This window comes from Rhyacophila brunnea, unplaced genomic scaffold, assembly GCF_057557595.1.
Source record: "Rhyacophila brunnea isolate RB1 unplaced genomic scaffold, BYU_Rbru_1.0 scaffold_17, whole genome shotgun sequence".
Lineage (NCBI taxonomy): Eukaryota > Metazoa > Arthropoda > Insecta > Trichoptera > Rhyacophilidae > Rhyacophila > Rhyacophila brunnea.
This window is the reverse complement of record NW_028232827.1, coordinates 35237463-36330325: the sequence shown is the minus strand read 5'-3', so window position 1 is coordinate 36330325 and position 1092863 is coordinate 35237463. Positions and strand designations below refer to the sequence as shown.

The 1092863-nt window shown below is 32.3% G+C and overlaps 3 protein-coding genes and 1 long non-coding RNA gene across 6 annotated transcripts; all 4 read right to left on the bottom strand.

Annotated features, from left to right (window-relative positions):
- Positions 1-17024: 17024 nt before the first annotated feature.
- Positions 17025-38465, bottom strand: LOC147074007 (alpha-amylase 1-like). The gene is made up of 11 exons (XM_085944907.1): positions 38427-38465; positions 36962-37145; positions 35509-35660; positions 34241-34412; positions 29370-29485; positions 25755-25950; positions 24400-24588; positions 21899-22030; positions 19767-19967; positions 18247-18408; positions 17025-17255 (listed from the first exon to the last, which is right to left on the bottom strand). The coding sequence occupies exons 2-11, from the start codon at positions 37142-37144 to the stop codon at positions 17244-17246; spliced, it is 1515 nt and encodes a 504-aa protein (XP_085801033.1). The 5' UTR covers position 37145; positions 38427-38465; the 3' UTR covers positions 17025-17243.
- Positions 38466-57129: 18664 nt separating this feature from the next.
- gprs (speckle type BTB/POZ protein) lies at positions 57130-139394 on the bottom strand. The gene is made up of 8 exons (XM_085944473.1): positions 138909-139394; positions 97555-97751; positions 79864-79999; positions 68997-69114; positions 62309-62466; positions 61371-61502; positions 59283-59465; positions 57130-57788 (listed from the first exon to the last, which is right to left on the bottom strand). Exons 2-8 carry the CDS (start codon positions 97743-97745, stop codon positions 57618-57620), a joined length of 1089 nt encoding a protein of 362 aa, XP_085800599.1. The 5' UTR covers positions 97746-97751; positions 138909-139394; the 3' UTR covers positions 57130-57617.
- Positions 139395-152270: 12876 nt separating this feature from the next.
- On the bottom strand, positions 152271-309960 carry Pgant9 (polypeptide N-acetylgalactosaminyltransferase 9). Of its 2 annotated transcripts, none has more exons than XM_085944358.1 (10): positions 309564-309960; positions 302811-303027; positions 198619-198788; positions 196283-196447; positions 176473-176726; positions 174726-174935; positions 173317-173499; positions 167986-168090; positions 153422-153550; positions 152271-152635 (listed from the first exon to the last, which is right to left on the bottom strand). In XM_085944358.1, the coding sequence occupies exons 1-10, from the start codon at positions 309832-309834 to the stop codon at positions 152495-152497; spliced, it is 1845 nt and encodes a 614-aa protein (XP_085800484.1). In that variant the 5' UTR covers positions 309835-309960; the 3' UTR covers positions 152271-152494. The 2 variants fall into 2 exon arrangements, with proteins under 2 accessions (XP_085800484.1, XP_085800483.1); XM_085944357.1 differs by lacking the exon at positions 167986-168090 and adding an exon at positions 171118-171228 and having other exon boundaries at positions 152363-152635.
- A 134-nt stretch (positions 309961-310094) lies between these two features.
- On the bottom strand, positions 310095-1055862 carry LOC147074004 (uncharacterized). 2 transcript variants are annotated; one of them, XR_015070354.1, is made up of 8 exons: positions 1055196-1055862; positions 630995-631049; positions 574891-574953; positions 487163-487202; positions 432487-432532; positions 395562-395611; positions 340907-340951; positions 310095-310697 (listed from the first exon to the last, which is right to left on the bottom strand). It is a non-coding gene; the product is annotated as an uncharacterized LOC147074004 (long non-coding RNA). The 2 variants fall into 2 exon arrangements; XR_015070353.1 differs by lacking the exon at positions 1055196-1055862 and adding an exon at positions 801043-801575.
- Positions 1055863-1092863: the final 37001 nt, after the last annotated feature.

The window sequence follows — 1092863 nt, the reverse complement described above, 5'->3', positions numbered from 1 at the left end:
CAATGCTTCCCCTTAAAAATCTTAAAATCAGTGTACACAGGTTTTAAATTTGTATAATCGAGTCTGTGGTGCGATCGACGCGTTGCACATGTACGCGCATCTAATATATGCACAAGACTGCTATCGGCGGCTATCGAGGGTAGTTTATCATATGAATGTGTTGAGGCGGTTAATTGTTACAATAAGTTAACCGTCTGAACTGTCAAAAAGTGCCATGTTCTTGACTGTGTTAACTTTAAGAGCGAGATAGAGACTTTAGACGGCTAACGTATTTAAACAAATATAATACCTTAATACATAAATATGATAAACTATCCTTGATTTCCGCCGATACCAGTTTGTATATAGAATAGATGCGCTGATATAATTAAATTGTTTAAATACTTTTTATGATAATATATGTACGTACTCACTTATATTTTTTCACCCGCCACGCTACTCTCTGAGTTATGGATACCGGCCTGCGAAGAAAAATATTTACGTCGTTATTATTTTTATAATATTAAATTCATCGTTTTAATATTTTTTTATATTTATTTTAAAAAACATCGATTTTTATAAAAATATAAATGTTTATAACTTGAAATCCTTTTTATATATACGCACAATTTTCGTCTAACCACTTTTCGGAGATATTTTGTACTGTTTCACTCGGTGGTGCAAATGACGGTAAAATACAAACCATTAAAATAATATACAAGGCCCAGTTTAGATCAATTTTAATTTCTCACCACAAAAATTCATCCGCTTAGAAGTCTTATCGATGCATTTTAATAATGATGATACTATATTTAAAACGTCAATTAGAATACTCTTTATTTGATAAATACAATATCATGTATAACATAACCTAACCTAACTTAACGTTTTTGAGTAAGTACAAAATCATGTCATGAAGTTACGGCAATTAAAAAAAACCGTCTTGATTATAATTTTATTTTAAAATAGTTCAAATAAAAATAAGTACAAACTAGGTAATATAATATACTAGGTAAAGTTGTTTTATAAGGAAACTGTTGCACTTACCAACTTTTGGCAGTCAACCAAAACAGATGTCATTATTATGATACTATTTAAAGAGGACTTTTACGTCTGGATACTGTGTTATGTCACACGAATTCACAATAAAAACATTACTACAGAAATCCGAGTTCTGGGTGTATGTACCAGTTAGGTTAAATTAATTTTTAAGTAATTTAATTGGATATTACTTAATATAATTATATTATTAATTGGCTATTATCAGAAGTACGCTCACTTAACATTGACATTGATTGTTTATTAACAGTATTAACATGATTGAAAAGAAATCAATTAAAACATAAAATATGTTTTATTAGATGTAGGTACATTATTTATATAATATTATATAATATCGCGAAAGGTCGCGAAAGGACCGTAAGAGAAACGAATCAGTTAGGAAGCAAACATGAGTACGCGATGTAATAGACGTTGCCAAACAGCTGAAACGAAGATGGGCGGGGCACATTGCTCGCCGAAAGGACGGCCACTGGACAAATGCCGTCATCCAGTGGTACTCAAGGGGCACGAAACGGCCACAGGGTCGCCCTAAAAGCCGCTGGATTGACGAACTGGTAAATTTCGGCGGAAATACGTGGCAGCGAATGACACAGGACCAAGAGAGTTAGAAGAAGCTTGGGAAGGCCTTCATCCAGCAGTGGAATGACCCCGGCTGATGATGATGATATAATATTATTAATGTAAGTCGAAAATGTCCCTCTGAGGCAAACGAAACAGGTCCAGATATAATTAATAAAAGTGGAAAAAAGTACTAAGTATAAAAATTTGCGTTTTATTAAATTAAATTAATAGTACAATGCATTTCCACCATGAATTGACAGTTAACACAATAAAATATATTATATATAATAGCACAACCGTTAAATAGTATTTTTATAAGGTAGGTACTTCTTATCTTAGTACACTTTAACTGGATAATTTACGTATATGGTAATATTTTACAATTTATAATAATTTAATTTTTCTTACGAAAAACAAACACTCCAAAGAAAAATAGTCGAACTCAAACCTCAGTAACCTAAGTAACCTCAGAATTTTTGGCGTTTGCGTCAACTAGATCGGTGAGAATATAAGCTAATTATTTAGTCAACAAAACAGTCATAAAATTACGAATGGCCTACATTATGCATATGTTCGACTACAGTCGCCTTTTCACGCTTTCGCTACATATTATATATTTATGACGGCTTCACTTCATAGTTGTTCTATGTTGTTACTGCTCACGAAGTTATATTGAGCTGATATAAGAATTTAAATTTAGCAAAACTGCAATCATTTCGATTTTATTGAAATTACAGTGTAATCACAATTAGTAAATCCTGGCTTATATGGATAATATTATCAATTCGTCTTACGGCTCACTTATCACCAATTGCAGATTGGTCATGCACCTTGGAAGAACAAACAGGTTTTCAAGATAATTATCAGGGACACTTATATCAACACTAGTAAGAATGGCAGAAGTTGGTAAAAATTATAGTCATATACAGATCTGTGGGGTGAATACCGCTTGCCTGAGATCTCTTTACAACGTTTTTATTAGGTCGTATTCTTATTTGTCCGGTACAAATCTTGCAATCGATTTTTAACTAACTTCCCGACTAGCTAGACATTTGAAACTTTTAGAATATATCAGAACACGATGACAATGCATTGTTTTAATACTTTTAGCCATCTTTAACTAGAATTAAATTCATTTTCAGTTAATTTTGTTTTGTATGAAAAGATATTTCGGAAGATATCCGTAATCCAATCCACTATTATTGGTTGCTAGTCTGGGGTCCTAGCAACTTAATTATTAATATATACGTGTGTTACTATGGATATCAATATGAGTGTCAAAATGACATTTCAGTATTATTTCTATCAAATACAATTTTTTTTGATCGTTTAAGCTAGTGAAGTCAAGTTTATATAATTCAACAGAAAATTTAAAAACGTTGTAAATAAAAAGTTCTTTTTATCGTGTAATTATTAAAAAATAAGTTTATCACTTTGTATTCATCGCATAAAAAGATTTCTTTACTATAATTATTTTAATATCTTGATAAGATTTTTATTAAAGTTTAAACTTTGGAATGTAAGCCTACTTAAGAAAAAGTCTGAAGCCTCAAGTAAATAAGTATAAGAAAATGTTTCGTAACTCTCTCGCATTTAGGCCGTAGGTACATCAACTGGTACAGAAGTCAAACAATCGACTCGCTCTCAAGCTTGCATCGCACTAATGAATTCTAAAGAAATGATTTTAATAACATTTAACGTTCGAAAAGATCCGGGAAATCCGGAAATAAAAAGTCTTAAGACGTTGGTTTACTATCAAATGTTAAGAACAGCTCATGATATTCGTAAGAGAACTCTGCCATGCATCGATTAATATGTTGTATGTAATAATATCGTCACGTCAATACTATAACTAGATAACTTGATTTTCACTGTTTTTGAGATCGCTATTGAATATGATTATACATTTTTTTCTCTACAAAATAATAAAACTAAGTAAGTCAGAAGTTAATGGTAACTGCATTAATTTTGTGTTTGAAAATATTAGATAACTTTAAAACCATAAATTCACTAAATAAATAAACTAATATATGAGGTGTCTGGAAACAAAAGCGGAAGTTTTTAAAAATCCATAGAAACAAAAACGAAAATATTCTGGTGGCAGCTGGTGAACGATTCCACTTTTGTTTTTATCAATTTTTAAAAACTGCCGTTTTTGTTTCCAGACACATCATATTATCTACAATATTTAATTGTTCTCAATTAGACAAGAACAATTTTCCATTTTTATTTTAAATAATAATTATATCCTAGATTTATGTTAATCGAGAAAAGTTTAAATTTTCTTTCCCCAACAATGACCAAATCAGAGTTGTCTATGCGACTTTTAAAAATGTGTTTTTCATTAGTAATTAAAACATTTATTGACAATTATTAATAAACTTATTCACTTTGTAACATACTCTGACAAATTATTATTATCGTTGTTGAAAAGCAAACATAAATATAATTTTATAGTTATTTACCTTTTATTTTCAGCAAAAACACAATACTATATCAGCTACCGAACAGGTTTGCAGTAACAATTCAACTGTCAGCTTTTCGCATTTTACGTGGTATTTATCAGTCCAGCACAACAGTGATATCGATTCGATCTGGTGTGATTGTATTGAAATATATATAATTAATAAAATATAAATATTGAATGCGAATGTCACGTTCATGTTTTATCTACTTACAGTAAATAATGCATCTCAGAAAATGGATCACCTATTTAAAAATAAACCATTGTTTCTATGACACTAAAGTTAGTGTAAACATTTAGTTACACCACTTATTAATAGTTTTAGATACATAGTATAGCTAGGGTTTAGGTATAACATACTTATATTATTTAAATATGGAATTTAATTCAACGAAACAAATTTGTACGATCTTCCAAAAATTGAGCGGTGAAGAAAAATTAAGTTGTATATTAATGCTGTATACGGAAAGGGAAAATTACTCATGTCAGTCCAACCCACTGCTGGACTCGTCAGGACGTCTGACCTAGTTGCCTCGAAGGTATATTTCATTGGTTTAAAACAGGGGTAGTCAACCTGGTCCCTACCGTCCACTAGTGGGCGTTCCAGCTTTCATGGTGGGCGGTAGGGGTTTTAAAAACAGTTTCATGATGTTTTCATAAAATTCCTCGTGAAAATTTACATGACAGAAAATAACTATTTGTATCGCCCTCGCATATAAGTTTAGTTCATAAAGTTCATAAAAAATGCCTGTCTTATATCCAAATATGTGGAAAATGATATACAGTTTATTGATACCTTTCTTTACCTAATATATTGTGGGATCTTTAGTTGATACGCTTTAACTTGGTGTAACTATGCTTTAATTTTTTTAAAGTAAAGTTACTTCCTTACTTTATAAATCATCATTACTGTGGAACCGGTATGCGGTTAGAAAATTTTACTACTAACAGAGATACAAAAATGGGCGGTAGGTATAAAAAGGTTGACTACCCCTGCTTTAAAACAATTTATTGCATTACTATGGACGCGAAGATCTTCTTATTGAACAATTGTTTTATAATAAAGTGATATTCTTTTGAATATCACAATACACAGTTTAGTTTTTATAATAGAAAATTCTGCATGAACGATTATCAATTTTCATGGAATAGCTTCCCTCTTCAACACCTGTCACGTCTCCATACCTCAGCAGGGAAAAAATATTGAGAAGCCCCTTTCAAAGTTGGATAAGGAGCGACCCAGGAAGAACTTGCAAAAACCATGATTACCAATGGCGTGCAAGAAACCTATTATAACTTATATTGTTATATCAATCGAGTCTAGGATGCGAAGAGGTATTTTATCTTGTCGTATGATACTGAATATTTACTAAATATTCCTCATGGAAACCCGGTTGCAACAAGTGATAAACCTTACTAAAATTTGGACAGACTTGAATATATTTTTCTTTTCAACCGACACATTTCTAGAAGTTTCATATTTTTTTCACAGAGGATGTGATTGGCATCCTGAAAATTACCACATAAGCACGCGTAGGGTGCTATAAAAACAGTTAACACATCTTGGTGACGAAACCAACGTTAGGTACAAGTTAAGAACTGGAAACTGCAAAGGTCTGGATATCTACAGATATCTTCATGCGTAATTCAGTACATATTGGACGAACATGGAAATTACAAGTAAATACATGAATCGAAACATCAATTTCCTTATATTAAAAGAAGCATATGGGGTAATACTTAAGGATATCAGTACGTCATCATTACAATAAATACGTTAAGATTGAGTCCTATCAAATTTATGCATTTATAGCTATTGATGTGACGTATAATAATACATTATTATTAAATCATATCAAACTACGTCATTAACGGTGCCTACTACGCGCATCAATGACGCATTAAGTTTTGCTAAATTTTGACTTCAAGAAGAATTATCCTACTTTCCACACTTTCACATTTATTATGTAAATTAACTGAGCAGTAGAATATGCATACCTAGTGAGTCATATGTTTACATAACAATAATATTTCCAGATTCATTCAAATAATTGAAGGTAGTGACGTGGCTACCCAAACTGTAGCCCTTAGGCAGACTAAGAAAGCAATCCCCTTTCATTTTAAAACTCAAATTGTATGCAAAGTTGTTAGGTTAGGTTAGATCAGGTTAGGTTAGGGTTAGGTTGATGCATCGACGTGAATCCACCGAATGCGGACTCGAGTCCAGTCAGGCGGCGTATCTTTTTTCAAGATTTTTACAGTCGATATCTCAGAGTAATAATATGAAGAGAGTGGGTATTGTTCGGCAAAATGATGCCGCTTTTCTTACGTATAGCGCACAGTAAAACCTCAATTTAATTATTATTAAGTTAACTATGAAACGTTATACCATCATGTTGTTTTTCAGTACGGTTACCAAATTTAAACACAACCAGATTTTCTACTAAATTAACTAAAAATAATTAGCACTAACTTTTTATTTAACATAAAAAACAATAAATCTCAGCAACACGTGCTCGCAGTTTTGAATGACTGTAGTCATCCAAATCAATATTTACCGGCGATGCGTACAAAAAATATTTAATTTAGCCGTAGAAAATCTTTCTTATTCTAACGCATATTGCGGAGATATAAGCGTGTTAAATGGTTTATCACTCGCACTTGTGGTTCATTTTTGTTTAAGTCTTGGTAGATTTAATAATACCTGAGATGATTTAAAATTATGTATGTTCAATAAAAAGAACGTTACATTCTCAAATCCTTGAATAAAAAAATAGTTTATTGGATCGTATTGTCAAAGTATATGCATTATTTATTATTAACAATACGTTACAATTTTGATAAAATCTTTTACAAAACCAACTTTTTTTAGAAAACTGTTAAGTTTTTCAATCTGATAATTAAAATAATCATAGTATTGATAATGTTTAATTGAGTAATAAATAATTAAGGTGGTGCGTACTTAATTACTCAATGAATAATATAATTTTAATCTATATAGATATAGATAAAACCTATACACGAATTTACGTTTAGGTTATCTCGATTATAATCATAGGTTATCTTAAAAATAAATTCTGAGTAGTGTTGAAATTTGTGAAATTGTTTGATAGGTATATCTTGAAGAAAAATCAAAAATATTTTTTTTCAGATAATCTATAATATGAACACATCTTGTTTTAGTTATAGTTTTACCGAAATTAACCAGTTTGAGAATCCTTTCACAGAACAAAACAGATAAGTTCCGTGTTCTACAACAGCCCTCCTAACTTGAAAACATAAGCATAACAATAACAAAGACGAAGAAGTGTATCAACTTCTATCTTTCTACTTTGTTACTAAAGTAGAACCCTCTCAATTACCGAAATATTATGTCGACGTTGAGCTGTTAAATCCTCTGATGTGACAATTTTGACAAAATGATTTTTTGCACATATTCAGCCAGAATACCACAAGAAATGCATTTATTTTAAGATAAGTACTTATTTATAACTAAGTAGATCAAACTTGAAATGGAAATTTTATTACTCTAAATCTTGAAACTGTGATTAATTCGAGTATGTAATTAAAAACATAAAGAAAAATGTTTGGAGTTCTGTTAAATTATAATTATTTTATTTTTTTGTCTGTTAACACTATAAATAACAGTGAATTGAAATAATAGTGTAATTAGTAATATAAGTGAAATAATTATTTTTAAAGAAAAAAACCAAAACAACTGTACCCCAGTCACATTCATCATCACCAGCTGCGGTCGATCCACTACTGGATGTAGGCCTGACCTAGATTCCTCCACTCTTCCCGGTCCCGGGCGTAATCCACCGAACTTTACGTGTTCGTCCCTGTGGGCGTTTTTCCCGTTATATACTACTGTATGACGACATTTGTCCAGCGGTTTTCCATTTGCCGAGCGACATGACCCGCCTATTGCCATTTCATCTGCTTAGCGAGGTCTATAACATCGCGTATTCTTATCTGCTTCCTTAACCATTGGTTTATTTTGCGATCCTTGCACGTTATGACCAACATGCACCTTGCGCTAATCGTAATTTTTGGATTTCTCTTACATTAAGAGTCCATGTGTCACATGCATACGCAGTGACGTCCCGTGGGGGTAGGCAGATTGAGTGTCGCTTTGGGGCGGCAGTTACTCGAAGGGCGACAAATCGAAAAGAATCATTAGGTATATAATAGAAATAGGTACCTAAAGTTAGTAATAACGGAAATATCTTTCCATTAAAAAAATCAGCTCACTGGTTGGAAACAAAATGTATTAAAATAAAAGGATTGACATGACCATTGGCGGCCTTAGGCCCGAAAAACTGGTAGGTCAATTTTGAATATATTATTTTAATTTGCCTTTTCGTTGTATACTTAAAAGACGTATTGCAAATTGACTTTTTATACATTATATAATACGTGCTAGAAATTTTTATAGATAGGTACCTACTTACCCTTCAAAAAATGTCCATTTTTCATAACGCCAACCCATCGTAACCGAAATTGCACACAATGCGTTATAATTTTTTGTAAATTAAGTCCACTTTTCTTTCTTTACTTTTTGAAAAATCATCAATCACACGATTATAAAAATTGTCTATTTTTCCCACATATTTTTTTTCAATACTGAGCATTGCAAAAGCGGTCAGTCTATCTTGGCCCATCGTATTGCGTAGAAAGGTTTTTATTCTTTTGAGAGTGGAAAAACATCTTTCACTTTCAACTGTTGTCATTGGTATGACGCAAATAAATTGGAGAACTTTGATCGACTCGGAAAATGTTTCGTTGAAATTATTGCTGAGTAAAAAATGTAGAAGAGAAACTGCACTATTGGCGCCATGCAAATCATCTCGTTGATAAAAAAACAATAATTCATTTTTTAACTTGTTTATGTTTATTTCTTCTAACTGTTTTACCAAATTTACTTGACTTGTGGGAAAATTATTTTTAAAATCAGTGTAATTTTCTTTATTGAACAAATCGGATATAATGAGATGATCGTTGGATGTGAATCGTGCTTCTATTTCCACTATAATTGTATCACAGACTTCAATTGCTACTGCGTTGCTATTGTCATCTATCCGTCGCTTTTTATGTTCACGCGTTGCACAGCTGGAATTCGGATTAGTGCTAGCTTCATTTCTGATTTCGGAAATATATTTTTTAAAATTATCGATGTATGTTCTTATCTTAATAGCGTCTTAGTTTCTTTTTTGCATTTGTTTAAATAAAATTTGACAATGAGGCATTATTTTGTGAAAAAAAGTCAACCAATAAATAAAAGTGTTTTTTTTCCAAATTATTTATTAAGTTTTGGGCTTGACTTAGGGTATTGGTGTCATTTTCTCTGTCCAGTGTTGAATTTAAACACTGTAAAATGTCTTCTCGGTACATAAAAAACTGTCTCCACACATTTAGCATTGAAGCACCATCTAGTTGGAGCTGCTTTTGGTAGACGCACTTTGACGAATTCATCTAATATTTTCGTTCTTTATGGTGATCTCGAAAAAAAAACGGAAAATGATTGGACTGTGGCAAAAAAAAAACTTTCAGACCAGTGGTTATGGTGGATGCTTTTTGCAGAACTAAATTAAGTTGATGAGCATAACAGTGGATGTACTGTGCTAGTGGAAAAGTATTGCGGACTCTCGTCTGAACTCCTCCAGTTTTCCCACTCATTATGGCAGCTTCGTCGTAGCTTTGCGCTATTAGCTGTCGGGGAAGAACTTCCAAGATTCTCAGCTCTTTCAAAATTTCTTCTGTTAATCCTATTGCCGTGCACACCTCTGGATTTACAAACTTCCAAAATCTTTCACATACTATATTGTCTTTTAAATATCTCACAACGAAAACCATTTACGTTTTTGTGGAGCTGTCTGTCGTTTCGTCAACTTGAATAGCTACGTAATTAGATTTTTTTATGTCACATCTAATTTCTTCTTGAGTGACTTTTAATATTGAATCTAGCAATTCGTTTTGGATAGTCTTCGAAATTCCTTTGAATGAAGTTGACCTTTCTAAATGCTCCTTCATAACAATATCTATTTCCTGCATGAAATTTATTAATCCACAAAATATACCAGGATTATCAGACTCTTTCGACCCATCATGGCCTCGTAAGGCCAGCTCAAACGACCCGCAAAATTGAATACACTTTAATATTTTTGTTAAAATTAAACGATTTTTATCGACAGTTTCATTGTGATCAGCAATCGATCTGCGGTACGCACTATCTAACTGAATTCGGATAGGATCTGTTGTTCCTAATAAAACAAAACTCATAGAATTATTTATGTGTGCTGTTGACTTGCTATGCTTTTTATTTTTTCTTTACGATGTTTTAGATCACCAACACCAAATTCTGTCCATTGCTTTTCATTTTTGCAATCAAAAATTAAACAATGAAAACAAAAAAATAAATTCCTTCAATCGCAACTACATATCCATTCGCAAAAATGATAGCTTTTCTTGTTGAAATATCTGTTAACATCTTTGCTTTTCTCTTTCGTTGTTTGAACTATTTTCATATCCGGCATGTACCTGCCTAATATCTTCGCTTGGAGACGTTTATCATAGTTAAATGTCTCATTCTTTATTTTGTTTAAAATATAATCCACTGAATTAGACATTTTGTGTCAGTTCAAACAAATAAACCGTCGTAAATTCCACAAACTTCACAAAAATGTAATAAATCACTAAAAACCAAACTTTGTGTGTATATTCGTAAAATAACTGCACCAAAAACTGTTTACATACGTTTAAAACAACCAAAGACATTCGTCGAAACCTTGTCAACTGTCAGAAAAAATAAATCATACAATAATCTCCGGCGTGGCAGTAGCAAGGGACCCTAGTCGACTTTATCATTCTGTTTCACATAATTAGCTGAACATATTTTTTGTTTCACACTCGGACAATGGCCGAGAGGCATATAATCCACGAATCCTTGGAACTTAAAGCGTCGAATATTGTTTTATATCTTTCTTTGTCTAATGTATGAAAAATGAGAAAGAAAATTTTATAAAAATTCTCAGTTTGGGACAAGAATTGAATTGCCGGACGTTGGCGGCGAATTATCGCCCATCGAGAATACAAAACAAAAACACAGCGTACGCCTTATAATTTCAAATCCACCGATTATTATTAATATTATTATGTCGATTGTAAGGTATTTATTTTGGGAGGACAATGACCGAATGACCTAATGGGAGAGCCGCGCATGGACATGACTGTAATTTTTTTTGTCGGGTTTGCGATGTCTAGTTTACTTCCGTTGTCCTTGGACGTCACGTCCTTGATGACCAGTAATGACGCGTGCAGATTTGCGAATTACATTTGAATTATAGGTAGGTACCTACATACCAAACTAATCAATTTATCGGAATATTTTTGCCAGACACTGGCAAGTTTTAAAAGTTCTCAGGTGTATTTTTAAATGCATCTGAAACTGAGGACTCGCAATATAGTCTATTGAAGTAGAGATGGCATTTACATTTGATTTAGTATTATATATTTTCTTACTAATGTATCCACACAAAACATTTCTTAGATTTTGTAGTCACGAAAGAATGATAAAAAATACTGTATACAAATATGGGGTGGCATTTCGGCGCTGCCTAGGGGCAGCATTTTGCCTAGGGACGTCGTTGTGCATACGTGAGTGTTAGTAGCACACATTTTTTGAACACTTGACACAACGGGAGGTCACATTTGAAGATACTATTTAGGCGCTCAAATGCTCTCCATACCAGTTTGGTTCTGCGAGAAATCTTGTCATACATACCAGCCCATCAATTGACATTATGACCAGTGAAAAGTACATACTTACTGCATTTCTCAGCTCATTATCAAAATACCAACGGTATAAAATATGGCAGAGGAAGACGCCGAGCTTCAGAAATTTATATGATTGCACCTTCAACAAACTGCTTTGGGTAGCAGATAATCAAGTGAAGATTTCCCTGATGATGAGAAGTTTTTTTGATACAGAACGATAATATAATATTGTATTAAAATTTTACTACAATGTCAAAGAAAATACTTTCTAAAAAATTTTAATCGTCATCAAAGACAAAAATAGATATCAACCAGGACAGAAACAATTATAATCAATTCTATCATAATAATATTGCGTTTAATAGATTATCTATTGAAATCTAAGATAAAAATAATTATTCTGTTATCTAAATGATTTTAATTCATTTAATATATTATATCTTTTGTTGATTTATGTATTGAATAATAATATTAAGATATTTTATGGAGTATTCAAAATGAATTCACTGCGTAGAAACAAGAAATTAAGTTAGTCTTGATAGAGGTGTAAAACCCAAAAATAGTTATATCTTTTCATAAATCAGTGTAGTTATAAATATACTGCATTATACATTTTTTGTAGATCAATCGAGATTTTGGAGAAATTGAGATTACAATCACATATTATTATTGATTTTAAATATTAATACTATCACCCAGTAGCAAAGGGTGGAGGTAGGCTGTTCTTATTCGATATAAATAGTGCATAGGTACTAAATATCGCCAGACATACTTATTTCCTTTCTTTGAACTAAGAATACAATTTACAGACGGTGCTGGTTAGTTTTAAAAAACCAATTAAATCCTGCATAAACCAAACCATAATCATTTAAGTATGGTATGGACAATACAACAAAAATAGTGCACGCTTTTCAGTCATTCTTATTTGTCTTTGTTGAATTAAAAATGTATATTGCAGGTGGTGTTGGTTAGTTTTTTTAATTCAAACAGCCCACATGCCCAACGTTGGTCAAAATGGAGATTTCATGGTATTTTCAAAGCATTAGCCTGAACATTCCTTAAACGTTGTAGATAATCTATTTATATTATTTTGAAGCCTCATTATCCTTTATATTTATTTTAAACATTTGATGACTGCATAAAGTATTTTTATTACATAAAATAGTATTCTTTTAAACCTCTCGATCTAATGTTTTAGAATATAGTCATATTTAAGTACATCCATGTGCAGTGAATGGTGTTAAGATTTTTTAGGTTTACTAATTTTTAAACGCTTTTATAAAACCATTAGTAAAACTTATGTTGACGTTTGCAAGCACAGTTATAACGTCAAATTATTAAGGGGGGACACGCTCAGCGTAGGTCAAAATGGAGCTTTTATTGCATTTTCAAAGCATGATCCTGGACATTCCTTCAACGTTGTAGATAATCTATTTATATAATTTTGAAGCCTTATTATCCTTTATATTTATTTTAAACATTTGATGACTGCATAAAGTATTTTTATTACATAAAATAGTATTCTTTTAAACCTCTCGATCTAATGTTTTAGAATATAGTCATATTTCAGTACATCCATGTGCAGTGGTTATAAGTTTTTTTAGATTCATTAATTTTTAAACGCGTTTATAAAACCATCAGTAAAATTAATGTTAACATATGATATAGTGAAATATTTACGATAAAAAATTATATTTTATAATCTCTGTGATCCCAAATTTGACAAGAATTAGGCATTTTATTATTCAAAAATAGGTACGATTAACATTTGAAGATAATTCTAAAGATACTGATTATAAGCTATGTCTTTGACAATTCGAATGTGATAAACATCCTACGAATAATGATTGTTTTATAATAATTATTGACCTAAGAATAAGGTAGTATTTTTTTTGAAATACGCCATTTCTATTGGCATTTCCCAGTGGTTAAGCTACAACATATGACCGTAGCCATAAATTGACAAACTGTAACTGAAATATGGAGTAAGATCATGTTAACGTGCGTGTTCAGTTCAAAGTTCATGGTTCTAAGGTACTTAAACAAACTATGATGATAACTTAAATATACACTATGATTGAAGATCCATGGAGTTCCCACAAATCCATTAGAATATTGTAATTCTTTTTTAGGTGCATTCATTCTAGTCTTGTCAAATTGTAATAATTAATGACAACGAACGTTGGAATAATGTAGAGAATAATATATTATGTACATACTTAACACTAACTTCTCATAAAAAATGAATATTCGATAGAATATTGTGTTGATAAAAATAATTAAAATAAATATAATAATACAACTTATTCTCGTGTGTACTTCCAAAGTCCTTTATTACAGACAGTATTCAAACTCGGTTATAAAAAAAGTTAGCACAGTCCTGCTTTTTGCTACGTATTTTTACTGATTTATAGGTACGTGCTGCAAATCAAACCTATCCTTGCTAGCGGTGACGCGACCGTTCGCATTTTAAATCGTCAAGTGAGATTTTCTTCATACGAGTTGTACATTACACAATAACATTATTATGATAAAGTAACTCACTCAAACAGGATCCCAGGTCCGACTCCCAATTATTGGTGTTACCTGTAAATAGTATTCTTTTAAACCTCTCGATCTAATGTTTTAGAATATAGTCATATTTCAGTACATCCATGTGCAGTGGTGATAAGTTTTTTTAGATTTATTAATTTTTAAACGCGTTTATAAAACCATCAGTAAAATTAATGTTAACATATGATATAGTGAAATATTTACGATAAAAAATTATATTTTATAATCTCTGTGATCTCAAATTTGACAAGAATCAGGCATTTTATTATTCAAAAATAGGAACGATTAACATTTGAAGATAATTCTAAAGACACTGATTCGAATGTGATAAACATCCTACGAATAATGATTGTTTTATAATAATTATTGACCTAAGAATAAGGTAGTATTTTTTTTGAAATACGCCATTTCTATTGGCATTTCCCAGTGGTTAAGCTACAACATACGGCCGTAGCCATAAATTGACAAACGATAAATGAAGTAGGGAGTAAGATCATGTTAACGCGCGTGTTTGAACACGTACTGAACTGAAAAAAATCGTTTTTTAAAACGGTAGGCTGAAAGAATGTGTAGAAATACTCGTATAATTATAATTAAGTTTTGATGCCTTCGATTAAAAAAATAGCAATATTGATGATGAAAACTGATTAGACTTATTTTAAAGAGGCACTTCGTTTTTTTATTTGCTGTGCTATTGTCAATATCGTACGTTACGAGTAACCCAAGGTGACTTAATCGGTATGAACGAAATTGCCATTGGATATTGGGAAAGACAAATAATATGTGTGTCTGCCCTTAGTGGAGGCATCTCATGCATCCCATTTTCGTCAGGTCTTCGACACCGCATCAAGCGTCATTTGCAGCCTTTCGTTATAATGAAAGTGAAAAGGCTATATTTTACTTGAGTCGGCCATGTATTACGGATCTCTCACGAGAGTTACAATCTGTAATGTCCTTTCTTAAAGTCAATTGGAATTCGGCGTTTTAAAAACCGCTAATAATAGTCTACAGTGTAGATTATCAAACTTTCGACATCTGTGTAGCCCTTCTATAATTTTTGTAACACTGAGTACCCCTCGTTAAAAAATTGCAATTATACTTTAATAACAATCAAAGTATATTTATGTTTTCCTTATTTAGTAGGTAGGTACATAAATAAGATAATAATAAAATTCATTAATAATAATTCATCATATAAATAAAATAAATAAAAGTTATGTTATAAATAATAACATTCATTATAATCAATGAGAAGGATGAAATTGTTTATGTTGAGACAGATCATTATAATTTGGTTGCCTGGTTGTTAATAATTATAATCTGAGATGCGGATCCACATCTAAAAGCCTTGCTATACAAATGCTAAAAAAGTAACTTCACATGGATATGAAGTTGGAAAAGGTAAGATGTATTTCAGTACTTTCTCTATTAAAACTAGATACACATGTTGCATTTGCAACCAGAATGATGTTAAAGTACACTCCTTATATTTATTTTTTAAGAATCCGTTTGAAGCTAATTCCAACAATTGCTCTTCTTCTAGCATGGATGTTGTATTGATGTTGTATTTGCTTGTTGCACCAGGCGCAGCCAAAGCCCGGTGGAGCGCGAACCCCTACCAAACTCTTCCCGTACCCCAGGGGGTACGCGTACCACACTTTGGGAAACACTGGTCTACAGCAAGGCACCCAACCTTTTTGAGGTTTGGAGTTACTTTTTATCTTAATTTCCATGGCGATCGACTTCTAATAAGAATCTTATACGATTTTTTTTGTTGTTTTTTTATTTTTTCAAATATTTTTAATAAATTTTCAATACTTAAATATTTTTATATTATTATAATTACATTTGGGTATCATGGGAAATTTTCATATAATTCAGCTTATAGGTACCTAATTACTTACTTGTTGCAAAACGCAGTCATCAATGTCCGTCATCATCATCCGTCAAATGTGTTGCATATTTCGATTATATAAATTTCATATGAAAATGAGGATTCACTTGAATATGTGCTTCCGAAACATGATATAATTCTGAGACAGACGTCCTTAAAAACTCGACCAGTAAGTAAGTAAAGTAAGATAAACACACAACAAATTTGCTCCAATTCCTGCGGCGCTATTTTACTTTAAAAATTTAAACTGTTTGGCTATGTGATAGGTGTGATGATTAATATGATTAAATTATAATTCATATGTAAAAATTTATTTTATAATTATTTTTAGTTTGTTTTAAAAATGGCTTTTTATCAAATATGGCGAAGGGCGCATGTTACTTGGCTACCACAAAAAGGGGTAGCTATCAGTGTTATGATGCCGAGCGCTGACGACTTTATTTGAAATACAAAAAAAATGCTAAAAATACACGGAATGCCTTTAATTTTACCTTGCGGAACCCTGGGGTTTTGTTTAATACCATTTAGGGAACAATACTGTAAAACATCATACTGCTCTTGAGCTCAGCTATAAGTAGGGGGCCTCCTTCAGTATGTGGGGGCCATGAATACAACCGTAATTAAAATAATATCCTGTGTAATCAACAAACCTTTGCCAAGAGAATACAATTGAAGAAGAACATAAAACAATTAGAATATAATATATGGGAAGGGTTTATAATAAAAAACAATATACGAGTAATATTTATATTGGTGTCTCATTTTATTGATTTTTTGCAACATAAAAAAGAACCAGTTATTTTATATAAGTATTCAACATTACCAATAAAAAATAATTGCACATGAATATATCATCAACAATTAATATTCATTTCAGATAATATTTAACATTTTTTTAAATGGTCAGGAAAGTAGATTAGCCTTTGCGTCATTTCCTCCAATTGTTTAACTCGATTACATTTTGGACTGAAAGTAAAAAAAAACCATAACATTATTAGTAAAAACAAAACTATTAGATTTTATGAGTGTATGTTTTGGTAATTAATTAGTTTTTTGTTTTTGAACGTTTAGAATTGAAATACCAGGGATTAATTAAGTGTCTACCACATTTTTTTTAGTTAAAATTGAGTTTTTAAGTATGCTATCTATGAGAATCACCTTTAAGCCATTTGTCAAAAAAACGCCGTTTGAAAATTCAGCGATATGTTTGATGTTGAGTGTATATTTTTTGGATTGGGTATGGTGTATTTTTATCCATAAATATAAAATATGATGTCACCAACAGATTGTTAACACTTACTCAGCGCTCGAATTGGAAAATTTTACGAACCGGAGCGCGTGATAATTTTACAAAAATATCAGCATAGTTATCTAATTTTATATGTATTTTATAAAAATAAGTATGTTTGATTTTCGTTATATGGCCTATCTAGCTCAGACGGTCAATTTATTTTTCTCACGAGACGGAGCGATAATTTTGAGGATTTTATGAACCGGAACGACGCTTTGGGACGCTTCTGTCCATTTCGAACGCTGCACTTACCTACTTTATGTCATGTTCATTATATATTATGTAAAATAAATAAATTTGAATTTGAAAACTTGAAATTGACGATAGGTGTAATGTCAGAGAGTGCATAATATAGACGATTAAATTATGATAAACAAGTTATTAGTCCTCGGGCATATGGCAGGGCTCAAAATGAACCGGAGCGCCGTTCCGGTTTGTAAAAATCGTGGAATAAATAAATTGTGTTCCGGCTCGTGAATTATTATAAAGCACTAAGTAGCTACAATTCACTTACTTTTATATTGGTAGTATTATTCTAAAGAAATTATCATTCCGAGGTCGAGATTTTTTATGAAAGATATTATACATATATTTAAAAAAAAATTGAATCGTGTATGAATAATCAGTGCTAGGTATATATTATTATGATACGAGAACTCTACGTACATTCTTTCCAATGTGAATGGCGAGGACTTCATCATCGGCATCTCTGGCGATCTCGATCTTGGCTTTTCCACTTTCATCAACAGTGATCGTCTTCCCTTTGCAGCCGCCTTCGACTTTTCCTCCAGTGATAATGTCGCAGTAAGTACCGGCTGGCAGACAGGTCTATAGAAAATTAACAAAAAGTTGAAAAATTGTCTTTTCTAACAGCTTTCAAATTTTGCTGCGGTAGTTAAAATTTAGCTAGAAGTAATATTATGACTGCTTTAACCTACATTATTATAACATACCAGTGGTGGATTTACCTTAAGGGCTCAAGAGGATCATAACCGGTAAAAATAATTAGATGAAAATGACATTAACATTAGCAGTTTTTTCAAACAATGCAACATATTTATTGTACAACAAACAATTTAATAAATACACTGTATAAATTAATTAAATATGTAGGTAAGTACCTAACTAAATTATTATTATATTTTAAAATACTAAATCAATTTTATTATTTAATAATAGTTTTTAGTTTTTTGTTCACCCATCTCTATTATATTTTTATCAATCCCATTTATATTTAAAAAGTATCTATGGAACGTAGAGTAATTGCCACCATCTTTCAATTAATCAGATTAGTAAAACTAGATTAGCTTAACTTTATTAATTAATAGAAAATAATTAATAGCAAAATTAGCTTAATCGAATTAGTCTGATGTCAAGTGAAATTTGTTGATTGTGACATCAGCTTTGAAACAAAAATGACGCATTTTATCAGTGTATGGAGGTTTATTAGGTTACATGTGTTTTGTGAACACCAACAAAATCACATCGACATAAGCGACGTGTTGCAGTCGAGACAAGTTTAGATATACGATCCGACTAAGGATTGGCTTTGTGTAACTAGCATTGTGTGTGATCGAGAATAATTGGCAACATAACGATGATTGTAGTATTATACTGTTGCTGTATTATTTTCGTCTGGAATTACTTAAATATGCCAGCGGCGATTTTCTTTGATGAAAATGACGCGACCGATTCGTCAGAAAATTTAAATATTATGTAACCCAAATAAATTTAATTAAATGTACAAAATATAAATAATGAATCGTTCGAATGTATGCATTTACCTATTTAGAAAATTTAAATTTGATTGTTAAATTATTTTATCGTGAAGGACCTTAAATGCAGTGTGTCGAGACTGTAAATGAGTTGTACCACTGAAATATGCAACTATAGATCTACCAGAATAAGTTGTTCGTATAGTGAGGGCGCCACATGCTAACATTTGACATAATATCATTTAATACTTTTTATACTGTAATGAGCTTAGTTCTAAATTCGAATACATGGCGATGTATGGTGGCATATCTATCTATATCAACTATGATATGATTGACTCTTGTATAACTGATATAAATCAATATTTCGATTAATATTAACCTTCAAAGTCAGCCATGTACCTATGCTAAACCGATTCTGTCAACGATACAACATTTTAATGTGAGGTACACGTGTATTGTGAAACTTACCTGAATTTCTTCATTCATATCTTTATATTCTCCATTGAAAGCGATGAAACCTTTGTTTCCTCTGCAGAAAGCAATCTGGCTGTTTCCATTGTCCCACCAGCCCGTGACTTTAGTTCCCATAACCTCGTTTCTGAAGACTACCATCTGGTAGATGGGATGCCACCTGTGTTCACAAACCCATCCGTTTCCACATGTGCCATTCTAAATAAAACATTGATTGGATCAGGTCACTAAAAACTATTCAAATATAATAGTATTATAATGTATAACATAACATAATACATTTTAATGTCTTATATTAATTCATTGAGTATTGAATAAAAAATACTGTGATTTATAATTATTTGATCTCAAGGTCAAAATCTGGAATATGTACACCTGATGACAGTTATAAATCATATTAGATTTAAATTACAAAGTTTGAAACACGTCAGATAATAATAAATGACAGGTAGATTGATAGCTTAGTTGTTTATATGAGTACCCGGACAATGAAAGATGTGGATCCAAATCCCATTGGGTCTAATTTTTTTCCTGGGACCTTTTCTAATAGGTGCTATGTATCTGAGGTTTTTCAAAATAATGTATATCCATGAAAAAATATATTTAGACATTTAGATACTATTGGTTTCAAAATCGGTTAACTACGTGAATATTTATTTTGATATAATTACAAAAAATCGCATGCAAGCACAGTTATAACGTCAAATAGAACGTCATAACGTGAAAAAATATTTAAATTATTAAGGGGGGACATGCTCAGCGTAGTCAAAATGGAGCTTTTATTGCATTTTCAAAGCATGATCCTGGACATTCCTTAAACGTTGTAGATAATCTATTTATATAATTTTGAAGCCTAATTATCTTTTATATTTATTTTAAACATTTGATGACTGCATAAGTATTTTTATTACTTAAAATAGTATTCTTTTAAACCTCTTGATCTAATGTTTTAGTCATATTTCAGTACACCCATGTTCAGTGATGTTAAGATTATTAAGATTTATTAATTTTTAAACGCATTTATAAAACCATCAGTATAATTTTTGTCGACATTATTATAGTGAAATATTTACGATAAAAAATTATATTGATAATCTCTGTGATCCCAAATTTGACAAGAATTAGGCATTTTATTATTCAAAAAATTGGCAAGATCAACAAATTTGAAGATAAATCTAAAGATACTTATTATAAGCTATGTCTTTGACCACTCAAGTGTGATAAACATGCTATGAATAATGATTGCTTTATAATAATTATTGACCTAAGAATAAGGTAGTGTTTTTTTGAAATACGCCATTTCTTTTGGCATTCCCCAGTGGTTAAGCTACAACATACGGCCGTAGCCATAAATTGACAAACTAAACCTGAAGTAGGAAGTAAGTTCATGTTAACGCGCGTGTTTGAACATGTACCTAACCGAAAAAAAATCTTTTTTTTAAACGGTAAACGTAACGGTAAAATTTTACAGTTTTAATCAATTTACATACCTACGAGTTATAAAACAATAAAATAGTGGAGATTATCGACAATAGCCTCTTGTGTTTATATTTTTATTGGATTTAGCTTTTACTTGATTATAAGCTTGTGATTTAAAAAAAAAACTAACTACATCCGACGTAGTATTCACCATATGGTATTGAATTCACTCAGTATTCACCACATTTTAAAATAAGAATACTTGGTACGAAAATAATGAATATGTAATAATTGTTAAGTCGTAGGTAAAAGTCTGGCATAACGTGTAAAGATCACGTAATAAACTAATTAATAAGAAAGCAGACAAGAGAGCGCTATGTGATAGAGATTGGTAAGCAGCTGTAACGGCAATGGGCTGGACATGTCCCTCAGTGCCACTCACATGAATACCCTAAAACCGGCTGGACAGACGAACTCATAAAGTTTGGTGGATGTACGTGGCAGCAAAGAACTACATACAGAGAAGAGTGGAGGGAGCTAGGGGAAGTGTTAATCCAGCAGTGGATCGATGATAATGATGTTACGTTATAGGCATCTAATTTGTGTTTTTTTTAATATTCAGAATTTCCTTGGTATATATATAGATAGTAAGTAACTGTAATAACATATTGTGTCAGTTGTATATTATTTAAAACCATATAGTTACTTACAGGATAGAAGGCCGGAGAAACTATGATTTGATGGGTGTCCATTGGAGGTCCTTCGTCAAAATCGGTGAAATCGTAAGAGCTCATGATTTGTGGCTGTCCATAGTCATGGCCAAGAGTGAACGCGATGGCAGCCTAGAGAAAGACCATAAAGTTACTACCAGGATAGAAAGCCGGAGAAACTATGATTTGATGGATGTCCATTGGAGGTCCTTCGTCAAAATCGGTGAAATCGTAAGAGCTCATGATTCGTGGCGTCCATAGTCATGGCCAAGAGTGAAAGCGATGGCAGCCTAGGGAAAACAATTAATCAAATCATTATCTAAGTAGAGGAAGGACATAATATTATTCTTCTGGCACTGCGGCCACGGTGAAATCACTTTGCAACAGTTTATTATCATCATCAGGGGCGCGACAACCGGTGTGGGTCCTGGCCTCCTCCAACAGCTCCCTCCACTTGTCGCTATCCAGTGTGACCGCTTTCCAATTTGGTACCCCCAGAATACGGCAGTCACTGGCAGCTCCATCCAACCACCGAATCTCTGGCCTCCCTCTTCTTCTACGTCCTATTGGATTGCTGGACATCACTCTCTTTGCGGGTTCATTGTCGTTCATATGGTGCACATGACCTAGCCATCGCAGTCTCCTAATCTTAATTGATTGAACTGCGCTGCAATATTCGTACAGCCCGTAGAGCTCAGCATTATAATTATTATCTTCTCCTCCAATTGGTGCCATCCCTGATCGGTCCATATATACGGCGGAGAATTTTTCTTTCAAAGATGTTCAGGGCTCGTTCATTTCGCAGAGTTAATGTCCAGGTTTCCGATGCGTAGGTGAGCACTGGCTTTACAAGTGTCTTGTAAAGAGTGCTTTTAGTTCGGCGAGATAGTATGCGGGACTTAAAATGTCTTAACAGGCCAAAGTTTATTACAGTTTATTAGTCTCATTTAAAAGTAACCTTACCAACACACCAACGAGTCGCCTCGTCACCTGCCCGAAGAATTTTAGACACTATTTTACATGGTTACTTTATTTCCAATGTTTTTTGAGATTAATTATACTTACATTTTTCTTCTATTCTACATATAATGGGGATCATTCACATAATGTCATAAGTCATAAGACCATCAGTTGTTTATTCTCCCAAGGTGCAGAACCAACCTGCCACTGGTAATGCCAATTGGGAGGGCGATAACTATGTTCAACGAAATTGCTTCGGGTGTTGATATATTACACCTACATGAGAATGAGTTTAGGTGGACGCTGTTTTATAAATTCTTAAAATAGGGTCTGCTTAACTCATCCGGTGTACTTCCTTGTACCTATCTAATTTATCTACTGATCTATCTCTTTTTTTTTATGTAATACTGTTATATTTATATATCTTTGTTTCTAAATGTCATGTTGTGAACGTCTTAAACTTATAATTTGTCATGTCCACAATATGTTAAAAAAAAAAAATTGAAATTGAAATGATATAAGGGATTGGAAAATATTTTTTTATGACGCCTAATTTGTAAATAAAGTCAACTACTAAGTAGCTACATTTAAGGTGAATGTTCTGCTTACTATAAGCACCTGGTAGCAGACTCGGAAGTTAGCAATTTAATAAGATTTGTTTATAATTTATATTGTACAGTATTTTAATTTAAAAAAAAAATTTTTTTTTTTTAAATAAACCTCACCTAACCTTATCTAACCTAATCCTAATCTAATTTAAATAGAAAAAAAAAACATTTTTTTTTCATCCATCATACATTATTATGATAGATATCATATATCGATAACATATATACAAGTAATATTTTTTTTAACGTTAAATCCTTTAGGGCATAATGATTATTTTATTTTAATATCTATCTTTTAGATGTAGTCTATTAAGATTCCTCTGGTATATGTAAAATGTTTTTTAACAATTCATAATTTTAATGTACCTATTTTATATTTAATTGTAAAAGCAGCGAATTTTCTAAAAAAATAAAATTGGTGCAACTCGACATCCTTTTTATTTATATTGAACCTTTTATCGGTATACACGACCCCCACATCCTAAAGCTTGCCCCCGGGCCTCTTGCGGGCCTCTCTACCTATCGCTAAGCTTAAAGACCGTGTGAGTAGTATTCTCCAAAAATGGCGAAGTAAAAGTAAAGGTATTCCATGTATTTTTAGAGATTTTTTGTATTTTTAAATAGATCCATTTGAATTATTGAGTTGTTGGCATTCGGCATCATTATTATAAAGCACTGGTCGAGACCTCCTTTTATGGTAACCAAGTAACTTACGACCCTTTGCCATATTGGATAAATCGTCATTTTTATTTGTCAGCAAACACTATAAATAATTATAATTAAATAAAATTATACGCGTGACATCAAAAATTGCATCGAACATATTTTTAAATGTAAATATCCTCTTAGTACAATTAACAGCACCACAAGAAACGGAAAGAAACATTTTCATTTGAATCGGATTTTAAAATACTTACAAAAAAGGACAAATACCTTGTACAACTTGGGTTTCTTGTAGGTGAGAATGGCGGGGCCTGCGGCTCCACCACCTCTCTGGTTGTCGTGGTTATCAACGAAGACGATGGAATCTTCGGTTGGTAGGAGTTCCCATTCAGGACCCCATGATTTTAACTTGTACAGTGGGTTGTAGCCAAATAAGCAGATGCCCAATTCCAAGCCGAACTGTTGGATGTAGAAGAACTCAGTTAATGTTTTTACCTATTTTTATTTTTAATGAACTCTTTATTTTATTCAACGAAAAATTCACAAGATTTGAGAATGTTACTTTCTATATATTGAACATACATAATTTGAAAACATCTCATCTCATCTATATTAACCCAAGAAAAATCTTTTTTGAAAAAAAAATACGATTCGCGCCAATCCTACTTAATTACGACTAATTTAAATAATAGTAGGATGAACTCAGTTATTTTTAAAACATTGTTTTAAATTTTATTTAATGACTACTTAGTTATCTTCATGTTTGAGATTTTCTCGGTTGAATTATTATTTTTGGATTGTCTCTGTGTGATCATCCTCCTTATTTTCTCGATGCTTGTGTCTCATTGCAGAGACCATTCTCAAGTGAAGCATGTTGAGGAAATAAAGATGAAGTATATGTCGTCACTGTTCTGGCAGAAGACACTAATTCGAAAAGATGACATGTTGTGTTAGTTATACCAAAATGTTCCTTATTTCAAACTTTACCGTCTGGAACCTTTTTAATAAATAAACAGTCTTTATTTTAAAATCATCCTTTTTACGATTACTTAATAAACTCACATGATAGACCATTTCAAACATTTTAACAACTTCAAAGTCAAATTACTCAAAACTAGTATTCTCCAGTTAGTGTGTTCTGCCAGACGAGACAAATAGAGACGATATTATAGTAACAACTCAAAAACCCACTATTTGCGGCATGACGTAATTAATTTGGTTGTAATTAAGAAAATTGCGTCCATCAGAAACAATTAAAAGTGGCATGTTTATGCAAAACTTTCCTTTAAGTTAATATTGTTGGTTTTTGTCAAACATTATGGATTTTATGTTTGATTTTGTACTGAAAGAAGGAAATAAAATATACGGTGTTATATTTATATCTAGTCGCAGACGGTTTTCGTAGTGCAGTGCGTAAGGCACTAGCATCTCATCTATAAGCCCCAGGTTTAATGACCGATGAGGACACAATACATGTTGTGCTTTTTTCTCAAAGCCTGAGTGTTTATATGTATGTTTCACTACAACTACTACACTACTGTTTCACGATACAATTATGATTGGAACTCAATGACTAAAGAAAAAGAAGAAAGAGAAAATTTAAAATGTAATTGTAAGATACTTGCCCTGAATTCAGTAACAGCTCCCATTGGAGTGTACTCGTCTCGGCTAACAGCTTCAGCTTCAGCTCCAAAATCGATGACTTCCTGGAAGATATAAGGTCTGGCACCAGCTTCAAAACCATGTTCGGTGTTCAGGTCCTTCAGCCTGTCGTAGATTACTTTCAAATCTTTTGGCCACATATGTTTGGCAGCATCAATACTAAAAATGTAAACATGTAAATAATATATGGAGGAAAGTACATTACATTTTTTTTTAAATTGTACCTACTTAAAATTGTGTAAAAACTACTGAATCAATTTTGATGTCTGAAGATTTGAAACAAAGACCTTGGTCTCTATAATATGAGTGTGGAAATAAAAGTTAGATAACTACAAAAATTAAAGGTTAATCGAGCAAGCAAGTCCATCATGTTATGTCTATTTACTAAGAACATGGTATATTATAGAATACTATGTACTATTGTAACTTTAATGTATAAATAATATAGTGGCGAAGGGTGAATTTTGGAAAGAGGTAGGCTGTGGAGATCAGAGAAAAAGAACACACTTGTCAGATACGGGAAATATAATAAAGATAATGCAATAGTAGTACTGATGAATAGGTCACTAATGATAACGACACACTAATACGATGAATTTTCAAAAACTCACTCACGACGTAAAATTGAGCGATGAGATTAAATTACGTATTTTTCAAAATATATCAAAAATCATTAGATACAATTTATTTTTATTTTTAAAAATAATCTATATTTATTAATATGCGATTAAACGTCATAAAAACTATTTTTTAAATTATCTAATTGTTAATTATTATTTTAGACAAAGTGCGGTCATGACAACAATAGTATGCGCAAAGGTTTTAGGCTATTGCGATAGGAGCCTACTATATTTCATACAATTCGATAGACTGACTGAGGTTACGTGACGTAAAGTCCATATGAAAAAATTTCTCAATTCCTTGACAAATAATCGACATTTATTTACCTCAAGACGGATGGCGCGCCGTGGTATATTTTTTTTAAACCTTTGCAGATTGTTTTGTATAATACATTTCTACATATTATACGACATCTGTCGTTGGAAAATTAAATTATTTTTATAGAATATAAAATAATCAAGTGATCATATAGGTAAATATTATGTCAATATGCAATTAAAAAATATTTTTCTTACTAAGTAGACTTTATATAATCGCCTAGTATTGGGTATTCGCCACTGATATAATTAGATCTCGACTAGAGCTAATGTCCCAAAAAGCCACTAGTAATTATGTAATAATTTGTCTTATGTTTAGTTTACAATGCAACATGAATTTATTAAACCTCGTGCAGACTGACATACGATGCCTGCAAACAAAAATAATAAACATAGCACAAAAACTACTGCAGAAAATTTACCCATGGTTTTAATCATTCCGAAACGGATGAAAATATTTTACTGTCATCGGAAGTTACGAGGCGTGGTTTCGTGGAGTGTTGTTTTGATTATTAAATTGCATTTTAACTAAGTCGACTATCCAAACTGCATTTAACTTGATAGTAATATTAATTGCAGGTAGACATGCATTGAATTAATTGTAGCTACTGAGTAGAGCATTAGCTTTGCTAGTTGTTAGCTTAAGGGGGGACATGCTCGTCGAAGGTCAAAATTGAGTTTTTATTGTATTTTCAAACCATGATCCTGGACACTCCTTAAACGTTGTAGATAATCTATTTATATAATTTTGAAGCCTTATTATCCTGTATAGTTATTTTAAACATTTGATGACTGCATAAAGTATTTTTGTTACATAAAATAGTATTCTTTTAAACCTCTCGCTCTAATGTTTTAGAATATAGTCATATTTCGGTATATAACTGTGCAGTGGTGCTAAGATTTTTTGCATTTATTAATTTTTAAACGCATTTATGAAAATATTAGTATAATTTATTACGAGATATTTTTTGTAAAATATTCACGATAAAAAATTATATTGATAATCTCTGTGATCCCAAATTTGACAAGAATTAGGCATTTTATTATTCAAAAAATCGGCAAGATTAACACATTTGAAGATGATTCTAAAGATATTTATTGTAAGCTATGTTTTTGACCATTCAAGTGTGATAAACATTTTATGAATAATGATTGCTTTATAATAATTATTGACCTAAGAATAAGGTAGTGTTTTTTTGAAATACGCCATTTCTTTTGTCATTCCCCAGTGGTTAAGCTACAACATACGGCCGTAGCCATAAATTGACAAACTATAATTAAAGTAGGGAGTAAAATTATGTTAACGCGCGTGTTTGAACATGTACCTAACCGAATTTTTTTTTATTTTTTTTTAAACGGTACATGTTCAAACACGCGCGTCAATATCATTTTACTCCCTACTTTAATTATAGTTTGTCAATTTATGGCTACGGCCGTATGTTGTAGCTTAATCACTGGGGAATGACAAAAGAAATGGCGTATTTAAAAAAAACACTACCTTATTCTTAGGTCAATAATTATTATAAAGCAATCATTATTCATAAGATGTTTATCACACTTGAATGGTCAAAGACATAGCTTATAATAAGTATCTTTAGAATCATCTTCAAATGTGTAAATCTTGCCGATTTTTTGAATAATATAATGCCTAATTCTAGTCAAATTTGGGATCACAGAGATTATCAATATCATTTTTTATCGTGAACATTTTAGAAAAATTATCTCGTAATAAATTATACTAATGGTTTTATAAATGCGTTTAAAAATTAATAAATGTAAAAAATCTTAACACCACTGCACAGTTATGTACTGAAATATGACGATATTCTAAAACATTAGAGCGAGAGGTTTAAAAGAATACTATTTTATGTAACAAAAATACTGTATACAGTCATCAAATGTTTAAAATAACTATTCAGGATAATAAGGCTTCAAAATTATTCAAATAGATTATCTACAACGTTTAAGGAGTGTCCAGAATCATGGTTTGAAAATACAATAAAAACTCAATTTTGACCTTCGACGAGCATGTCCCCCCTTAAGTCTTTGCTACCCGGATTATACTCTGACGTATAGAATATGTATCAACATATATTTAGATTCAATATTTACTCTTGATTAACTCAAAATTCATAAATGGCACATTTTTTTGCGACCATATGCGATCCTAATAAGATGTATTCACAGATTTTGTTTTTACGAGAAATGGATGTCAGCCACTTTGCTCAACCTATTAGGTCCATACCCTGACTTAAACAAAAACAAATAAACACTTTGCCAGACTCAGGATTCGAACCTGGGTCGCACGACGCTATAGATAGGCCGACGCTTAAGCCGCGCGGCTATCGTGAGTACACGTACAAAAGGTTAAGACTGAGGTATTGATTTGGTGTCTAGGATGATTTAACGCCATGATAACTGGACGTAAGGACAACTTGGCGTCAATATAAATAAAACTCACGAATAAATACACGTGTCTTATATAATATTGAGGCTTGCTTGTCTAGGTGAAGATATATTCAACGGCGCTGCTTTTAGATATCCCGATGTCCAATCGTCCTATTTGCACGATATAAAATATCTCCACCAAGAAGTTATACGTGAACACTAATACAGTGATATTATAATGTCAGTATTTACCGGAAACCAGCTACCCCCAAGTCAACAAGCTTGTTCATAAAGTCAACAATCTTTTCTCTGACGTTTTCTACTCCTTGGTTCAAGTCTTTTAATCCCAGAAGTTGGCAATTGCGAATCTAAAATAAAAACATACTTACATTAATTTAATAGTTATTATTTACTAAGGATATAGGAAAGGTTATTGTAGAAAACAGCTTTATCGACAGATTTGGGTAGTGACATCTATTATTTTTTTGGTGCATTATTTAATACAATGGAACGTTATTTAAATCTTTCATTCTCATTTTTTTAGATGTCACTAATGCTGTAAATAATCATTATACTACAATAATACAACTACGTCAAGCTGCGTTATCCGCATACTAACAGAAACAGTACAGAGTAAAAATACAGGTCTATGTTGTCTAATAAAAAAAATCATAAAGATAAAATGAAAGTCAATCAGCTGACAATGATAAGAGGCACGAAACGTAGTATAGGCCACTATATTGTGTTTGGTTTGTATTATACGCTGTGGCTGCAATATGATATTAATGTAAGCGATGATGCCCACAGAACGCGTCGGGCGCGCGAAGTCCGCGTATGCAGTGTTTATATTCATAACCATAATCACACGTCTCTTCCCGCGCATTACCCTTCACCTCTGTTATAAGCGGCCCAAGCAGCACAAAATAAATATTATTACAGCGCCTCTCATAACAAAGCAATAAAAATATTATATTATTTCGGGGCTTGTAATTAAAATTTACGATGACATTATTCAACCAGCGATAAACTGAACACGCAATAAAATAAAACAATGACTTCTCTGTAATTAAATAATTGCTTTCCGCCCGTCAATCGACGATGCCTCGCGCGGCGTGTTTTTACTCGCTGTGTTCAATGAATGGACTCCATTGTATTTTCTTTCATTCGTATCGCCGAGAAGCGGTGATTCGCGAAAAAACGATGATTCATGCGGCGCGCGCGTAAAATGCGTCGTCAAATCCAGTGGGCGCTGGCGTATTTGATTACGTTGTATTTTCGTTGATTTACGCGCCACTTGTAGAAATTTTGCGCGAGCGCCGCACTCGCTGCGTCAATGGGCTTTATGCCTAAGAGTTATATGGGCAAGAAAGCTGCAATGTGCTAGGCGCAGCGTTACCTACGCAGTTTTCTTGCCAGATCTAGCATTTTTCAATAGGCATCTAGCTTTCAAAAAATGCATCTAGCTTATGGCGTTTTTATTAGCATTTTTTTTATGGCTTCAACAAATTTAAATGTGCTGAAAATAAGCTAGATATTTAGTTTATTAATTGTTCAGATATTTAATGAAGGTATGTCGGTACCTACTTGAGAAATAAAACAACACAATTAAACAATATGAGTATTCTGGACGTTATAGTAATAAAATGGTATCAGATATTATAATTTAATGTGTGCATGCTTATGCATGTGGCATCGGATTGACAATCATCGAAAATTCCAATCTCTGATGTTACCTAATTATTACTTATCGATTGTCAGATTAATTAAATATTTTTTGTCTATTTTGAAATTAGTTTCTGGAAAAATGTGGTATATGTTTTTTACCTTTTTTATATAAGTGTTATTTATATAAATTATTATTATAGACGCCCTTAGCAACCAAGGAATTTCCAGACGCTATATAAACATATTGAACAGTATATAAAGTGATGCCACAGCATGCATGAAACTCCACAAACGGTCGTGTAAATTCCCCATTAACAAAGGTGTCCGGCAAGGTGATACCATTTCACCTAAACTATTCACCGCTACTCTTGAGGACTTATTTAGGAAACTTGATTGGGAGGAAAAAGGTGTTCCAATTAAGGGTAAGCTCTACAGAATTGCCCTTGAGAATTGAAAATATGATTTTTTTATATGTGGTCCGGAATTGTTGGTCTACTAGCAATATACAAAGGTCGCCGACAATGCTTGTGTCAAATGTAAATGGTCTCTAAATTAAATTTAAATCATAAACACGGTCGACGTGAAGACAGAATGGGGTGACCAAAAAATAATATCTTCTAATATAGGTAGGTACGTAAATGTTACTAAATTCAATTTGTTAATCAACTGTTTGGGAGAAAGTATTGCAACCAATATGATGGTGACATTTTCAATTATGTGGTTGCCACAATATAAACTTAATAATATATTAATAACTTTTTAACCTGAAATTGTCCGAGAATTAAACATACGAAGGATGTTGAAATGCATATCTACCTACATTTTTATTTCATGTGCTATCCAAAAAACATTAATAATGAATAGTGTTTATTTGTAATGTTTAGGACCTACGTATTGAAAATAATAGGTATTGTTTAATTCTAATGCATATTTTTTAAAACGTAGAATTTAGTGTCTGCCTATTATAAAAAGAAAGTGACTTCTTATTGACTGCGCAACTTCACTTTTATACTAGTGAAACAAGTGGTAGGTAGAACCATTATTGCATGTAAAGGCAATGGGCGAAATAATTTATATCATGAGTGCCTAAAAATAATTATTAACATACAGTCACTAGATACATTATTTTTTTATTAGTCCATCCGACTGGCGGGCGACGCCAGGGCTGTCGACGCAATTAATTATATTGTACTTTTTAAATTTTATTTATAATATATTTTATTCAAGTTTTGTGCATCTAATGCCGGGTCTACACTGGCAACATGTCGCGCGACAACCTCGATAAATTTTACGATAATTATCATAATGGCTTAAGAAATTTTACGATAATTATCATACTTATCGTAAAATTTAATGAGGTTGCCGGCGACATGTTGCCAATGTGGACCCTGCATAATATCCACTGTGGTTCACGTAGTGGAATGGACCTGTTGTTTCTGGGGTCAACTTATTCAAGAAGTAAACACCCATGATAGAATTTTTCTAGTATTAGTTGCATTATATTCCAAAACTCATTTTGGATTTTATAAATGGAAATTTCTTGGTGTACATAGTAAACAAACCTACGAATAAAAAAAGACAAAAAGGAACATACTGATTCATCGCCATAAAAACTGGCAACCAAATTCGCCATTTTGGAAAGCGATGACTTTGCGAAAACAAATATCGTGTGGTCTGCACGTATGCGGTAAACTTAAATAGGTAATTTTGTGTATTTTATGTTTGTGTATCATGCATTGTTGGCCATATTTTCCGGTCTTTCTTGATTGCCGTGACACAATATGTTCCTTCCAGTCTTTTTTATTCATAGAAAAAAACAGTATGTTGTATTAGTTATATAACGTATTATGAATCTGTAATAAAATAATACACAATTAAAATATTTTCAAATTGAAAAAAACACATTTTCATAGCTTTGAGCCGTGCTCACTCATGAATGTCGAATATTCTTCATTTAGGTAAGTATATACAAATTTTGATGTTATCTTGCAAATTAAACAGGTATCTGACCTTTTCACTATATTATACATGTACCTACATGCAAATGTATTGTTTTCAAATAATTGATATGGATTATATATCATCGTATTATTTTCTCGAAATCATAAACATACTATAATAGTATTTGAGTATCAACCTACGCTCAATTTGAATTAGGTAATAATAATACTATGACGAAATTAACATTTAAAAAATATTAATGCATATAATATTTTGACAGCCCTGTTTTCTGATCGGCGGACACGTGCAGTTGTTTATCAAATAATAATGTGTAAGACGGCCGACAATGCCAATAATATATTTTTTTTTTAAATAAAATCTCCGATGATTAGTGATTTTTGCGAAAATATCGATTTAAATTAACGTCCTAACGACGCCGATGTCCTTTTGATACTAGATTATATTTCAATCTCCTCCTCTTGAGCCCCCTCTTAATGGGGAGCACCTCAGTCACCTGCGCTTTGCAGATGATATTGTTATACTCTCACAAGACCCGAAAGACCTCCAAGGTAGAATGCAAGAACTCGCGGATGTCAGTCAAACGGTCGGTCTAAAGATAACAATGACATAGACAAAAGTGATGAGGAACTGTTTTTCGGACCCTGCGATTATCTGTATTTCTGGCACCAAACTCGAGCAAGTCAGCAGCTACGTCTATCTCGGACAGCAGGTGTCCATAGACGGAAGCATGCACGATGAAATTGCTCGAAGAACAAAGCTGAGATGGAGTGCTTTCGGACGTCTGAATATTATCTTCAAGAGTGACCTACCATTATGTCTTAAGCGTAGGGTGTTCAACCAATGTGTGCTACCCGTACTCACGTATGGCTGCGAGACGTGGACCCTCAACACGAGAGATGTCCAAAGGCTAAGAGTCACACAGCGAGGCATGGAGAGGTGCATGTTGGGCATCACGCGAAAGGACCGTAAGAGGAACGAATGGGTTAGGAAGCAGACAAGAGTACGCGATGTAATAGACATTACCAAACAGCTGAAATGGAGATGGGCGGGGCACATTGCTCGCCGAAAGAATGGCCGCTGGACAAATGCCGTCATCCAGTGGTACCCAAGGGGTACGAAACGGCCACAGGGTTGCTCTAAAAGCCGCTGGATTGACGAACTGGTAAAGTTCGGCGGAAATACGTGGCAGCGAACGACACAGGGCCGAGAGAGTTGGAGCAAGCTTGGGGAGGCCTTCATCCAGCAGTGGATTGACCCCGGCTGATGATGATATAAGTGTACAAAAAAGGGGTATCAAAGTTTTATTTTCACAAAATCTAGCGTTTTTTCCTACCAAATAGCTTGTTTTCGTACCCCTCGGGCAGGTTTTTATCAACTACAGTTAGTAGTTGGCAACACTGGCTAGGCATGAGTGCTAATAATATTGAATACAAAATTATCAATGTTCGAAATTGCCTTGTCGAAAAAACTTAAATATGTATTGTATTCTCCAATACCTCGGTTGAGTTTTTCTGGTCTTTGATATCACAGATGGGCTGGTTGAAGTCTTTCAATGTGTAAGGCACCCCAGGATAGTCCCACTCTCCAAAATTGGCAGTAGATCCTCCAGTACCGACATTTTCCGTCCAATTTCCAGTCATATGGTTGGCAATAATATCAACGTAGATCCTGAGAGGAGACCATAACCAATATTTTAGTCGTAATGGTTTTATTATAGTATTAAAATAGCACAGAACCGAATGATTTATTAAATAAGGACTAATATTTGTAGTAATGAAATTACGGTAGGGGTATTGTTAACATAGATTTCCATAATTTCTATCTATAACTAGCACTAAAACTAGCATATTATCCTTTCCTTTGTTAGTCATTATTACAAAATAATATGTCAATCATTGTCTTTGTTGTAAGAAAAAACTAGATATTGTTTATGACAAACGTGGACATAAAATATAATATCATTTGATATCAAATTCGCATAGCATCAGTAATTACATAACGCCAGAATGTTTGCATATATGTAACAAAGGTCTGAAATTAAATTTACTCGAACAGTTAGAAACTAATCGCGAATTATCCAAAAGTAATCACATAATTAATGAAAATTCATCGAACATGTTAGCTTGTTCCATGATTACACTGGGCGACTTTACAGGCAGATTATAAATTCGCCAACACACAGCTCGTAAAGAAGCTCAATGTAATTGAGGCTTTATGCATTCGTCGCCACTATTAAATATAATTAAAGCACATGATTAACACAATTATACTAATAATATTTTAATTGATTAATAATGCCAATAAAATAATATCCAAAGCACTCGAACACTGTACTTTCGATAAATTTTGCAAATTTTGATATCCATTAAAAACCCACGTAGGGTTTTCAAAGTATTAATAATATTACAATTAATAATAAGTATACAAAGTCATAATACTGTTTGAATGAATAAGAAAATGTATTCTGTCTCTATCTATACGTATAGTATTTAAACAAAGGCAAACGGCCTATCTGAATAGTCTTGATAATGGTGTTACAACCGAAATAGCTATCGACAAACCTTTTTAAAAAATCTGTAGAATTTAATATAAATTATATTTTCATTTCTTGGAAAATGGAATTCTACCTAATAACATAAGTAAATGCTAACTCAATTAATAAGTATTATTCAAACTATTTTATAACAAAGCCCTAATTATAATCTATGTATTTAGATTAATTTTTATTCAATGTAATAATTTTTTTTAAAGGTTTCAAACATACCTTACTCCAGCAGCATTGCATCGTTTGCACATGTCAGCGAATTCTTCTTCGTTTCCAGACCTGGTAATCAGTTTGTATGACATGGGCTGGTACCTTTCCCACCAAGTACGTCTCCTGGATGATATCACCAAATTCTCGTTGGGGGGAGAAACCTAGATCAAAGACAAATTCTTAAGAATGATTTAAGAATGTAGCGATCTGTAACGAATGTCACAACAATAATGACGTGTCAACCGAAAATTTAAACCAATAAACTAAATTTATTATATAACATAATTACTAGTATTATTACTATTATATACTAGTATTACTAGTAGTATTAATATTATATTCTATGTGAAAATACATAGCGGGGAAAATGATCATGGAAAAAAACCGTGAATGAAGTTGGATTTGAACACACATCTTAATAAATGTGTGTTCATATTATTCTGGTCTTGCTAAACTTACTTAACTAGATAATATATTATATTAATAATGGTTGCCATCTTTGGAAGTTAAATCATGATGATATCATTCTTTAATTCTATTCATGCGTGGCATCAAGATTGCTTCAAACTATAGTGATCCCTATACATAAAATAATATAATATATATTTTTTTAATTTGAACTTGGTGTAATCAGGTAACCTAATTAGCGCATCTATTATATACACAAGACTGATATCGGCGGCTAACGAGGGTAGTTTAACATATTTATGTATTGAGGCGGCTAATTGTTACAATAAGTCAACCATATGAACTGTCAAAAGTGCTATATTTTAACAGCATCTCTCTTGGCGGTGTTAACTTTTAAACAGTTTTGACAGTTTAGACAGCTAACTTATTGTAACAATTATACCTCAATACATAATTTTGATACTCTATCCTTGATAGCCACCGTTAGCAGCTTTGTGTATAGAATGGATGCGCTGGTACGAAAAACTATTTTGTAAAATTAAATAATTAAGTATAGACAATTTATTATTGTATGGATTTATTAAATTTAAAATATATGTGAAGAATAAATACATAGAGTACCAAAGGGCAAGAAGATTGAATTATAGGCAGGTACCTACTCATTATTGTTATTACTGTTTATTAAGTAAATATTTGCAGTTATTTACTAGGCAATAGTGGTTATAATTCATAATCCGAAAAAGTAAGTTAATATTATGTTCTTAAATTATTATTTTTTATTCAATTTAAATAATATATACAAGTTTCAATTAATTGCTGTTATTGTGTATACATTTTAGAAAAAAAATCCATACAAAAGGAAAACTAAGTGGTACCCAAACCTCATATATTTCACTATCAAAGTGAGTGCCCTTATCCTTTAAGCTATCGGTCCGCCTAATAATCATGCCAATTAAATCTAATATTTACACTGTCGGAGGTGTAAGATCTTGCCTTGCAAATATATAATACTATTTCATAATTCTTTTGTCATAATAGTGAACTTTTACTTTACCTGAACTCCTCCAAATCCATTGGGTCCCAAAAATATCTCGCATTCGGCTGCAATATCTACCCATTTCCACTCGAAGAGGTGGACCATGACAGAGTGGTTGGCATGGTAGTTGGGGTTTTTCTGCGACTGGCTTCCTCCAATGACTGCCAGGACCAATAAGGTCAAGGAGATCAGGTGACGCATGCTGGGATACAGAATAAGAAATTAGAATATACGTGAGTAATAACAGAGGAAGAGGAAGAAGATCCGCATGCTGGAACGATCGAATGTCACCAATAATTGAGTCTAATGAGAAATGAAGCAGAATTGGAACTACTGAGAAGATATTTGATAGTGGGTCAATTGTTTGAAGCTCGTATCAGTTAAAGTACAGTCTTGTAGTTTCGAAGAAAACTTTGAAACTTCACTCATCAGACTGACTTATACGTGGTGTAACTGAGAATTGTGCCATCATTATTTGTGTTAATCTTTGTGCCCTGATTATCTAAGAAATCTGGAATCAGTTGCTTGTTTTACCACTGTGCAATACTTAACTAGGCAGGTAATTTAGACGACTTTACTTAATTGTATCGAACCAAATCGCTTCGTTTATCAATATATTTCATTTGTGTGAATATTAGTAAGATATATTATATTGTTTTATAGATAATTAAAATGAGGTCTATTCAGTTAATGTTTTCAAGTAGATAATGTATAGTTTAATACACATATGTATTATTTCACGGTTATTATTTTTTCACTTATTTTTCTTTATCAGCCATGTTAAGCCATTAAGCTTAAGCCATAAACTAGAGGACAAATGGAGCAACATGTCGCGGAACACGACACTTAACATCTACGTCGATGTATCGGGATCAAATCTCGGAAAATTGCTAGTACACACCACTCAATATCAATTTTCGCAGAAATGTCGTCCGAGGAGGTTGTGTTGGTCTCGTGCTGCGTACATATTTATTCTAACGAGCAGTTTACGAAACGTAAGAGGAAGTAAAGGTGGTTGGTGCGGAATTAACTGCTACAAAGAGAAAAAGAGTGGATATTGGAGTGACGCATTGCGCAACCGTCTACACTCGCCAACATCTGACGCGCGACAGACAAGCGGCCCATACGCTCTCTTGCGAAGCGACAGCATGCAACATATCCCGGGTTACATAGAAATGCAGAAATATGTTGCGTGCAACGTCCGGGGATAGTGCGCAACGTTGCAGCGTCATGTAGACTCTATGTCGCGCGTCATGTTGAAGGATAATCTTATCTTAAACACTTGAACGTTTTAAATATGTAGTTTGTAAAGTTTACGCACGTAATTAATTAAATGGATTATTGAAAACCTGGGTAATTAAACGCGAATTTCACTATCAATAGTATATTATACTAACTGAATTGGCCATTTAAATTATTATAAAAATACTATTTTTGAGTTTATAATATAAGATTAATGCATGAAAAATAAAAACAGTCTTACATTGAAATATTATCAATTCTCGGGCGTTTAATGACAATAACACCTATTAATTTTAAGTTGCGTTGGTCTTTTATAATATTGCATGAACAATATGATAATGATAACAATCAAAAATTATAATACGAGTATATTGTATGTTATCTCTTAGAAAATTAATTATCATTCAAAATAATTGAATATATCCATACTATGATAATAATCTAATGTTTTTATCAGCATCAGTTCAAAATCATAGTATGTCTTCTCAAAACATGCCGAAAGAAGATGGCTACCGTATAAACCAGAATTTTCTAAAAGAGGAATCGAAGCATATTATGTTAACTGAGATATTTTCTAATTCAAATGTTTTAAAAGGTATGTTTCTCAAGATTTAAAGTTATAAATTTCAATAAAAATATCTTAAATAAAATTGTTATTATATGATTTGGCCATTTATGGTCGCCGTCATCCCTATATTTTCCTCCTACCTCAAATAACCAGTATTGTCGCAAGACCAGGCGCAACGCAGTCTCGCAGATATGAGCCATTCATCGACCGCGCGCTTACAAAGACTTACCACCTAAGCCACCTTTGAACATCAAGTGCCGCGCACCGGATGACCCAACAAACAATACTACGCGAGTATAGTGCAACCAGACCACGGAGTAAGATAATTAACAGCATAAAAGGTCAGTCCTGGCATCCTAACATTACTCCTTCCTCCCAGCATCCACATCCACCATCACAATCATTCTATCGAAATCAATTACAGTCAACTATAAAAAGCGCTACCATTATATTATTTAATAATATATATATATATATATATATATACATGTGACCAACGCTGACATACGGAGCTGAGACATGTGACCCAGGACCATGTCAACTGATTATCAGAAACTAATAGTCTTTCAGAGCAAAGTTATAAGAAAGATGCTTGCGCCAAAAATCTGTAAAAATAAAGTATGGCAGCGCTAATTTAATCACAGACTGTACAGTTTTATTAATGAGCTGGATATAATTTCTAGAGATCTAAAGATTCCACATGGTGAGATACATAAAAAAAATGAACAATACATCTGGGTCGAAGTGCGTATCGTGGACAAAACCGGAGGGATAAAGACACGTCTAGAGATACGGTTAGACGGTATAGAAGAGGCCCTCCAGACCAAAGCCTGAACAAAAACGATGCACAAGTGCGAGTGAGAAAGTATTCGGCACCCTTGTAATCTCTGTGACACGCGCTAGAGTAAGATAAAAGGTTTACAGATATGTGAGATGGTTTGCTTTGTTGCTTGTTGCTTAACTAAGCGTCGATAACCTGCAAGCACGTGTTGTTAAAATTGCTATTTTTGTGTTAAACATAAATTCAGTGGTAAATAATATTTTTATTTAATTAAGCAGAAAAGATGGTTCAAATTGGTCAAACTAAACGCACGGCACGCAGCTTTATTTAGCAATGCAATGGGTGGCGTCTAGATGTATCTATAGTCTAAGCTCCAGACTCATGACATGTCCTCAGCTCCGAGGCATGGGAGAGGAGATCATGGAGAGTAATGTTGGAGGTAGAATTTATTTTTGAATAAGATTTTGGCAATCACCTGTACTTATTTTGAAAAACGCTACAATTGTTATAAAAAATGAAGATTCTTGGATAATAAATAATTTGTGATATATTATGACAATATGTTAATGAACTTTGTTGACATAATATTGTATAATATTATGAGCATAATATTTGTAGTGTAGTTCTCTGTAATATTAATAATCTAATTACTAATCTTCAACCAATAATAATATTATAATCGGGTCCCTAATCTGTATCTTACCACAATTCATCAGTTTGAGTTTATCAGATTTTATGATAATTATTAGTTTGATTATAGCAATACCACCAATCAGATAAACTTTATTATTGATTTAATACGACTAATATATACCGCAAGGTATCTAATGATTATCTGAGATATCATACACCTGTCAGCATAACCAAGATAATATTTTAAATAATTATTTAAGATGAGGTACCTGTGTGTTTTATAATACAACTATCATACGAGGGTGGGTCAATAAGTCCTTAGAAAAGCCGACAGGTGGCGCGACTAGTACTGTAAGCGGTTTGTTTTCATGCAGCGGCACTACCGATTCAGTATGCTGCGAAGTTTCAATCAGATTGGTCGGGTTGTTGTGTGTTTCTCGTACATTTAAAAAAAAAATTGCTTGTGGAAAATGGAAAAATGGAAAATGGAGAAAATTGAGTTTAGATCTGTTATTAAACATTTTAATATAAAAGGGTTAACAGCAAAGGAAATAAAAAATGAGTTGGATTTAGTTCACGGCATATCTGCTCCTTCACTTGCAACTATTTATAACTGGTTAAATGAATTTAAACGTGGTCGTACATCAACAAAGGATGAACCACGCTCAGGACGTCCTGTAGAGGTGACTACGCCAGAAATGATCAATAAAATCCACGATATGGTGTTAAGTGACCGAAGATTAAAGTTGAGTGAGATAATTGAGGTTACAGGGATCTCAAAAGGTAGCGTCATTTCTATTTTACATGACAAATTGGGCATGAAAAATATTTCTGCAAGATGGGTGCCGCGTTTGCTCACAGTCGACAATAAACGCAATAGGGTGGTGGCCTCTAAAGCCCTGTTGTCGCTCATGCAACGCAATCCGGATGAATTTTTTCGTCGCTTTGTGACTGTGGATGAAACATGGATACACCACTATACTCCCGAGACGAAAGAACAGTCAAAGCAGTGGATTGCGAAGGCAAACCATGTCCAAAGAAGGCGAAAACCGTAAAATCAGCTGGTAAGGTTATGGCTACTGTATTTTGGGATGCACGTGAAATTATTTTCGTTGACTATTTGGAAAAAGGAAAAACAATAACAGGGGATTATTATGCATCTTTATTGGACCAGCTAAAAAACAAAATTGAAGAAAAACGGCCTCATTTAAACAGGAAAAAAATCCTCTTTCATCAGGACAATGCCCGTGTTCACACATGTTTACGATCAATGGCTAAAATTGAAGAATTGAAGTTCGAATTGGTCGACCACCCACCGTATTCGCCAGATTTAGCCCCCAGTGACTTTTTCCTTTTCCCAAACTTAAAAAAATGGTTAAGTGGACAACGTTTTTTTTCAAATGAAGAAGTCATCGATCGGACAAATGCTTATTTTGAGGACCTTCCGAAAACTTATTTTTCTGACGGTTTAAAAAAAATTGAGAAACGTCTTACCAAGTGTATTGAGCTCCAAGGAGATTATGTTGAGAAATAAAAAAAAAATACAAAAATAAAAACTGTTTTAATGCTTTTTTCTAAGGAATTATTGACCCACCCTCGTACTATTGCTTATATAAACTATATTAACGCATAAAGATCACAAAAGAGGCCAATGTATTGGAAAGCGGACATAATTCCGTCCGCGATGTGATGGATAGAGTTAGAGATAGAGTAGATAAAATAGCAATGGGCTGGAAATCTATCTTCTCTAGAATAATCTCATAATACTTATTATTGCATATTATTATCTTATTTGTATTCGCTACTAATATATGTAGAATATTCTTTATGCAGTCGTCATTGTAACATATCTGTTTGCACCCATCACTAATTGCACTCAAATTAGGAATGCATATAACACGTAGCCAATCGAGTAATTTGTATTCTTTCTTCTTTTGACCATGTCCGATCCTAATAGGATCATATGGGCCTCCACAGAGTGGAGGTTTGTATTAACAGATTTTTATTTTTACGAGAAATGGATGTCAGCCACTTGCTCAACCTATTAGGTCCATACTCTGACTCATACACAAATTGAAAAACAATTTGTGTACTTGCCAGACCCAGGATTCTAACCTGGGACCCTCGACACTATAGACCGGCCCTTAAGCCACGCGGCCATCGTGGGCCTTGGCCCCCCCCAAAATATGATTTGTAATTCTCCAGCACCTTTTTTAGTAAAATTTCTTAGATTTTAATTTCTAACACAAAAATTTCGAAACACTGATGTCAGGTTTTTTTAGAAACCCGTTCTCTAATGAAATTCTCGGTATCCACCCGAATTCTGGAGTGGTATAGGGGAGGGTTGACAGGGCTCTAGCCTGGGGGCCCGGGCTATGGGGGGCCGGCGTGTCGGGTTGACCAGATAAGTGATATAACACACATCATAAATTATCTTTAATAGTAAAAAAAGTCGCCTGCGGCGCTATTACACTTCATCACTATGAACATTTTAAATTATATAATTGTCCAATATATTTTCAGATTATTATGTGTCGATACTCGACAGCTCCATTATTAAAGTAGATGTATTGAAAATCGCCAATAATTCACTGTATAAATACCCTCAATTTGAACTAAAACACAATTTGAAAAACGTTAATGTAGTGTTTCACACTGTCTTTAATCTAAGCGGTGGATAGGGGGCCCGTCAAATACCCTAACCCAGTGGTCGGCAAACTCATTAGTCAATAGAGCCAAATATCAACAGTACAACGATTGAGATTTCTTTTGAGAGCCAAATTTCTTAAACTGAAATTATATGCGTAGGTAGTAAGTAGGTACACTGCTAATTTACTTAATAAACTTTAGTTAAAGTTTTAAGTCCTAATTAAATTATATGTAGATACACTGAATATCATACGTAATAATGATCTTATTTATTAATAAAAATTAAATTGTAAGTCAGGTATCCATAAAATTTAATCATGACAATGACTGACAAACTCAATGTGAATAATGGCTTTGCATCTCCTTGTAAAGTTTGGGTAAGTCAGGTTCGTATGTTGTTGATTTAATTTTAAGCACGATTCCAGGTTCTCATCAATAAATCGATTTCTCAATTTACTCTTGATTTCCTCTCTTGGAAATCTTTTTACTAATCACAAAACTTGCAATATTAACATTGTTGAAAGATGTTATTCAGTACCTAATTAAATACAGAACTTTATTTTTCCTGACTCTTCTCCTCAGCTGCTTTCTTCCTTGCATAATCGACAGAATATTTAGCGCAAAATTACGAGTTTTTAGTTGTAGTATCTCTCTAAATTTGAATGCGCTAATTTTTCCCGACACATAAATAAAGGTTGGTAAGCCATTTAAGTTTTGAATAAACGCAAAGTCTCGGTCTATTCAACATTACATTTACGGTTATCCTCTTCCATTTTCTTTGCTTCTTCTTTGTAGCCATATCAAATATGGCAGAGAGCATCTGCGGCAGAGCCGCGCTCAAGGGGCCAAAGAGCCGCAGTTTGCCGACCACTGCCCTAGCCTGAGGGCCCGTTTCAGGATGTGGGGGCCATGGTGTAGGTACACCGAGTGCAATAGACAAAAGACCGATAAACGAGATATTAGGCTGTGTTGTATTGAGTAGGTTGTGTATAATTTAAAAGCAATAATACTTTTTTGTCCATTTTCAATTAATATGTTGAAACCTCAATATTAAAAAACCAAAAATCTGCGATAAACATTCGGCGAAAAGAACGACTACACCCACTACGGTGGTGGTGTAAATCAAAAGAACATTTTTTTTGGTGGAATTCGGCATAAATATTGTAGCTCTCTAGACCAGTGTTCCCCAAACTTTCGACATCTGTGTACCCCAATTTTCGTAACACTGAGTACTCCTCGTCAAAAGAAAAATGCATATAAGTAAGTACTTTAATAACAATCAAAATATATTCCTTTTGTAGTACATAAACAAAATAATAATAAACGACATATAAAATTCATTCATAATAAAATATAAATAAAAGTTATATTATAAAAAATAACATTCATTATAAACCATGAGAAGGATGTAATAATTTATGTTGAAACCACAGATCATCATAATTTGGTTCCCTGGTTATTAATTTTAATCTGACACCCAAAGGATGTTCCTTTTTTTGACTTAATGTCTACAAATGCTGAAAAAGCAACTTCACATAGATATGCAGTTGAAAAAGGCAATGTATTTCAGGAATTTCTCTGTTAAAACTGGATACACATGTTGCATTTGCAACCTAAATGATGTTTAAGTACACTCCTTATATTTATTTTGCAAGAATCCGTCTGAAGCTAATAATTTCAACAATTACTCTTCTTCCGCATGCGATAAAACTTCTATCATGGATGTTGTATAAATGCTTGTTGCACCAGGCGTAGCCATAACCCGGTGCAGCGCGTACCCCCACCAAACTCTTCCCGTACCCCAGGGGGTATGCGTACCACACTTTGGGAAACACTGCTCTAGACCAAGCGGGTAGCACAGCCGATATTATTTAAGTAATGTTTAAGCATACTAGGTACACATGTCCAGCATGGTCGCTCTTCACTTCCAATCCGCCACTCGCTGATGACACGCTCAACGGTTACCGCCACTATGCCCCAATTTAATAAAAACTAGGAGAAACTGTACAAATATATCGCCGTGTATTGTGAAATTATGTAAAAATATTTATATGAAGAAGAAAAGAGCCTATAGGACTAATTTCCATTCTCCTCCTTCACCCCCCCCCCCAATAATAAATCCTGGGTGCGCCACTGCTAGGCAGCGAATTAATTAAGAAAGCATTTCTCGATTGGGATTATCATCTTACAATCTTGATTTTAAAAAGTTAGTAAGTGAAATGCAGTATCAAAGATCATACTAATAGCCTGTGTTATTTTGAATATTTTATTTTCTATATGTAACTGTATAGGTGTTTTATGGCTTCTTTTTTAAATGCCTAATCTGTTTAATGTACTGCATAATCTACCGTTATAATAAATGTAACACATAATACTTAAATCTTGTTTTTTTAGAAATCCAATGTGCGCCCGCCATTATTATCCCACATCTCAAATGCGCCCGCTACCGCAAAAAGGTTAAGAACCCCTACTTTAGGGTATACTATCTAGCTAGACATTATAGATTGGTGCATTTGTTCCAAAAATCCACTAGTTTTGTAGGTAATAATATTTATGTTATTATGCAACATGAATATACTTACATCTTTACACTACATGGCATTGGTCTCTTATTCCAATATCAATATTGGCTTAAAAACTGACTGCTTTTATTTTTTGGTGTCAAGAGGATCCAAGCCAATCCATCACAACCACAAATCAGGCTCTCGTTCTATAACAATACCGTTTATCTTTCCTTGGATAATGACGTGGAGAATGCTGTATGTATTTTTAATTATGTACTTACCCCTTTCTTTCTTCCACCCTACAATCATTATTAATATTATGTACTTAAAATTATGTATCTTCTGATGTAATTTAATAAGATCTTAATATGGAGGTACGCATGAATAACATCAGATATATTACAATATTGATGAGCCCTTATTAGTACCGGTTGTTTACATCAAGTTATTCAGGGGTTTGAAAATGAAAGCATACTTTAATTATTGTGTATATAAAGTAGTTTTCTCTCGTATATAATTTCAATGTCACATCGTATGTTTTAATAGCTCAATGATCATATTATAAAAATCTAGAATTGAGTGGGCTTCAAATATGCACAACAAGTAGAACACGTAGGAAGACGTAAAAACTAATGTTGGAGTGAGTTTGAAGCCACCTATTTCTAAAGGTGGTAATCTTATTCACTTGATATTATTGAAGGGATTTGGAAATGAAAAATCTGAAAAAACAACAGAAATAACAAATATCTGCAAGGTCAGTAATTGGGTAAGTAGTTTAGTGGTAAAAATATTTGCGTGTATAATATATCGAAAGACGTCTGTTAAAAATGCACTCGGATCAAGATTTTTCTAAAATGTATATTTATGACGTTTTTCTTAAGATTCTTAATTATTAATTTAATTATTTGTGTTTACGTTGTAGAACTCTATTATAAAGATTTAAAAACATTTTTTTACGATAGTTGAGTTATTTTATATTAAAACTCCATCTTCATTACGACAAAAAAAGGACACAACAGTTTTTATATTTTTTTCTTTGATTATTCAAAGTGATATTGTATTTCATTTTTGTAAAATGTGTTCAGTTTTAAAACTTTCCAATAATTATTACAATAATTATTTATAACTAAAACATTGATTACCTAATAACATTAACACAACAATATATTAAAATTATAACACATTATTTTTTTTTACCCAGATGCAATATAGATATAATTACAAAAAATGAATACGATCGAGGGAGAACACTTATCTAAACAGATACATAAATTATTATAAACTGTCACATTTGAAATTGTGAATAATACAAATTATAAAGATTTAAAACACAAATATATTTGGCCACTCTATCAACTGATTATATTTTTCAGTATGTAATCAGACTAATAATAAATTAATTGTAAAATGGAGAAATTATATTATAACTAATTCTAACGTGACCATTTTTCAGGGTAGGTACATTTATTTTTATGCTCTAGATTTTCTATATATGCGAAAAAGCTGTAAAACTGATATTCAGATTTTCTGTTTTATATTATTATAGAAGAAAAATATAATACGTATAATGTTAATGATTTTTTTACTATTTCAATCGAATTATTACTGTCAGTCTTCAAAATACTTTTAGAATCATTTTTTTCTTACAAAATACAAACCTTATAGTAAGAAAAATCTGAAGAAGAAAAAATATTTAAAAGTACATAAAAAGGATTCCTCGTATTTTGTAATTATTTTCAAATAAATGTTTTTCTAGAGGATGCTTGATATGTAGAAGTATGTTATGATATGCTGATGTAAAAAAATATTAATAAGTTTTTGGTATTCATTATAGACAATTTAAGATAATCTCACGTCATGTTGAGGTATACTTCATAAATACAAAAAATACCATTTTAATAAAATTTATAATCTCTCTGACTGACTTAATATTTTACAGACATATAAATTATAGTTGTTTATTTAATTACCGGATATTATCAAAAATTATTCACGTGGCCCAATGATTACTATTTTTATTTTAATAAATACTTCTTCCAATTATTATATTTAATTAAATAATATGGCATATTATACATATATTTTTAATGTAGGTTATATTATAATATTCATGGGGTTGCTGCCAAAAGTTGGCAAGTCGATAATTTAAGTATTTATAGTTAAAAACGGATTATGTGTGTATATATAAATATGTAGGCAAGAATAAAAAAATCAAAGAAATCCGATATAATATATTATCTATGTTATAAAACATGCACATGAAGCACAAATAAATTTGCCTGATTCAACTCCATAGCAAGATTACGAAACTTACCAACTTTTGGCAGTAACGCCACGTATATTTTTTAGTGTGATGCATCTTTTTTTAGAAATAATAAAATAAGGTAAGTAGAAGAAAAAACATATTTCAGTACAAATATTTAAATTTAACTCTTTCTTTGGCATTTTCAGTCTTGACGAAAACAAAACTTTAATTAATTCCTGAAACAAAAAGTTTTTTTTATTATTATTTAATACAAATACGTAGTACAAATCTATAATATATAGTAGAGTAATAGGTAACCAATAGCTATTATGACATTATTAAATTTTGGTAGTTAGTTATATAAAAAGTAGTATGTCATATTATTTAATATGAAACACTTTAATAACAATTTTCCAACAGTTATATAATTAGTAATACACATAATTATGTTTTTTTTTTATCTGATTCCTGTAGTTACCGCATAGATTTCGTCTTCTGTTTCAAGCACCGAGATTAATACACAATATAGTTTATTTGAACAACCAATAAGGTCAACAGAAAGTAGTATTAATAGAGAGCATAATAATTATATTTACTATATATAGCAATTACTTGAAAATATTTTATTGACTGAAGAACTTTTACATTTTTAATTACACTGTTTTAAGATATTTTTAGATAGGTTGACGGTAGAAGTTTTTAATCTTCAAAAATCTATATTACGTGGAAAAAAGCTTTTAAGCTGTATTTCTTCTCCAAATAAATTACTGTCAAAGTAGTGTTGTACTGGGTATTTAATTATGATGTTATTTAAAATACATTATTTTGAACCCCAAAAACCATACATTTTTGAAAAAAATCTAGAAAAAAATGGACCAATTCAAATTAGAAATTACATTTTTCACTGTCCGGATAATTGCTCATAATCTCAAATTTGTATATGGTGGTGTTTTGTCAATATAGGGTAACCATTTATTCATAATTAATCACTGAAATGATATTACCACCGTGACAAATAATTAATTATAAAGTTATTTTTTTCTAGAATTTTTTCATACCGATGTATGTATTCTGGAGTTATTATTAATTATATCCACTACTGCTTTTCAATGTTACTACTTGGCGGAAAGACGTGTTGTGTACTATGTATTATAAATTAGACACAGAGTAAGTCATTTTTAAAACCCGGTACATCATTAATTATTGAACATATTTTTATACTCAATAAATATCGTAGCTTAGTGTAAAAGAGTAGTAATTGCATTTCTATGACCATATTTTGTCAATACTATCACACATCCAAATAATTTAAATACAATAATCGAAGGAAATTAAAATCACTTAGAACACAGATAATACTTTTTTTTTTAAATTAAGAATAAGAGGTTCGTAAGCCGCTAACTTGCTGACTTGCTTTTATATAGAATGTGTACCACTTTCATCACTATTGATACATAATAATAATTATAATTTTTGTAGTACGGTAAATAATATTTTAAGATATTGTCAGCAGAATGTCGCAATTAAGGCAGCTCAATCCAGTTACTCAATCATGTGGCGAATTGCAAGATGTCAATCACATCTTCTGGGAGTGTCCACATAATAATATGTTAATTGAAGAAAAATAGTTTCGCAATTCGGTCCAAACCGCTTAATTTTTTTCAAAAAATTTGCAGCGTCTTACAGCGAGCGAGAACGTGTCTTCGCATCTTTGATTATAATTTAATTATAAATCAGAATAGTAATCACATACAGTATAGTTCAACCAAGATCTTATGAGGTTACTCCTGGGACACTCTTTTTAATAGTGCTTAATTAAAATTCATTATGCCACGTAATATGCCCACTTTAGTAGTTAAGGGAAATATAATTTTCTCAATCATTATTGTATGTAGTAAAATTTAGATAATGACACAATTAAAAAAAATGCACTTAGATTTTACTATTTTACATTAAGAATACGATTTTTAAGTGCCATCCGAAATCCATTTTGTGTAATAAATAATATATATGTAGGTATACAATAAAATTATACATATTTTGAAAATAAAAATTAATTCTTTTCATATTGATTAAAGATTCAGAAGGTACTGTATAGCGCAATATGATGATAAATAAAAATATAAAACCAAAATACGTACAAATATACATCGTCGTATTTTGTACATACTAAAATACTAGAAAGTAGTTGGCGTTATATGAATTAATGTATTCTACAAAGTTATATATAACTACATGAATTCTATACATGGTACTATAATAATGTGTTATATTTTAATATAAAGTCATTCTATTGAATTATTATGATATAACACCGGTGAAACGACATTCAGATTTCAATAGGAGCTTTGCATAAGATGGACGCACCAAGGGAACAATGAATTGACTTTGCCAGACAATATATTATTATTTTTATTTATTATTTTTAAACAACACGTTATTTGTTAATATCATTATTATTATATTCAATACTTAGACATCAAATATTCCATGATTTGTCAAACAATATATTATTAATTTATATTAAAATTTCATTTAAATATTTTTATAATACTATATTGCAGTATTTCACGGCCGTAAAACAGTATAATATTATTGTTTTTAAATAATTCAGATAGAGATAAAAAATAATTACTGATAGGTTTTCGTACTTTGTCATTAAACGTTGTAATGTTGCTGTAAAACAAATATGTAATTTTAAAACTTATTAATATGAAAAGGTGTTTAATAAATTAATTTTTGTAGTTTTATGTAGATTGTATAACATCAACAAATTTTCATTGTTTTTTATTTCTTTCGACGCCTACGATTTACATATGGGCAAATTTCAATAAGTACCTCAGTTAAAACTGCGTTTTACAAATTTAGTATTTATTGTTAAACGCAGTAGCAAAATTGTGACATAAAATTTAAGAAGTACCTATGTGCATACGATATTTCTGAAAAAAACATTTACTCTCTTTTATTGAATTATATTTAAATCCATTATGTGAAAAATTGTTAATTCTGATCATGATTTTTCGTTCTTACTTATATTTAGAATGTAATGCAGAAACTGTTTGTGTCAATTAAGTATTATTTCAAAAGGAGATATTGTAAATTTTCATTTAATCTAGCACTCGAACCGGATATAGCACGTTTACATTGATTGCGGAAGGCACTGTAGGTTGACAATATAAATTATTAATTTGATAAAATTTGTAGTTAAAAAATGTTTTAACAGAAACCACATAATAATTGGATGTATGCATGAACGTATACATGCTACAGTGAACTGATTTTTTGAGATTTTAATACGCACTATTATACTACTACGTCTTATACTGATGATTTATGAGTGAGACGAGCTGTCAAGCTATCTGTCAGTATACTTTAATATATTTGTCCTTCGCAATATAAAATCACGCAATTAAGCCATTTATTGGGTATTTAACGGTTGGTTTTAGGGTAAATATGCGTAGAGCAATATGTGCATGGCGAAAATCTGATAACTGTCAAAATTTAACAAAAGCTTAAGTAAACCATTTTTAATGATTTAAAATTATTTTGAGTATCAATTATATAGGAAATTACAAAAGACTTTCAGTATGATATACGAATTTCTTCCCATGTCAAAAAAAATATGAATGAAAATATACCAACAGATGTTACTGTAAAGTGTAAGTCTTCTTTATAATCATGCATGTATTATCAATAAACGTATTGTGATTACGTTACTATTAGATAATTTAAAGTTTATAGGCAATCAACTATTAATTTGTATTTTTATACTTTATGCCAATCAAAAAATATTTTAATGAATAAATCGGAACGCGACGTTGTGTCACTAACTCAGTTGTTATTCTATTCTTATCTATTGCATGGCATTTTGATATCACTTCAATTTATCGTAACTAGACATTTTATGCATCTCGGCCTAAGTGCGTGTAGGATATCGCATCACATGTCAATTATTATGCGTACCAGATTTCAATGTTGTATTAATATAATATGTTATAATACTGATCATTCAATTTATTTACCCACATGTCGAAAATTGTAACTAACATATTAAGTCAAACGAGACCGAGTGAACTACATACAGTCGAACTTGGTTATTACGATCACGGAAATAGCGAGATCTCGGATATAATGAGGAAACATTCGTTGACATTTTAGTTTATAATTTTCTCCATACATTTATTCACTTTTATAACGAGATTCTTCTCGGGTATGCAGAGCAAAACTGCAAATGTGTCGATCGCTTAAAAACAAGATTTTCGACCCTAAGCAATAAGTTAACTAGACCGATGCCGCCGGGATCGGATTATGTTTATGACACTAGTTAAGTGTCTAAGTAGCTAATTGGTGTTTTTGCCAACCACATTGAAAAAGTATACACGCATATGGTTGAAATTGCATGTAAAAAATTCAAGCTTTGTGAATAAGTCAGTAGGTGCCGGCGGCCCAGCACTTCATTACAATAAACAACTTCTTTTGTAGTATATGAATGCTATGTTTGTTTCGGGGATTTTTACGATGGTTTTTAGATTTATTTAAGCATAGAACATGGCGCGAAAAATGTTATATAATAACGATATAACGAGTAATGCTTAGGCGTAAAACTCACTTAACGCAGCGAGTGGGGCGCTCGCGCAAAATTTCACAAGTGGCGCGTAAATCATCGAAAATACAACGTAATCAAATACGCCAGCGCACACTGGATTTGACAACGCATTGTGCCCGCCTGCCCTATAAGTCACCGTCGTGTGACTTCTCAGTAGCACGAATTAACGTAAATACAACGTATTCCATTCATTGAACATGGCAAGTAAAATCACGCTCCTGGAAGCGTCGTCGATAGACGGGCGAGAAGCCATTATTTAAAAACAGTGAACTTATTGTTTAGTTATTGCGTGTCCGATATTTTGCTGGTAGAATGATGTCATCGTGAATATTAATTACAAGCCCCGAGAAATAATATAATATTTTTATTGCTTTGTTATGAGAGACGCTGATAATAATAATTATTTTGTGCTTCTTGGGCCCCTTATTACATAGGTGAAGGGTAATGCGCGGGTGGGAGGAGGCCTACTCAGTAGTGAGAGCACCGAGCGCCGCTTTGGTGGGCTTTATGCCTTATAACGACCAAATTCAGTCGGTCCCATCTTCCTCGTAATAACCAAGTCGGACTGTAGTTAAATTAAAATAATATAAAGGCTACATATACATAGGGCGGTATAAGACACTAATGCCATGTCACATCGGCCAGGATTTTTGTGTTAAATACGTATTGTTTAAGTGCGTTTATTTAAGGTATGATTTAATACAATACAATTAATTTAAATACATAGTTATTATGGTAGAGGCCGTGAAACCACATTTCGTAATGCCTCAAAGGACCCGCCTTCTCCGCCGTTACGTTTATAGTTTAATAAATACAATACACTTTTGTATCATAATACATTACTTTGTAAAACATCCAAACGTTCACAACACCGACGAAATTGTATGGGGATTGTCGTAGTCAATAAGCTTGGATACACCGAAAAATACAATTAAAATTTTTGATCCCACCGAAAACACACTTTAGTATAATATATTAAAACGCGTCAATTTGTACACCAGAAATGTTCGACACGTACATATATACGTATTAAGAACTATTAAATAGAAATTGGTTTGGCGATTTATTATAAATTTGAAGACATTTGAATGGGAAGGGATGGTCTGTAATACTCATTGATTGCTTGCAACAAATACGACCTAAACCTAAATTACTAAAAGACAACATTTATAAAGATCCTCTCTAATGCGAAGTAAATAAAGTGTCCATGTAGAGTACATACTCGTATTTTATTGTTTACTTAGGTTACACTCTGTATGATAACTGAAATCATACCATCATACAATGCCAGTGGTTCTTTTACATGAATGAGAATGATCATCTTCTCAGTCATACTATAAATGGACATTCACAGAAATAATCAAAGAAATAAAAACTAGATAGTTAGCATAATTTGCCTACATCCTGCGGCATTCTGAGGTGTAGTACATACTTATGTACACTTCCGCAGTGAAGCGAAATGCTGTCACAGAGGTGACGTGATACGCAATTGCTAGGTTCACATCAGTGTATTTTGAATGTATGCATACCTCATGATAATTTCATTTTTAATAAAAAAAAATCTCACTAAGAAGACTGTAAATATAAAAACTTATAATTTACTACATCTGATCTCACATACTTTATGATAACAAGAACAGAAACCTCATGATAACCCAGAGTTTTATCAAAATAAGCTACTTTACTATTAAACCAAACTATATCCTGCAGAAAACGCAATCCATTTTAAGCAACGTTTTCAATCTAAACTATAGTTAAATCATTGAAATGTCGATTTAACAGAACGTTAATTTCTCCAAACGTCTTTTATATTATCTAGTGTGACAACGGATTTGCGAAATATTAAATTAAGTACAATTTACAAAAAAACATATCGTTTCTTTTAATTGAATCAAAAACACAATAAACAATAAAGTATTTTTTTTTTGTAAACTTTTTAATGAATTTACAAACGTCTCTATTAAATAATTAATAAAATTTTAAAGTATAAGGCCATATTAAAAAAAAGCACTTGTAAACACATATTATCGTGCAACTTGCAAGATTACACTCATGGATCAAAAAATAAATCGGAAGCTTCTGAATTTTCACGCGATAGTTGGATTGTGCGATATCTACGCCTGCGCAGTAGAACGATAGTGGTGAAATTGAAAATAAACGAACTACACCGCGCAGAGACTCATTTTAACGTTTCAACCTCCTGTCAAATAGCACCATACAATGGCAACATCGAAGAATGAAGAATGAGATTGTCGAGACTGTCAGCACTTATACGTGTAAACAGTTATTATGGCGATAGTTTTAAATACACACTATTGGTGCAGGTAATTCCATAGATGTGTACAGGCGCTATAATAATATATTCAAGACATTCTATTTGATTTTTGCATGTTTCGTAATTCAAGCACAACTACACTCATAATGTTAGGTAACAATCCAATACAAAACAAAAATCAGACTCATTCTTAGTTCCTTATTAAGCTAAGTGCTATATGACATGAAGTATTATAATATAATTTCATGTATAAATAAATAACTCAAGCTTTTGAAGCTCAACAAGCTTTTGAAGCAAACTCAACACTTATCATTGAAGCCAAACCAATTTCCCATAAGTTTGATGCCTATAATATTTTTTTTTTATAATTTAATTAAACATTGAACTGTGATGACAACATTAATAATATTGGAGAGTTTAATACTATGTTGTGACAAAACGTTTATTCGAATATAATATACACGATGAATTTGATATATCAATAAATATTAAAACACACACATTTCTGATGTACCCTAATTAATCAGTTTAACGACTCTTAAATAAAATATAAACTTACAAAATTTTAAATTAACAATAATAATTTCCGAAAACACACCACCGACGTTAATAATAATATATTCATTTATCCATTTCAATTTATTAAATTAAATGTGACAAAAAAAATCGAGATTTTTTATAGTCGTAATTTTTTTTTATAATTTAAAAAATAATAAAAAATTTCGCACCATGAAAATGAACTTATTACTACTAAAATAAGGTTTTTTTTAGTCAAACCATTTTTTTCTTAAAATTATCATAAGGATCAACGATTAATTACTTTTACAAAACGTTCACACGGGGTGACATAATCGAGGATTTTTTTCATATATTATTAAATACAAAGTTTATAGCTTATTAAAATATATGTAATAAAGCACACTTTTAATATAAAATTTAAAATGAAATCAATATTGTATACATTTTGTAATATTTAAAGAGAATACTTGAGACCGGACTTGATTATAGTTATAATACTATGAATTGTCTTCATTATAAATATAAATTTCAGTTGAACAGTTATTTGGACTAAAATTATTATAATTGGAAAATCTACGTTTTGTAATGCAGAGCTTTGAAAATTCCGTTTCATAATTAAACATAAATAAACTTTGGGCGTCTGATTTAGTCACATGCCGTTTCTTCAATGTGTGTCGGACTCCACAGTATTAACTTGACTAATAAACTCGATCTAATGGCTAACAATTAATTTTATTATTGTTTAGAAACCGCGTTGGTAAGCAGTGACGTTACACACACATTCGTTGAGCCAAATAACAGGTTTAAACTGAATAATGAACGATTTTTAATGTTTACTTTGACTGGTAAAACAATTTAAATATGAAAATTGTTTGAACAGAAAACAATAAGGGTAATTAATTGCCATGGAAAGTGAGAATTTATTTATCATTCCATTCGTAAGTAATAAAATTACAATGAAAGAAAAAAGAAACTAGCGACACTTTTAAAAACTATTAAATTACGGAGTTTGTAATCGTCACTAATGTTTTTGTCTCACTTCAGAATATATATAAAATTATATTTAAATTAATGTAAATATATTCAGATTGTCACTGTTTAAGTGTTTAATGTTATTTCAATGATCAATATAATCGTTTACCACCGTTAAATTGACAGTTTTTAGTCATATTTATTATGGTTAAATAATATTATGATGGTTGAAATATTCAGTAAGAAATCGAAATTTTCAAGAAACCTTTTCTGCATTATACATAATACAACACAATAAAACGTTATATTTATTACCTATTCATTTTTCGTCCAAATACTGTCGAAATATTTTCAAACTTTATAATAGCAAACAATTAAAAATATGTAAACGACATTCTAAAGATGAGATAATTATTTTCTTATAAATTTCAATAAAGGCAGGTGTGGTTTGCCACGATATAAAAAAATAATAAATTCCTTGCTTACTTTTCAAGAATGTAAACGAATATTATTCTAACATGTAAAAGAAGTACATAAGTAATTCTTTCAGGCATCAATTTAGTCGAAAAGTGTATCGAGAGAAGCATTTGGAGTGCTCTCAACTTTTTTTAAAACAATTTTGAATGTAAAAGTATGCTTAGGCGAGACAGAGGCGGGTCTTTGACCGTCGGAGCGTCGGCTCCTCACATAAGGAAACGTGGTCTCGATTTCCGTCGACGTTGCCGGAAAGCTCGTTTCCATTTCGGACGTTGACGGAAAGCTCGTCTCTATTTTGCGCTTGAAGAATGGAAAGCTATTCTCAAACTCTGACAAAGCTTTCTTGACGAACGGAAAGCTCCTGTCGAATGGGAATGTCGTTTCGATTTCGGACGTAGATTTACGGACAGGGAAATTATTCTCAGGCTTTTTCGGATGGCACTTATCGAAAATAGGACTAGCGGCCGAAGCTACAGTTTCAGAGATCTGTCTCGTAAAGACAGCGTGACGTGCAGAGTCAGATTTTGATCTCGGTGCGTCGTGAAGAGTGGTTTGTTTCCTTAATGGAAAAGGCGGAGTGTCAACTGGAGTCCTTGGAGTGAAGAACGTTGGTGATTTCCGTGATTCTGCAAACTTCTTACTCGCAGCTCTTTTAATTGAAGAAAATAATCCAAGTTTTTCTGCAGGCGGCTTAACATTTTGTTCTATTTTTTTAGGAGGCTGTTCTTTCTTAGGAGATACTTTCCCACTATCAGGCTTAGATGGAGTTTTATCTATTGCTGAAGACGATGTAGGTGAATGAGGACGATCAGTTCTTGACGCAGGTCTTGGAGATGTTTTCTCATTATCAGATCCTCTTCTAGATCTATCAGATGGACTTGGAGTAGCCCTAGTAAGTAATTCTGTCTTAGTTATCGGAACCCTCGGTGATATAGATCTTTCATTGTCTGAACCACGTCTAGATCTGTCAGTAGGGCTCGGAGTTTTTTTGCCGAAACTATCAGCTTTGGAAAGAAGAAGCGCTGATAGCTGTCTTGGGGAGGATCGTTCTCCGTCGGATTCTCTTCTGGATCGGTCGTTGTCGGAGCTTCTTCGGGAGCGGTCGGAGTCGGACTTGGGATGGGCAGAGTCTGCTCTGGTGAGGCAGATGTCAGGTCTGGGGGGGCGCGGAGGGCGGTGGGGACGGGGAACGCGCCCCGCGGGTTAGTTGGCCTGGTTTTTGCCGTCCGAAGAGGGCAGGTCGGAGGAGCCAGATGAGGAGAGGGTCGTGTTGGAGCCGTAAGGGTCGAGCGACGACTGGACGGACATGGATCGGCCGGCACGCCTCACTCGGTGGGGGGACAGCTTTCCGGGGTCGACACTTGCTGGGTCTGCCTGCAACACAGGCCCATGTGAAGATATTCGCCATGTGGTGGTTAAAAAAAATAATAAATTAATAAACATAAATAAAACATAACACAAAAACATAAAAAAATATAAACAAAGACTCATACAATAAAAATCTTAAAAACATATACGGTCGAATAGCATATTATCTACGGTTAATGTCTATGTATGCCTTTTTCAATTTTTAAAATAAAAAAATAAACATTTGCAAACTCTAAAACTCAGAGTAAGTATTTCAAGACTAATAACGTAATAACAGTAATACCTATATTGCTCTTTGTACTGTTAATCGGTTACTTAAGTGGTGTTGTGTTGCAGGTTTTTTCAGAAACAAAGCTATCTTTGATTAATTCAGTTCACACAGAGAAATAGGTACTTTGTATCAGTTGTGATTTTTAATTAAATCTACACCCTATCACGGCATACTAGTATTTCAATGATAAATAGATAGTCACCAATCACACGTTATATCAATTATGAGTATGAATAATTTTAACTGAGATAAAAAAAGATATTTATGTTATTTTAATGTAGTGTGACTGCTTTCTGCAAATGGAATGTGATATATTATGCAATCACTGAAATAGTCTTTATAGATTTTTAGAACATTTTTGTATGAAGGGAACCTGTGTGATCAATGCAGAATGTAGAAAAACGTGTACCATTGTGTTAAACGTAATAATTCTTCTTTCTGCATAATTAAACTAAACATTTCTCTAAAAGTGAGCTAAATTTGTCTTAATTGGTAGTAAATTGCGAAAAATACGATGACAACGAACGGCTAATTTTAATTTCCATAAAAATGATGCTTGTGCAAATATTAGTGTTCTCCATAATTTTATTCGGTGTCGAGTCATGGACCCTGAAGCAAGGGAGCGGAAAGCAATTAATGCCTTCAAAATTTGGTATTGGCGCCGAATGCGTCGTATTTCTTGGACAGATACTACATAACACAAATGAACGGCTCTCGACAGTATCTTTGAGACGCATTCTGGTGGTTTTAGGTGGCCTCCAGGGAAGACAAAGCAGAGAAAGAGCATCAAAGCGCTGGAGCGACCAAGTGAAGGAGCTGACTGGGGTCACCATTCACGCTGCCCTGAGAGAAGTAGAAGATCGAGAGGGATGGATAGTCTTGGTCGCTCAAAAGATGACAAAATTCAAAGGTGGTCACGATCCTCAGCCATCAGGGAACGACCAAGAAGAGGTATTAAATTGTGTTGATTATCTATGTTACAACATTAATTTATTCTATTTCAATTATTATAATACTTTTCACAGACTACATATTGATAGAAAATAACAAAATAATCATAGGTACATAATTACTAGATAATAATGAAAGAATTGTCCTTATTAAAACAAATTAAATTCAAATTATCAGTAACTTTGTAAATTAAAGTTAAATTTCATTAGTTTACTTGGATATATATATTATATTTATATATATATTAATATTATATTTATATTCCACGGTACACGCACCTGATATGCCAGCGCATTCATGATGATGCTGTAAGGAACCAATCCCAAAGGATGGACCTCCCTCATCAGCACGTTGGCTGGGATCTTGTGAAACTGGATGTACTCCAAGAAGTTACCAATGACCTCCTTCAGAGGCGTGTTGTGATTTGTATCACAGTATTTCTTTCCCCACATCAAAGCTGCCTGGAATATCATAAAAATAATCATATACAATCTGTAGGATATTTTTTTTGAAGATACTGCTACGAGGGTGGGTCAATAATTCCTTAGAAAAAAGCATTAAAACCGTTTTTATTTTTGTATTTTTTTTTTATTTCTCAACATAATCTCCTTGGAGCTCAATACACTTGGTTAGACGTTTCTCAATTTTTTTTAAACCGTCAGAAAAATAAATTTTCGGAAGGTCCTCAAAATAAGCATTTGTCCGATCGATGACTTCTTCATTTGAAAAAAAACCTTGTCCACTTAGCCATTTTTTTAAGTTTGGGAAAAGGAAAAAGTCACTGGGGGCTAAATCTGGCGAATACGGTGGGTGGTCGACCGATTCGAACTTCAATTCTTCAATTTTAGCCATTGATCGTAAACATGTGTGAACACGGGCATTGTTCTGATGAAAGAGGATTTTTTTCCTGTTTAAATGAGGCCATTTTTCTTCAATTTCGTTTTTAAGCTGGTCCAATAAAGATGCATAATAATCCCCTGTTATTGTTTTTCCTTTTTCCAAATAGTCAACGAAAATAATTTCACGTGCATCCCAAAATACAGTAGCCATAACCTTACCAGCTGATTTTACGGTTTTCGCCTTCTTTGGACATGGTTTGTCTTCGCAATCCACTGCTTTGACTGTTCTTTCGTCTCGGGAGTATAGTGGTGTATCCATGTTTCATCTACAGTCACAAAGCGACGAAAAAATTCATCCGGATTGCGTTGCATGAGCGACAACAGGGCTTTAGAGGCCACCACCCTATTGCGTTTATTGTCGACTGTGAGCAAACGCGGCACCCATCTTGCAGAAATATTTTTCATGCCCAATTTGTCATGTAAAATAGAAATGACGCTACCTTTTGAGATCCCTGTAACCTCAATTATCTCACTCAACTTTAATCTTCGGTCACTTAACACCATATCGTGGATTTTATTGATCATATCTGGTGTAGTCACCTCTACAGGACGTCCTGAGCGTGGTTCATCCTTTGTTGATGTACGACCACGTTTAAATTCATTTAACCAGTTATAAATAGTTGCAAGTGAAGGAGCAGATATGCCGTGAACTAAATCCAACTCATTTTTTATTTCCTTTGCTGTTAACCCTTTTATATTAAAATGTTTAATAACAGCTCTAAACTCAATTTTCTCCATTTTCCATTTTTCCATTTTCCACAAGCAAATTTTTTTTTAAATGTACGAAAAACACACAACAACCCGACCAATCTGATTGAAACTTCGCAGCATACTGAATCGGTAGTGCCGCTGCATGAAAACAAACCGCTTACAGTACTAGTCGCGCCACTTGTCGGCTTTTCTAAGGACTTATTGACCCACCCTCGTATCATATAATATTTCTACCAGGAGAGTAAAAATTCTAGCATTGATATAGTATTTAAATTATAACAGCTCTTGAATAAAAAACTGATTTTGTGAAATTTAATATAAACAGACGATTCCGCTATGTTAGGGCAACCCATTATTCGGGAATCTTGGGAACAGAAACCAAACTAAGGAACTTACTGTGATTTGCATCACTTAATTGGGACAGTACATTTATGATTATAATAAATATTAATTTACACATTATATAAGTATTATTATTTATGTTATGAATTTTCGACAATATATAACAATTTACCATCTTATAAACATAACTTGAAAACACCTCAGATAATACCTACCAGAAACCAGACACCCGACGGTATTTGAACATGTATCACCACTGGTAATGCTTTAATCAATTAAGCTACGAGTATCCTATTTAATTACGATAATTTTAAGTGTTAGTTATTACATGAAACGCGTATCAAATTGCGTTAGCTTATTACCATGTTACGATGAATATGAATAAAGTAATTATTAATAGTATTGAAAATTTACTTGAAATTTGGTGAACTCATCAGCCCTCAATTCTTCTCTAGCCAATATGAGTCGCACGACATGCTGAGGCAGCAGTGTGAAGGATCCCAGATTAAGAACTTCGTTTCCATGTTCATCGACAAACTCCAGGACCTGGAAATATATAGAGTATCATTAGGAAGTTTAATAATATTACACAATGTGCATATTAAATTAGTATTTCTAATATTGATAGCATTGATCGACTTTGTAAGTTTACGCTAGACTACCGGATTCAAAGATTTATCAGGTGGGTAACCCATAGGGCTTAAAGCGCGGAATAAATTATGGTGCATGTCGCGTACTACTGACGTCACAGTAAGCTGCCGCAACGGGAGAAAATGTATAATGTCGTTTTTCTTTGTGTTTAAAATGTTATCAGACTAATGCTCCCTTCCTGTAGCACATTTTGAACTTTTAAACGAGCATTATCAGTTAGTAAAATCTGCCTAAATCACTAGAACAACAATGAGGTCTTCTCACGTTGCACTGCACTGCATCGACACCTGCATGACTCAATGAACGTTTTTTTATCATTTTCTACATGCCTACATATCTTCAAATCATGTCAAAATCACGTGTTTTTAGCGGTTTGTACTGTATTTTTCTATAAGAATGTTCTCTATTATCTATGGTCTGCAGGTTGGGTTATGTCATATTATCTAAAGATTGCGCTAGTTCTGTTAAAAATATTATTGAATTTGCAGAGACTCGTTACTAGGTTGCCCCTCACTGAAATTATAGAGACCGTGTTCGTTCAAAATATTCTGCAAAATGACGAAACCATAGACTAAATTTGTCGCCATGACAGCGTGACAGTACGCAACGTGCTTCTCAATATAATCAAAACTTTATCCTTTCACGTGATCTAATGCATATGTAAATTGTCTACAATAACCAAAAAGGTAGGTAACACAAACCTTTTGCACAAGCGATTTTGTGCACTTGTACTGTATGTATCTCTCAGCGGAAGCCAAGAGTGCGCAAACGGTGTCCACGTTGATGCAGCACTGGACAAAGCCAGCGCAAGCCCTTCGCAGCTCATCCAATCCGTAGTAATCAGCAGCGTTCATTACACCTGAAAATCAATGTAAAATAATTAATTTATGCCATTAAAATAGGAACGTGAAATCAATATTCCCTCTAATTATTTTATATGCTGGAAATATATATATATATATATATATATATATCTACTATACTATCTAAATTTTAAATATATCACCATAATAATTGTGCAATAGAACCCTGTTGTTACATCAAACCATATTGTTAAAGTTGAAATTTAAATGATATTTTAACCACTTATGTTATGAGTTTTAGATAATAAAAGATATTACCTACTATATAATATTATAAACTGTAATAACACAATAATCACGCACTATTTTATAATTAAGAGGTTAGAATATTATTAATAATAATGACAGTTTTTTATGTTCGGAGTCCAACAAAAGAGTATCGATTTATGCCATGTAAGAATTTTAAATAATAAACAAAAGAAAATCCGTTGGGAAAATTTGAATTTGACATAAAGTAAAACAAATGTATTCTATTTTCAATAAGATGTACAGACCTACAAACTTAACTGTAGAATGGCCAATAATGGTACCATAATGGAACTACGAACTACCAAAGGACGCCATTTTGAAAATTTCATTTGAACGTCAAATTTTGTTCAGTTACAAGTCCTTGATTGGGTAGCTTTCGATAGTGGCTCCCCCATCCCATTCTTCAGATAAGTTTGTAGGTCTATAACTCACTCAAGACTGCCGCTAAATTTATAATAGACAATATAACACTTATATAGAGACATTGGGTGTTATTAAACTCCAATAATTGCAAAATATTTTTTTAAAGTATATCTACATTTATATACGCAGAATTAAGAAATAGTGCTATCGTTTCTTTCGTTTTATAAGAATTAAATTTGATACAGATACAAACATAATTATGTCAAAATATTCATAGCAGTGGCGAAGGGTGGAGGTACGCTGTTAAAATTCGACATAAATAATGCACACTAAAATTTGTCAGTCAGTCATATTTATTTATTTTTATTGAACTAAGATTACAATTTGCAGATTGTGCCAGTTAGTTTTCAAAAATCTATTAAACACACACACACACATGCACATGCACACTTTTTCAGTCATACTTATTTATTTTTGTCTAATTAAGAATACATATTACAGATGGTGTTTGTTAGTTTTTTAAAATTCATTAATCCCTGCCTATCCAAGTCATAATTAATAAAAATGTTTTTCTACCTATAAAGCATCTAAAATTATTTATGATTTAATATCATAATTTTAGATATTTTATAGGTAAAGGAATATTTTTTGACTATTATATACTATGGCTTGGATTACGCAGGGTTTAATTGAATTAAAAAACTATCAAACACTATCTACACATAGTGATATTAGTCCAATGACAACAAATACGTTTGACTGACAAAACTTAGTATGCAATTAACAGCCTACCTCCATCCTTCGCCACTGACTCGTAGGTATTCAAAATTCGTTAAAATATTTTTTTAAGTGACATAAACCTTTTGTAAAATATCACGACATAGTTAGAGATAACTTAAATTATGAAAGGATGATTCAGGACAATTATTAACTCAACAATTTCCATTTTGGTGGAAAAACTTAAACAATATATGCATATTATCAATTCTTATAAAGAAATAAATTATGACTACTATATTATTATAAAACATATTAATATGTTAATTACTTTCTGTTTTAAGTCATAACGTTTGATTTTTAATTATTAGTTTCAGTATTCTTTACCGGCGCCAATATGGTAATCATCCAGTTGTCTCAGTGTCTAGATAGTGTCGCAAAATTGTTTATAACCCGATTACGTTTGTTCCACTTGTTGTATGAATACACTGATAATCAATGAGCTTAACGATGTTATTTACGCAATATAATGTTGAGCAACTCATCGATGTCTACATAAGACGATGGTGATGATGGACACCCTACTAAGTAATGGTATAAAGTCAGCGGAAATTTAAACGGAGATGATTGAACAGAAAGTGGCATCAAATTGAAAAAAAGTAATCAAATATGCAAACCCCTTTTATTCGAAGAACCTTATCGTCGTTTTTAAAAGCTGTTGATATAAAAAGAACACAACAACTCAAACTTTTAGGTGTGGCTTATATAAAATATTATTAAGACGAATTGTTATCAATTAATAGTAGTCATTTTTACTTTCTTTATTTCTATTATATAGTTGAGATGTTCGCCACTGGAGCGTAGAAATTTTAAGACGTAATATTTTTATGTTAAAATATTTTTTTACATAATAACCAGTGGTGGCCGGTGGTTTCCAATATTCTATCGATTAGGAGTGCACTTAAAACATAGAATACATGTAAATTCTTGGTAAAACATTTCACCGTGGTACAGTTTGCCGTGAGCTTTCTTATCGGAAAGTGGTGACTGTGTACTCTACGGTCTCAAATTTTATTAGATTCAATATGAATATTAATTTAATTTTCATAGCTGATTTTAGCAAAATTCAAGAATTCAAGAATGAAAACCTAACCGAACCTAACAAATAATCCAGTATATCGACCATTTTAAAAATTTGTTTGCTGCTGGCTTCCTGTAAAGTGTAAACCGACAAGAACCGTGTTTTATTTAGAAATGAATCTTATGTCAGTACTATACGACCCAAAGAGGTTGGCCGCTCTTTAATATACGGCCATATATTTCTGATACAATATTTCACGGTGAAGTGTAATACGGCGAACTGCATACGCAAAAATTTCCGTATACGAAAAACATACTGCATTTTAAGGACAAATTAATTTGGGTTGCTTTGTCACTAGAGTGAGTAGCCAACCGTATTGATTATGCATCTCAATAATAATTCTCAATACGTAATTGAGAAGTGTTTCTCGCTCTAAAAGTTAACATGGCCAACATAACTTCTTCTAATAATTAACTGCATGACTACGTCATAAAGTGATGTGTTAGAATGGCCTCGCAGATGTATTTATATGATAAATAAGTGGAGCTTGAAAGAGCAAGTGTGGTCAGATTCTGATTACGGAGCACATTGAAGAGTCAAGGAACGTATTGTATGTCTTCTCTGGAGAAGTTTCAGCCATACACCAAACGAAACTGGAGGCTGCTGTGCTGATTGATGGCATGCCGATTCCACTATGTTTTATGATTTTAGTTTTTAACGTACACACCCACGATGGTTGCGTGGCTTAAGCATCGGCCTATAGCGTCATTGGTCCAAGGTTCGAATCCTGGGTTTGGCATGTACACATATTGTTTTTCAATTTATGTATGAGTCTATGGACCTAATAGGTTGAGCAAGTGGCTGACATCCATTTCTTGTAAATAAAAAAATCAGTTATTACAAACCTCCACTCTGTGGTGGCCTATATTATGATCCTATTAGGATCGGACATAGTCGAAAAAAAAAGAAAAAAGTTTTTAACATCTGTATTTTTTTTTAAATTTTTAAACAAAATGTTTTTATCGTAGAGCCGCTATATAGTTATATATTTTATTACGAATCATGTAAGTAACTTTTTTCTTCGCCACTGGTAAGTGGTTATCTACTAAAATAAACAATAATATTCTGTATTTCTGCGTATTTTACAAAATATCCAAGTATGATTTTTCTTGTTTTTAGGTTTACCTCCATAAAAATTCAAATGTGTATGATTGGATGTTGAAATCATTTCAGTTTATTTCCTTCACGATATTTGATTGACAGATGAAATTATTGCTCTCGGAATTGGAAATCGACAGAGCAATATACATTCATTATGGATTTTTTTACAAGGTTAAAGGTAGACACGACGTAATCCTTTCATTTCTTATTTGAATATGGGAAAATAAATGAGAAAAATACTTATAAACGGCGTATAATTGAGTCATGGGAATGATCTAAATTTAAATATACCTAATAATAATGGTATGTAGATGAGAAAATAAATGTTTTCATAAAGTTCGTAGAATATTAATATTTACTAGAGACAGTAACACAAATTCACATTATAGTTACAGAATAGTATTAGTGGAGCAGTGGTTCACAATAAAGGTGGGAAAACTGGTCGATTTTGAAGACTAAGTATACTTACTACTAGTATAAAAATATACTTAGTATCGAAACTTGTTCCAAAATACTTCTAGTATTTGGAATACTATATAGAGCGGTTGGCGTGCGTATGCGACATAAGTCTCATACTTAACTAGAACTAAAACTTAACTCCATATTAGTATTTGAAATATTGGCTTCAATAGAATCGCTAAAAATACACTGAGCTGGGGTTTTCAAAATGTCCATTTATTATAAAATTTTAAACACATTTTAAATTCGAGTTGTTTTTATGTTTTGTTATAATATTCTTGTTAACATAAAATGAATAAAAATGGTTTTTTTTATTGTAAACTACGTCACCTCACCATATTTCCGAGGGAATAATATGCTGCTACAGAAAATGTATGACCTATTTGTTCATACATAAGATGATGTCATTCACATGCATAGACTGACAAATTAAAATATAATTGTATTCAGGTGCTACCTCGCTCGCGCGCATTTAATGTCAAGAGTATTGAAAGTCTACCAACTAGCCAGCGACTCGCGATGATATCATCACAAGTTTTTTGGAACAAGTTTATTGGGCCACACGTACTGAGTATGGATAGTTTCATCTGATACTTGAGTATACAAACTGGTGACTGTATTTCCAACTCACCTCTAATGGGTAGTTTCTAGTTTAAGATTTCTCTAATAAGTGTGTTGATGAAATTATATGTTTTCAATAAAGAATGTTATAAGAATGTCAGAGCAGGGCGTCTGATTATTTTACAATTTGATCTGTATCTAGATAGTAATTTATTGCCATTGATGTGTACTTTTCTGTGCCTACCTCATATAGGGTCTTCCCCGTATCCGGAAATTTGTACGTAAACAGTTCAACGCAGGACACTTATTCGTGCGCCGCAGTACATGAAACATGAGTTCGTGTAACATTTAATCAAATGACAAGTTCTTCGTTGAACATTTCACCGTGGAGTATATTTGTAGGTAGGCTACAACATGTGGCAAATTTATGAGATGTCTTTACTAAGTTAGGTTAGTTTAGGTTAGGGTTAATCTAATAAATTGGAACAGTACTATTTGCAAACTATCGCCGCATTTTGTAACATATTATGTACAAATGTATTCCACGGTGAAATGTTCAACGAAGAACTCGTCATTTGATAAAATGTTATACGAACTTGCTATGCGGCGCACGAATAAGTGTCCCACGATGAACTGCATACGTACGACTTACAAGTAACCGGTCTTCCCATATTCCGCCAATAGGGAAGTGAAGGAAATTAATACTAATTTACGGTTATTGATAATCATATAGCGAGAATCGAAATAATGGCACATTACATTGTCATTATTAGGAAGTTGCGGTGACATTATTTTATAGAAATTCGTTCTACTTTGGGAGGTCCATGGATTAATTTCCTGGATTCATGTGAAGCGACAATTTTTTTTGCGGTTTCCAAAAATAAACTTAATAGCTGTTCATTTTATAAATCCGATTAATGATAATAACCTAATTTTTAATAATTACAAGATAAAAAGAACTTTTTATATACAACGTTTTTAAATTTTCTGTTGAATCATATAAACTTGACAATTCTATATATTAATAATTTAGGACAAATAAGGCAATTGTCAACAAATCATTTTTTTGCTATTTTGCAACAAACAAACAAATATGGAATACTTAACTGTCATGTAAAGCACGTATATATTAATAATTAAGTTGCTAGGACTATCTCCTTAGCAACCAATAATAGTGGATTGGATTACGGATTTCTTCCGAAATAACTTTTCATACAAAACAAAATTAACTGAATTCTGCTTAAAGATGGCTAAAAGTATTTAAAGAATGCATTGACATCGTATTCTGATATATTCTAAAAGTTTCAAATGTCTAGCTAGTCGGAAAGTTAGTTAAAAATCGATTGCAATATTTGTACTGGATAAACAACCACCGGACAAACAAGAATACGAGCTAACAAAAACGTGGTAAAATAGCTATTTCACCTTATATTTGATTTTACCCTGTGGCACTCCTCTGCTCTACTCTCACACCTAGCATCGATCTTGTAACACTAACTTGTTGTCGATTCGGATATTTAACGTTAGATTTTTTCCGTAGGTTAAAACCGTATAGTGTGAAATAAGGGTTACAATAAACAAAATGCGACTCAATCCGGTCGACCGGGACACGGCATGGTTGCGTAGAAAGCGCCGAGAATAAGCAATTATTGATAACATGTAAAACGTGAGAGCAGCCAGTTTCTAATTAATTATCGTGAAAAACTGATACAAATGTGTTGGTATGAACTACTTCTAAACTTAATTGCATCTAGCTTGTTATAATATATCACCCGATCATTATAATAGATATAGGTTATTAATATTACTATTATTAGTAACTACGCGGTACACTAGTGACTGTAGGAACACTCACGGCACACCAATTGAAAAACATTCTTCTATATAGTAGACAAATTTAAATGAAGAGAGTTTTGTGAAATAATAAAGATTTACCTAACAGTGTCCTTGGTTGAAGAGTGACACAGCCAGTGTGTATGTATTCGATCAGCTGCCTGAAGACGTCTGGCTCAAACTCCTCGATGATGAGCGTCTGATGCTGTTGAGACGACGGCTAAAGACATGGAAACAATTTAAATAAATACAACAAAACTCTACAAATATTTTTATTTATTTATTTGGAGAAGTTCAGACAATTTATTACGATATGTACGTTGACTAATTGTAGCTATAAGTCAGAGAAAAGGGATGCAGGATACATAATATGCTGTAAGGACTTTATGGAGGTCTCAAAATGGACCGAACCGCACCGTAACGCAGTTCTAATTCATGAATTATTGTAAACCAATTAATTTCATGTTACTACGTCTTACGCATTTTTTTTTTTTAATTAGATAAATAAGTTATTATTTTCGAAATATTATAGAGACTTTCAGTTCGTAAAATTTTCCATTTCGAGCACTGACTTTATGCGTATTTAATTAAGAACTTGACGTTTGCATTTATAAGATTATATAACTGGACTAATGTTGTTTGATTTAATAAAACGCATTTTTTGCAGTACTTATTCCACTTTCAATCAATAATCTAGGACCGGTTTCGTCCGCCCCAGAGTTATATTTTCAACTTCAAGTTGAAAATGTCCCTCTGAGGCGGATGAAATCGGTGCTAATTTATTGATTAAAAGTGGCTACAAAAAAAATGCGTTTTATTAAATCAAACAACAATACAATGCAGTTCCACCAAGAATCGACAGTTAACAAAATAAAAGAACTGGACTAATGTTAAAGTGTCTCTTTATGAAGCCGTGCATCGTAGATACTAATCCCGTGTCTGGAAATTTCATTTTTAACGTGTGATTGATAAAAGAATCGAGTCAAATGGTTATTTACCATTACATATTATATGTCATGCATCAATTTTCCTTTTATATTGAACGCGTCTAGTTACCATTTATATATCGGATTGTAACGAATATAGTTTAGGAAGATTATTGTAATATCTTTATAGTTTCTATGTATGGTCTATAATGCAGTTACTATTCGTCATAGAAATGAGTTGTTAAAATTATATTTTATCCTGGTTAGTAAATACTTAGTTTTCTGTAATATGATAGATGAACTTAATATATTAATAAAAAAAAAACAAATAATTACTATTTTTCTAAGTGCATTTTCTTATAATACTAAAACGATTCATGATACAATGTAAGTACGTACTTACTTATGCAGATTTTAATTGAAATTTGTGCAGTACACACAGCTACTTTTCTAAAATTGTGAAACACAACATTAATATAAATAATTTTGCAAAGAATCTTTGTAGGTCCCCTGTAGTTACTTACAAACTGCACTTTTGAAGAACACGATTAAGTACTATCTTATATTACTATCTGATATGGCTAACTAAATATGAATTTATATATAATAGTAAATTTTTTAAAAATTTAGTTTTAACTTTAACAAGTCATAAAATATTGTGTTTTTATTATAAGAATCTCTTTACGAATGTCGACTTTATATTATTATTTATGATTTATGTAATCTACTACATATATACGTATATCCATATATTTGTTAAAATAATGAGCTTCAAAAAATATTTTTGCTATTTTTTTATTCTAAATTTGAATAAATGTACGTAAGTCAACAGCAAATTTCATGAGCAACTCTGTATAAACTCGGCAAACTATTAAAAGCTCCGCCGTCATAATTTTGTCTGAAAAAAATACTTTTACATTGCACAGTTTAGTTAAACCTTCAATATTCTAATATCATTATAACATAAACCTCCGATTTAGTATGTTTCACATTAATTGTACTATACTAGATTTATCATGTATCTTCAGTGTAATAAAATTATAGTTAAATCTGCCCTGCTAAATAAAAATACAATGTTTTTATCTTAAAAATTTTATAGAGTATTAAGAGCCATTAGTTAAAATTTGTCGCAATTAAGTATGACGACTTTAGCATAGTGATATATGTGCATGGGCACGAAACCTGAGAGATACAGGGTCGATCCCTTATAATATATTTTCTCAGAAGTGTTTCCAAAATTATGTAAGTATGTTCAATAATTGAATATCACATTCTTAAATCTTGTGAATTATTCATTGAATAAAAAAAATAGTTAACAGTTTTTTGTTTTAATGAAATGAGAACCCATGTTTTAAACTATGTTTTCTTTTATATGTATTATGTAAATGATTAGATTGTTTTGACACACCTAGTCTCTAAATAGTCTCTGTATATTTAGTGATTTTGTCAAAACAATTCAATAATTGTACATAATTGAAGAGAAAGGGTAGATTAAAACTTGGGTTCTCATTTCTTTGTCTTTTAATATATAAAACAATTAATAATTTAGCTTTATGTGTCTGCTGAAGGGCAGTTTTTTTGCCTCGTCAGATTTTTTTTTCAAAATTGAGGTTTTTACTGCGAAACAACGATAGTAAAATATAATAAATTAATTTTACGTTGAGTATACATTGGTTTAAAACTTTTTACTCTATAAACTTACTAAATAGTAATACAAAAACAATACGTTGGAATTAACATTTAATACATAAGTAGAAAGCGTGTATCAGACATATTAAAGATAATAACTGTGGAATATATACTGTTGACTTACGTAGATTTATCTTAATACCTACTACATCATCGATATAAAAAACATTAAAGCTGTATAAATTTCAAAACTAAATTGGAATTTTAAAAAAAACACAACTCATAAAGACTTCCGTTTTATTAATTAAATTCTTTTAAATGAGAAAAAATCTTTTTAATAAACAATAATAAGTAAAAAAAACTCTTAACGATAATTATTTTGACCTGCCTCGGGGTATAAGTAAAAGTATTTTAAACGATTCTCTTTGAAAGCGTAAATGCTTTCGTTGTTAATTTATATCGATATTTTTTACGAATACATTATTTTTAATTATAGATGTTTCGATATAATAATATCTAATAAAATATGACATTGAAAATTTAAATGCTTTAAAATGACTTGGAGGAGTATGATAGTTAAAATTTTTAGTAGGGATTTCCATAACCGCAGAGTGACTTTATTTACGTATTCAATTAATAAGAATAATAGAAAAACTCAAAAACTATAATTAATTTTCATAACCCACATTCTTAGAAAACTATAATAAAATTACTTCTATTGTCACGGTCCAATTTTGTAAATTTGACCGCATTTATTGGTCACCATAAAGTGAAAAATATTTTCATTATTCAATATTACGGAATTTTTGAATGTTTTAATGCTTCAAATAACTTCAAATTTTACTATTTATCTCTATAGTACATAAGTAAATATAATTTTATATATCTGACTAAATAAACTTGATGATGTTGAGGCAACCGAAATAGCTATCGACTAAAAATTGTGGAATATTATTAATCATTGAGTACAGTTCGGTTATGAGGAATACAGCGGAAAACACATTTCGAAAATACCCGATATACTGGATTATTTGTTAGTTTGGGTTAGTTTCGGTTAGGTTAGGTTGGGTTAGGTTAGGTAAGGTTTGGTTTGGTTAAGTTAACCTAACAAATAATCCAGTAGGTATATCGGCTATTTTCAAAATGTGTTTGCCGCTGTATTCCTCATAACCGAACTGTACCATCATTACTGTAATCATTGTAATAAACCTCATAGAATATCTATAAAAAAATGCGAACTTTCATAAAATTAATCATATTTTAAAATTCTCGTCTCAAAATTTGAATTTTTGCTGCTGACAGAGTAAAAAGTCAGCAAGTTAAAAAAAAAAAAACTAACTAAAAACTAGCTAATAAGTCATATCAATTTATGAACAGTGTTTCCATAAAAAAGAATGTATTATTTTGCAATACTTCATGGAGATCTAAAAAATAATAAGTAGGAAATTTACTTATCACTAAAATATCGTACCTAATTACAAATTAATCTATTGTAAAGATATAAGGTATACAATATTAGAAAATTGTTTACTAAGCATATCTGGTTTAGTATTACACTTTTTTATAAAAAAAAAATAAGCTGTTTACGATGTCAAAGCTCTAGTCTAGGTTTAAGGCTATATGCCAGCTGCATCTACAAGAAAATATCTAATTTGGCGGAAACGTTGAAAGTGATATGTACTATAATCAGACATTTAATATTCACGTATTAGTGACTAACAATAACATCCATTAACATATATATAATATATAATAGTATAAATATTTGTTATACTCACCACTAGAAGGATAATAATGTTAATATTATTTTAGTATCACATTAAACAAGAATAATAATATAAAATAATAGCACACACAAGGATCATAAGGAATACATTTAGTATATTGATAATTTTATTAAGTATCATTTTTCAGTACACACGTAACATGCCTCGTGCAATTTTTATCGAAGATATTTATGTTAATTTGTATTTTTTTATAAGGTATTTTTTTGATTTTTTAATCATGTGAAAATACTCGAGAATACTGAAGAGTATCATTGAAATGGTATGAAGTGTCTTATTATACAAAAAAGGCAATAAATGGTATTGTATTTTTTCCCAAATTGAAAAATAAACGATGCAATTTAATTTATTAAATATTATTATTTTATATAACTTATTATAAAACTGTGAAATGTTATGTATTGAAAAGATCAGTGAGTATGAATGAAAAAATCGAGTGAAAATGTTCAAGCTTAAATAAAAAATATTCATTACCAAAATATTAATAGTTTCCAATAAGGCGAAATTGGTCCAATTACAAGTCTTTAAGTTGGTAGGTATGCTACAATATTATGTAATATAAATATTATGGAACAACATTGAAATCGAAATTCTTAATTTTAATTATTTGAAAAAAATCTCAAATGTTATAATATATTGTAAAATATAAAATACCAATATAAATAATCGATTAGATAGTAGGTAAGCAAAACACTTTTTGTTAGGTTATGTTAGGTTAGGGTTCGGCAAACCCAACAAAAAGCATCAGGAATTTATAGCAATATCACCTTTATTGTAATGGCGTTAGAACAGATTATGCGATTCGGCAGACCCGACAATAAAATGAGTGTCATTTTCTTTTCCAGATGATTCGTCCATATTAATGTCATTGATCACGTCTGACAGTTGACTTCATGTGGGTCTATTCGATACACAATCTGGCTATCGGAGGTTAAAGTGATAAATATTATCACTTTATCATCTTTATGTCAATACCTCAATAGGTATTATAATTGTTACACTAAGTTAGCCGTCTGGACTGTCAAAACTGTCTATTTCATTCTAAAACCTAACACGGCCAAGAGAGGGACTGTTAAAACATAGCACTTTTTGACATTATTGTTTAGGCGGTTAACTTATTGTAACAATTAACCGCCTCAATACTTAATGTGGCAAACTACCGTCGATAGCCGTCTCATATATAGAATAGACCCGCTGGTATAATTAAGTGACTGAATATGACATATCATATTTATCACTTTTTTATTGTTTTTTAAAATAAGTGATATTATGTTAGAATAGTCCCGCAGGTGTGTTACATACACTAACGAAAAGCAACAAAATTATGTGGAATTGTACCAGTTCGATGTTTCTAAAATAAATACTCGTTTATTTAAAAAAATGTGTTTTACTCAACTAACTATCTAGTAAATTTTTTAAGCCTTTTAAGTATAATATTGAAGTATGAAAACAATGAATGAGTATAATAAAATAAATATCGAAGGAGGATGACAGATTGAGAGCAATAATTAGAATCATTACGATTGGATGAAATGGGATGTTTTACCTCTTGGATGGGGGCCAATTGTTGCGCGTACTGAACGGAACGCTGCCGCACACATACAAATAACACAACACACGGTTACACGGTTTACACGGGAGGTGGCACTCACACTCACAAGATTATATACTAGTATATGTAATACAATATGAGGTTAGACAATTCGTCCCCATTCTGACAGAAACAATCAACTCCAAATAATATTATCGCTTCTGCACTAAAATTTAAGCAAAAAACAACACAGATTAACAGATGATTTCAGGGTGAAGTTAATACATAGTTCATACTACAATTATATAACCAATTAATATGTAACAAGTTTTCGTTGTTGATTGAATTTAAAATGTGTGTTATGTAACACCCCATTTATATTTCGAATGTGGAAATTAACTTAGTAATTAGTTAATCCAAATCTATGCAATTTTGGACTCACAAGAACAATAATTATTAATATTACCCTTTTAAAATAAATAACGTTAACTCTATAAGTCGCCATCCTGGAAACAGACAAAAATGTATACAAAACGATAATTCTGAGATAATGGAGTGGAAATATTTTAGCCTCACTAAACAATGAATAGAGCATTTGGTAAAGTAGAAAAAAAATGGTAAAATAAAATCAAAGAACCTATAAACCACATTGATATAGATTTACCATCATAAATCGTCCAATGTTCGAATTTAGAACTAATTTCATCATAGTATAAAAAGTATTTAATGATAAGTCAAATTTAGCAAGCGGTGCACACTCAGCAGTAAATTTATAGAACTATCTGACATTTGTGTGGTTATATCAAAGGTTGAAGTTGTAATTTTAGGTCCAGGATAAACTGTAGTATTTCAAAATAATAGTCTACTTTATGTGTATGCCTAAATTTTATTCATTAGCAATAAGATCGCATTTTAACTTGAAAATAAAATTGAATTTAGATAATAAAGTTTTACCGTTGGATAGAGTATTGAATAGTTATAAAAACTGTATATTTAACTCAAAACTGCGCTTTTTGGACATACTACTATTTGGTTCTAGGAAGGCGAAGTAAATAAGTAAATATTGATATCTCTAAAGTTTTAGACAATATATTTTTACAAGTATATTAATAAAGCGACGGAATAACGTATGATTATTCAATAAAATAAACACAATAGTTAGATTATATTGCATATATTTTTTTCTAAACAGTCGTTTTTTTCTCTTAAAAAGACATTATCAATAGTTATTTATACAAATTGGTTATTTTTAAAATTAAAATTTTATTTATACTATTAGTATGTAGTATTATAAAATTATAGAGAAAAACATTGAGTTATTAATAAGGATATTGATTTTATAAGGGCAGAATAATATGATATCCAATTGTATTTTCATATATCTACGCAAATCTTTACCATCCGCATTTTAACATAAATATATAAATGAGTAGGATTATGTATTTGAATTACAATCTAAATGTCAATTCATTAAAAACTAAAAAAAAATTTACTGTTAAATAATATAGTGATAGAACTTGAGGGATGAATTACTAAAAAATCAAACTTTTTTTTAATATTATAAAATTCTGAGATATCATTCATATATTTAAGGTTACTTGACACACGCATCTACATTGAAGCCACGATTGTATTAAGTTGTATAGTGGCATTTTATTATATTTAATTGTTTTTTTTAGTATTTAAGTATTTTTCTTAATCTGTTGATGACATCATCTATAAAAAAGTGTACAATTTATTTATAAAATATCTTTTGGTTTACATGTTTCTGTCAAAAAAGAGATGATAGTATTATTATAACATATTTATAGAATTTAGGGTATCTTGCGACCTAACAAACTAAAAAAAGTTGTGAGTTAGGTTAATAGTTTTGTACTAAACTTCAGGTAAACATAATTACATTACATTAATGAATAAAATTGTGTTATAAACTGTAGGTAATTAACAGAATATAGCAGTATACATTCACTTTTAAAATGTGTACCTACTTGGTTATTAATTTGACTATTATAATCCGGTTTAAAATACTGTTCGATTTTTAAAATAAATCTCTACGCCGTAAGCTTATACGAACTACGGCGTAGATGGTGTAAATACGCGAATCCGTTAATGGACAGTGTAATAAAATTAATATAAGAGAAATCTAGTGACGAAACTTTGAAAAAATAATTGGAAAGTGTTTTATAAACATATATAAAATATGTAATTAACTGAAACACACACTGATAACTGAATAAAAACATTTTTTAAATGAGAATCTCTTAAAAGTTTTAGTTTAGCATAATATATTATTATTATATAAAATTTTAAATCAATTTATTTATTATTTTAAAAGTAAATATTTCTACGAATTGACATGTTTTTAACCTAACATCTTTTATGTGTATATCGAAGGGAGGAATTATTTTAATGATAATATTTTTTATTGTTTTAAATAATAATTATTTTTTGTACCGACGATAGAGTAGTTGGTAAAGCGCATATTATATCGAAAATGCATATTGGTTTTTAGTGTGTATTTGATATAATCAATAGGTCTATTATATACCCCTATTAGAAATGAAAATAGTAATTTTTACTATGTATATGAATGATGTTTCAACGTTATATAACGATTCCAATTAAAATTGTTAGAAACAACCATACCTTCATCGGCTGTTGCTAGTTTGATAAACACAAGATTATCATCTCTAGTTTTTTTGTAATTATGTTTAATAGTATTTTTGTTTGTTTTGTCACTTTTCTCTAATATCCATTACAAACTCCATTAATAATGATTATTATTTGATGACAAAAAATAGATACTAGTATTTAGTCAAACACATATACTTATCTGAAAGTATTTATATGTACCGACTAACCTAGCTCACAGACTTTTACATAATATACTAGAAAACATTTGCTTTGGCAAAGAGAATAAATAAATATGGGGTGTTATTTCATTTTCCATGTGAATCTTTCTTAGGAGGTATTAAATAAATGATCCTCATCGCAAAGCATTTATTTCATAGAATTTTGACATGTCCATTTTGCTTATAATATCAAAACACCAATAAATTATCTCATATATTTACTACAATATTTGAGTAAAACTACACAAATTATTTTTTTCTAAAGTCCAAAACCGTTGAATGATTTTTTCGACTATTTTAAATAGTTTCATTTTATTTCTTTGCTATTTATGGATTATTCATGTTATTATGATAAATTATAAAAAAACTTTGTTAAAAATGTCACTAAGTCAAGGAATGCTGAATTTAAAAACTGGATGCTAAGTCAGCCAATTAAATTAATAAAAGAATGCTATTTACATATAAATGGTGTATAAGATACAATAATCATTGAATAAACAAGTTTGATATTTCCATGTAGATATTGTTAAAAATAATATGTTAATGTATATAGTATGATGGGTGAGTTTTTAACGTATTTCAATAATAAATAAAAGAAGAATTCCTCTTTCCTGGCTCTCATCGTAAGCTTTATCAAGTGTGTAGTATCAATTAAAAAGTTTTGCTAGTAATACATTACTAATTAAATTACCAAAATCCTTTGCGATTTATTCAAGGTTGTTATACGCATTCAAACTTTTTTTCAAAAAAATATTAAGTTAGGAATATTATTGTATATAGGTATTGAAGTATTTACTTTATTAACAAAGTTATTTAACAGGAATATTTAAAAGTTGCATTTATTATGTTTTAAAAAAGTGCCGATATGTGCGACTATTAGCTTTACCCTAATATCACCGAAATATGCAAGCTTTTACTATCAGGATGAGTTACAGTAATCATTTTTTGTATTATATTTTAAGTAACTACTTATATTATAAAAATATTTATTATGTAAGTAGAATTTTAAAATATTTATAAGCTTCACAGAAAGCTTTACAGTAGCTTTCTCTTGTATAATATAAACATTCAAATTCCAGAAACACCACAAATTTACAGCTCCATGCCAAGCAAGTATTTACTAATTACATTATGATACCCGTATATAGATAATATATTAAGGTAAAGGTACGAGTATATATATATAATTTTGGGGGACCATAACATCAAAAAGCATATCAAAGCTTTACAAAGGGGCTGCTATAACATTGTCATTAACAAGGGTACGCTTTTGATGCTCTTCGGTTTTTGGGGAAACAATAAAAAAAAAACAGACGAACATTATGAAATATGTGAATGAGTAAATAATTGTTTCACTTATCTGATATATTTATTTGTGATAAAATAATTTCAATGTTCAGCTATAACATCTATATTTTGATGGCTTTGTTTTACTGGTAATATGTTTGACGTAGCTGTATCATATTTTGTATTCTGTGCTTTTAGTAATATAAACGTGTCGGTAATATATATATCATGTATTGCATATATGTATATAAATCAATATATTAAAAAATAAATGATTCTTGATGTAAAAGCGGACACATCTAAATCGGTGGCTGTTCTATATACCGCTACTGCATTTAAATCCAATGTATTTGAACCAAGATCATATATTTATTCTTTTTTATATAGTTAACTAGAAATACATTTTATTAAGTAATTGACAATTCTAGCAACTCATCCACCGTGAATGTACGTAATAATATTTATGTAAGGCCTTGTCTTCGTGGCACGTGTCTCATCAACGACTCGCCGAGAGCGTATGTGGACACCTCAATGAGGTCACCTGTATCTCGATCGCGCGCGACATTTGTCACTGCGTCACATGTACTTAGAATGCGCGCGAGTCAAAACGCACTATGTGGACAAGGCCTAACATTCATTATTATGAAGATTAATATTTTTATATAGTATGAGAATAAAAATATATTTCAATTGCATGGATGAAAAAATAATATTGCTTCATTATTGTAATATTATTTGTGTATTTTTAAATGTGTAAAATTTAATCTGTAAGTATGTAGTATAATAAAACTATTTTTCAATCGATTTTTTTTTATTAGTGTGTTGTATTTCAATGAACATAATATTTTGAAATGTAACAGTGTCATATTTTTTCGATCACACACGTAATGACTTTTAACAACATTATTAATTTATTTAATAAATATATTTTATAATTTTTAGAGAACATAGTTGATTTACCTGGTTAGCTGCATTTTGAAGATTGAGGAGTGGCTCTGATGATCTTTTAAGGAAGAGTCGAAGTTTGTTCTCACGTGGGGCTGGTTCCTTCTTTCTCTGAGGGCTTGGGGCCTGGTACAGCATTTTGTGGAATACCCTAAAAGAAAAAAAATACATATTATATTTTATTTGTAGGTATATGTAAAACCTTTGTATAAAAACATAATATGTTATTAACTGATAACTAATACATTATCTCTTTTCTCTGTTCATATAACCGAGAAATGTTTTCATATAAACATTATACTTAAGTGGATTTCATTTTTTTTGTTTAAGTAACAGAATAATTAATTTAATTTTATGTGTGATAAATAATAGGTAGTGCCTATAGTAGTAGAGTGGAAAAATGTACGCTTATGAAACCAGAGCTCGCAGGTGATTTCTCCATCTGGAAAATTCGCATGTTATTTTTACATTGATTTTTATTGTTTAAATGTTGATTTGAATTGAATAATTTACTAACGTTTATGCTCAAGTCCTTAAAAACTCATATATTCTAGTTAATCATTCATTAATTAATAATTTGTTCTAAGTCAAATAAATAAAGTTAATACGGTTTCCAAAATACTTAAAAATATAAAGAGAAGGAAAAGTCTTCTTTTTAGTTGAATATTTAAATATACATAATTTGAATATATTATATCATTCATATACACACTATTTTTTTTTTCTTAAAATTGTTTATGTTAAATATTATATAAAATGTTATATTCTCAAATCTTGTGAATTATTCGTTGGATATAAGAAATAGTTTATTAAATATTTAAGTATTCATGATATGACGATTGTATATAGATAACTATAATATTCTTATTGACATTTTATTAAAAATAACAAACAAAATTATAATAAAACATTTAAAAGCGTTTTTTATTTCTAAATTTAACAGCAAAACTGTGTAACACAAACTGTATTAAATTATTGGACAACTTCTTCTTTTCTTTCTTCTTCTTTTGCCATATCCGCCCCTTAGCTGGAGCATATAGACACCACGCGGCGCCTCCAAGAATCCCTGTCGCTCGCCAGTCTTCTTGCTTTGTTCCAGGTCAAACCAGCATCCCGTAGCTCCGCCGTATACACTCGTAGATTGTATTTAGCGGCCTTCCAGGACGCCGGAATCCGGTCGGCTTGAAGAACAGGCAAGCCAGGTTGAAGTTCTCTTCTGGCATCCGCAGCACGTGGCCGAGCCAGGTCCAACGTCGCCTCTTCACTTTCATCGTGATGAGAGGCTGCTTGGTGCGTTCTCTTATCTCCTCGTTGCTCCTAAAGTCATACCACCGCACACCCAGTATTCGTCGCAAACATCTGTTTTCGAAGCTCAGTATACGGTTGCTCTGAGCCTTCGTAAGGTGCCATGATTCGCTACCGTAAAGCAGCACCGTCAGAATGCAAGCGTCGAATAGGCGGCATTTGGTTTTGACCGAGTACAATCGTGAGTCCCAGACATTCCGCATCGAGTTGAATGTTGCTCCAGCCATTCCCATTCAGATAGCGAGCTCTTTCTGCAAAATGCCATCTCCCGTGATGTGTACTCCCAGGTACTTGAAGCTGTCGACGCTCTCGATGTTTTGTCCGTCGCTAATCAGAGGATTGGACAACTAGTTTGATTTTAACATTCTTTAGTACACAAATACACGCATCGTTTTTATTTATTTACTATCGTCACAACAATACATACTAAAATGTAGCATTTTGAAATGTTTTTCTACGATATCTATTCCTATGATATTATGTAGTTTTATTAAAACTCAATTATTTTTCATGTTATTTGATTTTTGCTCATCTTTTATGGTAACCTAAACTGATTTATATATTTTTTATATAAAAGAAAGAAGACTTTCCAATATATTGAAATGAAAATACTATATTCAAACCAATTGGGGGAGATTTTTTGATGGCGATTGCAAAAGATTCTTCTCAAAATCGAAATCATTTCCCAAATTTGAATTTTCTTTCCAAATTCAAATCCCTCTCCCCCATGTTCCAATTTCTTTCCGAAGTCAAAAAGCGGAAAGGTTCTTTCTTTCAAGTCTGTTATTGTATTTTAGCCGCACTTTGCAAAATGTATCTCTTTCTGGAAAGGTCAAAAGAAAAAGTTGCTTTATTTACTGTGTAATTTATACCGTGCACGTAACGAACTTAGGGGTTACAATAAGACCGAAACTTTCACGTAGATATTGTGCTTTCAATTAAATATAATGGTACATCTTGAAATTAATAAAACAATATTCACAAATACATTGAGTATAAATGATAATATCAAAATACAGTATTTTCAAAACAAACCCTTGGTGAATTTTCCTAATGATTACTTTGGGAATAAATAAATCGTCTGATGTGTATAAAAGTTTTCTGGATTGGACTGTCAAGATTTTGATTCTTACTGTTTAAAAGCTAAGATATTGGTAACATGCCACCCACATCCTAAGACGGCCCCCAGGCCCCAAGCAAGGATCTTTAGCGGCCCTCTTACCTATCGCTAAGGTTAAAGACAGTGTGACGCTCTACAGTAGCGTTTTCCATATGATGATGTTCGAAGTAGAATTAAGGGTAGGAATTCTGTGTATTTTTAGCGGTATTATAACGTTTTTATTAGGTCGTATTCTTATTTGTCCGGTGGTTGTTTATCCGGTAAAATCTTGCAATTGATTTTTAACTAACTTCCCGACTAGCTAGACATTTGAAACTTTTAGAATATATCAGAACACGATACCAATGCATTTTTTAATACTTTTAGTAAGTAGAATTTTTTTTATTTATATTAATTTAATTTATTTATATTATATATAATATATTATATATAATATTAATTTTATTTTATTTTATTAATTTAAGTAGAATTGAATACATTTTCAGTTAATTCTGTTTTGTATTAAAAGTTATTTTGGAAGAAATCCGTAATCCAATCCACTATTATTGGTTGCTAGGGGTCTGGCGTCCTAGCAAATAAATTATTAATATATACGTGCGTTACTATGGAAATCAATATGGAATGTCAATGTATGGTACTGACATAAAATGCATGTCTAATTAAAACACGGTTATTGTTGGTTTCCACTTTACAGGAAGCCAGCAGCAAACAACTTTTGAAAATAGTCGATAAACTGGATTATTTGTTAGGTTAGGTTAGGTATTCATTCTTGAATTCATGCATTTTTCCAAAATCAGCCATGAAAATTGAATTAATATTCCTATTGAATCTAATAAAATTGGAGACCGTATAGTATACGGTCATTTTCTTTTTCCGACATTAAGCTCACGGCAAACTGCGTCACGATGAAATGTTTTACGTACAATTTACATGTAACCGGCCACCGGAGAGGTGTTCCTATAACAAATTAAAAGCTATGACTCGAATAGCGTGTATAAATAATATTGTGTGTGTTTTATGCTAAGTTTCCTTACTAATAATATGACGTCACAATTGATCTAAATGAGGTTATACAGATGTATGTTTTGCTGCTTGTTTGCATGTCTTTGTTTATTCAAAGTGGTTATTTATTAACCAACTTTTATAGTAATGAAACACAACTTGAGGTATCTATTGGGTTGATATTTTCCTCAGAATTATTGAAGACGATCTGGGAGTTTTAACAACTCAACGGATATGCTGTTATCGAGTTAACTATTTTCGTAGCCGACTCCATTCTTTTGACCTTTCAAAGGGGTTGCGAACAAAATGGCAAGGCAATCTTTACCATCGCGTGCCTTATAAGTTACGATAGTGTTTTATTCAAATCTCGATACCAAACAATGGATGTTTGATCGGATATAGCAATTTATCGAGTACGAAATAAAATAATACTTTATCTTGCTAAGTCCGCTAAGGGGTTGTGCCACCTCTGCGTGAAACCCATAAATTTAAAACATTTTTCTTTTAAATAAAAACATAATATTATAATGAAATATTTTCGATTTTCATATAAATAAATACGCTGGCCGCGATGGGAGAGTTATAATGTGTCCGCATGTGAAATAGTGGGTCTCGGTTTCTAATTCTGGGTCTGCCAGATTCACACGATCTTTTTAATGTTTGTCTAAACACAGATCATATTATACCTGGATTGAACATACGGGTAACATCCATTTATTTTTAAAATATATTAGGAATCATCTTCCTGAGTTTGCCAAGTTCCTCATAGGATTGAAGAACCGATGTAAAAATAATAAAGATAAAATAAATTCTGCGTAGTTCAAAAGAATCGAATTAAATTAGATAGTTTAGCATGGAGATATATTACACGTTAAAATTTAATATTTTTAGAGAAATCACTTTTGTCGGTAGACATCTTTAAATAATAATAAAAAAAAAATATATCATGGCATATAAGGCAATAATGATAACAATTTTACATTTTCAGGACCAATGCATATAAACATTTTTTTTTACATCAGGCGCTTTAAACACCAGTGGAAATTAGTAAAATACCCATTTCAAATACACCATTTTACACTAGTAAAAATAATAAATGTTCCGTACAGCGAAACATTGATTACCAGTAAAAGAGAAAAATGCAGACATTTTGAGTGGCAAAGAGGTGCATGAGAGGGGAAAATACTGTGATGTAATGTGACTTTGTTAAAAACTTTAAATGCAAATTGGTATGACAAGTAGCTCAATTAACAAATAATCTCCGGAAAAAGACTAATTATCAAAGTAGTAAAAAAGGTAGACGTAGAGACCATCGGATTGATGAAATGGTAATTTGCTGCCGAGGAATGACTTAAAGCTGTACACAGGACCGAAATGAATTTGATCAGCTCAGAGAGGCATTCATCAACCAGTGGATTGATCAATACTAATGAAATTAATAATAAAACTTGATAGAGTTAGATCCAAGTAAGAATAAGATGATATGCAACCTTTGATAAGATGAAAAGTCGACCTCCGTTGAAATATTTAAGAAATAATTGCCACGATACTTTCTGGACACGTTAAAAAACGAAAAGAATAAGCGGATAGTATACCAAAGGATAAATTCAATAAAATAAGTATCATTATTTTTGTGAACGGTGTTTGGAATTCTATAATCATGGATTCTTTTTTCCAGAGAAAACTGTATTTGAGATTTGTCACGTAGAGCCTATTTCTCGTTAGGCTTTAGATTGAAATCTCGACGACGAACCTTCTACTATTATGGGATTTTCGTTCTTAGTACCTACGCGATATTATTTCGATACATGTATATTATCACTTAATATTTTTTTCTATATATATATATATATATATATATATATATTTAAAAAATAATTAAAAGCTTTAGATTTGCTCTCTTGGGTTTTCGGAGAATTGACCGCGACGGATAATAGAGCCCAACCGAAAAACCTCGTTTATATCGTCAATGGAGAATGCTTCTGATGTTGTCGTATTCCACCTATATGAGGATGAGTATATGTGTGCATTGTTTTATAAATTATTAAAATAGGGTCTACTTAGCACATTCGGTGTAATTCCGTGTATCTAATTTATAATTTTTGTATTCACTCTTTCTACTGCATCTATTTCTTTTTTAATATAATATACTGCTTTAATACAATTTTTGAAGTTATACTTATTTTGGCGCATAATGGAAATCAGATCAGAGTGTATTTTTGACGTGTGACATGTAACACATAATTTATTTTTTCACACGAAAAAAACGCACTTGATTGGATTCGAACCACCGATTGTTCGAATATCAGCCGAACGCAATACCTTGACGCCACAGTATGATACTGCAATCGTGACGATTATACAGTATAATATTATAGTTTAGAATTGTTCCGTTGCCTAGGCAGCGAATTTATTATTGTCGGACATTTGCAATTTATTACGTAAACAAAGTATTAAACGTCAGAGTGACAGTTGGTACTTTAAAAAAAACCAACGAGAAACCATTATATAATTTAGTAATATAAGTTAAAGTGTATAGAAATAAACCAAAGGCATCCAATAAGCGGTCCTTTTTCTTGAGTGTGTAATTTAACAAGACAATTAATAGCTAGTCATAGAATCTAGTTTATCACAAGTTTTGTTTTTGTTTTGTTACGACAAAGAAGTATAACTTCTAACGCGCGTAAATAAGTACACACACCGATTTTTTTGTTTTTAAATATCATGTGGTGGACGTCTTAAATTCATATTTTGTTATATACATATATAGGTACCTACTCAATTTATTTTTAATAAATTTATAAATAACTCATTCATTTGGTGGAAAATTTTTATGTTATTTTTTTTATAGACGAACTTATTGATGGTAAATATACGAGGTTTTGTAATGCCACAGTGATTATGAGTTATTGAATCCTCCTGTACCTGTTCCGAATTCTGAGAAAAAATGTTACCACTCACTAAATAAATATCTCAAACTGAATCCTGCTAATTATTTTTCACACGATTAATCGCTTTGTGTTTCAAGTTTCAAGTCAATATACAAGTATGGATTGATAGTTATTCAGTAAATCACTATTCAAAGAAGACAGAAAGATACAACTGCTGGGAAAACCTAAATATATCCTGGCTGCAAACTTATTATTTAGTAATTGAACACCATTTACTACTTTTACAATTATTTACTAACCTTACTTAAACACATAGACTGACTAAAATTACTTTTCTAACAAATGCGGCGCTTTTTTTAGGAATAAAATTATTTATATATATTTTAAATGAAAATTTATCACATAATGCATAATATGCGGTTAACCCATTTGATTGTATTACCAATATTGATATATCATTTTAATGAAGTATTTTTTTTCACTTTCCGCTTAGTTACAATTAACTTACTTTTTATTACTAATATAATATGAAGGTGATTTGGTTAAAAATTATATAAGTATTATAATATTAATAGATAAATTATGAAATTTTATATTTACCGAGTTTTGTTTGAGAGAATATAAAGAGATACGAGTAAGTACCAAAATATTTAACTAAAATTGTCAAAGCAAATATAGAAAGTTTTCTATTTTTCTCATCATAGTCGGCTTTCTGATTCTAGCATTTAAGTGAATACCTAGCAGATGCACTTAGAGGAAAATATGAAACTTGCAATTTAAAACTAAATAATTACTATTCTAAAAACATTAAACAGAAAAATATTTTTTATTTACAGTTAAAAATAACCTAAAAATTAAAAAAAAATATATTAAATGTGAATTCATTAAAATTAAATGATCCTATCTTATACATTAGTACGTATTATTATTTTATTGTTTAGTTTAGCACAGAATTCATAAAAAATAAAAATGTGTCTAATATGAAATTCTTTATATTTAAATAAAATCGAGCATCAATTTTTAACACGCTTAATTGTATCATTAAAATGAAGTTTAATTAGTGCTTTTGAAGGTCACAAATACATTTATAGTAAATATTGAATAATCAAAATGATTTTTTATTATTAATTTTCTTGCTTCGTCGTCTATCGCTAGATACCGCTAACTATAGCATTTCACTTCGCTTTAATATATAATAAATTAATAAAATAATTAATTGATTGAAATTGTATTTATGTGGGAAAATGTCATTTTCAAGTGATAGGAAGTTCCAAGTGACGTTCCTCGTGCGGCCCCATTTTGATAGCATTTTTTTTTTAAAACTTAATTTCAGTTTAGTTTGAAGTTTTAAGACAACAATACATATGAAATATATGTATAGTATGAACTATTTCCATCAACTGCAAGATATACAAGACATAACAGAGCTTTGAATCAAGTTATCGAAAAGCTTTGAATAATTGAATCTCACGATTTCCGGCTGATGAGTTTTGGGATGGTAATTTACCCTACTAAGATATTAACGTTAGATAGTTATTTATAAACTAACGGATAAGTCAATCAAACTCCACAAAACCAGCACTTATAATATTTAAATATTGAAATGCCGCCAGAGGGATGTTGCCAGGTGAAAGGATGATGAAGACAAACGTAACTAACCATATTTAATTATGTACGAGATGAATGAATGAGCTTTCTCAAAAGGTATGATATTAAGAGTTTGAATTAAAGTTGATATTGAATATATTGAACGATACTGCCCTAAACTATAGCAAGTAATGGAGAAAAAATTGTGTATCTGTAAAAAAAAAATAGCTGGTCATAAGAGTGTCAGAAGAAAAAGATCCAAGATATTCCAGATATCACGACCAGTATGTGATTAGCTGGTGGCCTTTTGCGACGATCGGTACTATAAAATTTTGGTTGTTTTTTAAAAAGTAAATAAATATTGTAAGCTTTACAACATTTTTACCACATTAAAATACAGTTTCTGCATAGATAACGGTTATTTAAATGTTACTCAAAAACTGATTTTAGTCGCCATTTGACCAATTTGGCATCGTTTTCCCAGGTGGCATCCGGCGGATTTGCAATCAGCAAAAATACTGTGTCAGTATCGTCCATAAACCTTTGTTTTTCGATGTCTTTGATTTTGGTTACAGTAAATCGAATCTTATTGACATCAACCATAATTTTAAAACGATCCAATTATTCAAACTGAATTGATCGTTATATTTTCAGAAATAATTTTAAATCTGATTTCCAACAATTAAATATACAATGTTTTACTGATATTACAAATAAATTTAAGAAGCGATAAAGCTTGGCACCTATGATAGCTTTTAATAAACTTCTTTAGTGAATCGATGTATGCATATTATATTAAAACAAAAGCCTTTAATTAAATATAATATATCTAAACCAATACTGATGACTAATCTTTTTCTATTTTTAGAGTGTATAATGAAAATCAAACAAAACGGTATTAGGGCTGAAAGTTTTCCACCAAATAAAACTCTACGACCGTGAAGTTAAATTATGCCGTGTTAATGGATCCGCCACTATCTCCATTTCGCCAGACAACGTCTAACGAGCGACTGTGCGAGGGAGATAAAACGAAAGATACAGGGTGTGCTAAGTTTACTTTATGCTTTAGCGTGGCATTAAAGTAAACGGCGTAGTTAACTGCATTCATTCAGAAGATATATTATAGCGAAAATGAAGAAAGGTGAATGCTCGGATATTTATATATTTTAACGGCTATAAAAATGTTAAATGGCACGTTAATAAAATATTACAATGGTGTAAAGAGATAAGGGCAGATGTACAATATGCATCATTATTGCAATGTTAGTAGGCTGGTGTATTTATTTTTCATAGCTTGGACTAAAACTTTCTGGAATACAAATTACAAAAGTAAATATGAATGAATATCTTTTTAAGGAAGGTGTTTATCTGTAAATACAAAAATAATATAAATACCTAGTCACTACCTACCTATTAGTAAGAGAAAACCGTTAATTCACATACATGAGAATCTATTCTATATCGGCACTGTGATAGCAGACGGTTATAACTGTAGTTTTTTTTTTTCATTTTTTAAGTTTTCTTTCATAATATGTTCCAAATTCTACACTCTTTGACGTTGCAAAATATTAGAGCTAAGCAAAGTAATGTTAAAAGATATCTGCATCTGACCAAATGTAAAAAAATGTTGATATGGCGAAAAGATATATCTGCTTAAAATGCAAAATAACAATGAAACTTCAATGATATTACAATAAATGATTAGAGATTTATATTGGGATGCTAATTCCGCTTATTTTTATATAAGATCCTTAAAAATATCTTATAAACTAACTTGTCAGACTGATTTCAAATCTTTGTTTTTGCTCTCCTGTAAAATTGTGCAAGCAGCAATTATAACCGTTGTCATCACAGTATCGATATATAAGGATGCTATCGAGGGTAGTTTATCATATGCATATATTGAGGTTGTTAATTGTTACAATAAATTAAAATTCTGAACTGTCAAATTGTGCTATGTATTAACTTGTAATGCGTTAACTTTAAGATAGAGATAGATAGTTTTGACAGTTTATACGTCTAACTTATTAAAACAATTATAATACCACAATACATAAATATGATAAACTATCCTTGATAGCTGCCGATAGCAACCTTGTGTATAAAATATATGCACTGGTTTTGATAATGGTGTAACAACTAATTAGTTACCGATTAAAAACAAAATCTTATGAAGTCGTGGATTGTGAGCTCGATACCACAGATAAGAAAATAAATATGTTTTTTTTTCAATGTGTATCTGATCCAGTGTAAAAATCAAAGGGTTGAACAATAAAATATATCGTCTGTGTTATATCGTTGTGTTTATAGGTATTCGCCCGAAATGACACTCTGACCGAAAGTTTTCCTGTTAAACGACGCTCAATCTCTCCTACTGTTGTAGCGTCTTTACCAATAATTATCGCTTTTTAGAAGCGCCACAAAGCCTAAAAAAGAATGCTCGCATATGCACGAGGCCAGAAAAGTGGCGTCGGAAATAGGAAGCCGGCATATATGTATGTGTAACAGTGGCGAAGGGTGACTTTTCGAAAGAGGTAAGCTGTGAAGATCAGATAAAAAGAACTCACTTTTCACGTGTACTTACGGGAAATAAGAAGATAATACGATATTATTATTGATGAATAGGTATACACTAATTTAATGACAACGACACACTAATCCGATGACATTTTAATAGCTTAGTGACGACACAAAATTGATGAGTTTAAATAATGTATTTTCCTAAAAATTTATACACATCATAAATCATTAGATAAAATTATTTTTTATTTTTAGAAATAATCTATATTTATCTATATGCGATTGATTTCCATTGAGATATTTGTTTAAATTTATTTATATATTAATACATATATTACATATAAGTATTTTGGACAAAGCTACAGTCGCTGACAATAATATTATACGCAAAGATTTTAGGTTTAGCCATCAGAGCCTATCATATTCACATCCTGTCACATTGCGATAGACATGCTGAGGTCACGTGACAAAGTCTATACAAAAAAGAAATATTACCATTCCTCGGCAAATAATCCGATAAATACGCTACGATAAAGACAGATGGCGCGGCGCGCTGTGGCATTTTTTAAACCTTTAACAAATTGTGCTGTAATCTGTGTGTATATATTTATAATACATTCGTACATATACTAGTACGGCAGATGTCATTTTCAAATTGAACTATTTTTGTAGAATATAAGGGATTATTTAAATACGTCAATATGCAATTAAAATTATTTTTCTTAAAGAAGGTTGGTTTTATACTATCTCCTAATATGGAGTCTTTGACACTGATGTGTAAGGCCTCGTAAAGCGGAGACTTCTTACCGTCTAAACTTTCGTATCCGGAAATTTGTACGTAAACAGTTCACCGCAGGACACTTATTCGTGAGCCGCAGTACATGAAACATGAGTTCGTGTAACATTTAATCAAATGACGAGTTCTTCGTTGAACATTTCACCGTGGAGTATATTTTTACGTATGCTACAACATGTGGCAAATTTTATGAGATGTCTTTACTAGGTTAAGTTAGGTTAGGTTAGGTTAGGGTTAATCTAATTAGAACAGTACTATTTGCAAACTATCGCCGTATTTTGTAAGATACGTACAAATGTATTCCACGGTGAAATGTTCAACGAAGAACTCGTCATTTGATAAAATGTTATACGAACTCATGTTTCACGTACTGCGGCGCACGAATAAGTGTCCCACGATGAACTGCATACGTACAACTTACATGTAAACCTAAACTTTCCTCACTCAGAAAATATGATTGGGGGTCGCGCTTTCGTATTTTATTATTAGATTATTTTGTAGGTATCAATATAAACAATCGGCGACTAGTAATTGACCATTAAATATATATTTGTCGACAATTCGATGAATTTATACAGAGAGAACTAGTGGCTGCCAGCTTGCCCAATGAATATATTCATGAGACTTTATACGATTTGCCGATATATTGGAGTCAGGTCGTAAAAGCTCGACATTTTTATACTGACCCTATCGCAGCACGTACGCAAGGGTAGTTATTTCAATATTTCACGTTCTTTGTCAATGTGACCTCTGGGCTATGTTTCGGCTATTTGGTTTTTGTCGAGTTTGAAAAATCCCTGCAATGATCGCTCCACTGTGTAAATTTTTATTTAAACTTAATTTGTACCATTAAAGCAACGTTGCCAAGGTCTATCGAATACTCATATAATTTTGCTCGTGGGCACTTTTTTTTTATTAAATTGAGTCTCAGTAAAGTTAGTCAAAGTACTGATGGTGAGAATATCGTGGATGGACTAACGCACCAACGACTCCATTATCAGCAAACTCCAGATTCACAATTTTCTCAGATTGGCTTCACCCGAAAACCGAAGCCTGGAAAAACTCGTGATGTTGGGTAAGGTCGAAGATAAGAGGGAGCAAGGAAGAGCTGGCTCCAAATGGACAGACCAACAGTGCCACAGAATTTACATTACTCTTTACAGCTCTGAGTGCCTATGTCACGATATTCAGTCATGAGGTCCACATGGAGAATAAGTTTTATTGAAACAGTAGTAGCAATTAAATAATCACAGAAATACTCTTTGAGAAAAGCCCGTATTATATAATATAATTTCCTAGAGACCACCAGTGATGCCACATCCACTAAATATAATTAGGAACTTACATTAACCATTAATTATTGTACACTTGTCTTTATTCACTGCATAGAACTGCAAGTTTTTTTTTTAATACAATTTCATTCACATCAAAAATTATTGCAGCAATTGCATGGTGTAGTTTTTCAGCAAAAATTATTCTTCATATTTTTTGGTGTGAATGATTTTTTTTTATACTTGCAATTCTGTGCAGTGGATAAAGTGTGATGATGATAAAATAGTTATAGTGTTTATTCACAGATATCACTATTAATTTATAATAGCATTAAACATTGAATGTGGTCAATTAGGAAAGTAATATACTTACACATTAAACGGTTGCCAACATGCATTTAAGGGTTAATTATAGTAATAAACAATGTTGTATTAAAATAAAATATTAGTATTAATTTCGTTATAATTTAATTTTATTATAGCAATATTATTTCATTGAAATAATTTGATCGGTATTAAGGACAAGCACGGGCGATATCAAAGTTTGCTAATAATCAACCCCTCAAGTTGTTTTTAATCTATCACACCACAAGAGCTTATATATTTTGAAGAGATTATCTTGCACCCCCTACAATGTGGTTAAAAATATTGCTGAGCTAAAGTTAAATCAAACATCAGAATCTACGTTACCATCGTGATGCTATCGAGCTTTTAACATAACGGATTATGTATTATTATAATTAAAAATATAAAGCGAACGTTATAATGTAAGTATTTTATTTTTTATTAATTTAATTTAATAAAAAACTTTTTCCACTTTTAATAAATAAGTCTGGACCAGTTTCGTCCGCCTCAGAGGGACATTTTCAACTAAATAATCTTTATGCAACAGGCATTTCTCAAAACAAATTCAAAAAGTGACACAAATAATCTACCTATACATTGAATTATCCATCCAATAATATTTTATTAATAAGAATTAAATTAAAATGAATGAAATTGGATATTCATAGTTCATAATACATCATTAAATTCACTAAACCAAATAAGGTTCTAAATTATTAACATAAAACAAAATATGAAGGAATAAACACTAACAATAACACATTTCAATATATCAACAAACAAATATTTATGATTAATCAATATTTAATAACACAATACATTTGATAAATAATTCGATTAGTCGAATATAAACGAAAATATGATTAAAAAATAAATAAATAATGTACAATCTATAAAGTTATGTTAAATCAATATGGCAAGCTCGAACATTGTATGGGATACAATAACGGAGATGACACAAAATTCAATTAATCATTTAACAATTTTATTTAATATGTATTTTGTTTCTTTCGTTGGTTCTATTATGCAGTGTGGATTTCCACATTTTGACGATAAAAAGTATTTGCTTATCGAGTGTATCATTATTTATAAGAGAGAGGTTTTTTTTTACTGACACTTCAACTATTCATAATTGGTTGTTATATTTTTTATTGTGACCCTTAACTTGATAGGTGTGTAACGGAGTTTTTACCTACTTTATTGTATCGATTTGTTATATAATTTAGAGTTAATAGTGTTCGTTGTCAGTGTGTGTTTACTTTTTGGTGAATATACACAGCGCCTGAAGATGCCGAAAGGTGAAACCCGGGTCGCAAAAAACGACTCAAATGGAATAGTACAAAACTTAAAACCATTAGAAATTAAATTCAAATTCCATCAAGTACCTCCGGTTGATAGTATTAATATTATAAATAGTATTGTTTACCCATTACTTCAATTCATTAGGTCTGTATTAAAACAATTCGTAGTTTTTTTTTTTAAAAAAGGATAAACATTTTTGACATTTCGTTTGTTGAATTTTATTTTAAAAAATCAAAAAAATATTTTGTATCGTTAACGGAATTGTACTGTGTAATATATGCTTTCAAAATGATTATATTTTATTTTCTTCATTAGATTATTACTATTCGAAAAAGTGTCTCGAAACTCTGCATTTTTTCACAGTGAAACTTTCTCATGAAGCAATTATACTGAAAGTTATACCATTATTTCGGACAAGATTTCTAAACAGAGTGTATCTAGAAATCACGTTGTGAGCTTATTTTGATCGGATGATTTTCCTAAATTAATATCGCTGCTGTATTAAACTTCCATAAGCTCATATTATTATATATAGCAAAGAAAACAAATATAATTTTATACTCGTCTCTAGGTATTAAGTCTTTGATTACAATGTGATGAAATTTTCATTTTTGAATAATATCTTCAAGAGCTTTAAGCCCTCAAATAAAGCTGTGAGTGTTTTTAACTTCTCGGAAAGGTAAAAATAGCTTAAGTATATTTTTTTGTATTACTTTTCAACGTTGTTAGCATATTGACCGGAAGTACGAAATACAAAATAATATCTTTGATTTATTCAATATTAAAAATTTTCAAATTTGTAAAAACACTGTAAAAAAACTATATTCCATATAATATATCTCTATAAATATCTCTATAAATGTCAAGTTGTTGTCTATGGTCATTGATCGACCATAGACAATTATAATGAAATGAGTCAACAATTGAGTTGCAAATCCGGCCTCGAATAGTACAGTCAATCATGCGAGCAACTCCGCATAAAGTTTCGATATCAAATTCAACATCCTAATGCAACCTTCACTAACAAAGTATAAAAACAATGTGACAGTCTTATTTTAATGCCGTGTAAATCTTAAACGTTTTTATGACAACATAAAACAATCCATATCAATTCTGTGTCTTATTTCAATTGTGCCCCCGAACATTATATTATTATCACATACGCGAAGCAACCTTCTACATACAAATAATAGATGTTGGATCCTACAACCTACAACACCAAATCCAAACGTCTATAGATTCACCTATCACACGTATCTGTACTGAGATTAATTTTGAATGAATTACGCATCATATTAGCTTACAAAGTATATTTTAAATAAACTATAATTATTCACAGTATTTAGATGAATAATCACCAAAAATTACAATCAACAGTATGTTATACGTATATTATCATACCCAAATGTCATAATAGGACGCGATATTATTTTTATAGACACCGCTTTCAAATGTGTCAACATACAGAAAATAAAATTTTAACACACAACAGCTTCCAATTAAACCCCACTAAAATATTTTGAAATTGTAACAAGTTCATACTAACTCTCTGGCAATAATATAGAGTTGTAATTAAGGCTCGTTTACACGAGCTTAATGCTAATCATTAGCACTCATTACTCGCACTAATACCGTGTAAACAAGCCTAATTAGTAATAAGCATAGTATTCGGCTTATTCACAAGTATCGGTATTAGTGCGAGTAGCGAGTACTAATGATTATTATGAAGCTCGTGTAAGCAAGCGCTAAGACAAGTATGCTTCAGAGTTGAGTTAGAAACTTCACGAAAACATGGTATGTTTATAGACGTATTTGAGATTCTACTGCAATAATCATTTTTCAAGTAGTTTGTTTTAAAAATTGTTGAAAAATACTTCTGAGAAAATATATTATAACCAATAGAAAAAATCTTTTTGAAAAAAATTAAGACACTCGGCAGGCGTCGAACCTGCATCTCCTAGGCTTACGTCAGTTATTAAAAGGCCAATAGTTAGAGTTTGTCGTCATTAGTATATCACCTCGTAGCATAGTGGATAATGCGCGGATTGGGGTGAAAACCCAGGAGATGCTTTGAAGAGAAGTGTGAGTGAGAAGTGTCTTTCAAAATTATGTATGTTCAATAATTAGAATGGTACATTCTTAAATCTTGTGAATTATTCGTTGAAAAAAAGAAATAGTTAGTTTGTTATAGTTATCCACGTATTTTTTAGGTATGTGCAAGAAAAATCATATACCACTCAACGAATTATAAAAAATGCTAAAACTCATTTGACAAACCCACACAAAATAATTGAAATGTTTCTTTACGTTTGAGTTTTATGAATAAAATTCCATTATTTTATTAAACTCTCTACAAAACAAAAAAATGTCCTTAAAATATTATCACTACGACATTAAAGTCTTCACAAAGATTATTTTTATATTATTATTATATACGTAGTGAATATTTATTTAATTCTGGTTTTATCGATAAACTGTACCACGACATATTATTATCATATAAAATCTCAATGTAAGCAGAATAAGTAAAAGACTGCAACGTAACATCGAAGATATCAATTACTATATTATAATAACTGTGTAGTGTTTATTTATCAAAAACATTAGTTTGGTGTGTTTAATTTTACGGTATGTATGAATATTGATCTTTTTTTTTAGACAATTTTGACATTTTATTTATTGGATCATAACTATTATCGAATATTTAACGGTTCGGGAAGCAATATAATAAATTCAACATTTCAAGGCACCAGGAATTACTTCATATTATGGTCTCGTTCAGATGTTTGCTGTATAATTTATCTATACGTTCACAGGGCATGGTGGATTCGCTGCCAAGCTCTTTGAGTTTGGAGTTGTCACCCGACCAAGATGTCTATTTGGCGGAGAACTACAGAATGTAAACCACATCCTCTGTAAATGTCCGAGAATATGCTCCGTGAAGGAAGAGATGCTCAAGTGCAACCAGCTGTTGGGCCCATCGGGCCATTCGATCTGGTCGCCACACTATAATGCTTTAAAATAAATAGCGGCGTCTTATTGCGGATGTGAAGATCTCTTCACATTGTCAATTTGTCCGTATTATTTTAGCTTTGTATTTACATATATGTAAATTAATTAGAATCATATTCTATTTTCATTAATTCTACTAGGAAATTTGATTAAATTATGTCTCAGTAAACTAAATCAAAGCACACTTGAGTGCGTTGCGACGTCAGACTTTCGTGCGCTCCTGATTCATTATCAGGCATAAACCACTGCTGATGCTTCACACCCAAACGTAACGTCTCGTAATACGCTCAACTAGACCGAGCGCAGTGAAGGGCGGTTGATTTTGAGGGAACTATTAGGTAGTCTGTCATAATGTATACATACAAAATGCGTTTGACTGGCTAATAATTCATCCCTTATGTTTGCCTGGATTACCGGACCACGTGTGAAATTGTCATCGCATTGGTACGATGGACCGGCAAATAGGCAAAAGGCCATTAAGTTATAATATTATAGGCCTAACGGAAAAAACGTGAAAAATGGAAATATTGTGTGAAATTATCATTATTTCCTTACCTGCTTCTGGCTGCGAGAACCGCTTTGACGGCACAGACTGGCTCCCTGGTGTCTCCGACGAGAAATGTGACGTCACAGAGCTCCGGCATGCTAGCCAGGAACTTCATGTCCTCGGCGAGGCCAGTTTTGTTCTCGAAGGTGCTGAGGTCCGGCTCCGCATCAGCCATGCTGCAAGCCAGCGCTTCTGGCATTGACGACTGGACACCATGGAAGAAAAAAAATAATATCAATTAATCATTTATCTCGAATGAAAATTAAACCGTAACAATTAATTCAATTTTGTAGCGAATCTTATAACAATATTTACAAAGCCAATTCGTATAAAACTTTTCTAAGAACATTTTTATAATATTATGTTATTATTAAAATTATTTTTGAGTCAAAAATAATATTTTAACACAATTTGACTACCGTTAGAAAAAACTTAGACCATGTAATATTATTGATCAACATCTAACGTATACCTACTGGGCAAGTGCTAAATAGTTATTTCATAAAAAACTACGCATTTATTTTAAATTTGGATCTAAGACATCTAAGATCTTTTTTAACGTAAGTAGGTACCTACTTATTTACACTTTACATATTTAAATGATTTTTTTCACACGGCGAGGAGTGAAGGCTGATAAATATATCGACATAAAAACATAAAAAAATAAAAACATAAACATATCCATGCATTTTTATGTCTTTTATTATTACAGCCCATACACGAATGAGTGAAGTAACCGGACGGGTAATTGAGGTTTTAGAGGTATTGTCAAACCACCCACGACCCGGCATTCCCCAAGTCTCATGTTCTGCCGCGTTCCTATCCCATCCAACTCCAATCCACTCCTCTTTTCCCTACGTTACAATCTAATCAATTGTCACAATACCCACCTTCCCCTAATCCTTTTCTTATATGACATAGTGCACATTATACATTGTCAGTCATACTTATTTCTTTTCACCAAACCAAGAATACAATTTGCAGATGGTGCTGGTTAGTTTTTAAAATTCAATTAAACCTTGCATAAAAAAATCATAATAGGTTAGATATGCTATGAGCGATCTGACAACAATTAATAGTGCACAGTGTTTCAGTTATACTTATTTCTTTTCTTTGAATAAAATTAAGAATACATATTACAAAATATTATGGTAAATGATAAAATTTAATAAACCCTGCCATCAAATCATAAACGATAAAAATAGTATCGTAGTAGATTTGTGGATTTCCACCGTGTGTCTTTATTCCTTCTTTACTCGACGTTTCTACTTCTAGAAACTTCTAGAACAATATAGAAGCATGTGAGTGAACACGAGAGGGCATACCGACTTAAACATTACACGATGTCAGCAATTGCCGAGCACTCTATGGATACAGGACACAAATTTGACTTTGAAACCAAGATATTGGGTCGGAATAAAGGATATTTCGCACGATTGGTAAAGGAGACCATTGAAATCCATAGAAACTCATGAGCAAACGCAAAGAAAAATATTAATAGGGATGATGGATCACAGTTAAAAACGTCATAGCTTCCGGCACTATCAGCAAAATCCAATATTCGAGCCGGTATCTCTGGTCGTAACGATTGGCAGATTACTCTGAGCAACGTTTGCTCTTAGCTAATCGGATTCCTTTTGATATTCTTAAAGCAATGTTTACGTTCATATACCTACACTACATTTTCATCATAAAACATATCATCTCTTGATAATGGCCTCTGCAACGATCCCGAAATGTCGAATAAAGAAAGAAGAAGAAGGACACACGGTGGAAACCCAAAAATCTACTACGATAAAAAAAACAACCGTGAAAGCCTCAAACATTAGATAAAAATATTCTTCAATCTATAAAATATTTAAAATTATATATGATTAAATAGCATAAGCTTAGATATTTTATAGATAAACAAATATTTTTCTATTATTATCTAATATGGCTTGGATTAGACAGGGTTTAATTGAATTAATAAAAAAACAAACAATTACTATATACACATTTTCTTAGTTCAATGAAATCAAAATAAATACTTAACATTTTTTTTTATTAACCCAATAATTCCCAAGGTTTAAGAATTTAGCATTCTATTTATTGAACATACTTACATAATTTTGAAAACACTTCTGTGAAAATAAATAACCAATAGGAAAAATCTTTTTTGAAAATCGCCATTAGTTTAAATTTGAATTAGATCGGATACCTACAGCATTGTGGTCGATGTGCGTGGGTGCGAATCCCCCTGGGTGTGGTATTTTTTCTAATTTTTTTAAAATATATTTTTTCACCTTATTTACCATTATTTATTATTTCACATTATCTACCAAGCTACTTATAAATAATAATATGATTTTATTAATGAGGAAATGAGTAATTTTTCAAGATAAATAATGTGATTATCTGAGTCATTACTTAATCACATCTAAAAAGCGTGCTTAAAAAAATTAACCTAATCAATAATTATTATTATTATTATATACTTAGCATTATCGGTTTTGAACAACGACATACAGCGAGCAATTTTACTCGACTAGGGGTCATTTGATTTGCTCCCCAGTATGCGTATACTAATTCATATCTTTTGTAGAACGAGATTTATACTGCGGCGACGTGATGAGACTAAGTAACTATCAGCGAAAAATATACGCACATAGCTTTCTTAATTTGTAAATACTCGTGTCACAGTGATATGGGGCGTATTTAATTAAATCAATTATTTTAATACCACGTAATCATCATTAGGTTATTACATAATATACAATCATTCTTTTATGTTTTTGTTATCTCTCTAAAATTACGATGGATTTAGATGTATAAAATAAATTAAATAGTTCATTTAATCATTTAATATATTTAACGTTATGGTTATGACAATGATAAAAATATGGGACGTGTATTTTTGATAGGATAACGATGTGGGGATGGTCCCTACGAACCCTTAAGGTAGAGCCGCCCCTGGCTGTTTTATTACCATTGAATAAAAGAAATGTCATGTACACAATATTATTAATATACCGAAGATGAATCGGAACAGATTTACAATCTTGCACGTTGAATAAGTCATTTTTAGCGATTTGTGATCGAAAAACCACTTTGAATTCAAAATGTATCTGCTATTTCGTATGTTAATATTTACAAATCACTTTTTGAATCTCTGTCGTCTTGGTTTCGCATCCTACAAAGCCACCGTTCAAACAACATCTGCTGTCAGTTTAAATTCACTGCAAACGTAATATCCGCTGCTGTATTATTATGGTTCACCACTATGCATCAGGTTTCTAACATTTCCTGTGTTGCTTATGTTTCCCTGATACTTTTGTGTATATATGCTAATATCAAAGCTTATAGTAATGGTTGTTTACTCCTTGTAACTATTATATTTAATGTTCCCCTTGATCAATGTTTCATTTTAGTTACTATGATAAATATAGCAAATTGAATTTCAGAATACGTTTTTTTTAATATACCTATTGGTTAGGGAGGCCAATATTCACATTCATTCCTTTTTTCGCACCTACTTCCATATCCCTTATATATTATTGTTATCTGACCAAGGCGACCGACAGTGACGGGTCATAAATCTACCGTAATTGCGAAGAACAGTTAAGCGCGAATTATATTATGGTGCATATCGCTGACTATCACGTGACGTCATAGTAAGCTGGCGCTACGAGAAAAAGGTGTGTAATGTCGTTTTTATTGGTGTTTAAAATGTTATCAGACTGATGCTCCTATCCCGTAGCACATTTTGAACGTTTAAACAAACATTGTCAGTTGGAAAAATCTGCCGAAATCACCAGATCTGTTAACAATGAGTTCGCCTCACGTTGAACTGCACTGCATGGATACATGCATGACTCAAAGAACGTTTTTATCATATTCTACATGCCTACACTTTTTGACTGCCTTGTCAAAATCACGTTTTTTTGTTTTTAGCGGTTGGCACTATGTATTTTCCATAAGAATGTTGTCTATTATATATGGTCTGCAGTTTGGATTCTGTTGAAAATATTATCTATTGATTTAGAAACACATTATTTATATATTAATATAAATTAGCCTGTTACCGCTAAACCACAGTTTGATGATAAATTCAATTATTATACATACTGATTCAGAAGTTGTTCGTGGGGCACGGTCGGGTCAGCTTGATATAGTGTGACCGTCGTTCAAGCGATACTTCTGAATACCTGCCAAGCCGTGATACCGGCTCTCATCATTCATATAACCTAGCATGATCATTCATCAACCTCATATATCATCCAATAATAGTGTACCGTCAAGTGCCGCGCACCGGGTAACCCAACAAACCATACCGCGCGAGTGATAGTGCAACCAGGCCATGGAGCCATCATCAACATCATAAAAGGTCAGTGTCTGGCATCCTGTTAAACCGTCTCCTCTAGTTTCGGAATCCACAAGCATCCTTCAAAACTATAGTCCACTGCTAAAAGCGCCACCATATAATTATGATTGATTTAAATGCTACCTAGCGTAGTTATAATTTTATATTTTTTGTATAATTGGTATATTGGCTAGTTGTATACATTTCTAATGTATGAATGTTTATAATGTATTTTTTTTTATTAAAAGGATGGTTAAGAGGATTTATGGTATTTAATGCATATCAAAATATTTAATAAAAATACGTAAAATTTTTATGATGATAGACGGGAATCATTTTATTAATGCAATCTACTTTTTTATATGTTTGCAAGTTTACCCACTGTTAATAATTCTGAAGGCGTATTCTTAAAAGCCTAAGTTTGGGTGATAAACTTTCAACAAATACTTAGGGGGGGACATGCTCAGAGTAGGTCAAAATGGAGCTTTTATTGCATTTTAAAAGCATGATCCTGGACATCCCTAAACGTTGTAGATAATCTATTTATATAATTTTGAAGCTTTATTATCCTTTATATTTATTTTAAACATTTGATGACTGCATAAAGTATTTTTATTACATAAAATAGTATTCTTTTAAACCTCTAGCTCTAATGTTAAACGCCGTTTAAAAAAAATCGGTTAGGTACATGTTCAAACACGCGCGTTAACATGATCTTACTCCCTAATTCAGTTGTAGTTTGTCAATTTATGGCTACGGCCGTATGTTGTAGCTTATCTACTGGGGAATGCCAAAAGAAATGGCCTATTTCAAAAAAACACTACCTTATTCTTAGGTCAATAATTATTATAAAGCAATCATTATTCGTAGAATTTTAATTACACTTGAATGGTCAAAGACATAGCTTATAATTAGTATCTTTAGAATTATCTTCAAATGTGTTAATCTTGTCCATTTTTTTGAATAATAAAATGCATAATTCTTTGGGATCACAGAGATTATTAATATAATTTTTTATCGTAAATATTTCACTATAATAATGTCGACATAAATTATACTAATGGTTTAATAAATGCATTTAAAAATTAATAAATGTAAAAAATCTTAACACCACTGCACATGCATGTACTGAAATATGACTATATTCTAAAACATTAGAGCGAGGTTTTTAAAAGAATACTATTTTATGTTACAAAAATACTTCATGCAGTCATCAAATGTTTAAAATAAATATAAAGGATAATATTGCTTCAAAATTATATAAATAGATTATCTACAATGTTTAAGGAATGTCCAGGATCATGCATTGAAAATAGAAATAAGCTCCATTTTGACCAACGCTGAGCATGCCCGCCCTTAACGGTTCGATGGGAATTTTATGTCAAATTTATGACATAGCTTCTTGCAATGAAGCAGGGCTAAAACCCTTATCAATCATAAAAGACCACCTTACGCTTTCGATAGCAACAAGTAAAAACTATACTTACAATAAAAGTAAAGTGTCTGTGGTTTCAAAACATTTGCCTTTTGAACATTATTTTAAATATTAATTGATTTTTATGTGAAAAATTTTTACGACATATAATTTTTATATTTCAATCTATCTGTTGGTTCCGTTATAAATTTAAAAAAACACAGTCAATGTTGATGAAACTTACAGACAACATTATTGGTATAAATTTCAAAGAGTTTCATTTTGATCTCTCAAAAGTTGCAACTTACAACAAACGAGTGTGTTAAATCAAATAGCAACGGTGGAATATTGAAGTGGGCTAAGGGTAGAGGTTTGCTCGCTTATATCCAACCGTTGATCATGTGGGTAGTCGACTGTGATACTGGCGTACGATATGGATAAATAATCTAAAAGGTAAAAAATCAAGGACGCACAGACATGTTTTCATGCTTGAATGAGTTTCTTACCACCAGTGAAATATCACTCTGAATTCCAATTAAAAGTGTTATACTTGATTACATTGCCGAATCACAACGATTTGTCAACAAATATTTCCCAAACTTTATTTAAAACCAAAAGCACAATTAGATAAGAACACCATTTGCTAAATCCTTAAAATATGATCATATTACGTGGGAAGCTCAGGAAGAATTGTTTGATATTAGATCAGATAATTCCCTTGAAATCGAATTTAATGAACGAAGTTTTGTAGAATATCTGTCAATCACAAAAGCAGCATTGTTAACCATAATTCATGTTAATGTTCTATTATTTAAAAAAAATGTAGCTATAATATAACTAATGGTAAATACAGTACTATTGGTCACTAAAGACTAAATTTTTTGAGGAGGGGAGCCTTGGATTTTTTTTCTGATTTCGGGGGCCGTGGTATGAAAAAAATTGAGAAGCACTACTCTAGAGAATCCATGTCGAAGTATAATTTTCTAGAACCACTACCAATATCATAACATACATCTACCATATTGATACCCGCCTATACAATATTAGCAAAGCACAACCCTTCGTAAGATATACACTACTTTTAAAGCCTCTCAGAGTTTTTTTTATTAGAATTTTAAACAAATTCTGTGTGGCACCAGAATATCTCAAAGATCTTTTATTATATTATGACGTGTGTTACACAGTTTGTTTCAAATTATGTATATCCAATAATTGTATTATTATTTTGTATATTACTATTCAATATAATGTAATCTACAAATGATTAATCCCAAACATAGAATATCCCATAAGCATGGGGAATATGATGCACGGTGCTGTCAGTGTTGCGTGGAAAACTTATAATTGATGTTGAAACAGCTTGCATAACTAAAAGCTGCACATTAATGCTGAACAAGTTTATTGGAAAAGCTCTCCGTATTTACGTCATTATAGAATAATTACGTTGGCGCCAGAGTCTACGCTGAGTAACTTATAATAGGAAATCGTAGCTGGAAGCTTTCGTGTTCGCATTACAAGGAGCTTTATAGGCGTTAAAGTGCTAGTATATTTTTACGTCATAGACGATATATTAGTTTTTATACGATACGTGTTTAGCTCATAATATAGCAAGAATTGTTAAAATGTACATTTCTGTAAGTACAAAAACTTTCATTTATTCTCAAGACGCATGAGTCGCGATGGGTGTGGTTTTATTTGGTTACATATTATATACAATACTTAGGTAAGTTTATTAAATTATTAAAATTATTCATTTTCAACAAAGTATGTTACATTGTCAAATGTTGTCTATAGAATTGAATAAAAGATAATCTTAAAATTCAAAGTATTATAATTAAAACATCGTTGTAAAGTTGTTTATACAATATATTTTATTTTTGATAGTTTTCCACGTTTATTTTAAACAATGAAACAATGACCCGTTTTTTTATCTTACGACAAAGAGGATAATTGAAATATTATTTTGTAATAATGACTAATAAAGAAATCGATATTGTTATTCATTATTTCTACGTCCAGATAGAACATATGGAAATCTATGTTAAGAGAATTGTCTGTAGAAAATTTTTCGTTTATATTTTTAAAGAAAATATGGTCGCCTATAATAACATTTTTTTTCATGTTTTTTTTCTGTATATTATGTAAGAAAATAATATAGAAATCTTACTTAAAGAACATCAAAGCATTCACTAAATATTCAAAAATAAGAGACGTGTTCATGGTTCAAGAAATTTTGAAATGTTCAGAAATACGCCTTAAAAATACAACCTACTACGATAACAAAGAGACTTAAACAAAAAATGTTGTAATTAAATCGTGGATGGTGATATATTCCTTTATTTCCTTTGAGATAAAATATATCTAACTTATATGTAGGTACGTGTTTAGTTTGATAAAATATTCAAGACGTATATAAACTCAGACATTTTAATTGATGTAGGTTATTCTTTTGAGTAATCAATTTACATTTAGTATACAAAGTTTTCTTTAAAAATACCATAATAAAGTTACACAATCAACTATATCAACAGGTCATGACGTAATCAGATTTAACCTTTCAGAGGTTCAACCTGACCTCATCACATCTGAAATAGTCTAACACTTAATGCCCGATCACAGACCAACAATTTTTCCGAATTTAACATTCTTATAGTCACTATATAACCACAACAAATATACAACAATACAAGACAGATTAAATTATGAATGTCGAAGTGGGAATAATAGAAGAAGTTTAAGCCGGATATCAAAAATACCCTGCCCACGTCATGATGCACCATTCAGAGAAGTAAGTAATATATACGAGGTCCAAATAGAAACAGAAAGCTATGTATGAGGCGTGAAATAAGTTATCCTAAGAAAATTGGGCAAGAAACGAATCGTAAAATTTAGTGACGTGTCAATATGGAAATCAAAGCATAATTATTCGCTTACATTTATTAGACACGTTTGGCAGCATATTATGTGCAGATATTTAGATAAATAATCAATAATTTAAGTATAAAAAACGTCATTTAATGTTATTTATATTATTTTGAATTTAAATTGTAATGGATTTGGGTTTTATACTATTCCATTTGGGTCGTTTTTTTGCGACCCGGGGTTCGCCTTTTGGCATCTTCGGGCACTGTGTACATTCACCAAAAGGCAAACACATGCTGAAAACGAACACCATTAACTCTTACTTATATAACAATACAATAAAGTAGATAAAAACTTACCACCTAGGTACCTATTAAGTCAAGAATCCAATAAAAAATATAACAAACAAATTATGAAGTGTTTGTAAAAAACCCCGTACCATACCATTAATAATACAATCGATCATTAGTAATTATAAGCAATAAAAATACTACACTCAAGAGGTATAAAATCGTCTATTCTGGGAACAATGGTAACGTATTGAGAACTAATGGACTTAACTTACAAAACTTAAATCCATTAGATTTTTTTTTATTATCATATTCGATCATCATCATAATATGAGCTTCTACAGAGTGGAGGTTGTATTAACAGATTTCTGTTTTTACGAGAAATCGATACTAGCCACGTGATCAACGTATTAGGTCCATACTCTGGGTTCAAGTACACATTGAAAAAAATAACGTGTATTTGCTAGACATTATAGGCTGACAGCTAACCGCTCAGCCATCTTGGGAGTCAATAACTAAAAATACCACAGTAAAAACTTTCTAGAAATATACTAAATATAATTATAATTATTAAACGTATTCTAGAATGTAACAACATGTTTCAAGTAATGTATGTAAATTTTATAATAACAATTATTACATGACACGTTTACAAACCGATGAAAAATAAATTTGTGGTTAAATTTTTTGTATACTTTACATGAATGCAAATGAAACAGAAGGGAGCGTGGTTACATGCTAGCTTCCAATTATGGTATTTTCCGCCTCTCATTTTACAATCAGAGCTGTTTTGGCGGTGAAACCGAAATTTTCACGAGAATTTCATATTTTCACGAAAGTAATAAACACGCTTGCGGCCATAAAACTGCTTGAAGGTTCAAATATTGTACTGAATCTAATTCAGAGAATGCTCTGAATATTTTTGAAGTAATGTTTTCAAACTTTTTAGCTATGTAATGGATATACTATAATATTCTGTAGGTATCGAAAGACAGATGATAATAATTAAGCCCAAGATTTGATTTAATTAAAGACAATGTATATAATATAAGGTTGTCAGTTTCAAAGTTGGTTATTTTCATATTCCGTCATTTTGAGATAAGTGCAAAAAACTGTCAAACACATTGAGGACTGCAAATAGAATATTTTATTAAACTTTTTCTTATATTCAACGAATAATTCACAAGATTTTGAGAATATTACATTCCATATATTGAACATACGTAACTTGAAAACATGTCAGACTGACTCACTACAGACCCACTAGAAAAAATCATATTTGAAAAAAATATTCTTTGATTTATTACACAAAAACCGATAGTCAATAACAACGCAATTTGATAAGTATTTCATGTATACCCTACTAGTTTAAATTGTTGCAATAAGACAGGACGCTCGTAGCATAATTGGTTAATGCAACAGTTGGCGCGATACCAGTTGTTATACGGGTCCATATCCCGTCGAGCTTCGTATTTTTTTAATACGATTTTTTCTAGTGGGTATATAAATTATCTGAGATGTTTTCAAGTTATGTATGTTCAGAATATTTTATTTTTGCAAAGTTAGTAAACAGATAGAAAAATTACACCGTAAAATAAAAAGTATTTAACGTTATTAAAATTGATAATAAATATGAAAAATATCGGTTGATGAATATAAACGACTTTGCAAACAACCTCAAATTATATTTAAGTAACAAACGGACCAGGTTTTGACATTTTATGAATATACATCCGATGAAAAAGTACTTACAGAATCAGAATCCATAAAAATATAAAAATAAGTAAAAATGGAGGTTACCGACTTTGAAACAGATCAAAATTTTGAAAATCCTCTGATATATATTAGTAAAATAATGTAAGAACATTTCATTATCCCTGTATATATATATATATATCAATACTTGTACTACCGATTCAAGTGTCATTCTTGCGAATTAAAAGATAATCAAAACAAAAAATAAAACTCCATAAATCTTCAAAACTAGTCTTTATAATCATCTGTAATTGATTTAAATTATAAAGATGGAGTTTATGGACAAAATCTGAATCATCACAAATAGTATAGTTATTTGATAGTTAAAATAATAACTTTAAGTGATAAGTGGTTGAGACCACTCATCTGGAAAGTAAAAGACGTATATTCTATAAATATAAAGTATAAATGATATAATTTGTGTAATATCAAAATAGTTTATTTAAAAAAATGATATATTCTTAAATCTAAAAACGGAAAAACAATAATTAGCGAGTAATAATTTATAAGAAATCGTGACGTCATTTAATAAATTTAATAATGTTAAAGAGGTTAAATTATAAAATGGTATCCATTTTTATATATATATATACTAATATACTTATACAATTTCTTAATACTTAGATTATTATGATAAGACATAAAAAAATCTGCTGGACTGTTTCTTGATTCAGCAATTCGAAAGATTTTTCTATTATACTTATGTTTTTTCGGCTTTTCTATGTTATATACATATGGAAAGGTATAGTTTATTTACCGAGTTCATCGACATTTTTATATTGAAACATAAAAGATTATGTTATTGATTGATGATTAAATACTAAGGTAAGCAATCGATTTTGATAAGATAATTATTAAGCATACCTACTAATGGTTTGTTTGAATATATTATAATATGCATTGTGACAACATTTGCATCGTATATCTGATAAAGGAATATTGAATGAAGCGATTATTGATAATTTGCTTGACTTTTTCCTGGAACTTGGCTTTTATTTTTCCTGTGTATTGAATATTGATAACGAATTCACACGTTATATTCATAGTATCATTAAATTATTGATACCAAAACATGACTAATTGTTGTATTACAAATTTGATAAATTTAATACAACAGACACGTAATGTTATTCACTTAAGAATAAGAAATAGTATAAACATTTTTTCTATATATTAAGAATGGGGCTTGACACCATAACCGCTCCATTCCAAGCGCTGTAGTTTAAGATTTAAGCTACATATTAAGATGTTTTCTCTTGAACGTTCTTCAATCTTGTCAAAAAAAACATAATTTTCATAATTAAGAAAAAAATAAGTTGATACCTACCTTACAAATAATAAAAATAAATATTTGACAATATTTTTCAAATATAATTTAATTTCAAATTTAATACAAACTATTCAAAAAGTTTGTAGCAAAATAAATTTATAACTTAATTAAATTTATAAACAGATTGACAAAATATATCGTATAAATATTTATCACTTGTGCGATTTTGACTTTCATCAGTGAGTATATTTTAGTAAATGTACAATATAAAGGTACGTTGTTTGAAAATAAAATAGTAGTATGTATAATTAAATAAATGAATATTAGTTGTGAATAATTCATTATAAATCTTTCACTTATAAATTATTAAAAAAAACTTTTAGATAAGTATGCATTATTAACACAATGAAACAATTTTTTTTATCATTGACATAATATAAATAAATTACTTGGATAATATTTGAGTAATTTCCAGGTATATTATTTCAAACAACATACATAATATTATATACAATGGTTAGTGAAACAACTACTGCTCTTTGTTTCAACTGCATGCAACAAGACAAATAAAAAATAGCAAAAAGCTCACGTCATCGAGGCTAAAGTGTCGAGTAATCGAGATATCCATTATAGCCAATGTCTGCGAAGACTAATGTACAATACTTTCAGTAAAGTTTTATTGGAAATAAAATAATGAATTGTGCTTTGTGCTTTTGAAAGCTCCACTCGCGTGCTAGTGGTCCGACGGATCGCAAACGACTGAAGTGGTGGACTCTGGAGGTGCAGGGAGGTTGTACAATGTTCAACCCCCTACGCTCACAGTGAATTTTCATGGAAAATCGACGTCGTTTTGCGGGAATTGTATGTGGATTTTCTTTTTTTAGTATTGGAAAATGCAACTGAATTTTTCAGTGCGATATATTTGTATACTGTGCTACAGCTTTGGAAATTTTATTTAATACAGAAAGTTTATTATATATTTACTGAGTAGAGTGATTACATAATATATTAAACCTTTGAAGAAAGTTGTGTAACAGAATATCCACTTCTGAAGAACGCCAACTAAATCCATGTTATAGAGATTATTAGATTATTAAATGACTAACAATCATTATGGAGATTCGAGTGTTTTCTTCTGTAGGAAATTGAAAACTCATAAAGTGGATGTACGTGGCAGTGAAAATCTAACGATTCAGATGTGTAGATGGAGTTAAAGAAGGCCTTCATCCAGCAGTAGACTTAGCTGATGATGATACTAAAGCTGTGATTATATTGAGATGCATGTCACGTACTGTCATACTGTCACGGCGACAAATTTAGTCTATGGTTTCGTCATTTTGCAGAATATTTTAAACGAACACGATCTCTGTAAATTCAATGATAGAGTAACCTAGTAACGAGTCTTTAAATTCAATAATATTTTGAACAGAACCCAACCCGCAGACCATAGAAAATAACGCTAAAAACAAAAAAAACACCCGATTTTGACATGATTCGAAAATGTGTAGGCATGTAGATAATGTTAAAAAAAACGTTCATTGAGTCATGCAGGTGTCGATGCAGTGCAGTACAACGTGAGGTGATCTTAATGTTGTTCTGGTGATTTCGGCAGATTTTACTAACTGATAATGTTCGTTTAAATGTTCAAAATGTGCTATGGGATGTCTACGAGAGTCTGATAACATTTTAAACATCAATAAAAACGACATTACACACTTTCCCCCGTCGCGGCAGCTTACTGTGACGTCACGTGATAGTACGCGACATGCACTATAATATATTTCGCGCTTTATATATAATTTTATGTGAAACAAAAACATAACGACATAAATTTCCATTGATGCGAATGTTTATGTATAATGTACTTCATTAGATACTTTTGATTTTGAATGACTAATTTCACCATTCATCGACTCACTTCATTTGAGCCTTTTCATTATTTTGGCGACATGTAATTTAGCGTCTGCCATTAAAGATGGAAATTCGTCGGATTTATTTTTATTAATATTATTATAGGATACACTTTAAATCTCTACCCTGCCCTCTTCTCATAATATATAAATGTCCGACGTGTAAAAAGTAAAAAATATCAATTATTATTACTTAATCTTGAGATGTTTATAGCTCATCCAAACATCAAAGCATTAGTATAATAATTATATACCATAATAGAATGACAAGGAGCTGTGAAAATTTTAATTAGTAAGACAACGTGATTTTACGCAATTAAAATTTCCCAATAATTATTTAAAAAAAATTAAAACCATGTAAACTGCACGATATAAATTGAATAATGATAAATTATCTGTTAATAATATAAACGTAAGAGAATTTAATGAATAATAATCCATTTCTTTTATTCAACGAATAATTCACAAGATTTTGAGAATGTAACATTCCATATGTTTTTGAGTTTTTCTACTGAGTATGTAGATATCTGAGGTATTTTCAAGTTATATATGTTCAATTTAATGAATGTTTCATCACTAGTTAACTCATTCGTATTGTTTTACTGAAATGGTAATGTAGTACCCTATATTTTTAATATGGCCTCTTTTTACATATGCACAGTGTGCACAATATAGTAAGTCTTTCGTGTTTGTGTATATAATTAATATTCGAAATAATTTTTATTGTTTGAAAAACAAATTAAACGACATTAAAAACTATTTATTTAATATCTAGATGCAATATGACGGTTATTAATCAGGCGCGGACATTAAACGCTGGTGCTTAGTGATAAGTAACTTTACTATCTATGCATCTCCACTTTAAAATAAAACACATCACCTTTATATTAAGTAAATATAAGAAAACGTTTAAGATAATATAGTAATGCTCATGTTTTCGGAATACATTAATAAAATCGATATACTTACTAAGCTATTTTTTGAATAATTAAAATAAAACACAGTGTCTCATATTAATCTAATTTTTATGCTAATCTTTTTAAAAAGATATTACCATTAGTTAGTTATTAGGTTTCTTAAAATCGTTAAACATGTATATTACGAGTATTAATATTTTTTGAAAGCAGTAGGTATTATAAAATTATATAAACTAATAAATTCTTTTGTAAATGGTATCTGCAATGAGCCCAAAACGTTAAAGAAAGAAGGATAAATAACAAACGACAACCTAATCTGTTAAAAGCTAATCAAATTCCTAACTGTAGCTCAATTTTGTAATACATGTGAGGTAGGTATATTCATTTAATGAGTGGAGAATTTTACATGGTTGCAAGGTGAAAATTAAATAAGTATTTATAAATAATATTCTTTTATACTATTTATATATTTATTGACGTAAACTGCTGATAATTTCTCAACATAAAACAAAATTACAAGCTGTATGACATTTATGTCGGTCAGTTCGGATGTGGAGACGGATGTTGAAATAAACCAAAACTAATACTTACAGCTATGAAACTAAAATTAACCAAGCTATGCGTTGCAGGTATTTTAAATTCAATCAAACGTCATACCTATGAGTAATATGATACAACGGTATGGTATAATGTCTTTAATCGTTCACGTCAGTGAGACAATAAATAAAAATGCAAACATAAAATGATGAAATCTAATCAAAGAAAGTACACCTAACGGGATGCATAGACATCTCAAAAATTTACATAAACAACGTCCACCTAAACTTAATCTGTAGGTGAGAAACAATTTAATTGACCAATTGCCAATTTAACCCAAAAGGCGTTATCGTAATAACGCCAATTTTGGGTCTAGGAAGATTTGGCACCGGACAACTGGACGCCACGGAATTCGAAAATAAATAGACGTTAGGTACTTATAGGTACTTTAAAAAAAATATTCAATATTATTATTTATATTTCAATGAATATATTATGATTTAATAATTGGTGAGAATGTAAATATGCAGACGTACACAATGATATAACCGTGCATATTTTTAAGTTCCAACGAAAAAAGAGTTTTTTATTTAATATAAAGCCTTAGGCATGGTAATACTCAATCCGCGATAAAGAATACATTATGTTAAGAGTAAAATGAATTCAAACTACTAAGTAGTAGATAGAAACTGATTAAAATACCTTGTCTACACGTGTCTACGACAGTGCGGCGTCCAATTGTCCGGAGGCCAGTCGTCCCATTCCCCCAATTTTCGATAATTGACAAGTTATACAATGTATCTTATTTCCATTAAACAATTATTTACAGTCGTATAGTATCAAAAGTAGAACTGTCGCAAATATATCGAAATTTAACTAAGTATGCCAAATTATTTTTCTGACCATAATGTACGATTAGCAATATAATATTCGAATCAAAATCATATTTGTGTAGTATAAAATTGTGATTGAAAATAGGGCTTGGTATCAGAATTAGAACTGTTCAATACTTTGGAAACAAAAGTAGAACTGTTGAATTTGAATTGAATTTCTAATTTATAAATTTAGAAACATATTTCATGCTAATATAATACTAAAAACCCCAAAAAAACGTTTTTCGTCATTTTCTCGAAATTATGAATAACGCACAGATCTATTTTTGATACTATACGACTTTAAAAAAAATATTTACTCTTGACAACAGATGCAATAAATAATATATTAGATCGGTGACGCGCAATACGTATCATAATATATTATGTTGTTCTGTTCATCAATACCACAATTCAATCAAGACTCAATTTTAATCGCAGATATCCGATACTCCCAATTTACTCAGAAAATTTAAATCAACAGACTATCAGTAGAGAAGCAAAGAATTATTGTGATTGTTATATACTTTTTATAAAAGTTTATTAATAAGTGTAAGTAGTAGATCAATAGATGTCAATTTATCAAATGAATGTCATAAATCCGACTATAATCAGGCCGTGATATCGACTTATAAATTACAATAGTAGTTCTAGTTATTGATAATGTTCAAATGAAATGCGGTAAAATATTTGCAGTAAAATAAATGATGACTTTCAAATAAAATTGGATATATATTTTTTTTAAATTAATTAACATTTTAACATTAATTTCAACGTGAAACAATTATTATTATTTTCTATGAATAGTTTGCCATATTACATTCAAACTATGTAGGTACAATAACTTGAACTACGATCGAAATTCTCAGTTTTGTACCGCATCCTCACTATAGTGCTAACAATTGTGAGTCTCATTATAAAATTCGATTCTCAAATGTATCCTCGACCAATTTATCTGTAGCACATTGCATACAGTCAAGTATATGCAAATTGTTATATATTGCTTTTTACAACGTTTTTATTAGGTCGTATTATTATTTGTCCGGTGGATGTTTATCCAGTACAAATCTTGAAATCGATTTTTAACTAACTCCCCGACTAGCTAGACATTAAATTTGAAACTTTTAGAATATATCAGAACACGATGCCAATGTATTTTTTTAACACTTTTAGCCATCTTTTAGTAGAATTGAATTCATTTTCAGTTAATTCTGTTTTGAATGAAAAGTTATTTCGGAAGAAATCCGTAATCCAATCTACTATTGTTGGTTGCTAGGGGTCTGGGGAGCAACTAAATTATTAATATATATACGTGCTTTACTATGGAAATCAATATGATATGTCAAAATGACATTTCAGTATTATTTCTATCAAGTACAATTTTTTTGATCGTTCAAGTCAAGTTTATATGATTCAACAGAAAATTTAAAAACGTTGTATATAAAAAATTCTTTTTATCTTGTAATTATTATATAAATTAAATACCAATTTCCAATAAACTTTTAAATGAATCAATAAGTTAACATGTAGATGAGCTTCAGATCGAAATGCATCGCATCGTTTTTACCAACGAACGATTTCTCTAGCGATCGTTTTCAGTCTGATCATAAAATGATCTCAATTGGAAACGAGTTGCAGATTTGCATCAGTGCACCGATAAGTGATGCATTTTCCCTATATGTAGTGCATTTTACTCTGTTCACTGGAGCTTAGTGTGAATCGGAACCAGGAAGCCAATTCATGGAAAAAATAACCCTATAGATAAATATTATTTCAATATCTGGAAATGAGCCTCAGAGATCAATACACTCGTGGGAAACACAGCTGAGATCTAACAATCGAATGAAGAGTAGTTTTATAAAATTTACCTTTTACTACAATTTCTAATTTAACACTAGACTGGTTTCGTCGTAACAGACATTTTCAATTAGATTATACTGTATTTCTCATATTTAATTATGAACAGTGAATCTTTTTATAGCATACGAATAACTGGCTGTTTTAAGTACCTATCCTCGGTCAATTTGATCTACGGTATTTTATCCGCACGTGCAATTTATTGTCTTCGGCGTTAAATAAATCAATGAAATAATTAACTAGCTTCAAATTAAGACGCAATATTATATTCATTACATATATAAATATATTATGTTGATTGGCAATAAATAAATAATACCTTTTATAAAGACCATTATCACACGCCATTTTATACCAAAATAAACGTTTTTTAAATATTTATTTATTTATTTATTTATTTATAAAAAAGAGTATTACGGCATTACAGCTTTTGGCCAATGCGCCATAATACATAATACATACAAATATATAAAAATATCTTAATTACAAATAACAACTAATATGACAAGAAAGTGGAAAAGACAGCATGTGTAAATATTAAAGAAATATGATAATATATACAATTATAAATTTATCCTATTTAAAACGTCTACAAACATTATATAATTAATAAAAAACAAATCAACCTTTATGGTGCCATCAAATAAGCTAATTAAACTGTTACCTTTAGACGCTAAAGTTTAGCGTATATTATTAGAGTTAGCTATTTTACTATGGACCTTAAAATCAGTTTACTGGGGGAATTTTAAATCGTTTCTCCGTAATTTTAACTCTCGTACGTCATTGTATATGTTTTCAAGTTGTAATGGAAGTGTGCTATTGAGTGAACTTCTCTGACTTCCGGTGTGGTTATATGCAAAAATATACTTCAAACAGGTATTTCCCAACCTAATAAACTTTCGAAATATCGATACGTAACAATCATAAAAGATTGTCAAATAAACGGATATTTTAAGGTTGTATGGACATATGTGTGTTGGATATATCGCAGTAGCACAGAGTGGTTGTTTAGTCTTACATACTGATACAGATTCTATTGGGATTAGATATAATATGTTACTGTGCATATTTAAAATCATCAGCTTTTGTCGATTCAATATTATCAGTACATACATTTAATAATACATTAAACTAGTAAATGTATTTTAACAAAATAAGAACCGGTTTTAATATTAATTACCTACTGATAAAAGATAGCAGAGTGAATGAAAGGTTTTTAGAGGGTCGATGTTACCGTTGAAAGCTTGCCCTACTTGTCTCTCGTTCAAAGCTTTGGTGATATAACAAGCTTTCAGCGTTAGATTCCGGTGTTCTCAGTAACAAGTGGAAATGCAATTCATACCATGTTCATAAAGTAATTTTTGTTTTGTAAAACTATTATTTTAAAAGTGGTATGTACTCGTATATAAAAACAGTGTACCTAATCATATTTTTACCGTATAATGTGATTATTAATAAATAATTGAAACATTTTATCTGTTCTCTGCTTTTTACCGAATAAGTTTATGTTAAAATGTAAAAGTAGTTTTTCAGATACGAGTAAGTACATAATATTGAAAAAATCTATAAAACTTGGACAGCGTAACGGTTGTATGTAAATTGTACGTAAAACATTTCACTGTGGCATATTTGGCCGTAAGCTTTCTTATCGGAAAGAGATGGCCGTATACTATACGGTTATTAGATTTATATGAACATTAATTCAATTTTCATGGCGGATTTTGGCAAAATTCATGAATTCAAAAATGAAACATTTTATGTCAGTACTATACGACCCAAAGAGGTTGGACGGTCTTTATTATACGGCCATATATCGCACCATCGAAACAAAACTGCCACAATCCAAAAAACGTCAAACAGAGAAAATCAGCTTCGAAATTTTTACCTTTCGCATTTTTGTACTTACTGTGTTTTTGAAATATGTTTAGATATTGAATGAAGTTTCGACTTGAATTTGATGACTTAGAGATATGAAATTTTTGGTACATATGCTATGAACGATAGACAATAAAACATAGTATTTAACTCAAAACACGTAAATTTGAGAGATTTGAGAGGCGGTTTAGTTGCGAGGGTGCGATGTTTCCGATATAACATTTTACGGTGAGGTGTGAAACGGTGAACTGCACACGTACAAGTTTCCGGATATGCAGCGTGACAGAATTTAAGCTATCGATCAAACATTTATTTGAGCTACTTCAAATGCCAGTCATCGAAAGGCAATCAACGTTGTAATCAGTTAACTTAAATGAAATTACCAACTTAATTTAAACTAGCATTAATGATTTGTGTGTATCAGATTAAAATTAATATATTTTTTTAAATTATAATTCATAATAATTTTGATTGCAATATTCAAGGTTGGTTTTTTTAATATTTTGTGGCTTAGAAATGACGTTTGGTTCAACAAATTCTTACGTATAATTAAAATAACAAAGTAATAGATAAGAGTCGCAATTAACCCAAGAGAATATTGTTTGTGGTTATATTAAGCTAAAAATAAGACACCTTTCCAGTATGAGTAATAATAATATGATAAAACGTATTTGGAAATTTATTAAGTCCAACGATATTGTATGTTAAGACTCGACATAAATAGTGCACACTAAACTTTGTCAGTCAAACTTATTTAATTTCATTGAACTAAGAATAATTTTGCAGATGGTGCTGGTTAATTTTAAAAATTCAATTAAACTATGCCTAAACCAAACCATAATAGTTTAGGTATGCTATGTATGATACAACAATATAGTGCACACTTTTTCAGTCATACTTATTTATTTTCGATAAATTAAAAATACATGTTACATATTATTATGGTGTTCGTTATTTTTTTTAAATTCATTAAGCCCTGTCTCAGCCAAACCATAATCAATAAAAAATATTCTTCTATAAAATAATAAAAATTATGTATGGCTTAATGGCATAATTTTAGATATTTTCTAGATAAACGAATGTATTTTGATTATTATCGACTATGGCTTGGATAGGCAGGGCTTAATTGAATTTTTAAAACTAACAAACACTATCTACACATTGTAGTATTAGGTCAATCGAAACATATACGTTTGACTGCCATAGTTTAGTATTCATTATGTATGTTGGATCTTAACAGCCTACCTCTACCCTTCGCCACTGGTATATACTAATCACATATAAGATTACCTATATGTCAAATTTTGTTCAACGTGTCAAAACCTTCACCAATTTCAAGTAACTCACACCCTTTTCTCACAACAAGAAAAAAGTTTATCACATTGGGTAACCTATAAAAATGCTTTGTTATAAATTATTAAAGTGCATACTGTAGTGAACGTACATATCTATTTTGGTTTACATATAATATATGACTACATACATACACGTGTTGGTAAATATTGGAAAATTCGGACGTGCTTTGTGGCAGCGTCAAGGGAAAAGCCATAAACTTCCTATAGGATATAGTGGGAATGTACATTATATATATATGTGGGTGAGACATCGAATGCCAATTTTCTCAAAAATAAGGCGTACATGGAGAAAAGGAAAGCTCTTAAGCCTCACCTTATAACATAAAATGGTCAAATATACTGTCAATGTTTAAAAGGTTGGTGACTTTTCTTTAGTATTGCTGATATATAATACTGTATATACTAGCAGTTTTTTATACCATTTTTTATGTTATGAAAGTGTTTTATACAGTATAATTATACAGTATCAAATTCAATAATTATAATATCAGACATTTTACCTTAGCTCATCCCATCGAAATATTATTTAAGCGTTTCTCGATTCATTATCCACTCACGTTAGCCTATTTGGTAAAGCGACCGTCTCTATATAAATACAAAGCGTGAGTTGCTGATTCTAACCTGTAACTGGTCTAAATAATGCATGTTATTTTTTTTTAACGAGTATTTGATCCAGTGCAAGCAGTCAATGGCTTGAGCGAATGGCTAACAACTTTTATTCATAATCTGTTAATATATCACCCAGTTGTGGAGAATGAGAACAATATGCTCCGGTTAAGAGCGAATTATGATGGATGAAGGCCTTTCCAAACTGATTCTTTTATGCTCGGTTTTCTGCATTGCGTTACTGCGGCACTCATGGGTAACTAAATTTATCCAGTAGTTGTCCTTACTTCCGAAATCGACTTACTTGACAAACTCTATAGATCGCATCTATTATTTGTTCCTGCGCGTTAATTTCAGCATGCAACTTTTTATACGAAGCGCCACTCTAAGTTTATGGAAGCTTTCTTACTGATAAGCCATGTTTGCAAGTATGTGTAATCACAAGGGAGTACATACTGATCGGTCACGTCCAACGAATGAACTTGAAGTGCTTGGTTGATGTAGCTCAAGATGCACAAGCAACACAATATCTGATCGAAGGAAAATAGACTGTCATGATGACGATAGATGGGTTAGGCCACGGCCCACCCTTGACTGCTGCACTACGATAATTCACTGGTTGAGATATCCAACACTATGCTACGCCGGGCATATTAACATGCCCTGAGTAAATATATGTGACAATGGGTATTTTTTTTGGATATCCTATGTGGATCTGGGCCGCCTCACGAAGAGGTTTCTTAACACATTTTTGTTTTACGATAAATGGATGTTAGTCTATACTCTGAGTCCAAATACATATTGAAGAACAACAAGTGAATTTTTCCAGACCCTGGATTCGTACCCATGACACACGACATTATAAGTTTAACGCATAGCCACTCGGTCATCGTGGGTGTAAATTTATTTGCAGTTAATTAAAATCTCAAATGTTGTCGTGGTTAGTAAATACATCATGAGAGTAAGTATTAATCATTAAAATATGATTATAACAATAGATTTAAATTTCAAACTAAAGTAGATTGCTCATTATGCGATGAATTTATATTGTTTTTCCTGTTAATTACAATTAGTAATACATTTTGTACAAAATCAGGTCATAAATAGTTTCTTAATGAGTAGATATATGCATATTGTGAATTATTGGTCACGTCCACATATTTCATACAGGATAATATAACTAAATCGTAGGCAGTTTCATAATAATACTATGTATTAAATTACAGTAAATTAAGTTAATTTAATTAAATTCTCAATAAATTTAACCACATCAAAAAAAATAGACCTCTGTTGAGGCATGGTCTAAAAAGATCGTGACTAGGCGATGCGCGGATTGTGCAAATGACGCGTGCAGAACAAAACATAATTTTTCATAAAAATTCAACATCAGTCCATTTAATGTTATGTTTAATGTTCTATTTGTAATAATAATAATATATTCATTGACATATTTTCTTTTTCAAGTAAATGAATAACGTTTGTTAGTCATCTTTACACGATTTAAGAATTAATTCCCCCGTCGCCATCACAAAATAAATTGACGTGTTCACAGCTCTACTTTCGCTCTCCGATTGCCAGTCAGTCCGAAATTTCGTCGCACCTATAGTTGAAAATTATTTGCCGTTTCACTGAAGTACCGTCTTAACAATGAATCGCACAAAATGATAGATTTGATTTAAAATGTACAATACAGATTGTCATTATTCGTTATCAATTATAATAACTTTTGGATACAATGGTACAGTATAACAGAGAGGTAGGTATTATTGTCCGATGTACTAATATGTGAGTGAGTTTACGAAGTGGGTATTACGAGTGCGTATCACAGGTCTATTTAAGCTTCAGCACAAGTTTATTTAAGAAAAAGCTCATCGCATCCACTATTGAGCATATTGATTTCCTACAACTTGGCTATGAGTTACGAGAAATGAATTTGTATCCAAGACAAATGACGAATGAACCTCAACCAAATTATTTAGTTAAACCATGCATATGTAATTCTAACTGCCGTACATTATTTTGTAGTTATAAGAAATCGGCTTTGACATTTATATCATTGCGCAAATGTGTAAGTAGTGTTTGTAAAAACTGTGATCATGATACTTTACTTAAAGCAGTTTGAACACTTGACATGTTGTTTCTTTTTTTGGTACTGTTCGGTTGTACCGGAGGCAGCGGAAAACGCATTTTGAAAATAGCCGATAAACTGGATTATTTGTTAGTTTGGGTTAGTTTAGGTTTGGTTAGGTTGGGTTAGGTAAGGTTAGGTTAGGTTAGGTTAGGTTAGGTTTGGTTAAGTTAACCTAACAAATAATCCAGTTTATCGGCTATTTTCAAAATGCGTTTTCCGCTGCCTCCGGTATAACCGAACAGTACCCTTTTTTTTAATAAATGTGTACTTAGTGTGGTTAGTGGTTATCGTTATTTCATTTATTCACCTACCAATATAATACAACCTATACTGTTTCTGAATTAACCATAATACTAAAACTAATGTCATATGCATAGATATAGTAAAGAAACCAATCTGGGTGATTTTATACAAAAATGCTACTAAATAAAATAATTTAAGCCAAGGAGGATCCTAAGAATCGATAATTTTGAACACATTGCACTACCCGCTATTTTTATTTTTTCAAATGGGACGAACCGTTCTACGACCATGCCGATGGCATGGTACAATTATTGCATTTTAAATCAATCCCCGATTCGGTCTTGGTTTTATTGAAGAATTCAGAACAATTTTTGGTGGGTTATAAGAAATAAAATTAAAACCTCAATAAAAAAAATTGACCACTAATATCGCCTGGCAACATCGACATTATATATCTTGGTGACCCCTAAAACCTATTCCAATTGTCAGAATACGTTCCGCATATTATGTATACGAGAAGTCTATGGGATCCTGCACTAGTTAAAACAAATGCTTACACAAGTATATCAGGCAAAAATATATTTTTAATATAATAAACTTTAATAAATATCGCTGAGGTAAACAAAGTGTTTACCAAGTAATAATTCGATTGTGTGAAAAATGTATACAAAGAAGTTGCACATACTAAACAATAATTAAATAAATAACATTAATTTGAAAGCGATTCGTATGTCAAGGACAGCCACAAACTTAATTAAATGAAACATGATGCAACTATCTAAATAAACGAATGTAACCATACATTATAATTACTCTTTTATCTCTTCTTGGTGGTTCCACCAGCTGATGATCTTTTAACCTTTAAATTACTTTTATCTTCTGAGTGACTAAGACTTTCCACCCTTCTCGGTCGTCTGTTTCTTTCAGGGCAGAGTGAATGTTACACCCTGTAAGCTGTAAGCTCATTTACTTGGCCATTCCAGCAGTTTACATTAATGTCGACAAAAACATATTTTATTAGCCTTGCGGCCAGACCGACATCCCTGGTTTACAGTAAAGGATACATGCGAATAAGCGTCACACAAAGCCACGTACACACTTTAACACAATAGACCTTAGATCTTTGAGGAACAGGGATGTACGTATGTCCTCACATATGACGGCATAACATTTTTAAAATTCAGATAGCATTTTGCATACAACTCGAGATACTTTATTTTTAAGTACTCTAAACTGGATAAAACGTAAATCGAACAGCGGCAGCTTGCTGACATATATATCTTGCGATAATACAGATAGAGCCCTAGTGAAGCAAGATTACTAATAATAAAAAAAAATAGTTAAAAACTCTCAATATTTTCACCCCTTATTATTACTATATTGACAAGGAATTATCTATATTTATATTAAATTTCACAGTAGCGAAGGGTGGAGATATGCTGTTAAGATCCGCCATAAATAGTGCACATTAATACGTATTTGTTTTTATTGAAACAAGACTAAAATTTACGGATGGTATTGGTTAGTTTTTAAAAATCAATTAAACCCTGCCTAAACCAAACTATAATAGTTTTGGCATATTTTGGGCGATACGACAATATTTTGCACACTTTTCATTCATATTTATTTGTTTTTGTTGAATCAAGAATACATATTACACATATTGTTGGTTCACCTTTTAAATTCATTGAGTCCTGCCTAAACTATAAAATATTATTCTATCTATAAATTATTCAAAATTATGTATTTTTATATAGTATTTTTTGACTATTAACTATTATAGCTTGGTTATCGCAGGGTTTAATTGAATTTTAAAAACCAACCAACACCATCTGTAAATTGTAGTCTTATTTCAATGAAACAAAATGACGTATGACTGACAAAGTTTAGTGTGCACAATTTATGATGTATCTTAACAGCCTACCTCCAACCTCGCCACTATTATTTTCATAATAACTACGCAAAGATATCGAAAACCTCTTTCTATAGGGATGGGAGCCTAAATGTAATACAATTTAAACAAAAAAAGGACAACTCGTCCACTGATTAAATTAGTTATAGGTGACTTTACATTACAGGTTAATTTGTGGAAAACTTCACACTGCTTCGATGACATATGTTTGGCAATTTTCAGGGCGCATAAAAAGACAATCTGTCACAATGAGTAGATAAGGACCCAATAATACTAAATTTCGGCATTATTATTTAGTTAAAAAATCATCTAATATTTTTATAAAACTGTTTATAACTGCACAGTTAGTAATCAAAATTAATATAAAATATGGCCGCCATTGAGTATGTAAAACATCAGAACGGCAACTGAGCGATCTTAATATTTATAGAGGTTACCAACTTAATCATGCTTCACGCGATCGTAAAATAATTTCGAAAGTCACAACGAAAATAACGTATAAAGCTCCTTCTCATGGCCTCCACATAATGAAGCGGGCCCCCAGGTTAGGATCTTTGTCAGGACGCCTTATAATAGCGCTTTCCAAATAGTGTTCACGGTAAAATTATGGGTATTTAGTGCATTTTTAGTAGGTACTTAAATCCACTTGAATTATGGAGTTGTCGAGTGTCGACACACAATTAAAAGTTGCATCGCATAACCATATGAGTCGCTAGGTTTCAAAATCAGCCAAGTCCATAATATATGAATAGAAGAAAAACACCTTTTTGTTTTCTCAAATACACAGTCACAAGGGCGAAAGTTTATATTATTTCGGGTATAGAATATTTAAAATTAATAAATTCCACATTTTGATAATGCAGAAATGTTAGAAAGTAGTAGTTCTTCAGAAATTCACAAAAAAGTCAAAAATACCTATAGGTGGACTTGGCTGATTTTGAAATATAGCGACACATATACTTTAAAAATTATCATCATTGAAGGAAGGTGGCGCCGCAGGCGATATTTTTACTGTTAGAGCAAATTTGTGTGTTTATCTCACTTATCTGGTCGACTCGCTACGTAAGGCCCTCCAGGCTAGAGCCTCGTCAGCCCCCCCCCCGTGTAGGAGCCATGCTCCTTATATTTAGATATTGCCCAAATTCCTTGGTTTGGTATATATTTTTGGCATAGTTATAATAAAACTGTATCAACATTATAAGACATCAGCAGTGCTCGAAATGGAAAATTTCACGAACCGGTACGTTCGATAAGTTTGCGAAAATATTTATCTAATTTTATGTATATTTTATAAAAAAATAAGTGTATTTGATTGTGTGTTAAATAGCCAAGCTAGTCGTAGTTCAGACGATCAAATTATTTCGTCCACGAGACGGAGCGATAATCTCGTGGATTTAACGAACCAAAACTGCGATCCGGTGCGCGAAGTCTGAACATGCTAGTAAAATAGATTTTTGGGTCAGAAATAACTTATAAAGCTCCTTCCATTTATGGTTTAAATTCTGCAATTACCCATATTAGGTATTTTGAAATACCATAAAAAATGGCAATTGTCTTTTTTGGAAGGGTAGATAGTAGACTCATTGGTAAAGCATGGTCTATAATGCGATAGATGTGGGTTTGAATGTCACTTGGCATACAATTTTTGAAGTTCTTCTGTAAGCCACTGGATTACATGGCTTTCTAGAGTAAAAGCACAGCACGTCAAACCACAACGGAAATCTAATTACTTTCCTATGAACAACAGCCTTTTTATTATTATTATTTTACTTCCCTTAGAAAGAAAAGTGGTTGTATGCACAGGGAATAGGAATCTCTCGTGGAAAAATGTTTACAGGAAATATCTTTAGTCAATTTGTTACTTACTGTGATTCCATTACAACGGAAAGTAAATAGAAAGATTACTTTAGGGACAACCCACAAAAAATGTTATTTTTCAATGAATATAAAATAATTAATTACTTAGCTTTATTTATTTTTAGCAGCTGTACAGTTCATGTGTGGTTATAAAATATGCCCGTAAAATCACCGCTAGAATATTAATTGCACGTGCAAATAGATTAATAAGATTATAATACGATACCGTAAACTGAGGTTACTTTCAGCATTGCCAATTTTGCCATCTAGCTTGCAAAAAGCGCATCTGGCTTGTGGCGTTTTTACTGGCGTTTTTATGCCTCCAACAGCTTTAAATACACTGAAAATATGCTAGATATTTAGTTTGTTTATTTTAAAGCGCAATAAGACCATTCATGGATTTATATTGTATCATATAATTGAATGTGCGCTTAGATGTGTGGCATCAGTTTGACTATTAACGGGGATTCCACTGTTCTATGCCGTCGGTTTCGGGCATTATTTAACGTTTTTGTAGATATAGTACATAAAATAATGATTTACAATTATTCATCTAAGTCAGGGGTAGTCAACCTGGTCCCAAACGCCCACTAGTGGGCGTTCCAGCTTTCATGGTGGGCGGTAGGGGTTTTAAAAACATTTTCATTATGTTTTCATAAAATTCCCCGTGATAATTTACATGTCATTTGTATCGCCCTCGCATAAGTTTAGTTCATAAAGTTTATAAAAAATGCCTATCTTATATCCAAATATATGGAAAATGATATACAGTTTATTGATACCTTTCTTTACCTCATATCTTGTGGAATCTTTAGTTGATATGCTTTAACTTGCTGTAACTATGCTTTATAATTTTTTAAAGTAAAGTTACTTCCTTACTTTATAAATCACCATTACTGTGGAACCGGTGGGCGGTTAGAAAATTTTACTACTAACAGAGATACAAAAGTGGGCGGTAGGTATAAATGGTTGACTACCCCTGATCTAAGTGGTAATTCTCTATGTCTATCTTACAAGAGAAAAATCTGAAATCAAAAATGAAACAAAACTTGAACGCCGTTGACACAATAAAGGTATTTGTTGTCAATTTTGAAATATATTTCTGTTAAAATGTGTACATTTTACACATATAGATTTTTTTTTTGATTTTTCCCCTTTTTTCGACACGCGAAAGGAAAGTATTGACTTCGTTCTTGGTAGAATAAGTAATTTTATTTTCACAAAATCTAGCGTTTTTTCTTACCAAATATCTTGTATGGCATGTTTTTGTCAATGGCAGTAAAGTTGGCAATACTGGTTACTTTACCCTAGTGGAGGCAACCTTACTCCACAATACAAAAATGTCTACCATAACCTGCTAATGTGATACTAAACTTTATACTACCCGAACATTATACCCCATTTACACGTAGATGAATTTACTGCTGACATTACGTATTATTGCGGCCATAATAAGATAATGCACTCGTAAAAACGTAGTATCGTGCAAGTTGCAAGAATGCATGCATGAATCAAAAAATTTCAACAGCTTCTGAATTTTCACGCAACAGTTGGAACTTGTGCGATATCTGCGTCTGCGTACATACAATACGTACTACGCCGCGTAGGGTACTCGTATTTTGAAGTTAACCAATTTTTATAACCAGTAGGTCCATTTTTAACGATTATCACTTTAGCACGTTTCAGTTATTTTAATTGTTTCAAATTAGCACGGAAGGTATTCAATAAACTAAACTGACTAAACGGCGGCGGCTATCTCTAATTCACAATACGGCAAAAATTTAGATTGGTAGACATGTTGATCAAATTCGTATAAATGTTCGTGCTGCCTAACCCAAGCGAATAAGACCGAACACAAGCGGATAAAGCCGAACCAGCGCCATCTAATCGGCAATGAGCCGAACACAATAATTTTGTATTGACACGTCAGAGATCTCAACATAACCTACAATTTTATTAGTCATGATATTGCGATTGCAGTACAACAGTCAAATCTTTCGTCTCAATTCTCAATTTGTGAAACTGTCTCGTTCTTAAAGTTAGCACGGCCAAGACAGAGGCTGTTAAAAGAAATCACCTATAATTAACCGCCAGAATACGTAAAGTGATAAATATGATATATTTATCACAATTAGCTCTTTTTTAGTGTTAAGTGATATATTATGGGTCAATGACATTGAGCTACATTACGAGCTGCTTGTAAACTCGCCCAGTGTCATCATTGAACAAGCTAACAAGCAGATTATAAACAATCTACAAGAAAAGTTGAAAGCCGGTCAACTTTACACGCTACACGCTAGCGTGTGGGCCGATATGCGTCTGCGCAGTCGAGCAATAGTGGCGACCTCCCGGTAAAAAAATTAACTACGTCCTGTCAAAACAGTCGCAAGCTTGTGGCTTCTGAGTGAGTGGAAAGTTTTGTGTGTCATCATCACAATCGCACTAGCTGACTTGCCCGCTTTTAAATTCGCCAACAAGCAGCTTGTAAAGTAGCTCAATATCATCAAGGCTTTAGAATAGGCCCGCTGATACCAGTCAAATAGCACCATAAAATAACAACAACGCGCCACGCAAACGCTTGAAGAATGAGATTTCCGAAACAGTCAGCACCAGGCGTATCGCGAATGTTGAATTTACACACTATAGCTGCCGGAAATTCCATGCACATATACAGGCGATATAAGGTTTAGTTCATAATAATTATATGGCTCTAATTAATTTAATTATAACCCATTTAATTTTGAATATTTTGACTGAATGATCAATATTTTATAAACCAAATTGATTATTTCCCACGGACATACTTAAAACTTGCAAAAAGATGTTCAGAACAATTGTGTTTAAAGATGACTTATCATGAAAACAGAAGTTTTAGAAAGCAAAAGGAAACTTTAGCAAGATATCCGGTTTTTTGTTATAGTCATCCATTGTCTCGGTTCCGCAAAGCCACTGGCGAGCAAAACTATTTGCAATGAAACAAACAAAAGTTTTGCTGCATTCAAGTTGGAAAATACAGGGGAGAACTTGGTATATTGTGACATGCCGCTAATACAATATCGTATCACATACTGTGAAATTTAGTTGGTTATGCGTGGTTTCTATTTTAATACGGTATACATACCTTACTGTGGCGTGGTTTGTAGGACGCCTGTCTCTGAAACCATTTGTGCCAGTTCGTTATATTTTAATTGTATGTTTGATAAGGATCTGATGGGTTAGATAAATAACTAATAACTAATGTTAATAAAACCCCCACTCTGCAGACAACCTTGATTTTAACAATAAACAGTTATCAAACTAGCTTTATAATAACTTAATTTCATATACACCTGTACAATATTATAACATCCATTTTGTAGCGGAATGACTTCGAAAAGAGGCCCACAGATGGCGCTACCCTTTGACTGGACGTTATGTAGACAGATTTAACTCCGTTATTTTATCTCACAGTCGTACAGCCAGTCAGCTTAGTCTGATTATTTCTGACCCCTTTTGATCATACATATCCTCTATTTTGAAACTAAGCACCTTACAATATCAAGAATCGTTTCTAGTATTAAGTGTGGTTATATTATTGTCAAATGTGATACCTACCTAAAATGAACTAATTTTTTGGCAAGTTGATCAGGTTATTTGGTCGAGCGAGTCATCTTATCTTGTTAATGTATCTTCGTAAACTGTTTAAAGTTTGAAGTATTCTCTGTTATTGTTGATTAATCTCTGTGAACTCTGAATAAATACTAAAACCGGAAGTATTTCTATTTTATAAATAAACCATCTTTAAAGTTTCAATAGCATTTTGGTATATTTTCCATGAATCAAAGAACTTTAAATTTGGTAAACAGGTTCTAATGCAATAATATTGTATTATAAATCTTGATACTCTAAAAATCAAAATACGGGTTGAACGTTTTTTCTAAACGGTTTAGCAGAGTTCGTTATTTTCATTGATCCAAATTAACACGAAAGGCATTCCATACACAAGACAGCTGTTCACAATAATTGGTAAATTCATAATACTGCGAAAACTTAAGTAAGGAGACATGTCGGTCAAATTCGGATTGTTCGTGCTGGCGGATACGCCCCAACCCAAAATTTTTGTATTGAAACATGAAACATATCAATATAACCCACAAATTAGTCATGACATTGCGAGTGTCACAAGTTTAATTGAATAGCACTAAAACAAATATCTACTAGCTGCTACTAACCACTCGATATTTGACAGCTCGCGCGGAACTATAAATTAAGACGGCGGTCGTGACATAATTAGATTTCAAAACACTCGGATCTCTCATCCTAATTCTCAAATAATATGTAAAATTGACATATTCTATCTCCCTCTAAAAGTTAACACACCCAAGAGAGGGGCTGTTTAAAAAATAGCACTTTTTGACAGTTCAGACCGTTAACTTTTAGTAATAATTAACTAGCTGAATATATAAAGTAATAAATGTGATATATTTATCACAAGTAGTTCTTTTTGGATGTTAAGTATTATATGAGAATAGCCCTAAGAAGTAACTAGGAAAAAACTGGCGGACAAATGCCGTTACAAAAACGTAAAACAAGTTTTGTATAAAATTTACAATCATTATTTTTTGTAGTATAATTTGATGAACAGAGCTAAAACAGGGAGAAATAACAATATTATGCTATACCTAAGCACAATAAAATAAAACGTCACAAGAAGACGTAATTTAATAGTCGTCATTTTACAATGTTTAACACATAAAAATATTTTATTTTTTTCTTATCGTTATAGTCCATAACTTTGGCGTATATTTTGTCATTTAATAGTACCTATAGTTATTTAATTAAACTTTTGCGCCAGATTTTCTTCTGAATTCTCTTCTTTACGTTAATGATTTAACTTGAAAATATTTTAATATTTTAAAGGGATTAAAGTGTAGGACGAAAATAAAATTGTAATTAAAAAAAAGAAGGTAAATTTAATTTACACTTTTGTCGCTCAGTCCACCCCGTTGCGCAAATATTTGAAAAGCTTTAATAAAATGCCAGACTCCGTTTAAATTTACAGTATTTCAAAAAGCTTAGCTCAATAGTTCTTTTAAAATATTTTGTTTTGAACTTAATTATAAATCTGAAACAACATAATAAATTATTACAAATTATTTGACAAAAGATTGTTCCTACAGTCTCGGATTATTAGGTTCTTATAATGTAGATATTGAAATCTCAGTAGTACACTGGTACGACCGTTTTATAAATACTCGAGTTCGTGAGTTATAACGCCTGTATACGTGCATGGATTTACTTGCACCAATAGTGTGTATTTTAAACTATCGTGATAACAACTGTTTACACGTAAAAGTGCTGACTGTCTCGCCAATCTCATTCCTTCAAGAGTAAGCGAGACGCGATGTTGTAATTTTAATATTATAATACTATTTTACAGGTCATGAACATCGGTTTAACCTCAAAATGAGCCTCTGCGCGGTGTAGTTGGCATTTTTTTGTTATGGTCGTGATAATACGTACTGTTGGGGTACACTCTTCGATGATAGATGCGCTTCACGTCGCCATTTCCGACAATCCCTCATCCTGTATCGGTAGTAAATTCAAACGTAACATTCGCACGTGCATAGGTAGACGTCACGCAATATCAATTATGCGATATCACGCATCAGGAATTTATAGCAATATCACCTTTATTGTAATGGCGTTAGAACAGTGATTCTAGTATCAATGTTCGTTTGAGCGAACCCGTTCGAACCGAACCATTCGGCAGACCCGACAAGAAGCATCGAGAATTTATAACAATATCACCTTTATTGTAATGGCGTTAGAACAGATTATGCCATTCGGCAGACCCAACAAGAAGCATCGAGAATTTATAGCAATATCACCTTTATTGTAATGGCGTTAGAACAAATAATGCCATTCGGCAGACCCGACAAAAAAGTGAGTGTCATTTTTTTTCCAGATGCTTCGTCCATATTAATGTCATTGCATCACAGAGACACAGAGACACAAGACACAAGTGGCGCAACCTTGTGCGCGCACTATGCTCTATTGGAGCAAACTAGGGTGCAGTAGTAGTTAGTAGTATTTGATAAAAAAATTATTTTAAGCTAAAAAGGACATACAATTCAACAGTAAATACTGCTAAAGAATATAAAAAGCAATTATTAAGAACTTATACTGAATTCAATTATTGCGCGACCATTTAAACCCCGCAGAAAGAAACCCCGACCCCGGATTCAACCAACTTGGAGTCGCATGGAGGTCAAGGCTGTATTCTGTGAGGACCAAATGTCGTTTGTTTAATGCGTGCGTGCTACCTGTGCTCCTGTATGGTTGTGAGACATAGCATCTTACTAAGTTTAGAGAGTCTCGGCTACTGAGCTTTGAGAATCGATGTTTCTGCTGAATCTTAGGGCTACATTGGTACGACCGCGTTACAAACACCCGAGTTCGTGAGCAGATACAGCAGCTTTCGGTGATTGAGGTTATCATGAAGAGACGCTTTACGTGGCTAGGACATGTGTTCCGGATACCGCCAAAGATTGCGACACTTCGTACCCTTGTGGCACAGCCTCAAGGGTTCCCTCGCCGTAGCCGGGCCTCCCTCACGCTGCAACGGTGCTACAAAAGCGATCTACGTACTGCAGGTGTGACATGGCAGAAGGCGCAACAGTTGGCGGTGCTTGCCTTATGCCCCAATGCTGGGTCGTGACAGGGTGGAAGAAGATTTTAACAAAATTACCGATGAATTTATATGCTGAAGCGGCCAGCGGGTGCGACTTGATAGGGCATAATAAAGTAAAGTTCTTAAAGACGTAAGGATGCAACATAATATACATATTGGACGCTACAATGATGGTCGTCTAAAAGGACACAACAATATAGTGGTGATGTGGAGGAAATCCTAATTTAAATATTTATGTTTTTCGACAAAATAAATATTATGCAAAGTAATATTTTGCGCAGAATTATTATTCTTCGTATCCATTATTATACCTCGTAATCAAAAATTCAAATTGATGCAGTTATATTTATAGAAAAATCAATATTTTCCAGGTGCTCAGACAGGTGCGCCTCACAGGTAGATGCCGACTTATACCGGTAAATGAATATGCTTTTTATATTGTTGTTTTATGTATGAAATTCTTGTAGCCTGAATCAGAGTATTTGAACCAAATAAGAGTGAATGAAACAGAGAAACATGAATAAAGGCTGCAGGGCCAATTCATGGCAAAATCGTTGCAAGAGCTTCAATGGATTTGTGGGGAAATGGGTCATTCACAAGGGTGTACAATGCCGCTTTGCCAAACGTTGGTACACATTATATAATACGATTAAATCATTACAGATTTTAATACCTTTTTTGGTTTGAAATAATTATCGTTTTAGTATTGTGTTTAAATGTTTTATTATTATCTTTACAATCAGTCTTAAATACGTATTGAAAAGTTAGTACAACGAGGGCCGCATATGTTTAAAAATTATAAAAGAATCTGGTTAGAAATAAATACAATAATATAAGCTAAAAACCAGTATGTCAGATGTCCGATTTTGTCGAAAAAGAGTTAGGTTGTTTAACATATTGGTTTAGCACCACGACCATCTTTCCGAGTCAATTTATGATACGTGTTTATTCATAACGGAGCCCACAAACGTTTAAAACCATAAAACTGCATATAATATTATTTATTAACATTACAGGAAAGCAAAATCTTGACTTAAGATAAAGTTTCTCTCTAATAATTTATGTATTATAATGAAAAATATCGTATATTATACGTATATACATGTAAGAAGTTTATTGGGTTCTGCATATATCGGAATCACACTCGGTCCAAGATTTAATAAGGATTTATAAGTGTTTTTTAAGTTACATGATTTCAATACAGACTGCTACTATTAATATTATCCTGATTAAAAAAAATTAATCACTGATTATTTAAAAATGGACTTCTAAAGTAAATTTAGTAAGTATGTAATTCGACAAAAAATACTCAATAATTCATAGAAAACAATCTACACTTTACGTGTGAGTGCTTTATCCTTTTTTGCCATCGATCCTTATTATTATGATATATCTATACAAATCAACTAAAATAACTACGGTTATCTGACGTTATAATATATTATGTATGTTTTTCAATTCTTACAAAATGAATTATTTTCTTTAATAAAGTAACATCCATTTTATTATTATAACGTTTTTCTTAGCGCGTATTCTTATTTGTCCGGTACAAATCTTGCAATCGATTTTTAACTAACTTCCCGACTAGCTAGACATTTTAAAATTATATAATATATCAGAACACGATGCCAATGCATTTTTTTTAAATACTTTTAGCCATCTTTAAGTAGAATTGATTTCATTTTCAGTTAATTCTGTTTTGTATGAAAAGTTATTTCGGAAAAAATCCGTAATCCAATTCACTATTATTGGTTGCTAAGTGGGTCCTAGCAACTGAATTATTAATATTAATATATAAGTGCGTTACAACGGAAATCAATATGATATTTCAGTATTATTTCTATTAAGTACAAATTTTTTTGATCGTTTAAGTTAGTTCAACAAAAAATTTAAAAACGTTGTATATAAAAAGTTATTTTTATCTTGTAATTGTTTAAACCAAGATGTTGATAATGAAGTGAACGAGAACCCGAACCTCCCCCTTCTTAGGTGAGGTTTTTATCTTGTAATTATTTAAATCATGTTTAGATTGGGTATTAAATTTTAAGATACCTTTTCTATCATAGTTATAAGAAAATATTTGCCGGTCGATAGTTGGGTTGATAGATTAGTCGCTAAAACCCTTACCTGGTAAGAGAAAGACACGTCTTCGAATCTCACTCGATACAAAAAAAAAAATATAATAGATACATAATTCTGATACTCCATTTAGTACTATCTACTGGTTAAATTGAAACCAAAAGTCTTTCCAAAGTATAAATGCTATGCACAGCCCTGCTAAAAACGGAAATACCACCACAGCGAAAATTGGGTTCCCTGCAAAGGCTTTGCTAGAAGGACAAACATGTTTACAGCACAGCTTTAAGCTCGTCAGTTTCATGCAAACAGAATTTCACGACATAAAAGCTCTCCCCAATAGGGTCGACCAACGTTGTCATGGAAACCGCTATGAATGGAAACAGGAAGACCTCGTGCTGATTTTTCTGGGACGAATAATGACTACTGATTGGATGGCTTTGCTTGTAAAAGTATTTTTTCAGCGAATTAATGATGGGCAGGTACCTAGATTGTTTTTAAGCGTATTTAGGCCTAGATTTGATCATATACTTTGAATATATTCGTAAAACAACTCTATAGAAAAACTATCATTCCACCATCGTTTTTTTTTTACGAGAAATGAATGTTAGCCACTCATTTAAACAATGCTCAGGATTCAAATACACATTGAAAATCATCATGTGAATTTTTTTCAGACCCGAAATTTCAATCGGAAACCCTTGATTATTCAAACGGTCTCTTATAAAATTATTTTGTTTTCAGGTATCTTCTGAAAGTGCCTACCCTCTTTTGATTCTGAACGGTTAATTCATAAATTTCAAAATAATTAACCATACCTTTGATTGAGATAAGTTACGTATATAAATTAAATATTATATAGGCATATTATAATATATAATATTTATTTTCCTATGTGAATAATTTCACTAATTTACTATGAAAGAAGAATTTTCTTGTTGGGGAGGAGTCTGATGAAAAACATTGAGAGAATAACATAATATTTTCTTTTCATACTTAGAATGAACTCCTACGCTAAGTATTTTTAAGCATTTTATTACAATGTTCAAATGTGAATTAAGGTCACGCAATTATTATCACAAAATCATTAAAATACCTCCGCGGCGATCAAATTAACTCCATAGTTTCCTTAATCCTGAATTTTATGTAAAGTCGCGTATCCACTATGTTTTCGAAGCAGTAGCACTCATACGTTCACGTGCTTCGAGCGTGTACAGTTCGCGAATCACAGAATGCGTTCCGAACGCTGTCGGTTTTTTCGCGAACACAAAGACGAGCAGAGTGCGTTCGTGGATTCGTGTAACAGACTGTAACAATTCGTAATGCCGTCGTCGGAAGATAAATGTTTAGCTCACATCGACCTATATCGAAATAACCCAACGTTGTGAAATCCTCAAGAAGCTCATCATGGCCTCCGCATCCTGAACCGGGCCTTCATGCTAGGATCTTTGGCGGGTCCCTCTACCTATATTTAAAGATAACGGCAGTGTGATGCTCTACAGTAGCGTTTTACATATGGTGTACGCGGTAAAATTAATGTATTTTGTTGATACATCCATTTAAATTAAGGAGTTGTCGATACACAATTACAAAAAATATCGTATAACCATATAATTTTAAGTAATAATATTGTTGAAGGAAAATAGCGCCGCAGGCGACTTTTTTATTATTAAAGCCAATTTGTGCTGCATGTTTATTTCACTTATCTGGTCGACTGACCTCGGAGCCTCCCCTCCTGAGCCCGGGCCCCCAGGCTAGAGCCCTGTCAGCCCCCCCTTTGTGGGGGCCATGATATTCGTACACACATGTATATTGTCTTTCAATGCTTTACAAGCTTTAGGAACAAATTTACTGATTGCTTGCTTCAAAATTTTAAAGGTAAAGCCAGCTTATCTTGAACCGATATAGCGTTTCGGAATTTAGTATCTTTTCTTTGGATTGATGACAATCATATAAATTGTATGTAATACCCACTTAATTCGTGAGAATCTAGGTCCAATATAGAATAGAACATCCTCACCCCTGTTTTTGTAGAAATCGATTCGCCAAAAATGAGGAAGCTATTTATAATCTTGTACCGAATAAATTAATGAATATGAAGACAGAACTTGCTACTAATTTAGACGACATGTTCGCTTAACGTTCATATAAATATTGCAGAGCACCTGCGGAGCGACTGTGTTCGCAAAGCACGTCTACTTTTTATTGGCTACAGGTCAGCGAACATAGTGGATACGCGGCTTAATAATATATTTCAAATTATCTCGTGCTCAACATATTAACTTTTATTTTTATAATGTTATTATTACAATTGCAATTAAATTTATTCAAAAAATTCTGCCCACATCGTCGTCTATGCTCCGTCAGGCGTCGCAGTCTAAGGGCGAAAAATGGGAGTGGCTTGTACGATTCGGTACGTATACAGTTCCAGTACAATGCAACAACTGATGTTTTATCAATATAATTTTGTACTGAATCAAAACAAAAAAAGGCTACATAATATGTATAAAGACAGATAATTATCGCTTTTATATCTACGATATTTTAAATTAATCTTTTGATATTTCTTTTACGATGGTTTTTAAAATAACATTGAATAAATAAAAAACAAAATAAATATATAATAATAACAAGATAAAGAGAACTTTTTTTATATAGACAACGTTTTTAAATTTTCTGTTGAATGATATAAACTTGACTTGACTAGCTTAAACGATCAAAAAAAAATTGGACTTGATAGAAATAATACTGAAATGTCATTTTGTCATGTCATATTGATTTCCATAGTAACGCACGTATAATATATTAATAATTTAGTTGCTAGGACCCCGGACCCCTAGCAACCAATAATGGTGTCGAAATAACTTTACATACAAAACAGAATTAACTGAAAATGAATTCAATTCTACTCAAAGATGGCTAAAAGTATTAAAAAATGCATTGGCATCGTGTTCTGATATATTCAAAAAGTTTCAAATGTCTAGCTAGTCGGAAAGTTAGTTAAAATCGATTGCAAGATTTGTACCAGACAAAGAACCACCGGACAAATGAGAATACGAGCTAAGAAAAACGTTGTAAAAATACTAATAATTTATAGTTTGTATTACCTATTCATGTTTTGATGTTTGTTATGAAAACAAGTGTGCCTTTTTTGCGTTGCAATCGTGTATCCTACGTGCATGCATTGATTATAGGTACACGTATGTTTGCGAAACAAGCAATTTGTGAAGATAATAAATAAATTAAAGAAAAAAACTGTAGGTTTTTAGAACAAATTATACTTATGCAAAGAAGCAATGCCAATAATGTTAAATACGAATAATCAGAAACATTGTATTATAAATTAGTTATTTAACGTGACTGTCCAATGGACGCAACAAGTCTTTTCCCCTTCAACGTGACTGACTCAATATTTATTATGGTTGGTCGTTTGAAATACATTTAAGCTCAATATTATCCTGTTCATTTGAACGGACAGCAAAAAAGATTATTAAAAGATTTACAATCTGTACAAAACGTGAGGTTTGGTTATTAAAACAGATTTTAATTCACAATGGCATGCAGATACATTATTAAACCGTATCCATACACAATATTATAATTTCATTAAGAAGCTAAGTGTCGATAATATATTTAATAATTTATTGTATCATAATATTTTAATAACTATGTATATTGAATTGAATTGTATAAATGTGTTTGTTGTATAAAAGTCAGTAGCAATTTTTCCATTTGTCATAAAATCTTATCTATTATCCATCCTAATTAATTTTTAAATAATGAAGTTACTTAGCTTAATTGACATGCAAATTGTTTAAAAATACTTTAGAAACTGCATTGTCATAATAATATTATTTCCACTAGGCACTACCCATGTGGATATAAAGTAATATTACATATTTTAATAAAAGTCTTCCTCCATATGCACCCTAAGTATGGATTATCATCCACGAAAAAAAAAATTATAATATAAAATAGTGGTCATAGATTTAGAAAATTTAACGTTTTACTTAATGACCTTTTATATGGGCAACGTTACGATGATACTTTCAGCAAGGTAATTATTCCTGAATTATAAAATATTATAGTAAATTTGAACGCTAGTATGTCCTCATTATAATATATATTTGAATTGGAGTGCAGTATATGAATATATGAATTCACAGATTAATACACGACTATAATACTATGTATGCTATTTTCAAAACTCAGCTTTATTTAATTATTGTATAAAGACACTTATTCTGTGTGACCATACTGTTTATTTTAAGGTTTAGTAACATAGAGCTTTTTATATATTATGTAGCTTGAGCAGTGATGTATAATTTTTATTAATATATTGTTTTGTTACAATACAATATGCTGGAATCTAAATTCTATATAATATGATATTTGATTCAATTCATGTACAGTAAAAGAAGTGAGAAATTTATATTTGGATAACACAGTTATAACTATATTGTATTAATATTCATATGTATGTAACAATGATTACTCTGAAAATAATTAGTTGTCTAGCAAGAAACACACACATTCATCTAATTATATTCACAAGGTTAAAACAATAGTGCATGTTATAGTAAATCTACACAATATAATCATTCTTACCTGTTGCTGGCTCGAAACTTTTGATGGGTAGTCCACGATAAAGGCGGCTGATTACCGCGCCCACCGGCCACAAAACCTGCACCCTTGGCGTAATATTAACCGCCCTTATACACCCGAAGGTTATTCAAAACAGTACACCCCCGTATATTGCACCAGTGAAAAACAAAACTCGGCCAGAGATAAACAACAGCGATACGACGGAAAATCACTCGCGGAAAATACAGGAAAATTACCAATTATACACCATTTGAAATGTGTTGTAGATTTGTGAAAATTCTGTCGGAATTCGCGCAGGGAAAGCTCGAAAATTGTACAGTGTATTTGCAAGTTTTAGCGGATTTCCTAGGTCACGGTTGTCGCGATATTTTGATGTGGGGCCTGCAATTTAGTGAGATAATATACTGCGCGTGCGCAAAAACTAGTTACTGCCAGGACGTCAATAGCATTGTACTGTGTACTGAACCAGACGTTGTACGGTTTGGAAGTATATGCGCATACTCCTGGAACAAGCTAGTGTATAGGAATATCGGAATTATGGGATATTGTGGTTAGACGCTTATCAGTATTCGATGTAGACGTGATGACACATCGCATAAATGTATGCACAACGTTTAGGGACTACTATACCGGTTTTATATACAAATAATATGTACAAATAAAAACAGTTTTATCGCAATTTAACAAGTAGAATTAAGTTATAGATTCTGAAACGTAGTAATTCTGCTCCATTAACAATACATTATATTATATCGATATTCTAATGTCAGTGCCCCGTATCTGACCTATATGACGAACATGACTTTTTGATGGTACTAAACACAACAAAAATACTGCCCACCGACTGCGAAATTCCCATATTTTTAGTTATTTGAACAATGATGATAGGTACAGGCATTTTAGTAATTTCCTGTATCTGAACATTGCAGAAATAAACATGTAGTAATCCGTATCTTGCCTCTAAGCTGTCAAGCGTGTTGCATGACGTGTGTTGAATTCAGCTTCAACATGTCACTTTCGAATTATTTAAAAGGAAAAACAGTAAGTAATATAACACATTTAGATGTTTAACTTTATTTATAATATTTTATTGGATGTTATCATTATATTAGACGATATATGCTTTGCTTTACCACTTTTTACGTTACGGGTTAATGGCATGCTATGTAATTACAACATGTGTGAACTATCAGATACGGGATATTAAATTAATATATAGTTTTTTAGCCTCCTGCACAATTTGTAAAAAGTCACTTACGGGATATTGACATTAAACCATCGATATATTATTATTATAGTTAGTTGTTGGAACAATAGTGCCCGGTATTATGGCGATTGTACCGATTGCATCCAATCGGGCTTCGCGCACCAAATGACGTCTTATATGACAAATGAAACGGTACATTAAAGTTGAAAATATAATTAATTATTTGAGTACTTATGTATAAAACACTTAAAACTCGAGATACTTGTGTAAGTTTCGAGAAAAATCGAGAACTCCGTATTTCTAACAAAATTATTCAGGACCATTATTAATAAAAGTAGCGAAGGGTGACTTTTGGAATGAAGTAGGTTGTGGAGATCAGAGAAAAAGAACACAATTGTCAGGTATATTTACGGGAAAGAAGATGATACGATATACGATACTACTCTTCTGCAACATCTTCTTGGCTACGCTTCTAGGTGATGTTGTCGACTGAATGAGAGGAGCTTGTTAGTTTATAATGGAAAGATGAGAGGAGCATGTTAGTTCACAGTTTTAACACGTAGCCAAGAAGATGTTGCTGATGAGTACTGGTGAATAAGTACATACTAATTCGATGAAATTTTAATAACTCATTGGCGACATAAAATTGGTCGATGATTTTAAATTATGTATTTTCTTAAACATTTATAGGTACATATAAAAAATCATTAGAATAATCAAAATTATTTCTTATTTAAAAAGAATTTAAGCATATTTATTTAAATGTGATTGAATGCAATATATATATTTTAATTAACTAATAGTTAATTATTTTAATAATATATCATACGCAAAAATTTTGGGCTTACGCATTAGTGCCTATCATTTTGTATACACCGCTACAGACATCCCGAGGTCACGTGACATAAAATTCATGCAAAAAACATCACTATTCACGGCAAATAATTAGACAAATTTTCCAAAGACAGATGTCGCGCTGTTGCATCTTTTTTTTAAACCTTTCTTTATACCTAACACATTCTTACTTTCCTGTATATTATATTATGACAGATGTCGTTGACAAATTAAATTATTTTTATAAAATAATGTGATTACTTATATAGGTGAGTCAATGTGAAATTAGAAATTATTTTTCTTAAGAAATTACACTTTAAATAATCGCCTAGTATGGTACTAGAAAAAATTAACAGGTGGCGGTGTCACCTGTCAACGTTATTGGATGTTGCTAACAGCCGAGTGAAGTGCTGTTAAAACATAGCGCTTTTTGATAGTTCAGATGGTTAACTAATAGTAACAATTAACCGCTCAATACAAAAATATGATAAACTGAATACGTGTATTAATTAAGGCTCTAAGTACCAAAAAGTAGTATTGCCTGTGATTACAAAATACTGAGTCATTGCAGTAAAATTGCATGAAGTAGATCTTTTGAAAAATGTGTTTTCACAGTGTAAAGCAATCTCGGCAGCTTCCATACTTTTAGGAATTAAGAACTCGCGAGTATCAACACACTAACGTTAGCCATTTTATATTGAATGCCGTTGAACACTGCAGTGGTACTTATACCATTATAAATAAAACACGCCAACGGACTTACAACGTCGCCAGATTTGAATATTTTGCTGTATTTTTTTGAGTTGCTTGAGGCACTTAGACCATAGTTGACATTATTGGCGTTGGTATGTCGAACATTTTTCTATAAAAGGTCAGTTTAAATTTTTTTAGTACTTAGCGCCTTAATTAATACACGTATTCAACTACCCTCGAGAGCCGCCGATAGCAGCCTTGTGCATAGAATAGATACGCAGGTATCTGTTTACTATTTTTTGCAACAAAGTTTCCCGGTTTTTTCAGCCTTATTGCAACGCGAATTATAATATAATAATATAACGATTCTATTGACGTTTCGCTCCCATGTTTAAATATAATGGAGGTATCAATATAATGAAGTCATGTTAGTGATACGTAGAATATCGTACGACATATTATTATTTTTATTATAGCCGACCACATCCTTTTCGATGCCAATACAATAATTGATGTATTGAATGTCATTGGTTTCATTTGTTTATTAACAAAGAAATTGAATTGGGTACCTAGGTACCTACTACAATATTTCATAGATATTAAATAAGCACAATGATTTTAATCAGATTTAAATTAGGGCCGATACGAGAAAGAAATAATAAAACGTAGAAGGTCAATATGGTAAAATCCACTATGACACTACTGATATTAGCGACGTCCTAGGTAAAGTGCTGCCCTTAACCAGACTTCGTGCTCAGTCGTAGTGGTTTGGCGGGCGCGACGGCGTCTTGCGAAACTCAAACATATAACCGTGTGTGAAATGTTCGTAGACAGTGTCTTTTTTGGGGCATATTACACACGGTTATACGTTTGAGTTTCGCAAGACGCCGCCGCGCCGCGCCCGTGAAACCACTACAGCCGGGCACTTTTAGAAATATCAGAACACAATGCCAATGCATTTTTTTCAATACTTTTAGCCATCTTTAAGTAGAATTGAATTCATTTTCAGTTAATTCTGTTTTGTATGAAAATTTATTCCGTAGAAATCCGTAATCCAATCCACTATTATTGGTTTGGGGTCCTAGCAACTAAATTATTAATTTATACGTGCGTTACTATGGAAATCAATATGAAATGTCAAAATGACATTTCAGTATTATTTCTATCAAGTACAAATTTTTTTGATCGTTTAAGCTAGTCAAGTCAAGTTTATATGATTCAATAGAAAATTTAAAAACGTTGTATATAAAAAGTTCTTTTTATCTTGTAATTGTTTAAACCAAGATGTCGAGACTTTCTAATGAAGTGAACGGGAACCCGAACCTCCCCCCTCTTAGGTGGGCGCCTGCTGCTGTAGTTTATTATTTATTATGGTTGTTTTTTATTTTAGGTAATTTATATATTTTATAATTGCCAAGTTATGTGAATGAATTGAAATGAATAATTAATGTTGTTTTTATCCTTGTCTCAGTTTGACATACTTACCTACTGACATTCTCACGTGATTCACTATATTCCGTCGTTTCTATCTCAATCACACGCGTGACAGTGAGGTGATGGTAATGTGTCCGGGTCGTAAGGTACACATTCGAAAGTCGTTTTCAATCAATGAGTAATAGTTTGATCCTATGGTCCATCCATGGAATACGATACAATGCATGGCAATATTCAGTGACGTCCCGTGGGGGTAGGCAGATTGAGCGTCGCTTGGGAGCGGCAAATCGTGGAGAATCATTAGATATAGGTGTATATATTGATGGGTATGGGTTTACGTAGGGTGTTGATTTACACTTTTCCACTTATTAAAAACACTGATTCAGGGACATTAAGTATTACGTCAGTATATTTCGCTTGAAAAGTAAAAATTAATTATTAGCAACATTATTTTATAAACGCACGCTTTGGCGCGAAAGGTGGCAAATTATTGTATTTAGAGGCGACGTTTAAGGCTCAAGGGTAGGTTACCGACTGACCGTACTACCTATTTTTGACCCTTCGTCCGCCCAGAAACAGATAACGGTAACTTTCTTTTTGTTTGTTTCGCTGTGAATCCTGGTCTAGTCTTGATTCATTTACAGTTACAATAATATTATCATTATATTCCCAACTCTGTCGATTGGAAGATTTTTGATGGGGGATTTAGGCATTATGATATTTGGTATCAATATATAAATAGGTACCTAAACTTAGTAATAACGGAAATATCTTTCTATTAAAAAAATCACCTTACTGGATGGAAACAAAATGTATTAATAAACATAAGAGGTTTAACAGGAAGTAACTAATTAATATATCCAGATATTCTTGCCATTGTTTCGGGAGTTTTGAATGTTGTCAGGTGTATTTTCAAATGTATCTGAAACCGTGGACTCGCAATATTGTCTATTGAAGTAGGATGGCATTTAAATTAGATTAAAGTGGTATATATTTCATTAGTAATGTATCCAAACAACACATTTCTTAGATATTGGAGTCATGAAAGGATGATAAAAAATACTGTTTAAAAAATGGGCGGTATTTTGGCGCTGCCTAGGGGCGGCATTTTATCTAGGGACGTCACTGGCAATATTATTGACGTTTTGGCTAATAATTGCTCATGAGCAGCGCCATCTTTAGATTAATAAAGCTTGAGCATATCTTTTTGCACAAGTAACGAGTGGTCCACTGTTCAGCTGTCAAAATCAAATTCCATAGCATTGGTTGACATTTTGATTCGCCCTGTCTCGTTTCAAATTATATTATAAAAAATATTATAATATTAATCATGGACGTCACCTAACGGAGCACGATGCAGCCGTCGTGTCAAGAGTCTCTGATCGTTCCAATTTGGGTATTTTAAAACTATTTATTTGATTCACCATTCTTCCTTTATTTCTTTTCAAACTTAGCCGCTTGTATTTAAAGTTAGTATTTCAAATTTCAGTATCTAGCTGCTTATATCCATATAATGTATTTTAAAATCTTGTCTTTGCGATAATATAGTTTCTGTCAAGTATAAATCGCTCTTTTATTTTATTTGTTCCCATATTCCACACTGTGTTTCCACAAATATTTATTATCTTTCACGGTCGTAAGATCGTGTGGCGCCCAGAAATTTATTATGTACATCCTAAACCCTGGATTGCAGGAACCTTCTGCCGTGTAATCCTTTTTTTTAATTCAAATTACAGTTATCAGTTGCAAGATTTCTGACGGATAGCGGAGTTCGGCTTGGAAAAGATCAGGTAACTTCACGACCTGGTTTCTATATCTCATACTATTAACTATTTTACTTTTATTTTATTTTATTAGAGACCTGTTTATTTTGTAATTGTGACATCAAAAATCACAATTACAAAATTTTATATAACGCCGATTGTCTCCAATGGGTTTTAAAATGAGAGAGAAAATTGTGTAGGTACTTTGAGGTTAGGTTGGAATTCAAAAAAGAAAGCATTTTGTTTTCAACATAATATTTTTATTTCCACAATACATTATAATGATATTCAATATGCTGATATGATACATCTTACACGTATTTACAGAAGAAGTTAAGAACTACATTCAATAATAAGGCACATATTTTAAAATTACATTTCATTAATTAGGTATGTTATTTCACATTTATTTAATTAATACAATATACAGGAGGTCAGCCACATTACAACAATGGTTAAAATACATTCACATTATCTAGAAATGTAATTATTCTAAAACATATTTGTGACCAGAATCATTTTGATAAGATTTCTTAAAGATGGGATTCTTAAAAATGAATTCTGGACATCTGTATGAGATTAAATTAATGAATTCCGGCGCCCAACGTGGAGCAGATTGTCTTAACGGCCTTTATTAGGAGGATGTTAGCCGTTAGGGTCATGCTTTGAATGTTGGATATAAAAACAACATTTAATTTGATCCTACTGCAGGATTCCCATGGCTTTAGAGTGCGAGCATTCTGTCTCCGTCTCCCTTGTGGGCGCTGTTTAGTATTGTATACATGGCGAACCTCCCGTATGATGTTCCTTATAAACTTTTATTACAAAAATGCAGTACTTGATAAAATGATTTCACCCAAGTTGAGCTTTCTTCTTCTATTATGACTTCACACGCATGATATCTACCACTAATGGAATAAATCTAAATATGTCTATGGATGTTGACGCAATAATGATTTGTTTTTCACTTATAATATGAAATTTTTTAACATGTGGTATTGTGCATAAAACAAAGAAAGTTTGATCTTATCAAATGTAATGATATTGTTATTTCTTTTCCCAAAGATAAAATGAATTAACTGATATAATTAAGTGTTTGTTGTTTCTTATTAAATGTGATTCATGTTTAAATATAGATATACATTTTACATATTATAAAAAAACAATCAAAACACTCATTTATAAAATAATTAAAGTGTTCTAACTGTAATAATTTTCTATGCTGGATATTGAATTTGTAATCAAGTTTTTTTGATCGTTGATTTTGAGCATTATTGTTATGACATGTTGCTCTCTGGGATCTGATCAGTTTATATTATTTTATAGTATGCAGAAAGTCTGAACATTTACATTTTTTTGATGAAAACTCATTTTTAAGATATATTATTTTTACAAAATACGTTTCAAAAAATGTTGTTTTGTGATAAGCAACAATTAATTATTGCCATTGGTGGATTATGAAATCGTTGGCATTATTTTTAATTGCCTGTTATATATTTTTTGCAAATTTAAGATATTATCAGACTTTCTTTGTTTCATGGTAAATTAATTTCTCAAATTATAACGTGAATTGAAATAATATGTCATGTTATATGTAAAATATATATTTCGACATTATAAAATATGGCCAAATTTGCAAATGTCACTCTTTGACAACACATAAAGATATTTACACCTTAACCTATCAACATTCATTTTTTAATACTCTTATTGGTGAAATAAAACTCACTTTTGAAATTTGTCCAAGAATCTAATAAGAATATTTTTTTTCACCACTATAACCGCTAGCTAACTGGCAACACTTATTAATGTATACAAAATTAATTATTAGTAATATTTTTCTATGTTTATATAAATAAAAACAAATTATTTCATAATAAAAATATTGGCAATAATATTTTGCTTTTTATAAATAGTGATTAAACATCTCTGACAAAATATACAAATTTTTTATTTTATCAAAAGGATGTCGGTACATTTTTTTAAATAAAATAATATTTGCCTAATCGAAAGGTAAGTAAGTAACTGGCCATTATAAACAATATAGAATAAGTACTTATAGTTGTCAAAAATACATATAGATGGCAATGATTCATATAAAGTAATATTATTTAATATCATTTGACATAATACACTGCCAGATAAATTGCATATAAGAAGGAAGAATATAAAATAAATGCTTTCATTAACCGACCAAATGGCTTTTGGCCAAAATCATTTGCTTTAAATGTGTCATAATCACATTATTAATTGCTATCTCATTTCAATTACAATCAACATAATCGTATAAGTTACAGGTTTCACACACAGATGTCATCAATAAGTAATGTTTTTTGAATTTGCGAAGTAGCCCAGTTAAAAAAATGAAAAAATTAGGAATGATTAGATAAATATCAGAATATATTTTATTGTTACATTTTAGAATACAAGAATTAATTTTTTACCACCTTATGACCAAAGAAACGTAGGTATCTTATTTTTCTCTACTTTACAGGAGATACCAAACACAAGTAAATTCACATTCCACTGAATGTTTTTAGGAAATGCATATTGAAAGATCTTATGTTATTTTATGTTCAATGTCAAACGTAATTTAAAATAGCTAAAAATTGAGACTGGTTTCGTCCAAAGCGGTCGAATAATAATTATGATTCTCGAATTTTTACTTGACTGAAAAATTCAACATTGTCAGTTATACACGTATAAAATTATAATACTTATATAATGAAGTAAATGCAAATTAAAAAAATAAATAAATGTACTCAGTAAAATCGGAATCATTGGGTTTTTCCTAATAGTCTGTGGTAAAAGAAATTAGTAGAGTAAAATGTGATGGAAGTTCTTAATTCAAACAGTAGATGTCCGGACATGCACTTTCAAGTATTGCACATAGATGTCACTTATATAACATGTAATTTAATTTAAAAGAAATATTTTTATAAAAAAATTTCAACGAGGAAGAAGTTTAAAATGGAATGGACATTAAGATAATTCTTATATACCAGTAGAAATTCATATCAAAGTAAGGCTTGGCTAAGAACGAGCTGTATTGCACTATACCACATTAAAATTATGTTATATTTAAGTATATTTTTATAATAATAATGTAATAGTAAAAAAAAATAAAAAAATAGGTACAATATTATAATCTATAATAATTGAAATGCTTTAAATATTTTGCTACTAACTAAATATATAGGAATGTATTTCTATTGAGCATTTGTCTTAAGACACAATACAAAAATAAAAGTCATTAAAAAAGGACACTCAACTATGAAAATACAACATTGACAAAGGGAAATTGATTGCACGAAAATGTTTTTAAAATTCCATTTCAATTTGTAAATTGAAAATTTAATTTTTTCCACTAATACGACTAGATTCATAATTAATTGATGTCATTGTTGTTTACAATAATATAAGAGTGTTATGTCATTTGTCATTGACCAACGGAATGTCAAAATTCTAATATTGTTATAATGTGTAGGTCCTATAAAAGAGTTGGATGGTACTAATAATTAATTATTATAGTCCATAGATTAATAATGTATTGTTGTTTAATTTTATTAATCATATACTGCCCAATTATTCTTCTACCGGACATTGTGTATAAACATTCACTATTTAACAATACTAGAAAATTCTTCTGGGTGTCTACATTGTATCGTTCAACAATAATTGACATACAGATATACTTTGTATTCGTCTTTTTAAAACATGGTGTGGTGTTGCCAAAAAGAAAAGGATGATTATGTGTACATATTAAGTCTTAAACTACCGGTTTTTTGTAGTTTATTATGTGTTTCATTGAAGCTACAATTAATTAGTCATGATAAACGAATCAATGATTTTTATCATATAAATAATGTTTTTCATAATCTTGATGAAATACTATATTATTTTATATAAAAAACATTTGGCAATTAGGGCAGTAATTTTGTTAAACAAAAATAAATGGAGAATTCAGTTTTATTTGGATTAACTGAATAATAATCCTGATAACAAAATGAGTTTAAATAGATTTTAATTGAACAAATAATGATATTATTTATAATTATTATTAGAATTACAAAATTTGTATGATAAAATTGTGTTAAACAAAGAAATTACTAGGTAATTAATATTCTTGGGGTCTACTTAATATATTCGAGAATGACAACGGTATCTATCTGAATTAGTAAAAATTGTTTACTTGTGATTTACAGCAATTATTGAGGTTTGGCCACACTGAGCATAACAAAGGTAAAAATGTGGTTCTCTGTACACATGACACACTGATGTGAACAACACCACACTATTTCAAAGTGTAGCCAGCCTTTACAAAAAAATATTTAGTTTCAAAATTTTTTGTTAGAAACTGCTGTTTTATTTGTTGTACATAAAATATAGTATTATGGAGACAAATTATTATAAATTACAGTAAATCCGTTAAATATAATTTACAATATCAAGAATTAACACCAATATCAATCTAATAGGACAGAATAGCAATTGAGTCTCGTGTCTGGAAATTTGTACGTATGCAGTTCGCCGTATCACACTTCACTGTGACATATTGTATCGGAAATATATGGTCGTACATTAAAGACTGTCCAACCTCTTAGGGCCGTATAGTACTTACCGAGATAAAATTCATGTGTCAATAAAACACGGTTCTTGTCAGTTTACAGGATGCCAACGGCAAGCAAATTTTGAAAATAGCCGATATACTGAATTATTATTTTGTTAGGTTAGGTTAAGTTTTCATTATTGAATTCATGATTTTGCCAAAATCGACTATGAAAATTGAATTGTTCATATTGAATCTAATAAAATTGGAAACTTCATTTCTTTAAGATAAAAAGCTCACTGCGAACTGTGCTACGGTGAAAATATGTTTTACGTACAATTTACATGTATCCATTGAGTCTGACATGATATGTATTGTATTTTTGATTTGTCATTGTGTTTATTAATTACTTGTCATTATAAGAGTTTGTAGGTTTTCATTCTAAAGGTACAATCTTTCATGAGAATGAATTCTTTAATAAACCCAAAATGACAAGAATGAAACAATAAAAAAATGGACACAGTTATAATCAAAGGAATTTAAAAAATCTTTTATATAAATGGAATCATATGATAGTGGAGCAAATCCCTGGACCCCTGGTCTACTGATTAAGTTAGCTACAAATGAGTTCTGCATTTCAGATTCATTTGAGAACAACTTAACACTTGTGCCATCAGATTTATTTTCCAATTTGCAGGGCATTTGAAAAAATGATCCATCACGATGAAAAATCCAGTAAAATCATTTACTTTTAAGTAAACAGTGCACAATGGATATTAAAAAATGGAAGACATTGCTTGAGTTAGGAAATCGCAATTACCAACTTGGCAATGTTAATTTCTATATAGTTTACTAACTTAACAATGCTTAATCTGTTCGATAAATGTGTAAAAATTAATGTCATTTATTGAAATAGTGTATAAGACTCTTTTTATTTTGTCCAAATTTTTTTTTGATAGCACGATTAGTTAACAATACAAAAGTCTCCAGCATTATTTAATGTCTCTTATAATAATCTGTCTCCATTGTGACGATATGTCATTGGAAAGTCTTCTTTGATAGACTTGATATTTTTTTAGAAACATATTAATTTAAAACATTGTTTTGATATGCTAAGCTATTTTTATAAATCTAATCGAAAGTGGCATGTCATTATTTAACATTTATCATAATAAAATACTTTTATTGTCCAAATTTCATATAACTATTACGCTATACATTTTCGTATCCTAAAACAGTTTCGATATCTAAAACACAGCATAGTAATATTTAAAAAATACATCACAAGGAATGATTTTCATTTATATACAATATCATATTAATTATACATAATAATAAATTTCTCTTATCTATATTAATCTCTAAACCCCACTGATATTAATATTATCTGCTTTGATTCTTTTTGATATTTCTTTTCCTGTAAAGATATCAAGTAATACCACCTATTTTACATAGGATATAGAGAATTATTGTAGAAAAATGATATGGCATGTCTAGAGAAATACTTTTCTCGAATATTTTCAGTCGATCGACCATACAATACATATTATGTATTACTGTTATTTAATATGTGAAACTTATTACTGAGTCAATAATTACCTAAGTTATGTGTTCTCAACTGGTTTAAATTGAACTGTATGTAATTTAAGTTGAAATTAATATACAGTTCACCTAAAAAATAAACAATTCCTCTTTAGGCATAAACTATTTCATTAGAAATAAAAGCTTTTTAATTTCTAATAGCTATGCAGTTATTAAATAAATAATTATCAATGTAATGGGTTAATTTTTTTAAATTAGGCAAAAAGATTGGTGTAATATAGAATGTGTTACAATGAACATAATTTTGTAAATATTGGCAACTTCTAAAAAAAAAATATTTAAATCAAATTAAATCTTTTTTTCATTGAATTAAATCTATCAACACAGATAGGATTATATTATATAGTAAAAAACATGGTTTGGTTGTGCACCAATATGTTTAAACCAGAATGTTAGGATATACTTAAAATGACAGGAAACGGTCTACAGATTGAAAAAGTGATTTTGATAGTGTTATTTAAAGCCAAAATTGGAGATAGAAAATGTAGTAAACCTAATATAATCCAAAATATTAAAATGTTAATTAACATGGGCTGGTCAGGTCCAACGAATGGACTTGATTGGATTGATCGACTTGTAAAGTTTTCAATGTGAAGATAGACAAGCAATCGGCATCCCAGTTTGGACAACGATGACAGAAGATAGATCGGAATGGCGACATCAATTTAGATGACGCCACAATTTTTTTTACTAAGTAAAACAATACAGTATTAAGGAGCCTGCACAATGTCTGGGTGAAGTTCATATGTTTCTGTAACATTAACATTTTTTATCTAATGAGATAAATTGTCGCACCTGTTAATTAGCATCATAATAATTCATTAAAACTTATGATAGTGTTCAAATACAACAGAAAATTTGAATTATTCTGTGTCTTATCTTCACATATTAAGTTTAAAAAAAATAGGCATTTTGGAACAGGAAAAGTTGTCAGTTGCTTTACAAAATATTACTTCAAGTCAAAATCTATCTATTTAAAAAATTACATTTCATGAGGCCTGAGTCGATAAGTTATTTTTGTATTTTATAATGACACACACACACACACAACTTATTCATATTATATACAAAGCATTTTTTTAAAAACATTACATTCTAATGATAAATATAGTTACTATTACACTTTTAGGAAGATTTATTATATATATATATTGTATAATATATTAAATAATTCGAACCGACGTTGAAAATACCTTGCCGACACAAGACGATATTTGCACAGTAATCACGACAAACTTCAGATAATTAGAGTCTTTCAAATACTTAGTTAAAAATACAATTTTGATAGAAGTCTTTTTATAAAATATCACTCATAAAAATGACATTAATTAATGATAATAAGTTAAGGAAGAATTTAAACACTGTGCCATATTGCAATGGTCTGATATGTTCAAGAAGTCTTTAACACAGGGTTTGATTTTTTCCTAAGTGAACACTTTTAGATGGTTCACCAAAGGAAATACTCCAAGGTATCGTCGCTGGAGTGCATCCGAGAATTGGGACTCCACTACAACTTGTACGCGTCATAGTTTTCTAATTGCCAGTATTGGCGTTTCTCGTTCACATCGCACTCCTCCATTAGGAGTTTGTCCTTCGACGTGTTGATCGTCAGACACTTCTCGCTGCTGCCGTGTTTGAGAAGCTTCGTCTGGAAATATTATTACATATCTGTTAGTAAGACAATAACAGTTTAATTCATTTTCTTTACAATCAATGCGGGAATGTGATACTATTGACATCTATTGAAGAAATTATAAGTCATGTACATTAAATTAAATTTATTAAAACATCACTCAAATTGCTATTAGGGACATCTAGTGATAGACCTGAGACATGTAGTTACCAATAAAAAGTATTGTAAATAATTAATAGCTACGTATGTATCTAAAATAAAATAAATTTCTACCAAAAATGAGTGTATAATCATTGATTGGTTATTATTACTGTATTTTATAATAATAATTTTGCTGAATGAAATGTAGTTTGATAAGTTATCTCAACAACGGAGAACATTTTCCAAATTAATCGTGGGAAACCTATAATAATTGATTATTCCAGCAAATATAAATAATTTTGATTTTAAATTATTTTTATTTAATTTAAATCAAATAAAGCTTAGCTATTTTGATGGCCATATTTTAAAATTATTGTTTCTTCTGCTGACTATGTGGCTAAAGAATTGCATAGCTCTCTGGAAACATTTATTTATCGTCCTCTTAGCTGTCCATGGAATCTTTAGATTAAGCCTCTAACATCATTATATCTCAAATAAACCTATCATCAGTAATTTAACAATTTATGTTTTGATGATGTGCTATTTATATAAAATAGATATATACTGATACAATACTACGACAATGATGTTTTCATAAGATTATAAGAATTTATTTCGCTTTATAGAATAATATATATTATTATCAGAGCAAATACGTACGTCGGGATCATAGTTCCAGAGCTGGTTTCCTTGTGATCCATGGCAAGGATACAGGATCACGTCTTGCCCGGAGTAATCCAGACAAGTTTCGTCTCTCCTTATTTCGCCAGTCTTTGAATACATCCAGTACTGAAACATTATTAAAGGAAATATTAGCCTAATAACGAACGACATTTAAATAAAATTGAAATATATTATAAATACCAACTACAAAATTGTTTCGATCTATACTATAAGATTGAAATTATTGAATATTTAGTTACCTACCTATTCAAGTTAAAAATTACAGAACCTACATAATTAAAGTAGAGATGGGACTGTTGCCATTTAAGATATATTATTTTTAAAGTTACTCATTGAGTTTTATGAAACAGTTCAAATAATAAAATTATACATTTATAATATACTTAGATAGGTAACTCAATGTTTTTAAAATGACTGGTATCCTGAAATATAAATGAGTACCTACATACAACAGAATTAATGATAATAAATGTAAATGTCAAGTCCATAGAAATGGACTTGACATTTACATTTGATGAGTTAAAAATCGCCAGTGCATTTAACGCAAATGACATACTATGCAGACATATTCAATGTTATTCATATTATATATTAGATATGTAGGTATTTACCAGTGGCGAAGGGTTAATATAGGCAGTTAGGATCCGACATAAATAGTTTACACTAAACATTGTCAGTCATAGGTATTTGTTTTCATTGAACTAAGAATACAAATTGCGGATAGTGCTAGTTAGTTTTTGAAAATCAATTAAACATTACCTAAACCAAACCATAATAGTTTAGGTATGCAATGAGCGATCCGACAACAATAGTGCACACTTTTTCAGTCATACTTATTTGTTTTCCTTCAGATGATTTCCTACAGATGGTGTTAGTTAGTTTTTTAAAAAAATCATTAAGCTCCGCCTAAACCAAACCATAATACATAAAAATATGTATAATCTAATGACATAATTAATTTTTTTTTATAAATAGACTATATTTTTTACTATTACCTATTATGGCTTGGTTAACGCACGGTATAATCGATTTTTAAAAACTAACCAACAATATCTCCAATTGTAGTGTTGAATGAAAACAAATATTTATGGTTGACAAAGTTTAGTGTGCACTATTTATGTCGAATCTTAACAGCCTACCGCCACCCTTCGCCGCTGAGACGCACTGCGCAAATGCGATTTTTCATTAAAAATAAATCTGCATTTTATGCAAGCGCTGAATGCACTGGTGACATAATTAGGAATTTATTTAGTGGATGAATCAATAATATCTTAATCTACATGAAATCGAAGCTGATAGAAGCAAATACAACAAAGTAGGTACTATTTAATGTTTTATTGATTTTATCTTTTTATGAAATGGATATTAAATTAATATACTTAGTTAAATTAATAATTAAGATAGCTGAGTTTGCGTCCAACTTGTGGATATTAAAACCTACTCGACTAAAGAACTGGGTATTATTATCGAAAACTGTCAAATGCGAATGGGTGGGAGTTTATTGTATTTGCTTCTAGTAGCTTCAATAAAATTAATGTATGATGGAGTTTTGAATTACTTAATGAATTTGTATTTTTAACTTAAAATTAATGAATAAGTAAAAAAATTGAACCTACTCACCTGTGGATGAGCAAAATCTTAATTAGTATAGAAAAAAAAAAGAATTGTTAGTTGGAAGAAAAAGTGTACAAACAAAATGCAATTTGGAGGAAGGGATGAAAAATGATATGTTGAGTTATTTAAAACTTACTTTAAAATTCGGGATGTTAGTTGACAATTAATTAATGCTAATGATATAGCGACCCATGCATAAAAAACGCCAAAGATCGTTGGTGTATAAAATACAACGCACCCTGTGACAACACACAATATTATGTAACCCATTTTATGTTAAATGCTTTTTAAACCAAACATCTTGGTTTAAATTAAACTCTCTGAAGCCACCTTTAAAAAAGCATGCATAAAATAATACCAAACACCTATTTAGTATAGATTAAAATAAATAATCGATGTATTATGATTTACATTGTTTTAGTACAATATAGTGATGGATACACCAGCATCAGACACATTTCGGAAAGAATTTGGACCAGACGTGCTTGCCAGAGTGCTGTCTTTGAAATCAAGCAAAATTTTAAAGAAGATTTTTTTATAAGTTTTAATTCTACTTGTATTATTTTTATTTTTGTCTTCGATTAAAAAAGAAATAATTCTTTTTGATCGAGAGCTACAAATAAAATACTAGTAAGTCATAATTGAAATATAAAAAAAAGCAAGCAGTGTCAGTAAAGGCAACATTGATTTGTTTAAAATAATCTTCTGTCGTTGTTGATAGTTGTTGAATTTTATTATTATTGCCAAACTTTCATATTATAGCATTTCCATTTCTTCCCAATCATTCATGTAAAAACGGCACAGTTACCTTTTGACCGTCGTCGCATTTGTTACCATTCAAACAAGCGTCAACATCATCGTAACTCAATCATAAACTCAAAACAATTAAAATAATAAGACATTTGATTATTTACAATACGCTTCTTAGCGTCTCTAATTGAATAGGTATATCAAATCAATTGACAGAAGGTAGTTTAGCAACATTATTAATACGAAGATATTTTATCAAAAGTCATATTACCTATGATATCATTTAAAACAGGGGTTCACAAACTTTTTCTTCAAAGGGATAATTTTGAAATCAAAAATATTTGGCGGGCCGTTCTTTTGTAGATATTTTCAGTTTTTAAAAACAAAAAGAAAAAAAAATATTTAATTGTGTAAACTTATATTTTCAACTAAATATACATTATCATTACTCTTATTGCCTAATATACTAAAAAATAATATTGAATTGTTTTCACCACTTGATTTATGCAATTGTTTGTTTGAAACAAAATCCTGAAATCTACGCTCAAATTTTATGGTGTGAATACGCAAAACAGATGCGATATGGTTGTCTGTTAATTTTGATCTTTTTGAAGTGTGATTTATAAATGCTCTTTGTAGAGAATGTTTTTTTTCTCACAAATATAGGTAAGTACCTATTTCCAAATAAAGATGCCATTTGATGAGCAAGTTCAACTATATTTGGATATACCCCAAGTGAAAGTCCTCATTCTTGCCAAAGGATATTTAATTTGAAATGTAATTATTAATATTCGATATGAAGAATAAAAAATAATACAAATTTAACATAAATCTCGCGGGACACATAAAAAAGTCACGCGGGACACACTTTGTGAACCCCTGATTTAAAACGTTCACCTACCCAAAATGCAAATTTCAAAATGGTGTCAATAGAGCAGAAAGATCACCATAAATTAAAGCGCTTGAACGCCAGATCATATCCTACGTACATAAACTAGTCTAAAGCGTCAATCAAGATAATAAAATTCCTTTCCGTAGCGGCACGGAACTGTGACAGGGAAAACTCTGCCGGATAAAACTGCTCCGATAAAATCGCAGCGATACAAAGGCAGAGATAAAACTGCGATCTCATCGAAGCTTTTAGACTCAAAAATAGATCACGGCGACATCAAAGAAACCCCAGGCCTTGGGGACGTAACATGCCTAAAGGTAAAATGTACCCTTCGCATTATACACAAGTTTGTGTATGGAAAATGTCAAACGATCGCAGATTGATACCTCTGGCAATTTACTTACCTGCAGAGTTTGGAAACTGAATACCTCTTGAAAATGTTGTAGGTATGTAGGTTGGACAGTTTTAAATTGAGTTCGTTGGAAAATAGCTTAAGATTTTATCGACAAATAGTGAGTAGATAGAAAATAACTTTCAAAGAGCACGAATTTAAAAAATTGATCACACGTCACACACACAAGACTCGTTATGCAACTTGAGTATCGAATGGTGGTATTTTACAATATACTCGTACATTAATTCGTCAGCTTACTATTAAAACCTCGTAAGTCTGTTTGAAAAGAATGTTGAGGGGAAGTAAAAAATGTAATACAAACAATTATTTAAATACCTTTCTAATCGATGAATCTGCTAACACTGGTTGTGAAATACGAGGTTTTAATTCCATTTTTGAAAGCACGAAACTTACTAGTTTTTAAAAATTGTCGATAGTTGGACAGCATACTAATTGCTGTTTAAATTTTATCGAAGAAACTTGATTTTTCCATAATATCGGACTTACGAGGTCTTAATAGTAAGGTGACGTTATGTTTTTTTCAATCGTATTTTTTATTATTATTCTAACAGATGATGAGAATTACAACAAACTACACAATGATGTACATGAGTACACGTGTACTAACAATAAATTACGTAAAACCAATGACATATATGCGTAAAACATAAATAAAACGACCACTTAATATAATGGAATATATCATTAGGATATAATTCAAAATATTACAGTACTTACATTTTGACATGGTCGCCATTTTAGTAATTTTCACGTTTTTTGGATAATATTTTTCTAACTTGAAGTAAGTATAATATTTACTATTTGAACGATATATAACAAGGTACGGAGAACTGTGAACAAACATAAGTAACCATTTACTAATTGCACCTAATCGGACATTATGGGAGAAATGGGACAACTGGGCGCCAGGATAATTGGGCGCCGCACTATGAATGAAATAAATAAACGTTCGTTACGGTTTTATACAGAAAGTAGACGAGGAATTTTAATCAGTTTATATCTAATACTTAGTAGTTTTAATTCATTTTGCTCTTAACATAATGTATTTATTGCGGATTACGAATTATTATGCCTAAAGCTTTATATAAAAATAAAATAACTCTCTTCTCGTTGGAACTTAAACATATTAAATCATTATTTACGTGTGCATATTTAAATTCCCACCAATTAAATAAGAATATGATGAATTAAGTATAAATAATAATATTAAATCGGTGTTATTTGGGAATAACCTGATACTTAACCGCTTTCTGCTTATTTGGTAATTTTATATTAAGAGTACAAATTTGGTTACTATTGTATTATCTTCCATTTGGTAATAGTTTTATCCGATATCTATATTTCATTTTAAATTCTCAAAACACTATGGTAATAATATGATGATATGTGAACAAACACAGCGGTTAGTTTGGTCAAAACATGACCAAAGACTTTATCATAGTTTGATCACAGTTAAGTTATTTATTTTAAAATGTTTTCTCAATGTTAGACAAAATAAATTACAAGATAAAAAAAACTTTTTATATACAACGTTTTTAAATTTTCTGTTGAATTATTATGCTCAATATGCTCAAACTTCTACTTGATATGAAGTAAATAAAAAACAAACAAATATAGAATACTGAAATGTCATTTTGACATTTCATTTTGATTTCCATAGTAACGCACGTATATATTAGTAATTTAGTTGCTAGGACCTTTCTTCTTCTTAAATAAATTTCCATACAAAACAGAATTAACTGAAAATGAATTCGATTCTTCTTAAAGATGGCTAAAAGTATTAAAAGAATGCATTGGCATCGTGTTCTGACATATTCTAAAAGTTTCAAATGTCTAGCTAGTCGGGAAATTAGTTAAAAATTGATTGCAAGATTTGTACTGGACAAACAACCACCGGATAAACAAGAATACGAGCTAATAAAAACGTTGTAAAAAATAAACCGAGATTTATGTGGCAATCCAAAGCTTAAAACTACTCTCCTGTAAATTCAACGTTTTGCAGTCAACAGGTTATGCACAAACACACCCGAAACATGTATTTTAATAGTACATATAATTCACAAACGTCTATTTATTTTCGAATTTGATTCGATTGCGTAGCACCCAGTTGTCCCAGCGCTGAATCGTCCTAGACTCTTTATGGGGTCTAAAAGCGTAATATTAATTGTATAGTTATTTCTTTTGACTAAAAGAAATCGGTAGATTTTTAAAAAAATGACACAAATGACACGCGGGCCGCAGGGAATTCTTGATATCGTAGATTAAAATATAAGAATAAGTTAGTCGAAATCCGCCGACAAATTATGCATCCAGAGTCGTTTCCGTAATGCCAGTCCGAATCACAAATTACACAGAATGGAAATCAGCGATTTTGCATAATACCGCCTCAAAAAGTTTTCATCGATTTCTCGTTCATCTTCTATCTGGGGGAAATTTTAAGGAAAAATTACCTCGGAATATAATATGAAAGATGATATCAGAGATGGAGTTAATAATAATTATTTATTAGGATATAATATATTATATTTTGTTCGACATGTTACATTTATCTAATTTAAAAATACTGAATACGTAGTGAATAAATATTTTAATACCACAGGGTTATTCTAACTACTTAACACAATGAAACTTTTCTGTTATACCCCGTTCACACGTGCATGGATTTACTATTGATAGTAAGAAAATGTATGGGTAAACAAGTATTCTCTTGCAGTTGACAAGTGTGCATGCATGAATCAAACAAGTTTGGAAGCTTCTGAATTTTCATGTGACAGTAAGATTTTTTTGATCTGCGCCTGCGCAGAAGAACGATAGTGGCGAATCTGACGGGAAAAACAACGAATTTTTAGGTTGGCCGATTTTTACTAGCTGTCAAATAGTACGAAATAGCTCGTACCATCGATCACAACATCGCGTCTCACTATGTATCACTATGATGTTGAATTGAGCCGGAAATTAGTATTAATCAGGGAATACAAAATTAATGGGAAATGACTTACCCTACTGGGTGTGGTATAACAGGTTATCTCGAGTGTGGAAAAAGATGGGATACACTTAAACACGCGTTAAAGAATATGCTATTTTAAATAGTTAATAATATGTATTTTAGTTTGACACGTTAATCTAACGTGCTTTCAATCTTTGGGATTGTCGAGGCGTTTTTTTTACTTGAGTTTTATGGAGGTCAGGCTATAAACTACCCTGCTTCAGAGCTTTGGTTCTTGGCGATGGCTTTTACATTTCTATTGAATAATCTGTTCAATAGTATTAACGTACAAAATCACTGCATCTCAATTCTAAATATGTAATTGTCGCACTTTATCTCGCCCTAAACCAGAAACGCGGTCATGTCGACCAACATTAAAAAAGATCACGCCTGACAGTTAAAATCCCGGTATAATTAAAAATCTAAATACGACATAATATCATATTTATCACTTTTTTATTAATATCGAAGTTAATTGACATATTATTAGAATAGTCCTGCCGGACAGAATTTAAAATTCCGGGTTTTCAGAATTAGTACGTAGCAGTGGCGAAGGGTGGAGGTAGGCTATTAAGATCCACCATAAATATTGCACACTAAACTTTGTCAGTCATACGTATTTGTTTCCATTGAAATAAGAATACAATTTACAGATGGTGTTGGTTATTTTTAAAATTTAATTAAACCCTGCGAAACCAAGCCATTATAGATAATAGTCATAAAATACTCGTCTATCTATAAAATATCTAAAATTATGCAATTAAATCATGCATAACTTTGAATATTTTATAGATAGAATAATATTTTTATCTATTATATATTGGTTTAGGCAGGGCTTAATGAATATATAAAAAAATGAACCAACAATATGACGTACTATATTATGTATTCTTAATAATACGAAAACAAATAAGTATGAATGAAAAAGTGTGCACAATTTTCTAGTATCGCTCAATATATACCAAAACTATTATGGTTTCGTTTAGGCAGGGCTTACTTGATTTTTAAAAACTAATCAATGTAAGCTGTAAATAAAATTGTAGTCTTAGTTGAATAAAAACAAAGTTTAATGTGCACTATGTATGGCGGATTTTAACAGCCAACCTCCACCCTTCGCTACTGGTACGTAGTCCTAATGCTTATTGTAGATTTTGTAGAATCCCGAAATTAGTGAAAATAGGTAAAACGTAGCCGAAATGAGTAATTTTATATTTATTTTCTTCTGTGTACAATCCTTAACAATTTATATGTGTGCCGTTTGTTGGGCACGTTTTAAATGCTTTAGAAATACGCACCAAAACATATAATATAGGCGTGGGGTATATAGATATATTACAATTTGAAGGATCAATATAACTTGAATGAGTTTTCATGAACGATATTTAATTAATTCCTACCTAGCATTAAAACGTAATTAAGTCTGCGGTGATATTCGAAAACCCCATGAACATTTCAAAGCGACACTTTTTGACATAAAATATGACGAATTTAATACGGAGGTGTCGGTTGACGTAATAACTAATATCTCTCGCATTTGCTTTAATTTAGCATATTGTCGTTAAAGCTAACTTTAATACTACGCTTCCCTATGTTAATCAAACGTGTGTTATGTTGATTTAAAGCTGTGATATAAACTATCTCTTATTTGATTGGAAAAATACATTTTGATTATATTTTTTATGTTATCAGAGCAGTTTAAATAGGAAAGTATATAATTGAATTTCTATAGAGATTTCAATAGTACGTTGCGGGATGTTCCAATCTTATCTGTAGGCACGTTGAACGAATATTATGATCTGCGTGCGTGAAAAACGCATTAGAAGTTTAATGAGATTTTGTATTATTATTATGATGAGATAGGCTGGACACATAGCGCGAAGAAGAGACAATAGTTGGACAAATTTAGTCATACAGTGGTATCCAAGAGATACAAAACATCCGTAAGGTAGACCTAGAGGCCGCTGGATCGATGAAATGATAAAGGTATGCGGAAATACGTAGCAACGCAACGCACAGGACCTAGAGAAGTGGAAGCAGCTTGAAGGCCTTCATCCAGCAGTGGATAGATTCAGGCTGATGATGATGATTATGATGAAAATTGGTATGTTTGTATTATACGTGTGTAAAGATGGAATAACTGGGACGCAATAGAGAAGTTAGGACATTCACATTAATATTATTATGGTATTATCTGCAATATCGTAAAAATAACTTTTTACTTCAGTTGTAAAACTGATTTACTCTATTAAATAAGTCGTAAGTAGTCTCTTAAATTGTAACGTGTAATTAAAATATCTAGCTAAATAAGTAGCTATTTGAACTAAAAATCTAGAATACAAAATATTCTGTTTTCAAATTCGGAACAAATAATATCTATATTTTTAGCGAAAAGTGTGCATCAAGTTTGCTAAGATCAATAATTTCGTTTTACTGTAAAGATACTATCAATATCGAATCAATTGTTTCATATTATTTAATTAATCTGTCTGGGAAATTGGCAACAGTAAACCAACGTTTATATACACTGAAATAATTGACTGTATGAGTTAAAAAATTGTAATTGCTTTCAATGGAAATGAAGCATTGGGAAATTGACAATAAAAAACAAGTTGATTTCATGTCCGTATAATTATACGTATTGCACCTATCACACCTAGAAGAAGAGGCTTGTTTACTAACTGTTTAATTGTAATACATGCATACGATATAGTTCATACACTGTGAGCGAACACGTATTTACAAAATAATTACTGTAAAATATAATATTTAAAGGCCTCAATCCAGCCCAGAACTAAAGGGACGTACTTAAGAGTAGATGGCGTAATATGAGGGCGCGAAACTAGGCCGAGCGCAAAAATCGAATCTCCGCGATGAAATCGGTTCGGATTTTTGTCAAAGAAGCGATTTCGCTGATGTTGACGAAAGGTCGAGATAAGATTTATAAATGGGAACACGTGGAAATGAAAAATGTATTGTATACTTACAAAGCTGATGGAAAATGTACTATATTGATATGGTGGTCGTATAGATGATAAAAAGTACGGTATTTTGTGAAAAATTAGGATAAAGATAAAATAGTCATTATGGAAGACCTTTTTTTCACTTTTATCGTATAGTCTCAAATATATTATATACATACTTGTTTATATTTAAACAATATAGATAGGTACTGTGAGAATTCATAATATACGCATGGCGAAGTGTGTCTATTGGTTTTCGAATACAATCATATGATTTACAAAATGATAATAGGTATAAAATTATTTTAAGTTCTAAGGACAGTGAAACGAAGGAGATGATGCAATCTTTTTATCAGTAGGTAGGCACCTAAGTAAATATATATTTGAAAAAAGGTAAAATGTAAAAATATCCTGGAAACATTTTTAACACGCAATAGTAGTTTACAAAACAGGCCTCCAATTTGTGGCCTTACAATTTGGCCTCCAAACCAATCAGAGTCTCGGGTATTCACTTACCTAAAACTGCCACTGTCTACAGTTTGGTTTATTATTATTTTTTGAGTCGGGACAGACGCGCGGCTCGTGCGCTCGCTTGCGAAGCGAGAACATGCAACATATCCCGCGTCACGTAGAAATGCTGCACTATGCTGCGTGCAAACGTGCAAATGTCTACAAATCCTGAAAAAGCGTATCCCCACCAAACTCTTTTCGTCCTCCAGGGGGTACGCGTACCACACTTTGGAAAACACTGCCCTAGATAGTGAATACAAGGCTTAATGCTGATATTTAATATCACTCAGGCAATCAATAGCAAACACAATTTTGTTTAAAAACAGGGATTGACGTTTTTTTAGTTTTTACAGGTTATTCTGCAATATGGCATGTTTTCTTGGAGCAATTTATGCAGGACTAGATAGCAGCGACAATGGTAGAAATGATCACGGAGGTGACATCACCTTTTTTCTAAAGACGAAACAGAAGTTGCCCATAGGCCCACGCACAATGATAATAATAGTAATTTCAGAGGCCTTAGTTTACGAGACCGCACTTAGGGATTTTACGGCCCGTGTCCATTACATCGTAAAACTTCACGCTTTTATGTTGACATTTTATATTTTCAAGGGACATCTCTCGCATGTCTGATACGGTCCCTATCGGCATTATGTGAGCTTACACTTATGGCCATTAACAACAGCTACGCATCGTAACGTATTGCAAGGGTGATGGAGTGGTAGTTAGTATCATCAAGAATATCTTAAACTTTAGGGTTCTGGTATATTGCTTTACTAGTGGACGCGGCAAAGGGCCTTTGTAAATAACATTTGACCCTTACTCATGAAAAATTTAATTCGGTACAAGTCGGTTTCCAGGAAGCCAGGCGGGAACCGCGCAAATTTTTATAGCCGATTTTGGCAAAATTCATGAATTCAAGAATGAAAACCTAACCTAACCTAACAAATAATCCAGTATATCGGCTATTTTCAAAATTTGTTTGCCGCTGTAAACCGACCTGTAAACCGACAAGAACCTTTAATTCTTTCGTAAACTGACATAATAAAATAAATGTTGGTACATAATTCGAAAACATCTCATGTCTATACCAACTAGAAAAAAATCGCAGTTAAATTCGTCGAAATTAAGTAGGATGGCCGTAGTTTAATTGGAAAAGCACACTGGCGCAAATCCAGCGGTAACAGGCTCAAGCACCGTTGCGTGTCGTATTTTTTTCTCATTTTACCATGTTTTTATTAGCTCGTATTCTTGATTGTCCCCTACAGATTTTTTCTTATTTATCCAATGACCAGCTAGACATTTTAAACTTTTAGAATATATCAGAACACGGCGGGAATGCATTTTTTAATATTTTTGGCCATGTTTAAGCAGAATTGAATTCATTTTCAGTTAATTCTGTTTTGTATGTTTCGGAAAAAAAATCGTTAAAAGTAATATTTACTAAGTGGGTCCTAGCGACATTTGAAACATTTAGAATATGTCAGAACACAACGCCAATTCATTCTTTTAATACTTTTAGCCATCGTTATGCAGAATTGAATTCATTTTCAGTTAATTCTGTTTTGTATGGAAATTTATTTAAGAAGAAGGAAGGTCCTAGCAACTAAAGTACTAATATATACGTGCGTTACTATGTAAATCAATATGAAATGTCAAAATGACATTTCAGTATTCTATATTTATTAATACAATATAGAATTGTCAAGTTTATAATATGATAACAGAAAATTTAAAAACGTGGTATATAAAAAGTTCTTTTTATCTTGTAATTATTTCTAGTGGGTTTATGCATGAGATGTTTTAAAATGATGTATCTTTAATAAATATAATGTTACATCTCAAATATTTTGCACTATTCGTTGAATAAAAGAAAGATTTTTTTAATGTATCTAAATTTGAATACAGGTGCAAATCGAAAATGTATATTTTCATGACTTTACAACCATACTCTACTAAAATAGCGTATTCTGAAATCATTAAGAGTACGGCAAACGTTATTCGCATTTGAACTTGAACAGGCATTGTGGTAAATAATATCAATTCACATACGAATCGCCGACGTTGTCTCTGTATTAATGATTTCAGTTTAATCAACGAGATGAGGCCTTCAAATATACGCGAGGAACATAATATTTTCGTCTATTACTCCGCACTGGGCGCTTACATTTTATATGATTGCAAAACGATTTACGAGGAATGAATGTTTAGTAAACCGCTATTAGATTAAAATGTGTGAATTTTTCAAACCCGGGATTCGAATACGACACTCACGACATTATAAGCCGACACGTTACCGCTCGGCCAACACAGGCAATTATTGAACATGCATAATTTTGAAAAAAACTTTCTGAGAAAATATATTATAACCAATAGAAAAAATCTTTTTGAAAAAAGTAAGCCACCCCGGCAAGGATCGAACCCTGCATCTCATGGGTTTACGCCCCGTCTGTGCATTACCTCTATGCTACAAGGAGACGTACTAATTGCGACAAATTTTAACTATTGGCCTTTTTAATACCCACTCATCAGCGTATTTCTAAATCAAGCTACTTTGGCAATCGGTTTTTGTTTATTTAATCAAAGTATATACTTCAATTACTAACCGACGTCGTGGATTTCTACAATATTTTTTTATGATGTAACTTACTTGAACTTGCTAATAATTTATAATTAACTATTTCTTATATTCAACGAATAGTTCACAAGATTTTTAAGAATGTACTATTCTAATTATTGAACATACATAATTTTGAAAAACACTTTCTGAGAAAATATATTATAACCAAATATTGCATAGTAAATGAATTAAATATTAAATTATAAAATAAAATATAAATAATTAGAATAATACCGTTTTGACACTATATAAAATAATGTTATAATTTCAACAAAGGTTAATTGAATAAAATTTAATTTAAATTGTAATTATTCAAGATTGTTTTTTTATTATTATGTGGATTACGGTTTTATACCATAGTATAATATAAGAGATCTACAATACGAGTATTATCAGTGCAATATTTTAAAAATATTGTAATTAATACCATAAAGCCTGAAGATATTAAAAGGCATTCGTAGCCGAATGCGTAAGGCACTCGATTGTCATCCGGTGGCTTCAGGTTCGATCCCTGGTAAGGTTGTTACAATACTCAATACACCGACATGTCGATTTTTCTTTGATTGTTTTACTGCTACTAGTAACACCAGTTTCACTGCATGACATGTTGTTGAGTTAAAACAATATTAAGCCTGGGTCACTCAAACCAATTTTTACACAATAGTTCAAAGCAGCTGTTATCAGTTAAAATATAATTAACATTCATCCAGCAATTTGATGTTATTCTTAATAGTGTAGTGATAAAAATGCTTCTTGTATATAGGATCTTATTGGAATTTTGAAATTAATAAGTCTCAATAACGTTTTATAATATCATAAAATTGTAATTAATTATGAGTAACAAATTCTTAATATAATTTAATATTTTTTTAAGATGCGTCTTTGTGACTTTGGCAGTAAATATTTTATGAATTTCGAGAATTCACAATTACAAAATTGTTTTCAGAATATTGACCAATTATTAAGAAAAAAAAAACATTTCAAAATGCCATCGTCACCCAAAACCACATTCTATGCTGAGTAAATAGTAATTATAATACACCATTTTCATTAGTAGGCACCCGGAAATTTCACGAAAATATTTACTAAACTAGATACCTAGCAATTAGTGATGTTATAATGAGTCAAAGAGATGCTAATTATTATTTTAGTAATTATTTTAGAATCTATGTTCACTTATATGCGGAATATGAAGAATGCCCCTAAATTTAGCATTCCATTTTACGCTTCCTTTGTGTACGGATCTATCAACGTACGTAATTTGACGCTTTTTTAATAAAAATATATTATATAAAACGATCAGGAGTGATATTAAAATTATTATTAGTAAAATTTTGGTTTATTGCGAAGAAGAAAAGGAGTCACATCTAAAAAGAGATCTGATATATTATTTAAACACGCGTTGCCGCCATGACAGGTACGTCACTGAAAAGTCTTCCATATGCGACTACAGTGACTTCCGGTTATCGAAGAGATCTTGTTGTTGGACAGTAGTGTCTTGAGTGCATCACTTTGAATACGTTTTGATGTATGTAATAATACTATTATTGCTGAAGATGAACGAAATTTTATACTTATATGAATTTCATATTTACTAATGTGGTACCGGACATATTCCTTGAAGACGGCCGATAAAGAGGTAAATTATATAGGTGAAATAGTTAAGTTATAAATTAACAATCCATCACCAGTTTATATAAACCTTCACCACAGTGCATTTGCGTGAACCATCACAGCAGAAGTCATACGCCGACAACTTCTAAAAGCAGATGAGCTTGGTCTTCCTGACTCACCTGATTGCCACCTTGCCTGTGACATGGCCAAAGACCTGCCGGCTTGTGAATATCTTCAGGTTTGCACGGAGAGTCGAGGCACTGGTCAGATACTATGTGCGCGATCTGATGTTTCCACCATTTGAAGAATACATGGGGAAGAGAAAATTTAAGAGCGTGGTGTAAGTGCAAAGTGAGATTATACGTGTGGTAGGCTTGGCGACTGAAATCGGACCCAAGCGATTTGTACCAGTCGAAAATAATAAATTTAAACAGGAATATAATGTATTAATAATTGACTTATTTTATTGGCCAGAGATGAACCAATGACATAGTAGTTGTTTTGTATATCGATGTCAATAAGTACGACAACTTCTTCAGACTAATAAATAGAGATGATATCGACGTATATAGTAATTTTCATTGTATTCTTAATACATAATGTGTACTATAAAAACGTATTAAAACACAGTTCGGCGTATAATGTTATACATATACATGCGTTTCATTTCACATGCATTTTTATAATTCTATGTGCGAAAGGAAAGAGGAAATAAGTATGCCAAATTAATCATAAGAGGTGTATTGCGTCACCTTACTATTAAAACCTCGTAAGTCTGTTTCAGAAGAATGTTGAGGGGAAGGATATAATATTTTAAACACCTCTTTAATCGATGAATCTGCTAACACTGGTTGTTAAATACAAGGTTTTAATTCCATGTTTAAAACCACGAAACCTACGAGTTTTTAAAATTTGTCGATAGATGGACAGTATACTAGTCTAGAGAACCGAGACATTTTGTCGAACAAGCTACATTTTTCCATAATATCGGACTTACGAGGTCTTAATAGTAAGGTGACGTTATGTATATTTTAAATGTAAAATATAGAAATGATTATAATATTAAAGTGGTCCAAAATGGAATGTTGACTCTTCTAAAAGGTATTAATTTGAGACTTATTTCTCTTTTCCTTTCGTACATGGAATTATACATTGAGTAAATATGTACTTAGTATAATTAATGTGAAAATGCTGAAAATTAAGAAATCATCTGAATTAGGTATTAAATAGTTTTCAATCTGCATGCTGAAAATATAAACTTATGATACAAAAATTCTGTCGAAAAGACATTAACATTAAATGGTTAATCACAAACATTTATAAAATGAAACGTACAGTGCACGAAATGCAATATTAAAGCTGGACATTCAAAGCAAATTATAATAAACATTCACAAAAAGGCTTGCACTGCGATGCATCTGGTGCTATAATAAATAAATAAATAATAATATTATAGTTAATATAGTTAAAAATATTTGGTAAAATTCTATACACTGGAAAATCTACGTATGTGTTGAGTATTTAATATTCATCTTAACAGACAAACGAAATATTAATTTAAAAATTCTTTCTGATCGATGAGATTCGGTGTTTGAAAGAGTTTTATCAATTTATTTGACATATTTAAATATATGGCATGTCACTTTAATAATTTGATAGAAAGTATTATAATAATTAATATAATATGTACTTAATCCACATTATTTAATAACGATCACGACCAGTTTCGTTTAATTTGAGATACATTGTTAATTGACGTGTATATCAAAATAAAAATGGTAATACCTAAAACTCCATTTCATTCGGATTTCAAAAAATTCAAGAATAATACAATTTACTTGGTTAACTGTTGTGCTAAGCATAAAATAATCATTATTCTATATTGCTTATATGCAATTAAACATTTAATGATACATTAAATAAACTATTTTTTTAATTCACAAGACTTAAGAATGTAACATTATTTGTATTGAACATAGATCATTTGAAAACACTTCTGAGAAATATATAACCAATAGAAAAAATCTTTTTATTAAAAAATACGAACACCCAGCAGGACTCGAATCTGTGTATCTCGGGAATCGCGCCCACGTGCACTGACGAGAGTTTATTGAAACTCTTCTTTCATGCAGTGTGTGATACGTGACAGAAGTTTTGCTTTTAAATTATACTTGATGTATTTTGGAAAACCTCTTTGGATGAAAATTGCCGGGAAAACAGCAATCATAGGAAAACAAAAGGCGTAAAGCCTGACGACGAACGATGCCAAATGGCAGGATCTAAAAGCTCTCGCAGTGGGTAAAGGATGATGGTTTTGGGGTGATTTGACGAACTTTTTTTCGTAAGTAGCCATAAGTAAAAGTTCAAATTATTATTGTATATTTAATTTTAGGAAAATGCGACTTTTTGCACCAATGTAAACAAACTTACATTTTTTATGAAATATATTATATACCTATTATTTATTTTTAGTATATTAAGAACGGCAATATTCTAGCAATTACATGAAAACAATCGAAGTGATATAAATATATGTATATCATTCATTGTTTTGCAATTCAAAAAGGCAAGCATGAAAATGTAAAATTAAAAAAAAACCCTTCAGTGGATGGAAAGACGTTATTTTATTTAAAACACATAAATTATGTGTATACTAATTAATTCAGATAATTTAACGATAATTTGGGCGGTTTACAGTTGTATAAATAGCTGTAGAAATGTTTTTTTTATCTTATTTGCTGGATAGATATTGGTAAGGGGTGGAGACATTGAAGAGCAATTAAATATATTATAACAAATATATAGATACAATACCTATAAGAAAAGATCTTGAAAAAAATATGGTGCCGAGAGGAACTCGAGCCCTCATCCATCGGATTCTGACCAATGTTTTACCAATTTAGTCACCTTCAAACTAAATAATTATTTTCTTAATAGGTTTTTGAAGTTCAATAAATATTTTTTAGTTTCCTGGGGGCTATGGGGGTTCGGAGCCCTACGGCCTTAGCGGGTTTACAAAATTGCTGATCATTATAAAAATATGTAGATTAAGTACTACTATATTATTCAGTATATTATAAAAAACGACAATTAAGAGACAAAGAAAAATAATATTTGTTGTAAACATAAAAAAAAAACAAGAATAACTATGAAAAATATAACAATAATATAATATCATCCCATTGAACTATAACAAGCAATATTGGAAAATAGGGTAAAAGATATTAGGAACATTTGAATTGGGTATTTTGCTGCATTATCATCCACAGGTGAGGAGCTCCAAGTCCTGGATCGTCATCCAAGAAGAGTACCTGGTTGCCGCCCTGCCGATGGCACGGATACAGTCCAGCTGGCTTGTGAAGGTCAGTCTTGCGCATTGGGGAGTCCAGGCAAATCTTTCCTCCCATTCCAAGATTCCGGAACTAGTTGGCATATTAGTATAAGTAACAGTACATTGATTATACAGGATATATTATATCATATAGGTATATGCGGTATACGTATTATTACATATAAGTTATATAAAGTATGTGTCGGATATAAAACATTTTAGACGATGTCTTTCAAAAATTAAATTAATAATTATTTATAATAATGTTCAAAATTACTAATTTCACATTAAAGGCTCAAATACACTATGATCACGATATGTGCTGTCACGTGATATCACGGTAAACTGCCGCTACGGAAAAAAATGTGTAATGTCGTTTTTCTTGGTATTTAAAATGTTATCAGACTGATGCTCCCATCCCGTAGCACATTTTGAGCCTTTAAACGCACATTGTCAGTTGACAAAATCTGCCGAAATCACCAGAATAACAATGAGGTCACCTCACGCGTACTGCGGATCATCGACACCCCGGCATGACTCAATGAATTCGACTAATGTCAAAATCACGTGTTCTTTGTTTTTAGTGGTTTTCTCTATGAATTTTCTATGAAATAATTATCTATTATCTACCTGCAGCTTAGGTTCTGTTCAAAATATTATCTATGGATGCAATGGATGCACGCGTAGAAACTGTTAAAATGAATTAAAATTGGCATGAATAATGAATAATAATTCAAAATACTAATACATTAGAGTTGGCACTCTCCATCATTAAATTTATAGAGATAGTGATCATTCAAAATATTCAGCGGAATGACGAAATCATAGTCTAAATTTGTCGCCGTACCAGCATGTGACAGTGCGTGACGTGATTATAATGTATTTGAAACTTAAGTGTACTGAAACTGACGTATATTTTATTAAGGTTATTACTACACATATACAATGTTGAATACTAAACAATTACATCATATCAAAGTAGCTTAAATAAAAATAAATGCTCTATTGTAAAGTTTATATTTTAGATATACGTAATTTTACCAGAACAACACATATATTAGTATAAACCAAAAATGACAATACTCTAATTGCGTGACAGAGGTTAATAAATCAAGCAGCAACATTGTATTGGACATAACGTATACTATAGAAATATAGTATGAACATTTGAATGAATTGAAGTCAATTCGAAATTAACCAATTCGTTTGTGTAAACTTACACTTTAAGTGATATTTTTTGTGTTTACATCGATAATTTAGTTTTTTAATCATTATACAATAGTATTGAAATATAACGATCAAAAAAAGAAAAACATTTTTAAATAATCGGTTTGATGTAGTGTAAGTAAATTTTATTGTAAAATCGCATTGTAATATAAAAATATTTCAGCAATTGCTTTAGGTTTAATAAAGCTCAGAATAAATTAATTAAATAAGTAATATATAACGCTTTTCTATGTAATGTTTCCATTTTCACGGTATTACTACTGTTAAAGAAATTTAAATTGAAAATTAATGATAAAAATTCTTACAGAGTAGAGAAAAAAGCCATTTTACATACACCCCACATCTTGTGAGCTGCGCAAAGTAACAAAAATCATTTGTTCAATCGAGAAATGTAAAGGAATCATTTAAAGGCGTAAGAAACCTGTGGCGAGAAAAATAATACGCATTTAAATGGAAAATATTCTTTAGAAAAAATCTGTTTTCTTTATGGGGGAAAGTATATTTCACAATGGAATTTCTGTTTGTAACGGATGAAAGCGTTACAAATATGAAAAGGCTTTGACGCGAAAAGTGGTTGTTGTATTACTGAAAAAAATCGCTTTGTGTAAATTTGAATACAGCAAAAAATGATGGAAATTTTTCGATACGAGGCAATCATTTCCGGCAGTGGTTAAAAGTAAAAAAAAAAAAAAAAAAAACATCCTTAAAAAACAATAAAATTCACATATAGATTGGTTCGGTATTCAAGTCTATAAAATGAAAATTAAAATTTGAGAAAAAAAAATATGTAACAAATTTCAAAACCGTTATATCAATATAACAAAAATAAACAATAAAAATACTGGAAATAATTATTAGATATTTGTTTTGTTTAATGCTGTAATAAATAAATCAATGTTAAAGAATTGTTAGTATTAGTTATAATTATGACAAAAATGGTTCGATAACTCACCTCTCCATTGGCGACTGCCTCTCCAGGAATGAAGAGTTCAGGGTAGATGTGTTTAAGATACCAGTCGAAGGATTTGCATCCAAGTTTCTTCCTCAGCGTTCGTCGCTCGGAGACGTCTCCGAAGTCGCCTTTGTCGTTGCCAATACGCTGGTAATAGTATTTGGCGTAGTCGTCAAGCCAGACCTTTGATTATGAGAGAGAGAGATTGTCAATTTATAATATTTTAAATTTACTTATGCTGATTTGAACTTTATTAAAAAAGTGGTATAGTTTCAGAATTCCAAATACTGCTTTTATTAAATCCATGTGCTATTTTTTCAATATATATATGGTTACATAACGTTACAAGTAAATTGTACGTATTACATTTCACAGTAGCACAGTTCGTCATGAGCTATCTTATCGGAAAGAGATGAAAAAATTACGCGTTGTTCGTGGAGCATTGCAGACAATAATGTTCCAATTTTATTAGATCCTAACCTAACCTGACTTAATCTTACCTAACAAATAATCCAGTATATTGGCTATATTCAAAATTTATTTGCCGCTGGCTTCCTGTAAACCGACAAGAACCGTGTTTTATTTAGACATGAATTTTATCTCAGTGCTATACGACCCATTGGACGGTCTTTAATATACGACCATATATTTCCGATACAATATTTCACGGTGAAGTGTGATACGCCGAACTGCATACGGACATATTTCCGGACACGGTTACATACGCAGAATGGACCTAATACAATATATTATTATGTTGAGTCAATTATGTAATATCATTGTGTTGAGTGGATAGCTAATGAGGATTTCTCGTTAACAAAAACTCTCTGGAAGAAGGCCAGGATCCACACCAGATTGTAGAGGTAATACTGATGTTAATTGTGCCACTAAACGTTTACCTAATTTGACGTTATTATTTATATATTTAAAGAGTATTTAATATAATAATATGAAATAAACTTTTCGAGATTTCGGCATTCGACATTTTCACATTCGTGATTTTGGCTTTCCAGAATAAGGCATTACGGGATTTTAGCATTTGTGAATTCGACAAAAAGCCCATTATTTATAATACAATATGCTAATGCAGATGATACTTGAATTGCACAGTATATGTATAAATATTTTGCGTTCTTAAAGAATTGACTGTAATTAAAATTTCCTGAAGATGTTAGATTTTAATTTAAAACTGTGTCTAACTTTGAAAATCAATATTAATCGTGCGTCACCAAATTAAAATAAAATATTTGGAAAAGTTTTTCTATTGGTAGATATTGATATGAATAAAAACATTTACTATGAATACAATGGAGAATTCTAGTAAGTCAAACAAATAAATAAAATCAAAATTTTCCTCAACTACTCAGCAATCTATGCTGTATTTAATATGTGTATATGTTACACTATACCTCTGAGAGTCTGACCGAATTTCTCTTGAGAACGTTAATTCCCTTGCGCCACTTGTATGGGGACCTCTTCCTGAAGATGTGGCCGACGTGTGAGCAGGGAACTATCTCCAGGGTACCGCCGCACATCCATGTCTTGAAAGAGAGCTCCAAATTCTCTCCGCCCCATATGTCGAAACCGCTATCGTATGTTCCAAGTTTTTCGAAGAAATTCTAGAAAAAGGCAGATATTTAGATATATCAAGAGAAAATATAGTATTATGTTTAGTACATTTTTTAGCCGTGTTTTTATCGTCTAATAAATTTATATACCTACCGCAAGTATACCAGGTAAACCTTTACATATAAAAAACCCACTCCGCTATAAAGTAGTTTAAATTGTGTTTTACGAGTCCTTATTGGATTCTAACGATTTGATAAATTCTTATTCAGGAGGAGTTAAAATTCATCTTAAGTGATATACACGTATCAATTAAAAAAAAAAACCCCATTTTCAAAGTTGCAAAGCATCTGTTTCTAAAGCTATTTTTTAATGTGTGTCTGACTTTGATCAAGGATATTATAGACTCGGCGAATGTATAATAATAATTTGTTTCTTATGTTTTTTATTGTGACCCTTGACTTGATAGGTAGGTAATGGAGTTTTTACCTACTTTACTGTATTGATTTATTATATAAGTTAGAGTTAAGAGTGTTCGTTGTCAGTGTGTGTTTGCCTTGGGTGAGTATAAGCAGCGCCTGAAGATGCCCAAAGGCGAAACCCGGGTTGCAAAAAACGACTCAAATGGAATAGTACAAAACTTACATCTATTAGAATTTAGATTCAGAATAAATTAAAAACCCAATCAGCGTGTAGCAAAAATAATGATAAATTAATTAGTATTTTAAAATGTATTCTTATTTTGTCCAACTTATGTATGCAGTATTTTTTATTTATATTTTAAATTAAATTCTCATTGGTTTAAGTTTTGATTTGAGTATTTTTTTGTAACCGGATTTCGCCTTTTGTCATCTCTATGCGTTATGCACACTGTTTAACTGTTTTCTGCGAGAAAGAAATGATATTAAAACAAAGATTTTATTACAACTCCATGACCGGTTTCATCATACGACATTTACAGGATTAGACCAATTTTACTAAACTATTTTGAAGCAAAGGTAATTTATTAATTTATTCTTCCTTAGCCGAGCATATTATGGGTTTTCACATGGTGGAAGTGATAGAGACAATGGTTTTTAGCCACTCACCAAACCCATTGCGTTCATGGACTGGATCAAATATATATTGAACAAAAAACCAATGTTCCATTTTTTAAATTGACTATATAATATCTAACAATAAACGTATACCTACTATCATGGCCCCCACAAGAGCGACTGACAGGGCTCTAACCTATGGACCCGGGTTAATGAGGGACCCGGCGTGGTAAGTCGACCAATTAAGTGAGATAAACACACATCAAAAATTTTCTCTAATAGTAAAAAAGTCGCCTATTTTCCTTTAATAATTGTTATATTTTTAATTACCTATGTGGTTGTGCGGTGAGACTTTTAATTGTATCATTACTTAAGAACTCCATAATTCAAGTGGATGTAATTATTAAAAATACTCCCTTAATTTTACCGTGAACGCCATTTGGAAAACACTACTGTAGAGCGTCACACTGCCTTTGCGATAGGTAGGGGGTCTGACAAAGCTTCTAGTCTTGGGGCTCATACTATACATACAATGGTATCGCAAGATACTTACCTTATCAATAGAAAACAGTCCTCCGGCCATCGTCGGACTCCACACAGGTTCTGCACTGCTGGTATGCCTTTTCTTCTCTCTATCCGGCACCGGGTGCCAGTTGAACTGGAGATTCCAGTCAAAACCTCCTACGTTCACGGTGCCACTACCCCTCCAGTGGTACTGAAGAGTTGTATCATCGATGACGTCAATTACTGGACATACCACGGTTGTGGGATCTCTGGCAATTCTGTCGAGGAGGGGTTCAAGCCAACCTAATTAAAAAAAACAATTGATATTAGTAATAATTAATAATTTTATATATTATCTATCTACCACAGTATAGTTTCGGAAAGGTAAAGTCGGAGTTTAATGGTAAAATATTTTGGTTGTACTGACATATAAAAGAGAACCTAAGGAAATGGTAATATGTCTGAGTCCTTCTCAGAAGTAAGACAACACTAATAGTCTATTAGACAGGTTTGCTGAAATCTGAGAGAAGCGAAGAAATAAGGAAGATAAATCGTCTTGCTCGCACAGTCACAATTAGTGATGATAGTACAATAATCGAATAACTGGTTAACCTGAAATATATAAAAACTTTTGTGTAGTAATCAGCTAAAAGTAAAATAAACAATGTTCATTATTCTAGTTATTTATTACGTTTATAGTTTATATTCCAGATGATATACTTAGTTGGTTGTCAACTACCTGCACACCGCCGTAGAAGATAACAATTTTATTGAAATATGAAAAAGACACATGAGTTATAATATATGGGTGGTTCACAATAATAATTATTGATCCATTATATGGATCAAGTCTATCAAAATGGAACCTGAGATATTTGGACCTAAAGTTAAAACACCTTTTGTAAAATTCAGGAATTTTTTCACTGTATATACTTACCATATTTTGATAGTACATGGAGCAATTAAAATAAATAGTCGAAACATAAAGTATATTCAGGCTTTATTAATATTTTCAAAATTAATGTTAGCAAATACCTCTTTATACTGCATTCAATTTGATGTCTTATCACTACTAGTATTGCTATTTATGCGGAAACTTGTAGGAGAATTAAAAAAAATCCATAAAGATTTATATTATTGCAAAAAAAAACAGATTGATTTAGTAACCGGTTAGAAATACTCAATTACCCGGTTACGAAGAAATACTAGAAAATTTACATGCTTAGTTGCAATAAATAATAGATTATTTTAAGTGTGATAAATACACCTTCTACAAGTATTTTTTTTTAAATTTAGCTTAATTAGGTATAAGTGGTGGGGTAAATTACATTTATAAAATTTTAAAGTGGCATGCTTTCATTGCCTCAGTTTTAATCTCTCCCATAAATATTCCGTATGGCCGCATAAATCCAAAATAAAATCTTACAAAAAAATGTGATTAACTTTACAACCTTTACACCCTTTTAGACATTAAAAGGACCACGCGTAAAAAAAACACAGTAATAAATAATTTATCACAGTGGCGTCCCCAATTTGCAGCGCGGACACGCACCGCCCGAAAAAATGTAATAAAAATAAAGTAATTTTTTCTGCAACGCGAATAAAAAAAAACGCGCAAGATCATCGAAACAGAAGGTGGGCACTAAAATGCCGGAAAGCCTTAATCGTAAATGTAAAAAAACTGGCAAAATAAACATTAGGGAGGGGTGAGTGTTTAAGGTATTAACTTCGCAAAACCTTGTGATAAAAATAAAGTATATAGAGATGGGGAGGGGGTGGGGATTAAGGCTTACGCGGTGGTCATCATAGTAACGATCATATCCTGACTTTGATGACGTCAGCTATAAAGAGCTTTTTATTTTTCTTTTTTATAGTAAATATCATAATAATAACAAAAAACGATATAAGGTTTATGTGTCGTGTACAACTAAATGATCGTAAAATTTTAACAAGTATGTTTAAAAATGCGGATGAAAATGTGATAGTTAGGCAGTTTTTACATAGTATCTATGTATAAACATTTATATTACAATCAATATATTATATACTAACTAGCTGAAGTACCCGGCTTCGCACAGGGTCGCTTCGTGGTTATATTTATCTTAGATATTTAAAAAATAAGAGGTACCTAATTATTTTTTTAATATTAAAATATCTGTGTTATACAATATGGCAATATAAAAATAATTCTAATAGGAGTAAAGGTCAAACAAAAGACCACTAAATTAAAATCGAATCTAAAATATTCAAACGTTATTAATGTTATTAATATATCGTAAAAAAAATCTAAATTGCATGGAACAAACAAACAATAAACGTTGTATTTTATATAATACTAATTTAGAAACCTTCGCAGGTGTGCGCACAAACACTGACAAAAGTTTCATCGCAATCGGATGAATGTTATAGGAACGCATACGAATAGAAGAAGATGATTTTCTAATTCAGAAATCTTCGTGGCCATGCGCACGATAACTCACCAAAGTTTCATTGCAAATAGAAGAAGACAAAATAGAAGAAGAAGGAGATGGTTATCTAATTCAGAAACCTTTGCGGGTTTTGGCACAATTATTGACGAAAGTTTTATTGCAATCGGATGAATGGTATAGGAACGCATACGGGACAGACAGAAAGAGAGACAAACAAACAGGCATACAGACAGACAGACATTCATTTTTATATATAAGATATAGCCTATACTGTTCCCGGAAGTGCAAGCAATAAGTTAACACAGTTTTATCGCAATCGGATGAACGGTATGGCAGTGCATACAATACGAACAAACAAACAAACAAACAAATATTAATTTTTATATATTAGATTAGATAATAAAATCTACATGTCTTTCATTGATTTTGAAATAGTTGCCCTATGATTGGCGTTTTGACTATTTCCATGATAGAAATGCTGAAAAATTAGTTTTTTTTTAAATGATTGTCTGTTTATTCTGTTATATATAAAAAAACTGCAGAATCTACATACCACATTTAAAAAAATAAATATATATATATATATAAAATATACATATCTACCTCAATACTACAACTAGATAAATCTGATTTGGTCATTGTTGGGAAAATGAAATTTAAACTTTACTTGATTAACATAAATTTCGGCAATAATTATTATTTAAAATAAAAATTTGTGCATGTCTAAATGAGAACAATTAAAGAATGTACAATTGTATGAAAAAATATTGTAGATATATTATTTTATGTATTTAATGCATTTATGGATTCAAAGTTATCTAATATTTTCAAACACAAAATTAATACAGTACTCATTAACTTCTGACTTACCTAATAGTATCATTTTGTAGAGAAGGAAATGTAAAATCATATTCTATAGCTATCTCAAAAACAGTGAAAATCAAATTATCTAGTAATGGTATTGAGGTGACGATATATATTCTTTTTAACACTACAAGAGGCTATGCAGCCCAATGACCAGTGTAGTGAAACATTAGTCTAATTAGTAATGTAAGCGAAACAATCACAAACACTCAGGGTTCGAGAAAATTACATAAATATTGTGACCTCACCGGGAATCGAACACACTTCAGATAAAAGGTCAGCGCCTTACGCACCGGACTACGGGGGCTATGGACCATATCTTTGCTTTTTCGTATACTGTGGTCCTATTATAATTTATCATATTATGTTACATAGATATTATAATTATTTAAGTTACCTACATAAAATATCAGTGGCGAAGGGTGGAGGTAGGCTGTTGAAATCCGCCATAAATAATGCACACTAAACTTTGTCAGTCAAACGTGTATGTTTTTATTGAAATAAGACTACAATTTACAGATGGTATTGGTTAGTTTTCAAAATTCAATTAAACCCTGCGAAACCAAGACATAATAGATAATAGTCAAAAAAATACTCATCTATCTATAAAATATCTAAAATTATGCAATTCAATCATACATAACTTTGGATATTTTATAGATATAATAATAATTCTTATCTATTATAGTTTGGCGTAGGCATGGCTTAATGGATTAAAAAAATGATCCAACAATATGTGTAATATGTATTCTTAATCCAACGAAAACAAATAAGTATGAATGAAAAAGTGTGCACAATTTTGTCGTATCGCCCAAAATATACAAAAACTATTATGGTTTGGTTTAGGCAGGGTTTAATTTATTTTTAAAAACTAACCAATTCCATCTGTAAATTGTAGTCTTATTTCAATAAAAACATACACGTTTGACTGACTAAGCTTAAGGAACACTATTTATGGCGGATCTTAACAGCCTACCTCCACCCTTCGCCACTGTAAAATATACACTTTAATAAAACATTAAAATACTCATTAAAGTATTGCAGGAATTGTTTTTCCCATCAAAAATATATATTTTAATATTTTAAGATGTTTAGTAATTTTTTTTTTGATTACGGGCTGTTAGCAAAGACGTTGAAAAAAACTTATTGTATAATAAAGTCTAAAATATGAAAGTGAAGCAAAAATGGCTACTAAACTAAACTATTTTTCATAATTTTTATATAAAATGTCAAAAATATACGAGAAGGTAGTTGTTAGAGTTTATATATAAAAAATGGCGCATTTGTCGTCATGGGAATCGTGTCACTCAGTAGTGACTCGGAAATTTTCGTTTAATTAGAGGTAACGATTCATTCTAATGATTCGGTCATTTGAGTCAGTTGGAAGCAGGAACGTATTCTGCAATAGTATTTTAATACGCGAGTCTGTTTTTCAATCTTAATCATTTATGACGTCTCTCTATTCTCGAAGAAACAATAGGCTTACGACATCATTAAACCGTATGTTGATTCACATAAAAGCTGGTGATTGTTTCACAGGAAGCTTTTGACTCTGACTATAGACATGTAGGTTATTAGCAATGACGCCATGAGTCAGTCATGACTAGGGATTCCAATCTATTTTCGACACATATGAATAATTCTGGGATTGGTAAACATAATCGCGAAATTTTCGGGATTGATTTTTTTTATCAATTTTTATGGAAAATAAAATAAAAACGAAAATATAACAGAAAAAATACTTTTAATAACAAACAACTACATGAGAAATAAACTGAGTGAATGAAGTTTGATTTATTTACCCATGTGTAAGTTGCCAATTGATTTTATTTTTTCAGATAAATTAATAAAAATGGGAAAGATTAGAAAAAAACAATGCTTCGCACTTTTAACAAAGTAATTCCACCATGATCTCATACGTTTTACGACAGTTTCATATTTGGCTGACTAATTAGATTTATGAAGCGGAAAGGCCATACACCGTGATTTGCTTTACTGTTTTAAATCTCGGTAACCTATTCATTAAGTCTTTACTATCAGAAACAGCAATCTCATATAATATTTATGTAAACACAATATTGATTTTACGAAATTTTATAAATGAAAATCGTTTAAATTTGTACCTTAATAGTTTAACATAAATTGAAAATTCCACATAATATGTACGATGCAGGTAACATCCGTTAAGTGAATTTGAGAAATAGAATAAATAAATCAAGAAACATTTAGTTAGACGTTTCAGTCATTTACATCTAAGCTGTCTTTTTTTTATAAAAAATAAACCATTGCGCACTACCATAAAAGGCATATTATTATTCAGAATATTGTTTTAATTACTTAAATATTGTTAAATATGTTATTTTTTATTTTAATTGAAATTGTATTTTATTTTTTATCTTTTCATAAATAAATAAAACTGTTTTACTTTCACATTATTATTTAATTACAATTTTATTCGCTCCATTGAACCTATGTATTTCCAAGATTGAATGTACACAATATTAACAATAAATGCCATAAACAGTAGGTATAAATAATTATACTAGATTTATTTTTGATCGATTTTATCAATGTTATTTGTATATATAAACATTTTATATTAACTATGGGAAAAAATGCCAGTCCCGGGATTGTCAAATTGTAATCCCGAAATCCCGGGATCAAAATTTTGGCTCGTGATTGGATTCCCTAGTCATGACGCATTCGCGTAGACGTAGAAGATCGAGCATGACTGACTAATGTAGTTTTAATCAGTCTTACATGAACGTCACACGTCTATAATTCGTTTGATAAACTAGAGCTTACGAATACTTCAGCAATTTTGAATGCGAGAGGTTTGTAGAAAGCTCCATCTAGTAGAAGATACTTCAATACTTTTGGTTGTTAGCCATTAGTTAGACCTTTTCTCTTAATAACAAAGTAATAGAGTTAGTTGCTTTGGCCATAGTGGCCGATAAAAACCCATGTTCATATTATATGCCTACGTCTTTTATAGTATGAAATAATATAATTTTGAATATCGTAGGCTTAACTAAATGTATGAAAATATAGTAGGTATTGTTTATTGAAAAGAAAAAAAAGATTATTTTACGAAAATCCATGGTAATTAAAATAAGGAGTTTTCCAATGATGGTAGGTTATAAAAGGAGTAATGAGATGTAATATAAAAAGTTTATAATAAGATTCTTTCTAGATAATTATAATTAGTGTAATTTGAACTCTTTGTGATACTTTCACTAATTTATGATTATAAATATTCCATAAGGATGTTATCGCACAAAATGTTCAGTAGATAATACAGATTATATTTCAAACCAAAATTCCTTTAGAGCTTTCCGTAATTATATGGAAAAAAAGATAATTAACAGGACTAAATAATTTAGAAAGAGAAATCGCCGCAGGGCCAGATTCGCAAAAGCTTTTCGACCAAAACGAAACACTTTGTAGCTTTGGAATAATACGTTTTTGGAAAGTTAATTACTTCAACTGTTCTCTACTTAATTTGAAAAGTGTAAAAATAAAAGACAAATAAACGGTTTCTTGATACTTAATACCAGAGGGCAGTGGTATGTAAACAGATGGGAGTCTTTATCAGCCAACTATTCTAGTCTTCTCTGTTGCGTTATGATTTACTAATAGTTCGTCGACGTTGTCTTTTTAATTAAATTAATTTTTATTACCTACTGAATAATATATAAATAGGTACACAATATATAAATAATTAATATTCTCCATTAAACATGTGAGTAAATCATTCTACAGTGGCACCATATCTAATTATAGTATTATGGTGTTTCATTTTATTCAGCTCAATTAGTTTCTACCTAGAATTGAAACAATTTTTTTTAATTAATACTACAAAAAACCACAACAGAAGGTAGTAATTTTATTACAGTAGTGAAAAAAATATTTATTTATTTAGAAAAATAGTATTATGGCATTAGAATTAAATTGTCGTAATTAGATATGAGACTCGAAGCATAATTGCTTAATGCACAGTTGGCGCGATACCAGTGGTTATACGGGTTCAAATCCCGTCGAGCGTCGTATTTTTTTCAAATATGATTTTTTCTAGTGGGTATCTGAGGTGTTTTCAAAAGTAACTTTGTTTCAAAATCATTACAACGTACGTTTGTTTTTTTGCTGTTAAATGTCAATAATACGTAATATATAAAAATAAGACTATAAGGCAGTGTAGGTAGGTAGGTTAGGATTTTTCGAATTTTTGAGTTTTAAAAAATAAATTAGGTAAAAGAAAAAGTAAAAAAATACTGGGTGTAAATAATGTTTCGGATAAAACCTGTTTTTAGAGTGGGTAAACATTTTTATTATGTATATTATTTTTACAAATTTCATGCACTCTTTTGGATTTTGCATAATTAATTTAAAATACACCGTAAAAGAGGTTTTTGGTAAAAATGCTGGCACTCAGCCGGGGGCGAAATGTAAGCGATGGCCAACCGAACGTAACTGGAAAAGGCTCACCCGCCGCCCTTGGCAAATTACGGAGGCTTTTACTGTGTGGTCGTAAAGAGCTGTAAAAACTTACATTTTCATGAAAGCTTCTAAGCCTAGCGCAGCGGTGGTCAACCAATGGTATTTATTATTATAAACGGTTAATATTTTACGATTATTAAGATTAATTATGAACATACCAATTACTTGATAGCTAGCTCGTTAGCCTAGATTAATAGCCGTTAGAAATCTAACGGGAATTACTTTATGTACGAAGAATATTTTTTACCTAATATCTATAATGGTTTGCTTTATCTAGGATTTAATTAAATTTTAAAGACTAACAACTTAATTCAATGAAAGTCATTTTAAATATTCAGAAAATATCGACTGCCGGGAGGGTACTAGGCGTTATTTTTTTTTTGCCTTCTTCTTCAGGCACCACTGGCGAAGGGTGGAGGTAGGCTGTACAAATTTGAACTAAATAGATCACAGTACACTTTGTCAGTCATACTTATTTCTTTTCTATAAACCATTTCCTATATTCAAATGAATAATTCAAAAGATTGTGAGAATGTAACATTCCATATATTGAACATACATAACTTGAAAACACCTCAGATATATCCTTAATAGTAAAAATTATATTTGAAAAAATCCCGTCGGGTTTCGTATTTTTTTTTTTATATAATTTTTTATAGTGGATATATCTGAAGGGTTTTCAAGTTATTTGTTTTCATTGAACTAAGAATACAAATTGCAGATGGTTTTTAAAATTCATTTAAGCCCTGCATAGACCAAACCGTAACAGATTAAAAAAATATTCTTCCATCTTTAATATTATATCCAAAGTTATGTATGATTTAATGGTTTTAATTGAATTTTAAAAACTCATTAATACCATCTGCAATTTGCATTCTTAGTTCAATGAAAACAAATTAGTATGACTGACAAAGCTTAGTATGTACTATGAATGTCGGATCCACACAGCCTACCTCCATCCTTCGCTACTAGTACATGGCAGAACTACTGCTGGCATGACCTGTGAATATAATATGCAAGAATACGGGAGAGCTACAGAAGCATCTTAAAATTTCGTCTTTCATTCGAGAGTTTGTTTGAAAGTCTTTTTATTGCATGATTTTTTTATTTAAAGTTTTTGTCAACATCTGTTTAACACATAGAGTATGTCAGTGTATTTTAACAAAAAAATTGACCGTAAATAGAACCGTTGATTTTCACACGAATGTTAGATTCATTTTTATTAAACGTTGTCTATTTTTACAATCATATATGTACTTCATTGTGCCAGGAGTAGTGTGTTGGAAAAGCACTGACTATAGAAATAAAAATCACTTTTCGGTAAGTAAATATTTGCATTTACAAGAAATGAGAAATGGAATTCTTACATGCCGATAAAGGTATTTTTTACGATCGAAAAATAAATGTTACTCTCACGTTTCAAAAAAAAAAAATACTTCTGTCTATGTACTGATCGTACTTAATGAAAATTGAATGTACTCATACATGAAAAACACGTAACCTGGATAGTGAACAACAATCAATATAGAACTACTTAATATTGCCTTGAATATAATGTACTATAAATATTATATATATGTACAAGTATGCATACTTATGGCAGTTCACAATTATTAGTATAAAAAAAAATCTTTGCTCGAGTGCAATTCAAACAAACAAATTCCGCTTTGCGTTCGAGAGCGGTGTCCAATAGCTAAGTGTTTTTATTGTAGATAATTTATAATTCTTTTTTTTCTTTTGACCATGTCCGATCCTAATATGATCATATAGACCTTCACAGGGTAGATGTTTGTATTAACAGATTGTAGTTTTTACGAGAAATGAATGTTAGGCACTTGCTCAACCTATTAAGTCCATACTTTGACTCCAAACACAAATTGAAAAACAATATATTATGTATTTGACAGACTCAGGGTTCGAATCTGGGACTTACGACATTATAAACCGACTCCTAACCGCTTGATTATCGTGGGTTACTATTATAATTTAATTTCCTTTATTTTGTTAACTGTCAATTCATGGTGGAAGTGCATTGTATTATTGTTTTTATTTAATAAAACACAATTTTTTATAGTACTTATTCCACTTTTAATTAATATATTAGGACCGGTTTCGTCCGCTTCAGTGGGACATTTTCGACTGAAAACCGGTCCTAATATATTAATTAAAAGTGGAATAAGTACTATAAAAAATTGCGTTTTATTAAATAAAAACAACAATTATAATTTAACCTCTGTTTGTCACCAGGCTGCAGAAATCATACTGTATATGTGACATATTATGTCCCGATCCCGGTGTAGGATAGCATGATTTGGTAGCTACGATCTGCCTTTTCGGAACTGGGCAGCCTCGCTCTAGGCGTGTAATTGATAAGAGTCTCAAAACTAGTTGAAATATACAGAATAAAATTATTCGATCAATTTGCGACTAGCTCCGTTTATTTGGCCACTAAACGCTATGTATGGGTTGCATTCGTTAGGTGCCCAAAATGCCGTCATCATGACATTTGATGGTTATTTATATCGAGATAATGACTTTACTTAATTTGATTCATAGCTTCACGATTCGTATACATACTAGAGAAATAACCTAAGCGGTATATACTCTACAACGAATACAGGTGAGTAAGAACTTTATGGACATATTTAAATAAAATTACCTTTTATGAGAATTTTACAAACTAAAAATTATTGTAATACAAAAGATAGATTCTTGATTTAAATGAGGTCTAATAATACTACTAAGCTGTGAAAATAATATTGTAATATCAATAAATATGATAAGAAACCTTGAAAAACGTATTTTTTATAGAGAAGAAGCCTCCAACGTATAATTTGTGAATCTAATACCCCCCTATTTGCTAACAAGAAAGCCTTAAGTTTTACTGAAAAGACGGCCATCACAAAGGCGTAGTCGGAAAAAAATCTGAAAAACTGTACCAGGCACGAAAATTATCTGAACCGGCCGTATAGTAAAAGTTTTTTCTGGCGATAAACCAGTCCTTGGAATGTAGGTGGGTCGAATAGTACGGAATAGTAAAAAAATATGATTACAAATTAAATGCTACTAATATTACATATTAGTAGCAAAAAAATTATGAATTCTTCCGGTATCTCTTTTAGATATAATAGTTATAATGTTTAAAATGTAAAAAAAGTCATATTTATACAAATGCAATGTCATGAAATAAAATATTACAATTATTAAATTAATTAAAATAAAACAATACATAAATGTAGATACTTACAGTTGGTATATAATGTATTCACATAATTTAATATTGATTAAAATCAATTTTATCTGCTTAAATATTCAAATACCCACGTTGGTAGCGTGGTTTTAGCATCGGCCTGTAGCATCGTGGGTCCCAGGTTCGAATTCTGGGTCTGACAAGTAGGTACACATATTGTTTTTGTGTAGAGTCAGAGTATGGAACTAATAGGTTGAGCAAGTAGCTGACATCCATTTCTCGTAAAAACAAAATATATTAATACAAACTTGCACTCTGTGGAGGCCCATATGAACATATTAGGATCGGACATGGTCGAAGAAGAAGAAATATTCAAAGGCAATTGCTATTTATATATTGGCGACTAGTACTTATTGTATAAATAATCAAATTTGTGAGTTAAGGCATTTTTTGTTTTATCATATCGTTATTATAGTACCAGTAAATCTTTAAAATTCTATAAATAAAATACACTGATATATTTCTTATTTTAAATACCAATATGATAGTAAGTGGCGAGCTTTTTCAAATAAAATTTTGTAAAAAAAGAACAAATTTTCAATAATATTTTGGAAATAATAATATTTCAAACTATTATGGAATAAACCTACTTTGAAGAAGCTGACGGTTACGCCCTTTTTCCTTTATATATCGATACATTTAAATTGGCTATTAAAAAGATAAACCATTCACCCGTAAAGTGAAATATGTGAATTCGAGTCCTACTGGTCCAACTTTTATGTCTCAGAATTCATAATGTATGCTTTTGAGGTTTTTAAAAAAATAAATAAATAATCATTCCGGATCGTTTAGGTTTACACTTCGAGCACTGCTAAAGTCGTGTTTTCACCAAGGGTGAAAGCAGAAAAAAATCTTTTATTTTTGACACAAGTTGGCACCCACTTCAAGTGTTGATGAAGTTATTTCGGAGTAGTTTTATTCGCGAAAGAAAATTAACTTTCTTTCACCGCGATGTAAGAAAAATATAATGCGGCTGGAAATAGTAATAATGTTAGTTTTTGAAACTGTTTTTCTCCTTATTCTAGGCTCTAGAGCCTAGGCGAGTGGTTTTCAGAGAATTTTTAAGGCTGCCATATTGAAGACTACCCGGCTCTCCAATTTCAAAACCTAGTAAGTGTTTCAACACAAAATGTTCAGGAAAATAAAAAAAAACATATTCAAACATGTCCCACCTTCACCAATAATAATTTGAAAAGTCAGAATACTTGTAGATATTATGTGGATGTATTTTCTAAACATATTAAATTATGATTTTGCATGTTTTATGGCACTTACTTATTTATAATATGTTGTTTTAATGAGGAAGTATTGTCACTTATTAGGTTTAAAAGAATTGATTTCACCTACATATATACCGATTTCGTACAATATTAATTCGACAGTTAATCAGAGTGAACTGTGGATGATTTTTCAGATTGACCGAATGGTCGTTATAAGTAAAATGTGAGTACATAAGGTCTAGAGTATAATGTTAAATAAGTAATTATATGTAAACAATTTATTCGCTAATATTATTATCTAAATGTTGTAAATTTATAACTAATTCAAATAAACTAACTTTTGAATAGAATCAAGCAAATGTAATGCATAGAAATGAAATTGCACAAAACAGAATTTCAGAGATTTGTCAGTTACTAGGATTTTAAATTTTGCAGCCGACGTTCCCTCTTTAGACTAGCTGTTATTAGAGTGCTGACGCCAATTAGTAAGACATTTTCATATAACTTAATTAACATCGTATTTAAGATTTCTCATTTCAATATCAATTAGCGTTGCGGGCGAAAAACTCAGTAATCTACCACTATTTTTTTTAAATTTAAGGAAGTTTTTTATAGTAATATTATTATGATATACTTTTACGAGATAAACGTGGATGTTAACCCGCTTTATTTGAGTGAAAGTGATGAGGATTTTTTTTGGTTTAGCAAAACATTTTATCAAATCAACCGGATGGAAAACTACGTCTGTATTGGACAAACATGTTAATTGATGGAAGTATGTGTGACGAGATTCCTCGCAGAACTAAACTAATATGGAGCGCATTGGTGTGCCCGGATATTACTGTAGCGTCAACAACTCAAACAGTCCATTGCGGGCCTTGGCAGAAGTAGGTAACATGTACATTACAGTCATACTAAGTTGTATTGCGTTGCAATACACGCGTTCATAGATTAACTTCTGTATAAATAATCAAATCATTTAAACGGATATCAAAAGTGTCTAAACATGTTTCTCTGGTCGATTCCACAGTAACATCAAACATGACCTTACATTGTGTCTGAAAAGTAAAGTGTTCAAACAATGTGAATGTGAATGCATGTAAAAGATGAACCATTAATGAGAGTGAAATACAAAAAATACGTGTAGTGCACCGTGGTACTCGTATTAAAAATTTGCATGTTTGGTATAATGCGGCAAGAACAAAAAATCAACCAATGAATAAAGAGGCTTACAAAAGTCCGCGGTTTGATGGATATCGTCAAGTAGGTAGATATTGTAATGATAATGTCACTCGACGATTGGATAGCCACTGGACAAAATAATGCAATCCTACAGTGGTACCTAAGGGGCACTAAATAACAAAAGTAATGTCCTAAAACCAGCTGGATCGATAATTTTTTTAATGGATTTACGAGGCAGAGAAGAACTGGAGACTATTAAAAGTAGAAGGATCTATGAGAGGCTTTCAATGCACCATATTGCATCATTTACTTCCTCCAAATAGGATTTTTTGCCGGTACAAGCCTATCTACCGTATATTTGAATTGAGGCTCAAATAAGTTTTATATTGAATCGATCTAAATATGATAATACACACAAACATACGTAGTTATTTATAAAATATGCCGATCATCATAAAAATATGTAAGATTAAAGCCAGAATAAACACAGTTAAAATTTAAATGTTTAAACTCACAAATTCAGATTTAAAATGAACAAAAATGGATCAGAGAAATTAAAAAAGTTGATGATGTGGTCAGATGAGAAAGAAGATTCTGGAATTCATTAAAGTATGCGAAACTAGAATCCCACTTATCGTGATACAAGGATGACCCATTTTTTATATATATCTCTCTCTTCTTGGTCGTGCACTCATGGCTGAGGATCGTGACCACATTTAAATTTCGCCATCCTTTGAGCGACCAAGACTTTCCATCCTTCTCGATCTTCCGCTTCTCTCAGGCCAGAATGGATGGTGCCCCCAGTCAGCTCTTTCACTTGGTCGCTCCATCGCGCAGACGCTCTTCCTCTGCTTCGCCTTCCCTGGAGGCTACCCAAAACTACCAGTCTCTTCAGGTTGTCCGGTCCGCGCCTGACAATATGTCCAAAAAACTGCAGAATTCTTCTCAGACATATCGTCGAGAGCCGTTCCTTTATAATACCACATCTCAAAGGCATCAATTGCCTTCCGTTCTCTTGCCTTCAGGGTCCACGACTCGACTCCGTATAGGAATATCGAGAACACTAATGTTTGCACAAGCATCATTTTTGTGGCAATCGAAATTCCCCGATCCTTCCATATAGTAGTAAGGCGTGTCATCGCACTTTTTGCAATTTGTGGGCGCCTTCTTATTTCCGCTTCGCATCCGTCCTTTCCACTGATGCTCAATCCAAGATATACTACTAGTGTACTTGGTGTTGGTAGAAGGTTGGACCGATCAATAACCATTAACTTGGTTTTATTCCTATTAATAAGGAGGCCGTATTTGCGACTCTCTTCCTCTACCCGGTGTAGCAGCTCTGAGAGTTCCCTTTCATCAGCAGCGATTAGTGTGGTTTATATATATAAATATAAGGTTTATATATCTATATTTATATAAAAGGTTTATATTTATATAAATAAATAAAAATGCCTTTCCTTTTAATCGTACAAGGTGGTTGGGAGGGGAAGTCGCATTGACGTGTAGTTAATTATGTTCCGCCATTTTTATATCTTTAATTTTCTTTATGGCCAGAATTAAATATTTTGTGTAGCTTGTGTTGTTTTCTTGTTTAGTATTTCGTAACGTTTTTGTAGGTACATTTTATGGTTATGCTGTCTACATAGAGTCTTGAGAGTCCATCGTTCCTGTTCTAGTATATGGCAGTCGTTGATGACATGCCACACAGTTTGATGGACAACAGTCATCGTCCCTCAATTTAAATCTTTTTAAATGGGGATGACCATTGGATATCAGTCTCCCGGCCGAATGTTCGAAAGATTAGGAGATAACCCGGACATAGTTTTGTAAAAACCTCAACAAAACATACCTAATGGTTTTAAATAAAAATAAGAAAAGGATGAGATCTAAAACAACGGAAACTAAGGTATATTTATTGTGGTTGTTTTCACAGAAATCTTCTTTTGAAGGAGAATAAGACGAATTGAATGTAATGGAGATCTAAGTCCTCTACATGTCGTCTGAAATTTTTCGACACGTACTAAATTCCATCAGGATTTATGAATTGAGATAAAATAAGATGTATTGTTTTGACAACGCAGACGTCATCTAAAAGCCTAACTGGAAAAAGTAATAATGTAAGGCAGTTTGACCAGAGCGGAGTGTGAAGGAGATATAGATTTCGTAAACATAATATAATCGGTTCATCACTGAACAATACATACATAATTTTGCAAAGCTTAAAGCTTGATTCAGATTAGAAGCTAGTAGTGTAATATTGTGTAATAAAGCGAGTAGCGAGTAATTTAGCAACTAAGTATGTATGAACAGTAAAATTTAGTAATTTTAATCATTTGTTCTAGTCAATCCAATTTATTCTATTTTTCAATCGATTAGCGACCCTCACCACCTGTCATTAAATAGCAAATAAACCTCGAGACAGGTATGAAGTTATCATACGGTGAACATGATAAATGCAGAAAGGTGTCGAAGTTGGGACAGGCAGACCACATCAATTGAAGAATAGTTCGTGACCTCAATACTACAACTAGATAACTTGATTTTTATCATTTTTGAGAAAGATAACTATTCAATATGATTCTACATTTCCTTCTCTACAATATGATAAAACTAGTTAAGTCAGAAGTTACTGGAAACCGTATTAATTTTATGTTTTAAAATATTAGATAACTTTAAAACCATAAATGCATTAAATAATATAATACATCAACAATATTTTTTCATACATTTAAACATTATTTAATTGTTCCCAATTAGAAAAGCACAATTTTCCATTTTTAATTAAAATAACAATTATAGCTTAAATTTATTTTAATCAAGTAAAATTGAAATTTCATTTTCCCAGCAATGACCAAATCAGAGTTATCTAGTTGTAGTATTGAGGTGACGAGCTGATAATCATTGAATAAATATCATCATCCAGTGGTAACCAAGAGATACAAAAACCTAAAGGCCCAAAAAGACCCGCACAATCAATATAACGAATTATGGTAATGTAAGACTAAGAACAAAGAAAAATTGTGATAATAAGGCAATGGCTTCATCCAGCATGGGATATAACGTAACAGAGCCATGCTACTCCGACATTTTTTCAGCCGAGCAAGCTAACGTGTGTTGTAAAATTAAATCTAACCATGTAAATTCATTCAACTACTGGGTTTTTACCGTGTGTTCTTTCTCGTTTCGGACGTGTTATGAAGATTATTTTAACATATTATTGTAATGTAGTAAAATGTATGAATACAAATACTACAGTAAAATCATTCCACAATGTTTCCGGGGCAAGAAAATGAACTTCTTAACCCCATGTCAGTGATTATTGTGTTTCAAGTTATTGCCAAAATGAAATATTTGTGACTGACCAGCCGACCACGTAGATTTTTCTGTTGTATACTAAACTGTTGCAAGCGCTTAAGTCTAAAATTCAAAGTGTTCTTCTTTTGTGAAACATTCAATAAAAGATTTTATCGGAAATAAATGGGCCCGAGCCCGAAATTCGTTCCGTACAAATCCTTTGTTGACACAAAAAAGAGTCGCGTGCAGTATGCTTATAATGAAAAGAAAATCTACGGGATTCCGAGTGGAACCAATCATTTTCTATTGCGTATTTACAGCTGATATCAACAACGCGTGTCTTGTATTCAGTATATGTTTTCATTCGTTCATAGTATTATTTCGAATGAAGGACAACACGACGAGGATTTTAAAAATGTTGAAAAATAGCTCCTGTATAATATATCCTAAATACAGTTTAGCCAACTGTCATTCACAAAAATATGTCAGATAGGGAAATGAAATAAGTCAGATGGTAGAAAAAATGTTAGATTTTCTCAAAACTCACTAAGTGTCTAGAAACTAGCAGTTAAAAAATATCTCGTAATTATTAACATCCTTTTAACAAAATAATGATTTAAAAACAATTTCGGATTGAGCATCTATTAAAATAGAATTCGAAATGAATGCAGGTAAGAAGTTTAGTCATAATTTTGTATGTCACATTCATAATTTTGTATAAGGTAAAAATAGCCAACTGCTGATTTTTATGCAAATCAGCACATCCTATACACAAGACTGCTATGGGCAGCTATCAAAAGTAGGTTTTCATATGTTTGTATCGAAATATTATAATTGTTAGAATAAGTTAGCCGTCTAAACAGTCAAAACTGTCTATCTCGCTCTAAAGGTAACACAGCCAAGAGAGGTGCTGTTAAAACATAGCACTTATTGTAACAATTACAACTTACTTATTGTAAGCGTTACAATAAGTACTAATACTTCGATACAAAACTACCCTCGATAGCTGCTGATGGCCGCCATGTATATAGAATAAATGCGCTGGAATATTATTCTGGATTTATTATTAGAAGTTTAATGCTGTTTGAGGTATCAAAAAACGCTAGATTTAACGCCATATGCCAGGTGAAATATTTAAAAGCTAGATTCCTATTCAAAAGAGCTAGATCTGGCAAGAAAAATGCTAAGTTGGCAACGCTGCCTACACATGTTTGGACTAAAGTAAAGTAGAGCTGAAAAAATATTACACAAAGCTAATGATGAAATTAACTGTCAATTTTCAGTTTGCATTGAAGATTTACTTTCAGCTAAGCTCCGAAATATATTTATCAATTTACTAGGGCACATTCTTAATTAAAACTCAAACCATAAAAATAATTATGCTAAAGTGAAAAGACTATTTATAAATAAATAGTAAAATTCTTAAATCTTATGAATAATTATTCGTTGAATAAAACAAATAGTTAATTAAATTATTAGCAAGTTCAAGTAAGTTGCAACAAAAACACTTGGAGTGATTCGTGACGTCGGTTAGTAATTAAAGTAATTAATACCTACTTTGATTTAAAATACAAAAGCCGATTGCCAATAGAAACTCAACCTGGAAAGCGCGAGAGTATTGTAAGAGATATTAGTTAAAATTTGTTTTAATTAGATAGGATGCCTATAGTATTGTGGTCAATGCACGTGAGCTTGAATCCCGAGAGACGCAGGTTTTAGTATTGGTTATATATTTTCTCGGAAGGGTTTTCATAATGATGTATATTATTTAATAGGTACCAGTTAAGTATAATTCATAGAATTCCGCTTTCTTAACTCCAAATATTTTGCTAAGTCAAAATTCTTATTATGTAAGTAGGACTACAATATTTACATATAGGTACGTAAGGAATACTATGAAATGTTTTTGTTCAAACAAAAATGTAGATAAGAACGAGTATGTATGGAAATTCCACTAGAACGAAATGCTCAACTTGTAAGTATTTAAAAGAAAAATCGTTTTCGGTGCAAAGTAGGCAAGTATTTGGCGGTTTTAAAAAAAGCTCAAAAAACACTTCTTTAAAAAAGCAAACAACCCACCGCAAAGCTTTCAAGGCTGACAAGTGGAATCTAAATTTCAAATAAAGATTCGCAGCTTAAAAGTTGCAGGCCAGAGTGGAGAGGCCTCGCGGGCCGCGGTCGATATTGAAGGAGCGAAAAGGCTTTCAGACAACTTCCGGTTTCTCGAAGAAGCCACTTTACTTTTCACACACTGGGCCTTATAACAAAGCAATCTCATGTTCTATAACTTGTCAGATACCAACGAATCGAGTAAAAGAGGAAAGTATTCATATGATAAAAGAAAATGGTACATGAACATATAAAAATAATGATAGTGATATATATTTAATGCGAATTATGTTAAGGCGATGTCTTTATCTATCAGAGGCACCTAGTGGAAATATACGCATGCAATTTGAGACATTTATTTGATAATTTACAATTTAAACTGTGTTAATTAATAAATAATATGTGTATGAAAACATTAAAAGAAAAATATTTTTTATTTTAAGTCAAAGATAAATGATGAATTTTTCGCAGGACCCCATCTTATTATTATGTATATTTTGTGGTCATGGTCATCTTTATTATTAAAATTTAGTTTATTTAGTTGTCTCAGCTTCGCCTAATAGATTTTTGACTAATTCATAGTTTTTATTTTTTTATATTTATTTAAAAAAAAAAACATCGATTTTTATAAAAATATAAATGTGTATAACTTAAAATCCTTTTTATTTATATTGCTGAGTTGAAAATGTCCCTTTGAGGAGGACGGGTGCAAATTTATTAAATAAAAAAGTGGAATAAGTACAAAAAATTGCGTTTTATTAAATTAATCAATAAATACGTATGACTGAAAAAGTATGCACTATTTTTGGTCAGATTGGTCATAGCATACCTAAACTATTACGGTTTGGAGTAGGCAGGGTTTAATTGATTTTTTTAAATTAACCAACACTATCTGTAAAACGTAGTCTTAGTCCAATGAAAACTAATACGAATGAATGAATGTGTACTATTTATGTCGTATCTTAACAGCCTACCTTCGCCCTTCGCTACTGCTATATGGATATGTATGCCTACCTTCAGTGCATTCGCAGTGAGAGTCTAGATATGTGATGACGGGAGCTGTGACGTGTCTAGCACCCAAAAGTCTCGCACGGATGAGACCCTCCCTCTTTTTCGCGCGCACCACCTTTACTTTGGGGTAGTTTGCCATGTAGTCGTCCAGTTGCTGCTTGGTGTGAGCTGTAACATAAAAAATATATACGTAAAATTAGCTTACATGATTAAGATTATTATTTTTCTAGTTTTAACATAATAGGTTAAATTTCAGGCACTATACTAAAATTTATCAGTCCCAAGAGCTTAAAATCTATTGTAACCTATTGCTACATTATATTTTGAAGTTGAGTATTTTGTATATTGAAGAACTAAGGATGGGCTTTGCATCCGGTAATAACGTAACTATAAAAATATTGATATATCAGATGTAAAAATAGTGAGTTTTATGTATGGTTCACTGGCACTATATATCAATATATTTTTTATGGTAAATGATACTCAACTCGTCGGATCGTCTTCTTTTGGTAAAATTTACTGTTGCAATTTAATTACAATACAATCACAATCCATAATTATGTAAGTAATGCCAGTTATATTATAGTCTCAATTAATATTCATATATATATCACTTCACTCTGTAAGGTAGGTAGCTCATAGCGTCGTATGCAATCAATAATATAGTGATGTAGTAGAGGAATACACATCATATTATGTAGCTATAAGCGAAAGTGTGAAAAAGCGACTTTAATTGAATCATTCGAGACTTTGACATTGTTTTCACATGATTACTCCAAGAATGTAATTCACCTCTCCACTCACTAACCCAACTAATGGTACGTTTACATCTGACACTTATATTGTCATATTTATGTATGACACCATATTCACCAAGTGTAAACAGTAATTATATTTGTACCAGCCACTTATTTTGCGTGTGTTGACACTCACCTGTCACTTATTCAATCTACTTATATACGCAAATGTAAACACCGCGTATTCGACAATTCCGAACTCGCCGCGATATATCACCGAAGTTGGACCACCGTCTACTTTTATATCAAATACCTGACACATTATTCGTAGTTTGACAGGTACCTAGTGAATTGCATAGGTATATTTCTAAAACAACGGACAATCAATTATCATAGGTACACCATGAATGTATGCCCAACGTTTACGTTAATAAATGTACTGTAGCGATCTGTCAAAAATCATAGACAGTGAGAAATAAATCGGATGTGCCGTGATCTATGGATTTTGTTCGAAAATAAAATATCGCTTGTTCTCGGCACATACGATTAATTATGATGCACTTTGTGAAGAAAAAATGCGCTTCAAATGGTATTACTCGTACCTAATTCATTTTGGCCCACACCTGCACTCGTAATACGATAATATTATATTGAATATGCAATGACGATCAAGTGCTAGATATCGCAATGTTACTGTTAATCGTTCTTCTACACTTATGGCATTTCTAAATTGTGTGTCTTATTTTTTGGCAAAAGGTCCAATCTTGCAAACTAAAGTTCACAAATTGAGTTAGATCTTCGATTTAAACTCTGACATTAAACGGAAGGCACCTAGTTCTACTCGTCGCTGAATCCATTCCCGCACCCATCTGGACCATTTTTTCTTCCTTTTTGTTGCCAAAAGACTTAAAATAATAACACTCGCTGCTTTCTTTTTTAACATTCCCATATTGACAACTGACATAACGTTTTTGAGAAGTATACAAAATAAGTGTCCGAATAAATTACAATATCATATGTAAACACCGCATATATTTATTCCAATGTTACCATTGAATAAAGTGTCGAGACTTTATTCCAACGAGAAGTATACCAGAATTTTATGTCAGATCCATGCAGGTGTAAACAGTAAGTGAAATTTTATGTCAGACACATAAAATAAGTATAACGGTATAAGTGTCAGATGTAAACGTACCATAACACACATCCGGGACCCGGGTATGTTGCTTATGGCATTTTTCAATTATATGTTGGTTTAATTTGAGTATGATAGATCAAAAATGGTTAAAGTTATTGTCACTATAAAGAAGTTATAATCTTTAAAATGGTTAACGATATAATACAGTGGTTCCAATCCTTTTCAATGCCTCGTATAACTTGAAAAACAAAATGATCATTGCTCGTACCGTCTAAAACAATATTAGGTAATAAATCCAAAGAAATGCAAGTTTAGCTACTTAGGTTTTTTTCAAATTTTTCCCACATCAGTTAAGAACCACTACTTTAATACAAATATTAATCTTCGATTAAAGAAAGAAATAACATTACCCCTAAGACAAGTTCCATTTTTTTATGATTTCAACGTTGATATTTAATACTCACGCATGTCTGAAAAGTCGTCGACCAGGATAATCTCCTTGATGAGTGGCTCCGGTGACCGGTCCAGTACTGAATGCACAGTCCTCAGGAGTACGGACCACGCCTCGTTGTGGAAACAGATGACCACGGCAGTTGGCGGAAGGTCGTCTTGGTAGCGACCTGGCTCTTTGCACCTGAGAAAAAAAGATAACACGGATTGAAATAAACAATAATACAACATTGAATTATCATAGTATACAATATTTTAGATAGCCAAATGCCATGTATATATTTAGTTTATTATTAAGCCTTCATTTATTGTATTAGTAAATTTGCAAATGGTTCTGCTTATTTATATAAATCTTTTTAAAATATTAATATATTATATAATAATGTGTAATTGCTGGTATTTAAGGACGAAGAAGGGCCACGGAGGTAAACCAGACATCGCGTAATCCTACAAAAAAAACTACAGTCCTGTTAAGCTTATTATGTTAATTAATACATTTTGCTTCCACATTTAATTCTGACTATATCGATACTGTCTGATTTTTAAAACCCGTATATTGTCATCGAAAAATATTGTGATACCGGTTTTGAAATATTGGTATTGTCCCTAAGTTTCGGTATTTTTAAAGTGAATTATGTTAAATTAACGATTTTTTAAATACCTATATACATACTTATATACCTATAATGAAAAACTTTTTTTTAGTTATGACGTCCACATAGAAAAAAAAAACTTCTCTAGATCCACCAGTATAAGTAAGTTGTCCGCTGATTGAGGGTGCCACATGCTAACATTTGACATAATATCATTCAAAACTTTTTATACTATGATGAGCTTAGTTCTAAATTCGAACACTTGACAATTTATGATAGTATATATTCTATATTAGGTAGGTACTTTAAAATGGCGCAAAACTCCGCATTTATCTTAAACGTACAAATCAAGATACACCAATTGAGTAAATTCATACTCTTAAATGTTTTAATGCTATCATTTCTCTTCGATTTATCATCCTCCAATATCGATTTAATTGATTATTTCTCTTCTTTAACTCTACATCTGTGTGTTACAGATAAATGTCCTCTATAATAGAGAATCTTGTTACATATTGTTTTTATTGTTTCCTGATTTCATTAGTAATAATATATTTGCGTTTTCTTTATTTAAAACTTGTAGGTATGTTATATATATTTACAATAAAGAAACTGCATTTTTAAATATTAAGTAAAGTTAATAATAACAAACAATTAATAACACAATATATTATGATTAGCTTTGTTTAACCGGAAAAAGCACTTTATAATATTTTTATTACATAAAACGGGAGAATACTAAATGAATGTCCGTATTTATTACAATTCCAACATAACCAATATCGAATAAACCAAAATAAGATGTTACTTAAACCTGTACGAATTGGGTATCTTTACTATCTGACACCTGAATAGAAATTCACAAAGGTGCTTTGATCAAATATTTCAAGATACCTCTTATAGTTGGTGTATAAAGATCAATAATAAACCCTCTTGTGCGGTAAGTTCGGTTACGATTCCGGTTACGGTCGAACCGGATCGTTATCGATCGAACCGGAACACACGGACTGTCGGAATGGGGGAGGATCTTATTAAGTTGTGTTATATACGGATAAAGGTTGTATATGCAGCAGGGTGGAAGGTCGGAGAGATACGAATGCGTTGAAATTTTATTTTTCATTGAAATGTTTCATTATATTATTATAGAGTCGACATAATATGGTTAAAATCTCATTAAAAATACGTATGTATTCTTAGTGTAATTTCATATAAAACACACGAAATAAATGTTCAATGATTAACAGAAACTGATTAATTTTAATTATATATGCACGATATGAACAGTTCTATTTTGATTATGTTTATATTAGAAAGAGTAAAAAACATATTGTTCTAATTTTAAAATAAAAAACAATTCAAAATTAGCTAAAAATAATTAAAACCGCAGATCAATAATTATAAAGAGAGATGATATTGTCCGGTTATATGAAGCCGTTTTGTTTGCGTAATATGACACATGGTAGAACCTCAATTTTATTATTATTAATTTACATATGATACGTTAACCATTTCTTGTTTCTCAGTACAACTACCAAATTTGATCACAGTTAAAATCTTTTCTACTAAATTAACTAAAATATTGACGAGTGATTTTATATTTCGTAGTCCCGGTTTTGCTCTAACCAATGTTTACCGGCGTCATATCATGTCTTCTATCTTACTTGAACACATATAACGCAGATAATACGCGTGTCTAATGCTTTCCCACTCGCACTTATAGTTAGTGTTGGTTCAAGCCTTGGGTAAAACCAGCTCATTATTGCTTGTAGAAATAGGCTTTTTATGACATGTTAGTATAGTAAATTTATTTATTTTGTTATTTAGAAAGCGAGCAATTTTATTTTTTCACTAAACGGAACAATAGTCTCGAAGATTTTATGAACCGGATCCACGCTCCGATCATTTCAAGCCTTATCCATAATAATGTATCCACTATAAGCGAAATAGAATCATTGATTATTGAAATTTCATTCTGCCCTAAATCTGTGTATTCTTATTTTTTCCCAGGGTTGCCATCTTTTTAATAATTTTGATATGATTTAATGACATTATATTTAAATTTGGAGGCGATCCTGTATTCTAAGCATAGTAAGCAAGCAACGATGTTTATAAAAATCAATAATAATGATTCTGTCTATCTTAGACTTTCACTAATAAAGGGTGGGTGGCCAGAGTGGCCCGTAGTATTCCATTCACCAAATAAAACCTTGAATGACATTATTTAATAAGGTACTCATTAATACAAATATACTTAATGAAATAAAATTAAAACATCTGAATAATTTATTACGTCTTATCACTCATTGTATTATTTAGGGTTATACAATTTTAAAAACAATCAAAAATATACGAATCCATCTGAAGAAAGCTCCGGTATCTCATTAAGCGAACCCAATGAAATGAAATGATAACAATGCTTTTGATTATCTTTCCCAGAAGCAATTTTACTCTATATTAAAGAAAAGCGAACGTTACGAATAAGGGAATGAATCATTTTGAATTCTGGTAAAAAAAGCTCCCGAGTTTTTACGATGCGCTGAAAGTTCACCGTCCGTAACGATTCGCAATATTGAATAACGAAATCACCGTCAAACTGCAATATCTGTAAAAGACGATTAAAAATAAAACGTAATTGTGGCTGTAACGAGTACTAAAAAAAGGTTAAAAAAATATAGCCGATTTGCGTTTATATTCTAAACCTGAGAACCACACAATCTTAACTCCAAAAACCACATTTTTGATAAAACTTAATTTAATATTTTGTACTTTATTTTTGTAAGTATTTCGGGATTCTGTTATAAATAAACACGATTCTTAAACCTATGGAAATAAAGGTAAAAAATCAGTACGTAACTAATTTTAATAAAATTGGATTTATAGCATTCTGCTTCTAAGGTACATATTATATTATTATGACAACATAAATCCGTGTGTTTTTGTTTTAATATCGATTTAATAAGGAATCGTCCATATATTCTTTTCCTGAGAAGTGAAAACATTATACTGAAAACAATAATTTTCAACGTATTTAATTGATGAAATTATCAACTAACGAAAGGGAAAAGTAAAAATGTGACTTATTTTAATTTTTTTTGCAATCATAAAAAATAGTACAATTTTATTGTGTTATTAGATATCACAAATTTATATTAATAATTATTTTTTATTTTTTTTACTACCTTTTTATCTGTGAGATTATTAACACATAAAAATATTTTACAAGGTCGTGATATTGAGGTATTTGTATCATATGGGTATATCGTGATGCATTTTATGTCAATATTTACTCACAACATAAAACAGTATCTTTATAATCTATCTATGTCATATAAAATATTATCTGTGTTACATTTTTATGAGTGACTATGACAACATTTAGAAATATAACCTGTGAAAACCAAATGTCACATTTGTATCCAGACGATGATGTTTTACAATATCGAATCACGACACATTTACGAAGAGTTTTGAATCTCGCAACCATAACATTATTATTCTGAGCTTCGAGAACAGATGCATATATACTGGATGTGCAGTAGAATGCAGTGACATTACTAAAATATATAATAATAACGGAGTGTGAAATGTTTATATTGAAAGTAAAATTTTGAATGCAATCACTAGGGGTGTGTTCTTTTTTTAAATGTCATAACTTGACTCGCTCCCCCTTTTCACTCGAAATAAAAACTAGGGGAATCCCAGGTATAAAAATCATAATTATTTTTTATGGGCGCGCAGTTAGAAAAGTAACGCAGTGTAATTTATGTTAAATGAAATGGTTTTTCTCGTTTTCTATGGCGACCTGCAAGCTATGACTGATAAAATATTTAATAATAAAGAATTCTACATATTACAAGGTTATCCAATAGAGCTATTAGCCAAAAAAATGATTTATGAAGAATTATGTAATTTTATAATTAATTTCATATGTATGGATGGAAACTCTGTTCATCAGGTCTATTAAATCTCGGAAATAAGTAATAATAAATGAAACTGCTTTTAGTGCAACAATTAATTAAAATAATCTTAAGTTAAAATAAATGATAGTTATTACAATAAATAGTAAGTGATGGGGTTTGTCAGTTCACTAAATATATAAGAAACGTGATATCAAGTACATTAAATTTCTAAATTAAAATTGTGAGTGACAATTAATTATTAGGATAAAAATATTGTTAATTCAAATTGTATTATGTATGTTCAAATTTGAGAGTTTTATATACAAATATCTGTGTATTATTAATTTTGTAATTCGAACGAAACATGTATTATAATATATTTTTGTAATAATGGTGAAAAACGTCCGATACATCATGTTAAAAACTACCAAATAAATAAAAACTGAATACATTGAAAGTATATAATTACTTGTATATTAAAATTGTAAAGTGAGCTGCATTTTAATTATTGATAATAATGATTATTATATCATTGCATAAAATGCGAAATAAACTTAACTGGTCGTGAGAACTAATAATTCACTTCTCGTGAATCACCACTTTCACTGGTGGCGAGGAACCGACAGGGAATGCTAACGAGAGAAATAGTCCCACGAGGAAATAAAGTGAAAAAGGGAGTTTAGAAGTTATAGTAGAAATTTACATATCAAGCCATTACAGTCATTAAATGATCGCATAGCTTATTCAATTGTAATATTAGATTAAATCTGAGTTACTATTGTATTATAGTTATCTAAAAAAGAGGGAAAAGTTTGAAATATTTACGTATATACTCATAAACATACATAATATACGGAGAATCTTAGAAAACAAATCGTGAACCGACTGAAGTTCGAACACACTCATATAGTTTTCTTTAAAGAACAATTTATAAGAATAGATATAGAAAATTTAAAAAATATTTACAGGGTACCTATATTTTACCCCCCCTCCCCTTAAAAAAACAAGCGAGAGTCCTGATTATCCGTCTAGGCTGTGGCTGTTCAATTCCGGGAAGGTAGGCCGTACCTGTATCTGTCATTGTATACCACTAAGTACACTGCTCGATAATATTTGTAAACTTGTATCCTGTAATTTTATTACACCAAAAACCGTTATTCGCTATAGGATATTATATGATTCCTGAACCTGTCCTACGCTGCATCCTGATAACAAAAAGACGCTGGCTTCGAGCCATGACCTAGGCCATATCAGTATGTATTATGAATTATCCGCATAAAGGATACTCTAATCTGTAGCTTAGTTGGTTAAAATACTTCCCCGGCAGGTGACGGATGTGTTGAATCGGATGGATTTAGGACGTTTTTCTGAGAATCCTTGAGTTTTTCAAAACCTCGCATATCGAATATTATAAAGACACAAAAACTTCAACATGCCATGCTGTAAAATACAATACATTCAAAGCTCAATATCCACGAGCGAAACCCATAAGGTACTTGAACCATGTGTCCAGATGTAGCAAGCTTCTACGAGTCATGGAAAAACTGCTAAAGAATAGTTGTTTAAGTGATCATGGACCCGGAAGATCATTAGCACCAAACCAAAGTAAATTATAAACAGCGAGAGCATTTATGTTTTACTTTATATTAGCGTTGAAAAGACAGCCACCAGTTATGTTATTTAACAAACCTACATAACTTGAAAATATATTATGTCTATACGAGGTTGGTATAATATAATTTATTCTAACTAATGTTTTCAGAAGTGCGTACACACACTGTTCCCAAGTAAACTTACCAAATAATTACTGTGAAAATATTTCACATGCATTTGAAAGCCCTTATCGTAGTCAAATAAAAAGCTCGCCGCGAAAAGCGGTGGTAGTTTGGACGCCTGAGAAGTCACGACGCCGACGCTCGCCAGCAAGCGCCGCGACGTCCTCCCCCCTCCATCCCTAATGAAACAGGTAACGTAACGGGAATGAACTGCTAATGGGTCGGACCATTAAGGCTGCTAGTCTAATTAGGCTTTCACCCACCTTAAAGCTTTAGTCTATGAAAACTTAAGATTTGGGAAATATAAGAGGACATTTTTGATTTCCGTGAAAAATAGTAGGGAAACCTTTCGGATCGTTATCTCCGATTTGGCTGTCGAGATTTTCCGCGTGACTTAATTATGGAAAATACCGTAATATAAACCACAGGAAAACGTTTTAAACTTAATGAAGAATTTTTATAATGAAAATCTATTTAAGCACTTGAAATTAGTACTTTTTAGTATTTTATGAATGCATTGAAAAACTAACAAAATTATTTAATTAATATTATTTACTAACATTCCTTTCACAGATCGTTTAAAGTATATATATATATATATATATTTATGTTAAAATATGTTGTGTGGGAGTCGTCGATGCGAGGGTCGATGGTGTTGTAGATGAAAGATGATCGTGGTTATTCGTGATGATGGAAGAGTGAGAGTCTATTTATGGTTACATAAGTACAAGGATATAATCGGTACCTACAATAATATAAATAAACCGACAGTACATAGACTGAGATAGTAACGGACTACGTACTTAGATTCGAGTGACATGTCCGTTGAATTATTATTCGCTATTTATACAATCAAAATAATATCTAGGTACCTAATATAATTTAGAAAATAACTATATTGATCGAGTCAGCTACGTAGTGTCATTTGTGTCAATGGACATACTAGTAGCTGACTATTGTATATAAAATATAGATATTTCGGAAATAACCTAATTTCACAATACGGAAATGCATATTAAAGAATATGTAATTGCAGTACAGTATATAATATCACCGATCAATCCGCTGACACAGGTAATGAGTTGTTTATCTCCATATTTATAAACATTTTTTTGTGTGAAAAAGCGATAAGATATCGAATATGTTAAGATATTAAATAAATTCATGTTTATATTGTACTACACTGGGCTGTATATTCATATTTGTAGTAATCATAATATCACTCGGAATTACAAGTATGACAGACTTAAATATTTATGATTTGTTGTCAAAACACAAGTAAGTAGCGGAAGCGATTGTCAGCATTTTCGCAATCATAAACTAAATCAATAGTGTATATTATGATTTATTTAATTATGACAATGTATATTGTAATGTATGGAGTGTATTTGTATCGATAGCAAAAACGATTACTCGTTACTCATCTCGAGTCCGTCACTCGGCTTACTACTCATCATGAGTCCAGTCACTCGACATAGTCAACAGTCATTCACTCGAGTCTAGTCTCGCGGTCCGATTAATTTCGCGACTCATTAGTATAACCGTACCCGCGATGATAACATCACTCTGTCATCATTGTATTTATTTATTCTTGCATCGACAAATAAACTCTCTTCTCGAAAATTCCAAGTACTTAACTACGACTTTATCTTCAATGTATACAAAAAACTTTCAATATTTTAGAATTATTAAAAGCTCTATTTAAAAACAATGATTGTTTTATTTTATGGAAGCTAACTGAAAATATATTTATTAATAGAAAACTGTGAGGATATTAATATTTGTATAATAATTATTTTAAAATAAGAATAAATATAACGAAAAGACTAAAAATTACTAATTAAAAAGTTCAGTTAAAGTTAGCCAAGTTATTTCTTTCAAAAGCTTCTATTCACTTAAGATCTCAGGTGGGTCTCTTTTAGTGGAAAATTTCTCTAATTAAAATAGCGTAGATGCACTAAAAACAGAGCGCAGGGTTACTGCACTTTTATTAACTTAAGACATATAACTGAACTACGTGCTGTAGTTTTAAGAGGCAATTAGTTGCAAGTGGGTAATAAATTTACGGATTATATTAAGTTTATCCACTGAATAGGATTTCTTTCTGAAAAGATAATGAATTATAATATATTATCTAAACTAAGAGTTATATACATTTAATAGTAGGGAATGGTGGACGTAAGCTGTTAAGATCCGACATATATAGTGCACACTAAACTTTTGTCAGTCATGTTAATTTGTTTTCATTGTACTAAGAATACAAATTTCTGATGATGCTGGGTAGTTTTAAAATTTTTAAAAAGCCCTGCCTAAATCAACCCATCATAGATTCTGTGGAGATCCGATAAAAAAGAGTACACTTTATCACTCATACTTAATTGTTTTCATTGAATTAAGAGTACAAATTGCAGGTGGTGTTGGTTAGATTTTTTTTAAATTCATGTTACCCTTTAATATCTAAAATTATTCCACATATAATTTTGGATATTTTATAAATATAATAATATTTTTTAACTATTATAGCTTAGTTCAATGAAAACAAATACATATGATTATCAAAGCTTAGTGTGCACCATTTATATCGGATATTAATAGCCTAGCTCCACTCTTCGTCATTGAGTCTTGAAATAATAAAACTACAGCATTCCTAAGCGTATTGTTAACTTTATCAAAAAATCAATGGTACACGTATCAGAGTAAGATGCCATATTAATCTCTGGTATTGGTACGAGTGCAGCTCTACCAAACTGTCTCGAGTGATCGTATCTAGAATGATTTCAGTTGAAAAACAATAATTAATTAATACTATCGACCAAGGGCACCTATAGAAATAACGACTAACGGTGTTCATAAATTGATGAAACTTTTATACTATTCAATAGAGATCAGTTTGAGCGACGGGGGTTTTGTCTTTCGGCATCTCTACGTTGTATAATTTTTATAAAACTTTTTAAAGCTGTACATATTAAAAAAATGTATACTAGGTATAATGCGTAAAGATAAACAAATCATTAATCAAAAGTACGAAAACGTCTGAAAGCTCGAAATGAAGACCATTGTATCGATGGTATGGTTACGTATTGTGGAAATACGTGGAATGAAATCGCCATATAGATTACTTCATCCAGCAGTCAATTGATCCGATCTGATGATGTTGAGTTATATTTAAATTTAGGGCATGTTTATTTAAAATATACTTCACTCCCCCGTTCCTATTTTCATTCAATCAAATAAAAGCTCAACGAAAAGCTTACCTGGTATTTATAGTTCAGAAATATATTAATATACCTCAATAATCTATTATGGTTTGTAATAAAAATGGTTATTTATCATGTATTGAAGATTATAAAATTATGTAAGGGTAAAAAATAATACACGTGGAAAATTCAGCGTAATGTAATATTCCTCATTGTATTTTCGTTGTTTCAGAAAATAATTTAGCCAAATTTTCTTTTGACTAAAAACAAAAAGAAACATTGTTATTAATATTAAATACACACGTCACATTATAAATCAAACTGAAAAGTTATTGATTTTAATATATTACGAGTACTAACGAGATTTTCGGTAAATTTTTATTAAATAATAAATTCATGAAAGTCTTGATTTCCATTTAAAACTCAACCTGTTGTAAGTAAAATATTATTAATTATTACGTCGAATAAAAAAATATGCCTGCTTTTTCGGCTTGTCATAATATAATATGTATGAGAAAGTTGGGAAATTTAAGCCCGTCTTAAAATTTTGCGTGTACAATGCTTTAAGTAAAAGGTAGAATATTTATAACATGCCTAATGAATAGCGTAAGAAAATTAAGACGTATATGAAAAGATATTTCAGGAGAAAGTATTAATTTACATCAAAGGTTTATGAAAATATTTTCTATATAGGTATAATATTATAATGAAATCTAGGTACGTTGTATTGTATTTTATTACATTGGAAATTATATACAATATGTTCTTATTAATTAAGATAACAATTACATTTACCTGGTATAATTAAATTCTATAATAAGAGAAATCAAATTATCATATTATGAATAGTAACAAGATAAGGAACTTGTTTGATTTAAAAAGGAAGATCAATACTATTAAATTACAAACGATTTTATTTACATAGTTATAAAAGATCCAAAGACTTTGCTTTGTGAAACACATATAAGGGATGAAAGATACATCAGCGTTAAAGCCTTTTACGTCGTCAAAGCCTGAGAAGGGGATGACACGCTGGGAGACTAAGACGTTTGTAGTTGGGCGGAGTAGCAAAATACCTCCAAACTCTTGGTGTATCCAACAGGAATTCCAGGTCAAGAGGCTTGCCACCCATTAATGTTAATACTAAATGAAAATTGCAATAAAACACAATAAAATTATTAATGAACACCTTGGCCTAGATCTGAGATTGCGTATAATTTTCCCCAATTATTTATTATAACTTTGAGGTATGGACACTAAACCAAGAGTTATTACAGAGAGTTGAGACTTTCAACCATATTATCAGAGGAACAAGTCGGAATACAGTACTTCCCAATTCATTATGAATGAAAAAAACTCAACGGTAAACGTAGAAGAGGAATAAGCGAATTGATATAAGTGAAACTCCACCGAACTTTTCCACAAAGAATTTCCTGATGGCTGTCGATCTCCGATGATATAGGATGACACGAGAAGAAGAATAAACGCGAATCATCAAAGTGAGTCCATAGACAATGGTTGTAATGGACGAAAACAAAGTATTCTGGCATTTTTCTGGATGGTTCATCCATCGTAGTCTAAAGACTTGTGTCTTAGTAATATATATATAAATATATTCAAGTTTTATTTAAGAAGTGACTTCAGAGTTAAAGTACAAAAATCAATTTATTTACAGTTGAGAAAATCGCAATTACATAAAATAAATCGAAGTTTTCAAAATACTGTAGATTAGAAGTTATTCGTCGTTTCTTTTTTTTTATTCTTTTACATTAGTTATGTATGATTAAATTCTAAATTTAATATCGTGAAATATTCAAACTTTTGAGTTTTAGAGAATTAAAAACTTAATAACTCTAGCTGAAAATATTCTTTTGCACATACATGAGACAAAACAAACACACAAAAAAATGAGCACCACTTTTTACACAGAGTGGCATGCATTTTTACCCTTCAAATACAGAATTATATCTAAAATTTATCTAGTTATGTACTATGGGAGTTAATAAATACAATCTGTCTTAAACTGGATACGGTGCATATACATAGATAATATCCTTCAAATATTATTAATCTGTAATGCATAATAACATAAACGTATAAATGTTTACACGCCTCTTCTCAAGAAATACAAATAAATGTGCGTACAGTAAGCATTTTTACCCCGCAACCACAGAAGTATTTCTAAGATTTATCTATGGAGTTGATACAATCTGTTTAATGTTGGATACAGTATTTATACATAGATAACATTATCATTAACATATTATTAAATCTGCAATATATACTTTACATATATAGATTACAAGGTTTATACGCCTCTTCTCACGAAATACAAATAAGTGTGCTCCTTGGGCCGCCAAAAGCGCCGTGACAAGATTGCGATCGCGTATTTTGGGCAATCATAAACAAGTTGCTGGCAACATTGTTCGCACCCCTTTATCTGAAATGCCCCCGTCAGCGAAACACCAAGGCGACGGTACTTATCCTTAAAGGTTTTCTCAGAATAACACGATAACAACTTCAGACAGTTATTTTTGTAGAGAATTTTGATTACGCTTATTAGGCGGATTCAAGATTGGCTTTTTTTAAGAATTATTAGATAATAAGATGGTCTTGTCTAAGATGCGTTTAAGTCCTAGATGCATAGAATGAGTTATGTTAAATTGGAGTAAATTCAATATAACAAGCTGTCACCCCCCAAATTTGACTATTTGGGGGAAGTCTCCTCTGCGAACGGATCAATTTCTAGAACGTAAGAAAATTTTATAGCCACCCTTTGATAACTTAATTTGGATTCATCATTTTTAAATGGTAGTCATTCTTACTTAGTATTTAAGGCTAATAATAATCAGTACATGTTTCTACGCCAGTCTTAGAAAGGAAATATCAGACGTCCTTTACCGGAAAATATTGTTAGTAGATCAAAATTCCAATAGATATTTTTCAAATATTCATATTACACTCGTTATTCCTTATCACACGTGCTAGCCAGATGCCGTTCGATTTTTCGAAAAAGATTTCGTGAAGCGTCTTGTCAGACAACCCCGGCCGTTCACACTGTTGGCATGGTTTGTCCCTTGCACATTTTTATATTATCTAGGTATACTTTTATTCAAAATGTAACAAACGTAACTGTATTCAGCAATAAACCTTACAGTTTTCTTCAAACCATCATCCTTTTATCGCCCCAAAGACTATCAAGCCACAAACAATGTTTACTGACGCCCGAATAATCGGGAAGGAGTATCTACACATTTTCTCACTCTCAAATTTGACCGGAAGATATAATGCATGTAACACATGTTACGACGAATGTGCGAAATTGACTATTACATGAAATGGGCAAAATTTTGCCTAAATCATGAAAAATGCAAGCCCGTTGCCTTGTTTATGAATTAGACAAAATATCTGCCAAGTGCGTGAATTCGGCAGTAATTTTTCTGCCTAGTTCATGCATTGGAAAAATTAGATAGTAGCGCTACGGTGGTGTTTTTTGCAACTAAACTAAATGTGTCAAATGCTCATGCATTGGTCAAAATTTACGTATATTATCTATGGTCAAAATAGATGGTCGCGCTCCGGTGGTATTTTTTGCAACTAATCAAACTAACCAAATGTGTCAAATGTCATTGATTATAATATAAAAATATACCAATCAATAACTACAATGACGTTCATATCCATTTACTATGCGCAAAAAAATCTAGAACTATAATATGATAACGGAAGAATTTTATTAAAAGGTATTTTCGCCATTTGATTCGTGCTTGGATATCAATCGTGCAATGGTCGATTGTATGTTGACACTTGTTAGCTAACCTCAAAATGGACATTCAGTTGAATTCAGAATTACAAAACCTAATCTAACCTAATAATAATAATATTATATTATGTCCAATTATAACTGATAAAACCATCCGTATTAAATTTATTTTTTCTACTGTCATGTTGACAGTTTAAGAATTCCATACCCTGGCGAATTCACGTACTCGGCAGATAATTTACTTAATTCATGAATAAGGCAACGGGCTGGACTATTACATGAAATGGGCAAAATTTTGCCCATTTCATGTATTAGTCAATTTCGCACATTCGGCGTAACACATACACCAAAACACACTGACCGGTGTTAACCTCTTTATTATATTAAAAAATTTATAACTTGTCACTTACGAAAACGAATGTTCTATCTCTCGTTCACGATAAGAATATTTATTAATTATAAATTACTATACTTAGGTGGTTTTGAATAATATAATATTCTAGTTTTTACGTCTATAAAATATGTTATGTCTAACAAGCCGTGGAGGGAAAGCGACAATGATATTCATGTTTGCGAAGTGACAACATATGTTATGTGAGTAAGGAATCTAATCCCGAGCCAAATTTTTGATCCCGGGATTTCGGGATTACAATTTGACGATCCCGGGATTGGCATTTTTCGATAGTTGATATAAAATTTTCTATATATACAAAACACATTGATAAAACCGGTCAAAAATAAATCTAGTATAATCAAATTTATACTATTTAATACATTTTTTGTTAATATTGTGTTAAGTATTTACATACCTATTATATGAGATTGCTATTTCTGACAGCAAAGACGTAATGAATGGGTTAGCGAGATTTAAAATAAGTAAATCATGGTTTATGACCTTTCCGCTTCATAAATCTAATTAGTCAGCCAAATATGAAACTGTCGTAAAATGTATGAGATCATGGTGGAATCACTTTGTTAAAAGTACGAAGCATTGTTGTTTTACAATCATTCGGATTTTAATTAATTTGTGTGAAAAAATAAAAAGAATTGGCAACACACGGGTAATAAATCAAACTTTATTCAAACTCAGTTTATTTCTAATGTAGTTAAGTATATGTTATTAAAAGTATTTTTTCCGCTATGTTTTTATTTTCTTTTCCATAAAAATTGATAAAAAAATCAATCCCGGAAGTTTAGGGATTATGTTTACTAATCCCGGGATTCATAGGTATCGAAAATAGTTCGGGATCCCGGGATTGGAAACCCTAAATGTGAGTACTACAGTAACATTATATCATGTTCTGTTATCATTACTGTAGGCATTTTTTAAATATTAATTTCCCGATACAATGGTAAAAGTGTGCAAACGGCCATCTACGATTGTTTATATTAATTACCCATTTTATTACTATCCCTGTATAATTGCTCTTCATTCTGTCTTCAAAGCTTAAAGCTTCTGCTGAGGCAATTATCAAAAAAAAAAACAATGTGCTTTTATGTGTTTGAATAAATATTAACGCTCCTCAAAGTGTGTTAAAAATCTAGGGGTTAACCAACTAAAAATATTGTTCCAAGTAAAAAACGTTGTTGTCACTCTCTAAATAATTGAGATTGGAGATGTCAGATTGGACGTTGCTGAAAAACCGGAAAACAAGACGTCTTCAAACGTAGCTATCCTGTCATCTATTTTAATAATATCAGGAATATTTCAATGACTTTCTATGACTTTTCAATAGAATTTATATCGTCTTCGTCTCGATTGATTTGACATTTTCTTTTTAGATTGTAATCCTATCTTGATTCAATGAATATAGAAATATATATTTCGGTGAACATAACTTAGAAACATTTAATTTTATAATTTGTTGCATTAGCAAATTTTTTACCAATACGCTATAATGGATAAATTAAAATGTATTCTAGTCCATGGCCCCACGATGGCCGAGCGGCTTATGCGTCGGCTTACAATGTGAAATGTACAAATTCACATATTATTTCTTTAATTTATGTTTGAAGTCGGATTATTGACCTAATTAATAGGTTGAGCAAGAGGCTAACTTCCATTTTTCGTAAAGAGAAAAGAATGAAAATCTCTTAATACAAACCTCCACTCTGTGGAGGCCCATATGGTCGTATTAGGATCGAAAATAGTAAAAAAACGTCCTTACTTAGTTAATTCTATAATTATGATAGTACCCTGATTGACTAGCAAGATTTAATTTTAAGCTATAAATTTTTAATTTGGCAAATTAAATCGCTAATTAAAATTTTATAAGTAGGTACTTCAATCATATTTTTTGAAATTAAATTTTCAATGTTACTTGAGATAAAAAAAATCACCATGCCGCGTTTTCATAATATCAGTTTACTAGGTGGCGGTGCTACATGTCAAACTTCTTGTTGACGCGCTCAATAATACTATTTTTTTACAAATAATAAAGCAATATATAGCAACAATACTCATAGCTATACGTGTGAGTGAAATGCATATACGTGACTAAGCAAATTAAGTGGAGTATGTGTTAAGCGACCGCGCATCAAAGACAGTTTATGCGTTACTTATTATGCGTTATCGACAGAGTGATAGCCATAAATAAATCAAGTTATATAATATTATAATCTAACAATTTTTATTGAAACGATTGATACATATTATGGTATCAATATTGATTTACCAATTGAGAATATCCTAAGGATAAAAATGTGGTGTCTATCATTTCTAATTACAAAAAAACTGTTGGTAATGATAACTGAAAATATTTGAAAATATTATTTTAAAACTCTAGATAAAGTTTCAACGTAAATGATTGCATTGCTTCAAGCTATCCACTTGCTACACCTAGGAAAGATTTTATTAAGTTTAAGAGAGATCGAATAAAACAAATGAAAAGCACACATTATTCAAGTGAAAGCTTTCTCGCCATAGTCCTTTGAATAGAATTATTTAAAAGCTTAATACAAAGACGAACGCCATTATTATATTCGAAAGAGAAGACGAGTCTAGTGTAATGTGAAATATAATGAACTTCTCAAAGAAAACTTCATTTCAAAGATGAAGAAATAACTGAAGAGAGAGAAATGTACGAAGAAAGCGATCTCAAACGATAACACTAAGGATTTCCTTATGACTTACATACAAGATCGTGTAAGATTATTTACAGAAACTTAGCTATAAATTTTTGTTTAGAGAAGTCATAATTAGATAGCATTTATGTTGAAAAAATTATAGAAAGTAGTTTCAATTAGATTTTCAATATATCCAAAAGATATTCCCAATACGTTACCATTGTTCCCAGAATGGACGATTTTACACCTTTTGAGTGTAGTATACTATTTATTGTTTATAATTACTAATGGTGTATTATTAGGTTTTGACGATTTATATATGATTGTTGAGTGTCCTTTTACCACGTTTTTCTTAGCTCGTATTCTTGTTTGTTTATCCGATACAAATCTTGCAATCGATTTTAAACTAACTTCCCGACTAGCTAGACATCTGAAACTTTAAGAATATATTAGAACACGGTGCCAATGCATTCTTTTAATACTTTTAGCCATCTTTAAGTAGAATTGAATTCATTTTCAGTTAATTCTGTTTTGTATGAACAGTTATTTCGGGAGAAATCCGTAATCCAATCCACTATTATTGGTTGCTAAGTGGGGTGGTCCTTGCAACTAAATTATTAATATATACGTGCGTTACAATGGAAATCAAAATGAAATTCAGTATTCTATATTTGTTTGTTTGTTGCAAAATAGCAAAAATATGATTTGTTGACAAATGCATTATTTGTACTAAATTATTAATACATAGAATAGTCAAGTTTATATGATTCAACAAAAAATTTAAAAACGTGGTAAACAAAAAGTTCTTTTTATCTTGTAATTATTATTGATAAGGTAGAAACACTTCAACTCTTCATAATCTGTTTGTTATATATTTTTTTATTGACTTTATAGGTGGGTGATAAGTTTTTACCTACTTTATAGTATTGATTTGTTATATAAATTAGAGTTAATTGTATTCGGTGTGAGTGTATACTTGCCTTTTGGTGAGTGTATATGGTGCCTGAAAATACCGAACGACGAAAGCCGGGTGGCAAAATCTATCAATTATTTATTTTAACTATTTTTTAACTGAGATACTTCAAATCAAGAGGCGTTAATGGTTTTTGATCAATTAACGTAAATGACATTATTAACATAATAATTATAACCGACGTTCGGTATAATCCAACTTTGTCAAATTTGTAAGTAAGGTATGTATCGCTACCTGAAAGCAACAGTAGAATAAGTCAAAAATAGTTTATTTATATTTTCAGTTATCCCACTGTTACTTTCACGTTACAGGGAAATTTAAAAAATTAAACAGTGGCATTTTTTTATGTTAAATGGGATATTACAATAAAAAACTTTCAGCAATCAGTTAGCATACTTATCTCAATATCATCTTTCACTTTAGTTTACTGTTACTTTCAGGTAGCGATATATAAGCAAACTTTTTATTAATATATCTAGTCTAGATAATGGTAATACAACCTAAATATCTAAAATAAATGTATACCAAGTAAATGCTTTCACAATTAATAAAATATAGTAAATTTACCAAATCCATTCTAAAACCCCCACTGATGTTATATTATTCTACCGGGGAGAAAACGCATATAGTAGGAACCCTTAAACCACGACATTAGATTACTGTTCCTCAGCTAATATCTTTGAGGTTTCCTCGGCGGGGTTTTAAGCAACGACCCGAAAGGGTTGATTTGGGATTTCTTCTTTGAGCGTACCGTGTATTTTCGACTTGCTTGCGTCTCAAGAATCGAAACCTAACACTGGCATGGTAATGTAAAAGTAAAATGTTTTCAAGGAAATTTGAAATACCTAATTATAAGTACATTAGTTTTTTGTCCTAATATAAGTCGGAGAATTGGTAATACGTATGAAAATCGGAATCTTTTCTACAGGTATTACTAATCGAAGGTTATTAGGCTTGTGGTCTTTTTATTTTTTCCTTAGGCTTTGCCCAAATAGCGCGATTTGCTTCGCGCGTAAAAACTCGCGCGCACCCCTGTGGGTCTATTCTATACTTATCGACCGCTAAAGTGATAAAGTAATAAACATTATCATACTTAGGGTAGGTTTGTATCAAAATATTAGCACTTATTGTAACAATTACACAAAGTTGGTTTTTATTGTTGCAATAAGTGATATATTTTAACAGCACCTATCTTGCTGCTGTTGAAATATCGCACTTATTGCAACAAAAAAATTACTTTGTGTAATTGTTACAATAAGTGCTAATATTTTGATACAAACCTACCCTAAGTTTGATACTATTTATCACTTTAGTGTTCGATAAGTATAGAATAGACCCACTGGTACATGTGCCGTCACATGCACTCAGGCCGTCTCATTTGTCACGCTACAAGCGCAAGTATACGCGCGTATAACGGGTAAGTCGAGGTAGTATAGAGTATAGACGACAATAATTGCAACAATTATTTAATTATTGTCGTGTCTCATGTTGAATACTATTAAGTTTAGTAAATTGACGCTTATGAAACGCGTTATATGGACGCAGTCCACATTTGGTACTTGAGGGTAAAGCGCAGATATGCGCCATCTAGACAAGGCCTTAATGTTTTCTTATCCATACTAAAATCTCTTAAAATATAGTATGGCCATTGACTTGTTATAATATATTAAGCGTATAATTCCAGGAACCGATAAGTTCACAATTATTTTATTTTTGTACCATGTCTGATTATAAGAAGATCGTATGGGCCTCCTCCACAGGGTGGAGGTTGTTTTAACAGATTTTTTTTTGTTTACGAGAAATGAATGTTAGCCACTTGCTCAACCTATTAGGTCGATACTCTGGTCCAAACATCGAGTGAATTTTCCAGATACAGTATTCAAAACCGGGAGCCACGACAATATAACCTGACACAGAAGCCGCTCAGCCATCATGGGGTTGAATATCAGTATTCAATTACGTTTAGAAGTTGGCTTTTTCTATCTATTTTATTTTACCACGTTTTTATTAGCTCGTATTCTTGTTTGTCCGGTAGTTGTTTATCCAGTACAAATCTTGCAATCGATTTTTAACTAACTTCCCGACTAGCTAGACATTTGTATATAAAAAGTTCTTTTTATCTTGTAATTTCTTTCAAATTAGGAACAATATACCCATTTCTCTTTTCGAGAAACCCTTTTTGCAATAAATATGTAAAGAAGAAAATTGAAATCAACTATCTACTCAAATATCCGGCGTGACAAAAAAAAAATATAATGTATATATCTGAAAATACCTTTTATGATTTCAAAATACTCATACTTAATTAAGCAGAATCTTCAATTGGCATTATGTACGAACATCACTGTGCATGGCGCACAGGCAAGCGCGAGTTTGTAGTAATTGGAAGGTTTTGAGGGAAGGTTGTCGTAAAAACAATAAACACTGTGCAACCCTCACACGAACTTCGGTCAGAATATAGAAGAAACCAAGAATTACAAAAAGGTGGTAAGAAAGGGCCAGGAGTAATGGTTAGGTGTAAAACATAACATTTAGTTTAGTTAGACTTAGTTTCAAGTTTGTCTCATCAAACCTAAGTAGGCATACATGTATAATACGTACAACCTGATTATCTTTTTCAAAAATGAATTTAATGAGTTTTTATTTTTAACAATTTTATTAATTAAATTAAACACAACAAATAGTATTTATTCCACATAATTTATTCATGATCTTTTTCGGATTTTTAGGCTTTAATAAAGCATTCGCAAGCTAACTATCAATTAGAATGTTTCATTTCAGCGTACAGAAACGGTACTGATCATTATTGAATTATGTAGAATAAGTGAGAATATTGTCTTTTATTTCAATACATATAATGGCTTTCCACCAAAAATGTATATAAAACATCCATTGAAAAGACTTTTTTATAATATACTCGTAGATATTACACCATGTTAGATCCTAAGAGTATAATATTATGGGCATCCATAGAGTAGATATAAAAGACTTTGTTTATTTACAAGAAATATATTTTAGTCACTTTCTCAATCTATTTGGTCCGTACACTGTGACCAAACATATTTAAAAAAATAACATGTAAATTTACTAGTCGATATTATAAACCGACATAATTATTACAAATAAATAATAAATAAGTAATAAGTACATAAAACGCTCTCATTTAAAGAAAAGGAATAATGAAGTGATGAAATACGATAGAATGTATTTTTTTATTAATTAATTAAAATAAGCAACAGATAATATTAAATTATTATGTGTACTTAACTAAATTTATAATACATAAATCAACTTTCAGAACCGTTTCGTCCATCTAGAGACCTATACTCTAGAGCTAGGCGAATATTATCAATAGCTATTATATTTATATAAATCGTAAAAATCATGTTAATATATTATATCAATAGTATTTTAGGATAGAAATTAAAGAAAAATTCTCCGCCGTATATATGGACCGATCAGGGACGTAACCAATTGGAGGAGAAGATAATATAATGCTGAGCTCTACAGGCTGTACGAAAATTGCAGCGCAGTTCAATTAAGATTGGGAGACTGCAATGGCTAGGTCATGTGCACCGTATGAATGACAATGAACCGGCATAGTGATGTCCAGCAATCCAATAGGGCAGAAGAAGAGGCAGGCCAAAGATTCGCTGGTTGGATGGAGCTGCCAGTAACTGCCGTATTCTGGGGGTACCGAATTGGAAAGCGGCCACATTGGATAGGGACAGGTGGAGGGAGCTGTCGGAGGAGACCAGGACCCACACCGGGTTGTCGCGCCCCTGATGATGATAAGTATTTTAGGAAAAATGTAAAACAATAGAAAACAGACTACATTCTAACTTTAATATTTTCAAGAAATACGGCTTTTATTTCATAGTTAATTACTATAATATATAAAAAAGTATGTCTTACGTATTGTTACCAATATTTACAATTACTTATTGTCAATTATGTATAGTGAGAATAGAAAAAGAGCATTAAACTATGGGAAAGGTATACGAAGGGTGCTCATAAAATTTGAGTAGTAATACTAAAATAAAATGAAGCTAGTATAGAACCGTTTAATCCCTTTTAATAATGCCAATTTTATTCAAAATATAGGCTAACGTGGGCGTGTATATTTAGTACAATTTATTACTATAACAAGGATTATAACACACAAGTTTCCTGGAAGAAACGATACGGTTTCCTATTACAGCGGTTATAACCTCGCAAACTTAACGTACCTTCCATATTAAATTCAAGTTTAGTTTCAGGTTCCAAGATAAAGCGCTTTTGGATACGATGGTCAAATTTGTGGTCTCTTTATGTGCAGCGGTACCTAATAATACTCTTGCAATATATTACTGTACCTTAACTAGTGAACCGAAATGTACTTGTACATTTGAAATTCGCTAGAACGGAAATATATCTAACATTTATTATAAGGTATTAGGTATTTTTTTTAGATTATGCTTGCTATTGCGATAGCTATTCGACAGAAAACTTATGTTTTTTTAAACCATTTCAATGAATACTAATTCACAAGATTTTGAGAATGTAACATTCCATAATATGTTGAACATACATATAAATTGAAAACACCTTACTTACATATATACCCACTAGAAAAAAATCATATTTGAAAAAAATACGAAACTCGAGGGGATTTGAACCCGTGTAACCTTTTGCGTCGCACCAATCTGTGTATTAACCAAATATGCTACGAGCCTCCTATCTAGTTACGATAATTTAAACTAGTAGTTCATACATGGTCATAATTAAGGTAATTAATATTGCTTGATTTAATACACAGAAACCGATAGGTAGTCAATAATTACGCAATTTGATAAGCATTTCATGTATGACCTACTAGTTTAAATTGTCGTAATTAGATAGGAGGCTAGTAGGATAATTGGTTAATGCATAGATTATCGCGACACCGATGGTGATACGGGTTCAAATCCAAATATGATTTTTTCTAGTGGGTATATATCTGAAGGGTGTTCCCATGTTGTTTAATATGTTTTTTAAATAACTTTATTACATAATGCATTTGCATGTGATAATAATTGTGCTATCAAGTGTAATCAAGGTTTTGATGGTGTGTATTGTATGGTTTACGATGTTTACAATAAAATTATGTATATTTAAAACGGCATTTTTTTATTATTGAAGAACTACCGTTGAGGTTCTCACCTATTGCTATGTAATCAGTGGCGGCTCGTCCATATGCACTGCGGAACTGCAGCACCCCCAAGCAAATTGAAAAAATGTAATATTATAAATACATAAATTTATGTATATTATAAGAAAATATCAATATTATTTAAGCGTGAATTAAGCTCGCCCGCGCACCAATACATCCAATAATTATCATACACCGCGGTACTGCAGTACCGTTTTCAATGGAGAATGCTCGAGTGCGTAAAGGAGGGATGCGGGGAGCGGGGCACGCTTGATCAGCACTGCCGGCCCGACAGTATTTCGCCATATCTGCTTTAATGACATTATTTATTAACATTGTTAAAATTTATTTCTGCATGCAATTTATGGAAAATTCTTTATTTTAATTTATAATTCATATTTAATTTTGATGTAAATAGTAAAATATAATCCAAATAAACATTTATTTTTTATTTTTAATCAACCGCAACACACCCAGATATCTTATCCACGAGCCGCCACTGAATGTAATACTGTCATATGGACAAGCATCATCTTTCCTCAAGGCAAATATGTTTAGAAAAATATTATACAGCGGTGGTCATGAGAGACAATATGACGGCTCGGAGGTTCCTAGTTTTTCGAAAAGTCAGGAACCAAGAGGAGTAGGTGCAAAGGGAGTTTTTAAAATATTAAAAGTGGATCAACTCAAAGGATGACAACGATGTGTGATCTTTTCTACTTTTTTTAATCAGTGGCTGTTTAAATTATGTCAATTTATGCCAGTTAATGGGTATTGTCATACGTATCGAAAGTATAGGCTTGTAAAAACAATTTAAAATATTACTAGGTCAAAATGCACTTGTACAATATTAACTATTTGTTGATTAATCGCACTTTAATTGCTGCATCGAGCAACACAATACGTAACAAAAAAATTACACATGTAGGTTATACGTATGCAATTTGGGAGCGAATTTTACTTTTTAGTCGTATTTTATTGTAAAAGGAAACCTTCAGTGCTCCAAATGAGCACTGTACAATTCGAGCAAATAGTCAATCGGAAAATGCGAAATGAAACGAAGAGGAAATTCGGAAAATGTTTGTAACGTGAAAATATTTACAGAAAAATACTATTTTCATGTTAAATTAAAAAAAAACTCTATTTTAATAAAATATATTTTTAAGCAAATAAATAAGATGTCTTTCCTTAAAAGTGAATTCTATATTTTATTTTAAATATATCATATTATTTTGTCAGGATATTAAACAGGTATTTATTTAATTTTTAAAATCATAAATTTAATTGGAAAACTGTGACTTTATTAGATAATAAAAATATACTAGGTTTTTATTTTTAGTTTAAATATACACTATTAATTTTAAAAGAAGTTTCGTACAAAGCACAGTAGGAAATACTGTTTTATAGTAACATTACAGCTCTTGGTCGAAAAAAACTTTGAAAAATGTAATGTAAATAATATGTTAAATCCGGGATTCAAATGCGAGACCCACGACTTAATCAGCGAACGCTTTACCGCTCGATAATTGTACCGAATATTGTTTTTAAAGTCTTATTGTTTATTTTTTCATTTATTACCACGTTTTTCTTAGCTCGTATTCTTGTTTGTCCGGCGGTTATTTATCCAGTACAAATCATGCAATCGATTTTTAACTAACTTCCCGACTAGCTAGACATTTGAAGCTTTTAGAATTTATCGAAACACGATGCTAATGCATTTTTTTAATACTTTTAGCCATCTTTAAGTAGAATTGAATTCATTTTCAGTTAATTCTGTTTTGTATGAAAAGTTATTTCGGGAGAAATCCGTAATCCAATTCAGTATTATTGGTTGCGAAGGGGGTGGTCCTAGCAACTTAAATGTTAATATATACGTGCGTTACTATGGAAATCAAAATGAAATTCAGTATTCTATATTTGTTTGTTTGTTGCAAAATAGCAAAAATATGATTTGTTGACAAATGCATTATTTGTACTAAATTATTAATACATAGAATAGTCAAGTTTATATGATTCAACAAAAAATTTAAAAACGTGGTAAACAAAAAGTTCTTTTTATCTTGTAATTATTATTGATAAGGTAGAAACACTTCAACTATTTTAGTATTCTATATAATAAAATAAGCGCAATAATAGCAAACAAATGATTTGTTGACAATAATTGCCTTATTTGTCCTAAATTATTAATACATAGAATTGTCAAGTTTATATGATTCAACAGAAAATTTTAAAAACGTGGTAAGTATATAAAAAGTTCTTTTTTCTTGTAATTATTTGTATTTATGTATATTGTCGCAACTTGTTTTGTAATTTATTTTTTAAAAATCTAAAAAGTCAAAGTGCAAATGTCTTCAAAATAAAAGCTGTGAAAGTATGTAGTATAAAGAAACAAAAAATGTCTTATAATGTATAATTAACCAACATTAATATTACTCTCATTTTTAAATTTCCTAATACCCATCCATTTACTATGTTCCAGTTTTGATTAATATTATGAAAAATTTTATATAATCAAAAAATTAAATAGCCCATTTGGAAAAGTCTTTATCTTCATAATATACAGAAATTAAATTAGACATTTAAAAATTGAAAACAGTGAAAGGTTTTGTCTTGCAATAATAAGTAGAATAGCCACTTAAAAATGTCATTATGTAACTTAACTTTGTAGAGATAATTTTCATTTTTTTCCAAAACTTTTCCCTCCATAAACGCAAGACTATTAATATAATTTATGTAAGTCCAAATTTTCTCATTTTTGCGAAAACCTTATCAGATTAAATCGAATAAATTCATTTTAAATTGAAAAAGTTTACTTTTCGCGTTAAACAACCAGAATAAAACAATTATTTTAATTTGAAATACCACCCTCATAAATCGTATAAAATTAAATTGAATTACAAAAAAATGTAACCTAACTACTTCTGGCTATTTGTAGGATATGCTTTATATTATAAATTTAATGAGATATTCAAAGAAACAATAAATCAAAGTAACCATAAGAAATTTGTAGAAACTCTCACTTGAAATATTAATTTTCATCTTCATAACACTGGATAATTGGTGTTTAAGGGCACACGTGCCTCGCGTTGGTCAAAATGGAGTTTTTATGGTATTTTCAGAGCATGATCCTGGACATTGTTTAAACGTTGTAGATGATCTATTTATATAATTTTGAAGCCTTATTATCCTTTATATTTATTTTAAACATTTGATGACTGCATAAAGTATTTTTATTACATAAAATTGTATTCTTTTAAACCTCTCGATCTAATATTTTAGAATATAGTAATATTTCAGTACATCCATGTGCAGTGGTGTAAAGATTTTTTATATTTATTAATTTTTAAACGCATTTATAAAACTATTAGTGAAATTAATGTTAAAATTATGTAGAGAACTATTTACGATAAAAAATTATATTTTATAATCTCTGTGATACAAAATTTGACAAGAATTAGGCATTTTATTATTCAAAAAATGGGCACGTTTAACACATTTGAAGATAATTCTAAAGATACTTTTGGCTTTTTTTGTTAATCCTACATTAATTGAGTATTTATATTGGCAGGTACTTCAGGCTATGAACCTATTTTCAGAAAGGTCGACTATAATAATTGGTGATGGAGATTCGGACAACCTACTTCCAATTTCACACAGTCATAATGTTATTGTTTGCTTCTATTCTCGTTTATAACAGTGATTTTATAAAATTTAAATCACTATTTTTATCAATAGCATAATTCAATTATATACTGTCTATTTTTGATTAATTGTATACTTAATTGTCCATATTAATGTATTTCTACTAAATGGGGATGTTTTGTCTAAAACTATAGAATCATTAATCTCCCAATCTTTTCTATGAAGATTAAATGTATTGATCCCCCCCACAATTTAACATTCGCTTTAAGAAACTAAATTTATAATTATAGGGATGAAAGCATGAAAAGCTAAATCAGAAAACCTGAAATCTAAAAATCCTAAAGCTCTCAAACTGTTTCACTTTTAATCAATGAGATTAATCAAACGAGATAAATTTCCTGCCCATCAAACTTAAACGAAATGTAGGTACTAACTACGCTTAGGCGGGGAGGTATAGAGTCCCTGGGCCTGCAATCCCGTAAGAGATACCGCCCTTCCCGTGGCTGCGAGGCAATCAGAGTTAATTGAGCCGCCCCCGCCTACCTTGGCCATAGAGACTTTGACAGGGCGGAACTGTAAGGCGGCCGTAATACGAAATATAACCGAGCGCCAAAGGAGCTTTATTTGTTGAATCATTGAAGGTAATTTATAGTAAATTTACATTGAATTAAAACGTTATTATACTTTGTATGCAGACAAAATAAATTTTAATTACTATTAAATTAAGTATACATGTGAATTTTGAATATTTATATTTAAACTTAATCAACTAACTTGCAAAAATATGAGGTATCAAAACTATATTAATTGATTTTACAATAATGTAATAAGATGTTTTTGTATATAGCCTAACTTCAAATGTTGATCGTTATAATCAAGAAAATTGTGTTTTCTTTCATGATTTTAAACTAAAAACTGTACGAGCAGTTCTCGTGACAAAATAATTTGACAATATGTGCATTTTTTCACCAAGTTTATTTTAAAGCGGAAATAATAATATAAAATCTTTAAAATATGCTGAATAATTAGTTAGGAATAACAAAAAACATTTAAAAATGCTTATTTATAATGAATATACTTACATAATTTTATAACAACTAAATTATTATATATCTACTAGAACAAATCTTTTTTTGACTAAATACGATTTGTATTTATTCACAAGACATGAATATAGTTTTGACTTTTATAAACCGGTCTTAGATCTTATATTCATATATTGTGGAAATGTATAAATACAATTAAAGCTAAACATTTTAAAAAGTTGTTTGATATTTGTAACAAAAATTACACAAATAATTATTAACAATACTGATTAGATAAGTAATTAAATATTCTATACATATTAAATATTTATTTACCTATTAAAAAAAATACAAATCTGAATCAGGATATTCACAGCATTAGATTAAATTTTAAAAAAACTAGTGGTATTCGAACAAGTTAAATATATAGCAAATATTACCCTCACAAAAACATAAAGAATTTGATAAAATAAAATAAAATTTCAAAAACAAAATACACAGCAATTAACAGGTAACACAATAAAAGAAATATAAAAATACGGTCCTGGATGCCATACACCACGATTGTACGGTGGAAAAAAATACTAAAAATACGATGGAAAAGCGACAGTTACGGACTGGGAGTAACCTGGCCGGAAAAATCGCAGCAACTGTTTCGGTGTAGTGAAAAACAAAAAAAATCCACCAGCTAAAATAGTGAGCCGGTATCAGACCGGATTGCTTTTACTTCGGCCAATTTAAGTCCCATATAAAAATGGGTGACGCGGTTTTCGAATGACGTGGAAATCCAATTAATTTAATTAAAATACAGTGCATACGAAAATCTGTACAACATTGAAGTACGCGTTTTCGGAATCAACTCAATACGTGTTTTAAATAACTATTTTTCAGTTCAATTTTCAATTTTTCAATTTATTTATTTTTTACATATTGTGGACATTATAAGTTTAAGACGTTCACGACATGACATGAAATATTATTATAAAGAAGAAAAAAAAGAAAAGTAATAAAAGGGATAAAAATGAAAATATAAAAAGAAAACATAATATAAACATACAAAAGCAGTGAAAATGCAATGTAACATATTATAAAAGTTCAAAAAAGTACACCGAGTTTTCTAAGAAGACTCACCCTCACGCAAGTGGAATATATCAACACCCGAAGTAATTTGGTTGATAGTTATCGCCCTCTAATAAAAAAATAATATTAAATACTCTTAAATTTTATAAGGTAGGCACTAAATATTCAAGTATTAATAAGTTTTCACCAGTGGTACTCTGGTATAAGGTGATTGCTTGTGTTGGGTGAAGTCTAAAAATAATTACGAAAAAAATACGGAGATTTTTTCATTACTGGATACAAAAAGAGGTAAACACAAAAGCTGCAAGTACAAAAACTTTAACCCTACATCAATTCCCGAAAAAACTACACCTTAACAAAGAAATTTGCTGAGCGCAGTTGAATACAAATTCTATTATAAGGAAAAAACCGACGAAAAAGGGGAAAAGCTGTTGTTCTTTTTTTGAAAACGTAAACAAAACAACAGCACCCTACCTGTCTACATAAACCTGTCAAAGTGGATAACTTTAAAGTAAACCCATAATAATGCAATGTATGAATTCACACGCAGCACTTATATTCAAATTTATCATATTATACATATTCGCATATAGTAATAATATATTATTATGAAGAAAACTAACTAAGTACCTACTTTAACACTACAAGCAAATACAAAATTTCTTTGAGTAATAAATTGCTGTACGTTTTTACTTAGTCGTAATTCACTACAATTTATAAAATAGGTTCGATACTCACACTTTAACCTCACCATGTGAGCGAAACACAAGTCGCAGATTTAAAAAAAATATACCTATGTGTAAAGTTAACAAGCGCATTAGTATAAGATTGTATATTTATTTCATTCGAGTATCTGAATAAACGCGACAACAATAAAAAAAATAATTTCCATGCACTAGAAAATCGCTATATACAAACACATACTCCTCCTAGATACTTTTTTTGAGCTTATCCGATCCTAAATAAGATAATATAGGTCTCCATAGAGTGTAGGTTTGTATTTGTAGATTTATGTTTTTACGAGAAATAAATGTTAGCTACTTGCTCAACCTATTAGATCCACACTCTGACTCCATACACAAATTGAATATCAATATATATTTTTTCTAGACTCAGGTTTCGAGCCTGGGACCCACGACATTATAAGCCAATACGTTAGTCGCTCTACAATCGTGTCCGTTGTGTTAGAAACTACGGCAACAAAATGTTTTTTTTTTGTTGATCGTAAAAAAAACACTACGAGAGGGGTACTGTTGTGACAGTCGTCCAAGTCACTTTGCTGACATTGTCATTACCGTTAATATGCGCACATGTATTATAGTAGGTATTATAATATATTGATTTCATTTAAGTACTTGAATGAACCCCTACAATAACTCTCATTGAATGAATTATAAACATTCAACCCTTCCGATGTAACAAATGTGGTGAATGCCAAGATTAGTAAAAACCCATTTTATAAAATTGAATGCTCCCTTTTATAAACGATAATTAAAACTTACCATATACTCATTGTGAACAGTTAAATTAATTAAAGTCTTTTATTTAAATGAAAATAACACAAGATTTTGGAATAAATCATTATATAGTTTCACATATATTTTCGTAACAGCGCAGTTATTCTTAACAGTTAGCACGTTTCCGTTATTTTCATTGGTCTAAATTAACACGGAAGCCATTCGATATACAAAGCGGTTATCGGCGGCTATCTACAATAATTGGTGAATTCGTAATACGGCGAAAATTTAAGTTAGTAGAAAAATGTCGGTCAAATTCGGGCATGTTCGAGTTGGCCTCTCCACCCGAACACTAAAATTGTATAATGAAACGTCAAACTTATCAACATAACCTACAATTTTATTAGTCATGTCATTGCCATTGCAGCATGTAGTAAAACAAATATTATGTTACTACTAGCCACACGATATTTGACAGCTCGCGATATTTGACACTATAAATTAGGGCGGTGGCCGTGACTTAATTATTTTTGAAAACACTCGTATCTTGCATCTCAATTCTCAATATGTAAAATTGAGTTACTCTATCTCGCCCTAAAATTTAACACGGGCAAGACAGGGGCTATTAAAAGATTACTGCCTGAATACATAAAGTGGTAAATGTGATATATTTATCACATGTAGCTCTATGTTAAGTGATGTGTTAGAATAACCTCACAGAACCATAATATGTGTTATAAAAATACTTACACCGAACACTGTCAAAAATGTATTGTTACTTTCTTTCGATGGCAATACTGATTTAGCGTTTTTTCAGAAATTCATCCCTCGCGGACAACCCTTTCTTTCGATACGATACCGATAACAGGTATCGACACTTTTTCTTTCAATATGACGTCCCTACCCACAAGCCGTGGGAACGAATCCCCGAATCACAGTTTACACAGATAGCCGCTTTATCAACTACACTACCGTGGGTGCTTATGTTAAACAGAATTATGTCAAACGTGTTGATATGAGTAAACAACTAATGCAAAAATACACCAGATCTTACGGATTTTCGTAAATGTTTACCCGTTGTGGAAGCAGAATTTCACACGCGGCAGTTTCCTCCAATAAACGCCAAGGCTTACGACGTATGGCAAGTAAAGGGGATGATAGGACAACGCCAATTTATTTCTTCCAGCACCGGAGCGGCTGTCATAGTTTGTTTCCTTCATCTTTCACCTGTATTTTATATGCCTGCTATTTTCAAACGTGCACAATAGAAAATGCGGTATCAAAGCATATTATTGGTAAACATAATCTTGTATACCTTAAGTTGACGGTATATAAACATTATTATGTAATGCTATTACTGTTTTACATAATTTACAATCTTTTACATAAAAAATGATAAAAAAAACTTGGCTAAGACTTGTTAAATAATATCATAGTAATACGAACTTCGCAGTTTTCAGCATATTTATATTCTGCCTTGCTAAGTAAAAACACTGTGTTTTTGGTTTTAGTGAAATGAGAACCCAAGTTTTAAGCTACTTTTTCTCTTATATTATGCAAAAAAATGGATTAGTTTGACCTAATCTCTAAATAGACAGCATATATTTAGAAATTATGTTGAAACAATCTAATAATTTTATACAATATAAGAGAAAGGGTATTTTAAATCTTTGGTTCTTATTTCACTAAAGTCAAAAACACTGTCTTTTAATTTATCAGGACAGTATTTTTTTTCTTCCTATAGCCTTCTATGAATAGTCATAATTTCAAAACCTGAACAATCGATAATCGTTGTGAGAAAACTATTTATGTCATAATGATGCTATATCTTTTCTCATTGTGTGAAAATTAAATGTCATAAAAAAAATATATTTTTTAACGTCCTCAATCTGAATTTGATAATATAGTCACAAAAATCTCTGGTAAAAATATATTTTTCAAATATATTATATAAAGTGATTGCATCGGTAGCCAATTTGGTTAAGCACAGAGCACGGATTAAAATAATTGATGGCTTACGCTTTGTTTAGTAAAAATATTTTTTCTAATAATATGTATGTATCCGAGGTTTCAAATTTTGAACGTTCAATACAGAATCCTGATTTTTGTGAATAGGCATTGTATTGAATAAAATAAAACACAAACTCTTGTACTTCTTCTAAATAATTGAATAAGACTCAGAAGATATTATTGGTACTAAATTATGTGCGATAAATACTACATGCATATTGTGTTTTATTTAACTTAATTACAGATCCTGCATTCTCAAATTTTGTGCAATATTTATTAAATAAAAAATAGTTTCAATTCAATACAAAAATGTATTTTTTTTTATTTAAAATTCGCGGACAACTTATCTCCCAAGGTGACAGGACGGTATGACGTGTGACTAACTGGTAAATAAGAAAGAAGCGTAGTTAAGCAAAAATTTAACAATGTAATCTAGTAGCGTTTTTTGAGTCTGTTCTTTGAAACTCGACCTTGTAATGGATCCAAATGCCTCGTGGATAAAAGTTACGAAGATTTGGTTAACTCTGGTTTGTAAGTACATCTATATCGGATAATCAGTGTAATACATGAAAAACTTGGAGTCTGGAATGCATTCGAACGTTTGAACGTCATTTTCAAGAGCAATGTCCTATTAATGTTCTACGGAATTATGTAACAGCTTAAAACAAGGATCCGGGAAGCATGGGAGAGCTTGAGATGGTTTTTATTCAGAAGAAGATTTAAATAAATTGATGATGATGATTAGTATAACCTGTATATTATTCTATTTGTTTTTTACCTGTGTGATACCTCATGCACTGCACGTAGCTTAACGCACTTTTCTCACGCGTGCTTTTCTTCGCAAAGAAAAACCTGTTTAGGAAATACAATGGAGACAATATTACATTGCCTGCAAGATATTGTTAGCAGGAACCTGCCCGGAAAATAAAAGTTCAGTGTTAATAGAATATCTTGCGAGACACATGAGAATGTTCTGTTTAGCTAAACTAAGTTACGAAACTTTCTTATAATGTCCTGTACATCTTATGTATGCGTTTCAACTAAAAAAGATGTCTCATGTGTTATTAAGTGTGAATACATTATTTTATTTTGATTTCAGATTAAATAATATAATTATTATTAGAGGAGAAGATTGGTGTGGAGAAAAATAAATAAACATTCATACGGATATAATATAAAGTAAAAGTAAAGGGACAGCAGATAAAATATGTTCTAATAACAAATAAGTAGAATTTTTAACAGTAAAATTGAGTCATTTGAAATGGTATAATAATCACATCAATTAGAATTAAATTTCAATTTTCATGATGTGGGGAATACAATTAATTCAATTAATGCATCCAGTGATGAGAACCGGTATCGTCAATTTTTATGGAAAACTATTATCAATAAATTATTCCAAAAATTGTACATTCAATTGAAAAATAAATATTGACCGATATGCAATCATAAAACAATAATAATTGTATTATGGCCAATTTGTATCACTATACGTTTTATAATACAGATTAGAGTTTCATTGTTATAATTTTGTATAATTCGACATAACCGGTAATTCTATTACTGAATCATAAAGAAATCATATAATAAAAAATGAAATGATAGAAATGGTTACTTTTCCATTTGTGGTAAATTTTTTGTCAACCGTATTATAATGTTATCAGTTTATTTTATTTTAATGTTCAAGGCGTAATAACTAACCCAATTAATTCATAAAACTCCAATAATTATAATAAATTAAAAAATAAATACTCAAATAAAACAAAATCGTAGAAATATAGTGAACTACGTGAATTCAAATCTCACATCTTTTCAATGTTAGAGTGAATGCTTTTTACCCTGAAGTTGACGGTTAGCTTATAGCTCATATAGTATTCTAGGATTTTTTCGAATACCTACTAGGTATATTTTCTGAGATATTTGACAATGTCGGAGAGATTATTGCACATATTTTGATACTAATAAATACAAAAATAATTCTAATAATATTGGTGATATTATATAAATAATACAACCCTTAACTAAAATGCATCGGCATGAAAAATGGTATAATCTGCGAGGCATAAAATAATTAAGGGTTTTCCCCACCCCAAAAGAAATTAATTCGAAGCTTTTAAATTTGACGCTTGGGCGAGTGGAAAGTTCCGATTCATTTGTCTTCGTAATCACCGGTTCAATTTTTAAATACTTTGGGATCCAAGGGGTTGGAAAAATATTATTATTTATTTGAAAAAAATTTCGACTTTTTAAATAATTAATGAAACCAGAAGGTGAATATTTACAGCTACCTAATATTTTTTGGAATGGTAAAGATATTGTATGTTATTAATAATGTAATTGCCGTTACAGTGGGTTTTAGGGCAGACTTGTGGTTGTATAGCACCCCTCTGGGTACCACTGTACAACTGAATTTGGTCCAACCCATTTTCATGTCTTCACCGTAGCAACCTATATTACATCGCGTAGTCTATTGCTTCGCTTGGTTTCTTTTGAGGTCTTTACGTATTATGTATGCACAACGTTGCAATTTTATGTTTACTTTTTTTTTAATATCTGTGATATAGAGGAATTTACATGCGTATCACACATTGTTTTAACATTTTTATCTTAGAGAATAATGGGGGAGCCTGCCGAATTTTTCTCTTAAATTTTTTACTCTTTAGAAGTGTTAAGATTGGGCAATTTTTACAGGAGAGACAAAAAAATATTTTTTTGTTGAAAAATGGAAACTAATAATAAATTGTCAAAATATATATATACATTTATTTATTGCATTTTCTTTTATAAAAAGTAGTATATTTTTATTTTTCGGGATTTCAGCCTTCGGGATTTCGGCTTTCGAGATTTAGGCTTTCGGAATTTCGGCCATTCTGGATTCCAGCATTCGGTATTTTGGCCTTCGGCATTTTGCCCGGTACCCTAACCTGCCCTACCTCCTCATACGATTCTCAAATATATAATACTCGATAGCAGAAGATTTTAAAATAAATGTAGCATTATTTTCTGTGATTACTTGCGTCTGGATATGTACCTAAGTTAAATTATATTAATTTGATTAAAAAGTAGTTATTAGGTCAGTTAGTCATATGACATGTCGCCTACAATGGCCAATCGGCTACACGCCAGGATTATAATGTCGAGGATCCCGGTTTGGCTAAAATTCACATATTGGTTTTCAATGTACGTTTGGACTCAGCATATAGATCTGATAGGGTGAGCAAGACAAGTGACTATCAACTATTTTCTATATATATATTTTGTTATTATAAATAAACCTTTTAGTGAGGGTGCGCCAGCTCTACATAATATTATGATCATTGTAGTCAATTAAAAAAATTCAAATCCAAAAACTCCTAAACCACACCATATTTGCTCACATATAGAGCAGTATGGGTAGCCTGTTAACTATTATTGTTTTGTTATAGTTAAGTATTATTAACAGATATGTTATTTTATCAAATAAGGGTCTCGATAAAAAGCAAAAAAAAAACTTTGTAAATATTTTGGGTTTCAATTTGAAAGGCACGAAAATGCGCGATGTTTGCTCAATTTAAAGGGCGGTTCTGACCCTCCCTAACCCTTGAGCGGGTATGTCATTATTGGCTCACCCCAAAATATTGAAGGCTGAGTGAGTGAAAGATATTTTTTCCGAGTGCTGTTTGCACGCCGATGTCGAGAGGTGGTCGGCTGTGAATACTGATATAAAGTTTGTCGAAATAAAAAGATGGCTGTTCATTTTTGAAAAAAAAAATATTGTATAGGTACTTACAGCTGATAAAATAAATACGGAATCTGGTAAAATTTCATTTAAAATCCTTGTGATATAAGATGGATTTGGATGTATAATAATCCGTATTCTCTAAATGTTTGCTAACCACATTGGCAATGAAGTACTGCCACTCCACCCTTTCCGTACAGTGTCAGAGTTGAGACGTATTATTATATAAACATAATTTGAGAATACACATATGCCTATAACATAATAAAAAGAGAGTATCTATATACATCATAATATAGTGTACAATGTACAAAGACACATATGGTCCACACATCAACCCCTGGATTTGATTTCTAGAAACATAATCTAAAATAGTATGAAAATTTCTAAGATATTTATTTAGTATTTGTTCATGAGATAGAACCTATATTTCGTAAATAATTTTATTTATATACATTTGGCTTGTATGTTTAGAGGAGCGAGTTTATTTGTCGACACAAGAATAAATAAATACAGTAATAAAGATGGTAGTGTGAGGTTATAATCGCGGATACAGATGTATTGGTGAGATCGATGTGATCGAGAGATTGATTATATCAATGAACTGAGAGACTGGACTCGAGTGGAATGACGATTGATTATGTCGAGTGATCGGATCCAATGTGATAATAGTGCGTCGCGTGATGGACTCGATGAGTGAGTGATGATTAATGGAATTTCCTTCGTATACAAATGCAGTCAATATATTACAAGAGACATTATTGCAATTAACAAATCATAATAGACCCTACTGATCTAGTTATGATTTAGGAAATGCTGAGAACCATTTTCCTTCCATTTTTTTTTGTTTTAACAACAAAACATACATAAAGTGTGTTACCTATGTAATGCTGAGTGGTATGATTGTCCATATACTTATTCTTTATGAAAACTGCGTACAATATCTCATATAGACAAATAACATATTATTATGAAGGTTAAATTTACCGAAAAAAAATATCACCATGAAAATAAAAAGTAAAAAGGTGAACACTAGGTTAGATTTAGACGTTTTAAAAATATATTCACACCTTCAGGTAAGATTAAAGTAACATGGCTTAAAAAACGAAATAGATAACCATTAAAAATTCAAAGCTAGACTACGCTAACAGAGAATTCAATAATATATTCATTACGTACACGTAGTACTACGTCTGCTCGTTTATTTTAGATTATCATCCCATAGAGAATTGCGAAGAACATTTGCTCGTACATGGAATTGTACTTAACAAACATTGCGTAGTCTTTATAATAAATCAAGAGAAACTCGTGCGAAAAAGTCAAATCTAAAGATTGTCTTTTTAATAGCATTATTCCGAAGAATGTGAATGTCTAGTACGGATGTAAAATCATTTTTAGACGCACTACCTTCTTATGATACTATTCAAGTGGTTTTGATGGCATAATACTTACCAATCGATCCTGATTATTTCCATGATGTTTAAACACAATATATCACTGTTATGGAACCAGACTGTATTATGTCAAAAAGGGCGGTTTTGAGTTAAGTATATTTTATTTATAACAGCTATTCAATTTTACAATTTAAATATAGTGAAAATTTGTAATGTATTTCAAAGTTTCAGCAATACTTAACTTGTTATTTATAAAAGGGAACGAGGTTTCTACCGGATGACACGCATTCTCCCTCTATCATTATGCTTCATATTTATCCTCTCAGTTACTCGAATACAGTTCTCATGTTTTTGATTACGAAATATTTACCAATTGATCCTGACTATTTCCATGATACCTGAGGACAATATATCGCTGTTATTGAACCAGACTATACTATGTGAAAAATAACAGTTTTGAGATTGTTGAATAATATAAAGATTTTAGTCTCACAAAACCAAACTATAAAACATAGAATACAGTATTTAATAGAGATAAAGATAATGTTGTAAAATAAAAACAAAGAACCAAGAGACCACAGTGATAGAACTGAGATATTTGTGCAAATATAGAAAAGTTTAAAGTACTTAATAATATTTTACTACAGTCTACTCCAGTACATAAACATAATTAAATTAGTAATAAGACCATATTTTTGGAAATAACTTTAAAATTAAATTAAATTTAAATACGACAAATTTTAATGTTGGATAAAATTAAAAATTGAATAGTTATAAAAAAATAGAGTTAACTCAAAACCGCGTTTTTTGACATAATACAGTCTGGGTACAGGACGGCAAATTATAAATTCAGAATTAATTTTTCTCGGCCCCTTTATGTTCCGTTATAAATCCAACTACTGGACCCTATCTAAACAGATTAAAACTGAATGACGATGGTTGCTATCTATGTGATGGCAACACTTCTCAAACGATGAAATATGTCATTAATGACTACATAATATTAGAAAAGAAGTGATGGTATCTCGGAGCTCTGCACAGATAAAAAAATCACGAAATAATACTACACAAAATACTAAATCCTGGAAATTAAAAAAAACGTGGAATAACATAATGATACCGTACTCTTTTCAAAATCTCTGTGAAATAACAAATCCAGCCTATACGAAAAAGCAAGGATTTCGTTCATAATGAATTATAAAAAAAAACTACTAGAGGAATATTAACGAAACCTGCATAGCTAATAAACAATATTGCTGGAATTAATTTTGTAAAGTTTCATCTTTTATAAATCCGCGAAATAAAGCCTCTGTTTTTTAATTTATTTAACTGTTAATATATATTAATTGAGTTAGCATTTACTAGGTAGAATTCCATTTTACAAGAAATGAGAATATAATTAATATTAAATTCTACAGGTTTTTAAAAAAGGTTTGTCGATAGCTATTTCGGTTGTTTTCGAATTCGTTATTATCCAAAAGTAATCACATAATTAATGAAAATTTCGTAATGCATTCGTCGCTACTATTAAATATAATTTAAACACACGAATAATACAATTATACTAATAATATTTTAATTGATTAATAATGTCAATCTCGAACACTGTAATTTTGATAAATTTTGATATCAACCCTTTTGAAAAAAACCCACTTAGGGTTTTCAAAATATTAATAATATTACAATTAATAATAAGTGTACAAATTCATAATATTGCTGGAACGAGTAAGAGAATGTATTCTGTCTCTATCTATACACGTGTAGTATTTAAGCAAGGGCAAGCGGCCTATCTGAATAGTCTTGATAATGGTGTTACAACCGAAATAGCTATCGAAAAACTTTTTTTAAAAACCTGTAGAATTTAATATTAATTATATTTTCATTTCTTGTTAATATATAGATATCTAGTTATGCTTTTTACAAAACTTTCATAAATTATTTAATCGGAAACTATAATTTATTTGAGTTTTGTACTAAGTATTTCTTTTGAGAAATCCTTTAAGTTTCGCCTTTAGGCCTTTGTGTTAAATTGTTATATAAACAATAATTAATTAACTGTATTCGTTGTCAGTGTGTATTTTATCCATTGAAAGAACTCAAATAGATTTGGCATATGGCTAAAACAACTAATCGTCGTAAAATCTTTAATTTGATGTTTTTTTTATTCAAATATATATATATGATGTGAACATGACAATAATTAACCATTAATTTATAGTAATAAACTAATCTTGTAATAAAAAAAGGATATATTATTAACATGACATGAATCATAAACTTAAAAGCAAAGTATCTTTTAATACAACTCGTATAATGTTGCCTCGCTACATGAAATAAATAATAAAAAAGTTGTGAGTATATATTAAATGAAAAAAAGCTTTGTGCATCATGCATGATAACTTATATTTTCATTATAGACGCCAGGTAGTGGTTGTTATCGAAAGTTAGCCAGGCGCCGCGGCGGCGTTGACCGGTTGAAAGCTTCACTTGGTATACGTCAGTTTTTTATGTTATTTTTGGTGCCGTTCATTACCCACCATACCCACGCAGCAGAGTACTCTGCTGCATTTGTTTGATGTTGATATTCATTACAATTGTTTATTTCACTGTAATGCAATTCATGCAGTGAACGGTGAAATTAAGAGTCAGATTTATGGGCGAGATAAAAATCCTAACTTAAACCGAAACTCCAAAAACTTGCAGGATAATTTTAACAAATATTTATTGCTTTTGAAGTAAGATTGTATTATTTAAAACAAGTGATATAATATCATAAAAATACTAAAAAATTAGCATCTGCATGATGTGATATCTAAAGTCCCGTTTACATGATTCACTTTTGACGATCATCGCGGAGGAATCATCCCCAGTGACCCGTGTAAACGCAGATTTATCAACGAATCATAGTAAGTGATCATTCGGAATCAAAAGTGAATGGTGTTCAACTGGTTCTACTTTTTGATAATTTTGTGTTAACTGCGGATGATTCATGACATATTTTTTTTATCTGTCTACCTGTTTATTCCATTCGCAGGACTAGTATTAATAAAACTTGTACAGATTATTAACTACATTGCCGATTCCAATTTAGTTAACGTTCATGTTGAAATATCGAAGATTCTGATCTGAAGTGACCAGACAACACGTTACAGTAAGTAAAGTTAGTCAGATAGCAGCGATGGAGTGGTCAGGTGAGGTACAGTTAAAAGGACGTTTGTCTATATTATCGCTACCAACTATTGTCGAATCGCGCGGAATCAATCGAGCTCCCAGTTGATTATGATCCTAACATAAGTCTCTAAAGGCCCTGGCTGGATATTAATATGAAAATATCGGCTGTGTAGAGAGGTGCCCAACTATGTCCAACTGCTAACTATAGTATTCCAGTGCGTATGGCGCTGGCCTTTCATGCGCGTGCCCGGAGTTCGATTATAGAGGACACAATTTATTTATGTAATTTTCTCAACGTTTGAGTATTTGTGATTGTTTCTCTTCTATTACTAGATACACTACTATCAATCAATGGGCCACATAGCGTGTTGCTACAAAGAAAAATATTGAGTTAAAAATACAAATAAAATTAGTAAATTTATTAATTAATTGTATATTTATATTATTTATGTGCATTAATTGGACAGAATCGTCGGCTTATTGCTAGTATATTATTTATATTAGATATTTATAAATAATTCAAATCGGCAGTATTTTCGATATTGTTACAACCTTCGCTAAAATTCCGTCGAATATTTTTCTGACACTGGCAAAAGATATCCCCGCTCATTCAAACTTTCCTCCATTATTGTGAAGCACGCTTTTGTTTTTACGATTTCCCCGCACACAACATATCCGCGCAGGTTATCTCCTCTCGGGACGGCGCACATTAGCGTCGCGGCGCGCGGCAAGAATGGACGCCCCCGTCGAAAATGAAAAAACTTTGAACGCCATTCCGAACACGTCTAAGGCTGTATGGCCAAGTTTGACATGTTTATATACGCTGTCAAATTTTGTACTGACGAAATTCTAAGACAAAAAAATACATAATGCAGTACCTGTGTACTTGAAGGCGTAAAATGATGTTTTTTTAATAAAACATTTAAGAGTAAAGAAAACTAACTTTCTAAATTTTCAAACAAAAGACTTTTTTGCTTATGTATGATGCAATATGTGTGCTTGCTTGATTTTAATATTAGTTAGGTTTGTGGATCCCAAGCTCGAATCCTGGGTCTAGAAACTACACATTGCTTTTCAATTGAGTCTAGGAGTCTAGGAGTGATTTTGCCTGTATATAACAATTTTTTCGTCCATGGCAATTATTTTTTAACATTGTTGTCCCGTTTAGTCAGATACTCGAATGAAATAAATATACAATCTTTTGCTAATGCGCGTGTTAACGTTACAAACCTATTTTGTTACACAACTCAAATTATTATGAATTACGACCAAAAAAATACTTGATCTCATTACAAACCTCCACTAACTTAACCCAAGCTAAGGGGGCCTGTATGATCTTTTTAGGATTGGAAATGATTTTTCAAGTTAAATTTGATTACTTTTGTATACTTACCTAATATGTATTATAATATTTAAAATGTGTATATTATTAAATAAACTGGTTACTTAGAAGAGTTTTATTATTTTGCTTGAACACAATGTTTTTTTTTTAATTATAGTTATGTACATATTATTATAATATCGTGTTGGAGATTTTATTTCACGAAACAACTAAATTACACAAAATTGTATAATTGTTACTGACAACTTCATTTATTAATTACCAAAATATGTTTAACTGTAATATAATAAAAATGCCATTTATTAGGAAAAATTGTATTGAAATTTAACGATATACATTTGACTTTGAATAATACATACTGACAGTATTGACACATAAGTGTAATAAAGTGTTTTCAGTATACAAATTCTTATACAGCGATACCAATATAGCTACCAATATATCAACATAAATGTATTTTTCTGTTTCGTTAATATTTTGAAAAACATTTGATAAAGTGCGATACCATAAAATGATTGAAGTATTGAAATGAAAAGGAATTAAAGATAAGGACTTTCGAGTTATTGAAAATTTATACTGGAGTAATAAAATGCAACCGTAAAATTCAACACAAAATAATTGAAAGCTTTGGAATTTAAAAAATAAATACTAAAACAGCCGTATCGTACCTGAATAAATAATTGTGGGTTGAGATTTTTATTTTTGGTCAAGGACTAAAATATATAGTGCCTACAGCATTGCATACAATTTTTTATATTTTCTAGAATGAAGATATTAACAATATTATTAAGAAAAAAATAATTCTTCAGTTATAAAAGAACATAAAAAAAGCTTTTTCTCAGTGTGGGAGCGTAGAGTGGAAATAAAAAAGCTCAAAAAATATACATGTAACGCGAGCTTTCTTACGTACAGAGACCGCATAGTTTTTATTGCTGGCACTCTTGCCCCTACACGTGGAATCGTGTGATTTATGGTCTCCACATTAAGAGTTACGAATCATGTGTGCCAGAAGAAACTACCCGGAGCTTTTACATCCCTGCGTAGCGAAAGGGCTTGCCTTTTAAGTTCAGGAGCTCAATATGACCAGAGGGTGTAATAAATAACGCTTATACTATCGAGATCTATCATCAATGCTACATGAACAATCATGGTCTAAAATTTATTAAAAATAAGTTTTTATTCAACTTATTAGAATTATCAAGAAAACTTCGCCTATTTACTCTGTAGGTAACTTTCTAATAAGTAAAGTTTTTGAAGTAGACTTTTCAACTGTTTATTTTATAAGAGTATTTAGTCATACTTTATATTTTAATGATATATAAGAAGTAGCAATATAAGTGAAATCAGTTTATAAATGCCTCAATTCTGCAGTGAATAATTCATATCGGCTTATAAACGCAATGTATACATTTATGGTTAACAAATATTTCTGAACAAACATGAAAATAACATTAATACTATCGACCGAAGGTACTTGATGGAGTTTGAATTTAAATTCTAATGGATTCAAGCTCTGTACTATTCCATTTAAGTCGTTTTTTGCCACCCATGTTTCGCCTTTCGGCATCTTCAGGCGTCGTGTACACTCACCAAAGGTAAAGTGTGTCTTTAAATGGAATAGTACAGAGCTTGAATCCATTAGAATGAAAATAACAGCTGATCACTTTTAATACACTTAAAATAATTAACCGAATATGGAAAGAATGTGATTTTGGGCCATTAAATTGGAATTTTATGCGCTTCAAATTCCAAAATGTTGAGATTAGTTACAAAATAATATTCAGAACCATAAAATATATATTTTAAATGAAAATTAATAAAATCAGACGGCAGTTATATACTATAATGCCAATAAAACCTTTATGATACATAACATTCATACAATTCAATTCACAATTCTACAATTATTATTATTATTATACAATTCCAATTGGAATTTCCGAAATATATTGCCGTACTAGGGCAAATTTTTGTTTTTTAAAGATGATTTCTTTTATTCAACGAATAATTCACGAGATTTTAAGAATGTATCATTCTAATGATTGAACATGAAATTGAGTTACGGTAGGCGATTGGTTTTTGTATTGAATTTGGAGAGCGCTTATGAGGTGGTATTAAAAAGGCCAATAATTAAAATTTGTCGCCATTAAGCATGGCAGTTTTAGCATAGTGGTAATGCACAGGGCGCGATAACCAAGAAACTTAAGTTCGATTCTTGCCAGGTGTCTTACTTCTTTCAAAAAAGATTTTTTGGTACTGTTCGGTTATCAGGAATATAGCGGAAAACACATTTTGAAAATAGCCGATAAACTGGATTATTTGTTAGGTTAACCTAACCAAACCTAACCTAACCCATCCTAACCTAAACTAAACTAATCCAAACTAACAAATAATCCAGTATATCGGGTATTTTCAAAATGTGTTTTCCGCTTTATTCCTGATAACCGAACAGTACCGATTTTTTCTATTGGGTATATTTTCTCATGAGTTTTTTCAAAATTATGAAGTTTTAATAGTTAAAACAGAAAGTTAATTATAATTTAAAATACGCATCCAACAGGAAGCCAAAAAGTAAAGCGCGAAAATTCTTTAAAGCCTAAATCATAACAATCAAAATCCCAAAGTGGCCGCGTTAAAATTATATCAGGTGAAAATTAAATACCTGTCTGCGGTATGCTTACTTAAGGCGATATAATTATTCATCTCCTTGGCATTCCTTTTGTAAATAATAAGAAGTCTTTAAAATATTGTATGACGGTAAAAACAAAAGGTAATAACTAAAGCTCTCAGAGTAGCGGAAAACGATAAATTTTAATAATACCGGGAAACGCAAAGATTGTGGTGAACAGAGGCTTTAGGGAAATGAAAAACGACGCCTATTGTAAAACAATTCAACGAAATGAATTTAATGAATGTGTAGAGATTAAAATATTATTTTATAAATATGTTTTGCTTATTAACTGGCTGAAAATTATGTGAGATTTAATATAAGACATCCACAGTGTAGGTGCCCGTCTATGATGCCAAAAGTCGCGAGTTCAATTCCGCTACTAGTCCAAAATGTATTTTTAATGTGCATTTGATCCAATGTAAGGATATAATGAATTAAGCAAATGACTAATAATGATTCTTTATAAAAATCTAAAAATCATATCCCAAATAGCTCTGCTAAAGAACAAATATTTGTTTTCAAAATTATGTATGTTAAATAATTGGAATGGTAGATTCTTGTGAATTATTCGTTGAATAAAAGAAATAGTTAATTAAAATTATTAGCAAGTTCAAGTAAGTTACAATAGAAAATATTGGAGTGATCCGTGACGTCAGTTAGTAATTAAAGTAATAAATACTCAAAAACCGATCGCCTACCGTAACTTAATTTGGAGAACGCTTGTGAGCAGGTATTAAAAAGATCAATAGTTAAAATTTGTCGCAATTAAGCATGGCAATCGTACCATAGTAGTAATGTACAGGGCGCGGAACCCAAGAGACGCAGGTTCGATTTCTGCCAGGTGTCTTACTTAAAAGATTTTTCCTATTGGTTATAATATTATATTTTCTCAGAAGTGTTTTCAAAATTATGCGTGTTCTATAAATAATCTGTTAAAAAATAATATTAAATCTGTACCTCAGAGTCAGTGTCTAATGTTTGACTTTTTATAACTAAATCATATTTGTAATTTTCAATTACTTTTCACCACAGAAACCTGAGTTTTTTTTACAATTATTATAAAGCCGTATGTATATATAAGTACATGAAGGAAATATAAAATGGTAAATCTTATTTGGGGGTAGATGATGTGGAAGAGATAGAAGGTCGTTGTTGCGTGGATCTTTGGAGAAGAGTTTATTGATCGATACAAAAATACAATAATTATTTATATAATGATACCTTAATAAAGATAAAACCGTGAGATTATAATCGCGGGGTAATGATGGTGAGATCGGTCTGATAAAGATATTGATTATATTATTCAACTGAGAGACTTGATTCGAGTGGAATGATGGTTGACTATATCGAGTGAAGGACTCGTGATAATAGTAGAGCGTTTCGTGATGGACTCGATTGGTGAGTGAGGATTCATACATTGTTCTTCCAATTAATACAAATGCAGTACGTAATATATAACAAGAGATATTGTCGCAATTAATAAATCATAAAAGACTCTAGTGATCTAGTTATGATGGAGGAAACGCTGACAATCATTATCGCTTTATTATTTTGTTTCGACAACAAAACATACATATTAAAGTAAGTCACTCATTTAATGCTGAATGGTATGATTGCTACACGCATTACATCAAAATTTATACTGTTTCTCAGGTACAAAAATGAAGAAAAATAATGTCAAGATCATAAATGTAAGTAAATGATGCGCATCAAGTAAAAACCTTCCTAAATGACAATATGGGGAATGGCCATAGTAGTGCGTCCCGTGACGGACTCTATGGGTGAGTGAAGATTCGTGCATTGTTCTTTCAATTAATACAAATGTTGTACGTAATATTATACAAGAGATATTGTCGCAATTAACAAATTATAATATACCCTATTGATCTAGTTATGATTGAGGAAATGCTGACGATCATGATCGTTCTATTGTTTTATTTTAACAACAAAAGATACATATTAAAGCGTGTCACTCATTCAATGCTGAGTAGTATGATTGCTTCATGCATTACATCGAAAGTTATACCATTTCTCAGGTACAAGAACGAAGAAATAATGTCAAGATTTTTAGCACTCAAAGTAAATACCTACCTAAATGACAATGTGGGTAAAGAAGACAGAGATATATTTTATATACGTTGGTACTTATTTACCAAACCAAAGCTGAATATCTAATTTTCGCCATACGAGATATTGCGAAAAAAATTCAAATTCAAAAAAACAAAAAAAAACGTGCTAACTACTCAATTATTCATTTCCGAAAAAGAGGAAAAAGAATAGAGCCTTCGCTCCATATTGACGGAAGGCTTTCAAATATTCACAAGAACAGAAAATTGTCGAGGTGGAAACGATGAGGGGTTATGGTACCGGGTAAAGGGTATTGATACCTACCGGTATTTCGGTAAACACGGGTTTCTTTTATAAAAATATTATTATTATTACTAATAGTTTTATGTTGCGGGATAGTTACACGTACGGTTTTATTTTTTTGTAATGATTCAGGTTCAGATACAAAGATTTTTTTCACTGTTAATACTTGAAAAGATATGATATTAGAAATTTAATTTAAACTTTAATCTGTTTAGTATATTATGTAGGTATATGTTTCTATAATTATTATATTATAAATAAGACCGGTTTTATCGTAATGGATATTTTGTTATCAATTGATCGCTGTGAAAACAAGTACATAAATAAAATAAACATAATATTGAAATGTGTCTACCAATATATAAGTCAAATGTATTATTTTTAGATATTTTAACATATTACTATACAAATAAAGGATTATGCTATATACCAGTGCTGCGCAAACTTTTCTCAGCCACGGCACACTACAGGTCTTCCCAGAATTCCGCGGCACACCGCACGTAAAACAATTTATACACCAAAACATTGACCCCAGGCCAGAATATTCGGCGTCCCCCTCCCCTACCTATGGCTAGGGTTAAAGACAGTGTGATACTTTAAAATAGCGTTTTTTCAAATGATGTTTGATGTAAAATTAATCGTATTGATTCTATGTTTAGCGACTTTTTGTATTTATTAAGGGGGAAGGTGTTCCATGTCAGCTATTTTCTGGTATTTTCAGAGGTTAAGCCTGAATAGTACGTAAGATTTGTAGAAAAACTATTTATATAATTATGAAGCTTATTCATCGTCAAATATTTATGTAAAACATTTTATAACTACATAAAGTATTTTTATGACGTAAAATAATATTCTTTGAAACCGTGAAACGTGATAATTGAGAACGAAGCCATATTTTTGTGACATTAATAGGCTGTGATGATGACAAATTTTTCCCCTGATTATTATCTCAAACGATTTATTATAGATAGTTGTAATGTTATAAAACATAATGTAGTAAAATATATTCAGTATAATTATAATATTTGCAGTTTCTATTGGTTCTAAATCTAATGGAAGCGAGTGGACATTTTGTTATTTAAATATGCTACAATTATAGACATACGAAATAATATAAAGCTACGTATCAGAAGGTTTATCATTAATCATTGAATAAATGATGAAATATCTTGTTAGTTATAAATTTATAATACTAAATAGAGACCTTTTTAAAACAACTGTTTCCACGAAATATTCGACCATCTTGATATCCGTCAGACCCGCCTGCGAATTGGTGTAAGATGTATGGAATCTTTAGCTGGTATTATTTTCACTTTATATGACCAAAAAAATACGCCAACACACAAGTATTGTACAAAAATATGTTTATAAAAGTGAATGCTACAAATTGAACACAAAAATAGGCGAAACAAACACAAATTCGAACATATTATTCAAAAGGAAAACATATTTTGACAGAAGAAGACAATAGCAAAAAACATCTGAAGAAATTTGTATTTGCGTCAATTCTACGTCATGTCATACTAAATCATATATCCATCTATATTTTTACACTGTTGCAATCTATTTGTCCCTAATATTGCAACATAGCAATCGGTTTTCTGTCCCTTTCTATTACTATCTTGCTCTATATTCAAAATTAATTTATTATGATTGTACAATAGGATAGGTTTTTTTTAGTTGTGATAGATTTTTTATTTCAGTGAAATTTATCGGGTCGTCATGTGTTGCCATATCTACTAAAATATTATTGGATTGATATTTTAGTAAATAGGTGATAAAATGAGTTTTTTCACCAGCTGTAGGTACTAGTTTAACTATTTTTTATTAAATAAATAATACACATGAGGTTTTACGAATTTCACATTTGTTATTAAACATACTTATATAATTTAGAACACCTCAAACACATCGCGAAGTGAAAATAGCTATATTTTTTACTTAGCGATGTATTGTCCCAAATTATGAATCTACCTAGGTTAGGTACTAATATTTTTTTTTTTTTTTTTTGACTGATTGATGAGATGATTTTAAAGAATACTTTCATCAAATGACATAATAATGGATGCCCGTACATATTTTCCAATTTAATATTTTTTTGAAAAAAACTAACCATTTAATTTCGAAAATTTCACGTAAATTTATTTGAGCGGGAATGCGAAATTTTCAACCTTTTTAGTTCTTTATATAACAATATTAATGCATTTATTTATACCTACTTACACAAAATGCCGCGTTTTCATTATCCAATGGCTGGAAATTTCAAGAAGGAGAGAAATTGGAAATATTAATACCATGTATTAATACAAGGAAATATTAATAAAACAAAGGTTCTAAATTATTATTTATAGTTTGACACAATTATTCATAAAACATACATATTTGAAAAGTCCACATTTCACAGAAAAGTTTGGTTTACATTTGGTAATTATCTCGCGAAAGTACATTTTGCGTATTTTTATAATAATTATGGTCATTTGTAGGTAGGGAAGACACATGTCAATTTTCATGTAGAGTAGGTATTTAATTAATGATGTATCACATAAATAATATGAACTAATATCTTAAGCTTGAGATGGATTGTGATCAATTATCATTCCCTTTGCACAATGTAATCATTCTACTGGATATTTTTTATATCTAAATAGCTTTATGTTAATAATATACAACTCTCAGAGAACTTGAAGCCTTTTTTTTTTTTTTTAAATAAAGTTAAAATTACGAATTTAAAACATTTGAATGCCAAGAAATTAAACAATTATGTCCAAAATAGTTATAGGATGGACAAAAAATGGAGTGATGTTGAATAAAAGTCTATAAAACATATAAACAAAGAATAGGTACCTAGTACATTAAGTATGTATAGGCTCAGATACACATGCGAGAAGCTCGGATGCTTGATGATAAGTAACTATGTATACACATGTTAGCTTAACGCTTTTCTAGCTAGTAATACGATATAGAAAATATACGACTAACCAGCGGCGAGAAATGGAGGTAGGCTATTAAAATTCGACATAAATAATGCACACTTAACTTTGTTAGCCATACTTATTTGTTTTTATTGAATTAAGAATACAATTTGCAGATGGTGCAGGTTAGTATATAAAATTCAAATAGTCCCTGCCTACTCCATCTTCTACTTCGGCCATATCCGCCCCTTAGTTGGAGCATATGGACACCACAAGGCGCCTCCAAAAATCCCTGTTGCTCGCTAGTTTTCTTGCAGCATTCCAGTCCGCCGTATACACTCTATAGATAGTATTTAGCGGCTTTCCAGGACGCCGGAATCCGGTTGTCTTGAAGAACAGGCAAGCCAGGTTGAAGTTCTCTTCTGGCATCCGCAGCACGTGACCGAGCCGGGTCCAACGTCGCTTCTTCACTCTCAGTGTGACGTGAGGCTGCTTGGTGCGTTCTCTTATCTCCTCGTTACTCCTAAAGTCATACACCGCACACCCAATATCCATCGCAAACATCTGTTTTCGAAGCTCAGTATAATTTTGCTCTGAGTCTTCATAAAGTGCCATGATTCGCTACCGTAAAGCAGCACCGTCAGAATGCAAGCGTCGAATAGGCGGTATTTGGCGAGTACAATCTTGAATCCCAGACACTCCGCATCGAGTTGAATGTTGATCCAGACATTCCCATTCGGATAGCAAGCTCTCTCTGCAATATTCCATCCCGTGATGTGTACCTCCAAGTATTTGAAGCTGTCGACGCTCTATCCGAACTCTAAACCATAATAGTTTTTCAGTCATACTTTTTTGTTTTCATTTAATTGAGAATACATATTACAGATTGCGTCGGTTAGTTTTTTTTTTAATTCATTCAGGCCTACCTACACCATAATCGATTAAAAATATTCTTCGAACTATAAAATTATCCATGGTTTAATTGCATACATTTAGATGTTTTATCATCATCATCAGGGGCGCGACAACCCGGTGTGGGTCCTGGCCTCCTCCAACATCTCCCTCCACCTGTCCCTATCTAGTGTGGAAGCTTTCCAATTTGGTACCCCCAGAATACGGCAGTCACTGAAAGCTCCATCCAACCAGCGAATCTTTGGCCTCCCTCTTCTTCTACGTCCTATTGGATTGCTGGACATCACTTTCTTTGCCGGTTCATTGTCATTCATACGGTGCACATGACCTAGCCATCGCAGTCTCCCAATCTTAATTGATTGAACTGCGCTGCAATCTTCGTATAGCCCGTAGAGCTTAGCATTATATCTTCTCCTCCAATTGGTGCCATCCCTGATCGGTCCATATATACGGCGGAGAATTTTTCTTTCAAAGATGTTCAGGGCTCGTTCATTTCGCAGAGTTAATGTCCAAGTTTCCGATGCGTAAGTGAGCACTGGCTTTACAAGTGTCTTGTAAAGAGTGCTTTTAGTTCGGCGAGATAATATGCGGGACTTAAAATGTCTTAACAGGCCAAAGTAGCATTTATTCGCAGACATGATTCTCTTGTTGATTTCTTCTGTAATATCATTATGTCGAGTTACAAGAGATCCAAGGTATATGAAACTGTCGACTGTATCAAACTTGTATGCACCAATATCTAACTTTGGTGCGCCTTCTCGTGGTGTGACATAGACAGTTTCTCGTTTATTTGTAAGCCCATTCTTTTGGCAGAGGCTTCTAGTGCTGTGAATGCCTTTTTTTAGCGCCAATTCTGATATGGCAATGATGTCGATATCATCGGCATGATGTTTTATAGATTAATGAATATTTTTTGACTATTATCTACAGTGGCATGAATCATGCAAGGTTTGATTGAATTTTAAAAACTAACGAACGCTATCTACACATTGCAGTCTTAGTTAAATAAAAACAAATACGTTTGAATGACAAAGTTTAGTGTACAATATTTATGTCAGATTTTAACAGCCTACTTCCACCTTTTGCCACTGCTACTAAAATACGCTCATGGAGCATGTTCTGGCATTCCGTTGACTTGTGCCATGTGATTTCCTCTGCCCCTACACGGCCTACACCATGTCCGGAAAGTCAGTTGAAAAGAGCTGATGACCCTTACGAGTTACTCGCATGTGTATCGGTTGCTTAGTATAGATTTATTTTGTTCCATTTGTTCCGTCTTATTCATATGAACCCATTGACCAGTAATGATGTTATCCGAATCTGTAAAAAATATTAAGTACATAGTTTTTAGAACAGTGATTTTTAACCTCGTCTGGTTGGCGGAAGCAGTGACACACCGAAGAAAATTGTCACCTACAAGCAGACATTTTCGCCCTTACGATTTTTATTAAAAAATATTAATGTAATTTACTATTGCATTTTATTTTTACAATGGACGTATGCAAGTAAATTCATAAAAAACTGATATATACTACACTGCTCGCAGAACCCAGTTGGGAATCACTGTATAGAATCAGATAGCTAGTGTAATAATATTTAATTTACGGGTTAGTTACCTGTTTCTAAACAGATGCTGTTTGGTAACTGGCAAATAAAATTACAGCCTCAGCGATTTATCTTGCTTTTGTAATTTATTTGATTAAATATTTGATTCTTCGATGTCCCTACTGCAAAAGTATTCTGAAAATAATGTAATCATAACAGGTATAATGTTAAAAACATCTTAAAGTAATGACATTATGAGACGAAAACGCAAATATTAACAATGCACATAACCTCAAAATGATATGGACTAATCACTAAATTATCAAATTTTAATAATTATCATCTATGTCTATTATAAGACATAGATGATAATAATGCATAAATGATACAATGTATTACACAAAATACAACTATAATAATCATAAAATTATTTGTTTTACTTACTTTTTGAAATATCGCATTATATGAGAAGGTATTATTATCATTTTAGAATCCATTATAAAAAGTGACGTTTACAATAGTTTACATCAGTGTTGCCATATTTTTCTATGCTGATTATAGTACAAAGGCGTAAAAATTATAGTATTTCTAAAAAATATATAGTATTTCTAAAAAATATATAGTATAGGAACATTTTTCGTCTTGAATCCTTTAAAATTATAGTATTTTGGTATATTTGGCGTAAAATTATAGTATTTTACATTTTTCGCGAAATCAAAATTATAGTATTGTACTATAATTATAGTACGGTTGGCATCACTGGTTTACATGCACTTGAAGCTAGCCACAAGTCGTAAAGGCTAAAGTGCACTTTATTATTTAGCCAGTTAAATGATAAATTTAAAAATAGCATAAACATTTTAAATATGCCTGAAATAAAATAGTGTTAATGTTAATAGAGAAACAAAAAATGTGTGTATTTTACCAAATGTATTACGTATTTCATTATGTACAAATCTATTTTGTTAATTCGTAAAGCACAGCCACGTACGTAAAACGCATGTCCAATGTTTAATTATTTGTTATCGAATTCAGATGTGACAGAAAGAGAAAGATTAACCTTTTAATCATATTAGCATGCGTAAAAGAGATGCAACATAATATCACTTTCACTTTAAAAATTATACCTAGTATTCAATGTCATAGCTCAACTTTAAATGAAAAAACAGAAACTCTAGGTAAGCATGTGTGCCCTTAATACATCCACTTGAATTACGGTTAGTTGTCGTTTTAACAATAATTATATGTCGAGTATTGACACAATAATAATAAATTGTATCCCATAATCGTATGTGCTAAAATAGTAATGTTAGCGAAGTAAAAATGTGCCGCAGGCGACTTTTTTTGCTACTAGAGCAAACATGTAATTTGTGTTTATCTCACTTATCTGCTTGACCTGCCACGCCGCCCCCCCTGAGCTTGGGCCCCAGGCTAGAGGCCTTGTCAAAATTACATAACATACCTATTTGATAAATAATTAAATATACATAACACATGACGAAGAACCAAATGTACATATTCCCATGTATTTGTATTAGCAATATAATAACTAATTAATATGATACCTGAGTTTGTTTCAATGAACGTAAAAGTTTTTAGCCTTACTTACTTAGTTTGGTAGCCTTGTCAAAAATACGAGGACATTCTTTATAAACCGAAATCCAGAAAATAGCATAAGCGCTTCGATAGAATTTCTGGCATTGGTTGCAAAAGGGTTTCGAATCCAGTCGTATAGATCGGATGAAAGTAATGATGAAATTTCTTTTAAAGCAAAATTAAATGTTTTGGAGACGGATCCAAAATTAATTGCTTATTTTCATTGGTGGTCTGGTAGGTCCTTTGGTACAATTGTAGAGATCCTTGTCGTAAATCCTTCTAATTTGTCAGATCACGTCGATATATTTTCATTCTGACCTTGCATTGTTTTATTAAGTTTATGCAGGTGCACAAATTTATTTATTACCAGCCATGTACGCAATTTTGGCTATCAAGTAATTATTGTATAATATACAAAATCATTTGTGTTTTTTAAGCAATGCTCCGCGGCACACCTAGCATTGTCTTGCGGCACACCGGTTGCGGAGCACTGCTATATACAATATCAAAGCAACAGAGCGAATGCTTTTATAAAAAATAAATATATTAAATCAATAATCTCGGTGTGAAAAAATAAGAATACAAATAATACATACATATTGACATTACAGTGACGTTGTTAATTAAAAAAGTTTAATTGTTGAAAATAATCATTAAATCACTGAAAATTATCACAATCCATAAAAACACAAAATCGATATAATGTTTTAGCACAAAAAGTGAATAATAACTTCTTTAAAAGGAATAAAAAACATTCTTTATATGGGGACTCAAAAATAGATAGGGTCTAAACTACAACGTATCTTTTTTTAATTGCCCATCATTAATACGATATATTCATAGATAGGATTTTAATTAACTCAATGTATCTGTGTAGACTAAATTGAATATAATATCGTCACTGTTCTGGCAGTAGATACTAATTCGAAAAAATGACATATTGAGTTAGTACCAAAATGATCCTTATTTCAAACATTACCGTCTGGAAACCTTCTTAATAAATAAACAGTCTTTATTTTAAAGTCATCTTTTTTACAATTACTTAATAAACTCACATGGTAGACCATTATTTCAAACATTTTAACAACTTCAAAGTCAAATTACTCAAAACTAGTATTCTCCAGTTAGTGTGTTCTGCCAGAACAGAGACGATATTATCTAGTGTCACTAATTTAATTACGAGTTTAAAAAAAATCCACAGCGTCACGTCGTTATAAAAAATATATTTTTAAGTACCTACTAAAAACCGGTGACAAAAACCGGTTTTGATATCCCTGCACCTAAACTCCCTTGTATTGTAAATGCAGTCGCTGTGAGCGTCAAAACTTTGAAATCTCATTAGCGTTGCCTCAGATTTTAATCTCTTTTTGTCTCCGGGTATATTAACTTTACCGGAGACCCGGCGGAAATCAAGAAAGTTAATTATTCGGTTATACCCTGCGACACTGTTTAGTAATAGTGTGGTAAGAATATTACGAAGAGAAACATTAATTTTGATAAAAGTGACATATTTTTAATACGTTTTCCGTGGAACAATATTCTAAGATAATCGAGTTAAAAATGTATACCTAATATATTATATTGTTTTTAATGTAGTGATATTACGGTTAACGAAAACAGATTTTATTTTAATTCTTCCTTCCAAGTTAAACCCAGCATTAACCACAAATATATCGTCACCTCAATACTACAACTAGATAACTCTGATTTGGTTATTGTTGGGAAAATGAAATTTAAACTTTACTTGATTAACATAAATCTAAGCTATATTTAAATATTTTTTATGTTAATATTCTTTAAGTGAAATAGCTTCGCAGGCGATTTTTTTGGCTATTAGAGAAAATTTGTGGTCTGTGTTTAACTCACTTAACTGGTTGACCTATCACGCCGGGGCCCTTCTAAGCTTGGGCTCTCAGGCTATAGAACACTATTAGCGCTGTGGGGGCCATGCCCCATAGGTATTTAAATCTGTGGTGGTGGTTTCTAGACGTGGCTGTATAGAGGCATTCTCAAAATTCCTTGGACTGACTGGGTGACAAATGTTGAAGTTTTCAATTGAATGGGGAAGGACCGAGAAGTTCAGCGTAGTATCAAAACCAGGAAACTACAGTACCTCGGCCATATTATGAGAGGACAAAAGTACAGCATTCCCCGACTTGTCATTTAAGGAAAGATCAATGGTAAGCATAGCAGGGGAGTGCGCCGCATTTCGTGGCTTAAGAACATCCACGATTGCTACAAGTGCAGCTCCACTGAACTGTTCCGGGTAGCAGATGACAAATCTAAGATCGCCTTGATGGTGGCCGGCCTCCGCTAGGGTATGGCACAAATAAGAAAAAGGTGTTTAAAGGGTGAAAATGTGGATCAGGTCATGCTATTGCACAAAACGTTGGTTTTCTTCGGGTAGATTTTCTAACCAACACGAGATGAATTCTTGTAATACGTCGATTGTCTGAATTGAGGTTAATAGATTAAAATTATATTAAACAATTTGAAGCTTTATTTGGTATATAATATAGCAATTTCAAGCTCGGTTACATTATTATGATCAAATGAAAAATATAATAGAAGTGTGTAACCATGCGCAATAAAGAATAATAAGATATATTATGAGCATACTCGGCGGAGAGATACGCCATTAAAAAAACATTGTATGAGCGGAGAAGATTACAACGCTTCCAGGGCAATAGCAATTTGAACGAATTATTGTATCGAAAAATATATTATGGTGTTTGAGAATACGTCGTAAGAGGACGCGTGGACGTGTAATGTAATAGGGCAATGTACGAAACCCTATGTCTTTTTATTTATGAATTATGTAGATGTAGATATCGTAGGCGACACAAATAATCTACCAATACATTGCATTATCCGTCCAATAATACTTTGTCAATAACAATTAAATTTAAATTAATGATATTGGATAAATAACTATTTCATACTACACCATTAAGGATATTATGTACATATAATATTATACATATAATAATTATAAAATATTTTTAAATTATTAACATAAAATAAAATATGAAGCAATAAGCACTTACAATATCATCAAAGAAATATTTATGAATAGTCAATATTTAATAACACAATAAAATTTAATTAACAATAAAAAAATACACAATATATTAAGTATTATTACTTGATGGAAAAACGAATATAAACGAAAATATGAGTAAAATAAAATAACAAATACTATCTTAAATCAATAAGACAATCACAAACATTATATGGATTACAATAACAGAGATGACAAAAAATTCAATTGATCATTTAATAAATTAGAATAAGCCAAAAATTTATACCTATTAATCTCTAGGATTTCTTGCTTATCCAATTGTTTAGATTTCTCATTCACATGTGGCATTTTAAAATTATAATAATAAAAGATATCTACCTGTAGATATCTTGTATACGATGGGAATAGAATCGAAAAATTGACTGCTTAATCTACAAACCGGCCAACTCCATTTGGGCAAATTATTCAGGAAAGAGAAAAAAAATTAATAATTTAACTATCGAGCGGAATTTAACAATTATTCCAAAAATACACTTCGATATTTTTTACAAGTAAGCTACACTATGAGTTAATATGGCAATATGGAGTAATATGGGAAACACACACGATGGCCGCGCGGTTTAAGCATTGGCCTATAACGTCGTAGGTCCCAGGTTCGAATCCTGGGTCTGGCAAGTACACCTATTGTTTTGCAATTTGTGTTCGAGTCGGAGTATGGACCTAATATGTTGAGCAAGTGGCTGACATCCATTTTTCGTAAAAAAAATATGTTAATACAAACCTCTACTGTGTGGAGACCCATATGATCTTATTAGGGTCGGACATGGTAAAAAAAAAGAATTAATCCACTAGTTTAGCTTCCCTTTTATGATTAAAGAAAATTTATATAAAGAGCGGAGTTGTCGGTATGATATTGCAAATTTAGCCTGCAGTTGGCTGTTTTGTGTTAGTGATCCAAAAATCATCGACGTCATTAAGAACTTTTATTCAATTATATTTGTTATGTTATTTGTATACAAATATTGTTTATGTATTATTTACTTACTCTATAAAATAAACAAGGTGTTCCGTTAATTTTTCAGGATTTGCGAAGTAATTGATACTCATTACATATTTATAAAAGCTATGCTTAGACGAAGCTCTTTAAACTACACCAATTGAAAAGTGAGCTTTGTAAGGTATTTACTATTCATACATCTTTGTTTTTGTTTTGAATAAAAAAGTGGTAATCACATATATATACCTCACCTTTATTATTAGTTTTGTCCTGAAAACAGATGTTATAAAATATACTGCAGACATAATGTAAGGAAACTAAACCAAAGTATAACAATGGGGTAAAGTTTATTATTTGTAATTTACCAAAAAAATCACAATGGAAGAAGTTTTTTTTCGGTTTTTTTGGGTAGCTACAGAAAGATGAAATTGTTTTTATATTATTATTTCATATAGGTACAGACGTGTATTATAAAAGATATAAAAACGCGAGTTTTTGCGTAGGTACTCTGTAAGCGTTGTTACAGAATCGTAATTGGAATTGCGTTCATATAATACACATTTTTATGTTTGTTTTTTGTATGGAGTAATAATATAACAAGTTTAATTATACATGCAAAAAAATCTGTACATGGTAATGGAATCATATCTAATTTTAAACAGTTCTTTCTGTCCATTGACCTTCTATTTATAATTTCCTATTTCGTTTATTCATTATGATGCTTAAAAATAGCGAAATTTGTGGAGTAAAACAATATAGTCAGGATGTAGTTTTTAAATTTAACTGAACCTATTTTGTGACAATGTGTGAAAATGTGATATTATGTGATATGCACTTATTAAAAAGTTTGTGTTTACAAGCAACACAATAAATACGTCATATCACCTTCATAATGCATTCAGGAAGATGCTGCTAGACTTTGAGATAACGTAATTGATTGAAAAGGATTTGACAGCATTTGAAAATAAGCCTATCTGGATTTGTACATAATCGAAAATTAGACTTATATTAAGTATGATTTTTAAACGAATTGATATTGAATTTAAAAAGTTTTTAAAATCACGAAATATCAATCACTCTCAAGAGAATGATCTGAAATTGCCAATAATTATAAAAATCAAAATAAATCTAGGTTATGAACAAAATTGAAGATAATATGACTCACTCAAATGGTGAGGTTTATCATCTTAGAGCTTGTCCAGATGCCGCGTGTCTCACCGCGATGCGTCGCGAGTGTATGTGAACAGATCAATTAGGTCACCTGTACCTCGACCGCGCGCGAGAAGTGACACGCGGCGATTACATGCGGACGGCTCAATGAGGTCACATGTACCTGCCATGCACGCAAGTCAAATCGCGCTATCTGAACAAGGCCTAAGAGTAGGTATCAACAATTACGTTTGAGTGTATGTAACGTTATATTTATTTTTGTCAAAACTGTGCTGTGGCGGTAGAAAAGATCTATGCAATGTGGTAAAGGTATAGTTCGTAATATTTGTTAAAATTAAAATGAGTAATGAAAAAGGAAAATTTAAATAATATGTCATTCAGCGCATCTATTCAATTCACAAGACTGCTAACGGCAGCTATCGAGGGCAGTTTTTCATATTATGTTTGTATCGAAGTATTATAATTGTCACAATAAGTTAGCCGTTTAAACAGTCAAAACTGTCAATCTCGCTCTAAAATTAAGCACACCCAAAAGAAGTGATGTTACAATAATGAATTGATATAATAAGTGCTAATACTTAGATGCAAAACTACCCTCGATATGTACCGATAGCAGTCTTGTGTATAGAATAGATGCTCTGGTGTTAAAATGTTGTTAATTGATGTGTTAGTCTCAGTTATTCGTGTAATGCAGGGTTTTTAAATTTATATTTTTAAGAAAGATAAGATCATTGTCGATTAGATAACTAAAAATTTGTTGATTTTTAGGTATCTAATTCATTAATCAGATTACAGTATGACCGCTGGATTGTTCTAATGTAGACTTTTTGCATGCTAATTCATAAACGCAGCTGTTACAAGCCCATTCTATAAGTTATCATTGATTATTGTCATGAATTACTAAATCGCTATAGTTTTAATACTATTTGATAGTTCGTGTTCATTAAATAATTATTACAAGATAAAAAGAACTTTTTATATACAACGTTTTTAGATTCTGTTGAATCATATAAACTTGATTTGACTAGCTTAAACGATCAAAAAAAATGTACTTGATAGAAATACTGAATAAATATAGAATACTGAAATGTCATTTTGCATTTTTCGGATTAAAAACGGAATGAATTTTAAAAAATCAACACGATAAAGTTGTTTTACCTTGTTAATTTCCCCTGCCAAAAATGCATGGCACTTTTCCAATAAATAGTGTTGAAAAAGGCTTTATCGGGAAACTTAAATCGCAATATTTCAAATGATAACACCCGACAGGTAATTTGCAATTGCCGAATAATTATTGTTGCTGCTGTCTGCAAAAACGATGCATCAAAATTAAATGTTTTACATAAATAAACCGGACAAAACACTGATTAATGACTTTACAGGCGAATCGCGTCGGAATACTATGATATATTATGATGAGATGATTTTAATAATAAAGTCTGGTTTATGAATATATTACTACTAGTAACTCTATGCACATTGACTGTGTTTTAATACACTACAATATCGAATGTCAGACTGATGCTAATCTAATCAGACTAATCAGTAATCACTAGGGAATTCAATCCCGAGCCAAAATTCTGATCCCGGGATTTCGGGATTACAATTTGACAATCCCGGGATCCCGGGACTGGTCCCGGGATTGGCATTTTTTTCCATTGTTAATATAAAAAAAATATATTTACACATAACATTGATAAAATCGGTCAAAAATAAATCTAGTATAATTAATAATATTTAAGACATTTATTGTTAATATTGTATATCTACGTTCAATCTTGGAAATACATAAGTTAGCATAAATAATATTAAATATAGGTATATATATACATAAATAAATAATGTGAATGTGAATTTAATACGAGATTGCTGTTTGTGATAGTAAAGACTTAACGAATGGATTAGCGAGATTTAAAATAGGAAAGCAAATAATCATGGCGTACCTACTTATGGCCTTTCCGCTTCATAAATCTAATTAGTCAGCCTAATATGAAATTGCCGTAAAACGTATGAGATCATGGTGGAATTACTTTGTTAAAAGTGCGAAGCATTGTTTTTTCCAATCTTTCTCATTTTTAATAATTTATGTGAAAAAATAAAATGAATCGGCAACATACACATGGGTATAAGTCAAACTTCATTCAAACTTAGTTTATTTCTAATGTAGTTACTTTTTATTAAAAGTATTTTTTCTGTTATATTTTCGCTTTTATTTTATGTTCCATAAAAATTGATAAAAATCAATCCCGAAATCCCGGGATTATGTTTATCAATCCCGGGATTCATAGGTATCGAAAATAGCTCGGGATCCCGGGATTGGAATCCCTAGTAATCACTAATCAGACATGAAAAGTCGTTTATGAAACTGTTTAAATTGTTTACTCGTACGTGATAATTTGATAATTAATATTATAATATTATTTAATCCATTACACATATGTCAGTGGTGGCAAACCTATGGCACGCGAGATGATTTTGGATGGCACGCTTTGAAGATAAAAAATCTTTCAAACTAAAGGCCATATTCCATTGGCAGACGCACAGACCCAACCCGATCCAACGATCGACGCCAACCGTTGTCGCTAGCTATTTGCAATTACACGCAACGATTCAATCTCGTTGGTCCTTGATTTGATTGGTTAAAATAATACTAGTGTTGCTATTATTAAAAATATAGGTTGAGTGAAAACTAGATATTTCTTAGATTGGTGGCTACACTGAACGCATTCCCGCGCAATTTTGCGTCAACATAACTGAGCTGTCAGCTGTCAAACCTAGCGAGCATCAGATCTGTTAAAATTTATGCGGCCGTTTGTTAATTAATTTACATCATGAATAACTGGGCGAGCTTGAATCTCCAAACCAATTGAGTAATTCGAATATCGAAATCGAATAATCCAAAGACTAATTTATTGTAGCAAGTATGGCTATATTTCAACTGGCTCAGGCGGTCAGGACTCGCCGTAAACGAAAACACTGGGTCAAAAGTTGGCTAACTGAAGAACAGCGTGATCGCCATTAAATATGGCGGATTTTTTACGTTCCACACTATATCTTTGGCGTGTATTTATTCGACGAGGACTGTGTCCTCGGTGATACTCCATATATATTTTTTAAGTTTTCGCCATCTTGTAGTTGTTCAGTTGAAATCGACCAGTAGAATGAAATGAACGACCGTTTGCATGACTCAGGCGCATATTCGGCTATTTTCGTACGCTTTCGGCAATCTTCGCTTGATAATGAAAGAATCGCACGACGGATAATAGAAAATTTTCCACTTTCGACCCGATCGCTCACGATCCTTGAAAACAATAGAGAATAGAGTTTGACAGTCGTGGCAGACGATCGGGCCAGACGCAATCTGCCAATGGAATATGGGCTTAATAAATGGCAGATCGCATTGTTAACAAAATGGCAGGCGAATACATACTCTTCAAGAATAAGCATTACGTTTAAGGCTATACCTCAGCTGAGGCATGGTCTATAAAGATCGTGACTAGGCGATGCGCGGATTGTGCAAATGACGCGAGCCGAACGAAATACTATTTGTCATAAAAATCCAACATGCGTCCATTTAATGTTATGTTTATTGTTATATTCTTGATGATAATAGTATATTCATTGACATGTTTTCTTTTTTAAGTACATACGTAAAGTTTTTTAGTCATCTTTACACGATTTAAGAATATTTTCATCTGACGCCATGACAAAACAAATCGACGTCTAGACTGTCTATCTCCGACTGGCAACGCGGCCGAAATTATGTCCCACATACTGTTGAAAAATATTTGCCGTTTCACTTATGTACGCTCTTAATTCAAATATATAATTGCATAGGACGGTCCTTAGACTGTATGCGTCACATAAATTATTATCGCACTAACCTCATCAGGCGGCGGAGAATTACAACCTCTCCTTTTGGTAGGCGTACGTAAAAAGATTCGTCAACCCTGATTTATGTACTTCCAAGATTGAATGTATTAACACGTCACTGTTCTGGCAGAAGACACTAATTCGAAAAAATGACATATTGAGTTAGTACCAAATTGTTCCTTATTTCAAACTTTACCGTCTGGAAACCTTCTTAATAAATAAACAGTCTTTATTTTAAATTTATCCTTTTTACGATTACTTAATAAACTCACATGATAGACCATTATTTCTAACATTTTAACAACTTCAAAGTCAAATTCCTCAAAACTAGTATTCTCCAGTTAGTGTGTTCTGCCAGAACAGAGACAAACAATAAATTAGACTAATCATTTTTGCCGATTTTATCAATGCTATTTGTTTATATTATAAAAATTTAATATTAACTATCGAAAAAATGGCAATCCCGGAATCGTCAAATTGTAATCCCGAAATACCGAGATCAAATATTTGGCTCGGGTTGGATTTCCTACTCATAACGTAAGTGCATACAGAAGTATTTGCATTAATTTAATGATTAATAGTATTAATAGCATATGTGCGATTTCAAAACAATTATACATTAACAACAAGGGCAAGTTGCTTAAAACTAAAATTTAAAAAGATCCTGACGCCACATTGTAATCAAACTTACACATTACTATTGTTAATATCTTGAATTGAAAATTACAAATAGCTACTGACCAATATTAAAGAAATTTTAGATAAATAATCGTATGCATAGTCGAGAGCAACTTCAGGCACTATTAGTATCACACCGGTTGATAATTGGTAAAACAAATTACATAGCTTATGATATCCAGATATTTTGCAAAAAATATTTATATATTATAATATATTACAACTGTGTTCGAGATTATAAGAAAAAAGTTTTAAAATCTTTTAAAATTAAGATATAGTATATTAAAATTTAGTTTGACACCCAAAACTCCATTTTTAAGTTATTTCATAGTAGATTTATTACCTTGATTGTGTAGCAAAAAAAGTCTAAAAGTTATTAAAAATTTACAAGCCAAGGTAAAATTTTTGAAGGTGGGGAAAAGAAAACGGTGGAGTGGTGAGCTTTCACTACGAATCGGGAAAAATATTAAGTATCGAAAAAAAAACAGAAAAATACATAAAACAGGCTTGTTCCAAATTACACTTTGGCTCCAGTCCAAGATCGAAACAACTAATTACACAGGGTTTGCCTCTAAATGAAAATACTTTGAAGAATTTTCCAGAAAGTTTACGAGCTAGCTTTTATCGACAGTTTAAAGTGTTTCGAAAGTTTAAGTCGGAAAAATGAAAATAAAAAGCGACGGAAAAGCTTGAACGGCGACGTCGCGCGAGGCCGCCGCGATTCTGGACCGGTCGGAGGAGGCTTTGGAGGAAGTTTTCCGACTTTGCCAGAGCGCTTATTATTAATTTGCACAGTGGTGAACAACACAACAATATAAAAAAAGTTTAGGTGGAATTTAAATGTAGCAGGTAGGTAGATACTTATACCTCTTTATTTGTCGTATTATTAGTTTGCTTCCGATAGATAGCCCGATACTGTTTCTGTTAAAGTAGTTATTAATAATAAAGCGTAACCACATTGAACTGAGGTCACGCATACATTGTATTAAAATTTAATATTATGTATATATTCTTATGAATAAACAATAGAAATTACACACTTAAAACGTTCACAATATTACTTAGAAATAAAAAAAACGATGTAACATAAAATTACTAAATAAAAAATAGCGTCCTTAATCAAAAAAACCATCAGTTATTTCTTCTGTTAAGATGAAGCGTTAACCTGCCATTGGTAATACCAATTGTGAGGGCAATAACTGTGTTCAACTAAATCACTTCCAATATTGATATATTCCACTTACGTGAGGGCGAATAGGTGGACGTTGTTTAATAAATTCTTCAAATAGTTCCTACTGAGCTCACTGCATATACTTCATTGTTTATATAATTTGTATGTAGTTTTATTATTGCGCTATTTTGTTGCATAAATAATATAGTCAACACTATTACCTATGTTATAATTTTCTTTATTTTTGATACATCATTTTGTAAATACTTTGAATTTATAATTTGTAATGTTCGCTTCATGCGAAAGAAATCTCAATTTTAATTAACATATTTATAACAACTTCTGAAAAACATTTATATTTTTGTTTATTGATTATTTTAAAATTCTAATAGATTTAAGTTTTGTACGTTTCCATTTGAGTCGTTTTTTGTGACCCGGGTTTCGCCTTTCGGCAACTTCAGGCACTATATGCACTTACTAAACGGTAAATATACACTGACAACGAATATACATAGTAATTCTAACTTATATAATAAATTAATTCAATTAACTGGGTAAAAACTTTATCACCCACCTATTATGTCAACAAATTATGAATAGTGTTTGTAAAAAACCCCTATCACTAATAATACAATCAATGGGCGTATACATCGTCAAACCCTAATAATAGATCATTACTTAATAATCAATAAATACTATAATTTAGAGGTCTAAAATCGTCAATACTAAGAATTTAATGAAGTTAACTAATGAGAAATATCAATAATACTTATCAGTGTAAAACAATAATTATATTAATGGCATTTAATACATTATTTTTACGAAATTCTGTGTGTCATGGCTAATAATAAGCCCTTTAATATAGAATTTGGTAAAATATATTGTCAAAAAACATTCAAAGTGGTATTCATAAATATTTCCAATAATGAACAATGGATAAGTTCTATGTTTTAATTTGTACAACTCATACTTACTTAAATTTTATTAAAACAGTTGGAGACTCGACGAAGACTGCATTAAAACTGTAGCTTTTAAAGTGGGTGTTACACAGTATAAAAAAATAAAGCTCTTCACTGGAAATATGAAAGTTTTCCGGAACTGTGAAGTGATATGATAGCGAGTGGAAGTTGGAAGAGAAACATAACGCAAAAGTGAAAGACCGAGTCGACGACTGCGAATGTTTACGAGCTTTCGACAAACTTCGCGGCTGTAGGGGAAATAAATGTGGAAGCTATGTATTTCACTTACATCGTCCTATATTATTATACAATTGGTAAGTGAGTTAAAAGTTTTATAATACCAAATTGAAAGAAAATACAAACATGAGTTTTCAATATTTACTTACGTGTCATTGTCAATTTATTCTTGGTGGAAAATTATTATTCTAAATCATATGATCTACATCACATACTTATAGGCGTATTTCGTGATGTAATGACAAAGAAGCATATTAATTCAAAGCTGTGTTGAAAGTATATGGTTGTGAATGATGTGCATTAGAGTGTGCAAGATTTTTGTTTTGAATATTTCCAATCTTATTTCGTCGTGGCTATATGAAACGAGATTTTCCCATTAAGTTTAAGCAATGTAAAATTAATATAATATTATATATATATATAAATTGTTCAATCATCATTATAATTTAAACTAAAAATAGCTGGTTAATTAAAAAAATCAACGCAAAGCCTAGTCCATTTTTCTACCTGATCAATCCATACTATAAAACTGTATTAGAAACGTAATATTTAAATTGTAACTGATGCCATTTTATTGTGTTTTTGGGGCAAAAGAGGACGTTTTATACTCTCGAGCCCCTTTTTCTACGATATAGATTACAGAAACGTGTAAAACTACTATAGAAATGTGGTTTACAAAATTTAAAATTAGTATCAAAGTAAATATGTCTAAAATCTTCCCAAACATAAATAAAATACCTGTTATGAATTATTACCACACCACTTCCCGAGATGAAATTCCAAACCTTAATTTCTGATCTATATATTACGAAAAAGAAAAAAACACAAAATAACAGCTATAAATTATTAATACATCACTAAATTCGAATAGATTTAATTTTTGTCCTTTTCCATGTTAGTCGTTTTCTGCGACCTTTCGGCATCTTCAGGCACTATGTGCCCTCACCAATAGGTAAATACACACTGACAATGAATACAATTAATTCTAACTTATATAACAAATTAATACAATAAAGAAGGTAAAAACGTTAGCACCTACCTATTAAGTCAAGGATCACAATAAAAATATAACCAACAAATTATGAATAGTTGAAGTGTTTGTAAAAAACCCCTATCACTAATAATACAATCAATAGGTGTATACTTCGTCAAGACCATAATAATCGATCATTAAATAATAATCAAAAATACTGCATTCTAGAGGTATAAAATCGTCAACACCTACTAGGAATTTAATGGAATTAACTAATGAGATATATCAATAATGCCGGGTCCACACTGGCAACATGTCGCGCGACAACCTCGTTAAATTTTACGATAATTATCATACTTATCGCAAAATTTAACGAGGTTGTCGCGCGACATGTTGCCAGTGTGGACCCGGCATAATACCTATCAGTCATTAAAAAGTTATCTTAGTTAAACAAATATTCTTACATGCTACTCGTATCACTTTTATTTATTTTTTTATTTATAACAAATATATATAAATACTATACAAATCTATAAATAAGCACACCCATACCCGAATACACATACTATACAATATATTATATACATACATACATATCCACATACACAACATACTACCATATATTATACAACCACATAAATAGTAAATACATATAAATGTTTTATAATATCAATATCAATACACCATATTGTAGTCTCGCACGTAAACCATCATATCAATGGCATATTTTGTAATTAGTAATTAGCAATTAGTACTTATAATACATCACTAGTTCCGGTAAATTACAACATATTAATTTAGCTCCAGCCACCAAATCAACCGCACTATAATCGTTCGATACATACTGTAGTATTTAAATACTACATAGCACAAGGATACCTTTTGGTATATTCAAAGTCATTGGAACAAACCAATTGCCCCCGACAAATTCCTAAAATTCAAGCTTCCAACCGGGGTGGATACTTCAACGGAAAAGAGGGTGAGGATTAGGGGAGCCACACAAGGCGGTGGGTCGGTTTAATCTTCGCCCAAACAATGGGCGGCGAATATGCGACAGATTCAGAAGTGTAACTAAGCAGCAAGGCATTGTATCCACGTAACACCCTGTCGCGTAAGTAATTGCTCGCGTCACGCGTTCCTTTGGACCCTCGAGAACAATTCGCGACGTGATACGATCTGGAAACAACGCGCCGTGACAATTCGCATTATTTGTACTTTAGTTGTAAACATACTTTGACAGTTTATGTTGTTAGTACTGTACTTTGTAAAGTGAGGTTAGGTTTTGTCTAGACCGATGAGTGTGCGGTTTTATTGATCACGGTTATATTAATTAGTATAAAAGAGTGACAGATATCAATGGATTTTATTCTATACTGTTGGGTCACTACTGTGGTATTCGATGTGTGGTTTGAGGATGATGATAATGAAGTCTACGATGTAGCAGAGTGAGATTTATTAGCAGCATATCGGTACAATAGTATATATACAATGATAGTACATATAATCTACTGAGATAGTTAGTTACGAGCTAGGTACTTGGATTCGAGTGACATTTAGATAAATTATTCTTCGTTATTTATACAATAAAAAGTAATACCTTAACATAAAATTCTGGTACATAATTATATTGGACTAATTATAGAGTCAGCGTTTTAAATTAAAAAATTAAAGTAGTTTGTGAAATATTATTTATTATTACCGTCGTAAGAAAATATGATACCATGAAAAATGATTATTCGGCTAATACACCGTAATGATATAATGTGCTGTGATATTATGTAATAATATACCGTATCTAATGTCGCCAAACAACTTCCTGATCTAGCTAAGAGTTGTTTGCTGGAAATTGATTCGCTGGGAATATATTACTGCAGAGTAATTTGATACATTAAACAATAGATATCTGATCGCTATTATTCTGTAGCTACAACACTATATAATATCTGCCATGTAAGGACATACGAGTAATCACTAAGTTAAAAAGTGGATGTATGAAGTAATTTTTATATACGTTTGTATTTGGTATATTGTAGCGGATCTATATACATGATGTTCGCCGGAAAGATATACTCCTACATTGTTTGGTTGCCATTTTGGTAAAAATGAATTTAGACAGTTCATATTTGGAAGTCGTGAAGTATAGACATGGCAAATTTATTATGAAAAAATATTCGATAAACAAATGTGTTTTAATCGTAAAAACATTTTATCAAAATTAATCATCAATTATTGTGACGACTAGAAAATTATGTAATATTTTGGGTAGAAATAACGTGCCATCAAAACCCACTATTTATCATTTAGTGAATGATTTCCATGAAAGAAGCTCATAGCAGAAAATTGCAGGCCAAATTATTCATCAGTCACATATGCATACATTAAAATTGGCTGTATGGTGCGCTATGTAGTCTGGAGGAATCATTGACTCTTACTTTTTTAAAGATGAATAGTGACGTCCTTAGAAAGAATGCCGCCCTTAGGCAGTGCCAAAATGCCGCCACATTTTTTATGCAGTACTTTATATCATCCTTTCATGACGTCAATATCTAAGAAATGTGTTGTATGTATACATTACTAACAATATATATACCACTAAATCTAATTTAAATGCCATATCTGCTTCAATAGACAATATTGCGAGTCTATGGTTTCAGATAGTTACATTTAAAAATACACTTGACAACTTCCAAAACTCGTGAGTGACTGGCAAACATATTTGGACACATTTTAAATTAGGTATGCACGTGTCATTGCTGTTCACCAAGAATGTGACGTTCAAGGACAACTTAAGTAAACTAGACATCGCGAACCCGACAAGAAAATCCTTTTAAAACTTTTATGGTACATAATTAATACATGTTGTTTCCAATCAGTGATCTGAATGTTTATACCTAGTGATTCTCCTCGATTTGCCGCCCTTTGGGTAACTGCCGCCCCCAAGCGACGCTCAATCTGTCTACCCCCACGGGACGTTACTGAAGATGAACGTGGCGTTAAGGTAACTGTTAATGAAGAACGTTATCGTCATATGATTGACAACTGTTTGATACCAGAATTGAATGCTTTGGGTTTAGTTGACATATTGTGGTTCCAATAGGTTGGTACAACTTCACATACAGCCAATATTAGAATGGCATTACTGAGAGACCTCTTTCCACAATAAATTGTCTCAAAATAGTGATGTCAATTGGGCCCCAGGGTCATCGGATAAGCCCCGAACTTCTTTTGTGGGGATAATCTAAAGCGAAAAGTCTATGCCAACAAATCAGAAACACTTCAGCAACTTAAACAAAATATTCGTGACTAAATTAATGAAATACCGGTTGAAATATGTTAAAATATGATGAAAAAAATGTAAAAAAACACATTGGATCAATATAAAGTTAAGAATCTTTGGTTAATGTCGAGACATCGCGTCACAGAAATGTATCAAATGTATAAGCGAGCAAAGAGCAGGTAATGCGATATAATTAAGTATACCAATATAAGCAGGTAAGGTACGCAATGTGAAAGGAGTAGCTAAGCAGATAAATTGGCAATGGGCTAGAACGTCGCTCGGCGAGTGGACAACCGCTGGATAACACAGACGCCCTTAAGCCCGCAGGTTAGAAAACGTCGTAAAGTTCGGTGAGGATGAAGCTAGGGGAAGCTTTCATCCATCAGTGATGACCAATGAAAACTCTGAAAATAGTATGTATTTATATAACCCTGGTGATAAAATAAAATTGCAAATAAAATAAAATATGTCTTATTTAACTGATAAAACGCTTTGAACTGCACATTGTATTGTGCCTCTGTATATTTATTATACCTAAATACTGGTCCAAAGTAAATCCTATGGTCATTGCAAAACTGCATTCTAGTTAAACAACTAACTTAGTGTGATAGATAACACAGGTAGATAAACAAGAACTTCCATCGAAGAGGAAACTTATCCAATGGCAGTTTGGTCAAGACTTATTGAAATTCTCAAAGAGATAGTAAATAGGTTTCTACCTACTATTTATCTAGCTTGAATTGTCAAAGTAAATACTTAAGTAACGTACAGGCCAAGGATATTGAATTGAATTTAATTTTCATTGAATGCATTACAAAACTTTGTTTACAAGCTTTGAACGCTTATTATTAATTCAATGGATAGGTATACAATAGGATAATAAACAACTTAAAATTCGCAGACGATACCGCACTAATCGCTGCTGATGAAAGAGAACTCATAGAGCTGCTACACCGAGTAGAGGAAGATAGTCGCAAATACGGCCTCCTTATTAATAGGAATAAGACCAAGTTAATGGTTATTGATTGGGCTAACCTTCTACCAACAGCAAGTACACTCTAAAACCTCGAAACAGTCGACGAGTTTGTATATCTGGGATCGACCATCAGTGGAAAGGGCGGATGCGAAGCGGATATAAGAAGGCGCACACAGATTGCAAAAAATGCGATGACACGCTTTACCACTATATGGAAGGATCGGGGAATTTCGATTGCCACAAAAATGATGCTTGTGCAAACATTAGTGTTCTCGATATTTCTATACGGAGTCGAGTCGTGAACCCTGAAGTCAAGGGAACGTAAGGCAATTGATGCCTTTCAGATGTGGTGTTGGCGATGAATGCTTCGTATTTCTTGGACGGAGCACAGGACGAACCAGTCAATCATCCAGAGACTGAAGATAAAGGAACGGCTCTCGACAATATGTTTGAGAAGAATTCTGCAGTTTTTTGGACGGGCGTTTATCGGGCGCGGACCGGACAACCTGGAGAGACTGGTAGTTTTGGGTGGCCTCCAGGAAAGGCGAAGTAGAGGAAAAGCGTCTGCGCGCTGGAGCGACCAAGTGAAACAGCTGACAGGGGGCACCATCCATTCTGCCCTGAGAGAAGCGGAAGATCGAGAAGGATAGAAAGTCTTGGTCGCTCAAAGGATGGCGAAATTCAAATGTGGTCACGATTCTCAGCCATGAGTGCACGACCAAGAAGAGAAAGAGGTATACAATAATATATTGGATGTGAATTTCACAGTTATCTGTTCTTGTATGGGCGTCAATGCAAGTTTTTTTTTCTATTTTATGAAAGGGCTATTTTCAAGTGATACTGTACTAAATTCTAAGGTTATGAGTACTAATTGGTGTTATTCCAATGTCCATTTAAGTTATTATTCATTACTAATAATACAATCAAGTAGGTAACGATAATAGTTTGTTTTGATTATGTAGTAAATTGCAAGATACCAACTCATACCAATAGATACTCAGGCATTGAGGCTTTATAAAAATCTGAGCCTTTAAAAAGTTTCTGGAATTTTACGGCGATCGAAAAGATCTATGCTCAGCTACCAATAACTCAATGATAAAATTAAATAACATGTAAACGATGTTGCATAATATATAATATATCAACACATGCAAAACATAATAATATACTACTTATAAAACTTGTCTCAGACTAATTATGATAATATGTTGGGGTCACTACTGTGGTGTTCGATGTGTGGGTTGAGGATGATGATAATGAAGTCTACGATGTAGCAGGGTGAGATTTATTAGCAGCGTATCGGTACAATAGTATATTATACAATAATAGTACATATAATCTACTGAGATAGTTACGAGCTAGGTACTTGGATTCGAGTGACATTTAGATAAATTATTCTTCGTTATTTATACAATAAAAAGTAAGACATTAACATAAAATTCTGGTACATAATCATATTGGACTAATTATAGAGTCAGCGTTTTAAATCGAGTAGCTTGTGAAATATTATTTATTATTACCGTCGTAAGAAAATATGATACCATGAAAAATGATTATTCAGCTAATACACCGTAATGATATAATGTGCTGTGATATGATATAATAATATACTTTATCTAATATCATCAATCAACTTGCTGATCTAGCTAAGATTTGTTTACTGAAAATTGATTCGCTGGGAATATATTATTGCAGAATAATTTGATACATTAAACAATAGATATGTGATCGTTACTATACTACAGCTACAAATATATGAGATCAAGGCCAAAATAGTTATAAAACTAAATGTTTGCTACGAAGTTTAAGATAATAAGGACACTTAAATGCATCACAAATAAAACTGATAGACATCATATTATTATAATATATAACCAATAGATTTGATAAATTAGCCAAGTTAAGGATGTAGTCAGATGAATGGATCTGACATATTGTGATATATTGAAGATGCGTTGATCTCCTCTCCCTTGTTAGGCACACTTTTTGAAAGTTGGAAAGATCGTGTCCGAAAATTTGTACGTATGCAGTTGGCCGTATCACACTTCACCGTGAAATGTTGTATCGGCAATATATGATCGTATATTAAAGACCGTCCAACCTCTTTGGGTCGTATTGTATTGTAAAACACGGTTCTTTTTGGTTTACAGGAAACCGGCGGTAAATAAATTTTGAAAATAGTCGATATACTAGATTATTTATTAAGTTAGGTTAAGGTAGGTTAGGTTAGTGTAGCCTCCGAATCCTCGGCTAGCTCCGGGCCTGGAGTGGAGGTACATTCAAATTGTAGGAAGAACAGGTAGGCACTATGTCTAGTCCAATAAAAGAACTTATTACGATATTAAAACAATTTATTAGGTTCCGCGTCCACAAAGGTCACAAAGTACAAATTGTCTAAGTCCGAAACCACAAAATTATTAAAAAGTCTTATTTAAGATATAACACTAATTACATAACTAACACAATTATTATTCAGTTGATTGAGAATTAATCTACTTTTATCCGTAAGCGAGATTGCGCGAACACGGGGCACCGCGATAAAAGGTTGGGGACCGGGTCCGGTAATGAAAAGATAAACTCGCGAATAAAACGACTAAGTCGCTGGGTGACACTTCACTCCTATCTGTCAAAGTGACAGTAGGTAGAGAGGTAGGTATCTGCCTGTAGGTATCAGGACCTAGGCGAGTACCTCCTCACAAGTCCTGGCGACTTGTATGTGAAAATGTTGAGAAAATTACGCCGCTGACCTTCGCAGGTTCAGGGTCGTAAATGCGGGCGTAGACTGATTTTGAATTTAAAAATATTGGGTTTATATGCAAATCTGGCCGATTTCATCCCTTAGCTCAACGTTTTTCGGGTGACAAAATTAATTAACGGTTTCCTTACGAGAGTGGCGGAAATTGTGCAATGACTAATTACCCGCGACATCTACGTAAGGGCCGACTAAGAAAAATTATAGGCGCGAGTCGGCGCTCGCCGCTGGGCAGCGTCGCTCACTCGTCACGTACGTCCTTCGAGTACCTAGGAGTACTGAGATCGTGTAATTGAAGAAGCAGTACCGCAGTGTTTCTGGGCCAGCCCCACGAAAACCGCACCTACGAAGGCGTGCGAGGCATCGACGGATTCGTGGTTGAATTACCTATCGATACAGCACACCCCCCGCGTGGTGGCGCTCTTCATGGCTGAGGGAGGGGCGTTCCCGCGGCGGCCGGCTTTACGGGCCCTAGCGGCGCGAAGGTACCTCTCACCCAGAAACAAGAGTACTACAAAGTTAGCCTGAATGATAAGGCGTCATATGCCAGTGGTTAACTGGGCATATTTGCGGCACCAGGCCTTCGACAGCGCAAATCAATCCTTCGGCCAACTACCGTTGGGGGGCTCAACTTTGAGGCGCCCCGACGGCCTGAATACCTACTTGACGTTGGTCTAAGAATATGAACTCGGTAGATTGGTAATTTAATTACAAAATAAAAGCTTAATATAAACCCATATTACGCGGGGAAGTTACTCGATTCTAATATATAAACGTATTGGTCGCGCAATCTTTCTCACGTTAACAACTAATATAGCTCGGTGTCGCCACAGGCACATACTTACGACTAGTTGACGGATGTCATTCCGTCAACCAAACATATAGGCAGTAATAATTGCTTAGTACATACTCATACCTAGCCGATCAAAGATTTCCCGCACTTTATTCCAGTACGTGGTCTCCTTGATCGACCAAAATCATTGATCCGATTCTCCCGTCGCGCGTGAGCGTGATGCCGTCATACACGCGAGCGAGAGGGGCTCTGTCACTGCAAAGCGAGCAAATTCGTATCTCGAAATCGGTTTCTACACATACGATAGAGACGCCGTCGTATGTGCGAGCAGGAAAGCTGCCAGAATACCGATTCGGAAACGCCGCGCGCGGAATGACCGCGGATATTAATAATCGAAATTGAAATGAAAATTAATTGCGCGGGATCGTGATTATAATCGGATCGATGATTGCCTAGGTGTTGCTACGCTTTGTGATTGCACATACGTGCAAAAGGGAGCCTTCGCAACAGGCCTATGAGCATATATTAACAATTACTGTGCCGTGTACGTGCGACGCGCAGCGACATCGATCTATATGCACTTATCACTACGTACATCTTAGCTATCTAATTACATACCCTCAACGCCCATCCATAAGTCCCCCTTTATTACTATTTAATCCTTTGCCTTACATATAATATTTTACAATTTACACTATACATTATTATAAACAAATCATATTTAATTTAATTACCCTTTACCATATTTGACAACCAAACAAAAATTTAATCTTATACTATATTACCTATTACCTATTATTTACATGGTCAGTGGCGACCGACTTAACCATCCACAGTTCACTCTGAGAAGCCGTGGGGCCTGTCAGAGCAAACTGCGGGACTTTACATATGAAATATTTTGTTCAGCTTTGCCAAGGGTCATCATCATTTCATCGGTGGCGCATTGACTACCAGGGTCAGACCGAGCGGCTGGGTGGCATTACTCCTTATGGGAGCGCCCCCCACAGGGGCGGAAAAACCTGTCGGTGACATTAGGTTAGGTTATCATTCTCCAATTCATGAATTTAGCCAAAATCGGCTATGAAAATTGAATTAATGTTTAATTAATAATTCACTTGTTTTGTTTAAACGCGCCATCTCCAAAATTATGTATAAATAGATATATTTGTATATTAAAAAAAATGTAATTTTTTTATTCATTATTCTTCCTCATTTTCCTCATGTAATTTTCTTATGTAATTTCTTTATACCTATTTATATTATTTTCACTTTCTATCTTGTTAGGCTTAACAATACTATAACTGGTTGCAACAACTTTTTATTACTCTATTTTTAAATTTTTGTAAACGATATGAAACTGTTTCCTCAATAAATAAAATAAAAATAAAATAAAAAATATTGAATCTAACAAAATTGGAGACCATATAGTAAACGGTCATCTCTTTCGATATATATACAGATATGTCGATAGAAAGCTCACGGCGAACTACGCTACGGTGAAATGTTTTACGTACAAATTACATGTGACCTAGAAAGATAGCTTGAACTGACGTGCAAAAGAGAGAAGTTTTCGATAATTAAGCGTTATATAATATACCCACGTTGGCCGCGCAGCTTTGGCGCAGCAGTTGGCCTATAGTGTCGTGGGTCCCAAGTTTGAATCCTGGGTCTGGCAAGTATACATTTTGTTTTTCAAATTGTGTTTGAGTCAGGGTATGGACCTAATAGGTTGAGCAAGTGGCTGACATCCATTTCTCGTAAAAAAAATCTGTTAATACAAACCTCCACTCTGTGGAGGCCCATATGGATCCTATTTGAATCGGACATGGTCGGAGAAAAAATATATAGTCAGATGAATGGATCTGACATAAGATGCGTTGATGTACTCTCCTTTGTCAGGCAGATTTTTTGAATGTTAGAAAGATAGCTTGAACCGGCACACAAAAGAAAGAAGAGTTCGATGATTAAGTGTTATATATATATATCTAGAGTGCTGCATTCTAGTAGTAACTGTCGCAAGACTGAGAAACGACGTTGTGAAAAATTAGCAATTCGCGTCACGAAAAACGGTTATCTCGAATTTTTATTTAAATATCTAAATTTTCTTAAAATTTATGGCACAAGCGTTTCTACACGCTCCGCGTAATGAAATATACATTCTTTGGGAAACACATCTTAAGAAACTGAATTCTCTAGAATGACATTCCCAAGTGAGTCTTCGATTCTTTTATCATAATGCCCGGTGTACGTGACGTGGAAAACGACTCGCATACAAACAATTCGGTAAACAGCTTCTTAGTGCCGTTAAAATAGTCTAAAAACGTGATTTTGATAAACAAGAACACTATTACCTAATTGTTTTAACGTTATATTAAATTTTTACCGAACTCAATAATTTAACTAACCTAACAATAACGTCACTTGAGGTCTGTATGTACATATACAATATTATATAATTAAAATATAATAATTATGATTAACCCCACGATGGCCACGCGGCTAAAGCGTCGGCCTATAACGTCGTGGATCCCAGGTTCGAATCCTGGGTCTGGCAACTACACGTATTGTTTTCCAATTTGTGTATGAGTCAGAGTATAGACCTAATAATAACTTGATCAAGTCGCTGACATCCATTTCTCGTAAAAACAAAAATCTGTTAATACAAACCTCTACTCTGTGGAGGTCCATATGCTCTTATTAGGATTGGACATGGTCGAAAGAAAGAAAAAAAGAGTTATAATTAATAAATCGCAAAGTGTTCAACCAGTGTGTGCTTCCAGTAATTACATATACATGTCAAACATGGACTCTGAGTAAAACGGAATACAGAATCTTAGAGTAGCACAACGTGGTATGGAGAGGTGGATGCTGGGCATAATAATATGACAAAAAGAGGAATAAGTGGATACGGAGACAGACAAGGGTTTGCGATGTAATAGAGTTCGCAAAAAACCTCAAATGGAAATAAGCTGGACATATAGCTAAAAGAAGGGACAGTAGTTGGACAAATCAAGTCATCCAGTGGTATCCAAGAGGTACAAAACGTCCGCAAGGTAGACTTCGAGGTCGCTGTGTTGATGAAATGATAAAGTTCTGCGGAAGTGTTAGTAGAAGCAAACGTATGAAATTTGAATACTAAAGTTTTTTTGTTCAAATTGTTAGTGCAGCAAGGAAAAATGCCTGTAGCCGAATAGTAGTAACAAATTCACGTCGTGTATAGCCTGCCGTAGCGAGCGTCGCTTCCGTTAGGTTACATGGGACCGGATAAGCTACGGAAAGCTCGTAGGTGTATGATAAAAGCTACGACAACACAATAACTTAACAAAGGATTTAAATTTTACTACGTTAAATACTCAAAATATGATAAAATTACAAGATTATAATATCTTGACAACACGCTTGGATTACTGTGAAAGAATTGTAGAAGAAAAATATTTTACGAAGATTATAGAGTATCTACGAAAAAGAGAATTATAACAATTTAACCATTAAATTCAAAACACATAATTTATAAGCATAATATTTTTCACTGAAAATACATAAATTGGTACCAGTAGTGATTTTCCATGAAAGAAATTCATAAAAAATCGATTAAAAATAAAAATAACCCATTTATTTTATTCAACGAGTAATTCACAAGATTTCGAGAATGTTATATTTCATATATTAAACATACAACCACTAGAAAAAATCATATTAAAAAAAAAATAGGATGCTCGACGGAATTTGAACCCGTATAACCATTGGTATCGCGCCAACTATGCTACGAGCTTCCTATCTAATTGCGACAATTTTAAACAAGTAGGTCATACATGAAATGCTTATCAAATTGCGTTATTATTGACTATCGGTTTTTGTGTATTAAATCAAGATATATTAATTAAGTACCTTAATTACTAACCGACGCCCGGCTCTCGCCAAATATTTTTGTGATAACGTCTACTTGAACTTGCTGACAATTTTTAATAAATGTATGGTATTTTTTTTCAAATACGATTTTTTCTAGTTGGTACCCATCTGAGGTGTTTTGAAGGTACGGATGTTCAAAAATAAAAATGTTTCAACAAAAAGACATTCATGAGAAAAATATTTGGGGTTGTCAAATAAAATGGTATTTGGAGGAAGTATAATGTGAAGAGGGACTGGACACTTCATGTAGGGGTAAAAGAATCACATGACATATGAGGATGTAGCTGGTTAAGCCACGCGCATAAAATGTGGAAGAGTTATCAACGAGGTAGGCTGTGTACGTATCTTCTGACAGTAGCCAATACTGAAATGCTGGATTGCATCACGGAATATTTAGAAATGTTCGGAAAATAATTGGAAAGGATTATGCAGGATCGATCATTCAGAACGGAAAATGTCTATGGGAGAAGCCAAAGTTGTAGTACTATAATAATGATGATAATTTATAATTTATTTTCAATTCAATTTATTTATTTTACATATTGTGGACATTACAAATTATAAGTTTAAGACGTTCACAACATGACATTTAGAAACAAAGAAATATTATTAAAACAGTTTTATGTACATAACACAAGAGATAGATCAGTATTAAGTTATTCTACAGTATAAATGTGTAAATACAAAAAATATTAAGTATATAGGTACAAGGAAGTACACCGGATGAGTTAAGCAGACCCTATTTTAAGAATTTAAAAAACAACGTCCACCTAAATTCACCCTCACGTAAGTGTAATATATCAATATCCGAAGCGATTTCATTAAACATGTTTATTGCCCTCCCAATTGGCATTACTAATGGCAGGTTAGTTCTGCACCGTGGGAGAACAAACAACGGATGCCCTCGATTCCTAAGGTAATTATCAGAGACACACAAGCCAACACCACCAAGAATGGCAGAGTTCACATTTACGCCACGTATAAGTCTGAAAAAATATGTAGCTAAATAAAGATCCCTTCTAAATTTTAAGCTACAGTATGTAAGCATCCCTAAGAGAAAATCAGTCGGATAGAGCCACGGATAATATCCATACAGCCGAAAGTAAAGGAGTCTTAAAAAAATATTTTGGACTCTCTCCACCATAAGGCCGTACTCAAACTGATGCGGGGCCCAAACGACAGACCCAGTCTCAAGTCTGCTTAGCCTAGTTTATATATTTATGGCAATTGGGAGGTCAATAACTGTGTTTAACCACATCGTTATGAATATTAATATATTCCATTTAAGTAAGAATGAGTTTAAGTGGAAGTTGTTTTATAAATTCTTGAACTAGGCTCTATTTAGCTCATTCGAGTACTCCCGTGTATTTATAATGGTCTTTGTTTACTGCTTTCTGATACTGTTTTTTTTTTCTTTATTTTTAACACTATTTTAAATACAATTTCTTTGATTTCATCATTTCACATTGTGAACTTCTTTAATTCATAAATTGTAAAGTTAGGTAACTATTTAAATAAATAAATTTAAAACATGTAATTATTAGCTCATAAGTATTGTAGAGGGTAGAAAAAATATATGTAAGTAGGTAGTATTTTTTTTAATTAAGAAAAGAAACACTTCCGGTTTAATTTTTATTCAGAGTTCACATATATTAATCAATAATAACAGAGAATACTTCAAACGGTACACGAAAAAAGATTTTAACGAGATAAGATGACACGCTCGACCAAATAACCAGATGAACTTGCCAAAGGATTAGTTCAGTTCAGGTAGGTATTACATTTGACAACTAGAAGCCATACTTATCACTAAAAATTAATCTCAATAGTGTAAGGTGCTTAGTAAATAAAATATATTGTTGATTTCAATAACATGGAAAGGATTCATATATTAAATATTTCATAAGAAGGTTTAAGACTTGGTTTTCCACTACGATAGTTAAATTATTGTCAGTTTATATCAGCACAAAAGAAACTGCATTATTTAAAAGCGAAGCGCAAAGAGGCCAAGAAAATGCTTCAATACGAGACAATATTATTAATATCAGTGACATTATGAAAATTGAGCTTCTGAGAGAGAAAAAATCGAAGAAAAACTGCTTTTCCTTTGAAATGAAAACTATTTTCTTCGTTGTCTTTATTTCAAAGGAAATGCAATAGCCTTAGTATTCAGAAGGCAAAAGAAAAATAAACGTATTCAACGATTGTTCTCCGTTTTAATATTTTCATAGGGGATAAAAAATATAGTCCCCGAGAAAACGAGAGAATACACTATTGCAAAGAGAGCAAATAAAATAATATTGATTGCTCAAGAATATAGTATGGTGACCAAGTATATCATTTAACATGCCATATGACGTTATTAAATCCTTTTCAATTTCTTTCTACAATAATTTTTGTTTTAGGTATAATTACCATCACAAATCGTCAGATGTTAGAATTTAGAACTAAGCTCACGATAGTATGAAAAGAATTGAATGGTAGGTAGGTATGTATAATGTTTGCCAACATGTGGCGCCCTCACTTAGCGGACAACTTATACTGGTCGATCTATACGAATTAAAATAAAACACGATATATATATTGTACTAATTTCACATAATGTCATATTAATCAGGACCGGTTTCGTCCGCTTCGAATGTAAATTGTAAACTGGTAAAGAATAATGTACAATAATATATATATTCATAGATTTTTAAAAGTCATAATTATTTATTTAAGATGAATAAAAATAAAATAAAATTCGACGAAATTCTGAGTTATTTAGATAGTTCGACACCTGTAGTTTCGTTATTAAAAAAGTTCATTTTGGTTTTAAGCATTATGCCCTGCATGCACATTTTACTCGAAGTTTTCCACATAAATGTATATGATGATTTGATGTAATTTTGGAACAAACGTGTACTTCTGACCGCATTAATAATGTTATTTGTCATTAAATTTAGTATTGAATGCAGGGATGGTTTGGATATGGAGAAATTCATATGTCACACGCAAGTCGGTCTGACAGAGAAGAGACCCATGTGGGATATACTGCGTTTATGGATAAGTACCGTGGCATTCTACTAGTTGTGGCTCAGGAGGTCGTCATGTGCCTTGGCATACCTTGGGTATAACTACATACTTATAATACTGATGTGTTCAACCGGTGTATACTTGTATGTAAATATCGGTAGTCAAATATTGTCGTAGATGTAGAAGGTAGGTACTCGTAGTATTAAAATATGTATATAATACGCAATAAATAGTATTTCAAAATAATGTAACATAAAAACGCAATGACGAGTTATGGTGTATTGCAGTGGCGAAGATGACTTTTGAAAAGAGGTAGGCTATAATAGAGATCAGAGTAAAAGAGCACACTTATTTGGTATACTTACTTACAGGAAATAAGAAGATAATACAATATATTCATACTGATGAAGAGGTACACACTAAATCGACGAAATTTCAATAGTTCACTGACAATATTATAAAATTGAGCGATGAGTTTAAATTATATATTTTCGTAAACATTTAGACACATTAAAAATCATTACGAAAAATTATTTTTTATTTTTAAAATCAATCTATCATATTAATTTTTTTGGACAAAGTTGCAATTTGCAAGTTGCAGTTATCATAGAAAATAGTATTATGTGCAAAGATTTTAGGCTTCGCCTTTCGAGCTTACGATATTGCATACATTACGGTAGAGGGGCTGAGGTCCGTGAGGTTTGTCCATACAAAAAAAATGTGACATTCATCACACAATAATCCGATATAAATATAATAATTGAAGAGGATGACGGTGAGACATATTTTTTTTAATCTTTTGACAGATGGTTATGTGTATATTTATAATACATTTCTACATACATACGTTAGATATCGTTGGCAAATTTAATTATTTTCGTAGAATATAAAATATTCAAGTCATGCAATTAAACCTTATTTTTCTTAAGAAGGTAGGCTTAAATAATTGCCTTCTATGGAGTCTTCACCACTGCTATTTTGTATAACATTTTGCCTCTTAATGTGTATTATACTTCTCCAGAATATTTTAAGAATTCTATTCATTTAACTTATATTAGACATAACGAGGCCATATTAATTTGTTGTAGATTTAATTAAACAACAAAAATACGCCCCCCAAGAAAACATAAACCATGTAAACATAATAGTATAACTTTCCCAAGAAAGAGGAAGTCTTGCGAAACAGTTTAGTAGGCCAGAACATAAAGCTAAGTTAAATTAGGATAGGAGTCTAATTTATTGTAGGTATACAGAAACGTTATAAATCTTTAGCGAACCGGTTGTAATGGAACGTTCGGACAGCCTTATCAAAGAACCAGTACTCTAGACGCATCCTCGGGATGTTATATTATACTTCGCCTGACTTGCTACCTACACACATAACGCTTACAATATATGATTACATTAGTTATACAATATATTATATTCTGTTATTACAATTTAGCGTTATAACCTTTAATTATGTCGACTACAGTCAATAATATCGTCACTGTTTTGGCAGAAGACACTAATTCGAAAACATGAAATATTGAGTTAGTTATACCAAAATGTTCCTTATTTCAAACTTTACCGTCTGGAAACCTTTTTAATAAATAAACAGTCTTTATTTTAAAGTCATCCTTTTTACGATTACTTAATAAACTCACATGATAGACCATTTCAAACATTTTAACAACTTCAAAGTCAAATTACTCAAAACTAGTATTCTCCACTTAGTGTGTTCTGCCAGAACAGAGACATATAGTCAATGAGCTTTATATGTGACAAAATTAATATTTCAGAAGATAGCTAAAAATGACTTTAATAGCTTTGGTTGACTTAGAACTTATTTTTTGTTTTTCCTGACTATTTGAGTAACTCGGTAAGTTTTAAAACATTTGGCGGGGGCTCGTCATCGTGGAGTGTTGTGTTTATAATAAATATCTGGGATATTGTACCGTACATTGGATGTATTTTTTTGTTAGAATTATTAATAACCACGTCCTTGCTTTTTCGTACAAGGTGCTTGTTAGTAATTTTGAACAATCACAAACACCCAGGCTTTGAGAAAAACACATAAAAGTTTTTTTTCATGACCGGGATCGAACCCAGAACTCTCGGGTGGAAGGACAGCGCCTTACCCACTGCACCACGAGAGCCGCCTCATTGGATGTATTAAAGCTACTTTATTATTAAAATGAGACCTAAGATTATGTTAATTTATTCTAGTAGGTATGTTTCTAACGTGTTTTTAAATGATGTACTTAATTTAAATTAATAAATCCTGTGAATTATTCTTTGTATAAAAATATATTTAAAATAATTACTAGCAAGTGCAAGTACGTTACGACAAAAATTTAGAGAGATTCAAGAATCTACCTATTATTAAATCAGTAGGTTGATTCACACCATTAAAAGCCGGTAGCCACCGTTAACGACATTTGAAAAGCGCCTCAGTTGTATGACTTTTAGTTAAATTCGTCGTAATAAGATATGGTACAGGTAGATAAATTGATAAGGCACATTTACGGGAATATAAAGGCTGCAGGTTAGAGTCCTGTCCAGCACCATATTTTTTTTAAAAGATTATTTTCTAATAAGATGTTTCTGTGGTATATCCAAATTAAGTGAATGAATTCTTTTGTAATATATAGAAGAAATGTATATAGAACATAGGATTTTGACAAAAATTTAAAATCTGAGGTTTTAATAGCTCATCAACAATATAACGCAATTCGATAAGCATTTCATGTAACAACTACTAGTTGAAATCGTCTTAATTATCTAAGGCGACCGTAGTTTAATTGGTAAAACATACTGGCGCGAATCTAGCAAATACAGGTTCAATCCTGTCGGGCGTCGTATTTTTCTACAAAACGATTTTTTTAGTGTGTGCATGAGATGTTTTCAAATGATGTATATTCAGTATATGGAATCTTATATTCTGAAATCATATTCGTTGAATAAACAAATAGTTTATTATAATGTTTATATGACAAAAAAGAAACATAAGAATGCGTAAGGAATAATATAATGGCTGGCTTCAAATACGTATATTATGGCAATTCAATTACGTTTAAGTATAGGTACGGCAAATCAACTAATACCAATAAATATTTTTTACATAAGTGACTATCGCTAACTCATACTTCAGAGTTGCTAATAATATGTTGGATTGCTTCAATGACGTGGATTTTGCTCCGCGATGGCCGAGCTTTTAATTATTTGAGTATTGAACAAATGGTTCACATTCATTTTTCGTAAAAACAAAAATCTGGTATACATATATTATGATAATTTTAGGATCGAACACGGTTGTGTAATTTTAATCGTGTAACTTAGTTGACGTAAATACTTGCTCAATTTTTGTTCATTTAACTATAATAAGATGCTTGGCCGAGCTCCGAGAAGTAAATTTACTCTAGGGGAAGCCCAAGCGACAGTACACGTCGTACGAGATACTCGAACAATACTGCAATCAGGAGACATGGCAACAAAAGGGTAAACAAAGACAAGAAAGCACGGGATGGGGATGGGGTGGTAAAGTGGAAAGGGAGGCGAGATATCATTATGAACACTATTTCATTGTACATATTGTGATAATATATATTTTTTAAAAAATCGTTGCAACATTACAAATAAAACATCCCAACTTATGCGTTCTAAACTAATCGTAATATTTTGTTTAATAAAATACGTCCTATCACTTAAGTTATATGTTAATTACCTCTCAGCTTATATAGGGCAGTTTGTCTTTTGAATAACAAAGTTGTCTCTAATAATTCTACTTTCCTGACTATTTACTAGTTAATATTGAGTATCAAAATTGTGCATAATTTATTATAAATAATATTATAAACATGCTTTGAATTAGAAATATTCAGATTTATGTTTTTTTAACCATGTCCAAACTTAAAAAGATCATTTATATAAAGAACATACTTGTTTTCTCCAAGAAATGGATATCAGTAACTTACTCAACCTATTAGGTCCATACTCTGGTCAAAATACATATTGAAAAACAAAATGTTAATTTACCAGATATGAGTGAAAAAAATCTACACGGTAAATACAACATTAATTTAATCCAGAGTAAAAGTAAGTATTAGTTGCATTTTCAGTTTTTCAGTAATAATGTATGTTAAAAACGGATGGGAAAAAAGGGCGAATATCTCCGTTCTGAAAGAAAAAAAATTAAAGACCAGCTCTCCATAATGATTTCAAAGAGTTCTGCAGTTATTTCGCCATACGACCAGAAGGAAAAACAATAGTATGCAAAGGTCCATCGTCAGTGGAAGCATCAAGGGTCAGTCTTGGGTTACTACTCCTGAGGTATTCATTGGCATAAGATACTGAAACTTTTTAACGACTGAAAAATGGGTGCGGTGCGGGTAGTTTGTTTTGGAGAGTTCTTCTTTTGTGTTATCTATATATATATATATGTATTATATTCGGCGTTGTTTTGTAAAATGGGCAAATCAACCATTTTGGCGAAATCCAGATCTTAATGAAAAAACAATATGTACCTCACTATCTCTGTTGTGTAAAAACGAAGAATTTGTATCTATACAGGAAAGTACTTCGTAATGGCAAATATCCACTTGGTGTTACGAATAAAAAGCGAATGTGACATATTAGGCGTTCTATTATAAAGACAGTATTATTTCTAAGCTTTATTATAAACTTATTATACATTTACAATCATCCACATGTAATCAACAAATAAAAGTCAAAAGTTTAAAATCCTCCTGTAAAATAGCATTTTGGTTAATTCGCCCTTTTTACAAAACACCGATAATACTCGTATATCCATATCTTAAAGTATTACAAGTAATAATTATTAAATTATATAAGCTCAAATGTTTAATTTGACTAAAACACGTGTCGTATTTTTTAACCATTGCTGTGAATGATTAGTGAGCAATTATATATAATTGATGTATATGTACCTATTCGTTTTAAAAGTAAATTGAAGCACTAATAATTCTAACAAATAAATCACTGTTTGTAAAAAAAATAAACAGATAAATCCAATGTAAAAAGACCATAAGGCAGTAATAAACACTAAATATAGAGACGCAACTATAAATTATGTTGTTATCAGACGTTGGGAGTTTTCCGATTTATATTTCAGCGAAAGTAAATTAATGAAAGAGCACTTGACAGTATTTGATTTGTAACAGCGAACACGATTAGTGTATACTTAGCAAAAAGTTTTTGTTATTCTTATGTTAGATAAGATGTTGTTAGTTAAGATTTATTTCTTGAAAAAAAGTAAAATAAGAAAATGCCTATGTGACAAAATTAAAGAAGGTAGATTAGTTAGGATTTATGTATTACTTATTTCAGTATAGGTCGCTGATTTCGAGATATCATATATTGGAGTACAATAAAAGAGGATAAAAACTATATTATCTAAATAAAGGATCAGGCATAAAACAATTTTGAATATTTATTTAAAGTGTTTGTAAAAAACTTGTAGTCAATTATTACTTATATAGGTAGGTAATATTAGTACATGGTATTAAATTGCTATATAAACTGTATTCATTGTCTATGTGTATTTACTATTGGTGAGTGCGTATAGTGCCGGTCAGGATAGGTAGGCTCTGCAACTGTGCTCTACAGGGAACTCAGAAATTATTATTATCTGTTCTGTGGTGCTCTATGTATCTCTTATATTTCCCAGAATGGACGATTTTACACCTCTTGAGTGTAGTATTTTTATTTTTTATAATTACTAATGATCTATTATTAGGTTTTGACGATTTATATTATTATCGTGTGTATTATTAGTGATAAAGTAGGGGGGTTTTCTACAAATACTTACTTGGATTATACAAAATACCAGGTTTAAAATTCTTTCCTTAAACAGTTTTATAATAAAAAAAACCATTTTGAGTACAATATATTTTTCTTGATTATCTCAGCTCAACATCTGTGTGACAAATCACTTTTTGAATGTTTGCTCCTCAATTACACATAGAGCCTGAAGATGCCGAAAGGCAAAACATGGGTCGCAAAAAATGACTCAAATGGAATAGTACAAAACTTAAATCCATTAGAATTTTAATTCAAATTTCATCAAGTACCTTCGGTCGATAGTATTCATATTATAGTTTCTTAGTAATGTGTCTCTTTAGCTCATTCCGTGTATTTATTTAGAACGTCTTAAACTTGCTATTTGTGATGTTAAATAAAAAATAAAAAGATATATACATTTCAGTTGTAGTAATCCGTGTTTTGTCTTTTGGCATCTATTTGGAATGTATTACTTTTGTATTTCATATACTTAGCTAATGTATAATAAAGTATAATAGTATAATAAAGACTTTTATGATAAAATATCTAACGATTGTAACAGATAAGTGTATCTATGCAATAATTTAATTTATAATACTACGTACTTTGAAAGTACAATTTAAAACAAAACTAATTTAACTTACAAACAAGAAAACCAAAAAATAACGTTACAATTTTACAGCAGGGGTAAAAAGCTCACGGAAGCTAGCTAAAGTATGGTGTGATTAGCCCAACATATTCCTACATAGTATTCAGTGAATATAAAAGCTCAGTACAAACGACAAAACGAGGCTAATCTAGTCTCCTATATCTGGAGGCCTTATCGCCTCGTGACAAAGCCAAAAAGCGCTTCCGATCCGCGCCGGGATTAACGGAATAGGTTCGAAGTACTTTTGTAATAGAGCTTTTAAATATTCAGTTTGTGAGCGTTTGTGCAATTGATGCATATTTTTTTACTGCTAGTGTGAAATCGAATAAAAATGATTACATATTTGGTATTGGAAACATAAAATAAACGTCATTATTGATATGATACATTATGCTATAAGTAGGTTAAGATATGATCTAGACGGCCGAAATTATGATGGCTAGTTTTCACCAAGGGGGATTTAAGAATGGTCGGCTAAAGTAATTCGAAAGCGGTGTTATCTAATCATCCAGAATAGAAAAGTAATAGCCACCAAATGTAGTTTATTCTCAGTTTTGTAGTGGAGTAGTAAAATATTTGTCTATTATTATCTCTAAAAGTACTAAGAATTTTTAATTCGTATGTTGAAATTTGAGAAACATGAAATCAATTAAATCAATAAAATAATATTATGAAGTTAATATCTAAAATAAAAACTGTGTGCAACACATAGAAAGAATGAACGAAACATCGTCATTGAAGTTCCAAACGCCAACATATCCTGGAGGACTATGACTTTGTTAGAGAATACTACTCAGGTGTTTGGACTAAGTAAAGCAGTACCTCTAGACTTTAGGCATGTGAATCAGTGATTCAACGTAAATAAATGGTAGGAGATGGCGGAGAATAATGTTCGAGGTGACCAGGGCCTGGCATGGAGTGACATACGAAGAATAATAATTGTAAACGTTGAATCTATTAAAAAAAATTGTTATCTATATATCAGATTACAAAATTAATTAACCAAAATTAATAAGGATGCTGGCTGGTATGACCTATAATGATCCAAGAATACTGGCGAGTGAAGTATTCTTTGAGATATTGTGTTGAGCAGCGGATATAGTCAAAGAAAAATAATAACGTATATATATTATACATATATACATATAATTTTGAAAACATTTCTGAGAAAATATATAGACCACTATGCTAAAGCTGCCATACTAATTACGATAAATTTTAACTATTGGCTTATACCTGTATTCTCTGTCGTACTTTCCAAAATGAGCTACGATTGGCTATCGGTTTTTGTATTTTAAATCAAAGTAGATACATATTACTTTGATTACAAAAGAACGTCACAGATTACTCCAAGATATTTTAGTGTCGTAACTTACATGAATTCGCTAATAATTTTTTAATTAACTATTCAACGAATAATTCACAAGTTCTAAGAATAAACATATACCTACATAATTTTGAAAACACTTCTGAGAAAATGTATTATAACCAATAGAAAAAATCTTTTTGAAGTTGTGAATTATTCGTTGAATAAAAACAAATCGTTAATTAAAGATGTATATTATTTTGAGTCAATTCTGCAATTTTCAGGAAATGCCCATCGTAGACTAAACTAGAGTCTGACTGTTTTCAGTAGATTTCACGAAAGGAAAACTAGAGATAGAAAGTATCGCGGTGGAGCGACCATGATGGAGTATAATTACATGGAAAGCATACATTCTGCGAAGTACATGATCATGAGGCGTTTTTGTAGCGAAGAATGATTTTATTTAAGTGGTCAAGATGATCCTCGGTCACGTGATAATTAAAATATAGTACAAGAAGATAGTAAGATTGTAAATGATTACGTATTATTTTGTTTGAATCGCATAGCGATATTCTGTAATATAGCAAGCGTACTGGAATACACATGTGTATGGTCCAAATGCCTCATTTATATGACATGAGAAATAATCTAAGTGTTTTAGAATTTTATTTATCTAGTGCCGAAATCGTTATCAGACTGCCGTCGCGCAGGCGTCGCGACGCTAAAAATAAAGACGCCCCGCGGGTGACAGGAAGCGGAACGAAACGAAGCCTTATCGCTTGCACGGTACAGCCTGCGACCTACCCGCTACGCCGGTGACATCCACCGAAAGCCTCGCTCGTGTGATTGCGCTAATCGATGGACTGAATGGGGTTGACTTAATTGGTATTTAAATAGGCCGTGTGTAAAAGTAGCCTTTGACTTTTCAGACGGTGACCTACTGAAAATAACTCAGTTAGATAGGTATTAAATATATATTGATTGTATTATAAAAAAAAAAACATATTAATTGTTTTAAATATATGATTTCAGATGTCTACATAATTTATTGTGTTGTCCTTTTGTATGTTTTACGTGCTGAGTAGTAACAATTCTGATATATGATAATATAGAATCATAATATTGTAAAAGCATCATCCTACATTTTCCGGTTAAAATAAAAAAAATCTAGATTGCAGAAGAGGAACTGATTCTGAAGAATAATGAACCCGGAGAAGTCTGGTGCCGTCAATGGCAAGCATCTGGAGTGAAGAAATCCTATTTGGTGATACATTATGCATACCTAATGGTAGAGCTGTCAGGCACTGAAACTTCTCTCAAAGTTTATATGTATAATTTTGTTTTTGTTAAAAAATAATGTTATAAAAGTAGGTACCTTGTAAGAGTATTATTAAAGACTAATATCTCATTAGTTAACTCCATTAATTATTTTTCTTAGAATTGACGATTTACACCTCTTGAGTGTAGTATTTTTATTGTTATAAAGAATTTTGACCTATTATTAGGTTTGACAATCTATTATAATAAAATGCTGTCCAGTGTATTGTTATTAATAAGAGAGGGTTTTTACTAATTAAGTTTTTTACTTCAGCTATTCATAATTTGTTTATTGTATTTTTTGTTGTAATTTCTGACTAAATAGGTAGGTAATGGAGTTTTTACCTACTTTATTGTATCGATTTACTATATAAGGTAGAGTTAAGGGTGTTCGTTGTCAGTGTGTATTTGCCTTTGGTGAGTGTACACGACGCCTGAAGATGCCGAAAGGCGAAACCCGGGTCGCAAAAAACGACTTAAATGGAATAGTACAGAGCTTGAATCCATTAGAATTTAAATTCAAATTCCATCAAGTACCTTCGGTCGAAAGTATTAATATATAAGGCCTAAATAAAATATGTTTCATATATACACGAATCTAAACCATTGCGTATATTGTCGAGATTTGTGTTCAGTATGTCTTTTTTGAAAGACTTTATACCATACATCTGACAAAAACCTGCTGGCATGGATTGAACCTCTTCCGCTGCCATCTGGTGACAACGTATTGAACTGTTCGTGACTGTTATCAGAAGACACTATTAACTTCGCCTGGCTGCCATAAAAATAAATAAATAATATTTCAAATTTATTACATTAAATCGGTAAGGCTAAAATTTTACGTAATATTGTTATACATAACATTACGAATTTCCTGCCTGATTATAAGTATATTTAATAAGTTTTGGACTAAAACATGACTCAATAAAAATAAAATTCACTTGTTCATTAGTTCATTCACTGGGATTAACTAAATGCACCTACATGTATTTAGACACTCACATAAAATATGACTTACGAAATTTACTGTATATAGCACTGGCGAAGGGTGGAGGTAGGCTGTTAAGATCAGACATAAATAGTGCACATTAAACTTTGCTAGTCATACGTATTTGTTGTCATTGAAATAAAATAAGAGTACAATTTACAGACGGCGTGGGTTAGTTTTTAAAATTCAATTACCATGCCGTAATAGATAATAGTCAAAAAATACTCGTATATCTATAAAATTTCTAAAATTATGTAATTAAATCATACATAACTTTTAATATTTTATAGATAGAATAATATCTTTATCTATTGTAGTTTGGGTTAGGCAGGGCTTAATGACTTAAAAAAATGAACCAACAATATGTGTAAAGCAAATAAGTATGACTGAAAAAGTGTGCAATATTTTTTTCGAATTGCCCTAAACTATTATGTTTCGGTTTAGGCGGAGTTTATTTGTTTTTTTTTTTAACTTAACAGCATTCTCTGCAAATTGAAGTTTTAGTTCAATAAATACAAATACGTATGAGTGACAAAACAGAATTTTCAACAAGACGTGTTGGAAGTATTCCTTAGGTACAGAATATTTTTATACAAGTATCAACAAATCCCAGCGATAGTCAAATCAATTCCGGATATATTACTGTATATTCGAATTTGATTTTCCGTGTGAAAATATATTTTTTAAACATAACAATATCACGGCTACCAGGTAAGCAGAAAATGAAAGAGAAAACTTTACTGTAGGGTCCATTTCCGCTCTGACCTTTCGATGTTAAATTATAAAAAGGGCTTTATGTGTGAGCTTCCTATCCGAAAAGCAGCCGAAATGGAATTGCGTCGTTTTCTCTCGGTGACAATTTCCGCAATAGTTTTTACTGGAAAAATTCCTTGCTACATATATTCATTGCACACCTGCGGAGCTCTACGCCGACCTTTTCCACCCATAGAGTATACTAACGCGATAAAGGAACCAACTTTGAATACCGAAGCTCGGGTTGAATATTCATTTTAGAATATATTCTGATACCTCTTCATACACTCTGTGAGCCTGGTAGTTGAATTTTAAACATACCCTGTGGTGATAGTCATGTATAATCATTTTTATAAACATGTAAATTCTGATAAATACATATTATAGATGACAACATTAATGCATATTTTTAAATACTACATATACGTAGATACCAATAAACTTCCGTGGTTTATACATATTATATACTAATTTCGGTACTGCTCGGTTATCAGGAATACAGCGGAAAACATATTTTGAAAATAGCCGATAAACTGGATTATTTGTTAGGTTAACCTAACCAAACCTAACCTAACCTAACCTAACCTAACCTAAACTAACCCAATCTAACAAATAATCCAGTATATCGGGTATTTTCAAAATGTGTTTTCCGCTGTATTCCTGATAACCGAACAGTATCCTAATTTCTTTTATTATGTTAACTGTCAATTCATGGTGAAAATGCATTGTATTATTAATTTAATTTAATAAAACGCAAATATTTTATAGTAATTTCTCCACTTTTAATAAATAAATCTGGACCGGCTTCGTGCGTCTCAAAGGGACATTTTCAATTTTCAACATTCAAAAGGTGATACAAATAATCTACCATCACATTGAATTATCCATAAAATAATATTTTGTCAACAATAATTAAATTAAAATTAATGAAATTGGATATTAATATTTCATAAAACATCATTAAGGTCACTAAAACAAATATTCAAAATTATTAACATAAAACAGTATTTGAAGTAATAAATTAATAATATATACTAATGATACCAGGTTGGCCGCGCAGCTTAAGTGTCGGCCTATAGCGTCGTGGGTCCCAGGTTCGAATCCTGGGTCTGGCAAGTAGGTACACATATTATTTTTCAATTTGCGTATGAGTCAGAGTATGGACCTAATAGGTTGAGCAAGTGGCTGACATCCATTTCTCGTAAAAACAAAATGTGTTAATAGAAACCTCCACCCTGTGGAGGCCCATATGATCCTATTAGGATCGGACATGGTCGAAAGAAAATAATGATGTAACTATTTGATGGAACCAATTTTAAATTTGGATTCGAAATACCTCTTCATATACTTTATATGCCTGGGTGTAAGCTTACCCACTATATAATTGTTTTATTGGCGCTTATTTGAAAGTAAATATATATTTTGATTTTGTTAAAATTATGCAGTAAACTTCCGCATAGTAAGTGTGACCGTGTGACGAGACTACAAGAAAGATCTACGTGCTACAAAGTTAACATGTTAATATACGCGGAACGTAGCGATAAATAAATGAAAATGGCGCGAAATCATGCTTTCCCTATAATCTGAAAACAAGTAAGTAGGTATGTTATCCAAAGAGTTTAATCTATAACTAGACGAATTTTAATTTTTTGTATTTTAAGTACTACATTTGATAATGATTCTACAATATTTTTATTGTGGGTTAAAAGTATAACGTATTTTTGAAATATTAATAAAACAACATTGATTTAAACTCATCGTTACGCAGTATCCGAAGCGATTTGGTTGAACACAAGTTATTGTCCGCCCAATTGGAATCAGCAATGGCAGGTTGGGTCTGCACGTTTAAATATCAAACACCTGATTCTCCTGACGCTGGAGCATTGAAAGATGGGGGCGATAAACTCTTGTTAATAGTTATCTTATGAATGTCGCACAGTGTATGAATGACAGATCTAACGTTACTAATAACTCTACGTGATATAAATATGGTTAATACTTAAGTTAATTAATTTTTAATATTGACTCTATGTGCTCATCTCTCCCATGGGTACCTAAACTTAAAGTCATGTACATTCAGTCAAAGCACATGTGAGTACATGGCGACCTTAGTTTTGGATAACTGCTCCTGAGACATTCCCAGTCATAAACATAAAAATGATACTTCACATCCAAACGTAGGGTTTCGTGATACCCCCGATTAAGACCGGGTATGGTGCGGGCGGTGTGGTTTGGTGGGGCAATTAACTTCAATGTTAATCAAAATAATAATAGGTTACCAATGGTAACAAATATGATGGTTTGCTTGTCAATATCTGTAGATTTAATAATTTATAATATACTTTACCAATTGCTTTACATGGCTGGGACATATATATTATGTTCCCGTTGTCGCCTGGGAGTGCAATACTTCGTAACTAGGGAATCCAATACCGAGCCAAAATTATAATCCCGGGATTTCGGGATTACAATTCGACAATCCCGGGATTGGCATTTTTTTTCCATTGTTAATATAAAATTTTTATATTTTCAAATACCATTGATAAAATTGTGTATCTAGTATAATTTATACTATTTAAGACATTTATTGTAAATATTGTATACGTTCAATCTTGGAAATACACAAGTTTACTGGAGTAAATAATATTGTAATATAAATAATAATGAGAATTTAATATGAGATTGCTGTTTCTGATAGTAAAGACATAATGAATGGATTAGCGAGATTTAAATAGTAAAGCAAATAATCATGGCGTACTTATAGCCTTTCCGCTTCATAAATCTAATTAGTCAGCCAAATATGAAACTGCCGTAAAACGTATGATATCGTGGTGGGATTACTTTGTTAAAAGTGCGAACCATTGTTTTTTTTCAATCTTTCTCATTTTTAATAATTTATGTGAAAAAATAAAATGAATCGGCAACCTACACATGGGTATAAATCAAACTTCATTCAAACTCAGTTTATTTCTAATGTAGTTATTTTTTATTAAAGGTATTTTTTCTATATTTTCGCTTTTATTTTATTTTCCATAAAAATTGATAAAAAATCAATCCCGAAATCAAGGGATTATGTTTATCAATCCCGGGATTCATAGGTATCGAAAATAGCTCGGGATCCCGAGATCCCGGAATTCGGGATCCCGGGATTGGAATCCCTATTCGTAACCCTGTGGCATAGCTTCAAGGATTCTGTCGCCGTGGCCAGCCCTACCTCACCCTGCAGAGGTGGTACAAAAGCGACTTATACGCTGTAGGTTTGAGATGGCGGGAGGCACGAGACTTGGCGATGGAGCGAGGGAAGTGGCGCAAACTTGTGCTTTCCCTATGCCCCAACGCTGGGGCATGATAGGGTGAAGTAGTAGTAGTAAATCTAAAAATATTTTGAAACGCGTCTGTTTTTTGATAAATACGCTCTATAGTAGTAATAAGTTTGCTACAAATAAATTTTCAGTTCGAAATGATTTGTAATTATTTTAGATATTGGCCTTTAAAACCTTATGTTTAACTTCAAATTCATTCGGACTTCGTCTATTGGTAAAAAACGGTTGAATATTTAAATATAAATGCATCGGTGTATTATTTTAATAGGGTTTCCATGGAAATAAGCCGAACCGAATGGTTTATGACGGTCTCACCTTACGCCGAAACCGTTTATTGCCGTAATAAAAGTTGTCGAGTGTTCACCCACTTAGCTTCGGATTTGTATATACGGGCGCCGCCGTGTTCCATTATGCTCTATGCAAATAGCGGTGTTTGTACATGCGCGCCTATTTGAAACAAGTATTCCTTATATTAAAACAGAAAAATATTTTTTCTCTATGGTCAGTTTTTGATGTCTATGGGCACTTAACTGTCAAATAAATGACAATTTCTCACATTTTGCCGCTAGATATCCCTAGTGGTCCATATATTTTGAACTCGCTATTACATTTACTTTCATATTATTTCTTTTATTTTTCGATTAATACTACATTATGGCCGGATAATCCGAATGCCGAATAAACGTTATTGAATAAATAATCATTACAATATAAACAAATGAAAGTAAATGGTTATCGTGATAGTATATGTACCTACCTACCATATAATTATTATGCATAAATCGATTCCAGCATAATCATGTGAATTGAGTTGTTCAAAATATTATATTACTTGTATTTATTTGATTTCATGAATCTGCGTCTGATGTGTATTTACTAACGAGACTCTTAAATTTGAAAGCGTCGCCTCTTTTACGAAATTTGCGGCATTGTAGATTAGCTTTATCTACGAAAGCAAAGTTTACTACCTATAAATAAAGCATTCATGATTGAATAAAATAAGCACCAATTATAGAATCAATTGTAAAATAGATAGTACCATTAGACAATAATCAAAATAATACACTGAATCATAATGAAATACGGAAGAAAACAAGAACCTATGACAATTATCAACAAACGCGGGCTGTCAGTTGCGATATGTCAAAAATATACTCTGCCGAATTTAGCAATCGGTTTCGCTAAACTTATGGTAGAGGGGCATTAGGTGTTCGGGTTCGGCGAGATGCTTATGTACTAAATTTGGATGAACGCAATTATACGGGCGTATTATATATCTGGCGTAAAATCGCATTCGAAAATTTTGGATGAACACCCTATAAGAGTTATTTCAAAATAAATGAAACAATTCTGAAAATCTTATTTTCTATCAACGAAGACAGTTTGCATTTGCGTTAAGAGACAGAAAATCGTCGTCGGAATGTTTGCATATTATTATCAAATAAAAATAAAATGATAAAATTTTTGCAAAGTTTTCGAATGCATTCCACTGAATTGTCTTCTAACAATCGAAATGGCAGTAGCTAGCTATAAAAAGCTATTGGAAAACGAGCCAAAATTCTGTCTAAAACAAAAATTCTATGTCTGTGCATAAAACTGGCATGCCATTTGTAGATGAAATCTGAGTTTAGTTTATTGCCAAAGGTAGAAAAATTCAATCTCATTATTGCAACCATAATAAAAAGGAATTTGTATTTTAGTATTACAGAATTTTAAAAAAACGTTTTTGGTGCGGTGGAATTGGTTGCTGTAAAAATTAATATTCCAGACTTTGGTAGTTTGGAAAACGATGGATATAAACGTGATGGTGGTCTGCCTTGACATTTAGTTATAATTTCTGACTATATTTTCTGCCATGAGAAGTATGACTTATAGTGCAGGGCAGCATCAGCGTCGGTAGAAGGAGATTCTATTGGCTACGCGACATTCATATCCAAGGTGTTGTGGATATGATACCACTGGCCCAAGATAAGGGGTGCAGTGCAAGTTGGTCGCCAATCTTAGATAGAAAACGGCTTCTAAAAGAAAAAGAGTTAAATGTGTTATCCTAAGCTGGCTCGCACATCAAAACTACGTCGAATACGTCAATAAGACGTTACAGTTGTTCACAAAATACACGTTGCCAAATGGAGCTCCGCAGATTGGTCGAATACGACTTTTTAATTGAACAAAAGCATGTGTTGCTGCTATTAACAAATCGCATGCATTTCGGGCTGCGAGACGAAGACGCCAGATCGCATACACACACCAACGAATTGGTCATTCTTATACCAGCTCGCCGGTCGCCACATCCAAATATCTATACGTTTCGAGAGGTTACGTGATGTCGCTAGGTAGATAATATGCGCGTTCTTCATATGAAACATCGAATCGACGTTCCTAGAAGGTATGATTTATGGCTGTGTAGCAGACGAGGCGAGTTTAGATGTGAAAACCATTTTAATCCTTACAACGCGAACGCCGCAGCTGTTTTGTCCTGATTAGGGGGCCATTAGATATAATTAGCATTTATTTAAATGTGGTAATTAAAAAGTAATTAAATGCTCCGCAGTGAATCTAAATTCTTCTAATCTAATCCTTAATAAACTAAATTTAATAGTTGATTCTTAACTATCTGTAGATAACCATAAGCAAGGGGTGCAAGATTAGTAAGTGCGCTCCCTAAAGACAGACATTTTTAGTACTTTGTTTTTGAAACTTTATTTTCTGTGTAAAATTGTATGTTTTTTGTTTTCAAAATTTTATTTTTCTATATTAAATTGTACTTAAGTATGTTTTGATTTAATTTGTTTTTCTGTTATTATTATTATTATATTCTATATTCTCTTCTTCTCTCTTGTGAGGGTAATATTTGTTATAATGTAAATCTCATGTTGTGTACGTCTTGAATTTAGATTTGTTATGTCCACAATGTTTTGTATTCTTAAATAAATAAATAAATAACGGAGAATAACTGATATTAGAAAGTTTGTATAGTATTATTTCAAAATCGATGACTAGCTCTTTGGTCTAACAATAAAAGCTTGTTTGTGACTGCAGGGTAGAAGGCGTTTCGAATTCGTTGAGATACAGCCTCCACACAACGATGCGCTAATGAAAAGATATAGTCGTGGGAGCAGTAAGTAACGGAGGCCGTTCCATTTTTCACGATTAATTACTTCGTTAGAAGCGGCCGGCACTCGTTCAAGACGTGATGATATTAACTCAGACGGAGAGCTTTTGGGCAAGATTTTTTCGTTAGATAATTAAAATATGTACGGTAATGTTAAAAAAGCTACTTAGATATACTAAGCTACGTAAGTCAAGAGTATTATTTTGCTCTTAGAGCTTTGCGAATAAATATCGTACATTACTCAGCGAACATACACATACCAAAGACATTACGTGATATCTTAAATATTCTCAAATTTTATAAAGTACTAGTACATATTATAATATTATCGCGAGCTTTCCGGCAATGTTTTCTAGCTATACATTATTTAAATTTACAGGAGAGCCAACAAACTAAACAAAACACTTAGTTTATGTAAACTTAAAGGGTTGTTTCTATCAATATACACAACATTTCTAATTATTAGAGTTTAAATCTAATTTTAAGAACAATCTTTAAGTCAAATCGTTTGACACTACATACACAAAGTAATTAATATCTCTAAAATTTAGTTTTCTACAGTTTTTCGACACTTAATCTGTCCCCTGGATTTTGAGACATCTAGATTTTTGGGGACCCTCTGCTTTGAAGACGGTGGCTGAGATCAGTAATATTGCTTGATTGTTAATACAGGTGAGTGCTATTTAACTGAGTACCCGAAACAGCAAATAAGTGTGGAAATCCAAAGAGGTAATGCTGTCGTTGTTTTAGGTACTTTTGAGGTATCTAGATTCTAGAGGACTGGATGATATATTTTATATACTTAAGCCTAGGTTATCAATAGTTTTGTAGATATTAGTTTATTGGTTTATATATTATATGTACTTTAAACGATTAATTTTACAGTTTTTATCACTCATTTTATTGTTATCATTTTTAGAAATTTATTATTTCTCCATGCATTATAATAATATTTATCTGTTTGTGTGCAATAAAAAGATAAAAAAAAATATGGATGAAACACAGACAATCATATAAACATAATATTTATAATATAATATATTGACGTAAAATTCTAATGAAAAATATTATAAAGAAATAGTAAATATTTTATTAATTAAAAGCATTTTTTAAAAACCTATATAAAACTTGATACCAAATCTTTGATACAAAATAATGAAAGTTTATTGGTAGAATCGTTAAAGAAAATGTTATACAAGAGACGCGACAAGCAAAATTAAATTTTCCGAAATGTCCTTCGTAAGCTGAGAGGTATTAAAGGTATATTTAATTTTAAACAATAACTCGTCGCAAAGGCTGTCAAAAATCGACAGCTGCCTCGGAAAATGGCTTTCTGTTTTCCCTGTTTAACAAAAAGGCATTACGGGGATTAAAATGGTTGTAAACAGTATCCTGAAGTGGCTATGGCCAGGAGGGAAATTGTCGAGATTTCGCGCCTAATGTTTATAATTAAAAATGATTGAGGACTGGAAAAACAGAGTTGGCAGGTGTCAGACCAGTGGATCACACCTTGAGGAAGGAACTGGTGTTAAACATAGGTATTTTGATATAAGAAAGCTTTCTAAATTGCAATATTTATATACATTTTACAGTTGATAAGATCACAGCCATCATTATTATCAGCCCGAAGCATTCAAATTTAATTATTATTGAACAGAGAATTTTCAGAGTATTGCAAGTATTTAATAATTAATATCCAACACATTTTTACAACGTCTTTTTTAGCTAGTATTCTTATTTGTCCGGTGGTTGTTTGTCTGGTACAAATCTTGCAATCGATTTTTAACTAACTTCCCGACTAGCTAGACATTTGAAACTTATAATATATCAGAACACGATGCCAATGCATTTTTTTAATACTTTTAACCATCTTTAAGTAGAATTGATTTCATTTTCAGTTAATTTTGTTTTGTATGAAAGGTTATTTCGGAAGAAATCCGTAAAAAATAAAACTATTATTGGTTGCTAAGTGGGTCCTAGCAACTAAATAATTAATATTTATATATACGTGCGTTACTGTGGAAATCAATATGACATTTCAGTATTATTTCTATCAAGTACAAATTTTTTTGATCGTTTAAGCTAGTGAAGTCAAGTTTATATGATTCAACAGAAAATTTAAAAACTTTGTACATAAAAAGTTCTTTTTATCTTGTAATTATTTCTCTTTAATTTTAAGTGTAAATAGCTCTAAGATGTTGTAGGTCATAAAAGTTATGAATGTCCTATTAAAGCACAAGAAACTGCTTACGACCTTAAGAGAGTAAAATTTGTCGTAATTAAGTAGAATTAAGTACGTTAATTGGTTAAAGCATCCAGCGGTTACAGGTTTAACTCCCGTCGGAATATTTTCTGTAGTTTGTAGGTATAATAATATATCCGTTGTGTTTTCAAATAACGCAAGTATATTGAATTTAATAATATGCAGTTGATGATCTATCTAACGAGATTAATATGTCTATTTGGAATAAGATCTGTATACCAGAGGTAATCTACGGTATATCCAAAATGACAACTTTACAGGAGAGACGAATTTGTGATTTTTGGTTCTTTCAACTTCTGGCATTGGCGAATGGAAAAAGATCAAATTTATTTATTTATCAAAACAAGCATATTTTCTCGTGTTCTATTATACTATGTATATATTTTTTTATTATTATTATTTAACGCTCATATGTGATAAACAACTGTAAGTCCAAGGGTTTTTTTTTTGATGCCAGAAGTTGAAAGTACCAAAAATCACAAATTTGTCTCTCCTGTAAAGTTGTCATTTGGATATACCGTAGTTTACCTCGGGTATACAGATACTTCGTGCGAATAAGCTCTGATGTTTAAACAATGGTAACATGGACTTACCATTGTTTACCGCTGTAGTCGGATTATAAGTTTCATCAAAAGAATTGTATGTTTCTTTACTGTTGTTTACCTCTAATAGTTATGGAGTTACAATGACATTTATAATTTAAACTTTTATAATATGAGTAATATGAGTTACAGCTGTTTACCACGTATGCAGGATAAGTAATGAGGTAACAATATAACAATAACTCCATTTCACGATTTTTGGAGTTACAATAGTTTACCTCTGGTATACAGAGATTATGGACCCCTAATATGTACCTCTACTCTGTGGAGGCTCATATAATTATCTTAGGATCAAAGATGGTGATGAAAAAATATATTAATTAGTCATTATCTCACTATTATATTTGACCGATTTTGCTGATAATTCTAATGTAACACAGTGTCATATTATTTTATAACATGACAACACTATTTTGGATGATGGCAACTACGCAAAACATCGACAGGATCACGCCGGATAGTTTGTACGCAGTTGGTCAAACTATTTCCGGCGCTAACAAAAAAGCGGCTTGAGAACGAAAAGGCGAAGCGGCAGCACTCTCTCAGTTTTTAGCCTTCAAACGAAGCAGACGTGTTTCTTGAGTTCCAAGTCCCGGGAACCGGGGCACATGGCCTTGATTTCCTGACGTTTTGGAGACGTTGATGAAGGCCCACTGAAGGACGTCCACAACAGGCCAGGAGATCGAAGGTACCCCATGGACCCGGCACGTTCGAAGACGATTCCGTCCTGGAAGGATTCTAGGACAGCGATGGAAACTGAAGAGCCTATTTTTGTATTTGGTATTTATTTTTGTTCCTTTTATGTTACGGTCCACCGAACTAGCTTTTTATTTTAATTCTAACTTTGTCTGATTATTACATTTGTGTTAGGCGCTCGTGACTCATTTCATAAATCATACAACTTTATACAATATCGCCCGCAAGTTAAACTTATACATTATTTATACATTTGTTGAAATTTCTTTACACGCTTTTTATTTAATTATCCTTATCACTATTGTCTCTATTGCATTTCATAGAGTGGCGCTCAAACCGAGATTTCATTTTAATTCCATATTTATTATGCCTTTTTATTAATTTAGGAACACACACGAATGAGTGAAGTAACCGAACAGGTAACTGAGGTCTATAGAGGTAATTGTCAACCATCCACGACCCAGCTTATTTCCTCGAGTCTCATGCTCTATTATCCTATCCTATCCCTATTCTATCCCATCTTCACGCTCCATACCCAGGCGCTCCTGCCTACATACATACTTCCCTTCCAATTCCCAATTATCTCAAAAGGTCTATTCTTCGAAACACTATTTTGTGAAATACTTTAATGTAATTTTGTGGTATCAGTATATTGTATTTTATTTTAATTAATCTTATTTTATTACGCGGTTTATTTTAAATAATAATTATACCTACTACTTAATAATACAAAATATTTGACTATGGAATGTAATTCTAAACCACGGTTAAATCTATAAAGCTGAAGGTACACTCAAATTAAGCAGAAAATAGTCTTGCTTTTACGATAGCTAATTAATCTATATATTTTAAGATGCATCGTAAACTTAAACCGTTTTTAAATTTAATTAGAGATAATCTATTCTTCCAAATCTGCCGTTTCTAATAAAAAATTTAATACTCCATTACTTTAATTTAGAAATGGATGGCTGGTATAAAATTGAGTGTTTACTGTATTTATTTATATTAAAATATACAGTTTAGTAGCTATTTTATAGACTAGTATTGTCAAACTTTTCTTGGTTAAATGATCGCTTAAAATAAACTTTAATAGCTTTGGAACTCATACCTAATTGTCACAATATATTCGGTTCGGTAGGAGTAAAACAATGGAACATATTTTCAGTTTATATATGGCGTTATATAAACAAACATTGTGGAACTATAAATAATGTGTTAGTAATATACTTAAATGATTTATTCATACATAAATTTAATATAATGTTTACTATTAATCATCACGGAAATATTTAACCATGACAACTATTATATTAATTTCTTCTTCTTCTTCGACCATATCCGATCCTAATAGGATATGGGTCTCAACAGAGTGGAGGTTTTATATTAACAGATTTTTGTTTTTACGAGAAATGGATGTCAGCCACTTGCTCAACCTATTAGGTCCATACTCTGACTCATACACAAATTGAAAAACAATATGTGTACTTGTCAGACCCAGGATTTGAACCTGGGACCCACGACGCTATAGGCCGATGCTTAAGCCACGCGGCCAACGTAGGTAAACGTGGAAAAACGTAAAACCCTCATTATTGGTTTTGTATTAAATTGAAAGAGCGACGGCGAGTTGACGTTGTTTATTTATTTTTTGAATTCTTATAAAACCCCGGAGAACTCCAAAGCCATTGTCGAGAATCAAAGTTATATATCAACACGAAATATTTTGCGAAGACATAAATGAAACAGTAATAGCCACTTATTGTCATGTAATTTAGGATGTAAAATAATCCCGTCATTGTTTTTGGGGCGAGATGAAACACAGTTTACTATTCAGTCTACTTTCCGTGTATAATATCTTATTTGGTATTATTTAAATGGTGAACTCACCATAGTGATAAGTACTAGGCTGGGTTGCTAGCCAAGTGGCATTTGTTTTTTTAATACACCAATCTACAAATTAAAATCATACTCAGTAGCTCTCTGCCTAGTGACAAAGTTAACTTTGAGAATTAAACGTAGTCAACTGGAGCGCTCCAACTATATTCGTACCTTAGAACTAGAACTACCGGTAAATAATTAATAGTAATGATGATGCCTTACTCCCATTTCACACTCAGCGAATAATATCGCGCGGCATTGCTCGCCGACGTGTGTATAGGAAAAGGTCGCGCGATAATATTCGCTGCATGTGAAACGGGGGAATTCCTCTACGTCGGCTAATAATGGTCACGCAACTTTGTATCAGGCAATAATATTCACAGTGTGTGGATCTGAGGTAAAAAGCATCGTTCAACAAGCATACACACTGTTTTTTTTATATTTAAGGGATGACTTACCATTGGTCTCTTGGGTCCGGAAGAGTTCTTCTGACGCTGATAAGGTCGCTGGCATATTGGTTGAACGCGTTCTTCTGCCAGCCATCAGATACTGCCCTCTTCATTTCGGCAGACATGTTGGTTGGCAGTACTACAGCTCTGCCTTGCTCTCCAGGAGCATCAGCGCCAGTACCACTGCCCAGAGCATTGTCTGCAGGTGCTGCGAGGACTCCCATACCTGTGATTACATCAATAAATATACAATTAAAAAATAGTCTAATAAATTAATCAAATATCAATTATTTATACATAGTATGAAATACCTCAGATATAATATATCTACTAGAAAAAATATTTTTTTATTTACATAATGACATGATAATGTGCTTTACTAAACCAATGTGCCTTACCAAACACAAAAACTGAATGCTAAAATTAACGCACTTTGTTAAATACTTCAAGATATAAAAACTACTAGTTAATTTCGTCGATAAAGAAGGGATATATTAACTGGAATACTTGATCCAACTCAGGATGACATATACCTGGTTTTGACATTTCTCTTGCGCAGTGGCCAATAAAATTTAATCCAGTACCACGAGGTATCTAATATCAACATTTGTCAATACGATGTAATAGTTTATAATCGCCAAAAGCATTTTAATTTTAACGGTTTATATTTTACACGTGATTGAATGTCCTATGGATGTTACAAACGTCAAAAGACAGTAACAGTACGTCTGACTTATCTACCCGACTTCTCACAGTCATTGTTAAAAAAACCTGATTAATCGCTACTATATATTTTGTTTTGATTTAGAAATTATTTTAACATTTTTCCATCAAGAATAAATTGACACTTATAAAGTGTTCACTGAAGTGTTTGTGTAATGTTTATAATTATATTTTTCATTTAGCCAACAATAGAACAATGGATGGTATAACGACTAATGTCCAATCTTGAAAGGGAGCCGTCAGCAGTACAAAGAATAAAAACATCGTAAAACATAAATAATTTTAATCTTATGGGGTGAAAAAAATCATTTAACACGACCATTAAGCAAATGACTTTTTTCTTTTAAGATTAAATCCGTTGAATGAAGAAAATTCGAGCTTTTTAGAGTTATTATTATTGTTAAAGCTAGCAAGAGATTCATTAGAAAATTTCAAAAATCTTTTGTTTCAGTTGAACAATATTAAAATATTTCCCAGAGCTTTTCTTGTCTTAGAAAACGAAAATCTGCTGAGCTTTTGTTTTTAAAACACTGAAGATGAAATTTAATATAATTGAGACTTTTAGGAACCTAATTTATTTTGACTGAATATTTAATAGCAGAATTTAACACAATGTTTATATCAGTGATTTGAAACCTTTTTGAATTTATTATCTACTAAAACGATCAAAATACTCTTATAAAAGTTTTGAATATAAGAAAGTTTAATTAACTTAAAATATATCTTACGTAAACCGAATTCAACAACATAATATAATATGATCGATATATTATATATAAATAATTATAATTTAGAAACACCTATATTACAGAAGAGTTATTTAAAATTGAAAATGGTTTCATCATAATATGACGAAATATAATATTATTATGTTTTCCTCTAAATACCATGTTAAATATAATAGTTATAGCTTCGACCCGAAATAACTCTTACATACTGACTCAATTTTTAATGCTGGTTAAGATTTAATAAACCTCACCTCATAAATAACTTGAGTTCAATTCAATTTATTTTTTAACATATTCTGGACATTACAAACTATAAGTTTAAGACTTTCGCAATATCTGTATACCAGAGGTAAACTACGGTATATCCAAAATGACAACTTTACAGGAGAGACGAATTTGTGATTTTTCGTACTTTCAACTTCTGGCATTCGTGAATGGAAAAAGATCAAATTTATTTATTTATCAAAACAAGCATATTTTCTTGTGTTCTATTATATTATGTATATATTTTTTAGTAGGTATTATTATTGTTTAACGCTCATAATGGAGTTACATTTGTTTCCTCGAAATCTGTTGGTGGTACACAATAGAATATGCTACGTAATAAAAAAACTGTAAGTCCAAGGTTTTTTTTTTAAATTGACTCCTTGGGATTGGGAACAAATGGTAAGAAATGCAACAAATACACATGTTTTTTTTTTTAAATAAAAGTGTAAGTTCTAATTTCAATTAAAAAAAAACCATTTGACTTACAGTTGTTTATCACTTGGCATATTTTATTGTGCACCACCAACAGATTTCGAGGTAAACAAATGTATCTCCATTATGAGTGTCAAAAAAAAAATAGTAATAATAAATTAATATATACATAGTATAATAGAACACGAGAAAATATGCTTGTTTTGATAAATAAATAAATTTGATTTTTTTCCATTCATGAATGCCAGAAGTTAAAAGTAACAAAAATCACAAATTTGTCTCTCCTGTAAAGTTGTCATTTGGATATACCGTAGTTTACTTCTGGTATACAGATGCTGCGTGCGAATAAGCTCCGAGGTTTAAACAATTGTAACATGGACTTACCATTGTTTACCGCTGTAGTCGGATTATTAGTTTCATCAAAAGAAGTGTATGTTTTCTTACTGTTGTTTACCTCTAATAGTTATGGAGTTACAATGATATTTTTAATTTTTAACTTTTATAATAAGAGTAATATGAGTTACAGCTGTTTACCACGTATGCAGGATAAGTAATGAAGTAATAATGTAACAATAACTCCATTTCACGATTTTTGGAGTAACAATATAGTTTACCACTGGTATACAGATATGACATGAAACATTATAAAGAAGAAAGAAACAATAATAAATCTCATCGTAGTAGATTGCTGTAGATAACCGTGAAAGCCTCAAACATTATATAATAAATCTCAATCTCGAAGGTTTCGGGATTATGTTTACTAATCCCGGGATTCATAGGTATCTAAAATTGTTCGGGATCCCGGGATTGGATTCTCTACCAGCTAGTGATTATGATTCTGTATCATAAAATAGTTTACTGAAAATTAGTTTTATAAGTGTGTGACTTTTTTTTAGTAGGTAAGTAATATTAATCCTTATCGGAATACAAAGCTATAAAAGGTCAACTATTATTTAAAACAATAACGCACCATAATACGCTATACTAATAAGTAATAACAGTAATAACAAAGATGTGTGGTACACGCATACGTAGTGTTAAGTGTCGAAACACGATTTTGCAGTAAAAACCCGTAAAATATAAAGAACTTTTTAGTAGAAAAAAAATTATATTTTAATTCAATTTCAATTTGATTTTTAACATATTGCGAACATTACAAATTATAAGTTTAAGACATTCACAACATGAGATGAAACATTATTATAAAGAAAAAAGTAATAAAAACGATAAAGATGAAAATAAAAAAAGAGGACATAATATAAACATACAAAAGCAGTGAAAATACAATTGAAGCGCCTAGTTTCAAAAGCCCCAAAAACGGTTTTTGAAAATTTTTGAGTTAGATTTGTATTTAGATGGATATTTTTGTTACCTATATGTTAGCCAAAGATTGAACTTGAAAAAAATGCCAAAAACAGTCAATAAGTATGATCAAAAATTAGGGGAAATTTCAAAACATGCTAAAATGGTTGGGTGTGCTTTTCAAATACCCCTGAAATGGAAAGCCAAAATACTCTTTAGAATGTAACGAATTAAAAAAAATATAAGTATAAAGTTTTTTCTCATTTTTCTCAGAACTCCCTCAAATCGTTTTAGGGGCTTTTGAAACTGGGCGCTTCAATTATACATCTATAGTAGTTCAAAGAGGTATACCAAGTTTGCTAATGAGACGGTATTTTAAGAATTTATTAAATATTGTCCACCTAAACTCACCTCACGCAAGTGGAATATATCAACACCCGAAGCAATTTCGTTGAACATAGTTATCGCCCTCCCAATTGGCATTACCAGTGGCAGGTTGGTTCTGCACCTTAGGAAAATAAACAACTGATGCTCTCTATTTCTAATATACTCACGGGTCAACATATGAGTGTGCGACAGAAAGAGGTTAAATTATAAAATTTAAAAATGAGTTGAATATGAATATATAATAATATATACAATGAAGACAAAACATTTGGTAAGTGTTTTTGTATGAATTAAAATGAATCATAATAATATTAGAGATTTAAATAAATATATTATAACATAATACTAAATATAAATAATGCAATTTTGAAGATCTGTTAAAGGAAAGGTAAGAATGATTTACGTTTGGAAATCTGAGAGAATCTTTTGAAATATGACATAAAAACATTATTTTGCTTCACAAACTAACATGATTTATTATTTATTACTGTTCCAAGTATTGTTTTATATCCCGTTTTTTTTAACAAGAATCAGTTGTTTAGATCTCTTTAGAATATAATAATGTTATGACAAGGATTATTTTGTAAGGTTTAAAACATGAATGACTAAGTGCTTTTAAAATAATTTATAATAGGTATATTTAAGCCTTATAGTATTTTCAATACCAACTACAATACTAAAAATTAAGCATAATAATTCCGAGTGAGAAAGCATTTGGCACGCATATAATCTCCGCAATATACCTTAGAGTAGTGATGGCGAACCTAAAAAACGCGAATGTTTTATGTTCAATAAAAAAATAGATATACTATTTAAAAATATTTGTTTTTACAACAAAATTTTAAAAATAAATATATCATATTGTACACTTAATTGAACATACATCATTTTGAAAACACTTTTGAGAAAATATATTAATTATAACCAATAGAAAAAAATATTTTTTTTTTCCTAATAAGACACCTAGCAGGAATCGAACCTGAATCTCTCGGGTTTCGCGCCCATGGACATAAACCACTATGTCTATTGTATACTTAATTCGTGAAACGATGAAATTCATGCATAAATGACAGATCGCATTGTATAAAAAACGGCAGGCACATACTCTTTAAGAATAAGCATTATGTGTAATTTAAATTAGGTCGGTTATTAGGTCCAATGCGTTACATATAATATTATCGCACTGACCTCAACGGGCGGCGGTGGAAGCCGCGCCACGAACCTCTGATTTTGATCGATTTACAATGCTTGAGACTGCTGTAGCGAAAGAATGCCTCAACTGATCGGAGAAATTCTAGCGTTAATTATATAAAGAATCAAACTAAGTAATTCAATAATACTCAATTCATATTACTATTTTTTATTTTATTCCCTAAGAAAAACTGCTCGGCACATCAAATTGTCAATAAATAAAATTTGGGAAATTTTGGCACGCGTACGTAAAAAGGTTCGCCAACCTTGCCTTATTAGAGGAAGATAGAAGACATAGATAATCGACTTGATAAAGTTAAATGAGAAGTCGGTAAATATTAGTTAGACTGGTGTATTGGAACTTAGAAGTAGTTACGTGTTACTGGAATATATAGTATTTTATACAAACTATAAAGTTACTGTCTATATATTTAGTTATTTTAATAGAAACGACGGTTAACAGTGTTGTTTTTAAATCTGGTACCCATACTAAGAAGCGGTACAACGTTTCATAGATAAGTTAATAATAATAAAATTGAAGTTCTATCGTGAGTCATACGCAAAGAAAACGGTTTATAGAGCCGGATAATAGCATCTCTATTTTGTATTATTGCTCAGAGATATTATATTGTTTATTCGAAGATATAATTAAACAAAGCAAAATACTTAGGGGTGATAGCTTTTGTTCATGAAGCTCGGATATTGTATAAAAGTCTTATATAAGAGCTTTCAAACAAACTTTAGAAAATGCATTTTATCTCTTAAGTTATATTCTATTTAGTGGTGCAGTATATATTTAAAAGTTTACACAAAAGCTTTTACCAACAAAGAAAACTTAAAACAAAATATAAATCAAAATGTAATTTGATACAACGAACAGCACTGCTTTATGGAACTATAATTCAAATTTAAAATGAGTATTGCGCGGCTAAGAGCATAACTTCAAAAACTTTAAAATGACACTATCAAATAACTTATAATATAATTAACTATTTTTATATTCAACAAATAATTCACAAGATTTAAGAATGTGACATTATAATTATTGTAAAATTGTTAATTAAAAATTATTAGGAAGTTCAAGTAAGTTACAACAAAAAATCTTGGAGTGATCCGTGACGTCGGTTGGTAATTAAAGTAATACTTACTTTGAAAAGCCGATCACCAATAGTAGCTCAATTTGAAAAGCGCTTTAGTGAGTAATAAAAGCCATTAGATAAAAATTGTCGCAATTATGTATGACTCGTTTAGCACAGTAGTCTATGTGCGTGAGGCGATACCTGAGAGATGCAGGTTCGATTTGTGTTTTCAAAATTATGTATGTTGAACTTATATATAACTTTGATAAGCCTCAGAAATATCAAAAACAAGCATCGACCGAATAGGATTCAAGCACACATCCTTCATTATCCGGGTGAGTGCCCAATCCTAGTGTTCTTCTTGGGAAAAAAATATAAAAAAACTACGTCATCTGTCAAGAAATGGCTACGATCTATGTTATTAAATTTAATGGATGGAGATGGCGTCAACATTAATGTAAATTTGTGGAAAGCGAAAAATGTGTGTTTGAAACCCACTTTTTTCTATAATTCACCCAAATTCTAAAACATACATTTCTGAACCGTTCAAAATTGTGTATTTTGAATAAAAATGTTACACTATAATATTAATTATTATATTAATTTGTCGAAAATATAAAAAATATACTTAATAAATTTAAAATACTACTCACCATCTTCCAGACCAACTGCAGGCTTCTTCTTGGCGACTGATATATTATGGTGCTGCTGCGTGCTGGTTTCCCGTCTCCAGGACTGGAAGGCAGGTATCAGGGGACCATCGTGTCCTCTTTCTGCACCAGCGCCCAGTGCGTTAATACCAGCACCACTAGGAGCTGCCCCTCTCTCTTCAGTATACAGAAGAAACGCAACAGTAAACCATACTGCAGAACCGAGAAGGGCTATCTTGATCACTAGTGACCGTCGCCTCAATAAGAACCCCATATCTGTATCACTTTATGCACGCCTGATACTTTTAATAAATTAAATCACTATTTTTTTTAACAATAATTTAAATATTTATTTATAAATGTTTATTTTTTTATAACTTAGATAATATTTGATTAACTAAGTATATTTTATTAAGTTTAATTTAAATTATTATTTTTATTTAAAAAAAAATGATTGGCACAATTTTATGGCTAGATATGTAAGGTTATGATTCGGAATTGTCACTTGTTTTAATTCATTCGCTTTTATATTTTCAATAATTCACTGTCACTATAAATGTGATTAATTGTAAAATTTATTAACTTTACAACTGATTAATATTATTATTAATGGATATGTTAAGTTGTACTGTAATATGTAACACCTCACAGGTAAATTAATTAATAATTTGCGATTATCTCAGTGTAATAAGGATACTTCTCCAATTGGGACTTAGTACCACAGTTGTAAAATAAACTGAATATAAAAAACAGCAGTAAACTAATCGATTTTCTGCTGTTATAATATTGGAATGATATGCTATAGATATGATTGTTTTGCACTCGTATTTTTAATACAATTTTAGCTACCACTAATAATGCATTATTACCAAAATTCGTTTAAATGTTATCGGATATGTGAATTGGATCATAGATTTATCAAAGACTTGGTGATCATCTGTGTTCCCAAACGCCAAACGACCAGACGTTGTCGCTCAGTTTTTTCTTCGCCTTGACTTGGTTTCGCATGTCGTCCTCTGAGTTTCTATCGTGTTTAGAAGTTTCCAAGAAATATTTTCATCTCGCGTAGTACTACCCTTTTTGTTATTATCTTTTGGAGACTAGCATTTTGATATGATCGGATAGAAATCGGAATACCTGAAACAAAAGAAAGTAGACACATTAGTTTAGCTATAATATTTTTCATACCTACTATCCTCATTTATTGTTGCCGTCCAGGCGCTTTACTATTTAACGAGTCATTAGTCACCTGTGATTGATACAAATGCAGTTATTCGTAGACCACGACCATGTCAACTTGATACAGCATGACCGTCATTAAAGCAATAATTCAATTCGAGTCTCATTACCAACTCAGTCAAGCAGTGTTACCGGCACAGGGTGTCTTATACATAACACATCTGCACGACCTTCGACTCGGAACTAAGCACCTGGCAACCCGTGATACCGACTCTAGTGATTTAACAAGCGTAAGCGCATACAGGGTGACTCATTAAACGAGTATCTTTACGAGTGTCATCATTAACCACAAAACCCCAATGTACCATGCGAGAGATAAACAGAACCATTTGCATACTAGTGCGTGAGTGCATGACCTGCTCCAGCCAGAGAGCCGAACAAAACAAAGGTTAGTGCCTGGATCGATTCTCGTTTAAACCGCGTTCTCCCAGCATCCATCCATTAACATCCCAAATGACAGTCCACAAAAATGTCGCCACACACTATTCATGGTTATAAAATATTTTGTAATCACTTCTTCATTTATTTAATTATTATAGAACAGCGCACGCACCTTAGAAAAATCAATATCTATTTTCTATCTATATATAAACTACTTGATATATATTAAAGGTGGGTCTCTCTCTATACATCAGTCTTCTAAAAAACTAACCTATCAATCTAGAATATTCACCGGTGAAATTAGTACTAATTTAGTGGAATGTATTGAAAAGTCTGTATGTCGATAGGTAATACGAAACTGGGTCTAATTATTTAAGAGATAGGAATATTGCACGATTGAATAAATAGTTTTAAACATAACCATGTCTAACTACTTGACACATTGAAAACGTATGGATAAATCACTAATCTCAAATAAATTGTCTTAGATTCATCTGAAATAGATATGTACAAAGTTTGAAATTAATAAAATGAAAAACGGGTAATCCGGGCGGGGCGCGGACCGCGGGTGGGCTGCGTGTCTATAGTTATTCTACGTCTATTTTTCGTAAAGCTTTTGCGTCGGAGTCATGTTAAAAATATAAATAATAAGTAACATATTTCTATTGTTTAGACGTGAACTCAAAAATAATGATACCAAATGGTATGATATTAGAATAAAACATTTAAAAAAATGATAAAACTGACGTTTTAATATTATAATATGGATGACAGGTTCGTATAAATATAATTTTATTAGTAATTGTTACTAATGATGATTATAATGAAGCAAAAAAGGTAGTTGCTGTAAACATGTTGTTAAGCCAAGCACGTTGACATTGTAAAAAAAACTTTGCATAAAATCCTTCAAAATGATCCTTTCAAAATCATCAAAACGCCTCCCGGGCACGAGCAAGATTCGAGTCACGTACAAACGATTAAAAAAGGGCTCCTCTCCGATGAAATTTGAATAATCACTACCTTGTCTAAAAAATATAAAATAATAAAAAAAACACAACAAATATTATAGTGTGTAGATTTATAATAGGATTGTTTCACACAAGGATTCCGGGCCTAAACACGTAGCGGTGACAGTTAAGTAATAGAAATTTTAGGTACAGTTCGGTTATGAGGAATACAGCGGCAAAAACATTTTGAAAATAACCGATATATTGGATTATTTGTTAGGTTAACCTAACCAAACCGAACCTAACCTAACATAACCCAACCTAACCCAAACTAACAAATAATCCAGTATATTATCGGGTATTTTCAAAATGTGTTTTCCGCTGTTATATTCCTCATAAGCCCAAATTCTATAGCATTTTAAGAATGAAATGCAATTACTCAATAGCATATTTCAAAGATTTTCTTTTCAAACGTGCAAAATATATGGTTGGTTTTCAATAAGTATGTATTAATTCCATCAGAATAGATCCTGAGACATTGGGACCTAAAGTTAAAACTCTTTTTGTAAATTTCAGAAATGATTTCACTGTATATAGGTACTTACCATATTTTGATAGTACATAGATCAATTTAAATAAATAATAGTCGAAACATAAAGTATATTCAGGCTTTATTAATATTAGCAAAAATTACCTATTTATACTGCAGAAGGAAGTGTCAAAATGGACATGATTCACATTCAATTTGATATCTTATCAGTACCTACCAGTATTGTCATTTGTGCGGAAAATTGTAGAGCTAAGTTTGTGATATCAACACATAATATAGAAATCTGTTTTACCTAGCCAATGAAACAAAAAATTTTTTTTTTATGAAAATTGGACTTAATCCATAATTGTGAGCCTTAGTCTGTTGTGAGAATGAGTTTGTAGTACAAAACAGTTGTCAACATAAAATAATGTGAGTATGCAAGTTCAATTATTAACAAATAATAAGCATTGTTGCAATAATATAATATGCAATAAAGGATGAAAGATATTAATATGCCGTATTGAATTTTAGCTGCAAGGCATTCATACACATTGGTCGTTAATTGCATAGCATACTTACAGGTAGATAGGTCTATTCAATTCTGTAATCTATAAAATAAAAATATTCTAATTATTTAACTGTGTGAAACACTGGACATCTACTCGGCCAATACATTTTAATTCAGTTGGGCAGGAAAATGTGGAGGATTAAGAATGGTTGATATAACTAGCTGGGGAAGAGTAACTAAGGGTGGCAGACAGCCAACCTGGTTCAATTCAATTCATTTTTTTTTTTTTTTTTTAAATACCGTGAACATTAGAAATTATAAATTTAAGACGTTCACACAACATGACATTTAAAAACAAAGCAACAGTGCAAAGAAGAAATAAATATATGCAGTATCACAAAAACATTATGAAAAGTTAAGTAAAAGGTATGGTGTTTAAACACTTATGAACTATGATGCAAATAACAGCATTTTTTTAAATGACACGTATAATAATATATAATAAAAATTATTGTGGCTGTAATCGTAATTAAATTTGTATTAACATGAGACAAAAGAAATTTACCTAATGCTTTTCATTTCTCATAATAGTTTATTACCTCTACCCAAAAGTAAGTAAGGAAAGAAAAATTCAGGATTATGGAATACTAGATAAGAGATAAAATCTCAGATAAAGGTTGTTATTTGGTAAGGAAGGAAGGAAGGAAAAGAAAAAAATAATAAATTGATGAATTCCTGTACACAATCGAGAGAATAACTACACAGTTGGAATAGCTCATAATTATAATATAATCTCAGTAGATAAGAATGAGTTTAAATTATTGAATGATTTTTCGCCGGAATCACTACATGAAAAAGATTCCACGTGTTGGCAAAACGGAGCGATATGTGGACAAGAATTCCAATTAGTCGCGGCCGTAAGTAATGACTGGTCGGGTTGGACGCCTGGACTGTCCGTGCCCATTTGAAGGCGTCGTGACCGTCTGATAAAGTGGCGTAGGCGTTTAAAAACATAAACCATATTTTTAGATATGCCAGGTATAAAAAGGATTAATAATATAGTAATATTATGTATTGTTGTTAGCGTCTAACAAACAGCATGAAATATAATTTAAAATAAATTAATATAACTACTATCGACCGAAGGAATTTGAATTTAAATTCTAATGGATTTAAGTCTTGTACTATTCTATTTGAGTCATTTTTTGCGACCCGGGTTTCACCTTTCGGCATCCTCAGGCGCTTTGTATACTCACTAAAGGCAAACACACACTGATAACGAACACTCTTAACTCTAGCTTATATGATAAATTAATACAATAAAGTAGGTAAACCTCCATTGCCTGCCTATAGGTTAGGTCAAGGGTCAAAATAAAAAATATAACAAACAAATTATGAATAGTTGAAGTGTTATAATAAATCGTCGATCATTAGTACTTATAAACAATAAAAATACTACACTCAAGAAGTGTAAAATCGTCTATTCTAGGAACAATGGTAATGAATTGGAAATTAATGGAGTTAACTAATATAAAATTTATTCAATAAGTCGGTTTGACTGTGGACTTTAAAGTATATACCTACTCACTCTGTAGGTACTGCATATGAAATCAAAGAAAACTGCGAAACCCGAATTTTACAATTAACGCTTTCGCTGCTGAATAGATAATGAGATTTTAATTGCCCCCTTTAAAATGCACGTTAATTACATCGATCGGCCGCCTGGTCATTACGCACCGTGTGCGTCTTCCGCGTCCAAAGTATTAACAACGAACTCATTGAATGCGTAGCTCTATATAAATATGTAGGGTGATGAGTCAATAGGATCTGTCTTAAGAAGTGAAACAAGTATGCTCAAGAAATAGGTACCAACAATTTTGGGAGCATTTCAAAATGAGACAGAAGTAACACTTGGCGGTATAAATCTACGGAGTAACCCGTAAAAATTAATACCCATATACTTTCATTGTTTTGTGTAGAAATTAGCTTTGATGAAACATTTTATACATTCTCAATAATTTTTTCTTCTCTATATAATATGTTAACATACCTATATAATTTAAAAAGATCTAAGAGAAATATATATCCACTAGCGGGATTCGAACCCACATCCTCTGTGATTTGCACCCATGTGCTGTAGCTAGCTAAGTAGTTTTTACAATTCTGATTGATGCGCTTTTAAAATTACATTATTTGGCAATTATGTATCTCCAATATTAAAACATTTTAATTCTTGTGAATTATTCGTTGAATAAAAAAATACTTTCTTTTTAATATTTATTTTAAGTTGACTAAATTTATGGCACATATAGTAAATGCCTTTAAAAGTTGGCTGCATAAACGTATGTTATTTAGAATTCATTGGCATGTTATGTTTATAAAACACGCATGGTGGTAGTAAAACTTACGAATACGATCACGCCATTTTTTAATTAGTTGTTTACTTGATTTAAGCTTTGTTAATTCCTGCATTGCAATGCCATGCTTAGTTGATGGTATATCTCAAAAATGACCTGTTAAAGTAGGTAAGTTACCACGAATTGTCGATGGTACATAATATAATAAAACAAAATGGGACAGTGTAACATTTTATAGTGGTAAGCTTACTAATAAATAATAATTATATATCATAAAAATATAATATAAAATTAAATAACTTTAGGAAGTATCCATGTGGTAACAATTTATAAACGAAATTATCGATTTATGATAAATAAAAAAAATATGATGAGTAAGTCATCGATTGTATTTAAAGTAAATATTTAGTAAATACTGTATTAATAGTTATTTAGTATTTCACCTCATTCAAACCGTAGCAAATAACTGGTAATACATTGCAATATGCGATGGAGAAATTAGACACTTAGTTAAGGAGGGACATGCTCAGCGTACGTCAAAATGGAGCTTTTATGCTATTTTCAAAGCATGGTCCTGGACATTCCTTAACGTTGTAGATAATCTATTTACATAATTTTGAAGCCTTATTATCCTTTATATTTATTTTAAACATTTGATTACTGCATAAAGTATTTTTATTACATAAAATAGTATACTTTTAAACCTCTCGCTTTAATGTTTTAGAATATAGTCATATTTCAGTACGTCCATGTGAAGTGGTGTTAAGATTTTTTATATTTTTTAATTTTTAAAAGAATTTATAAAACTATTAGTAAAATTTATGTCGACATTATTATCGTTAAATATTTACAATAAAAAATTATAGTGATAATCTCTGTGATCCCAAATTTGACAAGAATTAGGCATTTTATTATTTAAAAAATGGGCAAGATTTACACATTTAAAGATACTTTTAAAGATACTGATTATAAGCTATGTCTTTGACCATTCAAATGTGATAAACATTCTACGAATAATGTTTGCTTTATAATAATTATTGACCTAAGAATAAGGTCGTATTTCTTTGAAATACGACATTTCTATTGGCATTTCCCAGTGGCTAAGCTACAACATACGGCCGTAGCCATAAATTGACAAACGATAAATGAAGTAGGGAGTAAGATCATGGTAATGCGCGTGTTTGAACATGTACCGTTTAAAAAAAATCGGTTAGGTTAGGTTATTAAGCCCCCTTGGGTCAATATTTACATGAATAAAGTAGTTTCAATAATTAAAGGTATCCCTCGAAAAGGGGTCTATATGAAATAACTAAAATTTCACAGGAGAAAAGAAACACATTAAAATAAATAAATAACAAGAATTTCAGTGATGTATGGTTATATTTTTAGTCATTGACATTAATTGCTTTAAAAATAATAGGTAGGTACTATAAATCACTGAAATTCTTGTTGTTTATTTTGTTTTCCTATATCTTGTAAAATTAAGTATATGTATAAAGACCCGTTTTCGAGGGACACATTCAATTATATTGCTGTTTCTTTTAATTGCGCCTATCGATCTAATAATACTGTGCGAAATATGAACAGAAACAAAAGGAATTTTTTACTTGCAATATAGTCAAGGTAATAAATATCCACGCAGAATAAAATTTGCAGAAACCAATATGGTATTATGTGGAGCCTCATAAAAACATTACACTCGGCTATCTGCAAAAGTAAAAATCGTCGTTATGAATACCAAACGGCTATACTAAATCGGTTGGATTTATGAATATTGAACATGAATTTGAAATGGTAGCCGAATATAAAAATTTATGCCTGTAGAAATAAATTCTACGGCACTGCTTCGGCGTGCAACAGAAGTAGGAAAATCATAAAAAATGCATAAATTTTAACGGCCGGTGTGCGGAAAATGTGCGCGTGTGTACTACACGAACGCGCATATGTGTGCTGTTCATGCGAGTAGGGGTGCGCCAAATAAGGTGACTAGAGGGTGTTAAGACGGATTTTGATGAAAACTCATAACCTCATTTGCAGAGACTGCGTGAAAAGGCGAATTTACGCGAGTGTATGCATTACGTAATCATATATGCTAACATACTGTAGTTTAAATGCTAGATGATATCAATATTTGGCCACGTATTTTCTTCGACTCATATGTTGTATAAATGAGAACTCTGCCATTCTTAGTAGTATTGACTGGTGTGTCCCTGATAACTATCTTAGAAATCGGGAACATGAGTTGTTTGTTCTCCCGAGGAGCAGAACTAACCTGCCATTGGTGATGCCAATTGGGAGGATTGCCAATAACTCTGTTCAACCAAATCGCTTCAGATGTTGATATATTCCATCTACGTGAGGATGATAATAGGTTTTATAAATTCTTAAAATAGGGTCCACTTAGCTCATTCGGTGTGTTCCCATCCTTTATAATTTATATTTATATTTTTATATTTTTATATTTTTATATTTAATATTTTTTTTTATAATTTTGTACCTTTTACCTTACTTTTCATACTATTTTTGTGATACTGCATATATTTATTTCCTCTTTACACTGTTTCTTCGTTTTTAAAATGTCATGTTGTGGACGTCTTAAATTTGTAATTTGTAATGTTCGCGGTATGTAAAAAAAAATTGAGTTTGAACTTGAATTTGAATTTAAATTTGAATAGATCATCATAATTTTCACCTCTACCCCTTCGAATTAGCTGTAGAATGGGACAACTGGGTGCAAGGACAATTAGGCGCCCCACTATCGAATGACATAAATACACGTTCGTTACGATTTTATACATAAAGTTGACGAGGTATTTTAATCAGTTTCTATCTTTTACCTACCTACTTAGTAGTTTTAATTCGTTTGCTTTTAATATAATACTTAATATCATTATTTAGGTGTACCTACATATTTAGATTCTCACCAAATATTAAATAATAATATTAAGTACATATTTTAAGGTGGGTACCTATAATTCACGAACGTACCTATATTTATTTTCGAATTTCATTCGATTGCGTGGCGCCCATTTGTCCCGGCGCCAAAATCGTCCTAGACCCATTAGCTGATGTTTTACTGCGCGTCTGTTCGGTTATTAATTCAAGAAAACTGCGGCATAAGTTCTTATGTGAAATTATAAACACATGAAGTATGATACGTGTATATTTTGATGTCGATTGACAGCTTATTACTGGTAATAGCGGCTCGTGACTTGTCTTGTCGATATTGTTCGTGATTAACGGATATACTTGGGTGACTTAACTACATTTTAATGTTAGGATTGCATTAAATGTCGTTCACGAAAACTCATTTAAACTTAAATTGATCCTTCAAAATGTATGCTGTATCGATGCCTCGGAACGAATTTATAAAGCATTTAAAACGCGGTTAAAATGGTACATAGAAAGTGAAGGATTGTTCACACAGAGAAAATAGTTTTATATTATTAGGCTATTAGAGTATATTATTATGTATTCCATGTTCGTTAACCTAACGTAACCGTAATCTCTGGATGGGTCTAGGACGATTTGGCGCCGGGACAACTGGACGCCACGCAATTCGAAAATAAATATATGTAAGGTACTTATATGTACTTATAAAATACTTGTACTTAAAATGTACTTAAAAAAATATTTAATATTATTTATATTTAAATTATTATATTATGATTTAAGAGTTGGTGAGAATTTAAATATGCACACGTAAATAATGATTTAATCGTGCATATGTTTAAGTTCCAACGAAAAAAGAGTTTTTAATTTTTATATAAAGCCTTAGGCATGGTAATTCTCAATCCGCAATAAAAAAAAACATTATGTTAAGAGTAAAATGAATTAAAACTACTAAGTAGTAGATAGAAACTGATTAAAATTCATCGTCTATGTTCTGTTTACGTGTCTACTACAATGCGGCGTCCAGTTGTCCCATTCCCCTATGTTTACGTTCTACGAATACGGTAAGAGAGGCAAGGATTTCAGCTCAGTGGCTTATATTAAGATCAAAAACTACCACGAGAATAATTTAGGTTTTTTTTTTTTAATTCATGATATTAGTCTTGGGTTTTCGTACAAGGGAGTTTTGTTATTCCATAAAGATTTTAGAAGAATGTGCCACGACGGTCATTCATGTATTTATTTACTTAATAGACATAACTAGATTTTTTGTCAAACGTTTAGTGTTATTTTAATGTTTAGAATTTCATGTAGTTTTAGGAGGTTAATATCGTGATTACGTTGTCGGAATGGAGCCCCATGGTTCTAGTATTGGGCAGTCGTTAATGACATGCTAAACTGTTTCAGATGTATTGCCATCACATGGATAGCAGTCATCGTCTCTCAGTTTGAAACGGTTTAGATACGCCGTCAGTGCTCCGTGACCTGTTGATATAAACTTATGTATTTTACTTGCAAGAGTGGCAATTATGTTTAAAATAAATTTCCATATTATTGATCCTTTGTTGTGTCTTCGTTTAGTTTTTTGCGTAGCTTAATGAGAAGTATTTGTAAGTTGAAAGTCTTTAATTCAGATTATTAGGTTGAATAGCATACAATTTTACCAGATAACATAATTATTACTAAAAATTACATGGGATGCAAGAATACCAAAAAAAAGAATACCAATACCAAAAATAAACGAATATAATGTAATACATAATTAGAATTGAATAATTACACTTAAAAGCATTATACTGGTAGCGGATAAAGCCTAAATACAGAAGTTAAAGTTTCCAAAAAATGTTGTGACTCGTCCCCAATATACGGCTCTGCAGGCTACCCCCAAACAAGCAACCAAATTTACTTCTTTAAATTTACTTCAAACTAGTGAATTATAAAGAAGTTGTCAACAGACCAAATCAGGTCCAAACTAAATTATCGACGAAGCTTTATGCTACACCAGTGTTATGTAACCTCAAATTACGTAACTGTAAGTGAGTCAATCTTATTGATAACTGTTGTTTTTATTTAATAAAACACATTGAAAATAGTTGAAAATGTCCCTCTGAGGCGGACGAAACCTGTCCTAATCTCTTGATTAAAAGTGGAATAAGTACTGCATAAAAATTGCGTTTTATTAAATAAAAACAGCAATACAATGCAGTTCCACCATGAATTGACAGTTAACAAAATAAAAGAAACTTATTGATAACCTTCGACTTGAAAACAAACAATATTCATTGATTTACTAATTTGTCAGGTTCATTCTTGTTTAATGAGTTTTGGTTTGTTTCATCATCCCAAATTCCTGCAAATTCAGACATGTAAAAATCACGCACCCATAGTATAACATAGGTACCTTTCATCACTCATCACTCACTCATCAAGTCACTCATTGGCTGGAATTCAAACAAGTACTTAGGGCACAGTTCCAGAGCCTACCTATCTTAAATGATCAACTTGGATTTCCTAGTAGCCCATTGCTATATCCTATATGAGGGTTTACATGCGAGACTATAAATTTTATGGTAAATGGTATTGATATGCAACATTTATGTATATAGGTATTGATACTTAACATTTATGTATATATGTATGAGAATGTATGGATGTGGATTTAGGTATGTATACGTGTGTTTACTGAGTTTACATGTAGGATATTTAAATAAAATATAAATCATATAAAAAATATTAAAGTAGGTAGGTACTATGTAGGAGTATTATTGAGTATTAATTGGTTGTTTAACTAATGACCTTTAAAGACTAATATCTCATTAATTAACTCCATTATTGTCATACACTTTACCATTGTTCCTAGAACCACATTAGGCATAAAGCCCACCAAAAAAGCGCTCGACGCGCTCACTACTATGTAGGCCCCCTCCCACCCGCGCATTACCCTTCACCTATGTAATAAGGGGCTCAAGCAGCACAAAATAATTATTTTATCAGCGTCTCTCATAACAGTCATAACAAAGCAATAAAAATATTATTAAATTTCTCGGGGCTTGTAATTAAAATCGGACACGCAATAAAATTAAACAATGAGTTCTCTGTTATTAAATAATGGCTTCTCGCCCGTCGATCGACGACGCTTCTAGAGCGTGATTTTGCTCGCCGCGTTCAATGAATGGACTGCATTGTATTTTCGTTCATACGTATCGCCGAGAAGCCAAAAAACGATGACTCATGGGGCGGGCGCGCATAATGCGTCGTCAAATCCAGTGGGCGCTGGCGTATTTGATTACGTTGTATTTTCGTTGATTTACGCGCTACTTGTGAAATTTTGCGCGAGAGCCACACTTGCTGCGTTAAGTGGGTTTTACGCCTTAGTTACACCTCTTGAGTGTAGTATTTTTATTGTTTATAAGTACTAATGATCTATCATTAGGCTTTGACGATTTATTATAATATACTTATCGAGTGTATTAATAATAAAATGGGGGTTTTTACTAATTAGGTTTTTTACAAACTCTTTGACTATTCATAATTCGTTTGTTGTAATAGTTTTTTTATTATTGACCGTTGACTTGATATGTAGGTAAGTGAGTTTTTACCTACTTTAATGTATTGATTATAGAAGCTAGAGTTAACAGTGTTCGTTATCAGTGTATGTTCGCCTTTGGTGAGTGTATACAGCGTCTGAAGATGCCGAAAGGCGAAACCCGGGTCGCAAAAAACGACTCAAATGGAAGAGTACAAAACTGAAATCAATTAGAATTTAACACTCATATATTGTTATATTCAATCTTTATTATAAGTATAAAAATTATTTTGTGATTATTATGTTATAAAGAAATGGACAATATTTTAATTAATATCTTTCGTAAGTAAACATTTGTTTTATTTATTTGTTTAGAAAAGAGTATTATGGCAACACAGCGATTGGCCGTTGCGCCATAATACAGAATAAATACAAATTATAAAAATGCAACCCATACCTCCAGTACGCTTTGTTTTGGTATCTGGGTAGTTACTACCATTGGCACAACCCTGCTAACATGACGTATGCACACGTCTTTATCGTGTATTGTACACGACACTTGAACGTATAATTTTTATTTCACTTGTGGAGCATTATAAAAAATTCAAGCGGTTTGCAATTTGAATTACGAACGGTTTTCTATGCTTTATGGGCGTGCCTAGATGCAATGAACCTTTTTTTTGTACGTTGTACACATACTGCGATAATTTTATTGTAGAAAGAATTTTACAATATTCGTATTTAAGGCAATGATTCCCAACTCCTTTTGTTTAGCGAAAGCTTTGAAACGTTCTTTTTAATGTCAAGGAACTCCTAAGCATTACATAGTAGACAGGTACAAACAAAGGAAAATAAATAATTTTGTCATTAAAAAGAGCCGTGTGTGAAAATATTCGTAAACAATCTTTGTTTGGTTGTACATTTATACCTTTGAGTTGCGCGCGCCGCTCATCGCTTCGCCGACTTCACTCACGTAAGACGTAGTGTTATAGTACGGTTTTATCAGGCTGCTATAACCAGTCCAAAATGATTAATTAACGATTTGATCTTATTAAAATACTTTATTGGATTAATTTATTATACGATAATTGTATAATCATGTATTTAAAATACACAACTTATTAGTATGGCTTCTGAGACAACAGTCCCCTGCTCAATATATTTATAGGTTGAACACTGCAAAGCATCTATTATCACATACATGGAATCGTTTCACGGGCTAGGGTCACCGTGGGAATAATTAGAAATATAATAATCTGTATAGGGGATATAGCAGATGTTCCACAAAACACCATAAACTATCGATTTAATGATGTGACAATTACAACTATCTACAATATTGTGGTAAAATAGCTAGTTCTTAAAATTACACAGTAAATCTAGTCTCTAATCAGTACTTAATCTAAAAGGTATCTCTTATTTATTTATATCATAACATCCCTTGCTATAATATATAACAATATAACATACTACTGTGGGAATTCGGTCAGACATAAATTTAATAATTAATTCTTGTCTAGTATCTAATAATATTTTATAACAAGAGAAGAAAGATGGGCTGCGGAAAGAACATTTCTACATTTTAGGTGGTTTGATGACGTACTGCAGGATTGGCGAACCTTTTTACGTACGCGTGCCAAAATTTCCCAAATCATATTTTTCGACTGTCTGACGTGCCAAGCAGTTTTCCATGGCGAAAAAAAATCGTCGTATTTCTAGCTGAATCCACATCTTTTATATTCTTTGAATATTTTTTTCCTTGTTTTCAAGTTTCTCAAAGAGATCGTGGAAGCATTTAAACCACTCTTCTTTCATATTATGTTCTCCATCACTGAACGGTTTTACATTTTTAGAGATTAGGTTTGAGGCAAAATAACAAGCAGTTATTATGTTTGAATGACTAATGAAATAATGATTATTCTTGAAAACGATTTGCCTGCTATTTTTTTAATTTTTGATTTGTCGTTAATGCATGATTTTCTTCGTTTCCGTTTGTGCATCGATTGGTAAATTTACCTAATATGAAAAACCGAAGTAAATACACATGGCTTATTTATTGTATTATTTGTAACGAATCATTACAAAAAAAAACATTTTTTTCTTTTCAAAACGAAACATTCGCGTGCCATGCAAAATCATCTCGCGTGCCATAGGTTCGCCGTCCCTGACCTACTGCGTACCTAATCTACTTGCAAAAGACAGGTAAGAACGGTATAAAGTAAATAAGCCCTCAAGATTTCGATGAATAAACTATATTAAAAGAACGCCAGACAGCAAAGATCCTATTAAGTTGTATATCACAAGAGAAACCTTGAGGTAGACCGCAAAAAGGTAGATATACCAGAAGCAGGAACGTTTGGCAAAAGACAGGTAGTGTAGGACGCTAAAGCGCGAATCAAATTGAGGTGCATGTCACCTACTGTCACGCTGTCACGGTGACAAATTTAGTCTGTGGTTTCGTTATTTTGCAGAATATTTTGAACGATCACTATATCTGTCAATTCACTGAAAATGATACCGATGAAGGGTGCTATCTATAATGTATTAGTAATTTGAATTATTATTAATTATTCATGCTAATTTCAATTAATTTTATGAGTTTATACGTGTGCGTACGTTAAAATTACTTGCGACATGACATCCATAGATAATATTTTGAACAGAACCCAACCTGCAGACCATAGATAATAGACAACAGTCTTATAGAAAATACATAGTGCCAACCGCTAAAAAGAAAAAAAATGATTTTGACACGACAGTCGGAAAGTGTAGGCATGTAAGAACATGATAAAAACGTTAATTGAGTCATGCAGGTATCGATGCAGTGCAGTTAAACGTGAGGTGACCTCATTGTTTTGGTGATTTCAGCTGATTTTGCCAACTGACAATATTCGTTTAAACGTTCAAAATGTACTACGGGATTGGAGCATCAGTCTGATAACATTTAAACACCAAGAAAAAAGACATTACATACTTTTTCACGTAGCGGCAGCTTACGATAACGTCACGTGATAGTCAGCGACGTGCACCATAATATAATTCGCGCTTAAATCCCATACCGATAAAATATGGTACTTACCTACTGAGGAAAAATAATTTCAGTCAGGGAAATATAATCTGGGTTTTTTAAATATTAATTTGTATTTTACTTGTTCGTGGCTCTCTCATCATTTACGACTGTTATGCTGTACTTTACACGCTCACTTACGCTTCTCACATTCGGGTATATTATAATACGTACCTACCTAAATAATATGGTATTCCCGTGGTATAAATTGCTTGTATGTCAGTATATCCTGCAACGGGGTGCAATGAAGAACTTCAGTGGAGCGAAAGCGTTCCAGTAATCAATCAACTGTTCGGGTTTGGTTATAGACAGCTGGTTACAGAGAGTAGCTAAACTTCATGCTAAGTGCATTATATTATATAGTTATATTATTATCGCAGGGTGTTTTAATAATACTGCCCTAAATATTCAAAATAAAATATCGTTGGTAGCTTCAACAGATATTCAATATATTAAGACGTAAAATTGTTAGGGAACTACTTCATTGGGAAGTCAATGTCTCAATATGGCAACGTTGCCTTTATAAACAATTTTTATTCGGTGACTAATTCACAAGGTTTTAATAATGTAATATTCTTTTATAGAACATACAATAACAATACTTTGAAAACATCTCAGAGAAATATTATCGGGGGGATGTAGATGTATACCCCCGATGTAATATTTAATCGACGAAGGTTGCTTGTTGTGTAAGTGACATAGTATGTTCGGGACAGAGTTGAATAATACACGGTGTTAGTATTTTCTTTGTATTGTAATAATAAAGTATGATTATACACAGCACTATGGAATAACTGTCACATTTATATTAGTTGATTTAAGTAGATGCAATTTTGAATTTTAAAGGAGTCGCGGACGAGTGGGGCGTATCGACTACATTGTAGCTAGGCCGTAAAACAATTACTGTTCTAGGACGGTCGAGATGCAACCGTTCTCTTTTCCGTTTTTGCGTAGTTGTCTGGTCTATCAATGACTATAGACAACAACAACATGACAGTTTTTAGGTTTATATAGAAAATCCTCTACAATATTAAACAACTAGAAAAAATCTTTTTCAAAAAATGCAACGTCCAACTAGTTCGAATCCATGCCCCTAAAATTCGTACCCATGTACTCTACCAACTAAGGTATGTGCATCCTAATTAATAGGGATGAAATTAAATAGTAGTTTTTACAATACTCACTGAAGCGCTATCTAAATAACCCAGTGGCACGAGTTTGAATCCCGATGCTGTACATAGTATTAAGCTCTACTTACGTAGCGGACATGGGGAAAGAAAAAAGCTCTATTTGAGATTAGGAAAGTGCTTTAGAAAGTAGTAAGAACTTTTAAAAATACTAGATTTTAGAATGTAGAATTCATTATTATTCATTAAATCACATTATAAATATACCAATTATTAAAAATATTATGTTTAAAAAATGTGGGAACCGAGTGGATCTCAAACTTGCATTCAGCAGACTCTAGCCGATGAGCATTGTGGCATAGGTGCATACTAACCAAGTTGTAATTTATTAATGACTATGCATCTAATGTTTTATTTCAAATTCTGCCAATAATAATTGTCGACAATCTCTTTATAATAATTATAAATCAAGGTATCTTTTAATTTATTTCCTAGATGACATTAGGGCTTCTCCAAATATTAGTTTTAACGTATTTACTTATACGTAAGTATTACTATTTTACAACGTTTTTATTAGCTCTTATTCTTGTTTGTCCGGTGGTTGTTTGTCCAGGACAAATCTTGCAATCGATTTTTAACTAACTTCCGGACTAGCTAGACATTTGAAAATTTTAGAATATATCAGAACACGATGCCAATGCATTCTTTTAATACTTTTAGCCATCTTTAAGCAGAATTGAATTCATTTTCAGTTAATTCTGTTTTGTATGGAAAGTTATTTCGGAAGAAATCCGTAAAAAGTAAATGACTATTATTGGTTGCTAAGGGGTGGTCCTAGCAACTAAATTATTAATATGTACGTGCGTTACTATGGAAATCAAAATGAAACGTCAAAATGACATTTCAGTATTCTCTATTTGTTTCGAGAAAGAAGAAAGAAGAAGAGACTTCACTAGTAGGTATTTCAATATGCTAGTATCATTAGTTCTCATGACTTGTAGTATAAATGCATACCAGTCGTTATCCGATAGATCGGGTTCGAGTCCAGCTCAGAACTCATTTAAAATAATTAAAAGATAAAAAGAACTTTTTATATACCACGTTTTTAAATTTTCTGTTGAATCATATAAACTTGACAATTATTCTATGTATTAATAAATACTTTTTTTGTACTTGATAGAAATAGGTACTGAATAAATATTATAGAATACTGAAATGTCATTTTGACATTTCATATTGATTTCCATAGTAACGCGCGTATATATTAATAATTTAATTGCTAGGACCATTCCCTTAGCAACCAATAATAGTATTTTACTTTTTACGGTTTTATTCCGAAATAACTTTTCATAAGAAACAGAATTAACTGAAAATGATTTCAATTCTACTTAAAGATGGCTAAAAGTATTAAAAGAATGCATTGGCATCGTGTTCTGATATATTCTAAAAGTTTCAAATATCTAGCTAGTCGGGAAGTTATTTAAAAATCGATTGCAAGATTTGTACTGGATAAACAAGAATACGAGCTAAGAAAAACGTGGTAATCTATATCCCTGAGGTGTTTAAAATTTATTAAAGTTATGACCAAGTCTTCTATTTTATGACACTTTTAACAATATCTGCAAGAAGATGTACCTATAGCTAAGCTTAATTCTCTTCCTTTCCGCTGAATAATGCAGTTACTCGAGTCTGGTTCCGCGCGAGAAAATCTCGCTCAGCAAGTCATAATCCGAGAAGTAAGTAGGTACCTACGGAAGTTGGTTGCTAGATTAATAGAGCTTGCTGTAAGTAAGTTCAATGATATTCACTTTGATGTAAAATAAATTAGTTTAATATAAGAATATTTTAAAATTTTGTATCATTGGCTCCATGGCTCCCCAATCTAATGAGGATCATGGGCGCCTCTGAAGTGGTTTTATTTATAACCGATTTATTTTTATTAGGCATGGTTGTTAGCTACATCTACCAGTGGAGAAGGGTGGAAGTAGGCTTTTGAGATTCGACATAAATAGTCATGGCCCCCACAAAGCGGGGACTGACAGGGCTCTAGCCTGGGGGCCCGGACTCAGGAAGGGCCCGGCGTGGCGAGTCAACCAGATAGGTCATATAAACAAACACCAAAATTCTTTCTAATAGTAAAAAAAGTCGCCTGCGGTGCTACCTTTCTTCAATAATGTTATTATTTAAAATTATGTGGTTGTACGATGCAATTTTTTATTTTGTACTTGATACTCGAGAACTCCATAATTCAAATGGATACAAAAAAAAACACTAAATACCTATACACATTAATTTTACCACGTACACCATTTTGAAACGCTACTGTAGCGCGTCGCACTGCCTTTATCTTTAACCAAACGGTGGAAGGGCCGCCAAAAATCCTAGCCTGGGGGCCCGCTTCAGGATGTGGGGACCATGTAATTAGTGCACACTAAACTTTGTCGATCACAATATTTTTTTTTTATTCAATTATAAATACAACTATGAATTAAGAATGTAATATAATAAGTGTAAGTATTCAAATTAAATTCAGAAAAAACACTGTTACCATCTATGAATCAATTTGGTTATAATATTACCTTGATTTAAGTTAAAATGATGTTAAAAAATATATAGATAGATAGCCCACAATGGTCGAGCAGCCGAAGCGTCAGACCATAACGTCATCTAACGTCCGACGGATCTTTGGTATGGCAAATATACATATTATTTTTTGATACATGTATAGTGATAAGAGTATGGACCTAATAGGTTGAGCAATTAGCTAACATACATTTCTCGTAAAAACAAAAATCTGTTCATAAAAACCACCACTCCGTGGAGGCATATAATTTGATTTAATTAGGATCGGACATGGTTTAAAAAAAAGACATTTATTTAAAAGGGTTTTCGTGCAGTTTGCAACAAAGATAAATTGCATAAACAATAATATGCATTGTTAAGTAATCTCTATAATTACACAAGTATGGCTAAGTGGCACGAATCCGATGTGTAAGAAATGCCTCAAGGATCGAAGGCAACCTGACCTGTTATTTAATACCTACTCACATCAGTGCGCCTATTCTATACACAAGGCGGCTATCGACGACTAAAGTGATAAATATTGTCATATTTTTTATGTATCGTCCAAACAGTCTATCTTCGTCTAAAAGTTAGCACAGCCAAGAGAGGGGCTGTTAAAACATAGAACTTTTTGATAGTTTAGACCAGGGGTAGTCAACCTTTTTATACATACCGCCCACTTTTGTATCGAGTTTTTGTGAATGTTTTTAAAACCCCTACCGTCCACCATGAAGGCTGAAACGTCCACTAGTGGGCGGTAGGGACCAGGTTGACTACCCCTGGTTTAGATGGTTAACTAATTGTAACAAATAACAGCTTCAATACATAAATATGATAAACTACCGTCGATAGCCGTCTTGTGTATATAAAAGCTTGGCAGGAAGGATGTCGTGAGGATGATTTATAAATATAAAATAATAAGTTCTTAGGAACTGTAAGTGTCAATAAAAACTAACCGGATGAATATTTATGTCATAGTTTTCCGATGTCACAAAAATATTCATGACTCACCATTTCGCCAAGAAAAATCAGGTTTCGATTTTGAAAAATACATCCGTTGCACAAAATCTTGCATTTTCTCGCACTGATAGATAATAATAATAATAATATGACATCACAGTTTTCCTCGCGCCGAGGCGGAACCGGAAGCTGAGGCTGCATGAAAAATGGCCTCCTCGAACGCGCGGGAGATTTATAGTCAATAAAAGTTTTAACGGCAAAAAATTATATAGCATTCATCGCTTTCGGGCGCGCGCAATTTTTATTTTCGGGGAAATCCTCGCGAGTTTCCCGAAGCGCTTAAGAGAAAAAGATAATGGAATTTATGCGCTTTTCGTTTATTTTTATCGTGTTGTAACTTTCGGTGAAATTTAACGGCACTTCATTTGGAAAATGGAAAGTGGGTGTCATATTTTTATCGTGGATCTATGATATAAATGCATCGGTAGTAGTTTAGAGGTTTTATAGGCCAAGGTAAATCTTAATAAAAAAATGAATTTTATACTTTGCAATTTATTCCCGAGTAGGGTTTCCATCTTGAAAGAGAACGCAACGACACGTAGTATCGATTTTAACTTGATATTGGTAAAATAGTCATTCAATTTTTTAATGAAATATGTTCACTATGTATTACTATTTTATTGGCATCTTACAATAATTTGATACATGTTTTCGCAACAAAAAAACAGGCATTCAACATCTGGTATTTGTTAGTAAATAGATTTAACGCCCACGATGTCTAAACGGTGCTTTAATGGTTTATAATAGTGTGGGTCTCGGGTTCGATCCCCCGATCTGGAAAATTTACATTTTGTATGTTTGGAGCCAAAGTATAGACTTAATAAGTCGGGCATGTGACTAACACCCGTTTATCGTAAAAACAGAAATCTATCAATACAGCCATCACTTTGTGGAGATCCCTCTGAGTGATGTACTTAATATATTGAGACATATATACATACTATACTTATATGGTTTTTTATGAGAAAAACTAACGAATTATTATTACATAAATATATTACAGTGGAGAAGGGTGCTTCTTGAAGGTGGGTAAAGTTGTGGTAGATAACCGAAAACAAGTCCTAAAATAGCCATATTTACATTATACACCTACTTGAGTATGAATTACATTCGTCTTAAAAAAATATTATATTTCATATTACTTTTATAACAGATGTTATACGAAAAAATGAAAACAGTCACTAAAATAGATATTTGAAAAAAGTAATACCCAACCGCGATTCGAACTCGATCAAGAAAGTTATGTTATCACAAGAGTCGGACGAATAGTCCTCAATACCATGGGATAAATACGGGGTGCCGAAATGAATGATTACATATACAAAAGGTCATGTTAGGCTAAATTACCAAAAGCCTCAGATCACGTGATAGAATGACAATGTATAATATTATAATACAATTGATTGTATGTGTCGTGTGCGTGAAATGTTCCAAATTCTTTGAAACCTTTGTATTATTGTGTTGGTTTCCGTTACGTATTAGTACCACTATTATTGGGCCAGTAGGGGTAGATACAATAATATGTCCGTCTAGCCGGTAGTCAATTTATAATACATTTCTACACAATATATCTGATACCACGACATATGTCATTCGCAAATAAAATACGTTGTGTAGAATATAAAATGATCAAGTAATTATTTAAATACGTTACAATCTGTAATTAAAAGTTATTTTTATTAACAAAGAAGGCTTTTACTTACATAGAAATATCTCAATTTCAACAAATTTCTTTCAAATATATTATTTATCAAGTCATGTGGGCAGCATCTTAATTTAACCCTTAGAATTTGTAATGAACGCTTCATATAAATAAATAAAATTGAATTTTAACTCGCTGAAAAATAAGGGAGTGAATAAATTATAGTGTTAATAATATGTATAAATTTACATTACTTTGTTACTAAGTATGGAAAAGGTATTGGGTAGGTACATAAGAAGCTTTTTTTTACTGTGCCCGGTCACTCGTAAACCAATAGATAGATGTTTCGAAAGCTCCCAATATACAAGAAACACGGCTTTACTCTTCACATGAGAAGTTCTGCTTTCACAAGTATCTCTAAATCCAGGCGATTTATCTTAGGGGTTACTCACGGTTAGCAAAGAACTTTTCTAAACTTGAAAGCACGATATATGTAAATGTTAAAGAAAAGGTATTGTACAAAATAAAAAACCCACAGAATTTTCGTCCATAGAAATTGGAGCAGACATAAGAAATGCTGATTTTTATTCAATTGTGTGAAGTATTGACACAATACTTAATATAATATAAGTAATTGGTGTAGAGCTAAAGAACAAATTCCAGGCCGCAAAAAACGACACAAATGGAATAGTACCAATCTTAAATTCATTATAATTCAAATTCAAATTCCATCAAGTACACTTGGTCGATGGTATCAATATTTCAGTTGTTTTAGTCTATAGCTAATTCGGTTCCTTCACAATTAAAATGTTGGGCTTCGTCATGCGTACTTCCCGGGTCTTTTGGGATGTTACGGTATTAAAACTTTTATTTAATTCTTTAGTTCAAAGCCGACTTGAGAGTGGGTCTATTGTTTGGGCACCCATCAGTTGAAGTATGGCCTTATAGTGGAGAGGGTTCAGAAGAAATTTTTGAGACTCCTTTACTTGAGGTTGTATAGATACTATCCGTGGCTTTATCCAACTGACTTTCTCTTAGGCATGCTTACATACTGCAGTCTGCAATTTAGAAGAGATCTTTATTTAGCTAATTAGATTTTTCGACTTATACGATGTATAAATGAGAACTCTGCCATTCTGGGTAGTGTTGACCTGTGTGTCTCGTATAACTATCTTAGAAATAGAGGACATCAGTTGTTTATTCTCCCAAGGTGCAGAACCAACCTGCCACTGGTAATGCCAATTGGGAGGGCGATAACTATGTTCAACGAAATTGCTTCGGGTGTTGATATATTCCACCTACGTGAGGATGAGTATAGGTGGACATTGCTTTATAAATTCTTAAAATAGTGTCTGCTTAACTCATCCGGTGTACTTCCTTGTACCTATCTAATTTATATTTTTTGTATGTACACATTTCTACTGTTTAATAACTACTATCTATCTCTATAGTGATCTATCTCTTTTTTTATGTAATACTGTTTTATATTTCTTTGTTTCTATATGTCATGTTGTGAATGTCTTAAACTTATAATTTGTAATGTCCACAATATGTTATAAATAAATAAATTGAATTGAATTGAATTGAATAAAATTATTGTCAGCTATTGACTGACTTGATTATTAACGTGAATAATTATTATAGTTGTTATGTAGGTATTCGTGACACTATTAATTTTGATAGAACATCATAATATTCATAACAATATATCGAATAAAAGTATGGCTATAAGAGTTATATATTATATGAACACATAAAGGATTGGTGGTTGGTCCAATTATGGTCAGCCTCATTCCAATATTTCCCTCTACTATCCTCATTTATTGTTATTATTCAGGCGCTCAATTATTGATCTAGTCATCAGTTGTTCGTGATAGATACAAAGGCAGTTATCCTTATGCCGGGTCCACACTGGCAACATATCGCCGGCAACCTCGTTAAATCTTACGATAATAATTATCATAATTGCTTAAGAAATTTTACGATAATTATCATACTTATCGTAAAATTTAACGAGGTTGCCGGCGACATGTTACCAGTGTGGACCCGGCATTAGACTGCGACCGTGTCAACTTGCTACAGTGTGACCGTCGTCCAAGAAATAATTCAATTCGAGTCTTATTATAAACTCCGTAAACCAAACACCTGGCAAGCCGTGATACCGACTCTTATGATTTGATAGCCGTAAATGTATACAGGGTGACTCATCAAACGAGTATGCTTTCAGGTATCATCATTAACCCCAAAATCCCAGTGTACCGTGTGAGTGATAAACAGAAACGTTTAGATACTAGTGTTTGAGTACATGACTCGAGACCTACTAACTCTAGTCATAAAATCGAACAACAACAAGGTTAGTTGCTGGATTAACTCACGTTTAAACTACCCTCGCTCAGTATCCACAATTATCCTAAATTACAGTCCACTAAAAAGCGCTGCTAATTGGTTGTTGACCTATTTAGAATCATATTTTAGACAAACAAAAAAAATAGTTTCCTAAGGCATATTATTATCTCTATATATATAAAAATCTCGTGTATAATGTAAAATACCAGATATTAGTATCATATGATTTCAGACATTGTTTATTTTTTCCCGTATACCAATTAATAGGCTTCATGATAAACAGGGTTCCTTCATTTTACAATTTAAAATTAATTCCGACGTCATCGGCGTGTTTTTAACATTTTGTACTCTTGAAAAAAAACCTAATTACAGCAAGCTGCTTTGAGCTGCATTGGTATAAAATAGTGTATACGACAGGACACCGTCCATCTGACATAGAACTACTATAAAATGATAATACAGATATATAGCTATGGTGCCCTGCTAAGTAAAAAGACAATGTTTCTGATTTTAGTGAAATAAGAACCAAAATTTTAGACTAAATTTTATCTTATATTGTGTAAAATGATTGGATTGTTTTGATATAATCTCTAAGTAGACAGTGCATATGCAGAGATTATATCAAAACAATCCAATAATTATTATTCGGTATAAGAGAAAAATAGTTTCTTTAAAATTAAATAACTTTATATTTTATTAATCTCTATCTCTATATATATAAAAATCTCGTGTCACGATGTTTATGGTCGAACTCCTCCGAAATGGCTCGACCGATTTTTATGAATTTTTTTATGTATATTTGTTAGGTATGAGAATAGGTCAACAAGTATATTACATACCGCTAGGTGATTAGGGTATCTCTATCCAGAAAAAATTTCTTTTATTTTTTTGACAATTTTTTTTTTGTATTTTTTTTATTATTTTGCATTAAAAAATACCTATAACTCCAAATTTTAATTCTCCTACCCCCACCCTCCCATTTTTTAATCGCGATTTTATTATTTTTGTATGAACAAATTTAACCGTCGTTCGTATTTCAAACAGAACGACATTATTTATGTTGTTGAATGACAGATGGTGCTACGTCCGAGAAGAATTCAAGAGAAGCGTCGCGTCATTTTGACATTTCATTCGGCATATCTTTTATTTATTTTAATTTATCTATTTTTATGTGCGTGTATTACAGTGCACAATGCCAGCAAGACGCAAGGGGGGCCATTTAGGCCGTTGAACGAATAAAGCAACAAACATGCGAAATAGTAGAGCAGAAAGAACAGACGAACAAATTCAACAAGAGAACAAAAACTTGCGTGTAAGCATGTCGCAATTGCGTGCATCTCAATCATAGCACGAGCTGAACGAAATCAACAACGACAATTAGAACGGAGCCAAGCGCGCCGGTTCGTAGTTAACACACGCAGAGCAAATGACCGACAACGCCAACAAGTACATCAAACATTTACATCCGCTTCGTTCCTTCGTATCGCATTCGAGTACGAGCCAGATATTGAATATTCCGCTCATCCGAAAGTGCTGATTGGTGCTATGGACAAAGATTGTCCCCATTGTCATGCGCTCAAATTCAAACATGAGTCAGCCGGGATGTGTTTCGCATCAGGAAAAGTGCAACTACCAGAAATTGAGATACCACCAGAACCATTGAACGGCTTGCTCATCGGCACGGTTCCAGATTCAAACCTGTTCCTGAAGTCCATTCGCACATTCAATTCATGCTTCCAAATGACTTCTTTCGGAGCAACAGAAATAGTTCACAATACTGCGGCAAATGGTCAAAAATTCCATTCTACGTTCAAAATCAAAGGCCAAGTATACCACAAAGTAGGCTCATTGCTGCCAATGCCAAACGAACCACATACATTTTTACAAATCTACTTCATGGGCGGTGAGGACATCAATCATGTGGATGCACGTTGCGGCTACAATGGCCTCAATTCGCTTATTTCCAGGCGCATCGTCGGCAAAATGGACGCCCTGTTGAATGAGCACAATGAATTATTGAAATTCTTCAAAGCACACATGCACGAATTCTAAAGTGACAATCACGCTATTGTCATCAATCCTGATAAAACACCAGCTGGAGAGCACGTGCGTCGATTCAATGCATGCATTGACATTGCTGGAATCATGGTTGGTGACCGCACATCGATGCGAAAAATCGTGATTCGAAGAAGAAACAATAATCTGGAGTTCATCGCTGACACACACCGTTCATACGACGCTCTACAATATCCGCTAATTTTCTGGAAGGGACAAGACGGATATTGCACAAACATTAAACAACGAGATCCTGTCACAGGTAATTCATTCATTATGAACATCATTAGTCATTTTGAATTGAGAAAATGAATGGTTGATGTTTTTTTGTTTTTATCGGCGGTCATCGTCTACAGCGGTCTATTCCTCTTTCTGTCATAGATCCCATCCCCACACACTTACGATACATTTGTTATTTTTTATTTAACAACCAAAATATTCACTAGAAATAATTTATATGGCAGAACAACGTTTGCCGAGTCAGCCAGTTATTTTATAATATTTATTAAGGGTTATAAAATGATTTTAAGAATTGTGAAGTGGTTTCATAATAAATTAGCCAGCTAAAAAATCGTAACGCGACCTTCGTACAACATTATTTTGAATTTAATAAAAATCAGGCTGGCATAAATTGAAGAGGTAGAAAATATAATCTTTAACGGATCGAATATTATTTCTCGGAATTCTCTTTGATCGAAAGTTTTCATCAAACTGAGATTTCGGCGCAAAAAGATTTCGCCGGGGAACGTGACAGGTAGAGGGAAATTAATATTCAGAGCGATTTCGCGTTTACTTTAGGGTTCTTTGTGATTAGCCCCTGGGTGGTGCTATTACATATTAGATGTCTTCCACGTATTTGTGTTGCCAACTCAAACAGCATTGACAGGAATTGTTTTTAGTGTATACGAGCTACGCTGAAAGCTCCGGCGTAGAAGATGGTTAAGCTTTGAATATATCGAAAGCCGTTTACTACCTATTTACATATTGTTAACTTACTACTACAATTTTATTGTATATGTTAAATCTAATACAATAGTTAATCAGAGTTTACTAAAGCGATGTAAAACGTACAATAATATTATTATCAGTGAATAATATAAGTATTCCCTACTCCTGGAATTTCTTTAAAAAAAACAATAGCAGTTAACAGCTAATGGAATGATTATCAAATATGGTGAAACTCTTATTCGCGATATATGTAAATTTGACTGGATTTTTGGATCCAGGATTTTTTGTAATATTTCTGTTTCAAATTATAATTTTTATTAAATTAATCAGATATACGCCAATTTTATCTCTACCGAGCCGTTCCATTTATATGTATATACAACATGCAAGAACTTGAGTCAGCCCTCGTAATCAGTAATTGTGGGATATAGGCGTCACATCACCCCTTTAATATCTACCCACTTTACCGACTAGTGAAGAATTTTTGTAAATATGTACATTATTTTCGAAAAAATATATTACTTACATAAAATGTTATATTGGAAGCTCTTGAAATAATAAAAAATCGGTGTGTGTATTTATGTACGCGCGTTAGAAGTTATACGTTTTTGGCGTAACAAAACAAAAACAAAACTTATGATAACCAAGATTCTTAGACCATCTCTTAATTATCTTGTTAAATTACACACTCAAGAAAAAGGGCCGCTTATTGGAGCGCCGTTGGTTTGTTTATATACATTTTACTTATATTACTAAATTATATGATTATTACTCGTTGTTTTTATTTTTAAAGTAACCACTCTGACGTTTAATCGTTTGTTTACGTAAGGAAATGCAAATGGCCGACAATAATAAATTCGTTGCCTAATCCTACCACCAAACTTGCGTTTGTATACAGCTGACTGATTCGCAGCTAACTTCATACTATCGCGCACTTTCGTAACGGTGTGCGCGCGCAGCTCTAAATTTCACTCTCTACCAAACACCCCAAAACAAGTATAACTTCAAAAATGGAACAACCAGATAGAATAAAAAAATATATATTTGTGCTTACGTATTGAGACAAAATTAATGATGCTAAATCAAAAGCAATCCTAACAATATATGGAATGTTACATTCTCAAAATCTTGTTCGTTGAATAAAAGATATGGTTTATTTAAATTATAGATATTTCGACAATATTATCAATGATTATGGATGAATACTTCAATTTAATTATGAATATTGATATCTTTGCCTCTTAAAATAATTGGTTATAATACTTTGGTATGATACAAGAGCAATGAAATTAATGTTCGCTACGCTTAAGACGCCTCACTAATCCTTCGGTATTAATCAATTAGAGTGCTCGGTCTACTGCCGCATCAAATGAACGTTTGTCCGCTTCGTCACGTTCAATAACGTGTGATTCGGTCGCAAATAGGGGTGCGTTGGTTTATTTGACGACAGGCGTCATCAAAATCAGTCATCACGAAACCCAAAATAAATGCCGCCAAAACATCAGAACCGATTACCAACTCACTCTGTCTTGTAAGTATAAATAGTACCCATACTATTAATAACTGAAGTACTTAACGGAATTATATAATTTGATGTGGATAGTATGAACGTCAAGACAACTGGGAAATTTGCATATTGGCGTCTGTAAATGAGTCGGTCTTATTACACATATTTATGTAAATTAAGAGTTTCAATTTTTTTTTTTTTAACATATTATAGACATTACAAATTATAAGTTTAAGATATTAACAACATGACAATATGAAACATTAGAATTATAAAGAAAAAAGTACTAAAACCGATAAAAATGAAAATATAAAACGAGAACATAATATAAACACACAAAAGCAGTGAACATACAATTATACATCTATAGACGTTCAAAGAAGTACACTGAGTTTGCTAAGGTACCCTATTTTAAGAATTTATAAAATAGCGTTCACCTAAACTCACCTCATGCAAGTGGAATATATCAACACCCGAAACAATTTGGTTGAACACAGTCATCGCCGTTCCAATTTACATTACCGGTGGCAGGTTGGTTGTGCACCTTGGGATAATAAACAACTGATGCTCCCTATTTCTAAGATAGTTATCAGGGATACACAGGTCAACACTATCCAGAATGGCAGAGTTCTCATTTATACCTCGTATAAGTTGAAAAAAATACGTAGGTAGCTAAATAAAGATCTCTTCTATATGGCAGACTGTAGTATGTAAGCATACCTAAGAGAAAGTCAGTTGGATAAAGCCACGGATAGTACCTATGCTGAATATTGGTCCATTTGCAAATAGTATTTCACAATATAGTTAGACTTCCTTCCGTGCAATATATTCTCAAGCTAATTCATATTGCAGATTTATTTGTTGCTATATTAACACTTATTCTCTCATATTTAGTTGCAATACATTAAAGAGTTTTATACGTAATAAACCACCATAATTAAGATCTCAAATAACCAGGGAATATAAAAATAATGAAAAATGCGTTACCTGCTAGGTGTGGTTACCTTTTTTCAATATTTACAAGTTTAATATTAATACTATCGACCGAAGGTACTTGATGGAATTTGAATTTAAATTCTAATGGATGCAAGCTCTGTACTATTCCAATTAAGTCGTTTTTTTGCGACCCGGGTTTCGCCTTTCGGCATTTTCAGGCGTCGTGTACACTCACCATAGGCAAACACACACTGACAACACTCTTAACTCTACCTTATATAGTAAATCAATACAATAAAGTTGGTAAAAACTCCATTACCTAACTATCTAGTCAGAGGTCACAAAAAATACAATAAACAAATTATGAATAGTTGAAGTGTCAGTAAAAAACCTAATTAGTAAACACCCTATCTTATTAATAACAATACACTCGATAGCATATTATGATAAAAAATCGTCAAACCTAATAATAGATCATTATTCTCTATAAACAATAAAACTACTACAGTCAAGAGGTGTAAATCGTCAATTCTAAGAAAAATAATTAATTAAGAGTTAACTAATGAGATATTAGTCTTTAATAATACTCTTACATGGTACCTACTTTTATAACATTATTTGAAAAAAAAAACTATATATATAAACTCGCTTAATATAATATATATAACTCACCTAATATAATATATATGTATATTATATTACATACCTCAATCCTCATACATACATATATAAATTTAGTGTCAATAACATTGACCATAATATATTTGGTGAGTGTACACGACACCTGAAGATGCCGAAAGGCGAAACCCAGTTCACAAAAAACGACTTAAATGGAATAGTATAGAGCTTGAATCCATTAGAATTTACAAGTTTGTCACGTAAACGAAACGCGCATTCAATATTGGTAATAAATATTTGAGTACATTTAGGATACTCTGAATTTATTGCATTTAATGGCTTGCCCCTTGTTAAGTCATAAACCTAAACAGCCGTTAAATTGGAGACTGGCTTTTGCATTTCTATCGTATTATTTTGTTCTGTGTAAACAAAAAATCTTGAGTGGCACCCACGGGCTAGTTGGTAAAATGTATACCTTTCATAGGGTGAATCGCAACTTCAACCCCGCGGGTACCAAAAGTACCAACATGCAATTTGACCCAGCGCAAGAAGACAATCGGTTGAGTGAATGACTGACAAAAATCGTCGTTATAATAAAACCATTTTTAAGTACTTTACTAAACCATTATAATAGGCCTACATTTACGTATTTTATTTACAAAAATATTTTAATTGCAGAGAATTTGAATATTTCTATAGCTAAATACTTGTTCGCTAACAAAAATGTTGCAATGTACGATGTTTATACGATTTATTTTAAGTACCGATAATTTGTGATAGGTTATATTATTATATTTTAATAATACTGAGAATATTATGTAGGTATACCTTATGAATTAATCAACCTGTCGGCTTATAATATCGTGGGTCCCGGGTCTGGCAAAAAAAATACATATCGTTTTTCAGTATGTATTTAGACCCATAGGTATGGGCCCAATAAGTTGAACAAGTGGGCAAACATTGATTTATCGTAAAACAAAAAATATATTTATACAAACCTCCACTCTGTGGATGCCCTTAATATTATGATCTTCTTAAGATCGAACAAGGTGAAAAAATAAAAATATAATGAATTACCAAAGTATACTAATTTAATAAAGAAGCATTTGATACTTACAACTTAACTTACGACTTACAAAGTCGGTATTTATGCTGCACTGGAATGCGGTTATCACGGATTTCTGTCGATAAAAGAAAATAAATGTTAGTTTTATTTATTGCATTTAACATAAATTAGAATTATTTTATATGAAAAGTATTTTTATTACTAAGCATTCACCATAATATTATATAAATAATTGTTTTATTTACATGGAAAGCGTTATCAAGTATTTAGTGAGCATGTAGCAAAACAATATTTTGAAATGTGGCCATTACCAATAATAATACACACTATTTTATAAATTAACATCAATAGGTACATCTCCGAAAAAGAACCAGAGTGTTTAAAATTCGATTTTATTGAATATTAATCAATTGTGTAAGATATATTGTACCTACATTATCATAATATATTTCTGTAATGATTCACTTTTTGAATCTTAATAAATTTTCTTAAATAATTCTTAAGATTCTTAAATAACATTTAAAAGAGAATGCTGTTTTGGATTTAACATACACTGACTCCTATGTAAAAATGTTATTATACTGCATTATACGAGGGTGGGTCTATAAGTACTTAGAAAAGCCGACAGGTGGCGCGACTAGTACTGTAAGCGGTTTGTTTTCATGCAGCGGCACTACCGATTCAGTATGCTGCGAAGTTTCAATCAGATTGGTCGGGTTGTTGTGTGTTTCTCGTACATTTAAAAAAAAAATTGCTTGTGGAAAATGGAAAAATGGAAAATGGAGAAAATTGAGTTTAGAGCTGTTATTAAACATTTTAATATAAAAGGGTTAACAGCAAAGGAAATAAAAAATGAGTTGGATTTAGTTCACGGCATATCTGCTCCTTCACTTGCAACTATTTATAACTGGTTAAGTGAATTTAAACGTGGTCGAACATCAACAAAGGATGAACCACGCTCAGGACGTCCTGTAGAGGTGACTACACCAGAAATGATCAATAAAATCCACGATATGGTGTTAAGTGACCGAAGATTAAAGTTGAGTGAGATAATTGAGGTTACAGGGATCTCAAAAGATAGCGTCATTTCTATTTTACATGACAAATTGGGCATGAAAAATATTTCTGCAAGATGGGTGCCGCGTTTGCTCACAGTCGACAATAAACGCAGTAGGGTGGTGGCCTCTAAAGCCCTGTTGTCGCTCATGCAACGCAATCCGGATGAATTTTTTCGTCGCTTTGTGACTGTAGATGAAACATGGATACACCACTATACTCCCGAGACGAAAGAACAGTCAAAGCAGTGGATTGCGAAGGCAAACCATGTCCAAAGAAGGCGAAAACCGTAAAATCAGCTGGTAAGGTTATGGCTACTGTATTTTGGGATGCACGTGAAATTATTTTCGTTGACTATTTGGAAAAAGGAAAAACAATAACAGGGGATTATTATGCATCTTTATTGGACCAGCTGAAAAACAAAATTGAAGAAAAACGGCCTCATTTAAACAGGAAAAAAATCCTCTTTCATCAGGACAATGCCCGTGTTCACACATGTTTACGATCAATGGCTAAAATTGAAGAATTGAAGTTCGAATTGGTCGACCACCCACCGTATTCGCCAGATTTAGCCCCCAGTGACTTTTTCCTTTTCCCAAACTTAAAAAAATGGCTAAGTGGACAACGTTTTTTTTCAAATGAAGAAGTCATCGATCGGGCAAATGCTTATTTTGAGGACCTTCCGAAAACTTATTTTTCTGACGGTTTAAAAAAAATTGAGAAACGTCTAACCAAGTGTATTGAGCTCCAAGGAAATTATGTTGAGAAATAAAAAAAAATACAAAAATAAAACCTGTTTTAATGCTTTTTTCTAAGGAATTATTGACCCACCCTCGTAACATGAGCTGAAAAAAAACAATCTGCCATGTTCCTATGAACCCATCTAATTAGAATTTGGTCCATACTCTTTGATTCAAACGGTGAAGAACGAATGTACACACTATATATATATTTTTTATTGGATCTTAGCTCTCATCTAACACTATACGAAGAGGTTTTGTGACATTTTTTGCATACTATAAATTGAGTAGCTTGATATCAAAGTAGGCCAAATGCCATTTATAAAATTGGTACAGTTCGGTTATGAGGAATACAGCGGCAAACACATTTTGAAAATAGCCGATATACTGAATTATTTCTTAGGTTAACCTAACCAAACCAAACCTAACCTAACCTAACCTAACCTAACCCAACATAAACTTACAAATAATCCAGTATATCGGGTATATTCAAAATGAGATTTCCGCTGTATTCCTCATAACCGAACTGTGACATAAAATTTTACAGGAGACTCACAAACATGCGTGAAAAGTGTCCGATTTTCATATAACATATTAACTTTAAACTCAAAAATATCTATGAAAAGTACTGTTTATGATACTTTTGGTTGATTTTTTGAAAAGAGCATCACTTGCACTACAATAATCAATTAAAAGATGCATTTTGTTAAAAATGGCATTTTGGCCTACTTTGATATCAAGCTACTCAATTGATTATGAATATTAAATTGGTTTTCAGTCAGTTGATATTTTTGATTGTCACACTATTATCAAGATAGCTTTCTTGTATACTAGTACGCACAGGTGTAACGTATGAAATAGCTATCGATTAATAACTAACTTGTGAAATATAATGTAAGTAATATTACATTTATACCATTTCCAAATTTATATTGAAATATATACGTTTTACTTAAAATTTATATTATTTTGTTGTTGTTAGATAAATATGTATGTACATTTGTAAGATCAAAAAAGAAAAGACCAACAAAAAAACCCTCTACGCGCAATCAATAAACTAAAAATAGACAATTTACTTTCGCGCGCGGTATATGAATGTCTCGGGGAGCAATGTCGACCGGATATACGAGTGCGAAACATGAAATGGCGCGAAAAAAAGGGCGGGAAATTTGACATGTTGTATGAAAGCCTTTTTACATCTCAATGTAGCGGCAGAATAAGTAAAGGGGGAGTGATGTTTCCATGACATGTTTTAAGGTCCCTCGAACGCGTTTGACTGCTGATATATGTAGTGTGCATGTCTTTCAGGCAGTATGTCAGTAGAGTGTATATACAAATATGTATATTTTGTTTTGCATTTTTAATACTGACAAAAATGGAATAAAACACTCAGGAGTAATATGTTGTCTTGATGTATAACTAATGCTTTTTTAGACGGTTCACAAAAACCTAAGTAACCTTCTGTAGTCAGAACGGAATTTGGTTTGAAAGTCACTATTTTGACGTATCGTATCTACAGTGGGATTTTGTATCGGAAATATATGGTCGTATAGTATTCAGATCAAATTTACGTCTAAATAAAACGTAATAAAACCCATCGGAATAAAAGGAAATGGCAAGAAAATACGTAGGTAAGTAAATTATAAATAAAATCATATCATATATGTATATACCTAAATGCTGGTAGTTACTCGTAAGTATCAAATCGTAGCTATCAAATATCTTTATAATAATGACAGCATCATTATCAGATATTTGATGCCAATCAATAATAAATTAATGTTCTTATTGATTCTAATAAAATTAGAATATAACTATCTGTATTGGGCCAGGACTTATTATTTATTTCAAAAAAAAAAAACAAAACATTGTGGTCATAACAAATCTAAATTTAAGATGTTCATTCACAACATGATATTTACATTATAACAAATCTTACCCTCGCAAGAGAGAAGAAGAAAAAATAAAAAACAAACAATTTTAAACAGTAAAATAAAATTTCAAAAACAAAATACACTGCACAGCACATCACTGAAAATGTTTATGTCTTTGGGGAGCGCGTTGACTACTCTTGCACCCCTCGCTAATGGTGCCTGGTAGGTTTGACACAAGGAAACAGTTTCGACCCACAATAGGTCATGGCTGCGACCACGTAGGTAATTGACAGGCGCACGTAAATTCAAATTATTTAGGACGCCAGGATTGGAAACCATACCTCACGATAACCTGGTAAATTACAATCTTGAGCTGCAAGATTCTCTATCTTCTTCTTCCATGCCCGTTTGTTTGTCAACCAGACTATATGGAGACCATATAGAATCTATATCCAGAATCGATTTACGAAAATTAAAGATTAATATGAATGATATTAAAATAAAACTCTAGAGGCATCAAATAAGCGATACAAACCCTCACAGTTTACAGTATTACATGACACTGCAGAGATGCGTTCCGGCTGCCGCCAGAGAGTACGATACTCCGTACAATTCTAGCCATGAATCTTTAGCCTGCAGCGGTACTACAGAAGCGATCTACGCACTGCAGATCTCATATGGCCGGAAGAATAAACCCCAATGTCGGGGTGTGACAGGGTTCAGAATGTCACATTGAATTATGGTTGACTTCGCGTCGTTAAAAAAATGATACGCGTCCTGTTGCTATGCGTCTAAACATATTAATGGGGTCAAATAATTAGTATTACCTTTATTAAAATATACGTTTTTACGTTTTTTTTTGTACTTTGAGTACTTAAAAAGTCTCTTATCAGTTCGGCTTACCTTAGTAATTACCTATTAACGATTATCCTGAAAATTACAGCCTACTAAAACGCGTCTGACATAATATTACAGTATTAAACTGAACGCTCTGCCGATCGGGGTTAAACGACATATATATATATATGTTTACGTTTCTTCTTGATATTATGATAAACGTAAGCTGCGCGAAATAAAAAGTGAAATTTATCGCAGGCGTATATATATGTAACATCCTCCATTTTAAAACATTGGCAGGTCATTCACACGGCCTGCGGTTCATGTGTATCGGGTAGTAGAATTTCCAAGAGCACCGGATGTTTCATCTGATATAGGAAACTGCAGTAAAAGGAGTGAGTATTTCCATGAAATATATATGAATTCGTAGGAAAGATACAAAAACCCATACAAGCGCAAGATGTAATATAAATGTTGGGAATTTCAGTCGGATAGAAAATATAACTTAATATTATTATCACAATTAAATCTACAATATGGAATGATTATGATCCTAGATGTTTTTTTGTTAATAGTGAACCGATTAAATGTGTCTCTTAGCCTCAGGAGATAATAAAAATTGAGATAGTAAGGAATGCCTTTCATAAACTGAGAGCAATCAAGACCCTAAAATAGATCTAAGACTACGTATGGTTCATCGTTATGTGAATACACGAAATAAAATAGGCACTATGTGCCCGAAAATCAAAAAAAAAAGTGTGTACCTATGCAGACATTTCCTATGTGCCACCGCCAATACTCTAAATACATGTCTAAGTGCCAAAACATATAAAAGAGCGTCTACGAATATTCAAGGATGGCTTTGGTTGTAAGAGGCAGCATGTTTATTTTTAAAATAAGCACTAAGTGCCGTTTGGTATATGTCATGAGACTTAAATAAATCATAGCACTTAGTCCTTTTTTTTTTAAGAAACTAATGTTGCAACGTAGTGCTTTGCTAAAATATCGTTATTCAAACGTGTCTGTCTTACAATGTTTAATTATAAATTGTATTATAAGGATATCAAGGTTGGATGTTAAATATATTCAAATGCTAATGAAAGTGTTTGAAAAATAAACGAATTATTCATTAAAACCCCTATATTTCAGATTCAGTTTTTTGGTACTTAGTGTCTAATTTATTTCGTGTATTCATGTTATCCTAATACTTTCCTATAATATTATGGATGTATCAGTGTTTAACCGGGAGATGTCACGAATAGTTGTAGATTTCAAGTTGTGGCTGTATAGATGCATCTTTAAAATTTCTTAGACTGACAGGATGATGAACAATGACGTTAACTCAATTAAAGAATGGGAAAATAACCGAGACACAAGGATACAAGTACAGAATTCCTCAATTCGTTATTGTAACTAAGTATTGACGTGACTATCTGTACAGAAACATTGATTTTTACTTAACAGCTTCACTACTAATAAATAAAAATATCGTTATGTTCATAGAAATTACGCTAAATACGTATGATAAAGTCTATACTATATGTCGGGTGAAAGCATGCACACTTGAAGCAGTGTTTGAACCGTAGACATATGCCTGCGTTAAACCTTATAATTCATGATACACGCGAATTCATCATGGGGTGGAATACACAATTTTCCTCAGATTCAGTTGCACACCGCTTTCCTTCATATCTGTGAATATTCACCGCTGAAATAACCACGATTTCAGATTTACGAGATGATAATGACGTTGTTTTGAAAATGAAAATACAGGTACGGTATCGTAATACGTAGGTGTACATTATGTAAATATTTTACCATCAAAATATGCCTGTATATAATATTATATTGTTATCATCGAGTCAAGAGGTTGTTTACAGTTACGATGAATTGTTACGTTTCAATTAACGATTTAATTACAATAATATTTTATAATAGGTAAGAAACTTATATAAAGATTTCTCAGGCATAATAATATTCTGATACTTCATATCGTAAGATAGGGCATCGTGAAGTAGCGAAGGGTGGATTCAAGCTGTTAAGATCCGCTATGAATGGTGCACACTAAACTTTTTCAGTCATACGTATTTGTTTTCATTAATATAAAACTACAATTTACAGAATATGTTAGAAGTTCTAAAATAAGCTTATAGGAAACCACATAAGGACACCAGGTAATGTAAGAGAAATCAAAAAATTAGGAGTAGCGCAACGTGACATGGAAAGGTGCATATTGGGCATGACGCGTAAAGATCTCAAAATAAACTAATGAATAAGGAAGCAAACAAGAGTCAGTGATGTGATAAAAGTCGATAAGCAGATGAAATGACAATGAGATGGATATGTCACTCGGCAATTGGACAACCGCTGGATAAATGCTGGGGCACTATGCGTCTACAGGGACGCCCTAAAACCTGCTGGATAGACGAAATCATATATTTCGGTAGATGTACGTAACAGCAAAGAACTTTGGACCGAGAAGGGTGGATGAAGCTAAGGGAGGTATTTATCCAGCAGTGGATCAACCCCGGCTGATTATGATGATGATACTATGTCTATAAAAATCTAGCTAGTTAAAAAGATACAGTTCAATATAAAATAGGTTACAGTAACTAACTAATAAATGCCGCATCATATTAGTACACAAGTTATAGGGGTGGGAAATTGTCAAAAGTTGTCACGCGGTTGGTTGGCGGCGAACCGCTCGCCAGGGCGACGGCCGTGGAAACTCCACCCGCTGAAAACAACAGGCGAAGCTGCCTGGTATGTTCACGACAGTACCGCTTGTTCAAGCCTTCCCTAACCGCGATAGCAATCCTATAATACTACCAACAGATGGTCTGGGGCAATTTAAAACGAATCCCAGTTTGCCAAGTAAGCAATAAATCACAGTTGTATTATTGTATTGTATAATCAGTTACAGCTAAAGTGTGTAATCTGTTGTTTCACGAAATAACTGGGTACCAAAAAATATATAACTGATCATTAATTATTATTTGGCTGCTGTGAGCAGAATGATTAAAATCTGTTTATTGAATATGTACCTGAGCCGTCATCTGTTTATTATCTGGATGCTATATCCAGGAGTCACGCAGCGTCTACCCAAAAATGGTATTTAAAAAAAAAAAAAAAACAATTACTACGTATAAGTTTATAATTATTTCCCCAACCGATATCAATATTGCTACCTGAAAGCAACAGTGGAATAAGTAAAAAATACTAGTTTCAAAATAATGTAATTCTAATGTTTGCGTCATACAAATGAAATAGTTTATTATGTTATATTTTGTCTGCGGTATATAAAAAAAACATTGATAGAATTTTTGGCAATGGGGTTTGAAGTTATATGACAATTTTAATAAAAATGCAACAGCGGTTTTTTATTTTTTTTTAAATCCCTGGAATTCATTATAAAGTATAACTTTTAGCAGCAGATTAGCATACTTATCTCAAAATCGACTTAATTCACTTAATTTTATTGTTGCTTTCAGGTAGTGATATGTTGATAATCAGGGTTCTAAGTAATATTCTTAATCCTAATGACAGAATAGTCTTTACCACATAACAGATAATAAATAGAATACCGATAGGCTATATTCAATACGCTGCATGTTGAAGCGGTGTTTTGAATGTGTGAGTGTTCTACGAAAAATAAAGCACGCATTATGCACGTGCAATAGTGTGTGTAATACACCAATATTATTTGAGCGTAAATGCATAAACCGTGAGCAGTTTTCAGTATTCGACGTAAAACGTATTATTGACACGTGTGTAAGTTTGGCCCGGATTCTTCCTTACTCGAGTCGGTAACCTGCTATCGCCTTACCCGTATGTATTTCAGTTCCCATTATTTCTGAGTTCCCTGGTCTTTACAATGGTGTTACAACCGTAATAGGTATCGATTAAAAAAACGATGTAATTTCTTTTCTTATTTTATTTTTTATTTTGTTACTTATTGTATTATTAACTCACATTTCTCTGTTATTTTTATTTAAAAAATTGTTAACACTTATTTTATGTCATGACGTGAACGCTTTAAATTTATAATTTGTTATGTTCATTATATGTAAAATAAATAAATTTGATTTTATTTCGTAAAATGGAATTCTGCAAAATATATGCTTTAAATTAATTAACTAACGATAATGCATATATTCAATCACCACCATCTCTGTCCCATGCTTTCGTATTCGCCGATGATGGGTCGGATTCCCGAAATTGAACAAATACGCTCTATGGAAGTAATCAGTAGAACGGTCACAAACATTCATGAAACTTATTGTAGGAACTAATTCCGTTTAATTCGCAGCCAGTTACCGGCTCTGGCTTATTTTTGAAAACTTCGTAATGAGTAGAGACGGAATCAAAAACTTTCATAGAAAGTAGCACATGTTCAACGCAGCAACTTTGTGTGTTCAAACGTCACACACAGATAGTATGAGAAATGGAGTCCGCGACGTTTGGAAACCATAATATTATCTATGGTAACTAGTAATGTATGCGAGTTGTCTACTATGTTTTGTTTTATTATAATATGTAACATTTATTATATTTTGCGTCTCTGACTGAACTGATATTAGGAATATCATGAAATATCGCGGTTCCATGTTTTTACTTTAACATGTACGTATATATATTATATTTTAGTGTTATTTTGTTTGTATCTTAGGCTTATGGGATCGGCAATAGGGTATATGGTTTAATTTAACGCATGTAGTATGAACACCTCTACATATGTACTTACCATGATTTATTATTATTATATATGAAGGATATAAATGTAGAGAGTACACTACGATAACTACTGTTTTATTTTGTGTGGATAAGATGCGTAATTAAGCACATAAATTATGTGATAAATTCACGATTAAGATAAACACACGTATATAATAATATTATTGATAATAAAAAAAAGTAAGCATTATATTATTATATATGAAAATATATATAAAGGGCGATTTAATTATATCTATTTTTTTTAAGTAAATTAGAGGAATATTTTTGATTTATTTATCTATTGTAACACTGATATAGGAATTATTTACAATATGTAACATTGTTAAAATAGCCGCCTCATTTCCTGCAACATATGGTCAATCCAGCGAACTGAAATACCTAACGGGTATCAAGAAGCAGGCAACCGATCTCGAGTAAGGAATAATACGGGATAACTTAAACACGTGTCAAGAATACGTCATACGTTGAATACTGACAATTGCTCTCGGTTGCTGACGCTCATTTAGTATTGGTGTATTACACACACTATTGCACGTCTATAATGCGAGGTTAATTTTCGTAGGACACTCACACATTCAAAACCTTGCGTCAAAATCTACCGACTGTATTGTTATATAGCCTATCGGAAATCCATTTATTATCGGTTCTGTGGGTCAATTTTTTGGAGATGATTTCCATAATTTTCCGTAAAAATTCTGGTAAATATCGCCGGACCAGGGACGCGCCAATCGGGGGTGTTAGGAGTGCAAAACACCCGGGCGAGAAAAGTCAGAAAAACCCTTTAAATAATGTTATTACAAAATTATATGTCATCTAATATTATCTAATCAACTACACAAAATTAACTATATATTAAAATAATAGCCTGCGGCATTGTCATCCTCAAATTTATATAACATTATGTTCGTTCAAATTGTGCTTTCGCGCTCCATCGATTCATATCTGTCGATTTAAATAGCTTTAATTTATAATTCAGAATGTTATAATACTTAAACAGGTAAAATATGGCATATTTTTTGTTATATTTTAATAACAATAAAATAAATGTTTCAACTTTTCATTGACTTCTTTCATATATAATATTCACTTTTGGGAGGGACCACCCTTGACCGGACATTATAATAAAATTGAGATCATAAATCATTTTTGAAAAAGAACAGGTGTACATTTGTATCTTTGGAAAAATATAATACATAATATTTTTTATTTTTATATCAATATATTTTTCTAAAATTTATCAACACATACAATATTCTCGCTATTTTCTTTCGACCATGTCCGATCCTAATAGGATCATATGGGCCTCCACAGAGTAGAGGTTTGTATTGACAGATTTAGTTTTTTACGAGAAATGGATGTCAGTCACTTGCTCAACCTATTATGTCCATGGATTTGAACCAGGGAGCCACGGCGTTATAGTCCAACGCTTAAGCCGCGCGGCCACCGTAGGCATAAAATATATGCGGCATTTATTGATTTATATTACAACATATTGTATATGCATATGTTATATTTACACTCAACAAATACAGTCTATCTAGAATCAGTGGATGAGTTTGTATATTATTAGTAGCAAAGGTGAATGTGAAATAGAAATATGGTATAAGTACAGAGAACGCCAAAAATATGATGTCACGTCTTACCATTATATAGAAGGATTTATATTGTCAGGCAAAATATGCTTGTGCAAACATTAGTGTTTTCCATTTTTTGTACTGTGTATAGAAAAGGGATGATGCAATCGAAATGTAGCGTTGGCGCCAAACACCAAATATCTTGAATAAAGAACGAAACGACCTTGTTAATAATTATCCAGAGACTCAGGATAAAATGACAGCTGTCGACAATTATTAATAGTTCTGACTTGTGGTTTTGGGTAGCATCGGTGCGCTAGAGTGACCAAGTAAATGTGATTACTGGAGCCTTCACTGAAGAATTCAGCCACGAGAGGAGCAGAAGACCGCTAGGGAAGGAGAGTCTTGCTCGCAAGGAAAATGATATAGCATGTTATTAAATCGTTAAATAGAGAAAATTCAAATCGACATCTGACATCAAATACAAATATTTATTTAGTAATATAAAATCAATATTAATGAAAAAATATCATATTTCGAATAATATCATGTTAACACACAGTTTTTCATCCGTTTTGCGAAAAAATACTTTCTCAAAACAATAAAGTACACAAGGTGGTTTCCTCGATCGGTAAATATTTTCCTTTTCAAAGTAATTCATTCATAAGGCTTGTTTATTGAATACAACCTCTTTCTAGCCTTTACGATGTATGAAATGCGGTATATGTTTAAATACTTACTTTGCGAAATTTATTTCAGTATTTTTATGCGAGTGGAAGGAAATGAAGCAATATAATTATAATTATATGTGAATATCTTAATTAATATTGATACAATCAATGGTAGACTAATAATATCTTTGAGTAGGTATTTAAAATAGAGCTCGCTATCCGGATGGGAATGGCTTGACCAACATTCAATTCGATGTGTGGAGTAGTTTCTGGGACTCTGTTAAAATCAAAATTCGACTACATAAATTGCATTCTGACGGCGTTGCCTTGCGGTAGTGAATCATGAGAATAGATGTTTGAAATGGAGACTGCATGACTTTAGAAGTAAAGGAGTTAAAAAGTTTGGCAGACACTGCTTGTAATATAAATATAATTATATTTCAATTGCAATAATTATTTATATCTTCGTTGCAATAGAATTAATATTATAACTTTTGGTTTGAAACTACAGAATTATCTACATTTAGAATATTTAGCTATGATTTAAGCGGATATAAAAGCCGAAGCTTTAAGTTTCAGAACATATGCCAGGGATGAGAGCCAAATAACTGGCAAACTTCCAAATAGGTCACAGAACACACCGAGTTCACAGAATTCAGGGCGCTGGGACCAGTTCTACGATTATTAAGTCAAAAACGTGATAATGGCATATAACTTTCACAAGTTTTTCTTGCAAGCTAAGTTGGATAAGAACCGAAAATTATCAAAAGTGATGTACCAAATATCGATATTTACATTAAAATAGTATCTATCCTCTATTATTTATAATAATCAACATATTTGGTTAATAAATGGTTACTACTGGACGGAATTAATATCTGCAACTGGAAAAGATGTCATCATACTAACTACACTACTATAATCAAGGCATGATGGCCAATTGTAGTGTTAACAATAATACATACATCTTTCGATAGTGCAAATACGTATAGGTATTCATAACTATTTTTTTTCCATTATTGTTTTATCTATAAAATTATTAAAAATACATATTCTGTTATATTGTTTATTTTAGGAATAGCCGGAATATAAAGATGAAAAAGTGCATATTAACTGAAATATTTGCATTTAAAGGGATGGGTAACTTTAGATGACATTACAGAAACGGGGGGGATTCACATACTCGTATTATAGTCATATTGGTCAAAGAGCAAGTATATTATTATAGAGGATTTCAAGGTTTATGTAACTATTTATTTAAAACATACTCTATTCAGCATGTCTTTTATTTTCAAAACTTTACTCTTTCTAGTCAACTCCAAGAATGTCCTTCCACCAATAATAAACAGTCACAAGTGTGTACAGAGTTGGAACAGCCGAGCCGTCGAGTGTTTGTAGAGTCTCGAAATGTTTCAGAAATGTTTACACTGAGAAGAGAGCTTATCGCAGAAGAAACTGACGGTAGAAATGGCCCTTAACATCGTGGCTAGTTTGCAAAATGCATATACGTAGATGGATAGAGTGTACTACATTGAGATCCCCTTGTAATAAATCAACAAAGTTAGTGGAATACTGTTATTAGAGGACGCGATGTCAGAAACTAGCTTTTGAAAAGAATTATAATAACATAATATATATGAAGGGATTGCTAATAGAACCAAAATTACATAAAGCACATTTTTATGGATGTGAGACATTATACTCTTAATGTGAGAGAAACATAAAAAAATATGCGTAGCGTAGCATGGTGTGGTAAAGCTACATATTGGGCATAACGCGAAAAGATCACAAAATAAACCAACGGATAAAAAGACAGACAAGAGTACGTGATGCGGCAGAGGTCGCCAAGCTAATGAAATGGTAATCTGGACATATTATCGCTGGCAAGTGGGCAACCGCTAGCTAGACAATAATGCAATTTTAAACTCTTATTCAAAAGGTACTAAACTACCACAAAATCAATTGAGTTAGCATTTACTTGGTAGAATTCCATTTTACAAGAAATGAAAATATAATTAATATTAAATTCTACAGGTTTTTAAAAAAGGTTTGTCGATAGCTATTTCGGTTGTAACACCATTATCAAGACTATACTCTATATTGCCCAACAAGCCGCTGAATCGACGAAATCGTCAAGTTTGAGAAAGGAGCTAAGGGAGATCTTCGTTCTGCAGTGGATCATAGCTGGCTGATGACGATTATAATAATAACATACGGTTTGATTATTTGTGATATTTTAAGTATTGTCAATCGATGCTTTGTGGTGGTGGAAATAAAGAAAATATTAAATGTGGGAAAACGATAATTGGTAGAGTGTGGAATTTTTTTAAATGAAGATTCATGAGTGCAGATAAATAAGGGCTTAAAATGGTCTTATATATAAATTGTCTTATTGGTGGCAATACTTAATTATTTTCTAGTAATTATTATAAACTATGGTCAAATTATATATCATAGAGACCGAGTAGCTTACAAATTAACTATTGTAGTATCGAGATGAAGGTTTTTTTGTAAAATATGTCACTTAAGGTCATCTTTATATGGGTATATCTATGACCAAATGTGATATTTAACGACATCTAGTTTCTGTTTAGTAAATAAATGAATTTTTGTTAAAAAGGCTTTGTTCTATCTCAACCAGGTGGCAGTAAAAAATCACATTACTTATTTTAGTTTATGGTGCACATGAGATATCTAGACTGACACAATATTTTAGGATCCATACTAAAACTTTACTTATACTAACATTAAAAGAGTTTGTTTTACAATACCTACAAATTATGATTTAATATTGTGTTAATATACGGTAATACACGTATTATCACGAATTCGCTTTCAGCAAGGTCACTTTACCTAATTAAAAATATCAACCTCCACTTTTTGACAGGACCATAGATAGCTATAAATAGGCGTAGACAGGAGTGAAATATTTTATGCATACGCACGGAGCTAACGAAAAAAAAAGTTCATATCGAGCTTTGGCATCATTAAAAATGAAAAACCGCCAAAATAGTGACCATTTAAAAATAGATATCGACTCGTGAAACTGCTACTAATATAATAAATAAGCAATGATAACTTTGGCAAACGATACTGGCGCCGAACAGGTTAAAACAGTGTCGTAATGAAAACAACACAATTTATTTACTTACTGGTGTTACAGTTGACAATGTCCATCTAATCTAAGTGGATTAAATCGACCATAATTGTTTTTAAACCGAGTGGATTGAATACTGCATAATATATTTTATTTCAGTTAAACTAAGTTAGGTAGACAACATTTTAACTATTATTCTGATAATTGACAATGCAACAAAATATAAAGAATATTAATTTGAACGTTGCTTATTTGAATTGACTACTTTTAATCGGTTTCAATAAAATAATAAAAAACAGAAGTTTTTAATTTTATATTAGAAGGTACGTTAAAAATATATTGTTTTAGTCCCCATAGCCTAGCAGTCACTTTGTGAACACGAATATCATTGTCGCTTTCCCTCCACGAATTATTGTTTAATATTATAATATTTTATGGGCAAAAAAATTGTTTCTGCATTATTTAAAAGTACCTATAGTATTTAATTACTTATAGATGCTCTCATCATTTATTAATTTAAGAAAACACAATATTGTAGACATAACAAATCAAAAACGTTCACAACATGAGATTTACATTAAAAATATTACTCTCACAAGAGAGAAGAAGAAAAAAAACATAAACAATTTTATACTATAAAATAAAGTTTTAAAAACAAAATGTAAAGTACAACACTAATAATGTCTAAGTCTTTAGGGACCGCATTTACTAGTCTCTTGCACGCCTCGATAATGGTGCCTGGCTTGACTTGAGGAAACAGTTCTGACCAAGAATAGGTCATGGCTGCGACCACGTAGGTAATTGAATTCAACATATAAAATAAATTCTTTATGAGGCCACCGCATCTATTCTATACAGAAGAATGATATCGGCAGCTATCAAAAGTAGTTTTTCTTGTTTGTATCGAAGTATTATAATTGTTACAATAAGTCAGCCGTCTAAACAGTCAAAACTGTCTATATCGCTCTAAAATTTAAAACAGCCACAAGAGGTGCTATTAAAACATAGCACTTATTGTAACATTTACAACTAACTTATTGTAATTGTTACAATAAGTGCTAATACTTCGATACGAAAATATGAAAAACTACCCTCGATCGCTGCTGATAGCCGCCGATAGCAATCTTGTGTATAGAATAGATGCGCAGGATTAGAAACCATCACTCGTGATAACAAACAAAAATGTTTCAAGAGAAGAAGTGACCCACGAGATTCAATCATGAACTAGAGATAGAAAATTCGTTTCGGCATGTGACATGATATAACATTTTTACTTATAGTTAAAAATGATCGTATTCATCGGATTAAATGTAATTAAAATTTAAAAAAAAAAATGATTGGAGAAGAGGTGGACCAAATGTAATGAAGAATCTAGTTTCATCTAAAGCAGTAGCACCACTAAAAATGAGGAAAATAAAGTGTTTTTTCACGCTTTGAACAATGTTAAAAGTACTCGTAGGTGTAACGAGTCCTCATTAGTCGAATTCATGTACTCGGTACGCCACTGACGTTGGCTGAAACTCAGTTTATCGCTCCCCACTTTATTTGAATTCATTGGTCTATCGGGAAAACGAAGCTTTGCTGTTTGAAATAGAGGTTCTTAATCGGTGTTTCGTACGGCTTAATTGGTTTTCAAATTGATTACTCAAGCGCTCTCGGAAAGGCGATGTTTTAAATGAATATTTAAAATTCGTTTGAGGTTTTTTTTAAATCTATTTCCCTAAGCAAAACCTCTTTTTATATATTATAAATAGTAAATCATTAAAACCTGTATAAGTGTGATAAATAAATGTACTAAGGTATATTCAATTTAATGATCACCACATTATTTTTTCTATGTCCTTGCTTTTTCGTGCGTTTTTAGTAATTTTTAACAATCACAAACACTCAGGTTGTCAGAAAATCGTATAAATATATTATGTCCTCACATTAGAAGTTATACTTCTTTGGCGTAACAAAACAAAAACAAAACTTGTGATAAACTAGATTCTTTGACTAGCTCTTAATTATCTTGTTAAATTACGCACTCAAGAAAAAGGACCGTTTATTGGAACGCCGTTGGTTTTTTTTTATACACTTTAACTTATATTACTAAATTATATAATGGTGTCTCGTTGTTTTTATTTTTAAAGTACCAACTGTCACACTGACGTTTAATTGTTTGTTTATGTAAGGAATTGCAAATGGCCGAGAATAATAAATTCGCTGCCTAGGCAACGGAACAATTCCAAACTATAATATTATACTGTATAATCGTCACGATTGCAGCACCATACCATGGCGTAAAGGTAGTGCGTTCGGATGATAACCAAACAATCGGTGGTTCGAATTCAATCGAGTGCGTTTTTTTTCGTGTGAAAAAATAAATTATGTGTTACATGTCACAAGCCAAAAATACACTCTGATCTGATTTCCCAAACGCACCAAAATAAGTATAACTTAAAAAATGTCTAATATTATTTCATTCGTAAAATCCGTACCCGTAAAACTACTATTAAGTTCTCAAATAATGTCTACAGTGTGCGTGAATTTTAGATACATATGAAAAGAGCTGTGAATGTTTGCCGCGTTGTTTGAAAAGTTACATGCATTATAAATAATTACAAGTATTAAAAATAAGCGCAGAAGTGTAATACATAATTATATAAAGTAGATGTTCAAATAAAAATATAATGTATAAGTTTGTATTGGTCACAATACGAGAATTTTTATTTTTATCTATTTCGCACACTAGTATTGTATAAATTTCAGTGAACGAAATCAAGAAAATTACACAATTTCATATCAGAATATTTTCCTCCAACGTATGCCATATAATGATATTATGTTGAATCAAAAAGAATGTTTATATATATACTATACAGAGCTTTTTCTGGCAATCGTGCAAAAGTTTAATAAGCGCTGAGCAAAAAAAGCTTTTTTGAGTCGGATTATTTCAAGCAGTTAGTGGAAAAGTGTAAAAATATGATCCGTACAAATTGCGGGCGAAAATTTTATTGTGGGGAAAAACCGACTAGCAATCAACTAACGAACCGCCCGTATCACTTTGACGTGTGAGTATGCTATCAACATTCTGATTGGAATGCAAAATCAATGTTTTACTGCGTAGGTACTGTGTAGGCAACAGATGTTGGTCTAAGAATATCGTAAAAATGGTTAAATTTAATAATAGTTGTCTTGACATAGTATGGGCTCGGCCAATTCATAAAACTTCACCATAATATTATAATATCGTGTTGTCCAAAGGATTTGTGAAACTAGTGGCAGAAAAAAACTTATATCAGAAGGGAACGGAAAAATCCGCATGATACCCATCGCTGCCTGATCTCCTCATGTGAAAATTATCCTAGTTTTGAATATCAAACCAGATAGCGGGGGGAGGGGGGATGTAAGGTACTATTGATTTCAAACCGATACAGATGAACGTTAATTTAGAAATCTTTTAATTAACTATATTACCTAGTTGGTTTGAAATTATATTATCTCTTTGCGCCAATTTCCCTTATACATTTTCCAGAGAATACAAAAAAATACTAGTACATAGACGCAGAATACTATTAATAAAGATTTTATCAAGATAACACCTATCGAGGGTGTCATTCAAAAAGTATATTACAACTGACATTCTGGCAGAATAATATATGTCTGGTTGGGCCAATTATGGTGGCCTTCATTCCTATATTTCCTTCCTACCTCAAATCTTCAGTATTGCAGCAAGACCATGCGCAACGCAGCTACGAGTCAATATTCGGCCGATTATTAATATAAAAATTTAAGTCATCCACTTACAGACACTTATCTCCTAAACCATCGTAAACACCAAGTGCCGCGCACCGGGTGACTCAACAAACAATACCGCGCGAGTGATAGTGCAACCAAACCATGGAGCAAGATCAACAGCATAAAAGATCAGTGTCAGGCATCCAAGCAAACCCCCACTCCAGCATCCACATCCATCATCATAATCATTCTATCAAAATTACAGTCCACTATAAAAAGCGGAACCAATGTCAATAACAATACGCGTGTGTGCATGTGTGCGTCAACATTAAAGTTAGTGTTACTTGTACTCGAATTTCGCCTAACCATTTTCTTTGTAAAGACAGTCGACTATTTTATATTATTTTATTGACTTGTATGTATACTGGATTGATGGGATAATCAAGTATAGCCGAACTACGATAAACGAAAAACTAATTAAAAGAGAAGTATAGAGACGGCACATGGAGGTTTTCATCCAGTAATCAATCGAGAGTAGTTTAAATGATGATGATGATGATGATGGTGGTGGTGACGATTGACCTTGAAAATAAATAATTTTGTATGGCTTTTTAGGTAGGGAGGTTAAATCTATAATCGCGTTCTGAAAAGTGGGTCCGGTCTCACGTGTAGTTAATTATTACGCCACGCCTTATAGGCGTAATCCAAAATGATCCTGCCAGCAAAGTACATACGGGTTATAATCGCTTAAACCCGGATTACATTAAACAAAAAAAAACATACGAATTCTCCGTAATTGAATATAAATATTTAATTAGTACAATTTGTTAATGATGTATTATTAAAACACAACACAATACAAATACGCTCCTAACAACATTTTCATTTATATTTTCTATCTATATAACTTATCGCTTATTACAAAATTGACATAATATTATCTTCTTGTTAGAGGCGTTAGACTATTTATTGACATCATTTTTTTGCTGGATCCGGAGTGATAGTACACATTGAAAAATGTATTGAAAAGTGCACAGCTTATAGACTTTATTGTTGGAACCAATTTTAGTAACGTAATCGCCCTCCACCGACGAAGGGTGGAGGTAGGCTGTTACGATCCGCCATAAAATGTATATAGTGCACACTAAACTTTGTCAGTTATACGTATTTTCATTGAAATAAAAGTACAATATGTTTACAGATAGACGGTGTCGGTTAGTCTTCAAAATTCAATTAAACTCTGGGAAACCAAACCATAATAAATAATAGTCAAAAAATACTCGTCTATCTATAAAATGTCTAAAATTATGCAATTATATAATATATGACTTTGGATATTTTATAGGTTTAATAATATTTTTTATCTATTATATTTTGGTTTCGGCATGGCTTAAATGAATTAAAAAAAAAATGATCCAACAATAAAGATGTGTAATATGTATTCTTAATCGAACGAAAACAGGTAAGTATGAATGAGAAAGTGTGTGCAAATTTATCATATCGCCCAAAGTATACCAAAATTATTATAGTTTGGTTTAGGCAGGGTTTAATTGATTTTTAAAAACTAACTAACTGTAAATTGTAGTCTTAGTTCAATAAAAACAAATACGTATGACTAACAAAGTTTAATATGCACTATGTATGGCGGATATTAACAGCATACCTCCACCATTCGCTAATATTGCCGAGTAAATTTAGTTCTCTACACTCTTGTGTGTTTGGACGCAGAGTATAGAACTAATAGGTTGACCAAGTGGCTAGCATCCGTTTCTCGTAAAAACAAAAATCTGTTATTACAACCTGTACTACGTGTCGTCAAATGCATCAAAGGTAAGAAAAATGATCAGATAGCACTGGTGGATTGGTGAGGTGAGGACCAAGTAGAGAGGCGTATGATCCAACCATTGTCGTTTTTATTGATTTGTAATTGAAGCAGTCTATTTCTTCATTCTGTATAATTACATACTTTAAATCTATGTATTTATAGGAAATTATAAATAATATTATTGTAAGGCCATTTTACTAAGTAATAAATAAGACTAAATCCAATTAAAATAAGTAATACAAAGACTTACTATGAGTAATAATTAATTATTGTATTAAATCAAATGTAACTACTATTGAACATACATAATTTTGAAAACACTCATGAGAAAATATTGCCAATAGAAAAAATCTTTTTTGAAAAAAGTATGTTCAATAATAATAATAGTATTTCTTAAAATTTTGTGAATTATTCGTTGAATAAAAGAAACAGTTGATTATAACTACTATTATTTTGAACCATTATAATAAATTCTATTGTGTAATATATTGTATAACATACTATGAATAAAGCCAAACTTATATTATACTGAGAGCTTAGTAAAAAGCTTTTCTTGTATCGTCTGCGGCGGCGTCTCGACGCCATCCATCCGCAAAATGGAAGGCTTCGACGCCAAGTGGCCGGGAAACACTCCAGAGGCCACTTACTTCACTCGGGATTTGACACTTCCGCGATAGGTGATATTGGGGCTACTTGAAACATATTGGCTTCGATATTGGCGTGAAATTTATAGCACCATATAAATAATATGACCCGTTTAATGGGAAGTTAATGCTTCGGTAAGGCAACATTGTCATCGTAATACTTACAATATTATTCATATGAGTATAATGAAGAGCGTGGCAATTAATATCTTTAATATACGGTATAATATAATGTACTTCAACATAGTTTCATACAATTCTTCATTTAATAGAATAAAAATCCAAACTTGTACATCAATTGTACAACAATTAGTATGTCACCTAGTAGCATAGTGGACAATACGCACGGGGCGTAAACCCAAGAGATGCGGGTTTGATTCCTGCCGGATGTCTTACTTTTTTCAAAAAGGTTTTATCTATTGGTTAAAATATATTTTCTCAGAAGTGTTTTTCAAAATTATGTACGTTCAGTAATTAGAATGGTACATTATTAAATCTTGTGAATTATTCGTTGAATAAAAGAAATAGTTAAAAATATTCTGTTTATTTCTGTAGCAGTAAGCATATTATTTGATTTGCTATATACTCGTAATTAAGGAGCTAAATCGAATTAAACGTATTTTTCTTCATTACGTCGGTACGCTAAATACGAATAATACCGGATGTTCGAGCGGAGATTAAGTACAAGCTTCGAATATAGGAGTTGTACGGCCTCCCATGCATATTATGGTAGCATTCGTTTACGCCAACAATACCTACGAAGCGCCCATACAAATCGATGCGGCACATCTCGACAGGGAGGAATAACTAATAATGTATAGGCCGCCTGTTGACAACCTATGGTACACGGGTTTCTAATTTAACACATTTATACACTATAAGTGATACCCTATGAATTCATCCGCGTAAAATCCATAATTAAAATGCAGACAGATACTATAATATAAGATTGGGGCAGGCGTAACAAACTGGACTTCAATATTGATAAATGCAATATTTTATCGTTTACTAAAGCCTCACGAGTCAGTATTCGATGAATAGCAGAGTTCTCTCGCGAATATCATCTGTAAGGGATCTAGGCATTATGTTTGATAGTAAACTGACGTTAAGGATACCATTATTTGTAAAAAGGCGCCACAAATGTTGGGCTTTGTCTTGCGTACTTCGCGGGTCTTTTCGGATATTACGGTATTCAAAATTCTCTACAACTTTTTAGTTAGAAACTGGTTTGAGAGTAGGTCGATTGTGTGGGCCTCGCATCAGTTGAAGTACGGTCTTATGGTGGAGAGGGTCCTGAAGAAATTTTTGAGACTTCTTTATTTTGGCTGTATGCATAGCTCTATCCGACTGACTTTCTTTTAGGCATGCTTACATATTGTAGCTTAAAATTTCGAAGGGATCTTTATTCAGCTACATATTTTTTCCAACTTATATATGATAAAAATGAGAACTTTGCCATTCTTGCTAGTATTGACCTCTGAGTCCCTGATAAATATCTTAGAAATCGGGAGCATCAGTTGTTTGTCCTCCCAAGATGCAGAACTAACCTGCCATTTTTAATGCCAATTGTTGGCATATTCCACCTGCGTGAGGATATTAGGTGGGCATTGTTTTTTAAATTCTTAAAGTAGTGTCTGCTTAGCTCATTCGGTGTTCCACTTCATACTTCCTTGTATATAATTTATATATATTTTTTTTGTATTATTTACACTTTTCTACTGTTTAATAACTTTAATATACCTGATACTGTTTTTATATTATTTCTTTATTTCTAAATGCCATGCTGTCTAAACGTCTTAAATTAATAATCTGTAATGTTCAATGTTCATTTTAGGGATATTTGAAAAGCACAACCCACCATTTTAGCGGGATTTGAAATTTACCCTAACTTTTGATCGTATTGACGGTTTTTGGCGTTTTTTAAGGTTCAATCTTTCGCTATCATATTGGTAACAAAAATATCCATCTAAATACATATTATTACGAGGGTGGGTCAATAAGTCCTTAGAAAAGCCGACAGGTGGCGCGACTAGTACTGTAAGCGGTTTGTTTTCATGCAGCGGCACTACCGATTCAGTATGCTGCGAAGTTTCAATCAGATTGGTCGGGTTGTTGTGTGTTTCTCGTACATTTAAAAAAAAATTGCTTGTGGAAAATGGAAAAATGGAAAATGGAGAAAATTGAGTTTAGAGCTGTTATTAAACATTTTAATATAAAAGGGTTAACAGCAAAGGAAATAAAAAATGAGTTGGATTTAGTTCACGGCATATCTGCTCCTTCACTTGCAACTATTTATAACTGGTTAAATGAATTTAAACGTGGTCGTACATCAACAAAGGATGAACCACGCTCAGGACGTCCTGTAGAGGTGACTACACCAGAAATGATCAATAAAATCCACGATATGGTGTTAAGTGACCGAAGATTAAAGTTGAGTGAGATAATTGAGGTTACAGGGATCTCAAAAGGTAGCGTCATTTCTATTTTACATGACAAATTGGGCATGAAAAAAATTTCTGCAAGATGGGTGCCGCGTTTGCTCACAGTCGACAATAAACGCAATAGGATGGTGGCCTCTAAAGCCCTGTTGTCGCTCATGCAACGCAATCCGGATGAATTTTTTCGTCGTTTTGTGACTGTAGATGAAACATGGATACACCACTATACTCCCGAGACGAAAGAACAGTCAAATCAGTAGATTGCGAAAGGCGAACCATGTCCAAAGAAGGCGAAAACCGTAAAATCAGCTGGTAAGGTTATGGCTACTGTATTTTGGGATGCACGTGGAATTATTTTCGTTGACTATTTGGAAAAAGGAAAAACAATAACAGGGGATTATTATGCATCTTTATTGGACCAGCTAAAAAACAAAATTGAAGAAAAACGGCCTCATTTAAACAGGAAAAAAATCCTCTTTCATCAGGACAATGCCCGTGTTCACACATGTTTACGATCAATGGCTAAAATTGAAGAATTGAAGTTCGAATTGGTCGACCACCCACCGTATTCGCCAGATTTAGCCCCCAGTGATGACTTTTTCCTTTTCCCAAACTTAAAAAAATGGCTAAGTGGACAACGTTTTTTTTCAAATGAAGAAGTCATCGATCGGACAAATGCTTATTTTGAGGACCTTCCGAAAACTTATTTTTCTGACGGTTTAAAAAAAATTGAGAAACGTCTAACCAAGTGTATTGAGCTCCAAGGAGATTATGTTGAGAAATAAAAAAAAAATACAAAAATAAAACTGTTTTAATGCTTTTTTCTAAGGAATTATTGACCCACCCTCGTATCTAACTCAAAAATTTTCAAAAACCTTTTTAGGGGGATTTGAAACTAGGCACTTCATTTGTTATTTTTATTGAAAAAACATTTTTTATTGTCAACGAATTGTATAATATTTATAAAAATCGTTTGTAATGTGCAGTGTATAAAATATAAATATGATAATAATACATAAATATAAATGTGAACTCTGCCATAGGAATCGAGGGCATCCGTTGTCTGTTCTCCCAAGGTGCTGAACTAACCTGCCATTAGTAATGCCAGTTGGGAGGGCAATAATAATGTTTAATGAAATCGCTTCGGATATTGATATATTCCACTTACGTGAGGGTGAATTTAGATGGACGTTGTTTTATAAATTTTTAAGATAGGGTCTATCAAAGTTCACTCTGTGTGCTTCCATCCACTTTTATTTTTATTATTTTGTTTTATTTCTTATTTTATTACTTATTGTATTATTAACTCACATTTCTTTGTATTTTTATTTTAAAAAAATTTAACACTTATTTTATATCATGTCGTGAACGCTTTAGATGTATAACTTGTTATGTTCATTATATTATGTAAAATAAATAAATTTGATTTGATAATAAATTGAATTGAATAAAAAAAAAGTTCACTATCACCTGAGAACGCCTACATAATTGAAAATCCTTATTCGGTTTCGGCTCAGCCCAACGGATGGGCATTGAATAGGACATAATTATTATTAAAGGTAGCGTGGATGAAATTAATATTTCATAGAAACAATTTTCTTTCGGTCTTCTCAGACGAGCGATGCGCAAAAATTGCGAAGAAAAATTACATAAGCCGATATGATTCGATCAGATTTTTTATCTTGCGGTAATAAGATTTTCTGAAAAAATATACCCTAATGCCAGGTAATTTTTTCTTCAAATGGATTCATTGATTATTTTTTATAAACAACAAAAAAATAAATATTTTATACCATTTTCAAAAGATTTAGCGAACACTTATTTGTCATTTATGACACGTATAATATAACCTCTTCACCAGATATTTAAAAAAAATAGACATTTTATCGACACCTTTAATGGATGAGCGACACCTTAAATCAAATAAAGATAGATTCATAGAAGGAAGAGGCCCGTGGGAATGTCGAGACTTCGCTGGAGATTCAAGAAGGCTGTTGTTAGTGGACGATTGATTGAAGGAGACCAGAAGTGTCATTTAAGTACCAGTTTGAGGAAGCGGGCTGTAGCTTCATCAAAGAAAAAGGTAAGAAAAAATTGACTATGAATTCAAAATTATATTGAACAAACATAATTTTAACGGACTTAAGTTTTGTACTATTCCATTTGAGTCGTTTTGGAGTTTTTACCCACTATATTGTATTGATTGGTTATATAAGTTAGATTTAATAATATTCGTGGTCAGTGTTTATTTGGCTTTTGGTGTGTGTACACAGTGCCCGAAGATGCCGAAAGGTGAAACCCGGGTCGCAAAAACGACTCAAATGGAAAAGTACAAAACTTAAATCCATTAGAATTTTAATTCAAATACCATCAAGTATCATCGGTCGATAGTATTAATATGAACATATACCTATAACTTGAAAACAGCTCATATATAAGTATATACCTATACCTAGGTAGGTACTAGAAAAAATCACATTTTAAAAAAATACGACGCCTAATGGTATTTGAATCCGTGTATCCACTGGTATCGCGCCAATATACTTTAACCAATTAAGCTACAGACCTCCTACTTAATTAAGATAATTTAAGGTAGTAGGTCCTACATTATAACACATAAGTTTTTATCAAATTGCGTTATTATTGACTATCGGTTTTTGTGTTTTATATCAAAGAATATTGATTGCCATAATTACAAACCGATGCCGGCCGACAAATATTTAGTATTTAGTAAACATAATGCATACCTAGAGCAGTATCTGTTAGTCCTGACACTTGCAAGGTTGTTTGTTGAAATTGTTCATAGATATATAGATAGTAAAAATTATTTGAGTTTTACCATACATTTGCTGTAACAACAGGGACTAAAAACTACTGCTTTAACCGTTTATGAACAAAAGATATCGTAGGTTGATATAATTATTAATTTAAAAAAATCAAAAATTGAAGACGAAAATAAACGTTTAGATAACGCAAGTTGTAAAATATTTTTATATATTATCAAGTAATTAAATAATTATTAAATACTGTATCAATTATTCTTATATTGATTGAATTATCTATGTATATTGCAAACCAGTCATTAGGGTTGGAATACGCTAGAATACACTCAAGTGGTGCTGGGAGACAAGAGACATTCTGTGTTCAAATGAGAACGATTAGAAATCAACACCCTTGTGTTTCTCTATGCGCTTGGAGTCATCATTTTAGTTAGGCAAATTCGGCTAAACCAGGCAAATAACTTACTAGAGACGAGATGTAGAGGACCAATTTTATTATTGTGAACGCCCAGGCTCGTTTTAAACTTGAAGAAGAATTTTGAATAAGAAGAAAAAACGTGTGGCGAGCATCAGCAACATCCGTGTCATACGAATCGATCGCAAGAATATAGCTTAATTATTTTTTATACACATTTTTTCACATACCGTCAGCATATTGGTTAGTGCTTACTCAATGATAAATGTTAACAGCGAAAAATAAGTTTGTTTTGTACATAAATATTTAGCGTAAAAATTTCACAATGAATTTAATTACCAATTACAAAGAAGAACGTTTACCTCAGTAATATTTATTATGTTAAAATGCGCTTCTCACTGAAGGTATAGGATATCGTGTGCCAGCACTATTCAATCGTGAGGTGTTTAATAAATAGGCTATCACGATTGAATGAATATCTCACTCCGCATTTTATCTTGGTAGAGTAAGTACTGTCACTCTGTGTCGTCGTGCCTTGGGCTAAAATATCTATCTCGCTGTTATTTTTTATCAGTGTAACAATCTGGTATTAATTTATAATATATATTCCGAAATGACGTCATTGAGAAATCACTTGTAGAAAATTATTTTAATTAAGTAGAGTAGGTAAACATTTTATAACATTGCACTTTTTGCACTCTTTACTATACTGATACGCCTCTTTACCTGATTACCTCGCATAACATGATATTTAGTTATACTATTACTAATAAATAAATAGACAGATAATATGTAAAACATATATTTTTAGAATATATTACATAATTTTATCCTATAGCAGGAGTGCAAAGTTATGAAGCATGTGCCCTAGTTAATACGAAGGCAAAATATAATGTCGTTGTAGTAATATATTATATTATAATTCTATTCTAATTAATTAAATACATTATATTGCAAGTTTTCAGCAGCCATATGAAACAATAAATCAGTTGCCTCGACAAAAGCAGTTACTGCATTCTTACGGTCTACGGTATCGCGTAGCAGCACCGTGCTACAGCGTAGAAGCGAAAGCTTCCTGCAAAAGCTTCACGTTTTACTTAGGTCGTAAAGCTACTTGCAGTCGGCAAATGGAAAGTGCGCCGCGCCATAGTGAGACACTTTAGAAACCAGAATCGGCTCCCTGCACCTAATAATGATTTTGGTATGGAGTGGCGCTGAATACGTGTAGTGGCGCTTATTTCAGTGTCACCACTAAGCTCCGTGACACATTATAAAGTTTTATAAAGCTCTTATGTCTAAAGACTATTAACGTATTAAATCATAGGATATTATTATTTATAAAACCAATTATAACGATCTTTATTTTTTATAGAAAAGTGTGAATCTGATGATGGGTGCATAGATTTTTTGAGGGCCTCCGTAAACAAGATAGAACCAGCATTTGGTGGTCAAATAAGCGGAGTCATCTGCGATATCCTAAATAATACAGTTTAATTTCTTTATGTATACGTAAGGTTTAAGAATTGTAACGGTTCACATGCCGAGAGCGAGGCGAACGAAATTCCGAGAAGGCAAGCGATATACGCCATTATACGCCACAAAATTCTAATATACTTCAAAAAACACATCAAAATTGGACCCGGCTACAATCTATATAGTATATCCTTTATTGTAAAATAAATATTGTGTTCATAATTAAGACGGGATATTCTGTACTTTCATATTCAAGGTAAGAAAACGTTTTCTCAATCAGTTTTATCATTTTCATGTTCAATCAGAATATATTTCGTGTGATTTCAGTTTGACACATGTCATGAGTATAGTGCAAAATCTTTACGGTGATACGCGGCGGCTTGGAGAACTACATCCCCTCCTCTCGCGTTTCAGTACTTACAATATTTCGAAAGCGAAAACCATACACAAAATACAACACGAGCGCCGCTGCCAGGTCTCACGTTAAAGATTTCGCAGTCTACCTAGTCATTTAATTTGTAATGTTGTGAACAAAACGGAAATTACAAATTCTGAATACTTACCAAATTATTTAATAATACTAAATACATTGGTCTAGAAAAATACTATTTTTTAACATAAATTATCATAAATATTTTTCGCATATTTTTATAGTTTTCTGTAACCAATTAATAGACATATTAATAATATTATTTATTAAGAAAACTAACTTCAAACATAAAACGTAAGTAAACCCTTCGTCTTACTTAGAAATTCGTAGAAAATGCTCTTGCTTTTCCATGGCGAATAATTTTATTACTATTAAACTGGGAGACAATGTTTTACGTCATACGTCAAGTGAAACTACATCTTTCAGTTACAGAATATAACCAAACTGAAAATAATGAAGAATTTAGCGTACTCTATTTATTGCCAAGTTATTCGTCTGATGGTTTAAATAATTTTAGAGCGCATAAAAAGACGTGGTGGATGTTTGGATGGAGGATATAAAAATACGTATTCTGATGATTAAAAAAACAGTAATTATAATATTATAAGCAATATATGTTTGAGAAAAACATAGTGCTTTTAAGAAACATGTAAACCATTATATAATTTAACTGATGTTTTCATTTTATAACTTTATTGTAACGGTTTTCAAAGTTTTTATTAAATTTATATTTGTTTAGTTATTGATGTTTAAACAGGTTTAATATAAACCCTATTTTTGGCAGCCTGTCATTAACCACAGTTAAATATGTACACCAATAAACATCAATAATTTATAGGTTTAAAATGTTCAACGGGAGTTATATTTTTGAAAAGCCTCATAAAAGAAACATACCTTCCGTCTATAAATGGCTACCTTTTATGTTATTTAAAATACCTCAATTAATAAGGGTTAATTATTTGCAAGATCACACTGAGATTGCAAATTAAATTAGTTAAGATCATTCAGTACAAGACTTTTCTTAGGATTTTTAGGACAGACGCTTTTCCAAATTATGTATTTTAAATAAAATAACGCGAAATTCATAAATCTTATGTAATTATATTAAATTATTCATATGAAAATAGTTTAATCAATAAATTATGTCACCAATATCAAGACCTTAATTTGAAATACAAAAATATTTAAATATTATTATATTATAAATAAGATATTTTAAAATTGCAGGGGAAAATGATTGGGGCGATATCCTGAATAATATCTGTAGTGAATGAGAGAGAGAGAGAATCCCATTTTTTCTGTGAGTTAAATACTATATTTTTATTTATGTAGTATTGATAATATATAGTGACAACCTAAATTAAATGAAATTTAAACATTTCAGGTAGTGTAGTTATTTCAAAATATTCATAAAAAGACACTTAAGTCGATAGATTAATAAAAATAGTGAAGTGCTATCGCCCAGGACATAGTTAAATGTATTTGACTGTCACTCAGACCCTGATTATAATAAATGTTTGTAGAGTTTTCTCAACCTGTGTATTTTTAAGGCAATAAAAACTTTATATAAATAGGTACCTCCATAAATTTGACGTAAACAAAAGATTTTAAAGCAAATTATTACTCCACATGTCATTACTTTCAAAGCTATGTTAAATGTTCCATCTCAAACAAAAAGCTACAAAATAGTTCCATAACAACTCCCGTTACTGAATAGTTCATTTGCGTTTCTCTATAAAGAGTGTTTTGTTATAAAACAAAGTTTTTATTAGTCCATAGGCTCTACGTTAAAGTTCAGAACACTTAAAACCCTCATTATGCAACATTAAAAGTGACTAAATTTTCACTAGTTTAGTTTTGTATGCTTTTTTGAATACAATAGAAAATGAGGTGGCGTAATCTCTTTTATACTATAAAACAAGCAATGATACAGCATATAATCATATTTACATAATATAGTGATACCTTTTAGACCCGGAATTCCAAAAAAAGGGTGAAAGAGGGTGGATTGGCGATACCCCTTTGCCAAGATAACTGGCAACCGTTTCAGAAGGTACGAGTACAAAGTGAATACATGGTATCTTATAGATCTGCTTTAGTTTTTTCAATCACTCGACGTAATAAAAGATTTAAAATAATGAGCATACTTAATAGGTTATGATAAAGTATCTATCTTCGCAAGCTGACGTCAAAGCCTGCACTGAATCGCGAAGAAAAGGGTGCCTGAATGCCTGAAAAACTGACTAGGTACTGAAAGATATTTTTACATAAACACACATACACTGCAAGTTTTCTGAAGAGACAAGGATGGAGCATTATTATAAGGAGAGAAAATGTGTTAATACGCGCTCTTTTCTAAAAAAAAAAAAAAACACTTCATGCACGTTGAAATATGTTACGAAATATGTTAACGAAATATGTTAACGAAAATCGTATTATCGCGACTGCAAGGTATTATTAACTGTAATCAGTTTACATTATAAAAAATATATACCAATTTTAGAAAATACGTAATTTTGAAATTATATTTATAAAATTTATGTGGACGATCCACATAATTTTGCGTGAAGTTCGACAGTTTTGACAGAAAATATGACGTAGTTAGAGCGACGCTGAGTGAGAGAAAACAATGCAATAAGTATAATGTAAGACCAGTCGGTAATAATAACGGCAATGATAATTAAATTTACTCTATGTAATTCGTGCGCGTGCGTAGTGGCAAACCTACTGGAAGAAATAGAAACTACACCACGCAGAGCATTTCGACGTTTACCAATATTCACAAACTGTTAAAGAGCATCATTCAATGGCAACAACGCGTCTCGTTTACGCTTAAAATTATATTTGCGAGACAGTAAGCACTTTTGCGTGTAAACAGTTATTATCGCGATAGTTTTATTTACATAATATTGGTGCCAGTAAATCCATGCACGTGTATACGCCCTATAAAACTTGAGAATGATTTAAATCTAATTATTTGTTGTAGCTTTGAATTCTAAGAATCAAGAATAAAATGTAACCAACAAAGAGTAACTGTTATTTTACAAATATTCGTATACAATCTATAATACTCGTACATTTTGTTGACAAATAAAATGACTACAATCTATATAAAGATATTACAAAAAGAAAGGTTGGTAAACACGATCCGCCGAGAAACTAAACAACTGCTCAAGAGTGAAATGGTTATTTATTCAAAGTCATTCAGTGGCTAGTTGATCGTCTGTTCCAGAATCGATTTCCGATCGATCGACTTAGAAATCTCATCTCGCTTTGCTATTTATTCTAACAACATAATCCGTATAATATAACGTGAAGTACGCGGTAGACAAAATCTATCAGAATTTATGAGTATCAGATACAGTATTAAAACTTGACAGCGATTTATTTATTTTATATTTTGAAATTTTATTACTAAAAATATTGTATTCAAGAATAAAACATATGTTTATATACGAAAGTTAAATTAAATAATTACAAGATAAAAAGAACTTTTTATATACGACGTTTTTAAATTTTCTGTTGAATCATATAAACTTGACTTGACTAGCTTAAACGATCAAAAAAAATGCACTTGATAGAAATAATACTGAAATGTCCATATTGATTTCCATAGTAACGCACGTATATATTAATAATTTAGTTGCTAAGACCCCAGACCCCTAGCAACCAATAATGGTGTCGAAATAACTTTTCATACAAAACAGAATTAACTGAAAATGAATTTAATTCTACTTAAAGATGGCTAAAAGTATTTAAAAAATGCATTGGCATCGTGTTCTGATATATTATAAGAGTTACAAATGTCAATTTAGTCGGGAAGCTAGTTAAAAATCGATTGCAAGATTTGTACCGGACAACGAATCACCGGACAGATAAGAATACGAGCTAAGAAAAACGTTGTAAAATAGTATTGCCTATGTGCATTTTTATTGGATGTAATTCATTTTTTTTTCAGAATTAGTTATGTAACTATAAAATTTTGGTTACTGTGGGCTTGGCAAAAATTTGTTGCCAAATTATTTGGCAAACCCAGGATTTATAACCAGGACCTATGCATCATAAAGCTAACGTATTTCCCGGTTGGCCATCGTGGGCGCAAATACGACAGTATACAAATAAGGTACGGACATTAATTTAACACAATATTGTAAGAAAATTTTCTTTTCTAAAATACTAGATTAATATTGTTGATGCTTGCAAAGCATAAAGACTATTGTCCGGCAACTTCATCTTGGCTACGTGGCAAATCTGTGAACTACGTACAGCTAATCGAACTTCCGGTTTCAAATTAGGAACGCCCCCAAATTTTTCATTACATTTTTGACACTTCGTATTGGACGCATCTATCAATTTACGTAATTTGAAGCTTTTTATATTCAAAAGATGTCTAAAACAATACGAAATGATGTTCGAATTATTATCAGTAAACTTTTGATTTATTGCGAAGAAGAAACAGAGTCGTATTTAAAAGGCGAGCCTATACAATACTTTCAACAAGCCCATTTGACGGGTTTCTGTCATGTCAGGTATGTCAAAATTCAGTGTTGTAATACTAGAAATATTTCCCCAAATACTAGAAATTATGTTTGTATATTATAAAGTTATGTGTATCGTAATCTATTTTATTAATATTTTTAGACGTATAATAATTAAGTATAAATGATCATTAGTTAGATAATGAATTGTCCTATTTTTTCCTAATTATTTTCCTAATTTTTAAACCGATAAGTAGGTACATATTGTTTTAAAATTTATGTAAGGTGGATATAATTTAATTTATAGAAAATTATTTTCACAGTATGTGTTTCTACAACAATTTTACTAAAAATACGATATAAAGACATCATTTGTAAATTATAAAACATGTGATTGGGTCATCAATATAATATTGATTATGTTATATCTTTCTACTTCTAGTTTTTTAGTCATAATTTGTGTTCTAGTTATTTAATTAATAAATACCTGCAGCAATATTATCAGTTAATGTGGGTTCAATGATACATTTCCTTCCAAATTCAATAATTACGCTGTATTAATTAACCTAATATAATAGTAATAATTAAGAGGTGAAATTATTTGAAAAAAAAATTCTATTGATATTTATTGAACAATAATTAGACTTATAAATTAATGTACTTATAAACTTACTGAGAATAGAATTGATATAAACTTAAAACCTAATTTCGCGGGATATGTTTTCTCAAAAAATGACAACACTGTGAAATTTTCTATACGCGATAAGAGCGACTTCCTGTTGTTGCCTAAATAATGTTGTCGTACAGTACATTGTTGATTTTTTATGGCGATTCTCGATATTTTGAAAATATCTATGTATTTTTACTACGAATTTAAAATAAGTAGCGCACTCGTAAAAATATGAGGAGGGGGGCGGGTTGATAAGTGCTTGCATAGAAATCAAACAAATTCTGCGTCAATAATTTTCGAAAATATAATATAATTATGCGAAAGAAAAAAGGTATCTAGATGTGAGTTTTTCTACTTGCGTCTCATCTAATATTTTCGTAAATCATTGACGCAGAATTTGTTCGATTTCTAGGAGAGCACTATCAACCTGCCCCTCACCTCATACTGTTACAGTGCAATTATCTGTGTACTTTTTGTTTCCGAATTTTAAGTCGTGGGTAATGGCTAGTATAATATATTAGTAAGTCGATTTACAGGAGGAAAAAACGAAATATTAGTTGCAAGTGGCTATAAAATTTTTCACTACTACGTACAAACGTTTGTAAATAACGAAACACGTATTGGGTATATTTTAAATATCTTTATATTTGAAAGGTATTCGTTTATTTTTGTTTGTAACAGCTGAATCATAATATATTACTAGCAAGTCCATCGATTACATTCAAATAATATATGAAATTGAGCTTGAAATGCAGAGATTACTATCATTTCCCAGAGCTGATAAGTTATGAAAATGCTTGCTCTTGCTTCCGTTCAGGAATTATGGATTTTATAATACACACGTAGTCCAGTGGCGAAGGGTGGAGGTAGGCTGTTAAGATCCGCCATAAATAGTGCATATTAAACTTTTTCAGACATACATATTTGTTATCATTGAAATAAGACTACAATTAACAGATAGTGTAGGTTAGATTTTAAAATTCAATTAAACCCTGAGAAACCAAGCCATAATAGATAATAGTCAAAAAATACATGTCTATCTATAAAATATCTAAAATTATGCAATTAAATCATACATAACTTTGAGTATTTTATAGATAGAATAATATTTTTTATTTATTATAGTTTGGTTTACGCAGGGCTTAATGAATCAAAAAAATGAAGCAAAAATATGTGTAATATGTAGTTTTAATCCAACGAAAACAAATAACTATGAATGAAAAATTGTACACAATTTTGTCGCATTGCCCAAATTAGACCAAATCTATTATGGTTTCGTTTAGGCAGGGTTTAATTGATTTTTAAAAACTAACTAATACCATCTGTAAATTGTAGTCTTAGTTCAATAAAAACAAATACATATGACTAACAAAGTTTAGTGTGCACTATTTATAGCGAATCTTAACAGCTTACCTCCACCCTTCGCCACTAACACGTACCATGACCAATAAACTAGTTATGTATGTACTTGGCTGAGTTTCCATGGTTGCGAAACTTGTGTACAAAGTGGGGTTTCCACGTGATTTTGTATATAGGTATATATTATATTAAATATTTCATATTACTTGGGATACTCAATAATTATATTTCAAGTATTAAATTTCAGAACCCAGTTAAAAGCCTTAAAAGAGCTCAGTTAATTACATAGGTATAACAAGACGATGCAGGGAAAATTGATATTATCAAATAAACTGAAAATTTTTGATATGCTAAACAAAATAATTGTTTTATATTTTATCGTGTTAAATAAATAAGATTTTTAATAAAAAGCTAATTAATTATTGAATATACATAATTTTGAAAACATTTCTGAGAAAATATATTACAAGCAATATAGCAAAAATCTTTTGGAAAAAAGTAAAACACCCCGCAGGAATCGAACCTGCATCTCTCGGGTATCGCGCCCACGCACATGGACCACTATGCTAAAGGAGTCGTACTTAATTGCGACAAATTTTTAACTAAAGGTTTTTAATAATATTCACTGAAGCGCTTTCCAAATTGAGGTACTATTGGCGATCGGCTTTTGTATTATTAAAGAAGGTACTTATTACTTTAATTACTAACCGACGTCACGGTTTACTCCAAGATTTTTTGTTGTAACTTATTTGAACTTGCTTATCATTTCTAATTAACTAATACGGGGTCTTAATTTTTTCAAAAAGAATTGTTGCTATTGGTTATAATTATGTACGCATGTTCAATAATTATAATGTTACATTCTTAAATGTTGTGTTTATTCGCTGAATAAAAAAAATAGTTAATTAATAATTAATTATTATTTTATTAAAACACAATACATAAATAGCTAATTATAGTATTACTGACGAGCATTTTATTATGATAAATGTATTTAGGGTTTGTCCTTTAAGCGATTTATCATATTTTGATTGTACAAAACCTACATAAATAAAGTCGTCAAATGTAAACTACTTAATTATATAACTCAATTGCAAGTTTTTTTTTCTTTCGTCCAAGTTAAGATAAAGATTTCCTCTGTTTCATATCAGATTATAGAGCCAATTAAAAATACATACATATTCACACGATAATATCAGTCCTAAAATATTTATATTGTATAATACATGAATTTACCTTTTTCCATCTATTTTTCTACGTGTAGACATCCACCACTAGACAATTAATGCCTCAGATGAAGATTTCACTCCACTGCGTCCAGATATTAGCTTTCCGTAAATATTTAGCCCAGTGGCTCTTCCGTTATCATCCATCCATCCAGAGAGTTTCACAACACTTTGATGTTTCGTTCAAGGCTTCAATTCTAAGAATTTTCATCCCTAATGGTCATCCCTTCTAAAGACCGTTATTTATTATATTCGACATGGTTTTCTACCAAAAATATGTATCTAACAACAAATATGTTATCAATCCTTGATTTGCATTTGGAGTTATTTTTTCAATGTATGTTTGGTTCTAAAGCATGGATCGAATAATTGCAAATCGTAAAAAAAAAGATTGTGGAGCCAAAATAAAAGTGGATAATAAAGGTGAGTAAAAAACCCACACACTCATACATATTTTTCATATAAACAGGTAACAAAAAATAAATATTTAAATACTTTACTTAAATGTTTTCTTCGTGCCATAATGATTTATCGAAACAAGAATTCTTTTTTGTGTTTCTTGTTTGAACGTCTATCGAATCGAATATAAAACATAATATGCAATCAATATGAAGTCAAAACTTAAAAAAAAACATCCCAAAGTGTGTCATATTGTAATATAATTTTAATATTCAGTAGCTGTTTACTGTTACACGATGAATAACACAAAAATAATCTCTTAGACAGCATTCCGGTGTTAACATTTTCTCTTTCTAAAATTTCACTATGGAATCTTTTTTAAGCAATTTGCTTGTATAATAGTATGCTTAGATACCAGATGCTTCTTCATTATCGACTTATCGGGGAAAGTAAAGATGAAATTAACTTTAATAACATTATAAATTAAATCGTTGGATTTCGTCTTAAATTTAATTGGATAGAATTAACATTGGCAATTACCTACTTACTAGAAAATATTTGCCTTGACTTGTACAGACAAATACTTCAAAAACTATACATATTTTCTTCAGCCTAATTATATTATACAATACACGTGTATATTATAACAGAAGGCGATCTTCAGGCTCTATATTTAATTCCAGTATCGCACGACCAGGTACAAACGGTTTATCTTCTATCAGGTACAAATCTTACAGCTAATGTGTACATACAGAAATATTATATAATATGAATACTAACAACCGAAGGTACTTGATGGAATTTTAATTTAAATTCTAATGGATTTAAGTTTTGTACTATTCTATTTGAGTCGTTTTTTGCGACCCGGATTTTTCCTTTTTGGTATCTTCAGGCACTATGTGAACTCACCTTAGTGGAAGACATTGTATTAATTTTTACCTACTTCATTCCACTATGTTAACTCATTTAGTGCTAACACCGCGACTGGCGCGTTTGGAGTCGTTGACCATTAGATATAATTAACGTGTTATTTAAATGAGGTGATTAAAAGTTTAGCAGTGATTGTGTTAATAATAATAAGCACCAGTTTTGTCTGGTTCAATTATTGGACTTCGTTTGACACTTTCAATAAGGTATGGACATTGAGAGATAATTTTCCCCTTTAAAATTTATGTAATATTGTATATTATTTTGTTATCTGTGAACGATGTCCCATCAAGGCAGGCCAGTCCTGATTATAATTAAGTAAGTGGAATACGTACACATATTGCGTTTTTAAATAATACTGGTCAATATGTCCTCAATTATGAGACTGCGAGAAGCCGATTCCCGCCTACACCCATAAGACATTGGTTTGGTGACTATTTATGTGTGAAACGAGCTCTCACAAATTCATCTATATTTTTAATGTTTTGGCGTGAACACTAAAAATGTGAAACATATTTTTTCTTCGAGAAATAGTGATAAAAGTATTAAATCACTTGAGATTAAGAGCCCTATGCAGAATCCAAGATTTCGATCCTAAGGATAAGTTGCCGAAAAGCATGACTTAACTATAGACTATACAGATTATAGAGTTAAGGAAACCTTAACCATAGACTACTTTTGTTATGAACACGCCCCCTTCTGTATTACCATTTACCACTGACAGCTGCTGTCAAAATAAATTCGCATGTCTATAAAACAGTCCATACACTGAAATTCATTTAACAATGTATCTCAATATGGATATTGATAGTGTTAATTCGTTTGGCATGTACTTGCAAAATATTATTTTACTTTTATACACCAGCCCTCAGAAATACAAGATGCCAGATGATAGAATGACACTTGACGCTAGTGTTACCATGTTAAAAAGATATCTTGCGGTGACTGTGGAATCACGTATAATGACTTATAACGGAAACATAAGAGTATTATAACTAAATATTAATATGTATTTATAGTTATTGCATTTATAAAATTCATATTTTTGTCATCGTTTAACAATTATAAAATAATTAACTTAAACTATAGGAAAGAGAATTTTTAAATATGGTATTATTTTCAATAGAAATGATCTTACCTAAGGACAATGTTTCTGCATAGTGTTTTCTGCTAAGGAAATTTTAGTAATGACAAATGTTTCTGCATGCCGCTCTAATACTTCATTTATAAAATGTTTGAGATAATTTACCTAAGTTAAAAAGGACACAGTTTAAAAAATTCTAATAGATTATTTTGTAAAAAATAGGTATATGCATGATTAAATATTTACCAATTGAATGAAAATCAATGAATTCGATATTTTTTGAATGTAATATATTTTTTTCATGACTCAATTCACAAACAAACAATACGATCATAAGAAACATTTTGCATATCACGACTTTGATAAAATATAATAGATATAATACATCAATGTAAATGACCATAGTCATCACGACTGTTGTAGACGGAAAGAAGAAGATGTACACAACATGAACTGGTCTAATTTCTCTTTCTCCTTTTGTACGAACATTACCCGTCTGATCGGTACATTTCTTCATTATTATTCTCATTATATTTGATTTAAACGGTAGGCTTCTATCGAACAGTGGACATCGGATTGAGCTCTCTCCAGTCTGATACTTAACAGTTTCTGGCCGAGGAGACAAGACACATTATAATATGAATAATTAAAATAATATCAAATATAATTCGTCACGTTTTCAATGTTGGCTTATTAAAATTTTACTGTATATGATACTATATGACGTAAAATAAAACTCAGTGGCGGAGAGTGACTTTTAAAAGGAGTGCACCTAAACTTCTGAGTCATAATTACGGGAATTACGAATAACAATAATAATAATAATATCACTGCTCTCATTCAGTAACAATTTATTGAAAATACAATTAATAACATATATCGATGGTACAGATCACAAACCTTGTATGTCAAATTTTATGATTTTGACTTTTTGGTATCAAAAAGATCGGATCTGTTGAACTTTACCTACTATGTCAAAGAAAAAATAGATAAGTTTATTGATCTTTTAATTAAAACCCCTCTGTCATATTCATCGTATTATGCCGCAAATAAATCAGTTTTAACCTTCCCTGTAAAATCGTATTTTTTGACTAAGAAGGTTTGTGATCTGCACCATCGATATGGCGTTAATATTAGCATGTAAATCGATAGTTTTGGCAGAAGATAGGTCATAGCCGGAGCGGTCACAAACGAAGGAAAGCGATGCAATCGGCTTGATGTAAGTCCCGTTTCAGACGGGACACCGGTGTCGCGTTCGTATATAATAAGGAAGCCTTTGTATTCGAATAAAGGGTCTATTGTATTATGTTTATGAACGCTCCAGAGCTAATGAGTCAACGCGTGTCCGGTACACTTTTCCGTCGGCCGCTACATTCTCAAGCCGCCTATACACTTGTTTTTATTACCGCAGCCAGTTTTATGTTATTTATAACGCGAAAATATGCGTTCACTCATTAGCTCTGGGGCGTTCATAAACATAATACAAAGGCCCGTTTATTCGAATACAAAGGCCTTATATATTATATCGGCGCGACACCGGTGTCCCGTCTGAAACGGGCCTAAGTAAAGGCTGAAAATTAAGCCGCAACAATAATCAAACTCGCCCTATGTAATTCGCGCGTAGGTACTAGAAAATCTAACAATTATTTTTACCAATGCGCCATAATAAATACAAAGTTATATATAGTATGAAATTATAAATACATAGTCATAAAATGAAAAAAATATTAAATTACTAATAGCAATTGTCAGTATACATGTATTGTAATTAAACCTATTAATAAGTAAAATGAAATACTTTAAATATCAAAAAAAAGTAAGTATGTACAGATTATTACAACCTTTACGCTAAGCTAAACGGCTAAAGTATTGGTGCGAAATTACGACAACTATCAAATTAATTATAACGTATAAAATATATAATTAGTTATTTATTACTGAAGTGATATAAAAACGTAAATATTATTTTTTTTAAGGGGGGACATGCTCAGCGTAGGTCAAAATTTTGACTATATTAAGACTATATTAAGAAATTAAGACTATATTCTAAAACATTAGAGCAAGAGGTTTAAAAGAATACTATTTTATGTAATAAAAATACTTTATGCAGTCATCAAATGTTTAAAATAAATATAAAGGACAATAAGGCTTTAAAACTATATAAATAGATTATCTTCAACGTTTAAGGTATGTCCAGGATCATGCTTTGAAAATAGAAAAAAGCTCCATTTTGACCCACGCTGAGCACGTCCGCCCTTAAGCATATTGTTTAATTGCATAGTTTCCAAATAGTTATTTTGTTATTTGAAATAAAATATACTATATTGATTAAATTACTTAGTCTTTTTTGGGATACAGAAATGAAAAAAATTCAAACTGTGCATAATATTATGCGTAATTAATTGTATTTAAACTAAAATATTTCTTGAATGTCTAAGTAGTTGTCACTCGAGCAACGCGGTGTTAATAGCGATACCAGTGCATCTTGCAAGCATGTTTGCGCATCTCTTTCACCGGAACAACTCAGACTCAAACCGGATTCGAACCGCAAACGCATAACGCTATAAACGCACACACTAACACTCCGCACGACGTTATAAAGCTGACCTTCTTTCACCCAGTAGAGAAAGGTTAGCGAAGAGTTTGCAGGTAACTGTCGCAGATAGTTATTTTAATGATTGCAATAAATTCGATACGAAGAACTTAACTATAAAGCGATTCATCTTCTTCTGCTACAGGGTGTTATCGCCTGATTTTGTAAGCCTACCTTATATTCTTTTACCAATAAGTTCAAAACAGAATATCGTACCTGGCAGCTGTTAAAAGTTATATGACATTTTCTATCACTGCCTTCGATATTTCGGTCGTTAAAATCTTGATTTATTTCTACATACCATCATTAAGAGCCAGGCCACTGCATAACTGCATACATCGGTCTGGTCTCAAGACCAGAGTCGCCCGGTGTGGCTCGGCTCCAAGTGATTCCAATACTCATAGCTTATGTACTTAAACTTACCCTTTCATGTACTTATATAGAAAAAAATTAGGACTGTGAAATCGAGTGACCTTGATGCCCAGTATAATAGTACATACGAAAAAGTAAGAAATCGTTGTGGTTATTGTTTCCATCATGATAATGCATTGGTGAAGCTTTTAGACTTATGCATATGAAGCAGCGGTAAGTTGTTAAGATTCGATATAAGTAGTGCAAACTCAAATTTGTCGGTCATACTTATTTGCTTTCATTCAATTAAGAATACAATTTGCAGATGGTGCTGGTTAGTTTTCAAATTTCAATTAAACCCTGCTTAAGCCAAACCATAATAGTTTAGGTATGCTATGGGGGATCCGACAAAAATAATGCACGCTTTTTCAGTCATACTTAATTGTTTTGAATTAAGAATACATATTATTTACAAAGGTGTTGGTTTTTTTTTTAATTCATTAAACCATGTCTACAAAATATTCTTGTATCTTTAAAATATCTAAAATTATTTATAGTTTAGTGGCATAATTTAAGATGTTATGTAATAATAAAAGAATATTTTTTGTATATTGTCTACGATGGGTTGGATTAGGCAAGGCATAATTTAATTTAAAAAAACTAACAAACACCATGACGTGCGCATTGTAAATTGAGTTCAACGAAAATAAATACGTCTAACTGACAAAGTTTAGTGTGCGCTATTTATGTCAGATCTTAATAGCTTCTACCCTTCACGACTGGTATAAAGAAGATAATTTTAACTTAACAGGGACTTTAATTTTTATAAATTTCAAAGTACGCGCCATTCTTATCGCCGATTGAAAAGTGTAAAAGTGTAAGACGATTTAGCGCCATAGCGCATTATGAGCGTACCTTTTCTCGTATATGACAGAATTTTCTAAGATGACGACTGTCATGTAGAACTGTTTAGTTAGTGAATATCACATATTTTTTTTAATATATCCAATGTGGTGAGGTAAGATGTGTAGTACAATACATACACCTTTCAATATGTTTAAAAAATGTATACATGGGATGAAAATTAAGAGATCGCCGAGACTATAAACGCTTTTGACTGTATTGTTTTGATAGATTGTAAAATTCAAACAAATTCACAAATTATAGGTCCACAGTAATTGAGCCATAAAATGTAAATATTGTTTTTTTTTTGCATTTAACTTTACCCATGGGAGCACACAATTGAATTGTTATGGAATATTTACATACAATGGATGTTTTCAAAAATATGCATCACAGATAAATAAATACGGTAGGCGATTCAGTAAAGCACAGCGAATTATTTAAAAGTTTATTTTAAGGGTTGACAAATAAAATGTTACATTGGTAATTTGTGGATTATGGTCAAATACTACAACTGCAAATGTTAGTAATAAATACTTACTTTATATGGAACTGATTTAATTTATTAAACACTGACTTGACTAGTTATTGAAAGATGCGTTATTAAATTTAGTTATAAAATAATCTATATAATATAAGGGAACTAATTAACTTTGATAACAATAGAAAAAGACTTGTTGTTATGGAAACAATATAAAACTGATTTAACCCATCGACCTACATAATGCCGATATCAGATGGGTTTAGCTTCATCGACGTTTAGGTACATAACCACCGCTTTGGCTTCTTTCCAAACCCTGGCAATTTATAACAGTTGGGTTAGTTGAAAAACGAAATATAATAATAATAATATATTTATTTAATAATCTAAATAATAATTGACATATATTGACTATAGGATAGCTTTGATTAAAAAGTAATTAATGTACGATTTGCTAAGTGCAAACAATAAATTTTAATTGAAAAAAACTAATAATTTCCCCAAATTTTGTATGATTCATAATAGTATACTAAAATTTCACGAACTTTAATTAAGATCAGGACGAGCTTCGTTCGTTTAAAAATTCATAAATAAAAATGTTATGTTAAGTGGAGTACATTGTTTTTAATCTTTATTAAACTAGTTACAGTGATAAGTAATAATATCTAAATATTATTTTTGCTAGATGCAAAGATCGATTGTAGAAAGGAAAAAAGATTGAACCTCCAGTTTTTTTTAAAAATAAGTAAGTAGTTACGTCATTTTTCCTTTTAACAGTCGAATGGTATTAGAAATAAGAAATAGCAAAATAAGTTTCATCCTTTTCAGATTTTTTTTTATTACATTACAATTTTAATGTTATTTATTAAATTTCAATGAATTCATGAAGTTTTAATATAATATTATCATTAAATTATAGGTACTTAGATAAAAAGCTCTGTATACAATAATTATTATTTATAAAATTAGAAAACCTTGCTATAACAAATGAAATGATGTGTTATATTTATAATACAGGTATATAATAAGTAATACAAATTGAACACGAATGTATCAACAAAATTTGCATTGCCAATTTTTACGGCAGGTGATTTCGATATGACGTAACGGACCATACATTACTTAGGTGATGCAAAATGCTCATATATTTCATGATTTAGGTAAATTTATAGGCATTTTATATCAGATTGATGCAAATTGCATATAAGCTTTTTAATTAGCACAGATATAAAAGATTTCATAATTTATTAATTAAGTATTATAAAATATAAATGAAAATAATAGGAGAATAGGTTTACCTCACAGTAACATGCATACAAAGGTTTTTTTCAGCAAATGCGATATGCAAAATGCAGATTTACAGCTTGAAATCGTTTCGCGGTTAGCATAATAGAATTATTGATGCCGGGAATATGCAGGAAGCTGACCGCAAAATAGAGCATATTGACTTCCTAGTAACGATTTCAGGTATGTTTAGAATCGAGGTGCTGACATGTTTGGAGACCCTTTTCTATTTATTTTCTGTGCGATAAACTGTAATTGATTTTCTAAAATGTAGCAATAATCATTGTGTTCATGATTTGTTTGCACACTGATAAAAAAATATTTTATTATTTTTTTTCTCAGATTGTGAAAAATATTTTTATAAATATTTTTTTAAGATTATGGTAGGTACTTACTGTTTGATGAAGCGACTGCTTTATACTCTTCTTGGAAAACTACCACTACTATTAATAAATCATGCCTACATTATGCCCACAAGCTATATTGACTGATCCATACTATAGAGATATTATATTATCTTCGGCGGATTTTTCGGCAACTGGCCTAATTACAGTACTATATTAGTAATGCAACAGTTGTGTAGTAGCAATGGTGAAACGATTGCATAAACACTAATGATTTGGAAATATAACATCCATAATGTATCTATTGTGACCTCACCCAGAACGGAACCGGAACTCCCGTATAAGAAACCACTACCTTACACAATGGACAATAAGCACCTCCTGAGACTGTCAATAGAGGTAGCTCATTGTATAAAGAGGAAAATCGAAACATTTCCTAGAGGCAACCAGCGCATCTACTATAAATACAAGACTGCTATCGGCCGCTATCAGCGGTTATCGAGGGTAGTTTATATGTTTGTATTGAAGTATTATAATTGTTACAATAAGTTAGCCGTCTAAACAGTCAAAACAGTCTATCTCGCTCTAAAATGTATCACAGCCAAGAGATGAGCTGTTAAAACATAGCACTTATTGTAACAATTACAACAAACTTATTTAAAAAATTACAACAAAAATAGGAAAAACTACCCTCGATAGCAGCCTTTTGTATAGAATAGATGTGCACGACCAATATAGAATTTTTAAAGTGATAAAAATATTTATTATAATGGAAATAACACGTAGTTTTCTGCGTAAAATAAGCTTGCACTTTTTTTCCTAATAAGATCATATGGGCCTCTACAGAGTAGAGGTTTGTATTAACAGATTTTTTTTTTTGCGAGAAATGGATGTCAGCCACCTGCTTAACCAATTAGGTCCATACCCTGACTCATAGACAAATTTAAAAACAATATATTGTGTTCTTGCCAGACCCAGGATTCGAACTTGGAACCCACGGCGTTATAGGCCGATGCTTAAGCCTCGCGGATACAAAATTTAAAGTGATTTACATTAATTTTATGTTGAGCAGTCAAATCGGATGTTATGTAGGTAAATGGTAATGAAATTAAATTCATACAAAATCGGCGTTCGATATTTTGTTGGGTGAATATTAACATCAACAAAGTGAATTTCATACCTATTTACATACACATGCATAATATTACATAGTAGTAAGAAGGTATCCAATTAGTATTAAGTACTCATTATGATATATTATTATGTTGTCGCAATTTGTATTTATATACAACAGTGTTGTCATTGAAATACATAGTTTACAAGGCGCTCCAGAATTGAGGACAAATTAGACGGCAACTATCAAATTTAATATAATGGTAGTACAGTTGTAAAATAATAATGTATAAAACACGGAGGTCCGCGAATCGAGAACTAGGGTTTGGTTCCCACAAGGTCCGCACGCGAACCGAAGGCCTTTTGACCTCTGTTCCACTGCACTTCTAGCGCCGGACTAACTCATTCAGTACAGTGTGAACAAGAAAACATAATATTATTATAAGTTTATAAACCTTTTCTTTTATTCAACGAATAATTCACAAATTTGAGTATGTAACATTCCATATATTGAACATACAAAACTTGAAAACACCTCATATATATATTATATACCTACTCACTAGAAAAAATCACATTTAAAAAAAAGTTATGTTCAATATAAGGAATATTACATTCTCAAATCTTGTGAATTATTAGTTGAATAAAAGAAATATTATATTAAAAATTCATCAACTAGACGTTATAACTAAATATTTGGCGAGAGCCGGCGTCAGTTAGTAATTAAAGTAATAAATATTCCTTGATTAAAAATACAAAAACCGATAATCAATAGTAACGCAATTTGACCTACTAGTTTAAATTACTTTTTTCGTTTAATTAGTTTAATTGGTCAATGCATATTGGCGCGATACCATTGGATATACGGATTCAAATCCCGTCGAGATTTTTTTTCAAGTGGGTATTTATATCTGAGGTGTTTTCAAGTTATGTATGTTCAATATATTATATTTAATGTATGAGTTTTGTATATAAACGCATTGCATAATTAATATTACCACCAATATAGTAAATAATAACTATTGATTTATTACATCTATATAGGTACCGGATATAGAGCAGATCACTGTTGCAAACTGTCATTCATAAAAAAATATGTCTGAAGCTCTAAGTGGGGCTATAGTGGGCAAAGAGCTATTTAACGTGGGAAAGCGAGTTGGTAAATTTCCAAGTTATATTATGTAATTGAGTAGAAGGGGTGGGATTTTTAATGGCAAAATCGTGAGAAGTACCTACATAGCAATTAGGGGGTTAAATGTTGATAATTAACGTGTTATTGCTGTTAATATTTTTATATATTAATATGAACATTTTAACAGCGCAATGAAGGATTAATTACCATCATTAACATACTAATGATTAGCTTTGATTCAGTGGTTTGCGAATTCCAAAAAAAATATTAATTTTGAGACATACCTATATACTTATTTGTATGACTAAATTAAACTAAAGAAATAAATGTCTATATAATATATTAAATGTTATGTCTATATAATGATAAATCTAAATTTGGTAAAATTAAGTTACTTATTAGAATTTCGAAAAAATATTTTTCATGTTTTATAACTTATAATATACCTACCTATTTAATAATAAAGAATAATGTTGAAATGTATTCAGAGGTAAACATAAAATATTGGTTTTGGCATTCGAAATATTGAAGACTTAAATATTTTAAAACAAGAACTGGGCATCTATTCTATACACAAGGCCAATATCAGCGACTGTCAGCGGCTATCGAGGGTAGTTTATCATATTTATGTATTGAAGTATTATAATTTTATTGCAATACTAAGTTAGCCGTCTAAAATTTAACACAGCCAAGAGAGGTGTTATTAAAACATAACACTTTTTGACAGTTCAGACGGTTAACTTATTGTAACAATTACCCGCCCCTATACATAAACATGATAAACTACCCTCGATAGCTGCCGATTACAGCCTTGTGTATTGAATAGATGCGCAGATATAAAATAAAATAATTATATTATTATAAATGTATGTACGTATGTACTTTCTTTTTATTACCAAAAGTAACAGATATTTAACGCCTAAAAAATCTCTAGTTGGAAATGTGAAAATATTACCTCTTATACACAGCAGCATTGGCAACAAGTTTTTCTTGCCAGATCTAGATTTTTTAGATAGGCATCTAGCTTTCGAAAAATGCATCTCACTTATGGCGTTTTTATTAACGTTTTTGTTGCTATAAACAGCTTTAAATGTGCTGAAAATAAGCTAGATATTTAGTTTATTTATTCAGAGATTTAATTAAGGTAGGTCGGTACCTGAAAATAAGACAACACAATAATAAAGTGGGAGCTTTCTTGATTAAATTGTATCAGATATTATAATTTAATGTGTGCTTAGGAATTTGGCACCGGATTGACGATTATCAGAGATTCCACTCTCTGGCATTACCTAATTATTAATTATCATAGATTGTTCAATTAATTTAGTATTTTTTATCAATTTTGAAATGAGTTTCTGGGAAAATGTGGTGTGATTTTTACCGGTAGGTATACCCATTATTATAAATTTTTGGACGTTTTTCTGATTTTTACAAAATCTAGAGTTTATTCCTATCACATAGCTTGTTTTTGTACCCTTTCTGGCATGTTTTTGTCAACGACAGTTGGCAACACTTGTACACATATATTATGTTGTCCCAGTTATTATTTAGTGTAATATTAATTTTGTTATTAAAAAATGTCACTATTGAACATGTGTAAACAATATTTATTATATATACGTCTTATATTACTAACAAATTGTTAGACAGAAGTCAATGATATACTGACCTCATGGCTATATCATGTGTCTACTAGTAGCGAAGGGTGGAGGTAGTCTGTTAAGATCCGACAAAAAAGTGCACGTTAAACTTTGTTAGTCACACGTATTTGTTTTTATTGAACTAAGACTACAATTATTTACAAAAGGTGTTGGCTAGTTTTTTTAAAAATCAATTAAACCCTGCCTAAACCAAACTATAATAGTTTTGGTATGCTTTGGGCGATACGACAAAATTATGCAGACTTTTTCATTCATACTTATTGGTTTTCGTTATATTAAGAATACATATTACACATATTGTTGGTTCATTTTATTAAAATTCATTAATCCTACCTAAACCTAAACTATAATATATAAAAAAAAATATTATTCTATCTATAAAATATCTAAAGTTATGTATGATTCAATTGCACAATTTTATATATTCTATAGATAGACGAGTGTTTGTTTACTATTATCTATTATGGCTTGGTTTCGCAGGGTTTAATTGAATTTTAAAAACTAACCAACACCGTCTGTAAATAATTGTAGTCGTATTTCAATGAAAATAAATACGTACGACTGTCAAAGTTTAGTGTGCACTATTTATGGCTGATCTTAACAGCCTACCTCCACACTTCCCCACTGTTATATTTATTAACAAATTGCTAAACAGAAGTCAATGATATACTGACCTCATGACTATATCACGTGTCTACTAAATAACGAAACGCAAAGAGAAAAATACTCCAAGTTTTTATTAGAAAACGATGTCTCAAGTAGTGTTAGTTGGCTGGGAGAACGGTAAAAATAAACCAGCATGTAACAACGTGGTAGAGGCGGACCTCTCATAGCGCAACCTGCCGAAGAATCCGCGAGGATAGATCACGATCCGCAAGAATAGAGCCTGGCATTATGGAGTCGAATTAAGAATATAGCCTTTGCAATGCAAATTGTTGTATGAATAAGCAAGCGAGTATTTTTAGCAAGTCATGGATGTGAAGCGAAATCGAAACTCGGGAGAAGATTTTAGACAGTGATTGCTTTTATTGGCAACTATAGAATTTTTTAGTATAACTTAGGCTAGTTTTCCATAGTTTATGCACATCGTTAACTGTATTATATCAATTATAATATGGCTTGAGTTAAGAATTATTTATTAATTGTTGGAAAGAATAAAGTTTTAAGTACAAAAACATTAAATAGTAGGTAACCTTACATGTATACAATGTAGTTTGTAGTAGGTATATAATAATAAAGTAAATTTATCTTAAAGATTTATATTTTTTTGACACTCGAAGGCATTCGCAGATACGACAAATAAGTGAAAATTTTATAAATATTTGGAACAATTAAATTCTATTTTTTTAATGTTAAGGTTAGCGATAATTCGAATAACAGTATTTGAATTCAAACCGATTCAAACAGGGCTGCATTGTATCTTCAAAAATATTTAATATGTAACCAGAAAAGATTTTTGACTTTGGCGGAAACAAACGATGGGCTTCAAATAAATAGATTCATTCTCAATAACTTTCGGTATAATATGTAATCATGGCCCCCGCATCCTGAAGCGGGCCCCCCTACCTATCACTAACGTTAAAGACAGTGTGACGCTCTACAGTTCGAGGTAAAATTAAGGGTATTTTTAGCAATTTGTTTGTATTTTTAAAAACTACATCTAGTTGAATTATGAAGTTGTCGAATATCGACACAATACTCAAAAACTGCATCGGACAACCACGTATTTTAAAATATTAATACATTTAAAGTAAACTGGCGCCGTAGGCGACTTTTTTACTGTTAGAGCAAATTTGTGATGTGTGTTATCTCACATATTTGGTTGACCCGCCATGCTGGGCACTCCTGTGCCTGGCCCCCCAGGCTTGAGCTCTATCACCCCCCTCCTTGTGGAGGCCATGTATATAATAGGCAAAGCAAGCATGCAATAAAGGCTGAATATTAGTAATAAAAAATATATATTAGTAATAGTAAATCCTAAATGGATGACAGAACGTGCAAAGTAAATAAAGTATTTCATTATAATATACCTACTGATAACTGGGACTGTACCATTGAACTGAAATATCGACTTGAAAATATCACGATTGCTTTTACATGTCTGAGAAAAATAGTATCTAACGTCGACCTAAAAAACCCTAACTATTTGACCTGGACTCAACAGAAACAGACAGGAAAAATATAGCAGAAATGATCATTCCGTACCATATCTGATAACCAATAGGATGTGGTGAATTTTGGTTGTGGATATGCTGTTACTATTTACTGTAATATATTATTATCTATTTAGTACCTATTTTGTATCTAAATAAACCTTTTTTGACTGCCGATGAAGAAGTATCAATTGTGTTATTGCCTTTACTATATTCGAATAATATTTATGTAATATTAATAGTATATAATGTTAAAAATAAGTAAAATCGTGTAGGTATGTACCTAAAGTTTATTATAAAATTACATGATGCTTGATTGATCAATTATTTCTGGAAATTCTTCGCATCCATATCATAGAATATAGTCTGCACGCCACTGACGATAATGTGTATAGCATGAGACAAGTGCTAATTCAATTATTATCCAATTGTCTAAAATTATTAAATTACAACTATATAAACTTTACAATTATGATGTGAAGAGAAATAGTCTTCTTGTATAAGTAAATGTTTCAGAATACACGTCATAAGGTGTTGTAATAATTAAAACAGTTTATAAGACGCTCTCTATTTTTATTGTCCAAGCACTTTGGTTTTCAATTATTTATTACACAAGATGCTATTAATTCTTATGGCAATAACCGAACATGTATAGCTTATTGAATATGTATTGTATTACCCTCGTAATAATAAGTTGTCTAACAGTGAGCAATAAATACGAAGGAAGGTGCACTTTCAGGCAGCCATACCGGAAGCAATATTTTATTTATAAGTGCATCGTAATCCACTCAACGCGGGAATAAATTCTGTAATATCGCGCTGTGCAAATAACCAAACAACAGTAGAAATTGGATTCTTGTACACTTTGATATTGTTATGTAAATTGTATGTAATATAAACAGACATATAAATATATGGTTACTAGGAAAATAGTTGCGGTTTATGATTTTTGAATTAAAAGACATTTTAATCGGCAAATAATTAATTATATTAATAGAAATGACCAGCATTAAAATATAATTTCAGATTCGAAGCAAACTTTTTAACTAAGCATGCCTTTCAGATGAAAACCTGGAAAAACTTGTAGAATTTTCGCACATGGATAGATTAATAGATTAATATAGATATTATTTGTAACACTATGACAGGCCATGACGCCAAATGACAGTACCTAGTGTATTTTAGTAATAGAAGAGAAACAATAACAATACCCAGGCAGAATGCTACATAAATATATGGTGACCTCACCGAGAATTGAATTCGGGGCCTCCGGATGAAAGACGAGCGATTTATGCACTGGACTACGAAGGCTGTGCTGAAGGGGACGCTCTACAGAAATGCCCTTGAGAATTGAAAATATGATATTTTTATAATATGTGGTCCGAAATAGCTCGGTCGCCTCAGAGAGACATTTTCAACTCAGTTAAGTATCAATATGTAACAATTTGATTTTAACAGTTGAACGATGAAGTCTTATTTTAATAAGACTGTATTACCCCCATTAAAATGTATATGCATATATATATATATATATATAACATATGCGTATATGCTACTACAACTTTTTTTGTATCACACTGTTATAATATATTATGTTACATAATAATACATATTTTAACAGCTCAACAACGAAATTCCTACAATCAATTAGTTATAATATTTAATTGAGTTATTGTACCTAATGTGTTTACATGAAGTATTGATTGTTAACATCATTAAATATTCTAATGTAGTATAGTATTGTAATTCTGTGTCAATACATTTGATGAAAATGGTTAAATGTCAACATTAAAATAGTTAATCACCTATTATAATATGTCAGTTTCAAAAGGAGTTTACTCAGTAATACTAATTAGACAATAATGATCGCTAACGATACCTACAAACTGTCATTATTATAACAATACTCTCTAATCCACACCAGCTCTATTAATTAGTAGAGATATCCAATTATAACAATTCCGTAACTCTCAAGAGTCATTTAGGTGTGAATACTATATTTTATACATAGTCTATACGGTATGATTTTTAAATTATGTATCTACTTCACAGTAATGAGATGTATTTATAGGGTGGTTTCCTTAGTTGAAAATACCTTTATTAAAATACTGATTGGCAATTCAAACGCATTGGAGTATTTGCAATATTTTAACCATTATTTTCAGTATAGTTTTCTCGAAGAATATTTTGAATTTAATGATCTAACAGTTGATTTGACTCGATATATCAAAAACATTCAACCCCCGCAGTGTGGTGTTTAGTAACATGAACTATTTTTTAATAGATAGTGAAATAAATAATTACCGTGGAATGGAGTGAAATAAAACCAATGCTATTTTCAAAACTTTTTCTACCAAATTAATTTAGTAATATAAGTATTACCTATCATGATTACTGCTTTTCATGAAAACACTATATTTTTTGTTTTTTACGATTCAAATTCATTTATTTTACATATGACATGACAAAAAATAAGTGTTAACAATGTAACATGACTAAATAATAAAATAACAAAAAATATAAAAACAAAGGGACATAGAAGCACATAAAGTGCACTGAGTTGATAGACCCTATCTTAAAAACTTATAAAACAACGTCCACCTAACTTATCCTCACGCAAGTGGAATATATCAATATCTGAAGTGATTTGATTGAACATAGTTATTGCCATATGGTTGGGCCGATTATGATCCCAAACCAATCCTTAAACCCGCAAAAATATCTCATACATTACTCCTTATTTATTGTTGTCATCCAGGCGCTTAACTATATAACGATTCATCGGTCGCATGAATACAAAGACAGTTAACATAAATACGATAAACTTTCATTGGTAGCCGCCGATAGCCGCCTTGTGCATATAGACCCAAGGAGCCAATTCACGTTTAGAGTGTATTCTTAAGGCCGTACATCAGTTGAGGCACGGTCTAAAAAGATCGTTGCTAGGCGATGCGCGGATTGTGGGTCGCGGGTGCAAATGACGCCTGTCAAACGAAATATTATTTGTCATATAAATCCAACATACCTACGTCCATTTTATGTTCTGTTTATTGTTCTATTAGTAAAAATAATAATATATTCATTGACGTGTTTTCTTTTTAAAGTAAATGGGTAACGTTTTTAGTCATCTTTACACGATTTAAGGATTAATTGGCCCGTCGCCATCACGAAGCAAAGTGACGTGCTTCTAACTCGACGTTTTCTCAGTGAATGCGAGCGAGTCCAAAATTTCGTCGCGCCTACAGTTGTAAATTATTTGCCGTTTCACTGATGAGTCACCTTTACAGGAACTCACAATTCAAAACGCAAAAAGTTGGTTTCTTGTATAAAAGATGTTCGAATATTATATTAAGTTTAATGAGATTATATTATTTTTCCTGTAGTAATAATTATTGTAGGAACGTCAACAATCAAAATGAGAAAAATAACATGACGATGCGGTGAAAGTTTCAAATACTCAAATGAAACAAAAATATATTCATACAATATGTAGCTTTATATCATTAAAAGTCACATAAATTCGACGAAGAAAAGTAAATACACTTTGGAGAGCTTTTATTATTGAGGTATTGATTTTCAATTCCATTTATTCCGCGAATCAATTTCGCATGAGCGATGTATGCCTAATGTGCGTCTTGACATTGGAAAGCATAAATTTAATTTAATTGGAAAGTAGAACTTTTCAATTGGAAAAAAGTAATTTGCCGACTCTGTTGTTATTACAAAATGTACAGGTGATACGAAAATTTAAATTAAGTTATTTATTATGCTTATTTGAGCTTCGAAGTTGGTAACGTACATTTTTACTTTATTTGATATTTTTCTTAATTCTGATTTTGAAAGTAGTTACTTTTCCATCATTTTAATAAAAATATCAAATATAACTGCATTTGTTAGTTAAATAAAATAAAACTGGAGGTTGATTGCAAAGTTTTTTATATTCATCACCGCGTTTTTTTTATATTTTACGAAAACTTTAAATATGATTGTTTGCTAATCATAGTGATGTTAATGATATATTATTTTGCTATTCGATTTTTTTAATTGTTCACTAATATATTTGCAAAAAGAAAATGTACTAGTTTCAGTTCTAATTAATGTGCAATTTAATTAATGTGTTTTTACAATTATCTCAAAATAGCAGAACATGTGGGTTACAAATATCCTCATTTATGAAACATATCGATAACAAAATATCTATTTTAAATAATATTATGTATCACGAAATTCAATAAAAACTATTAGATATTACTTACATATTATTCTGTGTTCTATGATCAACAGGAATGATGATGCCCAGGAATATCTGTAATGAAAATAACGTCATTGTTAGTTTTTACAGTTACTTTATTATTAATATGAAACATGTTTCTGTCTTTTTTCTTTATTATAATTTAAAAAAACATACTTGCAATGCCACCTGTAGTAATACTATTTGGCTAAGAATAATAATATTTGTATATAATTTATTATGCAGAGCAATATAACTGTGTATGTATCTATTTCGATACAGCCGTTGTATTTTACGTGAGTTTCATTGGTATTGTTTTAAAACAATAAATTTTTATGACTATGTTAATTATTATAACTTACTTACTAGCTAATACAATACGGTGAATGGGTTTGAGTGAAACCATAAGCCATTAAGTGCGGCGCGCATGAGAGGGATGCAACGTATGTGTTATATGTATTTTCATCGCGCAACAAAGACGCAAACATGAAAATTTACATGGGTCAGAGTTAGACAGCTTATTTTTAGCTTTGCATACCATTGGCAGTCAGAGAGAGTGTATGTACGTGCTGTGTGCGCTGCGTTACAGATAGATAAATCGAGACAAATATATAATGAAATAATACTGCACAAAAACAAAAAAAGACAAAGTATAAAATAATAATAAATACTACGAACAAAAAAATTCAAAGCATAATATTATATAAGATAAAACTACGCAGATGATTTTTAATAATATTTTTGTATTTATTTCGTTAGGTATTTAAATATTTCCCATAATATTCTGAGTGGAGGAAAATGCTAAATAATCACTTAGTATTGAATATTCTCAACATAGTGTTACATATAAAAAAGTCTGGAGATGTTTCTAACAAAATATAATATCAATAAAAATAAATGACTTTAACGTAAGGTGAGCCATATATTTTTATTTTATATACGAAAATCTATGCATGCGAATTTTCCAAGATGATGTCGGCGGCGGGGAAAGCAAGATGGCGGATGAAAATCCATTTTCCGGTTGCAAAATCAGCGATTTTCCCGCTGCAGGTGGAGATTATTTAAAAAAGGCGGTATCAGGATTCGAGAAATGTGAAGAGTTTCGAATATCCATTAGGTAATTTAACGCTTGTAATCCAAGAAATGTATTTTATTTTACGATTAGATTAGTTCTATATCTCGTAAAGGGAAACTGCTTATATATGTTTGTTTGTAAATTAACTACTTATACAATGTATACGTACATTCAAGCAACCGAATATTACTTAATATATTATGATAGGATATACGTAATTCGGATTTATTTTTAGAAATAAGTAATATTACACACCTACATTATTTATGTCTTCCTTTGAAAATAAATATTTAATATAAATAATATGTATACCTATATCATATCGATGGCCCAGTATTGAACGTTAACAAGTCAAAAATTCGACATTTCGCGATATTGGAATTAAAATATTCGTAAATAATTACAATATTAAAAGAACTTTATACATACCACGTCTTTAAATTTTCTGTTGAATTATATAAACTTGAAAATGAAATGTATTAATAATTTAGGATAAATAAGGCAATTGTGAACAAATCATTTTTTTGCTCTTTTGCAACAAACAAACAAATATAGAATAGGTACGGAAATGTCGTTTTGATTTCCATAGTAACGCACGTATATATTAATAATTTAGTTGCTAGGACCACCCCCTTAGCAACCAATAATAGTGGATTGGATTACAGATATCTTCCGAAATAACTTTTCATACAAAACAGAAGTAACTGAAAATGAATTCAATTCTACTTAAATATGTCTAAAAGAATTAAAAGAATGCATTGGCATCGTGTTTGATATATCCTAAAATTTCCAAATGTCTAGCTAGTCGGGAAGCTAGTTAAAAATCGGTTGCAAGATTTGTACTGGATAAATGAACCACCAGACAAACAAGAATACGAGCTAACAAACGTGGTAAAAATGGGCTCTTGCCAGTTTGTACAGAAACAATTCGAAAAAAATAATTTAGATACCTTGAGAGCCAAAAAATCCATATAAAATTTTACAAACTTTCAAACAAAACCAGTTTTGTACGGATCCATTTCGAATTGTTTCCATTTAAAACTGGTGATTGACCATACGTTTCAATTATTTCGAATATAATATATTATATTCTGGCATGTTCCTTTTAAAACTTGTCAAATCTTGCGTATTGTAAAATAAATATTCAAATTGTAAAACATGATTATCACAATACTACGTTTTTTGAGTTGTCACTGTTCAATTCTGGGCCATCGAATTATTATTAACACTATAATACGTCATGATGTCCAATCACAACGGCGTAGTGAAAAAGTAGTATAGTAGTAGTACCTATACATGAAGCGATCGCATACGTACCTAGGCTTTAAGAAGAAAACATTAATATTTTATGACATTATCGGAAATCGAAACGGGAACTTCTAGATGAGAAGCCAATGCCTTACACACTAGAATACGAGGTCGTTTTATCTGCCTAATTTGGCCAATTCCAAAAAGGTAAATTATACTGGCCATCAGATAATGCATTTGGATTATGCCTGCATCCAAGAACGCTCAGTGGGTCTATTCTATACTTATCGACCGCTAAAGTGATAAAGTGATAGATATTATCAAACTTAGGTTAGGTTTGTATCAAAGTATTAGCACTTATTGTAAAAATTACAATAAGTTGGTTGTAATACTTGTAATTGTTGCAATAACTGCTATATTATTAACAGCAGCAAGATAGGTAGCGCTTATTGCAACAATTACAACCAACGTATTGTAGTTGTTGCAATCAGTACTAATACTTTGACACAAACCTTCCCTAAGTTTGAAAACATTTATCACTTTGGCAGTCGATAAGTACAGAATAGACCCACAGAGGGCTCTTACTGCTTAAAATATTGTAACTATCGTGATCTAAAAAAAACCGTCTTCCGCCAACAGTTTGATTGCGCTGGATCAAGACAATTTGTGAGGATTACCAAAAAAACTGTCAAAGAAGCTTATCAAAAGAAAAGTACGTAACGAAATAACGAAAAAATCATCATGACAACGGAAGAACAATAAAACAGCTAAAGAAAAGTTTAATTCAGTAGGCAATTCATAATACACTTAAAATAGTTTACTGAAAATTAGTTTTATACTCGTAAGAGTGTGACTTTTAGTAGGTAAGCAATATTAATCCTTATCGCAATACAAAGCTATAAAGGAGTCAACTATTATTTTAAAACAATAAAGCACTATAATACATACTAATAACGATGTGTGGTACACGCGTACGTAGTGTTAAGTATGGAAACACGATTTTGCAGTAATAACCCGTAAAATATAGGTAAATAACTTTTTAGTAGAAAAACATTATCATCTTTCAATTAAATTTCAATTTTTTTTTCAACATATTGTGGACATTACAAATTATAAGTTTAAGACGTTCACAACATGACATTTAGAAACAAAGATATATAAATATAACAGTATTACATAAAAAAAGAGATAGATGAGTAAATAAATTAGATAGGTACAAGGAGGTACACCGGATGAGTTAAGCAGACCCTATTTTAAGAATTTATAAAACAACGTCCACCTAAACTCATTCTCACGTAGGTGGAATATATCAACACCCGAAGCAATTTCGTTGAACATAGTTATCGCCCTCCCAATTGGCATTACCAGTGGCAGGTTGGTTAGTATAAACATACAAAAGCTGTGAAAATACAATTATACATATATATAGAAGTTCAAAGAAGTACACCGAGTTTGCAAAGAAGACCCTATTTTAAGAATTTATAAAATAGCATCCACCTAAAGTCCAAAACTCACCCTCACGCTAGTGGAATATATCAACACCCGAAGCAATTTGGTTGAACATAGTTATCGCCCTCCCAATTGGGATTACCAGTGGCAGGTTGGTTCTGCACCTTATGAGAATAAACAACTGATGCTCTCTATTTCTAAAATTGTCATCAGGGTCAGCACTGCCCAGAATGGCAGAGTTCTCGTGTATACCTCGTATAAGTCGAAAAAATACGTAGCTAAATAAAGATCTCTTCTAAATTGCAGACTGCAGTATGTAAGCATACCTAAAAGAAAGTGAGTTGGATAAAGCCACGGATGGTATCCGTACAACTTCAAGTAAAGGAGTCTCAAGAATTTCTTCTGAACCCTTTCCACCATAAGGCTATACTTCAACTGATGCTGTGCCCAAACAATAGACCCACTCTCATAATATAATATCATATAACAATCGATAGCGACCCTTGTAATCCGATTTACAAGGCTCTGGCTTTTCATCCCGGGTGTCCCTATGAAGTCACAATTGATATATTATTGTGTGATTATTTCACTACTATCAATCGACTAGTACCCTATCATTTTTAAATTGTTTTGGCGACAATGTCTGGGCGGTAATGTCCGGGCGGTTTTGGTTCGGGCGGTTTTGTCGGGACCCCGAATTTAATACATGGTTAATAATGAGAGTTTATGAAAGTTATTGGCAGTCATGGTGTTAAACCCATCGGCTGCTAGCGACACATCGATACGTATGTCATAAACATGGCCAAACAACCGGCGCACGACCACGATAAAGATACATTTTTAATATTATGGGAAAACAGCAATAAACCAACTAACCTTATTATCATCGCCCGACGCAAAAAAAGAAAACATTATTCCGCATGCGAACGGGCCATTACATTTTTTATTCTCCAACAAACGACCTTTGCAAAATTTACAATGTGATATTTGTTACAGATGGGTGGTAACGTGCATCAATACCATTGACATTATCAGTAATGAAAAATACAAACCTGAAATATAAAAAGCACTAAGTGTCAGAGAAGATCTATGTGCCATTGCCAATATTAATTAATACCTATAGGCCAAATGAGAATATTTAATGTTACTAAGAAAAGAAAAGGAATAAACTCCGAGCCTATAAAAGGTATTTTTTTGGTAACCGGACAAAACAGAACATGATATAACGAAGAAACAGAACGGTGACAAAACAGAACAGTGACAAAGAGAAAAACAAAACATTCATTTTTGTCGTATCTATTTATTAATTAAATACTTATTTAACTTAAGTTTATAAACGAAATGTATATAAGTATTTAATATATGTTATGATCACTGCATGTTGGCCATTTGGCGTAAAAACCTCATTTTATTTGTTTGATTTTGATAATCATGCACAACTCGACAGAATAATCAAACTCATTATTTCATTGTACCTACTCACCCAAGCATTTTGGAAATATTAGATTGATTAAGACGAGATATATGCCGAGCTTGCCAGCAACACTGAGTTGAGTCCCGTTGAATAAAGGCTTTTCGGCGATTATTAATGCAGAAATATATAATTTGGTTTTTTATAGCGTATTGAAAACCTATTCTATTAAAAATGTATACAACATAAAATAGAGATACGACAGTTTCATTAATAAATGTTATATTTTTCCTGAAAGGTTATAGTTATGTTTATCGCTGTTCTGTTTTGTCGCCATTCTGTTTATTCATGTTGTGTTATATAATGTTCAATTTATCCATGGAACCGTTTTTGAAGCATAATAAATAGGATTTAAAATCATAAAAAATAACACAAAAATAATTAGGAAAGTAGATATTAATTATTTATTTTAATTCGATATGGTATTAAAATTTGAAAATGATTTCAGGCATATGGACACACAAAGAAACGGGAAAAATACTGCATATTTTCTGCCGTTCACATATTATTATTACTAGCTCTATGGAGCCGCTTGTTGGACAAAACTAAACTAATCAAATTCCTTTTAGTATACAATAACTTTTAGGTAAATGTCCAATAGAGGAACCCTTTCGAAAACAAATTATTTCACCTAGTCTCATAAAATGAATTGAACGTAGTTATGCAGAATGTAGCCAGTCCACAAGAATGTCGAGCTGAGATAATGGTACTTTAGCAACAACGTGGTATTAAAAATGTATGTAAAATGAATAATTTTTATGCGGCTTGGCTATTTTCAGCAGAGCGTAGAGAAAACCTTTTCGCATCTGATCTATATCATATCTCATTTATTTTTATTTTTTGTGGACTGGCTATTTTCTGCATAACTATGTCCAATTATTATTCGTAAACCACTACAGTTAATTATAGATTGATTAATGTATGTAGGTAAATGTAAATATAACTTATCTACTTATAATGAAATCAATCAAACCTAATGACATCCGATACTTGCCATTTATATCAGTATTTTACCAAATTGATATTCAAGACGGTATTGTATTTCGTTTAGGACTCTTGAATTAATTGGTTGATATTACTGACATTTACGTGAAAAGACTCCATAAAAATGAAAAAAAATAAAGTAGTAGGTAATTTTAATAATTGATAAAGTCAAACGTGTGTTTCTCGTGGAAATAATAATAAACATAAGCTTCATATAAAATGTTTGCAGAAGTAAATTCATAGGCACATAAACATGATATATTATTAATATTACGAGCTACCAACATAACCGTAATACAGAATGGTCATTTATTTCAAACACGGTGTTGCTTTCATTGCGTGTTATTTCCACATGAAATACGAATTTATTATTAATTCAATAATAAACGATACAAACTGCAAATAATAAACTCAAATATGTGTTTTATGCACACACAGTATGGTCGTAAAGAATTTACAAGTCACGGCAAACATTCAGTCGAAAGAGAAAATTTATATAAACAGGCTGATAAATGTAATACACGGTGCTTGCAAGTTTTCAGTATACCTAAAGGCTTTTACGCACAGAGAAATAAAATAATCATAATTCGTGGCGCAAAAAAACATCTTCCCGAGTCTGATCTATTTTCCCCAAATCCTCGTAAACAACAAAATGTATCGTGATTTATAATCGTCATCAGCTTAAGTAAATCTATTGCCGTGTGAAGGCGTCCCCATAAGTCTGTTTATTCCCCTGATATTAATGAGTACGTCAATACAACAAATTCTAAGTAATTTAGTGCCTCCTTGGAAGTGTATTTTGTAGATAACATGACCATTTCTTCTATTATGTACATCGTGAACTGTCTGCCTGATTACTTTAGTGACATTTTCACGTTATACCTGGCAAGCATATTTTTATTATATTTATTTATTTATTTAAGAATACAAAACATTGTGGACATTACAAATCTAAATTCAAGACGTACACAACATGAGATTTACATTATAAGTCAAACATTACCCTCACAAGAGAGAAGAGAATATAGAAAAATAAGTATATATATATATATATAATAACAATAATAATAACAAAAAAATAATGATCAAAACATACTTAAGTACAATTTAGTACAGAAAAATATAATTTTTGAGAACGAAAAACATACAATTTTATACAGAAAAATACAGTTTCAAAAACAAAATGCAAATTACATCATTGAAAATGTCTATATCTTTAGGGAGCGCATTTACTAATCTTGCACCCCTCGCTAATGGTGCCTGATAAGCTTGACACGAGGAAACGGTTCCAATCCAGAATAAATCATGGCTGCGACCACGTAGGTAATTGACAGGCGCATGGAAATTCAAATTCATTAGGACACCAGGATTGGAAACCATCCCTCGCGATAACAGGCAAAAGTGTTTCAACAGCAGAAGAGACCGACGAGATTCAAGAGAGTGAAAAGTAAGCATGCCTTATAGAAAGGCAGTCGGAAAACAATCATCTGACGAATTATCGAAAGGAAAATAGTTAAATGTTTTAAAATAAAGACATCGAAGAAATTTCTTCTGGACGCGTTCTAAAATAAGCTTATAGGAAACCTCATAAGGACACCAGATAATCGACCCATATTCAAGAAGTCCATGTTTCAAATTTGTTGTTCCATAACTTATTTCAATATATTTTTGAGCTGAGTTGACAACAATTTCTGTTGCCAACTCTTCTTTTTCGATATTCGATAATTTTATTGTTACTCTGTCTTTCATGTAATGTTGTCAACTTGATTTTATTTCCCTTATTATTATTCTTCCTTCTTCTTAGTCATATGTCCCCTCTTTATTTTAGCGTAGCACATTTTGTGACGTAGATGCATGACTAATACTGAGGTTCCGTACGATCAAACATAAACAATTTAGTGTAGTTGAAATCTACTATAAAAGATTTATGTATATACTCGTAACATTTCATTTTACGTTGCTGATTTTAACATTGTTGAATGATAGCAGGGCGTTTATTGTGGGAAATTTAAATAGATATAAGTATTATTAAAAAAATATATATTGTTGAATACCACGCGATGGCTAAAAACATCCCTGTCGCTCACGCGTCTTCCGAGGTCATACTAACATCCCATTCCGTCGTATACACCCTGTATATTATTCAACCAGTGTTTAATACCTGCGCATCTATTCTATACACAAGACTGCTATCGGCCGCTATCGGTTATCAAAGGTAGTTTATCATAATATATTTGTATTGAAGCATTATAATTGTTACAATAAGTTAGCCATCTAAGCATCTCACTCTAAAATTTAGCACAATCAAGAGAGGTGCTATTAAAACATAGCACTTATTGTAACAATCACAACTAACTTATTGTAAAAATTATAATACTTCGATACAAAAATATGAAAAACAACCCTCGATAGCCTCCGATAGCGGCCGATAGCAGTGTTGTGTATAGAATAGATGCGATGCTGTCGTTCTTTTGGAAATTTAACGTGCATCGCTGGTACATAAGAAAAATTATTTTATACAACACCTATTTATTTTTATAAGTTATGCGAATATTGAATATTTCTGTCTGCTTTGAAACAAAGTATATTCAAATCAGTAACACGTAGCCACCATTGCCACTCGCAATCCATTCCATATCCACGTCTTCGAGTGCCATGACTAGCATACACTAAAATGCACTTTGCGTGCAAATCAACATCATTGCAGTACCCGTCAGCAGCCAAGTGAGGTAGCCAGCGAACTTTCGAACACGTCCTTGGGCGGGAGCTTTAAGCTTGTCGTCTCATGCGACGGTGACGACGCTGTAAACTGGGGCCGTGAGACATTTGGGAAGCGGAATGCTGAAAAGCGACGCCTTTCCAACGTGTAAATGAGATTTTCAATGTAATTCAAGCTCGGTTAAAATAAACATTTTTGAAAAATCTGATTTATAATACAATTTATAAAGGATATATGGACGCGTGTATAATCCTGTAGTATATTATTTATAATGGTATGTCTATATTTATACAATGACTAAATTTTTAACTGGATATGATGATTTATGAATTTATCATTTTTGATGAATCACGAATGATGTTGAATGAAGACAGACCTGTGTGTTATTTATAATACTGAGAAATATGTACATGTTTAAAAAAAAACTCAAATATCTCAAATATGATGATGAATTTAGATTTTTTTTTAAATGACTCAAATGAACTAATCAATCACACCGAATCATTCACCGTAAATGTACTGTAAGACCCGTTTCACACAGGACATCGAAGGTTTCAGCCACTCGACACCGCAGTGGCTATTGCAGCCACCGAATAGCTAATTTGTCTCTGACGTTTTTGCACAAATCACATTTCTAAACGCATATTTTCGGGTCATAAATTAGAAATACAAACAATGGAGACAGGAAAACTGGCTGCGGCAATAAAAAAAAGTATCTCGGCAGCTCGAGGAGTGAGCCGCCGACGGGACGGTGTCTCTGTCTGAACGCGCCCTATCATGTATGTGTAAATGCAGTCTCTCGATGCACCGGTGTCTCGTGTAAAACGGCTCTAGCTCTCCAAAACTCTCAGTACTCATGCATACATGATACTTTCCATTGATTATTGTATACTTCTCAATTACCAATAAAATACTTGCCGTCTAATAATATATACCAACCAAATAATCATGAGCAGTAGATATTTACTTACATAAACGTCTTTAATTGTATAATACCTATTGTTAGGTGTGGGACTAATTTCAATGTTCCACTGTAAACCACCAATGGAATGAACCTAATTCGATTGCGTCGCGACGCACCGAGCTTGCAAATTCTCGACTTGGAAGCTTAGTTACGTGGCTAACTCGCTTTAAAAAGAAACGAATATTCAGTTGTCGCGTTTTCAAAGTCGTTTTGCACAATTCTATTTGAATAATTATTTTAGGTAGGTGATGGTATTACTGGTGGTGAGGCTTAACACCGCCATTTGATAATAATTCCGTATCCATTATTACGTTACGTTTATCCTGTATATTTTAAAATACCACAGTAATAAATTGAATTTACGAAATATATTGTAGACCAGAATTTCCCAACCGATGTGTCACGAGTGATTAGGAATTTTGCCGCCATATTTGATCCCATTCTTTGATAAAAAAAACTACCTACTGTACACTTTTGTTCTTCTTGTAGTTACAGTTAAAACTTCGCCTGCGTTGCAATTTACTTTGTTGTTTATTAATATTAAAAAAATGTCCTTATGCATTAAAAATGAATATGCGTAAGTATTTTATTGATTACAAAGAATGAACCTTCAGATGATAATATAAAAAAACTCTCATGAAATGTTGTAATATAAATAGGTAAGTATTAACCCAAATATTTAATTCAAAATATTGTAACTTCTTTCAAATTACTAGACGATTACAAACTCCATTGAATAATTTACAGAATATATTTGACTACAACTTCTTAAATTTGGTGAAGTCTACGGATTAAATAGACTAAGTTTGCTAAAATACCCCAAATTCTTCATTTTATAACTTCACACAGCACTCCGGCCAATAACCGTTTGTAACATGGTGTTGCCTTTCAGAAATAAACTATTTTATTCTTTACAAAAAACTTAGGAATTTTATTTGTATTCTATGACTAGTAATACACCCACGTTAATAAGGTTTATGAAATCGCTATCAGATATTACGTACAAATGTTATATAAACTCTCTACGACCATGTCCGATCCTAATAAGATCATAATATATGGGCCTCCGCAAAGTAGAAGTTTGTATTAACAGATTTTGTTTTTACGAGAAATGGATGTCAGCCACTTGCTCAATCTATTTGGTCCATTCTCTGACTGAAACTGAAATTGAAAAACAATATGTGTATTTGTCAGATCCAGGTTTCGAACCTGGGACCCACGGCGCTGTAGTCCGACGCGGCCATCGTGGGTGTCTAGTTATAGTCCAAAATCTGTGATCAGGGTATTTTAGAGTGAAGTCGGCAAGATAAATACGTTCATTTTACCACGACGTCCCTAGACAAAATGCCGCCCCTGGGAAATGCCAAAATAACGCCCCATTTTGTATACAGTATTTTTTATCATCCGTGCACGTGTCATTTCTAGTCACCATGGACGTCAAAGGGCAACGGAAGTAAACTAGACATCGCGAACCTAACAAAAAAATACAGTCCTGTTAAACCTTTTATGTTAATTAATATATTTTGCTTCCAACCAGTGACCTGGATTTTTTTATAAAAGATATTTTCGTTATTACGTACTAAGTTTAGGTAGCTATTTCTATATCTCCCAGATGATTCTCCTCGATTTGCTGCCCTTCGAGTAACTACCACCCCAAGCGACGCTCAATCTGCCTACCCTTACAGGACGTCACTGCATTTTACAGTTTAAAGGAGTGACTGATTCATAATTCTACGTTCAAAATAACATACACAATAATATGAAAATAAAATTGTTTTGATAGGTGGTAGTTATAATATATTATAAATACAATATAAGACTAGAGTTAACGAATGAAAATTTAAGAGTCGTACATAATTTACCATCCCTGACTTGGATGACATCAAAGATCTTTGAAATGCGATTAGATTATCAAGAAGCGAACAGAATAACCGATAAGATGTGCCATACAATAAGAAAGATCTACTTTAAGATGATGAGAAAAAGCGACGCTCTCTCTAAAAGCAGTTAGATGAAAAATCAGTCGAAAATATACTTGGTGTATTCCTTTACAACATAAAAAAGTCATTTAATATCAGTCGAAGACAGCTTTTTTCTATTGATATCAGATTATTTCAGAAAAAAAAACTCATCGACGCCTATCGTGATATCATATTTTTCATTTAACGTTACAGGCTTTTCTCCCCTTAATGGGATTAACTATCGATTATTGATGGAAAGAAATTGTATTAATTAAAATAAAACAAACAACATATTATAATATTACTTATTCCACATAGCTTATATTACTCAGGACCGTTTTTGTCCTCTTCAGTGGGGAATCGTAAACTAGTGAAAAATATACTAACAAATTTTAAATAAAGATTTATTTATTGAAGATAATAGAACATCTCAACAAAATATTACCATCCATGGATCAGGAATTGAATCTGTAATAGAGTATAACATACATGCCCCCCAGAAGGGGGCGGGGGTCTGACAGCGCTCTAGCCTGGGGGTCCGGGCTTAATTATTTTTAGTATGTTTCCTGACTATAAAAAAGGCTATTTATCCAATATGTCGAAGGGTCGCATATTACTTGACCATCAAAAAGAGGATCACGATCAGTGCTTCATAATATGATGCAATTTAAAAATACAAAAAAGTTAAAAATACATAAGAAACCCTTAATTTGACCTCAAAGAACCCTGGGGTTCCGCGGAATACCATTTGGGGAACACTAATGTAAAAAATCACACCGCCCTTTACCTTAGTGATAGGTAGGGGGCCGTTAGGGAGCGTAAATAGGGTTATTCTATATTATGAAGGTAAAGGTTCGAAAACTAAAGAGAGGTCGATTGCTAAGTTCAACTGCTAAGGGTTCACCGTTCTCGGTGCGCCATGATAATATGGCCAGGTGCATATGAATTGCCTTCTCGGAATTTAGGTAGATTGTTCTTGACAGGCAATCGTTGACTATTCTAAAAGCTAAATTTTGACATAGTACAAATGAAACTTATACTATCCTTAAGAAAATATAAGCTATCTCTTGATTATATGAGTATTAGACCACGATTTTAGCTCAATCCCCGAAGGGTGGTAAATTTAGTTGATGCCGAAAGTGATTCTATAGTTATTTTTTTCTTCTTTAAAATCACGTTGCTGTTTTAAAAAAATAGCTGCAAACCACAGCGCTTCTTATAAACACTTTTGCGCGAAGCACTCTTTTTTCGCCCCAAATGTCAAACGATCAAAGTTTATATGCGTGACAAAGAAAGCTCACGGCTCGAAAAATGGAATTGATAATTTGCAAAAGCTCGAGAAAAGCTCTCGTCCCAAAAGGGAAAATTAAATTTATCAGAGAAATCGCGAGACGGAAGTGAACGCAATATTGTATACACAAACGTAAGGATGTTTTTATTTTTGTACATATTTATAGGTGAAATTGGGGTGAAAATATAATAGATTATATTGAATCATCAATAGCGGCTAATGATATCAAAAAAAACTTAAAAATATATTCAACTTAATATTAAAACAATATCGTCGATATTGTGTGTCCTGGACGGAATACAGAACCGATGCCTGGATACTGCGCAAATATGCAACAGCAGAACTGTCTATGTGTTCTTGCATCGTATTTTATAAATATTTTGACATACTGTATACCGTGGCCCAGAAAGCGTTGAAAAGGTAGCATTTTGGGCAAAGTATCCAGTAAAAGGGGCAAAGGTTTAACACCCATGACGTGAAGTGGCCAAGTGAAACAATTTACTGAAAAACTGAAAATACCACAAAGTATGCATGGATTTGTAGAGATGGAGAAGATTAATCAAGAGTTTTGGAGTACTTATTCCAGAGTTATCACTACCCTCAATCAAGGGAACTACGGCGAGGAAGAGATAATCGCTTAAAAAAAGAACGACAGACAAAGATATTAGTTTAAATTTATTTTCGGTCGAAATAAAGTGTACTTATACGAAGTGCATACAGCTACATAAAACATAAATGATTATTAATTTTATGTAAGTATACTCTTTAGCGTCTATTCACTATTGTATTGAGCACTACCCATATTCTACGCTTTACAGCAAATTTGTAGCAAAATGAATGACTGGATTATTTGAACCAATAGTTTTTGGCAGTGCATATAAGTAGTGGTTAATTTAACACTGTTTTAAAACGTCAATAAGATTAAAAAATAAATTAAATTACAGTAAAGTAAAGTAACCTGTGAAGGTTTAAGTTGAGGCGTAACAGAGAGAGACAATAAAAGAAACCAAAGAATAAGGTTTCAGACCAAAGTAACTACACGATGTTCTATTCGATGTCGATTGCACTGGAAATGTAAACATCATTGAATATAATATGTTTCAGACAGTGGTATATAAGAGACACCGGGTTTTCTGAAAATAACCTAAAATATAGTTGAAACTAATGAAAAGATTGAACACTTTCATCCGATAATGGACCGATCTCACCTCGATGAATCTGGAAGAAGCGATAGTCCGTATTCCCCAGGAAAAAATAGTAAATAAAGATAATCTAGTGACTGCATGCCATTTGTATATCGTCCAGTTATTAAGCGGCCACGGGTATTAAATGTTAGTGTAAGCCATTCACAAAGCGACATGTTGCTGGGACGTTTATCCTGGGAGGGTCTAGGACGATTTGGCACCGCGAACTGGCCTCCGCCGATTGGCCTCCGGTAATTTGCCGCCGGTACAATCGGACGCCGGCCCAATTGGACGCCGACCCAATTCGACGCTGACGCAATTGGCCTCCGAGAGGATTGGACGCCGCACAGTTGAATTAAATGCGCAAAGGAATAGACGTACGTTACGATTTGTTGAAGTATATAAGCAAGTTAGTTTAATATGCTTCTATCTTCTCAGTAGTCGTACCTTATACATTTCGCGCTTGACACATTTTTAACATAGATTGAGAATAATTATTATGCTTTATGATTTTTATTAAAAGAAAAAATTCTTCCCTCGATAAAACTTAAAGATGTGCATAATCAATTTATTTATTGTCTATACTTGGGTAGTTATTTATATTTACAACAAATATTAAAAATAATGTTAGATGTTAGAATGAAAATTACATTATATTTCAGCGTTTTATCGACTAAATATTATAATAAAGCTTAAACATGTATATTATTATGCATAAATGCGTATTTTAAGATAGTATGAAATTACAAACAAAATATTAAGTAAGTTATCTGCTAAGTATAAATGTTTCAGTAGTTTGATTGATAAACTACTTAAGTACTGGGTGCCGGACGAAATCCCGGAAAAAAAAATACAAACATCAATAATTGCTCAATTTTTGCAAGAGACACAAAAGCCCATTTTTTGTGGAAATATAAAAAAAATGTAAAATGCAAACATCAATAATTGCGCAATAGTGAATTGCGCAATTTTTACAAGAGACACAAAATCCATTCGTTCTACAAAACGGTCTCTCCTGAAAAAAAATTGCGCAATCGGAAAAACCCATTTTCCGCAAAAATGGGTTTTTGTCTCTCTTGCAAAAATTGCGCAATTATTGATGTTTGTATTTTTTTTATTTTTTGGGATTTCGGCCATTCGGGATTTCAGCATTCGGGATTTCGGCCTTCGGGATTTCGTCCGGCACCCAGTACCTACGTAGTTTATCAATCATACTATCTTAAAATACGCATTTATGCATAATAATATACATGTTTAAGCTTTATTATAATATTAAGTCGATGAAACGCTGAAATATAATGTTATTTTCATTCTAACATCTAACATTATTTTTAATATTTGTTGTAAATATAAATAACTACTCATGTATAGACTATAAATTAATTGATTATGCACATCTTTAAGTTTTAGCGAGTGAAGAATTGTTTTCTCTTAATAAACATCATAAAGCATAATAATTATTCTCAATCTATATTAAAAATGTGTCAAGCGCGAAATGTATAAGGTACAACTACTGAGAAGATAGAAGCATATTAAACTGACTTGCTTATTTACTCCAACAAATCGTAACGTACGTCTATTCCTTTGCGCATTTAATTCAACTGTGCGTCGTCCAATCCTCCCGGAGGCCAATTGGGTCGGCGTCGAATTGGGTCGGCGTCCAATTGGGCCGGCGTCCGATTGTACCGGCGGCCAATTACCGGAGGCCAATCGGCGGAGGCCAGTTCGCGGTGCCAAATCGGGATGCTCCCAGCAAAGATTTCAAGCCGTTTTCATTCAGTACGCCAGAGCATGCTAAAAGAGTGTGTATGGCGAGTGGCGGTTTAATCCAGTTTTACGTGTACGGAAACTTGTACGTATGTAGTTCACCGTATAAATATATGGCCGTATATTAAAGACCGTCCAACCTCTTTGGGTCGTATAGTACTGACATAAAATTCATGTCTAAATAAAACACGGTTCTTGTCGGTTTACACTTTACAGAAAGTCAGCAGCAAACAAATTTTAAAAATAGTCGATATACTGGATTATTTGTTAGGTTAGGTTAGGTTTTCATCCTTGAATTCATGAATTTTGCCAATTCAGCTATGAAAATTAAATTAATGTTCATATTGAATCTAATAAAATTGGAGACCGTTTAGTATACAGTCATCTCTTTCCGATAAGAAAGCTCACGGCGAACTGTCCCACGGTGAAACGTTTTACGTACAATATACATGTAACCGAAATAGTAATGTTAAAGTGATGTTGTATACGTTACGCCGAATGTGCGAAATTGACTATTACATGAAATTGGCAAAATTTTGCCTAAATCATGAAGCCCGTTGCCTTATTCATTAATTAGACAAAATATCTGGCGAGTGCGTGAATTCGGCAGTAATTTTTCTGCCTAGTTCATGCATTGGACAAATTAGATAGTAGCGCTACGATGGTATTTTTTGGTCAACATGTACGTATATTATCTATGGTCAAAATAGACGGTCGCGCTCCCCGGTGGTGTTTTTTGCAACTAATCAAACTAAACAAATGTGTCAAATGTCATTGATTATAATATAAAAATATACCAATAAATAACTACAATGACGTTCATATCCATTTACTATGCGCAAAAACAATCTAGAACTATAATATGATAACGAAAGAATTTTATTGAAAGGTATTTTCGCGATTTGATTCGTGCTTGGGTATCAATCGTGCAATGGTCGATTGTACGTTTGTGATAGTTTGTTGACACTCGTTAGCTAACCTCAAAATGGACATTCAGTTGAATAATTTAATTCAGAATTACAAAACCTAACCTAACCTAATAATAATAATATTACATTATGTCCAATTATAACTAAAAAAACCATCCGTATTAAATTTACTTTTTCTTCTGTCATGTTGACAGTTTAAGTGTCCAATTCCATTAAAATTATAAAATTATAAAAGTCCATTTCATGTAATAGTCAATTTTGCACATTCGGCTTAATATATATACTAAATACTACGTTGAATCAACATTCTTTTTTTTACTTATCCAATTTGTTATAATAAGAACTTTCATTGTCAACAGTCAACACTATATAGTTATCTACACCAAAGAACACATAGCGATTCTTGTAGTATAGATATGCCCATATGAAGAGTTTCAATGAAAATTTTGTCAGTGTGTACACAATCTATTACGGTTTTCAATTGCAATTCTGGAGGCGGCGTGAAAAGTTAAACTCTACCTTGTGATGTTATTTCTTTATCCCTTAGCGGAAAATTCTTGTTTGCAAAATCTACTAACGTCTCTGGCGCACAGTTATCTCGGAAAATTGGCAACACAACCCTTCTCTAAATAAGTAATTACTTCAAATAACAAAATTAAATAGCCATAAATTATATTTTAAATACCACCATTTAGACGATATTGGATTTTGCTATGATTAAATTACTGTATTTTAAATTTAGAATTATATACGTCAGCATTTATGACTAGGATATTATATTTTTAAATACGTCATCTACATATCTAAATCTCACCCTAAATAAAGTGTCATAAGCTCTTTTTAAAAGAAAGCATAAGTGAAAAGTAAAAAAAAATAACCTATTTCAAGCCAATTTTTCACCTAGAAAACGTCTAATGAGCAAAATAAATTATCAATGCAGTAATTTCTTGACTTACGTGATTAATTCGTTCCGAAGATTTTCGTGTAAGTGGAAAAATCGCGTAAGTCATATAAAACTTAAAATCCTGCAATTTAATAAAAATAATATGTGTTAGTTTCAAATGATAGGTGAACATAAAATGGACCTACATACATACATACTTTTAAGAAAACATTATTGATTAATGAAGTGATTTGTTTTGCATTATGAAAGATTGATTAAATTCTGTGAAGAGAACCCAAATATGTTAACAATTTTTCGTTTAGGTCAATTAAATTTAAAAGGTTATTGAAATGCCATATTAAACAATATGCCAAACACTTGGAACGAAATATTGAAGAAATAAAAGCGATAATCGTAAGTTTTTTTTTAAATCCACAAAATCGCAATAATATAAAAAAAATCTTATACAATTTTGGTTTTTCGATTAACTTAGAAATTTGACAACCAATTGATAAATAAATATTCTACTTACTGGAAGTATTCAAAAATTTACGCCCAGCATGCATTTTCGTTCATCTGTCGATTTCTGACATTTTTAACTATTTTTTTCATATATATTCTTTTGACGGGTTAATGAAGTTACAGCTGATTCTGTACATATTTTTTGTTTGTTCCATATTTGAAAATAACATATTATATTTTACATATTTATAAATAATCTATGCAACAACAAATCAGCTGTCTGTTTATAAGCTTTTATAAAAATACATGTATAAACACGCGTAACTTTTCTTGGATATTTAAAAAGATAAAATTTAAAGTTCAGCCCGATTACATGCATTTCCTGTAACTACTCCCCCTCAAACATCCCCCTGTAAAAGCTTAACCCTTTCCTCGGCTCGATGATGTATGGTTTGCTGTAATGAGGTTCCTTCTGCGTTGGAAATTTATTTTTCAAAAAAGCTCCCGATCTAAGCCTTACTTCTCGGTAATGGAAAACTCCGAGAATAAATAGTTAATGCTGTGGATTTTTCAGAAAAAAACTAATATTTTCAGGAAAAGTACCAAACATCTATACATTTATTTGTTTCAGCTGAGAAAAAAAGGTGTGAGAATTTTCACCTATTTCTCAATATTTTGTATTATTTGAAAATATATTTAGATATCATTAACATGCAGCTAAGTACCTATACGTTAAAAAATAAAATGAATAAAATAATAAAAATATTTATTTCTATGAACAACCAAGAATATTTGGAATGGATTAGGAAAAGAAAGTTGACGCATGCGCACCAACGCTGAACACTTTCAACGTTTTAAGTCCAATAAAGTAAAGTTATATGTTAAGGACAAGAAACCTCAGATGGACAGTACACAACTCAGATGCAGTAGATCTTCTCAGTATTGCCAACTTAGAGTCACAAAAAATATGCCAAATGTGATAAGAAAGTAAGCAAGACGACATATAAAAATCCTAGATTTTCTTAAAATTAACAAAATGTCTAAAATAATTTAATAAAGTTATAAAAATAAGTCATAATTATCATTATCAAGAACAAAATGGTGAGAACAACGATTGAAGAAGATTTTATTGTTTCAAATCTAATAAATAAGTCCGAAATTTAGTCATAGTATTATAAAATATTATTATTTCAAACTGCGTGTAGCATCTATTTTACAACGTTTTTATTATTATTGCAATCGATTTTTAACTAACTTCCCGACTAGCTAGACATTTGAAACTTTTAGAATATATCAGAACACGATGCCAATGCACTTTTTAATATTTTTAGCCATCTTTAAGCAGAATTGAATTCATTTTCAGTTATTTCTGTCTTGTAGGGAAAGTTATTTCATAAAAATCCGTAAAAAGTAAAAGACTATTATTGGTTGCTAAGGAGGTGGTACTAGCAACTAAATTATTAATATTTACGTGCGTTACTATGGAAATCAAAATGAAATGTCAAAATGACATTTCAGTATTCTTTATTTGTTTGTTTGTTTGTTTTTTTATTCACTTCATATCAAGTACAAGTTTGAGCATACTGATCATGATAATTCCAACAGAAAATTTAAAAACGTTGTATATAAAAAAAGTTATTTTTATCTCGTAATTATTTGTATGTAACATAATAATATACAGTATAAATCGCCAACATATTTAGTTTCAAGCAAATCTAGTGTAAAATAATAGCTATTTACAATAAATTTAACTGTTTGCGGAATCGAAAAATGCTAGATTTAACGGCAGATCTGGCAAGAAAAACGCCAAGTTGGCAACACTGGATCTGGTTCTCTCCAGACGGTTTATGAAAGGATCTAAGTAAGCTTTCGACCCTTGGGCTGACAACAAGAGTGGTGGGTGTAACAAACTGGAGAGAGATATTATCTGGTGAAGATATGGTTGGAAGACAATTGTGTAGTCGGTCACAAATCTATGGAATGTGGCTCCAGTTTATTCAGCGTCATTTCATTTAAAATGTTTTTTTCTGTACTCTAATGCTGATGAAAAACGTGTAAAAATGCATTGATAAACAGGAATTTATGTTTGCTAATGTTTTAAAGTACTTACTTACTTGGGAAGTAGCGAAGCGTCGCACCGTGAAGTATTTTTTTTAATATTGGAATTTCAATCCCTAGTTGTGTTTGGTGCCCTGGTTTGTAGAGTCTCCTTTGAAGATAAATGAGCTTAAGCTGATACTGAGGCTAAAAGAACAGGTCACACAATGGGTAAAAGATGTGATGTAATCATGGGAAGAAGCGATTCGCATCTCTACGATTAATAGGATATTTTGGATATACATATTGCAGTACAATGCCCTAAATATGAAAGACACAGAGTATAGTTGCGAATTGCGGATATTTTTGAGAATATCGACGAATAATTTAAAGGTGCCCTGGCGGTGGGTAAGACAGAAGAGCTTAGCAACATTGTAAAGATCTTTAACAGAATTGGAGTGAGGACCTGCTCGATGGATACTCTTCTAGATGAAGGGGCGATATGAGTGCTGCAGCGAGTTGCAGTCAAAAAAAGCCTCGGTAAAATCATAAAAAATATAGTTGATACATTGAATCATTATAACAATATGGTTGATCTAACCTTCACTAAATAGTTGAAATATTTACACTGACAACGAGACCACAGCGATATGACTTTCGATTATGTTCATTCGTGATTCCAATAGGAATGTACAGTCAATTATTATGAAAATAATATGTAAAATCTTGTCTACCAAAGGTTTGTCAGTCTGATTCTTTCTTAATAAACTACATTTTGTCTATAATTCTTATAGAATCTGGACTATGTAGTCAATGACATTATTAATGGATAACGCACTCAGTACAGTAGCTAGAAAGTAAATATAGCGTAGCGACTATAGGTAGACGTCACGCAATTTCCATTATGCGATATCACGCTTCGGGAATTTATAGCAATATCACCTTTATTGTAATGGCGTTAGAACAGTGTTTCTAGTGTCAATGTTCATTGGAAAAAACCCGTTCGAACCGAACCATTCGGCAGACCCGACAAAGAGCATCAAGAATTTATACCAATATTACCTTTATTGTAATGTCGTTAGAACAGATTATGCCATTTGGCAGACCCGACAAAAAAATGAGTGTCATTTTTTTGTCTAGATGCTACGTCCATATTAATGTCATTGTATGTAGTATACTAAAATAATACAATATACTCTAATATAATAAAAAAAAACGTTAATTCAATTAGGTTTAGGCCAAGACTGATTTTATAGAAGATGTCAAATATGTTTTTGAGACTTACGAACTTTTGGCAGTAACTTTTTTGTGATTTATGAATAGACAATATAGAAACCTAGTAAATAAAATATCGTAAGTATTATTAACAAGAGCGAAGAGCGTGGTTCAATTACATTATGATACTCCCCCCCCCCCCTCCGTCCTACTCCATTATTCAGCAGTTTTATAGGACAGTCCATAATGATATTCCAAATAACATAAAATATCTACTATAGAGAATAACAAACACCGTTCCCCTAGCTGCGTCGAGATGCTAATCACTTGACTGTTTTACATTGTATAAACAAAACAGTAGTTTTATCATTGGTCGGGAATATTTTGATCGAAGCAAATGGAAAAATGAGAGTCGAACGATCGCGTGTTAGGTGTTGTACCGGGACATTAATATTCAACCCCGGATATACAAAAAGAACCCCTAACACAGTGATGGAAAAATAGTAGGATTTTTTGGTCATCTTAAATATTAAAGCATCTTGAAAATAATATTATTATATATGTGATCTGTTTGGTAGGTTACCAGAGAAACACTAGTAGCCACTATGGAAATCCGTTCATTTGGATTTATTATATATAAACATAAAATGTATATAAGTGACCTTCCACTGTGCGTGCCTAAAGCGCAAAGTGTTCAACCAGTGTGTGCTTTCCGTGATCACATATGCGTGTGAAACACGGACCCTAAGTAAAAGAGAGATCCAGAAACTTAGAGTAGCACAACGTGGTATGGAGAGGTGCATGCTAGGCATAACGCGAAAGGACAAAAAGAGAAATGAGTGGATAAGGAAGCAGACAAGGGTTTGCGATGCAATACAGTTTATTAAAAGCCTTAAATGGAGATGGGCTGGACACATAGCTCGAAGAAGAGACAATCGTTGGCCAAATCTAGTAATCCAGTGGTATCCAAGAAGTACAAAACGTCCGCAAGGTAGACCTAGAGGCCGCTGGATCGATGAAATGATAAAGTTCTGCGGAAGTACGTGGCAACGCAATGCAAAGGACCGAGAGAAGTAGAAGCAGCTTGAAGAGGCCTTCATCCAGCAGTGGATAGATTCAGGTTGATGATGATGATGATGAAACATAAAATATAATAACGCATGACTACTTTGCATGGCTGTGTCATGTGCGTCTTACTTTTACCGAGGCCCGAAATGGTTCACTTGAGTTGGGGACGCTATAAATATTTACATATTTTGTAGTGCAATTTATTTGAGAAAATTAATTTTCTACTTATTCTTTTTTCCATGACGCTATAATTGAATTTGAGACAAACCTAACCACCGATTTTCTCCAACGAGTGCTATCCTCTGAGATTGTCGTTGAGAAATGATCAGGTTTTCCTCACAGTGCAATACATGGTTTTGAATACCAACCAATGAGTACCTACCAGCATTAAATTATTTGAAAGTATGGTGCATCAAATGGGCAACATAATAATTACGAATGTTCCGTAGTTTTATCAATTTCAACACCTGACTCCTCAGCTAAGGTAGAGTTTCAGTTCAGTTTTCGGGGAAAATAAGTCAGGCATAAAAATATTTTCATTCAGATACGTTAATTGCGCCAAGAAAGGCGGCTGTGCACAAATTACCGCTACATAAATAATATATGACAGGCGAAAGAGCCAAGTGAGTCACCTGCAATTATCAAATGAACGACGAATATTTAATCGTCACAACTTCCACTAATTTATAGATATGACCTAAAGCCATCGCTGGCGGAGGCGCCACATGACCTTCAAAGAATTTTGGCCAACTAACATATTTTGTCTTAGCAGATAATTGGTTACACTTTACAATTTTTAGAGTCAATCGAATTTGTACAGAAACTTACAATAAAGCTTAATATTATTGATTGTTAAATTTCAACCAACTCCCATTTACAGGATTACTAGAAACAGGTCTAGTGGATGTTACTATCTTTTATATATTTTTGTTGTAAATCTCGTATTAAATTTTAATTTAAATATTAATTTAACAAAAGTAGTTCTTAGTTTGAAAAAAAGGTGCACGCCACTGTGATCTAACACATTTCATTGGTATGTTGTGTCCACATATTATTATACTGGTTTCTGAATTTATAAAGTTATTAAAAAGGGTGCCTGCAAGTTCCTAAAATGTTAATGGCATTGAAATATTTTTAGGGCTACAATTTACTAAAAATCTAGATTTTTATCTTAGGTTTGCTACTTAATTGGTTACTCTATTTATTTAGAAAAATAAACCATACTTGATTAATGTGGTTGGTAATTATTTATACAGTTATTAGGATTTATGGCAAGTTTTTAATCTCGTAATATATGACTGAACACTAAAATAGCTCCACTGAATTATTACTATCGACTGGGGTAACGTAATGAAATTCAAATCTAATTCTAATTGAGTTCTATTTTATAGGAATCATTCTCAAACCCGATGCATATAGTATGTATACAATAATTGACAAAGATTAAAATATGCGCTACTGATTGAATACATACGGTAGGTAACAGAATAATATCACTGAGACTAAAAACCCACAAAGCGACATCGGGTAAAAACTAACTAACTAATAACTAACTAACACTAAAACCAATTTCTAATGAAGGCTACTAAATTCAAGTGATTTTTTGACCGCCATCTTAATATTTAGTAAGCTTTCACTACCAAAATATCAGGTTTATCTTTGAATTAGTATTCAGCACCATAATATATAAAATGTAAAAATTGTCAATCAATCAAATCAGACGGTTATTATTGAAATATGATATTTTGGCCACCATCTTGGTGTTTTACGGACTTCCGTTTTCAAAATATCGGTTTTAACTTTAAATTAGTATTCAGTACTATAAAATTATGTCGAAAGTGAAAATCAATTAAATCAAACCCCTTTAATTAGAAAATTATTTTTTGACCATCGTTTTGATTTTATGAGCCTGTGTAACTTTGAAGCTGCTCAATATCGTGCACGATTGTCTGAGATATTTGATATTGATAATGATATATATTGATATTGATAATGAATTATTCACAAGATTTAAGAATGTAACATTCTTTAATGAAAATACAATACATATATGATTAGGAAACAGCCCAGAAACGTATATATTTAAAAAAAAATATATTAGTCGTGACCACACGACTAATGTACACATGAAAATATTATTTAATAATTCTGTCATAATTAGTTATAATTCAGGTGGCTAAATTGTTAAAGCATATTCGCTGGAATCGGATGGAAGTTGTTTTAGTTTTATTAGATTGTATATGTTTTCGTTTACATTGTAAAAGTATCTAGTATTACTATTTAAAAAAACTCTTTAATTATACCTATATGTAGGTACTGTTACTGCTAAGAGAGAGATAGAAGTAGATATTGTGTGAAAAGGTAGGTACAGTGACGTCCCGTGGGGGTAAGCAGATTGATCGTCGCTTGGGGGCAGCAGTTACTCGAAGGCGGCAAATCGAGGAGAATCGTTTGGAATATAAAGAAATAGCTACCTTAAAACTAATTTAGTGCTGACAACGCATCTGGCGCGTTTGCATTAGTTAATAATTAATATTAGATATAATTAACATGATATTTAAATGTGGTAATTATTTAGTAATTATCAGGTCAGCAGTAAATGTGTTAACTTAATAATAACGAAAATATCTTTTCATTAACAAATTTAGCTCACTGGTTTTTTCGGGGTCGCGATATCTAGTTTACTGCCGTTGCCCTTCGACGTCCTTGATGACCATAAACGACAGATTTGCGAATAATTAGTATATTTGATATTTCGTTAGTAATAGATCCATACAGCACATTTCTTAGATACTGCACTCATGAAAGGATGATAAAAATAATGTATAAAAAATGGGCGGCATTTTGGCGCTGCTTAGGGGCGGCATTATATCTAGGGACGTCACTGGGTAGGTATGTGATAAAATTCCAAAATAATGTCTTGCCGTTTGAGTTTCATAATAGCAGTAAATTGATATCATATTATTATGACACATTTTAAATAAATCGTTCACTTCGTCGTACATCTACGTCAATATTGTAAAAGAGATCATTAAATATTTTAATGTAAGCATATATATATGCCCAAATTAATAAGCGAATGAATTTATCAGAAAACAGAAGGTTTATCAATGAGTTTATCCATCGAACCTTTATTTGCCAGTATTTAATTTTGAAACCGTTCAAAATTATTATTCAAATAATTACAAGACAAAAAGAACTTTTTATATACCACATTTATTAATTTTCTGTTGAATCATACAATTTTGACAATTCTATGTGTTTATAATTTAGGACAAATAAGGCAATTATCAACAAATCATTTTTTTGCTATTTTGCAACAAACAAATAAATATAGAATACTGAAATGTCATCGTGATTTCTATAGTAAAGCACGTATATATTAATAATTAAGTTGCTAGGACCACCCTCTTAGCAACCAATAATAGTGGATTGGATTACGGATTTCTTCCGAAATAACTTTTCATACAAAACAGAATTAACTGAAAATGAATTCAATTCCACTTAAAGATGGCTAAAAGAATTAAACGAATGCTTTGGCATCGTGTTCTGATATAATCTAAAAGTTTCAAATGTCTAGCTAGTCGGGAAATTAGTTAAAAATCGATTGCAAGATTTGTACTGGATAAACAACCACCGGACAAACAAGAATACGAACTAAGAAAAACGTGGTAAAATCAATCAAATGCCTACTAATATCATATTTACTTAATTAGTTAGGTACGTATTTGTAAGATAAATACGAAAATTGCGAGTGGCGCAATGTAATATGGAAAGGTGCATGTTGGACATAACGCGAAAAGTCCACAAAATAAACTAAAATGGGTAGGTGGACAAGAGTGCCCGACATAATAGAGGTCGTCAAGCAGATGAAATTATAATGGGCTGAATATGTCGCTCAGCAAAAGGACAACTGCTGCACAAATGACGTCATACAGTGATACTAAAAAGGCACTAAACGATTACAAGGACCGCATAAACTCTATAAAAGTATGATGAATGCACGGGGCAGTGAAGAAGCGAAGAACTGCGAAGACTGAGAAAATTGTAAGGAGATAATAATGGCCTTCATCCAATAATGGGTCGGGTCCAGCTGATGATGAAGACATAAAATTATACCGAATAGTCAATATTTTCATTTTATAAAAACTCACCATCAAAATATTCATACACATATATAAATATAGATAGGGACTATTTATAAACAAAATACCAAATTTGGAAATTAATTGCCCAATTCCAAATATTAATTGACGCCTGGGCGAGCTTTGGAGGAAAGTATTGGCATTATTTAGTTTGCCTTTGATGGCCGAAATCCAATCGTCGAGAGCTTTTGTAAAGTAAATCACTCTGAATTACCATCACTTTGCTGAACAATGAACGCGAATAATAATTATCTTAATTGAACTGGAAAATATTCCGGGTAGGATGAACCAATGGAAATAAAATCAGTTAAACAAGTTTTAATAGATAGATAAACAAACACGACCTTATACATGAATAAAACATATGGCGTTAGATTAGGTTAGGTTACGTTAGGTTAAGACGTGTGAAAAGAATGGTAAATAATCATTGTTGACGATCAAATTAAAGATAAATTTAAATAAAGATAAATATAAATATAAATAAATAATGTAACGACTGTTTTGAGTTTGAAATTATTACAAATGACTAAATCGTAAGATGCACAATTTTACAACCAAAAATAAAAATCAAATCATTGAGGCAAAAAACACAAAAAAATCGACAAATATTTGTTAATATAATAAACAACGTATTTCGAAACAACTAAATTGAATCTGCAACTTACTATATAATAGACTATATTTTTATTCGGCGAATATTGTTTAATTAAAATTAAAATTGTTGATAAATAGTCACGAATTAGCTAGTTAAATTAATAAACAGTGTGAGGTAGGTGCTGGTATAGTATTGTGTTTAAATAATAAAAAAAAATACGGTTCGAAAAAAATCTATTTTTTGACTGATTATCGGGTGTAAAAAACCTGCTGTACCTTTTAGTGTTAATATGGAAAATACTTTGAATTATTTCGTGGAATGTTTTAGGAATCAAGGCTAGAGACTACGCATACTTAAAATGATTGAAATATAAATATTAAAACGTACTTTATATCGAATTGCAAGAAGCACTTAGTGCTGGTAAAAATTATTTATTTATTGTGCCAATCTTGTTTGTCTGAAAATTCGTACTAATCAATTTTCGTGAAAGAATATATTTCAACCTACGTATAAATAGCTCTCATGCGCCCAGTAATAATGTATGGATAAAAATGCTGCGCACTCAGGCAAACATGAAAAAAGAAATATGGATATCTTTGAGATGAGAGTATTGAAAATAATCTATGGAACTGCTTAAAATCATCGCTTTTGGGAGTCAATGAGATCACGTGGCATATGAAAATGCAGATACTGCACTAGATAGGTTACGTGTATTATAATACCGGAGGACATATGTACGTAACTCCCGAGAGAAAGAAGACCTGAATAGTCGAAACTAAGATGGCTGGACTGCGCTGAATGCTCTGTCAAAGCAATTGAATAGTATTGACGCTGGATCGTTCAGAATGGAGAAAGTTTTTGAAGGAGGCTAAAACTCGCAAAGGGTTGTTGTGGCATAACTGATGATGATGTACATTTATTAGTACATTACATACAGTAATTTTCATTAAATACTGTCACTTAAAATGTACTTCTTCTTCTTCTTTCACCCTGTCACGTCCCAACGTTGGGGTATAGGGCAAGCACAAGTTGGCGCCACTTCCCTCGGTCCATCGCCAACTCTTGGGCCTCCCGCCATGTCAGATCTGCAGCACGTAGGTCACTCTTGTAGCACCGCTGCAGGGTGAGGGAGGGCCGGCCACGGCGACGGAACCCTTGAGGCTGTGCCACAAGGGTACGAAGTGCCGCACTCTTTGGCGGCATCCGGAATACGTGTCCCAGCCACGTAAAGCGTCTCTTCGTGATAACTTCAATCACCGAAGGCTGTTGTGTCTGCTCACGAACTCGGGTGTTTGTAACGCAGTCGTACCAATGTACCCCTAAGATTCGGCGGAGATATCGATTCTCAAAGCTCAAAAGCCGAGACTCTTGAAGCTTAGTAAGATCCCATTTCTCACAGCCATACAGGAGCACAGGTAGCACGCACGCGTTAAACAAACGACATTTGGTCCTCACAGAATACAGCCTTAACCTCCATGCGACTCCAAGTTGGTTGAACACAGAGCTCGCCACACCCATGCGGATTCCAAGCTCACTAGAAATACCACCATCATCGGCAACCGTGGCACCCAAGTATTTCAACCTGGACACCAGCTCGACGGACAGACCGGAAACCCGCAGAGGAGTGTCGGCGTCGATGCATGCAGCACTCCACATGGATTTGGTCTTAGCCGCATTCAGGTGAAGACCCACACGTTTCCAGTTCGCTGCGAGCCTGTGCACGGTTACCTAGTAGATATATTAATTTTGTTGCCGTTTACTTGGTAGAATTTAATTCGAAGGTATTTTAAGAATGATGTACTTTACAATGTTTTTAAACGATAGTTAAATTTAAATACATTGAAAAGAATTACAATATGTAACTACCGTTATTATTAAAATAATTAATTTGCATGCGTCATGTGGATATTCCAAAGGATAAGATTACATAAAAGTCCTGAAAGATATTCGATTCGTACTCCATCGATTTAATCTATGATTTATTTTTATCTTGATTTGCTAATATTATTTTTTTTAATATTTAGTAGGTATTGAATACATATGAAAAAAACCAATTACCATTATTTATTCTTAGATCGTTTTGAAACTAGGATTGTACTCCAATATAGTTGTCAAAATCTCTAGAAACAAAAAATGTAGCAATATACGAAATATTAAATATCCAGTTTCAAAGCTTGAAAGAAAAATATCAAAACGTTGCAAAAAACATGATTTTTACATATTTTTTATTTGTTTAATCAGTACTTATATTAGTTACATCATGTTATCAGGGGTGAATTGCTGGCTTGAAAGCGGCCCAAAAATTCGAATTAATTGGTGGATAATTAAATTATACTTACATTTTATTATGTATCTACCCTACATAATAATTTAAAAATAATATATACGACATTAGCAAAACAAAATACTGAATAATTAATATTATTATGAATGAATTATATTGTCAAATATTGAGTGACTCTGAAGGCGATACAAATGTAATAAATACTTAGAAATAATAAACACTACAAATCACCAGGAATAATTGCATAATATCTCATTCAACACTATACATGTTTCATGTCTGTAATAATAGTATGTACCTATATAACTTAAAACACAGATATTAACAACAGCTTGATGTAGAAAATAACAAAGGGTATCCAAAAATATTTCTTGCGTGTTTACTAAACTCGAGATTATTTTAGAAGTGCTTCTGTAAAGCCCCTGTTATGAGCATTGAGAAGATTCTAAATGACATACTTTGTACTAAATCAGAGAAATACCTTTTTTGGGGCGACTGCGGACCCCACGAAACAAACTTTACCAAATTATTATTACTATTGGGACGTCAGTGGCGTGGATGCTTGGCCGGAAGGGATTAGTTTTTCGTAAACGATTAATGTAACTCAATTAAACTAAAATTCTACACCATTCAGGTCAAAGACTGACTACCTCTAGCATCTTAATAGTGAATTGTCATCTTTTGGGGCGCCCTGCTAAAATATTTTTTGTCAAAAGTCAAAGCTTTTTTTCGAGATTTTTAAAATAAAGGACCGAACTCATGTTACTAGGTATCAGTGGCAAGGGTGGATGTAGGCTGTTAAGATCCGCCATAAAAGGTGCACACCAAATTTTGCCAGTCTTACGTATCTGTTTTCATTGAAATAAGACTACAATAATTTACAGATGGTGTTGGTTAGTTTTTAAAATTCAATTAAACCCTGCGAAACCAAGCTATAATAAATAATAGTAAAAAATACTCGTATATTTTAAAATATCTAAAATTGTGCAATTAAATCATACATAACTTTGAATATTTTATATATATAATAATATTTTTTATCTATTATAGTTTGGTTAAGGCTTAATGGATTAAAAAAATGAACCTACTATATGTGTAATAATTTGTATTATTAATCCGACAGAAACAAATTATGAACAAAAAAATGTGCAAAATTTTGTCGTATCTCCAAAAATATACCAAAAATATTATGGTTTAGTTATTCTTCTTATTGTGCCATCCCCTAGCGGAGGTCGGCCACCATCAAGGCAATTTTATCTTTGTCGTCTGTTACCCGGAACAGTTCAGTGGAGCTGCACTCGTACCAATCACGGAGGTTCTTAAGCCACGAAATGCGGCGCCGTCCTCTGCTACGCTTCCCATTGATCTTTCCTTGAATTACAAGTTGGGGAATGCTGTATTTTTGTCCTCTCATAATGTGGCCGAGGTACTGCAGTTTCCTGGTTTTGATATTACGTAGAAATTCTCGGTCCTTCCCCATTCGATTGAGAACGTCAACATTTGTCACCCGGCCAGTCAAAGGAATTTTAAGGATGCGTCTATACAGCCACATCTCGAATTAATTATTTATAAATAGTTAGGTAGGGTTTAATTGATTTTTAAAAACTAACCAATACCATCTGTAAATAATTGTAGTCTTAGTTCAATAAAAACAAATACGCATGATTAACAAAGTGTAATGTGTACCTCCACCCTTCGCTACAGCTAGGTATCGACAGTCATATGCAACCCACGGGTCGCTGGTTAGATACACATGATTACTGTAATTGTTTATTTATCATTTTGTAAGGGGTTTAAAATTATTTCCTATTAATTCAACTGCTGTTAATAATTCAATTGTATTGTTTAGGAATGTTTTTTTTTACTTTGGCGTAGAACTTCTTTGCTACGCCAGTGTATCGGCGTAGAGGAGGCTTCGTTAATAAACGATCTTACAAGTTAAGCCATACAATTAGTACTACGACAAGATTACGCGTATCTACGCTTGATAATGGCACAAAGTTTCGAATGTACGGTCGTTAGGGATAATTGCGGAATATTTTACGCTGATTACGTTTTTTACGTTGATTTGATTTTGATTTAGAGAGTCATTTGATACCGAAATCGGTCGCGAAATTAACTAAACCACCCCTCATAAATATGATGACGTAAACTGATCTAATAATTTTAATGCGATGATAAACACAAACCCTTTATAAGTCTGTAGGAGTCGTCGATGTGAGGGTCGATGGTGTTGTAAATGAAAGATGGTCGTGGTTATTCGTGATGATGGAAGAGTGAGATTCTTTTTACGGTTACATAAGTACAAGGGTACAATCGGTATAATAACATAAATAAACTGACAGCACATAAACTGAGATAGTAACGGACCAGGTACTTAGATTCGAGTGAAATGTCTGATGAATTATAATTCGCTATTTATACAATCAAAATAATATCTAGGTACCTATTATAATTTAGGAAATAACTATGTTAATCGAGTCAGTTACTTACTGTCATTTGCGTCAATGGACATATGAGTAGCTGACTATTGTATAAAATATAGATATCGCGGAAATAACCTTTGCCGTAAGCTATTTACTTATTGTACTATAATTTGACACTACGGAAATGCATATTAAAGAATTTGTCATTGCAGTACAGTACTTAATATCGCCGATTAATTTGCTGACACAGGTAATGAGTTGTTTTTCGCCATAAGTCAATAATTAATCAATTGTATTTGTATTTATTTACAGAAAGAGGATTTTGTAAAAATGCAATTTAATATGTAGGTATGAAGTAGATATCTAATATTAAAAGATTTGCTATATTATGGTTAAGTCCAGTATTCCCCAAAGTGGCAATATAGCCTTCTAGCATAACAGTAGCCACGTAAGTAATAAGGCAGGGAAAAATAAAGCCGAATAAAATGTTTTGAAACTGTCAGTACATAATGTATTGTGTAACATAGTTAAATTTACAGCGATCACTATATTTTCCAAATAAACATAGTCATAAATCTGTTGAATCCAAAGAAAGAAACTGACAGCAAATACCTAATAAAAATGATTTAGAATGTTACTAACAACAATAGAGCCGGACATTAATACATTGGAAGCTTTAGTACATTATTTCATAACATAGTAACAAATCTGTTGAAACCAAAGAAAGAAACCGACAGCAAATACCTAATCGAGGTTATTTAAGACTGTTACTAACAATAATAGAGCAGTACATTAATAAATTGGAAGCATCGCACCAAATTAATCCTTCTCATTATGATTATTTTAATTTTATTCTAATTGTGTCTCGATATCTTAATAATATAATTGTGTGTTTCATGCGAATGTTGCTATTGTTCTTTATTTAAAACAATCTTAAGTAAAAGTATCATAAAATAGTTAAATTAAAAATATTAGCAAGTTCAACTAAGTTACAAGAAAAAATCTTGGAGAGATCCGTGAGGTCGGTTAGTGGTTAAAGTAATACCTACTTTGATTTAAAATACAAAAGCCAATCGCCAATGTAGCTCAATTTAGAAAGCGCTTCAGTGAGTATTAAAAGCTATTAGTTAAAATTTGTCGTAATTAAGTATGACTCCTTTAACTAGCATTGTGGTCAATGTGCGTGGGTGCAATACCCGAGAGATGCAGGTTCGATTCCTGCGGGGTGTCTTACTTTTTTGTGTTTTCAAAATTGTGTATGTTCAATAATTAGAATGTAATATTCTTAAATCTTGTGAAATAGTTCGTTGAATAAAAAAAAATAGTTACTTAATTAAAAGTATATTATAGGTTATTGGAATTCATTTAAAGAACTACAGTAAAACTATGCAAAATCTAAAATCGACGTACTCAAACTATCTAGGTCCCTCTATATAATTGGCAAATAGCCCAGATCAGCAGCGCTATTCTAAAATACCACTTTACTCCACAATTAAGAAAAAAAGTGATAAATATGATAATAGTTGTATTCAGGCAGTTAATTAACTTGGAAAGTTAACTGACATATGTGATGTTTTTTAACATGGCCGCATGAGCGCGTCAACAGCGAGTTATCAAATTAATGTGATTAAATAGCACTGCAAAATATTATTAACACATCATACTTGATTTTAATTGAATGCATTTGGAATTAAGTAAGCAGTGTCGTGTAATAACAATTATTGTAGATAACCTTATTTATAGAATACCGCCGAGTGATATCCGTGTTATTTTGGAGCAATAAAAACGCGTTATTTAAAATAGTTCTGCAGAGTGCAAAAATAAGCTTAAATGGAATAGATTTATTATAGAATAGTTATTTAATGTATCGTCACTACTCACTATACAAGCCAAGTAGCGTTACCCTCAAATATCAAATTGTTCAGGAAGTGTAGGCATTGGATTTACTTATTAGTTTATATAATATTTATTTCTTATTTTATATATAAGTATTATTTTATTACAAATTGAGTGGCTTACTCTGTACGTACGCTGTGGCTTACCTTTAGAGAGGGTTACAGCACTTGGCTGGAATATTTTTTGTCAAGTTACAAATGGTTTAAAAATAGTTTTGAATTATTTCGATATGATTTTTTTTTGGGATTTTCTACTTAAGAAAACCAATATTAGCGATACTGTTTTACATGATCAGAAATTAATTGAAAACCTTGTACAAAACGTTTCCACTTAAACATTTGTTTGCTATGTCTACTTACGCAACACGTCTCCAAAGTGTCAAAGAGTTCAACCCCAAAGTTGCGATACATCTTAAAAGTTTCAACTATACCAGACACTTGATTAAGGTAAATTATCTCAAACAAGGGCAGTAGGATTACGAAGGAACCCTCGCTTCGTTCAGCTATGAGAGACATATCAAAGGATTTAATCACTGGAAGTGAAGCAATTGAAACTGGACGCAAGTAGATTAAATTTGCACTGTTCATAAATGTTGAAGTAATATTGTTAATGTATACAATTATGGATAATGCGTCAACAACAGGAGTTGGTTTAATGGTCAAGTGCACTCCGAGTCGTATTGCAGGTTGGAAAGCTTTTGTTTGCGTCTACGTCACAAGTTGTATAATATAATTTAATCTAGGTGCTTCGGTGGTTTTCAATTTTTATGTGTAAAAAATGTTCTGAGCATAAAATTAAAAAATATTTTTAAGGGTCGTAGTACTGTGTGAAGGTCGAAAATTAAGAAATTGGGGTATCTTTGAGAGCTTAGCCTAGATTATTTGTGGAGTTTTTAGGAAAAAACGAGTATGCCATTATGATTGAATTCAATTTCAATTCAATTACATTTATTCTTTAACATATTCTGGACAATACAAACTATAAGTTTAAGACGTTCACAACATGACATGAAACACTATTATAAAGAAAGAAAAAGGTAATAAATGTGATAAAAATGTATATATAAAAAATAACATAATATAAACATACAAAAGCAGTGAAAATACAATTAAATATCCATAGAATTTATAAAATAGCGTCCACCTAAAGTCCTAAATTCACCCTCACGCTAGTGGAATATATCAACACCCGAAGCAATTTGGTTGAACATAGTTATCGCCCTCCCAATTAGCATTACCAGTGGCAGGTTGGTTCTGCACCTTGGGAGAATAAACAACTGATGCTCTCTATTTCTAAGATAGTTATCAGGACACACAGGTTAACACTGCCCAGAATGGCAGAGTTCTCATTTATACCTCGTATACGTAAGTCGAAAAAAATACGTAGCTAAATGAAGATCTCTCATCTTAGAAATTAACATTATTTTTATGAGTATATAAAACATATTAATGTCTGTGGTGATAACATTTTATCAACACATGCATTATATCTTCAATTGCTATCTGATATGGTTTAATTCTCAATTTTAACATAACTCCGTTTACAATAATATTCTTTTATAGAATTAATGCATTTTATGAAGTAATTAAATATTAATTTTTAACATGAGAAAAAAAAAGGCTTCATATTGACATATACGTTTTTCATACAAAGTGTACAGATTATTAGGCTAAGTTCACAAGAATACTACAAATTTTTCATGTTCGATCTTCATGCAGCTCAGCCCCAGCTCAATATGTATAATGTAGTAAAGATTCTTTACTTAACATAATATTCTAATAATATTATGTTATTCATTGAATAAAAAATAGTATATTTAAAAATTATTAACAAGTCCAAGTAGGTATTAAAACTAAAATTAGAAAAGATCCTGGCGCCGTTTCGTAATTAGAGAAATTTGATTTCACATTGGTCATATTATATTTATTGGTTACTTTAACCGTGATTATTTATGGTTCATTTGGCTAAATTGATAAAGAATACCTATTGGCTAGTATCAGATCGAGTCCCGTCTGGCTGCAAAATGTTTTCTAAGTATTTTTTTTGTATATCTATCTGAACTCGAAGGTGTTTCGAATTACGTTGTTAATTAAAATATACAACTTTAATTCCGATTGAAGATCCTTTTTTAGCTTTGCAAAGCTGCAAATCGAAAATTGTCCCAATATAATTATTAGATACAGGACATCTTAAGTTTGTTTAAATTGCTTATTAAAAATGTCTCTAATATAATTAAGATTTTTTTCTTAGTAGGTATGTGTATTTCAAGATGTGTAGTATTTTTTGGGGTTTCACTTATAGTTATCGTGTATAGAAAAAAATAATGGAGAAAAATGGTAAAATAAATGACGAAAGATCACCTTAGCTATTAATTAGGGAGGGGTTAGCTACATGTTGTTATCATCTGAAACAAATTTGCCGCCAAAGCATTCAAATATATCATTGCGATCGTGAATCAGTGCTCTGAATTAAAATTGTTTGGAATTATTATGTTTTTCCATACTTTAAAAACCGCTGTTTTAGTTTATAAAGCTTTCAGAGATTTAAAAAAACCATAATAACTATATTATGCAACTTCATAAAACCTAAGTAAAACTTTTAAATTAGAAAATATGCGAAACATGTATAGAAAATAGTTTATAGAACAGTTAATATTGGCCATGTTAGCAGTTCTGAAACAATCCAATATCCGCTTCCTGTTGAGGCTTTCAAGTTATTGTCAGACTCGCGTTCATTATTGACTACCAACTAACGTACAGTTATTTACATTTTAGCCTATCTATGTAAACTTATGACGAATCATCAATTCACAAGGCAGTTATATTTACATTAATTTGTATTAAGAAGTGAATATTTAAAGATCGAACAGAAGTATAAGTAAATGGTTTAGTACTTACAAATTCGGAGTATTGGAATGCACTGGAATAAAGCTGCCTCGGATTTCTGTAAAAAAAAAATAATGTAAAATTAGTTTCCTGGTTTTAATTAACCTATTTAAAAATATATATTTTAGCACCTGTGATGTACGAATTGTGTATCCACAATGAGAAAATGGAAAATAGTTTTGTTTGACCACGTCATGTGAAATAACATATATGCAATGCTCCAAAGGTAGATGGCCATGGAGACCGTGAGAAGACACTTATTTTTGGATGAAGAATCTGTGACAGTGATTTGCCCAAAGCACTGAATAAATAAATGTTCAGAGCCGTAATATATAAATAAGTGATGACAAAATAATTGTCAAACTTTGGTTAACGCATTATGATGGCGCCAAATTGTGTTGGCTGTCATCCTTACTTCCCACCTCCCTCAAATCCCAGTAGTATTGTCACAAGACAAAGTGACCGGCAGTCACGGTTCATGATAGACCATTATGCAAACTACATTGAGTTGGCTCAAGTAATGTCCAGCAAGCGGGCGTGGGGAAGTTGTTATACTTTTCCGTCGCTTCCTACCTACACTGTGACTCAAAAGCTAACTCAAAACATATCTGTTTAGCCTATGGTGCACTAAGTCTATTACGGTTTGAGTGAACGTAGCGTCCATCAATCATACAACCTATAATCTTCATTCATCCACCTCATATCATCCATCAACAGTGTACCGTCGCCAGCTGCGCACCGGGTAACCCAACAAATAATACCGCGCGAGTGACAGTGCAACCAGACCACGAAGCCATCATCAACATCATAAAAGGTCAGTGTCTGGCATCCTGTTACCCGCCCACCCGCTATTTCCGGAATCCACTATCCACCAACACATTAAAATTAAACAGTCCATTGCAAAAAGCGTCACCACATTATTTAAAAAGAAAGAATAATAAAAACCAGTAAATTGTAAATATAAATATATATACATTCCCGTGCCTTCTACGTATTATGTCATTTGAAGTAAAATAAATGGTAAAACTAAACCACGTAAACAAAAACATTGATGGAAACTCATTTGGAGTGTTGCGGCGTCAGAAGTTCCTGCTCTCGCGATATTACCAAAGTTAAGGCGCGAAAGGTTTAAATAACCGTCATCCCTTTCCGGTTTCCCAGCAAATCACGAGAATTTTCACTAATGGCGCGAAAGTTAAGCTTATTTATGTTTTTTGCGGGTAATTAGGTTTTCGTCATTGGCATTTAGGGAGTTTTCTTTTTGCTCGGTAAGTATTGGTTTTACTTGTGACTTAAATCTACCAACATCGTTTCGCCAATTTGAAATAATAACAAGTAAAATGAGCCAAAAAAATCATTGTAATAATTAGTATATTGCAGTAGCGAAGGGTGGAGGTAGGCTGTTAAAATCCGCCGTAAATAGTGCAGACTTAACTTTGTCAGTCATACGCATTTGTTTTCATTGAAATAAGACTACACTTTACAGGTGGTTTTAACTAGTTTTTAAAATTCAATTAAACCTTGTGAAAGCCGAGCCATAAAAATTCTCATCTATCTATAACATATCTAAAATTATCCAATTAAATCATACATAACTTTGGATAATTTATAGATACAATAATATTTTCATATATTATAGTTTGGTTTAGGCAGGGATTAATAAATTTAAAAAAATGAACTAACAATATGTTTTATAATTTGTATTTTTAAATCCAACAAAAACAAGAAGTATGAAAAAAAAAGTGTGCACAAGTTTGTCGTATCGCCCAAAATATACCAAAACTATAAGGTTTGGTTCAGGCAGGGTTTAATTGGTTTTTAAAAACTAACCAATACCATCTGCAAATTGTAGTATTGGTTCAATAAAAACAAATACGTATGACTAACAAAGTTTAATGTGCACAATTTATGGCGGATCTTAACAGCCTATCTCCACCCTTCGCTACTGGTATATTGTATTTATTTAATAATAAAACGCAAATAAGACACATTTTTTTTTATTTATTAAGGAAACAAACAGTTACATATTGATTACAAAAATTTAAAATATAATAATGAAAAGTTATTGCAACCAGCAAAGTGTCCATAATTCCATTCCATTCATATTAAACAAATTAGACAAAGTATCCAAAAAAATCTACAAAAAAAAATATCAAAGCTTACAACTTGAGATCCATTTACCTGTACATATTATTATTATGTGAAAAATATCTGAAAGAATAATTCGCTGACTCAGTACAAGGGTACACTATTTTTGACAGAAACCTGTTGGGAGAAAATGGGTGACAAAGTTTTTGAATACCAATCAGAGAGTAATTAGATATTTTTATAAAGTATTTATGTATTCTAATTTTGTAAATATCCTAAAAAATTAACATTTTATCTGAAATCATAATAATCCCTCTTAAATTCCTTCCCATATTTAAATTAAATGAATTTATGTAACAAATTGTAGTATTGCACTAAAACAATTATACTCCTTTGATATTCATGTTGATGTCATACACATTTATCTGAAATATTATGGTAAAATAATATTCTACAAAAATAGTGCAGCCTTGCCCGGAAAAATCAACTGATTCCCGATATTTTGTAATTCATAAGTCAAAACTGACATTTTGTCAAATAGTGTACGCTTGTACTGAGGCAGCGATATATTTCCAGAGCTTTTACAGTAATGAAGTAACGAAAACGTTAAGCACACTTTATCAAAAGCTTACACAATTAAAAATTAAGCCACCGGCAATCCCTCTTTCTTATATTATTTTTTGTTTCTTCCGAAAATAAACTTGGGGTCTCTCCAAGATACCTTTGTCCCCAGAGGGCGGCTGGCAGGGTATCCAGGTAATGGATATTTACTGCGAAGACATTCTCACCTTAAACAGCGCCATGCATTATGCATGCGGGTTCAATTCACTTACACTTACCCGGCGGCGTTTTGCCAAAGTTTGTGTAAACACACCAATCCTTGTTCTGTAATGCAGTATTGATTGTTTTGAAACATATTTGAAATATGTCATACAAGTATGGGATGCCGTATAATGCTCGAATACAGAACAACTAGATAAATAAGCATACTTATAAAAACTATTATTTTACGTTGTGTACAATATTGTATTACACCAATTAAGATGGTTATAATTACAATATACACGGCATGACTGCTATTGAAGACGTTGATAATCTGAAACGACTGGTACAGGATAGGGAGGATGGATGCAATTTTCGATAGAATATTATGCCGTAAAAAAAGTAAGTAAGTGCATCAACAAATATTCTTCTTCTCTTCATGCTGTCTTCTAACAGAAAGTTGGCCTTAATTTTTTCATCTTCCTGTTTATTGCTATAAGAAGAAGTTGCTTTAGAAGATTGATTTTATATATTGTGGTTAAATCAGTAGCGCAAATCATTAATCTAAGAAATGCTTCTTATTTTCTTCTTCATTATTCTGTTATTCTTTCTTTGGATGGCGATAAAAATACAAAGAGACTTATAATTTAATCATTATATAAATCTTGTATCAGCACAATTATATTGAGGATTGTGAGATACAATCAAATATAATATATTTTAAATAATATTACGGTAGTTGGTGGGAAAATTATAAGGTTATGGTGATAAGAATGGGACTTATGAAGTGTAAATATAAAGTACTATATTATTTATATAAAGGAATGCAATCGTTATTGCTAATGTTAAAATTACGCGACAATATATGTAACGACCTTACTAAAACCTTATTGATCCAAAGTTCACAGTTCTCATTTTAGTTGACAGAAAGCTTTTATTTCTATGACCAATGAATAATAATTAAATGTCGTAAAGATAATTTAACAAAACTTTTGGGGTTCTACGTCAGAATTTAATACTTTGATTAAATTATTGTACTTACGAGTACCTTAAGAAAAGTGTGTAGAGTAATTACGTTTTACAACTTTGCACTTTCACTACAATGGTACGCCTCTTTGCCTGATTACCTCACATACAATTAAATTAAATGATACTCACTTGTATTAGTATGTGTAATAATAAATACAAAAACAGATAATATCATTTTTTTTATTATTCAAACATGTCCGATCCTAATAAGATCATATGGGCCTACACAGAGTGGAGGTTTGTATGTCCAAATTTTTGTTTTTACGAGAATGGATGTCAGCCACTGGCTCAACCTATTAGGTCCATACTCTAACTCAAACACAAAATAGGAAAAAAATGTGTATTTTCCAGACCCAGGATTCGAACCTGGGACCCACAATACTATAGGCCGACGCTTAAGCTGCGCGGCCATCGTGGATAATAGATAATATGGTATGTTAAAATAATATTTTTAGAATATATTACATCATTTTCATCCTAGAGTCGGAGTGCAAAGTTATGAAGCATATACTCTAATAAGAATACTGAAATACTGATATGAATTCCTGGAGGCATGCTTGAAATGATGATAATAATTAACAATAGTATGACAGCTTTGCCATTTTCAAAATAGAAAGGAATTAGTCCTCTTTTTTTATCTTTATACCTACCACTTATGAGAAGATATACGTTTTACACATAATATGCCGCAGTGTAACGTCGGTTTATTCCATTATTCATATTGTAGCATACATGCTTCTACTCAATTCAACAAATCATTTCAGTATTACGGATTTAGTTTTATTCCGTGTAAAACGTCGTATATGTATCTGTGTGTATACAGAGAGTGGCATCACGCTGCGTGCCGTCGGAGGCGTCGGTTTCCAGAAGGCATCGTGACGGCCATATAACGCGTCGCCGGGATTAAGCAGACAGGGTTTTATATTACACAAGATGAAGTATCTACTTGATCAGAGGAGTTTCCGGTCTATTTTCTTTGAACTCTTTATAATATATATTTTGATAGGTTTAATAAATGTAAAAGCTCTCAGTAACAGGTTTGATTTAAGACATTAAAAATTATTAGCACGTACAAATAAGTTACAAGAATTTGAGTGATCCATGATGTCGGTTAGTAATTAAAGTAATACCTACTTTGATTTAGAATACAAAAGCCGATCGCCAATAGTAGCTCAATTTGGAAAGCACTTCAGAGAGTATTAAAAGGTATTAGTTAAAATTTGTCACAATTGACTATGATTTCTTTAGCATAGTGGTTCTATGTGCATGGGCGTGATACCCGAGAGATGCAGGTTCGATTTCTGCGGGGAGTATTACTTTTTCACAAAGATTTTTTCTATTGGTTATAATATATTTTCTCAGAAGTGTTTTCAAATGAAATCGGAGCTCGGAGTGTGCTATTATAGTATAGGTAGTATTATATAGTAAGTATATATTATTAGTAAGTTATATTATTATTAAACTGGCGCTAGGGGCCGTTCAGGTCCATGGCCGACTGCACAACGTTTTTCCAGGCATCTCTGTCCAGCGCTCTCTCTTCCCAGTTGACTATCCCCAGCCTTTCCGCATCCCTTTGAATGTTGTCCGCCCATCTCCGTCGAGGGCGGCCAAGAGGTCGACTGCCAGCTGGTGTGCCTTTGTAAATCCTATAGAGAGTTCTAGATCGTTCAGATCGTACAACGTGGCCCGCCCATCTGAGCCTTCTTGACCTCAGAATATTAGTGATTCTAGGTTGGTATCGGTCGAAGAGCTCAGCGTTTGTGCGGATGCGCCACCGGTGGTTCTCATTGACGGGTCCAAGTATTCTCCGGAGGATTCTGTTTTCAAACACTTGGAGCGCCTTTTCTTGTTTTTCTGTTAAACCCCACGTTTCACATCCATACATGACGATTGGCTTGATGACCACGTTATACACCCGGAATTTCGTTTTGATGGACAGCATTTTGGACCTGAACAGACGACTCAGCGCGAAGTACGCTGCATTTCCACTTCTCAGTCGGTCAGAGAGCTCTAGGGACATTTCATTTTTAGAGGTAATGTTGGAGCCCAAGTACTTGAAGAGAGAGGTTCTCTCGAACGAGGAGTTTCTTATTCCAATGTTTCCAGAGGGTTCAATGCCTCTTGTCATTTTCAAATACTTGGTCTTTCCCACATTTACTCGTAGATTCAACCTTTTCGCTGTGTCCTCCAGAGGAGTGAAAATATCTCTGACTTCTTCTTCAGATTCTCCGAGCACCACCAAATCATCTGCGTAGCCCAATATTTTATGGGACCCATTCAGGGTAACTCCACCTTCTGCTTTCAGAGCTTCTCTAACGGCTTTCTCTAAAGCTAAGTTGAACAGCATTGGTGATAAGGAGTCGCCTTGTTTTAGTCCTGCTGTCACCTTAAAAGATTCTGATATACTACCTTGCATATGAATTCTACTTCTGGATCCGTCCATGCATACTTTTATTATATTTATAAGTTTTGACGGTATTTCAAATTCTTTCAATATATTCCAGAGAGCTTCTCTATCAATAGAGTCATATGCGGTTTTAAAATCTACAAAGAGACAGTGTACATCTTGGGCGTATTCCCATTTCTTTTCAAAGATTTGGCGCAGTGTAAAGATTTGATCGGTAGTACTGCGGTTTCGTCTAAAGCCGCATTGGTAGTCACCAAGAATGTTTTCGGCATATGGTAGAATTCTTTCGAGAATAATGTTCGACAGAACTTTGTATGCAGTAGGAAGAAGAGAGATGCCACGGTAGTTTGCACAGTTGAGTTTGTCCCCTTTCTTGAAGATAGGACAGACCAGTGATTCTTTCCATGCTTCAGGGATCTTTTCTTCCTCCCATATTTGTTGCAGTAGCTCAAGCATGGCACTAAGAAAGGTTTCTCCTCCATGCTTGAGAAGCTCCGATGGAATATTATCGTTTCCTGCCGATTTGTTATTCTTTAAATAACTCAGTGCTCCCATCAACTCTGCCTTATTTGGTGGCGGTATAAGAGGTTCTGCTGTCGCGATTTCTGGCGATTCCAAAGGTTCATCTGGTACAGAGCGTTGAAGTAAGTTTTCAAAATGGGACTTCCATATGTTTAGCACTTGCTCTTTGTTTGCCACTATCTGACCCTGTTGATCTTTGATTTGTAGCGTGCTAGGTTGAAAGCCTCTTTTTTCAAAGCTCACTTTCGAGAAGAATGATCGAGTTTTATTTCGTTTTGCTTCTTCTTCCATCTGCTCAAAATTACTTTTGATGAAGCTTCGTTTGCACTTTCTCAGATGCTTTCGGACATTTTTGCACGTCTCGCTATATCGTTTCTGTGCTTCTTCGCTCTGCGTATTTTGCAGATAGAGCGCTCTTTCTGCTCTTCTCTCCTCCACCATTTGTCGGCAAGTGTCGTCGTACCAAGGGCACTTTACTTTCTTGGGTGCCAGTCCTATCGAGACTTCCGCAGCTTTTACCATTCCTTCTTTTAGTCTCTTCCACCTCTCATCGATACTCCAGGCTTCTCCTTCGGTGAGTTTTCCGATTTGGTTTTTTAACTCTTTTCTGTAGCTATATATAATATTATTGGCATATTCCTAAATAAAACACTGTTAAGCTACGGAACGCAGGCCTGTAACGTGGCGCCAACGTCCAGGCGGTTTTCGTTCGGGTGGTTTTGTCGGGACCCTTATTTGACTTGTTGTATAATTAATATTTTTCTTATCTGTCGTAATTATTGCCTCCAAAATAATAATTTTAACCCTAACTGGGGTCGTTCACCAATAGGTATTTATAATTCTTTCATATCGCAAGAGTAATAAAATGGAAATTATATTAAAAGCCACGTCACATAAATTTTCACATAAATTTTCCATAAAATTGCACTTTACAGTTCCGCGCCATCAGCACTAAAAGAAAATTCAATAAAACTTACTTACATACCTTTGCGAAATTATTATTATGATCCAAGTAGTAAGCGTAAGAAAATTTTATGTTTAGAGTGACAAGGAATTGTTTTAATGATGCATAAAACGTGCGAGCACACGTCTTAAGCACGCAATTTTAAACGAGCTTTTAAAATAAAGTTCTATAGCATTGGAAAGCTTTTACCACATTATTTCGATTGTGATCAAACTCGATTGGCTTAATACATGTAGAGGGAGTGAGCATTAATATATTAAGCAAGCTGATACCACGTGTACACGTGCATGGATTTACTGTTGACAGTAAGTATTATCGCGGCCATAACAAGAAAATGTATGGGTAAACATGTATTATCCTGCAGTTTGGAAGCTTCTGAATTTTCATACTACAGTAGGATTTTTTTGATCCGCCCCTGCGGAGTAGAACGATAGTGGCGTACCTGCCGGCAAAAAAACGAACTATGAACGAATTTTCAGGTTGACCGATTATCACTACTTGTTAAATAGTACGTAATAGTACCATAAAATGACATCATCGCGTCTCGCTCACTCTTAAAGAATAATAGTGGAGAGACAGTCAGCATTTTTATGTGTAAACAGTCATTGTCACGATGGTTTAAAATAAGCACTGTTTCTGCCATTAAATCCATGTACGTGTACAGGCGCAAGTGGTTTTGAAAGTATAGACTTTTACAATATTATTGATATATTAATTTATCAATATAATTACAATTAATCACCATTTAAAAAAAAACAATCTAATATTAAACGCCACATATCTCTGGAAATATGTTGACGTAAATTTATCAATGTTGGCTACTTCAAGATCATAAAATACGTATACCTGCACATCTATTCTATACTCAAGACTACTATCGGCCGCTATTAACAGTTAACGATAGTAGTTTATCAAAATATGTTTGTATCGAAGTATTATAATTGTTACAACAACTTAGCCGTCTAAACAGTCAAAACTGTCTATTTCGTTTTAAAATAGAAAATAACACAAATGTTACAATAATTAATGTTGATTTAAAAAATACGCGTTTTTCGTGGACCATTTTCATAGCCGATTTTGGCAAAATTAATGTAAACCTAGCCTAACCTCAACCTAACATAACTTAACGAACAATCCAGTATAACGGCTATTTTCAAAATTTATTTGCCGCTGGCTTCCTGTAAACCGACAAGAACCGTACGAACAAGAACGGACATGATTTTTATCTCAGTAAAGACCCAAAGAGGTTGGACGGTTTTTACATTTACATTTACGATACAACATTTCATGGTGAAGTGTGATACGACGAACTGCATACGTACAAATTGCCGGACACAAAGTAGTACCTTTCTTACCAAAATTTACGTTCATTTGTATGAAAAATGTCCACATAATTAATGTTTCCAATCTCTACACACAGAAATCTTGTAGAAAAGAGTAGGATACGATACTAGATTTTTGATTTCATTGAATTATAAATAAAGAAAATGTCTTGATCTCCATTACAGTGTTTCCCAACCTTATTTGTACCATGTCCCACTTCAACATTTCAAAAATCTCCATGCCCTCCACCCTCATCAAAATTTCATAGTTAACAAACATATTCTGAAAAAAATGAATTACTTCAAATAAAAATTCACATAGGCAATACTATTTTACAACGTTTTTATTAGGTCGTATTCTTATTTATCCGGTGGTTGTTTATCCAGTACAAATCTTGCAATCGATTTTTAACTAACTTCCCGACTAGCTAGACATTTGAAACTTTTAGAATATATCAGAACACGAACCCAATGCATTTTTTTAACACTTTTAGCCATCTTTAAGTAGAATTGAATTCATTTTCATTTAATTCTGTTTTGTATGAAAAGTTATTTCGGAAGAACTCCGTAATCCAATCCACTATTATTGGTTGCCAGGGGTCTGGGGTCCTAGAAATTAAATTATTAATATATACGTGCGTTACTATGGAAATTAAAATGAAATGTCAAAATGACATTTCAGTATTATTTCTATCAAATACAATTTTTTTTGACCGTTTAAACTAGTCAAGTCAAGTTTATATGATTCAACAGAAAATTTAAAAACGTGGTATCTAAAAAGTTCTTTTTATCTTGTAGTTATTTAATTTAACTTTCGTAAGTAACTACTTATGTATATTAGTTGTACAACTCGGAAGAAAAATAGTGCGATCCTTCCTTATGCATGATGAGAGAAAGAGTTTTTATGTGAGTTGGTAATTTGGTCAATTTTAATCTTAAATCTCCACACTGCATAGTCTTAATTTCTCCACAGCGCCGCATTCAACTAAATATTATGATGGGAAATGGCAACAGTAATTTCAAAAAATCAAAAAATATTTCCGAAAATGCGTTTTTTAACAAAAAAAAATGTAAGTAGGTACCAAATATTAATCATTTGCATATTGTCTCCCGGTGGGGCGTCCGCCCCACGTTTGAAAACACTGACCTACAAGACCATAATAGGATAAAACTTGCAAAATCAAATTAGAATATTGTACAATTTACATGCAAATAAATACTTCTATGTTAGGTAAGTATTTTATACCATGGCGTAATATTTTCGGAGTCTATTTATCTACGCAAAAATCCACACATATAATAACAAGATTAGAGTGAACGTTGTTACGTACCAAAAATATTTTGTTTGTATCTTATTTAATCTCTTAAGCTAGATTTTTGATACAATATTAATTATCGTTTCACATTATCAAAAGGATTATTAATATAATAAACATTATTATATTATAAATCAGAAAAGGCATGGTCAGAATAACTCCTTATAAAGACTGCCAGAAAATCATATTGCCGTAAACATAATGCCCCCATTGGAGAACCTATGCATGGCTAATCCGTGCCCAAACCCTACGCCCCATTAATTATAGATGGGCAGTGGGGGAGCGACCCTTTTCTCGATAAGGTACACAACCTTCCCCTTTCACATTGTGGACCTAGGTATATATTTTATACGGTATAATAGAAAAAGACCGTGAGAATTTTATAGTATGTATTGTAAAATATATAGGTAGGTAGCATTTTATTAATAAAAAAAATAGGATAATTTGGGGAAATTCACAACCTTTTTTCTATGATAAATGATTTTTCAAATCATTAAAAAATCTTATTTTGAGAGTTTGTTGGTCATTTTATATTCTATCCAGCCTCCGAAGTCGTCACCCCTTTGCCTTTGTTGATACTCGTATTAGGTGTTTCGATTATGATTTTTTCAACCAATCTTACTATGAGTCCTTTCAGCAGACTCCTCGACTTTTCATAAAATTTACGATTTCGACTGCTTAATCTTCAGATTTGGTTTCAAAACAAATTCAGGTTTGAAAACCAACCAACTGCACTTTTGAACAAATATGAGATTCAAATTACTAAACATAAATAAACACGTAATCATAAAGAAACCATTTCTTTCATTCAAATGAATAATTCACAAGATTATGAGAATGTAACATTCCACATATTAAACATACATCCTTGAAAACAACTCAAATATATACCCACTAGAATAATACGGGTTCAAATCCGTTGAGTTTCTTTTTTTTTCAAATCTATTTTTTTTCTAGTTAGTAGGTAGATATATGGGTCTGGTATTTTCAAGTTATGTGTTTTCAATAAAAGGAAAGCTTAAAAAATAGTGTATTAATTCATGTTGCAGTTTATTTATAAAAAAATTGTTCCAAGTGTATTATGGAATTCTTAAATTCCGCCCGATAGTTAGTAAGTTTTTTCTTCTTCCTGAACAATTTTCCCAAATGGAATTAACCAGTTTGCAGATAAAGCAGTCAATATCTAGTTCATGATAAATGCTTTAATATTATAGTGATTGATTAAAAATACAATACTTTATTTCCATAGATTAGGCCTATTAGGCCTATTATTAGATTAAGTGTTTGACAATCTGTAGAGCACAGCATCCTTATCTCGTCCCCGTACGGCAAAACCATTTAAATAATAATATACATATGTGATGTGATGTATGTAATTTAGCCAAAAATATTCATATCCAAAAACTTTAGTTGAGATAATAATAATATATTATTATACTCAAAGAATATTAATTATATGCGGAATCCACCAGGTGTGAATAAATTTTAGCCCATTTTTAATCGCGGGTATCCTCATTTAATATCTTTGAATAAAACCGAAAGCATAAAACAACCCTGACACTTTTCACGGGCCATTCATATCTGAAACAAAGCCTTCAGGATAAAAATTTCCCTAGATTAAAGCACATACATTTAGATTTGTAACGGGGTACCATAAGGGAAAAGGGAATATCTGTGAATTTTTAAAGGATTCTTTACACAACTCCGCACTGCCGCCGCACCGTTCAGTATCAGTACCGCTATATAAATATTTGCTTGACTTGCTTAGTGTAACGCTGTTACTGCACTATTTCAGTAACCAGATTACAAATTAATAACAATGTAATTTATAAGTCCATTGTAGCTTTGCTTTTTTTATTTGCTTAACTAGATTTATTACAAAATCTATAGAGACCACTATAATTAGCTATATAAATATAATACGTAAATTTAAAAAGCATCGGAAATATATTAAATTATAAGAAAAATCAAAGAAGATATCTTGGATTGTGACTTAAGCACACGCCTGTTATTTTTCAGGTGAGTACTCTCAACACTTATTAAACTATCAACCCACGTGTCGGTCTTGCAAATTCTAAAGCCGATTACTCATTAGTGAGTCGTAACTGTAGCCGTTCTAGATTCTGTAACTAACTCTAGATGCGAAATAATTATTAATTGGGTCCGCGAGCTAATTAATTGGCGTCCATACTGGTTACTATTTCTGCAACGGTCACATTTACGGCTCGCTAATGAGTACCCGGAATTACAATAACGCTGTCTTAGATTTCAAATTTGAAATTAAGTTTTTAAAAAATAAGGAGAGACATGACGATAGGTACTTATTGAGTTAGATTGTAAATTTTATCAAGACGAGTTGTTTTTAAGGGGGATCCTTTTACTAGCAGATGCACCTAGCGGAAAAATACGAAGCATGCAATTTGAAACATTTTTCTTGATAATTTACAATTTCAACTATATTAATTAATAAATATGTATCTGAAAACATTAAAAAGATTTTTTTAAGTCAAAGATAAACTTACATAAATTATGTATTAATTAATACAGTTGAAATTGTAAATTATCAAAAAAATGTCTCAAATTGCAAGCTTCGTATTTTTTCGCTAGATGCCTCTACTGGCATACCTCTCTTCCTTAACGTAAAGAATATTATATATTTCAAACCTTGTTTATATGTACTAAATATATTACTATTTATTTATTCAAAAAACAATTATTTTTGCCGGAAGCTGCCGAAAGGTGAAATAAATGGAGTAATACAAAACTTAAATCCATTAGAATTTAAATTCAAATTCCATCAAGTACTTTCGGTCGATAGTATTAATATTAACAATAATTTTACTGCAAATTGATTTTTTTTCACATTAAATATCCGCTAGGATCACTTTCAATTGATAGGTACATACCGAAATAATATGTCAAAATAAATCATATCACTGAAACTGAGATTTATATCACTGTAAAATATTGTACGGAGATATGTAAATCGACCTTTATTCAATAGCAGGAGTGTAGGGATCTCCGAATACATGTTCTGCTACCTTAATTTATTCAGGGCATCACTTACGGTACGTAGGAGGGGTCGCAGCGTCACATGTATTTATTGAGAGAGACGTCTACGTGGAAATATAATTTATATCAAAGATTGTCTAAGGTAGGTGTTACAACTATATCTATTACGTTTCTATATTTAAACATTACGTGGTATATATTAATATGTTGATAGCAATATAATATTTTTGGTGAAACTAAAAATATTAATTTTATTTTTGATATAATATGATTTCACATGAACTAGCTATTGGCAGTACTTTTTTTTCGTTGTTTTTTAGATATGGTGCTAAACTTTTAAATATCTAGCTAAAATTCTAATAACTAAGAATATAATAAAAAATATAACCAAGTCATTTGATCAAATAATATTTGAATGGTTGACGCTATCATGGAACAATATTATGTACATACCTACCTATAAAGTTGTGATTATATTGAGACGCACGTCGCGTACTATCACGTGACGTTACAGTAAGCTGCCGCTACGGGGAAAAAAGTGTGTAATGTCGTTTTTCATGGTGTTAAAAATGTTGTCAGACTGATGCTTTCATCCCGTAGCATATTTTGAACCTTTAAACGAACATTGTTAGTTAGCGAAATCTGCCAAAATCACCAGAACAACAATGAGGTCACCTTACGTTTTACTGCACTGCATCGATACCTGCACGACTCAATTAACGTTTTTTATCATTTGCTATATGCCTACACGTTTGTTTTTGGAGTTGGCACTATGTACTTTCTATAATAATGTCGACTACTATCTATGTTCTGCAGGTTAGCTCTGTTCAAAATATTATCTCTTTCACTCTCCATCATTGAAATTACTGAGGTGGTGATCGTTCAAAATATTCTGCAAAATGACGAAACCATATACTAAAAGTGTGATAGTATGCGACGTGCATCTCAATAATTATAATCACAACTTTACGAGTATCATTATGAATGTATAACTAAATAAACCACAGTTTATCTTTACAAACAGAATATGGGCCCATACGATTGTCGTGACTTATTGTCCTGTATAGAACTTAAAAATCTTGATTCATCTTTTTTTTCACGTTCTTAGTGTGATTAGCCAAAATACGTCGAGTGACAAAAAAGACAGACGCGTTACCTTCGATGTCACTTCACATTATGATAATCTGAGGTGACGAATTAAATTTGTACGCGTGTTGAAAAAATATATTTCTTCATTCGAAAGCACTCTGCGAAATGGAAAACGTGATATTAATAAAACAGGTGTGATGGGGAAGTGTGTGTACTTAATTTACGGAATCATGGCACGTGTCAGCTTAGGAATAATATTATTATTGTAGAAAATATAAGGTAAAATTGGAATAATAAGGCTTTTCAATTTTACTATAATGGGGTGTTATTTAATGGAAGTGGCAGAGAATCGATACAAAACGATTATTTCATTTTAACTCTCATAACTATCGGGTGACGTGACGGGACGATGATGTTTTCTTACCCCCGATGTTAACTTTAATATTTAGAAAGTTGCTTGAGGTGTGTGTGACATGGTATGTTCGGACAGTGATGCATAATACACGGAGTTGCAATTTTCTTGATTTTATTTTTTGGTCATAAATTTCGGATAAACACGGCAATAAGAAATGACTATCACATTAATTTTAGTTTGATTTGAGGAGTTTACATTAATTTGGAATTTAGATAGGGTGAGAAACAGAGAACAGTGGGGCGTGTCGACTACATTATAAGAAGGCCTGAAGAAAACTGTTTTATTTCCGTTTGCGTTGTTGTCTATGGTCTATAAATGACGATATGCAATAAAATGTCGGTTGTAGGATTATACGAAACCTCTACAAAACCATGGTGTTAACTTCCGGCAACAAATTATGATAATTGAGTCATTGAGGTACGAGCCACTGTTAATTTATGATAATATCAAATATAAAATTAATTCAATTATAATAGTACATATTTTGCGGTGTTTCATTGCAGACGTGAAGATCTCTTCACATAGCATAGTATATCCGTATTGTTTTAGCTTTGTTTTTATATATATGTTGGTTGCGCCAAATATGCTAGCTGCTTTCTTACCATCTACTTCCAAATCGCTTATTTTTATTATTGTCACAAGACCAAACGACGGTGACCGTGATTGAATAACATTCAGTTAGCTCAAGATAACTGGTGCGTGTAGTTTGTAACCACAGTTTATTGATTAATTCAATTATACAGACTGATTCAGAAGTTATTCTTGGGATACGGCCGGATCAGCTTGATATAGTGTGACCGTAGTCCAAACAATACTTCTGAATACCTGGCAAAACGTGATACCGGCTCTCACCATTCACTAACCTCGTATATTATCCATCAAAAGTCTACCGTCAAGTGCCGCGCACCGGGTAACCCAACAAACAATACCACACGAGTGATGACGAGTGCAACCAAACCACGGAGCCATCATCAACGTCATAATAGGTAAGTGTCTGGCATCCTGTTAAACCCCCCTCCCCTAGATCCGGAATCAACCAGGATCCCGGGATTGGATTCCCTAGGTGCAACTGTAAAGTGCGCGTTGAATGTTATATTTTTCACATGAGCCCCGGAAAAAAATAAATTTAAAACAATATCCGCACGAATAAAACGGTCGTGAAAAAAAATCTCATCAAACGTTTAATTTTTTTTCCGCACACCTTAAAAAAACAATATAAACGCTCAAAACGAAACAAAGTGAATAAATTACATATGCATCAACACGTAATATAATAAAAATCCTGAAAAGTTAGTGCCCCCCACCACGGGTAGGTTTTATACAGGGGTTCACAAAGTGTGTCCCGCGTGACTTTTTGATGTGTCCCGCGAGATTTATGTTATATCTGTATCGTTTTTACTTCTTCATATCGAATATTAAAATTACATTTAAAATTAAATATCCTCTGGAAAGAATGAGGACTTTCACTTGAGGTATATCCAAATATAGTTAAACATTCCTATCAAATGGCTTCTTTATTTGGAAGTACCTATATTTGTGAAAAAACATTTTCTACAATGAGCATTAATAAATCAAACTTAAGATCAATAATTACAAGATAAAAAGAACTTTTTATATACAGCATTTTAAAATTTTTGGTTGAGTCATATAAACTTGACTTGACTAGCTTAAACGATCAAAAAAATTGTACTTGATATAAATAATACTAAAATATCATTTTGACAATATGTCATATTGATTTCCATAGTAACGCACGTATATCATAATAATTTAGTTGCTAGGACCCCAGACCCCCTAGCAACCGATAATGGTATCGAAATAACTTTTCATACAAAACAGAATTAACTGAAAATGAATTCAATTCTACTTAAAGAAGGCTAAAAGTAATAAAAAAATGCATTGGCATCATGTTCTGATATATTCTAAAAGTTTCAAATGTCTAGCTAGTCGGGAAGTTAGTTAAAATCGATTGCAAGATTTGTACCGGACAAATAAGAATACGAGCTAAGGAAAACGTTGTAAAATTAACAGACAACCATATCGCATCTGTTTTGCGTATCCACACCACAAAATTTGAGCCTAGATTGCAGGATTTAGTTTCAAACAAACAAACAATTGCATAAATCAAGTGGTGAAATAATTAACTACTATTTTTTATTAAAGTACCTACACATAAGAGTGATAATAATATATATTTAGTTAAAAATATAAGTTTATACAATGAAATATTTTTTTTATTTTATATTTACAAAAGAGCGCCCCGCCAAATATTTTTGATTTCAAAATTGTCCCTTTGACGAAAAAGTTTGTGAACCCCTGGTTTAATACAATGCCAGCAACGGCGAAGCGTTGATGTCACACATAAAAAATACACCCCCCACCCCACGTGTTCCTTAGGCATAGACTCGTAAAAAATGATCGTCGTTTCGTATTTAATATAAAAAAGGCCAAAACGCCAAGGTGAAAAGAGAAAAATCAGGGCGCAAGATGAATGCGAGTCAATAAAGGTGATAGTATGTCATTTTATAGTAATAACTGCAACCAACACACATTTTACGACTACTTATAAAAAAAAATGTATTTTTCGCCCTTCGCTTTTTCGAGAATCTGATATTATAATAAAGATAATATTCACTCACTACTTTATAAAGTGTAGAGGTTTTATATGTTAACTATACAAATGTCAAGTTGTTGTCTATGATCATTGATCGACAAAAATAATGAAATGAGTCAACAATTCAGTTGCAAATCCGGCCTCCAACAGTACAGTCAATCATGCGAGCAACTCCGCATGAAGTTTCGATATCAAATTCAAAATCATAATATAACCTTCAGTAACAAGGTATAAAAACAATGTGATAGTCTTATTTTAGTGCCGTGTAAATCTTAAATGTTTTTATGACAATATAAAACAATCCATATCAATTTTGTGTCTCATTTCAATTGCGCCCCCGAACATTATATTATCATTATCACATACACGAAGCAACCTTCTACACACTAATAATACATGTTGGATCCTACAACCTACAACACCAGGTCCAACGTCTATAAAAGACTATAATATAATAAAAAACGGTTATATCTACAAAAATTTTCTGTCATCGTCGATTTCAATATACCCGGCAGTAGCGAAGGTTGGAGATAACTAACCAACGCCATCTGTAAATTGTAGTCAAATTTCAATGAAAACAAATACGTGTCACTGACAAAGTTTAGTGTGCTCTATTTATGCCGGATCTTAACAGCCTACCTCCACCCTTCACTACTGATACCCGGGGAGAATTTAATTCGATATACAGCGGATAATGCAACTTGGAGTCGCATGGAGGTCAAGGCTGTATTTTTTGAGGAGCAAATGTCGTTTGCTCAACGCGTGCGTGCTATCTGTACTCCTGTATGCCTGTAAGACATGGTATCTTACTAAGCTTCAAAGGTTTTGGCTTTTAAACTTAAAAAATCGATGTCTCCTCCGAATCTTAGGGGTACATTGGTACGACCGCGTTCGTGAGCGAACACAGCAGCCTTTGGTGATTGAGGTAATCACGAAGAGATGCTTTCCGTGGCTGGGATATGTATTCCGGATGCTTGTGGCATAGCCATAAAGATTCTGTCGTCGTGGCCGGGTGCTTCCTCACCCCGCAGCGGTGCTACAAAAGCGGTCTACGCACTGCAGGTCTGGCATGGCGTGAGGTGCGAGAGTTGGCGATGGACCGAGGAAAATAGCGCGAACTTGTTTTTGCCCTACGCCCCAATGCTGGGTCGCGAACGGGTGGACATAAGAAGAAGAAAAATGCGGTGAAATTATAATATTCTTTTAACTGGCAGTGGTCCGGTACAACATTCTCTAAAAAAACTGATTATTCTGTTAATGACGCTTTCGATGGGTACAATTCACAGGAAAAGATTTTACGATATCATGCTACTATCACAATACGGAGCCGTACGGGACTGATGTAACAATCATACACTGTGGTGCTTAAAGAAAGAATTTAGAGCTAAAATAATATGATATACATGTGAAAGCCAGTCGCCATGGACCAATGTTTTCAATCGTTGTCTATTTTGCAGGTATTGCGATGGGAGAGTTGGAAGTCTAGCAGGGGGGCGGATATTTACTGGTCTTATATAAAAAAAATACTAAAAATTATATTCGCTAGGGTAAAACATCAATCTGCAAGAAGAATGCGTGTCAATATAGTTGATATTATGTCGTCTTATATTACTAACTGCAACCAAGATACATTTTACGACTACGTTCTTACAAAGAAAATAGTTTTTTTCTCACCCTCGTTTTTTTCGCAATTTTATATTATAATAAAGATGACATATTCACTCACTATTGCTGACGCCCTTGTAAGGAAATGAAACAATACTACTTATTTATCTTCATTCTCATACACTACACTACAGCAAGCCTACCCCGCTAGGGCAAATACACCCCTAACCACAACCACACGCGGTCAAATTTTGGCATATCCCGAGGCAAAAGGCGATCTGACATATCTACAATAAAATTATTTAGGTCTTAGGTTTAACTACTCAAAATTTTGAGTACCGTAACATGGTTTGGAAAGGTGCATGTTAGGCATAACGCGGAAAGACCACAATATAAACCAATATATAAAAAAAACAGGCAAGAGTATGCTATATTATTGACGTCGATAAGAAAATTAAATTAATGGTAATGTTTTCGTGTGTCCCGGGTTTGAATCCTGTGTCTAGCAAGTTCACATATTATTTTTCAAATGTCTCGCTTTAGAGACATCTTGCGTTGTAAAGTAAAAGCGTTAATTGTTAACTAAGCAGACAAAAGAATTGTCAATCAGTCTACCATCTTTTTCTATGGATTAAAAATGATACCTGCCCAATAATATAATCAATGAATACATCAGATAATAATTAACAGAACTTACAATAATTATTGACTCAATAAAAGTGTGCTGCGTGGTCACTTTATATTATTTTTTGTTTTTAAATTTCAATAATTATTGTCGTTTTGTATCTCTCGTGTACCTATCATCCGTCTTCTTCAAGGAGCGTCAGAAGGGATGAGTTATTTATACTTTCTCTGTTGTTTTTCTCTTCTGATATATTTTTAAATGGGTCCTATATGTTATGCAAAAATAATGGTCACCGTATCCATACTAGATTAGACGATACCTTGTCCCTCACAATATGGTGCCGCAAAATAAATCGTTTGTCAATAAATCCAACCGATTATAAACGCTATGTTAATACTTGAGTGGCATAGAATCAACAGACGACCTCTGCTTTTGTACTTGGAGTATGTTACATAATTGATGACTGCTTATAGTTCCACAGATTCCGCTTTGCTCAAACTATAATACGAAAGCCGGAAAACAGATTTCCATGAGCTGCTGGCATTGACAAATGACTGGCCATTTTGTTCTAAGGGATGAAAGTAGGGGACGATTGCATCGCGAATTAGACATCTTACAGGCAAAGTTAAGCGACAAAACAAGGGTTCATAACCTATGGCTCACGATACAAAATTAAATTTATTATTGGGATATTGAATATTTTTTTAACAATAGTAACGTACGGCTTTTTTCGACATATATCACGCAAATGATTCATCAGGAAATTTTAAAATAAGCCGTAAAATATTTCAAACCAGTCATACAATTATTAAACATATTATTGAGTATGTGGCTGTCATCGGATTCATGTAACCCAGATCTCAATTATAATATTATTTATCGAATATTCATTTTTCACTTACAACCAGTCAGTACCTAATTTCATAACATTGCGAATTAATATTATTTCATAATAATTTCAAATTATTATGAAATAATGTGGCCGATCAATAAATAGTGGATCAGAATCGATTGGCATCTCACTCGATTACAAGTTTCCGTCAAAGACAAATCGCACCGAACTACCGGCATATTTATTACATTGCATCGATTGAACCATTGTAGTTATTTGAAACAGTATATAAAATCTCGCCTCCTCCATCATCATGAACAATATAACCCAAAGTATAATAAACAAAAAAGGGGCTGGTAAAACGTACTTTTACATAAAAAATAAGCCACTAATATTATGTATCATCTAAAATACAACCTACACCAAGATTTGATGATCTTTCAATGTTTTTATAAATAATAATATTATAATATTGTTATACATGAGTAAATACATTAAGTTCTGGCTTTCATGACGTATATTCGAAAACAGGCGATAGTTTCAGTCTTTGGCGTCAGCGGGTTGAAAAATAAAAGAAACACCGAAACAAAGTGTATTTAGCGGACTCATGAATTCGAAAACACACAAGTGCCAGGACTAAATGAAGTTTCTCTAGTCTTTTTTGTATTATTAAAATATAAATAATAATTAATTGTTTTCTGGGTATGCTATTCTATTAAGTCATGGGTCACGAAACCTATTACCCTAATCTGCGTCACGTATCAAAAAGGTTAAGAAACCCTGCGCTAAAATAAACACAATGCAAGTGTTGGAAACTTTTAAACGTAAAGTATGATAATGCTCGGGATCCGGGGAGATAATACGCGGAAGAAAGTTGCGACAAAACAACTCGAGCCCTGGGACAGGCTTAAATTATTGCTTACAAACACACGGCGACACGTAAACTTTGTAAAATATTGTGATTGGGAATTTAAAATATTAACCAGGGTTTTCTTTATCCTTATAATATATGATTTGAGACTTTAACAGTTGGCTGTTCTGTAATTGATTTTTTGACTGTTACCGTGTAATCGACATTCTTCTTCTTTCCTCAATGGTGCGTCGCAGAAGCCATTCTTATTTAATTTTTTTATTTATTTTTACATACAGTGAACATTACAAATTATTAATTTAAGACGTTCACAACATGACATTTAGAAATAAAGAAATATTATTAAAACAGTATTGCTTAATTATATAAAAAAAGAAATAGATCAGTATCGAGTTATTAAACAGTAGAAAAGTATAAATACACAAAATATAAATTACAAGGAAGATACCTGCAAGGTACAAGGAAGTACACTTAAAATTAAAAGTATTTTTTTTAAACAACATCCAGCTATAAATACTCATCCTCGCTTAGGTGGAATAGATCAACATCCGAAGCGATTTGGTTGAAAAGAGTTATTGCCTTCCCAATTGGCATCACCAGTGGCAGGTTGGTTCTGCGCCTTGGGAGAATAAACAACTGATGCTCTCTATTTCTAAGATAGTTATCCGGGACACACCAGTCAATACTACCAATAATGGCAGAGATCTCATTTATACCTCGTATACGTCGAAAAAAATACGTAGCTAAATAAAAATCTCTTCTAAATTGCAGACTGCAGTATGTAAGCATACTTACATAAAAAAAGTCAGTTGGATAAAGCCACCGATAGTATACATAATAATATGAGATAAAGTGGTCACCTGAATGCATTACTAATCCAAGTTTGCTTATGACTTTTTTGAAACAGATTATTTCAATTATAATTTGTATAAATACATATTTACACCAATAATTAGAGTAGGGGATGAAAGATTTATTTTTTGAAATTGGAATCCGTCTTACTAGGATGTTATTTAAAAAATCCCTTTAACCAAAGGCTTGGCACCGAGAATTTCCAACGGAGAAAATAATTTTCATTTTAATTGTTAAGCTATTCTTTAATGGTAGGTTTGCCATGTTTTTTCATCTGGACACTTGGCCAGCTTGAAAGACGTACCTATATAAGAATTTAAAATAAAAATAAAACTACCTTTAAAAACAAACCTTAAGGCGACGGCTTTACCTACCATAGGCACCTAGCGGAAAAATATAAAGCATGTAATTTGAGACATTTTTTTGATAATTTACAATTTCAAATACATATATAATTAAAAATATATAATACTTATCTAAAAACTTACTTCAAAAAATGTTATAAATTCTGAATTTGTCATAGGACAAAAATCTTATTTTTGCAATTATATCTTATGGTCATATTTATTATTAAAATTTAGTTTATTAAGTTTTCTATGTTTTGTCGTAGAGATTTTTGACTAATTCATAGTTTGAATATTTTTTATATTTATTTAAAAAAAAAAACACCGATTTTTATAAAAATATAAATGTGTATAACTTGAGATCATTTATATCAAATCGAGCTTCAATATTGGGACCATACATAGACCATAAAATAATGTCGTTTAATACTCAATATATTACTGCACTGTAAACATCTGTCAAACTATTATGAGAGTTATCATATTATGTTTTCTCTCATGTGTTACAGATAATTTAAGACAAATCTATAAAAATATTTCCTACTAGTGCTCAGGCTGTAGCAAAGAATGATAGAGGTGAACATTTTTAAAATATGACTCTCGTAACATAAGTATAATTCAAACACTGTTATGAACACTGGCATAAAACTGAAACTAAGTAATGTACATATCATCGAAATAGATTCCCTATCAAAACCTGCCCACGGTATCGCTTCAAACAAACGCCGCGTTCGTGTAAACAAAAATAGTTGGACCCATTTACAGTTTTATACATCCCACGACGGCTCGTGGACCGTGCGTAATTTAGGGAAAGGAGAAAAACGACCCGAAATTTATTCGGGGCGCAGAAAATCGTAGGGGTAAATAATAAAAAGGTTTAACCGACCCTCTGTTGCGACATGCGAACGACATACGTTTTGAAATATGCCCCTAATGTGACGAGGCTGAGTATTTTCTTCGCGGGTTAAAAGACGTTCACAAACAGTTCACTGAACACATTTTTAGGACGCCTACTGACGTTCGAATTCTGAAATTATACCGCCGCTTTGTGTGCTATATTATATAAGAGAGATGGATACGTCATAATATACCAAAAAATAAGAATACTTTTAATTCTTTAGGAATATTACGTTACACTGGACTATTTGACTTTTTAACTCTTGGCCGCGCGGCTTAGGCGTTGGACTATCACGCCTTGGGTCTCAGGTTCGAATCCTGGGTCTGGCAAGTGCACATATTGTTTTTCAATTTGTGTGTGAGTCAGGGTATGGACCTAATAGGTTGAGCAAGTGGCTGACATCCATTTCTCGTAAAAACAAAATCTGTTAATACAAACCTCTACCCTGTGGAGGCCCATATGATCCTATTAGGATCGGACATGGTCGAAGGAAGGATTGTAAAAGAAGTAATAAAGAAATAAACACTTTGATTTAAAATACAAAAGCCGATCGCCAATAGTAGTTTAATTTGAAAAGCGCTTAAGTGAGTATTAAAAACCATTAGTTAAAATGTGAATCAAATAAATATGACTCCTTTAGCATAGTGGTCTATGTGCGAGGGCGCGATACCCGAAAGATGCAGATTCGATTCCTGCGGGGTGTCTTACTTTTTTCAAAAAGATTTTTTCTATGGGTTATAATATATTTTCTAAGAAGTGTTTTCAAAATTATGTAAGTTTCCTTTGCCAGATTTTAGACGACACCATCACATGTACAATAATTCTTCGACTCATTTCTCGGAAGGCGAAGGTCTTTAATTTTTTTTATTTACTTTAAAAAATCGTTGTTAGTGTTATTATTACATAAAATCACTGAAATTAATAAATACCTTAAAAATATAAATTTTAATGAAAAATAAATTGAAGACACAAATGGATGAAGGTGTTATGTTACATTTTATGACAAAGTCTTTTTATTGCGTGGATGAAGGTGTTATATACCCATCTTTCATATGGATGTATCAAACATCTTAAAATAATCATTGGTCTGGCATTACGGCAAGGGATGAAGGGATTATGTTACTTTATTTTTTTTAGTTTTAGTTTTATTTTGTTATTTTCTCTAGTAGATGTAGGTGTCATATGCACATTTTTACTAAATAAATTACACATTTGAAGTTTTAAAAAACTATTTCTGACGTTAGTAAAATTGCGTGATCCTTAGTTACCACTTGAATACATCACTAGTTAAATCATCCTTAACTGAAAAAAAAAATACATCAAAAAAACTTTGACCTTAATTTACTCAAAACTTTGATTTTGTAACATAACTCCTTCATCCATTTGTGTCTTCAATTGTATGTGTGTTGGTGGGGGGGGGGGTTAATTTACCGCACCGGGTGACACCAACCCTAGTTATGCCACTGCTCAGATGCGTTGATGATCCGCACACACAATAGAACAATTAGCGGGAACGTTGCCAACAAAACTGCTTATGAATGGGTTATTAAATATTGTTTGCATGGACAGGTGGGTTTCCGGAATTTAAAAAACGTTTGGAGACGAATTACTATTGAGTCAATCGTCTAAAGGTAACCGTTGGGATAGTTTTCACCCGGTTATTGTATGCTCTCCGGATGATGAAAAATAGTCAGCGATGCAGAAAAAATTTCACCGACCTTTGAGAGGAGGCGGTCTTCATTCGTGCAAAGGAACTTTTGTGTATATTCAACGCTGGCTGTAGTTGCTATACCAGTGACTCTCAACTAGGAATCCAATCCCGAGCCAAAATTCTGATCCCGAGATTTCGGGATTACAATTTGACAATCCCGGGATCCTGGGACTGGTCCCGGGATTGGCATTTTTTTCTACTGTTAACATAAAAAATTTATATTTACAAATAACATTGATAAAATCGGTCAAAAATAAATCTAGTATAATTTATACTATTTAAGACATTTATTGTTAATATTGTATACGTTCAATCTTGGAACTACATAAGTTTAATGGAGTAAATAATATTGTAATATAAATAATAATGTGAATTTTATATGAGATTGCTGTTTCTGATAGTAAAGACTTAATGAATGGGTTAGCGAGATTTAAAATAGTAAAGCAAATCATGGTGTACTTATGGTCTTTCCGCTTCAGAAATCTAATTAGTCAGCCAAATATAAAACTGCCGTAAAACGTATGAGATCATGGTGGAATTACTTTGTTAAAAGTGCGAAGCATTGTTTTTTTCTAATCTTTCTCATTTTTATTAATTTATGTGAAAAAATAAAATGAATCGGCAACTTATACATGGGTATAAATCAAACTTCATTCAAACTCAGTTTATTTCTAATGTAGTTATTCGTTGTAAAAATATTTTTTTTGTTATATTTTCGTTTTTATTAAAAATTGATAAAAAAAATCAATCCCGAATGTTTCGGGATTATGTTTATCAATCCCGGGATTCATAGGTATCGAAAATAGCTCGGGATCCCGGGATCGGAATCCTTACTCTGAACCCTTTTTGGTCAAAAGAACCTTTTGAATGTAATTTTACATACACGTCACACAAATTTCAGAGTATACAAAAAATATACATTAAACGATTTATTTTATTCCAGATTTTTAAAATTTAATTTGTACAACTTATAGAAGAATGAATCAAATAAATAATCGATTGGCGTAACGCCGTTAAAAATACGCCATTTTATATTTACTATAACTTTACATATTAATTAAAATCGTTTTGCAGTTTTTAATAAAAATAATAAGAATCTATGTGGTGATAAATATTATTTTATAGTAGGTACAATACATCATTGTTATTGACAGAATTGTATTAAGTACACGAATAACATACTTTACAATGGCAAATTCATTATGTAACTATAGATCCACCAGTTTAAGTTGAGCACTGAGTGAGGGCGCAGCATCCTAACATTTGACATATTATCATTCAATACTTTTTTACTGTGTTGAGCTTAGTTCTAAATTCGAACACCTGACGATTTATTATGTTATATCTATTCCTACTTCTTCGTTAGTTCATTTAGAATCGTTTTGTACCCTCCAATTACGTTACTTTGTGGTCCTTAAAATCCGTTTCGTGTAATATATTTGATAGCACTAATTTGCACCAAAACAATAATTTACACTTATTATATTTTTAATGGGTAGGTCATGTTTCCAACTCTCAATACATGTTGTATTTTGATCACATTATTTTTTATTTTATATTGCCTGCATAAACCTAAAAGGAAAAAAAATATTCTGAATCATTGAAATTAGGTAAGCGATGAATCGTCAAATCCGTTTTTAATAGGGAATTGTATTATTCACGTATTAGACAAGGTTACCGATTTAATAGTATATTTACAAATATTCCTAAAACATTCGTTTGTTAAAAGCTAAAATAAAGATCATTCTAATAAACAATTCACCATATTTTAATTCCAATCTGCCAATTTTAACAAAATGTTAATATCACGATGATCACGCGGCTTAAGCGTCGGCCTACAACGTCATGCGTCCTGGGTCTGGCAAGTACATATAAACATTGATTTTCATTTTGGGTATTAGACAGAGTATGGACCTAATAGGTTGAGCAAGTAGCTATATCAAGTACGGATTAAAATATATCATTATTATTTTATCTATAAGTGAAGCCCACTTATTAAATAAATTATTTTTTTATTCAAGATTGAATAATAAACAAGATTTAAGAATGTAGCATTCTTAATTGAAAATGCATAATATGGGAAAGCCTAGAAATATACAAATTAGAAAAAGCCTTGTTAAAATATTTTACCAGATAGGATTCGATTTCCTTTCACATAATTAACGGTGGTGTTATCCATTTAAGCTACCGACTCGAGTGTCAAATATTGCTACGATAGTTTTTAATTTAAATCAAGAATACCTCGTTGTGGGTCCCAGGTTCAAATCCTGGGTCTGACAAGTACACATATTGTTTTTCAATTTGTGTATGAGTCACTAATAAGTTGAGCAAGTAGCTAACATCCATTTCTCGTAAAAACTAAATCTGTTAACACACACCTCCACTCTGTGGAGGCGCATTTGACTCTATTAGGATCAGACATGGTCAAACAATAAAATCGATGACACTTGAAAGATTACAGAACGTGTTTTTATATTAAAATGTCATATGTGTTCTTTGACTAAATTAAATAAATACATAAAAACAAAAGGCTTTTTAATTATCACGATTCGCAAGTTTGTTAAAACTACCTTCAATATTATGTCGCTATAGATAACCGTAACAATATGTATATTATAAAAAAAAATATATATATTAATGTAATATAATATGTAGGTGTATATGTTATAAATGCCAAAAGTCAAAGATCCCGGGGTGATTGTTAGAGTAGAGTTTCTATAGGAGTATTCAAAATGGAAATGTGTTCAATCGAAATATGGAGGTGCCTTAACTTTTCTTTTCACCATATGTGTTCTGAGTTGTACAACTTACTCGTTTATACGGTATAGATTGAAAAAAAACTCAAAAAAAACTTTTGATGACATTTTTCACAACACAGGATATTTAAATTTTTCTGTGTTAGATTAGTTTTGAAGTTCCATCTCAGAAAGAAAAGGTTTCTTTAAAGTTTTGACTGGAATTATTTTTCACCAATTTTAAAAAAAAAGTATTACAGATCCTTTTCGTCTATCACCCGCAACGTCTTTACACCCTTTCATGGGGTAACAAATAAGAGGGCGTCCTTCAAAGTTGTACTGGGAGAGTCCCAGAAATAACTATCAAAAACTATGGACGTGTTGTATATTTTATTTTTATTTAATTTTGTTATTAGGTTCATAGAACGGTTGGGTGTAATAGATCGATGTGTTGAAGTCAGTTTTTGTTAATTATCTAATGCCGGTCAGCACACCATAAAACGCATAACACATAATGCCCGCACAATGTCATCTAGTAAAGTGAATAATGAATGTGTTTTTCGATTACACGTCAAACTTAAATGAATAATATTATGATACAGACGTATTTATTGAAAATATCATACCCCATATTTCGCCTTACTTCAGTAATAATTATTAGGGACTATGGGCTATATTTAAAAACGTGATGGATCCCCAGCACTTACTGCAAAATCCAATATTCGATATTCTTCTTCTTTCGACCATGTCCGATCCTAATAGGATCATATGGGCCTCCACAGAGTAGAGGTTTGTATTAACAGATTTTGTTTTTTACGAGAAATGGATGTCAGCCACTTGCTCAACCTATTAGGTCCATACCCTGACAGACACAAATTTAAAAACAATATGTGTACTTGCCAGACCCAGGATTCGAACCTGGGACCCCAGGCGTTATAGTCCAACGCTTAAGCCGCGCGGCCACTGTGGGTGTTCGATATTCGATATACTATAATTATAGTATCTTTGGTCCTCGTACCTGACATTACATTACGTTACCATCCGCTTTTTTTATTCAGTGCAACGTTTTCTGTCAGTCAAACCGACTCGTTTTATTTATGTATTTATTAATTATAAATATATATAAAATAAGACACACTGAGCACATAAAAAAATATTAATTCAAGACGTTCACAATATGACATTTAGAATAAAAAGTACAGGTTAATAAACTCAGTAGATAAAAAACAAAGCAAAAAAAAATGTTATAAGTAGCAAAAGTCTGAGACGAATTCTGCAGTTTTTTGGACATATTGTCCGGCTCGGACCGGAAGGCAAAGCAGAGGAAGATCGTCTGCGCGCTGGAGCGACTAAGTAAAAGAGCTAACTGGGGGCACCATTCATTCTGCCCTGAGAGAAGCACTTCGGTGCAAGGTTGCATCACCAGTCCCGTGGGGCTCTGCTCGGGACAAAATAAGGGCTTAAATTCTTTGATCTGGCACACGTAAGGGTTATGTTAGTCGGCCGCGTATGACGTGGCTGCATATACATAACGGGTGCGGAGGTGGGAGTTTTACACACCATGCCCTGAGAGAAGTGAAAGATCGAGAAGAATGGAAAGTCTTGGTAGCTCAAAGGATGGAAAAATTAAAAAGTGGTCACGATTCTCAGCCATGAGTGTACGACTAAGAAGAAGCAAAAGAAATAAAATAAAAAACAACAATAATTCAATAAAAATACAAATTAAAAAATAAAATAGAATTTTAAAAACAAAATGCATATTGCATTGCTAAAAATGTCTACATCTCTAGGGAGTGCATTGACCAGCCGCACAGCCCTTGCTATTTGTGCCTGGTGAACCTGACATGAGGAAACAGCTTTCACCCAAAATAGGTCATGGCTGCGACCACGCATGTAATTGTTTTGACACGCTTAGAGCGACGTTCGCATTCATTCACTTAAATATTATACCTCTGCAGCAAGCCTAAAATGTAAAGGAATAAAAGAAGATCATTCGGTGTCAAACTAAAAATCTAGCACGGTAACAAACAATCTTAAGCGATGGTGCCCACAGAACGCGTCGGGCGCGCGAAGTCCGCGTATGCAGTGTTTATTCATAACCATAATCACACGTCTCTCGCCGCGCATTACCCTTCACCTATGTAGTAAGCGGCCCATGGAGCACAAAACAATTACTTTTACAGCGTCTCTCATAACAAAGCAATAAAAATATTATATTATTTCGGGGCTTGTAATAAATATTTACGACGACATTGTTCAACCAGCGAAATATAATGACACGGAATAAAATAAAACAATGACTTCTCTGTAATTAAATAATTGCTTTTCGCCCGTCGATTGATGACGCCTCGCGCCCGCCGCGCCTGTACGACAACGCTCACAACAGCCGAGTAAATTAGAGACCGTCGCGCCCCATTCGCTGGTCACATCCAATGTATTTTCATATTATTGTCGTGCTATGACGTCAAAAGACGCCGCACTGAACCCTGTGTGCGTTGAAATATAAGGCGCGCGAGGCGTTATGTTCTTCATACGCTGTGTATGCTCTATTGTATTCCTTGGTGATTCATCGCCCAAACTGAAGAAATGCGCGAGCGCGTCGCGCGCCCGATTGTATATGCTCGGCGCCTAAAAGTTTCAAAATTATAGAAATGTATGATTTAGTGAGAGAAATATGTGTTGTATTTATTATACAATATTCCCTACTGAATTCCGGGTCTAATATCTTAGATAAATTATCTACGTTTTGTTCATACACGTGTCGTTAGGTCCAATAAAGAGGAACACGTACTAACACGAAAGCAATCGCATTGACGAATGATGAGACTTGTTATTTGAATGTACAACATGCTTCCCTGATACAATGAAACCAATTATACTTGAATTACATCTCAACGTAGAGGTAAAATTTGTAGCAGATAAATTTTCGACACGAGTTGTGATGTCAACAAGAGATACCTAATATATAAAATCACTCGGTTTTACAAATATACATTGAATTTGCCACAAAAATTCATACAGAGGAGAGAGACAAAGAATTTACAATTTTTCAGTATAAATTTACCCGCTGTGGTTGACTGATAAGATGTCCACTTTTGAAGTCTCGGGTTTGAATCACAGTTATGTAAATTTATGTCATGTTGTTTTCTATCAATGTAAGTTTACATAATTACAAGATAAAAAGATTTTTTTATATACAACGTTTTCAAATTTTCTATTGAATCATAATAACTTGACTTGATAGAAATACTGAATAATGAAATGTCATTTCATATTGATTTCCATAGGCACGTATACATTAATAATTTAGTTGCTAGGATCCCCTAGCGACCAATAATGGTATCGAATTCATACAAAACAGAATTAACTGAAAATTAATTAAATTCTACTTGAAGATGGCTAAAAGTATTAAAAAAATGTATTGGCATCGTGTTCTGATATATTCTAAAAGTTTCAAATGTCTAGCTAGTCGTAAAGTTAGTTAAAAATCGATTACAAGATTTTTACCGGACAACTAAGAATACGAGCTAAGAAAAACGTTGTAAAATATAGAGCATGGGCATATTATGTAGAGCTGAAATGCACTGGCAGATTTACAGCTCTAACGACTAGCGACGTTTGTGTATCCAGATTGGTTCCGATTACGAAATGCCATTTTGGATCCATTCCCTTGAGTTTTTGGCAAAATTGAATTAATTGAATCAGTCGACGATCGGTGATAGCTCGGTCAACGGCTACGGTTCATTCTTGGCAATCGTTGGCCAAATTGTCACCGATCATCGACTGAGCCATGCGCAAATATTTTTCTATTTTGACCAATATACCACGGAACGATCCAAAATAATACTTCACGACCGAGACAGACAATCGGCGTGACAGTCTTTCCATGTATTTTGAGCTTTATAGGTTGAGCAAAGGAAGTTCCGAGTGAAAAACTCGTGACAATAGTAGTGCGTCTCGTGACGGACTCAATAAGTTGAGTGATGATTCATGCATAGTCCTTTTAATTAATACAAATGCAGTACATATATTACAAGATATACTGTCGCAATTAACACATCGAAAGAGACGCTACTGATCTAGTTATGATTGAGGAAATGCTGACGATATTATCGCTATATTGTTTTGTTTTGACCACAAAACATACATATTAAAATGTGCCACACATTCAATGCTGAATGGTATGATTAGGTATTGTAGGTGATTAGGTATGTGATGTAGGTATTGATAATAAACATCAAATATCCTATTTACTTTTCATTTATTTTTCACAAGATAACATATTATTTTTTATATTGTCTGCAAGTCTGCTTAAATTCATAACAAATAAAGCTTAGCCCTCTAAAATGTTTATCGTAAAATATATCCTTTGCAATCCATTGATACGTAAAAAACGCCTAGGGAAATTGTATTTCAAAGAAATTCCATATTTATTTTTAACGTTTCAATAAAAATGAAATGGAAAAGATTATTGTCAACGGAAAACCAAATGGTATCAGGGCGCGATGACCTTTAGGAGATGGCAAAATCCATCTACAAAGTCACACTTGTATGAAAATAAAATTGTCGTTGGGGCGCCTTTTTCGTTATTCAGTTTCCACGTTCAAAAGTTTTGTCTAGTCGCTCGGCACGTTTCGTATAAATGTAATCTCCTTTACTTTCATTTAGTATAACAATTCTCTAACACCTCCGTGAAGTTCTGCGCGCCTAATACATTTCGCACGCGTTAGGCAAATTGAAATAAATAAAAAAGCAAAAAACAAACCGACAAACACATTTTGTTTGTGTACCGTAAATTGATATTTTTATTACATTACCGCAAAAAGCCAATAAAGAGGAATTTTCATAGAAATTCGTTTTATTTATTTGTATTGGGACCAAAACCGATGATTATTTTTGCTTTTTTTCTGTTGAAATTCGTACGCACTCAATGGCAGCTTTGTTAATAAATTTGCGGAAATGAAAAGATCACACGTGGAAGTTAAAAAAAAAACAAAATAATATACAAACATGCTGACTGGGGTGGAATATGGAAAATATTCATATTTTACATCTTTTCCACAAATACTGCGTAGTACGTGGTATTAATAAAATTATTTTGTTCCATAAATAATACACAGTTCATTTGGAGATGGTATAACCTAATACCTATTTTATATTACATGAGTATGTCAACGAAAGATTGACAAAATACCTAACTGAAAATAATTACAACGCTAGGAATAGTAGTGTATAAATCATACTAGTAAGCGGTACAAGGGTGAAATGAAACACTTTAATATGATTATTAATGATTGGAAACGAAGTCAGCATTTCCCCAATCATAACTAGATCAGTAGAGTTTATTATGATGTGTTTAGTAGCGACAAGGTCTCTTGCAATGTATGAACTGCATTTGTATAAAAAGAAACGAAAATCTGTAAATCCCCACTCTCACATCGAGTCCGTCACTCGCCTCGAGTCTAGTCTTTTTCCGGTACATTTTGGTACATCGCCAATCGATTCAACAATATAGTCAAATCTCATTAGAACATCCGAACCCGCGATAATAATATAACTCTTTCATGTTTATCATTGTATTTAATTATTCTTGTAACGATAAATAAACTCTCTCACAATATTCAATAAACATCAACTTTATCTCCTCTACTTCATCAACTCCAAAGTGGTGACCCTAACGTGATCCTCATCATCCCAAAGTAGCTTTTAAATCCATCATAGCAACAGTAATAGAGTAAGAGAATTAAGTAGGTGCGAAATTAATATGTAGTTGAAAACATTTACAAAAAAAAAATAATACAGTAATTATTTTTCAAGCTACTTGGATGATGTTTATTTATCTGTACATTTTAATATTATGTAAGATTAATAATTATAAAAATAACAAAAAATATATTATTCATAATGGATAGATAATATATAGTATTAGATGTTAGCTTCAACTGAGTGGTGTTATATTTATACTTGCAATTTACATTCTCTCAGAAACATCTGCATACACAAAAATGATTTGATATTCGGCTGAGCTATAAACATTTGAAGATTAAGTGGTAATTGATCATTTTGACTTCTTAATTTTTCAAGGAGTCTGTGTTTGACCATCATGAAGCGGATATTGCCAAGAAAAATAATTTATATCTTCATTTTCATTTCCGCATTGACATTTGGGATCATTTATTATGCCTAAGCGAGCTAGGAATGCTGCAGAATTATAGTAATCAGCTCTGCAGTAATTAATTGTAACAATACAATTGTTTCAACTAGGATTTGGTTTTACAACTGTAATACGTTCGAAAAAGCTTTTTACCTTTTGCTATACCTTGTACTTTTAACGTATTTTCTGTTTTAATTGTAGCTGTTTTCTTAAATAATTGAAAAAAAGTCTGTATAGGGTTTATCTATGCTTCTCTCGAGAATCGCTGTTTTCGCTAAGCTATCTGCATCCTCGTTCACATTGATTCCAATATGTCAAAGAATCCGGGTATATATTTTGACCCCTTATTTTTCAGCACTTCTCACGAATTTACAATTAAAAAATCTTAACCCCTCTACTTAAATATAACTAAGAATTTTAAGAACTATTCCTTTCTTACATTATTTATACCTAATAAAGTTTTTTTTCCACCCACAAGATATTGAGATTAATTATAATATTATCTAAACTCAAACGTAAATCTCAGTAGGTAATTATACTTGATAGAGCTTACTATATAAGTGAAACACGTAAAAAATAGGGTGAATATTAAGTCATAAATTATAAGTATATAAAGTTAGTACATATTATAGGTATAAGAAATAAAATTTTAATTGTTTGGTAATTAAATTGACTTCAGAATTCGCGCCCATGTGCTCTGACCACTAATATGGGGATAGTAAAATGACAATTTCCACAGTAATGTCTTAACTTTATTTATTCTTTGATAGATCTGAAATATTATGACGTGACCATAATGATATTGGACAAGGATTATTTTTCTCGCTGAAATGATTTGTAGCTTTGCGCATTTCGTCCTTTTCCTAATTGACCAGATCTCAAAATTAAGTTTACTGAGGTTTATTTAAAAATGTGATATTTTACTTTTGTTTGGTAAAATGTGATTTTTAAATGTTTGAATGTGTTTTTGTTGGTGTGAATTTTGACGCAATGTGCGATTAATTCCCGCCCATAAAAATATTTTCCATTTGTACAAATACAATATAAAAGTATTATTTCCAGCTTCAGCTTACATAAAAAAAAACACAGTCGTATCGCTGATCTTGACAAAACATCAAAACCCTAAGCTCCCCGCCCAAAATCAACAGCGGTTCCCGCCCGCTGAACCTAATCTCAGCCCAAAAAACACGAACATTGCACCCATTACCGCCCATAATAAATTACACAGCGTAACAGTCAGCGCTGCTATATGAATTGGGGCTGAGCGCCCGCCCACCCGACGCGAAACAGCCGCCGTTCGGGATTTATACATAATCCTCTTTGTTGAAGATCAGGGAGGAATAAAAACGCAAAAATCGTGCGTGAAAATCGTAACGTGACCTTCACACGTGGGGATTAGGAAGACACGGAAGAAAGATTATACATTATACCACTGGTGACACTATTTTTTTTATATATAAATAAATATTTGTTGTAATATGAATATAATATGTGTTATAATATATTATCAGCGTTATTTGGGATATAAAACATTAACAGCAAAATGTTGAATATACAGGAGAGCAATTTTAAACTTTTAATAAAATTTCCCCATAAATCTTCGTTCAATCTAATTGTCTAACATAGAAAATACATTTAAAAATAAATCAATGACTAAAAATATGACAATAATCCGATTTTCAATTCCATTAATTTGGTCAAAATGATGTCACTTCTTATGACAAGTTGGGGAATGCTGTACTGTTGTCCTCTCATAATGTGGCCGAGGTACTGTAGTTTCCTGGTTTTGATACTACGTAGAACTTCTCGGTCCTTCCCCATTCGATTGAGAACTTCAACATTTGTCACCCGGTCAGTCCAAGGAATTTTGAGGATGCGTCTATACAGCTACATCTCGAAAGCTTCAAGTCTCCGTGACATCTCTTGGTTTAGCGTCCATACTTCCATAGGAAAGATCAATGGTAAGCATAGCAGAGGAAGGCGCCGCATTTCGTGGCTTAAGAACCTCCGTGATTGGTACGAGTGCAGCTCCACTGAACTGTTCCGGGTAGCAGATGACAAAGATAAGATCGCTTTGATGGTGGCCGTCCTCCGCTAGGGGATGGCACATTAAGAAGAAGATGTAACTTATCAGTGATCAAAAAATGATAAGGGTCGTGTTATTACCATAGCGTTTTTGGTATTTTCAAATTAAATACAGATGTCAGGTTATTTCCAAATAGAAGATAATACTGTAGTGATCCAATTTTGACTATTAACGTAAAGACCAAAAAAAGCAGTTATCAGGTTATGCGCAAACGACACCGATATAAAGATGATAAGAAAAACCTTCCCCACCATATTAAAGGGAAGCTGGAAAAGGGAGTTTAAATTAGCTGAATGTTATTTAGCATCATTTCAACTTATAGGTATTATTAATTAATAATGTTCACTCAAATCAGCCATCTTTTAAAATGAATTAATAAATTAAAACGGTAAAGCCTAAGTTGTTTATGAATGATTTTTTTTAATTAGTTCTAACATATTTTTGCAATATTACTGAAACCGGTTTAACCAACATAACTCAAAGATTGTTATGACCAAATAACTTTATGTAAGTAATGTATAATATATTATGGAAATACCTGAAAACAGTTAAGATCCATCAAAATCGGATTCCGGTCAACATGCTTTACCAATAATTAACGGTGACATTCCAAGGTAAAGTGCCGCCTTTAGACAGAATTAGAATAACATACGGTTTCATTTTTAGACTAAAATTGTATGCAAATTTGTTAGGTAAATACGTACCGTTCAATTATCCATTTATTTTCAACTATCTTCAACAGATGAAATGCAAAAAAGATCTTGAAAAAAATGACATACACAATATTGTAATCATCATCTACTGAGGATTAGAGCATTTCCACTAAACCTACTCTCAAAAAGAGGTGGTTTTAAGTATTTATAGATTTGAAGCTCAGACGAGTTTGAAGGCCCCCTTATATATGTTTAAAACTATGATATCGGTACTTTCTAATGAAGCGACCACTTCGTTTGATTTACGGAAAACTGCCATTGATTTAAAAAAATGTAATGATCGCATGTTTCCGTACTTTATGCCTAATGTGCCGCCCTTAAACAATATATGACCTGCCTACCCCTCCAGAACGTCATTGCCAATTATTAAAAAACCTGTTCCTTCACTAATTACGTCGAAATGATCCAATAGTTTAAAAATTACCTTGATTCCTGGTCGACGTCAGGATCTCTCTTAATTATTTTAGTCTTAACGTACTTGCACTTACTAGTTGAATACAATATAATGTAACACACATAAATCCTATGAATTATTTTTGAATAAAAAGTAATTTATTTACTCTAATTAACTTAAAAAAACAAATAGGTAAACACATATTTTTTATGAATCAGGGTTTTAATTTTTATCATACCTACGTAGTTTCAATTATACCATACCTATAAAATTTAAATTAATTAAATTAATCATGTAGAAGCGACATTTTTCAACCATTTTGTAAATATATTTTATTTTTGATTATATTCACGAAATTTAATCAACATCTTCTACAATTTAAGCAAATAAATTTTATCATCTCATGAAAAATGATTGGCAGCATCTTTTGTATTATATTGTTTCTAAATTTATTGTCAACAGACAACTTCCTTTGGTCCGTCTATGAAATTGAATTTGATTTTGTTTTTCGAAATTACACTGTCAACACGTAGCGATAAAAATTAATATCGTCCAACAATTAATTCTCTTCGAAATACAAAAATGAAGTGAAAAAGGCAGATGTTGCAAACCGCAGACCACACCGCGCGATCGTATGATAACAGAGAACACCAACCATCCGGCCGGCCTCTTTATGTGCCATATTAACTTTTATAACGGCCTATGGATGGCATATTAGTTACGTGACGGGTGAGGGTGTCACCAGTGGCATGCATAATTGTTAATATAGAAGGGTCACCCACCTAATTATAAAAATCTATTTTTTATTGAAATTACATTACTACTTACTACTACATGGATTATTATTTAATTATACATTTCAGATAGATTTAATAAGTTAATAAAATGTTGTGACGAAAAATGAAATCTCAATTAATATTAAAATATCAGAAGACGTAGTTATTTTTATTTATGTAATATTATTATACTATATTTTATAATATACATACCTAGAAATATCTAGTACGATTAATTATACAGGCACGGAATGACATCGAATAATATAATATATTATGTACATAGTGCATAATAATAAATTATAAAATAATATAAATAATAATTATATAAAAAAATATAATATTAACTCGTAAATTGATTATTATAGCTTGGTTTATTAACCAACAGCTATTTTGGTTATTATACAATTGGCAAAACCAACTAGGTAATAAATACTTTTGATAATGGTGTGAGAACTCTGATAGCTATCGACTAATAAATTAATATTGATAATCCAATATTATTAATTTAAGTAAATAGGTATTATAATAATTTATGTTAATTCGATTTAGGACAATTAGTAATTTATAAGTTAAATAGGAGAACAGTAAAGTTAATGAACTAATAAATATACTTTTATAATAATATTTATACATATATCACGGACCGCACTGGTGTCAAGCGCAGGCAAGTGTCAGTGCGTAAATACGTGATTTGTGCTTGGACACGTGGCACAACAGTTCCCTACATGCATATGAAGTCTACGCATATAATTATGCACATTATTTACCATAATTAGCCATGTAGTTTTGATTTTTAAGGGGAAATAGTTAAAACTAATTTTGTAGGGCTTGACCAACTTGCACGATAACTTCCTGTACGTAGGAGAGTATGGAAAAGTTATATTATGATTTAAATAATAAATACAATTTATTCATTGCATACTGTGATATGAAATATTATATTTTATTATATGTATATAATATTATGATATATGAATTTACATTATATATTTACATAAATAAATAAACATTACAAGGCATTACAATTATTTGGATTAAAATATAGATATTTTTTAAATGATTCGTTTTCAAAAACAAACCTAAAATTAAAATACATCTTAATAAAATCAGGCATCTTCTGGCTAGCACTTTTCCATAGTCTATAGCCAGCCGCTCAATAATGCAATTTTTTTGACGCAAACGACGCAATCGATTCGTCCGTATATTTAAAATCTTTGAATAAATGCTTTGGCATTTCTCACAATCTGAGTATAAAATATTATTCAAAGGTTAACAAAATGTCTGCAATTAACATCAAAGGGACCCATAACATAATTACTCGAACAGATACCTATGTGGGTATTTGAACATAAAGAATAAGCCAAATGGTATTTATTTTATTTTTATCGTGGGGGGTTGAAAATCAGTCAGTTTGCTAGGGGTACACGACCCTAAACCGCCACTAACCAGGGTACATCATACACCGCACAGAACATATCGGGTCTAGGACGATTCGGCGCTGGGACAAAGGGCGCCACGCAATCGAATGAAATTCGAAGATAAGTAGACGTTCGTGAATTATAGGTAGATAAATACTTTTAAAATATACATTTAAAAATATTATTTAACACTAAAATATGCACACGTAAATAATTATTTAATTGTGCATATGTTTAAGTTATAATGAGAAAACATTTCTTTTATTTTTATATAAGGACTCAGGGATGATAATAATTGTCAATCCGCAATAAAAAAAAATATGCTAAGAACAAAATGAATTAAAACCACAAGGTAGTAGATGGAAACTGATTAAAATTCCTCGTCTACTTTCTGTATAAGATCGTAACAACGTATATTTATTTAATTCAACAGTGCGGCGCCCAATTGTCCTGGCGTCTAGCTGTCCCATTCACAACATATCAACATTAAAATATACCGTTCTGCAAAGGAAGTTAATAATCAACCAATTTAATCAATCGATTTTAACTACATACTATATTATTATAACAAAACATTGATCCTTATTATAATGTGGGCAGAGTTAAGTTATTGACCAACTCAATCTGTATTGGTTTGTTTACAAAATGATTGAATTTGTGTGAGTGGGCTTTGGAAGAGTCGGACTTCTATGGAAAAGGACGTTTACCATATCTATCTAATATGTCAATGACGTATGAATACTAAATAATATGTCAAAGATTTTAATTGACAGCTCCCGTTATATTTTTTTTTATTTATTTATACGGGAGGACTGTTAAATTTCGTTATTATCTTATGTTTAAGTTGTTTTGAAGAAAATATAATATAACAATTATATTTTGATTGTAATGTATAGTCTATAAATCTAATAAGTCAATGAATGGTATATAGCTCCGGAGCATTCCAGAATTTCTATGAAAACATAAAGGGTCCACGTACGTGTACGTCCTAATATTATAAGGCGCGTCTTTCACCAAAATTTTTTTCATGTATTCGTGAAATATTCATTATACGTTTCAACCCCACCCCTCGGCGCCACTGTTTTTCAACGCGTGAGCCACCTGTATATTTTACCCAACGCGAGTAATAATATTAGTTTAATTTATTCAAAAAATAAAATGTTTAATTACTTTAGTAATTGTTTTTTATTCAAACCGCGTGATTAATAATATATGAGTTTGGTTTAATGGCGACGTTTTTACACGTGGATATAAACAAATAGGAGATAAATGCAATTCTAAATATTTTTTTTAATAATCCAAATATTTTTTTTTAATTAGAAGTTCGATGGTAGCAGAGTTTACGGTTTCGATATATAGCTGTGTAGACGTACCCTCAGATTTCTTTAGACTGACGGGTTGATTAAGGTTGACACCCTCAAACGAATGGGAAAGAACCGACAAGCTATGTGTAGTATTAAAACTAGAAAACTACATTAACTCAGCCACATTAGGAAAGGACAGAAGTAAAGGATTTCCAGGCTTATTATCCAAGGAAAGATCAACGGTAGACAGAGGTAGTAGACAAAGACGCTTGATTTCGGTATGTAACAAGGATTTTTTTTAAATAATATTTTTAACGTATATTTTGACATGGACTTGTCTAAAAATGTAAATGAAATATAACTTGAAATCTCAAACAAAACCTAACTTACGAACGCTTCTGCACGCAAACAAGTAAGCAAGCTTTTTTTACTATATAAATATTATCTCGCTTTTTTGGTAATATCCGTTGGGCGTATAGGACACATACCTACTATCAATTCGAGCTTTAGTATTGTGTCTGCACCAAAGCTCGATTCGATATAAATAAAATAAATATCAAGTTACGTACAAACATTTTTAAAATTTAAAAAAGTGTATTTCTTGATTTTAGCAAAATTGAAATCATATCCATCGTGTAAAAAATTAAACTATATTTTAACCATACAACAATTCATATAGTAAGACTGGACCACTAAAAACCGTACATTTAAATAAGTATTAACAAGAAAAATATGTTTTGAGAATCGTATTGATTATTTGAAATGAAAGTTTTATCAATAAAATATATTAAACTCATGTTTTTGCTAAAACATTACTCTGTTAATTGCAAATCATTTCATATAACTTATTCAATTATTGCAAGCTTTCCAATTATGCTCTGAAATTTATTTTACAGGGCCAAACTTAAATAAAAACAACTCGCATTGGTGTCACAAATAAAGTAAATTTTATTTAAACAATGCACCATCATTATTTAGATAAATAAACTTACATGCAAAATAGCAGTAGGTACACTGTGAATAACTAACAAAAGCGAGATGTCAACAGAATATGTCGCTATCTCATTTTAAATTTATAAAATTTTATAGAAAAATTAAATGCTGCAAACGCAGAGAATATTAATTTTATATAGTTACTGATGGAACCATTCTAAAACTTATTTTTGGTGACGTGCTATGTATTTTGTATTCGAAATTTTATTTTTCTGTATAAAATTATACTTTTATTTTTTATTATTATTATTATATATATTTGTTTCTTCTCTCTTGTAAACGTAATATTTGTTATAATGCAAGTCTCATGTTGTGTACGTCTTGAATTTAGATTTGTTATGTCCACAATGTTTTTTATTATTCTTAAATAAATTTTAAAAAACATTATGAAATCGCTGCTACGTATTTTTATACAAGAAGACGAAGATAAATTTGGACGTACGGTTTTAAAAAAAATAGATTAACTATTGTTATGATTTTATGAGTAAAATAATCGATAAAAGAAGATTTAATATTGAAAAGTTTCGACACTTTATGCATAAAATCTGTGAGTACTAAATTAATTTTCGCTAAAATTGGATTTAATAGACAGTGAATAGGTACAGATTTTGAGTAATATTATTATTTTATTGAAAGTAATAATTATTTATGAACTTCAATACTCCTTTTAATCAAATTGATAGTACCTATTTATATGTTTGATACTTTAAGGTGTAAATACGGGAAATCGCTGTAATATTTTTCAGGCCATTACACCCGCTGAAAGGCGTCCGTTTCCATAGAAATAATTTCAATCTCCTTCCGATAAATGTGGCCCATCACAGATCACTAGCCGCGAATAGAGGCCGCGTGCCGATGGTTGGAAGCAGCTGTTCGCGCGAACGGAAACCCTTCGCAACGGATCGATGAGCAGGGTCTTGAAAACACTGAATAGTATATTAAACCCATACGCCAGAGATGGTGAACTTTTACAAAGATAATAATTAATATCCCTAATAATTATCTTTACAAATATTAATCACTATATTTTATATCGATGGTTTAGTTTAGTGCAAAGATATTGTATGTCCAGTTGTTGTCGAAATTCAGTTAACATACACAAAACGTTCATCTACATCTATCTTTATGCTATACAATTATGGTATAACCAAATAGGATATTTGAGAAGGTACCGGGTAGTCCCAGAAGTATCCGACCTAACTTATAGATAGCAGTTGCTGTTTGAAAATAATGACAATGATAGAAAGTATCAACCATAGTTTGAAGTTTGACGACGCTACGTTTTTCAGTAATTGTTGTCAGCCATCAACAGTGAACGTTCTCAATGGAAAAAATTGGTCATAGTTATGTGATACAATACTTTCATTTGAAAAGCTTCAGTCCAACCCAAATCAAAGCGGTGCTAGATTCTACTCTGGGGATGTCTGCTCCTTTGTTTACAATAGTAACATATTGGGTGGCTGAGTTTAAATAAGCTCGGACGAGCCAAGACGAACATCGCAGTGGTCGACCAAATGAGGTGACCACGCCAGAAATGGTGACGAAAATCCGCAAAATGGTATTGGATGAACGTCGACTGAAATTGCGCGAGCTAGCAGACATGGTAGGCATTTAAAAAAGTGCTGTATGTCACATATTGACTGAAAATTTGGGCATGAGAAAGCTGTGCGCAAGGTGGGTGCCGCGATTACTCACAATGGAACAAAAACAGCATCGTGAGGATGTTTTAATCGAGTGTTTGGCGAAGTTTCACAGCAATAAAGCAGAGTTTTAGCATCTATTCATCACCATGGATGAAACATGGGTCTAGCACTTCACACCTGAGACGAGGGAACAGTCAAAACAATCGACTGAAAGGGGAGAATCGGCTCCAAGTAGAGAAATAAAAATATTTTTTGTGTTTTCTTTGTTAGGTCGGGTACTTCTGGCATTATATCCCTCGTATTATATCTTTCAAATACATAATAATATTATGATCATTTCTCATGCATCTCAAATACATACAAAACTGGATATACAATATCTTTGCAATAAACCATCGTTGAACACAACCATGGACAATCCAGAAAAATAATCTAATACTTACAAAGATTTCGTGTAACCGGGGGTTCACAAGAGATAGATTATATAAAATAAAAAATTGCGTTAAGGTAGTTAAATCTACTTTATGCAATTTTAATCGTTCTATACTAGGTAAGTGCCAATATCAAGTTGTAAATGAATTGAATTGTCAGATTTGTTTTCGTAATAAAAAAAATTGTAGAGTTACCACTTCATAACTTTGCACTCAGGCTCTAGTAGGATTACAACGATGTAATATATTCTAAAAATATTTTTTTTTACATAAATTATCCATTTATTTATTTACCACATAAATATAAAATAAAAGCCTCTAATGGAAATGGGCTGGGCATATAGCTCGAAGAAGTGATAATCGTTGGACAAATCTAGGCATCCAGTGGTACCCAAGAGGTACAAAACGTCAACATGGTAGACCTAGAGGCCGCTGGACCGATGAAATGATAAAGTTCTGCGGAAGTACGTGGCAACGCAACGCACAGGACCGAGAGAAGTGGAATCAGCTTGGAGAGGCCTTCATACAGCAGTGGATAGATACAGGCTGATGATGAAATATTAATACAAGTGAATATCATTTGATATAATTTTATGCGAGGTAATCAGGCAAAAAGGCGTATCTACCTATTAGTGTAGTAAAAAGTGCAAAGTTATGAAGCGTAGGTATACTCTACCAGCATGTTAATTTCTATAAAATAAGTATATTATATTATATTATATTATATTATAAAACTCCTCAAAAATATTAAACCCAACCGATTTTAAATATACCTATATCTATTGCATGCCAGGAGACAGCTTTACAAGCTAACCTATCGACTTAAGTACAATGTATACAATGTATTATAATATACTTATCACAATGACTACATTTTTAGGATATTTTAGAAGATACTGTATCATTTAAATACACAATATTCCATTTCTCATGCAACTCAAATTTTAAACGTTGATTTTCTGAAAACATACTAAACTGGACATACAGTATCTGTGCACTAAAACATCGAGAAGCTCATTTTTTTTTTAAATGTGTCAATAATGTAATTATTATAATTAATTAATATAAACTTAGTGATGTTGACATTTTCAAACGACTGGTAAATGACTGAGCAGCTCTAAGTAGTATTGAAACTAGAAAACTACAGTACCTCGGCCACATTATGGAAGACGAAATTACAGCACTCCGTAGTTCGTTTTCCAAGGATAGATCAACGGTAAAAGTAGCAGACGTGGCTTAAGAACATGTGCGATTGGTACGGGCGCAACCTTATCGAACTCTCGCGGGTAGCAGATATAGCAATGATCGCCCTGGTGTTGGCCGACAACCGATAGGGGACGACACGATAAGAAAATTAAGTAATATAAAATAATTACATAGATAGGTACCTATTGGGGAGTACCAGTGGGGAAGGGTAGAAGTAGGCTGTTAAGATCCGACATAAAAAGTGCACACTAAACTTTATTAGTCATACGTATTTGTTTTCATTAAACGAAGACTACAATTATTGACAGATGGTTTTGGTTAGCTTTTAAAATTCAATTCAACCCTGTAAACCAAGCCATAATACATAATAGTCCAAAAATACTCGTCTATTTATAAAATATCTAAAAATATGCCATTAAATAATACATAATTTTGGATATTTTATAGATAGAACAATATATGTTATCTATTATGGTTTGGTTGGACAGGGATTAATCAATTTAAAAAAACTGACCTACACCATCTGTAAATAATTAAAAACAAAAACGTATGACTGATAAAGTTTAATATGCACTATTTACAATGACGTCCCGTGGGGGTAGGCAGATTGAGCGTCGCTTGGGGGCGGCAGTTACTCGAAGGGCGGCAAATCGAGGATAATCATTTGGTATATATAGAAAGAGCTACCTACTTAAACTTAGTAATAACGAAAATATATTTCCATTAAAAATTCAGCTCACTGGTTAGAAACAAAATGTATTAATTAATACAAAAGCTTTAACAGGACTGTATTTTTTTGTCGGATTCACGAAGTCTAGTTTACTTCCGTTGCCCTTTGACGTCCTTGGTAACCAGAAACGACACGTTCGCGGATGATGAAAAATACTGAATACACAAATGTGGCGGCATTTTGGCGCTGTCCAGGGGCGGCATTTTGTCTAGGGACGTCACTGACTATTTATGTCGGATTTTAACAGCCTATCTCTAACCTTTGCCACTGCTATCTGTAAATATATTTTATGAAGAACACAAAGTATCGTTTACGATTTCAAAACATTAATAAAAAAGCGATCATGATTCAACCACTTCATCTCGGACAATAGACCAATTAATCAAAAATAATTACCCAATAATCCGACAATATAGAAAGTCTACACGATGATCGAAATCTTTGTCCAATTCTGCCACAAACGGCCGACGTATTTTATTATTATTTGCGAATATTGTTTGATCGAAAAGAGAGAGTGACTCCGAGCCCAATGGCTTATGGTTACGCTGTTAATTCTTCAAATGACACGGAAGACATGAATTTACAATGTTTATTTGACCTCAGCGCCGGCGCAGTGTGTAATCAACTTTGCCTTTCCAGAAACCCACAAAGCCTTTGACCGAGGGTCACTTGTAAAAAAGCTTGTGTCCGGAACACTTTCTGTTCGGTGAAGCATAAAAGAAAAGAAAAAGCTTTGTTTGTGTACTAATGATTTTAAATTGACAAGATACTTAAATTATTTATGTGTACATACGCGTATCGACATTTATTGTTAATATTGAATCATGTAATAGGTTTTACTTTGTTGGAATGTTTAACTTCCGATTAACGATAATCGTGCATTAGAATATTTGAAATATTTAATAATTATTTGCGGTGAAGCTTTTTTGGAAATGTTTACTACAGAACCAGAGCATGTCATACATAATAAACCACATGATTTCAGGCATCAGATTGCATTGGAAATTCATTCCTTTTACTTTACTGAAAAGTTACGCAATTGTTACGCGTATGGTCTTGCCTTTCAACAGCAGTGGCGTAGGGTGGAGTTAGGCTATTAAGATCTGACATAAATAGTGCACAGTAAATATTGTCAGTGAAATGTATTTGTTTTCATTGAACTAAAACTACAATGTGATATAGATCTACCATCGTAAGTTGGCGGCCGGTCGAATTTGAAACTAAAATTGTTTATCGAGGATAAATTTGTTACAAATGCCATTTAATTTTACAACATGTTTGGATTGCATAATATTTGTACAGAAATCTACTACCAATAAAAAATTATAAATTACCATTTTTTTGTTAGTTATGGTAATATTCTCAATGTCATACTAGCGCCCTCCCTGAAACGCCAATTTATGATGGTAGATCTATAGTACATAATCGTCAAAAATTATTCGTATATTATATCTAGGTATTAAATACCTCAAATCATTTTAGATATTTTATAGATAAAAGAATAATGTTTATCAATTGCGGTTTGGTTTAGACAGGGATTAATGAATTTTATAAAGCTAACCATAACACCTGTTATATTATGTACTTATTTATTAATTCAACGAAAACAAATATGTATGACTGAAAAAGTGTGCACTATTGTTGTCGGATCGTCAATAGCATACCTAAACTATTATGGTTTGGTTAGGCAGAGTTTAATTAAATTTTAAAAACTTATGGTTAGTTTGCCATCTGAAAATTGTATTCTTAGTTCAATTAAAACATTTAATTAACATTTTTTTTATTCATGAATAATTCACAAGTTTTAAGAATGTAACATTATTTATATGGAACATACATAATTTGAAAACACCTATACACATAACCAATAAAAAAAATTGTCGGCGCGAATCCCGAGAGACGCAGGTTCTATTCCTGCTAGGTGTCGTATTTTTTTTCAAAAAAGATTTTTTCTATCGGTTATAAAATTATATTTTCTCAGAAGTGTTTTCAAAATTATGTATGTCCAATAAAACAATCAAGTATGACTGACAAAGTTTAGTTACCTAACTATTTCTTTTATTCAACGAATAATTCACGAGATTTTAAAAATGTACTATTCTAATTATTGAACATACATAACTCTGAAAACACGCATTAAAAGTTTAGTGTTCTCTATTCATGTGGAATCTTAACAGACTACCTCCGCCAATGTTCAACAGTCTGATGTTGAAACTGTTGAAAGTGTTAAAAGTGTTAAAATGACGAACAAACGGTAATAAGAGAGTACATAATTGCACGCACAAAAATTTCTACGGAAGAAGTTACATCTCAGAATGGCGCTCCATAACAACATGACAACAAAGTCGCATCACTTACTTCATTGCTTATCCGGGTCAAGGGAAATCAAACGGACAATGCGAAAGTGAAAGGACGCGCCATGTCAATAGGTCAATTACAGAAGTGGCATTAAGGTTTGATTTGGGATGATAGATTGACAGGCAGATAAGCAATATTTAATCAAATGCATTTAATAATATTATACGCATTGATAACTTTTGGAAATCAGAACGAACTGTATTTTAAAAGCTATAGAATTTCATAAAGATCAATCAAAAAAATAGCGTCACTTAAAAGTCATCATCATCATCAGTCGGGGTCAATCCACTGCTGGATGAAGGCCTCCCCAAGCTTTCTCCAACTCTCTCGGTCCTGTGTCGTTTGCTGCCACGTATTTCCGCCGAACCTTACCAGTTCGTCAATCCATAGGCTTTTAGGGCGACCCTGTGGCCGTTTCGTATCCCTTGGGTACCATAGGATGACGGCATTTGTCCAGCGGCCGTCCCTTCGGCGAGCAATCTGCCCCGCCCATCTCCATTTCAGCTGTTTGGCAACGTCTATTACATCGCGTACTCTTGTCTGCTTCCTAACCCATTCGTTTCTCTTACGGTCCTTTCGCGTGATGCCCAACATGCAACTCTCCATGCCTCACTGTGTGACTCTTAGCCTTTGGACATCTCTCGTGTTGAGGGTCCACGTCTCGCAGCCATATGTGAGCACGGGTAGCACACATTAGTTGAACACCCTACGCTTAAGACATAATGGTAGGTCACTCTTGAAGATACTTAAAAGTAATTGTGTAAAAATATCAGTAAGATGTTTAATAAATACTCCAGTGCAACTATTTCTTATAGTGTGCAGCAATGATTATATTGGTATAACTTAAGAGCGTACCTCAGTGAAACGGCAAATAATTTTCAACAGTAGGTGCGTCGAAATTTCTCACTAGTCGCCAATCGGAGACGAAAGTCGAGATGTCCGCACGTCGATTTTTTTTTGTCATGACGTCGGATGAAAATATTCTTAAATCGTGTAAAAGATGACTAAAAAACTTTACGTATGTACTTAAAAAAGAAAACATATCAATGAATATACTACTATTATTAGTAATATAACAATAAACATAACATTAAATGGACGCATGTAGGATTTTTGTGACAAATTATATTTCGTTCGGCACGCGTCATTTGCACAATCCATGCATCGCTTAGCAACGATCTTTTTAGACCATGCCTCAACTGATGTATAGCCTTAATACCCCGCAATACCCTTAGTATGTGTTTTTGACATATAAAAATACCCTTTATGTGATATGTACAGGTCATTGCTATTTCATCAGATCGGCGACATTTATCACATCGCCTACATACTGTTGCCTGTCGTCTCCTATTGGATGGTTTCTTTTTAAGTCTATCCGCATTATGCCCAACATGCACTTTTCTATGCCTCGTTGCGTTACTCGTATTTTTTTAGATTTTTCATACATTAAGAAGTGATGCTTCACAATATGCCTATATGTGTATTGGTAGCATACATTACGTTATATAAAATATTAAATTAAATAAATCTGCATTTTTTTTTCAAATATAAAACTAAGAATCAAACATAGTAGGTAAATATAATTATTATGACATGTAGTGAATTAACATGAAAGTGTAAAGCAGACATCGTTAAAAAAAGAGTGGAACCATTTACGACAAAGCCTTATTAGGGTCGCATAAAATGACTCGACAGAGGTTTTACGTCCATAAACATTCAAATAATATCATCCCTAACGCATTTATGACGCCCTGGTGCGTTTAGCCGCTATTAACTAATGAAATGGGCCTTGTGCGATGTGAGGCTTACATGGCCGAAATTGTGCTTTAATTTACTTGCTTATTAAAAGCTCTAGTTAAAATACCAGGTACCTATATTAGGTCTAAATACAAACTTTAACCAAGTAAACTTTACCTTAAAATTAATATCTGAACATTATAAATACATGGTCGGGTAAGGCATACATAATACTAGAAATTGTTCGGGAGAGAGCGACACTGCTTCGGCACATAATAATAGTATTATTTACATAATAAGCGTACAATTTATTGAACACTACTTTTATGCTCAATATCGCCTGAATATTTCAAATTAGAGAGCTTTTTACCTCTGATAGAAACATCGTTTTTTCAATTCTCAAATGCTCTCCTCTTGGGAAAATATAATTACTAATTAAGCATTTGTTATTTCTAACACTATGTCTATCCGTCAAGTAATAATAGTGAAAAAACAACGATATTAAATTTCATGTTATGAATATTTCCAAACGTAAAATTGTACCTTATCAATATCATATTCTATCTATTATACTAACATAGCAGTCAAAGGGAGTTTATACCTAAAATTATTTAATCCTTTGACAATGACGCTCTTGCGACGTGATCTTTTACACAAACTTGCAGAGCACCTATTATATGGCATTATATTGAAGTATGTTTACCTATCCATTATCTGTGTTGATTCTGTATTCTTGGAATAATACCTAGCCCTTATATAATATCGTTATTAGCACTCGACACTTTTGTTTATACACCCTTAACGGTGATACGTCAAAATGGGTTAGACAATCTGTAACGAGATTCAACTTCAGATTTTTCACAAAACAACCCAGTAAAGTATGCGATGAAACTCGTTCAAACTATTATTACCAACATTTGTGAATATTAGAACCTCTATTATGCCGCAGAGATTATATTCATCCCGTTACTGCACCAAGCATAAAAGTTACGAACTATTGTAGTAGACGTCAGTAAACGGCCATTTTGATTTTTCACAAAGAAAGCTTTATCTTCAGAATACTATCCCAGTAATATGGTCAGCGATTCAATTTTATGGGACTTGGTCTTATTATTTTGCTTTATATTAAGTAAAGATTGGCACCAAAATCAATTTTTGTGTTAAATATGTAATAATTCTTATAATCTGTTAATAATCCGCTGGTGGGCTTGCCAACCTGCGTGACAGTTTTTTGACAGTAGGATGCCTGATGCCTCTGAGTTAGAAATAGAAAAAACCGGTGTAAGACACTTTTTAAATGTGGCGCTGGAGGTGGATACTAAGAATCTTTTAGATGGCCAAACGTACCAACGACTCTATAATCAGCGAATTCTGGATTCAATACAGACTCTCCTCAGTTTTACTTTGTCAGTTTCTTAATTTTGTTTGGTCATATAGCCCGCAAATAAGATGGCAACCTGAAAAAACTCGTGATATTGAGCCAGGTCAAAGTTCGGACAAGGCGAGGAAGAGCTTCCTCGAGATAGACAGACCAAATCAAGAGTTGCATTGGTTTTACACTGAATGTTGAGAGAGATGGAGCCATACCGTGAAGAATCATCTAGATCACGACTCTATTAGTATTAAGAAGAAGATTATATTATATTTTTAGTACCTCCTTAGGTACTTATTTCTATCATTTTATTTACTTCAATACCATATTTCGAAATAACAAAAAAGAAATTCAATTTTATTATTGATGTAGATTGTATGTAGATACAATAAATTTTAATATTTATTTAAATGAAAAAAAAATTAATTAAATTATTTTTAAGCATTATTTATTGAATACACTGTGATTATAATATTATATGAAATAAATTGGTAAATAATCGCATTCCGATAAACGTGGGTTCGATTCCCGTTCGGCACAAATCGATAACTCAGTTCCAAAATAAAACAAGTCTAAAATTTGCAGTTTTCAGTTAAGTATGAGGAAATGCTTAGAATACCGATATCTACCAGATCCAAAATGTAGCAAGTGATAATTTGTAATTATTTTAGAATAACCGTAGCTATTTATCTTTGGGATTATACGTCGTTAATCCTGTGGAAACCTCTGAAAACTTATATTATTAATATTACTTAAAACTATGTTTACAATAATATTATAAATACATATATATATATTGAGATAATTCTAGCATTTCTTTAAAATATACAAAAATTAGATATACATACAGTAGAAGATTAAACCCGCCCAAAATCTTGTTTCCTCATTATCCCAGAACTATATTTTTTGAGTTGTTACACTTTGAAACTGAGGTATCGAAATATATTTTTTAAATATATTATGTTCCGAAATTATAAGAGAAATCTAATTTAAAAATAAATTAAATTAAATATCGTTTGCTTTACGATTTTTGCTCAATTTCTCGATAAAATAGACCAGAAAAGTATCAGGAGAACATAGCGAGAACCGGATAGTCGTTCGCTTGCCGCCACCGTTCGTTAGGCAGGATTCCACGTCGGCCGAGAGCAAAACTTGTTTCTCTCGAGGAATCTTGTTCCTTTTTTAATATTCCCGCCAAAGGAAGTCCGCGTAGTACTGACGTTTCAATTATGGAAGCACTAGCCAGTACGCGGCACAGGTATGCCGTTTAAATTGAAAAAGAATAAACAAGTTTTTTTATTCTATAGAGCGAGGGCGCTTGCTGGTTGTAAATAATTTTATATTCATAAAAAATCGTTATTTAATATTAAACTATCTTTTTTTCGCATCCTTAGATATATATTATAATTGCACGCGATACATATGGATGGTAAATAGATTGTTTAGTGTTATAAGAACACGGTTTAAAAATGAGGAAAAATAATCGATACTTGTCAATCAACCCGACGCATCTGATGATAGCCGGATACGAAACTTATAAAAACAGCCTTATAGATCTAAAAGATTTAGTGTGTATTATCTATTTTCGAAATATTTTTTTGAACTGATTAATTGAGTGAATTAATAAGTGTGTTGACATGCTTGCAGTTTTTGGCAGATGCCGGACACTGTAAAGTGTAGGTTGCTACAAATGAATCTGGGATGCAAAATATCTCGCATCTACTTAAATCTTTGACTTGACGTTGACGGTGAAATGTTCAACGAAGAACGCGTCATTTTGATAAAATGTTATACGAACTCATGTTTTACGTACTGCGGCGCACGAATAAGTGTCCCACAATGAACTGCATACGTACAACTTACATATAACCCACAAACCCAGACAAACCTTTTCCAAAACATACATAAAGCAAATTAAATAAATTGTTAATTTTACGACATTCTTTATGTAATACATTTTCTAAGGTTGGCAAAAACAGTCGACCCGGATATGCGGTGGTGGACATTTACCTGAGTTTTCTTTATGATCCCAGTAAATTACCGCGCGACATGTGCTGTCATCGCGGCAAAAAAACAACAGGTGAAAAACACGCTTATAAATAATTACCCCACATTACGAAACCCATGTTTCCCTGCGCTCGGCTTAGTCATAATAATATTAAGTGATAAATTTCAATATAGATGTAATAAATTAACATACACTACTACTACACAGCCGTGATTTATTATTAAAAAGTAATATTTAATAATAAATAAAATTATCAATATTGTCAACTCTCCTCCATAAACATTATTATCATGCTATATATTATATAGGGTAATAAAATAAGCTAATTGGTAGAAAAAAATACTAGATTTTCACAAGATTAAAAAGAAACTAGCATTTCAAATTCAACTTCAAATTTTATTTATTTTTACATAAAGTGGACATTCTTCTTTGTGTGCCATATCCGTTATCAGACGTCGGCGATGAATTTGGCCATTTGGCCCCTGTCCGTCGCTGCTCTGAATAGGGATGGAGTGCTGAGCTCAAACCAGTCCCTGAGGTTTTTGAGCCAGGACGTTCTTCTTCTACCAGGGCCTCGCTTACCGGAGATCTTCCCTTGAATGATGAGATGTAGAAGGCGATACTTCTCGGGATGCCGCATGATGTGGCCAAAGTATGCCAGTTTCCTGGTTTTTATTAGTTTGACTATTTTTTTGGTCTTTTTCATTCTTGACATCACCTCGACATTTGTAACTTTGTCCTTCCAGCTGATACGAAGCATGCGCCTATACACCCACATTTTAAAAGCTTCAAGTTTTTTATTACAAATTAATAATGTAAGACGTTCACAACATAACTTTTAGAATAAAAGAAATAATAATAAAACAGTAGGTATTATATATATATAAAATAGATCAGCATTAAACAGTAGAAAAGTGTAAATACAAAAAAATATTAATTAGATACAAAGAAGTACACCGAATGAGCTAAGCAGACCCTATTTTAAGATTTTTTCAATGCCCACCTATACTCATCTCACGCAGGTGGAATATGTCAATAACCGAAATGATTTGGTTGAACAGAGTTATTGCCCTCCCAATTGGCATTAACAATATTGGAAGGATAGTTCTCCACATTGGGAGAACAAACAACGGGTGCCCTCGATTCCTAAGATAATTATCAGAGACACATAAGCCAATACCACCAAGAATAGCAGCTTCCCATTTAAAAAGTAAATAAGTTATAATTTTGGACACTGTTTTAACGAGATTAATGCAAATACGAAATTTGGATATTTATTGCTAAGTTAGGTCAGCATGTTGATTTTACTTTAATCCATGGTTTTTATAACTTAAAAATTTTAAACTTACTTTATTGGTCTAATGTAGGTCAGCAAATCTTAAGTAGAATCTGGAAAAAAGAAAAAAATATACATTAGTTTCAATTATACAATATTAACTTAAGACATTCTCATTATTGTGTACACTGTATATAGTGGTTAATTCTTTAAGACGAATAAATTACACACCTTGAAGATAAAAATGCTGGTAGGTATACATTACTACAATAGGTATATATATTTATTTTAATACAAAATATAATAGGTATGTAGTGACATATTTGATTAGGTACGCATAAAAAATCGCCTAAAAGAATCAACCAATGGGGATGGTTGATCTGATTGAGGTAATCTATATATTGAAAATACAATTATTTATGTTTGATTGTTTCTTCCAATTTTTACTAGGGATGAGGACAGTTTGGTTATTTTGAATTCGATTTTAATTTAGTGTTCTTTTATTTGACTTACTGCTGTCAGAATTATTTTAATTTTAACATACTATGTGCCTATATTATATAATGAAAAACAAATTCATTATTGTTATTTTTTTTAGTATTATTAATAACCATGTCCATGGTTTTCCGTAAAAGGTGATTGTTAGTAATTTTGACCAATCACAAACACCCAGGCTTTGAGAAAAACACATTCAAATATTGTGTCATCAACGGGATTGAACCCAGAACTCTTGGGTGGAAGGCCCGCACCTTACGCACTGCACCATGAGAGCCATATATTATTGTTATATCGATAAACGAGGCGACCTCGTGAGAAGCTGGGTATTTCAGCTAGTTAATAAATATATTTAAAACTGTGTTTAAAAATATTAAATAACAATGTAATTTTGATATCTACTCAAATTAATGTTGTCTTTTTACATCTACGATAAAAAAGTATTTTTCAAAAATTTGATCGGACAATGTCATAATACAACTAAAATAATAGATATACGTCGCGTAAATTTATAAAATATAATAAAAAAACATTACATTATTAAAACATGTTTTTGATCGTTTGACAAAAAACAATAATAAACGAATTTATTAATTCTATTATAATACATTTATAATATAGTTTAATCGTGATATTTGTATATGGATTATTCGGATAAAATTAATATAAAACCGATAAGATTATAGCTTTGTTATTTATTTAGTAATAATCATATATTTTCATAACATTCATAGTGCACTAGTAGTTTTTTACGCAAAATATTTAATCGAAAAAACAGAATAAAATCATACTCATTTTATAAACCGTAATTAAAAATTATTGAAAATATGATTTGTATTTCGATTGAAAAGATTAAAAACGCGTTATTAAATTGTTTTGTACAAATTGAAATAATATAATACACTCTTATACACTACACTCTAATTGTACATTCAATATAGTAACAAAATAAACAATACTATTGTACTGTCATCAATCAAACAATTTTCATGACGTGTGTACTATTATGGCTTTTATACTATGCTTTATATAAGTATTATAACATTTATAACACTTTAGTGCAATTATTGCTGTGTTAATATAATCACTAAAGACCGGATCTTTCAAGTCTTTAACCGTCAACCCATAAAAAAACACATTAAAATGGTGGACGAATCCAATATCCTAAGGAGACTTTTGCCCAAATGATTCTTAGTATGGATTTCTAAAATTAGTCAGTTGTTTTTTCTGGCAGCTCAGGTGCGATGGTAATTATTGTAAATAAAACAATCGTCTTGCCAATATTTTAACGCGACGTGCGGGCGACTCAAACGAATTCAAATTCGCAAACTGTAATTAAAAAGGTCGCATTACAAAATTGATGGTTTCTTTTATTGCAGGTAAGTAATGGTAAACCATTTTTATAAAATGCGTGTAGAATATGTTTTTTCATAATTAAATATCGAATAGCTTTTGCGTACCTACCACTAATATAAGTACAAATATTGAAAGATTTTGTCCGCTGACCCGTTTTATGTTCTAAGTGTATCATATTGATACCTATTAGTATTACCAAGCAACAATACCGTACCTACATATCGATAAAAAAGTCACATACCTAATTGTTTATTTCTTTAGATATTTAAGTATTTTGAGGATGCTCTGCCCAAACTGGTCTATTTGATTATAAACTATTGACATTGAAGAATTTCATCAAATCGATCGTAAGAAATTTCATCTTCAAAATACCAGTGGCGTACATCTGTAGATGCGAAACATCCCTGAAAATATTCGTTTGAACCTACTATTATAATAGTATGTATTGCGTAAGCCGTAATTGCATTCTTCTAAAGGTTTTGAAATATAATATTGCTTCAGATTTTCACTTAGTCATTGTATTACGTTAATATTTATTGTTGTTTAATTTAATAAAACGCATTTTTTTGTAGTACTTATTCCACTTTTAATCAATAAATTAGGACCGGTTTCGTTCGCATCAGAAGGACATTTTCAACTGAACAAGGGAAGATTCAGTTGAAAATGTCCCTCTGAGGCGGACGAAACCGGTCCTAATTTATTGATTAAAAGTGGAATAAGTACTACAAAAAAAATGGGGCCATTGTCGAAAACTACCCAATCAAGATTCGTAACTGGACAAAATCTGATATTCGAATGAAATTTTCAAAATGGCGTCCTATGGTAGTTCGTAGTTCTATTTTTGTTCATTCTACAGGTAAGTTTGTAGGTGTGTAACGTTAAAAAAGTCCTACCGTCCCATTTAATACATTGTACACTAAAGGCGCGCCGATTAGGTGGCCATTCGACAAAATTAGCATTGTTTTTTTATATTTAAATGTTGTAATTAAAAAGTAATTATCTGATATATGATTATATTATGTATTTGATTTAAATACTTACATATTATAAAGTGTAAAGAACTATTCATCACATAAAACGACTGGTACCTAGATACATATTTCATTAAAACACTTTATATTATGTACTTTCGTACTTTTTCCACATTTATTTCATAATTTTGATATTTAACCGATTTTATCCTAATGGACATTTTCAATTGAATAACATTACAAAATATAGGTAGGTACATATTATTGCATAAAAAGTCAATTAATTAAGTATAGATAACGTGGGAGTCGTTGTTTACTTGAACTAACTTGTTGGTGATATTTGTCCTTATTTATTAAATGACTGATTTATATACATTATGAAATAGCGCAAATTCACCACTGAAAAATTTTCTGTGTTTAAAATTCACCTACCTCAGATATTAAAAAAGGTTCCCTACCAATGACATATTTTGAATGTGGTTTTATTGTTTTCAATCGCATGATGAATACAAAAAGTCCACTACTTAAAAATGAGTTATTTTCCATACGATAGTATGTATCATCATCAGCTGTAGTATATACCAATATTGTATATAAATTTATGTTTACCGTGGATTTACAAGAATAAAATTACAAAGCAAAGGATAATCTTAAAAAAATAACAATGCAATGTGCTTTTAAAACAATATTAATAGCAGGTTTACATAGTGCATTTGATAGTCACGCAGCTTTCGCTATCGAGGCTTGACAATTATATATTGTATGTGCCATATTATAATTTTTTGGAATATTATATTTCATCCATTATTGTTATTTTTAAGTTAATAAGTCAAAAGAATAATATCAACTAAGATTTAATAACAATAAACAAAAATGCAAAATGTACAATAACCATCGTAAGTTGTGATAGTTGTGTGACGTCTCAATATAAAGTGATTTTGTGGACAAAAAATCAGTTCAAAAGTGTTTAAAAGTACCTTATATACCTTCTAGAGGAAAACGTGGTATAATGGTCCCTATATCTAACGGGTACGAGTGGCAAAAACATTAATCAATAAATTCTAATTGATTTATGTTTTGTACTAGGTATTCTATTTAAGTCATTATTTACGACCCGGCGTATGCCTTCTTCGTGGACTATGCGCACTCACCGATCGTAAATGCACATTGACATCGAAAAAAGCTAATTTTCGTTTATATAGTAATTTAATATAATAAAAGAATGTGAAAACCTTCTTACCTATTAGTAAAGGATCAAGTAAAAAACAAATTTTGATTATCTGAAGTGTTTGTGAAAACCCGTAATGAATATCTTACATACTATTAATACATTCAATATGTAAGCCCGTTAAATCGTCATTTCCCGTAAACAATGGAACCAGCTAATGTGAAATATCACGAAATATACCTACTCACTAAATACAAAACAAATCAACAATTTTAAGCTATAATCCATAATCGTCAAAACTGAAGTGATGTCAGATTTAAGGAAAATACGTAGATCAGTTAACAAGCGCGCAGGTTAAGTTTTTTTTGTTTTTTCTACCATATTACTATAACATCAAATTATAGTTTCATGTGTGAACTCCCAGATTGGATAAAGCAATGAGCTATTAGGGAAGGTCAACTTGTTAAGAAATGGTAGGCACTGCAACTGTGTTATAGCTATTTATATCTAATATTTCTTGATAAAATAATTTATTATCAATGGTATTAGGTACATACACAATGTGTCAATGTCGACTAATTATGATTGTATTATTTTGATAACTTCCGAAACAATTCATTGAAATAATACTATGATATATAATTTATAGTATTAGGGAGTAGCAATTAACAGAAAACGCATATACTTACATATTTTGCATGATGAATATAAAGTGTTTGAAAATGGCCTATCAAAATGTCAAAAAAACATTACAACATCAGTACCTATATATTAAAATTGAATATCTCAACATGTCCAACCACTTGCTTGAAACACAAAAGTACGATTTGAAGTATCTTTCGTACGAAACTTTTTCTAAATGGTTTCATTAACCACGTAGGTCCGATATTCTCCATTTTACCCATCCCTAAATCCAGCTGTTGCATTCTCGTATCACAAGAAACGTATTATATGTGAAGTATACAAAAATAATTACTAGTTTGGCTTAAGTACTTAAGTAGTTATGGTAAATATAACAGACGTATCTTGATATTCTCAAGTGGCCGCTGTTGTGCATTGTGTAAAAATCTGTCCTTACTCCGAGCTGATAAGCATTGATTTGAATCCTCGTTGAATTGGTTTTACAATAATATAATAATATGTTTTTTATTATATATTTTCGTAGTATCAACATAATATACGAAATCATTCAGATTTGGTACGATTTTAATAATACACTAGCTGTCCGGTCGTTCTCATCATGGGAGCAAGTTTGATTTGTTGTTTGATAGTGAAAATAGAAGTAGTTTAGTGGAAATTTTAAACTTTGATTTCAATAATAGGTATATAAAAAGTGGAATATTATTAAATATTATAGATATTACTATTAACACCTAATTCTTCCACTCTATACGTAAGCGCTTCATTAATTTCTCTAAATAGTATAGTATATCTACTAATAGCAGCGTTTCTATATAATTAAGTATCGATAAAGTCTCTTGCACATATTATCAATATCATTTATTTCATATTTCATTGTACCTACTACATCGTACAACTTATTTTTCTGAAAAACATAGGTTCCATAAATTATTAACGCATTTTTTAATTAAAAAATGTTGTAATATTCGAGTCCGTCCCAAAAAAAAGGACTCCAGATGTCCGGTGTCTAATCACGAACTATTTCATGATATATACATATTCAAATAAAAAGATACACACAACATAAATATTACGATATATTTCGGGTATTCCAATACAAATAACTACACACAAAAAGTGGTAGCTAAACTTGTGGTTGGAATCCATTTCAAGTTAGAAGGCCGCATTAAGTTAATTCTAACTTCAATAAGATGTAGTTTAAAATGTAAATTATATTGTAAAAATCTCATTACCAATGTGATATATTTCTAGCTGAAAGCAACAGTGGGAAAGGTAAAAAATACTAGTTTCGAGATAATTGAACTTTAATATTTGTATAATATAAATTAAATAGTTATTTGCATGTGTATTTTGTTTTTTAAGGTTTATAACAGATCCTAATGGTTAGATTTATTATTAAAAGTGTGTTATATCAATTAATCCACGCAAATCGAATTTTACAGGAAGCACATAAACAATTTTGTTATATTTTTCGGTCAAAAACACAAAATATACATAAACATGAAGTGCATGATAATTAATAATATGGTTTTTATATCCCTAATCTGATATTAATTATTGAGTTAAAGAAAAACAACAAAAGTTAAGTCGTTTTTACCACACATTTGTTTTAACTGCCAGCTAATTTTGGATACATAATAAATCGTTGTTTGCAGCTTACATCCTTTGGAACAACGTATATTTAGTCACGTGCAATATTATTATCCAATAAAACCTATTTTTAAAAAAATGAGGGTTACGACCTTTTTCTTTTCTAAAGTCGATATTATGTTGAAAATATCTACTATAATCAAACACAACAAAAATAGTGTTTGCTTTACATCACAATAACTTATGAAATTAAATTGAAATTAAATGTTTACAACAAACAAATATTAAAAATAAATTGTTATGTATCAGGGATCTATAAGTTTAGGCTCTGTCATGCCACCAGGCTTTCGTACACTGTGACTAACTTACGGTCACATTATTTATTTTACTAAAAAGCCGGTGATAAATGCAAAACTAGTTTCGTACATGCAAGGCAAAGTGAAATATATTACACCCATTTAATTTGAATAAAGCTTAAATAATTGCAGGTCCACAAGTATAGGCTGGGCAGTCATTTATTTCCTATAAAGGAGTGTTTACGAGAGGCGTTTTTCAAATACAAATTGACTAGAATTTACATTTTAAGGATTACATAGAGTATTTTTATATAGTTCATTTCTAAAGCTCAGATGCATAGAGTGTCAACGTATTATTAAATCGAAATAAGGAATAAAGCCACGCGTATTAAATTACAAATGCGAATTTCTTAATTAGCAATTAAATTATGTTTTCCGTTGTCAAAACTGTTGCCATTTTTTAAAATCCCGATTGCTGGATAATCCCTAAATATGTTTTAATTGACAAACTACATACCTACATAAGTATGATATTATAAGCTAAATACATTTAGTTTACAAAAGTATCCAATTATCAACTAAGCATAATAAACTTAAAATAATTTATTAGTTGCTATATAAGTGGTTGATTGAATTGAACCTGGTTACATGTAAATTGTACGTAAAACATTCCACTGTTGCATAGTTCGCCTTGAGCTTTCTTATCGTAAAGAGATGATCGTATATTAACATTAATTCAATTTTCATAGCTGATTTGGGCAAAATTCATGAATTCAAGAATGAAAACCTAACCCAAACTAACAAATAATCCAGTATGTCAGCTATTTTCAAAATTTGTTTACTGCTGGTTTCCTGTAAAGTGTAAATAGACAAGAACCGTGTTTTATTTAGACATGAATTTTACGTCAGTACTGTACGACCCAGAGAGGTTGGACGATCTATAATATGTAAAGTTGTGATACGGCGTACTGCATACGTATAAGTTTCCGGACACTTTCGTATCTAGAAGTTTTCATTCATATATTTTTTTATTGACATGTTAATGAAATTCATATATTTAAAGATGCATTTTAAATAATATAATAATATATTATTTAAATTATTATATGGTAACATAATGACCGTGTTTAGGAAAAAGGGCGTAACCCTCACAGAACAAATTTTACAGGAGAGGCAAAAAAATGTTTTTTGAATGATTTTGGTTCAATATTAAAAATAAAATAGGCACAGACATTACTTTTCGATCTAATAATAATTAAAGAAATTATTACAGAAAAATCTTTAAAATTGAGGGTAAACGCTTTTTTCCTTAAATCAAAACTTAATTAGAGCTCAATTAAAACCTGAATTTAGATAATAGTGGCTTACTTCCTTTTTACAGAACGTGTATTTAGTTGTATACATTGTTATTATCTAATAAGAACACTTTTCGAAAAATCGAGGGTTACGCCCTTTTCCCAAAACACAATTGATAATAATAATACGACGTCTTTCGCATTTGCGTTAATATAATATAATACTTTATATCTATTTAATTTCTGTTTAAAATATGACAGCTTCCATCGCGCGCGCAAATCGTTGTACGCAACATTGGTTGCCCAACACGTCTAAATACCATATCCGCAAATAATAATAAATATTAGTGTTCAGTGATAATCTGTGCATCTCAACTTGATATACTTAGTACGAAGAAGGATTAAATGCTGTAAAGTTTTGAATGTTTAATTTTGTGAGACTTCACCATTTAATTAGAAGAAAAAATATAATCTCGTATATTATTGACCTATAACATAACATATTATTAACATAAGTATAATAATGATTTTATTTTGTGAATCATTTAAAATATTTATAAAGAAAAAAATACCGTTATATATGCAAATAATGTAGTGTTTACCTTTTTAATCCGAAATGAATGGTAAAATTATTCTTTTCACTGTTAAATTAACGTGTGACACTTTTCTTGATAGCACGAAGTATAAACAAATACCTAATCAGTGATGCCAACCGTACTATAATTATAGTACAATACTATAATTTTGATTTCGCGAAAAATGTAAAATACTATAATTTTACGCCAAATATTCCAAAATACTATAATTTTAAAGAATTCAAGACGAAAAATGTTCCCGTACTATATATTTTTCAGAAATACTATAATTTTTACGTCTCTGTACTATAATCAGCGAAGAAAAATATGGCAACACTGTACCTAATAGTAAATTACACTAAATTCCTATTTGAGTTTTATAAAACTGTAAACATAATATTACCAAATACGGAACAACCGTACATACCGTGATTACATGCATTATAATAATTTAAATAAGTACACTTAAAAACTTATTTTAATACATAATAATTATGTATTGTAGAAATTTTGTAAAAAAAAAAAAAACACTAGATAGACACTAAGTCACACCAAACACACTTAAAAGAATAACAACATCACAATTATTTTGACAAATGTACATCATTATTAATTCGTGGGTCTATTCTATTCTATACTTATCGACCGCTAAAGCGATAAAGTGATAAATTTAGGGAAGGTTTGTATCAAAGTATTAGCACTTATTGTAACAATTACAATAAGTTGTTTGTAATTGTTGCAATACGTGCTATATATTAACAGCAGCGCTGCTGTTAAAATATTGGACTTATTGCAACAATTACAATAACTTATTGTAATTGTTACAATAAGTGCAAATACTTTGGATACAAACCTACCTTAAGGGGGGACATGCTCGTCGAAGGTCAAAATTGAGTTTTTATTGTATATTCAAACCATGATCCTGGACACTCCTTAAACGTTGTAGATGATCTATTTATATAATTTTAAAGCCTTATTATCTTTTATAGTTATTTTAAACATTTCATGACTGCATGAAGTATTTTTGTTACATAAAATAGTATTCTTTTAAACCTCTCGCTCTAATGTTTTAGAATATAGTCATATTTCGGTACATAACTGTGCAGTGGTGTTAAGATTTTTTACATTTATTAATTTTTAAACGCATTTATAAAACCATTAGCATAATTTATTACGAGATAATTTTTGTAAAATATTCACGATAAAAAATTATATTGATAATCTCTGTGATCCCAAATTTGACAAGAATTAGGCATTTTATTATTCAAAAAATCGGCAAGATTAACACATTTGAAGATGATTCTAAAGATATTTTTATAAGCTATGTCTTTGACCATTCAAGTGTGATAAACATCTTATGAATAATGATTGCTTTATAATAATTATTGACCTAAGAATAAGGTAGTGTTTTTTTGAAATACGCCATTTCTTTTGTCATTCCCTAGTGGTTAAGCTACAACATACGGCCGTAGCCATAAAATGACAAACTATAATTGACGTAGGGAGTAAAATGATATTGACGCGCGTGTTTGAACATGTACCGTTTAAAAAAAAAAAAAAAAAAATTCGGTTAGGTACATGTTCAAACACGCGCGTTAACATAATTTTACACCCTACTTTAATTTTAGTTTGTCATTTTATGGCTACGGCCGTATGTTGTAGCTTAACCACTAGGGAATGACAAAAGAAATGGCGTATTTCAAAAAAACACTACCTTCTTCTTAGGTCAATAATTATTATAAAGCAATCATTATTCATAAGATTTTTATCACACTTGAATGGTCAAAGACATAGCTTATAATAAATATCTTTAAAATCATCTTCAAATGTGTTAATCTTGCCGATTTTTTGAATAATAAAATGCCTAATTCTTGTCAAATTTGGGATCACAGAGATTATCAAAATAATTTTTTATCGTGAATATTTTACAAAAATTATCTCGTAATAAATTATACTAATGGTTTTATAAATGCGTTTAAAAATTAATAAATGTAAAAAATCTTAACACCACTGCACAGTTCTGTACCGAAATATGACTATATTCTAAAACATTAGAGCGAGAGGTTTAAAAGAATACTATTTTATGTTACAAAAATACTTCATGCAGTCATCAAATGTTTAAAATAACTATGAAGGATAATAAGGCTTTAAAATTATATAAATAGATTATCTACAACGTTTAAGGAGTGTCCAGGATCATGGTTTGAAAATACAATAAAAACTCAATTTTGACCTTCGACGAGCATGTCCCCCCTTAAGTTTGATAATATTTATCACTTTATCACTTTAGCCGTCGATAAGTATAGAATAGACCCAATGGACACATTTATTTGGTGACAATTAATAATATCCATATAAAGAAGAAGATTACAACGATGGTACTTAGGTCAACTGTCATTTATTAGAAGGCACATAAAGAATAAGAATTAATTAGAATCAAAGTATGAGTTGTATAATTTAATATCATTGTTTAATTATTTCATTCATAGATCAACAAATAAAATTTAAAGACGTTATTTTTGTTTTAAACTTAACACGAGAGCGGCCAGGCAAAGTTGTGCTCCGCCAAGTATTAGGAGAGCATAAACGTGCCTGGGTAATCCGCTCGATACTGCGCGGTGGACTGTCGCTGCTCGGCGCGCGAAGTCGTCTTCGACCGGCGCGCTTTCCGAGTATCAGGCGCCCATGCCGGCGAGGAGGTATAAAATTCACAGATTTCACGCGATAGGTATTTATGTACGAGGTGGCCGTTGTCGATCAGACAGTCGGCGGCTTGGCGGGAACTCTCATTTGAATTTGATTGCTTCCTCCTAGGTATAACTAACAGCGTTCCCACGTTATGACGCGCCGATATTATAGCTAGGCGATTTCTGCGCTCCTAGGAAATGGGAAAACTCAAATGAAAATTCTCAAATTTTAAACGTTACGTGGAAACCCATCGGAAAATTGATAGCAATTTATAAACATAGTTTCGTTTATTCTCCATCTCTACTATTATATTATTATAATATATTATATGAATAAAATATTCTCACATTTGCAGATTATTTTATATTTTTCATAAAACAAACCAGGTATAATACATAACAGTAATTTTATATAATCCGATAGGAATGAAAAAAAAATATAAATGAGAATAATAATTCAAACCGGTCATTGAAGTAGTTTTCACATTGATATCAAAATTTCTATGAAAAGCATTTCTTTTAAATATAGAATTCAATGGAATCGAGCGTTTAGTGCATTCAATTTCAATTCATTTTTTTTTTACTGGAAACAGATTTTCATAACGAAATATTTAAAATTCCAAGAAATTGGAAAATACAATGATTTAACAAAATCTTTGACAGCATTCGTGTAAAAAGTGTTGCTGTTTTTGTTCATGAATTCAATGCGCCCGATGTAAAAGATGAAACAAAAATCTTGAGTCTTTGGTTAAAGGTATCCGGCGACCATAAGGAAACAATGGCAGAGATAAAAAGAATGGGTATAAGAGGTCGGATGAAACAGCCTTCGACCAACAAGTGATTCGAAAGATATAAGACGTTTATGTCAAAATACAACTTTTTATCACATTTATTATGTGCTTTTAAAAGGGAAATAATATCTAATATCAATCGTTATTTACGGATTAATTTAAAATGAATGCTTTACATACAGACTATATTATTTACAATATAGTAACACTAGCCGAAGACAAATATTATTGTACGAATTTTATATAATATCATATTGTATGAAAATGTTTGAGTAATGGATTTTTACCACGTACCTAAAAATCAGTTTAATAAAATTAATATAAGATAAAAATGAACCTGAAAAAATAGCAAACTAATTAGCGGCAAGTCACTTGGCATAGTAAATTCATTTATTGCAAGCTTTACATATTTTATGATTTATTTATAGGGTCACACTAAAATAATACCGGCTTGAATTTATATTAAAAATATAACAACCGTTTATAAATGAAAAAAAACGTCATTATGTTGATGAAAAATCAGGGAAAATTGTAGGCAAAACATCAATAGCACCATTTTATTTTTTAATTTACAATGTATTCAATGCTGCCAACACAAATAGCTAATCCAACAATACTAAAAATATTCTGGAATCTCTGTCAAAAATATTGCTGGTAACACAATACGTACGTGTTACTTTTGTTAAAATACTAGTTAAATCTTATATTGTATTGATAATTAATTTACTACTAATGACACTAGAAATAGCACTATCAAAATTCATAAACATATTATAACTACAAGAAAAATGTCAATATTCTCCGCAAATATTAGTGCATGCGATTTTTAAAATGTTATATATTAGGTGCCTTTTTAACATCTGTCATTTCAATTATTTTGTAGAGTTAGGCCCTCCTCCCACGGCGCAACTGAAATCTGGTGGAACTGGTTGGTGATGGTACTCATAAACTGACCAATGTGATGATTCGCACACGGCGCTACTGAAAACACTTGAAATAATAATCACATAACCTCAAACTGTCAAACTGGACCATCAGCCGTTTTGTACAAAAACCAACAACACACGCGCTGCCGCGTTTACTTGAATAAAATTAGGTTATTTCAATTTTGCTTGTCTTGTACTTTTGACGTCTTGGGTTGTAAATGGTTTTTATATCATGACACTTGTTCGCAGTGCTACCAATTTTGGTAAGAAAATAAGATTTTTCACCGAATCTAATGATGTTGGTACCACTGTTTTACGGTGACTGGAAACTTGAGAGACCGCGCGACTGGCATGTCGCATCTCTTCGCGACCGTTTTGAAGCCGACAGATTCCAGTCTCGCCGTCAGCGAGCCGCCATTGAAATACATTAACTAGATACTGGCTGGAATTTAAGTTTCAATTCCAACGGACATAAGTTGCGCCGTGGGAGGATGGCCTTAGTGGTACAATTTTTTCAAGTAACGCATAATGCATAAGTTCACATAATTATTTACGTAAGTATTAGCGCCTGTACACGTACATGGGTTTACTTGTAGTAATAGTGTGTATTTTTTTTAAACTATCGCGATAATAATCTCATTATCCAAGAGTTAACGAGACTCGATGTTGTCATTTTATAGTACTATTTGATAGATAATGAAAATCGGTTAACCTCAAAATGAGTATCTGCGCGGTGTTTTTTTCCGGCACGTTTGCTACATCGCACATGTTTACACGTGCATTTTGTTATTATGGCCGCGATAATACTTACTATCAGAAGTAAATCCATGCACGTGTAAACGGGGTATATGACTATTTATTGGACCTTAAAAATACTTACTGTAATTGATTCTTTACACTAACCAGTTTCATGAGAGATTGTTCCTTTGATAACCTCAGCACAACTTTAAATATCGTTAATCTAACGTTCGTTACACCTGTGTAGAGAATTATTGTCTCACAAGCGTAAAGATGTGGCGAGTAGTATAATAAACAGTGTAAGTAATAATTATTGCTCAAAGAAACTCATAGAAAAAATCTGATTTCAATTCGGCATCTTGTGAGAAAGATTAACTCACAGTACGTATAATAATATCCGGATAGATGTTTAAAAACCACGCATCGACTAACGGATACGTATACTAAGTGTATGAAGACAGGTTCACATCTCTATTCACGGCGCTCTTGGGTGTAACTGGGGTCATCCAAGGGCATACGCCTGGGCTGACCACAAGTCGCCATATCTCATTTCTTGCCATCTTCCCTGAGCATTATTAGTCCGCGTAATCCTGATTGGATTGAGACAATGGAAGCTGTGGGGCAGTAAAAACGCCATAATTTTAACAACATGGCGCGAATAAGTGAGTTCGTTGATCCGTATAACAGTTTTTTGCCACCTTTACGCGTCGATATAACGAGAAGTTATGTATATATGATATCGAGTGATAAAAAAATATTGTGATTAAATACTTTCATTACTGGCTATCACATTTTATAATTAAAATTTAATGTTGTAATCAACCTTTTACAAGTAATTAAATCATGTATAAACGGCAAAAACGTGCATACATACATTAGAAGAATATCACATCAGATACAATATTAGAAATCTTATTTATCGCACGAATATAAAAGATGTAGCTATAAAAATCTTATTACATCAGTAGGTAGTGAAATCTGCTTAACCAGAGATAAGTGATTATAACTAATAAATAATAACGATTCTTCTTCCACCCTTGATGCATAGGGCAAGCACAAGTTCGCGCCATTTCCCTCGGTCCATCGCCAACTCTTACTGCCATGTCAGACCTGCAGCACGTAGGTCGCTTTTGTAGCACCGCTGCAGGGTGAGGGAGGACCGGCCACGGCGACGGAACCCTTGAGGCTGTGTTACAAGGGTACAAAGTGTCGCACTCTTTGGCGGCATCCGGAACACGTGTCCCAGCCACGTAAAGCGTCTCTTCGTGATAACCTCAATCACCGAAACCTGCTGTGTCTGCTCACGAACTCGGGTGTTTGTAACGCGGTCGTACCAATGTACCCCTAAGATTCGGCGGAGACATCGATTCTCAAAGCTCAAAAGCCGAGACTCTTGAAGCTTAGTAATATGCCATATCTCACAGCCATACAGGAGCACAGGTAGCACGCACGCGTTAAACAAACGACATTTGGTCCTCACAGAATACAGCCTTGACCTCCATGCGACACCAAGTTGGTTGAATGCAGACCCCGCCATACCCATGCGGATTTCAAGCTCACTAGAAATACCACCATCGTCGGCAATCGTGGCTCCCAAGTATTATAACCTGGACATCAGCTCGACGGGCAGACCGGAAACCCGCAGAGGAGTGTCGGCGTCGATGCATGCAGCACTGCACATGGATTTGGTTTTGGCCGCATTCAGATGAAGACACACACGTTTAGAGTTCACGGCGAGCCTGTTCACGGTTACCTCCAACCGTTCGATCGTCGAGTCAAACACGACTGCGTCATCTGCATACTGAAAATCGCACAGTCTTTCTTCGCATAATTCGGTTGTGTCATCATGATGTAAGCGTATCCCATTGTCGGGGCGAACCATCTTACGCATTATGAAATCCATCATAAAAGTGATCAATGTGTATTAATATTTTTCCAGTTTACGGTACCGCCAAGTTGAAGATCACGTGGCATATTCAACCATGCTGCCATTGATTATTGCCCTCCCAATGGGAGGGTAGTTCTGCTCCTTGTGAGAACAAACAACCGATTTCTAAGATAGTTATCAGAGACACACAAGTCAATACTACCAAGAATGGCAGAGTTCTCATTTACACTACGTATAAGTCAAAAAATACGTGGCCAATTATTGAAATCTTCTAGCATTTAAACTACAGTATGTAAGCGTACCTAAGAGAAAGCCAGTTGGATAAAGCATTTTTTCTCTCTTGGTTTTCGCCGCATATAAATTATTGTGTGAGGTGAACACGAAAATGTGATAAATTAATTTTATAAATTATCACTTTTATTACATTATCACGAAGTAAATTCTGAATCTCTTCAAAAGAAAAATAAACACATTTATTAAATTAAAAATTATCCTAATATTCCTCCAGTATATTTATTATAAAATTCTCACAGTGGCGCCAGCGTCTGACCGAAAGTGCGAGATGCATTGTATCAGGGCGACACTCCAGCCGAGGAGGTAAATATTTTCAAACTCTGATCGTTCACTGTTATATGAAAACCACTCAATAATACTACTATTAGTGGTTTTATCAAGGCCTTGCGAGATGCAGCGAAAGCGGTCATTATAAAAATATAATACTATCTTTTGAAACATGCAATTTAGTCGATTCCTCAGACGTTATAATTAAATACCTATTATTAGAGGTCATTATTTGGATGTTCAATGTATTTTTATTTTGAATGACTCGACAATTTATTCGGAAGAAATAATTTGACCAAAGGTCATTCAACGAAACGAGGCATCATTTCGAACAATAAATTTAGTTCATTGAATGCTAGCCTCTATTTCTTCCTTAGAAACTCATATATAAATAATATGTTCTTTGATATCTTTAACTATAATAATATGAGGGCTCAATTGTTATGGAACGGCGGGATCAACGTCATATAAACACCTTTTATATTAATTAATCTAGCTTTATTAAAATGTAACATCATATAATATAATAGATTATGTTTAAGACAATAACTTGTTAACATTCTGATTTGATACAGTGATTGAATGCAGCCTAACAAACTGCAAACTAAATTTAAAAGCTATTATTTTGATTCTATATAAAACAAACATTATTAATATTACGCATGGCATTATCAGACATTTAGTTTGATTAGAAAAGTGGATAAGTACATATAAAACAATATCCGTTAGAATGAAGTTTCAAATAATGAGCGATAAAGATGCTTTGCATTCCAGACGTTTACATTGGTAAGAGCAATGGTGCGATAAAGCAAATCTTTATCAAATGCATTGCTAGACATTCATTATGCTGCTTAATAATACTTGATAAGAATACAAAGATAGGCACAAAATTGCGGAGCTATAACACAGTTCACATTATGATATTTTTAATAACTTAATTTTACAACTTTATTGATTTATTACAACGCGATTCAACTGTCATTTATCGATATTCATATTAAAAAAATGGAGAAATATTGTGCCTACATTACTAATATCAATAAAAAAAATTACGATATTCCATCAATATCACCCAGAGCGCTTGGCATTAGACCCCACCTTATCGTAACATGCTTAATGCACATATATAATAATAACTACTGTAAATATTTCCTAACAACCACGTGTCTGAGATATTTTCAAATTATCTCTATGATGGAAACCATATTTTATAATATTTAATCGAGGTCATACCAACATAACTTTGATTCATAGATGGCGTCAAGATTTTTCAACATTTAAGTTTTTGTATATAGGTACAATCAATTGTGCCAACTGTCAATTCTTAGACCAAGGACAACTTTGGTGCTTTTGTTTTCTGCGTCATATGGATGATGGAATAATTGGAATAACTGAGTTTCAGTACACGCGTACACAATGTGTAATGTGTAATAGTGTCATGTTATGACACTTCATATCACTAAAGATAAATGGCAGCAGATAAATTCAAGATTTAACTTAACTATTTATTTAAGCACCAAGGTGCATGGTTGATACATGATCACGTGCAGCATCGTTTCGGGACAAGGAAAAATGTCATGTAAAATTATCATGGAAGGCGGCCGTGTACAAATCGCGGCTGCATATATATGACTAGTGGAGATGGGGTAACTCAAATCATTGTTTTTATAATAATAATTGTCTTAAAAGTTTGGTGATTGTTCGCTCTACATGTTATTTCTTTCAAATATAGTTGAGCCAAAATACACTACCTATGTCCTATATCATGTAAGTATTTTTTCGAGGTTCAGAGGAGAAAAAGATTTTCGTCAACATTTTCTCTACATTATAATATAGTACTAGCTGAAGTACCCGGTTTCCTTAACAAAACAATAATAATGACATTCTTCAATGTTAAAATTTCTATATAATATATTACTAAATACAAAATGTCAAAATGAAAATAATTCTGACAGCTAAGTCAAACAAAAGAACATCACATTAAAATCGAATCCAAAATATGCCTGCTTTGATCTGTAGTGAAAATTTAAAATTGGAATTTGCAGGAAAGGTAATTTGAACAAACAAACTTTGTACATTTCATAATATTATGTAGATAGATGTCAGTGCCAATCTGATCAAGTAGGAAAAGGAAATCAATCAAACATAATATTCTGACTTTTATTTAGAGTGTCTTTGTCTCGTAAATATTTATTTAATTAAGTTTTCGATTAATAATTAATCTCAATGATTAAAAAAAGTTGTTTTTATTAGCATTTTTCAAGTAAGACGTCATAGCTAAGAATTTTGTGAAAATTTCGATAAATTTACAAAGTATAATAATTACTTGGGCGTTCCTGAAAATTCCAAGTACAAATAGCAAGTTAATTTGATAAGCATAATGAGAAGCTACTTGTTAGGAGATGTTTGAAATTTCGGCGAAACATTCTTTGAATGCGTAATAATTTCACGTAAGGCATATTTTAAATTAACTGAATTGAGGTTTGGCATTCGAAATCCTCTTATAAATTGAGAAAGGATCTTACGCAAAGAAAATATATTATTTTATTCCCATCACGTTTACAACGAAACAAATTGGTAGCGTGTCTGTGTTTTTAGCTCTATAATAATGAGCTGAGTAATATTTTTGTATACTAAATTAATTAGTTGAATGGTTTTTGTATTACATGTAAGAATTCGCGTATAACACAATAATTAGATAAAAATTCATTACAGACTACAGTAAGGATAAAAGAAGCAAGTCTGTACTTCTTATTAATATGGTTAAATGTAGATTCTATGTAAAACATTTCACCGTGGCACAGTTCGCCGTGAGCTTTCTTAACGTAAAGAGATGACCGAATACTATACGGTCTCCAATTTTATTAGATTCAATATGAACATTAATTCAATTTCCAATGCTGAATTTGGCAACATTCATGAATTCAAGAATGAAAACCTAACTCAACCTAACCAAACCTAATCTTCGATTCTAATAGGATCATATGGGCCTCCACAGAGTAGAGGTTTTTATTGACAGATTTTGTTTTTTACGAGAAATGGATATCAACCACTTGCTCAACCTATAAGGTCCATACCCTGACACACACAAATTGAAAAACACTATGTGTACTAATGTACTTGCCAGACCAAGGATTCGAACCTGGGACCCACGGCGTTATAGTCCAACGCTTAAGCCGTACGGCCACCGTGGGCCTAATCTAACCTAACCTAAAACCTAACCAAACCTAAGCGAACCTAACCTAACAAATAATTCAGTATATCAGCTATTTTCAAAATTTGTTTGCTGCTGGCTTCCTGTAAAGTGTAAACCGTCAAGAACCGTGTTTTATTTACACGTGAATTTTATGTCAGTAAACGACCCAAAGAGGGTAGACGGTCTTTAATATACGGCCATATATTTACGATACAACATTTCACGGTGAAGTGTCATACGGCGAACTGCATACGTACAAGTTTCACAAGTTTCAAGTTTCGTACACGTATTAATATGACGCACAATAATCATACTGAAATTGAATTTTAAAGTTTAAGAGCATAATGCAGAGTTATGCAACCCTTATAGCAAGAATAATACCATTATGAAATACGTCACATGTTTATTCTCGCTTTCACTTAGGCGTTCTAATAAGAATACTATTGTATGTTTTTCTCACTAAACTTAGGTCGCCGAAAATGGCCTCTTAAAGTTAAGGGGGTATCTTAAGACTTAAGTAAAATATTCTGCATCGCGCTCTGGAGCAAAAAAAAGTGTTGGACATAGGGTATATATACGCTTCATTACTTTGCATTCCGGCTCTAAGATGAAAATTATGTAAGATATTCTAAAACTTTTTTTTTGCATATTTTATCTATTTATTTTGGTATTTATTACCATATATTATATTAATACAAAAGTGAATATTATTTGATCTAATTTTATGCGAGAAAATCAGACAAAGAAGCGTATCAGTGTAGTAAAAAATGCAAAAAGTTAAAAGCTATAAAACGTATACTCTACTAACGATGAAGTAGGTAAATGACCTAGAAGTGGAGATTAGTAGAATACATCGCTTAATACTTTGGACGCGGAAGACGCACACGGTGCGTAATGACCAGGCGGCCGATCGATGTAATTAACGTGCATTTTAAAGGGGGCAATTAAAATCTCATTATCTATTCAGCAGCGAAAGCGTTAAAGAATGGACAGATCATCATTCAGTAGTACCCAAGATATATTAAAGAAGTTTAAAACTACGCAAAAGCCCATTGTATTGATGAGGTAATCAATTTTAGCAGAATAATACAGCAACTAAAGAGCAATAGTCCGTAAAGAGAGGCCTTCATCTAGCAGTTAATCGAGAGTGGCTGAAGATAATTAAACATATTCGTACAATAGAAAAATGATTAATTTAAAAAATCTTTATATATTAACTGAAATACCTAACGGGTAAGGAGTAGCAGGTAACCGATCCCGAGTAAGGAAGAATCTGGGATAAACTTAAGCACCTGTCAAGAATACGTCATACATCGAATACTGAAACTGCTCTCGGTTTATGCATCGACGCTCATTTAATATTGGTTTATTGCAGGTGAATAATGCGTTTTTCATTTTTTGTAGGACACTCACACATTCAAATCTGTTCTGTGATTTTAATATTCGTATTTTGTTCCTGATTTTCATTTTAAATGCATTTATTTTCGGTCAACGACAGCCACGATTTTCTTATATCAGGCAAACATAAAGTATATGTGAATCTAAGCAATTTGCTAGTTGAACGTTAACTCAAGCAGAAAACGATTAGTACCTATAGACATAATAATATACAGATAAACTTTGTCTAAATGGATACCTAATGAAACATTTATAATATCGTTATGATGAGGTAAACAAACAGTAATAAATATGAGAAAATTTTTCCAATAAAAAAATAATACGCAGATGTCAATTACGAGAAAGCGACACCGGTTCAATTAATTTAATTGATTTGCCACCGAACGGACAGACTCGTCGACTATCGGAGGAGGTGTACCCTCCGGGTATTAGGCGAGCAGAGGTATCTAAAGAGTGCCCGTACCTCTCTGACTCGACGTAATCCTCCCAAGTGTTTCTCTTTAGCGCTATTTTATTATCAGAGCTAAGAAATGAGCTCGATGTTGGTATGCGCTACGGAGTGATTTTTTTAAACTCTTTTTAAAGCTTGTATCTCTGGAAATGAAATAGATAAAGGACCATGATACACATCTTAATGTAGTTACACGATTGTATTGTTACATTTATTATTACCTATATATAACACTAAGTTGATTTAAGGATGTCGCGAAATAGTCCATAATATGTCACCGACGTGAATGCACAAATTATACGATCGTTTTTATATTGAAAATAATCATATTGTGTACTAAATCAAAACTGACATACTTTTTATCGTAACGTTCTTGCTTGAATAACTGTCGGTTCTAATAACTTCTGTTTTGAGTGCAAGCACACGTCATTATTTAATAATATAAAGATTTTAACTTAATTAAAGACACATTTTAGAGGGAAAAAATTGACGAACAGCCAAATATAGTTTTGTAGTAAGTACCCAAGTTTTCGGCAATTTTTTTTTTAATACGCTGTTTAATTTCAATATTTATATTAACATTGTAAAGATATTGAAATAATTAAAATTATAATTATTAAAAAAATAACAAAGACAAGCTTTAGACATTTTTTTTGTACAAATAATTTAGTAACCTTTATTAAATAAACATAAGTAGGTAGGTACTTATTACATTTTTATATCCTCAATTTTCGGTTTGTTTTGTGTATTTTTTACTGTGTTTATTTGTTTTACAAAAATAATAAACTCCATCAAACGTAACTGTATTTTTTCTCAACCAAAAAGGTATATTTAAATTAGGTATTTTAACCAAGTATTTTTATTATCTATCTGCCTATTAAATTAACATGAAAATCAAGTATGCAACATAACGGTCAGAGTAAAACAGTAAAAATACTTTTAAAGCAGGCAGTCATTTTTAAAACATAAGATTTTGTTTTTATTTTTAATTAGGGAAACATGCTGTGGTGGCTGGCGATTGAATTTTCATAATGCAATGGGCGTGGCCGGTGGATTAGCTCGAGCTGAGATGAGCGCCAGATAAACGCAAAAGTATCAGGCTAGCATAAACGTGCAGAAAGTTTAGCACCATGTTTACACAGTTTAAATTATTTTTAAACATCACCAAAGAGATTGAAAGTATCTGTGCAAATTAAAAAGAGTAAATACCTACTTGTTAGTTAGTACATTACAAGCCAGACGGTGGGTAAATAAGTTATCGCTTTGATTGCATACTGAGAAACATAAATACAATGTTTTTTTTACTATTCCTTTTTCTCTATGTATACTGTTTTCAAAACATGTACTTCATATAAAATAATGATATCTACTGTTAATCCCAGCATCATGGGCCCCACGAAGAGGGACTAATAGGGCTCTAGCCTGGGGGCCAGGCTTGGCGGATTGACCAGCCAAGTGAGATACATCACAAAATTACAGTAAAAGTAAAAATTGTCGCCTGCGGCTCAATTTCACTTCAAGCGAATTAACATTTAAAAATAAATGATTGTGCAATGCAATTTTTGATTATTGTTCATCGATATATTCGACAACTCCATAATTCAAGTGAGTACATTCAAAAATACTAAAAAATATACTAAATACCCTTAATTTTATCTCGAACACCATCTGGAATACGCAAATGTGGATCATCACACTGCCTTTAATTAACCTTTGCGATATGTAAGGGCCCCGCCAAAGATTCTAGCCTGTGGGCGCGCTTCAGGATGTGGGGCCATGCCCAGCATCATTGCGTACAAATTTGATAGAGCTGACAGTTCGTCTACCTTGAATCTTAAATTTCTCGCCAACTGATAAAATTATATTACTGAAGAAATTGATTTGTATTATATTTATTTAACAGCCTGCTCTAATTTGAAATAGTCCAAACGTCAAAATGTGCCGCCATCTCGTTTATAGCCACCGTTTTCCAATGTTAAGCTAATTTACCTATCAATAGTTACCGCCACGTATTAGGATAGCAGACATGGTATTGGAAAACTACGCGACAGAGAAAAGAAGTCAAACAAAACTACTTTATAAAGTTTTGCTATTAGGGACGTAGAATAATATTATTACTTTCAATAAATCTCACCTGAAACGAAATCGCACGTGATCAAAAAAAACATTTTTTTATGGCTACCAATTCAACCAATCTAAAACTATTTTGGAATGATTATGATAATTATTATAATATTTAAATAAAAAAAATATGTATTCATCTAGATATTGTAAATCTTTGCTAATTAACATATTAATATGTATTAGGGCGGCCGAAAAGATAATATCGAACAGAGAAAACAAATAAAACAAAAACTATCATATGTACAATTTTTACTAAAATTTGGTTAAGTATGAATAAACCATGAACGATTCAACCCCAACACTTTGCATACAGATTATACTATCAGAATACGAAAATTTCTTTAATAATCATTTCGTACACAAGAATAATTATTCTAATTGGACGTTCTGTCATAGGACCTCCCAAGTTTCAGAGTATGTTATACCTACTTACTGAACTTTCCAAGTTAATAAAGGTTAATAAATAATAGCCATGTAATAATATAATGCAATACCTACATAATTATTCAAACTTGATAAACACGAGTGTGGGCCATCAGACGGTCATAGTACTATGGATCAACGCCGGATATCAAACACAAATTAATATAAATCACCAAAATGTATATAAAAGGACACGCACCTTGCGCCCTGCGTCTATTATTTTAAATAATTATTGTCCGCTGTATATGTACTTGCATTTCCGTTTAACAAACTTTAATGTTTTAACTTTCGTAAATGCTTATTGTTTCCCGATCATCTTCTCGCCATCCAGTCTAAATACATCCTTGAAAGTAAATCACCTGATAATTGTCACCAAGATGACGGTATTTAAACGTAACAGCTGTGAATACTACTCAGGAGTTGCATAGAAGTCCAGTCTTTGGTGAGTAGACGAGGGAAGGAAAACACCATCATACTGCATCAGATTCCTGTCAGCCTAAGTCACTCCTGAGGGACATAACAGTTCGTCAGTTTGGTTTAACGCTTAAAATATAATATTAAAACGAGTATTTCTTCATGTAACAAAAATATATTATTTATAAAATTATAACCATTGACATAAATATAATATGGATAGTTAGTCTTGGAGATGATGAACAAACGTAACCATTAAAACGCCCACGGAGAATTTAGTAATTTTCTAGTTAGCGTACTTCCAAAAAACTACGTTTTAAAGTTTTGCTTTCGCAGAATATTACTTTCAATAAATCATACGTGCAGCGAATTTCTACAATGGTGAAATCGTTCAAGTCGAATATTCATAAATGTATGGCTGAGTCAGGCTGCAATGTATGCAGGTGGGACATTAATCTGCAAGGCAATAAACGTCTCAAATGGCGCTGGTTGGAAATTTATGCGAGATTATCGAATGCGAACGGTGAGATATCCGCGAAGATAGATTGAAGATTCCAGATCGGACTTAGGTACATGGCTGTAATATCGGTTTCCGGTCTCCATGTTATATCGGTCGGAATCCAATGGATGCGGCTTCGCGTCCGTCCGGTGTCGTTTTTTTTAGATTTTTTATTTTCTATTAGGTAGTTACTTCAACTAATAATAAATCTCAGGTCTTTTTTTTTAATTATTTATGTATAAAGAATTCATAAGCTTTACGCTACATTTGTTTGCGAGTGATGCAGTGAATTAAAAAATAACTTAGAACATGTAACCTAAGTAAAAGAGATATCCAGAAACATAGTGGCACAACGTGGTATGGAGAGGTCTATGCTGGACATAACGCGAAAGGACAAAAATAGAAATGAGTGGATAAGGAAACAAACAAGGGTTTGCTTTGTAATAGAGTTTGCTAAAGGCCTCTAATGAAAATGGGCTGGACACATAGCTCGAAGAAGGAACAATCGTGGAGAAATTTAGTCATCCAGTGGTACCCAAGACGTAAAAAACATCCGAAAGGTAGACCTAGAGGCCGCTGGATCGATGAAATACGTGATATATCGGAAGGACGTGGCAACGCAACGCACAGGACCGAGAGAAGTGGAATCAGCTTGGAGAGGCCTTCATCCAGCAGTGGATAGATACAGGGTGATGATGTTGAATAAAACAACGCCCCCGATGCCCGAGCGACTAAAGGGAGTATGGACCTAATAGGTTGGGCAAGTGGCTAATATCCATCCAAAAAAAAAACAACATAATCGACTGTTTATAGTCGTATGTGTTTCATAAGTAGTCCAAAAAGCCGTTAAATCTATATTTTAAGTGTAAATAATTATTTAATTTCAAGTGATAGGTAGGTACCCACATATTTGAAGAATCTTTAAAGAACAACTTAAATACAATTATAATTGCGTCAAGAAAACTTTACTGAGCTACATTCTAGTTATTAATTAGAAATTAATTAATTAGAAAAAAACTAAGTAGAATTACGTGACAGGACACCATTTTAATGGTTTAGAAACAAAGTAGTTAGACTTTGTTTTGTTTTAAAACCAGAATTGCTTATTTTATTATTATTTAAAAGATACAATATTATAAAATAATATTTAAAAAATAGCACAATTTTGATTCAAAATATATCTACAACGACTATAGCTTTAAAATTAAGAAACTATTATTCATCCTGAAATGGTCACGGTAGTTATAACTATCCATACAAATCAAGTGGAATATATCACATAAACAATACAGAAGTAGACAATGAAAGACATCAATGACCACGAATAATAATGAACTTTCTCTGCTAAAATATCACTGAAAAAAAAGCGAAAAAAACTGATTCGACATCGCTTTATACGAATATACAAACGAAACAGCATTTTAAATAAGTTATTCATATTTTAAATAATTTCACCTATCGGTATTCAAAGACAATGCGAACAAATTACAATAAAAAGAACAACAAAAAATTCTAAAATATTTTTTTGTGTTGCGGAAGGTGAAAGTGGTAAAAAGTGCAACGAAATATTTTAGTGCATTTTGAATTAGTGAATATTTAAAAAAAACAATAAGTCTTGGAATAAATAAATACTACACAGTGCCAGATTAATACTTTTGAGGCCTCTAGGCTACAGATAGTGTTTTATACGATTAACAATATCACACATAGTAGGATTCAACCATACGTGGGTGTAGCATAATAATGTAGCAATCATATATTTTTTTAGGTTTAATCCATTTTTGCGTGTCCGGAAACTTGTACGTATGCAGTTCGCCGTAAATTTGTTGTATCGGAAATATATGGCTGTATATTAAAGACCGTCCAACCTCTTTGGGTCGTATAGTACTGAGATAAAATTCTTGTCGGTTTATAGCTTACAGGAAGCTAACAGCAAACAAATTTTGAAAATTGCCCAAATAAGTACTGAATTAATTGTTAGGTTACGTTATGTTTTCATTCTTGAATTCATGATTTTTGCCAAAATCAGCCCTGAAAATTAAATTAATGTTCATATTGAATCTAATAAAATTGGAGACCGTATAGTATACGGTCATATCTTTCCGATATGAAAGCTCACGGCGAACTGTGCCACGATGAAATGTTTTACGTATAATTAATTTACATGCAACCCATTTTTTGTACGTATTGAATTATAAAGATAAGATCTTTCTACATCAAATGGCATTATTAACTCGTAATTTGTTGTTGTCATTAATTCCATATAGAACTAGAACTAGGGTATCGAAATCAATTTATTATTACCAATGCTTTTTATAAATGAGTGAGTATGCTATTTACTATTTAGGTCCCCAAATACCGAGGTTAAAAATGTAGAAAAAATATTATATATTATATTATAATATAATAAATATGATAAATGTCCCTGGGCTTAAGATCCTAAAGCCCATGTCTTAATCTAGCCCTGCTATCTATATAAATGGAAGAAAATCGAGAGTTTTTAATCTAAGGTAAAGAATTTAAAACACTCTTCATTTATATTATTAACTTTCACCACTTCATGAAATACTCTGCGCTCATTAAATTGTAAACATGCTTTTCCGGAGACATTAAATATCATAAGTGGGATTTTATAATTAATGTCATTTTTTATGAGCGTTTAAAATAGTTTACTATCTTTTACTATGACACCGTTGTAGGCTTAAAAAATAATTTCTTAAGTTCGTTTTAATCTCTCATTGTTTGTTCACGTGTATTTTAACTTGCAATATAAATCTCATGGTAAGTTATAAAAAAAAATGTGGAAATATGCTTTGAGTATCGAATAAAATTGCCAAATCTAAATTTAGATTATCTTACAGTACAGTGGCACTTGTTCATCAAAAAAACATAATTGAACGATACCCAATTAATTTAAACAAAGGAATAAAATAGCATATTTAGACCTCTTGGTTGTTAGATCTAGGGTACTCTTCACTTTCATAAAACTTCGTGGTTAAACTGCAAATTTTGAATACGTGGATACGAAATTAATAAAAAATATTTTATAAGAAACCTTTTAAAAGAGTGCTAGGGGTGTAACAAACATTTATTTACCTGGTCTCAGATTCGAAAGTAAACAAGGGATCAGTTATAAAGCCTCGCTATCATACTACGTATTGGGACTGGCGAATAATGAATGAAGCTCTGTCTCGCGGGAGGGCAGTGTCATTTTAATTCTCTATTTTATTTATAGAATAAATTATTGTAAACTGTTCGCTGTCTGTATTTTTAAGTTTGCTTTTATGTCGTTCTCTTTCCCATGGGCACTCTTAACTAAAGTCATATAAATTCAGTTAAAGCACACTCGAGTGCATGGTGACCTCAGTCTTGGGTTACTGCTCCTGAGACATTTTAAGTCATAAAAAAAACACTGGTGCTTTATATCCAAGACTACGGTACCTGGGTGTGCGTGGTTTGATGGAAAATTGTACGCTGTCTGTATTTATCTGTTCTTGTTCATAATAGACCATTTCTTTTATTCAATAAATAATTCACACGATTTTGAGAATGTAACATTCCATAGATATATTGAACATACATAACTTGAAATCACCTCAGATAGCCACTAGAAAAAATCGTATTTGAAAAAAAATACGAAACTCGACGGGATTTGAACCTGTATAACCACTGGTATCGCGCCAATCTGTGCATTAACCAATTATGCTACAAGCCTCCTAAATAATCACGACAATTAAACCTAGTAGGTCATACATGAAATGCTTATATGATTATCGGTTTTTGTGTATTAAATCAAGGAATATTAATTACCTTAATTACTAACCGATGCTCGGCTCTCGCCAAATATTTTATATAACGTCTACTTGAATTTGCTAACAATTTGTTCGATTCGCCACTGCCTAGATTTAACAGTGTGCAAGTACGTTACACATACTAGAAGTTTATATTATGTACCTACCTATTGTAAATGTTTTGCTAAATTTAGAATTATCTCAAAGTTTTAATTTGAATATTACCTAAATTTATTTGCAGTATGAAGGTATACGATTTTCGTTAATTGTTTATATGGGTATTCGGAGATTATATGCAACAGTAAATAGGTGAAAAAACAAAAACGAATATTTAGTTGTACGCGTTGCCGAAGGAATTCTATAAAAAATCATATGTTGAATAAAGCCGTTTATGATTTTCTAATGTGTTATTTGTGACTGTCAGTCGTGAAGGATTATTTCATTGAAGACATCTCCATATAAACTTTATAGGAAACAAAATCCGAAGCGTGTGGTTGTCTCTACATAATTCTCAAATCGTCTTTTTATCCAAACATCGTAGAATTAAATTATCAACAAAAATAATATATAACCAAACATCAGGTTGTTGTGGCGTATTGGTTTTCTAAACATTATTACAATATTTACTTAGAAAAACCAATGATATCATTCAATTAATAAGAGAAAAAATCTTTAATAATTCCTTTAGGAAGGTCAAATTGTTTATTTATATTACAGTGCCAAAGATAATACTTTCACAAAACATTTTTGTAAGCTTATTTTGTAGTGATATGGAAATAAAAAATGGACATCTTTTGTATTCGACTCTCAGAACATAACTCCTGTCGATCAAATCGACGTAAATAGCATCTCACTTTGCCAAAATCGTGACTTCCTCTCAAAAAAGATCGAGCCTGATATAATAACAATTATTTTGGAATATCATCATATCAAAATAATATTATATACTGACCGGGAAGAATGAAAAGATACGAGAGAAAGTATCAGGGTCACACGCTGATAAAGTGGTATACATTGTTATTACACAATTTTCAAAAATACGTCTTCCATTACTCAGTCTGATGTTATCATTAAATACTTGCTACAAGCACCCATCCATAAACCGCCTTGTCATAAAAAGGTATGAAAACATTTTTTGTGAAGATATAATAAGTAAATGGGCATTTTCGCCAAAGTTTGTACATTGCATTTTTGGCATGTCCCATTACTTTGATTGATTTTTTCATAGTTATTATATTATAGAATATTAGAAAGTTATGTATTTTTAACATGCAAATTTATTAATTTACTTTATTCGATCAGTTAAATACAACTGTCTGACCTGTATATATTTTTAATTGATTATTTAGATCGAAAGGTAGTGTGTTTTTACCATGTCCCACTCCTAAATTCAAATAAACAAAGTCTGATTTCGTCATTAATTTTGAGTGTGTAAAATTAAATTCATAGTGTCTTCAACAGCTTACATTATATATTTTTGGAAAATATACAGTTTTTCCGTAAATTTTGACCAATATTGAAAAAAATCACGTTTAAAGTGTGTTCCAGGATATTTGAAAAAGTGGAATTCCACATTCCGTTACCATGATTTTAGCATGAAGGCGAAAAATTTCCACTATAAATATGTATTTTTTTAATGTAGCAACACTTTTGTATAACACTGATCGCCATTTACAATTTAAATTGTTGGTGTGTGTCGGTATCGCTATCGGAACAGGTTGCTTTCTGGGTTGGTCATTTAAGAAGTTCCACTACTGTTACCACGATTTGTAAGGTAAGAAATCACATATTTCCATTTCACATACTATACATATGGAGCTTATCTTTCATACCACAGATATAATAAAACATATCGCAGGTTTAACAATAAAACTAAGCTAAATTTTGGCTTCAACCACTTCTGAAACAGAATCCGTTACTTCCACTCCGAAACTATATTGGTGGTAACATATATGTGGAATGTAAAAGTAACGAAATGGAATGCATAAAGTTGGGTTTACATTGTGTGTTTAGTTCTTCATAGATTATAAAAAGTTTTATTTTGTCTGTTCGTATGAAAAACAAAAATATTTTCATTAAAAAATATAGAAAATAACCTGACTATATAATAAAGATTAAAAAAGTATGTGATATGTCTGAATACGCAAAACTAGCGCAGATAAAAGTATGGAGAGATACAAAAACAACAGAAGGAAAAGAAAAAACACCAGACTGAAATAATTGCGAGACAAGCACTAGCTCTGTCATACTCTTTCTGTTATACGCCACCAAAATTTTAAAACTTCTCCATACATTTTAGGCATAGAAATTTATAAAAATGTATGAAAAGTATTTTTTTGTCACGTTCAACAGAAATGTGTACCCTATTAGATTTAATATCTGGAACTGTAGGTATTCGCGAAATGTCAGAAAAGTACGTCTTGATTACAATCAACCTGTATAGCTACATTTTATGTTGATGAATACAAGTAAAGGCGCTACGAATGTTGGGCTTCGTCTTGCGTACTTCCCGGGTCTTTTCGGATGTTACTGTATTAAAAATTCTTTATAATTCCTTAGTAAGAAGCCGGCTTGAGAGTGGGTCGATTGTTTGGGCCCCGCATCAGTTGAAATATGACCTTATGGTGGAGCGAGTTCAAAAGAAATTTTTGAGACTCCTTTATTTGAGGTTATATGGATACTATCCGTGGCTTTATCCAACTGACTTTCTCTTAGGTATGCTAACATACTGTAGTTTAAGTGCTAGAAGATATCAATATTTGGCCACGTATTTTTTTCGACTAATACGTGGTGTGAATGAGAACTCTGCCATTCTTGGTAATATTGACTTGTGTGTCCCTGATAACTATCTTAGAAATCGGGAGCATCAGTTGTTTGTTCTCCCGAGGAGCAGAACTAACCTGCCATTGGTGATGCCAATTGGTAGAGCAATAACTCTGTTCAACCAAATTGCTTCGGATGTTGATATATTCCATCTACGTGAGAATGAGTATAGGTGGACGTTATTTTATAAATTCTTAAAATAGGGTCTGCTTAACTCATCCGGTGTACTTCCTTGTACCTATATACTTCATATTTTTTGTATTTACACATTTATACTATAGAATAACTTAATATTGCATAATTACAATATTACATAATACTTTTTTAATAATATTTATTTGTTTCTAAATGTCATGTTGTGAACGGCTTGAACTTATAATTTGTAATGTCCACAATATGTAAAATAAATTAAAATTGAAAATTGAAATTAAAATTGAAGTAAATTTCAAGACAACCTACAGTCGAACTTGGTTATTACGAGGAAGATGGGACCGACTGAATTTGCTTGTTATAAGCGTTACTCGTTATATCAGAGAATAGGTATTTTTAAATGAGCATGTCACATTACACAAAAAGTCGAAAATAAAAAATTTGGAAACCATCGTAAAAATCCCCGAAACGAGCATGGCATTCATAAACTACAAAATAAGTTGTTTATTGTAATGAACTCTGGTAGGTACCTACGAACTTCACAAACCTTGGATTTTTCAACCATATGCATGGATACTTTTTTTATTATTGTCGGCGAAACACCAATAAGGTAGGTACTTAGACACTTTACTAGTGTCATAAACGTAATCCGACCCCGGCGGCATCCTGTCCAATCGGATTTTATTGCTTAGGGTCGAAATGTTTTAAAACGATCGACACATTAACAGTATTTTAGCTCGGTATATCCGATAAGTTGCTCGTTATAACAGTGAATAAATTAAATGTATGGCGAAAATCATAAACCAAATGTCAACAAATGTTTCCTTATTACATCCGAGATCTCGCTATGTCCAAGATCGTAATAACCGAGTTCGACTGTAATTATTTTCGTAAAAGTTATATACTCCGTGCCGCGCTAGAAACTCGCGTCCGAATCCCTTGCTGATTTTTTTTTTTTCATATATTGTTAATTTGCTTTAAAGTATTTTTTATCTGAGTTACAAATAATATAAATGCCAAATAAAAGTTATGGTAATGTATAGTGTGTCAAAATTATTACCTACCTTATTTTACTAGTATTGTGAAATTTATTATAAAATATGTCTATTTTAGTGATTAAGTTTGATTTGTTTTGTTATTGTGACGCACGTTGAATAATATATATCTGACTATCAAAAAATTCAAATAAATTTCATAAAACAAAAATTTGTTTTTATGGTAACATGTAACTTTAGCTTTACAAATTACACTCCGTTACCATTTCGTTCCATTCCGAAAATGTCCCCAAAAAAGTTGAACGTTAACTATTTTTCATTTGATTATTAAATAACGAAACATATATATTTTTCCAATAAAATTTAGTAAAAGTGATTACTGTCTTTAAAAAAATAGCAGAACGAACATTGATTGGTTTTTTCAAATACTAAAGGAAAAATGCTCTGCCATTATAGACATAGGGTAACGGAGTGGAACAAAATGTGCCCAATAATTAAAATTCAATAATATTTTTTGACTATTTGTACTTTTATTTTTAAGTGTATGGTTTTTTTAATCTAATAGAGCTCTTTTAAGTGATAAAAAGTGTCTCATTCATGTTTTATAAGCTTAGTTTCGTCGTCACGGAACGGAAACTTATTATGCCCAATGTCATAAAAAAAATGATATAAATATTGTATTAATCAATATTTTGCTGAAAAATTGCTATCACCAATTCAGCAATAGAACAAGGAATCTGCTAGCTATATAAAAATGGTTAATTTGAGTGAAAAAATAATATTACCCAAATTTCAAACATGTACAAACTTTGGCGAAAATGCCCAAATGTCACTTTTACATGTTACAAATGGGTCCTTATTTGTATCAGGAGATGAGAAAGACATGATGAGAAAAAATGTTTCACGTACCTATAGAATTTTCTTAGGAGAATAATACCGGCATAAACAATGTTATTGGTATAAAATTCTTTGTTATAATAATATTATATTCTTCGTCCTTCGAAGGTTTTTCTTTGTGTGTTTATTTTTTGTTACAACATCAATCTTAAAATATTATATAAAGGTGTCTTAAATAATATGAATACATAACTTTGATAATGGAGTCAGCAAAATAAGGATAATGTAAATAACATTAGAGGATTCATGAGCTGGGTTCAAATATGCGCACTTATATGCCTAGTTTAAACGTAAGTAAACAAATTCGTGTCCGGAAACTTGTACGTATGCAGTTCGCTATATCACACTTCACCGGGAAATGTTGTATCGAAAATATATGGCCGTATATCTTTGGATGGTACAATACCTACTGATATAAAATTCATCTCTAAATTAAGCACGGTTCTTATCAGTTTACACTTTACAGGAAACCGGCAGTAAATAAATTTTGAAAATAGCTGATATACTGGATTATTTGTTAGGTTAGGTAAGGTTTTCATTCGTGAATTCATGAATTTTGCCAAAATCAGCTATGAAAATTGAATTAATGTTCATATTGAATCTAATAAAATTGGAGACCGTATAGTATACAATCATCTCTTTCCGATAAGAAAGCTCACGGTGAACTGTTTTACGTAAAATTTACATGTAACAAAACAAATTATATGTCCCAACATATTTCTGTGCATAATAATTTGTTTGAAATAATGCACGTTAGCACCCTCCAAAACATTGCCTTAAATTTTATGTAGTTTTAATAATCTTGATTGTATAGGTACATCAGAGCGTTGATGCGGAGCTCGGAGCAAGAGCACCGTGCAGGAGCACGGAGCAGTGGAGCAATAGGGCATACCAGGAGCAGGAGCGGAGCCGGAACACAAAAAGTGTGTAGTATGTTTTTTTTAATTATTAAATTTTCGTCATAAAATGCAATGCAAATATTATATTTGATACTTTTGCAACACTGGAATAATTTTAAATACGGCTACATTGCCGAGTGATAAATAGCCTCACCTTTTTTGACAAAAGAGGCAGATAATGGAAGACGATTTGCTGCAGCAAAATTTTTTCAATATAATTAATAATGAAAAGGACGAATAATAAAAGTTATTTTAAAACTAGTTACATTTAATTTTTTTTCTATGCATTATATAATATATATTAAAACCCCCGGACTTATGGTATTTATAAAAATAAGCAGTTCTACAATATTATGATTTTAGATAATATTTAAAATAGTACAACATAATAAATTAATGTAGGTAGGTACTTTAGGTTGCTATAACATAGTGTTATAAATAGATTTTAATAGTTATATTTATTGATAGGTACTTCTTTTTTCTATAATATGTTTTAACGAATATGTACCGGTATTGATATATTCATTCGGGAACACAATCCCTACCTACAGCCTTACACAGGCGAGATTTATTGTAGTTAAGTACTAAATTATATTATATATTGATAAAGGAGTAAATTTATTCCAGATAAAAATGTCTTCTCAAACTTCCCGATTCATTAAAAATCAATTAAAACTGAAGATAAAGTGATTGGAGGCTTTCATCCAGTAGTGAATAACTTACTGAATCAGTTTATTACAATTTTGACGAAAGAAAAAGTATTAGGCTAGCATGAAAATAACACGGGTGATTGATACACTTAGAATAATATTGCGAAGATGTATCATATTAATAGCTCTAATGAGAAAAAACCATCTTTCACAAACGCATCCGGCTTCAACAACTTTCTCCAAGGCATATTTTTTTCTGCTAAATCATTTACAAAAGACATCGTATTACTTTCAATAATGATAATCTGTATTATTTTATAAGCCAATTCAGTAATAAAGATGCAATAAATTTTGTTGTCCACTATCATATAATATCCTCTCATTTTTTCCTATAAGATATAAATGAATCTAATATTACTCTGTAAATACATTTTTTTATTATGTGTATTGGAGACAGGGTTGTCAGATGTCCCGAGTTCAACAGATAAATCCCGAGTCCCGCATTATCTCTGAAAATCCCGACTTAACAAAAGGTGTATATGACTGTACAAAAATGTATGCATATGAGGCTCGCCTAATTTTTGTAGACAGCCTGGCGAACCACCTTTTTTGAATTAATGATTAAACAAAATTTTGATTACAATAATGGTAATGACTTTAAAAAAATTTTATCGAGCAAAGACGGCGAACATATTTTGAAACAAGCTAAAAGCTCAGAAAAATACTGCTATAATTGTATACGTTTTTGCACCTAAATCAAAATGTATTTCCTGTAATTTATTGTATCTACCTAATCAATATATTTTAATAACGGTGATTCCTGCGGATTATTATGTGACTATTTTTTATATATTCTCTTCTGTATACATAATATGTACCTACCCTCTTATTTACATAGTGTATCATAATTTAATTAAAATTAAAATTGTGTAGTTTTTCTTAATTACTTCCTTAATTTTTAACTTCTTTTTTTGACCGTTCGTAATAAGGTCCCAATCTGTGATTTTGGAAATCTGGCAACCCTGAATACAATGTTAAATAATGTTCGACGAATAACCTTCTTTAATATAAAAAAAGAATACTTTCTTCTATAAAACATATAAAATAAATAAGATAAAATAAAATCTATTATTTTATAATTTATTTTGACCTACTTCCTGTATACCAAGTGACTTGAAATTAGGTACACATGTACCTATAAATGCGGAAACAAAACATTAAATTTAAATTTTAGTGCGCTTCGGTATTCCAAACAATACGACTATAATATCAACCGTTCTAAAAAAACTAACTACCCACCTATATTGATATAACACTTTCATGGACAATTTCCAATTAGAAATTTAAAAATAAACATGGGTGTTGTAGATTTATTTTTAGAGATAATAGAACATAAACATTGCATTATTGAGCGTCGTCATTATGCGAGTATACCGAGGATTCGTGGTGCCGTTAAAATAATTAAAATGGTGAAATAATTAACCAAGTGTGAACTTAACTATCAGTACCTAAGTTGTATTCTAGGTTTATTTTTTAAATTAACATATCTGGAAAACTAGGTACCTAGTTCATTTTCAGATGTACCACGCTTATAAAAATATAATAGAAATCATTCAACTAGTGATATCGCCTTAAAGGCAAAGTGAATTAATTTGTGAACATTAAATGGTTAATGTAATGTTGATTTCATAATAAAGTTCATTTGCTACATGAGAATTTAGCTGTAGGTCATTGACTGGTTCGCAAAAAAGAATTATATTTGTTAATGCCGGAGCGTGGGCTTGTGAACTTTGGTTTTATACAATATATTACAGTTAATATATTATTGCTATATTGTTCGTTCACATATTAAACACATATAGTGTCGTTTTGATAATCATAATAAAAAAAATATTTATTTCGCTCGTGAAAACTTTCATAAACGTCACGTTATATTAGTTTTCTTGGGAATTAATTTTTTTTATTATAAAATATTATTTTGAATACAAAAGCTATTGTTACTCTCGATTTTGACAAAATCGTAGGTTTTATTAAATTAATGTGTAAATATATATAATGATACCCGGTTGAGGACATTCAGGAGAAAATAAAATTGACAGTATGTATAATAAATAAAATTATTTGATTTATATTGTTTCAATATAACAGCTACTTTGTGGGTATTATAAGTATATGTGGGTTTCACCTTTCAGTATTTTCAAGCAATATGCAAACTAAGCAATAATGCTAAGGCCTTGTCCACTTGGCGCGTGTCACCCCGCGAGTGCATGTGGACCCCTCAGTGAGGTCACCTGCAGCCCTATGTTATAACTTATGACATGAAGTCACCCAACGACATGACGTAATTGTGACGTAAGCTCAATACACGCTCGAGGCAAGCCGCCCAACGCACACGGTTCACCATAGATATTATTATGCTGAAACACCTATTTGTGTATGGGGACAATGAATAACGCCAGTATTTGAGTAGCGTTAATTTCTCGAATGCTATTGACTCACTCCGGTAGTACGTCACAATGATGTCATATGACGTCATGTCAACCGGGCGACTTCAACTCGCAAGCTACAACATAAGGCCCCTGCCTTGACCGTGCGCGACAGTCTTTACAGCGTGAGTGCGTGTGGACGGCTCAATGAGGTCACATGTACCTGGAATGCGCGTGAGTCACAACGCGTCATGTGGACAAAGCCTTAATAGGCAACATATACGAATTGAAGTGACTCATTACGTATTATTCTGACATTCTGAACAGCCGATTAAAAGACCACAAAAATAAATCGTATTCATAAGGAGAAAATTGATTCAGATACTATCTTAAAAAAACAAACCAACAATGTAATAAATACGTTAATTTTTCTAAAATAATTAACTGAATTTACCTACTACAGTAGTTTTATCAAAATCTTCCCTTAATAATTCATAGTACTTATTTCATTATGAATTCATTGAGCATTTATGAGAGAATAGTTAGAACAACAAGAACATAATATTATTGAAAGTATAATAAACTTTATGTAACACTCACAAAAGATATTCACATTGTATTACAACTGAAAGTAAACCTATACCTAAGTAATATTTCAATGGATACACAATACTGTATAATATATGTATTTTAACAATGGCCATCAACTTATGCCCAACGCCCAACCGAAATGCATGATTAATCAATTTCACGCTTTCTCGTCTTACCTTTGAGTAAATACAGTGTATACCAATCTTTACACGTATTATAATAAATACAATGCAGTATGAGTATAGCGAATAACGGTCCAAGATGCAATAACCTATATACCTATACAAAATAAGATCAACTTAAAATTACATAATAATTATAGTGGGTTGCTGCCAAAAGTTGGTATGTCGATAATTTGGTAATTTAGAGTTAATAACGGTTTATGACGTGTATATTCGTAAATATGTATGCTAGAATATGACGATAAAGCACACAGAAATAAGCATTATGCCTGATTTTAGAGGTCAAAATTCATGCTGCAATTACTCCGTAACTATATATTTTTCTCCTTGGATCAAAAATTCGTACATAATATGTGTTAGCCTTCTTTAAAATCCTCCATTCAAGTTTCTCCAAAGCCACTTCCCTCAAGTTTTCGAAGCCCATGGTCCTCAAATCTAACTCAACACTATACTGTACATGGTTGACCTGTCTTTATTTATCTTTCACCGCTCTAAATGTCAGTTTATTTGTCATGAATGTCTCGCCGTTATTGTGTACACTGCCCAGCCATCCAAGGGCTAAGACACACGGCACTGCAAACTGCCGCGTTCGCACCACGCCAGGTGTCTATCCGGTAATGCGCCGCGGATATACAATATTTCTCGTAAGGTTACTTCTTTCCAGAGGAGACTAAGGATCGTATCGGCTTGTGAAGCCAATGATTAAAAACAGATTTTTTTAAGTAATAAAAGCCAGTGACATGAAAGTCCGGAGAAGGGTGACGATAATAAAAAATCCTGTGATTTAGTAGTAAATCAAATACTATCACTTGCAACTTGGAACAGGAGGTAATCTTTTTTATTATCTGGTAGTTTTACAAAAATAATAAGACAGTAACAAGTTAGGTTTATTCACTAAAATTTTAGTCTTGTGATCCTAATAGTCAAAATAGTATCATGTAGAGACACCATTTCAATTCAGTAACCAAAGAAATATATTATAATTATAGTCAATATTAATTTATGAAGATCGTAGATATATCGCAATGCTTCAAAATTAATATCACCCGTCTGACATGTCCTTTAGAATTAGATCAAAGTATCTTGACATAGTGAATGTTTTAAATGGTTTAGTCACCATAGTATACGTACATATAAATTTATAGTATACGCCAGTCAGCGTGGTAGCTGGTATCCAGCAAGTCCAGCAATCATTGGGAGCTGATAGACGAAGAATCATTGCGGAAGAACGAGTAGGATGGCAACGCTTACCGTGATTAATGATTGCAATACCGGTATTTCAAAACCGGTATTACAGTATTTATCAATACCAAAATACCGGTTTTAAAATCCAAAATACCGGAATTTTTGGTATTAAGAAAGCACACTCGTTTACGTTTTTTTTAATATTATTTGGAAATAGAAAACAACCGTGACAAAAATGTTCAATTATTCTATAATTATTGATGACTGTACAAGCGTTGAATTAAATAAGCTTTTCCTGCAGCCGGATTTATTTGCACTTGATGAACTTTTGAGAGCTTTAGTTAAAATTATCAATATATTCAAATTATTTGTAAAAATCACTAGTTCTACAATTATGATAAATACATATTTTTAAATGACAACATAATAAATGTAGGCTATGTAGATTTTTGCTAGAAAATATTATTTTAAAAAGATTTTAATAGCTATTTATTGATAAGCACTTAATTCTGTTTTTTTAATGTTTAAAAAAACCGGTATTCAATAAGAAATACCGAAAAACCGGTATTGACATTTTCATTCGGTATTGCAATCCCTAACCGTGGTGCAATAAGGATAAATTTATATTCAATAATACATAGGTATTTATAATATAACTTTGTGTGTGATCTGATATGACGTGGTAATCAAATCAATGATAATCATCACAATATGATTTTAAACACCAAAAATAATTGGATGACCTTTAGCCGTGGATATTACTTTCTCGGCTTTAGAAAGGTGTACACGTGTAAAATGCATCGCGAAATTTAATATGACTTTACACAGTACATTGAGGACGTATACTGACGTGTTAGTTTTTCGAAAAGGTGAATAAAAAGGTAATTATTCTTCCTTTAAACATTCTTGAATTTTCAAATGATGATACGAGTATATTTTATTTTATTTTCGACTTTTTGTAGTAAATAAACGTCGGTATTAATTTGTATGCTGAACCCACACTTTAAAAAAACTGCATTTTAATCGTTCATGATCTAAAATATTCTAATATATTATTGTATGGTTCTATGAATTTAAAGAAAAAATATTTATTCATTCATTAACCACAACAGTTCATTAAGTTTAGGACTTGTTTTGTTAAATGGGTAATACCTGCTACTGACGTTTGAAATTTCAGTTATTGACACTTTACAAGAGAGAAATTAAGCCAAAATAAAAAAGCCGAGTGCCATTTCTATCGATTTGTAATAAAACTGTGTTTTATTTAAACCTGTTTATGTACATTATTGTTTCAACAGTATTTTACATGAAGTATGTAGATATATGCGTGTTCGGAAATTTGTACATATTATGCAGTTTCCCTATCATAGTAGACCGTGAGATGCGGTATCTGAAATAAATGGGCGTATAGTATTGATATCAAATTCATGTAGGTACTTATAAATAAAATAAGTTATAAAAACCACCGGAATACAAGGGAAAAACAGAAGAAAATACGTAGGGTAGATAAGTAAATTAGAAATACAATAATCATATTGTATAATTTATATAAAATTCGTATTGTAATCGATAAAATAGGTAATCGTAAGTATTAAGTCCTACTTATCACATGTCAATTCAATCTAATCAATGTTCTTATTGAATCTGGTAAATTTGAGCATTATTGTCTGCAATGCTCCTCGACCAACGCGTATTTTTTTTTATCTCAATGTTATACGGCCATCTCTTTTCGGTAATACATGTCACTATGCTATGCCAAAATGTTATACATACGTACAATTTTTGACAAACTTTGTCGGAAATTGCCATAGCAGGGAGTTCAGAAATAATGGGAACTGAAATACATAACGGGTAAGGAGAAGCAGGCAACCGATCTCGATTAAGGAAGAATACTGGATAAATTTAAATACGTGTCAAGAATACGTCATACGTCGAATACTGACAACTGCTCTCGGTTTATGCATTGACGTTCATTTAATATTGGTGTATTGCACACACTATTGCACGTATATTATAATACGTGGTTCATTTTCTTAGGACACTCACTCATTCAAAACCATGCCACAAGCTTTACTATATTGGTATATAGCCTATCGGAAGTATAATTATTATCTATTCTGTGTGCCATGGTCTTAACTGTATATGTGTATTTTTCAAGTATAAAAAAAGTGTTTAAACTATTACAACAACAATTACAGTATTTTTAATACTCAATGAAGAGAAAGGAGCTTCCAAAGCTGCCAGTGACATGAACATCAACGTATACTCAAAAGCACAACTACCAACGAATTTTAAACATTATATTACCAGGTTAAGTGTGGGTCTTTCAAAGTTATTCCCTCAAATAAGCCTAATTATCCAGCACAAAGACCTAAAACTACTACTATACTCACAAACGAGAGAGGTTTTAGTAAGACAAACTGGAACACATGCCGACCTCCTTCAGGTTCCCAAACTGTTTAATGCAGCGTCACGCGCCGCATTATTTGACCTTTGCACCGCATCGCTTGTTCTGCGATCCTACGATAAAGCCTTCGAACATAATTCACTCTTCGCCCTCCCGGAGGCTAGCGAAGAGCTTTTTATAATCTCGTAACATAACTGTGCTTTCCTTTGCACTTACTAGCTTTTGGTATTACGACGATGTATGGGCTTCGAGATTTATTTCAAGTCGTCTTTACATTCTGTAGTTTATGATAATATGTCTCACAGAGAATTATTACGGAGTGAGGCTTTATTTTTGTGAGCTTTCTTAAAGCTACAATAATTTATTATTGTAAACCACCTGGAATAATTGAATACTTTCACGTGTTTCTAAATGCCAAGTGGGGTGTAAAAGACTCAGTCAAAGAAAAAGAAGGTATGAAAATTATTGAGTCAGATTAAAAAATATAATTATTTCCAAATTCTAATGGATTTAAGCGTTGCACTATTCCATTTGAGTCGTTTTTTGCGACCCGGGTTTCACCTTTCGGCATCGTATACTCACCAAAAGGCAAACACACACTGACAACAAACACTATTAACTCTAACTTATATAATAAATCAATAAAATAAAGTAGGTAAAAACTTATCACCTAGTACCTATTAAGTCAAGGGTCACATTAAAAAAATTATAACAAACAAATTATTTGTAAAAAATCCATACCTTGTCAATAATAATACACGCGATCATCGTATAATAAATCGACAAACCTACTGTCCAACAAGATCTTCTTGGCTACGTGTTAAAACTCTGAACTAACAAGCTCCTCCTACTTTTAACCGCACTAATGACTTCCGGTTATCGCCTAGATCTTCTTGTTGGACAGTAATAGATCATTAGTAATTATAAACAATAACCATACTACACTCAAGAGGTGTAATATCGTCAATTATTCTGAGAACAATGTAAATTAATGGAGTTAAATAATGAGATATATCTATGTTAAATTATTGTTAATTATTTTCTTTTAATATTTTAAATATATTTTTATTATTCAATCACTCTGCAACATTGTACGACAGGCAATCATACGCACTCTTCGGCACCACAAAACAGATTGGTATATACATGTGAAAGCTAGTCGTCATGGATCTAGGTCTTGAAGTAAGATAAAGTTTATTGCTTTATGACGAGCAGCCCATAAAACCTAATACATTCAAAATGCGCTGAGTGTACTCAAATGCGCATTTCGTGTACATTACAAACTTGAACTACTCTATTGAAAATAACAAATCCTTTAACATATTGTTTTGTTATCCAATAATTATTTACCTTCTTAAACGCTTACGAAGGTAACCCATTTTACATTAGATAATTGTGTTTTCTGGCCATAACTCTTTAAAAATAATATCATTTTTGGTGTACCTACCACTTGGGTACCTATATTATCTTCACGCTAATGAAAATTATTATACATAGTGACTTTTAGCCTGGCCCCATAATCTGTCATTTTGAATAGAGCAGATACCTATCTAAATAATATACATAATATCTCAAAGTCAATGTTTTAGAATTTAGATATTAAATGAATTCTCAATATAAAAGATCATAGTTTAGTAATAGTGTTTATTATGTACTTTAATATACAAAACAAACTGCCTATCTTTAAATCAGTATATTATTTAATTTATCATGTGCTTGCAAAAGCAAATATTGCACATCGATCAAATAAAATTATTGAAAATTATGCCCGTTTATCAAATTATAATCTGACTTGGCATTTTTTATTCTATATATAAAGAACATGGGCATTTATTTTGGCGATAATAAATTAGACGAGATTTATATCATGATTTCATATTAAATTGATAATATTTTAAAGAGAGGTAACGGGACATTACAGAAGAATAGAAGTGAAAGAGACAAACATCTTATTATAAGAACAGCTGATGTCTCATATCGCGCTCTGTGTGGTCATAACTTCGATCGATAATAAATAACAATTTGGTGCTGTAATAAACAATGGGTTAACGAAATATTATTATAATATTATATGCACTTTGAAATATGAATAATTTATTGAGAGCAGTACTAGTGAAAACTCATAAATTATGAGTATCAAATATGAGATCGATATTTTTAATTGAACTCTTAATAAGTTGAATATACATAATTTGAAAACATCTCATGCATATACACACTAGAAAAAATCTTTTTACAGAAAACATATGACACCCGACAGGATTTGAACCTGTATCTGCTGGATTCACGCCAGTATGTTTTGACCAATTAAACTACGGGCGCCTTTAGTTAGTTACGACGATTTTAACTTAATGCATAGGGCGCGATACATAAGAGACGCAGGTTCGATCCTGTCAGGTATCTTACTTTTTTCAAAAAAAAAAAATCTATTGGCTATATTTTCTTATGAGTGTTTTTTAAATTATGTATGTAGTTACCTACTATTACATTTGAAAATAATTACTATCGACTGAAGGTATTTGATGGAATTTGAATTAAAATTCTAAATGATTTAAGATGTCATTGTTTCCTTCAATTATAAATTTGTACTATAACTACAAATTAACTGTATATATTGTAAGTGTGCCTTGGTGAGTGCGCACAGTGCCTGAAGACGCTGAAAGGTGAACCCCAGGTCGTAAAAATGGAACAAAAATCCTAATAATTGATATAAGTTGTTGTGCTATTCCGTTTGAGTTACAATGCGCACTCAAAAATGACAAATGCCGGTAACACAGAATATACATAATTCGCGCATTCGCGCAGAAGTCAAATAAGAGAGAATTTTCTTATATTGTTATACTATTATCATTTAATATTATATCTTTTTACTAAAAAAATACAGAAAAAACTGTTAAGTGTTTTATCGAAATGGAAGGAAATACATAGGTAAGGTTTGTAACCATTTTATTCCAGTTCGAATTTCATGATAAGGGTTTGCGAAAATAAATAAAAAAACGATACCTCGCGTATGTTAGCATTGTTTAAAAAACCGCTATTTTCCAAAAGCCCACAACACACTTTAAAATGACGGCTGGAATATGTTTCGTTTCAGCAAAAGCTTAGCGAAAAACCAAGAAGATAAATATTACGACATGAAAACATCCCTTAATAAATAAGGGTGTAGTGCTGGCCGTATATCAACACTCACAATATTACTGGCAGACCTATAAAAAACGAAAATGTCGATGCGAATATCGTGGGAGTAACGTGGAATACACTTGCGTCGATAACTCAAAAGAATTCAGGCCACGCAAGGGTTGGAAGCGTCCTCAAAGCGTATTTTAATGTAATAGTTTTTTTTTTTTGAAACGATATATTGTAGCATTAAATTTATGGTACAGATTCTAGACTTAGAAGTATGGAAAAAACTAAAGTTATTTGACACACGAATCATTTATTCGATGTAATCTTTAAATTATCGTATTACCAATATATAATATTGTAAGCCAGTCGGTATGCATCAGTATTTAAAGTAGGATTTGGTTTATTATCATATGCAAGAAACACAAAATACACTAAAATATATCGACTACTAGACAAACTTTAATGTAGGTATATCGAACGGTAAAATTCAAAAGGCTCCACACACATCAAATTTACAGGAGGTATAAAAAACGTTTTTGTTATGATTTTCGGTCAAAGTCAGAATAAGTATATAAATATGATGATTATTATTTTTATGTTTTATTTTATGTTTTATTTTATATGAGATTATTAAAAAAAAACCTAATAAAAATGATGGCTAGGCCTTTTCCCCACTTTAATATTCTTTCGTTATTAAAGGGATGGATTTTATCTAGCTGTGGATCGATACCCACTGATGATGATGATTATGATTTATATACCTACTTGAAATTATTGGTACAGTCCGCCCCATGGCCCCCATTCTGAAGCGGGCTCCCAGGTTAGGGTCTTTGGCGCTCCCTCTACCTATTGCTAGGGTTAAAGGCAGTGCGACGCTCTACAAAAGCGTTTCCCAAATGGTGTTCCAGGTAAAATTAAGTATATGCAGTGTATATTTGGCATTTTTTGTATTTTTAAATAAATCCACTTGAATTATGCAGTTTTCGAATATCAGCACACAATAAACATAATTTGTATCACATATTTTAAAATGTTAATATTCTTGAAGTGCAATAGCGCCGCAGGCGAAATTTCTACCAATGGCGCGAATTTGTGATCTATTTATCTTATCTATCTATCGACCCGTCACGCCGGGCCCCAGGCTAGGGCCCTGTAAGCTCCCCCTTCTTGTGGGGGCCATGGTCTGCCCCAAGTATCTCCACAGTAAACAGTATTGGGTCTCATTAATAATATCAAATTACCTCCGCCCTAAAAAAGCGGGAACATTCTTCCTCTTTTGAAATCTTATTTGACGAACAAATAATAAAGAATTCACTTTTCCTCGCATATCAAATATGTGTTTTGCATAAGGCCAGAGAAAAAATGTGCGGGGAATTTATGTCTCGTCTGATGTTGGCAGATGATTTGGCGCAAATTGAAATGGCAGTGTATGGAAAACAGCAAAGCCTCGTAGGATTGAAAGAAATATACAGACGTCAAACTTCCAAATTTGTTGAGAATACTGACGCCGAAAATCATGTCACGAGACACGCAAACAAATCTGAAGAACGGTTTCCAACAAAATAAATTTAAATAATTGTGGATTAAAGATGAAACTTTTAATATAATACAACGACGAAAAAGTATCGATGTACATGATTTTGAATAGACATACTTTAAAAACAGCTCAAGCATATACACACTAGAAAAAATAGGACTTGTACCTGGATTTGCTGGATTCCAATTAAGCTACGGGCATCTTATTAAATTACGACGATTTTAACTAGTAGTTGTTACTTGAAATGCTTATCGAATTGCGTTATAATGTTGGCTATCAGTTTTAGTATATTAAATTAGGGTAGGTATAAATTAATTCTTTAATTACTTCCCGATGTCGCGGACAGACTTAGACTTGCTAATAATTTAATAAACTATTTTGTTTGAGAATGTAACATTCTATATAGAGTATAGTAGAGGGATTTTCCAACATGCTGTCTTCAAATAAAACAATTTCTTTGAAAAAAAGTGGTCATTTGGGTGACCACACTAAATTATGAGATAACCATTTTTTTATTATTTTTCTATTGGAGGACTAATATTTGTATTCATTTTAGAGTGATAACACCATCATTAGGTGCATATAATTAGTTGAATTTCAATTACTTGCGATGTTCTTTTTTATCTCCATAAAATACAGAAATTAAAACACAAATTTTTATATGCTTACTATTTCTATTGAAATGATGGTGTTACCTACACAACTCAGCTTCACCGTTAAACGGATCACGGATCTAATGGGATAGGTGAATGGCTAACCATTCCTCTTAAAAACCATGTAAATATATTTTAATCTCTGTGAAAGCCCATATGCGAAGTGGTGGAAATGGTAATTAACATTCTTATAATATAGATATCTATTTACGTATGGCACCCACCGTGGCCTAGTTAGTATAGCACTTCAATCAATACAAAAAATATGATTATTTAAAAGATATATAATAATATAACTAAATATCTATTCGAAGTTCATTCAGTTATATGTTATATGCAGTGGCGGCTCGTCCATATGTACTGCGGAACTGCAGCACCCCCGAGAAAAATGTAATATTATAATATACATAAATTTATGTATATTATATGAAAATATCAATATTATTTAAGCGTGTATTAAGCTCGCCCGCGCACCGATGCATCCAATAATTATCATACACCGCGGTAGTAATATCAGAAAGTGACGCATCACGTGATTTTGTGTAGTGCCATTTTCGATGGAATATGCTCGAGTGGATGAAGGAGGGGTTCCGGGAGCGGGGCTCGCCGCTAAGACCTTGGTCTGGTACTGCCTATCCGGCAGTATTTCGTATTGCGCGCGGATGCGGCGGCTCTGAGCGCGATGTGACGCGCGGCGCGACAGCTGTCAAGGCCAACGAAAGGGTGATAGACCTTTTTCAAGGAAAAAGGACAGAGGAATTAATTTTATAATGAAATAAAAATACATATGTTTAATTTTAATAATTTTGATGTTATTAGTAAAATATAATCCAAATAAACATTTTTTTATCTTTTCAATCAACCGCAGCACCCCCAGATATAATATCCACGAGCCGCTATGTAAAAATATGACAACTTTATATTAATTACAAGACGTTTGAGTCATAAGCACTGAATAAAAACCCATCAATAAGTTCTGTAATCTTTCGAATGAGAGAACCAATCAATAAATGTAACGAAATTTCACAGGAAAAGGTAATTATAATTGTTAATTTAGGTTCGTGAATTTTTTTATTCGATAAGTGAATGGAAAACCGTTAACTTTTAAAAGAAAGTGAAATTATATAACAAAGTCCCACGTCGCTAAGTAAAAAAATATTTTCAATTTCAAGTAGTATTAAAATTACTTACTACATATTAATTTAAAACCTACACTCTGTCAATCTGTCAGTTCGAATATATATATTTTTTTTATAATATTGCCATGACTCTGACTAATGCATTTTTAATTTTGTTATTGATATATTATTATTGAGATGTTTGTCTAATTAATTTTGTGACAAAATGATTCATGTTTAATATTATTGTAATATGCAATATTTCTGAATAGTGTTTCACCTCAATGGCGAAAGGTGGAGGTAGAAGATCCGATATAAATGCACAATAAATTATGTCAGGCTAACGTATATTTTTGTATTAATCTAAGACAGCAATTTGCAGATCGTTTTGGTTAGTTTTTAAAAATCAATTAAATCCTGCCTTTATCAACCATACTAGTTCAGGCGTGCTATCAGCAATCCGAAAACAATAGTAGGTACACACTTTTTCTGTCATACTTATTTGTTTTCATTGAATTAAGAATACTTATAACAGATTATCTTGGTTATTTTTTTTAAATTCATTAAACACGGCCTAAATCTAAAACCTAAACTAAAAGAGATAAAACACATTAAATATCTAAAACTATGTATGATGTAATGGCATAATTTTAGAAATTTTATACATGAAGCGCCTAGTTTCAAAAGCCCCTAAAATGATTTTAGGTAGTTCTGAGAAAAATGAGCAAAACGATTTTAGGTAGTTTTGAGAAAAATGAGAAAAAATCACATCTATTAAATTTGTGAACTTTATGTATTTATTTTTTAATTCGTTACATTCTAAAGAGTATTTTGGCTTTCCATTTTAGGGGTATTTGAAAGGCACACCCAACCATTTTAGCGGGTTTTGAAATTTACCCTTATTTTTGATCATACGATATTGACGGTTTTTGGCGTTTTTTAAAGTTCAATCTTTGGCCATCATATAGGTAACAAAGATATCCATTTAAATACATATCTAACTCAAAAATTTTCAAAAACCGTTTTATGGGCTTTTAAAACTAGGCGCTTCATATAGACAAATATTTATTGACTATTGGTGTAAGCAAGGTTTAATCATTTAAAAAAAGAACCAATACTATCTGCATATTGTTGTAGCCTTAGTTCAATGAAAACAAATAATAAATATGACTGATAAAGTTTAATGTGTACTATTTATGTCGGATCTTCACAGCCTACCTCCACCTTTCGCCAGTGCTGAGTTCACCTTTATATTTATTATTATGACGACAAATCTTTATTTGACAAAACTTAAAGAAAATATAATTATTTGTCGATAAAAATATTATTTTTTTAAACATTTATTTGTCTTTCCACACAAGCAAAACAAACTGATACTTACGTGTTAAACACTATTATACCAACTGTATTTTTTAGAAGTGGCCACACTAATTATTTATTTTTTTGAATATTTCTATAGGCGGAAATACGGGTACGGGTTACTTAAAATTCATTACTCTGAACAGATTATTATTCTTAAATATACACATTTTAGTTTTAACATACCCACATATATAATTGCGTTACTTATTCATTTTATATTATCAAGGTTGTAACAAATACCGCAACAAAGCTTTGTAGTAAAACAATGGCCCATCAGTGAAACCTAATTAAACGTTGTAAACACTTTTTTGCAGGTTTTACATGTAAAACCGGTTTATTACTCAAGATGCATCATACCTGAAATTGTTTGTGTAAAATAAAACACGTATTATTACACAATAAAATCTTTTACTACGACGTCATGGGAGTAGTTTTGTGATCATATTTTATATTTCGTAATGGAACTAAATTTTTTATGCTTTTAATTTAAAAATCAGTTAGAACATGGATAGGAGTTAAGTTCAATTAAACAATGGTACATAATTCATTAATAAATTAACCTGAACGAATATTTAAGAGTTTTTATAATTCAGTAATTTGACAATACATGTTTTTTGACAATGTTCGATCTTATGAAAATGGTACGGGCCTCACAGAGTGGAAGTTCGTATTAACAGTTTTTTTTTGTTTTACGAGAAATCGATGTTTGCGATTTCTTTAACCTATTAGCTCTACATTCTGACTCCAAACACATATTGAAAAACAGTATATTGTGTATTTGCAGGACCCAGGAGTCGAATCTAGGACGCACGACATTATAAACCGACGTGTTAGGGGTTAAAGGATTAAACACACAGCACTGTAGTTGCAGCGCGCCAACGCAAGTCTTCGTTGATTCCAAATGCATCCGATTAGGATAGGATTAAAAAAAAAACAATTTGAAATTCAAATAGAATACATTTAGAATCAAGTAAAACCTGCATCGACGCACTTCAACTGCAGTGATGTTGAGCCCTTAGCCGCTCGGCCATCGTGCGCCTATCCGAAATGGCATGAATTAGTTAGTTAGTGCTAATCAAATTCAATCAAGTTCGAAAATTGTTTTCGAACATTTAAATGCAAACATTTACAATTGTTTCCACACAAACTACCTTAAATTATTGTTTTTTCCGCAGATGGGAAACATTTTTCCTCATTTATAATATTATATTTTTTTATTATCAACAACGTATTATCTCCATTATATTTTATTTGTCACTAGCAATAACTATGTTGCTTATACAAGTCGTGGGTCTCGGGTGTGAATTCTGGGTCTGACAAATTCATATAAGTATTATTTTGTTTTGTATATGTGCATTTGAATCAACAACACGAATAAAACAAGTTGCGCAAGTGGCTAACATTCATGGGAATCCATCCACCCCCTGCCCACTTTTAGCCTCTCCAACCCGACCCTTCGACAGAGCTTTTATTCTCTCCAAAAAATAAGATCGACACACCCATTTTATTATATTTTCATCTGAAAACTTACGAAGAATTAATTATTTAAAGACGTATGTTTGGAGTACCGGATCGCTTCCACACTTTATTAAAATTGATTGTCAACGCAACCGATTGCCGAGTGACAACGTGTCAAAAAATTGGTATTGATAATTTTATTCGGGTTGAAACCCCCCGTATTACGTTGTACATTATAAGTATTGTGTTTTATATTAATTAATACCTCTATATTAGGATTATTGTCACAACAAGACACTAGTGGTTGTTAATTTCTAATTTGTACAGGATAAATCCATTAAAATTGATGCATACTTTCCATACATAGGTTTTTCTTGTAAAAATCAATGATCTCAATAACTGTGAATACCGAATCTATTATCACTAATATCTTGTATTCGTTAATTTATTTATTATGATATGAATATTCTACATTGCCGATCCCTTACTTGTACACTTGGGAGGAAGTGATCGGCAAAATAAGAAGACATCAAAATTGATGCAAGTTCACATAACGTGTTCTTGCACGTTCAACGGAACGAATTCGCCTAACGGCAAGGCAAGCCAATCTATCTGAAACCTGCCTTTTCAATTATCATAAGTAGGTATAGCTGGTGTACAATACAAAGACATTGTACATCAATAGATTAATGCACAATTGCACAGATAGTATATAGTTATTAGTGTGCATAGTGCCTAAAGATGCTGAAAGCCGGTTAGCAAAATACGACTAAAGTTGTGATCAAATTGAGATGCATGTCACGTCACTGTCACGCTGTCACGGCGACAAATTTAGTTAATGGTTTCGTCATTCTGCAGAAAAATTTGAACGATCACCACCTCTCTAAATTTAATTATAGAGAGTGCCAACTCTAATGTATTAGTATTTTGAATTATTATTAATTATTCATGCAAATTTCAATTAATTTTAACAGCTCCTACGTGTGCGTACGTTAAAATTACTTGCAATATTATATCCATAGATAATGTCCATAGACAATATTCTTATAGAAAATACATAGTGCCAACCACTAAAAACAAAAAACGTGATTTTGACATGATTCGAAAAAGTGTAGACATCTAGAAAATGCTAAAAACGTTCAAAACGTCATGCAGGTGTCGATTCAGTGCAGTTCAACGTGAGGTGACCACATTGTTGTTTTGGTGGTTTTAGCAGATTTTCCCAACTGACAATGTTCGTTTAAAGGTTGAAAATGTGCTACGGGATGGGACCATTACTCTGATAACATTTCAAACACCAAGAAAAACGACATTACACACTTTTTTCCCGTAGCGGCGGCTTACTGTGACGTCACGTGACATATATATTTCGCGCTTAAAAGTCATCATCATCGTTATCATAAGCCGACGTCAATCTACTGCTGGATGAAAGCCTCCCCATAGCGCACCATTCACTCTTATCGAACCCTAGTTCTTTGATGCCACGTATGTTTACCAAAATTTACGAGTTAGTCTATCCAGCGAGTTTTAGGAAATCCCTGTGGGCGTTTAATGCCCCGTGGATACTACTGTACAACGGCATTTCAACTTATTGCAATTTCATGTGCTTAGCGACCTCTATCACATCGCGTACCCTTGTCTGCTTCCTTATACATTGGGTTATTTTGTGATTTTTACGCGGTGTGCCCAACATGCACCGTTCCATGCAACGTTATGCTAATCGTAATTTTTGGATTTCGGTTACATTTGGAGTCCATGTGCGCGTTGTTAGCACACATTGGTTAAACACTTTACGCTGATCTCACAATGGGAGGTCACTTTTGAAGATATTATTTAGGCGCCCAAATGCACTCCATGTCAGTTTGGTTCTGCGAGCAATTTCGATTCTCACTCCTTAAATCTTAAACCAAATAGAATGTTAATTCAAATAACAACCCCTAATCTATTACCAAGTACCTAAGATATTATTAATTAAAAAAAAATCAAAACATAAACTGTAGAAACTAAAGGTTAAAATTGTTATTTTCAGTTACCTACATAATACTTATATAATAAAATACCAACGTTTCCCTAACATCAAAGCTCAAAACACACCTCTATAAATAGTGGAGAACAAAGAAGAAAGCTCCCGATACACCGAAAAGTTTTTCAGTATACATCCTCGCAAAAGAAATAAAGAAAAAAACTTCCGAGCGAATAAACTACCTATTTAGATTCTGGCAGCTCAGCTATCTTCTAAATCTATTGCAGAAGATAAGCGATAAATTTTAATGTTTCAGAAGCACTGCTCGAGATAATAAAGTTTGGCGATAACGATCTTTACGCTTTATTTGCACGAGCAAGTGGAAAACAGATGCGATTTTAGACTAACTAACCTTGCATATTATTATTACCTACTCGTGAATTACAAAGTCGTTAAACTTAATTTAATGGAACAGTTAACTTGAAGCACATAAACGGGGCATAATTTTAAGGCAAACGATTTTCCAATTTGCGAATTTGTTTAATCTTGTTAAAATAAATTAACAACTTGTACATTTTATTTCATCAGATATACCTACATAGAATAAAATGTTATTTTAATATATCGTCACCAAATTATTTCTACACTCTACAGTTATTATATTTCTGCACGGTTAAGTTTTAACGTTGCTTTAGACCCGTTTCACACATGACACCTATGTGACGCTACCGACGAGGCGAGATTCTGTATTTACATATAAATAAATGCGACACAAGTGTGTCTCCGTCTGAACGCGCCCATTCGGTTAAGTGTAAATGCGGAATCTCGCCACGCCGGTGGCTTGGCACAGGTATCCTGTGTGAAACGGGTCTTAGACTTTTGTCCAACTTCAAGTAGGCTGTTATCTACTTACTATTCAGTATGAAAACTGGCTACCATACTCGCGCGACTGCATATAGGCAGGTGGGGATGGAATAACGCAAATATTCCATTGACATTCTTCAACTTTAACAAACGTATTATATTTGACAGAGGCGTTCAAAATTAAACGGCGCCTTTCTTCAACCATCACAAAATACTCAATTTCCCATTCGTCGTGAAAATTATATGTTTTCACACATCGTCAAACTATACTCATACTGTATAAAGAGCCTAAAGGATGATGGTAAGTGGTAACTACAATTCAGTTTAAAACGCGGACAAACACATCTTCTCTTTCTCTTGCTTCTGCGGGAGAGTAATGCAATACGAATCAATTAGTGATATGACGAGGTTACGCGGACTTTCTCATGGTTAACTTGAAAATTACTTTCACGCAAGCTGGTTAAATAAATAGTGGTTGGAATAATTATGATGGCCCTCATTCCTTATCTCCCACATACCTCCAAATCCCTTATTATTGTCACAAGACCAGGCGACCAGCAGTCACAGGTCATGATCGACCGCGATGAAAGTTAGCTCAGTTATTTCAAGACAGCCGACGCGTCTAAGATTGTTAAAGCTATCGAGCTCTATTTGATACGATACGAACGAGGTTACTACAGAGTGACTTAAAACGCATATGTTTGACCTTCGTTGCGCTAAATCTGATACGGTTTGAGCAAATACCCCTAGATCCATAATCCACCAACCAGCAGTCTTTAAATTACAGTCCACTGCTAAAAGCACGACCATCTAGAATATTGGCTATTTCCAAAATTTTTTTGTCGCTGGCATCCTGTAAACCGAGAAAAACTATGTTTTATTTAGACATGAATTTTATATCAGTACTATACGACCCAAACAGATTGGACGGTCTTTAATATACTGCCATATATTTCCGATATAACATTTGCCGGTGAAGTGTGATACGGCGAACTGCATACGTATAAGTTTCCGGGCACCTATTACCTATTTTTACCTATTTACATATTGGCCTGCATATAGAATGGAGGTTTTATTAACAATTCGTTTAAACCATTGGATCCTTATAATAATACATTGAAAAAAACATCATGGACCTTTCCCCACGGTGGAATCAGACATCTTCATAGACAGCCGGTTTAACAACTCGATTACATCCATAGTTAAGCATAACTCATGATACTATTTCTAAAACTCAGGGATATTTTCCTTTCAGGATATTATGATCATAACGGGCTACTGGAGAAGAACTTCTATTCAACGATGGTTCCGACCAATCCAGAACGGCTGCCAGCCCTAGACTCAGCCAACACATAGTCACTTAGCTCTTCTATTCTGGAGGAAGTGCATCATTAGCCGTCTATGATTAGCGCAGTGGTTTGCGTGCCATCGCAACTAAACGCTCGTATCCCATTCACATCCCGCCAATAATAACAGTAAGTACACTTCGTGCCACGTAGTAATTCCGGCAACAGTCCGAAAAGAAAATTATTTAGCTCAATTATTAATATTGATTATATCTAATAATATAATACTAAATAATTGAATGATAGAAGCTATCAATGCTTACAAAATGATAATAAAATACCATACATATACAGTAGGTATTTACATCTACCTATAGAATTCATAAGTACAGTTAAATAATGATCGTTACCCGTTTGACCTGTTTAAATGGACATAAGGAACCTACAAAATAAATACATCTACAAAATACTTACGTCAATACAACATAATACGTTGTAAATAATTGAATGGGTGATTGGAAAAAGGATAATATTCCAGTTACCCTAGTTTTTGGTAAAACAAAAAAAAACCGATTTCTGAAGAAACTATAAGTTTTTTTGAAATAGTTACTGTTACTTAATTGTAGACCTAACCTATAAATATTTAATTAAAAATAAATAAGTTAAAATAGCCCATATTTTATTAAGTATTAAATTGAAGGTGCTAGAGTGCTTGGACCGGAATTTTAAAGTGAGTCAACCTATACGGCTATTGATCTCATCATGGGCGGATTTTAAAATGTCGTCATCCACGGAAGTTCTGTATTAAGTGACGTTTAAAAAATTTGTCAAAAATTGGATCACTGACTAGATAATAGTGTCATTATTTCTGATTCTGATTTATTAAGAATACTAGAACGGAGCTAAAATGCCCACCGGCTGCAAAATACGGTTGATATGAACCATATCATTGACGAAGGGTGGAGGTAGGCTGTTAAGATCTACCATAAATAGTGCACACTTAACTTTGTCAGTCATACGTATTTGTTTCCATTGAAATAAGACTACAATTATTTTCAGATAGTGTTGGTTAGTTTTTAAAATTCAATTATTAAATCCTGCGAAAACCAGGCCATAATAAAATGTATTATTTAATAATAATTAATAGTCAAAAAATACTCGTCTATCTATAAAATATCTAAAATTATGCAATTAAATCATACATAACTTTGAATATTTTATAGATATAATAATATTTTGTATTTATTATAGTTTGGTTTAGGCAGGACTTCATGAGTTTAAAAAATTGTGTAATAATATGTGTTCTTAATCCAACAAAAACAAGTAAGTATGAATGAAAAAGTGTGCACAATTTTTTCGTATCGCCCAAAATATACCAACACTATTATGGTTTGGTTTAGGCAGGGTTTAATTGATTTTTAAAAAATAACAAATAAAATCTGTAAATTGTAGTCTTAGTTCAATAAAAACGAATACGTATGAACATACATAATTTCGAAAAACACTTTCTGAGAGAGTATATTATAACCAACAGAAAAAATCTTTTTTGAAAAAAGAAAGCCACCCCGACGGGGAATCGAGCCCTGTATCTCCCGGGATTACGCCCCATCCGTCGCATTTACCAATATGCTACGGAGTGACATACTAATTGCGACAAATTTTAACTGTTGGTCAATTTTAATACCTACTCATCAGCACTCTTCCAAATCAAGCTACTTTGGCAATCGATTTTTGTCTCTTACTTTTTTTTACTTTTTCTTGGCTTACTTTTTTCAAAAAAGATTTTTTCTGTTGGTTATAATATACTCTCTCAGAAAGTGTTTTTCAAAATTATGTATGTTCAATAATTAGAATGATAAATTCTTAAATCTTGTGAATTATTCGTTGAATAAAAGAAATAGCTAATTATGAATACGTATGAATAACAAAATTTAATGAGCACTATTTATGGCGGATCTTGACAGCCTACCTCCACCCTACGCTACTGCCAGATACACATGGTCCTGATTTACGTCTAGTGTTTATCAACCCTTAGGTACTAAAGCAGACTGATTGACGAAGAATCGTGATACTAAAAAGGTTTACTGAAATACAGTAATTGCGTTTTGTTAGACAACGTTTCTTAAATAAACCTGTTGTTCGTATTTTTATTGCAACACTTTAAAATTTATGATATTAGAATTTAAGCATCTCTATCCGTGTTGAGAAAATAAAATTTCATGAGAACAATGAACATAGCGTGTTTTTATTAAGCAATTAATAACATAAACTGTTCGGTACGTAAATAATTTTTTATTCATGTTACCATAGATGGGAAAAAAACCATAATAAAAGATTCAACGAATAAAACTAATAGATATTATTTTATAATGCCACTGTTTTAAAATTTATTACTGAGTGAGTAAATAGTAAGTATCGTGGGTGTGGTAAATAATAAGAATTTTTAAGAATTCAAATCAATTAATAACAAGACTCCCAATTAATAATTGGACATTTAAAAACAATCTCCAATTTAAAATTATGTTTATATATTCTTACCAAAAATAAAAACAGTATTATTTTTCAAATGTTTCAAAAGGCCGTTTCATAGTATCATCCACGTGGCATTCCAGGGAAGATGCATGGATGCCCATATTATGCTCCATTTAAAAAGCGGACATGAATAAAGAAGATGAAAAGATTGAAAGCGATTCGGATTAACAATCTATATTAATTTAGACGATAAAACAAATGAATCCGTTTAAGACTAAGCACATTGGAGGATTAATTTATTTATTGTTAGGCATTTCTTAAGTTTAATGAACCAGGTACCGTTTAAAGGTCGAGAAAGAAGAATTTACGGTATCTTTGTGAACTAAGCTTGAATAATCTGTAAACATTATAGGAAATATGTAGGATGTTATTTGTATTTTCCCTTTTTACAAATGTATCAATACCATAAAAGAGTTATTCTAAAAATACTAATTATTAAGATATTACTTCACCATATAATGCTCCATTTTCAGAACATAAAGTCATCACAAAATCATGTCAAACACGTCAACCATGGAGCATGTAGATCACCCTTGTAGCATCACTGCAGGATAAGGGAGTATTGGGTATCATGGATTATGTGGATTTAGACCGATTATGATATAATTGATATCTGTCAACCTATCTGATGCCCACGGATGCCGAGAGGCTACGTGTCTGGTGCGTGGGTCTGGAAAATTCACATGTTGTTTTTCAATGTGTGATTGGACCCAGAGCACGGGCCTATATTGAGAAGGTTGCTAACATCCATTTCTTGTAAAGAAAATTATTAAAACAAACAAACAAAAACAACCTTCATCGAACATCGAAGATAAAACATTAAAAAATCTATCTATTTTAGATGGTTTTATATTAGCTAAAATATTCTCCGCAGTTTCAATTTAAAATTTAAATTCAATGACAGACAAAATAATAATATGAGCTACGACAAAATGCTGCCAAAATTTTAATTTTCTTGACACAATATTGCATCAACATTTTTGTTATTTCATACCTTCTTATTTAATTTTCGATCACTGTACATTATGCCCTTCATGCAACGTAATGTGAAATTATACTTGTTTCGCGTGTTTTTCATTTTTTGTACAGTTAAATACTCTCTAGTTGTTATCTGAAGTTCATTGCCATAGTTTTGGTTGAAGCATACTAAAATTCATAATAGGTACGTACGTATGAAGAAACCACATAGATTATCAAATTATCCATCCGCTGGTATCTTATGAAAAGAGTAATCAAATTATCCACGAAGTTTTTACGTGTATCTACAACGTACCTATGAGTTTTCATTTTATAATAATTATTGTGTGAAGAAAAATATTACATTCCATAAGGTCAATGTAATATTAGGCTATAAACATTAGTAGTCAACAAAATTAACATTATTATTATCACGCCAGTTACTGTGATGTTCCCTTAGGTTACCCAGCCCATTAAAAAGCAAATATTTGAGTCAATATGCACTACGTCATCTTCATATTTCGGCTATTCATAGAATCATCAACATTATATCTAATTCAAATATTATTTTTTTTGAAAATTGATACTATATAACCAGTACAAACAATATAATTGATAAATATCCGCCAGATTTAATTTTTTTTGACCATGTCCGATCCTAATAGGATCATATGGGCCTCCACAGAGTGGAGGTTTGTATTAACAGATTTCATTTACCTGTCATAAATTATAAATGCACATTGTATAAAGGTCGTCTTATTCCATTATTAACTAAAGATATAGATCTAAAAGTATATGTGACAAAGAGCGATATACTGAATTGTGACCAAAGGATAATGAAACTAAAGGATGAGATCAAGATATTATTGTGAATTCTTGGCTGTTAGAATGTACATACATACTCATATGATTATAATTAAGTTTTTATACATTTTTGATCATTTTATTGATTAAAAAAATAGCGAATAACGATGATGAAACCTTATTAGACTTCTTTATGTAGCAAAATATGCGTTTTTCTTTTACTTACCGTATTATTGTCAATCTCGTATGGTAACCCACGATGACATCATCGAAATGGACGGAATTTATTAGCATCGTGAAGAGAATGTTAAGTAAAGTTTTGAAATATTTTTTTAAATGTTTTTGACAATAAACTCATTCTTAAACGGAAATAACTACACCTATAAGTTATATTTAGATCTTTCTGAGGTTATAGCCCGACACATTTATCAACATAAATAATTCAGAGCTACCTGTCAACACAATTTCAATTGAGTTCTACCACGTGAACACAAATTCAATCAATATAAAAGAATAATTAAATTTAATTAATTGGTAATATTATAAATACAAATCTTTTGAAATCTCAAAAAAGAATATTAATCTCTAAACTTTCACTGTACATATTACGGAATCAGATAAAAAAAAATATAACAATAAAACTTCTTTCACTAAATCATCAATCAAAAAATAATAGCCATTTAATATGAAATTTGCTGTATGTTTTCTTGTTGATATTTGTTTGCAGTATATAGGTACGATGATCTTTTTATTATGCAGTCTAGGCACCTAGTATTGGATGTATTACTATATAGCGTGCTACCCGGAGCAATTTAGTAAAGCTGCACTCATACAAATAACAGAAGTTTTAAGCCTCAAAATGCGGCTTTTCCCTCTGCTACGTTTACCGTTGATCTTTCCTTGGATGAGTTAGGGAATGATGTCCTTTTGTTATCTCATAATTTAGAAAGATACTTTAAGGGGGGACATGCTCGTCGAAGGTCAAAATTGAGTTTTTATTGTATTTTCAAACCATGATCCTGGACACTCCTTAAACGTTGTAGATAATCTATTTATATAATTTTGAAGCCTTATTATCCTTTATAGTTATTTTAAACATTTGATGACTGCATAAAGTATTTTTGTTACATAAAATAGTATTCTTTTAAACCTCTCGCTCTAATGTTTTAGAATATAGTCATATTTCGGTACATAGCTGTGCAGTGGTGTTAAGTTTTTTTACATTTATTAATTTTTAAACGCATTTATAAAACCATTAGTATAATTTATTACGAGATTATTTTTGTAAAATATTCACGATAAAAATTTATATTGATAATCTCTGTGATCCCAAATTTGACAAGAATTAGGCATTTTATTATTCAAAAAATCGGCAAGATTAACACATTTGAAGATAATTCTAAAGATACTTATTATAAGCTATGTTTTTGACCATTCAAGTGTGATAAACATCTTATGAATAATGATTGCTTTATAATAATTATTGACCTAAGAATAAGGTAGTGTTTTTTTGAAATACGCCATTTCTTTTGTCGTTCCCCAGTGGTTAAGCTACAACATACGGCCGTAGCCATAAATTGACAAACTATAATTAAAGTAGGGAGTAAAATTATGTTAACGCGCGTGTTTGAACATGTACCTAATCGATTTATTTTTTATTTTTTTTTAAACGGTACATGTTCAAACACGCGCGTCAATATCATTTTACTCCCTACTTCAATTATAGTTTGTCAATTTATGGCTACGGCCGTATGTTGTAGCTTAACCACTGGGGAATGACAAAAGAAATGGCGTATTTCAAAAAAACACTACCTTATTCTTAGGTCAATAATTATTATAAAGCAATCATTATTCATAAAATGTTTATCACACTTGAATGGTCAAAGACATAGCTTATAATAAGTATCTTTAGAATCATCTTCAAATGTGTTAATCTTGCCGATTTTTTGAATAATAAAATGCCTAATTCTTGTGAAATTTGGGATCACAGAGATTATCAATATAAATTTTTATCGTGAATATTTTACAAAAATTATCTGATAATAAATTATACTAGTGGTTTTATAAATGCGTTTAAAAATTAATAAATGTAAAAAAACTTAACACCACTGCACAGTTATGTACCGAAATATGACTATATTCTAAAACATTAGAGCGAGAGGTTTAAAAGAATACTATTTTATGTAACAAAAATACTTTATGCAGTCATCAAATGTTTAAAATAACTATAAAGGATAATAAGGCTTCAAAATTATATAAATAGATTATCTACAACGTTTAAGGAGTGTCCAGGATCATGGTTTGAAAATACAATAAAAACTCAATTTTGACCTTCGACGAGCATGTCCCCCCTTAAGGTTTTGATACTACAAAAAACTTCTCGGTCCCTTTTGAGAACGTCAACATTAGTCACCCTATCAGTTCAATGAATTTTGACAATACGTATTAAAAATATGTCAAACCTCAAATATTCTCTGTATTATATTTCTTTTAGTATTAGTATCCATACTTTCCATTATAGAAAAAGGGATTGGGATGACATAAAACTACATAAGTACATACCTATATTTCTGTACGTTTGTTTTTCATACGTATATATCTGAGGTGTTTTCAAGTTATGTATGTTCAATATATGGGTAACATTCTCAAATCTTGTGAATTAGTTATTGAATAAAAGAAATAGTTTATTAAAAATTCAAGTGGACGTTATAATTGGCGATAGCTAGGCGTCGGTTAGTAATTAAGGCAATTAATATTCCTTGATTTAAAACATAAAAACCGAAAGTCAATAATAACACAATTTGATATCTAAACATTTTCATATAGGACCTTAAACTATCTTAATTAAGTAGGAGGCATGTAGCTTAATTGGTTAAAGCATATTGGCGCGATACCAGTAGATATATGGTTTCAAATCTCGTCAGGCGTCGTATTTTTTCTTCAAATGTGATTTTATTATATATAATATTATCTGAGGTGTTTCCAAGTTATATAATATGTTAAATATATGGAATGTTTGAAATGAATGAAAAACCTTTTTTTTAAATATATCAGTAGTACCTACACATATTTACATAAATGGAATCTAATTTAATTTAAGATAACCCATTTTTTTGCGTCGAAAAAAGACGCAACTGGAATACAAAATATTTTAGCGACGCAATTCGAATACGACGGAATTTGAAACGACGCAACTCGTATCATTAGTAAAAAAATATCGAAACTTTTTTGATGACCCTAAATATAATCTGTGTTCGAATACATACATATAAAATAATAAGTTAACGCTATCACAGCAACCCATGGGTCAAAAAGAAATCTTAAAATCGAATCCAACTAGGTCGAGAGATGCGCTATTCAAAAAGAAGGTCATATTATTCACTTAATATATTTTTTTAAAACCGTTTAGCGATGAATAAAATTCTCATTGAATGAAACGAAGCTCATTATACGGGCGATAACGATTAGAGTGTTTTGTTTTACAGTCTCCGTGAAATATGAGTGGAGAATTATTTTGGAGTTTTATTGTGCGAGAAGAAAGTTGCGGTGAATGCTGTAAATGTTTTACATAGTGTTAATTTTGACTCATTACAAAAGTGGTACTCAAACTTTCTTACTAGCACTTGAGACGCCAACTCACGGAATATAATTATGTTTGTTTACTACTCAAAATAAAATCCGCCATTTAAACTTCAATTTATTTACCTATAACAGAACATCAATTTAATATATTCCTGAACAGATATTTATATTTTTTAAAACAACTATAAGTAGATAGAGAGATCAATGAGAATTCGACGAGAATTAACAAGTTATTAATCTTGTTAGTTAGTAAATATAAATATTTTACTATATTACTAATAATATTTTTGTGTATTTTGTGTGCTTCTCCAAATAAGCTATGGGCATCCTACTTAATTGCGACGAATTTAATTAGTAGTTCTTACATGGAATGTTTATCAGATTGCGTTATTATTGTTGGCTGTCGCTTCTTGTATATTAAATCAAGGTATCAATTATTAAATGCCTCAATTACTAACCGACGTCACGGATCACTCCAAATTTTTGGTGTAGTATTTACACCCACGATAGCCGCGTCGTGAGTCCCAGGTTCGAATCCTGGGTCTGGCAAGTACACAATATTGTATTTCAATTTGTGTATGAGTCAGAGTATGAACCTGATAGGTTGATCAAATGGCTGACATCCATTTCTCGTAAAAATAAAAACTGCTAATATAAACCTCCACTATGTGGAGGTCCATAATATGGTGTTATTAGGATCAGACATGGTCGAAAAAAAATTAGCGGTAAGTATATAATATACAAATATAAATACAAATTATATATGGTCAATAAATTATAGAATGTTACTTTCGATAAATACCAGAACGTGAGCCACCATTTTCTTTTTGAAGCTGCCAATAGTAGAACGAATTTTTGTATGACTCGAAAATTTAATGGAATTCAAAATTTCAAATACGGAATGCGCAAGACTCAAAATTCTTTGCGTATATACTTCTAATTGTATTATATTATATATAATTCGCGTATGTTAATACCTAAAACGGATGTCATGAATTTAGATTTTAAAAAAGAAGGCTTTAGGTAGAGACAAAGTTTGAGAATGTTATTTCAATGACAACATAAAGAATCACGGAGCAATGCTTTCACATGTCGAATTTATTAGCATGACAATACCAAAACTGCAAATTTAAGCGATGCAATAATTTATTTTGTAGAATATATTCTTCTCTATGGTAAGCCAACAATAAAAAGTAAATCATTTAAGACAAATAATCTACAAGGTGAAAGTTTAGGTGAGATTGTAGTCGCTTTCTATCATAGAATAGATTAATAAGATAGAAAAACGAAGCCCGCTGTCTTCAAATCAGTGGCAAAGGGTGGAGGTAGGCTGTTTAGATCCGACATAAATAGTAGACACTAAACTTTGTCAGTCACACGTTTTTGTTTTTATTGAAATAATAAACAATTTACAGATGGTGTTTTTTTTTTAAATCAATTAAATCTTGCATAAACCACACCATAATAGTTTTGATATGCTATGGGCAATCTGACAAAATAGTGCACACTTTTTCATTAATACTTATTTCTTTTCGTTGAATTAAGAATAAGTACATAATATTTTATAACATTTTATTATTTTTAAAGTAAGCCCTGCCCAAACGAAACCATAATAGATAAAATATATTATTCTATCTTTAAAATATCCAAAATGATGTATGATTATTATTGGCATACTTTTGGATATTTTATGGGCAGACGAGTATTTTTTGACTAATATCTGTTATGGCTTAGTTTTCGCAGGGTTAAAATGAATTTTAAAAACTAACCAACACCATCTGTAAATAATTGTAGTCTTAGTTCAACGAAAACAAATACGTATGACTGATAAAGTTTAGTGTGCACTATTTATGTAAGATTTTAACAGCCTACCTTCACCCTTCGCCACTGCTTTAAATATTTCCAATACGAACATCAATAGATATTATGATACAGATGTAAATATTGAGAATCGAGAATGCAGATTTTTTTTTTAAATTCTAGACACTTGTAAAGTTAGAGTGAGTGAAGTATTCTTTTTTTAAATTGCTAATCAGTAAATGTATACGATGTCGATGTTTTGTGGGTACATTTTTTGTTGTATTACTATGCTCACTATGCTCCGAGACTGGAGAGACCAAAGTGCCATAAATAAATAGTGCGTACATAACATAACATAGAACTGAATAAAACAGTAAATAAAATAAACGTTTGAAGTTAGGTATTTTCTTTATTTATGATATGGAAGTATGCATGTATTTTAAACAATAAGTAGTGTTTCAATTTTTATTCTGTTTAAAATACTGGAATATAATCTATAAAAAAAAATGTAGGTGTGGATGCCAGCCTACCCGCCGACCTATCTGATTGTACGTACCTAGTCATATTTTTCATCAAAATTGAAAGCATTTCTTTTTTTTGCTCATTCAATAAAATACGTCATCCTTTGTTTGATTTTTATTGTTCGGCGCGTGTTTCGATTTACGAATTAATCCCGACCGACAAAACACAGACAGGATACTATTTATTATACGTATTTTATTGCTTACGATGGGTATATAACTGCAATGCAATCCTTATACTGCCCTTCTTAGGAAGAAGGCAGTAACTCGCAAAATTTGTGAAATTGAGTTATGAATGCCATCCGTTAGGTAATTTCGAAAGCTATATATTATGTTCACTTTAAAATCAGTATTATCACTAAAATACCGTTAAAATACTTAGTGAAAAAATAGACATCTTCTAAAATAATACATTTTTTTAGCAAAAAGGCAGTAATTACACATATTTATTGCAGTTACTGCTTGTTTATTATTAATTTATTTATATTTTAACTTCCTACTATTAAAAATCACAACCGTTTTTTTATTAATGCACAGTACTAAAGTTTGAGAAAAAAACACATTATGTTATTTATCTCGAAAGTGTGTGAGAGTCAGTTACTGCCTTCTTCCTAAGAAGGGCAGTATAAGAAGTAGGACAGTAATGCAGACAGAGCTTTTCGCTAAAAGAATGCGATATAATAAAAAAAAAACTAAATTAAGTCAAATATCGCCACAGATTGCTATATAAATAATATAAAAAAACAACTGTACCTACTAACCAACATTAAATTTTATTATTTATGCATATATCCCAAATTCGTTGGCTACTTGATATTTTTCAAGTATTAGCGTATGTAATGGTATTTATTACTCAGCTCGAACAGCTACATCTATCTGGGACAACAAGTGTCTATATATGGATGTATATTTGATGAAATTGTTCGCAGAGTAAAGCTAGGCTGGAGTGCTTTTGGCCGCCTGAATAATGTCTTCAAAAGTGACCTTCCACTGTGCCTAAAGCGCAAAGTGTTCAACCAGTGTGTGCTTCCCGTGATCACATATGCGTGTGAAACATGGACCCTAAGTAAAAGACAGATCCAGAAACTTATAGTAGCACAACGTAATATGGAGAGGTGCATGCTGGGCATAACGCGAAAGGACAAAAAGAGGAATGAGTGAATAAGGAAGCAGATAAAGGTTTACGATGTAATAGAGTTTATTTAAAGCCTTAAATGGAGATGGGCTGGACACATAGCTCGAATAAGAGACAATCGTAGGACAAATCTAGTCATCCAGTGGTATCCAAGAAGTACAAAACGTCCGCAAGGTCTAGAGGTCACTGGATCGATGAAATAATAAAGTTTTGCGGAAGTACGTGACAACGCAATGCACAAGACCGAGAGAAGTGGAAGCAGCTTGAAGAGGCCTTCATCCAGCAGTGGATAGATTCAGGCTGATGATGATGATGAAAGGTATTTCATCTATTCGCTGTAATATGGCAAATGTTCAGGGTCTTGGCGTCGAGGTACTAACCGACTGATACCCATCACTATTTAAGCTAGTTAAACCACGACAAATGTCATATTATTAACATTTCTATAATCATTATTGTTAATATGAGACTCGTCACGGAGTATTATAATGTATAATATACTTATAACATAACAAAAGAAAACAAAGTATAAAGAAGAAGACAAGAGTACGCGATGTGATAGAGGTCGCTAATCAGATGAAATGGAATTGTGCAGGACATGTCTTTCGGTGAGCGGACAACCGCTGGACAAAAATGGCGCCATACACACTAAACGCCCACAGGGACGCTCTAAAACCTACAGGATAGGTGAATTCATAAAGTTCGATGGATGTACTTGGCAGCAAATAATCAGAGACCAAGAAGAGTGGAGGGAGCTAAGGGAGGCTTTCATACAGCAGTGGATCGACCTCGGTTGATGATGATGGTACTATATAAGTTATATATAATATTTCCCACATACTTACGAGTATCAATTAAAAAGTTTGAAACTCAAGGTTTGGCGTTGACTGAATCTATTCAGTTAATGAATAAAATCTGCCAAATGAACTCCGCATTGACAGAGGTATTCCCGCGTAAACTTAAAGAAAAGTTTGAAAACATTTTGAACAATAACCCAGGCTTTCAACCTTTGTGTCAAATCGATAGTTTTATTAATGGGACGGGTGAACTTTTGCCAGAAACAATAAGTGCTAACATAGCACCCAAATTCAAATACTGCCCAGTTACCTCAGTGGATATAGAACAGTCCTCTTCCACTTATAAAAATATTTTGAGTGATCGAAGACACAATCTTACAACCGAACAATTGGAACAGTACCTGTTTTTAAACGTTTACAAGAGTAACAAAATGTTAAATAATAATTAATAATTATCGTCGATAGGTACTTACTAATTGTATGCTGATTTTAAATAAAAAACGATCTGCGCCTGCGCAGTAGAACGATAGTGACGAACCTGCCGACAAAAAAAGGAACTATAATCATTGTGATGAAAAGACTTTTGAAAGTGTTAAAAGAAGAATCGTTTAATACAAGTATTCGACTGAGCTATTTCACAATTAAATGTCACTTAATTAACAGAATTACGCAACGTAGAAGTAAATACTTAATCCGGTTTATACCTACGATTTTTTCAATATACTATCACTAATAATTTATAAGATTGGTATTAGGTATGTAGTTTTTTTTTCTAATTTATGACGTCTTTCAAAAGCGACGAAGTATCTATCAATATTTTAATTTTGTTCATATTCAGTATTAAAACAAAATTCTCTTGGTCGTTTTATTACTATTTTCCAGAACATTGGAGTGGAGCAGCGGAGCAATAGGGATTTGCTATAAGCACTGCAAATTTGTAGTGCTCCACTGCTCTTTTCAATAAATCCGGTAAATCAATCAATAGATTGAAAGTGCGATAACAGATGAGATACCATTAAAAAAATAATAGGTAGTCTCATAAGGTGTTTGCCAATATTGATTCTTGAGTTTGGCTTAAATTTTCTTCTTTTATATTGTGATATAAAAATCGATCATAATCAACGTGAAGATCGACTTCTTCCAGCGTGACAAATCCGCAAAAATCCAAAACTCTCTTGAGCAATAATAAAGCTAAAAAGAGCAACAGAAAAATACTTGCCAGTAAATCCTTTTCAAATCCCAAAATGCAATACAACGAGTGTCAGATTGTGAACGGGAATATCCGACAGCCGCACACGTGACGCAATTACAACTGAGAGGTTTTCCCTTTAGTCGTCTTATGTGGGAAATGTATTTTTATAGTGGCAATACTAAAAGAATAAAATCTACTTTGTGTTATTGTTTCTGGTTTCAATAGATCAGTAGCGAATTGCAGTGAATTGTGACAGCTAACTGTTATTATTATTATTAATGCGGTTACTACATAATAATTTGTGTTGCTTTTATTGTCAATATTTTTTGTCATATACAATATCCAATGTACAGCAAAACCTTATAATTAATAGTAATCCAGCATTAATAACATGGGTCAAATTATCATTTAATTTAATGCCTATCTAGATGGATTTAGACAAAATTATCTGTCTTTTTCTTTTTCAAGTCAACATTCCTACTCATGTCTATAAAATAACAATTAATGAATCTGGATAAATAAGGTTATATTATTATATTATAAAGTAGAGTGCATATACTTCGGTAGCGGGTAGTGAGGGTATAAGGGGATTTATATTTGAATATATTATTAAGTTATTAACTACTTAGACAATGTGAATTAATATATTAAGTATATGAAAAGAACGACAACATCAATAAATACAAATTAAATAAATATACTCGTGTAGCTTAATTATAAAGTACTCACACAACAATTTATTTCCAAGTTATACACTTTCAATTAATAATGATAAATATTAGTAGATTCATGAATCTTGTTATTTGAAGATACGTAAATATTAAAAACCTCAGAAACATAATATTATCATTTACGAAAAATCTAGAAAATGAAATTGGCCCCAGTAGAATTCACTATTTAGGTGAGTACTCTTATTCTTTGAGCTGTCGGTCCGCAAACGAGAATTAATTTAAATAACTACACTATCGGGCAATCATTTTTTATGTGTCTGGTGTTATTTTTCAGTACTTACCTACATAATAAAAATCTAATATTTTTTTATTTTCCCATGAATCGGCAATCATGTTATCAGGTAACGTGTCGGCTTATAATGTCGTGGGTTTCGGGTTAGAATTCCGGGTCTGGAAAATTCACATGATATTTTTCCAATGTGTGTTTGAGTCCAGAGCAAGAACTTAATTTGTTGGGCAAGTAACTAGTATCCATTTCTCGTAAAACAACAAAAATCTGTCAATACAACCTTCATCCTGTGGAAACCCATTTATTATGATATTTTTAGGATCTAACATGGTAAAAAAAGTTTGTCAATGTTCAGCATTAAAAAATAATGATTTAATTATCTATATTTCATTAACTTTACTATTAAATATCCCTTTGTGTCTTAAGCGCAAAGTGTTCAATCAATGTGTGCTACCAACGCAGACGTATGCATGTGAAACATTGACGCTTAATTTAAAACGAAATTACAACGTAGTATGGAAAGATGAAGAAACTAATGGATAAGGAAGCAGAAAAGAGTACGCGATGCGATAGAGGTCGCTAAGTGTGGACAGTCGCTGGACAAATACCGTCATACCCAATGGATATACGAACTCATAAAGTTCGGCAGGTGTACGTAGCAGCAGACAACTAGAGACCGAGAAGAGTGAAGGGAGCTAGAGGAGGCCTTTGTCCAGCAATGGATCGACCCCGGCAGATGATGATGATGAAATAAAATATTTAAAATAAAGTTAATATTAATTTATGTAAGTATTTTTATTTACCGTGCCAACCAAGTTGATGATACCTATACAGTTTTAATATTGCCATATTGCAATCTTGCAAGCTATCACACTCTGATGATAAAATTGAATGCGAATCAATGATGAAAGATTAAGATTTACTAATCTTCAAGATTCTGTGTTTTTTTTCCATTCGAATAACTCACTTAACGATACATGAGGTAATACTTCTACCATGAGTGGATATTACTTTTGTGGATTAAGTACGACCGAATTAAATAAATCTCCGCAATGGATGCAGATGAAAAATAAACAACGTGCGATTTGACGAGAGTGCAACGAAGCAAGGAACTAAAAACATAGTATGACTCCTGAGAGGCGAATGAGAATTTTTAGTCCATTTTAATTATTTTGCGTAAACGTCACCCTATTTCGTAAAAATTTAACTCGCATATTTTCTGCTATCGCAATTAGGTATCATCTATTATTTACCAAATAATAACTCCGATAAATATAGATTTATTCCACTCGCGTGAGTTGAGTTTAAATGAGCACTGTTTTATCAATAATTGAAATATACTATATTTAACGCATTCAGTGTATGTAATTTTTAGTAGGGGAGACCGGGGACAATTGAAACACTTTGGGTTTTAAATTTTTTTTCTCTTTACTTATTTTAAACTTCAATACTTTTAAGTAAGGTATTGATGTCATATATAGTTTATGTGTTTATTTATATATATGGTCTACAACCATGCATCAAAGAGATATTACAATAAAAGTGAAAATTGGGAACGTGTTTAAATTGTCCCCGTGCCTGGGACAATTGAAACACACACTGGGGACAATTGAAACAGTACTTAGATTCTATAGCGTCTTTAGTGCTAATAATATCTAAGAAAACAGATTTATTTAATTACATTTTATTGTAAATTAAAGTAAACATTGAAAAAATAAAAAAAATATTGTAACAACAGAATAAGTAATATTAAAGTAAGTAGGTTGTTTGTAAGTAATAGAAACGAGACTAAAAAGTAATAGTAAAATATAAATAGCAGTAAAAATTGATTCTGATAAGCAATTGTGATATGTATAGTTACATTTTTGTTGAGTGCATGCCTCGTGTGACCAACCATGACAATTGATGCACTGGACTAACAATAGAAATATGTTTCTAACGTCCCCACCTTAGGTTGTTTCTATTGTCCCTGCCCCATTTTTTTAACCGTTAATTATTTTGTAAACAACGATCAATTGTAATAATTTAAGTTATTCCACCTAAAGTTACTAGACAAATAAATATGTTAATATAATTGAAATCATCTAACTAATGTTTTTGTATAATCAGTCACACTTTTTCGATAAACGCAAAATATTACTTTAATGGCGGGAATAACGTTTTTGCGAGGTATACAGGTCTGTCCGGACTGCGCTCGACGGACGACTGCTGAGCGGCAGAAGCTCCCAATGACACGCAGTTTGGCATACTCTCACGTGATTCGGACATGTGAATCGGCTGCCAAAGCCACTGTTTCTATCGTCCCTTGTTTCTATTGTCCCCGGTCTCCCCATCTCATATAATATTTCAAAATATTATTGTCTATAATATGTCGAATTATTGTTTTGTTACATCGATCACTTTCGAGATATCACATAGAGCGGCGTCGTTATATAAATGCGAACCAATAGTTAATGGGTAAAGTATATTTAACCCAGTTTTCCTCGTAAATACTCCATTTATACCTCCAGTCTATAAAATCCTATGACTAGCACTTATGATCAATGTGGTATTTTTATGTGATGCTCGGAAAATCGGCACTCGATTAAATTTTTCGATCAAAAATGTAATAATTCGGTTGAAAGAGAAAACAAACAAATAATTTCGATTAAATTGATAGAAGTGCAATGCGCATTATAATATAATATTATCCACTATCAAAAATTCCTGACTGTTACCTGTATAAAAGATTAAGAATGAACCTAAAAGAGGCAATGAAATGTGTAATATTTGACAGTATACAAGGAGAGATAAGTAAAGTGCAATATTTGCTTATTTAAAGGTAGACGGAAATATGGTTTGACAGTAAACTGAAAATTATATGATAATCCACATGACAAAAACAGTAACATAAAAAATATTGGGAACCCGTGTTCTAATACGACTATGTCTACCAACTAATAGGTACAAAAGTATATGAGCTATTTTTTTTTGTGGTTTAATGAAATGCTATTAGAATGTATTAGCATTAGTATAAAGTTATCGGTATTACTGAAAAAACTTAATTACGATTTAAAAACGTAAATCATGAAATATTATTTATTAGTTGAGCTAAATTGTGGTCGCAGTCATCCTAAGTCTCTACTTACTCAAATCCCCTTATTTATCATCACAAGACCAGACGTTGAGCAATTACGGGTCATAATACGACCGTGATTGCGAATAAAGGCAGTTAGCTCTAGAGACCGAACGGGTGCGTTTTGCAGCTCCGCGTTAACTATCGAGTGATTCAAAAGATATCTGTTCGACCTTCGTTGCACTAAATCTGTTACGGTTTGAGTGTACATCGCGCCCATCAATCATGCATCCTCAACCTCATAATATATCGCCCATCCAAAAGTGTATCGTACGTTTACTAGTGCGTGAGTGCGTGAACACTTAAACAGTTTCATTGCGCGCCAGCCCTCTCAACATCAAAGGTCAGTGCCTGGTATCCTCATGAAACCCCCCCCCCACCCCCCTAGATCCGTAATCCACCATCCACCATCACCTTCAAATTATACAGTCCACTGCGAAAAGCGCCACCATTTACTTTAAATTAGGTATATATTTGTCATAATTGCGACACACACGATGCACGTTAACATTTAATAGTCGATAGCTCATTTTTCTAAAAACGAGCTATTCGCTACGCAAATTGCGAGCGATGCAACAGACTGTGAAATTTCAGATGCATTTGGAAACTTAACTGGCTTATCATAGAATATGTTTCCATGGAACGAGATACATCTCATGAATTATTCATACCTCAACATTACTAATTCAAAAGAGGGAAATTAGATAACAATTAAGTCATTCACTTTTATCACATAGCCAGTGATACTAACCTATTCTTATGTACCACAATTAAAATAGTATCAATCATACACACCTCTTGAACGCAATTTTTAAATGAGTGCGTCTTGTAACGTGCATTTTGTGTTGATGTTAATTAATACACAGTAAGAGTGTTTTATTTTTCTACCATACATAGATCATAGATAATCACAAAAAAGCAGTAGGTATACCATAAATTATAGAGCATCTTAATATCTTTCTTATGCCTATATGGATAAAAAAATATTAAGTTTGGTGGAAACATTATAGTTTACTTTCATCGATATTGTAAAATGATGTAAGAACTGATCATGGCACCAAAAAGGCGAGAGGGGCTGACAGGGCCCTGGCCTAGGCGTGGTGGGTCGATCAGTTAAGTGAGATAAATACACATCACAAATTTTCCGGCTAGACGGACATTATTTGTATCTACGCCTACTGGATCAATAGTGTTGGTACTAATACGTATAAGAAACCAACATAATCATACAAAGGCTTTAAATAATTTTGTACAGTTCACGCTCATAGCACATACAAACAATGTCAAAACCAGTGTCATTTGATCACGTGACTTGTGACTTTTTGTATAACGCCGAACAGACCCTTAGTTTTGTCTATGTATACATTTATTTATTGTGCCCATTATGTCCTAGTGGCTTAAGCGTCGGCCTATAATGTCGTGGGTTCCAGGTTCGAATCCTAGGTCTGGCAGATATACATATTATTTTTTAATTTGTGTTTGAGTCAGAGTATGGACCTAATAGGTTGGGCAAGTGGCTAACATCCATTTCTCCTAAAAACAGAAATCTGTTAATACAAATCTCCACTCTATGGAGGGCCATATTATTATCTTATTAGGATTCGTCCCGTATTCTCGAGGTCTAAGCGTCCGACTCTCGTGATAACAAAATTATCTAGATCGAGTTCAAATTTCGATTGAGGCGATTGGGCATTACATTTTAAAATATCTATTTTATTGCCTGTCATATATTTTTTCCGTAAATAATAACTAGGTAATTAATATAACTAATATAAAAAGTGTAAATATTATATGTTTTGTTTAATAAAATATTGAAGATGAATAAAATTCAAATTCTAGTATCTACTGTAAATATGGACGGTATCAGAGGACTTGTTTTCAGTTATCTACCATTCATAGCTTACATACCTGCAACAGGCATCCTTAGCCACTTCTTCACAATGTACCTATATAAAAACTTTTTCATAATACCTACCTCCTCAAAATTAAATAAAAACAACTTATCTATTCAAAACAAATATAAGTTTGAAATAAAAAGTCATAAAACTTATCTGATTTAACTTATTCTACGATTAGAATCATAACTTCGTGAATTCAATGAGAAAATATTTTTCCTAAGTCACATTATTATTTGTTATTTGTAATTAAATCAAGCACATTTTTTTTAGTACTTATTCAACGTTTATTATCTGTGTTTTATTTAATTACAAATAATTATTCAAATAATACAATGCAGTTCCACCATGAATTGACAGTTAACACTATAAAAAAAATAAGTCACATTAATTTTATAAATTAACTTTTTTGTCCCATTCTAAGTTAAATACTCTTTAATACTATCGACTGAAGGTACTTAATGGAATTTAAATTTATATATGCTTATCGAGTGTATTATTATTGATAAGGTAGAGGTTTTTTTACAAACACTTCAACTATTCATAATTTGTTTGTTATATATTTTTTTATTGACTTAATAGGTAGTTGATAAAGTTTTTACCTACTTTATTGTATTGATTTGTTATATAAGTTAGAGTTAATTATATTCGTTGTCAGTATATATTAAATTTGCCTTGTTGGTGAGTGTACATAGTGCATGAAGATGCCGAAAGGCGAAACCGGGGTCGCAAAAAAACAAATGGAATAGTACAAAACTTAAATCCATTAGAATTTAAATACACATCTTTTTATTTTTGGAAGGTTAACATTTACCGCGGGAAAGGTCACCACCTGAAAAAGCTTATTATTGTATTTAGTTTGGTTGAAGATTGGAGATGACGAAGAAAAGTTCTCTCGAGCTGGACAGTCAAATCAAGAGTGGCACAAGTTTTCTACTGTACATGTAGAAGGCTGCTACTCAACGACCGAATCAAACGAGTAATGACCCTCAATCATGGCCCCCACATCCTGAAGCGGGCCCCCTACCTATCGTTAAGGGTAAAGGCAGTGTGACGCGCTGCAGTAGCGTTTTACAAAATTGTGTACGCAGTAAAATTAAGGTGTATTTTTAGCGATTTTTGGTATTTTTAATATGTACATCCATTTGAATAATGGAGTTGTCGAGTATTGGCACACAGTTAAAAATTGCATCGTACAACCAAATATTTTTAATTAATAATAACATTGAAGTAAAATAGCGCTGCAGGCGAGCCACACCACGCCCTTCCTGCGCCCGGGCTAGAACACTGTCATGAGCCTCAGATGAATCAGAAGAACATTTGTATAAATAAAGTTATTCTTTTGATGTGTTTTATTGACATTGCTATCAGATTTCAAATCTCACTATCTAGTGTGCAAGACGTATCCGGCAAACATAAAAATAAGGTGTGAAAACTGAAAAATGCAGTCATGTACAGGTATTCGTGAAACGAAACGTATTGCAGCATCATGCATACAAAATCGCGTCCGACTGAGAAGTGTGAGACTGCATGCAATTTATTATTATTCCTGGAACAGCTTTCTGGGTATGCATTTGTGTATGACCAGAAATTCTATACCTTTTCAATCGTATTGGTATTTTTTTAACTTATTATCTCTTGATAGAATATTTTATCAGACTTGAAATAAATACTTATAAATTATGAAAACACTTGTATATGATGTGCATGGGCGCGAAATCCGATAGATGCAGGTTCGTTTCCTGCGGGGTGGGGTGTCTATTACTATTTCAAAAATGATTTTTTCCAATTGGTTATATTATGTTTTCTCAGAAGTGTTTTCAAAATTATGTAGGTACCTATGTTCAATAATTAGAATGTTAAATTCTTAAATCTTGTGAATTATTCTACGAATAAAAAAACTAGTTAACTAACAGTTACATTAAAAAATTTAGAATAACATAAAAAATAAATTGGAAAGGTCTCAAATATATGTATTAGAAAAATCCTACAAGAAATCTTCAACCAAATAGGATTCAAAGCATCATTTATATTGCTATAGTTTTAACCTATTGAATATATTAGGTTATTTCAATTAGCAGAAAACATAGCTCAAAAAAAGACAAGACTTTTAATATTCCTTTCTGAAATCGATATACTTAATCAATATCCTCTAATATACAAAAAGCTCTAATATTTATTTAATTGATTCCTACCCAATACCACAAGTATTATGCACAGATGTAAGCCATCCATAGAAGGCCTTGTTATAATATTATTATACTGTCTTAACTATTGTTTTTACAATATATTTTAGTTTTATCTTTTGAAATGGTTCTTAAGTTTTTATTATGATTAAATTTCTTATTACACGTTCTTATTCGGAAACGTATTCAAGATGAACTTATTGTATGTTTTGAAAGATAATAATTATACAGTGTCATAAATAAATGACACTTGTTTGACTAAAGCGAATAACTTACCGCGATCATTTTCTAAAATAAACATTTCCTTATAACATCTTAATGTTTTATAAACATCGTTAGAAGTAGTTTGGTTATTTTGCTATATTATAATTTAGGGATCCTTTGTTAGCGGAGGGCCATACTCCTGCGTGCACTCAGAGTACCAGTAAATCCATCCCTGATTACTAAGATTGATGATGATAGTTAAAATTTAAAACAGGCTCATGCACCATATGTGTTTACCACTGATTTTTTATTGTAGTGGTGCACACGTGACGATGGGATATTTTACATAATGTCCACAGTAGAAATAAACAAAGAAATATCTGAGAGAATTTTCAGGGAAAACAGAACGGATTATTCGCGCTGCACTTCAACACTATTCTTGTTATTTTAGCGACGATTTAATGCTCATGTACACTTTTAGTAGGTTCCTATGTACTTTTACTATGATCAATAACAAGTAATAATACAAATTGTTATGATTGGTAATCGATTTATTTATTTGTTTGTTATTGTATGTATGTATGTATGAGTGTCAGTGGCGAAGGGTGGAGGTAGGCTGTTAAGATCTGATATACATAGTGAATATTAAACTTTGTCAGTTATACGTATTTGTTTTCATTGAACTAATAAGACAACAATTTACAGACGGTGTTGGTTAATTTTTAAAATTCAATTAAACCTTGCGAAAATCAAGTCATAATAGATAATACCTACTATCAAAAATATTCATCTATCCATAAAATATCTATAATTATGACATTAAATCATACATAATTATAGATATTGTATAGATAGAAATGATAGAATAGAATTTTTATATATTATGGCACGGTTTAAGCAGGGCTTAAGAAATTTAAAAAAACTGACCAACAACACGACGCATAATCTTCTAAATTCAACGAAAACAAATAAGTATGAATGAAAAAGTATGCACAATTTTGTCGGATCGCCCAAAGTATACCAAATCTATTATTGTTTTGTTTAATCAGGGTTTTATTGATTGTTTTAAATCAACCAACTCCATCTATCAATGACTGTGGTCTTAGTTCAATAAAACCAAATACGTATGTCTGACAAAAGGATAATGTGCACTATTTATGTCAGATCTTAACAGCCTACCTCCACCCTTTGCCACTGGTGCCTATGTATGTGACTATGACTTTTAAAGCGTACTGTGAAATAATGGGAAACACAAACAACATTATAATATGTTTGAAATTCAATTTCCACTAAGATTTAAAACTCATTATAACAATGAAATTTTTATACGATTTTTGGATTTTATATATTATACTTTTATAAGTGATGAACATAACATAAGTAAATTTACCCTTTAGTGTCGTAAAGTCAAAATATGTAGTTTTCATAAGTGTGTTGAAGTGATATCAAATAAAAATCTCAAAATTCTTTTCTTTTTAATTAAATTGAAGCACGTCTAATTTAATTTTCGTTAGTCTAGTAGTGTATTTTTCAATATCACTTTCGTATAAAGAATAAGTTTATCAACGTCTTCAACGGTTTGAATAATTAATAATACGTTATTTCGTGTACCACAAAAAAAAATCATCGAAATCAACACTGTTGGTTAATGATGCGCTGCTATTAATAAATGAATCACTCAAGGATCCAATCTGTAAATACCAAATCGTTATTGAATCGAGTCACTTGCAAAAAACTAGAGTTCAAATCACAGGTCGCACGTTCGTAATGGATCCGTTTTCGATAACGAGTCTTTTCGTGATGATCACATAACGATATTATTATCAAAATTACACTCATAACTCCAAGATTTATAGTTTATACCACACACACGGTACGATAGTAGGTATTATAATAAAATTAGTGATCCTACTAGGGGTTTGTTGCTCTTCATAAGTTGATTGTAAGATAACCATCAGTCCATAGTAAGAACGTAAAAAATGATTATTTTTTACATACTTCGTGTGCAATGTTCCCTGTACAGTGTCAATGACATTGAGCTACTTTACAAGCTGCTAGTCGGCGAGCTTAAAAACGGGCGAGTCAGCTAGTTCGATTGTGATGATGACACACAAAACTATCCACTCGCTCAGAAGCCAACAAGCTAGCGAGTTGAAACTGTCATTTTTCGTACTATTTGACCGGGCGTATTGAGTAGTTCGTTTTTTACCGGCAGGTTTGCCACTATCGCTCTACTGCGTAGACGCAGATCGGCCCACACGCCAGCGAGTAGCGAGTAATGTAGCCCGGCCATCAACTTTTCTCGACAGATTGTTTACAATCTGCTTGTTAGCTAGTTCGATCATGACACTGGGCGAGTTTACAAGCAGATTGTAAATTCGCTGGCTAGTAGCTTGTAAGGTAGTTTAATGTCATCGACGCTTAAGGTGTGCGCGCGCACACCTACCAAAATGTGTAAAAGAGAGTTTCCATTGGCAGATTTTGCTCGAATGTCGAATGCACCAAAGCAGTCATTAAAAAAGATTTTTTTGATGAATTACGGATGTCTCGGTTTCATACATTAATTATTCTTGATGAAAGTACGGGTATACCTGTGCAAAAATGCTAATTTTGTACTTCAAATATCGATATAGGATGAATAATTAATTACAAGACTATTTTTGCGGGAATAATAGAATTGTGTTCTTGTGATAGCAATAGCATTTTTTCAGCCGTAAAAAACTTCAGTAATGAAAAATTGTATGTGTGTGTTTGTGGTGGGGGGGATTTAAAATTACCACACCGAGTGACACCAACCCTAGTTACGCCACTGCTCAGATGCGTTGATGATCCGCACACACAATAGAAAAATTAAAGGGAACGTTGGTCGTGTGATAATTTAATTTCCGGAAAACATGTTACAAAACACTCCCATTGTGCATATATCTATATATTGATATAGACGGCGTTTTCATTTCTGAAATCAGGTCTGGACCTCATTTTCCGGAATACTTCTTAGTATCTGTCTAGTACCGTTCAGCGCAATTTTGTAAATAGCCGGATATAACATCGATCTGAGTCAGGTGAATACTGAATAGGCAGGATGATCTAATCGGACAGGTAATCGTTTTTTAACCAGAAACTCTCTCATAGTTAACGCACTGTGATAAGATCCGAGAAACTCTGCAGAAATCTCTCTCATGACCAATTTGTTGGTAAAAATAAGCCTAACTATTTCTCCATTAATCTACAATTCACCAGCTATCAATCCAATACTTAATCGTCCGTTGAAATGTATCACGTTTCGAATTTTGTTAATATTAGACGATTAGCGTCTTCCATTATTGTTTTAGCTGCCACTGGTCTCATCCATCATAATATTTTCTCGTATGTATTAATAATCTGTATGTACATAACTTGATTTCTGTATAGCGTAAGGATCTCTCCAAATTTTAGTAATAACATACACGGGTACTTGCATTTACGTACGTACATTATTTTACTACACTATTATTTAGTATAACTGATTTGAAAAAATAACTTGGGGAAAAACAATACATACCTAGATAAAAATATATGGGTTCACAGAACTAGGCCTTATTTTCTCTGAAAATAAATTTTTAGTAGGCTCGCGATAGCAAAGCCAAGTATGGCAAATTAACAATGCGTGTTTGAAGCCAGAGTACAAATTCTAATAGATTGAGGAAGTGGCGAACATAATTTTTTTTAAACAAAAATCTGTTAATACAAACTCCATCGAATATATCTATATATTATATATATTCTATACCTTTTCGCGAAAACAAATAACCTGAAATCAATTTAAAAAAAATGTATTTTCGAAATTTACATTTGACAGAAATTAAGTCCTTTAATAAGACTTAAGAAAAAGTAAGTAAATGGATATAAACTATAATATTTTTTTTATTAAATCTTTAGTACCTATAGTATTCGAGATAAAAAAAAACCTTTAGAATCTTTCTTATTCTTCCAAAGTGCAACATTAGTAATGTTACTACAAAATATATATGTTACGATTACAGATCCAATAATTTCATAAGTTTTAGAAGTGTCGTGTTACTTACTATGTTGTTATAATACATCGCAATTGCATTGTAGGCATTCTATAAATTCTTATTTTTTAATTGTTGTTGATGGTCAATTCAAAAGTTAAATAATCACTCAATATAATTAAAGTTTTCGCCACTGATGTTAACTTCCCTAATGTCATACGGATATATTATTATAATATACCTCCGTTTTCCTTGAAACCACATACTTATATTACCAATATAAGAAGCTATGTTATTTTTACGAGGGTATGCAGTAGGTTGATTTCGTGATATTTATACCAGCCGAATATTTTCATATTATATCTCACTAGATCATAGGTTAGTACGCCTAATGTTATTTAATCAAGGGGTCATGTCTTGCAATTTTAATCCTCCAATGTATGCCGTTCACCTATGACGTTATGGATTGAAATCTGATTACTGGTACAAGGTCACCATGGTGCTTAAGATGTTCACACGATTATTTAAATAATATCTTCGCAATAAATAATTAATAATGATTTCAAAATATGCACGTTTTTTTTTAAAAAGAATTTTAAGAAAAATACATTCATAAATGTAATAAAAACAACACGATACATACTAAGAGAAAATATAATATTTTTAAATATTCACCGGCCATCCTTATTGGAAAATTATATTGAATTGACAACTGAATTAAATAATTCAACATTGTTTACTACTCACACTCGTACCTAGTAGTGTTTATTACTGTACGACAACATTATTTAGGCGAAAACAGGAAGTCGCCCTTGTCGCGAATAGAATATTTCAGTGTTGTCATTTTTTGAGAAAACATATCCCGCGAAATTAGGTTTTAAGTTTATATCAATTCTATTCTCAGTAAGTTTATAAGTACATTAATTTATAAGTCTAATTATTGTTCAATAAATATCAATAGATTTTTTTTTTCAAATAATTTCACCTCTTAATTATTACTATTATATTAGGTTAATTAATACAGCGTAATTATTGAATTTGGAAGGAAATGTATCATTGAACCCACATTAACTGATAATATTGCTGCAGGTATTTATTAATTAAATAACTAGAACACAAATAGAAATAGACTAAAAAAGTAGAAGTAAAAGATATAACATATTCAATATTATATTGATGACCCAATCACATGTTTTATAATTTACAAATGTCTTTATATCGTATTTTTAGTAAAATTGTTGTAGAAACACATACTGTGAAAATAATTTTCTATAAATTAAATTATATCCACCTTACATAAATTTTAAAACAATATGTACCTACCTACTTATCGGTTTAAAAATACAAGGACAATTCATTAACTAACTAATGATCATTTATACTTAATTATCATACGTCTAAAAATATTAATAAAATAGATTACGATACACATAACTTTATAATATACAAACATAATTTCCAGTATTTGGGGAAATATTTCTAGTATTACAACACTGAATTTTGACATACCTGACATGACAGGAACCCGTAAAATGGGCTTGTTGAAAGTATTGTATAGGCTCGCTTTTTAAATACGACACTTTTTCTTCTTCGCAATAAATCAAAAGTTTACTGATAATAATTCGAGCATTATTTCGTATTGTTTTAGACATCTTTTGAATATAAAAAGCTTCAAATTACGTAAATTGATAGATGCGTCCAATACGAAGTGTCAAAAATGCAATGAATAATTTGGGGGCGTTCCTAATTTGAAACCGGAAGTTCGATTAGCTGTACTGGAGGGGATTGTAGTTCACAGATTTGCCACGTAGCCAAGATGAAGTTGCCGGACAATAGAGCCCACGATGACCAAGTGTCGGCGATAATTTATTTATTTATTTAAAAAAAGACACATTGAGCACATAACAAATTATTGATTCAAGACGTTCGCAATATGACGTTTATAATAAAAAGTACAGGTAAATCAACTTAGTAAAGAAAAAAGAACAATAATTCAAGAAAAATACAAATTAAACGATAAAATAGAATTTTAAAAACAAAATACATAATTGAATATAATTACATAATTTTGAAAATTGAAAAACACTATGCTATAGGCGCCAAACTTATTTGCGACAAATTAAAACTAATGGCTCGTAATACTCTCTGAAGCGCTTTCTAAATGTATGTTCAATAATTAGGACGTTACATTCTTAAATCTACTGAATTATTCGCTGAATAAAAAAAATAGTTAATCAAAATACATAATGCATCGCTAAAAATGTCTACATCTCTAGAGACTGCATCGACCAGCCGCACAGCACTGGCTATTGGTGCCTGGTGAGCCTGACATGAGGAAACAGCTTTCACCAAAAATTGACGGGTGCATAAAATTGATTAGAATGACGTGTGTCCTGGGTTCGAATACCGGGTCTGGAAAATTATTCAATGTTTCAATATAAATCCTTTGAACATACATAATTTTGAAAAACACTTTCTGAGAAGCTACATGCTTGCTTGATTTAAAGATTGATATACAGAGAAGAATTTACAGAGAAGATTTACAAGCTTGATTTAGAAGAGCGATGATGAGTGGGAATTAAAAGTGGCCAATAGTTTAAATTTGTCGCAATTAGTATGTCACTGCGTAGCGTAGAGATAATGCGCAGATGGGACGTAAACCCGGGAGATGCAGGGTTCGATTCCCTGCCGGGGTGGTTTACTTTTTTCAAAAAGATTTTTTCTATTGATCATAATATATTTTCTCAGAAAGTGTTTTTCAAAATTATGTATGTTCAATAATAAGAATGGTACATTCTAAAATCTTGTGAATTATTCGCAAAATAAAAGAAATAGTTAATTATAAATCTTTTGACCTAATAGGTTGAGCAAGTGGCTAACATACATTTCTGTTGATACAATCTACACTCTTTAGAGGCTCACGTCATGATCTTCTTAATATCGAACATGGTAATGTGATGTATTTTTTTAATTTAATAAAGTAGATACGTATAGCAATCTCAAAATATTTCAAAATTACTATGGATATCATAATAAAGTAGATATAAGATGAATAAATATAAATTAACAATATGACATTTAGATGTATGTTAAATAAATAGACAAACATAAATCAACATAAATGGCAAATAATAGTAAAAAAAATACAAAAACACTTTCGATTGATTATAATATTATAAAACTCGTTTTACCAAAATAGCGTACATCTATTCTAATATTTTTCTTTATTATTATCTCTAAGGTGACCTATTGTACTATTACCTTAATTCCAAAAAAGATACATATCTGGGGCTGAGAAGCAGTTGGCGGTAAGTCCACTTTTTTCGAAAATTACTTTTGTTGCAAATTTTTAAATGAGACTAATAGCAACGAGAAGCAGATTGCAACAAGTGCAAAAATGGTATACTTTTAAATATTAATCATAAATTTGTGTGGAGAGTCATCTACCCTGTAGAAGCCGAATGCAGCAGAGTGACATATCACAGTATGCTTCTAAAATATGATTGGCAACATTTTCGTACTGAATGCTTGAAACTACATACCCTAGTAGTGGATTAAAAATAATAGTAGTCCTGGGGTATTCATTGATATTATTATGTATGATTATTTTCATACTAAACGTAATGGATCTCAGGAGGTATTGCAAGACCAATAAATTAATAGTATGTCAACTGGTAATATTGTAGTAGGTACTTAAATCAATATATTGTCGATTCATCAACAGCTGATTCTATGATACAAAATATAAATCAAAAAGATACTCGTATTTTGGATCACGATGTTGATTGAATTATGAAATGACATTGCCTTCATTCATTATTTCAATCAGCCATTAGGTGAATGAAATAGTGCTTATTCATTTTGATCATGTAAAATCTCAGTAGCAGAGTGAAGTAAATCCACTTCTAATTTAGCACTTAATGCTATTTTATATAAAAATATACACTTATTTTTTATATGTTACATTTAATAAAATAAGAACATTATGTTGTTTATACGGAAATAAAAAACATCATTGTCTCATTTGTTATATTTTAGCTTTCAAATGTTAAAAACTGCCCCCTTGAACAATTTCACTTCTGTGACTCACGGCCTTCAAATATATACATCATTTTGTAACACTACAATACTAACAGGACATGCGGCCTAATGCCAGTACGTAGTGTAGCGAAACAATATAGTATTTAGTAATATAAATGAAACAATTACAAACACCCAGACTTTGAGAAAATCATATACATATATTATGACCTAACTGGGTTCGAGCCCGGAGCGCCCGGATAAAAGACCAGCGCCTTACGCACTAGACTACGAGGGAATTTACTTTGAACTCACGCTGACTCAATATTAAAATTTGTAAATTTGCGTGTTTTACCGCCTATCGCTGGTTCTGGCTTATTTTTAAATAATGTTACCTTGGTTTGCAAAGAAGTTAGTGTTTTATAGTCAAAACTGGAAAAAAAATATCGTACTCAACGTTTAATATATTATTAAAATATTATTTATTTACAAACATATTTTTTGCATTCCATTTGTAAATAATCAAGTATATTAATCATTATTTTTTGTCGATTTAACATTTAAAAAAAATGAAGATACAAGATTTGTAATGAAAAAAACTGTTTCGAAAATATGTATAAATAACATTTTATTGATTTCCTGAATATAATGTAATTATTTATTTACCTCTGATGTTGTTAATTTAAATCCGTGTGGGTATTATATTTAATCGACCGTTAGCACTTCATTTCATCACATATTATGTCAACACAATACTAAACCACTACTAAACACTAGAGCATTTTAGTTGAAGTTGATATAAATTTGACAGATAGATTGGCAAAATTCGAATCTCAATATTTAATTTTTATTCGTTGTTTTAAGTGTATTAAAAATATAATGTTGATCACCTCAGTATTCTTTTTTGACATCATTAAAATTAACGACCGACATTCTAAGCACTTTACTTTTTTAATCGAGATATTATGTGATAAAAAACGTATTTTCCAATGCCAAAACGTGATAACACTTATATAGAATGTGAAAGTGCTAAAAGTATATTAATTTTGAAAAAATCTTGTATACTTAACGTTGAACCAGCTTTCAATATACTTGGTATTGGCTTGTTAAGCAGATAGATTTATTTTACCGATTTTTGACTCGATATATATATATACACCACGGCAAATCTATTTGTGACGAAGTTAACTAGTGTCTTAGCTTAGTGATCAGAGCACGTGGACATGAATTCCGGCGACGATGACCCCGGTTTAGAGAGCGTGGCAGGTCGACCAGTTAAGTGAGATAAACACACATCACAATTTTCTTTAATAGTAAAACAGTCGATATTTAATTAAAGACTGTTCATATTATTTACAAATATGTGTCTATATTATAATGCAATTCGGTGTGATATGATGACTGTTATAATTGAATGATAATCCACGTGTAGAAATTTATTTAGTGTGTTTCCAGGCTAACAAAAATGGCTACCTTATCAAATATATTGAAGGGTTGGATGTAACTTGGCTACCACAAAACGGGGTCGCTTCATAATATAATGTAGAGTGCCGATAACTCAATAATTTAACATTTAACTGGATTAATTTAAAAATATTAAAAATCGCTAAAAAATACACGGAACGCCCTTAACTTTACATTAGTTCTGAAAAAATAAAATATAACCAATAGAAAAAATCTTTTTTGAAAAAGTAAGACACCCCGCAGGAATCGAACCTGCATTTCTCAGGTTTCGCGACCATGCACATAGACCACTATGCTAAAGGCGCCACACTTAATTGTGACAAATTTTAACTAATAGCATTTAATACTCTCTGAAGCGATTTCTAAATTGAGCTACTAGACTACTAGAGTATTACGAGCCATTAGTTAGAATTTATTGCAATTAATTATGGTGCCTTCAGCATAGTGGTCTATTTGCATGGGCGCGAAACCTGAGAGATGCACGTTCGAATTCCGCGGGGTGTCTTACTTTTTCAAAAAATATTTTTTTCTATTGGTTATAATATATTTTCTCAGAAGTGTTTTCAAAATAATGTATGTTCATTAATTAGAATGTTACATTCTTAAATCTTGTCAATTATTCGCTGAATAAAAAAATAGTTAATTAAATATATTTTTATTTTAACATGATAAGATTAATCAAATCATTGTGATATGGTATGGTATCATAGTTGTCAACAAAAAAAATAAGAAATATTTTATACGGAAGAAGTCGGGAGATGAGTGTGTACGACGGAAATGAGTTATATTGACATTTGTTATGTCAAACTAATCGCAATACATAATATGTATTATATTTGCATAAATGACTAGGAAAGGGTATGAGTAGAATCGATGCAACTGAATTTATAAATCTGTAAAACTCGATCTCCATTTAGCTATCATGTAAAGTAGTAATTGTCTATATATACTTACTTACATAGTAGCAATCAGTGGCGAAGGGTGGAGGTAGGCTGTTAAGATCCGCCATAAATATTGCTCACTAAACTTTGTCAGTCATACATACTTGTTTTCATTGAAATAAGACTACATTTTACAGATGGTGTTGGTTAGTTTTTAATATTCAATTAAACCCTGCAAAAACCAAGCCATAATAGATAATAGTCAAAAAATACTCGTATATCTATAAAATATCTAAAATTATGTAATTAAATCATACATAAATTTGGATATTTTATAGATAGAATAATAATTTTTATCTATTATAGTTTGGTTTAGGCATAGCTTGATGAATTAAAAAAATGAACCAACAATATGTGTAATACGTATTCTTAATCTAACGAAAACAAATAAGTAAGAATGAAAAAATGTGCACAATTTTGTCATATCGCCTAAAATATACCAATACTATTATGGCTTGGTTTTCGCAGGGTTTAATTGATTTTTAAAACCCAACCAATACCATCTGTAAATTGTAGTCTTATTTCAATAAAAACATATACATTTGACTGAAAAAGGTTAATGTGCACTATTTATGACGGATCTTAACAGCCTACCTCCACCCTTCGCCACTGGTAGCAATAGCATTATAGGTACATAGCAAAATATGTTGTATAAAAATTGCTTTGAAAAAAAGTTCTCGCTTTTTATATTATTTTTCAAATCGGACAATAATCCCTGGTGTTTTTCAGTATTTTCAGTAGGTAGGTACCTACTAAATAAACAAAGTGCTAACAATTTATTTGTTGATAAAAGAGAATTAATCTTTAAAGTTTGTTTACAGAAATGTTTAAACAGTATTAATAAAATAAGTACTCACCGCGTAAAAAGAGGGACGTTCATTACATCGTCTTTGTGGATCCGAAGGAATCTCGGATTCGGGCTGAAACGGAGAAGAGAAAATTTTATATAAAAAAACATAATCCAATAAGGAAAAAAATTCAATTTGCTTGACTGGGCACAAAGACAGCACGAAAATGTGTACAAACAACAAGGAAAATTCAATAATCCCTTTGAAAAGATTTTCGTAATTCAATTTTGAATGAGAGGGAGCATGGTGGAAATTGCAAATTAAATTGGTAAAAGATAGTTGGGTACGGATATAGATATCTGGATGAAAAAAATGTTCGAAACGATGTTATTAAAAATAATAATGTTATTAACAATCGAAGTGGTTGTACAATATCGAGATCGTTTGGGTAAAATGTACCTAATGGGGATTTAACTAAAGACTTTTATTGATTTCATCATATTTTTAACTAGAATAGCTACTAAAATTACATTGGGTTAACGATTTCGATATTCTAAGAACTATGTAAATGGGAACAATCTGTAAATCAAGCGACACTCATGTATAACTGGGTATTACATACCTAGTAGCTATAAAGTTGGTCTTCTTTGACCAACGTATACTATAATAATGCTGTATCGAATATAAACTGATGAATTAATAATTAATATTCTGACTGTGTTGAAAATTATTTTGACGTAATATAATATACATAACTATTGAATCCAATCCCGAGCCAAAATTCTGATCCCGGGATTTCGGGATTACAATTTGACAATCCCGGATTGGCATTTTTTTTCCATTGTTAATATAAAATTTTTATATTAATAAATAACATTGATAAAATCGGTCAAAAATAAATTTAGTATAATTTATACTATTTAAGACATTTATTGTTAATATTGTATACGTTCAATCTTGGAAATACATAAGTATATTGGAGTAAATAATATTGTAATATAAATAATAATGTGAATTTAATATGAGATTGCTGTTTCTTATAGTAAAGACTTAATGAATGGGTTAGCGAGATTTAAAATAGTAAAGAAAATCATGGTGTACTTATGGCCTTTCCGCTTCATAAAACTAATTAGACAGCCAAATATGAAACTGCCGTAAAACGTATGATATCATGGTGGAATTACTTTGTTAATAGTGCGAAGCATTGTTTTTTCCAATCTTTCTCATTTTTATTAATTTATGTGAAAAAATAAAATGAATCGGCAACTTACACATGGGTATAAATCAAACTTCATTCAAACTCAGTTTATTGCTAATGTAGTTATTTGTTATTAAAAGTATTTTTTCTGTTATATTTTCGTTTTTATTTTATTTTCCATAAAAATTTTATATTTACAAATAACATTGATAAAATCGGTCAAAAATAAATTTAGTATAATTTATACTATTTAAGACATTTATTGTTAATATTGTATACGTTCAATCTTGGAAATACATAAGTATAATGGAGTAAATAATATTGTAATATAAATAATAATGTGAATTTAATATGAGATTGCTGTTTCTTATAGTAAAGATTTAATCAATGTGTTAGGGGGATTTAATATAGTAAAGCAAATCGTGGTGTACGTATGGCCTTTCCGCTTCATAAATCTAATTAGTCAGCCAAATATGAAACTGCCGTAAAACGTATGAGATCATGGTGGAACTACTTTGTTAATAGTGCGAAGCATTGTTTTTTCCAATCTTTCTCATTTCTATTAATGTATGTGAAAAATAAAATGAAACGGCAACTTACACATGGGTATAAATCAAAATTCATTCAAACTCAGTTTGTTTGTTTCTAATGTAGTTTATTGCTATTAAAAGTATTTTTTCTGTTATATTTTCGTATTAATTTTATTTTCCATAAAAATTGATAAAAAATCAATCCCGAAAGTTTCGGGATTATGTTTATCAATCCAGGGATTCATAGGTATCGAAAATAGTTCGGGATCCCGGAATCCCTATACATAACCATTTTTTTAAATTCATATGTTGATAAACAGAGTTGGGGATAGATTATGTGGATGACATGGAAGGTCGTTGTTGCTTTGATATTTGGAGGGGAGTTTATTTGTCAATATAAGAATACAATAAGACCTTAAAGATGACAGCGTGAGATAATATTCGCGGGCAATGATGTACTGGTGAGATCAAGAGATTGATTATATTAATTAACTGAGAGACTGAATTCGAGTGGAATGACGTTGACTATGTTGAGTGAAAGACTCGTTGCATTAGTAGTGCGTCTCGTGACGGACTCGATGAGTTGAGTGAGGATTCATGTATTGTCCTTCTAATTTATACAAATGTAGTACATAATAATATATTACAGAAAGTATTGTATCAATTAACAAATCAAAACAGACTCCACTGATCTAATTATGATTGAGAAAATGCTGACTTTGTTATCGATCTATTGTTTTGTTATGACAACAAAACATATATTTTATTAAAGTGTGTCACTCCTTTAATGGTGAGTGGTATGATTGTTACATATTTTGGGGATTCCGTGTAGAATTTCTACAATATATAGAAATAGGCATAGAAAGCTCAAGCTCAGCTCTGACGTCATTATTTATTTATCTTTTTTTGTGTTTTATAAATAATTCAACGTTATAATCTCTATTATCAAATCAAATTATTATGCACCCGTAAATTACATGCGTGGTCGCAACCATGGCCTATTTCGGGTGAAAGCTGTTTCCTCATGTCAGGCTCACCAGGCACCAATAGCGAGGGCTGTGCGGCTGATCAATGCACTCCCTGGAGGAGTAAACATTTTTGGCAATGCATTATGCAGTCTATTTTTTAAATTCTATTTTATTGTTTAATTTGTATTTTTTTTATTATTGTTGTTTTTTATTATCTTTTACTTTTTATTCTAAATGTCATGTCGTGAACGTCTTGAATTAATAATTTGGTATGTGCTCAACGTGTCGTTTTAAAATAAATAAATAAGTACTTAAATAAATAAATAAATAATGGTAATTTTAAATATTATCCAAAAACAGGTTGGTGAAAATTTAGTAACTAGACTGCGGCAAGTTTAACGTGAAGCATGGCCGTTTCGAGAACTACAATACTGACAATCCTCTCATAATATATCGCAGCGCCACCACGGCAGCCATGACACATCAACTTATAATTTTCGCACTATACATACAGAGATAATATCTTTTAATGAATTCTAAAAATATCAGATAAATTAAATACATTTTATTAATATAATAATATATTTTAAATCATTATAAATGGTGTAAGAATATTTGGGGAACGAACCAATGACTTATAACATTATAATAATAATTGATTATATTTTTACACTCGCTTTTCCTTAGGCCACCGTCACGTCGGAAAAACGTCAATTGAATATCGCGAGGCTTAATGGAAATGTTCACTACCGCCCTGACAAAAGAAAAATAAACCCCATCCATTGTGCGAGTCGTTTCAACTGATTTCTAGGCGTCACGCAAGCCAGTCCGGCCCTTGCAATGAAAGAAAATAGTGCGTGAAGTCAACGAGGCGAAAGGGTGCCATATAATGCATTAATGTAAACTCGCTAACGTGAGCAGGATATAGTATGTAAGCCATGTATTATTATTACAGGATATATTTAGGTACTATAGCATTTAAGGGCTCTTTTGTGATAACGTATCATTTATTTGAATATAAATTTATTATAATAGTTAAATTCATTTTATTTACATGTGAAAACATTATAGTATAAGACGTTCATAACATTACAGTATATATATATAGAAAATTAGTAAGTAGGTAACAAAATTAAAATAAGATATGTTAATACATACTTACTAACAAACCGTCTTCTGCGTCCGCACGAATACTTGGGAATCGCGGAAGAGAAGGAGTAGGTAAAATGCTTTTGTTAGGTATAAATTATAAATTGAAATAAATACTAATGTTACTTACAACATTTATTTATTGAGATGAAAACAGTAGAAATTACAAATTGGTTTATACTAAAAATTTGGCAACGTCGCCCGTCCGTACAATATTTTTTATTACACAACGCGTGTGTGGGAGAAAAGTATTTAATAAGGAACCGTTTTCACTATTCGGCATAAAAGCAAATACATACTGAGTAAGAAAATAATCTCTACATACATTTAGGGGATGATATCATTGATTTCAGTTATATATCGTACGTCAAAAAGCGTTGCTAAGCGAGGAATCTACTCAAAGGAAAGTCATCGGTTTAGAATCATAAATAGTGTTGGTCTCAATATGTATAAGTGAACAAAACATAATGTTAAAAACTGCGTAATAATATATATATGAAATCATGATATTGTACAGCAATGGCGAAGGGTTGAGGTGGGCTGTTAATATTTGCCATAAATAGTGCACACTAAACTTTGTCAGTCATACGTATTTCTTTTTATTGAAATAAGACTACACTTTACAGATGGTGTTGGTTAGTTTTTAAAATTCGATTAAACCCTGCGAAAATTAAGCTATAATAGATAATAGTCAAAAAAAAATCATATATCTAGAAAATATCTAAAATTTTGCAATTAAATCATACATAACTTTGGATATTTTATAGATAGAATAATATGTTTTATCTATTATAATATTTTGGTTAAGACAGGGCTTAATAAATTTAAAAAATGAACCAACAATGTGAGTAATATACATTCTTAATCCAACGAAAATAAATAAGTATGAATGAAAAAGTGTGGACAATTTTGTTGTACAGGCCCCAAAGTATACAAAAACTAATATAGTTTGATTTATGCTGGGTTTAATTGATTTTTAAAAACTAATCAACACCATAATATGTAAATTGTATTCTTAGTTTAATAAAAACAAATACGTATGTCTAAAAAAAAATGTGCACTATTTATGGCGGATCTTAACAGCCTACCTCCATCCTTCGCTACGCATTGTACAGTTCAAGGAAGTGAACTGAGTGTGCTAAATATAAAGGATTTTTACTTAAGGGTGAAAAGGCTAAATTGCTGAGTCCTCTTTTGTATCAGTCGAAAAAAGATCGTAGTCAAATTAAGATCACTTGTAACCTTTAAACTACATTACGTATCCAAGAGTAAAACATTTGGATAAAGCCAAGAATAGTACGTCGAAATTAAAACCAAATGGCAATTTGTTTCAGCCGATAAACTCTTAAATGTAATAAATATAGGCAAAATAAAATTGGACGTAGCGCTACATGTACCTCACTTTTTAATTTATTCCGCATTAGGCACATATTTCCGTGGCACTGTCATGAGTTTACCGGATGCTACAGCTTGGGAGACGCCATTTCCAATATTGAACGTTCCCTTATTGGTTGAATTAAACACGCGCAAAATTAACCAAGCTTTAAATAATATGAAACACGGACTTGGCGCTATTTGTAACAAATCGAGACTTAAAATATTTTTTTTCGTAGGGTTATGTCGCGTTTTGGAAGTTATAGATAAATACATATTGTGTAAAATTATACAAAGAATACGTGCGTATTTTTTCTCGATTTTGACCAATTGTGGACTTATCGCTTTTTGGAATTAGACGCCTCAAATACCATAGTATTACTTATTCTTTGAAGCAACTATCCAGGGTGGATGTTCTTACAGTATACTGGTTCATTTTGACTAGTCTTCCACTCTTTTTATTTCTGACATATGTCACATCTTTATTGATGAAAAAATATAATGGATTAATTTATATTGCCAGATGTCAATGTATAGGCACATTTACATCACGTCGATTCGTTGGAAATCTGGGTGAAATGACGATTTATTTACTGTCTAGGCCGAAAGCTAGTTTCTTGTCAAGTCAGCCAAATTAAAGAACTCAATCAATACCATTTCACGTTAGAATTGCAATAAATGAGAGTCTTTGAATCAAATATACACGGAAAAGCTTTCTTAGATTCGACACAGAAAAGCCTGCTAAAGGCAAACCAAAATAAGTTGCCGACCAGCCGAATTTGGAACTCAAATCACTAAGTCTCCAAAAAGAATTAGGTTAATTACTATTCGCTGGATACTAAATTGTGACGATGAATAAAAATAGTTAATAGTTTCTAAGTTAAGAAAAAGATGTTCTCTATTGAATTGGGTAACATGTAATTTGTACGTATGCAAAACATCGTGGGACACTTATACGTGCGCAGCAGTACGTGAAACATGAGTTCGTATAACATTTTATCAAATGACGAGTTCTTCGTTGAACACTTCACGGTGGAATACATTTGTACGTGTCTTACAAAATGCGGCGATAGTTTGCAAATAGTACTGTTCCAATTAGATTAACCCTAACCTAACCTAACCCAGTAAAGATATCTCCACATGTTGTAGCATACGTACAAATATACTCCACGGTGAAATGTTCAACGAAGAACTCATCATTTGATTAAATGTTACACGAACTCATGTTTCACGTACTGCGGCGCACGAATAAGTGTCCTGCGGTGAACTGTTTACGTACAAATTTCCGGATACGATTGAATTGATAGGTAACATGAAAAACAATGAAAACCTATCATAAATTCATAAATAATATAATATCTATGGTATTGTGTATTTCAGAATTATTTTTTGATAGTTACTAGCGTTTTGTTCCCAATTATAAAGTTATCAAAAGTTGACTGTTTAAATACATATTATGCAGAGGAAAGACATATTCTTCTGGTATTGAGCCCACAACAAAATCACTTCTGAGCGGTGCTAATGTCATTTAAAAGTAACGATACCGACACCTAAATGAGTCGCCTGCACTGCTGCAATAATCTGACACCATTATACATTACATACATATATTTTCAATGAAATATAAAAATTCAATAATGTCAATTGATAAGACATAAATGGGGTGACGAAATAAACTTACAGATAGTGTAGATATCTAAACTATGATACAAAACTATATACAGTGATTGATTGTTATCCATTCACTCAACTGATTGGAGCCATACGTGGTACCCAAACATATCAGTGGGGTGCTCTCTATAGATGCTGTAGATAGCATCTCCAAAAATATTCGATTAAGCATCTTGTAGGTACTACGTAATAAAATTCTGAATATATTGTGATATTGTATGATTCATTTTAGGTACTTAATTATAGGTACTTTTTCTAAATCACTTTGATCATTGACTTAATAGGTAAGTAATGAAGCTTTTACCTACTTTATTGTATTCATTTATTATATAAGTTAGAATTAACAGTATTCGTTGCCTGTGTGTACTTACCATTGGTGAGTGCAAAAAGTGCCCGAAGATGCCGAAAAGCGAAACCCGGGTCGCAAAAAACGACTCAAATGGAATAGTACAAAACTTAATTCCATTCAAATTCAGAATATTGTTTATATTCTGCAGTCTGATATATATTTAAATTTACATTATTATCGATATGACTGTAGTGTCGGTTTTGGACACCGCACGGAAAAATCTCCGCTCCCTATACTTCCTTCTTCTAACTAATGGATCTAGTACCTCTCTCAATCTAGTCTTTATTTCACATGTGAGACCGCAGTAAACGATCACTATATTACAATGTAAAATAATAAAAACACCAACATTAACATAATATCATCGGTGTTTTGTAAAAAGGGCGAATTAACTATAATGCTATTTTTATCTTTTGACATTTATTTGTTAATTACCTGTGGATGATTATAAATATCTAACAAGTTTGTAATAAAGCTTAGAAAGAACACTGTCCTTATAATAGGCTTTATAATTAATTAATACAATATAAACCTTCGCTTTTTATTCGTAATACTAAGTGGATATTCGCCCTTACGATTATCGTTTTTAAGTAATTTCCTATGGAGATACAAATTCACCGTTTTGACACAAAAAAGCTGGTAAATACTTAGGTATTGTTTTTTCATTAAAATCTCGACTTCGCCAAAATAATTAAGCTTTTGTTATAAATTTGTTAGATATTATGTATAATCGTCCACAGATAATTAACAAATAAATGTCAAAAGTTAAAAATCCTCCTCCTGTAAAATAGCATTTTGGTTAATTCGCCGTTTTTACAAAACACCGACGATATTATTTAAGAATTTTACAGTAACGTTGTGCCAAAATGTAATGGTCCCACTATACTTCCCGTTGTAATGACGAATTTCTTAAGATCGACAAAAAAGTGCTGCCAGGCACTTCGTCGCTGTGACGAAGGATGAAAAGTAGAAGGCGTGACGGTTTCTGGCACTTATGGACGGGGAAGTCCGGCGTAAGGAAATGACTAATGTTTCGCCCACCTTACCGTTTGCTTTTGCCCTTTGTTACCTGTCCACACGGTGAAATAACGAAAGTACAACGTTACTTCATTTTTATGTTATTCTTTGACGCAAACGGTGAAACAACGCGCGTACAAAGTTAGTCTATTAGTTATACGTGTATTTATATATTTTTTTGACGTGGACAAATAAGGTAAAATCTCTTCGTAATGTGCTGAGAAATTAAATTTATTTTGTTGTCACACAGGAAAAAAAATATTACCGTTGTCAAGTTCAAAGACTTTCATTTTATTTTTGGGAGGACATTTATTTTCTTTTACTCAGTTTTGTCCTACACCAGTATTGAACCGTGGGCGAAGCGATATAATATACTTACCCCATTATAAATAGTATATTTGATAGGTTACATTTATGTAGTTATAAAGAAAAGTTGTAATTTCGTTTACTTTAGTAAAATGATATTTATATAACAGGTATTATTCACAGAATATTTTAGATACCTTGTAGAAAAAAATATATTTGAAACAACCTAATGTAAAGTATATATTTTCTGACGTGTCCGGAAACTTGTACGTATGCAGTTCGCCGTATCATACTTCACCGTGAAATGTTGCATCGGAAATATATGGCCGTATATTAAAGACCATCCAACCTCTTTTCTGACGTGTCCGAAAACTTATACGTATGCAGTTCGCAGTATCACACTTCACCGTGAAATGGTGCATCGGAAATATATGGCCGTATATTATAGACCAACTAACCTCTAACGCCCGCGGTGGCCGGGCGGATTAAGCGTTGGACTATAACGCCGTGAGTCCCAGGTTCAAACCCTGGGTCTGGCAAGTAGACATATTGTTTTTCAATGTGTGTATGTCAGGGAATGGACCTAATAGGTTGAGCAAGTGGCCGACATCCATTTCTCGTACAAACAAAATCTGTTCTGTGGAGGCCCATATGACCCTATTAGGGTCGGACATGGTTGAAAGAAGAAGAAGAACCTCTTTAGGTCGTATAGTACTGTCATAAAATTCACATCTAAATAAAACACGGTTCTTGTCGGTTTACACTTTCCAGTAAGCCAACAGCAAACAAATTTTGAGAATACCCGATATACTGGATCATTTGTTAGGTTAGGTAACGTTTTCGTTCTTGAATTTATGAACTTTGCCAAGTCAGCTATGAAAATTGAATTAATGTTCATATTGAATCTAATAAAATTGGATACCGTATAGTATACGGTCATCTCTTTCCGATAAGAAAGCTCACGGCGAATTGTGGTACGGTAAAATGTTTTACATACAGTTGTAACCATTTTCTGATATGTTAGAAATGCGACTAGACGATGCAGTAAGGTAGTTTCTGAAATAGAGATATTTAATGTTATGAAGAATAGTGGCGCATTTTAAACAATAATGACAAATGTCGTGTGTGCAAATGTCATGGTGAGTAGACAACGAACGTTGCTCAGAGTAAACAACGTCAGTTTATGTCTACATTGCAACCTTATTTCGTGACTGAACATTTTATTTTGCTATTAGTACGTGGAAAACCCTTTTTGATTAGAAAATTACTTGGGAATGTGATAATGCACGCCACACCTTCTTGAATTTGACAAATTTGAAATTATGTAAGTTAAATCTATACTGTGTTTTTTTAAGAATTAGCGCATTTCTTATATACACAAGACGGCTATCGGCACCTATCGAATGTAGTTTTTCATAGGAATTATAATTGTTACAATTAGTTAGCCGTCTAAACAATCGAAGCTGTCTACCTAGCTCTAAAAGTGTGCACATCCAAGACAGGTGCTGTTAAAACATGGCACTTATCGTAACAATTACAATTAGTTAATTGTTACAATAAGTGCTCATACTTCAATTCAAAACTACCCTCGATAGTTGCCGATAGCAGTCTTGTGCATTGAATATAAATATGTGCAGGGGTCCCAACTCAAGATATGAGATATTTTTTGGCTTAAATACTCGTATCTTATTTATTGGGTTACATTGTTTATAACGTCATCTGAATCGCAAAAGCGTAATTTAGTGACGATACTTAACTGTTTTATAGTATATAATATATTATGATAAATTCGTAAAAAATATTATATTACGATAATATCTATAGATAATATCGATATTAAAGTAGAAAATTTTCATAGACGCATTTTAGTATTGCCAATATTGATCAACTCTATATTTGACCGTAAACAGTTAAAGTATTAATTTTAGCATGGTACGAGTATAAAGTACATGTTACATTAAAACTATAACATTTTAAGCCTTAAAATAATATAATACCTACAAACTTTAATTACAAAAGCATCTCACAGTTCTGTTGATATAAGAAGAAAATGTCTGATTAGAATTAATTGTTTTCTTTGTTACTTATCATTCAAGTCCCAGCCCTTTGCTATCGGCTCTTAACAAATCGGCTCCGTTCTGAGAAAAGGTTTTTCGAGTGAAAGAAACTGGACCATTTTTCTTGTCACCCGAGGGCGGCCAAATTAATGTTTACCGAATTGAATATTCAGGACGGCGACGAACTTCTCAATCTTCAATGTGCTTTTTTAACATTCTGCAAATCGGTGGAACTAACGCAGAGTAGTGAGGTAACATTTTGTTAAAATTTTATTAAACCATAATACACACTTCTTCCGATCATGTCCGATCCTAATACGATCAAATGGGCCTCCTCAAAGTGGAGGTTTGTTTAAACACGATGTCAGCCACTTGCTCTACCTATTAGGTCCATACTCTGACTCATGCACAAATTGAAAAACAATGTCTACTTGCCAGACCAAGGATTCAAACCTGGGCCCACGACGCTATAAGCCGACGCTTAAGGCTATACGTTGAGGCATGGTCCAAAAAGATCGTGACTAGGCGATGAGCGGATTGTGCAAATGACGCGTGCCGAACGAAATATAATTTCTCATAAAAATCCAACATGCGTCCATTTAATGTAATATTTATTGTTATATTACTAATAGTAATAGTATATTCATTGACATGTTTTCTTTATTAAGTACATACGTATAGTATTTAGTCATCTTTACACGATTTAAGAATATTTTCATCCGACGCCATGACAAAACAAATCGACGTGCAAACACCTCGACTGTCGGTCTCCGATTGGCAACTAGTGAGAAATTTCGTCGCACCTACTGTTGAAAATTATTTGCCGTTTCACTGAAGTATGCTCTTGAGCCGCGCGGCCATCGTGGTTATTAGGATCGTCGTTGTTTATATGAGCTGTGTGTACACTTTCTTGACAGTGAGATAATAGGGCTGAAAAACCCAAAATAACCCAAACCATAACGATTTCAATATTCTCGGGATTCATGCGTATTTTACTGGCTTCTTTCTCGCTTTAAAATAATATAAATATTTGCAAATTTAATAGTTTGTAAGGTGAGTTAATAAACCAAGTGTAAGTGCTAAGTAACCAAGTCCAGCGGGTCTATTCTATACATAAGGCAACTATCGACCGCTAAAGTGATAAAGTGATAGTATTTAATACATATTTGTATTGCGATATTATAATTATTACAATAAGTTAGCCGTCTAAACAGTCAAAACTGTCTATCTCGCTCTAAATTTCATCACATCCAAGAGAGTTGCTGTTAAAATATAGCACTTATTGCAACAATTACAACCAACTTATTGTAATTGGTACAATAAGTGCTAATACTTTGATACAAACCTACCCTAGGTTAGCCGTCGTAGCGGCCGAAAGCAGTTTTGTGTATAGAATAGACCCGCAGAGCGGATTTGTGACTCGACAACTCGCATAATATGATTGGATATGGAATGATGCACTAAGTAGAAAGTTTTTTTTATTATAATTAAAACATCATTAACTTATTTAAATATTATATATTATAGGTACCAGTGGCGAAGAGTGGAGATAGGCTGTTAAGATCCACCATAAATAGTGCAGATTAAATTTTGTTAGTCATATGTATTTGTTTTAATTGAAATAAGACTACAAATTACAGGTGGTGTCGGTTAGTTATTAAAATTCAACTAAATCCTGCGAATCATTATAGAAAATAGTCAAAAATACTCGTCTATCTATAAAATATTTTAAATTATGCAATTAAATCATAGAATAATAATATGTTTTATCTATTATAGTTTAGTTTATGCAGGGCTTAATAAATTTAAAAAAAAATAACCAATATGTGTAATATGTATTCTTTATCCAACGAAAACAAATACCTAAGTATGAATGAAAAAGTCTGCACAATTTGGTCATATCGCCCAATATAAACCAAAACTATTATGATTTTTAAAAACTAATCAACACTATCTGTAAATTGTAATCTTAGGTCGATAAGAACAAATACGTATAAATAACAAAGTTTAATGTGCATTATTTATGACGTATCTTAATAGCCTACCTCCACCCTTTGCTACCTATTTGAGGTACCTACATTAATTTGTAATCCTGCAGAATGGCGTGAAATATGAATAACATTTTTGTTTTGGTAAGCTTAATTATCTTCATAATATACCTAATATCTATTTTAATTTGTTATAATATTATGTATATGAACAAAAACTACTATGAAACAATGAATTTACATTTTATAACATATTTAAAATCTTAAATTTAGGAGATTAATTGAATTAATTAAAAATGGAAAAAAATAACCCTTCTGCCTTAGAAATACCTCATCACTGCGATATTCAAAAGAAAATTTCTTTGCTAAGAATTTGTCATCTAATAGTAATACTACAAGTAGGTAGATACTGCTAGGACATGTACCTTTACGGCGAGCTTTTTTCAAACGTCATGATTGAGATATCGATTTGAATCAACTTGAAAGCTTTTCGGGATCGCGAATCCATTTCGGTAAATATATCATCATCTTTGCAAGCGGTGTTCGAAGCTTTTACAACGAAAAGTTTTCATCTGGATACTCAATGAGATAAATTGTCATGCCCTTAAAAGGTAGATATTTCTCAGAAAATTTCTGAATACAATACTTACATAAGGGACAAGATTTTTTTTCTATAATGAGTAAAATTTTCTTTGTCAGATATTCCATATTCTGTCCAAATCGTTATCACATGCATCTTGAGAACACAAACCACACCTCCGCTCTTCCACGTTACTACGTATAGGTAAATCGTTTTACAGTGGCACCATGGGTACGGCAAATGCGGCTTGCAGTTGTAATGGTATTGTTTGCTAGCATTGAAACAGGCATTGTCGCAAGCAATTCAATACACGCGCGAATCGCCTATGCTGCCACTGTAGAATGATTTACCTATACCTATATATGCCCCACTTACTTCGTTTCATATAAATCGTTACGACGTGTCGGCCAGAATATATAAGTTAGACAGAATATTATATTAACATCTTGCAGCGAAAAATTAGACAATGCTTTGAGTTACCCCATCTACATCCGCCATGTATATGCGGCCGCAATTTGTGCACGGCCACCTTCCACGACGCTATAAACGTGTCAGAATGAAGAGATTTTAGTGCCACACTTCTTTGTCCCGAAACGAAGATGCACGGGAACGATGTAGGAACCATACACCTTAGTGCTTAAAGAAAGAGTTTAGAAAATAAAAAAGAACCTTGACTTGCTCTGCGGTCATTTATCTTGAATTAAGCGTCCTCTGTACCCTTGTACTGAAACTCTGCCGAAACAGAAGAGTGAGGAGTTGAAAGTGATAAATCTAAGGAGGGATCTGAATTATTCCGTACCTACTCCATATGACACAGCAAATTTTTCAAATGCCTCAAAGTTAGCCTTGGTTGATATCAAGTCGGCGTGGTCAATCGAGCCCGTGTATGGACACAACCTAGCCCCGCTTGGCCGGATCCTGATGTCATTGAAGACATTGAAAAAACAACATAAAAATTTGCCAGACACGGGACCATGACATAATCAGACGAGATGCTACCGCTCAGCCATCAGCTAACACATCCGTCGAGGTTAAAAGATAACCGTGATGACAGAGACCGGCATAGCTGAACTGCGCCACAGGCGATTTTAAGAAGCTTGGCCATAATTATTTAAAAGCTAACATATATAAAAATAAGACCGGTATATTTCCTGAGAAGGTCAAGGGTTTTGGAGCAAAAATGATTGTAATATAATATGTAAATATTCTATCGACGATAATAGATTACGTTTTTATGTAAGTTGAAGAAATTGTGATTCAAACCTTTTTTAATAGGATACAATATTTCACTCAGGCATATGAATACTTTTATACGAATATTTAAGTGGTTGTTATAATAATATACTTATATAATCATAACATTGGTTTATTTCGGTGATTTCAGTAGATTTTTCTACATTTTCTGATAGAATTTTACCAATATTTTATTTATACATAATACGTATTAAGATTGTATATTTATATATAAATACGCTGTTGGAGACGAGTTTAGATTACTTCGTAAAGTCAACATCTTTTTTGTTACCTTAATAAAATGTCAAACATTTTTTTTACAATATTAACAAGTAATAATATATTACAGAAGGCTTGTTTATTTCAATAAAAATACTGAACTGTGGGTATTTATTTATTTCTGTATCTATCTAAAAAAAACTAAGTATGAGCTCAAGAAAGATTTCGAGGAAAGTCAAATCTGAGCGATGGGTATTCTTATAATAGACAGTTTATATCTCGAATATACATAATTTGAAAACATCTCATGCATATACACACTATAAAAAGTCATTAGAGATAATTACAAGATAAAAAGAACTTTTTATATACAACGTTTTTAAATTTTCTGTTGAATTATTATGCTCAATATGCTCAAACTTGTACTTGATATGAAGTAAATAAACAAACAAATATAGAATACTGAAATGTCATTTTGATTTCCAAAGTAACGGACGTATATATTAATAATTTAGTTGCTAGGACCACCCCCTTAGCAACTAATAATAGTCTTTTACTTTTTACGGATTTTTCTGAAATAACTTTCCATACAAAACAGAATTAACTGAAAATGAATTCAATTCTGCTAAATTCAAGATGGCTAAAAGTATTAAAATAATACATTGGCATCGTGTTCTGATGTATTTTAAAAGTTGCAAATGTCTATCTAGTCGGGAAGTTAGTTTAAAATCGATTGCAAGATTTGTACTGGACAAACAACCACCGGACAAACAAGAATACGAGCTAATAAAAACGTTGTAAAAAAAATACGACACCCAACGGGCCTTGAACCTGTATCTGCTAGATTCGCGCTAGTATGCTTTTCCAATTAAGCTACGGGATTCTTATTGAATTAGGACAATTTCAACTATTACTTGTTACATGAAATGCTTATCGAATTGATACAGATAAATTGCGTCATCTGCTTTGGGAAATCTATCGTGTACATTAACTGAATGGTAATTTATTTAATCTCTCATTAATACGTATACACAAAGCTTTACAGAATAAACCATCTACTGACAGTCACAGCAAGACAGAAGCTCGCACGTCAACATCTAGAACTTGTAATCGCGTCTAAATTGTGTACATGTAAAAGTTTCTGCCACGCCAATTACTTGCTACTGGCATGAAATATTACGGGTATTGCATACACAAAATTCGTGAATACTCTATATCAGCGTTTGCGAACCTTTTCATGTACGCGTGCCAAAATATCCCAAAAAATATTTTTCGACTGCCTGACATGCTGGGGGAAAAATGATTCTTAAAAAATGATAATCTAGATACCACTCACAGAACATAACACACATATAACTTTATCACTCTTTTCTATTACCTACGTCCTACGCCATACATTTCGATCCACTAATTTTAAAACTGTCTACCAGAATTACTACTACTACTTCACCAAGTTTTTCTTTCTTATTTTTCATTTTTTGTGGTTAAAAATGAAATTGTTTGTTAGTATATATATTATTTACGCACAAATTGATTTCAGAATTTCTCCGATCAGATGAAGCATTCTCTCGCTACAGTTCTCAAGCATTGTAAATCGATCAAAATTATAGGTTCGCGGCGCGGCATCCGCCGCCGCCTGGTGAGGTTAGTGCGATAATATTATATGTGACGCATAAAGCCTAAGGACTGACCTATGTAATTATAAATTTTAATTAAACGTAATGCTTATTCTTGAAGAGTATTTACTTGCTATTTTTTATACAATGAGATCTGCCATTTATTACTATTATAGGTATTGTTTTCTTTTCAAACGCGTGCCATGCAAAATCAACACCAGTGGCACGCATGCCATAGGTTCACTACCACTACTCTATATTATACAAAATTATGTATTAGGATACTACTTTAACAAAGCTAATAATACTTAGTTATTTGTAGAACATTGCCCAATCATAATTTTCAGATAATGCTAGTATACCAACATAAATTAGCTACCTACCTATTTATAATAAATTCTATCACATTCTTACCATAAACAATAATTTGTATGGAATCAAATAAAAACCTAACATAAGGCTCGGACGCATCGCTGTAAAACCATGCGCTTCCTTTCACTTCTGATAATTGGCCTGAAGAGAATCGTAAAGACCGTTACAGCCAAGCATTCGGGTCACTGATAAATTTAATGTGAATTAATCTTCATCAAGAAAAAGTTAATCATTCGAAGTATAGTGCGTTTATCTTTATTATTTTTACCGATTGGCTATTCTAATACAATCATACACGATGGTAAATGTTGATACTTCTGAAACCACCCCCCACTCTTCAGCAACAACGTTAAACTAGGTACGCAGTTCCTTTTACATTTGTTTCGATAGGAAAGAGGATTGTTACTACATATTAAAAGAATGGATAAAAATTCTATGACAAACCGTGTAAACTATATCATTTTTAATTATAGTTTTCCAAATGTATCTACTATGGAAATTCCAACACCAGTTTTTATACTAGCTCCTCTACTTAATAACATAATAAGGTTTTCAACGTTCTTAATGTGTTGTACAATCGTGTATTCGGTATATCGATGACTCAGTTCTATAGTGCTGCAACTAGGAATTAGTAGTTTTGAGTAATGGCTGATCAAAGATAAAAAAGACCTAGATAAACGCAAGGTAGCCAGAACAATAAAACGCTATGTCGAGTTATGCGTCTATAGAATGCCTGGTATAGTGCCTGAAGATGCCGAAAGGCGAAACCCGTATCGCAAAAATTACTTTAGTTGTGGATTTGTATGCACAACACTTACTTCAAATAAAAATTCCGTCAAGTACTTCCAGTAGTTAGTAATGTTTTTTGAATGTTAATAATTGGCTATGCTACTCCGATCGATGACAAATTTTATCTATTTACTTATTTAATTTTCTTTCAAATCGATTTATATTATTCTTCTTCTTGGTCATTAGCTCATGGCTGAGAATCGTGACCACCTTGGAATTTTGTCATCTTTTGAGCGACCATGACTTTACAGCACTCTCAATTCTCTGCTTCTCTCAGGCAAAGTGAAGGATGCCCGCAGTCAGATCCTGCACATGGTCGAACCGATTTTTCTACCGAAACCGGTCTTTTGCTTCGCCTTTCCTGAGGCTCAAAATCACCAGTCTTTCCAGGTTATCCAGTCCGCGTTGAATAATAATATGTACAAAAAACTGCAGAAAGCGTCTCATACATATTGTCGAGAACCGATCGTGTATTATTATATAAAGAAAATAAAAGCACCAGACGGAATAAAACTACCTATATATACATTGATTACAAGTCGCGCACGATTACATTACGCTATTCCGGCCAACAGGCTATCAACAATTTTATTATCGAGATAAGACACAAACCAATAATTTGACATTGGTTACGTCATGCAATAGAAATATTTTAAAAGTTTACTAACTTTATATATTTTTTTACTTTCCTTTGAGATCTGAAGCACTACCTGAATCTCTCTGTAAAACAAAACTGACATCAGAATAGCGAAACAGGTCGCGCGAGATTGCCCACGCGCTGGCGAACGAACCTTGAACTTTTGATCCGGCCCCTGGGTACTTGCTCGGTGCGTTCTCACGTTTCTTATTAAAAGCAATTATTACTTACAAACAAAAATGGGGATTAATTTGTTCTTTTTTTCGTATTATTTCCATAAGAACGAATGCTCTTTATTCATATTGTATTCATAATCAGATTCAGAATAAAAAAAACAACTATACTTTGTCACACTTCAAGCAGAACAGTTTATTGCGGCTATTAAAAACATTTACAGAGCCATCAGTCTTCACACGAATACTTATATCTTCCTATCTATACCATAAATATTTGAATTTAGAATACTTAACAAATCAAATTCGATTAGGGTATTTTATATAGGTACATACTATAAACATACAAATTCAAATTCCATCAAGTATCTATCCTCGGTCGATAGTATTAAAATTCTACATTAATTATTTTATTTGTATTCGACGAATACTTCACAAGATTTGATAATATAACATTCTTTACATACATAATAAAAAAATATTAGCAAGCTCAAGTTCGTACCTAAATAATATTTGGATTCTTATTATTGGAACCTTGATTCAATTTACAAAAACTGATTGCCAAAATAACGCAATTTTTTAAGATTAGGTAAATACTACTACATTTCGTTATAATTAAACAGGCCGCACGTGGCTCACTTGATAATGCGGGTTCGAGTCCCGTCGACGTCGTATTTTGTTCGAAGCTTTTTTCTACTAGGTATTATATCTGATGTGAATGGAAACTTATTAAATATAATATTCTAATGACGTTATTTTGATTTATGGTTACATTTTTTGAAATTTACGGTTTTAGTGAAAGTATTTTTTTTAATGTTGGTGGATTTAGGCAGATGCGGGCGATAATCGTGTGACGTTAATTGTTATCAAAGTTGCATTTATCTAAGTCGTATTGTAAAATATTAAAATAAATAAAAATATTGAAATAAATTGAATTGTATAAAGTTAATGCTCTAGACAAATAATTATTTATTAAGCGAGCTTTATGTCACTAAAAATATAATGCTTCATAGAGCTTTTCGCTGACGCATCGAACAATAAAAATCACCAAAAGCTTTTGTTTCACGACTTTCGCTCAACTTACTTTCAAAATAAAGACCTCCCAGCTTTAATCACTTACTGTCTCACGTTAAGGCACTTTTATAGTTTTATCCACCCTCTAAGAGATGCGCCGTAAAAAGATAGTGCCTATAAAATAGAAAAATACATCTCCGAATGTCAGGTTAAGTTGCCCTAGTGACTGCTATACACCGTATACCTGTTTATGTTAAAGCGAATAAAATGTAAGAAATAATATGGGAGTTTTAGAAAAAGAAAAATGATATTCAAATCCTCGTGACGGTCAAAAAAACCTTCTAACTTATTGGAAGAGAGAAATTACTTTTTTGAATACCCATCGGTTATCACAATTATTTCACGATCCGAATCACGAGTAAACATATTAGGTACTTTCAACATTTAAATTCTAATGTATTAAGTTTTATACTATTCCATTTGAGTCGTTTTATGCGATCCGGGTTTCGCCTTTTGGCATCTTCAGGCACTATGTTCACTCACTAGAAAGATAAATACACGCTGACAACGAATACAGTTAATTCATACTTATATAATAAAGTAGGTAAAAACTTTATCACCTGCCTATTAAGTCAAGGATCACAACAAAAATATAGACAACAAAATTATGAATAGTTAATAAATACTACATTCAAGAGGTGTAAAATCGTCAATACTGGGAATTTAATTTAGTTAACTAATGAGATATATAAATAACACCTATCAGTGTTTGAAAAGTTATATTAGTTACACAAATATTTTTACATGCTACTATTTTTTAGTGCGGTTCTATTTAGTACGGTAACACGTGATATCCAATATCAACATTGGTAAATACGATGTAACATTTTACAAGCATTCTAATTTTAAGGGGTTTAAATTTATATTTGTATTGTTTTTGTGCTGTCTTCTGATAATGACACCAATTAAAAAATATATATTATATTAAAGTACATTGTCGACAATTCGTAGTTAAGCTGCTTGACTGACTGATTTATACATACGAAAAAAGACAAGAACAGTATGTCCGATTAAGCTAACTGACCTCTTACAGCATACTAATTTGGGGATGATTATGTGGAGAAGAGAGAAGTCGTTGTTACTTGGACATTGAGAGGGGAGAATTTATTTATCGTTACAATAATAAATAAATACAATAATAATGATAACAGCGTGAGGTTATAATCACGGGTATGTATATAAATATGGAGAGATCGATGTAATCGATGTGATCGAGAGATTGATTATATTAATGAACTGAGATACTGGACTCGAGTGTAATGAGTCCTAATGACGGTTGACTATGTCGAGTGACCGGCTAAATGTGAGAATAGTGCGTTATTAATGATCTCACATTTAAGTCATACTCCTTGCTTGCTATAATTTCAAATAAAATTGTTTAGTCATATTGCCTGGACCATGAGAACCTGCAAAAACTCATGGTGTTTCATCAGGTCGAAGTTAGGGGAGGACGATAAAGAACTCATATGTATCACTCACGTGTATGAACTAAATAAAGAAAGCTACGACGTTTTTTACTGGCACAGACGCTGCATGTCATTAAATGGTGAAATGAGTGAAAGCTACCCCAAAGGAAAAAATTATCAAGCCCAGTACAAAACTTAAATCAATAAGAATACATATTGATATATTGGTCAAAATGATTCTGACCCCTTCTAGCACTCTTCTAGGATTCAGGCTTTCCACCTAGATGAGAGGAAACTGTAAAACAGAAATAATGAGGTCTGCGGAGCCATATACAAGTAAGATGGGACGCTGAGAGGAAGGCAAAAACATGAATATTTATACTCGTTGTTCATTCATTGGGCAGGCCATGTCTAGGATGCAAGATTCTCAACCACCAAAGAAGCTCATTTGCAATAGATCAGAATGAGAGATGGGAAAGCTAGATGCAGTGGTTGAACTGTATAAAAAAATACAGCATCCCTGAGGCTATGGCGATGAAGACATAGAATTGTAAACTTTTCATATCGAGTTATATTGAGTATCGATAATGACCATTAAATTAATGGCTGTAAATGATGGATAATAAGATGATAACATTTTTTTTTTAAATAAAGGAATAAAAAATGATACGTTAAACAGATAAGGTATGTTCTTATATGAAATTCTGTCGAAATTGATCATATTTTCGCGAACATCTGTGCCATTGTTTTCCCAGTGCCAATCGCTATGAGAACCTTCTCAACACTCTCCGAGGAAATCACCGGAAAACATAAATGGAAAGCGATGTCTTTTATCTTTCCTTTTATCGAAAATGGCGGCCATAATTTTACGCAAATGAAAAATTTATGGTAATTTTCAACGCACATACAAAGAAAGGCATAAAAGTATTAAGTTTTTTGTTACTTTTATTATGAAATGGAATAAACATCAATGAAATTTAATAGACAGTTATCAATCTTTAAGGAAACGATGAATTGGTGCGAGTAACTTTTTTTATGGCCAATTTATTTGGAATTTAAATTAATACCCACTTTCAAAAAAATCTACATAACAAATTACGTACTCAGAAAACGCATGTCTACCTAGTTACTTTTTTACAGTCCTACAAACTTATCTGAAGAACGGTCAAAAATGGAACTACGAACTACCATTATGGAAGCACTATATAAAATGTCATTCGAATTGATTGGATAATTTTCAACTGTGGCTCCCCCATCAATTTTGTATGTCTGTATTAGAATATTAAATATGTCTCTTCGTAATAATATGTTTTTTTTAGATAATTATTAACTTTGCCTAACTAGATATATTAAAATAATCCTAGACTCTAATCCTTAGACCGACTATGATTTTAACATACCTACTTACAATCAGATTTTTTGATTATAGGTACAATAATTAATGCCATGTTCACTACTTATGCATATCACTCACATATGCTGACAGTTTGGTCCTCTGCATAACGGAGATTATAATAATATATTTCTTAATGGACATTTTTCTGACTTTATTCATCATTCATCCACTGGATGAATGATGCATTGAAAAATATATATACCTATCATACATTTTGTTGCCTATTTGTTGGATCAAACCCGTGGTATACGGCTTCAAGTACGCGCATAACAACTTAGCTATCGGTGGCAATGTGTTAATGTGCATAATCATTATTTAAACTACAAAAATGATAACCATATTATGTTTACAGAATATAAAATAAATTCAGAGCATTTATACAGCCCATACACAAAGTTTCGCGCCAAAACTTAGTAGTCTTATTTTATAGCTGTCAAAATCAAAATGTACCTAATGTTACTTGATAATTTAATTAAGAATTCTACCAGATTTTTTGTATTAATAATAATAATATGACATACTCTTGACAGCAATGAAGTAGAACGACTAAGTACATGACATATTGTATGCTAGAGATGAATTTGATTGAATAAAATCCGGAAGGAAGCTCTTAGGTTAATAGTTTCATGGTTATATTACTTCTACGAGAAATGAAAGTTTGATTGAATCTCAATCGGTCTATAAAACATCTCGGATTTTTTAAAATACTTAGGTATGTTTCTGAGACTTTCAGTATCTATCGTCAATATATTATATTGGTTGTACTTAGGCAATTTAAAATAATTAATCATCTTCTTTGAAAACTTAGGCGGGAATCGAAAGATATTGTGAGGACCATGAAGGGAAGGAGAACGCGTTGAGGCTTCTCGATATGCTAAACCATTGCCGACTCAAGTAGAAAGCCGATACATTCACAACGACTGGTCCTAATTTTTCCGCCCCTCCCGTTGTTGTCTATGGATGACCTGTTATTGCCTGTCATTGATCTATATAATATTCATACTGACGCATCTGTCGTGTTCACACAGGGAATGGTTTGATTTGGATAGATAAGTTACATGATAAATAATAAATAATCATTAACACACCTTCTACAAATTTAATGTAATGCATAGATCAATGCTACATATCTTTTGGAAATCGATATTACAACCAGTTTTTGTGTGAAGGATTAGTCTGACTTTGACAGCTGATGAATAACAGGGATGTATATTATTTATAGATAACACTGATAGTTAATATATTTGATTTGAAATTTTTTTATAATTTAATTTGAAACGGGAAAGGACGAATCATTATATCAAGCAATCTGGGATTTGATTTTGACAGCAGAACAGTGGACCACTCGTTGCTTGTGCAAAAAGATATGCTCAGGCTTTATTAATATAAAGATGGCGCTGGCTGAACTCATGAGAGACTGCTCAATATTAAACGTAAAAAAAGGAAGAGAGTTGAGGTTGACGATGCTATATCTGAGCTGTAGTGCCATTAGCAGAAGAAGTAAATAATACGCGATAGCCTTTACTAATAGTATGATAGATGTTAATTAATAAATGAAAAATATTGATAGCAGTGGCGTGTGGTCCTTAGATGTTGTAAAAAATGAAGAGCAACCCCTAAAAATATCGATACATATTATGTAATAATATAATGTATTTATTTTACAGTTATATGGTAAATTTTACGAGTACTTAACTATAGTATCCCTATCTCAAATTAGGATTATTGGATTATTTTAGAATATCACATTTAGGTAGGTAAATAATAATATCTAACAAACTGTGGGCAGGTATTTTGTACAGTAGTATAAATACCTAGAAGTAAAAGTCAAAGCATGCCACTGATTGTTGTAGATACTACTTGCAACCTAATAAAATAACGAACTGTAATATAAAAATAGTTAGATTACAATGATAAATTGTGAATCAATAGATAAATGCAAATAGCTATAAAATACTGAAAGCTTCTAAATCATTAAATTATATTTGTACTTAATTGCATTAGCACAAAAAACTGTTTATAAAATGTTTAATGAATGAAAACCCACATATTTATGACATGATTGTATTAAAAAACACACTAAAAATTGATGATATCAGAAAAGATGCCGGATTATAATATTCATATTGATGTCGTGTATTTTTAGAAAGTTGTCATTAAAATATTAAAATTCTTGCCATTGTTAAAAAAAAAAAAGTGGCAAATATGTCGATGTCAAAAAAAAAGCTATTTAAATTGAAATGTCAAAGTTCGTGAAACCTTTTAAAGATTTTATTGTGTGATTAAGAATAATATAAAACGAAATATTGGATTATAGTAAATGTATTCTGGCCAGAGCTAATTTTACTACTAACAATATTTAAATAAACCATTTCTTTTATTCAACGTATAATTCACAAGATTTTAAAATGTAACATTCCATTATATTGAACATACATAACTTGAAAACACCTCAAATACAAATATGATGCTAGATGGAATCTGAGCCCGTGTAACCATTGGTATCGCGCCAACTGTGTATTAACCAATTATGCTACGAGCCTCCTATCTAATTGCGACAATTTTAACTAGAAGGGCATACATGAAATGTTTATCAAATTGCATTATTATTGACTATCGGTTTTTGTGTATTAAGACTATACCTCAGTTGAGGTATGGTCTAAAAAGATCGTGGCTAGGCGATGCGCGGATTGCGGGTTGCCAGTGCAAATGACGCATGCCGAACGAAATATAATTTGTCATATAAATCCAACATGCGTCCATTTAATGTTTTATTAGTAACAATAATAATATAGTATTCAGTGACATGTTTTCTTTTTCAAGTAAATGGGTAACGTTTTTAGTCACCTTTACACGATTTAACAATTAATACCCCCGTCGCCATCACGAAACAAATTGACGTATTCACGCCTCGACGTTCATTCTCCGAATGCCAGCGAGTACAAAATTTCGTCGCGCCTATAGTTGAAAATTATTTGACGTTTCACTGATGTACCGTCTTAAATAAAGGAATATTTAATTACCTTAATTACTAACCGACACCCAGCTCTCGCCAAATATTTATTATTACTAAATTATTACCAAGTATTATTACTAAGTATATCGGTTTGAATGTCGTGCCTGAATAGATTTGAGGTGTTCTACGAAACATATTTTGTTTTATACTATTTACCTATTTATATTACATAATAATAATCAATATTCAATGTTGTATAGTTAAGAAGGAAACAATCTGCCTATTTATTTACGACGGACGAAAAAAAATCGCCAGAAAATGTAATTCTGTAATAATGTCGAATTCTCGAGAAAAGAAATATTATTCTCGAAAAATTTGATAATTAGAGAACTCACAAGCTATATAATCACAAGAAAGTTTGCATAAAAAACTATCGGTAACGTTAACCTAGGTACCTACTAAATCTCTTTAAAAATATGTATATTTTTTTTAAATGTTTCCTATATCTGAAAACAAGAAGACTCTCAGTTTTTGGCAAACATTTTTTTTCTATTTTTGATGAATCACTGTAGTTGTTTTAACATGCAGATCTTTGTTGAGCAATTTTTTATTATTTTAAAATGATACAAAAAAAAATCTGGTGAGCCTTGACATTTATTTACTCGAAGAACAACTTGTGATCAAATAAAATAAAATAAAAATTCAACTCTATTATAATGCAAGAAAAATATTGTATTTTATATCACGATGCGCTGTGCTACTTGATAATTATAATACTCGTAGTATGGATAGTTTTGTATACATTTGCATTAAACAGGTGAGATGTCTATATTGATAAGCAAGCAGTAATGCAAACAAACAAACAATATACGTCTGAGGTTTACAATTTTAGGTTATAATATAGAACAGTGGTGACGGGTGGAGGTAGGCTGTTAACATCCGCCATAAATACTCTACACTAAACTTTGTCAGTCATACGTGTTTGTGTTCATTGATATAAGGCTACAATTTACAGATGGTGTTGGTTAGTTTTTAAAATTCATTTAAACCATGTGAAAATCAAGCCATAATAGATAACTGCCAAAAAATACTCGACTATCTATAAAATATCTAAAATTATGCAATTAAATCATACATAACTTTGAATATTTTATAGATAGAATAATATCTTTATCATATTATAGTTTGGTTTAGGCAGGGCATAATGAATTTATAAAAAATGAACCAACAATATTTGTGTTATGTGTTGTTAATCCAATGAAAAAGTTTGCACAATTTTGTCGTATCGCTTAAAATATTCCAAAATTATTATGGTTTGGTTTAGGCGGGGTTTTACTGATTTTTAAAAACTAGCCAATAACATCTGCATATTGTAGTCTTAGTTCATTATAAACAAATACGTATGATTAACTTAGTTTAATGTTCACTATTTAGGGCGGATCTTAACAGTCTAACTCCACCCTTCGCTACTGATATTTATAATATAGGTAGTTAAGAATATCTTTATGATATTCAACATATTATATTATCAATAAGTGAATGAGTGTATTGCTCCCCACAATAGAGTAAAAGTAAAGATCTACACGAGCGAAAAAAAACGCCACAGTTCACCTGCTACCGACCGCGCTATCAAAGGTTGATAATAAATAGTCTTTCTACATCTACACGAATATTTTATCAGTCGCAGGAGGAGGCGTTTGGAAAGCGGGCAGTGGTCAGAACGCCTCGGGAGGCGATAGCAAGAATTTACTCCGATGCACCAATTACACCATGCCATTTCGTTATGTGTGATCTTTTACACTGTATGAATTCTGCAAGCTCATTTTAGCAGCGTTTAAGTCACGCGTAGTTTGAAAAAAATTGAGGTGGTCTGTATTCGGTAATGGGAAGATTTAAAATGACTCGTGGGCGACAATTGTTCTTTGACGTAGGTACCGCGTGGTGACTATTTGTTCGAACTGAGGAGTAGACAAGGTCGGAAAAAAGTAATTGCTAAGGGATACTATGTATAAAATTTCCATTGAATATTATAGGCAAATCAGTATACAGTGGCATTACGGACATTGTAAATAATGTGGCTTGCAGTTGTAGTGATATTGTGTGCTATCATTGAGATAGGCATTGAAGTCAAAAATTCTCATATACCCGGGAATCCCCTGTGGTGCCACTGTATACTGATTACTGAGACATAATTATACAGCCCTAATATTGTGAAATTTACTAGATGACCAATCTAACAAGCTTATCTGGTAGATAGACTGCGAGACTAGTCAATGCATTATCTAGAGACGTAGCTGATATTTTCAGTGATATTATGTTTATAATATTAAAACATATATTTATTCTTTTCTTATCTAAATGTCAGTTTGTGAACGTTTAAAATATTAATTTGTTTTTATTATTCCCTACTACTAAACCGGGTAAGCGATTATTCAAAATAAATTCACAAATTTTACAAATTTATCAAAATCTTTTTTTGCTTCTATTATCAATAAGATAATATATTATTATACAAAAACAAGCAATGCTTGTCGATAAGAAAACGTAAAATCACAGCACTAAAAGCAAAAGAAGATGGTTCTATCATCAGAAATTGGGAACACTTGTTAAGCCGAGTTGAAGAGTTCTACAGCGATCTCCACAGTGATGATGCTGACAATACGACTATAGACTTAGATCTTCAGAGAAATGGAAATTTGGAAGACCATACTCCCGAAATCACATTCTGAGAAGTAACCCATGTGTCTATAGATAGAACAAGTGTCTATAGATGGATGTATATTTGATGAAATTGTTCGCAGAGTATAGTTAGGCTGGAGTGCTTTTGGCCACCTGAATAATGTCTTCAAAACTGACCTTCCACTGTGCCTTAATAATTTGGACGCTGAAGACGCACCTGGCGCGTAATGACCAGGTGGCCGATCGATGTAATTAACGTGCATTTTAAAGGTGTTAATTAAAAAATCATTATCTAGTCAGCAGCGAATGAGTTTAAGCGCAAAGTGTTCAACCAGTGTGTGTTTCCCGTTATCACATATGCGTGTGAAACATGGAGCCTAAGTAAAAGAGAGATCCAGAAACTTAGAGTAGCACAACGTGCTATGGAGAGGTGCATGATGGGCATAACGCGAAAGGACAAAAAGAGGAATGAGTGGATAAGGAAGCAGACAAGGGTTTACGATGTATTTATTAAAAGCCTTAAATGGTGATGGGCTGGACACATATCTCGAAGAAGAGACAATCGTTGGACAAATCTAGTCATCCAGTGGTATCCAAGAAGTACAAAACATCCGCAAGGTAGACCTAGAGGCCGCTGGATCGATGAAATGATTAAGTTCTGCGGAAGTGTGTGGCAACGCAATGCATAGGACCGAGAGAAGTGAAAGCATCTTTTATAGGCCTTCATCCAGGAGTGGATAGATTCAGGCTGATGATGATGATGATGATGATATTGTACAATAACTAAGTACATTTAGTACGAACGGATAATCAATGACACAATCATAATAAGGATAATCTGAAGACTAAAATTATGGTGGAAACCGAATGATAAATACATTTTAAAATTATTATGAATTACGACCAAGTAGACGCTGAAATTTTTGAATGTGTGAAAGCTTTTGACCTATAGGCAAACATAATAATATTATTTCCGCATGCGTACAATTTCCTAGAAAGATAAAATCACAATTATGATGTAAGTACATTTATTATCTACTTTAAGGATAGAAAATAAATTAGGAAATACCTCTACAAAGCTTTAATGTCTTGGTCATGCCATACGATACAGGAAGTAAATACGTGAACTATAATAAGTATACACATATACTGATATCAGTGGCGAAGGGCGCCTTTTGAAGGAATGTAGGTTATGTAATTAAGTGAAAAAATAGTCCTAGGACAGCCATATTTACAGTACCTACTTGAATTTGATTTTTTTTCATCTACACTATCTTACTAAACAAAAATTATTTATTTTACTCTTTAATTATAGATATCACATTAAAAAAAGACAACAGGCACTAAAATAGATAATAAAAAAGTAATATCCAACTGCGATTCGAACTCGGTCTATAAAATTGTGCTATCTCGGCATTCAGGAGTTCAGACCAAAAAAATAATTACATCAGTGTATCGACCGGAGGGTCTATTAAGCCCTATAACCTAAGTTCACGGGATAGTCAATATTTGTATTATCATACGTATGTGTTGTTTGCGTAAAATGTACCAGATTAGTTGAAGCCTTTGTTCGTGACGTTGGTGTAATAGCTACATACGTATTCATGCTAATAGCTACATACCTGGCTATTTAAGCAAGCCAGCAGCCAATTTTTTGAACATAACTACATACAGATGTTGTTGGAAAATTATATATTTTTTGTAGAACTTAAAATATTGCAGTTATTAATTTTAAATACGTCATTAATAGGCAATTAAATAATATTTTTCTTAAGAAGTTAGGTTTTAAATAATCGCTTAATATGAAGTCTTCGCCATTGATATGTCATATATTTTTCATTTGAAGATACACGGAAAATAAGCAGGATTTCAAAAGTAAACAAACATAAAGTATAGTATATTAAATAGATTGTAACCATGACAACACAAAATCAAGAGAAAGTAATGACAACACACCGATGGGTGTCAAATATATAACCGAAGATCAGCGTTGCAAATCGATTAGGAAACACTAAATCGAAACGCATTCGAAATGGCGGCCAGCGTGACGCTAATAATATCTATTCATCCCGTTATTCAAAGAACAGAATTATTCACCGTGTCGAAAATTTCAACAATATTGCACGATTGGTGGGTATTAGAACTTTGAATAAAACGTTGAAATTATACTGACGGACAGTAAGGTTTCAACATGGTAAATTATAGATAAACTTGATTTTTTTAATTTTTTTTATGTAATACTAAAAAAATGAAAAGAAAGTTCTCCGTTGATCTACATCAAAACCATCGATAATTAACCTGCATGGATTAATCTCCATTCGATTGATTACGTCATTTTTTTCTGTTCTACAAACGAAATTATAAGTGTTTTTTTTTTAAATTATAACTTTTTAATTAGTATTTTTTTAAATGTGGGTTACTTATTCTGCTAACAGTTCATTAATTCTCTATTGGTTAGTACCAGTATGGCAAACCGTAGGTACTATCTATATTTATTATAGTACTGTACTCCAATTTTGATTTAGCATAAAATGCAGCGTTCGAGATGTAAAATTTCATAAATTAATAGAAGCTGATAATATAATAGATAAAGAAAATATGTTCAATTTTTACAACGTTTTTATTAGCTCGTATCTTGTTTGTCCGGTACAGATTGTTTCTTGTGTAGTACAAATTTTTTCTTGTTTGTCCAAGAATTTTAACTAACTTCTCGACTAACTAGACAACACGACGACAACGCATTATTTTAATACTTTTGGCCATCTTTAAGCAAAATTGAATTCATTTTCAGTTAATTCTGTTTTCTATGTATCGGAAAAAAATCGATAAAAGTAATAATTACTACTCACTATTATTGGTTGCTAAGTGAGTCCTAGCAACTAAATTATTAATATATACGTGCGTTAACGAAATCAATATGAAATGTCAAAATGACATTTCTGTATTCTATAATAATATTTATTCAGTACTTCTTATCAAGTACAATAAAAAGTTTTTAATAATACATAGAGTTGTCAAGTTTATATGATTCAACAGAACATTTAAAAACGTGGTATATAAAAAGTTCTTATTATCTTGTAATTATCTGTTATATGCCTACCGTGTGTTTCGTATTAAACTTTAAAAAATAATATGTAATGTAAATGAATCTAATATTTTCTTAATAATTCACAAACCAGAATGTAATTTTATTGTTCTATACGAACCGGAGCTGCGTTCTGGTCCGCACCAGTATAATTCAAGTCCTGATAGAATGTAATGATTGAATGCAAAAAATAAATAAACTTTAAAGGATTTAATATTACACATTTTCAGTATTTTGAAAAATCAATCAACAAATCTTGGTTTCCTAAGAATCAAATATAGCTTTTAATCATGATTTTCGATTCTTGTCTGAATCTCTGAATAATTACTTACACACAATTTAAGAATTTAATTTTCTCGTAGTATCTGTAATATTTATTGTAAGTCAACATATTTTATGACAGGTATAATTTCTATAGAATATGAAAAGAAAAACGAAATTAAAACTTTGAGAAAATTATTCTTTTAAAGTGCAACCACAAAATTAAATCTTCGTGATAGACAACTTTTTGTATGACATAATAAATAATTTAAAAATGATGCAAGCCTTTTTAATAATTCCTCCTCATTTCAACAAAGCAATTATTTATGTGTACCTATATTATTATTATTACTATTCAAAAAACGAATATTACAATATTTCTATTAATAAAATCATTTTCAAACGACCGCGGCGGAGTATTAAATTTGTCTGTCAAGGCCGTGTAAATACAATTAATAATAACGTAATATTTTTCGCGCAAATACACGGTTTTTTCGCGGGTTTTTTATTCGTCTATATTTTTTAAGACTTCGACCGACAGAAATTTCCGGGTGGGTATGTGAATGAGAGAATAAGGAAATTGCTAATTTTATATTCAATACCGTTACAACGTTCGTCGCGACTTTTTTTATTTATGTTTTAATATGGCCCGAAAGATTCGACATCTGCTAAAGCTAAATTATTGCCGGATTGTTGTATTGGATTAAGAGGAAACATGAGTGAACCGCAAAAAAGTCACCGAACTTAAGTGACTCGAAGTCACCTTTAACAAAATATGAATGTTCTAATGATTGACAACATTATAGCTAAAGTTTTCGTAGACAATTTAATAATGATGAAATAAAAACTTTGTTGTTATAATACCCTTCTAACTAAGTACACCTAAGTATGTATCAATGACGAAGGGTGGAGGTAGGCTGTAGAGATCCTAATTTAATAGTGCACACTAAACTTTATCAGTCATACTTACATATTTTGTTTTTATTGAACTAAACTACAAGTTTTGCATTTAGTATTGGTAAGTTTTTCAAATTCAATTAAACCCTGCCGAAAGCAAACAATAATACTTACTAAAAAAATTCTATATCTATAAAAATCTAAAATTATACCATTAAATCATCCATAATTTTAAATATTTTAAAGGTTGAAGGATATTTTTTTTATTTATTATGGTTTGCTTTAGGCAAAGTTTAATCGAATTTTCAAAACCATCTGCCATTTGTATTATTAGTTCGAGGAAAACGAATAAAGATGACTGACAAAGTTCAGAGTGCACTATTTATGTCGAATTTACACAGCCTGCCTCCACCTTTCACCACTGATATTATATTGTGATTTTCAATTCATTTCAAAATTAAATCGCTGGGACATCTTTTCCGAAATTTAACCTCAATAATACATGTTATCCTTTGCAAAAATCATGTAATTTTGCAATCCGACACAGTGTTTAGTTACACGTGTATGTGTACTAATTTATTTATTCGTTAGATCTAAATTTATAATAAAAAATCAAAAACATACCTATTTAAAAACTCACAAAAAAATAAACAATCCATTGTTGATCCAACACAAAATTAACGATAAAAAATACGGTTAATTCAGATTCAGTAATGTCAGCGGCACATTATTGATCATTCCGCGTCTATTGGATATTCTATGGAACATCGCGACATGACGTCACTCATAACATTGAAATATTTCAAAGAAATATTGTATAATGCACCATGTATAAACAATATAAATATTTCAGTGTTTAATAATATTTGATTTTCCATTTCACTTGATATTACTGAATATTTTAGTAATGTCTTTTTTGCACATTTAAATTTAAATTTCTTTCCACACGTAGCTGTAAAATTAAGATAAAATGTAACACGCAAAATGCTACATAATGCATGCATTGTTGATATATCTTTGCCCGTGGCATTTGTGTACCACCGCAGTGCTCTTTACTGGAATAACAAAGGAAGATTAAATCCTTTGATGGAGTATGGTACAGTGTAAACTATATGAGCCGTGCACGGTACATCTTACACCTAAATTGTTAATTAGTCAAAACGGAAACTTGCTAGTTACACAGTATTATTGCATGGTCTTAATTGAAGAACAAAATGAGTCGTGTTCATGCAATATTCATGCCGGTGAAAATTATTATAATTGTCTCTAAAATACATAGGTTTATCGAGTATGGCCTCCAAATGAAATGAAAAAATGTCATTCCTTACGGTTATAATAATGTTACGCCTCGATTAACATAATACGTTATAATATTATGAATGCAGATACTCGTAGCGAATCAATTTTCTCCATAATATTAAAAACATATCCATCATTCATTAGTTAAAAGCATGCTTAAGAGTTTGTCGATTGTTTGGGGCATGTATCAATTTAAGTACGATCTCAATCATTCTGGAGAAGCCTCCATGCAACAATAGATTGATCTATAGCAGTTGCAGTCAACCTTTCTATACCTGCCGCCAGCTTTTGTATATCTGTTAGTAGTAAAATTTTCTAACCGCCCACCGGTTCCACAGTAATGGTGATTTATAAAGTAGGGAAGTAACTGTGCTTTATAAAATTTATAAAGGAGAGTTACAGCAAGTTAAAGCATATAATAATGATTTCTTACCAAATATGTACTTTATGTCAGACTTTCGCTAAGGCAAAATAAATTTGTATAAAACAACTTACTGTAGTTAAACCTATCTTTTTATTTCTATACTTTACATACATAGAAGCATGAAGTCTGATTACATTTAATTAATTAAATTATTAAAGAGATCCCTGAGGCTGCGAAACTAAATACTGGGTATCTGGCTAAATTGTTGTGAGGAACAAACGAAGGTCTCCTCTTTCGGAAATATTCTGGCGGTTTCTTTCTTTGGCCATAGATTAACGGCACTAAATCCTGATTTCACAAGATATGGGGTAAGGAAAGGCATCAATAAACTATATATGATTTTCCACATATTTGGATATAAGACAGGCATTCTTTTATAGAGTGATACAAATAGTATATTTTCTGAAATTTAAATAAATTGTCACAGGGAATTTTATGAAAACATAATGAAAATGTTTTCAAAACCCCACCGCCCACCATGCAAGCTGGAACGCCCACTAGTGGGCGGTAGAGACCAAGTTGACTACCCCTGATCTATAGAATTACCCTTGAATAATGCCTGCGACACTATGATAGTTTCCAACATTTTGTAAAACTACAGTATATTCCCGAATAACTGGTGCAGTAACATGGCTAGAGATTGGGTTAGTCTACTTTCATAATTATGATATATTATTTCTTTTTTACATGCAATACCAGGAGAAAATAAATATTTATGGTGAAAAACGAAATACGATTTACATGTTCATTCATTCCAAAGCATTTCGTGTTCATACAATACAATAAAAGTTTTTCCATTAGATTTCGGGACACTTTTTGTTTTTTTTTCTGATTCCCGTTGCCGCAATACAGAAATGTATGACCTTTGTATTTTGGTTATTAAAATTTACCAGTAACACATATCACGGTATTTTTCTCGTGTTTTTTAAAGGGAGGAAAGTAATTTAAAATTTGAATTATGATAAACGGTAGGAAGGCAAATTTGAATAAAAATAAAAAAAATATACCAAGAACTCATGAAACAACAGTGTAAAAAATTATATGCTATCAATATTAATCTAAATACACAAAAGTTAATAAAACATTATTCTAACACCATTTTTGTCGATCAAAGGATTATATCGATAATACTTGAGTATTTTTATATTGTTTTAACATTTCTGTAGATCTGTTAAATATGTTAATTTTCTACATAATATTATAAGTATAGGTAATATATAATATAATATACGTTTATCAGTAAAACGCCCACGGTGGCCGCGCGGCTTAAACGTTGGACTATCATGCCGTGGGTCCCAGGTTCGAATCCTGGGTCTGGCACGTACACATATTGTTTTTCAATTTGTGTGTGAGTCAGGGTATGGACCTAACAGGTTGAGCAAGTGGCTGACATCCATTTATCGTAAAAAAATCTGTTAATACAAACCTCTACTCTGTGGAGGATTACGGAGGATTACGCAATTATACGGGCGTATTATATATCTGGCGTAAAATCGCATTCGAAAATTTTGGATGCACACCCTATAACTTTAAGATATTTTTCAATTATTATTTAGTTTATAAATAAATAATTGAAGTACCTACGCATTTTGTATTTTATTGGAAGTTCTTTGTCCTAATTTATTTTAAGTAATATAATAATATTATGTATGGTACGAGAAAGGACGATGATAAAAAAATATAAAGGAGGAATATGTAGAAGTAGCTCGCCAGAAAATTTCAATGTCTGAAAGTAGCTCAAATCCTAATTGAGTTTGGACACCACTACCCTAGAGTAACCAAGGTAATAACAATGCAATAATCCCACTCGCGGTAGGTACAATGAAATAAAAACGCAGGTGATCCATGGACAATAATAATATACAATTGACTTAGATTGGAATTACTTATGAACAGTTTATTTATTAAATTAATACATAATATACTAAAATATTGTCAGAATGATATTAAGTAATTACCCAGGTATTGGAGAGCAACTGTTTTGAAATATAATATAAATTATAAATTGACATAATAATGTACTTAACATAATTTAAATTGTGGTATATCTAGTAACTAGTAACACGTATCATCACAATTATTATAATTAGTGTGAAGCTTACTACCTACAAATTAATATTTTAAAAAAAAACTGATCAACGTTGAACTAATTAGTAATTTATAAAACATAAATTAGTCAAAAAGTAGGAAGTCAAAAATAAAAAGATGTTCTGCGTTGATCACAAAAGGGCCGACAGGGACAAAAGGAAACGGATGCGACCTGTCACAGTCACAAAGTGTCGACCATTCAGGGAAGTTAAACACGTTGCTCAAAGAATTAATTATTTTTTGATAAAATAATAAGTTTATATTTTAATTTCTTTAATGGTGTAACGACACTCAACACAAAGCGTGACAGACCCTCTCTCATCCTGCAACGGCGTTACAAAAAATGTCATGGTAAAAGTCGCTGGACCTGGCGATGGCCACTAGCCACAATGGAGTCAAACAACTTAACGTAAAAACATGAGAAAATAAAAATTATAGAATATTTCTCTAGTTTATTTTACTAGATAACTAATTTTATCATAAAGTAGGTTACCCATGAGAAGAGTTATAATCAAATAATTGTTTAAAGGTTCAAATATATTACGATCACGTTATGTGCTGTCATAGTAAGCTGCCGATACGGGAAAAAAGTGTGCAATGTAGTTTTTCCTTGATATTTATAATGTCAGACGGATGCTCCCATCCCGTAACACATTTTGAACATTTAAACGAACACTGTCAGTTAGCAAAATCTACCGAAATCACCAGAACGACAATGAGGTTACCTGACTCGTACCGCACTGCATCGACACCTGCACGATTCAAAGAACGTTTTTTTTAATCATTTTCTACATGCCTACATATTTTCGACTCATGTTAAAATCGCGTGTCTTATGCGAGGTATTAAAAAAGGTAATAGTTAAAATTTGTCGCAATTAAGCATGGCGGTCGTAGCATAGTGGTAATGCACAGGGCGCGATAGCCAAGAGACGCAGGTTCGATACCTGCCAGGTGTCTTACTATTTTCAAAAAAGATTTTTTTCTATTGCCATCGAATTATGTTTATTATGTATTTTATTTAGATGTTTAGTTGAATTGATTTGAAAGTTAAAAAGTTCAAAATAATTGAATACGATAATTGAAAAGACAGTGTCTGCGGTTTGCCACAGCTGGTTTATATGAATTTAGTACAATAATCAATCAAGAAGTTAAGTGAGTGGTTGCGTTGCCTACTAGTCACTTCAAGTTAGTGGAGCGGAAACCTTATCCGGTGCGTTACAACTGTTCCAAGGTCAAGAGAATGACACAGCAGTCTGTCACCAATGCATGAATGATGTTTATAAAATATTTTATAGTAAAATATTTAAAACAGTAGTCTGTTACGATGCGTATAAAGATTTTTGAAGTGAACAGCTAAATCGGCGGTAAAGTGAAAGTCCTGACAGTTACATGTAAATTGTACTCAACACATTTCACCGTGGCACAGTTCGCCGTGAGCTTTCTTTTCGGAAAGAGATGACCGTATACTATATGGTCTCCAAGTTTATGAGATTCAATACAAACATTAATTAAATTTTTATAAGTAGCTGATTTTGGCAAAATAATCATGAATTCAAGAATGAAAACCTAACCTAACCTCACCTAACCTAACCTGACTGAACCTAATCTAACCTAACCTAGCCTAACCTAACAAATAATCCAGTATATCGGCTATTTTCAAAATTTGTTTGCTGCTGGCTTCCAGTAACGTGTAAATCGACAAAAACCGTGTTTCATTTAAACATGAATTTTATGTCAGTAGGTATTATACGACCCAAAGAGGTTGTACGGTCTTTAATATACGGCCATATATTTCCGATACAACATTTCAGGGCGAAGTGCATACGTACAAGTTTCCGGACACGAGTCCTGACAGCTCACACATGAACAATGCAATTCATGATACTGCCCCGTGTATGACGAGCTCAAATATTGCAAATATGTTGTATTGTTTCATCAGTAAGTTTCTCTGACTAATGTATGCCAAAATCAGCCGCACAACTATCTAAAAATAATATATACATGTGAACATGTATAACATGTGAATACACCAACCTAACCTAAAATCCAGTATATCGGCTATTTTCAAAATTTGTTTGGCGATGGCATTTGGAACAGACAAGAACCAAAAAGACTCCTTAGCGTCTATAGATATACAGATAGTGTATGTTTTTATTCTGTCATGCAAAATAGTAGAACAAAATGAATTAACTCGACTAAATGATTTTACTAAATTACTCGACTAATCCAAATCGGCCTCTATGGCATTATAATGTGGTCAAAAATTGTAGAGTTAACCAAAAAAACTTTGTTTTAAAACTTCTACATACCGCATAAATTCCAAAATTCATTTTTATAATTTAATCAATTTGCACACCCGACGATAAATTAATAATTAATATATTCCGGAACCCTTGATGAGAGATAATCTTTATATTATAAAATAAGAAACCATTAAAATTTTATTAAAACTAGGTATCAAAAAAGAATAGAAAAAATTACTAATGGCCTAGACAAAACTGTGTATTATTTGAGCAGCGAATTCCGGTTATTCCGGCTTTTTTGGTCCTTTATTGCAAAATTTGCATACAAAATTTCCGTCAAGTGGTTTTTGGATGGTGTTAACAGGATCGTTATGTAAATTTCCCATGCTCTAGCAAGGATGTATGCTAACAAATGTAAACGAATTAACTACGGGTGAGCGTTGGATATATGAAGCCACTGCATCTGAATTGTTGGCGATTTAGATTAGTCCAGAACACGGAAGTTCTTCACTCCACCTATATCAACAATTTACCAAACATCGTGTAAGCTGTTATGTTCAGATGTGACATAACTAATTTTATTCCGACGCCTACGAGTGGCAACACCTTCTGGACTCTATGGTTAGAATTTGACAGCGCAAAGAAGAAGAGTGTGGAAATGGCGTTTCTGGTGATTTCCGGGCGAGGTGATGTAAAATGCAGTTTGCTGATGCCAAAGGCTCTTGATTCTGGCTGCGAAAGTAGTTTGACGTCTTGTAACAGGAGCTTGCCGTCCAAGACCAGAAGAAGATGGACGAACTTCAGTAGAGATACTGACCTTAGGAAGACCGGGGCGTTGTCAGCCTTGTATCGTTCTGGTTTTTATTAAATTATTTAATCGTGTCTCTATCGAGCTTGTGATTTCGTTTAGTATATTTATATTAGTTATCGTTCAAATATATGTTTAATAACTTATTTTAATGTTCGATTCGCGCTGTGAAATCTTATAATTCTTTATTAATTCACGTGTTGCGTGATAATCTAATGTTCATAATAATAATATATTGCTTGTTACATTATCACTAGTCTTTTATTTATATATTGCTGTATAATTATAATGTGTATCCTATTTTCCTCGATTCACCTAGGTCCTAGGGGATGGCGCCCATAATTAATTATACAAAACAGATTTTTATAGTAGGCAATTTCTATTCACACATTTCAACCCAGCAAACTTTAACTTATCGCCAGAAGCAATACTAAACAGTCAAGAACACGCTTTTAACAGAATCAATTATCCAAGACCCTTGCTATCTGTCAATCCATGCTCATCTTGATTAACATGTAACATTATTTAAAAAAAAAACTTTTTAAAATAACAAAGCTTTTAAGACAAATGTAATAAACGCATCTCAGTACGAAAAATTGAAGCTCGCTACATATTAAGAATCTGCAATGTGAAATAAGTTTCAGCTACATTTAAAGCTACGTTATACTTATTATAAAAGCTCAGTCTGGATGTTAGAAACTTTTTATTCGACATATATAGTAGCAGACGAGCGTCAGCCGTTTGGATAGCATTGGAAAAGTTATAAGGAAAAACATATCCGGTTACTGGAAAAACGTTTAATTTACAACAGCATCTACTTTCAGAAATTAATATTCCGTAGTTAATTAAAGTTATAAATTAATTTGAAGGTGCGAAATTAATTTTAACAAAAATTTTAAAACGCCTAACTGCTTTTCTTAAAGTCACGAGATTTAAACAAAATATACCTTACAAACTGATACGTTCATAGGAAATAATATTATGGTACATGATTTTTCAGTCGTTTCCTTATTAATGAGTTTGATGGTCTCAATGAAGATTCTGTTGTATTCGTGTTTTCATGGGACTCGAATGTGAGTGTTCGAACTTATCACGAATCATGACTAGTTTTTCCAACCCCCTTACCCTCTCTAAAAGCCCTACACCATACAATATATTATCTTATCAATGAATAAAAGACTGTGGCTAAATTTTTTTTATAGCGAAAGCTTCCTCAATGTTGATTAAAATCTGTCTCGTACGTACAAGGTTTGAACATTTTTTTATAATAATATGTATTCTCATTATCATCAAAAAGCTCATTGTGCAATATTTCAGAATGATCCGTGGCCTTCTTAAGCCATCATCCACCTTACAATAAAGATCTCTCTATCATCTTCAAATCTGGTATGCCTATCATGTACGCATCTTGTGCCAAGACATCAAAAACAGTGCAGTAGCATGAATTGCATTGTTCATGTGTGAGCTGTCAGGACTCGCTTGGTCGCTCAAAATATGTCAAAATTCGAAGATGGCTATTCTCAGTCGTGAGGTAACGACTAGGGATTCCAATCCCGGGATCCCGAATCCCGGGATCCCGGGATCCCAAGCTATTTTCGATACCTATGAATCCCGGGATTGATAAACATAATCCCGGGATTTCGGGATTGATTTTTTTTATCAATTTGTATGGAAAATAAAATAAAAGCGAAAATATAACAGAAAAAATACTTTTAATAAAAAATAACTACATTAGAAATAAACTGAGTTTGAATGAAGTTTGATTTATACCCATGTATAGGTAGCCGATTCATTTTATTTTTTCACATAAATTATTAAAAATGAGAAAGATTGGAAAAAAACAATGCTTAGCACTTTTAACAAAGTAATTCCACCATGATATCATATGTTTTACGGCAATTTCATATTTGGCTGACTAATTAGATATATGAAGCGGAAAGGCCATAAGTACGCCATGATTATTTGCTTTACTATTTTAAATCTCGCTAATCCATTCATTATGTCTTTACTATCAGAAACAGCAATCTCATATTAAATTCACATTATTATTTATATTACAATATTATTTACTCCATTAAACTTGTGTATTTCCAAGATTGAACGTATACAATATTAACAATAAATGTCTTAAATAGAATGATATATACTAGATTTATTTTTGGTCGATTTTATCAATGTTATTTTTAAATATAAAAATTTGATATAAACAATGGAAAAAAATGCCAATCCCGGGACCAGTCCCGGGATCCCGGGATTGTCAAATTGTAATCCCGAAATCCCGGGATCAGAATTTTGGCTCGGGATTGGATTCCCTAGTAACGACCAAGAAGATCTCATAAACAGTGGAAAAAGACAAATTAAATAATGAGAAATGTCACTAAATATCGGGTCCGGAAACTTGTACTTCACCGTGAAATGTTGTATCAAAATTATATTTCCGTATATTAAAGACCGTCCAACCTCTTTGGTTGGTAGTACTGACATAAAATTCATGTCTAAATAAAACACGGTTCTTGTCGGTTTGTACTTTACAGGAAGTAAGCAGCAAACACATTTTGAAAATAGTTTGTTAGGTTTGGGTAGGTTATTTTTTCATTCATGAATTCATGAATTTTGCCAAAATCAGCTATGACAATTGAATTAATGTTCATATTGAATCTAATAAAATTGGAGACCGTATAGTATACGGTCATCTCTTTCCGATAAGAAAGCTCACGGTGATCTGTGCCAGAGTGAAACGTTTTACGTACAATTTACATGTACCTAACCCTCTCACATAGCATCAAAATTTTCCATGCTGGTCGATTCAATTCCATTCATAGAACATGAGTAGTCCATTTTAGTCAAACAATAAACACCTAATTAATACATAAGTCCAACATTACTCACCTATCAAAAATTATATTGTTGACTCGTGGTGTGTTATATGGCCTGGTCTATGGGTAGCCGACCAATTTGCATAAATAACCAATTTTGAAAGAATTATTATGATTTCAAACAAATGATCTTAGTGAGAGATGGTTTCTTTTGTATGAATCCATGGTAATTGTTATCATGAAAGGAGTAAAATTTTATGTTAAAATATGAAAAATTATTTTTTTTATCAATGCGTTTCATGTATTTATGGTAATTCACATCCTCAATAAAAATTGTATTAAAAAATACCCGCCAAATGTAAAAAATTCTACGCAGGCTCATCTACACTTCATAATCAAAATTAATCTAACATAACTTTAAAAAAATTTGTATAGATGTGTTTCGATTTTTTACAACGTTTTTATTAGCTCGTATTCTTGTTTCTCCGGTGGTTGTTTCGATTGCAATATTTGTATATTGCAATCGATTTTAACTAACTTCCCGACTAGCTAGACATTTGAAACTTTTAGAATATATCAGAACACGATGCCAATGCATTCTTTTAATACTTTTAGCCATATTTAAGCAGAATTGAATTCATTTTCAGTTAATTCTGTTTTGTATGGAAAGTTATTTCAGAATAACCCGTAAAAAATAATAAAGACTAATATTGGTTGCTAAGGGGGTGGTCCTAGCAACTAAAGTATTAATAGATACGTGCATTATTATGGAAATCAAAATGGAAAACAGAAAATTTAAAAACGCTGTATATAAAAAGTTCATTTTATCTTGTTATCATTGATTCCTAAATTAAGTATCTACTTAATAAATGAAATAAAATATTATAGTTCTAAATTCAAATACTTTTTGATCGACAACATATGGGATATAAGGGTGTCGACAGTTTCACTTACTTTGGATTGCATTACTGATAATTAATTATCCGAATGGGATTAACTAGAGGAACAGTTATGGGTAGTGTCACACTAGGACTGATATGCTGTACTTTACGGTGGACGGCATATAACCAGTCATGATTTCGTTTCATGGAGTTGAGTGGTAGGTAATTGATAATATGTACTTTATCTACGGTCAGGTTCAACCAAACAGATTTATTATGAATTTTTTTAACGTATTGAAAAGGGTCGAGATTGCAACACGCTCCGTGTCCCACATATATGTCTGTGGAAGTTACATTTTGAATCGCATGCTTACGAACACGATCGAATGGCAGCCAATCCTTTATCAGGTAGAAAGATGGTCAAAAGTGGTAATGTCGCTCATTACCTAATCGCTTTCGTCTCGTTCTTTTCGCTGTGCGCGAGTAGTGCTAAAAAGCGTGAATTTCAAACAAAAATCAAACTGGCACTGCTTTGGTCAATTAATCACTATTACAATGATATATCGATTCACACGTCTTACCGATGTATTATTACGATGGTACAAGTAACAGTAACTATTATGTTAACCAACTGCTTAACCGTAAAGCTCATTTGTGGCAGGTCATATCACCCACCACCTTCAATCAAATTTAAGGTGAAAATAAAGGATTTTGTAGCGACAAAAATGCATTTGCTTATTGCAAATACCTACCTTTCTTAACAAGGATTTTCTATAATATTATTATAAATTGGAAAAATCGCTTGGATGCCGAATACAACATTCAAGCTACCCTGACATAAAAAATCATTATACCATCACTTGAAAGGTGTTGTAAAAAGACACTGCAATAATTATTAAAAAAAATCCAATATACAAATAGTACTAATTCTAAGAGGGCTCGCACATCAGAACTCGCCGCATGCGTCTTACGACGAATTCGTCGATGTGACGTCATCGTCAACCAAGAAACAAACGTTATCAAATGGAGCTTCGCAGATTGGCCGATGCAACTGCGACGCTGCCGGATGCGTCGAGTTGCGTTGGCCAGAGCATGCATGTCGATATCGGCCAATATCGACTCCGCGCATGCGCACAGCCGCATAATCGGCCATTTCTCTCCAGACTGTCGCCGCGTTCGGAGCAGCCGCGACATGGCGAATCTTGATGTCGCTAGGCAGATGTGCGAGGTTGTATCATGCAACCGTTCTCGGAAGTTTTGATTTATGGCGGTCAGGCACACGAGGCGAGTTGTGGTGTGCGAGCCGGCTAATAGTAAGTCTCAGTTATTTATTGAAGGCATGAATAATAATTAAATATTCGCAAGATTCAATATTATTTTCTATCTGTCGTTAAATTGTATGAAATAAATACCCCATATTATGATTCATTAAAAATAGTATTATTTCGATTAAGGTTGCTTGACGGAATTAGAATTTGAAAGAAGTTTTAAATGAAACGCTTTGATTGTTCAGTCCTTTTAATAATGTTGTTAGCGTGCTACCTATTCTTATCAATATTACAGACACAAGCTTTATAAATATTTTATTGATTCTTGACCTTGGGAAAAGTTTGTCTTTTAGTTAAAGTTAAAGGGTAAATTAGGTTGTTTTTGTTTACTTTCAAGTTTGGTAAAACAAAATTTGAGCTATCCCTAATAAGCACAACAAATCGTGGCGTAAAATATGTAGTAAACACTTTTTTAAAAGTTGGTGTTAAGTATTCGCTCGATTATTGCTTTAGATTCAAAGTTTGGATGTTCAAACAATTGAAATCAGTTATACATATTATTATGTTATATGTATATGCAGAATACACCATTCCATACAATGTCTGAACACAAAAATGGGTACTTCTCCATAAAAGATAATAGACATCTCTGACAAAAATCTGCAAGAATCACCCGTGTTGCAATGTGGGTAGAATTCATTTTCATAATCATCAGCCGGAAACGATTCACTGCTGTATGAAGGCCTACCCTAGCTACCTCTACTCTTCACAGTCCCTAGTTCTTTGCTGCCACGTACACCACCGAATTTGATGAGTTCGTATATACATAATGTTTTAGGGCATCCTTGTGGACGTTTAGCGCCCCTTGGGTATGACTGTATGACGGCATTTGTCCAGCGATTGTCCATTCACCGAGCAACATTCCAGCCCATTGACATTTCATATGCTTAGAAACCCCTATCACATCGCGTATCTACTCTTTTCGGCTTCCTTATCCATTGGTTTCTTTTGTGATTTACGCGTTATGCCTAACATGCATCGTTCCCTGACATGGTGCTCTAATCGTAATTTTTTTAGTAAGAGTCTATGTTTCATATGCATACGTGAGCGTTGGTAGCACACATAGGTTGAAAATTTTACGCGTAAGACACAATTGGATATCACTTTTTAAGATACTATTCAGGCGCCCAAATGCACTCCATGACAGTTTGAAACGCATGGTAAGAATATAACAGAAAAATCTCATTATATTATTCTCTAAAAAAATCAAAAGCTACGGTCCATAAAAATCGGTACCTAGCTCAATGATTGAAACATATAAAACGGCGTCTAAATGCGGCTTAGTTACGGGACAATAAGACAGTACTTAGGTACTACGTTAAAGTTCCCACCACCACCCGTCATATATGCACAGCCGCTTTCCATGACGCTTTAAACGTGTCTGAAAGAAGTGATTTTAAGTGCTCATTCCGTCCCGAGACGGAGCCGCACGGGACTGATGCTGCAACCATACACCGTAGTGCTTAAAAAAGAAAGTTAAGAAAGATTTTTTTTTGTTTTTGGACTGGCTCTGCTGTCCGCTGACGTTAAGCGCCCTGTGTACCCGCATATTGAGTGTCACGAATTCAAATGGATGAGTCTACAGAGGAGTCGGGACTATCCTGCTCCCCATACGACGCTGCAAATTTTTCGAATGCCGCTATGTTGCTACCAGATCTCCATGTCCAATTGGGCCCGTGTGAGGACGGACCCTGGCAAACAGCTCCGCTCGTTTGAGTTCCATAAGCGGGCAATCCCAGAGGATGTGTTCAACATCTTGGTGGTCATGTCTGCAGGTACAACCCGACCCATCTACTATCAAGCCAAACTCGTGCAGTCTGTCGGCAAAGTTGCCATGGCCGGCTATCTAAATACTATAAATAAATAATTATTATCATTGAAGTAATCGAGTTCCTTGTTATCCTTGTGGTTCTTCTGAGTAGTTGAGTAGCAGACCTTCACGATAAGATAATCTTGCGGTATAGAGGCGATTTTGAGTGGGAACGCAACGAATGTCGCGCCGCATACGTATTATTTCATTATTTTGCATTTTAAGTATTCGTTTGACGATTCAACTTTCGATCATTTGCATACGCAATACTGCTGAGGCCGTTGATGGCATCACGTACTTACAAAAGATTGAAAACTCAGAAGGGTTTCTACATACTATTATGACACTATTCGATTACTTGTCATTTTATATTATTTTGTCATAGTAATTATTGTAACCTTAGAGGACTACGGGTTATCTTTGTACCCATGACGGAAGGTTTAGCAGGATTGTATGTTTAGGGGTGGTTAGCTATATTCAAAAACTGAATTTATTACGCCGCACAAGGTTTTCATTCAAACAGAGGATTTCACATTGTGCCTAAAACACTACGAATGCCTATTTTTTTGCAATTTTTTCTGTTATAGAATACGTTGGCAAATAGTAGGCGGGGTAATCACCTACCTTTAGTAAACTCGGTTAGTTATTCACGATAGGTGTGATCGAGGTGGCCGTTATTTTAACAGCGAGCGGCCGACTAGATTTCTGTTGGTTGCCACTGCACTATTTTTCGAAATGTTAAGAAACTGAAGACAAGGTGACAATGATACAGGTGAAAGATTGCTAAATATGACTTAAAAACTTTAGTATCGCTCTTGGGAAATAAATCAATCAAATGAATATTAAAATTTATCTCCAACATGAAAATAGTAACAGAAACCCGCAATAAGAATATATTTAGTCGATAAACAAGTAGTTATGAAATCACACAATATCGATATCTGTACGGGCGTGTGTGAAGTCAGCACGACGTAAACCGGAATAGTTTAGGTTTAAGCATATCATGCAAATTGTATGTATTACATTTCACCGTACCAGAGTGAGTTCATCGCAGTGGCGAAGGGTGACTTTTGGAAAGAGGTAGGCTGTGGATAAAGCACACTTGTTAGATATATTTAAGGGAAATAAGAAGATAATACGACTACTGATGGATAGGTACACAAAAATCGATGAAATTTAAAAAGCTCACTGATGGTATAAAATTAAGCAATTAATTAGAAATATGTATTTTCCTAAACATTTATAAACGCAAGATACGCTCAAAATATATTGCCATCTTTGAAAAAATCCGTTGCTGTGTACCTATATGTTCCATAATAAATAATAAATAAAAATTACGAAATAAATTATTTTATATTTTTAACAACAATCAATATTATTTATGTGTGAAACAGGCTTCATATAAAAAACTTTCAATTCACGCGAACATAATCCACACAATAATGTTATGACGTGAAGCGAACGAGATGTCGCTATTTTTTTTAAACTTTCGATACATGCCATAAAAGGTGCTTATTGAAATAAGGGAAGATCGTAAAATTATTATGACAATTATACGATAGATGTCGTTGGGCATATTGAATTATAATATTATTATGTGAATATAAAACAGATTCAATAAGAAGATTAATAATATAATATTGATTGATAATAACGCTGGCATTATTACCAAATAATTTATAAGTACAACAGCTTGATACTTACGAGCACCTACCAGAATTTAATATAAATCAATTTGGTAAGACTCGAAATCATGTTTTGGAATAATTGCAATTAATTTGAATGTTTGACATGCCCTCTAAAATCAAGTATAATATAATGCTAATTTCTTTGTACTTTATGTGCATGTTCTATATATCGGATGACCTTGATTTTTTTTCTAGCATATGTACATATGCTATATGATAGTGCAGCAACCCCGCAAATGATTGTATTTTTAATTTACTACTTATTTTTTATGTCTTTCCTCTGTATTCTGATGGTTTTATTAAGTGTTTTATTTAATTTTATTTGATTTCAATACTTTATTACATAATCTATTTCCGTACATATGTCTTGCGTAACGAAATTAAACGCAAAATGGAAATGTAATGCAGCTCGCGTGCTGTTGTTTGCCCATCGCTGTTATAGTGTAATATTTGCTCATACCAAGATGATATCAAAATGTGCAGGTCACGGATAGGCCAATGCTATATGGGTCACCAATAATGTAGAAAACTGTTCAACGATAATTCATATATTATAATATACTCTCTATTGTAACAAAACGTTACAACTATAATATGATCTTTGCACGAAGGTTATTCAAGAAGATATGCAAATTTAATACTAAGTGCGAGTCAGGCCGAGTTTCTATACGGAATTTCATTTATGGGCATACGGCATATCCAACCATAGATTTAAACTATGTTAATTTATTGTAATCATACCTACGTATTTACTGCAAGTGCCTAACTACACTAAAATCATTTACACGTTATTCTGATCATATCGTCGATCTACCATACTTCTGGCTACAGAAATAACGAGAAATATATATATCTAGTCGTATTTAACTTCGGAAAGTAGAGATGTCCTTCTGTCAAGTTTGCCGTAATGTAGAGTATACGTTTTATAACTTTGCACTTTTTCCACACTGAAACGCCCTTTGAAGGATTACCTCACATAAAATTAGATCAAATTTAATATTTACTTGTATTAAAATATAAATAATAAATAATAAAAAAGACTTTTTATTTCTTACAAACAAAAAAGTAAATGACAGTGAATTGACTATATCTAATGTATATATAACCTATGGTTATATCTATAATGTATATATATCTATCTATATATGATTTTTTATATTTTTGTATAATATATTATTTATATTATTAAGATTTTTATATTGTATATAATACTGATAAATAATGTTTATATATTAAACAGTACTATGTAACGTTTATATAGTATATATTTTTGTATTCGTAACTTAAATTATATTTTTAATGTTAAGATGTATGTTTGGTTTGTAAGAAGCCCTCTTCGGGTGAAGGCCTCCTCCAAAGAAAGAAATCCCACTGGGCTCTGTCTTACTGGTTATTTGTAGCCAAATTGGGCCCGCTGTTTTTGTGATGTCGTCTTGCCATCTCGCACGGGGTCTTCCTCTGTAGCGTTTCCCTTTTGTTCTATTGTATTAAAATATGTAGTACTATGTGTAAAAAAAATATTTATAGATATATTACCTAAATCATTTTCATCCTAGAGAGTTATGAACGTTTACTCCAGTGGCGAAGGGCGGAGGTTCGCTGTAGAGATTCGACATAAATAGTGCACACTAAAAATTGTCAGTCATACATATTTATTTTCATTGAACTAAGAATACAAATTATTGTAGATAGTATTGGTTTGTTTTTAAGTTCAATTAAACCCTGCCTAGACTAAACCATAATAGTAGATGAAGTATGTGGACATTGAAAAAAAAATAAAGCACACTTTGTCAGTGATGCTTATTTGTTTTTGTTAAATTAAGAATACATAATATTACAGATGGTGTCAGTCAGTTTTTTTAAAAATCATTAAACCCTGCCTAATCAAACCATAATCGTCAAAAATATTCTTCTATTTATAAAATATCTGAAATTATGCATGTTTTAATGTGCATAATTTTAGATATTTTATAGATAAACGTATATTTTTTGACTATTATCTACTATGGCTTGGATTAGGAAAGGTTTGATTTATTGAAACTGCAAAACTAACAAACACGATCTACACATTGTATGTGCTTTCACTGAATTTATAGATAATATGTGAATCAGCAAAGGAATCATGCTTTACTGTAGAATTGTAGATAGTATCCATAAGAGACTATGATCACTTGGCGTCGCCCGTTATATATGTCCACTTTAGGGTAACTTTTAACGGGACTTCAAATTCAGGGTATATATACCCATGTAAGGAATAACGAAGGATACGTGGCAGGTGATGGATATAAAAGATACTTTATTATTTTTTCATTTGGGTAATGCTACACTGTCTAGATGTTACAGAACAAAAAAAATGTACTTGAAGAAAACAGCAACGCAAGTAGGCACTAAACACCATTGTACTAACTCCACTTTTGAAAGGGTTCAGCAATAAAAGTAAACGAGTCAGTTGGGTGCGGATATATTTCAAAAGGAAGTCGCACTTGGCACACGCCTGTCCGCCAACGATAAGAGTTATGTCGTAAAATGTGTGATGTAAAGCCTCTTTCTTTAGTCCCTGTGCTACAAATTTTCCAGGATTAACTAGGATTCACTGGAAATTTACACTCCCTGTAAAAATATGGAATCCTAGGTAGTATGTGACTCTTTTATGAATTATTACCATGTCAGGATTTTCCGCCAAGCTATCAGTTTCAAAACACGTAGATAACTTTATATTCAACTATTTTTTTTTATTAAAAAATTTAAAAAATGTAATAGATATTCATTTTTTTGAAAATACATATTTTGAAACAGTCTCAGAAATATACCTTTAACAAAACATGGACAAAATGCGATTAGAAACATAGATTTTTCGCTTATCAGTGGAGCACCTTATAATCAATCAGTCAATGACTTAATTGACTAATATAACTTGTGATGTGAAAATTATATGTTTTAGTAATTAATTATTCCATCTGGTATAAAATCTCTGATAAGACTTTTAAATAAGTATAATTAATTGTAGACTGGATTCAACACAGTACAAAACACAATGTATTATTGTAAAAGAAATGTATTTTTATATTCCAACCCGTATTTGATACAGTCCATGGACTCACTAATAAAATGACTAGCAATTATTATTATTCCCTGTAAGAAAAGTCTATTAGTATAATCTCCGCTCTATAGATCCTCATATTCTCTGCAAGAGTGAAACTGGTAATTTATTTGTTGTGATTCTATGTTTTTCCAAAGTATATCTCTCGTTAAAACAATATTAGCTGGATACGTGTAATGCACTAATGATAGTCACCGTCCGTACGTATTGGTGTGAAAAACGAAATAGCTATTGACATAAAATACATTTTATAGAATGCCGTTTTTAGTATTATAAAAATTTCAATTTACACTCTAATATTGAGCATTTATATGTATAAAATGAAATTGTTAATCTACATGTTTTAAATTATAGTGGGTACCTATATAGTACCTAATAAAATGAAGCAGATATAACTTAGAATATTAAAAATTTATAAATAAAATAAAAGTAGATATTTTTGCAATAAAAACTACCTCTAAATAACCATGTGATCTAATCAAAAACCGTACACATAAGAGTCAACTTTTTAAAGATAGTAAAAAAACTATTTATAATTCTAATTATGCTATTATAAAGCCAAGTTTGCATAAATAGAGGTCAATATGAGTTGACAACTAAATATTATCTACTAACTACTTTCAAAAAGTAAATTTGCCAAATATTAGTTAATAATCATGTAAAGATTTATATGTTTTCAGTACTTTTCGTGTTAATAAAATTCATTATAATGTCGTTAATTTTGTTTAAATTTAGGTAAATACTCCTCTCCTGAATTCTGATGAAGTGTGAAGAATCAGATACGCATAATGAAACGGTGACCAAAATAATATGTCTATTACTATAGAGTCATTCTAAGTAACAGTGCCAGCACGTAAAAGAAATGTATAAAAGTGGCATTATTCTGGAAAGTCAGTCTCTGTCCCGAACCCAAGTTAAACCTCAATCGGGACACCAAACTCAACAAGCAATTCGGAACGATACCTAGTACATGGCAGAGTTGGCAAATATGTTACAGGTACATACAAGGATAATGTACATACACACACGATGACCGAGCGGGTTAAGCGCTGGTTTATTATGTCATGGGTCCCAGGTTGGAATCATGGGTCTGGCATATACACATTATGTTTTTAAATTTGTGTATGAGTCAGGGTATGGAGCTAATAGGTTGAGCAAGTGGCTAACATCCATTTCTCGTGAAAACAAAATCTGTTAATACAACCTCCACTTCGTGGAGGCCTATATTATGATCCTCTAAGGATCTAAATCTTAACAAAAGATGTACAAAATGTCCGCAAGGTAGACTTAGACTTAGAGGCCGCTGGATCGATGAAATAATAAAGTTCTGCGGAAGTACGTGGAAACGCAACGCACAGGACCGAGAAAAGTGGAATCAGCTTGAAGGGGTATTCATCCAGCAGTGGATAGATTCAGGCTGATGATGATACTAGACGTTTTTGGCCGATTTTATCAATGCTAATTGTACCCATAAATAAAAAAAATATTAACTATCGAAAAAAACGCCAATCCCGGGATCGTCAAATTATAATCCCAAAATCCCGGGATGAAAATTTTGACTCGGGATTAGATTCACTAGTCTTTAGTGAATACCATTGCCCAAAATATCGAATACATAATATGAAAATAATAAAGATGTTGATGAATAATGTGGGAACCAAAAATGTACGTTATCTTTTGTACCCACATTATAAAATTTGAATTTTCCAGCGACGATATTTCCAAGATATCAGAGTAACTTTTGCGTTATTCAATACCCTTCACTAATAAAATTTATAATGTGCATCCAACTAACTTTCAAAGTAAAATTTATCGCAACGGCACGACGACCAAAAGCAGACACGGCCGGCGATTCTCGTTCTAATTAAACCGATAATGATGCATTATTCTGCAAGGCTGTTGAAGAGAAAGGCAGATTATGTATACAGACGTGCAGATGCCCAAACCGGTCCGAGTTGAGAGGTTTATGGATGACACGGGAGCCACGAGGTCGTGACGCGAAATAAAAGTGCGACGTACTTATTTAGGATTTGAGGATTAAAGAAATTTAAGTAAGTATACCAACGATCTTATACTTAAAGTTAATCGACTTCAAAATTAAATATAAGTTTATAATTACATACTATATGACTGTTTTCAATATTCTTTAAATTAACGCTCATACTTAAATTATCTATTATACTTTCATATACTTTAATTATATTCAAGACTGGTTTCGATTGGACATAGAAAACTGAAATAAAATAATATACAATCTTACAATATTAATACTCTCGACTGATGATGACATGTAAGAGTATTATTAAAGACTAATATCTCATTAGTTAACTCCATTTATTTATTTTTCTTAGAATTGACGATTTACACCTCTTGAGTGTAGTATTTTTATTGTTTATAAAGAATAATGATCTATTATTAGGTTTTGACGATTTATTATAATTTATGCTATCGAGTATATTGTTATTAATAAGATAGGGTTTTTACTAATTATGTATTTTACTGACACTTCAACTATTCATAATTCGTTTATTGTATTTGTTGTGACCTTTGACTTGATAGGTAGGTAATTGGAGTTTTTACCTACTTTATTGTATTGATTTATTATATAAGCTAGAGTTAAGAGTGTTCGTTGTCAGTGTGTGTTTACCTTTGGTGAGTGTACACGGCGCCTGAAGATGCCGAAAGGTGAAACCCGGGTCGCAAAAAAAACGACTTAAATGGAATAGTACAGAGCTTGAATCCATTAGCGATATGAGCGATAATAATTTACCCTATTGAGGCAGATAAATACCTTCCAGCACGTATATTCTATACACAAGACTGGAGGCTTAATTACCAAGTTACTGAATTTAATTGTGTATTATTTTATCTCGTATAGCATTCTTTGCATATTTTAATAAATCAGTGCTAACTTTGAATGTTAATGTAAATATACATGTATTAAATCAAAGAATAAGTGGTATTTTTAATTTAATGATAACTTCAAATGCCATTGTTACTTTTTTGAACTTTGCGATTTTGTAACAATACGACGACATAATTACTTAATCCAAACTAGGTATGCAAAAGTAATATTGTAATACCTAGTATTTAGAGTTACGTAATGTTAACTTTACTATGTAAAATATCGTAGCTAATGTAGGTACTATGTTAAGTACTAAGAAACCGCGTTCTACCTCTGGACGATATGTAGGGTCAGGGGGAGGGGTAGCGAGAGAGAGGGGTAATGTTTTTTGTACGGGAGAGTGTTAACATCAGATAAATACTTGGATTGGACAGTATTATGCCGGGTCTACACTGGCAACATGTCGCGCGACAACCTCGTTAAATTTTACGATATGTATGATAATTATCGTAAAATTTCTTAAGCAATTATCATATTTATCGTACAATTTAACGAGGTTGTCGCGCGACATGTTGCCAGTGTGGACCCGGCATTACAAAAGGGGGCTGACAAGGCTAGCCTGAGGACCCGGGCTAGGGATGGGCCCGGCGCGGCGGGTCGACCAGATAGGTGAGATAAATGCACATTCAAATTTGCTCTAATAAAAAAGGCTATTTTACTTGAAGAATATTAACATTTTAAAATAAGTATGTGATTATGCGATACAATTTTTGATTATTGTCTGTCGATACTCGACAACTTACTACTAAAGTAGGTAGATATTTTTTCTTTAACCATAGCGATAGGTAGGGGGGACGCCAAAGGTTCTAGCCTGGAGGCCATTTCAGGGTGTGGATATTATTTCATTACACCAAGCGTGTGTAGGGTGTAAACAAGTGGTACGATAAAACAGAAATATAATTATTTTGTGTGGGATCTTTTGTTTCATTCCTACGACCCGGCGGTCCTTGTCTAATTCCTATTGTTTATGATTTATAATGACAAAATTATACTAAAACTCATAATGGATACAAGTAGGTGTCAATAACTATATTATATTTTGAATGTGCAAATAAATATACTATATACGCCCCAGATGAGAATTGACTGGTATATTCTGTATTTAATTTTGATTAAAACACGAATTCAATGTTGCATTTAGTTTATGTTGGTACTTGAAAATTAATATTCTCCAAAATAATAATAAGATTCAGATACTTTCACTACCTACCATTATGATATATTATAATATGTTAATAGGTATTGCAAACAGGCGAAATAACATATGACTTGGACACGCCGCCAACAAACTATCTTTTAAAAAAAAATACCGTATTAGAGGTGGGCGTGTATATCTATGTATTGTGATTACAAAGAGAATCGAAACCCCAAGTTCAATCGAATGATTGACTTACATGTCATGTCGTATTGAATCCTTCCCATTGTTTTCAGGTTTACACCAACAACTCATTATTTATAAAATATCACAAAAGTCTAAATCACAATACGTCATTGACACGTACCGAGGCGGAAGCATTCATCCCACAAACGACGAAGTGAAACCTATTCTTGGATGGATAACTTTTACTTTTTATTAATATACTATGAGTAAGTGAACATTGTTGACTGAGAAGGCGTTCCTCTGGCATCCTTTGCGTCCATTGTTTTCTGTGTCAGTGAGATTTATTCAGAAAATTAATATTAACTTCATCCAACTATAATAAGTATTACTCATGATGTGATGCACTACCCACGGTCCGCGGGCCGCATGCGGCACTTCATACTATGTCGTGTACGGAAATTTGTACGTATGAAGTTCGCCGTATCATACTTCACCGTGAAATATATGGTCGTATATTAAAAACCGTCCAATCTCTTTGCGTCGCATAGTACTGAGATAAAATTCATGTCTAAATAAAACACGTTCCTTGTAAGTTTACAGGAAGCCTGCGGCAAATAAATTTTGAAAATAGTCGATATATTGGTTTATTTGTCAGGTTAGGGTAAGGTTTTCATTGGTGAATTTATATTTTTGCCAAAATCGGATATGAAAATTGGCGCGGTTCCCACCTGGCTTCCTGTAAATCAATTTGTACGTACCTAAAACAAAGGCAGTAGAAAATAGGTATGTAAGTAAATTAGAAATACAGAACAACGCGTATTTTTTCATCTCTTTCCGATAAGAAAGCTCACGGCGAACTGCGTTACGCTGTAAAGTAATAGGTACGTACAATTTATATGTAACCATGGTATTGCGACCCACTAACAAAAAAATAGCATGTTATAACCTCGTGGTGAAGGGCTGTTGAGACCCGACATAAATCATCATCATCATCATCATCATCATCATCATCATCAGCCGGGGTCAATCCACTGCTGGATGAAGGCCTCCCCAAGCTTTGTCCAACTCTCTCGGTCCTGTGTCGTTCGCTGCCACGTATTTCCGCCGAACTTTACCAGTTCGTCAATCCAGCGGCTTTTAGGGCGACCCTGTGGCCGTTTCGTGCACCTTGGGTACCACTGGATGACGGCATTTGTCCAGCAGCCGTCCCTTCGGCGAGCAATGTGCCCCGCCCATTGCCATTTCAGCTGTTTGGCAACGTCTATTACATCGCGTACTCCTGTCTGCTTCCTAACCCTAAACTTTGTTAGTCATACGTATTTGTTGTCATTGACCTAAGACTATAAATTTCAGCTAGTGATAGTTAGTTTTTAAAAATCAATAAGCCTGCTCAAAATAAAGTAGAGCTATTTATTGCCTCAGTCAGAACTGTTAACAAAATATATATATATGTGTAAAACTATTGCAATTTTTTCTGCTTACCACTGATTTTTCGAAGAGAAGTATCAAACACGTTTGATTTCACAGACACAAGTTCCTGAAACAGAAAAAAATAATTCATTTATTTATACATAAAAGAATTGACTTTGTTTAATTTTTTTTAATATACTTGAATATTATGTTGTCAGCGACAGGCGAAACCGTTATTTTTTTTTAAAGTGGGAATAATATAGGATATACAGGGCATATAGGAATATACAGGGTAAAAAAGGTGTAAAAATTCCCATAGTTATAGGAACCCACAAGATATTATTTATTATATTATAAATAATTATTATTGTCATAATGTAGGCTTTTCTTTACTAATTGCAATACAATAATAATAAATATGATGTTACGTTATGTCAGATTTAGATGTCTGATACCATCAACGAAGATGTCGTATTTATAATGTTACCAATATCATTATTTTACACGTGAATCCTAATCTTTAATTTATTTATGTTTTTATTCTAATGAAATAATACAGAGGTTTAAGAATGTTGACTAATTATACACATTTTTTAGTAAAACCTCAGAAACATAGCTATGGAATATGTAGTTCATAAATAACGTCAGATAATTTTCGGTATTTATGACCATCTCTACCCCATCGTCACAAAAACTTGAAACTCCTGTCTAAATTATGTTACATATAAACGCTTTTCCCCCGTGAGTTCGAGCATCGTATTTTTTCAAATATGATTTTTCTAGTTGTTATATAATATATATCTGAGGTATTTTCAAGTATGTATGTTCAATATATAGAATTTTTCATTATCAAAATCTTGTGAATTATTCGTTGAGTAAAAGAAATGGTTTATTAAAAGACAATTGGTTGAAAATGATCGGTTTCAGTATAATTTATCGCGAAATAAAAAAAAAATTATACTATAAAGTACATACGCTGGTTTAAGGTCACATTTTCAACAACCTCCTCCCCTTTACCCGACCCCAATCCTATCACAAATAATCAAAATATATCAGAAACCCTCCCATTTTAGGGGGTGTTGTAATATATAGATGACCCCAATTGGAAATAAAAATAGACATTTTTATAGTATAGTAATGCGATGGTTATGGGTTAAAGTCCTATTCACTGTACATAATTGTTTTATGTGATTATAACAGTGGCGAAGGGTGACTTTTGGAAAGAGGTAGGCTGTGGAGATCTGATAAAAAGAGCACACTTGTCAGGTATACTTACGAGAATAGTACGATATTTACTACTAATGAATAGGTACACACTAGTAAATGACAACGACACACTAATTCAATGACACTATAAAAACTCATTGACGACATAAAAATGAGCGATGTGTTTAAATTACGTATTTTTCAAAACATGTATACCCATCAAAAATCATTAGATAAAATTTATTTTTATTTATAAAAACAAACAATTTATTAATATACGATTAAACGCCGTTGAAATAATTTTTTTAATTATCTAATTATTAATGATTTTGGACTAAGTGCGCAGTCGTGACAACAATATTATGCGCGAATGTTTTAGGCTCTGCGATAGGAGCTTACCTTATTCCGTACAAATCAGCAGACTTGCTGAGGTTACGAGACGTAAAGTCCATACGAAAAACAGAATTATTCCACACATAATCGGAGATTTATTTACGTTGAGACGTCGCGGCGTTTATTATTTATTTACGGCGCGCTGTGGTATATTTTTTAATCACTTTGCAGTTGTTTTGTAAACTGTGTAATACAATACATTCCTACATATACGACATCTCTTGTTGGCAAAATAAATTATTTTTATATAACATAAAATAATGAAGTGATTAAGTATATAAATATGTCAATATGCAATTAAAAAATATTTTTCTTAAGAAGGTAGGCTTTAAATAATCGCCTAGTATGGATTCTTCGCCACTGGGTTATGATAGGTAGATATGTTTCTAATGTTATATGAAAAATATGTACATACAGGCATGTCAATCTAGAAACAAAAAATTAGATACAATATAATATATATTTTTAATAATAACATTATCAACCGAAGGTACTCGATGGATGTACACTGATGTGTTTATTTGCCTTTTGGTGAGTGTACACAGTGCCTGAAGATGCCGAAAGGCGAAACCTGGGTCACAGAAAACGACTCAAATGGAATAGTACATAACTTAAATCCAATAGAATTTTAATATACTTATATTTGTCTAAGTGTATTTTGTGTAAGACGTAAATGCAAGCAAATAATGACTCTCCGATACTCTCATAGTTTGATAGATGCTTGCAAAATTACTAGGTCACCTGGTAATTGCTGTGATATATTATATATATGTCTTGTCCAGCAGCAATAATTTCGAAATAAAAGAGAGATAAAACTAAAATTGTCTTCAATTTCTTTTAATACGATTAGAATGTATGAATATGAATGACTTTGTAATAAATTAAGTTTTAATGCCTACAGCAGCAAAACCACAGATAAAAACATTTTTCTTTAGATGTCTTTCTAAGCCGAGCTGATAAACCACCAAGGATGTGTCCTAATTATACTGGAACGACATAAAAAGTATAAAACGCTTTGCGTAATAAAATTTGCATAGAAAAACGTAAAAAAGTGGTCAAGTTACCTTTTAGCTCCACAACCGCTTATCCTTAAAAACGGTGGGCCGTTAAATAATTATTCTTCGTTATTTAGAAGGTGTTTTTCCTAATTAGGTGGAATAAAACAAGCTACAGTAAAGTAAAAGGAAATATACGTTTCCTTTTACTTCAAGGATTTACTATGTCCTTTTGGGTTTATAAAAAATGGTGTTACACAAATTCTGTAAATCCAGTTAAGTAGGTATCATTATGTAGGTTTTAACAAGACCACTCAGTTTAAACAAAATCAAAAGCATAATCAAATTATTAATATATTATTATATATCAGCCGTTGTAATAGTTTTTCGTGAGTTTAGTTTAGGTACTCAGTGAATTTGTTACGTAGATAAAATATGAACTCAAATTATTAGTTGCAGTGAGAAGTGGTTGTGTATTTGAATATCAAAATGGAACAACATGCCGTAAAGAAGAAAGAGAGGAAAGAAATGCTCAAATTGGTTCAACTAATTGCTGGGGCCCATCGAGCCGTCTAATCTGGTCGCCACAAAGGTGAATTTTAATGCGTTTAACAAAAATTAGGCGTTTTTCTGTGAACGTAAAGATTTCTTCACTTAGTTATTGTATATTTATATACATTTTCAGCCGGGGTCGATCCACCGCTGGATGAAGGCTTCCCCCAGCTCCCTCCACTCTTCTCGGTTCCTTGCTTTTCTCTGCCAGGTACTTCCACCAAACCTGACAAGTTTGTCAACCAGCGAGTTTTGGCGCGTAGGGTACCACTGAATGACTGTATTCGTATAGCGGTTGTCCGTTCGCCGTGCGATATGTTCGGCCCACCGCCATTTCATGAATTTGGTGACCTCTATCACATCTTTCACTCTTGTTTGTTTTCTTATCCATTGGTTTCTTCTGCGGTCCTTACGCGTTATGCCCAACATGCACCTTTCCATGCCACGTTGCGCAACTCTCAATTGTTGGTCCTCTCGTGTGTTGAGAGTCTATGTTTCGCAAGCATACGTTATTGTATATTCATCAGCTAGAATCAGCGCTCGAAATGGAAAAGTTTACGAACCGGAGCGCTCGACAATTTTCTGAAGATATTTATATAGTTATAAAATTTTATGTGTACCTACTTCATAAAAATAAATCTTACATTTTCTAGATGGTCAAAATATGTTTTCCACGAGACGGAGCGATAATTTTATCGATGTCACGAACCGGAACGGCGCTCCGGTGCGCTCCGGTCCATTTCGAGCCCTGGCTAGAATCATTATTATTGTTATTCACTGTACTCTTCTCTGTCATGGGCATATTTATTAGAAATTCTCTGTAAAAAGAGTCAAAGCACACTTGATTTCGTAACGATCTTAGTCTTGAGTATCAATCAGCTCCTGAGATATTCCCAGGCGTAAAAAACTGCTGATGCTTCACATTCAAATATAAGGCCTTATGATCGCTCAATTAAGATCGAGTGTGGTGCAGGGTGGGTTGGCTTGGAGTAGTCGAAAAACGATTAAAGCTCACGGTTCCCACAGAAATACAATTTACGTAGTTTCCCCAGGCCTGCTGTAACTTAAAAAAATTACCAAGAGATCTATAACTTAACAGTTTATGAGCTGTTATGTTACGTACTAGATACATATTATTATATAAACTTGGTACAAATTCCGACGACCGGGCAGACCAGACCGAAGGGAAGTATTTCAATGTCTTACCACAGCTGACTGACTCCGGCGATAGAGAAGGCATTAGAAGCCCCAAAATATATAGTTTTTTCGGGTCATTAGCCTGATGCAGCGAGTCGCCACACTTGCCATTGGGCGAACACTGATAACAACTACTGTGCACGGCTACTGAAGCGTGGCTTAAGATCATTGGTGGCACGTAGTTTATTGTTAGATTTTTTGCTGTTCTTTTAATAATAAAAAAAACTTGGAGCATTAATGTGATAGTTAGCGATCTTTTATTTTAATTCAATGGGACAATCCACAATTATGTGGAATTGAAGCGGTCATAATTAGGCAGATGATCGAGTCTTGAATCAAGATGTTTGAATTCTTTGGGTATTTTTTTTTCAGTTAATAGTTTAATATTTTCCACAGTTAAATTAATAAAGTATCACATTTATTAACACAGTATAATATAATATACGAAGTCCGGACTTAAAGAAAACGGACAACTGCGCATATATTCTATACACAAGATTTTTTTTTTGAATCATTAATAACCATGTCCTTGCTTTTTCGTACAAGGTGGTTTTTAGTAATTTTGAACAATTACAAACACCCAGGCTTTGAGAAAAACACATAAATGTTTTTGTCATGACCGAGAATCGAACCCAGAACTCTCGGGTGGAAGGCCAGCGCCTTACCCACTGCACCACGAGAGCCGCCTCTATACACAAGATTACTATCGGCCGGTATCGGCGGTTAACGAGGGTAGTTTATCATATTATGTTTATATTGAAGTATTATAATTGGTACAATAAGTTAGCCGTCTAAACAGTTAAAACTATCTATCTCCGACATTGTAAGCCGTCCGACATGTCCATGCGGAGGGGAAATACAGGATGCCAACCACATCCTATGGGAGTGTCTGAGTATGTGCTCCGAACGGGAGGAAATGCTCAGGTCGGTCCAACCAGCTGTTGGACCCATCGGCCCGTCCGACCTGGTTGCTACTAAGGCCAATTATCTTGCTTTCAAAAAATTTGCGGCGTCTTACTACGGGCGTGAAGATCTCTTCACATAAATTTTGCTGCCTGTATGATTAGCTTCGTTCTTTAATTTAATAAACAAGTAGGTTCATTTTCTTTTTAGTAATTTCCATGTGCTTTTTCTCTCCCTGGCACTTTTCATTAGAGTAAACTCAGTAAACTCAGTCAGAGCTCACTTTGAGCGTAGCAATCTAAGTCTTGGGCATCTTCTCCCAGGACACTCCCAGGCCAATTCTTAGATGCTTCACATCACCAATTGATGGGTCCCGTGATACTCTCGATTAAGACCGAGGGTGGTACGGGGCGGGTTTGGTAGAGGGACTTTAACTTCAATATCTATCTCGCTCTAAAATTTAGCACAGTCAAGAAAGGTGCCCTTATAACGTGGCACATTAGCGGTACAGTAGCCGATAGCGGCAGATAGCAGTCTTGTGTATAGAATAGATGCGCTGATCATATTAATATTACCAATTATGTGGTTATACCAAGCGAACAAATAGCTATTATCAGACGCAGAAAAACTGCATAATTCGGCCATATTTTTCGAAATATAAAGTATAGTTTACTTCTGCCTATAATGCAATGAAAGGTAGAGGGAAACGGATGCATATGTTGAAGAAAACGTTGGTGATCTGATTCCTATTTAAATTTGGGCACCAACCTTCACTGCACTTGGAGAAGCCGAGGACAATGAGGGCAATTGAGAAGATGTCTGCATTTCTAAGTAGTCAAGATCATCATCCATGAACTAACGACCGAAACAATAGCTATATTTGGAGCCTCTCGGATTGCAAGTTAGATATGAGTAAAATAAAACTTTCTAATATTGACATTAAAAATACAATTATTTGATAAATTTATTTCGTATACGCCATTGGCTCTTTGCAAGCCAGACACTACAACTTGCGTCGCAACCTAAGGTGTCGACCACAATCACCACCGAAGGGATAATGGGTCTCGCTACAACGCTCGCAATATCATTCAACACTTTTCCCACCTATTTTATATTTCTGTACGCCTGATACATTGATTTCGCAATAATCAATTTATGTAGTATCTATTAATCGTTCAGTTCGTTTCTTTTCCTCTCTACTACATCGTTTCCAAAACTTTTTCATTTCATAGCACAATCGCCTGCTAATGTATTACATTAACTGTTTATTTGAAGTAGGAACTCAAACAAAAAAGCTGTATTCGACTTAATTATTAAATTGTGGAAGATCACCATAAACAGGCTCACCGATCAGTGTTGGTTTTAACCAAGCGAAGACTAAATCCGCGCATTGTGGGCTGTCAATCTGCGCCTATCGACCTGGTGACCAGGTTTACAGCCGGTTGCCGATCGTTCCAGTGAACTTGGAATCCGCATGGGTATGGCGGTGTCATGATTTAGCTACCTTAGAAAACTACGTGGATGTCAATGCTGTATTATTTGATGATCAAGTACCATTTGTTAAACCTGTGCATGTTTCCTGTCCTCACGAATGATTGTGGAACATAGCACCATACCAGGGTCCAAAGGTCTTGACTGTCCAGTTTTGACTAAATTGGTACCTACGATTACGTTACAAACTTTCGAGTTTGCAAGCTCATTCCTTAGTCCTCGGTGATTGATGTAATCATGAAGAAGCACTTCACACGACTTGGATAGTACACCAGAAGCCACTCAAGAGTACAAAACCTCGAACCTTTGTGGCGCATCCTCAAGGACTCCATCGTCTTCGATCTTCTCTCGCTGTGTAACGTTGTTACAGAATCGAAGAACCGAGGGAAGTGGCGTAACCTTGTACTTTACTTGCCATATCCTCTGATGCTCGAAAGTAACAGAGTGCAGTCCTCGTAGTCCAGTACGCACGGCACTGAGCTTTCATTCGGGGAGTCCGGATTTGATTCTCAGTAATGTCATAATATATTTAAGAGATTTCCTCAAAGCCTGTGTGTTAGTGATTCTTTCTCTTCTATTACTAATTCTGCAACCGCTGTCATTGGGCATCACACGCTGTTTAGTGTTAAAAATGGATAAATATGTATATCAATGGTCTAATGTTAATACCCTGTATCTGCTCTATAACGAAAATGATTTTTCGACTTACTAAAAACAGCAAAAATACTGCCCATTGACTGAAACGAAATTCCCGTATCTGAACATTGTAGGAATAAACCTGTACCTAATAGTCCGTATCTTGTCTCTAAGCTGTCAAGCGTGTTGCATGACGTGTGTTGAATTCAGCTTCAAAATGTCACTTTAGAATTATTTAAAAGGTAAAACAGTAAGTAATATAACAAATTTGGATGTTTATCTATATATCATTATATTAGGCGTTGTGTACTTTGCTTTACCACTTTTTACGTCGCGGGTTATTGGCATGCTATGTGGTTACAACATGTGTGAGCTACGAACAGTCAGATACGGGATATTAAATATATTTTTTTTTAGCTTACTGCACAATTTTTAAAAAGGTACTTATGGGATATTAACATTAGGCCATCGATATACTATAATATAATATATCACAGGAATAATACGAGTATATAAGGTCTTATATTATAAAAAAAAAATGAAAAAGCGATTATGTAAGTAAAGTACCTAAGTAAATACCAATATTGACGAGGAAAAATAAAAAAACGTGATTTTTTCTTAGTCGCTGAGATGCAAGCGCCAAAAGCTACAACCCGTGTGCCACAATGGACTAAATCAGCTATTACTAATTTAATCGTAATAAAATGTCTTCATAAAATAAGTTTCAGCCTACTTATTAAATTAACAAAAAAATACACGGCATCTATTATTAGAATTTCGCAGCTAAAAGGCTTAGACTGTTACCAATTATTTCAATTTATTAGAGATAAAGTTTATTTCGGAGACCTCCTGCAGTGCAAGAGATTCGTGCCCGGGCCAAAGATAAATGGTGTAGCTATACAAGTGCATTTTAGCTTAGTCACCTCGACATTCTGGGAATCGCAATTCGTAGTGGTTCTCAAAATATACATTCTCACAATCATCTTGATTTACAATAGGTGTGTACTAACATCTCTCATCTTTTTTTGAGCTTGCACAACTTTACTCAAAACAGTTTTCCGATTTTTAATAAACCATTTATTTTATTCAACGAATAATTCACAAGATTTTGAGAATGTCACATTCCATATATTGAACATACGTAAGTTGAAAACACTTCAGATATATTATAGCCACTAGAAAAAATCATATTTGAAAAAATACAATGCTCGACTGGATAACGCAATTTGATAAGCATTTCATGTATGACCTACTATTAATACTAACGACTGAAGGTACTTGATGGAATTTGAGAGTCAAGCCAGTCCAATGAGAAGGCTGCAAGAAGTAATATTCCATTTATCTAAATATATTGTATTTTTTTCCATTTCTGGGGGAGTTTCTGGTCTAGAAGCCCCCACCCCCCCTCACGAAAATACAGATTTGAAGTCAATAATTTATTTTATTACTCATCATCATCATCAGGGGCACGACAACCCAATGTGGGTCCTGGCCTCCTCCAACAGCTCCCTCCACCTGTCCCTATACAGTGTGGCCGCTTTCCAATTTGGTACACCCAGAATACGGCAGTCACTGGCAGCTCCATCCAACCAGCGAATTAATATTGCTACTAATGAAAAATATTGTTCACGTATCTACAGATATTTTATGTCTGGATTAGGTATTACTTTCATAGGAATTAAAGTTATTGATACATTCGAAGAAAATAGAGGATAGTTCAGCATATCTTTTATGTGTGTAAAAATATCCATACAATAAGGGTGAATTTACGTATTATTGTTTATGGAATGATATCCACATCCCTTAGTCACTGTATTGAAATTTTAAAATAGTAAAGTTAGTTGTCTACGACCTAAACTGACCTCATACTAAAAAATAAAATACTATTACACATAATAAATAAGATTAAAGTTCGAGAAGAAGATGCGACACTTAGTTTGATAACCGCTGAAAGAAGGGAACACGGACATGATGACTCAGTTAAAACCTGAGTAACTTACGGCCAGCAGGAGAATCGAAAGATAGACAGATCACCGATAATGAAATTAAACTGAAAGGATTTAAGATCCTTGGTGAAATGGGTATCGTAAAAGTAATTCGTGGATACATTCTTACAATCGTATATACTGGTCATAGACGTAATATATTTACCTTTTAGTAGATATATTGGGTGCTTCATAAATGCATTTTACACTATTTAATTGGTTCACTATGAAGATAGCATAGTAATTTTAACCTTATAGTATGTACCTGTTAAACAATAAGCACAGTGTGGCTAGAAAAGGTGCATGCTGGGTATAATGTGGAAAGACCACAAAAGAAACCAATGGATAAAAGAGGCAGACAAAAGTACGCGAAGTGATACAGTGGAGATTGTATTCACAGACTTTTTTGCGAATACAGGTTCAAATTTCAAATACATTATGATGCACGTTGCGTACTGTCACATGTTGTCACGGCGACAAATTAAGTCTATGATTTCATCATTCCGCAGAATATTTTGAACGATCACTATCTCTATAAATTCAATGATGGAGAGTGCCACCGCTAGTGCATTAGTATTTCGAATTATTATTCATTATTCATGCTAATTTCAATTAATTTTAACAGTATCTACGTGAGCGTACGTTAAAATTACTTGCGATATTGCATCTATAGATAATATTTTGAACAGAACAGAACATAGATAATAAACAAAATTCTTATAAAAAATACATAATTACAACTAAAACAACCGTTTATTAATTGAGTTAGCATTTACTTGGTAGAATTCCATTTTACAAGAAATGAAAATATAATTAATATTAAATTCTACAGGTTTTTAAAAAGGTTTGTCGATAGCTATTTCGGTTGTAACACCATTATCAAGACTATTCAGATAGGTCGCTTGCCCTTGCTTAAATACTACACGTGTATAGATATAGACAGAATACATTCTCTGACTCGTTCCAGCAATATTATGAATTTGTACACTTATTATTAATTGTAATATTATTAATACTTTGAAAACCCTAAGTGGGTTTTTTAATGGATATCAAAATTAATCAAAATTATAATGGTGTTACAACCGAAATAGCTATCGACAAACCTTTTTAAAAACCTGTAGAATTTAATATTAATTATATTTTCATTTCTTGTAAAAACAACCGATTTTTACATGAGTCGAAAATGTGTAGGCATATAGAAAATGATAAAAAGCGTTCATTGAGTCATGCGGGTGTTGATGCAGCGCAGTACGCGGATTTCGGCAGATTATGCTAACTGATAATGTTCGTTACATGTTCAAAATATGCTATGGAATGGGAGCATCAGTCTGATAACAGTTTAAATACCAAGAAAAACGACATTACACACTTTTTTCCCGTAGCGGCAGCTTAATACTGTGGCAGGACGTGACAGGACGTGGACCTTAATAGTTGTTAGCCCTTCGCCTAACCAACCCATTGGATCCTTGTACTGGGTCAAATACACACGACTCTATGGAACGATCCAAAATGTAATTTCACGATCGGCATCAGAATATGACAGTGGAATTTGAGCTTAACAGCACCACCAAATACACAGTTGGACAAAGATCTTTCGCTAGATTCTACGCCCAAACAAACCTGTATGTATCTTATGAAATAAGTGTATCTTAGTAAGCTCAGTAAGCTGTATCTTATGAAATTCATGGCGAATTAATATTAAAATACATATTCGTAACACAATATTGATCTCAAAAATGTTTTATATAGACGGGCTTTTATTATTAGAGTTTATCAATAATGAGTGTTGAAGTATTTTAGAAGTTCACTCATCCAATGTAAAGATATTTCTTTCAAGACAAATTATTTTAAAATACAAATCATGTAACTGTCCGACACTTCATTGGATATGTAAGACTAAAAATCGTGAATAAAAAAAAACGTTCTTACGTTTCCCATTCATTGGGAGTTTTAAATAAAATCGTGTTAAATTAATAATAACTGCACTGAATATAATTTAGTAATCACGTTTATTGAATAATTCTATAGAGTATTATTATTTTATACTGCACACTAAATATATGATTTACAAACTCGTTTAATGCTTGAGTCGGTAGTAGTGATAAGGTTAATTAGTTATCATTAAATCGTTAAAGACTAGTAGTCAATGAGAGTAAAATCAGTTTGGAAACTCAATTAAAATTGAATAAATTATACGGAAACAACTCTGTCATATTTATTATGTATGATTTTGTTAGTATCTTTCCTGTAATACGGTTCGTGTATTATTCCTTACACATTGTTCTTCTTTTGCCAACCCTAGAGAGGTTGATCATCATCGGAGCTATCTAATATTATTAAGACGGTAATACAGTGAAACGGCAAATAATTTTCAACTATAGGTGTGACGAAATTTCGAACTCGCTGTCAATCGGAGAGCGAACGTCGAGCTGTGAACACGTCAATTTGTTTCGTGATGGCGACGGGGGTATTAATTCTTAAATCGTGTAAAGATGACTAAAAAACGTTACCCATTTACTTGAAAAAGAAAATATGTCAATGAATATATTATTATTGTTACTAATAGAACAATAAACAGATCATTAAATGGACGCATGTTGGATTTATATGACAAATTATATTTCGTTCGGCACGCGTCATTTGCACAATCCGCGCATCGCCTAGCTACGATCTTTTTAGACCATGCCTCAACTGAGGTATTGCCTTAACAGCAGCTGTCCGTAATAGCTAGATAAATAGTATATTATATCGATTATCGCTTGGTTTAGGCAGGGCTTAATGAATTTAGAAAAATTAACCATTACTATCTGTAATAATAATATGTATTCTTAATTCAACGAAAATAAATCAGTATGACTGAAAAAGTGTGCACTATTTTTGTCGGATCGCCCATACCATAGGTACCTAAACTATTATGGTTTAGTTTTTTTGCAGGGTTTAATTGAATTTTAAAAACTAACGAAATACTATATACACTAGCGATTTCCAAACTGGGAGGCGCGGAGCGTTGCAAAGGGAGGCGCGAAAAGTTTAACACAAATGTAGCCACAGGTTTGCAGTTTACAAATGCATAGTTTATAAAGAGCCTGGGGGCCGTGGTATAACAGACATCACAAATTTACTCTAATAGTCAAAAAAAGTCGCCTGCGGTGCTACTTCGTTTCGAGACTATTAAATATTTTAAATTTATGTGGTTGTGCGTTGTAATTTGATGTGATACCTATATGATGATTGCTATAGGTAGGTACTTAAATGATAACTCCCGTGTATAATTTAATAAACACTACTTTAGAATACCACACTACCCTTAACCTCAGCGATACGTAGGTGGGCCCGCCAAAGATCCTGGCCCGGGGTCCGCTTAAGGATGTAGGGCCCATGATAGAATACATTGGTCAATGAACGATGATGAATTTGGATTGACTAAACTATTGAAAAGGAAAAAAATGATTGAATTATTATGCGATAATTCATTGAAACAAAAACCCTAGTTTAATTTTGATTGAATCGAAGTGAAGAATAATATAAATACATTGTCAAGAAAAGCATTGCAAGTTGTATGTAAAGTAGGTGATGCTACCATTCGTAACATCATATTTATGCGAAACAGGATTTTCTGCATTAGCTGCAATGAAATTTAATAGAAAAAGAGCACTTTGTGCTAATAAACAAGCACACCCATTGCATGAAAAACAAATTAATTTAAAAATTAATATAATAAAAGTTGTAAAATCTTGTTTATTTTTATAATTAAGTTTTTTTTCATTGTTGTTTTAAGTAGTTAGTACATTTTTGGCTATTTAAAAGGGTGTCTATTATTTAATGAAATAAAGGGTGGGGAGGCGCCAAGATTCGATTTTTTTAAAGGGAGGCGTAGTAGCATAAAGTTTGGAAACCACCGATCTACACATTGTAGTATTAATTCAATGAAAACAAATAGGTAAGACCAGTGGCGATTCTCCCTTGAGAGCGCTAGAGCGGTGCACACCCACCCACTCAATTTATGCGAAAAGATTTTTTTTAAATGAGTATTTAATTTATATTTGATTAATTAAAAGTGTTCTGATCTATTACCGTAGTCATTAATTCATATACAAAAACAAATTCTAATATGTGTTTTTAACCGGCTATTTTAAATAATAATATTATATGTTGATGGGAGCGATATTCGCCATCGCTCGACCAAAGCGCCCAGTAATCTAATTTCGATTTCTTTGCAATGAGAAAGAGCGTCGTCTGTCGCGTGGAATAGCAATACGTAAATATTTTTTCTACGTGCTCGGGAGCGACAGTTTCAGTCGCTCTCGGCCCGAACGCAGATGCATCGGTTTTAAAACAATACAGCCTGTATCACACATACAATTATTGTTTGACAATTTTTATTCAATATTATTATAAAAATAAATTCTTTTCACAGTACGCATTTAAATTTCCGCACATGTTGACAACATTTCTCAAATTTAGGCGAAGTACAATTTAAAAATAAACTTCAAGTTTTTTTTCAGTTTGATAACTAAATTCACAATGTTTATCAATTATGATATCTCTCCAAACTAGCTCTGTAATACGTCTGACTTTTTAGATAAAAATAAACTCAAAAATGAATTGTCTGTTATTTACAGCTTGGATAATTTTTATAATGCTGACACATTTACGGAAACGGTTTTACTATTAAATTTAATTTTTACTATTCCGATGACATCAGTGGAAAGCGAAAGATGTTTTTTCACACTCAAACGGATCAAGTGTTTTAGTAGAAACACCATCGCGCAATCAAGATTGAACGCATTATGTATACTCAGTATCGAAAAAAGAATGATACAAGAGATTCCTGACTTCAACAAACGCGTAATTGAAAAATTTGTGTCGATGAAAAACAGAAGAATGGATTTCTCATACAAATGAACAATAAATCCCGGTCACTGCCAGATACGAGATATTTCGGTAGTACTAATAATTCGGTCAAAACAAAATAGTTCGTGTCAACCAGTTTGTGTTAAAGTTTAAAATCCATTTTTTTCAAGAAAAACTGTTTTAAGAGGTACAACAAATAATAAATAGTGAGTTATTTATGATTTCTTTTAAATGTACTAAATTAAAAAAACCAATAGTTTTTTTTTTTTTTGTGAAGTTTTGATGAAGGCAAATGCCTTTTTACGGCAGTCAGAAGGTGAAAAAAGTGAACTCCCAGTAAAATAACTCACCGGTCGCCACTGGGTAAGACTGACAAAGTTTAGTGTACACTATTAATGTCGAATTTTACGAGTAAGATTATTTGGACTATTTTCGATTTTACACAATTAACTAATACATATTATTATCTATATCAGAAGATATGAACTTACATCAATATGTATTGCAAAATGATGTTGATGAATACAATAAATTGTTGTACAATCAGCAATGCTATTAGGTAAGTAAATATACAATACGTCTTGATTAAGATTTCAAAATAAAGTAGGCACGATTCAATTAAATGAAGACACAAAGCTGGTAATTGCAATAAATTATAGTGGTGCAACATAAATTAACTAAGTAGGTACCTACTTACAACATTTTGTTTGTTAATTTCTGCATTTTAGAATGCAAGCTGCAAACAAGTAGGTGGGTACTTAAATAATATTATATTTCAAGGATAATTTAATTAACTTTTGCATCTGTAAATATATTATTTTGGCTGATTTTTTTCACCTTTTATAATGCATTTTTAATAAAAAAAAAAATGCAGCATGATCACTCACTCATTAATGCTTGCAATCATCAATAATTGACACTCTATAATTATAATAGCTACACTTAATCCAATACGGGTGTTAAAATAAGTTAAGAACAAACGACGGCTCGCTATTATTTCATTTGTATGAAATAAATAAAATATAAAAATTAAACAGACCTACATAATGAATAAGTAGGATTTCTTTTTCAATCAATAAGATATACCTACAACGCTTTTCTCAGCTTTTCTATAGACTGGGTCATTGCTTTTACACACGTACGTCAGTATCACACTTTAGCCGGCTCTCATAATATATAAACTCGCCTCATCTGCCGCACAGCCATAAATTAAACCTTCTAGGAACGTCGTTTCGATGTTGCATATGAAGACCGCGCACATCTACCTAGCGGCAATCGCGCGTAACCTCTCAAAACGTGTATATATTTGGATGTGGCAACCTGCGAGCCAGTATAGAAATGACCAATTCGTAGGTGTGCGTTCAGGCGTCTTCGACTCGCAGCCCAGAGAAGCATGCGATTTGTTGATAACACCACTAGATGTTTTTTTTCAAACTAAAAAGTTGCATTCGACCAATCTACGGTGCCGCATTTAGCAACCTGTGTTTTGTGAATAATGAAGACGTCACATCAACGTATTCTACATGTTGCAGACGAGATGAGTTTTCATGTGCGAGTCGTCTTACTCAGCTTCTACCTCACCTCTATCATAATTTCACCTCACCAATCCCTCACTGCTATTTGACCATTCAACCTACTCGTGAAAAATGGTTGCAAGTGCGTTATTAAAGTTGTAACTTTGTATCATTTGAGGTATCGAGATAAAACATTACTAATATGGTAGGTAGGTACCAATAACATTCTCGATACGCTGGTCAGGTTTTTGAGTTACAATACAATTTGTGGATATAAAAATATCATCTCTTGGGTTTATCAGTTTAGAGAAGCTAGTCACTAATTTGAATTGGTGATTGAAGTTATCACGAAGAGACGATTTACGTGGCTGGGACATGTATTCCGGATGCCGCCAAAGAGTGCGGCACTTCGTACCCTTGTGGCACAGCCTCAAGGGTTCCGTCGTCGTGGCCGGCCCTCCCTCACCCTGCAGCGATGCTACAAAAGCGACCTACGTGCTGCAGGTCTGACATGGCGGGAGGCGCAGGAGTTGGCGATGGACCGAGGGAAGTGGCGCCAACTTGTGCTTGTCCTATGTCCCAATGTTGGGACGTGACAGGGTGGAAGAAGAAGAGTCACTAATTGCGCTATTTCAACCACGAAAGTTCCAAAATGCGTTCTACCACTTATGATTATGCTTCTGGCTATTTGCGCGTCCGGAATCATCTCCAAAATATTCTAATGTTGTCTGTCAGTCGCCTTCATTGAATTTGACTTAATAATCTAAATTTATAGATATAATAAATTGAACCAGTACTATCGTAAGTAAGATAAGTTATTGTTTAGTGATCTAATATCTTCACCAGTGGCGGCTCGACGACTTTCAAGGTGGTGGGGCTTAGCCATTAATCATTAAATATACATACCTACCTACTTTCTCATATTATACATTATGCACCAAGTTACTTATAATAATATGATTCAATTAATGAGGAAAAGAGTATTTTTTCAGAATAAATATTATGATTAAACGAATCAGGTCTAAAAAGCGTGCTTAAATTTATATCAACTTAATTCATTATAAATATTATTAATTATAGACATACCATTATCAGTTTTGAACAACGACATACAGCGTGCGTATTTACTTATCTAGGGATTAATTGATTCGCTCCCCAGTATGCGTATACTAACGATAATGCATTCACATTATTTGTAGAGCAAGATTTGTACCGCGGTAACGGGATCGGACTGAGTGACCCCGGTCATCGAGAAATAGACGCGATAGCTTTCTTAATTTGTACATAGGTGTTATCGTGAAATAGGGCGTATATAATTTAATTAATTATTTCAATATTGCGTAATCATCATTATTTTATTAGTACGTAATTTACAATCATTGCTTTATTTATTTGTATAATAAAAATAAATATCTCTATAAAATTGCGACGGGTCTAGATGGATAAAATATATTAAATAATTCATTCAATCATGTAATTAAGTAGATACTCGTATATTATGACAATGATAAACAAATCGGACGTGTATTTTTGAAATGATAACGATGTGGGGATGGTCCCTACGAACCCTTAAGGTAGAGCCGCTCCTGATCTTCACTAACGTACTGTCAGTGGCGAAGGGTGGAGGTAGACTGTTAGGATTCGACATACATAGTGCACATTAAACTTTGTCAGTCATATTATGTATTTGTTTTTATTGAACTAAGACTACAATTTATAGATGGTGTTGGTTAGTTTTTAAAAATAAATTAAACCCTGCCTAAACCAAACCATAATAGTTTTGGTATTCTTTGTGCGATCCGACAAAATTGTGCACACTTTTTCATTTATATTTATTTATTTTCGTTGGATTAAGAATACAAATTACACATATTGTTGGTTAATTATTTTTTAAATTCATGAAGCCCTGCCTAAACCAAACCATAATAGATATAAAATATTATTTTATCTATATAATATCCAATATTATGTATGATTTAATGGCACAAATTATCTATTTTAGAAACTAACCGACACTATCTCTAAATTGTAGTCTTAGTTCAATGGAAACAAATACGTATAACTGGCAATGTTTGGTGTGCACTATTTATGTAGAATCTTAACAGCCTACCTCCACCATTCGCCATTGCGTACTGTAGTATTCATTGTATTTAATACCACATCTATAATAAATACAACTTGGAGGGGTAAGGGTTTTGTGTATCCGGAGTATGGGTCAGAGATATACAGCCTGCTTCTCTCAATGTCAATGAATAAATCAATTTTATGGTTTCTATCAACACGATAAATTTTACTCTAAGGTTGAAATACTGCCTAAAATGTTCAAACCAATGGCGGCATCTCAGGATTGCGATGGAGGCGGATATTAAACCATTCACAGCTTGTAGTTGTGTAAATTATTATAAATTTATTGATAATGAAAACTTACGACATATTTGGTTACAACACCAAGTATATAATTTCATTAAATTCTATATTATATTTATTTATTTAGAAAAAGAGTATTATGGCATTACAGCGATTGGCCAATGCGCCATAATACATAATAAATACAAATACATAAAAATATCTTAATTACAAATAACAACTAATATAACAAGAACATGTTCAAACACGCGCGTTAATATCATTTTACTCCCTACTTCAATTATAGTTTGTCAATTTATGGCTACGGCCGTATGTTGTAGTTTAACCACTGGGGAATGACAAAAGAAATGGCGTATTTCAAAAAAACACTACCTTATTCTTAGGTCAATAATTATTGTAAATCAATTATTATTCATAAGATGTTTATCACACTTGAATGGTCAAAAACATAGCTTATAATAAATATCTTTAGTATCATCTTCAAATGTGTTAATCTTGCCGATTTTTTGAATAATATAATGCCTAATTCTTGTCAAATTTGCGATCACAGAGATTATCAATATAATTTTTTATCGTGAATATTTTACAAAAATTATCTCATAATAAATTATGCTAATGGTTTTTAAATGCGTTTAAAAATTAATAAACGTAAAAAATCTTAACACCACTGCACAGTTATGTACCGGAATATGACTATATTCTAAAACATTAGAGCGAGAGGTTTAAAAGAATACTATTTTATGTAACAAAAATACCTAATGCAGTCATCAAATGTTAAAAATAATTATGAAGGATAATAAGGCTTCAAAATTATATAAATAGATTATCTACAACGTTTAAGGAGTGTCCAGGATCATGGTTTGAAAATACAATAAAAACTCAATTTTGACCTTCGACGAGCATGTCACCCCTTAATTAGCTTTGTAATTAATAATTCCCTTTGTGCCAATGTGATTCGGGTTTCGCCATTCGGCATCCTCAGGCAATATGCGCATTTACTAATAAAATGATTAATGCACACTAACAACGAATACAGTCATGTTAATTCTTACTTATTCTTATTATAATAAACGAATACAATAAAAGCATATCAGGAAATGTGTACGTAAACAGTTCACCGCAGGACACTTATTCGTTTGCAGCAGTACGTGAAATATGAGTTCGTGTAACATTTAATTTAAAACCGCAATTTGTAAGATACGTATAAACGTATTCCACGGTGAAATGTTCAACGAAGAACTCGTCATTTGATAAAATGTTATACGAACCATATTTCACGTACTGTGGCGCACGAATAAGTGTCCCACGATGAACTGCATACGTACAACTTACATGTAACCCAATAAAAGAAGGTAACGACTTTATAAAGTAAAAGACAAAATTTTGAATATTTAAAATGTTTGTAAAAACAGGTCGTATTATATACAATAAATATTCACTATTGACACGTTCAGTAAGTGTATACAATAATAATTATCATTATTTTTGTAAAACCACGAAAATGATGTTTGTGCAAACATTAGTGTTCTCCATATTTTTGTACAGTGTCGATAGCCTGAAGGCAAGGGCGGAAGACAATAATTGATGCCTTCGAAATATTCAATCGACGAAAGAAAAAACAGTCAATCGCAAAGGAGACTGCAGATCAGGAAACGATTCTTGAAAATAATAATATGTCTGAAACGCATTCTGCAGTTTTATGGAGATATTATTGTTCGGCATGGACTGAATAACTTGAAGAGACTGGAGGTTATGGAAAGCCTCCAAAGAAGGCGAAGCAGAGGAAAAGCGTGCGCTGGAGTGACCAAGTGAAGAAGCTGACTGCTGGCAGCTTTCACTTTGCCATGAGGGAAGCAGAGGATCGAGAGGGGAGGAAAGTCTTGGTCGCTCAAAATATGTCAAAATTCGAAGATGGCCATTCTCAGTCATGATGTAACGACCAAGAAGATCTCGTAAACAGTGAAAAAGACAAATTAAATAATGAGAAATGTCACTAAATATGGCTACTTACAAAATAAAATATGTTGGTACTATTTCATTACTTTTATGATAACGGGATGTATTTATCTAATAATTTGTTGTTAGTTGTAATTACCCGTGTCATTTTAAACATTCTTGTTAAATGCGAAACCGAAATTGCATTGTTTTCATTTCATTTTTGTGTACAATTATCAACTAACTACTCTGCACATTGTATGTAAAATCACAGATTAACCATCTAATAACGGTGACTTGTGAGTAACTGCCCAAACGAACAGATAATAGCGAAAAGGTGATGCTAACGATCAAGATAAGCCCGGCGTGTTAACGTGGAGGAAGGCATGTTTGATGGCCACCTTCACCATCCGCAGAGGTCATTAATTCGTCATCATCATCACAGGGTATTGTGGCGAGAACAAAGACGTCAATAACGGTCAGGACGGAGCCATCAAAATGCCTATATAAAGAGCGATTTTATGATTTAAGTTATGGGTTAGTACTGTATTAATAATCTTGGATGGTTTCTGTATTTTATTACCGATTCAAAATGAGATATTTCATGATCATGATATTATTACTTAGGGAAAGTTAGCTGGCTTTAATAGTATTTAACCAAACAGTATTCCTCTCCAAACTATATTTTACCAATTAATTTGATTTGGTTACTTAATCAATGAGGAAATGAAAGGGCATACACATTAGAGGTGAGTTGGAAATACTGGCACCAGTTTGTGTACTCAAGTTTCGGATGAAACTACCCATACTCAGTATGAGTGGCCCAATAAACTTATTCCAAAAACTTGTGATGATATCATCGCGAGTCGCTGTTCTGTGCACTCGCCAGTTGGTAGACTTTCAACACTATTGACAATAAATGCGCGCGAATGAGATAGCACTTGAATATAGGTATAATTTAATTTATTAGTCTTTTGCGTTCGAATGTATGAATAATAGGTCATAAATTTTGTATCGCAGCACAGTGGTGAGATGACGCACAGGCTTAGGCTTGTTATATGACCGCGAATTTTATATTAAATGGGACTTTTCGACAAGCGGAGCTCAGCGTATGTAGCGATTCTATTGAAGCCGATATACAGTCTAAGTTCCTGAGGCGATACGTATTTCAAATACTAATATGGAGTTGGTTTTAGTTTCAGTTGAGAACTTTTGTCTCATACGCACGCCAAACGCTCTATATAGTATTCCAAATACTAGTAAGTATTTTGGAACAAGTTTCTATATTAAGTATTTTTTTATAGTGGTAGTAAGTATACTTAGTCTTCAAAATCTACCAATTTTCCCATCTCTAATACACATTATTTAGTACTAATCTGATTCCATAGAACAAAGTAGGCAATAACAGTGTTGTCAACTGCCATTGACAAAAATATGCCAGATAGAGTAAGTAATAAAATAATATATGCTAATTGGCAGGATAAAATGCTAGATTTTCTTATAATAATTAAAATAAAGCCTAGAATCTAGCACTTCTAAAAAATATGTGATATTTTTGAAAATTGTTTTATGAGAACAGAAGTAATCCTTTTGCAACTAATAAATATTTACCTAATTCATACAAACAAAAAAATCATATATGAAATTCGTTCAATACATAATGTATTATAAAGAATGTTAAACTAAATTGGTAAAATATTATTAGTACAAGAGGTTAATGTGTCGATTTTCAAGAAAATTCGTGTAATATGCTAGCTTTTTAATGACAAATAATTTAAAGCTGTTTGTGTTGAAAAACGCTAGATTTAACGCCATACGCCAGATGCATTTTGGCTTGCGCAAGTACAAGAGGTCAATGTGTCGATTTTCAAGAAAATTCGTGTAATATGCTAGCTTTTTATGACAAATAATTTAAAGCTGTTTGTGTTGAAAACCGCTAGATTTAACGCAATACGCCAGATGCATTTTGGCTTGCGCAAGTACAAGAGGTCAATGTGTCGATTTTCAAGAAAATTCGTGTAATATACTAGCTTTTTAATGACAAATAATTTAAAGCTGTTTGTGTTGAAAAACGCTAGATTTAACGCAATACGCCAGATGCATTTTGGCTTGCGTAAGCCTATTTAAAATGTTAGATCTGGAAAAAATAACGCTAAGTTGGCAGCTGGTAATAAAGCCCTCGCGGAAAAGAAGGGCCGGAATATTTTTTTGAGGAGGGGGGGTTGTGTCGGAAATTTTAAAGTACAGTAAATAACACACAATATATTATATTTCTAATTCCAATTATATTAATCAGTACCGGTTTCATTCGCTTTAAAAGGATATTGTCAACTGGCAAAGAATATATTACAATAATACAGATATTTATACTAACTTAACATATATGTAATCAAAATTATTTATTGAAGATATAAAGCATTATTTAAAAATAAAAAATAATATATGATCCAAAATTCTTTGCGGCGACCAAAAGCTACGGTACCTACTATAAAATGCATGTTATAAATCAAAGCACACTAGATTTACAGTTATCGCTATTTTTTCAGTATTATCGTGTTGGGACAATTAATTACTTGTATATTTTCTCTTTGCAAGTGCAAAAGTAGAGTTTTTAAGTAAAAATTTTGCTTTGCGTCACCACATTACCAAAAATAGGACGGGTTTCGTAATACCCAATATAAATTAGTCCCAGAATATTGTAATAATTTATATATAACTTTTCGATCAAGTTGCCAAGTGAAAGAATAGAAAGAAAGAAATAGAAAGCTGAAAAAATATTAATGGTTATATTAAAAGAGATTTAATATAACTAAATATAGTAATTTTCTTGCAAGACTCAGAAGACCTCCAAAGCAGAATGCAGGAACTCGCTGAAGTAAGCAACAAAGTATGTTTGAAAATAAATGTAACAAAGACGAAAGTCATGTTCAACTGCTTTGCGGGCCAAAAAGAGATCCTCATCAATGGCACTCAGCTCGATCAGGTGAAAAGCTACATATATCTGGGACAACAAGTGTCTATAGATGAATGTATATTTGATGAAATTGTTCGCAGAGTAAAGCTAGGCTGGAGTGCTTTTGGCCGCCTGAATAATGTCTTCAAAAGTGACCTTCCACTGTGCCTAAAGCGCAAAGTGTTCAACCAGTTCAACTGTGCTTCCCGTGATCACATATGCGTGTGAAACATGGCCCCTTAGTAAAAGAGACATCCAGAAACTTAGAGTAGCACAACGTGCTGTGGAGAGGTGCATGCTGGGCATAACGCGAAAGGACAAAAAGAGAAATGAGTGGATAAGGAAGCAGACAAGGGTTTGCGATGTAATAGAGTTAACTAAAAGCCTTAAATGGAGATGGGCTGGACACATAGCTCGAAGAAGAGACAATCGTTGGACAAATGTAGTCATCCAGTGGTATCCAATAAGTACAGAACGTCCGCAAGGTAGACCTAGAGGCCGCTGGATCGATGAAATTATAAAGTTCTGCGGAAGTACGTGGCAACGCAATGCACAGGACCGAGAGAAGTGGAAGCAGCTTGAAGAGACCTTCATCCAGCAGTGGATAGTTTCAGGCGGATGATGATGATATTAAAGCTATATTAATAATTAAATATGTTTACGATTTAATAGAACAATATTTCGATGCAAACTTTTGATGTTTTATTTGGATTTATTATAAAATAACCTATGATCAATAAACAAGTATAGTATTATTACAACAATAGTATTTTTTAATATTTACAGAAATATCATATCCATCTAACTTTCATAAGAATTTGTTTTAAACATAATATGATATTATTCATTAGTATCCCGTTCCTTTCAAGTACTCGTAATCCATGTATTAATACTATCCCTACCTACTAAAGTTTCTACGCTGTTAATGTCAATTATAATTACAATACAAAAAAAAACCTTAACAAGGAATCTTCAAAATATTCAGTATACCCACACACACCCTCGTCGCAAATTTCCTTAACAAACCCAAAATAACAACATCAAAGATAACTTAATTTTGACTCTCGCTTTGATATAAGATCAACGACATCCGGTGCCGGTCAAGAAAAGGTCAATCAGTTAGGACTATAAGGTAATTTTATTAATAAAAGGGAAGAGCGAAAATCCTGTAACAAATAATGTTCTTTAGATTAAATTTGCTTTGAATGAAACGAATTCAGTCTTGTTTTATCTCGTTACTTAACAACATTCCGTTTACCGTGTCTTTTATTTAAATTAACATCAACAATTAACACTAATTATTTTCTTAAGCAACATATTTAATTAATTCAACAAATAATTTAGGTACTAGATTTTTGATAATGTAACATTGAAGTTAATGGTCCGGTCTTAATCGGGCGTATCATAGCACCCTACATATTTTAAGCATTATCATTGTATGACCGGGAATGTACCAGGAGCGGTTACCCAATACTGGGGTCGCTATGAAATGAAATGTGCTTTTACACGACGTTAAGAAAAGATTACCCATGAGAGAAATGAGCACGTAGAGGCAATATTAAATTTTTTAATAAGTACTTAACAAAAGCTAATACAAAACTGCCGAACATTCCAAATGAAGAGATCTTCAGGATGGCACTGTATGACGCCGCATATTTTCTAAATGCAACAAAGTTTCCGACCAAGTCAGATGGTTCAATAACCGTTGAACTTACTTGAGCAGTTCTTTCCTTTCCGTACATATTTTAGGACATTCCCAAAGAATATGGTTTGCATCCTGTATTTCTCCGCCATATGGACATGTTGAACGAGTAAGAAGACAAAGCACAAAGAGTCTGCCAGCAAAGCCACAATGTCTTGTCAAGTATGTAATAGTAGATATTTATTGAACATAAATAATTTGGAAACAACAGTATATAATATGTACCTTCCTTAGGAAAAAAGTAAAAATTGAAAAAATATGTCGCCGGACAGGGCTTGAACCTGTATCCATCGAATTCCGACCGTGACTTGAATTATGCCATCTCCAACTCTCATATACCTACATGCAGCTGTGATTTGTGTACGGTCACCTTCCATGACGCTACAAACGTGTCAAAATGAAATGATTTCAGTGGCACACTTCTTTGTCCCGAAACGAAGCTACGCGAGACTGTTGTAGCAAGCATGCACCTTGGTGGTAAAGAGTTTATAAAATAAGAAAAGAATCTTGACTTGCTCTACCGTCATTTTTCTTCAGTGACATGACGTGTCCTCAGTACCCGTGTACAAAAACACTGCCGAAACAGATAAGTTAAAAGTGATCTGAGGGATCGGAATAATTCGGTTTAATGTGCTTTACTAATTATTTTAAGACATTTAACTATTTTCCTTTCAATAATTCGTCAAATGATTATTTTCCGACTGACTTTCTACAAGGCATGCTTACTTTTCACTCTCTTGAATCTCGTCGGTCTCTTCTGCTCTTGAAACACTTTTGCCTGTTGTCGCGAGCGATGGTTTCCAATCCTGGTGTCCTAATGAATTTGAATTTACATGCGCCAGTCAATTACCTACGTCGTCGCAGCCATGATTTATTCTGGATTAGTACCGTTTCCTCGTGTCAAGCCTATCAGGCACCATTAGCGAGGGGTGCAAGATTATTAAATGTGCTCCCTAAAGACATTTTCAATGATGTACTTTGCATTTTGTTTTTGAAACTGGATTGTTTATTTTCAAAAATTATATTTTTCTGTATTAAATTGTACTTAAGTATTTTTTGATTTTATTTCATTTTTTTTGTTATTATTATTTTTTTCTATATTCTCTTCTCTCTTGTGAGGGTAATGTTTGACTTATAATGTAAATCTCATGTTGTGTACGTCTTGAATTTAGATTTGTTATGTCCACAATATTTTGTATTCTTAAATAAATAAATAATAATATCGATGAAGAAAGAAATGTAGTTGTTGGTCCCAACCATTGATCATCCAATAATAATTGTCATCTGGCACCTGACAACCATGTCTATTTTATTAAGTACATTATATTTCCGTACGACAGGGAAACTATTTCCGGAATTTAGACAGTTGTGTTTCCTCTTTGATACAAGATTACCCCCTTACCGATGCGGTAAAGAAAGGGCCGGCCGGTAAGAGGGGGCAATAAATAAATTACGGCCGACCAGCGTGATTTATAAAGGGACAGAATCCAACCCGAGGCGACTGATTTCGGACGGGCGTTCTGTTGCGGAGGTGGCCCTGGATTTCGACGTACATTAGTGGACGGTTACTTTTATTTATTGTCTCTAATTAATACAATCATGCGTATTATCCCGGTGCCATTTTTTTATTTTTGCGATGCGACGCTTTTCGGTAACTATAATATAAGTATACATATAGTAGTTTCTCAAACTGTTTTGGCCCAATACCTACACTTTTCAAAGATATAAAGATATTGTACTTCAACCCCCCCCCTAGGAAAATTCTATTTCTATCTCAACTGATGAGAAAATAGTGAGTAATAATTTAGGATTTTACCAAAATATTTATAGCATCATAACAAAGAAATTGCACATAACTAGTGAGATTCCGTTGGGGTAGGCAGGTCATGCGTTGCTTAGGGGCAGCCAATTATAAAGATCGGCAACCGAAGAAGTACTATTATGATCGATTTACTTTCTTTTTCAACCCAGTGGAACAAGATAGCAGTGGCGAAGGGTGGAGGTAGGCTGTTAAGATCTGAAATAAATAGTGCATAAGTACTAAATTTTGTCAGTAAAACGTATTTTTTTATTGTACTAAGCATCAATGTGTAGATAGATGTCTTATCAAATCTCTAGTGCGATTCTGACTGAGACATTATTACGACACGCATTTGTTACTTTAGTAATGTGTTTGTTCCTATAAATTAGTTGCAATTTCGACATGGTTTTCATTTAGAAGTCATATCACATTGCCAACCATAAGTGTTGCCATCTTTTTCTATGCTGATTATAGTACAAAGGTGTAAAAATTATAGTATTTCTGAAAAATATGTACAGGAACATTTTACGTCTTGAATCCTTTAAATTTATAGTATTTTGGCATATTTGGCGTAAAACTATAGTATTTTACATTTTTCGCAAAATTATATAAGTATAGTACGGTTGACATCACTACCAACCATAGTATGCAATGTTGCCAAGTGTTTTTGACAAAAACATGCCAGACGGGGTACGAAAATATGCTATTTGGCAGGAAAAAAACGCTAGATTTTGTGAAAATAAAATTGAAGTAAATTTACTTATTCTACCAAGAACAAAGTCTTTTCGCATATCGAAAAAAGTTGAAAATCAAAAAAATGTCTAAAAAAAACCACACATTTTAACAGAAATATAATATAACAAATGCATTATAGTGTGTCAATTTCCGTTCATGTTCCTATTGAGAAGAGTTAAGAATGCTCCTATTGGTTTAAGTGTTAAATTATGTTGTTTTATTTTTGACGCTACCAAAATATGTACTGACCTAGCTAGGTGTCTGATGGTCAGAAATTTGATGAGCATGAAAATAAATAAACTAAATAACTAGCGTATTTTCAGCACATTTAAAGCATCAAAAAAGCTAGTAAAAACGCCACAAGCCAGATGCATTTTTTTAATGCTAAATCTCGCAATAAAAACGCTGAAGTATGAAGGGAAACAATATTATTAAAATTTATGATACTGATAATACACAAATTACGTTCCATATTCAGTGTTGAAGTCTATACAACGAAAATCGTGGACCATAATAATCACAGTGGGCCATTTTATAGGCCAGTAGCAAATTATCCATTATTAGGCCATCCTGTTACTGGTACTAAATTAAGCCAAATTTGTGGTCTTATTTTATTAACACGGGTCAACATCTTCTCAACGATTTGGCGCCCGTACTCAAGTCTGCTAGCCTGATACTTTTATTGAGTAAATAATACAAGTGAAAGTGTCCAAAATTGGTACAATTCAACAAACATAATATAAACAACGAGTAGGTATGGTTAGTATTTTTATTTAACTTAAGGGCGGACGTGACCTAACCGAAAAAAAAATCTTTTTTTTTTAACGGTACATGTTCAAACACGCGTGTTAACATCATTTTACTCCCTACTTCAATTATAGTTTGTCAATTTATGGCTACGGCCGTATGTTGTAGCTTAATTACTGGGGTATTTCAAAAAAAACACTACCTTATTCTTAGATCAATAATTATTATAAAGCAATCATTATTCGTAGGATGTTTATCACACTTGAATGGTCAAAGACATAGCTTATAATTAGTATCTTTAGAAATATATTCAAATGTGTTAATCTTGCCCATTTTTGAATAATAATATGCCTAATTATTGTCAAATTTGGGATCACAGAGATTATCAATATAATTTTTTATCGTAAATATTTTACTAAAATTATCTCGTCATTAATTATACTAATGGTTTTATAAATGCGTTTAAAAATTAATAAACGTAAAAAATCTTAACACCACTGCAAAGTGATGTACTAAAATATGACTATATTCTAAAACATTAGAGCGAGAGGTTTAAAAGAATACTATTTTATGTACTAAAAATACTTTATGCAGTCTTCAAATGTTTCAAATAAATATAAAGGATAACAAGGCTTCAAAATTATTTAAATAGATTATCTACAACGTTTGAGGTATGTCCAGGATCATGCTTTGAAAAGAGAAAAAAAGCTCCATTTTGACCCACGCTGAGCATGTTCCCCCTTAAGTAGATACTGATTTAAAATTGAAGCACATCCATTACGCCTGACACGGAATCCGCGTTACGAATAACTATTTGGGTAAGTTTATTCATTCTATAACTTTTGTTTCTTGATCGAATATACACATAGTAGAATTGTTGAATGACAATAAACAATTTTAAAAAGCATCAAACACAAAGAAAACACAATATTGCCGTTAATCTGTTAAAATTTCCGATATGACAATTTTGCCAAAATAGTTTTATTGTATTTTTTATTTATTTATTTTATATTGCCTAGTTTAGTAAAACCTTAATATTCTATACCTATAATTAATTTTAACCATATTCAATCTTACAGTAGTGAAGAGAGGACGTAGGCTGTTAAGATCCGCCAAAAAAAGTGAACATTAAACTTTCTCAGTAATACATAATTGTTTTCATTGAACTAAGAACACAAATTGCAGATGGAGCTGGTTAGTTTTTAAAATTCAATAATTAAACCCTGCTTAACCAAACCATAGTAGTATAGGTATTAGATACTATGGGCGATCTAAAATGACTGACAAAGTTTAGTGTGCACTATTTACGGCGGATCTCAAGAGCCTGCCTCCATCCTTCGCCACTGTAATCCTAAAATCATATGGGCCTCCACACAGTGGAGGTTGTTTTAACAAATTTCGTTTTTACGAGAAATGCACGTTAGCTTCGCACACATTGATTGTAGAACAATATGCTTTTTTTTAGATTCGAACCCAGGACCCACGACAATATAGGTCGACAAGTTAGTCGGTCAGCCATCGTGAACGCTACTAATAGTAACATTAAAACTTTATTAACTATAGAAACCTCCAATTTTATAGTTACGTTTGATTTTAATGGGATTGTAATATCTCCCGTGTACAATGAACAATGATGAAGAGCCCCCAATATCCGTTTTTAAATAAATTGAGTTATTCAAAAACATAAAAATTATTTAGAGTTTGTAAAGCAATTTTTTGCTTGTCTTGAAAAATTTAAAATTTGTCTCATCGGAGGTTAAAGCTCTATTTTAGATACAGTATTCACGTTGTTGTACTTGCTAATAACTATTTTAATTGAACGTAAATATATTTTACTTAATATAGGTAGGTACTTACAATCCGCTCTCTAGATATAGAAGAATATGGGAGAGAGAGGTGGAATGTTTTTGTGGGGAAAGGGTTGTGTGGTTTTCAAAACTGATTTATTATCCGCCTAAATATCGGAACGCAATAATTTACATAATATCTGAACATCCAACCTTTTCCTGATTGATTCCACAAGTTTTAGCTCATCGCTCCCTATTGAATCGAAACGTACCTGAAAATAAAGAAAAATACATAATATTAATATAATGTAAATTGATGTAGAAAACATACTTGAAAATTTAAGGCTATACCTCAGTTGATGCATGGTCTAAAAGGATCGTGGCTAGGCGATGCGCGGATTGTGCAAATGACGCGTGCCAAACGAAATATAATTTGTCATATAAATCCTACATGCGTCCATTTAATGTTCTGTTTATTGCTCTATTAGTAACAATGATAATAATATTCATTGACATGTTTTCTTTTTCAAGTAAATGGGTAACGTTTTTAGTCATCTTTATACGATTTAAGAATTAATACCCCCGTTACCATCACGAAACAAATTGACGTGTACACAGCTCGACTTTCACTCTCCGATTGCCAGCGAGTCCAAAATTTCGTCGCACCTATAGTTGAAAATTATTTGCCGTTTCACTGAAGTACCATCTTAAGGGTGGGAAAGGTTCAATAAAGTGATAAAGTTGATTGAATGGTCGTACGCTATGTACAAAGTTTATTATAGCATATGTACACTAGAGCAAAATGCAAGAGATGGTCTGTTGGTAAAGATGACAAAATGCGATACTTCGAAACCATGTTATCAATACACTGTATGTCCTGATGAAAAAAATAGTAGGTAACTTAAATATTGTAGATTTCTACGAAATATTAAGAAAAAATGCTATTGTATAACCAACATGTCATGGCTGTCATTTCATAGTGCTTGACATAGATAGCAGTGGTGAAGGGTGGAGGTAGGCTAAATGTCCAATATAAATAGTGCACATTAATCTTTGACAGTCAAACCTATATATTGTTTTCATTGAACTAGACTACAATGACGTATAGATAGTGTTTGTTAATTATTAAAATTCAATTAAAGCCTGCTTAATCCAAGCTTTTGTATATAATAGTCAATAATATTATATTTTTATTTCATTTTATTTATAGTTTGGTTTGAATTAAAAAAATAATAATAAACACCACCTGTAATAATATGTATTTTTAATTAGAGAAAACAAATAAAAATGACTGAAAAAGTATGCGCTATTTTTGTCGGATCCCACATAACGTACCTAAACTATTATAGTTTGGTTTAGGCAGGGTTTCATTGAATTTTAAAAACTAACCAATACCATCTGCAAATTGTATTCTCAGTTGAAAGAAAACAACTAAGTATAACTGACAAAGTTTAGTGTGCACTATTTATGTTGGATTTTAGCAGCCTCCCTCCACCTCTCGCCACTGATAGATAGTTATGTATCACCTGAAAGTGCGAGGGATGTGTAGTCTTGGAGATCAACGCTAAAAGGTACGCATCCATGATTTAATGGTAAGTCTATAGTGTGGTTGGATATATACAAAATGTCATTTTAATACACTGGAAGGATAAAAGAAATAGTACTCGTATATTATATTATAAAGACGTACTTACATATGAGTTTGAAATATAAATTAAAATATCAATGTTACGCCTATAACTTGAGTAAAAAAGTATTTTTTCCGACCATGTCCGATCCTAATAAGATCATATTATGGGCCTCCACAGAGTTTAGGTTTGTATTGACAGATTTGGTTTTTATGAGAAATAGATGTCAGCCACTTGCTCAAAATATTAGGTCCATACCCTGACTTAAACACAAATTGAAAAACTGCATGTATATTTTCCAGACTCAGGGTCCAAACCTGGGACCCACGACACAACAGACCGACGCTTAAACAGCTTGAGTTAATAACCGGAACAGGGTTTTAATTTTTTAATTTCATGGAATATAACCTCCGAATAACATTTTTCTACAAAAAACTTTAAAAATAGCGGTTTTACCAGCTCTGGAAGAACACAATAAAATAAATATGTTGCCAGTAATCCCCATTGTGTGAATGGCGCAGTGTCTCAACAGAAAATAGTCAACAACTTAGTTTAATAGTCCAATAAAATAACATGCTGAATAAATCATGATAATAATTATTTTATTAAGTTGGCTTAGGTATATGTGTAAAAGTTAGATACTTACAAAATTTTAAGTACAACAAATGTATTATATTTCTTTCTTTAAATACATATATAATATATTATAATGACTGTGTTTAGGAAAAAGGGCGTAACCCTCTATGTGCTTTTATTAGATATTAACAATGTATATAACTAAATACACGTTCTGTAAAAAGGAAGTAAGCCGCAAATGCTGATTTATTATCTAAATTCAGGTTTTAATTGAGCTTTAATTAAGTTTTAATTTAAGAAAAAAAGCATTTACCCTCAATTTTAATGATTTTTTGAAATAACTTCTTTAATTATTAGTAGATCGAAAAGATATTCCACCAAATCATCAATCATCATGCACCCAATGTATATGCCTATTTTTTTATTAATATTAAACCAAAATCATTCAAAAAACGTTTTTTGCCTCTCCTGTAAAATTTGTTCTGTGTGGGTTACGCCCTTTTTCCTAAACACGGTCGAATATATTATAATATATACAAAAATATAGTCATTTGGCCTACTGTAGTATTAACGTTGCAGGGTGTCTATGGGCAAAATCTATGGGTGGGATCGCTCGTAGAAACTTGATAATAATAGTGTTTTGATAAAGCACGCAGCCTGCGCCAGGCCCCATCGTAATACGGCCAATAGGGACATGGGAAATGACTTAGTAGTGTCAATAGGGTACTGGGTAATCGCACTTGATTTTCATACCACGTGTGGTAAATATATCCATATGAATAATTCATTTTGACATGTTTTAAGGCAGTGACGTATCCAGTTAAACTGAAAATGCTATAAAAACAGATTCTGCTGCAACAATAAGCCAGATACATTAAAAAATATTTGAATTGAAAACAGAGTAACATACATAAGAGAGAAAATAATTATTAGTAGGTTATGGATTTACCCGGACATTGGAGTTGAGAATAATGAATATTATACTTTCGCGATATTTTACTGTGTCGGTTTAGTATTTACATAAATAGTGAGTAACTACATATTCTATCCGTGTTCGTGTCCGGAAACTTGTACGTATGCAGTTCGCTGTACCACACTTCACCGTGAAATGTTGTATCGGAAATATATGGCCGTATATTAAAGACCGTCCAACCTCTTTGGGTCGTATAGTACTGCCATAAAAGCTATGTCTAAATAAAACACGGTTCTTCATTGTCTTCTTGTCATTTACACTTTACAAGAAGCCAGCAGCAGACAAATTTTGAAAATAGCCGATATACTGGATTATTGTTTGTTTGGTTAGGTTTTCACTTTTGAATTATTCATGAATTTTGCCAAAATCAGTTATAAAAATGAATTAATGTCCATATTGAATCTAATGAAATTGGAGACCGTAAAGATAGTATACGGTCATCTCTTGCCGATAAAAAAAGCTCACTGTGCCACGGTGAAATTTTGTACGTACAATTTACATGTAACCTAACACATATAGCTACATTTAATGTATCAGTACGATATTCTGTTGTAAAATATTTTTAGTAGAAAAATCAATGCGTTATAATGCCTATCACTACGAGACGTCACTGTTTTGACAAACTTTGCCCACTATTTAAACCAAAGTTCGCCTAAATGCAAAATCTCACGATACGGGTACTAATTTTAAATGGAAATTTAATCTACATCTACCCACGATCCATCAGGAATTTTAATATAAGAAACATAATATACTAGTCATCGACATCAGATATAATGAATATCTAGCGTAGCAGAATCACAAAGCATCAGAAAATCGTTCTTTTTTAACTTAAGGGCGGACGTGCTCAGCGTAGGTCAAAATGGAGCTTTTATTGCATTTTCAAAGCATGATCCTAGACATTCCTTAAACGTTGTAGATAATCTATTTATATAATTTTAAAGCCTTATTATCCTTTATATTTATTTTAAACATTTAATGACTACATAAAGTATTTTTATTACATAAAATAGTATTCTTTTAAATCTTAGGCTCTAATGTTTTAGAATATAGTCATATTTCAGTACATGCATGTGTAGTGGTGTTAAGATTGTTTACGTTTATTAATTTTTAAACGCATTTATAAAACCATAATTATAATTTATGTCGACATTATTATAGTGAAATATCTACGACAAAAAAATATATTGATAATCTCTGTGATCTCAAATTTGACAAGAATTAAGCATTTTATTATTAAAAAAATGGGCAAGATTAACACATTTGAAAATAATTCTAAAGATATTAATTATAAGCTATGTCTTTGACTATTCAAGTGTGATAAACATCCTACGAATAATGATTGCTTTATAATAATTATTGATCTAAGAATAAGGTGGTGTTTTTTTTTAAATACCCCAGTAATTAAGCTACAACATACGGCCGTAGCCATAAATTGACAAACTATAATTGAAGTAGGGAGTACAGTAGTTAACGCGCGTGTTTGAACATGTACCTAACCGATTTTTTAAACGGTACAACGGGTTGGCGAATGATTAACAGTATTTCCTTGTAAAACAAAGTTTGTTAATATAACTCTGTCAATGGTCAGCTATATAATACTAGATAGTTATACTCAGCTTAGTAGCCGAAAATAGTAATTTATTAATTAATGCTCCGTGTAATTTACTACATAGAATTCGTTTTGTTCCATTTTATATCAAATATGTTCTCCCCAACGTAATGTTATTAATTTGTATATATTTTGAAACAGGTAAACACAGATTAGATGTTTTGTTTCAAACAACAACGGTTTTGCATATAGCTCAAACACAAAAAACAAATAAATTTAAACGCCTATTAGACACGATTACATAATTAGGTAATAAATTAAAAATAATTTAATATAATTAGTCTTTTTAATGAACGAAAAACGTTTTGGTTAATTTTATGGTCGAATCCACACTTGATTTATTTATGGTGACAATTCTCTGCGTGATAAATTTTCATAATGTATTTTTTTAATGAATATTTTTCACGCGAAAATAGATTGAGAACTATCTTGAATAATAATTTTATTTTAAATCACATTATATAGGTCAGGGATGGCGAACCTATGGCACGCGTGCAACTAGTGGCACGCGAGATGATTTTGTATGGCACGCGAATGTTGTGTTGAAGAGAAAAATAAATAGATGAATAGGTATATAATTTAAAATATATTTTTTTTACAAAAAGTTTTACAAATGCCTAAATATATATTATATAATATTAAGAATGCATATTTTCTTCGGTTATTTATAATATTTTTACCAATATTTATCAATCGATGCGCAAACGGAAACGACGAAATTCATGCATAAATGACAGATCGCATTGTATAAAAAATATAGGCAGCTGATACTATTGAAGAATAAGAATTATAATTAATTTAAATTGCATAGATGGGTCCTAAGGTTTTATGCGTCATACATTATAGTACTGACCTCATCGGGTGGCGGGATAAGCCGTGTTGCGAACCTCTGATTTTGATCGATTTACAATCATTTTACAATGCTTGAGACCACTGTAGCGAGAGGATGCCTCATCTGATCCGAGATATTTTGGCGTCAATTTGTGCGCAAAGAACCAAACTAAGTAGGTATTATAGTAATAAAACTCAATTGCTTATAATTTTTAAACTTTTCAATAGAATTCTTAAAACTATTTATTCACTTTTTTCCTGCTCGAACTACTCGAAAAACTGTTCGGCACGTCAGACAGACAAAATAAACATTTGGGAAATTTTAGCACGCGTACGTAAAAAGGTTCGCCATCCCTGATATAGGCACTATATTATAATAAACTATTACGATAATTCAGTAGTTCCGGGGTAAAAGGTTTCATGACAGTTCTGGTAAAAATGAGATTTTAATTTTACAAAATGTACACAATATAATGCCTCTCTTTTGTGTGCATATTTCGTAATAGATTTTGTTGAGAGTTAGTTATCAAGGAAGAGTTTACGACATATTCATGTCATGAATATGTCGTAGTTTTAAAGTAAGTTAATTTAAATGCTTACAATTATTATGTCAAACTTAAAATAATCACACAATATCAAGAATTTAATCATACTTCTTATAACATAGAATAAATAATAATTATGAATTTCATATTGATATGAATTTGATAATCAACATTATATAATATTTTTAGTGTATTATTTTTTTTCAAGAGATTCATTGTTTAGTGGCAATTTAGTACATAAATAACTTTATAAAATTTAGCTGCAGAAAAATCCGTTCTTTTTGTTAGTTTTTATAATTTGTACGAGAAATGGTAGACACAACTATTAGATAATTTTTTTAATCACCAAAATTATTCACGGTTGTTCGTCCTTCCGGTAGTCCGATTGGATATGCCGATTTCATCTCCACTGAGGCCAACTTTGAGGCGTTTTCGAGCTCCGTAATTAGCTCGAATACGAGAAGGAATGACATTCTTTGTTGATTTTATCATTAATTATTTTTTTATGAATACTTCTTTGGATTAGATCTGGTAACGTGGTGTAACAATCATCATCATCAGTCGATTAACTGCTGAATTAAGGCCTTCCCTAGCTCCCTCCACTCTTCTCAGTTCCTTATTTTTGCTGCCACGTACATCCACCAAACTTTATGAGTTCGTCTATCCAGCGGGTTTTAGGGAGTGCCTGTGGGCGTTAAGTATCCCTTAGGTACCATTATATGATGGTATTTGTCTAGCGGTTGTCCACTCGCCGAGTGACATACAAGCCCGTTGTCATTTCATCTGCTTAGCGACTTCTATCACATTGGGTAATCTTATCTTCTCCCTCATCCATCGGTTTATTTTGTAATATATACACGTTATACCCAGCATGCACCTTTCCATGCTATCTTGCGCTACTCATAATGGATTTCTTATTACGTACGTCCAAATGCCCTTATGATATAACAATATTATCCTATTTTGTTGTTGTTATTTCTTATAATTTGTGCAATTTATTACAATATAATATACGGGTCGTTGCCAACTGGTACTTATATAAGTATTGCGTCAAGAATTTCTGGATAATACATCCGTTGCTCCCGATCCGTGAACAATACCCAGCGCCCCTATCTGTTTATCGTCTCTCCATCACCAATATTAAAATAAAATATTTTTTTTTATTCAACGAATAAACCACAAGAATTGAGAATGTAACATTCGATATATTATTGAATATTCATAATTTGAAAACATCAGATCTCCAAAAAATAATTTTATAGAAAAGAATACATAAACTGGCACGAATCCAGTAGATGAAAAAAGTTCTAGTCCCGTCGGGTATCGTATTTTTTTCTACAAAATGATATTTTATAGTAGGTATGTAAGTATATATGCATGGGATGTTTACAAATTAGGTATGTAATATTATCAATAAAATTATTTATAAAAACCTTCGAATTAACATAATATTACCATTAAAGCCTCAATTACATTGAGCTTCTTTACGAGCTGTTTATTGGCGAATTTACAATCTGCCTGTAAAGTCGCCCAGTGTAATCATCGAACAAGCTAATAAGCAGGTTGTAAACACTATACCGAGAAAAGTTGAAAGCCGGTCAACTTTACACGCTACACGCCGGCGTGTGGGGCTACTGCTTCTGCGCAATAGAGCGCAGTACCAACCTCCCGGTAAAAAAACGAACTACGTTCTGTCAAAATAGTCGCTGGCTTGTGGCTTCTCAGCGAATGGAAAGTTTTGTGTGTAATCATCAAATCGCAGTAGCTGAATCGCCCGCTTTTAAATTCGCCAACAAACATCTCGTAATGCGTCAATTACATTGAGCTGCTTTACGAGCTGTTTGTTGGCGAATTTATAATCTGCCTGTAAAGTCGCCCAGTGTAATCATCGAACAAGCTAACATTTCGATGATTACACTGGGCGACTTTACAGGCAGATTATAAATTAGCCATCAAACAGCTCGTAAAGAAGCTCAATGTAATTGACACTTAAGACCATAATACATCCAATGCATGTGGTCATCACATCGTAGTTATTATAAAGACTCGATGATGATGACCCCCTCTCTACCGAATATAAAGATAAATCCAGTTATTCAGAGACGTAAAATAAATATTGAAAGTCTAACTTCATTTTTTTAGTTTAAAAGCAATTTTTGTCTCTTCTGTAAAACGCCTGAACAATATTAGGTATGTGGTTGAAATCACCAGTGGCCTTGTAGGTATTTACATTTTAGGTAAAATATATTTACTACATTTCACCAGGTGGCTCAACGTGTTTTACGGTAAATAATTCGGAATAATTAATATAATATAACCTACTTAGTATGTGTATGTGGTTTGTGAAATTCTCTCAAGTAAAAATTAGTAAAACGGTCCAAAATTAACCGTGGATTTAAGCATCCGTGATCTAAATTAGCTACGGAATAATTCATTATCTTCCCTGGGCAATACATTAACCGGTCGGGCGAGGGTCCGACGATAAATCTCGCGACTTTTCACACGCGACACTGGCGTGAGTTAATCCAAACGTCAAGCGTACGGTTCGCGATGCTTTTCAAGCGACCCGTGTTATTTTTTATTCACCGTATGGTAATAGAATTTAACGTTTTCACGTAACTTATCTAGGTTTAATGCTCTCAAAGCGAGGTTTTGTATGTAGGTATTTTAAAACCTTCTTTTTTTGAATGCAAACCTTGTGTGGATCATGGTTTTCAACGACCAAAAGTCAAAGTAAAGAAAACTATTGTATCTCCGTTTACACCTTGACTGTGGATCATTGATTGGTTTAAAGATACCGCGCATCTCTCTATCGATGTGTTTGATAATGCACCAGATTTCCGAGCCTACATGACCACTAAGTCTTATAATATAGGTATTTTGTAGACAATGTATTTCAAGTGTCAGTTCAATGTTTTAGAGTGGCAGTCCCTTCGCTAGAATAAAAATACATTAATTCGCTGCATTTGGGGCGGATTTACTCGTGCTCTGAATGCCCACAATAGCCACAAAACAGTTCACCAAATTCAACAAACATTAAGTAAAAACAATGTTAACTAATATTTTACAATATGCAAAATTATTTTATCCATAAAAAAATCTTACATAAATCGACGGTGCAAAGATATAACTGCTTTAATTTAAGATTTAAAATTAATAATATTAGAAAATAAAGTCTTTTATGTTACGTCTCATTTTACATTTTAGGGGGCTGCAAGTAGAGCCTCCATATGGTTAAATCCGCCACTGCGTATAGCAACCTGCAAGAAAGTTAGACAATTTGACATAGCATTAATGACAAGCATAACTAAAGAAGTTATTATTTTTTTTTATTGATTGATTTAGGTTCATCTGTAGAGGTATGCAACAGTTGTCTATTGGGCTTCCTATAATATAGTCGACACGCCCCACACTGACCTGTGTCTCTCACCGAATCTAAATTCAAAATTAATATAAACCTTTCGACTCAAACTAAAATCAATGTGAAATTTATTACCATAAAATAAAACCAAGAAAATACCAACTCCGTGTATTATTCAGCACTGCCCGAACATACCATACACGCACACACAAGCAACCTTCTGAACTTTAAACTTAACATCGGGGGTAAGAAAATATCTCGTCTTCCCCCTTTAAGTGATGACCTCTACACGTATGCAATATGTTAAAAACTTCTTGATTTGATTTCAAATTATTAAATTATTAAATTATTAAAAAAGTTTAGGAACCCCTGATTTACAAGTACCTACATCACTAGTAATAATATAAAAAAGTGTTTCTCAAAATAGCTATTATGAAAAATTGAAAAATGTTAAAATGAAAGCGATTAGATCACGCATTGACCCCGACGAAAGTTTTAACCTGCGTGCATAGAGAAGTTTGAGTAGCCGTTCGGCACCTGTTTGGCTAAATACCTGCCCGTCCAATAAAAACTTATTACTAACCGTGGGATCTACTTTCACGTCAGGTGAACAATATATCAATCGGTGAGAAAAATATTAAATCACATTATCATTTCGTCTTCTGCTCGTAATTATTTTCGTATTACGTAAAATAACGCAGCGAATCATCGTCAGGTAGTGAGTGGCTGAATTCGGACAAGTTGATTTATGGACCGTAAAAAAAATAATCTGCTATTCCAATGCAGATCCGCTCTCAAAGACTAATTGGGCGCGACCAGTTGTCACGCCCTGTGTGTGAGGTTTATAATCTGACAAGTTAACATTTTTTTGTCATATTCAATTTTAAAAGATCAAAATATAGACCTCCAGAGTGGAGGTTATATCAACAGATTTTTGTTTTTACGAGAAATAGATGTTAGCCACGTGCTCTACCTATTAAGGCACATACCATGCGTACAAAGATACATTGAAAAAAACAACATCTGGTTATTTTCAAGACTTGGGATTGGAACCTATTATGGACAACACTATTGGTTGAAACACTAAATTAAGATTTTAAACTTGAATTGTCCTGGCAGTGTTGGATTTTATTTTAAATTAAAATATTATATAGAATAATAAAATATCGTTAAAATAAATATAATATTATTCGTAACTAAAATAACAACGGACACCCACGATTGCCGCGCGGCTTAAGCGTTGGACTATCACGCCGTGGGTTCTAGGTTCGAATCATGGGTCTGGCAAGTACACATATTGTTTTTCAATTTGTGTCTGTCAGGGTATGGACCTAATAGGTTGAGCAAGTGGCTGACATCCATTTCTCGTAAAAAACTAAATCTGTTAATACAAACCTCTACTCTGTGGAGGCCCATATGATCCTATTAGGATCGGACATAGTCGAAAGAAAGAAGAAGAAAATAACTACATAGGCATTGTAATTGGAATATTAAGTGTTATAATTGGAATCGGTACCAGGTAACTAGCTTCATATTAAAAGATAATTAGATACCTGATACATGGTGCCTGAAGATGCCAAAAGACGAAACCGAATAAATATATCATTTAAACGGAATACCTATAACAAATTTAATTCAAATTCAAATTCTACCTATGTAAAGTGAAGACAATTATTTTAAAAGAGAAAATTTCTGCTAGGACCGGCTCTGGTCTATGTTAACACCGAATAATAATTCCTGATTGTTATAAAACTGTTTCGACACTAACTAAGTGAATTGAAAAGTGTTAACATTATTAATAATATTTTGGTTTGGCATACTGTGATAACTTCACACGTTTGAAATTGAATTTCAATAATCCATATCGAATGTTAGATTAAATCTTTGACGCACCGGACAAAATGTGTGTATGGATTTAGGTCATTTGCCGGCGTCTATCGGCAACTCTCACAACTGACGAGCTGTTATCAATAGATTATTGGCAATTATAATCCATATAGCTCGGCAATTTTCAACCAGGTCGGCAGAACTCGCAAAAGCTTTAGATTAATGATACAATATGAAAATACGACTGGTCAACTGTCAATATTTCCACTGTCGATCAGTCGTTCCAAAATATCGTTCAATTAGTCAAAAGAAATAAAAATCATTAAACCTCTTCATGTTTAATTACTGTCATGCAATGCATACTTTTTATTTGCTTATTTTTTACAGCAGGATAATAACTTAATTAATATATTCAAAGCAAGTTTCCATAAATGATGTATTCACTTTCAATTATTTTGCAGTTCTCTTTAATTAGAAATGTCACAACAGCTACCTCGCTAAATTTAATTAAGCATTCAAAAATATTCATTGACGTAGGAAGTGAATGAAAAATGATTAAAAACAATATGGAATTAGTTATGAATGATAAGATTACAGATTATTATCATGACCCCACGGAGGGGGCTGATAGGACTCCAGTCTAGGGGCCCGGGCTTAGGGGGTCCCGGCGTGGCGGGTCAACCAGTTGTTTGATAAAGGCACACCATAAATTTGTCATGTTATTAAAAAATTCGCCTGCGGCGCTATATTACTTAATAAAAATTAACATTAAAAAACATGTCGTTGTGCAATACATTTTGATGTTTGAGTAACTACATGATAATTCACGTGTATCATTTTACATTATAATTATTTTTAGTATTTCCTGAATAGTAAAAATGCTTATTTATCCGACATTGCAGGGTCGAATGCTACTTGGCTACCACAAGAGGGGGTCGTAACCATTGGTTCATGATATGATACGGAGTGCCGAAAAATCAATAAATCGATGTGATTTATTTAAAAATATAGAAAATCGCTCAAATACACGGAATACCATTTAGGGAACACTGCTGTAGAACATCACACTGCCCTTAACCTTGGCGATAGGTAGGGGGGGCGCTTCAGGATGTAGGGGCCATGATAACAATATTATAATAGATGATTTAATCCAGTAGTCTCTCAGGCCATTTTTCAATGACATCCCAAGCTTTTCAAAACAAAAAAAAAGTATTCCAACATGTATCCATTGCTTGCACGAAATTTAGCAAAATCATAGCGATTCGTTCGGATAACGTTGACATGTATTATTTTGCAGTTTTCCATGTATTTTCATATGATATGCAAACTAGTTTAGACTGGGTTTCGGAACCAATGCGACAAGTCATCCGCATCATAACTTGCTGAGCCATAAAATAATCACCTAAAACTAATCTGTTTTTTCTTAAATCATGCCTAACGTTTCGTAATAATTTAATTTAACAATACAGCGCCGGTGTCAAAGTATCAAATATTTATCTGTGTAACACTTACATATTATTTCTTTTAATAAAGTGGCTCTTGATCGAAAAATGGTGCTCACCATGGGATTAAACCAAAGTAGCTGAAAAAACTGTCTTCATGGGGACATAACCTAAATATATTATGAAATACCTAACTCAAACAGATAAAAACTTATTAAAGGATGTCTCGCATTGCAGATTAATATGTAGGAAGCTCCCTCTTGCGTCTGCGCACAAATACTACGAGGTGTGGTCCGCTATATAAATAAATACTCATTTATATTTTAACTGGGTTTATTAGAATGAAGTATATGATAACTTAGTAATAATACATATTAGATTATGTGTTGGGTAATACCTAACATGTTGACAGTCTGATTGTATGCAGTCGTTGCTTCCTTCTTTAGGGCTGTGTTGATACTGACGTGAAAAGCTACTATGATTCTATATAAAACAAACTTTATTAATGCATTAATATATAAATGCATTTCAGACATTCGTTATACGTTTGCTAATTTAATATTGATAAGAAAATAGCGGTCATATTAATACAAAGACAGATGCACAAAACTATATAGGTTATAACAATACTCCTCGTACCTCAAACAACCCCACGTAGCCTGATTGGCTTATGAGGGAACCGTTCCTATATTGAACAACAAACCTGCGACTTCCTACGATTCGTCATTGTAATTTGCGATAGCATAAAGATGTGTTTTATCAGTTCTCAAATTAATATACATGCAAAACACGGATGAAAGATGTATTCTTCTTGTTATTAAGCCATCCCCTAGCGGAGGTCAGCCACTATCAATGCAATCTTAGCTTTGTCATCTGCTATCGAGAACAGTTCAGCGGAGCTGCTTCTCATACCAATCATGCGGCGTCGTCCTCTGCTACCATTGTTCTTTCCTTGAATGACAAGTTGAGGAACGCTGTACTTTTGTCCTCTCATAATGTTGTTGGGGTACTTTAGTTTCCTGTTTTTGATATTACGCAGGACTTCTCGGTCCTTCCCCATTCGATTGAGAACTTCAATATTTGTCACCCGGTCAGTCCAAGGAATTTTGAGGATGCGTCTATACAGCCACATCTCGAAAGCTTCAAGTCTCTGTGACATCTCTTGGTTTAGCGTCCATACTTCCATACCATAGAAAAGAATTGAGAGAACGTAACGTACCATACGCAATCTCAGACCTAGGCTAAGGTCTCGATTGCTAAAGAGGCGTCTCGTTTTGAGAAAGGCACTCCTTGCGATCTCAATTCTAGTTTTTTATTTCCTGAGACTGGTCCCATTTCTCGTTTAGTCATCTCCTACCTAAATATTTATAATGGGTCACACGTTCAATTGGTTAGATGTTAATGACAAAACTTGTGTTGGTATTTGGTGTCGCTATTTTTTAACATTTTTATTTCATTTTTAATGTTCAATCGTTTTTAAACAGATAAAATATTATATTTTCATCATAAATTATATTATTAATCGTATTTATTGCAACGCACTATTTGAACAAACATTATCTTTCAAAATTGTGGGTTGCAATTTCCGTTAATCTAATCTCTCATTATAAATATTATCACTGCTATCTCATAGATATCACTATTATCAGAGTTGTAATATATATAACGGCAGACCATCGGTGTATTATGCATCTACGTGTTATCAAAGTTATTATTAGCATGCTTTATCGGCCTATAAATAACATTATTAAATATTCAAGTATTGAATAATATCGTAATTTTGAGTTTACACTATTCAACGAATTAATAGATTTTGATCGTACCTACAACTTATTTCAGTGGGAAAAACTACATACTAGGCCGTTATTTAAAGCATAGCTTCTTAATTATTTAATAATTTCTTCATTATTTTATATTCTACAAAAAAATAATATAACTTGTTATTAACGTATTTGTATGTAGGTATTATAATTGATTGTCGATTTGGTCAACCAGACGGCACGTAGCAATTCCATTTATACTTAACGAGCTATATATAACACAAACTAACACTAACATTTCACGCACATAACACATACAAAAGAATGAATAAAACACACGCACACAATAGCAAAACCTGAGGCTATTAACGTCTATTATTGATCAGTGTTTTCACATATGAAAAATAAAAAAACATAATAAAGCAAACGTTCATACCGATCCTAGATAATACTTAATGGATTATTATATTGTTAAGATGTATGACAATATTTAAGAATTAACATAATATGACAACGATGCTGCAAAGACATGAACGCCGACTTTTGAGTAAGACGTAATTATTAGTTTAGTAACCTCTAAATGGCGGAGCACACTGCACGAAGCCGTGCGATGCATGCACGCCGCAGGGGCCTGAACGAAACTTGCGTTGTACGCCTCTCGTGCCACGCGCGCATCGGATGGACACTCGCAGTGTGCTTTGTTGTGAAGAAAAAAACTCAAGAGCCAGAAGCTTTATATTAATCTTATTGAATAAAGTTGTGTACTATTTCATTTGAGTCAAATTAACACAGACAATTTTCACTTATATAATAAAAGAACCTTATTAATATGTACCAACAACTAAGTAAAGGGTCAAGTGTGATTTTTTTTTTAATAAATGAAGTGTTTGTAGAAACCCGTAGGACACAAATATGGATTTAAAGCTTATATCGATTAGAAATTAAATTCGAATTTCAACATATTGTACCCTCGGTCGATAGTATAAATTTTCTTTATTTTATTGATAAAGTAACAAAATATAATAATACCTATTATTAATTACATGAACGCTATATTTTTGTATTTAGCAATGGAATAAGCATCGTGATTTGATCATAGGTTTTCAACATTGCCAGGAAAGAAGTGTGTCGCAATTTGCACAATTATTTATATATGCAGATTGTATTTTGAAAGAAGAGGTGTGGTGAACCACGTTGCATCCACCCGCACAAGCGAATTAAATAAATGTGATTGCGCAAATGTGCAAGAGGAAATTATAATTAATGTTTAATGAAGACTTCATTGTTAATAATATGAATAACGAAATTTGTACGCCCCTGTTTGCTAATAATAGTGTAATGTAATGATCAACTTTTAATGTTTTTAAAAAGTAATAAAATAATAAAATACGCTTTTTAAACATGGTATAATCAACGGTGGGATGTATGACGATATAATTAGCAAAACTAAACTGGTGTGGAGTGCATTTGTGGAGTGTCTGAATAATATCTTCAAATGTGACCTTTTACTGTGTTTTAAATGTAAAGTGTTCAATCATTGTATGCTATCGGTGCTCACGTATACATGTTAAATATGAACTCTTAAGGTAGAAGAAATCCAAAAGTGGATATCCAAGTGGACATTTGGTTAAAATTGACACAACTGTAAGTCCCATAACTCCCACATTTATAAATGGTGTATTTTCCGAAATATTCTTCTTTTGCCAATCTTTGTATTAAAACATTATTCAGTATTTAGTAACTGCATGGCTATGTACGTGGGCATGGACGTGTACCAGATACCGCATATTATCGACTACTTAATCTGCAAACCTGCTTACTGCATTTGGGCAAAATTGTTCTGTAATTAATAGAAAAAACGAGCAAAATTTGCCAATTCCTAAAATACACATGGCCTGAACAAAAACGATGCATGAGTGCGAGTGAGAAAGTATTCGGCACCCTTATAATCTCTGCGACACGCGCTAGAGTAAGATAAAAGGTCTACATATGTTTGAGTCAGTTTCCAAAAGTATCGCTGGCAAATCGTGGTGAATCGCTTCACGTAGCATCGATAATCTGCGAGTTCGTGTTGCTAAATTTGCTATTTTTTGTGTTAAACATAAAGTCAGTGGTATATATTTTTAGTTAATTAAGTAGGAAAGGTGGTTCTGCGTATTGTATTAAAATATGGTAGCCGTACTGATAAGCAAGAAGATGGTATTACGTTTCATAGGTAAGTTGATACATGTTTGTGACAATTTATTTGTATATTATTATTTATTTTAATATCAGTGACCTAGTGTTTCTTTAAAATAACTTAAATTATGGATATCTTTACCTAATGGTTGCATTTTGACCGCTTAAAAATACTATATAACGTAAAAAAATAGAAAATTATATTTTAATTCTGAGCGTCTAGTGCGAGCACTTTGGGCGAGCACTAGCGAAATGGTCTATGGTCTCGAACATTTGTAGGCGAATGGGTTCGCTCGCCCACAAACCAAACGCACGGCACGTAGCTTCATTTAGCAATGCAACGGGTGGCGTCTAGATGTATCTATAGTATATGCATGGTAACGTTTTTTATTTACAAATAAGCTGCACTATGAATTAAAACTCTATATTAACTTCCCTTTAATACATAAAGGAAATTTATACAAACAGCGGAGTTGTTGCATTTACGATATTGGAAATTTGGCAGCTGCAGTTGGCTGTTTTGTGTGAAATCTCATTTTTGGTAAAAAAAATGGAGTTAGCTGATTTGCAGATTAACGCATTCGCTGCTGAGTAGATAATGACTTTTTAATTAGCACCTTTAAATTGCACGTTAATTACATCAATCGGCCGCCTGGTCATTACGCGCATGTGCGTCTTCAGCGTCCAAAGTATTAAGCAGTCGATATTGACTGCTTAATCTGCAAACCGGCTAATTCCATTTGGGCAAATTGTTCAGGAAGAAGAATAAACCTAATAATTTAACTACAGAGCGGGATATAACAATTCCAAAAATACACTTGGATTTATCGTAGTATTGAATAGTAAATGAATCCGATTACATTCTTAGATTTGACATTCTTAGAGCAACGTTTACATTCACATACCTACACTACATTTCATCATAAAACATATCTCTTGATAATGGCCTCTGCAACGAGCCCGAAACGTCGAGTAAAGAAGGAAGAAGGAGACACGGTGAAAACCCAAGAATATACTACGATAAAAAACAACCGTGAAAGCCTCAAACATCATACACTTACAAATCAGCTGCACTATGAATTAATACACGCTTAGCTTCCCTTTCATATAATATAAAGAAACATTATATAAGAGCGGAGTTGTTCCATTAAGGATATTAGAAATGTGGTACCTACCTGCAGTTGGCTATTTTATGTGAAGAACGATAACGCATTTATTTATTGGTTTGGGAGTTTGAAATTTTGTGTAAGCATAGAAAACGTGCTTAATAACATAATTTAATTGTTGGTCAAAATTTGAGTTAGCCGGTTTGTAGATTAAGCAGTCGAATATGTCTTCTTATAATACGGCCGATGACCTTTATGTGCTTTTCTAATTTAACCAGGATCTTATATTAAATTGGTGGCAGTATTCACAAACGGTATTATTACCAATCACCCGACGATAAACCTCAACTTCAAACAATAATTAATCATTTAAATTTACCAATGGCAAATTTAGTATAATTCTACAATACTGAATCATCCAATGGTTTTCTATATATATGCTTAATTGAACGTAGGATTTGATTCTATTCAATTTGCAATCGCAGTGATTGATGATCAATGCAGCACAATAATATTGTTTGAGACGTTGAACATTGTTTGCCCACAACCGCTATATAAAATCACGATTTCTCGCAATGACTTGGCAATCATTGGCACTGTGTCATGTAAAACAGTATTGCATGTAATTTATTTAATAATTTATTATTAATTTTGTAATAGCTATCGATATAAAGAGTATGCGTCGTCCAATGGTATGAATACATCTTCCCAATTATTTTTATGACATGGTATTTAATAGATAGACACTGAATTTAGAAATATAATATAGAATTGTTGCCGTTTATTAATTGTAGCGACAGGGAACTAATGTTTAAGTCAAGTAAAGTAAAAAATCTGGACTAGAGTCATGTATGGTATAAAAAATATAAAACCAATGTTTTTTACAGGTACACCCGCGGTGGCCGCGTGGCTTAAGGGGGGACATGCTCGTCGAAGGTCAAAATTGAGTTTTTATTGTATTTTCAAACCATGATCCTGGACACTCCTTAAACGTTGTAGATAATCTATTTATATAATTTTGAAGCCTTATTATCCTTTATAGTTATTTTAAACATTTGATGACTGCATAAAGTATTTTTGTTACATAAAATAGTATTCTTTTAAACCTCTCGCTCTAATGTTTTAGAATAAAGTCATATTTCGGTACATAACTGTGCAGTGGTGTTAAGATTTTTTAAATTTATTAATTTTTAAACGCATTTATAAAACCATTAGTATAATTTATTACCAGATAATTTTTGTAAAATATTCACGATAAAAAATTATTTTGATAATCTCTGTGATCCCAAATTTGACAAGAATTAGGCATTTTATTATTCAAAAAATCGGCAAGATCAACACATTTGAAGATGATTCTAAAGATATTTATTATAAGCTATTTCTTTGACCATTCAATTGTGATAAACATCTTATGAATAATGATTGCTTTATAATAGTTATTGACCTAAGAATAAGGTAGTGTTTTTTTGAAATACGCCATTTCTTTTGTCATTCCCTAGTAGTTAAGCTACAACATACGGCCGTAGCCATAAATTTACAAACTTTAATTAAAGTAAGGAGTAAAATTATGTTAACTTGCGTGTTTGAACATGTACCTAACCGAATTTTTTTTAATTTTTTTTTAAACGGTACATGTTCAAACACGCGCGTTAATATCATTTTACTCCCTACTTCAATTATAGTTTGTCAATTTATGGCTACGGCCGTATGTTGTAGCTTAACCACTGGGGAATGACAAAAGAAATGGCGTATTTAAAAAAAACACTACCTTATTCTTAGGTCAATAATTATTATAAAGCAATCATTATTCATAAGATGTTTATCACACTTGAATGGTCAAAAACATAGCTTATAATAAGTATCTTTAGAATCATCTTCAAATGTGTTAATCCTGCCGATTTTTTGAATAATAAAATGTCTAATTCTTGTCAAATTTGGGATCACAGAGATTATCAATATAATTTTTTATCGTAAATATTTTACAAAAATTATCTCGTAATAAATTATGCTAATGGTTTTATAAATGCGTTTAAAAATTAATAAATGTAAAAAATCTTAACACCACTGCATAGTTATGTACCGAAATATGACTATATTCTAAAACATTAGAGCGAGAGGTTTAAAAGAATACTATTTTATGTAACAAAAATACTTTATGCAGTCATCAAATGTTTAAAATAACTATAAAGGATAATAAGGCTTCAAAATTATATAAATAGATTATCTACAATGTTTAAGGAGTGTCCAGGATCATGGTTTGAAAATACAATAAAAACTCAATTTTGACCTTCGACGAGCATGTCCCCCCTTAAGCGTTGGACTATCACGCCGTGGGTCCCCGGTTCGAATCCTGGGTCTGGCAAGTACACATATTGTTTTTCAATTTGTGTGTGAGTCAGAGTATGGACCTGATAGGTTGAGCAAGTGGCTGACATCCATTTCTCGTAAAAAGAAAATCTGTTAATACAAACCTCTACTATGTGGAGACCCATATGATCCTATTAGGATCGGACATGGTCGGAATTACAGGTTATTTCCCAAGAATATAGGTTTCAGAATATTCATGATTAATATGACTGCAGTTCCACCAAATTATTGTGGTCAACAGAAAATAGAATAGAAATCTCCCGGTCAGAGGCTGAACTCTGATGGGTTATGTTATGACATAATCAAAAAATATATTCTCAGATGGAGCATTGTCACTTGTAAAAGATATTTTCAACTACGTTCTAGAAACCTGGGAAATAACACAGCTATTTTTTGAAACACATAGAACAACGTCTGTCAGCGAGAGCGATTCTAGGTGATATTACAGAAAAAAAAATGTTTTTGTATTTGTTTACGTCCAAATTAGTTGAGATGTTATGCGTATAAAATGGTCACCGGAACGAAGTTATCAAGGCCTATTTTCCCTCATCCGTCTTATCGACCTTGACGGTCCAACCGGTTTAGAAGTATACCTAATTTTTGTTTCGCTGTTTAATTCTTCAGAGGTTATACAAATAATTTAAGGGCATCACTACTAAACGGTAGATTACATGATTTGCCGAATACAAAAATAAATAGATCTACTAGTTTTGGAACAAAGTTGTATGTTAATTCTAGTAGGTATATTATTAATGATGTAGTGTTACGGACAGATGGTATCAATGTGGTAAGTGTCAAAACGTATGTGACCCAGTGTTATAATATTATGTTTACTGAAGTTTTAGTGGATCAATTGATAATTAATATTGGATTAAAAGTCACTTTTAATTGATTATTAATTTTACTTTTTAAACGATTCTTATGGAATAGTAATAATGATATGATTTGAAGACCACTAATTTAATTTTATATTGTCGTCAAGCAACATCGTTGATTTTTATAAATTCTTGCCGTATTAATTTTGAAATTATTTTTGTATTAAAACAGTGCATTTTTTTTGTTGCCATAAACTAATCGTTGATAAAAGGTAATGTCGTGCAATTAGGTACCTTTTGTAAAATACATATTTTATAAAATCGTCTTCCCAAAAGCAGGTTACTTGGGTAAATTTGTAAACTAATCTTCAGTTAACGTATAACGAAAACAACATGTAAAAATAATATAAGAAAAGGGAATTACTTATGTGTAATTTTTTAAAATGTGTAAAGGCCTCTGTACAAAAAAGATTTTGATGCAGTAAAAGGGCCCGCCCACAGAAAAGAAAATCCCTGGGCCCGCCCTTGTGACGAGGATCTTCACAAGATATGAAAAAAAATGGATTTCAATCTTTGAGTAGGTAATAAGTCACGTGTGCTCTGAATATCATTACAAAATATTACGAAATCTCCACAAGATTTTTTTCACTCAAAAAAAACTTAAAATACGTTTTTCTCAAAACTCTATTTTTGCACAAGTTAGTGCCCTTTGTCTTTTGGGGCGAAGAAATATTCTTCATAAATGATATTTGCCACAGATCTTTGATGGTCTAATATCGACCTTAAAATCTATAATTTCGTCTGACCCATAAATAAATAACACTGTCAAATTTATCGTGTATTAATATAATAATAATATACCTATACAATGTATGAACAAAATTAATTGTACCTTTGTTGTTTGATAAATTAATATAATATTATGCCTTCACGCAATGTAAGATGCTAATAATAACATATTCCAGTAACAGAGTCGTAAGTGTATGTACATTGTAAGTGATGGATGGATTGCTACGTATCCGGGGTGTTAATGTATCACTAGTATTTGACCTTCGGCCTAAACGTAGCCTTAAGGCTTCTAAGCATTGTTGTTATCATGTGTCATACAATACAATATACATTGTTAAATTATTGGATGGCGTCATCAAATAGCTACTAGTCATGAGAAGCTCTCGTTTTGATAGAATAGCAAGGTTATTTTATTATTAACTTAAATTTAAGGTATTGTCTCCATAATATTGTTCTTTATGGAATAGCAAAAAATATTATAAACTGAAAATACACAAGATGTCAGTTAGTAAAATTCTTTATTCAAAATACAACTTGTAAAACACTTTGAAACTTAGACGTAACAATTTACTTAGAAAAATCGTTGTAGCGACAATATACTATTACGCTTTTTGATTTATTTGCATATTTTTTTATCATGTTCGACCCTAAGAAGATCATTATGAGTCTCCACAGAGTGGAGGTTGTATACCTACAATTTTATTTGTTTTTTTAACATGAAAGGAATGTTAGCTACTTGCTAAACCTACGAAGTTCATTCTCTGGGTCCAAACACACTTTTAAAAAGAACAATGAATTTTTGCCAGACCCGGGCGGAACCCATGGCAATATAAACCTGACGCATAACCGCTCAACCATCTTATATTCTTATATAATGTTTGTGTGGTTAGATCATTGTGTAATACTCACGTTTATTGGCTTGAATTATAAATGTTTGTAATTTATATTGATCTGATGACGATCGATTCGGCACTGGTCCTAAATGTACCTCCCGGGATATGTTTTGGAAGGCGGGGTTGGAATAGGGACATACCTAATTGTGACTTTGACTTAAACAGTGACTTTTCATAATAAGATACTTCTATTAGACAATATTAGACAATATTAGATAATTAAGAGTTTCCGAACCGAGAAGGGAGTTCGTCAGGGATGTGTTTTATCTCCCCAGTTATTCAATATATATGGAGAGCATATAATGCGAAGAGCCCTAGATCATTGGCAAGGCGGAATAACAAATGGTGGCCAGAAAATAAGCAACTTAAGATTCGCAGATGATACCACACTAATCGCTGCTGATGAAAGAGAACTCACAGAGCTGCTATACCGGGTAGAGGAAGATAGTCGCAAATACGGCCTCTTTATTAATGGGAATAAGACCAAATTAATGGTTGTTGATCGGGCCAACCTTCTACCAACACCAAATACACTTCAAAACCTCGAAACAGTCGACGAGTTTGTATATCGTGGGTCGACCATCAGTGGAAAGGGCGGATGCGAAGCGGAAATAAGAAGGCGCACACAGATTGCAAAAAATACGATGACACGCCTTACCACTATATGGAAGGATCGGGGAATTTAGATTGCCACAAAAATTATGCTTGTGCAAACATTAGTGTTCTCGATATTTCTATACGGTCGAGTCGTGGACCCTGAAGGCATGAGAACGGAAGACAATTGGTGCCTTTGAGATGTGGTGTTGGCACCGAATGCTTCGCATTTCTTGGACGGAGCACAGGACGAACCAGTCAATCATCTAGAGACTGAAGATAAAGGAACGGCTCTCGACGATATGTCTTGAGAAGAATTCTGCAGTTTTTTGGACATATTGTCAGGCGCGGACCGGACACCCTGGAGAGACTGGTAGTTTTGGGTAAAGGGAGCAGAGGAAGAGCGTCTGCGCGATGGAGCGACCAAGTGAAAGAGCTGACTGGGGGCACCATCCATTCTGCCCTGAGAGAAACGGAAGATCGAGAAGGATAGAAAGTCTTGGTCGCTCAAAGGATGGTGAAATTTAAATGTGGCCACGATCCTCAGTCATGAGTGCACAACCAAGAAGACATTAGACAATATTTGAGTCGCCTAGAGCCATAACTTACATTTTTCAGTTTGGTCATTTTTGAGTTAAATACCTAAAGACAAAAATAGTTGGTTATCAAAAGTCACTTTAACCTTTTTACATAACCTCACCTAACCAAACAGAGAGCTCTATTTCTCATAAGCGTTTCTCAGCCTTAGGAGTATTACATTTATATTAAAAAAAAAAAATGTTACACACAGCTGTTGTGTCCTCATTAGTTGGCAATTAGATATAATTAACATGTTATTTAAATGTGTTAATTAAATATTAATTAAATACTCCGCGGTGAAGAAGTTAATATTCAAGGGAGTTCGATTAATACTTGTCATCTAATTACAAAAACAGTGCTCCGGTGGTTTTTTGCGATTATCTCAAAACTCAAAGTTTGGAATATGTGAGTTATGACTCTAGGTAACTCATTTATATTTTTAACAACTTTTCAATTAATATATAAACAAATTTTATGACTATGATGTAATGTAAAGTAATGTAATTTAGGATCCATTTTATCTCAACTTTTTTCACTTATTTTACATATTACTAATCATTTTTTAAAGAAGAGAGGCATCAGGTAATCGGTATAATTACTTTTTTATATAAAAAAACTGATATAAACGTGATAACTGATAATATAAAATAATTTATATCAAGCTACAAGTATGTAATAAATTTTAAAGCCTTTGACAAAAAAATATATCAATTTCTTCTTTGAATCATTGCCTGAATGCGTAGCGAAATGATAAACATCCGTGTAGTTTTTTTCGTGTTTACTGTATTCCATTGACTAGGAACATTCGATATTATTTTTGAAGACGATAGCTTCAAATGACATCCGTGAAAACTACACCCCTTTTTGGCTTACAATACGATCAAATCTCATCGGATTCAACGCATGACTGACTGTTTGATCTCGATGTAAGAAGAAAATCTGGGTGGCATTGACTCTTTCAATACAGGCTTTCTGTTTATGGAAATATGTAACCCGTAGTCATTTACCTGACTTGTATAGGTTCTATTCACAATACATATAAAGTGCGTGAGGCCTATATTGATTACGCCGATGAGATTGTTTAGATTTTGTTTATTTGTTTGGCGAGTTTAATCCAAGTAGTTATTATCAATCTGGATCAATTGTTACGGAACGGCGGAATCAACTTCATATAAACACCTTTTATATTTAAACTGGCTATATTATAACGTAATATAATATAAAAGATTGTGTTTTAGGCAGCTTTAGCTAGTTAACAGTTTGATTTGATACAGGTGATTGAATTTGAATGCAGTCGATGCATACTATTTTAATCATCATCAGGGGTGCGACAACCCGGTGTGGGTCCTGGCCTCCTCCAACAGCTTCCTCCACCTGTCCCTATACAATGTGGCCGCTTTCCAATTTAGTACCGCCAGAATACGGCAGTCACTGGCAGCTCCATCCAACCAGCGAATCTTTAGCCTCCCTCTTCTTCTACGTCCTATTGGATTGCTTGACATCACTCTCTTTGCCGGTTCATTGTCATTCATGCGGTGCACATGACCTAGCCATCGCAGTCTCCCAATCTTAATTGATTGAACTGCGCTGCAATCTTCGTACAGCCCGTAGAGCTCAGCATTATATCTTCTCCTCCAATTGGTGCCATCCCTGATCGGTCCGTACATACTATTTTAAGGTTGAATTAAAACTGAATTGAAAAGCGATGACAGCGCGGCTTAAGCGTCGGCATATAGAGCAGTGGCGAAGGGTGGAGGTAGGCTCTTAAGAACTGCCATAAATAGTGTACCCACACTAAACTTTGTCAGTTATACGTATTTGTTTTCATTGAAATAATACTACAATTTACAGATGCTGTTAATTTAATTGATTTTTAAAAACTAACCAATACCATCGGCTGTAAATTGCAGACTTAGTACAATGAAACCAAATACGTATGACTGACAAAGTTTATTGTGGACTTTTAACGTCGGATCTTAACAGCCTACCTCCATCCTTCGATATCGCTATAGCGCCGTGGGCGCCAGGTTTGAATCCAGGGTCGGACAAATATTTTAAATAAATTAGAAGGATTTTAATAAATATATAAAAATGAAAAATAAAACACTTTTACTAAGGACAAGCTGCGCCAAATTGACGCCGATAGTCCAGAATCACTTAGTCGACGGCGGTGTTTAAATTGGCGCCGATTATCTCCAATGCGTTAATAAAAAATATTATTATTTATTTAATAATTATGTTAAAAATATAAACTTGGTTATAGAAACTCATTACTAGTTAAGCATTTTCGATTCTACTGAGCAGTCATTAATGGCGTGTGTAAAATAGAAGTTAGTAAGAAGTAACTCAAAAAGCCAAATAAATAAATCGACCCGAAGTGAAGTAGAATAATAGACAATAAAAAAGATATGATCGAATCTGACCGCTCAAAAAAAAAAAATCAAAAAGTAAGGCTTAACAGCAACAAAACATTGAAACTAGCTAGTCGTGACCGATTATTTTAATGACCAAATATATCCATCCAGATAATCCGGGTTTCAATGCTTCATTGTCTGCAATTGTTAAGCTACTATAATAGATATCATCAATAATTCATTGATGAAGGTTAATGAGTATTACAATAAAATCAAAAATTATTTTCTTATACTGATATATAAGTACCTACGTAATGCCTAGTCCACACCAGAAACTTTTGTCGCCAACCTCATAAAATTTAACGACTATGTCTCGGAATAGGGTAATAAAATCGAAGGTGTTGCTACTTGTTGACGTTGCTCATTTGTCCACACAGAGAGGCAACGTGTCGCGGCAACGTCATTTTTTCTTGTAAGCTACGGAACGTTCGCCTGATTATTATTATTTATTCGTATTTGTCGCGAGTCGGGACACGCTATACCTACCTATCAAAAGGCGCTCGATATTTGCGACTGGAACTCATGCACTCTTTAATGTAGGTACCTATTACAGTGGAAAATATCATAGGTACTTATTCATATATTAGTAGATGTAGGTAAGTAGGTACCTACTTCAATTTGGTCGATATCAAACTTCGAGAAAAAAGACACCAAAATTAATATTTTACTTTACTATAAATTCTTAATAAAAAGATAAACCATACCAATCTATGGCATATTATTTTTAATCAAACCTCGATGTAGATGTAGGTAGGTACATGTAAACACTTACAAGTAGGTAATCATTCTTACCTATCAGAGAATTATGGTTATATTTTTTTATTGCTCGCGTGTTATAATAATGATGCAATTAGGGATTTCAATACCGGTAAATATTTCAAAACCGGTATTCAATTATTTATCGATACCGAAATACCGGTTTCAGAAATCAATCAATGAGTCACCTGTACCTCGACCGCGCACGAAAAGTGACACACGGTGATGACATCGATAGCTCAGTTCCATAGAAAAGTCAACAATTTAAAGTTTTGAGCTATGTTGGCTACTATAGTGGTTTATCGCTCCTCTTCTGTTCCACAAAATTACAACTCAAAAAAATTACAAAATGTCATCGAAGGGTCCATGTTTTTGTCACTTTTAGGGGAGTCAAAACTGTGATCAGCCATTACTCAAAACTAGTAATTCCTAGTTCCAGCCATCGACATGCAAACGACTCAATTCACTTGTACCTGGAATGCGCACGAGTTTTTACGCGCGAGTCAAATCGCGCCATCTGAACAAGCCCAAAGTTACAATAGAAAGAAGTTACAGTTATATACCACTAACTAATCTAGCTATCTAGATAATACTATTAATAATCTAGATAATAACATTATCTAGCTAGGTACCTACTCTAACTCATACGGATAAAGGGCATACTAATAATTATCAGTACAATAATTATCAAATTATAAAATTTTAAAAATATATAAAAAGTTACCACCTACCTACGTAATAGTTGGATATGCACAAGTAGGTAAGTGGGTAACTCGGTAGGTACAGCATGCAGTAGGCCTCTCAATAAAAAATGTACCCCTTTAATTAAAGAAAAAATATTGTACAGAATAACTGCATAATAAATGCATGTTCATTTAAAACAAATTTCTACATATTTAAAAAATATCGCGAAAAATAAGCCGATTTTTTTAAATTCGTGGCGCGTGCCACGTTTTTAGATGTACACATGTTAAATAATCTAAATATTCTAAATCGTATTTACTGAATATAAAAAAAAACAATTAGGTAAATTGGTACATAACTATACCGTTTATTGAATATTTATACACAAAAATGAAAGAAAATAAGGAAATATAAAAACATTTAGTAAGTACTTAGTACTTAATCTTTAATAAACATTTTTTTTATTCAACGAATATTTCACGGTTTAAGAATGTAATATTCCAAGTATTGAAGATACATAATTTTGAAAACGCTTCTGAAAAAATGTATTTAACCAATAGATTTTTTTCCGACCACTACCTATGCGCGGTGGGCGCGATACCCGAGCGATGCAGGTTCGATCCTGGGGTGTCTTACTTTTTTCAATATTATTTTTTCTATTGGTTATTATACTTACAATTTTTCTTAAACGTTTTCAAAATTACGTATGTTCACACTTATTTTTGTTTCATGTTATTTTCGAGACTTTTTGTATCAAGCTGATAAAAATGTCATGTTTAGTCTTTGAATGTACGTGATGCAATATAGAAAAAATACTTTCACACAAGTACGTGGAAAAAATGGTCAATAACGAGATTTCTAGTTTTTTTAACAAATATAAAAATATCAGGCATGCTTTTCTATGTGCGACTTATTACTGCGTCGCGTATTATTAATGATTATAGTAAAATACCTACTATTATTTTGATTCTGTAAACAATGTAACAAAATACGTAATAAATAAGTAATCAAAATAATTGTTATGCTCCCATTGATGGGCAATGGCTACCTACACGGGGGAATAAAGAGTAAAAAACACATAGTCGATATCACTAAATTCCAGTACCTACCTACGTAGCACTTCGTATTAAAATCAACTGATATGTGAATTTTATTTACAATAATTTTATTATTAATGAACCATTAAGTGTGTTGCTCGCTCTTTGACAAAATACCGACGCTCCTTGAAACAAGCGTCGACAATTCTCGACATCAACATGTAAGTGAAATACGATTCCTAAAACGATAAAAGTAATTAAAACTCGGGAACTCGAGCGATTATTTTTATGATGAGTGACCTCATTTTGAGATGTCGCCACTTGTTTATTTCAGTGAGGACGTTGTTGTCAACTCCAACATTTGTCAACTTAGTTCAACAAACGATTAATGTAATTTATGGTCCAATAAAATATGATATATATCATTAAATTTTATGAGGTTGAGAACAAAAATTTCTGGTCAGGACGAGCCTTAAGGTGAATAGAATCATGGCCAATGGTCGGACTATGATAGATTTATATTTACTAAGTACCTAAGTTATTACTTTTGGTTAAAACACATTGACTGCTGACTAGATAATTACTAATTAATTACCCCATTTAAATAGTATGCTAATTATATCTAATGGCCACCTAATCGTTACGCGCCTAGCGAGTCTTTAGCGCTGAAAGACTTAACATTGAATTTTCGCTGCCTATACTGTCTTATAATATTATGTATGATAAGTATGTAATTAAATTACTAATCTTACCCATTGATCAAGTAAGACCATTTATATTTTTTTAAGAATGTGTAGTTATTATTAATAACAAGGTAAGAATAAAATAAGTAGGTACTATACAATTTTTAGTATCGTTGCTTTAGTGATGGAAAAACATTGTATTTAATTTAAAATAAAATACAAGCAGTATTAAATTTGGAATGTTATGTAGTATATGGAAATTTGTGGTGTTATTCGACACGGAATGGATATGGCCTGTTTCAGACGGGACACCGGTGTCTCGCTTGTATATAATAAGGAGGCCTTTGTATTCGAATAAAGGGGCCTTTTTATTATGTTTATGAACGCCCCAGAGCTAATGAGCCAACGCGTGTCCAGTACACTTTTTCGTCGGCCGCTACAATCTCAAGCCGCCGATACACTTATTTTTATTACCGCAGTTTTATGTTTTAATTTATAACGCGAAATTACGCATTGACTCATTAGCTCTGGGGCGTTCATAGACATAATACAAAGGCCACTTTATTCGAATACAAAGGCCTCCTATATTATATCGAGCGCGACACCGGTGTCCCGTCTGAAACGGGCCTATGACGTTGGTATAACCAAATTCTAGGTACACAATGAAATGTACCCAGATTTGTTTTTCCCAATGGCAAAACATCATTGTGCGCCTATGGAATTAAATGATTTAATACAATTCTCGAGATTTTAGATAGTATTAAAAGGTCGTAACTGACGAAGGCACAATTTTTTTGCAAATCCATAGAAGGTACCTAAACTATTAAAATTATGGCGCCTGAAGAAAATGTCGATTTTGGACACGGTTATCACTGAAATTGATAATTTGTTTTAATAATGATTGATTCTAATGGGATATATTTCAATCTGATCACTGCTAGAGCCGAGTTAACTCGTAAAATCATGTATGTTTCGTCAGGCCAAAGACGAGTTAACTCGTGCGTTCTAGTAAACATCATAACATCTGACTAAATTGTTTGTGTATATTTTGTTAACAATATTTATCATTTTAGTATGAAACATATTCACGATAAACTCGAAAAACATGTTGTTTTATAAGTATTTATAAATATTTATCATTCTGTTCCTATTTCATATTTTTATTAGATTTATTCTAAAAATAGCTGGCTTATAAGTGTCCACCTAGTAAAAATTATAAAAAATAGTGTATAATTCTAAGTGAAAGCATTAAAAAATCTGTCATAACGTTCTACGACAATTATTTGAAGGATAATAATTATATAATATATACCTACGTTTGCTTATCAGAATTCAGGTATTCCAAATGAATATTTTGAGCAATCCATTTTAGCCTCGAACGGTCAAGAATTCTGTAAGACACGCCTTTGCTAAAAAACAGGCTGTCACAAAGAAATACCTTTAAAGTGACAATGTGTACACTCAGCTAATACGAAAATACCGGGTCGATTTGATCATATTATAACAGGTACCTGACTGACGATTCAATATTGTAAGATAGCGCTGAAGAGATGTAAAACAGAATTAACATATTTTTATGTAGGTATGTGATCATATCCGGTTGATTTAGAGACGTTGGTCATTGAAAATGTTTCAAACTTTCTGTATAGAAAATTAACACTATCGACTGAGAGTACTTAGAATTACAATTGATTTATTTTGGGATTTGTATGGTGTTATCCGCATCCCTTTCAGTAAGGGATGAATACTAATGCATTGTTATGATAAGGTTTTTCCCGGAAGACCCGTGTTTGACTTTTATTGATCATACGAGGGTGGGTCAATAAGTCCTTAGAAAAGCCGACAAGTGGCGCGACTAGTACTGTAAGCGGTTTGTTTTCATGCAGCGGCACTACCGATTCAGTATGCTGCGAAGTTTCAATCAGATTGGTCGGGTTGTTGTGTGTTTTTCGTACATTTAAAAAAAAAAATTGCTTGTGGAAAATGGAAAAATGGAAAATGGAGAAAATTGAGTTTAGAGCTGTTATTAAACATTTTAATATAAAAGGGTTAACAGCAAAGGAAATAAAAAATGAGTTGGATTTAGTTCACGGCATATCTGCTCCTTCACTTGCAACTATTTATAACTGGTTAAATGAATTTAAACGTGGTCGTACATCAACAAAGGATGAACCACGCTCAGGACGTCCTGTAGAGGTGACTACACCAGAAATGATCAATAAAATCCACGATATGGTGTTAAGTGACCGAAGATTAAAGTTGAGTGAGATAATTGAGGTTACAGGGATCTCAAAAGGTAGCGTCATTTCTATTTTACATGACAAATTGGGCATGAAAAATATTTCTGCAAGATGGGTGCCGCGTTTGCTCACAGTCGACAATAAACGCAATAGGGTGGTGGCCTCTAAAGCCCTGTTGTCGCTCATGCAACGCAATCCGGATGAATTTTTTCGTCGCTTTGTGACTGTAGATGAAACATGGATACACCACTATACTCCCGAGACGAAAGAACAGTCAAAGCAGTGGATTGCGAAGACAAACCATGTCCAAAGAAGGCGAAAACCGTAAAATCAGCTGGTAAGGTTATGGCTACTGTGTTTTGGGATGCACGTGAAATTATTTTCGTTGACTATTTGGAAAAAGGAAAAACAATAACAGGGGATTATTATGCATCTTTATTGGACCAGCTAAAAAACGAAATTGAAGAAAAATGGCCTCATTTAAACAGGAAAAAAATCCTCTTTCATCAGGACAATGCCCGTGTTCACACATGTTTACGATCAATGGCTAAAATTGAAGAATTGAAGTTCGAATTGGTCGACCACCCACCGTATTCGCCAGATTTAGCCCCCAGTGACTTTTTCCTTTTCCCAAACTTAAAAAATGGCTAAGTGGACAACGTTTTTTTTTCAAATGAAGAAGTCATCGATCGGACAAATGCTTATTTTGAGGACCTTCCGAAAACTTATTTTTCTGACGGTTTAAAAAAAATTGAGAAACGTCTAACCAAGTGTATTGAGCTCCAAGGAGATTATGTTGAGAAATAAAAAAAAAATACAAAAATAAAAACTGTTTTAATGCTTTTTTCTAAGGAATTATTGACCCACCCTCGTACCTTTGTAAAAAGTAGAAATCCTAAACGGTGTCTATATTAGGTATAGTGTCACTTTTCTCTGTTTTTTTTCAGCCATGAAGTTATAACGAGTTTTATTAAATTCAGTGTAACCAAACTGTAAATTCAGTCCAGCATATTTCCGGGGCAAGAGAATAAAAAATTTAGAGCCCGCTTTTAATAATGGTTCATCGTGAAAATTATACCTTTTTGAAATATCACTCGTACATTATTTTTTAATTTTATTTAAATCGTGGTTTTTCCATCACCAACGTCTCCATGATCATTTCAACGTACACCGTGGCGCAACAAACGAAAAACACCCTCTAAATGCACCCTAGAAAGAATTTCCAAAAACCAGTCGGCAAAGGCCGTGTATAGGATTCCTTTAGGGCAGTGCTCCGCAACCTTTTCTCACCCATGGCACACCAAAGGTATTCCCAGAATTCCGCGGCACACCACAGGTAAAACAATTTATACACCAAAATATGGACCCCGCATGCTGAAGCGGCCCCCCTACCTATCGCTAAGGTTAAAGACAATATGATACTCTAAAGTAGGTAGTGTTTTTCAAATGGTGTTCGAGGTAAAATTAATGGTATTCATTGTATGTTTAGCTATTTTTTGTATTAATTAATACAAACACGCCCCAATTACATATTTAAAAATATTAGTATTAGTGCAGTAATATAGCGCCGCAGGCGACTTTTTTTTAACCATTAGAGAAAATTTGTGATTTGTGTTATCTCACTTATCTGGTTGACCTGCCACGCCCCCCCCCTGAGCCTGGCCCCCCAGACTAGAGCTCTGACGAAAGAGAAACCCGAAGCTCTCATCACCCGTCAAGTATGATTGCTTATCATTTTTAATTATAGCTTGAGTTAAAAAAAGTTGCTCACATAGATATACGTCGTATAAAATGGGAGCTGAACTGCGATAGCCTTGTCGGAAATCCGAGGATATTCTTTATTAACCGAAATCTAGAAAATATCCAATGGAACATCAGCGAAATTCATTTTTAGCCTCACGTCGTTCCTCAATTCAACAAAATTCCTCGCGAATATAATTATAGTGCTTCTGTAGAATTTCCGGCATTGGTTGCAAAAGGGTTTCGAATCCAGTCGTATTGATTGTATGAAAGTAATGATGAAATTTCTTTTGCAGCAAAGTTATAAGTTTTTGGGCCGGACCCAAAATTCATTGCTTGTTGTCAATGGTAGTGAATTTATTTAATATCCATGTGGTAGTGAAGCATATCAATATCTTTTCATTCTGACCTTGCATTTTTTTTATACATTTTATTCAGGTGCTCAAATACCAGCCATGCACGCAAATTTGGCCATTAAGAAAGTATTGTATAATATACAAAGTTATTTGCATTTTTTGACACAATGTGCCACGGCACACCGGTTGCGGAGCACTGCTTTAGGGGGTACTGAGAAACGGCAAATAATTTTCAACAGTAGGTGCGACGAAATTTCACACTCGTCGCCTGGACTCGCCAATCGGAGACCGATAGTAGAGGTGTGCGCACGTCGATTTGTTTTATCATGGCGTCGGATAAATACATTCATAAATCACGTAAAGATGACTAAAAAACTTTACGTATGTATTTGAAAAAGAAAACATGTCAATGAATATACTATTATTACTAGTCATATAACAATAAACATAACATTAAAAGGACGAATGTTGTAATTTATGACAAATTATATATCGTTCGGCACGCGTCATTTGCACAATCCGCACATTGCCTAGCCACGATCTTTCCTCAACTGAAGTATAACCTTAATAACTTTTCGGTAACTACTACCTACATGCCTTTCAGATCCAGTGTTTGTAGTCGTATAAGTAGGTATATGCTCAGAATAGCAGTACTATGCAACATTTATTTTTCACAACATGGCATGTAACATTATTATAAAGAATAAAGAAAAAGAAAAGTAATAAAAGAGATAAACATGAAAACATAAAAAGGGAATATAATATAAACATACAAAAGCAGTGAAAATACAATTATACATAGTATAGAAGTTCAAAGAAGTACACCGAGTTTGCTAAGGAGACCCTATTTTAATAATTTATAAAATAGCGTCCACCTAAGCTCGCCCTCACGCAATTGGAATATATCAACACCCGAAGCAATTTGGTTGGACATAGTTATCGCCCTCCCAATTGGCAATACCAGTGGCAGGTTGGTTATTCACCTTGGGAAAATAAACAACTGATGCTCCCTATTTCTAAGATAGTTATCAGGTACACACAGGTCAACACTACTCAGAATGTCCCTTATCGCTTTTCACATGTTAATTAAATTTATGAATTATAAAATATAAAAAACATTATACTAATTTCATATTAGGTACGTTTGCATTTAATATTTAAAACGCAATAGGTACGCTACAATCTGGTCATCCGAGTAATCGGTTAAATGCATCTGGAAATATTCGATGGATCGGATATGAAAAAAGTCGATTAATATGCCGTGGCGAAATACTACTAGCTCGGACAGAAAGTGTGTGACATGGAGTGTGACCAGCAAGTTTAAGATCACCTGCCATTAAGAGGTTAATAGCATCGCCAGGCGGAATAGTTTTGTCGCGTTCCTTACCTGGTGGTATGTATAATTTTGTTACGGAATAGTAATCAATTTTGAATTGAATACTGGAGAGTGGAGATTCTATATAAAGAAGAGGCCTTGGCATATTTCATTATACAGATCGATTAGATAACTAATAATTAATTGAAAAATTTTCTATGCTGAACATAGATAACTTGAAAACACCTCAGATATATTACCAGTGGCGAAGACTCCATACTAGGCGATTATTTAAAGCCTACCTTCTTAAGAAAAATACTTTTTAATTGCGTATTGACTTATTTATATAATCACATGATTATTATTATATTCTATAAAATAATTTATTTTTCCAACGAGAGATGCCGTATGTGTAGGAATTAGGTTTAATAGGTTTCAAATAATTCTCAATTTTTTTAATATGGACTTTACGTCACGTAGCCCCGCCCAGTATATCGAATTGTATGAACTAAGGTAAGCTCCGATCGCAGAGCTTAAAACTAAATAATTAATTAAATTAGATAATTAAAAAAAAAAATTCCTATGGTGTTTAATCGAATATTAATAAAGACTGTTTTTAAAAATAAAAAGTACTTTTATGTAATGATTTTTGATGAGTATAAATGTTTTGAAAAAATATGTAATTTAAACTGATCGCTTAATTTTATGTCGTCAGTGAGTTTTTGAAGTTTCATTAAATTGGTGTGTCGTTGTCATTAGTGTGTACCTATTCATTAGTAGTAATATCGTATTATCTTCTTATTTCTCGTAAGTATACCTGACAAGTGTGTTCTTTTTATCAGATTTCCACAGCCTACCTCTTTCCAAAAGTCACCCTTAGCCACTGATATATACCCACTAGAAAAAATTATAGTTGAAAAAAAATACGAAACTCCGGGACTTGAATCCGTATAACCATTGGTGTCACGCCAATCTGTGCATTAACCAATTATGCTACGAGCCTCTTATCTAATGACAACAATTTAAACTAGTAGTTTAAATTGTCGCTAACATAAGTGTAGTTTAAATCGCATTGGGTGGACCGTAATAATTCGGAATTGGATTACTTCTTTGATGACGCTAGGGGTCAAATGAGTGCACGTCTTGATGCGTTTATGGTCTGAAGAAAACTGAATTATTTATGTTTATAATATACCTGGACGCACTACAATCATTGTTTGGGTAGGTTAGGAATTTTGTCTGGCATTAGCGCTATGATAATTGCCCAAACATTTATATTATATTCCTTCTGAATTATATCATATGTGTCGCGGGACCGAGTCGATTTGTAAGCAAAGCATTTATTGGCTGATATTATGAACTAGGCAAATCCATTTTTTTAATATACTGAAATACTTTTAATATAACTCATTCCATCTGTTTTATATTTTAATCTATGGTTGCATGAAAGACCCGCTAACCACCGTTCCCCAGTACATTTCCAAAAAGATAGAACTGGCAGTCTGCTTTAAAAAATCTAAAAAACATAAACTTATATCCGATTGAGAAGACCTTGTATTGTGGTGAGATCAAATAATACAACTTAAAATGCGTTTATCAAGCGTAAATACATGTTTAAAAAAATCCATAAATTAAATAGATCGTCTAACGTTGTGAACTGAATACTAAAACACAACATTGTTGCGCAAATATTTAGTTTCCTTATTAGTAGTGTAGCTGGCATACAATCTGTATTCTATTGGATAAGTCATACAAAATAATTCACTTCGGTTGAGCTGACCAGAAGCCATAAACTGCGACAGGTAAGTCATTATATTTCCAAGTATACTAATTGTTCTTTTGTACCACTTAAATGGTCTGCAGTTGCGCTATTGTTCGTAAAAAAGACTTGAACAAAACTGCACAGAAAGTTTAGAGATACTTGCCAACTTGCATATTATTAGTATAATAAGAGATGTATATACTCCATAATATATTATGTATAATATAAGTTATTTTAGTAAATCGCAACACGTTAGGATTCATATTCTGTGAAAAACAATATTTATATATATATATAAAGTATTGAAAAACTGTATAGAATCGATCACTCAGAGCAGCGTTCGCAGAGCGATATCATAACAAAAAAACAGTTTAATCTACAAAATACACATTCGGCCAGTTTTATCAAACAATCCTTTATTACGACTTCTGCGCCTATAATGACAGTTATGAAATTTGTATCTGAACTAAATCCTGTAGGTAGCTGTGATTAACAGGTACGCACACAAGGGAGGAGGAGGTTTCGGAACCGGACTTTAGTAAGCAGGGATCGATGGTAAGAAATGGAAATAGATCATAATGCAAACCCACAGATGGCGCTGCTCATTGACTAGACGCCACGAGCGCTATGTTTTTATTGTTTAGAATTTAACCCTATGTTAACTTTTATTTCACAGTCATAGAGCCAGTCAGCTTAGTCTGATGAGGTCTGGCCCTTTTGATCTTACATGTCCTCTATTTTTAAACTAAGCATTTTACACTATCAAGATTCGTTTCTAGTGTTAAGTGTTGTTATCTAGTTGTCAAATGTGATACCTACCTGAAGTGAACTAATTCTTTGGCAAGTTCATCGGATTATTAGGTCAAGCGAGTGATTTTATCTTGTTAATCTATTTTCGAGTACCGTTTGAAGTATTCTCTATTATTGTTGATTAATCTCTGTGAATTCTGAATAAATATACTATAACCGGAAGTGTTTCTATTAAAAAAAATGATCCTACAACAACTTTGGTCATAATTGGACATAGTTATGCAGAAAGTAGCCAATCCACAAAAAATTAAAAAATGAGATATGATATAGATCAGATGCGAGAAGGTTTTCTCTACATTCTGCTGAAAATAGCCAAGCCGCAAAAAAAATATTCTTGAAATAAAATACTATTTACAATTTGACATTTTACATACATTTTTAACAATCATGTTGTTACTAAAGTGCCATTATCTCAGCTCGACATTATTGTGGACTGGCTACATTCTGCATAACTACGTTCAATTATGATTCTGATTCTTTCCCTGCAGCCGTACTAATTTAAAATAAAGCTCTCACAACAAAATTCTAATAATGTTGTAATATTAATTGTTTCAAAGATAAGTTACTGCCTCTTGATTGTAAATGTCAAAGTTAGTTATCATTATTAATTGATAATATTACATTTAACATTGAACAAAAAATACTACAATGAAAGTGTGTTGAACTTTATATCGCCTCCCGACATCTAAATACTTTATCATACGGGGTTCAATGGCTGCATTAAGATTTTTTTTAAAGTAGAAGGGGAAACATATGAAATATATATTTGAGCAGTCGAAGAGATTTTTAGAAAGCTTTTTTAGACGAGGTTTTTTTTTAAGCTTGAAGCTGATTGAAGTGGTATTCGTGTGAACAATAATATGTTAAACTGCGAGCATGGCTTTGTTATTAATTTCGTCTTCTTTCAATATAATCTTCTATAGCAGATGATTGGCTATCAAATTGTAATACATCTCAAATTTTTAACTAATCATATCAGATCACTAACTTATTGGACATTGAGTCACTCGCGGATGATGTGTAGCCAATATAATCTTCTTCCGCGTACGCTCCTATTGACTTTTACTTTTCCCTGCATTATGAGCTGGACTGGAGTAAACTTTTTGTAATTTGATAGTCAAGAATTCATAAAGCCCTAAATCAAACCATAATCGATAAAAATATTCTTCTATCTATAAAATATCTAAAAGGATGTATGGTTTAATGACATAATTTTAGATATTTTATAGATATATGAATATTTTTTTAGTATTATCTACTATGGCTTCGATTAGGCAGAGTTAAATAATGGAATTTTAAAAACTAATAAACACTATCTATACACTGCAGTCTTATTTCAATGAACACAAATAGGTTTGACTGACAAAGTTTAGTGTGCATTATTTATATCGGATCTTAACAGCCTACCCCAACCGTAGACACTGATACCCACTCACTAATAGTAAATACACACTGACAACGAATATAGTTTATTAATTTATTATGTAAACGAGAAACAACTATTCAAATAGAATAATACAAACCTTTAATCAATTATTTATACCTAAGTCTTTCTTTTAAATATAGAAGTATTTTAAAATGTCTAGTTTTACGGGTTAAATGATAAATTGTTATGGAACATATTATACACAACAACGGATGTTTTCAAAGATGATAGGTAATATATTTTGAGCGTATGTTACGTTTATAAATGTTTAGGAAAATACATAATTCATACTAATTGATTATTTATATAGGTACTAAGTATATCAAACTAATTGAGCTTTTCAAATTTCATCGATTTAGTGTATCTATTCATCAGTAGTCATATTGGGTTATCTTCTTATTTCCCGTAAATATATCTGACAAGCATGGTTACTCTACAACCTACCTCTTTCCAAAAGTCACCCTTCGCCATTGTTATATACCTAGATGTCATCGATATTTTTGATGTAAAATATCATTTTATTATGTTTTCGGTAGGTATCGCGTCAATTCGCTTGTGTGAGTTTATTAATTACTGTACAGTTACGGCTGGACGGAGAGTATTGCTCGACTGGACTTGTATCGCCCGACCTTCATGCAAAGGTTATCGAGAAATGCATCGGTGCACGCATTGCGCTTTGTTAACCAGTTGGTGTTGTTTCAATACTACTGCGCAAACATTCAAGGGAGATAACCATCGTCAATATTATACTTAGTAATAATATATTTGTATACATGAAATGAACAGGTAACTATAATAATATATAAGTAGCGAAGGGTTGAAGTAGGCTGTTAAGATCCGCCATAAATAGTGCACTTTAAACTTTGTTAGTCATACGTAAGTATTTGTTTTTATTGACCAAAGACTACAATTTACAGATGGTGTTGTTTAGTTTATAGAAATCAATTAAACCCTAATGAAACCAAACCACATTAGTTTCGGTATATTTTCGGCGAAACAATAAAATTGTGCACACTTTTTTAATAATTCATACTGTGTTTTCGTTGCATTCAGAATATTCAGGGAGGATTCATAATATTATAACACATATTGGTGATTACATGTGAACCGATTCCACACGACATTTACCAGGAGTAAGCGGGTGGTTTTTAATACCCGATGCGATATTGAAGAAAATCAATAGCCACAATGAAAGTGAAAAATAATAATAATTGTAAATCGACAATTCTGTTTTACCATAAATTTTAATTGTATGGTTTCCATTACAATTTTGAATATTTCGTGTTTACAGTCAATTAAATGTTTTGGTACAGTAGTGGATTTTCTCCTTACAATTCCCGAATAATTCATTCACCACTAGGTAAACAAAGAATACTAAGTTTTAAGTCCTGACAGAATCAAAGTACCTACTTAATTAAATTCTGGCAACACCAGCTGCCTTATTCCCTTGTCTTCAACATAATAGACTGTGTAAGAAAACATTCTGTCTACTGTGTTCATCTTGCTGAACAAATATGAAGGTATTCACATAGCGTAAGCAATAATTTATGAATGGAACTCGATATTTTGTTATGAACGTTTGTATTGATGTATTAACGTATGTATTATTTGTATTTGTATTTAAATTTTAATTTGTTATGTTTCGCATGTCATAGTTAAACAATACATGATAATATTATTGACAATATAAGCACATTGTGATTACTGATTAGTGATTCTGATTAGATTACTATACTACATAGCAGCTCAACCACTTTCGATTCACTGCTGAATGTAGGGTTCTTTTTATTATCTCCTCTTTCCACTCTGCCACGTATAACATTATTTCCCGAGTTGAGAAAGGCCGCGATAATAAATGGCGAATACCGATTGTAGTGCTAATTATTTCTTAACTTTGAATGGTATGTGGTAAACTATTCGCAGTAAATGAAGATTTTTGATTGCTTATTTCATTCATATTATTTATTATCGTACATACATAATTTTGAAAAACACTTTCTGAGAAAATATATTATAACCAATCGAAAAAATCTTTTTTGAAAACAGTAAGCCACCCCGGCAGGGAATCGAACCCTGCATCTCCCGGGTTTACGCCCCATCCGCGCATTACATATATGCTATGCAGTGATAATATACTAATTGCGACAAATTTTAACTATTAGCCACTTTTAATACCCACTCATCAGCGCTCTTCCAAATCAAGCTACTTTGGCAATCGATTTTTCTTTATTAAATTAAAGTAGAGACCTATTACTTCAATTACTAACCGACGTCGTGGATTTCTCCATTTCCTCCATCTCCGATTCCCTTACTTTTTTCAAAAAAGATTTTTTCTATTGATTTTAATATATTATCTCAGAAAGTGTTTTTCAAAATTATGTATGTTCAATAATTAGAATGGTACATTTTTAAATCTTGTGAATTATTCGTTGAATAAAAGAAATAGTTAATTATAAATTATTATCGTATTACCATTTTATTTAGTATGAAACAATCATCATTTCCTACAAACATTTTACCATAATATTGCATTCTAATTATGAGAAATAACTATCACTACGATCGGATTTCAAAGTGTCGTACTACGGCCTGTATATTACTAAAATAATCAGAATTGTATAACATATTTAGTCGCCACTAATGTAATTAGCAAGAGGTCCACATCTACGACGGTTGGGTTTATTAATGTTGTACATTGAAAATATTCTTATTCTGAGATCATTACTATTATACTTTGTCGATTGAACGTACAAAAATTTCTTATATTATAAAACCTTTAACTCCCAGATTTCTTAGTCCCCATAAAAGATTTGATTTTAGATAAAATAGCAATATATTTTTATCAGATATCTCATAAGAGTATTATATTAAATTTTAGAATAGACATATACTACATGGGTACTTATTCAATATATTATATAACAAAAGAAAAATCCAATCTAATAATGCACGGCTCTGAATACCCTTATCAATTTATTACTTTCAAAGATATCCATCATCATCTCATGTTTGATAAGGCAAAGCCTTGCAATCTGACTCGTGAGTTTTCTATTTTTCCACATCTTAAACGTCTCTGTAAATCGTAGTAAAACATTTGTTTGCCATTTTAACTTCGATTCTGATTTTGAGGTTACATAATAAATATTATAATAAACTATTTTTTTTATTCAACGAAAGATTTGAGAATGCAACATTCTATATCAAATATTGAATATACATAATTTGAAACATCTCATGCATATTGCATATACACACTAGAAAAAATCATTTTGTAGAAAAATAATTACAAGATAAAAAGAACTTTTTATATACAACGTTTTTAAATTTTCTGTTGAATCATATAAACTTGACTTGACTAGCTTAAACGATCAAAAAAAAATTGTACTTGATAGAAATACTGAATAACGAAATGTCATTCCAAATTGATTTCCATAGTAACGCACGTATGTATAATTTAATAATTTAGTTGCTAGGACCCCCTAGTAACCAATAATGGTATCGAAATAACTTTACATACAAAGCAGAATTAACTGAAAATGAATTCAGTTCTACTTAAAGATGGCTAAAAGTATTTTAAAAAAATGCATTGGCATCGTGTTCTGATAATATATTCTCAAAGTTTCAAATGTCTAGCTAGTCGGAAAGTTAGTTTGATTTGTACCGGACAAATAAGAATACGACCTAAGAAAAACGTTGTAATAAAATACGACACCCGACGGGACTGTATCTGCTGGATTCGCGCCAGTATGCTTTTGCAATAATTAAGCTACGGGCATCTTATTAATTACGACGATTTTAACAAGTTGTTGTTACATGAAATGCATATCGAATTTGACAATCGGGTGTCGTATTTTTGTCTACAAAATGATTTTTTCTAGTGTGTATATGCATGAGATGTTTTCAAATTATGTATGTTACATAATATTAATATATTATGGTTAACGGCAATTCTTGAAAAAATGTTTTCCAATGGCCTCGTAGTAAACGCGGAAGACACTCAATGCCTTCTCATACTATTTCATAATAACTACCGGAAAGGTCGTTATAAATTTATGTGATTTTCTTAAAGTCTTGTTTTTGTGATTGTTTCAGCGCTTATAATATACAGGTGTCATTGAGCCTCATGGCAGTGGCGTAGGCTACAGGTAAACTGTGGAGATCTGACATAAATAGTACACACTGATGTCAATCACACTTATATTAAATCTTCATTGAACCAATAACAACAATTATTTCAGATGGTGTTAGTGTTTAAAATTCAATTGAACCCTGCTTTAGTCAAACCGTATTAATGGAGGTAGACTATGGAGATCCGCAAAAAATAGTGCACACTTTTTCAGTCACATTAATTTGTTTTCATTGAACTAAAAAATACAAATTGCACATGGAGTTGGCTAGTTTTTTTTATTGAATTAAATCCTGCTTAAACGAAACTATAATAATAATATAGATATAATAATTATTATTTTTTATAATTTATTTATTTACTATAGATTGGTTTAGGCATTAGTTTAATTGAATTTCAAAAACTAATCAACATCACCTACAATCTGTATTCTGAGTTCGATGAAAACAAATATGTGTAACTCACAACGTTTAGTGTGCACTATTTATGTCGAATTTCCACAGGCTACTTCCACCCTTTGCCACTGCCTCATGGTTAAAAATAAAGTAACGCAAAAAAGCGGTGAGAGTCAAAATAATAATTAAGTAACTATTATATAATATACTTAAAATACTTCGTAGAAATCTATCCCAATAATAAATCGTCGTGGTAACGTTCTATTATACAGCAGTTTATACAAAATAATATACAATACTTTGACCTAACATTGTACAACAACTTGTATAGGATTATGACAAAATATTTTTTGTTCATCTCTTGTGTCATCGTCATCAACGTTCATTCAATTCATTATCCGGCATCTTAGCCAGTTACTGACAACCATTTTTAAACTGCTTGCCAAAAACGATCACTTTAAGGGATACGGACTTACAGTGATAAAAATAAGATGAAGCCGAGCCGTGAATAAAGCCGACATATTATAATGTGTGAAAAATATTGTGTAAAATTATAAACTTATATCAATAATATGAAATGAATAGTAATATATATATATAATATTATAGTTACATTATGATAGTTACTGATTTTGTACCCAAATTAAAGACGTTGCTACGTTTGTAACTTTCGTGATACGACTTTATTTTATTTGTATCCAACACTTATGAAATGACTTGTCGACACATTTGAAACTATTTGTTTCAAAGTCGGTTCCTTCATGTTTATTATATTTTTTCTTGACTCCGGTTCGTCAAGTATTTTTACATGAAATACATATACGAGTATATATAATATATATAAGCGCGGCTTAAGCGTCGGCCTATAGCGTCATGGATTCCAGGTTTGAATCCTCGGTCTGATAAATACACAGTTTTTCAATTTGTGTTTGAGTCAGAGTAAGTGGCTGACATCCATTTCTCGTAAAAACAAAATATATTCATTCAAACCTCCACTCTGTGGAGGCCGATATATTATGATCTTATTAGGATCAGACATGGTCGGAAGAAGTTTCTGGTTTTGCACCCAAATTTCAGACGTTGCTACGTTTGTAACTTTCGTGATACGACTTTATTTTATTTATTTTGCATTCAACAATGACTCGTAGACACCATTTGAGACTATTGGTTTCAAAGTTTGTTCCTTCATGTTTATATTATTAAATTTTATATGTTGCTACTTTTCTCTTTCCGTTGGTGTCCAGCCAATGACATTATTAATGGACAATGCACTCAATACAGTAGCTAGCTAGTAAATTCGCGCATAACGACATTCGCACATGTATAAGTAGACGTCACGCAATTTCTATTATGCGATATCACGCATCGGGAATTTATAGCAATATGATCTTTATTGTAATGATGTTAGAACAGTGTTTCTAGTGTTAATGTTCATTTGAGCGAACCCGTTCGAACCGAACCATTCGGCAGACCCGACAAAAAAGTGAGTGTCATTATGTAAAAATTACAACTAACTTATTGTAATTGTTACAATAAGTGCGAATACTTCGATACAAACCTACCCTAGATAGCTGCCGTGGCGGTCGATAGCAGTCTTGTGTATAAAATAGATGCGCAGGTAGACTTTTTATTAAGTAGACTACCCGAATGTTATGTTTATAAGATGGACATATTTTGACCTTCTTGTTGGGCATGTTTTGATGCCACATTAGGCACGCGCGCAACAAGTTTACCGCGAAAGGTCAAGCCGAGCGCGTCAACAAAATAATACGAATCGTGACGCCTCTCTGAATGGTATTTCACAAATGACGATGGAGACACGGATAACTTTACAAATTATTATTAAGTAACAATGAGCCACGAGCTAAATAACCACAGAAGCAGCATGCTGTAACAAGCGAGACGCGTTTAGGCATTTTATAAACCAGCGATTTCCAAACTGGGAGTCGCGGAGTGATGCTAAGGGAGGCGCGAAAAGATTAACACAAATTAATGTAGCCACAGGTTTGCAGTTTGCAATTGCATAGTTAATAAAACAGCCGCTAGTTATAAACTACATAAAAACAGTCCTATAAAACGTTGTTTGCAAATCGGTCTGAAGACATAAAGACTAATTTTATAATACATCACTTCTATAGGTACGATTGTGAACCGCGCTGTCTATTTCGTGAAAAAATGATATAAAGGGTCAAATCATAATATTGGAAATCAAAATTACAAAAAAATAAGTTCGTCGTGATTCCACTTTTAAAAGATTTCTGCGCAAGATATATTGAAGCAAACAAAAGTCTATTTACTGACAACGTGGATAGTTTTCTAATGGACTTTTCACATTATTTATTTATAAGTTAGCGTTAGATATAGAATCCATGGCCCCAACAAGGGGGGCTGACAGGGCTCGAGCCTGGGGGCCTGGGCATAGGAGGAGCCCTGCGTGGCGGGTCGCCCAGCTAAGTGAAATTAACAGACATCACTTCTGTTCTTCTTTGTTAATACTTCGTCAATAAATACATTGCAAGTTATAAATAAGTAAAGTACTGCTACCATTCGTAACATCATATTTATGCGAAATGGGATTTTCTCCATTAGGTGCGATGAAATCCAAATATCGATCCCGTTTAGTAGAAAAAGAACACTTTGTGCTAATAAACAAGCACATCCATCGCAATAAAAACAAATTAATTAAAAAATGAATATAATAAAAGTAGTAAAACCTTATTTATTTTTATAATTAAGTTTTTTATTTCATTTTTGTATTAGTAAATTTTAGGCTATTTAAAAATGTGTCTGTATTATTTAATGAAATAAAGGGGGGAGGCGCCAAGATTGGATTTTTTTAAAAGGGGGGCGTAGTAACATAAAGTTTGGAAACCACTGCTATAAACTGAAGGGGACGCTTTACTGCGGGATTTTGACGTCACGACGTCATGGTAACCTTGGAGATAGACACATTTTTAACATACTCTATTCATTAATTTTCTCATATAATATATCTGATGTCACGACATCGACATTGTCTAGTATCTAGTTAGGATAGGAGCATCCCTATAATGACTACACTAAGCGATGTTAAACATACTGTGCAGTGATGCACAATCTTTTTATCAGATTCGCATTGTCGCCGTGAGCTCTGTACCGGTAACAGATGGTATCAGTGGCGAGCGGTGGAGGTAGGCTGTTAAGATACGACATAAATAGGGCACACTAAACTTTGTCAGTCATACTTATTTGTTTTCATTGAACTAATAATACAATTTCCAGATGGTGATGGTCAGTTTTAAAAATTCAATTAAACCCTGCCTAAACCAAACCATAATAGTTTAGGAGGCGTCTAATTCCAAAAAGCGATAAATCCACATTTGGTCAAAATCGAGAAAAAAATACGCACGTACCTATTCTTTGTATAATTTTACACAATATGTATTGATCTATAAATTCCAAAACGCGACATAACCCTACGAAAAAAAATATTTTAAGTCTCGATTTATTACAAAAAGCGCTAAGTCCGTGTTTCATAATATTTAAAGCTTGGTTGATTTCGTGCGTGTTTAAGTCAACCAATAAGGGGGACCGTTCAATATTGAGAAGGGCGTCTCCCATGCTGTAGCATCTGGTAAACTCATGACAGTGCCACGGAAATACATGCCTTATGCGGAATAAATTAAAAAGTCAGGCACAAATAGCGCCACGTCCAATTTTATTTTGCCTATATTTATTACATTTAAGAGTTTATCGGCTGAAACAAATTACCATTTGATTCTAATTCCGACATAGAATACAACAGAAAAAATAGTCTCACGTTAAAACAAATAATTGAAGCTTGAAACATAAAAACGTTGTTTCCCGAAAATATTGAATTGTGGACTTATCGCTTTCTGTAATTAGGCGCCTCTGGTATGCTATTGGCGATCCGACAAAAAAGGTGTACACTTTTTCAGCCATACTTATTTGTTTTCATTGAATAAGGAATACATATTACAGATGGTGTGGTTAGTTTTTTTTTTTAATTGATCAAGCCCTGTCTAAATCAAACAATAATTGATAAAAAAAATATTCATTTATCTATGAAATATCTAAAATGATGTATGGTTTAATGGCAAAACATCAGATATTTTATATACAAACGAATATTTTTTTACTATTATCTAATATGGCTCGGATTAGGCAGGATTAATTAATTTAAAAAAATTAACAAACACTATTTACACACTGTAGTCTTAGTTAAATGAAAACAAATACGTTTGACTGACAAAGTTTAGTAAGAATTATTTATATGTCGGATCTCAACAGCCTACCTCCACCCTTCGCCACTGGATGGTATTATAGCATTGAGACAAATTTAAGACCCGTTGATCGTAGCATCTTGACATAATCGTAAATTTGCGCACGCATGTGACATGTGCGTTTTTTGTGTGATATGTAATATATTCCAATTGAATTGAGATATTATGTAGTTAATTTAATATTCATTTTATAATATGTAGTTACGATAGGTTATAATTTTATTATATTCTATATGTATTTAAATTAATTTATTTACATACTTACAGTGAAATTTACAAATTACAAATTCAAGACGTTCAGAACATGACATGGGGAGGAAAAAACACAGTATTAAAGCAGTGTTAGTAAAACAGTAAATATAAAAATTATGAAGTATGTACATGGAAGTACGCCAAATCGACCAAATGAACTGAGCAGACCTTATTTTAAGGATTTAATAAAACAACCTCGATCTAAACTCATCCACACGTAGGTGAAATATATTATCAATATCGATTTGATTTAACACGGGTATTATCCGCCCAATTAGCATTACCAATAGCAGATTAGCTCTGCACCTTGGAAGAACAAACAACAGATGACCGGATTTCTAAAATACACAGGTCAACACTAATAAAAAAGAAAGAGATTGCATTTAAGTACACCGCGTAACGAGAAGATAAAAGGTTAATTAAAAAATATTTATATTCAATATATACTTTAGTGAAAACTCCTAGCATATTCCCACGTAAATGTTGAGACGTCAATCACTAAACATAAAAGAAAACACAGAAATTGCTCCGATCTGAAAAGTGCAAATGCTGCAGTTTCAGCAGAGTAAATTTCTCACGAATGTCATATTAAGAATAACAAGATATTATGATATTTCGTATTATGTTATGTGGGAACTTCAATTTATGAGATCAAAAATATCGCAAACTGTACACGAAATATCATAGATCACTGCAATAAATTTTGCTGTAGTTGTTAACTGTTGCATGTTATAAATGTATAGCAAAACAACTGTATAGCATGTAGCTGAGAGGTTAAGGGTATTATGGCGCCGGGTTCGAATACGTAACTAGTGACACCTAAGACTATAGAACATCTAGATGCCACCCATTGCATTGCAAAATGAAGCTGCGTGCCGTGCGTTTGGTTTGTGGGCGAGCGAACGCATTCGTATACAAATGTTTGAGACCATAGACCATTTCGCTAGTGCTCGCCCAAAGTGCTCGCACTAGACGCTCAGAATTAAAATATAATTTTCTATTTTTTTACGTTATATAGTATTTTTAAGCGGTCAAAATGCAACCATTAGGTAAAGATATCCATAATTTAAGTTATTTTAAAGAAACACTAGGTCACTTGATATTAAAATACATAATAATAGACAAATAAATTATTACGAACATATTGTATCAACTTACCTATGAAACGTAATACCATATTCTTGCTTATCAGTACGGCTACCACATTTTAATACAACACACAGAACTATCTTTTCTACTTAATTAACTAAAAATATTTACCACTGACTTTATGTTTAACACAAAAAATAGCAATTTTAGCAACACGGTTATCGACGCTTAGTTAAGCAACAAACTAAGATTTGGCGGCGACACATTAGCAAACCATCTCCCACATCTGTAAACCTTTTATCTTACTGTAGTGTCTAGCGCGTGTCGCAGAGATTATAAGGCAGTCAAAGTCAGCAAAGCATTCCAAAATGCTTCATCTGCCTTCCAACCACAGGATTAAGGCACATTTTTCATCAATATGTACTTCTCTTCTGTATATGCTTTGAACACGTTGCACGTTATCATCGTATTTTCTACTATGCCTCAATAAACAGTGTTCATTCTGACTATACCCCGCCTCCAAAAATCCTAACCACTTGCTCAACCCAATAGATCCAGTATCTGAGTCCAAACATAAAATGAGAAAGCAACACGTGAATTCGTCAGGATTCGAACCCGAGAGCCATTACTGTATAAACCAACGCGCTACCACTCGCCCTTCGTGAATGCTATCAACTAATAATTTTATTATTATTCAATTTATTAAGTGCAGTTCTCATACTATTTCCATTGTTTGTACATTCCAAAATATTATTCCATTTTTATTTTTCTTCTTTTCTTCCTTCGACCATGTCCGATCCTAATAGGATCATAAATATGGGCACCCTCAGAGTGGATGTTTGTATTAAGTAACATATTTTGTTTTTACGAGAAATGGATGTCAGCCACTTGCTCAACCTATTAGGTACATACTCTGACTCATACACAAATTGAAAAACAATATGACATGTGTACTTGCCAGACTCAGGATTCGAACCTGGGTTCCACCACGCTATAGGCCGACGCTTAAGTCGAAAGCTATCGTGGGAGATTTTTTATCTGTGCATCGTAGTAAGCCACATATTTTGTTTTACATAACGTCAACATTAATTGATGCACCAAGGCTCAATATGCATTGGTCCAAAAATCTTCCTAAGTGTTTTTTTAAGAGCGGACGTGCTCAGCGTGGATCAAAATGGAGCCTCTGTTCTATTTTCAAAGCATGATTCTGGACATTCCTTAAACGTTGTAGATAATCTATTTATATAATTTTGAAGCCTTATTATCCTTTATATTTATTTTAAACATTTGATGACTGCATAAAGTATTTTTATTACATAAAATAGTATTCTTTTAAACCTCTCGCTCTAATGTTTTAGAATATAGTCATATTTCAGTAGATGCATGTGCAGTGGTGTTAAGATTTTTTACATTTATTAATTTTTAAACGCATTTATAAAACCATCAGTATAATTTATATCGACATTATTTTAGTGAAATATTTACGATAAAAAATTATATTGATAATCTCTGTGATCACAAATTTGACAAGAATTGGGCATTTTATTATTCAAAAAATGGGCAAGATTAACACATTTGAAGATAATTCAAAAGATACTCATTATAAGCTATGTTTTTGACCATTCAAGTGTGATAAACATCCTACGAATAATGATTGCTTTATAATAATTATTGACCTAAGAATAAGGTAGTGTTTTTTTTAATATACGCCATTTCTTTTGGCATTCCCCAGTGGTTAAGCTACAACATACGGCCGTAGCCATAAATTGACAAGCTATAATTGAAGTAGGGAGTAAAATGATGTTAACGCGCGTGTTTGAACATGTACCGTTTTAAAAAAAAATCTGTTAGGTATCCAACATTCCAGCCGTTCTCACAGAAATTGTCTACGCCTCACTGCCACACGCAACTACTAAACGTAATAATGTTGGTTATAAAATAAGATGAATAATTACAAAACATTATTATGTTATATAATAGATTGAAGCAAAAAAATATTGTCTATGAAGCAGTGTTTTTGCAATATTGTCTGCGGGAATGCTGTGTCATGAATTATTGGCCATTTTATTTGATATATTGTGCAAAACGAAGATAATAATACGAGATTATGAATGAATCTTTGTAATATTAATGGAATGAAATGACTTTCTTTGCGTTTGCTTGTTCTAGTTTTTCTTCGAAATAAATATAAATATTATGAGGTTTCATGCAACTTTTAATATACGCAAAATAAAAGATAATTAATAAAATATTTTTTAAAGATTATAATTCTATCGAACTGTGTTTAGTGAATATCATAGTGCATAGCAAGGAAAAAGGGTGTAATCCACACAAATCAAATTTTACAACATTTTTTTATGGTTTTCGGTCAAAGTATAAATATAGGGGGGACATGCTCGTCGAAGGTCAAAATTGAGTTTTTATTGTATATTCAAACCATGATCCTGGACACTCCTTAAACGTTGTAGGTGATCTATTTATATAATTTTGAAGCCTTATTATCCTTTATAGTTATTTTAAACATTTGATGACTGCATGAAGTATTTTTGTTACATAAAATAGTATTCTTTTAAACCTCTCGCTCTAATGTTTTAGAATATAGTCATATTTCGGTACATAACTGTGCAGTGGTGTTAAGATTTTTTACATTTATTAATTTTTAAACGCATTTATAAAACCATCAGTATAATTTATATCGACATTATTTTAGTGAAATATTTACGATAAAAAATTATATTGATAATCTCTGTGATCACAAATTTGACAAGAATTGGGCATTTTATTATTCAAAAAATGGGCAAGATTAACACATTTGAAGATAATTCAAAAGATACTCATTATAAGCTATGTTTTTGACCATTCAAGTGTGATAAACATCCTACGAATAATGATTGCTTTATAATAATTATTGACCTAAGAATAAGGTAGTGTTTTTTTTAATATACGCCATTTCTTTTGGCATTCCCCAGTGGTTAAGCTACAACATACGGCCGTAGCCATAAATTGACAAGCTATAATTGAAGTAGGGAGTAAAATGATGTTAACGCGCGTGTTTGAACATGTACCGTTTTAAAAAAAAATCTGTTAGGTATCCAACATTCCAGCCGTTCTCACAGAAATTGTCTACGCCTCACTGCCACACGCAACTACTAAACGTAATAATGTTGGTTATAAAATAAGATGAATAATTACAAAACATTATTATGTTATATAATAGATTGAAGCAAAAAAATATTGTCTATGAAGCAGTGTTTTTGCAATATTGTCTGCGGGAATGCTGTGTCATGAATTATTGGCCATTTTATTTGATATATTGTGCAAAACGAAGATAATAATACGAGATTATGAATGAATCTTTGTAATATTAATGGAATGAAATGACTTTCTTTGCGTTTGCTTGTTCTAGTTTTTCTTCGAAATAAATATAAATATTATGAGGTTTCATGCAACTTTTAATATACGCAAAATAAAAGATAATTAATAAAATATTTTTTAAAGATTATAATTCTATCGAACTGTGTTTAGTGAATATCATAGTGCATAGCAAGGAAAAAGGGTGTAATCCACACAAATCAAATTTTACAACATTTTTTTATGGTTTTCGGTCAAAGTATAAATATAGGGGGGACATGCTCGTCGAAGGTCAAAATTGAGTTTTTATTGTATATTCAAACCATGATCCTGGACACTCCTTAAACGTTGTAGGTGATCTATTTATATAATTTTGAAGCCTTATTATCCTTTATAGTTATTTTAAACATTTGATGACTGCATGAAGTATTTTTGTTACATAAAATAGTATTCTTTTAAACCTCTCGCTCTAATGTTTTAGAATATAGTCATATTTCGGTACATAACTGTGCAGTGGTGTTAAGATTTTTTACATTTATTAATTTTTAAACGCATTTATAAAACCATTAGCATAATTTATTACGAGATAATTTTTGTAAAATATTCACGATAAAAAATTATATTGATAATCTCTGTGATCCCAAATTTGACAAGAATTAGGCATTTTATTATTCAAAAAATCGGCAAGATTAACACATTTCAAGATGATTCTAAAGATATTTATTATAAGCTATGTCTTTGACCATTCAAGTGTGATAAACATCTTATGAATAATGATTGCTTTATAATAATTATTGACCTAAGAATAAGGTAGTGTTTTTTTGAAATACGCCATTTCTTTTGTCATTCCCTAGTGGTTAAGCTACAACATACGGCCGTAGCCATAAAATGACAAACTATAATTGAAGTAGGGAGTAAAATGATATTGACGCGCGTGTTTGAACATGTACCGTTTAAAAAAAAATAAAAAAAAATTCGGTTAGGTACATGTTCAAACACGCGCGTTAACATAATTTTACTCCCTACTTTAATTATAGTTTGTCAATTTATGGCTACGGCCGTATGTTGTAGCTTAACCACTAGGGAATGACAAAAGAAATGGCGTATTTCAAAAAAACACTACCTTCTTCTTAGGTCAATAATTATTATAAAGCAATCATTATTCATAAGATTTTTATCACACTTGAATGGTCAAAGACATAGCTTATAATAAATATCTTTAAAATCATCTTCAAATGTGTTAATCTTGCCGATTTTTTGAATAATAAAATGCCTAATTCTTGTCAAATTTGGGATCACAGAGATTATCAAAATAATTTTTTATCGTGAATATTTTACAAAAATTATCTCGTAATAAATTATACTAATGGTTTTATAAATGCGTTTAAAAATTAATATATGTAAAAAATCTTAACACCACTGCACAGTTCTGTACCGAAATATGACTATATTCTAAAACATTAGAGCGAGAGGTTTAAAAGAATACTATTTTATGTAACAAAAATACTTCATGCAGTCATCAAATGTTTAAAATAACTATAAAGGATAATAAGGCTTCAAAATTATATAAATAGATTATCTACAACGTTTAAGGAGTGTCCAGGATCATGGTTTGAAAATACAATAAAAACTCAATTTTGACCTTCGACGAGCATGTCCCCCCTTATGGTTAAGTCATTTTTCCCACGTCGCTTCCTTCTTTTTTTTAATTGTAAGCTAAATTTAAATTATAATTCGGCATTTGCAGGTTACATCCTTTGGACACAATGTGTATTTAGTCATGTACAACGTTATTATTCAATAAAACCTTTTCCCTTTCTAAACTCGATATCATATTTTCTGTCTGATACTGCTCGATATATTGTGAGCAAATGTGTATGGTACTTAGTGTATGACAATAAGTTTTATTTATGACATAGATTTATTGTACATTTATTTAATAACTTTTAATTTATTTGTATCATCTTTTGCCATCAGTTTTTACATGGAGGTTTTGTTCTTGACTTAGATTGTTAAAAGGTTAAAACATAATATGTATTGACTATATTCCTGATAACATTCATTTTAATATATTCATTTTACATTAATTACATTAATGTATCTGAAAACATATGTAAATTTAACTAACCTATTTTTGTTTTTTAATGTAAAAAGTACTTACTCCAAATACTTGACTAGGTTCAAATACTTGGGGACCACAATTGCCGACGACGGCGGTCTTTCCAGTGAACTTGGAACCCGCATGGGTGTGGCGGGTGTTCATTCAACTAACTTTGAGTCTCATGGATGCCAAGACTGTATTTTGTGAGGACCAAAAAATGTAGTTTGTTCAACCCGCGCGTGCTACCTGTATGGCTGTGAGACGTGGCACATTAGCAGTGATTGAAGTAATCACGAAGAGACGCTTCACGTGGCTGGGACATGTATCCGAGATACCGCCAGAGAGTGCGATACTTCGTACTCATGTAGCACAACCTCAATGGTCCTGTAGCCCTGCAGCGAAAAGCGACCTAGGCCTTGCGGTTCTGACATGGCGCGAGTGAAGAGAGTTGGCGATGAACCGCGGGAAGTGACGGGAACTTGTGCTTACCATCTGCCCCAACGCTAAGGCGTGACAGGGTAAAAGAAGACGCAAAATTTAATTAATTTAGCATCAATTACTGTCATTGCTTGCGTGTGAAGTGGGCAAGCTAAATGTTATTATTTTAATCATATTCCACTCTTTTGCAATATTAAATTGATTACCAAATAGCAAATTTTACTCAACACCACGTTAATTAAAAAATCGGTTGCTATCTTCAGGAAAACTGGAGACAAAATTGTGAGAATAAAATCATAATTTAAAATTTAGATTTTTTTTCTGCAACAATATTGGTATAATAAAATCAATACCACAATATAGAGTTTTAAAAAAGATTATTTGAAAACGTTTGTAAAATATTAATTGCGAACTGAAATAAAAACCGTATCTGGCAGTCATCGTATGTCTAAGCAATGTGTGTTGGATTGATTAGAAATTACCAATGTGGGCCACTTCAAAAATACTTCACTAACAATAATTATTAATATAAATAGTTTCCACGCTGGAATCTGGATGTTGAGAAAAAAATATTTATACAAAAATACACAATAGCAGATCACCAGCTATAAGTTTGTTTGGCGTATAAAATGTTACGTAATTTCTCACAAAATGTGCGTAATTACATTATATATAGGTACTTAATATAAACTGTTATAAAATCGAATGAAATAATAATCTATTCTAGTCAAAATATTTTCAACATTGTTAATAGCTTTGATGGGGAATATATTCATATTTCAACGAAATATCATTAAATCTGAATGAGACAATTCGAACATCAATATGGTAGATAATGAATATTCATCAATTTTAAACAATATATTATTTGTGTCAATTTTACAAATAGCGCATGTAGTGGAGTAGTGAATAGATATTTTTTCATTGGCTCTATAATCAGGCGAGTATTTTGAATACCTCCTGAAGGATTTATTATTAACAGTTATTAAAATAAATAAATATATGTATATATATTTATTTAAATAAATAATAAATAATTAAAATCTTTAATTTTATATTATTCACGAATTGTTTGTTGAATTGTTTTCAAATATTGTTTATTGATTGTTTTTGTTTAATATACTTTATAATATGTTATATTATAGATACAAAACGTCTGTAAGGTAGACCTAGAGGCCGCTAAATCGATGAAATGATAAAGTTCTGCGGAAGTACGTGGCAACGCAACGCACAGGAATCAGCCTGGAGAGGCCTTCATCCAGCAGTGGATAGATTCAGGCTGATGATGATGATGATAAGTTGAAAAGTCTTTCTTTTTAAATTTATTTAAGGGCTTTTGATTTTTACACTAAGTAAACATTTGGGTTCCTTGAATTTTTGCTTAAGGCTATCTCAGTTGAGGCATGGTCTAAAAAGATCGTGGCTAGGCGATGCGTCGATTGTGCAAATGACGCGTGCCGAACGAAATATAATTTGTCATATAAATCCAACATGCGTCCATTTAATGTTCTGTTTATTGTTATATTAGTAACAATAATAATATATTCATTGACATGTTTTCTTTTTAAAGTAAATGGGTAACGTTTTTTAGTATCTCTACACGATTTAAGAAATAATACCCCGTCGCCATCACGAAACAAATTGACGTGTTCACAGCTCGACTTACGCTCTCCGATTGCCAGCGAATCCAAAATTATGCTTTTAAATTTTAGGGACCGTACATTTGTGAATCGTTTATGTAGTTATTTTATCCGTGTTATTTAAATATCTTTATGATAACTGAATATAACTAAACTTAATATTTATGTGCATGTAGATATGTATATTATATTATGTAGGTATTATATTACGAATGGGTTAGGAAGCAGACAGGAGTATGCGATGTAATAGCCAAACAGCTGAAATGGAGATGGGCAGGGCACATTGCTCGCCGAAAGGACGGCCGCTGGACAAATGCCGTCATCCAGTGGTACCCAAGGGGCACAAAACGGCCACAGGGTCACCTTAAAAGCCGCTGGATTGACGAACTCGTAAAGTTCGGCGGAAATACGTGGCAGCGAACGACACAGGATCAAGAGAATTGGAAGGAAGGAAGCTTGAGGAGGCCTTCATCCAGCAGTGGATTGACCCCGGCTGATAATGATGATGATTATGTAAGATGCGATTTTTTTGTCGCTGCCCTTGGCGCTAAAATACCTTGCTACGCTCCTGCTAACGAACTTGAATGGATGCATTGCGCACGCGGCGAATGTCAATCGTCAAACCATCCGGAACGCGAAACTAAAACTACATTTAAGTATGCCAATACATGTAACGCACTAAATAATTAATAGCTATGCAATTTCGTAAAGATCCGTTATTTCATTGTTAACCTATCATCATATTCAATGCGGTGATGATGATAAAAAACTCAGCGACGGTGTGAATATAATTATCTAACTACCGGTTCTAAATTAAAACTCGTGTAGGCATCGACTGGTAATGTCCGATCAGTTTGATCTCTACTAACGTGACTTGGAAGGAGACTAACAGGTCGGAGAGTACGGTCATGATTGGCAAAGTAAACGGTAAACGAAGAAGCACACACACTTAAGCAACGATTAAAAATAATGAACTAGTACCTTCTGACACTTCGATGTTTCTGGAACTCTTCCAAGAGATGGAACCATAGGCACATGAGATAGGCATTATCAAAATTCATACTATATTATAATATTGAAACATGGATGGATAATTAATTATGTGTTTAATGGCCCACATTTATTGAGACATCAATTATTATCAGAAAGAGACATCATGTCAAGTCATCTGATTTATATTTCCTTTAATAAAAAATGATGTACACCTTACAAGCACTGTGTTTAGGGACGTACCTATTTCTCCAAACAAGATCCAACCCAAACGTATTTATAGCACTATGAAAAAATTCAATTTTTGAGAGACAATAATTGATTTAAAAAAATATGATGTGTGATTATTTAATTAACTATTTCTTTTATTCAAACGAATAATTCACATCTTGTTTGGATAAAACTTAAGCTGTTCGGAGGGGGCAAACTGTTATCTTCATGAAAAGCGAACCGGTGCACTTTCAAACTTCATTATCTCTGTGTAATTTATAGAGTTACTCTATTTAAATGCCGACAGTATTGTAAACAGTAATATTTATTGCTAAATACAGTGGAGGTTGTTTAAAACAGATTTTGTTTTTTTACGAGAAATAGATGTTAGCCACTTGCTCAACCTATTAGAACAATACTCTGACTCAAACACAAATTGAAAAACAATATGTGTATTTAAACAACGTTTAAACCGCTCGGATACCGTGGGCGTAAACTACTCTACTCGATAATTAAAAAAAAAATGATCCGGCTCAGAAAAATGCGTTAGATATTGGAAATCATTCGCTTACCATCGGTTATTGCTAATTTTCATATCACACATAACACACAAAGTACACGATAGTACTAGAGCTATTTTTCTTCTTCCAGTAACTACTGTCTAATTTTTAAGAATCACCCCCGAAAATGGATTTGCATTCTTTCAACAACCGGTATGTTGTTCGTTGTGAGATCCGTTTGTTAAATTATCTTTACACCATCACTAATCTTTGTTATATCATTATTAATTATTACAGAGGTTCATCAAAAGTAATCAAACAATTTATTTCGGCCGGTATTGCCGCAGCGAATCCGCTAATTTCGCTGAAGAGCGTAAATCCGCAGATTGTGTGTATGCACAGCCCAACGAAATAATAATTTAATTGATCCCCATTGTAATCAACAGCTAACAAACGTCCGAAAGGAATTGGGATTGCGTTGTGTAAATATCTGTTTTTTTTATTATCATTCGGGTCTCGGGGAAAAAGTCAATTTACTCTGGGCTTTTTTTTCATAACAAGCGTGTCATAATAAATACACGTGTACCTACGTGTGCTCATTTTGTCGAAGTTAATCCGAAATGATTCAAATAAAACCCTTTGTCAAATAGAATAATATTTACATTAATGAAACCAGTGTTCTTTTGTTTATAAAATATAATAAAAATATACATTGTGACAATAGCGGCTCGATGACTATATAGGTGTTGGGGTTTAGCCATTAATTATAAAATAAACTTACATAAATACTTATATTAGGTATATATTATGTACCAAGCTAGTAGCTACATGTATAATAATATGATTATCTAAGTCGTTACTTAATCACATCTAAAAATCGTGCTTAAAAATAATAATTATTATAGAATTACCATTATCAGTTTTGAACAACGACATACAGCGAGCGTTTATACTAACCTAGAGGTCTTTTGATTCGCTCTCCAGTATGCGTATATTAACGCTAATGTATTCACGTCCTTTGTAGAATGACATTTGTACCGCGGCGACGGGATAGGATTGAGTGACCCAGGTCAGCAAAAAATAGACGCCATAGCTTTCTTAATTTTTTGTATATTGTAGATGTCGCCGTGAAATAGGGCGTATTTAATTTAAATAATAATGTACCGCGTCACTATCATTATGTAATTACATAATTTACAAACATTATTATCTAGACAAAATTGCGACCGGTTTAGATGGATATAATAAATTAAATATTTAATTTAATTATGTAATTAAGTAGGTATATTATGACAATGGTAAAAATATCGGACGTGTATTTTTGACATGATAACTATATTGTGGAGATGGTCCCTACGAACCCTTACGGTAGAGTCGCCCCTGATTGTGAGAGAACAAAGGTACAGAATTCCCCAGCTCGTTATCAAAAGTAAACTTAGCCAAGGAAGTCAACTATGATTTACAACCAAGATGAATGTGTCTTGTAATGAATTATTAAGTAATTATGATTTTATTAGATACTCGTAGATAAGAGGCGCACACAGATTACGAAAAAAACGATGACACGTCTTACCACGATATGGAAGAATTGGGAAATTTTAATTGCTTATGCAAACATTAGTGTTACGGGCCCACATGCTCAGGGTATATCAAAATGGAGCTTTTATAGTATTTTCAGAGCATAACCCTGGACATTCCTTAAACGTTGTAGATAATCTCTATATATATAAAAATCTCGTGTCACGATGTTTGTGGTCGAACTCCTCCGAAATGGCTAGACCGATTTTTATGGTTTTTTTTATGTATATTTGCTAGGTATGAGAATAGGTCAACAAGTATATTTCATACCGCTAGGTGATTAGGGTATCTCTATCCAGAAAAAAAAAAATTGTATTTTTTTTATTATTTGGCATAAAAAAAATACCTATATCCCCAAATTTTCACCCCCCCACCCTCCCATTTTTTAATCGCGATTTTATTATTTTTGTATGAACAAATTTAACCGTCGTTCGTATTTCAAACAGAACGAAATTATTTATGTTGTTGAATGACAGATGGCGCTACGTCCGAGAAGAATTCAAGAGAAGCGTCGCGTCATTTTGACATTTTATTCGGCATATCACAACGCAGTGCGTGCAAAATTTTGTACGATTTATTTTAATTAACCTATTTTTATGTGCGTGTATTACAGTGCATAATGCCAGCAAGACGCAAGGGGGGCCATTTGGGCCGTCGAACGAATAAAGCAACAAACATGCGAAATAGTAGAGCAGAAAGAACAGACAAACAAATCCAACAAGATAACAAAAACGTGCGTGTAAGCATGTCGCAATTGCGTGCATCTCAACCACAAGAGGCACGAGCTGAACGAAATCAACAACGACAATTGGAACGGAGTCAAGCACGCCGGTTCGTAGTTAACACACGCAGAGCAAATGACCGACAACGCCAACAAGTACATCGAACATTTACATCCGCTTCGTTCCTTCGTCTCGCATTCGAGTACGAGCCAGATATTGAATATTCCGCTCATCCGAAAGTGCTGATTGGTGCTATGGACAAAGAATGTCCCCATTGACATGCGCTCAAATTCAAACATGAGTCAGCCGGGATGTGTTGCGCATCAGGAAAAGTGCAACTACCAGAAATTGAGATACCACCAGAACCTTTGAAAGGCTTGCTCATCGGCACGGTTCCAGATTCAAACCTGTTCCTGAAGTCCATTCGCACATTCAATTCATGCTTCCAAATGACTTCGTTCGGAGCAACAGAAATAGTTCACAATACTGCGGCAAATGTTCAACAATTCCATTCTACGTTCAAAATCAAAGGGCAAGTATACCACATAGTAAGCTCATTGCTGCCAATGCCAAACAAACCACATATTTTTTTACAAATCTACTTCATGGGCGGTGAGGACATCAATCATGTGGATGCACGTTGCGGCTACAATAGCCTCAATTCGCCTAATGCCAGGCGCATCGTCGGCGAACTGGACGCCCTGTTGAATGAGCACAATGAATTATTGAAATTCTTCAAAGCACACATGCACGAATTGCAAAGTGACAATCACGCTATTGTCATCAATCCTGATAAAACACCAGCTGGAGAGCACGTGCGTCGATTCAATGCGCCTGTTGTTGACGACATTGCTGGAATCATGGTTGGCGACCGCACATCGACCCGAGAAATCGTGATTCGAAGAAGAAACAATAATCTGGAGTTCATCGCTGACACACACCGTTCATACGACGCTCTCCAATATCCGCTAATTTTCTGGAAGGGACAAGACGGATATTGCATAAACATTAAACAACGAGATCCTGTCACAGGTAATTAATTCATTATGAACATCATTACTCATTTTGAATTGAGACAGTGAATGGTTGATGTTTTTTTTGTTTTTATCGGCGGTCATCGTCTACAGCGCTCTATTCCTCTTTCTGTCATAGATCCCATCCCCACACACTTACGATATATTCGTTATTTTTTTATTTAACAACCAAAGTATTCACTAGAAATAATTTATATGGCAGAACAACGTTTGCCGGGTCAGCTAGTCTATTTATATAATTTTGAAGCCTTATTATCCTATATATTTATTTTAAACATTTGATGACTGCAAAAAGTATTTTTATTACATAAAATAATATTCTTTTAAACCTCTCGTTCTAATGTTTTAGAATATAGTCATATTTCAGTACATCCATGTGCAGTGGTGTTAAGATTTTTTAGATTTATTAATTTTTAAATGTATTTACAAAACCATTAGTAAAATTAATGTTAACATTATATGGTGACATATTTACGATAAAAAATATATTTTATAATCTTTGTGATCCCAAATTTGAGTTATCAGGGGAACACAAGTCAATACTACCAAGATTGGAAGAATTCTCATAAGTCGGAAAAAATACGTGACTAAATATAAATATTATCTAGTGTTTAAGCTACAATATCTAAGCATACCTAAGGCTAAGAGGAAGCCAGTTGGATAAAGCCACGGATAGCATACTGTTTTTGTGATACTGCATATTATATTTGTTATTTCTCCTATACACTGTTTCTTTGTTTTTAAACGTCATGTTGTAAACGTCTTCAATTTATAATTTGTAATGTTCACGGTATGTAAAAAATAAATAAATTTTAATTTGAAAAAAAGCCACAGGTAAAGAAGTCTCAAAAAATTCTTGGATATTCTCTTAAAAGTTGGATATGCCTGCTCTGTAGAAAAAGCAAAAGATACCGGATAGATAACAAAACTTATTATTTTATTAGATGTAATAATACTAATATAGTTAGTAATTACACCATGATAATGGTATTTTTCAGAAAAAAACGTTGGGCTATCAAAAGATGTAAATTTAAATGCTAATAATTTTCAATGTCTTTGTTAATAATTAAGCTGACATCATGTAAAAAAACCATTCAGTAATACGTATGATTACTGAGAACTCATGCAGAAGGCAAATTACAGTGCATTTTAATACATACCATACAACTAACTATTTTCCTAAGTAGGTAAGTAATCAACCATCTATATAAAACTTTGAACAATAACCCAACTATAAAAGTGTGCGCTCGAAACTTACCATGACTGACATTTTAAGTACCTACTATTATCTAGGTTTCAAAAAGTTATACTAGGTACATTTTTATGGATACAAAATATTTCCAAGTGCTAATACGATAAAACGTATGAGATGTTGTGACGGTGTGCAGAAATCAAAGTAAAAAAGTAAATTACTATTTTTGCTAATAAGTCGAGCACATGTACAAAATGTTTTTACGAAAAATGGTGGTCCGTCATTCGCCCAACACACTGGATCAACAAAATACACATTGAGAAACAGCATGCATTTTTGAGCAGCTGCGGGATCGAACCCTCAACTTACGGTTTCTTAGATGGCCACCCTGCCTACACGGCTGCAATGAGTTCAGTGGTTAGTATCTATTTATTGTTAATCCGTTGAAAAAAATAAAAAAGATGACCAGTAATAACGGAATTTTAAAGTAGCATGCTTTTTAATTGTGGGTTGCTGGAAAAAATTGGTAAGTCGATAATTTAGGTATTTAGAGTTAACAACGGATTTTGTGTTTGAAATTTAAGGTCATCCGATATATTATAGAACATGCACAAAAATCACGGAGAAATTAGCATTATGGTTAATTTTAGAGGGCATTTCTAATTGCAGTTTATTATTCCATAGCATAATTTAAAGACTTTACAACTTTGGCAGTACAATTATACCTACATAATTTGGAATAAGTAGTAATATCTATGGAATTGACCTTGGATTGAATTGGGATTTAGCCAAATCCAGCTTCTGACAGTCTTATAATAAACAGTTGACTGTAACTTAGACACAATATGTCATATTCGACAAATTAAACATCGGGTATGAAATTTTGTTATCATACTTCACATCGGTACTGGCGATTTGGCCATCCAGTGAAATTGTTGTTCTGGATAAAACGTCATTATAAAAATCACATGTAATTGTTGTAAGGTACGGGATCGATCTCTGATCAACCTCATCTACGGAACTTGCGCTATACTCACTATGCCACTATAATATGATTACAAGTAAAAAATCACCAAATATGTACCAAAACTCTTCTTCTATAGAGATGGAGTTTAGATGTATTAAATTAAAGCAATGAAAAGCTGACTTCGCATTACCAATTCATTTAAATATTACTTCACACGTCTACTACGACATTCCACCATACTTGACTATGATTTCAGATTCACCCAGTTTGTTAATTGCACACATGATTTTAATATATGTGTGCAGATATTGCTAAAATATGCATTATATACTTAAATTCTTAGAGTTGAATAGTGTTTAATTAAATTCGATTTCAATTTGACATTTTAGGCGTTTAACATAATATTGTCATCTCACAGCGGATATTTGAATATAAAATTTAGCTATAACTTTATGTTGAAAAATAATAGTATTATTCCTTCGTAAATTTAATGTATGTAGCTAAATGGAATATATTGAGCATTATTTTAACGATCAATAATCACATAACATATCAATAAATGAGTACGTAATTTATAAGTCAGAACGCAAAAAGCCGTTTTGTTTTCGGGATTGCAAATGGAAGAAGACAAAATATTTACTTATCACCAACGCAAACCATACGTATATACAATCGTTGGATTTTAAAATCGTCCACCATGTCATATTAATAATGGTTACAATATGTAAATTGTACGAATTGTTCTCCCGAGGTGCAGAACTAACCTCCCATTACTAATGCCTAATGGGAGGGCAAAAACTCTGTTCATCCAATTCGCTACGAATGTTGATCATATATTCCACCTACATGAGGATGAGTAAATATGAGTAAATGGGTGGGCGTTATTTTATAAATTCTAATAATAGGGTCTACCTAGTTCATTAGATGTAATTACATGTACCTAGCTGCTTTATAATTATGTTAGTATTTATATTGTGATTCCAATATTGTATCTATACTATTTATTTGTTTTTACACTGGTTTAATACTATTTATATGTTTTTAAATGTCATGTTGTGAACGACTTAAATATATAATAAGATTTATAAAGTTAACTAGCTATAACGACTGCTTAATCTGATACCGGCCAACTTCATTGGGACAAATTGTTCAGGAAGGAGAAAAAAACATAATAATTTAACTATCGAGCGGAATTTAACAATTTTAAAAATACACTTGGATTTTTTTTACAAATAAGCTGCACTATGAATTAATACAATATTTTAGCTTTCTTTTTTATATAAAGTTTATATAGATAGTGGAGTTGTTCCTTTTTTGATATTAGAAATTTGGCACCTGCAGTTGGCTGTTTTGTACAAAGAACAATAATGCAAAATACAAATGCAAATTTTGTGTAAGCAAAGAAAACATGTTTTATAACAAAATGTCATCAAAATCACATTTTTGGTCAACAGTGGAGTAAGCTGGTTTGCAGACTAAGTAGTCGATATGTAAAATAAATAAAATTTAATTTAAATTCCATAAAGCACCTTCGGTCGAGAGCAGTGGTGGCTCGACGACTTTCTAGGTGGTGGCGTTTAGTCATTAATTATTAAATATAAATAATAATATCTACATACTTTCTCATACTATAGGTACATTACGTACCGAGCTACGTATAATAATTCGATTTTACTAATGAGGAAATGAGTATTTTTTCAAAATAAATAGTATGATTATCTGAGTCGTTAGGTACTTAATCACATTTAAAAAGCGTGCTTAAAATTATCAACTTAATTAATAAGTAATAATAATTGTTATAGACTTAACATTTTCAGTTATGTACAACACATACAACGAGCGTTTTTACTCACCTAGGGGTTATTTGATTCGCTCCCCAGTATGCGTATACTAACGCTAATGCATTAACATCCTTTGTAGGACTAGATTTGGATGGGACTGAGTGACCTCGGTCAGCGGAAAATAGACGCTATAGCTTTCTTAATTTGTACATACTTGTCACTGTGAAATAGGGCGTATTTAATTTATTTAATTATTTTAATACATCGTAATTATCATAATGTTATGTTATAACATAAGTATTTGCAATCATTGATCTATTTATTTGTATAATAATATCAATAAATATCAACCTATGTAAAATTGCGACAGTTTTAGATGGATAAAATAAATTAAATAGTTCAAGTAATTATGTACTTAAGTAGGAATATTATGACAATGATAAAAATATCGGACGTGTATCGGATGTGGGGATTGTCCATATGAACCCTTAAGGTAGAGCCGCCCCTGGTCGAGAGTATTAATATTAAAAATGAATTTGTATTACATTTCGCCGTAGCACAATTTTATTCACTGTGAACTTTCATAACTAAAATAGATGACCGTATGACGGATAGCATTGCAGACAGTAATGTTCTAATAATGTATTAAATTCGATAAGAACATTTTAATTTGACATTAATTGATTGGTATCAAAATATGTTTGATAACATCGCTGTAATTATCAGATGTTTGACATGTATGAGTTGATACTTACGAGCACCCACCAGAATTTTATTCAAATTATACAATATGATTGAATTTCTAATTTCCTTACCTATAGGGATTGCAATACCGGTATTCAATTATTTATCGATAAAGAAATACCGGTTTCAAAAATCCAAAATACCGGTATTTTCGGTATTAAGAAAGCATGAATTTAATGTTATTTTTCATTACTTGATTGACTGACAGGGCAGAAAAGTATAGATGTATTTCATAGTTTTTTTTCCCAATTGCGAATTGTATATTAAATTTAGTGTATGCTGCCAAAACGCAACTATATTAAGAAAAACCAACAAAAGTTAAAAAAACATTAAAAAGAAAATCCCTCTAATATACGAGTACTTATAGAATTATCTCGATGAATTAAAAAAATTCGAAAAAGAAAACATTCGTGGTAAATATTTCCAATTATTTTATAACTGTTGATCCAACGTTGAATTTCAGAGGGATTTTTTTGTATCCGCCTGCTTATAGTATTTGTAAAATTTAGCAGTCCTAAAATATAATCATCTATACATATTAAGGTAGACATAATAAATGTAGGTGAGTATTATATTTTGCTATCAAATTGTGTTTTAAATAGATTTTAATAGTTATATTTATTGATAAGTACTTCTTTGTTTGTATAATATATTTTGACGAATACCGGTATTCAATAAGAAATACCGAAATACCGGTATTGATAATATATTCTTTCGGTATTGCAATTCCTACTTACCTACATATTATTTTCTTCTGTCTTTCCCGTGTATTCCGGTAATTTTTATTACTTACGTATTTTATTTGGAAATAAATTTGATCTTTATACTATATGGCCATCTATTTTCGATACAATATCTCACGATGGTACTACTAATAATTTATTATTATACGTCTAAGTTCTTTACTACTGCACCTTAAAATGCAAGTTTATTTGTTTATGTTTGTTTAGCGTTGCTAAACGAAGCGTGTCCGTGTAGTCTTATTTAATATGCATGGTTGTATGCTGTAAAGAAATAAAAAAATAACGTAATGGGGGAGAATTAAATTTCAATTAGCTTTGTGTTTTATGAGTAGCATTTTTTCGCTTTTTTATTCATAAGCAAATATTTTAATAATACGTTCAGTTTATGGGCTTTGTATCACGGTGATGTGAAGAGATCCACAACCTGCAAACAGAGAACATGAACACAATTTCTTTGGAAGTCCACAGGAATGGTGTAAATTGTTGTAAATCACAGAACAGATTAATAAATAGAATTCCGCTAGGCTATATTCCAATACACTACATTTTGAATGTGTGAGTGTCCTACGAAAATGAACCACGCATTATTATAGACGTGCAATAGTGTATATTGTAATAGTACGTTAACATTTGACACTAATATCGTCATATTTATGTATGACACCATATTCACTTAAGTGTAAACAGTAAGTATATTTGTATCTGCCACTTATTTTGCGTGTGTCGACTCTCACCTACCACTTATTCAATCTACTTATATACGCAAATGTAAACACCGCGTATTCGACAAGTTCGAACTTGGAGCGATATATCACCGAAGTTGGACCACCGTCTACTTTTATGTCAAGTACCTGACACAATATTCGTAGTTTGACAGGTACCTAGTGAATTGCATATGTATATTTCTAAAACAACGGACAATCAATAATCATAGGTACACCATGAATGTATGCCCAACGTTTACGTTAATAAAAGTACTGTAGCGATCTGTCAAAAATCATAGACAATGAGAAATAAATCGGATGTGCCGTGTTCTATGGATTTTGTTCGAAAATAAAATATCGCTTGTTCTCGGCACATACGATTAATTCTGATGCACTCTGTGAAGAAAAAATGCGCTTCAAATGGTATTACCTAATTCATTTTGGCCCACACCTGCACTCGTATTAGGTACGATAATATTATATTGAATATGCAATGACGATCAAGTGCTAGATATCGCAATGTTACTGTTAATCGTTCTTCTACGCATTTCTGAATTGTGTGTCTTGTTTTTTGGCAAAAGGTCCAATCTTGCAAACTAAAGTTCACAAATTGAGTTGGATCTTCGATTTTAAACTCTGACATTAAACGGAAGGCACCTAGTTCTTCTCGTCGCTGAATCCATTCCCGCACCCATCTAGACCATTTTTTCCTCCTTTTTGTTACCAAACGACTTAAAATAATAACACTCGCTGCTTTCTTTTTTAACATTCCCATATTGACAACTGACATAACGTTTTTGAGAAGTATACAAAATAAGTGTCCGAATAAATTACAATATCATATGTAAACACCGCATATATTTATTCCAATGTTGCCATTGAATAAAGTGTCGAGACTTTATTTCAACGAGAAGTATACCAGAATTTTATGTCAGATCTATGCAGGTGTAAACAGTAAATGAAATTTTATGTCCGACACATAAAATAAGTATAACGGTATAAGTGTCAGATGTAAACGTACCATAATACACCAATATTAAATGAGCCTAAATGCATAAGCCGAGAACAGTTATCAGTATTCGACGTAGGTATAACGTATTCGTAAGTTTTTCCCGTATTCTCCCACACTCGACATCGGTAGCCTGCTTCTTCACACCCGTCAGGTATTTCAGTTCCCATTATTTCTGAGTTCTGGTGTAAATACCTATGAATAATACAAAAATACCATGGTTTTTATAATTCTAAACGTCGGGGCTCAAGCTATGATTGGACAGCAATTTTGGCGTTAAAATATTACGCCGAAAAGCAAAATTTTTGCGACCTTTTTTGCGGATGTTAAACCTTCTTAAATGAGGAAAAGGCGAAGAAGGTGACTGTTTTAAATACTTGATTCTGTCGCCCTCTGTAAACACTGCCGACTTCTTTGATCTCAGAATTTTTCTTGCATTTGTGTAGCAGTTAGTCTCGGCATCTTGAAACCGTAGGATAAAATTTATTACCATGTTGTTAGGCATTGTTAGAGCTTTCTAGAGAGAGTCAATACAGGATACTATGCAAACCGATCGAGGTGCGATAATAAATATGGACCCTACCAGATCCGTACTCAAATACAGAATGCGAAAAAATACAAATTATTTAGGTAAATGGAATATTATTTATTTTTATTCTTCATCAGGACCTCCCTCATGACTGAGGATTGTGACCCGAATGATTTGGCTGTCAAACAGCCTTGTTGGCTCTACTCTTCTCGGCATTGTACCATACGCAAGGCCTGTGGCCACTGGAAGATCCGTGGCAATCAAACTGGTGCAACTATCTAGGTAGGTACATGTCTAAATGACAAAACAGCTCGGAAGACACAAATAATCCTAAAAAGTATGACTTCCGCGCAACTCGCATTCGATAAAGCAACCTTTGTTATACATGCAGGATGTGTTTGTCGCTATGACGACGAGATGCTTTAACTTTAAACAATAGACGGGGTAAATGTGTAAGTCAGCGGTTTTGTCAACACTGCCTCCTCACATCATCTTAAAAATCAATAACAAATTATTAACACAAACAAAAAATGATCGACCTTCCGTAACAAACGTTCACCTGTGCGACTTTTTTTGAAGCTGACTAAGATAGATCTTTGGATTCAAATCACAATGAAGATCCCAGTATCTTTTATATTGAAAGAATCGCTGTCAAGCATTTCTCAAAAAAACAAAACTGGGCACTCTGATTATCTATCCAATTAATACAGGTTGATTTTTCGCTGCGAACACAGGTAATTATTATATTTTCTATGTTGATACTGGTGTAAGAAAAAAAAACGGTTTACTTAGGTATAATTTCGCACGGGATTCAATTGTTTGCCATATATGTTCATCATATTATAATTATGTAATAATAAATGACAAAAGCCGTGTGGGTGGGTAATAATCTTGCATAATAAATTGCTATGTGTCGTTTGAATGTCGCTATTAGCGCTCATTTCTACACTTTCAATTTTTCTACGATTGACGTGTTTATCAATATGGGTTATGTTTACATACAGAAATGGAAATGTTGTGAATAGCTAAGTACTACTTCAATTGTTATTTACTCAGCTTTTGACATGCGTTGAGTCAGTGACAGGTTATGCGTTGCATAGGGGCAGCATACTATAGAGAAGGGTTTCCCAAACTATGTTCCGCGGAACACCAGTGTTCCGCCGAAGCTGAATAGTTGTTCCGCGACCATTTGGAAAGGTGTTATACACTGTAAAATAAGTAAAACTAAAATAATTAAAGAATCTACTTCATATTGAAAGACGAGTGATAATCAATCTCCACTGATGTTTATGACGTCAAGTATCTAGATAGGTCATCTGACAGCTGACAGGCCTCTAGCCTGGGGGCCTGGGATTACGGGGGCCCGGCGTGAGAGATGATGAGAGAGAAATGAGATAAACACACATCACAAACATGCACTATTAGTAAAAAAATGTTGCCACTTCACGCATACTAACATGTACTAGTAAGTGAAACCAATTTGCCATACTTACAATTTTTGATTATTGTCGATATTTGACATGTCCATAATTGTGCATGTCAATATGCAACTGTAGAGTCACATTGCCTTTAACCTTAGCGATAAGTAGGGGGCCCGCCAAAGATCCTAGCCTGGGGGCCCGTTTCAGGATGTGGGGGCCGTGATCCAGGTACAGGCGGAGGACCATCTTTTCTCACACCATGCGCATGAAAAAGATAGGGTATATTGTTTTTAACTAACCGGCTGACAAGTCTTGCCAGTTTAACGACAGTTGCCAAAATCGGCAGAATGGTTAGCTGCGCTAATAAATAACCTACAAAATAAACTAAGTGTTCCGTTACAATTTCCGGGTTTGCGAAGTGTTCCATTGCAGAAAAAGTTTAGGAAACCCTGCTATAGAGGGCTTTGAATGAAGTGTTACAACTTTTGAAAGCGGTGTCGGTTTTCCATGAAGCAGACGATGCGGTCGCTTCGTTAGAAAGAATCGACATCTTAGTTTAAATATAATTCAAACAAAAAATCTTGACAAACTATTAATAATTTAATAAATGGTGTGTACGTCGATTTAAAAAAATATGTAGGTACCTATTTATCAGTATAAGATAGACAGTCGAAAATAAATAATAAACTATGTACTTAAGTATGTACGAGTAGGTATATAATATAAGTAAGTATAAGGAATTATCAGAAAATATAAAAACTAAAAATGAAAGGGGACGACATTCTAAGTCTACTTAAAGGCGGTACTTTTACTTTTCCTAGGAATGTCAATGCTTTAAGCTAGCAACAGCTTTTAAAGCTCTACAATTCTTATCAATCAAAAAAAAGTCTCGTTCAATTATTGAAAAAATAAGTCATCAATTTACAAACATTGTAGGTACCTACCTACACTTAGGAAGTCCGAAATTAAAACTAGAATATTATTAATTATGACGTTAACTCCACTCTAGCAAATTATTATAGGTAATGATAATAAACGATGTCATTATTTGTCATGTCACCTGAAAGTATGTAATTTCCATTAGGTCATTTCCATTTATTTCAACTACTAATTTGAAGGTTTTCCAATAACATTATGTGACATATTTATATTTTAATGATCAATATGGCAATTACGATATTAAATTCTTAATTATTTTTATAACAAACGCAAAGCGGCTATTCTTACTGTTTTTCGAAACCATTAACATGAGAATTAACAACGTAATATGAACTCAATTATTTATTGTCAGTCTTCTGAGTTTTGGTTTTATATACGTGAGCTTATAATTTCTTAGAAACACAAGATAAGAAATGACATTTAAATTAAAAGGCAACTAAAGCTTTTTATTACACAAAACAAAGTGAAGAAAACTGGAATGTTTTGGATACTTGATGCAGATTGAAAAAAATCATATTCCAGGGATAATAAAATTTGGTGTATACTTATTTTTAACTGGTAAAGAATCTAAACCAGCTCTATATTCCAGTATACAGTTTCAAAAGTAAAGAATGCTTTGATGATAAGCCAATCTTCGTAAATGAGATGGCAGTTAATTAGGAAATTGTTAGAATTTCATACCAAAAAGTTTAATGAAATCGAATTGAATTATATGCAACGATCCATTCAATACGTAATAGCCGTGTATTGGGAAAGGCACACACTTTAAATGTAAGTATATAATAATTGTAACCCAACCATTCCTCAAACTACAGCGATGTTAAAAGAGCGATTTACACGCTACGGTGTCATGGATACACGCTCTGTATGTGACGCAGGACCGAGATAAAACTTAATAAGCGTGTAAATTAATAATTATAAGGGTTAATTTAGGGAATGACATGAAAAATGTAAACTACCAATATATATGAGCAACTATCGAGATATATTAACAAACTTGTTATAATGAATGATGGTTAGCTATTCACCCAAACCATTTGCACTCTTACTCTATCTATAGCCTATATTGCTCTATACCAAATTACCTAATTGACAATAATATTTGAATTCTAATGTACCTATTTAAGTTTTGTACTATTACATTTGAGTTGTTTTTGCGACCCGGGTTTCGCCTTTTGGCATCTTCAAGCGCTGTGTATACTCACCAAATGCAAACACACACTGACAACGAACACTCTTAACCCTAACTTATATAATGAATCAATACAATAAAGTAGGTAAAAACTCCATTATCTATCTACCAAGTCAAGGGTCACAATAAAGAATATAACAAACAAATTAATTATGAATAGTTGAAGTGTTAGTAAAAAACCCCCTATCTATAAGTTAGAATTAAGAGTGTTCGTTGTCAGTGTGTGTTTGCTTTTGGTGAGTATACACAGCGCCTGAAGAAGCCGAAAGGCGAAACCCGGGTCGCAAAAAACGACTCACATGAAATAGTACAAAACTTAAACCCCTTATAATTCAAATTCAAATTCCATTAAGTACCTTCGATCGATAGTATTAATATTATTCATATTTGAATTTTCTAACGACTGTTTCACAGCTTTAACGGTGGACGTCACTGCCCCTCCCACAACGGGCGGAAAATATATATTAATTTTATAACTTACTTAGATATTATTCTTAATAGTTTTTATTTGGTTTCTGTTCTTCCCCCCTCATCATAATATGCTTATTTATTTATAAAGTATTACAATTAGATGCATTAAGATCCACATGTCTTGAATGCATGTTGCATACAGAACATCCGAAAACGTGAGAAGGTTCACAATAAAGGCGCTTTGACAACTGAACATGCACTTAGCTTATCAATTATCTTATCACAGACACCAATGCTGTGTACGCGGCGACACTTTATGTTTATTATGCCTTCACTGAGTGGACTATAAAGATAAACAAAGTATACAAGACTCTTGTAAACCAATATAAATCTTAATAATATGTCTGCACTTTTGAATTATGGATAGGCCCAATATCTTGGAATTGTATATATTTGAGTCTAATGTATCTATTAAACTAATAACAGCTAGGGTTCAAAACCCCGGGATCCTGGAATTCCGTTCGATTAATTATCGGGATTAAAAACTTGTCGATTGCGGTATTTTCAAATTGTTTTTGATTAGATTGTCATCCGTAAAACAGTAAGTATAACAAAAATAGCTAGTTTACCTATCGTTTATGATTTATTCCATAGCTATGGGGAATTACATAAACTTCTTATTATTTCATTATAAGGAGAATCTTATTAAATAGCTTAATTTTGTTATATTATTTAAAATACCACATACTTATTACATTATAAAAGGGGGTAATTCTTAGATCGCTCGCACATGGAGTCGATTTTGTTGCCAGTTGTTAGGTCACCCAACACACTTAGATAACTTAATGTACGAGGGTGGGTCAATAAGTCCTTAGAAAAGCCGACAGGTGGCGCGACTAGTACTGTAAGCGGTTTGTTTTCATGCAGCGGCACTACCGATTCAGTATGCTGCGAAGTTTCAATCAGATTGGTCGGGTTGTTGTGTGTTTCTCGTACATTTAAAAAAAAAATTTGCTTGTGGAAAATGGAAAAATGGAAAATGGAGAAAATTGAGTTTAGATCTGTTATTAAACATTTTAATATAAAAGGGTTAACAGCAAAGGAAATAAAAAATGAGTTGGATTTAGTTCACGGCATATCTGCTCCTTCACTTGCAACTATTTATAACTGGTTAAATGAATTTAAACGTGGTCGTACATCAACAAAGGATGAACCACGCTCAGGACGTCCTGTAGAGGTGACTACACCAGAAATGATCAATAAAATCCACGATATGGTGTTAAGTGACCGAAGATTAAAGTTGAGTGAGATAATTGAGGTTCCAGGGATCTCAAAAGGTAGCGTCATTTCTATTTTACATGACAAATTGGGCATGAAAAATATTTCTGCAACATGGGTGCCGCGTTTGCTCACAGTCGACAATAAACGCAATAGGGTGGTGGCCTCTAAAGCCCTGTTGTCGCTCATGCAACGCAATCCGGATGAATTTTTTCGTCGCTTTGTGACTGTGGATGAAACATGGATACACCACTATACTCCCGAGACGAAAGAACAGTCAAAGCAGTGGATTGCGAAGGCAAACCATGTCCAAAGAAGGCGAAAACCGTAAAATCAGCTGGTAAGGTTATGGCTACTGTATTTTGGGATGCACGTGAAATTATTTTCGTTGACTATTTGGAAAAAGGAAAAACAATAACAGGGGATTATTATGCATCTTTATTGGACCAGCTAAAAAACAAAATTGAAGAAAAACGGCCTCATTTAAACAGGAAAAAAATCCTCTTTCATCAGGACAATGCCCGTGTTCACACATGTTTACGATCAATGGCTAAAATTGAAGAATTGAAGTTCGAATTGGTCGACCACCCACCGTATTCGCCAGATTTAGCCCCAGTGACTTTTTCCTTTTCTCAAACTTAAAAAAATGGCTAAGTGGACAACGTTTTTTTTCAAATGAAGAAGTCATCGATCGGACAAATGCTTATTTTGAGGACCACCTTCCGAAAACTTATTTTTCTGACGGTTTAAAAAAAATTGAGAAACGTCTTACCAAGTGTATTGAGCTCCAAGGAAATTATGTTGAGAAATAAAAAAAAAATACAAAAATAAAAACTGTTTTAATGCTTTTTTCTAAGGAATTATTGACCCACCCTCGTACTATCGTAGGTGCGTAGTGCCAGTGCGAGATTTTTGGTAGAAAAAAACATGACGTGCTTGTAGCGTGTAACAAATTTCACTCGACATTATTATGACGCAGATAGTCGTGACGTCATCGTCCCGGCATAGTCGCGCCTGTGTGCTGCAACTACATTTCTAACGGTTTTCATGTAAGACCACAATATTTCAGTTGAGAAGATTTTCTACGTGTTACTAGCATTTTATAAGTACTACATGAAAATCACATTAAAATAAATTGTCATTATTTATATCTACAAACCTAATGGACATGATTTTCCTGCCATTTTACTGACTAATTATTTAAAATGTACACTCCTAGACAGTCCTAGATACCGGACCGTTTCTCTATATATAGCCGCTTTTATTTTTTTAACAATATTGTTTTAAATTGCATGATAGCAATGAGTTAATTTTTAATATATTTATAGTAGTAGTCCTATATAACTGTATTAGAAACATGTCGTCCTCAATTATTCCTCTGAATTATATGATTGAATTGCATTTAATTGAAATTAAGTACCATGTTTAATCCATTGCTAATTTTTTCATTATTTCGACTCACTATTGGTACGATATATGGTGATAGTACTATGGCAATAAAATATATTGTTAATATTAGGAATTATTTTTGTATCTAAATCTAAGTATAGATTTTTTTTTATAAATTTCATTCAAATAGAAAATGAGACGAATCTTCATAATGTTTTATAAAATAACGGAATCACGATCAAAAATACTTTTCCCGAAATCCCGGTATTGAATCCCCTGATCATGATATGACAATAATGATAGAAAAATGGATTGCCTGTATAGTTTCAATAGGTACTAATATCCCCTAACTATATCAACAATATAGTATTGGAATAGTTGATTATGTTATCACAACGTAAACATTCCCAGCTGATACATGCAAGTAGAAACACGTTTATTATTGAAGATCATACATGGATGCTCTTTATCAGCAGGGCACGTTGTAAAATGATAGATATTTAGATCACTCCAGAGAATCTAGAAAGGAATTCCAGTAATCAAAAATGCGCGGAGATTATATATATGACTGAAGAAAGTGTCAATGTGTCATACTGGATGCAGCGGATAGAAGCAACTGTAGGACAATTAAAATATAAATTGTGGCCCAGTTTCTAACTTTGTATTGGAAGCAGTTATCATAAATACGTGTGTACTATTGATTTCTCTTCGACAGAAGATGCTATATTTTGATCAAATACTTATAATATGCCATATTCATCATCATCATGAATCTATCCACTGCCGGATGAAGGCCTCTCCAAGCTGATTCCACTTTTCACGGTCCTTTGCGTTGCTTTGTCACATACATACTTCCGAAATTTATAATTTCATCGATCCACTGGATGACTAAATTTGTCCAACGATTGTCCCTTCTTTGAGCTATGTATCGAGCCCAAAACTCTTGTCGTTTTCCTTATCCAGTAAATCCTCTTTTTGTCCGTTCGCAATATGCCCAGCATGCACCTCTCCATACCACGTTGTGATGGTACGCTAAGTTTCTGTATGTCTCTTTTACTTAGGGTCCATGTTTAAAGCACACACTGCTTGAATACTTTGCGCTTTAGGCACAGTGGGAGGTCACTTTTGAAGATATTATTCAGGCGGCCATATATACCTACATATTATAATATAATAGTATATTAACAACATTGCATATATTTGCATTCAACAAACTGAAAACTAATAAATATATTATTTGAACTGGGGTGTCATATCATAGTAATTATTGCGGCCAAGCATGTCCCAAGTATAATTGTTATTACTTATAACACAAAAATAAATTATTATAAAACGGATCTACGTCGATAACAAAATTATATTGATTATATTATCTTATAAAAAATATACATTATACATTGATTCCAGATCTTTATGTGGAGCATGTGGCAACCACGGTGAGCCCCCCATATCAGTTTAGTAAACATAATAATTATAACCGGTTGAAAATTAAAACGTAAATATTGAATATTTTATACTATAATGCGTATTTGATTATAAATTTAGTATGTGAAGGCCGCCGCGAATGTCAAAAATGGAGAGGTGTCAATCACTCAATTGATAATTACGATGTTTTGAATTCATTTGAATATAAAATGAATAACGTATGTATGGAAACATATCGGGTTATTCCATAACCGCAAATATATTAGTATAGTAAGTTAACAACTTCTTATAGTATAACCGAGCAACTCAACCGGTTCCCATCCGAATATTGCATTTAAACATGTGCTGGTTAATTTTCAAAATTCAATTCAAATGTATGCTATTATGGGCCATCCGACAAAATAGTGCTCACTTGTTCAGTCACATTTATTTGTTTTCGTTGAAATTAAGAATACATATTACATATTATTATGGTATTGGTTAGTTTTTTTTTAATTCATTATGTCCTTCCTAAACCAAACCATACTCGATAAAAATATTATTATAAGTATCTATAAAATATTTAAAATTATGTATGATTTAATTGAAACTAACAAACAGTATCTACACATTGTAGTATTAGGTCAGTGAAAACAAATACGTTTGACTGACAAAGTTTAGTATTCATTATTGATGTCGGATCTTAACAGCTTACCTCCACCCTTCGTCACCGAATTGTAGGATCTATAGTCAATAAACCAAAAATGAAAATTTACGTAACAAGTTGATACTTAACAAAACAACAAAGGATTTTCACGCTCGAAGAGGAATATAATAAAGGAATAAATACAGAAATACATCACAACCAGGGAACTCTGTGATCACAACAATATAAGCTGGTTAAAATTTCTGCAATGACACATTTCTAATTTATAAAATTTATAATAAAAATATTTACCACAAAATTTCATTTGGGACTCGTTAGCTTATCAGAATAGTTTTAAATATCCTTCCTGGGTAACTCTCAGAATTTAAAAAATAGGTACATTAGTGGAGCAGACGGAAAACAGAGTTCGGGATGACCACAATTTTGATGGCGAGATGGTAGGTGTGCAGAATTGACTTGTGAACAGTGACGGTAAATTAGTGGTGAAAAAGTACGGATAAGTCGATTAATGCAAGATTAATCCAGGACTTAAGTGTCCTAAAAGAAGGAAAATAAATGTATACATAACTACAATCTTTCCCGTAAAGCTGTCAATTCCATGTGAAATGTATTATATTAAGTAGGAAAGTGTTTAAAATTAATATATAAGTAAAAGTAGTATATGTAGACGAAAACAATACTATTTATTCTTAATTACGTACCATATTATGTGGTTTGCCGCACATTTTTTTTTAAATTTATACCAGCTGTTAATATTATATAATCACGGAGCTACTAACATGAAAAAAAACAATGCGGAAGCTGTGGTTTCCTAATCTAAAATGCAATGATAATCAATGGTCAAATATTCACCTGGTATCATTTAGTAGGTGTTGTCCAGTATGCAAAATGGCAATGAATATTAATTTAATTCTTCACTTTTTTTAACTGTGATTACTTGTTATAGTAGTCATAACATATAAACTTTACTACAGGAATTTATAATATTATTATTTTGATACAATTTGAAACATGTGGGTAGCACCTATCTTAGATAGTTGGCGTGTTTTACGTATGTAAGTAAAGTAATGTATTTTATTAATTAAAAGCATAATAATACTATGTAGTTAGAATGGAGAATTTGGTTACATAGACTCAATAGAGAATTAACGTAATATATAAAATAAAAAGAAAATAACCTCGACCACTCTTCCCTGGTAGACCGTAAGAGAAACTGATATGCAAGTAAATTTCAAGTCAAAATAGTCAGTTTTTAGTAGGGACTTCGTGAATGAAAAATATAATAGATTGAATTGGCAAACTATACCAGACGTTTTATTAAAAAAAATACATCGCATTCTATTTTCCATAAAATGATGATGTCACATTAATGCATAATTAATGCAACGCTGCACTATTTTTATTAAATGTATGTCAACGTGCATTGATAATAGTACTTTAAATAGCATGAATCGTGTATAATAATACATTATTTGACACTAATGCGATGCTCCAAATATCGGTTATACGTTTAAATTCAACATTATTATCAAAATAACTAATCAGTTATACTGATTGATCATAATATCATTAGGTAAATCTCTTTTTCACAACTAAACTAAAATTAAGCACACCCAGATATTGAAAACATTTGATAGAGAGTTTGTAACAACGTAGCCCGATTTAAAATATGGTATAGAAACAATCTATGTCTAGTTTATATTATATTATCATTTTTCCTAGAGCCTCGTGAGTACCATTTTTTCAATAGTCGATGCAAGGCAGAGTTCTTTCGTGAATACCAATGCAAAGAATTTTGGCATTACGTTTGATAGTAAACTGTCGTTTACTGATCATATGACTATCATTTGTAAAAAAAGAGCTACAAATGTTGGGGTTTGTTTTACGTATTTCCCTGGTCTTTTCGGATGTTACAATACTGAGTTAGTAACGGCTTGAGAGTGGGTCGATTGTTTGGGCCCGATATCGGATAAAATACGTTGTTATGATGGAGCGAGTTCAAAAGAAATTTTTGAGATTCTTGAAGGCTGAACGGATACTATCCGTAGCTTTATCTCGTATGTATGCTTACATACTGTAGTTTAATTGCTAGAAGATATCTATATTTGACCACGTATTTTTTTCGACTTATACGCGGTGTAAATTATAAGTAGACCATTCTTGGTAGTATTGACATGTGTGTTCCTGATAACTCTCTTAGAAATCGGAAACATTCGTTGTTTGTTCTCCCAACTTATGAACAGTTGTTTTAGTAATATAAATATCTCGATTTAATTAGTTTCAATAAGTCCCCCCAGTTTACCTTGACGAAAATTGAATATCTCGTCGCGCGTATAGGTATATTACATTTAAATGACATACATAATATGCAGGCCGATAGATCAGAAGCTAGAGCACTCACCCGGATGGTAAAAATATCTGAAGTTTGAGTCCCACTTAACCTAACCTTTTTTAAGATTATTTCCAAAATCTATGTTTTTGAGATATTTCAATACGATCTATTTTCTATGACAGATATATTCAGATGTGAAAACGAATTAGTTACCTACAATATTCTAAGAATAACTTATATTAAAAACTCGATAAATTACCTTTACAAAGTAGTATGGGCTTGCAAGATTTTTCAGTTGGCTGAACTGGAGTGATTAACTGATGTACATACCTGAAAGAAGAAAAAAATAAGTTAGTTTGTACGTTTTTAAAGAAGTGAGATTTGAACTCTCTTCACATGGGAAAGTATTACTATAATATGTATTGTAATGGTTTGTAGAGTCTTTTTTGACGAGGAATGAGCTTAAGTTAATACTGAGGCTAAGAACAGGGCACACCATGGGCAAAAGATTTGATGTCCTCATGGGAAGAAGCGAATCGCAGCTCTGCGATGAATGTCATGTTTTAGAGGACATTGTACATATAGCACTGCAATGCCCCAAATATGAAATTCACAGAGTACAGCTGCGAATTGCAGATATCTATGAGAATGTCGACGAATTGAAGGGTGTCCTGGCGGTGGGTAAGACGGAAGAGCTAGGCAAAATTGTAAAGTTATTTAACAGAATAGGAGTGAGGACCTGATCGACGGATCCCCTTCTAGAAGAGAAGAGGCGATATGACAGCGAGTCGTAGTCAAAGCCTCGGTAAAATCACAAAAAAAAAAAAAAAGAATATGTATTGTAATGCTGGGCACTTTGCAAGCTGGATGAAGAAAAGATGAATATTCTTGGCATCTGGAGTTTGAGATATCTATGGGATAGGATATAGGATAAGAAAATGTATGGATCACAAAAACTGAAATTCGACGAATGTGTGCTACCGATACTCATGTTTGCGTGTGATACATGGACTCTTAATATAAGAGAAATCGAAAAAATACGAGTAGCGCAACGCGGTAAATTAACAAAATAAACTAATGGATAAGGGAGCAGACAGCGTGATAGAGGTCGCTAAGGAGATAAAGTGGCAATTAGCCGGACATGTTGCTCGATGAGTGGACAACTGCTGGTCAAATGCCGTCATATAGTGGTACCCAAGGGGCACTAAACGTCCACAGGGACGCCCTAAAACCCGCTGGATAGACGAACTCATAAAGTTCGGTGGATGTACGTAGCAGCAAAGAAGTAAGGACCGGGGAGAGTGGAGGTAGCTTGGACAGGCCTTCATCCAACATTGGATGAACCCCAGCTGATGATTTAGCTTCTTTTATATCAGCTTTGAAGTATTTCTCTTTACTTCTTCGTGGGTTCATTTACAATCCATACACTGGCAAATATTAATTTTCATGTCCCACCAATATCACTCGTAACTCTACGGTCTTCAAGATACCTCGTCGCAGGACAGATGTTATATTTCATGATGCTGTGTATCGTGCGATTAACTTATTTGATGGCACCATAAAGGTTGATTTATTTTTTATTAACTATATAATGTTTGTGGACGTTTTAAATAGGTTAAATTTATAATTGTATATTATCATGTTTCTTTAATATTTACATAAACACATGCTGTCTTTTCTACTTTTTTGTTATATTAGTTGTTATTTCTAATTAAGATATTTTTATTATTTCATATTTATTATGTATTATGGCGCTTTGGCCAATCGCTGTAATGCCGTAATACTTTTTTTCTAAATAAATAAAAAATGATGATGATAAAACTAAAATACACACAATTTCTGTACTTCATCAAATTTAATAATCATCAATGTTAAATACGATGAACAAAAAGAGTATTTAATATTTTCTTTCTGGTAACTAGTTTTGAATTTTGAAGTCGGAGGCCCCGAAATTATTCGTTATCCCGAGTATCGGTTATTATTGTTTCTGAATGGCCATGTAGCCAAGTAAACTAACAATATGTTATGTTTTCCGAATGCATTCCGTCGTTAACAGCGGTAATCTAAAACCGCTGTCAATGCGCAGCTGTCAGTAGTAATTACAGTAATTTGACAGATAGATCAGTGACACAAAGAAAATTTCATAACATCACAACATGCAAGTATTCATTCAACAGCAATTTGCAGCAGCTAATTTATACTCCAGTTGAATGATGACTGTTTGAACGTCCGCACGGCATTGCTGCAATTACTATCTTATCGTCTAGGAACTGACGAACTCATTTCAAAATACTATCGCGAGCTAGTAATATTTACTAGCAATGATTGACCAGGGCGTCGAACCGTTATTTTTTTTCGTTTCGGTTTTCCTTCCGGTTCAAGAAAAAAATATTTATTGGTTCGGTTCCGGTTTTTGGTTTTTGGTTCAGCTTCGAGTGATTAATTTTTAAATGTTTTTATTTGTATTAAAAAAATATTTTCTTCAAGAATAAAACGTAAAACGTGTTGACAACTGATATGAGGAGCAGAGTTGCCAACTGAGGTATAATTATAATACAATACAATAATTTTGAATCTGGGAAAAATGTAAAATACTATAATTTTAAAGGACTCGAGAAGAAAAATATGTTCCTGTACTATAGTTTTTTCAGAAATACTATAATTTTTATCCATTTGTACTGTAATTAATATATAAAAAGATTGCAACACCGATGGGGCGTGAAATCATGTTAACGCGCGTGTTTGAACATGTACCGAACCGAAAAAACAGATATATTTTTTCGGTTCGGTTCCGGTTTTCGTTCCAACAAAAATAACGGTTTTTCTCGTTTTCGGTTCAGTTCCGTTTCGAAGCCCTGGTTTTGACTACATACGACATAGTTACCTAAACCTTTTTTGTCTCACTAAAGACTTTTCTTTAATTAGATGTAATTTGAAAAGTCCACATCATACAAATTTCCGTAAGGTTCGATTCTCGGTGAGGTCACAAATTATATTATTTATGTGATTTCCTCATAGCCCGAGTGTTTGTAACTGTTTCTCTTGTATTACCAATTACGTTACTGTTTCACTACACTACTATCATTTGGCCTCATCACCTGTTATGGTGTTTAAAAGAATATATATATAATATTAAATAACGACGATTAAAAATAATGTTTTTCGCAACATGTAGCACCCCTTAAAACAATAATAAACATAAATAATTATGTGTCAATCTGAGAACATATCATTTTTAAAAAATGCAATACAGTTTACCAATGTAGAATTATAATCGCATATCTTTGAATTTAATTACTTATATCTTTTTAATTTTTAATCATTGTGTTATCAATTATTAATATTAAAAATGTTTTCCCTTCCATTTTAATCAGAGAAGCAATGTTTTTTATTCTGAACAAGAATTCGCACAGTTTAGTAGATACGGTATCTTCGGTATCGATATTCTGATCTAATATTCTGGCACATCTCTAGTCATAGGAACATACTATTTACGATCAGCTGAGTTAGCTGGGCTTCAACACTTCCCATGTGGTTCAAGAATTACTCAATGTCAGACTGTTACTTCAATTCTCATCCTACAATAGAAGTATTTTGACAGCCATATTTGTCCAGATGAATTGTTAATAGTTTGTTTCCAATACATTGCCCAATTAAATTCACTGAAGTTTACCGAACTGTCATTATTATAATATGTAAGTAACTTGAATTGAAATATGTATGAGGATTAAATCAGCGATATTAAATCTTTTCCTTTCACGGCGCCTTCAATGAATTTGGTCCTATTATAAAATAACATTAGGTTCTTGTCTATTTAGTGGAAGCCATACGCAATTTTTTTTTGAAAATAGCCGATGTACTGGATTATTAAGTTAGTTTAGGTTATCATTCTTGTTACAAAAATTACAAAATACTTACTTGTTGATTTTAATGCAAATCTGATGTAATATTCAGGCTTTATTAATATAAGTTTTAAGCTGCTTGAGGTATCGAAAAGCTAGGTTTATCGCCATACGCCAGATGAAATATTTGCAAGCTAGATATCAATTCAAAAATGCTAGATCTGGCAAGAAAAATACATAGTTGGCAACACTGCCAGCGTCACCACAATGATATTAAAGAATCCAAAAGGCGAACAAAGGACCTGGTCGACTGCATACAAAATAAAAAAAATATTTACTTTTGTAATTAACTATTTCTTTTATTCAAACGAATGATTCACAAGATTTAAGAATATATCATTCAGATTATTGAACATTATATAATTTAGAAAAACACTTTCTGAGAGAGTATATCATAACCAATAGAAAAAAATCTTTTTTGAAAAAAGTAAGCCAACCGGCCGGGAATCGAACCCTGCATCTACACGGGTAAACGCCCCCAATCGTCGCATTTTATCCATTATGCTACGGTATGACATACTAATAGCGACAAATATTAACTATTGGTCATTAAATACCTACTCATCAGCATTCTTCGAAATCAAGCTACTTTGGCAATCGATTTTTGTTTATTAAATCAAAGTAGGTAATTATTTTTACTATTACTTTAGATTACTAACTGACGTCGTGGAATTTCTCCAATATTTTTTAGAAGTAACTATTTGCACTTGCTAATAATTGAATACGTGTATTAATTAAGGGGCTAAGCACCAAAATAATAAAAAATGACATTTTTATCAAAAAATGTTCTACATACCAACGCCAATAACTTCAACTATAGTCTAAGTGTCTCAAGCAAGTCAAAAAAATACAGCAAAATAATTAAACCTGTCGACGTTGTAAGTCCGTTGGCGTGTTTTATTTATAATGGTGTAAGTAGCACTGCAGTGGTCAACGGCATTCAATATAAAATAGCTGACGATGGTGTGTTGACACTTGCGAGTTCTTAATACCTAAAATTATAGAAGCTGCCGTGATTGCTTCACGCTGTAAAACTACATTTTTCAAAAGGTCTGCTTCATGAAATTTTACTGCAATGACTCGGTATTTTGTAACTACAGTCAATACTACTTTTTGGTACTTAGAGCCTTATTTAATACACGTATTCAATTTATAATTAACTATTTCTTTCGTTAGAATAAAAGTCTCTCAGAAAGTGTTTTTCTAAATTATATAATGTTCAATTTACTTTTGACTTACATAGTTGAAAACAGATGCATTACGAAGCCATACTCTTGTAGAGTAGTAGTATAAGTAGTTATTAAGTAAATTATAATAGTTAAGAAGAAATTAAAATATTATACTATTATAACAGTGGATTGACGTTATATATGTTATAGGTATGCATACCTATATTATTTGTTTGATAACAGTCAAAGAGAGCAGAAATGGATAGCATGAAAATAGTAACATACCATCACCATCAGCAAGTAGTTGCATACGCTAAACAGACTAAACTATCATTAGAGTGAAATACAGTAAATATTACCTGCTATATTGCGGATGTTAACGATATGTAATATAGAACCGGTATTAAATACGTGGGGAAATAGTTTATGTGACGATCATATTAGATGTATTCAACTATCAGGTACATAATAATATTATATATATAATCGTTTCTCAGCCTTATAAAATATAACGTAAGTATTAAAATATCGTCTTCTTTTTTGTGATTTTACCGAGGATTTAACTGCGACTCGCTGTCATATCGCCTCTTCTCATCTAGAAGAGAATCCGGCGAATAGGCCCTCACTCCAATGCTGTTAAAGCACTTTACAATTCTGCCAAAATCTTCCGTCCTACCCACTACCAGGGCACCTTTCAATTCATCAACATTCTCAAAGATATCCGCAATTCGCAGCTGTACTCTGTTTCGTTCATATTTAGGGTATTATAGTACATCACAAAACATCACATTCATAGCAGAGCTGCGAATCGCTTCTACCCATGAGGACATCAAATCTTTTACCCATTGTGTGTCCTGTTCTTAGCCTGAGTAACAGCTTAAGCTCATTTCTCTTCAAAGGAGAATCTACAAACCAAGGTACCGAACGTGGGGATGGTAGAATGGACTTACTCCATTTCCCCTTTTCTAGGGATGCCCTGTTTTATTTTGGGAAACTTTTTAATTAAGATTTGTCAAGTGGCAACTAAATTGCAGTACATTTGGCAAGTCGTATCAGATCAGATCACCAACGACTTAGACATTAAGTCACTTCTGAAGGTTGCATGGCCCAGATAATCTCCTTATATCTATCATTCTAGAATAGTGATCCCTATATTATAAACTGAATTAAATCATATTATATAAGTACTAAGTACTGCTGTATGCTCTTGCTTTAAACTAATTCGAAAAATCTTAATATCTACAATCTACATCATTTATAATATCATATTCCTTTTAATATATGAAAAATGTATTAGGATCACATAAAAAGGAGAGCTTTTGAATATCATTATGACGTTATCTACTCGTACCCACCTGTCAGACATAAACAATTACTTCACATAAAAGAAACCTAATAATGATGTATCCATCTGGATGTCAAAGATTTTTGGATTTAAAATAAATATATAAGAAAGAATTATTGAGAATAAACACCATATTAAATAAAAAAATGTATTAGGCGCACATAATATTATATAATAGAAGAAAATGACATTAGTGATTGAGTGTATAAAAACGTAATAATCAATCGCAAAATATAACAAGAACCTACCATTATGATATAATTCCTAATGATAGTGAATTTCCACGTAGAAAATAATTAAGGAAAAATAAATAAGAATATTATTAGAAGTCGATATACGCGTAAATGTGAAAAGCAAACCACATAATATAAAAATGTATTAGGAGCACATATCAAAGAGGAGAGAATGACACCAGAGAACGATACCCGGTAACATATCATCCCTTATTTATGGCGAAGTAAAATTACACTGAAACGCTTTCAGAGAGCGCCGTAAAAGAAAATCCGCAAATCACGCTCGTAAAAATCTGTGTATTTTCTTTTATTTATAGTTTTCTCCTTTTCGGGGGGAAATAAATATTTACCTACCTTGCCTTTCGGTCAACCGAACAAACCAACGCCGGTTTATTGGCCCACGTTTATGGCTCACAAAAATAAATCTAAAAAAAATAGAAGAATGCTCTGTTATTTAAATAAAGTAATCAAAATTGTCCCTAGTCATATCGTTTTATTTTGAGGTTTTCTCATAGTTAATTAATTCGTATATATTATTATATTTTTATTACATTTTGGAATATAATAATATATTCCCAGCAGTTCAAAATTACTCGTGCAAAAGAAAAAGAGAGAAAAAGAAGTCGGAAATTTAATAAATGATAAATTAACTATTGTGCATTATAGCGCCTGTACACGTGAATGGCACTATTAGTGTGTATAACTGTTTGAATAACACGTAAAAGTGCTGACTGTCTCCCCAATATCATTCTTCAAGCGTAAGCGAGATGCATTGTTGTCATTGCAAATGGTGCTATTTGACCGGTTGTGAAAATTGGTAAACGTCAAAAATGTTTTGGGCGGTGAAGTTAGTTTATTTTTTCAGGCAGATTCGTTACTATCGTTCTACTACGCAGGCGCATACATCTCACAATCTGTCAAGCTTCCGAACTTTTTTGATCCATGCATGCAATCTTGCAACTTGTACGATAATACGTGTTTACACGTGCATTTTCTTGTTAGGGCCACGATAATACGTAATGTCAGCAGAAAATCCATGCACGTGTAAAAGAGGTATTACAAAACAACAAATATACAAGGGACGTATCGAACTAATGCTGTCGAATTAGTATGACGTTTCCGTTAAGAGTTAGGTAACTTATATTAATAATTCATTACGTGCGTCCAACGCAACTATTGCGTTCCCCATTAGATATTATTAGCATGTTATTTAAACCTGGTAATTAATAAGTAATTAACAGGTCCACAGTGAATGAGTTAACGTCTTGAAGTAGTAAGTATGTTGTGGCATCTACTAAATAAACCCCTTTCGGGGGTTAGACCAATACCGGCTTCTGATGGTTGCATAACTAAAGTCGGCTGCAATTTTAACCTAATAATCATATTAAGTTTTTACTTAATAAAGTTAAAACTATTTGCGAGGTTTTTAATACACTTTACATGCATATTAGCAGGTGAAAATTCCGAGAAGTCAGGCTAAGGTCACTAAGGACTACTTTTATAAATAAATAAATAAATATACCTCAGCTGAGGCATGGTCTAAAAAGATTGTAACTGTGCGACGCGCGGATTGTGCTAATGACGCGTGTTGAACGGAACATAATTTGTCATAAAAATTCAACATGAGTCCATTTAGTGTTATGTTTATTGGTATATTAGTAATAATATTAATATATTCAATGACATGTTTTCTTTTTCGAGTACAGGATAACGTTTTTTAGTCATCTTTACACAATATAAGAATATATTATTACGACGCCATCACAAAAAAAAACGACGTGCTCTCACCTCGAATGCCGCTCGGCGATTGGCGACGATGCGAAATTTCGTCCCAGCTATTGTTGAAAATTATTTGCCGTTTCACTTATGTATGCTCTTAATAATGTATAGAATAATAATTTATTATTGTATTACGATGCCATCATTATTTTGAAAATAAAAAACGTTCTCCGTCAAGTTGTCGTTTATTAGACACATTCTCCAGCCATAACAACAGGTAATGTTAATAGTATACCTGTATAAAATCACTCTTAATGTACACAATAATAATTTGGCCGCAATATGACTGTATAATATTTCAATTAACCTCAATACTTAACGTTTGGTGAAAACATACAATATGCTGACAAAATTGACATTATTTAGTAATTTTAGGAGAATTATTAAATATAGTGAATTCGCCCAAGGTCGGCGCATGGAAAGTAGCACAAATTCCGAAATGTCCATAAAGATGTCAACGCATCGTAAAATATCGAAAAGCGACCAGAAAACTTTCCAACGCCAATCGAAAATAAATCGATAATACTGAAACTTATCCTTTCCTTCGGGATCCTTCCATTAGAAATAAAGCCACAAGAAGAGAACTCAAATAAACTTGGATGCTTTCAATAATAAACAAAATAATTACAAGATAAAAAGAACTTTTTATATACGTATAGAACGTTTTTAAATTTTCTGTTGAATTATTATGCTCAATATGCTCAAACTTGTACTTGATATTTTGAAGTAAATAAAAAACAAACGAACAAATAATATAGAATACTGAAATGTCATTTTGACATTTCATTTTGATTTCCATAGTAACGCATGTATATATTAAAAAATTTGTTGCTAGGACTACCCCCTTAGCAACCAATAATAGTGTTTTACTTTTTACGGATTTTTCTGAAATAACTTTCCATACAAAACAGCATTAACTGAAAATGAATTCAATTCTGCTTAAAGATGGCTAAAAGTATTAAAATAATGCATTGGCACCATGTTCTGATATATTCTAAAAGTTTCAAATGTCTAGCTAGTCGGGAAGTTAGATAAAAATCGATTGCAAGATTTGTACTGGACAAACAAGAATACGAGCTAATAAAAACGTTGTAAAATGGTTGGTTGGTCGGTAGCTGCATCAAACAATATGTATTTGTACAGATGTTAGATTATTAAAAAAAAAACTAAAAATAGGTTGAGCAAATGGCTGACATCCATTTCTCGTAAAAACAAAAATCTGTCAATACAAACCTCCACTCTGTGAAGGCTCATATAATCCTATTAGGATCGGACATGGTCGAAAGAAAGAAAAAGAAGAAAAAACTAGGTACTTACTTAAGATTCTTATCTGTATTTTTTTATAAAGTAGAATTAATAATATATCCGACCATGTCCAATCCTAATACGATCATAGGGTCTCCACAGAGTGAAGGTTTGTATCAACAGATTTTGTTTTTACGAGAAATGGATGTTAGCCACTTTCTCAACCTATAGGACTGATACACAAATTGAAAAATAATATAAGTACTTGCCAGAAACAGGATTCTAATCTGGGACCCACGATGCCACCGCTTAAGCGCGGCCATCGTGGGGTGGGTCGTAATACACATTATAATAAGTATTAAGGTGAGAGTCAGGTAAGAGAAAAAACTTTCCCATATCCGTAGAACGACTGTATTTTTTTTATAGTTATATATTATTGAAACAGTGGATTCTGGCATCTATATTTTATTGCAATTATTTAATATTTTTCCTTAATAACCTTTGAATACCACTGGGTGATTTGATTTTTTTATTGATTATCCTATTCTATGAGCGTTCTAGCATTCCTTTTTGTTTGAGCCTTGAGGTCATAACACATGAGGCTGATGCATAATATATTATATCCATCAAATGTGTTTGTTCCCTTAGGCAACAACAATATTTCTTTTCATTTTTAATCCCTATGCCTTACACCCGACATGCAACTCTCCGTACTACGCTATAAATTGAATTAGCGACATAGTATTTAAATAATATATTATGTCATACAAAAATACAGTTTCGTGATGCATAGAACTAACTGTAAATCATTAATTTGCATCAGAAAACGGGAAATTATCATTTTCGATTTCTGCAAGAGCATCTCTAAATGATTAATTTCTAATCCCGGTTTGTAGATAATATTGAAAAAAACCTGTATTTTATAAAAAAATATAAAAAAACTATAGTAAACATGTTACGAAGACTGTCGAAAAATAGCAGTTTTATTAGTTTTTTAACAAATTGTGCCATTATTTTTTATAATGTATTTTTCTGCAAATCAACTGTAATAATTTTACGATATTCAACAAACCGAAATTAATTAAAATATCATAAAATATCAAAATGATGTATTTTTTTAATTGATGGTATTAAAATGATTTATAATAAAGAATCACCATACTATTACAACCATAATACTTAAGTATTTCTTTATGTTTATTGCTAATACTCGTCATAGATACAAACAAATACACAGTAATATAAAATAATATTTACTGGTGTAACAGAATGATAAATGTTTGTGAAAACTTAGGAACTCAACATATTTCTCGAATATTTCGTAAATATTTTCACACTTAAATAATATTTTTTTAGAAAATATACAGAAACAGTTTATTTAGAGGCTATGACGTTTACAAAAACCCACGAGTTAACTCGTCCATGGCCTGAAAGCAGTCAGCAGACTGTACGTACAATTTAATACCGTAAAACCCCCTAACTTCGCCAAGTGTCCCTAACTTCACCTAAATCAATTAAACACTAAAAACTCATGTTTTTACTATCGCACCACTTTAAGCCACTAAGGCGATTTTAAAGATAATATTCGTCCCGCAATTTTCGTAATTTTCAAACCGCCTTGTTTGTGTTAGTATCGTTTTTTCGAGTCCGGTTTGAAGAGATTTTTTCTGAATACCTCTGAACTTTTGCTGATTTCTACGAATCTTGTAGAGGTAGGTTCTTCATATTTTTAATATAATATAGTGATATAGCCTGCTTGCCAAATGTAACGTGCGATTTCCGATGTTTATAATAAAACATCAATTATTTGAGTATGCAATGTCAGGCTATGTTTTGTGAACTACTTGTTCCTACACTTCCCCTGGCTTTAGGGTTGTCACAGAAAAACGATTTTCTTGAAATAGATGTGTTTTTTTTTATTGTTATGGTTTTTAGACTAAAAACTATTCATCATTTTGAATCAACAGTTAACAATTTTTCTCATATTTCCTTTATTAAAAATTTACTATGTAAATCAATACATAAAAATGATACTATAATGCTTTGGGTTTTGGCAGCCCTAGCGTAAATTAGTAGGTTGTATGAAACAGTCATTGAAGTGATTTCCATATTCGCCAACGTAGATATTTCTTTAAAATATGTCAAATTGTCTCTAGCATAAGACCTGAATTTGCTTAAGGTCATTTTTAATAGATTTCGTGAGTATCCATAGACAATAATTTTTTAGTGGACCTACTAAAACACATTCGGCGAAGTTAGGGAATCGTGCCGTAACTTCGTATATATAAAAAATAGTGATTTATCGTATTATTTAGTATGAAAAGGGTATTATATATATATAAATAAAAATAAACACTATCACTGTGCATTACATAAGATCTATAAGACTTCATATTGGTGGATATTTTGGTGGCAAAACGACTTTCTGTTAAAAAAGCGGGCGAAGTTAGGGGGTTTGACGGTACAAATATTTATTACTGTTTTTTTTTCAATATATATAGTATGCACGTCTTTTAACATAAAAATGCTGACTATCACGGAATAAGGATCTATCACGGAGATAGCTCATCTTACTCTTTGAATCGCACTATCACTGTATACTATCACTATTCTGTATTATTCATTGAATTTAGGTTTATTTGAGTATTGATCATTTATTTCATTTTGTTGGTTTATTACGCATTTTGTATGTATTTTATTTTCACCCCAATTGTAATAATATAATCAATAATCATAAGGATTTCTGTTATCTACGAACCGACGTGGTTATCGGTGATAACAGCTGCTGTCACTATTTTATTATCATTCGAGTACTTTACAGTAATTAAAACAGCATTTATCCTTAACAAACGCAACTAAAATTATTCATTTCAATGAATTCAGTGATTATCTTTAAAAAAAATTAATATATCACTAAAAATGCTTAAGTACACGTAATGTTTCACTAAATTAGAAAACTATGTTGGGTTAGATTGTAGTACCTACCAAAAATATACCTTTAATCAGAATGTATAATCACTGCTAACCATGGCCTCACATCGGAAGTGGACTCTCAGGCCAGGATCTTTGGCGCCCCTCCCCCCCAGCAATCAATCGCTAAAGTTTTAAGGCAGTGTGACTCTCAACAGTGGCCTTTCCCAAATGGTGTTCGAGGTAAAAATTAAGGGTATTTTTAACGATTTTTGCGTATTATTTTATTTACTATTTATAATAATAGTTATTGATTACTTTTGCTGTAAATTATGGCGCATTGGTTAATCGTTCAGAAAACGTGAAAGGTTAGTTATGTTATTTATTACCTGCATTGAGGTGTTTTAAAAATTATTACTATTCTTGACATCAATCACACAGGTTACGACTTCAAACAAAACACCTTGTAAGAAGACATGATCGTAGAGAAGGTAAGTACATAAAGAATTTATTTCACGTAGTCGTTCAATTTCATCATTAAAAATCCCACGGATTTAATTCCATGTGCCCAGATCTAAAATGATACTTTTTTCTTCTTAAATGTGCTCAAAAAACAGCTACAATCGAACTCTCTGCAAATGTATTTTAGAGAGCCGATCATCCATTTTTATATCATCCAGAATATTCGTCATTACCGACCATTGAGTCCTTGGCATATGCTTCTGATACCATTAACATGGTCCCCACAAGGGAAGGGGTGACAAGGTTCTAGCCTGGAGGCCCAGGCATAAGAGGAAGATCTACTAGCTAAGTCAGATTAACATACATCATTAATTTTAAAAAAATCACCTGCAGCGCTTGTTTACTTCAAGGCTATTAATTATTTTAAATATGCGGTTGTGCATTGCAATTTGATGTGATATATTTAAGTGATAGTTTCCGTATAGAATTTGGGAAACATTACTGTAGGTAGAGCATCACACTGCCCTTAAACTTAGCGATAGAAAGGTGGGCCCGTCAAAGATCCTGGCCTGGGGGCCCGTTTCTAGATGTGAGGGCCATGACCATTAGTCACATCCATTGATCTTTATGGCTACTTTAAATAATTAACATAGAGACCCATCATAGAATTGAAATTATTATCTTTTATTTATCATTCAATAATACCATGATAATATGGGCAAGCTGTTGAAAGCAACAGGTGCTTCGAGAAAGGTTGTGAGTACGCACAAGTGAATAAAAAAAACAAGCTTCAAAGAAAAATAACGACAAAAGATCTTTATGAATGTCAGACGGAAAACATAGAGTGAGGGTTGAAAATAGATTATTAGCAAAAAATACTAATATCAGCTTACCGAGAACATAAATAAAAACATTATTGTATATTTGAAAAGAATTATGCTATTAAAATAATAATTCTATTCACAATGTGTGGATTTACATAATATAAAGTAGTCTGTTACTTTATTACGAGCACACGGCGCATATTAGCCATATAGTGTTCTACTTATTGACAAATAAAAAAGAGGATTTGGTATATCTGGTTAAATAAACTTAATTATGTTATTTAATTAAAATAAAATGCAATAACATAGTGTAGTATTTACTTATTCCACATAATTTGATAATCATCGCGACCTGTTTCGTCTGTTTCGATGGGACACTGTTAACTAAGTGATTGAACTTGCCAAACCTGGTCCTGATTATTATTAAACCTTGTGAAATAGAGGAATATTGTGTTTTATTTTTATCAATTTAATTAAGATTATTTTAACAATTATTATTTAGAATGTGTATCTATCAGCGCAGCTATTCTTAACACTCTTTCATTGGTCAAAATTAACACGGAAGGCATTCCATACACAAGGCGGTTATCGACGACTATCGGCGGTGACCTCCAATAATTATTGGTAAATTTTGGCGAAAATTTAGATTCATAGACATGACGGTCACATTCGGGTATGTTCGTGATAGCGGATACACCCAAATCGAAGAATTTTGTATTTAAACGCCAAATATATCAATATAACCAATAATTAATTTTAGTAGTCATACATTGCCATTGCGACACAAATTTAATTGCAGTAAAACAAATATTATGTTACTACTATCTGCTACTAGCAACTCGACATTTGACAGCTCGCGGGGAACTATAAATTAAGGCGGTGGCCGTGACGTAATTATATTTCCAAATAGTCGGATTTTGCATCTCAATTCTCAATATGTAAAATTGATGTACCTACTCTATCTCGCTCTAAAGGTTAACACAGCCAAGAGAGGGGATGCAGATGGTTAACTTTTGTAATAATTATTGATTGTCAGAATACATAAATGTGATATGTTTATCACATATATAGCTCTTTTTGGATATGTTTAGAATATCCTCACAGAGATGGATGGTTAAAACTATAAAGAAACTAAAATAAGTTTCTCATCAACGCATCTGAGCAGTGGCGTAACTAGGGTCGGTGTCACCCGTCAGTGACGGGCCTTCACCCGGTGCGGTAAATTTACATTGCGCGCACACGCGCACACCTTACAGGGAACATTGCTTTTTTTGTGATCTTACCGAGGCTTTACTGCGACTCGCTGTCATATCGCCTCTTCTCTTATAGAAGGGGATCCGCCGCTCAGGTCCTCGCTCCTATTCTGCTAAAGAACTTTACAATTTTGCTAAGCTCTTCTGTCTTACCCACCGCCAGGGTACCTTTCAATTCATCAAAATTCTCATAGATATCATCAATTCGCAGCTGTACTCTGTGAAGTTCATATTTAAGGTATTGTACTGCCATATTATGTACAATATCCTCTAAAATCTCACATTCATAGCAGAGCTGCGATTCGCTTCTTCCCATGAGGACATAAAATCTTTTGCCCATTGTGTGCCCTGTTCTTAGCCTCAGTATTAGCTTAAGCTCGTTCCTCTTCAAAGGAGACTCTACAAACCAAGTCACCAACCGTGGTAATGGTAGAATGGACTTACTCCATTTCCCCCCTAATGATGCCCTATGGTGAAAATCTATCCACATACTTTGGCACATTTTCTTTGTAGCCTCATGCCAGTTCAGGTTTTCTGTTATCCACTGATATGGCACCCCTTTATGGCCAGCTTCCTTTGCCAGGGGAACATTTGCAACATGTGCAACAGTTGCAGCAAAATGTTCACCATCTCTACTGTATCACATTCTCTATTGTATTCAAGAGATAAAATTATATTAGTATATGTGTTCGCTTTTATTAAAAGAGATACAAATTGTATGACTACCTACACAATTATAATATGAACTGTATTGTAGAATTTGATATAATTATTACTAACTCCTTTGTTAAAGCAACTCTAATAACAAAGAGCTGCTTCTCGATCTTATCAAATATTAGTTTATTTGAAACGCAAAAGGAAGCAACCTGCCAAAACCAGTTTCTTCGAAAAGTTCAAAATATTATTAATAAGTCTTATGAAACAGGTTTCGCAATAATAACGTACTGACCGGTCAGCCGGCAAATAACTCTGCTCGAAAAAAATTAGTCACCTAACTGTGAATGTGGAACATGAATGTAATTTTTTCTAACAACGAATTTCTGCTCATCTGGTTTTATGGTGATTGAAGCAACTTTTTACATTGGTCCAGTTATAATTCGATTAACATATTGTACGGAAATCTGGACACGAGAGATGGTTTTAACGAAAAATGTTGGTTGAGGCAAAAACGAAGTTATCCAATTTTAAGAGTCAATAAAAAAAACGAACAAAAATGGAGTGGACATAATAATATTAAATGTGACTCGATTGGATATGAACAGGTCAAAGCTGGACAAAGCGAAACATATGATAGTACCTACCTAATCGGGAAATGGGAGCTAAACCTAATAATTACAGTTCGAATGTAATAGGTTTTATTCTAATAAACTATAATATAATATGTATCTATTTACCAAATTCGATCCTAAGAAGATGGGCCTCCACACGGTAGAGGTTGTATTAACAGATTTTCGTTTTGACGTGAAATAGGTGTTAGCCGCTTATATATGTATTATATATTATATTTTATACATAGACCGATACGTTGCCACTCAGTCAGGTGTAAAATATATGTGATACTGTAGTTTAAAGTTTAGAAGAGATAACATCTTTCACTATATTTTTTCCGATATATGTGCGATGTAAATGGAAACTCTGGAGTTCTTGAATTCTTATAATTCGATAATATCGGTTAATTTCCCAAGGTCCAGGAATAACCTACAATTATTTATTGGTAATGCTAATTGAGAAGGTAATAAACTTGTTCAATCAAATAGGTACGAGTATATATTCAATTCACGCGAGAGAAAGTTTAGATGGATACTTTAAAAGTTTAGATAGGGGCTTTGATAGCTCACTCGGTGTGCTATTATTTACCTACGTTTTACTCAATTATTATCTTTTATTTTATTTAAATATTTCGAACACTTATGTTTCTTTAATTTTATGTCTTGTGGTGAAAGCTTTGAAATTTTAATTTGCCACACTATAAATAACAAATAAAAACAATAAATAGCGAATACACTATGAATAGCGAATAAAAACAATGGAAGAATTTGTTATTTAACTCGATTGAATTTTTCAAATATTATGCATATCACTTTATAAGTCACCCAGCACGATTTATTTTGAAGTGCCCTACTCATTTGTCATACACCTGTACAACATTAGAAGCATATCAACTAATATCTGTAAAAGAATTCCTATTTTTTTTTCCTTAAAATTTTAATGTTGACGCATATTTAATGGACTTTACTAATTCTTTTATGATATCATCTCACCATAATATTTAAAAAAATAAAAATATCGATAATCCGGTATTGTGTCGTTAACACCAAATGAGGCAAATGAGTTACAATACGATCAAAAAATATGCTAATGAGTTTTAGAAGAGTTTTATTAACCGTTATCCAAGAGATTCACAAACAAAAGATGTGGATGGCAGATAATATCTATGGAAATGGATACTGCTTACTAGAACTTAATTACTTTTGTAAGTCTCTCACCTGTAAATAAACTAAGAAAAATTATTAGTAAAATACCTCCAACCCATTGAGTGTAAGTAAGTGAGTATAATATAACAGAGCTACCAAAAAAATCATTTCTGACTATTGATATTGAAACTTAGGATGATGATATTTGTGTGTACATTGAGCCTTTGAAATGCCTTCGTGAGGCACTAGGAAATGACGTAAGTTCGATTCAACGATATTATGACATAAATAATATATATAACAGATTGGATGATAGACCATTTGGTTTAAATGCAATTAATGATAAATCATATGACAAGAAGTCTCGTTGAGTTGCCGATATACGATAGTTCAAGTTAGATATAAATATAATAAAGGTAATTTCTAGATAAGTCAGGGGTAGTCAACCTGTCCCTACCACCCACTAGTGGGCGTTCCAGCTTTCATTGTGGGCGGTAGGGAATTTAAAAAACACCTGAATATTTCCGAAAGAGGAGACCGTCGTTTGTTCCTCACAAAAATTGAACCAGTTATAGCCGGTATAAGAATGACCAATTCGTATTCGTATGTGTTCTGGCGTCTTCGACTCGTAGCCCGAAAAGCATGAAACTTGTCGATTGCAACAGTAAATGTTTTTTTTCAAACTAAAAAGTCGCATTCGACCAATCTCCGGAGCTCTATTTGGCAACGTGTGTTTTGTGAATAACGATGACGTCACATCGACGATGATGTGAGAGCCGGTTTAGGCTTTAAAGGGGATAACAATTCACAGGCCATAAAAGTTATAATTACAATATAAAAAGAACTTTTTATATACTTACAACGTTTTAAAATTTTCTGTTGAATCATATTGAGACTTGACTAGCTTAAACGATCAAAAAAAAAATAGTACTTGATAGAAATACTGAATAATGAAATGTCATTTCATAGCATATTGATTTCCATAGTAACGCACGTGTATATTATTTAATAATTTTGTTGCTAGGACACCCTAGCAACTAATAATGATATCGAAATAACTTTTCATACAAAACAGAATTAACTAAAAATGAATTCAATTCTACTTAAAGCATTGATATCAATTACTTAAAGATGGCAAAAATGCATTAGCATCGTGTTCTGATATATTCTAAAAGTTTCAAATGTCTAGATAGTCGGAAAGTTAGTTAAAAATCGATTGCAAGATTTGTACCGGACAAACAACCGCCGGACAAAATAAGAATACGACCTAAGAAAAACGTAAACAGTAACAAACATTGTATTCGTTAAGTTTGATGTTATTTCATGTTTTGTATTTTTGCGGTACTTAATAGTATTTATATTTCGGAAATAGGCTCGAATCGTTATATCAATTACTACAGATATCCAATAATATCGGTAATATTAATAGTAAACGTCAAATATAATTCTCGAATAGGTGTGATATTTGTATTACAAAATAGACACCACATTGTATCTACAGAACAGTACTGTGGACGTTTTTATAATGTAGCTGTCGTATGGACGTACTTTATCCAAGTGTGAGTAATATAAGATAGAAAAAAAAACTGCCAAACATATAAACGGTGTGGTTGTATGTATACATTTGTATTTGTATTCTGTCGGTACCTGGGAAGCAATTATTTTTAAAAGTATACGCGGCGGTGACATGTGGCAGAGAAGAAATAATATCAAAAAAATCTTTTATAAAATACGTCAAAAATAACAACTATATTACGTGAAGAAATGAGTGAAAAATCTCACTCCGAATAACAGGAAAATTGTGTGAATTTTTCTCGAAGTAATGATGTTTTCTTTATCGAGAAATGTCTTTTGCACGGGTTTCCCTCAGGAAATATCGTCGACTATTACCGTTTTAAATAGACGTGGAAAGAGTACAGGCGACAACTCATTCAAACTGGAGTTGCAGGAAAAACATCGAAGGGTTTCTAGATATTTATAAGTTAGTTTCCTTATTTAGTTATTTATTTTGATAAATTTTTCTGTTGCAGTAATGCTGTAGCATTGTAGCATTGTAGCATTGCTATACTTTTACCAATTTGGACTGCAGTGTTTATATATTATAAATGATGATATCTACAGATAACTCAGATTACAGGCCAGTGGCAAAGGGTGGAGATATGCTGTTAAATATGCCCCCCCTACCTATCGCTAAAGTTAAAGACAGTGTAACCATTTACAGGTGTGTATTCCACATAGTGTTAGAGGTAAAAATTAGCGATTTTTTTGTATTTTTAATATACCCACTTGAAATATGGAGTTATCGAATATTGATAATAATCAAAAATTGCATCGCAAAACTACATTATTTAAATTTTTAAGTATGGTTTAGGTGAAATAGCGACATTTTTTTGCTATTAGTGCAATTTTGTGATGTGTGTTTATTTCACTTGGCTGGTCAATCAGCCAGGCTTAAGTGGGTTAAGCCAGGGGCCCCAGGCTAGAGCCCTGCTAACCCCCTCCTTGTGGGGACCATGCTGTTACGATTCTACATAAATAAGGCACGTTAAAGTTTGTCAATCATATTTATTTGTGTTCATTGAACTAAGAATACAATTTACAGATCGTGCTGGTTAGTTTTTACAAATCTATTAAACCCTGCCTTGCCAAACCACAATAGTTTAGGTAAGCTATGGGCGATCCAAAAAAAATTGTGCATGGTTTTTCAGTCATCCTGATTTGTTTTCGTTGAAAAAAATACTAGAAGAAAAACAATCCTTGGACAAATCTAATCATCCAGTAGTACCCAAAAGGTACAAAACGTCCGCTGGATCGATGAATTGATTAAATTCTGCGCAAATAAGTACATGGCAACGCAACGAATAGGACTGAGACAAGTGGAATCAGCTTGTAGAGACCTTCATCCATCAGTGGATAGACCCAGGCTGATGATGATGATGATTTGTGTTGGATCTTAACAGCCTACCTACACTTTTCGCCACCGTCACAGGCAATCATCGTTGATGATCCAGCGTAGCTCGAGAACAAAACAGAAAACCTGATTTACATAAACGATACAAGAAGACAGCTTATCCACAAAAAACTACTGCCGGAACCAAAGACTTTGGACTATAAATAAAAGAAGCCATATACGTCTTTTCCATTATGACATTTGAAATTATTTATCAAGCCCGTGAAGTATAGTTAACATGGTTAACTTCAAAATATCAACATCACTACTTAGTTACCATTCCGATTGCCATATTAACGCAATTCATTGTTATAACTTACACGATTGCAGTTAAAAACGGTTTTACACATTTTTTTTAGGATTTTCAACTAAATAATAATGCCTGAATCACTTAAGAACTTCAGTAGTGGAAAGCAGATACATCCACCCCTCTCCAATTACATGTAGTGAAGATATGATCAGCAATCCAAGTAACAGGTAGGTACAATAATTGAAGAAACCTTAGAAACCCCGAAAGATGGTACAGCGTACAGCACGTAAAACCCAACTTTCTAAAAAAAATGACTACATGAAATACTCTGTATTAAAGAGTGTCACGATGTTTTTACAGTATAAAAAATTGATTCTATCATTGTTATTAAGGATGTACGTAGTTATTATTTGAGTTAGGTATTATAGTATACTAGGTTTAGTAACTTTGCACTTTTTACTACACTGATACGTCTCTTCGCTTGCTTACCTTGTGTTAAATTAAATCAAATGATATGTAATCAATTGTATTTATATAATATATCGTAATAAATAAATAAATAAATAGATAATACATGTAAAACAAATATTTTTAGAATAATTATTACATCATTTTCATTCTAGCGCCGAGGGGCAAAGTTATGAAGCATATTCTCTACCGATAAATGACGAAAAATTGTTTACAGTTATTACATACCATAAACATAGTAAATACAGGACATGTATACGTGGTGAAAAGTACTATATATTGCAAAGTATTATTTCAGGAAGAAATCCGGTAAAAATAGTTGCATGAAGAAGAACATCACATCTGAAGAATCCGATTACTTCGTCTCATGAGAGAACACCATTTTTATTCCTGTCAACAGTCTCAAAATGTGGAGAATGCTTTAATGATGATTGCCAACCTTCGTAGGGGTGACAGCACTTAGCGATAAAGATTTGAAATAGCATTTACCTAATTGGTCAAATTCATTTTTACTCAGACTTTAGCTGAGTGGATTACCGACAACAATAAATAACCTGTCGCCAAATACTTTAACTAAGATAATGCTATAATAGCTGACATATATATATTATATATAACTGTATTATGGTGCTGTCGACTAGAGTTATAAATTAATACCATCGACAGAAGGTACTTGATGGAATTTGAATTTAAATTGTAATGGAGCATTTGAGTCGTTTTTTGCGATCCGTGTTTTGCGTTTCGGCATATTCAGGCACTGTGTACACTCATCAAAAGGCAAATAAACAATACTGACACCGAATACTATTAACTCTAACTTAAATAACACATCAATACAATAAAGTAAAATCTTATCACCTAGGTACCTATTAAGTCAGGGATCACAATAAAAAAAATATAACAAACAAATAATTATGAATGGTTGAAGTGTTTGTAAAAAAAACTCCTGAAATTATCGATTAGAATACACTCATAAGCGTATAAAAATCGTCAAAACCTAATAAGAGATACATATATAAACTTATAAACAATAAAAATACTACACTCAAGAGGTGTAAAATTGTCCATTCTGGGAACAATTGTAACTAATGGAGTTCACTAATGAGATATATTATTATCTATTATATCAGTCTTTAAAAGTTATATATACGTAGTTATAAGCTTAAAGAATAATATACTTTATAACGTTTTTAGATACGTCAGAAATCTATCTTTGACTATCCAGGTGAATGTCTTGTTCTACCTAAATTATGCCTTACTGCTATTAATATTATAGTACCTTTCAAACAATCACTGCAGTGTTAAATAATTAACATACGTCTGCAAAACAATTTTATTAAAAATGTGTACGTAAGCAATATGTTGTGTATTTACGAAATTTAGTATGAATGAGTCAATAAATACAAGTGAATAATTTTCTGAATGAAATAACTTATTGTGAAATTCAAATTTTGCTTACAACGTATAATTATTTCGAAAAAATAGCAATGCAATTTTTATTAACTCCGTTTCTGTGAATATTGTGTCGGTTAATTTTATTAATAATATGTGTATTTGAAAATCTTGAGAACATCTCTTAAATATTCTTAGTTTCACAAAATTATGTTACTGACATTCTATTAACTCATTTTACAGAACATATTTTAAATAAATTGAATTATTGTTGATTGATGCAAATGATTAGTTCAGACTAAAATGCAACAAGTTTTTATTTATATACAAATATTTATAAACGTTTTTGTACAAATATTATCCATATTATAAAATCACTCTAATTACTTAATATAAATATTATAATTAAAATGAAATAAATTACATCAACACATATGATTCTAAGAGGACCATCATAATAATATTATGTGGTATAGAGTTGTATTAACAGATTTTTGTTATCACGAGAAATCGATGTCAGCTACTCGGGCAACATAATATTAGGCCCATACTAGGGATCCAAACACACATTAAAAAAACAATGTGTGAACCAGAACCTCGCGAGATTCGAACGCGGGATCCATGACGTTACCTGTACAATAATATTCATTGTATGACAAATAAGTAATAAAAAGCTTCTCATTATGTGTAAACCAAAAATCTGGTATCGCATACTTACTTACTATCCAGAAAACTGTGGGCAGAGATTGGAAACATTTGAGGACAAACTTTTACAAGAGTACGCGCGCCCATACCTTAGTTAGAGAGAACCTTACCGGACAGTAAAGATATGAGATTAAATCCAACTTGTTTTTACTTTTTTCTAGATTTTTTGTATTACTTAGGTGTATTTTTTGGATTTTTAAATAATGTATTTTCCAGCGGCATGCGGAGATTTTTGATTGAATTAATTCTGATGAAAATACATAATATTTACCTATCGCTACATAATATTATTATCAACTTAAGGTTTTGTTACATAATATTAGTAATATACGAAAAATCTTTTAAAGTAAAGAAAAAATTATCAAACGATTTGTACAATGTTTTTTTTTACCATGTCCGACCCTAAGAAAATCATAATAATGGACCTCACCTCCACGGGGTCGCGGTTGTACCTAATTAACAGATTTTTATTTTTATGAGAAGTGAATAGTAAGCCACTTGCTCAACTTATAAGGTCCATAATCTGACCCAAAGACACGTCATTGAAAAACAACTAAAGTGTGAAATTTCCAGACCCGGCGTTTCGAACTCGCGACCCACGACATTATAAGCCGGCACGGTAACATGCAAAATAAATACCTACATTTAATATTATATTATATAGTAATCATTATGGACCGCAACCTTGTGTGGATAGCATGGCCCCCACACCCTGAAGCGGGTCCCCAGGCCAGGATCTTTGGTAGGCCCCCCTAACTATCACTAATAGTAAAGGCAGTATGGCGCTCAACAGTAACTTTTTCCAAATGGTGTTCGAGGTAAAATTATTTAGTATAAATATTAGAGTATTAAGTATATTTTTTTTAATATTTTTTAATACATCCAATTGAATTATTGAATTGTCGAGTATCAACACATCAAAATAGCATCGCATAACTACATGTTTTAAAACCATAATCAACATTAACATTTTAATAAAATTAGCGTCGCAGGAGACTTTGTTACTATTAGGGTCAATTTGTGATCTGTGTTTATCTCTTCTATCTGGTTGACACACCACGCCAGGCCCATCCTGAACCCGGGCCTCTAAGCTAGAGCCCTGTCAGCCTCTACATTGTGGGGGCCATAGGATTCGATATATTATTATTCAGTAGGTATTCAATAAAATGTACATACATTTATAAAAATTAATCGGGTATTCCATTCTGTATCATTTTGTTGTCAGTCTATTATGTCTTCACACAAGGTAATTTGATTAGGTATAGAAAAACAAGAAAATTGCCGAATAAAAAATAAAAAAATGAGTAAATAGCGTAGCAAAACTATTAAAATGTCAGATTCCACAAAACTTACCGTCATCCATCTATTGTTTTGTGAACAAGACAGCCAAAAAAAACAATTCGTATTTTTTTCTTTTATTAATCCAGTGGTATTTTATCATTGGCGCCACACCTAATTGTGTATTCAAAATATTATAATTTATAATAAATTGAAGAATGTGGATGTATAAAATTATTATAATCACAATAAAATAAATTAATGTAGTCAATTTATTATTGTCTAACGTTTTTTTATTCGTATTGTTGTGACTGTGATGAGAACATCGTAGTAGGTATCCATAATATTATACTCAATAGTACGGACGTCATAATATCGAAAGAAAAGTAACGAAGTATCGGTCACACAGTATAGATACTTCTTTCACGGCCCTAGTCAATAGCGTTTCTCAAACGAGGCTACAAATTTAACCTTTAACTCAGGTGCAATATTTCACTATGCCGGATGTTAAATAATACAATATGATTACGAACATACAGTAGATGATGTATTACCTATATTATACTATTATTATAGGAATGCTTAATAAGCTGAAGAAACATTGAAACGGCAAGTATTATAGCGGTTTTTCGAGACCCTTTACTGCCCAAAAAATTGGTAAAACTAAATTAAATTATTATGATAGGCAAATATATTGTTACCATCGTAATAATACATTGGGTACACATGTAAAACTATGAATTATTTCATGCGAGATTAATTATTGTTATTAAAAGCAGAGCCAGTTTGATTTTTGTTTGAAATTCGCGCCGTTTTAACGCTGTCTTGCGATAAAAACGACTAATATAGGCGATCTGATCTGTTGCTCTTCCACCGTCTTAATGTTAGCAAGTAGCCGATTCAAAAATTCTCTAGGCTTATTTTTTTCAGGCAGAGAGCGCGTGTTAGAATCTCGAGCCTGAAACCTAAAAATAATTTCCATCGCCATATTCTATAATTCAAATATAAATGTTCTTCGTTGTAAATTAATATAAAAATATATGTGTTAAGTAGGACCCGACCCTAAACGAAGTAGGTACCTGTTATCAATTACATATCTACAAGTGTTGTGCCATTCCATGTAAAGTTTTATAAGCCCAGTGTCACAGTACATATTTTAATATATTTAGTTTAGATTTCATAAGTCGCTATTGTATATTTTGTATTAGTTGACTATGTCCCATTGTAGTGGACGAAATCGGCCTTGATTATTTTTAAACTATGTGAAATAAATACCGATTACATTGTTGTGTTTTATTTTACTTAATACACTGTCTTTGCACCAAGAATCATTGGCAGTTAACTCCATTAAAGAAAACAATACTTAACGATATAAACATAGTATAAAGCCTGATATATTGTTCGGTTTATTTAAGAAATTGTAATAGGTAAAAACCATTTGAGGTTAATATACGCTTAATTCAAAGTTAGCTAAAAGCTTATATCGTCACACAAAGCTAGAGCGAATAAAATGCAATTAAATTATTATTGTTTTAAAGCTCTTTTAACACATAACTCGACAGCAATAATTAACAGATTTGATTTATTACAAAAATAAACGGTACTGTTCGGTTATCAGGAATACAGCGGAAAACACATTTTGAAAATACCCGATATACTGGATTATTTGTTAGTTTGGGTTAGTTTAGGTTAGGTTAGGTTGGGTTAGGTTAGGTTTGGTTAGGTTTGGTTATGTTAACCTAACAAATAATCCAGTTTATCGGCTATTTTCAAAATGTATTTTCCGCTGTATTCCTGTTAACAGTACCAAATAAACTCTTACAATAACAAAATACTTATGCAATTAAAGATAATTAAAACGTTTTACCTTAATAAAAATATTATATTGATTATGTAAATATTAAAATAATATATTATTTTTAAAAGTTTCAGAACCTTCCGCTGAAACACACGCTGTGTTAATCCAGTTTTATACGAACTGACATTTTCAAAAATCCTAATAACATACTTATTGTAGATTTATATTATATGACACAGAAGCCAATGCAAAAAAAGATATGGATATAGGTATATGACATTCAAGATAAATAATGCGTGATAATAATTAAATAAAGCAAAACAAATATAACCATCTCAAAGATAACATCAATAAATAAAATTACTTATCAATAAGTAGTATTAGTATTTTTCTCGGTATGCACTTCAATAAACAGGTGCATACCATAGAGGTATTAAATGTGCATACGAACTTTCCAATAGGTATTATTGCAGGGGAGGGCAAACTTTTTGGCTGGAGGGCCAAATTCAAGAATTCAAAATGAGTGGCGGGCCGTAAGTAAAATACCATTTTTAGATATACACTATTTATTATCATGAAAAATAAACATTATAAAAAAAATAATGAGAAGAATGAAACTGTTGTACATTTTTTTCAAATTCAGGTGTTAATTTTGTAGTTAAATTCTCAAAACTGCTTGTAAATGGGCATCGGAGATATTTGATCGTAAAGAATTTTTATTGAGGTTCATGATCGAAAATGTTTGTTCACATATATAGATTGATCCAAAAATAACAAACATTTTTCTTGTATAATCTTTAAGTTGGTCGAATTTGTCTGAATTAAGGGCATTGTAAAATTTGGAGATTTCTTCACGACGATGCAATTCTCTTAAATCAGTGTCACACTGCAGATCAATAATCTCAAGTTGTATCTCTGTCGGTACACTATCAATATCTATTGAAAATGGATCGCGTACTATTGCTAAACAAATTTTAATCTATTGTCAATATTTTTTAAAAAATATATAAAAAAGTTATTCGTTATCAGAAGTACGAGTACAATTAATGATATAGGGCCGCAAAAAAATACCCGGCGGGCCACATGCGGCCCGCGGGCCGCAGTTTGCCCCCCTCTGTATTATTGTATAGTGTGTGTGACCATAAACTCATCGGAGCAGTATAATTTGAATAAAAAAGTGAGATTTTTGCATAGATAAATGAATTCGTCAACTCGAATGAAAATACTTACCCAACAAGAAATTAATTTAAGTAGGTACTTAATGTAAATTGTACGTATCATATTTTTTAGGAAATACTTATTTTTAATTATTTTTTGACAACACTGTAAAAACTAATAAGTACATAAATCCGTTGAAGAAAATCTTGTAAATTGGTATACCTACGTCAAATTAAAAAAAATATTTTACGATGAGTATATGTTTCGCTCACACAGTAAAATTTACACCCACGGTGGCTGCGCGGCTTAAGCGTTGGACTATAACGCCATGGGTCCCAGGTTCGAACCTGGGTCTGGCTAGTACACTATTATTTTTCAATTAGTGTGTGAGTCAGCGTATGGACCTAATAGGTTGAGCAAGTGTCTGACATACATTTCTCGTAAAAAACAAAATCTGTTAATACAAACGTCTACTCTGTGGAGGCCCATAGGATCGGACATGGTCGGAAAAAAGTAAGGTTTATCAACCATTAATAATTGTATCAACATTTTAACGTTTCAGTTTATATATAATATATGATAATATAATAAATAACTATTGCCAATACTATCAGGCTGGGTGTAGTAAAATCTTTATGTAATGAAGGACCGCTAATAAACTTTCAAAGTTATAATTGCGATGGGGGAGTGGGACTATTAGATGGAAAATCGTAAGGAGTTGGAGGCAAATGGAATTTTAAATGCTTTTAATTATTAATGTGCCATTAATTTCTAAGAAATCAACATTTTTATTATTAGGTGGCTCTCGTAGTCCAATAGATAAGGCATTGACATTTCATCCGGGGGCTCGATTGCTGGGGAGGTGACAATCGTGGGATTACTGCCAAAAGTTTGTAAGTCTCAAAGACATGTTATAAAGTTATGGCTATTTTAAAGTTTGATGTATATTATAAAATCAGTCTTAGCCTAAATGAATTAATGTTGTTTTAATATATTTGAGTCTATTATATTATGCCAATATGTTAAATAGTCCATATTATTTAAGAATTACACAAAAAGTTATTTATTAAGATACTATTATACTTACCAACCTTTGGTGGACAAGATTTTACTTACATATTTTCATAGTTTACTAAACATTCCTATTAGAATCAAGGATGAAAATACCTCGTGGCCTTTTGTAGTGGTAACATATTTATAATTAAACTAAAATGTATAAGCCTACTTCATTCGCGAAAAGAATTTAAATATTAATTTTGGATCGAGGTGGCTTAGTAATTTTTAAATTAATTTAGCAGGTATGTTACCAATATTACAAAATATTGTTTAAGAATGACAAAACTTTAAAGCTGACTAGTTATTTTAGTGTTTCGAATGTGTCACCTGCTCTATAATCACGTAACAATGTCAAATTTGAATGAACGACGAATTTACTCACTTTAATTTGTAAAATTGCATGCGTATTCATTCACATTTTATTTTATTTGTTTCTAAGAATGAATTTTCGTAATTAATACAATTTCATTTCTTTCGACACATGATTTGTGTCGAAAGTGAACTTGTTCTAATTAAATAATTCATTAATTACTATTTGTATATTTTTATTACTTACGTCAATAATAAAATAATATCGCTTTGGCCTCGCCTAGTTGCTGAATTTCACGACGTTCCGCAATTTGCATCCTCTATGAATAGGTACTATTAAGACCAGTTGGCTCGTAAACTTGGTGAATGATTAAAAATACAGTAAGGATGCTGGATGCTTCGTGGTATCTTCAAACTCATCAATGACAATCAGTCAGAATGAAGAAAGATATACAACGAAGTTACCTAACTCCATACAACTGACATGTCTATGCTCTAAAAATGAGCATAAACAAAACCAGAACGGAAACGTCATAAATTTTGATCGCTTCAATATTATACGCGACTTGCGTACCAACATCACTGCGTGATGTTCATATACTTATGAGACACACGTCTATTATTATGTTTCAAAGTAAAAATATCGTATACCTATCTATATAATCATTAAAACCCCATTTCTACTGCCGTGTAATTATCAATGTGAGGTGTAAAGTAACATTTGCGTTATACAAATATAAACTATATAAATGTCAACAAGTGTTGCCATTTAAAGACCCGTATATATTATATATATATATCAAATCATTATACACCGTTTACACGTGCATGGATTTACTGTTGACAGTAAGTATTATCGCAACCATAACAAGAAAATGTATGGGTAAATATGTATTATCCTGCAGTTGCAAGCTTGCATGCATGAATCAAAAAAGATTGGAAGCTTCTTAATTTTCATGCGGCAGTAGGGATTTTTTCGATCTGCGCCTGCGCATTAGAACGACAGTGGCGAACCTGCCGGTAAAAAAACCTATTATGGTTATTTTGAGGTTAACTTTTTACTATCTGTCAAATAGTACCTACCATAAAAATGACAACATCGCGTCTTGTTTACTCTTGAAGAATGAGATTGGAGAGACAGTCAGCACTTTCACGTGTAAATAGTTATTGTTACGATAGTTTAAAATACGCACTATTGCTGTCAGTAAATCCATGCATGTATATAGGCGCTATTACATTCTTATGCAACCTGTCTGAACATTATTTATATAGCGGGTAGTTGACTCAATATATCAACCTGCTCCCTCAATAGAATCGTGACTCTTTTTCAAGGTTCTAATGTTATATCTCCCCAGTGATCCTTGTATACTGTTACTTCCAGAAGCTGAAGATATTAAGAGGTACGCAGCGCACTTTACTAGGTCTGAGTCTTCGCGTCCTCAAGACATTGACTACAATATAGTATATTATATTGGCCTGAAAATTGTTCGCAGAGCTCAGCATTTGTACGGACGCGCCATATTATTTTCTTTTCTTTAAGTAGTCTAATATACTTAAATAGGTGTCTCTTATTTCTCCGTTAGGCTCCAGGTCTCATACACATACAGAGCAATTGGTTTCACAGTCACGTACCTACCCGGAATTTCGTCTTTTTGTCATACGAATGGAATACAAATAATAATTTATGTAGATCTATCAGTAGGTCAAAGACATGATTTGACAGGAAATACACTTCCTCTGTGATGATTTTCTTTTTGTTCGTATTAAAATCCTCTGCGTAACATTGTATTTCAAAGCAAAAAAAACAGCTGCCTTGTTAATTGTTTTTCCAAGAAAAGACGCAAAATGGTCCTTTCAAAATTTAACGACAGTCGTTAAGCTTCAGGATAATCTCATTTTGTATTATTAATTATAATAAGATTTGTATCTCGGAAATCTCATTAGAAGAGCAAGCTTAAAAATAACATTTGGGGGTTGAGAAACATTTGAATATTTAAACACGACAAATGGACGGACGAATAACGTTAACGCAGATTTAGTATCGTTAAGTTAAGAAATAAATTAACTATGTAGGTAGATATATACTCTGTAGGTTTCTTCAATACCAACTCAAGTTTATTATAGTAATAGTAGTATTAGGGAAAACTAATTCACACATTGACATTCCAAATTTAAATCAATAATACAAGGTGGGGCATGAGAACATCCCTTTTTGAAAAATAAATAAAAAGCTGTACCTACCTACACGTTTAAAAAAAAAATATCCTTATTTTTCGCCTGTCCCATGAGTCCAAAGTTCCCTCTAATTTTTCTATTGTGTGTACGGATCATATACAATTTTTCATTAAAACTTATATTTTTAAAGTATTTATTAATTTCAATGATTTTATATAATAATAACGCTAACAACGAGAATTTTTGAAGTACATAAAAAAATAGGAAATAAAGATCCCGCTCGATGTAAAATTTCACTTGCGCACTCGCGTTAATCGCACTAGACCTTCGCCTTCCGATAAATGAGTCGAAGAATTGTGCATGTGACGGTTTCGTGCATTCGAGCAAAACTAAAATCTGGCAAAGGAAACTTTCTTTTACAATATTTTTGTGTGATAACTGTGCGGGGGGGATGAAAACATGTGTGCGGACATATTGCCCATGACACAGGAGATTTGATTATACACCATTTTAAAAATAATATCTTGTAAATGTCGTCCTCCATTGTCAATACACTGATTCATCTGAATTCGAATGTTTCGGTTCACTTTTTCAAGCATGCCGACCGGTACATTTGCAATTTCAACTCGGATGTTGTTCTGTAGATCTCCCAGGGTCTGTGGACGATTGTTATAAATCAGAGATTTGAGATAACCCCACTCCAGTTTTTGTCCCCTCTCAGAGAGATCAGCCGTCCGGGCAAGGCTTGTCTCAAAAAAATCCATTGAAATTCTGACAGTGTGGCCTTTGCCCCCATCTTGCTGAAACCACACATTATGCAGTTCCATTTTTTCGACAGCAGGCAAAAGACTCCTGGATCATTGTCAAATAACGGTCTGAATTGACGGTTTAACAGCTGACCGTTTTATTGAAAAAAGTAAGGGCCAATGATCCCTACTCTTGAAATTGCACAGCATACTAAAACACGATCCGAATGAAGGGGTCTCTCATGAAGTACCGTGGGATTTGTTTCACTCCAGTACTGCATATTCTGTTTGTTAACACAGCCACTAAGGTGAAAATGTGTCTCGTCAGAGAAGAACAAAAGTGGGCCATTCGGTAAGGTGTCAACTAGCAGCTCACATGTTTGTCGGGTTACATAATAATACAAAAACAAACCTTCCATCTAGCCCTTCTCATTGAGCCCTTTCCCACCTCTCTGTGAGCCCTACTAACTTCACCATGCCGTTTTAAAAAAAAGGACCTTCCCACGCCTACCCGTATATAAATCTTATAATTTAATTTTGTATAATAAACTATTTTTTATTCAACAAGTAATTAATAAGATATAACTTATGAGAATATTACATTCTTTATTGAACAGACATCATTTATTAGAAAAAACTTCAGAAAGAAACCTATTAGAAAAAAAAAATATTAAAATAGATTTTTTTTAGTACTTAGTTAAAAACTAAACTTTCGAAAGATTCCTGACGCTGGCTAGTAATTAATGTACTGATGAATCTATTATTGTTATTAGCAAAGTTTATAAAGCGCTTTCATCTTAATTAGGTATGATACAGGTGGATAAATGAGATATCGCGTTGACCAGAATCCGATGGATACAAGTTTGAATCATATCCGTCGTCATAATATTATATGCAATATAATATAATATACTTATTTTTATTTTGCACACATTGACTATGCTTGAAGTGCGGATCGAATGACATTTACGTGAAAATTAGATAATTGGATTCAAAGTTGTGTTTGTCTTAAATATCGCCGTTGAACTATTGAATTAAAATTTTACAGAAGAGACAAAAAACTGGTTTATAATTACAGAAATTGAGAAAGACCAAATTTGTCTAAGATGTTGTTGATAACAATAATAAAAAGCCGTTTTGACGTAGAAGACTTGCACTAGCACTGTACCTTCATTTAAGGTATTGCGGTCTTTCAAAAAAGAAAAGATATATTACATCGGAGGTTTTTATAATTAATTAGGTGTATTTGAATATGGGCGGAATATTCTGCATACAATTGATACAGCCCTGGTTTTAATAATCACGATATTGTATAATTCTATGAAATCGGTGAAATGGCAACTTTTTCAAAAACAAATGCGAATTTCAAGAGACATTTACTACTAATACTAGATATGGCTGGATTGACTAAAATTCAAATATTTTTTTTATCAGTGGTGAATAATCAGTACTGAACGATTAGATAACGTTTACAATATATTCAATCTATATTTATTAATATGCGAGTGAACCCCATATAAATTTTTTTTTTAAATTAAGTATCAAATAAATAATTATTTTGCACAAAGTGCTGCCATGACAACACTTAAATCCGTGCACTTAAAACCTCTGCGCTAGGAGCCTACCATATTTTATACAATTCGATAGACTGACTGAGGTCACGTGATGTAAAGTCCATACGAAAAAATATCAGAATTCCTTACAAATAATTAGACATTTATTTACGTCAAGACAGATAGCGCGCTGTGATATATTTTTTTAAACCTTTGCAGATTGATTTGTAAACTGTTTAATACAATCCTACATATTATAGACATCTGTCGTTGGTAAGTTAAATAATTTTTATAAAATATAAAATGATTATATAAATATGTCAATATGCAATTGAAACATATTTTTCTTAAGAATGTAGGCTTTAAATAATCGCTTAGTACGGAGTGTTAGGACGAATTACAGCCTACGGATGTTTTTTTCATGTAGAACACTGTCACACACATCTGTGGACAAGTCCGCAGACCAGGTTCATTCAATTTCAAACATGTCTGATATTTTCCTCTCCGAGTTGCAAGTCACTTCGATTTGACATTAATACGTCATAATCATTAGGACCGAAAAATCCTGTAATAAGTGTTAATTTACACATTAGAGATTTACATAATATTATGAGAGATTTATCAATTATTTTTTTAATTTGAATTTATAAAATTCTTGAAGAAAACGTAAAATTTGTGTGGTTTTCGATCCATTATCATTTTATGCAAAATATCTCCATGTAAATAACACAACATTTTGGGATTATTGAAAGACTACGTTATTTTCAACTATCGCAACTGTCAATGCTTGACTTTTTTACTCGTTCGTTAATCATCCGTTGGTCAGTAGCAGAGCATAATATTAATATACAAATAGGATGAGTTATTGTCCTCGGACTTTTGGCTTGTCAATGAGCGCCTGCATTAAGCCGGGGCTCCATTGGCATGTAAGTCAGGCGATTCACAGTCTTCGGACTTTTTTTCGCGTGGAGCACCACAGATCTGCGGACTTTTTATTTTTAATCCGCAGACCAGGCTCGTTGGATTTCAAACATGTTTGATATTTTACTCTGCGAGTTGCCAGATTCGTCCGTCGATCACTATGCAAATTCGATTCGACATTAATACGCAATCATTCAGACCGAAAAAAATCTGTAATTGTTTTAAACATTTTCATTGATTAATTTGTTAATTTACACATTAGAAAAGAGAGATTTATCAATTATTTTTTTATTTGTGTTTATGAAATTCATAAAAGAAAACGTAAAACTTGTGTTATTTTCACTGCTATATTATTTTATGCAAGTCAACTCATATAAATAACACAAAGTTATAGGATTATCGGAAGACATTACGATAATCGCAACTTTTGACAGCTCGACTTTTTTATTCGTTCGTTGATCAGTAGCAGAGCATTGACAAATCGGACGATTTTTTGTCCTTGAACTTTTGGCTCGCTAATGGAGTGCTGGCATAACAGTTAATTGGTACAAATACTGCAAATCGATTAATTTATTATACCAACTAATTAAGATTTTAATGCGATATAATATACAGATAGTATAGAATATGTGAAATTATTATCCACGAATATAATGATTGGGAAAACAACTAAAACAGTTATATAAAAAGAATCATAAATACAAAAACAAGAATATAACTAACTAATGAGAGTTTACACAAAAGAACTTTGTAAGTACACTGATACATTTCTTACTGGCAACTGGTAACTTGGCAACCTGGCAACTTATTATTATTGTTTACCAATCTTTTATAGAACACACTCAGTTAGTGTGCATAGAAAATATATTATTATTGGGAAAAAATATACCTATTAAATAATTAGAGTTAGTTTTCACAATATATTCGTTATGTTTGTGAGTTACATCAGCCATCACCAGTCAATTTTTCTTATACATGATTATTAGTACTTATAATTGAGCATGGCAAGTAAAATACTTTGATAAAAAAAAACTGGAAGGGTCTTGCAACCAAAGGTGCCTGAATGGCTTAAAGATTTAATTCATCTATTTTGATATTACAATTTAGGTACGTTATTAAATATATATTTATTAAGGTCCAACCTAACTGAGTAAACAAAATCCTTTTTTAATACTAATGATCACTGCACGATTTCTCCAGAAAGGTTGAGTCAAGGTTTATCGAAGGCTGACCTCGAGGACGTCTTGAAGAGTTAACGATTAAAACTGCAGTCATTTAAGTAAGTACCTACATACATAATATTATAATATAATGTAGCTACATTAGTATTTAGTCCAGCGCAAAGACTTGCTAATGATGGCACGTATTATTAATCATTTTTTTTTAATATTACCTTGAGCCACACACACGGCAAATTATAGTTATGGGCAACAATAAAATTTTATAAATATTTTTTTTATTCAACGAATAATTCACAAGATTTAGAATGTAACATTTTTTATTGAACATACATGATTTGAACACACATGTGAGAAATAAACAACTAAGTACCTAGTATAAAAAATCTTTTTGAAAAAAATACGACCCCCAGCGGGATTCGAATCTCAAAAAGATTGTAAGAAAAATTGTACATGCGCACATCAATCTAGTATGTAGTAGATGAGTTTCGTGTTACTGTTGGTGGCGTTAAGAGATTACTTCCCCATGGAGTTTGTAGCTACAGCGCCGTTATTTTATACTTAATAAATAGTTCTATTATTAATTTATTAACAGATTAATCAAGCTTCTGGTTATTTTAATTTGCTAAGATTTTCATAAATTTATGATGATTTCATAGAGCAGCCAATTTCAAAGAAGTCTACAAAAAGTTCTAAAGACTCATTGGAAAATGAAGAACTGGTGAATGTCGGTTAAATTTGCCACGTTTCTTAGATTTTACAATATATTATAAAAGTTTGCATTATTCACTCCGGAAAAACATGCTGGTATGCATCAGTCTCAAGCGTAGGTCCCATATCCTGAATCGGCCCCCCCTACCCATAGCTATGGTTAAAGGCAATGTGATGTTTTACAGAAGTGTTCCACAAATAGTATGGTTATTAGGAAGTTAAATTAAGGGTATTCCGTGTATTTTAGCGATTTCGTTCTATTTTTAAATAAATCCACCGGAAGTATTGAGCTGTCGGCACTTGGTATCATATTATTATGAAGCACTGATCGCGACCCTTCGCCATATTGGATAAATAGTCATTTTTATTAATCAGGAAACACATTAAAACTAATTAAAAAATCAACTTCTACACCTGAATAATCATTTAATTACATCAATCGTCATAATACATATCACATCAAATTGCATCGCACAGCCTCATATTTATTTTCAAAAAAATAACATTCCTTAAGTAAAATATTGACGATTTTTTTTTTAAATTGGATTTGTGGTGTGAGTTTATCTCATTTAACTGGTCAACCCGCCATGCCAGGCATCCTCTTATCTCAGACCCACATATATATCATCCCTTCTCCCTCCTCGTGGGTCCATAGTCTCAAGAATTGGTAAGTCAAGTAGAAATTGTATTAATTCAACATTGGGGTAAGTTCAACTCATTCTGAATCTAATAAGATTATACCAACATTACCAACTAAGACGAAACTACAATAATAACCATATTATGTTATAATCAAATCACATTTTTGTTTTCCTCTATTAACTTCTAAATTAATTTAAAGTATGCAGAGTTCCTTTTATAATCTAAGACATTTTTTATGCTTCACTTTATACTTATACGTGTATTTAAAAAAATAAACAAGCACACTAAAATTCGTTTAGAAATTAAGATGAGAGATGAATTAAAATGATATTATATGGTTACATATCTACTTAAACAAAAAAGGAGATAACGACCAGATTGTACAGATCCATGGGTAATAAATGAACTCGAGTTGCGTTGATAACGTGATAAAATTGAACAATAGGCATAATTTCTCACAAAAGTTTATACCGCGGCAGTATCAAACTCTAACAATCTTAATAAAAAGAGTGTTTAGGGGGAAAAAATAGTGAATTACTGAAGAGCAAGGCGAATTTTTCGATTCGTGGGAATCGGATGGTATCGTTTGGAAACAATACGATATTAACTCGAGTCGAAATTATTTTCTGCTTGAACTTTTTCCACTTGTCTGTAATGCTCTTGAACAATCAGATCAGAAAAGTTTTTACAGAAGTCAGACTTAGGTAAGTATTTCACAATACGCAAATAATATTATGTAGTTGTTATTTTATGTTATTTTAATTATCTTTTTAATTCAGTATTACGTTTATAATAAATTTCATTAATAGAAATAGAACTGTTTTATGATTGTTTCTTGTTTCATGCCTTTTTTGATGTTACATGATAGTATACGAGTCAATAAGTCCTTAGAAAAGCCGACAGGTGGCGCGACTAGTACTGTAAGCGGTTTGTTTTCATGCAGCGGCACTACCGATTCAGTATGCTGCGAAGTTTCAATCAGATTGGTCGGGTTGTTGTGTGTTTCTCGTACATTTAAAAAAAAAATTTGCTTGTTTACAAAAATGGAGAAAATTGAGTTTAGAGCTGTTATTAAACATTTTAATATAAAAGGGTTAACAGCAAAGGAAATAAAAAATGAGTTGGATTTAGTTCACGGCATATCTGCTCCTTCACTTGCAACTATTTATAACTGGTTAAATGAATTTAAACGTGGTCGTACATCAACAAAGGATGAACCACGCTCAGGACGTCCTGTAGAGGTGACTACACCAGAAATGATCAATAAAATCCACGATATGGTGTTAAGTGACCGAAGATTAAAGTTGAGTGAGATAATTGAGGTTACAGGGATCTCAAAAGGTAGCGTCATTTCTATTTTACATGACAAATTGGGCATGAAAAAAATTTCTGCAAGATAGGTGCCGCGTTTGCTCACAGTCGACAATAAACGCAATAGGGTGGTGGCCTCTAAAGCCCTGTTGTCGCTCATGCAACGCAATCCGGATGAATTTTTTCGTCGCTTTGTGACTGTAGATGAAACATGGATACACCACTATACTCCCGAGACGAAAGAACAGTCAAAGCAGTGGATTGCGAAAGGCGAACCATGTCCAAAGAAGGCGAAAACCGTAAAATCAGCTGGTAAGGTTATGGCTACTGTATTTTGGAATGCACGTGGAATTATTTTCGTTGACTATTTGGAAAAAGGAAAAACAATAACAGGGGATTATTATGCATCTTTATTGGACCAGCTAAAAAACAAAATTGAAGAAAAACGGCCTCATTTAAACAGGAAAAAAATCCTCTTTCATCAGGACAATGCCCGTGTTCACACATGTTTACGATCAATGGCTAAAATTGAAGAATTGAAGTTCGAATTGGTCGACCACCCACCGTATTCGCCAGATTTAGCCCCCAGTGACTTTTTCCTTTTCCCAAACTTAAAAAAATGGCTAAGTGGACAACGTTTTTTTTCAAATGAAGAAGTCATCGATCGGACAAATGCTTATTTTGAGGACCTTCCGAAAACTTATTTTTCTGACGGTTTAAAAAAAATTGAGAAACGTCTAACCAAGTGTATTGAGCTCCAATGAGATTATGTTGAGAAATTAAAAAAAAATACAAAAATAAAAACTGTTTTAATGCTTTTTTCTAAGGAATTATTGACCCACCCTCGTAGCTTTATCACTGTTGTCGTTTTATTTATATTGCGTATATAATTGAGAGATTATCGATGAACTGTGTGATTAAAAGGTTTCATATCGACTAATTCTTATAAAGTTCAGTTAACGTCAGTTTATGACAACTGTTTTTGTGATAAGTAGGTAACTACTTTATTATCGACTGAGATCGTCTAGTTCTATTTTATGTCGATGTACTATAGCAGGGTTGGCGAACCTTTTTACGTACGAGTGCCAAAATTTCGTCTGTCTGACGTGCCATGGAGTTTTTCATGTCGAAAAAAAAGTTTTTAAGAATCCTATTTAAAAAGTTTAATTACAATCAATTGAGTTCTTGGTATTCTGTTTTTCACCGTATTTCTAGCCGAAGGCATATCTTTGATTTTTTCCCTTGTTTTCAAATTAGTCAAAGAGATCGTGGAAGTATTTGAACCACTCTTCTTTCACATTATATTCTCCATCACTGAACGGTTTTCATAAGGTTAGTTGATTGAATAAGTATTTTTATTTGTAATTCCCCGATCCTAAGGACCGAGCTATGCAATTGTATATTTACATTAAACGTAATATTTATTCTTGAAAAGGATTTGCCTGCAATTTTTTATACAATGCGATTTGTCATATTTATGCATGAATTTCGTCGTTTCCGTTTGAGCATCGATTGGCAAACATAATATGAAAAACCGAAGAAAATACGCATGGCTATGTCGTCATTATTTTTAAATATTATATAAGTAAGTACTTATATATTTATTTGTAAACCTTTTAAAAAAACATTTTTTAAATATATATAAATAGTAATTTCTTTTCTCTGTTGTGTCAGTTTGTTGACTATTAGGTACATGTATTAATAAACGGCGCATGCACATTCTTCTTTCGACCATGTCCGATCCTAATAGGATCATATGGGCCTCCACAGAGTGGAGGTTTGTATTGACAGATTTTTGTTTTTACGAGAAATGGATGTCAGCCACTTGCTCAACCTATTAGGTCCATACTCTGACTCATACACATACACATACATGACATTATTTATAAAGTTGACGATACAAGCAAGAATGACATAATATGTATAATATACCTACTTACTACATCATAAAAAATATTGAAAATAAATACAGAACACATTGATAAAAAAATAAAGTAGGTACCTATAGTAAAATGAACATAAAATTATAACAAACAGTTGAATAAGTACATTCTGTTTGTTTTATTATTAAATATCAATATAAAATGGATCGAAAAATCAAATCATGTATAGGAGTACAGGGTAGTCAAAAAAATATATTACAATTTTACCAGCTTAGTTTAATAAAGCCATTTTGCTAGTAATATTCGGTTAAAATTATAAGTACCTAATACTGAGCGGATAACTGGCCGTTGAAGATATATTTATTTCTTGTATTTTTAAACTATTTTACAACGTTTTTATCAGCTCGTATTCTTTTTTGTCCGGTACAAATCTTGCAATCGATTTTTAACTAACTTCCCGACTAGCTAGACATTTGAAACTTTTAGAATATATCAGAACACGATGCCAAATCATTTTTTAAATACTTTTAGCCATCTTTAAGTAGAATGTAATTCATTTTCAATTAATTCTGTTTTGTATGAAAAGTTATTTCGGAAGAAATCCGTAATCCAATCCACTATTATTGGTTGCTAGGTCTGGGGTCCTAGCAACTAAATTATTAATATATACGTGCATTACAATGGAAATCAATATGAGTGTCAAAATGACATTTCAGTATGATTTCTATCAAGTACATTTTTTTGATCGTTTAAGCTAGCAAGTCAAGTTTATATGATTCAACAGAAAATTTAAAAATTTTGTAATATAAAAAGTTCTTTTTATCTTGTAATTATTTTGTTTAATTCCATTCATGTAGCTTATTATTAGCTAAGTCTGTATATCTACACTTTAATTATTCAAAAGTATTAATCATCCCTCAAAATCAACATTGTTATTTAATGCAAAAAAATATTATTTTGTAACGTAATGGTATTTTTTTATTAATAAGCTAGCGAATCTATCTACGCGTGTAATTGTCCGCGAGTTCGTTCTTGCAGGTACACCAATCAGCCAATAATAATATTGGCTGAAGTACGCATAACATTATTTAACCAATAGGAAAACATGTTTTTTTTAATTTAAATAAATAGAATATGTTTCGGGCCATTCTAGGTATTTCAACAATAAATTTGCATTTATAAAATTATTGAATAATATTATTTTTGTCAAAACAAATATTATACTATTGCAGTATGACGATTGATTTTTAATGATTATCTTAGAATTATGGAAATAATTGACTTTGCAAGTATAATAACGCTCGCAATATTGATATATGTAGCATTAGTTTGATATTTATATATACATGCAACATAGTTATTGTAAAGTCAATTGCCATTGTAAAAATTGATGCCATCAACAACCTGAATTTGGCTCTAGCTTCTTCAACAACCACCTTACTCTACCCACAGTGTCCGCTCTAAATTTCGGTATATCAGACATACAGTAATAATTAGTGATCGATACTGGTCAGCGATAGTATACCTCATTTCCTACGCCCTACACTAGACGTTATTGCTGACCTTAACACATCCTTATGGCTAACTATTGTGGGACAACAGGAAGTCGCTGTAGTCGCATATAGAAGACTTCTCAGTGACGTACCTGTCACAGCGGCAACGCGTATTCAAACTCTCTTATTAGATGCGACTCATTTTCTTATTCGCAATAAACCAAAAAAATTACTAATAATAATTCTAACAGCACTCCTGATCGTTTGAGACATATTGTATTATAAAAAGCATCAAATTATATAGAATGATAGATTCGTACACCAGCTAATAATATGCAGGTAAACGTGTACTACAAACTATAATAAGAAATTGGCGATAACAGCTGATTATCGCTGTAATCGCATTTAGAAGACTTCCCGTTATGGCGGCAACGCGTGCTAGAGGCGTGTTTAAATCATGACGTATCGGCTCTCTTTTTAGATGCGACACATTTTCTTCTTCGCAATAAAATAACAGTTTACTAATAATAATTCTAACATCACTCCTAATCGTTTTAGACATATTTTTATTATAAAAAGCATCAAATTACGTGAATTGATAGATCTGTACACTACGGAAGCGTAAAATGAAATCATAAATTTGGGAGCGTTCTTTGTTCGATAACGGAAGTGCGAGTAACTGCAAAGGAGAGGCTTGTTAGTTCACAGTTTTAACACGTGAATAAGAAGTTTTTGTTCGACAATAATCACTTTTGTTTCAACTCAAAATTTATTTTTTTACACAACGTAGATATGAGTGCGTCGAAGACGTTATCTGTATGTGAGATTAATAATGTTAAGTATACATAATTAGACTAAAACCCACGAGAGAAATTTTAATATAGAATGTAGTTTTGAATATTGAACCCGAAGGTCAATTTAAGTTATGAATAATTCAGGTCTGGTTGTATAAAATAAACGGAATTAACTGGTTTTTAATTAGTAAGTTCTTGATTGAAAGAATTATTATTCATGTTGTTTTCTTCCATTTGTGATGATTCAATTATAAATGTTAACTGGCTGAAATTAGTGAATTGCATTATTGCCGATGTGCATACATCAATTCCACTATCTAATCGTAAGCGATATATTAATCTGACACAAGTGTGGGTAACCTGTTGTCTTATAGCCCATTAGGTGCTTCTTTTTGAATTAATCACAATTCCAATTTTTTGAAAAAGAGATCCTATACCAGGGATGGCGAACCTTTTTACGTACGCGTGCCAAAATTTTCAAAATATAATTTTTCAACTGTCTGACGTGTCGAGCAGTTAAGGAGAAAAATAGTTAAAATTATTATATATTATATTTAAATAATGATGATGTTCTAGATACCACTCACAGGACATAGCACACATATACCTAACTGTATCACTATATTCAATTACGCCGTACATTTTAGTCCACCAATTTTGAAACTGAATGCCAGAATTACTACTACTAGCTTCACAACGCTTTTGTTTCTTATTCATTTTTTGTGGGTAGAAATAAAATTTTTGTTAATGCATTAATTAATTTGGTTATTTACGCACAAATAGACAACCAGAATTACTCGAATAAAACTAGGCATTCTCTCGTCACCGTGGTCTCAAGCTTTGTAAATCGATAAAAATTAGAGGTTCGCGGCGCGGCATTCCCCGCCGCCTAATGAGGTTATTGCGATAATATTGTTTAGGAAGCATAAAGTGTAAGGACCGACCTATGCAATTATATATTCAAATTAATCGTCGTGCTTAATCTTGAAGAGCTTTTGCCTGCTATTTTTTTACATTGATCTGATCTGTCATTTATTATTATTATAGGTATTTTTTTCTTACTTCAAACACGTATAGGTTCCCCAACACTGTCCCATACAATAGTAGGATTTTTACAAAATGATATACATTTCGAAGTGAATCTAATTTAAGTTTCTTGAATACGATGTTATTATGTTACAGACAATGACGTATTAAATGGACAACTCATTTCATATCGGCGAGCACGAGAAATAGTGCACGAAACTTATTCACAGATGTATAGGTAGACATCACGTGATCATATGACGTTGCATTTCCATTATACGATATCAAGCTTCGAGAATTTAGAGTAATATAGCCTTTATTGTAACGGCGTATTAATGTCATCGCGTTAGAATTCTCGGGATACTTACGTCTTCCGGAGATTCAGCGAAACGCTTCCAGGCATTCAGCGAAACGATTCCAGACGCAAACTGGGAATTCTGCCCTTAATTAATAACTTTAAATATTTTTGTAACTCGTTATTTATATTATTATTCTTTTTGTTGTGTGTATAATAAATACATGCCTTTTATCAATTAATAACACAGTTTCGAAGTATGAATACAGAAGAAAGTAGGTACCTATGATAATAATACAAGAGAACGGAGGTAGATAAATATAACAAAAAAAAATAGTCAAACACAATTAAATTTTTATTGAACGCCATTTATTCGAGATAAAAACAAGTTATAAAAATATATTATTATTGTATGTTTGACTTATGTATCTTCGTACATTTATTTTCAAACAGGCGATACCAGTTTCATCATTACGACATTTTCAACTGAAAGTTGATCCGTGGAAAATGTTATAACAACGATACCCGTATATTATCAAATCATGGTAATGATAACAATGGTATTGTTAATTTAATTATTATGACAAACAATCAAAACAAAAAAATATCAAGAAACAAGTTATAAAAAATACACGATAAGCAGACCAAACGTTGCTTAGGGGCGCCACATTATGAGGGGCGGCAAATTATGGAAGAAATACGAATATTACGTAGTTTTGAGAAAAGTTGTTTGTCTAAACAAAATATTCTTTGCTACGGCGCTAACAAACCATACAGTGTACAAATAAATATCAACGAATATGTAATTAGATTTTCACGTTTTGATCATATTGCTTTGCTTAAGATGTTTGAGATTAAACAATAACATATTATGATGGTTATTGAATTGCAATATAATAATTTGGTATAATTTGAAGCGGCGTTTAATAAGAATATTTTGAAACTGAAAATTGATCCGTTGAAAATGTTTTAATGACAAAACCAGTATCAGTTTATTGGAGAAAATATTATTTCAGCATGAAAATGATAACAATTCTATTACTATTTATTTAAATATTATAGAATCACAACAAGAAATGACAATAAAATCAAGAATGAAGTTATAAAAAATACACGATTAACGTTATATTATAGGTGCATGTTTTAATAATTCAGAGAGCAAGCAAACAGAGAAAACAACAGAAAGTAAATAGAAATATTCATAAAAAGTAAATGGAGCACATGATATGAGATTATTATCTTTTGTTAATCGACGAAGTCCATTCCTTGTCGTGATGAAATGTTTTCTATCAAAATGATCAGAACATATTACACATTCATCCGATGGTGTCCAACATGGATCGCATCTTAATACTCTAAGTATATATGTCCAATGTAATCGCCTTTCTGCTTTGCGAGGAACTCTAAAATTTAAAGAGAGATAATAATGACAATAAAACCGCTAAATCCATTGACATAATACTACTATTCTCCCTTCTTCATTATTTCACTTTTTAATTTGTAGCGATTCAATTATAAAAATATATACTTCACAATACATTTATCGATTTCGCGACAAAAAGTATTTTAAATTAAACAAACGATGTCAAAAAATATGTTTAATTACATATAATAAATTGAAAATAATATTACCAGTCCGTTCATGCAAATCAATTAGCTGAAGTACGGTGCAAACAGTACTACCATATTTGAAAAATTGAACGAATATATACCTTACTGTCATTACAATACGGACCAAATTTATAAATCACCATTTGTGCGTTGAGCCCTTATAGGAACGGAGAAATCATCGCTGCCTGCGTAAAAATGTTCGGCCATTTCTGTCAAATTGTTCTGTCATTGAATTGCATCGATATTTTGTATGGGCAGACCCAGCGGTGTCGCCAGACCGCTTGCAAGCGGAATGTTCATTTAAGCGAAGGATACCGATATTAAAATATGAATTTCGCCATCCGGCAGACCCGACACAAAGTGAGTGTCATTTTATTTTCCACATGATTCGTCCATATAAATGTCATTGGTTACAGATAACTTAATCGAGACTTCCAATATAAAAAGGTTCCCTACCCCAAACCTAACAGTGGCGAATAACCAGTAGCACGCAATCGCTCTGTGTAATATATTACGGCCCACTAACCTAATGAAATATACGAAAAAATCCTAGCATATCATAATAATTATTTACTTAACTAAACTAGATTTTCAGTGAGCAAATTTTAATGCTTCAGTACGTTAGCTATTGTAACTACGTATTAGTTCCCTTCAAACCAACCCGCCCCGCACTACACTCGGTCTTAATCAAGCGTATCACGATCTATCTTCGTTTCTATGTGAAGCATCAGCAGTTGTTTATGCCTTGCAATGTCTCAGGACCAGATGCCCAAGACTGGAGTCGCCATGGGAGTTATAACTATTCAAATGTGTTGTACTGCATCAGCATTCGGTAAAGTTTAGTGCGCGGCGCATATAATGAGTAAGGTTCAATTTGCAAGTTTATAATACAGTGATATTTTTTCGTTTCTTTCGGATTCGAGCCTCGGTAGAAAAAATACTCGGCCTACAAATTATATTTAAGAAATATGAATAAATTACCCTAGTAATAAAAAGGTTGTGCATCTAAAGTGTTTTTATTAGTATGTCGTGCTGAAAATATCAGTCTACACCAGTGATAGTAAAATATCTCTACAATTAGTGTGTGAAAGTTTAGTTAAAAAAATTCAGGAGAAAGAGATTCGGCATTCATTTGGGGTAGCTCATAGTCTAGAAAACTATTTATTTATTCGCAGTTTATAATTTGAGACTTGTTTGGATAAATCATTACTAAGACGATGTCTTACTTTCGATTTGAGATACATATCTAACTCATCCAGGAAAATAGTGTCTCACAATCATAATATTGATCCAAATATGGTCAAAATTGCAGCTACTTAATCAAATGTATAAAGCTATAGACATATTGCTATGGGTATATCGATTAAAAATGATTATTGATTTTTGCGTAACAACCAGTGTTTCCATATTATGAAGGATATTTTTTCAAAAAAATCTGTGTAAACTGTAAAGTAAATACTTGGTTTTAAACAAACTCACGGGTAGTTAGGATTGGTACAAGGTGCCACTCTCTTTCGAGTATTTCTATGAAAATTTTAATTTAAATTTTTTTTTTTAATTAAAAAATTTAAATTATTCCATGAAATAATTTAAATAATATCTATATTCTTTTTGATCTAGCCGGTTCCTGCGTCAGAGTGACTACGACAACTAGGTAGTATCCGCCATGGAAGTATCCGCTCGCGGACATCCGCTGGGAGCACAAACTCGCGGATAGTTAAAACCATTTCGGTCCCTGGATAGAATTTATTACTTGCATAGTTTAAAATAAACCTTTTTATAATGTGATGAACTGTATTGTACTAGGTACCTACAATTACAATTAGAAAAGTAAGATAAATTATTATAATCAATAATCATTAATCGAAATGGACCGAAGCGAACCGGCGTACCGGTCCGATTTATGACATCCCCGAGAGTATCGCTCCTCGTGGAAAAATAATTAGACCATCGTCGGAACTAGGTGGGCCATTTAACAAAAAAATAACAAACTTATTTTTATAATATTAACATCAAATTACATAAACAAATGGTACTTAATATTTTCAGATTATTATCGAGCGCTCCGGTTCGTAAAATTGTCCATTTCTACTGTTGGAATTGTGAATCCTGGAAACAAGAGAACGCAAAAAATTGATCCTCTCAAGCAAAAAATTCCTGATGAATTGAGCGCCGAATGCTTATTATTCATTAGACAAAGCACATTCCAATCCAAACATCTAAATTCTAGAGACTCGAAATAAAAAAACGGATGCCAACAAGACGGCCTTCTTAATCCAATTAAAAAAATGACTATGTCTTTGATTTATTTTGAATATTTTCGTACATTGGAGTATCTGATGAGAAGAAACTGGTGGTTTTGGATTGTCTTCAGGGAAGGCAAAGCAGAGAGCCATCATTGGTGCTCTTGAGCGATCAAATAAACGATTTTAGGAGGGAATTTTTCCCAAAGAGAAACAAAAGAGGACCAGAAGAAGTGAAGAATCTTAGTAATCCAAAGTTGGCTGTAAATGTAGTCATAATCCTCAGTCATGAAATAATTACCAAGGATAGAGACGTATAAGAAGTTGGAATTTAACGTAGATGATCAAATCCCAATAATTAAGACTTCTCTAGAATTATTAATTGACAAAATAATAGCATTAATCAAATTAAGGCATTAATACCTTACCATGCTCATAATTTTATTGTTATTGTGTTATTTGCTTGAATAAGGGTACTCCGTCAATATTTTTTCAGCTACATCTTTTTTATACCTTGATAATTGCTTGATAATAATTATAAAATAAGTCATACTAGGATCATTCTATCGATAAATTAGTATGTACATATATAAATACTACATAGCAATACATTTTATTTGTATATGTACACAGTGAACAGGCCAGTGGCGATGTGTGGAGGTAGGCTGTTAAGATCCGCCATAAACAATGCACACTAAATTATGCCAGTCATGCGTATTTGTATTCAATGAAAGAAGACAACAATTTATAGATGGTGTCAGTTAGTTTTTAAAATTTAATTAAACATTACGAAAACCAAGCCATAATACAAAATACTCGTATATCTATAAAATATCTAAAATTATGCAATTAAATCATACATACCTTTGGATATTTTATAGATAGAATAATATTTTTTTATATAATATACCTAGTTTGGTTTAGGCGGGGCTTAATGAATTTAATAAAATGAACCAACAATATGTGTAATATGTATTCTTAACCCAACGAAAACAAATAAGTATGAATGAAAAAGTAAATATAACAAAACTAGTATGGTTTGGTTTCGGTAGGGTTTAATTGATTTTTTTTAAACTAACCAATACCATCTGCAAATTGTAGCTTAGTCAGCGCTCGAAATGGAAAAGTTTACGAACCAGAGCGCTCGAAAATTTTCTGAGGATATTAACATGGTTATCAAATTTTATGTGTATTTTATAAACATAAGTGTGCTAGATTTTTTATTATATAGCATTTCTAGCTCAGACGGTCAAATTATTTTATCCACGAGACGGAGCGATAACTTTACAGATTTCACGAACCGGAACGGCGCTCCGGTGCGCTCCAGTCCATTTCGAGCCCTGAGCTTAGTTCAATAAAAACAAATACGTATGGCAAAAAAAGCTTAATGTGCACTGTACTATAAGTATGGCTTCTGCTACTGGTGTACACAATACTTGTCATAAGTCCTGAATAAACTTAAAGGCAAGAATTAGATTTCCTAACTCGATTTTTATGGAATAGTCCAAAAATATTTTCAAATAATATAATATAAAATTCAATTAATTTACATCAAGTATTGAGCACTCAAAAGTATTGATTTATTATTATTATACCTCTTCTGTGATGGAGCTGTCAGGTCAATGAGACATCTGAGTCGTTATAAAATAATCAAAACAGAATTAAATGTCATTTCTCATTATAGATACATTAGTTTGGCAGTGTAAATTAATGTAATCAGAATCAGGTATAACTGCTTAATTACTTCCAAGTACCTGTTCTATCTGAACTATGACATTAATGAATAATAATTTAGTTTTGTCAAAATCTTCGTACACATTCTCATTCAATAAACTATACGATGATTCACTTGTTTGTTATGAATTGTTTAGTGATACTGATAAGATAAATAATTCTAAAGGTCATTAATCGAGAAGTAGTGGCAACAAACATGTCAAAGACAGTTTTAAATAAACAATTATTTCATCTACTTCACTTTTCACTCCATTTAATAAACAACGTAATGATAATATATTTTGTTTATATCGGTTATCTTTAGCCAGCTACTTATAATCAAATAAAATTAAACCGAGATAACTTGCATATTTTAGCGGTATAATGCTATATCTCGTGAAGTATTAACTTTTCTGTCTTAATATTATCAAAGTGAATAATTTTAAGTCGTTCTTCAGAATCACAATAAACTCCATTCAGAGTAGCAAGACAGGGAAAATATGACCAAAATCAATGCTGATGTCCGGTAATTCACGATACGGACGTTCCGATACAAGAAGAAACAGCCATATAATCCTTAAATAATTTAAAATATCTCGTTTGTCAAGTTAAATGTCTTTTAATTAAACAATATACATATCGACTGCTAAATCCACAAACCGGCTAACTTCACTTGGGCAAATTGTTCAGAAAGGAGAAAAAACCCAATAATTTAACTATCGAGCAGAATTTAACAATTCCAAAAATACACTTAGAAATTTTAGTTTCCCTTTTATATAATATAAAGAAAAATTATATAAAGAGCGAAGTTATTCCATTTATGATATTGGAAATTTGGCACCTGTAGTTGGCTGTTTTGTGTGAAGAACGATAGCGCGTTTATTTATAGTTTTAGGAATTTGAAATTTTGTGTGAACAAAATTTCATCAAAATCTCATTTTTGGTCAAAAGTGCAGTTAGCTGGTTTGCGGATTAAGCAGTCGATATGGGAAAATACATTTATAATATAAATTATAGATGTTCATAATTGATGATAAAATTCTAATAACATTAATTATCGTATTTCATTTTAGCAGTTCATTGTTCTGCAGGATGGATGATCAGTAGGTACTTTATTGTCTATCTATATTGATGGAAACCAGTTATTACCGGTCGAACAGGATGAACAAATCCACATGTCATTATAACAATGGACGAAATGCACACATAAACGAGTTCGTAGGTGTTGTTGTATATTTGAGTAACAATAGTGTAAAAAACTAATCCAGTGAAGATAAATAAATAAAATGGATGAAGCTACGCCGCCACTGCTGTGAACGACAAGAAAAACATTTACATATCGTATACCGTTTCGCTCTATTGCAACTGTACAAAATTGGAAGAAGGTTGTTCAAACCGATGACCGTTCTGAATCTGGGTGTATAGTCCGAAACAGTTCAACGTTGATATCGTATTACAAAAAAATAGTTCTCCTTAGGAGTAAATTAAAATTGGACACAATAATAATATGTGAAATCATTATAAAATAGATCGTACGGGAAAAAAAGTACTTAAATTATTTATTTACATATCGACAGCTTCTAACAATACCGCGATAAGTCCAAAAATGACGTTCAGATATTAAAAAAAAAATTACATTCATAATAATATTGTTGTTTTTATTTAATAAAACGCATTTTTTTAGTACTTATTCCACTTTTAATCAATAGATTAGGACCGGTTTCGTCCACCTCAGAGGGACATTTTCAACTATTGATTTAAAGTGGAATAAGTAGGTACTACAAAAAACAATTGCGTTTTATTAAATAAAAACAACAATACAATGCAGTTTCACCATGAATTGACAGTTAACAAAATAAAAGAAATTTCATAATAATATCCTGTTGAAAATCAGATGTATTAATAAAATTGACTGAAGTTAGGCTTTTGACTGTAAATTATGTTAATATATCGTATTTTCTTCTTCAAATCTTTAAAAATCATAGTAATATCTCTAAAAATAACATCTTTTTAATGAGTTTTATTTAGACAACGTATTATACTTATAATTGACGTGTCATTATAATATTTAAAAACAAAATAATATGTACTTAGGTAGGTACCTAGAGTATATCAAAAATATATGTACTTAAGTATATTTCTATTTATTTGTCAATAATTATTCAAAATCACCATGACTTTTAATTTACTCGTTTTTAATAACCGAAAGCCTTTTATTTTATTCAGTTCCCACAGGGTTAAAAGTTAAAGGTCGCAGACATGAGCGGTCGAGCGGCCAACAGATATTATAGAGAGAGAGAGAGAAAGTAATACAAAATGAATAATAAATTTATTATTTACAGTCTCAAAAAACCCAAATGCCATCTCAGAATGAACCGTCTTTGTCTCCTATTGTCTGGCTTAATCTAAAACAATAAAAACAGGTATACAGGTAATAAAAGAAAGTGTAGTTTTTCTACCAAAGCATGCTAGCTACTCATTTATCAATATAGTAAGAAAACATACTATCAAAGATTAATGTACCTATTACGTACTTGTTATGTAGGTAATAGGTATGTTAAGCGTTGGAAAGAGGTTGGTAGTACCAAAATGATAATAATTTGCTGAATATAAGGCGGTATGCTTTAAGGTCACATTAAACGAAAGTTTCAAAGAAGATGGATAAATTGATTAGACAGTTCATTGGTAAATCATAATAATCTATTAATGTACGTGTGAGATCTCCCAATACAAAATTAAATTACTTGGCAGACTAGAGACAAAAGAGCGGATTGGCTTGGCTTCAATTTTGAAACAGTGCGTTCTGACCAAGGAACTCAGAAATAATTATTTTTCTTTTCTGTGGTTCTGACGATATAAGTTACAAGAGACGCGCCCCTGACTAACCCAGGTAGATCAAAAGAAGGCCCACGCGTCTTTCGCTTGGACATCTCTCGGGAAATTTTTTTAATGCTTTACTCAGCGGTACAAATGGCGAAATAGACAAATTTACAAAATTAACCGGCCCTTTTGTAGATCAAATTGCATCTCCTTGTTGTCTTGTTGATGTATTTATACGTGTACATTTATTGTTTTTAATCGTAGTTAATTACTGACTGGGAGACTAGGTAACCATAAAATTACCGTCCAAAGTAAACAAAATCCTTCTAATTATAATATAATATCCAAACCCTGCCCCGCATTCATCCTATATACTTCCTAAAGCACTATGACTTTATATAATTAATCGATCAGCCCGTCTATGCTTATAGATAAGTAGCAACACTAGTCTATCGCAGTATGTGTGTTGAACATTTTGGTATAAAGTCAACGCTCAAAATGAAAATTTTTACGAACTGGAGCGTTCAATAATTTTCCGAAAATATTAATATAGCTAATTTTATATAAAAAAAGTTTTATAGTATATCTAGCTCTGACAGTCAAATTAATATTTCCACGAGACGGAGCGATAGTTTTTCCGATTTCACGAACCGGAACGGCGCTCCGGTGCACCCCGATCCTTTTCTAGCCCTGTATAAATTAGTAACCACAATAATATTTTAGTAGTTAAAGAAGTAAGTACCTACCTACCATACTAAGTAAAAAATAGTGATGAAAGAGTGTCTTATAATTATTTTTAGGACAAAAAAGGTCATATTATTATTAATAATCGTAAACACAATTAAAATAATTTATCACTAAATATTAGTATTCAAAATTAATGCCTAGGTACTGATAGGTCCACAATATAGCCAACAGAAACAAACCTGAAAACTGTCTTCTGATATTTAAATGAAAAATGCTGAGAACTGTATTTCGAACCAAGATTTATCACAAGGAATCCAAGATAATCCAAATCATTGAAATTTCTCAACTAAGATGAGCTGGGCGTGGCCAACGAATGGACGACCAGCCCGATTTTTTGTGAAGTCATCCGCCAGAGTCCATCCTAGACTGTTGCACCACGAACGATGGTAAATTCCGAGTTGAAGGCTATTTTTTTTTAATTATCCTGTTTACGTACATAATATGCAGATGACCTCACGAAGATTTTTTTTTATAATTTCAAAATTGTTTGTAGCGTAGAAGATAAACATCTAATTAACTGGGTACCTGTGTATCTTAATAATAAAAAACAAGCTAAATACAACTTTTTTATTATTCTCACAAGTACGATCGAGCGTAATCACAATAAAAAAATAATTATCTTTTATTTTTAAATAAACAATGGTTAAGAAATCTTGTATATCTCGCCGTCCTTCGTGGAGTTATTGTATGTTTTTTTGACGTCAACATCATTATATATGTCAAAGTTGAATTGTTATTAAAATTAAATAAAAAAGAGTGTAGTCAATATTTGACAGCGATTCTAAACGAATGTATTATTATTGATTTTTTTACCAAAACATAATTATTCAGTTGAGTATTTTCATAAAACTGATGAGGCGGAGAAAGTACCAAAACCTACATAAGTGACACTGGCTCCTGCGTGAGAATGCTCAAGAGTATACTGTATACCAGAATCAATGAAACCCTGCCTAAACCAAACCATAATAGTTTTGGTATATTTTGGGCGATACTACAAAATTGTGTACTTAAGACTTTTTGATTCATACTTATTTGTTTTTCGTTGGATTAAGAATAGATACATTATTAATTATTACACATAGTGTTAATTCATTTTTTTAATTCATTAAGCCCTGCCTAAACCAAACTATAATAGATAGAAAATATTATTATATCTATAAAACATTCAAAGTTATGTATGATATAATTGCATAATTTTAGATATTTTATAGATATATGAGTATTTTTTGACTATTATCTATTATGGCTTGGTTTCGCAGGGTTTAATTGAATTTTAAAAACTAACCAGCACCCAGTGACGTCCCGTGGGGGTAGGCAGATTGAGCGTCGCTTGGGGGCGGCAGTTACTTGAAAGGCGGAAAATCGAGGAGAATCATTTGGATTATATAGAAATATGATACTTACATTATATAAATAGCTAAAATTATTTTGTTTTCATGTTGTACAATAATAGCATAGTAAAAATGTCAGAAATATCAACGAAATAAAACCTCTGACTTTGGTGATTTGGGTGTCTAACTAAGCTTAAGTACATATATTATATTTATTAGCTTTTTATATTTATCTAAATTTAATTTTGAATCTTTTAGTGGTATATATTTTGTCAGTAATGTATCCATACGACACGTTTCTTAGATATTGGAGTCATGAAAGGATGATAAAGATACTATAAGTATATAAAAAAATGTGGCGGCATTTTGACGCTGCCTAGGGGCGGCATTTTGTCTAGGGACGTCACTGCCAGCACCTCTGTAATTTTTTGTAGTCTAATTTCAATGAAAACAAATACGTATGACTAACAAAGTTTAGTGTGCACTATTTATTGGGGATCTTAACAGCCTACCTCCACCCTTCGCCACTGCGGCATACATAGACATGTAGCACAGATACACAAACTATATTATAATGTTTATAAGCATTGTCAGTAGTTTACACATAGACATTCAATAGAAAGATTTATGTAAGTGTGAAAATCATAAACGGTTGTTTTACTATGGAAAATAACACAAAAAAATATACTTAATAAATGTAAATTAGTTACTTGTAGATAAAATCAAATCATTGTCAAGTGCTGTAGTAGGTGCATGCCTACCAGGAACAGTTAACTTAATCAGTGATTGATTATTTTTTTAAATAACCTAATGCCTTTACGACGATTTTTTTTTATATGGAACGTACCGACAATACATCAGTATCTATTTGCACGTGAGATAATTATTGTAATGAGAAAATATGATATATTATATGCCCCAGAATATATATATATGTGTGGTGTTTAATGTTGCCAACTGTCATTGACAAAAACATGGCAGACGAGGTACGACAACAAGCTATTTGGTAAGTAAAAACGCAAGATTTTGTGAAAATAAAATTTCCATAAGTACCTTTTTTGCTATCGAAAAATATGTAAAAAAAATCACACGACGTTTTCTCAGAAACTCATTTGAAAATTGATAAAAAATAATCAACTAATCAAACAACCTACGGTAGTTAATAATTAGGTAACTACTTAAGGCGATACTTCAGTGAAACGCCAAATAATTTTCAACTATAGGTGCGGCGAAATTTTGGACTCGCTGGCAATCGGAGAGCGAACGTCAAAGTGTGAACACGTCAATATGTTTCGTGATGGCGACGGGGGTATTAATTCTTAAATCGTGTAAAGATGACTAAAAATGTTACCCATTTACTTGAAAAATAAAACATGGCAATGAATATATTATTATTGTTACTAATATAACTATAAACAGAACATTAAATGGACGCATGTTGGATTTATAAGACAAATTATATTTCGTTCGCACGCATCATTTACACCCGCGACCCGCAATCCACGCATCGCCTAGCCACGATCATTTTAGACCATGCCTCAACTGAGGTATAGTCTTAATACTAGAGAGTGAAATCCCGATAATAGTCAATCTGATGCCGTATGCCTAAGAACACATTAAATTATAATATCTGATACCATTATATCACTATAACGCCAAGAATGGTCCTATTGTTTCATGGTGTTGTTTTATTTATCAAGTACAGACTTACCGTCATCATTAAATATCTGAATAAATAAACAAAATATCTAGTTTATTTTAATCAGAAAACATCAAAAAACATTGATAAAAACGCCACAAGCTACATGACTTTTTTGCAAGCTAGATGATGCCTATCAAAAAATCTGTCAAGAAAAACGCCAAGTTGGCAACGCTGGTGGTGTCACATTATTTTTAAATTAACTTCACTAAACTGCTTATAATATTATATTTTATCATATTGGGGGCGGTCCGGATACACATGACTTGTTCATATGCACACGCATGTACCTAATTCAGCTGTCAACTACTATTACGAATTTGATGTTATGAGTAGTTATGTATGTTAAATGCGTATTTATTTATAATTAATCAAAAATCACAATTCAGACAGATAAATAAATTAATTAAATTATTTATGCTTTTGAGTATGACGTCCAATATTAGTAATACATTGCTATTACCTCGTAACACAGAACATTGAAAATACTATACGCCCACTGGCTAGAGAAAATGTCAATCAAATTATTAGGTAATTACGTAATTACATATTTTGTACAGTAGGCAGGTACTGCGTCAGGTATTGATTAAAGGTAATTAGTTATTTAAATTATTGTCTAAATCCAAATAATTACAAAATATGTTGCATGTTAACACAATATTTACATATCAACAATAGTGTCATCATTACGTATTATTATTAGAAGGTACATCATAGCAGTAGCGAAAGGTAGACGTAGGCTGTTAAGATCCGCCGTAAATAATGCACATTAAACTCTGTTAGTTATACTTACGTATTTGTGTTATTGAACAATTTACAGATGGTGTTGGTTAGTTTTTAAAAGTCAATTAAACCCTGCCTACCAAACCATATTAGTTTTGGTATACTTTGGCCGATACGACAAAATTGTGCACACTTTTTCATTCATATTTAATTGTTTTCGGTAGATTAAGAATACATATTACACATATTATTGGTTCACTTTTTAAAATTCATTAACCCCTGGCTAAACCAAACAATAATAGATAAAATATATTAATATATCTATAAATTATCCAAAGTTATGTATGATTTAATTGCATAATTTTAGATATTTTATAGATAGACGAGTATTTTTTTGACTATTATCCATTATGGCTTGGTTTTCGTAGGGTTTAATTGAATTTTAAAAACTAACCAACACCGTCTGTAAATTATTGTAGTATTATTTCAATGAAAATAAATACGTATGACTAACAAAGTTTAGTGTGCACTTTTTATGACGGAAATTAACAGCCTACCTCCACCCTTCGCCACTGTATCATATTAATATGAGGTATTTATAATATACTAAAATGTTTTTCAATTACGGAACACGCTAGATTTCTTTATTTCGAAATACTGGGTTTAAAATACACCTTCGTGTATCAAACAGTGACAGTTTCTAAAATTAATATGTAAATAAATATACCTACTTAGAATTTTCGCATGCCCGGAAACTTGTACGTATGCAGTTCCCGCATCACACTTCACCGTGAAATATTGTATCGGAAATACCTAAAAATGGCCGTATACTAAAGACTGTCCAACCTCTTCGCGTCGTATAGTACTGACATAAAATGCGTGTCTAAATAAAACACGGTTCTTGTTGGTTTACACTTTACAGTAAGCCAACAGCAAATAAATTTTGAAAATAGCCGATATACTGGATTATTTGTTAGGTTTTCATTCTTGAATTTTTCCGAAATCAGCTATGAAATTTGAATTAATGTTCATATTGAATCTTATAAAATTGGAGACCGTATAGTAAACCATCATCACTTTCCGATAAGAAAACTTACGGGGAACTGTGTTACGGTGAAATGTTTTACGTACAATGTACATGTAACCGAATTTTCGATCCAAATCATTATTCTAAAATCAACGTGTATTGTAATGTAGCCGATTTTATAGGGTTGTATAGAGCAAAGGCGAAGGGTGTCTTTTGAAGGTAGGTTGACTATGGTAGATAACTGATAAACCATCCCCCATAATGAACACCTGATATGTGACCTTTAGCTATTTGACGCAACATCCGGTGATCGTTGTATGCGACAGTTATAATATAATAGTTTAACGGCCTGTTCAGTGTTTAATTCATTTGATGTACTTCTTTATTGTGAATGTGGTTTTGATTCTGTGAACATCCATATGCTGTCGCAAACACCCTACCGCCATAGGAGCGAATGAATTGCCATGGTACTTACATATCTACCGTCTTTATAATACTTATAGGTTTATCTTCATTTTTAATATGTACTTATCTACTTAATTTCTTATCATTAATTTTCTTATCTAATTATGACGTGAAATGGGTGTCTTGAATTAGATTCTATAACTTTACTTATAGCAGCATTTTAATAAAATTAATATGTTCAGACTAGAAAGTCACTCATAATATTATAATACCTACGCACTAATATTGATGTGTGAACTAAAAGTAGTTTGAATAACCTGTTATATGTTATATTTTATAATGGTAGGTATATATATTATTATATTGAAAATAGATAAACAACACATTATTGTACCTGCGTAATTATGCATAAACTATACCTTTTTAGTCGCAGTATGACTGCAATATAAATTTTGCCATACATCGATAAACACTGATAATTACCTGCCTACCGAAATTATGTAGTCTAATTATTTTATTTCTGAAAAGCTAGTACCTACACATATCAGTGGCGAAGGTTGGAGGGAGACTGTTAAAATCCGATATAAATAGTGCACACTAAACTTTGTCAGTCATACTTAATTGTTTTCATTGAATTTAGAGTAGGTACAAATAATTGCTGATAGTGTTGGTTCGTTTTTAAAAGTCAATTAAACCCTGCAAAAACCATGCCATAATAGAATTTGATAATAGTCAAATATATTTTATGGATCGAATAATATTTTTTATCTATTATGGTTTGATTTAGGCAGGGGTCACATGAATTTACAAAAACTAACCAACACCATCTGCACTTTTTACTCTTAATTTAATGAAAACAATCAAGTATGATTGACAAAGTTAATATGCACTATTAATTATTATTCAGCTGTTTATGCCACTGACTTATATTAAAGTATTTCTTAATTCAAATAATTTAATTAGATTAGCAATATGACTGGTCCGTTTATATGAACCATTTGTGATTTCCTTATACAAACCAGGACAATCAATAAAAAGCAAGGTACATAATCCCGCGAGTTTCTATGAAAATTAGTACAGTATTCCCTTCCCAATGTCCTTTTTTGTCTAATTTACATAATAATATGTTTACGATCAATTTCTATACTAGAACGGTTTATTAAATATCATTGTTGAAACTGTATAAATTTTATAATACATAAACTGTATAAGTAATATACATAATAATATAAAACAACCAGTGTCGCTTTTCCACTAAGTGGATGAGGCGGTCACTTCTTAAAACCCCTATCAAAAGACTTAACCATTGTTGGGTTTGTTTTTAACGCTTAATGGCGATTTACCACGTAGGCAAGGTTTCCGGAAGGGGGCCTCCAAACCTGTCCACACTTTGATCCTCTCCCCCATGTACCCAAAACTGCAAAATAATCGGCGTAGAAAACTATCATTACACGAAGAAAAAACAGAATCAAACCGTTATACACAATATTATGAACCTAATAATTTAACACCTGAAACAATTGAAAAAGGAGGCTTTCATCCAGCAGGTATTATTGTGTTAGTGTAATACCTACAACGTGGGGTCCTAACAAACCTTCACTCTGTGGAGGCCCATATTATGATCCTATTAGGATCGGACATGGTCGAAAGAAAGAATACCTACCGTTTTATTATGAAGAAAAATGTTTGTACGATTTTCTTTTTTAATAAAAAATACAGGAAATATTTATCCGTAAGTCACGCACATGTATTAAAAATACACAAAAACATAATTACGAAAACACATTTTTGATGGTGAGCCGCCGGTTATACAAGAAAAAAAAACAGGAAAAACATAACAACACAGGTTCACGAAAAACAAGAATAGAAGCATGCAGGCAACATAAAACAATATTTTTTTCTCTGATTACCTCTCTATTCTGTCGTCGCCTCACACAAGTTCCGGAGAATAATCAGGGATACAAGAAAACACTAAGCATAACTTATCACAAAACTGCACAAAATCATTTTTAATCACTGAAAATCTTAAGTTTTTTTTAAATACACTTTTTTTATTGTGGAAAAGTTAAATTTTTTTATCACTCCAGTTTTTTTCCGAAATAAACTGCACACACTCGGAAATTACAAATTATTTTTTATTATCATATCCGATGAAAATTAAAATTTTAAAATGGATATTGATAACGGGAACAAAAACAAGAATTATAAATTTTAGATTAAGCACACAATTATTTTAATAAATCTGTCAATTATTAGATTTTTATTATGTTTGTCTATAATTTTGATTCACTATTATGGTTGTATAAAATAAAAAAAACTTGAGATATGTTTTTTTTTTGTTTTCACCGTAATATTTTAGGATTATCGCGATCGAAAGTATGATTTCAGTATAAATTTCGACACATAAAACACGTCCAACCCGCTCGAGGAGCAAAGACCGACTGAAGTACTTTTTAGTGCTCAATCGCGAAGATTCACATTGCTCTGAGCGAATGACGCGTAATGTCGTAAACTACCTGTAGCAATCACTGTAATTTTTATTAAGTATTTTATTATTAATAGCTTACTACTTGTAGTATGCATACTTACAGAATTTTGTTCGCAGCATTTTGTTGGTTATTCTTTGTTTTTAATAATAACATTAAGCATCTTAGTTTAAGCCAAGCGGGTGATTAAATTAAAATTTAATTACGTAAACGATACCGATGTAGTTTGATATAAATATCTAATTAATTTTAAATATTTTACCCATAAGTAAAAATAATATTTAACTTGATCCGTATGTCCTCTTAAAAGTAAATATTGATAAAAATAATAGGTACAAGTTGGTTAAGGGGAAGCCAGGCGGGAACCGCGCTAATTGCGCTAAATTCATGAATTTTAAGAATAAACACCTAACCTAACCTAACTTAACCTCATATAAACTAACCCAGCCTAAAAAATCGGCTATTTTCAAAATGTGTTTGCCACTGGCTTCCTGATAACCTACTTGTACCAAATTATGTCTTTGTCAGAAAAATACACTTAAAAATCAGAAAATTACAATACCATTACGAATGTCATTTCTTCTTAGTTTCGTTGAAAGTATATTTCATAATAATTTTCATTTATTTTAATATAATTTGACGTACCTACAATTCATGTTCAGCATATTTTTGTTATTTTTTTATTAACAGTTAATAGTTTTTATAGCCCACTAGATCGACCACGTTTATGAAATTCTGGAATAATAACTATCAATTCAGGCTAAGTCCGCATCTTCGATCCGTTTGTAAAACACTTTGATAGCCGATACGAGAATTCTGTGCCAAATTAAGTTTAAATTAGATTAGATAAGGAATGGTTCTGGAGACGGCCATGATACGCCTTGTGATTAAAAATACAATGTAACTAAAAAACTTAATTTCAAACAACCACAGAGAAAAAATCAAAACCCAGAGGATCAAATAGGTTTTCATCTTCTTTCACTAGACTTATTATATGTTGGCAATTTAATTGTGTACATATTTCTATCAATTTCATATTATTATCATAAACATTCTCCTGTGATTGAAAATAATATAATAATTTACAACCAATTTAAATATTATTTTATGATTGAATTGTAAAATAGTTTTAAATCATTTTTATTATTAAAAAGTTGTTATGATAATTATTTATTCTATCCAATATTTTGCATTGGATAGGTCATGATGACACCAAAGTTAATAATATTCTTTTGTAAAAAAAAAAGTATTATTTTTTTACGCATATTGCTACAAAATATGCATTAAACCTGAAACCACAATAGATGTGCCACTTCTCTACTTAATTATTTAAATGGGCATAATTTTTTTTATTCTATCCAACGTTTATTATAATATTTTTATAGCTAAAATATCAAAGAAACCGGTTTAATATTAAGACGATTCTAATAGTCAACTTATAAGGTTACATACTTATACTAAATTTGGAGACTTTCACGAGTATTCGTTGCCAGTAAAATGAGAAAAATGAGCAATTTATACACGGATGATTTCCTTTCATGACCATATAATATATCATACTCAAGGGAAATAATGATTGCGGAAAATTTCTAAAAGCCAAAATATTATAATATTATCAGTAAGATTGCGGCTATCTAATCTCAGCATTAGCATTACTGCTCTATATAGATTTAAACCGCCTTCAGGATACGTCTCCATGCGCCTCTGATGCTTTTTAATTAACCTTAGGAATGCTGTAATTCTAACTATATCAGACTATATTTTCCCACTCTTCTATTCCATTTCGATATATTTATGAGGAGCCTCATATTTCCTCGATTCGTTCTATTATTATGACATGCCAGCCGAACGAGCTCATTGCATATTAACATGTGAAACAAAGGAAGTACAGTAGGTACACTGCATATTAAGCGCCAAATATATTATGATGCATGTCGCCTACTATCACGTGAAGTCACAGTAAGCTGCCGCTACGGGGGAAAAATATGTAATGTCATTTTTCTTGGTTTTTTAAATGTTATCAGACTGACGCTCCCATCCCGTAGCACATTTTGAACCTTTAAACGAACATTGTCAGTTAGCAAAATCTGCCGAAATCACCAGAACAAAAATGAGGTCACCTCACGCGTACCACACTGCATCGACATCGACAACCGTGTGACTCAATGATCGTTTTTTGTCATTTTCTACATGCTTACATATTTTTGATTTATGTCAAAATCGCGTGTTTATTGTTCTTAACAGTTGGAACTATGTATTCTCTATAGAAATGTTATCTATTATATATAAACTGAAGGTTGCGTTTCGTTCAAAATATTATCTATGGATGCAATATCGGAATTTTAACGTACGCACGCGTAGAAACTGTTGAAAGATGGTGATCGGTCAAAATATTCTGCAAAATGACAAAACTATAGACTAAATTTGTCGCCGTGACAGCGTGACAGTACACGATGTGCATCTCAATATAATCACAACTTTATAGTTCGTGATTATATTTTATTATAGACATGACCACACGCCATCCTGGTCGCATGCGGGCACCAGAAGAACCTTCTCAATAACTTACTTTTAAAATTACTCTTCTCATATTTTTTTTATTAAACCTTCCTAATCATCATCATTAGCCTGAAACTATCCACTGCTGGATGAAAACATCTTCAAGCTACTTCCACTTCTCTCAGTCATGTGCATTGCGTTGCCACGTACTTCGGCAGAACTTTATCATTGCATCGATCCAGCGGCCTACCTTGCGGACGTTTTGTAATTCTTGGATACCACTGGATGACTAAATTTATCCAACGATTGTCTCTTCTTCGAGCTATATATCCAGCCCATCTCCATTTGAGACTTTTAATGAACTCTATTACATCGCAAACCCTTGTCTGCTTCCTTATCCACTCATAAACCTTCCTAATACCCATAATTTATTATTCAATGCTAAATATTTCAAAAATAACTCTCCTAAAAAAGTAGGTACCTACATAGTTCATTTCCACTGAATAAGGCGAATTTTAATGTAATTCTTTACGTAGGTATTTTAAAACTAGACCAAATAAGATATTGCCACAATATTATATTATTGATATTTTATAATGTCAGACATAACGCAATTCAATATAAAGAGGGTAGATGACGCAATAGAGGTCACCTGTACTGCGCGCGCAATGCAGTTGCACTCTCATTGCTCAACATTATCCAGTGAGCGCTACGAAATTTCATTAAAACTAAATTAACACAACTATTTCATAAAATTTTTAAAACATTTTGACATAAATATTATACTTATTTATTTTACTTCAAACTGTTTGAATGTTTTATTGATTTTGTATTATAAATAGTAAGATGTGATGGTATGGAAGCACTCAGTTGTTAATAATCTTACAAAAGGTACTGAGATCGCGAGAAGGGAGCGCACTGTGAACTAGGCGGTTAAAATTGACAGAGGTCGCCAAATTGTGGGTGACAAAATTATAATCAATCACAAAATTTAATATGAGGAAAGTTACACTTTTTTTTTTTAAAAAAAATGATTATAATCTTACTCCATATTATAATAGGTGATTTAATAGCTCACCAAAGTATTAGATATAAGAATAAATGCTCATATGTCTGCAAATACTCTTATAAACACGTGGTTGAATAATATTTAATTACAAGATAAAAAGAACTTATTACATACAACGTTTTTAAATTTTCTGTTGAATCGTATACTTGACTAAATGATCTAAAAAATTGTACTTGATGGAAATAATACTGAAATGTCATTTTGACATTTCATATTGATTTCCATAGTAACACACGTATATATTAATAATTTAGTTGCTAGGACCCCTAACAACCAATAATAGTGGATTGGATTACAGATTTCTTCCGAAACAACTTATCATACAAAACAGAATTAACTGAAAATGAATTCAATTCTACTTAAAGATGGCTAAAAGTATTAAAAAAATGCATTGGCATCGTGATATATTCTAAAAGTTTCAAATGTCTAGCTAGTCGGGAAGTTAGTTAAAAATCGATTGCAAGATTTTTACTGGACAAACAACCACCGGACAAATAAGAATACGACATAATAAAAACGTTGTAAAATAATGTTTTTAATAATTATTGAAATAAAAAACAACATAGAAAATACTTAATTAAACGAAATGTATAGGTTTTATCCACTTATAAAATATATGTATTATGTGTGTGTGTCGTCATACAGTGGCACCCTAGGGTGACAAAATGCTTACAAGGATGACCTAAAACTTGCTGGATAGACGAACTCAGAAAGTTCGGTGGATGTAGTGGCAGCGAAGAACTAGGGACCGAAAACAGAGAAGGGTACTAGGGTAGACCTTTATCTAGCAGTAGATAGACCCAGGCTGATGATAATATATATCTACCTTAAAAGCTAGAATGAATTCAACGTAGGTAGGTATGTGTTGGTTATATTATGGTTGTTATAAGTGGTTACATGTAAATTGTACGTAAAACATTAAATTTCACCCTGGCCTTATCGGAAAGAGATGACCGTATACTATACGGTCCCCAATTTTATTAGATTCAACATGAACATTAAAATTCAATTTTCATTGATGATCTTAGCAAAATTCAAGAATGAAAACCTAACCTAATCTAACAAATAATCCAGTATATCGGCTATTTTCATTTTTTTTTGCTGTTTACTTCTTGTAAAGTGTAAACCGGCGAGCACCGTGTTTTATTTATAGCTTTATGTCAGTACTATAAGACCCAAAGAGGTTGGACGGTCTTTAATATACGGCCATATATTTCCGATACAATATTTAACGGTGAAGTGTGATACGGCGAACTGCATACGTACAAATTTCCGGACACGGAGAAAAATACGACTGACATTTAGGCATACCCACTCTAATAATATTATGTTCAATAATTAATTGCCAAGCATCGGATAAAGAGCGGTCATTTATTAACGTGGATCTAACCCATGGTCATATTAATTATGTGCATTTATGTGATAAGGGTTATCGATAACGTCGTGGAGCATGGTAAAATAAATATATACGTTGTAATAAAGTCCAGAGATGACCTGATTTTAAAGTAAATGTAATCTGTGTTATAGTGATTTTAACAGCCAGTTGATTATACTAGTTTGTAGAACCAAATCTTTTTAGTAAAATAAATAACAAAAATAAATAATGCACCTATACATAAATGCACCTAAATGGTCTGTAGCGCAAGTTTAACTAATCAAGCTAAGTACATATAGAATATATTATATTATACATATAACATGCAATATCAAATATACCTTGCTAAGAAACTACATAACTATGTATATAAAACTACTCTGTTGGGCGAAAGAAATAACATAGGTCATAGATTACACTACGCTCTTTTTCTCTTACGTTTCTATCACAGCTTTAGGTTATCAAAAGGTAAAATTAGTCATACGCTTGACCTTACCATTCCGAAGCGATGGACAAAAACACTTTATTTTAAAACCATTATTTCTTGTAAATTCTTTGTATGACTCTTCCCAATGACCCAAATCAGGCAGCTCTCGTGGTGCAGTGCGTAAGAGCCGAGCCACACCGGGCGACTCTGGTTTCGAGACCAGCACCGCGATTTCCTAACTATCGACTCGTGTGTCAGCCGACGACATCACTTAATTGTGACGTCAGCCAATACACGCTCGAGGCATGCTGCCCAGCGCACAGTGCTCACCGTAGATATTATTATGATGAAACATCTATATGTGTATGGTGACAATGAATAACGCCGCTGTCTGACCAGCGTTATTTTCTCGAGTGCTATTATCACTCCGGTAGTACGTCACAATGATGTCATATGACGTCATGTCAACCGGGCGGCTTGCACTCGCAAGTTCTAACATAGGGCCCCAGTCGCCGAGACCAGACCGATGTATGCTTGCTTGCGCGACTACTGGGTGACCAGGTGTGGCATGGTCCATATAACTTCATACATCGGTCTGTTCTCGGCGACTGGTCTCGAGACCAGAGTCGCCCGGTGTGGCTCGGCTCTAAGCCGCTTGCCTTCCACCCGAGAGTTCCTGGGTTCGATTCCCAGTCAGGACACACAATATTTATGTATTTTTCTCAAAGCCTGGGTGTTTGTGATTGTTCAAAATTACTAACAACCACCCTGTATGAAAAAGCAAGGACATGGTTATTAATAATTCTAAAAAACAAAAAATGCCCCAAATCAGGCAAATTATGTGTTGGCCGGCAAATGTTTGCCATCTTACGACAGAGTGTCGGTAATTCAACATATTCATATTCAAAGAGTGTAAACATTTACCCGGTTTGGGCTATTGTGAAAACCCAATATGTCATGTTAATAACTTTCTCGTGTTTTTTGTTTAGTGTTCAATCTATCAGAGACACATAGCGGACAAATACGAATCTTGTGATTTACGATAATTTATTGGTAATGTACATTTCTACGTGTTTTAATTTATTAAAAAATACGTTATAAATATAAATATATTGTGTTGTGTTGTGTATATTTAAATTAATTATGTCACCATTTAGAATGTAATTCATATTTTTAATAATAGTATTTCAAAAATAAATAATATAAATAGTGTGTTTGGAAACATTTGGTTTGACTGTGGGTACATACGCTAGTGTGCATAATACCAGTCCGAAAGCAAGTAGGTGATTGAAGCGGTAGGAGAAGACGAGTTATTCACGGCCGCCAAAACGTCAAATGAGGTGAGGCACCTTTTACTAACTCGCCGACTATTGGATAATGTTGTTGACTGCCTTCTCGGTATACTGGCGAAATAAAAATATTGTATCGCTCACCGGGATGAGTGTGAGTGGCGCCACTGACTGGACGGTGTAAAAGCGGCTTACCTTCTGAAACAAACAGAGAAAAATCAAGATAAATAAACACAGTATTTTTATTATAAAAGTAAAATTATTTACGTACATTATAATATTTTAAATGATGCGAGAAAATACAATAAGAATGTCAACTAGGGTTGCCAATTATTTTTGGTGCAATTTAAATACATTATGATTATTCAAATGTATTCTCCTAGATAAGGTAGACTTTCAATAATCACGTGGTGTATGGAGTATCTATCACTAATGGTTTAATGTACATATTATTGTCATGAAGATGAAATTCTACCAGACCGTAGGTATAATTTTCTAATTAAAAATTGAATTATCGGGTTTTTATAACTATACTTAGTATAATACAGATCGATTACAATATTTATTGTAAATATATTATTATCATCATCAGCCAGCATCGATCCACTGCTGGATGAAGGCCTCTCCTAGCTCCTTGCACCCTCCTCGGTCCCTAGTTATTTGCTGCCACGTACATCCACCGAAATTTATGACACGGGCGGCTTTAGGGTCTCATGGGTACCACTGGCACTGTATGACGGCATTTGTCCAACGGTTGTCCACTCGACGAGCGACATGTCCACCCCATTGCCATTGCGTCTGCTAGCGACCTCAATCACATCGCGTACTCTTGTCTGCTTCTTTATCCATTAGCTTATTTTGTGACATTTACCTGTTATGCCTAACATACACCTTTCCATGCCACGTTGCGCTACTTGTAAATATATAGTTAGTGAATACTGCGGAAATCGTAGTCCACCTCATTCGAACCGTAGTAACTGATAAATCTTAACAACGAACCGGTCACAGTGCACGATGAAGACGTACAAAGACGTCAAACACTTCGATTTCGATGCATATAATATCACGTCGATTTAAATTAAACGAACTTACACTCGTGACTAAAGTAGATAGTATATAAAAAAATATATTTGATTTCCTCACCCAAGTGTACGGTTATTACATTATGTACTTTACGATGGTTGACCATTTTTTGCGTTTAATGAAACAATAACAGTGACCTAATTATACATATTCATTTTAATGCAAAACAATTGCATTTTGCATAGTATGGCAAAATATACGACTGTTGCTAAAGTGTATATGAGTAATATAGTATTGAAATTTAAGTACATGCTCCATGAAATCGATAGCTTTTGTCCATTATTGTATATATTCACCATAAAGCACCGATCGACAACGGTTTGGCCACGAGCGTGAGTGCTATTTTACTCGACTCCAGTTTTATAAAACAGTTCAACTTTACTGTTCGAAGATATATGTTTTTTTACAGTACGCGATATGCACGGTTTGCTGATGGTCTGCGTATTTATGTTTTCACAACCCAAAATTCTGACTAAATCAGAAGAACAAGGGTGGAAATTGCCAAGGATGGGTTCAGATTTGAACTGCTTTTAAATTGCTCTGAATATTGTCAACATACATATAAAGTAAAAATGAAACTAATTGTATGTACCGACTTAATCTCAATACCTAGTAATGAATCAAATCTACGATGTGTAATTAACTTTTTTAGGTTAAAATACTATAGGATAACTATTATAGGTACCATGCTTGCGGTCATCTACAAATTTTCCTGTATTTCGATGTACAAACCTGCCACACCCCCGCTTCTGTGCTTTACAGTTATCACTACAGTGAGCGGTATGTAATCGCAATCACAACATGCAGAATCTACAATAGTCATTCATATTATTTGTTTATAATATATAGGTAATTTTTATATGCCCACGGTGGCCGCGCTACTTAAGCGTTGAACTATAACGCCGTGGATCCCAGATTCGAATCGTGGGTCTGGCAAGTACATATATTGTTTTTTGATTTGTGGGTATCAGGGTATGGACCTAATAGGTTGAGCAAGTGGCTGACATCCATTTCTCATAAAAAACAAAATCTGTCAATACAAACCTCTACTCTGTGGAGGCCCATATGATCCTATTAGGATCGGACATGGTCGAAAGAAGAAGAAAAAGATATTGCGATAAACCATTGATGGAAAAGGCGGATGTGAAGCAAAGATACTCAGGCGAATAGGTATACAGAGGACACGCCTTGCTACTGTATAATATGGAGGGATCGAGGAATTTCAATTGCCACGAAAATGATGCTTGTGCAAACATTCGTGTTCTCCATATTTTTGTACGGTGTCAAGTTATGGACCCTAAGGTCAAGAAAACGGAAGACAATTAATTGCCTTCGAAATGTGTTGGCGCCAAATGCGTCGTATTTCTTGGACAGAGCACAAGAATAACCAGTCAATCATTCAGAAACTACAGATAAAGGAATGGGTCTCGATAATATGTTTAAGATGCATTTTTGCTGTTTTTTTTAACACATTTTTTAGAGATTGTTGGATCTGGAGAGATTTTTGAAGCAGAAACAGAGTATTGAGAGAGGTAATAAGTCTTAGTCGCTCAAAATATAACAGAATTTCAAGGTTGCCATAATGAGGGAATAACTAGGAATATATAGGTAGAGACCGACAAGTTTAACGTGAGGCTCCGCAGCGTAGCGTTCTTAAATTGTGATTTATAGGAAATATCGATTCAAATCAATTTGTAATTAATTTGATAAAAATGCTTACTGATGCTGATAAATTTTATAAAAGTTTTTCATATGTCATATTTGAAATACGCCAATCTAATTAAGTATATATGTACATATATATATTAAATATAATATATAAATGAAAAATTAGTATAGGTACTTAAATATAATATTTAAAATAATGAAAATAAATGGATTCAAACTCCAGAAAATAGATGTTAAATGTTAAACTACAAATAATTATTGCTCATTAAATCAGAACGTAATATGATCAGATATATTTTAAATGGAAGCCTATCGTCATTGTCATATATGAAGCCTATCCCTTACAGACCCAAGCCTAACATTGAATACTTTTAACGGTTTTCTCTTTAAAACATATCTAAAATGAGTTTGAAGAAATCAAAAATATATTTTTTTTTTTTTTACTTTCTTCGTTATTTAGAAAAAGCGACCCTCACATTTGTGATGGTCGGGTCTCAAACACTACAATAATAGGAATGGAAAGTTGAAATGTAAAATGTAAAGAACTGTTTTTTACGATTTTGAGACATTTTTTTATTTTTAATATGGGGCACAATGAACAATTATAACAATATATATTAAATACAATATTAATTAGTTAGAAATTACTAATAAAATTGATGTACAAGAATAAAACCTATGGTTGTAGTGGATGGTTGTGGTGCTACATCTGAGTTCCACAAATTACCATCGGTGTCAAAATTCGAATCTGATGAGTCATCTTTGTCGATAGTTGGCGGAATGTAATCAAAATCATTCTCATCATCGTCTTTTTACTCAACATCGGAATTATCTCCATTTCCTATTAAATTATTTATCAGCTTCAATATTTTCCATTTTGAAATCTAAAATAAATATAATAAATATAAACAACATGTATAACAACATAAATCAATATAATTAAGTTCTTTAATCTTCAAATAATATGAAATTCCCAATGAGTAAAAAGATGAAAATTGGTAATTTAGTGACTGTTGAGACCTGGCACTCACAAACGTGAGTCACAAGATTGAACATGTCAAAAACATAATAAATTAATAGTTATGACTTCAAAAACTAGTTAAAAATGTTGCAGGATATGTTTATTACATTATTCATCCCAAAAATATCATTGGGAACAATTTTTTGGTAATAAAATCAATAAAGTACTCACACAGAATGCTCCTTACACAGTGCTGTCAAAATGTCACTTTGCAATGTTCCAGTGTCGCCAAACGACGCACGTGTAGAAAGAATTAAGGATGACTGTTTTCACTCTGCCAACTACACTCACTTTCATGTGAGCCAGGGCCAAACCACATACACTACCAAAATAATTATTTATTCCATACTAAAGTGACCCTCACAAGAGTGAGTGCAGGGTCTGTAAGGGCTATACCAGTATCTATTTGACATTAAATAAGATTTGAAATTTGACATTTATCAAGCTTAAGTACCCAAACACCAATTTACAACGCTTTAACGATAACATTTTTTTAAACTATTGCTGTTCATAAAAAGGTTGTCAAAAACTGAAATGTTACAGAAATGTTATAATAATGGATGTTATGCCTATACACGAATAGTCATAAAATATTATCATGAAATTATTAACACGCACATAATAAATGCCTATTCATAATATTGTAATGTTAAATAACTAATCTGAATTCAAAGTAAACTAGCATATAAGCTAATTACCCTTAAAATTACATACCTGTCAATTTCCTTTATTGAAGCATAACACAGTTACGCATGCGGCTTGATGCACAAAAACATCATTTACCATGAATATTAAATTCTGGACTTATTGGTTGCGTAATTAGGTATCTCAAATGTCAAGAATTTATAAAAATAGTAAAACTTTATTATCAGTAATTTTAAATGTCAAATCGTCTTATATGCTGACTTCAAATTATTAGTATCCAAGTGATTGATTTCAACTTCAAAAGTGTAAAAATCCTTGTTCGCAAAGATACGTTATTACAAAAGATAACAACATCTCTGTCGCTTTCACATGCGGAATTGTAAAAGTCTTACGATTATTTTGAAATTATCAATGCATTGACATTTATTTAAAAAAAAATTCTTTAAACATACTTACAAAATTGTCAGATTTACCCTATTCAGAACAAATTACTTAATATTCTATTCTCCAACCCTTGGTATCAACTAAGACGATGAAGCCAGTTTTCATCATTGTTAAATGGAGTGCATAAAATAGTTTAGTAAATTTCTCTTTTATAATAAAATAACTCTTCTCAACTATTGATAGTCTTGTGACATTATATTGTGGTCATAATATTTTTGACATCACTATTAAATTCTATTTTTTTAATTGTAATAAATTTATGACAGAAGTAAAAGGTAGGGTATCACATTTTTTTTAAATTGTTCAAATATTTTTACACATAACCAATGGTTAACTATATATTTTTTCCCTTGTGTTTTTTTTTTTATTTTTCATGTCACTATCAACATGATTGTTGTGTTTTAATCCTACGTTTTATATTTTTTTAGGTAACCGGATTACAGAACTTCTAAACTCTAAAGGATCTTTGGACATCCGACTTTATACAAAGACGTAACATTGCGAGTTTTCATGGTATTGCATATATTCTTTTACCAATACGTAGACAAAAAACTAAAATAAGAATGACTACAATGATAATTAATTTTCGTATAAAATGGACAACGGTCCTTTTACTTCTGATAAACATAATTAACATAGCACGAAACAGAAAATGACTATATAATTAAATTAGCAGAATAGCTAAGTTAAAAAGCTCTGATTCAAAATAATTTTAAAACAATGCCTGCACATAAGCTTAATTATATCAATCATAAATGTGGTGCTTTATTCTGAATAATTTAATCATTTGCAGTGTTCCTGGAAATCAACCCAAACTTTTGGATTTCAATGATTTCTCAGAAATTACAAATAACCGATATAGTACATATTTTCAAAAATGAAACGTCATCTTTTTACTTACATACTTCAACAACCACATTATTACTTTTTAGCGTAAGTAAGAGGTGGACTTATTTAAATTACTTTTTTTTAAGTATTATTATTATTTATTGGTAATTTAAATCACGTCAGGAGTCCAGCAACGATGTGACTTTCTTTTTATCATCATGATGGATTTCATAATGTGTAAGACGGTTTGCCCCGACTGTGGGATACGCCTACATCATGATGATACATCCGATCTATGCGAAGAAAGACTGTGCGACTTGGAGTATGCAGATGACGCAGTCGTGTTTGACTATATGTCCCAATGTTGGGACGTGAGAGGGTGGAAGAAGAATTGGTATTTATTGGTAATAATTTTTTATTTGTAAGGTTATGTTAACGTCATTTGTATGTTTCTTGTTTAAAAATATACAACTAAAAGCAGATATTATTCATGAAAAACTAAAGACATATTTTAAATATATGTAGAACATTTGCAACATTATGCATTTGATACAAGCGCCGGTTAGATTCGCTGCATTGTAATAGAATCAAATACTAATTGAAGATCTTGGCATAAAAACAGCAAATGTCACAAAACACTTTTTTTTCAGGAGAGGGTAAAAACATAATATCTTGGTTGTCAAATTTTTTTTTATTAATTTGACAATGAGAAATTATCGAAAAACCGTATATGCACTATATGAATGTAAAAAAAATATTAAATTTATTTCGGTTAAATAGATATTTAAAAAAGAATGAGTGTGACATTTGTTGTTTTTACACAATTTTTGGACATTTGTTGTTTTTATTGCAAAATTGAAAAGATCGAAATGTAAATAGTATGATTAAAACTATAATTTTATTAAATAAAATAAAGAATATATATTTCTGTTATTTTTTAATCATAATACAACTTCTAATAATAAGGTTTGGACATATTATTTACCTATTAACAAACGACGATGTTTCTAAAAAATCAAGAATTAAATATTTGAAAAAATGTTTTAATCATGTGCGGGTTAATACTGATTAGCTTCATATTATTATTATTGATTTAATTTAATAAAACACATTTTTTAGTATCTACTTATTCCACTTTTAATAAATAAATCTGGACCGGTTTCGTCCGCCTCTGTTTTTCTGCCAACTGTTTTCAACAGTTGAAAATGTCCCTCTAAGGCGGACGAAACCTATCCATATTTATTTATTAAAAGTGGAATAAGTACTAAAAAAATATGTTTTATTAAATAAAATCCTTAACACAATGGATTTCCACCATGAATTGATAGTTAACACGAAAAAAGAAAACCGATAAGCCTCGTCTGACACCTTCACTATCAGCAAATTAAACGATACATTATTGGGTTTTGTAAATATTTAGCTAATTTTAAAATATTTTTTTATTTAGCTCCTTTCAATGGAACTAATCCACCATATTATGTTGTTTTAAATGCAATCGTGACTTGCATTTGATTTTTATTCACTACATTGAATCTATACCACAGCCTAGAGAGAAACTGAAATGTTCGCAAAGCACTTCTCCCTTACTAGCCTGGTCTATTTTGTACATTATAACTAGCCTACAATTTTTTACCGAAAAATGCCTTAGTTTTAACCTATATTTCATATTAAAAAAATCTTTTTAAGGAGACCGGACTCTTTAGATTTTATAATGAAGGGCCCAGAATTTTCCTTATTGCATCCAACTGAACAATAATGAATGTCACCGTTATTTGGTAAAGACGTTGCATGGTTTTGTTAATTTTTCTCTTTCGAGACGTTTCAGATGTCTATGCTAGTAATATTCATGATAAAATATAATAACAATCATAAGAAAACGTTATAAAAAGCAATAATTAAACGAATCAAGGATAATTTGACAGCTCAGACACTAAATTGTATGGAATGTATACTAACATTACTAACGCCGCCTGGTGATAAAAGTGTAGAACTACTGGACCTTTGCTGTTTTCACACAAAAATGCCTGGACTATTGCGGTTTTTAGAAAAGTGGCATATTTTTGAGAGCAGATTTGAGGGACTTATGATTTTTTTTTAAATATATCTTTGCACAGTTGTATGTAATCATACACAGGGAATATAGAAATGCAATAAAATGAAAATGGAAAAAAGTGGACATTTGATGTTTTTATGCCAAGATCTTCAATTATTACTCGTATATTATAATAATAATATTATATTCGTTATGAATCACTTGTAAACTGAAAGTAAACTGGAAAAATGGGAATAACTGAATTAATCATAAAAAAGGAAACGTAGACGCAATAAAAGTAAAAATGGTTATTTATTGGGTCACGGAACAGTGTGAAAATATTCTACAGCCATCGTCTTATATTTAAATTTGGTCCACAAACCCCGTAGGTAGCGGTATAAATAAGCGTAAAAAGGGTATTTGTGGAGTTAATTACTTTTGAAAACCCAATTTAATTGGGGTATAATTGATTCGTCAATAGTTAATTAAAATTCTGTTTTCTTTTAGAGAAGCCTGCTACGGAGAGGTAGAGGGGTGGAATTTAAGCCCACAATATCAATTGGCATACTTTTACAGATTGGAAAATAAGAAACACACGACCTTTTTGAGTAAAATATTTTCGATTAATATTCAGTCTAATTATCACAAACGACACACTGATCAAGTAATCCGCTTTGAAAAGTATTGTTAAGAGCGTACTTCAGTGAAACGGCAAATAATTTTCAACAGTAGATGCGACGAAATTTGACAAAATTTGTCGAGGTGTGTGCACGTCGATTTGTTTTGTCATGGCGTCAGATGAATATATTCTTAAATCGTGTAAAGATGACTAAAAAACTTTACGTATGTACTTGAAAAAGAAAACATGTCAATGAATATACTATTATTATTAGTAATATAACAATAAACATAACATTAAATGGACGCATGTTGAATTTTTATGACAAAATATATTTCGTTCGGCATGCGTCATTTGCACAATCCGCGCATCGCCAAGCCGCAATATTTTTAGACCATGCCTCAACTGAAGTATAGCCTTAACAAATATAATATGTACGAAAGTTTTTATTTATTATCGATTTACTTGTACGTGAATACATAATGAAAGTGTTTCGAAAATGGTAATGATTGTGATTTTTTAAAAGAGATTTAAGATCGATGACGTTTTTAACATTCCCGTTACCGTAATGTCACCTTCGGTTACCCAGCACATTAAACTGTAAATATTTCAGTTCATATCAGGGCTTCAGGATGAAAATATGTTAGTATATCGTCGGTGTTTTATAAAAAGGGCGAATCAACCATTTTGGCTAAATCGTGATTTTAATTTAAAAAAAAAAACAATATGTACCTAAATCACTAGCTATTGTTGTGTAAAAACGACGAATTTGTATCACCACAGGAAAGTACTTAAAAACGATAATCGTAAGGGCGAATATCCACTTAGTATTACGAATAAAAAGCGAACGTGAAATATTAGACCTTTTAAAATATTATATTATAATGCCTATTATAAGGACAGTATTCTTTCTACGCCTTATTATAAACTTGTTAGTCATTTAAAATCATCCAGAGGTAATTAATAAATAAATTTCAAAAGTTAAAAATTCTCTTCTTGTAAAATATTATTTTGTTTAATTAGCCCTTTTCACAAAACAATAACGATATGCTTGTAAGGTAGTCAAAGGTGACATCACCGGAACAGACTTAATTTATTACTATCGTAGAGTGAAGGTTAAACATATTCAATCATCCCTATTTATTATCACGGTTATCTTTAGTTATGCAAACATGACAAACAGCAAAAAATATACACGCCTATCATACTGTGTCGATGAGTAACAAAATGTAACATCCAACAGTGGCAGTCCGAAATGGGAATAGCTAAAATCAAAATTCCAAAATAATCATGCTGAAACAACAGACACTTCGGACAGAGCCAAGCGCGGGTAATAAATTATGCAGATAGCAGTAGGCATGCGCTTTGTTGTTGTACTTCACAACAATTATTTACAATCCGCATAATGTGGGAGGAACGCATTCATTAATCTTATCAGCACTTGACGTACATGCTGTAGGAAATGCCAATGAACTGGATGCTACAGTGGCGCACTTTACGCCACATTATAGTATAGTAAAATGTAATCGTTAAAACTGTCTGTTGGAGTTTCTAATTGTCTCCTAATTTAGGAGCAATTGCAACATTTTACGATCTCTGTTAATATATTATTATTTTAACGACAATTCTTTCCTATTTCATAATTGCTAAAATAAAATATTTAAAATTAAGTTAATTTAAATAATTATTAATATAAATAATAAATACTTAATTAATTTAAAAATTTCATATTTAAAATACTTGGTTGAGCCAAATTGTGGTCGCATTCATCCTTAGTTCCCGCCTACTCAAATCCCTTTGTTAAGTATTGTTACAAGACCAGACGATAAACAATTATGGGTGAAAGAAGACCGTAATTGCAAACAACAGGCAGTTACATCCACATAGCAGACGCGAGCGGGCTTCTGACGTCGACGTACAGACTGATACAGAAGTAGTCAGTCTGATATAGTGTGACCGTCGGATACTCCTGAATACCTGCCTAGCCATGATACAGGATGTCATCATTCATAACACCAATCATCATCATTCATCAACCACATTATCATCCATATACAGTGTACCGTCAAGTGCCGCTCACCGGGTAACCCAAACAAACAATACCGCACGAATGACAGTGCAACCAGCCATCATCAACATCAGAAAAGTCCACTGCAAAAAGCGCCACCAATACTCTTTATAATGATGATGTTAAATATCGCTACCTGAAAGCAACAGTAAGATGTAGTGAAAAAGTTGATTTTGAGATAAATATGTTAATCGATTGCTAAAAGTTATTGTAATACCACGTTTAAAAGAAAAATACCGCTGTTGCATTTATTAAAACTGTCTAGTAACTTCAAAGCAATAGTGGTATAATTAAGACACCCCACCATTAATAATTGTATATTATAAAAATTCTTACCATTATCATCTGTTAAATTATAAACCGCAGAAAAAACTAAATAACCATTTGGTTAACTATTTCATTTGTATCACACAAATTAAAGTTACATCGAAACTATTATTACAACGTTTTTCTTAGCTCGTATTCTTATTTGTCCGGTGGTTGTTTATCCGGTACAAATCTTGCAATCGATTTTTAACTAACTTCCCGACAAGCTAGACATTTGAAACTTTTAGAATATATCAGAACACGATGCCAATGCATTTTTTGATACTTTAAGCCATCTTTAAATAGAATTGAATTCATTTTCAGTTAATTCTGTTTTGTATGAAGAAGTTATTTTGGAAGAAATCCGTAATCCAATTCACTATTATTGGTTGCTAGAGGTCTGGGGTCCTAGCAACTAAATTATTAATATATACTTGCGTTATTATTACCCAGGACCGGTTTATTGGTACTTATTTTATCCATGTAATGGTTACATGTAAATTATTGTACGTAAAATATTTCACCGTGGCACAGTTTGCCGTGAGCTTTCTATCGGAAAGAGATGACCGTATACTTTACGGTCATTAATTGTATTTGATTCAATATAAACATTAAATAAATTTTCATATCTGCTTTTGACAAAATTCATGAATGCATGAATTCAAGAGTGAAAACCTAACCTAACCTAAACTAACCCAATAAAATCCAGTACATTGGCTATTTTCAGAATTTATTTGCTACTGTCTCCCTGTAAAGTGTAAACCGACAAGAGAATCATGTTTTATTTAGACATGAATTTTATGTCAGTACTATACGACCTAAAGAGGTTGGACGATCTTTAAATACAGCCATATATTTCCGATACAACATTTCACGGTGAAGTGTGATACAGCGAACTGCATACGTACAAGTTTCCGGACACGCCTTGCAATTTCTAAATATTAATGCGTAAATTCAATATTGCTATTACTTTTAATTAAGTTTCTTAAACCCTCTTTTATAATCCATAAATACTACCACTGCTCACTAGAATGACATTTTTTATATTTTTAAAGAGAGATATATCATAATGTAAATTCTCTCCGTTTAAAGTGCATAACATACAAGTTCTCTATAGATAAGGATTTAAGAGTTCTCTAAGACAAGTAACAGATAGCAGTGAATCTTGACTTTTTTAAGTCTCTCTCGAGAGAGTCGAAACATTTTACGCATCTACTTACATTGATCTTCGAAGTAAGCTGTTGATGTGTGCATGTCAGTAAAATATATACCTATTATGAAAAAGAAAATATTAATGTTTTCATGAGATTCTGCGTTTACTCGGTACCTAGTAATTAATGATAATTTACCAAATGAGTCTATCACTTGGTCTCTTCTTAGTCGTTCTCTCACGGCTGACGATTGTGACCACATTGAAAATCAGTCACATTCTGAACATTGTTCATTGTAAGATATTGAATATGAAAGAATTCATTAGTTTTACGATTTATTTATTGGTTGCGAAACCAAAAATAAAACTCGAATTTTTATTATTGTCAGTACATTGTGGTGGGGTAGGAAATTAACTATTTTACATAGGAAAGCGATGGATGCAAGGCCTGAACAAAAACGATGCATGAGTGCGAGTGAGAAAGTATTCGGCACCCTTACAATCTCTGCGACACGCGCTAGAGTAAGATAAAAGGTCTACATATCTGTGAGCTAGTTTCCAAAAATATCGCCATCAAATCGGGGCGAAACGCTTCAAATAGCGTCGATAACTTGCGAGCTCGAGTTGCTAAAATTGATATTTTTTGTGTTAAACATAAAGTCAATGGTAAATATTTTTAGTTAATTAAGTAGAAAATATGGTTTTGTGTGTTGTCTTAAAATGTGGTAGCCGTACTGATAAGCAAGAAGATGGTATTACGTTTCATAGGTAAGTTGATACATGTTCGTGATAATTTATTTGTATTTTATTATATATTTTAATATCAGTGACCTAGTGTTTCTTTAAAATAACTTAAATTATGGATATCTTTACCTAATGGTTGCATTTTGACCGCTTAAAAATACTATATAACGTAAAAAAAATAGAAAATTATATTTTAATTCTGAGCGTCTAGTGCGAGCAATTTGGGCGAGCACTAGCGAAATAGTCTATGGTCTCGAACATTTGTAGACGAATGCGTTCGCTCGCCCACAAACCAAACGCAAGGCACGCGGCTTCATTTAGCAATGCAACGGGTGGCGTCTAGATGTATCTATAGTCTAAGGATGGATGAGAAAACTATAAGTTAACAGTCGATTTTAGGAGGTGGAAATTTTTAATAGACAAAATTGTCATAGGTTGGGAATAATCATATTAGTCTTAAAATCGGGTTAATTAATTAAATATTTTGGTTATTTATTTAGAAAAAGGGTATTACAGCGATTAGCCAATGAGCCATATTAGGTAGGTACATAATAAATAAAAAATATAAAATGATTAAATTACAAATAACAACCAATATAACAGGAAAGTAGAAGTGATAGTACCTATGTGATTATGTGAACCTATTTAACACGTCCACAAACAAAATATAGTAATTAATAATAAAAAAAATCAACTCCTATGATCCCATCAAATAGGTTAATCGCACGATATACAGCATCATATATCAGAAAAGACCGCAGAGTTACGAGTGATATTGGTGGGTACATGAAAGTTAATATTTTCTAGTACAGACGAATAATAATTATTGTAAATGAACCCACGAAGAAGTTAAAAGAAATGCTTTAAAAGAGCAATCACTCTTCGGGTGAACAGGTATTGCGTTGATAATACACCCGGAAGAAAACGAGTCAGAAAATTCCGAAAATCTGTATGTCCTTAAATAGAGAAATAGAAGAAATCTATTGTGGACTCGGTCCAACTTAATTGTCTGTGGACGGACCTGTGAGAACTCTAAATAATGCTGGCAAATTTATATTTATTTATGTCTAGAGACTGGAAGTAATTAAGTATTTCATTCATTAATATTCATTCATGTAATGTAGTAAAGGTAGGGAGATACTTATGTGGTTTACAGATTCTGAAAAGATTTAACCTTTTAGACAATGTTTATTAATTACCCCCAATATTAAAAGCCCTCTGGATTTTATTTTTCCAATATATTATGTAGGTCTTTACCCTTTTACATCATTTTGCACACTAATTATTCATAAATGCCGATTATATAATTTCGTAAAAGGAAGGTTAAAATATCTACACTCTCCCTTATGATTGTTATAAATAGTATATTTTATAACTTTCATTTTGAAATGTAATTCTTTCTAAACTACCCATATTTTGCATGGAACACATTTAAAAATATGATAATATAAAAAAAATGCATTACAACTAACTCGTCGCCGTGAATATTATGGTGTTGTATATTATATCAATTTTATAATACAGTGTTTCGATTTAAACCCAAATCCAAGACGATGTCATGGTGAGCAGTCGCAGTTGGAATCGAATAAATGATTAAAATAGGTCCATGACCCGACAGTTGAATGCCTAACAAGATTCAACTTCAAAAGCTTCCGTCGTTTTGCAATTGAGTAACAATATAAAATGAGAAAAATCAAAATTGACGACACCTCACGCGACAAGATCACTTGCTTCGATTGACACTGCAGTAACTGAAAAGTGTAACCAAAAACATGCATGGCAAACATAAAATTAATACAGAAAATTGTTATTAAAAAATTGTCATTCATTTATCAAAATAAATGTTTTTTTCATTAAAAAAATATGTGGTACGAGTATGTATAAGTATACATTTGTTGAATAGCAAAATAAGATATACAATTATTAACAAGTGCATGTATGTACTAAAATTTTAAGAGATTCCTGATGCTGGACGCCAATATTAAATAAGTTGAATGAATACTAGTTAATTTCGTCGTAATTAGGTAGGACGCGGGTGGCTAAATTAATGGTAGAGCACATTGGCAGGAATTCTATAGATACAGGTTCTAGTACTGTTCAGTGTCAGCGTTAGTGAGGTATTTCCAAATTATGTATAATTAATTATCAAAGATTCAGAGATTTTTTGGTGGTGATGATGGTGTAATTACGCAGTTGGACCATGTTCACCAAAGTGATAATACATACAGACGTACTGTACCAAGACTTATCATTCGTTCAACTTTATAACAATTTAAAAGCATCACAAAAAACAATCACAAACAAGAGTTTTTTAGATTTAATAAATCAAAAAATATTAGATCTTAAGAATGTAGAATTATAATTATTGAACATACCTACATAATTTTGAAAACAATCATGAGAAAATATAGTCATAGAAATTTTTTTTTTGAAAAAATTAAGACACCCGGCAGGATCGAACCTGCGTCTCTTGGGTATCGCGCCCTGTACATTACCACTATGCTACGACTGACATGCTTAATTGCGACAAATTTTAACTATTAGCATTTTTAATACCTGCTCATGAGCGCTCTCCAAATTGAGTTACCGTAGGCGATCGGTTTTTGTATTCTAAATTTAAGTATTTATTACTGTAATTACTAACCGACATCACGGATCACTCCAATATTTTCTGTTGTAACTTACTTGAACTAGCTAATAACTTTAATTAACTATTTCTTTTATTCAACGAACAATTCACAAAACTGTACCATTCTACTTATTGTAGGTACATACGTAATTTTGAAAACACTCATGAGAAAATAATATAGCCAATAGAAAAAATCACAATTATGTATATTCAATAATTATTAGACTGGTACATTCTTAAAATCTTGTGAATTATTCGTTTAATAAAAGAAATAGTTAATAAAAAATATTATTTGAAACAGTATAACAATTCCTAAAGTTTTTACATTTGGCATTTGATCGGTGGGATATTATGGATACATTTGTGACTATTGAATGGCCTTAATAATTAATTCATTAACAATTTATTATTGACAATAATTATTAATTACGGCAGCACACCTTTCAGCATCAGCAGATACCCATCACTTTGACGCAACAATGGGTTGTGTGAAATTATGTGGAAGCGTGGGACATCGCTCTTAATTGTCCGCTGGCGTTCGTGCGTGTCGCTTGAGGCTTTGAAAGGGAAAATTGAAAAAAATATGCATCAATAGCGAGCGATCGGGCGGCACGCGCGCGCATCTCGATCGTGGAAACGCTGCTTTTCCGCTTGCATTTAATAAATAATAGCTTATTATTTACAAAGAAGAAAAAAAATGTTAACATCATTTGCATAGTATGTCAGTATTATCCGTTCTTAATTAAAATACTGTGTATTTTTACTTTCGTTCATTTTTCTTAGCATAAAAATGCATTTTTGCCAAGAATAATGCCGTGAAAATACAAAGTAAAAGTTCACAACCCCATAAAATATTTATTATAAAAATTATTATCATAAAATATTATTTAATTACTTTGTTTCCTAGTTGATTGTTGCGCTAACAATAGCTGAGCTATTATTTTTTTCCGAGATGTAATAATTACCAGTTTACATATTGTTATTGTCAACTCGTATGTGTACATAGAAAGCATTAGGTTCTTTTAGCTTTCATCACCGTTCTTCCTCCTTATTTCTACGACGTTTCGGGCTCATTGCTGAGGCAATTCTCAAAATATACTGTATTAAAGCAGCGACGATTTTCTTTGACGCAGATGACGCAATCGATTCGTGAGAAGATTTAAAAAGGGGGCCTCAAAACAGTTAAAATCATCTATGGAATTAGTACAATATATTTAAAAGATTTCGTGTATTTCTCACAAATTGAGTATAAAACATTACCCAAAGTATAACAAAATCTCTATCGAATGGAGGTAAACAGATCCGTACTTCAAATCCGTATTTTTAGTTACAATACAAAATATAAAGCATTTCATATAGTTCTTACTAGTTATCGTTAATAAGTAGTAGGCCCATAGCTTAATTGGTTAAAGGATATTGGCGCGATACCAGTGGATAAACGGGCTCAAATCCCTTCGGGCGTCGTATTTTTTTCAAATGTTATTTTTCCTAGTGTTTTCAAGTTATATGTGTTCAATATGTAGAACGTTACATTTTCAAATCTTGTGATTTATTCGTTGAATAAAAGAAATGGTTAACTAAAACCTAATACAATCTTAAATAATACATTAATATTGTGTGTGTACAATCTGTAATAAAGATTATTTATTAACCATTATTATTATTCAATACGTGTAGTACACATTCTAGTGTTTTCCATCCCTTCGCATGGTGTAGAATTTTGGAGACTACATACTGATTTATATAATTGAGCTACAATCGACGCCTGAATACCTACTTGATGTAAGAATGTATTGTCATTTTATAACTTATAAATTCGTCAACGAACTAACTCGATGGTATGTGCGAAATTCGCTGTGCATAGTTGTCGTGACCAGTGGCGATGTGAATATTTCGCATTGGTCTGTGTAAGCCTTTAATTTAGAAAACTTGCTTGGAGGATGTAAATGAATGACGCCTAGACACAATCAAAACAAAACTATAAAAAACGAAGAAAATTAATAATTGTACAAGATAAGACTTTTTCGTCGTGTCGGATCTTCAATAAATACAATGTGTCGCTCAAATTTGGCGAACGCACCTCGGCTAGTAGAATCTTGTCGAAATTGCAGCTTACTGGGCAAGCCTTGCATAAAAATAGGTGATCCATGCTTTACATTTCACAGCACTCGCAGGTTTGGTCATCGGAGGACCCCCACTTTACCATGTTGTCTCGGGTGCACCCTACCATTCATAGTTCTCAGTCTGTTTAGGGCTTTCCATGTACGGTACCCGAGACAGGCTCCGGGTGGGAGATGCTCTGCTGGCTTTACCCAATCTTCGAGACCCTCCCATGCGGATAGTCTGTCTTATTCGGATGGGCGCAGGGGTTAAGCGCAGTGTCCACATGTCTCGTGTGTGCAGACTTGTGCCATACCGGACAGGCGTACTCGGCCACCGAGTTGCATAGTGCAAGGGCTGAGACCTTGAGTGTATGTGGTTGAGCTCCCCACGTATTGCCGCTTAGCTTTCTCAGGAGGTATTAATGCAGTATTGCTTAGTTTATCATTAGTGTAAGATAAGACACATCGTGAAATAGCAAGCAAAAAAGTTTCCGTATAATATTCTTCCCACAGTATGAACAGAAACAGAGAATTTCCTGAACCGTCGATAGCTTGCCAATCGTTGAAGTCTGGGGTTAGTAAATTACCTGTGTAATTATAGCTAATGATACGTACAACACAGGTATTTCGTAACACGTATTAAGTACCGATACTTAACATCAAATAATGAAGAAAGAAAAAGAAAACACCTTCGTGTTTAGTTCAATTTAATTCGACGTCATGTGTCAAACAATCGTGAGATCCTATTGACGTCCAATAGTGTAAAATGACTGACTCATAACAACGGTGTTATATAATTACACATTTTTCTCTAATAAGTAGGTATGTAAGTGAACTCTTTTTATTTCTATAAGTTGAGTACTACGAAATGAAAGCTTGTATATTATTATGCAGTAGCCAATGGTGAAGACTTCTTACTAATTGCCTGATGCATAATATGCATTATATACGAGTAATATTATAATGTCACGAATCTCTATAGGTATAGTAGCAGGGTAGTTTTACTATGAGAAACTCAGATTGTTCTAAATTTAAAAAATAAGTTTTCTTTATAGTTTGGGGTTCTAATAAAAAAAATCAAATTTTGAACTAGGCGCACATTCGATAACTGTGTTTTTTTAACATTTCTTTTTATTATCAATTGTATACATAAAACATAATCTTCCATAATTTTTGTCTGTTATAGTTATTATCAGGGAACTCAGAAATAATGGGAACTGAAATACATAACGGGTAAGGCGATAGCAGGTAACCGACTCGAGTAAGGAAGAATCCGGGTTAAACTTACGCACGTGTCAATAATACGTTTTACGTCTAATACTGAAAACTGCTCTCGGTTTATGCATTTACGCTCATTTAATGTTGGTGTATTACACACACCATTGCACGTGCATAATGCGTGCTTCATTTTCGTAGGACACTCACACATTCAAAATCCTGCTTCACCATGCGGCGTATTGAATATGGCCTATCGGTATTCTATTTATTATCTGTTCTGTGGTTATTATATATCTATACAGTTAGAAAATGTATTATAGTTTTTATTTTTTAATACTAATTATTGATTAAGTACCTACATTATAATATACAATGTAGGTGTTTCGATGTAGTTTATTAACCATTACAATCGGGATCTTAGTAAGTACCTACGTATATTAAATAATTAAAATTAAACACAATATTTACTATTAATGCATTGAGTTTATACTTTATACACTAACCAATTGAAAAAGGACTAGAAATATTTATTGAAATAAAAATAATAAGTACTTACTTAAATAAATTTCTAAAAAATGAACTGTTCAAAATAAATCAAAATACAATTACCCAACTTATCAGAAAAAAAACATTTATTGTAATCCTATTTAGGTACTTAATCCGAATAAAGTAGATATTGATATTATGTCCATAATGAATAGTGATTAGGAATTCAATAATGAAACCCCTAATTATCTTTAACATAAAATATTAAATTTCACAATAAAATTACAATCAATATGTACTTATTAATAATTATTTAATAACATGATAATAATATTTAGATTAATAATCAATTTATATATTTGTATGTAACGTAATGGAAATTCGAGCAAATTAAGTGGTAGGTTAATATAAACTTCTATCGACAAAAATAATCGGTTCGTTCATTACTATGACAATATAATGAAACATGTTTATACGCAAAATACTTTTCTCCGGTTGGTAGCGATGGAAGGAACGTACCTTCTTAAAACTTTTATTCAGACAATTCATTTTGTACGATGTTGATGCTTTCAGTCTGCCGATTATGGATTATGATTGTACTAACATTTAGTTAATTTATTCGGCTTACACGTCGGTTTATACTGTCGTGGTTCCAGGTTCAAATCCTGGATCTGGCAAATTCACACATCGTTTTTCAATTTGTATTTGAAGTCAGAGTATGGACCTAATAGGACTGCAAGTGACTAACATACATTTCTCTAAAAACAAAATATTTGAATACACACCTCTAATCCTGTGCTGGTCCATATGATATAATAATATTAGGATCGGACATGGTAAAAGAAAAAAGACAATATTTAGAAACATTATTTTCTTATAAGCATAATAAGTTACGTAGTTCCATTGATTATGAGTAATGTCAATTATGTAATGCGCTTACTGAGTGTAGGACTAGTAGTGAGTATCTAATGTACCTATATACTACGGATTTTTACTAAAACTTAAAATTTCCAACATCGGGTTTTGTACCTAATGTTTTACGTTGTTTCGTTTTATTCATTTTTAATGTAAACGATAATTAACTATATTTTTAGTGTCGCTCCATTTCAAAATCAGCCTAGTCCAACTTTAGGTATTTTTGACTTTTTTGTGAATTGCTGATGAACTACTGCTTTCTAACATTTCTACATTATCAAAATGTGGTATTTATCAATTTTAAATATTCTATACTCGAAATAATATAAATTTTCACCCTTATTTATGACTGTGTATTTGAGAAAACAAAAAGCTGTTTTTTCCTATTCATCTATTATGGACTTGGCTGATTTTGAAATCTAGCACACTAAGGTTTCGGTGTGCATTTGCCATTGAAGAATGCGCATAATGGTTGAAAATGTTGAGAGGAAAAACGAGAATTTTACAAAACTTAAATCAATTGGACTTTAAACGTAGTGTAAATAAGACAATCCAAAAACATCTAAACGCTCAACAATTGGCCAATCAAAAAAAATATTTAATTTTTATTACGATAATTGTCTTTGTTTCTTCATTTAGAATTTTGAAATCTTCCAGTGTTTTGAATTCCCTTAATGGTTTCATAATAACTCTGTTCATGGCAATTATAATCGCAGTGTGTAAACATTACTACTTGCCAACTAAAAAAAATAATGAAATAAGTATGACAAAAATAATGCTGTAATATTGTAAGAATTAAAATAACATCTTGCCTTGTCGAACGGAGGCTGTATTGAACGTAAAGTGGGCAATTAAAAATGTTATAAAAATCGCGCGTAGTAAACAATGGCTACATAAAATTATTTCGTTATTATCAAGTGGTTTTTCGTAAACATAATAAAAAAATTAAATAAATATTATTATAATATTAAACTGACTTTTACATACATAATTTATACTCAACACATTGCATATAATAATATGTTAATGCAATAAAAAATAAGTAAAATAATTACAAGATAAAAAGAACTTTTTATATACCATGTTTTAAAATTTTCTGTTGAATCATATAAACTTGACAATTCTATGTATTAATAAATTATTACAAATAAGGAAATTGTTACAAATCATTTTCTTTTGCTATTTTGCAACAAACTAACAAATATAGAATACTGGAGTGTCATTTTGATTTCCATAGCAACGCACGTATATATTAATAATTTAGTTGCTATGACCACCCCTTTAGCAACCAATAATAGTGGATAGGATTACGGATTTCTTCGGAAATAACTTTTCATACAAAACAGAATTAACTGAAAATGAATTCAATTCTACTTCTACTAAAAGTATTAAAAGAATGCATTGGCATCGTGTTCTGGTATATTCTAAAAGTTTCAAATATCTAGCTAGTCGGGAAGTTAGTTAAAAATCAATTGCAAGATTTGTACTGGATAAACAACCACCGGACAAACAAGAATACGAGCTAAGAAAAACGTGGTAAAATAAATATAATCACATTTTTTTTATATTTATACCATATCCGATCCTGAAAAGATCATATGAGTATACAGAGTGGAGAACAGATTTTTGTTTTTACGTGAAATCGATGTTAGCCACTTGCTCAGCCTATTAGGTCCATGCTTTGACTTGATTGAAAAACAATATGTGTATTTGCCAGGCTTCGAACCGACATGTAAGCTGCATATTTCAGGCAAATAACAGCTGTATTAATGATTTTAATATAAAACTATAAAAATCGTAAAATGAATCTATATAGCACTATTTTGAAGTATTGGGCATTAAACAAACACTCATAAGGTAATCGGTAATCTTGTGTATTTGCATCCCGGGTTTTGCCTTTCGGATACTTCAGGCACTATGTGCACTTATCAAAAGGTAAATACAGATTGACAACGAATACAATTAATTATAACTTATATAATAAATTAATACAATAAAGTAGGTAAAAACTTAATCATCTATTAAGTTAAGGATGACAATAAAAAATATAATAAAAAATATAAAAACATTATGAAGACATACTTCAAATGTTTGTAAAAATCCCTATGACTAATAATGCAATCAATAGTCATCGTCAAAACTCTAATAATAAATCATTAAATAATAATAGTTCATTAATAACAAGGCGAAACCCGGTTCGGAAAAAAACAACTCAAATTGAATAGTACTATACTTTAATCCATTAGAATTTAAATTCAAATTTCATTATGTGCCTACCTTCGGTCGATAGTCTTGATATTATAAAATATTATATATGATATCCATAGCTAGAGTTGGGTTTCGGGAATTTGCCGACGGGAAGTTTCGAGATTTTCCATCCCGAATCTCGAGAATTGAAATTATTAACATTTCTTTATTATCAAATATTAAGCGAAAAAACGATTTTCTATATGAAAAAAGTGGACAGGAAACACAAAACGTTCAAAGACTGGTCGGGACATTAAACACAATTAAGCCAACGGCGACTCAAAATGAGCGCAATTTTTACAACATCAGGGAATTATGTGTCTCAAAAGCGTACGCGATTGTCAGACGCAGCGATTGACAGTGTTTTTGAAATTCTATTTTAAGTAATGTTTTGAATTATTTTTGTTTTCCTCCCTCTATTTTGTTTGCCTTCTTACATAAATAACAAAAAAAACATATTTTTTTCGGAATTTGTCTGTTTTTACACTGATTTTAGGATTTTTAAAGGTTTTTTTTTTAAATTTCCTGATTTCTCGAGAATTTTTGAGAATTCTTTTCTGGAAATCCCGAATCTCGAGATTGAGATTTTCTCGGGAAATACCCAACTCTATCCATAGCTAAACTGTTCAATATTCTCTCAAGGAAATATTCTTTTAAAATTATTCATTATTAAGTACTATTCCATGAAAAAATATTGATATTTTATTAATATGTATGAGTATATTGAAATATTGAGTATATTAGATATCAATGGAGTATTTTTTAAATATTATTAAATCGATAAGAAATATTTCCTATTCGACATTGAAAATTATTATGCAAGTCGCTATTCTGTGTAACATTACCTATAGGTATGTATACAAACATTTTATGTATGCATACAGGTATAATTTTATGAATTAAAAAAGCCATCTTTCATAACAATTATTTATAATTATTATTGTGCATCAAACACTGTCCACTGAGGCGTATTTCCTCACAACATATTATTATAACCCATTCTTTCCATTTACAATTTAAGACTACTTCAGTCACATAAGAGTTGCCTACAGTCATAACACTCATAACTCACATATTCAAAAAATCGAGTTTTAATATAATCGCAAAATAACATCAGAGCACTGTTTTTTGTAATTAGAATAAAAGTATTGAACTCTCTTGAATATTAATGAGTGAGTGAGTTGATTTACATTTTTTTAAAATATATATAATTTTCATAAGGCTGCATATACGCACACTATGAGAAATAGAGCTCTCTGATAGGTTAGAAAGTCCTGGATGACAGAACTCACGATAGGGAATGGGACGACTGGACTCCGGACAATTGGACGCTGCACTGTCGTAGACACGTATACAGAACGTAGACGAGGTATTTTAATCAGTTTATATCTACTACTTAGTAGTTTTAATTCATTTTACTCTTAACATAATGTATTCTTTATTGCGGATTGAGAATTACCATGCCTAAGGCTTTATATAAAATAAAAAACTCTTTTTTCGTTGGAACTTATACATATGCAAGATTAAATCATTATTTACGTCTGCATATTTACATTATCACCAACTATTAAATCATAATATAATCATTTAAACATAAATAATAATATTAAATATTTTTTTAAAGTACCTATAAATACCTAACATTTATTTATTTTCGAATTTCGTGGCGTCCAGTTGTCCCGGTGCCAAATCGTCCTAGACCGCTCACAATATTCATTGGAAAATGTGAGTAATAGTTAGACACCAACAGACAACTTTTGTCAACGATTTTCACATAGTAGTGACTTTTGATAGCCAACTATCTTTCTTATTATTCTATTAATGCTTTTAGAATCACTTGGTATGTATATTTAACTGAAAAATGACAAAAATGCAAAATGTGAGTTATGACTCTAGGCGACTCATAAGCTCTTGTCTAGCAACTGATAACACTTTAAAGATGTTACCACACTATACTAAATGAATGTAAAAAACTTAATACGGTAGGTACTTCAGTGAAACGGCAAATAATTTTCAACTATACGTGCGACGAAATTTCGGACTGACTGGCAATCGGAGAGCGAAAGTCGAGTTGTGAACATGTCAATTTGTTTTGTGATGGCGACGGGGGAATTAATTCTTAAATCGTGTAAAGATGACTAAAAAACGTTACCCATTTACTTGAAAAACAAAACATGTCAATGAATATATTATTATTATTAATAATAGAACAATAAACATAACATTATGTTTTATTCTGCAAGCGTCATTTGCACAATCTTCGCGTCGCGTAGTCACGATCGTTTTAGACCGTGCCCCAGCTGAAGCTATAGCTATAGCCTTAAATACGAGATTAGTCATAAAGTCAATAAAAATTTTCTTTTCAACAGAATATCGAGAGTGTCACTAGCTTTATATATAGGATGTGCATACCAAAGACAGCCAACTCTCCGAATGGAAATGGTTTAACTAGCAATTCGTCAGCTGAACGCAGAACTATTCTAACTCGCATTTGAAAGGAAATCTTTGAAATGATTTACTTAAGTTAAGTATTCAGTCAAAATAATATATATAAAAACTGGAATACCTATATACCCATCACGATTTTACTATAATATAAATATATTATGAAATATATAATGCTGTATTCTGCACCATCGCATCTACAATACTGCTATCGGCCGCTACGGCAGCGATCTAGTGTAGGTTTATATCGAAGTATTAGCATTTATTGTAACAATCACAATACGTTGGCCGTCTAAACAGTCAAAACTGTCTATCTTGCTCTAACATTTAGCATAGCCAAGAGAGGTGCTATTAAAACATAGGACCTATTGTAACAATAATTCTTCTTCTTTCTTCTTTCGACCATGTCCGATCCTAATAGGATCATATGGACATCCATAGAGTGGAGGTTTGTATTGAGAGATTTTGTTTTTTTTTCACGAGAAATGGATGTCAGCCACTTGCTCAACCTATTAGGTCCATAGCCTGACACACACAAATTGAAAAACAATGTGTGTACTTGCCAGACCCAGGATTCGAACCTGGGACCCACGGTGTTATAGTCCAACGCTTAAGCCGCGCGGCCACCGTGGGCGTCCAATAATTACAACAAACAATAAGTGCTAATACTTCGATACAAATCTACCGTAGATAGATGCCGTAGCGGCCGAAAGCAGTTTTATGTATAGAACAGACGCGCGTAATTATATTAGGGACTGGAAAAGCTATGCCGATAAATTTTAGTTCCTTTCTAGAGATTTTTCATTCCTTTTCAAATTAAAAAAAATAAATAAGAAAGACTTTGAAGAAGTTTATCAGATAGCAATGGGTTATAGTCAAAACACGCACGACCGCTTGTCAAAGATCGAGTGACCTGTTGCGGAACGGAATGCCAAAAAACCACAATAAAAAATCGACAAAAAATGGGACAGCAAAATACTTATAATAATCACATAGGTTACCCAACGCAACTGACTTATGCTTGCATATATATATGCGAGTAACAAACACACATAAGAGGTATTAAAATTATTACTGTTGGGAAACTTGACAATTTTATGTTTAAAGTCTTGATAAATCGGTAGTCGTCAGCGACATATAAACATAATAATATAGTGTTATTATATTGATATATACGCATTTTTAAATTTAAGCAGTCTCTTCATTAATATTTTTGAAAATGTATTATTTAGAGGGATGAACTGGTGATCTGAGACTGACCCGGTATATTTTATAATTAATAATCCCATATTTTAATACGTCTATACATCGTACATCTAGATACGTGCACATAGGTACTTATAATAATAATAAAAATGTTAGAAGAGTAAAAAAGTTTAGTAGTTAGTAAATATCTAAATCAATTCATCAAAACAAGTAACCATATTTACAAAAAATAGTACCTACTGTCAGTGCATAATTATGCTACTATTTTTTTTAATCACGACACATTCTAGAGTCACCATCAAATGGTAATAAATGAAATTGAAAATAATTCATTTACCGGAAAAGTGTCAGTCATTAAATAAATCTTTTTATCGAATATTGAACTGCAACACAATACGACAAGATTAATAAGTATGATCCCATTGAATATTATAATTTAAAATGTCTGTGATTTCATATTTGAAACCTAAATATGGATTAGCAATATCAAATTTAAATTCATCCGAAACTCTGTCAGTCTATTGAGGTTTCTTTTATCGTTCATAATCATCATTTATGGCACTACAAACCTTGGCGGGTCTTGACCTCCTTCAAAAAATTCTTCCATCCTGTTCGATCCAGCGCCAACACTCTCCAGTTGCTTTGACCGAGGATTTTGAAATCTCTCGTGGCGCAGTCCAGCCATCTCAATTTCAGCCGTCCAAGTCTCCTCTTGCCATCGGGGGCTGCGTGCACAACCCGTATTCTATGCACATGATCTTTTCGCCCTCATAACGTTTGTACAGCTCCTCATTATACATTGACCTCCAAATACCACTTTCTTGAATAGCCCCAAAGATTCTTCTCAAAACTCTCCTATCAAGAATATACATATTTCTACATCCTGTTTGCTGAGTGCCCAGTATTCTGATCCATATGTTAATACCGGGCGCAGAAGAGTTATATATAAGGTTGTTTTGGTTTTCCTTGGGAGTGCTTTGATCTTTAGAAAGTTTTGGAGACCAAAATAGTACATATTGGCGAGGATAATCCGGCGTTTTATTTCGTCGCTCGCGTTATTAGTGTTTGTTACAAGGAACCATAGATAAACAAATGAATTAATCGGGATTTATTTAGAAAGGTAAAATGTAATAAATCGATAAGTTATTCAATACTGCTGAAAAAATACATGTTATATTATTAAACTAAGTTAAGTACGTTTTTTAATTCAATACAACCTTTACATGAATAATTATAGTTAAGTTAAATTAACAATATAATTGCATAATAAAACACTACAACATAGTACGTTAACAATTGTTTAAGAGCATGTTTCGCATTTACAGCATGTATTGATCGCATGATCCTGGTGTATGGAACATGTAAATTGTACGTAAAACATTTCACCGTGGCACAGTTCACCGTGAGTTTTCTTATCGGAATGAGATGACCGTATGCTATATGGTCTCCAATTTTATTAGATACTGTATGAATATCGATTCAATTTTCATAGCTGATTTTGACAAAAATTAAGAATTCAAGAATGAAAACCTAACCTAACCTAACAAAACAATACAGTGTATCGGCTATTTTCAAAATTTGTTTGCTGCTAGTTTCCTATAAAGTGTAAATCGACAAGAACCGTGTTTTATTTAGACGTGAATTGTATGTCAGTATTATACGACCCAAAGAGGTTGGACGGTCTATAATATACGGCCATATATTTCCGATACATCGTTTCACGGTGAAGTTTAGTGTGATACGGCGAACTGCATACGTACAAGTTTCCGGATGTGTTTGTAGCCAGGTAGTGTCTCTGAGGTACCACTATAATATAACTGCATTAGTCCAGTAACTATTAAACAAGCTTCTTAAAAAAAGTAATTTGGTCGGAATCCAATGTTGCGAGTTCAATTATCGCTCGATAATACTATTTTAAAACGTTTTTATTAGCTCGTATTCTTGTTTGTCCGGTGGTTGTTTGTCCAGTACAAACCTTGCAATTGATGTTTAATTATTAACTTCCCGACTAGCTAGACATTTGAAACTTTTAGAATATAACACGATGCCAATGCATTATTTTAATACTTTTAGCCATCTTTAAGCAGAATTGAATTCATTTTCAGTTATTTCTGTTTTGTATGGAATATACGGCCATATTATATTTCCGATACAAGATTTAACGCTGAAGCGTGATACGGCAAACTGCATACGTAGAAGTTTCCGGACACGTTGGTGTATAGCCAGTCGTACAGCAAAACTATCTTGAATAGGTAGGTACAAGGAATTTAATAATAATTTTGGCAACAAAAACATAAAAAATATTACATACGTATATGTCGCAACAACGTCCATTTTTTTGACAAAGCTACAAGGATAATAAATATATAACTCTAAGAATAATTTTATTACCACAGCCTTTACAAAATCAAATAAGCGGTATGTTTAGATGAGGCACTATATCGTTTACGTTGATCGTTTGTAAGGAAAAAATATATCTACGAGGCCTGAAAAAAAGCTTTCGAGCTTAGAAAGCTAGACGAGAACCTGAAAAAAAAATGACCGGAGGTAATCTTACCTATATGAAGGCTCTGTCGCAAAATTCGTCCACAGGAAGTGGTTTTATAGTATATGTTCAATGTATTATGTTATGCTCACGAAATATTTTATCAGTATTTTATAAAAAAAAATTTAACTTCAACTAAATTCTTCTATTTTCAAATATTTGAATGAATTGCAATTCCATTGTCAAGGGATGGATAATGATAATTAAATATGCCATAAAATATCAATTATTTTGTTTTAATATCGGTACCGATAATATACAGAAATATATAACGTCCAACAGAAGGATATAGAATTCCTACGTATTTACAGGAAATTGTCTTGCCAGGTCGAAGCAATGCTATACTGGATATGCCTTCGAGTTTTCACTGACGAACATTTTTTTATGTCTATGTATTTGTCGTTATATCCACTAATAATAATTATAAAACTACTTGGCGGCGCTTTTTAGTGAACTATAATAAATTTAGGATGATTGTTGATTCTAGACCTGGGGGCGGAGGGTCTAACGGGAGCTAATCCAGGCACTTACCTTGGTGTTGTTCGGCTTTATGACTGGAGCAGGTCCCGGGTGATGCACTCTCGCACTGTTATGCGAATGGTTCTGTTTATCACTCGCACAATACATTAGGGTTAATGATGACACTCGCCTGTATGCGTTTACGGTTGTTTAGTCACAAGAGCCGGTATCATGATTTGCCAAGTATTTAGTTCAAGGAGTTCATAATGAGACTCGAATTGAATTATTGCTTGGACGACGATCACAATGTAACAAGTTGACACGGTCAAATAACTAACTGCCTTTGTATCAATCAAGGGCGACGAACGTCTCGTTAAAATAATTAAGCGCCTGGATGACAACAATAAATGAGGATAGTAGGTATGAGATATTTGTACTATCACTACTGAAATTACTAGGTTTCCCTGAGTATATAAAATATCTTTTCCAGTCCCCTGCATACTTCAAGAGTACCCAAAACAGCGGCTGCATTATGTATTTGGATTTCTATACTTATTCACTGTCTCAGGTTCAGACGGTCCCCAAGGTCCAAATGTCTCAAAACCCAGGTGACAGACAATATAATTAGATGACATACATTCGTATTTTTTTAGCTTTGTTTGACTCAGCCACAATAGCTGCTAAACCTTACGATCGAACTTTATTCATGTGAGATACTGCGAGTGTATCCATTACAGTAGTATCCCAAACCATACATTTCCCTTTCCTCCATGAAATCATTGTGATACCAATAGGTCACTTGCCATCTTGTCGACAGATACCAAAAGGCTCGATAGATCCAATCATTAAAGTTCCACAGATACAACTATGTCAACATATTATTCTCAGATAGCCAATCCAGTCTGGTAGCTCTCCAAAACCCATCATCCACATACCCACTAGTAAGGGACATTTTAACACTATCAACACAGCTTCTAATGATAGGAACAATCCCTATATTCTTCTGGATAAGAAGTCACACAGGGATAGCCGGAAACGAGAAAGCTGATAAATACGCTAAACAAGCCACAACAGATAAAATACCTTCAACCTACACATACTTCCCTCTAAGCTACGCAAAACAAAAACTAAGTGAAGATACAATAGAGCTATGGAACCACAGATACACAACATCCGCCACAGGGTCAATAACACAGAAATTTATTCCAAACATAAACTGTGCCATCACTCTTGCCAGGAACTTAAAAATATCACACGAATTCACACAGATACGAACAGGACACGGAGCGGTGCGAGCTTATCTAAAAAGATTTAAATTGAGGGATGATGACTCTTGTCCATGTGACGGCAACACATCTCAAACTGTGTGGCATGTCATCAATGACTGCCCTATACTAGAAAGGGAGCGATGGACTCTCAGGACTCCGTGTAGACAGAATAATCATGAAATTGACCTCCAAAAGCCTCACGAAGTACTAAGCAATAGAACAACACAAGAACACTACACAAAATATTTAATCCTGGCCATGAAGAAAATTAAAGATATAAATGGAGGAACCTAATTAGCCGCACATCAATAGAAACTAACCCACCCAACCACCTTGTGCGAAAAAGCAAGGGCATGGTTATTAATAAAAATAAATCATTAATGACAAAATGACGACTTATATCAGTAATATAATGTTAAAATCACTAATCCGATAAATGAAACATACGTATTCAAATCACACTCGATCCCAGATTATATCTTAGAAGAAGACTTTCTTAGTTACGTTTTTTTTTTGGGGTTTTATTATTAAGTAATTATGTATCTAATTAAATTAAACGTCAAAATTAACTAAAAACAATCCATTATAATCACAATAACATTATTAATAAGCAGTTTATAAAAATCTTATAATACTAAAATTAATTAATCACAAAATTTTATATAAAAAAAAAATAGTGGACTTTGAAAACTTTTCAAACGAACAGCTTTATAAAAACTGTGATGATTTTTTTGCGCTTTCTCATAGCGTGGGCAGAACTTTCGAAACTTTTCGACCTACAATTTTTTACACAAGAAAAGTTATAAGTAAGTAACAAAGGAGATTAAATTAAACTTTGAGACATTCAACAGGCTTTTAATACTAGCAAAATAATATGCCTTTGTCTCTTGGAAATGTTTTGTCACAGTTTCGATGTTTTCATATAACTTTCAGGATTTCTCTGTCAACGGGCGAATTAAAATAATATTACCATAAAGTAGGTACCTACTGTTTTATTGGACTTACTTCCAGTCTACTGCATATTAATAATTCAATTTTGTTTTGCGGGAAAGTTATTACCAGGCAACATATTATATAACTTAATATGATTAGTATCAAAACGGTCTAGACTTGTTTGTATTGATAATACTATGGTAAACAGCCAAAAATTATAAGTATGTCCATGTAAAACCACTAAACCTTTGTGATGATACTATTATTATCAGGGACATTACTTGCGAGGCGATTATTTCTCTTCCAAAAACAGATTAGAAGAGGGAACGTTTCTCAGTGTAAATAATTTACTATCATCATCATCTGCCTGAATCTATCCACTACTGGATGAAGGCCTCTTCAAGCTGCTTCCACTTATCTCGGTCCTGTGCATTGCGTTGCCACGTACTTCCCTTATCATTTCATCGATGCAGCGGCTTCTAGGTCTACCTTGCGGACATTTTGTACTTCTTCACATGCATATGTGATCACGGGAAGCACACACTGGTTGAACACTTTGCGTTTTAGGAACAGAGGAAGGTCACTTTTGAAGATATTATTAAGGCGGCCAAAATCACTCCAGCCTAGCTTTACTCTGCGAACAATTTCATCAAATATACATCCATCTATAGACACACTTGTTGTCCCAGATAGATATAGCTTTTCAACTGTTTGAGCTGAGTGCCATTGATGAAGATCTCTCTTTGGCCTGCAAAGCAGTTGAACATGACTTTCGTCTTTGTTACATTTATTTTCAAACCTACTTTGTTGCTTACTTCAGCGAGTTCCTGCATTCTGCTTTGGAGGTCTTCTGAGTCTTGCGAGAAAATTACTATGTCATCGGCAAAGCGCAGATGACTCAGGTATTCTCCATTGATGGGGATCCTTTTGTCATTCCGGTCAAGTTACCTGAAAAAGTATTCAAGGGTAGCTGTAAATAGTTTAGGTGAGATTGTATCACCTTGTCGGACTCCTTTGCTGATAGGAAATCTGCGCGATGGTTTATGGAGATTGACACATGCTGTTGCGCTACTGTATATATTATTGAAAATCCATAAAAACCCCAAACACCATAAAAATCTCATTATTTATATTATAAGACATTTTGATACTGGGTATAGCACAACTGTTCCTCTGATCAAGATGATATTTTATATTGTTTGAGGCTTTCACGGTTGTTTTTTATCGTAATAGATTTGTGGGTTTCCACCGTGTGTTCTTCTTTCTCCTTTCCTCGACGTTCCTTTTGGCATTCTTAAAGTGACGTTTGCATTCATATTTCTACACTACACTTAATCATAAAACATTTAATCATCTCTTGATAATGGCCTCTGCAATGAGCTCGAAACGTCGTGGAAAGAAAGAAGAAGTAGGAACACACGGTGGAAACCCAAAAATCTATTACGATAAGATGATATTGTTCTTGCCTTCCGGTTCTTAAATTATCCGTAATTATTAAAAGTTTAAGCTCCAAACAGATAAAGTTTATAATGGTGGCAATATGGTTTTTTAATTAACATTAACAATACAAAACTAATGATGTCAAAATTATGCCTTCGAGCTAATATGACTTTGTTTTTTTGAGGCTTTTTACAAGCGTTGTATGTATTTTGTGGTTCTATTGATGGGTTATCCATAAACGACATCATACGATTTTTAATATGTTTGATCCCCCCCCCCCCCCCGCTCAGTACTATCGTCACAAAATCTTATACTTTCCTGTCTAAATTACCTCACATTTCTTAACTCCTAATCATTTAAAAAATAATTCGTTGATACTGATAGATGACAGTATAATGTCGTCATATCTTATACTACAACCCTCCTTTTCCTTTTGTCATAATTCATCAAATTATAATATAAGTTATCTACCCTCTCCTTGGATTATCCCTTACATCATATTATATAGTATAATGTTGTTTTTATTTTTCAAGTTATGTACATTTAATTTATAATATAATACATTGAACGGGTTTTCACGAATAATTCAGTCATAAGAGATATTATAGAAATTGCCTTCGATTTATTTTATTAAAAAAAAATCAACTAGAATAAATTTATACCGAGGGTTAAAGGGCACCTTTTTCAAAACGATCGTGTCACCCACACCCAAGAGTTTTCAGCGCAAATACAGTCATACCTTTCGAGGATAATCCGGTAGCTGTACAAAGGCCCTTTGCTCATCTCAAAGAAGCGATATTCTTGGACAAGTGCTAGTGATTTCTAAGCGGACTCGAGGACAATCCTGCCCCTGCCCTAGACTTTGTAAGGTATAAGAAGGTTCCTGTTAACGCTCCAAGACCATGTTTCGCCTTGCCGTTTTTTTATTATTATCATGTAAAAAAGGTTCTACGGAAATAGAATATTTTCAATTTTTTGTCGACAAGCGTACATATTGTGTCGGAAATATGTAAATTGGCTCAAATTGTTTCGTAAGTATCATTAAAATATTGTGCGATATATATAATATTTGAAAAATAAAGAAAAGGGGATGTGTATTTTCGTAGGTAAGTACTGTTGATAGTCAGTGGAGTAAAAATCAAAATCATAACTGGGAATAGAATAAAAATAATTATTAATGATAGTAAAAAAATTAGCTCAGGCTCTGTATGTATATCATCATCATCAACCGGGGTAGATCCACTGCTGGATGAAGGCCTCCCCTAGCTCCCTCCACTCTTCTCGATCCCTAGTCCCTAGGTCCCACGATGGCCGCGCGGCTTAAGCGTCGGTCTATAGAGTTGTGGGTCCCAGGTTCGAATCCTATATATTGTTTTTGTTTCACATATTGTTTTTCAATTTGTGTATGAGTCAGAGTATGGACCTAGTAGGTTGAGCAAGTGGCTGACATCCATTTTTCGTAAAAACAAAAATCTGTCGATCAAACCTCTACTCTGTGAAGGCCCATATGATCCTATTAGGATCGGACATTGTCGGAAGGAAGTTGTTCGCTGCCACTTAAATCCACCGAGTTCGTCTATCCAGCGAGTTTCAAGTCGTCCTTATGGGTGTTTAGCATCCCTTGGGTACTACAGTATGGTGGCATTCATTCAGCAGTTGTCTACTCGTCGAGTATTGTCCATTTCATCTGTTTAACAACCTCTATCACTGTCTGCTTCTTTATTAATCGGTTTATTTTGTAATTTTTCTTATTGTGCTCAATATGCACCTTTCCATTGCACGTTGAACTACTAATAATATATTATGTATGTATTATATTAACATATGCTTAAATGAGTCAACTTCTTTTCCGCATTTTTCTGTTTACTCAGTGATTTCAAATTTGGTATAGAGAATGCTTATATGGTGACAATATATTATATAGATATTCCTTTCTTCCTTAATTTCTTGATTATTAGATTCACTACCTCCTAGCCTTAGTGCTCAGTAGCGAAGGGTGGAGGTAGGCTGTTAAGATCCGCCATAAAAAGTTCACATTAAAGTTTGTTAGTCATACATATTTGTTTTTATTGAACTAAGACTACAATTTACAGATGGTATTGCTTAGTTTTTAAAAATCAATTAAACCCTGCTTAAACTAAACCATGATGGTTTTGGTATATTTTGGGCGATAGTAACGACAAATTTGTGCATATTTTTTCATTCATACTTATTTGTTTTCGTTGTATTAAGTATATATATTACACATATTATTGGTTCATTTTATTTAATTCATTAAGTACTGCCTAAACTAAACTAGAATATATTAAACATATTATTATATCTATAAAATATTCAAAATTATGTATGATTAAATTGAAAATTTTTAGATATTTTATAGATAGACGAGTATTTTTTGACTATTATCTATTATGGCCTGGTTTTCGCATGGTTTAATTGAATTTTATAAACTAACAAACACCATCTGTAAATTGTGGTCTTAGTTCAATAAAAACAAATATGTATGACTAACATACTTTAATGTGAACTTTTTATGGCGCAACTTAAATCTGTAAATTGTATGCATATTTTAATGAAAATAAATACGTATGACTGACAAAGTTTTGTGACCACCATTTATGGCAGATCATAACAGCCTACCTCCACCCTTCGTCACTGGGTGCTATCTTATGCGGTGTTACATAATAATACGGTAACATTATTTCGAGTTAGTTAAACTTCGTTGAAGCTTCTATTCAAAACTGTCCCAGTTCTCAATCAGTTAAGCCACGTACAACGTTGATGGCTGACGTCGATTTTATATCCGACGTCCGTTGTCTTAATCCCGACGCCCAAAGGAGGAAGGTTCTATCGTAAAAGACTCACGCTGTAACGGTGCCGCCGTATTAAACTGGAGGAGGTCAAAACTAGCTGACTGCAAGATAGCTTCGACATTGTCTCACAGGTATGTAACTATCTATTGTTACTGTGTTTTATTTTATACACATATCTGCATTATGATTTATGTATGAAGTGCCACTGTATTTTGTACTAGACACATCTACCTTAAATGACACTCATAGTCATGGTCCCCACATCCTGAAGCGGGCTCCTAAGCCAGAATCCCCCCTACATATCGCTATGGTTAAAGGCAATGTGATTGCTGATGATGATGAAAATTGAGGGTAGGTATTGTAGGTAGGTAGGTATCAGAGTATTTTTAGCGATTTTGTGTATTTTTTAATACCTACATCCATTTTAATTAAGGAGTTGTCAAGTATCGACAGACAATACTCAAAAATTGCATCGTAAAATGACATATTATTTTAAAACGTCAATACACTTTCAATAAAATTGCGCCGCAGTCGACTTTTTTACTATTAAAATTTGTGATGTGTGTTATCTCACATAACAAAATAAGTATGTTCATTTGCCTATTTACTATTTTTGGGCAGTATGGAAATGTGGTCATGTAGTGTTGAAGTAGTGTTGACAATAAACACTATTTTAGTTCATAGTAGTTATACTACCCCTACTAGCAGTGGCATCCCGCACGGGACAAAACAGGTTATGTGTTGCATAGGTGTGGCAACTAAGTTTAGGTATGGAGTTTATTTATTTATTAGGGTTAAGAAAGACAAATTGAGCACATACCAAATTAATAATTCAAGACGTTCACATGACATTTAGAATAAAAAGTACAACTAAATCAACCTAGTAGAGAAAAAAACAAAGCAAGTCGTTGCAGTAAAATTTCATGAAGCAGACCTTTTGAAAAATGTAGTTTTACAGTGTGAAGCAATCACGGCAGCTTCTATAATTTTAGGTATTAAGAACTCGCAAGTGTCAACACACCATCATCAGCTATTTTATATTGAATGCCGTTGACCACTGCAGTGCTACTTACACCATTATAAATAAAACACGCCAACGGACTTACAACGTCTACAGGTTTAATTATGTTGCTGTATTTTTTTGACTTGCTTGAGGCACTTAGACTATAGTTGAAGTTATTGGCGTTGGTATGTAGAACATTTTTCTATAAAAATGTCAGTTTTTATGTTTTTGGTACTTAGCGCCTTAATTAATACACGTATTCATTATTGCATTGCTAAAAATATCTACATCTCTAGTTACACCAGGAGTTCTAATTATATACTAGTTCTAATATATACTATATATCTATATTATCCTACGAATATTTTATTTAAGACAGAATTATCAAAATAATAGAAGTAATGAAATTAAGTCAGATCTAAGTAGAGGAGGTTCCAGATATTAAAAAAATTCCGCCATACAAAAATGCGTTGAAAATCATTACTATGGAGTTGAGGGTCCCAGGTTCGAATCTTGGGTCTGGCAAGTACACATATTGTTTTTCAATTTGTGTATGAGTCAGAGTATGGACCTAACAGGTTGAGCAAGTGGATCCACATCCATTTCTCGTAAAAATAAAATCTGTTAATACAAACCTGCATTCTGTGGAGTCCCATATGATCCTATTAGGATCGGACATGGTCGAAAGAAGATACCTAATATAAACTGTGGAATATCAACGTTTCTGAAGTCATTAATTAATTAATATAAGTCTTCCAAACAAAATGTAATATAATATTCCCAACTAAAACTTATCTCATCAATCAAAGCAAATTAATTATATCATGTATTATCCTTTAATATAAAGACTAAAATCCTTCGTATCGGTTCATCAACATATCAGGTTGACAGAGGCTTAATTTATCACCATTCAGCACAATATATTATATCTACCTATTTACTTATCCAAATTACATTTGATATTCACAATGCGAATCGCACGATTTTCCCAATACATTCAATGCCATACAGAGCTAATTTGATTGGGAAGTTTAATATGTAGTAGGTAGATGCGTCCCGGAGAGAAGCAGCTATATATTAATACACGTATTATCGTGATTCATCAAATTTTCTCTTCACGTAAATTGACACTAGTGGATTCATAAAATAGTCATGGGTGGTAAATTCAATTTGAAGAAATGATTCACAAAAAAGTAATAGGTAAAATGGGTGATTTTAAATTATCTATAAACGGTACATTATAAATACAGTAATGTTGTCCAAGTTTTTCTGAGTTTTGAGGTAATTTGATAATAATTTGAAACCCTCATAAAAAATTGCAAAATAAAAATGGATCGCTACGCGAGTATAATTTTAAATTATCTTTTTCTTCTTATGCCATGTCCGATCGTCAGTTGTAGCATACAGATACCAATAATTCATGTCACTCGTACGTCTTCTCATGTTTTTTTTATAAAAATATATTTATGATAATAATTGCAACCTCACCAAATTGTACCGCATGATAATTTTAATCAAGAAATCGTAATTGATTTTAGGTTTTCACCGCGTGTACTTCTTCCTTCTTTCTTTTCGACGTTTCGGGCTCGTTGCAGAGGCCATTATCAAGAGTTAATATGTGTTATGATGAAGTGTAGTATATGTGTATGAATGCAAACGCTGCTCTAAGAATGCCTAAAGGAATTCGATTAACTAAGAGCAAATGTTGCTCAAATTTATGTCATGACGATCAGAGATACTGGATCGAATATTGGATTTCGCTGACAGTGCCGGAAGTTACGACGTTTTTAACCGTAGCCCAGCATCCTTATTAATATGTTCAGGGTGTCTATGGATTTCGATTGCCTCCGTTACCAATCGTGAGAAGTATCCCTTATTCTTTTTGATAATAATTGACGATGGGCTCTGCAACGAGCCCGAAAAGTTGAGGAACGAAGGAGGAAGTACACGCGGTGAAAACCCAAAAATCAATTACGATAACAAGCAACCGTGATAGTCTCAAACATTATTTAATCAAGAATGTTAATAACCGTTTCTTTAATTCAACGAATAATTCATAAGATTTGAGAATGTAACATTCTATATATTTAAGAAAACTTCATGTAGAACCTACTAGTTAAAATTGATTTAGGCAGGATTTAATTGAATCTTAAAGACTAACCAACACCATTTGTAAATCGTAGTCTTAGTTCAATAAAAACAAATACGTATGACTAACAAAATGTGCACTATTTATGATGAATCTTAACAGCCTACCTCCACCATTCACTAATACTATACGCACTGAAGATTGATAAATGCACACTAATAATGAATATAGTTAATTTTCGTTTATATAACAAACTAAACAATAAAAGAAGGAACGTGAAACCCTTCTAACTAAGTCAAAGAGCAAGTTTAATATAAAAACTATTTTTTTGCAAATTTTGAATGTGTAACTTCTGTAGTAAATACATTGAATAGTCAATCTGTATACATTCAGTACGTTCATTAAATTGTCATTACTCTTAATCAGTAGAACTAAATAACGTGATGGGAATTTAATACAATTAACTAATGAGAAATGACACTAAGTACCTATACCTATCTATGAAATAAAAAAAAACAAATAAACAATGTTAAGGTATAACCTATAATCCCTAAACTGAATCCATTAACTGTGGCATAAAATATCATGTTATAAGAAACATTTACGTAGAGTAAAAGCTTCATAAATGTGCACTCCGTCTTTATGGTGACAATGATGTAATATAATATTATAAAAATATTTTTTTACATACTTATAGGTATTATCTATTTATTTATTTATTTATTACTATATCGACTGTAGAAAGGAAAAAGGACGTAATTCATACAAATCAAATTTTACAGGAGACGCAAAAGCGTTTTTGTTTTGGTTTTCGGTCAAAGTTAAAATACAAAATAGACGTAACCTTGAAGTGGATGATAATTAATAATTAAGTTTTTATATTAATAATCTGATATTCATTATTGAGTTAGGTACTTAATTAAAGAAAAACCAACAATAATAATGGTTGAGTCGTTTTACTACATTATTTCCTTCTTTTTTTAGAAATTGTCAGCTAAATTTAGGTAATAAATCTGAATTATTTGCAGCTTACATCCTTTGGACACAACGCGTATTATTTAGTCATTTACAACGTTATTATCCAAAAACGCTTATTTTGAAAAAACTTAGGCTTACGTACTTTTTCCTTTCTAAAGGTCGATATAATTTTTATTTATTTTAAAAACAAACAGTTACATTGATTACAGATATGTATAAAAATAGATTAGAGAAAAGATGAAAAGTAAGAAAGTACGAAGAACATGAAAAATGAGAAAATATTGAATAATAATTATAGACAAAAAAGTAACATTTTTTAATATTATATAAATACCAATATAATTATATTACTTATATATGTGTTAAGAAATTATTGAAACTTATAAATAATATTATGAATATTATTAAGATCGAATAGAAAAAAGAGAATAATAATAAAATGAAAAAAATATGAATTTAAAATTCGATAACTACAAGTGAATATCATATTTGATTAGAAGCCTATCAGTGTAGGAAAAAGCGTGTTCGGAAACTTGTATATATGCAGTTCAACGTATCACACTTCGCCGTGAAATGTTGTATCGGAAATATATGGCCGTATATTAAAGACCATCCAACCTCTTTTGGTCGTATAATACTGACATAAAATCCATGTTATGATTTATTTAATTCTATTTCGACCACTGCAACTTTTATGGTACCATCTTTGGAAAGTCGACGTTCTATATCTGATCAATATTTTCTTTTTAAAATTATCAATGGTTTTGTTGACTCGCCAAACCTACTCGAAAGGGTGGGTTTCCATTGTCCATCAAGATTTACGCGAAACCAAACTTTGTACCATATCAGTCGTAGCGGTTCTAATTATGCACAAAACTATTTATTCGGCGCTCTTGTTCAAATTATAATATGTATTTCTCCACCGTTGATCCTTTTAATAATTCACCTGTTTCATTTAAACGTGCTATCTCTAATATATATATATACTTATATATGTATTTTTTTATGTTACTTGTTTTTGTATATAATTTAATTATTTATTATTCTTCCTCATTTTTCTCATGTAATTTTCGTATGTAATTTCTTTATATATTTATGTTATTCTTACTCTCTATCTTGTTAGACTTAACTATATTATAATTTATGCATGGAAACTTTGCTGGTTGCAATAACTTTTCATTATTATATTTTAAATTTTTGTAATCAAAATGTAACTGTTTGTTTCCTTAATAAATAAAATAAAAAATACATACAACACGGTTCTTCTCGATTTACACTTTACAGGTAGCTAGTAGCAAACTAATTTTGAAAATAACCGATACACTGGATTATTTGTTAGGTTAGGTTTTCATTCTTGAATTCATGAAGTTTGCCAAAATCAGCTATGAAAATTAAATTAATGTTCATATTGAATGTAATAAAATTGGAGACCAGATACTACACGATCATCTCTTTCCGATAAGAAAGCTCATGGCGAACTGTACCACGGTGAAATGTTTTACGTACAATTTACAAGTAACCAGGAAAACTTGCAAAGTTATGAAGAGTATTAATTATACTCTACTAGTCACTTAATTAACGAAATATGATAAAAACAAAATGTTGCGAATTTTGAGGTATTTTAATCAATAAATATGCTGCTTCTACATGAATTATTATGTAGATATATGCATAATCTAGGTTAATATTTCACTACACTGTATGCAACCACTATTCCTAAACAGTTCGCAAAAATGGCAACACGTAGATTTGTTAATAAGAAGGAAGATTCCAAATGTCGTTCACCGGAGTGCAGAATTACTATTCGGTTCTTGAGAGAAGACATTCGCAGTCGGGAGGGATGTGGAGCAATGCAAATTAACCTTATGAGACACAGTAAATCGCACACATGCTGAATGCCGCGGTGAGAATGTAAGATGGAGAACCTTTGGCATACGCGTAATAAAAATTGTGAATTTATATAAAACAAAATAAATATCATCATTTTTGTTGCATATTTTTGTGCAAAAACATAAAATAAAAGTCGATCGGAGTGGTCAGTCAGTCCCGACTTCTAATAAATGTATCATATGTTTTGAAGTTCAATTCTTATAGTCCGACAACAAGAAATTGGCGATAACAGAAAGTCGCTGTAGTCGCATATAGTAAACTTCTCAGTGACGTACCTGTCATTGCGGCAACGCGCGCACGCCAGGCGTGTTTAAGAGCGTACTTCAGTGAAACGGCAAATATATTTCAACAGTAGGTGCGACGAAATTTCTCACTAGTCGCCAATCGGAGACCGATAGTCGAGGTATCCGCACGTCGATTTATTTTGTCATGGCGTCGGATGAAAATAATCTTAAATCATGTAAAGATGACTAAAAAACTTTACGTATGTACTTAAAAAACAAAACATGTCAATGAATATACTATTATTTATAGTAATATAACAATAAACATAACATTAAATGGACGCATGTTGGACTTTTATGACAAATTATATTTCGTTCGACACGCGTCATTTGCACAATCCGCGCATCGCCTAGCCACGATCTTTTTGACCATGACTCAACTGAAGTATTATAGCCATAAATAAATAATGTATAATAAACAAAAAAAAAATACTAATACTAATTCTAACATCACTCCTGATCGTTTTAGACATATTGTTATTATAAAAAGCTTTAAATAATGTAAATTAATTGATCCGTACACCACGGGAGCGTAAAATTAAATAATAAATTTGGGGGCGTTCCTCATTTGAAAATGGATGTGCAATTAGCTGCACTGGAGGGGATTGTTAGTTCACAAATTTAAAAGAAATTTTTGTTAGACAATGCGTGACATTAATTCTTTCATGGGAAAACTTAAAAAAGCGGCTATAAATCTCTGTTCGGAAAAAACAGTTCTCATTTTCCAAAATATTATTCAGAATCATCACAGCATTGTGCTACATAAAATTTTCCATTGTTTTTGCAAGGCTTTCTCATAACGTCGCTCTAGTATTGGTTTGTCAAAAGTCACAATATGTGAAATGTTCAATGCTTGAAGGTCTTTCATATTTATTTACTTTACATAGTGAGAGATACATTATATTATAAGAATATATTAAGAGTACTCCAGCGATATTACTCATTTAATTAAGAAGAATTTGTATTTATTTAATAGCAGATACTGCATTTAAGCAACGATGACTTCAAATAATTGTGAAGACAAGATTCCCAGCCATATTTTTAAGTGCGAGACATCATAAACTACAGAGTGGCAAAAAATATCAAATAAAGTGATTTACGAGTAAAATTCTTTGAATAAAAAACTTCGCTGTATCCATAAAGGCATCTACAAAAAATGTATATGGAACAGGACTCGGCAATAGAGCGAGGTACGGTAACAGAATATGTGGACCCGGCCTTATACTGTGTAATAGTCACAAAAGCGTGAAGTGCAATAATAACCTAATTAAAATCAATTCAATTTTTTAATTCGATTTTTTGGTTATGTTATGAGTTCGGTTATGCGGAATACAGCGGAAAACACAATTTGAAAATACCCGATATACTGGATTATTTGTTAGATTGGGTTAGTTTAGTTTAGGTTGGGTTAGCTTAGGTAAGGTTAGGTTAGGTTTGGTTAGGTTAACCGGTTAACCTAACAAATAATCCAGTATATCGGGTATTTTCAAAATGTGTTTTCCGCTGTATTCCTCATAACCGAACTGTACCGATTTTTTTAACATACTGTGGACATTACAAATTATAAGTGTAATAAGTTCACAACATGAATGAAACATTATTATAAAGAAGACAAAAAAATTACTTAATAAAAATGAAAATATAAAAAGAGAACATAGGTAATACAAACATACAAAGGCAGTGAAGTTCAAAGAAGTACACCGAGTTTGCTAAGGAGACCCTATTTTAAGAATTTATAAAATAGCGTCCACCTAACCCACTCTCACGCAAGTGGAATATATCAACACCCGAAGTGATTTGGTTGAACATAATTATCGCCCTCCCAATTGGCATTACCAGTGGCAGGTTGGTTCTGCACATTGGGAGAATAAACAACTGATGCTCTCTATTTCTACACATGCATTATATTATGCAACATGTTGCAATAATTCGTGGACATGATGTATATTTCAGATTAAAATTTAATCAACAATATGAATATTTCTAATCCTGGATCGCATGATTTATTAGATTACCTAGTTTGTCTACAGTTTATTTATGTTCATATTAATTTTGGTACAAGTCAGTGCAAGGCACATAATATATAATAATATTCCAGGTAAGCCATCACTGTTCTGGTAATTGTAGAAAGAACGACTCCCTGAATACCTGAATAGTTTGAATACATTATACTATTTATCCACCATTTGGCATAACGGAAACAGATAGGTATTAACGAATCAACTATATAGTATCTCAAACACATAGATATGGCATTAATCTATCGAGTTAAAACATACATTCAAATTGGACAGGAAAATTAGATGTGTGACAGAAAAACTTTACGATTTTGATAGTTTAATTAATAATATTATAATACACCCGATCCTCTTTTTGCATAGGGGATACGTTCCGAAGACTACTGTGCAAAACAAAACCGTGTAAAAAAAGATAAGGTGCCCATACAAAAATGGTAGATAGGTTTCATTACTTAAAATCAACTCAAAATACGAAATTTTTGAGCTCAAAAATAAATCGAATTTATTTATTATTTATACATTAAAATATTTATACATAAAAATACACAGTTTTCAATTTTAATTAAATTTAACATCGATAAATATATTCATTAAGTCTCATTACTTAATGCTTAATTACAATAAATGTGCCCGTTTACTGCTGTTTTTCTCTGACAAAAAATCACACATTGCTGGAAATGTTTTTTAATGACGCTGACGCCGAAGCACGCGACGCGTCTCTCATATCGAACCCGAAGTGACTGACTAGTGGCGCCATGTATGTACGTATGTATTTCTGGGCGGCATCCGGTGACAATATATGTGTGCACCAGTGGCGTGCGGTCCATTGCAACGCAATTTTTTGTTAAATATGTATATACATACGTATTTTTATTCTTTTTAGTTTTTTTAAGCCGTGTAAAAGCAAAAAAAAACAGTGTAAATAAAAGATAATTAAAAATAATCGGTACTTTTTTTTATAAACCGTGTTATTTAGAACACGTGCAAAAAGAGGATCGGGTGTAATTATATTCCTAGATGATTTGGAAGAGTCTCAGATACACACATATTGATAAATTCTTGAAATAGCTTGGACGACTACTTTTATAACTTTTTATATAACTCACGTTTTGTAAATTCCGGCAGGAAAAAATCAAAATATCCAGTAAAACCATTCATATAATATAATATATTTTTTAATTGGTTGTACAATCGTATGTGTAGCAGGTCCGCGTCACGCAGAGGTTGTATAGACAGATTTTTGTTTTAAGAGAAATGGATGTTAGTCACTTTCTCAATATCAGGTCCATACTCTGGATCCAACCTACGGTTAAAAAACAATATGTGAATTTTTGGCCAGACCTGGGGTACGAACTTAGAACCCATGATCTCATAAGCCAGGCGCGAAGCCGCCCAACCATCGTAGCCCATTCAATTAGTAATGGTCCTTATATAATGTCGATTAAAAAGGCCTTCATGACAGAACTCACAATATTCATTGAAAACCAATAGTCAACTTTGTCAACGATTATCACATGGTTTAAAAAACACAAAAATGACAAAATTGCAAAATGTGAGTTATGATTCTAGGCGACTCATTTACAGGAGTTGAAGTGTTATGTAGAATTACAATTGCGTCTTTGATTTTGTACATATTGCAATTTACTGAACTTGGGCTCGCACCTGTATTAGATCAATCCTTAATCCTGTATATAATATACCGAAATACAAACGATGAGAAGTATTCCGCAACCTTTCACACAGTAATTCCAATATAAATAAAAATGCTTATGTGTTATATAATTTCCTTAAAATTTACTGGACAATACTCTATAGAAACGTAACAACTTTATTAGTTAGAGCTTTCAATGTATTGAATCTAAAAATGATTAATTGCCGAACATTTCCAGTCGATAATATTAATTATCGGCAAAACCTTTAAGCCTGTCATTTTTATACGAAAATAATTTATTTCAGAGCCGAACAAAAGCTCCCCATCATAATGTATTTTTACTGTTTGCTTTCAATGACATCGATAGATAAATAAAAAAAAAAAACATCCTGCGAATTGAATTTGCGTATCATATTAATGTGATGGCAGAACGGTGATTCACAAGGAGTGAGTATTTTTGTGTATTTCAATTTATTTTGTTTATTTTTATAGCTTATTTTATTTATCTTTTTTGAAAGGTAGTTTATTCTTCGGCATCCTCAATACCAGTAGAAGCTTAAACACATGTATCTTTTCATAGCCAAGGAAATAACAAGAATAGAAAGAATACCATAATAGGAATCTTCACAGGTTTTGATTGGTGCATATGTTACGCCGAATGTGCGAAATTGATTATTACTTGAAATGGGCAAAATTTTGCTTAAATCATGAAAAATGCAAGCCCGTTGCCTTATTCATGAATTAGGCAAAATATCTGCCGAGTGCGTGAATTCGGAAGTAATTTTTCTGCCTAGTTAATGCATTGGGCAAATTAGATAGTAGCGCTACGGTGGTGTTTTTTGCAACTAAACCAAATGTGTCAAATGCTCATGCATTGGTCAAAATAGATGGTCGCGCTCAGGTGGTGTTTTTTGCAACTAATTAAACTAACCAAATGTGTCAAATGTCATTGATTATATAAAAATATACCAATCAATAACTACAATGACGTTCATATCCATTTACTATGCCCAAAAAAGTCTAGAACGATAACGGAAGAATTTTATTAAAAGGTATTTTTGCGATTTGATTCGTGCTTGGGTCTCAGGCAATGGTCGATTGTTTGTTTGTGATAGTATGATTTGATAGTTTGTTGATACTTGTTAGCTAATCTCAAAATGGACATTCAGTTGAATTCATAATTACAAAACCTAACCTAACCTAACCTAATAATAATGATATTATATTATGTCCAATTATAACTAATAAAACCATCCGTATTAAATTTACTTTTTCTACTGTCATGTTGACAGTTTAAGAATTCCATACCCTGGCGAATTCACGCACTCGGCAGATAATTTACCTAATTCATGAATAAGGCAAAGGGCTTGACTATTACATGAATTAGGCAAAACTTTGCCCATTTCATGTAATAGTCGATTTCGCACATTCGGCGTAACACATATACTATGCTTCACTTAGGGATAAATAAGAAAACATGAATAATCTGGTAAATGACGTTTAAATGAATTGGGTATACAGAAAGCTTTCAAAACGATGTTTTCATTATGAGCTGATGATGTTTAAACACTCCTTCATAATTCCATAGTTTTCCATATGATTTATAGCATATGGCTCCGTCTTGTTGGAATCACAATTATGCTGGTCAGTTGCATATATTTCAACTGAGAATAAAATAAATGGTCATCGAACGGTATGGTCACCAAGGGCACCGTTAGCTCTATCTTTAAATAAAAATTCACTCAAAAATAAGCTACGTCGCTAAATACGATTTTCTTGGCAAACTGCGATGATAAGGTATATTGTTGTATACATTTTATATACCGCACGACATTAATTAAATGGAAAACACAGACAAATATTTGTATACCAGAGGTAAACTACGGTATATCCAAAATTACAACTTTACAGGTGAGACGAATTTCTGATTTTTTGTACTTTCAACTTCTGGCATTCGTGAATGGAAATAGATCAAATTTATTTATTTATCAAAACAAGCATATTTTATCGTGTTCTATTAAGCTATGTATATATTTATTATTATTATTATTATTATTTATCTCATAATGGAGATAAATTTGTTTACCTCGAAATCTGTTGGTGGTACACAATAAAATATGTTAAGTGATAAACAACTGTAAGTCCAAGGGTTTTTTTTGATGCCAGAAGTTGAAAGTACCAAAAGTCACAAATTTGTCTCTCCTGTAAAGTTGTCATTTCGATATACCGTAGTTAACCTATGGTATACAGATGCTTCGTCAATGACATTATTAATGGACGACGCACTCAATACAGTAGCTAGCAAGTAAATTCGCGCATTCGCATGTATAAGTAGACGTCACGCAATTTCCATTATGCGATATCACGCATCGGGAATTTATAGCAATATGACCTTTATTGTAATGGCGTTAGAACAGTGCTTCAAATGTCAATGTTCATTTGAGCGAATCCGTTCAAACCGAACCATTCGGCAGAGCAGACCCAACAAAAAGCATCAGGAATTTATAGCAATATCACCTTTATTGTAATGGCGTTAGAACAGATTATGCCATTCGGCACACCCGACAATAAAGTGAGTGTCATTTTCTTTTCCAGATGATTCGACCATATTAATGTCATTATGCTTCGTGCGAATAAGCTCCGAGGTTTAAACAATGGTAACATGGACTTACCATTGTTTACCGCTGTAGTCGGATTATAAGTTTCATCAAAAGAATTGTATGTTTTCTTTCTGTTGTTTACCTCTAATAGTTATGGAGTTACAATGACATTTTTAACTTTTATAATATGAGTAATATGAGTTACAGCTGTTTACCACGTATGCAGGATAAGTAATGAAGTAACAATATAACAATAACTCCATTTCACGATTTTTGGAGTAACAATAGTTTACTTCCGGTACACAGATATAACTGCTAGAAAATGACGGCAAAGGTTTTTGATATCGACTGTCAAAAATACTGTGTCCTTATTGAAATTCCGAAATTTAACTGTAGGAAATTTTGAATAATATATTAATAATTACAGATCTCTACGTGGTAGAACTCTATAATAGTAGTTCATGTTGACAGTTATTTTTAACTAAAAGCTCATTTTCAAAATGAATTAAAAAATATATTATCTAAACAGCAAACGGTTTTAATATCACGCAATGTAAATAATATTAGCTGAATATTAAAATAACTCTAAAATGAAATTATAAACATATTGAAAACAAGGTAATGTTCTGAGATGAAGTAAGTGGTTAACTAGCTATGTATAGCAAGGATCAAATGATATAAACTTTGGACTAAGTATATATTTCTTATTATTGAACACATGGACTAAGCAACCTAGTTGTATCGAATATCGTCGATGACTTGACAGTGATGTTTGCGATGGGTAAATATGTAACGTTGAAAGAATGCCAGACAATATGATACCAAAGATACCAGGTGGGAGTCCATTGGAATTGATTTAGAGCAAGGCTTTGAAGACATGAATTGATTGTGTGGATTAGGAATGGGTGTGGCAAAACCTGGATACCTGAGAAGATTAGTATAAAATTCTGTCTTGGACGGAAGCACCGAGAATAAAAGAATAAAATAAATGAAATATATAATATAATTCATACATTGATCGTATAACGAATCTAACCAATCATTTGTATTGACTAATTAATACCAATTTTTTCTCCCGCCCATGTCCGATCCTAATGGATCATATGGGCCTCCACAGAGTAGAGGTTTGTATTAACAGATTTTTGTTTTTACGAGAAATGGATGTCAGCCACTTGATCAACCTATTAGGTCCATACCCTGACTCACACACTAATTGAAAAACAATATGTGCACTTGCCAGACCCAGGATTCGATCATGGGACCCACGGCATGATAGTCCAACGCTTAAGCCGCGCGGCCACCGTGGGCGCAATACCATATAGTTCCTTCCAAACTAATCCACCCCGCACCACATTCGGTCATATTGTCGAAAAAGAAGTTCTTGTCCACGTGTTAAAGCTGTGAACTAACAATCTTCTCCAGTTCAGCTAATCGCACTTCCGTTTTCAAATGAGAAACGATCCCAAATTTATCATTCCATTTTACACTCATACGCAGATACACAAAACTAAAGTCTTTTAAAATTAAATTAAGTCACAGTAAAGGAGTTTACTGTGACTTTAATAAAAAGTATTCATCGGGAGAGAGGAGCATGGAGAATTCCCAAAAATAAATGATTTTAATTAATTTACATATAGGTAATATGTAAAAACAAAGCTAAAACATACACACTAAACTATGTGAAAAGATTATTACGTCAAAAAAATTCTAGAATAAAAAAATTGATCAATTGTAATTTGAACTCTCAAATTCCATTGTCCAAATGGGTGCTCTTATTCTTTGAGCTATGGATATAATATGTATGGGAATTATTACTTAATATCTATGCTGTATGAAGTATTTTAAATTCCGCCAAATAAAGAGCGACCAACTTTTTGAATTAATGAGAATGACACAATAATGTACTTATGTAGTAATTTAGTTGTAGTTACCATCATTGCACTGCTAAGTAAAAAGACAGTAATTTTGAGTTTAGTGAAATGAGAACCTAAGTTTTTAACTACCCTATCTCTTATATTATTTAAATTTATTGGATTGTTCCAATTGATCGTTCCAATGACATAATCTCTAAAATATATACTATCTATTTAGTATTTAGAGATTATGTCAAAAAAATCCAATAATTTTACATAATATAAAAAAAGATATTTTAAAACTTGGGTTCTCATTTCATTAAAACTAAAAACACTGTCTTTTTACTTAGGGCAGATCGTGTGTTAAGGAGATTAGTTATATATTTTTAACGTACTTGTACAAATACTATGTTATACATTCATAAATCTTGTGTAAACGAATAAAAAAATGTATTTAACTAAGATAAGTATACAATATAGTAGATTCTATAAATAATATACTGCGTAAAAATAATTAATACTAGACCTATTAATTATTGAAACATGTTTTTATTATTCGTTCGTTTCTATTATGTAATATTATTATCTACTTTATTTATTTTGTAGTAGGTAAAAGTCGATAAAATAATGAGTGTTCTATGTGATAATGATAACAACATTTGAGAACATAATATAATAGGGCTTATTAAATATTAACTAGGAGAGTATTGTTGTTCCAATTATACTAATTGGATATCGTAGAAAAATATTTGTTTAATTACTTAATGAATTTTATTTTATCGTTTCAAAATAATTGCTCTCCGAATTCGGATTAAGTTAATATTTATTGTAGATTCAAATGTCGATATGCCTAATCATTTAAGATTAATATGTCTTTTCCGGAATAGTTCGTACTTCCGAAGTAAAAAGTTACTTAGTTATTCAATTGGACGCAGCGAAAACCAAAACCATGTTCATTAGTACTTACTGTACGCATTGAGTTCGACACTCATCTGCGGATTTCCGGTCTGTCGATCGAGATAAGGGTTACTAATAACGTAAAGTTAAATTACGATGAAAGCCATGCATCTCTCAAAATAAACAGTTGCGAAAATTTTAATTAACAAGGCAACGTTGCTTTCTACGATTTTTTAAATTCCAATTGCCATACATACATTAAATTGACATACAATAAATTATTCAAATATGAAAAGTACAAAATAAAAATTGAATAAATATTTTTAATTTTAAAGCTTACTGTTATGATTTATCTAATTCTATTTCGACCACTGCAACTTTTATGGTACCATCTTTGGAAAGTCGACGTTCTATATCTGATTAATATTTTCTTTTTAAAATTATCAATGGTTTTGTCGACTCGCCAAACCTACTCGAAAGGGTGGGTTTCCAATGTCCATCAAGATTTACGCGAAACCAAACTTTGTACCATGTTAGTCGTAGCGATTCTAATTATGCACAAAACTCTTTTATTAGGCGCTCTTGTTTAAACTACAATATGTATTTCTCCATCGTTGATCTTTTTAAGGTGAAGCCTTTACTGAGCCGTTTTAAAGAGGCACCTAGCGGAAAAATACGAAGCTTGCAATTTGAGAGTTAAAGACGTGATTCTGCCTAACCTTGCAGTGTTGTTTCAGTGATGGTTGGATGTGTGATACAGAATGAGGAGCAAATAATTGCGCTGTACTGAGAAAAGTGATCTGACCATGTGTTCATTCTATGCTCCGTTGCTGGGGCGTGAGAGTTCGAATCCAGCAACGAAGTAGATAATAATAATATATACTAACATGTTACTTTATCCCAATGAATAATTATTATTTATGAATAATCACCATTATCAGTCGGGATTTGTACATTATTGGATGAAGGCCGCTCTTAGCTCCTTCCACTGCTGTTGTTCCCTTGTTCTTCGCTGACACGTATATCTACCAAACCGTTACAATAAGTTCATCGATACAAGATGATTAGAACATCCTGTGGAAGTTAATAAATTATGTTTGTAGATACGTAGTTAAATTAAAATCATGGACGGATGAATTGATGCTTCAAGTAATAACTCTTGTTCTAAAAGAGTTCGTTCAGATACGCCAATGAGATGTTTGTTTTTTGGTGGAAATGTAATTTTCCAATGCATTCATAATATTGTGAAGATAATTTGTCAAACATGAAGAGAAAAATTGTGATTAAATACTACTTAGGATAATATTCAAAATTTTCGCGAACAAAAAAAAAATCTATGAAAATATTTTAGCTTTTTCTGTAAATTTTATTTAATTTCAACAATGTCAATTTTTCGGTTTAAGCTGTCAAAACTGGCAAATTGTATGGTTAATAAAATTAATAATTAGTTCTCTGAATCTCCAATTTGATAGCCATTATCAAATTCAATAAACATTGCAATTACAATGACAAAACGAATCAATTTAAGTTGATCGCTGTAAAATTTCTTGCTGGTGATCAAACGGAATATGTACTGTCAATTTTACATAAGTGTGTATACTTATACATTCCTGCATCTTATGTAGCAGAAAATAATACAAATTTATTTAAATGTCACCTTCATACCGTAGAGCGCAGTTTATTGTAAAGTGCACAGGAAAACGCAATCCATGCATGCGATCACAAGTTTATTCAAAGCTTCTTAGCACTCTGGTGAAAAGCTCAGAACCGCAATGAGGAGTGAGCTTTAAAGCTGCTATAATAGCAACCGTCAGATTTGCTATAAGATGAGACTTATTGCAGTTAGTTTAAATTTCTATACCTTAAGAATCTCCATATATATTTTAGGTTTCATATTTTGTATTTTTTAAATGGGATTAACCGAACTATAGGTGCTATGGAATAATGACATTATATGGCGCCCCGACAAAACTACCCGAACATTTCCGCCAAACCAAATGCGCCCGTACCAGTGCTCATCAATACCGCGGACAAATATGCCTAGACAAAACCACCCGCAAAAAATACAAAAATATATAAAACGATTAAAAATATATAAATATATAGAAAACGTTTGATTTTTCGAATTGGGTATCGATAGAAATATACATACTTATGAGTTATGATAATTAGTATAATTTGAGATTTAATCCGTTGCAGATGTTAATAGAATAATAACTTAAAGTCATTAGCTTTCAACATCTTAGTTAATGTATGTTGTATTTCTAATTTAGAATATTAAATTTAAGAAAGTTAGCACACAATATTGAAATTTAATTAAAAATAATTTATATTTTTTATATCTTTATTCGTATGTTTTTTTTATTTGTGTATCTAAAATATAATATATTATGTAAAAATAAAAATTGTCTCATTTCTAAATTGTTTTGGCGGCAATGTCTGGGCGGTTTTATCGGGACCAGTGGCGGCCGGTGGTCTTCAAAATAGCATTTTCTGGTAGTGCGCAATGGTTTACCTTCTATAAAGAGAAGATCTTCTTCTTTCACCCTGTCACGATCCAACATTGGAGCATAGGGCAAGCACAAGTTCGCGCCACTTCCCTCGGTCCATCGCCAACTATTGCGCCTCCCGCCATGTCAGACCTGCACCCCGTAGATCGCTTTTGTGGCACCGCTGCAGGGTGAGAGAGGGCCGGCCATGGCAACGGAACCCTTAAGGCTGTGCCATAAGGGTACGAAGTGTCACACTCTTTGGCGGCATCAGGAACACGTGTACTAGCCACGTAGAGGTCGTAAAGCATCTCTTCATGATTACCTTAATCATCGAAGGCCATAAGCTAAGATAATATCTTAGTGTAAAATGACTGAACGTCGAACTTCTCAGAAGGTAAATTAAATATGTCTTTGTTTATTTATTCTATTTCTTAAAAAAGTTTTTGAACACGTAGAATGATTTAAGATCAATAAAGAATTAATATAAATGTCACCGTTTATGGCTTTACGCTCCGAACAATGCGTCAGCCAAACGTCTGGGTAATTCACTTTATTAAAAGTGCAAAGGAGTATGTTTATTTTTTAAATCTCACATTATTATCAATTTATGTGAAATTATAAAATGAACTAACATTACGCGGGTAATATTTATATTGTAAATCAACGTTCATTCGAACTCAGTTTTATTTCTGATGTATTTATATGGCATTAAAAGTATGTTTCTCTTATATTATCGTTCTTATTTTATATTCAGCTACGACCTACTACTCATTTAGTGCTGTTCTATTTTTTTATTATATTGAATGTATTTGAGTGGTTTAGAAATAAATGCGGCGGTTCGTATTTTCGTAAAATGTTGGCGATTCATTAAATCTTAAATGTCAAAATGTTAAAAATTAACTCGTCAACATTGTAATAAAACAGAAACTGGCGTTTTTGTTTCTAGAGTCCTAATTTCGTGCGCCGATCACAAAGTGTCTAAAAAATGCTACACAAAACGCTACTACAGGAACATTGGACCACGGCTTAAGAAGTATACAATGACCTCATTGTAATCCTGTGCAAACTGAAAATCTATTTGGATCGCAATCGCTTTGCGCATATGAACGGAGTATTGTTCATAATACTGCTAAATGTTCTACTTCGCAAAGTGAGTGATACACATATGAATAACAATAAAAATTTGAGCGATGTCTTCAAAAATGCAGGCGGTGTGTAGCACTTGCATGGTATTAGAGGAGCCGCCGCTGATCGGGACCCCACATTATAATATAGATCATAACAATATTACAGTTGACTTTTCTGTTTATCGTGGTGTAACCAACATTGTGCGCTATTAATTTAAAGTCGCGCCACCTCAAAGCATAAATATTTTTCACAGACATAAAAGAATATCATAATAATATTGTGTTTTAAATGAGGTCATCGCGTTTTTCTGAAATATTACTGGTTTATGTTATCATTTATCTACACTCCCAATATCCTAATAGCACAGTCACAGGGATTAATAATTTATCCTACTATGATGGATGACATTTTAATCAATTTCACTGTAAAAACATCCACTGCAAAAACACTCTCTCACTCAAGTGTGTGAAGGATGCATATCCAATGGACCATTTAGTCTCCTCATGCAATAGTGTGGCATTTTAATTTTAAAACAAAACCTCCGCTGCGACGCAATAGTCATTATAATAATGTTTATAATTGAATCTCCAGGGAACTCCGATAAATTGAGCGTAATTTCACTTCGTACGATGCAATTATCCAAAGTGGCAATTAACAATTGCGTGACCACCTAGGGAGTGTGGTGTTGCCAGTATGTGCCTTGTACATATAATATACTTTACCTACCACTGTAAGTATTAGTAATGCTTACGCATCTAAGTGTCTGTCACATAAATCTAAAAGGCACACGTAAATAATATAATAATATTACAAATTTATGTGACACAGAAAAATGGTTTGGGATAGGTCCATTTTGACTTTTTTTTGATTTTAGAGTGGCGGGAGGAGGGAGGGGAGATTAACAAAATCTAGCAGGTACCACTGAGTTCCACATTTTTTCGCTATATGATTGGTGTTGAATATCCATTTTTGTCGAAATCGACCTTTTAACGCAGAATGATTTTTTGTATCTAAATGGACCAGAACCATAATTTTCTTTCAATTACTTTATAATGAATACAGCATTCATATGCTCTGAAAACAACAATTTAAATACTTCCATGTAGGTACTTACATATAGGATAATGAAAATTGTGTTTCGTCTCCTGAACATTTGACATTTGGTCTATTCGACAAACCAATCCTACAGCGACGATTTGCCTCCCATGCTACTTAAAGTTTCTCGCCTTCTCTTTAACCGCGGCGAAATTTGACACGTTTTTTAAGTACATTCCAGATACCCAAACACACCGCACTTTGAGCCTAGCGATAAACACCTGTCCTGTGAGATTAGAGGCCCCAGATAGTCACACAAATATATGAGTGGCACAGATCTTCCAGTAGCTATATAGACTGAAGGCCTCCGACTTCCTGACTAGCTCAGGCACTTGGAAGTGGAGGTTCATTAATGTGGGAACAGGCAGGAACCTCATGGACGTGGAGTAACCAAGAAGTCACGGGGCACAAAGTCAATTAAACACCAGATGAAATCTTCAGAACTCGTATTTTATTGTTATTAGAATATGTTTGGCCTTATGGCATTCCTTCATCAAGGATTATAGTCCAAAGGTATCATTCACATTGGTATCGAAAGTCCCAAAGTTTATAATAATTAAAAGAAACTCGATTTATTGTTATTATCCATACACCACAATTAGTAAGGAAAAAAAAAAGTCAAATCAATTAATATTCGAAGTTCACAGTTCGAAGTCTCAATAAACAAGAGTCAACTAATATCCGAAGTCACAAAAATAACCACATTTATTACTGATTAATTAAAAATTAATTCGAATATTATTATTTAATTATTTTAAAATTAACTTGATTATTATTAACTAATTATTTAACATTAACTTAATTATTTCTAATTAGTTATGCAGACGAGATCGTGAGGGTCCCGGGGATACAAGCCGTCGCAGAAGCGACTCCCGGAACCCACAAGTGTCAAAACAGACTGCCTTTGGATTTAAATAATCTTGCCTTTTTATCCGTTAGGGGTGGTTGTATTTCTTACAAATCCACACTGATCACCGATACCGCCATATGCTACACATTTATATAAGGTTGACGGATGTCAGACTATCAACCAAACATATAGCGATATCGATGTACATAATATGATTAATATTACTTTAATTACATTAATTCCTTAATTATCTTAATTATTTTAACTACTACATATTACTAACGCCAGTCCATACGTCCTACTTTATTATTTCTCTAACCCATTGCATATTACATTAAATTTACCTATTATATTACAATTTACATTACATATTATCTTACATCCAAATCATATTTTATATCTAATTTAATTTAATTACCCTTTACCTAAGCATATTATATTTGATCAAAATTTTAACCCTATTACCTTATTACCTATATGTACATGGTCTGCGACCGACTTATCTCCTCCACAGTTCACCTTGCGGAGTGCTAACACTCGACAAGGCAAACCGTGGGACTTCTACATATGTTAATTTTTGTTCAGCTTTGTCGAGGGTCGTGATTATTCCACCGGTGGCACATTGACTACCAGGGTCAGACCGAGCGGCTGGGAGGCACTACTCCTTATGAGAGCGCCCCCCCCACAGGGGCAGAAAATTCAGTGTGCGACAAGACCTTGCGTGTCGTAGAATGCTGAGAGGATGGGGAGACAACCTGTTAAGAAGGCTGTTCGACAACTAAATTATCCGGGCCACGATCATCAGTTATAACTTATAACGTCCTGACGAAGACTAAGAAGATCTAATATTCCATTCAAGTACCTACCTAAACAATATGTATTTTTTTCTGGGGGAGGGTTCGGACCAGAAACCCCACCCCTTATATATGCACGCGTAAATAGTGATTTAATTGTGCATATTGTTATGTTTAAGTTTCAACGAGAAAAGAGTTCTGTTAATTTTTATATGAAGCTTCAGGCATAATAATTCTCAATTCGCAATAAAAAAAAACATCTTAAGAGCAAAATTTTGAAGCTTAAACCGATACTCAGGTTAAGAACAGGACAAACAACGGGTACAATATTTGATACCCTAATGGAAAGAAGCGATTCGCAGCTCTGCGATGAATGCAATGTTTTGAAGTACATTGTACATATTGCAGTACAATGCCCTAAATATGAACGACACAGAGTACCTGGCGGTGAGTAAGACGGAAGAGCTTGGCAGAATTGTAAAGTTCTTTAACAGAATTGGAGTGAGGGCCTGATCGGCGGATCTCTTCTAGATGAGAAGAGGCGATATGACAGCGAGTCGCAGTCAAAGCCTCAGAAAATCAAATCGAAATGAACGTATATTTATTTCATTAATGAAAATTATTTCATTCGACAGTGCAGCGCCTACTTATCCTGGCGTACAGTTGTACCAGTGCCACTAAGTAGTATTTTATTATTTCAAGCTGTTATTTTGGATTGTAAACACAGTAAACGCGAGATAGAACACTTGTTTCGACGAGTGACATGTTAAAAATTTACTATATTGCTACACATTATCGTGTTTTATGTAAATTACTACAAAGCATTTCTACCAAGAGTATACAGTAGTTAATACTATAAAATATTTAAACACATTCTTGTGATTGATGTATTATAGATTTACAACAAAAAAAATACTCCCTTTGGTCTACAATATGGCAACCCTCAAGATATATGTAGAGCACAACGACACAACTAGACGACGTCAGATGATATTTACGCAATATTAGGGCAATGCCAAGTGGATGTAACATAGATTTTCATGAACATTATAATATTAAAGGCCATTATTGCCTAATGGTGACGTACATACTGACTGCATATTTGTGGTTGTGGGGAGCTTACCGCAATGCGGCCCGTAGGTACTGACCGCAAAATGTCGTAGGCGATATTATAGATAGGTAGCGTATAGGTGAAGATGCCATCGTCATACAAGTTAAAGTGTCCAACTGCATCTTTCGTAAAAATGCACTAAATGACTATATGACACCTTACTAACGTTGCGGTTGTCTGGAAAAAATGCCCAACTGATTTACTGCCTGGAAACAATACACTAACCCGAGTTTGTCAAAATGACTATCTGCTTTGAGACACATTTTTTTTTTTTATCTGGAAAAATTAACCAATTGACAATTGTTTTACAGGGAACGTTTGACGTATCAATTTTTGTCTCGCAGTAAAGTTACAAAATTCGTTTATAAAATGACTAATAGATGTAGATCAATAGAAAAGATGTGTCAAAACCGAGTAAGACGTGAGTTTAAATATTTTTTTTAATAAAAGTTTGATTTTTGTAAAACCAGAATGCTTCATTCATTTGTTGCTTAAATTAAATTATTAATATTTATTAATTACATTACAGTTGAATGTTTAATATCTTGAATATTTGTATTATTATATTGAGTACCTACTATTAAAAACCAATCAATTTCTTATGATGGTGTTTATTATGACTACCTAATTAACTACATTTATAGTACAAAGCAAAATTGACCAAGTGACTATTTTTTTTTCTCATAAAATAAATATTTTTTTTAAGTTCTGAAAATTTAATTGTCTTAATCATATCTATTGCATATAAAAAAAATATTTAATTGTAATTTTAATGGAACCATTTACTTTAGTACCTTGCTAAATACAAAAATGACTGACATTGTCTTCCTGAAAAAATATTATCGGATAGATTCCGTATTAGTGAATTAACATTTTTTTTTAGGAATATATATATAAGTATGTATGTAAAATTAACATCAAAAACATGGTGTGGGTCATAGCTTCTTCTGACAGCTCGCTCCACCAAGTACTTATACAATTGTTATTGGTAACTCAAAATAGCCAGCAATTTTATCGTATATTGGATATTATAATATAATATATTATCGCTCATATGATGCAGACCACTTAGCTAGATGCAGTCTCCTAATCTCAATCTATTGAACTTCGCTGCAATCTTCACACATACCGTATAGTTGCATTGTATATTATTCTACCTACATCAAATGTTTCCGTCCCTGATCGACCTATAAATAGACCGAACAATTTTAGTTTTAATAAACTCAGGACTAGTGTATTTTACAGGATTAATGTCCATTATTGCAAGACATGTATGGATACAGACTTAACAAGAGTTATATAAATATAGTGGGCGGAACTTAAGATGTCTCTCAATATAAAGGATGCGTCTTTTTGAAATATTTTTATTAGACAACCATATTCGCAGACGGACGCTTGATTTGGATTGGTTCTAAATATACGTTATGTTACTGGTATTAAAAATATTAACAAACTAAACAATACGTATTGGTCAACATGGTGGCAATACTAGCAGTTACCTCTCTATTTTTTTTATTTAAAATTCCACTGCACTTCCACTCACATTCGCACTCACACACTGGTTAACGGACAATACGGAATATCACTCTCACGGTTCTACTTGATTTTGGGATACATGCTGATGAAAAGATCAGGATGGATGATAGACGCGACGTTCGCTCAAACCGTATCAGATTTAGCGCAACGAAGGTAAAACAAATACTTTCTGAGTCACTCTGTGGTTAACGATGGCCGCGTGGCTTAAGCGCCGGTCTATAGTGTCGAGGGTCCCAGGTTCGAATCCTGGGTCTGGCAAGTACACATATTGTTTTTCAATTTGTGTATGAGTCAGAGTATGGACCTAATAAGTTGAGCAAGTGGCTGACATCCATTTCTCGTAAAAATAAAATCTGTTAATACAAACCTCCATTCTGTGGAAGCCCATATGATCCTATTAGGATCGGACATGGTCGAAAAAGAAGAAGCTATATATAACAAGCCCGCACGCGATCGTTTTCTTAATGTCACTCGAGCTAACTAAATGTTATTCGCAATCACGATCGTCTCATTACCCGTAACTGCTAGTCGCCCTGGTCTTACTACAATAATAAATAAGGATTTGAGGTAGGTGGGTAAAAAATGAATGACAGCCAATATTTCGTGTTTATGTGTTAAAATAGTGAATAAATTCAGAAGACTTTTATTATAAAGTCAAACTAACAGCATTAACAATGCGCCGCTGCGTGTGGTGGTACTTGGAATCAAACAGCTTCTAGACAATCTGTTATCGAAGTTGCGTAGGGTTAAAATATAAATTGTTCTAAATTGCGCCATTCGCCAAATCTGTGAGTTTGCTCATGTAACTTGTATTCAAGATTGACCGGATAGAATCCATCTTCAACAATAATTAACTTTCTTTTTTCGCCAAAAATTTATTTTTGCAACATTAACGACACCATGATTATTGCCAATACCTATCAAAAAGTCGTTATTAACAGTTTAGTAAAACAAAAAACAAAAAACGACTTCGTGACGTGTTAAGTGCTTATGGACGGATGGTAATAATAATTATTACGAAATAGTTTTTAAGTTTTTTTGTATACCAGTGTTATAGGATGCTGTACTGATGTCCATTATCCAACATAATATATTTGAGAATCTAAACACAAAAATGGTCTAAGTCAATTAAAGTTTTAAAATAACATAAAATCGTCACGTACTTTAATGGAAGTTAAATTTAAATCATAATTGATCTAAATTTTGCATTATTCCATTAAGCTGAACATGTTAATTTTAGTGCTTGCTTTATTTATTTATAAGATTTTTTGATATAATACCAATTTATCCAGAGTATTATGAAGCAATTATTCATCTTATTTCAATACCAGCGAGATCCAAAAAGAGCTAAATGTGATAAATATATCATAATATGAACTATCAAAACAGCTGCATCTTGCATCTCTATTCTCAATATCTAATTGACCTACTTTATCTCGTTCTAAAAGTTAATAGCCAAGAGAGAGGGTGTTTTAAAAGATAGCACTTTTTGACAGTTCAGACAGTTGACTTATTGTAATAATTAACTGCCTGAATACATAAAGTGATACATAATATTTTAGTTTGTAGTATAAAATATTAGCCAAAGTATAACAAAATCCTTGTAAATAATATCAAAAGAGAGGCCTCTAACATAACCATTCAAGCATTATATACATAGTTACGTGTATACAAAAAATAAACCACTAATATTATTATGTGTCATCAGATTAATGATATTATTCATAATGGTATTTACTTATTTATTATCGCTGGGTGGGGCTTAAAATCAGTCGGTGCGTTGGACCTTCACAGTTCACACCCTCTCAACTCGCCATTGGACATTGAACGCTAAATATTATATTAATGTACTTATACATTAAAAAAAAAACACTTCTAATTCTCCAAGGGATGGATAATTGATTAAAAAATAAGGTATAAATATCTGTAATTAAAAATCCAGAATGGCTGATCGTCGAACGTTTTCGTGAAAGATTTTTTAATTCATCGATATGTATATTTCTGGTGTAATTGTATTACTTCATAATTTATTATAATTATTTTTATAAATTAACCTGTCTGCACCAAATTCTTGTTCCGAACTTCATTTCATATTACCTTTTCGGCCATTATACCAACGCTAAAGTGACACCGAGCAGTTTGGTGAAGTGTCAAAATTAATGCGCGAAAAGTACTAATAAGTACCTAAAAGTAGTCGAGTATTAGTGTCGATCATTCATTAAACAAATTCGTATCCACCGAGTATATGATTTCATCTATTTTAAACCACTGTTCACGACGAATAAAAAGAATGAACCAACCTTTAACCTTAACGATGGCATGATAAAAATTACCTCGTTTGCAATCGAACTATTCTCAAGACTTGCAAGATGCAAAATATTATATTCTTGTGACTTAAATTACTTTGCTCATTTATTTCAGTTTAGCAAAGTTCAATTAGGTAACTAGGTTTACTACGAAGATCGTGGCCTAATACATTTAAGTCGATGCGTACCTGTCTATCATAATAACATTATAAATAAAAAAAGCTTCGTGAGCCCAGTGTCAAAATAGTTTTTTTACGTATTTCCTATTACGCCATTTAAAAATGGTACGAGTATATATGTCAAAAATGATAGATGAAGGCTAGGAAATCAAGATTATTGGTTAGTTTCTCACACATTCTCACAGGTTAATAAATATATTATGAAATCGTCAACAAAAAGTTTAAAATATTTCTCACATTTTTATTATGTATCTACGCTAATATAATATTGAAAATGAATACATAAAAATAATGTGAATTATTTCATTGTAACGTCTGGAGCACTTTTCTATAAGTTCAGGCGTGATCTGCTGTCGAAGAATAAAATGTCTCATATTATTATGTGGTTATATAGGGGTTTTCCATTAAGAACTAGCTGAATGCATAACTATTCTACCTCACATTCGAAATGTTTTCCAAAAGTTTTTTTTAAACAGCCTACTTTAGTTATTTTTTTAATTATATATACAAGTATTTGCACCAATTGTTTCATCAATAATCCTACTAAAATATGTTGCGTACATTTTTATCCACAAAGATAATACATAATTTCAGTTGTTTAAGTTCTAAGTTGTTTCAAAAAACTCTCTCCTCAAAAATTTTAATTGTAAGTTAGAATAGTTTGAAATTGAATGAATTTTTGAGTCACATTTTATTGTTTTGCCATTATATGAAATAAAATGTCATTTAAATGTCCACCACGGTTTTTGTCTGATGGCATACACAGAAAAGTCCTTATGATGTTGAATACAAGCTTGTTTTAGTATGTGCCCAGAAGAAATTTCTTCGAAATCTTTATTTCAGTGTATATAAACTATTTTCCTTTTAATAATTTGTCAAACTAGTATTTTCCGACTAGTTTTCTTCAAGGCATGCTCGCCTTTCATTCTCTTGCCCCCCGACATCCCGGATCCGCGAACGGCATTATAAGTCAAAATTATTTATTTAAATATAGTGAACTTTCCAAATTGAAAATTCAAGACGTTCACAACATTACATAAAAAACAAATAAATATAAGCGATATTATTAATAAAAGTATAAATTCACAAATTGTGAAGTACATGGAAGTACGCCGAATTACATAAGTAGACCATATATTAATTTATAAAATAACGTTCACCTAAACTCATTCTCACATAAGTGTGATATATCAATATCCAAAGTTGAACACACTAAACTTATTGGCATTACCAATGACAGGCTAGTTCTGCACCTTGGAAGAACAAACAACTGATGAATTCTAATCGAATTTTAATCATCATCAAAACAAATAATTTTATTATGACTTACAAAGTGAACACTATTTATGACGAATAGCCACAGCCTACCTCCATCCTTTGCCACTGCTACAAAGAAGTTACTAAGTATGTACATACTTTTTACTTTATTAACCAATACAATATTAAATTCGAAACTTACGTAAATATTGTTGATGTCAAATTCGAATTTAATATTGTATAAGTTAAGAAAGTAAACAAGTGAGTAGTATGAACTTAAACTGACGTGACCAAACAGCGAATTAAACGAACACAAATCTTAAAACACAAACTATTCCTAGGCACGCGCCGCCGCAAGTTGAACGTCTCACCAGGGCCGGATTAGTGTCGGCTGTGCATAAATCGCGCTGATTCGGGCCGGCAATCGCAAAATCTCGACTGGGATTCGTCCAAGCGTCCCCGAATAAATCTGTCGCGCCACAAACCACGAGATTGCCGCCCCCATGCGCGTGACGAGGGACCCTGCAGGGTTACCGTTGCCCCCAGCCGGCTCTGTTAAGATTTTAACTCCGAGATTAGCGGTCAGGAGTTAAGACGCATTTAGCGGAAATTATGTATAATTTAGTATATTTTATGTCGGGTTAGAAAAACAGTGGAAATAATGTTTCAACGTATTCTAGCATTTCCCATTTGGTGTATTCCGAGGACTGAATGAGATATACTAGAGGTATTATTGATTATTTATATAATATTATATAGTTATAACTTATAAAAAAAATGTACTGGTTCGTATGTGACGTTCAATACATCATCATCGATGGATTAACAACCAAGGGCGAATCCTGGCTTCATCTACATAGACTTATCTTGAGCTAGTGTCCTCCAGGTGTCTGTACCAGTGAGGAACGAATATTTTTGGAAAGAGGCAGACTATGGAGATCTAAGAAAAAGAGTACACCTGTCAGGTATACACTTAGAAATAAGAAGATAATACAATATTACTACTAATAAATTTTAATACACATCAATTCTATGAAAATTCAAAAAACTCACTGAAAACATAAAATTGAGCGATGAGTTTAAATTACGTATGTTTCAAAACATTTCGAGTGCTTAAAGTCAGACAACGTTATCTACAAAAAAGGTTTTTTTTTGAGATAACGTTATTTTACATTTACGGCTACATGATAGTCAAACAACGTTATGTCAATCTTTTCTAATTTCTTATTAAATTGTCAGTAAAGTTTAACGCTAACCACATAAGTTACCCTTGTTTTCATATTTTTTTAAAACTATCCCTATAAATTTTAACATCATCATAAGCAAGATAAATGTACAATACACAATAAATTATAAAATATTAACATTAGGTTTTAAATAAACATTTCCCTTGTTGAGTTACAAGAATCTAAAATAACGATTTTTGGCTCTCCTGTAAAGTTGCACTTTTGTAGATAGTGTTGTTTGACACTAAGCCCTCGATTTATATCCATAAAAAACCAATAGATAAAATTTCGTTTTATTTTTAAAAACAATCTATATTAATAAGCGATTAGATGCAATAGAAATATATATTTTAAAATTATCTCATTAATAATATTTTGGACAAAGTGCAGGCATGACAACAATATTATGCGCGAAAGTTTTAGGCTCTGTGATAGGTCACGTGACGTAAACTCCGTACGAAAAAAATATCACCACTCCTTAATGAATAATCCGACATTTATTTACGTTACCTAGGTGGTAAGCCTAAACGGACGTTCAATTTCCGATTTAAAAAATATAAATATTTTTTTATATTACATGCAACATCCCATTTCATAATATAAATTACGTATATTAATTTTCAGGACACGAAATGGATCAGATTAGAACGGAGCATATCTACGATTCATAAAATCCTCGCAACTATCACTCTGTCGTATGGTAAAATTAAGAATTCGTTCCAACTCGTTAATGAGTAAGAAATTAAAAAAGTATAATACGAAACTTCCCGAAAACATAGATTCCTGGCTATATACCTATATAGCTGACAAAATATATTGTGTTTACCTGATCTTCAGTAAATATGTAATTATGAAGTTTAGAGTTTATTATGTCGTTTGTCTGTCAATGGTTATAACTCACTCATAAGTATTTATGAAAAAAACGAAGAAAATAATTATCTCCGGTTTGTGAAATTTTCCATTTTGAGAGCTGTAAATTTGTAAACATTGGCAATATAATATCAACACATTATAACAAAAGTAATTAATTATCTTTTTAATGGCAAATCTTGTGCCAATTATATGGCTCAGTAGAAACAAAATGACGAAACATCGACATATTGTCGGTTTCGATAAAACCAAAATTTGATTATAGGTATTTGATTCACGTTATAAATAGCTCGTTAAGCGATGATTTCAATATAAACTAATTATCTCTGTTAATTAAAAACGTATTTTGATCTTTTTTGTAGAGTTGAATAAATAATCTAAATATTAAAATTTGTGCTTACGATTTCTCAAAAAATTCAGACAGGATTTTCAGATATTTCTGGTAGATCTCTTCATATAGCGAGGATATAAAATCGATAAAGCCATAGTCACTCGGGATGTTCACAAGATATTGTTTAAATAAACACCACCAATACTAAATGTATGGGGAATGGGACAAATGGGCGCAAGGACAATTGGGCACCGCACTGTCGAGTGAAATAAATATACGTTCGTTACGATTTTATACTGAAAGTAGACGAGGAGTTTTAGTCAGTTTCTATCTACTACTTAGTAGTTTTAATTCATTTTGTTCTTAGTACAATATTTTTTATTGCAAATTGAGAATTATGATGCCTGAGGCTTTATATAAAAGTAAAAGAGCTTTCTTCTTGTTGGAACTTAAGCACATGCACAATTAAATCATTACTTACGTGTGCATATATTTAAATTCTCACCAAGTATTAAATAATAATTTAAATATATATTTTTAAATTACCTATAATTCACAAACGTCTATTTATTTAGTTGTCCTGGCGCCGAATCGTCCTACACCCAAGTATGTATGTATGTATGTCGCGATGTCTAGAAATGAGAACATTTAGTTACATTGGAGGCAAAATCTCAGATATTGTATAATAAATGAACAAAACCGTGAAAGGATATGGCTACTGGCCAGAGAGGATAAAGAAAAAATAGAGTGCACGCACAGATATGGCCAAAGAGGACACACATCGTAATCTATATAACAAAATTATTCAATTCAGCCACCTGCATTATTTGAGGCAGTTAGTTTCAAAGTCATTAAACCTCCATATTCCGCCATTTTTAGATACCTAATCGCTAAAAACGGGCAAGCACATTTAGGACTGCAAATAGAATATTTAATTTTTGCAAACATATTAATTAACAAACAATTATTATAAAAAGCGAATAGTGAAATTAAATGTCGTTAATGACAATAATATTTAAAAAAATCGTGTTCAAATTTAGTCATCCAAAATAAAACGTGATGGCTAACAAATAATATATTATGTAAATGACTTTGCAATCAACATTCGGTCAACAACGGTCGGATAATTATATTATTTAACAAACAAACGAAACTGAATTTGATGTTATAAAAAAACATACGATGGAAAGTACTTACAGAATTTGAATCAAAAAAAATATTAAAAAAAAGTAAAAATGGAGGTAACTTAGTTTGAAACTAATACTCTCATTTGAATATGTGAATATTTTGTCTTGCTTTCTTCGTAAGTTGTTGGTATTTCTAATTATTTTACAACTAGTTTTAAATAATTAAATATATCTAATACAAACATGTATGTAATAAATTCATATAATATATTTTATTCAAGTTCATTGCAGTATAAAATATCTAAATCTCGGTTATATCCGTTACAAGTAAAATAGACCACGATTAGCACAGTTATTCCGGTATCGACAGTGAAGACTATTTTAAGCGAGTGCATATTAATTTGTTACGCATTATGTAGTTTTACACACTACTATTACAGTGTACCATGTTATAATTATTTTCGAAAAATTCTAGATTATAATCGAATTCTTCATGTGCCGTCTTCTAAACATAGGTTTACTTCATTATTTTTAAATCCATCTAATTCGTTGCGGTTCTAATGAATGTTTATATGTTTTAGTGGAAACACTGACGCAGATTCTTCCGGCAAGAATCTGCGTTTTAACTTAAGGTTTTAAGTAAACTTGTTAACATATTCAAGAGGAGTTCACATAATTATAACATAACATACGTTTGAGAGTAAACTGACATTTATTGGCCATATAGTTACCATTTGTAACAAAGCGCTTAAAATGTTGGGCTTCGTCATGCGTACTTCCCAGGTCTTTTCAGATGTTACTGTATTAAAACATTTATTTAATTCTTTATTTCGAAGCAGACTTGAGAGTGGGTCTATTGTTTGGGCACCGCATCAGTTGAAGTATGGCCTTATGGTGGAGAGGGTACAGAAGAAATTCTTGAGACTCCTTTACTTGAGGTTGTATGGATACTATCCGTGGCATTATCCAACTGACTTTCTCTTAGGCATGCTTACATACTGAAGTCTGCAATTTAGAAGAAATCTTTATTTAGCTACGTATTTTTTTCGACTAATACGAGGTATAAATGAGAACTCTGCCATTCTGGGCAGTGTTGACCTGTGTGTCCCTGATAATTATCTTAGAAATAGAGACCATCAGTTGTTTATTCTCCCAAGGTGCAGAACCAACCTGCCACTGGTAATGCCAATTGGGAGGGCGATAACTATGTTCAACGAAATTGCTTCGGGTGTTGATATATTCCACCTACGTGAGAATGAGTTTAGGCGGACGTTGCTTTATAAATTCTTAAAATAGGGTCTGCTTAACTCATCCGGTGTACTTCCTTGTACCTATCTAATTTATCTACTGATTTATTTCTTTTTTATGTAATACTGTTATATTTATAAAGCTTTGTTTCTAAATGTCATGTTGTGAATGTCTTAAACTTATAATTTGTAATGTCCACATTATGTTAAAAAAAAAAATGGGAAAAAAGTACTAAAATAAGAATTAATAATAGTTATTTTGTGCTTACTACCGTAATAATTAAGTAATGTGTGCATATGAGATTGACATTGTGTTGAACTTACCAGATAATAACCGTATACATAGATAAAAGTGGAATGCGATATTTTTATTCTGCAGTTTTCATATTTTAACTATTGTATCTTAATCATAGTAAAAATATCACAACTTACTGTACAATATAAACGATAGTTAATATTATAAACCTTAAATATTTGAGTGCTGTATTTATTAGTGATTAAATTGTAAATGCACGTACTGTGGATAAATTAATTATTATTCCCAACATTTTTTTTTATTGAAATGGCAACACGCTCTCCGTGCTCATTAATATTATTCACAAAACTCTTCATAGATTAATCGATTAAAAGCTTGAAAAGTATTCACTATATTTTTTCGTTGGTGTTTGTATAGGTAGATAATCGGTACTGAATACAATTTTGCTTTATCCGAAACCATGTTTATTAGTTCTGTTTTCAAAACATAATTATTTGACAGCACTGCTTTTACTTCAAACAGTACGTATATCGTTATATATTGTTTAGTTGTCAATTATTTTTAATTAATTATAGTGACCAAAAAATGGTTGATTAGTGCATAAGCCGAATTATTTAAATAAATATGACTCTCATTTAAGGTATACTAATACGTATCACTTGTAATACTCACGCTCTGTAAAGGTACGAATAATAAAAACGTTTTTACTGTTAGGTTATTTATTGTTACTTCATTATTTTATAATATGCATTAATAAAAAATAGTTAAGAGTTTGGTAAATGTACCACTTACCATAGTCCTTACGTGAATTGATCTATACAAGACATGAAAGTGGTACAGGTACTTACCTTGAATTAGCTATAAAAATACATAAAGGGAAATACAGGAAGTGCACTTGTACAACTTGATTTGTATTTCCGATAAATTTAATTTGTTGTTTGATATGAAATATTGATTCTTGTGCATAGGATGTGAAGTGTCCATTTGTGATGCAAAGTATAGTATTTTTATATTTAGTTCTTATTACAGTTCATTCACATTTATGGTGCCCACTTTAAATGGATAGAATTAACTAATATTTTGTCAAAATTAATAAGGTTAGAAGGATGTATATTTTCTACAGTTTTCTGCATACAAAAATACACAAATAAATTAATATTAGCTACGCTATCAAGCTTTTTAAAGAACCATTTCTTTTATTCAACGAATAATAATTCACAAGATTTGAGAATGTAACATTCCATAATATATTGAATATACATAACTTTGAAAACACCTCAGATATACCCCTCATATATACCTCAGATAGATAGACCCACTAGATAAAATCACATTCGGAAGATACGAAGCTCGACGGGATTTGAATCCGTATACCTATTGATACCAAATACAACCCCCCGCGAAGAGACGTCGCCAATCCCATATCAGAAACCTTACATAAAACAACGACTACCGTCCCGTAAAATCACTATATGCCCCGCAAGTTTGCAACCCCTGATAAATGTTGACAAACCCTGCCCGTAAAGAAACAGTATTACAAAAGTAAATAAATACACCCTCGAAATGTGGAACAAAATATACCTGCAGGCGAAGCTATCGCCGCGAAAAGCAAGGTCACTCCGCAGAGACGACCAAAAGATACCGTTAGGTTGTCGTCGTACATGCCCGAAGCCTACCCCTGCATCTCCCGCTTATAAGTACTCCTCACACTGAGGAGATTTAGATATTTTAAAGATTAGTACAGTTACAGTACGATTTCGCCTGCGAAGCCAGGAGACACGTCTCCAGCGCCCCCTTTGTCTTTGCGAAGGGGGCTGCCTATAAAAAAGTAAACTCCACCCGTCTCGATTTTACAAATCAGTATATCCCTTGTAGTGTTACCGTGTTAATAAATAACCGTATAACCCCTACTACGCAAGAGCGAAATAAATAAAAAGTGAACCAGTGTTAAGCGCGTTGGATAATAATAATGAATCGACCCCAAAAATAACGACAGTGCGGTGCCTAATCTAAGACCTCTTTAAATGTAATTGTAATAAGACCAATGCTAATAAAACATAATTCTGCACAGATTTATAAAATAAACATCTGTGTTATCAATTTGTGCCCGTTATAATATTGTCTCTCACTCACCAATACATCGAAGTACCTAACCGAATGAAGGACTCCACAACACGTGAGTTCTAAAAGGTATTAATATCCACTGGTATCGCACCAATATGCTTTAACCGTTAAAGTCCATGAAGTTACAGATTTTGAGACCAATAACCTCATTCGATACTTACGTATACAAACTACCTACTTCGAAATATTGTGATTTTTAATTAAAAATACACCAAGACATAACATGGTGTATTGATTATCTACATAAATATGAAAACCAGTTTTCAACGCAGATTAGATGTAATATGAAACGATATATCGTTATGAATGACCATTATCTACCAGTTTACCGTTAAAATTGGTAAAACACATCCACAATCTATGTATGTAAATTGATAACATGTCATGCCTGAGAAATTACTAGGTGAAAGCAGGCAAAGTTTTACAGGTCTGCCAATTAAAGTATAATATCAATAAAACGCTTATCAGGAAAGCAATATTATTTTACAAAACATTATTTAGGTATTAAAACGATGACATGATGTAACATGTATTTAATTATTTTCGTAATAAAGAATGCGTATACATGTTAATTAGAGGAAACTTCCTTCCTACTTCGTTTTCGTAAAATATATTAATACATATATAGACAGTGGCGACTCGTTCATATGCACTGCGGTACAGCAAATTGACACAAATGTAATATTATTAATTTATGAATTTTATATGAAAATATCAATATTATTAAGCGTGTAATAAGCTCGCCTGCGGATCGATACATCCAATGTCCAATAATATTAGCATTCACCGCGGTATGTACTTTATTTTGCGCAGTACCGATTTCAATTGAATATTTTCGATTCGGCGAAGGAGGGCGCGGGCAGCGGTGCTCGCAAATGGAAGCCTAATCGGTACTGCGGATCAGACAGTCCGATTTCAGTATTTCTCCGTTTCTGCGTCGCGCGTGAGCACGCGACGCAAATATAGCTATAATGATTTATTAACAGTGTTAAAATTTATTTCTGCTAGCAATTTATGCAAAGTTCTTTATTTTATCCAAATAAACGTTTATTTTTATTATAAAAATAGGTATATTACAGTAGCAAAGGATGTAGGTTGGCTATCGAGATTCAACAATAGTGCACAGTAAAGATTGTTAGACATAGATACTTATTTGTTTTCATTAAACTTAGAGTACAAAATGCAGACAGTGTTGGTTAGCTTTGTAAATTCAATTAAACCATATATTAGCTATTACGTTTAATTGTACTACTATTACGAACTATTTTATTATTATTATTGTTTATCTATTTACTAATTCACAATGTTATTCTCAGCTATTTGTTTTCAGTTGTATTGTTATATGAATCTATTATATAATAATTATTAATGAAAATCCTCAATATAATACTAAAAAAATTTCTCTTAAATAAAAAAAAAATTAAGTCCTGCCTATACCAAAATACACGCTACAATGTGCCTTATTTTTGACGAATCTCCACAGCTTATCTCCACTATTATGGTTTAGCTTAGGTACGAATTAATTTACTTTAAAAAAGTAACCAACACTGTAGATGCGTTTGTTGAAAACAAATAAATCTGAAAAAGTTAAGTGTGCTTTATTTATGTCGGATCTCTATAACCTACGTCCACTTTTCGACACTGTCATATTTAGAGGCGGATTTACCGATGTACCATTGTACGCAAGAGTACATATGACATTTTCAATTAGGCAATGTTAGAACATAAACTGATGCTGTGTTTTACGTCTTTTTATGTACTAGTTAACGTTTTTTTTTATATTATAAATATAAATATGTTTTTTTTCAATGAGGGCCCGCCCTAAATGGTTAAATCTACCCTTGATAATATATTAAATTAGAGGTCGGTGACGCGGTGGCCACAGGTTTTAGTGCAATTGTACTAGTTCCGTAGCAGGGTAGTTTTATCATGTAATAGGTCTAATAGTAACTATCGGAAAGAACAGCTGTTCTTTCCGGTGTTTTATATTTTGCGAAAAAGTGTTCAACCTTGCCGCACAGCAGTTTGCACCTTTCGACATCTTGAAAAATTCTCTACAACTTATGTCTGACATATTTTTTGTATATTAAATAAATGGCGAGCTGTGCTAGCAAATTTGGTGACGAAGATATGCGATTCACTGACTGATTTGGCGGTCGCTACGATTATTAATTAACTAGGGAACTAGGGAAATTTTCTAACTAAAAACAAGTATACCAAAGATTTTTGTGTATTATGTTATATAATATATATACAATTAATCACATTCATTATTCAAGAAAGTACCTGTTTTACAAACCATAATACACATTGTCTTTCTCTTAGCAATGCATGATCTGCCTATTCCGGAACATCAGTATTTTTTTAAAATAAGAATTGCGCATTTTGTTCTATGATATCAAAATCAATATTATTAAAAAAATCACAATTAAAAAAAACAGATAATTTAATGATTTTATGATTAACTATAAAACATACTTAATTTTGAAAAACGTTTCTGCGATAATATATTATACCCAACCAATAGAAAAAAATCTTTTTTGAAAAAAGTAAGCCACCCCGGCAGGGAATCGAGCTCTGCATCTCTGGGTTTACGACCTGTCCGTGCATTATCTTCTATGCTACAAGGCGACGTACTAATAGCGACAAATTTTAACTATTGGCCTTTTTAATACCAGCTCAACAGCGCTCTTCGAAATCAAGCTACTTTAATATAACAATTATAAAAAGCTACTTAAATATAAATTATGTATGCTCAATAATTAGAATGGTACATTCTTAAATCTTGTGAATTATTCGTTGAATAAAAGAAATAGTTAATTAAAGATGACCGTAAAGTTTAAAGGCCATCCTTTTTTAATTTTTCTGGTGAATCAATTGCATCATTTACGTCAAAGATAATCGCCACTGGCTTATAGCACACAAAGTTGATGAATTGCGGTTGCATTAAGTTAACGTTAGCAAGCCCGATAATATTTAGAATTTGTGTTAACTAATATGCAATATAAAAAAACCATGACCTTTTACTTCAATTTAAAACTTACTGCTAATAAACAAACCGCTTTATAAGTAGTTAAAGTTTAACCTTTACAACCTTTTACGATCGATTCGTACACTACAGTTACATAGTTAAGAATGCGTGTAATATTATTTCGTTGTATAATAATGTCTAAAAGATATTGTAAGAAACATAAATATAATTTTAAGACATCATTGTTTATTAAATGTCATCAATAAGTCATTGAACACTTTAGCAATGCATAGTAAATCGATCGTAACTGAATATAATAATTTAAAGTTTACTGCCAGACAGAGAATTTCCTAATGCACTACAAAAATAATTTAATAAAAACACAATGTAAAACCTGTATCGCATTTTTTACATGTCGTAAGCTAAAATGAGTTTTTTTAGATTATAAATCACAATTATTTTTAGTGTCAATTAATTTAATTTGATGTTTTTTAATGAAAACTGCGATATACAAGTGGTATCAATATTAATAGTGATTTCATAACGTAAATAAATTTTGCGGCCCTCGTTATGTGAGGTCACAAATCACAATACATTATAATATGTGATGTTCATAAACTGATGTGTTTCTGTATTTTTTTCATTACTATAATTGGTAGGCACCCTCGTAGGCTCGAGGTCTGTTGTAGTGTTAAAAAAAACTATGTATGGTGAATACTAAGCCTTGATAACTTATTATAAATTCCCACCAAAAGGCTAATAAATAATATTAACGAATTCAGAAGATTTTATAATTTAACTTACTTTATTAAACATACCTACATAATTTAAAAATACTTCAGAAATATACTTACAAGAAAAAAAATTGAAAAAATAAGCGCTTCGTTTTTATACATAATAACCTGAAGTATCCGGCTTCGCACAGTATTGTTTCGTGGATACATTTATCTTAGATATTAAAAATATATATATCTGTGTAATACAATATGGCAATATGAAAATAATTCTAATAGGAGGTCAAACAAAAGAACACTAAATTAAAATCGAATCCAAAATATTATGCAAACGTTATTAATAGTACCTATTAATATGTAGTAAAAAAAAACAATTGATGGAACAAACAAACAACTAACTTTGTATTTTACATAATATTAATTTAGAAACCTTCGCGGGTGTGCGCACAACAACTGATCAAAATTTCATTGCAGTCAGATGAATGGTATAGGAACGCATGCGAATAGAAGAAGAAGAAGAAGAAAAAGATGGTTGTACTAATTGAGAAACCTTTGCGGGTGTGCAAACGACAACTCATCAAAGTTTCATTGCAATCAGATGAATGGTATATGAACGCATACGGGACAAACAGACAGACATTCATTTTTATAAGTACAAGCAATAAGTTGACAAAGTTTTATCATAATCAGATAAACGGTATGGCAGCGCATAAAATACGAACAAACAAACAAATATTGATTTTTATATATTAGATTACTATAATTAGTAACATTGTTAATTTCATATAATTATGTAGAATACAGATGGGTCAATTGGTAGAGCACGTGGCCGAAATCGAGTCCCTCTCTGCGATATAAATTTTTCAAAATCTAGTAAGTGGGTTTTTGATGTTTTCAAGTTATGTCATCTTTTTCTTATTTTGCCATTCCCTAACAGAGATCGGCTACCATCAGGACGATCTTCAGTTCAGTGGAGCTGCACTCATACTAATTACGGAGGTTCTTAAGCCACGAAATGCGGCATCATCCTCTGCTACGCTTACTATTTATCTTTCCTTGACAAGTTGGGGAATGCTATACTTTTGTCCTCTCATAATGTGGCCGAGATGCCGTAGTTTCCTCGTTTTGATACTACGCAGAACTTCTCGGTCCTTTTCCATTCGATTGAGAACTTAAACATTTGTCACCCGATTAGTCCAAGGAATTTTGAGGATGCGTCTATACAGCTACATCTCGAAAGCTTCAACTCTCCGTGACATCTCTCGGTTTAATTATGTAAGTATATTAAATAAGAATATTTTTATAGCTTCACTTTCATTTATATAAAATCTCTATTTTTACTGATGAATATTTTTCTCAGGTCATTGATAAGCACCTATACAATTCGTGCCATGTTATAAAGTAGCGACTAACCACAAAAACATTCACTTAAAAACACGTAACTGACAATAAAATAGATTGCGCATTATGATGTAGAAACAAAAAAGGCGAATGAAGATCTATTAAACGGCCATTTGGAACAACACTGCAATAAATCAATAAAACGTCGTACGTACATATGTGTTATATTATAATTTATAATATAAGTAGTGAAGAATCACATAAACGGAATTGAAATGTTATTTTTTACGTATCTATCGCTTATTGTGTTTTTACAATATGTTTATTGGTTACAATTGATGAGACACGGATTACGCAAGTACAAGTAACATGATATTAAAATAAAAACTATTTAGAGATGTTGAAAACACATAACTGATTTGAATAAAGATTGTAAGGATTTTAGTCCTAATATTGAATTATATTTTATGGACCAATGTTTAAAATATTATATTATAATTAGTAGTTATTAGTTATTAGTAATAAGTATTTATAAAGTAGCATACAATGTCAGCATAGCAACTCAGAAATAATGGGAACTGAAATACCTAACTGGAGAACCAGGCAACCGATCTCGAGTAAGGAAGAATACGGGATAAATTTAAACACGTGTCAAGAATACGTAATACCTCTAATACCGACAACTGCTCTCGGTTTATGCATTGACGCTCATTTAATATTGGTGTATTACACACACGATTGCACGTCTATAATGTGTGGTTCATTTTCGTTGGACACTCACATATTCAAAACCCTGCGTCTAAATTATTTACTGTATTGGTATATAAATAGCCCAACGGAATTCTATTTATTATCTGTTCTGTGGTAGCATACGACGGTCATGGGGCTGATGCGTCGGCTGATAATGTCATGGGTCCCAAATTCGAATTCTGGGTCTGTCAAAATACACATTTTGTTTTTAAATGTGTGTTTGGTTTCAGAGTATGGACCTAATACATTGAGCAAGTGTACCTCCACTTTGTGGACACCCATGATTCTTTTACGATCGGACATTGTCAAAACAAGAATAAAAATATCTAATTTTAATATTTTGGTCTTAATTGTCCATGAAACACTAAAGACGTCTACATATTATGCTGTCTACGAATTATTACTATGAATCAATTTATTTTATGGTCGTTTTTTATGATAATACTTACATTTAATTAATTAAAATAAAACATAGTACTTATATTATTAGTATTATTATTACACTTAGGTAGTGTAATAAAAATCAGGACCGAATTCGTCCGATTTAAAGGGACATTGTCAAAATTATGTAATGTGTATGTGGCATTTATTACTGATCACTCAATACGTCAAATTGTATTCCATCAACCACTATGCTAAAAAATATTTCTTAGGTGAGCTTCATACTAGGCAACTGCTTTTTTAATACTTTGGACGCGGAAGACGCACACGGTGCGTAATGACCAGGCGGCCGATCGATGTAATTAACGTGCATTTTAAAGGGGGCAATTAAAATCTCATTATCTATTCAGCAGCGAAAGCGTTAACGGGATATCTCTAACCAAGCTTAGTTTTTAAATTTATCTTAAATATCTTAAACCTTTTAACCGGAGCCTCTGGTCGGTATGAATCACTGCCTCATCGTATAATAATTATCGTTTAATCGTTCAGAAGATACACCTGGTGCGTTAGTTTTTGATAAACATGTCTTAAAATGAGTTAACATTCCGAAACAGGTGTCATCATCATTTACAACACTGATATACAGATTGCAAAATTACATTTTTGTTACATTAAAACCACTCGATAAGTATTTACAGAAGTCAATAGATAAGGCGGCAGATACGCGATGTATAATGTTACTAAAAGGGTACTAAGCGACAATAAAGACACCCCTAAACCCGTTGGATAGACGAGAACTGGATGTACGTGAAAGCAAAGAACTAGGGAGAAGATATGAGAGAGCTAGAGGTGCAGCAGTGAATCGACCACAGCTAATGATGACAATATTCTCTCCAAAGTCCAAACATATATAAGTGGAATGAGTACTATAAAAAAAATTGCGTTTTATTAAATAAAAACAACAATACAATGCAGTTCTGCCATGAATTGACAGTGAACAAAATAAAAGAAATATATTGTCAAATAACAAAAGGAAGGCCGTGGTCTGAGCTACATTGCTTTTTAGACGCGAAAAAAAATATTTATGAGTACTCAGAAGATGTTTCGTAACATTGTTAGGTAGCTCATTAAAAATATTGAAAAATAATTGATGCTTCGATTAGAACAAGGGTTAAATCCGACTCTCTATTATACCACCCTCTGTGACGAATTTCGTCACAGACCAGAGGTATTTATCTATACCGAAGATTTTGCTTGTATCATGCATAAAAAAGCTTGACTTGGAAAACATTCCTAATAACAGTGGTTTAAGGTGCTCGTTGAAGGAAGTTAGAATATATCATGCGCTGAAAAAATCTATGGCCACGTTAGTCTTGTAAAGATTGTATATAGATTTATCTTAGGTTTCAATTAATCTTACATTATGTGTATGGTACCTACTCTTAATTATTATTAGATTGTACATTATTAAATAGACCCAATTTATCAAATTTACTTACCATGTCATTGAATGAGATGTAATCGTAAATTACGAAATATTAAAAAAAAACTATATTAACAATCATTATATCAATTGATATGGATAATAAATCTTATATTTTGAAATCAAAAATGATTAATGGAATTCAGTAGACGGAAAACTTGTCAGTTTGTGTGTGAACATTAATCGCCTAATTAAGGCCGGATGACCTACAAATGAAATTATGAGGAGGTGTATGTATCCATACAAAAGTAAAAACGTTGCAAAGCAAGAATGCTTACATTTTAATATAAAATAAAATTAATGTGAGATTCTTTTAACATAGTTTTCAAATGTAGTGACGTTGATAATTACTTTATTTAATTTTAATATAAAGTTCAATGACGATTTCGAGCCATAATTTTGGCATCGCATAAGTGGTTACCAGTATTGCCAACTATTTCCTATTCGATATATTATGATAAGAAAATAAGCTAAATAGATGGCAGAAAAAAATGCTAGATTTTCTCATGATTCAAAAAAGTGTCAAGGTAGATCTCATAGATAGGTATATCATAGGTATATCAGATAGGTATATATAGGCATAGATATGTAGAATTCATCTTCTAAAAACATATGTCAAAATTATTAACAGTAGGTATACAAGAACAAAGGTCAAAAAAGAATTTCTTGTTTTACAACTTATAAAAAATAAGTCACAAAACCAATGCAGATAAGAAGTTTAGTCATAATTTTGTATGTAGCATTTTTATTATATTTATAAGAAAAATAAAATTGAAGATTTTCATGCAAAGTTAGAATAATATTTTAGCTTTACTATGAGAAGTTCTAGTCTGTGTGCGATGTCGGAAAACGCTAGATTTAACGCTATATGCCAGATGCGAATTTTGCAAGCTTGATGCACATTCAAAAAGCAAAGTATGGCAAGAAAAACGACAAGTTGGCAACGCTGTAATGGCGCCGTTACCAAATCGATCATCGTCATCTTCGCGCCGAGTAATTTTATGAAGAATTACACTTCTTTACCACGTTTTAATTCCTTCATAATAAATATAATATTATATAAATAAGATTTATCAAAATTTTGTAAAAAATAATAAACGGTTTATTTGACTTTTTAAATATCTCAAAAATTGTATCTTCTGCAAAGCGAATCAGCGTAATTGTCACATAATTAGATAACGGCTAAACATCTTAAAGAACCCTGTTATATGAAGAAAGCTGTATTTAGTGTTAATCAGGCTAATAATTAAATAAGTATCGCAGATTCATTTGTAGTAAGCTTCATACTTAATCTGTTCTAATATAAATTTTCCAAGGTACCATAGAGTAGTGATACTCAACTTTTTTACACCCCCTCGGACTACTGAAAATAGGAGAGATGTTTTGTGGATCACTAACGCAGAAATAAAAAATATTATTTATATGGTAACGTATAATAACGTTTAATCGCGGTTGATTTCACCACGTAAAACCATTAATCTATTTTAAAAACAAAAACACAATGACACTTGCAGGTGCATGGGTTTTGAAGATTTTATTAGAAATTGTAGCATTATATTATATACATTTTAACGCTAAAAAATCGAGGACCGCCAAAAATTTTCTGCGGACCACCAGTGGTCCACGGACTACCGTTTGAGAAATACTGTAGTATAGAGCACAATCCCTTGTTGTTTTTCATTGAGTGTTTGGAACGAGATTATGGACTAAGTGGCTTACACCTATTTCTCGTTAAAACAAAAAATCTGTTAATATAAACTCCACTTTTTGGAAGCCCATTTATGATATTATTCTTACGATCTGACATTGCGTAAAATTAGAGATATAAATATTTTTTTATGTATTGTTATATTATATAAGTATTATGTATAACAAGCATTATAGTGGCATAACTTAACCTTGAAATTGGGATCTTTTCTACTGCGCACAAATTACATAGGGTAAACTTAATTATTATTACCGTTATTATTTCAGGCTGCTCTTACTTGAAGCCTATTGCATTATTTTCTCTCGCTCGGCGTCGCTCTAACTTCGTCATATATTATGTCAAAGTTATCAAACCTCACGCTTCTGTGGTATGTTTATAATAAAATAATTACAAGATAAAAATAACTTTTTATATACATTTTTAAATTTTCTGTTGAATCATATAAGCTTGAATTGACTAGCTTAAACGATCAAAAAAATTTGTAAGTACTTGATAGAAATAATACTGAAATGTCATTTTGACATTTCATATTGATTTCCATAGTAACGCACGTATATATTAATAATTTGGTTGCTAGGACCCCAGACCCCTAGCAACCAATACTAGTGGATTGGATTACCGAAATAACTTTTCATATAAAACAGAATTAACTGAAAATGAATTCAATTCTACTTAAAGATGGCTAAAAGTATAAAAATAATGCATTGGCATCGTGTTCTGATATATTCTAAAAGTTTCAAATGTCGAGCTAGTCGGGAAGTTAGTTAAAAATCGATTGCAAGATTTGTACTGGATAAACAACCACCGGAAAAATAAGAATACGACCTAATAAAAACGTTGTAAAATATGTAAACGTCAACTTTTCGATGAATAATATCATTGAATCTAAAATGACAGCATGTATGTACCAATGCAAAAAAATATTTGAAATCATTTTTATTTATTTACAGACAATGCTGACAACGCAGAGAATATTGTTTACTACTATTTACACAATTCAACTTACTATAATAACATTGTTATTAAATTGCTATCCAATATTATAATACAAAATGGTCATATTAAAATACCCTCTGTGTATTTCAAATCAAATTTATTTATTTTACATATAATGAATATAACAAATTATAAATTCAAAGCGTTCATGACATGACATAAAATAAGTGTTAATAATTTTTAAAAATAAAAATACAGAGAATAAGTAATAAAATAAGTAACAAAATAAAAGTAGATGGAAGCACACAGAGTGAACTTTGATAGACCCTATCTTAAAAACTTATAAAACAACGTCCACCTAAATTCACCTCACGTAAGTGGAATATATCAATATCCGAAGCGATTTCATTAAACATGGTTACTGCCCTCCCAATTGGCATTACTAATGGCAAGTTTGTTCTACACCGTGGGAGAACCAATAACGGATGCTCTCGATTCCTAAGGTAATTATCAGAGACACACAAGCCAACACCACCAAGAATGGCAGAGTTCACATTTACGCCGCGTATAAATTTAAAAAAATATGTAGCTAAATAAAGATCCCTTCTAAATTTTAATACTTTGGACGCGGAAGACGCACACGGCGCGTAATGACCAGGCGGCCGATCGATGTAATTAACGTGCATTTTAAAGGAGGCAATTAAAATCTCATTATCTCTTCAGCAGCGAAAGCGTTAAGCTACAGTATGTAAGCATCCCTAAGAGAAAATCAGTCGGATAGAGCCACGGATAATATCCATACAGCCGAAAATAAAGGAGTCTTAAAATTTACTTTTACCACTCCATACACTGTGTGAATCATATTAATATCATAAAACTGTCGTGCAATATAATAATAAACTAAGTACATACATTTCTACTCAGTCCGTTGCATGTTATGTTATCAGTTCTCGTAGTGATTGAATTCACTGGCGTTTACCTGGAATCAAAAAAAAGGAAAACATTTTTACCTTGTAATCACAGTTTAGTACGACAACTATAAAACATGGATAAGTACAGTGTATTTTATAATATCTAAACATGAACTCAACGACTGCACGTTTTATAAAAGTATTGTATAAAGCCTAAAAAAATTGAATTCTAATTGTTACAAATTAAATTAAATTTCCATCTAGTACCCTCGGTCGACAGTATTTTTTTCAAAAGTAAGAATGAAATGGGATAATAAAGAGACCCGATAAGTTTGTAAAGTCATCTTCTTTGACCATATCCGCTCTTCAGTGAGAGCATATAAATATGGACATTACACGGCGCCTCGAAGAATACATATCGCTCACATCTTCATGCATCTTTCCAGCATTCTGTAGCTTCGCCGAATACACTCTCTTGATGTAATTGTAATTATGATTAATATTATATGATTAAAAGGTAACTAAAAGGTCAGCAGTGGTTATATTATTACTAAGATTATATTATTATTATTAAGACGTAGAAGACTCTTTATTATCAGCGTGATGAAAAGCTTTCTGACTCTTCTCGTTACTTTTAAAGTTATACCACCGCATAGAGTATATGCCTCATAACTTTGCACTCCAACTCTAGGATGAAAACGATTTTATATATTCTATAAATATTTTTTTTTATATATATGACATTTATTTTCTTATTACTACACAATATATATATTACATAAGTGAATATCATTGGTCTAATTTTATGCGAGGTAGAAGATAGTTATCAGGAAAAGAGGCGTATCAGTGTAGTAAAAAGTGCAAAGTTATAAAATGTTTACTCTACCGGTATCTACTGCAAACATTAATTCCCCAATATTATTATACGGTTGATTTGACCCTTTATAAGGTTCCATGACTCGCTACCATAAATAAGAACCTTCAGCATACAAATGCAGTCATGAGTCCTCGTTGCTTCAGCCCATGGCCCCCACAAAGGGGGGGGGGGTGACAGGGCTCTAGCCTAAGGGCCCGGCGTGCCGAGTCGACCGATAAGTGAGATAAACACAGACCACAAATTTGCTCTAATAGTAAAAAAATAACTGTGTGCCAATACTCGACAACTCCATAATTCAAATCGATGTACCTACATATTAATAATTACAAGATAAAAAGAACTTTTTCTATACTTAAAACGTTTTTTGTAACTTTTGTAACTTTGACTAGCTTAAACGATCAAAAAAAATTGTATTTGATAGAAATAATACTTAAATGTCATTTTGACACTTTGATTTCCATAGTAACGCACGTATAATATATTAATAATTTCCTAGCAACTCATAATAGTGGATTGGATTACGGATTTCTTCCGATATAACTTTTCATACAAAACAGAATTAACTGAAAATGAACTTATTTCTACTTAAAGATGGCTAAAAGTATTAAAAAAATGCATTGTCATCGTGTTCTGATATATTCTAAAAGTTTTAAATGTTTAGCTAGTCGGAAAGTTAATTAAAAATCGATTGCAAGATTTGTACCGAACAAAAAATAAGAATACGAACTAATTAAAATGTTGTAATAAAAATACAAAAAAATTCTAAAAATACACCTTAATTTTACCGCGTACACCATGGAAAACGCTAAATTAGCGCATCACACTGCCTTTACCTATAGCGATAGCTAGGGGGGCCATGCTTCAGCCATCCTACTCGGATAACAAGATCTCTTTTCCAAGTAATTTGCACACCCCAAATTGTTATAGGTACGTTAATATTATTATTAGTATAGATTGCATGTTTCAAAATGTTATCACAAGATAAAGCTAATAGGTATAACAGTTGTCCATAAGTCTTATAATAATTTAGATGATGAATACCAACAAGACTATAACACCCGGGTCACGAAATCAATAATACAAACTCTATCTATATAGCTATTATCATGTACGTGTCCAATAATAATTATTAAAACTGACATTTTCAATTATATCCGCCCCGAAATAACTTAAATCCAATAATTGGCCTACGACGTGACCTCCAGATATATATTATTTGGCTTCAGGTCGCTCTTGGGTTAAACCCAATTAATAGTCGGACGCGTTTTGCTAATCCCTGACCAAGTTATTTCGCTCCGTAGAAAAGCCCCGTTTAAATTATACCTACTGTCCTTGAAGCAATACTTTGGTGGACAAGTGGGGGTGCATCTAACCCCAATCATTACTTTATCCATTTCTTATATCCCAAATGCAAAGATGTCGACGTTATGTAAAACTTATTAATTACCAACACTTAAAATAACGTGCAGTGCTACCATCTTTAAAATATTTTATAATTATTGATATAGGTACTTACAATGATTAAAGAATGAAAATTGCAGAACCTAAATTGAATACTATTTTTTTTTTGTGATTTTGCCGAGGCTTTGACTGCGACTCGCTGTCATATCGCCTCTTCTCTTCTAGAAGGGGATCCGTCGATCAGGTCCTCACTCCTATTCTGTTAAATAACTTTACAATTTTGCCTAGCTCTTCCGTCTTACCCACCGCCAGGACACCCTTCAATTCGTCGACATTCTCATAGATATCCGCAATTCGCAGCTGTACTCCGTGAAGTTCATATTTAGGGCATTGTAGTGCTATATGTACAATGTCCTCTAAAACATGACATTCATTGCAGAACTGCGATTCGCTTCTTTCCATGAGGACATCAAATCTTTTGCCCATTGTGTGCCCTGTTCTTAGCCTCAGTATTAACTTAAGCTCATTCCTCGTCAAAGGAGACTCTACAAACCAGGGCACCTCTCGTGGTGATGGTAGTAAATTGAATACTATTCTAAGTTAATAGTGGAAAGTGTCTCCTATTTTCTATAATTATGCAAAGACCAAAATTCTACAGGAAAAAGGAAAAACACTTGGTGAAAGAAATAACAAAAAATCTCAGTGTTTTATAGAATCAGAAAAAAATAATAGAACATGACTCACGTACAACGGTTATTTTGAATCTCCTATAGTACCTACACACAACAGATACTAATAATTAGAATTCCGATAGGCAATATTCAATACACTACATTTTGATGCAGGGTTTTGAATGTGTGAGTGGCCTACGGAAATGAAACACGCATTATGCTCGTACAATAGTGTGTGTAATATACCAATATTAAATGAACGTCAATGCATAGAGTGAGAGCAGTTGTTAGTATTCGACGTATGACGTATTCTTGACACGTGTTTAAGTTTTTCCCAGACTATTCCTTGGGTACTCGAGATCGGTTACCTGCTACTCCTCACCCGTTAGGTATTTCAGTTCCCATTATTTCTGAGTTCCATGGGTACCTATATTTATAGAGTTAAGAATTTAAAAAATCAACACAAAAATACAATAATATGAAAAATTCACAAGTTTGCCTTACTGGTACATTTTATGTTATAACACCATTTTATGTAAGTCTATAACTGAGACCATATTATAAAGATATGAATCATCCTCATTAAAAGTAGCCCAACAGCACGGTTGTATGTAAATTCTACGTAAAACATTTCACCGTGGCACAGTACGCCGTGAGCTTTCTTATTCGAACTACTATCTATCAACATCTAATGACATATCTACTAACAACTAACTCTATAATAATATAATTTGGTCTTCAATTTTATTAGATTCAACATGAACATTAATTAGATTTTCATTACAGATTTTGGTAAAATTCATGAATAATTCAAGAATGAAAACCTAACCTAATAAATTATCCAGTATATCGATCATTTGATTTTTTTTTCTGCTGGCTTCCTGTAAAATGTAAGCCGACAAGAACCGTGTTTTATTTAGGCATGCATATTATACCAGTACTATACGACCCAAAGAGGTTGAACGGTCTTTAATATACGCCCATATATTTCCGATACAACATTTCACGGTGAACTGTGATACTGCAAACTGCATACGTACAAGTTTCCGAGCACGTAGCAGCACAGGGCGGATCCTGAATCCAAGAATTTCCTTCATATTTTGCAGGTTATAATAAAAATCCCGGTAAATACGAGTATTATAAAAAAACCAAACGCAAGAGTTGAATTTGTTGAATTTGTTGAGTTGATATTGAAACACTCCATCTGTTTATTGATTGCAAGACTGTTTATCACTCAATAAACGGAAGTAAACTATATGGAGCGATAGAAGAAGTACATGTACGAACTACAGGTAGAATTTCGAGTGAAAATACAGTCTGACTTATCCTAACTATAAATGGTTTGGAAAAGGTAGTGGGAGATTCAAAATTGGAGACAGATAGAAATACATTTCGTATGCACGTAACCTTAGGCGTAAAACTCACTTAACGCAGCGAGTGGGGCGCTCGCGCAAAATTTCACAAGTGGCTTCTCAGCGGCACGAATTAACGAAAATACAACGCAATCCATTCATTGAACACGGCAAGCGAAATCACGCTCCTGGAAGCGTCGTCGATAGACGGGCGAGAAGCCATTATTTAATAACAGTGAACTTATTGTTTAGTTATTGCGTGTCCGATATTTCGCTGGTATAATGATGTCATCGTGAATATTAATTAGAAGCCCCGAGAAATTTAATAATATTTTAATTGCTTTGTTATGAGAGACGCTGATAATAATAATTATTTTGTGCTCCTTGAGCCCCTTATTACATAGTTGAAGGGTAATGCGCGGGTGGGAGGGGGCCTACTTCGTAGAGAGCGCACCGAGCGCCGCTTTGGTGGGCTTTATGCCTTAAAATTCCAAAAAGTGAAGCCCGATCGATTGTACTGTCCAACAAGAAGATTTAGGCACAAGCCGAAAGGCGCTGTTGTAAACTAAATGTGAGGAGCTTGTGAGTTCACAGTTTTAACACGTAGCCAAGAAGTTCTTGTTGGACAGTAGATATGTTCAGTGGCGGCTCGTGGATATTATATCTGGGGGTGCTGCGGTTGATTAAAAATAAAAATAAATATTTATTTGGATTATATTTTACTATTAACATCCAAATTATTAAAATTAAAGATTATATATTTTTTATTTCATTATAAAATGAAGTATTCTGTTTATTTTCCTTGAAAAAAGGTTTATTACCTTGTCATTGCTCTCGACAGCCGCTGTACCCGCATGTAACATGAAATACCAGTGGCAGTACCAGACCAAGCTCCTAGCTGCGAGCCCCGCTCCCGCGCCCCTCCTTCGCCTATTCGAACATATTTTATCGAAAATGGGACTGTACGAAATCACGTGATGTGTCACTCTCTGATATTAGTATCGCAGTGTATGGTAATTATTGGATGTATCGGTGCGCGAGAGAGCTTAATACATGCTTAAATAATATTGATATTTTCGTATAATATACATAAATTTATGTAATATTATAATATTACATTTTTCTCAATTTGCTTGGGGGTGCTGCAGTTTCGCAGTGCATATTGACGAGCCGCCACTGGATATATTAATACTTAAATTTAATCTTAACTTTTGTGTAAACATTAAGGGAGGATGAATTCTTAATACTAATTAAGTATTTAAATACATTCTTCAGGAACACCCCACCTTAATTAGCATTTTTTCACTGCATACCTAATTAAACGAACTTTAGGGTTAACCAGCCAATCTGATTGGGGGAATAATGACGTAATTAAAGTTAAACTTTTAATGGGTTGGGTCTCGGACTTTGAAAAACACTCCACGGGCATCTCTCTTGTCACTGTAACAGTTTGGAAAGAGGTATATAATCACCATTATTATCATCATCAGTCATAGAAAATCAATAATTTATATAATAACATTTTCGTTAATAACAGTTTCGGAATATCTTACAATAGTTTGACTTTTGATTTTCTTTTAAGATCTTAATAATAACATCAAAACTAATACATCCATATTATTTTCAGAATACTTGCACACTTATCATTATTATATTGTAAAATTTGTAATTGTAAACCTAATAAATTGTATTTGTAAACCTTGTAGGGATTTCAATATCGAATGAATTTATCAATACCGGTATTTAAGTATTTCTTATAGAATACCGGTTTTTGTCAAAACATATTATAGAACAAAGAAGTACATATTATGAATAAATATAACTATTAAAAACTAATTAAAACACTATTTCATAGCAACCTAAGGTGGGTCTAGGACTATTTGGCAGCGGACAACTGGACGCCACGGAATTCAAAAATAAATAGACGTTAGGTACTTATAGGTACTTTAAAAATATATATGTAATATTATTATTTATATTTAAATGATTATATTATGATTTAATAGTTGGTGAGAATATAAATATGCAGACGTAAATAATGATTTAAGCGTGCATATTAAGTTCCAACGAAAAAAGAGTTTTTTTATTTTATATAAAGCATAGGCATGGTAATTCTCAATCCGCAATAAAGAATACATTATGTTAAGAGTAAAATGAATTAAAACTACTAAGTAGTAGATAGAAACTGATTAAAATACCTCGTCTACGTTCTGTATACGTGTCTACGACAGTGCGGCGTCCAATTGTCCGGGGTCCAGTCATCCCATTCCCACCTAAGGTACCTAACTAAATTTATTAGGTTGACCTTTGTACATATGTATCAATTATAACTGCTAATTTTTACAGTCCGGGTACAAGAAAAAATCTCTGTGAAATTCAACGTTTGTTGAATTTTCTATCAACGTTAGATCAATAGTTATAGAATAATTGGAAATAATTACCAATTCATCGCGACAATTCTATAAGTATATTTGAGGGATTTTGTTTTAATATTATTTAACTTTTGTTGGTTTCTTTCAATATATTTGCATTTTGGCAGCATAAAACTAATGCACTAAATTTTATATACAAAGTAGTATGTAATGAAAAAATAGCATATGCGTGTATGTTTTCTTAATACCTACCGAAAATACCGGTATTTTCGATTTTTGAAACCGGTCTTTCGGTTTCCGGTTTCGATAAATAATTTAATACCGGTTTTGAAATACCGATATTGTAATCCCTATTAGGTTGAAACACTGCACAGTTGATAATTTATCACTTCTATGTTGGCATTTTTTGTATTCCTCAACTGTAACAATGGTTGCTTCTTTTTGGTATTCATTGTTTTAACTCGACATAATTATTTACTCGCGAGGAATTAAGAAAGGTTTTACACATTTGATGTTTCAAATACATAAAGAAGTCTTTATTATTGGCTGCTCTTCTATTTATCATCACAGATCGTTTTTCATACGTCCTGTAAATTGGCAACTAAATGTCATAGAACAAGTCGTCAGCTGAATGCAGAACTTACATTTGAAATTTTTGAGAGAGTTTTTTGAAACAACTTATTGAAATTATTTATTATCTTTATGGATAAATGGATGCATCATATTTTAGTAGGATTATTGATGAAAAAAATGGTGCATACACTTGAACATATAAATAACTGAAAAAAGGCTGTTTCAAAAAACTCTTCTGCAAAATATTTCAAATGTGAGTTAGAATAGTTCTGCATTCAGCTGACGGAGTGTGAAGTTCTATTCGAATAAAGCTACAGTACTTACGAAATTTGTAGCTGATCTAATCAGTAGACCAGAGGTTATTTTTTGTTTCACTTTTGAATTTGCAAATTTGTGTTGGTATTTGGTGTGGCTATTTTTCAGTCAGTTAAATACTAGTTAAAAATATAATTTTCAAATAAAATTTAGAATTTTAGAATTTCAAATATAATTGTCACTTTACTCTTTATGTGGTAAAATACTTCGTGGAAAAACATGTTTACTCTATGTATGTAAACGTCACTAAAAGGCTTTATTTTAATGGAGGAAACGTCAATGATGTTCCAGTTGAAAACTCTTGGGATACCTACGCGGGAATTTATAGTAGGAATGTGTCATTGAGAAATGGGTTTGGCTTGATTTAGGATCTGTACAGTGAACGGCTGGCATTATTGATTAGAGTGTATTATTCTTTTACTGAAAAAACGACATTTGGTAACGCGGTGACCGCCCTAATTCCTAGAGAAATATACATAAACACGAAGAATATGTTATTAATTACTATCTATTTATCATACTTTTAGGAAAATCATGCGTTTCCAACCTTTTACTTCGCTGGGTCACATTGAGTAAAAAGGAATTCATATGTTTATACAGCTATTTTTTAGCTCTTTCTACCAAAAAAACTTTATCTAAAATCGAAACGGAGGCTTCTTTCACATCGTTTAAAATCAGTTTATCTACCCAATATTGTCCAGAATCAGGGGCGGCTCTACATTAAGGATTCGTAGGGACCATCCCCACATCATTATAATGCCAAAAATACATGTCCGATATTTTTATCATTGTCATCATATACCTACTAAATTACTACTGTATCCATCTAAACATGTCGCAATTTTATAGAGATATTTATTATTATTATACAAATAAATACTTTAAGCGATGATTGTAAATTATTTGATAACATAATGATGATTACGTGGTATTAAAATAATCCATTTAATTAAATATGCCATATTTCACGGTGACTCCTATGATGTACAAATTAAGAAAGCTTTGGCATCTATTTTTCGTTGACCGGGATCACTCGGTCGCATCCCGTCGCCGCGGTACATTTCTCGCTCTAAAAAGGGTTAGAATGCATAATCGTTAGTATACGCATACTGGGGAGCGAATCAAATAACTCCTAGGTGAGTAAAAACGCTCGCTGTATGTCGTTGTTCAAAAATGATAATAGTCTATAATAATAATTATTAATTAAGTTAGGTAAAATTTTTAAGCACGCTTTTTAGATGTGACTCAGACAGTCATATTATTTATTCTATAAAATTACTCGTTTTCTCATTAATAAAATCATATTATTATAAGTAGCTTGGTACATAAGTATAATATGATAAAGTAGGTTAGTATGTATATTTAATAATTAATGGCTAAACCTCACCTCCTAGAAAGTCATCGATCCGCCACTGTCCAGAATATCGGTGATAGAACCTCGAATATTTTGCCGTCCTAATATTTAGTGACGAATTTTGTTTAATATCATCTTCATCCATGCGATTTTATGCTACCGTGGCTACATATATTTTGCGTCAATAAGCTACGTTGCGATACTCTTTCATCAGTGCAAGGTATAAGAGCTGGTGGAAAAGCGGGATTAGCCCGTGAAGCGCAATCAGTGAAGCAAACGGAGACGTTCGCTGACAGGCGCAGTTAGAGAGATAAGGGTCGACGGGATACGGCCGCCGGTTTGCCGGGCTGACGCCGACAATGCCGTCGATGTGACTAATGACTCGTCACTTCGACGTGCCAATATTCCAATCCCCACCCTTTTACGTGACGAGAGAATGTTATTATTTAACCGAAAGAAATCGTTTGAATATTATTTTACGGGGATGCAAGTAAAAATGGACCGTTTTAAATCTAGTATGATAATACCTACCGGTTAATGGATTATTGTAATATTAATTGGCAGTGGCGAAGACTTCATAGTAGTCGATTATTTAAAGTTTTCATTTTTAAGATATACACATTTAATTAACTTAACGACACTTTAAGATAAAACGTACCTAGCAATAGAGATATATGTAGGATTCACATATTTACACATATATTTCTTATAACCGTTTATCAGTGGCGAAGGCTCCATAGTAGGTTATTATTTTTGAAGCCTACCTTCTAAGGAAAATAGATAGAAAGTATTTAAATACTTAAATAAAAAAATGTGCGGGAACCAATTGAATATATTATAATCAGAACAATAATTAATATTAAAAAATATATAAATGAGAGCCATCTATCGTCAGCATAATGTAGAATAAATGTAATAATAAGTGATAAAACAGCGCCTCTAGCGAGTATTGAAATATCGATTATTGTATGAACTGCGTCTCAAGGGCATCGAGGTAGTCTGGTTTTATTCATACGAATCTATAGGTTTATAAGGTAACGCTTATATTATATTTAGTGTCTTAGTAGTAGTATATCGTATTATCGTCTTATTTCCCGTGAATATACCTGGCAAGTGTGCTCTTTTTCTTTGATTTCCGCAGCCTACCTCTTTTCATAAGTCACCCTTCGCCACTGCCGTTTATATAATACGAATTATTGAAACACACAGTAGTTTCATACTTTCAAACTTTTTTGATAGGACTTGGATATTTTTCTAGTTTTACATTTTTGAATTTAGAGACTCATGTCAGGGTGGGCCTTGTCAAACGTACTCAATACCATGAAATCCGCAACTGCGTGCCCAATGCGGAGTGTTTCAAACTTCCTTCCAATGCAGCAGACTTGGCTTTGTAGTGCTGTCAAAATTTAAATTGATAATACATTTTAATTTAGATTGCATTTTACTAATGATATCAGAACAGACGTAAATATTTGGAATCATCTTACATATGGATCTATAGTTTTAACATAACAATCACTGAAGCTAAATTATTGGTCGCAGTAGCTCTTTTTGATAGCGCTTTTCATATAGGTATATGAAAAGGAAGAGTTTTCTTCAACGCCTTTACGCAGACGTGACTACCAACACGTGGAGACAAGTACAGAAGAGACGAACATATAGAAAATCTTTAAGAAAATGATTATGTTTATTTTGATTGAATTTAATTCAAGCAAAATCTGGACTTTACGTAAATTCAAACCTTTTAATCAAAAATAACACTTCCATTACATTTTATATCACAAATGTATGCATGAACCCTTCACAAAATGAAGAATCCACGCGCAGTTTCTTACGTAATAATAATATACGTACTGGTACTTGAAGTTTCCTTATATATAAGAGAGGGTATTAATATAATACGATGATCCGAGGGTGAATACAACCCCTATTGTTTTGCTTGCCGTGAAAGGAGACTATTATCTGTGGCTTACGCGATTAGAAATGCCTGATTTTAAGCCTTCGCCAGATACCGACCCCCGAAATGTAGACCTCTACGTAAACATTCGCGTATCCGAAAGTGTGTAAGATGCGATTCACAACCTTTTTTCTAATATGGAAAATGTATCCATTGTTTAATTATTCGCAGGCTACACAGTCACATTTCGTTTGTACAAAAACATATGACAGAAGACATTACGATGGAAAACAGTATTTGTATAATATATTATTACACATAGTAAAAGAGCATTGATAACGAACAATATTTCCAACGACCAGTATTTCAGCGCTCGAAATGGAATATTTTACGAACCGGAGCGCTCGATAATTTTACGAAAAAAATAGTGAATGAAAATATAATGTATGTGTAGGTGTATCAGATTTATTATTATGTGGCATATCTGAGACAAAATTCTGAATCAAATTAATATGTCCACGAGACGAAGTGATAATTTTGAGAATTTTATAAACCGGAATAGCGCTCTGGTCCATTTTGAGCCATGATTTTATTGCATTAACGCTTTCGCTGCTGAATAGATAATGATATTTTAATTGCCCCCTTTAAAATGCACGTTAATTACATCGATCGGCCGCCTGGTCATTACGCACCGTGTGCGTCTTCCGCGTCCAAAGTATTAAACTGTTTTAGTTCATTTTTAAGTTGCGCGCTCTCTCTCTCTCTATCTCTTTCTCTCACACACACACACTTGCATTATCAATCAGAGTGAGTAGCTTAAAGTCTGCATCGTGTATAACAAACCAATGCGTGACCATTTTTTTTTGCTACGGTTTGAATGAGGTGTACGTGTTGTTTGAATATAATATGTCTAACACATAATCTGTGGCAACGATTTACGTAGTATTTTTTGGCTATCTATTACAATTACAATCAATCATTTAGTTATCATGTTCTAGTTATGATAAAAAGATATATATTTTTTAATTGTGAGCAAATGGATGGTTTTTGAATTTAATTTCAATTATTATTTATGACATATTTTATCAGAGCAAATATCACTCTGTATTTAATTAATAACACTCTTAATTTTTTAAAATTCAATATTGAATATACACAAGGTTTTAGGAATGTTTTATTCTTTATTATAGAAATAACATAATTTTGAAAAACTTCAGAAACTACACATGAGAATCTAGCAAGAAAAATTGGATATTATGAAGTACTTCAGTTTAAACGTAAATATAATAAATAATTAGCATTAATGATAGACGGATCGATAGCTTATAGGCCCAAAGCACTTACCCGGAAAGTGAAAGACGTGAGTTCGAGTCCCAGTCCCGATCTAATGTTTCTGAGGCTTTTCAAATTAATGTTATTTCTTAATTAGTTATTTTTGCTATGACATCGACTACTCTAATAAGTGATTTTTGAGGTAAGTATTCCATCTTTCTTCTTCTTTAGAACATGTCCGATCCTAATAGGATCATATGGACCTCCACAGAGTAACATTTTTACGAGAAATTGATGGCCGCGTGGCTTAAGCGCCAGTCTATAGTGTTGAGGGTCCCAGGCTCGAATCCTGGGTCTGGCAAGTACACATACTATTGTTTTTCAATTTGTGTATGAGTCAGAGTATGGACCTAATAGGTTGATATACCATCAACTAGACTTAACGTTTCGACAAGTGAATTAGTAATACCAAAATCAACTACACATAAATAAAAATTGAGATTATCGGACTCGTAAGTTTCACTAAAATCTTCCGTAATCTATACATACAACTTTCGCTACCTACCTACTAACTGCCTATTGATGCCATACTGGGATGACTAATAATAAAGGAATGAAAAATATTAAAAATGCATCTAAAATGAAATAGAACTATTTTTGCCCCATAATTTCAGAAGAAGTCACACCACGAGAAGGCGCACCAAAGCTAGATATCGGTGCATACAAGTTTGATACGGTCGACAGTTTGATATACCTTGGTTCTTTTGTAACTCGACATAGATATTACAAAAGAAATCAACAAGAGAATCATGTCTGCGAATAAATTCAACTTTGGCCTGTTAAGACATTTTAAGTCCCGCATACTATCTCGCCGAACTAAAAGCACTCTTTACAAGACACTACTTGTAAAGCCAGTGTTCACCTACGCATCGGAAACCTGGACATTAACTCTACAAAATGAACGAGCCCTGAACATTTTTGAAAGAAAAATTCTCCGCCGTATATATGGACCGATCAGGGACGGCACCAATTGGAGGAGAAGATATAATGCTGAGCTCTACAGGCTATACGAAGATTGCAGCGCAGTTTAATCAATTAAGATTGGGAGACTGCAATGGCTAGGTCATGTGCACCATATGAATGACAATGAACCGGCAAAAACAGTGATGTCCGGCAATCCAATCGGGCGTAGAAGAAAAGGCAGGCCAAAAATTCGCTGGTTGGATGGAGCTGCCAATGACTGCCGTGTTTTAGGGTTACCAAATTGGAAAGCGGCCACACTGGATAGGGACAGGTGGAGGGAGCTGTTAGAGGAGGCCAAGACCCACACCGGGTTGTCGCGCCCCTGATGATGATGATTATAGTTTCAGAAGAATATAATATTATGTTTTATTTTTATAGTACGTTCTACGCAATCGACCAGGGGTATCTTTGTAATTGACTAGTCGATAGATATTAAACGCTTTCCGACCACTGATGTTAGAGGTGGAAATTTTCGAAGTTAGGATTAGCATATCCGTTTAAAAGTATAGGCATAGTTATGTAGTAAGATGGTGTAGTACATAGCATATTTGAATGGGTACGTAAATAACTGTTATCATTATTTTGCAAATATGTATGGAAATGCTACCATAACACAAAATGAGTGTACGCATTGAAGCGAAGCGATGAAATAAATGAATTTTATCGTCGTCCTCTTCGACAGTCAATCATTGATTACTAATGTATAATTGACAGAAACCCACTTAGACCTGATTATTACTGTCGTTTATTTTTGACACTGCATAATATATTATTTTAATCACATCCGTCAAATTATAATATTACAATATTATAATAACTTCACCAGAATTTATTAGTGGCCACACTGAATGAGCCAATTCTACCCTATTTACAAGTATTTAATCAGCTCTCGAAATGGACCGTAACGCACCGGAGCACAGTTCATGTTCGGTAAATTCTCTAGATTATCGCTGTATCTCGTGGAAAAAATAAATAATGCATCTCGTTTCGTAAATTATTACAAAGTAATAAAATTAATTTACTTTGTATATATGTTATGAAAACTTCATAAAAAGCTTGTCGGAATCATAGTAAAAAATATGACTTGATATAAACCTCGATTTTTTAAGTTATACTTCTTTAGGCGCGTTTAGAAAATCAGATTAGAGTGTATTTTTGGAGTGTGTCATGTAACACAAAATTAATTTTTTACACAAAAAAATACACTCGATTGGATTCGAACCTACGATTGTTCGGTTATCAGCCGAACGTACAACCATTACGCCACAGAATGATACTGCAATCGTGACGATTATACAGTATAATATTACAGTTTAGAATTACTCTGTTGCTAGGCAGCGAATTTATTATTGTCGGCCATTTGCAATGCCTTACGTAAACAAACTATTAAACGTCATAGTGGCAGTTGTTACTTTAAAAATAAAAACAAGGATAAATAATTATATACTATATGCGGCTCTCGTGGTGCAGTGCGTAAGGCGCTTGCCTTCCACCCGTGAGTTCTTGGGTTCGATTCCCGGTCAGGACACACAATATTTATGTGTTTGTCTCAAAGCCTGGGTGTTTGTGATTGTTCAAAATTACTACAACCACCTTGTACGAAAAAGCAAGGACATGGTTATTAATAATTCTAAAAAAAAAAATTATATAATATAGTAATATAAGTTAAAGTGTATAGAAATAAACCAACGGCGTTCCAATAAGCGGTCCTTTCCCTTGAGTGTGTAATTTAACCAGATAATTAAAAGCTAGTCGAAGAATCTAGTTTATCACAAGTTGTGTTACGCCAAAGAAGTATATCTTCTAAAACGCGTACATAAGTACACACACCGATTTTTTTGTTTGTTTGCAGCGACGACAATATTATGCTCTATTCTTTCATACTCAAGTTTACAGATAGTTTCTCAATTTGACCGTCTGAGCTTGGCATGAATATTTATATACAATTATTAGGAAATTATTGAGAGCTCCGGTTCATAAAATCATTTATTTCGAGTGCTTCCAATATACCCCTTTCATCCAGCCTAAATACAATAAAACAATGTTGAAAGCTGGTATATATATATATAGTAAAATGGCAACGAACCAACACCTGATAAAGTATAAAATTAAACTAAGGTGAGATATTACGACGTAAATAACGTTTTGCAACACAGCAAAGCTGTTGGATAATAATATAATACACGTGCCGGAAATCTATTTCGCATAATAAAAGTTAAAGTGCACATTAAGTGCATACGATTTCCGGCTACAGATATAGTTACTTATATAGACTACAAAGTCAATGCTTGTCAAACATCTATCCACACTCACCTGCTTTCTTTTCTCACGTGATTACAAAATTACATCACACTAGTCAATACTTGACTAGGGATGGTGGATTCGCTGCCAATCTCTTTAGCCAACCCAACTAACATGTCCACGTGGTGGACAACTACAGGATGCAGACCACATCCTCTGGGAATATCCGAGAATGTCCTTCGAAAGGGAAGAGACGCTCGAGTCGACCCAACCAGCTGTTAGGCCCATCGGGCCATCTGACCAGATCGCCACAAAATCCTACTATAATGCTTTTCAATGTACTTATTATTTTAGCTTTATCTTATATTATATTATATAAATTAATTACAATCATTTATTTCTGTTAATTGTCAGTGCTTCTTTCTCCCATGGGCATTTATTTTTAATATAATTAGTCTCAGTAAACTTAGTCAAAGTACACTTTGAATGCGTGGCGACCACAGTCTTGGGCATCTGCTCCTGATACATTCCCAGGCGTAAACAGCTGCTGATGCTAATCATCCAAACGTAGAACCTCGTGATGCGCTTTATTATGACCGAGTGTGGTGCGGGGCGAGTCCGGTTGGATGGAACTATTAGATAATTAATTTAATCCTTCCTCCTCTCGGTTGAAATAGTCTGCTACTCTCATAACTATTGCAACCAAGAACCATAATTGGGAGACAACATGTTGAATCCTTTTTTAACCCTTTTCGCACAAAATCTGCTCTTAAAGCATTTTTCCTTGCTCTCACGTGGTATTGTTTCCAATCCCGATATTATGGGGAAAAATATGTTTATGCACCCATCAATTACATGGGTGGTCGCAGCAGCCATGATGACCTATTTTGTTTGAAAGTTGTTTCCTCATGTCAGGCTTACTAGGCACCAATAGCGAAGGCTGTGCGGCTGGCCAATGCACTCCTTAGGTTAACATTTTTAGCGATGCATTATGTATTTTATTTTTAAAATTCTATGTTATTGTTTAATTTGTATTTTTCTTTAATTATTGTTGTTTTTTTATTTTATTTCTTTTGCTATCAAATTATTTTTTACATTATTTTTTTCTTTGCCAAGTTGATTTACCTGTACTTTTTATTCTTAATGTCTTGTTGTGAACGTATTGAATTAATAATTTGTTATGTGCTCAATAATAAGAGGATATTCATAGTGTAAAAGTTATAGTTATATATATATTTTTTCTAACGGTTTTTTAAATAGTTGTTAGTCATTCATTTTGGCTCAAACACATATTAAAAAGTCAATACCTATAAGATGTTTCCGAAAATACAAACTATTCCATCGTCGCACCATTAAAATAGTTACGACACATACTGGCAGATGGATTATTATCAGCTAACGTTAGTTGTAAAACAAATAATATGTTATATAATATTTTAATATATCTCTAAATACCCCACACCAAGAACCTACATAAAATACAACGATCTAAACACAGTTAGGTATTCTGATGAATACCCAATCTGGACGGACGAGCAGGCCTCGACTCCCTGGGGCCTGGAGGGCAACCGGTTTGGACAGGCGCTAATGCGAAGCTTCCCTGGGGACTCACGAGGCCCGCCTCATCGCACTACAGCTGATTAGTGATTACCTACACAACGCTATAATGCGCGATTTGTACGTATGTACACAGAAAAGCGAAGCGTTGAAAGTGACGCGATATAGGCGTTGTGCGATGCGACCACCATATCTATTGTACACAATTAAAAGAAAATACATATTTAAGCATATCTTATAAGGTAAGTATTTTTGTTTAATAAGGTGGAAAATTATATAACCACTCACATCTTGGCTATTGATTAGAATAAATGAAATGAGGTTTCATCTTTATGAATATTCAACATAAATTTACCAAAGATATTTTATAAATATGAGCAAAAAGCCGAGTAGAAGAGAGGAGTTGAATTAGGTGGTTAAAATCGACTTCCCTGAGCTGTAAAGTTACAAAATAAGAAGATTACAAAAGTATAAATTTAGGTGATTGTTTTTAACCTAAGACTTTAAAATACTATGACACAACAATCTGTCATTAATTTAAAAAAAAAATCAGTTCCTAATAATACATTTTATATTATACGATCTTCACATAATACAGATTATTAATAATGCTATTTAAATGATAGTAGGTAGGTATTTGAATTATGTTCCATATTACATCTCCTTTATGTTTTTCAGTATGAAAATAATTAATAATATCTTTTGTACGAGTAAAAATTATTTAATATTGTGCGTAGGTGCTAAATGATAAATGAGCAGACACATAGATTCTAAGATTCACGTCAATTTTCGTGAGTAATTGTCAACCTTAAATACCAATAATTATCAGGAACGGCTTAGCTAGCGATTTGGCAATCATTGGTAATAACAAATTATAAGTGATATAAAAGTCTTTTTTCAGGTTCCTATTTTAAAAGTCAATTTGTTACTCTAATTATCAAGTCATTTTGGAATCAAACAAAAAATACTGTATTATTTGGTTCACGATTCAATAAATTAATTTAACGATTGGATGTGATCGGGCCATAAGTTTCAAAGGATCAAAATGTTTTTATGCAGTCTGATTGATACCCAGAAGTAATTCAGTGAACTCATAAATAATTTGATACAGAAATAATATCAAAGATCTTTGATTAAAATATAATGAGTATTTCTACCACATATCTTTACAAAAAGCTCATTCAGATCATTTAATGCAATTTCAAAAATTTTATCGCTTTCCTTCACCGCTCCGCTTTACTATGTACATTCCCTAGCGTGGAATTGGGTAACCGATGGAAAATTTATAAGTGACGTTGATTGCTTGTTGAATAAATAAAATGATGGACATTCGTATGTGCTTTAGAGGATTTGAAGATCTGCTCCAAACGCTATCGAGTGTTATTTGGATTTTTAATAGATTCTTATATTGTATACTTTAAATTTATTTTACCGTTATTTTTTTTATTAAATATACTACTAATTCATTGATAATAATCATCAGGAGATTGGTGATTTCTAGTGGGTCATGGCTTTCTTTAACAACTGGCTACACCTAACTATATTCAATTTTACTGAATTGAAGAAAAAAGCAGTCTAAACTCAGATCAATATCATAATATCTCATTTTCCACGTGTTGCCGTCACTAAAGCCTCAATTACATTGAGCTTCTTTACGAGCTGTGTGTTGGCGAATTTATAATCTGCCTGTAAAGTCGCCCAGTGTAATCATCGAACAAGCTAACATGTTCGATGATTACACTGGGCGACTTTACAGGCAGATTATAAATTCGCCAACAAACAGCTCGTAAAGAAGCTCAATGTAATTGAGGCCTAACCGAGCTATAATATTATACGGCGAGGATTTTTATAATAAGAAATTATAAAACAATATCCACTTAAACTCGTTCTCACGTAAGTGGAATATATCAATATACGAAACGATTTGGTTGAATACGGTTATTACTATCCCAATTATTGGCGTCAGTGAAACTTACGAATTTGGTAACGCCAATTCGTTGTACAGGTGGTTGATTTAGGCATTCATATTTTACTGGTTGAAATGTCCATTTCTTTAGTAGTTGTTGGTAATTATCTTGAAAATCGCCCGTTAAATTACCACGTCTTAGAAATGGTATGGCTAATAATATAATTAATGAATAAGAACAACCATATTGTGGTAAACTACTACGAGTAATGCCTTGTTCGGACTGTGCCAGTGATTTAGTAAAGTAGCGAGTGATTTGGTAAAAACCCGTGTCTGAACAGACAAATTTAGTCGAGTAGTTTAGTAAATAGGTCAGTCAATCCGATCCATTTTATTCTATTATTTCGGGCGAGTAGCGATCCCCACCACCTCTCACTATATACTAAACAAGCCACAAAACAAGTCTGAACAGGCGAGCGCAGGCGAGTGCATTAGTTGTCGACTGCCGTAGGAATGACACAGCGTTGGAACGAAGATATTATTTTTAATAATATAACTTATAATTTTTATACTTTAACGCGACAAACCGTCTCGAACCGTGTGTTGATAAATGGCAATATTTCACAGAAAGCTTGTTGTTATTGAGAATAGGTAAAGATGTGTACCATCATCTTATAAGTTATATTCATTTATTATTTCGTTTATTCTGTATACTCAGTATGAAGGATATTATGTCATGTCGGTAGGAAGTGTGGATAATTTGTTGATTAATACGTTGATAAATAATGGCAATATTTCACAGAAAACTTGTTGTTATTGAGAGTTAGTAGGTAAAGAGGGTAGGTACACATTATCGTAGTGTTCATAAGAATAATAATTACAAGTTATATTCATTTATCATCTGTTTATATTTTATAGTCAGTAAGGATAATGGAGCATAAAATCAGGGGCGGATCAAGTCAAGCGGAGGCACTGAGCGGTAAAAATTTCGGGCCCCCAAATTCAAGTTAGAAAAAAAGTTTTATGCGTAGAAACTCTCATTAATTCATTTACATGAAATATAACAAAGGTAATAGAAATAAAATAAAAAAACCTGTTTTAAATAAATTTTCGTCTTGCAAATTCGTCAATTATTTTGGCAGTGTCAATTCGGTTTAAAATTTCTTGCTCTATATATAAAATGGCCATACTATTAAATCTTTCTTCTCCCATAGTACTTCTCAAATATTTTTTACACGCTTTAAAACAGAAAACGATCTTTCACCAGATGCATAAGATAAGGGGATTGTTAAAAAAAATCAATAATATTTCTATATTTGGGAATGTGCCAGACATTTCTTTGGCAGCTCGATAGATGTCTGGCGTGGTTTTAATATTGTGCATTAAGTACCTATTTATTACCTAAACAAACTACAAAAATACAAAATACAAAAATTTACGAAACTACGAAAATATAATAGGTAGGTATCCTATGTAAATTAGTATTCATCAATAGGAATTTGGAACAAAAATTAATTCAATTCAACAACGCCGTTTTTGTATAGTGTCATTTGAATTATTTTTGAAGTTACGACAGACGGCAGCAATCTCGTGTCGCGCGAATTGTGTCCGTTTTGAAATACCGTGGCTCTCGACGCTCTGTTCATTTTGACACGTCACTCACTAATGAGCTGTGTTCGGACACTTTTCAGTTACTAATTCACTAAATCACTCGCCACTCTACTAAATCACTCGCCCGGTTCGGACCGGCCTTAATAATCTCAAAAATAATAATTTAATATTTTATTAAAAAATGTATTTATTCTCGAGAAGCATATATTTTATAATAATTTTTGTTGCGCTTTTCATAGTTGACTGTAATTTTGTGACTGAATGATTGTGATAGTGGATGTGAAACCTGAGGGGGGACTGGTCAAACGTAGGATGACAGACACTGACCCTTTATGATGTTCTGCGGTCTGGCTGAAGCTGGTCCATGGGGCATGCCTTCATGTCCTAGTAGGCACTCGCACGGTACACTTATGATGGATAATATGATAAATTAGGAGACACCCTATGCTGGTAACACAGACATAAGTGGTTTGATTAACTGAGTTTGCTGATTGATTGCGTTTGAGTTTGAGTGAGTGAATGATTGAGTTTGCTGATCTGAGTGATTAACTGTTTGCACGGAGACTCGGACAGAGTTATTGTTTCTACGACGGTTGCACTTTACACGGTCGCGGTCTGCACTTAACTTTTTGAATCAGTCTATATGCTTGTAATTACTTGTTTAACGACGGTAACGCTATAACAAGCCTACACGCGCCCGTTGTCTTGAGGTAACTGAATTTTATTCAATCACGGTCGACTGATGACCCGTAACTGCGACAATAACTGGGAATGTCAGTTAGGAGGGATGAAAGCGACCATAATTGAACCAACAAAATTTTAAAATGAATAATTGATTTATGATAACTTACATAATATTATAATACGTAAGTCAGTGATTGTAAGTATAACAAATATTTTTTAAATAAAGTGTAATCGTAGTCATACATTTTGTGATAGATATGTTATGTGGAAACGGCACGTCCACTTCATTCGAACCGTGGCATACATCGATTTGCAATGAAGGACTTACAGCTGGGACTAAAATAGTTTCACTACAAAATAATTAATTTATTATACAAGATACTTTTAAACGTAGGTAGTCAGTAACAACAAAGAACAAATGCTGAGTTACGATATATAATTATATATACCTATATTAGTTTACATACTCAAATGGGTTTAGCAAAAAGCTCAGTTTGCCAACGGCATTAATATTATTACTTTGTTGTTGTAAAACAAGTTATACAATTTTGCATCAAATAATGAATGCACTCAAATAATCGCATAAGCTAAAGTAATACTAGAACCAAAACAGATTTGAACGACAGACGAGCGTAATAATTAATGTGATTTAGTTATCAGAACAAACTTAACCGACAATAATAATTGTAGGCCTGTGTAATGGTGACGTTGTTTTTAATTATTCTTTCCGAGAAAGCATTTCATTAAATTACTAACAATCTAATTTTCAAAGTACAATTTAATTATTCTGCCTTCAATAAATAATGTTGCCTTTTAAAATTTGTTCCTAATAATATTAAACAGACCCTTATCATTCTTATCAATGTATTATTATTAAATTAAGTGTAATTAATACAAACTGCTGTGTTTTTTTTAAATATTACAATGTATTTTTACCAATAATTTATTGATAGTGTTTAAACTTTAAACCATAGAATAATATTTTATATAGTACATTAGCAAAAGAACGTCTTGATTCATGAATCTGATTTGGGTCAGCAATCCATCCCTCTGAAGAGCAGCGACAGACAGGGAAAAGATAACCAAAATCATCTCCGGTGTCCGAAACGGATATGGCTTAAAGGGGTAGGTATACAGTTAGCTATTCAAAACTTGGTTTTGTTGTGTGTTTAAATGTACTCGGAGTATCTGGGCGGACTGGAAATGTCTCAGGAGCAGTTACCCAAGAACCGTGTTAATCGTTTTCGCCATCCGTAAGTTCCAGAATATCGTGCGCCGACCGGGTAAAATGACATCATATTGGTCTGAGTAGAGAGCAATTACAGATTTGAATTATGGTTTGTTATTATAGACGCTGCAGCTTACTGTTCACGCTCAAATTATGTTTAGTATCATATTTAGCAATCTCGTATGTAAAATACCTGTTAAACTAAAAACAATAGAATTCATTATTTTCTTTATTTAAAACGGGTAAGAAGTATAACACAACGTCGGTAAGATATTTTGATTTATGTGTACTGCAATTTAAATCAGTGAAGAAAAAAATAATTTTGCTACCTACCGCATTTATGGAAAATTAATATTTCATTATCCTGTATGTTGAATAAACGCGTAATGATCTCGGTTATTTATAATCGGCATAGAAAATTATTAATTCATGAATTCTAGTGATAAGCTAATAAATCTTAATTCTATTTCACAAAGTGCAGTATCATAATAATCATTATTCATACAGTGTACAAATTGCTAAAGATAATGTACCTACTTATATACTATATAGAATAAGATGGCTTACGTTAAAATTTAAAGGTATTTATCTACTATAAGAGATACAATCGTTTCTTAAAACTAATCCAATAAAGATTTAAGTAACTCGCAACATTTTTTATTGAAAATATAAAATATACAGGTAATTTCCCAAATGTCAATAACGTTTTGTCAAACCAAAAACAACGCCGAATTGATTTCATTTTTCAATAAGTTTGCAGCGCACCCTCAAAAATTACAATCCAAAAAATCACCGGCCGCCACTGGTTGGCAGTACGACGCAGCAAATTTTGGCCTATGTGGTGGGCCCAACAACTGGTTGGACTAACTTGAGCAGCTCTTCCCTTGATGTACACATTTTTTAAAAATTTCTGAGGATTTGGTTTGCGTCCTGTATTTCTCCGCCACATGGACATATTGAACTGGTGCATAGAAGATCATACTCAAAGAGCCTGCCAGCAAAGCCACAACGAACAGTCAAGAGTAACTGCCTGGTGTAATGATCTGGAGTCAAAGCGGTTATCTCAATTCGCCATTTGATATTTGGAAAAATAAACATATACGTGTGCCTACCTTTAGTGGAGGCATATCATTTATTTTCGTCAGGTGTTTTACACCGCATCCAGCGTCAATAGACGTATACGTAGTTACTTATGAATAGTTTTTCACCATCAAGGCGGAGAGGTTGCGTAAGATGAAAGTCAGCGATAGCACAAAGTCTAAGAATATATTATTATATAAAAATATAGCTGTATTTCCATAACCTATCAAACAATATTAGCGTCCGTCTATGCCTGGATTACCTAGAGCTTTATCGCTACAGTGAACCAGGTGAGGACATCGTAGATGGTGAGCACTTACCGTATTCTACGACAGTGGACAATGTGCTACGCCGCCGTAGCACTTTGTATCGTGGTATAATCAAACATAACAAATAAAAATCTTGTTATATTACCAATAAAAATAACAATCGTAAAATATTGTTGTGTTTATTGAAACTATAAAAATTCAATGTGACAATATTGAGGTTTATTATTTTTAGTAAGTCAGAGTAGATGTATTGTTACAATGTCGTGTTATCAGATGTTACAAGGACATAGGCTGTCGGGTAGGAATTTTTAATTAACTATTTTTTTTACATTCTTCTAACAGCGCTTCCGTGAGTATTAAAAGCCAATAGTTAAAATTTGTCGCAATTAAGTATGACTCCTTTAGCATAGTGGTCTATGTACGTGGGCGCGATACCCGAGAGATGCAGGTTCGATTCCTGCGGGGGTGTCTTACTTTTTTCAAAAAGATTTTTTCTATTGGTTATAATATATTTTCTCAGAAGTGTTTTCAAAATTATGTAATATGTTCATCAATATTTATATTCATATTTAAATTTGAATTGCAAACAAACAGTTACATACTACATTACATTTAGAATGTAGAGAAGTAATAAATTATATAGAGAAATAATAATAATAATAAAAGAATAAATGAACGTTAAGGTATGAATATTTTTATTATATTTATTCAATATATAGAGGTATACAAGAATTTGGGAATGCAGTGGATTTTTTTAAATTTGACAGGTAGACAGTACAGAAAATACTTTAATTGTGTAGGTAGATAATATATATTTCAGGAGAAAAACTTGGACTGAGTGGTATTTGAAAGCTCGTTTGGTTGTTCGTATAATTGCTTGGACTTCTATAAGCTTTTGCTCCAAGTTCTAATCTTGATAATTGTATTTTATAGCTGCGCTATCTGATATGTTTTCAAAATTCGGCAATAATGTAATATACATGTCTCCACGTTTGAAGCCATGATCTATATTTTTATTATTAAGGTCAACCAACAAAATCAATCACAGAAGTATACAAAACAAATGAATAAATAATGATCCCATTAACAGAATTAAATACTTAATGCAGTTTTTAAAAAATGGAGATAAAAATTGGAGAAGATAGAAAAACAGTTGATATATTAATTAAACAGATTAGCAGAGAATGACAAATTTAAAATCACATATAAAACAATTTACAAATAATAACAATACAGTTAAGTACCCAATCATATCATTAACTGTTAAATATTGATGAAAAAGTTAAAATGGGATTTCACTAGTAAAAATAATCCACTATAATTATTATAATACGTATCACGTCTTAATGTTTAAAATATTGTGAGCTTACGGTTTTTAAATGTGTAGGCGTACATATTATCTAGTGATATTGATTGTAGATGATGCTGATGACATATATTATTATTCAAGTATTCAATTATATCTGAATATAATCCAGGATTATACGTTACGGAGATTACAACAGCCAACAATGCAATATGAAACGATTTGACGTGACAGTTTTGTCTTTCGTCTAAATAATAATATCTTAAATGTTCGCGATGAGTTGAATCTCGGGCGCCTTAATGTGACGCACAAAGCCTGAAAGCTGCCATCGTTTAAAGCGAGGCGCCGCGAGCTTTTGCTCTAATAATTTGATACTTGTCGCGACGCTGTTTTGGAGGGTGCGGTGGGCTAATCCGACTTTAGAAATCAAAATGAGATAGAGGATATTATATAATTTAATGAATTTAATGCTAAGCATAGATTCGTATATTTGCATATCATTATAATGCATCGGCAGGGTTTGTAAGTTAATGCATTGTGGGGATTGAGGTTTAAACTAATGTAAAATAAGGTCCTGTTTATATGATAAATTTATAATATGTCTGCACGTTTTCCTGACCGTCTAGGCTGCTGAAAAACATCCCAAAAGCAAACATGAAAACATTTTTTATCGTTATTCATTTTTTGTAGCTAATTGCATATTCGTGTCAGCGCAGTCGTAATTCAGGAATTAAATTATAATCAGAAACATATCGCAATTACTTCATAATTTCTAGAGGGGGTAATGTGATTGTCATCGGATTCCTGTAACCCAGATCTTAATTATTATAATATTATTTATTAAAATATTCAATTTTTACGTACAATCCGTCAGTAGCTATATATAATATGAATTCGTAATATTATGAGAGCGGATCTGCAATTTCATAACATGACGAATTAATATTATTTCATAATAATTTCAATATATTATTTCATAGCAACTATACTGCGAAATCGAGAAAAAGTGGAAATGTTTGTATTTCTGGAATCGACTATAAGTGTAAAGCACGGATGTGAAGGAGAAATAAAAAGGCGCAAATGAATTGCGAAGAATTTAATGACACGTCTCACCACTATATGGAATGATTTAGGAATTTAAATTATCACGAAACTAATGCTTGTGCAGGTCATGGGCACTGATGATTTGGAAGGAAAAGCAATAATTGATGCCTTCGAAATATGGTGTTACCACCGAATTCTTTGTATTTATTGGACAGAATACAGAACGAACCAGTCAATCATCCAGAGAATCCAGATAAACGAACAGCTCTCGACAATATTATGTCTGAAACGCTGCAGTTTTTTCTATACAAACCATTCAATTTGGAGAAACTGGTGGTTTTGGGTAACCACCAGAGAAAGCGAAGTAACTATAAACCGTCGACACACTGGAGGGCGACTAAGTGAATGAACTTACTGGAGGCAGCCTTCACTCCGGTCTAAGAGTAGCAAAGGATTGGGAGGGGTGGATAATCTTTCTAAATTTCAGGGTGATAACGATCCTCAGTTACCAGTGAATGACCAAGAAGAAGAGAAACCCACAAATTAGTTTTATATAATATTAAACAATTACTTCCACCACCACACCATTAATACTTTGACTTTACTAAATGCCTTTCAGATACTTATTATTCAAGATATATACATCAAGTTATTTTAATTGATGAACACTTTTCGGTTAACAAAGTGATCCATTAATAATTCTGTCGTTAAAATGTTTATCGTCAAAACAACTTATTCTTGCCAAAGTACTCGATATTTCTGTATTAAACATTTACTTTGCACCCTTAAATAATTTAAATGTATTATTGAACACGCGAGACTAAATATAACAATAAATATTTCATATGCCCGTCTTTCCACATTAGTCCACGGAAACATTTTTTATTTCTCCACAAACCATGTTAGTTCATTTCATAACTCTATCCGAATATTATTTTCATGTTGTATGAATTATTCGTAACGATACCTACCTCAATTGATATTAAGGCTACATTTTTGTGAACAATCATTCATAACTATGAGTGCGTGTTTACCTGTTAATACAGAGCTTTATTTGAAATAATTTTCTCGGATCACGAAAGCTAAGGTAATTTATGTTACATCATAATGTGTTTATGAAATCTTTTAATTATCACGGTAGAAGCTTTAAAATAGTACCTACAATAACATAAAAAATATTATATACTATACTATAATCACAATATATTATGTTGACCAGTGGCGAAGACTCCATACTAGGCGATTATTTAAAGCTTACCTTCTTAAGAAAAATATTTTATAATTGCATATTGACATATTTATAATATGTTTTTGTATTCTATAAAAATAATTTAATTTGCCAACGACGGATGTCGTATTTGTAGGAATGTAGTATACAGAAAATAATCTGCAAAGGTTTAAACATATATACCACAGCGCGCCACCTGTCTTGGCGTAAATAAATGTCGATTATCTTTCAATGAATTGTGATTTTTTTGTTGTATGGAATTTACGTCATATAACCCCAGTCAGTATATGGAATTGTATGAAAATGGTAGGCTCCTATCGCAGACCAAATTACTAATAATTAGAAAATTTAAAAAAAAATAATGTAGGTATATGGCGTTTAATCGCATATTAATAAATAATATTGATTGTTTTTAAAAAAAAAAAGAAATTTTATAAATATTTTTTTATGTATATAAATGTTTTGAAAAATACGTAATTTAAACTCTACACTCAATTTTATGTCATCAGTGAGTTTTTGAAATTTCATCGTGTTAGTGTGTCATTATCATTAGTGAGTAGGTCTATTCATTAGTAGTAGTATCGTATTATCTTCTTATTTCCCGTACCTGACAAGTGTGTTCTTTTTCTCTGATCTCCATAGCTTTACTCTTTCTAAAAGTTACCCTTCGCCACTGATTTTGACACCTTAGGTGGGAATTAAGTGGCATTAATACAAAAAAGCTCTAAATCATTGTCACAGCGAAAAAACCATTAATGATCAGAAAATATAAAACATAAGATACGCAAATGATACTACAGAGATCGCTGTTGATAAAAAGAAACCTATAGAGCTTTTACACTGGGTGGAGAAAGGGAATCAAAAATATGGCATCCATATTAACAGGAATAACATCAAGTTGATTTGATCGATCGGGATACCTTTCTACCTTCAGCAAATATACTTCGAGATCTAGAAACAGTGAACGTATTTGTAAATAAATATATCTGGGATCGACTATTAGTGGATAAGGTGGATGTGAAGCAGAAATTTAATATATAGGCATACATAGATTACGAAAAATGTGAATACACGTTACAGTGTGTCCTCATTATCCAAGTATTCGTTATCTCCCCAAAAATTTAAAAAAAAAAGATTTTTTCTATTGGTTATAAAATATTTTCTCAAAATGTGTTCTCAAAATTATGTATGTTCAATATATACAAAATAATTACAGTTTCTAATGAAATAAAAAATGATTTTAAATATTTAGCAACCAAATGGTTGGTTTCAAAAACTTCCAATCAAAATCCCATTAATCACAAACTTATTATAAATATTATATTATAAACCTTTTATGGAAAATTTCATATTTTTTGTTTAGATAATATAATAAATTGATTTTCTTTCGAGCATATTTTCAACTCAACTTCCACTGGTGCCCTCTGCATTAAAATTTATTTACAATGTTTTAAGTCATATTCTAGCTAGGGTGTCTAGGCTCCAAAATCCATTTCTACGATCAAACACAGCTATTGTTCTAAAAAATAATAAACACAGCTTTTGAAAAAATCCTTTGATCTAACATTCTGTAGCATTAAAAACAGAGCAGTCGCGGCTACAAAGACGAGACCACGAGACGCGTGGACGTCGAAGGCTCTATTGTTTCGACGCCGAGTCATTACGACGGCGCATTCACGTGGAGCGTCGTGGCGTCTGCCGAGCACAGTGACTTGGTAACGAGCATAATGGAATTTTTATAGCTTTGTCAGTTTTGTCAGCCGGCTGTGTAAATATAATCCATTGAAGATGTGACATGCAATGACTACGAGATTTTAGCCCAAATTTAATATTTTCGTAGTTAAAGCCGCTTTGTTCAAGGCAAATTACTGATTCTTTTGAAATTAATTCATTTTTCTTTATATTGTATATTCGCACTTCCCCGAATCAAACAATTTAATATACGTACATTGGTGCCTTACTTGCTGCAGTGCATAAGGCGCTGACCTTCCATTCGGGAGCTCTAGGTCCTAGGTCTAGGACCCACATCCACTGGATTCACGCATATATGCTTTACCAATTGAGCCACGTGCGTCCAATCTAATTACGATAAAATTAATTAGAAGTATTAACATCTTGACGTACATACCAAATTACGTTAATTTTGGCAATTCCTTTAAATTATCTATCTCTAAACTCATAATATGAATTCATTATAATGACAACGCTATTCGTGGTTTCAAATTCCCCCAAGTAAAAGTAATCAACCTTTAATAATAATAATAATTATTATGGTTATGGTATTGTTATAATATTATGTATGGTATCAACGCCCACGTTGTCCGAGCGGCTTAAGCGTCAGCCTATAATGTTACTACGCATGATCACCGCTTAGCTTAAGGCCATGCATTAGTTGAGGCACGGTCTAAAAAGATCGGGATAGGCGATGTGCGGATTGCGGGTCGCGGGTGAAAATGACGCCTGTCAAACGAAATATTATTTCTCATATAAATCCAACATACGTCCATTTTATGTTCTGTTTATTATTCTATTAGTATCAATAATAATATATTCATTGACATGTTTGCTTTTTAAAGTAAATGGGTAAAGTTTTTAGTCATCTTAACACGATTTTAGAATTAATTGGCCCGTCGCCATCACGCAGCAAAGTGACGTGCGTCCGACTCCACGTTCTCTCAATGAATGCGAAGCAAGTACAAATTTTCGTCGCGCGTACAGTTGAACATTATTTGGCGTTTCACTGATGCGTCACCTTAAGTATAAGTCTTTAATGGCCAGTATTTCAAAATAGTGCTATTGAGGTTCGTTATAAGATTGTAATAGTTTTATATCGAAACCATTTAATACAGTTATTTGCCAGTAATTTGCAGTTTACACGTCGCTATATAACGTCATGAGTCCCAGGTTCGAGTCCGGTGTCTGGCAAATACACATAATTATTTTTCAATTTGTGATTGTAGTCAGCTGATTGTGGACCTAATAAGTTGGGCAAGTCGCTAACATCCATTTCTCGTCAAAACAAAAATATATAATACCCTATTAGGATCAGACATGGTCAAAATAAGATAAAAAGAAAGAATTATCACTAATATGATTATTTATTATATGGGGTTAGTTATTTAAATTTATTTATGACATTGACACTTGAAAATATATATTTTTTATTAATGAATACAGAATATTTGTTAACTGACTAAACTAAGTTAAATAATTGAATAATTACTTAATGAAAACGATTCTGTATGTAGATATTCAGAATGATATAGAATTTGGATAGTAGACGTGTTCTGTATCCGCAATCTGAGCATAACAGCAATTCACAAACACACAAAGGTATAATAATTGAATTCTCCTTTAGTAAAAGTAAATAGGTTTGCAGACTGAGTACACTCAGGAGAGCTCCTAATGTAATAACGCACTATGTCCGTGTCTATAGTGAAGTGCATTAGGTACCAGGTACATACATAGGTAGTTTCGTAACAAAGTTAGTTTCGACCGAGAGTTTCTGACTCATTTGTTTCAATTTTGTACAAGACGATAAATTTGAGAAACAGAAACAACATTTTGTTATCAAGGAAAACTTGGCTTATAATTAGTTTTTATAATGGTGTTACTTATCAATTATTCATGGAAAGACATTCTTATGTGAGTATTTTTATAGATAGATAATATGTTTATATTGTTTGTATTGTTACATAATATTATACTGCCCTCATAAGCAAAAACACAGCTAATGCGAAAAAGTCAATTTTGAGAAAAGAGAGGTTATCATGTTTTTCATTGCTGCTTCATTAAAAGTTAATCAATTTTAATAAATGTTTCGGTTTATAATAGATTATTTAAAAATTGATATTTTGATTACATAAAAATTGCAAAATTACAAAAACATTGATTATAAAACTTCACTATTGTCTTTTTATTTATGATTTTGAATGGAATAATGTCAGTTTCATAAGGAAAAAAACAGTAAATATGTTTTTTTGCTTATAATTTAAATTGTAATGGATATTTTTCAAAAATGACATACTTACTTATTTTTTAATGTAGGTAATGGTATTTTATTTATTAAATAATATTGGAATGACAATATATTTTTAAATATACAAAAATTCGTCAGTTTTGGTGGGAAGACTCCCAAAACGTCATCCTATATGCAGGCATTACTTGTCCTTCACGTAGGGTCTACACCAGTGGTTTTCATGTGTGTCCCTGGTGGCCGCATGCGGCTACAAGTGCTTTACAGAATAATATTTCAAAAATGTATTTACAAAATTATGAAATTGGTTGAATACACATAACTTGTCTGAAATTTCTTTCCACGCTCAAAAATGATCCATAATGTGTTTTTCTGATGAGATCATAATATGTAAACCAGTCCGTTTCTGAGAATAAAGTCAATTCAAAGAGTTGGCAACAATTGCTTTATTAACACAATCATTGCTGACTTGGTAATTAACACATTTAAATATCATGTTAATTATATCTAATGGCTACTCGCGCCAGTCGCAGTGTCAGCACTAAATGAGTTATTGTCAATTTTTCCTACTACTGTATACTGTGAAAGATTATTCAGTGTAATGCACTTCATAAAAAACAAATATCGAAGCCAGTTGACAGATGTAAACTTAGAAGCAGCCATGCGGCTCGCATTGGAACAAAGGAATATTGAGGAATTTACGTTTGCATTATTTTTAAATATCGACATAAATATCATTAATTTAATAAGACCAGATAGTTAGAAATGTGTTTTACGAAGGACCAAGATTAAAATTAACTAATATAGTGCTAACAACGGGACTGCCGCATTTTCAGTAGTTAGATATAATTAACATGATATTTAAATGTGGTAATTAAAATTAATTAACTGGTCATTAACATTTTACTTGCCATTATAATTTCATTGGATTTTGCAGCATTTTGATCAAGTTTATCCAATTGCATACTCTTCAAAACAAGGTTGAAAATCTTTTTTTCACGATTCTTAGTCCAATTTCGAACTTAATCACCTTTGAGTTTTAAAATATCATTAAAAATGTAAGGCGATATGAAGTTAGTGAATGATTAATTTGAGGTTATCTCACTATTACCAGTTACATGCGGTATTACGTTTGTGTAAAAATTCTAGAATCATAAACAAAAAAACAGTAAGCCAGCGTTTTTAAGCAAAAAACGCAACAAATCGATAGATGTGCTGTGTTTTTGCTTATGAATCATTATTTACTGTTTTGTTGCTTCGAAAAGCCTAACATTTTTTCAAAAGTAACGAACACATTATGATGATTTGTATATTAAAATAAATGATTTGCTGTTTATTTTGTTTTGTAATTATGTTCCGAATTTTATCTAGTATGTCACCTTATTTTTTCCATTAGCTGTGTTTTTGCTTATGGGGGCAGTATACTACTAAATACATATTATTAAATTTGAAATAAATTATTTAGACTCATTTTATACAAAGAAAATTAAGATAAATGAATATCACATTTCATGTCATTCGCATTACGCACTGACGTAGAGTGGGCAAGTTATAAATTTTATTAACCTATTTAGAAAATAGTTTTTAAAAAACTTTCACAAAAAAAAAACCAATATACATACTAATCTAGTGACAATGTCATCATTATATGCGTATTTCTTATTCATTTTGAAATGTGTTATTTTATTTCAAAAATTAACTGGCCTATAGGTAACCTATATACGACTCTCGTAGTGTGCGTAAGGTGTTAGCCTTCCATGCGAGAGTTCTGGGTTCGGTCCCGGTGAGGACACAATATTTATATAGTGTTTTTCTCAAAGCCTGGGTGTTTATGATTGTTCAAAATTACTAACAACGATCTTGTCGAAAGCAAGGACATGGTTATTAATAATTCTAAAAAAAACCTATCTACTTGAATAATCCGGCATCATATTTTTTAAGACCTTTTCTGTTTATTTCTGAGGTGTTTCCAAATTAAATATGTTCAATAAAGAATGTTACATTCTTAAGTTTTGTAAATAAAATATGTGTTAAAAACAGCTTATTATATCATTAGCAAGTGCAAGTATGGTACTGGCTAGCAGGTAAAGTTAGTACTTATTATTGGTTCCTTGATATTGAAGCCACAAACGCGAGTCGAAAATATTAGTGATTTGGTAAACGTTTCAGTTATTTGACTATTAATTATTTTTTCTTAGTTCACATTCCCATTTTTCTCCTTAAAATCAGATCCTGGCACAATTCTTGGATAAGTTAGGTTTTAAGCAGTAGTCTAAAGGCTTATTTCTTGTTAATTTTCTAGGATCCCGGTCTGAGACCAAAATAGCAAACAAAACAATATAAGACGCAAAGATTTTTTCTTCTTCACTAGAATAAAAAAAATCGTTGCCCTTCGATCTTTTTGTAATAAACAAAGTGTAAGCAAAAAAAACATTTACGGACTAGAGTTAGTGTAACTTTATTTGGCGCATTTTTTTCTATAAATCGAGTTTGAATTCACTCGGAAAACAATCGCTAGGTTTGCTAAGGAAAATCCTATTATATATAGCGAAGCCTTTTGCTACTTGATTTCCCCCAAGTTACTTTTAAGTTGTAAGGGTAAAAACATTTTAAGACGTTTGTGTTTAAAACATCGTTTGTAATAATTTATTCAAGTGTGAGGCTGTTATATTATTATGTATTTATTATAGGTATTTCATTTATTTGTAGGTACTCTAAATTCTATGGTGGTATTTTGTTTGTAAATTTGATGAAATGTTATTAATAAAGGTATAATAACAATTCAATACTAGATATTTTTTTATAGATATGTAATGCTTAATATATTTTTTATAATATACCTCCAATTTTTTTAAAATAATAATTATTAATAAATACCTACCCATATTATTGAGGTGTTCAATAACGAATGTTCCATTCTTAAATCTTGTGTGTATTAATTGAATTTAAAAAAGTTTAATTATCTAAAATGTGATATTCTTCATTCAAAAGTTTCAGTCCTATTCGATAGTATGTAAAAAATATATTTTATTAGCAATTATAATGATCTATCCTGACTACTATACATATATTATATTAACAATTAATATAATATGTATTTATTTACTTTCGTTTAAATTGAAAAAATGAGAGTTATTTTATATAAAATTAAAAACAACACTTATCGTAGTAATTAGGAAATCTTCATGGCTGATATTTGGTCAGTGGCTTGTTGAAGATCTCATATAGGCAAACGAAAAATGCTTGTTAAAATTCCACTCAGTCCAATATTTTTTTTGAACTTTTAATAGTTATATCTCTAGTTATATCTCTGAAGCTTTCCGCTGAAGTTATGTATTTCCAGTAAAAAAATACATATTCGCAGGTGTGGACTCTGACCTTCAAACAGTTTCATGGCAAACCGCTAACTTGTCGGTATTTCGACGAACACAAAGTGATTCAGTAGAAAAAAAGCTTTATAAACGTGCCACGTTACTTTATCGGTTCGTCAGCTTTTTCCACCACTGCCATTTTACATGTATTACATATATTTATTTTTAGTTACGGCTTTAGTATAATTAATATTATACTTATATGTTGGCTTATCCGATTATTTTGTTTTACAGCGTTGTTGGTCTATCTTGGTAACGCGGCGCCATATTTATACTACATTGTAATAAAAGTGATCATTGCAAATAATTCGCATTTATTTCATTTAATTGTTGTACTATCGTGTCTACTTTCATAGAATGTATATTATATTAGTATAATGTGAAAGAGTGTATCTCGATACGTATAATATGTATTTGGTAGGTGAACACGGGATGGTATATTTTATCGGTTAGGGTTATTTCGCACTATACGGTTTTAACCGTACGGAAAAAATCGAACGGTAAAAATCCGAATCGGCAACAAGTGTACGCTCTTTTCATACTATACGGTGTATGCACGGTTTTTTCCATCACAAGCTCAGTTTGTGGTCCGAGCACCGAGCGTCCGAGCTCCGTGAATACAGTTGAAATGGATGGCTGCTATAGATACGGTGTCGTGTCAGTTTTTAACCGTCGCCGTGTAATGTGAAAAGGGCCATGCTCTTCTTCAGGCCACTAAAAGAATGTCACCGTTCGATTTTTTTTTGTACGATCAAAACCGTATCATGTGAAAGGAGCGTTACTGATATTTTATTTCGGAAAGCACCTGATATTTAATGTTTGATTGATCAAACAAACCAAGAGTTATATTATTCTCTACGGATAAACTTAAAGCTCGAGTGCTTGAACCACCCGAACGCCGAATAAACTTTCAAAGCTTTCCTCTCTAGAGTGGTAAACTTTGGCGAAGAAAATGCCGAAAACAATTATTTACAAGAACAAAACGCAGTGGGCGGATGTGGGAGGTTTCACGGCGCGCATTGTCGAAGCCTCCCCCTACCCTGGAAGAGATTTATCCACCGTCCCGACGCCGATTTATTTGGGTTTTAAGTAGCGTCCCGTAAAACAAGACTTTCTAGAAAAGTACACGTCGGTGTTCTAAGACGCACAGTACTGCGGGGCAATATTATGCAAGACGCGTTTGCTGCTGGAAAGTTTGTATATTTACGAACTATGCTAAAGGGCTGAGTTATAATTAGTTTCAATCTTAAGACGAAACAATATTAGAACGCGAGATACGTGACAACGATGTAAATGACAAAATTATTAAAAGTGTGACTAAACACGTCTGCTGGAAATCCGAATCACTTTTTGTTGTCGAAGTCAGAATAATTTATTTATTTAAGAATCTCTTTGGAGTGTCGTACACGGGAGATACTGTACAAATAAACCGAATGAGGAAATAATCGTTGAAGTTTTCGACGTGATGTAAATTAATATCAGATGGCAATAAAATGAAACGTTCCAAGAAAACGAATACTGGTTTACAAAACGTCATGTTTTAAATTACTAAAATTTGTCAATATGTATTCAGAAATATTTTTATTAATATATACAATAGTAATTTTAGCCTAAGGATATATGAATTTTCGAGTCACAAAATTCGCTCTTGTGACTTTTTCTACTTAAGATAAATGTAGCAGAAAACGGATTTCACTTCATACATACTACTTATTAATTTTATTTTATCATTTTTCCCGACGAAAGCAATCGCAGCATGGATGCATCTTTAAGCGGGTCCCCCTACCTATCTCTAAGGTTAAGGGCAGTGTGATATTTAACAGTAGTGTTCCCCAAGTGGTTTCCATGGAACCCCAGAGTTAAGGGTCTTCAGTATATTTTTACCGATTTTTAAATAAATCCAGTTGATTTATTGAGTTCTCGGCACTTCTCAGCAAATTATGAAGCACTGATCACGACCTCATTTTGTAGTACCCAAGTAACATGGAACCCTTTGCCATATATTCGTCTAAGTCAGGAAAAATAAATAAAATAATTATAAAACAAAATTCTACGCGTGAATTATCATTTAATTATATCAATCATCATAATATCACATCAAATCACATCGCGCAAACACATATTTTTAAACATTATTAATCATGAAGGAAAATAGCGCCGCAGGCGACTTTTTACTATTAGGACAAATTTGTGGTCTGTGTTTTTCTCATTTAACTGGTCGGATTGCCACGCCGCCCCCCCTAAGCCCGGGTCACTAAGCTAGAGCCCTGTCAGCCCCCCCATTGTGGGAGCCATGCTCAGCAGTGTACAAAGGTAACATATTATATTACGATCAGTATCGCACGATTTTTTTTGTTATTAGACGTGGAATTTGAACCGGCTTCAGAGGCAGATGCTCGGTTACTATTTCCCCGAGAGTGCAAACGTTATTAATAATACTATAAGTATGCAAAATGAAAAGCACCATACATCTAAGATCACTATGTCTCAGGAGAGCTTTATCTCTTTCTGATTGAGAGTTTAAGTTTTGGGTAACTTTTTTTATGAATTTCTAAATTTCTGTTTCATCATTTACAAAAATATGTCTTGGTTTCTCAGACATAATATCTCTATCATCTTTTAGCATACAGAAAACACTTTTGAATAATTTTAAATAATAATGCCGTTTATAATGTTGGGGCAATAATTATTTATGTCAAACCAAAATCTTGATACAATTAAACTCCATCTGGGTTCAATCGGACCTATTTAATGTGACTAAATATTTGACAGAGCCGAGGGAAAGTTGGTCCAAGATTTAATTAAACCAAATCGTGGATATAACCGTTTGCTTTATGCCGGTCTCTGCCCCAGTAACGATATGACGTATTTATTTTGAGTTATGATTGAATTAATATTTTGAGTTGTGGCACTTGTAACATTATAGGTGAGTCATGCTTTTGCAATGGTCTTTACTTCAGGGAGTATTTTGAGATTTATTACTTGCCAGCATAATTATCACCATTTTGTATTATAACTAAAATTAAAAAAATGTAATTTCCCAGAGTAGAGCCATTTAATGTATTTTGGAGATATTTATTTATAAAAAGAACGCTTTAGTGTGTGGTATTTTATATTGTATTGTGAATGGACAATAAGAATACTGGAGCTTTCAAGATGTATAATATATTTCAGCGTACTGTGAAGATATCTCGGGCTGATTATAATATTACGAAAATAGCAATTTCAAAATGATCCAATGTCAATAATTTATTGCAGAAAAGTTGCATACTTCAGCCATATTGTCAGCAATGAGAACCCATAATGCAGTAACAGGTAGCAGAATTAGAAGTTATAACCGGTAAATATCGTCTCGAGAATTCTCGAGAAATATTTAGAAAAGCCCAATCTCAAATCTCGAGAAATTTGTCATTTTCGAGACATTATCAATGAGATTCCCGGGAAATCGAGAAATTGTCACTAGACTAAGCTGTCGACCACAATCGAAATTTAAAAAAAAACTAAATGGAATTTCTCAAGAAAATTTGATTTCTCAATAAGTTAATATAATAAGTCTCAATCTAAAATTGAAATTATTATTTTTCTGTTAAATTTAAAAAGAGAACTCTAGAGAACTCTGACTTTTCGAGAAATTCGTAAATTCTCGAGAAATCAAAAAACCAGTCTTGAATTCTTGAGAAATGAAAAAAGTGTAAGAAACCACAATCTCTAAGCAGAAGCGTGTGTAGACGGAAATTTTCATGGCTACGCAATCTCCATAATATGTAGCTCAATAGAAGGCGCCAATAAAATAACAAGACTGATGACTGATGAGGTTTGCTTATATATCTTAAGATTATAAGCACTCATTCCGCTAAATACTTTCATATTAATAGCACAAATGTAAACATTTTGATTCTTATAAGTTAATGATTTATTTTGTTTTCGTTCCATTAAATTGGCCAAGTAGTGAAAACATACATACCGTGAAAACTGTTCTGTCGCCGGAAATAGTATAAATAATATTATATTTTCTGAGCACGTTCGAAGCTAAGTTTGATTTTACAGTAAGTTATGCAATATCCGGTAAGGGCTGGCTTATATCGAGAAAGCTCTTTTAGTTTCAGGAAAATTTTGTGCTTTATATTGTCGAATTTATCACACCATTATTTTTATTTTGCTAAAGTATTTTACAAACGTGTTTCAAATTTTGTTCTTATACCGTTGCCATAGACTCGTCACTAAACAACTATTTAAAGTTATATTGAAACAATATCCAAGTGATACCGTTGTGGATAAGTTGTTTGTCAATTGTATACAATCATCAGGACTTAATTATTTTTGATTAGGTACTCTATTTTTTCAATTAATAATGAGTTCTAAATTCTTAAATATTGTGTGTTATTTATCAAGTAAATAATAATTTAATTAAAAAATATTTTATTATTAATATACCATAACAATTATATTATGTTAATTAAATTTATCATTACAATTTTGACTCTTCAGTACGAGTTTCAAAATAGGATAGCGGAACATGCAGCCTTTGATCACAGCTTCAGTAAAAATGCCTTAGGGATCTCAACCTAACCCGCCTAGTGATCAAGCCAACCGCATTCTAGAGCCCTAAAGGCTGCATAGTGTATTCCAGGATGCTTTAGGATACTGACACGACGTTAGAATGAGTGACAAGATGAGGCGGGAATGACATTTCTTATATCTGCCGCGTGATGTTACCTATCTAGCTATACATAAAAAAATATTTTTCTAAGTAAATTACTCTAGAAATCCTTTCACATCCTTGAATCTCGGAGGCTATTTTCTCTTTTAAAATATGTTTACATATCTCTACGAGATTTTTTTTTTCATCCAGATATTCTTATTAAGATAATTTATATTTTTCTGATAATATAATTTATCTGCCTGATCGATGTCATAATCTTGTGATTTCACAAATGTGTTCACGTAAAGCGTATGAATTGCCAGTTGCAAGCACTGCCCGAATATATTATAAAAATATTTAGATTAAATGTAATTCTCATATAATTATTCTATTACCTACTGATACATCCCAGACCAGGGACTCCGAAAGAAGACAGGAGATGGCGAATTGGTGGTACCTCTTTGCGAAAACAGTTGGCAAATGTCTTCAAGGTAAGGGTTAATAATATAAAGTAAAAACACTACATTTGGCAGCACGATCTTAGTTATATTCAGTGAGACCTCGGTTGACGTGCACCAGAGTGTGCGCGATTCCTACTTCGATATTATGTATTATGGTAAATTATTCTCGATGAGAAAAGACCTTCTCGCCATCCAAGATCTGGTTTTTACAGACACTTTAAATATTAAAAATATTAAAAATCGTTTTTAAAAACTCAAATGAATTATAATTTAAGTTAAAATTCCATCAAGTACATACCCTCGGTAGATATATTACATATAAGTATTAATAATACAATCACAACTAAATAATAAATCATACATCAAAACCCACAGACGCTCTAATCTATGCTCAAAGACTTAAATGGAAATGGGCGGGTCATGTAGCACGACTACAAGATGAGAGATGGACAAAAATAATTACTTCATGGAACGGCCCAAAAGGGAAACGCTATAGAGGAAAACCCCATGCGAGATGGCAAGACGATATCATAAAGACAGCGGGCCCAAATTGGCTACAAATATCAAAAAACCGGTCCAGTCCAGTGGGACTCTTTGGAGGAGGCCTTCACCCGAAGAGGGGTTTCTTACAAACCAAACAAACTAATTACATATCACTGTTAAATTTATAAACATTATCTAATAGTATTATATACAAAATAAAAAATCTTAATATATATATATGTATTATACAAAAATATAAAAAATAATAATTAATATTATATAAACTCGAAAATAAGTAGATAATACAATCATAGATAGATATATATACATAGTAGATATATTCATAGATTATATATATATATAATATATTCATTAGAAATAGTCAATTAACTGTCATTTACTTTTGGTTGTAAGAAATAAAAAGGCTTTTTTATTTTTATTTATTTTATTGATAATACAGTAAGTTTTAACATATTATTTCATTAGGTTGGCAACTTTTTCTACGGACCATTTCATTTCATTACTGAATTATATCTGATAATGTATTATAACAGCTAAACTATTAACTTCACTGATATCATTTCGGACAGGAAGTGAATTATTTGTCTAGATATCTAATAGTTGGTCATTTGTATTGAAAACAAACAATACTAATATAATAGTTTCAAACAAATTTGAGGTTGGTATCGCTTGAATTTATAGAATAATCTCTACATAGTTCATTATATACTGATTAGTTGTATCCTGTTGCCTCATATCACCAGTGACTAGTAGTCACAATGTTTAATTATAGACAAATTAATTTTCACTATTCATTAGTCTATTTGGCGGTTTTTTTAAAATAAAAAATACGTTCTATAAATAATTTTCAAGGCATCAAACTGTTACTATTTTCGTTTCGGTTTTCGTAACGTTTCAAATAAAAATATATATATCTGTTTGGTCCCGTTTCGTTCCGAAAAAAATAACGGTTTTCTGGTTTTCGGTTCAGCTCTGATTGATTTTTTTTAAATGTTTTCAAAAATTCAAATTTATTTATTTTGCATATAATTGTCATGACAAAATATAAATTCAAAGTGTTCACGACATGGCAATATAAAGTAAGTGTTAACAATATTAAAAAAATAGGGCAATATTTGAAACAAAGATAAGAAAAATAAAAGTACATAGAAGCACACAGAGTGAACTAGGTTGATAGACCATATATTAAAAACATATAAAACAACGTCCACCTGAATTCACCCTCACGTAAGTGAAATATATCAATATCCGAAGCGATTTGGTTAAACATAGTAATTGCCCTCCCAATTGGCATTACAAGACCCAAAACGTAAGTGTTTCACCTAAGACAACTGAACGACAACTGAAGTGGGGAGTAATATCATATTGTTAACACGCGTGCTTGAACATGTACCGAACCTAAAGAAACAGATTTTTTTCAGTTCGGTTCCGGTTTTCTGTCAGACAAAAATAATATTTTTTCCGGTTTTCGGTTCAGTTCTGGTTGGAAGCCCTGATAATTATAATGAGATGATTTTAACGCAAAGCAAAAGGTCTGTGGATAATTAAGTTTTTGTATTCTTGTGCTATATTAAACGTAATTTTACTTGGAGTTAAAAATGTTTTTCTCAATATAAGCTATTTCTACGAATTAAAATATGTATCTTTATTACCTATATTTTGCGTCAATGTGACAAAACCTATGATACACAAAAAGAACACAATTCTTTATACACATTGGCGTTCAAATCTTAATTATGCGAAAATGCGACTACAGTTCTGATCAAATTGAGGTGCATGTCGCCTACTATCACGCTGTCGTGGCGACAAATTTAGTATATGGTTTATTTGCAGAATATTTTGAACGATCACCATCTCTGTAAATTCACTGATGAAGAGTGCCAACTATAACGCATTAGTAATTTGAATTAATATTAATTGTTCATGATAATTTCAATTAATTTAACAGTTTCTATGTGTTCCTGCGTTCAAATTACTTACGACATGACATCCATAGATAATATTTTGAACAGAACAAAACAAAACCTGCAGATCATAGATAATAGACAACATTCTTATAGAAAAAACATAGTGCTAACCGCTAAAAACAACAAAACGTGATTTTGACATGACAGTCGAAAAGTGTAGGCATGTAGAAGATAATAAAAATGTTCATTGAGTCATGCAGGTGTCGATGCAGTGCAGTTCAACGTGAGGTGACCTCATTGTTGTTCTGGTGTTTTCGGCAGATTTTGCCAACTTTAGTTTAAAGGTTCAAAATGTGCTGCGGGATGGGAGCATCAGTCTGATAACATTTTAAACACCAAGAAAAACGACATTACACAATATTTTTCACGTAGTGGAAGCTTACTATGACGTCACGTAATAGTCAGCGAAATGCACCATAATATAATTCGCGCTTTAAGAACTTTTCCCACAGAATTTGTAATGTTAGCTTGGAGTAAATAAATGATCTTGGATATATCATTTTCTCTCGAAATATCCAAAATTATCGCTATGGTTAACGTTTCAATGAACGGAAGAGCAAATATACAGATAGCGACTGATAGCGAGCAATCAGAGTCGCCCTGAAAATTATTACCATATTGCCTGCGGCGCCAGCTACTATCGATGACCAATGGCTATTTAACCCAGTGAAATCGGATACACGTATATTTGTATCGGCTAATTGGTATCTATTGTATTCAGAATATTATTAATGCTCGCTTCTAAAGCCATGTGGCAGTGGTGACGATTTGCTACGAAGGAATTAATTTATTATGAACATTTATTTTGTTTTTGTAATTATTATTCCTATCCATGGTAACTGAGCTTTTTTACCGTAGTTAAGTAGTTGAACTGTAGTTAGTAGCCGCCTACAAACATAATATGTCAGATAGGGTAAAAAATATGCTATATGGAAGAAAAAGGATACATGTAAATTGTACGTTTTGCATTTCGCCGTGAGCTTTCATATTGGAAAGAGATGAAATTACGCGTTGTACTGAGTTTATAATTTAGTTTCTACTATTTCCTACTGTATTTCGGTAGTTTTTATTACGTATTGTGTAAGTGTTTTAGGTACAAGTCGGCTTACAGGAAGCCAGGCGGGCACCGCACAATTTTTCATAGCCGATTTTTAATGATTTAGCAGAAAAAAATCATGAATTAAAGAATGAAAACCTAACCTAATGTCGCACACTGAATTTTCCGCCCCTGTGGGGGGCGCTCCCATAAAGAGTAGTGCCTCCCAGCCGCTCGGTCTGACCCTGGTAGTCAATGTACCACCGGTGGAATGATTACGACCCTCGACAAAGCTGAACAATATTAATGTATGCAGAAGTCCCACAGTTTGCCTTGTCGAGTGTTAGCACTCCGCAAGGGGAGCTGTGGAGGAGATAAGTCGGTCGCAGACCATGTAAATATAAGTTAATAAGGTTATAAGATTAAATATTAATTAAATATATGCTTAGGTAAGGGGGTGATTAAATTAAATTAAATGTAAAATATGATTTGTTTGTAATGGTAATATGTAATATAAATTGTAATATAGTGGGTAAATGTAATATGGATAGGCAATGGATTAGTCGGATAATTAAAGCGAGATGTATAGACGGGCGTTAGTGGTATATAGTAATTAAGGAATTAATGTAATTAAAGTAATATTAATATTAATCATATTATGTACATCGATATCGCTATATGTTTGGTTGATAGACTGACATCCGTCAACCTTATATAAATGTGTAGCATATGGCGGTATCGGTGATCGGTGTGAATTGGTAAGAAGTACGACCACCCACCCCTAACGGATAAAAAAGGCAAGATTATTAAATCCAAAATCAGTCTGTTTTGTGGGTTCCGGGAGTCGCCTCTGCGACGCCTTGTTGTCCCGGGACCCTCACGATCTCGTCTGCATAACTAATAAGAAATAATTAAGTTAATGTTAAATAATTAGTTAATAATAATCAAGTTAATTTTAAAATAATTAAATAATAATATTCGAATTAATTTTTAATTAATCAGTAATAAATGTGGTTATTTTTGTGAGTTCGGATATTAGTTGACTCTTGTTTATTGAGACTTCGAACTGTGAACTTCGAATATTAATTGATTTGACTTTTTCTTTTTTTTTACTAATTGTGGTGTATGGATAATAACAATAAATCGAGTTTCTTTTAATTATTATAACCTTTGGGACTTTCGATGCCAATGTGAATGGTACCTTTGGACTATAATCCTTGATGAAGGAATGCCACAAGGCCAAACATATTCTAATAACAATAAAATACGAGTTCTGAAGATTTCATCTGGTGTTTAATTGACTTTGTGCCCCGTGACTTCTTGGTTACTCCACGTCCATGGGGTTCCTGCCTGTTCCTCCACATTAATGAACCTCCACTTCCAAGTGCCTGAGCTAGTCAGAAAGTCGGAGGCCTTCACTAACCTAACAAATAATCCAGTATAGTATTTTCAAAATTTGTTTGACGCTAGCTTCCTGTAAACCGACAAGAACCGTGTTTTATTAAGACAGACTCAGTACTAATACAACCCAAAGATGTTGGACGGTCTTTAATATAAGGCCATATATTTCCTATACAACATTTCACGATGAAGTGTGATACAGCGAACTGCATACGTACAAATTTTCGGACACGGAAGAAAAATGCTAGATTTTGTCTAAATTGAAAAATTGTCTTAAAATATAAATAGATATTTTTTTAAATGTTCCATACCTAATTATTATAATCAACTATCATTTCACAGAAAAAAGATTGAATAAGAATATATGTACAAGTATTGTTTCACAGCTAATAAATAAGTCATTCAGCTAAAAAGTTCTAGTTTGTAGACATTATTTTAATTACAAGAAAATAAATATGGGTTTTAGTCAGCCGACCAGTTTATTTTATTACCTACTGACATGCCCCAAAATGTAGGCCCTCAGCCGGCATTTTTCCTTAATAAATTAGTGACGTCACAACTTTTCGATCCGACCGTGAATGTCGATTTTACTTGCAAAATACGTGCCTAATCTCTAAACAAAGCTATAGTTATTGTGTATTGAGTCCCGTAGTGCAGTCTGAGTGACTTATAGCCCCTCAGAATGAACTACGGATGAATTCTCTTTCAAGGGGACCAAATGGTCTTATAAGGTGAAATGTAAGTAATTGAAATGTATAGGATTAAGGTTAAAAATAGATAATAAATTGTAAACGACTTATGGGATATCATTTGCTAAACATTGTAAATAAATGTTCATTTGTATTTAATCTGATTTTGAATTATATAAAAATAAATTTTATTTTTTTCTAAATTGAGTCGCGATGTTTTCACCGCGGCCAAAGTAAAATAACTTAAATAAATAAATTATGATATCAAATATTGTCGTATTTAAAATCTAATGATTACGTTTTGTAAGTACTGATTACGCACACTTAATTTAAATAACAAATTAATATTTCAAATTATAATAAAAAGGGTACCAATTTAAGTACCTACTTTTGTAAAAGTTAAATGAAGGAATTTCGAAAATAGAAATTCTGACAATGTAAGTCTAAGGACTCGGTTGCTCTCTTAATTTACGAATAAAAATTATTCTTTAGATCTGTCAATTAACCTCGACAGATCAATATTAAATTACCCAAAGTAGGTAATTTTCAAACTTAATAAATGAAGGCTTGTCATAGAAATTTTGATTGAAACTAATGTTATACCTTTAAGTTGAAGTGTTCTATAAATATAATTGAATAAATTTTAACCGCAACCCTTTCCGATCATCCATAATTAGCCCGCAAAAGTTCTGCATAAAGGAAACGGACAAGTTTGTTTTTCTGCCATTCTCTTTGCAAATACGTAGCCAGTCGGTAGTCTTAATGATTCACGCCTCTGTTACGTATTATTTTTAGCGAAAATATTTTCATTTTTCTTTTCCGTTAGCTCGATAAATGAACTAACAGATATTTGGACAATTTGTGCCAAAAGCCCTATAAGGACTTTCACGATTGTTATCAAACTTGTACCGCCTATAGGTATTAATTAATTATATATTTTTATTCTATTGAATGTTCATAATTTTCCGGAAAAGCCGGGAAATAAACGACTTTTCTGTGATTGGTCCAAAACTTTGGCCATTAGCTCTGTGGAGGAGGTAGAACGATCTCCCATTGGTCCATATTTCGAATGACGTCAAAATCTCGGGTTTTTCCCGCTGTGAATCTATATAACGGCCTGTATTTTATGTACCGTTAGTAGTCGATCTTCTCATATCACCGTGAGGTTGTGCCCGAGGGTGCACCAAATTCACATAGTTTTAATTATTTTCGCGAAGTAATTCGTTCGCGAAGATTATTCCCGACGCGTCACGAGTTGATACGTCATCGCAGCCGACACGTGTTCGGGCTGTCAGTTGATAACGTGAATAATACTGCGACGCGTCATCGTTCGCGAAGTTATTTCCGCGATAAATATTTTTTTTTTTTTGAAAGAGCATAGCTCTTTAAAGTTTACGGTCGGTGACTCATAGTTATAAGGTGTGATCGTACATAAATTAAATATAAGAGAATTATAATTAATTAACTTTATTTAATAATTAATTTAAATAAGTTTTATAAAATAATTATGCAATTATTTGAAATTAAAATTAAAGTGTATAATTGTTAATAAACAATTAAATAAAAGGAAGATAAATTTACTATTGCAAATAATTTAATAAATAATTTAAACTGAATTACCACAAGGAGTTTTATTTTGAAAATAATCTACGAAGTATTTTACGGAAAACATCTGATCTGAAAATAGTGACAGGTGGTCAGCTGTCTTTGACATTTACGTAAATATTTACGAAAATAAATTCAAACTAAAAGTTAATTGGATAATTAATAACCTTGACGTCTACCTATTATTAGGTGGTGATTCTAAATAATATAAAGTTAAATAATATCGATCCAGTGTATTCCAAAAGTGTCAATCAAGAACTTTAGTTGATCACCCTCTCCCCGAATAGTATCGAGCTAGCCAAACAAAGGTTCTTGATCGGTCCGAGGGCAGGACCGGTTGTAGATAAAGTACCTTTGGGACTATTCCCGGACCGGGGTGAACGTCACTACTCTATAATAATATAGCATTTATTTATGTGTATGGAAAATGAAAATAATTCGCAATTCTGATTATAATAACACCAAAAAGTTATTCTTTCATTGCATACTTTTAGTAATAAAATCCATTGAAGAGTTCAACTTATACAATTCAAATGGTTTTCAATGAGAGAAATAATTTCTGTTATTAAAAAGTATTTTTTAGTTATTTTCAAAGCAGTGGCTTGCAAGCAATAAGTATGTAGGTATATACATATTATGATTATATATCAATATAAACAGTGACGTCCCTAGACAAAATGCCGCCCCTGGGCAGCGCCATAATGCCGCCCCATTTTTTTTAATACAATATTTCTTAATATCCGTGCTCGTGTCGTTTCTAGACTTCGAAGGGCAACGGAAGTAAACTAGACATCGCAAACCTGACCTGAAAGAAATTTAAATCCTGTTAAACCTTTTATGCTAATAACTAATACATTTTGTTTCCAACCAGTGAGCTGTTTTGAAAGGAAAGATATTTTCGTTATTAAATACTCAGTTTATGTAGTTATTTCTATATATACCAAATGATTGTCCTCGGTTTGCTGCCCTTCAAGTAATTGCCGCCCCCAAGCGACGCTCAATCTGCCTACCCCCACGGGACGTCACTGAATATAAACATGTGGGTGTGTTATTTATATTGATGAATATTTCAAGCGAAATACCGAACTTGCTGTGTAAACTTTATGTCTTATGACAATGTAATTTTACATTAACTTTTAGCTTTGAACAGCAATTGTATTCTTTGTCAACACAATATGTTATTTTTTATTTTAATTAAACTTGTATTTGTATTTGCTATATTTTGTAAATAAATGAATAAACCTGTTTTACTTTCATATTATTATTTATATTACAATATTATTTACTTCATTAAACGTATGTATTTCCAAGATTCAAGGTAGACAATATTAACAATAAATGTCTTAAATGGTATAAATTATACTAGACATTTTTGATCGATTTTATCAATGCTATGTATCTGTATACATAAAAATCTAATATCGACTATCGAAAAATTCCAATCCCAGGGCGTTCAAATTGTATTCCCGAAATCTCGGGATCAAAATTTTGGCTCGGGATTGTATTCCCTAGTCAGAACCGATTCAAAAATGGGAAATAATGCAAGCGATCGGCCTCTTGCCACCGTCCTTTCGATTGATAGCTAAGATCACTAGCAATTTTACCACTGAGGCCGTGAAAAATGTAAAATAACACTTAGTATACACGATTGTTTGAAAAGGTAAATATGGCGGCCGGCCAACCGCGCAACTCACTCTACGCTCGTGCACCTATGAACAGCTCATCAATAATTTTAAAAAAAATCGTTGTTTGACACTAAGTCATAATAATATGTATCATTTACTTTGGAGTACTTTAAAAATTAAATATATGACAGATATAATCACGTAAATACACCTCACGTGCATGGATCATGAACATTGGAGTTGTAGCAAAGTTACATGTATTCTCTTAATGTGGAAAACCGTACCTCACCATATAACGATGCTATAAGGGGATCTACATGACGCGGATCTGACACGGAAAAGGCGCTGGGCAGATGGAAGAAATAGCGTGACTATGTGATGCCCACAATAGCCGAGCGATAACTTAAAATGTCGCAGGCACGAATCCCGGCTCTGGCAAAATCACATATTGTTTTTCAATGTATGTTTCGACCCATAATATTAACCTAATAAATTAAGAAAGTGGATAACGTCCGTTTCTAGTGAGAAAAAAAATATGTTAATACCTACAACTTTCTCTCTATCAAGGATATTATATTACTTAATATTATGATCATCTTAGGATCGAACATGGCGATGTAGTGTAATGTACATAATTTAGTGAGGATATTAGGCTTTAATTTTTTTTTTAAACTTTAAGCTTTTACATAAAATTTTTACTGTTTCTACGAAATTTGAGTTATTTATTTTGACGGCTATTTCGGGCTAAAAACCCATCGTCAGTTCATTTTTAATATAACAAAAGAAAAATCATTTTTAAAAAAACCGCACGTTTTAAGATGCATCTCATGATGGGACGTACTCCCTTTAGAATTCGACCGCCACGCCCCTTGCACTTTTCAGTATTGTAATGTAACTTTTTTTAATTTATTATTGTTGTACAACATTTTTTTTTCGACCATGTCCGAACCTAATAGGATCATATGTGGCTCCACAGGGAAGAGGTTTGTATTAACAGATTTTTTTTGTTTTTTACGAGAAATGGATGTAAGCCACTTGCTCAACCTATTAGGTCCATACCCAGACTCATACACGAATTGAAAATCAATATACCTTTAGTACCTACATAATATCATGCTTGTTTTCTACAAACTGCAATTCAAGAGGTATTTCGCAATATTATTTGAAAATTATGGATTATATCTATCTCTGTATATTATAATCATAATGAAATACGCAGGAATACTCCTAAGTAAGCTTTGCTTGGAAGCTTTTCCCAATAAAATGTCCAAATTTACGCTCGAGAGATGATTCCATTAACGCAAGGGTCGGACATTGTCGAGACATTAAAGCAAGCCTACGTTATAATATTATTATATGTGTCTACAAAATGGACCTTAATAGGCTTTTGGATCCGTATTTCGCACGTGTCTAACTTAAGGTCTTTACTAAAGTATTATTATTTAGTAAATTGTTTAATTATTCATATATATTATATAGGTTAAGTTATTAATTATTATTATCGAAACATGGTTATTCGTCCATTATTCTTACAATCTCCTGTTGAATACTGTAGTCCGAAAATTAATTTCGGTATGTGCGGAAAGTTGACCGTGTTATTTGTATTAATTATATTAATTTCAGGATGTTCTCGTTGTCTTTTTGCAATATTTAAGTATGTAATATATTCCAATCTATGTTATTTAAGGCGTATCTTCTGCCTAACAAACGCACCTAGCGTAAAAATACGAAGCTTGCAATTTGAGACATTTTTTTTGATAATATATAATTTAAACTGTATTAATTAATTAATAGCGTCGGACTATAGTGTCGAGGGTCCCAGGTTCGAATCCTGGGTCTGGCAAGTACACATATTGTTTTTCAATTTGTGTATAAGTCAGAGCGTGGACCTAATAGGTTGAGCAAGTGGCTGACATTCATTCCTCGTAAAAACAAAATCTGTTAATACAAACCTCCACTTTGTGTCAAAGATAAACTTACAACTTTTGTAAAAAAAATGTGAATTTGTCACATATCTTATTACTATATATATATTTTATAGTCATATTTATTATCATAATTTAGTTTATTAAGTTTTCTATGCTAACCTTAAGGCCATGCATTAGTTGAGGCACGGTCTAAAAAGATCGTTGCTAGGCGATGTGCGGATTGCGGGTCGCGGGTGCAAAAGACGCCTGTCAAACGAAATATTATTTCTCATATAAATCCAACATACGTCCATTTTATGTTCTGTTTATTATTCTATTAGTAACAATAATAATATATTCATTGACATGTTTTCTTTTTAAAGTAAATGGGTAACGTTTTTAGTCATCTTTACACGATTTTAGAATTAATTGGCCCGTCGCCATCATGCAGCAAAGTGACGTGTGTCTGACTCGACGTTCTCTCAATGAATGCGAAGCGAGTACAAAATTTCGTCGCGCGTACAGTTGAAAATTATTTGGCGTTTCACTGATGCGTCACCTTAAGAGATTTTTGACTAATTCATAGTTTTAATATGTTTTATATTTATTTTAAAAACCATCGATTTTTATAAAAATATACCTAAATGTGTGTAGCTTGAAATCCTTTTTCCATTGAAAATTGACACATGATATTACCGTAATACTTTTGTCACGATCTCTGCTCCTTGGGGGGGGGGGGGGGGGGGGTTGTTATGACAATAAAATAATTAAGTATAATATTGATTGAAGTGCTTTAAAAATATGTAAATTGGTGCTTCCATTTTCAGTGAGTACGTTGAAGCTTGTGACCCTGACAGGTTTGAAGGCCCCATGGAGAAATTTCTACCTGCGTGATAAACCGCAATTTGCTTGATTCTTTCTATTCTCCTTTCGATTTATTAATTGTGGATTATTATGAGTTCTGACCAGATTGTAAAAATACAGATATTTTGAAGAATTTGGTACTAGACACAGGCCCCAGACTCTAAGAAGATGATCTTTCACCCGGGAGCTCCAGATTCAATTCCTAGTGAGGTCACAATATATTAACGTAATTTCCTCAAAGCTTGGGTGTTCGTTTTACCTCAATGAGCCTTTTTGGATTGTTATAGTATTAAAAAGAATAATATATATTAAAAAAATATAATAATATTAATATAATAATGAAAAAACGCCACTGCCCATTTCTATTTCGTGCGTATTTTAATTGTTTTTTTATAGAACAATTTGGTTATTTTATCACTTGTACCTAATAACCGTCTAAAATACACAAATGCCAAAATGTAAACGGCTTAACAGTAAACAGAAGCCAGGTAAACAATGAATTATTGAAAAATACCAGTGCTTGCAATAGGAGACAGAACACAGCAGGCGGAATAATATTATTAAACATTATGTATTCATTACCGAATACAAAAATATGCCTTAAATATTTGTCAGTCCATCTATTCCATTATTCATGAAAAGCTAATAATGCGGCACTTGTTTATTTCGACTCAATAATTTGAATTGTTTTTTTTCATTTTGTTGATTTTACAGAAAGCTTTTCGAGAGCTTTAAGCTACCTACTTGACAGATTGATTGATTATTTTATAATATTAACAATATTAAAGTTCATTATTTTAATTTTTTGTGGATAAATGAGTAGTCAAAAACTCTTTTTCTTTCTAAAATGTTAAGCAACAACGAAATAATGGTTATTCATATAACTTTCGCCGACCGAAATAATTAACGACGTTTGCAACATTTTACATAGGTAATTGATTTTATCAAAAATAATATAACTTTACTCTGAAAATATCATTACAATAAGTGGTTGGTTTTACCGTAATTTTATTTTATATATTGTAATGTATTTTCAAATTAGAAACAAAAGCTCATTGTTGTTAACACACTTTACTGCGTTAAATAATTAACAAAATAAAATTGGACACATCGACATTATCTGTAGTTCCATTATAATTAATCAGTTTCTATAAGTCACTATGCTGCAACTATTGCCACGTATTAAAACTGTGAACTAACAATCCCCTCCTGTATAGTAAATCGCACTCAAATGAGGAACGCCCCCAAATTTATTATTTCATTTTACGCCTTTTATAATAAAAATGTGTTTAAAACGATCAGGAGTGATGTTGGAATTATGATTAGTAAAATTTTGATTTATTGCGAAGAAGAAGAGGAGTCGCGTAGAAAAAAGAAAGCCGATACATTGTTTAAACACGCGTTGCCGCATTGACAGGTACGTCACTGAGAAGTCTTCTATAAATGCGAATATAGCGACTTCCTGTTATCGACGAGATCTTGGTGTCTGACAGTAGTTATAGACATTTCACAGCAAAATTACACATAATATACGTATTTTTTGTTAGATTTGAAATATAAAATAGATATATCAGTTTCTGGTAATAGGTGACTTATTTATAATTAAATATACGTAGATAAATACAGTATGTCTGATACTCTACGTCTACAGTCTACACAAACATGACGTATAAGTAATATATAACATAATATTGCATAGTATACCATTTTGGTCGCTTTGATTTGGTACATGTCATAATTGGCATAACATCACATCATACTAATTGTATTTATGATATTGATATGTGAACTAATTGAACAAACGAATTGAATATATAGAAACAATATGATATAATAATATGGACTTAAATATAAATACGGCATACATTCAAACTTTACTTTTAGCGTGTATATAATAATAATTTCAACATCCGGCCGGCTTAACTGAGGTCAGACCAACTTTAGAATCTTTTCCATTTCTATCAAAATATTGTTTTTCATCAGTAAATATATTTAGACACTTTTTATGAGACACTGCATAACATCAATTGCCTCGTCTATGCTACCCTAAATTCTTTTCAGACGTCTATACTAGGGATTCCATTTCCGGGATCCAGAGCTTTTTTCGATACCTATGAATCCCGGGATTGATAAATATAATCCCGAAACTTTCAGGATTGATTTTATTATCTATTTTTATGGAAAATAAAATAAAAACGAAAATATAACAGAGAAAATAATTTTAATAACAAATAACTACATAAGAAATAAACTGAGTTTGAATGAAGTTTGATTTATACCCAAGTGTAAGTTGCCAATTCATTTTAAAGAAATCAGAAAGATTGAAAAAAAACAATGCTTAGCACTATTAACAAAGTAATTCCACCATGATCTCATACGTTTTACAGCAGTTTCATATTTGGCTGACTAATCAGCTTTATAAAGCGGAAAGGCCATAAGTACACCATGATTTGCTTTACTATTTTAAATCTCGCTAACCCATTCATTAAGTATTTACTATCAGAAACAGCAATCTCATATTAAATTCACATTATTATTTATATTACAATATTATTTACTCCATTAAACTTATGTATTTCCAAGATTGAACGTATGAAATATTAACAATAAATGTTTTAAAATACTATAAATTATACTAGATTTGTTTTTGACCGATTTTATCAATGTTATTTGTAAATACGAGTATAATAATTTTATATAAACAATGGAAAAATGCCAATCCCAGGACCAGTCCCGGGATCCCGGGATAGTCAAATTGTAATACCGAAATCCCGGGATCAGAATTTTGGCTCGGGATTGGATTCCCTAGCCTATACCAAGATGGCATAGTATATTTAAAAAAACTAACATTTCGACATAACAGTTTTTACTTGAATTTTTTCCACAATTAATTTCTAATACATTATAATGATCGGTTTCATTATAATGGATATTTATTTATGTGTTATGTTTAAATGCTATCTTAGCTTTTACTATCGACCGAAGGTACTACCTACTTGATGGAATTTGAATTTAAATTCCAATGGATTTAAGTTTTGTACTATTCCATTTGAGTATCAATCTCAATATCGAATGGAATAGTACAAAACTTAAATCCATTAGAATTATAAATTAATTATAATATACAAGCTACAATACGCGTATTTTTTGGTAGGTATAAAATATCTGAGGTGTTTTCAAATTATGTATGTTCAATGGTGGCCGAGCGGCTTAAGCGTCGGTTTATAATGTCGTGGGTCCCAGGTTCGAATCCTGGGTCTGGCAAATAGAAATTTGTTTTTCAATATGTGTTTGGAGTCATAGTATGGATATAAAGAGCTTCTGAAGTTAGTCCGACCCTCAGTTGGACCGGTCGGCCATTGCGACTTGATATCTACGAGGGAAAGTTTCTCAACTTTCAAAAAGTGTGCGGCATTTTACGGCGAGCGAGAAGGTCTTTTCTCATCGAGAATCGACCGTAATACATTATATTATCGAAGTAGGAATCACGCACACTCTAGTGCACGCCAACCAACGTCTGGGGAAGTTGCTCTTGGGACACTTTCAGCAAAAATTTGAAGAGTCCTTAACGTTCGTTACGCCACGGTATACGCCTGTAAAACGAGCGTGGAGACGTGACGGGTGGTGGAGGAAAAAGCAAGTCAGAGTATGGACCTAATGGGTTGAGCAAGTGGTAAATATCCATTTCTCGTAAAAACAAAATCTTTTAATACAACCAACAAAGTATTAGTATTATTACATATGGGCAATATAATGATAATGTTACATTCTCAAATCTTGTGAATTATTGGTTGAATAATAGGAATGGGGTATAAAAACTACTTTACAAATGTGTTTGTACGTTGATTTAATAATATGCAAACTCGGATAATTATAAATTTATAAACAAGCCCTCTTTGAATCAGTTATAATCGGACTGACGTTATCCATAGAAATACTCTCAAAGGAACTGAAAAATGACGTTCTAATAATACACAATACGCCGATGCTGGGCAGTGCATAAAATAATATGCTCAAACCAGTTTCAGTGTGTGTTTTCAATTGAAAATATAATTACTAATGAACAATATTGCGAATCCTTCAGTCGCAATGTTAGTATAAACATAAACAGTGTTTACACCAATTTGATCAAAGTTACCTACGTGTATTCTGCTAATTGCATACAAATGAATTCATCGAATATGATAGCTGCAGCACCGTTTTCCAACAAATGATAACATCCAGTTAAATGTATATAAAATTACCATACGATTTTGATGTGTTCTTTCAACATCCACTGTTAATTAAAATTGAAAACAGATTAACTACAATATAGAACAACTAATTAATAAAACAATTTTACATATTGGAAATATTTCTATTTTCGAACTACTAGAAGTCTAGACCAAATTATGGCAACTTTATTGACAGACTAAACTATTTAATAATAATTGTATCGGTATAGGTATATTTACATAATATATAACTTTATTTAAAAAGAAAACTATTTCTATGTAAATTGCAAAAAAGGTACATAATGTAAATTTGGGTTCATTGTTTTGACCTATTCGATTTCCCAACATATATATTATTACTACCTGACCCGGCAAACGTTGTTCTGCCATATAAATTATTTCTAGTGAATATTTTGGTTGTTAAATAAAAAATAAAGAATGTATCGTAAGTGTGTGGGGATGGGATCTATGACAGAAAGAGGAATAGAGCGCTGTAGACGATGACCGCCGATAAAAACAAAAAAACATCAACCATTCATTTTCTCAATTCAAAATGAGTAATGATATTCATAATGAATGAATTACCTGTGACAGGATCTCGTTGTTTAATGTTTATGCAATATCCGTCTTGTCCCTTCCAGAAAATTAGCGGATATTGGAGAGCGTCGTATGAACGGTGTGTGTCAGCGATGAACTCCAGATTATTGTTTCTTCTTCGAATCACGATTTCTCGCGTCGATGTGCGATCGCCAACCATGATTCCAGCAATGTCGTCAACAACAGGCGCATTGAATCGACGCACGTGCTCTCCAGCTGGTGTTTTATCAGGATTGATGACAATAGCATGATTGTCACTTTGCAATTCGTGCATGTGTGCTTTGAAGAATTTCAATAATTCATTGTGCTCATTCAACAGGGCGTCCAGTTCGCCGACGATGCGCCTGGCATTAGGCGAATTGAGGCTATTGTAGCCGCAACGTGCATCCACATGATTGATGTCCTCACCGCCGCGCCCTTGAAGTAGATTTGTAAAATTGTATGTGGTTCGTTTGGCATTGGCAGCAATGAGCCTAATTTGTGGTATACTTGGCCTTTGATTTTGAACGTAGAATGGAATTGTTGACCATTTGCCGCAGTATTGTGAACTATTTCTGTTACTCCGGACGAAGTCATTTGGAAGCATGAATTGAATGTGCGAATAGACTTCAGGAACAGGTTTGAATCTGGAACCGTGCCGATGAGCAAGCCGTTCAATGGTTCTGGTGGTATCTCAATTTCTGGTAGTTGCACTTTTCCTGATGCGCAACACATCCCGGCTGACTCATGTTTGAATTTCAGCGCATGAAAATGGGGACATTCTTTGTCCATAGCACCAATCAGCACTTTCGGATGAGCAGAATATTCAATATCTGGCTCGTACTCGAATGCCAGACGAAGGAACGAAGCGGATGTAAATGTTCGATGTACTTGTTGGCGTTGTCGGTCATTTGCTCTGCGTGTGTTAAGGCCATGCATTAGTTGAGGCACGGTCTAAAAAGATCGTTGCTAGGCGATGTGCGGATTGCGGGTCGCGGGTGCAAAAGACGCCTGTCAAACGAAATATTATTTCTCATATAAATCCAACATACGTCCATTTTATGTTCTGTTTATTATTCTATTAGTAACAATAATAATATATTCATTGACATGTTTTCTTTTTAAAGTAAATGGATAACGTTTTTAGTCATCTTTACACGATTTTAGAATTAATTGGCCCGTCGCCATCATGCAGCAAAGTGACGTGTGTCTGACTCGACGTTCTCTCAATGAATGCGAAGCGAGTACAAAATTTCGTCGCGCGTACAGTTGAAAATTATTTGGCGTTTCACTGATGCGTCACCTTAACTACGAACCGGCGCGCTTGGCTCCGTTCCAATTGTCGTTGTTGATTTCGTTCAGGTCGTGCCTCTTGTGATTGAGATGCACGCAATTGTGACATGCTTACACGCACGTTTTTGTTATCTTGTTGGATTTGTTCGTCTGTTCTTTCTCCTCTACTATTTCGCATGTTTGTTGCTTTATTCGTTCGACGGCCCAAATGGCCCGCCTTGCGTCTTGCTGGCATTGTGCACTGTAATACACGCACATAAAAATAGATAAATTAAAATAAATCGTACAAAATTTTGCACGCACTGCGTTGTGATATGCCGAATGAAATGTCAAAATGACACGACGCTTCTCATGAATTCTTCTAGGACGTAGCGCCATCTGTCATTCAACAACATAAATAATTTTGTTCTGTTTGAAATACGAACGAAGGTTAAATTTGTTCATACAAAAATAATAAAATCGCGATTAAAATATGGGAGGGTGGGGGTAGTAGGGTGAAAATTTGAGGTTATAGGTATTTTTTATGCCAAATAATAAAAAAAAATACAAAAAAAAATTGTCAAAAAAATAAAAGAAAATTTTTATGGATAGAGATACCCTAATCACCTAGCGGTATGAAATATACTTGTTGACCTATTCTCATATCTAACATATATACATAAAAAAAATGCATAAAAATCGGTCGAGCCATTTCGGAGGAGTTCGACCACAAACATCGTGACACGAGATTTTTATATACTCGTATATAGAGATTAAGTCAATTGTTTGAAATGATTTGAAAACATTAAATATTGGGAGTTGTGAAGAATTTTTAGTCTCTACCTAATGCTGTGAGCTTTGATAGACTCTGAACAAGATTTCGAGTAAGTAATAGGCATTTTTCTTTTTCGTATAAAAATATGTCATATAAATTAATTTAATGTAAAATAACTATGAACTATTAAAAAGTCACATTCAAATAACATTTTAATGATAAAAATACTGTTATACGTATTACATAAAAATACGTTATTAATTGAAAAATGTGAGTTATGGCACCAACTAACAGTCAACTTTATCAGCGATTTTCACATGGTTTAAACAGTCTTTCTCAATCTTATTATTATCAACGCTTCCAAAAATTTCCATGCCCCCCCGCCCCTATCAAAATTTCATAGTTAACTAACAAATCCTCAAAAAATGAATCGCTTCAAATAAAAAATGCACATATTCAATACTATTTATAATTTAACCTATGTATATTATATTATTAGATTTACCTACAACTCGGAATAAAATTAGTGCTATCCTTTTGCTTGATGTGAGCTGCAAAGAGCTTTTATTTGAGGTACTAATTATTTAGTAAATTTTAATCATAAATCTCCACAGTTTGTGATATCAAAACGATTTCTTTTTTTTTCAGTAACAAATCATTTACACCGCTAAAGCACCGCATTCAACTAAATATTATGATGGCAATGGTAACAGTAATTTTCTCGGAAAGTCGGGGTTGCAATAACAAAAAAATATTTTCAAAAATGCGTTTTTTAACAAAAAAAATGTACCAAATATTAATGATTTGCACATTGCACCCCAAAACATTCAAATTGGAAAAATTGGCGTACGCCAACGTTGGGGAACACTGGTTTAAAGTGACTTTTGATAGCCAACTATTTTTCTTTATGTAGATTAATGCCTTTAGAATCACTTGGTAAATTTAACTCAAAGATGACAAAATTGCAAAATGCGAGTTATGTCTCTAGGCAACTCAATTACATACGTACTGTGACACCCCCGTATGGTCCCCATTTAGGGATGTCTTTGTGTATCTTGAGAGGCCCGAATCGGTATCGAAGCCAACAAATAATAATGGCTGATTGCGAAAATAATTGAATAATAATAACAGAGCCGAGCCGGCAATGCCGTAGAGTAGATTATAATATAACCGTTGAAGATTTGCAACGTCGCTTTTTTTTTCGACGACGGCTTTCGTTGGAAAAAATCACAAGATAGCGCTCAGAACGCTACAAACAGCTAAATCGCCAACACGCCGATTTCGTCCTCCGCAAAATTAAATTATAAAAAAAATGTAACGATTATAATATTAACGTTAAATAAACTCGCCGTTTCTGATCACAATTCCGGTGCCTTAATTATCTACCTCCAAATCCTAAAACGCAGACGATAAACCAGATACTAAAAATAAAAGTGACAGTTGGTTTTTCACTTACCAAAATGGACGGAAATGATAGTACTTATCTCAAATTTAAAAAATATATTTATTTATAATACATTTTAGATCGGAGGGTTGATTAATTAAAATAATCTAAAATGTAAATTGTTAGTAAATCCTATGAGGTATAATATATTATGCTTTATATTCTATCGGTATACGTATGTAGTAGAATTACTGGAGCGTTGCATTTCGCCTTGATGGTCAATAATAAATAATTTTACCACCATCGTTCACGAATATAACACGCATTGTTTATATAAATAGTATAATATCCGTAGAATATTGTTCCAAGTTATTTCACAGGTTTAGAAGCGTTCAAATAATATTATTGCACGTGCGAGATACATAATATTATTTACGTGGTTCGCTCAAGTCCGCCTGTGGTCTGAGTGCCACACCGCCAATTATAACTGTCAATAGGTACTCCATTTGCAGCTTTGGTACAATAATGCTCGTTACGAGCGATAAGTGTAAGTGGACACGTGTACACGTGCTCGAAAGCAAATTGGTTGTGAATTTCTCATTGGGAATCTCAATGCGTGGAATTAATACAATAATATTTTTAAAAATATGTGTGTGATCAACTGATCACGACTGGCAGCAGAATAAACAATATCATTTAAAACACATCCGATATTATCATAGTTGGCACTTGGTAGTATATTGATGAGAAGCTTCGTCCGGCAACCGAATGACGTATGTTAGAATCCCATACTTGAACAGCTACGATATCCATTCAACCACCATTCATCATTAACGATTTGAAGATATCACCATCATCATCAGCGTTGGTCGGTCCACTACTGGATAAAGGCCTCCCTTTGCTCCCTAAACTTTTCCCAGACCCTAATTCTTTGCTGCCACGTACATAGACCGAATTTTCTCTCGTCTATCCGGCGGCTATTAGGGCATTCCTGCGGACGTTTAGTGCCCCTTGGGTACCACTGTACGACGTGCATTTGTCCAACGGTTGTTCACCTGTCGAGCAAAATATCAGCTCATTGCCATTTTATCTGCTTAGCGACCTCTATCACATCGCATACTCTTGTCTGCTTCCTTATTCATTAACACGTTATGCCCAGCAGGTACCTTTCTGTGCAGTGACGTCCCGTGGGGGTAGGCAGATTGAGCGTCGCTTGGGGGTGGCAAATCGAGGAGAATCATTAAGAATACCTAAATAGCTAAATAAACTTAGTAATAAAGGAAATAAATATCTTTCCATTAAAAAGTTTAGCTCACTGATTGAAAACAAAAGGTATAATTAGGTACCTACTATAAAAGTTTTAACAGGACTTTATTTTTTGTCGGTTTCGCGATGTCTAGTTTACTTTCATTGTCATTGGACGTCAAGACCTTAGTGAACAGCAATGGCACGTGCATATCTAATTTAAAATGTATCCAAATATATTTGTCAGTCACTGGCGAGTTTTGGAAGTTGTCAAGTGTATTTTTAAATGTACCTATCTGAAAAAGTAGAGTCGCAATATTGTCTATTGAACCAGAGATGGCATTTAAATTAGATTTAGTGGTATATATCGTGTTAGTAATGTATCCATACAACACATTTCTTAGATATTGGAGTCATGAAAGGATGATAAAAAGTACTGTATAAAAAAAATGTGGCGGCATTTTGGCAATGCTTAGGGGCAGCATTTTGTCTAGGGATGTCACTGTTTCTGTGCCATGTTGCGCTACTCATAATTTTGGGATTTCTCGCACAAATCGATTGAATACTTTACGCTTAAGACTCAGTGAGAAGATTGGTGAGAAGTCACTTTTGAAGATATGCATCTACTATTCAGGCGCCTTTGTAGCGGATTTAAAGATATTATAAGCGAGTCAAAAAGATGCGGTTGTGGACCAAGAGATGAGGAATTGACTCGTCAAATGAAGAGTATCGTGGAATTAATAAATTGACGCGAATACTTATATTTGAGTCGCTTAGAATCATAACTCACATATTGCAATTTTGTCGTTTTTAGTTAAATATGCCAAGTGATTCTAAATGAATTAATCTATATACCGAAAAATAGTTGAGTATTAAAAGTCAATTTAAACCATGTGAAAATCGTTGACAAAGTTCATTGTTGGTGTAAATGTCGTATATTTCAAAGAATAGAGTTTTGTCACCAACGCCTTCCTAACCAATCGGGGAGCTCTATTTCTCATAGTATGCTGTATGTCTGCAACGTTAGGAGTATTAGGTATATATATTTAAAAAAAAAAAAAAAAGTTATTCGACTCTCTCACTCATTAATATTCTAGGGAGTTCAATACTGTTCTTCTAATTACAAAAAATAGTGCTCTGTTGGTTTTTAGCAATTATCTCAAAACTTGATTTTTGGAATATGTGAGTTATGATTCTAAGCGACTCATTTTATATTCACACTTACGTGACTCATTTTACAAGTCTAGTAATAGTGTAGATTTGAATAAATTGCTCCTACGTGTATAACACTTTGATACACACTCTCTCTCTCTCTCTCTCTCTCTCTCTCTCTCTCTCTCTCTCTCTCTCTCTCTCTCTATCTCTCTCTGTGATTAAACACTTTGGTTATAAAACTTTATTCTTTAAAAATAAGTATACGTTTTGTTTTTTTTTTTTAACTTTAATGTCACCATACTGAACGAATACTAAAAGAAACTGGGGATTATACCTAGGAATGTCTCAAGAGCAGATGCCCAAGACTATGCTTTGGCTGAGTTTACTGAGACTTAATTATTCAAGAAAAAGTGCCCATGGGAAAGAGAAGCACGGAGAATTAATAAAAATAAATGACTCTAATTAATTTACATATTGTAATATGTAAAAACAAAGTTAATATAATACTGACATACTAAACTATGTGAAGACTTCCACGTCCGTAATAAGACGTCGTATTTTTAAGTATTATAGTTGGACCCAACAGCTGGTTGTACTTGAGCATCTCTTCCTTTTCGGAGCACATTCTCGGGTATCCCTGATGATGTGGTTTGCATCATGTAGTTCTCCGCCACGGGTGACAAGTCCAAACTCAAAGAGCTTGACAGAATGTGCCCAGTACCACTGGTTGACTGCTTTTATCGCGACATCTCTAGTGTCACTTGTACTTCTTATGGGTTATCTTTCCATTTTCTGAACAAGTAAGTAAGTACATAATACTTTTGCAAAACCTTATACCATCGTAACGCACTTAACAAAAACATCTTATTTTAAAAGTATACGTTATGGTAAAAATGTTAAAGAGGCGACATAAAAACGAAAATAAAACAGCGCACAAAACATGAAAACTGCAATAAAAAAGATAATTAAAACACTAAGCCGGCTATCGTTAAAACGCTAGAACACTCTTATAAGATAAATTCACACATTTGAGTGCTAAAAAATATATTTTTGCACAAAATCTACAATAAAAAAATATTATTTTTAACAAACGTTTTATCCATCTAATAATTATTAAAATTTTAATGTAGTGTGAAATTTTCAAAAATCAATTGGGTAATTAAATTTTCTTATTTTTTTCTAAGTGTAGCACTCATTTATGTAGAGTTCTTCTCTTAAGAGGGTGGCAGGTTTTTTTCGTACCAGTGATTCCCAAATGAGTCGTCAGGCGTATTTTTTTATTTAACTCAGTGGAACAATTAGCGACAGAATAATATGACATTTTTATTTCGTTTACTTTTAAATAATTTGGATTTAAATATTATATATTATGTCCCACATGGCGTGTTTTATGACTTTATGAAAAAATAAAATAATTTACGAATTGCTTCAAATAAAAGCGAGTAACTGAAATTTATACAAACACTTTTACTGTGACTATATTTAGTCTCAAGCGTGCTATAAAAGAGTTTGTTTCATGACTACAAAATGTACTTATTTCTTTTCGTTTCTGGCATTCACTGGTTACAGGGTGTTGCTCCAGAAATTGGTCAAGGTGACACCATTTTCCTTAATTTGTAGGATCTCATTCAAATTTCATTTTAGTGGGCATACATGAAAGGGGGTGTTCCATACTTTGGATTTGCGATACTTGTCGGCTTAGTCATCAGACGACCCCATTTCAACATATTGTCACGAATGTGCTATACCAGGGGTCGGCAAACCGTGGCTCGAGAGCCACATGCGGCTCTCTGCCAAATTCCCAATTCACAATTTTTACAAAAACTTTTGCAAAATTCACAATTCTTATTTTTTATAATGGATTTGTACACTTATTATATTATTTATAATGAAATTATTGCGAGACTAATTTTTTCTCCGTAATGGTTGATGCAAAAAGGTATTATTGTTGTTGTTTTAAATCCGCCCATTGTAAAAGTCGACAAATAAAATTTTTCTCCATTTGCTATTGACACGAGCACTTTTGAAATACAATTTTATTGGTGGATTTAACAAGCAAAGAGTTATGGAGCTCCAAATTTGTAGGTCTTGCCACCAAAATTGAGGATTTGGAGAGATAAAAATGCAATTTAATTTCACAGCACAAGTGGAGCGCTCTAAAAGATCGTCATAAGTCAGATACTACGATTTTTAATACATGGAATAGCTTTCCTAACTCATATTCGAGTCTACATAGTATGTATGTGAACATTTATTTTCAAACAAGAATAATATAAATAGCATTTATAGAAGCCAAGTAACCGATGAGAATTTAGAGTCGCGCCTTAAATTAAAAACTACAGGTAACATACCAAGCATACAGAAACTCTCCAAAATGCACGGAAGGTAGGTCATTGTTCACATTAGTTTTAAGGAATGCGTGAAAATTGTATGTAATTCATATTCTGTAAAAAATATATTTATAATTTCAACAAATAAACACTTTATTTTTTCATTTAAATAAATCATATTTATAAAAATATACGTATGGCTCTAGATTTTTTTTTAACCGTTGTGCCACTAATATTTGGCTCCTTTGGTCCAAAAGTTTTCCGACCCCTGTGCTATACCATTATTTTATAATTCATAAGGAAAACAATTATTTTCGTTAAATATTGAAAGAATCGATCATGAATACATACCTAACCGTAATATTTATTCATATTTTGAATACAGACATAATCAAATTAAGGTAGATACTTAATTATATTATACAGTTTTACGTTATACTTAAAATCTTGAAAGAAGATTAAAATACTAAAAGTGCAAAAAAAGTTATAAAAATATACTCTAGTAAATATTTTATTTAGTTTTATTTAATACCAACTTATTTATCACTGATAATAAACATTTGATAATATTAAAATCTATAAAAAATACCGAAAATAGCGATTTTCCTATGTTTATTATATCACTCAGTTCATGATTTTTTTTTCTACTCGGCATATTGAATCGAAAGCGAAATAATATTACAATCTTTAATATTACATAATTTGAAAACATCTCATGCATATCATCATCATCATCATCAGCCGGGGTCAATCCACTGCTGGATGAAGGCCTCCCCAAGCTTTCTCCAACTCTCTCGGTCCTGTGTCGTTCGCTGCCACGTATTTCCGCCGAACTTTACCAGTTCGTCAATCCAGCGGCTTTTAGGGCGACCCTGAGGCCGTTTCGTACCCCTTGGGTACCACTGGATGACGGCATTTGTCCAGCGGCCGTCCTTTCGGTGAGCAATGTGCCCCGCCCATCTCCATTTCAGCTGTTTGGCAACGTCTATTACATCGCGTACTCTTGTCTGCTTCCTAACCCATTCGTTCCTCTTACGGTCCTTTCGCGTGATGCCCAACATGCACCTCGCCATGCCTCGCTGTGTGATTCTTAGCCTTTGGACATCTCTCGTGTTGAGGGTCCACGTCTCGCAGCCATACCTGAGCACGGGTAGCAAACGTTGGTTGAACACCCCACGCTTAAGACATAATGGTAGGTCACTCTTGAAGATAATATTTAGACGTCCGAAAGCACTACATCCCAGCTTTGTTCTTCGAGCAATTTCATCGTGCATGCTTCCGTCTATGGACACCTACTGTCCGAGATAGACGTAGCTGCTGACTTGCTCGAGTTGGGTGCCAGAAATACAGATAATCGCAGGGTCCGAAAAACAGTTCCTTATCACTTTTGTCTTATATACACACTGGAAAAAGTCATTTTTGAAAAAAAAAATACGAACCCCGGCGGGACTTGGATCTGTATCTACTGGATTCGCGCCAGTATACTTTACTCAAATTATTAAGCTACGGACATCTTATTAAATTACAACGATATTAATTAGTAGTTGTTACAATACGAAATGCTTTTCAAATTGCGTTATAATGTTGGCTATCTGTTAAAGTATATTAAATTAAAGCAGATAAAAATTAATTCCTTAATTACTTAATTTTTATAACGTAGTTAGACTTGCTAATAAATTAATAAACTATATTTTTTTATTCAACGACTAAGACACAAGATTTGAGAATGAAACATTCTATATAATGTATATTCAATATATAGAACGTTACAATCTCAAATAAATTTTGTATCTTATTATATATTATTTTCATAATCTGTAATATAATATTTTGAACATTCATAATTTGAAAACAGAGAAGGCGAAGCAGAGTAAGAGCGTCTGCGCGCTAGAGCGACCAAGTGAAAGAGCTGACTGGGGGCACCATTCATTTTGCATTGAGAGCGGAAGCACGATCCTTAGCCATGAGTGTAAGACCAAGAAGAAGAATTTAAAAACATCTCATGCATATATATACCCACTAGAAAAAACCATCGGGTGTCGTATTAAAAAAAAAATTGGTGTGTGTACTTATGTACGCGCGTTAGAAGTTATACTTCATTATACTACAGTGCGTTTATTTTTGTGTGAAAAAATTAATTATGTGGTACATGTCACACGTCAAAAATACACTCTGATCTGATTTTCCAAACGCGCCTAAAGAAGTATAACTTCAAAAATAAATGATAGTGGATATAATAATGTATGCATGAGATGTTTTTAAATTATGTATGTACAATATATTGAATGTTACACTCAAATCTTATGAATTCTTCGTTGAATAAAATAAAGACATAGTTTATTAAATAATGTTTTAAAACCATACTTATACGAACCTTAGTTGCCTTTTCTTATTACAGAATTATTAACTAAATTTCAACAAAGACACCGCAAAAATCTCATCACTTTGCAGTGGTCCATGTAACCGTGTACCACAAGGGTGTAATGATAAGGTCAATATAGCCTTCGTCCAAGCTTTAAGGCTTCGTTTATGGTACCCCAGAGAGGGTTCTTAAATGATGAACGAATAGGGTTTGAACGGTTCAAAGCGAACCCAATTTGCTTTTCTCTAACGGCTTCACAGTGAAAAATGGGACCCAAAATGATTGCCAAATTGGAAATCCCATAAAACTGTATCATTATAATCGGAAACCTTAATTTGTTTTATTTTAAACAATATAAATAAACTTACTATTTATTTATTGTATATAGAAATATAAATATAATTCTATACTATACAGTATCAATATAGTACAAGAGTCATTGTCGCTATTGAATAAATCATAATAGACACTGTTGATCTAGGTTATGATTGAGGAAATGCTGACAATCGCTTCCGCCAATCTGATTTGTTTTGACAACAAAACGTTAATATTGAAGTGTGTCACCCTTGTTATGCTGATTGGCAGTGGCGAAGGATGGAGGTAGGCGGTTAAGATCCGACATAAATAGTGCACACTAAACTTTGTCAGTCAAAGTATATGTTTTCATTGAACTATATAGATAGAGTTTGTAAGTTTTTAAAATACAATTAAACTGTCCGTAGTCCATGCCATAATCGATAATAGTGAAAAAATATTCAATTTATTTTTAACATATTGTGGACATTACAAATTATAAGTTTAAGACGTTCACAACATGACATATAGAAACAAAGAAGTATACTTAAAACAGTAAGTGTTACATGAAAAAGGGATACATAGTATGTTATTAAACAGTAGAAATATGTACATGCAAAAATATTAATTAGGTAGGTACAAGGAAGTACACCGGATGAGTTAAGCAGACCCTATTTTAAGAATTTATAAAACAACGTCCACCTATACTCATCCTCACGTAGGTGGAATATATCAACACCCGAAGCAATTTCGTTGAACATAGTAATCGCCCTCCCAATTGGCATTACCAGTGGCAGGTTTATGTAATATGTGTAATATGAAATCTTAATCCAACGAAAACAAATAAGTATTAATGAAAAAGTCTGCACAATTTTGTCATATCGTGCAAAATATACCAAAACTATTGTGGCTTGGTTTAGGCAGGGTTTAATTGATATTTAAAAACTAGCCAACACCATCTGTAAATTATTGTAGTCTTATGTCAATGAAAACAAATACTCATGACTGAGAAAGTTTAGTGTGCACTATTTATGTCGGATCTTAACAACCTACTTCCACAATTCGCCGCTGCTAGTAGTGTTTACATCCCTTACATTATGACATTGTGAAAAATTTGTGTGTGTTGCTTCAGAAGTTAGCAAATGCAACGCGACTTTCATCAGACTGTAAGATCTCGCTGAAATTGCTTTTGGCCGCCCTTACGTCCATCAGTTTGTGTTCGTTACACACGTTGCCACAAGGATACGGAAAACCCTCATTATAATAAAATAAAATAGCTTCACTTTTCTATATTTAGGCTCGGTATTTTAGAAAAGATGTTAATTAAACCCTGAGAGAATGCTTTTCGGATTGTTTGTATACAGCTGCATTCATTTTGGATATTTTATAACACTAAAGAGAGAGAGAGAGAGAGAGAGATATTATGTGCCTACTTATTTTAAAATAAAATTTGCGTTCATATTAGATTTTTCGGTATTTAGTAAGACTTACACGGTCGTGCGTAGGGATTCCAACCCCGGGATCCCGAACTATTTTCGATACCTATGAATCCCGGGATTGGTAAACATAATCCCGAAACTTTCGGGATTGATTTTTTTTATCAATTTTATGGAAAACAAAATACAAAAAACAAAAATATAACAGAAAAAATACCTTTAATAACATATAACTACATAAGAAAACTGAGTTTGAATGAAGTTTGAGTTATTACCCTTGTGTTGCCAATTCATTTTATTTTTTCGCATAAATTGATAAAAATGAGAATGATTGGAAAAAACAATGCATCGCATTTTTAACAAAGTGATTCCATCATGATCTCATACGTTTACAGTTTTATATTTGGCTGACTAATAAGATTTATGAAATATTTCCAAAATTGAACGTACACAATATTAACAATAAATGTCATACATAGTATAAATTATACTAGATTTATTTTTGACCGATTTTATCAACGTTATTTGTATATATAAAGATTTAATATTATCTATTGAAAAAATGCCAATCCCGGGATCGTCAAATTGTAATCCCGACATCCCGGGATCAAGATTTTGGTTCGAAATTGGATTCTCTAGTCGTACGTAATATTATACTTGGAAACTGTATATTATGAACATTGAAATTAATAGATTTTTTTTATGACATTGAAATGATTTTTTGTGTGTTTCGCCGCCTCACGAAGTTTGCCACCCGGGTGTTATGCACCCCCACACCCCCGCTTTGTGCGACTTTGATTAGTCTGCTATTTTATCAAATAAACTGTCTATCAATATCTATATGTAATTACAATATAATCTCACTAAAGTAGGTACTATCTCTCAAAAATATAATATTAATATTTTATTTATTAAATAGTGAGAAGAGGTAAGTGTTATAATACCCATAGTAAATTTTTAAAAATCGCAAACAAGTCAACGAAATTACCTTGAAGTAATGGCATGGCGGGAGGCCGAGAGTTGGCGATGGACTGAGGGAAGTAGTGCGAACTATGCTCTATTGATGTAGCGTGACATGGTGAAAGTATTTCAGTTAGCATTACACTGGGGTGATGGATTCATGTGCATACCTGAAAGAAAAGAAAACAGACATGATTAGATTCCATATACATATAATAAAATAACATGTTCTAATTCGACCTTAGAAAGGAAAAAATAGGGTTTATTGCATAATAACGTTGTACACGACTAAATACACGATGTGCCCAAAGCATGTAAGCTGCAAATGCCGATTTATTATCTAAATTTAGCTAGCAATTAAATAAATGAAGGAAGTGGCGTGGAAAAAACGAACATAATTTTTGTTGTTCTTTTTTTTAAATTTATTAATTAATATCAGATTAAAGATATAAAAACCAAGTTATTAATTATTATAATGCACTTTAAGGTTATATGTATATTTTGTATTTTAACTTTGACCAAAAACCATAAGGAAAACGTTTTCGTGCCTCGTGTTCGGGTTCAGGAGAGCAAAAATAAGATTTCAATTTACTCTAGTAAACAAAATAATTGAGTGATATACACAAAATTCTAGTATTGTTTAACCTGTTGGGGTGTTATTTGTTTTGTTTAAAGAAAAAGATAATCATATTCGATGTAACCAAGATATTTGACAATATAATGCAAATGGCCCCTTTTGCCATGAAAATGTTATTGCAATTTTGTCAGATGTCTGATTTTGTCTTGTTCAAATTGGTAGTGAAAACATAAAACTTTTCCATTATTGTGAGATTGTGTATTTAAAACGATATTTCTTAGGTTGTAGAATATATCTATACCAGTGGTTCCCATATGCGGCCATAGTAGCTGCAGAAGTCCACAAGAGGACACGCTATTTTCAATTCCAAGCTATACTTAATAACTTAATATTGTTCATAAGGTGTATATTAATTTATTTTGATGGTCCGCATGTGATGTATTACGTGCCATCTGTAAAAATCCTCAGAACTTTCTATGTCAGAAGTGCCAACTGGCATCTAGTACGTTATTTTTTTACATTTTCAGATGGCTCTTTTGGCATTTTTAGTATTTGTAGTGCACTTGCAGATGTGTCCTTTTGCCACATTGAAGATTAATGCATTTCAAAGCTTTTGTAGAACAAAACTTAAAAACAGAAAAAAAATGCAGATGGTCCCTTCTGCCATATGATTACCGAAATACACTCTGACAACGAATACAGTAAAATAATTATTGTTGTGTATAAAGCAGTTTAATACAATAAAATAAGATAAAAAAAACTTCTTATAACCCTATAGTCACTTGATGCTCGCCACAGAAACTTCCTTATCAGTAACTAGGTACCTTAAATAGAATGCATCTAGAAATAGCTTCAATGTCCGGGTATTAAAATAGTCGAGCAATTTAGCAAAACTACATGAAAGTCTATGGTTTAGCAATAATATAATAATATATGATAAATAAACATTAAAGCGTTCACAAAGTAAATGGAAACTTATATGATTAAAACCCATCAGTCAAATAGCTCATAACATAAGTCATGCAACTCGTCAAGTCATATAACTCCACCTTACAGACAATATTACGTTTTCGCGGTTAACAGTGTTAACACCACGACAGCGCGTTCTTCGGTTTATTGCTATTTCGTGCTGAATATTAATTTCAAAATATGGAGGAAAATAATTATTACTTGGGCAACATTGTTATTACTTTCTATGGATTTGCAGTACCGGTTACTATTATCATCATCAGCCTGTTTCAATGCACTACTGGATGAAGGCTTCCTTAAGCTATTTACTCAAAAAAGCTATCATATAGCTTTGAAAATAAATATCTCGACGACAAACATCCTGTGGATCACTTAATTGATCCAAAAGCAATATAATTACAATCAATGGTTTCCAATTCGAGCAGATTTGCAACTACATCTAATATCGGATAACAAGTGTCAAGATCGTATGTCTAGCTATATGTTATGACCGAGAATTCTAACAAAATAATCAGAAAAGGCCAATATCCTAAGGCCTAAAAAGAAATTTGATTTTTATTATTAACGGAATTTCGAATTTATCAGTTATTTTTTGCACAGAATAATAGTTAACAAACCTTCTCGATTTTTATTGTGAACGGAATTTGTTGATAATCTTGAGAATACTCGAGAAATCAATAAGCCAATCCCCGAATTTTCTTCATTTCGAGAATTCTCGAATCTCGAGAAATCACAAGCTCTATGGATGAAAAATTTGTCCGCCGAACAATTTGACGTGGAGTGCATTTGTATGCCAGAGCATCATTTTTAAGAGTGGTCTCCCATTATGTCTTAAATGCTTTGTTTACAATTAGTGCTTCCAGTGTTGACATAATTATGTTATACCATGGTTTAATCGGACTGCTATAATTATCCAAAATTAGTAATTAATGATTTTACCTTATTAAAATACTTTGTTAGATTCAATTAATTGACAATTGTAAAATCAGGTATTTAACATAGCATATCAGTATGGCTTCTGAAATGAAAGTTCTTTTCACATTCACTAGATGCTTAATATTATATTTATGTTGGATACTGAATGGGGTTTTATTGTACTTGCGACCGCGGACAAGGGTCAAGGAGAGAATATAAATATAGAATCCCCTCTAAACAGCAGATGTTCCACAAAAAACACTATAAACTGTCGATTTTATGATGTGAATAATTACAATTCATGTTACTACACTCTCTTCAATATAGTCGGAATATAACTAGTTTAATTACACAATAAATCTAGTCTAATCAGTACTTAATCAAAAAGTATTCCTTATTTACTGACTTATTGAAGCGTGTCTTATATCTAATAATATTATATAACACATATATTATATGCATGTAAAACTTGGTATCTTAGCATAAGTAAAATTCATAAATGAAGTAGATAGTGGATACAATGGGCAATAAAAATCATATTATTTCATACATTGTTTTCATAATATTATAGTACCTACCAGGCAAATGGGAAGACTGTCTATCCGAGGTAGAGAAATGATGTGTAAAACTAATTTAATCTGCATACACTCTTGATCTGTAAAGTTATACTTGCTAAACCAGATGCATATTATACCATGTTATAACCCCCAAGAAGTCTAACGATCTCAAGAAACTCAAGATATTTCGTCAAGTCGAAGGTTGGAGACGAGACAAGGAAGAAATCTCTTCAGGTGGACGGATAAAATCACGAAATCTAGGGGCTTTTCATTAATAAAGGCCCTGCGTGACGTTCAATACCGAGACGTAAAAAACATCAAGATCATGATGTAAATTCAACGGCATTATTCAACAATGCATCCAAAATATGATTTATATTTTAATATGACTCCCTGGAATTATTGTCAAAGCTAAGGTTTTTTTTTAAATATTATAATCACCCACCCATTCTAAAAATATCTTATAAAATAATTTACGATGTATATTCCTTATAACGTTTTAAATATCCTTTAAAAATAATTTAAGTGTCTAAGTAAATATGCTACACTGTATGAACAATACCTAATGCATCTTCACAAACTGCATTATTATTTTATGACATTGTCTTACGCTAAAAGCTCTGCAAATTCTCATTAAATCGGGTTGAGTAGGTACCTACCAAATGACAGTTTTTACTACAGAAATTCACATCATTATAAAATGTGCGACGGAGCTTTTTAAACTCGTTCCTAAAAAGCTTTGTTATGAGTGAACTTTACTGATATTTATGTTTTTACTCGACTCGAATCATCATAAACATTATCTTCAATGGATCATGTTTCTGAAAAATACATTTAATTGATTTTTTTCTGATATCATGTTCTATTGACAAATACATACCAATTAAGGAATCCAATCCCGCGCCAAAATTGTTATCCCGGGATTTCGGGATTACAATTTAACAATCCCGGGATTGGCATTTTTTCCATTGTTAATATAAAAATTTTATATTTACAAATAACATTGATAAAATCGGTCAAAAATAAATCTAGTATAATTTAATATTGTATACTTTCAATTTTGGAAATACATAAGTTTAATGGAATACATAATATTGTAAGTATTTTTCTGTTATATTTTCGTTTGTATTTTATTTTTCATAAAACTTGATAAAAAAATCAATCCCGAAAGTTTCGGGATTATGTTTATCAATCTCGGGATTCATAGGTATCGAAAATAGCTCGGAATCCCGGGATCCCTAATATCAACTGTGCATAGTTTTAAAATTTCCCAAAAATCACACATTAATTTGAGACGGTAAAAGGATATTGCGATTTCCTTTATTTTAAAATCTTAAATTTATGCATAGTATTATACTTATTATATACCTATACAAAGAAAAAAATATATGCTTTAAAATAAATATATAAAATATTTACAACTCTCAGCATCTGAATCGGATATTTGATGGATTCGAATATTTAAAAAATGGTTCCTTCATCAGAACCCCACAAACGGCGATCCTGGACTGTTTGGCCACCGGACACCTTTTTGCATGGCTTTTCTCTACCCTTCTCGGTATCCAACAGCACGCAAAGCCAGTGTCAATGGAATACCTTTTCCTGGTTGTCATCGTCACTGCGGACTATATGACAGTAAGTCTCAGACGAACTGATGAATCTGGAGTTTGTTGATATTAAGTTGATAATAATACCTTGTTCATCAAATTGATTGAAAAAGGAGAAAATAGTTGTTAGAATTAATTCACATGATATGATAGAGGAACAAGTAGCCTAATGGTTAAGACAGATGACATCATCATTCACACCAGGTTCAATTTTTGTTCTAGGGTTTTTATATTATTATGTATGTTTATGAGATTTAAAAAATTATGTATTTAACATTAAATAAAAATAATATAACAATTAATATTTTTAATGAAAAGTCGACAAACTACACTTTTTGCACTGCTGTCAACCATTATATTATTCCAATTTTCAATTGAGCGCACTTTTTATTACAATTATTTTTTTAATGTAGGTACATATTTATTTAATTAAATATATTTTTTTTCACTATAACAGGCCATGAGACCCAATGATAGTTTAGTGGAGTTAAAATAGTAGTGTAGAAACAAAAGAGAAAAAATAATAACATGACAAGAAAAATCACATAAATATAATTATTGTGACCTCACTGAACATCGAACTCGGGGCCCCAGATGAAAGGCTAATGCCTTACACGCTGGACTAAAATGCGGCAATGAATAAAAACAGTAAAATTATAGACACATCGTACCTACTATTATTAAATTTAACAATATATTTATTAATCTCTTATATATGACGATTTCATGAGATTTTTTAGTAATTGTAAGAATTATTATCAAAGTGATATAGAAGCTTTGCTATTTAACTAAAATATAAATAATTACAAGATAAAAAGAACTTTTTATATACCACGTTTTTAAATTTTCTGTTAACGGCCCACATGCTCGTCGTAGGTCAAAATTGAGTTTTATTGTATTTGCAAACCATGATCCTGGACACTCCTTAAACTTTGTAGATAATCTCTATATATATAAAAATCTCGTGTCACGATGTTTGTGGTCGAACTCCTCCGAAATGGCTCGACCGATTTTTATGATTTTTTTTAATGTATATTTGTTAGGTATGAGAATAGGTCAACAAGTATATTTCATACCGCTAGGTGATTAGGGTATCTCTATCCAAATTAATTTTTTTAATTTTTTTGATAATTTTTTTTTTGTATTTTTTTTATTATTTGGCATAAAAAATAGATATAACCCCAAATTTTCACCCTCCTACCCCCACCCTCCCATTTTTAAATCGCGATTTTATTATTTTTGTATGAAAAAATTTAACCGTCGTTCGTATTTCAAACAGAACGAAATTATTTATGTTGTTGAATGACAGATTGCGCTACGTCCGAGAAGAATTCAAGAGAAGCGTCGCGTCATTTTGACATTTCATTCGGCATATCACAACGCAGTGCGTGCAAAATTTTGTACGATTTATTTTAATTTATATATTTTTGTGTGCGTGTATTACAGTGCACAATGCCAGCAAGATGCAAGGGGGGCCATTTGGGCCGTCGAACGAATAAAGCAACAAACATGCGAAATAGTAGAGCAGAAAGAACAGACGAACAAATCCAACAAGATAACAAAAACGTGCGTTTAAGCATGTTGCAATTGCGTGCATCTCAATCACAAGAGGCACGAGCTGAACGAAATCAACAACGACAATTGGAACGGAGCCAAGCGCGCCGGTTCGTAGTTAACATACGCAGAGCAAATGACCGACAACGCCAACAAGTACATCGAACATTTACATCCGCTTCGTTCCTTCGTCTCGCATTCGAGTACGAGCCAGATATTAAATATTCCGCTCATCCGAAAGTGCTGATTGGTGCTATGGACAAAGAATGTCCCCATTGTCATGCGCTCAAATTCAAACATGAGTCAGCCGGGATGTGTTGCGCATCAGGAAAAGTGGAACTACCAGAAATTGAGATACCACCAGAACCATTGAACGGCTTGCTCATCGGCACGGTTCCATATTCAAACCTGTTCCTGAAGTCCATTCGCACATTCGATTCATGCTTCCAAATGACTTCGTCCGGAGCAACAGAAATAGTTCACAATACTGCGGCAAATAATCAACAATTCCATTCTACGTTCAAAATCAAAGGCCAAGTATACCACAAAGTAGGCTCATTGCTGCCAATGCCAAACGAACCACATATATTTTTACAAATCTACTTCATGGGCGCGGCGGTGAGGACATCAATCGTGTGGATGCACGTTGCGGCTACAATAGCCTCATTTCGCATAATGCCAGGCGCATCGTCGGCGAACTGGACGCCCTATTGAATGAGCACAATGAATTATTGAAATTCTTCTTAGCACACATGCACGAATTGCAAAGTGACAATCACTGAGATCCTGTCACAGGTAATTCATTCATTATGAACATCATTACTCATTTTGAATTGAGAAAATGAATGGTTGATGTTTTTTTGTTTTTATCGGCGGTCATCGTCTACAGCGCTCTATTCCTCTTTCTGTCATAGATCCCATCCCCACACACTTACGATAAATTCGTTATTTTTTATTTACCAACCAAAATATTAACTAGAAATAATTTATATGGCAGAACAACGTTTGCCGGGTCAGCTAGTCTATTTATATAATTTTGAAGCCTTATTATCCTTTATATTTATTTTAAACATTTGATGACTGCAAGAAGTATTTTTGTTACATAAAATAGTATTCTTTTTAACCTCTCGCTCTAATGTTTTAGAATATAGTCATATTTCGGTACATGAATGTGCAGTGGTGTAAAGATTTTTTACATTTATTAATTTTTAATCGCATTTATTAAACTATTAGTATGATTTATGATGAGATAATTTTAGTAAAATATTTACGATACAAAATTATGGTGATAATCTCTGTGATCCCAAATTTGACAAGAATTAGGCATTTTATTATTCAAAAAATCGGCAAGATTAACACATTTGAAGATGATTCTAAAGATATTTATTATAATGTATGTCTTTGACCATTCAAGTGTGATAAACATCTTATGAATAATGATTGCTTTATAATAATTATTGACCTAAGAATAAGGTAGTTTTTTTTTAAATACGCCATTTCTTTTGTCATTCCCCAGTGGTTAAGCTACAACATACGGCCGTAGCCATAAATTGACAAACTATAATTGAAGTAGGGAGTAAAATGATATTAACGCGCGTGTTTGGACATGTACCGTTTAAAAAAAATAAAAAAAAATTCGGTTAGGTACATGTTCAAACACGCGCGTTAACATAATTTTACTCCCTACTTTAATTATAGTTAAGTTAAGTTAATGGGAACTGTATTAATTTTGTGTTTGAAAATATTTGATAACGTTAAAACCATAAATGCATTAAATAAATAAAATAATATATCAACAATATTTTTTATTCAATTGAACATTATTTAATTGTTCCCAATTAGACAAGCACAGGTTTAGATTTTTATTTTAAATATTAATTTATGTTATTCAAGTTAAGTTTAAATTTCTTTTTCCCAACAATGACCAAATCAGAGTTATCTAGTTGTTGTAGAATAATTGAGGTGACGATATGATGTTATAGCGTAACATCTATTACTCTTGCCAACAACTTAATAATATTAACTACTTAGTTTCTAAGAAGAGAGCCGTTAACACTTCTTTAAAATCTCCAAAATGCAAAGCCTATCTAAACATTATTTTTATCCCGAATTATTTTTTCCTCACAACATTTTGGTGAAACATAAATTTATTGCTCTCATTCTGTACTTAAGATATAAGCACACGCAGAACGTATATCCTATGTTAATATGCTCTTACAGTGAAATATCTACTCTGTAAGGTAAACATAGTACCTTGTAGTATAGTCTGATAAAGTATTATAAATAAAAAAAAATGTTAAAAAACAATCATTTGGAAAATTTCTCGTCGGCACATTGGTAAAGAAAGAAAATGAGTGTAATATATACTTCGAGGAAAACCTTCGTGGAAACTCGTAGTGTAGCAAATGATGAATAAAACAAACTTTGAATGTTTTTAACAGATATTTCTGTAAACATAAGCTAAACATTTTTGTCATTTTTTTGTATTTATTCAAGAAGCTTTTTAAAAACTATATCAAATGAATTGCATCAAAATATTGAATAAGTAAAAGCAATAATCGTATAATTATTATACCCACTTTGTCATTTTTTTCGACCATTTCCGATCCTAATAGGATCATATGGGCCGCCTCAACAGGGTGGAGGTTTGTATTAACAGATTTTGTTTTTACGAGTAATGGATGTCAGCCACTTGCTCAACCTATTAGGTTCATACACAAATTGAAAAACAATATGTATACTTGCCAGAGCCAGGATTCGAACCAGGGACCCACGACGCTATAGGCCGACGCTTAAGCCTATATTTAACTATTTATTTTGCTATTCTGTTTTTTTCTATTGATTAATAATTATAGTGTTATTAATTGACATATTATTATTATGACCGTAATAAATGTTCTATTTTGCGAAAACGATGGCATTATTACTTAGTATACAGTCGTAGGTCAATTCGTATTCCGGTGTCAATATGTTTCATTGATTTGGTCGGAAACTTTATAGTAGGTAAGTAAAAGCTAGACCTAATAAGTAGTTTGTCGTGCGAATTGTGCAATTTCGATTTCCTTTTATTAATTTAATTCAATCATTATTATGTAAAAAAATATCGAGATTTCTCGTATGGAGAGTTCTCGAGAAATAATGAGAAAAATAAATTGTCGTTTTTCGAGTTTTTTTTTACAAATGACGAGAAATTTATTGAAACTGAGATATTTCTAACTGGATTTTTTTGAGATGCAGAAATCCAGATTAAATTTGTAAATAGCATAAAGTTTAAAAAAAATAATGAGAGATAGGTGGAGCACTCACCCCGAAACTGAATAAAGTATGTTCGAATCCCACTCGGTCCATCTTTTTTAAGTATTTCTTGAAAAACTTGTGTTTTTAGATTATGTGTATCTAGATTATGTTTTTTACAGCGTTTTCATTAGGTATTCTTGTTTGTCCGGTGGTTGTTTATCCAGTACAAATCTTGCAATCGATTTTTAACTAACTTTCCGACTAGCTAGACATTTGAAACTTTTAGAATATATCAGAACACGATGCCAATGCATTCTTTTAATACGTTTAGCCATTTTTAAGTAGAATTAAATTCATTTTCCGTTAATTCTGTTTTGTATGAAAAGTTATTTCGGAAGAAATTCGTAATCCAATCCACTATTATTGTTTGCTAAGGGGGTGGTACAAGCAACTAAATTATTAATATATACGTGCGTTACTATGGAAATCAATATGATCGTTTAAGCTAGTCAAGTCAAGTGTATGTGATTCAACAGAAAATTTAAAAACGTTATGTAATATAAAAAGTTCTTTTTATCTTGTAATTATTTTTATATTTTACATTATTTACCCCTTAGGTACTAAATTTACTTTTAAATGTGGAACACATATTTATTACAAAAACAATGAGTAAATTTAGTCCCCATTATGGAATTCAAACCTGGATTGATTTCAAAAGCTAACCTCTTGTTTTTATGTCAGAGAAAATAAATTAATTTATCAAAAATTCAAGACTCATACATCATCGCGTTAACTCTATTAAATCCAGTAGCCTAGAGAAACTCTGTTGTGATACTAGTAATGGGCGTGCATCTTTCAGTTTTAAAGGTGTTGAAAAATACGCGCTGAAAATTAGGAACTCGCTCGAACTTTGCCCCTCTGTACGCTTTACTTGGCGTTGCATAGAAGGCTAACCTTTTTTTGATGATATAATATAATATAATAATATTTCTAAATATATTTTATCAAATTAGAGTAACTCAGCGTAATATAACAATATTGTGGATCAGTGGCGGCCGGTGGTCTTCAGAATAGCATTTTCTGGTAGTGCGCAATGGTTTACCTTCTAAAGTGACCTTCCACTGTGCCTAAAGCGCAAAGTGTTCAACCAGTGTGTGCTTCCCGTGATGACATATGCGTGTGAAACATGGACCCTAAGTAAAAGAGAGATCCAGAAACTTAGAGTAGCACAACATGGAATGGAGAGGTGCATGCTGGGCATAACGCGAAAGGACAAAAAGAGGAATGAGTGGATAAGGAAGCAGACAAAGGTTTGCGATGTAATAGAGTTTATTAAAAGCCTTAAATGGAGATGGGCTGGACACATAGCTCGAAGAAGAGACAGTCGTTGGACAAATCTAGTCATCCAGTGGTATCCAAGAAGTACAAAACGTCCACAAGGTAGACCTAGAGGCCGCTGGATCGATGAAATGATAAAGTTCTGCGGAAGTACGTGGCAACGCAATGCACAGGACCGAGAGAAGTGGAAGCAACTTGAAGAGGCCATCATCCAGCAGTGGATAGATTCAGGCTGATGATGATGATGATGATGAAAGAGAAGATCTTCTACTTTCACCCTGTCACGACCCAGCATTGGAGCATACGGCAAGCACAAGTTGGCGCCACTTCCCTCGGTCTATTGCACAACTCTTGCGCCTTCCGCCATGTCAGACCTGCAGCACGTAGGTTGCTCTTGAAGCACCGCTGCAGAGTGAGGGATGGCCGGCCACGGCGACGGAACCCTTGAAGCTGTGCCACAAGGGTATGAAGTGTCGTACTCTTTGGCGGCATCCGAAATATTATCATGTCAATTTTTTTCTACAACCCATCTCATCAATTTACTTTTGCTGTTTGAGATAGACGTAGTTTTCAACATTACAGTATACGAAAGAATTTGTCGAAAATTATCGAATCGTTGAAATGATTTTATACTACGACAAAAAATAGTTTTGTTAATAATTTTGTTTTAAATATTTCAAGAGTCAATGGTTTACTATACCGCAATCTTAAATTCTCATGTATGTGGAATGGGGAAGGCATCAACAGTATACTAACCGTAACAGTGGTATGAGCGAGTAGATTAATCGTCACCTGGAGGGAGCGGCTGTAATGTGTACGCCACTAACAAGTGTTTTACGGGCTTTGCTCTTTTCATTTGCGATGCTTATGTAAACGGAAGGGTAGAATCCTTGCTCAGTGGGAGATTTATAATGATACTATGGTCATATATAACATCAAATTTAACGTATTTCATCATAGGGGCTCAGGATTATGAATTAAGAAGGTTTATTATATTTGTGGTATTTGGGTCGTGTGGGTCGTACGGTCGTGTAAATTCCCCATTAACAAAGGTGTCCGGCAAGGTGATACCATTTCACCTAAACAATTCACCGCTACTCTTGAGAATTTATTTAGGAAACTTGATTGGGAGGAAAAAGGTGTTCCAATTAACAGAGAGCACCTCAGTCACCTGCGCTTTGCAGACGATATTGTTATACTCTCACAAGACCCGAAAGACCTCGAAGGTAGAATGCAAGAACTCGCGGATGTCAGTCAAACGGTCGGTCTAAAGATAAATGTCTCAAAGACAAAAGTGATGAGGAACTGTTTTTCGGACCCTGCGATTATCTGTATTTCTAGCACCCAACTCGAGCAAGTCAGCAGCTACATCTATCTCGGACAGCAGGTGTCCATAGACGGAAGCATGCACGATGAAATTGCTCGAAGAACAAAGCTGGGATGGAGTGCTTTCGGACGTCTGAATAGTATCTTCAAGAGTGACCTACCATTATGTCTTAAGCGTAGGGTGTTCAAACAATGTGTGCTACCCGTGCTCACGTATGGCTGCGAGACGTGGACCCTCAACACGAGAGATGTCCAAAAACTAAGAGTCACACAGCGAGGCATGGAGAGGTGCATGTTGGGCATCACGCGAAAGGACCGTTAGAGAAACGAATGGGTTAGGAAGTAGACAAGAGTACGCGATGTAATAAACGTTGCCAAACAGCTGAAATGGAGATGGGCGGGGCACATTGCTCGCCGAAAGGACGGCCGCTGGACAAACGCCGTCATCCAATGGTACCCAAGGGGTACGAAACGGCCACATGGTCGCCCTAAAAGCCGCTGGATTGACGAACTGGTAAAGTTCGGCGGAAATACGTGGCAGCGAACGACACAGGACCGAGAGAGTTGGAGAAAGCTTGGGGAGGCCTTCATCCAGCAGTGGATTGACCCCGGCTGATGATGATGATTTAAGTTAATTTTTTATGGTAAATATTCTGTTTTACCTTTGGATAAAAGTGCGTAAGTCATCGTCACTTTGAGTCATAACTCACATTTTGCAATTTTGTCATTTTTTATTTAAATATACCAAGTGAGTCTAAAGGCATTAATATACATAAAGAAAAATAATTGGGTATCAAAAGTCATTTTAAACCATGTGAAAATCGTTGACAAAGTTGACTGTTGTTGTTATAACTCACATTTTTCAATGAATAGTGTGAGTTCTGTCACCAATTATGAAGCTCTATTTCTCATAGTATTCTGTGTATCTGCACCATAGAGGTATTAAATTAAAAGAGGGGCAAGGAATCGGCTTTCTCATACAGCTGAATGAAGCAGGAATAATAGCCGATAACTTGCGAAAAATAGCGACGCGATAAAAAAAATCAGGGCATCACAGAGGATTTACTTTGGTCATTATAATGTACTCATACAATATAATGTTAACATTCAAATTTTGCCACAAATTGATTACCAGCTCGCCCCACCATACTTTTTCGCCATACTAGCCGGCTTCACCATACTTTCATATAACCTGCCGCCCCTAGATATGCACCCTTAGGAGTATTATATATATTTTTAAAAAATAATGTAAATTAACACACTCAATCATTAATATTCAAGGGAGTTACATTTCTTATAATTACAAAAAATAGTACTTTGGTGGTTTTTTGCGACTATCTTAAAGCTCGATTTTTGGAATATGTGAGTTATGACTCTAGGCAACATATTATGGTAAAAATCAAACAAAAAATATTTAAACACAAAAGTAATATAATATGTAATTTTACACAATGGTTCGACAATTTCATGTACCTACTCGATTAACAGTGAGGATACTCTGGCAATCGAAATTAAAAGAATTACCTACTTACCGACACTTAAATACATATTATTATACAAAACAATGAAAGACCAGTAATTGTCATGTATAATTCGGGAACAATGGAAAACAACAAAATCATGGAAAGAGTGTTGGGCACATTTGAGCGGGAGCGTACTTCGCGGTATCTTCAGACTCATCAGTGATACGCCTTTGGGGTAGAGATGGAGATATATTTTAATATAATCTACGCATTGTACTGAAATCCACAAATCGTGCAGTTCATCAAATTGTGCCGCCTTCAATGGCTGCGTCATGTGCAGCAGATGGATGCTTAGCCTATTAGATCCAAATTCCAAACACTCATTGAAAAACAATATGTGTATTTGCCAAAGCCATGATTTGAACCTGCTACCCACGAAATTATAAGCCGACGCGTTAGCCGCTAGTCCACTATGGGCGTTTTAAAGATCTCGAGTGTCATAAACTGCAAAAAAGTGGCTTTGGACAGACCTGAAAGGCGGAAGATATTAGAGGAAGCCAATACTCATAAAAGAAGAAAAATATACAGTACACTTCATCAATTCATTATCTCTTGAGAATGACCTCGAAACGACGAGGAAATAAGGAGGAAAAACAGGGGTGAAAACCCAAAAATCTATTACGTTTGCAAACAACCGTGTAATTCTCAAATATTATATAAGAATAATTTTAGAGAATTGATTCATAACTTATAAAACCCGCCGAAAGTATTTGAAAAAAAGTAAATAAAACATAATGTCTTTTAGAAAAGATAGAATAAAACAATGCAAAAATAATATGCTAATGAAAAAAACATTGTTCTAATTTTAAAATGTAATGTAAAAAATTAACTAACGTTAAAACCAGACATCTACGCTTGAGACACAAACGTGGTTTATTATAAATAAGTACGTGGTTGCTGATTCAAATCCCGCGTATGTCAAAAATTACAAATAATGCTATTCAATGTTTATTTATCTTCCATCATTTCATACTTTAAATAGGCCATCTGGCTCTTACCATTAATGTGTAAGAAAATTGGAAATAAATTCACATGCACAGTGAATTAAATCTTCAACGTATACAGTCAATTTCATGGACACTTTGCTTCGCTGGAGCTGAAATGTTTACAAAGCGCGTTACCCGTGTTATTCATACCTCTGTTGAAAGTTTAACAGAGTCGTGTGCGTACGGTATTTTAGGATAGCGTAAAAATATCCACAAAACAAATTAATCTATACTACCTTTCCAAGGAAGAAGACAGTAACTGACTCTCACACACTTTCGTGGTAAATGACATTATGTGTTTTTTTTTCAAATTTTAATACTGTAAATTAATAAAAAACGGTGATATTTTTTATTAGTAGGATGTTAAAATACAAACAAATTAATAATAAACAAGCAGTAGGTAACTGCAATAAATAGGTGCAATTACTGTCTTTTTGCTAATAAATGTGTATTATTTTAGCAGATGTCCATTTTTTCACTACGGATTTTAACGTTATTTTAGTGATATTACTGATTTTAAAGTAGATTATATAGCTTTCAAAATTACCTAACGGATGGCATTCATAACTCAGTTTCACAATTTTTGCGAGTTACTGCCTTCTTCCTTGGAAGGGCAGTATACAGATTCGAATCCGTACACTGTACAGCATATGAATGCATACAAGTTTCAAGACGGCATAGAATAATCAAAAGATTTTTACTTAAATAAAAAGTAGCATTATACAATTTACTCGCATAATAAAATCGAATGTTTTCACTGTCAACGTTAAAAAGACAGCATTTTGATGATAGTTTACGAATTACTCATAATAGCCAAATAACAAAGATTTAAACAAAAACTACTATACTAAAGATTATCAATTTAAAAAAAACGATAAACTGAATATAATATACGACTGCCTAATTGGTAGGGCGTGTTTGTCTGTCCGGAAAGTTGTACGTATGCAGTTTGCCATATCACACTTCACCGTGATAATAAATGTTGTATCGGAAATATATGGTCGTGTTTTTTTTTCGACCATGTCCGATCCTAATAGGATCATATGGGCCTCCACAGAGTAGAGGTTTATATTAACAGATTTTTTTGTTTTTTTACGAGAAATGGATGTTAGCCACTTGCTAAACCTATTAGGTCCATACCCTGACTCACACACAAATTGAAAAACAATATGTGTACTTTCCAGACCCAGGATTCGATCCTGAGACCCACGGCGTGATAGTCCAACGCTTAAGCCGCGCGGCCACCTATGGTCGTATAGTACTGAGATAAAGTTCATGTCTAAATAAACCGCGGTTCTTGTCGGTTTACAGGCAGCCAGTGGCAAACAAATTTAGAAAATAGCCGATATACTATTTGTTAGACGATATTTGTTAAGTTAGGTTACGTTTTCATTCTTGAATTCTTGAATGAATTTTGCCAAAATCGGCCATGAAAATTGAATTAATATTCATATTGAATCTAATAGAATTAGTGACCGTGTAGGGCGTATAGTATACGGTAATCTCTTTCCGATAGAAAACTCATGGCGAACTGTGCAACACGGTGAAATGTTTTACGTACAATTTACACGTAACCGTGTTTGTCTTCGTCCAAGGGTCGTGGATTTGATGCCGTCGCTGGCTAAATTGCTTGTTCTTTTGTTTTTAGTAATATGTAATAACGAATGAGTAATATTCAATCTAGCTCAACGACTCGTGGGTTAGATGAATGACTAAATATATGCTAGTATTACATTTATTCTGTGAAACCCTAAATGTTTTTCTAACGAGCCAATGTGGCAAATTATTGTTTTTAATTCGTATAATATTAAATGACTGGCCACCTGCAAAATGCGCGGTATCTATTTTTTCGGTTACATTGTTAGAAGAGATCTGATAATCTTGGAGACGGAAGTGATCACAGGTGGCGTCGAAGAATGAAGGTCTCGAAGCTTCCAGATGGAGTAATATCTTCCAGAAAATGACAAAATTAACAATAACTGAAGCAACAAGATCAACACTTTGGTCGCTCAAAATGAAAGGATATAGTTAGTAACACCTGTAATTTCAGTGAGCATCATCCTCAGTAATAAGTCAATGAATATGGAGAGATACGTATAATTTTTCGCCTCGTCTTCATGGTCTAGTACATAAGGCAAAAGGCTCTCACTAGGGGATTCTGGGTTCGAGTCCCATTAAGGTTAAAATAGTATATTTATGTGTTTTTATCAAAGCCTGAGTTTCTATGTGATCGTTTCGCTTTTGTCATTGGGCCTTATGGCTTGTTGTAGTGTTAAAAAGAATGTATATTTATGTGTGTTATATAATATATATTTTTATTATGTTAATGGGTAATAAATACTATTAAACTCATATTATTATCTATTATTATACTATTGTCTATTCCAATATCTTCACATGGTAATTAGGTAATTTACTTTTACTAAATACTACAAATCCGTTTAATGTATTATTATTATTATTTGCCGCGTGGTATTTCAAATATGTAGCTTAAGTAAATTGTATACAAAATAGTTTAGTATAGAATTTATGTTTTACGTTTGTGTATATAACATAATTCCTAAAAGCTCTTTGTTGCGTAGGTACTGAATTTATCAATGAAATGCGTTTTCTCTAGTTTAATTCACGCTAGAAGATAAATAATCATACGCTTCCCTTATTTTCTATCAATTCTATCATCTCCCTTAATTTTCTTATCAAATAAATCAAGTGTTTACATTACTATCAGGCGCGCACATACTAAAATGGTTTTAGGGGGTGCATTTTGAAAAATAACTAAAATATTTTTAATTTATTTTTAAGGTGGTGGAAGAGAGCGATATTAAGAAAATCTAGCTGGTGCCACGGAATTCCACATTTACTCAACTTACTACTGATATCTTAGCGTCGCTTCAATCGCGGAATACCACACTTTCGTAGATACATTCCACATACCCAAACACGCCTCAATTTAAATCTACCGATAAACACCTAAGTTGTTGGTATAACTAACGGTATAATTACGATTTATTGTGTGCTGTCACATCCATAAGTGGTTATCGAATGCGCGTGGGTTAACTGTAATACATCATCGTTATTAATATCGTTAGTGTCCATTTGTGTCGTCCAGGCTGTCTTATCTTTTAGACATGTCACGTCATCCGGGTTACGATGCTCAATCATGAAGTATGTGACAGCAATATTCTGTTTACGTAAATTTTTTACGTTTACGTTTATTTGTTAAACACCACAACAGGTCGTGAAGCCCAATTATTATGGCAAAACTCCCAGGCTTGAGGAATTTACATATTAGATTATGTAAATATTCTTTGAACTCTTCGGGAATCGAACCCAGAGCTCCCGGATGGAAGGCCATCGTCTTACACACTACACTGCAAAACTTGTATACTATCGTGTTATTATCATACAATCAGATAGATATTTAAATATATTTTGACATTCGTTATATTGTTGTAGTTCGTAATTTTAATAGAATAATCGGTACAAGTCTGTTTACTGAAAGCCAGACGGGAGCCAGCCTAATCTAACAAATAGGAATCCAGTATATCGGCTATTTTCAAAAAAAATTTGCCGCTGGTTTCCATTAAATAATCTTATTAGATTTAAAAAACTGCATTCTAAATTGACTTCATTTAAAAGTTAAAACGCAGTAATAAACTTTTAGCTGTGAAGCTTTTCATTTATTACAAATAACTTAATATTGTATAGTATCAACCAAGTACATAAAGATTTACAGAGTATGAGTGAAAATGATTTATATAATAGTAACATGACTTGACATAATTTTGTCCGTATTTTAGAGAAGAAATTTCAAATATCAAATGTTGACATTTTGTTTTAAAACAAACGAATATATTGTTACGTACATTTGAAATACCGACTCTCAGTTTCTGTATATACCTAAGTGGAATAATAGAATTAACTATGAGAAATCGTATTGTAATCTTTTATTACGTAGTGTTACAAACAACCAACATTATCGCAAGATTCCCATTAGTTATTTTTATAAGAAAAAAATATCTTATCATTTTTATTTATTTAATAATATTATATTGCCATCATATTTTTTGCCTAAAGAAACCAGTATTGTTTTATAATACATATAGTTAAATCATTATACAGTGACACCGTGAATGATTCGCTGGGGTTTTGGTTTACATTTCTACAATACTGTTTCAATCGGGGAACAAACATAAAAAAAATGTGATCTCGTTTACAGCAACGGCTGTGGTTTACAGCAGGTTTAGGATCTTAAGGGGGGACATGCTCGTCGTAGGTCAAAATTGAGTTTTTATTGTATTTTCAAACCATGATCCTGGACATACCTTAAACGTTGAGGATAATCTATTTATATAATTTTGAAGCCTTATTATCCTTTATATTTATTTTAAACATTTAATGACTGCATAAAGTATTTTTGTTACATAAAATAGTATTCTTTTAAACCTCTCGCTCTAATGTTTTAGAATATAGTCATATTTCGGTACATGAATGTGCAGTGGTGTTAAGATTTTTTACATTTATTATTTTTAAACGCATTTATAAAACCATTCGTATAATTTATAACGAGATAATTTTAGTAAAATATTCACGATAAAAAATTATATTGATAATCTGTGATCCCAAATTTGACAAGAATTAGGCATTTTATTATTCAAAAAATCGGCAAGATTAACACATTTGAAGATAATTCTAAAGATACTCATTATAAGCTATGTCTTTGACCATTCAAGTGTGATAAACATCCTACGAATAATGATTGCTTTATAATAATTATTGACCTAAGAATAAGGTAGTGTTTTTTTGAAATACGCCATTTATTTTGGCATTCCCCAGTGGTTAAGCTACAACATACGGCCGTAGGCATAAATTGACAAACTATAATTAAAGTAGGGAGTAAAATTATGTTAACGCGCGTGTTTGAACATGTACTTAACCGATTTTTTTTATTTTTTTTAAACGGTACATGTTCAAACACGCGCGTCAATATCATTTTACTCCCTACTTCAATTATAGTTTGTCAATTTATGGCCGTATGTTGTAGCTTAACCACTGGGGAATGAAAAAAGAAATGGCGTATTTCAAAAAAACACTACCTTATTCTTAGGTCAATAATTATTATAAAGCAATCATTATTCATAGGATGTCTATTACACTTGAATAGTCAAGCACATAGCTTATAATAAGTATATTTAGAATCATCTTCAAATGTGTTAATCTTGCCGATTTTTTGAATAATAAAATGCCAAATTCTTGTCAAATTTGGGATCACAGAGATTATCAATATATTTTTTTATCGCAAATATTTTACTAAAATTATCTCGTCATAAATTATACTAATAGTTTTATAAATGCGTTTAAAAATTAATAAATGTAAAAAATCTTAACACCACTGCACATTCATGTACCGAAATATGACTATATTCTAAAACATTAGAGCGAGAGGTTTAAAAGAATACTATTTTATGTAACAAAAATACTTTATGCAGTCATCAAATGTTTAAAATAAATATAAAGGATAATAAGGCTTCAAAATTATATAAATAGATTATCTACAACCTTTAAGGAGTGTCCAGGATCATGGTTTGAAAATACAATAAAAACTCAATTTTGACCTACGACGAGCATGTGAGAAAAACTTAAATTATGCCACCCGGATGTAAACCCTAATCTTTACATCCTCAAAAAACATATTTAGTTGGGCCAATTATATTCGCATTCATCCTTTCTTTTCACCAACCTCAAATCCCCAATTATTGTCACAAGACCATCAGTCACTGGACATGATCGACCGTGATGAAAGATAAGTTTCGTTACTTCAAAACAGCCGAGCGCGTATGCTTGTTAAAATTATCACGCTCTATCTGATAAGATACGAACGAGGCCGCGTTAAGTTAGTGATTCATACAAATACATCTATTTGACCTTCGTTGCGCTAAATCTTGTACGGTTTGAGCGAACGTCGCGTCTATCACCCATCCTGAACTTGTCATAATCATTCATTAACCTCATATAATATCATCCATCAAAAGTGTACCGTCCGTTTACCAGCGCGCGCCAGCCATCTTATCATAAAAGTCAGTGTCTGGCATCCTGTTTAACCCCCCGTAATCTGTAATCCGTAATCTGCCAACCAGCATCTTCAAATTAAAGTCCACTGGTAAAAGCGCGACCAATATTTTTTTTTGTGAGACAAAGTATAAAAAAAGTTGAAACATTTTTATAATTGTATTGTCATCAAAATATTTATATTAACCAAAATCATGTCATATTTTATCTTATGAATATTCACCCGTATAGAAGAAAATTGTACCGCAGGCGAATTTTTTCATAATTAAATTTATGTTATGTGAATAAAATTTACACCGTTTTTCTTAGCTCGTATTCTTATTTGTCCGGTGGTTCTTTATCCGGTATAAATCTTGCCATCGATTTTTAACTAACTTCCCGACTAGCTAGACATTTGAAACTTTTAGAATATATCAGAACACCATGCCAATGCATTTTTTTTTATTTTTTAGCCATCTTTAAATAGAATTGAATTCATTTTCAGTTAATTCTGTTTTGTATGAAAAGTTATTTCGACACCATTATTGGTTGCTAAGCGGATGGTCCTAGCAACTAAATTATTAATATATACGTGCGTTACTATGGAAATCAATATGAATGTCAAAATGACATTTCAGTACTATTTCTATCAAGTACAATTTTTTTTTTGATCGTTTAAGCTAGTCAAGTTTATATGATTCAAAAGAAAATTTAAAAACGTTGAATATAAAAAGTTTTTTTTATCTTGTAATTATTTATTAATTTTGGTCGCTCCCTGAATCTAGCCACCCTGGTGTTTCTCAAACCTTACAGCCCCGCTCAGTGCGTTCTTGCATACGGCATAGCTTTATATTGCTGGAATGACCTGGGATGACTAATGACGACTGATGAGCGACATATTGTATGCCACATGTCTCATATAAAGGGTGAACGTTGATAAATATATTAGAAATATGTATGCAATCATCTAGTGGCGAAGGTAGGCTGTAAAGATCCGATATAAATACCTAATGTATACTAAACTTTGTCAGTCAAATATATTTGTGTTCATTGACCTTAGACTATAATGTGTAGATAATGTTTGTTAGTTTTAATATTTTAATTAAACCCTGCTTAATCCAAGCCATAGTCGATAATAATAGTCAAAATAATTAAAAATATGTTTTATCAATTATGGTTTGGTTTAGCCAGGGCTAAATGAATTTAAAAAAAAAACTAACCAACATCATATGTAACAATATGTATTCTTAATTAAACAAAAACAAATAACTTTTAATTAACTATTTCTTTTATTCAACGAATAATTCACAAGATTTAAGAATGTACCATTGTAATTATTGAACATACATAATTTTGAAAAACACTTCTGAGAAAGTATATTATAACCAATAGAAAAAATCTTTTTTGGAAAAAATAAACCACCCCGACAGGGAATCGAACCCTGGATCCCCTGGGTTTGAGCTCCGTCCGCGCATTATCCTCTATGCTACAAGGCGACGTACTAATAGCGACAAATTTTAACTATCGCCCATTTTAATACCTGCTCATCATCGCTCTTCGAAATCAAGCTACTTTGGCAATCGGTTTTTGTTTATTAAATCAAAGTAGGTACTTACTACTTTAATTACTAACCGACGTCACGGCTTTCACCAATATTTTATGATGTAACTTACTTGACCTTGCTAATAATTTTTAATTAACTATTTCTTTTATTCGTTTAGTAATTAAAGTTTAGTAATTCGCAGGGTTTAATTGTTTTTTTTTTAAATCCAACCAGCAACATATGCAAAAAAATTGTATTCTTAGTTCAACAAAAACGAATAAGTATTAATTATTAAAAACGAATAACTAAGTAATTGATAAAGTTTACTGTCCACTATTTATGTCGAATCTTAACAGCTTACCTCCACACCTCGCCATTGCAATCATCATAGATGTCAATGTAGTTAATTTAAAACAATTTTTACGGGACAGTAATCTACTAATTTAAAAGTTTTATTTAAAAAAATTCATTCATAAGTCATTCCTTGATCATACCGTTTGATCTACAGATACATAACATGATTCAATTTTATCAATCAATTGTTTTAAATAGCCTCGTTTCACACGATTTAATTTAAGGAAATATATTCATTTAGTAAGCAGTAGTAGTAAATAGTGTGAGAAATAAAATAATAATGTTTATTCCAATCGTGAATTTCCATGTATTGCACCCATTAAAATGTATAAAGGCAATTTTTCCCCTTTTAAATTACGAATAAAAGTTATATTACAGTTCAACAGGGAAATAATAAACATGCGTGCGACGACAATATCGCAAGATTTCATGATAAAAAAATCAGTTTCATTGAGATTTTTATTACTATGTATAATAAAGTAACATACCTACCATAGGTACATAATAATATTATGTTATGTAATTACTTATTATAATAATATTTTTTTTTGATTTTATAGACTATGAGAAGGCTTTCGATTTAATAAAGAAATGTCCAATACTCGACGCACTCAGAAAACAAGGAATCCCTGGGCGCTATATAAATATTTTCAATAATATAATATACAGTAACGCAACAGCATCTGTCAATCTCCATAAACCATCGTGCAGATTTCCTATATTAGCAGTCCGACAAGGTGATACAATCTCACCTAAACTATTTACAGGTACCCTTGAAGACTTATTCAGGCAACTTGACTTGTGTTTATTTGTTTAACCCCAAGTCCCAAATAACAGACGATGACCAGCAACTAGTACTGAGCGAAGAAGGAGAATGCATCTTCTCGCTCTCGCAATTGATGGGAGATGACCCACTCCTCTCCCACATTACACGTTCAAGCCCACAGAACAGATAATAAATAGAATACCGATAGGCTATATTCAATACGCCGCATGTTGAAGCAGGCTTTTGATTGTGTGTCATACGAAAATGAAGCACACATTATGCACGTGCAATAGTGTGTGTAATACAGCAACACTAAATGAGCGTAAATGCATAAACCGAGAGCAGTTTTCAGTATTCGACGTAAAACGTATTCTTGACACGTGTGTAAGTTTAACACGGATTCTTCCTTACTCGAGTCGGTTACCTGCTATTGCCTTACCCGTTATGTATTTCAGTTCCCTGTTCAAGCCTCTTTGTGCTTCGTATTTTTTTTTCAAATGAAGATTTATTGTAGTTGGTATATATTTGAGGTTTTTTTGATTTACGTATATCAAAAAAAATAAAAAAATAAGCATAATCTATAATCTAAAAAAATGTTACTTAACTTACGAAAAAGTGTACTAACTGTGTCATTATGCCAATAAAAAATGTAAAGTATGTACTGCCTTTATAATGAGTGGGATAATTTGCAGACAGAATTTTGAACGAAAACACATATTTCACAATTGTATGGAATATTCTCACTCAACAGAATGCCAAACATCTTTTAACCGTCGATTCATATTATCTGTAACTAAGCAGATATTTCAAGAAATGTTAGTTTTCACGCAAACCACGATTAAGTAAAGATGTTATTGTGTTTTTTTAATATTAAGAAAGATCTGTTAGAAAGGTGGCATTATGTGAATGATATATCCAACTCGGTTTGTGCCATTGTTTAATGAAATACACATATAGAAATTCAATTCTCCGTAAGAAATCAAAATCTGACCAACAGACAGTAGAAATTTCACTATGCAAGTACACGGTTACCGTTTCCAGTAAAAAGCGTCACGTCATGGTTTTACATTAATGCCAAGCCTGTTCATTAAAAAATGAATCATTAGTCAAAAGGTACACTTAGAATGTAACATTATTATAAGTAACTCAGAATTGTTTTAGATTCATTATTTCAATTACAAAAATACCTAGTGGCAATAATTGACAAGCTCATGATTAAAGGGATCAAAATGCAAAGTTAAAAAAAGCTCATCTTCAAAGCAAAACACTTACCTATGCAGATATAAAATAAAGTCACTTAAATATTTTCAACATCTTATGTCTGTAGATTAGGTATTGTCATGTTATTTTATAACATGACACACTATTTTTTATGATGGCAACACTACGCAAAAGATCGGCAGGATCACGCCTGCGCACGGGATAGTTTTATTTCCGGCGCTAAACGAGATAACGGGCTTGGGACATGAACATGAAGCTGAAGCAGGAGTCGGTCTCTCAGTTTTTAGCCTTCGAACGAAGCAGACGTCGCTCTTAAGTTCCGAGCCAAGGGAACCGGGGCACATGGCCTTGATTTCCTGACGTTTTGGGAGACGTTGATGATGGCCCACTGAAGGACGTCCCCAACAGGCCAGGAGATCGAAGGTACCCACGACCCTGCACCTTCCCCCGAGTCCCATGCTATCCCTATCCTATCCCATTCCATATTCCATATCCCATATCCACTCCTCTTTTCCTTACGTCACAATCTGATCAATTGTCACAATTTCCACCTTTCCCTAAATCCAAATCCCCATCCTATCCATAACCTACTGTCCCAAATCAAAATATGACAGTATTCTTATGCCAAAAAAATATTAAAAACTTTTGTGTTTTATAAATTTATTTTAGTCTATATTAGTCTGGCCGAAACAATAAAAATATACATAAATGTTACTAGATACTAAAAAAATAAACAGGAAGAATTTTATATAAGAAGCAACGCAATATAAAAACGCATGGATTTGAATTAAAACCAGTGCTCCTGGACGAAATGCATAATATTATACGTGACTAGAGTTGGGTTTCGGGAATTTCCCGACGGGAATTCTCGAGAAATTTTCGAGATTTTCATTCCCGAATCTCAAAAATTGAAATTTTTAACATTTCCGGTAATCCCGGATCTCGAGAATCTTTCCTCGGGATTCGGGATTTCTTTATTATCAAATATTAATAATTGAAAAAACAATTTTATATATGAAAAAAATGGACAGAAAACACAAAAGGTTCAAAGACTGATCGGGGCATTTAACACAATTAAGCCAACGTCGACTCAAAATGAGCGCAATTTTGGCAACATCGAGAAATTTTGTGTTTCAAAACCGTATCCATCGTCAGATGCAGCGATTGACAGTCGGTGTTTTTTGAAATTCTATTTTAATAAATAATGTTTTGAATTATTATTGTTTCCCTTCTTCTATTTTGTTTGTCTTCTTACATACTTAAGTAAAAAAAATCATATTTTTTTGGAATTTGTTTTTACACTGATTTTAGGATTTCTACAGCTTTTTTAAAAATTTCCCGATATCTCGAGAATTCTTGAGAATTCTTTTCTGGAAATCCCGAATCTCGAGATTGAGATTTTCTGGGGAAATACCCAACTCTATACGTGACTAAGCGAAGTGCAACACCCATGAGAAGGATGCAACGTGGGTATTATAATATTATTTATGTGATCGAGCAAGAAAGACGCGTCCATACGTCAGAGAGAAACAGCTTATGCGTTACAGACAGATAAATCAAGACAAATATAACATAATGTAATGACAAAAATAATTTATTTAAAATGAACGTCAGGTATAATAATTATATTATTTTTAACAATAAAACCATGAGGCCCAATAACAGTAGTGCAGTTAGTAATAGAAGAGAAACAATCACTGTAGCTCAGGCTTTGAGAAAATCACATAAGTATATTAATGTCACTCGACGGGAATTAAACGCGGAGCTATACGGGGTGGTTCATCGAGTATACTGAAACGTTATGAATATAATTTCTTTAACTTTTAATACAAGGAATTAACCCACATTTTTTTTTACTTTTAGCTCAATTGTACTCCTTTAATCTTCGGTATCTTAATTATACCACAGACAAACGACTATGACCACAGATGTAGTACTACTAGAAACTGCGATTCAACTCGGAAATTAATCTTGATTCTATATTATATTATATTTTCGAGAAATTGGTAATGAGGTAAATTTTAATTTCGTAGTCCAATTTTTACCGACGTATGTAATAAGTATGTCATTAAAAAATATTTTAATAATAATACCTAATATGGAAAATCTGAATTTTAAAAATTGCAAAACAAATTTTACAATATTAGTATATGAATTAAAAAGCATGAAACATTATTCTAATACGAATTTTCATGGGAAAATTTTTATTGTTTAAAAAATATATTTACTTTTTTACAAGCTTTCTCAGCCATTGTTGAAAAAAAAATGTTTAGCGAAATGAAAATTTTGCTGTCACGGGAAACACCAATAATAGGGCAATGTTTCCAAACAAAAAATATCACAAAAGAATTTAATAATATGAAACAAACAGATAAAATATAAAACATTTCAGTGATTAATGCTCATTTTTTTTTGTATTTATGTTACGCAGATACCTCACTTGAATTAATCATTGCTTAAATATTTCCGCATTTTTTGCATAAAAATTAATTAAGTAGGTATTACTTTCAGATAATAAGTATTGGGTTTTAGTATGGCGAACAAAATTTGTTTGGGCTTGTGATATAAAATATTACAGTCTCCACTATGTTTTAATTTAAATAATATTTTTCATTATTACTAGTTGGTGAATTAAACAAACATATTAATTTAAATTCGTTCGATAACTAAAATATGTAGGTATTATAGTCAATATCTATCATATCAATAAATTCATGAGATTATCTACTCCAATACAAATACACAATATCAAACAAAAAAAAAATGAAAAGTTTTTAAAAACAATGACGTGCGGTGATATATACTTAGATTTTACTAGACATATAGCGAGAAAATACAAAGTATAGTACACTGAGTGATGATTATTTAAATTTTATTTATTTTGCTTTGATTAATTAATACGTACCGAACTGACATCTAGGGACAGAACTCTAAATGTTGTACAATTTACTTATCGCAACGTTAATAATAATAATAAAAAATATTGAATTGAAAAAAACTGTTACAAAATGTGCGCCTGTTAAAGACCTTTGTCTTATTTATTATATTGTACATACTTATCTTGAAAACATATCAGATATATATCTAATAGAAAAAATCACATTTGAAATAAGTGTTTTCAAGTTATGTATGTTCAATAATATGTAGATTCTTGATATATAAATATTGTACATTCTCAAATCTTGTGACTTATTCGTTGAATAAAATAAATGTTTTATTTATTATACATGATGGGTTATTTTAATATTAAATAAGGCATTTTTATTTTATTTGGAAAACATAATTTTCTGGATAATAAAAATGTTGAATACTTATTACTTAGATACTTACTTGTATTGTAATGATAAATAACCATACAATTATAAGGTCAAAAGGTGAAAAGGTTTAACGTATGTACATTTTATGACAGTAGTATTTTCAGGTAATTGTAGGGTATTTTTGAATTTAAAAAATAATATATATATACTAGCTGACCAGGCAAACGTTGTTCTGCCATATAAATTATTTCTAGTGAATATTTTGGTTGTTAAATAAAAAGTAACGAATGTATCGTAAGTGTGTCGGGATGGGATCTATGACAGAAAGAGGAATAGAGCACTGTAGACGATGACCGCCGATAAAAACAAAAAAACATCAACCATTCATTTTCTCAATTCAAAATGAGTAATGATGTTCATAATGAATGAATTACCTGTGACAGGATCTCGTTGTTTAATGTTTATGCAATATCCGTCTTGTCCCTTCCAGAAAATTAGCGGATATTGGAGAGCGTCGTATGAACGGTGTGTGTCAGCGATGAACTCCAGATTATTGTTTCTTCTTCGAATCACGATTTCTCGCGTCGATGTGCGGTCGCCAACCATGATTCCAGCAATGTCGTCAACAACAGTCGCATTGAATCGACGTACGTGCTCTCCAGCTGGTGTTTTATCAGGATTGATGACAATAGCGTGATTGTCACTTTGCAATTCGTGCATGTGTGCTTTGAAGAATTTCAATAATTCATTGTGCTCATTCAACAGGGCGTCCAGTTCACCGACGATGCGCCTGGCATTAGACGAATTGAGGCTATTGAAGCCGCAACGTGCATCCACATGATTGATGTCCTCACCGCCGCGCCCATGAAGTAGATTTGTAAAAATGTATGTGGTTCGTTTGGCATTAGCAGCAATGAGCCTACTTTGTGGTATACTTGACCTTTGATTTTGAACGTAGAATGGAATTGTTGACCATTTGTCGCAGTATGGTGAACTATTTCTGTTGCTCCGGACGAAGTCATTTGGAAGCATGAATTGAATGTGCGAATGGACTTCAGGAACAGGTTTGAATCCGGAACCGTGCCAATGAGCAAGCCGTTCAATGGTTCTGGTGGTATCTCAATTTCTGGTAGTTGCACTTTTCCTGATGCGCAACACATCCCGGCTGACTCATGTTTGAATTTGAGCGCATGACAATGGGGACATTCTTTGTCCATAGCACCAATCAGCACTTTTGGATGAGCGGAATATTCAATATCTGGCTCGTACTCGAATGCGAGACGAAGGAACGAAGCGGATGTAAATGTTCGATGTACTTGTTGGCGTTGTCGGTCATTTGCTCTGCATGTGTTAACTACGAACCGGCGCGTTTGGCTCCGTTCCAATTGTCGTTGTTGATTTTGTTCAGCTCGTGCCTCTTGTGATTGAGATGCACGCAATTGCGACATGCTTACACGCACGTTTTTGTTATCTTGTTGGATTTGTTCGTCTGTTCTTTCTACTCTACTATTTCGCATGTTTGTTGCTTTATTTGTTCGACGGCCCAAATGGCCCCACTTGCGTCTTGCTGGCATTGTGCACTGTAATACACGCACATAAAAATAGATAAATTAAAATAAATCGTACAAAATTTTGCATGCACTGCGTTGTGATTTGCCGAATGTAATGTCAAAATGACGCGACGCTTCTCTTGAATTCTTCTCGGACGTAGTGCCATCTGTCATTCAACAACATAAATAATTTCGTTCTGTTTGAAATACGAACGACGGTTAAATTTGTTCATACAAAAATAATAAAATCGCGATTAAAAAATGGGAGGATAGGGGTAGGAAAGTGAAAATTTGAGGTTATAGGTATTTTTTTATGCCAAATAATAAAAAAAATACAAAAAAAAAATTGTCAAAAAAATAAAAGAAAAATTTTCTGGATAGAGATACCCTAATCACCTAGCGGTATGAAATATACTTGCTGACCTATTCTCATATCTAACAAATATACATAAAAAAATTCATAAAAATCGGTCGAGCCATTTCGGAGGAGTTCGGCCACAAACATCGTGACACGAGATTTTTATATATATAGAGATTTTCAGAGTTTTCATTTGTTATAATTATATTATAAATAACAAACAATTAAATAATCAAGATACAAATATATTTTTTTGTATTTTATCCACAATTAAAACGTAAACATCAAATACCTGTTTCATCACTAAAACCGATAGAAAATGTCCGTTTAGTGTAACCCATGGGTCAGCAAACCGCGTCTCGCGAGCCACATTCGGCTCTTTGGGTATTGGCGTGTGGCTCTTTGCCAAATTACCAATTCAAAATTTTTACAAAAACTTTTGCAAAATTCACAATTTTTATTTTTTATCATTGATTTGTACACTTATTATATTATTTATAATGACATTATTGCGAGACTAATTTTACCTCAGTGATAGTTGATGCAGGAAGGTATGATTGTTGTTGTTTTAAATCCGCCCATTGTAAAAGTCGACAAAAAATAAATTTTTCTCCATTTGATATTGACACGAGCACTTTTACAAATACAATTTTCTTGGTGGATTTAACAAGCAAAGAGTTATGGAGCACCAAATTTGTAGGTCTTGCCACCAAAATTGAGGATTTGAAGAGAAAAAAATGCAATTTAATTTCACAACACAAGTGGAGCGCTCTTAAAGATCTACATAAGGTAGATACTACGATTCTTAATACATGAAATGGCTTTCCTAACTCATATTCGGTCTAGATAATATGTATGTGAACAATCATTTTCAAACATGAACAATATAAATAGCATTTAGAGAAGCCAAATAACCGATGAGAATTTGGAGTCGCGCCTGAAATTAAAAACTACAAGTTACATACCAAACATACAGAAACTCTCCAAAGAAATGCAAGGAAGGTCATCATTGTTCACATTAGTTTTAAATAAATTATATGTTATTCATATTCTGTAAAAAATATATTTATAATCTCAACAATAAAAATTTAACGTTAGTTTTATTCGGGAAATCTTCTTCGCTTAATAAATAAACAATTATAAAATGTAATTAATGTATTTAAATAAATCTTATTTATAAAAATATACGTATGGCTCTCGATTTTTTTAACCGTTGTGCCACTCATATTTGGCTCCTTTGGTCCAAAAGTTTGCCAACTCCTAGTGTAACCGGTCATGGTGTTAAAACTTGAATAATAATTGTATAAAAAGTACGAAAAATAAAATTAATGTACTATTTGTTGTTTTGTATCACTAATAAATTGTTCTGTCGCTAATAGCATTATAGCACCTATTCAGTTAAAATATAATGTATGTTATTTTATCTTAAATCATATATATATTATTTTATATACATAGTGAATTTTGTACAATGTGATATTATATATTATTATTAGAGTTGTATCTTTCTGGTAGAGTACCTAGTATTAAAAAGTGAATGCTGTTGCTATGAAATATATGCATAATAAAGCTTATACCAAAATATTCTTTTAATTCCAGCCTCATACCAGTTCCAGAACAATGAGCGACTAAAAATGGAAAGTGTCTCTACTGATAGGAAAAAAAAATATTTTACTCGCATTATTGACTCCATGAGAATTTTACAGTTTCCGTGTGAAACAAATAATACATAATTACTTATTTACTCATTATTTCGTTCCTATTTATAATAGGTTTTTATAAAATCTTATATGACGACACTTTGTGTGTATTCTGTTTGACAAGATGTGTTAATAATAAATTATTATTTTGTAAACCATAGTAGTTAGTAGAATCAAACTGTTTTCCGCATTCATATAAAACAAAAACATTTACCATTATGTGGTACATTTAAACTTGGCCAATCTCACTGAAATTAAATGGCTAAAAATATTTTTTTATTAAATATCATAAAACTACAGAAATAAATCAATTAAGCCTGTTCATTAAAAAAATAATTGTTAGTCAAAAGTATAGTGTATTACCCATAGCTTAGGGGCCGCAAAAAATTGAGTTTTTGCTAATTACCTACTTTTCAAATGCAAATTAACACGTTAATTACAAAATTAATTAAAAGGGCCCGTAAGCATTGTGTTGATTTTAAAGTTATTACAAGTAACTCAGAATTCTTCTTCTTCTTCCACCCTGTCACGTCCCAACATTGGGGCATAGGGCAAGCACAAGTTGGCGCAACTTCCCTCGGTCCATCGTCAACTCCTGCGCCTCCCGCCATGTCAGACCTGCAGCACGTAGGTAGCTCTTGTAGCACCGCTGCAGGGTGACGGAGGGCCGGCCACGGCGACGGAACCCCTGAGGCTGTGCCACAAGGGTACGAAGTGCCGCACAACTTGGCGGCATCCGGAATACGTGTCCCAGCCACGTAAATTGTCTCTTCGTGATAACTTCAATCACCGAAGGCTATTGTGTCTGCTCACGAACTCGGGTGTTTGTAACGCGGTCATACCAATGTACCCCTAAGATTCGGCGGAGACATCGATTCTCAAAGCTCAAAAGCCGAGACTCTTGAAGCTTAGTAAGATGCCATGTCTCACAGCCATACAGGAGTACAGGTAGCACGCACGCGTTAAACAAACGACATTTGGTCCTCACAAAATACAGCCTTGGCCTCCATGCGACTCCAAGTTGGTTGACCGCAGAACCCGCCACACCCATGCGGATTCCAAGCTCATTAGAAATACCACCGTCATCGGCAACCGTGGCATCCAAGTATTCAGTCCAAATACTCAGAATTACTACACAAATATAAGTATAAATAATTGACAAGGTTATTGTTAAAAGGATCAAATTTCATTGGTAAAAAAAACTCATCTTCAAATCAAAATACTCTCCAATGCGGTTATAAAATAAATATATTCAAAATTGTATATATTGAATTTGTAGATTATTCTTATGCCAAGAAATATAAAGTATTTAAATGTGTATACTTAAGTATTTTTAGAAAATATTTTAGTCTATATTAAACCGGTCAAAATATACATAAATATTAATACTTTTCTACCATCTAATCTCTAAAACTAATATTAAATCCTATAGCCAATTTGATGCAAGGGTTGTTTTGGCCACATTATAAGAAAGATACGACTATTTGCCATATATTTTAAAATTTGTGCAAAAGAATTATTATTTAATATCATAATAAAGTTTTAAAGAAATAAAACGTATATTACCAACCAGTCTGCTACTTTTAACCGTACATGGAACATGCATTTTTTTAATATGACAATAAAAAACAAGATCCAACCACCTTATTAACCCCCAACACAGCTTATTATTTTTTTTTATTCAATACTGACGATACACAAGATCAAGAAATGTTAAATTCTTCATTATTAAAATTACAATATATTAAAAAGCTTATTGAACACATTGATATACTACTGGATGAATCATATGCTTCTTAAAATGACGCCCGATTTTCAGCGACTCGGCCTTTGTTAAAACTTACTGAGTAAGCCCGATCTAGCTTGCATCTTACTCTAACTAATAGTCAGCGCATGACGACTTGCTCTGTCTGTTTTGCGTTGCAGCACCCTTAGGTTCGCTATTCCAAGAACGCAAATTTAGTTTTACAGCCAGGGCAATACGGGTGAATTTCGGGAATCCATGTTAACGGTCTTAACGCATTATACCTACAAGGAAATATTATAAGACGATATTCGTAATAACTTTTGTGGTACATTTTTAAAATGACACTTGTATGGGAACTGCTCATCTAGTAGTATATCAATGATTGAACACACATATTATACAATTGTTAGTAAACTTCTACCGAGTGATTTTTGTAATGAAACTATTTAGCCACGGGTATAATAAGTTCGTTCAATCGACATTTCACAAAAATTTATACCGAAGGGCTCTAACTACGATGAGAACAGTACGATGCGATCTTTCTGCGAATGTCTACCTAACCACAAAATCTGAGACTACGATTGACGCAGTATTTGCGAGATATTTATAATAATTACAATGAAAGACTAAAGAGTTAACCCAGAAACCAAAATATAAGAAACATGTTCGTTTTTTAATGCAATAAATCACATATTATGTAAGTATCCTAAATGTACATACAACAATACAATGTATAGTGCCAGTGACGTCCCTAGACAAAATGTCGCCACTAGGCAGTGCCAAAATGCCGCCACATTTTTTTTTATACTGTACTTTTTATCATCCTTTCATGACTCCAATATCTAAGAAATGTGTTGTATGGATACATTACTAACAATATAATATATTCCACTAAATCTAATATAAATACCATTTCTACTTCAATAGACAATATTGCGAGTCTACGGTTTCAGATAGGTACATTTAAAAATACACTTGACAACTTACAAAACTCGTGAGTGACTGGCAAACATATTTGGAAACATTTTAAATTGTGTGTGTCATTGTCGTTCACCAAGAACGTGACGTCCAAGGACAACGGAAGTAAACTAGACATCGCGAACCTGACAAAAAAATCCTGTTAAAACTTTTATAGACATAATTAATACATATTGTTTCCAAGCAGTGAGCTGAATTTTTAAATGGAAAGATATTTCCGTTTTTACTAAGTTTGGGTAGCTATTTATATATTATTATATACCAACAATTCTCTTCAATTTTTCGCCTTTTGGGTTACTGCCGCTCCAAAGCGACGCTCAATTTGTCTTCTCCCACGGGACGTCACTGTATAGTGTTAATACTAGCATTTTTTGCTAAATAAAATAATTATAATATGTTTGCTGGTTTGAATCCCTCAACTGAGTATAATAATATATGTGTTTAGATCCAATACATTGGCTATTTGTGTAGAACAATAATGCATTAAAAAATATGAATTCTTATTTCTGTACATATTCTATCATAATATCTTGAATAAAACATAATTGCAATTATTATAAATCGACAGTTATACACAAACAACAAACATTTTAGGATAACGCTATATATAAGTTTGAGAATTATATTAAAATGCATGTAGGAAAATAAGAATACAGTTTGACATTGAGGTTTACTAAGTGATCACTGATCAGTAAACCATGACGTGTAAGAATTTCAAGCATGCACTAAACTCCAAAGTGACCCTTGAATATTGTAGGTACCTTCGTTGCTTGTACATTGAATAAACTACTGTAGTGCACATGTGATGTAGTATAACACAAATTCCATTTATTGAAAAAAAAACTTCATCAGTTTTTAAGGATAACTTATTTAATCAAAATACGTATTTCTAGTTACGATGCACTCGATTTTTATAATTACCTATTATATCCATTTCAATTATATTAGATTGATAACCAATACGTTATTGTGATCAAATCAATATGTCACATAATAATTAATGTGATGCTGCTATCTGAATGCCAAACGTAACTGGACAATTGCGAACTGGCCGATTGCCATCTTGGCACTAGGAAAGATTAATACAATACTTGAATAAAATGGGTACGTACAATATGATTTGAAACAAGTCTAATAATTTAGTGTAGTACCTATCCCATCTTATCGCTCAAAACTATTTTCACACGTACTAATATTCTTCAATTTGCTCGATATATATTGCAACAAACTTGATTGACACATTATATTTCAAACCTTCGATGTAAATGTAAAATAATCAATTACATTGCGATATAATATATTTTTTAAGATGTGCAATATCTGATAATATCAGAAAATCGGCTTTTTGATCAATTAAGGTAAATTACATGCTCCAGCGTATCTATTATATACACGAGACTACTTTCGGCCGCTACGGCAGCTATCTAGGGTAGGTTTATATCGAAATATTAGCACTTATTGTAAGAATTAAATAATTAGCAATTTATATTGTGACTACTAAGTAAGTATTTTATGCTAAATCATGGTGAAAGGTAGGGTATTCACCTTAAGTACCTTTTTACAATAACATACAAAGCTATGGTTTACATTTTGATCAAATAATTAGGTAAGTTATTATTCTAAGTCATATTGGATGGTAAGGTGTTCAACCCTTATACGTATATCTTTGTTTTTACATTAATTTTTTAATACAATTTTTTTGTTTCTAAATGTCATGTTGCGGACGTTTTAAATTTGTAATTTTGTAAAGTAAATTGTTCTAATATTCTGAGGTTTACTATATATTCAGTTGATATTGAATAATAAAATAATAATTTATATCGAAGGTTCGTCTAATATAACAGTGTCTCCGTCAAAATTTTGTGCAAAATATATCGTATATTATTATGGAATATTACATAGTATGTACATAATAATTAATAATATAATAAAACTCCTGACTGCTATAAAATAAAATGGTGATAGAACGCTACACTAAACTTGTAACGTGACGGCGTCGATAAGCGGTCGTGTTGTAGGTCACCTGCGGGCTGCGATATCAACTAGAAAAAGTAATGCGCTATTTCCATGACTTTCTTTTTATGAGGACAAACACAACATCACGATGGCGGCGAGACATGTCAATTAAATTGAAAAGTCGGTTTCGTTATATACAAAATCAATACGGTTCCCCATTTACATTTATTTTCGATTAGTGATTAATGCAATTTACATAGGGGCTTCATTTACAGAGTTACACCGTTTACCGATGACCAGAAAAAAATAAACGTGTAGTGCTTATATGCAGTGTTTCAAAGAATAGTCAGAAATGATACGTTAATAATACGGAGTAAGTAGGTTAAAGAATTCACTTACAATCAATGTTACCACTTATCATTGATAAAAATTATGCTAGAAAGAGTAAGAAAATAAACTCATATAAAATAACTAGTTGGCATAAAACAATGTTTAAATTATCTCAAAATTATAATAATTACAAGATAAAAAGAACTTTTTATATACCACGTTTTTAAATTTTCTGTTGAATCATATAAACTTGACAATTCTATGTATTAATAAAAACTTTTTATTGTACTTGATAGAAATACTGAATAAATGTTATAGAATACAGAAATGTCATTTTACAATTCATATTGATTTCCATAGTAACGCACGTATATATTAATAATTTAGTTACTAGGACCCACTTAGCAACCAATAATAGTGAGTAGTAAATATTACTTTTAACGATTTTTTTCCGAAACATACAAAACAGAATTAACTGAAAATGAATTCAATTCTGCTTGAAGATGGCTAAAAGTATTAAAAGGATGCATTGCCGTCGTGTTCTGATATATTCTAAAAGTTTCAAATCTCTAGCTAGACGGGAAGTTAGTTTAAAATCTTGGACAAACAAGGAAAAAATTGTACTGCACAAGAAAAAATCTGTACCGGACAAACAAGAATACGAGCTAACAAAAACGTGGTAAAAAAGTCGAGAAACTGATGAACAGGACGAAGCAGAGAATTATATAGTATTGTTTAATGTACTTAGTCACAGAACTAGAACTCAACTTAATAAGGAGTTACGCTTATTATGTCAGAGAAGAGATGTGATGTTTATTTCTTCCGTCATAGAAATTAAGAGGAAATCAAAAATGATTGACGTAATTATACCATGCGGGATAATTTGATGTTTACGTAACTGAAATTAAGTTCAAAGTTTATTATAATTTATAGCTTTGAGCGGTTCATAAAAACTCTTAGAGCTAGTGCACTCAATGATCATAATTAACTTCATCAAAAAAATTAATTGTTCCCGGTAGACAGCAATATCTTCGAACCAAACACAGCAATATCGCGTAAGACTCCGTTTAATGTTAAGTTTTTATTTTCTGCAATAAATTATTTTAACAAAAAAAACATAAACTGAATTGTGCAGTTATGTATAAAATAGTAAACTCGATTTTAAAAAAAATCATTATAAAGCGTGCCCTTGCTATTTCGTACAAAGTGGTTAATATGGGGTCTAGGACGATTTGGCACCGGACAACTGGACGCCACGGAATTCGAAAATAAATAGACGTTAGGTACTTATAGGTACTTTAAAAAAAATATTCAATATTATTATGTATACTTCAATGATTATATTATGATTTAATAGTTGGTAAGAATGTAAATATGCAGACGTAAACAATGATTTAATCGTGCATATGTTTAAGTTCCAACGAAAAAAGAGTGTTTTATTTAATATAAAGCCTTAGGCATGGTAATTCTCAATCCGCGATAAAGAATACATTATGTTAAGAGTAAAATGAATTCAAACTACTAAGTAGTAGATAGAAACTGATTAAAATACCTCGTCTACACGTGTCTACGACAGTGCGGCGTCCAATTGTCCGGAGGCCAGTCGTCCCATTCCCTTAATATGAGACTACATTGAGATTTTAGAAAGAGCATTGAGTACTATATTGTCATTTTTACGTTCCTCCATTAATTTCTTTAATTGTTTTAATGTCAAGAATTAAATTTTTAGTGTTTATAGTGTCCTTGGGTTATTTTGTTTTTAGAATTGTCCATGGTTTTGGAGGTCGATTTCTTGATTATGTTCTCTGTACAGAACTCTGAAAGTCCATCGCTACTTTTCTAGTATTGGTCAGTCATGCCCATGGCCCCGACAAGGGAGGAGCTGACAGGGCTCTAGCCTGGGGGCCCGGCGTGGCGAGTTGACCAGTTAAGTGAAAAAAACATACATCACAAATATGCTCAAATAGTAATAAAAAAAGTCGCCTGCGGGTATTTTCCTTAAACAATATTAACATTAAAAAATATGTGAATGTGTGATTTAATTTGATGAGATATGATGATTGATATAATTCACGTGTAGAATTTTATTTTATAATAATTATTTTAAGTGTGTTTCCTATTTACTCAATAAACCAACTGGATTTATTTAAAAATCGCTAAAAATAGACGGAATCACTTTAACTCTGGGGTCCGCGGAAACCATTTGAGGAAAACATTACTGTTGAAAATCACACTTCCCTTAACATTAGCGATAAATGTTTGAGGGCCCACCATACATCCTTGCCTGGGAGTCCGCTTCAGGATGTGGGGGCCATGGTCATGCCACACTATGTGAGATATGTTGCCGTCACATAGATAGTAGCCATCGTCTTTCAGTTTCAATGTGATTCGATATTATGCTCTCAATTCTTTGTGTACTGTTGGTGTTTGTGTGAGTTCTTGTGATGTTTTTATGTTCCTGTCTAGAGTTGTTGCGTAGATTATAATTGGAATAAAATATCCGTATTTTTGATTATACGACGGAAAATGTGTATCTGCTGTTCTATTGTATATATCTATTGTTTTGTTTGAGTAACAGGTTGTAAGCTTTATACTGATCTCATGAAAAACCGAGATGGCGAATTAATCAATATTGTTTTTTGAAATGATTGATTCTTTTTACGCAATATATTATTAAGTATATACAAAGGTTTATGCCTTTAACACAGTCTGACAACCTTCTGGCACTCATGATTTCGTCGGAATAACCGGAGAGCTTCCTCGTCTTCTCTCACCTTTAACCTGACAGAATACCACGTGTTTTTCTAAATATTAGCCATCCTCTGCCTAAGGAGAGTATACCTGAAAATAATATGGAATTTGCTGATTATGGAATGTCTGTCCATGAGCCTCACGCCATTCGTATTTAAAAAACAATATTATGATACAAGAGCAATTTTCCAATACGCCATAAGACACACTAAGTACAGAATGTCCAATAATTACACATAGTAAAGCAAAGAACTTCCAGTAAATAAAGAACACAGTAATTTCAAATATTAAAAATAAATACACACATCTAGAGTTGGGTATTTCCCGAGAAAATCTCAATATCGAGATTTGGGAAATCCCGAAATGATGAAATTTTAAATTCTCGAGATTCGGGATTTCCAGAAAAGAGTTCTCGAGATATCGGGTAAATTTAAAAAAAAACTGTAAAAATCCTATAATCAGTGTAAAAACAGACAAATTCCAAAAAAATAATATGTTTTTTTTTTATTTATGTAATAAGACAAACAAAATAGAAGTAGGAAAACAAAAATAATTCAAAATATTACTTATTAAAATAGCATTTCAAAAAATACAGACTGTCAATCGCTGCGTCTGACAATCACGTACGCTTTTGAGACACAAAATTACCTGATGTTGCGAAAATTGCGCTCACTTTGAGTCGATTTTGGCTTAATTCTGTTAAATGCCCTGATCAGTCTTTGAACGTCTTGTGTTTCCTGTCCACTTTTTTCAAATAGAAAATCATTTTTTTTTAATTAATGTTTGATTATAAAGAAATCCCGAATCCCGAGAAAAGATTCTCTTGATCCGGAATTTCCCGAAATGTTAAAAATTTCAATTCGAGATTCAGGATGGAAAATCTCGAAAATTTCTTGAGAATTACCGTCGGGAAATTCCCGAAACCCAACTCTACACACACCTAACATGACAATTGACGGTTTAAAGCAGGGGGGGGGGCAAATTGCGGCCAGCCGAGTATTTTTTTGCGGCCCGCCATCATTAATTGTACTTCTGATTACGAAAAACTTTTTTATATAGTTTTTTTAAATATTGACAATAGATTAAAATTTGTTTAGCAATAGTAAGCGATCCATTTGAAAAATGTTCGTTATTTTTGGATCAACCTATATATTATGTGAACAAACATTTTCGATCATGAACCTCAATAAAAATTCTTTACGATCAAATATCTCCGATGCCCATTTACAAGCAGTTTTGAGAATATCAACTACAAAATTAACACCTGAATTTAAGAAAATGTAAAACAGTTTCATTCTAATCATTATTTTTTTGTAATGTTTATTTTTCGTGATAATAAATAATAGTGTATATCAAAAATGGTATTTTACTTGCGGCCCGCCGCTTATTTTGAATTCTTAAATTTGGCCCTCCATCCAAAAAGTTTGTCGCCCCCTGGTTTAAAGTAATGTCATAAGCCCATGTTTTTGTATCACTAACCAATATTGTACAAATATGTAAAGCACATTTGCTAAAAGAGTTTTTTTTTTTTTTTTTTAGAATTATTAATAACCATGTCCTTGCTTTTTCGTACAAGGTGGTTGTTAGTAATTTTGAACAATCACAAACACCCAGGCTTTGAGACAAACAGATAAATATTGTGTGTCCTGACCGGGAATCGAACCCAAGAACTCTCGGGTGGAAGGCAAGCGCCTTACGCACTGCACCACGAGAGCCGCCTCAACATTTAAATTGCATAACAACTATATTTTAATTCAACATTATTAGTTCAAATCCTTATTTATCGCATATTTAATGTTAAACTAAGTAATTTTCGTAATAAAAAACAGAATAATTTGATAATTTTTCATAAATTACTTTATAACGGACGCTTAAAATAAATAAGCATTATTTTTGTCGAATTATTCAAATTGCATCAAATAACAATTATCATAATGAAAATCATTGGATAAAGAGATGTATGTTTTGTCACGTTGTGGATACGTACCTATACGTAATTTGAGAGTAGGTAAATTCTCACCGATAGAAGAGGAAGCAAGATCAATTCTCTTTCACACAAACCCCCACCCTGCGGCCGTTGCTGATACCTACTTGTACTTTGGCGGAGGAGGGTTGCACCTTTATCGATCTCGTTCACTTTTACCCTGACTTCTCAACTGGATGGATCTTTCAACTTAACCTACTTTTTGTACATGGCCGGATGGACGCCGGCCACATAAAAATCAGTTTTTCTTTCACTTTATTGAACTTTTATTAACATTAATTTCTAAAATTCAGTGTCTACAATTTGAAGGGATGCAGAGCAGATGAGTACCCTATTATTTTTATTTATAATGTTTTTTTGTAGAATAGCATGTCTTCGCATAAAAAAGATCACCGAGTCTCCTTAATTTCAATTGTTATACTTGTCAAAATAAATTTAATGTTTTTTTTTGCCTATAATAAACAACTATTGTTATCTCTAAATCTAGTGTTTTCTTTATTTACATGGTATTTAATTATGTACACACTTAGACAGCACTTGGCGCCCTTTTTATCAATTCAATTTTATCACACACTTATAAGTCTCTTTTATACATAGTTTTCTCAGTCTATTTAAATTCCTTTTTTTACATATTTTATAGATGCTAGTTCTCTGTTAATCACATACAATTGTCAGCGCGATCTCATGGCCCTGAATAATTCAATTATCCGATTTTACTATTCACGCTTAAATCTAATCATGCTCTACCTTTAACTTGCAATTTCTACAATTTATATTTTTATTCACACATTCTCTCCTCTATTTTATTCACATATTTATTCACCATTATTACCAATATTACAATTGGCGCTACAACTTAGGACCGATTGTTGAACTATTTTAACATCGATTGTCAATTGTGTGTGATTTTTCAGTGGAACTTGTATTTAATTTAATTGAGGCTTTGTCAATTGTTTTATTCTCTTAAATTATTTCTTTTATTCTTATAAAACGGATGATACGTGATCTTTGGCTTGCGGAGATAGATATTTTAATTACTATGTTAGGTTATTTTGTAATCTATATTTTTGTATATTTATTTCAGCAGTGCTAATTTTTTCGCTTAGATATTTTCTATGTTGTATTTTTTTACTTATGCATTATTACATTTTATCATCATACTAGTTTTTGAATCAGTGTATATATAATTTTGTTGGGAATATTGTAGTTTAGAAGGAGACTTATAATCTATATTGTTAGGTTTGTTAGTCAGAAAATTTTCATGTCCGACGGCAAATCTGTAATAGTATTTTTTCATAGTGAATTGTTGGAATTATGAATTTTATGAAAGTCCGTTGAAAAATGGAATGTTTGACAGCAAATCCTATCTAAACATAGTTTTTGGTTCTGTGTTTTCTCAAATTTTGGTTAGAAACTATTTTATAGATGCATTAGTTTGAATTCTATAAATAATGCTAGGTTTATATATTTTTTCTTAGCCAAAAATACTTAATTCATGTTATGTTAAAGTTAGTGCATTGTATTATCTTCGCTTGATTATTTATATTAATTACATTGTTCGTTTATTTTCTAACATCCAATTAAATATTGATAGAGGATATCAATAATTTAGCGAAATTCATATAGTTTTGTTTGTTGAGGCCGTAGATGCTTCGAACGCAGATTTTTAGTTTCTCCACGTGGCACTGCATTTTTACTGTATATTAGGTACGGGGCAGTTCGCATCTTTCATTTCAGTCTTATCTTTCGAAGTGTCAACATCTCAGAACTTAATTGTGTTATACTATCTATACCTACTCTTTAATATATTTTCTATACTAGCTTCCATTGTGCTTAGTGTCTACAAGTGGTTTGATTTTTGGTAAGTTTTTGAACTATTATTTTAATCTTATGTTTGAACTTATATTCTTTTCAGTAATTATTTTTCATAAAAAGTGTATGGTTTGTAGATAGCTTGCGGCATTGTTCATTGCAAAATCTGCTTGGTGGTTATTTTTCTGGTTATTAGTTATTATTTTAAATCAGTGATTGTTTTATATTATTGAGTGTCATATTAAATTAGATAAATCTTCTGTTTGAATAAGTTTAATATTTAAAAGTGTCAATTAAAACCTAGCTATTAAAATTTTAATCAATTCTAGCGTCAGTAAGGGTATTGTTTAGTGATTTGCAGATAAGAATATCTACTAGACCTAGTCTTTTCTCAATTAAATATTAGATGAGGTTATAAACAGAATTAATTTCATCGTCTATCATCTTTTCTTGCTGATATTATATTATAGGGCATGATCAGTAGATATTAATATTTTTTTTTAAATATCCAATTTGTTACAAATGTTTCTAATTTGCTTTTTAGTAAGTTTCAATTTAGTGTTAGATTTGTCCACATTCAATATATTAAGAATTATTATCGCAAACTTTAATTAATACAATATTATTGTTAGTTAATTATTCTAGTTTTCTGGCGGATTGTTAATTCATTTTGTGCTAGGTAAATTTGATTATTTTTGCTCTTATTTATTTTGACTGTAATTTTTTAGATAAACTACGTAGGTAGGTATATGAATTTATTTTCCCGCGTAAATTATTTCCGTAGATCTCATTCTATTTTTTCATAAAGTTTTTGTTGTTAATGCAATGTTAAAATTTAATAACCGTCATTTTTGTCAAAATGTGTAGTTATGAAAACATTCATGTAGGTATATTCCTATTACTTCCAAAAACCCATTTCAGGTATAAAACCGTCTTAACATTTTGTTGCAAGTAGTTAGGCAGGGACAAAATAGAATTAAAGAAATATAGTAAACAAGGTCGTTACCTACTTTATGCATTTCAGAGTAATTTGAAACCGTCATTATGTATTTTACCCTTGGTTTTTTTCCACACTTAACAATTGTTTAGTTTTTGTATCTCTCACTTAAATAATATTATTTATCTGCTTTCCAATTATATTTACGGCACTTCGGAGAAAAATTCTTTGAATTCACCGCATTTATTTGTTATTGTTTAAAATCTTTACCATTTCTAGGTAGTGGGTTTATTTTTATTAGCCTATTGTCACATTTAGCTCTAGACCCTCTTAATTGCACCCCAATTTAGTTTTGGGACTTTTACAACTTTATTGTCATTGCTTTCTCTAAATATTTGAAACGGATATGTTTTTATTTAAAATGCAGTTTATTTTGCACAGAAACACATTAACTCAAGGTTTAAAACCCTCGATTTTATTACGGGTATTTCTTAGCATTCTGGTTTTGTATTGTTTTTGCATTTTTATTGTTTTGGACCACTTAGTTCTAGGTATTTGATATTTTATTATATTGTTTACTTAGACCTTTTTTAATTACCCCTATTTAGGCATTCGGTTTTTCTTTTGACCATATCCGATCCTAATGGATGTTATGGGCTTTTACAAAACCCAGTTCTTGTTAATGTTTTATTAATATTCTTTTAAGCAAATGTCTTTACATTTAAAATACATTAATTTTACCTACCTAGTGAATACATAAACCTTTGTATTATTCCTAGTAGATTTTAAATTGTTTTTTGTAAACTTTAGTAACTTAAAATAAGCTAATGGTTATATTTACCTACTGTTCAATAGATACTGCTCAGTATAAAGTATCAAGCATTCTCATTACTATTACAAAAATATAATTATATTATGCAGTGGTTATACCTACTTTTTTCAAAACTACTATAATCTGCTTACAATGATTCTCACGAGAGTTTTTTTTCTCTTTTCTCTGCATTCTTATTAATTATCATTTAAAATACAAGCATTTTATTTAATTTTTTAATTTGCTTATAGTTTATTTCTCAGATGGGAAGCTATATAATGCTACAACATTATTACTCGAGCACATCTTTTAATTTTTGTCAATTTAGAATGGAAATAACATGAATATTTTTTCAGATAATTATTATGCCGCGTGGGCATACATACCTACTGACTCGATTGCATCATATGGGATTCTGATGAATGCTTCAAAGAGGATTTAAAAAAAAATCAAGATTGTCTTCTTCAATCTTGGGAGGACAATGTCTGGTCTTCGACATACCTTCTTCAATATATCACAGAGGATATAATTGAAAAGCTAAGTAACTGGTTAAATCATCACTATTTCTTTTCAGATGTTATTAATTCGTTGCCAGTGATTAACTTTCACTATGTTAATCTTTAAAATAAAATAGTTGCAGTTTTAATCTTAAACCTGAGATTTATCACTACTTCGACGACTATTAAAATAAATACTTACTTTAATTTTATTACGTCTGCTTGAATTTTTTTTTTGAATATTTTCATCTTGTGATTGAATTTTATTAAGTACATATTATTCGTCATTTTTCACATTTGATTAACCTTATAATTTTATCATAATTATTCTTTCAATTTCAAGTATCGGAGATTTTTTTTTACACCTAAAGATTCGTAAATTTCTCGTTATTTTAGACAATTTTACGTATTATTTCAATATTTTTTATTGATTATCTCGATTTTTATTTTTCGAGATTAATTATCATCGATTAGAACCTGTTATATTTTTTCAGTAATATTTCAATATTATTTTTTTCTATCTAGATTTTTATTACTTGAAAACGATTGTCAATTGTCTAGGAGCGAGCTCAGTATTAATTTTTTTTTCAGATTTTTTTATTTTCACACATTTTCTTATATCTCTACAAGCTTATCTTGTATATTATTTTGTTTTTACTCTTTAGCACTCTCTGTGCAATTTTAATATTTTCACGTAAAATATGGTAGAGCTCAAATCGTAAAATTTGAAATAACTACTTGTTATTTGTTTATAAAAAGTTAGATACTTATAAATTAATATGAATGTCCACTCGTCACAAACAGACATCATATACAGAAAGGACCTTGTGCAATCATCGGCAGCTAATTATTTTTCTAGCAAATTGGCGCCGAGATTCGTAAAAAATGTTGTTTTAAAGAAAATTTCGCCTCTAATCTACTTGCTTGGAGATAAAAATCTCAAACCAATAGGGAAATTTCATATTAAAGATATTGCCAAATCAGCATAATATTTTTTAAATTACTATTAATCTTTTTATTTAATCTAATTATAACTTATTTTATTGCACATTACTTTTAAATTTCACTTTTTGTTAAAATTGTACAATAAATACAATTTAAATGATTTTGACAAACTACTTTACATTATTTTTTTTCTTAAAAGCTAAGATTCTACTTAATTGTGCTTGTTAATATTGCTACCATTTTCTTTCTTTTTTTCAACATACTTTTACTTTTGAGTAAGCTAATCACTAAATTTGTATTTATTAATCTTGGAATTAACATTGTCACTCAAAGACAATAGGAAATACGACCCAATTTAATGACACCTTTGTTTTTTTTTCAATGTTTGGAAATGAGGAAGTATTCTGCTCTATCTCATTCTTTTTTTTTTCAAACTCATTTCGAAGGGGGTGATTCTATCCATTAGCATGTCTAGAAACTAAGTTTTTTTTCAATTTATACCTATGTTAATGATTCTAATGTCATATATATTTTTTTGCAAATTTTCATGATCAGTGTTGAATTATGTTCTTATCATATATCAAAACTGATATTTATAATTTTTTTCTCAATGAACTTGTGTTTAAATTAGGTATGATGATTTTGTAATTTTGTATTGTAAATAATATACTTAAATGACGTATGAATTACTTAAAATATTGCATTTAAGATAATACATTTACTTTTTTATCTCTTTTCCAATTAGTTTTATCTTTTAGTATTATACGTTACATCTGATATCGAGATTTCTTTTGTTCAAAATTAAGATTAAAACAAAATCTTACAAATTATATTATATGTTTTCAAATATTCTTTCAACATGTTGTGACAATTTTAATCTACATAATTGTTTTATCTCATTCAAGGTTCACAACTACAACACTGAAAAGCTTTTATTGGATGAAAAGCAATGTCGGCTTGCAGAGATTTGTGTCGCAGTATTCCAGTGGTCAACAGCCAAATGCAATCCTGTTTTTTTTAATTGTGTCTATTACTTTATGGTTGAGGACGTTCAACATCTTCAATCTTAAGTTTTGCTAGGTTGTGGTCATGAGGGCTTTTACGCAAATGCTTGCAAGGACAATTCAGTTTTCACACTAAAACATGTTTTTTCTTTTTTTTTTATTTCTCTTTTTACAACTGTACTGTGTACAGAATTTTTCTTGTAATTTATTGTTACTTGACTATCTTATTTGTTAAATCAATCTGCAAAATGGTTTGGTTTCACTTTAGGGTTATATATTTTTTATTTTTAGTATTATTAATTAATTTTGTGAAATGAAAATTGAGCTTGTATTTGATAGGAAGTAAGTGTTAGTGACTATAAGTTCGGAGGTCTAGTTTTTTTCAATCTTACTCTATTGTGGATGATTGCTATGCAAAACTTTAATTTTCATACATCTCCATACTCTCTTTAATTGCGAAGTCGCGGACATTTAGGATTGGTCCTTTACTTTGTAGTTTATCTGTGTCGCTCACAGATACTTTGATTTGGGTCGGGAACATTTAGTGAGGAGCTTTACCCAATCACTCTATTTAGTCATTAGTCTTATGGCATGAGTTTCATAAGCTATTGCACTACTATTCTTATTTAAGGTTGAGAAGAAGCAGATCTTATGAATGAATTTGTCACGGAAGGGGCTCTAAATTCAGAATGTTTTCCTTGCATGAAAGCATAGTGGTGGCTTGTTTAGCTTAATTCTCGAAACATGAGTAAATTCTTTGTTTTGTGATGGATTTTACTTGAATTAGTAATTATCCATGGATATCGTTGGTGGTATCTAACAGTAATTTCGCACTAGCTTTCGATGTAGTTTTTGATGTAGCTGTGTTGCAGCTCTCGTTTATTATGGTTTCTCATTAGATTCGTTTATTTTGTAATTCTCGCACATTTTTGTTCATGAATGGTCTCACATTAGGTTAATTTTAGATAGTAAGAAAGTGAGTCCAAGAAAGTATATATTTGTGGTAATAGAGAAGTCTCTTTGTTTTCCTTTTCAAGCTTGATGTCCACTTCTACCTTGCAGTAATTAAGCTAGAATTAAATGGAAACTCACCCTTGGTTGTTTCATGTAATTTATCGCACGATTTTCATATGGAACTTCCGATGGATATACAACGATCTATAATCTCCAGTTATGTAACTTGTATAAAACTTAGTGTACCCTTGAAGAAAGAATTGTTGAAGTGTGGCTTCGAAGGAGCATAGAAACACAAATAGCAGACATTAAAGCTAGAATTTTTTTGATTAGATTTTTGTTTTTTTGTCAACAGTAATCGTAATTTTTCTTTATTATTAGTTCGCTAATAAGCCTAATATTATTTGTTAGTAGATTCATGTAGAGAAATCATGGTAGACAGATTTGTGACTAGGTATTTCTTAATGCATCATTTTTTGTAAATAACGTTTCGTAGAAGATTTCCACGCATTATCACGCTGGGTTAGTATCCTCGTGGGATAAACAGAATAGTCTGCATACTGATCTGAAATTTCAATTGTATTTAGTGTAAATTATAAATGTACGGACTGCTTACAAACAGTGAGATAGTATATAACCGTTGAGTGAAAACCTTGAAGTGAACACCATTCCAGCAACTAAGAAATTCATGGGAAGTAGGAATTTTATTTGTGGCAGTGGCTTGTATTCTTTTTATGCATTTCATTGTACTGCTTCAATCTTTTATGTTATTATTTTTTCCACCTGTTATCCTTATGTGCTTATCGTAGGATCTACTGGTTATTAATAACTACTCTTTAACGCAATAATTGGCTTGGTCGCTTTCTGTTTTCTTTTATACCAACACAATTTTTTGCACTAAATCAACTTCCCAAGAGTTATCTTATCTTTATCTAAACTTATCTATGCATTTCTCTTTGTAAAATATTACTTATATTATCAAAAAATTGTAACTTGATACTTTACATCCTTAAACTTTTATGTTGTACAAGTCATTATTATTATGATGTTGCTTGTGCAATACTAGATTTTGTATTATTTTAAATATCACATTGTCTACTTAATGTAATGTATTTACCTAAGCATTACCATTAAAAGGTAAGCTATTTTGTCAAATCAGTTTACTAAATTGTAAACATATTTTCCTTTTGTTTTTAAAGCTATTTCAACTCGATTAAATGAGAATGTCATAAATTGTGGCAAGCTTAAAGATAAATTAATTAATGTTCTCGATATCACGTAACGGTATTAAACTGAAGACTGAATTAAAAATAGTATCTTTTTGCTAGTAGTTTTTTAATTTGGAAATGGACATACTGATAGATGTTATTTTAAATTGCTTATGTGTTTTTTTTCTTTCATTTATTTGATAACTTATTACTACGCTTTAATTTTATCTTTGCTTGTTCTTCATAAAGCTTTTTATTATTGACGAATCATTTATCATCTTTTGCAAATGTTTTCTATTTGAAAACTTAAAACCATTTTTTTTTGCTATGCTGGCAGACTAACAACATGTATAAATTGTATTGGTATTGTTTAGCATAAGTTTTTGAATTTTTGTATATTTACTGTATAATCTTATTATTATTTTTTCTGAGACTTTTTGAGACTTCGTGATCAATTTTACTTTCTGGTATTTGCTATCATTATCATCAACATCAAGATTTTTTTTTTCTCAACGTGAAAATGACAATTTTACCTTTGAAGAAACATTCAGTGAAAGTGAAAACAAGGAACGTAATTTCCTTTAGTGAAAAAATAAGGAACGAAATTTCCTTAAGTGAAAAGAATCCAAAGTGAACAAAACGCCTGTGTTGCGAAGTGTTTTTCTCAAACGATGCTCAAAGATTTTCGAGGAAAGACAAACCCTTGGAACAAACCACTCTGCAAGATGAGGAACTGCTCTCCACTACTGATCTTGGGTCAGTGTATCACACGATGGTCTACTACTTAGCTACTCTGGCAGAGGCAACTGAACTTCAATGGTCGAGATGCTGACGAGCCGTGGGCAAATTCAACCACGATAAGTCACACCATGAACAGCTGACTGCCAATGGAAACCCTGGGAGGAGTTCAATCTTTTTTTTCTTTGAGTGGAAAAGGGGTGTTGTCACGTTGTGGATACGTACCTATACGTAATTTGAGAGTAGGTAAATTCTCACCGATAGAAGAGGAAGCAAGATCAATTCTCTTTCACACAAACCCCCACCCTGCGGCCGTTGCTGATACCTACTTGTACTTTGGCGGAGGAGGGTTGCACCTTTATCGATCTCGTTCACTTTTACCCTGACTTCTCAACTGGATGGATCTTTCAACTTAACCTACTTTTTGTACATGGCCGGATGGACGCCGGCCACATAAAAATCAGTTTTTCTTTCACTTTATTGAACTTTTATTAACATTAATTTCTAAAATTCAGTGTCTACAATTTGAAGGGATGCAGAGCAGATGAGTACCCTATTATTTTTATTTATAATGTTTTTTTGTAGAATAGCATGTCTTCGCATAAAAAAGATCACCGAGTCTCCTTAATTTCAATTGTTATACTTGTCAAAATAAATTTAATGTTTTTTTTTGCCTATAATAAACAACTATTGTTATCTCTAAATCTAGTGTTTTCTTTATTTACATGGTATTTAATTATGTACACACTTAGACAGCACTTGGCGCCCTTTTTATCAATTCAATTTTATCACACACTTATAAGTCTCTTTTATACATAGTTTTCTCAGTCTATTTAAATTCCTTTTTTTACATATTTTATAGATGCTAGTTCTCTGTTAATCACATACAATTGTCAGCGCGATCTCATGGCCCTGAATAATTCAATTATCCGATTTTACTATTCACGCTTAAATCTAATCATGCTCTACCTTTAACTTGCAATTTCTACAATTTATATTTTTATTCACACATTCTCTCCTCTATTTTATTCACATATTTATAATCCATTTTATAGCTAATATTACAGTTTACAACAATAACATTAACTATGTTATTTATCATTCATTTTATTTTGCATTTTCAATATATTAAAGGTTTTATAATATAATACTTATATATATATTTATTTTTATGTGATGAAAGTATATTATATTATGTACCTACTCTTCCACCAACATAGTACTGCTCAACTCAGTGCTCGAAATGGAAAATTTTACGAACCAGAGCGCTCGATATTTTTACGATTTTTTTTACATAGATACCTAAATATATAAATCCATAGTTACCTAATTTTATTTGTATTTTACAAAAATAAGTGTATAAAAGATTCTTTGTTTAAAATAAGTGTGATAGTTTTGGGTATTTTATGAACAGGAACGGCGTTACAGTGCTCTCCGGTTCATTTCGAGCCCTGAATCAACTATATTTATTTCGAGTATAGTGACAAGTGTAAAGAAGGCTAGGTAACGAACCATACCCTGAAGACTGCGGATGGAGGATGAGGAATCGTATTTTGCAGCCGCTAACTCTGTATGAAATATGAATATTTTACAAAAACCGTTTTTATTTGTTTGTTATTTTTTTTATTGTTTTCCTTGACTTAATAGGTGATAAAGATTTTACCTACCTACTTTATTGTATTAATGTACTATATAAGTTAGAATTAACTGTATTAGTTGTCAGTGTGTATAAATACCTTTGGTGAGTGAGCATAGTGCCTGAAGATGCTGAAAGATGAAACCCGGATCCCAAAAAAACCACTCAAATGGAATAGTAGAAAACTTAAATTCATTAGAATTTAAATCACATTTCGTCCTTACAGAATACAGACTAAGCCTACACGCGACTCTATCGCAACCCCCACAATACTGAGATGCATAGAATTTACTAAACGTTAATCAGTCAACTTACCCGAATAACGGCTGATTAATTGTTAGTGACTAGTGACATTCTATGCATCTAAGCATCAAAGCCCTAAGGATAACGCTCAAGGTCACGATGCGGCAATTCAAAGACGACGATCGTGAATATGTTATGCTATAATGAATTGATCAGCTCGCTCTATTGCCACATTTTAAACACCAATAATAAGTATGGATAACACGTCTCTTCGACTGGCGGACCCAATCTAGTTTGTACAACGTGCGTGCTTAGTTGCTAACTACTACGACTTTATGATGCACTTATTTACTATGCCAGGCGTATTGTTTCGACTTAACGACACTCGACGGTATCGTTACGGCCAGTTAACGAACCCTGCATACCTCCTTCGTGTGGTATCTGCTACGGAAATACGCTGGAAACCTATAAAATTAATATACTAAGGACAGTAAATAAAATATATTATGTGTCATAAAAAAGACGGTTTAACATTGTTTACCTAACATGTTATTAACTTTAAGCCACTGTATATTTGCAACGAATACAATGGCCGACCGATAACGTATGTGTCGGTTTATAATGTCGGGATTCAAATCCTGTGTCTGGAAAATCCACATGTTTTTTTTTTAAATGTGTGTTTGGACCTAATAGGTTGAGCAAGTGGAAAAGTTAAAAAAAATCTTATTTAACCTTTTCTATGCCTCACGATATTACTATGGCAGTATCTGACATGCCTTACATTTTTAACGACACACGTTGAATGTAGAGCAAAGCTCTTACTACATTTGCAGTAATACCGCTAATTTGTAGCTTAATATTTCATAATTATTCAAACAGATGTCACTGTGTCCAATTTTTTAGATTATGCAAATCAATCGACAGCGGCTAGTAATTTGAGTTTAAAGTCGCATTAAATATCTCGCGAAATTTGTATGTGCGGTTTTCATTGAACTAATAATACAATTTGCAGATGATGCTGGTTAGTTTTTAAAATTCAATTAAAATTAAACCCTGCCAAAACCAAACCATAATAGTCCAGGTATGCTATGGGCCATCCGACTAAAATAGTCCATACTTTTTTTATCATACTTAATAGTGTTCGTTGAATTTGAAAATACACATTGAAAATACACATTGGTGTCGGTTAGTTTTTTAAAATTCATTAAGCCCTGCCTAACCAAACTATAATCAATAAAAATATTATTTTTATCTATAAAATATAAAAAATATGACATAATTTTAGATATGTTATAAATAAACGAATATTTTTTGACTATTATCTACTATGGTTTGGATTAGCCAAGGTCTAATAGAATTTTAAAAACTAACAAAATACCATCTACACATTATAGTTTTAGTTAAAGATTCCTATTCCGGGATTCCGAACTATTGTCGATGCATATGAATCCCGGGATTGGTAAACATAATCCCGAAACTTTCGGGATTGAGTTTTTTCTATCAATTTTTATGGAAAATAAAATAAAAACGAAGATATAACAGAAAAAAATACTTTAACGTAACATACAACTACATTAGAAATAAACTGAGTTTGAATGAAGTTTGATTTATTACCCATGTGTTGCCATTTATTTTTATTTTTTCACATAAATTAATAAAAATGAGAAAGATTGGGAAAAAAATGCTTCGCACTTTTAACAAAGTGATTCAACCATCTTTTTAATGCATTTGTCATTTTTTATTTTAATTGAACTTGTATTTGTATTTGTCATCTTTTCATAAATAAATAAAACTGTTTTACTTTCACATTATTATTTATATTACAATATTATTTACTCCATTAAACATATGTATTTCCAAGCTTGAACGTACACAATATTAACAATAAATTTAGATTTTAACAACGTTATTTATATATATATAAATTTTGTATCAACTATTGAAAAAAATGCCAATCCCGGGATCGTCAAATCGTTATCCCAAAATCCCGGGATCAAGATTTTGGCTCGGGATTGGATTTAGTAGGCTTAGTTAAATGAAATCAAATACGTTTGACCGGATCTTGACAGCCTACATCCACCATTCGCCTATACCTGAGTCTGTAGCCTGTAATCTGGTAACTGTATAAAATATAAGATGATTATGTTCAAACCATTCTTATTTGCGGAGAAATTATCAGAAAAAGATCCAAAATGAATTCTTTATCCAATATACAAGTGCGACTATCAAATCCAATACTGTCACTTAATACACAAATCACAAGTGTTTACTAAATACTAAAGAGAAAACACTACAAACATTGTAATTGAATGAATAAACAGACAAGATGTTTAGACATTAATTATAGACGCATCACCACGGTCAACATTCGAAATGTTCTGCCAATTGAATAAGCAAACTCAATTTCTAATACTTTCTCCGTTTATTTTACTAGAAAAAAAATGATGTTTTAGTAATGTATGACGATGCACTTCGCCTCATTCGTATGCACAATTAAGTCAACGTGAACACAACATAATTTGAAAGTACCTTAGGTATATCTTCAGTACAAGTCTATTTACTGGAAGCCAGGTGGGAACAGCGGCAATGGTCATATCCGATTTCGGCAAAATTCATGAATTCAAGAATGATAACCTAACCCAGTGGTCGGCAAACCGCGGCTCGCGATCCACATGCGGTTCTTTGGCCCCTTGAATGCGGCTCTTCCACAAATGCCTTCTGCCCTATTTAGCATGGCTACAAAGAAGAAGCAAATAAAAACGGAAGGTGAAAACCGTGAATTTAAAGTTGAATGGACCGAGACTTTCGCGTTTATTCAAAACTTAAATGGCCTACCGACCTGTAATATTTGTCGGGAAAAATTGGCGCATAACAAGAGGTCAAATTTGGATAGACACTTTACAACTAAACACGCCCTGTCACGTCATTTAGCACTAAATATCATGTCGGTGATGCAAGGAAGAAAGCAGTTGAGAAACTTTAGAAGAGCCAAGAAAAATCAAGTTCTGTATTTAATTATTACTTTTTAACAATGTTATTAATACAAGTTTTGTGGTTAGTAAAGAGATTTCTAAGAGAGGAAATCAACAGTAAATTGAGAAGTCATCTTATTGATGAGAACCTGGAATTGTGCTTTAAATTAAAAACAACAACATGCAAACCTGACTTCCCAAACTATCCAAGGAGATGCAAGACCACTATTCACATTGAGTGTTTGTCAGTCATTGTCATGATTTAATTTTATGGATACCATACATACAATTTAATTTTGATCAATAAATAAGATCATTATTACGTATGATATCAAGTTAATAATCATTGTACCTACATATTATATAATTTAAGATTAAGAAATTTGGCTCTCAAAATAAATCTCAATCGTTGTAGGTACTGTTGATATTTGGCTCTGTTGACAAATGACTTTGCCGACCCCTGACCTAACCTAACCCTACAAATAATCCAGTATATCGGCTATTTTTAAAATTTGTTTGCCGCTAGCTTCCACTAAATAGAAAAGACCCATATCTTCTTATCTTTTGACCATGTCAAATCCTAAAATGGGCCTTTACAGAGTGAAAGTATGTTTTAACATATTTTTGCTTTTTTTACGAGAAATTGATGGTAGCCACTTCCTCAGCCTTTAAGGTCCTTACTCTGACTCGAAACTCAAGCACTCTGATACCAGACCTAGGAACCTACTAGAGATATACTTTGAAAAAATATACGACATCCGACGCGACTTGAACCCGTATCCACTGGATTCGCGCCAATCTGTTTTACCAATTAAGTCTCAGGCACCATATTTAATTACGATTAAATTAACTAGTAGTATTTACATATTACACCCACGATGGCCGCGCGGCTTAAGCGTTGGACTATCTCGCCGTGGGTCTCAGGTTCGAATCCTGGGTCTGGCAAGTACACATATTGTTTTTCAATTTGTGTGTGATTCAGGGTATGGACCTAATAGGTTGAGCAAGTGGCTGACATCCTTAGACAATAGATACAGATATTTGCTGACATCCATTTCTCGTAAAAAACAAAAATCTGTTAATACAAACCTCTACTCTGTGGAGGCCCATATGATCCTATTAGGATCAGACATTGTCGAAAAAAAAATTACATATTATATTGCTTAACAAAGTGTATTAATAATTAACTATTTCTTTTATTCAACGAATAATTCACAAGATTTAAGAATATATTATCATCCTGATTATTGAACATATATAATTTTAGAAAAACACTTTCTGAGAGAGTATAATATTATAACCGATAGAAAAAATCTTTTTTTTGTGTTAATTAAAAAGTATTTATTATTTAAGTAAGTATTTATTAAAGTATTAAAAAGTGTATTAATATTAATAGTTTATTCAGTCACCTGTTCAATAATTATCAACACCATCAAGGTTATCCACCGCTGGATGAAGGTCTCTTTCAGTTCTTTCCATTTTTATTGGTCCATTTCCATAGATCGAACGGATTTTAGGGAGGCCCTGTGACCTTTTCGTATATCTTGTGTAGCGTTGTATAACTGCATTATTTGTACAACGACTATATAAAGGCCGGGCAATATGTCCGGTACATTGCTAATTCGTCAGCTTAACGACCTCTACTTAGACATCTATTATTTTAATTTTTTTTCAGCGATACTCCAAATACAGCGATATTTAATCTTTTTTGGATATTTAAAATCTCAGGGAAGCTCGATCTATATTAAGTATACCTAATATATAAAGTCTTGATGAATTTCCAAAAATACAGACAATAGACAATAAGAACTAATCTTAATTTTATAATTTATTTTATAATACAGCAGATGTGAATAATTACAATTCATTCAGGTGTAGTAAACTTATTCTAATCTAATCAGTACTTTTTTAATCTAAAAAGTATCCCTTATTTATATCAATACATCCGTTGCTATAATATTTAATAATATAACATAATACTGTGGGAATAAATTTACTTATTGATGCATGTCTTAAATCTAATTATATTTTATAACAAAATATATATAATATATACACTTTTTCGTAATCAAAAATCAAAGAACATTGTTTTGTTTAGCTTTAGGGGAGCGTACCTACTATAAAACACATTTGAGAACTACTAATCCAGTACTTCTTCTACATCCAAGGTCATGGAAAGTTCTTGCTGGGATGCTCCCTGGACTACTTTGAATTATTACTCTTCTCGTTCGATATGCTATGGCACATAAGCGGAAATGTGTGAAGACGGCGGTCGGCGGAGAGAAACGAAATTTAAAGTTGATTTTATATTGATTTAATTATAATAGACCTGCCGCAGCGGCACAGATCTTTCTCAGATGTAATAACCAAGTAACTTTAGTTAAGTGAAAGTACTTTTAGAAATAATAACAGACATTACATAAATAGCTACATCAGTTAAATTCCGTTCATATTTCCATTATGTATATTTGGCTTTAGGCTTACACTGATAAATGACACAAAAGACCCGCCAAAACAGTTCATTGGGTAATGTCCAATGTCACTCATGAATGAATTGACCACTTTATCGATATTGTATTCAATGCAAGTATGTTAAAATGCTATCCAAAGATAGCACTCGAGATGAATTAAGATCATTCAGCAAAGTTGGTGGAGTATTTCAATGAATGAAGATAGATTTTATATCGGTACTATAAAATACAAAATAACAGACTCCTGGACGGCAATTCCTGAATAAAGCACTATGAAGCACAAGTGACCAGTTGCGCAAACATTACGCAAACCTACTACACTGTAGCATACTAAAAGTCAACCGCCGCTGTCCACTGCGGGTGAGTTGAGCTAGGTACATGCGTTGCCGCTAGAGGCGCTGACGGTAAACGTCGGATCTAATGTCAACGTAATATTGTAGAAAGCTGTATGTGCATCTATTGTGTTTTGTCTTTTACATAACTATTACCGTTTAAAGTGTTATTTTGTGTTTAAATCGTCATTTAAATATTTATTGTGATTTTGTACTACACAAACACACATGTTAGTTTGCAAAATACAACGGAAATTCCGTGTTGTGCCGTCCAGCTTTAATTTATTTACTGAAGATTCCTTCTTTGACCAATATTTGGATCAACGTAAGTGTTTGGTGGTTTTGTGTAGTTTGATTTACGAGATATGTACATTACTTTGAAGTTACCCATACATTATTAAAACTTCAATTAACAGATGTACATTGATAACGGGAAACCAAGAAAAATCCCTAAATAAAGCTGGGTACACATGTTAGCCACCATACAATAGAAAATAAATAAAATAAAATTAGACCATTTGACACTGATGCGTATCAAATAGGTACCTGATAATAATGATAGGTAGTTACTTATGACTTTATGATCTCCTACTTTCTTACTTACTTTTGACCCATTTAGAATTCTTTCTGTACTTATTATTTCAAAGTGACAAATGTGATTGCATATTATTAAATATAATATTTTTCTCCCTAATTCTATCGATTCAAACAGATGTTTGCGACGAATACTGGGTGTGCGGTGGTATGACTTTAGGAGCAACGAGCAGATAAGATAACGCACCAAGCAGCCTCTCATCACGCTGAAAGTGAAAAGGCGACGTTGGACCTGGCTCGGCCACGTGCTGCGGATGCCAGAAGAGAACTTCAACCCGGCTTGCCTGTTCTTCAAGCCGACCGGATTCCGGCGTCCTGGAAGGCCGCTAAATACAATCTACAGAGTGTATACGGGATGCTGGTTTGACCTAGAATGAAGCAAGAAGACTGGCGAGCGACAGGGATTCTTGGAGGCACCGCGTGGCGTCCATATGCTCCAGTTAAGGGGCGGATATGGTCAAAGAAGAAGAATTCTATCGATTACAGGATTCTTGATGCGAGGTTTAGATATTATGTATCACGTCAATTCGTATCAATGGTTACAATGACCTATGAATATAATTTAACTATAGCAATCAAGTTCCCAATAAAATCTCAGTAGCAACACTGACAAATTCGTAGGATATCTTGCAAATCATGAAAAATCTATCAAAATAATATTATGTTGTGCGCGCGAAACATATTGTATTTTGTTTTTCATCGCATCGGAGACTCGATCACGTAAAACAATACATTTTTAAATGTGTTTTGTTACGTGCAAAGTTTATTTAAGAAATAGTCGTTCGATAAAAACCGCAGCGATATATTATTTCACATGTGAGCATGACATGAATACAATTACTCGTAATGTATCAAACTGTATTTAGCTACAATATACAATATACCTAACAGCAATTTCCAAACTGGGAGGCGCGGAGTGTTGCAAAGGGAGGCGCGAAAAGTTTAATACAATTAATGTAGCCAGTAGCCACAGGTTTGCAGTTTGAAAATGCATAGTTTATAAAAAGGCCGCTAGTTATAAACTACATAGAAAAAACAATCCGATAAAAGGTTGTTTACAAACCTGTCTGAAGATATGGAGACTTATTTTATAATATAATTTTATAATAGTTTCTTTATTTCAGAGCTTATAAATAGTTTAAATATGTGGTTGATGATGATGATTGATATAATTAAATGATAACTCCCGTGTATAATTTAGGAAACAGTACTTTAGAGCACCACACTGCCCTTAACCTCAGCGATAGGTAGGTGGGCCCGCCAAAGATCCTAGCCTGGGGGCCCGCTTCAGGATGTGGGGACCATGGTAGAATCCATTTGTCAATGAACGATGATGAATTTGGATTGAAAAGAAAAAGAATTATCATGCGATAATTCATTGAAACAAAATCCCTAGTTCAATTTTGGTTGAATCTAAATGAACAAGAATAATATAATACTTTGTCAAAAAAAGCAATGCAAATTGTAAGTAAAGTACTGCTTACAATATTTTATTAGTAACATCATATTTATGCGAAACGGGATTTTCTGCATTAGCTGTAATGAAATCCAAATATCGATCCCGTTTAGTAGAAAAAGAGCAGTACTAACAAGCACATTCATCGCATGAAAAACAAATTAATTTAAATTTTTTATTTTTATATATTTTTTTTCATTTTTGTATTTGCAAATTTTTAACTATTTAAAAATATGTCTATTATTATTAATGAAATACAGAGGGGGGAGGCGCCAAGATTAGATTTATTTAAAAGGGAGGCCTAGTAAGATAAAGTTTGGAAACCTCTGCAATATAATATATTGTAGTCTGCGGCTAAAATAGGCCGCAAACAGTGGAATTTCCAAAATATAATGTAAAGAAACAATGCAAGTATCTATAACAAAAGAAACATAGCGTAGAGTGGTGGAAAAATATGACACAATTATACGTGAGTACAATAATATGACGACGTGATTATACACACCCACGATGGCCGCGCGGCTTAAGCGTAAGCCTAGTGCGTCATGGGTCCCAGGTTCGAATCGTGGGTCTGACAAGTACACATATTGTTCAATTTGTGTATGAGTAAGAGTATGGACCGAATAGGTTGAGCAAGTGGCTGACATCAATTTCTCGTAAAAACATAATCTGTCAATACAAACCTCCACTCTGTGGAGGCCCATATGATCCTATTAGGATCGGACATGGTCGAAAGAAAAAGAAAAAGAAGATTATATTTTAATAAGTATTAATTTTTGTTTCTCTTGTCCCGTGCTCCGTTAGGCATTATCCAGATGGTACATGTGACCCATTGAGCCGTCCACATGTATTCGCCGCGTGTCACCTCTCGCGCGCGGTCGAGGTACAGATGACCTCATTGAGCTGTCCACTTGCACTCGCGGCGTATCGCGGCGAGACACGCGTCATCTGGACAAGCACTTAATGGTGGAAGTAGCCTAAAAATCAAAATCACAGCAAACCTCTATCTGATAACAGTCATCATCTCCGGTCATTTGTGAGAGGGAGGGAGAAAATCCATTCACTTTCTCACTCAGTTGGCTGACTGAGAGCATCGTCTATTGCTTGGTCATTTTGGAGTGATAAAAAATACATCGGATGGTGAAGAAAACGGCGAGATTTTTTGCTGAATACGAATTACAGTAGTTACATTTTGAATAAAATCATAAATAAAAGTCTACGAGAAACGGACCGTGCGAACAGTTTGAACGGCCGGGGGTGTCTGTCGAGAGGTCGAGACACTTCACAAAACCTCTCTCGAAAAATCGAATCTGGCTGCCATCTGTGATCAAGGGTCACAAGTACAGAGTGGGGCGTGGAAACTTTCTTTTTTCAAAACGGCATTGTGAAGTAAGTGAGGCTCACAGAGAGGAGAAGAAGGGCTCAATGAGAGGGGCTGTATTTAAGGTTTGTGTTTGTGTGATTACGTAACCCAACAAACATCATATGAGCTGCTGGTTGACACACTTACCCAATGACGCACTTTTGTCCTTCTCTGACGAGGCACATTTTCATCTTAGTGGCTGTGTTAACAAACTGAATTTGCGGTACTGGAGTGAAACAAATCCCAGGGTACTTCATGAGAGTTCCCTTCATTCGGACCATGTGACGGTATGGTGTGCATTTTCAAGAGTAGGGATTAGGGAGTAGGGATCATTGGCCCTTACTTTTTTCAAGAAAACGGTCGTGCTGTAACCGTGAATTCAGACCGATATTTGACTATGATCCATGAGTTTTTTTGTGTTCTCCCAAAGAAATGGCACTGGACAATGTGTGGTTTCAGCAGGATGGGGCCACAGCACACACCTCCAGGGTTTCAATGGATTTTTTGAAACAAGCCTTCCCTGGGTGGCTGATCTCCCTGAGAGGGGGTGTAAACTGACCTACGCGCTCACCTAATTTAGCCCCCTGTGATTATTTCTTGTAGGGTATTGTATTGTAGAGTATTGATCTACCAACAATATCTGCCAGCAAAGACATGCTATATTTCCTTCCTAAGACCGGCGTAGAAACATTTACTCATTATTATTAGTCTTAAATATTAAGTAAGAATGCCTTTTATTTAAAAATGATAGGTATTAATTAAGCAGTCAAAGGGTGGCTAAAAAAAGGTTCTTAAATGATAGAAATTGATCCGTTCGTAATCGACCCTGCTCATATTACTATGAGTCCGCCCGAAAATGGTTCCGACCGCTCTTCAGAGGAGACCTCCTCAAATGGTCAAATTTGGGGGTATGACACAGTAACTTACATGACACGTTACACTGTGTTTTACTTTATTAACTTTGGTTAAATTATTTTTTGAAAAACCAGCTCCGGCCATAGAACACCGAATCTTCCCAAAAATGGAAACGAGAAATCCATTTTGTTATGTAAATATTTTGACATTGCAACGGCAATAAGGAAAAACTTACAGTTTACCGAAAAATATTAATAACATAATACGTAGGTGATGTGTCTTTTTGTCTAGTCGCTAGTGCTTAGTGACACTGTCAATAGAATTTCCACAGTATTTTTTATTATTTCCTGATAGTCTGACTAGTTTACAAGCAAGGTCATTTTAATAATAAAAATCTTTACTAATAAAAATGGTCAATAAATAAAATTAACACGTTTCATCGTCTTTTGATTAAAGAAATTTCTAAAATCAAACTAAGAAACATAGTAGTAGTTTAGTATATCTTAAAAGATTGATTTAAAACAAAATTTTAATTGATTTAAGTTTTATATTATTTCATTGGAGTATTTTTTGCGACCCGGGTTTCTCTTTTCAGTATCTTCATGCACTAAGCGCACTCACAATTTCTAGTTATTTCTAGTTTATATAATAAATTAATACAAAAAAATAACGTGAAACCCTTAATACTAAGTTCTTTATTTAGTTTGAAGGTTTTCAGGTAAGGTAAGTTACAATCAGTCATATCAATAAGTTAATTAAAATATCTATGGCATATCCCTATGGAATATTAGTCATCTAATTCATAAGGTACTGGCTTCTCATTCCAAGGGCGCCGTAAACGATTCCCGATGAGAAGGCGTATACTGTGGCGTAACGAACGTTGGGCGTTCTTCAAAGTTGTGCCAAAAATGTCCCAGGAGCAACTTTCCAAGACTTCGGTTGGCTTGCACTAAAGTGTGCGTTATTCCTACTTTGATAAAATAATGTATTACAGTCAATTCTCGATGAGAAAAAACCTTCTTGATCGCCGTAAAATAACGCAAACTTTTTAAAGGGTGAGAAATTTTCCCTCGTAGATACCAAGTCGCAATGGTCGATCGGTGTAACTGAGGGTCGGACCGACTTGAGAAGCTCTTCCCTTTCAACCGACATATCGTCGCTGTAGGATTGGTTTGTCGAATAGACCAAATGTAAAATGTTCAGGAGATGAAAAACAAATTACATTATCCTGTATTTAAATACATGGAGGTATTTAAATTGTTGTTTTTACAGCATATGAATGCTGTTTTCATTACAAAGCAATTTAAAGAAAAGGGTGGTTCTGGTCCATTTAGATACAAAAAATCATTCTGCATTAAAAGGTCGATTTCGACAAAAACGGATATTCGACAAACCAATCCTATAGCGACGATATGTGGACACTCCCAGAGGATGTGATCAGCCACATAAGAAAGTCGGAGATTCTATTAGGCCAAACTGACAGACCTTGGAGGCAAAACAACCGTGTCCAGATAAACACTGAGAAGTCCATTATTTGGAGTCTATCTGGTTATCTCCATGCGCCACTTTATGTGAGGTGAGGTCACTATGCGAAATCAAAATTTGCGTATTTCTGTGATTGTTTCGCTGCTACTATTACAGTAGTGTCATTGTGAGTCATGATCATGGCCTGTTGTGGTGTTAAAATGAATGCGTTATTATAAAACTGTCAAAATTCCAAACTAAACAGTATTATTCATAATAAATTCCGCGTTCAAGTATGTCGTTCTATTCAGTGAATATAAACCAGTTTTTAAAATAATCGTAGGCGTCCATCTATCAATAAGCCATCAACTTAAAGAGTTGCCTTGTCAGTCATCAGTGACGTGTGTAAGATATTAAAAAAATAAAATCTAGTATTGAAAACTTACGTCATAAAAAAACTAAGATAATATATAACTAATTGTAATAAATTAAGAGAAATCCTTGCTAATTAAATTTCGACGAAATAAACGCTTACAATAAATTAGAGCTGTTAGCTGTTTTTGAAAGGTTCGGTTTCGGGTTGGGTTCCAGTGCAAAAATCTAATCTAAATCTAATCTAATCTAAATAAGGGATCTGTTCCAGTTCTTTAAAAAACAATTTATATACTTAAATATATTTGATATCTACCTAGTTATATTGTATGTATTATGGATAGGAGTGGCAAAGAGTACCTATTGGAGGGTGGTGGGCTAAATATTTTACTTTCAATATTCATTTATTAATATATATTATATTTAACACTACAGCAGGCCATGAGGCCCAATGACAGTTGTGAAGTGAAACAGTAGTGTAGTTACTAGTTAGTAATATAAGTGAAACAATCATAAACACCCAGAGAAAATCTTATAATTAATATATTATTATATATATTATGAAAGGCCAGCGCTGGATTAAGAGAATATAAAAATATTGTATTTTACGACAAAACAATTACAAGCCCGGACCTATGCCACGGCTCCATTGACGGTAACCTTATCCACCGATCCACAAAAAGGGAAACATAAACATGTAGGTATATAAAATAAAGAAAATATACAAAAGGCATGTCGATAAACGCTCCTTGTTTACCGGTAAAATCTGGACTATTATTGTTTAAGTATTTGATCAAGGTTTTTGAACGTCTGCGATAATCGAGATTGCATTGCCTAATTTCACGTAAAATGTTATATTCTCTGCCACTCATTGCAGTTTAGTAGTTAATAAATTTTCAATGTGTCAATGTAAACTTTTAGAGTTAAATCAGCATTTTATGTCGGGTCTTCGTCGTTAAAATCTAATAAATAAGATTTATTTTATTATGATATTTATTGCGGTATTATTACTAAAAAAACTACCACTGATGGATATGTTATTTCAATTTATATCCAGTAAATACACCCACCCGACATGCTATATGTATTTCGAATAAGAAAAATAAAAGTCGTGAATCAACTGGCAATGGGTAATTATCCAATATAAAAATAATAATTACACGAATAAGGTTAGTAGGGAGACTTGCTAAAATAAATATAATATAATATTGACCCTACCCATAATAATCAATAATGCACCACTGCCTTTCACCTGGTATAGTTGTCAAGCAAGCAAACATTCATCGCATGCAAATGTCAAACTTTGAACAATCTAGCAACAGGTGCGCACGTTTTACACATTTGATAATTTTGCTTACTGGTTCTCGGTTACTTAGTCCAGTGGTCCCCAACCCCCGCTCCGTGGATCAAATGGTACTGGGCCACCCATGGAACATTAAATTATTTCCATTTCAAGCGGGGTTTTCTGCAATGACAGCAACCAAAACAAAACAATGGAATAAACTGGACATAAGCAACACGTTTCTGGTATCATTGTCTCCGGTCAATCCTATCCCAGATGGAACCGTCTCGTTGCAAAGAAACAAGCTCAGGGTTCTCATTAATTTAGCGTTCTAGTGAGTTAAAATATTAAATCACTTTATATTATTTTTTTGATGTAACTGTATTTTATTTTGAAGGCATGTTTAAATACAATTAAATTAAAATTATTAAATCAAAACAATTTAAATATAAACAATCAACGTCCCCCCCTCAGCGGGCCGCGGTAAAATTATTAAATGTTGACCGGTCCGCGGCGATAAAAAGGTTGGGTACCACTGACATAGTCGACGATCGTCCAACGCAATCAGTTTATGCTGCACTGTAATCCCCAACTTAAGTCGATTTGCTGGTGATTCCATTTCCCTCGTTACTGTTCATTGCGTGAACAGATATGGTGGTCGTAATATCTATCGACATAAAATATAACTAATGATCTCAGTCTATATTGAAATACTCTTCACAAACTGAACTTATCATATTGTAAAGGTTTTACCCAACTCTACAACGGACACGTCATTGTCTATGCTCATGTTTACAACATAGACAATGGCGAGTCGGAAATGCCAGTTGTCCAGAGACCTAGAATCTATGTAGAGGTTACAAGGGCGCTCAGCCCTTTTCCAAATTATCAAGTTAAACCTTCATACTCAAAACATAGTTTAATATAACTCCATGCTATCTGCCGTGTAATAACCACTAATGTGTTTATGCCATATAAACGATACAAATACCAACTCGTGTTTTCCTTCAACACTGTCCATACAATATTCAATTCAATTTAATTCATTTTTTAACATATTGTGGACATTACAAATTATAAATTTAAGACGTTAACAATATGACATGAAAACTTAATATTATAAAGAAGAAAAAAAGTAATAAAAGCGATAAAAATAAAAATATATCACACGTCGCACACAAAAGCAACCATCTGAAAATGAAATAATAACGGAGGTAGTCGAGAAACTAATAACAACTACATCCCTTATAATATAATATTGTATTAGGTATATATAATGAGTCGATATCAAATCTTTCAATCAAGCAGTTCCACAAATAATCTCTCAATTGAATAATCATTCCTAGCATACCTACTGTGTTTGTCCGCAATAGAAAATTATCAACATAAAAACCCATAATGGTATGTAATATTAAAATAGACATGAAACAATAATCAACCATAAAACATAGTAATGTTCTGTGTTTATTAATCAATATTAATTATTACTTACATCCCTACTCCTGCGATACTTTCGGCACAATTTTTAAAGACACCTAATATTTTGTTATGCCACGTAATACTGATAATTTTTATACACTTAGGCCACCCGCCCATTAAGCTATCTCTGCATACTTACATATTAATATATATGCTAATACTGTCCAAGCATGTTTCGCTTTAAATTTCACATGTACACACTAACTAAAAAGACAGTTAGATTGATTACTATTATTATTGCGCAGACCTACAGCGACACCGGCAAATAGTTAGTACGTTTTTTTGCCAAGAAAATAGTTGAACAGTTAGTCGTTATTAAATTGGAAGCATTGACCTACGGAAGAGCACCTCGCTGCAGAGTTCACCTGTTGCAATGTATTAAATTAAAAAATATACACGTTTTTTGTCAATTGCTAAGAGGATTGCTCCCATCCGTTCACTCTCTTAGCAAAGGTATACAATGGATGATATTATCCTCCAATGGAACCGTGTACACATGCAGTTAACCGTATTTCATTGTGAGATATTATATCGGAAATATATGGTCGTATAATATTGAAATAAAATTCATGTCTAAATAAAACACGGTTCTTGTCGGTGTACAGGAAGCCAGCAGGCAAACAAAATTTGAAAATAACCGATATACTAGATTATTTTTTAGGTAATAAAAACTAAAACTAAAAAATACGTAACAAAAACTACCAGATTACAAGGCATGTCCGAAAACTTGTACGCATGCAGTTCGATGTACCACACTTCACCATGAAATGTTGTATCGGAAGTATTATATGGCCGCATAATAAAGACCGTCCAACCTCTTTGGGTCGTATAGTACTGACATAAAATTCATGTCTAAATAAAACACGGTTCTTCTAGTTTACACTTTACAGGAAGCCAGCAGCAAATAAATTTTGAAAATAGCCGATGTACCAGATTATTTGTTAGGTTAGTTCATGAATTTTTCCAAAATCAGCTATGAAAATTGAATTAATGTTCATATTGAATCTAATAAAATCGGAGACCGTTAGTATACGGTCATCTCTTTCCGATAAGAAAGCTCACGGCGAACTGTGCCACGGTCAAATGTTTCACGTACAATTTACATGTAACCAAGGAAAAGGCAGAAGAAAATAGGTAGGGAAGTAAATTAGAAACACAATCATATCGTATAATGAATTTAAAATTCTGGTAGGTTCTCGTATCAAGTTGTACCTACCTATCAAATCTCTGATAATCATGAACTATTAGTAAGTACATATTATTGGTCGTATTAATTGTTACGTTAGGTATCGAAATACAATAATTTCTACAATCACGTATATTTTTACGTGTTGGCTTAAGCAATAGTAGGTATTAATGCAAAATACCATCGACGTATTGGATTTGATTTTCAAAATAATTGATGTTAAACTTTGATTTCTATATCTCAAAATATACAATTTACTATCGATATCTCAAAAGAAAATATTATAAGTATAGGTACAATAAATTACACCCCAGCAAATTCGAGTTCTTCAGCTCATCCTGGAATTAAATTCTGCGATTAATTATTCACGCGGTCAATTTTCGGTGAATCATTGTTATTCCACGCCAAAAATTTTAGTAGAGTTTCTTAATTTTCCCATAAAACGGGGAAAATTTCTTGAGTAACGGTAACCCTGTCATCATTATTACTAAGATGAAGAGCGCCGTGCATCCTGTATAACCGCTTTTAATAAGGCGAGGCATATTAAAATGTATCCAACTGGCAAGAAGGAGAGTTAAGTAGCTTGGCAACACTGATGTCAATAGGACAAAAAGCCTCCACCACCCATTTTTACTTCAAAGGAGATTAATACTTAGAACCACGAAGATGATAAGAAAATTAATAATATAATAACGAAAAAATGTAATCACGTCTGAGACTGTTTTGGACCTACTAAGCTATGAATAAATATTATACAGAAACTCTTCTTGCTATTTGAGTGAATTCAGTAAATCATACAACAAGGAAATAATCACCAAAGTCAAAAAACAAATATTCAAATACCTAATCCAATAAGTGTGTCTATTCAGTCATTAAAATTTCATGCAAATTTTAATTAACTATTTTTAGTATTCAAAGAATATAATATTTTTATTAATAAGAACACTTAGGAAATCGTGCAAATATGTAGGTTTTAAAACAAAATTTTATGGATGCTGATAGCGACTAGGAATTAAAATTTAATTAATAAATTTATTTATTTTACATAATATTGGTAAACATGACAAATTACAAATTTAAAGAGTTCACATCGTGACATAAAAACAAAAAAAAATAAGTGTTAACTAACGATGATTATAAAAACACCAAAAAAGCACAAAATTCACGAAACAGTATCCAAATAAACTCCTCTTACGCAAGTGGAATATATCAATGTCAGAAGCAATTTGGTTGAATACAATTATTGCCCTCCCAATTGGCATTACCAGTGGTAGGTTAGGTTAAGCAAGATATAAGTACTTATGTACGTCTTGTTAATACATTAATTCAGATTCACATGTTTTCCGATGTTAACGAAATATGAAATAACACCTCAAATTTTACTTTGTTATGTTATGTAAGTTAATATCGGCATGATTAAGCATGGTAGAGGTTGCTTGATCAGTAAAGCACGTTAGTCAAAATCCGATGAATACTAGTTCTAGTCCCCCTCCTTACCAATATATTTTTAAATAGGTACCTATACTGCTGAGATGTTCCAAATTATGTATATTTAATATTCAATAAACAAATGATGACGAAGGTACCAACTTTATATGGGAACTTTATGCATACTGTTATCATATTAATTAACAAGAATTAAGATATATTTTCGTGCATCCTTGAATGGGCTTTCAGCCTAGTACGATAATAATTATTATACTACTACTACTTCATGTCCGATCTTAAGAGCGTACTTCAGTGAAACGGCAAATAATTTTCAACAGTAGGTACGACGAAATTTCTCACTAGTCGCCAATCGGAGACCGTCAGTCGAGGTATCCGCACGTCAATTTGTTTTGTCATGGCGTCGGATGAAAATATTCTTTTATCGTGTAAAGATTACTAAAATAACTTTACGTATGTACTTAAAAAAGAAAACATGTCCATGAATATACTATTATTATTAGTAATACAACAATAAACATAACATTAAATGGACGCATGTTGGATTTTTATGACAAATTATATTTCGTTCGGAAAGTGTCATTTGCACAATCCGCGCATCGCCTAGCCACGATCTTTTGAGACCATGCCTCAACTGAAGTATAGCCTTAAAAAGGTCATATTATGTGCCTCCATAGGGTGGAGGGTGTATTATCAGATGTCGTTTTTACGAAAAATGGATGTTATCCATATGCTTAATCTTATAAACTGACACCTTACTGCTAGGCCAGCGTGGGTGTTATAATAATAATAATCAACTTTTATTATAATATTAATTCCAACTTTATATTATATTCACTATACTAATTTTGTATTTCATTACTACACCCTATTTCCTGCTATAGGGGGCAGTATCGGGAAGCTAGTAATTTATTATTGATTTGAATTTAAAAAAGTGACTTCCACCATTATTTCCTATGACTTTACTCACCCAAGAGTTGTTTAATCCCGCCATAGCTAATAAAGCTAGAGAGGCCTTTATTCGCCTCACAACACAATGGCCCATTTCACCCCTGAATATGCATATTATAAAAGAGGAAAGGACGTCGAGATGCGCCCACCGCTAATCTACATTTCAATGTACGAATACCAGCTTATCATATTCTCTATTATTTGAGGACAATAGGATTAAAGTTTCAACTGAAAAACCTTGGCAGTAAACTTACTTAGGCTATCTCTAGCCGATTCGTTGATTAGTGAGTATGTAGGTATCCCACTTCGGCGGTGGATAGGCGTTGCAGAAGAAAGACGGTAGTAGTTCGTGATGATGGAGGAGGCGACAATTTATTTACTGTTTCAATAATTACAAGAGTACAATCGATATAATATAATAAATATAATGACAATTAGGAGCGATGAGTTTTTAACGGGAACTTATAATCTAGTGACATGTCCCGCTATTTTATTGACCGGTGCTCTATGGAATAATATTATGTTGAAATGATTATGCAATAAATTGCAGATCTGGAATATTACGAAATCATATTATATATACTGACTGATTCTACGTAAAAAATAAATATTTAATAAATAATATTATAATTGAAACCAGGGTCACAGGAATCCGATGACAGCCCCAATTATATCCGAACGCATGGGTCTTATCGAATATAATGTGAGTATGTTTTGCATGTAGTCTGATATTTATCTACTTAACCAGGTATCTTTAAATAATATGAGACGGACTTGAACCCCTATCCATCACAATACTGCATATTCATTTCATGCATATTATTTCAAATTCCAATAATATTGGCAATAATCTTTTGTAATTTTAAATCTAGGTATTAATGATGCTATTTTTTATGAATGGGGAAACTCATAATATCCCTGGAACTGAAAGTATAGCGTTGAGAAAACCTCAGAATACGCGCAGGTTAATCGATCTAATTTCTGCATCCATATGTACCATCTTGAATATGCTGGAACCCAATGACACAGCCATAATACTAACTAAACGTGGACTGGAAAACTTAGGTCGATCACTCGCACAAAACCAGTGAATAAAATATGGTATAGAATAATAATTATAATTTGATGTACATGAGTCGTTCATATCAAACTGCGTAAGCCAGAAGCTGTCCGTTAGTCAGTCATATTGCCGCATCTTGTAAGTGGATACGTCTTGACTGACTCTTGGCGTCATAACATCTTTTTTAATAGTATCAATACGGATTTATGATGTTATTCTGTATGAATGATCTATAAAATGCAAGTGAGATAAATGAGATCGTAAACCAGAAGAAAGGGAAGTAACGCGTAAGGTGAAGGAAGGAACAAAGGGATTTTGTATTTCATGACTCAAATGAAAAAATCAGTTCTAATGAGTCGTGACAATTAATTGACGCAAAGATTTATGTACAAATTTAATAGACTCATTTTTAATGGTTAGTATAAAATCATATCGAAATAATATAATATATCCCAGCCAACAAAGCTTACGTTCTCTTTCGTATCCATATTATATCTAACGCTTAAATTCATTTCACAAAGGACGGATTGAGTACGGTAGATTATTATTTTGCGAGCGGCTCTGCTTTTTCAAAACGGGCGCCATCTTTGGTTTTAATTAAAAATAACAAGTGAGTGGGCAAGCCGTGGTTTTTTTTGACGAAAAAAGTCGGAAACGTTTGCGTACATAACCACTTTTTGCGTCGAGAAAACCACTTTTTTCGACGGACAGTGTGTCAAGATTAACCACAAAGTATCAACAAGACGACAAAATAATGAATTCTCGTACATGTATAGTGTATAAAGATAATAATAATACATAGTTAGATAGTAACTATTATTCTTTTGTTATATTTTCATCAAAATTAATGTCTATTGAACGAACCTTTCTTTTACTAACATGAATATTGTCTACGGCCAATGCCAGAGAAAGACATTATAAAACAATAAATTATAATTTCAAAAATATGTATTAAATGCCACTTGTAATTGGATATTATCTGTACAATTATTTACCACGCGAACATTTGAAAATATTATTAAAAAAAACTCTTATCATCCACTCAAACAAGAAAATGAATAATGTATAATATGACGTTAAATGCGTGTTAAACATGGACACTAAGAGGGCTCGCACATCAGAACTCGCCGCATGCGTCTTACGACGAATTCGTCGATGTGACGTCATCGTAAACCAAGAAACAAACGTTATCAAATGGACCTTCGCAGATTGGCCGATGCAACTGCAACTCTGCGACCCTGCGACATTCGTCTAGTTGCAATGGCCAAAGCGTGCATGTCGATCTCGGGAATGTCGCCTCCGCGCAAGCGCACAGCTTGCGGCCATCGGCCATTTCTGTTTCTGTCTCTGTCTACACTGTCATTGCTCGCTCATCGCGGTGAGCGTTTGACGTTTGTTCATACAATCAACACAATAAAAATGGCAGACGAGAGACTTCTCCTTTTTCATGTTTGACGTTTGCCGCTAGGCAGATGTGCGAGTTGTAGCATACAACATTCGCCGGCAGTCTCAGAAGTCTTTGATTTATGGCCGTCAGGCACACAAGGCGAGTTGCGATGTGCGAGCCGGCTAAGCCGGCTCGCACATCACAATGCGCCTTGTGTGCCTAACGGCCATAAATCAAAAGTTCTAAGACTTTCGACGAATGTTGCATCGTACATCCTCGCACATCTGCCCAGCGGCAAACGTCAAACACGAAAAAAGAGAAGTCTCTCGTCTGCCATTTTTATTGTGTTGATTGTATGAACAAACGTCAAACGCTCACCGCGATGAGCGAGCAATGACAGTGTAGACAGAGACAGAAACAGAAATGGCCGATGGCCGCAGGCTGTGCGCTTGCGCGGAGGCGACATTCCCGAGATCGACATGCACGCTTTGGCCATTGCAACTAGACGAATGTCCCAGGGTCGCAGAGTTGCAGTTGCATCGGCCAATCTGCGAAGGTCCATTTGATAACGTTTGTTTCTTGGTTTACGATGACGTCACATCGACGAATTCGTCGTAAGACGCATGCGGCGAGTTCTGATGTGCGAGCCCTCTAAGGCTCGTTTCAGACGGGACACCGGTGCCGCGTTCGTATATAATAAGGAGGCCTTTGTATTCGAATAAAGGGGGCTTTGTATTATGTTTATGATCGCCCCAGAGCTAATGAGTCAACGCGTGTCCGGTACACTTTTCCGTCGATTGCTTAATTGTCAAGCCACCGATACACTTGTTTTTATTACCGCAGCCAGTGTGTTCTAATTTGTAACGCGAAATTATGCGTTGACTCATTATCTCTGGGGCATTCATAAACATAAAACAAAGGCCCCTTTATTCGAATACAAAGACCTCCTATATTATAACGAGTGCGACACCGGTGTCCCGTCTGAAACGGGGCTAAGTAAAAGAGAGATCCATAAACCTAGAGTAGCACAGCATGGTATGGAGAGGTGCATGCTAGGCACAACGTGAAAGGACAAAAAGCGGAATGAGTAGATGAGGAAACAGACAAGGGAAATGGGCTGGACACATATCTTGAAGAAGGGACAAACGATGAACGAATCTAGTCATCCAGTGGTTACCAAGCGGTACAAAATGTCCGCAAGGTAGACCTAGAGGCCGCTGGATCGATAAAATGGTTAAGTTCTGTGAAAGTACGTGGCAACGCAATACACAGGACCGAGAGGAGTGGAATCAGCTTGGAGAGGCCTTCTTTCAGCAGTGGATAGATTCAGGATGATGATGACATAACAATAATTTATTGTAATGGTTTTGAAACAATTATTTTTGTTAATTCTCCTTAAATTGAGTCATTTAGGTTGACAGCTGTTTCGGACTACAAACCAGTAAATAATACAAATTAATTTCAGGTTCATTTTTTACACACGATTAGACCAATGATACTTCGATGCTATCTACATAAGTTGAAGTCACTCAAAATAATAAACATCACAACATAGCGACACAGTGCTAATTTCACACATATCTAAACAGTGCAGGATACAACATGGAATGTCGTAATGTCGCATTATTTTGCATTCCAACAGTAGAGAGCGTTTCACCATAATCTTCCAGTCCATCGCACATTTCCACAGTTTAGTAAATACGTAAATAATAATTGAGCACATTGTTCCCTAAAAAGAGTTGGATTTCGGGAATTCACGAGATATTTTCGAGATATTCCATCCCAAATCTCGAGAATCGAAATTTTTAAAATTTCGGGAAATCCCTCAATCCGATCAAATATTAATTGAAAAAACGATTTTTCAATATGAAAAAAGTGGACAGAAAACACAAAACGTTCAAAGACAGATCGGGGCATTTAACACAATTAAGCCAACATTGACTCAAAATGTGCTCAATTTTTCAACATCAGGGATTTTTGTGTCTCAAAAGCATACGCAATTGTCAGACGCAGCGATTGACAGTTAAAATTCTTTTTGAATAAGTAATGGTTTGAATTATTTCTGTTTTCCTACTTCTATTTATTTGTCTTCTGACATAAATAAAAAAAATTAATTTGTCTGTTTTTACACTGATTTTAGGATTTTTTAAAGGTTTTTTTTATTCCTCGATATCTCGAGAACTCTTTTCTGAAAATCATGAATCTCGAGAATTCAAAATTTCATCATTTCGGGAAATCCCGAATCTCAAAATTGAGATTTTCTCGCGAAATACCCACTTCTACCGATAATAAAATTGGAGTATCCCTTAACATTCACAATATTAACTCTCCTCCCTCAGATATCATTATAATAACCTCTTGGTAAAAGCCATTTTCTGATTTTTATTACAAACAAAGTTGACCTACCGCTACACAGGGGGGTCACCTTTGATCTCGTGGTATCAGACGTTAGTATTACTTAGGTAAGATTATTCGCAGTACTCTGCAACTACTTTGACCAGAGCAGTAACCGACACATCCTTTGAAAAGTAATGAGAAATAACAAACAAATCAACGAAAAATCTTGAAAACCATCAAAATAGAAGTCATACCAATATTACTTACGATTTTTACACTCACACTTTTCAACAAATTTCGTTCGTTGACGCAGTATGTTGAATATTTAATGAGAAAGTAAATATTTTAAATAGTGAGAGTATGAAAATCGTGTGTGATTTTGATTTAACTGCCATTTTAAAAGTTTTCAAGATTTTTCGTTATGTTTTTTATTTCTCTGCAAATATCTAATTATGTATAATTACAAATTTTATCTTACAGGTTCAAGATGTCGAGACTAACTGCTACACAAAAGAGAGAAAACTAACAAAGGAAGAAGGAGGCAGAATGAGGGTTCACAGCACAGAGCATAATGAAATAGATAGAAATGTAAAAGTAAGTCATCGTGAGCGAATATTTTGAAGCCTGACTCGGTTTATTACTTTATGACAAGCCATAAATCGTAAAAAAACACGAAGGATGCGCAGTTGTTCTCAAATATTATTAATATTGAATCCGCGTTTCGTTTACATAAAAATAACATATGCTCAAGTTTATACCATATTTTCCTGGTTCACATAGGCCGAAAAATAAAACCTCTGCCCAAGTCGACTTCTTTCTTTCTATCTATCACCCCTCCTTCAATCAAGCAACTTAAACCTTGTGACAACCGCAGAAAAGATCGCTAACATATTTTATCAGTTTGTCTACATGACTTTGCAATTCAGTTGTAGCTTGAAACCTGACGTTATTTTTATAAGGATATAATATATTATATTCAGCAGAGCGTTGGAGCGGAGCTCAGAACAGGAACACGGAGCAGTGGAGCAATGAGATTTAGCCAAAGCACCAAAAATTTGTAGTGCTCCACTGCTCCAAATGTTTTTTTTATTATAAAATTTTCGTCCTAAAATCCAATGAAAATATTATATTTGATTCTTTGCAACATTGGAATTATTTGAAATAGTGCAACACTGCAGGGTGATAAATGATTTTTTGACAGAAGAGGGAGATAATGAAAGACGATTTAATGTTGGAAATATTGTTAAATACAAGTATTAATGAAAATAACGAATGATATACCGTATTTCAAAACCACTTACTTCTTTTATTTTTTAACATTTGTTATAAATATATACTACATATTATTACATATAATAACTATTAAAGCTTTTTTACTGGAGTGGAGCAGACCCTGGAGCTGAGTTGGAGGACCGCATGTCACTTATTCGTGCGCCGCAGTACGTGAAACATGAGTTCGTGTAACATTTAATCAAATGACGAGTTGTTCGTTGATTATTTCACCGTGGAGTATATTTGTACGTATGCTACAACATGTGGAGATGTCTTTACTAGGTTAGGTTAGGGTTAATCTAATTGAAACAGTAGTATTTGCAAACTATCGCCGCATTTTGTAAGATACGTACAAATGTATTCCACGGTGAAATTTTCAACGAAAAACTCATCATATTTGATAAAATGTTATACGAATTCATGTAAGTTTACGTACTGCGGCGCACGAATAAGTGCCCCACGATGAACTGCATAAGTACAACTTACATATAACCGATCGGAGCAACTTAGAACAGGGTCCGCTCCAACCTCTTAACCCTATTAAGTAATATGTATTTAATAATTTATTATCATGTATAATATCCAATGTCGATGATAGCGTATTGTCCCATTACTGACGAATTCAGCGTCCGAATAACTATGTGAAACCGAGTCTATCTCAGCGAAACATAGTATTTATCTTACTTAAATGTTCGAATCACGACACTGTGTCAGTTGTCGAATAACTCAGTCAAGGAAAACATCAAGTGGGTAGGTACACAATAAAAACGAACATAAATTTTATACACGGGAGACACGTAATAAACAGAAAAGTGTGAAAAATTCCGTGTTTACGGTTTTAGAGTTTTTTTTTTACTGTGTTCGTTACTTAGGTAAGTACCAAACGTAAGATGAAAATAAACAGTTGTTTTTAATTGGTTTTCGCGGAAAGATGACATCCGTAAAAATATTAAACCACTGTGATGGAAGATTTATGATACGACTTCTACAGTAGGTATATATAGGCAAAATTATTGTAGTAAAGATGGATATACACTATACAAATGAGAACTCTGCCATTCTGTGCAATGTTGACCTGTGTGTCCCTGATAGCTATCTTACAAATAGGGAGCATCAGTTGTTTATTCTCCCAATGTGCAGAACCAACGTGCCACTGGTAATATCAATAATTGGGAGGGCGATAACTACTATGTTCAACCAAATTGCTTCGGGTGTTGATATATTCTATTTGCGTGAGGGTGAGTTTAAGTGGACGCTAATTTAAAAATTCTTATAATAGCAAACTCGGTGTACTTCTTTGAAATGCTATAGATGTATACTTGTATTTTCACTGCTTATGTATGTGTATATTATGTTCTTTTTAATATTATCATTGTTATCCCTTTTAATAGTTTTCTTTTTCTTTCTTCTTTATAATGATGATTCTCACCATTAAAAACTCGAGAAACGTGTATTTTTCATATATATTTTAAAGTTATTTACTTTATTCGCGTCACTCTACTAGCACCTCACCTCACCACTCCAACGCTGCTATCTGAACAGATTGTGATTTCACAAAATGTCGATAGAACACAATAAGTTACTAATAACTTCAAAATCTCTCAAGATATCGTAATGATCTACTAAATTGCTGTATCCAAATAAAAACTATGTAATTTTGATCAATCGAGGTTCAATACTGTTTGAGTTGTAACGTACGAGAAACTCGAATACTATTTTTTGTTCTAATGGATGTTTTTGATACCCGGGTTTCTTAAATCCATTTAGAATTTAAATTCAAATTCCATAAAGTTGGTACCTTCGGTCGATAGTATTAATACTATGATTTGTGTTTACGTATCAACGAAATAATCAAAATACCGGTCAAAATCTAGTCTTCGTCGCGACCTCATGACTGAGGATCGTGCGGGCATCAAATGTCGCGCAGACCCTTTTTAATGTAAAATTTTTGGCACTCTTGATTTGGTCAAAAAGCAAATATTTATCAACCACAGTCAGAAACTTTGCACTTTTTTTTGCACTTTTTACTACACTGATACGCCTCTTTGCCTGATTATTTCGCATAAAATTAGATCAAATGATATTCACTTGTATTAATATATTTATTGTAACAATAAATAAATAAATAGATACTATAATATAGTATTATGTAAAAAAAAAAGGTATATTATGAAAATAAAACATTTTGGAGCCGGAGTACAAAGTTATGAAGCATACACTCTAAATCTAAGTGATATCATATCATAAAGTAACATCTAACAGTCGTGTTAAAGTGAAATTAGTAAAAAAAAAAACTTTATAATACAAATTCCCCAAATCGACTTATCAATACACAACTCATATAATATGTACGGCTTCTTTAAAATTTACAACACGTCAATCAGGTAAACATAATACAGTTATAAAAGCCATTTTGACCTACATTTTAAAAATCAATAGAAATAACAATATCAATACATACCGAGACACCGGTGCACAAATTCAATTACCTATTATCAAACTTGATAGATGCCACACTCCTAGAGATTATAAAAGTATGCGCTTACCATTGTATAGATAAATCATTCAACAGTGACACCATAGGTGATTTTTGGGTGTATTGGAAATGTTGCTGCAATGTTTGTTTCAATGCTAGCAAACAATACTACCTTCAACAACATCACTGCAAGCCACTTCGCCGTGTCTACAGTGTTACTGTATATTGATTTATTTATAGTTGTTGCTAAGCTTAAACACAACAAAAAAGTTGCCGATTTAATGAAATATGTCACAGCTTATTACATAATATTATAATATACATTATTTTGTCGGGGTTTTGGAACTTTTTGTCTTTCCAAATAAGCATTATTATTATTTTTCCGGTGTTAAAATTAGCGAGTTGAGTCATGTTGTCGCTTTCATGATATTGTCAACTCGAGTGAAGCCACTACGTTGTAATGTATGGTAAATTTTAATACATCAGTAGGTAGGTATATCCTATATAATATATTTGACTTGTGTTTTAATTGATTGTTACATCATGGCTCAAGATCGCGATCACCCTGATACAGTCATTAATCTTAACTGATAAATAAATTATTTGTGTTAGTGAAAAATTTTAAATGTCAAAACAATGTTAACATTAAGATAAAACATAAGTCATATAAAATTATCACCCATAAAAATACAATTCCATAAATTTATAACTGGTTGGGGCAATTGTGGTGGCTTTCATCCCTATTTTTCCTTCCTACCTCAAATTCTCAATTACTGTCTCAAGTTTAGGCGACTAGCAGTTACCGTTCATCAGTCGACCGTGATTGATTAACATTCAGTTACCTTAAAACAACGGGCGCGAGTAATTCAAAGCGTATACAGACTGATTCAAAAGTTATTGATACACCGCGGCCGGGCCACTTGATTTAGTGTGACCGTCATCCTGGCGATAATTCTGAGCACCTGGCAAGCCGTGATAGCAGCTCTTGTTATTCATCAACCGTGCGCTCATACACTTATAACCTAAACCATCTTCACCCGTCGCATCGGGTGACCCAACAAATAATACCACGCGAGTGATAGTGCAACCGGACCTTGGAGCCAGCCTCAACAGCATAAAAAGTCAATGCCTAGCATCTTAACATAGCCCCACACAGCATCCACATCCATCATCATAATTATTCCATCAAAACCAATTATTACAATCCACTATAAAAAGCGCAACCAATAACAATACATCAAAATACGCCGACAAGCGCGCCCTGAAATCCGCTGGATATAAGTACTCATAAAATTCGGTGGATATACGTCGCATCAAATAGCTAAGGACCGAGAAGAATGGAGGCAACTAGGGGAACCTTTCATCCTATATAGTAGATCGACCCCGGCTGATGATGATTATGATTATGACAATACTACTTATTTTTACATTCATATATTTCCCCGATACTGAACATTTGCACAACACCCACTATTACAAATATTTGTTTAGTTATTTTGCACGTAAGCTTAAAAAGGTTAGCCATCGCTGATCTAGATTTTTCAATAGAAGACTAGACAGGTCCATGACTGATTGTCGTATATGTGCATATAGCCTTAACCGTGTCTAATATCCGTCCAATATTAAATTTACCAAGCAAAAACCATACATACATAGTTTACTGTTCAGTTAATACTATATAATTCAAGTAGAGTAGGTGCTTTATGATACATATTAAGCAGTCGAGCATTTGAGTCACACATAATCAAAAATAAAAATTTGCAACGGTGTGAATTTTGTTATTTCCAATTTTGATTCTGAACATTTCACTCGATCGTGATCAAAAGCTCCCAGTTGGGCAGAGTAATGTTATTATGGTGTGAATTAATAATGGCAGCTTTTTTGTTTCACTAATACACTCGTAAGTATAAAGTTGTTGTATGTAGTCTAACAATATAATCAATCATTTTGTATCGATTAAATAATCATAAGGTATTATCGAATTAAGGCTAGACCAAACGATATTCAACCACAGACATGCAAAAGAAATTACTTAGGAAATTTACTTACGTACGTTTTAGTTACGTACTGAATTATTTTGCATGTTCTGTTGTGCAATGGTTTAGAGACATTGACAGTAACCATCAGCGACAGGTATTCGAAAGTATAATCTTGGGAAATATCTTTGACTCTTTATTGGCTATCACCGTGTTTTATTCTTTCTTCTCGAAGGCCATTCTCAAGGGATCTTTTGTGAGAGAGTAAAATAAACGGCGATTACTCAAACACCATTGATTAGGCTAATTAGAACGCCCCTGATACAACAAAAACTCCTACCCACCTTGCCAGACCTACCATTGATGGTTATTAATCCATCAATCGTGCGCTTATGAACACCTATTATACTTAACCTAAACCATTCTTAACGGTCAAGTGCCGCGCACCGGGTGACCCAATAAGCAATATCACGCGAGAGTTATAGTGCGACCAGGAGTTAAAGCCAGACCACGGAGTCAGCCTCAAAGTAAAAGGTCAGTGTCTGGCATCCTTATCATAATCCCCCCTCTCCCCAGCATCCAAGTCATCCCGTCACAATTTACAGTCCACCAAAAAGCGCAGCCAACCATAATATACAATAACAACTAACTAAGTCTCAATTAATATAAATTATTAGATGAACAGATCAGGATCTGGTGACATTACTACAATCATTGAGTAAAATTGTATAAGTTCCTTAATGAGCTTGACGTCAGATTTATGGAAAATATAATTTCTGCGATGGATCAAGTGATACGTACGGTTAAGTATGGATCAAGTTTAGATGAAACTCCTCAAGTTTAGTGGACCAAAAAATGATGATAAACGACTTCGATGACTTCTTAATGACACATAGAAATTCTTGCGGGTTATTTACTGGAATTCATCTACCAAGGTAGGAGAGCAGATCAACAAGCTGACTGGAGAAATCCGCTTGAGCCATATAAAAGTATATTAATAAGTTCATTGAATTTGCTTACAAGCAATATTAACGAAAATATAGACAGCCTTCCCTTATCGTCACAATTAATCACAAAATCATTTTGTCCCCTTTTCTACATCACGTCAAATTTTTAACTCGGTCACCTCCCCGATGTCAAAAACAAAAACCAATTCGTTGAAAATAATCGATTTTCGTATTAGTACTTATCAGTGGTGCACCCAGAGGGGGCAAGGGGCCCTGGCACCCCCCAAACATGAAAATTATCAGAATGATTTTAAACATTGGAATTGAAAGCCAATAAACTATACCTTTGGCCTTAGACAAATAAAAACACGGCAAAATATTGTTTTGTATTTTTTCTCCAGCACCCTTTTTAGAAAAAATTCTTAGATTTTAATTTCCAACACAAATACTCGTATTTCGAAACACTAATGTCAGGTTTTTTTAGAAACTCAATCTCGAATGGAACTGTCAAAAAATTTTCGGTGTCCACCTGAATTTCGGAGTGGTGTAGGTCATGGCTGGGGAGGGCTGACAGGGCACTGGCCTGGGGGCCCGGGGTGTGGGGGGCCCGGCGTGTCGGGTTAACCAGATAAGTGAAATAAACACACATCATAGCTTCATCACAGCTTTAATAGCAAAAAAGTCGCCTGCGGCGCTATTATACTTCATGGCCATGAACATTTTCAATTATATAATTGTGCAATATATTTTTTGATTATTGTGTGTCGATACTCGACAGCTCCATTATTAAAGTAGATGTATTAAAAATCGCCAATAATTCACTGTATAAGTACCCTTAGGTTGAACTAAAACATATTTTGAAAAACGTTAATGTAGTGTTTCACACTGTCTTTAATCTTAACGGTAGGTAGGGGGCCCGCCAAATATCCTAGCCTGAGGGCCCGTTTTAGGATGTGGGGACCATGGTGTAGGTACACCGAGTGCAATAGACAAAAGGGCGATAAACGAGAAATTAGGCTGTGAAGAAGAAAAAGAACCTATGGGACTAATTTACATTCTCCTCCTTTGGGCCCCCCCATTATTATTTTTTATTTTAATCTCAGAAAGAAATATATATTGTGATATCCAGGGAGCATAATATTAATTATGTTCTGTGGTGATTTAACATTTTTCTTTACAACCTTTCCAAACACTTTTATCGTAAATCACAATATTCTATTAAACTCTGTCCCTCTAGGATCATATAGGTACTCAATATACTAGTTCAGGGATGGCGTAGGTACCTATGGCACTGGAGATGATTTTGCATAGCACGCAAATGTTTCATTTTGAAGACAAAAGAAATATTACTATTTTATATACCTATGTTTAAAAATGTTTTTTTTTATATAAAAAACGTTTTACAAATAAATACATACTTAAGTACTTAGATATAATATTAAAAAATAATGACGACATAGTCATGCGTATTTTATTCGGTTTTTCATATTATGTTAAGGAGTTTAGGTACCAATCGATGCGCAAACGGAAACGACGAAGTTCATGCATAAATAATGACAGATCGCATTGTATAAAATTTTTTTGGCAAATCATTTTAAAGAATAATCATTACTTTTAATGTACCTAACTATACGATTGCATAGGTCGGTCCTTAGGACCGGAGAGCTAAAAATAAAAATATACAATCAACAAACCTTATGAAATTAATATTACATTTATCGGCAGTCATTCAAATAGGTACAATAACGGCTTGTTATTTTACCTGGAAATGGAAAACCGCTGTGATGGAGAATATAATATGAAAGAAGAGTGGTTTAAATGCTTGCAAGATCTCTTAATAACAAGGACAAAAATATTCAAAGAATAAAAGATATGCCCTCAGCTAGAAACAAGGTAAAAGATAGAATATCAATAACTCGATTGTACTTTTTAAACCTTTTTAATAGAATTCTTAACTATTTTTTTAGAAAACTTTCAAACAAATTTTCGCCATAAAAAACTGCTACTGCTGCTCGCCATAAAAAAACGATGGACAGTTGAAAAATATTATTTTGGAAATTTTGGCATGCGTACGTAAGATTCGCCATCCCTGTACTAGTTGATGGAATTGACAGGTTAACCCGCATTAACTTCAAATTTGAAATTATCGAAAACTAAAACGTTACAATACGAATACCAAAGACGTAATTATTGACTTACGACATTTTTTCGGCGATTGATTTACTAGGCACCTGAAATAATTTACAATAGATTAGATACGTGACGTAGGTACGAGTATGTTAAATATATGAGTCTAGCAGTCATACCTATCGGAGAATCAATGAAATAAGTGGGACTGCGTGTATATAACTACCTCAATACAAAACAAATATACAGGTTAGAATTGGTAGGATGAATGAAATAAGTGGGACTGCTTGTATACAACTACATGAATACAATAGAAATATACAGGTTAGAATTGGTTAAAAATTATATATTAATTTTCCTGTGTTTTTCGCATTGTCCCATATCTATGTAGCAATGAAACCACTCAGCATTATATGGGGGACACATTTTAATTATGTCATTATATCTATAGGCGGTCGTAATTCATTTTGGAATGGCTGTAAACGCCGTGATCTCGAGAGTCTAGCGATCTCGAGCGCTTGTCGCGCGATAGTCGTCACGGCGTGAGTGCATATGGACGGCTCAATGAGGTCACATGTACCTAGGGAACGTGCAATATGTTACGGGCGAGTCAAAGTGTGCAATGTGGATAAGGCTTTAGTCAACAATGGCGTTACATTGGCGCCGATTGTCTTCAATGGGTAAATGTTTGACATTCTTAAACAAATTGGATATGATTAAGAAGTTCTCCATATTATCAAAACTGTAAAACTACAATACCTTGACCACATTGACAGGATAACAGTTTAGAATTCCCTATCTACATTTGGTAGAGAAGAACATCGTATTCGAAAATCTCGAGAGGTTTATACGAGTTAAGTTTTAACTATCAATTCAATCGAGCAATCGGTTCCAAACTAATTAATTGTTTCTCGTGATTTTAGGGCTCGGTCTCGCTTCCATTTCTAACTCTACCTTTTACGTCCTTGTAGTTTTTTTATGAAAATTATTAATTTAATTATTCTATATAATATTACTATTTCCACATTTTATTTAATTCATTAGACTTGTCGAATACGGTTCTGTTTGTCTTCAACTAGATAGTGTCAAATAAATAAAATACTAATTTACATGACATGACTTCAAAGAAGTGATCGCTTTTGAATTTAGAACGCTTCATTTAGTTGTCAACATCAGTATAGTGTTATGATTATTTATTGCAAAGCAGTTAACGATTCTTGTAATTCAAGATGAAGTAAAATATTAATAGTGTGGGTGTATAGTCGGAAGTTTACTAATTATTCCAAGAAAAGCTAATCAAAATAGGAGTACGCCAGTTCAGTTTTACCAACAGTCGTTGACTAAAAGAAGCCAGACAGGGAGAGAAAATAGCTACTTACTTACTTCACCCTGTCACGCCACAGCATTGGAGCATAGGGAAAGCTCAAAGTTGCATCACTTCTCTCGATCCATCGCAAACTTTCACGTAGATTGATTGTATAATATCGCTACAGGTTGAGGGAGAGTTGGCCATGGCTATTAAATCCTTAAAATTGTAACACAAGGGAACTGAGCAATTTGATTTACCCCATCTCCATCCGCCATGTATATACAACCGCGATTTGTGCACGGCCGCCTTCCATGACGCTATAAACGTGTCAGAAAAAATAGGTTTTCTCAAAATTGTCTATATACCTACCCGCATTAAATATCTAGGCAAGTATTAAAAACTTTATTAGTAGGTAGGTACTATATTTCCAGATATTAATATTAATAAATTCTATATTTGAACATACTTCGAAAAAATTTTCAAAATAGTTGTTGCCGGCATAGGATGAAATTAAAATAATAAATTATCAATTCAAATTTAAAAATAAATACTTAGTAAGTTATTAATTTTATTCGAATTTCAAAATCTACCAGATTTATGTTAGCGCCATTGTTAATATTGATTATATGATAGTTATTCGTACATTTTATTGTTTAGATTCTATACCACTTATTTTTTAGGTTGTGATTTAAAATTGCTTTTTAATAATAAATTAAGGGTAGATACTAGTAACAAGGCAGTTGTTCCATAAACGTTTATTTAGAGAAATAAATAATTACAAGATAAAAGAACTTTTTATATACCACGTTTTTAAATTTTCTGTTAAATCATATAAACTTGACAATTCTATGTATTAATACGAGTAATTTAGGACAAATTTAATAAGGCAATTGTCAGCCAATATTTTTTTAAATTTTTTACTGATATTAAAAGAGTGATTATTTAAACTTAAATGATTTCCAAAAGCTGAAGATTTATTACAATTTTTGGCACAGGCTAAATGTTCTTTGATCCTAGTATTAAAAGAACGTCCCGTTTGTCCAACATATTTGGCATCACACGAGTCACAACTTAATAGATAAATTCCACTTTGGTAAAGTTTATCTAATCTATCTTTAGTATTCACCAGTATTGAATTTAAATTTTGTGTGTTGTAAAATGTTACATTGAAAAGTTTTTATCTATTTTTCTTGAAATATTTTCAGACACTCTTCCTAGGAAACATAATTTAACCCAGCGTTTTTTAACACTGGCTTCATCTATCAGTAAGCCAGAAGTCACATTTAATAAAGCTATTTTTTTAGATTTGTTGGCTATATGATTGTCAATAAACACATTGCCAACTGTTCGCAAGTAATGTATGTATTTATCAATATTGAATGCGCATTTCGTTTACGTCACAAACTTTAGTGCATATTATTTTGATACAGACGTAACTACTTATTGAAAATAACATATTCTTTAACACGTATTTAATTATATCCCATGTATCTGTAGTCTGTACACTCGAGATTTTAAACCTTATTAAATCCTCACTCATAAGGCAACACCATTATTTTTGTGTAACCTGTACTAGTGTCTATTCTGTGAGGACGAAATGTCATTTGTTTAACGCGTGCTTGCTACCTGTGGTCCTGTGTGGCTGTGAGACATGGCATCTTACTAAGCTTTAAGAGTCTCGGCTTTTGAGCTTTGAGAATCGATGTCTCCGCCGAATCGTATGGGTACATTGGTACGACCGCGTTACAAACATATGAGTTCGTGAGCAGACACAGCAGCCTTCGGTGATTGAGATTGTCATAAAAAGACGCTTTACGTGGCTGGGACACGTATTTCAGATGCCGCCAAAGAGTGCGACACTTCGTACCTTTGTGGCACAGCATCAAGAGTTCCGTTGCCGTGGCCGGCCCTACCTCACCCTGCAGCGATGCTACAAAAGCGACCTACGTGCTGCAGGTCTGACAAGGCGGGAGGCGCAAGAGTTGGCGATGGACCGAGGGAAGTGGCACGAACTTGTGCTTGCCCTATGCCCCAATATTGGGTCATGACAAGGTGGAAGAAGAAGAGTACTAGTGGCAACAGTATTCGTTTCAATCTGATTAGTACGATATCAGCTCTACTGAACTGTTCTGTTACCAATGCATCTATTCTATAGACACGGCTGCTATCGGCGGCTATTGAGGGTAGTTTATCATATGTATATTATATTATCATATATATATGCATCATATATATATATATATATTATATTATCATATATTATCATACAATAAGTTAACCGTCTGAACTGTCAAAAAGTGGTATGTGTTTACTTTTAGAGCGAGATAGACAGCTTTGACAGTTTAGACGGCGAACTTATTGTAACAATTATAATACCTCAATATATAAATATGGTAAACTACCATAGCCGCCGATAGCATCCTTGCGTATATAATATTTATGCGCAAGAATAGTATGGTAGAACTGCTGTGAGGAAAGTGCAAATCCGCTTGATAATGACTGAACTCCGATTGGCATGGTAAAATAATAAGAATACTTTGCTTGCCATATGCACTAACATTCATTGCATACAGAATATACTTGTTTTATAAAAAAACAATGTTAAGTTATTAGAAATACGGCCAAGTAAAACACATTTCAATTATAATTAGTAGATAACTTTGCTATTGGTGAAACAAGTTTATGGACATATCGAATTTTAATAAAATATAATTATCAAACTGATTTTGCATCTATTACTCTCTATTGTTATAATCGATAGGATCAACTTCGTAAAACTCATTTAAGCATAATTTTAAAGCAATAAAATATTATTTTTTTTTTTAAATAATTTTTATATTCCTAGAAATAATCTACTATAATTATATACACTCTTCTTTATAATATACTCGTTATACGATTTTTATCGACACCAGATTATTTTTTAATATAAAATAAATATCTAATACCATAAACAACATACGTATTTAGCTACTGTGTACAGTCATAAATATTGATACCTAATTTCAATACAAAAAATGCACTTAGTCTTATTAAAAGCTTACCTTGGTTGTTTTTTTTTTCAAATTAACGAAACTAATATCAGGTAAGTATGCAAATTAACTATTATTATTCACGTATCTAAACAATTCAGTGGTGCGGCACCATTTTTCGACCAGAAGCCACTTTTTTTAACCATGTTCGATCTTATGAAGAGCATTGTGGACTTCAGTTCAGAGTGACTGTTGTACGTTTTGACAGATTTTTGTTTTTACGACAAAGTTATGATAGTCACTTGTTCAATTTATTATGTCCATACTCTGGGTCCAAACACGCATTGAAAAATAACATGTGAATTCGCCAGACCCGGAATTCCAGCCCGTAGCGAAATGAGAAGTTAAATTGTATAACTCAATATTATTAAAACAATTAGAATATATTTTCTACATTGGATTGTTAGACATTTTTTTCCAGAATCATCAGATTAATACCAATTTTATCTACCATGACTGAATTATTTACTACTGATTCTCAATATTGTTTAGCATTGTCTGTCAAGATGACTCAACAGTTATTTTTTTCATTTTTCTATGTTATAGACATACAGACAATACAATTCGACTTAAAAATTAGTCTGACAGAAAAAAAAATTTTTTTCGTCGGATAGTTTGATAAGGTAGGACGCGGACGACTTACATAACTCGTTTAATAACGTATTACCAGTTACGGGAGGAGACGTTCGAAAAGCGGAAGACGGTTGGAACGCTTCGGGAGGCAATAGCGAGTTACCCCGTGCAGAACACCCCTTACGTCATACCATGCGTTATGCGTGATCGCAGTGTTTAGATTAGTCGCGTTTTGATTGTCACATGTAGTTTGCGAAATTTTTAGAGATTATCGGTAGCCCGTAGCACACGCTGTCTTACCTGCTAGTGTAGAATAGCCCACAGGAGTATACAGAATTTACCGATTATCCTGATTTATTATATAGGTAATTGTTAGGGATACTTGTGTCTAAAGTTGGGTATTTCCCGAGAAAATCTCAATCTCAAGATTCGGGATTTCCCGAAATGATGAAATTATGAATTCTCGAGATTCGGGATTTCCGAAAAAGAATTCTCGAGAATTTCCGAGAAATCGGGAAATTTAAAAAAACCTGTAAAAATCCTAAAATCAGTGTAAAAAGAGAGAATTTCTATAAAAATATGATTTTTTTTATTTATGTAAGAAGGCAAACAAAACACATTACTTATTAAAATAGAATTTCAAAAAACACAGACTGTCAATCTCTGCGTCTGACAATCGCGTACGCTTTTGAGACACAAAATTCACTGATGTAGAAAAAATTGCGCTGATTTTGAGTCAACGTTGGCTTAATTGTGTTAAATGTCCTATCAGTCCTTGAAAATTTTGTGTTTTCTATCCACTTTTTTCATATAGAAAATCGTTTTTTCAATTATTTTTGATAATAAAGAAATCCTGAATCCCGAGAAAAATTCTCGAGATCCGGGATTTGCCGAAATGTTAAAAATTTCAATTCTCCAGATTCGGGATGGAAAATCTCGAAAATTTCTCGAGAATTCCCGTCGGGAAAATCCCGACTCTACTCATGTCTATCTTCCCGACAAAGACATCTTCAGCCAATCCTCTCATCTTTTGTAAAATATTGTGTCCGTAATTCAACATTAAATATAATAGAACATTTCACATTTTGTAGTTGGAATAATGAATGCACTCGCTTATAAAAAAAACCCATCAGTTATTATCAAAATATATTATAAAAATTATTTCAAACCAAAAAAAACCTATTCATTTCCCAAACCCATCATTAGTGAGTGAGCACTTGAAACGTTCGTTAAAAAATATACGTAATTGGTAAAATAACGAAGCATCAATTATTGGAAAAAATACAGACATTAAAAAAAGTCAGGAATCATCATTATCTTTATGATGTAAGTACTTATGCGCGACTATACCTGGTCGTCGATAGAAAGCCGTTTTCATTATTGTACAGTCCAACTGCTGTAAGAAGGCAGTCGGTTTTTGTTGATAATTATGTCTGTAATCTGGAGTGAAAGTAGTCCACTGATTATTATAGTAAATTTTGATTGTGAAGTTTTTTTTACCTAAATGGAGTTATTATATTACACAAAACTCCCTTCTACAATATACCTTAATGCTGTATAAATGTTATATCTCTAAATAGAGGGTATTTAAGAAAATATTGTCAAAAATACATACACAAAAATACGAGACGTCCATTTGACGGTTTTTGATCTTCGTTTGATTCAAATCATTAAAATTAGAGTTTCTTAAACCATGCACACATAAAGGGGGGAGGGTTTTGAGCCCTAACCCCCCACACAAAAAACGGAAAAAAAATACAAATTATTCAATGGTAAATGGCATAATAGTTGTTCTTCTTCTTTGTCAGGACCTCATGACTAAGAATCGAATGATTTGACTGTCAAACAACCTTCTCAACGGGTTGGCCTCACTCCTATCGGCATTCTACAACATCCAAGGCCTACTTTGTTTTACCACCACCACCCGTCATGTATGTACAGCTGTGGATATTTACGGCCGCCTTCCATGACGCTATAAAAGTGACTTAAAGAAGTGATTTTAAGTGCTCATTCCGTCCCATAACGGAGCCGCACGGAACTGATGCTACAACCATGCACCGTAGTGCTTAAAGAAGAAAGTTTAGAAAGGGGAAAAAAATCTTTTTGGACTGGCTCTGCTGTCCGCTGACGTTAAGCACCCTATGTATCCGCATACTGAGTGTCACGAGTTGAAATGTATGAGTCTACAGAGGAGTCGGGACTGTTATCATAAATTGATACAACATCTGGAGCATAAAATATTTGCTTTAAGATTCCGACGTAGCATATCTAAAAGACAATACAGTGCGGATGACGCAAATGGACGCAAACGATTATCATAATCATGACTGTGAAGCTATGCGCATTCGATAGCTTGTGGATGCGACAGCTTGCAATAATACGTAAGTAAAAACCCGTAGTTATAGGTACCTGCATGCTTTCAAAATGTGCCGGGTATGAAGAATATATCTGAAAAAGTGTGACATCCTGTGGTTGAAGCGATGCGAATCTATAAGTATAAGCGGCGTAAATATGGAAGTAAGTGGCACCTGCTAGATTTTGTTAATACCGTCCTCTCCCCAAAAAATATTATGTATATTTTTTTCAAAATTGACCCCCCCCCCTAAACCAATATTAGTAAAAGTAACGAATATTATTATATAGATACACTACAGGTATACTTAACCGTAATTTACTATTACTGTTTTCTTTCTTTTTGTTAGCAGGGGGTCCCAACAATCGAAACCTGATGTGTCCGCACTTCCAGAAGATGCGATTGAGGAAAAACAGAGGTAAATAATTATATATATTAAGATTAAGGATTTTAGTTTTGTACTATTCCATTTGAGTCGTTTTTTTGCGATCTAGGTTTCGCCTTTCGGCATCTTCAGGAACTGTAGGCGCCGAAAGGCACAAAATTCTTAAATTCTTTTTAATTCTTAAATTTTTTAATTCAAATTCCATCGAGTACTTTGGGGTGATATTACTAATATTAAAATTATATTTATATTATTTAAAAGTCATTGTTTTTATGTGTTACTGACGGGGCTTGGAAATAAATCTTAATATTCTTAATGATTTGTAAAAAGGAGAATTTTGACGAGTTAACATGATCTTACTCCCTACTTCATTTATCGTCTGTCAATTTATGGCTACGGCCATATGTTGTAGCTTAGCCACTTAGAAATGCCAATAGAAATGGCGTACTTCAAAAAAAATACTACCTTATTTTTAGGTCAATAATTATTATAAAATAAACATTATTCATAGAATGTTTATCACATTTGAATGGTCAAAGAGATAACTTATAATCAGTATCTTTAAAATTATCTTTAAATGTGTAAATCTTGCCCATTTTTTAAATAATAAAATGCCTAATTCTGGTCAAATTTGGGATCACAGAGATTATCAATATATTTTTTTATTGTAAATATTTCACTATAATAATGTCGACATAAATTTTACTAATGGTTTTATAAATGCTTTAAAAAATTTATAAATAAAAAATCTTAACACGACTTCACATGGACGTACTGAAATATGACTATATTCTGAAACGTTAGAGCGAGAGGTTTAAAAGAATACTATTTTATGTAATAAAAATACTTTATGCAGTCATCAAATGTTTAAAATAAATATAAAGGATAATAAGGTTTCAAAATTAAGAAAATAGATTATCTACAACGTTTAAGGAATGTCCAGGATCATGCTTTGAAAATAGCATAAAAGCTCAATTTTGATGTACGCTGAGCATGTGGGCCGTTAAGTACAAATTGTTTTTTTCATTGGCATACTTCGGCATCAGAAAAAATACTTTTACATATACATTTATTTTAAACATTATATTATACATTACATAAACAATACATTTAAAGACTCTTCCTTTGTATTCTGTGCGAAGATAGTCCATAATTTTGGAGCGTTATTTTTACCAAAAATTAGTATTTTGACGTACCTAATTATCTTTAAATTAGAAATGTTATACGGGTGCAGGACATTCATAGAAGAGATTAAAATCCTTTGGTGTTACAGTATGGCAACATATTTGAACACTGTATTATTCAACGGACGGTTACGATACGTTTTATTAGTGCACCCGTACTGCTATGAAATAAACATCTCGTTAAGTCCCAGTTCAATGCAGTATCAATCATAGGTGTCTACTGACAAATGGTTATTGCCAGAATGTGAAAGACTAACCACTTAACGATTCTTGTTCACCCTTTCACTACTCACTGGCTGTAAAACAATTAACTTCACGTCGTCTTCGTCTATTTTGATTTCAAGGTATATATAAGGTATATACCTATATACAATATAAGACATTTTAGATCAATTTAAGTCAAATCCACAACCAGACGCATACAGAAATATGATAATAGGACAATTTCTAAAAGGTTATTATGCCGCTGATGCCCGCATGAGCTTTTATATATTTTTTTAATTAACCCTATAATGTTATTTTTAATCATATTTACAATCGAACATACTTATGTAGGTACTATTGAAAACAAATATTAGTTAGGTCAGTTAGGACAATTAATAGCACTCATCTGCGCAGTGTTAAGCCTGGATTTGGTTTCACTCGGTCTAACTTTTCTTATTATTTTACAACGTTTTAATTACGTCGTATTCTTATTTGTCCGATGGTTGTTTATCCAAATAATACAAATCTTGCAATCGATTTTAACTAACTTCCCGACTAGCTAGACATTTGAAACTTCTATAATATATCAGAACACGATGCCAATGCATTTTTTTAATACTTTTGGCCATTTTTAAGTAGAATTAAATTCATTTTCAGTAAATTCTGTTTAAAGTTATTTCGACACCATTATTGGTTGCTAGGGGTCTGGGGTCCTAGCAAATAAATTATTAATATATACGTGCGTTACTATGGAAATCAATATGAAATGTCAAAATGACATTTCAGTATTATTTATATCAAGTACATTTTTTTTTTGATCGTTTAAGCTGGTCAAGTCAAGTTTGTATGATTCAACAGAAAATTTAAAAACGTTAAATATAAAAAGTTATTTTTATCTTGTAATTATTTATTATGAAAACAGTTTATTCCATGTAGACAATTATATTAAATACCTATTTTTGTCGGCGCAGATGCTTTTCGATCGAATAATTGTAAAATTATAATTTGAAATTTTCATACAATTCGATGCATCAGTATCACACACTAAGATTATATTAGGTTGGGTAGGTTAGGTTATGTTAGGTTAGGTCCAAAAAGAAAGTTTTACGGCACATTTACTCTTAAAACTATCTTTAAGTAGGTAATACAACTATAATTGGTACTAGTCGGTTTATAGGAAGCCAGGCGGGAACCGCACCAATTTTCATGGCCGATTTTGCCAAAATTCACGAATTATTCCTAACCTGATGAAAACCTAACCTAACCTAACAAATAATAATACAGTATATCGGGTGCTTTCAAAGTTTGTTTGAGATAGGAAAGTTCACAGCCAGCCACAACCTCTTTTATCCCGCTTAAAACTTCTCCACTTTTCCATGGTGTATTCCTCGTAGCCATATACTTAGCACTTTGATTCTAGGGGTGAACACCTAGCCTGCAGCTTAAACACCGGTAGTTAACTCATCGATGAGTCGCATTCACAAGTGGTTATCATGTACACGTGACCAAACAGTACGTACCCACAATAATTATGACCGTTAGTGTCCGCTTGTGTCATCCGCGCCGCGCTGTCTTGACTTTTAGACGTATCGCTTATTAAAAGTAAAAGAAAATATATTTTTTTAATATAGTCGCGTATTCCACTAAATTATTTGTGAATAACCTGAGATATAAGAATATTGGGATTGTAAAGATCATAATATAACATATTTCTTAACGAAAGAACGCTACGTACAAATAATAATGTATAGCAGGTAATAAATATACATAAAAAACTGAGACTAAAAATAGTAGGGGCGGCAATTTAAATCTGCTTAAGGGTGACATTTTGTTCGGGTGCATCATTGTCTACTGCTTTATACGTAGGTATTTGTGTATAAATAATTTCTGACATTGATATACTGATTCCACTTGCGTGAGGTGAGTTCTATATGAACATCGTTTTATATAATATCTATAATATATTTTTAAATAAGATCTACTTTTTTTTAGAATTATTAATAACCATGTCCTTGTTTTTTCGTACAAAGTTGTTGTTAGTAATTTTGAACAATCTCAAACACCCAGGCTTTGAGAAAAACACATAAATATTGTGTCCTCCCAGGGAACTGAGCCCAGAACTAATAGTATCTACTTAACTCACTCTGTGTATTTCCATGTTATTTTTTTTACAAATTTATCGAATTCAATCAACCTATGAAAATATTTGTAAATATGTAGTTATATTTTTCAATTCAATACTGAGTTTATACAAATTATTAGGTTATTGTTACCTAGTAAAAATGCATAATTTTGAAAAACTTCATAAACATACCTATTAGAAAATAATTACAAGATAAAAAGAACTTTTTAAATACAACATTTTTAAATTTTCTGTTGAATCATATAAACTTGACTTGCTAGCAAGTCTAACAAGTTAAACGATCAAAAAAAATTGTACTTGATAGAAATAATACTGAAATGTCATTTTGATTTCCATGGCAACGCACGTATATATTAATAATTTAGTTGCTAGGACCACCCACTTAGCAACCAATAATAGTGGATTGGATTACGGATTTCTTCCGAAATAACTTTTCATACAAAACAGAATTAACTGAAAATGAATTCAATTCTACTTAATTATATTTTAAAAAAATGCATTGGCATCGTGTTCTGATAGGTATATTCTAAAAGTTTAAAATGTCTAGCTAGTCGGGAAGTTAGTTAAAATCGATTGCGAGATTTGTACTGGATAAACAACCACCGGACAAATAAGAATACGACCTAATAAAAACGTTGTAAAATAATAAGATAAGTTAGACCGAGTGGATTCAAATCCAGGCTTAACACTGCGCAGATGAGTGCTTTTGTCCTAACTGACCTAACTAATATTAGTTTTCAATAGTAACTATGTATTTTCAATTGTAAATATGATTAAAAATAACATTATAAGGTTATAATAACTTAAAAGCAACAATATGATTTTATTTATCTATTTTCAAATCCTTGATTAAATTTAAATAATAATGACAAAAATATTGTGTGTTACATAAATATATACCCACGTAAAAATACATTCAATAATTGGGCCAATTGAGGCACTATTTTTTATTATTTGCTGTAAGACATTCATATATTTACCTTGATTAAGACGTGTGTGAAGTCTTGAAACGATAACTCATGGACACTGAGATCGCACAGCATTGGCCATTTGATGACATTCTACCTTCCAACCGGATTGACAACCTTCCGTTGGTCAAGCCTAAGCAAATACACAAGTCACTTAACCACAGCACTGTGTAAAATTACGAAAAAAAAACAACTGCACAATTTAACCACAAATTAGAATCATCTTTAAGTAAGCGACCAAATAAATTGTTTCACACGTTAGTGCCTTTATAAAGAAGATTTTATTGATTTAACAAGCTGACAGATATTATAAACAATGCTTCTGTTTTTATTTCGCTCGTATTTACAGGTCTCCCGCCAAAATACAACAGTATTTTTGATAGTATAGTAGGTTATCACTAAGACATAGGTTATGTTCACAATCAAAACAATCAAGCAAAATGTCAAATAATATTGTATCACTATCACTGGATTGATACTATTTACTAAATAAAACTGTAAGTTTTTGTATCATAAATGTATTGACAATTCGATATGTGTATTTTTCTGTTCATAAACACGTCATATAGTCTATTTTTTGTCGATATGTATTATTAAATTGAATCAGCTGATTCACGGAATACACTGGCCGTAAAAATTACAACCGACAACCTCACGCAGCCGCGCCACGTTTGGTACTGAAAAACGAACATTGCCGGGTTGGAATCTAACTGGAATATTATCAAACGAGTTCAGGTCGCTTTCTTATTGGACTATTCGTGGAGCGAACGAAGCTTTTTGGTTCCGTGTGGTATAGTAAAGCTCGCATTGGGTGGAATCTAGTGGTGGGGAGGGTTAGATTAGGAACTCAGGTACGCAAAAGCAGAAGGGTCGATAAAAAACAATACCTTCGTATCTCTACAGCAGTTCTACGGACATTATCAGCGGTGGTGAGCAGATAAATTGAATTATTGCTGACGTGGGGTATTGGCCATAATGTTGTGTGCCTTTATGTTATGTGTATTTATTGCATTTCCGGGATTAACTTTATAAAAGGAAGCAATATTAGGAGATGACAGTTATCTGAGCTTTCAGTCTCCGCAGGAAGTATTAATATGACATGTAACTGATAAATAATCAGTGGTTGCCTAGCTCAGCGATCGAAATGGTAAATTTTAAGAACCGGAGTGTTCGACAATTTTCTGAAAATATTTATCTAATTTTATGTATATTGTAAAAAATGTATTTTTTTTTTGTTAAAAAGACGTTTCTAATGGAATAATAATTTTAACTTGTGGCATGCAAATTTTAACTAATTTCGTAATAAACTTTAATCTATATCTAAGTGAATTTAATTACTAATTTTTCTATGAGACGGAGCAATTATCTTGAGGATTTTCCGAACTGGAGCTGGGCTCTTCTGTATTCCGATCCATTTCAAGCCCTGGAAAGTTTAATTAAGTTAAACGTGTTTTTTACATTTTTCATGTGCCGATACAGAAATCGTATGGAGTAAAGTATATTTCTGAAAAAAAATCCTAATAATAATACATAACGAGTTCGTGAAATCAAGAGCTAGCTGGTATCAATGACTTCCACGTTATTCTTACACTTTCCGGGCACATTCCTTATCCCCAGATACTTTGCGCTTTGATGAAAACTCGGCCATTAAATGCTTAACTACGAGTTACTGTGACCAGCACAACTATTCTATACACAATACTACTATCGGCCGCTATCGGCTGTTAACGACGGTAGTTTATTATATATTTGTATTGAAGTATTATAACTGTTACAATAAGTTAGCCATATAAACAGTCAAAACTGTCTATATCGCTCTAAAATTTAGCACACCCGAAAGAGGGGTGCTGTTAAAACATAGCTCTTATTGTAACAATTACAACTAACGTGTTGTAATTGTTACAATAGGTGCTAATACTTCGATACAAAAATATGAAAAACTACCCTCGATAGATGCGCTGGAGTAAACATACCTGTGGGTCTATTCTATACTTATCGAACACTAAAGTGATAAATAGTATCAAACTTAGGGTAGGTTTGTATCAAAATATTAGCACTTATTGTAACAATTACACGAAGTTGGTTTTTATTGTTGCAATATGTGCTATATTTTAACAGCACCTATCTTAGTGCTGTTAAAATAAAGCACTTATTGCAACAATAAAAACCAACTTCGTGTAATTGTTACAATAAGTGCTAATATTTTGATACAAACCTACCCTAAGTTTGATACTATTTATCACTTTAGCGTTCGATAAGTATAGAATAGACCCAATGGTTATAGTATCCGTTTATGATATCTGCACCGCGCTGTGCCGTTTCTTAAACTTGACACATGCTATATTAACATCAAACTTTTTTAATATGACCGCGGATAGTAATGATTTATTCATTAATTTGAGTTTATTTTTTTCGTTCCTAGGGGATGTACCTACAGATCACACGACCTGCTCCTCTTTTATTGTAAGCATGCCTTATATTACCATCACGAAATTTTACCAAATTATTCGATAGGTTTAACTTTTTCTTTTCCCACATTTTGAAAAACGGGTACTTAACGTAAAATTTTCATATACTTCGCACCGTTACCTTCAATCCCTCAACTTCGGCGACTGCTAAAACCTCGGATTTGACATTTTTTTTATTAACATTATTATTTTATATTTTCTGGTCGTTTATATTAGACTGCATAGTCCTGAATGTTTTTTATTCCACCGTGTACCGACATATAAATACTTTACAATATGACATGATTTATTTTCAATAAGTAGGCAACGCTTTTTCCACATCGTGTTAAATTATTCCATACAATACTCAAAAATTGCACTGCACATGTTTTAAAATGTTAATATATTTTAAGTAAAATTGCGCCGCATGCGACTTTTTTTACTATTAGAACAAATATGTGATGTATATTATCTCGTGTATTTGGTCGACCCACCACGCCGGGCCCCCAGGCTAGAGCACTGTCAGCCCCCCCCCCCCCCCCCTTATGCGGGCCACGATGTACGTTCAATAATGAATGCTACCTTCCTATCAACTATTTATTTAATAAATTACCTTGTATTCAATCATTGCTTCAATATATTATTTTAACAAAACTTTTTAGTATAAATAGATGCAGGTATGTGTGTTTACGCCCACGGTGGTCGCGTGGCTTAAGCGTTGGACTACCACGCCGTTTGTCTCAGGTTCGAATCCTGGGTCTGGCAAGTACACATATTGTTTTTCAATTTGTGTATGAGTCGGGGTATTCAATTCAATTCAATTAATTAATTTTTTTTAACATATTGTGGACATTACAAATTATAAGTTTAAGACGTTCACAACATGATATTTAGAAACAAAGCATTACACAAACAAGCATTACATAAAAAAGAGATAGATCAGTAGATAAATTAGATAGGTACAAGGAAGTACACCGGATGAGTTAAGCAGACCCTATTTTAAGAATTTATAAAACAGCGTCCACCTAAACTCATTCTCACGTAGGTGGAATATATCAACACCCGAAGCAATTTCGTTGAACATAGTTATCGCCCTCCCAATTGGTATTACCAGTGGCAGGTTGGTTCTGCACCTTTGGAGAATAAACAACTGATGGTCTCTATTTCTAAGATAGTTATCAGGGACACACTCTCATTTATACCTCGTATAAGTCGAAAAAAATACGTAGCTAAATAAATATTTCTTCTAAATTGCAGACTGCAGTATGTAAGCATGCCTAAGAGAAAGTCAGTTGGATAAAGCCACGGATAGTATCCATACAACCTCAAGTAAAGGAGTCTCAAGAATTTCTTCTATACCCTCTCCACTATAAGGCCATACTTCAACTGATGCGGTGCCCAAACAATAGACCCACTCTCAAGTCTGCTTCGAACTAAAGAATTAAATAAAAGTTTTAATACCGTAACATCCGGAAAGTACGCATGACGAAGCCCAATATTTTAAGCGCTTTGTTACAAATGCTAACTAAGGTATGGACCTAATAGGTTGAGCAAGTGGCTGACATCCATTTCTCGTAAAAAACAAAATCTGTTAATACAAACCTCTACCCTGTGGAGGCCCATATGATCCTATTAGGATCGGACATAGTCGAAAAAAAAATGTGTGTTTATCGAATATGTCCTATTTAAGCGGGAAAAACCGGGCTAAGTGAGTATTAACCAGTTTGAATTAAGTACAGTATACACACAGAAACATTTACAGTAAGAATTATTTTAAATACGAGGGTGGGTCAATAATTCCTTAGAAAAAAGCATTAAAACAGGTTTTATTTTTGTATTTTTTTTTTATTTCTCAACATAATTTCCTTGGAGCTCAATACACTTGGTTAGACGTTTCTCAATTTTTTTTAAACCTTTAGAAAAATAAGTTTTCGGAAGGTCCTCAAAATAAGCATTTGTCCGATCAATGACTTCTTCATTTGAAAAAAAACGTTGTCCACTTAGCCATTTTTTTAAGTTTGGGAAAAGGAAAAAGTCACTGGGGGCTAAATCTGGCGAATACGGTGGGTGGTCGACCAATTCGAACTTCAATTCTTCAATTTTAGCCATTGATCGTAAACATGTGTGAACACGGGCATTGTCCTGATGAAAGAGGATTTTTTTCCTGTTTAAATGAGGCCGTTTTTCTTCAATTTTGTTTTTTAGCTGGTCCAATAAAGATGCATAATAATCCCCTGTTATTGTTTTTCCTTTTTCCAAATAGTCAACGAAAATAATTTCACGTGCATCCCAAAATACAGTAGCCATAACCTTACCAGCTGATTTTACGGTTTTCGCCTTCTTTGGACATGGTTTGCCTTCGCAATCCACTGCTTTGACTGTTCTTTCGTCTCGGGAGTATAGTGGTGTATCCATGTTTCATCTACAGTCACAAAGCGACGAAAAAATTCATCCGGATTGCGTTGCATGAGCGACAACAGGGCTTTAGAGGCCACCACCCTACTGCGTTTATTGTCGACTGTGAGCAAACGCGGCACCCATCTTGCAGAAATATTTTTCATGCCCAATTTGTCATGTAAAATAGAAATGACGCTACCTTTTGAGATCCCTGTAACCTCAATTATCTCACTCAACTTTAATCTTCGGTCACTTAACACCATATCGTGGATTTTATTGATCATTTCTGGTGTAGTCACCTCTACAGGACGTCCTGAGCGTGGTTTATCCTTTGTTGATGTACGACCACGTTTAAATTCATTTAACCAGTTATAAATAGTTGCAAGTGAAGGAGCAGATATGCCGTGAACTAAATCCAACTCATTTTTTATTTCCTTTGCTGTTAACCCTTTTATATTAAAATGTTTAATAACAACTCTAAACTCAATTTTCTCCATTTTCCATTTTTCCATTTTCCACAAGCAAAATTTTTTTTAAATGTACGAGAAACACACAACAACCCGACCAATCTGATTGAAACTTCGCAGCATACTGAATCGGTAGTGCCGCTGCATGAAAACAAACCGCTTGCAGTACTAGTCGCGCCACCTGTCGGCTTTTCTAAGGACTTATTGACCCACCCTCGTAGTATGTATAATGTCTTTCCACAAATAATTATTGACAATAATTGACCAATCAAACCGCTTTGTATTTAAAAAAAATATTTCATTCAATCTTGAATAAAATATTACGAAACATAGTCATTATTATTTTTTAAACGTCAATTTGTATTCATTATTGTTTCAATACTACCAAAATAAACATACAATTTTTTCTTTCCACTCTCTCTCGGAAAAATTATTGGTTTTCGAATAGACTTGAGTCTAAAAAATATTTGTAAATCATTTTTTTTCAATACTCGCATTTTGCTTGCAATATTTTATTCTCTTAGGACAATATTACGAGTGGTTTTGATATAGGTATCTATATAAAATTACATATTTCTTGTTAAAAGATTGTTTTTTGTTATAAGCGAGCTTTTAGCGAACAAAAGCTGTTTTGGATGTGTGGGTAGCTACCAGCTAGTCTATTATTTATGCGAATAGGTACCATATTATGAAGTATCTACCTACGTATTTTCAGTATTACGTTGTGTCAGTGATTTCTAAACTAAGGATTCCACCAAGCATTCTTTTTCTCTAATTACCTGCCTGCCTACTACATTTTCTTAATTCTGTATAGCTTAACGAGATAAAAAAAAAGCTTGACTAGATAAAGATAAAATTAAAATCGCAAAAGTTCTGATATACACACACATAGATATCGAAAAATCATTAGCGCCACAGGCATAAAATTATTTTCACGGAATTTACCCTAAAAAATTATCATTTGCAATTCTTTCATAATTTAAGCAATTCCTGCACCACCTATCTAATGGAACATCATAGCTGCGCATCTATTCTATACAATAGACTGCTATTGGCCGCTATCGAGGGTAGTTTTTCATAATTTACAATAAATTTGTAGTCATTGTTACAATACGTGCTATGTTTAACAGCACGTCTCTTGGCTGTGATAAAATTTAGAGCGAAATAGACAGTTTTTACTGTTTAGATGTTTAACTTATTGTAACAATTATAGGTAATACTTACTTCAATACAAACATATAATAAACTACCCTCGATAACCACCGATAGCGGCCGATATCAGTATTGTGTAAAGTATAGATGCGCTGGTGAGGTCAGTAAACTATTAGTTAATATTATAATATTGTATTAAAATAAGGTCTACTTAAGACAGTACTTCAGTGAAACGGCAAATAATTTTCAACTTTAGGTGCGACGAAATTTCGGATTGGCTGGCAATCGGAGAGCGAAAGTCGAGCTGTGAACACGTCAATTTGTTTTGTGATGGCGACGGGGGAATTAATTCTTAAATCGTGTAAAGATGACTAAACAACGTTACCCATTTACTTGAAAAAGAAAACATAAAAGAAAACTTCTTTGCAGGTAATTTATATTTTGTGTATTAGTTGTTTATACTCTTTATCTAATATGGCTTATATTTCTTTGTTTTTTATTACTGTTCAATATTCTTTCATTATTTTTCAAATCGTATTATGAACGTCATGAATTTATATTACTTGTGTAAAGTTCACTATATTATGTAAATAAATAAAATTTAATAAGAAATGTCAAAAAATGTAGAGTGTATTGTTGTTGTCCGAATACAGGATTTATGCTGATTTACTTTTTTAATCTATTACCAAAAGTTTTTTCAAAAATTCAGTCGGGACTCGCAGAATCCCAGGATTCCGCGGAACCTATGTTGAGAATCACCGTGTTATGACATAACGTAGTCACTGTATAAACCTATCGTGCTATATCTATTTTAACTTTGAAATAAATTATTGCTCATAAGTGGGTATGTAAAAACCTAACTATTCCTAAAAAATTCTAACAAAAATCCAGACCGAGTGCGATTCCATTAATTGGCCGATTTTTTGATAACACGATAGCGTAGTTATTAGAAAATATCTGCAAGGATGGATGCAAAGACACGCGATGCTGCAAGTTGCAGCAAATTGAAGACACACGACACTATGACGATCAATGCTATTGGATAAAAATGCTATATATCTACATATTTCTTGTATACTCCGACAACAAGAAATCGGCGATAACAGGAAGTTGCTGTAGTCGCATATAGAAAACTTCACAGTGACGTACCTGTCATGGCGGCAACACGTGCACGGTATGCGTGTTTAAATAATGTATCGGCTCTCTTTTTAGATGTGACTACATTTCTTCTTCGCAATAAACCAAAAGTATACTAATAATAATTCTAACAATACTCCTGATCGTTAATGATAAAGTTCCTCATTTGAAAACGGGTTGTGAATGTTGAAATGCGAGTTGCACTAGATGGGATTGTTAGTTTACAGTTTTAATACGTGGACAAGAAGTTCTTGTTCGAAAATAGTCTCCAGTTTATACAGACTCCCAAATAGAGCAGGCAGAAACTTAAATTTAAATACAGTGGTGGCGCTTTTAGTAGTGGACTGTAATTTTGAAGTGATGGTGGATGATGGATTACGGATCTAGGGAGGGAGGGGGGTTTACACAGGATGCCAGATACTGACCTTTATGCTGGCACGCGCTAGGTCTAGTTCAGTGTACACGCACCATGCACTGGTAAACGGACGCTACACTTTTTATGGATGATATATTATGAAGTTGATGAATGATGATGATAACTTCAGCATGGATGATATAGGCGCGACATTCACTCAAACCGTAGCAGATTTAGTGCAACGAAGGTTAAATAGATACGTTTTGAATGAATCACTCTGTAGTTAACACGGCTCGTTCGTATCGTATCAAATAATTTAGTTTGATAGTTTTGGTAAGCCTACGCGCTCGGCTGTCTTGAAGTAACTTTTGAATAACTTTGTATAACTCGGTGCAGCAACACATACCCGTACATGCTCGTGAGCTGACTGAATGTTATTCGCAATCACGGTCGTCTTATGTCCTGCAATTGCTCATCATCTGATCTTGCGACAATAATAAATAAGGGGATTTGAGTAGGTGGGGAATAACAGTGACGAAGGGTGGCTATTGGAAAAAAGTAGGCTGTGGAGATCTGATAAAAAGAACACACTTGTCAGGTATACTTACGAGAAATAAGAAGATAATACGATATTACTACTAATGAATAGGTACACACTAATGAAAACGACACACTAATTTAATGAAACTTCAAAAACTCACTGACGACATAAAATAAAGCGATCAGTTTAAATTACGTATTTTTTCAAAACATGTATACACATCAAAAATCATTAGATAAAAGTTCTTTTTATTTTTAAAAACAGTCTATATTTATTAATATTTGATTAAACACCATAGAAACTATTTTTTTAAATTATCTAATTATTAATTATTTTCTCACTCTCATTTGACCTAAAACGGTTTTCGGCTCTGCGATCGGAGCTTACCTTAGTTCATACAATTCGATACACTGGGAGGGGCTACGTGACGTAAAGTCCATATGAAAAAAATTGAGAAGTATTTGAAACATAATCCGACCTTTATTTACGTCAAAACAGATGGCGCGCTGTGGTATATTTTTAAAACCTTTGCAGATTGTTTTGTGATTATCTGTGTAATACATTCCTACACATAGTACGACATCTCTCGTTGGCAAAATAAATTATTTTATAGAATAGATTATAATCGACCCCTAGCCTTAGCAATCTTTTATTAATGTAAATAATACAAAATGTCGTGATATATACATTTAAAAAAATCGAAAGAAATGCCTTGTCAAATTCAATCATAATAATACATCGTCCATAAATTCGTAATGCATTATTATGTTGGTTGCATTATCTACATTGTTATTTAATAGTTGGTAATGAAGAGGCATTTTAAGCACACTTTGAAATAAATTGAAACGTACAGGCGCGTAATGAACGAATGATGTAGCTTTCGGAATCCGAGTAATGTTCACTCTTCCGGAATCAAATGTAATAAAAAACCTAATTGTTTTCACTCACTCGGTGAAAATTTAATTACAAACATTTTTCACGGCCGGGATTGCGCGAAATTCGGGCCGTTGTGGCAGTAATATTTGCTTGCATGGTTATTATTATTTAACTTGAATTATAAATTTATATGTATACTATTTATTTTAATAATAAAAATATACAATATGTAAGTACTGGGCATTCGTTTCCTGGTCCCCAGCATCGATTTTATTTGAATCAACTGAAACGTCAGTCCAAACAGTTCAAATCATTTCAGTTCAAAAGTATACTAAAATCTATAAAAAGTTGTGTTTTTTTCACAAATTTACAGAAAAAACGCTCGACTATCATTCAAAAATATTAAAATCAGTGACGTCACATGTGAGTAGGTAGAATCAGGGTTTCCCAAACTTTTTCTGCAATCGAACACTTCGCAAACCTGGAAATTTTAACGGAACACTTAGCTTATTTTTTATGGGTTGGGTAATTCCTACTGGTAAAAATTTTTTTTTTTTTTTTATCAAAACACATTATTTATTTTGAAATTATTCTATTACATTATAAACATAAAAATATGATATACTTGATGATTTTGAGTCATTGAATTGTATATCTTCTTGATGTCAGGCACAATATTGATATGAATACTTGACGATTTTGAGTCATTGAATTGTATATCTTCTTGATGTCAGGCACAATATTGTTAAGTTGCATTATAATATCTGGTGTGGCATCGTACCTGTTCCTGCACTTTGACTTCGTTGCAGCATAAAAAGAAAATCTCGCTTCGCATAAATAGGTTGTAGAAAACGGAAGTAAAACAATATTAGCTTGTTTTGAAAAATTGGAGTACTCTTCTGACAAACTCCCCGGAAATCATTTAAACGCTGATCTGTGTATTTTTGTTTCAAATCAGAGTCACTAATTAAATCAGTTAGATTTTCATAGTCATAAGTCTACTGGTTTAGCTGTCACGGAAAATGGATTCTGAACCCAGGAATTATCCTTACTAGTTTTCAGAAAATATTGCAAAAGATTTGTTTTCAAGTTATGTACATATGAGTCGATTTAGAATCATAACTCACATTTTGCAATTTTGTCGTTTTTTAGTTTAATATGCCAAGTGATTCTAAATGCATTAATCTATATACAGAAAAGTAGTTGGGTATCAAAAGTCACTTTAAACTATCTGAAAATCGTTGTCAAAGCTCACTGTTGGAGTCTTGACTCCAAGGCCTTTCTAACCAATCAGAGAGCTCTATTTCTCAAAGTGTCATGGCGGATTTCGCACTCAAAAATAAGTTGCTGTTCACTTATGTAGTCATTGTTTTTGATAATTTCGGCGTTATTTGTTAAAAGTTGACTAAAAATAATATAGAATTATTCAATATGGGTATAAGTGTATCCCCAGTCACAGGTGGAGTCGTAAGGAAAAGAGGAAAGTCCCTGAAACTGGAAGAAAAATACTGCTAAGATTGACAGGTCAGTACTTAAATGTGTTTTGTCATTAGTTATACCTTCTGTATAAAATATAAAGTTTAATAATTATTCTTAGCAGTCTCAGTAGGTAACTTAATTATGCCTTTTAAAGAATTTGTCATTGGTTGTTGCCAACCAATTTGCTCTGGATATATAGGGTATATTGTTTGACATGATATGGCTCACATGAGTTTGTAAAAATTGTTTTAAACTACGAGTAGTATACACATTTGAACGAAGTTATAATATTATGTTAAAATAATTTAATAATTTGGTATGTATTATTAGTTATTTTATTACTTTGCACAATGAAACTGTCAAATAAATTTAGCTCAATGCTTTAATGATATATTGATTATAACCATGATTACCTATAAAAGATTCCATTGAGTTATCAAAATAAACTTTACAATGAGTGAGACTTATTTTTTCAAAGAGCTAATTATATTTTAGTAGGTATCTACGTATTCCTTTTGTTCCATAATAAAAGGCAAATACTTCCAAGGGTTTATTAAGTTGGTTTGTTTTATTTTGGTTTCAGATACAAGGCGAGTGGAATGCCTATAATATCCCTTATGAACACACTAGAAAGGAGCTGATCTTTGCAAATTGTTTTCAATCAGAAGAATGCAAGAATTTGATCATACAAAATGTGATATCAATGTTGGTGTCAAAACTCATATTATTAAAATTTATAATGCTTCCCGTAACCTTAGGAGTATTATAAATATTAAAAAAAATAACGTCAACGACTCACTCAATCATTAACATTCAAGGGTATTCAATACTTTTCTTCTAATCACTAAAAATAGTGCTCTGATGGTTTTTTGCGATTATCTCAAAACTCGATTTTTGGAATATGTGAGTTATGATTCTAAGCGACTCATATGTGTTCTAAAAATACTTTGGAAACTTCTCCATACACTCGTCTTTTGACATGAAGTAGATTCGTTACTTATTTTAGAAGATCTTAAAATGTGTTGCAGGGTATAAAACGTTTCTAAATTGTCGCGGAACATCGTTTAGGAAACCCTGAGGTAGATAATGCGTTGCTAAGAGATAGCAAGTTATCACATTCACCTTAATTGGCACAATTTGAAAGAAGCATCACAGTTTGATGGCGCAGCACGTCACAACAATATTATACAAACGATCTGATTTTACTTCAAATCCAACCAAATTGGACCATACGCCCAATCAAATCAAGCTGTCTGGAGGATCTATTAGATAATATTATTGTAACATGTATACTTCATGATTTATACTGCTTTGTTGTGCATTATACTATGAGCGCATCCATTGAACACGTCATTTTAACTTTCGTTTGCACGCTCACCTGTCTAATATTAATTTAATTAACTGTCTTTTATGTGAGACATTTTTTTCACATTCGCTTGTGTGAATAGTATACATTTTATCGATAGCATCATCAGATTTAAACTTATTAGTTTGTATAACAATTAATGAATTATTGCTAAATTCTTTTCACAAAATCGTAATTTTGATGTATGAATGAAATCGGTGAAACAGTCAGCACTTTTACGTCTAAACAGTTATTTTCGTAATAGTTTAAAATTCACACTATTGTTGGCAGTAAATCCATGTACATGTACAGACACTATTACTTACTGATACGACGATATAATTTTTACCATTTACGAGATCAAACAAGCGTTAATAGTTTTAGACACCGACTATCTACCAACTACTCCACCGCATGGCCATAAATGGAATGATCAATATAAATTACTTTTACTGTAAAGTAAAACATCAAAAAAACAAAAAATGCAAGTGTTCTTAATATCATAAGCATTTAGAAAATTGCATATGGCTTTGCGTTTATGCATTATATCAGTGGTATTTAAACTATACGCCGCGGCGCCTTGGGGCGCCCTGAGCAACTCCCGGGGTGCCGAAGCTGTTCTACACATTTAAGTATTCCAAACAATCATACTACGCCATATGGTTACGATTATAGATCCTAATATTGTGATAGTTTGTGACCTCTGACGAAGTTGTTTTCTGACACACCATTAAAATTGTTTTTAAAAATCAAAATACCTCTGCTTAGCTGGTTTCAAAAATACTTAGAAATAAGATACTCTGTATATAAGAAATGAAAATATAATTAATATTAAATTCTACAGGTTTTTTTTAAAAAAGTTTGTCGATAGCTATTTCGGTTGTAACACCATTATCAAGACTATTCAGATAGACCGCTTGCCTTTGCTTAAATACTATACGTGTATAGATAGAGACAGAATACATTTTCTTATTCGTTCCAGCAATATTATGAATTTTTACATTATTATTAATTGTAATATTATTAATACTTTGAAAACCCTAAGTGGGTTTTTTAAAATGGATATCGAAATTTTCAAAATTTATCAAAATTACAGTGTTCGATGGTTATTTATTGACATTATTAATCAATTAAAATATTATTAGTATAATTGTCTTAATCGTGTGTTTAGATTATATTTAATAGTGGCGACGAATACATTACCAAATTTTCATTAATTATGTGATTACTTTTGGATAATTCGCGATTAATTTCCAACTGTTCAAGTAAATTTAATTTTAGACCTTTATTACATATATGCAAACATTGTGGCGTTTCATTGTTACTGATGCTATGCGAGTTTGATATCAAATGTTTAGCAAACTGAGAATCTGTTTTACCATTCCTAAAAGACCGGAGGTGCTCTTCAAAACGAGTTTTTATTGACCTGCCAGATTGACCAATGTAGCATAGACTACATGTGCCACATGTTATTTTATAAACTCCGCTTTTGTCCAGTTTGTTGATTTTATCTTTACTATTTTTTAAGTTTAATCCTAGATTATTATTAGCTTTGAATGCTACGTTAACGCTATGTTTAATTTCTTGATAAATTTTGTCTGAAATAATGCCGTGATAACCAATGGACTTGTAATAACGATTTGAATCTAAGAAAATGTATTCTGTCTCTATCTATACACGTATAGTATTTAAGCAAAGGCAAACGGCCTATCTGAATAGTCTTGATAATGGTGTTACAACCGAAATAGCTATCGACAAACCTTTTTAAAAAAACCTGTAGAATTTAATATTAATTATATTTTCATTTCTTGTAAAATGGAATTCTACCAAGTAAATGCTAACTCAATTAATACTCTATATATATTCACATGGATTCAATATGTGAGAGAAATGAGAATATCCACCTATATCTAGTTTGATTTTTAGATTTTTAACATCAAGATTAATAATTCATTCGATTATAAACGGGAATGCCTGGTTGATTATTTGTCAAATTGTAAAATTTCATTGTGCATTGCTAAGTTCGTTTAAAATAAATAAAAAATAAATACATTTACTAAAAATCAAGGCTTTAACATGAATGAGAACATACATAATTTTGAAAACACTTCTGAGAAAATATACCAATAGAAAATTTCTGTTTTACATCCAGTAGGAATCGAACCTGCGTCACTCCGGATTCTAATTGCGACAAAATTTAACTAATGGCTCTTACAATACTTTCTTAGGCGCTTTCTAAATTGAGTTATTATTGGCAATCCGCTTTTGTATTTTAAATCAATGTTGGTATTAATCACCTTAAAAAAATAGTTCATTGAAATGAGAATTTGTGCAACATTTTCAAACGCAATTATCTTAGAACAGGGTATTTTAAGTTGTTTTCCTATAGAACTAAGGTATCAACATGCTTTAAACAACATGTTTACATTTGGAGTCAAATAGGCCATGCACTGTTTAGAGTGGCAGATTTTAAGGGGCGGAAAATAAAGAGTAAAACATTACATTATTGAAAGCAAGTTTCGTGAAATGGAGATTGTTTTGACTGTTCTAAACATTAGCAAGTAAGTATGCATGTTAAACATTTTCAGAGTTTTATTATTCTAGTACATTAAGATATCTGAGGAAAATACTAAAATATATTAGGTAGGTAGGTAATGTCAAAATTACAGACTACTGTCGAAGAAAAACTTCTTGTCCACGTGTTAAAACTTCAAACTAACAATTCCCTCCAGTAAAGAGTTTTCAAATATGAGAAACGCCCCCAACTTTATCATTTCATTGTACGCTCCCGTGGTGTACGGATCTATCAATTTACGTAATTCGAAGCTGTCTAAAACGATCAGGAGTGATGATAAAATTATTATTAGTACCTTTTTGGTTTATTGCGAAGAAGAAAAAGAGTCGAATCTAAATCTTCGATTCGAATCGAATCTAAGTCGAATCGAAAAATCTAATTGAGCCGATACATTATTTAAACACGCGTTGCCGCCATGACAGGTACGTTATTGAGAAGTCTTCTATATGCGACTATAGCGACTTCTTGTTATTGCCGATTTCTTGATGTCGGACAGTAAACATGGAATGGGGCAGCGTTTGATTCTGTTAAGGATAGGACTTTGGACTAACTGATTTTTTAGGGCATGCAAAAATGTATACACAAAGAGCGCCATGATAAAAAAAAATCAAAACCACTGCATCATATTACAATGTACCTACTTTCTTTCTGGTAAATATCACATTTCACAAGTTACTTAAGTCGCTATTTGAAAATTTCTTTGAAGCAAAATCCTACAGCAGTCTCTTTGGCTGCATGCAATTTAGTAAAGTGCTGTTAAAATGCATTGCTTGTTTCATACTATAAAGTAGATCCCGTTTCGGGATAATATACTAATATCATTATTGCATTATAGCAGAGACTTGGAACGATCCTAGCATGCTTTGTAGTTGGCTGAAGTATATTAGTTAGAGTAAATAATGCAGTTAAACTGAAGGTAAACAGTATTAGATTTCATACTGTGTACAATATTACTTTAAATTCAACAATAATATACTTTTAATTAACATTTTTTTTATTTTAAGAATAATTCACAAGATTTATGAATGTAACATTCTAATAATTATTGAACACACATAACTTGAAAACACCTCAGATATATACCCACTAGAAAAATTCATATTTGAAAAAAATACGAAACTCGACGGGATTTAAACCCGTACTTATAACGATTGGTTTCGCGCCAATCTGTGTAAACCAATTATGCTATGAGCCTCCTTTCTAACTACGACAATTTAAACTAGTAGGTCATACATGAAATGCTTATCAAATTGCATTATTATTGACTAACGGTTTTTGTGTATTAAATTAAGGAATATTAATTACCTTAATTACTAACCGACGCCCAGCTCTCGTCAGCTACTAACTTCTACTTGAACTTGCTAAAAAAATTAATAAACCATTTCTTTTATTTAATTAATAATTCACAAGACTTTGAGAATTTTGAGAACATTTCTTATATTGAACATACATAACTTGAAAATACCTCAGACAAATACCCACTAGAGAAAATCATATTTGAAAAAAAAAGGTTAATGCACAGATTGCCGCGACACCAATCGTTATACGGGTTCAAATCCCGTCGAGTTACGTATTTTTTTCAAATGTGACTTTTTATAGTGATTATATATATTTCTGAGGTTTTTTCAAGTTATGTGTGTCCAATATATGGAATGTTACATTCTCAAAATATTCAATATATGTGAAATATTCATTGAATCAAATAGTATAATGCGCCGGCTAGACAACAGCAAATTACTTGCGTGGTATAGTTTGTGCAAAACACTTTTCCAACACTTTTCGATTTGCGTGAGCTGCAGTTTTCCCGTCCATACACACGGGCTTCCCGACACAAACCGGTTTGCACAGGTAAGCTTGTGGTAAAGTATGAGCGTCTAGCCGGCCCTTAAAACTCATAATTCTTCTTTCATTATTATCCTTCACAACACTGACATAATAATTAATACCTATTTTTTTTAAATTTATTTTATTTTATTTTATTTATTAAGGAAACAAACAGTTACATATTGATTACAAAATTTTAAAATATAATAATGAAAAGTTATTTCAACCAGCAAAGTTTCCATGTATACATTATAATATAGTTAAGCCTAACAAGATAGAGAGTAATAATAACATAAATATAAAGAAATTACATAAGAAAATTACATGAGAAAAATGAGGAAGTATAATGAATAACTAAATTATATAAAAAAGTGTAATAAAAAAAATATAAATATATATATATATATATATTTATACAACATTTTGGAGTTAGCGCGTATGAAACAGGTGGATTATTAAGGCGAGTCAACAAAACCATTGATAATTTTAAAAAGAAAATATTGATCAGATATAGAACGTCGACTTTCCAAAGATGGTACCATAAAAGTTGCAGTGGTCGAAATAGAATTAGATAAATCATAAATTGATTTCCTCAAATTTTCTTTCTTTTCATATTCAGATTTATTTAATTAACTCTTAAAATATATAAAGCACGAGCCATCCTATAGTAATCAGCAAATTTACTTTGTGAAAAGACTCCTGAAAGAACGGCGATAAATTATTTAGAGATAGCCGTCCAAGTCGATGTGGTGTAATAGTCCGAACTTACATTGACTCGTGGGAAATAAATTTAATCGCCAACAAAAGCTCCCTTTTGATATATTGCACGTGAGTGCAAGAGCTTTGGGATTAGAAGAAATAGAGAGAATTTTTAGAGACCTACTTACACGTTTGTATTATGTTATATAGTCCGTTTGAATGACTCCGCTATTATACTATGTAGGTATGAATCGAAGGTATTTAATTTGGATGATTTTCACTAGCTGTTATCTAAATTAACCGATTTCATTGGAAGATCAGTATAACATTTAGTTTTAATTACAATAATGTGGATAGGCGACTTTAATGGTGTCGCTTTTTATCTTTGATGGAAAGGCATTGTACATTGTCACCATATCATCTTCCTCTTTCTTTCATCAACGTTTCGGGCGCATTATCAGAAGAAAATACATTGGAGTGCGCCGTCTGGTGTAATATAGTTATAGAGAATGAGAACATAGCTCTAAGTATGTCGAAAAGAATAATTATGTCTAAGTGATGGCGAACTCAGCATACTGTAATATGGGGGGATAGTTTACTGTGGTAGTTGTAACCACATATAAACCAATAAAATAATAATTGTAAAACTATTGATATAATAGTTTTCCCCAAATATACTACCTCCTCTAGTCCCCTTGATACGAAGTCCCCTCGTACCACAAGAGTACCTAAAACAGTGACTGCGTTGCTTTATCTCTTCGGATTTATATGGTTATTAGCTGTCTCAAATACTCAGTTAAACGGCACTCACCTGTTTTATCAGTCAAGCGACGATCGACCTCAGTGACCGTCTACAAAGTAGACGAAATCCAGGTTCCAAAATGTCTCGAAACCCAGGGGACAGACAATATTAGTTCGACCACAGTGGCATCCCAAATCAATAACCTAAAATATAATGATAACTTTACTATTACAACAATTAGTATAAATTATTAAAAAATAAACTGAAAATATGTGTTTAATTTAATAAAAATAATGTATTTTAGTACATGTGACGATAATTTCGAATTACGAATTCTGAAGTTCTGAATTGAATGGGAAAGAACCGAAAAATTCTAATCAAAACCAGATAACTACAGTACCTCGGTCACTCTATGAGAGGACAAAAGTATACAATTCCCCAACTTGTCATCCAAAGAAAGATCAACAGTAAGAGTAGCAGAGGACGACGCCGCATTTTTTTACCTAAGAACCTCCATTATTATTGGTACGAGTACAGCTCCAACAAACTATCAGCGTAGCAGTCTTATAGTGGCCTACCTCCGCTAGGAGATAGCACGATGAGAAAAAGTGTTTTTTTTTACAATGTCATCCAATTATTGCTCATACCAAGAACATACTTGATTGAAATAGCAAGTGAGTTATATATAAGTATTTATTAAATATGTAATCAACAATAATGTATTATTAATTGACAGCAACTATGGAAAAGCAGCGTAAGCTCTTTGCTGGTGCAAATAAAAAACACATTAAGCTTTCGCCTGAAAAATCCAACCCCTACTTAAAAACACTCTACCTCCTATAAAAATAATGAAAGTATTATTATTGTGAATATTTTTATGATTTTCATTGTATAATATAATATTGTGTAGGTGACTTACTGTGTAGAGATTAAAGCAATAGGTATCATAAGATAACAACTTCGTTGCTCCGTCCATGTATCCTAAGTGCAGAAATCGCTTGAATGATTGCAAATCTTTATAGGGTAGACTGCACTTAAAATGGAAGATTATTTGTTAATAATGTCCGTTAGCCGGCTCTTACATCTAAATTCGCCTTGTCTGCCACACAGCCATAAATCAAAGCTTCCAAGAACGTCGATCCGGTGTTGCATATGAAGACCGCGCACATCTACCTAGTGACAGTCGCACGTAACCTTCGAAACGTATATATATTTGAATGCGATGATCGGCGAGCCGGTATATGAATGACCAATTCGTAGGTGTTTGTATGCGTCCTGCCGTCTTCGACTCGCAGCCCGACAAGCATGCAACTTGTCGATTGCAACAGTAGATTTTTTTTTCAAATTTAAAAGTCCCATTCTGCCAATCTGCTGAACTCCATTTGGCAACGTGTGTTTTGTGAATAACGATGACGTCAGATCGACGTATTCGAAATGTTGCAGACGAGACTAGTTTTGATGTGAGACCTGGCTTAACTGTAAATTTTACATAGTATAATTCAATATTTTCTGCACATACTCTGTATAAAGAGATACATTCATATTTTTACTAGGTACATTAATAGTGGAAATTTATGGTTTTTATTGTATTTTTTTCATTGTGGAGAGTTTAAAGAACAGTACGTGTTTCGTGCTACCAAGTCTTTAAACCCGCCACTTTCAACCAATAAATAAGACCAGAACCCTGCTGACAAAAAAAAGATTTCATTTATATGTGGGCAGGGACTTCAATAATGTAAATTACATAATTAATATATACAGTAGCGCAACAGCATCTGTAAATCTCCATAAACCATCGCGCAGATTTCCTATCAGCAAAGGAGTCCGACAAGGTGATACAATCTCACCTAAACTATTTACAGCTACCCTTGAAGACTTATTCAGGCAACTTGACTGGAATGACAAAGGGATCCCCATAAATGGAGAATACCTGAATCATCTGCGCTTTGCCGATGACATAGTAATTTTCTCGCAAGACTCAGAAGACCTCCAAAGCAGAATGCAGGAACTCGCTGAAGTAAGCAACAAAGTAGGTTTGAAAATAAATGTAACAAAGACGAAAGTCATGTTCAACTGTTTTGCAGGCCAAAAAGAGATCCTCATCAATGGCACTCAGCTCGAACAGGTGAAAAGCTACATCTATCTGGGACAACAAGTATCTATAGATGGATGTATATTTGATGAAATTGTTCGCAGAGTAAAGCTAGGCTGGAGTGCTTTTGGCCGCCTGAATAATGTCTTCAAAAGTGACCTTCCACTGTGCCTAAAGCGCAAAGTGTTCAACCAGTGTGTGCTTCCCGTGATGACATATGCGTGTGAAACATGGACCCTAAGTAAAAGAGAGATCCAGAAACTTAGAGTAGCACAACGTGGTATGGAGAGGTGCATGCTGGGCATAACGCGAAAGGACAAAAAGAGGAATGAGTGGATAAGGAAGCAGACAAGGGTTTGCGATGTAATAGAGTTTATTAAAAGCCTTAAATGGAGATGGGCTGGACACATAGCTCGAAGAAGAGACAATCGTTGGACAAATCTAGTCATCCAGTGGTATCCAAGAAGTACAAAACGTCCACAAGGTAGACCTAGAGGCCGCTGGATCGATGAAATGATAAAGTTCTGCGGAAGTACGTGGCAACGCAATGCACAGGACCGAGAGAAGTGGAAGCAACTTGAAGAGGCCTTCATCCAGCAGTGGATAGATTCAGGCTGATGATGATGATGATGATGATGATGATGACATAAAATGTTTGTATAAGATGTCGCTATGATCTATATTTTATAGTAACTCGTTGAGCTTTTGTGGACTGTAATTTTGAAGGATGCTGCTGGATTCCGGTTCTAGTGGGAAGAGGGGAGATTTACAAGATAATACCAGTCACTGACCTTTGATGTTTAAAGGGCTGGCGCGGACGATACACTTTTGGATGGATGATATATTATGAGGTTGATGAATGATGATGATAAGTTCAGGATGGATGCTATAGACGCGACGTTCACTCAAACCGTAACAGATTTGTGCAACGAAGGTCGAACAGATACGTTTTGAATGAATCTCGCAGTGCGACAACACGCACCCGTTCGTATCGTATCAGATAGAGCGTGATAACTAGCCTACGCGCTAGGCTGTCTTGGAGTAACTGAATGTTCTTCGCAATTACAGTCGATTCATGACCCCTTAACTGTCGGTCACTTGGTCTTGTGCGAATAATAAATAAGGGATTTGGAAGTAGGTGGAAGAAAGAAATGAATGGGAATATCTGCCCAACCAGTAACAGAGGATATTATGCAGAATTTTTTTTTCAAATGCATCTCATATGGGGTTCGCAAAGCTAACAGCTCACTTGACATATTATAAATTGTCTGCGACCTGTGACCTGTTCATCGGCGCGGCTTTGTATACCCAGAAGGCCTAATGCGAAATCGATAACTAGTGAGCTGCGATCTCTATATACGAATAAATAAAACACATTTATTATATTATGTACCTATACACATTTTGGCGGGAACTTTTTACACGTCACTGTCACGCGCCTGTTCGTAATTTATTCGTTTGCGTATTAAATAAGAATGTTTGCTTTCAATATATATTTTTTAAATTGAAATCGGATGTTGGCGGGTTTTTTGTACATATAAATGATCGGTATTTTTATACGTTTTCTATTAAATATAAAGCAAAGTTTTTTTTTCCATTTAATCTGCGGACATACGACATAAATCAGTCTCAGAAAGTGTCTAGTAAGAAAGTAAGTAGGTAGTCTTGGATTTTAAGGAAGTCACTAATTTTTGTCATGTAAGGGGGTGTTTAACTGCCCTTCTAAGGAAGAAGGCAGTAGCTGACTCTCACACACTTTCGAGATAAATGACAGAATGTGTTTTTTTTTCAAATTTTAGTACTGTGAATTAATAAAAGACGGTGATAATTTTTATTAGTAGGATGTTAAAACACAAAGTAATAATAAACAAGCAGTAACTGCAATGAATGAGTGCAATTACTGCCTTTTTGCTTATTTTTTTATTATTTTAGAAGATGTCTATTTTTTCACTAAGGATTTTAACGGTATTTTAGTGATAATACTGATTTTAAAGTGAACAGAATATACAGCTTTCATAATTACTTAACGGATGGCATTCATAACTCAATTTCACAAATTTTGCGAGTTACTACCTTCTTCCTTGGAAGGGCACTGTAGTTGTAGTGTGGTATCAACTATCCCGATAATATAATATTTTCAGACAAATTGCGTTTAGATGTATCGATGTGATATTATATGGGTCTTTACAAAAGGAAACACGCGTGTGCATTTATATCGTTTTGTATTTTGTATTAAGCACAGTTATACTTCTGCGCATCTATTCTATACAGAAGACTGCTATAGCCCGCTATTGGCAGCTATCGAGGGAAGTTTTTCATTTTTTTATTGTTAAAATAAGTGCTATATTTCAACAGCACCTCTCTTGGCTGTGTTAAATTTTAGAGCGAGATAGACAGTTTTGACTGTCAAAACGGCTAACTTATAGTAACTTTTACAATAAGTGCTAATACTTCGATACAAAAAATGACAAAATACCCTTTATAGCCGCCTATATCAGTCTTGTACATAGAATAGGTGCGCTGGTGATATTACATGGCAGGATATACAAAAATATAAAGTCGAACATGGTTATTTCGATCACGGAAATAGCGAGATCTCGGATGTAATAAGGAAACATTCGTTGACATTTTAGGTTATGATTTTCTCTATACATTTATTCAAGTTTATAACGAGCTACTTCTCGGGTATACCGACCAAACTGTTGATGTGACGATCGTTTAAAAACAAGATTTTCGACCCTAAGCAATAAAAAGTGAAGGGAAGTTAACTAGACCGATGCCGCCGGGATCGGATTACGTTTATGACTTAGTTAAGTGTCTATAATTGGTGTTTTCGCCGACAACATTGAAAAAGTATCCACGAATATGGTTGAAATTATTATTAAACTGGCGCTAGGGGCCGTTCAGGTCCATGGCCGACTGCACAACGTTTCTCCAGGCATCTCTGTCCAGCGCTCTCTCTTCCCAGTTGACTATCCCCAGCCTTTCCGCATCCCTTTGAATGTTGTCCGCCCATCTCCGTCGAGGGCGGCCAAGAGGTCGAGTGCCAGCTGGTGTGCCTTTGTAAATCCTATAGAGAGTTCTAGATCTTTCAGATCGTACAACGTGGCCCGCCCATCTGAGCCTTCTTGACCTCAGAATATTAGTGATTCTAGGTTGGTATCGGTCGAAGAGCTCAGCGTTTGTGCGGATGCGCCACCGGTGGTTCTCATTGACGGGTCCAAGTATTCTCCGGAGGATTCTGTTTTCAAACACTTGGAGCGCCTTTTCTTGTTTTTCTGTTAAACCCCACGTTTCACATCCATACATGACGATTGGCTTGATGACCACGTTATACACCCGGAATTTCGTTTTGATGGACAGCATTTTGGACCTGAACAGACGACTCAGCGCGAAGTACGCTGCATTTCCACTTCTCAGTCGGTCAGAGAGCTCTAGGGACATTTCATTTTTAGAGGTACCTACCAGCGCCGGTGGCTCAGCACTTTATAACAATACACAACTTATTTTATAGTTTATGAATGCCATGCTTGTTTCGGGGATTTTTACGATGGTTTTCAGATTTTTTTATATTCCATGCTTAAATAGAACGTGAACCGAAAAATATTGCATAACGATATAACGAGTAATGCTTATAACGAGCAACTTCAGTTAGTCCCATCTTCCTCGTAATAACCAAGTTCGACTGTATATAATCTATGATGTACCTACCTACACGTACAGGTTTTTAATGATACTTTTAATTTGAAATTTTAGGAACGGACGCGTGCCTCGTAATGACTATGTATATTGAAACGCTCTTGACAACTTTACTGATGTTTTTGACGTTTCCATCTGTTTTTGTCTATGCTCATTTTTAAAGCACTAACATGTCAGTTGTAGAGTTGGGTAAACACTTTATACGTCACGATACTGAAAATTGGCAATACCTACAGTTATTTTTTTTTTATTCAACAAATCAACTTTCTGAAAAGTTATTGTTAAACTAGGTGAAGCAGAAACTTTAAAAAAGTAAAAATAATAACTGCATACACAGGTTTGTATTATAAAAAATACTATTTGCAGTTACCTTATATTTCATTTGATTGGTAGGTATACCTACCTACTTTTATATCTACATATCTACTGAGATATTATTTTGATTGTGAATTTTCGAACACACGTATCAAGTTGTCAAATGGTTAAAAATTGAATTTGAATATGGAACGCGGCGGATGCAATGAATAAAGGCCAATTTACAACACATGACTGCTGCCACTCACCCATCTCCATGCACTCCTAAAAGAGCTGATCGACTTACTATGATAATGAGGAAATGGGACGACTGGCCTCCGGACAATTGGACGCCGCACTGTCGTAGACACGTGTAGACGAGGTATTTTAATCAGTTTCTATCTACTACTTAGTAGTTTGAATTCATTTTACTTTTAACATAATGTATTCTTTATCGCGGATTGAGAATTACCATGCCTAAGGCTTTATATAAAATAAAAAAACTCTTTTTTCGTTGGAACTTAAACATATGCACGATTAAATCATTGTTTACGTCTGCATATTTACATTCTCACCAACTTTTAAATCATAATATAATCATTGAAATATAAATAATAATATTGAATATTTTTTTTAAAGTACCTATAAGTACCTAACTTGTATTTATTTTCGAATTCCGTGGCGTCCAGTTGTCCGGTGCCGAATCGTCCTAGACCCGATAATGATATATTATATGCTGACTGCTGAAAAAGTATGAGTTGATACAGCGATATGCAAACAAGTAATATAACATAATTAAATGCGAAATGGGTGGTTTGGACTGGGCATCTGGATATATGTAGCATGAATCAGTTGACAATAAAATTTCTTTCCTAGCAATATATATGAAATCGGCGCAGTTAGTTTTTAGGTACCATACGTATTGTGATAAATACAATATATACAACTTCGATCAAAATATCATTAACTCTTTAGCATTTCCAAATAGAATTTTTGGTTTCCTATTTATTCCAGATCAATAAACTATTCATTGGCTATTCCTTTTTTAACTTTTATTTACTTTAAGAAACGAAGAAATACAATGTAATTGGTCGTGACTTAGTCTACCAGAGGGAATGGGACAACTGGACTCCAGGACAATTGGACGTCGCACTGTCGTAGACACGTATATAGAACGTGGACGAGAAATTTTAATCAGTTTCTATCTACTACTTAATATAACGTTTTTTTATTGCGGATTAAGAATTACCATGCCTAAGGTTTCATATAAAATAAAAAAAACTCTTTTTTCGTTGAAACTTAAATATATGCACGATTAAATCATTATTTACGTGTGGATATTTAAATTCTCACCAACTATTAAATCACAATAAATGATAATTTAAATATAAATAATAATATTAAATATTCTTTTTAAAAGTACCTATGAGTACCTAACGTCTATTTAATTTCGAATTGCGTGGCGTCTAGTTGTCCTAGTGCCAAATCGTCCTAAACCCTATGCCAAAGGCATTAAACGTTATAATTACAAGACAAGTGCATACTGAGGTTCCTTCGTCAACCTTCTGAAGAGCTTTAAATCCATTGCATCTATAACCACGTGACTGTTCCATCTGCGATATTAACTATACTGGGCTAAATTGGTGGAATGTGCCACCATTAGTTATCTTTAACCTGTCCATAGAATTAGAATACTTGGATTGACTTATCTTGTTTCTCCGTCAGTCAATAGAAGTTCTCACTATTCCGTCTCCTGGCGAGTTTTAAGTTAATCTCGTTCTCTTAAGAAGTTCTCGAAGAAACAAAATTCTCTAGCACTGGAAACATAACATATTTCGAATATATAATGGTTTCTGGGTATCTATTCTTCATTGACATTCATAAGTTGTTGGTCTTCTCAATGTTCATCCTTAGATTGGGGAATGGGACATTTAAAGCAGTCAAATACCATGTTAGTATATCATTATAATATGTAAGTATTTGTATTTATGTATATATATTTATAGTATTTCAAAGATAATACAAAATATGTCATTAACCCGGTTAAAATATAAATTATACTGAAAAGAAACCAACCCTTCACACATTTCTGATTACTAATAGCAATTAAAAAAAAAAATTTCGTTACAATAGGTTTCCAAATTTTGGAATACTTAATATAATATTCCGTTATTAGAAAATATGTATAGGTATCAATTACTTCTGTGGGCAGCCAGATTATTTTTATCTTTTCATCACTCACTTTGCGTAAGTCATATCATATGGAAATACATCCGTCGATAATGCAGGAATCGCAATAGCTCTCAGGAGGCTACAAAATGGCGGCGCTGAAAATAAAATAAATAGTATAAGTCACGGGTAAACAGGAAGCGAGGAAATTGAAATCCGCTCGGCTATATAATAATATTTTTGCGCGGGAACGTTCCGCGTGATTTTTAAATTTCAAAACAATCAAATCCTCACAACATGGAAGCAGTATGATTTTGAAGTGAATTAATGTAGGTTCGTATTCAACATTTTCGTTACTATTTTCTGCAAATGTTAGATTAATTAATTATTGGTATCGATTTAAATTGAAATCTATTCGATAGATATTTTCCATAGTAAGGAAGTGAATGAAATTCACGCATATGAATATTAGTGACTTAAGTGGGTTATCAAATCACGACAAAACTGAAAATGCAATGCATGCAAGTTTTTCTCAATCAAATAATGAAGAATTCAAAATATGTACCTACTATTATTTAAAATAATTAAATAAAAATAAATGTAGTACTACTTCCACGTAGTTATATAATATTCAGAACCAGTTTCGTCCGTTTCAAAGAGACATTGTCAACCGGTAGTAGAATAATTGGTACTACATAAAATAATGTATTATTTTACTTCCACCAAGAATTGACAGTTAACAAAATGAAAAATATGTACTATATTTTTTTGCTGACAATAAAACGTGTAGACGTCAGGTTTCTAATTTTTTTTTAAATAACGTGAAAGCAGACATCAGGCTTCGAAAATTGAGAACTTCTATGGCAGTGGCCGTCAGGCTCCAAAAGTTGAGGACGTATGGTTTCGAAAAATTAAGTACCTCTGTGACTCCTGTGGTTGATTTTTTTATTTATTTCATCTGTGTGATGCCTATTTATCACGGAAATTATTCTAGACTCGGTCGGAGAGGATAAGGAAAAGCTCCTTTCAGATGAACAGATCAAGAATCAATAGTTTCATATTATGTTTTCAACTATTCAGCATGCCGTTGAATGCCGAGAGGGGTGAATCCAAACCCCATAGAAGACTAACATGCAACCAAATCATCCGAATCACAATCATCACTCATGAGTATTTGTTAGTCTGTTCTCACGATATGCAGAATTAACATACCATTGGAGATGCCAATTGGAAAGACTATAACTCTGTTCAACCAAATCACGTCGGAAATAATTGATATATATGGTCTAGGTACTTAGTTGATTCAGGGTACTTTCATGTACCGACTTTATAATTTGTTCATTTACTCTTTATACTCTTTTTGTACTGATTTTCTTATACTCCTTTTATGTCATAGATTGCAATTGCGAATGAATATATCAATACCGGTATTTCGGTATTTCTTATTAAATACAGGTAGGTATTCGTCAAAGCATATTATAGAAAAAAGTAGTACCTATAAATATATATAACTAATGAAATCTATTTAAAAGACTATTGTATAGCAACCTAAAGTAACTATCAACATTTTAATGTTGACCTTTATAAATATGCATACTTAGATCATAATATTTTAGAACTGCTAATTTTTACAAATACTATAAGTCCGGGTACAGGAAAATCTCTCTCCAACTCAACGTTTGTTGGATGCACAATCAACGTTGGATCAATAGTTATAGAATAATAGGAAATATTTGCCACGAATATTTTCTATTTCAAAATGTGTTAATTGATTGTGACAATTCCATATATTTAAGGGATTTTGTTTTACCTTTATTTAATTTTTGTTGGTTTCAGTCGATATATTAGAGTTTTGGCTGGATACAACACTTATACACTAAATTTAATATATGTACATTATTATAGTAGTCAATAATGAAAAAATAGCATTTAAATTCATTTTCTGAAACCTGTATGGTTTCTGAATGCTACCGAAAATACCGGAATTTCGGTTACGATTAAGAATTGAATACTAGTTTTGAAATACCGGTATTACAATCCCTAGTATAAACGTTATTATTAAATTTATAAATTTTACTTTATAAATAATCAACTCCGGTACCGGAAATTCTGTCCAAAATTCATATTCCTGGCAAAACTGTACACAAATAACACAGATTGTAGAAGATACACACATCAGTTAAAAATCGTTAAGCTCTGAACATATAAATTGTTTTCATCGATGACAGTTAAATGACAGGTTGATTACGAAATAAGACTTTATTACGCATTTCAAACAGTGATAAAATTTTATTATAATCCCCAATTGATTGCGCAAGGTTTGTTTACAAAACGTTTTTTTATGTACGGATTCCACGAAATTCAGATATCTAAATATTTATATTATTTTCTTTTTAATTCTTTCATCCCTCCGTATTCGAGCTTCGTGTACCCTTAAGCTATTATAATGCCTTGTTATGGATACATCGACCTTTTGTATTATATAGTCAAATTCATTTAATGTATATTATTCGTTTGTTCAAAATACTCGTGAATAACATCACAATAAAGTTACTTAAAATATACAATATTTAGTGACTGTTAAATAAATCATTTTAAGTTTTTGACATTAAACACATATCTCTGTGAAATAATTAAAAAATAATTACAAGATAAAAAAAGCGTTTTATATACTAACCACGTTTTTAAATTTTCTGCTGAATGATAATATGATAATTATATGTATTAATAAATAATAAATTTTGACATTTCATATTGATTTCCATAGCAACGCACGTATATATTAATAATAAACCCCTTCGCCATCAATAATAGTGAGTAGTAAATATTACTTTTAACGAATTTTTTCCGAAACATACAAAACAGAATAAACTGAAAATTAATTCAATTCTGCTCAAAGATGGCAAAAAGTATTAAAAGAATGCATTGTCGTCGTGTTCTGATATATTCTAAAAGTTTCAAATGTCTAGCTAGTCGGGAAGTTAGTTAAAAATCTTGAACAAACAAGAAAAAAATTGTACTGTACACACAAGAAAAAATCTGACAAAACCGATGAATCTAAAATCAGGACAAACAAGAATACGAGCTAATAAAAACGTGGTAATAAAGTGAAAACCTTGTTAGCACAATATTTTGTCTACATTTAGAAGTTTCATAATTCTTAGGGAGTATTATTATTCGGAAGTTTAATTTTACGTTACTTTTTAGATCGTTGTGCGGCTGATTTCTCAATAATTGTGTCGGTTAAACTCAATAGTCTACATACATCATTTTTAGAAAAAATATGTGCACCGAGTGGGACTTCAATTTGCATTGTTGTTTCGTTATTATTTCGTCAGAATTAATTAATTGTCAGAAATGTTTTTATGTATGTTTATTGATTGACTTACAATAAAAAAATTACAATATGATGGTCTAAGTAGGGATTTTATGAGTGCTGCATTATCGACTGCGAACATTGGTTACAATTTTTGTCGATAGATGTTACTACACCTGCATCCATCAGATACCGACCAATGTGATTTATATTTACCAATTATTATCAAACTGTGCTATACTAATCTCATCTCTGGTAAAATTCTAGGCTTATACTGACATATGATCAGATAATATTAACGTGAATAATTACATTGCACATACGTGTCTTGTTGGGAATTTCTGACAATTCTCAGGTATCGTGAGATGTTGGGACGCTGATTTCATTTTACGGTACATAAAAAAGTTTCACTGAAATAAACATTGTCATATTTATTAGGTTTTGTGTTATCACTTTAATGCATTATTTATTTTGAGAATAGGCTCTGCAACGACCCTAAAACATTGAGATAAAAAAGAGGAAGAATACACGTTGACACCCAAACACTTAATAATCAACCTTTGTTCACAATAGCTTCTAAATAATGTAATGTTATTTAGTTATGTACTACTCAATGACATATTAAATGGACAACTCACTTCATACCGGCGCTCACGAGAAATTGTGCATGAAAGTCATTCACAGATGTATAGGTAGATGTCACGTGACCAGATGACGTATCCATTTCCATTATGCGATACAAGCTTCGAGAATTTATAGTAATATAACCTTTATTGTAATGGCGTATTAGTGTCATGACTCATTGCGTTAGAAACAGATTCTCGGTTACTTACGACTTCTCGGAGATTAGACGCAAGTGAGCCAGCGCACAGGCGACTGTCCAATGGTTTCTGTCATTCAATTGCATTGAATAAACATTATCTTAAAATGGCATTTTATAAATAATAAATAATACTAACACATGAAAAGTGATATCCCATCTTTCTTGGAGTGTTTAGTAGATTTTTTTTACAATTTTTAACTAGGCACATTGGCATTTTGTAACACAATAATAACGGTAGAGTCGAAACCTGACAGTCAGAAATTTTGTATGGGCAGACCCAGCGGTGTCGCCAGACCGCTTGCAAGCAGAATGTTCATTTGAGCGTAGGATACCGATATTAAAATATGAATTTCGCCATCTGGCAGACCCGACACAAAGTGAGTGTCATTTTATTTTCTAGATGCTTCGTCCATATTAATGTCATTGGTACTACTACTAAAAACTTGTATTGTGTGGAAGAATATTCACAAATAATAATAAAAACGCAGAACTATTTTTAATTATTCAAGTTCAATTATGGAATCAAAATGAACAAGTAAAAAAGTGACTCATTTATTTAAAAACAAATTAGAATAATAAAAAGTGAAAGAATGACTCAATTGTTTTTAAAACAAATGAAAATGCAGTAAACTTCATTACCGCTCTAGCTTTCTTTTATAATTTTTGCCAATTTGATGTCACTACATGATTAAATAAACAATATATCTGATTTTATTATTGCAACGTTTTTCTTAGCTCGTATTTTTATTTGTCAGGTGGTTGTTGGTCCGGTACAAATCTTGCAATATATTTTTAACTAACTTCCCGACTAGCTAGACATTTGAAACTCTTAGAATATATCAGAACACGATGCCAATGCATTTTTTAAATACTTTTAGCCATCTTTAAGTAGAATTGATTTCATTTTCAGTTAATTCTGTTTTGTATGAAAAGTTATTTCGGAAGAAATCCGTAAAAAGTAAAACTATTATTGGTTGCCAAGTGCCTAGCAACTAAATTATTAATATTAATATATACGTGCGTTACTATGGAAATCAATGTGACATTTCAGTATTATTTCTATAAGTACAAATTTTTTGATCGTTTAAGCTAGTCAAGTCAAGTTTATATGATTCAACAGAAAATTTAAAAACGTTGCCTATATAAAAAGTTCTTTTTATGTTGTAGTTATTAATAGTATATTACTATAAGTGAAAGAACCTTGAAATTATTGATTTCTTCTACTACATTTAGAGTAAATTTAATAAAATTATTGGTGCTATTATTATTACCGACTGTTTTTAGATAAAGCATATTGCATCGTTTTCTCTCGCTCGGCGTCACTTTTAACCACATCACATTCTTGTAAAAACTGTAGAACTTCACGCTTACGTGGTGTGGTGTGTGTATAAGTTAATCATGATTATAGGAAAATTCTACAAATTAACTTCAAAATAAGAAGCTTCTTTCACAATATTGTGAATAACTGTTTTTTTTTTGCATACATTATAATTAGAAAAACAAACATGATGAAAATAGAAAATCTTTATTGAAATGTGAAGGAATAAATTATAAAGCTTAATTTTATATACATAATACCCGTGAAAGGTTTGAGTAAGAAAGCTTTTCGGGTAAGCATAGTGTCCATACAAGAATAGATCGCTTTTTGGGACTTAGCCGGAAATCCATCCCTTCTGTAAGTTTTAATCCATGTTGTATATACCTGATGAGGAAAATCTTGGACCGTGAAAAGCTGGGATGGTAAAGTGCTTAGCACACGGAATAATACGGAGGTGAATTTGAATAAATAATATTATTTTACTTACTATAAAATTACACATTCACAACAAATAAGTATACTGTCGATCATTGTGTAGATACATTATCAGATAGGTACAGTAAAATCAAGGCTAGTAGGTCATACAATAATTAAATTAATGTAATTTCTAGCTAATTGCATTTATTGAGCATTTTGACTATTTCCATAATACCTTATCACGAAATAGTAAATACATAGGTATTTTTTGTTCTGTCTAAACAAAGGGATTATAGATTGCGCCCATACATTCAACCTTTGACGGTCGCCCTGGATCAGCTAGAAACATTGAATAATTTAATGTCCCCACCAAAGCACACCGCCCCGCATCACACACGGTCTAAATTGGGACCCTACATTTGGTTGTTAAGCATATTTTTTTTTATGACTGGGAATGTCTCAGGAGCAGTTACCCAAGACTGAGGTCGTCATGCACTCGTGTGTGCTTTACCTGAGTTTATATGACTATAGTTAAGAGTGCATATGGGAGAGAAGAGCACATAAAAGCAAAATTAAATATACAGACAGCGTACTGTTTACAATAATTATTCTATAGATAAATCAGTTCGAAACAGTCATAAAATTTAATCAGGATTAGGCAAAGTGGTCAAATATCAGCAATGGAGAAATGAGGTAAGTTACGGTTAGAAAAGTACGCGCCTAGATCCAACCGTTGAATGTCTCATGTATTTGAAACAGTTTAAATCTAATCTGCGTATTTGATGTGAATGAAGTCGTGAACTATCATTATTTTTTGTTATTAGAATGAACACAGTAAGAGGCTATTCAATAATGCAATAAAAATGCGACAACCTATGAAATAAAGGCACAACGCAAGCATGTTCACAAAAAAGTCTATTTGAAACATGAAATATTTTTGAATGTCTCAATTTTTCGTATAAAAATGTGCTATTCGCATAAAATTCGTGCATTCTTCGAAATATCCTAACGTAATAATATCAGTGAGACTTATGTCTACCACTTGTAGTGGGTAATAATACGTACACCTGTAATTTAAGTTTGAACTAATATGACTTAAAGGCAGAAGTTTTAGCAAAAAATGTTTCATCGTCCCGTGTAAACGAGACCTAAGTCGTATTAGGCTTTGTTGCTATAATAAGATTCCTTTCAACTAACTTCAGGGGAGCTTTCGATTACAATCTTAAACGTTGTTTTGTTAGCAAGCTTTCGCAACCCAAAAGATAAGTTAAGTCGAGAAATCTTTACTCCAAAGTCTTGCAAAGTTAATTTTGCCAGAGTAATTATTGTAAAAACAGCTTACGCCATGCTCAAAATATTTAAACAGTGCAATACACTAATATCATAAAATTTAATTTTGAAATGATAGAATATATTATTTTTATTTATAGTAAATTGTATCAGTAAAATATTGTAAACGAAACAAACTTCAACCTCATTAAAAATAACTACAAGATAAAAAGAACTTTTTATGTACGTTTTTAAATTTTCTGTTGAATTATTATGCTCAATATGCTCAAAATTGTACTTGATATGAAGTAAATAAAAAACAAACAAACAAATATAGAATACTGAAATGTTATTTTAACATTTCATTTTGATTTCTATAGTAACGCACGTACATATTAATAATTTAGTTGCTAGGACCACCCCCTTAGCAACCAATAATAGTATTTTACTTTTTACGGATTTTCCTGAAATAACTTTCCATACAAAACAGAATTAACTGAAATCAATTCTGCTTAATGATGGCAAAAAATATTAAAAGAATGCATTGGCATCGTGTTCTAATATATTCTAAAGGTTTCAAATGTCTAGCTAGTCAGGAAGTTAGTTAAAATTGATTGCAAGATTTGTACCGGACAAACAAGAATACGAGCTTATAAAAACGTTGTAATATCACGTAAATATAACAAGTATTTTTCTTTTTTTGGTTACCAATACCCTCCTCCCTAGTACCTATAACAAGCACTCTTTCGACAGCAGTAGCGAGGGGTGAAGTAGGCTGTAAAATTCGATATAAATAGTGCACACTAAATTTTGTCAGTCATACTTATTTGTTTTCAAAGAACTATGAGTATACTTTTCAAATGGTGCTGGTTAGTTTTTAAAAATCAATTGTTAAATCCTGCCTAAACCAAACCATAATAATTTATATAAGCAATGGGCAATATTTTTGGTTTTCATTGTATTAAGAATACATATTACAGATTGTGTTGGTTAGTTTTTTAAAATTGATTAAGCCCTACCCAACCAAACCATGATCGAAAAAAAATATTCTTCTATCTATACAATATAATGGTATAATTTTAGATATTAATTATAGATAAATGAATATTTTTTTTCTATTATCTACTATGGCTTGGATTAGGCAGGGTTTAATTAAATTTTAAAAACTAACAAACACTATTTACACATTGTAGCCTTACAGCCGTATTCATACACTTTTGAACCGCATTCAACGCAGTAAGCGGTTTATCAGCCAAATAATAAAACTATAAAAAATTCATACGTCACGAAGATGCGTACAGGAATGCGCACCAAACTTAAAATGGCGGCGATCTGCGCGAGCTGTCAGTGTCACTTTAATATACGTCTAAAATGAGTTCATCACAACATTCACAACAAGCGTTTAGTAGGAGATTATTGTGAAAATGTGTGTGTAGATAATATACGTAAGTCTGACACATGATAATTGAGAACCCAACAATTTTGTAGATTCGGTACCTAGAGCATTTGCGAACTTTAAACAGTAATTGTGCCGTTTAAAAAAACACATCATGAATTTTAATCCATAGTCGAGATACAATGCTCCCATGGTTCGATTACTCACTACAGACGTCATAAAAAACGCAGTATTTTCCATGGATAAGATGGATTTACGTAACATTACGATAAAATAGGTACTAGATAATAATATCAGCCTACTAGTTACTGCTTTATTTAAGATATTATATAGGTATGCAATTGGAAGCAGTCTGCATTGTTTCAAAATATCACCTAAACTGAAATAAACAAGATTAAAATCTCAAACACACTGGTAAGACTGTCATAGGTCTATTAGTATAAATGATAATAATTTGATCCGTTTTCATTTCATTAGGACATCATCCATTTCATTTCAGTACATTAGGAGGACGGAATTCTCGCAGTCAATATTACGTCACTCATAACATAAATGAAGTTAGCTGCGAGACAAAAGTGTGGCCACTCGATTCTTAAATAAATATTTATAGTGTTAGAAGTATAAAATAAATATGTCATAACTAATAAATTATTTAAAATACATGATAATTATTCACTTATAATTATTAAATTTATATGGTACCGTTTTGACATTTTTACACCAATTCACAATTTCAATATTTTAAATTAATTATCGGGGAATCAAAATTTAAAAATTGGTAACATTAGTCTCGGCATGACGCGTATTACGTCAGAGACGTGACGTCACTATTCAACCGATGCTATTTAGGTTTATGCATGCACATTTGCATTAAATAGCTTGAATGCAGTTAGCTGTTATATGCATACGCCAGTTATATTCTTATAGCGTCTGTACACGTACATGGATTTATTTGCACCAATAGTGTGTATTTTAAGCTTTTGCAGTAATAACTGTTCACTCGTAAAAGTGCTGACTATCTCGCCAATCTCATTCTTCAAGAGGATGCGAGACGCGATGTTTTAATTTTATGGTACTATTTGACAAATACACCCTCCACCACCTTCCGTGTCTGTACAGCCGTGGATTATGCACGGCCGCCTTCCACAGTACTGTATTGCGACATAATAAATATTTAATTGCTCACATTTAATCCCGAATGGAGCCGCACGGGACCGATTATTTGCAACCATGCACCTCGGTGCTTAAGACTGACTCTATGAAAGTGAGAAAGTGAGGTCCAGCCCTGCTGGCTGTCGGCGTGATGCGCTCTGTGTACCCGCCTACTGATGCTCAAGTGTTTAATCTGGTTCTACTGAGGAGTCGGGATTATCCCGCTCCCCATACGACGCTGCAATTTTTTCAAACGCCGCAAAATTGGCCTCTATTGCACTCAGGTCCGCTTGGCCAATTGGGCCCGTATAAGGACAGACCCTGGTAAACAGCTCGTGCTCAAACAGACGTGTTCAGCGTCTTGTTGGTCATGCCCGCAGGTACAATCCGGCCCATCTTCGATTAAGCGAAAACCATGAAGCTTGGCAGCGAAGTTGCCATAGCCGGTAAAGAACTGGCTAGTCCAGTGCGACGGTTGAAGTCTCCATGTTTGGTGCCTGTCGTAAAAATCGTTTAACCTCAAAATTAGTCTGCGCGGTGTAATTTGTTTTTTTCCGGCAGGTTCGCCACTATCGCTCTACTGCGCAGGCGCAGATATCGAAAGAATCTCAACTGTCACATGAAAATTTATAAGCTTCCGAACTTTTTTGATTCATGCATACAATCTTGCAACTTGCAGGATAATACATGTTTACACGTTAATTTTCTTGTTATGGCCGCGATAATACGTACTGTTAGCAGTAAATCCATGCACGTGTAAACGGGACGGGGTATTAGTTAAAAAAAAGATTAATATTCACTTTTTATGTCGGATCTTAACTGCCTACCTCCACCCTTTGCCATTGTTAGGCAGGTATCCTATTTGGATGTGAAATATTATTTCAGTACGTTCTAAACGGGCATAATAATATAATTTTGATAATATAAACTGGACATTTTTTTTTGACCATGTCCGGTTCCTAATAGGATCATATGGGCCTCCACAGGGTAGGGGTTTGTATTAACAGGTTTTGTTTTTACGAGAAATGGATGTCAGCCACTTGCTCAACCTATTAGGTCCATACTCTGACTCACACACAAATTGAAAAACAATATGTGTACTTGTCAGACCCAGGATTCGAACCTGAGACCCACGGCGTGATAGTCCAACGCTTATGCCGCGCGGCCACCGTGGGTGTTTGGACTGGACATAGGTACAGTATAATAAATGTACACTAATATAAATATTATTCCTTGAAATATATTCATCGTGTGATACAGAGAATTGAAACCTATAAGTTTGAGATGTATTATATGATGAAAATGATTGGAAATTCCAATTCGCTTTTATTAGTAGCGTTATCAGAAAATTTTAATATCGAAATTCTTCCAAAATTTCTCGCCTCAATAAGTTGCGAAATATTGAATAGTGGTGGGCTACATCTCTAGCCACGAGCCGTTGATTGGGTTTATTTTATATTATTATAATCGGGGTAAGTGATATCCTTACTCCTGTCTGGCTGTAACATAATATGCCATCCGACCAAGGTTTAAGGATGGCGGTTATTTAGTTTTGATAATCGTTGTCTATATCTAATATTGCGGATATCTACACCGCATCACATCACCACCGTAGGACACTTATTCGTGCGCCACAGTACGTGGAACATGAGTTCATGTAACATTTAATCAAATGACGAGTTTTTCGTTGAACATTTCA

What these genes read in the sequence shown, in the direction of transcription:
- LOC147074007 (XM_085944907.1), bottom strand. Translation starts at nt 37,144, where the DNA reads ATGCGTCACCTGATCTCCTTGACCTTATTGGTCCTGGCAGTCATTGGA. An exon ending in ATGGATTTGGAGGAGTTCAG is followed by an intron (nt 35,661 to 36,961) that starts GTAAAGTAAAAG and finishes TCTTTGATCTAG; the next exon opens with GTTTCTCCCCCCAACGAGAA. An exon ending in ATATGAATGAAGAAATTCAG is followed by an intron (nt 18,409 to 19,766) that starts GTAAGTTTCACA and finishes AATTTTCTATAG; the next exon opens with ACCTGTCTGCCAGCCGGTAC.
- gprs (XM_085944473.1), bottom strand. Translation starts at nt 97,745, where the DNA reads ATGCCAGAAGCGCTGGCTTGCAGCATGGCTGATGCGGAGCCGGACCTC. An exon ending in CAAAATCGCTTGTGCAAAAG is followed by an intron (nt 61,503 to 62,308) that starts GTTTGTGTTACC and finishes ATATATTTCCAG; the next exon opens with GTCCTGGAGTTTGTCGATGA. An exon ending in TGAATGCGCTGGCATATCAG is followed by an intron (nt 57,789 to 59,282) that starts GTGCGTGTACCG and finishes CCTGTGTTGCAG; the next exon opens with GCAGACCCAGCAAGTGTCGA.
- Pgant9 (XM_085944357.1), bottom strand. Translation starts at nt 309,834, where the DNA reads ATGGGGTTCTTATTGAGGCGACGGTCACTAGTGATCAAGATAGCCCTT. An exon ending in ATTCGGTCAGACTCTCAGAG is followed by an intron (nt 173,500 to 174,725) that starts GTATAGTGTAAC and finishes TCATAATCAAAG; the next exon opens with GTCTGGCTTGACGACTACGC. An exon ending in TCTGGAACTATGATCCCGAC is followed by an intron (nt 152,636 to 153,421) that starts GTACGTATTTGC and finishes TAATATTTCCAG; the next exon opens with ACGAAGCTTCTCAAACACGG.